At 40.5% G+C, this 941898-nt stretch overlaps 22 protein-coding genes and 4 long non-coding RNA genes across 65 annotated transcripts; 7 read left to right on the top strand and 19 right to left on the bottom strand.

Annotated features, from left to right (window-relative positions):
- Nucleotides 1-267347: 267347 nt before the first annotated feature.
- Nucleotides 267348-270094, bottom strand: LOC309692977. The gene is made up of 3 exons (XR_014272551.1): nt 269770-270094; nt 268974-269034; nt 267348-268487 (listed from the first exon to the last, which is right to left on the bottom strand). It is a non-coding gene; the product is annotated as an uncharacterized lncRNA (long non-coding RNA).
- Nucleotides 270095-270460: 366 nt separating this feature from the next.
- Nucleotides 270461-281194, top strand: LOC309692976 (NXPE family member 3-like). Of its 2 annotated transcripts, XM_082511889.1 has the most exons (7): nt 270461-270848; nt 272708-272861; nt 275188-275613; nt 277726-278018; nt 278241-278311; nt 279242-279448; nt 279532-281194. In XM_082511889.1, the coding sequence occupies exons 2-7, from the start codon at nt 272742-272744 to the stop codon at nt 280083-280085; spliced, it is 1671 nt and encodes a 556-aa protein (XP_082368015.1). In that variant the 5' UTR covers nt 270461-270848; nt 272708-272741; the 3' UTR covers nt 280086-281194. The 2 variants fall into 2 exon arrangements, with proteins under 2 accessions (XP_082368015.1, XP_082368016.1); XM_082511890.1 differs by lacking the exon at nt 279242-279448.
- A 566-nt stretch (nt 281195-281760) lies between these two features.
- Nucleotides 281761-284414, bottom strand: LOC309692239 (angiopoietin-related protein 5-like). Of its 2 annotated transcripts, none has more exons than XM_082510552.1 (7): nt 284312-284414; nt 283959-284039; nt 283812-283839; nt 283619-283710; nt 282899-283016; nt 282513-282698; nt 281761-282320 (listed from the first exon to the last, which is right to left on the bottom strand). In XM_082510552.1, the coding sequence occupies exons 2-7, from the start codon at nt 284031-284033 to the stop codon at nt 282022-282024; spliced, it is 798 nt and encodes a 265-aa protein (XP_082366678.1). In that variant the 5' UTR covers nt 284034-284039; nt 284312-284414; the 3' UTR covers nt 281761-282021. The 2 variants fall into 2 exon arrangements, with proteins under 2 accessions (XP_082366678.1, XP_082366677.1); XM_082510551.1 differs by lacking the exon at nt 284312-284414 and adding an exon at nt 284194-284272.
- Nucleotides 284415-288201: 3787 nt separating this feature from the next.
- On the bottom strand, nt 288202-305749 carry LOC309692513 (uncharacterized protein). 7 transcript variants are annotated; one of them, XM_082511097.1, is made up of 4 exons: nt 305156-305749; nt 305031-305054; nt 292464-292576; nt 288202-291409 (listed from the first exon to the last, which is right to left on the bottom strand). In XM_082511097.1, exons 1-4 carry the CDS (start codon nt 305289-305291, stop codon nt 291329-291331), a joined length of 354 nt encoding a protein of 117 aa, XP_082367223.1. In that variant the 5' UTR covers nt 305292-305749; the 3' UTR covers nt 288202-291328. The 7 variants fall into 7 exon arrangements, 1 of the variants encoding a protein (XP_082367223.1); XR_014272325.1 differs by having other exon boundaries at nt 288202-292300; nt 305031-305749; XR_014272326.1 differs by lacking the exons at nt 305031-305054; nt 305156-305749 and adding an exon at nt 297857-298615 and having other exon boundaries at nt 288202-292300.
- Nucleotides 305750-306795: 1046 nt separating this feature from the next.
- selenoo2 (selenoprotein O2) lies at nt 306796-313951 on the bottom strand. The gene is made up of 10 exons (XM_082510067.1): nt 313369-313951; nt 312291-312494; nt 312006-312183; nt 311780-311910; nt 311380-311657; nt 311115-311277; nt 310522-310707; nt 307761-307917; nt 307297-307488; nt 306796-307207 (listed from the first exon to the last, which is right to left on the bottom strand). Exons 1-9 carry the CDS (start codon nt 313800-313802, stop codon nt 307330-307332), a joined length of 1890 nt encoding a protein of 629 aa, XP_082366193.1. The 5' UTR covers nt 313803-313951; the 3' UTR covers nt 306796-307207; nt 307297-307329.
- A 121-nt stretch (nt 313952-314072) lies between these two features.
- LOC309691979 (uncharacterized protein) lies at nt 314073-322754 on the top strand. 5 transcript variants are annotated; one of them, XM_082510063.1, is made up of 9 exons: nt 314073-314170; nt 315229-315381; nt 315519-315617; nt 315729-315821; nt 316136-316246; nt 318903-319026; nt 319122-320223; nt 320443-320495; nt 321480-322754. In XM_082510063.1, exons 1-9 carry the CDS (start codon nt 314162-314164, stop codon nt 322745-322747), a joined length of 3012 nt encoding a protein of 1003 aa, XP_082366189.1. In that variant the 5' UTR covers nt 314073-314161; the 3' UTR covers nt 322748-322754. The 5 variants fall into 5 exon arrangements, with proteins under 5 accessions (XP_082366189.1, XP_082366190.1, XP_082366192.1 ...); XM_082510064.1 differs by having other exon boundaries at nt 314078-314163; XM_082510066.1 differs by having other exon boundaries at nt 314079-314163; nt 315179-315381.
- Nucleotides 322755-322863: 109 nt separating this feature from the next.
- Nucleotides 322864-326547, bottom strand: apex1 (APEX nuclease (multifunctional DNA repair enzyme) 1). The gene is made up of 5 exons (XM_082510073.1): nt 326428-326547; nt 324755-324873; nt 324481-324644; nt 324207-324399; nt 322864-323827 (listed from the first exon to the last, which is right to left on the bottom strand). The coding sequence occupies exons 2-5, from the start codon at nt 324813-324815 to the stop codon at nt 323313-323315; spliced, it is 933 nt and encodes a 310-aa protein (XP_082366199.1). The 5' UTR covers nt 324816-324873; nt 326428-326547; the 3' UTR covers nt 322864-323312.
- Nucleotides 326548-326740: 193 nt separating this feature from the next.
- On the top strand, nt 326741-335380 carry osgep (O-sialoglycoprotein endopeptidase). Of its 5 annotated transcripts, XM_082510070.1 has the most exons (13): nt 328026-328864; nt 328941-329027; nt 329892-330020; nt 330117-330236; nt 330996-331171; nt 331318-331413; nt 331517-331566; nt 331668-331746; nt 331849-331914; nt 332598-332688; nt 333636-333711; nt 334339-334437; nt 334670-335380. In XM_082510070.1, exons 3-13 carry the CDS (start codon nt 329906-329908, stop codon nt 334707-334709), a joined length of 1008 nt encoding a protein of 335 aa, XP_082366196.1. In that variant the 5' UTR covers nt 328026-328864; nt 328941-329027; nt 329892-329905; the 3' UTR covers nt 334710-335380. The 5 variants fall into 5 exon arrangements, with proteins under 5 accessions (XP_082366195.1, XP_082366198.1, XP_082366194.1 ...); XM_082510069.1 differs by lacking the exons at nt 328026-328864; nt 328941-329027 and adding an exon at nt 326741-326890; XM_082510068.1 differs by lacking the exons at nt 328026-328864; nt 328941-329027 and adding an exon at nt 326742-326886.
- A 1-nt stretch (nt 335381) lies between these two features.
- On the bottom strand, nt 335382-338995 carry LOC309691983 (uncharacterized protein). The gene is made up of 4 exons (XM_082510074.1): nt 338847-338995; nt 336513-337298; nt 336376-336408; nt 335382-336198 (listed from the first exon to the last, which is right to left on the bottom strand). The coding sequence occupies exons 1-4, from the start codon at nt 338860-338862 to the stop codon at nt 336149-336151; spliced, it is 885 nt and encodes a 294-aa protein (XP_082366200.1). The 5' UTR covers nt 338863-338995; the 3' UTR covers nt 335382-336148.
- A 4750-nt stretch (nt 338996-343745) lies between these two features.
- LOC309692512 (uncharacterized protein) lies at nt 343746-350762 on the bottom strand. 3 transcript variants are annotated; one of them, XM_082511094.1, is made up of 10 exons: nt 350712-350762; nt 350459-350537; nt 350186-350383; nt 348450-349484; nt 347400-347602; nt 347217-347309; nt 346578-346673; nt 346371-346481; nt 345441-345564; nt 343746-345289 (listed from the first exon to the last, which is right to left on the bottom strand). In XM_082511094.1, exons 4-10 carry the CDS (start codon nt 348523-348525, stop codon nt 343818-343820), a joined length of 2175 nt encoding a protein of 724 aa, XP_082367220.1. In that variant the 5' UTR covers nt 348526-349484; nt 350186-350383; nt 350459-350537; nt 350712-350762; the 3' UTR covers nt 343746-343817. The 3 variants fall into 3 exon arrangements, with proteins under 3 accessions (XP_082367220.1, XP_082367222.1, XP_082367221.1); XM_082511096.1 differs by having other exon boundaries at nt 347400-347574; nt 348498-349484; nt 350712-350761; XM_082511095.1 differs by having other exon boundaries at nt 348498-349484; nt 350712-350745.
- Nucleotides 350763-352069: 1307 nt separating this feature from the next.
- On the bottom strand, nt 352070-776403 carry nav3 (neuron navigator 3). Of its 6 annotated transcripts, XM_082510872.1 has the most exons (41): nt 776187-776403; nt 659736-660179; nt 498334-498451; nt 494566-494618; nt 474267-474339; nt 468178-468352; nt 460103-460171; nt 453795-453937; nt 430271-431375; nt 427243-427358; nt 415848-415956; nt 406467-406700; nt 405015-405134; nt 388376-388499; nt 385842-386151; nt 384585-385311; nt 382926-383351; nt 382174-382215; nt 379513-379670; nt 379052-379246; nt 378620-378672; nt 376279-376302; nt 375070-375093; nt 374783-374860; nt 370881-370964; nt 369722-369833; nt 369351-369475; nt 366540-366563; nt 365910-366076; nt 364633-364786; nt 361534-361720; nt 360316-360413; nt 360125-360220; nt 359713-359881; nt 359313-359548; nt 358723-358877; nt 358289-358360; nt 357549-357745; nt 357203-357321; nt 356326-356529; nt 352070-354512 (listed from the first exon to the last, which is right to left on the bottom strand). In XM_082510872.1, exons 2-41 carry the CDS (start codon nt 659802-659804, stop codon nt 354393-354395), a joined length of 6864 nt encoding a protein of 2287 aa, XP_082366998.1. In that variant the 5' UTR covers nt 659805-660179; nt 776187-776403; the 3' UTR covers nt 352070-354392. The 6 variants fall into 6 exon arrangements, with proteins under 6 accessions (XP_082366998.1, XP_082366999.1, XP_082366996.1 ...); XM_082510873.1 differs by lacking the exon at nt 776187-776403 and having other exon boundaries at nt 659736-660188; XM_082510870.1 differs by lacking the exons at nt 659736-660179; nt 776187-776403 and adding an exon at nt 548597-549132.
- Nucleotides 435146-435722, bottom strand: LOC309692438. Its single transcript, XR_014272309.1, has 3 exons — nt 435582-435722; nt 435299-435415; nt 435146-435182 (listed from the first exon to the last, which is right to left on the bottom strand). It is a non-coding gene; the product is annotated as an uncharacterized lncRNA (long non-coding RNA).
- Nucleotides 444055-446321, bottom strand: LOC309692437. The gene is made up of 4 exons (XR_014272308.1): nt 446307-446321; nt 446139-446214; nt 445216-445244; nt 444055-444787 (listed from the first exon to the last, which is right to left on the bottom strand). It is a non-coding gene; the product is annotated as an uncharacterized lncRNA (long non-coding RNA).
- Nucleotides 528688-530208, top strand: LOC309692773. Its single transcript, XR_014272447.1, has 2 exons — nt 528688-529995; nt 530075-530208. It is a non-coding gene; the product is annotated as an uncharacterized lncRNA (long non-coding RNA).
- A 4322-nt stretch (nt 776404-780725) lies between the features above and the next one.
- On the bottom strand, nt 780726-784581 carry LOC309692427 (neuroepithelial cell-transforming gene 1 protein-like). 2 transcript variants are annotated; one of them, XM_082510899.1, is made up of 9 exons: nt 783664-784581; nt 783434-783541; nt 783172-783336; nt 782905-782967; nt 782504-782677; nt 782147-782404; nt 781891-782061; nt 781560-781746; nt 780726-781482 (listed from the first exon to the last, which is right to left on the bottom strand). In XM_082510899.1, the coding sequence occupies exons 1-9, from the start codon at nt 783754-783756 to the stop codon at nt 781052-781054; spliced, it is 1650 nt and encodes a 549-aa protein (XP_082367025.1). In that variant the 5' UTR covers nt 783757-784581; the 3' UTR covers nt 780726-781051. The 2 variants fall into 2 exon arrangements, with proteins under 2 accessions (XP_082367025.1, XP_082367026.1); XM_082510900.1 differs by having other exon boundaries at nt 781569-781746; nt 783664-784580.
- A 5334-nt stretch (nt 784582-789915) lies between these two features.
- On the bottom strand, nt 789916-795585 carry LOC309692425 (neuroepithelial cell-transforming gene 1 protein-like). 4 transcript variants are annotated; one of them, XM_082510895.1, is made up of 11 exons: nt 795304-795585; nt 795081-795189; nt 792859-792996; nt 792629-792736; nt 792367-792531; nt 792100-792162; nt 791703-791876; nt 791346-791603; nt 791090-791260; nt 790759-790945; nt 789916-790672 (listed from the first exon to the last, which is right to left on the bottom strand). In XM_082510895.1, exons 3-11 carry the CDS (start codon nt 792949-792951, stop codon nt 790242-790244), a joined length of 1650 nt encoding a protein of 549 aa, XP_082367021.1. In that variant the 5' UTR covers nt 792952-792996; nt 795081-795189; nt 795304-795585; the 3' UTR covers nt 789916-790241. The 4 variants fall into 4 exon arrangements, with proteins under 4 accessions (XP_082367021.1, XP_082367022.1, XP_082367023.1 ...); XM_082510896.1 differs by lacking the exons at nt 795081-795189; nt 795304-795585 and adding an exon at nt 794288-794476; XM_082510897.1 differs by lacking the exons at nt 795081-795189; nt 795304-795585 and adding an exon at nt 793330-793797.
- A 1085-nt stretch (nt 795586-796670) lies between these two features.
- On the bottom strand, nt 796671-800925 carry LOC309692322 (neuroepithelial cell-transforming gene 1 protein-like). The gene is made up of 9 exons (XM_082510675.1): nt 799605-800925; nt 799375-799482; nt 799113-799277; nt 798846-798908; nt 798449-798622; nt 798092-798349; nt 797836-798006; nt 797505-797691; nt 796671-797427 (listed from the first exon to the last, which is right to left on the bottom strand). The coding sequence occupies exons 1-9, from the start codon at nt 799695-799697 to the stop codon at nt 796997-796999; spliced, it is 1650 nt and encodes a 549-aa protein (XP_082366801.1). The 5' UTR covers nt 799698-800925; the 3' UTR covers nt 796671-796996.
- A 4934-nt stretch (nt 800926-805859) lies between these two features.
- Nucleotides 805860-819101, bottom strand: LOC309692424 (neuroepithelial cell-transforming gene 1 protein-like). Of its 6 annotated transcripts, XM_082510892.1 has the most exons (12): nt 818742-819101; nt 811248-811435; nt 811025-811133; nt 808803-808940; nt 808573-808680; nt 808311-808475; nt 808044-808106; nt 807647-807820; nt 807290-807547; nt 807034-807204; nt 806703-806889; nt 805860-806616 (listed from the first exon to the last, which is right to left on the bottom strand). In XM_082510892.1, exons 4-12 carry the CDS (start codon nt 808893-808895, stop codon nt 806186-806188), a joined length of 1650 nt encoding a protein of 549 aa, XP_082367018.1. In that variant the 5' UTR covers nt 808896-808940; nt 811025-811133; nt 811248-811435; nt 818742-819101; the 3' UTR covers nt 805860-806185. The 6 variants fall into 6 exon arrangements, with proteins under 6 accessions (XP_082367018.1, XP_082367017.1, XP_082367015.1 ...); XM_082510891.1 differs by lacking the exon at nt 818742-819101 and having other exon boundaries at nt 811015-811133; nt 811248-811529; XM_082510889.1 differs by lacking the exon at nt 818742-819101 and having other exon boundaries at nt 811248-811529.
- Nucleotides 812615-816870, bottom strand: LOC309692247 (neuroepithelial cell-transforming gene 1 protein-like). Of its 2 annotated transcripts, none has more exons than XM_082510558.1 (9): nt 815549-816870; nt 815319-815426; nt 815057-815221; nt 814790-814852; nt 814393-814566; nt 814036-814293; nt 813780-813950; nt 813449-813635; nt 812615-813371 (listed from the first exon to the last, which is right to left on the bottom strand). In XM_082510558.1, exons 1-9 carry the CDS (start codon nt 815639-815641, stop codon nt 812941-812943), a joined length of 1650 nt encoding a protein of 549 aa, XP_082366684.1. In that variant the 5' UTR covers nt 815642-816870; the 3' UTR covers nt 812615-812940. The 2 variants fall into 2 exon arrangements, with proteins under 2 accessions (XP_082366684.1, XP_082366685.1); XM_082510559.1 differs by having other exon boundaries at nt 813458-813635.
- A 2702-nt stretch (nt 819102-821803) lies between the features above and the next one.
- LOC309692079 (neuroepithelial cell-transforming gene 1 protein-like) lies at nt 821804-824889 on the bottom strand. Its single transcript, XM_082510260.1, has 9 exons — nt 824741-824889; nt 824511-824618; nt 824249-824413; nt 823982-824044; nt 823582-823755; nt 823225-823482; nt 822969-823139; nt 822647-822824; nt 821804-822560 (listed from the first exon to the last, which is right to left on the bottom strand). Exons 1-9 carry the CDS (start codon nt 824831-824833, stop codon nt 822130-822132), a joined length of 1641 nt encoding a protein of 546 aa, XP_082366386.1. The 5' UTR covers nt 824834-824889; the 3' UTR covers nt 821804-822129.
- An 11552-nt stretch (nt 824890-836441) lies between these two features.
- LOC309692428 (serine/threonine-protein kinase pim-2-like) lies at nt 836442-849231 on the bottom strand. Of its 7 annotated transcripts, none has more exons than XR_014272307.1 (10): nt 839918-840548; nt 839637-839816; nt 839204-839392; nt 838844-838938; nt 838711-838758; nt 838181-838402; nt 837919-838099; nt 837653-837829; nt 837126-837563; nt 836442-836616 (listed from the first exon to the last, which is right to left on the bottom strand). XR_014272307.1 is itself a non-coding variant. In XM_082510904.1 (10 exons), exons 2-10 carry the CDS (start codon nt 839988-839990, stop codon nt 837472-837474), a joined length of 1257 nt encoding a protein of 418 aa, XP_082367030.1. In that variant the 5' UTR covers nt 839991-840026; nt 848962-849231; the 3' UTR covers nt 836780-837471. The 7 variants fall into 7 exon arrangements, 6 of the variants coding, with proteins under 6 accessions (XP_082367030.1, XP_082367028.1, XP_082367029.1 ...); XM_082510904.1 differs by lacking the exon at nt 836442-836616 and adding an exon at nt 848962-849231 and having other exon boundaries at nt 836780-837563; nt 839918-840026; XM_082510902.1 differs by lacking the exon at nt 836442-836616 and adding an exon at nt 842174-842570 and having other exon boundaries at nt 836780-837563; nt 839918-840026.
- A 17932-nt stretch (nt 849232-867163) lies between these two features.
- LOC309692430 (fish-egg lectin-like) lies at nt 867164-869709 on the bottom strand. The gene is made up of 5 exons (XM_082510908.1): nt 869617-869709; nt 869243-869479; nt 868939-869156; nt 868731-868855; nt 867164-867522 (listed from the first exon to the last, which is right to left on the bottom strand). The coding sequence occupies exons 1-5, from the start codon at nt 869669-869671 to the stop codon at nt 867381-867383; spliced, it is 777 nt and encodes a 258-aa protein (XP_082367034.1). The 5' UTR covers nt 869672-869709; the 3' UTR covers nt 867164-867380.
- A 13886-nt stretch (nt 869710-883595) lies between these two features.
- LOC309692429 (fish-egg lectin-like) lies at nt 883596-886252 on the bottom strand. Its single transcript, XM_082510907.1, has 5 exons — nt 886126-886252; nt 885675-885911; nt 885371-885588; nt 885163-885287; nt 883596-883954 (listed from the first exon to the last, which is right to left on the bottom strand). The coding sequence occupies exons 1-5, from the start codon at nt 886178-886180 to the stop codon at nt 883813-883815; spliced, it is 777 nt and encodes a 258-aa protein (XP_082367033.1). The 5' UTR covers nt 886181-886252; the 3' UTR covers nt 883596-883812.
- A 780-nt stretch (nt 886253-887032) lies between these two features.
- Nucleotides 887033-891170, top strand: LOC309692434 (uncharacterized protein). Its single transcript, XM_082510913.1, has 2 exons — nt 887033-887815; nt 890542-891170. The coding sequence occupies exons 1-2, from the start codon at nt 887574-887576 to the stop codon at nt 890909-890911; spliced, it is 612 nt and encodes a 203-aa protein (XP_082367039.1). The 5' UTR covers nt 887033-887573; the 3' UTR covers nt 890912-891170.
- An 894-nt stretch (nt 891171-892064) lies between these two features.
- LOC309692433 (fish-egg lectin-like) lies at nt 892065-894651 on the top strand. The gene is made up of 5 exons (XM_082510912.1): nt 892065-892203; nt 892338-892574; nt 892659-892876; nt 892960-893084; nt 894293-894651. Exons 1-5 carry the CDS (start codon nt 892149-892151, stop codon nt 894432-894434), a joined length of 777 nt encoding a protein of 258 aa, XP_082367038.1. The 5' UTR covers nt 892065-892148; the 3' UTR covers nt 894435-894651.
- Nucleotides 894652-919337: 24686 nt separating this feature from the next.
- On the top strand, nt 919338-921932 carry LOC309692431 (fish-egg lectin-like). The gene is made up of 5 exons (XM_082510909.1): nt 919338-919483; nt 919618-919854; nt 919939-920156; nt 920240-920364; nt 921573-921932. Exons 1-5 carry the CDS (start codon nt 919396-919398, stop codon nt 921712-921714), a joined length of 810 nt encoding a protein of 269 aa, XP_082367035.1. The 5' UTR covers nt 919338-919395; the 3' UTR covers nt 921715-921932.
- Nucleotides 921933-941898: the final 19966 nt, after the last annotated feature.

Genomic DNA, 941898 nt, shown 5'->3' with positions numbered 1-941898 from the left:
TGGACCGCGTCCGATTCCTGTTATTAGCTGTCCGCCGTAGGAAGGCTGCGTTGCATTTACAAGTAGTGACAGTCTGCCGCAACTCGAACTCAAACCCCGCTTTGTTCTTTAATTATAGGCCTTTTATAGCCGTTCATGACACGGGCACACACACACATAAAGCACTTTGCCTCACCATGAGAATGGAACTTTACCTAAGATAACCTTTAAAATATCTGATATAGGATAGAAAAATGAAGCAACCAGAGATTTAATGATGAAGACTCTAAAACCCACTGTCTTGGCGAAATAAAGCGTTTTTGAACAACTTCATATAAATCGCTGTAACTTTTGATAGAAGACTCAGACAAACATGTTTATGGCTTTATCTTATAGAACTCAATATCCCCGTGCTGGGCAAACAGGTTTTGCAGCCGTTTGAGCTAAGATTTTAAAATTATTCACATAATGAAAACCTATACGTTGTTTCAGGCGAGTTTCCCATTCAAATGCATGTAACAGTGAGAAACGCATTGTCTTGGCGAAATAAAGCGTTTTTGAACAACTTCATATAAATCGCTGTAACTTTTGATAGAAGACTCAGACAAACATGTTTATGGCTTTATCTTATAGAACTCAATATCCCCGTGCTGGGCAAACAGGTTTTGCAGCCGTTTGAGCTAAGATTTTAAAATTATTCACATAATGAAAACCTATACTTTGTTTCAGGCGAGTTTCCCATTCAAATGCATGTAACAGTGAGAAACGCATTGTCTTGGCGAAATAAAGCCTTTTTGAACAACTTCATATAAATCGCTGTAACTTTTGATAGAAGACTCAGACAAACATGTTTATGGCTTTATCTTATAGAACTCAATATCCCCGTGCTGGGCAAACAGGTTTTGCAGCCGTTTGAGCTAAGATTTTAAAATTATTCACATAATGAAAACCTATACTTTGTTTCAGGCGAGTTTCCCATTCAAATGCATGTAACAGTGAGAAACGCATTGTCTTGGCGAAATAAAGCGTTTTTGAACAACTTCATATAAATCGCTGTAACTTTTGATAGAAGACTCAGACAAACATGTTTATGGCTTTATCTTATAGAACTCAATATCCCCGTGCTGGGCAAACAGAACAGGTTTTGCAGCCGTTTGAGCTAAGATTTTAAAATTATTCACATAATGAAAACCTATACTTTGTTTCAGGCGAGTTTCCCATTCAAATGCATGTAACAGTGAGAAACGCATTGTCTTGGCGAAATAAAGCGTTTTTGAACAACTTCATATAAATCGCTGTAACTTTTGATAGAAGACTCAGACAAACATGTTTATGGCTTTATCTTATAGAACTCAATATCCCCGTGCTGGGCAAACAGAACAGGTTTTGCAGCCGTTTGAGCTAAGATTTTAAAATTATTCACATAATGAAAACCTATACTTTGTTTCAGGCGAGTTTCCCATTCAAATGCATGTAACAGTGAGAAACGCATTGTCTTGGCGAAATAAAGCGTTTTTGAACAACTTCATATAAATCGCTGTAACTTTTGATAGAAGACTCAGACAAACATGTTTATGGCTTTATCTTATAGAACTCAATATCCCTGTGCTGGGCAAACAGGTTTTGCAGCCGTTTGAGCTAAGATTTTAAAATTATTCACATAATGAAAACCTATACTTTGTCTCAGGCGAGTTTCCCATTCAAATGCATGTAACAGTGAGAAACGCATTGTCTTGGCGAAATAAAGCGTTTTTGAACAACTTCATATAAATCGCTGTAACTTTTGATAGAAGACTCAGACAAACATGTTTATGGCTTTATCTTATAGAACTCAATATCCCCGTGCTGGGCAAACAGAACAGGTTTTGCAGCCGTTTGAGCTAAGATTTTAAAATTATTCACATAATGAAAACCTATACTTTGTTTCAGGCGAGTTTCCCATTCAAATGCATGTAACAGTGAGAAACGCATTGTCTTGGCGAAATAAAGCGTTTTTGAACAACTTCATATAAATCGCTGTAACTTTTGATAGAAGACTCAGACAAACATGTTTATGGCTTTATCTTATAGAACTCAATATCCCCGTGCTGGGCAAACAGAACAGGTTTTGCAGCCGTTTGAGCTAAGATTTTAAAATTATTCACATAATGAAAACCTATACTTTGTTTCAGGCGAGTTTCCCATTCAAATGCATGTAACAGTGAGAAACGCATTGTCTTGGCGAAATAAAGCGTTTTTGAACAACTTCATATAAATCGCTGTAACTTTTGATAGAAGACTCAGACAAACATGTTTATGGCTTTATCTTATAGAACTCAATATCCCCGTGCTGGGCAAACAGAACAGGTTTTGCAGCCGTTTGAGCTAAGATTTTAAAATTATTCACATAATGAAAACCTATACTTTGTTTCAGGCGAGTTTCCCATTCAAATGCATGTAACAGTGAGAAACGCATTGTCTTGGCGAAATAAAGCGTTTTTGAACAACTTCATATAAATCGCTGTAACTTTTGATAGAAGACTCAGACAAACATGTTTATGGCTTTATCTTATAGAACTCAATATCCCTGTGCTGGGCAAACAGGTTTTGCAGCCGTTTGAGCTAAGATTTTAAAATTATTCACATAATGAAAACCTATACTTTGTTTCAGGCGAGTTTCCCATTCAAATGCATGTAACAGTGAGAAACGCATTGTCTTGGCGAAATAAAGCGTTTTTGAACAACTTCATATAAATCGCTGTAACTTTTGATAGAAGACTCAGACAAACATGTTTATGGCTTTATCTTATAGAACTCAATATCCCCGTGCTTGGGCAAACAGAACAGGTTTTGCAGCCGTTTGAGCTAAGATTTTAAAATTATTCACATAATGAAAACCTATACTTTGTTTCAGGCGAGTTTCCCATTCAAATGCATGTAACAGTGAGAAACGCATTGTCTTGGCGAAATAAAGCGTTTTTGAACAACTTCATATAAATCGCTGTAACTTTTGATAGAAGACTCAGACAAACATGTTTATGGCTTTATCTTATAGAACTCAATATCCCCGTGCTGGGCAAACAGGTTTTGCAGCCGTTTGAGCTAAGATTTTAAAATTATTCACATAATGAAAACCTATACGTTGTTTCAGGCGAGTTTCCCATTCAAATGCATGTAACAGTGAGAAACGCATTGTCTTGGCGAAATAAAGCGTTTTTGAACAACTTCATATAAATCGCTGTAACTTTTGATAGAAGACTCAGACAAACATGTTTATGGCTTTATCTTATAGAACTCAATATCCCCGTGCTGGGCAAACAGAACAGGTTTTGCAGCCGTTTGAGCTAAGATTTTAAAATTATTCACATAATGAAAACCTATACGTTGTTTCAGGCGAGTTTCCCATTCAAATGCATGTAACAGTGAGAAACGCATTGTCTTGGCGAAATAAAGCGTTTTTGAACAACTTCATATAAATCGCTGTAACTTTTGATAGAAGACTCAGACAAACATGTTTATGGCTTTATCTTATAGAACTCAATATCCCCGTTCTGGGCAAACAGAACAGGTTTTGCAGCCGTTTGAGCTAAGATTTTAAAATTATTCACATAATGAAAACCTATACTTTGTCTCAGGCGAGTTTCCCATTCAAATGCATGTAACAGTGAGAAACGCATTGTCTTGGCGAAATAAAGCGTTTTTGAACAACTTCATATAAATCGCTGTAACTTTTGATAGAAGACTCAGACAAACATGTTTATGGCTTTATCTTATAGAACTCAATATCCCCGTGCTGGGCAAACAGAACAGGTTTTGCAGCCGTTTGAGCTAAGATTTTAAAATTATTCACATAATGAAAACCTATACTTTGTTTCAGGCGAGTTTCCCATTCAAATGCATGTAACAGTGAGAAACGCATTGTCTTGGCGAAATAAAGCGTTTTTGAACAACTTCATATAAATCGCTGTAACTTTTGATAGAAGACTCAGACAAACATGTTTATGGCTTTATCTTATAGAACTCAATATCCCTGTGCTGGGCAAACAGGTTTTGCAGCCGTTTGAGCTAAGATTTTAAAATTATTCACATAATGAAAACCTATACTTTGTTTCAGGCGAGTTTCCCATTCAAATGCATGTAACAGTGAGAAACGCATTGTCTTGGCGAAATAAAGCGTTTTTGAACAACTTCATATAAATCGCTGTAACTTTTGATAGAAGACTCAGACAAACATGTTTATGGCTTTATCTTATAGAACTCAATATCCCCGTGCTTGGGCAAACAGGTTTTGCAGCCGTTTGAGCTAAGATTTTAAAATTATTCACATAATGAAAACCTATACTTTGTTTCAGGCGAGTTTCCCATTCAAATGCATGTAACAGTGAGAAACGCATTGTCTTGGCGAAATAAAGCGTTTTTGAACAACTTCATATAAATCGCTGTAACTTTTGATAGAAGACTCAGACAAACATGTTTATGGCTTTATCTTATAGAACTCAATATCCCCGTGCTGGGCAAACAGGTTTTGCAGCCGTTTGAGCTAAGATTTTAAAATTATTCACATAATGAAAACCTATACTTTGTTTCAGGCGAGTTTCCCATTCAAATGCATGTAACAGTGAGAAACGCATTGTCTTGGCGAAATAAAGTTTTTTTTGAACAACTTCATATAAATCGCTGTAACTTTTGATAGAAGACTCAGACAAACATGTTTATGGCTTTATCTTATAGAACTCAATATCCCCGTGCTGGGCAAACAGGTTTTGCAGCCGTTTGAGCTAAGATTTTAAAATTATTCACATAATGAAAACCTATACTTTGTTTCAGGCGAGTTTCCCATTCAAATGCATGTAACAGTGAGAAACGCATTGTCTTGGCGAAATAAAGCGTTTTTGAACAACTTCATATAAATCGCTGTAACTTTTGATAGAAGACTCAGACAAACATGTTTATGGCTTTATCTTATAGAACTCAATATCCCCGTGCTGGGCAAACAGAAGAGGTTTTGCAGCCGTTTGAGCTAAGATTTTAAAATTATTCACATAATGAAAACCTATACTTTGTTTCAGGCGAGTTTCCCATTCAAATGCATGTAACAGTGAGAAACGCATTGTCTTGGCGAAATAAAGCGTTTTTGAACAACTTCATATAAATCGCTGTAACTTTTGATAGAAGACTCAGACAAACATGTTTATGGCTTTATCTTATAGAACTCAATATCCCTGTGCTGGGCAAACAGGTTTTGCAGCCGTTTGAGCTAAGATTTTAAAATTATTCACATAATGAAAACCTATACTTTGTTTCAGGCGAGTTTCCCATTCAAATGCATGTAACAGTGAGAAACGCATTGTCTTGGCGAAATAAAGCGTTTTTGAACAACTTCATATAAATCGCTGTAACTTTTGATAGAAGACTCAGACAAACATGTTTATGGCTTTATCTTATAGAACTCAATATCCCCGTGCTTGGGCAAACAGGTTTTGCAGCCGTTTGAGCTAAGATTTTAAAATTATTCACATAATGAAAACCTATACTTTGTTTCAGGCGAGTTTCCCATTCAAATGCATGTAACAGTGAGAAACGCATTGTCTTGGCGAAATAAAGTTTTTTTTGAACAACTTCATATAAATCGCTGTAACTTTTGATAGAAGACTCAGACAAACATGTTTATGGCTTTATCTTATAGAACTCAATATCCCCGTGCTGGGCAAACAGGTTTTGCAGCCATTTGAGCTAAGATTTTAAAATTATTCACATAATGAAAACCTATACTTTGTTTCAGGCGAGTTTCCCATTCAAATGCATGTAACAGTGAGAAACGCATTGTCTTGGCGAAATAAAGCGTTTTTGAACAACTTCATATAAATCGCTGTAACTTTTGATAGAAGACTCAGACAAACATGTTTATGGCTTTATCTTATAGAACTCAATATCCCCGTGCTGGGCAAACAGGTTTTGCAGCCGTTTGAGCTAAGATTTTAAAATTATTCACATAATGAAAACCTATACTTTGTTTCAGGCGAGTTTCCCATTCAAATGCATGTAACAGTGAGAAACGCATTGTCTTGGCGAAATAAAGCGTTTTTGAACAACTTCATATAAATCGCTGTAACTTTTGATAGAAGACTCAGACAAACATGTTTATGGCTTTATCTTATAGAACTCAATATCCCCGTGCTGGGCAAACAGGTTTTGCAGCCGTTTGAGCTAAGATTTTAAAATTATTCACATAATGAAAACCTATACTTTGTCTCAGGCGAGTTTCCCATTCAAATGCATGTAACAGTGAGAAACGCATTGTCTTGGCGAAATAAAGCGTTTTTGAACAACTTCATATAAATCGCTGTAACTTTTGATAGAAGACTCAGACAAACATGTTTATGGCTTTATCTTATAGAACTCAATATCCCCGTGCTGGGCAAACAGAAGAGGTTTTGCAGCCGTTTGAGCTAAGATTTTAAAATTATTCACATAATGAAAACCTATACTTTGTCTCAGGCGAGTTTCCCATTCAAATGCATGTAACAGTGAGAAACGCATTGTCTTGGCGAAATAAAGCGTTTTTGAACAACTTCATATAAATCGCTGTAACTTTTGATAGAAGACTCAGACAAACATGTTTATGGCTTTATCTTATAGAACTCAATATCCCCGTGCTGGGCAAACAGAACAGGTTTTGCAGCCGTTTGAGCTAAGATTTTAAAATTATTCACATAATGAAAACCTATACTTTGTTTCAGGCGAGTTTCCCATTCAAATGCATGTAACAGTGAGAAACGCATTGTCTTGGCGAAATAAAGCGTTTTTGAACAACTTCATATAAATCGCTGTAACTTTTGATAGAAGACTCAGACAAACATGTTTATGGCTTTATCTTATAGAACTCAATATCCCCGTGCTGGGCAAACAGGTTTTGCAGCCGTTTGAGCTAAGATTTTAAAATTATTCACATAATGAAAACCTATACGTTGTTTCAGGCGAGTTTCCCATTCAAATGCATGTAACAGTGAGAAACGCATTGTCTTGGCGAAATAAAGCGTTTTTGAACAACTTCATATAAATCGCTGTAACTTTTGATAGAAGACTCAGACAAACATGTTTATGGCTTTATCTTATAGAACTCAATGTCCCCGTGCTGGGCAAACAGGTTTTGCAGCCGTTTGAGCTAAGATTTTAAAATTATTCACATAATGAAAACCTATACTTTGTCTCAGGCGAGTTTCCCATTCAAATGCATGTAACAGTGAGAAACGCATTGTCTTGGCGAAATAAAGCGTTTTTGAACAACTTCATATAAATCGCTGTAACTTTTGATAGAAGACTCAGACAAACATGTTTATGGCTTTATCTTATAGAACTCAATATCCCCGTGCTGGGCAAACAGAAGAGGTTTTGCAGCCGTTTGAGCTAAGATTTTAAAATTATTCACATAATGAAAACCTATACTTTGTCTCAGGCGAGTTTCCCATTCAAATGCATGTAACAGTGAGAAACGCATTGTCTTGGCGAAATAAAGCGTTTTTGAACAACTTCATATAAATCGCTGTAACTTTTGATAGAAGACTCAGACAAACATGTTTATGGCTTTATCTTATAGAACTCAATATCCCCGTGCTGGGCAAACAGAACAGGTTTTGCAGCCGTTTGAGCTAAGATTTTAAAATTATTCACATAATGAAAACCTATACTTTGTTTCAGGCGAGTTTCCCATTCAAATGCATGTAACAGTGAGAAACGCATTGTCTTGGCGAAATAAAGCGTTTTTGAACAACTTCATATAAATCGCTGTAACTTTTGATAGAAGACTCAGACAAACATGTTTATGGCTTTATCTTATAGAACTCAATATCCCCGTGCTGGGCAAACAGGTTTTGCAGCCGTTTGAGCTAAGATTTTAAAATTATTCACATAATGAAAACCTATACGTTGTTTCAGGCGAGTTTCCCATTCAAATGCATGTAACAGTGAGAAACGCATTGTCTTGGCGAAATAAAGCGTTTTTGAACAACTTCATATAAATCGCTGTAACTTTTGATAGAAGACTCAGACAAACATGTTTATGGCTTTATCTTATAGAACTCAATATCCCCGTGCTGGGCAAACAGGTTTTGCAGCCGTTTGAGCTAAGATTTTAAAATTATTCACATAATGAAAACCTATACTTTGTCTCAGGCGAGTTTCCCATTCAAATGCATGTAACAGTGAGAAACGCATTGTCTTGGCGAAAGAAAGCGTTTTTGAACAACTTCATATAAATCGCTGTAACTTTTGATAGAAGACTCAGACAAACATGTTTATGGCTTTATCTTATAGAACTCAATATCCCCGTGCTGGGCAAACAGAACAGGTTTTGCAGCCGTTTGAGCTAAGATTTTAAAATTATTCACATAATGAAAACCTATACTTTGTTTCAGGCGAGTTTCCCATTCAAATGCATGTAACAGTGAGAAACGCATTGTCTTGGCGAAATAAAGCGTTTTTGAACAACTTCATATAAATCGCTGTAACTTTTGATAGAAGACTCAGACAAACATGTTTATGGCTTTATCTTATAGAACTCAATATCCCCGTGCTGGGCAAACAGGTTTTGCAGCCGTTTGAGCTAAGATTTTAAAATTATTCACATAATGAAAACCTATACGTTGTTTCAGGCGAGTTTCCCATTCAAATGCATGTAACAGTGAGAAACGCATTGTCTTGGCGAAATAAAGCGTTTTTGAACAACTTCATATAAATCGCTGTAACTTTTGATAGAAGACTCAGACAAACATGTTTATGGCTTTATCTTATAGAACTCAATATCCCCGTGCTGGGCAAACAGAAGAGGTTTTGCAGCCGTTTGAGCTAAGATTTTAAAATTATTCACATAATGAAAACCTATACTTTGTCTCAGGCGAGTTTCCCATTCAAATGCATGTAACAGTGAGAAACGCATTGTCTTGGCGAAATAAAGCGTTTTTGAACAACTTCATATAAATCGCTGTAACTTTTGATAGAAGACTCAGACAAACATGTTTATGGCTTTATCTTATAGAACTCAATATCCCCGTGCTGGGCAAACAGAACAGGTTTTGCAGCCGTTTGAGCTAAGATTTTAAAATTATTCACATAATGAAAACCTATACTTTGTTTCAGGCGAGTTTCCCATTCAAATGCATGTAACAGTGAGAAACGCATTGTCTTGGCGAAATAAAGCGTTTTTGAACAACTTCATATAAATCGCTGTAACTTTTGATAGAAGACTCAGACAAACATGTTTATGGCTTTATCTTATAGAACTCAATATCCCCGTGCTGGGCAAACAGGTTTTGCAGCCGTTTGAGCTAAGATTTTAAAATTATTCACATAATGAAAACCTATACGTTGTTTCAGGCGAGTTTCCCATTCAAATGCATGTAACAGTGAGAAACGCATTGTCTTGGCGAAATAAAGCGTTTTTGAACAACTTCATATAAATCGCTGTAACTTTTGATAGAAGACTCAGACAAACATGTTTATGGCTTTATCTTATAGAACTCAATATCCCCGTGCTGGGCAAACAGGTTTTGCAGCCGTTTGAGCTAAGATTTTAAAATTATTCACATAATGAAAACCTATACTTTGTCTCAGGCGAGTTTCCCATTCAAATGCATGTAACAGTGAGAAACGCATTGTCTTGGCGAAATAAAGCGTTTTTGAACAACTTCATATAAATCGCTGTAACTTTTGATAGAAGACTCAGACAAACATGTTTATGGCTTTATCTTATAGAACTCAATATCCCCGTGCTGGGCAAACAGAACAGGTTTTGCAGCCGTTTGAGCTAAGATTTTAAAATTATTCACATAATGAAAACCTATACTTTGTTTCAGGCGAGTTTCCCATTCAAATGCATGTAACAGTGAGAAACGCATTGTCTTGGCGAAATAAAGCGTTTTTGAACAACTTCATATAAATCGCTGTAACTTTTGATAGAAGACTCAGACAAACATGTTTATGGCTTTATCTTATAGAACTCAATATCCCCGTGCTGGGCAAACAGGTTTTGCAGCCGTTTGAGCTAAGATTTTAAAATTATTCACATAATGAAAACCTATACGTTGTTTCAGGCGAGTTTCCCATTCAAATGCATGTAACAGTGAGAAACGCATTGTCTTGGCGAAATAAAGCGTTTTTGAACAACTTCATATAAATCGCTGTAACTTTTGATAGAAGACTCAGACAAACATGTTTATGGCTTTATCTTATAGAACTCAATATCCCCGTGCTGGGCAAACAGGTTTTGCAGCCGTTTGAGCTAAGATTTTAAAATTATTCACATAATGAAAACCTATACTTTGTTTCAGGCGAGTTTCCCATTCAAATGCATGTAACAGTGAGAAACGCATTGTCTTGGCGAAATAAAGCGTTTTTGAACAACTTCATATAAATCGCTGTAACTTTTGATAGAAGACTCAGACAAACATGTTTATGGCTTTATCTTATAGAACTCAATATCCCCGTGCTGGGCAAACAGAACAGGTTTTGCAGCCGTTTGAGCTAAGATTTTAAAATTATTCACATAATGAAAACCTATACTTTGTTTCAGGCGAGTTTCCCATTCAAATGCATGTAACAGTGAGAAACGCATTGTCTTGGCGAAATAAAGCGTTTTTGAACAACTTCATATAAATCGCTGTAACTTTTGATAGAAGACTCAGACAAACATGTTTATGGCTTTATCTTATAGAACTCAATATCCCCGTGCTGGGCAAACAGGTTTTGCAGCCGTTTGAGCTAAGATTTTAAAATTATTCACATAATGAAAACCTATACGTTGTTTCAGGCGAGTTTCCCATTCAAATGCATGTAACAGTGAGAAACGCATTGTCTTGGCGAAATAAAGCGTTTTTGAACAACTTCATATAAATCGCTGTAACTTTTGATAGAAGACTCAGACAAACATGTTTATGGCTTTATCTTATAGAACTCAATATCCCCGTGCTGGGCAAACAGGTTTTGCAGCCGTTTGAGCTAAGATTTTAAAATTATTCACATAATGAAAACCTATACTTTGTTTCAGGCGAGTTTCCCATTCAAATGCATGTAACAGTGAGAAACGCATTGTCTTGGCGAAATAAAGCGTTTTTGAACAACTTCATATAAATCGCTGTAACTTTTGATAGAAGACTCAGACAAACATGTTTATGGCTTTATCTTATAGAACTCAATATCCCCGTGCTGGGCAAACAGAACAGGTTTTGCAGCCGTTTGAGCTAAGATTTTAAAATTATTCACATAATGAAAACCTATACTTTGTTTCAGGCGAGTTTCCCATTCAAATGCATGTAACAGTGAGAAACGCATTGTCTTGGCGAAATAAAGCGTTTTTGAACAACTTCATATAAATCGCTGTAACTTTTGATAGAAGACTCAGACAAACATGTTTATGGCTTTATCTTATAGAACTCAATATCCCCGTGCTGGGCAAACAGGTTTTGCAGCCGTTTGAGCTAAGATTTTAAAATTATTCACATAATGAAAACCTATACGTTGTTTCAGGCGAGTTTCCCATTCAAATGCATGTAACAGTGAGAAACGCATTGTCTTGGCGAAATAAAGCGTTTTTGAACAACTTCATATAAATCGCTGTAACTTTTGATAGAAGACTCAGACAAACATGTTTATGGCTTTATCTTATAGAACTCAATATCCCCGTGCTGGGCAAACAGGTTTTGCAGCCGTTTGAGCTAAGATTTTAAAATTATTCACATAATGAAAACCTATACTTTGTTTCAGGCGAGTTTCCCATTCAAATGCATGTAACAGTGAGAAACGCATTGTCTTGGCGAAATAAAGCGTTTTTGAACAACTTCATATAAATCGCTGTAACTTTTGATAGAAGACTCAGACAAACATGTTTATGGCTTTATCTTATAGAACTCAATATCCCCGTGCTGGGCAAACAGGTTTTGCAGCCGTTTGAGCTAAGATTTTAAAATTATTCACATAATGAAAACCTATACTTTGTTTCAGGCGAGTTTCCCATTCAAATGCATGTAACAGTGAGAAACGCATTGTCTTGGCGAAATAAAGCGTTTTTGAACAACTTCATATAAATCGCTGTAACTTTTGATAGAAGACTCAGACAAACATGTTTATGGCTTTATCTTATAGAACTCAATATCCCCGTGCTGGGCAAACAGGTTTTGCAGCCGTTTGAGCTAAGATTTTAAAATTATTCACATAATGAAAACCTATACTTTGTCTCAGGCGAGTTTCCCATTCAAATGCATGTAACAGTGAGAAACGCATTGTCTTGGCGAAATAAAGCGTTTTTGAACAACTTCATATAAATCGCTGTAACTTTTGATAGAAGACTCAGACAAACATGTTTATGGCTTTATCTTATAGAACTCAATATCCCCGTGCTGGGCAAACAGAACAGGTTTTGCAGCCGTTTGAGCTAAGATTTTAAAATTATTCACATAATGAAAACCTATACGTTGTTTCAGGCGAGTTTCCCATTCAAATGCATGTAACAGTGAGAAACGCATTGTCTTGGCGAAATAAAGCGTTTTTGAACAACTTCATATAAATCGCTGTAACTTTTGATAGAAGACTCAGACAAACATGTTTATGGCTTTATCTTATAGAACTCAATATCCCCGTGCTGGGCAAACAGGTTTTGCAGCCGTTTGAGCTAAGATTTTAAAATTATTCACATAATGAAAACCTATACTTTGTTTCAGGCGAGTTTCCCATTCAAATGCATGTAACAGTGAGAAACGCATTGTCTTGGCGAAATAAAGCGTTTTTGAACAACTTCATATAAATCGCTGTAACTTTTGATAGAAGACTCAGACAAACATGTTTATGGCTTTATCTTATAGAACTCAATATCCCCGTTCTGGGCAAACAGAACAGGTTTTGCAGCCGTTTGAGCTAAGATTTTAAAATTATTCACATAATGAAAACCTATACTTTGTCTCAGGCGAGTTTCCCATTCAAATGCATGTAACAGTGAGCAACGCATTGTCTTGGCGAAATAAAGCGTTTTTGAACAACTTCATATAAATCGCTGTAACTTTTGATAGAAGACTCAGACAAACATGTTTATGGCTTTATCTTATAGAACTCAATATCCCCGTGCTGGGCAAACAGGTTTTGCAGCCGTTTGAGCTAAGATTTTAAAATTATTCACATAATGAAAACCTATACGTTGTTTCAGGCGAGTTTCCCATTCAAATGCATGTAACAGTGAGAAACGCATTGTCTTGGCGAAATAAAGCGTTTTTGAACAACTTCATATAAATCGCTGTAACTTTTGATAGAAGACTCAGACAAACATGTTTATGGCTTTATCTTATAGAACTCAATATCCCCGTGCTGGGCAAACAGGTTTTGCAGCCGTTTGAGCTAAGATTTTAAAATTATTCACATAATGAAAACCTATACGTTGTTTCAGGCGAGTTTCCCATTCAAATGCATGTAACAGTGAGAAACGCATTGTCTTGGCGAAATAAAGCGTTTTTGAACAACTTCATATAAATCGCTGTAACTTTTGATAGAAGACTCAGACAAACATGTTTATGGCTTTATCTTATAGAACTCAATATCCCCGTGCTGGGCAAACAGAAGAGGTTTTGCAGCCGTTTGAGCTAAGATTTTAAAATTATTCACATAATGAAAACCTATACTTTGTTTCAGGCGAGTTTCCCATTCAAATGCATGTAACAGTGAGAAACGCATTGTCTTGGCGAAATAAAGCGTTTTTGAACAACTTCATATAAATCGCTGTAACTTTTGATAGAAGACTCAGACAAACATGTTTATGGCTTTATCTTATAGAACTCAATATCCCCGTGCTGGGCAAACAGGTTTTGCAGCCGTTTGAGCTAAGATTTTAAAATTATTCACATAATGAAAACCTATACTTTGTTTCAGGCGAGTTTCCCATTCAAATGCATGTAACAGTGAGAAACGCATTGTCTTGGCGAAATAAAGCGTTTTTGAACAACTTCATATAAATCGCTGTAACTTTTGATAGAAGACTCAGACAAACATGTTTATGGCTTTATCTTATAGAACTCAATATCCCTGTGCTGGGCAAACAGGTTTTGCAGCCGTTTGAGCTAAGATTTTAAAATTATTCACATAATGAAAACCTATACTTTGTTTCAGGCGAGTTTCCCATTCAAATGCATGTAACAGTGAGAAACGCATTGTCTTGGCGAAATAAAGCGTTTTTGAACAACTTCATATAAATCGCTGTAACTTTTGATAGAAGACTCAGACAAACATGTTTATGGCTTTATCTTATAGAACTCAATATCCCCGTGCTGGGCAAACAGAACAGGTTTTGCAGCCGTTTGAGCTAAGATTTTAAAATTATTCACATAATGAAAACCTATACTTTGTTTCAGGCGAGTTTCCCATTCAAATGCATGTAACAGTGAGAAACGCATTGTCTTGGCGAAATAAAGCGTTTTTGAACAACTTCATATAAATCGCTGTAACTTTTGATAGAAGACTCAGACAAACATGTTTATGGCTTTATCTTATAGAACTCAATATCCCCGTGCTGGGCAAACAGAACAGGTTTTGCAGCCGTTTGAGCTAAGATTTTAAAATTATTCACATAATGAAAACCTATACTTTGTTTCAGGCGAGTTTCCCATTCAAATGCATGTAACAGTGAGAAACACACTGTCTTGGCGAAATAAAGCGTTTTTGAACAACTTCATATAAATCGCTGTAACTTTTGATAGAAGACTCAGACAAACATGTTTATGGCTTTATCTTATAGAACTCAATATCCCCGTGCTGGGCAAACAGAACAGGTTTTGCAGCCGTTTGAGCTAAGATTTTAAAATTATTCACATAATGAAAACCTATACTTTGTCTCAGGCGAGTTTCCCATTCAAATGCATGTAACAGTGAGAAACGCATTGTCTTGGCGAAATAAAGCGTTTTTGAACAACTTCATATAAATCGCTGTAACTTTTGATAGAAGACTCAGACAAACATGTTTATGGCTTTATCTTATAGAACTCAATATCCCCGTGCTGGGCAAACAGAACAGGTTTTGCAGCCGTTTGAGCTAAGATTTTAAAATTATTCACATAATGAAAACCTATACTTTGTTTCAGGCGAGTTTCCCATTCAAATGCATGTAACAGTGAGAAACGCATTGTCTTGGCGAAATAAAGCGTTTTTGAACAACTTCATATAAATCGCTGTAACTTTTGATAGAAGACTCAGACAAACATGTTTATGGCTTTATCTTATAGAACTCAATATCCCCGTGCTGGGCAAACAGGTTTTGCAGCCGTTTGAGCTAAGATTTTAAAATTATTCACATAATGAAAACCTATACGTTGTTTCAGGCGAGTTTCCCATTCAAATGCATGTAACAGTGAGAAACGCATTGTCTTGGCGAAATAAAGCGTTTTTGAACAACTTCATATAAATCGCTGTAACTTTTGATAGAAGACTCAGACAAACATGTTTATGGCTTTATCTTATAGAACTCAATATCCCCGTGCTGGGCAAACAGGTTTTGCAGCCGTTTGAGCTAAGATTTTAAAATTATTCACATAATGAAAACCTATACGTTGTTTCAGGCGAGTTTCCCATTCAAATGCATGTAACAGTGAGAAACGCATTGTCTTGGCGAAATAAAGCGTTTTTGAACAACTTCATATAAATCGCTGTAACTTTTGATAGAAGACTCAGACAAACATGTTTATGGCTTTATCTTATAGAACTCAATATCCCCGTGCTGGGCAAACAGGTTTTGCAGCCGTTTGAGCTAAGATTTTAAAATTATTCACATAATGAAAACCTATACGTTGTTTCAGGCGAGTTTCCCATTCAAATGCATGTAACAGTGAGAAACGCATTGTCTTGGCGAAATAAAGCGTTTTTGAACAACTTCATATAAATCGCTGTAACTTTTGATAGAAGACTCAGACAAACATGTTTATGGCTTTATCTTATAGAACTCAATATCCCCGTGCTGGGCAAACAGAAGAGGTTTTGCAGCCGTTTGAGCTAAGATTTTAAAATTATTCACATAATGAAAACCTATACTTTGTTTCAGGCGAGTTTCCCATTCAAATGCATGTAACAGTGAGAAACGCATTGTCTTGGCGAAATAAAGCGTTTTTGAACAACTTCATATAAATCGCTGTAACTTTTGATAGAAGACTCAGACAAACATGTTTATGGCTTTATCTTATAGAACTCAATATCCCCGTGCTGGGCAAACAGGTTTTGCAGCCGTTTGAGCTAAGATTTTAAAATTATTCACATAATGAAAACCTATACTTTGTTTCAGGCGAGTTTCCCATTCAAATGCATGTAACAGTGAGAAACGCATTGTCTTGGCGAAATAAAGCGTTTTTGAACAACTTCATATAAATCGCTGTAACTTTTGATAGAAGACTCAGACAAACATGTTTATGGCTTTATCTTATAGAACTCAATATCCCTGTGCTGGGCAAACAGGTTTTGCAGCCGTTTGAGCTAAGATTTTAAAATTATTCACATAATGAAAACCTATACTTTGTTTCAGGCGAGTTTCCCATTCAAATGCATGTAACAGTGAGAAACGCATTGTCTTGGCGAAATAAAGCGTTTTTGAACAACTTCATATAAATCGCTGTAACTTTTGATAGAAGACTCAGACAAACATGTTTATGGCTTTATCTTATAGAACTCAATATCCCCGTGCTGGGCAAACAGAACAGGTTTTGCAGCCGTTTGAGCTAAGATTTTAAAATTATTCACATAATGAAAACCTATACTTTGTTTCAGGCGAGTTTCCCATTCAAATGCATGTAACAGTGAGAAACGCATTGTCTTGGCGAAATAAAGCGTTTTTGAACAACTTCATATAAATCGCTGTAACTTTTGATAGAAGACTCAGACAAACATGTTTATGGCTTTATCTTATAGAACTCAATATCCCCGTGCTGGGCAAACAGAACAGGTTTTGCAGCCGTTTGAGCTAAGATTTTAAAATTATTCACATAATGAAAACCTATACTTTGTTTCAGGCGAGTTTCCCATTCAAATGCATGTAACAGTGAGAAACGCATTGTCTTGGCGAAATAAAGCGTTTTTGAACAACTTCATATAAATCGCTGTAACTTTTGATAGAAGACTCAGACAAACATGTTTATGGCTTTATCTTATAGAACTCAATATCCCTGTGCTGGGCAAACAGGTTTTGCAGCCGTTTGAGCTAAGATTTTAAAATTATTCACATAATGAAAACCTATACTTTGTTTCAGGCGAGTTTCCCATTCAAATGCATGTAACAGTGAGAAACGCATTGTCTTGGCGAAATAAAGCGTTTTTGAACAACTTCATATAAATCGCTGTAACTTTTGATAGAAGACTCAGACAAACATGTTTATGGCTTTATCTTATAGAACTCAATATCCCCGTGCTGGGCAAACAGAACAGGTTTTGCAGCCGTTTGAGCTAAGATTTTAAAATTATTCACATAATGAAAACCTATACTTTGTCTCAGGCGAGTTTCCCATTCAAATGCATGTAACAGTGAGAAACGCATTGTCTTGGCGAAATAAAGCGTTTTTGAACAACTTCATATAAATCGCTGTAACTTTTGATAGAAGACTCAGACAAACATGTTTATGGCTTTATCTTATAGAACTCAATATCCCCGTGCTGGGCAAACAGAACAGGTTTTGCAGCCGTTTGAGCTAAGATTTTAAAATTATTCACATAATGAAAACCTATACGTTGTTTCAGGCGAGTTTCCCATTCAAATGCATGTAACAGTGAGAAACGCATTGTCTTGGCGAAATAAAGCGTTTTTGAACAACTTCATATAAATCGCTGTAACTTTTGATAGAAGACTCAGACAAACATGTTTATGGCTTTATCTTATAGAACTCAATATCCCCGTGCTGGGCAAACAGGTTTTGCAGCCGTTTGAGCTAAGATTTTAAAATTATTCACATAATGAAAACCTATACTTTGTTTCAGGCGAGTTTCCCATTCAAATGCATGTAACAGTGAGAAACGCATTGTCTTGGCGAAATAAAGCGTTTTTGAACAACTTCATATAAATCGCTGTAACTTTTGATAGAAGACTCAGACAAACATGTTTATGGCTTTATCTTATAGAACTCAATATCCCCGTTCTGGGCAAACAGAACAGGTTTTGCAGCCGTTTGAGCTAAGATTTTAAAATTATTCACATAATGAAAACCTATACTTTGTCTCAGGCGAGTTTCCCATTCAAATGCATGTAACAGTGAGCAACGCATTGTCTTGGCGAAATAAAGCGTTTTTGAACAACTTCATATAAATCGCTGTAACTTTTGATAGAAGACTCAGACAAACATGTTTATGGCTTTATCTTATAGAACTCAATATCCCCGTGCTGGGCAAACAGGTTTTGCAGCCGTTTGAGCTAAGATTTTAAAATTATTCACATAATGAAAACCTATACGTTGTTTCAGGCGAGTTTCCCATTCAAATGCATGTAACAGTGAGAAACGCATTGTCTTGGCGAAATAAAGCGTTTTTGAACAACTTCATATAAATCGCTGTAACTTTTGATAGAAGACTCAGACAAACATGTTTATGGCTTTATCTTATAGAACTCAATATCCCCGTGCTGGGCAAACAGGTTTTGCAGCCGTTTGAGCTAAGATTTTAAAATTATTCACATAATGAAAACCTATACGTTGTTTCAGGCGAGTTTCCCATTCAAATGCATGTAACAGTGAGAAACGCATTGTCTTGGCGAAATAAAGCGTTTTTGAACAACTTCATATAAATCGCTGTAACTTTTGATAGAAGACTCAGACAAACATGTTTATGGCTTTATCTTATAGAACTCAATATCCCCGTGCTGGGCAAACAGAAGAGGTTTTGCAGCCGTTTGAGCTAAGATTTTAAAATTATTCACATAATGAAAACCTATACTTTGTTTCAGGCGAGTTTCCCATTCAAATGCATGTAACAGTGAGAAACGCATTGTCTTGGCGAAATAAAGCGTTTTTGAACAACTTCATATAAATCGCTGTAACTTTTGATAGAAGACTCAGACAAACATGTTTATGGCTTTATCTTATAGAACTCAATATCCCCGTGCTGGGCAAACAGGTTTTGCAGCCGTTTGAGCTAAGATTTTAAAATTATTCACATAATGAAAACCTATACTTTGTTTCAGGCGAGTTTCCCATTCAAATGCATGTAACAGTGAGAAACGCATTGTCTTGGCGAAATAAAGCGTTTTTGAACAACTTCATATAAATCGCTGTAACTTTTGATAGAAGACTCAGACAAACATGTTTATGGCTTTATCTTATAGAACTCAATATCCCTGTGCTGGGCAAACAGGTTTTGCAGCCGTTTGAGCTAAGATTTTAAAATTATTCACATAATGAAAACCTATACTTTGTTTCAGGCGAGTTTCCCATTCAAATGCATGTAACAGTGAGAAACGCATTGTCTTGGCGAAATAAAGCGTTTTTGAACAACTTCATATAAATCGCTGTAACTTTTGATAGAAGACTCAGACAAACATGTTTATGGCTTTATCTTATAGAACTCAATATCCCCGTGCTGGGCAAACAGAACAGGTTTTGCAGCCGTTTGAGCTAAGATTTTAAAATTATTCACATAATGAAAACCTATACTTTGTTTCAGGCGAGTTTCCCATTCAAATGCATGTAACAGTGAGAAACGCATTGTCTTGGCGAAATAAAGCGTTTTTGAACAACTTCATATAAATCGCTGTAACTTTTGATAGAAGACTCAGACAAACATGTTTATGGCTTTATCTTATAGAACTCAATATCCCCGTGCTGGGCAAACAGAACAGGTTTTGCAGCCGTTTGAGCTAAGATTTTAAAATTATTCACATAATGAAAACCTATACTTTGTTTCAGGCGAGTTTCCCATTCAAATGCATGTAACAGTGAGAAACGCATTGTCTTGGCGAAATAAAGCGTTTTTGAACAACTTCATATAAATCGCTGTAACTTTTGATAGAAGACTCAGACAAACATGTTTATGGCTTTATCTTATAGAACTCAATATCCCCGTGCTGGGCAAACAGGTTTTGCAGCCGTTTGAGCTAAGATTTTAAAATTATTCACATAATGAAAACCTATACGTTGTTTCAGGCGAGTTTCCCATTCAAATGCATGTAACAGTGAGAAACGCATTGTCTTGGCGAAATAAAGCGTTTTTGAACAACTTCATATAAATCGCTGTAACTTTTGATAGAAGACTCAGACAAACATGTTTATGGCTTTATCTTATAGAACTCAATATCCCCGTGCTGGGCAAACAGAACAGGTTTTGCAGCCGTTTGAGCTAAGATTTTAAAATTATTCACATAATGAAAACCTATACTTTGTTTCAGGCGAGTTTCCCATTCAAATGCATGTAACAGTGAGAAACGCATTGTCTTGGCGAAATAAAGCGTTTTTGAACAACTTCATATAAATCGCTGTAACTTTTGATAGAAGACTCAGACAAACATGTTTATGGCTTTATCTTATAGAACTCAATATCCCCGTGCTGGGCAAACAGGTTTTGCAGCCGTTTGAGCTAAGATTTTAAAATTATTCACATAATGAAAACCTATACGTTGTTTCAGGCGAGTTTCCCATTCAAATGCATGTAACAGTGAGAAACGCATTGTCTTGGCGAAATAAAGCGTTTTTGAACAACTTCATATAAATCGCTGTAACTTTTGATAGAAGACTCAGACAAACATGTTTATGGCTTTATCTTATAGAACTCAATATCCCCGTGCTGGGCAAACAGGTTTTGCAGCCGTTTGAGCTAAGATTTTAAAATTATTCACATAATGAAAACCTATACGTTGTTTCAGGCGAGTTTCCCATTCAAATGCATGTAACAGTGAGAAACGCATTGTCTTGGCGAAATAAAGCGTTTTTGAACAACTTCATATAAATCGCTGTAACTTTTGATAGAAGACTCAGACAAACATGTTTATGGCTTTATCTTATAGAACTCAATATCCCCGTGCTGGGCAAACAGGTTTTGCAGCCGTTTGAGCTAAGATTTTAAAATTATTCACATAATGAAAACCTATACGTTGTTTCAGGCGAGTTTCCCATTCAAATGCATGTAACAGTGAGAAACGCATTGTCTTGGCGAAATAAAGCGTTTTTGAACAACTTCATATAAATCGCTGTAACTTTTGATAGAAGACTCAGACAAACATGTTTATGGCTTTATCTTATAGAACTCAATATCCCCGTGCTGGGCAAACAGGTTTTGCAGCCGTTTGAGCTAAGATTTTAAAATTATTCACATAATGAAAACCTATACGTTGTTTCAGGCGAGTTTCCCATTCAAATGCATGTAACAGTGAGAAACGCATTGTCTTGGCGAAATAAAGCGTTTTTGAACAACTTCATATAAATCGCTGTAACTTTTGATAGAAGACTCAGACAAACATGTTTATGGCTTTATCTTATAGAACTCAATATCCCCGTGCTGGGCAAACAGAACAGGTTTTGCAGCCGTTTGAGCTAAGATTTTAAAATTATTCACATAATGAAAACCTATACTTTGTTTCAGGCGAGTTTCCCATTCAAATGCATGTAACAGTGAGAAACGCATTGTCTTGGCGAAATAAAGCGTTTTTGAACAACTTCATATAAATCGCTGTAACTTTTGATAGAAGACTCAGACAAACATGTTTATGGCTTTATCTTATAGAACTCAATATCCCCGTGCTGGGCAAACAGGTTTTGCAGCCGTTTGAGCTAAGATTTTAAAATTATTCACATAATGAAAACCTATACTTTGTTTCAGGCGAGTTTCCCATTCAAATGCATGTAACAGTGAGAAACGCATTGCCTTGGCGAAATAAAGCGTTTTTGAACAACTTCATATAAATCGCTGTAACTTTTGATAGAAGACTCAGACAAACATGTTTATGGCTTTATCTTATAGAACTCAATATCCCTGTGCTGGGCAAACAGGTTTTGCAGCCGTTTGAGCTAAGATTTTAAAATTATTCACATAATGAAAACCTATACTTTGTTTCAGGCGAGTTTCCCATTCAAATGCATGTAACAGTGAGAAACGCATTGTCTTGGCGAAATAAAGCGTTTTTGAACAACTTCATATAAATCGCTGTAACTTTTGATAGAAGACTCAGACAAACATGTTTATGGCTTTATCTTATAGAACTCAATATCCCTGTGCTGGGCAAACAGGTTTTGCAGCCGTTTGAGCTAAGATTTTAAAATTATTCACATAATGAAAACCTATACTTTGTTTCAGGCGAGTTTCCCATTCAAATGCATGTAACAGTGAGAAACACACTGTCTTGGCGAAATAAAGCGTTTTTGAACAACTTCATATAAATCGCTGTAACTTTTGATAGAAGACTCAGACAAACATGTTTATGGCTTTATCTTATAGAACTCAATATCCCCGTGCTGGGCAAACAGAACAGGTTTTGCAGCCGTTTGAGCTAAGATTTTAAAATTATTCACATAATGAAAACCTATACTTTGTTTCAGGCGAGTTTCCCATTCAAATGCATGTAACAGTGAGAAACGCATTGTCTTGGCGAAATAAAGCGTTTTTGAACAACTTCATATAAATCGCTGTAACTTTTGATAGAAGACTCAGACAAACATGTTTATGGCTTTATCTTATAGAACTCAATATCCCCGTGCTGGGCAAACAGAACAGGTTTTGCAGCCGTTTGAGCTAAGATTTTAAAATTATTCACATAATGAAAACCTATACTTTGTTTCAGGCGAGTTTCCCATTCAAATGCATGTAACAGTGAGAAACGCATTGTCTTGGCGAAATAAAGCGTTTTTGAACAACTTCATATAAATCGCTGTAACTTTTGATAGAAGACTCAGACAAACATGTTTATGGCTTTATCTTATAGAACTCAATATCCCCGTGCTGGGCAAACAGGTTTTGCAGCCGTTTGAGCTAAGATTTTAAAATTATTCACATAATGAAAACCTATACGTTGTTTCAGGCGAGTTTCCCATTCAAATGCATGTAACAGTGAGAAACGCATTGTCTTGGCGAAATAAAGCGTTTTTGAACAACTTCATATAAATCGCTGTAACTTTTGATAGAAGACTCAGACAAACATGTTTATGGCTTTATCTTATAGAACTCAATATCCCCGTGCTGGGCAAACAGAACAGGTTTTGCAGCCGTTTGAGCTAAGATTTTAAAATTATTCACATAATGAAAACCTATACTTTGTTTCAGGCGAGTTTCCCATTCAAATGCATGTAACAGTGAGAAACGCATTGTCTTGGCGAAATAAAGCGTTTTTGAACAACTTCATATAAATCGCTGTAACTTTTGATAGAAGACTCAGACAAACATGTTTATGGCTTTATCTTATAGAACTCAATATCCCCGTGCTGGGCAAACAGGTTTTGCAGCCGTTTGAGCTAAGATTTTAAAATTATTCACATAATGAAAACCTATACGTTGTTTCAGGCGAGTTTCCCATTCAAATGCATGTAACAGTGAGAAACGCATTGTCTTGGCGAAATAAAGCGTTTTTGAACAACTTCATATAAATCGCTGTAACTTTTGATAGAAGACTCAGACAAACATGTTTATGGCTTTATCTTATAGAACTCAATATCCCCGTGCTGGGCAAACAGAACAGGTTTTGCAGCCGTTTGAGCTAAGATTTTAAAATTATTCACATAATGAAAACCTATACTTTGTTTCAGGCGAGTTTCCCATTCAAATGCATGTAACAGTGAGAAACGCATTGTCTTGGCGAAATAAAGCGTTTTTGAACAACTTCATATAAATCGCTGTAACTTTTGATAGAAGACTCAGACAAACATGTTTATGGCTTTATCTTATAGAACTCAATATCCCCGTGCTGGGCAAACAGGTTTTGCAGCCGTTTGAGCTAAGATTTTAAAATTATTCACATAATGAAAACCTATACTTTGTTTCAGGCGAGTTTCCCATTCAAATGCATGTAACAGTGAGAAACGCATTGTCTTGGCGAAATAAAGCGTTTTTGAACAACTTCATATAAATCGCTGTAACTTTTGATAGAAGACTCAGACAAACATGTTTATGGCTTTATCTTATAGAACTCAATATCCCTGTGCTGGGCAAACAGGTTTTGCAGCCGTTTGAGCTAAGATTTTAAAATTATTCACATAATGAAAACCTATACTTTGTTTCAGGCGAGTTTCCCATTCAAATGCATGTAACAGTGAGAAACACACTGTCTTGGCGAAATAAAGCGTTTTTGAACAACTTCATATAAATCGCTGTAACTTTTGATAGAAGACTCAGACAAACATGTTTATGGCTTTATCTTATAGAACTCAATATCCCCGTGCTGGGCAAACAGAACAGGTTTTGCAGCCGTTTGAGCTAAGATTTTAAAATTATTCACATAATGAAAACCTATACTTTGTTTCAGGCGAGTTTCCCATTCAAATGCATGTAACAGTGAGAAACGCATTGTCTTGGCGAAATAAAGCGTTTTTGAACAACTTCATATAAATCGCTGTAACTTTTGATAGAAGACTCAGACAAACATGTTTATGGCTTTATCTTATAGAACTCAATATCCCCGTGCTGGGCAAACAGAACAGGTTTTGCAGCCGTTTGAGCTAAGATTTTAAAATTATTCACATAATGAAAACCTATACGTTGTTTCAGGCGAGTTTCCCATTCAAATGCATGTAACAGTGAGAAACGCATTGTCTTGGCGAAATAAAGCGTTTTTGAACAACTTCATATAAATCGCTGTAACTTTTGATAGAAGACTCAGACAAACATGTTTATGGCTTTATCTTATAGAACTCAATATCCCCGTGCTGGGCAAACAGAACAGGTTTTGCAGCCGTTTGAGCTAAGATTTTAAAATTATTCACATAATGAAAACCTATACTTTGTTTCAGGCGAGTTTCCCATTCAAATGCATGTAACAGTGAGAAACGCATTGTCTTGGCGAAATAAAGCGTTTTTGAACAACTTCATATAAATCGCTGTAACTTTTGATAGAAGACTCAGACAAACATGTTTATGGCTTTATCTTATAGAACTCAATATCCCCGTGCTGGGCAAACAGAACAGGTTTTGCAGCCGTTTGAGCTAAGATTTTAAAATTATTCACATAATGAAAACCTATACTTTGTTTCAGGCGAGTTTCCCATTCAAATGCATGTAACAGTGAGAAACGCATTGTCTTGGCGAAATAAAGCGTTTTTGAACAACTTCATATAAATCGCTGTAACTTTTGATAGAAGACTCAGACAAACATGTTTATGGCTTTATCTTATAGAACTCAATATCCCCGTGCTGGGCAAACAGGTTTTGCAGCCGTTTGAGCTAAGATTTTAAAATTATTCACATAATGAAAACCTATACGTTGTTTCAGGCGAGTTTCCCATTCAAATGCATGTAACAGTGAGAAACGCATTGTCTTGGCGAAATAAAGCGTTTTTGAACAACTTCATATAAATCGCTGTAACTTTTGATAGAAGACTCAGACAAACATGTTTATGGCTTTATCTTATAGAACTCAATATCCCCGTGCTGGGCAAACAGAACAGGTTTTGCAGCCGTTTGAGCTAAGATTTTAAAATTATTCACATAATGAAAACCTATACTTTGTTTCAGGCGAGTTTCCCATTCAAATGCATGTAACAGTGAGAAACGCATTGTCTTGGCGAAATAAAGCGTTTTTGAACAACTTCATATAAATCGCTGTAACTTTTGATAGAAGACTCAGACAAACATGTTTATGGCTTTATCTTATAGAACTCAATATCCCCGTGCTGGGCAAACAGGTTTTGCAGCCGTTTGAGCTAAGATTTTAAAATTATTCACATAATGAAAACCTATACGTTGTTTCAGGCGAGTTTCCCATTCAAATGCATGTAACAGTGAGAAACGCATTGTCTTGGCGAAATAAAGCGTTTTTGAACAACTTCATATAAATCGCTGTAACTTTTGATAGAAGACTCAGACAAACATGTTTATGGCTTTATCTTATAGAACTCAATATCCCCGTGCTGGGCAAACAGGTTTTGCAGCCGTTTGAGCTAAGATTTTAAAATTATTCACATAATGAAAACCTATACTTTGTTTCAGGCGAGTTTCCCATTCAAATGCATGTAACAGTGAGAAACGCATTGTCTTGGCGAAATAAAGCGTTTTTGAACAACTTCATATAAATCGCTGTAACTTTTGATAGAAGACTCAGACAAACATGTTTATGGCTTTATCTTATAGAACTCAATATCCCCGTGCTGGGCAAACAGGTTTTGCAGCCGTTTGAGCTAAGATTTTAAAATTATTCACATAATGAAAACCTATACTTTGTTTCAGGCGAGTTTCCCATTCAAATGCATGTAACAGTGAGAAACACACTGTCTTGGCGAAATAAAGCGTTTTTGAACAACTTCATATAAATCGCTGTAACTTTTGATAGAAGACTCAGACAAACATGTTTATGGCTTTATCTTATAGAACTCAATATCCCCGTGCTGGGCAAACAGGTTTTGCAGCCGTTTGAGCTAAGATTTTAAAATTATTCACATAATGAAAACCTATACGTTGTTTCAGGCGAGTTTCCCATTCAAATGCATGTAACAGTGAGAAACGCATTGTCTTGGCGAAATAAAGCGTTTTTGAACAACTTCATATAAATCGCTGTAACTTTTGATAGAAGACTCAGACAAACATGTTTATGGCTTTATCTTATAGAACTCAATATCCCCGTGCTGGGCAAACAGGTTTTGCAGCCGTTTGAGCTAAGATTTTAAAATTATTCACATAATGAAAACCTATACTTTGTTTCAGGCGAGTTTCCCATTCAAATGCATGTAACAGTGAGAAACGCATTGTCTTGGCGAAATAAAGCGTTTTTGAACAACTTCATATAAATCGCTGTAACTTTTGATAGAAGACTCAGACAAACATGTTTATGGCTTTATCTTATAGAACTCAATATCCCTGTGCTGGGCAAACAGGTTTTGCAGCCGTTTGAGCTAAGATTTTAAAATTATTCACATAATGAAAACCTATACTTTGTTTCAGGCGAGTTTCCCATTCAAATGCATGTAACAGTGAGAAACACACTGTCTTGGCGAAATAAAGCGTTTTTGAACAACTTCATATAAATCGCTGTAACTTTTGATAGAAGACTCAGACAAACATGTTTATGGCTTTATCTTATAGAACTCAATATCCCCGTGCTGGGCAAACAGAACAGGTTTTGCAGCCGTTTGAGCTAAGATTTTAAAATTATTCACATAATGAAAACCTATACTTTGTTTCAGGCGAGTTTCCCATTCAAATGCATGTAACAGTGAGAAACGCATTGTCTTGGCGAAATAAAGCGTTTTTGAACAACTTCATATAAATCGCTGTAACTTTTGATAGAAGACTCAGACAAACATGTTTATGGCTTTATCTTATAGAACTCAATATCCCCGTGCTGGGCAAACAGAACAGGTTTTGCAGCCGTTTGAGCTAAGATTTTAAAATTATTCACATAATGAAAACCTATACTTTGTTTCAGGCGAGTTTCCCATTCAAATGCATGTAACAGTGAGAAACGCATTGTCTTGGCGAAATAAAGCGTTTTTGAACAACTTCATATAAATCGCTGTAACTTTTGATAGAAGACTCAGACAAACATGTTTATGGCTTTATCTTATAGAACTCAATATCCCCGTGCTGGGCAAACAGGTTTTGCAGCCGTTTGAGCTAAGATTTTAAAATTATTCACATAATGAAAACCTATACGTTGTTTCAGGCGAGTTTCCCATTCAAATGCATGTAACAGTGAGAAACGCATTGTCTTGGCGAAATAAAGCGTTTTTGAACAACTTCATATAAATCGCTGTAACTTTTGATAGAAGACTCAGACAAACATGTTTATGGCTTTATCTTATAGAACTCAATATCCCCGTGCTGGGCAAACAGAACAGGTTTTGCAGCCGTTTGAGCTAAGATTTTAAAATTATTCACATAATGAAAACCTATACTTTGTTTCAGGCGAGTTTCCCATTCAAATGCATGTAACAGTGAGAAACGCATTGTCTTGGCGAAATAAAGCGTTTTTGAACAACTTCATATAAATCGCTGTAACTTTTGATAGAAGACTCAGACAAACATGTTTATGGCTTTATCTTATAGAACTCAATATCCCCGTGCTGGGCAAACAGGTTTTGCAGCCGTTTGAGCTAAGATTTTAAAATTATTCACATAATGAAAACCTATACTTTGTTTCAGGCGAGTTTCCCATTCAAATGCATGTAACAGTGAGAAACGCATTGTCTTGGCGAAATAAAACGTTTTTGAACAACTTCATATAAATCGCTGTAACTTTTGATAGAAGACTCAGACAAACATGTTTATGGCTTTATCTTATAGAACTCAATATCCCCGTGCTGGGCAAACAGAACAGGTTTTGCAGCCGTTTGAGCTAAGATTTTAAAATTATTCACATAATGAAAACCTATACTTTGTTTCAGGCGAGTTTCCCATTCAAATGCATGTAACAGTGAGAAACGCATTGTCTTGGCGAAATAAAGCGTTTTTGAACAACTTCATATAAATCGCTGTAACTTTTGATAGAAGACTCAGACAAACATGTTTATGGCTTTATCTTATAGAACTCAATATCCCCGTGCTGGGCAAACAGAACAGGTTTTGCAGCCGTTTGAGCTAAGATTTTAAAATTATTCACATAATGAAAACCTATACTTTGTTTCAGGCGAGTTTCCCATTCAAATGCATGTAACAGTGAGAAACGCATTGTCTTGGCGAAATAAAGCGTTTTTGAACAACTTCATATAAATCGCTGTAACTTTTGATAGAAGACTCAGACAAACATGTTTATGGCTTTATCTTATAGAACTCAATATCCCCGTGCTGGGCAAACAGGTTTTGCAGCCGTTTGAGCTAAGATTTTAAAATTATTCACATAATGAAAACCTATACGTTGTTTCAGGCGAGTTTCCCATTCAAATGCATGTAACAGTGAGAAACGCATTGTCTTGGCGAAATAAAGCGTTTTTGAACAACTTCATATAAATCGCTGTAACTTTTGATAGAAGACTCAGACAAACATGTTTATGGCTTTATCTTATAGAACTCAATATCCCCGTGCTGGGCAAACAGGTTTTGCAGCCGTTTGAGCTAAGATTTTAAAATTATTCACATAATGAAAACCTATACTTTGTTTCAGGCGAGTTTCCCATTCAAATGCATGTAACAGTGAGAAACGCATTGTCTTGGCGAAATAAAACGTTTTTGAACAACTTCATATAAATCGCTGTAACTTTTGATAGAAGACTCAGACAAACATGTTTATGGCTTTATCTTATAGAACTCAATATCCCCGTGCTGGGCAAACAGGTTTTGCAGCCGTTTGAGCTAAGATTTTAAAATTATTCACATAATGAAAACCTATACTTTGTTTCAGGCGAGTTTCCCATTCAAATGCATGTAACAGTGAGAAACGCATTGTCTTGGCGAAATAAAGCGTTTTTGAACAACTTCATATAAATCGCTGTAACTTTTGATAGAAGACTCAGACAAACATGTTTATGGCTTTATCTTATAGAACTCAATATCCCCGTGCTGGGCAAACAGGTTTTGCAGCCGTTTGAGCTAAGATTTTAAAATTATTCACATAATGAAAACCTATACGTTGTTTCAGGCGAGTTTCCCATTCAAATGCATGTAACAGTGAGAAACGCATTGTCTTGGCGAAATAAAGCGTTTTTGAACAACTTCATATAAATCGCTGTAACTTTTGATAGAAGACTCAGACAAACATGTTTATGGCTTTATCTTATAGAACTCAATATCCCCGTGCTGGGCAAACAGGTTTTGCAGCCGTTTGAGCTAAGATTTTAAAATTATTCACATAATGAAAACCTATACTTTGTTTCAGGCGAGTTTCCCATTCAAATGCATGTAACAGTGAGAAACGCATTGTCTTGGCGAAATAAAGCGTTTTTGAACAACTTCATATAAATCGCTGTAACTTTTGATAGAAGACTCAGACAAACATGTTTATGGCTTTATCTTATAGAACTCAATATCCCCGTGCTGGGCAAACAGGTTTTGCAGCCGTTTGAGCTAAGATTTTAAAATTATTCACATAATGAAAACCTATACGTTGTTTCAGGCGAGTTTCCCATTCAAATGCATGTAACAGTGAGAAACGCATTGTCTTGGCGAAATAAAGCGTTTTTGAACAACTTCATATAAATCGCTGTAACTTTTGATAGAAGACTCAGACAAACATGTTTATGGCTTTATCTTATAGAACTCAATATCCCCGTGCTGGGCAAACAGGTTTTGCAGCCGTTTGAGCTAAGATTTTAAAATTATTCACATAATGAAAACCTATACTTTGTTTCAGGCGAGTTTCCCATTCAAATGCATGTAACAGTGAGAAACGCATTGTCTTGGCGAAATAAAGCGTTTTTGAACAACTTCATATAAATCGCTGTAACTTTTGATAGAAGACTCAGACAAACATGTTTATGGCTTTATCTTATAGAACTCAATATCCCCGTGCTTGGGCAAACAGGTTTTGCAGCCGTTTGAGCTAAGATTTTAAAATTATTCACATAATGAAAACCTATACTTTGTTTCAGGCGAGTTTCCCATTCAAATGCATGTAACAGTGAGAAACGCATTGTCTTGGCGAAATAAAGCGTTTTTGAACAACTTCATATAAATCGCTGTAACTTTTGATAGAAGACTCAGACAAACATGTTTATGGCTTTATCTTATAGAACTCAATATCCCCGTGCTGGGCAAACAGGTTTTGCAGCCGTTTGAGCTAAGATTTTAAAATTATTCACATAATGAAAACCTATACTTTGTTTCAGGCGAGTTTCCCATTCAAATGCATGTAACAGTGAGAAACACACTGTCTTGGCGAAATAAAGCGTTTTTGAACAACTTCATATAAATCGCTGTAACTTTTGATAGAAGACTCAGACAAACATGTTTATGGCTTTATCTTATAGAACTCAATATCCCCGTGCTGGGCAAACAGGTTTTGCAGCCGTTTGAGCTAAGATTTTAAAATTATTCACATAATGAAAACCTATACGTTGTTTCAGGCGAGTTTCCCATTCAAATGCATGTAACAGTGAGAAACGCATTGTCTTGGCGAAATAAAGCGTTTTTGAACAACTTCATATAAATCGCTGTAACTTTTGATAGAAGACTCAGACAAACATGTTTATGGCTTTATCTTATAGAACTCAATATCCCCGTGCTGGGCAAACAGGTTTTGCAGCCATTTGAGCTAAGATTTTAAAATTATTCACATAATGAAAACCTATACTTTGTTTCAGGCGAGTTTCCCATTCAAATGCATGTAACAGTGAGAAACGCATTGTCTTGGCGAAATAAAGCGTTTTTGAACAACTTCATATAAATCGCTGTAACTTTTGATAGAAGACTCAGACAAACATGTTTATGGCTTTATCTTATAGAACTCAATATCCCCGTGCTGGGCAAACAGAACAGGTTTTGCAGCCGTTTGAGCTAAGATTTTAAAATTATTCACATAATGAAAACCTATACTTTGTTTCAGGCGAGTTTCCCATTCAAATGCATGTAACAGTGAGAAACGCATTGTCTTGGCGAAATAAAGCGTTTTTGAACAACTTCATATAAATCGCTGTAACTTTTGATAGAAGACTCAGACAAACATGTTTATGGCTTTATCTTATAGAACTCAATATCCCCGTGCTGGGTAAACAGGTTTTGCAGCCGTTTGAGCTAAGATTTTAAAATTATTCACATAATGAAAACCTATACTTTGTTTCAGGCGAGTTTCCCATTCAAATGCATGTAACAGTGAGAAACGCATTGTCTTGGCGAAATAAAGCGTTTTTGAACAACTTCATATAAATCGCTGTAACTTTTGATAGAAGACTCAGACAAACATGTTTATGGCTTTATCTTATAGAACTCAATATCCCCGTGCTGGGCAAACAGAACAGGTTTTGCAGCCGTTTGAGCTAAGATTTTAAAATTATTCACATAATGAAAACCTATACATTGTTTCAGGCGAGTTTCCCATTCAAATGCATGTAACAGTGAGAAACGCATTGTCTTGGCGAAATAAAGCGTTTTTGAACAACTTCATATAAATCGCTGTAACTTTTGATAGAAGACTCAGACAAACATGTTTATGGCTTTATCTTATAGAACTCAATATCCCCGTGCTGGGCAAACAGAACAGGTTTTGCAGCCGTTTGAGCTAAGATTTTAAAATTATTCACATAATGAAAACCTATACTTTGTTTCAGGCGAGTTTCCCATTCAAATGCATGTAACAGCGAGAAACGCATTGTCTTGGCGAAATAAAGCGTTTTTGAACAACTTCATATAAATCGCTGTAACTTTTGATAGAAGACTCAGACAAACATGTTTATGGCTTTATCTTATAGAACTCAATATCCCCGTGCTGGGCAAACAGGTTTTGCAGCCATTTGAGCTAAGATTTTAAAATTATTCACATAATGAAAACCTATACTTTGTTTCAGGCGAGTTTCCCATTCAAATGCATGTAACAGTGAGAAACGCATTGTCTTGGCGAAATAAAGCGTTTTTGAACAACTTCATATAAATCGCTGTAACTTTTGATAGAAGACTCAGACAAACATGTTTATGGCTTTATCTTATAGAACTCAATATCCCCGTGCTGGGCAAACAGGTTTTGCAGCCGTTTGAGCTAAGATTTTAAAATTATTCACATAATGAAAACCTATACGTTGTTTCAGGCGAGTTTCCCATTCAAATGCATGTAACAGTGAGAAACGCATTGTCTTGGCGAAATAAAGCGTTTTTGAACAACTTCATATAAATCGCTGTAACTTTTGATAGAAGACTCAGACAAACATGTTTATGGCTTTATCTTATAGAACTCAATATCCCCCTGCTGGGTAAACAGGTTTTGCAGCCGTTTGAGCTAAGATTTTAAAATTATTCACATAATGAAAACCTATACGTTGTTTCAGGCGAGTTTCCCATTCAAATGCATGTAACAGTGAGAAACGCATTGTCTTGGCGAAATAAAGCGTTTTTGAACAACTTCATATAAATCGCTGTAACTTTTGATAGAAGACTCAGACAAACATGTTTATGGCTTTATCTTATAGAACTCAATATCCCCGTGCTGGGCAAACAGGTTTTGCAGCCGTTTGAGCTAAGATTTTAAAATTATTCACATAATGAAAACCTATACTTTGTTTCAGGCGAGTTTCCCATTCAAATGCATGTAACAGTGAGAAACGCATTGTCTTGGCGAAATAAAGCGTTTTTGAACAACTTCATATAAATCGCTGTAACTTTTGATAGAAGACTCAGACAAACATGTTTATGGCTTTATCTTATAGAACTCAATATCCCCGTGCTGGGCAAACAGAACAGGTTTTGCAGCCGTTTGAGCTAAGATTTTAAAATTATTCACATAATGAAAACCTATACTTTGTTTCAGGCGAGTTTCCCATTCAAATGCATGTAACAGTGAGAAACGCATTGTCTTGGCGAAATAAAGCGTTTTTGAACAACTTCATATAAATCGCTGTAACTTTTGATAGAAGACTCAGACAAACATGTTTATGGCTTTATCTTATAGAACTCAATATCCCCGTGCTGGGCAAACAGGTTTTGCAGCCGTTTGAGCTAAGATTTTAAAATTATTCACATAATGAAAACCTATACGTTGTTTCAGGCGAGTTTCCCATTCAAATGCATGTAACAGTGAGAAACGCATTGTCTTGGCGAAATAAAGCGTTTTTGAACAACTTCATATAAATCGCTGTAACTTTTGATAGAAGACTCAGACAAACATGTTTATGGCTTTATCTTATAGAACTCAATATCCCCGTGCTGGGCAAACAGGTTTTGCAGCCGTTTGAGCTAAGATTTTAAAATTATTCACATAATGAAAACCTATACTTTGTTTCAGGCGAGTTTCCCATTCAAATGCATGTAACAGTGAGAAACGCATTGTCTTGGCGAAATAAAGCGTTTTTGAACAACTTCATATAAATCGCTGTAACTTTTGATAGAAGACTCAGACAAACATGTTTATGGCTTTATCTTATAGAACTCAATATCCCCGTGCTGGGCAAACAGGTTTTGCAGCCGTTTGAGCTAAGATTTTAAAATTATTCACATAATGAAAACCTATACTTTGTTTCAGGCGAGTTTCCCATTCAAATGCATGTAACAGTGAGAAACGCATTGTCTTGGCGAAATAAAGCGTTTTTGAACAACTTCATATAAATCGCTGTAACTTTTGATAGAAGACTCAGACAAACATGTTTATGGCTTTATCTTATAGAACTCAATATCCCCGTGCTTGGGCAAACAGGTTTTGCAGCCGTTTGAGCTAAGATTTTAAAATTATTCACATAATGAAAACCTATACTTTGTTTCAGGCGAGTTTCCCATTCAAATGCATGTAACAGTGAGAAACGCATTGTCTTGGCGAAATAAAGCGTTTTTGAACAACTTCATATAAATCGCTGTAACTTTTGATAGAAGACTCAGACAAACATGTTTATGGCTTTATCTTATAGAACTCAATATCCCCGTGCTGGGCAAACAGGTTTTGCAGCCGTTTGAGCTAAGATTTTAAAATTATTCACATAATGAAAACCTATACTTTGTTTCAGGCGAGTTTCCCATTCAAATGCATGTAACAGTGAGAAACACACTGTCTTGGCGAAATAAAGCGTTTTTGAACAACTTCATATAAATCGCTGTAACTTTTGATAGAAGACTCAGACAAACATGTTTATGGCTTTATCTTATAGAACTCAATATCCCCGTGCTGGGCAAACAGGTTTTGCAGCCGTTTGAGCTAAGATTTTAAAATTATTCACATAATGAAAACCTATACGTTGTTTCAGGCGAGTTTCCCATTCAAATGCATGTAACAGTGAGAAACGCATTGTCTTGGCGAAATAAAGCGTTTTTGAACAACTTCATATAAATCGCTGTAACTTTTGATAGAAGACTCAGACAAACATGTTTATGGCTTTAGCTTATAGAACTCAATATCCCCGTGCTGGGCAAACAGGTTTTGCAGCCATTTGAGCTAAGATTTTAAAATTATTCACATAATGAAAACCTATACTTTGTTTCAGGCGAGTTTCCCATTCAAATGCATGTAACAGTGAGAAACGCATTGTCTTGGCGAAATAAAGCGTTTTTGAACAACTTCATATAAATCGCTGTAACTTTTGATAGAAGACTCAGACAAACATGTTTATGGCTTTATCTTATAGAACTCAATATCCCCGTGCTGGGCAAACAGAACAGGTTTTGCAGCCGTTTGAGCTAAGATTTTAAAATTATTCACATAATGAAAACCTATACTTTGTTTCAGGCGAGTTTCCCATTCAAATGCATGTAACAGTGAGAAACGCATTGTCTTGGCGAAATAAAGCGTTTTTGAACAACTTCATATAAATCGCTGTAACTTTTGATAGAAGACTCAGACAAACATGTTTATGGCTTTATCTTATAGAACTCAATATCCCCGTGCTGGGTAAACAGGTTTTGCAGCCGTTTGAGCTAAGATTTTAAAATTATTCACATAATGAAAACCTATACTTTGTTTCAGGCGAGTTTCCCATTCAAATGCATGTAACAGTGAGAAACGCATTGTCTTGGCGAAATAAAGCGTTTTTGAACAACTTCATATAAATCGCTGTAACTTTTGATAGAAGACTCAGACAAACATGTTTATGGCTTTATCTTATAGAACTCAATATCCCCGTGCTGGGCAAACAGAACAGGTTTTGCAGCCGTTTGAGCTAAGATTTTAAAATTATTCACATAATGAAAACCTATACGTTGTTTCAGGCGAGTTTCCCATTCAAATGCATGTAACAGTGAGAAACGCATTGTCTTGGCGAAATAAAGCGTTTTTGAACAACTTCATATAAATCGCTGTAACTTTTGATAGAAGACTCAGACAAACATGTTTATGGCTTTATCTTATAGAACTCAATATCCCCGTGCTGGGCAAACAGAACAGGTTTTGCAGCCGTTTGAGCTAAGATTTTAAAATTATTCACATAATGAAAACCTATACTTTGTTTCAGGCGAGTTTCCCATTCAAATGCATGTAACAGCGAGAAACGCATTGTCTTGGCGAAATAAAGCGTTTTTGAACAACTTCATATAAATCGCTGTAACTTTTGATAGAAGACTCAGACAAACATGTTTATGGCTTTATCTTATAGAACTCAATATCCCCGTGCTGGGCAAACAGGTTTTGCAGCCGTTTGAGCTAAGATTTTAAAATTATTCACATAATGAAAACCTATACGTTGTTTCAGGCGAGTTTCCCATTCAAATGCATGTAACAGTGAGAAACGCATTGTCTTGGCGAAATAAAGCGTTTTTGAACAACTTCATATAAATCGCTGTAACTTTTGATAGAAGACTCAGACAAACATGTTTATGGCTTTATCTTATAGAACTCAATATCCCCGTGCTGGGCAAACAGGTTTTGCAGCCATTTGAGCTAAGATTTTAAAATTATTCACATAATGAAAACCTATACTTTGTTTCAGGCGAGTTTCCCATTCAAATGCATGTAACAGTGAGAAACGCATTGTCTTGGCGAAATAAAGCGTTTTTGAACAACTTCATATAAATCGCTGTAACTTTTGATAGAAGACTCAGACAAACATGTTTATGGCTTTATCTTATAGAACTCAATATCCCCGTGCTGGGCAAACAGGTTTTGCAGCCGTTTGAGCTAAGATTTTAAAATTATTCACATAATGAAAACCTATACGTTGTTTCAGGCGAGTTTCCCATTCAAATGCATGTAACAGTGAGAAACGCATTGTCTTGGCGAAATAAAGCGTTTTTGAACAACTTCATATAAATCGCTGTAACTTTTGATAGAAGACTCAGACAAACATGTTTATGGCTTTATCTTATAGAACTCAATATCCCCCTGCTGGGTAAACAGGTTTTGCAGCCGTTTGAGCTAAGATTTTAAAATTATTCACATAATGAAAACCTATACGTTGTTTCAGGCGAGTTTCCCATTCAAATGCATGTAACAGTGAGAAACGCATTGTCTTGGCGAAATAAAGCGTTTTTGAACAACTTCATATAAATCGCTGTAACTTTTGATAGAAGACTCAGACAAACATGTTTATGGCTTTATCTTATAGAACTCAATATCCCCGTGCTGGGCAAACAGGTTTTGCAGCCGTTTGAGCTAAGATTTTAAAATTATTCACATAATGAAAACCTATACTTTGTTTCAGGCGAGTTTCCCATTCAAATGCATGTAACAGTGAGAAACGCATTGTCTTGGCGAAATAAAGCGTTTTTGAACAACTTCATATAAATCGCTGTAACTTTTGATAGAAGACTCAGACAAACATGTTTATGGCTTTATCTTATAGAACTCAATATCCCCGTGCTGGGCAAACAGAACAGGTTTTGCAGCCGTTTGAGCTAAGATTTTAAAATTATTCACATAATGAAAACCTATACTTTGTTTCAGGCGAGTTTCCCATTCAAATGCATGTAACAGTGAGAAACGCATTGTCTTGGCGAAATAAAGCGTTTTTGAACAACTTCATATAAATCGCTGTAACTTTTGATAGAAGACTCAGACAAACATGTTTATGGCTTTATCTTATAGAACTCAATATCCCCGTGCTGGGCAAACAGGTTTTGCAGCCGTTTGAGCTAAGATTTTAAAATTATTCACATAATGAAAACCTATACGTTGTTTCAGGCGAGTTTCCCATTCAAATGCATGTAACAGTGAGAAACGCATTGTCTTGGCGAAATAAAGCGTTTTTGAACAACTTCATATAAATCGCTGTAACTTTTGATAGAAGACTCAGACAAACATGTTTATGGCTTTATCTTATAGAACTCAATATCCCCGTGCTGGGCAAACAGGTTTTGCAGCCGTTTGAGCTAAGATTTTAAAATTATTCACATAATGAAAACCTATACTTTGTTTCAGGCGAGTTTCCCATTCAAATGCATGTAACAGTGAGAAACGCATTGTCTTGGCGAAATAAAGCGTTTTTGAACAACTTCATATAAATCGCTGTAACTTTTGATAGAAGACTCAGACAAACATGTTTATGGCTTTATCTTATAGAACTCAATATCCCCGTGCTGGGCAAACAGAACAGGTTTTGCAGCCGTTTGAGCTAAGATTTTAAAATTATTCACATAATGAAAACCTATACTTTGTTTCAGGCGAGTTTCCCATTCAAATGCATGTAACAGTGAGAAACGCATTGTCTTGGCGAAATAAAGCGTTTTTGAACAACTTCATATAAATCGCTGTAACTTTTGATAGAAGACTCAGACAAACATGTTTATGGCTTTATCTTATAGAACTCAATATCCCCGTGCTGGGCAAACAGGTTTTGCAGCCGTTTGAGCTAAGATTTTAAAATTATTCACATAATGAAAACCTATACTTTGTTTCAGGCGAGTTTCCCATTCAAATGCATGTAACAGTGAGAAACGCATTGTCTTGGCGAAATAAAGCGTTTTTGAACAACTTCATATAAATCGCTGTAACTTTTGATAGAAGACTCAGACAAACATGTTTATGGCTTTATCTTATAGAACTCAATATCCCCGTGCTGGGCAAACAGGTTTTGCAGCCGTTTGAGCTAAGATTTTAAAATTATTCACATAATGAAAACCTATACGTTGTTTCAGGCGAGTTTCCCATTCAAATGCATGTAACAGTGAGAAACGCATTGTCTTGGCGAAATAAAGCGTTTTTGAACAACTTCATATAAATCGCTGTAACTTTTGATAGAAGACTTAGACAAACATGTTTATGGCTTTATCTTATAGAACTCAATATCCCCGTGCTGGGCAAACAGGTTTTGCAGCCGTTTGAGCTAAGATTTTAAAATTATTCACATAATGAAAACCTATACGTTGTTTCAGGCGAGTTTCCCATTCAAATGCATGTAACAGTGAGAAACGCATTGTCTTGGCGAAATAAAGCGTTTTTGAACAACTTCATATAAATCGCTGTAACTTTTGATAGAAGACTCAGACAAACATGTTTATGGCTTTATCTTATAGAACTCAATATCCCCGTGCTGGGCAAACAGGTTTTGCAGCCGTTTGAGCTAAGATTTTAAAATTATTCACATAATGAAAACCTATACTTTGTTTCAGGCGAGTTTCCCATTCAAATGCATGTAACAGTGAGAAACGCATTGTCTTGGCGAAATAAAGCGTTTTTGAACAACTTCATATAAATCGCTGTAACTTTTGATAGAAGACTCAGACAAACATGTTTATGGCTTTATCTTATAGAACTCAATATCCCCGTGCTGGGCAAACAGGTTTTGCAGCCGTTTGAGCTAAGATTTTAAAATTATTCACATAATGAAAACCTATACGTTGTTTCAGGCGAGTTTCCCATTCAAATGCATGTAACAGTGAGAAACGCATTGTCTTGGCGAAATAAAGCGTTTTTGAACAACTTCATATAAATCGCTGTAACTTTTGATAGAAGACTCAGACAAACATGTTTATGGCTTTATCTTATAGAACTCAATATCCCCGTGCTGGGCAAACAGGTTTTGCAGCCGTTTGAGCTAAGATTTTAAAATTATTCACATAATGAAAACCTATACGTTGTTTCAGGCGAGTTTCCCATTCAAATGCATGTAACAGTGAGAAACGCATTGTCTTGGCAAAATAAAGCGTTTTTGAACAACTTCATATAAATCGCTGTAACTTTTGATAGAAGACTCAGACAAACATGTTTATGGCTTTATCTTATAGAACTCAATATCCCCGTGCTGGGCAAACAGGTTTTGCAGCCGTTTGAGCTAAGATTTTAAAATTATTCACATAATGAAAACCTATACGTTGTTTCAGGCGAGTTTCCCATTCAAATGCATGTAACAGTGAGAAACGCATTGTCTTGGCGAAATAAAGCGTTTTTGAACAACTTCATATAAATCGCTGTAACTTTTGATAGAAGACTCAGACAAACATGTTTATGGCTTTATCTTATAGAACTCAATATCCCCGTGCTGGGCAAACAGGTTTTGCAGCCGTTTGAGCTAAGATTTTAAAATTATTCACATAATGAAAACCTATACTTTGTTTCAGGCGAGTTTCCCATTCAAATGCATGTAACAGTGAGAAACGCATTGTCTTGGCGAAATAAAGCGTTTTTGAACAACTTCATATAAATCGCTGTAACTTTTGATAGAAGACTCAGACAAACATGTTTATGGCTTTATCTTATAGAACTCAATATCCCTGTGCTGGGCAAACAGGTTTTGCAGCCGTTTGAGCTAAGATTTTAAAATTATTCACATAATGAAAACCTATACGTTGTTTCAGGCGAGTTTCCCATTCAAATGCATGTAACAGTGAGAAACGCATTGTCTTGGCGAAATAAAGCGTTTTTGAACAACTTTATATAAATCGCTGTAACTTTTGATAGAAGACTCAGACAAACATGTTTATGGCTTTATCTTATAGAACTCAATATCCCCGTGCTGGGCAAACAGGTTTTGCAGCCGTTTGAGCTAAGATTTTAAAATTATTCACATAATGAAAACCTATACGTTGTTTCAGGCGAGTTTCCCATTCAAATGCATGTAACAGTGAGAAACGCATTGTCTTGGCGAAATAAAGCGTTTTTGAACAACTTCATATAAATCGCTGTAACTTTTGATAGAAGACTCAGACAAACATGTTTATGGCTTTATCTTATAGAACTCAATATCCCCGTGCTGGGCAAACAGAACAGGTTTTGCAGCCGTTTGAGCTAAGATTTTAAAATTATTCACATAATGAAAACCTATACTTTGTTTCAGGCGAGTTTCCCATTCAAATGCATGTAACAGTGAGAAACGCATTGTCTTGGCAAAATAAAGCGTTTTTGAACAACTTCATATAAATCGCTGTAACTTTTGATAGAAGACTCAGACAAACATGTTTATGGCTTTATCTTATAGAACTCAATATCCCCGTGCTGGGCAAACAGGTTTTGCAGCCGTTTGAGCTAAGATTTTAAAATTATTCACATAATGAAAACCTATACGTTGTTTCAGGCGAGTTTCCCATTCAAATGCATGTAACAGTGAGAAACGCATTGTCTTGGCGAAATAAAGCGTTTTTGAACAACTTCATATAAATCGCTGTAACTTTTGATAGAAGACTCAGACAAACATGTTTATGGCTTTATCTTATAGAACTCAATATCCCCGTGCTGGGCAAACAGGTTTTGCAGCCGTTTGAGCTAAGATTTTAAAATTATTCACATAATGAAAACCTATACTTTGTTTCAGGCGAGTTTCCCATTCAAATGCATGTAACAGTGAGAAACGCATTGTCTTGGCGAAATAAAGCGTTTTTGAACAACTTCATATAAATCGCTGTAACTTTTGATAGAAGACTCAGACAAACATGTTTATGGCTTTATCTTATAGAACTCAATATCCCCGTGCTGGGCAAACAGGTTTTGCAGCCGTTTGAGCTAAGATTTTAAAATTATTCACATAATGAAAACCTATACGTTGTTTCAGGCGAGTTTCCCATTCAAATGCATGTAACAGTGAGAAACGCATTGTCTTGGCGAAATAAAGCGTTTTTGAACAACTTCATATAAATCGCTGTAACTTTTGATAGAAGACTCAGACAAACATGTTTATGGCTTTATCTTATAGAACTCAATATCCCCGTGCTGGGCAAACAGGTTTTGCAGCCGTTTGAGCTAAGATTTTAAAATTATTCACATAATGAAAACCTATACGTTGTTTCAGGCGAGTTTCCCATTCAAATGCATGTAACAGTGAGAAACGCATTGTCTTGGCGAAATAAAGCGTTTTTGAACAACTTCATATAAATCGCTGTAACTTTTGATAGAAGACTCAGACAAACATGTTTATGGCTTTATCTTATAGAACTCAATATCCCCGTGCTGGGCAAACAGAACAGGTTTTGCAGCCGTTTGAGCTAAGATTTTAAAATTATTCACATAATGAAAACCTATACTTTGTTTCAGGCGAGTTTCCCATTCAAATGCATGTAACAGTGAGAAACGCATTGTCTTGGCAAAATAAAGCGTTTTTGAACAACTTCATATAAATCGCTGTAACTTTTGATAGAAGACTCAGACAAACATGTTTATGGCTTTATCTTATAGAACTCAATATCCCCGTGCTGGGCAAACAGGTTTTGCAGCCGTTTGAGCTAAGATTTTAAAATTATTCACATAATGAAAACCTATACGTTGTTTCAGGCGAGTTTCCCATTCAAATGCATGTAACAGTGAGAAACGCATTGTCTTGGCGAAATAAAGCGTTTTTGAACAACTTCATATAAATCGCTGTAACTTTTGATAGAAGACTCAGACAAACATGTTTATGGCTTTATCTTATAGAACTCAATATCCCCGTGCTGGGCAAACAGAACAGGTTTTGCAGCCGTTTGAGCTAAGATTTTAAAATTATTCACATAATGAAAACCTATACTTTGTTTCAGGCGAGTTTCCCATTCAAATGCATGTAACAGTGAGAAACGCATTGTCTTGGCAAAATAAAGCGTTTTTGAACAACTTCATATAAATCGCTGTAACTTTTGATAGAAGACTCAGACAAACATGTTTATGGCTTTATCTTATAGAACTCAATATCCCCGTGCTGGGCAAACAGGTTTTGCAGCCGTTTGAGCTAAGATTTTAAAATTATTCACATAATGAAAACCTATACGTTGTTTCAGGCGAGTTTCCCATTCAAATGCATGTAACAGTGAGAAACGCATTGTCTTGGCGAAATAAAGCGTTTTTGAACAACTTCATATAAATCGCTGTAACTTTTGATAGAAGACTCAGACAAACATGTTTATGGCTTTATCTTATAGAACTCAATATCCCCGTGCTGGGCAAACAGGTTTTGCAGCCGTTTGAGCTAAGATTTTAAAATTATTCACATAATGAAAACCTATACGTTGTTTCAGGCGAGTTTCCCATTCAAATGCATGTAACAGTGAGAAACGCATTGTCTTGGCGAAATAAAGCGTTTTTGAACAACTTCATATAAATCGCTGTAACTTTTGATAGAAGACTCAGACAAACATGTTTATGGCTTTATCTTATAGAACTCAATATCCCCGTGCTGGGCAAACAGGTTTTGCAGCCGTTTGAGCTAAGATTTTAAAATTATTCACATAATGAAAACCTATACGTTGTTTCAGGCGAGTTTCCCATTCAAATGCATGTAACAGTGAGAAACGCATTGTCTTGGCGAAATAAAGCGTTTTTGAACAACTTCATATAAATCGCTGTAACTTTTGATAGAAGACTCAGACAAACATGTTTATGGCTTTATCTTATAGAACTCAATATCCCCGTGCTGGGCAAACAGGTTTTGCAGCCGTTTGAGCTAAGATTTTAAAATTATTCACATAATGAAAACCTATACGTTGTTTCAGGCGAGTTTCCCATTCAAATGCATGTAACAGTGAGAAACGCATTGTCTTGGCGAAATAAAGCGTTTTTGAACAACTTCATATAAATCGCTGTAACTTTTGATAGAAGACTCAGACAAACATGTTTATGGCTTTATCTTATAGAACTCAATATCCCCGTGCTGGGCAAACAGAACAGGTTTTGCAGCCGTTTGAGCTAAGATTTTAAAATTATTCACATAATGAAAACCTATACTTTGTTTCAGGCGAGTTTCCCATTCAAATGCATGTAACAGTGAGAAACGCATTGTCTTGGCAAAATAAAGCGTTTTTGAACAACTTCATATAAATCGCTGTAACTTTTGATAGAAGACTCAGACAAACATGTTTATGGCTTTATCTTATAGAACTCAATATCCCCGTGCTGGGCAAACAGGTTTTGCAGCCGTTTGAGCTAAGATTTTAAAATTATTCACATAATGAAAACCTATACGTTGTTTCAGGCGAGTTTCCCATTCAAATGCATGTAACAGTGAGAAACGCATTGTCTTGGCGAAATAAAGCGTTTTTGAACAACTTCATATAAATCGCTGTAACTTTTGATAGAAGACTCAGACAAACATGTTTATGGCTTTATCTTATAGAACTCAATATCCCCGTGCTGGGCAAACAGGTTTTGCAGCCGTTTGAGCTAAGATTTTAAAATTATTCACATAATGAAAACCTATACGTTGTTTCAGGCGAGTTTCCCATTCAAATGCATGTAACAGTGAGAAACGCATTGTCTTGGCGAAATAAAGCGTTTTTGAACAACTTCATATAAATCGCTGTAACTTTTGATAGAAGACTCAGACAAACATGTTTATGGCTTTATCTTATAGAACTCAATATCCCCGTGCTGGGCAAACAGAACAGGTTTTGCAGCCGTTTGAGCTAAGATTTTAAAATTATTCACATAATGAAAACCTATACTTTGTTTCAGGCGAGTTTCCCATTCAAATGCATGTAACAGTGAGAAACGCATTGTCTTGGCGAAATAAAGCGTTTTTGAACAACTTCATATAAATCGCTGTAACTTTTGATAGAAGACTCAGACAAACATGTTTATGGCTTTATCTTATAGAACTCAATATCCCCGTGCTGGGCAAACAGGTTTTGCAGCCGTTTGAGCTAAGATTTTAAAATTATTCACATAATGAAAACCTATACTTTGTTTCAGGCGAGTTTCCCATTCAAATGCATGTAACAGTGAGAAACGCATTGTCTTGGCGAAATAAAGCGTTTTTGAACAACTTCATATAAATCGCTGTAACTTTTGATAGAAGACTCAGACAAACATGTTTATGGCTTTATCTTATAGAACTCAATATCCCTGTGCTGGGCAAACAGAACAGGTTTTGCAGCCGTTTGAGCTAAGATTTTAAAATTATTCACATAATGAAAACCTATACTTTGTTTCAGGCGAGTTTCCCATTCAAATGCATGTAACAGTGAGAAACGCACTGTCTTGGCGAAATAAAGCGTTTTTGAACAACTTCATATAAATCGCTGTAACTTTTGATAGAAGACTCAGACAAACATGTTTATGGCTTTATCTTATAGAACTCAATATCCCCGTGCTGGGCAAACAGGTTTTGCAGCCGTTTGAGCTAAGATTTTAAAATTATTCACATAATGAAAACCTATACTTTGTTTCAGGCGAGTTTCCCATTCAAATGCATGTAACAGTGAGAAACGCATTGTCTTGGCGAAATAAAGCGTTTTTGAACAACTTCATATAAATCGCTGTAACTTTTGATAGAAGACTCAGACAAACATGTTTATGGCTTTATCTTATAGAACTCAATATCCCCGTGCTGGGCAAACAGGTTTTGCAGCCGTTTGAGCTAAGATTTTAAAATTATTCACATAATGAAAACCTATACTTTGTTTCAGGCGAGTTTCCCATTCAAATGCATGTAACAGTGAGAAACACACTGTCTTGGCGAAATAAAGCGTTTTTGAACAGCTTCATATAAATCGCTGTAACTTTTGATAGAAGACTCAGACAAACATGTTTATGGCTTTATCTTATAGAACTCAATATCCCCGTGCTGGGCAAACAGAACAGGTTTTGCAGCCGTTTGAGCTAAGATTTTAAAATTATTCACATAATGAAAACCTATACTTTGTTTCAGGCGAGTTTCCCATTCAAATGCATGTAACAGTGAGAAACGCATTGTCTTGGCGAAATAAAGCGTTTTTGAACAACTTCATATAAATCGCTGTAACTTTTGATAGAAGACTCAGACAAACATGTTTATGGCTTTATCTTATAGAACTCAATATCCCCGTGCTGGGCAAACAGGTTTTGCAGCCGTTTGAGCTAAGATTTTAAAATTATTCACATAATGAAAACCTATACTTTGTTTCAGGCGAGTTTCCCATTCAAATGCATGTAACAGTGAGAAACGCATTGTCTTGGCGAAATAAAGCGTTTTTGAACAACTTCATATAAATCGCTGTAACTTTTGATAGAAGACTCAGACAAACATGTTTATGGCTTTATCTTATAGAACTCAATATCCCTGTGCTGGGCAAACAGGTTTTGCAGCCGTTTGAGCTAAGATTTTAAAATTATTCACATAATGAAAACCTATACTTTGTTTCAGGCGAGTTTCCCATTCAAATGCATGTAACAGTGAGAAACACACTGTGTTGGCGAAATAAAGCGTTTTTGAACAACTTCATATAAATCGCTGTAACTTTTGATAGAAGACTCAGACAAACATGTTTATGGCTTTATCTTATAGAACTCAATATCCCCGTGCTGGGCAAACAGGTTTTGCAGCCGTTTGAGCTAAGATTTTAAAATTATTCACATAATGAAAACCTATACTTTGTTTCAGGCGAGTTTCCCATTCAAATGCATGTAACAGTGAGAAACGCATTGTCTTGGCGAAATAAAGCGTTTTTGAACAACTTCATATAAATCGCTGTAACTTTTGATAGAAGACTCAGACAAACATGTTTATGGCTTTATCTTATAGAACTCAATATCCCTGTGCTGGGCAAACAGGTTTTGCAGCCGTTTGAGCTAAGATTTTAAAATTATTCACATAATGAAAACCTATACTTTGTTTCAGGCGAGTTTCCCATTCAAATGCATGTAACAGTGAGAAACACACTGTCTTGGCGAAATAAAGCGTTTTTGAACAACTTCATATAAATCGCTGTAACTTTTGATAGAAGACTCAGACAAACATGTTTATGGCTTTATCTTATAGAACTCAATATCCCCGTGCTGGGCAAACAGGTTTTGCAGCCGTTTGAGCTAAGATTTTAAAATTATTCACATAATGAAAACCTATACGTTGTTTCAGGCGAGTTTCCCATTCAAATGCATGTAACAGTGAGAAACGCATTGTCTTGGCGAAATAAAGCGTTTTTGAACAACTTCATATAAATCGCTGTAACTTTTGATAGAAGACTCAGACAAACATGTTTATGGCTTTATCTTATAGAACTCAATATCCCCGTGCTGGGCAAACAGGTTTTGCAGCCGTTTGAGCTAAGATTTTAAAATTATTCACATAATGAAAACCTATACTTTGTTTCAGGCGAGTTTCCCATTCAAATGCATGTAACAGTGAGAAACGCATTGTCTTGGCGAAATAAAGCGTTTTTGAACAACTTCATATAAATCGCTGTAACTTTTGATAGAAGACTCAGACAAACATGTTTATGGCTTTATCTTATAGAACTCAATATCCCTGTGCTGGGCAAACAGGTTTTGCAGCCGTTTGAGCTAAGATTTTAAAATTATTCACATAATGAAAACCTATACTTTGTTTCAGGCGAGTTTCCCATTCAAATGCATGTAACAGTGAGAAACACACTGTCTTGGCGAAATAAAGCGTTTTTGAACAACTTCATATAAATCGCTGTAACTTTTGATAGAAGACTCAGACAAACATGTTTATGGCTTTATCTTATAGAACTCAATATCCCCGTGCTGGGCAAACAGGTTTTGCAGCCGTTTGAGCTAAGATTTTAAAATTATTCACATAATGAAAACCTATACGTTGTTTCAGGCGAGTTTCCCATTCAAATGCATGTAACAGTGAGAAACGCATTGTCTTGGCGAAATAAAGCGTTTTTGAACAACTTCATATAAATCGCTGTAACTTTTGATAGAAGACTCAGACAAACATGTTTATGGCTTTATCTTATAGAACTCAATATCCCCGTGCTGGGCAAACAGGTTTTGCAGCCGTTTGAGCTAAGATTTTAAAATTATTCACATAATGAAAACCTATACGTTGTTTCAGGCGAGTTTCCCATTCAAATGCATGTAACAGTGAGAAACGCATTGTCTTGGCGAAATAAAGCGTTTTTGAACAACTTCATATAAATCGCTGTAACTTTTGATAGAAGACTCAGACAAACATGTTTATGGCTTTATCTTATAGAACTCAATATCCCCGTGCTGGGCAAACAGGTTTTGCAGCCGTTTGAGCTAAGATTTTAAAATTATTCACATAATGAAAACCTATACGTTGTTTCAGGCGAGTTTCCCATTCAAATGCATGTAACAGTGAGAAACGCATTGTCTTGGCGAAATAAAGCGTTTTTGAACAACTTCATATAAATCGCTGTAACTTTTGATAGAAGACTCAGACAAACATGTTTATGGCTTTATCTTATAGAACTCAATATCCCCGTGCTGGGCAAACAGGTTTTGCAGCCGTTTGAGCTAAGATTTTAAAATTATTCACATAATGAAAACCTATACTTTGTTTCAGGCGAGTTTCCCATTCAAATGCATGTAACAGTGAGAAACGCATTGTCTTGGCGAAATAAAGCGTTTTTGAACAACTTCATATAAATCGCTGTAACTTTTGATAGAAGACTCAGACAAACATGTTTATGGCTTTATCTTATAGAACTCAATATCCCTGTGCTGGGCAAACAGGTTTTGCAGCCGTTTGAGCTAAGATTTTAAAATTATTCACATAATGAAAACCTATACTTTGTTTCAGGCGAGTTTCCCATTCAAATGCATGTAACAGTGAGAAACGCATTGTCTTGGCGAAATAAAGCGTTTTTGAACAACTTCATATAAATCGCTGTAACTTTTGATAGAAGACTCAGACAAACATGTTTATGGCTTTATCTTATAGAACTCAATATCCCCGTGCTGGGCAAACAGGTTTTGCAGCCGTTTGAGCTAAGATTTTAAAATTATTCACATAATGAAAACCTATACGTTGTTTCAGGCGAGTTTCCCATTCAAATGCATGTAACAGTGAGAAACGCATTGTCTTGGCGAAATAAAGCGTTTTTGAACAACTTCATATAAATCGCTGTAACTTTTGATAGAAGACTCAGACAAACATGTTTATGGCTTTATCTTATAGAACTCAATATCCCCGTGCTGGGCAAACAGGTTTTGCAGCCGTTTGAGCTAAGATTTTAAAATTATTCACATAATGAAAACCTATACTTTGTTTCAGGCGAGTTTCCCATTCAAATGCATGTAACAGTGAGAAACGCATTGTCTTGGCGAAATAAAGCGTTTTTGAACAACTTCATATAAATCGCTGTAACTTTTGATAGAAGACTCAGACAAACATGTTTATGGCTTTATCTTATAGAACTCAATATCCCCGTGCTGGGCAAACAGGTTTTGCAGCCGTTTGAGCTAAGATTTTAAAATTATTCACATAATGAAAACCTATACGTTGTTTCAGGCGAGTTTCCCATTCAAATGCATGTAACAGTGAGAAACGCATTGTCTTGGCGAAATAAAGCGTTTTTGAACAACTTCATATAAATCGCTGTAACTTTTGATAGAAGACTCAGACAAACATGTTTATGGCTTTATCTTATAGAACTCAATATCCCCGTGCTGGGCAAACAGGTTTTGCAGCCGTTTGAGCTAAGATTTTAAAATTATTCACATAATGAAAACCTATACGTTGTTTCAGGCGAGTTTCCCATTCAAATGCATGTAACAGTGAGAAACGCATTGTCTTGGCGAAATAAAGCGTTTTTGAACAACTTCATATAAATCGCTGTAACTTTTGATAGAAGACTCAGACAAACATGTTTATGGCTTTATCTTATAGAACTCAATATCCCCGTGCTGGGCAAACAGGTTTTGCAGCCGTTTGAGCTAAGATTTTAAAATTATTCACATAATGAAAACCTATACGTTGTTTCAGGCGAGTTTCCCATTCAAATGCATGTAACAGTGAGAAACGCATTGTCTTGGCGAAATAAAGCGTTTTTGAACAACTTCATATAAATCGCTGTAACTTTTGATAGAAGACTCAGACAAACATGTTTATGGCTTTATCTTATAGAACTCAATATCCCCGTGCTGGGCAAACAGAACAGGTTTTGCAGCCGTTTGAGCTAAGATTTTAAAATTATTCACATAATGAAAACCTATACTTTGTTTCAGGCGAGTTTCCCATTCAAATGCATGTAACAGTGAGAAACGCATTGTCTTGGCAAAATAAAGCGTTTTTGAACAACTTCATATAAATCGCTGTAACTTTTGATAGAAGACTCAGACAAACATGTTTATGGCTTTATCTTATAGAACTCAATATCCCCGTGCTGGGCAAACAGGTTTTGCAGCCGTTTGAGCTAAGATTTTAAAATTATTCACATAATGAAAACCTATACGTTGTTTCAGGCGAGTTTCCCATTCAAATGCATGTAACAGTGAGAAACGCATTGTCTTGGCGAAATAAAGCGTTTTTGAACAACTTCATATAAATCGCTGTAACTTTTGATAGAAGACTCAGACAAACATGTTTATGGCTTTATCTTATAGAACTCAATATCCCCGTGCTGGGCAAACAGGTTTTGCAGCCGTTTGAGCTAAGATTTTAAAATTATTCACATAATGAAAACCTATACTTTGTTTCAGGCGAGTTTCCCATTCAAATGCATGTAACAGTGAGAAACGCATTGTCTTGGCGAAATAAAGCGTTTTTGAACAACTTCATATAAATCGCTGTAACTTTTGATAGAAGACTCAGACAAACATGTTTATGGCTTTATCTTATAGAACTCAATATCCCTGTGCTGGGCAAACAGAACAGGTTTTGCAGCCGTTTGAGCTAAGATTTTAAAATTATTCACATAATGAAAACCTATACTTTGTTTCAGGCGAGTTTCCCATTCAAATGCATGTAACAGTGAGAAACGCACTGTCTTGGCGAAATAAAGCGTTTTTGAACAACTTCATATAAATCGCTGTAACTTTTGATAGAAGACTCAGACAAACATGTTTATGGCTTTATCTTATAGAACTCAATATCCCCGTGCTGGGCAAACAGGTTTTGCAGCCGTTTGAGCTAAGATTTTAAAATTATTCACATAATGAAAACCTATACGTTGTTTCAGGCGAGTTTCCCATTCAAATGCATGTAACAGTGAGAAACGCATTGTCTTGGCGAAATAAAGCGTTTTTGAACAACTTCATATAAATCGCTGTAACTTTTGATAGAAGACTCAGACAAACATGTTTATGGCTTTATCTTATAGAACTCAATATCCCCGTGCTGGGCAAACAGGTTTTGCAGCCGTTTGAGCTAAGATTTTAAAATTATTCACATAATGAAAACCTATACGTTGTTTCAGGCGAGTTTCCCATTCAAATGCATGTAACAGTGAGAAACGCATTGTCTTGGCGAAATAAAGCGTTTTTGAACAACTTCATATAAATCGCTGTAACTTTTGATAGAAGACTCAGACAAACATGTTTATGGCTTTATCTTATAGAACTCAATATCCCCGTGCTGGGCAAACAGGTTTTGCAGCCGTTTGAGCTAAGATTTTAAAATTATTCACATAATGAAAACCTATACGTTGTTTCAGGCGAGTTTCCCATTCAAATGCATGTAACAGTGAGAAACGCATTGTCTTGGCGAAATAAAGCGTTTTTGAACAACTTCATATAAATCGCTGTAACTTTTGATAGAAGACTCAGACAAACATGTTTATGGCTTTATCTTATAGAACTCAATATCCCCATGCTGGGCAAACAGGTTTTGCAGCCGTTTGAGCTAAGATTTTAAAATTATTCACATAATGAAAACCTATACGTTGTTTCAGGCGAGTTTCCCATTCAAATGCATGTAACAGTGAGAAACGCATTGTCTTGGCGAAATAAAGCGTTTTTGAACAACTTCATATAAATCGCTGTAACTTTTGATAGAAGACTCAGACAAACATGTTTATGGCTTTATCTTATAGAACTCAATATCCCCGTGCTGGGCAAACAGGTTTTGCAGCCGTTTGAGCTAAGATTTTAAAATTATTCACATAATGAAAACCTATACTTTGTTTCAGGCGAGTTTCCCATTCAAATGCATGTAACAGTGAGAAACGCATTGTCTTGGCAAAATAAAGCGTTTTTGAACAACTTCATATAAATCGCTGTAACTTTTGATAGAAGACTCAGACAAACATGTTTATGGCTTTATCTTATAGAACTCAATATCCCCGTGCTGGGCAAACAGGTTTTGCAGCCGTTTGAGCTAAGATTTTAAAATTATTCACATAATGAAAACCTATACGTTGTTTCAGGCGAGTTTCCCATTCAAATGCATGTAACAGTGAGAAACGCATTGTCTTGGCGAAATAAAGCGTTTTTGAACAACTTCATATAAATCGCTGTAACTTTTGATAGAAGACTCAGACAAACATGTTTATGGCTTTATCTTATAGAACTCAATATCCCCGTGCTGGGCAAACAGGTTTTGCAGCCGTTTGAGCTAAGATTTTAAAATTATTCACATAATGAAAACCTATACGTTGTTTCAGGCGAGTTTCCCATTCAAATGCATGTAACAGTGAGAAACGCATTGTCTTGGCGAAATAAAGCGTTTTTGAACAACTTCATATAAATCGCTGTAACTTTTGATAGAAGACTCAGACAAACATGTTTATGGCTTTATCTTATAGAACTCAATATCCCCGTGCTGGGCAAACAGAACAGGTTTTGCAGCCGTTTGAGCTAAGATTTTAAAATTATTCACATAATGAAAACCTATACTTTGTTTCAGGCGAGTTTCCCATTCAAATGCATGTAACAGTGAGAAACGCATTGTCTTGGCGAAATAAAGCGTTTTTGAACAACTTCATATAAATCGCTGTAACTTTTGATAGAAGACTCAGACAAACATGTTTATGGCTTTATCTTATAGAACTCAATATCCCTGTGCTGGGCAAACAGAACAGGTTTTGCAGCCGTTTGAGCTAAGATTTTAAAATTATTCACATAATGAAAACCTATACTTTGTTTCAGGCGAGTTTCCCATTCAAATGCATGTAACAGTGAGAAACGCACTGTCTTGGCGAAATAAAGCGTTTTTGAACAACTTCATATAAATCGCTGTAACTTTTGATAGAAGACTCAGACAAACATGTTTATGGCTTTATCTTATAGAACTCAATATCCCCGTGCTGGGCAAACAGGTTTTGCAGCCGTTTGAGCTAAGATTTTAAAATTATTCACATAATGAAAACCTATACTTTGTTTCAGGCGAGTTTCCCATTCAAATGCATGTAACAGTGAGAAACGCATTGTCTTGGCGAAATAAAGCGTTTTTGAACAACTTCATATAAATCGCTGTAACTTTTGATAGAAGACTCAGACAAACATGTTTATGGCTTTATCTTATAGAACTCAATATCCCTGTGCTGGGCAAACAGAACAGGTTTTGCAGCCGTGTGAGCTAAGATTTTAAAATTATTCACATAATGAAAACCTATACTTTGTTTCAGGCGAGTTTCCCATTCAAATGCATGTAACAGTGAGAAACGCACTGTCTTGGCGAAATAAAGCGTTTTTGAACAACTTCATATAAATCGCTGTAACTTTTGATAGAAGACTCAGACAAACATGTTTATGGCTTTATCTTATAGAACTCAATATCCCCGTGCTGGGCAAACAGGTTTTGCAGCCGTTTGAGCTAAGATTTTAAAATTATTCACATAATGAAAACCTATACTTTGTTTCAGGCGAGTTTCCCATTCAAATGCATGTAACAGTGAGAAACGCATTGTCTTGGCGAAATAAAGCGTTTTTGAACAACTTCATATAAATCGCTGTAACTTTTGATAGAAGACTCAGACAAACATGTTTATGGCTTTATCTTATAGAACTCAATATCCCCGTGCTGGGCAAACAGGTTTTGCAGCCGTTTGAGCTAAGATTTTAAAATTATTCACATAATGAAAACCTATACTTTGTTTCAGGCGAGTTTCCCATTCAAATGCATGTAACAGTGAGAAACACACTGTCTTGGCGAAATAAAGCGTTTTTGAACAGCTTCATATAAATCGCTGTAACTTTTGATAGAAGACTCAGACAAACATGTTTATGGCTTTATCTTATAGAACTCAATATCCCCGTGCTGGGCAAACAGAACAGGTTTTGCAGCCGTTTGAGCTAAGATTTTAAAATTATTCACATAATGAAAACCTATACTTTGTTTCAGGCGAGTTTCCCATTCAAATGCATGTAACAGTGAGAAACGCATTGTCTTGGCGAAATAAAGCGTTTTTGAACAACTTCATATAAATCGCTGTAACTTTTGATAGAAGACTCAGACAAACATGTTTATGGCTTTATCTTATAGAACTCAATATCCCCGTGCTGGGCAAACAGGTTTTGCAGCCGTTTGAGCTAAGATTTTAAAATTATTCACATAATGAAAACCTATACTTTGTTTCAGGCGAGTTTCCCATTCAAATGCATGTAACAGTGAGAAACGCATTGTCTTGGCGAAATAAAGCGTTTTTGAACAACTTCATATAAATCGCTGTAACTTTTGATAGAAGACTCAGACAAACATGTTTATGGCTTTATCTTATAGAACTCAATATCCCTGTGCTGGGCAAACAGGTTTTGCAGCCGTTTGAGCTAAGATTTTAAAATTATTCACATAATGAAAACCTATACTTTGTTTCAGGCGAGTTTCCCATTCAAATGCATGTAACAGTGAGAAACGCATTGTCTTGGCGAAATAAAGCGTTTTTGAACAACTTCATATAAATCGCTGTAACTTTTGATAGAAGACTCAGACAAACATGTTTATGGCTTTATCTTATAGAACTCAATATCCCCGTGCTGGGCAAACAGGTTTTGCAGCCGTTTGAGCTAAGATTTTAAAATTATTCACATAATGAAAACCTATACTTTGTTTCAGGCGAGTTTCCCATTCAAATGCATGTAACAGTGAGAAACGCATTGTCTTGGCGAAATAAAGCGTTTTTGAACAACTTCATATAAATCGCTGTAACTTTTGATAGAAGACTCAGACAAACATGTTTATGGCTTTATCTTATAGAACTCAATATCCCTGTGCTGGGCAAACAGGTTTTGCAGCCGTTTGAGCTAAGATTTTAAAATTATTCACATAATGAAAACCTATACTTTGTTTCAGGCGAGTTTCCCATTCAAATGCATGTAACAGTGAGAAACACACTGTCTTGGCGAAATAAAGCGTTTTTGAACAACTTCATATAAATCGCTGTAACTTTTGATAGAAGACTCAGACAAACATGTTTATGGCTTTATCTTATAGAACTCAATATCCCCGTGCTGGGCAAACAGGTTTTGCAGCCGTTTGAGCTAAGATTTTAAAATTATTCACATAATGAAAACCTATACTTTGTTTCAGGCGAGTTTCCCATTCAAATGCATGTAACAGTGAGAAACGCATTGTCTTGGCGAAATAAAGCGTTTTTGAACAACTTCATATAAATCGCTGTAACTTTTGATAGAAGACTCAGACAAACATGTTTATGGCCTTATATTATAGAAGTCAAGGTCTCCGTGCTGGGAAAACAGGTTTTGCAGCCGTTTGAGCTAAGATTTTAAAATTATTCACATAATGAAAACCTATACTTTGTTTCAGGCGAGTTTCCCATTCAAATGCATGTAACAGTGAGAAACACACTGTCTTGGCGAAATAAAGCGTTTTTGAACAACTTCATATAAATCGCTGTAACTTTTGATAGAAGACTCAGACAAACATGTTTATGGCTTTATCTTATAGAACTCAATATCCCCGTGCTGGGCAAACAGGTTTTGCAGCCGTTTGAGCTAAGATTTTAAAATTATTCACATAATGAAAACCTATACTTTGTTTCAGGCGAGTTTCCCATTCAAATGCATGTAACAGTGAGAAACGCATTGTCTTGGCGAAATAAAGCGTTTTTGAACAACTTCATATAAATCGCTGTAACTTTTGATAGAAGACTCAGACAAACATGTTTATGGCTTTATCTTATAGAACTCAATATCCCCGTGCTGGGCAAACAGGTTTTGCAGCCGTTTGAGCTAAGATTTTAAAATTATTCACATAATGAAAACCTATACTTTGTTTCAGGCGAGTTTCCCATTCAAATGCATGTAACAGTGAGAAACGCATTGTCTTGGCGAAATAAAGCGTTTTTGAACAACTTCATATAAATCGCTGTAACTTTTGATAGAAGACTCAGACAAACATGTTTATGGCTTTATCTTATAGAACTCAATATCCCTGTGCTGGGCAAACAGGTTTTGCAGCCGTTTGAGCTAAGATTTTAAAATTATTCACATAATGAAAACCTATACTTTGTTTCAGGCGAGTTTCCCATTCAAATGCATGTAACAGTGAGAAACGCATTGTCTTGGCGAAATAAAGCGTTTTTGAACAACTTCATATAAATCGCTGTAACTTTTGATAGAAGACTCAGACAAACATGTTTATGGCTTTATCTTATAGAACTCAATATCCCCGTGCTGGGCAAACAGGTTTTGCAGCCGTTTGAGCTAAGATTTTAAAATTATTCACATAATGAAAACCTATACGTTGTTTCAGGCGAGTTTCCCATTCAAATGCATGTAACAGTGAGAAACGCATTGTCTTGGCGAAATAAAGCGTTTTTGAACAACTTCATATAAATCGCTGTAACTTTTGATAGAAGACTCAGACAAACATGTTTATGGCTTTATCTTATAGAACTCAATATCCCTGTGCTGGGCAAACAGGTTTTGCAGCCGTTTGAGCTAAGATTTTAAAATTATTCACATAATGAAAACCTATACGTTGTTTCAGGCGAGTTTCCCATTCAAATGCATGTAACAGTGAGAAACGCATTGTCTTGGCGAAATAAAGCGTTTTTGAACAACTTCATATAAATCGCTGTAACTTTTGATAGAAGACTCAGACAAACATGTTTATGGCTTTATCTTATAGAACTCAATATCCCTGTGCTGGGCAAACAGGTTTTGCAGCCGTTTGAGCTAAGATTTTAAAATTATTCACATAATGAAAACCTATACTTTGTTTCAGGCGAGTTTCCCATTCAAATGCATGTAACAGTGAGAAACGCATTGTCTTGGCGAAATAAAGCGTTTTTGAACAACTTCATATAAATCGCTGTAACTTTTGATAGAAGACTCAGACAAACATGTTTATGGCTTTATCTTATAGAACTCAATATCCCCGTGCTGGGCAAACAGGTTTTGCAGCCGTTTGAGCTAAGATTTTAAAATTATTCACATAATGAAAACCTATACGTTGTTTCAGGCGAGTTTCCCATTCAAATGCATGTAACAGTGAGAAACGCATTGTCTTGGCGAAATAAAGCGTTTTTGAACAACTTCATATAAATCGCTGTAACTTTTGATAGAAGACTCAGACAAACATGTTTATGGCTTTATCTTATAGAACTCAATATCCCCGTGCTGGGCAAACAGGTTTTGCAGCCGTTTGAGCTAAGATTTTAAAATTATTCACATAATGAAAACCTATACGTTGTTTCAGGCGAGTTTCCCATTCAAATGCATGTAACAGTGAGAAACGCATTGTCTTGGCGAAATAAAGCGTTTTTGAACAACTTCATATAAATCGCTGTAACTTTTGATAGAAGACTCAGACAAACATGTTTATGGCTTTATCTTATAGAACTCAATATCCCTGTGCTGGGCAAACAGGTTTTGCAGCCGTTTGAGCTAAGATTTTAAAATTATTCACATAATGAAAACCTATACTTTGTTTCAGGCGAGTTTCCCATTCAAATGCATGTAACAGTGAGAAACGCATTGTCTTGGCGAAATAAAGCGTTTTTGAACAACTTCATATAAATCGCTGTAACTTTTGATAGAAGACTCAGACAAACATGTTTATGGCTTTATCTTATAGAACTCAATATCCCCGTGCTGGGCAAACAGGTTTTGCAGCCGTCTGAGCTAAGATTTTAAAATTATTCACATAATGAAAACCTATACTTTGTTTCAGGCGAGTTTCCCATTCAAATGCATGTAACAGTGAGAAACGCATTGTCTTGGCGAAATAAAGCGTTTTTGAACAACTTCATATAAATCGCTGTAACTTTTGATAGAAGACTCAGACAAACATGTTTATGGCTTTATCTTATAGAACTCAATATCCCCGTGCTGGGCAAACAGAAGAGGTTTTGCAGCCGTTTGAGCTAAGATTTTAAAATTATTCACATAATGAAAACCTATACTTTGTTTCAGGCGAGTTTCCCATTCAAATGCATGTAACAGTGAGAAACGCATTGTCTTGGCGAAATAAAGCGTTTTTGAACAACTTCATATAAATCGCTGTAACTTTTGATAGAAGACTCAGACAAACATGTTTATGGCTTTATCTTATAGAACTCAATATCCCCGTGCTGGGCAAACAGGTTTTGCAGCCGTTTGAGCTAAGATTTTAAAATTATTCACATAATGAAAACCTATACTTTGTTTCAGGCGAGTTTCCCATTCAAATGCATGTAACAGTGAGAAACGCATTGTCTTGGCGAAATAAAGCGTTTTTGAACAACTTCATATAAATCGCTGTAACTTTTGATAGAAGACTCAGACAAACATGTTTATGGCTTTATCTTATAGAACTCAATATCCCTGTGCTGGGCAAACAGGTTTTGCAGCCGTTTGAGCTAAGATTTTAAAATTATTCACATAATGAAAACCTATACTTTGTTTCAGGCGAGTTTCCCATTCAAATGCATGTAACAGTGAGAAACGCATTGTCTTGGCGAAATAAAGCGTTTTTGAACAACTTCATATAAATCGCTGTAACTTTTGATAGAAGACTCAGACAAACATGTTTATGGCTTTATCTTATAGAACTCAATATCCCCGTGCTGGGCAAACAGGTTTTGCAGCCGTTTGAGCTAAGATTTTAAAATTATTCACATAATGAAAACCTATACTTTGTTTCAGGCGAGTTTCCCATTCAAATGCATGTAACAGTGAGAAACGCATTGTCTTGGCGAAATAAAGCGTTTTTGAACAACTTCATATAAATCGCTGTAACGTTTGATAGAAGACTCAGACAAACATGTTTATGGCTTTATCTTATAGAACTCAATATCCCTGTGCTGGGCAAACAGGTTTTGCAGCCGTTTGAGCTAAGATTTTAAAATTATTCACATAATGAAAACCTATACTTTGTTTCAGGCGAGTTTCCCATTCAAATGCATGTAACAGTGAGAAACGCATTGTCTTGGCGAAATAAAGCGTTTTTGAACAACTTCATATAAATCGCTGTAACTTTTGATAGAAGACTCAGACAAACATGTTTATGGCTTTATCTTATAGAACTCAATATCCCCGTGCTGGGCAAACAGGTTTTGCAGCCGTTTGAGCTAAGATTTTAAAATTATTCACATAATGAAAACCTATACGTTGTTTCAGGCGAGTTTCCCATTCAAATGCATGTAACAGTGAGAAACGCATTGTCTTGGCGAAATAAAGCGTTTTTGAACAACTTCATATAAATCGCTGTAACTTTTGATAGAAGACTCAGACAAACATGTTTATGGCTTTATCTTATAGAACTCAATATCCCTGTGCTGGGCAAACAGGTTTTGCAGCCGTTTGAGCTAAGATTTTAAAATTATTCACATAATGAAAACCTATACTTTGTTTCAGGCGAGTTTCCCATTCAAATGCATGTAACAGTGAGAAACACACTGTCTTGGCGAAATAAAGCGTTTTTGAACAACTTCATATAAATCGCTGTAACTTTTGATAGAAGACTCAGACAAACATGTTTATGGCTTTATCTTATAGAACTCAATATCCCCGTGCTGGGCAAACAGGTTTTGCAGCCGTTTGAGCTAAGATTTTAAAATTATTCACATAATGAAAACCTATACTTTGTTTCAGGCGAGTTTCCCATTCAAATGCATGTAACAGTGAGAAACACACTGTCTTGGCGAAATAAAGCGTTTTTGAACAACTTCATATAAATCGCTGTAACTTTTGATAGAAGACTCAGACAAACATGTTTATGGCTTTATCTTATAGAACTCAATATCCCCGTGCGGGGCAAACAGGTTTTGCAGCCGTTTGAGCTAAGATTTTAAAATTATTCACATAATGAAAACCTATACTTTGTTTCAGGCGAGTTTCCCATTCAAATGCATGTAACAGTGAGAAACGCATTGTCTTGGCGAAATAAAGCGTTTTTGAACAACTTCATATAAATCGCTGTAACTTTTGATAGAAGACTCAGACAAACATGTTTATGGCTTTATCTTATAGAACTCAATATCCCTGTGCTGGGCAAACAGGTTTTGCAGCCGTTTGAGCTAAGATTTTAAAATTATTCACATAATGAAAACCTATACTTTGTTTCAGGCGAGTTTCCCATTCAAATGCATGTAACAGTGAGAAACGCATTGTCTTGGCGAAATAAAGCGTTTTTGAACAACTTCATATAAATCGCTGTAACTTTTGATAGAAGACTCAGACAAACATGTTTATGGCTTTATCTTATAGAACTCAATATCCCTGTGCTGGGCAAACAGGTTTTGCAGCCGTTTGAGCTAAGATTTTAAAATTATTCACATAATGAAAACCTATACGTTGTTTCAGGCGAGTTTCCCATTCAAATGCATGTAACAGTGAGAAACGCATTGTCTTGGCGAAATAAAGCGTTTTTGAACAACTTCATATAAATCGCTGTAACTTTTGATAGAAGACTCAGACAAACATGTTTATGGCTTTATCTTATAGAACTCAATATCCCTGTGCTGGGCAAACAGGTTTTGCAGCCGTTTGAGCTAAGATTTTAAAATTATTCACATAATGAAAACCTATACTTTGTTTCAGGCGAGTTTCCCATTCAAATGCATGTAACAGTGAGAAACGCATTGTCTTGGCGAAATAAAGCGTTTTTGAACAACTTCATATAAATCGCTGTAACTTTTGATAGAAGACTCAGACAAACATGTTTATGGCTTTATCTTATAGAACTCAATATCCCCGTGCTGGGCAAACAGGTTTTGCAGCCGTTTGAGCTAAGATTTTAAAATTATTCACATAATGAAAACCTATACGTTGTTTCAGGCGAGTTTCCCATTCAAATGCATGTAACAGTGAGAAACGCATTGTCTTGGCGAAATAAAGCGTTTTTGAACAACTTCATATAAATCGCTGTAACTTTTGATAGAAGACTCAGACAAACATGTTTATGGCTTTATCTTATAGAACTCAATATCCCCGTGCTGGGCAAACAGGTTTTGCAGCCGTTTGAGCTAAGATTTTAAAATTATTCACATAATGAAAACCTATACGTTGTTTCAGGCGAGTTTCCCATTCAAATGCATGTAACAGTGAGAAACGCATTGTCTTGGCGAAATAAAGCGTTTTTGAACAACTTCATATAAATCGCTGTAACTTTTGATAGAAGACTCAGACAAACATGTTTATGGCTTTATCTTATAGAACTCAATATCCCCGTGCTGGGCAAACAGGTTTTGCAGCCGTTTGAGCTAAGATTTTAAAATTATTCACATAATGAAAACCTATACGTTGTTTCAGGCGAGTTTCCCATTCAAATGCATGTAACAGTGAGAAACGCATTGTCTTGGCGAAATAAAGCGTTTTTGAACAACTTCATATAAATCGCTGTAACTTTTGATAGAAGACTCAGACAAACATGTTTATGGCTTTATCTTATAGAACTCAATATCCCTGTGCTGGGCAAACAGGTTTTGCAGCCGTTTGAGCTAAGATTTTAAAATTATTCACATAATGAAAACCTATACTTTGTTTCAGGCGAGTTTCCCATTCAAATGCATGTAACAGTGAGAAACGCATTGTCTTGGCGAAATAAAGCGTTTTTGAACAACTTCATATAAATCGCTGTAACTTTTGATAGAAGACTCAGACAAACATGTTTATGGCTTTATCTTATAGAACTCAATATCCCCGTGCTGGGCAAACAGGTTTTGCAGCCGTTTGAGCTAAGATTTTAAAATTATTCACATAATGAAAACCTATACTTTGTTTCAGGCGAGTTTCCCATTCAAATGCATGTAACAGTGAGAAACACACTGTCTTGGCGAAATAAAGCGTTTTTGAACAACTTCATATAAATCGCTGTAACTTTTGATAGAAGACTCAGACAAACATGTTTATGGCTTTATCTTATAGAACTCAATATCCCCGTGCGGGGCAAACAGGTTTTGCAGCCGTTTGAGCTAAGATTTTAAAATTATTCACATAATGAAAACCTATACTTTGTTTCAGGCGAGTTTCCCATTCAAATGCATGTAACAGTGAGAAACGCATTGTCTTGGCGAAATAAAGCGTTTTTGAACAACTTCATATAAATCGCTGTAACTTTTGATAGAAGACTCAGACAAACATGTTTATGGCTTTATCTTATAGAACTCAATATCCCTGTGCTGGGCAAACAGGTTTTGCAGCCGTTTGAGCTAAGATTTTAAAATTATTCACATAATGAAAACCTATACTTTGTTTCAGGCGAGTTTCCCATTCAAATGCATGTAACAGTGAGAAACGCATTGTCTTGGCGAAATAAAGCGTTTTTGAACAACTTCATATAAATCGCTGTAACTTTTGATAGAAGACTCAGACAAACATGTTTATGGCTTTATCTTATAGAACTCAATATCCCTGTGCTGGGCAAACAGGTTTTGCAGCCGTTTGAGCTAAGATTTTAAAATTATTCACATAATGAAAACCTATACGTTGTTTCAGGCGAGTTTCCCATTCAAATGCATGTAACAGTGAGAAACGCATTGTCTTGGCGAAATAAAGCGTTTTTGAACAACTTCATATAAATCGCTGTAACTTTTGATAGAAGACTCAGACAAACATGTTTATGGCTTTATCTTATAGAACTCAATATCCCTGTGCTGGGCAAACAGGTTTTGCAGCCGTTTGAGCTAAGATTTTAAAATTATTCACATAATGAAAACCTATACTTTGTTTCAGGCGAGTTTCCCATTCAAATGCATGTAACAGTGAGAAACGCATTGTCTTGGCGAAATAAAGCGTTTTTGAACAACTTCATATAAATCGCTGTAACTTTTGATAGAAGACTCAGACAAACATGTTTATGGCTTTATCTTATAGAACTCAATATCCCCGTGCTGGGCAAACAGGTTTTGCAGCCGTTTGAGCTAAGATTTTAAAATTATTCACATAATGAAAACCTATACGTTGTTTCAGGCGAGTTTCCCATTCAAATGCATGTAACAGTGAGAAACGCATTGTCTTGGCGAAATAAAGCGTTTTTGAACAACTTCATATAAATCGCTGTAACTTTTGATAGAAGACTCAGACAAACATGTTTATGGCTTTATCTTATAGAACTCAATATCCCCGTGCTGGGCAAACAGGTTTTGCAGCCGTTTGAGCTAAGATTTTAAAATTATTCACATAATGAAAACCTATACGTTGTTTCAGGCGAGTTTCCCATTCAAATGCATGTAACAGTGAGAAACGCATTGTCTTGGCGAAATAAAGCGTTTTTGAACAACTTCATATAAATCGCTGTAACTTTTGATAGAAGACTCAGACAAACATGTTTATGGCTTTATCTTATAGAACTCAATATCCCCGTGCTGGGCAAACAGGTTTTGCAGCCGTTTGAGCTAAGATTTTAAAATTATTCACATAATGAAAACCTATACGTTGTTTCAGGCGAGTTTCCCATTCAAATGCATGTAACAGTGAGAAACGCATTGTCTTGGCGAAATAAAGCGTTTTTGAACAACTTCATATAAATCGCTGTAACTTTTGATAGAAGACTCAGACAAACATGTTTATGGCTTTATCTTATAGAACTCAATATCCCTGTGCTGGGCAAACAGGTTTTGCAGCCGTTTGAGCTAAGATTTTAAAATTATTCACATAATGAAAACCTATACTTTGTTTCAGGCGAGTTTCCCATTCAAATGCATGTAACAGTGAGAAACACACTGTCTTGGCGAAATAAAGCGTTTTTGAACAACTTCATATAAATCGCTGTAACTTTTGATAGAAGACTCAGACAAACATGTTTATGGCTTTATCTTATAGAACTCAATATCCCCGTGCTGGGCAAACAGAACAGGTTTTGCAGCCGTTTGAGCTAAGATTTTAAAATTATTCACATAATGAAAACCTATACTTTGTTTCAGGCGAGTTTCCCATTCAAATGCATGTAACAGTGAGAAACGCATTGTCTTGGCGAAATAAAGCGTTTTTGAACAACTTCATATAAATCGCTGTAACTTTTGATAGAAGACTCAGACAAACATGTTTATGGCTTTATCTTATAGAACTCAATATCCCCGTGCTGGGCAAACAGGTTTTGCAGCCGTTTGAGCTAAGATTTTAAAATTATTCACATAATGAAAACCTATACGTTGTTTCAGGCGAGTTTCCCATTCAAATGCATGTAACAGTGAGAAACGCATTGTCTTGGCGAAATAAAGCGTTTTTGAACAACTTCATATAAATCGCTGTAACTTTTGATAGAAGACTCAGACAAACATGTTTATGGCTTTATCTTATAGAACTCAATATCCCCGTGCTGGGCAAACAGGTTTTGCAGCCGTTTGAGCTAAGATTTTAAAATTATTCACATAATGAAAACCTATACTTTGTTTCAGGCGAGTTTCCCATTCAAATGCATGTAACAGTGAGAAACGCATTGTTTTGGCGAAATAAAGCGTTTTTGAACAACTTCATATAAATCGCTGTAACTTTTGATAGAAGACTCAGACAAACATGTTTATGGCTTTATCTTATAGAACTCAATATCCCCGTGCTGGGCAAACAGGTTTTGCAGCCGTTTGAGCTAAGATTTTAAAATTATTCACATAATGAAAACCTATACTTTGTTTCAGGCGAGTTTCCCATTCAAATGCATGTAACAGTGAGAAACACACTGTCTTGGCGAAATAAAGCGTTTTTGAACAACTTCATATAAATCGCTGTAACTTTTGATAGAAGACTCAGACAAACATGTTTATGGCTTTATCTTATAGAACTCAATATCCCCGTGCTGGGCAAACAGAACAGGTTTTGCAGCCGTTTGAGCTAAGATTTTAAAATTATTCACATAATGAAAACCTATACTTTGTTTCAGGCGAGTTTCCCATTCAAATGCATGTAACAGTGAGAAACGCATTGTCTTGGCGAAATAAAGCGTTTTTGAACAACTTCATATAAATCGCTGTAACTTTTGATAGAAGACTCAGACAAACATGTTTATGGCTTTATCTTATAGAACTCAATATCCCCGTGCTGGGCAAACAGGTTTTGCAGCCGTTTGAGCTAAGATTTTAAAATTATTCACATAATGAAAACCTATACGTTGTTTCAGGCGAGTTTCCCATTCAAATGCATGTAACAGTGAGAAACGCATTGTCTTGGCGAAATAAAGCGTTTTTGAACAACTTCATATAAATCGCTGTAACTTTTGATAGAAGACTCAGACAAACATGTTTATGGCTTTATCTTATAGAACTCAATATCCCCGTGCTGGGCAAACAGGTTTTGCAGCCGTTTGAGCTAAGATTTTAAAATTATTCACATAATGAAAACCTATACTTTGTTTCAGGCGAGTTTCCCATTCAAATGCATGTAACAGTGAGAAACGCATTGTCTTGGCGAAATAAAGCGTTTTTGAACAACTTCATATAAATCGCTGTAACTTTTGATAGAAGACTCAGACAAACATGTTTATGGCTTTATCTTATAGAACTCAATATCCCCGTGCTGGGCAAACAGGTTTTGCAGCCGTTTGAGCTAAGATTTTAAAATTATTCACATAATGAAAACCTATACTTTGTTTCAGGCGAGTTTCCCATTCAAATGCATGTAACAGTGAGAAACACACTGTCTTGGCGAAATAAAGCGTTTTTGAACAACTTCATATAAATCGCTGTAACTTTTGATAGAAGACTCAGACAAACATGTTTATGGCTTTATCTTATAGAACTCAATATCCCCGTGCTGGGCAAACAGGTTTGCAGCCGTTTGAGCTAAGATTTTAAAATTATTCACATAATGAAAACCTATACGTTGTTTCAGGCGAGTTTCCCATTCAAATGCATGTAACAGTGAGAAACGCATTGTCTTGGCGAAATAAAGCGTTTTTGAACAACTTCATATAAATCGCTGTAACTTTTGATAGAAGACTCAGACAAACATGTTTATGGCTTTATCTTATAGAACTCAATATCCCCGTGCTGGGCAAACAGGTTTTGCAGCCGTTTGAGCTAAGATTTTAAAATTATTCACATAATGAAAACCTATACTTTGTTTCAGGCGAGTTTCCCATTCAAATGCATGTAACAGTGAGAAACGCATTGTCTTGGCGAAATAAAGCGTTTTTGAACAACTTCATATAAATCGCTGTAACTTTTGATAGAAGACTCAGACAAACATGTTTATGGCTTTATCTTATAGAACTCAATATCCCCGTGCTGGGCAAACAGGTTTTGCAGCCGTTTGAGCTAAGATTTTAAAATTATTCACATAATGAAAACCTATACTTTGTTTCAGGCGAGTTTCCCATTCAAATGCATGTAACAGTGAGAAACGCATTGTCTTGGCGAAATAAAGCGTTTTTGAACAACTTCATATAAATCGCTGTAACTTTTGATAGAAGACTCAGACAAACATGTTTATGGCTTTATCTTATAGAACTCAATATCCCCGTGCTGGGCAAACAGGTTTTGCAGCCGTTTGAGCTAAGATTTTAAAATTATTCACATAATGAAAACCTATACTTTGTTTCAGGCGAGTTTCCCATTCAAATGCATGTAACAGTGAGAAACGCATTGTCTTGGCGAAATAAAGCGTTTTTGAACAACTTCATATAAATCGCTGTAACTTTTGATAGAAGACTCAGACAAACATGTTTATGGCTTTATCTTATAGAACTCAATATCCCTGTGCTGGGCAAACAGGTTTTGCAGCCGTTTGAGCTAAGATTTTAAAATTATTCACATAATGAAAACCTATACTTTGTTTCAGGCGAGTTTCCCATTCAAATGCATGTAACAGTGAGAAACGCATTGTCTTGGCGAAATAAAGCGTTTTTGAACAACTTCATATAAATCGCTGTAACTTTTGATAGAAGACTCAGACAAACATGTTTATGGCTTTATCTTATAGAACTCAATATCCCCGTGCTGGGCAAACAGGTTTTGCAGCCGTTTGAGCTAAGATTTTAAAATTATTCACATAATGAAAACCTATACTTTGTTTCAGGCGAGTTTCCCATTCAAATGCATGTAACAGTGAGAAACGCATTGTCTTGGCGAAATAAAGCGTTTTTGAACAACTTCATATAAATCGCTGTAACTTTTGATAGAAGACTCAGACAAACATGTTTATGGCTTTATCTTATAGAACTCAATATCCCCGTGCTGGGCAAACAGGTTTTGCAGCCGTTTGAGCTAAGATTTTAAAATTATTCACATAATGAAAACCTATACTTTGTTTCAGGCGAGTTTCCCATTCAAATGCATGTAACAGTGAGAAACGCATTGTCTTGGCGAAATAAAGCGTTTTTGAACAACTTCATATAAATCGCTGTAACTTTTGATAGAAGACTCAGACAAACATGTTTATGGCTTTATCTTATAGAACTCAATATCCCCGTGCTGGGCAAACAGGTTTTGCAGCCGTTTGAGCTAAGATTTTAAAATTATTCACATAATGAAAACCTATACTTTGTTTCAGGCGAGTTTCCCATTCAAATGCATGTAACAGTGAGAAACGCATTGTCTTGGCGAAATAAAGCGTTTTTGAACAACTTCATATAAATCGCTGTAACTTTTGATAGAAGACTCAGACAAACATGTTTATGGCTTTATCTTATAGAACTCAATATCCCCGTGCTTGGGCAAACAGGTTTTGCAGCCGTTTGAGCTAAGATTTTAAAATTATTCACATAATGAAAACCTATACTTTGTTTCAGGCGAGTTTCCCATTCAAATGCATGTAACAGTGAGAAACGCATTGTCTTGGCGAAATAAAGCGTTTTTGAACAACTTCATATAAATCGCTGTAACTTTTGATAGAAGACTCAGACAAACATGTTTATGGCTTTATCTTATAGAACTCAATATCCCCGTGCTGGGCAAACAGGTTTTGCAGCCGTTTGAGCTAAGATTTTAAAATTATTCACATAATGAAAACCTATACTTTGTTTCAGGCGAGTTTCCCATTCAAATGCATGTAACAGTGAGAAACACACTGTCTTGGCGAAATAAAGCGTTTTTGAACAACTTCATATAAATCGCTGTAACTTTTGATAGAAGACTCAGACAAACATGTTTATGGCTTTATCTTATAGAACTCAATATCCCTGTGCTGGGCAAACAGGTTTTGCAGCCGTTTGAGCTAAGATTTTAAAATTATTCACATAATGAAAACCTATACTTTGTTTCAGGCGAGTTTCCCATTCAAATGCATGTAACAGTGAGAAACGCATTGTCTTGGCGAAATAAAGCGTTTTTGAACAACTTCATATAAATCGCTGTAACTTTTGATAGAAGACTCAGACAAACATGTTTATGGCTTTATCTTATAGAACTCAATATCCCCGTGCTGGGCAAACAGGTTTTGCAGCCGTTTGAGCTAAGATTTTAAAATTATTCACATAATGAAAACCTATACGTTGTTTCAGGCGAGTTTCCCATTCAAATGCATGTAACAGTGAGAAACGCATTGTCTTGGCGAAATAAAGCGTTTTTGAACAACTTCATATAAATCGCTGTAACTTTTGATAGAAGACTCAGACAAACATGTTTATGGCTTTATCTTATAGAACTCAATATCCCTGTGCTGGGCAAACAGGTTTTGCAGCCGTTTGAGCTAAGATTTTAAAATTATTCACATAATGAAAACCTATACTTTGTTTCAGGCGAGTTTCCCATTCAAATGCATGTAACAGTGAGAAACACACTGTCTTGGCGAAATAAAGCGTTTTTGAACAACTTCATATAAATCGCTGTAACTTTTGATAGAAGACTCAGACAAACATGTTTATGGCTTTATCTTATAGAACTCAATATCCCCGTGCTGGGCAAACAGGTTTTGCAGCCGTTTGAGCTAAGATTTTAAAATTATTCACATAATGAAAACCTATACTTTGTTTCAGGCGAGTTTCCCATTCAAATGCATGTAACAGTGAGAAACACACTGTCTTGGCGAAATAAAGCGTTTTTGAACAACTTCATATAAATCGCTGTAACTTTTGATAGAAGACTCAGACAAACATGTTTATGGCTTTATCTTATAGAACTCAATATCCCTGTGCTGGGCAAACAGGTTTTGCAGCCGTTTGAGCTAAGATTTTAAAATTATTCACATAATGAAAACCTATACTTTGTTTCAGGCGAGTTTCCCATTCAAATGCATGTAACAGTGAGAAACACACTGTCTTGGCGAAATAAAGCGTTTTTGAACAACTTCATATAAATCGCTGTAACTTTTGATAGAAGACTCAGACAAACATGTTTATGGCTTTATCTTATAGAACTCAATATCCCCGTGCTGGGCAAACAGGTTTTGCAGCCGTTTGAGCTAAGATTTTAAAATTATTCACATAATGAAAACCTATACTTTGTTTCAGGCGAGTTTCCCATTCAAATGCATGTAACAGTGAGAAACACACTGTCTTGGCGAAATAAAGCGTTTTTGAACAACTTCATATAAATCGCTGTAACTTTTGATAGAAGACTCAGACAAACATGTTTATGGCTTTATCTTATAGAACTCAATATCCCCGTGCGGGGCAAACAGGTTTTGCAGCCGTTTGAGCTAAGATTTTAAAATTATTCACATAATGAAAACCTATACTTTGTTTCAGGCGAGTTTCCCATTCAAATGCATGTAACAGTGAGAAACGCATTGTCTTGGCGAAATAAAGCGTTTTTGAACAACTTCATATAAATCGCTGTAACTTTTGATAGAAGACTCAGACAAACATGTTTATGGCTTTATCTTATAGAACTCAATATCCCTGTGCTGGGCAAACAGGTTTTGCAGCCGTTTGAGCTAAGATTTTAAAATTATTCACATAATGAAAACCTATACTTTGTTTCAGGCGAGTTTCCCATTCAAATGCATGTAACAGTGAGAAACACACTGTCTTGGCGAAATAAAGCGTTTTTGAACAACTTCATATAAATCGCTGTAACTTTTGATAGAAGACTCAGACAAACATGTTTATGGCTTTATCTTATAGAACTCAATATCCCCGTGCTGGGCAAACAGGTTTTGCAGCCGTTTGAGCTAAGATTTTAAAATTATTCACATAATGAAAACCTATACTTTGTTTCAGGCGAGTTTCCCATTCAAATGCATGTAACAGTGAGAAACGCATTGTCTTGGCGAAATAAAGCGTTTTTGAACAACTTCATATAAATCGCTGTAACTTTTGATAGAAGACTCAGACAAACATGTTTATGGCTTTATCTTATAGAACTCAATATCCCCGTGCTGGGCAAACAGGTTTTGCAGCCGTTTGAGCTAAGATTTTAAAATTATTCACATAATGAAAACCTATACGTTGTTTCAGGCGAGTTTCCCATTCAAATGCATGTAACAGTGAGAAACGCATTGTCTTGGCGAAATAAAGCGTTTTTGAACAACTTCATATAAATCGCTGTAACTTTTGATAGAAGACTCAGACAAACATGTTTATGGCTTTATCTTATAGAACTCAATATCCCCGTGCTGGGCAAACAGGTTTTGCAGCCGTTTGAGCTAAGATTTTAAAATTATTCACATAATGAAAACCTATACTTTGTTTCAGGCGAGTTTCCCATTCAAATGCATGTAACAGTGAGAAACGCATTGTTTTGGCGAAATAAAGCGTTTTTGAACAACTTCATATAAATCGCTGTAACTTTTGATAGAAGACTCAGACAAACATGTTTATGGCTTTATCTTATAGAACTCAATATCCCCGTGCTGGGCAAACAGGTTTTGCAGCCGTTTGAGCTAAGATTTTAAAATTATTCACATAATGAAAACCTATACTTTGTTTCAGGCGAGTTTCCCATTCAAATGCATGTAACAGTGAGAAACACACTGTCTTGGCGAAATAAAGCGTTTTTGAACAACTTCATATAAATCGCTGTAACTTTTGATAGAAGACTCAGACAAACATGTTTATGGCTTTATCTTATAGAACTCAATATCCCCGTGCTGGGCAAACAGAACAGGTTTTGCAGCCGTTTGAGCTAAGATTTTAAAATTATTCACATAATGAAAACCTATACTTTGTTTCAGGCGAGTTTCCCATTCAAATGCATGTAACAGTGAGAAACGCATTGTCTTGGCGAAATAAAGCGTTTTTGAACAACTTCATATAAATCGCTGTAACTTTTGATAGAAGACTCAGACAAACATGTTTATGGCTTTATCTTATAGAACTCAATATCCCCGTGCTGGGCAAACAGGTTTTGCAGCCGTTTGAGCTAAGATTTTAAAATTATTCACATAATGAAAACCTATACTTTGTTTCAGGCGAGTTTCCCATTCAAATGCATGTAACAGTGAGAAACGCATTGTCTTGGCGAAATAAAGCGTTTTTGAACAACTTCATATAAATCGCTGTAACTTTTGATAGAAGACTCAGACAAACATGTTTATGGCTTTATCTTATAGAACTCAATATCCCCGTGCTGGGCAAACAGGTTTTGCAGCCGTTTGAGCTAAGATTTTAAAATTATTCACATAATGAAAACCTATACGTTGTTTCAGGCGAGTTTCCCATTCAAATGCATGTAACAGTGAGAAACGCATTGTCTTGGCGAAATAAAGCGTTTTTGAACAACTTCATATAAATCGCTGTAACTTTTGATAGAAGACTCAGACAAACATGTTTATGGCTTTATCTTATAGAACTCAATATCCCCGTGCTGGGCAAACAGGTTTTGCAGCCGTTTGAGCTAAGATTTTAAAATTATTCACATAATGAAAACCTATACTTTGTTTCAGGCGAGTTTCCCATTCAAATGCATGTAACAGTGAGAAACGCATTGTCTTGGCGAAATAAAGCGTTTTTGAACAACTTCATATAAATCGCTGTAACTTTTGATAGAAGACTCAGACAAACATGTTTATGGCTTTATCTTATAGAACTCAATATCCCCGTGCTGGGCAAACAGGTTTTGCAGCCGTTTGAGCTAAGATTTTAAAATTATTCACATAATGAAAACCTATACTTTGTTTCAGGCGAGTTTCCCATTCAAATGCATGTAACAGTGAGAAACACACTGTCTTGGCGAAATAAAGCGTTTTTGAACAACTTCATATAAATCGCTGTAACTTTTGATAGAAGACTCAGACAAACATGTTTATGGCTTTATCTTATAGAACTCAATATCCCCGTGCTGGGCAAACAGGTTTGCAGCCGTTTGAGCTAAGATTTTAAAATTATTCACATAATGAAAACCTATACGTTGTTTCAGGCGAGTTTCCCATTCAAATGCATGTAACAGTGAGAAACGCATTGTCTTGGCGAAATAAAGCGTTTTTGAACAACTTCATATAAATCGCTGTAACTTTTGATAGAAGACTCAGACAAACATGTTTATGGCTTTATCTTATAGAACTCAATATCCCCGTGCTGGGCAAACAGGTTTTGCAGCCGTTTGAGCTAAGATTTTAAAATTATTCACATAATGAAAACCTATACTTTGTTTCAGGCGAGTTTCCCATTCAAATGCATGTAACAGTGAGAAACGCATTGTCTTGGCGAAATAAAGCGTTTTTGAACAACTTCATATAAATCGCTGTAACTTTTGATAGAAGACTCAGACAAACATGTTTATGGCTTTATCTTATAGAACTCAATATCCCCGTGCTGGGCAAACAGGTTTTGCAGCCGTTTGAGCTAAGATTTTAAAATTATTCACATAATGAAAACCTATACTTTGTTTCAGGCGAGTTTCCCATTCAAATGCATGTAACAGTGAGAAACACACTGTCTTGGCGAAATAAAGCGTTTTTGAACAACTTCATATAAATCGCTGTAACTTTTGATAGAAGACTCAGACAAACATGTTTATGGCTTTATCTTATAGAACTCAATATCCCCGTGCTGGGCAAACAGGTTTGCAGCCGTTTGAGCTAAGATTTTAAAATTATTCACATAATGAAAACCTATACGTTGTTTCAGGCGAGTTTCCCATTCAAATGCATGTAACAGTGAGAAACGCATTGTCTTGGCGAAATAAAGCGTTTTTGAACAACTTCATATAAATCGCTGTAACTTTTGATAGAAGACTCAGACAAACATGTTTATGGCTTTATCTTATAGAACTCAATATCCCCGTGCTGGGCAAACAGGTTTTGCAGCCGTTTGAGCTAAGATTTTAAAATTATTCACATAATGAAAACCTATACTTTGTTTCAGGCGAGTTTCCCATTCAAATGCATGTAACAGTGAGAAACGCATTGTCTTGGCGAAATAAAGCGTTTTTGAACAACTTCATATAAATCGCTGTAACGTTTGATAGAAGACTCAGACAAACATGTTTATGGCTTTATCTTATAGAACTCAATATCCCTGTGCTGGGCAAACAGGTTTTGCAGCCGTTTGAGCTAAGATTTTAAAATTATTCACATAATGAAAACCTATACTTTGTTTCAGGCGAGTTTCCCATTCAAATGCATGTAACAGTGAGAAACACACTGTCTTGGCGAAATAAAGCGTTTTTGAACAACTTCATATAAATCGCTGTAACGTTTGATAGAAGACTCAGACAAACATGTTTATGGCTTTATCTTATAGAACTCAATATCCCTGTGCTGGGCAAACAGGTTTTGCAGCCGTTTGAGCTAAGATTTTAAAATTATTCACATAATGAAAACCTATACTTTGTTTCAGGCGAGTTTCCCATTCAAATGCATGTAACAGTGAGAAACGCATTGTCTTGGCGAAATAAAGCGTTTTTGAACAACTTCATATAAATCGCTGTAACTTTTGATAGAAGACTCAGACAAACATGTTTATGGCTTTATCTTATAGAACTCAATATCCCCGTGCTGGGCAAACAGGTTTTGCAGCCGTTTGAGCTAAGATTTTAAAATTATTCACATAATGAAAACCTATACGTTGTTTCAGGCGAGTTTCCCATTCAAATGCATGTAACAGTGAGAAACGCATTGTCTTGGCGAAATAAAGCGTTTTTGAACAACTTCATATAAATCGCTGTAACTTTTGATAGAAGACTCAGACAAACATGTTTATGGCTTTATCTTATAGAACTCAATATCCCCGTGCTGGGCAAACAGGTTTTGCAGCCGTTTGAGCTAAGATTTTAAAATTATTCACATAATGAAAACCTATACTTTGTTTCAGGCGAGTTTCCCATTCAAATGCATGTAACAGTGAGAAACGCACTGTCTTGGCGAAATAAAGCGTTTTTGAACAACTTCATATAAATCGCTGTAACTTTTGATAGAAGACTCAGACAAACATGTTTATGGCTTTATCTTATAGAACTCAATATCCCTGTGCTGGGCAAACAGGTTTTGCAGCCGTTTGAGCTAAGATTTTAAAATTATTCACATAATGAAAACCTATACTTTGTTTCAGGCGAGTTTCCCATTCAAATGCATGTAACAGTGAGAAACGCATTGTCTTGGCGAAATAAAGCGTTTTTGAACAACTTCATATAAATCGCTGTAACTTTTGATAGAAGACTCAGACAAACATGTTTATGGCTTTATCTTATAGAACTCAATATCCCCGTGCTGGGCAAACAGGTTTTGCAGCCGTTTGAGCTAAGATTTTAAAATTATTCACATAATGAAAACCTATACGTTGTTTCAGGCGAGTTTCCCATTCAAATGCATGTAACAGTGAGAAACGCATTGTCTTGGCGAAATAAAGCGTTTTTGAACAACTTCATATAAATCGCTGTAACTTTTGATAGAAGACTCAGACAAACATGTTTATGGCTTTATCTTATAGAACTCAATATCCCTGTGCTGGGCAAACAGGTTTTGCAGCCGTTTGAGCTAAGATTTTAAAATTATTCACATAATGAAAACCTATACTTTGTTTCAGGCGAGTTTCCCATTCAAATGCATGTAACAGTGAGAAACACACTGTCTTGGCGAAATAAAGCGTTTTTGAACAACTTCATATAAATCGCTGTAACTTTTGATAGAAGACTCAGACAAACATGTTTATGGCTTTATCTTATAGAACTCAATATCCCCGTGCTGGGCAAACAGGTTTTGCAGCCGTTTGAGCTAAGATTTTAAAATTATTCACATAATGAAAACCTATACTTTGTTTCAGGCGAGTTTCCCATTCAAATGCATGTAACAGTGAGAAACACACTGTCTTGGCGAAATAAAGCGTTTTTGAACAACTTCATATAAATCGCTGTAACTTTTGATAGAAGACTCAGACAAACATGTTTATGGCTTTATCTTATAGAACTCAATATCCCCGTGCGGGGCAAACAGGTTTTGCAGCCGTTTGAGCTAAGATTTTAAAATTATTCACATAATGAAAACCTATACTTTGTTTCAGGCGAGTTTCCCATTCAAATGCATGTAACAGTGAGAAACGCATTGTCTTGGCGAAATAAAGCGTTTTTGAACAACTTCATATAAATCGCTGTAACTTTTGATAGAAGACTCAGACAAACATGTTTATGGCTTTATCTTATAGAACTCAATATCCCTGTGCTGGGCAAACAGGTTTTGCAGCCGTTTGAGCTAAGATTTTAAAATTATTCACATAATGAAAACCTATACGTTGTTTCAGGCGAGTTTCCCATTCAAATGCATGTAACAGTGAGAAACGCATTGTCTTGGCGAAATAAAGCGTTTTTGAACAACTTCATATAAATCGCTGTAACTTTTGATAGAAGACTCAGACAAACATGTTTATGGCTTTATCTTATAGAACTCAATATCCCTGTGCTGGGCAAACAGGTTTTGCAGCCGTTTGAGCTAAGATTTTAAAATTATTCACATAATGAAAACCTATACTTTGTTTCAGGCGAGTTTCCCATTCAAATGCATGTAACAGTGAGAAACACACTGTCTTGGCGAAATAAAGCGTTTTTGAACAACTTCATATAAATCGCTGTAACTTTTGATAGAAGACTCAGACAAACATGTTTATGGCTTTATCTTATAGAACTCAATATCCCCGTGCTGGGCAAACAGGTTTTGCAGCCGTTTGAGCTAAGATTTTAAAATTATTCACATAATGAAAACCTATACTTTGTTTCAGGCGAGTTTCCCATTCAAATGCATGTAACAGTGAGAAACACACTGTCTTGGCGAAATAAAGCGTTTTTGAACAACTTCATATAAATCGCTGTAACTTTTGATAGAAGACTCAGACAAACATGTTTATGGCTTTATCTTATAGAACTCAATATCCCCGTGCGGGGCAAACAGGTTTTGCAGCCGTTTGAGCTAAGATTTTAAAATTATTCACATAATGAAAACCTATACTTTGTTTCAGGCGAGTTTCCCATTCAAATGCATGTAACAGTGAGAAACGCATTGTCTTGGCGAAATAAAGCGTTTTTGAACAACTTCATATAAATCGCTGTAACTTTTGATAGAAGACTCAGACAAACATGTTTATGGCTTTATCTTATAGAACTCAATATCCCTGTGCTGGGCAAACAGGTTTTGCAGCCGTTTGAGCTAAGATTTTAAAATTATTCACATAATGAAAACCTATACTTTGTTTCAGGCGAGTTTCCCATTCAAATGCATGTAACAGTGAGAAACACACTGTCTTGGCGAAATAAAGCGTTTTTGAACAACTTCATATAAATCGCTGTAACTTTTGATAGAAGACTCAGACAAACATGTTTATGGCTTTATCTTATAGAACTCAATATCCCCGTGCTGGGCAAACAGGTTTTGCAGCCGTTTGAGCTAAGATTTTAAAATTATTCACATAATGAAAACCTATACTTTGTTTCAGGCGAGTTTCCCATTCAAATGCATGTAACAGTGAGAAACACACTGTCTTGGCGAAATAAAGCGTTTTTGAACAACTTCATATAAATCGCTGTAACTTTTGATAGAAGACTCAGACAAACATGTTTATGGCTTTATCTTATAGAACTCAATATCCCCGTGCTGGGCAAACAGAACAGGTTTTGCAGCCGTTTGAGCTAAGATTTTAAAATTATTCACATAATGAAAACCTATACTTTGTTTCAGGCGAGTTTCCCATTCAAATGCATGTAACAGTGAGAAACGCATTGTCTTGGCGAAATAAAGCGTTTTTGAACAACTTCATATAAATCGCTGTAACTTTTGATAGAAGACTCAGACAAACATGTTTATGGCTTTATCTTATAGAACTCAATATCCCCGTGCTGGGCAAACAGGTTTTGCAGCCGTTTGAGCTAAGATTTTAAAATTATTCACATAATGAAAACCTATACGTTGTTTCAGGCGAGTTTCCCATTCAAATGCATGTAACAGTGAGAAACGCATTGTCTTGGCGAAATAAAGCGTTTTTGAACAACTTCATATAAATCGCTGTAACTTTTGATAGAAGACTCAGACAAACATGTTTATGGCTTTATCTTATAGAACTCAATATCCCCGTGCTGGGCAAACAGGTTTTGCAGCCGTTTGAGCTAAGATTTTAAAATTATTCACATAATGAAAACCTATACTTTGTTTCAGGCGAGTTTCCCATTCAAATGCATGTAACAGTGAGAAACGCATTGTCTTGGCGAAATAAAGCGTTTTTGAACAACTTCATATAAATCGCTGTAACTTTTGATAGAAGACTCAGACAAACATGTTTATGGCTTTATCTTATAGAACTCAATATCCCCGTGCTGGGCAAACAGGTTTTGCAGCCGTTTGAGCTAAGATTTTAAAATTATTCACATAATGAAAACCTATACGTTGTTTCAGGCGAGTTTCCCATTCAAATGCATGTAACAGTGAGAAACGCATTGTCTTGGCGAAATAAAGCGTTTTTGAACAACTTCATATAAATCGCTGTAACTTTTGATAGAAGACTCAGACAAACATGTTTATGGCTTTATCTTATAGAACTCAATATCCCCGTGCTGGGCAAACAGAACAGGTTTTGCAGCCGTTTGAGCTAAGATTTTAAAATTATTCACATAATGAAAACCTATACTTTGTTTCAGGCGAGTTTCCCATTCAAATGCATGTAACAGTGAGAAACGCATTGTCTTGGCGAAATAAAGCGTTTTTGAACAACTTCATATAAATCGCTGTAACTTTTGATAGAAGACTCAGACAAACATGTTTATGGCTTTATCTTATAGAACTCAATATCCCCGTGCTGGGCAAACAGGTTTTGCAGCCGTTTGAGCTAAGATTTTAAAATTATTCACATAATGAAAACCTATACTTTGTTTCAGGCGAGTTTCCCATTCAAATGCATGTAACAGTGAGAAACGCATTGTCTTGGCGAAATAAAGCGTTTTTGAACAACTTCATATAAATCGCTGTAACTTTTGATAGAAGACTCAGACAAACATGTTTATGGCTTTATCTTATAGAACTCAATATCCCTGTGCTGGGCAAACAGGTTTTGCAGCCGTTTGAGCTAAGATTTTAAAATTATTCACATAATGAAAACCTATACTTTGTTTCAGGCGAGTTTCCCATTCAAATGCATGTAACAGTGAGAAACACACTGTCTTGGCGAAATAAAGCGTTTTTGAACAACTTCATATAAATCGCTGTAACTTTTGATAGAAGACTCAGACAAACATGTTTATGGCTTTATCTTATAGAACTCAATATCCCCGTGCTGGGCAAACAGAACAGGTTTTGCAGCCGTTTGAGCTAAGATTTTAAAATTATTCACATAATGAAAACCTATACTTTGTTTCAGGCGAGTTTCCCATTCAAATGCATGTAACAGTGAGAAACGCATTGTCTTGGCGAAATAAAGCGTTTTTGAACAACTTCATATAAATCGCTGTAACTTTTGATAGAAGACTCAGACAAACATGTTTATGGCTTTATCTTATAGAACTCAATATCCCCGTGCTGGGCAAACAGGTTTTGCAGCCGTTTGAGCTAAGATTTTAAAATTATTCACATAATGAAAACCTATACTTTGTTTCAGGCGAGTTTCCCATTCAAATGCATGTAACAGTGAGAAACGCATTGTCTTGGCGAAATAAAGCGTTTTTGAACAACTTCATATAAATCGCTGTAACTTTTGATAGAAGACTCAGACAAACATGTTTATGGCTTTATCTTATAGAACTCAATATCCCCGTGCTGGGCAAACAGGTTTTGCAGCCGTTTGAGCTAAGATTTTAAAATTATTCACATAATGAAAACCTATACGTTGTTTCAGGCGAGTTTCCCATTCAAATGCATGTAACAGTGAGAAACGCATTGTCTTGGCGAAATAAAGCGTTTTTGAACAACTTCATATAAATCGCTGTAACTTTTGATAGAAGACTCAGACAAACATGTTTATGGCTTTATCTTATAGAACTCAATATCCCCGTGCTGGGCAAACAGGTTTTGCAGCCGTTTGAGCTAAGATTTTAAAATTATTCACATAATGAAAACCTATACTTTGTTTCAGGCGAGTTTCCCATTCAAATGCATGTAACAGTGAGAAACGCATTGTCTTGGCGAAATAAAGCGTTTTTGAACAACTTCATATAAATCGCTGTAACTTTTGATAGAAGACTCAGACAAACATGTTTATGGCTTTATCTTATAGAACTCAATATCCCCGTGCTGGGCAAACAGGTTTTGCAGCCGTTTGAGCTAAGATTTTAAAATTATTCACATAATGAAAACCTATACTTTGTTTCAGGCGAGTTTCCCATTCAAATGCATGTAACAGTGAGAAACACACTGTCTTGGCGAAATAAAGCGTTTTTGAACAACTTCATATAAATCGCTGTAACTTTTGATAGAAGACTCAGACAAACATGTTTATGGCTTTATCTTATAGAACTCAATATCCCCGTGCTGGGCAAACAGGTTTGCAGCCGTTTGAGCTAAGATTTTAAAATTATTCACATAATGAAAACCTATACGTTGTTTCAGGCGAGTTTCCCATTCAAATGCATGTAACAGTGAGAAACGCATTGTCTTGGCGAAATAAAGCGTTTTTGAACAACTTCATATAAATCGCTGTAACGTTTGATAGAAGACTCAGACAAACATGTTTATGGCTTTATCTTATAGAACTCAATATCCCTGTGCTGGGCAAACAGGTTTTGCAGCCGTTTGAGCTAAGATTTTAAAATTATTCACATAATGAAAACCTATACTTTGTTTCAGGCGAGTTTCCCATTCAAATGCACGTAACAGTGAGAAACACACTGTCTTGGCGAAATAAAGCGTTTTTGAACAACTTCATATAAATCGCTGTAACGTTTGATAGAAGACTCAGACAAACATGTTTATGGCTTTATCTTATAGAACTCAATATCCCTGTGCTGGGCAAACAGGTTTTGCAGCCGTTTGAGCTAAGATTTTAAAATTATTCACATAATGAAAACCTATACGTTGTTTCAGGCGAGTTTCCCATTCAAATGCATGTAACAGTGAGAAACGCATTGTCTTGGCGAAATAAAGCGTTTTTGAACAACTTCATATAAATCGCTGTAACTTTTGATAGAAGACTCAGACAAACATGTTTATGGCTTTATCTTATAGAACTCAATATCCCCGTGCTGGGCAAACAGGTTTTGCAGCCGTTTGAGCTAAGATTTTAAAATTATTCACATAATGAAAACCTATACTTTGTTTCAGGCGAGTTTCCCATTCAAATGCATGTAACAGTGAGAAACGCATTGTCTTGGCGAAATAAAGCGTTTTTGAACAGCTTCATATAAATCGCTGTAACTTTTGATAGAAGACTCAGACAAACATGTTTATGGCTTTATCTTATAGAACTCAATATCCCTGTGCTGGGCAAACAGGTTTTGCAGCCGTTTGAGCTAAGATTTTAAAATTATTCACATAATGAAAACCTATACTTTGTTTCAGGCGAGTTTCCCATTCAAATGCATGTAACAGTGAGAAACGCATTGTCTTGGCGAAATAAAGCGTTTTTGAACAACTTCATATAAATCGCTGTAACTTTTGATAGAAGACTCAGACAAACATGTTTATGGCTTTATCTTATAGAACTCAATATCCCCGTGCTGGGCAAACAGGTTTTGCAGCCGTTTGAGCTAAGATTTTAAAATTATTCACATAATGAAAACCTATACGTTGTTTCAGGCGAGTTTCCCATTCAAATGCATGTAACAGTGAGAAACGCATTGTCTTGGCGAAATAAAGCGTTTTTGAACAACTTCATATAAATCGCTGTAACTTTTGATAGAAGACTCAGACAAACATGTTTATGGCTTTATCTTATAGAACTCAATATCCCCGTGCTGGGCAAACAGGTTTTGCAGCCGTTTGAGCTAAGATTTTAAAATTATTCACATAATGAAAACCTATACTTTGTTTCAGGCGAGTTTCCCATTCAAATGCATGTAACAGTGAGAAACGCATTGTTTTGGCGAAATAAAGCGTTTTTGAACAACTTCATATAAATCGCTGTAACTTTTGATAGAAGACTCAGACAAACATGTTTATGGCTTTATCTTATAGAACTCAATATCCCCGTGCTGGGCAAACAGGTTTTGCAGCCGTTTGAGCTAAGATTTTAAAATTATTCACATAATGAAAACCTATACTTTGTTTCAGGCGAGTTTCCCATTCAAATGCATGTAACAGTGAGAAACGCATTGTCTTGGCGAAATAAAGCGTTTTTGAACAACTTCATATAAATCGCTGTAACTTTTGATAGAAGACTCAGACAAACATGTTTATGGCTTTATCTTATAGAACTCAATATCCCCGTGCTGGGCAAACAGGTTTTGCAGCCGTTTGAGCTAAGATTTTAAAATTATTCACATAATGAAAACCTATACGTTGTTTCAGGCGAGTTTCCCATTCAAATGCATGTAACAGTGAGAAACGCATTGTCTTGGCGAAATAAAGCGTTTTTGAACAACTTCATATAAATCGCTGTAACTTTTGATAGAAGACTCAGACAAACATGTTTATGGCTTTATCTTATAGAACTCAATATCCCCGTGCTGGGCAAACAGGTTTTGCAGCCGTTTGAGCTAAGATTTTAAAATTATTCACATAATGAAAACCTATACTTTGTTTCAGGCGAGTTTCCCATTCAAATGCATGTAACAGTGAGAAACGCATTGTCTTGGCGAAATAAAGCGTTTTTGAACAACTTCATATAAATCGCTGTAACTTTTGATAGAAGACTCAGACAAACATGTTTATGGCTTTATCTTATAGAACTCAATATCCCCGTGCTGGGCAAACAGGTTTTGCAGCCGTTTGAGCTAAGATTTTAAAATTATTCACATAATGAAAACCTATACGTTGTTTCAGGCGAGTTTCCCATTCAAATGCATGTAACAGTGAGAAACGCATTGTCTTGGCGAAATAAAGCGTTTTTGAACAACTTCATATAAATCGCTGTAACTTTTGATAGAAGACTCAGACAAACATGTTTATGGCTTTATCTTATAGAACTCAATATCCCCGTGCTGGGCAAACAGGTTTTGCAGCCGTTTGAGCTAAGATTTTAAAATTATTCACATAATGAAAACCTATACTTTGTTTCAGGCGAGTTTCCCATTCAAATGCATGTAACAGTGAGAAACACACTGTCTTGGCGAAATAAAGCGTTTTTGAACAACTTCATATAAATCGCTGTAACTTTTGATAGAAGACTCAGACAAACATGTTTATGGCTTTATCTTATAGAACTCAATATCCCCGTGCTGGGCAAACAGGTTTTGCAGCCGTTTGAGCTAAGATTTTAAAATTATTCACATAATGAAAACCTATACTTTGTTTCAGGCGAGTTTCCCATTCAAATGCATGTAACAGTGAGAAACACACTGTCTTGGCGAAATAAAGCGTTTTTGAACAACTTCATATAAATCGCTGTAACTTTTGATAGAAGACTCAGACAAACATGTTTATGGCTTTATCTTATAGAACTCAATATCCCCGTGCTGGGCAAACAGAACAGGTTTTGCAGCCGTTTGAGCTAAGATTTTAAAATTATTCACATAATGAAAACCTATACTTTTTTTCAGGCGAGTTTCCCATTCAAATGCATGTAACAGTGAGAAACGCATTGTCTTGGCGAAATAAAGCGTTTTTGAACAACTTCATATAAATCGCTGTAACTTTTGATAGAAGACTCAGACAAACATGTTTATGGCTTTATCTTATAGAACTCAATATCCCCGTGCTGGGCAAACAGGTTTTGCAGCCGTTTGAGCTAAGATTTTAAAATTATTCACATAATGAAAACCTATACGTTGTTTCAGGCGAGTTTCCCATTCAAATGCATGTAACAGTGAGAAACGCATTGTCTTGGCGAAATAAAGCGTTTTTGAACAACTTCATATAAATCGCTGTAACTTTCGATAGAAGACTCAGACAAACATGTTTATGGCTTTATCTTATAGAACTCAATATCCCCGTGCTGGGCAAACAGGTTTTGCAGCCGTTTGAGCTAAGATTTTAAAATTATTCACATAATGAAAACCTATACTTTGTTTCAGGCGAGTTTCCCATTCAAATGCATGTAACAGTGAGAAACGCATTGTTTTGGCGAAATAAAGCGTTTTTGAACAACTTCATATAAATCGCTGTAACTTTTGATAGAAGACTCAGACAAACATGTTTATGGCTTTATCTTATAGAACTCAATATCCCCGTGCTGGGCAAACAGGTTTTGCAGCCGTTTGAGCTAAGATTTTAAAATTATTCACATAATGAAAACCTATACTTTGTTTCAGGCGAGTTTCCCATTCAAATGCATGTAACAGTGAGAAACGCATTGTCTTGGCGAAATAAAGCGTTTTTGAACAACTTCATATAAATCGCTGTAACTTTTGATAGAAGACTCAGACAAACATGTTTATGGCTTTATCTTATAGAACTCAATATCCCCGTGCTGGGCAAACAGGTTTTGCAGCCGTTTGAGCTAAGATTTTAAAATTATTCACATAATGAAAACCTATACGTTGTTTCAGGCGAGTTTCCCATTCAAATGCATGTAACAGTGAGAAACGCATTGTCTTGGCGAAATAAAGCGTTTTTGAACAACTTCATATAAATCGCTGTAACTTTTGATAGAAGACTCAGACAAACATGTTTATGGCTTTATCTTATAGAACTCAATATCCCCGTGCTGGGCAAACAGGTTTTGCAGCCGTTTGAGCTAAGATTTTAAAATTATTCACATAATGAAAACCTATACTTTGTTTCAGGCGAGTTTCCCATTCAAATGCATGTAACAGTGAGAAACGCATTGTCTTGGCGAAATAAAGCGTTTTTGAACAACTTCATATAAATCGCTGTAACTTTTGATAGAAGACTCAGACAAACATGTTTATGGCTTTATCTTATAGAACTCAATATCCCCGTGCTGGGCAAACAGGTTTTGCAGCCGTTTGAGCTAAGATTTTAAAATTATTCACATAATGAAAACCTATACTTTGTTTCAGGCGAGTTTCCCATTCAAATGCATGTAACAGTGAGAAACACACTGTCTTGGCGAAATAAAGCGTTTTTGAACAACTTCATATAAATCGCTGTAACTTTTGATAGAAGACTCAGACAAACATGTTTATGGCTTTATCTTATAGAACTCAATATCCCCGTGCTGGGCAAACAGGTTTTGCAGCCGTTTGAGCTAAGATTTTAAAATTATTCACATAATGAAAACCTATACTTTGTTTCAGGCGAGTTTCCCATTCAAATGCATGTAACAGTGAGAAACACACTGTCTTGGCGAAATAAAGCGTTTTTGAACAACTTCATATAAATCGCTGTAACTTTTGATAGAAGACTCAGACAAACATGTTTATGGCTTTATCTTATAGAACTCAATATCCCCGTGCTGGGCAAACAGAACAGGTTTTGCAGCCGTTTGAGCTAAGATTTTAAAATTATTCACATAATGAAAACCTATACTTTGTTTCAGGCGAGTTTCCCATTCAAATGCATGTAACAGTGAGAAACGCATTGTCTTGGCGAAATAAAGCGTTTTTGAACAACTTCATATAAATCGCTGTAACTTTTGATAGAAGACTCAGACAAACATGTTTATGGCTTTATCTTATAGAACTCAATATCCCCGTGCTGGGCAAACAGGTTTTGCAGCCGTTTGAGCTAAGATTTTAAAATTATTCACATAATGAAAACCTATACGTTGTTTCAGGCGAGTTTCCCATTCAAATGCATGTAACAGTGAGAAACGCATTGTCTTGGCGAAATAAAGCGTTTTTGAACAACTTCATATAAATCGCTGTAACTTTTGATAGAAGACTCAGACAAACATGTTTATGGCTTTATCTTATAGAACTCAATATCCCCGTGCTGGGCAAACAGGTTTTGCAGCCGTTTGAGCTAAGATTTTAAAATTATTCACATAATGAAAACCTATACTTTGTTTCAGGCGAGTTTCCCATTCAAATGCATGTAACAGTGAGAAACGCATTGTCTTGGCGAAATAAAGCGTTTTTGAACAACTTCATATAAATCGCTGTAACTTTTGATAGAAGACTCAGACAAACATGTTTATGGCTTTATCTTATAGAACTCAATATCCCCGTGCTGGGCAAACAGGTTTTGCAGCCGTTTGAGCTAAGATTTTAAAATTATTCACATAATGAAAACCTATACTTTGTTTCAGGCGAGTTTCCCATTCAAATGCATGTAACAGTGAGAAACACACTGTCTTGGCGAAATAAAGCGTTTTTGAACAACTTCATATAAATCGCTGTAACTTTTGATAGAAGACTCAGACAAACATGTTTATGGCTTTATCTTATAGAACTCAATATCCCCGTGCTGGGCAAACAGAACAGGTTTTGCAGCCGTTTGAGCTAAGATTTTAAAATTATTCACATAATGAAAACCTATACTTTGTTTCAGGCGAGTTTCCCATTCAAATGCATGTAACAGTGAGAAACGCATTGTCTTGGCGAAATAAAGCGTTTTTGAACAACTTCATATAAATCGCTGTAACTTTTGATAGAAGACTCAGACAAACATGTTTATGGCTTTATCTTATAGAACTCAATATCCCCGTGCTGGGCAAACAGGTTTTGCAGCCGTTTGAGCTAAGATTTTAAAATTATTCACATAATGAAAACCTATACGTTGTTTCAGGCGAGTTTCCCATTCAAATGCATGTAACAGTGAGAAACACACTGTCTTGGCGAAATAAAGCGTTTTTGAACAACTTCATATAAATCGCTGTAACTTTTGATAGAAGACTCAGACAAACATGTTTATGGCTTTATCTTATAGAACTCAATATCCCCGTGCTGGGCAAACAGAACAGGTTTTGCAGCCGTTTGAGCTAAGATTTTAAAATTATTCACATAATGAAAACCTATACTTTGTTTCAGGCGAGTTTCCCATTCAAATGCATGTAACAGTGAGAAACGCATTGTCTTGGCGAAATAAAGCGTTTTTGAACAACTTCATATAAATCGCTGTAACTTTTGATAGAAGACTCAGACAAACATGTTTATGGCTTTATCTTATAGAACTCAATATCCCCGTGCTGGGCAAACAGGTTTTGCAGCCGTTTGAGCTAAGATTTTAAAATTATTCACATAATGAAAACCTATACGTTGTTTCAGGCGAGTTTCCCATTCAAATGCATGTAACAGTGAGAAACACACTGTCTTGGCGAAATAAAGCGTTTTTGAACAACTTCATATAAATCGCTGTAACTTTTGATAGAAGACTCAGACAAACATGTTTATGGCTTTATCTTATAGAACTCAATATCCCCGTGCTGGGCAAACAGAACAGGTTTTGCAGCCGTTTGAGCTAAGATTTTAAAATTATTCACATAATGAAAACCTATACTTTGTTTCAGGCGAGTTTCCCATTCAAATGCATGTAACAGTGAGAAACGCATTGTCTTGGCGAAATAAAGCGTTTTTGAACAACTTCATATAAATCGCTGTAACTTTTGATAGAAGACTCAGACAAACATGTTTATGGCTTTATCTTATAGAACTCAATATCCCCGTGCTGGGCAAACAGGTTTTGCAGCCGTTTGAGCTAAGATTTTAAAATTATTCACATAATGAAAACCTATACTTTGTTTCAGGCGAGTTTCCCATTCAAATGCATGTAACAGTGAGAAACACACTGTCTTGGCGAAATAAAGCGTTTTTGAACAACTTCATATAAATCGCTGTAACTTTTGATAGAAGACTCAGACAAACATGTTTATGGCTTTATCTTATAGAACTCAATATCCCCGTGCTGGGCAAACAGAACAGGTTTTGCAGCCGTTTGAGCTAAGATTTTAAAATTATTCACATAATGAAAACCTATACTTTGTTTCAGGCGAGTTTCCCATTCAAATGCATGTAACAGTGAGAAACGCATTGTCTTGGCGAAATAAAGCGTTTTTGAACAACTTCATATAAATCGCTGTAACTTTTGATAGAAGACTCAGACAAACATGTTTATGGCTTTATCTTATAGAACTCAATATCCCCGTGCTGGGCAAACAGGTTTTGCAGCCGTTTGAGCTAAGATTTTAAAATTATTCACATAATGAAAACCTATACTTTGTTTCAGGCGAGTTTCCCATTCAAATGCATGTAACAGTGAGAAACGCATTGTCTTGGCGAAATAAAGCGTTTTTGAACAACTTCATATAAATCGCTGTAACTTTTGATAGAAGACTCAGACAAACATGTTTATGGCTTTATCTTATAGAACTCAATATCCCCGTGCTGGGCAAACAGGTTTTGCAGCCGTTTGAGCTAAGATTTTAAAATTATTCACATAATGAAAACCTATACTTTGTTTCAGGCGAGTTTCCCATTCAAATGCATGTAACAGTGAGAAACACACTGTCTTGGCGAAATAAAGCGTTTTTGAACAACTTCATATAAATCGCTGTAACTTTTGATAGAAGACTCAGACAAACATGTTTATGGCTTTATCTTATAGAACTCAATATCCCCGTGCTGGGCAAACAGAACAGGTTTTGCAGCCGTTTGAGCTAAGATTTTAAAATTATTCACATAATGAAAACCTATACGTTGTTTCAGGCGAGTTTCCCATTCAAATGCATGTAACAGTGAGAAACGCATTGTCTTGGCGAAATAAAGCGTTTTTGAACAACTTCATATAAATCGCTGTAACTTTTGATAGAAGACTCAGACAAACATGTTTATGGCTTTATCTTATAGAACTCAATATCCCCGTGCTGGGCAAACAGGTTTTGCAGCCGTTTGAGCTAAGATTTTAAAATTATTCACATAATGAAAACCTATACTTTGTTTCAGGCGAGTTTCCCATTCAAATGCATGTAACAGTGAGAAACGCATTGTCTTGGCGAAATAAAGCGTTTTTGAACAACTTCATATAAATCGCTGTAACTTTTGATAGAAGACTCAGACAAACATGTTTATGGCTTTATCTTATAGAACTCAATATCCCCGTGCTGGGCAAACAGAACAGGTTTTGCAGCCGTTTGAGCTAAGATTTTAAAATTATTCACATAATGAAAACCTATACTTTGTTTCAGGCGAGTTTCCCATTCAAATGCATGTAACAGTGAGAAACGCATTGTCTTGGCGAAATAAAGCGTTTTTGAACAACTTCATATAAATCGCTGTAACTTTTGATAGAAGACTCAGACAAACATGTTTATGGCTTTATCTTATAGAACTCAATATCCCCGTGCTGGGCAAACAGGTTTTGCAGCCGTTTGAGCTAAGATTTTAAAATTATTCACATAATGAAAACCTATACTTTGTTTCAGGCGAGTTTCCCATTCAAATGCATGTAACAGTGAGAAACACACTGTCTTGGCGAAATAAAGCGTTTTTGAACAACTTCATATAAATCGCTGTAACTTTTGATAGAAGACTCAGACAAACATGTTTATGGCTTTATCTTATAGAACTCAATATCCCCGTGCTGGGCAAACAGAACAGGTTTTGCAGCCGTTTGAGCTAAGATTTTAAAATTATTCACATAATGAAAACCTATACGTTGTTTCAGGCGAGTTTCCCATTCAAATGCATGTAACAGTGAGAAACGCATTGTCTTGGCGAAATAAAGCGTTTTTGAACAACTTCATATAAATCGCTGTAACTTTTGATAGAAGACTCAGACAAACATGTTTATGGCTTTATCTTATAGAACTCAATATCCCCGTGCTGGGCAAACAGGTTTTGCAGCCGTTTGAGCTAAGATTTTAAAATTATTCACATAATGAAAACCTATACTTTGTTTCAGGCGAGTTTCCCATTCAAATGCATGTAACAGTGAGAAACGCATTGTCTTGGCGAAATAAAGCGTTTTTGAACAACTTCATATAAATCGCTGTAACTTTTGATAGAAGACTCAGACAAACATGTTTATGGCTTTATCTTATAGAACTCAATATCCCCGTGCTGGGCAAACAGAACAGGTTTTGCAGCCGTTTGAGCTAAGATTTTAAAATTATTCACATAATGAAAACCTATACTTTGTTTCAGGCGAGTTTCCCATTCAAATGCATGTAACAGTGAGAAACGCATTGTCTTGGCGAAATAAAGCGTTTTTGAACAACTTCATATAAATCGCTGTAACTTTTGATAGAAGACTCAGACAAACATGTTTATGGCTTTATCTTATAGAACTCAATATCCCCGTGCTGGGCAAACAGGTTTTGCAGCCGTTTGAGCTAAGATTTTAAAATTATTCACATAATGAAAACCTATACGTTGTTTCAGGCGAGTTTCCCATTCAAATGCATGTAACAGTGAGAAACACACTGTCTTGGCGAAATAAAGCGTTTTTGAACAACTTCATATAAATCGCTGTAACTTTTGATAGAAGACTCAGACAAACATGTTTATGGCTTTATCTTATAGAACTCAATATCCCCGTGCTGGGCAAACAGAACAGGTTTTGCAGCCGTTTGAGCTAAGATTTTAAAATTATTCACATAATGAAAACCTATACTTTGTTTCAGGCGAGTTTCCCATTCAAATGCATGTAACAGTGAGAAACGCATTGTCTTGGCGAAATAAAGCGTTTTTGAACAACTTCATATAAATCGCTGTAACTTTTGATAGAAGACTCAGACAAACATGTTTATGGCTTTATCTTATAGAACTCAATATCCCCGTGCTGGGCAAACAGGTTTTGCAGCCGTTTGAGCTAAGATTTTAAAATTATTCACATAATGAAAACCTATACTTTGTTTCAGGCGAGTTTCCCATTCAAATGCATGTAACAGTGAGAAACGCATTGTCTTGGCGAAATAAAGCGTTTTTGAACAACTTCATATAAATCGCTGTAACTTTTGATAGAAGACTCAGACAAACATGTTTATGGCTTTATCTTATAGAACTCAATATCCCCGTGCTGGGCAAACAGGTTTTGCAGCCGTTTGAGCTAAGATTTTAAAATTATTCACATAATGAAAACCTATACGTTGTTTCAGGCGAGTTTCCCATTCAAATGCATGTAACAGTGAGAAACGCATTGTCTTGGCGAAATAAAGCGTTTTTGAACAACTTCATATAAATCGCTGTAACTTTTGATAGAAGACTCAGACAAACATGTTTATGGCTTTATCTTATAGAACTCAATATCCCCGTGCTGGGCAAACAGGTTTTGCAGCCGTTTGAGCTAAGATTTTAAAATTATTCACATAATGAAAACCTATACTTTGTTTCAGGCGAGTTTCCCATTCAAATGCATGTAACAGTGAGAAACGCATTGTCTTGGCGAAATAAAGCGTTTTTGAACAACTTCATATAAATCGCTGTAACTTTTGATAGAAGACTCAGACAAACATGTTTATGGCTTTATCTTATAGAACTCAATATCCCCGTGCTGGGCAAACAGGTTTTGCAGCCGTTTGAGCTAAGATTTTAAAATTATTCACATAATGAAAACCTATACTTTGTTTCAGGCGAGTTTCCCATTCAAATGCATGTAACAGTGAGAAACACACTGTCTTGGCGAAATAAAGCGTTTTTGAACAACTTCATATAAATCGCTGTAACTTTTGATAGAAGACTCAGACAAACATGTTTATGGCTTTATCTTATAGAACTCAATATCCCCGTGCTGGGCAAACAGGTTTGCAGCCGTTTGAGCTAAGATTTTAAAATTATTCACATAATGAAAACCTATACTTTGTTTCAGGCGAGTTTCCCATTCAAATGCATGTAACAGTGAGAAACACACTGTCTTGGCGAAATAAAGCGTTTTTGAACAACTTCATATAAATCGCTGTAACTTTTGATAGAAGACTCAGACAAACATGTTTATGGCTTTATCTTATAGAACTCAATATCCCCGTGCTGGGCAAACAGAACAGGTTTTGCAGCCGTTTGAGCTAAGATTTTAAAATTATTCACATAATGAAAACCTATACTTTGTTTCAGGCGAGTTTCCCATTCAAATGCATGTAACAGTGAGAAACGCATTGTCTTGGCGAAATAAAGCGTTTTTGAACAACTTCATATAAATCGCTGTAACTTTTGATAGAAGACTCAGACAAACATGTTTATGGCTTTATCTTATAGAACTCAATATCCCCGTGCTGGGCAAACAGGTTTTGCAGCCGTTTGAGCTAAGATTTTAAAATTATTCACATAATGAAAACCTATACTTTGTTTCAGGCGAGTTTCCCATTCAAATGCATGTAACAGTGAGAAACGCATTGTCTTGGCGAAATAAAGCGTTTTTGAACAACTTCATATAAATCGCTGTAACTTTTGATAGAAGACTCAGACAAACATGTTTATGGCTTTATCTTATAGAACTCAATATCCCCGTGCTGGGCAAACAGAACAGGTTTTGCAGCCGTTTGAGCTAAGATTTTAAAATTATTCACATAATGAAAACCTATACTTTGTTTCAGGCGAGTTTCCCATTCAAATGCATGTAACAGTGAGAAACGCATTGTCTTGGCGAAATAAAGCGTTTTTGAACAACTTCATATAAATCGCTGTAACTTTTGATAGAAGACTCAGACAAACATGTTTATGGCTTTATCTTATAGAACTCAATATCCCCGTGCTGGGCAAACAGGTTTTGCAGCCGTTTGAGCTAAGATTTTAAAATTATTCACATAATGAAAACCTATACTTTGTTTCAGGCGAGTTTCCCATTCAAATGCATGTAACAGTGAGAAACGCATTGTCTTGGCGAAATAAAGCGTTTTTGAACAACTTCATATAAATCGCTGTAACTTTTGATAGAAGACTCAGACAAACATGTTTATGGCTTTATCTTATAGAACTCAATATCCCCGTGCTGGGCAAACAGGTTTTGCAGCCGTTTGAGCTAAGATTTTAAAATTATTCACATAATGAAAACCTATACTTTGTTTCAGGCGAGTTTCCCATTCAAATGCATGTAACAGTGAGAAACACACTGTCTTGGCGAAATAAAGCGTTTTTGAACAACTTCATATAAATCGCTGTAACTTTTGATAGAAGACTCAGACAAACATGTTTATGGCTTTATCTTATAGAACTCAATATCCCCGTGCTGGGCAAACAGGTTTGCAGCCGTTTGAGCTAAGATTTTAAAATTATTCACATAATGAAAACCTATACTTTGTTTCAGGCGAGTTTCCCATTCAAATGCATGTAACAGTGAGAAACACACTGTCTTGGCGAAATAAAGCGTTTTTGAACAACTTCATATAAATCGCTGTAACTTTTGATAGAAGACTCAGACAAACATGTTTATGGCTTTATCTTATAGAACTCAATATCCCCGTGCTGGGCAAACAGAACAGGTTTTGCAGCCGTTTGAGCTAAGATTTTAAAATTATTCACATAATGAAAACCTATACTTTGTTTCAGGCGAGTTTCCCATTCAAATGCATGTAACAGTGAGAAACGCATTGTCTTGGCGAAATAAAGCGTTTTTGAACAACTTCATATAAATCGCTGTAACTTTTGATAGAAGACTCAGACAAACATGTTTATGGCTTTATCTTATAGAACTCAATATCCCCGTGCTGGGCAAACAGGTTTTGCAGCCGTTTGAGCTAAGATTTTAAAATTATTCACATAATGAAAACCTATACTTTGTTTCAGGCGAGTTTCCCATTCAAATGCATGTAACAGTGAGAAACGCATTGTCTTGGCGAAATAAAGCGTTTTTGAACAACTTCATATAAATCGCTGTAACTTTTGATAGAAGACTCAGACAAACATGTTTATGGCTTTATCTTATAGAACTCAATATCCCCGTGCTGGGCAAACAGGTTTTGCAGCCGTTTGAGCTAAGATTTTAAAATTATTCACATAATGAAAACCTATACTTTGTTTCAGGCGAGTTTCCCATTCAAATGCATGTAACAGTGAGAAACACACTGTCTTGGCGAAATAAAGCGTTTTTGAACAACTTCATATAAATCGCTGTAACTTTTGATAGAAGACTCAGACAAACATGTTTATGGCTTTATCTTATAGAACTCAATATCCCCGTGCTGGGCAAACAGAACAGGTTTTGCAGCCGTTTGAGCTAAGATTTTAAAATTATTCACATAATGAAAACCTATACGTTGTTTCAGGCGAGTTTCCCATTCAAATGCATGTAACAGTGAGAAACGCATTGTCTTGGCGAAATAAAGCGTTTTTGAACAACTTCATATAAATCGCTGTAACTTTTGATAGAAGACTCAGACAAACATGTTTATGGCTTTATCTTATAGAACTCAATATCCCCGTGCTGGGCAAACAGGTTTTGCAGCCGTTTGAGCTAAGATTTTAAAATTATTCACATAATGAAAACCTATACTTTGTTTCAGGCGAGTTTCCCATTCAAATGCATGTAACAGTGAGAAACGCATTGTCTTGGCGAAATAAAGCGTTTTTGAACAACTTCATATAAATCGCTGTAACTTTTGATAGAAGACTCAGACAAACATGTTTATGGCTTTATCTTATAGAACTCAATATCCCCGTGCTGGGCAAACAGAACAGGTTTTGCAGCCGTTTGAGCTAAGATTTTAAAATTATTCACATAATGAAAACCTATACTTTGTTTCAGGCGAGTTTCCCATTCAAATGCATGTAACAGTGAGAAACGCATTGTCTTGGCGAAATAAAGCGTTTTTGAACAACTTCATATAAATCGCTGTAACTTTTGATAGAAGACTCAGACAAACATGTTTATGGCTTTATCTTATAGAACTCAATATCCCCGTGCTGGGCAAACAGGTTTTGCAGCCGTTTGAGCTAAGATTTTAAAATTATTCACATAATGAAAACCTATACGTTGTTTCAGGCGAGTTTCCCATTCAAATGCATGTAACAGTGAGAAACACACTGTCTTGGCGAAATAAAGCGTTTTTGAACAACTTCATATAAATCGCTGTAACTTTTGATAGAAGACTCAGACAAACATGTTTATGGCTTTATCTTATAGAACTCAATATCCCCGTGCTGGGCAAACAGAACAGGTTTTGCAGCCGTTTGAGCTAAGATTTTAAAATTATTCACATAATGAAAACCTATACTTTGTTTCAGGCGAGTTTCCCATTCAAATGCATGTAACAGTGAGAAACGCATTGTCTTGGCGAAATAAAGCGTTTTTGAACAACTTCATATAAATCGCTGTAACTTTTGATAGAAGACTCAGACAAACATGTTTATGGCTTTATCTTATAGAACTCAATATCCCCGTGCTGGGCAAACAGGTTTTGCAGCCGTTTGAGCTAAGATTTTAAAATTATTCACATAATGAAAACCTATACTTTGTTTCAGGCGAGTTTCCCATTCAAATGCATGTAACAGTGAGAAACGCATTGTCTTGGCGAAATAAAGCGTTTTTGAACAACTTCATATAAATCGCTGTAACTTTTGATAGAAGACTCAGACAAACATGTTTATGGCTTTATCTTATAGAACTCAATATCCCCGTGCTGGGCAAACAGGTTTTGCAGCCGTTTGAGCTAAGATTTTAAAATTATTCACATAATGAAAACCTATACTTTGTTTCAGGCGAGTTTCCCATTCAAATGCATGTAACAGTGAGAAACGCATTGTCTTGGCGAAATAAAGCGTTTTTGAACAACTTCATATAAATCGCTGTAACTTTTGATAGAAGACTCAGACAAACATGTTTATGGCTTTATCTTATAGAACTCAATATCCCCGTGCTGGGCAAACAGGTTTTGCAGCCGTTTGAGCTAAGATTTTAAAATTATTCACATAATGAAAACCTATACTTTGTTTCAGGCGAGTTTCCCATTCAAATGCATGTAACAGTGAGAAACACACTGTCTTGGCGAAATAAAGCGTTTTTGAACAACTTCATATAAATCGCTGTAACTTTTGATAGAAGACTCAGACAAACATGTTTATGGCTTTATCTTATAGAACTCAATATCCCCGTGCTGGGCAAACAGAACAGGTTTTGCAGCCGTTTGAGCTAAGATTTTAAAATTATTCACATAATGAAAACCTATACTTTGTTTCAGGCGAGTTTCCCATTCAAATGCATGTAACAGTGAGAAACGCATTGTCTTGGCGAAATAAAGCGTTTTTGAACAACTTCATATAAATCGCTGTAACTTTTGATAGAAGACTCAGACAAACATGTTTATGGCTTTATCTTATAGAACTCAATATCCCCGTGCTGGGCAAACAGGTTTTGCAGCCGTTTGAGCTAAGATTTTAAAATTATTCACATAATGAAAACCTATACGTTGTTTCAGGCGAGTTTCCCATTCAAATGCATGTAACAGTGAGAAACGCATTGTCTTGGCGAAATAAAGCGTTTTTGAACAACTTCATATAAATCGCTGTAACTTTTGATAGAAGACTCAGACAAACATGTTTATGGCTTTATCTTATAGAACTCAATATCCCCGTGCTGGGCAAACAGGTTTTGCAGCCGTTTGAGCTAAGATTTTAAAATTATTCACATAATGAAAACCTATACTTTGTTTCAGGCGAGTTTCCCATTCAAATGCATGTAACAGTGAGAAACGCATTGTCTTGGCGAAATAAAGCGTTTTTGAACAACTTCATATAAATCGCTGTAACTTTTGATAGAAGACTCAGACAAACATGTTTATGGCTTTATCTTATAGAACTCAATATCCCCGTGCTGGGCAAACAGGTTTTGCAGCCGTTTGAGCTAAGATTTTAAAATTATTCACATAATGAAAACCTATACTTTGTTTCAGGCGAGTTTCCCATTCAAATGCATGTAACAGTGAGAAACACACTGTCTTGGCGAAATAAAGCGTTTTTGAACAACTTCATATAAATCGCTGTAACTTTTGATAGAAGACTCAGACAAACATGTTTATGGCTTTATCTTATAGAACTCAATATCCCCGTGCTGGGCAAACAGGTTTGCAGCCGTTTGAGCTAAGATTTTAAAATTATTCACATAATGAAAACCTATACTTTGTTTCAGGCGAGTTTCCCATTCAAATGCATGTAACAGTGAGAAACACACTGTCTTGGCGAAATAAAGCGTTTTTGAACAACTTCATATAAATCGCTGTAACTTTTGATAGAAGACTCAGACAAACATGTTTATGGCTTTATCTTATAGAACTCAATATCCCCGTGCTGGGCAAACAGAACAGGTTTTGCAGCCGTTTGAGCTAAGATTTTAAAATTATTCACATAATGAAAACCTATACTTTGTTTCAGGCGAGTTTCCCATTCAAATGCATGTAACAGTGAGAAACGCATTGTCTTGGCGAAATAAAGCGTTTTTGAACAACTTCATATAAATCGCTGTAACTTTTGATAGAAGACTCAGACAAACATGTTTATGGCTTTATCTTATAGAACTCAATATCCCCGTGCTGGGCAAACAGGTTTTGCAGCCGTTTGAGCTAAGATTTTAAAATTATTCACATAATGAAAACCTATACTTTGTTTCAGGCGAGTTTCCCATTCAAATGCATGTAACAGTGAGAAACGCATTGTCTTGGCGAAATAAAGCGTTTTTGAACAACTTCATATAAATCGCTGTAACTTTTGATAGAAGACTCAGACAAACATGTTTATGGCTTTATCTTATAGAACTCAATATCCCCGTGCTGGGCAAACAGAACAGGTTTTGCAGCCGTTTGAGCTAAGATTTTAAAATTATTCACATAATGAAAACCTATACTTTGTTTCAGGCGAGTTTCCCATTCAAATGCATGTAACAGTGAGAAACGCATTGTCTTGGCGAAATAAAGCGTTTTTGAACAACTTCATATAAATCGCTGTAACTTTTGATAGAAGACTCAGACAAACATGTTTATGGCTTTATCTTATAGAACTCAATATCCCCGTGCTGGGCAAACAGGTTTTGCAGCCGTTTGAGCTAAGATTTTAAAATTATTCACATAATGAAAACCTATACTTTGTTTCAGGCGAGTTTCCCATTCAAATGCATGTAACAGTGAGAAACGCATTGTCTTGGCGAAATAAAGCGTTTTTGAACAACTTCATATAAATCGCTGTAACTTTTGATAGAAGACTCAGACAAACATGTTTATGGCTTTATCTTATAGAACTCAATATCCCCGTGCTGGGCAAACAGGTTTTGCAGCCGTTTGAGCTAAGATTTTAAAATTATTCACATAATGAAAACCTATACTTTGTTTCAGGCGAGTTTCCCATTCAAATGCATGTAACAGTGAGAAACACACTGTCTTGGCGAAATAAAGCGTTTTTGAACAACTTCATATAAATCGCTGTAACTTTTGATAGAAGACTCAGACAAACATGTTTATGGCTTTATCTTATAGAACTCAATATCCCCGTGCTGGGCAAACAGAACAGGTTTTGCAGCCGTTTGAGCTAAGATTTTAAAATTATTCACATAATGAAAACCTATACTTTGTTTCAGGCGAGTTTCCCATTCAAATGCATGTAACAGTGAGAAACGCATTGTCTTGGCGAAATAAAGCGTTTTTGAACAACTTCATATAAATCGCTGTAACTTTTGATAGAAGACTCAGACAAACATGTTTATGGCTTTATCTTATAGAACTCAATATCCCCGTGCTGGGCAAACAGGTTTTGCAGCCGTTTGAGCTAAGATTTTAAAATTATTCACATAATGAAAACCTATACGTTGTTTCAGGCGAGTTTCCCATTCAAATGCATGTAACAGTGAGAAACGCATTGTCTTGGCGAAATAAAGCGTTTTTGAACAACTTCATATAAATCGCTGTAACTTTTGATAGAAGACTCAGACAAACATGTTTATGGCTTTATCTTATAGAACTCAATATCCCCGTGCTGGGCAAACAGGTTTTGCAGCCGTTTGAGCTAAGATTTTAAAATTATTCACATAATGAAAACCTATACTTTGTTTCAGGCGAGTTTCCCATTCAAATGCATGTAACAGTGAGAAACGCATTGTCTTGGCGAAATAAAGCGTTTTTGAACAACTTCATATAAATCGCTGTAACTTTTGATAGAAGACTCAGACAAACATGTTTATGGCTTTATCTTATAGAACTCAATATCCCCGTGCTGGGCAAACAGGTTTTGCAGCCGTTTGAGCTAAGATTTTAAAATTATTCACATAATGAAAACCTATACTTTGTTTCAGGCGAGTTTCCCATTCAAATGCATGTAACAGTGAGAAACACACTGTCTTGGCGAAATAAAGCGTTTTTGAACAACTTCATATAAATCGCTGTAACTTTTGATAGAAGACTCAGACAAACATGTTTATGGCTTTATCTTATAGAACTCAATATCCCCGTGCTGGGCAAACAGGTTTGCAGCCGTTTGAGCTAAGATTTTAAAATTATTCACATAATGAAAACCTATACTTTGTTTCAGGCGAGTTTCCCATTCAAATGCATGTAACAGTGAGAAACACACTGTCTTGGCGAAATAAAGCGTTTTTGAACAACTTCATATAAATCGCTGTAACTTTTGATAGAAGACTCAGACAAACATGTTTATGGCTTTATCTTATAGAACTCAATATCCCCGTGCTGGGCAAACAGAACAGGTTTTGCAGCCGTTTGAGCTAAGATTTTAAAATTATTCACATAATGAAAACCTATACTTTGTTTCAGGCGAGTTTCCCATTCAAATGCATGTAACAGTGAGAAACGCATTGTCTTGGCGAAATAAAGCGTTTTTGAACAACTTCATATAAATCGCTGTAACTTTTGATAGAAGACTCAGACAAACATGTTTATGGCTTTATCTTATAGAACTCAATATCCCCGTGCTGGGCAAACAGGTTTTGCAGCCGTTTGAGCTAAGATTTTAAAATTATTCACATAATGAAAACCTATACTTTGTTTCAGGCGAGTTTCCCATTCAAATGCATGTAACAGTGAGAAACGCATTGTCTTGGCGAAATAAAGCGTTTTTGAACAACTTCATATAAATCGCTGTAACTTTTGATAGAAGACTCAGACAAACATGTTTATGGCTTTATCTTATAGAACTCAATATCCCCGTGCTGGGCAAACAGAACAGGTTTTGCAGCCGTTTGAGCTAAGATTTTAAAATTATTCACATAATGAAAACCTATACTTTGTTTCAGGCGAGTTTCCCATTCAAATGCATGTAACAGTGAGAAACGCATTGTCTTGGCGAAATAAAGCGTTTTTGAACAACTTCATATAAATCGCTGTAACTTTTGATAGAAGACTCAGACAAACATGTTTATGGCTTTATCTTATAGAACTCAATATCCCCGTGCTGGGCAAACAGGTTTTGCAGCCGTTTGAGCTAAGATTTTAAAATTATTCACATAATGAAAACCTATACTTTGTTTCAGGCGAGTTTCCCATTCAAATGCATGTAACAGTGAGAAACGCATTGTCTTGGCGAAATAAAGCGTTTTTGAACAACTTCATATAAATCGCTGTAACTTTTGATAGAAGACTCAGACAAACATGTTTATGGCTTTATCTTATAGAACTCAATATCCCCGTGCTGGGCAAACAGGTTTTGCAGCCGTTTGAGCTAAGATTTTAAAATTATTCACATAATGAAAACCTATACTTTGTTTCAGGCGAGTTTCCCATTCAAATGCATGTAACAGTGAGAAACACACTGTCTTGGCGAAATAAAGCGTTTTTGAACAACTTCATATAAATCGCTGTAACTTTTGATAGAAGACTCAGACAAACATGTTTATGGCTTTATCTTATAGAACTCAATATCCCCGTGCTGGGCAAACAGGTTTGCAGCCGTTTGAGCTAAGATTTTAAAATTATTCACATAATGAAAACCTATACTTTGTTTCAGGCGAGTTTCCCATTCAAATGCATGTAACAGTGAGAAACACACTGTCTTGGCGAAATAAAGCGTTTTTGAACAACTTCATATAAATCGCTGTAACTTTTGATAGAAGACTCAGACAAACATGTTTATGGCTTTATCTTATAGAACTCAATATCCCCGTGCTGGGCAAACAGAACAGGTTTTGCAGCCGTTTGAGCTAAGATTTTAAAATTATTCACATAATGAAAACCTATACTTTGTTTCAGGCGAGTTTCCCATTCAAATGCATGTAACAGTGAGAAACGCATTGTCTTGGCGAAATAAAGCGTTTTTGAACAACTTCATATAAATCGCTGTAACTTTTGATAGAAGACTCAGACAAACATGTTTATGGCTTTATCTTATAGAACTCAATATCCCCGTGCTGGGCAAACAGGTTTTGCAGCCGTTTGAGCTAAGATTTTAAAATTATTCACATAATGAAAACCTATACTTTGTTTCAGGCGAGTTTCCCATTCAAATGCATGTAACAGTGAGAAACGCATTGTCTTGGCGAAATAAAGCGTTTTTGAACAACTTCATATAAATCGCTGTAACTTTTGATAGAAGACTCAGACAAACATGTTTATGGCTTTATCTTATAGAACTCAATATCCCCGTGCTGGGCAAACAGGTTTTGCAGCCGTTTGAGCTAAGATTTTAAAATTATTCACATAATGAAAACCTATACTTTGTTTCAGGCGAGTTTCCCATTCAAATGCATGTAACAGTGAGAAACACACTGTCTTGGCGAAATAAAGCGTTTTTGAACAACTTCATATAAATCGCTGTAACTTTTGATAGAAGACTCAGACAAACATGTTTATGGCTTTATCTTATAGAACTCAATATCCCCGTGCTGGGCAAACAGAACAGGTTTTGCAGCCGTTTGAGCTAAGATTTTAAAATTATTCACATAATGAAAACCTATACGTTGTTTCAGGCGAGTTTCCCATTCAAATGCATGTAACAGTGAGAAACGCATTGTCTTGGCGAAATAAAGCGTTTTTGAACAACTTCATATAAATCGCTGTAACTTTTGATAGAAGACTCAGACAAACATGTTTATGGCTTTATCTTATAGAACTCAATATCCCCGTGCTGGGCAAACAGGTTTTGCAGCCGTTTGAGCTAAGATTTTAAAATTATTCACATAATGAAAACCTATACTTTGTTTCAGGCGAGTTTCCCATTCAAATGCATGTAACAGTGAGAAACGCATTGTCTTGGCGAAATAAAGCGTTTTTGAACAACTTCATATAAATCGCTGTAACTTTTGATAGAAGACTCAGACAAACATGTTTATGGCTTTATCTTATAGAACTCAATATCCCCGTGCTGGGCAAACAGAACAGGTTTTGCAGCCGTTTGAGCTAAGATTTTAAAATTATTCACATAATGAAAACCTATACTTTGTTTCAGGCGAGTTTCCCATTCAAATGCATGTAACAGTGAGAAACGCATTGTCTTGGCGAAATAAAGCGTTTTTGAACAACTTCATATAAATCGCTGTAACTTTTGATAGAAGACTCAGACAAACATGTTTATGGCTTTATCTTATAGAACTCAATATCCCCGTGCTGGGCAAACAGGTTTTGCAGCCGTTTGAGCTAAGATTTTAAAATTATTCACATAATGAAAACCTATACGTTGTTTCAGGCGAGTTTCCCATTCAAATGCATGTAACAGTGAGAAACACACTGTCTTGGCGAAATAAAGCGTTTTTGAACAACTTCATATAAATCGCTGTAACTTTTGATAGAAGACTCAGACAAACATGTTTATGGCTTTATCTTATAGAACTCAATATCCCCGTGCTGGGCAAACAGAACAGGTTTTGCAGCCGTTTGAGCTAAGATTTTAAAATTATTCACATAATGAAAACCTATACTTTGTTTCAGGCGAGTTTCCCATTCAAATGCATGTAACAGTGAGAAACGCATTGTCTTGGCGAAATAAAGCGTTTTTGAACAACTTCATATAAATCGCTGTAACTTTTGATAGAAGACTCAGACAAACATGTTTATGGCTTTATCTTATAGAACTCAATATCCCCGTGCTGGGCAAACAGGTTTTGCAGCCGTTTGAGCTAAGATTTTAAAATTATTCACATAATGAAAACCTATACTTTGTTTCAGGCGAGTTTCCCATTCAAATGCATGTAACAGTGAGAAACGCATTGTCTTGGCGAAATAAAGCGTTTTTGAACAACTTCATATAAATCGCTGTAACTTTTGATAGAAGACTCAGACAAACATGTTTATGGCTTTATCTTATAGAACTCAATATCCCCGTGCTGGGCAAACAGGTTTTGCAGCCGTTTGAGCTAAGATTTTAAAATTATTCACATAATGAAAACCTATACTTTGTTTCAGGCGAGTTTCCCATTCAAATGCATGTAACAGTGAGAAACGCATTGTCTTGGCGAAATAAAGCGTTTTTGAACAACTTCATATAAATCGCTGTAACTTTTGATAGAAGACTCAGACAAACATGTTTATGGCTTTATCTTATAGAACTCAATATCCCCGTGCTGGGCAAACAGGTTTTGCAGCCGTTTGAGCTAAGATTTTAAAATTATTCACATAATGAAAACCTATACTTTGTTTCAGGCGAGTTTCCCATTCAAATGCATGTAACAGTGAGAAACACACTGTCTTGGCGAAATAAAGCGTTTTTGAACAACTTCATATAAATCGCTGTAACTTTTGATAGAAGACTCAGACAAACATGTTTATGGCTTTATCTTATAGAACTCAATATCCCCGTGCTGGGCAAACAGAACAGGTTTTGCAGCCGTTTGAGCTAAGATTTTAAAATTATTCACATAATGAAAACCTATACTTTGTTTCAGGCGAGTTTCCCATTCAAATGCATGTAACAGTGAGAAACGCATTGTCTTGGCGAAATAAAGCGTTTTTGAACAACTTCATATAAATCGCTGTAACTTTTGATAGAAGACTCAGACAAACATGTTTATGGCTTTATCTTATAGAACTCAATATCCCCGTGCTGGGCAAACAGGTTTTGCAGCCGTTTGAGCTAAGATTTTAAAATTATTCACATAATGAAAACCTATACGTTGTTTCAGGCGAGTTTCCCATTCAAATGCATGTAACAGTGAGAAACGCATTGTCTTGGCGAAATAAAGCGTTTTTGAACAACTTCATATAAATCGCTGTAACTTTTGATAGAAGACTCAGACAAACATGTTTATGGCTTTATCTTATAGAACTCAATATCCCCGTGCTGGGCAAACAGGTTTTGCAGCCGTTTGAGCTAAGATTTTAAAATTATTCACATAATGAAAACCTATACTTTGTTTCAGGCGAGTTTCCCATTCAAATGCATGTAACAGTGAGAAACGCATTGTCTTGGCGAAATAAAGCGTTTTTGAACAACTTCATATAAATCGCTGTAACTTTTGATAGAAGACTCAGACAAACATGTTTATGGCTTTATCTTATAGAACTCAATATCCCCGTGCTGGGCAAACAGGTTTTGCAGCCGTTTGAGCTAAGATTTTAAAATTATTCACATAATGAAAACCTATACTTTGTTTCAGGCGAGTTTCCCATTCAAATGCATGTAACAGTGAGAAACACACTGTCTTGGCGAAATAAAGCGTTTTTGAACAACTTCATATAAATCGCTGTAACTTTTGATAGAAGACTCAGACAAACATGTTTATGGCTTTATCTTATAGAACTCAATATCCCCGTGCTGGGCAAACAGAACAGGTTTTGCAGCCGTTTGAGCTAAGATTTTAAAATTATTCACATAATGAAAACCTATACTTTGTTTCAGGCGAGTTTCCCATTCAAATGCATGTAACAGTGAGAAACGCATTGTCTTGGCGAAATAAAGCGTTTTTGAACAACTTCATATAAATCGCTGTAACTTTTGATAGAAGACTCAGACAAACATGTTTATGGCTTTATCTTATAGAACTCAATATCCCCGTGCTGGGCAAACAGGTTTTGCAGCCGTTTGAGCTAAGATTTTAAAATTATTCACATAATGAAAACCTATACGTTGTTTCAGGCGAGTTTCCCATTCAAATGCATGTAACAGTGAGAAACACACTGTCTTGGCGAAATAAAGCGTTTTTGAACAACTTCATATAAATCGCTGTAACTTTTGATAGAAGACTCAGACAAACATGTTTATGGCTTTATCTTATAGAACTCAATATCCCCGTGCTGGGCAAACAGAACAGGTTTTGCAGCCGTTTGAGCTAAGATTTTAAAATTATTCACATAATGAAAACCTATACTTTGTTTCAGGCGAGTTTCCCATTCAAATGCATGTAACAGTGAGAAACGCATTGTCTTGGCGAAATAAAGCGTTTTTGAACAACTTCATATAAATCGCTGTAACTTTTGATAGAAGACTCAGACAAACATGTTTATGGCTTTATCTTATAGAACTCAATATCCCCGTGCTGGGCAAACAGGTTTTGCAGCCGTTTGAGCTAAGATTTTAAAATTATTCACATAATGAAAACCTATACGTTGTTTCAGGCGAGTTTCCCATTCAAATGCATGTAACAGTGAGAAACACACTGTCTTGGCGAAATAAAGCGTTTTTGAACAACTTCATATAAATCGCTGTAACTTTTGATAGAAGACTCAGACAAACATGTTTATGGCTTTATCTTATAGAACTCAATATCCCCGTGCTGGGCAAACAGAACAGGTTTTGCAGCCGTTTGAGCTAAGATTTTAAAATTATTCACATAATGAAAACCTATACTTTGTTTCAGGCGAGTTTCCCATTCAAATGCATGTAACAGTGAGAAACGCATTGTCTTGGCGAAATAAAGCGTTTTTGAACAACTTCATATAAATCGCTGTAACTTTTGATAGAAGACTCAGACAAACATGTTTATGGCTTTATCTTATAGAACTCAATATCCCCGTGCTGGGCAAACAGGTTTTGCAGCCGTTTGAGCTAAGATTTTAAAATTATTCACATAATGAAAACCTATACTTTGTTTCAGGCGAGTTTCCCATTCAAATGCATGTAACAGTGAGAAACACACTGTCTTGGCGAAATAAAGCGTTTTTGAACAACTTCATATAAATCGCTGTAACTTTTGATAGAAGACTCAGACAAACATGTTTATGGCTTTATCTTATAGAACTCAATATCCCCGTGCTGGGCAAACAGAACAGGTTTTGCAGCCGTTTGAGCTAAGATTTTAAAATTATTCACATAATGAAAACCTATACTTTGTTTCAGGCGAGTTTCCCATTCAAATGCATGTAACAGTGAGAAACGCATTGTCTTGGCGAAATAAAGCGTTTTTGAACAACTTCATATAAATCGCTGTAACTTTTGATAGAAGACTCAGACAAACATGTTTATGGCTTTATCTTATAGAACTCAATATCCCCGTGCTGGGCAAACAGGTTTTGCAGCCGTTTGAGCTAAGATTTTAAAATTATTCACATAATGAAAACCTATACTTTGTTTCAGGCGAGTTTCCCATTCAAATGCATGTAACAGTGAGAAACGCATTGTCTTGGCGAAATAAAGCGTTTTTGAACAACTTCATATAAATCGCTGTAACTTTTGATAGAAGACTCAGACAAACATGTTTATGGCTTTATCTTATAGAACTCAATATCCCCGTGCTGGGCAAACAGGTTTTGCAGCCGTTTGAGCTAAGATTTTAAAATTATTCACATAATGAAAACCTATACTTTGTTTCAGGCGAGTTTCCCATTCAAATGCATGTAACAGTGAGAAACACACTGTCTTGGCGAAATAAAGCGTTTTTGAACAACTTCATATAAATCGCTGTAACTTTTGATAGAAGACTCAGACAAACATGTTTATGGCTTTATCTTATAGAACTCAATATCCCCGTGCTGGGCAAACAGAACAGGTTTTGCAGCCGTTTGAGCTAAGATTTTAAAATTATTCACATAATGAAAACCTATACGTTGTTTCAGGCGAGTTTCCCATTCAAATGCATGTAACAGTGAGAAACGCATTGTCTTGGCGAAATAAAGCGTTTTTGAACAACTTCATATAAATCGCTGTAACTTTTGATAGAAGACTCAGACAAACATGTTTATGGCTTTATCTTATAGAACTCAATATCCCCGTGCTGGGCAAACAGGTTTTGCAGCCGTTTGAGCTAAGATTTTAAAATTATTCACATAATGAAAACCTATACTTTGTTTCAGGCGAGTTTCCCATTCAAATGCATGTAACAGTGAGAAACGCATTGTCTTGGCGAAATAAAGCGTTTTTGAACAACTTCATATAAATCGCTGTAACTTTTGATAGAAGACTCAGACAAACATGTTTATGGCTTTATCTTATAGAACTCAATATCCCCGTGCTGGGCAAACAGAACAGGTTTTGCAGCCGTTTGAGCTAAGATTTTAAAATTATTCACATAATGAAAACCTATACTTTGTTTCAGGCGAGTTTCCCATTCAAATGCATGTAACAGTGAGAAACGCATTGTCTTGGCGAAATAAAGCGTTTTTGAACAACTTCATATAAATCGCTGTAACTTTTGATAGAAGACTCAGACAAACATGTTTATGGCTTTATCTTATAGAACTCAATATCCCCGTGCTGGGCAAACAGGTTTTGCAGCCGTTTGAGCTAAGATTTTAAAATTATTCACATAATGAAAACCTATACTTTGTTTCAGGCGAGTTTCCCATTCAAATGCATGTAACAGTGAGAAACACACTGTCTTGGCGAAATAAAGCGTTTTTGAACAACTTCATATAAATCGCTGTAACTTTTGATAGAAGACTCAGACAAACATGTTTATGGCTTTATCTTATAGAACTCAATATCCCCGTGCTGGGCAAACAGAACAGGTTTTGCAGCCGTTTGAGCTAAGATTTTAAAATTATTCACATAATGAAAACCTATACGTTGTTTCAGGCGAGTTTCCCATTCAAATGCATGTAACAGTGAGAAACGCATTGTCTTGGCGAAATAAAGCGTTTTTGAACAACTTCATATAAATCGCTGTAACTTTTGATAGAAGACTCAGACAAACATGTTTATGGCTTTATCTTATAGAACTCAATATCCCCGTGCTGGGCAAACAGGTTTTGCAGCCGTTTGAGCTAAGATTTTAAAATTATTCACATAATGAAAACCTATACTTTGTTTCAGGCGAGTTTCCCATTCAAATGCATGTAACAGTGAGAAACGCATTGTCTTGGCGAAATAAAGCGTTTTTGAACAACTTCATATAAATCGCTGTAACTTTTGATAGAAGACTCAGACAAACATGTTTATGGCTTTATCTTATAGAACTCAATATCCCCGTGCTGGGCAAACAGAACAGGTTTTGCAGCCGTTTGAGCTAAGATTTTAAAATTATTCACATAATGAAAACCTATACTTTGTTTCAGGCGAGTTTCCCATTCAAATGCATGTAACAGTGAGAAACGCATTGTCTTGGCGAAATAAAGCGTTTTTGAACAACTTCATATAAATCGCTGTAACTTTTGATAGAAGACTCAGACAAACATGTTTATGGCTTTATCTTATAGAACTCAATATCCCCGTGCTGGGCAAACAGGTTTTGCAGCCGTTTGAGCTAAGATTTTAAAATTATTCACATAATGAAAACCTATACGTTGTTTCAGGCGAGTTTCCCATTCAAATGCATGTAACAGTGAGAAACACACTGTCTTGGCGAAATAAAGCGTTTTTGAACAACTTCATATAAATCGCTGTAACTTTTGATAGAAGACTCAGACAAACATGTTTATGGCTTTATCTTATAGAACTCAATATCCCCGTGCTGGGCAAACAGAACAGGTTTTGCAGCCGTTTGAGCTAAGATTTTAAAATTATTCACATAATGAAAACCTATACTTTGTTTCAGGCGAGTTTCCCATTCAAATGCATGTAACAGTGAGAAACGCATTGTCTTGGCGAAATAAAGCGTTTTTGAACAACTTCATATAAATCGCTGTAACTTTTGATAGAAGACTCAGACAAACATGTTTATGGCTTTATCTTATAGAACTCAATATCCCCGTGCTGGGCAAACAGGTTTTGCAGCCGTTTGAGCTAAGATTTTAAAATTATTCACATAATGAAAACCTATACTTTGTTTCAGGCGAGTTTCCCATTCAAATGCATGTAACAGTGAGAAACGCATTGTCTTGGCGAAATAAAGCGTTTTTGAACAACTTCATATAAATCGCTGTAACTTTTGATAGAAGACTCAGACAAACATGTTTATGGCTTTATCTTATAGAACTCAATATCCCCGTGCTGGGCAAACAGGTTTTGCAGCCGTTTGAGCTAAGATTTTAAAATTATTCACATAATGAAAACCTATACGTTGTTTCAGGCGAGTTTCCCATTCAAATGCATGTAACAGTGAGAAACGCATTGTCTTGGCGAAATAAAGCGTTTTTGAACAACTTCATATAAATCGCTGTAACTTTTGATAGAAGACTCAGACAAACATGTTTATGGCTTTATCTTATAGAACTCAATATCCCCGTGCTGGGCAAACAGAACAGGTTTTGCAGCCGTTTGAGCTAAGATTTTAAAATTATTCACATAATGAAAACCTATACTTTGTTTCAGGCGAGTTTCCCATTCAAATGCATGTAACAGTGAGAAACGCATTGTCTTGGCGAAATAAAGCGTTTTTGAACAACTTCATATAAATCGCTGTAACTTTTGATAGAAGACTCAGACAAACATGTTTATGGCTTTATCTTATAGAACTCAATATCCCCGTGCTGGGCAAACAGGTTTTGCAGCCGTTTGAGCTAAGATTTTAAAATTATTCACATAATGAAAACCTATACGTTGTTTCAGGCGAGTTTCCCATTCAAATGCATGTAACAGTGAGAAACGCATTGTCTTGGCGAAATAAAGCGTTTTTGAACAACTTCATATAAATCGCTGTAACTTTTGATAGAAGACTCAGACAAACATGTTTATGGCTTTATCTTATAGAACTCAATATCCCCGTGCTGGGCAAACAGGTTTTGCAGCCGTTTGAGCTAAGATTTTAAAATTATTCACATAATGAAAACCTATACTTTGTTTCAGGCGAGTTTCCCATTCAAATGCATGTAACAGTGAGAAACGCATTGTCTTGGCGAAATAAAGCGTTTTTGAACAACTTCATATAAATCGCTGTAACTTTTGATAGAAGACTCAGACAAACATGTTTATGGCTTTATCTTATAGAACTCAATATCCCCGTGCTGGGCAAACAGGTTTTGCAGCCGTTTGAGCTAAGATTTTAAAATTATTCACATAATGAAAACCTATACTTTGTTTCAGGCGAGTTTCCCATTCAAATGCATGTAACAGTGAGAAACACACTGTCTTGGCGAAATAAAGCGTTTTTGAACAACTTCATATAAATCGCTGTAACTTTTGATAGAAGACTCAGACAAACATGTTTATGGCTTTATCTTATAGAACTCAATATCCCCGTGCTGGGCAAACAGGTTTGCAGCCGTTTGAGCTAAGATTTTAAAATTATTCACATAATGAAAACCTATACTTTGTTTCAGGCGAGTTTCCCATTCAAATGCATGTAACAGTGAGAAACACACTGTCTTGGCGAAATAAAGCGTTTTTGAACAACTTCATATAAATCGCTGTAACTTTTGATAGAAGACTCAGACAAACATGTTTATGGCTTTATCTTATAGAACTCAATATCCCCGTGCTGGGCAAACAGAACAGGTTTTGCAGCCGTTTGAGCTAAGATTTTAAAATTATTCACATAATGAAAACCTATACTTTGTTTCAGGCGAGTTTCCCATTCAAATGCATGTAACAGTGAGAAACGCATTGTCTTGGCGAAATAAAGCGTTTTTGAACAACTTCATATAAATCGCTGTAACTTTTGATAGAAGACTCAGACAAACATGTTTATGGCTTTATCTTATAGAACTCAATATCCCCGTGCTGGGCAAACAGGTTTTGCAGCCGTTTGAGCTAAGATTTTAAAATTATTCACATAATGAAAACCTATACTTTGTTTCAGGCGAGTTTCCCATTCAAATGCATGTAACAGTGAGAAACGCATTGTCTTGGCGAAATAAAGCGTTTTTGAACAACTTCATATAAATCGCTGTAACTTTTGATAGAAGACTCAGACAAACATGTTTATGGCTTTATCTTATAGAACTCAATATCCCCGTGCTGGGCAAACAGAACAGGTTTTGCAGCCGTTTGAGCTAAGATTTTAAAATTATTCACATAATGAAAACCTATACTTTGTTTCAGGCGAGTTTCCCATTCAAATGCATGTAACAGTGAGAAACGCATTGTCTTGGCGAAATAAAGCGTTTTTGAACAACTTCATATAAATCGCTGTAACTTTTGATAGAAGACTCAGACAAACATGTTTATGGCTTTATCTTATAGAACTCAATATCCCCGTGCTGGGCAAACAGGTTTTGCAGCCGTTTGAGCTAAGATTTTAAAATTATTCACATAATGAAAACCTATACTTTGTTTCAGGCGAGTTTCCCATTCAAATGCATGTAACAGTGAGAAACGCATTGTCTTGGCGAAATAAAGCGTTTTTGAACAACTTCATATAAATCGCTGTAACTTTTGATAGAAGACTCAGACAAACATGTTTATGGCTTTATCTTATAGAACTCAATATCCCCGTGCTGGGCAAACAGGTTTTGCAGCCGTTTGAGCTAAGATTTTAAAATTATTCACATAATGAAAACCTATACTTTGTTTCAGGCGAGTTTCCCATTCAAATGCATGTAACAGTGAGAAACACACTGTCTTGGCGAAATAAAGCGTTTTTGAACAACTTCATATAAATCGCTGTAACTTTTGATAGAAGACTCAGACAAACATGTTTATGGCTTTATCTTATAGAACTCAATATCCCCGTGCTGGGCAAACAGGTTTGCAGCCGTTTGAGCTAAGATTTTAAAATTATTCACATAATGAAAACCTATACTTTGTTTCAGGCGAGTTTCCCATTCAAATGCATGTAACAGTGAGAAACACACTGTCTTGGCGAAATAAAGCGTTTTTGAACAACTTCATATAAATCGCTGTAACTTTTGATAGAAGACTCAGACAAACATGTTTATGGCTTTATCTTATAGAACTCAATATCCCCGTGCTGGGCAAACAGAACAGGTTTTGCAGCCGTTTGAGCTAAGATTTTAAAATTATTCACATAATGAAAACCTATACTTTGTTTCAGGCGAGTTTCCCATTCAAATGCATGTAACAGTGAGAAACGCATTGTCTTGGCGAAATAAAGCGTTTTTGAACAACTTCATATAAATCGCTGTAACTTTTGATAGAAGACTCAGACAAACATGTTTATGGCTTTATCTTATAGAACTCAATATCCCCGTGCTGGGCAAACAGGTTTTGCAGCCGTTTGAGCTAAGATTTTAAAATTATTCACATAATGAAAACCTATACTTTGTTTCAGGCGAGTTTCCCATTCAAATGCATGTAACAGTGAGAAACGCATTGTCTTGGCGAAATAAAGCGTTTTTGAACAACTTCATATAAATCGCTGTAACTTTTGATAGAAGACTCAGACAAACATGTTTATGGCTTTATCTTATAGAACTCAATATCCCCGTGCTGGGCAAACAGGTTTTGCAGCCGTTTGAGCTAAGATTTTAAAATTATTCACATAATGAAAACCTATACTTTGTTTCAGGCGAGTTTCCCATTCAAATGCATGTAACAGTGAGAAACACACTGTCTTGGCGAAATAAAGCGTTTTTGAACAACTTCATATAAATCGCTGTAACTTTTGATAGAAGACTCAGACAAACATGTTTATGGCTTTATCTTATAGAACTCAATATCCCCGTGCTGGGCAAACAGAACAGGTTTTGCAGCCGTTTGAGCTAAGATTTTAAAATTATTCACATAATGAAAACCTATACGTTGTTTCAGGCGAGTTTCCCATTCAAATGCATGTAACAGTGAGAAACGCATTGTCTTGGCGAAATAAAGCGTTTTTGAACAACTTCATATAAATCGCTGTAACTTTTGATAGAAGACTCAGACAAACATGTTTATGGCTTTATCTTATAGAACTCAATATCCCCGTGCTGGGCAAACAGGTTTTGCAGCCGTTTGAGCTAAGATTTTAAAATTATTCACATAATGAAAACCTATACTTTGTTTCAGGCGAGTTTCCCATTCAAATGCATGTAACAGTGAGAAACGCATTGTCTTGGCGAAATAAAGCGTTTTTGAACAACTTCATATAAATCGCTGTAACTTTTGATAGAAGACTCAGACAAACATGTTTATGGCTTTATCTTATAGAACTCAATATCCCCGTGCTGGGCAAACAGAACAGGTTTTGCAGCCGTTTGAGCTAAGATTTTAAAATTATTCACATAATGAAAACCTATACTTTGTTTCAGGCGAGTTTCCCATTCAAATGCATGTAACAGTGAGAAACGCATTGTCTTGGCGAAATAAAGCGTTTTTGAACAACTTCATATAAATCGCTGTAACTTTTGATAGAAGACTCAGACAAACATGTTTATGGCTTTATCTTATAGAACTCAATATCCCCGTGCTGGGCAAACAGGTTTTGCAGCCGTTTGAGCTAAGATTTTAAAATTATTCACATAATGAAAACCTATACGTTGTTTCAGGCGAGTTTCCCATTCAAATGCATGTAACAGTGAGAAACACACTGTCTTGGCGAAATAAAGCGTTTTTGAACAACTTCATATAAATCGCTGTAACTTTTGATAGAAGACTCAGACAAACATGTTTATGGCTTTATCTTATAGAACTCAATATCCCCGTGCTGGGCAAACAGAACAGGTTTTGCAGCCGTTTGAGCTAAGATTTTAAAATTATTCACATAATGAAAACCTATACTTTGTTTCAGGCGAGTTTCCCATTCAAATGCATGTAACAGTGAGAAACGCATTGTCTTGGCGAAATAAAGCGTTTTTGAACAACTTCATATAAATCGCTGTAACTTTTGATAGAAGACTCAGACAAACATGTTTATGGCTTTATCTTATAGAACTCAATATCCCCGTGCTGGGCAAACAGGTTTTGCAGCCGTTTGAGCTAAGATTTTAAAATTATTCACATAATGAAAACCTATACTTTGTTTCAGGCGAGTTTCCCATTCAAATGCATGTAACAGTGAGAAACGCATTGTCTTGGCGAAATAAAGCGTTTTTGAACAACTTCATATAAATCGCTGTAACTTTTGATAGAAGACTCAGACAAACATGTTTATGGCTTTATCTTATAGAACTCAATATCCCCGTGCTGGGCAAACAGGTTTTGCAGCCGTTTGAGCTAAGATTTTAAAATTATTCACATAATGAAAACCTATACTTTGTTTCAGGCGAGTTTCCCATTCAAATGCATGTAACAGTGAGAAACGCATTGTCTTGGCGAAATAAAGCGTTTTTGAACAACTTCATATAAATCGCTGTAACTTTTGATAGAAGACTCAGACAAACATGTTTATGGCTTTATCTTATAGAACTCAATATCCCCGTGCTGGGCAAACAGGTTTTGCAGCCGTTTGAGCTAAGATTTTAAAATTATTCACATAATGAAAACCTATACTTTGTTTCAGGCGAGTTTCCCATTCAAATGCATGTAACAGTGAGAAACACACTGTCTTGGCGAAATAAAGCGTTTTTGAACAACTTCATATAAATCGCTGTAACTTTTGATAGAAGACTCAGACAAACATGTTTATGGCTTTATCTTATAGAACTCAATATCCCCGTGCTGGGCAAACAGGTTTGCAGCCGTTTGAGCTAAGATTTTAAAATTATTCACATAATGAAAACCTATACTTTGTTTCAGGCGAGTTTCCCATTCAAATGCATGTAACAGTGAGAAACACACTGTCTTGGCGAAATAAAGCGTTTTTGAACAACTTCATATAAATCGCTGTAACTTTTGATAGAAGACTCAGACAAACATGTTTATGGCTTTATCTTATAGAACTCAATATCCCCGTGCTGGGCAAACAGGTTTTGCAGCCGTTTGAGCTAAGATTTTAAAATTATTCACATAATGAAAACCTATACTTTGTTTCAGGCGAGTTTCCCATTCAAATGCATGTAACAGTGAGAAACGCATTGTCTTGGCGAAATAAAGCGTTTTTGAACAACTTCATATAAATCGCTGTAACTTTTGATAGAAGACTCAGACAAACATGTTTATGGCTTTATCTTATAGAACTCAATATCCCCGTGCTGGGCAAACAGGTTTTGCAGCCGTTTGAGCTAAGATTTTAAAATTATTCACATAATGAAAACCTATACGTTGTTTCAGGCGAGTTTCCCATTCAAATGCATGTAACAGTGAGAAACGCATTGTCTTGGCGAAATAAAGCGTTTTTGAACAACTTCATATAAATCGCTGTAACTTTTGATAGAAGACTCAGACAAACATGTTTATGGCTTTATCTTATAGAACTCAATATCCCCGTGCTGGGCAAACAGGTTTTGCAGCCGTTTGAGCTAAGATTTTAAAATTATTCACATAATGAAAACCTATACTTTGTTTCAGGCGAGTTTCCCATTCAAATGCATGTAACAGTGAGAAACGCATTGTCTTGGCGAAATAAAGCGTTTTTGAACAACTTCATATAAATCGCTGTAACTTTTGATAGAAGACTCAGACAAACATGTTTATGGCTTTATCTTATAGAACTCAATATCCCCGTGCTGGGCAAACAGGTTTTGCAGCCGTTTGAGCTAAGATTTTAAAATTATTCACATAATGAAAACCTATACGTTGTTTCAGGCGAGTTTCCCATTCAAATGCATGTAACAGTGAGAAACGCATTGTCTTGGCGAAATAAAGCGTTTTTGAACAACTTCATATAAATCGCTGTAACTTTTGATAGAAGACTCAGACAAACATGTTTATGGCTTTATCTTATAGAACTCAATATCCCCGTGCTGGGCAAACAGGTTTTGCAGCCGTTTGAGCTAAGATTTTAAAATTATTCACATAATGAAAACCTATACTTTGTTTCAGGCGAGTTTCCCATTCAAATGCATGTAACAGTGAGAAACGCATTGTCTTGGCGAAATAAAGCGTTTTTGAACAACTTCATATAAATCGCTGTAACTTTTGATAGAAGACTCAGACAAACATGTTTATGGCTTTATCTTATAGAACTCAATATCCCCGTGCTGGGCAAACAGGTTTTGCAGCCGTTTGAGCTAAGATTTTAAAATTATTCACATAATGAAAACCTATACTTTGTTTCAGGCGAGTTTCCCATTCAAATGCATGTAACAGTGAGAAACACACTGTCTTGGCGAAATAAAGCGTTTTTGAACAACTTCATATAAATCGCTGTAACTTTTGATAGAAGACTCAGACAAACATGTTTATGGCTTTATCTTATAGAACTCAATATCCCCGTGCTGGGCAAACAGGTTTTGCAGCCGTTTGAGCTAAGATTTTAAAATTATTCACATAATGAAAACCTATACTTTGTTTCAGGCGAGTTTCCCATTCAAATGCATGTAACAGTGAGAAACGCATTGTCTTGGCGAAATAAAGCGTTTTTGAACAACTTCATATAAATCGCTGTAACTTTTGATAGAAGACTCAGACAAACATGTTTATGGCTTTATCTTATAGAACTCAATATCCCCGTGCTGGGCAAACAGGTTTTGCAGCCGTTTGAGCTAAGATTTTAAAATTATTCACATAATGAAAACCTATACTTTGTTTCAGGCGAGTTTCCCATTCAAATGCATGTAACAGTGAGAAACGCATTGTCTTGGCGAAATAAAGCGTTTTTGAACAACTTCATATAAATCGCTGTAACTTTTGATAGAAGACTCAGACAAACATGTTTATGGCTTTATCTTATAGAACTCAATATCCCCGTGCTGGGCAAACAGGTTTTGCAGCCGTTTGAGCTAAGATTTTAAAATTATTCACATAATGAAAACCTATACTTTGTTTCAGGCGAGTTTCCCATTCAAATGCATGTAACAGTGAGAAACGCATTGTCTTGGCGAAATAAAGCGTTTTTGAACAACTTCATATAAATCGCTGTAACTTTTGATAGAAGACTCAGACAAACATGTTTATGGCTTTATCTTATAGAACTCAATATCCCCGTGCTGGGCAAACAGGTTTTGCAGCCGTTTGAGCTAAGATTTTAAAATTATTCACATAATGAAAACCTATACTTTGTTTCAGGCGAGTTTCCCATTCAAATGCATGTAACAGTGAGAAACGCATTGTCTTGGCGAAATAAAGCGTTTTTGAACAACTTCATATAAATCGCTGTAACTTTTGATAGAAGACTCAGACAAACATGTTTATGGCTTTATCTTATAGAACTCAATATCCCCGTGCTGGGCAAACAGGTTTTGCAGCCGTTTGAGCTAAGATTTTAAAATTATTCACATAATGAAAACCTATACTTTGTTTCAGGCGAGTTTCCCATTCAAATGCATGTAACAGTGAGAAACGCATTGTCTTGGCGAAATAAAGCGTTTTTGAACAACTTCATATAAATCGCTGTAACTTTTGATAGAAGACTCAGACAAACATGTTTATGGCTTTATCTTATAGAACTCAATATCCCCGTGCTGGGCAAACAGGTTTTGCAGCCGTTTGAGCTAAGATTTTAAAATTATTCACATAATGAAAACCTATACTTTGTTTCAGGCGAGTTTCCCATTCAAATGCATGTAACAGTGAGAAACACACTGTCTTGGCGAAATAAAGCGTTTTTGAACAACTTCATATAAATCGCTGTAACTTTTGATAGAAGACTCAGACAAACATGTTTATGGCTTTATCTTATAGAACTCAATATCCCCGTGCTGGGCAAACAGAACAGGTTTTGCAGCCGTTTGAGCTAAGATTTTAAAATTATTCACATAATGAAAACCTATACTTTGTTTCAGGCGAGTTTCCCATTCAAATGCATGTAACAGTGAGAAACGCATTGTCTTGGCGAAATAAAGTGTTTTTGAACAACTTCATATAAATCGCTGTAACTTTTGATAGAAGACTCAGACAAACATGTTTATGGCTTTATCTTATAGAACTCAATATCCCCGTGCTGGGCAAACAGGTTTTGCAGCCGTTTGAGCTAAGATTTTAAAATTATTCACATAATGAAAACCTATACTTTGTTTCAGGCGAGTTTCCCATTCAAATGCATGTAACAGTGAGAAACACACTGTCTTGGCGAAATAAAGCGTTTTTGAACAACTTCATATAAATCGCTGTAACTTTTGATAGAAGACTCAGACAAACATGTTTATGGCTTTATCTTATAGAACTCAATATCCCCGTGCTGGGCAAACAGAACAGGTTTTGCAGCCGTTTGAGCTAAGATTTTAAAATTATTCACATAATGAAAACCTATACGTTGTTTCAGGCGAGTTTCCCATTCAAATGCATGTAACAGTGAGAAACGCATTGTCTTGGCGAAATAAAGCGTTTTTGAACAACTTCATATAAATCGCTGTAACTTTTGATAGAAGACTCAGACAAACATGTTTATGGCTTTATCTTATAGAACTCAATATCCCCGTGCTGGGCAAACAGAACAGGTTTTGCAGCCGTTTGAGCTAAGATTTTAAAATTATTCACATAATGAAAACCTATACTTTGTTTCAGGCGAGTTTCCCATTCAAATGCATGTAACAGTGAGAAACACACTGTCTTGGCGAAATAAAGCGTTTTTGAACAACTTCATATAAATCGCTGTAACTTTTGATAGAAGACTCAGACAAACATGTTTATGGCTTTATCTTATAGAACTCAATATCCCCGTGCTGGGCAAACAGAACAGGTTTTGCAGCCGTTTGAGCTAAGATTTTAAAATTATTCACATAATGAAAACCTATACGTTGTTTCAGGCGAGTTTCCCATTCAAATGCATGTAACAGTGAGAAACGCATTGTCTTGGCGAAATAAAGCGTTTTTGAACAACTTCATATAAATCGCTGTAACTTTTGATAGAAGACTCAGACAAACATGTTTATGGCTTTATCTTATAGAACTCAATATCCCCGTGCTGGGCAAACAGGTTTTGCAGCCGTTTGAGCTAAGATTTTAAAATTATTCACATAATGAAAACCTATACTTTGTTTCAGGCGAGTTTCCCATTCAAATGCATGTAACAGTGAGAAACACACTGTCTTGGCGAAATAAAGCGTTTTTGAACAACTTCATATAAATCGCTGTAACTTTTGATAGAAGACTCAGACAAACATGTTTATGGCTTTATCTTATAGAACTCAATATCCCCGTGCTGGGCAAACAGGTTTTGCAGCCGTTTGAGCTAAGATTTTAAAATTATTCACATAATGAAAACCTATACTTTGTTTCAGGCGAGTTTCCCATTCAAATGCATGTAACAGTGAGAAACGCATTGTCTTGGCGAAATAAAGCGTTTTTGAACAACTTCATATAAATCGCTGTAACTTTTGATAGAAGACTCAGACAAACATGTTTATGGCTTTATCTTATAGAACTCAATATCCCCGTGCTGGGCAAACAGGTTTTGCAGCCGTTTGAGCTAAGATTTTAAAATTATTCACATAATGAAAACCTATACTTTGTTTCAGGCGAGTTTCCCATTCAAATGCATGTAACAGTGAGAAACACACTGTCTTGGCGAAATAAAGCGTTTTTGAACAACTTCATATAAATCGCTGTAACTTTTGATAGAAGACTCAGACAAACATGTTTATGGCTTTATCTTATAGAACTCAATATCCCCGTGCTGGGCAAACAGAACAGGTTTTGCAGCCGTTTGAGCTAAGATTTTAAAATTATTCACATAATGAAAACCTATACGTTGTTTCAGGCGAGTTTCCCATTCAAATGCATGTAACAGTGAGAAACGCATTGTCTTGGCGAAATAAAGCGTTTTTGAACAACTTCATATAAATCGCTGTAACTTTTGATAGAAGACTCAGACAAACATGTTTATGGCTTTATCTTATAGAACTCAATATCCCCGTGCTGGGCAAACAGGTTTTGCAGCCGTTTGAGCTAAGATTTTAAAATTATTCACATAATGAAAACCTATACTTTGTTTCAGGCGAGTTTCCCATTCAAATGCATGTAACAGTGAGAAACACACTGTCTTGGCGAAATAAAGCGTTTTTGAACAACTTCATATAAATCGCTGTAACTTTTGATAGAAGACTCAGACAAACATGTTTATGGCTTTATCTTATAGAACTCAATATCCCCGTGCTGGGCAAACAGGTTTTGCAGCCGTTTGAGCTAAGATTTTAAAATTATTCACATAATGAAAACCTATACTTTGTTTCAGGCGAGTTTCCCATTCAAATGCATGTAACAGTGAGAAACGCATTGTCTTGGCGAAATAAAGCGTTTTTGAACAACTTCATATAAATCGCTGTAACTTTTGATAGAAGACTCAGACAAACATGTTTATGGCTTTATCTTATAGAACTCAATATCCCCGTGCTGGGCAAACAAAACAGGTTTTGCAGCCGTTTGAGCTAAGATTTTAAAATTATTCACATAATGAAAACCTATACTTTGTTTCAGGCGAGTTTCCCATTCAAATGCATGTAACAGTGAGAAACACACTGTCTTGGCGAAATAAAGCGTTTTTGAACAACTTCATATAAATCGCTGTAACTTTTGATAGAAGACTCAGACAAACATGTTTATGGCTTTATCTTATAGAACTCAATATCCCCGTGCTGGGCAAACAGAACAGGTTTTGCAGCCGTTTGAGCTAAGATTTTAAAATTATTCACATAATGAAAACCTATACGTTGTTTCAGGCGAGTTTCCCATTCAAATGCATGTAACAGTGAGAAACGCATTGTCTTGGCGAAATAAAGCGTTTTTGAACAACTTCATATAAATCGCTGTAACTTTTGATAGAAGACTCAGACAAACATGTTTATGGCTTTATCTTATAGAACTCAATATCCCCGTGCTGGGCAAACAGAACAGGTTTTGCAGCCGTTTGAGCTAAGATTTTAAAATTATTCACATAATGAAAACCTATACTTTGTTTCAGGCGAGTTTCCCATTCAAATGCATGTAACAGTGAGAAACGCATTGTCTTGGCGAAATAAAGCGTTTTTGAACAACTTCATATAAATCGCTGTAACTTTTGATAGAAGACTCAGACAAACATGTTTATGGCTTTATCTTATAGAACTCAATATCCCCGTGCTGGGCAAACAGGTTTTGCAGCCGTTTGAGCTAAGATTTTAAAATTATTCACATAATGAAAACCTATACTTTGTTTCAGGCGAGTTTCCCATTCAAATGCATGTAACAGTGAGAAACGCATTGTCTTGGCGAAATAAAGCGTTTTTGAACAACTTCATATAAATCGCTGTAACTTTTGATAGAAGACTCAGACAAACATGTTTATGGCTTTATCTTATAGAACTCAATATCCCCGTGCTGGGCAAACAGGTTTTGCAGCCGTTTGAGCTAAGATTTTAAAATTATTCACATAATGAAAACCTATACTTTGTTTCAGGCGAGTTTCCCATTCAAATGCATGTAACAGTGAGAAACGCATTGTCTTGGCGAAATAAAGCGTTTTTGAACAACTTCATATAAATCGCTGTAACTTTTGATAGAAGACTCAGACAAACATGTTTATGGCTTTATCTTATAGAACTCAATATCCCCGTGCTGGGCAAACAGGTTTTGCAGCCGTTTGAGCTAAGATTTTAAAATTATTCACATAATGAAAACCTATACTTTGTTTCAGGCGAGTTTCCCATTCAAATGCATGTAACAGTGAGAAACACACTGTCTTGGCGAAATAAAGCGTTTTTGAACAACTTCATATAAATCGCTGTAACTTTTGATAGAAGACTCAGACAAACATGTTTATGGCTTTATCTTATAGAACTCAATATCCCCGTGCTGGGCAAACAGAACAGGTTTTGCAGCCGTTTGAGCTAAGATTTTAAAATTATTCACATAATGAAAACCTATACTTTGTTTCAGGCGAGTTTCCCATTCAAATGCATGTAACAGTGAGAAACGCATTGTCTTGGCGAAATAAAGCGTTTTTGAACAACTTCATATAAATCGCTGTAACTTTTGATAGAAGACTCAGACAAACATGTTTATGGCTTTATCTTATAGAACTCAATATCCCCGTGCTGGGCAAACAGGTTTTGCAGCCGTTTGAGCTAAGATTTTAAAATTATTCACATAATGAAAACCTATACTTTGTTTCAGGCGAGTTTCCCATTCAAATGCATGTAACAGTGAGAAACGCATTGTCTTGGCGAAATAAAGTGTTTTTGAACAACTTCATATAAATCGCTGTAACTTTTGATAGAAGACTCAGACAAACATGTTTATGGCTTTATCTTATAGAACTCAATATCCCCGTGCTGGGCAAACAGGTTTTGCAGCCGTTTGAGCTAAGATTTTAAAATTATTCACATAATGAAAACCTATACTTTGTTTCAGGCGAGTTTCCCATTCAAATGCATGTAACAGTGAGAAACACACTGTCTTGGCGAAATAAAGCGTTTTTGAACAACTTCATATAAATCGCTGTAACTTTTGATAGAAGACTCAGACAAACATGTTTATGGCTTTATCTTATAGAACTCAATATCCCCGTGCTGGGCAAACAGAACAGGTTTTGCAGCCGTTTGAGCTAAGATTTTAAAATTATTCACATAATGAAAACCTATACGTTGTTTCAGGCGAGTTTCCCATTCAAATGCATGTAACAGTGAGAAACGCATTGTCTTGGCGAAATAAAGCGTTTTTGAACAACTTCATATAAATCGCTGTAACTTTTGATAGAAGACTCAGACAAACATGTTTATGGCTTTATCTTATAGAACTCAATATCCCCGTGCTGGGCAAACAGAACAGGTTTTGCAGCCGTTTGAGCTAAGATTTTAAAATTATTCACATAATGAAAACCTATACTTTGTTTCAGGCGAGTTTCCCATTCAAATGCATGTAACAGTGAGAAACACACTGTCTTGGCGAAATAAAGCGTTTTTGAACAACTTCATATAAATCGCTGTAACTTTTGATAGAAGACTCAGACAAACATGTTTATGGCTTTATCTTATAGAACTCAATATCCCCGTGCTGGGCAAACAGAACAGGTTTTGCAGCCGTTTGAGCTAAGATTTTAAAATTATTCACATAATGAAAACCTATACGTTGTTTCAGGCGAGTTTCCCATTCAAATGCATGTAACAGTGAGAAACGCATTGTCTTGGCGAAATAAAGCGTTTTTGAACAACTTCATATAAATCGCTGTAACTTTTGATAGAAGACTCAGACAAACATGTTTATGGCTTTATCTTATAGAACTCAATATCCCCGTGCTGGGCAAACAGGTTTTGCAGCCGTTTGAGCTAAGATTTTAAAATTATTCACATAATGAAAACCTATACTTTGTTTCAGGCGAGTTTCCCATTCAAATGCATGTAACAGTGAGAAACACACTGTCTTGGCGAAATAAAGCGTTTTTGAACAACTTCATATAAATCGCTGTAACTTTTGATAGAAGACTCAGACAAACATGTTTATGGCTTTATCTTATAGAACTCAATATCCCCGTGCTGGGCAAACAGGTTTTGCAGCCGTTTGAGCTAAGATTTTAAAATTATTCACATAATGAAAACCTATACTTTGTTTCAGGCGAGTTTCCCATTCAAATGCATGTAACAGTGAGAAACGCATTGTCTTGGCGAAATAAAGCGTTTTTGAACAACTTCATATAAATCGCTGTAACTTTTGATAGAAGACTCAGACAAACATGTTTATGGCTTTATCTTATAGAACTCAATATCCCCGTGCTGGGCAAACAGGTTTTGCAGCCGTTTGAGCTAAGATTTTAAAATTATTCACATAATGAAAACCTATACTTTGTTTCAGGCGAGTTTCCCATTCAAATGCATGTAACAGTGAGAAACACACTGTCTTGGCGAAATAAAGCGTTTTTGAACAACTTCATATAAATCGCTGTAACTTTTGATAGAAGACTCAGACAAACATGTTTATGGCTTTATCTTATAGAACTCAATATCCCCGTGCTGGGCAAACAGAACAGGTTTTGCAGCCGTTTGAGCTAAGATTTTAAAATTATTCACATAATGAAAACCTATACGTTGTTTCAGGCGAGTTTCCCATTCAAATGCATGTAACAGTGAGAAACGCATTGTCTTGGCGAAATAAAGCGTTTTTGAACAACTTCATATAAATCGCTGTAACTTTTGATAGAAGACTCAGACAAACATGTTTATGGCTTTATCTTATAGAACTCAATATCCCCGTGCTGGGCAAACAGGTTTTGCAGCCGTTTGAGCTAAGATTTTAAAATTATTCACATAATGAAAACCTATACTTTGTTTCAGGCGAGTTTCCCATTCAAATGCATGTAACAGTGAGAAACGCATTGTCTTGGCGAAATAAAGCGTTTTTGAACAACTTCATATAAATCGCTGTAACTTTTGATAGAAGACTCAGACAAACATGTTTATGGCTTTATCTTATAGAACTCAATATCCCCGTGCTGGGCAAACAGGTTTTGCAGCCGTTTGAGCTAAGATTTTAAAATTATTCACATAATGAAAACCTATACTTTGTTTCAGGCGAGTTTCCCATTCAAATGCATGTAACAGTGAGAAACGCATTGTCTTGGCGAAATAAAGCGTTTTTGAACAACTTCATATAAATCGCTGTAACTTTTGATAGAAGACTCAGACAAACATGTTTATGGCTTTATCTTATAGAACTCAATATCCCCGTGCTGGGCAAACAGAACAGGTTTTGCAGCCGTTTGAGCTAAGATTTTAAAATTATTCACATAATGAAAACCTATACTTTGTTTCAGGCGAGTTTCCCATTCAAATGCATGTAACAGTGAGAAACGCATTGTCTTGGCGAAATAAAGCGTTTTTGAACAACTTCATATAAATCGCTGTAACTTTTGATAGAAGACTCAGACAAACATGTTTATGGCTTTATCTTATAGAACTCAATATCCCCGTGCTGGGCAAACAGGTTTTGCAGCCGTTTGAGCTAAGATTTTAAAATTATTCACATAATGAAAACCTATACTTTGTTTCAGGCGAGTTTCCCATTCAAATGCATGTAACAGTGAGAAACGCATTGTCTTGGCGAAATAAAGCGTTTTTGAACAACTTCATATAAATCGCTGTAACTTTTGATAGAAGACTCAGACAAACATGTTTATGGCTTTATCTTATAGAACTCAATATCCCCGTGCTGGGCAAACAGGTTTTGCAGCCGTTTGAGCTAAGATTTTAAAATTATTCACATAATGAAAACCTATACTTTGTTTCAGGCGAGTTTCCCATTCAAATGCATGTAACAGTGAGAAACACACTGTCTTGGCGAAATAAAGCGTTTTTGAACAACTTCATATAAATCGCTGTAACTTTTGATAGAAGACTCAGACAAACATGTTTATGGCTTTATCTTATAGAACTCAATATCCCCGTGCTGGGCAAACAGGTTTGCAGCCGTTTGAGCTAAGATTTTAAAATTATTCACATAATGAAAACCTATACTTTGTTTCAGGCGAGTTTCCCATTCAAATGCATGTAACAGTGAGAAACACACTGTCTTGGCGAAATAAAGCGTTTTTGAACAACTTCATATAAATCGCTGTAACTTTTGATAGAAGACTCAGACAAACATGTTTATGGCTTTATCTTATAGAACTCAATATCCCCGTGCTGGGCAAACAGAACAGGTTTTGCAGCCGTTTGAGCTAAGATTTTAAAATTATTCACATAATGAAAACCTATACTTTGTTTCAGGCGAGTTTCCCATTCAAATGCATGTAACAGTGAGAAACGCATTGTCTTGGCGAAATAAAGCGTTTTTGAACAACTTCATATAAATCGCTGTAACTTTTGATAGAAGACTCAGACAAACATGTTTATGGCTTTATCTTATAGAACTCAATATCCCCGTGCTGGGCAAACAGGTTTTGCAGCCGTTTGAGCTAAGATTTTAAAATTATTCACATAATGAAAACCTATACTTTGTTTCAGGCGAGTTTCCCATTCAAATGCATGTAACAGTGAGAAACGCATTGTCTTGGCGAAATAAAGCGTTTTTGAACAACTTCATATAAATCGCTGTAACTTTTGATAGAAGACTCAGACAAACATGTTTATGGCTTTATCTTATAGAACTCAATATCCCCGTGCTGGGCAAACAGGTTTTGCAGCCGTTTGAGCTAAGATTTTAAAATTATTCACATAATGAAAACCTATACTTTGTTTCAGGCGAGTTTCCCATTCAAATGCATGTAACAGTGAGAAACACACTGTCTTGGCGAAATAAAGCGTTTTTGAACAACTTCATATAAATCGCTGTAACTTTTGATAGAAGACTCAGACAAACATGTTTATGGCTTTATCTTATAGAACTCAATATCCCCGTGCTGGGCAAACAGAACAGGTTTTGCAGCCGTTTGAGCTAAGATTTTAAAATTATTCACATAATGAAAACCTATACGTTGTTTCAGGCGAGTTTCCCATTCAAATGCATGTAACAGTGAGAAACGCATTGTCTTGGCGAAATAAAGCGTTTTTGAACAACTTCATATAAATCGCTGTAACTTTTGATAGAAGACTCAGACAAACATGTTTATGGCTTTATCTTATAGAACTCAATATCCCCGTGCTGGGCAAACAGGTTTTGCAGCCGTTTGAGCTAAGATTTTAAAATTATTCACATAATGAAAACCTATACTTTGTTTCAGGCGAGTTTCCCATTCAAATGCATGTAACAGTGAGAAACGCATTGTCTTGGCGAAATAAAGCGTTTTTGAACAACTTCATATAAATCGCTGTAACTTTTGATAGAAGACTCAGACAAACATGTTTATGGCTTTATCTTATAGAACTCAATATCCCCGTGCTGGGCAAACAGAACAGGTTTTGCAGCCGTTTGAGCTAAGATTTTAAAATTATTCACATAATGAAAACCTATACTTTGTTTCAGGCGAGTTTCCCATTCAAATGCATGTAACAGTGAGAAACGCATTGTCTTGGCGAAATAAAGCGTTTTTGAACAACTTCATATAAATCGCTGTAACTTTTGATAGAAGACTCAGACAAACATGTTTATGGCTTTATCTTATAGAACTCAATATCCCCGTGCTGGGCAAACAGGTTTTGCAGCCGTTTGAGCTAAGATTTTAAAATTATTCACATAATGAAAACCTATACGTTGTTTCAGGCGAGTTTCCCATTCAAATGCATGTAACAGTGAGAAACACACTGTCTTGGCGAAATAAAGCGTTTTTGAACAACTTCATATAAATCGCTGTAACTTTTGATAGAAGACTCAGACAAACATGTTTATGGCTTTATCTTATAGAACTCAATATCCCCGTGCTGGGCAAACAGAACAGGTTTTGCAGCCGTTTGAGCTAAGATTTTAAAATTATTCACATAATGAAAACCTATACGTTGTTTCAGGCGAGTTTCCCATTCAAATGCATGTAACAGTGAGAAACGCATTGTCTTGGCGAAATAAAGCGTTTTTGAACAACTTCATATAAATCGCTGTAACTTTTGATAGAAGACTCAGACAAACATGTTTATGGCTTTATCTTATAGAACTCAATATCCCCGTGCTGGGCAAACAGGTTTTGCAGCCGTTTGAGCTAAGATTTTAAAATTATTCACATAATGAAAACCTATACTTTGTTTCAGGCGAGTTTCCCATTCAAATGCATGTAACAGTGAGAAACACACTGTCTTGGCGAAATAAAGCGTTTTTGAACAACTTCATATAAATCGCTGTAACTTTTGATAGAAGACTCAGACAAACATGTTTATGGCTTTATCTTATAGAACTCAATATCCCCGTGCTGGGCAAACAGGTTTTGCAGCCGTTTGAGCTAAGATTTTAAAATTATTCACATAATGAAAACCTATACTTTGTTTCAGGCGAGTTTCCCATTCAAATGCATGTAACAGTGAGAAACGCATTGTCTTGGCGAAATAAAGCGTTTTTGAACAACTTCATATAAATCGCTGTAACTTTTGATAGAAGACTCAGACAAACATGTTTATGGCTTTATCTTATAGAACTCAATATCCCCGTGCTGGGCAAACAGGTTTTGCAGCCGTTTGAGCTAAGATTTTAAAATTATTCACATAATGAAAACCTATACTTTGTTTCAGGCGAGTTTCCCATTCAAATGCATGTAACAGTGAGAAACACACTGTCTTGGCGAAATAAAGCGTTTTTGAACAACTTCATATAAATCGCTGTAACTTTTGATAGAAGACTCAGACAAACATGTTTATGGCTTTATCTTATAGAACTCAATATCCCCGTGCTGGGCAAACAGAACAGGTTTTGCAGCCGTTTGAGCTAAGATTTTAAAATTATTCACATAATGAAAACCTATACGTTGTTTCAGGCGAGTTTCCCATTCAAATGCATGTAACAGTGAGAAACGCATTGTCTTGGCGAAATAAAGCGTTTTTGAACAACTTCATATAAATCGCTGTAACTTTTGATAGAAGACTCAGACAAACATGTTTATGGCTTTATCTTATAGAACTCAATATCCCCGTGCTGGGCAAACAGGTTTTGCAGCCGTTTGAGCTAAGATTTTAAAATTATTCACATAATGAAAACCTATACTTTGTTTCAGGCGAGTTTCCCATTCAAATGCATGTAACAGTGAGAAACACACTGTCTTGGCGAAATAAAGCGTTTTTGAACAACTTCATATAAATCGCTGTAACTTTTGATAGAAGACTCAGACAAACATGTTTATGGCTTTATCTTATAGAACTCAATATCCCCGTGCTGGGCAAACAGGTTTTGCAGCCGTTTGAGCTAAGATTTTAAAATTATTCACATAATGAAAACCTATACTTTGTTTCAGGCGAGTTTCCCATTCAAATGCATGTAACAGTGAGAAACGCATTGTCTTGGCGAAATAAAGCGTTTTTGAACAACTTCATATAAATCGCTGTAACTTTTGATAGAAGACTCAGACAAACATGTTTATGGCTTTATCTTATAGAACTCAATATCCCCGTGCTGGGCAAACAAAACAGGTTTTGCAGCCGTTTGAGCTAAGATTTTAAAATTATTCACATAATGAAAACCTATACTTTGTTTCAGGCGAGTTTCCCATTCAAATGCATGTAACAGTGAGAAACACACTGTCTTGGCGAAATAAAGCGTTTTTGAACAACTTCATATAAATCGCTGTAACTTTTGATAGAAGACTCAGACAAACATGTTTATGGCTTTATCTTATAGAACTCAATATCCCCGTGCTGGGCAAACAGAACAGGTTTTGCAGCCGTTTGAGCTAAGATTTTAAAATTATTCACATAATGAAAACCTATACGTTGTTTCAGGCGAGTTTCCCATTCAAATGCATGTAACAGTGAGAAACGCATTGTCTTGGCGAAATAAAGCGTTTTTGAACAACTTCATATAAATCGCTGTAACTTTTGATAGAAGACTCAGACAAACATGTTTATGGCTTTATCTTATAGAACTCAATATCCCCGTGCTGGGCAAACAGAACAGGTTTTGCAGCCGTTTGAGCTAAGATTTTAAAATTATTCACATAATGAAAACCTATACTTTGTTTCAGGCGAGTTTCCCATTCAAATGCATGTAACAGTGAGAAACGCATTGTCTTGGCGAAATAAAGCGTTTTTGAACAACTTCATATAAATCGCTGTAACTTTTGATAGAAGACTCAGACAAACATGTTTATGGCTTTATCTTATAGAACTCAATATCCCCGTGCTGGGCAAACAGGTTTTGCAGCCGTTTGAGCTAAGATTTTAAAATTATTCACATAATGAAAACCTATACTTTGTTTCAGGCGAGTTTCCCATTCAAATGCATGTAACAGTGAGAAACGCATTGTCTTGGCGAAATAAAGCGTTTTTGAACAACTTCATATAAATCGCTGTAACTTTTGATAGAAGACTCAGACAAACATGTTTATGGCTTTATCTTATAGAACTCAATATCCCCGTGCTGGGCAAACAGGTTTTGCAGCCGTTTGAGCTAAGATTTTAAAATTATTCACATAATGAAAACCTATACTTTGTTTCAGGCGAGTTTCCCATTCAAATGCATGTAACAGTGAGAAACGCATTGTCTTGGCGAAATAAAGCGTTTTTGAACAACTTCATATAAATCGCTGTAACTTTTGATAGAAGACTCAGACAAACATGTTTATGGCTTTATCTTATAGAACTCAATATCCCCGTGCTGGGCAAACAGGTTTTGCAGCCGTTTGAGCTAAGATTTTAAAATTATTCACATAATGAAAACCTATACTTTGTTTCAGGCGAGTTTCCCATTCAAATGCATGTAACAGTGAGAAACACACTGTCTTGGCGAAATAAAGCGTTTTTGAACAACTTCATATAAATCGCTGTAACTTTTGATAGAAGACTCAGACAAACATGTTTATGGCTTTATCTTATAGAACTCAATATCCCCGTGCTGGGCAAACAGAACAGGTTTTGCAGCCGTTTGAGCTAAGATTTTAAAATTATTCACATAATGAAAACCTATACTTTGTTTCAGGCGAGTTTCCCATTCAAATGCATGTAACAGTGAGAAACGCATTGTCTTGGCGAAATAAAGCGTTTTTGAACAACTTCATATAAATCGCTGTAACTTTTGATAGAAGACTCAGACAAACATGTTTATGGCTTTATCTTATAGAACTCAATATCCCCGTGCTGGGCAAACAGGTTTTGCAGCCGTTTGAGCTAAGATTTTAAAATTATTCACATAATGAAAACCTATACTTTGTTTCAGGCGAGTTTCCCATTCAAATGCATGTAACAGTGAGAAACGCATTGTCTTGGCGAAATAAAGTGTTTTTGAACAACTTCATATAAATCGCTGTAACTTTTGATAGAAGACTCAGACAAACATGTTTATGGCTTTATCTTATAGAACTCAATATCCCCGTGCTGGGCAAACAGGTTTTGCAGCCGTTTGAGCTAAGATTTTAAAATTATTCACATAATGAAAACCTATACTTTGTTTCAGGCGAGTTTCCCATTCAAATGCATGTAACAGTGAGAAACACACTGTCTTGGCGAAATAAAGCGTTTTTGAACAACTTCATATAAATCGCTGTAACTTTTGATAGAAGACTCAGACAAACATGTTTATGGCTTTATCTTATAGAACTCAATATCCCCGTGCTGGGCAAACAGAACAGGTTTTGCAGCCGTTTGAGCTAAGATTTTAAAATTATTCACATAATGAAAACCTATACGTTGTTTCAGGCGAGTTTCCCATTCAAATGCATGTAACAGTGAGAAACGCATTGTCTTGGCGAAATAAAGCGTTTTTGAACAACTTCATATAAATCGCTGTAACTTTTGATAGAAGACTCAGACAAACATGTTTATGGCTTTATCTTATAGAACTCAATATCCCCGTGCTGGGCAAACAGAACAGGTTTTGCAGCCGTTTGAGCTAAGATTTTAAAATTATTCACATAATGAAAACCTATACTTTGTTTCAGGCGAGTTTCCCATTCAAATGCATGTAACAGTGAGAAACACACTGTCTTGGCGAAATAAAGCGTTTTTGAACAACTTCATATAAATCGCTGTAACTTTTGATAGAAGACTCAGACAAACATGTTTATGGCTTTATCTTATAGAACTCAATATCCCCGTGCTGGGCAAACAGAACAGGTTTTGCAGCCGTTTGAGCTAAGATTTTAAAATTATTCACATAATGAAAACCTATACGTTGTTTCAGGCGAGTTTCCCATTCAAATGCATGTAACAGTGAGAAACGCATTGTCTTGGCGAAATAAAGCGTTTTTGAACAACTTCATATAAATCGCTGTAACTTTTGATAGAAGACTCAGACAAACATGTTTATGGCTTTATCTTATAGAACTCAATATCCCCGTGCTGGGCAAACAGGTTTTGCAGCCGTTTGAGCTAAGATTTTAAAATTATTCACATAATGAAAACCTATACTTTGTTTCAGGCGAGTTTCCCATTCAAATGCATGTAACAGTGAGAAACACACTGTCTTGGCGAAATAAAGCGTTTTTGAACAACTTCATATAAATCGCTGTAACTTTTGATAGAAGACTCAGACAAACATGTTTATGGCTTTATCTTATAGAACTCAATATCCCCGTGCTGGGCAAACAGGTTTTGCAGCCGTTTGAGCTAAGATTTTAAAATTATTCACATAATGAAAACCTATACTTTGTTTCAGGCGAGTTTCCCATTCAAATGCATGTAACAGTGAGAAACGCATTGTCTTGGCGAAATAAAGCGTTTTTGAACAACTTCATATAAATCGCTGTAACTTTTGATAGAAGACTCAGACAAACATGTTTATGGCTTTATCTTATAGAACTCAATATCCCCGTGCTGGGCAAACAGGTTTTGCAGCCGTTTGAGCTAAGATTTTAAAATTATTCACATAATGAAAACCTATACTTTGTTTCAGGCGAGTTTCCCATTCAAATGCATGTAACAGTGAGAAACACACTGTCTTGGCGAAATAAAGCGTTTTTGAACAACTTCATATAAATCGCTGTAACTTTTGATAGAAGACTCAGACAAACATGTTTATGGCTTTATCTTATAGAACTCAATATCCCCGTGCTGGGCAAACAGAACAGGTTTTGCAGCCGTTTGAGCTAAGATTTTAAAATTATTCACATAATGAAAACCTATACGTTGTTTCAGGCGAGTTTCCCATTCAAATGCATGTAACAGTGAGAAACGCATTGTCTTGGCGAAATAAAGCGTTTTTGAACAACTTCATATAAATCGCTGTAACTTTTGATAGAAGACTCAGACAAACATGTTTATGGCTTTATCTTATAGAACTCAATATCCCCGTGCTGGGCAAACAGGTTTTGCAGCCGTTTGAGCTAAGATTTTAAAATTATTCACATAATGAAAACCTATACTTTGTTTCAGGCGAGTTTCCCATTCAAATGCATGTAACAGTGAGAAACACACTGTCTTGGCGAAATAAAGCGTTTTTGAACAACTTCATATAAATCGCTGTAACTTTTGATAGAAGACTCAGACAAACATGTTTATGGCTTTATCTTATAGAACTCAATATCCCCGTGCTGGGCAAACAGGTTTTGCAGCCGTTTGAGCTAAGATTTTAAAATTATTCACATAATGAAAACCTATACTTTGTTTCAGGCGAGTTTCCCATTCAAATGCATGTAACAGTGAGAAACGCATTGTCTTGGCGAAATAAAGCGTTTTTGAACAACTTCATATAAATCGCTGTAACTTTTGATAGAAGACTCAGACAAACATGTTTATGGCTTTATCTTATAGAACTCAATATCCCCGTGCTGGGCAAACAAAACAGGTTTTGCAGCCGTTTGAGCTAAGATTTTAAAATTATTCACATAATGAAAACCTATACTTTGTTTCAGGCGAGTTTCCCATTCAAATGCATGTAACAGTGAGAAACACACTGTCTTGGCGAAATAAAGCGTTTTTGAACAACTTCATATAAATCGCTGTAACTTTTGATAGAAGACTCAGACAAACATGTTTATGGCTTTATCTTATAGAACTCAATATCCCCGTGCTGGGCAAACAGAACAGGTTTTGCAGCCGTTTGAGCTAAGATTTTAAAATTATTCACATAATGAAAACCTATACGTTGTTTCAGGCGAGTTTCCCATTCAAATGCATGTAACAGTGAGAAACGCATTGTCTTGGCGAAATAAAGCGTTTTTGAACAACTTCATATAAATCGCTGTAACTTTTGATAGAAGACTCAGACAAACATGTTTATGGCTTTATCTTATAGAACTCAATATCCCCGTGCTGGGCAAACAGAACAGGTTTTGCAGCCGTTTGAGCTAAGATTTTAAAATTATTCACATAATGAAAACCTATACTTTGTTTCAGGCGAGTTTCCCATTCAAATGCATGTAACAGTGAGAAACGCATTGTCTTGGCGAAATAAAGCGTTTTTGAACAACTTCATATAAATCGCTGTAACTTTTGATAGAAGACTCAGACAAACATGTTTATGGCTTTATCTTATAGAACTCAATATCCCCGTGCTGGGCAAACAGGTTTTGCAGCCGTTTGAGCTAAGATTTTAAAATTATTCACATAATGAAAACCTATACTTTGTTTCAGGCGAGTTTCCCATTCAAATGCATGTAACAGTGAGAAACGCATTGTCTTGGCGAAATAAAGCGTTTTTGAACAACTTCATATAAATCGCTGTAACTTTTGATAGAAGACTCAGACAAACATGTTTATGGCTTTATCTTATAGAACTCAATATCCCCGTGCTGGGCAAACAGAACAGGTTTTGCAGCCGTTTGAGCTAAGATTTTAAAATTATTCACATAATGAAAACCTATACGTTGTTTCAGGCGAGTTTCCCATTCAAATGCATGTAACAGTGAGAAACGCATTGTCTTGGCGAAATAAAGCGTTTTTGAACAACTTCATATAAATCGCTGTAACTTTTGATAGAAGACTCAGACAAACATGTTTATGGCTTTATCTTATAGAACTCAATATCCCCGTGCTGGGCAAACAGAACAGGTTTTGCAGCCGTTTGAGCTAAGATTTTAAAATTATTCACATAATGAAAACCTATACTTTGTTTCAGGCGAGTTTCCCATTCAAATGCATGTAACAGTGAGAAACGCATTGTCTTGGCGAAATAAAGCGTTTTTGAACAACTTCATATAAATCGCTGTAACTTTTGATAGAAGACTCAGACAAACATGTTTATGGCTTTATCTTATAGAACTCAATATCCCCGTGCTGGGCAAACAGGTTTTGCAGCCGTTTGAGCTAAGATTTTAAAATTATTCACATAATGAAAACCTATACTTTGTTTCAGGCGAGTTTCCCATTCAAATGCATGTAACAGTGAGAAACACACTGTCTTGGCGAAATAAAGCGTTTTTGAACAACTTCATATAAATCGCTGTAACTTTTGATAGAAGACTCAGACAAACATGTTTATGGCTTTATCTTATAGAACTCAATATCCCCGTGCTGGGCAAACAGAACAGGTTTTGCAGCCGTTTGAGCTAAGATTTTAAAATTATTCACATAATGAAAACCTATACGTTGTTTCAGGCGAGTTTCCCATTCAAATGCATGTAACAGTGAGAAACGCATTGTCTTGGCGAAATAAAGCGTTTTTGAACAACTTCATATAAATCGCTGTAACTTTTGATAGAAGACTCAGACAAACATGTTTATGGCTTTATCTTATAGAACTCAATATCCCCGTGCTGGGCAAACAGGTTTTGCAGCCGTTTGAGCTAAGATTTTAAAATTATTCACATAATGAAAACCTATACTTTGTTTCAGGCGAGTTTCCCATTCAAATGCATGTAACAGTGAGAAACACACTGTCTTGGCGAAATAAAGCGTTTTTGAACAACTTCATATAAATCGCTGTAACTTTTGATAGAAGACTCAGACAAACATGTTTATGGCTTTATCTTATAGAACTCAATATCCCCGTGCTGGGCAAACAGGTTTTGCAGCCGTTTGAGCTAAGATTTTAAAATTATTCACATAATGAAAACCTATACTTTGTTTCAGGCGAGTTTCCCATTCAAATGCATGTAACAGTGAGAAACGCATTGTCTTGGCGAAATAAAGCGTTTTTGAACAACTTCATATAAATCGCTGTAACTTTTGATAGAAGACTCAGACAAACATGTTTATGGCTTTATCTTATAGAACTCAATATCCCCGTGCTGGGCAAACAAAACAGGTTTTGCAGCCGTTTGAGCTAAGATTTTAAAATTATTCACATAATGAAAACCTATACTTTGTTTCAGGCGAGTTTCCCATTCAAATGCATGTAACAGTGAGAAACACACTGTCTTGGCGAAATAAAGCGTTTTTGAACAACTTCATATAAATCGCTGTAACTTTTGATAGAAGACTCAGACAAACATGTTTATGGCTTTATCTTATAGAACTCAATATCCCCGTGCTGGGCAAACAGAACAGGTTTTGCAGCCGTTTGAGCTAAGATTTTAAAATTATTCACATAATGAAAACCTATACGTTGTTTCAGGCGAGTTTCCCATTCAAATGCATGTAACAGTGAGAAACGCATTGTCTTGGCGAAATAAAGCGTTTTTGAACAACTTCATATAAATCGCTGTAACTTTTGATAGAAGACTCAGACAAACATGTTTATGGCTTTATCTTATAGAACTCAATATCCCCGTGCTGGGCAAACAGAACAGGTTTTGCAGCCGTTTGAGCTAAGATTTTAAAATTATTCACATAATGAAAACCTATACTTTGTTTCAGGCGAGTTTCCCATTCAAATGCATGTAACAGTGAGAAACGCATTGTCTTGGCGAAATAAAGCGTTTTTGAACAACTTCATATAAATCGCTGTAACTTTTGATAGAAGACTCAGACAAACATGTTTATGGCTTTATCTTATAGAACTCAATATCCCCGTGCTGGGCAAACAGGTTTTGCAGCCGTTTGAGCTAAGATTTTAAAATTATTCACATAATGAAAACCTATACTTTGTTTCAGGCGAGTTTCCCATTCAAATGCATGTAACAGTGAGAAACGCATTGTCTTGGCGAAATAAAGCGTTTTTGAACAACTTCATATATATCGCTGTAACTTTTGATAGAAGACTCAGACAAACATGTTTATGGCTTTATCTTATAGAACTCAATATCCCCGTGCTGGGCAAACAGGTTTTGCAGCCGTTTGAGCTAAGATTTTAAAATTATTCACATAATGAAAACCTATACTTTGTTTCAGGCGAGTTTCCCATTCAAATGCATGTAACAGTGAGAAACGCATTGTCTTGGCGAAATAAAGCGTTTTTGAACAACTTCATATAAATCGCTGTAACTTTTGATAGAAGACTCAGACAAACATGTTTATGGCTTTATCTTATAGAACTCAATATCCCCGTGCTGGGCAAACAGGTTTTGCAGCCGTTTGAGCTAAGATTTTAAAATTATTCACATAATGAAAACCTATACTTTGTTTCAGGCGAGTTTCCCATTCAAATGCATGTAACAGTGAGAAACACACTGTCTTGGCGAAATAAAGCGTTTTTGAACAACTTCATATAAATCGCTGTAACTTTTGATAGAAGACTCAGACAAACATGTTTATGGCTTTATCTTATAGAACTCAATATCCCCGTGCTGGGCAAACAGAACAGGTTTTGCAGCCGTTTGAGCTAAGATTTTAAAATTATTCACATAATGAAAACCTATACTTTGTTTCAGGCGAGTTTCCCATTCAAATGCATGTAACAGTGAGAAACGCATTGTCTTGGCGAAATAAAGCGTTTTTGAACAACTTCATATAAATCGCTGTAACTTTTGATAGAAGACTCAGACAAACATGTTTATGGCTTTATCTTATAGAACTCAATATCCCCGTGCTGGGCAAACAGGTTTTGCAGCCGTTTGAGCTAAGATTTTAAAATTATTCACATAATGAAAACCTATACTTTGTTTCAGGCGAGTTTCCCATTCAAATGCATGTAACAGTGAGAAACGCATTGTCTTGGCGAAATAAAGTGTTTTTGAACAACTTCATATAAATCGCTGTAACTTTTGATAGAAGACTCAGACAAACATGTTTATGGCTTTATCTTATAGAACTCAATATCCCCGTGCTGGGCAAACAGGTTTTGCAGCCGTTTGAGCTAAGATTTTAAAATTATTCACATAATGAAAACCTATACTTTGTTTCAGGCGAGTTTCCCATTCAAATGCATGTAACAGTGAGAAACACACTGTCTTGGCGAAATAAAGCGTTTTTGAACAACTTCATATAAATCGCTGTAACTTTTGATAGAAGACTCAGACAAACATGTTTATGGCTTTATCTTATAGAACTCAATATCCCCGTGCTGGGCAAACAGAACAGGTTTTGCAGCCGTTTGAGCTAAGATTTTAAAATTATTCACATAATGAAAACCTATACGTTGTTTCAGGCGAGTTTCCCATTCAAATGCATGTAACAGTGAGAAACGCATTGTCTTGGCGAAATAAAGCGTTTTTGAACAACTTCATATAAATCGCTGTAACTTTTGATAGAAGACTCAGACAAACATGTTTATGGCTTTATCTTATAGAACTCAATATCCCCGTGCTGGGCAAACAGAACAGGTTTTGCAGCCGTTTGAGCTAAGATTTTAAAATTATTCACATAATGAAAACCTATACTTTGTTTCAGGCGAGTTTCCCATTCAAATGCATGTAACAGTGAGAAACACACTGTCTTGGCGAAATAAAGCGTTTTTGAACAACTTCATATAAATCGCTGTAACTTTTGATAGAAGACTCAGACAAACATGTTTATGGCTTTATCTTATAGAACTCAATATCCCCGTGCTGGGCAAACAGAACAGGTTTTGCAGCCGTTTGAGCTAAGATTTTAAAATTATTCACATAATGAAAACCTATACGTTGTTTCAGGCGAGTTTCCCATTCAAATGCATGTAACAGTGAGAAACGCATTGTCTTGGCGAAATAAAGCGTTTTTGAACAACTTCATATAAATCGCTGTAACTTTTGATAGAAGACTCAGACAAACATGTTTATGGCTTTATCTTATAGAACTCAATATCCCCGTGCTGGGCAAACAGGTTTTGCAGCCGTTTGAGCTAAGATTTTAAAATTATTCACATAATGAAAACCTATACTTTGTTTCAGGCGAGTTTCCCATTCAAATGCATGTAACAGTGAGAAACACACTGTCTTGGCGAAATAAAGCGTTTTTGAACAACTTCATATAAATCGCTGTAACTTTTGATAGAAGACTCAGACAAACATGTTTATGGCTTTATCTTATAGAACTCAATATCCCCGTGCTGGGCAAACAGGTTTTGCAGCCGTTTGAGCTAAGATTTTAAAATTATTCACATAATGAAAACCTATACTTTGTTTCAGGCGAGTTTCCCATTCAAATGCATGTAACAGTGAGAAACGCATTGTCTTGGCGAAATAAAGCGTTTTTGAACAACTTCATATAAATCGCTGTAACTTTTGATAGAAGACTCAGACAAACATGTTTATGGCTTTATCTTATAGAACTCAATATCCCCGTGCTGGGCAAACAGGTTTTGCAGCCGTTTGAGCTAAGATTTTAAAATTATTCACATAATGAAAACCTATACTTTGTTTCAGGCGAGTTTCCCATTCAAATGCATGTAACAGTGAGAAACACACTGTCTTGGCGAAATAAAGCGTTTTTGAACAACTTCATATAAATCGCTGTAACTTTTGATAGAAGACTCAGACAAACATGTTCATGGCTTTATCTTATAGAACTCAATATCCCCGTGCTGGGCAAACAGAACAGGTTTTGCAGCCGTTTGAGCTAAGATTTTAAAATTATTCACATAATGAAAACCTATACGTTGTTTCAGGCGAGTTTCCCATTCAAATGCATGTAACAGTGAGAAACGCATTGTCTTGGCGAAATAAAGCGTTTTTGAACAACTTCATATAAATCGCTGTAACTTTTGATAGAAGACTCAGACAAACATGTTTATGGCTTTATCTTATAGAACTCAATATCCCCGTGCTGGGCAAACAGGTTTTGCAGCCGTTTGAGCTAAGATTTTAAAATTATTCACATAATGAAAACCTATACTTTGTTTCAGGCGAGTTTCCCATTCAAATGCATGTAACAGTGAGAAACACACTGTCTTGGCGAAATAAAGCGTTTTTGAACAACTTCATATAAATCGCTGTAACTTTTGATAGAAGACTCAGACAAACATGTTTATGGCTTTATCTTATAGAACTCAATATCCCCGTGCTGGGCAAACAGGTTTTGCAGCCGTTTGAGCTAAGATTTTAAAATTATTCACATAATGAAAACCTATACTTTGTTTCAGGCGAGTTTCCCATTCAAATGCATGTAACAGTGAGAAACGCATTGTCTTGGCGAAATAAAGCGTTTTTGAACAACTTCATATAAATCGCTGTAACTTTTGATAGAAGACTCAGACAAACATGTTTATGGCTTTATCTTATAGAACTCAATATCCCCGTGCTGGGCAAACAAAACAGGTTTTGCAGCCGTTTGAGCTAAGATTTTAAAATTATTCACATAATGAAAACCTATACTTTGTTTCAGGCGAGTTTCCCATTCAAATGCATGTAACAGTGAGAAACACACTGTCTTGGCGAAATAAAGCGTTTTTGAACAACTTCATATAAATCGCTGTAACTTTTGATAGAAGACTCAGACAAACATGTTTATGGCTTTATCTTATAGAACTCAATATCCCCGTGCTGGGCAAACAGAACAGGTTTTGCAGCCGTTTGAGCTAAGATTTTAAAATTATTCACATAATGAAAACCTATACGTTGTTTCAGGCGAGTTTCCCATTCAAATGCATGTAACAGTGAGAAACGCATTGTCTTGGCGAAATAAAGCGTTTTTGAACAACTTCATATAAATCGCTGTAACTTTTGATAGAAGACTCAGACAAACATGTTTATGGCTTTATCTTATAGAACTCAATATCCCCGTGCTGGGCAAACAGAACAGGTTTTGCAGCCGTTTGAGCTAAGATTTTAAAATTATTCACATAATGAAAACCTATACTTTGTTTCAGGCGAGTTTCCCATTCAAATGCATGTAACAGTGAGAAACGCATTGTCTTGGCGAAATAAAGCGTTTTTGAACAACTTCATATAAATCGCTGTAACTTTTGATAGAAGACTCAGACAAACATGTTTATGGCTTTATCTTATAGAACTCAATATCCCCGTGCTGGGCAAACAGGTTTTGCAGCCGTTTGAGCTAAGATTTTAAAATTATTCACATAATGAAAACCTATACTTTGTTTCAGGCGAGTTTCCCATTCAAATGCATGTAACAGTGAGAAACGCATTGTCTTGGCGAAATAAAGCGTTTTTGAACAACTTCATATAAATCGCTGTAACTTTTGATAGAAGACTCAGACAAACATGTTTATGGCTTTATCTTATAGAACTCAATATCCCCGTGCTGGGCAAACAGAACAGGTTTTGCAGCCGTTTGAGCTAAGATTTTAAAATTATTCACATAATGAAAACCTATACGTTGTTTCAGGCGAGTTTCCCATTCAAATGCATGTAACAGTGAGAAACGCATTGTCTTGGCGAAATAAAGCGTTTTTGAACAACTTCATATAAATCGCTGTAACTTTTGATAGAAGACTCAGACAAACATGTTTATGGCTTTATCTTATAGAACTCAATATCCCCGTGCTGGGCAAACAGAACAGGTTTTGCAGCCGTTTGAGCTAAGATTTTAAAATTATTCACATAATGAAAACCTATACTTTGTTTCAGGCGAGTTTCCCATTCAAATGCATGTAACAGTGAGAAACGCATTGTCTTGGCGAAATAAAGCGTTTTTGAACAACTTCATATAAATCGCTGTAACTTTTGATAGAAGACTCAGACAAACATGTTTATGGCTTTATCTTATAGAACTCAATATCCCCGTGCTGGGCAAACAGGTTTTGCAGCCGTTTGAGCTAAGATTTTAAAATTATTCACATAATGAAAACCTATACGTTGTTTCAGGCGAGTTTCCCATTCAAATGCATGTAACAGTGAGAAACACACTGTCTTGGCGAAATAAAGCGTTTTTGAACAACTTCATATAAATCGCTGTAACTTTTGATAGAAGACTCAGACAAACATGTTTATGGCTTTATCTTATAGAACTCAATATCCCCGTGCTGGGCAAACAGAACAGGTTTTGCAGCCGTTTGAGCTAAGATTTTAAAATTATTCACATAATGAAAACCTATACTTTGTTTCAGGCGAGTTTCCCATTCAAATGCATGTAACAGTGAGAAACGCATTGTCTTGGCGAAATAAAGCGTTTTTGAACAACTTCATATAAATCGCTGTAACTTTTGATAGAAGACTCAGACAAACATGTTTATGGCTTTATCTTATAGAACTCAATATCCCCGTGCTGGGCAAACAGGTTTTGCAGCCGTTTGAGCTAAGATTTTAAAATTATTCACATAATGAAAACCTATACTTTGTTTCAGGCGAGTTTCCCATTCAAATGCATGTAACAGTGAGAAACGCATTGTCTTGGCGAAATAAAGCGTTTTTGAACAACTTCATATAAATCGCTGTAACTTTTGATAGAAGACTCAGACAAACATGTTTATGGCTTTATCTTATAGAACTCAATATCCCCGTGCTGGGCAAACAGGTTTTGCAGCCGTTTGAGCTAAGATTTTAAAATTATTCACATAATGAAAACCTATACTTTGTTTCAGGCGAGTTTCCCATTCAAATGCATGTAACAGTGAGAAACGCATTGTCTTGGCGAAATAAAGCGTTTTTGAACAACTTCATATAAATCGCTGTAACTTTTGATAGAAGACTCAGACAAACATGTTTATGGCTTTATCTTATAGAACTCAATATCCCCGTGCTGGGCAAACAGGTTTTGCAGCCGTTTGAGCTAAGATTTTAAAATTATTCACATAATGAAAACCTATACTTTGTTTCAGGCGAGTTTCCCATTCAAATGCATGTAACAGTGAGAAACACACTGTCTTGGCGAAATAAAGCGTTTTTGAACAACTTCATATAAATCGCTGTAACTTTTGATAGAAGACTCAGACAAACATGTTTATGGCTTTATCTTATAGAACTCAATATCCCCGTGCTGGGCAAACAGGTTTGCAGCCGTTTGAGCTAAGATTTTAAAATTATTCACATAATGAAAACCTATACTTTGTTTCAGGCGAGTTTCCCATTCAAATGCATGTAACAGTGAGAAACACACTGTCTTGGCGAAATAAAGCGTTTTTGAACAACTTCATATAAATCGCTGTAACTTTTGATAGAAGACTCAGACAAACATGTTTATGGCTTTATCTTATAGAACTCAATATCCCCGTGCTGGGCAAACAGAACAGGTTTTGCAGCCGTTTGAGCTAAGATTTTAAAATTATTCACATAATGAAAACCTATACTTTGTTTCAGGCGAGTTTCCCATTCAAATGCATGTAACAGTGAGAAACGCATTGTCTTGGCGAAATAAAGCGTTTTTGAACAACTTCATATAAATCGCTGTAACTTTTGATAGAAGACTCAGACAAACATGTTTATGGCTTTATCTTATAGAACTCAATATCCCCGTGCTGGGCAAACAGGTTTTGCAGCCGTTTGAGCTAAGATTTTAAAATTATTCACATAATGAAAACCTATACTTTGTTTCAGGCGAGTTTCCCATTCAAATGCATGTAACAGTGAGAAACACACTGTCTTGGCGAAATAAAGCGTTTTTGAACAACTTCATATAAATCGCTGTAACTTTTGATAGAAGACTCAGACAAACATGTTTATGGCTTTATCTTATAGAACTCAATATCCCCGTGCTGGGCAAACAGGTTTTGCAGCCGTTTGAGCTAAGATTTTAAAATTATTCACATAATGAAAACCTATACTTTGTTTCAGGCGAGTTTCCCATTCAAATGCATGTAACAGTGAGAAACGCATTGTCTTGGCGAAATAAAGCGTTTTTGAACAACTTCATATAAATCGCTGTAACTTTTGATAGAAGACTCAGACAAACATGTTTATGGCTTTATCTTATAGAACTCAATATCCCCGTGCTGGGCAAACAGGTTTTGCAGCCGTTTGAGCTAAGATTTTAAAATTATTCACATAATGAAAACCTATACTTTGTTTCAGGCGAGTTTCCCATTCAAATGCATGTAACAGTGAGAAACGCATTGTCTTGGCGAAATAAAGCGTTTTTGAACAACTTCATATAAATCGCTGTAACTTTTGATAGAAGACTCAGACAAACATGTTTATGGCTTTATCTTATAGAACTCAATATCCCCGTGCTGGGCAAACAGAACAGGTTTTGCAGCCGTTTGAGCTAAGATTTTAAAATTATTCACATAATGAAAACCTATACGTTGTTTCAGGCGAGTTTCCCATTCAAATGCATGTAACAGTGAGAAACGCATTGTCTTGGCGAAATAAAGCGTTTTTGAACAACTTCATATAAATCGCTGTAACTTTTGATAGAAGACTCAGACAAACATGTTTATGGCTTTATCTTATAGAACTCAATATCCCCGTGCTGGGCAAACAGGTTTTGCAGCCGTTTGAGCTAAGATTTTAAAATTATTCACATAATGAAAACCTATACTTTGTTTCAGGCGAGTTTCCCATTCAAATGCATGTAACAGTGAGAAACACACTGTCTTGGCGAAATAAAGCGTTTTTGAACAACTTCATATAAATCGCTGTAACTTTTGATAGAAGACTCAGACAAACATGTTTATGGCTTTATCTTATAGAACTCAATATCCCCGTGCTGGGCAAACAGGTTTTGCAGCCGTTTGAGCTAAGATTTTAAAATTATTCACATAATGAAAACCTATACTTTGTTTCAGGCGAGTTTCCCATTCAAATGCATGTAACAGTGAGAAACGCATTGTCTTGGCGAAATAAAGCGTTTTTGAACAACTTCATATAAATCGCTGTAACTTTTGATAGAAGACTCAGACAAACATGTTTATGGCTTTATCTTATAGAACTCAATATCCCCGTGCTGGGCAAACAGGTTTTGCAGCCGTTTGAGCTAAGATTTTAAAATTATTCACATAATGAAAACCTATACTTTGTTTCAGGCGAGTTTCCCATTCAAATGCATGTAACAGTGAGAAACACACTGTCTTGGCGAAATAAAGCGTTTTTGAACAACTTCATATAAATCGCTGTAACTTTTGATAGAAGACTCAGACAAACATGTTTATGGCTTTATCTTATAGAACTCAATATCCCCGTGCTGGGCAAACAGGTTTGCAGCCGTTTGAGCTAAGATTTTAAAATTATTCACATAATGAAAACCTATACTTTGTTTCAGGCGAGTTTCCCATTCAAATGCATGTAACAGTGAGAAACACACTGTCTTGGCGAAATAAAGCGTTTTTGAACAACTTCATATAAATCGCTGTAACTTTTGATAGAAGACTCAGACAAACATGTTTATGGCTTTATCTTATAGAACTCAATATCCCCGTGCTGGGCAAACAGAACAGGTTTTGCAGCCGTTTGAGCTAAGATTTTAAAATTATTCACATAATGAAAACCTATACTTTGTTTCAGGCGAGTTTCCCATTCAAATGCATGTAACAGTGAGAAACGCATTGTCTTGGCGAAATAAAGCGTTTTTGAACAACTTCATATAAATCGCTGTAACTTTTGATAGAAGACTCAGACAAACATGTTTATGGCTTTATCTTATAGAACTCAATATCCCCGTGCTGGGCAAACAGGTTTTGCAGCCGTTTGAGCTAAGATTTTAAAATTATTCACATAATGAAAACCTATACGTTGTTTCAGGCGAGTTTCCCATTCAAATGCATGTAACAGTGAGAAACGCATTGTCTTGGCGAAATAAAGCGTTTTTGAACAACTTCATATAAATCGCTGTAACTTTTGATAGAAGACTCAGACAAACATGTTTATGGCTTTATCTTATAGAACTCAATATCCCCGTGCTGGGCAAACAGGTTTTGCAGCCGTTTGAGCTAAGATTTTAAAATTATTCACATAATGAAAACCTATACTTTGTTTCAGGCGAGTTTCCCATTCAAATGCATGTAACAGTGAGAAACGCATTGTCTTGGCGAAATAAAGCGTTTTTGAACAACTTCATATAAATCGCTGTAACTTTTGATAGAAGACTCAGACAAACATGTTTATGGCTTTATCTTATAGAACTCAATATCCCCGTGCTGGGCAAACAGGTTTTGCAGCCGTTTGAGCTAAGATTTTAAAATTATTCACATAATGAAAACCTATACTTTGTTTCAGGCGAGTTTCCCATTCAAATGCATGTAACAGTGAGAAACGCATTGTCTTGGCGAAATAAAGCGTTTTTGAACAACTTCATATAAATCGCTGTAACTTTTGATAGAAGACTCAGACAAACATGTTTATGGCTTTATCTTATAGAACTCAATATCCCCGTGCTGGGCAAACAGGTTTTGCAGCCGTTTGAGCTAAGATTTTAAAATTATTCACATAATGAAAACCTATACTTTGTTTCAGGCGAGTTTCCCATTCAAATGCATGTAACAGTGAGAAACGCATTGTCTTGGCGAAATAAAGCGTTTTTGAACAACTTCATATAAATCGCTGTAACTTTTGATAGAAGACTCAGACAAACATGTTTATGGCTTTATCTTATAGAACTCAATATCCCCGTGCTGGGCAAACAGGTTTTGCAGCCGTTTGAGCTAAGATTTTAAAATTATTCACATAATGAAAACCTATACTTTGTTTCAGGCGAGTTTCCCATTCAAATGCATGTAACAGTGAGAAACGCATTGTCTTGGCGAAATAAAGCGTTTTTGAACAACTTCATATAAATCGCTGTAACTTTTGATAGAAGACTCAGACAAACATGTTTATGGCTTTATCTTATAGAACTCAATATCCCCGTGCTGGGCAAACAGGTTTTGCAGCCGTTTGAGCTAAAATTTTAAAATTATTCACATAATGAAAACCTATACTTTGTTTCAGGCGAGTTTCCCATTCAAATGCATGTAACAGTGAGAAACGCATTGTCTTGGCGAAATAAAGCGTTTTTGAACAACTTCATATAAATCGCTGTAACTTTTGATAGAAGACTCAGACAAACATGTTTATGGCTTTATCTTATAGAACTCAATATCCCCGTGCTGGGCAAACAGGTTTTGCAGCCGTTTGAGCTAAGATTTTAAAATTATTCACATAATGAAAACCTATACTTTGTTTCAGGCGAGTTTCCCATTCAAATGCATGTAACAGTGAGAAACACACTGTCTTGGCGAAATAAAGCGTTTTTGAACAACTTCATATAAATCGCTGTAACTTTTGATAGAAGACTCAGACAAACATGTTTATGGCTTTATCTTATAGAACTCAATATCCCCGTGCTGGGCAAACAGAACAGGTTTTGCAGCCGTTTGAGCTAAGATTTTAAAATTATTCACATAATGAAAACCTATACTTTGTTTCAGGCGAGTTTCCCATTCAAATGCATGTAACAGTGAGAAACGCATTGTCTTGGCGAAATAAAGCGTTTTTGAACAACTTCATATAAATCGCTGTAACTTTTGATAGAAGACTCAGACAAACATGTTTATGGCTTTATCTTATAGAACTCAATATCCCCGTGCTGGGCAAACAGGTTTTGCAGCCGTTTGAGCTAAGATTTTAAAATTATTCACATAATGAAAACCTATACTTTGTTTCAGGCGAGTTTCCCATTCAAATGCATGTAACAGTGAGAAACGCATTGTCTTGGCGAAATAAAGCGTTTTTGAACAACTTCATATAAATCGCTGTAACTTTTGATAGAAGACTCAGACAAACATGTTTATGGCTTTATCTTATAGAACTCAATATCCCCGTGCTGGGCAAACAGGTTTTGCAGCCGTTTGAGCTAAGATTTTAAAATTATTCACATAATGAAAACCTATACTTTGTTTCAGGCGAGTTTCCCATTCAAATGCATGTAACAGTGAGAAACACACTGTCTTGGCGAAATAAAGCGTTTTTGAACAACTTCATATAAATCGCTGTAACTTTTGATAGAAGACTCAGACAAACATGTTTATGGCTTTATCTTATAGAACTCAATATCCCCGTGCTGGGCAAACAGAACAGGTTTTGCAGCCGTTTGAGCTAAGATTTTAAAATTATTCACATAATGAAAACCTATACGTTGTTTCAGGCGAGTTTCCCATTCAAATGCATGTAACAGTGAGAAACGCATTGTCTTGGCGAAATAAAGCGTTTTTGAACAACTTCATATAAATCGCTGTAACTTTTGATAGAAGACTCAGACAAACATGTTTATGGCTTTATCTTATAGAACTCAATATCCCCGTGCTGGGCAAACAGAACAGGTTTTGCAGCCGTTTGAGCTAAGATTTTAAAATTATTCACATAATGAAAACCTATACGTTGTTTCAGGCGAGTTTCCCATTCAAATGCATGTAACAGTGAGAAACGCATTGTCTTGGCGAAATAAAGCGTTTTTGAACAACTTCATATAAATCGCTGTAACTTTTGATAGAAGACTCAGACAAACATGTTTATGGCTTTATCTTATAGAACTCAATATCCCCGTGCTGGGCAAACAGAACAGGTTTTGCAGCCGTTTGAGCTAAGATTTTAAAATTATTCACATAATGAAAACCTATACTTTGTTTCAGGCGAGTTTCCCATTCAAATGCATGTAACAGTGAGAAACGCATTGTCTTGGCGAAATAAAGCGTTTTTGAACAACTTCATATAAATCGCTGTAACTTTTGATAGAAGACTCAGACAAACATGTTTATGGCTTTATCTTATAGAACTCAATATCCCCGTGCTGGGCAAACAGGTTTTGCAGCCGTTTGAGCTAAGATTTTAAAATTATTCACATAATGAAAACCTATACTTTGTTTCAGGCGAGTTTCCCATTCAAATGCATGTAACAGTGAGAAACGCATTGTCTTGGCGAAATAAAGCGTTTTTGAACAACTTCATATAAATCGCTGTAACTTTTGATAGAAGACTCAGACAAACATGTTTATGGCTTTATCTTATAGAACTCAATATCCCCGTGCTGGGCAAACAGGTTTTGCAGCCGTTTGAGCTAAGATTTTAAAATTATTCACATAATGAAAACCTATACTTTGTTTCAGGCGAGTTTCCCATTCAAATGCATGTAACAGTGAGAAACGCATTGTCTTGGCGAAATAAAGCGTTTTTGAACAACTTCATATAAATCGCTGTAACTTTTGATAGAAGACTCAGACAAACATGTTTATGGCTTTATCTTATAGAACTCAATATCCCCGTGCTGGGCAAACAGGTTTTGCAGCCGTTTGAGCTAAGATTTTAAAATTATTCACATAATGAAAACCTATACTTTGTTTCAGGCGAGTTTCCCATTCAAATGCATGTAACAGTGAGAAACGCATTGTCTTGGCGAAATAAAGCGTTTTTGAACAACTTCATATAAATCGCTGTAACTTTTGATAGAAGACTCAGACAAACATGTTTATGGCTTTATCTTATAGAACTCAATATCCCCGTGCTGGGCAAACAGGTTTTGCAGCCGTTTGAGCTAAGATTTTAAAATTATTCACATAATGAAAACCTATACTTTGTTTCAGGCGAGTTTCCCATTCAAATGCATGTAACAGTGAGAAACGCATTGTCTTGGCGAAATAAAGCGTTTTTGAACAACTTCATATAAATCGCTGTAACTTTTGATAGAAGACTCAGACAAACATGTTTATGGCTTTATCTTATAGAACTCAATATCCCCGTGCTGGGCAAACAGGTTTTGCAGCCGTTTGAGCTAAGATTTTAAAATTATTCACATAATGAAAACCTATACTTTGTTTCAGGCGAGTTTCCCATTCAAATGCATGTAACAGTGAGAAACGCATTGTCTTGGCGAAATAAAGCGTTTTTGAACAACTTCATATAAATCGCTGTAACTTTTGATAGAAGACTCAGACAAACATGTTTATGGCTTTATCTTATAGAACTCAATATCCCCGTGCTGGGCAAACAGGTTTTGCAGCCGTTTGAGCTAAGATTTTAAAATTATTCACATAATGAAAACCTATACTTTGTTTCAGGCGAGTTTCCCATTCAAATGCATGTAACAGTGAGAAACACACTGTCTTGGCGAAATAAAGCGTTTTTGAACAACTTCATATAAATCGCTGTAACTTTTGATAGAAGACTCAGACAAACATGTTTATGGCTTTATCTTATAGAACTCAATATCCCCGTGCTGGGCAAACAGAACAGGTTTTGCAGCCGTTTGAGCTAAGATTTTAAAATTATTCACATAATGAAAACCTATACTTTGTTTCAGGCGAGTTTCCCATTCAAATGCATGTAACAGTGAGAAACGCATTGTCTTGGCGAAATAAAGCGTTTTTGAACAACTTCATATAAATCGCTGTAACTTTTGATAGAAGACTCAGACAAACATGTTTATGGCTTTATCTTATAGAACTCAATATCCCCGTGCTGGGCAAACAGGTTTTGCAGCCGTTTGAGCTAAGATTTTAAAATTATTCACATAATGAAAACCTATACTTTGTTTCAGGCGAGTTTCCCATTCAAATGCATGTAACAGTGAGAAACGCATTGTCTTGGCGAAATAAAGCGTTTTTGAACAACTTCATATAAATCGCTGTAACTTTTGATAGAAGACTCAGACAAACATGTTTATGGCTTTATCTTATAGAACTCAATATCCCCGTGCTGGGCAAACAGGTTTTGCAGCCGTTTGAGCTAAGATTTTAAAATTATTCACATAATGAAAACCTATACTTTGTTTCAGGCGAGTTTCCCATTCAAATGCATGTAACAGTGAGAAACGCATTGTCTTGGCGAAATAAAGTGTTTTTGAACAACTTCATATAAATCGCTGTAACTTTTGATAGAAGACTCAGACAAACATGTTTATGGCTTTATCTTATAGAACTCAATATCCCCGTGCTGGGCAAACAGGTTTTGCAGCCGTTTGAGCTAAGATTTTAAAATTATTCACATAATGAAAACCTATACTTTGTTTCAGGCGAGTTTCCCATTCAAATGCATGTAACAGTGAGAAACACACTGTCTTGGCGAAATAAAGCGTTTTTGAACAACTTCATATAAATCGCTGTAACTTTTGATAGAAGACTCAGACAAACATGTTTATGGCTTTATCTTATAGAACTCAATATCCCCGTGCTGGGCAAACAGAACAGGTTTTGCAGCCGTTTGAGCTAAGATTTTAAAATTATTCACATAATGAAAACCTATACGTTGTTTCAGGCGAGTTTCCCATTCAAATGCATGTAACAGTGAGAAACGCATTGTCTTGGCGAAATAAAGCGTTTTTGAACAACTTCATATAAATCGCTGTAACTTTTGATAGAAGACTCAGACAAACATGTTTATGGCTTTATCTTATAGAACTCAATATCCCCGTGCTGGGCAAACAGAACAGGTTTTGCAGCCGTTTGAGCTAAGATTTTAAAATTATTCACATAATGAAAACCTATACGTTGTTTCAGGCGAGTTTCCCATTCAAATGCATGTAACAGTGAGAAACGCATTGTCTTGGCGAAATAAAGCGTTTTTGAACAACTTCATATAAATCGCTGTAACTTTTGATAGAAGACTCAGACAAACATGTTTATGGCTTTATCTTATAGAACTCAATATCCCCGTGCTGGGCAAACAGAACAGGTTTTGCAGCCGTTTGAGCTAAGATTTTAAAATTATTCACATAATGAAAACCTATACTTTGTTTCAGGCGAGTTTCCCATTCAAATGCATGTAACAGTGAGAAACGCATTGTCTTGGCGAAATAAAGCGTTTTTGAACAACTTCATATAAATCGCTGTAACTTTTGATAGAAGACTCAGACAAACATGTTTATGGCTTTATCTTATAGAACTCAATATCCCCGTGCTGGGCAAACAGAACAGGTTTTGCAGCCGTTTGAGCTAAGATTTTAAAATTATTCACATAATGAAAACCTATACTTTGTTTCAGGCGAGTTTCCCATTCAAATGCATGTAACAGTGAGAAACACACTGTCTTGGCGAAATAAAGCGTTTTTGAACAACTTCATATAAATCGCTGTAACTTTTGATAGAAGACTCAGACAAACATGTTTATGGCTTTATCTTATAGAACTCAATATCCCCGTGCTGGGCAAACAGGTTTTGCAGCCGTTTGAGCTAAGATTTTAAAATTATTCACATAATGAAAACCTATACTTTGTTTCAGGCGAGTTTCCCATTCAAATGCATGTAACAGTGAGAAACGCATTGTCTTGGCGAAATAAAGCGTTTTTGAACAACTTCATATAAATCGCTGTAACTTTTGATAGAAGACTCAGACAAACATGTTTATGGCTTTATCTTATAGAACTCAATATCCCCGTGCTGGGCAAACAGGTTTTGCAGCCGTTTGAGCTAAGATTTTAAAATTATTCACATAATGAAAACCTATACGCTGTTTCAGGCGAGTTTCCCATTCAAATGCATGTAACAGTGAGAAACGCATTGTCTTGGCGAAATAAAGCGTTTTTGAACAACTTCATATAAATCGCTGTAACGTTTGATAGAAGACTCAGACAAACATGTTTATGGCTTTATCTTATAGAACTCAATATCCCCGTGCTGGGCAAACAGGTTTTGCAGCCGTTTGAGCTAAGATTTTAAAATTATTCACATAATGAAAACCTATACGTTGTTTCAGGCGAGTTTCCCATTCAAATGCATGTAACAGTGAGAAACGCATGGTCTTGGCGAAATAAAGCGTTTTTGAACAACTTCATATAAATCGCTGTAACTTTTGATAGAAGACTCAGACAAACATGTTTATGGCTTTATCTTATAGAACTCAATATCCCTGTGCTGGGCAAACAGGTTTTGCAGCCGTTTGAGCTAAGATTTTAAAATTATTCACATAATGAAAACCTATACTTTGTTTCAGGCGAGTTTCCCATTAAAATGCATGTAACAGTGAGAAACACACTGTCTTGGCGAAATAAAGCGTTTTTGAACAACTTCATATAAATCGCTGTAACTTTTGATAGAAGACTCAGACAAACATGTTTATGGCTTTATCTTATAGAACTCAATATCCCCGTGCTGGGCAAACAGAACAGGTTTTGCAGCCGTTTGAGCTAAGATTTTAAAATTATTCACATAATGAAAACCTATACTTTGTTTCAGGCGAGTTTCCCATTCAAATGCATGTAACAGTGAGAAACGCATTGTCTTGGCGAAATAAAGCGTTTTTGAACAACTTCATATAAATCGCTGTAACTTTTGATAGAAGACTCAGACAAACATGTTTATGGCTTTATCTTATAGAACTCAATATCCCCGTGCTGGGCAAACAGAACAGGTTTTGCAGCCGTTTGAGCTAAGATTTTAAAATTATTCACATAATGAAAACCTATACTTTGTTTCAGGCGAGTTTCCCATTCAAATGCATGTAACAGTGAGAAACGCATTGTCTTGGCGAAATAAAGCGGTTTTGAACAACTTCATATAAATCGCTGTAACTTTTGATAGAAGACTCAGACAAACATGTTTATGGCTTTATCTTATAGAACTCAATATCCCCGTGCTGGGCAAACAGGTTTTGCAGCCGTTTGAGCTAAGATTTTAAAATTATTCACATAATGAAAACCTATACGTTGTTTCAGGCGAGTTTCCCATTCAAATGCATGTAACAGTGAGAAACGCATTGTCTTGGCGAAATAAAGCGTTTTTGAACAACTTCATATAAATCGCTGTAACTTTTGATAGAAGACTCAGACAAACATGTTTATGGCTTTATCTTATAGAACTCAATATCCCCGTGCTGGGCAAACAGGTTTTGCAGCCGTTTGAGCTAAGATTTTAAAATTATTCACATAATGAAAACCTATACGTTGTTTCAGGCGAGTTTCCCATTCAAATGCATGTAACAGTGAGAAACGCATGGTCTTGGCGAAATAAAGCGTTTTTGAACAACTTCATATAAATCGCTGTAACTTTTGATAGAAGACTCGGACAAACATGTTTATGGCTTTATCTTATAGAACTCAATATCCCTGTGCTGGGCAAACAGGTTTTGCAGCCGTTTGAGCTAAGATTTTAAAATTATTCACATAATGAAAACCTATACTTTGTTTCAGGCGAGTTTCCCATTCAAATGCATGTAACAGTGAGAAACACACTGTCTTGGCGAAATAAAGCGTTTTTGAACAACTTCATATAAATCGCTGTAACTTTTGATAGAAGACTCAGACAAACATGTTTATGGCTTTATCTTATAGAACTCAATATCCCCGTGCTGGGCAAACAGAACAGGTTTTGCAGCCGTTTGAGCTAAGATTTTAAAATTATTCACATAATGAAAACCTATACTTTGTTTCAGGCGAGTTTCCCATTCAAATGCATGTAACAGTGAGAAACGCATTGTCTTGGCGAAATAAAGCGGTTTTGAACAACTTCATATAAATCGCTGTAACTTTTGATAGAAGACTCAGACAAACATGTTTATGGCTTTATCTTATAGAACTCAATATCCCCGTGCTGGGCAAACAGGTTTTGCAGCCGTTTGAGCTAAGATTTTAAAATTATTCACATAATGAAAACCTATACGTTGTTTCAGGCGAGTTTCCCATTCAAATGCATGTAACAGTGAGAAACACACTGTCTTGGCGAAAATAAAGCGTTTTTGAACAACTTCATATAAATCGCTGTAACTTTTGATAGAAGACTCAGACAAACATGTTTATGGCTTTATCTTATAGAACTCAATATCCCTGTGCTGGGCAAACAGGTTTTGCAGCCGTTTGAGCTAAGATTTTAAAATTATTCACATAATGAAAACCTATACTTTGTTTCAGGCGAGTTTCCCATTCAAATGCATGTAACAGTGAGAAACACACTGTCTTGGCGAAATAAAGCGTTTTTGAACAACTTCATATAAATCGCTGTAACTTTTGATAGAAGACTCAGACAAACATGTTTATGGCTTTATCTTATAGAACTCAATATCCCCGTGCTGGGCAAACAGAACAGGTTTTGCAGCCGTTTGAGCTAAGATTTTAAAATTATTCACATAATGAAAACCTATACTTTGTTTCAGGCGAGTTTCCCATTCAAATGCATGTAACAGTGAGAAACGCATTGTCTTGGCGAAATAAAGTTTTTTTTGAACAACTTCATATAAATCGCTGTAACTTTTGATAGAAGACTCAGACAAACATGTTTATGGCTTTATCTTATAGAACTCAATATCCCCGTGCTTGGGCAAACAGAACAGGTTTTGCAGCCGTTTGAGCTAAGATTTTAAAATTATTCACATAATGAAAACCTATACTTTGTTTCAGGCGAGTTTCCCATTCAAATGCATGTAACAGTGAGAAACACACTGTCTTGGCGAAATAAAGCGTTTTTGAACAACTTCATATAAATCGCTGTAACTTTTGATAGAAGACTCAGACAAACATGTTTATGGCTTTATCTTATAGAACTCAATATCCCCGTGCTGGGCAAACAGAACAGGTTTTGCAGCCGTTTGAGCTAAGATTTTAAAATTATTCACATAATGAAAACCTATACTTTGTTTCAGGCGAGTTTCCCATTCAAATGCATGTAACAGTGAGAAACGCATTGTCTTGGCGAAATAAAGCGTTTTTGAACAACTTCATATAAATCGCTGTAACTTTTGATAGAAGACTCAGACAAACATGTTTATGGCTTTATCTTATAGAACTCAATATCCCCGTGCTGGGCAAACAGAACAGGTTTTGCAGCCGTTTGAGCTAAGATTTTAAAATTATTCACATAATGAAAACCTATACTTTGTTTCAGGCGAGTTTCCCATTCAAATGCATGTAACAGTGAGAAACGCATTGTCTTGGCGAAATAAAGCGGTTTTGAACAACTTCATATAAATCGCTGTAACTTTTGATAGAAGACTCAGACAAACATGTTTATGGCTTTATCTTATAGAACTCAATATCCCCGTGCTGGGCAAACAGGTTTTGCAGCCGTTTGAGCTAAGATTTTAAAATTATTCACATAATGAAAACCTATACTTTGTTTCAGGCGAGTTTCCCATTCAAATGCATGTAACAGTGAGAAACACACTGTCTTGGCGAAATAAAGCGTTTTTGAACAACTTCATATAAATCGCTGTAACTTTTGATAGAAGACTCAGACAAACATGTTTATGGCTTTATCTTATAGAACTCAATATCCCCGTGCTGGGCAAACAGAACAGGTTTTGCAGCCGTTTGAGCTAAGATTTTAAAATTATTCACATAATGAAAACCTATACTTTGTTTCAGGCGAGTTTCCCATTCAAATGCATGTAACAGTGAGAAACGCATTGTCTTGGCGAAATAAAGCGTTTTTGAACAACTTCATATAAATCGCTGTAACTTTTGATAGAAGACTCAGACAAACATGTTTATGGCTTTATCTTATAGAACTCAATATCCCCGTGCTGGGCAAACAGAACAGGTTTTGCAGCCGTTTGAGCTAAGATTTTAAAATTATTCACATAATGAAAACCTATACTTTGTTTCAGGCGAGTTTCCCATTCAAATGCATGTAACAGTGAGAAACGCATTGTCTTGGCGAAATAAAGCGGTTTTGAACAACTTCATATAAATCGCTGTAACTTTTGATAGAAGACTCAGACAAACATGTTTATGGCTTTATCTTATAGAACTCAATATCCCCGTGCTGGGCAAACAGGTTTTGCAGCCGTTTGAGCTAAGATTTTAAAATTATTCACATAATGAAAACCTATACGTTGTTTCAGGCGAGTTTCCCATTCAAATGCATGTAACAGTGAGAAACGCATTGTCTTGGCGAAATAAAGCGTTTTTGAACAACTTCATATAAATCGCTGTAACTTTTAATAGAAGACTCAGACAAACATGTTTATGGCTTTATCTTATAGAACTCAATATCCCCGTGCTGGGCAAACAGGTTTTGCAGCCGTTTGAGCTAAGATTTTAAAATTATTCACATAATGAAAACCTATACGTTGTTTCAGGCGAGTTTCCCATTCAAATGCATGTAACAGTGAGAAACGCATTGTCTTGGCGAAATAAAGCGTTTTTGAACAACTTCATATAAATCGCTGTAACTTTTGATAGAAGACTCAGACAAACATGTTTATGGCTTTATCTTATAGAACTCAATATCCCTGTGCTGGGCAAACAGGTTTTGCAGCCGTTTGAGCTAAGATTTTAAAATTATTCACATAATGAAAACCTATACTTTGTTTCAGGCGAGTTTCCCATTCAAATGCATGTAACAGTGAGAAACACACTGTCTTGGCGAAATAAAGCGTTTTTGAACAACTTCATATAAATCGCTGTAACTTTTGATAGAAGACTCAGACAAACATGTTTATGGCTTTATCTTATAGAACTCAATATCCCCGTGCTGGGCAAACAGAACAGGTTTTGCAGCCGTTTGAGCTAAGATTTTAAAATTATTCACATAATGAAAACCTATACTTTGTTTCAGGCGAGTTTCCCATTCAAATGCATGTAACAGTGAGAAACGCATTGTCTTGGCGAAATAAAGCGTTTTTGAACAACTTCATATAAATCGCTGTAACTTTTGATAGAAGACTCAGACAAACATGTTTATGGCTTTATCTTATAGAACTCAATATCCCCGTGCTGGGCAAACAGAACAGGTTTTGCAGCCGTTTGAGCTAAGATTTTAAAATTATTCACATAATGAAAACCTATACTTTGTTTCAGGCGAGTTTCCCATTCAAATGCATGTAACAGTGAGAAACGCATTGTCTTGGCGAAATAAAGCGGTTTTGAACAACTTCATATAAATCGCTGTAACTTTTGATAGAAGACTCAGACAAACATGTTTATGGCTTTATCTTATAGAACTCAATATCCCCGTGCTGGGCAAACAGGTTTTGCAGCCGTTTGAGCTAAGATTTTAAAATTATTCACATAATGAAAACCTATACGTTGTTTCAGGCGAGTTTCCCATTCAAATGCATGTAACAGTGAGAAACACACTGTCTTGGCGAAATAAAGCGTTTTTGAACAACTTCATATAAATCGCTGTAACTTTTGATAGAAGACTCAGACAAACATGTTTATGGCTTTATCTTATAGAACTCAATATCCCTGTGCTGGGCAAACAGGTTTTGCAGCCGTTTGAGCTAAGATTTTAAAATTATTCACATAATGAAAACCTATACTTTGTTTCAGGCGAGTTTCCCATTCAAATGCATGTAACAGTGAGAAACACACTGTCTTGGCGAAATAAAGCGTTTTTGAACAACTTCATATAAATCGCTGTAACTTTTGATAGAAGACTCAGACAAACATGTTTATGGCTTTATCTTATAGAACTCAATATCCCCGTGCTGGGCAAACAGAAAAGGTTTTGCAGCCGTTTGAGCTAAGATTTTAAAATTATTCACATAATGAAAACCTATACTTTGTTTCAGGCGAGTTTCCCATTCAAATGCATGTAACAGTGAGAAACGCATTGTCTTGGCGAAATAAAGAGTTTTTGAACAACTTCATATAAATCGCTGTAACTTTTGATAGAAGACTCAGACAAACATGTTTATGGCTTTATCTTATAGAACTCAATATCCCCGTGCTGGGCAAACAGAACAGGTTTTGCAGCCGTTTGAGCTAAGATTTTAAAATTATTCACATAATGAAAACCTATACTTTGTTTCAGGCGAGTTTCCCATTCAAATGCATGTAACAGTGAGAAACGCATTGTCTTGGCGAAATAAAGCGTTTTTGAACAACTTCATATAAATCGCTGTAACTTTTGATAGAAGACTCAGACAAACATGTTTATGGCTTTATCTTATAGAACTCAATATCCCCGTGCTGGGCAAACAGGTTTTGCAGCCGTTTGAGCTAAGATTTTAAAATTATTCACATAATGAAAACCTATACGTTGTTTCAGGCGAGTTTCCCATTCAAATGCATGTAACAGTGAGAAACGCATTGTCTTGGCGAAATAAAGCGGTTTTGAACAACTTCATATAAATCGCTGTAACTTTTGATAGAAGACTCAGACAAACATGTTTATGGCTTTATCTTATAGAACTCAATATCCCCGTGCTGGGCAAACAGGTTTTGCAGCCGTTTGAGCTAAGATTTTAAAATTATTCACATAATGAAAACCTATACTTTGTTTCAGGCGAGTTTCCCATTCAAATGCATGTAACAGTGAGAAACGCATTGTCTTGGCGAAATAAAGTTTTTTTTGAACAACTTCATATAAATCGCTGTAACTTTTGATAGAAGACTCAGACAAACATGTTTATGGCTTTATCTTATAGAACTCAATATCCCCGTGCTTGGGCAAACAGGTTTTGCAGCCGTTTGAGCTAAGATTTTAAAATTATTCACATAATGAAAACCTATACTTTGTTTCAGGCGAGTTTCCCATTCAAATGCATGTAACAGTGAGAAACGCATTGTCTTGGCGAAATAAAGTTTTTTTTGAACAACTTCATATAAATCGCTGTAACTTTTGATAGAAGACTCAGACAAACATGTTTATGGCTTTATCTTATAGAACTCAATATCCCCGTGCTGGGCAAACAGGTTTTGCAGCCGTTTGAGCTAAGATTTTAAAATTATTCACATAATGAAAACCTATACTTTGTCTCAGGCGAGTTTCCCATTCAAATGCATGTAACAGTGAGAAACGCATTGTCTTGGCGAAATAAAGTTTTTTTTGAACAACTTCATATAAATCGCTGTAACTTTTGATAGAAGACTCAGACAAACATGTTTATGGCTTTATCTTATAGAACTCAATATCCCCGTGCTGGGCAAACAGAACAGGTTTTGCAGCCGTTTGAGCTAAGATTTTAAAATTATTCACATAATGAAAACCTATACTTTGTTTCAGGCGAGTTTCCCATTCAAATGCATGTAACAGTGAGAAACGCATTGTCTTGGCGAAATAAAGTTTTTTTTGAACAACTTCATATAAATCGCTGTAACTTTTGATAGAAGACTCAGACAAACATGTTTATGGCTTTATCTTATAGAACTCAATATCCCCGTGCTGGGCAAACAGGTTTTGCAGCCGTTTGAGCTAAGATTTTAAAATTATTCACATAATGAAAACCTATACTTTGTCTCAGGCGAGTTTCCCATTCAAATGCATGTAACAGTGAGAAACGCATTGTCTTGGCGAAATAAAGTTTTTTTTGAACAACTTCATATAAATCGCTGTAACTTTTGATAGAAGACTCAGACAAACATGTTTATGGCTTTATCTTATAGAACTCAATATCCCCGTGCTGGGCAAACAGGTTTTGCAGCTGTTTGAGCTAAGATTTCCAAGTTATACACATAATGAAAACCTATACTTTGTTTCGGTCGAGTTTCCCATTCAAATGCATGTAACAGTGAGAAACGCACTGTCTTGGCGAAATAAAGTTTTTTTTGAACAACTTCATATAAATCGCTGTAACTTTTGATAGAAGACTCAGACAAACATGTTTATGGCTTTATCTTATAGAACTCAATATCCCCGTGCTGGGCAAACAGGTTTTGCAGCCGTTTGAGCTAAGATTTTAAAATTATTCACATAATGAAAACCTATACTTTGTTTCAGGCGAGTTTCCCATTCAAATGCATGTAACAGTGAGAAACGCATTGTCTTGGCGAAATAAAGTTTTTTTTGAACAACTTCATATAAATCGCTGTAACTTTTGATAGAAGACTCAGACAAACATGTTTATGGCTTTATCTTATAGAACTCAATATCCCCGTGCTGGGCAAACAGGTTTTGCAGCCGTTTGAGCTAAGATTTTAAAATTATTCACATAATGAAAACCTATACTTTGTTTCAGGCGAGTTTCCCATTCAAATGCATGTAACAGTGAGAAACGCATTGTCTTGGCGAAATAAAGTTTTTTTTGAACAACTTCATATAAATCGCTGTAACTTTTGATAGAAGACTCAGACAAACATGTTTATGGCTTTATCTTATAGAACTCAATATCCCCGTGCTTGGGCAAACAGGTTTTGCAGCCGTTTGAGCTAAGATTTTAAAATTATTCACATAATGAAAACCTATACTTTGTTTCAGGCGAGTTTCCCATTCAAATGCATGTAACAGTGAGAAACGCATTGTCTTGGCGAAATAAAGTTTTTTTTTAACAACTTCATATAAATCGCTGTAACTTTTGATAGAAGACTCAGACAAACATGTTTATGGCTTTATCTTATAGAACTCAATATCCCCGTGCTGGGCAAACAGGTTTTGCAGCCGTTTGAGCTAAGATTTTAAAATTATTCACATAATGAAAACCTATACTTTGTCTCAGGCGAGTTTCCCATTCAAATGCATGTAACAGTGAGAAACGCATTGTCTTGGCGAAATAAAGTTTTTTTTGAACAACTTCATATAAATCGCTGTAACTTTTGATAGAAGACTCAGACAAACATGTTTATGGCTTTATCTTATAGAACTCAATATCCCCGTGCTGGGCAAACAGAACAGGTTTTGCAGCCGTTTGAGCTAAGATTTTAAAATTATTCACATAATGAAAACCTATACTTTGTTTCAGGCGAGTTTCCCATTCAAATGCATGTAACAGTGAGAAACGCATTGTCTTGGCGAAATAAAGCGTTTTTGAACAACTTCATATAAATCGCTGTAACTTTTGATAGAAGACTCAGACAAACATGTTTATGGCTTTATCTTATAGAACTCAATATCCCCGTGCTGGGCAAACAGGTTTTGCAGCCGTTTGAGCTAAGATTTTAAAATTATTCACATAATGAAAACCTATACTTTGTTTCAGGCGAGTTTCCCATTCAAATGCATGTAACAGTGAGAAACGCATTGTCTTGGCGAAATAAAGCGTTTTTGAACAACTTCATATAAATCGCTGTAACTTTTGATAGAAGACTCAGACAAACATGTTTATGGCTTTATCTTATAGAACTCAATATCCCCGTGCTTGGGCAAACAGGTTTTGCAGCCGTTTGAGCTAAGATTTTAAAATTATTCACATAATGAAAACCTATACTTTGTTTCAGGCGAGTTTCCCATTCAAATGCATGTAACAGTGAGAAACGCATTGTCTTGGCGAAATAAAGCGTTTTTGAACAACTTCATATAAATCGCTGTAACTTTTGATAGAAGACTCAGACAAACATGTTTATGGCTTTATCTTATAGAACTCAATATCCCCGTGCTGGGCAAACAGGTTTTGCAGCCGTTTGAGCTAAGATTTTAAAATTATTCACATAATGAAAACCTATACTTTGTTTCAGGCGAGTTTCCCATTCAAATGCATGTAACAGTGAGAAACGCATTGTCTTGGCGAAATAAAGTTTTTTTTGAACAACTTCATATAAATCGCTGTAACTTTTGATAGAAGACTCAGACAAACATGTTTATGGCTTTATCTTATAGAACTCAATATCCCCGTGCTGGGCAAACAGGTTTTGCAGCCGTTTGAGCTAAGATTTTAAAATTATTCACATAATGAAAACCTATACTTTGTTTCAGGCGAGTTTCCCATTCAAATGCATGTAACAGTGAGAAACGCATTGTCTTGGCGAAATAAAGTTTTTTTTTGAACAACTTCATATAAATCGCTGTAACTTTTGATAGAAGACTCAGACAAACATGTTTATGGCTTTATCTTATAGAACTCAATATCCCCGTGCTGGGCAAACAGGTTTTGCAGCCGTTTGAGCTAAGATTTTAAAATTATTCACATAATGAAAACCTATACTTTGTCTCAGGCGAGTTTCCCATTCAAATGCATGTAACAGTGAGAAACGCATTGTCTTGGCGAAATAAAGTTTTTTTTGAACAACTTCATATAAATCGCTGTAACTTTTGATAGAAGACTCAGACAAACATGTTTATGGCTTTATCTTATAGAACTCAATATCCCCGTGCTGGGCAAACAGAACAGGTTTTGCAGCCGTTTGAGCTAAGATTTTAAAATTATTCACATAATGAAAACCTATACTTTGTTTCAGGCGAGTTTCCCATTCAAATGCATGTAACAGTGAGAAACGCATTGTCTTGGCGAAATAAAGTTTTTTTTGAACAACTTCATATAAATCGCTGTAACTTTTGATAGAAGACTCAGACAAACATGTTTATGGCTTTATCTTATAGAACTCAATATCCCCGTGCTTGGGCAAAAAGGTTTTGCAGCCGTTTGAGCTAAGATTTTAAAATTATTCACATAATGAAAACCTATACTTTGTTTCAGGCGAGTTTCCCATTCAAATGCATGTAACAGTGAGAAACGCATTGTCTTGGCGAAATAAAGCGTTTTTGAACAACTTCATATAAATCGCTGTAACTTTTGATAGAAGACTCAGACAAACATGTTTATGGCTTTATCTTATAGAACTCAATATCCCCGTGCTGGGCAAACAGGTTTTGCAGCTGTTTGAGCTAAGATTTCCAAGTTATACACATAATGAAAACCTATACTTTGTTTCGGTCAAGTTTCCCATTCAAATGCATGTAACAGTGAGAAACGCATTGTCTTGGCGAAATAAAGTTTTTTTTGAACAACTTCATATAAATCGCTGTAACTTTTGATAGAAGACTCAGACAAACATGTTTATGGCTTTATCTTATAGAACTCAATATCCCCGTGCTGGGCAAACAGAACAGGTTTTGCAGCCGTTTGAGCTAAGATTTTAAAATTATTCACATAATGAAAACCTATACTTTGTCTCAGGCGAGTTTCCCATTCAAATGCATGTAACAGTGAGAAACGCATTGTCTTGGCGAAATAAAGTTTTTTTTGAACAACTTCATATAAATCGCTGTAACTTTTGATAGAAGACTCAGACAAACATGTTTATGGCTTTATCTTATAGAACTCAATATCCCCGTGCTGGGCAAACAGAACAGGTTTTGCAGCCGTTTGAGCTAAGATTTTAAAATTATTCACATAATGAAAACCTATACTTTGTTTCAGGCGAGTTTCCCATTCAAATGCATGTAACAGTGAGAAACGCATTGTCTTGGCGAAATAAAGTTTTTTTTGAACAACTTCATATAAATCGCTGTAACTTTTGATAGAAGACTCAGACAAACATGTTTATGGCTTTATCTTATAGAACTCAATATCCCCGTGCTTGGGCAAAAAGGTTTTGCAGCCGTTTGAGCTAAGATTTTAAAATTATTCACATAATGAAAACCTATACTTTGTTTCAGGCGAGTTTCCCATTCAAATGCATGTAACAGTGAGAAACGCATTGTCTTGGCGAAATAAAGTGTTTTTGAACAACTTCATATAAATCGCTGTAACTTTTGATAGAAGACTCAGACAAACATGTTTATGGCTTTATCTTATAGAACTCAATATCCCCGTGCTGGGCAAACAGGTTTTGCAGCTGTTTGAGCTAAGATTTCCAAGTTATACACATAATGAAAACCTATACTTTGTTTCGGTCAAGTTTCCCATTCAAATGCATGTAACAGTGAGAAACGCACTGTCTTGGCGAAATAAAGTTTTTTTTGAACAACTTCATATAAATCGCTGTAACTTTTGATAGAAGACTCAGACAAACATGTTTATGGCTTTATCTTATAGAACTCAATATCCCCGTGCTGGGCAAACAGGTTTTGCAGCCGTTTGAGCTAAGATTTTAAAATTATTCACATAATGAAAACCTATACTTTGTTTCAGGCGAGTTTCCCATTCAAATGCATGTAACAGTGAGAAACGCATTGTCTTGGCGAAATAAAGTTTTTTTTGAACAACTTCATATAAATCGCTGTAACTTTTGATAGAAGACTCAGACAAACATGTTTATGGCTTTATCTTATAGAACTCAATATCCCCGTGCTGGGCAAACAGGTTTTGCAGCCGTTTGAGCTAAGATTTTAAAATTATTCACATAATGAAAACCTATACTTTGTCTCAGGCGAGTTTCCCATTCAAATGCATGTAACAGTGAGAAACGCATTGTCTTGGCGAAATAAAGTTTTTTTTGAACAACTTCATATAAATCGCTGTAACTTTTGATAGAAGACTCAGACAAACATGTTTATGGCTTTATCTTATAGAACTCAATATCCCCGTGCTGGGCAAACAGAACAGGTTTTGCAGCCGTTTGAGCTAAGATTTTAAAATTATTCACATAATGAAAACCTATACTTTGTTTCAGGCGAGTTTCCCATTCAAATGCATGTAACAGTGAGAAACGCATTGTCTTGGCGAAATAAAGCGTTTTTGAACAACTTCATATAAATCGCTGTAACTTTTGATAGAAGACTCAGACAAACATGTTTATGGCTTTATCTTATAGAACTCAATATCCCCGTGCTGGGCAAACAGGTTTTGCAGCCGTTTGAGCTAAGATTTTAAAATTATTCACATAATGAAAACCTATACTTTGTTTCAGGCGAGTTTCCCATTCAAATGCATGTAACAGTGAGAAACGCATTGTCTTGGCGAAATAAAGCGTTTTTGAACAACTTCATATAAATCGCTGTAACTTTTGATAGAAGACTCAGACAAACATGTTTATGGCTTTATCTTATAGAACTCAATATCCCCGTGCTTGGGCAAACAGGTTTTGCAGCCGTTTGAGCTAAGATTTTAAAATTATTCACATAATGAAAACCTATACTTTGTTTCAGGCGAGTTTCCCATTCAAATGCATGTAACAGTGAGAAACGCATTGTCTTGGCGAAATAAAGCGTTTTTGAACAACTTCATATAAATCGCTGTAACTTTTGATAGAAGACTCAGACAAACATGTTTATGGCTTTATCTTATAGAACTCAATATCCCCGTGCTGGGCAAACAGGTTTTGCAGCCGTTTGAGCTAAGATTTTAAAATTATTCACATAATGAAAACCTATACTTTGTTTCAGGCGAGTTTCCCATTCAAATGCATGTAACAGTGAGAAACGCATTGTCTTGGCGAAATAAAGTTTTTTTTGAACAACTTCATATAAATCGCTGTAACTTTTGATAGAAGACTCAGACAAACATGTTTATGGCTTTATCTTATAGAACTCAATATCCCCGTGCTGGGCAAACAGGTTTTGCAGCCGTTTGAGCTAAGATTTTAAAATTATTCACATAATGAAAACCTATACTTTGTTTCAGGCGAGTTTCCCATTCAAATGCATGTAACAGTGAGAAACGCATTGTCTTGGCGAAATAAAGTTTTTTTTTGAACAACTTCATATAAATCGCTGTAACTTTTGATAGAAGACTCAGACAAACATGTTTATGGCTTTATCTTATAGAACTCAATATCCCCGTGCTGGGCAAACAGGTTTTGCAGCCGTTTGAGCTAAGATTTTAAAATTATTCACATAATGAAAACCTATACTTTGTTTCAGGCGAGTTTCCCATTCAAATGCATGTAACAGTGAGAAACGCATTGTCTTGGCGAAATAAAGTTTTTTTTGAACAACTTCATATAAATCGCTGTAACTTTTGATAGAAGACTCAGACAAACATGTTTATGGCTTTATCTTATAGAACTCAATATCCCCGTGCTTGGGCAAAAAGGTTTTGCAGCCGTTTGAGCTAAGATTTTAAAATTATTCACATAATGAAAACCTATACTTTGTTTCAGGCGAGTTTCCCATTCAAATGCATGTAACAGTGAGAAACGCATTGTCTTGGCGAAATAAAGCGTTTTTGAACAACTTCATATAAATCGCTGTAACTTTTGATAGAAGACTCAGACAAACATGTTTATGGCTTTATCTTATAGAACTCAATATCCCCGTGCTGGGCAAACAGAACAGGTTTTGCAGCCGTTTGAGCTAAGATTTTAAAATTATTCACATAATGAAAACCTATACTTTGTCTCAGGCGAGTTTCCCATTCAAATGCATGTAACAGTGAGAAACGCATTGTCTTGGCGAAATAAAGTTTTTTTTGAACAACTTCATATAAATCGCTGTAACTTTTGATAGAAGACTCAGACAAACATGTTTATGGCTTTATCTTATAGAACTCAATATCCCCGTGCTGGGCAAACAGAACAGGTTTTGCAGCCGTTTGAGCTAAGATTTTAAAATTATTCACATAATGAAAACCTATACTTTGTTTCAGGCGAGTTTCCCATTCAAATGCATGTAACAGTGAGAAACGCATTGTCTTGGCGAAATAAAGTTTTTTTTGAACAACTTCATATAAATCGCTGTAACTTTTGATAGAAGACTCAGACAAACATGTTTATGGCTTTATCTTATAGAACTCAATATCCCCGTGCTTGGGCAAAAAGGTTTTGCAGCCGTTTGAGCTAAGATTTTAAAATTATTCACATAATGAAAACCTATACTTTGTTTCAGGCGAGTTTCCCATTCAAATGCATGTAACAGTGAGAAACGCATTGTCTTGGCGAAATAAAGTGTTTTTGAACAACTTCATATAAATCGCTGTAACTTTTGATAGAAGACTCAGACAAACATGTTTATGGCTTTATCTTATAGAACTCAATATCCCCGTGCTGGGCAAACAGGTTTTGCAGCTGTTTGAGCTAAGATTTCCAAGTTATACACATAATGAAAACCTATACTTTGTTTCGGTCAAGTTTCCCATTCAAATGCATGTAACAGTGAGAAACGCACTGTCTTGGCGAAATAAAGTTTTTTTTGAACAACTTCATATAAATCGCTGTAACTTTTGATAGAAGACTCAGACAAACATGTTTATGGCTTTATCTTATAGAACTCAATATCCCCGTGCTGGGCAAACAGGTTTTGCAGCCGTTTGAGCTAAGATTTTAAAATTATTCACATAATGAAAACCTATACTTTGTTTCAGGCGAGTTTCCCATTCAAATGCATGTAACAGTGAGAAACGCATTGTCTTGGCGAAATAAAGCGTTTTTGAACAACTTCATATAAATCGCTGTAACTTTTGATAGAAGACTCAGACAAACATGTTTATGGCTTTATCTTATAGAACTCAATATCCCTGTGCTGGGCAAACAGGTTTTGCAGCCGTTTGAGCTAAGATTTTAAAATTATTCACATAATGAAAACCTATACTTTGTTTCAGGCGAGTTTCCCATTCAAATGCATGTAACAGTGAGAAACGCATTGTCTTGGCGAAATAAAGCGTTTTTGAACAACTTCATATAAATCGCTGTAACTTTTGATAGAAGACTCAGACAAACATGTTTATGGCTTTATCTTATAGAACTCAATATCCCCGTGATTGGGCAAACAGGTTTTGCAGCCGTTTGAGCTAAGATTTTAAAATTATTCACATAATGAAAACCTATACTTTGTTTCAGGCGAGTTTCCCATTCAAATGCATGTAACAGTGAGAAACGCACTGTCTTGGCGAAATAAAGTTTTTTTTGAACAACTTCATATAAATCGCTGTAACTTTTGATAGAAGACTCAGACAAACATGTTTATGGCTTTATCTTATAGAACTCAATATCCCCGTGCTGGGCAAACAGGTTTTGCAGCCGTTTGAGCTAAGATTTTAAAATTATTCACATAATGAAAACCTATACTTTGTTTCAGGCGAGTTTCCCATTCAAATGCATGTAACAGTGAGAAACGCATTGTCTTGGCGAAATAAAGTTTTTTTTGAACAACTTCATATAAATCGCTGTAACTTTTGATAGAAGACTCAGACAAACATGTTTATGGCTTTATCTTATAGAACTCAATATCCCCGTGCTGGGCAAACAGGTTTTGCAGCCGTTTGAGCTAAGATTTTAAAATTATTCACATAATGAAAACCTATACTTTGTTTCAGGCGAGTTTCCCATTCAAATGCATGTAACAGTGAGAAACGCATTGTCTTGGCGAAATAAAGTTTTTTTTGAACAACTTCATATAAATCGCTGTAACTTTTGATAGAAGACTCAGACAAACATGTTTATGGCTTTATCTTATAGAACTCAATATCCCCGTGCTGGGCAAACAGAACAGGTTTTGCAGCCGTTTGAGCTAAGATTTTAAAATTATTCACATAATGAAAACCTATACGTTGTTTCAGGCGAGTTTCCCATTCAAATGCATGTAACAGTGAGAAACGCATTGTCTTGGCGAAATAAAGCGTTTTTGAACAACTTCATATAAATCGCTGTAACTTTTGATAGAAGACTCAGACAAACATGTTTATGGCTTTATCTTATAGAACTCAATATCCCCGTGCTGGGCAAACAGAACAGGTTTTGCAGCCGTTTGAGCTAAGATTTTAAAATTATTCACATAATGAAAACCTATACTTTGTTTCAGGCGAGTTTCCCATTCAAATGCATGTAACAGTGAGAAACGCATTGTCTTGGCGAAATAAAGCGTTTTTGAACAACTTCATATAAATCGCTGTAACTTTTGATAGAAGACTCAGACAAACATGTTTATGGCTTTATCTTATAGAACTCAATATCCCCGTGCTTGGGCAAACAGGTTTTGCAGCCGTTTGAGCTAAGATTTTAAAATTATTCACATAATGAAAACCTATACTTTGTTTCAGGCGAGTTTCCCATTCAAATGCATGTAACAGTGAGAAACGCATTGTCTTGGCGAAATAAAGCGTTTTTGAACAACTTCATATAAATCGCTGTAACTTTTGATAGAAGACTCAGACAAACATGTTTATGGCTTTATCTTATAGAACTCAATATCCCCGTGCTGGGCAAACAGGTTTTGCAGCTGTTTGAGCTAAGATTTCCAAGTTATACACATAATGAAAACCTATACTTTGTTTCGGTCGAGTTTCCCATTCAAATGCATGTAACAGTGAGAAACGCACTGTCTTGGCGAAATAAAGTTTTTTTTGAACAACTTCATATAAATCGCTGTAACTTTTGATAGAAGACTCAGACAAACATGTTTATGGCTTTATCTTATAGAACTCAATATCCCCGTGCTGGGCAAACAGAACAGGTTTTGCAGCCGTTTGAGCTAAGATTTTAAAATTATTCACATAATGAAAACCTATACGTTGTTTCAGGCGAGTTTCCCATTCAAATGCATGTAACAGTGAGAAACGCATTGTCTTGGCGAAATAAAGCGTTTTTGAACAACTTCATATAAATCGCTGTAACTTTTGATAGAAGACTCAGACAAACATGTTTATGGCTTTATCTTATAGAACTCAATATCCCCGTGCTGGGCAAACAGAACAGGTTTTGCAGCCGTTTGAGCTAAGATTTTAAAATTATTCACATAATGAAAACCTATACTTTGTTTCAGGCGAGTTTCCCATTCAAATGCATGTAACAGTGAGAAACGCATTGTCTTGGCGAAATAAAGCGTTTTTGAACAACTTCATATAAATCGCTGTAACTTTTGATAGAAGACTCAGACAAACATGTTTATGGCTTTATCTTATAGAACTCAATATCCCCGTGCTGGGCAAACAGGTTTTGCAGCCGTTTGAGCTAAGATTTTAAAATTATTCACATAATGAAAACCTATACTTTGTTTCAGGCGAGTTTCCCATTCAAATGCATGTAACAGTGAGAAACGCATTGTCTTGGCGAAATAAAGCGTTTTTGAACAACTTCATATAAATCGCTGTAACTTTTGATAGAAGACTCAGACAAACATGTTTATGGCTTTATCTTATAGAACTCAATATCCCCGTGCTGGGCAAACAGGTTTTGCAGCCGTTTGAGCTAAGATTTTAAAATTATTCACATAATGAAAACCTATACTTTGTTTCAGGCGAGTTTCCCATTCAAATGCATGTAACAGTGAGAAACGCATTGTCTTGGCGAAATAAAGCGTTTTTGAACAACTTCATATAAATCGCTGTAACTTTTGATAGAAGACTCAGACAAACATGTTTATGGCTTTATCTTATAGAACTCAATATCCCCGTGCTGGGCAAACAGGTTTTGCAGCCGTTTGAGCTAAGATTTTAAAATTATTCACATAATGAAAACCTATACTTTGTTTCAGGCGAGTTTCCCATTCAAATGCATGTAACAGTGAGAAACGCATTGTCTTGGCGAAATAAAGCGTTTTTGAACAACTTCATATAAATCGCTGTAACTTTTGATAGAAGACTCAGACAAACATGTTTATGGCTTTATCTTATAGAACTCAATATCCCCGTGCTGGGCAAACAGGTTTTGCAGCCGTTTGAGCTAAGATTTTAAAATTATTCACATAATGAAAACCTATACTTTGTTTCAGGCGAGTTTCCCATTCAAATGCATGTAACAGTGAGAAACGCATTGTCTTGGCGAAATAAAGCGTTTTTGAACAACTTCATATAAATCGCTGTAACTTTTGATAGAAGACTCAGACAAACATGTTTATGGCTTTATCTTATAGAACTCAATATCCCCGTGCTGGGCAAACAGGTTTTGCAGCCGTTTGAGCTAAGATTTTAAAATTATTCACATAATGAAAACCTATACTTTGTTTCAGGCGAGTTTCCCATTCAAATGCATGTAACAGTGAGAAACGCATTGTCTTGGCGAAATAAAGCGTTTTTGAACAACTTCATATAAATCGCTGTAACTTTTGATAGAAGACTCAGACAAACATGTTTATGGCTTTATCTTATAGAACTCAATATCCCCGTGCTGGGCAAACAGGTTTTGCAGCCGTTTGAGCTAAGATTTTAAAATTATTCACATAATGAAAACCTATACTTTGTTTCAGGCGAGTTTCCCATTCAAATGCATGTAACAGTGAGAAACACACTGTCTTGGCGAAATAAAGCGTTTTTGAACAACTTCATATAAATCGCTGTAACTTTTGATAGAAGACTCAGACAAACATGTTTATGGCTTTATCTTATAGAACTCAATATCCCCGTGCTGGGCAAACAGAACAGGTTTTGCAGCCGTTTGAGCTAAGATTTTAAAATTATTCACATAATGAAAACCTATACTTTGTTTCAGGCGAGTTTCCCATTCAAATGCATGTAACAGTGAGAAACGCATTGTCTTGGCGAAATAAAGCGTTTTTGAACAACTTCATATAAATCGCTGTAACTTTTGATAGAAGACTCAGACAAACATGTTTATGGCTTTATCTTATAGAACTCAATATCCCCGTGCTGGGCAAACAGGTTTTGCAGCCGTTTGAGCTAAGATTTTAAAATTATTCACATAATGAAAACCTATACTTTGTTTCAGGCGAGTTTCCCATTCAAATGCATGTAACAGTGAGAAACGCATTGTCTTGGCGAAATAAAGCGTTTTTGAACAACTTCATATAAATCGCTGTAACTTTTGATAGAAGACTCAGACAAACATGTTTATGGCTTTATCTTATAGAACTCAATATCCCCGTGCTGGGCAAACAGGTTTTGCAGCCGTTTGAGCTAAGATTTTAAAATTATTCACATAATGAAAACCTATACTTTGTTTCAGGCGAGTTTCCCATTCAAATGCATGTAACAGTGAGAAACGCATTGTCTTGGCGAAATAAAGTGTTTTTGAACAACTTCATATAAATCGCTGTAACTTTTGATAGAAGACTCAGACAAACATGTTTATGGCTTTATCTTATAGAACTCAATATCCCCGTGCTGGGCAAACAGGTTTTGCAGCCGTTTGAGCTAAGATTTTAAAATTATTCACATAATGAAAACCTATACTTTGTTTCAGGCGAGTTTCCCATTCAAATGCATGTAACAGTGAGAAACACACTGTCTTGGCGAAATAAAGCGTTTTTGAACAACTTCATATAAATCGCTGTAACTTTTGATAGAAGACTCAGACAAACATGTTTATGGCTTTATCTTATAGAACTCAATATCCCCGTGCTGGGCAAACAGAACAGGTTTTGCAGCCGTTTGAGCTAAGATTTTAAAATTATTCACATAATGAAAACCTATACGTTGTTTCAGGCGAGTTTCCCATTCAAATGCATGTAACAGTGAGAAACGCATTGTCTTGGCGAAATAAAGCGTTTTTGAACAACTTCATATAAATCGCTGTAACTTTTGATAGAAGACTCAGACAAACATGTTTATGGCTTTATCTTATAGAACTCAATATCCCCGTGCTGGGCAAACAGAACAGGTTTTGCAGCCGTTTGAGCTAAGATTTTAAAATTATTCACATAATGAAAACCTATACGTTGTTTCAGGCGAGTTTCCCATTCAAATGCATGTAACAGTGAGAAACGCATTGTCTTGGCGAAATAAAGCGTTTTTGAACAACTTCATATAAATCGCTGTAACTTTTGATAGAAGACTCAGACAAACATGTTTATGGCTTTATCTTATAGAACTCAATATCCCCGTGCTGGGCAAACAGAACAGGTTTTGCAGCCGTTTGAGCTAAGATTTTAAAATTATTCACATAATGAAAACCTATACTTTGTTTCAGGCGAGTTTCCCATTCAAATGCATGTAACAGTGAGAAACGCATTGTCTTGGCGAAATAAAGCGTTTTTGAACAACTTCATATAAATCGCTGTAACTTTTGATAGAAGACTCAGACAAACATGTTTATGGCTTTATCTTATAGAACTCAATATCCCCGTGCTGGGCAAACAGAACAGGTTTTGCAGCCGTTTGAGCTAAGATTTTAAAATTATTCACATAATGAAAACCTATACTTTGTTTCAGGCGAGTTTCCCATTCAAATGCATGTAACAGTGAGAAACGCATTGTCTTGGCGAAATAAAGTTTTTTTTTAACAACTTCATATAAATCGCTGTAACTTTTGATAGAAGACTCAGACAAACATGTTTATGGCTTTATCTTATAGAACTCAATATCCCCGTGCTGGGCAAACAGGTTTTGCAGCCGTTTGAGCTAAGATTTTAAAATTATTCACATAATGAAAACCTATACTTTTTTTCAGGCGAGTTTCCCATTCAAATGCATGTAACAGTGAGAAACGCATTGTCTTGGCGAAATAAAGCGTTTTTGAACAACTTCATATAAATCGCTGTAACTTTTGATAGAAGACTCAGACAAACATGTTTATGGCTTTATCTTATAGAACTCAATATCCCCGTGCTGGGCAAACAGGTTTTGCAGCCGTTTGAGCTAAGATTTTAAAATTATTCACATAATGAAAACCTATACTTTGTTTCAGGCGAGTTTCCCATTCAAATGCATGTAACAGTGAGAAACGCATTGTCTTGGCGAAATAAAGCGTTTTTGAACAACTTCATATAAATCGCTGTAACTTTTGATAGAAGACTCAGACAAACATGTTTATGGCTTTATCTTATAGAACTCAATATCCCCGTGCTTGGGCAAACAGGTTTTGCAGCCGTTTGAGCTAAGATTTTAAAATTATTCACATAATGAAAACCTATACTTTGTTTCAGGCGAGTTTCCCATTCAAATGCATGTAACAGTGAGAAACGCATTGTCTTGGCGAAATAAAGCGTTTTTGAACAACTTCATATAAATCGCTGTAACTTTTGATAGAAGACTCAGACAAACATGTTTATGGCTTTATCTTATAGAACTCAATATCCCCGTGCTGGGCAAACAGGTTTTGCAGCTGTTTGAGCTAAGATTTCCAAGTTATACACATAATGAAAACCTATACTTTGTTTCGGTCGAGTTTCCCATTCAAATGCATGTAACAGTGAGAAACGCACTGTCTTGGCGAAATAAAGTTTTTTTTGAACAACTTCATATAAATCGCTGTAACTTTTGATAGAAGACTCAGACAAACATGTTTATGGCTTTATCTTATAGAACTCAATATCCCCGTGCTGGGCAAACAGGTTTTGCAGCCGTTTGAGCTAAGATTTTAAAATTATTCACATAATGAAAACCTATACGTTGTTTCAGGCGAGTTTCCCATTCAAATGCATGTAACAGTGAGAAACGCATTGTCTTGGCGAAATAAAGCGTTTTTGAACAACTTCATATAAATCGCTGTAACTTTTGATAGAAGACTCAGACAAACATGTTTATGGCTTTATCTTATAGAACTCAATATCCCCGTGCTGGGCAAACAGGTTTTGCAGCCGTTTGAGCTAAGATTTTAAAATTATTCACATAATGAAAACCTATACTTTGTTTCAGGCGAGTTTCCCATTCAAATGCATGTAACAGTGAGAAACGCATTGTCTTGGCGAAATAAAGCGTTTTTGAACAACTTCATATAAATCGCTGTAACTTTTGATAGAAGACTCAGACAAACATGTTTATGGCTTTATCTTATAGAACTCAATATCCCCGTGCTGGGCAAACAGGTTTTGCAGCCGTTTGAGCTAAGATTTTAAAATTATTCACATAATGAAAACCTATACTTTGTTTCAGGCGAGTTTCCCATTCAAATGCATGTAACAGTGAGAAACGCATTGTCTTGGCGAAATAAAGTTTTTTTTGAACAACTTCATATAAATCGCTGTAACTTTTGATAGAAGACTCAGACAAACATGTTTATGGCTTTATCTTATAGAACTCAATATCCCCGTGCTGGGCAAACAGGTTTTGCAGCCGTTTGAGCTAAGATTTTAAAATTATTCACATAATGAAAACCTATACTTTGTTTCAGGCGAGTTTCCCATTCAAATGCATGTAACAGTGAGAAACGCATTGTCTTGGCGAAATAAAGTTTTTTTTGAACAACTTCATATAAATCGCTGTAACTTTTGATAGAAGACTCAGACAAACATGTTTATGGCTTTATCTTATAGAACTCAATATCCCCGTGCTGGGCAAACAGGTTTTGCAGCCGTTTGAGCTAAGATTTTAAAATTATTCACATAATGAAAACCTATACTTTGTTTCAGGCGAGTTTCCCATTCAAATGCATGTAACAGTGAGAAACGCATTGTCTTGGCGAAATAAAGCGTTTTTGAACAACTTCATATAAATCGCTGTAACTTTTGATAGAAGACTCAGACAAACATGTTTATGGCTTTATCTTATAGAACTCAATATCCCCGTGCTGGGCAAACAGGTTTTGCAGCCGTTTGAGCTAAGATTTTAAAATTATTCACATAATGAAAACCTATACTTTGTTTCAGGCGAGTTTCCCATTCAAATGCATGTAACAGTGAGAAACGCATTGTCTTGGCGAAATAAAGCGTTTTTGAACAACTTCATATAAATCGCTGTAACTTTTGATAGAAGACTCAGACAAACATGTTTATGGCTTTATCTTATAGAACTCAATATCCCCGTGCTTGGGCAAACAGGTTTTGCAGCCGTTTGAGCTAAGATTTTAAAATTATTCACATAATGAAAACCTATACTTTGTTTCAGGCGAGTTTCCCATTCAAATGCATGTAACAGTGAGAAACGCATTGTCTTGGCGAAATAAAGCGTTTTTGAACAACTTCATATAAATCGCTGTAACTTTTGATAGAAGACTCAGACAAACATGTTTATGGCTTTATCTTATAGAACTCAATATCCCCGTGCTGGGCAAACAGGTTTTGCAGCTGTTTGAGCTAAGATTTCCAAGTTATACACATAATGAAAACCTATACTTTGTTTCGGTCGAGTTTCCCATTCAAATGCATGTAACAGTGAGAAACGCACTGTCTTGGCGAAATAAAGTTTTTTTTGAACAACTTCATATAAATCGCTGTAACTTTTGATAGAAGACTCAGACAAACATGTTTATGGCTTTATCTTATAGAACTCAATATCCCCGTGCTGGGCAAACAGGTTTTGCAGCCGTTTGAGCTAAGATTTTAAAATTATTCACATAATGAAAACCTATACGTTGTTTCAGGCGAGTTTCCCATTCAAATGCATGTAACAGTGAGAAACGCATTGTCTTGGCGAAATAAAGCGTTTTTGAACAACTTCATATAAATCGCTGTAACTTTTGATAGAAGACTCAGACAAACATGTTTATGGCTTTATCTTATAGAACTCAATATCCCCGTGCTGGGCAAACAGGTTTTGCAGCCGTTTGAGCTAAGATTTTAAAATTATTCACATAATGAAAACCTATACTTTGTTTCAGGCGAGTTTCCCATTCAAATGCATGTAACAGTGAGAAACGCATTGTCTTGGCGAAATAAAGTTTTTTTTGAACAACTTCATATAAATCGCTGTAACTTTTGATAGAAGACTCAGACAAACATGTTTATGGCTTTATCTTATAGAACTCAATATCCCTGTGCTGGGCAAACAGGTTTTGCAGCCGTTTGAGCTAAGATTTTAAAATTATTCACATAATGAAAACCTATACTTTGTTTCAGGCGAGTTTCCCATTCAAATGCATGTAACAGTGAGAAACGCATTGTCTTGGCGAAATAAAGCTTTTTTTGAACAACTTCATATAAATCGCTGTAACTTTTGATAGAAGACTCAGACAAACATGTTTATGGCTTTATCTTATAGAACTCAATATCCCTGTGCTGGGCAAACAGGTTTTGCAGCCGTTTGAGCTAAGATTTTAAAATTATTCACATAATGAAAACCTATACTTTGTTTCAGGCGAGTTTCCCATTCAAATGCATGTAACAGTGAGAAACGCATTGTCTTGGCGAAATAAAGCGTTTTTGAACAACTTCATATAAATCGCTGTAACTTTTGATAGAAGACTCAGACAAACATGTTTATGGCTTTATCTTATAGAACTCAATATCCCCGTGCTGGGCAAACAGGTTTTGCAGCTGTTTGAGCTAAGATTTTAAAGTTATACACATAATGAAAACCTATACTTTGTTTCGGTCGAGTTTCCCATTCAAATGCATGTAACAGTGAGAAACGCACTGTCTTGGCGAAATAAAGTTTTTTTTGAACAACTTCATATAAATCGCTGTAACTTTTGATAGAAGACTCAGACAAACATGTTTATGGCTTTATCTTATAGAACTCAATATCCCCGTGCTGGGCAAACAGGTTTTGCAGCCGTTTGAGCTAAGATTTTAAAATTATTCACATAATGAAAACCTATACTTTGTTTCAGGCGAGTTTCCCATTCAAATGCATGTAACAGTGAGAAACGCATTGTCTTGGCGAAATAAAGTTTTTTTTGAACAACTTCATATAAATCGCTGTAACTTTTGATAGAAGACTCAGACAAACATGTTTATGGCTTTATCTTATAGAACTCAATATCCCCGTGCTTGGGCAAACAGGTTTTGCAGCCGTTTGAGCTAAGATTTTAAAATTATTCACATAATGAAAACCTATACTTTGTTTCAGGCGAGTTTCCCATTCAAATGCATGTAACAGTGAGAAACGCACTGTCTTGGCGAAATAAAGTTTTTTTTGAACAACTTCATATAAATCGCTGTAACTTTTGATAGAAGACTCAGACAAACATGTTTATGGCTTTATCTTATAGAACTCAATATCCCCGTGCTGGGCAAACAGGTTTTGCAGCCGTTTGAGCTAAGATTTTAAAATTATTCACATAATGAAAACCTATACTTTGTTTCAGGCGAGTTTCCCATTCAAATGCATGTAACAGTGAGAAACGCATTGTCTTGGCGAAATAAAGTTTTTTTTGAACAACTTCATATAAATCGCTGTAACTTTTGATAGAAGACTCAGACAAACATGTTTATGGCTTTATCTTATAGAACTCAATATCCCCGTGCTGGGCAAACAGGTTTTGCAGCCGTTTGAGCTAAGATTTTAAAATTATTCACATAATGAAAACCTATACTTTGTTTCAGGCGAGTTTCCCATTCAAATGCATGTAACAGTGAGAAACGCATTGTCTTGGCGAAATAAAGTTTTTTTTGAACAACTTCATATAAATCGCTGTAACTTTTGATAGAAGACTCAGACAAACATGTTTATGGCTTTATCTTATAGAACTCAATATCCCCGTGCTGGGCAAACAGAACAGGTTTTGCAGCCGTTTGAGCTAAGATTTTAAAATTATTCACATAATGAAAACCTATACGTTGTTTCAGGCGAGTTTCCCATTCAAATGCATGTAACAGTGAGAAACGCATTGTCTTGGCGAAATAAAGCGTTTTTGAACAACTTCATATAAATCGCTGTAACTTTTGATAGAAGACTCAGACAAACATGTTTATGGCTTTATCTTATAGAACTCAATATCCCCGTGCTGGGCAAACAGAACAGGTTTTGCAGCCGTTTGAGCTAAGATTTTAAAATTATTCACATAATGAAAACCTATACTTTGTTTCAGGCGAGTTTCCCATTCAAATGCATGTAACAGTGAGAAACGCATTGTCTTGGCGAAATAAAGCGTTTTTGAACAACTTCATATAAATCGCTGTAACTTTTGATAGAAGACTCAGACAAACATGTTTATGGCTTTATCTTATAGAACTCAATATCCCCGTGCTTGGGCAAACAGGTTTTGCAGCCGTTTGAGCTAAGATTTTAAAATTATTCACATAATGAAAACCTATACTTTGTTTCAGGCGAGTTTCCCATTCAAATGCATGTAACAGTGAGAAACGCATTGTCTTGGCGAAATAAAGCGTTTTTGAACAACTTCATATAAATCGCTGTAACTTTTGATAGAAGACTCAGACAAACATGTTTATGGCTTTATCTTATAGAACTCAATATCCCCGTGCTGGGCAAACAGGTTTTGCAGCTGTTTGAGCTAAGATTTCCAAGTTATACACATAATGAAAACCTATACTTTGTTTCGGTCGAGTTTCCCATTCAAATGCATGTAACAGTGAGAAACGCACTGTCTTGGCGAAATAAAGTTTTTTTTGAACAACTTCATATAAATCGCTGTAACTTTTGATAGAAGACTCAGACAAACATGTTTATGGCTTTATCTTATAGAACTCAATATCCCCGTGCTGGGCAAACAGGTTTTGCAGCCGTTTGAGCTAAGATTTTAAAATTATTCACATAATGAAAACCTATACTTTGTTTCAGGCGAGTTTCCCATTCAAATGCATGTAACAGTGAGAAACGCATTGTCTTGGCGAAATAAAGTTTTTTTTGAACAACTTCATATAAATCGCTGTAACTTTTGATAGAAGACTCAGACAAACATGTTTATGGCTTTATCTTATAGAACTCAATATCCCCGTGCTTGGGCAAACAGGTTTTGCAGCCGTTTGAGCTAAGATTTTAAAATTATTCACATAATGAAAACCTATACTTTGTTTCAGGCGAGTTTCCCATTCAAATGCATGTAACAGTGAGAAACGCATTGTCTTGGCGAAATAAAGTTTTTTTTTAACAACTTCATATAAATCGCTGTAACTTTTGATAGAAGACTCAGACAAACATGTTTATGGCTTTATCTTATAGAACTCAATATCCCCGTGCTGGGCAAACAGGTTTTGCAGCCGTTTGAGCTAAGATTTTAAAATTATTCACATAATGAAAACCTATACTTTTTTTCAGGCGAGTTTCCCATTCAAATGCATGTAACAGTGAGAAACGCATTGTCTTGGCGAAATAAAGCGTTTTTGAACAACTTCATATAAATCGCTGTAACTTTTGATAGAAGACTCAGACAAACATGTTTATGGCTTTATCTTATAGAACTCAATATCCCCGTGCTGGGCAAACAGGTTTTGCAGCCGTTTGAGCTAAGATTTTAAAATTATTCACATAATGAAAACCTATACTTTGTTTCAGGCGAGTTTCCCATTCAAATGCATGTAACAGTGAGAAACGCATTGTCTTGGCGAAATAAAGCGTTTTTGAACAACTTCATATAAATCGCTGTAACTTTTGATAGAAGACTCAGACAAACATGTTTATGGCTTTATCTTATAGAACTCAATATCCCCGTGCTTGGGCAAACAGGTTTTGCAGCCGTTTGAGCTAAGATTTTAAAATTATTCACATAATGAAAACCTATACTTTGTTTCAGGCGAGTTTCCCATTCAAATGCATGTAACAGTGAGAAACGCATTGTCTTGGCGAAATAAAGCGTTTTTGAACAACTTCATATAAATCGCTGTAACTTTTGATAGAAGACTCAGACAAACATGTTTATGGCTTTATCTTATAGAACTCAATATCCCCGTGCTGGGCAAACAGGTTTTGCAGCTGTTTGAGCTAAGATTTCCAAGTTATACACATAATGAAAACCTATACTTTGTTTCGGTCGAGTTTCCCATTCAAATGCATGTAACAGTGAGAAACGCACTGTCTTGGCGAAATAAAGTTTTTTTTGAACAACTTCATATAAATCGCTGTAACTTTTGATAGAAGACTCAGACAAACATGTTTATGGCTTTATCTTATAGAACTCAATATCCCCGTGCTGGGCAAACAGGTTTTGCAGCCGTTTGAGCTAAGATTTTAAAATTATTCACATAATGAAAACCTATACGTTGTTTCAGGCGAGTTTCCCATTCAAATGCATGTAACAGTGAGAAACGCATTGTCTTGGCGAAATAAAGCGTTTTTGAACAACTTCATATAAATCGCTGTAACTTTTGATAGAAGACTCAGACAAACATGTTTATGGCTTTATCTTATAGAACTCAATATCCCCGTGCTGGGCAAACAGGTTTTGCAGCCGTTTGAGCTAAGATTTTAAAATTATTCACATAATGAAAACCTATACTTTGTTTCAGGCGAGTTTCCCATTCAAATGCATGTAACAGTGAGAAACGCATTGTCTTGGCGAAATAAAGCGTTTTTGAACAACTTCATATAAATCGCTGTAACTTTTGATAGAAGACTCAGACAAACATGTTTATGGCTTTATCTTATAGAACTCAATATCCCCGTGCTGGGCAAACAGGTTTTGCAGCCGTTTGAGCTAAGATTTTAAAATTATTCACATAATGAAAACCTATACTTTGTTTCAGGCGAGTTTCCCATTCAAATGCATGTAACAGTGAGAAACGCATTGTCTTGGCGAAATAAAGTTTTTTTTGAACAACTTCATATAAATCGCTGTAACTTTTGATAGAAGACTCAGACAAACATGTTTATGGCTTTATCTTATAGAACTCAATATCCCCGTGCTGGGCAAACAGGTTTTGCAGCCGTTTGAGCTAAGATTTTAAAATTATTCACATAATGAAAACCTATACTTTGTTTCAGGCGAGTTTCCCATTCAAATGCATGTAACAGTGAGAAACGCATTGTCTTGGCGAAATAAAGTTTTTTTTGAACAACTTCATATAAATCGCTGTAACTTTTGATAGAAGACTCAGACAAACATGTTTATGGCTTTATCTTATAGAACTCAATATCCCCGTGCTTGGGCAAACAGGTTTTGCAGCCGTTTGAGCTAAGATTTTAAAATTATTCACATAATGAAAACCTATACTTTGTTTCAGGCGAGTTTCCCATTCAAATGCATGTAACAGTGAGAAACGCATTGTCTTGGCGAAATAAAGTTTTTTTTTAACAACTTCATATAAATCGCTGTAACTTTTGATAGAAGACTCAGACAAACATGTTTATGGCTTTATCTTATAGAACTCAATATCCCCGTGCTGGGCAAACAGGTTTTGCAGCCGTTTGAGCTAAGATTTTAAAATTATTCACATAATGAAAACCTATACTTTTTTTCAGGCGAGTTTCCCATTCAAATGCATGTAACAGTGAGAAACGCATTGTCTTGGCGAAATAAAGCGTTTTTGAACAACTTCATATAAATCGCTGTAACTTTTGATAGAAGACTCAGACAAACATGTTTATGGCTTTATCTTATAGAACTCAATATCCCCGTGCTGGGCAAACAGGTTTTGCAGCCGTTTGAGCTAAGATTTTAAAATTATTCACATAATGAAAACCTATACTTTGTTTCAGGCGAGTTTCCCATTCAAATGCATGTAACAGTGAGAAACGCATTGTCTTGGCGAAATAAAGCGTTTTTGAACAACTTCATATAAATCGCTGTAACTTTTGATAGAAGACTCAGACAAACATGTTTATGGCTTTATCTTATAGAACTCAATATCCCCGTGCTTGGGCAAACAGGTTTTGCAGCCGTTTGAGCTAAGATTTTAAAATTATTCACATAATGAAAACCTATACTTTGTTTCAGGCGAGTTTCCCATTCAAATGCATGTAACAGTGAGAAACGCATTGTCTTGGCGAAATAAAGCGTTTTTGAACAACTTCATATAAATCGCTGTAACTTTTGATAGAAGACTCAGACAAACATGTTTATGGCTTTATCTTATAGAACTCAATATCCCCGTGCTGGGCAAACAGGTTTTGCAGCTGTTTGAGCTAAGATTTCCAAGTTATACACATAATGAAAACCTATACTTTGTTTCGGTCGAGTTTCCCATTCAAATGCATGTAACAGTGAGAAACGCACTGTCTTGGCGAAATAAAGTTTTTTTTGAACAACTTCATATAAATCGCTGTAACTTTTGATAGAAGACTCAGACAAACATGTTTATGGCTTTATCTTATAGAACTCAATATCCCCGTGCTGGGCAAACAGGTTTTGCAGCCGTTTGAGCTAAGATTTTAAAATTATTCACATAATGAAAACCTATACGTTGTTTCAGGCGAGTTTCCCATTCAAATGCATGTAACAGTGAGAAACGCATTGTCTTGGCGAAATAAAGCGTTTTTGAACAACTTCATATAAATCGCTGTAACTTTTGATAGAAGACTCAGACAAACATGTTTATGGCTTTATCTTATAGAACTCAATATCCCCGTGCTGGGCAAACAGGTTTTGCAGCCGTTTGAGCTAAGATTTTAAAATTATTCACATAATGAAAACCTATACTTTGTTTCAGGCGAGTTTCCCATTCAAATGCATGTAACAGTGAGAAACGCATTGTCTTGGCGAAATAAAGTTTTTTTTGAACAACTTCATATAAATCGCTGTAACTTTTGATAGAAGACTCAGACAAACATGTTTATGGCTTTATCTTATAGAACTCAATATCCCTGTGCTGGGCAAACAGGTTTTGCAGCCGTTTGAGCTAAGATTTTAAAATTATTCACATAATGAAAACCTATACTTTGTTTCAGGCGAGTTTCCCATTCAAATGCATGTAACAGTGAGAAACGCATTGTCTTGGCGAAATAAAGCTTTTTTTGAACAACTTCATATAAATCGCTGTAACTTTTGATAGAAGACTCAGACAAACATGTTTATGGCTTTATCTTATAGAACTCAATATCCCTGTGCTGGGCAAACAGGTTTTGCAGCCGTTTGAGCTAAGATTTTAAAATTATTCACATAATGAAAACCTATACTTTGTTTCAGGCGAGTTTCCCATTCAAATGCATGTAACAGTGAGAAACGCATTGTCTTGGCGAAATAAAGCGTTTTTGAACAACTTCATATAAATCGCTGTAACTTTTGATAGAAGACTCAGACAAACATGTTTATGGCTTTATCTTATAGAACTCAATATCCCCGTGCTGGGCAAACAGGTTTTGCAGCTGTTTGAGCTAAGATTTTAAAGTTATACACATAATGAAAACCTATACTTTGTTTCGGTCGAGTTTCCCATTCAAATGCATGTAACAGTGAGAAACGCACTGTCTTGGCGAAATAAAGTTTTTTTTGAACAACTTCATATAAATCGCTGTAACTTTTGATAGAAGACTCAGACAAACATGTTTATGGCTTTATCTTATAGAACTCAATATCCCCGTGCTGGGCAAACAGGTTTTGCAGCCGTTTGAGCTAAGATTTTAAAATTATTCACATAATGAAAACCTATACTTTGTTTCAGGCGAGTTTCCCATTCAAATGCATGTAACAGTGAGAAACGCATTGTCTTGGCGAAATAAAGTTTTTTTTGAACAACTTCATATAAATCGCTGTAACTTTTGATAGAAGACTCAGACAAACATGTTTATGGCTTTATCTTATAGAACTCAATATCCCCGTGCTTGGGCAAACAGGTTTTGCAGCCGTTTGAGCTAAGATTTTAAAATTATTCACATAATGAAAACCTATACTTTGTTTCAGGCGAGTTTCCCATTCAAATGCATGTAACAGTGAGAAACGCATTGTCTTGGCGAAATAAAGTTTTTTTTTAACAACTTCATATAAATCGCTGTAACTTTTGATAGAAGACTCAGACAAACATGTTTATGGCTTTATCTTATAGAACTCAATATCCCCGTGCTGGGCAAACAGGTTTTGCAGCCGTTTGAGCTAAGATTTTAAAATTATTCACATAATGAAAACCTATACGTTGTTTCAGGCGAGTTTCCCATTCAAATGCATGTAACAGTGAGAAACGCATTGTCTTGGCGAAATAAAGTTTTTTTTGAACAACTTCATATAAATCGCTGTAACTTTTGATAGAAGACTCAGACAAACATGTTTATGGCTTTATCTTATAGAACTCAATATCCCCGTGCTTGGGCAAACAGGTTTTGCAGCCGTTTGAGCTAAGATTTTAAAATTATTCACATAATGAAAACCTATACTTTGTTTCAGGCGAGTTTCCCATTCAAATGCATGTAACAGTGAGAAACGCATTGTCTTGGCGAAATAAAGCGTTTTTGAACAACTTCATATAAATCGCTGTAACTTTTGATAGAAGACTCAGACAAACATGTTTATGGCTTTATCTTATAGAACTCAATATCCCCGTGCTGGGCAAACAGGTTTTGCAGCTGTTTGAGCTAAGATTTCCAAGTTATACACATAATGAAAACCTATACTTTGTTTCGGTCGAGTTTCCCATTCAAATGCATGTAACAGTGAGAAACGCACTGTCTTGGCGAAATAAAGTTTTTTTTGAACAACTTCATATAAATCGCTGTAACTTTTGATAGAAGACTCAGACAAACATGTTTATGGCTTTATCTTATAGAACTCAATATCCCCGTGCTGGGCAAACAGGTTTTGCAGCCGTTTGAGCTAAGATTTTAAAATTATTCACATAATGAAAACCTATACTTTGTTTCAGGCGAGTTTCCCATTCAAATGCATGTAACAGTGAGAAACGCATTGTCTTGGCGAAATAAAGTTTTTTTTGAACAACTTCATATAAATCGCTGTAACTTTTGATAGAAGACTCAGACAAACATGTTTATGGCTTTATCTTATAGAACTCAATATCCCCGTGCTGGGCAAACAGGTTTTGCAGCCGTTTGAGCTAAGATTTTAAAATTATTCACATAATGAAAACCTATACTTTGTTTCAGGCGAGTTTCCCATTCAAATGCATGTAACAGTGAGAAACGCATTGTCTTGGCGAAATAAAGTTTTTTTTGAACAACTTCATATAAATCGCTGTAACTTTTGATAGAAGACTCAGACAAACATGTTTATGGCTTTATCTTATAGAACTCAATATCCCCGTGCTTGGGCAAACAGGTTTTGCAGCCGTTTGAGCTAAGATTTTAAAATTATTCACATAATGAAAACCTATACTTTGTCTCAGGCGAGTTTCCCATTCAAATGCATGTAACAGTGAGAAACGCATTGTCTTGGCGAAATAAAGTTTTTTTTGAACAACTTCATATAAATCGCTGTAACTTTTGATAGAAGACTCAGACAAACATGTTTATGGCTTTATCTTATAGAACTCAATATCCCCGTGCTGGGCAAACAGAACAGGTTTTGCAGCCGTTTGAGCTAAGATTTTAAAATTATTCACATAATGAAAACCTATACTTTGTTTCAGGCGAGTTTCCCATTCAAATGCATGTAACAGTGAGAAACGCATTGTCTTGGCGAAATAAAGTTTTTTTTGAACAACTTCATATAAATCGCTGTAACTTTTGATAGAAGACTCAGACAAACATGTTTATGGCTTTATCTTATAGAACTCAATATCCCCGTGCTTGGGCAAAAAGGTTTTGCAGCCGTTTGAGCTAAGATTTTAAAATTATTCACATAATGAAAACCTATACTTTGTTTCAGGCGAGTTTCCCATTCAAATGCATGTAACAGTGAGAAACGCATTGTCTTGGCGAAATAAAGCGTTTTTGAACAACTTCATATAAATCGCTGTAACTTTTGATAGAAGACTCAGACAAACATGTTTATGGCTTTATCTTATAGAACTCAATATCCCCGTGCTGGGCAAACAGGTTTTGCAGCTGTTTGAGCTAAGATTTCCAAGTTATACACATAATGAAAACCTATACTTTGTTTCGGTCAAGTTTCCCATTCAAATGCATGTAACAGTGAGAAACGCACTGTCTTGGCGAAATAAAGTTTTTTTTGAACAACTTCATATAAATCGCTGTAACTTTTGATAGAAGACTCAGACAAACATGTTTATGGCTTTATCTTATAGAACTCAATATCCCCGTGCTGGGCAAACAGGTTTTGCAGCCGTTTGAGCTAAGATTTTAAAATTATTCACATAATGAAAACCTATACTTTGTTTCAGGCGAGTTTCCCATTCAAATGCATGTAACAGTGAGAAACGCATTGTCTTGGCGAAATAAAGTTTTTTTTGAACAACTTCATATAAATCGCTGTAACTTTTGATAGAAGACTCAGACAAACATGTTTATGGCTTTATCTTATAGAACTCAATATCCCCGTGCTTGGGCAAACAGGTTTTGCAGCCGTTTGAGCTAAGATTTTAAAATTATTCACATAATGAAAACCTATACTTTGTTTCAGGCGAGTTTCCCATTCAAATGCATGTAACAGTGAGAAACGCATTGTCTTGGCGAAATAAAGTTTTTTTTGAACAACTTCATATAAATCGCTGTAACTTTTAATAGAAGACTCAGACAAACATGTTTATGGCTTTATCTTATAGAACTCAATATCCCCGTGCTGGGCAAACAGGTTTTGCAGCCGTTTGAGCTAAGATTTTAAAATTATTCACATAATGAAAACCTATACTTTGTTTCAGGCGAGTTTCCCATTCAAATGCATGTAACAGTGAGAAACGCATTGTCTTGGCGAAATAAAGCGTTTTTGAACAACTTCATATAAATCGCTGTAACTTTTGATAGAAGACTCAGACAAACATGTTTATGGCTTTATCTTATAGAACTCAATATCCCCGTGCTGGGCAAACAGGTTTTGCAGCCGTTTGAGCTAAGATTTTAAAATTATTCACATAATGAAAACCTATACTTTGTTTCATGCGAGTTTCCCATTCAAATGCATGTAACAGTGAGAAACGCATTGTCTTGGCGAAATAAAGCGTTTTTGAACAACTTCATATAAATCGCTGTAACTTTTGATAGAAGACTCAGACAAACATGTTTATGGCTTTATCTTATAGAACTCAATATCCCCGTGCTTGGGCAAACAGGTTTTGCAGCCGTTTGAGCTAAGATTTTAAAATTATTCACATAATGAAAACCTATACTTTGTTTCAGGCGAGTTTCCCATTCAAATGCATGTAACAGTGAGAAACGCATTGTCTTGGCGAAATAAAGTTTTTTTTGAACAACTTCATATAAATCGCTGTAACTTTTGATAGAAGACTCAGACAAACATGTTTATGGCTTTATCTTATAGAACTCAATATCCCCGTGCTGGGCAAACAGAACAGGTTTTGCAGCCGTTTGAGCTAAGATTTTAAAATTATTCACATAATGAAAACCTATACTTTGTTTCAGGCGAGTTTCCCATTCAAATGCATGTAACAGTGAGAAACGCATTGTCTTGGCGAAATAAAGCGTTTTTGAACAACTTCATATAAATCGCTGTAACTTTTGATAGAAGACTCAGACAAACATGTTTATGGCTTTATCTTATAGAACTCAATATCCCCGTGCTGGGCAAACAGGTTTTGCAGCTGTTTGAGCTAAGATTTCCAAGTTATACACATAATGAAAACCTATACTTTGTTTCAGGCGAGTTTCCCATTCAAATGCATGTAACAGTGAGAAACGCATTGTCTTGGCGAAATAAAGCGTTTTTGAACAACTTCATATAAATCGCTGTAACTTTTGATAGAAGACTCAGACAAACATGTTTATGGCTTTATCTTATAGAACTCAATATCCCCGTGCTGGGCAAACAGGTTTTGCAGCCGTTTGAGCTAAGATTTTAAAATTATTCACATAATGAAAACCTATACGTTGTTTCAGGCGAGTTTCCCATTCAAATGCATGTAACAGTGAGAAACGCATTGTCTTGGCGAAATAAAGCGTTTTTGAACAACTTCATATAAATCGCTGTAACTTTTGATAGAAGACTCAGACAAACATGTTTATGGCTTTATCTTATAGAACTCAATATCCCCGTGCTGGGCAAACAGGTTTTGCAGCCGTTTGAGCTAAGATTTTAAAATTATTCACATAATGAAAACCTATACTTTGTTTCAGGCGAGTTTCCCATTCAAATGCATGTAACAGTGAGAAACGCATTGTCTTGGCGAAATAAAGCGTTTTTGAACAACTTCATATAAATCGCTGTAACTTTTGATAGAAGACTCAGACAAACATGTTTATGGCTTTATCTTATAGAACTCAATATCCCCGTGCTGGGCAAACAGGTTTTGCAGCCGTTTGAGCTAAGATTTTAAAATTATTCACATAATGAAAACCTATACTTTGTTTCAGGCGAGTTTCCCATTCAAATGCATGTAACAGTGAGAAACGCATTGTCTTGGCGAAATAAAGCGTTTTTGAACAACTTCATATAAATCGCTGTAACTTTTGATAGAAGACTCAGACAAACATGTTTATGGCTTTATCTTATAGAACTCAATATCCCCGTGCTTGGGCAAACAGGTTTTGCAGCCGTTTGAGCTAAGATTTTAAAATTATTCACATAATGAAAACCTATACTTTGTTTCAGGCGAGTTTCCCATTCAAATGCATGTAACAGTGAGAAACGCATTGTCTTGGCGAAATAAAGCGTTTTTGAACAACTTCATATAAATCGCTGTAACTTTTGATAGAAGACTCAGACAAACATGTTTATGGCTTTATCTTATAGAACTCAATATCCCCGTGCTGGGCAAACAGGTTTTGCAGCTGTTTGAGCTAAGATTTCCAAGTTATACACATAATGAAAACCTATACTTTGTTTCGGTCGAGTTTCCCATTCAAATGCATGTAACAGTGAGAAACGCACTGTCTTGGCGAAATAAAGTTTTTTTTGAACAACTTCATATAAATCGCTGTAACTTTTGATAGAAGACTCAGACAAACATGTTTATGGCTTTATCTTATAGAACTCAATATCCCCGTGCTGGGCAAACAGGTTTTGCAGCCGTTTGAGCTAAGATTTTAAAATTATTCACATAATGAAAACCTATACTTTGTTTCAGGCGAGTTTCCCATTCAAATGCATGTAACAGTGAGAAACGCATTGTCTTGGCGAAATAAAGTTTTTTTTGAACAACTTCATATAAATCGCTGTAACTTTTGATAGAAGACTCAGACAAACATGTTTATGGCTTTATCTTATAGAACTCAATATCCCCGTGCTGGGCAAACAGGTTTTGCAGCCGTTTGAGCTAAGATTTTAAAATTATTCACATAATGAAAACCTATACTTTGTTTCAGGCGAGTTTCCCATTCAAATGCATGTAACAGTGAGAAACGCATTGTCTTGGCGAAATAAAGCGTTTTTGAACAACTTCATATAAATCGCTGTAACTTTTGATAGAAGACTCAGACAAACATGTTTATGGCTTTATCTTATAGAACTCAATATCCCTGTGCTGGGCAAACAGGTTTTGCAGCCGTTTGAGCTAAGATTTTAAAATTATTCACATAATGAAAACCTATACTTTGTTTCAGGCGAGTTTCCCATTCAAATGCATGTAACAGTGAGAAACGCATTGTCTTGGCGAAATAAAGCGTTTTTGAACAACTTCATATAAATCGCTGTAACTTTTGATAGAAGACTCAGACAAACATGTTTATGGCTTTATCTTATAGAACTCAATATCCCCGTGCTGGGCAAACAGGTTTTGCAGCTGTTTGAGCTAAGATTTCCAAGTTATACACATAATGAAAACCTATACTTTGTTTCGGTCGAGTTTCCCATTCAAATGCATGTAACAGTGAGAAACGCACTGTCTTGGCGAAATAAAGTTTTTTTTGAACAACTTCATATAAATCGCTGTAACTTTTGATAGAAGACTCAGACAAACATGTTTATGGCTTTATCTTATAGAACTCAATATCCCCGTGCTGGGCAAACAGGTTTTGCAGCCGTTTGAGCTAAGATTTTAAAATTATTCACATAATGAAAACCTATACTTTGTTTCAGGCGAGTTTCCCATTCAAATGCATGTAACAGTGAGAAACGCATTGTCTTGGCGAAATAAAGTTTTTTTTGAACAACTTCATATAAATCGCTGTAACTTTTGATAGAAGACTCAGACAAACATGTTTATGGCTTTATCTTATAGAACTCAATATCCCCGTGCTGGGCAAACAGGTTTTGCAGCCGTTTGAGCTAAGATTTTAAAATTATTCACATAATGAAAACCTATACTTTGTTTCAGGCGAGTTTCCCATTCAAATGCATGTAACAGTGAGAAACGCATTGTCTTGGCGAAATAAAGTTTTTTTTGAACAACTTCATATAAATCGCTGTAACTTTTGATAGAAGACTCAGACAAACATGTTTATGGCTTTATCTTATAGAACTCAATATCCCCGTGCTTGGGCAAACAGGTTTTGCAGCCGTTTGAGCTAAGATTTTAAAATTATTCACATAATGAAAACCTATACTTTGTTTCAGGCGAGTTTCCCATTCAAATGCATGTAACAGTGAGAAACGCATTGTCTTGGCGAAATAAAGTTTTTTTTTAACAACTTCATATAAATCGCTGTAACTTTTGATAGAAGACTCAGACAAACATGTTTATGGCTTTATCTTATAGAACTCAATATCCCCGTGCTGGGCAAACAGGTTTTGCAGCCGTTTGAGCTAAGATTTTAAAATTATTCACATAATGAAAACCTATACTTTTTTTCAGGCGAGTTTCCCATTCAAATGCATGTAACAGTGAGAAACGCATTGTCTTGGCGAAATAAAGCGTTTTTGAACAACTTCATATAAATCGCTGTAACTTTTGATAGAAGACTCAGACAAACATGTTTATGGCTTTATCTTATAGAACTCAATATCCCCGTGCTGGGCAAACAGGTTTTGCAGCTGTTTGAGCTAAGATTTCCAAGTTATACACATAATGAAAACCTATACTTTGTTTCGGTCGAGTTTCCCATTCAAATGCATGTAACAGTGAGAAACGCACTGTCTTGGCGAAATAAAGTTTTTTTTGAACAACTTCATATAAATCGCTGTAACTTTTGATAGAAGACTCAGACAAACATGTTTATGGCTTTATCTTATAGAACTCAATATCCCCGTGCTGGGCAAACAGGTTTTGCAGCCGTTTGAGCTAAGATTTTAAAATTATTCACATAATGAAAACCTATACTTTGTTTCAGGCGAGTTTCCCATTCAAATGCATGTAACAGTGAGAAACGCATTGTCTTGGCGAAATAAAGTTTTTTTTGAACAACTTCATATAAATCGCTGTAACTTTTGATAGAAGACTCAGACAAACATGTTTATGGCTTTATCTTATAGAACTCAATATCCCCGTGCTTGGGCAAACAGGTTTTGCAGCCGTTTGAGCTAAGATTTTAAAATTATTCACATAATGAAAACCTATACTTTGTTTCAGGCGAGTTTCCCATTCAAATGCATGTAACAGTGAGAAACGCATTGTCTTGGCGAAATAAAGTTTTTTTTGAACAACTTCATATAAATCGCTGTAACTTTTGATAGAAGACTCAGACAAACATGTTTATGGCTTTATCTTATAGAACTCAATATCCCCGTGCTGGGCAAACAGAACAGGTTTTGCAGCCGTTTGAGCTAAGATTTTAAAATTATTCACATAATGAAAACCTATACTTTGTTTCAGGCGAGTTTCCCATTCAAATGCATGTAACAGTGAGAAACGCATTGTCTTGGCGAAATAAAGCGTTTTTGAACAACTTCATATAAATCGCTGTAACTTTTGATAGAAGACTCAGACAAACATGTTTATGGCTTTATCTTATAGAACTCAATATCCCCGTGCTGGGCAAACAGGTTTTGCAGCTGTTTGAGCTAAGATTTCCAAGTTATACACATAATGAAAACCTATACTTTGTTTCAGGCGAGTTTCCCATTCAAATGCATGTAACAGTGAGAAACGCATTGTCTTGGCGAAATAAAGCGTTTTTGAACAACTTCATATAAATCGCTGTAACTTTTGATAGAAGACTCAGACAAACATGTTTATGGCTTTATCTTATAGAACTCAATATCCCCGTGCTGGGCAAACAGGTTTTGCAGCCGTTTGAGCTAAGATTTTAAAATTATTCACATAATGAAAACCTATACGTTGTTTCAGGCGAGTTTCCCATTCAAATGCATGTAACAGTGAGAAACGCATTGTCTTGGCGAAATAAAGCGTTTTTGAACAACTTCATATAAATCGCTGTAACTTTTGATAGAAGACTCAGACAAACATGTTTATGGCTTTATCTTATAGAACTCAATATCCCCGTGCTGGGCAAACAGGTTTTGCAGCCGTTTGAGCTAAGATTTTAAAATTATTCACATAATGAAAACCTATACTTTGTTTCAGGCGAGTTTCCCATTCAAATGCATGTAACAGTGAGAAACGCATTGTCTTGGCGAAATAAAGCGTTTTTGAACAACTTCATATAAATCGCTGTAACTTTTGATAGAAGACTCAGACAAACATGTTTATGGCTTTATCTTATAGAACTCAATATCCCCGTGCTGGGCAAACAGGTTTTGCAGCCGTTTGAGCTAAGATTTTAAAATTATTCACATAATGAAAACCTATACTTTGTTTCAGGCGAGTTTCCCATTCAAATGCATGTAACAGTGAGAAACGCATTGTCTTGGCGAAATAAAGCGTTTTTGAACAACTTCATATAAATCGCTGTAACTTTTGATAGAAGACTCAGACAAACATGTTTATGGCTTTATCTTATAGAACTCAATATCCCCGTGCTTGGGCAAACAGGTTTTGCAGCCGTTTGAGCTAAGATTTTAAAATTATTCACATAATGAAAACCTATACTTTGTTTCAGGCGAGTTTCCCATTCAAATGCATGTAACAGTGAGAAACGCATTGTCTTGGCGAAATAAAGCGTTTTTGAACAACTTCATATAAATCGCTGTAACTTTTGATAGAAGACTCAGACAAACATGTTTATGGCTTTATCTTATAGAACTCAATATCCCCGTGCTGGGCAAACAGGTTTTGCAGCCGTTTGAGCTAAGATTTTAAAATTATTCACATAATGAAAACCTATACTTTGTTTCAGGCGAGTTTCCCATTCAAATGCATGTAACAGTGAGAAACGCATTGTCTTGGCGAAATAAAGCGTTTTTGAACAACTTCATATAAATCGCTGTAACTTTTGATAGAAGACTCAGACAAACATGTTTATGGCTTTATCTTATAGAACTCAATATCCCCGTGCTTGGGCAAACAGGTTTTGCAGCCGTTTGAGCTAAGATTTTAAAATTATTCACATAATGAAAACCTATACTTTGTTTCAGGCGAGTTTCCCATTCAAATGCATGTAACAGTGAGAAACGCATTGTCTTGGCGAAATAAAGCGTTTTTGAACAACTTCATATAAATCGCTGTAACTTTTGATAGAAGACTCAGACAAACATGTTTATGGCTTTATCTTATAGAACTCAATATCCCCGTGCTGGGCAAACAGGTTTTGCAGCTGTTTGAGCTAAGATTTCCAAGTTATACACATAATGAAAACCTATACTTTGTTTCGGTCGAGTTTCCCATTCAAATGCATGTAACAGTGAGAAACGCACTGTCTTGGCGAAATAAAGTTTTTTTTGAACAACTTCATATAAATCGCTGTAACTTTTGATAGAAGACTCAGACAAACATGTTTATGGCTTTATCTTATAGAACTCAATATCCCCGTGCTGGGCAAACAGGTTTTGCAGCCGTTTGAGCTAAGATTTTAAAATTATTCACATAATGAAAACCTATACTTTTTTTCAGGCGAGTTTCCCATTCAAATGCATGTAACAGTGAGAAACGCATTGTCTTGGCGAAATAAAGCGTTTTTGAACAACTTCATATAAATCGCTGTAACTTTTGATAGAAGACTCAGACAAACATGTTTATGGCTTTATCTTATAGAACTCAATATCCCCGTGCTGGGCAAACAGGTTTTGCAGCTGTTTGAGCTAAGATTTCCAAGTTATACACATAATGAAAACCTATACTTTGTTTCGGTCGAGTTTCCCATTCAAATGCATGTAACAGTGAGAAACGCACTGTCTTGGCGAAATAAAGTTTTTTTTGAACAACTTCATATAAATCGCTGTAACTTTTGATAGAAGACTCAGACAAACATGTTTATGGCTTTATCTTATAGAACTCAATATCCCCGTGCTGGGCAAACAGGTTTTGCAGCCGTTTGAGCTAAGATTTTAAAATTATTCACATAATGAAAACCTATACTTTGTTTCAGGCGAGTTTCCCATTCAAATGCATGTAACAGTGAGAAACGCATTGTCTTGGCGAAATAAAGTTTTTTTTGAACAACTTCATATAAATCGCTGTAACTTTTGATAGAAGACTCAGACAAACATGTTTATGGCTTTATCTTATAGAACTCAATATCCCCGTGCTTGGGCAAACAGGTTTTGCAGCCGTTTGAGCTAAGATTTTAAAATTATTCACATAATGAAAACCTATACTTTGTTTCAGGCGAGTTTCCCATTCAAATGCATGTAACAGTGAGAAACGCATTGTCTTGGCGAAATAAAGTTTTTTTTGAACAACTTCATATAAATCGCTGTAACTTTTGATAGAAGACTCAGACAAACATGTTTATGGCTTTATCTTATAGAACTCAATATCCCCGTGCTGGGCAAACAGAACAGGTTTTGCAGCCGTTTGAGCTAAGATTTTAAAATTATTCACATAATGAAAACCTATACTTTGTTTCAGGCGAGTTTCCCATTCAAATGCATGTAACAGTGAGAAACGCATTGTCTTGGCGAAATAAAGCGTTTTTGAACAACTTCATATAAATCGCTGTAACTTTTGATAGAAGACTCAGACAAACATGTTTATGGCTTTATCTTATAGAACTCAATATCCCCGTGCTGGGCAAACAGGTTTTGCAGCTGTTTGAGCTAAGATTTCCAAGTTATACACATAATGAAAACCTATACTTTGTTTCAGGCGAGTTTCCCATTCAAATGCATGTAACAGTGAGAAACGCATTGTCTTGGCGAAATAAAGCGTTTTTGAACAACTTCATATAAATCGCTGTAACTTTTGATAGAAGACTCAGACAAACATGTTTATGGCTTTATCTTATAGAACTCAATATCCCCGTGCTGGGCAAACAGGTTTTGCAGCCGTTTGAGCTAAGATTTTAAAATTATTCACATAATGAAAACCTATACGTTGTTTCAGGCGAGTTTCCCATTCAAATGCATGTAACAGTGAGAAACGCATTGTCTTGGCGAAATAAAGCGTTTTTGAACAACTTCATATAAATCGCTGTAACTTTTGATAGAAGACTCAGACAAACATGTTTATGGCTTTATCTTATAGAACTCAATATCCCCGTGCTGGGCAAACAGGTTTTGCAGCCGTTTGAGCTAAGATTTTAAAATTATTCACATAATGAAAACCTATACTTTGTTTCAGGCGAGTTTCCCATTCAAATGCATGTAACAGTGAGAAACGCATTGTCTTGGCGAAATAAAGCGTTTTTGAACAACTTCATATAAATCGCTGTAACTTTTGATAGAAGACTCAGACAAACATGTTTATGGCTTTATCTTATAGAACTCAATATCCCCGTGCTGGGCAAACAGGTTTTGCAGCCGTTTGAGCTAAGATTTTAAAATTATTCACATAATGAAAACCTATACTTTGTTTCAGGCGAGTTTCCCATTCAAATGCATGTAACAGTGAGAAACGCATTGTCTTGGCGAAATAAAGCGTTTTTGAACAACTTCATATAAATCGCTGTAACTTTTGATAGAAGACTCAGACAAACATGTTTATGGCTTTATCTTATAGAACTCAATATCCCCGTGCTTGGGCAAACAGGTTTTGCAGCCGTTTGAGCTAAGATTTTAAAATTATTCACATAATGAAAACCTATACTTTGTTTCAGGCGAGTTTCCCATTCAAATGCATGTAACAGTGAGAAACGCATTGTCTTGGCGAAATAAAGCGTTTTTGAACAACTTCATATAAATCGCTGTAACTTTTGATAGAAGACTCAGACAAACATGTTTATGGCTTTATCTTATAGAACTCAATATCCCCGTGCTGGGCAAACAGGTTTTGCAGCCGTTTGAGCTAAGATTTTAAAATTATTCACATAATGAAAACCTATACTTTGTTTCAGGCGAGTTTCCCATTCAAATGCATGTAACAGTGAGAAACGCATTGTCTTGGCGAAATAAAGCGTTTTTGAACAACTTCATATAAATCGCTGTAACTTTTGATAGAAGACTCAGACAAACATGTTTATGGCTTTATCTTATAGAACTCAATATCCCCGTGCTTGGGCAAACAGGTTTTGCAGCCGTTTGAGCTAAGATTTTAAAATTATTCACATAATGAAAACCTATACTTTGTTTCAGGCGAGTTTCCCATTCAAATGCATGTAACAGTGAGAAACGCATTGTCTTGGCGAAATAAAGCGTTTTTGAACAACTTCATATAAATCGCTGTAACTTTTGATAGAAGACTCAGACAAACATGTTTATGGCTTTATCTTATAGAACTCAATATCCCCGTGCTGGGCAAACAGGTTTTGCAGCTGTTTGAGCTAAGATTTCCAAGTTATACACATAATGAAAACCTATACTTTGTTTCGGTCGAGTTTCCCATTCAAATGCATGTAACAGTGAGAAACGCACTGTCTTGGCGAAATAAAGTTTTTTTTGAACAACTTCATATAAATCGCTGTAACTTTTGATAGAAGACTCAGACAAACATGTTTATGGCTTTATCTTATAGAACTCAATATCCCCGTGCTGGGCAAACAGGTTTTGCAGCCGTTTGAGCTAAGATTTTAAAATTATTCACATAATGAAAACCTATACTTTGTTTCAGGCGAGTTTCCCATTCAAATGCATGTAACAGTGAGAAACGCATTGTCTTGGCGAAATAAAGTTTTTTTTGAACAACTTCATATAAATCGCTGTAACTTTTGATAGAAGACTCAGACAAACATGTTTATGGCTTTATCTTATAGAACTCAATATCCCCGTGCTTGGGCAAACAGGTTTTGCAGCCGTTTGAGCTAAGATTTTAAAATTATTCACATAATGAAAACCTATACTTTGTTTCAGGCGAGTTTCCCATTCAAATGCATGTAACAGTGAGAAACGCATTGTCTTGGCGAAATAAAGTTTTTTTTTAACAACTTCATATAAATCGCTGTAACTTTTGATAGAAGACTCAGACAAACATGTTTATGGCTTTATCTTATAGAACTCAATATCCCCGTGCTGGGCAAACAGGTTTTGCAGCCGTTTGAGCTAAGATTTTAAAATTATTCACATAATGAAAACCTATACTTTGTCTCAGGCGAGTTTCCCATTCAAATGCATGTAACAGTGAGAAACGCATTGTCTTGGCGAAATAAAGTTTTTTTTGAACAACTTCATATAAATCGCTGTAACTTTTGATAGAAGACTCAGACAAACATGTTTATGGCTTTATCTTATAGAACTCAATATCCCCGTGCTGGGCAAACAGAACAGGTTTTGCAGCCGTTTGAGCTAAGATTTTAAAATTATTCACATAATGAAAACCTATACTTTGTTTCAGGCGAGTTTCCCATTCAAATGCATGTAACAGTGAGAAACGCATTGTCTTGGCGAAATAAAGTTTTTTTTGAACAACTTCATATAAATCGCTGTAACTTTTGATAGAAGACTCAGACAAACATGTTTATGGCTTTATCTTATAGAACTCAATATCCCCGTGCTTGGGCAAACAGGTTTTGCAGCCGTTTGAGCTAAGATTTTAAAATTATTCACATAATGAAAACCTATACTTTGTTTCAGGCGAGTTTCCCATTCAAATGCATGTAACAGTGAGAAACGCATTGTCTTGGCGAAATAAAGTTTTTTTTGAACAACTTCATATAAATCGCTGTAACTTTTGATAGAAGACTCAGACAAACATGTTTATGGCTTTATCTTATAGAACTCAATATCCCCGTGCTGGGCAAACAGGTTTTGCAGCCGTTTGAGCTAAGATTTTAAAATTATTCACATAATGAAAACCTATACTTTGTTTCATGCGAGTTTCCCATTCAAATGCATGTAACAGTGAGAAACGCATTGTCTTGGCGAAATAAAGCGTTTTTGAACAACTTCATATAAATCGCTGTAACTTTTGATAGAAGACTCAGACAAACATGTTTATGGCTTTATCTTATAGAACTCAATATCCCCGTGCTTGGGCAAACAGGTTTTGCAGCCGTTTGAGCTAAGATTTTAAAATTATTCACATAATGAAAACCTATACTTTGTTTCAGGCGAGTTTCCCATTCAAATGCATGTAACAGTGAGAAACGCATTGTCTTGGCGAAATAAAGTTTTTTTTGAACAACTTCATATAAATCGCTGTAACTTTTGATAGAAGACTCAGACAAACATGTTTATGGCTTTATCTTATAGAACTCAATATCCCCGTGCTGGGCAAACAGAACAGGTTTTGCAGCCGTTTGAGCTAAGATTTTAAAATTATTCACATAATGAAAACCTATACTTTGTTTCAGGCGAGTTTCCCATTCAAATGCATGTAACAGTGAGAAACGCATTGTCTTGGCGAAATAAAGCGTTTTTGAACAACTTCATATAAATCGCTGTAACTTTTGATAGAAGACTCAGACAAACATGTTTATGGCTTTATCTTATAGAACTCAATATCCCCGTGCTGGGCAAACAGGTTTTGCAGCTGTTTGAGCTAAGATTTCCAAGTTATACACATAATGAAAACCTATACTTTGTTTCGGTCAAGTTTCCCATTCAAATGCATGTAACAGTGAGAAACGCATTGTCTTGGCGAAATAAAGTTTTTTTTGAACAACTTCATATAAATCGCTGTAACTTTTGATAGAAGACTCAGACAAACATGTTTATGGCTTTATCTTATAGAACTCAATATCCCCGTGCTGGGCAAACAGGTTTTGCAGCCGTTTGAGCTAAGATTTTAAAATTATTCACATAATGAAAACCTATACTTTGTTTCAGGCGAGTTTCCCATTCAAATGCATGTAACAGTGAGAAACGCATTGTCTTGGCGAAATAAAGCGTTTTTGAACAACTTCATATAAATCGCTGTAACTTTTGATAGAAGACTCAGACAAACATGTTTATGGCTTTATCTTATAGAACTCAATATCCCCGTGCTGGGCAAACAGGTTTTGCAGCCGTTTGAGCTAAGATTTTAAAATTATTCACATAATGAAAACCTATACTTTGTTTCAGGCGAGTTTCCCATTCAAATGCATGTAACAGTGAGAAACGCATTGTCTTGGCGAAATAAAGCGTTTTTGAACAACTTCATATAAATCGCTGTAACTTTTGATAGAAGACTCAGACAAACATGTTTATGGCTTTATCTTATAGAACTCAATATCCCCGTGCTTGGGCAAACAGGTTTTGCAGCCGTTTGAGCTAAGATTTTAAAATTATTCACATAATGAAAACCTATACTTTGTTTCAGGCGAGTTTCCCATTCAAATGCATGTAACAGTGAGAAACGCATTGTCTTGGCGAAATAAAGTTTTTTTTTGAACAACTTCATATAAATCGCTGTAACTTTTGATAGAAGACTCAGACAAACATGTTTATGGCTTTATCTTATAGAACTCAATATCCCCGTGCTGGGCAAACAGAACAGGTTTTGCAGCCGTTTGAGCTAAGATTTTAAAATTATTCACATAATGAAAACCTATACTTTGTTTCGGTCAAGTTTCCCATTCAAATGCATGTAACAGTGAGAAACGCATTGTCTTGGCGAAATAAAGTTTTTTTTGAACAACTTCATATAAATCGCTGTAACTTTTGATAGAAGACTCAGACAAACATGTTTATGGCTTTATCTTATAGAACTCAATATCCCCGTGCTTGGGCAAACAGGTTTTGCAGCCGTTTGAGCTAAGATTTTAAAATTATTCACATAATGAAAACCTATACTTTGTTTCAGGCGAGTTTCCCATTCAAATGCATGTAACAGTGAGAAACGCATTGTCTTGGCGAAATAAAGCGTTTTTGAACAACTTCATATAAATCGCTGTAACTTTTGATAGAAGACTCAGACAAACATGTTTATGGCTTTATCTTATAGAACTCAATATCCCCGTGCTGGGCAAACAGGTTTTGCAGCTGTTTGAGCTAAGATTTCCAAGTTATACACATAATGAAAACCTATACTTTGTTTCGGTCGAGTTTCCCATTCAAATGCATGTAACAGTGAGAAACGCACTGTCTTGGCGAAATAAAGTTTTTTTTGAACAACTTCATATAAATCGCTGTAACTTTTGATAGAAGACTCAGACAAACATGTTTATGGCTTTATCTTATAGAACTCAATATCCCCGTGCTGGGCAAACAGGTTTTGCAGCCGTTTGAGCTAAGATTTTAAAATTATTCACATAATGAAAACCTATACTTTGTTTCAGGCGAGTTTCCCATTCAAATGCATGTAACAGTGAGAAACGCATTGTCTTGGCGAAATAAAGTTTTTTTTGAACAACTTCATATAAATCGCTGTAACTTTTGATAGAAGACTCAGACAAACATGTTTATGGCTTTATCTTATAGAACTCAATATCCCCGTGCTGGGCAAACAGAACAGGTTTTGCAGCCGTTTGAGCTAAGATTTTAAAATTATTCACATAATGAAAACCTATACTTTGTCTCAGGCGAGTTTCCCATTCAAATGCATGTAACAGTGAGAAACGCATTGTCTTGGCGAAATAAAGTTTTTTTTGAACAACTTCATATAAATCGCTGTAACTTTTGATAGAAGACTCAGACAAACATGTTTATGGCTTTATCTTATAGAACTCAATATCCCCGTGCTGGGCAAACAGGTTTTGCAGCCGTTTGAGCTAAGATTTTAAAATTATTCACATAATGAAAACCTATACTTTGTTTCAGGCGAGTTTCCCATTCAAATGCATGTAACAGTGAGAAACGCATTGTCTTGGCGAAATAAAGCGTTTTTGAACAACTTCATATAAATCGCTGTAACTTTTGATAGAAGACTCAGACAAACATGTTTATGGCTTTATCTTATAGAACTCAATATCCCCGTGCTGGGCAAACAGGTTTTGCAGCCGTTTGAGCTAAGATTTTAAAATTATTCACATAATGAAAACCTATACGTTGTTTCAGGCGAGTTTCCCATTCAAATGCATGTAACAGTGAGAAACGCATTGTCTTGGCGAAATAAAGCGTTTTTGAACAACTTCATATAAATCGCTGTAACTTTTGATAGAAGACTCAGACAAACATGTTTATGGCTTTATCTTATAGAACTCAATATCCCCGTGCTGGGCAAACAGAACAGGTTTTGCAGCCGTTTGAGCTAAGATTTTAAAATTATTCACATAATGAAAACCTATACTTTGTCTCAGGCGAGTTTCCCATTCAAATGCATGTAACAGTGAGAAACGCATTGTCTTGGCGAAATAAAGTTTTTTTTGAACAACTTCATATAAATCGCTGTAACTTTTGATAGAAGACTCAGACAAACATGTTTATGGCTTTATCTTATAGAACTCAATATCCCCGTGCTGGGCAAACAGAACAGGTTTTGCAGCCGTTTGAGCTAAGATTTTAAAATTATTCACATAATGAAAACCTATACTTTGTCTCAGGCGAGTTTCCCATTCAAATGCATGTAACAGTGAGAAACGCATTGTCTTGGCGAAATAAAGCGTTTTTGAACAACTTCATATAAATCGCTGTAACTTTTGATAGAAGACTCAGACAAACATGTTTATGGCTTTATCTTATAGAACTCAATATCCCCGTGCTGGGCAAACAGGTTTTGCAGCCGTTTGAGCTAAGATTTTAAAATTATTCACATAATGAAAACCTATACTTTGTTTCAGGCGAGTTTCCCATTCAAATGCATGTAACAGTGAGAAACGCATTGTCTTGGCGAAATAAAGCGTTTTTGAACAACTTCATATAAATCGCTGTAACTTTTGATAGAAGACTGAGACAAACATGTTTATGGCTTTATCTTATAGAACTCAATATCCCCGTGCTGGGCAAACAGGTTTTGCAGCTGTTTGAGCTAAGATGTTAAAGTTAGCCACATAATGAAAACCTATACGCTGTTTCAGGCGAGTTTCCCATTCAAATGCATGTAACAGTGAGAAACGCATTGTCTTGGCGAAATAAAGCGTTTTTGAACAACTTCATATAAATCGCTGTAACTTTTGATAGAAGACTCAGACAAACATGTTTATGGCTTTATCTTATAGAACTCAATATCCCCGTGCTGGGCAAACAGGTTTTGCAGCTGTTTGAGCTAAGATGTTAAAGTTATTCACATAATGAAAACCTATACTTTGTGTCGGGAAGAGAACTCCATTCAAATGCGTGTAATAGCGAGAAACGCACTAACGTGGTGAAATAAAGCGTTTTTCATGGTCTTCATAAAGACAGCTGTAACTTTTGATAGACGACTCAGACACACATGTTTATGGCTTCATCTTATAGAATTCAATTTCCCCGTGCTAGGCAAACAGGTTTTGCAGCTGTTTGAGCTAAGATGTTACAGTTATTCACATAATGAAAACCTATACTTTGTTTCGTGCGAGTTCCCCATTCAAATGCATGTAATCGTCAGAAACGCACTGTCTTGGCGAAATAAAGCGTTTTTGTACAACTTCATGAAGACAGCTGTAGTTTTTGATAGAAGGCTCAGAAATACATATTTATGGCTTTATCTTATAGAATTCAATAATCCCGTGCTGGGCAAGCAGGTTTTGCAGCTGTTTGAACTAAGATTTTCAAGTTATTCACATAATGAAAACCTATACTTTGTTTCAGGCGAGTTCCCCATTCAAATGCATGTAATCGTCAGAAACGCACTGTCTTGGCGAAATAAAGCGTTTTTGTACAACTTCATGAAGACAGCTGTAGTTTTTGATAGAAGACTCAGAAATACATATTCATGGCTTTATCTTATAGAATTCAATATCCCCGTGCTGGGCAAACAGGTTTTGCAGCTGTTTGAGCTAAGATTTTCAAGTTATTCACAAAATGAAAACTACTTTGTGTCGGGCGAGAACTCCATTCAAATGCATGTAATAGCGAGAAACGCACTAACGTGGTGAAATAAAGCGTTTTTCATGGTCTTCATAAAGACAGCTGTAACTTTTGATAGGAGATTCAGACTCAAATATTTATGGCTTGATCTTATAGAATTCAATATCCCCGGGCTGGGCAAACAGGTTTTGCAGCTGTTTGAGCTAAGATGTTAAAGTTAGTCACATAATGAAAACCTATACTTTGTGTTGGGAAGAGAACTCCATTCAAATGCATGTAATAGCGAGAAACGCAGTAACGTGGTGAAATAAAGCCTTTTTCATGGTCTTCATAAAGACAGCTGTAACTTTTGATAGAAGACTCACAAATACATATTTATGGCTTTATCTTATAGAATTCAATATCCCCGTGCTGGGCAAACGGGTTTTGCAGCTGTTTGAGCTAAGATGTTAAAGTTATTCACATAATGAAAACCTATACTTTGTTTCAGGCGAGTTCCCCATTCAAATGCATGTAATCGTCAGAAACGCACTTTCTTGGCGAAATAAAGCGTTTTTGTACAACTTCATGAAGACAGCTGTAGTTTTTGATAGAAGACTCAGAAATACATATTTATGGCTTTATCTTATAGAATTCAATATCCCCGTGCTGGGCAAACAGGTTTCGCAGCTGTTTGAGCTAAGATTTTCAAGTTATTCACAAAATGAAAACTACCTTGTGTCGGGCGAGAACTCCATTCAAATGCATGTAATAGCGAGAAACGCACTAACGTGGTGAAATAAAGCGTTTTTCATGGTCTTCATAAAGACAGCTGTAACTTTTGATAGACGACTCAGACACACATGTTTATGGCTTCATCTTATAGAATTCAATTTCCCCGTGCTAGGCAAACAGGTTTTGCAGCTGTTTGAGCTAAGATTTCCAAGTTATTCACATAATGAAAACCTATACTTTGTTTCGTGTGAGTTCCCCATTCAAATGCATGTAATCGTCAGAAATGCACTGTCTTGGCGAAATAAAGCGTTTTTGTACAACTTCATATATATAGCTGTAACTTTTTATAGGAGATTCAGACTCACATATTTATGGCTTGATCTTATAGAATTCAATATCCCCGTGCTGGGCAAACAGGTTTTGCAGCTGTTTGAGCTAAGATTTCCAAGTTATTCACATAATGAAAACCTATACTTTGTTTCGGTCGAGTTCCCCATTCAAATGCATGTAACAGTGAGAAACGCACTGTCTTGGCGAAAGAAAGCGTTTTTGTACAACTTCATATAAATCGCTGTAACTTTTGATAGAAGACTCAGACAAACATGTTTATGGCTTTATCTTATAGAACTCAATATCCCCGTGCTGGGCAAACAGGTTTTGCAGCCGTTTGAGCTAAGATTTTAAAATTATTCACATAATGAAAACCTATACTTTGTCTCAGGCGAGTTTCCCATTCAAATGCATGTAACAGTGAGAAACGCATTGTCTTGGCGAAATAAAGTTTTTTTTGAACAACTTCATATAAATCGCTGTAACTTTTGATAGAAGACTCAGACAAACATGTTTATGGCTTTATCTTATAGAACTCAATATCCCCGTGCTGGGCAAACAGGTTTTGCAGCCGTTTGAGCTAAGATTTTAAAATTATTCACATAATGAAAACCTATACTTTGTTTCAGGCGAGTTTCCCATTCAAATGCATGTAACAGTGAGAAACGCATTGTCTTGGCGAAATAAAGCGTTTTTGAACAACTTCATATAAATCGCTGTAACTTTTGATAGAAGACTGAGACAAACATGTTTATGGCTTTATCTTATAGAACTCAATATCCCCGTGCTGGGCAAACAGGTTTTGCAGCTGTTTGAGCTAAGATGTTAAAGTTAGCCACATAATGAAAACCTATACGCTGTTTCAGGCGAGTTTCCCATTCAAATGCATGTAACAGTGAGAAACGCATTGTCTTGGCGAAATAAAGCGTTTTTGAACAACTTCATATAAATCGCTGTAACTTTTGATAGAAGACTCAGACAAACATGTTTATGGCTTTATCTTATAGAACTCAATATCCCCGTGCTGGGCAAACAGGTTTTGCAGCTGTTTGAGCTAAGATGTTAAAGTTATTCACATAATGAAAACCTATACTTTGTGTCGGGAAGAGAACTCCATTCAAATGCGTGTAATAGCGAGAAACGCACTAACGTGGTGAAATAAAGCGTTTTTCATGGTCTTCATAAAGACAGCTGTAACTTTTGATAGACGACTCAGACACACATGTTTATGGCTTCATCTTATAGAATTCAATTTCCCCGTGCTAGGCAAACAGGTTTTGCAGCTGTTTGAGCTAAGATGTTAAAGTTATTCACATAATGAAAACCTATACTTTGTTTCGTGCGAGTTCCCCATTCAAATGCATGTAATCGTCAGAAACGCACTGTCTTGGCGAAATAAAGCGTTTTTGTACAACTTCATGAAGACAGCTGTAGTTTTTGATAGAAGGCTCAGAAATACATATTTATGGCTTTATCTTATAGAATTCAATAATCCCGTGCTGGGCAAGCAGGTTTTGCAGCTGTTTGAACTAAGATTTTCAAGTTATTCACATAATGAAAACCTATACTTTGTTTCAGGCGAGTTCCCCATTCAAATGCATGTAATCGTCAGAAACGCACTGTCTTGGCGAAATAAAGCGTTTTTGTACAACTTCATGAAGACAGCTGTAGTTTTTGATAGAAGACTCAGAAATACATATTCATGGCTTTATCTTATAGAATTCAATATCCCCGTGCTGGGCAAACAGGTTTTGCAGCCGTTTGAGCTAAGATTTTCAAGTTATTCACAAAATGAAAACTACTTTGTGTCGGGCGAGAACTCCATTCAAATGCATGTAATAGCGAGAAACGCACTAACGTGGTGAAATAAAGCGTTTTTCATGGTCTTCATAAAGACAGCTGTAACTTTTGATAGGAGATTCAGACTCAAATATTTATGGCTTGATCTTATAGAATTCAATATCCCCGGGCTGGGCAAACAGGTTTTGCAGCTGTTTGAGCTAAGATGTTAAAGTTAGTCACATAATGAAAACCTATACTTTGTGTTGGGAAGAGAACTCCATTCAAATGCATGTAATAGCGAGAAACGCAGTAACGTGGTGAAATAAAGCCTTTTTCATGGTCTTCATAAAGACAGCTGTAACTTTTGATAGAAGACTCACAAATACATATTTATGGCTTTATCTTATAGAATTCAATATCCCCGTGCTGGGCAAACGGGTTTTGCAGCTGTTTGAGCTAAGATGTTAAAGTTATTCACATAATGAAAACCTATACTTTGTTTCAGGCGAGTTCCCCATTCAAATGCATGTAATCGTCAGAAACGCACTTTCTTGGCGAAATAAAGCGTTTTTGTACAACTTCATGAAGACAGCTGTAGTTTTTGATAGAAGACTCAGAAATACATATTTATGGCTTTATCTTATAGAATTCAATATCCCCGTGCTGGGCAAACAGGTTTCGCAGCTGTTTGAGCTAAGATTTTCAAGTTATTCACAAAATGAAAACTACCTTGTGTCGGGCGAGAACTCCATTCAAATGCATGTAATAGCGAGAAACGCACTAACGTGGTGAAATAAAGCGTTTTTCATGGTCTTCATAAAGACAGCTGTAACTTTTGATAGACGACTCAGACACACATGTTTATGGCTTCATCTTATAGAATTCAATTTCCCCGTGCTAGGCAAACAGGTTTTGCAGCTGTTTGAGCTAAGATTTCCAAGTTATTCACATAATGAAAACCTATACTTTGTTTCGTGTGAGTTCCCCATTCAAATGCATGTAATCGTCAGAAATGCACTGTCTTGGCGAAATAAAGCGTTTTTGTACAACTTCATATATATAGCTGTAACTTTTTATAGGAGATTCAGACTCACATATTTATGGCTTGATCTTATAGAATTCAATATCCCCGTGCTGGGCAAACAGGTTTTGCAGCTGTTTGAGCTAAGATTTCCAAGTTATTCACATAATGAAAACCTATACTTTGTTTCGGTCGAGTTCCCCATTCAAATGCATGTAACAGTGAGAAACGCACTGTCTTGGCGAAAGAAAGTGTTTTTGTACAACTTCATATGAATAGCTGTAACTTTTGATAGAAGACTCGGATACACATGTTTATGGCTTTATCTAATAGAACTCAAGGTTCCCGTGCTGGGCAAACAGGTTTTGCAGCTGTTTGAGCTAAGATTTCCAAGTTATTCACATAATGAAAACCTATACTTTGTTTCGGTCGAGTTCCCCATTCAAATGCATGTAACAGTGAGAAACGCACTGTCTTGGCGAAAGAAAGCGTTTTTGTACAACTTCATATGAATAGCTGTAACTTTTGATAGAAGCCTCGGATACACATGTTTATGGCTTTATCTTATAGAACTCAAGGTTCCCGTGCTGGGCAAACAGGTTTTGCAGCTGTTTGAGCTAAGATTTCCAAGTTATTCACATAATGAAAACCTATACTTTGTTTCGGTCGAGTTCCCCATTCAAATGCATGTAACAGTGAGAAACGCACTGTCTTGGCGAAAGAAAGCGTTTTTGTACAACTTCATATAAATAGCTGTAACTTTTGATAGAAGACTCAGACAAACATGTTTATGGCTTTATCTTATAGAACTCAAGGTCCCCGTGTTGGGCAAACAGGTTTTGCAGCTGTGTGAGCTAAGATTTCCAAGTTATTCACATAATGAAAACCTATACTTTGTTTCGGTCGAGTTCCCCATTCAAATGCATGTAACAGTGAGAAACGCACTGTCTTGGCGAAAGAAAGCGTTTTTGTACAACTTCATATGATTAGCTGTAACTTTTGATAGAAGACTCGGATACACATGTTTATGGCTTTATCTTATAGAACTCAAGGTTCCCGTGCTGGGCAAACAGGTTTTGCAGCTGTTTGAGCTAAGATTTCCAAGTTATTCACATAATGAAAACCTATACTTTGTTTCGGTCGAGTTCCCCATTCAAATGCATGTAACAGTGAGAAACGCACTGTCTTGGCGAAAGAAAGCGTTTTTGTACAACTTCATAGAAATAGCTGTAACTTTTGATAGAAGACTCAGACAAACATGTTTATGGCCTTATATTATAGAACTCAAGGTCTCCGTGCTGGGAAAACAGGTTTTGCAGCTGTTTGAGCTAAGATTTCCAAGTTATTCACATAATGAAAACCTATACTTTGTTTCGGTCGAGTTCCCCATTCAAATGCATGTAACAGTGAGAAACGCACTGTCTTGGCGAAAGAAAGCGTTTTTGTACAACTTCATATAAATAGCTGTAACTTTTGATAGAAGACTCAGACAAACATGTTTATGGCTTTATCTTATAGAACTCAAGGTTCCCGTGCTGGGCAAACAGGTTTTGCAGCTGTTTGAGCTAAGATTTCCAAGTTATTCACATAATGAAAACCTATACTTTGTTTCAGTCGAGTTCCCCATTCAAATGCATGTAACAGTGAGAAACGCACTGTCTTGGCGAAAGAAAGCGTTTTTGTACAACTTCATATAAATAGCTGTAACTTTTGATAGAAGACTCAGACAAACATGTTTATGGCTTTATCTTATAGAACTCAAGGTCTCCGTGCTGGGAAAACAGGTTTTGCAGCTGTTTGAGCTAAGATTTCCAAGTTATTCACATAATGAAAACCTATACTTTGTTTCGGTCGAGTTCCCCATTCAAATGCATGTAACAGTGAGAAACGCACTGTCTTGGCGAAAGAAAGTGTTTTTGTACAACTTCATATGAATAGCTGTAACTTTTGATAGAAGACTCGGATACACATGTTTATGGCTTTATCTAATAGAACTCAAGGTTCCCGTGCTGGGCAAACAGGTTTTGCAGCTGTTTGAGCTAAGATTTCCAAGTTATTCACATAATGAAAACCTATACTTTGTTTCGGTCGAGTTCCCCATTCAAATGCATGTAACAGTGAGAAACGCACTGTCTTGGCGAAAGAAAGCGTTTTTGTACAACTTCATATGAATAGCTGTAACTTTTGATAGAAGCCTCGGATACACATGTTTATGGCTTTATCTTATAGAACTCAAGGTTCCCGTGCTGGGCAAACAGGTTTTGCAGCTGTTTGAGCTAAGATTTCCAAGTTATTCACATAATGAAAACCTATACTTTGTTTCGGTCGAGTTCCCCATTCAAATGCATGTAACAGTGAGAAACGCACTGTCTTGGCGAAAGAAAGCGTTTTTGTACAACTTCATATAAATAGCTGTAACTTTTGATAGAAGACTCAGACAAACATGTTTATGGCTTTATCTTATAGAACTCAAGGTCCCCGTGTTGGGCAAACAGGTTTTGCAGCTGTGTGAGCTAAGATTTCCAAGTTATTCACATAATGAAAACCTATACTTTGTTTCGGTCGAGTTCCCCATTCAAATGCATGTAACAGTGAGAAACGCACTGTCTTGGCGAAAGAAAGCGTTTTTGTACAACTTCATATGATTAGCTGTAACTTTTGATAGAAGACTCGGATACACATGTTTATGGCTTTATCTTATAGAACTCAAGGTTCCCGTGCTGGGCAAACAGGTTTTGCAGCTGTTTGAGCTAAGATTTCCAAGTTATTCACATAATGAAAACCTATACTTTGTTTCGGTCGAGTTCCCCATTCAAATGCATGTAACAGTGAGAAACGCACTGTCTTGGCGAAAGAAAGCGTTTTTGTACAACTTCATATGAATAGCTGTAACTTTTGATAGAAGCCTCGGATACACATGTTTATGGCTTTATCTTATAGAACTCAAGGTTCCCGTGCTGGGAAAACAGGTTTTGCAGCTGTTTGAGCTAAGATTTCCAAGTTATTCACATAATGAAAACCTATACTTTGTTTCGGTCGAGTTCCCCATTCAAATGCATGTAACAGTGAGAAACGCACTGTCTTGGCGAAAGAAAGCGTTTTTGTACAACTTCATATGAATAGCTGTAACTTTTGATAGAAGACTCAGACAAACATGTTTATGGCCTTATATTATAGAACTCAAGGTCTCCGTGCTGGGAAAACAGGTTTTGCAGCTGTTTGAGCTAAGATTTCCAAGTTATTCACATAATGAAAACCTATACTTTGTTTCGGTCGAGTTCCCCATTCAAATGCATGTAACAGTGAGAAACGCACTGTCTTGGCGAAAGAAAGCGTTTTTGTACAACTTCATATGAATAGCTGTAACTTTTGATAGAAGACTCGGATACACATGTTTATGGCTTTATCTTATAGAACTCAAGGTTCCCGTGCTGGGAAAACAGGTTTTGCAGCTGTTTGAGCTAAGATTTCCAAGTTATTCACATAATGAAAACCTATACTTTGTTTCGGTCGAGTTCCCCATTCAAATGCATGTAACAGTGAGAAACGCACTGTCTTGGCGAAAGAAAGCGTTTTTGTACAACTTCATATGAATAGCTGTAACTTTTGATAGAAGCCTCGGATACACATGTTTATGGCTTTATCTTATAGAATTCAAGGTTCCTGTGCTGGGAAAACAGGCTTTGCAGCTGTTTGAGCTAAGATTTCCAAGTTATTCACATAATGAAAACCTATACTTTGTTTCGGTCGAGTTCCCCATTCAAATGCATGTAACAGTGAGAAACGCACTGTCTTGGCGAAAGAAAGCGTTTTTGTACAACTTCATATGAATAGCTGTAACTTTTGATAGAAGGCTCGGATACACATGTTTATGGCTTTATCTTATAGAACTCAAGGTTCCCGTGCTGGGAAAACAGGTTTTGCAGCTGTTTGAGCTAAGATTTCCAAGTTATTCACATAATGAAAACCTATACTTTGTTTCGGTCGAGTTCCCCATTCAAATGCATGTAACAGTGAGAAACGCACTGTCTTGGCGAAAGAAAGCGTTTTTGTACAACTTCATAGAAATAGCTGTAACTTTTGATAGAAGACTCAGACAAACATGTTTATGGCCTTATATTATAGAACTCAAGGTCTCCGTGCTGGGAAAACAGGTTTTGCAGCTGTTTGAGCTAAGATTTCCAAGTTATTCACATAATGAAAACCTATACTTTGTTTCGGTCGAGTTCCCCATTCAAATGCATGTAACAGTGAGAAACGCACTGTCTTGGCGAAAGAAAGCGTTTTTGTACAACTTCATATGAATAGCTGTAACTTTTGATAGAAGCCTCGGATACACATGTTTATGGCTTTATCTTATAGAATTCAAGGTTCCTGTGCTGGGAAAACAGGCTTTGCAGCTGTTTGAGCTAAGATTTCCAAGTTATTCACATAATGAAAACTTATACTTTGTTTCGGTGGAGTTCCCCATTCAAATGCATGTAACAGTGAGAAACGCACTGTCTTGGCGAAAGAAAGCTATTTTGTACAACTTCATAGAAATAGCTGTAACTTTTGATAGAAGACTCAGACAAACATGTTTATGGCCTTATATTATAGAACTCAAGGTCTCCGTGCTGGGAAAACAGGTTTTGCAGCTGTTTGAGCTAAGATTTCCAAGTTATTCACATAATGAAAACTTATACTTTGTTTCGGTGGAGTTCCCCATTCAAATGCATGTAACAGTGAGAAACGCACTGTCTTGGCGAAAGATAACGTTTTTGTACAACTTCATAGAAATAGCTGTAACTTTTGATAGAAGACTCAGACAAACATGTTTATGGCCTTATATTATAGAACTCAAGGTCTCCGTGCTGAGAAAACAGGTTTTGCAGCTGTTTGAGCTAAGATTTCCAAGTTATTCACATAATGAAAACTTATACTTTGTTTCGGTGGAGTTCCCCATTCAAATGCATGTAACAGTGAGAAACGCACTGTCTTGGCGAAAGAAAGCGTTTTTGTACAACTTCATATGAATAGCTGTAACTTTTGATAGAAGACTCGGATACACATGTTTATGGCTTTATCTTATAGAACTCAAGGTTCCCGTGCTGGGAAAACAGGTTTTGCAGCTGTTTGAGCTAAGATTTCCAAGTTATTCACATAATGAAAACCTATACTTTGTTTCGGTCGAGTTCCCCATTCAAATGCATGTAACAGTGAGAAACGCACTGTCTTGGCGAAAGAAAGCGTTTTTGTACAACTTCATATAAATAGCTGTAACTTTTGATAGAAGACTCAGACAAACATGTTTATGGCTTTATCTTATAGAACTCAAGGTTCCCGTGCTGGGAAAACAGGTTTTGCAGCTGTTTGAGCTAAGATTTCCAAGTTATTCACATAATGAAAACCTATACTTTGTTTCGGTCGAGTTCCCCATTCAAATGCATGTAACAGTGAGAAACGCACTGTCTTGGCGAAAGAAAGCGTTTTTGTACAACTTCATATATATAGCTGTAACTTTTGATAGAAGATTCAGACTCACATGTTTATGGCTTCATCTTATAGAATTCAATATCCCCGTGCTGGGCAAACAGGTTTTGCAGCTATTTGAACTAAGATTTTTATGGACAGGATTTCTAGGCGCAGCCAAGTGGCGGAGGGCTTTCGCTTTGGTGGCCTCAGAATCTCATCTCTGATTTTTGCGGATGATGTGGTTCTGTTGGCTTCATCGGGTGAGGGCCTCCAGCTCGCACTGGAGCGGTTCGCAGCCGAGTGTAACGCAGCGGGAATGAGGATCAGCACCTCCAAATCTGAGGCCATGGTTCTCAGCCGGAAAAGGGTGGAGTGCCCACTCCGGGTCGGGGATGAGTTCCTGCCCCAAGTGGAGGAGTTCAAGTATCTCGGGGTCTTGTTCGCGAGTGATGGGAGAAGGGAGCTGGAGATCGACAGACGGATTGGGGCTGCGGCTGCAGTAATGCGGACGCTGCACCGGTCAGTCGTGGTGAAGAGGGAGCTGAGTGTAAAAGCGAAGCTCTCAATTTACCGGTCGATCTACGTCCCTACCCTCACCTATGGCCACGAGCTGTGGGTAGTGACCGAAAGAACGAGATCGCGGATACAAGCGGCGGAAATGAGCTTCCTCCGAAGGGTGGCTGGCCTCTCCCTTAGAGATAGGGTGAGAAGTTCGGCCATCCGGGAGGGGCTTAGAGTAGAGCAGCTGCTGCTCCACATCGAAAGGAGCCAGTTGAGGTGGTTCGGGCATCTGGCAAGGATGCCCCCTGGGCGCCTCCTGGGCGAGGTGTTCCAGGCATGTCCCACCGGGAGGAGGCCCCGGGGCAGACCCAGGACACGCTGGAGAGATTATATCTCTCGGCTGGCCTGGGAACGCCTTGGTATTCCCCCGGACAAGCTGGAGGAGGTGGCTGGGGAGAGGGAGGTCTGGACCTCTTTGCTTAGGCTGCTACCCCCGCGACCCGACCTCGGATAAGCGGATGAAGATGGATGGATGGATGGATGAACTAAGATGTTCAAGTTATTCACATAATGAAAACCTATACTTTGTTTCAGGCGAGTTCCCCATTCAAATGCATGTAATCGTCAGAAACGCACTGTCTTGGCGAAATAAAGCGTTTTTGTACAACTTCATGAAGACAGCTGTAGTTTTTGATAGAAGGGTCAGAAATACATATTTATGGCTTTATCTTATAGAATTCAATAATCCCGTGCTGGGCAAACAGGTTTTGCAGCTGTTTGAACTAAGATTTTCAAGTTATTCACATAATGAAAACCTATACTTTGTTTCAGGCGAGTTCCCCATTCAAATGCATGTAATCGTCAGAAACGCACTGTCTTGGCGAAATAAAGCGTTTTTGTACAACTTCATGAAGACAGCTGTAGTTTTTGATAGAAGACTCAGAAATACATATTCATGGCTTTATCTTATAGAATTCAATAATCCCGTGCTGGGCAAACAGGTTTTGCAGCTGTTTGAGCTAAGATGTTCAAGTTATTCACATAATGAAAACCTATACTTTGTTTCAGGCGAGTTCCCCATTCAAATGCATGTAATTGTCAGAAACGCACTGTCTTGGCGAAATAAAGCGTTTTTGTACAACTTCATGAAGACAGCTGTAGTTTTTGATAGAAGGCTCAGAAATACATATTTATGGCTTTATCTTATAGAATTCAATAATCCCGTGCTGGGCAAACAGGTTTTGCAGCTGTTTGAGCTAAGATGTTAAAGTTATTCACATAATGAAAACCTATACTTTGTTTCAGGCGAGTTCCCCATTCAAATGCATGTAATCGTCAGAAACGCACTGTCTTGGCGAAATAAAGCGTTTTTGTACAACTTCATATATATAGCTGTAACTTTTGATAGAAGATTCAGACTCACATGTTTATGGCTTCATCTTATAGAATTCAATATCCCCGTGCTGGGCAAACAGGTTTTGCAGCTGTTTGAACTAAGATGTTCAAGTTATTCACATAATGAAAACCTATACTTTGTTTCAGGCGAGTTCCCCATTCAAATGCATGTAATCGTCAGAAACGCACTGTCTTGGCGAAATAAAGCGTTTTTGTACAACTTCATGAAGACAGCTGTAGTTTTTGATAGAAGACTCAGAAATACGTGCTGGGCAAACAGGTTTTGCAGCTGTTTGAACTAAGATTTTCAAGTTATTCACAAAATGAAAACTACTTTCTGTCGGGCGAGAACTCCATTCAAATGCATGTAATAGCGAGAAACGCACTAACGTGGTGAAATAAAGCGTTTATCATGGTCTTCATAAAGACAGCTGTAACATTTGATAGACGACTCAGACACACATGTTTATGGCTTCATCTTATAGAATTCAATTTCCCCGTGCTGGGCAAACAGGTTTTGCAGCTGTTTGAGCTAAGATGTTAAAGTTATTCACATAATGAAAACCTATACTTTGTTTTGGCGAGTTCCCCATTCAAATGCATGTAATCGTCAGAAAAGTATTGTCTCGGCGAAATAAAGCGTTTTTGTACAACTTCATATATATAGCTGTAACTTTTGATAGAAGATTCAGACTCACATATTTATGGCTTCATCTTATAGAATTCAATTTCCCCGTGCTGGGTAAACAGGTTTTGCAGCTGTTTGAGCTAAGATTTCCAAGTTATTCACATAATGAAAACCTATACTTTGTTTCGGTCGAGTTCCCCATTCAAATGCATGTAACAGTGAGAAACGCACTGTCTTGGCGAAAGAAAGCGTTTTTGTACAACTTCATATGAATAGCTGTAACTTTTGATAGAAGCCTCGGATACACATGTTTATGGCTTTATCTTATAGAATTCAAGGTTCCTGTGCTGGGAAAACAGGCTTTGCAGCTGTTTGAGCTAAGATTTCCAAGTTATTCACATAATGAAAACTTATACTTTGTTTCGGTGGAGTTCCCCATTCAAATGCATGTAACAGTGAGAAACGCACTGTCTTGGCGAAAGAAAGCTATTTTGTACAACTTCATAGAAATAGCTGTAACTTTTGATAGAAGACTCAGACAAACATGTTTATGGCCTTATATTATAGAACTCAAGGTCTCCGTGCTGGGAAAACAGGTTTTGCAGCTGTTTGAGCTAAGATTTCCAAGTTATTCACATAATGAAAACCTATACTTTGTTTCGGTCGAGTTCCCCATTCAAAATGCATGTAACAGTGAGAAACGCACTGTCTTGGCGAAAGATAACGTTTTTGTACAACTTCATAGAAATAGCTGTAACTTTTGATAGAAGACTCAGACAAACATGTTTATGGCCTTATATTATAGAACTCAAGGTCTCCGTGCTGAGAAAACAGGTTTTGCAGCTGTTTGAGCTAAGATTTCCAAGTTATTCACATAATGAAAACTTATACTTTGTTTCGGTGGAGTTCCCCATTCAAATGCATGTAACAGTGAGAAACGCACTGTCTTGGCGAAAGAAAGCGTTTTTGTACAACTTCATATGAATAGCTGTAACTTTTGATAGAAGACTCGGATACACATGTTTATGGCTTTATCTTATAGAACTCAAGGTTCCCGTGCTGGGAAAACAGGTTTTGCAGCTGTTTGAGCTAAGATTTCCAAGTTATTCACATAATGAAAACCTATACTTTGTTTCGGTCGAGTTCCCCATTCAAATGCATGTAACAGTGAGAAACGCACTGTCTTGGCGAAAGAAAGCGTTTTTGTACAACTTCATATAAATAGCTGTAACTTTTGATAGAAGACTCAGACAAACATGTTTATGGCTTTATCTTATAGAACTCAAGGTTCCCGTGCTGGGAAAACAGGTTTTGCAGCTGTTTGAGCTAAGATTTCCAAGTTATTCACATAATGAAAACCTATACTTTGTTTCGGTCGAGTTCCCCATTCAAATGCATGTAACAGTGAGAAACGCACTGTCTTGGCGAAAGAAAGCGTTTTTGTACAACTTCATATATATAGCTGTAACTTTTGATAGAAGATTCAGACTCACATGTTTATGGCTTCATCTTATAGAATTCAATATCCCCGTGCTGGGCAAACAGGTTTTGCAGCTATTTGAACTAAGATGTTCAAGTTATTCACATAATGAAAACCTATACTTTGTTTCAGGCGAGTTCCCCATTCAAATGCATGTAATCGTCAGAAACGCACTGTCTTGGCGAAATAAAGCGTTTTTGTACAACTTCATGAAGACAGCTGTAGTTTTTGATAGAAGGGTCAGAAATACATATTTATGGCTTTATCTTATAGAATTCAATAATCCCGTGCTGGGCAAACAGGTTTTGCAGCTGTTTGAACTAAGATTTTCAAGTTATTCACATAATGAAAACCTATACTTTGTTTCAGGCGAGTTCCCCATTCAAATGCATGTAATCGTCAGAAACGCACTGTCTTGGCGAAATAAAGCGTTTTTGTACAACTTCATGAAGACAGCTGTAGTTTTTGATAGAAGACTCAGAAATACATATTCATGGCTTTATCTTATAGAATTCAATAATCCCGTGCTGGGCAAACAGGTTTTGCAGCTGTTTGAGCTAAGATGTTCAAGTTATTCACATAATGAAAACCTATACTTTGTTTCAGGCGAGTTCCCCATTCAAATGCATGTAATTGTCAGAAACGCACTGTCTTGGCGAAATAAAGCGTTTTTGTACAACTTCATGAAGACAGCTGTAGTTTTTGATAGAAGGCTCAGAAATACATATTTATGGCTTTATCTTATAGAATTCAATAATCCCGTGCTGGGCAAACAGGTTTTGCAGCTGTTTGAGCTAAGATGTTAAAGTTATTCACATAATGAAAACCTATACTTTGTTTCAGGCGAGTTCCCCATTCAAATGCATGTAATCGTCAGAAACGCACTGTCTTGGCGAAATAAAGCGTTTTTGTACAACTTCATATATATAGCTGTAACTTTTGATAGAAGATTCAGACTCACATGTTTATGGCTTCATCTTATAGAATTCAATATCCCCGTGCTGGGCAAACAGGTTTTGCAGCTGTTTGAACTAAGATGTTCAAGTTATTCACATAATGAAAACCTATACTTTGTTTCAGGCGAGTTCCCCATTCAAATGCATGTAATCGTCAGAAACGCACTGTCTTGGCGAAATAAAGCGTTTTTGTACAACTTCATGAAGACAGCTGTAGTTTTTGATAGAAGACTCAGAAATACGTGCTGGGCAAACAGGTTTTGCAGCTGTTTGAACTAAGATTTTCAAGTTATTCACAAAATGAAAACTACTTTCTGTCGGGCGAGAACTCCATTCAAATGCATGTAATAGCGAGAAACGCACTAACGTGGTGAAATAAAGCGTTTATCATGGTCTTCATAAAGACAGCTGTAACATTTGATAGACGACTCAGACACACATGTTTATGGCTTCATCTTATAGAATTCAATTTCCCCGTGCTGGGCAAACAGGTTTTGCAGCTGTTTGAGCTAAGATGTTAAAGTTATTCACATAATGAAAACCTATACTTTGTTTTGGCGAGTTCCCCATTCAAATGCATGTAATCGTCAGAAAAGTATTGTCTCGGCGAAATAAAGCGTTTTTGTACAACTTCATATATATAGCTGTAACTTTTGATAGAAGATTCAGACTCACATATTTATGGCTTCATCTTATAGAATTCAATTTCCCCGTGCTGGGTAAACAGGTTTTGCAGCTGTTTGAGCTAAGATTTCCAAGTTATTCACATAATGAAAACCTATACTTTGTTTCGGTCGAGTTCCCCATTCAAATGCATGTAACAGTGAGAAACGCACTGTCTTGGCGAAAGAAAGCGTTTTTGTACAACTTCATATATATAGCTGTAACTTTTGATAGAAGATTCAGACTCACATGTTTATGGCTTCATCTTATAGAATTCAATATCCCCGTGCTGGGCAAACAGGTTTTGCAGCTATTTGAACTAAGATGTTCAAGTTATTCACATAATGAAAACCTATACTTTGTTTCAGGCGAGTTCCCCATTCAAATGCATGTAATCGTCAGAAACGCACTGTCTTGGCGAAATAAAGCGTTTTTGTACAACTTCATGAAGACAGCTGTAGTTTTTGATAGAAGGGTCAGAAATACATATTTATGGCTTTATCTTATAGAATTCAATAATCCCGTGCTGGGCAAACAGGTTTTGCAGCTGTTTGAACTAAGATTTTCAAGTTATTCACATAATGAAAACCTATACTTTGTTTCAGGCGAGTTCCCCATTCAAATGCATGTAATCGTCAGAAACGCACTGTCTTGGCGAAATAAAGCGTTTTTGTACAACTTCATGAAGACAGCTGTAGTTTTTGATAGAAGACTCAGAAATACATATTCATGGCTTTATCTTATAGAATTCAATAATCCCGTGCTGGGCAAACAGGTTTTGCAGCTGTTTGAGCTAAGATGTTCAAGTTATTCACATAATGAAAACCTATACTTTGTTTCAGGCGAGTTCCCCATTCAAATGCATGTAATTGTCAGAAACGCACTGTCTTGGCGAAATAAAGCGTTTTTGTACAACTTCATGAAGACAGCTGTAGTTTTTGATAGAAGGCTCAGAAATACATATTTATGGCTTTATCTTATAGAATTCAATAATCCCGTGCTGGGCAAACAGGTTTTGCAGCTGTTTGAGCTAAGATGTTAAAGTTATTCACATAATGAAAACCTATACTTTGTTTCAGGCGAGTTCCCCATTCAAATGCATGTAATCGTCAGAAACGCACTGTCTTGGCGAAATAAAGCGTTTTTGTACAACTTCATATATATAGCTGTAACTTTTGATAGAAGATTCAGACTCACATGTTTATGGCTTCATCTTATAGAATTCAATATCCCCGTGCTGGGCAAACAGGTTTTGCAGCTGTTTGAACTAAGATGTTCAAGTTATTCACATAATGAAAACCTATACTTTGTTTCAGGCGAGTTCCCCATTCAAATGCATGTAATCGTCAGAAACGCACTGTCTTGGCGAAATAAAGCGTTTTTGTACAACTTCATGAAGACAGCTGTAGTTTTTGATAGAAGACTCAGAAATACGTGCTGGGCAAACAGGTTTTGCAGCTGTTTGAACTAAGATTTTCAAGTTATTCACAAAATGAAAACTACTTTCTGTCGGGCGAGAACTCCATTCAAATGCATGTAATAGCGAGAAACGCACTAACGTGGTGAAATAAAGCGTTTATCATGGTCTTCATAAAGACAGCTGTAACATTTGATAGACGACTCAGACACACATGTTTATGGCTTCATCTTATAGAATTCAATTTCCCCGTGCTGGGCAAACAGGTTTTGCAGCTGTTTGAGCTAAGATGTTAAAGTTATTCACATAATGAAAACCTATACTTTGTTTTGGCGAGTTCCCCATTCAAATGCATGTAATCGTCAGAAAAGTATTGTCTCGGCGAAATAAAGCGTTTTTGTACAACTTCATATATATAGCTGTAACTTTTGATAGAAGATTCAGACTCACATATTTATGGCTTCATCTTATAGAATTCAATTTCCCCGTGCTGGGTAAACAGGTTTTGCAGCTGTTTGAGCTAAGATGTTAAAGTTATTCACATAATGAAAACCTATACTTTGTGTCGGGAAGAGAACTCCATTCAAATGCGTGTAATAGCGAGAAACGCACTAACGTGGTGAAATAAAGCGTTTTTCATGGTCTTCATAAAGACAGCTGTAACGTTTGATAGACGACTCAGACACACATGTTTATGGCTTCATCTTATAGAATTCAATTTCCCCGTGCTGGGCAAACAGGTTTTGCAGCTGTTTGAGCTAAGATGTTAAAGTTATTCACATAATGAAAACCTATACTTTGTTTCGTGCGAGTTCCCCATTCAAATGCATGTAATCGTCAGAAATGCACTGTCTTGGCGAAATAAAGCGTTTTTGTACAACTTCATATATATAGCTGTAACTTTTTATAGGAGATTCAGACTCACATATTTATGGCTTGATCTTATAGAATTCAATATCCCCGTGCTGGGCAAACAGGTTTTGCAGCTGTTTGAGCTAAGATGTTAAAGTTAGTCACATAATGAAAACCTATACTTTGTTTCAGGCGAGTTCCCTATTCAAATGCATGTAATCGTCAGAAACGCACTGTCTTGGCGAAATAAAGCGTTTTTGTACAACTTCATGAAGACAGCTGTAGTTTTTGATAGAAGGGTCAGAAATACATATTTATGGCTTTATCTTATAGAATTCAATAATCCCGTGCTGGGCAAACAGGTTTTGCAGCTGTTTGAACTAAGATTTTCAAGTTATTCACATAATGAAAACCTATACTTTGTTTCAGGCGAGTTCCCCATTCAAATGCATGTAATCGTCAGAAACGCACTGTCTTGGCGAAATAAAGCGTTTTTGTACAACTTCATGAAGACAGCTGTAGTTTTTGATAGAAGACTCAGAAATACATATTTATGGCTTTATCTTATAGAATTCAATATCCCCTACTGGGCAAACAGGTTTTGCAGCTGTTTGAGCTAAGATGTTAAAGTTATTCACATAATGAAAACCTATACTTTGTGTCGGGAAGAGAACTCCATTCAAATGCATGTAACAGTGAGAAAGGCACTAACGTGGTGAAATAAAGTGTTTTTCATGGTCTTCATAAAGACAGCTGTAACTTTTGATAGAAGACTCACAAATACATATTTATGGCTTTATCTTATAGAATTCAATTTCCCCGTGCTGGGCAAACAGGTTTTGCAGCTGTTTGAGCTAAGATGTTAAAGTTATTCACATAATGAAAACCTATACTTTGTTTCAGGCGAGTTCCCCATTCAAATGCATGTAATCGTCAGAAACGCACTGTCTTGGCGAAATAAAGCGTTTTTGTACAACTTCATGAAGACAGCTGTAGTTTTTGATAGAAGACTCAGAAATACGTGCTGGGCAAACAGGTTTTGCAGCTGTTTGAACTAAGATTTTCAAGTTATTCACAAAATGAAAACTACTTTCTGTCGGGCGAGAACTCCATTCAAATGCATGTAATAGCGAGAAACGCACTAACGTGGTGAAATAAAGCGTTTATCATGGTCTTCATAAAGACAGCTGTAACGTTTGATAGACGACTCAGACACACATGTTTATGGCTTCATCTTATAGAATTCAATTTCCCCGTGCTGGGCAAACAGGTTTTGCAGCTGTTTGAGCTAAGATGTTAAAGTTATTCACATAATGAAAACCTATACTTTGTTTTGGCGAGTTCCCCATTCAAATGCATGTAATCGTCAGAAAAGTATTGTCTCGGCGAAATAAAGCGTTTTTGTACAACTTCATATATATAGCTGTAACTTTTGATAGAAGATTCAGACTCACATATTTATGGCTTTATCTTATAGAATTCAATATCCCCGTGCTGGGCAAACAGGTTTTGCAGCTGTTTGAGCTAAGATGTTAAAGTTATTCACATAATGAAAACCTATACTTTGTTTCGTGCGAGTTCCCCATTCAAATGCATGTAATCGTCAGAAATGCACTGTCTTGGCGAAATAAAGCGTTTTTGTACAACTTCATATATATAGCTGTAACTTTTTATAGGAGATTCAGACTCACATATTTATGGCTTGATCTTATAGAATTCAATATCCCCGTGCTGGGCAAACAGGTTTTGCAGCTGTTTGAGCTAAGATGTTAAAGTTAGTCACATAATGAAAACTTATACTTTGTTTCAGGCGAGTTCCCCATTCAAATGCATGTAATCGTCAGAAAAGTATTGTCTCGGCGAAATAAAGCGTTTTTGTACAACTTCATATATATAGCTGTAACTTTTGATAGAAGATTCAGACTCACATATTTATGGCTTTATCTTATAGAATTCAATATCCCCGTGCTGGGCAAACAGGTTTTGCAGCTGTTTGAGCTAAGATGTTAAAGTTATTCACATAATGAAAACCTATACTTTGTTTCAGGCGAGTTCCCCATTCAAATGCATGTAATCGTCAGAAACGCACTGTCTTGGCGAAATAAAGCGTTTTTGTACAACTTCATGAAGACAGCTGTAGTTTTTGATAGAAGACTCAGAAATACATATTCATGGCTTTATCTTATAGAATTCAATATCCCCTGCTGGGCAAACAGGTTTTGCAGCTGTTTGAGCTAAGATGTTAAAGTTATTCACATAATGAAAACCTATACTTTGTGTCGGGAAGAGAACTCCATTCAAATGCATGTAATAGCGAGAAAGGCACTAACGTGGTGAAATAAAGCGTTTTTGTACAACTTCATGAAGACAGCTGTAGTTTTTGATAGAAGACTCAGAAATACATATTCATGGCTTTATCTTATAGAATTCAATATCCCCTGCTGGGCAAACAGGTTTTGCAGCTGTTTGAGCTAAGATTTTCAAGTTATTCACAAAATGAAAACTACTTTGTGTCGGGCGAGAACTCCATTCAAATGCATGTAATAGCGAGAAACGCACTAACGTGGTGAAATAAAGCGTTTATCATGGTCTTCATAAAGACAGCTGTAACGTTTGATAGACGACTCAGACACACATGTTTATGGCTTCATCTTATAGAATTCAATTTCCCCGTGCTGGGCAAACAGGTTTTGCAGCTGTTTGAGCTAAGATGTTAAAGTTATTCACATAATGAAAACCTATACTTTGTGTCGGGCGAGAACTCCATTCAAATGCATGTAATAGCGAGAAACGAACTGTCTTGGCAAAATAAAGCGTTTTTGTACAACTTCATATATATAGCTGTAACTTTTGATAGAAGATTCAGACTCACATGTTTATGGCTTTATCTTATAGAATTCAATATCCCCGTGCTTGGCAAACAGGTTTTGCAGCTGTTGGAGCTAAGATGTTAAAGTTATTCACATAATGAAAACCTATACTTTGTTTCAGGCGAGTTCCCCATTCAAATGCATGTAATCGTCAGAAAAGTATTGTCTCGGCGAAATAAAGCGTTTTTGTACAACTTCATATATATAGCTGTAACTTTTGATAGAAGATTCAGACTCACATATTTATGGCTTTATCTTATAGAATTCAATATCCCCGTGCTGGGCAAACAGGTTTTGCAGCTGTTTGAGCTAAGATGTTAAAGTTATTCACAAAATGAAAACTACTTTGTGTCGGGCGAGAACTCCATTCAAATGCATGTAATAGCGAGAAAGGCACTAACGTGGTGAAATAAAGCGTTTATCATGGTCTTCATAAAGACAGCTGTAACTTTTGATAGAAGACTCAGAAATACATATTTATGGCTTTATTTTATAGAATTCAATAATCCCGTGCTGGGCAAACAGGTTTTGCAGCTGTTTGAACTAAGATTTTCAAGTTATTCACATAATGAAAACCTATACTTTGTGTCGGGCAAGAACTCCATTCAAATGCATGTAATAGCGAGAAAGGCACTAACGTGGTGAAACAAAGCGTTTATCATGGTCTTCATAAAGTCAGCTGTAACCTTTGATAGAAGACTCAGAAATACATATTTATGGCTTTATCTTATAGAATTCAATAATCCCGTGCTGGGCAAACAGGTTTTGCAGCTGTTTGAGCTAAGATTTTCAAGTTATTCACAAAGTGAAAACTACTTTGTGTCGGGCGAGAACTCCATTCAAATGCATGTAATAGCGAGAAACGCACTAACGTGGTGAAATAAAGCGTTTTTCATGGTCTTCATAAAGACAGCTGTAACTTTTGATAGACGACTCAGACACACATGTTTATGGCTTCATCTTATCGAATTCAATTTCCCCGTGCTGGGCAAACAGGTTTTGCAGCTGTTTGAACTAAGATTTTGAAGTTATTCACATAATGAAAACCTATACTTTGTTTCAGGCGAGTTCCCCATTCAAATGCATGTAATCGTCAGAAACGCACTGTCTTGGCGAAATAAAGCGTTTTTGTACAACTTCATGAAGACAGCTGTAGTTTTTGATAGAAGGCTCAGAAATACATATTTATGGCTTTATCTTATAGAATTCAATATCCCCGTGCTGGGCAAACAGGTTTTGCAGCTGTTTGAGCTGAGATGTTAAAGTTATTCACATAATGAAAACCTATACTTTGTGTCGGGCGAGAACTCCATTCAAATGCATGTAATCGTCAGAAACGCACTGTCTTGGCGAAATAAAGCGTTTTTGCAAAACTTCATATAAATCGGTGTAACTTTTGATAGACGTTTCAGACGTTTCATGGCTTTATCTTATAGAATTCAATATCCCCGTGCTGGGCAAACAGGTTTTGCAGCTGTTTGAGCTAAGATGTTAAAGTTATTCACATAATGAAAACCTATACTTTGTTTCAGGCGAGTTCCCCATTCAAATGCATGTAATCGTCAGAAATGCACTGTCTTGGCGAAATAAAGCGTTTTTGTACAACTTCATGAAGACAGCTGTAGTTTTTGATAGAAGGCTCAGAAATACATATTTATGGCTTTATCTTATAGAATTCAATATCCCCGTGCTGGGCAAACAGGTTTTGCAGCTGTTTGAGCTAAGATTTTCAAGTTATTCACAAAATGAAAACTACTTTGTGTCGGGCGAGAACTCCATTCAAATGCATGTAATAGCGAGAAACGCACTAACGTGGTGAAATAAAGCGTTTTTCATGGTCTTCATAAAGACAGCTATAACTTTTGATAGAAGACTCGGAAAAACATATTTATTTCTTTATCTTATAGAATTCAATATCCCCGTGCTGGGCAAACAGGTTTCGCAGCTGTTTGAGCTAAGATGGTAAAGTTATTCACATAATGAAAACCTATACTTTGTTTCGTGCGAGTTCCCCATTCAAATGCATGTAATCGTCAGAAACGCACTTTCTTGGCGAAATAAAGCGTTTTTGTACAACTTCATGAAGACAGCTGTAGTTTTTGATAGAAGACTCAGAAATACATATTTATGGCTTTATCTTATAGAATTCAATAATCCTCGTGCTGGGCAAACAGGTTTTGCAGCTGTTTGAGCTAAGATTTTCAAGTTATTCACAAAATGAAAACTACTTTGTGTCGGGCGAGAACTCCATTCAAATGCATGTAATAGCGAGAAAGGCACTAACGTGGTGAAATAAAGCGTTTTTCATGGTCTTCATAAAGACAGCTGTAACTTTTGATAGAAGACTCGGAAATACATATTTTTGGCTTTATCTTATAGAATTCAATATCCCCGTGCTGGGCAAACAGGTTTCGCAGCTGTTTGAGCTAAGATGTTAAAGTTATTCACATAATGAAAACCTATACTTTGTTTCGTGCGAGTTCCCCATTCAAATGCATGTAATCGTCAGAAACGCACTGTCTTGGCGAAATAAAGCGCTTTTGTACTACTTCATGAAGACAGCTGTAGTTTTTGATAGAAGACTCAGAAATACATATTTATGGCTTTATCTTATAGAATTCAATATCCCCGTGCTGGGCAAACAGGTTTTGCAGCTGTTTGAGCTAAGATGTTAAAGTTATTCACATAATGAAAACCTATACTTTGTTTCATGCGAGTTCCCCATTCAAATGCATGTAATCTTCAGAAAAGCACTGTCTTGGCGAAATAAAGTGTTTTTGCGCAACTTCATGTAAATAGCTGTAACTTTTGATAGACGATTCAGATATACGTATGCATGGCTTTATCTTATAGAATTCAATATCCCCGTGCTGGGCAAACAGGTTTTGCAGCTGTTTGAGCTAAGATGTTAAAGTTATTCACATAATGAAAATCTATACTTTGTTTCAGGCGAGTTCCCCATTCAAATGCATGTAATCGTCAGAAACGCACTTTCTTGGCGAAATAAAGCGTTTTTGTACAACTTCATGAAGACAGCTGTAGTTTTTGATAGAAGACTCAGAAATACATATTTATGGCTTTATCTTATAGAATTCAATAATCCCGTGCTGGGCAAACAGGTTTTGCAGCTGTTTGAGCTAAGATGTTAAAGTTATTCACATAATGAAAACTTATACTTTGTGTCGGGCGAGAACTCCATTCAAATGCATGTAATCGTCAGAAACGCACTGTCTTGGCGAAATAAAGCGTTTTTGCAAAACTTCATATAAATCGGTGTAACTTTTGATAGACGTTTCAGACGTTTCATGGCTTTATCTTATAGAATTCAATATCCCCGTGCTGGGCAAACAGGTTTTGCAGCTGTTTGAGCTAAGATGTTAAAGTTATTCACATAATGAAAACCTATACTTTGTTTCAGGCGAGTTCCCCATTCAAATGCATGTAATCGTCAGAAATGCACTGTCTTGGCGAAATAAAGCGTTTTTGTACAACTTCATGAAGACAGCTGTAGTTTTTGATAGAAGGCTCAGAAATACATATTTATGGCTTTATCTTATAGAATTCAATATCCCCGTGCTGGGCAAACAGGTTTTGCAGCTGTTTGAGCTAAGATGTTAAAGTTATTCACATAATGAAAACCTATACTTTGTTTCGGGCGAGTTCCCCATTCAAATGCATGTAATCGTAAGAAAAATACTGTCTTGGCGAAAGAAAGCGTTTTTGTACAACTTCATATATATAGCTGTAACTTTTGATAGAAGACTCAGAAATACATATTTATGGCTTTATCTTATAGAACTCAATATCCCAGTGCTGGGCAAACAGGTTTTGCAGCTGTTTGAGCTAAGATTTTCAAGTTATTCACATAATGAAAACCTATACTTTGTGTCGGGCGAGAACTCAATTCAAATGCATGTAATAGCGAGAAAAGCACTAACGTGGTGAAATAAAGCGTTTTTAATGGTCTTCATAAAGACAGCTGTAACTTTTGATAGAAGACTCAAAAATACATATTTATGGCTTAGCTCAAACAGCTGCAAAACCTGTTTGCCCAGCACGGGGATATTGAATTCTATAAGATAAAGCCATAAATATGTGAGTCTGAATCTTCTATCAAAAGTTACAGCTATATATATGAAGTTGTACAAAAACGCTTTCTTTCGCCAAGACAGTATTTTTCTTACGATTACATGCATTTGAATGGGGAACTCGCCCGAAACAAAGTATAGGTTTTCATTATGTGAATAACTTTAACATCTTAGCTCCAACAGCTGCAAAACCTGTTTGCCCAGCACGGGGATATTGAATTTTATAAGATAAAGCCATAAATATGTATTTCTGAGTCTTCTATCAAAAGTTACAGCTGTCTTTATGAAGACCATTCAAAACGCTTTATTTCACCACGTTAGTGCTTTTCTCGCTATTACATGCATTTGAATGGAGTTCTCGCCCGACACAAAGAATAGGTTGTCATTATGTGAATAACTTGAAAATCTTAGCTCAAACAGCTGCAAAACCTGTTTGCCCAGCACGGGGATATTGAGTTCTATAAGATAAAGCCATGAATATGTATTTCTGAGTCTTCTATCAAAAGTTACAGCTGTCTTTATGAAGACCATTAAAACGCTTTATTTCACCACGTTAGTGCGTTTCTCGCTATTACATGCATTTGAATGTTGAACTCGCCCGAAACAAAGTATAGGTTTTCATTATGTGAATAACTTTAACATCTTAGCTCAAACAGCTGCAAAACCTGTTTGCCCAGCACGGGGATATTGAATTCTATAATATAAAGCCATGCATACATATATCTGAATCTTCTATCAAAAGTTACACCGATTTATATGAAGTTGTGCAAAAACCTTTATTTCGCCAAGACAGTGCGTTTCTCACTGTTACATGCATTTGAATGGGGAACTCGCCCGAAACAGTGTATAGGTTTTCATTATGTGAATAACTTTAACATCTCAGCTCAAACAGCTGCAAAACCTGTTTGCCAAGCACGGGGATATTGAATTATATAAGGTAAAGCTATAAATATGTATTTCTGAGTCTTCTATCAAAAGTTACAGCTGTCGTTATGAAGACCATGAAAAACGCTTTATTTCACCACGTTAGTGCGTTTCTCGCTATTACATGCATTTGAATTGAGTTCTCACCCGACACAAAGTATAGGTTTTCATTATGTGAATAACTTGAAAATCTTCACCCAACCAGGGTCTCTGCTGCTCGTTGATGCCATCCACATTACACCTGGGCCTTTGATGCCGGCTTCTTCACCACACAAGGTTCTTTGCTGTTCGCTGAGGCCATCCATATTACAACAGGGCCTGTCCTACTGGGTGAGGACATTTACATTTCACCACGGCCTGCGTTGCTTGGTCATGCCATCCACATTTCACCAGGGGCAGTGGTGTTGGCTAAGGCCATTCACATTACACCAGTGCCAGTGGTGTTGGCTAAGGCCATTCACACTACACCAGGGTGTGTGATGCTGACCAATACCATCCATATTTCACCAAGGACTGTGTTGTTAGATGAGGCCATCAACATTTCACCAGGGCCTTTTCTACTGGCTGAGGCCAACTACATTTCACCAGTGCCTGTCTTGGTGGCTGATCCCATCCACAATATACAAAGGCCTGTGCTACTGGCTGATCCCATCCATATTACACCTGGGCCACTGCTCCCTGTGAGACCATATTCACCACACCAGGGCCTGTGCTGCTGGCTTATACCATTCTCCTTTCACCAGGGCCTGTGTTGCTGGCTGAGGCCAACTACATTTGACCAGGGACTGTGCTACTCGTTGATTGCATCCACATTACACCCGGGCCTGTTTTGCTGTCCGAAACCATCCACATTTCACCAGGGCTTGTGTTGCTGGCTGATGACATTCACAAAACACAAGGGCCTTTGATACTGGCTGATGCGATCCACATTACACCAGGGCCAGTGGTGTTGGCTGAGGACATTCACATTACACCAGGGCCTGTGCCAATACCATCCACATTTCACCAGGGCCAGTGTTGTGGGATGAGGCCATTCACATTACACCAGTGCCTGTGCTATTCGTTGATTCCATTCACATTACACCAGGGCCTGTGGTGCTGGCAATTACCATCCACATTTCACCAGGGCCAGTGTTGTTGGCTGAGACCATCCAGATTACACCACGGCCAGTGCTTCCTGTGATGCCATCATCACATCAGGGCCTGTTCTACTCGTTGATACCATCCACATTTCACCAGGGCTTGTGTTGCTGGCTGATGCGATCCACAATACACAAGGGCCTGTGCTACTGGCTGAAGACATTCACGTTAAACCAGGGTGTGTGGTGCTGGCCAATACCATCGATATTTCACCAGGGCCTGTGCTGATGGCTGAGGTCAACTACATTTCACCAGGGCCTGTGTTGGTGGCTGATCCCATCCACAATATAAAAAGGCCTGTGATGATGCCATCCACATTGCAACAGGGCCACTGCTCCCTGTGAGGCCATCCTCATTTCACCAGGGCCTGCATTGTTGGCTGATGCCATCCACATTGCACCAGTGCCAGTGGTGCTGGCCAATACCATCCACATTTCACCAGGGCCACTGTTGTTGGCTGAGGTCATACATTTTACACCAGGGAGAGTGCTTCCTGTGAGGCGATCTTCACCACACAAGGGCCTTTGCCCTGGGCTGAGGCCATCCACATTACTCCTAGGCCTATGGTGGTGACTGATATCATGCACATTTCCCAGGGCCAGTGGTGTCGGCTAAGGCCATTCACATTACACCAGAGACAGTGCTTCCTGTGAGGCCATCTTCACCCCACCAGGGCCTCTGCTGCTCGTTGATGCCATCCATATTACGCCAGGGCCTGTGGTGCTGACCGATATCATGTACATTTCACCAGGGCCTGTGGTGTTGGCTAAGGTCATTCACATTACACCAGGGCCCTGGCCTTTGTTGCTTGCTGAGGCCATCCTCATTTCACCAGGGCCTGCGTTGCTTGGTCATGCCATCCACATTACACCAGGGCCTGTGCTACTGGGTGAGGACAACTACATTTCACCAGGGCTTGTAACAACACAAGCCCTGGCTGACGCCCCGGGCTGACGACATCCACATTACACCAGGGCCAGTGGTGTTGGCTAAGGCCATTCACATTACACCAGGGCCACTGTTGTTGGCTGAGGTCATACATTTTACACCAGGGAGAGTGCTTCCTGTGAGGCGATCTTCACCACACAAGGGCCTTTGCCCTGGGCTGAGGCCATCCACATTACTCCTAGGCCTGTGGTGGTGACTGATATCATGCACATTTCCCAGGGCCAGTGGTGTCGGCTAAGGCCATTCACATTATACCAGCGCAAGTGGTGCTGTCCTAAACCATCCACATTTCACCAGGGCCTGTTGTTGGATGAGGCCGTCCACATTACACCACTGCCAGAGCTTCCATTGAGGCCATCATCAACACACCAGGGCCTGTGGTGCTGGAGGAGGCAATCCACATTACACCAGGGCCTGTGCTACTTGTTGATACCATACACATTTCAACAGGGCCATCCAACAGTGGTGTTGGCCGAGGACATCCACATTACACCAGGGCCTGTGATGCTGGCTTCTACCATCCACATTACACCAGGGTCAGTGAGGCCATCTTCACCACACCAGGACCTTTGCTTTGGGCTGAGGCCATCCACATTACACCAGGGCTTGTGATGCCGGCTTCTACCATCCACATTAAACCAGGGACAGTGCTTCCTGTGAGGCCATCTTCACCCAAACAGGGCCTCTGCTGCTCGTTGATGCCATCCACATTACACCTGGGCCTTTGTTGCCGGCTTCTACCGGAATCACAGGCCGATAGAAGCCTGGTGTAATGTATCCTTGTGTAATGTGGATAAGTTACACCAGGGACAGTGCTTCCCTTGAGGCAATCTTCACGCCACCAGGGCTTCTCCTTCTCGTTGATGCCAACCACATTAAACCTGGGCGTGTGGTGCTGGATTATCATGCACATTTCACCAGGGCCAGTGGTGTTGACCAATACCATCCATATTTCACCAAGGACAGTGTTGATAGATGAGGCCATCAACATTATAACAGGGCCTTTTCTACTGGCTGAGGCCAACTACATTTCACCAGTGCCTGTCTTGGTGGCTGATCCCATCCACAATATACAAAGGCCTGTGCTACTGGCTGAGCACTGGCCCCATATTACACCTGGGCCAGTGCTCTCTGTGAGACCATATTCACCACACCAGGGTCTGTGCTGCTGGCTTATACCATTCTCCTTTCACCAGGGCCTGCGTTGCTGGCTGAGGCCAACTACGTTTGACCAGGGACTGTACTACTCGTTGATTGCATCCACATTACACCCGGGCCTGTGTTGCTGACCGAAACCATCCACATTTCACCAGGGCTTGTGTTGCTGGCTGATGACATTCACAAAACACAAGGGCCTTTGATACTGGCTGATGCCATCCACATTACACCAGGGCCAGTGGTGTTGGCTGAGGACATTCACATTACACCAGGGCCAGTGTTGTTGGATGAGGCCAACCACATTACACCAGTGCCTGTGCTACTCGTTGATTCCATTCACATTAGACCAGGGCCTGTGGTGCTGGCCAATACCATCCACATTTCACCAGGGCGAGTGTTGTTGGCTGAGGCCATCCAGGTTACACAGTGGTGTAAGCTGGATGGCCTGGCAGTGGCCAGTGCTTCCTGTGATGCCATCATCACCACATCAGGGCCTGTGCTACTCGTTGATACCATCCACATTTCACCAGGGCTTGTGTTGCTGGCTGATGCGATCCACAATACACAAGGGCCTGTGCTACTGGCTGAAGACATTCACGTTACACCAGGGCCTGTGGTGCTGGCCAATACCATCGATATTTCACCAGAGCCACTGTTGTTGGCTGAGGCTATACACATTACACCAGGGACAGGGCTTCCTGTGAGGCCATCTTCACCACACCAGGGACTGTACTGTTGGATGAGGCCATGGACATTACACCAGGGACATTGTTCCCTGTGAGGCCATATTCACATTACACCAGGGCCTGTGCTGCTGGCTGATACCATCCTCCTTTAGCCAGGGCCTGCGTTGCTGGCTCATGCCATCCACATTACATCAGGGCCTGTGCTGCTCATTGATGCCATCCACATTACGCCTGGGCCTGTGGTGATGTCCGAAACCATCCACATTTCCCCAGGGATTGTGTTGCTGGCTGATGACATCCACAAAAAACAAGGGCCTGTGATACTGGCTGATGCAATCCACATTTCACCAGGGCCACTGTTGTTGGCTTAGGCCATACACTTTACACCAGGGACAGTGCTTCCTGTGAGGCCATCTTCACCCCACCAGGGCCTCTGCTGCTCGTTGATGCCATCCACATTACACTTGGGCCTGTGGTGCTGACCGATATCATGCACATTTCACCAGGGCCATTGGTGTTGACTGAGGCCAAGTACATATCACCAGGGCCTGTATTGGTGGCTGATCCCATCCACAATATACAAAGGCCTGTGCTACTGGCTGATGCCATCCACATTACACCAGGGCCAGTGGTGCAGTCCAAAACCATCCACATTTCACCAGGGCGAGTGTTGTTGGATGAGGCCATCCACATTACACCACTGCCAGTGCTTCCATTGAGGCCATCATCAACACACCAGGGCCTGTGGTGCTTGATGAGGCCATCCACATTACACCAGGGCCTGTGCTACTTGTTGATACCATACACATTTCACCAGGGCCATCCAACAGTGGTGTTGGCCGAGGACATCCACATTACACCAGGGCCTGTGATGCCGGCTTCTACCATCCACATTACACCAGGGACAGTGAGGCCATCTTCACCATACCAGGGCCTTTGCTGTGGGCTAAAGTCATCCACATTACACCAGGGACAGTGCTTCCTGTGAGGCCATCTTCACCCAACCAGGGCCTCTGCTGCTCGTTGATGCCATCCACATTACACCTGGGCCTTTGATGCCGGCTTCTACCGGTATCACAGGCCGGTAGAAGCCTGGTGTAATGTATCCTGGTGTAATGTGGATAAGTTACACCAGGGACAGTGCTTCCCTTGAGGCAATCTTCACGCCACCAGGGCCTCTCCTTCTCGTTGATGCCAACCACATTAAACCTGGGCGTGTGGTGCTGGATATCATGCACATTTCACCAGGGCCAGTGGTGTTGGCAAAGGCCATTCACACTACACCAGGGTGTGTGATGCTGACATATACATCCATATTTCACCAGGGACACTGTTGTTAGATGAGGCTATCCACATTACAACAGGGCCTGTGCTACTGGCCGAGGACATTTACATTTCACCAGGGCCTGTGGTCATGGCTGAGGGCAACTACATTTCACCAGGGCCTGTGGTCATGGCTGATGCCATCCACATTACACCAGGGCCAGTGGTGTTGGCTGAGGACATTCACATTTCACAAAGGGCCTGTGGTGCTGGCCAATACCATCCACATTTTACCAGGGCCACAGGTGCTGTCCGAAAACATCCACATTTCACCAGGGCCTCTGCTGCTCGTTGATGCCATCCACATTACACCTGGGCCTGGGCTGCTGACAGATATCATGCACATTTCACCAGGGCCAGTGGTGTTGGCTAAGGCCATTCACATTACACCAGGGCCTGTGGTGCTGACCAATACCATCCACATTTCACCAGGGCTTTTGTTGCTGGCTGATGACATCCGCAATACGCAAGGGCCTGTGGTGATGTCCGAAAACATCCACATTTCACCAGGGCCTGTGATACTGGCTGATGCCATCCACATTACACCAGGTCCAGTGGGGTTGGCTTGGGACATGCACATTACGCCAGAGCCTGCGTTGCTGGCTGAGGCTATCCACATTTCACCAGAACTACGTTGCTGGCTCATGCCATCCACTTTACATCAGGGCCTGTGCTACTAGTTGATGGCATCGACATTACACCCGGGCCTGTGGTGCTGTCTGAAACCATCCACATTTCACCAGAATTTGTGTTGCTGGCTGATGACATCCACAAAACACAAGGGCCTGTGATATTCAATTCAATTCAATTCAATTCAATTCAATCTTTATTGGCAGACTACATGTCCATAAAAACAAGACAAGAAACACACACACACAACTCCCCCCCCCCCACACACACAACACAAGGTATACCATTAAATATATATATGTATATAAATAAGTATATAAAGCATTTGTAAAAATATAAAACCATAATATACATAAAACACAATTACTTAAAATAAATCAATAAATACACAAACACTTTAACCAGTGCTTTCTGAGACTGGATGAGTAACGGGAACCACTCACTGTCGGATCTGTAAGTGCTAAAATTATACTGTTACTCGAACCATCCAGTCGTTCTCTAAAACTGAACATTAACTTTCTTAAAAGTGCTTTAAAAGTCCAGACACCCACAGCTACAAACATCTGACTGGCACTACCACTTCTAGGTATCCTGCAAAGGATTCTCATCACATCATTATATGCAACATGCAGCTTCTGCATGCTACATTGTTTGTAGGATGACCACAAGGGGGCAGTATATAGCGGTGTGCAATACGCTTTAAACAAAGCCACTTTAACTGGAAGTGAACAAAAGCTGAATTTGCGTGCAATAGTATTTGCCTGCACATAGAGCTTACATCGTTGTCTGTATATGTCATCATCATCATTCATTTGCTCAGTAATAAAGTGACCGAGGTATTTCACCTTTTTATGAACTTCAAGAGTTTTTTTTTGCCAGTTTAAACAAAGGGAAATTTAGCTGTTTATCCTGTTTGGTTCTACATATCAAAACAGCACTTTTAGCAGCATACTTAGATACTGGCTGATGCCATTCATATTAAACCAGGGCCAGTGGTGTTGGCTGAGGACATTCACATTACACCAGGGCTTGTGCTGCTGGCCAATACCATCCACGTTTCAGCAGGGCCAGTGGTGCTGATCAATACCATCCATATTTCACAAGGGACAGTGTTGTTAGATGAGGCCATCCACATTACAACAGGGCCTGTGGTCATGGCTGATGCCATCCACATTACACCAGGACCAGTGGTGTTGGCTGAGGACATTCACATTACACCAGGGACAGTGCTTCCCGTGAGGCCATTATCAACACATCAGGGCATGTGGTGATGGATGAGGCCATCTTCACCACATCAAGGCCCGTACTGTTGGATGAGGCCATCCAAATTACACCAGGGAATGTTCTTCCTAAGAGGCCATCATCACCACACCAGGGCCTGTGGTGCTGGATAAGGCCATCCACATTACACCAGGGCCTGTGCTTTTGGCTGAGATCATCCACATTACACCAGGGACAGTGCGTCCTGTGAGGCCATCTTCACCCCACCAGGGCCTCTGCTGCTCATTGATGCCATCCACATTACACCTGGCCCTGTGCTGCTACCCGATATCATGCACATTAAACCAGGGACAGTGTTGTTAGATGAGGCCATCCACATTACAACAGGGCCTGTGCTACTGGCTGAGGACATCTACATTTCACCAGGGCCTGTGTTGGTGGCTGATCCCATCCACAATATACAAAGGCCTGCGTTGCTGGCTGAGGCCATCCACATTGCACCACTGCCAGTGCTCCCTGTGAGGCTGTCTTCACCACACCAGGGCCAGTGGTGCTGGCTGAGACCATCTTCACCAGACCAGGGTCTGTGCTACTACCTGATGCCATCAACATTACACCAGATTCAGTGCTACCTGTGAGAACATCTTCACCAGACCAGGGTCTTTGCTAGTGCCTGATTCCATTCACATTATATCAGGGCCACTGCTTTCTGTGAGGCCATCTTCACCACACCAGGGCCTGTACTACTTTCTGAGGCCATTTACATTACACAAGGGCCTGTGTTGCTGGCTTATACCAATTAAATTTCACCAGGGCCTGTGCTACTTGTTGATGCCATGCACATTACACCAGGGCCTGTGGTTTTGGCAGTTACCATCCACATTTTTACCAGGGCCAGTGTTGTTGGATGAAGCCATCCACATTACACCAGAGACAGTGCTTCCTGTGAGGCCATCATCACATTTCACCAGGGCATGTGGTGCTGGATGAGGCCATCCACATTACACCAGGGCCTGTGCTACTCGATGATACCATCCACATTTCAACAGGGCTTGTGTTGCTGGCTGATGCGTTCCACAATACGCAAGGGCCTGTGGTGCTGGCCAATACCATCCACATTTCACCAGTGCCAGTGTTGTTGGATGAGGCCATCCCCGTTACACCAGGGACAGTGCTTCCTTGTAGGAAATCATCACGACACCAGGGCATGTGGTGCTGGATTACGCCATCTTCACCAAACAAAGGCCCGTACTGTTGGATGAGGCCATCCAAATTACACCAGGGACAGTTCTTCCTGTGAGGCCATCATCACCACACCAGGGCCTGTGGTGCTGGATGAGGCCGTCCACATTACACCAGGGCCTGTGCTACTCGATGATACCATCCACATTTCACCAAGGCTTGTGTTGCTGACTGATGACATCCACAATACGCAAGGGCCTGTGCTACTGGCTTAGGACATTCACATTACACCAGGGCCAGTGGTGCTGGCCAATATCAACCACATTTCACCAGGGCCACTGTTGTTGACTGAGGCCATCCACATTACATCACGGTCTGTGATACCGGCTTCTACCAACCACATTACACCAGGGACAGTGCATCCTGTGAGGCCATCTTCACCCCACCAGGGCCTCTGCTGCTAGTTGGTGCCATCCACATTACACCTGGACCTGGGCTGCTGACAGATATCATGCACATTTCACCAGGGCCAGTGGTGTTGGCTAAGGCCATTCACATTACACCAGGGTGTGTGGTGCTGACCAATACCATCCATATTTCACCAGGGACAGTGTTGTTAGATGAGGCCATCCACATTAAAACAGGGCCTGTGCTACTGGCTGAGGACATTTACATTTCACCAGGGCCTGTGGTCATGGCTGAGGGCAACTACATTTCACCAGGGCCTGTGGTCATGGCTGATGCCATCCACATTACACCAGGGCCAGTGGTGTTGGCTGAGGACATTCACATTTCACAAAGGGCCAGTGGTGCTGGCCAATACCATCCACATTTCACCAGGGCCTGTGGTGCTGTCCGAAAACATCCACATTTCACCAGGGCCTGTGATACTGGCTGAGGACATTTACATTTCACCAGGGCCTGTGCTACTGGCTGAGGAAATTTACATTTCACCAGGGCCTGACGTGCTGTCTGAAACCATCCACATTTCACCAGGATTTGTGTTGCTGGCTGATGACATCCACAAAACACAAGAGACTGTGATACTGGCTGATGCCATTCACATTACACCAGGGCCAGTGGTGTTGGCTGAGGACATTCATATTACACCAGGGCCTGTGCTGCTGGCCAATACCATCCACGTTTCACCAGGGCAAGTGTTGTTGGCTAAGGCCATTCACATTACACCAGGGCCAGTGGTGCTGACCAATACCATCCATATTTCACAAGGGACAGTGTTGTTAGATGAGGCCATCCACATTACAACAGGGCCTGTGGTCATGGCTGATGCCATCCACATTACACCAGGGCCAGTGGTGTTGGCTGAGGACATTCACATTATACCAGGGACAGTGCTTCCTGTGAGGCCATCATCACCACACCAGGGCATGTGGTGATGGATGAGGCCATCTTCACCACATCAAGGCCCGTACTGTTGGATGAGGCCATCCAAATTAAATTTCAAATTCAAATTTTATTTGTCACGTACACAGTCATACACAGTACGATATGTAGTGAAATGCTTGGACAACTGCTCGTGACCTAAAGAGAACAAAAAAGGAAAAGGCTATGAATAAGATAGGAAATAAATATGAAAAATTAAAAAGGGTAAATTTAACTAGGAAGGAATAAAATATAAATTAAGGTTAAAAATGAAATAACTGTACAACACAAATTAGAATGAAGGGTAAATTTAACTGGGAAGAATAAGATAAAGATAAATATATAAATTAAAGTTGAAAATAAAATAACTGTACAACAAAATACACAATACACAATATAGAACTATATAAGAATGTATGAAGGAATCTAAATATAAATAAATATATACACAATAACAGCAGCTGTACAAGTATTAACCGGAAATGAAGAATATAGTGACCAGTGTTGTGCAAAACCAAAGTCCAGAAAGTCCAGTGTGTGTGTAAGAACCATATGTGTGGGTCAGTACTGTGTGGTGGTGTGATTGAGAGACCGTATCGCCTGCGGGAAGAAGCTCCTCCTCAGTCTCTCTGTGTTGGTCTTCAGGGAGCGGAATCGCTTTCCTGACCTCAACAGAGAGAACAGTCTGTTGTTGGGATGGCTGAGGTCCTTCACGATCTTCCTGGCCTTGGTCCAGCACCGCCTGCTGTAGATTGAGTGCAGGTCAGGGAGCTCGGAGCGGATGGTGCGCTCAGCTGACCGCACAACCCTCTGTAGAGCTCGTCTGTCCTGCATGGTGCTGTTCCCGAACCAGGTTAAGATGTTTCCCGCCAGGATGCTCTCTATGGTGCACGAGTAAAAGTTCCTGAGCACCTTGGAGGGCAGTTGGAAGTCTCTCAAGCGTCTGAGGTGGTAGAGACCCTGTCGGGCCTTTTTCACCACGGTGTTGATGTGACAGGACCATGACAGGTCCTGCGTGATGTGAACTCCGAGGTATTTGAAGCTGTCCACTCTCTCCACTGGGCACTCGTTGATGACGGGGGTCTGGTAGTTCCTCTCCTGCTTAGTGCTGAAGTCCACTATCAGCTCATTTGTCTTACTGACGTTTAGAAGGAGGTTGTTCCTCTGGCACCAGTTCTCCAGATTCCTAATCTCCTTCAGGTAGGCCGTCTCGTTGTTATCAGAGATCAGGCCCACCACGACGGTGTCGTCAGCAAACTTGATGATGGTGGTGGAGCTGGTAGTGGCCACACAGTCATATGTGTACAAAGAGTACAGCAGGGGGCTCAGAACACACCCCTGGGGGGCTCCAGTGCTGAGAGTGGTGGAGGCTGAGACATGTCCGCCCATCCTTACTGCCTGTGGTCTGCCAGTTAGGAAGTTGGAGATCCACTGACACATAGATGAGCTGAGTCCCAGATGCTCCAGCTTGGTGGTGAGTGTGGAGGGAATTATGGTGTTAAATGCAGAGCTGTAGTCTATGAAGAGCATTTTAACATAATTCCCCCTTCTAGTGTCCAAGTGAGTGAGTGATGTGTGGAGGAGATGAGAGATGGCATCGTCTGTGGAACGATTTGGACGGTAAGCGAACTGTAGTGGGTCCAGTGTGTCTGGTAGTGAAGAAATGATGAAGTCTCTGACCAGGCGTTCAAAGCACTTCATTACTACTGAGGTGAGGGCTACAGGGCGATAGTCATTGAGAGAAGCAGGGTGGGGTTTCTTCGGGACAGGAACAATGATGGACTCTTTGAAGCATGTGGGGATCACCGACTGAGATAAAGAGATGTTGAATATCTCAGTGAACACAGGAGCTAGCTGGTATGCGCAGTCTCTTAGGATACGACCTGGGATGCCGTCTGGTCCTGCTGCTTTCCTGGTGTTCACTCTCTTGAAGGCTCTCCTTACTTCATGCTCGGAGATGACGAGCACGTTTCCGGTGCTGGCAGTATCTTCCTGTCTGCAGCCGTTAGCGCCGCTAACACTAGCATTGTTGGAGACCTTAGCTGCAGCCTCGAAGCGAGCATAGAAAGTGTTCAGCTCGTCTGCCAGAGTCACGGCCGCGTTCGTCATACCGGTTGTTGGTGCTTTATAGTCCGTTATTGTCCTTAGTCCCCGCCACAGGCTCCTAGAGTCACTCTGTTGGAGTTGTGACTCTAGTTTCCTCCCGTAGCGCTGCTTCGCCTCTTTCACCGCCCTCCGCACGTTATATGACGCGGCTTTGTACGGGTCCATGTCCCCCGTCATGAGTCCCGTGTTGTAGGCAGCGGTGCGGGATCTCAGAGCGTCGCGGATGGTTTTATCCACCCACGGCTTCTGGTTGGGAAACGTTGTGATAGTCTCCACGGTATCATCCGCTAGTTTCCCAATGAATCCCACAACCGCTTCCGTAAACACGTTGACGTCATCGTCGGAGCTGTTTCTGAACATGCCCCAGTCTGCGTCATCGAGTGCGTCCTGTAACGCGGCCACCGATTGATCCGTCCAGCGCGCGACCTTCCTCTGAACCGGAACTTCCTGTTTCAGCCTTTGTTTGTATTTTGGCATGAGGAAGATGGCGGCGTGATCAGATTTGCCAAACGGGGGGCGGGATTGTGCCTTGTAGCCGTCCTTGACCGTAGTGTAGCAGTGGTCCAGTGTCCTTTCACCCCTGGTGGGGCAGGTGATGTGTTGATAAAAGTTTGGCGCTGCGCGTTTGAGGTTGGCGCTATTAAAGTCCCCCATCACAATAAGCGCAGCGTCCCGGTGTTGTGTCTGGTGCTGTGTGAGTGCCTCATGCAGCTCGCATAAGGCGGTGACCGTGTCCGCTTGTGGTGGAATATAAACGGCACTTACAATGACCGATGTAAATTCCCGAGGTAGATAAAAAGGACAACACATGATGGACAGTAGTTCCAGATTTGGTGTGCAGGAGCGTGTGAGAGGAACAACGTTCGCACTGTTGCACCAGTTGTTGTTCACCATTAAACACACGCCGCCTCCCCTTGACTTCCCCGAGTCCCGTGTCCTGTCCATGCGGTGAACCGAGAAGAACTCGGCCGGCTGGATGGCGTGGTCCGGCACCGCTGGGTTCAGCCATGTCTCGGTGAAGCAGAGGAGATTGCAGTCCCGAATGTCTCTCTGGAACTTTATCCTGGCCCTGAGGTCGTCAAGCTTGTTCTCCAGTGACTGGACGTTGGCGAGCAGGATGCTAGGCAGAGGTGTGCGGTGTGCACGAGCTCTCAGCCTGTTCCTGACGTCGGCTCGCTTCCCTCTAGGCCGCCGCCGCTTCCCTTTGTTCTCCCTCGAGATCTCACTCGGCCAGCTCGGATCCGGAGTTAAAAACTTCGAATTGTGAGTACATTGTATACCAATAGAAACAAGAGTGTCACTGTCATACCTAATGTACCCAATGGTGATGATTTTGCCGATTTAGAAACGCTGAAAACTAACTTAAAAAACAAAGACAAAGAAAAAGTGGTCGGAGCAGTCGTGACGGCAGCCGACCTCACCGGCGCCATCTTAAAGAGGCATCTTAAATTACACCAGGGAATGTTCTTCCTAAGAGGCCATCATCACCACACCAGGGCCTGTGGTGCTGGATAAGGCCATCCACATTACAAAAGGGCCTGTGCTTTTGGCTGAGGCCATCCACATTACATCACGGCCTGTGACTCCGACTTCTACCATCCACATTACACGAGGGACAGTGCGTCCTGTGAGGTCATTTTCACCCCACAAGGGCCTCTTCTGCTCATTGATGCCATCCACATTACACCTGGCCCTGTGCTGCTGCCCGATATCATGCACATTTAACCAGGGACAGTGTTGTTAGATTAGGCCATCCACATTACAACAGGGCCTGTGCTACTGGCTGAGGACATCTACATTTCACCAGGTCCTGTGTTGGTGGCTGACCCCCTCCACAATATACAAAGACCTGCGTTGCTGGCTGAGGCCATCCACATTTCACCAGGGCCACTGCTCGCTGTGAGGCCATATTCACCACACCAGGGCCTGTACTTCTGGCTGATACCATCCTGATTTCACCAGGGCCTGCGTTGCTGGCTCATGCCATCCACATTACACCAGGTCCAGTGGGGTTGGCTTGGGACATGCACATTACGCCAGAGCCTGCGTTGCTGGCTGAGGCTATCCACATTTCACCAGAACTACGTTGCTGGCTCATGCCATCCACTTTACATCAGGGCCTGTGCTACTAGTTGATGGCATCGACATTACACCCGGGCCTGTGGTGCTGTCTGAAACCATCCACATTTCACCAGGGCTTGTGTTGCTGGCTGATGACATTCACAAAACACAAGGGCCTTTGATACTGGCTGATGCGATCCACATTACACCAGGGCCAGTGGTGTTGGCTGAGGACATTCACATTACACCAGGGCCTGTGCCAATACCATCCACATTTCACCAGGGCCAGTGTTGTGGGATGACGCCATTCACATTACACCAGTGCCTGTGCTATTCGTTGATTCCATTCACATTACACCAGGGCCTGTGGTGCTGGCCATTACCATCCACATTTCACCAGGGCCAGTGTTGTTGGCTGAGACCATCCAGATTACACCACGGCCAGTGTGATGATGCCATCCACATTGCAACAGGGCCACTGCTCCCTGTGAGGCCATCCTCATTTCACCAGGGCCTGTGCTGCTTGTTGACACCATCCTCAATTCACCAGGGCCTGCATTGTTGGCTGATGCCATCCACATTACACCAGGGCCAGTGGTGCTGGCCAATACCATCCACATTTCACCAGGGCCACTGTTGTTGGCTGAGGTCATACATTTTACACCAGGGAGAGTGCTTCCTGTGAGGCGATCTTCACCACACAAGGGCCTTTGCCCTGGGCTGAGGCCATCCACATTACTCCTAGGCCTGTGGTGGTGACTGATATCATGCACATTTCCCAGGGCCAGTGGTGTCGGCTAAGGCCATTCACATTACACCAGAGACAGTGCTTCCTGTGAGGCCATCTTCACCCCACCAGGGCCTCTGCTGCTCGTTGATGCCATCCATATTACGCCAGGGCCTGTGGTGCTGACCGATATCATGTACATTTCACCAGGGCCTGTGGTGTTGGCTAAGGTCATTCACATTACACCAGGGCCTTTGCTACCCGCTTAGGACATTTACATTACACCAGGGTGTGGTCATGGCTGAGGCCAACTACATATCACCAGGGCCTGTATTGGTGCCTGATTCCATCCACAATATACAAAGGCCTGTGCTACTGGCTGATGCCATCCACATTACACCAGGGCCAGTGCTCCCTGTGAGGCCATCTTCACCACACCAGGGCCTTTGTTGCTTGCTGAGGCCATCCTCATTTCACCAGGGCCTGCGTTGCTTGGTCATGCCATCCACATTACACCAGGGCCTGTGCTACTGGGTGAGGCCAACTACATTTCACCAGGGCTTGTGTTGCTGGCTGACGACATCCACAATACACAAGGGCATGTGATACTGGCTGATGCCATCCACATTACACCAGGGCCAGTGGTGTTGGCTAAGGCCATTCACATTACACCAGGGCCAGTGGTGCTGACCAATACCATCCATATTTCACCAGGGACAGTGTTGTTAGATGAGGCCATACACATTTCACAAGGGCCTGCATTGCTGGCTCATGCCATCCACATAACAAAACAGGGCCTGTGCTACTGGCTGAGGCCAACTACATTTCACCAGGGCCTGTGCTAGTCGTTGATGCCATCCACATTATACCAGCGCAAGTGGTGCTGTCCTAAACCATCTACATTTCACCAGGGCCTGTTGTTGGATGAGGCCGTCCACATTACACCACTGCCAGTGCTTCCATTGAGGCCATCATCAACACACCAGGGCCTGTGGTGCTGGAGGAGGCAATCCACATTACACCAGGGCCTGTGCTACTTGTTGATACCATCCACATTTCACCAGGGCCATTTAACAGTGGTGTTGGCCGAGGACATCCACATTACACCAGGGCCTGTGATGCTGGCTTCTACCATCCACATTACGCCAGGGACAGTGAGGCCATCTTCACCACACCAGGGCCTTTACTACTTTCTGAGGCCATCTACATTACACCAGGGCCTGTGTTGTTGGCTTAGACCAATTAAATTTCACCAGGGCCTGTGCTACTCGTTGATGCCATGCACATTACACCAGGGCCTGTGGTTTTGGCGGTTACCATCCACATTTTTACCAGGGCCAGTGTTGTTGGATGAGGCCATCCACATTACACCAGGGACAGTGCTTCCTGTGAGGCCATCATCACATTTCACCAGGGCATGTGGTGCTGGATGAGGCCATCCACATTACACCAGGGCCTGTGCTACTCGATGATACCATCCACATTTCACCAGGGTTTGTGTTGCTGGCTGATGCGTTCCACAATACGCAAGGGCCTGTGCTACTGGCTGAAGATTTTCACATTATGCCAGGGCCTTTGGTGCTGGCCAATACCATCCACATTTCACCAGGGCCAGTGTTGTTGGATGAGGCCATCCCCATTACACCAGGGACAGTGCTTCCTGGTAGGAAATCATCACCATACCAGGGCATGTGGTGCTGGATTAGGCCATCTTCACCAAACAAAGGCCCGTACTGTTGGATGAGGTCATCCAAATTACACCAGGGACAGTTCTTCCTGTGAGGCCATGATCACCACACCAGGGCCTGTGGTGCTGGATGAGGCCATCCACATTACACCAGGGCCTGTGCTACTCGATGATACCATCCACATTTCACCAGGGCTTGTGTTGCTGGCTGATGACATCCACAATACGCAAGGGCCTGTGCTTAGGACAATCACATTACACCAAGGCCAGTGGTGCTGGCCAATATCAACCACATTTCACCAGGGCCACTATTGTTGACTGAGGCCATCCACATTACATCACGGTCTGTGAAGCCGGCTTCTACCAACCACATTACACCAGGGACAGTGCTTCCTGTGAGGCCATCTTCACCCCACCAGGGCCTCTGCTGCTCGTTGATGCCATCCACATTACACCTGGACCTGGGCTGCTGACAGATATCATGCACATTTCACCAGGGCCAGTGGTGTTGGCTAAGGCCATTCACATTACACCAGGGTGTGTGGTCCTGACCAATACCATCCATATTTCACCAGGGACAGTGTTGTTAGATGAGGCCAACTACATTTCACCAGGGCCTGTGGTCATGGCTGATGCCATCCACATTACACCAGGGCCAGTGGTGTTGGCTGAGGACATTCACATTTCACCAGGGCCTGTGGTCATGGCTGATGCCATCCACATTGCACCAGGGCCAGTGGTGTTGGCTGAGGACATTCACATTTCACCAGGGCCTGTGGTGCTGCGCAATACCATCCACATTTTACCAGGGCCTGTGGTGCTGTCCGAAAACATCCACATTTCACCAGGGCCTGTGATACTTGCTGATGCCATCCACATTACACCAGGGCAGTGGTGTTGGCTAAGGCCATTCACATTACACCAGGGCCAGTGGTGCTGACCAATACCATCCATATTTCACCAGGGACAGTGTTGTTAGATGAGGCCATACACATTTCACAAGGGCCTGCATTGCTGGCTCATGCCATCCACATAACAAAACAGGGCCTGTGCTACTGGCTGAGGCCAACTACATTTCACCAGGGCCTGTGCTAGTCGTTGATGCCATCCACATTATACCAACGCAAGTGGTGCTGTCCTAAACCATCTACATTTCACCAGGGCCTGTTGTTGGATGAGGCCGTCCACATTACACCACTGCCAGTGCTTCCATTGAGGCCATCATCAACACACCAGGGCCTGTGGTGCTGGAGGAGGCAATCCACATTACACCAGGGCCTGTGCTACTTGTTGATACCATCCACATTTCACCAGGGCCATTTAACAGTGGTGTTGGCCGAGGACATCCACATTACACCAGGGCCTGTGATGCTGGCTTCTACCATCCACATTACGCCAGGGACAGTGAGGCCATCTTCACCACACCAGGGCCTTTACTACTTTCTGAGGCCATCTACATTACACCAGGGCCTGTGTTGTTGGCTTAGACCAATTAAATTTCACCAGGGCCTGTGCTACTCGTTGATGCCATGCACATTACACCAGGGCCTGTGGTTTTGGCGGTTACCATCCACATTTTTACCAGGGCCAGTGTTGTTGGATGAGGCCATCCACATTACACCAGGGACAGTGCTTCCTGTGAGGCCATCATCACATTTCACCAGGGCATGTGGTGCTGGATGAGGCCATCCACACTACACCAGGGCCTGTGCTACTCGATGATACCATCCACATTTCACCAGGGTTTGTGTTGCTGGCTGATGCGTTCCACAATACGCAAGGGCCTGTGCTACTGGCTGAAGATTTTCACATTATGCCAGGGCCTTTGGTGCTGGCCAATACCATCCACATTTCACCAGGGCCAGTGTTGTTGGATGAGGCCATCCCCATTACACCAGGGACAGTGCTTCCTGGTAGGAAATCATCACCATACCAGGGCATGTGGTGCTGGATTAGGCCATCTTCACCAAACAAAGGCCCGTACTGTTGGATGAGGTCATCCAAATTACACCAGGGACAGTTCTTCCTGTGAGGCCATGATCACCACACCAGGGCCTGTGGTGCTGGATGAGGCCATCCACATTACACCAGGGCCTGTGCTACTCGATGATACCATCCACATTTCACCAGGGCTTGTGTTGCTGGCTGATGACATCCACAATACGCAAGGGCCTGTGCTTAGGACAATCACATTACACCAAGGCCAGTGGTGCTGGCCAATATCAACCACATTTCACCAGGGCCACTATTGTTGACTGAGGCCATCCACATTACATCACGGTCTGTGAAGCCGGCTTCTACCAACCACATTACACCAGGGACAGTGCTTCCTGTGAGGCCATCTTCACCCCACCAGGGCCTCTGCTGCTCGTTGATGCCATCCACATTACACCTGGACCTGGGCTGCTGACAGATATCATGCACATTTCACCAGGGCCAGTGGTGTTGGCTAAGGCCATTCACATTACACCAGGGTGTGTGGTCCTGACCAATACCATCCATATTTCACCAGGGACAGTGTTGTTAGATGAGGCCAACTACATTTCCCCAGGGCCTGTGGTCATGGCTGATGCCATCCACATTACACCAGGGCCAGTGGTGTTGGCTGAGGACATTCACATTTCACCAGGGCCTGTGGTCATGGCTGATGCCATCCACATTGCACCAGGGCCAGTGGTGTTGGCTGAGGACATTCACATTTCACCAGGGCCTGTGGTGCTGCGCAATACCATCCACATTTTACCAGGGCCTGTGGTGCTGTCCGAAAACATCCACATTTCACCAGGGCCTGTGATACTTGCTGATGCCATCCACATTACACCAGGGCAGTGGTGTTGGCTGGGGACATGCACATTACGCCAGGGCCTGTGGTGCTGGCCAATACCATCCACATTTCACCAGGAAAAGTGTTGTTGGCTGAGGCCATCCACATTACACCAGGGCAAGTGCTCCCTGTGAGGCCATATTGACCACACCAGGGCCTGTGCTTCTGGCTGATACCATCCTGATTTCACCAGGGCCTGCGTTGCTGGCTCATGCCATCCATATTACACCAGGGCATGTGGTGCTGGATGATGCCATCCACATTTCACCAGGGTCAGTGTTGTTGGCTGACACCATCCACATTACACCACTGCCAGTGCTTCCTGTGAGGCCATCATCACCACACCAGGGCCTGTGGTGCTGGCTGAGGCCATCCATGTTTCACCAGGGCCAGTGCTCCCTGTGAGGCTGTCTTCACCACACCAGGGCCAGTGGTGCTGGCTGAGACCATCTTCACCAGACCAGGGTCTGTGCTACTACCTGATGCCATCAACATTACACCAGATCCAGTGCTACCTGTGAGAACATCTTCACCAGACCAGGGTATTTGCTAGTGCCTGATGCCATCCACATTATATCAGGGACACTGCTTCCTGTGAGGACATCTTCACCACACCAGGGCCTTTACTACTTTCTGAGGCCATCTACATTACACAAGGGCCTGTGTTGCTGGCTTAGACCAATTAAATTTCACCAGGGCCTGTGCTACTCGTTGATGCCATGCACATTACACCAGGGCCTGTGGTTTTGGCGGTTACCATCCACATTTTTACCAGGGCCAGTGTTGTTGGATGAGGCCATCCACATTACACCAGAGACAGTGCTTCCTGTGAGGCCATCATCACATTTCACCAGGGCATGTGGTGCTGGATGAGGCCATCCACATTACACCAGGGCCTGTGCTACTCGATGATACCATCCACATTTCACCAGGGCTTGTGTTGCTGCCTGATGCGTTCCACAATATGCAAGGGCCCTACTGGCTGAAGACTTTCACATTACGCCAGGGCCAGTGGTGCTGGCCAATACCATCCACATTTCACCAGGGCCAGTGTTGTTGGATGAGGCCATCCCCATTACACCAGGGACAGTGCTTCCTGTGAGGCCATCGTCACCACACCAGGACATTTGGTGCTGGATGAGGCCATCTTCACCACACAAAGGCCCGTACTGTTGGATGAGGCCATCCAAATTACACCAGGGTCAGTTCTTCCTGTGAGGCCATCATCACCACAGCAGGGCCTGTGGTGCTGGATTTGGCCATCAATATTACACCAGTGCTACTCGATGATACCATCCACATTTCACCAGGTCTTGTGTTGCTGGCTGATGACATCCACAATACACAAGGGCCTGTGCTACTGGCTTAGGACATTCACATTACACCAGGGCCAGTGGTGCTGGCCAATATCAAACACATTTCACCAGGGCCACTGTTGTTGGCTGAGGCCATCCACATTACATCACGGTCTGTGATGCCGGCTTCTACCATCCACATTACACCAGGGACAGTGCTTCCTGTGAGGCCATCTTCACCACACCAGGGCCTCTGCTGCTCGTTGATGCCATCCACAGTACACCTTGGCCTGGGCTGCTGACAGATATCATGCACATTTCATCAGGGCCAGTGGTGTTGGCTGGGGCCATTCACATTACACCAGGGTGTGTGGTGCTGACCAATACCATCCATATTTCACCAGGGACAGTGTTGTTAGATGAGGCCATCCACATTACAACAGGGTGTGTGGTGCTGGCTGAGGACATTTACATTTCACCAGGGCCTGTAGTCATGGCTGAGGCCAACTACATTTCACCAGGGCCTGTGGTCATGGCTGAGGCCAACTACATTTCACCAGGGCCTGTGGTCATGGCTGATGCCATCCACATCACACCAGGGCCTGTGCTGCTGGGTGATACATCCTCATTTCACCAGGGCCTGCGTTGCTGGCTGAGGCTATCCACATTTCACCAGAACTACGTTGCGGGCTCATGCCATCCACTTTACATCAGGGCCTGTGCTACTCGTTGATGGCATCCACATTACACCCGGGCCTGTGGTGCTTTCTGAAACCATCCACATTTCACCAGGAATTGTGTTGCTGGTTAATGACATCCACAAAACACAAGGGCCTGTGATACTGGTTGATGCCATTCACATTACACCAGGGCCAGTGGTGTTGGCTGAGGACATTCACATTACACAAGGGCCTGTGCTGCTGGCCAATACCATCCACATTTCACTAGGGCAAGTGTTGTTGGCTAAGGCCATTCACATTACACCAGGGTGTGTGGTGCTGGCCAATACCATCCACATTTCACTAGGGCCAGTGGTGTTGGCTGAGGACATTCACATTTCACCAGGGCCTGTGGTCATGGCTGAGGTCAACTACATTTCACCAGGGCCAGTGGTCATGGCTGATGCCATCCACATTACACCAGGGTCAGTGGTGTTGGCTGAGGACATTCACATTGCACCAGATACAGTGCTTCCTTTGAGGCCATCTTCACAACACCAGGGCCTGTGCTTTTGGCTGAGGCCATCCACATTACATCACGGCCTGTGACGCCGACTTCTACCATCCACATTAGACCAGGGAAAGTGCTTCCTGTGAGGCCATCTTCACCCTACCAGGGCCTCTGCTGCTCGTTGATGCCATCCACATTACACCTGGGCCTGGGGTGCTGACAGATATCATGTACATTTCACCAGGGCCAGTGGTGTTGGCTGAGGCTATCCACATTTCACCAGAACTACGTTGCTGGCTCATGCCATCCACTTTACATCAGGGCCTGTGCTACTCGTTGATGGCATCCACATTACACCTGGGCCTGGGGTGAGGACAACTATCATGCACATTTCACCAGGTCCTGCGTTGCTGGCTGAGGCTATCCACATTTCACCAGAACTACGTTGCTGGCTCATGCCATCCACTTTACATCAGGGCCTGTGCTACTCGTTGATGGCATCCACATTACACCAGGGCCTGTGGTGCTTTCTGAAACCATCCACATTTCACCAGGAATTGTATTACTGGCTGTTGACATCCACAAAACACAAGGGCCGCTGATGCCATTCACATTACACCAGGGCCAGTGGTGTTGGCTGAGGACATTCACATTACACCAGGGCCTGTGCTGCTTGCCAATACCATCCACATTTCACCAGGGCAAGTGTTGTTGGCTAAGGCCATTCAAATTACACCAGTGTGTGTTGTGCTGACCAATACAATCCATATTTCACCAGGGACAGTGTTGTTAGATGAGGCCATCCATATTACAATAGGGCCTGTGCTACTGGTTGAGGACATTTACATTTCACCAGGGCCTGTGGTCATGGCTGAGGCCAACTACATTTCACCAGGGCCAGTGGTGTTGGCTGAGGACATTCACATTTCACCAGGGCCTGTGGTGCTGGCCAATACCATCCACATTTCACCAGGGTCTGTGGTGCTGTCCGAAAAAATCCACATTTCACCAGGGTCTGTGATTCTCGCTGATGCAATCCACATTACACCAGGGCCAGTGGTGTTGGCTGGGGACATGCACATTACGCCAGGGCCTGTGGTGCTGGCCAACACCATCCACATTTCACCAGGGCAAGTGTTGTTGGCTAAGGTCATTCACATTACACCAGGGTGTGTGGTGCTGACCAATACCATCCATATTTCACCAAGGACAGTGTTGTTAGATGAGGCCACTCACATTACAACAGGGCCTGTGCTACTGGCTGAGGACATTTACATTTCACCAGGGCCTGTGGTCATGGCTGATGCCATCCACATTACACCAGGGCCTGTGCTACTGGCTGAGGACATTTACATTTCACCAGGGCCTGTGGTCATGGCTGAGGCCAACTACATTACACCAGGGCCAGTGGTGTTGGCTGAGGACATTCACATTACACCAGGGACAGTGCTTCCTTTGAGGCCATCTTCACCACACCAGGGCCTCTGCTGCTCATTGATGCCATCCACATTACACCTGGCCCTGTGCTGCTGACCAATATAATGCACATTTAACCAAGGACAGTGTTGTTAGATGAGGCCATCCACATTACAACAGGGCCTGTGCTACTGGCTGAGGACATCTACATTTCACCAGGGCCTGTGTTGGTGGCTGATCCCATCCACAATATACAAAGGCCTGCGTTGCTGGCTGAGGCCATCCACATTGCACCAGGGCCACTGCTCCGTGTGAGGCCATATTCACCACACCAGGGCCTGTGCTTCTGGCTGATACCATCCTGATTTCACCAGGGACTGCGTTGCTGGCTCATGCCATCCATATTACACCAGGGCATGTGGTGCTGGATGATGCCATCCACATTTCACCAGGGTCAGTGTTGTTGGCTGAGACCATCCACATTACACCACTGCCAGTGCTTCCTGTGAGGCCATCTTCACCACACCAGGGTCTGTGCTTTTGGCTGAGGCCATCCACATTACATCACTGCCTGTGATGCAGGCTTTTACCATCCACATTACACCAAGGACAGTGCTTCCTGTGAGGCCATCTTCACCCGACCAGGGCCTCTGCTGCTCGTTGATGCCATCCACATTACACTTGGGCCTGTGGTGCTGAACGATATCATACACATTTCACCAGGGCCAGTGGTGTTGGCTAAGGCCATTCACATTACACCAGGGCCTTTGCTACTGGCTTAGGATATTGACATTACACCAGGGTGTGTGGTCTTGGCTGAGGCCAAGTAAATTTCACCAGGGCCTGTGTTGGTGGCTGATCCCATCCACAATATACAAAGGCCTGTGCTACTGGCTGATGCCATCCACATTACACCAGGGTCAGTGTTGTCGGATGAGACCATCCACATTACACCACTGCCAGTGCTTCCTGTGAGGCCATCATCACCACACCAGGGCCTGCATTGCTTGCTCATGCCATCCACATTACACCGGGGCCTGTGCAATTCGTTGATGCCATCCACATTACGCCAGGGCATGTGGTGCTGTCGGAAACCATCCACAATACACAAGGGCCTGTGATACTGGCTTATGCCATCCACATTAAACCAGGGCCAGTGGTTTTGGCTGAGGACATTCACATTACACCTGGGCTTTTGGTGCTGGCCAATACCATCCACATTTCACCAGGGCCACTGTTGTTGGCTGAGGCCATACATTTTACACCAGGGAGAGTGCTTCGTGTGACGCGATCTTCACCACAAAAGGGCCTTTGCCCTGGGCTAAGGCCATCCACATTACACCAGGGCCTGTGGTGCTGACCGATATCATGCACATTTCCCAGGGCCAGTGGTGTTGGCTAAGGCCATTCACATTACACCAGAGACCGTGCGTCCTGTGAGGCCATCTTCACCAAACCAGGGCATCTGCTGCTCGTTGATGCCATCCACATTATGCCTGGGCCTGTGGTGCTGACCGATATCATGCACATTTCACCAGGGCCAGTGGTGTTGGCTAAGTTCATTCACATTACACCAGGGCCTTTGTTACTGGCTTAGGACATTTACATTACACCAGGGCCTGTGGTCATGGCTGAGGCCAACTACATTTCACCAGGGCCTGTGCTAGTCGTTGATGCCATCCACATTATACCAGGGCAAGTGGTGCTGTCCGAAACCATCCACATTTCAACAGGCCAGTATTGTTGGTTGAGGCCATCCACATTAGACAACTGCCAGTGCTTCCATTGAGGCCATCATCAACACACCAGGGCCTGTGGTGCTGGATGAGGCCATCCACATTACACCAGGGCCTGTGCTACTTGTTGATACCATCCACATTTCACCAGGGCCATCCAACAGTGGTGTTGGCCGAGGACATTCACATTACACCAGGGCCTGTGGTGCTGGCCAATACCATCCACATTTCACCAGGGCCAGTGTTGTTGGATGAGGCCATCCACATTACACCAGGGCCTGTGATGCCGGCTTCTACCATCCACATTACACCAGGGACAGTGAGGCCATCTTCACCACACCAGGGCCTTTGCTGTGAACTGAGGCCATCCACATTACACCAGGGCTTGTGATGCCGGCTTCTACCATCCACATTAAACCAAGGACAGTGCTTCCTGTTAGGCCATCTTCTCCCCACCAGTGCCTCTGCTGCTCGTTGATGCCATCCACATTACACTTGGGCCTGTGGATATCGGTCAGCACCACAGGCCCAAGTGTACCAGGGCCAGTGGTGTTGGCAAAGGCCATTCACACTACACCAGGGTGTGTGATGCTGACCAATACCATCCATATTTCACCAAGGACAGTGTTGTTAGATGAGGCCATCAACATTACAACAGGGCCTTTTCTACTGGCTGAGGCCAACTACATTTGACCAGGGACTGTGCTACTCGTTGATTGCATCCACATTACACCCGGGCCTGTTTTGCTGTCCGAAACCATCCACATTTCACCAGGGCTTGTGTTGCTGGCTGATGACATTCACAAAACACAAGGGCCTTTGATACTGGCTGATGCCATCCACATTACACCAGGGCCTGTGGTGTTGGCTGAGGACATTCACATTACACCAGGGCCTGTGCCAATACCATCCACATTTCACCAGGGCCAGTGTTGTTGGATGACGCCATCCTCATTACACCAGTGCCTGTGCTACTCGTTGATTCCATTCACATTACACCAGGGCCTGTGGTGCTGGCCAATACCATCCACATTTCACTAGGGCCAGTGTTGTTTGCTGAGGCCATCCTGATTACACCACTGCCAGTGCTTCCTGTGATGCCATCATCACCACATCAGGGCCTGTGCTACTGGGTGAGGCCAACTACATTTCACCAGGGCTTGTGTTGCTGGCTGACGACATCCACAATACACAAGGGCATGTGATACTGGCTGATGCCATCCACATTACACCAGGGGCAGTGGTGTTATCTAAGGCCATTCACCACACCAGGGCCAGTGGTGCTGACCAATACCATCCATATTTCACCAGGGACAGTGTTGTTAGATGAGGCCATCCACATTTCACAAGGGCCTGCATTGCTAGCTCATGCCATCCACATAACAACAGGGCCTGTGCTACTGGCTGAGGCCAAATACATTTCACCAGGGCCTGTACTAGTCGTTGATGCCATCCACATTATACCAGGGCAAGTGGTGCTGTCCGAAACCATCCACATTACACCAAGGACAGTGCGTCCTATGAGGCCATCTTCACCCCACCAGGGCCTCTGCTGCTCGTTGATGCCATCCACATTACACTTGGGCCTGTGGTGCTGAACGATATCATGCACATTACACCAGGGGTGTGTGGTCTTGGCTGAGGCCAAGTACATTTCACCAGGGCCTGTATTGGTGGCTGATCCCATCCACAATATACAAAGGCCTTTGCTACTGGCTGATGCCATCCACATTACACCAGGGCCATTGGTGCTGGCCAATACCATCCACATTTCACCAGGGCCACTGTTGTTGGCTCAGGCCATACATTTTACACCAGGGAGAGTGCTTCCTGTGAGGCGATCTTCACCACACAAGGGCCTTTGCCCTGGGCTGAGGCCATCCACATTACACCTGGGCCTGTGGTGCTGACCGATATCATGCACATTTCCCAGGGCCAGTGGTGTTGGCTAAGGCCATTCACATTATACCAGAGACAGTGCTTCCTGTGAGGCCATCTTCACCAAACCAGGGACTGTGCTTTTGGCTGAGGCCATCCGCATTACATCAGGGCCTGTGATGCCTACTTCTACCATCCACATTACACCAGGGCCAGTGCTTCCTGTGAGGTCATCTTCACCCCACCAGGGCCTCTGCTGCTTGTTGATGCCATCCACATTACGCCTGGGCCTGTGGTGCTGACCGATATCATGCACATTTCACCAGGGCCAGTGGTGTTGGCTAAGGTCATTCACATTACACCAGGGCCTTTGCTACTGGCCTAGGACATTTACATTACACCAGGGTGTGGTCATGGCTGAGGCCAACTACATATCACCAGGGCCTGTATTGGTGGCTGATCCCATCCACAATATACAAAGGCCTGTGCTACTGGCTGATGCCATCCACATTACACCAGGGCCTGTGCTACTGGGTGAGGCCAACTACATTTCACCAGGGCTTGTGTTGCTGGCTGACGACTTCTGTTAGGCTTTGTATTGTTGATTGTCATTTATGCTTAGAAATATTTAACCATACAGTGGGGCAAAAAAGTATTTAGTCAGCCACCGATTGTGCAAGTTCCCCCACTTAAAATGATGACAGAGGTCAGTAATTTGCACCAGAGGTACACTTCAACTGTGAGAGACAGAATGTGAAAAAAAAATCCATGAATTCACATGGTAGGATTTGTAAAGAATTTATTCGTAAATTAGGGTGGAAAATAAGTATTTGGTCACCTCAAACAAGGAAAATCTCTGGCTCTCACACACCTGTAACGTCTTCTGTAAGACGGTTTTCTGTCCCCCACTCGTTACCTGTATGAATGGCACCTGTTTGAACTCATCATCTGTATAAAAGACACCTGTCCACAGCCTCAAACAGTCAGACTCCAAACTCCGCCATGGCCAAGACCAAAGAGCTTTCGAAGGACACCAGGAAAAGTATTGTAGACCTGCACCAGACTGGGAAGAGTGAATCTACAATAGGCAAGCAGCTCGGTGTGAAAAAATCAACCGTGGGAGCAATCATCAGAAAATGGAAGACATACAAGACCACTGATAATCTCCCTCGATCTGGGGCTCCACGCAAGATCTCATCCCGTGGGGTCAAAATGATCATGAGAACGGTGAGCAAAGATCCCAGAACCACACGTGGGGACCTGGTGAATGACCTGCAGAGAGCTGGGACCAAAGTAACAAAGGTCACCATCAGTAACACACTACAACAGCAGGGAATCAAATCCCGCAGTGCCAGACGTGTTCCGCTGCTGAAGCCAGTGCATGTCCAGGCCCGTCTGAAGTTTGCCAGAGAGCACATGGATGGTACAGCAGAGGATTGGGAGAATGTCATGTGGTCAGATGAAACCAAAGTAGAACTTTTTGGTATAAACTCAACTCGTCGTGTTTGGAGGAAGAAGAATACTGAGTTGCATCCCAAGTACACCATACCTACTGTGAAGCATGGGGGTGGAAACATCATGCTATGGGGCTGTTTTTCTGCCAAGGGGACAGGACGACTGATCCGTGTTAAGGACAGAATGAATGGGGCCATGTATCGTGAGATTTTGAGCCAAAACCTCCTTCCATCAGTGAGAACTTTGAAGATGAAACGAGGCTGGGTCTTCCAACATGACAATGATCCAAAACAAACCGCCCGGGCAACAAAGGAGTAGCTCCGTAAGAAGCATTTGAAAGTCCTGGAGTGGCCTAGCCAGTCTCCAGACCTCAACTCCATAGAAAATCTGTGGCGGGAGTTGAAAGTCCGTGTTGCTCGCCGACAGCCCCAAAACATCACTGCTCTCGAGAAGATCTGCATGGAGGAATGGGCCAAAATACCAGCTACTGTGTGTGCAAACCTGGTAAAGACCTATAGTAAACATTTGACCTCCGTTATTGCCAACAAAGGTTATGTTACAAAGTATTGAGTTGTATTTTTGTTATTGACCAAATACTTATTTTCCACCCTGATTTACGAATAAATTCTTTACAAATCCTACCATGTGAATTCATGGATTTTTTTTTCACATTCTGTCTCTCAAAGTTGAAGTGTACCTCTGGTGCAAATTACTGACCTCTGTCATCATTTTAGGTGGGGGAACTTGCACAATCGGTGGCTGACTAAATACTTTTTTGCCCCACTGTATATGCTTAGAGGTGTATAATCAATTGTGTAGTGATAGGACTGTGATCTTTAACAGGCTGCAAAGGCTTGGTGTGTATTCCACACTAGAATGCACACCCACATCCTGGGAGCACGAGAGAGGTCGTACCTTCTCTTATTGTTTTATGGTAGGATTAACGTAGCTACGTCTGTTCTAGTCTAAGTGCTTTTTGTTTAGATGAACTGTTGGATTTTCCAGACCAGCAGGTTAAGGAAGTCGTTTATGGGGTCACACTCTGACCCCCCCCCCCCCCCACACACACACACACACACAGTATTCTTTGTTTACATGTATACCTATGTAAGATGTTATATGTTAATGACCCTATGCATATTCATGTAACCACAATTAAAGGAGTGCTATGGGGAACCTGGCTGAGAGTCTGATGGAGGTCAAGTGGTGGAACGACACTTGGCTCCAGGCAGGACTCCCTCATGCATGAGTAACATGAAGAACTTTGCCTACTTGTGTCTTGCTTTGCAGTGTAATTATATTGTCTTCAACGTTCCAGCAGATGGGTTCAAGCTACAAACCTATCAACTTCCACAATACACAAGGGCATGTGATACTGGCTGATGCCATCCACATTACACCAGGGGCAGTGGTGTTGGCTAAGGCCATTCACATTACACCAGGGTGTGTGGTGCTGAACAATACCATCTATATTTCACCAGGGACAGTGTTGTTAGATGAGGTCATCTACATTTCACAAGGGCCTGCATTGCTGGCTCATGCCATCCACATAGCAACAGGGCCTGTGCTACTGGCTGAGGCCAATTACATTTCACCAGGGCCTAGTCGATGATGCCATCCACATTATACCAGGGCAAGTTGTGCTGTCCGAAACCATCCAGATTTCACCAGTGCCAGTGCTTCCTTTGAGGCCATCATCAACACACCAGGGCCTGTGGTGCTGGATGAGGCCATCCACATTACACCAGGGCATGTGCTACTGGCTGAGGCCAACTACATTTCACTAGTGCCTGTCTTGGTGGCTGATCCCATCCACAATATACAAAGGCCTGTGCTACTGGCTGATCCCATCCACATTACACCTGGGCCAGTCCTCCCTGTGAGACCATATTCACCACACCAGGGCCTGTGCTGCTGGCTTATACCATTCTCCTTTCACCAGGGCCTGCGTTGCTGGCTGAGGCCAACTACATTTGACCAGGGACTGTGCTACTCGTTGATTGGTTCCACATTACACCCGGGCCTGTTTTGCTGTCCGAAACCATCCACATTTCACCAGGGCTTGTGTTGCTGGCTGATGACATTCAGAAAACACAAGGGCCTTAGATACTGGCTGATGCCATCCACATTACACCAGGGCCAGTGGTGTTGGCTGAGGACATTCATATTACACCAGGGTCTGTGCCAATACAATCCACATTTCACCAGGGCTTGTGTTGCTGGTTGATGCGATCCACAATACCCAAGGGCCTGTGCTACTGGCTGAGGACATTCACATTACACCAGGGCCTTTGGTGTTGGCCAATACCATCCACATTTCACCAGGGCCAGCGTTGTTGGATGAGGCCATCCAAATTACAACAGGGACAGTGCTTCCTGTGAGGCCATCATCACCACACCAGGGCCTGTATTGCTGGCTTAGGCCATCCACATTGCACCAGGGCTAATGCTCCCTCTGAGGCCAACTTCACGACAGCAGGGCCTGCGGTGCTGTCTGAGGCAGACTACATTTCACTAGAGCGCATGTTGCCGGCTGAGGCCATCTACATTTCACCAGGGCCTGGCTGCTGTCTGAGAACATCCACATTACACCATGGCCTGTGCTTCCTGTGAGGCCATCTTCACCACCCCAGGGCCTGTATTGTTGGATGAGGCCATCCACATTACACCAGGTACAGTTCTTCCTGTGTGGCAATCATCACCAAACCAGGGCCTGTGGTGCTCGATGAGGCCATCCACATTTCACCAGGGATTGTGTTGCTGGCTGATGCGTTCCACAAAACACAAGGGCCTTTACTACTGGCTGAGGATATTCACATTACACCAGGGCCTGTGGTGCTGGCCAATATAATCCACATTTCACAAGAGCCACTGTTGTTGGCTGAGGCCATACACATTACACAAGGGACAGTGCCTCCTGTGAGGCCATCTTCCCCACACCAGGGCCTGTACTGTTGGATGAGGCCATCCACATTACACCAGGTACAGTTCTTCCTGTGTGGCAATCATCACCAAACCAAGGCCTGTGGTGCTCGATGAGGCCATCCACATTTCACCAGGGATTGTGTTGCTGGCTGATGCGTTCCACAAATCACAAAGGCCTTTACCACTGGCTGAGGATATTCACATTACACCAGGGCCTGTGGTGCTGGCCAATATAATCCACATTTCCCAGGGCCACTGTTGTTGGCTGAGGCCATACACATTACACAAGGGACAGAGCCTCCTGTGAGGCCATCTTCACCACACCAGGGCCTCTGCTGCTCGTTGATGCCATCCACATTACACCTGGGCCTGTGGTGCTGACCGATTTCTTGCACATTTCACCAGGGTGTGTGGTGCTGACCAACACCATCCATATTTCACCAGCGACAGAGTATTTAGATGAGGCCATCCACATTACAACAGGGCCTGTGCTACTGGCTGAGGACATTTACATTTCACCAGGGCCTGTGGTCATGGCTGAGGCCAACTACATTTCATCAGGGCCTGTGATCATGGCTGAGGACATTCACATTACACCAGGGCCAGTGGTGCTGGCCAATACCATCCACATTTCACCAGGGCCAGTGTTGTTGGATGAGGCCATCCAAATTACACCAGGGACAGTGCTTCTTGTGAGGCCATCATCACCACACCAGGGCCTGTGGTGCTCGCTGATACCATCCACATTAGGGCCTATGATGCTGGCCGATATCATGCATATTACACCAGGGCCAGTGGTGTAAGCTAAGGCCATCCACATTACACCAGGGTGTGTGGTGCTTACCAATACCATACATATTTCACAAGGGCCAGTGTTGTTAGATTATGCCATCCACATTACACCAGGTCCTGTGCTGCTGGCTGAGGCCATCCACATTGCACCGGGGCCATTTGGTTGGATGAGGACATTAACATTACACCAGGGAATGTGTTGCTGGCTGAGGCCATTCACATTGCAGTAGGGCCTGTGCTGCTGGCTGAGGCCACCTATATTTCACCACGGCCTGTGTTGATGGCTGATGCCATCCACAATACACCAGGGCCAGTTATTTCTGTGAGGCCATCTTCAATAGACCAGGGCCTGTGCTGCTAGCCATCCAAATTACCCAAGGGCCTGTGTTGCTGGCCGAAAACAACCACATTTCACCAGGCCCTGTGGTGTTGCTGGATGAGGCCATCCACATTACACCAGGGCCTGTGCTACTCGTTGATACCATCTACATTTCACCAGGGCTTGTGTTGCTGGCTGATGCGATCCACAATACACAAGGGCCTGTGCTACTGGCTGATACCATCCCCATTACACCAGGGCCAGTTGTGTTTGCTGAGGATATTCACATTACGCCAGGGCCTGTGGTGTTGGCCAATAGTCAAAGGAGCTTGCAAAGAAAAGCGTCTGGACTTCTTTAAGTTGCTTGAAGACGTTTCACCTCTCATCCGAGAAGCTTCTTCAGTTCTAATGTCAAATGGTGGAGAGTCCCAGATATAAACCTAGTGGGAGTATATCTGGGACTCTTCACCATTTGACCTAGCCGAACATCATGAAATCTGTATGTGTTTCATAGTGTCGAACAATCTTTGTACAGTTAAAGCCAGCAGTTAATACATGACGGAAACACCAACGTTATCTCTTTTATGTGTTTATACACAGGTCACGCTGATTACTGAACAAAAACCCAAAGATCAGATGTTAAACAGATTTATTTGCTCTCTCTCCTCCTTAAACATGTTTTTAATGTTAGTTATAATTCAGAATTGGCGACTGAAACACGTAGGACACATAAGAACATCAGGAAATAAAACACCGATAAATAAAAGAAGTAAAAGAAGTAAAAGAAGTCAGCGGGGGTTACTACAGCTGTGTACCGGGGCCTGCGCTTTGTCGGTGGGATTGCTTGCGAGGCGAGCGGGTCTATCCCACGCTTTGCCGTGAGACTGGGCAGACATCTCCAAAATCATCGAAACACTTTTGCAAAGAGGCTGTATCTTGACAAACCGACCAGACACATGAAGATTAAACCACTACATTCTCGGCTAAAAAAAATATTAAAACGGTATTTGGTAACACACAAACAGGGTTTTTCAAAGCTCAGTTCTGTTAGCTTCCACATGCTGTTGTGTGCTAGAAACAATGGCCACCAGGCCAAAGCAATGGTTTTGACTCGATCAGCGTTAACCCCGCCCCCTGAGTTTGATAAAATTATTTCATGATGAGAGCCAGGCGCCAGGACTGCCAAAATGAAATAAATAAATATATCATTAAATAATTAATTAAATGTGTCAATAATTAATTAAATGTGTCAATAATTAATTAATTACATGTGTCAATAATTTATTAATTACATGTGTCATAACTATTTATTTAATTAATTAATTCCAATTTTAATTAATTATTGCCACATTTAATTAATTATTTAATGGTGTATTTAATTAATTCATTATGGCAGTCCTGGCGTTCCATAACATTAAACATTATCTTTGTTAGAATTAGCTTTGAGTGTATATTCCAGATATCTATAGTATTATTAGAATCATGAGATTACAACACATTTACCTCTCCTCCACTTCTTTGAAGTGTCTCCCAGTGCCACTGGTTAGCATGTTTTGGTTCGTGCAACTGGTCCGTCGGGTTATTGTCTCCCCAGGAACATTTCCGTTGTCTTTTTTCCTATTTCCGTTGTGCTTTGTGTGCTTTTGCAGCGTTTTTCTTTTTGCAGCGTTTTTCTTTTTGCAAGTGTTTTCTGAGGTTGCAGTCCGTTTGGCCTCTCAGGGCCACTGTAAGGAGCTGAATAACGCGACTGAAAAAAATCGCAGTGTTTGCCCAGCTTAACGCAGACTGTTTAAATTAAGCTGCTGTTTCACATAATAAACCCTGTCAGCCGCAGTATTGCCTTCTGTCTTAACAGTTAAAGCAGTAGAGACGAGCTGTTTACATGTGCGTGGAACTCTAGCGTCATTAACCATGCTAGCTGTTAGCTTATAGCTCATGCTAGCTAACCAGCGAGCAGTTAAAAGGACAACCGAAGCTGCACAAAACACCCACAAACTTATCTCACTACAACGTAGCGCCGAAAATATGACTCGCAGCTCGAGCTCGACACAGCGTCTGTAACATAAGACTGACATCCAGCTAACCACAGCTAAAAAGATATTTAGAGAAAACTTACTGTTTCCTCAGGTTACACGAGTTTTTTCACGCTGAAAAGTTGTTGTTTTGGCTCTCACTGAAGACACTGATGCTGAAGACATAGCTGTTCTTTTGTACTGCTTTTAAGCGAAACATCCTTTGTATGTAAGGTGTTAAGGTTCACATAATTGAGGAAGGAGAGTACAAACAACCAGGTCCAGAAGATCTTGGTCAAACAATTGATTTTAATGAATACACGCGTGGGAAGACCACTGTACGCAGACAGCACTTGATCTTCGACTTAATCAAAGCATACACAGATTTTTATAGCATCAGGGTTTGAATTAACGACACCCCTTCATACGTCACAAACAGAATATATACATACGTCAAATCAAAACCACAATGACTTTTAACACAGTTTAAAAGAACGTTGTCTTCGTCTCGTCTGGAACACGAGCCCCACATCCTGCCAGACGCTGTTCCTCTTTCCAGAGACAAACATGACCAACTTCTCACCTATAAATGAGTCTAACTAGTGTGTGTGTGTGTATGTGTTGACCTTACATGCTCTCTCATCTCACCCGTTGCACTTCTGACCTTTTACCAAACCAGAGGCTCATCCTTATGTGTAATAACCTAACTGAAACTACATGTACTATGTTGAATAAATGTTTTAATCAAGAACCTCTACTAAGAGCTTAGTAAAAGAATATAAAAGTATAACAGACAATTTGAATAACCTAGTAATTCAAATAGCCTCGTCTAACCTGCTACTCAGAATAACTTAGACTCTGCTTTCACTTCTGCTTTCACTTCTGCAAACTCTCTGCAACTTCCTGTCAGCCTGCAACTTAGTCTTTCTAAAAGACACACACACTGTTTAAACCTCTGAATACAATATCAATGCTGCAGATTCTATTATTAATGCAATGGTAATGATGATGATTATTTAACAATAGCAGTAAAATAATTTCCCTGCTCCACAAAGGCCAAGGGTGTTCATCCTCTTCAGCTCTAGCGTAGACGACTGGCTCTGCCATGTTTTTAATGTTTCTTCTTTCCGTGTGTCCGCTACTTTGAAACGCTTGGGCCGCTCTGCCCGCCACAGGTTCAAACTGGTCATATCACTGCATGGCCACATCTGATTGGTAAAAAAGTTACCGGAAACTCCACTGGCAGCATGTTATCTAATGTGTTAAACTAATTATTTTTTAAAAAGTAACGAGTCAAATTTTGCAAATGTAGCGGAGTAAAAGTACCGTTTCTTCTTCACAAATGTACTCAAGTAAAAGTAAAACCTATCGTGCAATAAAGATACTTTAAAAGTACATTTTTTTCAAAAACTTACTCAAGTAAATGTAACGGAGTAAATGTAACTCGTTACTACCCACCTCTGAGTACACAAGGGACTGAGCTGCTGTTGGTAGAGGCCATCTACAGCACACCAGAGCCTGTGCTGCTGGCTGAGGCCATCTAAAGCACAGAAGGGCATGTGCTGCTTGCTTAGGCCATCTACATTACATCAGGGTCTGTGCTGCTAGCTAAGGCCATCAACATTGCAACAGGGCCTGTGCTGCTGTCTTAGGCCATCTACGCCACACCAGGGCCTCAGTTTCTGTTGGTAGAGGCCATCTACAGCACACCAGGGTCTGTGCTGCTGGCTGAGGCCATCTACAAAACATCAGGGTCTGTGCTGCTGGCTAAGGCCATCTACATTACACCAGGGCCTGTGCTGATGGCGGAGGCCACCTACGTTACATCAGGGCCTTAGCTGCTGTTGGTAGAGTCCATCTAAGGCACATCAGGGCCGGTGCTGCTAGCTGAAGCCATCTACAGCAGACAAGGGCGTGTGCTGTTGGCTGAAGCCTTCTAAATTACACCAGGTCCTGTGGTGCTGGCTGAGGCCTCTTTTTTTTTTTTGACTAAATAATATCAATGCAGTTTATTGTAACAAGTCCTTTTTTCCAATAAGAATATAATTTTAAAAAAGAAAAAGAAAAAGAAGGGCCAACACTACAAATACTGACTCTTTGCATAAATGTCATGTAATTGTCGATAAAAGCCTTTGAAACATATGAAGTGCTTGTAATTATATTTCAATACATCACAGAAACAACTGAAACAAAGATCTAAAAGCAGTTTTTTCCCATTGTGATGTTTTCAAAGCGTTCCGCTTAATTTTATTTTGAGCAGTCAAAAATATTCAGATGAGCAGTGTTTGTTGCTCTCAAAAGGAAAAAATAAAATAAGGTGGTTTCTATGAGGGAATGATCTGTTTTGGCTTTTCTTGATCGAGCTGTTGTTATAGGTCAGTTAAGAAATAGAGAGATATTTTTTAATGCGTATTTGCTCATTAGATTGTTTTATGTGTAAAAGAAGGCCAGCTTTGAGACTAGGTCACAGGCTGACAGGAAACTGCATGTTTTTTGTAGACTATGAGCTCCAGACAGAGTGAAACTAAGTTCAGAGAGGTTGCCCTGGCAACAGACCTTAGAAAGGGGAAGTTATTGCAAGCTGCACAGGAAGTTTTAGTGCACAGGCATATTCATAAATCAGACACAGAAAAGAGGAACTGAATAGAAGAAGTTTTGTTTGTAATGAAACTGTGTGTGTCACGTGGGACGTGTGTGACGTCTGAAGTACCGAAATAACACCATATAAGACACATGTTGAGCTGGTAATGTTAGAGATCCTGCAACTGGCGTTTTGGGCTGTGAAGGGGTCTCTCTCTTCCGGAAGATGATTGAATAAAAAGAAATATAAAATGTTTTGACCGCTATGAGTTGGGTTTTCTCTGTTCTATCATGGGGACTGTCATGAAACGCTGTGTGGCAGGCAGGAGATGTGGACCCAAAATGCAGGACTCACAGACTCAGGGGAAGAACTCAAAATCACAGCTTTATTTGCTGGCAGGAAAAAAAACATATAAACTAAACTAGGGAAACAACAAACTAAAACTCACAGGGAGATCCACACAGCATGAGGGACAACACGACACTGACTCAGAGAAACACAGGGTTTAAATACACTGGGAAGTAACGAGGGGAATGAGACACAGAAGGAGAGCACAGCTGGGAGAAATCAGAACTGACAAGACAAGGGAGCAAAGTAGGATACACTCACATGAGACATAGACCTTCAAAGTAAAACAGGAATTAGCACAGACGCAAACTAGACTAGGGGAGACAGAGCAACTAAGAAACACAGACAACACCAACTCAGAGAACTAAACAGAATACAAGAAAACCAAACTAAGACACTACACTAAAGAATAAGCTGGGACAACAAAGAGAACTAAGAACATAATACAAAAAACTCAGAGGCACAAGAAACTCAAAACACTGGGTCACTGACCCAGGACCGTGACAGGGACAAAAGAGTTAAACTGTGGTTTAATACTGTGTACACATTGCATGGTCTGAATGGTCATCTGAATAACTGAGTTCAGACTAAGTCAGGATTAAACATTGCATTCCCTTTCATCTGAGAAATGTTTCAGGTCAAGCATGCCCATATGGAAAAGAAATAGTAAAAACTTATATGTGATTACTCATGAAAGTGGCCACTTTCATGAGTAAATCATATAAGGCTTACATGATTTACTCATGAAAGTGGCCACTTTCTCATTACTTTCATATATTGTTTTAGTAAGTATCCACAAGTTTCATTATATAATTTTTCAAGGGATCTTACAGTGGGGCAAAAAAGTATTTAGTCAGCCACCGATTGTGCAAGTTCCCCCACTTAAAATGATGACAGAGGTCAGTAATTTGCACCAGAGGTACACTTCAACTGTGAGAGACAGAATGTGAAAAAAAAAAATCCATTAATCCACATGGTAGGATTTGTAAAGAATTTATTCGTAAATCAGGGTGGAAAATAAGTATTTGGTCAATAACAAAAATACAACTCAATACTTTGTAACATAACCTTTGTTGGCAATAACAGAGGTCAAACGTTTACTATAGGTCTTTACCAGGTTTGCACACACAGTAGCTGGTATTTTGGCCCATTCCTCCATGCAGATCTTCTCGAGAGCAGTGATGTTTTGGGGCTGTCGCCGAGCAACACGGACTTTCAACTCCCGCCACAGATTTTCTATGGGGTTGAGGTCTGGAGACTGGCTAGGCCACTCCAGGACTTTCAAATGCTTCTTACGGAGCCACTCCTTTGTTGCCCAGGCGGTGTGTTTTGGATCATTGTCATGTTGGAAGACCCAGCCTCGTTTCATCTTCAAAGTTCTCACTGATGGAAGGAGGTTTTGGCTCAAAATCTCACGATACATGGCCCCATTCATTCTGTCCTTAACACGGATCAGTCGTCCTGTCCCCTTGGCAGAAAAACAGCCCCATAGCATGATGTTTCCACCCCCATGCTTCACAGTAGGTATGGTGTACTTGGGATGCAACTCAGTATTCTTCTTCCTCCAAACACGACGAGTTGAGTTTATACCAAAAAGTTCTACTTTGGTTTCATCTGACCACATGACATTCTCCCAATCCTCTGCTGTATCATCCATGTGCTCTCTGGCAAACTTCAGACGGGCCTGGACATGCACTGGCTTCAGCAGCGGAACACGTCTGGCACTGCGGGATTTGATTCCCTGCCGTTGTAGTGTGTTACTGATGGTGACCTTTGTTACTGTGGTCCCAGCTCTCTGCAGGTCATTCACCAGGTCCCCCCGTGTGGTTCTGGGATCTTTGCTCACCGTTCTCATGATCATTTTGACCCCACGGGATGAGATCTTGCGTGGAGCCCCAGATCGAGGGAGATTATCAGTGGTCTTGTATGTCTTCCATTTTCTGATGATTGCTCCCACAGTTGATTTTTTTCACACCAAGCTGCTTGCCTATTGTAGATTCACTCTTCCCAGTCTGGTGCAGGTCTACAATACTTTTCCTGGTGTCCTTCGAAAGCTCTTTGGTCTTGGCCATGGCGGAGTTTGGAGTCTGACTGTTTGAGGCTGTGGACAGGTGTCTTTTATACAGATGATGAGTTCAAACAGGTGCCATTCATACAGGTAACGAGTGGGGGACAGAAAAGCTTCTTACAGAAGACGTTACAGGTCTGTGAGAGCCAGAGATTTTCCTTGTTTGAGGTGACCAAATACTTATTTTCCACCCTAATTTACGAATAAATTCTTTACAAATCCTACCATGTGAATTCATGGATTTTTTTTTCACATTCTGTCTCTCACAGTTGAAGTGTACCTCTGGTGCAAATTACTGACCTCTATCATCATTTTAAGTGGGGGAACTTGCACAATCGGTGGCTGACTAAATACTTTTTTGCCCCACTGTATGTATATATGTAGCTGTAGCCAGTCTTATTCATGATCTCACTGAGGCCTTTGCAGAACAGCAGTGGGGACAGCGCATCTCCTTGGTAGCACTTGATGGTGACTTACACTGTAAAAAAAATAACCCTATTCAAATTTAAAAAAATGATGTCCAGTTGTCACATCCAAAATATTTGGCTTTATAGAATCCAAATTGAGTCACTTGATATGACCTGATACTTTTATGTTGATATAAACAATATTACTAGACTTGACTGAAACTTTAAATTTTGCATTGATCCAAATTGATTTTTTTACATAGAACCATATTTTAATTATTGAACCAAGCTAATATATTGAAATTTAACCAACCTAATGTATTCACATCGAACCAAATTAACATGAACTAATATGTTTGTGTTGAAGCCAGGTAATTGATTTACATATATTCAAACTATATTTTTTACATTTCATTTCAGTTCAAAAATGCTCTGCATTTCCTATAAAAAACAAGACAGTTGGCCAACCAATTATTTCAAAATTATTTATTGTTCCAAACCATTTTAACTATAATCAATAGAGAGGATTAGTAATATACAGATTTAGTGCTACGGCAGAAATGATTAGAGAAATGTTTGTTTTATAAAACCTGCAATCTTTTGAAAACCAGTATAAAACCTGCAATCTTTTGAAAACCAGTATAAAACCTGCAACCTGTCTAAAACTGGCATAAAACCATTATAAAAACTCTTTTTAAACCAATTTGCAAGTACTCAAAAATGTTTATATGTGCACTGTGCCTGTACAATGTAAAAAAAAAATAATCTACACATGTATCAATGAAATCAACTTAAATCTCCCTTTCAAATGGGTGTTCTTATAAATTTTGAATGTAGAATACCACTGCAGGCCAACCAAGCAAAATAACCAAGCACACATGCACATGCATGTGCACATACACATGCACACATGCATGCAAACACACTACTGTGCAGTGTTAAGTTCACAATTAAGTTTGCGAATCTTAGAGGTCATCTTGTTAAAGTCAAGCTCCATCATAATCTTTTGAAGAGCCTCAAAGGTGAACCTGAATCCTCGTGGATATTCCATATTAAGAGCATAACAGAGTCCAAAGACCATTGCCACTCCAGCTGCCACAGAAGGCAACTCATTCAGGACTTCCACACCATCAATGATTATCCCGATGTCTCGAGGCTGATGTAGGAGGCTTGAGTTGTCCCTGAAGACGAAGAGTGCCATGGTGGTACTCTGCAGCTCTTCCTCAGCTTCATCTTTCTGGGATATCTTGAGGTAAAATATGGAACAAAATGTACAAGTGAAGAACTGAAGTCTGGCACACCTGATAAATCTTTGACCATAATAAACTACTATTTTGATAGTTGTTTGGTCACAGACTATTAGAACAATTATTTGACTAATCAGATTGTGAATTGCATAATCATTAAATTAAATCAATGGTGGAACATTTTCATAAATGTTCCACAAAGCCCAAGAAAAAAAAAAGAAAACAATACAGAACCCTAAGATATTAACTTGATGAGTTGATTAATCGTTGCTGTCCTACATTAATCACTGCATTTAATAGCAGAGTTGTCAAATTTACATCAAGAGACTGCATCTCATGTAGAGACAGAACAGATATGGACATACCATGTATTCTTTTATCAAGTCCTCAACACATCAGCAAGGTGAATGAGAGGATAATGAGGGAGAGTCTAGATTATTATGAAATGTTTAAAAAGGATGTGCAGTGTAAATGCAAAATGATACCTGTTCAGATTAAATGAAAATGTATGCTTCAGCCATGGAATGGATGGAGCGATCTGTGGTTCTGAAAGCATACAGAAAAAAAAGAATAATGTTACTTCTCTATAAAACACATTACATAGAAAAACCAAGAAATACGTAACATGACATACCAAACAGTCTACAGACCAGCCATTAGCGACTAAGTTTGGCATAGGGTCAATTTTTTGCTGTTAAAATTAAAATTTCTTCAGAAAATGCACATTTTTCCGAGCCGCGCCTGAAAGTCAATTGAAGGAATTAGTCTTATGTCATTGATCTTATATGCTGGCTTGTTATTTCTGTCTCTAAATCATGCACATTAATAATTATCTTTTGCGCTCGGTGTACACACACATAACACACAGATATTTATATGAAGAGAGACAAACGTGCGCGCACAAACACAAGCTTGTGTCTAGAAACCGCGAGCTCACCAGAAAAATTCAAACGAAGCGGAGCACGGAGTTATACTATGAATGTTATGAACTATGAACTTATGCTAGCTAGCTTTATCCACCACCGATGCATCGTGGTAACGCTAGCTAGTTAGGCAAAAAGCCGTTTTTTACCAGTATACTAACTTGTATTCCCGACTGTGATGGTCGGTTTCTGGTAACCAGTTCTAACGTTGCGCAGGATAGCTAGCTAGCTTATAGCTAGCAGCTACAATCATGCAAAAATTAGGGGTGGCTGTCGACCCAGCTTAAATGGGGTTATTTTCTGCAATTTTGGCAATACAAATTATAAAAGCTTTTGTAACACACTTGGCTTTACTTACGTTTATTTTCAGATGAAATTAATCAAAGATGTGACATGATGTTTCCAGCAGCCATGCAGAATAAAAATGGGTCCCGGTCTATTTCTGGTGGGCGTGTTCAAGTGCAAATCACTTTGACTCAAATTAAAGATATTATCTGTTCAACATGAAAAGAAATATATGTTTTGAGAGAAATCAAAAACTTTGCGTTGTGTCCTTTGTACAGATATTTAGTTTCATCCAAATCAAAAGTGGTATTTTAAAATGCAAAAAGAAAGGGTTTCACAATCAAATCAATGATTTTATTCTGTTTTGAATGGCACTTATTAGATTGAATGAATGACTGCATGTTAGACTTTTTTCAGTGTATCGTATGGGCTTGAAGTTGGCCTGTAGTGTTGCACTCCACATAGAGTTTCCGATGAAGGATCCAGGTGTGGGGATATTCTTCTTTTTGACATCCATAATCTAGAGGGGTTTTGGAGCCAGCCTTTGGACGCAATTCCCAGAAATAAGGAGTGACAAAGAGTGAGCAAATGTTCTCTTGTACAGCCACGACAATAATCAGGTGGTGAAAGGCCTTGTAGGAGGAGAACATGTTCAGAGGTAAAAATGTGTCGGGGGGCAGGAGTGCTTGATGAGGAACCCAACGTGGTTGTGGAGAGTCTCCCCTCTTCCAGTTATTGTGCCGTTCTCATCCTCCATCCCACAGAGTAAAAAAAATACTCAGTAAAAGCAAAGGGGTATAGAGAGAAACACACTGACACTACTGGCCAAGTAAGAACAAAATCCAAGTCAATGCTGAAGTACTCCTGTCCATGTTTTTCTATCCTCCTGCGTGGAAAGTGGCGCCGCATGACGTCACACATAAACAGGAAATAACGATAGTGAGCGGTGCTGTGGAGAAAGAATTAAGAAATCACGACCTGTCGGATTTAAAATATTAACACACAAATACAATGTAAAGCTATCAGTAACAGTTAAGACGGACGAAGTCTGAGTTTGGTCCCAGTACGACGTGTCGTTTTCCCAGCTCCAGGAAATCAGCAGGCTCAATGGTCCAGAACGGCACAGATCAGGTCCTGCAGCACGTCAAACCTGTGAGTCACGCTTTGTGCTAAGAAAGACTTAAGTAGGGGAGACCGGGGATAGTTGTAACATTTTTGACATTTCTGTCTGTAAATTGGAGCTCTTTTAAGGTAGTGGATTCAAAATGTAATGCAAAGTATTTACATGTCTCGGCTATTAAATAGTGCAGCTATTTTCTCTGCAGCACAATTACCCATTGCATGGTATGGCCTCAAACACAAAGAGTGAAATGTTACAATTAACCCCATAGTCTGGGTTAGTTGTAACATATCCCGGGGTGAAATGTAACACAATGAAATAAGGGTACTAACAAAACATTAACATGTAATCTTTGTTTATTCAACACATGAATGCACTTAGAGCCATTTATGTAGCTGTGTGTGTGTGTGTGACAGAATGCAGAAATCTAGCTTTTGAACATATTCCAACCCCCCAAAAAAGACAAATTATGGAATTTTCTGTTTTCTGCAACTGAATATTTCATTAATTTTGGTTGGTCTTCCTTGCGTTTGGCCTCATTGGCTCAGTGGGCATTATAACCTACAACTCTTGCACCAATTTTGAACATAACAATGAAGCTGAAAAAATTTAGTTGTTCACCAGCATCGCAATTCCATTACTTTTTATCATGGCTTACCTTGGTGTGGTTTGCAGAGTGCTTCAGAAAGATGAGGAAATCTGTTTCTTGCACCCATCCTGATTTATTTCCACTACCAGTACTTCCTACTGGTCCATCTCTGACACAGTGTGGGAATGTGTATGTGTGGGAACACAAACAGTGGAGGAATTTTGTTCCCAATGGCATTAACCGCATATACAAAGGTGACCAGTGAACCTCTCTCTGCTGATGTCATTGCCCCAACTTGTTTAATATAAGTTAAAGTAATAGTGTGGTAAGTTGTAACATCTGCATTAACCCAGACTGTTGCTGTTACAACTGACCCAGACTCCTATAGCCATGAACTAGCTAACATTACAGCCAACGGCTAAAACATTAGCTCTAAAGACCTACACAGAATATATCCCCATAGACATACAAATAACATAATTTAAGTTTGATGAGTTTAACTGCAAAGCAGATAATGCTATTAGAAATTGAAATAAAGTAGAAAAACTTACTTTTTGGCATACAAATTACTTTTTTTCGTGTTAAATTGTTTGTGTTTGACAAAATGTGCTGATTTTTCACATGTGATAGCAGAACTGAGTTGGGCATGCACAGGATTAATCACATCATTTGAAACTTAGCCCTGATTGGAGAAATTGGAAGTGTTACAACTGACCCACGTTACAACTATCCCCGGTCTCCCCTACAATAACTAGAGTCAGTTATCCGCAAAAACAAACATGACGAGGTCATATTTGTTAGGATAAGACCATATGTCATTTATGTTTATTTATCCCAAAGTTGTGAAATTCAACTACAGCTGTCATAAGTGTGCGTGCGTGTGTGTGAAAACCTAGATGAATATGGAAATGCACAGTAGTTTATACAGGAACCATTTTCCTTGTTTTAGTTTTATATTGTTTTAAATGCAGGGAAAACGTGCTGCTGTTGTACTGAAGGGTTAAAGTACCAAATAATCATAAACAGCCAAAATAAATAAATATCTGCTTACACCTATGAGAAATGTTGAAAGCTCATTTATATTTTACAGGCTGGGCCGCAATCATTATAACGTTCAAATATTTTGATGAAAAATCACTCCATGTTTATTAGCTGGCAGATGTTCATCATCTTCTATGATTCCAGAGAAGTTTTATGAGAAGTTTTATGAGAACTTTTCTTTTCTTTTCTTTTCTTTTCTTTTCTTTTTGAATAAATAGTTACCAACCCTTTTTTTTTTTCTTTAATTTTTACCTGTACCAGGTGAGCTGGGAAAGATGAGTACTGTTCATCAATCATGAAATTCCAAGTTTATAAAAGAAAGGTCTGCACATGCCTTCCAAGGTATGGCTGCATCTTCCTATTCTTGGTCGTGTTTGCCTTAAGCTTCGTGATAGATTTCATGGACATCCTGGAGGTGAGGAATTGTTTTTTCATTCATTTATACATCTTTTCTCTTACGCTTGTCCAATTCAGGGTCATGAGGGCTGTCCCAGCTGTCTTTGGGGAGGAGGCAGGGTGCACCGTGCACATAGAGACAGACAACTATTCACACTCACATTCACACCTATGGACAATTTAGAATCACCAGTTAACCTAACCCCACTAATTGCATGTCTCTTTATTCATTTATTTGGGACTTAAATCATTTTAGGCAGTGAGATAAGGTTCAAGAACTGTGTTTTTAGAATAGTTTCATTTAATGACAGGCATTGTTTTTGTTTTGTTTTTTTACATTTCAAAATTAGCAGTGTAGTTTTCTTGCCAATGGTTTCTGTATTTAACTGGAATGTTGTAAATATAACCAGCAGACATGATGGTGAAGGATTGATCTGTGAACTCTATGTGGCAAATAAATGTCTACCTGTGCTAACCAAGAAGCATTGTAAACAGGTGTATTTATCTTATTTCCACCAGTCCTGATACGAGAGTAATTCTTTCACCTAGCATGTAACAAATAAATCTAAACCAATTTAAAAAGTGATTGGTGATTATACCCCCACATTCCATACATTATACACCTCTCCAGAAGTCCCACAGTCACTGTGAGTGGAAACACATGTAAAAAATGTTTGTACAAAATGGCCTTGGGCACCTTAAATAGCAACATAATGGCTTCTTACACAAAAAATACAATTTCTAATCTGACAACTTAACTATAAACTTTGAAAAAAGTAACAAAATAGGAGTATATTTCACAAATAATTATTTTAAATATTGCTTCAGTAAAAATGTTTAAAATCCACAGTATACTACTAAAAGTTTTCAAATCTATTACAATCGACTGTGCTGTTCTCATTGTCAAATACAAATTCTTTTCCATTATGTGTATTTTGTCGTATATGATAGGAAAGGTCTAGAAGTTACTCCATAGTCATTTGCAATTACACTGTAAGGAGGGGAAGTCTTATTTCCTATTTACCCATTGGTAAAACTAAATACCTACACTAACTGAGCAAAAGAATGAGAAACAATATACAGAATCTTCAAGTTTTATTTGTTTTGTCCCTTTTACCAGGACAAGGTAACTCCATAAACCTTTTTTTAGGTTTGCCCCCTTATGATTGAGGAGACACGCTGAAGCTCACTCACCAGATAGCTTCCAACTCTCTTTACTTGTAAGCACAATCAATGAAGAGCAGTTACAACCCACTCTCTGAATAATGATTTGTATTCACAATGTAAGAAGAGAAGGTTAACATGCTCCATAATATGGGCTGCATCAAAAATATTGTGCAGTTAAAATGTGCAAACATCATTGTTTTTTTTGTTTTTTTGTTGAAAAACAACAAAAATCTATCTAGTACGACCATCTTTTTTTTTAACTACTCAGAAGGTACTCATTAGTTTAAAAAAAAATAGATGAAGTATCCATCCATGTAATTTGAAAGTTTTGTCATAATTTCTTTCTCTTGCAGTGTATTTTTAATCTTTACTGTAAAAGTCCAGGTCAAAAGAAAATTAAACCATGAGTCACGGGCAAGCAACATGACTTACTATGTGTTAATAGACCTCTCTGCATTGACTCATACTTGTTATTAATCTCTGTCTTCCTTCTCTCTCCCCAACCGGTCGCGGCAGATAGCCGCCCCTCCCTGACCCTGCTTCTGCCGTAGGTTTCTTCCTGTTAAAAGGGAGTTTTTCCTTCCCACTGTCGCCAAAGTGCTTGCTCATAAGGGGTCATACGATTGTTGGGTTTTTCTCTATATGTATTATTGTAGGATCGATCTTACAATATAAAGCACTTTGTTTGTATAGCGACTTTTGTATTGATTTTGTGCTGTATAAATAAAATTCAATTGAATTGACCGTGGACCACAAATTACGCCCTTGGAACTGTTCTGTAGGATGGATGTCTGGAAAGATGGCTGGCTTTGTTGCCTCATTGTCCTAAATAGAGCCAACATTGTGATAAAGTGCATGTTCATGGTAAATCATCTCTTTCTGTCAGTTTAATGTTAATGTTAACCCAGACAAACCTGAAGTAACTCAGATATTGGAACAAGCTCGGGTTTAGTGCACTCATTTGTATTTGACATCTTCACTGAATAGTTTATTAATTTTACTGAAGATTGAAGATCAAGCAGATGTGGATCATTAGACATTTGTATTGGCACAAATAAGACATGAAAGTAGGAAATACAATTTCAAGAGAAACGTTTTATTGTAATTTGTTAACTGCTGGCCATTTATTTGATGGATTTTTGTGTCTGCTGTGCTCTCTCTCTGTTTCCCATTTTCAGAATACTGTGAAATCTACCATCCATAGCTCATATGCAGACAGACATTATGACTTCTGCAAATTCCAACCACTGTCCCTTAAGGAGACTCGTGAAGAACACCTCCTATTAAAGTCCATCGCTTGGCCTGAAACTCCACCTTTACCATTTCCTCATTACCTGAGCAAGACCAGTGATCCCTCACACAGCAGCTTCACCATTCTCTCAGGGAGGGAAGACGGAGAGTGGCACAAAGATGATAACCTGGAGATTCTGATCAAAATGTACGACTTCCAGGGGCTTCCAAAGAAATTTGGGGGAGACGTTTTACTTGCCCGGCTCCATAACCCGACTCTTGGTGCAGGTGTGGTAGGGCAAGTGGTGGATCATCTCAATGGCTCCTATTCTGCTGTGTTCTATTTACCCTGGGAAGGAAACGCAGAGGTTGAGGTGATGCTAAAACTGAATTTCAATGTGATCATGGTCTTTCAGTCAACCTTCCTTTTTAATACAATATGATCTTCAGACAAAGGTAGGATTCTCATTTCAAGATAGTAGACTAAACAAGACACAGGTGCAAACGATTAAAATAAGGATAGGGAAGTAAAATTCAGACACAGGAGACAACTTTCAAAGTAAAACACAGAAATGGTAACAGAATCTAACCAATCAGACACAATTCACACTTGACATAAAATGAACTAAATCTGAAAGCCAAGCTATAAACACTGAAAAAAAAGGTTTCAGGTCCTAAAAGGACATGGAAGTTAGCTCTAATTTGGCACTTGTCACGTTTAACTTTAAACTTTGTTAAAACTTCAACTGCACCCAGTCAAAAAGCCACACTCTAAAGCCGAGACCACATTTTTGTGCATGACTCTTACTGCAACCAACTTTAAGCATCAATATTATGTGATACATCATACAACCTCACTTCCAAAAAAGTATGGACGAAGTGATTTGCAAATATCATAAATCAAGATTTTCTTCATAATAGAACAATATAACAAGTTTAAACTGAGAAAATGTCCTGCTGTAAGGAGAAAAAATGTCATTTTGAATTCAATGGTAGCAATACATGTTGAAAAAGTTAGAACTGGGTCGTGTTTACCACTGTGTGGCATCTCTTCTTCTTTTAACAACTAAGGAAACCAAATTTTGTATCATCCTCACTTGATATAGGATTCTAGTGGCTTAACAGGCCTCATTTTATTTTCCTAATGTTGGTCAAAGTCTGTACTGTAGGTAGCCCAATTAAGCAGTATGTGACTCTTCTACTATGAAGCCATGATGTTGCAAAAGATGCACTGTTTGCTTTTGCATTCTCTTTCTGAAACATGAAAGTCTTCCCATGAAAATGCCATCATCTAGATGGGAGCATATATTCCTGTAAAACCTGTAGAAGAACGGATCCTCCCACCAAGCACTGATGATGCTTTTCCACATGTGCAAGCTGCCAGTTCCAATAGCATTAATGTGGTGCGCCTGACATCAGAGAAGCAGGCTTTTGAACGGAGTGCTACTAACATGTTTCCTTTCCTCTTTATTAGAATTTCAATTCATATGACCACAGAGCAGTTTTTTCCACTTTGTCTTAATCCAAATGACCTTAGCCCAGAGATGATAGTGGTGTTTCTTTATCATGTTCACATGTTGCGTCTTCTTTTCAGGATAGATCTTTAACCTGCACTTGTGAATTGCATGGTGAACTGTGTTCACAGAGTGATTTCTGGGAGTGTTCCTGGGGTCACACAGTGATTTCCATGACAGAATTATGCATGCTGTCTGTAAGCCTGAAGGTCATAGCTATCTAATATTTTTTCCCCTTATCCCATGCTTACAGAGATTTCTCCAAGATGCTTGATGATATTATATATTGTAGGTGCCGAAATATGCTAAGTGTTTTCAATCCTACATTTTGGAGCATTGTTCTGAAATTGTTCCACAATTTGTAATTTTTGCATATTTTCTTTTATTCAAAGAAACTGGGCCTCTCTGAAATGTTCTTTATACCCAAATATGTTACTACCATGTTGCCCATTAATCTAATTACTGCCAAATCCAACTGTGTTTTAGTAGAGCTCACTTTTCCACTTTTCTTTCCATTATCCCAATTTTTTTTGAGATGCTGCCATCAAATCCAAATTGAACTTCTATTTCTTAGAAAATAGTCAAATCTTCAAACTTCTAAAAGTATGTTTAAAATGAACAAAGAAAAAAAATGTATATATATAAAATGTATTTCTGTTCCCTTACAGATAAATACTCAGAGAGTGCACTGGTGTGGTAGCGGTTTGCACTCCTGGAGTACTTCTTTTGCTTGTTGATTTCTAAAGCAACTAAAACCATATTAATACTGATAAGATGACCACTATACATCGATATACATGATGTCTAAAAGTGTGGTTTGCATATTTAACTTCAACCATTTGTTCTTGTCATAAGCAGTATGCCGAGGCATGATCATTATGACGTCATCATGATCTAAGGGAAGTTTAGCTGTGCTGTATGCCAATCCACAGGGAAATACACAAATAGGAATGTCATTCTTTGTCCTCCCAGGTAACACTGGTTCACCCCAGTGAGGCAATCACAGTGCTGCGCAGTCTGACCAGAAAACACCCTGACAGGATTTACTTCAAGAGCTTCTTCCGCTCAGGCTACATCAATGAAACTACTGTCTGTAACGTATGTTTGCGTCCAACCCAGCAGCCTGTGTGCAACTACACTGACCTCAGTACAGGCGAGCCGTGGTTCTGCTACAAGCCAAAGAATCTGAGTTGTGATACCAGGATCAATCACTCCAAAGGAAGGCTTAAAAAAAACCTCAAGACCACAGAGACCCTTTTTCAAAGGTGTGTATATGCCACATTATCTGTGTGACCTAAATGGGGAATTTCTAAAGTCGAGGCAAAAAGTGGGTTTTGAGGCTTTTCTTCCAAAAAGCTAATTATTTACACTCTGATATGAAGAAAACTTCGTCTGTACTTGTGTTAATGGTAAATGGGCAAAAAAAAGGGTATTTTTGTTTTGTTCTCTGCAATCTAAATCATTTTGTTGCGTGTGCTTTGCCTCAGTGATGTCAACATGAAAGTCTCCATTCCAGCTTCAGGACCTTCCTGTGTCACTGTTTTGCCAAAAACTAAAGGTAAATTACAAGTTTTCCAATTTTTTACATTTTTTTTAGTAGTATGGAGTAAGCTAAAAGTTTTTGGATGCGATGTTAGTGTTCATGTGGAGAGATAATCCCTAAGAAGTTTTTTTCAGTGCTCCTTCAGAAGCTTGACTGCTACACATGGATCACTCCCTGGAAGCCATGTTCTGTGCCCTTGCAGTGCTGGGTCTTCGTAACTGTGTCAAAACACAACTTGTCTTGATCTCACAATTTTCTTTGCACTGTGTGTGGGCCCACAGTTGTGTGCTGATACATACTACATGTTCAGTTTCCAGTGGATATACTCAGACTTCCCAAAATGTTACAGTACAGCTGTCCTTCAGGAATTCACCTGCACAAACCTGTAAATGTCAAACAGTGACTACAGTTCCAGTTGATCTCCCACTGGATGTGCTCTCTGCACAAATTTAAGGTCCATAAGTAAATGTAAGTGATTATAACAGGACCTTCCAGATGCAATTTAAAAGTAGCTGCAACAGAAGAGTGTCATAAATGAACCATGAGCAAGAGATAAGGTTTTTGGTTTTTCTGACTAGTTTCCAAAATGTTTTGATCACAACACAAGCTGCACTTAGCAGATAAAATGCTGAATGAAGTGCACCCTCTCTCTTTAATCTTCAGTTTGAGGCAAGTTTTCAACATCCACATATGTGGTGAGTTGTAAGGTTTACAATCAAGACAGATTATGATATGTTCAAAGCTGCCATGATTTCATGTAGATGGCCACAGGGTTAAACTGTTCCAAAACTAATATAGTGGTGTGAAGTCTTGCATCTGTAGTATGATGGTAGAGTGGCTTTTTTTCTCTGGAATTTGCTTAACTTACGCATGATTGCCACAGTAAGATTAGACTTATCAGCTGGTTAAAAATATACTATTATTTATTTTTTAACGTCTTCTCAGGTTGGTCCATGGTGAGTAGGCGCACTGTGAAGTCTAGACCCTCTGGGTATTATTTCCACGGTGTGTGGCAAGCATTACGTGGCCACAGAGTTCCTCACTTCAACACTTCCTCAGCTATCACTCAGTGTCTGAAAGGAAAGGTGGTTCATATATACGGAGACTCCACCGTCAGGCAGTGGTTTGAATACTTTAACGCAACACTACCAGGTAGCTGCTCCACAAACCTCTCTGGCAACAATTTGATTTTTTTCACAGTGAAACTTAAATCATTCTCTCTGTATTATTTTCAGATCTTAAGGAGTTTAACCTGCATAGCCAGAAAAAAATTGGACCTTATATGGCTCTAGACTATGTGAACAACATCTTGGTGACATACCGCTGCCATGGTCCTCCTATCAGGTTTTCCAAAGTCCCAATCAGCGAGTTGCGCTATATTGCCAACGAATTAGACAGCTTGACTGGAGGCAGCGATACCGTCGTAGTTCTTGGCATTTGGTCGCACTTCAGCACTTTCCCCGTTGAGGTCTACATCCGGCGTTTGCAGAGCATCCGCAGGGCGGTGGTGCGGCTGCTGTCCAGGGCTCCAGATACACTGGTTGTCATTCGGACTGCAAACCCAAAAAATCTGACGCTCTATGAGACAATCACTAACAGCGACTGGTACTCGCTGCAGCGTGACAAGGTGCTCAGGGCCATGTTCAAAGGACTGAATGTCCATCTGGTGGATGCTTGGGAGATGGTCGTGGCCCACAACCTGCCACATGAACTCCACCCACAGCCTCCAATTATTGAAAACATGATTAATGTTCTCTTGTCCTACATATGCCCTAAAAAAGGTGGCTAGATGTGATTGTTTTTCAGCAGCCCATGCACACACACATTTATTCCTTGCTTATTTATAACAGAGATAAATAGTAATGAATAATTAAACTGAGCCTTTGGATTCTCATGCAACAATCCAGGAAATACTGGAACTCCTTATCTGACACACAAGCAGGATTTACATAAGGGAATATTGCCTCATACAGGCTCATTCCAATGAACCAATCTATGACACACTATGAATGTTTTATTGACAGTAGGTTGTAATTCAAAGTCACTTATTGAGTAGTTTACTCATTACCACAAAAGAAGTAAGCTTCACTATGCTGCCTTGCTTCCAAAGAAAATGTGTTTCGCCACAGTCATCTTTTCAGTGCAACTCTTATTGTGTTTTCTGCAGCAAATCAAATAACACAAAAAGGCAAAATAAAAACGTAAAAAGGGGTAACATTGAGCAAAGTTAGAAATAATTCAAATGTTTGCCATAGATATATATTCAGGTGGACATAAAAATACCGAAATTAATGCTACTAAGAAGGGACATAAGATGGGATATAACATCTCGAAATAGTCACTGATTGTTAATTTAATAATGCTAAACATTACTTTATAAAATATGTAAACCCTGTAAAATGACGTCAGATTTTACACAACACTGCCAGTGAATTTGCATCTATTTCTAGAGTACTGTTGGGAGCATTAATCTGACTGACTTCTCAGGTATTACCTCTAGAGTTAAGTGTTTACTGAAAATATCACAAGACACGTGAATGTATTTTCTGGATTCATGAAAGGACAAAAACAAGAAAAATGTTCTCCAGCTGAATGAAAAGAAAAAGGAAGTCCTTGTCTTTGCCCGTGACAGATTAAGTTAATGACAACTTAGGTTCTCTTGCCACATTTGCTAAATCTTCTATCAGGAACCTTGGTGTAACGTTTGACTCTGTCTTCACTGTCAATGCTTACTTTAAATCTCTGGTTCGTTCTTATTTCTGTTACTTGGATCACCAGGTTGAGTTCTACTGTGTCAGGCTTTGGATTGATATTTGTTATTTATGCCTTTATTTTATCACATCTGGATTACTGTAAATTCATTGTTTACTGGTTTTAATAAAGCATCCTTGGAATGCCTGCAGGTTGTTCAGAACGCTACCCACATACATTAATCCAGGTGCACTGACTGAATTATGCTAAGGACAATTTGGAGAAAAATTATTTATACCAAAAGCATGACCTGTGGTCAGATGAGACTAAACTAGGTCTATTTGGGTAAAGAGATACTGCTCATGTTTGAAGAATGAATCCATCCACAACCCAAAGAATACCGTCCCCAAAGTAAATATGAAAAAAAGATATGAGAAGATTTTGAAAGTAGTCAGCAGCAAAACTTGGGTTCTCGTGTTCTCTTTCAACACGACAATCTCCAAAAATATACGTTGGCATTCTGGTCTGCACATAGCCCTGACTTGAATCCCATTCTCAGGGGTGAAGACCAAGAACCATGCCAGAAGATGGTCAAATCTGGAGAAGTTTAAGAGATTTGCCAAAGAAGAATGGTCTAGGACTGCTCAGGTGGTGCATGTGAGACTTGTTGAAAAAGACAACAAAGGACTGCTGGCTGTTATCCAGCAAAAAGGATTTTCAACATAATTACTGGCAACAGAGGGGCTAATAATGTTGACTCTGGCATATTTTAGTTCTTGTAAAAATATTTTTAATACATAAAAAGAGAGGGTAAGCAGTGCTTTAACAGGAAGAGACCTCGGGTAGAACTTGATTATCTGGAAGGCATGTTTTTCAGTTTAGTACAGAAATGACTAAGCATTAACAATACACTGATTTTCATGCTTTTAGCATTGTATTTTACATATCTCCTTCACAGTTACTTTTCTTAAAAGCTTTGTTGAAAGTTTTTTGCAGAATGAAAATCAGCACTTGATAATTTGAGGAGGTTCCTTTCACACCGACTTGATCATCATTCTTGTGGCCTTGGCTGAGTATGGTGCAGGTGGTTTCCAGGTGCGCCAGTGGAGGCCCGAAGCCCAACCTATGTGTTCACCGTAGGAATGCCAGTCACCGTTTAGATTGGCGGACCCACACTTGCTGTACCACCACCCGCCGCCCTCTGTAAATGTACATGCTCCAACAGCAATGTCACCAAAGATGCAGGGGGAGCAGCCATCATTATCGCGGTCAACTGTGCTAAAGCCATAGCCATTCTGATCAATGCCTTTATAGGCACCACGGATGGCATCACCTTTGGATAGAGTGGGAAACAAATCAAGAAAAATGAATTTTTAAAATTCACAGGGTTTCTTTAAAGTACAAAAAAAGAACAATATCTAACACCTGATTGCATTAACAAACAGTGAGTAACATTTATGTGTATATAAAAAGCAAAAGAAATATGGCGACAGTAAAAACTTCAACAGGCTTCAGGCTTCAGTACCTGCATTTCCACGGTACTTCCCAACATGTAGTTTGAACGCAGTTTTCTCATTTCCCAGTCTAAAGTTTTTGTACTCAGCGAAAGCAGTCCCATCTTCATGATCCCACAGATCCACCCTCATTGTCCACTTCTTGGACTTGTCTTTGGTAAGATAAAAAATCTTATTCAGCCCGAGCCAGTGGTCCTCTGAAAATCAAAGCACAAAGAAATAAATGGTAAATGGCCTGTATTTGTATAGTGCTTTATTTAGTCCCTAAGGACCCCAAAGCGCTTTATACTACATTACACTACAAAGAAAAGATTTAATATTTTTATGTTAGATCCATTCTTGATCTCTAGGATTATATATCACTACATCATAATAATAATCATTGTAATTTATTTACGTGTCAGGTTTCCAAAGCCAGTTTTATATGCTGCCCATTTTCTGTGGAAAGAAACGGCTCCTCCGCTTCGTTTTTGAAACACCGTCCAGCCTCCATCTGGATGCATCTCACAGTAAACCTGAGTAAGAAGTTCATTCACCACATATTAAGAAATTCAGCTGGCATTTACTTCTACTTTTTATCTAAGGAGCAAGAAACATTTTAGAATATGGCCTACAAGTAGTGGAGTAATTCACCTGTAATAAATGGAAATTGAATATTTTATTTGAAATTACAATCTAATCATACTAACCTATGAATACTTAAAAGTAGGTACACTACAATAACTCGGGTTTTTACAGGAAACAAAGAAATTATTATATTGTATGTTAAGTACAGTGTAAGTCATTTTAGCTTGTGTAAAATGTCATGGTAATTTTGCAGAAAAATAAATATTTATGTATCTTACATCCATTTAGATAAGGGGAAATTACACCCTTGGTCGGGGCTATATTATCGAGTATATAACCAGAAGCTCAGTGTGCTTTTTGTCTAACATTATTGTTAACTTAATAGTTATGAATATAAAGTAAACTGTATCCTGTTATCTATAACCAAATGAAACCTTGTTCTGGTGAAATCATTTGATAGATAAATTGCAGTTATAGTTTACAGTGCTGCTTCTGTTTGCTGTGATCTTATAAACATGACTTTGTTATTATTTCTTGGCTCGATCGATACCTTAAACTTGGTCGCGGCTCCATTTGGCTGGATCGTATAAACGCCACTGGATGCTCGTGGTGACAGAGTCTTAATCTGTGTGCAGTCTGTTCCTGAGGCGTACACCATAACAGAAAGAAACACAATAAGAAGCAGAAGAATAAGACTGAAATAGTATACTTATCTGAGTAATAACAAACAAGATGATCCATACCTTGAGGAGAACCTGCTTTGTCCTGTCTCTAGCAATACAAAGAAACAGTTTTAAAGTGAGTCTTAACCTCGTTTAAATATCCATCTTAAATACTGACAATACAGAAGCAGGACAGACCAAGTAGGGAAAGAATTTTAAAGCTCTTACTTTTACCCCGGCCTGTTCTGTGCAGCTCGAAAGAAATGCCAGGATGAGTCCACAATACACAACCAGACTCTTCATTTTGACCTGTGTTTAAAACAGACCAGACTGTAAACAGTGTTTAGTCCGATGAAAATTGCTGGTAACTCTGCTCTCAGAAGATGACTGGCTGCTCAGAGTAACTCTGTCCTGTTCATTACTGCAGCAGTAATAGTCAACAGTTTTTTCTCCAAACACATACTTGCGTGTTAGGTGAACCTTAAACCCCGTCTCAAGATTAACAACAGCAGCAGTCCCTTTATCCAATAGCTTAACTACCACACCCCCTTCACTGCTATGACAAGCGCGTCACTTCCTACCTTAGGTCAGTGTGAGTGTGACAACTCAAATCTGAACAACTGATGCAGTCATCCAACATGAACTGCACTGTTCTCTGAAAGAGCTTGTTTACCTAATGTTACACAACTTTCACAATGCTAATTTCTCAGACCTCTCTGGCTACACCTCTCTCTAACATTCCAACTGAGTAGTTCTATTTGCACAGCAATAAAGTCAATGTTTGTGGAAGCCAGTTACAGACATTATCTTTTTATTGACTCGGATAGCAAGGGATGTTTACAATTGCTCCTTTGGCGTCTGTAGTTAGAAAAATTACATGTTTCCCTTAAATCTAAATTTCTCTTCAGATATTGTTATTCCCCAGAGACTCTGCTCAGTCATTTCTTCTTATTCTTGAAGATGATAAATTTGATGTAGATATGAAACTGAAAGAATAAATTCTAACTACTTTTAAGCAATTGCCTAACTTTTTATTTAATGGCTCCACCAGATGAAATGTTTTAACCATTTAAGCATGGCACCAAATTTTCCAGTTATTTATGGTTTGTAGTAGTTTCAGTGATCGCCAGGTGTCCCATGAGACGTGTCGTTTTAAGTAAAATGTTTTTGCAACTTTTAACTTCAACTTTTTACTATGAAACACAGAGGTGCCACAGTTCTCAAACCAAACTCTGGAAGTTGATCAAAAAACAATTTATGTCTTATTTTTCCAAATGTTTACAGTAACTTTGGATAAAGCACTTGTGAGATGCTCCACATTTCCCTTGTGTATCTGCGATAATGTCTATATGTACTCTAGCAGGATGATCTTTGTGGTTGTTATGCTACAATCACAGTAGGAAAAACAGTGGTTGGAGAATGCAACACAACCAAAATTACTGTGTATGGTGCGCAATGAACTTGGTTGTTTCGAGTGATTGTTTCGACGACGGGGCCAGCATGACGCACAGGGTGACGGCTGAGGGAGTTGCATGCTTAATCTCTGGGTGACCTTGGTTAGAGCAACTACTTCCAACTGGTTTTTGACAGCAAAGAAATTGCAATTGTTTCTAGGGAGGTTGCAATCTACTCTGGTGTGACTGAGCCATTAAATACAAAAAAGCTAGACTGTGGTGAGTAGAGCAGACAATAATAGCAATTAAGTATGTTATTGTGTGTACCCAATAGGGTAAGCATGAACATGCATGAAGATTGTCACACATACAGCGATTATCAACAGCTATACATATAATTCTTTTGATTTTCATATTTATCATCCCCCTGTGAATCCAATGTTATTTGTTTCCACAATGGAATTTCACCACTAAATAGGGAATGAAGAAATTGAAAAATTTGATGTAATTTGGTGTAACTTGGTGTACCTATTTCTACTGGTCATGTCATCGAGTCAAGTGCTGACTTGGAGTCAAAATTGGGACCAGTCATTGGTTGGGAGCAATGGGACATCTGCAAAAGGGATGTTTAGTGCAGCTATCAAGTTGAAAGCTAGCAGTTACAGTATTAACATTTTATAACCTGTTACCTTGGTCTTGAATATTATTAATGGAATGAACATGGTTTCTGCCATTTTTATGGTCATTTTTTTTTACCTCTTCTTTTGTGGCAAACTAGTAATGGAGTGGGCTCATTGGAGGGTGAAAGAAGGTATCTTTTGTAATTAACTGATTTAAGCCTTGTGTAACAGAGATGACTGTTAAGCTGTGAATGCTAAGTTACGAAATTTGGGCATGTGCTATGGTACTAAGGTTTATCCAATTTATTGTAAATCTATTGTGTGATATGTGTAGTGTGGTGTATTTTCCAGTTGTTTAATGATTCAAAAGCTGTATATTTTAATTATATAAAACTCTAAGTAGCCAATTATGACCAACTGTCACCAACATGATTATCACTATTGTTTTCATCAGCAGTGATTTTTGAATTATTTGCCACAATTATTCATCGGTTTTAGTGACAAAAATATTTTTAATGCACTGCCATCTACACCAAACACTGCTTTCGCATTTTCTCACCTGTACAAATCTTTACATCCAAGTAAAACTGGTCTTCCGCCTTCCTCCTGCTTTAATTCAGTGCATCTCTTATCAGAAAAATAAAAAATTGACACCAAAACTTAAAGAAATTACATCAACAGGGCATTGCCTTCACTTTTACATTGTCCTACATTCCTGCTAATTAAAATTTCTTTGCAGGAAATGTGTTTAGTATAAGTCCTTCACTACATGCATTGTAGGGGGGGCGTGGTATGAAAAGGGGAAAAAACCCCAAAGAAAATGCTTGGACACTGCTAGCATGGGCGCCCACACAAAGGCAAAGCAGGAGATGAAGCATCGCTGAATATGTTTCCAAAACAACTTCATTCTAAGCAAAGACTAGAAAATATGGTGAAGCATATCTTCCCTTTGGCTTCACCTGCACAAGTGCCAAGATAGGTCTCCCTTGCATAATTGGTTTTCCCTTTGTTGGAAGCACGCGTTGGGCTCTTCAAATCACGGACAAACAGTATCCCACATTCTTAATTTTTAGTTCACAAACACTTCTTTAATGACTAACTACTGACATTTTGGGGATGTTAGCTCTTTATACAGTAAGGTTACAGTGGGATACAAATAATATCAGGCTGATCCTGCCACGATTTGTTCCCTCAGTTCAAATCACGGACTAACAGTATCCTACAGTTGTTTATGTTTTTAAACCCATTTTGCACAGAGAGGCATTTTTTGACAAATGTATTGATAGCAATGTTGAATATTATTATCCATCCATCCATCCATCCATCCATCTTCATCCGCTTTATCCGAGGCCGGGTCGTGGGGGCAGCAGCCTAAGCAGAGAGGCCCAGACCTCCCTCTCCCCAGCCACCTCCTCCAGCTTATCCGGGGGAACACCAAGGCGTTCCCAGGCCAGCCGAGAGATATAATCTGTCCAGCGTGTCCTGGGTCTGCATGCCCGGAACACCTCACCCAGGAGGCGCCCAGGAGGCATCCTTGTCAGATGCCCGAACCACCTCAGGCTGGCTCCTTTCGATGTGGAGCAGCAGCAGCTCTACTCTGAGCCCCTCCCAGATGGCCAAACTTCTCACCCTATCTCTAAGGGAGAAGCCAGCCACCCTTCGGAGGAAGCTCATTTCTGCCCCTTGTATCTGCGATCTCGTTCTTTCGGTCACTACCCACAGCTCGTGGCCATAGGTGAGGGTAGGGACGTAGATCGACCGGTAAATTGAGAGCTTCGCTTTTACACTCAGCTCCCTCTTCACCACGACGGACCGGTGCAGCGTCCGCATTACTGAGGCTGCAGCCCCAATCCGTCTGTCGATCTCCGGCTCCCTTCTCCCATCACTCGCGAACAAGACCCCGAGATACTTGAACTCCTCCACTTGGGGCAGGAACTCATCCCCGACCCGGAGTGGGCACTCCACCCATTTCCGGCTGAGAACCATGGCCTCAGATTTGGCGGTGCTGATCCTCATTCCCGCTGCTTGACACTCGGCTGCGAACCGTTCCAGTGCGAGCTGGAGGCCCCCATCCGATGAAGCCAACAGAACCACATCATCCGCAAAAAGCAGATTCTGAGGCCACCAAAGTGAAAGCCCTCCGCCACTTGGCTGCGCCTAGAAATCCTGTCCATAAAAATCATGAACAGAACCGGAGACAAAGGGCAGCCCTGGCGGAGCCCATCACCCACCGGAAACAAGTCCGACTTATTGCCGGCAATGCGAACCAAGCTCTTGCAACGGTTGTATAGGGATCAAATGGCCCATAGCAATGGGCCAGACACCCCATACTCCCGCAACACCTCCCACAGGACAGCCCGAAGGACACGGTCGAATGCCTTCTCCAAGTCCACAAAACTGTTGTAAACACGCAGTTCTTTGAATCTTTGGGCTGAAGGAAGGACACTACTCGGTGTATATATGCTCAATCAACAATCATTTATTTCGGTACAAATCACAATAAGAGCATTACAACGTCCGGACGGGAGAGATGCCTGCAGAGGTTCGACAGCATGTCTCAAAATGGTGGCAACTTTCACAGACTTTTATAGCTAATCCTGGCCCCCCTCTTTGTCATAAAAGCTGCATCTTCACATGTTTTTCTAATTCTTAGTGAGCCTGGCTCCTGACCTTGCCTCCCTGTCTTTCTGTGTGAAACTAGAAGGGGGGTGAAGAATGTGGTTTTATCTCTTCTGCCCAGACACCTAGTCTCCCTCTTATGGCCTTCTTCACATGATTCAGCAGTAAAACATTCTCAAGAAGACAGTGTCAGACATTCACAGCTGATCAAGGATACAGAGTAATGCACATTTTGTCTAATGAACTACAAATGATTATGTTTCTTTTATTCAAGAGTATAATAGAGACTAAACTACATACATAGCACACCATTAGAACTAAAGGATAATATATGGCCTGCAGCTGTTAAGCTAATCTACTACCTTGACTACTGGTCATAAAATGGCATATGTTTAGCTACTTGTCATTAACAACACCCCCTTTGATCTCTTTTCTCAAAGAGATCACTTACAAGACGCATTCCAGGGTCACAAGGTCCACGTCTCTCCATTCCTCAGGATCATCCTTTAACAGAGGCATCATAACCCCCCGGCCCTCCGGCCCTGAGGTTACGGCCCTGTCAATAAGACGAACTACCAGAGCTCTGAGGCATGGGATCAAACAACAACCACATGTGGTTAAGACAGCAGTAAAAACAGACAGTGAGACCAAGATTGACATAACAAATCCCTTCCATTGCCCAAAAACAGAAGTCATCCATTCCTCCAGCGGATTGTCGATACCTGAATGTTCATGCATATTATGGGCCAGAGTCCGTAGCCCCTCCAGTGCTCGAGTTACAGAGCCATCCGGAGCTGTATTATTGGGAATAAAAGTACAACACATTTGTCCAAACATTTCACAAACCCCTCCTTTTTCAGCCAGAACCATATCCAGCGCCATCCGGTTCTGCACTGCCATCAGAGAGGTTGGACCTACTTGTTCTGCTAGGCCCTGAATTGCATCACGGGTCAAATTTGACAGTCGGAGAACGTTATAGTGCACATAGTTAATTCTATCTACGTTTTTGTTGGGGGTGACGGGAAACAAGGCAGAAAGTACTGGAATGTTTTCAAAACCGGCTGCTATCTGATCTACTAATTTAAACTCATTTGGAACGCCACGCGGAACACCGATAGAATCTATATACGTGGGTGAATTAACAGTTAAATCAAACGACCAAGATGATCCTTTAGGCCACCCTTGACGTCTGCGCCTAGGTGGTCGTCGCGCATATCCCTCTACCCTCTCAGAATTATCCTTACCCCCTATTATCAGCAGAGGCGCTCCTAGTCTGACCATGGCACAAACACCAACCGCTTCATTTGGTATTCGCACATGCAGACTCCCACCTCCACAATAATAGTACAAACCGGCTCGAGCCCAAGTACCCACGACCGTGGCGCTCGCACGCGCTGCCTCTCCTCTTCCTGGAAATGTGGCCTCACACCAATCAGCCGGGATCTCGCCAGCGTCATACTCCTGCTCTCCAGGATCATCTGCAGTAAAATTGAAACAAGTATAATTAGCTTTCCTAGGTGTGAACGGTCCGGGAATGGTGTTATTATCTATTGGGGGAAATAAAGCAGATAATGGAGCACATTTTCCTGTAGTTACTGCTCTCCGAGTAAGTCGGAGCATGCAATCAAAACCCCAGGGGTCCTCTGGATACAGAGGTGCCGGTTCAATAAATAAACGTGGGCGTGCTGTAGCGCATGCCACACAATCAGACACCTTTTGCTCTTTTGTAGTTTCAATCAGCCAGTCCAACCACAGGTTGCTGTCCACATAGCCTGTGGGACGAGACATCAGCTGTCGGGGTTTCCACTTTGTGTAGTCCATTTTTGTTACCTTAGACCCGGAGGGTGGGGCTTTGGTTGATGCGGTGTCGCTGCTAGATAAATTACAGCTTAATGTGGCGTTGTGGCTGGGCAATTTACAGGATGGATCTTTAAAGTTTATCTTTATTATGCCTCTCGGATCTTTCCCAAATACATCTACTCCTAACACTAAATAAAACACTTTATCTTCTTTCCGGTACCGCTGCGGTGTAACCTGCCACCCACCAATTGACATTGTAAGTGGATTTTGTGTGTTACTGAAATCACGCTGAATTGCAAACCCCTCCCAACGGCCCCGTGCATCCCATCCTGGGAGGGTGTAGCCGGTCACCATGTCCCACTCCTCACACGGGGTGTACCCCGTGGCGGTGGGTTTACCTACAAGACAAGCATTTGTGAATCTTATGTCATGACATGTCCATACTTCGTACCCGCGCCAACTGGTCTGATCCTTTCCACAGTCTATCACGGAACACAGATCAAAAGTGAAGGCTGTGGTGGATCCTCTAACGTAATCCACCTCTATGCCTCCATAATACTCTAAACAAGGATCTGGTTTCTCACCTACATCACGCTCAGAGGTGGTCGCCTCAGGGTCCGCGAGAGGAAGAGGAGGTGGATGAGTTCTGTAACTGGGCAACTCACACAACAGAAAAACAGTAGTTAGCACACCAATAGTGATCATAGCTAACACTCCCATCAATTTCCAATTCTCCAGAAGCTTCATTTTTGCATTAGACTTTTCCTCCCCCATTTTGATGCCCCCTTATACCTTTCAAATGTACTTAGACTAGAACCTCTGTCTAAGGAGCTTTTAACCTTTATTTTTATTGCTGCAGCTACCAGTGTCTTCCAGTTGGGTGATTCTCGACTTCTTTCTTCAACCTCAGGGGTAGACTACCCTTTGGTCGTTACACAGATCAGGGTATTATTCTGGCCCTTCTATACTAAGATCTGTGTTTTTTGGGGTCACAGCCGTGTCCCCCTTTTTCGCCAAGAGCCTCTCCGATCGCCTAGGCTCCTCCGCCGCTGCACACTGGCTCCAGTGGTACCAGGTGTCGCCTTTACCCCTCAGCTGGACCGCGTGAGAGGTTCAAGTGGTCACCTCGAAAGGTCCTGTCCACCTGGGCTCGTCCCACTTTCGCTTATACACCTTCAGCCACACCCACTTCGCCTCTGGCGTGGTCACCTCCTTTCCTGTTGGATCTCCCACCTGCGTAGTGAAACTAGAGACAAGAGCTTTTAGTGCTTTAAACTGTTTCACATGTTCAGACACTTTTACTTCCTCTCTTAATTCTCTTACACCTGCTGCAGGGCCTGGAAATTGTCTTCCTGTCAGCAGCTCATATGGAGTGAACCCAGTGCGCTGATTAACGGCGCACCTTACACTCATTAAAGCTATGGGAAGAGCATCAACCCAATTCATGTTAGTCTGTGCACAGATTTTTGCCAATTTGTTTTTAAGATTTTGGTTCATTCTTTCCACTTTTCCCTGAGACTGTGGATGGTAAACTGTACCATATCTATGTTGCAACCCCAACATACATTCCACCTCAGCGAGATCTCGATTTTTAAAGTGAGTGCCATTATCTGATCTTACCTTCTCTGGGAATCCATGCCAAGGGACATAATAATTCACCAGACATTTGATCACTGTTTTGCTATCCTCTCTGCGGGTAGGCCACGCCTCTGGCCAACCAGTCAGTCCATCCACACACACCAACAGATATCTACACCCTCGAACAGCGGTTATCATGTCAGTGTAATCAATCACAATTTCCTGGCCTGGTCTTTCTGGCAAAGGAAACTTACCCATTTCTGGTTTCACGGTGGGCTTCGGATTGTGTTGTCCACAAATCAGGCAGGCTCAGAAGAGATAAACACACCATTTACTACTCCATTTGTTTCAGAAACATCAACTGAGAAATCAGAGTTATAATCGGGGATTGCCAAATCTGCTGCACGAGATAGGGCCTGCTTTAATTCAATGAACCGCATTTCAGCTTCAGTGGTCCAGTTGAGATTAGCGGTGAGATCTCTCATGCCGTGTTCCCTTACCAAATCCCTGAGAGGTTTGGTTTTGCCCACATAGTCAGGAATGTAGTGTCTGCTGTAACCTGTGAGCCCAAGAAATGACAACATTTCTTTAACTGTACGTGGCTGGGGGTGTGACATAATTGTTTCCCTCTGGGACGCCAACATGCCCACCGTCTGCATCGCCACCACACGACCTAGAAATGTAACTTCAGTTCTGACAAGTTGGAGTTTTTCTCTACTTACTTTAAAGCCTGTTTTAGCCAGCTGGCGAAGCACCGTCAGTGTCGCTTGAAAACAAGCATCAGCTGTTTTAGCGGCAATCAGCAAATCGTCCACATATTGGATCAGTGTGCATCCTTCAGGTAAAACACATGGAGAAAGAGCATTTTTTAGTACCTGATTGAAAATGCCAGGTGAAAGGGCAAAACCCTGCGGCAGCCGTGTGTAACGCAGCTGCTGGCCCCTGTAAGTGAATGAAAAAATATCTCTTAAAGATGGATGCAGAGGGAGACAAAAGAAAGCATTTGCCAAATCTATGCATGTGAACCACCGCTGATCTGGAGATAAATTAGTCAGAGCTGTGTAGGGGTTTGGTACAGGTACTGTTTGTGTCTTAAGGACAGCGTTTATTGCCCTAAGGTCATGTGCCATGCGATACTTGCCCGTGCCTGACTTTTCAACTGGGAGGATCGGAGTGTTCCATGCAGAGGAAGACGACTCCAGCACACCCACCTGCAGGAGCCCTGAAATTGTTTCTGCAATCCCATTATCTGCCTCTGGACTGTGTCTGTATTGTGAACGCCAAATAGGGGTGTCATCCTTTAACTCAAATGTGATGGGTGAACAAAATGTTAAACCCACATCAGTTGGACCTTTAGACCACAGAGTGTCTGGGAGTTCTGTTAAGCCTTTAACAGCTTCCTCGTGATCAGATTTCTCCCTGCCATGTGTGCGCTTTAAAAATTTGTGCTCTAACACACTCTGATCAGTAGCTGTCACAGAAATTCGATATGTTTTACAACTGGGTGAGTATGAGACATCAGTGAGTTGTGTTTGTTGCCAATCTGTGGCCCTTGTGGCTGTTCTCACCATGGGGCCTAAATCTTTTGCTTGATGACCCTCGTGTACTGCCAAAGACACATGGGGAACCGCTTCGTCCCCCATTCTATACCAACACATTTTATCTTCAGGGAGTGGAACAAACGCTGCCACTCCAGCTGTGCCAACATAAATGTCCTGAGAGTTAAGCTCCCAAGTTGTCTCATCTAAACACTCGTTAAACAATTCCTCAAAGCACTCAGTGCGTTCGCGATCATAAAACAAGGTCACGTGGTAGGGGTCACGCAAGGGAGAGTAAACAGACATGGACATTATCCAGGGACGCCAGAGTTGGTACTGTGCCAGAATTCCATCTGATGTGGTCAGTCGCGCCCAGTAAATCTGCGCTGTACGTTCACAATCCTCAGATAACAGCCACTGTCCTCTCATTCCTGATTGCAAACAGGACAGCTGTGTGCCATCTCTCAAAGTCACTGTCAATCCATCAGCTCCACACATGATAGTAGCTCCCAGCTTAATGAGCAGGTCCCTGCCCAACAGATTAACTGGAACTTGTGATGAAATCATGTATGAATGGGTTAAGGACTGGCGTCCTAACTCCGTCTTTAGAGGGACAGTCACTGGCAAAGTCATGGTTACCCCAGAGAAGCCGATAACACTGATTTTTGTGTCTGTGAGTGGGATGTCGTCAGGAGCCGTACGAATGGTGGAATACGTTGCTCCTGTGTCCACTAAAAAGGGCAGGTTACGTCCATGAACCCTTAGTGGCAACAGGGGGTCTGCCCCTCCCCCTATTTCCAGGCCTCTCTGTGGGGTGTGTCAGTATTGTCCCTGCTGCCAGTATTCCACTGAATACTGGCCTGGTGGAGCCATCTGTGAGTTGGGGGCCGACCATTGTCCACGCCCCCTTCTTGGCAAACGTGGCATGTTGTTACCGTTGTTACCGAACTGCTGAGGTGGTTCTGGGCACTCTCGAACCCAATGTCCAGTCTGACCACAGTTGAAGCACACAGTCCCTGGCACGTACGGACCTCTATGCGCACCCCTTTGTCTGCCCATGCCGCCGCCTCCTCCCCGTTGACCACCACGTGAGCCCCAATTTCCTCTACCGATCCCACGGCCACCCCAATTTGTGCCTCGCGCGGGTCCCGGTGTGTCTACTGGCAATGCATTAGGATCAACATCAGTCCCCATTTGCTGGAAACCTTGAGCTACCATTACTTTTGCTATTTTTTCATCCTTTTTCTTGTCATTTGCTTTTCCCCTCATCTCACCCAGCTGTAATTTCAACAATTGCTCTTTCATGCTATCTGTCTCCTCAGTTTTAGCCATAACCTCATCATGAGCTGTCTGCAGGCGATGCACCAGATGTTTCTCCCACACATGAGACTCTGCTCCCTCCATGTCGGGATTATCAGTCATGGCCACTCTGACCTTTTCGGGCACACCTTTTAACACAGCGTCTCTAAACCACAATTGTTGCATCCCCTCTCTACCAGGATGCTGGCCAGTGTTAAGGGCCCATGTGGCTTTAGCCTGTTCTATGTACTCCCTTGGAGTTTGATCAGGCTTCCACAACAACTTCAAAATCTTAGCAGCATTTGGAGTGGAATATTTTTCACGTAATGCATGAGATATTTCATTCACAACACGGCAAAACGGGATGCTATCAGCCATCAATGCTGTACCTGCTATTTTTTCTATGTCATCCAGTGCTGTGCCTTTAACACATCTGGCCACCACAGCTCTGAAATCACCTAGGGCCAGTTGAACACCTGTTGTTGCTCTATCAAATTCTCTCAACCACCCTGCACCTCCGTCTGTAATAGGAGGTAATAACTCAATCAATGCAGTTACATCTCCCACCCCATATGGCTTGTATTTCATGTGACCCCCAGCGGTCACCACCAGGGGAAATGATCCCGGCAGAGACAAAGTGTCCCTGTCATCCTGGCTCCGACGTGTCATGGGGTGTGGTTTGTTTGGAAGTTTAGGTTTAAGTACTCTGCCTCTTCCTGCTTTTTCTCTGGCTGCTCTATTGTAAAAGGCCTCTTCTAGCTCCGGCACTGCATCTAATTTCTGCTTTTCCCAGACACTTACTGGTGTATTATCATCCAGTGTGCCTGATAACCAGCCCTCGTATGCGTCCCCATTGGGCCCGCACACCTCACCTTTCTCAACCTGTGGTGCAACAACTACTCCACTACATGCCTCATCCTCAGAAATTTGATGACGCTGCTCTAGAGTTATTATAGCTGTTTCAAGCAGCCGCACAGCCCGCTCTTCTTCAGACTCTGCCTGCTGGGGAGACTGTTTCATGGGCGGTGACTGCACTCCGCCACAAGCTCCCTCTTCATTAACAAAAGTGGAGCTTTGTTTTATTGTTTCACCCCTCGGGGTCCACGTAGGTCGTTTGGGCTCTTTAGATATATCACAATCTACATAGCCTCCTGTTACTTCTAAAACTTGGCCATTTTCACTAGAGAGACAGCCCTGCTCCACCCTCAGCACAGGGTAGAGGGGGGCGGGGGCCTGATAGGGAGGGGGAAAGCCAGTGAGCGATGACTTCACCGGAGAAGCCGGCAGCATCAGCTTCTCAGGCTCCTCCCTTCTCTCCCTCATCCAGTGCTCCACCCCCTGGCATGTCACAGCCCACCTTGTTACACGGGCTTTCTCCTCCTGAATTTCCTGCAACTTTTTTCCTAATCTGCGCCTGTTCCAAAAAGCAGCCTCCTCTAACTGTGTACTAATGTCCTGTTCTTCTTCCTGGCGCTTCTGTGCTATTCCCAGAAGTAATTTTGCCAACGACCTTCTTATTTCTCCTCTCACTCCTTCCTTATCACACAACTTTTTGACTTTGGCTGCCACAGCTGCAGCCTTTGATTTTTTCTCACCCACGCTGCCAGGTCGCATGACCCTCAGCGCCCGCAACAACTCCTTCACCTGCTCATCAACAGTTTTCCACTCACCCTGCATTTCTCCTCTTTCTATGTCAGATTTAGGACCCGACATATTCACACCACCACACACTTCTCGCCCTTTCACTCCTTTTTTTTAATATTTTTAATACTTTAAATGTTTACACCACAGAGTAATACACCCAATTATGCCCGTCTATCTCTATGTGGCTCCGAATTCCCTCTTTATTCTAATTTCACACTCGTCAGGGGACAGGCACACAACAATTTCAACCACTGAAACGAGGAATTCAACCTTTTTATATTTCTTTACTAAATCTAGACTCAACGTTTGTTCGCAAAATGTGTCTTGTTCTAGTCCGGAAATAAATGTGAACCCGTGATTACACGGTCGTTCCAGTGTTATTTCCGTGGCTATGCGGGGGCCCTCACCTCCCCAAGTCACCACCTCGGCACCCGGACGCCGCCGGTCCTGGCCAAGCGTCCCCGGACAGGAGGGTCGCCACTCCTAGGGCAAATGTTCCACAGGTACACTAGGCATCAACCTTTGATCCTAAAATGTGTATTTGCTCTAATGTCCTCCTAATCAAACACATTAACCGTCACTGTCACTGTGTTCACGCTTCACACTCCACACAAAACACACTCAGAGCGCGCCTCAGTCACACTCTCCCTCAGTGCGCGCTTCACCCACCAGACAGCACCCAGAGCACGCCTCGCAGCTTCACACACACTCTCTCACCCAGAGCGCGCTTTGACACTCACACACAACACTTTTCCTCAGCGGGAATTTTACACAGAAACCTCTGAGCTCAACTATTAGATCTTCTTAAAGCACACTGCACCATAGACCAAAATACCCTTTTCTCTGCGCTTATGACCGCCACAACGGAGCAAAGTCGCATCATAAAAGTGATGCTTGCATCCCCGAAGTTATACCAGACATCATAAACCAGGTTTTGCTCTATGTACTTCTTTGGCAAGTAAAATTTTACTTTGTTTTATGACCGCAGCCCTTAAAAAAAAAAAAACTCGACTGACGCCACAAACCACCGTCAAACCTCTGTTCAATGTACTAAAATTAGCACCAACCACTACTGCACTTCACGGCCGCATATCACCGGAACACGCCGTATCATAAACCAAACCTACGGACGTGTTTCGCTCTCGCGTTGCCAGTGTTTAACCGCACCGTGAAGCCAGCATCTGCTTTTCCTTAAATCAACTTCTATTTCACAGCCGGCAAGAGCCAGGACGTAACCGACATCATAAACAAACTTCAAACCTCGACTTCAATGTACTGAACTAATGGCCGCGTCTTCAGAATAAATTCTAACGTATTATTGCTACAGAAGCCAGTATTAGACAAAATTAAATGTGGAAGGTAAAGTGGCTGCACTCTAGTCCAACGTAGTATGTTATTAGTATCTCGGTAGAGGCAGATTACTGCAATCTAGACCAACGTAGTATGTTATTAGTATCTCGGTAGAAGCAGTTTATTTAACACCCTGGAATTCAGCCTCAACTTATGTTGTTAGTATCTTGCGCCAAAAACCAGACACCGACAAATTTACTGTGAAAATACATGTGACCCAGCGAACAGATTAATTTGGAAAGCCCAATATGCACATTTGGTATAATACAACAGGTTGTGCTTACCTTTTTGTTGTTAGACCGGTCTTCCGTTCGCCTTGCCCCACGATCTCACCAAAGGCCAAATCTGCACCTCCTCAGCACACCAAAGATCCGGGTCACACGGCACCAAGTTGTTGAAAACACGCAGTTCTTTGAATCTTTGGGCTGAAGGAAGGACACTACTCGGTGTATATATGCTCAATCAACAATCATTTATTTCGGTACAAATCACAATAAGAGCATTACAACGTCCGGACGGGAGAGATGCCTGCAGAGGTTCGACAGCATGTCTCAAAATGGTGGCAACTTTCACAGACTTTTATAGCTAATCCTGGCCCCCCTCTTTGTCATAAAAGCTGCATCTTCACATGTTTTTCTAATTCTTAGTGAGCCTGGCTCCTGACCTTGCCTCCCTGTCTTTCTGTGTGAAACTAGAAGGGGGGTGAAGAATGTGGTTTTATCTCTTCTGCCCAGACACCTAGTCTCCCTCTTATGGCCTTCTTCACATGATTCAGCAGTAAAACATTCTCAAGAAGACAGTGTCAGACATTCACAGCTGATCAAGGATACAGAGTAATGCACATTTTGTCTAATGAACTACAAATGATTATGTTTCTTTTATTCAAGAGTATAATAGAGACTAAACTACATACATAGCACACCATTAGAACTAAAGGATAATATATGGCCTGCAGCTGTTAAGCTAATCTACTACCTTGACTACTGGTCATAAAATGGCATATGTTTAGCTACTTGTCATTAACAACAAAACACATGTAGACTGGTTGGGCAAACTCCCATGCACCCTCAGGTATCCTTGAGAGGATAAAGAGCTGGTCCAGTGTTCCGCGACCAGGACGAAAACCGCATTGTTCCTCCTGTATCCGAAGTTCGACGAGTGGACGGACTCTCCTTTCCAGCACCCTGGCATAGACTTTCCCAGGGAGGTTGAGGAGTGTGATCCCCCTGTAGTTGGAACACACCCTCCGGTCTCCCTTCTTAAAGATGGGGACCACCACCCCGGTCTGCCAGTCCAGGGGTACTGCCCCTGATATCCATGCAACATTGCAGAGGCGTCCACAACGTCCTACAACGCCCAGAGCCTTCAGGAACTCGGGGCGGACCTCATCAACACCAGGGGCTCTGCCACCAAGGAGTTGTTTAACTGCCTCAGTGACCTCGCCCCTGGAAATTGGCGGGTCATTCCCCTCATCCCCAGACTCTGCTTCCTCCCCAGAAGACGTGTCAGTAAGTGCACCCGGTCTGTCCAGCGTCCTCCCCCGCCACCTGATCCAACTCATCACCAGGTGGTGATCAGTTGACAGCTCAGCCCCTCTCTTTACCCAAGTGTCCAGAACATATGGTCGCAGGTCTGGTGATACGATTACAAAATCGATCATCGACCTGCAGCCTAGAGCGTCCTGGTGCCACGTGCACTTATGGACACTCTTATGTTCGAACAAGGTGTTCGTTATGGCCAAACTGTGATTTGCACAGAAGTCCATTAACAAAACACTGCTCGGGTTCAGCACGGTGGCACGGTGGTTAGCACTGTTGCCGCACAGCAAGAAGGTCCTGAGTTCAGTTCCAACATCAGGCCGGGGTCTTTCTGTGTGGAGTTTGCATGTTCTCCCCGTGTCTGCGTGGGTTCCCTCCGGGTACTCCGGCTTCCTCCCACCGTCCAAAGACATGCAGCTTGTGGGGATAGGTTAATTGGATAACCCAAATTGTCACTAGGTGTGAATGTGCAAATGAATGTGAGTGCGAATGGTTGTTTGTCCCTGTGTGTTAGCCTTGCGACAGACTGGCGACCTGTCCAGGGTGTACCCCGCCTCTCGCCCTATGACAGCTGGGATAGGCTCCAGCGCCCCCTGCGACCCTGAAAAGGATAAGCGGAAGTGAATGGATGGATGGATGGATGCTCGGGTTCAGACCAGGGAGGCCATTCCTCCCAATCACGCTGTCGTTACCCACGTGAGCATTGAAGTCTCCCAGGAGGACAACAGAGTCTCCAGGTGGAGCACCTTCCAGCAATTGATTAAAGCAAAAATGAAAGCTTTCACGTAATGTCAAAATTGAAAAGCTTCGATTTTTGAGTTCATATATTTGTTTATCTGACTCAGAGGAGTCAGTGCCTTACCAATCATGAACCTCACTGCACGTCACTGATGTGAGTTATGAAACACTGCTTAATCACTTATCTGGATTATGTGTTAATATTTTTGACTTTGTTTTGTAAAGAGGTTGAAAGGAACCAAAATAGGAAACTTCCCTCATATTGAGTTCTTATCTCCACCAGAATCCCAGCGTTGATGTTTGACGGGAATGCATTCTGAAAGCTGTCTGTGTCTACTTAAATGAAAAGCCAGATAACCTGTTCAAGGAATTCTTGGTAAGTTAAAAACGGAACGATCAGTTATTTTCCTTTTTTTAAATTTGGGATTGGAAATGGAAGGTGGACTTACTTGTCCATATGTATATGTAATTAACTTATCTTTTTCTTTTATTTTTATTTATGTGGATCTTGGAGCAAGCAGAGAAACAGAGAAGCTGACTTTGGGAGTCTATGTTGTCAGACATGAAGGAGCAAGCTCTGCAGATACACCTTAGGACATTGGTGTCATCGTAGAAGGATGCACTGTGCAGCAAGCTCTTAGTGATGTGGCAAAGGGTTGTGCCCTCCTGCTTGGACTAATCTACACTCTAAATCTGAGCATTTGAATTTCTTCAGAAGGTACTGATGGAGTTAGATGGGAACAACCTATCCATGAAGGTGCAGGTTCTGAAAAACAAACTGCTTGAGTTTGAGCAGCCTGCACTCTATAGTTCTATAGAGGACACTGAACTTCTGCAAGGCCTTTCACTTTTCTGCGTTCTTTGTTCTTGGACCTTTACCAACATCCAACTACACTGAAAAAGACTGCTCCTAACTTTGGACTTCAGTTTACGTTTTGAAGCAAAGGTTATTTTTCTAAATATGGACAAAAATGACACTAAAGTAATTTCTCCCTGCTGTTTGCAGGGCTGTATTGTGGGCTTTTCATTGTAGCCCAATCAAGTTTACATTAAGTCATGTTAATGTTAAAAGGGCGATTGTGGCTCAAGAGTTGGGAGTTCGCCTTGTAATCGGAAGGTTGCCGGTTCGAGCCCCGGCTTGGACAGTCTCGGTCGTTGTGTCTTTGGGCAAGACACTTCACCCGTAGCCTACTGGTGGTGGTCAGAGGGCCCGGTGGCGCCAGTGTCCGGCAGCCTCGCCTCTGTCAGTGCGCCCCAGGGCAGCTGTGGCTACATTGTAGCTGCCATCACCTGTGTGTGGATGACTGGATATGTAAAGCGCTTTGGGGTCCTTAGGGACCATTTACCATTTAAAAATGTTGGAATCACAACACTTTCCAGTTTTAATCATTTCAGTTTAACATGACATTCTTTATCTTGTCTTCCTGCGCTTAAAATGCACTTGAATACATGTAAAGATTGTTTAGGAAAAAAGATCTAGAAGCATTTGAATTGCTCAAAGTGTGCTTCAACAAGTTTTACACAAAGTGTTATTAAAGTTAGGTTAACTGAATAAACTTGTGTTCGATTTTTTAAATTTACAAACTTAAATAGAGTAAGTTGCAATTCTGTTAAAGTGATTTAATCCTATAGTTTCAGTAGAGCGTGTTTTGGGTGAGTAGATTTATCAGATTTACTTAAAATTTGTTGTTCAAATTAAATATATCATACATTTTATATTTCACTAACCCAGTTGTGTGGAACCGGTTGACATAACTGGGTGGAGTAAATACAACATTTTATTTCTTAGAGTGTATAGAAAAACATATTATAGCTCCCATATCAACAGCCATAAAAGAGGGGTGGCCATTCTTATGGCGAACAATATGTCATTCGAACTCTTTAAAGAAATAAAAGATAAAGAAGGACGGTACATTGTTGTAAAGGGCAAAACCTTAAATAGTGTCTTGACTTTTGTCTGTATATATGCACCACCAAATAGTCCCAAATCATTCTTTAAAGATCTTTTTGACCTAATCTCAGTGGAGGCAGAGGGAATTTGTATTTGTGCAGGGGACTTCAACGTAATATTGAATTATAATTTGGACACGACTAGTCAAACTAGATGCAAAACACATATAAGCAGACACTTAAACTTGACACTTGAGGAAACGGGACTGGTGGATGTCTGGAGATTACTGCACCCTTCACAAAGGGACTACACACATTACTCAATTCCACACTCAGTGCACACCCAGACTGATTATTTTCAAATGCAAAAGGAAGAATGTCACAGAGTGTTAGACTGTAGAATCGGGGTAGCGGATGTCTCAGGGCATAATGCGATTTTTTAAACAATTCAGTTGGACTCACTTCCAAAGAACACGGTTTGGCACCTTAATGTTGGGCTTCTGAATAATTTTAAAAGAAATTTTTTTTTTTTTAAAAGAGCTGGAACAAATCTTCAGGACTAAAAAGGACACCATAACACAGAAACAAATTTTAGAGGTTAAAATACAAATAGAAAATTTGTTGAATCAGGAAGCAGAAAGAAAGGCAAGATATTTGAAACTAAATTATTATGAGATAGGCCCTAAATCTGCCAAATTATTAGCTCGCAGACTGCGAAAACAACAGATAGATACAGCAATACACAAAATTAGAAACCCTATAACTCAAAAGTTGGAAACTAAACCGGAAGAAATAGAAAACATTTTCAACAATTACTACCAAAATCTCTATCTGCAAGAAGGAAATGTAGATGTACAATCAATGAAAAACATTTTGTACTCCCTAGATCTACCTACCATCGGGAAAAACCAAAACGAAGTACTTACTAAGGAAATCACAGTAGAAGAACTGAATAAGGCAATCAGTAGACTGAAAGCCAACAAAACCCCAGGCAGTGACGGGTTCCCCGCAGAATGGTAAAGGTATTTCGGGAGAAGCTTAACCCTATATCCTGCTAAGAACTCTGAATTGGACATTAAAGAATGGCCAGATACCCCCGTTGTGGAATGATGCTATCGTATCTTTGATCCCCAAGGAAGGAAAGGAAGGATGTAATATTGTATCTGAGGGACTTGAACACCTCCCTTCCTAAGCTTCTGGAAGTAATAGCAGAATTTCATGAATGCTCGGGATATAAACTAAACATCGCAAAAACACAAATGATTCACTTCAATTATGTACCGAGCAAAGAAATTAAAGAAGGCTTTAATATCAATTGGAAAACTAAAAATATCAAATATTTGGGTGTCTTCATAACAAGAAGCCCAGCTTCATTGTACATCCATCCATCCATCCATCCATCCATCTTCATCCGCTTTATCCGAGGCCGGGTCGTGGGGGCAGCAGCCTAAGCAAAGAGGCCCAGACCTCCCTCTCCCTCCAGCTTGGAGGAGGTGTACAGTTCATTGTACAGTTCAAATTATTTTCCAATCACGGATGATATTAGAAAAGACTTGGAGAGGTGATCAACATACCCATTGGACTTTAGCAGCAGAATAAATGTGATAAAAATGAATATAATGCCAAGGCTGCTGTACATTTTACAGGCACTGCCGGTTGAAATCCCATCTCAACAGTTCGAGGCCTGGGATAAAATGTTGTCGATATTCGTATGGGGAGGCAAAAAAGGCAAGAATACACTTCTCCACCCTGCAGTTGCCAAAGGACAAAGGGGGTGCCCAACCTTAAATTATATTTCCAGGCAGCACAATTACCCTTTATGCCTATGGTGTGATAATTCATACACTGCAAAGTGGAAACAGATTGAGACACAAGATAGCACGGACTATAATGTCCAGACACTGTTAGGAGAAAATACCTTAACTGACATTATTAAGTCAAAACTCGATCCCATATCCCAGTTTTCATTACAAATGTGGTACTCTACTGTCAAACATTTAAAACTGCAAAATGGCCGGAGGAAGTTGAGATGGATAGCCTTGGACAAGAGTTTTAAACCAGGACAATATGACTGCTCTCTGTTTAATTACCAAAAAGGACAAAGTTAGGAGCTTTCAAGAGCTTAAGGACATGTTTGAATTGGAAAACCAGGATTTTTTTCGATATCTACAACTTCAAGATTATTACAATAAAGAGATAGCTGAAGCTGAGATGATTAACCCTCTAATTGAAACATTGTGCGACACCTACCAGCAGAAAACTACTAAACTAGCATCCAAATTATGCTCTAATTTGATGAAGAATCAAAGATTTACCTCTTTATATGTAAAGACAAAATGGGAACAGGAACTAAAACTATCAATTACAGATGAAACATGGTACCAGTTATGGGGTTCACTTCAAACGTCTACAAATCCCCTACAGTGACGGGAATTTAATTGGAAATGTCTTATTAGGTTTTTTATCACTCCTCACATTAGGAGTAAGCAGTTGGGCATACAGCAGCCTTGTTGGCGAAACTGTGGTGAAATGGCAGCTAACCACTCCCATATCTTTTGGTCTTGTTCTAAAATTAACCCATTCTGGAAAACAGTGAATGATACCTTACAAAAAGTCTTTGGTTACAAGGTCCCTGAGGATTGTACTGCTTTATTTTTAGGAAATATTGATGATAGAGTTAAAAGAGAGGACTTATATTTAACTAAGATTCTTCTTACTGCAGCAAGAAAAGCCATTACCAGGCTGTGGCTTAAGCCTGAGGCCCCAACTTTCCTTCACTGGACAAACATAATTCAAAAAGTATACATAATGGAAAAATTAACTTTCGCATTGCGACTGAAACTACAGCTCTTTACTCAGAACTGGAAGAAGTGGTCAATGTTTATCATTTCTGATGCAAGAATTGACTTTACTCTCTGAGAACTGTCTCTTATCTGGAAACCATAACAACAACGACATGTAGTCCTGTGGATTTTTATGGATGTAACTTTTATTGTTATTATTAATATTATTATTATATGTGTGCTTTATCTTTATCTACCTGCATATAATCTGTACGAGGGGTTCAGTGGAAAACCAAATTACTGTCCTTTATGTGTACAAACGTTCTAATCTCTACAAATTTTCAACATGAAGGTTTTGGTTTCACATAGGAATCTTAAATTTTATTTTAGTTTATGATCAAATTCTAACTAAGAAACAAAATGCTAATAAAAAGAGATTTGCAAAAAAAACAAAAACAAAAAAAACATTACCTTGTATGTATGTGTGTGACTGTCCTTTATATTCTTACCTTTGTCCACATGATTGCTGGGAACTGATAAGGAAGCAAAGAAAAGAAAGAGCTGTTATGTAACCAAGCTCTTTTGCCTTTCAAACTTTAAACACTAAAGTTTGTACCTGTAAAAAATGTTTAACCTTTACTATAATCCTCCTTTAGAGTATCAGCCCACAGTTTGAGTTTCATTCTCATCAGTATATCCTCAGTAATAGCAACAGCACCATCGTAGCCAAATGTTTGCACCAACAGATCCACAGTGCCTGTTCTGTCCATCCCATCAACCCGAGACTTTGGAATGTGTGTGAATCCTTTCAAGTAATGTGCTCAAGCACATTACTTGAAAGGTACCAGTGGAAAGTCCTGAGTTGCTCATCGACCATTTCTTCCAAAATCCCAAGAAGCAGCTCTGGAACACGGGCCATAGTTACATGTCGTGTAATTAGTTGCACTGCTTGTGTCCATCCTCTGCTTGAGTTCAAATGCAGAAGCACTTTCAGTTTTGAGTTCATCTAGTCTGCTGTTGTTGTTGTCGTCTCACCCACTTCCTGCTGACCTCACAGTCATGTAATCAGATAGAAACTGCTCTCACTGCACACAGTTAAGAGCCGGGTGTTTACTGTAAGTGCTTTACCCCTGCCCTTTCTGCCTATTTTTCATAGAAGTCAGTACAGTATATGGAAGAACAGGTTCAGCTAGTCCACTGAAGGTGGTTGTATGTGGATTTGGGGGTTTCTTACAGTAATAAAGTAATAATAATGTAAAGTAAAAGACAAGATGCCTTTTTATAAAGTGCTTTGTACAAATAAATGTGACTCACATTATAAATTTATGAAAGACATCAGGTAAGATTTCACTTTATTGTTGTCAGAAAAGTTGAATCTGACCTGATTGTTATAAGCCTTACCTTATATACCTTATAATATAAAGTGCCTTGGGGCGACTGTTTTTGTAATTTGGTGGCATATAAATAAAATTCAATTCAATTCAATTGAGAAGTGTGTTTGTGTGTGTGTGATTAGTCCCAGCTGTGTTTCCCTCCTGGTCCTCATTCCTATGCTTGTGATTATTTTTACATTTGTCTTATATAAATATGATTAAATAAATCCTACTTTATTGAAAAACTGGCTATACCATGATTTGATGACTGGAACAGGAACTCCCTTTATCTACTTGTTGTGCTCCATTATCCCTAGAATCTAGGGATCTCAAAGTCCTCGAGGGCTGGTGTCCTGCAACTTCTCCATGTGTCCCTGTTGCAGCACTTCTGAATATAATTGGTAGGGTCATTAGCAAGACTCAATAGAACTTGACTGCATGCTGAGGTGGCAATTTAGTCATTTGATTCATGTTACAGCAGCGCATAAGTGAATGAACATGCTGCAATAAAAGTACTTTTAGAAGTACATTTTTCCAAACACTTACATTTACTTCAATTTACTTGAGTAGGGTTAGGGGTTGCCACTTCAAAACATGCAGTCAGGTTCTATACTCTTGCTAATGACCTACTAATTTTATTCAGAAGTTTTGCAACATGAAAACACATGAAAAAGTTGCAGGACACCAGCCCTCAAGGATTGGACTTTGAGACCCCTGCCCTAGATGGTATGTAACTAAATCACAATGGCTTTCTTACTAACGGTCATCTATCTGTATTGCTATTACTATTTCTGAGTAAATGTAAGACATGTACATGATTATAGTGAACAAATGATAAAAAATAAACACATTTGAGAAATTACAAAATAATTAGGAATGAAATGCTGTAAAGTATACAGGCTATTATTTGCAAATGATTTATTGGGACTTTAATTAACAGGTCTAAAATCATGTTATTTAACAAACAACATATTGTTATTAACTAATACCCACAAATTCTCACATGCTTATGCCACTAATCATATCATGTTCAGCAATTTAAACTTCTTCATTTTGTTACTATTAAGCTATATCCTGATGTTCATTTGTGTTTCAAGCCCAGGCAGATCATTGTGTGACTGGTAGCCTGAGCCATCATACTTCATCAGCAGTGACGTTTCTGTTTGTCTATTTTTTAGTCTTTTCATCAGACACATTTGCACACTGAAATAAAAGTGTGTGATCACACAAATACCAAACTAATTGCACAACAATGAACACCAGAACACAGAGGACTGCATCACATCCTCCTAACAGGAAGCAGGAAATACAGTCTGAGAAGAAAATGGAAAATAAGTGAGTTGTTGATAACAAAATGGCAACAACAGATATCATTTGCTTGTAAAATTGCTGTCCTACAGACCTTCCTCCACCTGCCTCGGAGGCTTTACGAGGATCATGTGACACAAACTGTTTGTGCCCAGGCTGGAGGCTTCCCGTCATATGCGACATCAAGCTCCGCCCCACTGTGCTCCATCTCACCACATCCATCAGGTCCAAACAAAGTTTCAGGATCAGAATATGGTTTCTTGAGAACTTTGAGAACCCTAACAATCTGCAGGACACATTGATAATAACCTTTAAATGACCTGTAACTGGAGGTACAATAAGTTCACTCAAAGAAATGAAACAGCTGCTAGACATGCAACAAGGCAGGTGATGACTGAAACATGTTTTTCTCCACCTAGTGACGGACTCAATTTAACTGACTTGTACTCACTTCAATTAATTCCAACAATAATGCTGAGGTAAACAAGCACTTCAATGAGAAATTCACTACTTAAGGACTACATTAAAGTTTCATGAAAAAAAAAAAAGTTGCCTAACCTCAGAGAAGTCTCCTTTTTCTGCAGCTTGAATTGCATTCTGAGCAATGTAATTGCGTAAGACCACACGGGGGTTGATGCCGTTCATCACTTTGAGTCGCTCCTTTATGATAACAGGTAAGTCACTTGTGCTATCACACTCCCGTCCTAAACGCATCCTGAGATTTAAACACATAAAAAAGCAAGATGGTAGAAAAATGATGGGGTAAAACAGATATTCCTGCTGATTCATACAATCTGAAACATTGTGTAAATAAGCATGAACAGATATTTAGCTAGGCAGCACTGTGGTGCGGTGTTTGCATGTACTATTTATATGTGGCTTCTTTCCAGTACTTTAGCTTCCTTTCATGGTCCCAAGACATACATGTTTGGTTAAACTGGCAATTCTAAATTTCCCTTAGGTGTGAATGTGAGCCCAGGTGGTTGCCAGTCTCTCTGTGTGAGCTCTGCAAGAGACTGGAAACCTGTTCAGGATGTACTCAGCCTTTCACAGCTCCAGCCACCTTACAGCCCTGAACTGGATAAGCAGAAAAAGCTTTTTGTTTCATATTGGATGGATGGATAGATAGATAAATCACGGCCTTGCTGTATTGGTCCATTTGATCAACCTTTGTTGTTACTATTTATTTTATTTTCAGTTGTTACAAACGGGACAGACATGTCTGGGGGATAGGAAAGGGAGAAAGAAAGAAAGATGAAGGAAAAGGAAAAACAGAGGGGAAGAGGGACAGTGAGAAAGGACACTTAAAAAGAAAGAAAATCTCCCGGATCACCTGTTGAGAGAAAAAAAAGACAGAAAACATGCAAAAAAAAAAAAAAAAAAAAAAAAAAAAAAGCGCAACATAATAAACACAACACCATCCATCCATCTCCATCTTCATCCGCTTTATCCGGGGCCGGGTCGCGGGGGCAGCAGCCTAAGTAAAGAGGCCCAGACCTCCCTCTCCCCAGCCACCTCCTCCAGCTTATCCGGGGGAATACCAAGGCGTTCCCAGGCCAGCCGAGAGATATAATCTCTCCAGCGTGTCCTGGGTCTGCCCCGGGGCCTCCTCCTGGTGGGACATGCCTGGAACACCTCACCCAGGAGGCGCCCAGGGGGCATCCTTGTCAGATTCCCGAACCACCTCACCTGGCTCCTTTCGATGTGGAGCAGCAGCTGCTCTACTCTGAGCCCCTCCCGGATGGCCGAACTTCTCACCCTATCTCTAAGGGAGAGGCCACACAACACCATCGCATTAATCTAGCTAAGTGTAAATAACAGTAAATACTAAATATTGAATGTTGTTTTGCAGCACGCAGGACCAACAGCACAATGTGCTTTGAGGTAGCAGCCAAGAAAGGTGTAGTTTGTGTCTATGAACAGTGCACACCTGTGTGCACACCTGTGTGGATGACCGCGCTTGTATTCAAAAGGTTTCTCCATGTAATGATCTACTAGATGGTGTAGGGAGACATAGCTCCGTCCCCCAGGGCATCAAGCAGGCATGGAGGAGATCCAGCCAGTACATACCTGAGCAGCCAGCCCCAGACACCAAGAACCACCAACATTTTAATAAATAAATAATAAATTAAAATAAAATAAATAATGCTGTTCCATCCCAGCGGTGCTGAAGGTAGTCAGGCCATTAATGGCAAAGGAATGGGCTATCTGAGTCCGGCTCTGGAGGTCATCCATTCAAGGCCTTGACATAACCCCTCTCCCATAAGTGCACAGCAGGACTGTATGTGCCACGCCTGAGGGCATCAGCAACCAGCAGGGAGTGTGGTGAGGGGAGATAGGCCTCCATACTTTGGAGGGCCTGAGATGTTCCCAGAGAGGTGGAGTCTGAGACCCGACCTGACATATAGACACAGACAAACAGGCACACACAGACACAAATGTGCATTCCCACCCTCATGCACACATATACAAACACTTGGCACTCACCCAATGTAAAAACAGACACAAATACATATTGCACACACAATCACACTCCCCAAACATACTCTATACCCCAGGTCCAGGTACCCTCGCCCCCAGAGGGGGAAACCACACCCAGGAGACCCAGGAGGTGTTACCCTTTCCCCTGGGGTGGAGGCAAGCAGACTGCCCCCAGCTCCGCAGCAGCAGGGAGGCCTCATATCCCAGACCCCAATTGGACAGCTAACACCTTCTCCCAGCCCATCCGCCCCAATGGATAATAGAGAACGGGGGTGTGTGAAGATGTGTGCTGCCCACAATATAAAATGAGTTGGATGTGGAGCAGCAGTCCCCAACCCCCAGGCTATGGACCGGTACTGGTCCGTGAGTCGTTTGGTACCGGGCCACGAAAGTTGAGGCTCAGGTGTAAAATTCATGGTTTTTATCGTTTTTATTGTTAACTGTGTTTCCCTGGGTCTTTTCCTGTGTGTTATGAAAAAAAAATTTTTTTTGGTTTTATACTGGTTTTATTTTGCTGTATTTATCCGCTACACCTTAAAGGCCGGTCCGTGAAAATATTGCTGAACATAAACCGGTCCATGGTGCAAAAAAGGTTAGAGACCGCTGATGTAGAGTACAACAATTATTCTTTTGTTTTGCATCTTCTTTTCAGTTTTTCTGGTAAACATTCATCAGCGATGCTATTCCAACAAATCAGAGTGCAACACAATCAATCACAAGTACCCTCAGTGCTCTTGCAGATTGGGGGATCTAGGGACCAAATCAGTTTTTCAATTAATGTGCTGCACCAGCCGCTTTTGTAGAAGCCATAAAAAAAATTCTGGCTTTCTTTTCATACCTGTATCGACCAATCCAGTGGATCCAGTCATCACGTTGCTTCCTTTTAAGGTCATCTTGGTTGGTCTCGACGAGCTCCTTGAGTCGGCCCAATAATTCAAGCTGTTCGGTCATACCTGGGCTGTCTGCCACCATGCCATACATGAGTGGATTGGTTTGTGCCAGAGACAGGATCATTGCCAGTTCACTAAAAAGAGACATGGTTATGTTTAAAGTTCATTTTAACCCTGGGGTCAAATTTGACCCCATGGTTTCCCTAGAAAACCAATGGGGTCGGCTCTGACCCCATGGGTTCTCCAGGGTTAAGTCCACCTCTAGTGCTTCTTGGTTTTTCCATATATACATATTAGAGTCTTCCACAATATACCCATTTAAAATACCAGAAAACTTAGCTTTAACTTACAGATTATCCTGGTAAGATTGGCTCCCGAATTGCTAGCATATAAAAAGAAGAACAGATGTAACGATTTGAAACTACAGTGGTAAGCAAGGATTCGAGTAACATTGGGAGTATATGGTGGGCAATTGGCAGATCTTATATACATGTTCTGGTTGTTCTATGAAAAGAACATCAGCCACCATACACCCCCTCACCGATCTTCCATTGTTGGCTTATTAGCCACCTTTAGCTCCTCAATAGAGGCACACTGCTCTAGGATGAGGTCCACCACTGAGCCCACAGTGGCTCTCTCACTATCGCCCTCTTCAGGCCAGGGGACACGACTCAGCAAGCGGAAGGTGTTTGTGAAATCGGCACCTGGAAGGCATAATACCAAGGCACAATGGTGACAGAGTGAGAGGGAGAGGACATATAGGTAGCTTAATGATTAGGCTTCCAAGAATCCTTTTTTTTTTTTACCTGTGTTGTGCATGACACGCAACAGATCTGATACAAGCTCTCGGTCCTCTACCTCTTCTATTCTTACAAGGCCCAGCTTTTTCCTCATGATAGATAGGTAGAACGCCTTATACGTGGGCATGAATTCATCCAGGACGGCTCCTGCCTCTGCTGGATCAAGCTCAGAGCCCAACGCCTCAGCTAGGCGAGCCAGGTTCCAGCGGCACACAGATGGCTGTGCTTGGTACGAGTAGCGCCTCTTTTTGTCTGAGGCATTGCTGACAAAGTCTGGATCAAATCTGACACACAGAAAGACGGTCATCATGTATAATATAATACAAGCACAGAATGTAATTTTCAGTTACTATGCCTCCAAACACTGCAGAGTTAGACTGTAAGGCTTCTACTCTCCGCTGCATACCTCTCCATGAAGCCAAAGGGGCCATAGTCCAGGGTAAGACCCAGGATGCTCATGTTGTCTGTGTTAAGGACACCATGGCAAAAGCCAACACACTGCCACTGGGCCACTAGCCTAGCAGTTTGCGTCATCACCTGAAAATAAACAGAAACTGAAAACTGACACACCAGCATGGAATGAACCAACCTAAACGGAGAGTAAAACACGTGAAATTTTTGTTAGTTCTCACCGCTCTGAAAAAAGCCAAATTCCTGTCTTTCCGGATGCTGTGAGCCTGCTGAATTTCAGGATAAAAAGTGCCACCAATATAATCCAGCAGCTGAGCACGGATATCATCCCGCCCGGCACTGGGACCCTGCAGACCTGAGAATTCATCTCGGCCCAGAAAGATTTCAAAAGAGCCAAACCTTCAAAAATGAAAAAAAAAGAGAGAAAGAGCCATGATAGCATCTGTTTTTTAAAAACACCATTATTACTTATATTTTTCTCTCTATACTGCTTCCTGTGTGGCAACCTGATGAATGTAGGAGCGACACGAAGGACAACTGAGCAGCGCTCAAGAATGCGTTGGCCATTGTTGAGTGGATCTCTGCTGACATAAAGGTCAGAGGTAACAAGGGATGCTGCTCGAGTGCTGGGTATCCCTAAGGCAGCCATGGCCTCGCTGCAAAGGAACTCTCTGATGCTGGAGCGCAGCACCTTCCTGCCATCGCCGTCTCTGAGAAAATCCAAAAATATGTCAGATTATTCAGCTCTCAGTAACCATCAAGTGGCCAAGCTATTTTAGCAACTCAAACAAAGGCTGAGATAATTTATGATCAATTCCAATCAAGTCATAATACTAGCACAATTCTTAAAATCTGAGAGGGGCTTTCCCCCTTAACTTCAGCTGCATCCAATGGTCCTTAAAGGTGATTTTTTTTAAGCTAACTTCATCCACTGGGAAGCCATGGGAAAAAAGTTTTTCTTTGAGTGCTAGAAATGTGGTTAGGAAAGATTGAAAAACTACATCCTTTTGTTATTTATTTACTGATTTATTTTTAATTTGAAGAAAACCTTTTCAAAAGCTCTTTACCCCCAGGTCAGTGTGAAAATAATAATAAATAATGGATTAAGACTGCTGAATTATAGCTACTTTCTTTCTTTTAGTTGACAGTCAGATGTTTGCTGTGCATATAACACTTTTGGAATAGTATGATTATTTCGACCTCTGTTAGAGGGAACTTTCTCTGTTTAACCTCCTTAACATTTAATTGAACACCCCTACACTAATCAAATAAGATGGAAAGGCTGGGTGCGCTTATTTGTAACAGGCACACAGCTATTGAGCAGCATTTAATGTGTGCCAGGCAGTTAATCTCTTAAGCAGCTCTGCCCGGGTGAACGCTTTCACGTGAGCTATACTAATGTTTGCTATGTCACTTACTGAAGTGACCTTATTTATCATTTAGCAAGAAGAAAAACGGTCCCGGATGTATAAATATCAACTTTGTCCATGAGATGAGTCTGTATAATGTTTGAAAACTGAGATTAGTATTTTGGTCTAGACAACCCAAAACGTGGTGTCCACATATGTGGGAAGCAAACAATACCTGGAGTAAGGTGTGACTCCTGCGCCTTTCACCTGAACCTCCCATCTCCCGTGTGCACAAGACTCCACTTCACCGAGATACATCACAGCCCCATCTCCGAGCTGACCCGCAAACAGCCCGAACTGGTGCCCGCTGTAGCAGTGCGCCGCTGGCTCGGAGCCTGGCAACAGCCTGGAGCCACTCATATACTCCGGACCCAGAGGATCGCTGAGCACCTCCTGCGCACTCAGGCCCAGTAGCGAGAGCGCTGACTGTGATAGTGCCACAAAAACAGGTCGGACCAGCGGTTGGAGAGCCCGAATTCGGGAGAAACAAGCCTCTGGCACCACCCGAGACCCGGGTTGGTCCGAGTCATCTATTGGTAGTTTTTTCAATACGGTGTTATTGAAAGGTAAGCGCCCCAGAGCCGACGGAACACACTCAGCAGACTCCATGAAGACGTCGTGCGGCTTAATATGAGCCAGTCATTCATAATCACAGCTGTGTGGTGGTGTCTGGGACTTTGTAATGTCAACGAGTGTGAAATAGCCCCAAGGATTCAGTTCTATGAGGTCTAAATTATGTGTATGAAAATATTAAGTTTAGAAATATAATAATTTGTCATCAGTGTTATTTGTAAAAAAAACAACAACAACAAGGGGGTGGGGGGCAAAAGAAGTTTATTTGGGGGAACATGGGACGTTATACAAAGAATCTCCAGCAGATGGCGGTAACAAGACGAAGAATGTAACGTAACGTAAAAAAAAATATATATATATAAAGAAGAAGAAGCCCTTAGCAACAAAAATGCAACATGTATGATGTAAATATGTGTGTTTTTAATATTCATACGTTTTTCCTCTAGCAGCTCGCTTAATTTAGAAAAGAGCTTCCAGTTGGATAACGACCGCGTTCAGAGCTGTGTCTTCCTCTGGCTGTGTGGGTAGTTGTCAGGCTAACAGCTAATAGCAGCTAATCAAACTTTTCAGCACCGATCCGAGAAGAAGATGGATTCAGGGGTTTTAATGGCCACCTCCAGAGGTCGGTTTGTGGAGGAACACTTAACACACTAAAACACATTTTCTAAACAATTAGGAGCAGGTCACAGTTGGGTTAACGCAGACATTTAGGGATTCGTTCCTAGCAAAATTAGCTTAAGTATACAACATACCTTTGAAATTAGCTCTGTATGCTAGCTTATTGTCTTATTCCTGTGTGCTAAGGTTACCTTGACAAATAATTTTACAGCATGTCTTATGAACGTGAATGCTGAATGTACAGACTAGGTAGCAAACATGGGGGAAATGAAGGTAACGGAGTTTGAGAAACATTGTTGTTGTTGAACATTCACTTGGAGGTTGCATTCAAAAACAAAAAGCTCCAGTAGGTAATGAACGAAAACGCTTTTGCTCACTGTGAACTACATAATATTATTGTCTAACACCATATTTGTTTTATTGATTATACCGTTTTTTATTATTCAATACAAAAAAATCACATAATGTCTCGGAAGTAACTGTAAATGATAACTTAAAGTTTACATCCCAAAATCATATATATATTTTGGTGTAATGTAATCGTTAACATCACAAGCTAATGTGATTTTCCAATATGGTGTCTATATACAATTTTTGTCCTATTCTCAATTAAATATAAGATGTAAATTATTTGCATAATTACATTTCATTGTTATTAATTAAATTTTACAGGGCATGCAACCTTTTTTTTTTAAAAAAAAACAACAACAAAAAAACTGGATAGTCTGAAACGATGGGCTTTTGGTTAAGCATAAATGGAAGTACAGATTTCAGTGGTTTCTTTTTCTTTACAGGTGACTCATTACCTCTGGCATCACTGCGCCTTCTGGTATCTCCTTTGCAGCTTATGACAGCGTCAATGTGGCAGGTGCTAAAGAAACAGGACGTGATGAACTACTGGAAGGTGGCAGAGTTTGTCTCATTGGTGGTGGATATGGTCCCTGAGCTGCTAATGTGCAAATACAGGACTCAACTGAACCTAGGGTTAAGAGCTAGAGTGAGTACTAATGATAGTTATTTTAAAAAAAATAAGGCTTTAGGCTCATCACCCTCATGGATGCAGATAAACTACATGACTAGTAAACTGTGCTGTGAACAAAGGGCTTTTCTACTTTTTTTCTTCCCCTTAAACAGTATATTCTTGAATTGTGTCGAAATGAAGACCTTGTGAAACCTGAGTTTATCATGCGTTACCTGGACAAGGTTAAATCGTCGCACACCACCCTGGTAGATGTGAGTGTTTATACACAGATTAAGTTTTCATATTCAGCACACCTGTGTTTGACCCTTAATCCGCTTAGTCATGGCTTTATGAGGAACATAATTTTTATACATGTGTTGCAGATAGAAGCCTCAAAAGAGGATGTTACAGTTACCTTTCTTGAGTTGATTCAGACTCTCCTCAAAGACCCTGAAGAGAGACAAGACTTTTTCACGGTGAGGCAGCATAATTTACAACCCGTTAAACCAAATGCACCCAATTGTGTTATTTGTAGTGACAGTAAATTTCATATGAAGCAGATTTCTGTTGTCATTATTGTTATCAAGCTACAATACACCATGTTCTTTATTGTTTACTGTAATTAAGAATGCATGAATGAAAATGCCATAAAAGATAATAATGATGACAGAAACAAAATATCCAAAATGTATTATTTTTAGGGGTTAAAATGTTAAAATAATATATTACACTGCTGCAGTGTCTGGGTGTGGTTTTTATTTGGGTTCCAGTAACATTGTTTTTATCACAGGAAGTCTTTCCTGCAGAGTTTGGATCTCAGTATGACCGTGATCTGCAGACGCTGTTTTGGGAGTTCTACTGTCGACTGGCTCAACTGCTGCCTGTTCCTGACGTTGAGCAGGTGAGAGGTGTTGTACTGATAAATACAGTGTGTAACAATAAAATTTGTTCAATAAATCACTATGATTTAGTGAGTCACTATATAGGATCATTGTACAAATACTGATGTGGTAATATAAAGGAAGTGTTATATGGAGGTTTCCCACAAAATTACCAAAAAGACCCCACCCCAATTAATTGTATGTTTACAGCTATTTGGTACAGCTCTTAAGTTTAATGCAGTTTAATACAGCATATATGAAGCTTCAGTAATTTGAGTCTTTGATGTCAGAAAGTTGGCAATTCTACTTTGTGTTTATTATTACAGTCATGGTGATAGTGATGTATTGAGATTTTATAGAGATGTGACATTAAGTTGTCTGCCATTTTGGACAATCATGGTGACAATGTAGGATCAAGTGAATAAGGCCCCAGTCACTCAGGCCTAAAGACCAGTCCACAATCATCTTGTAGCCACTGGTCATGAGCGAAAAATGAGTGTTCCTGATAGTGATGTGTCGGTCGCGAACGAAACGGCTCTTAGAGCCGACTCTTTGAAGTGAACGACGCGAGCCGGCACCTTATTGGGAGTCGTGGGGTTTTTTTTTTTCTTTCTCTCACCCTCTCTCTCGCACTTTTTTTCCGCTTCACTCCGCACGCGAGCCTTGTGCTTTGCGCTGGGAAGAGGGGGGAGGGGCAGTAGTTACACTCTCAGTAGCACAGGAACAGAGTGGGAGGGAAAGAGAGCCAGGGACAACAATGTCACATTAGAAAGGTATAGTAATCATCTACAACTATTTTCATTTGCGGATGATAAAGGATTCAGAAAGTTTATTCATGCAGGCCCATATGACAGAGAATGTGCATCTTCTTTTTGTTTTCGTATTTTAATTTATATTTAATTGTGTTGTGGTTTGCAGTGTTTTGTGTTGTTTCACTTTAAATTTGTTTAAAAGGAAAAAGCTGAAAATTTAAATAGTTAAAAGTTGAAATGTAAATAGTTGGTTTTTGTATTATATGATTTATTTATTACATTTTATGTGGAGTGAATAAATAAAAGTATATTTACAGTGGCCCCTAGAGACAAAGCACATAAAAACTCCAAAACACGTACAAAACACAACAGAAGTGCTCCAGGATGCTGGGCGCAGTGTTGAGCTTTTGTTACCTAGTGGCTACACAAGCCAGCAAGTACCAACAACCGGATTTGGTGTGTGGTAGTAACAGGTAAATGAACTTTTTTTTTTTTTCAATTATTTGAACATATATGAGTGCTTGTGTATAAATACACACACACAATACACATGTGCTTTCAATTGTGTAATTTAAGTGATCTAGGTAGCTCTGGTTTGGAAGTTCAGTTAATGCTAGAAATGTGTTTTGGAGTTTGTACGTGATTTTTGGAGTTTGTATGTGCTTTGTCTCTAGGGGTCACTGTATATATTTATATATAAATAAAACCACTTTTTTTTTTCTTTTACATTAGTAATTCTTTTTGTGAAAGAGCCGGCTCTTTTTAGTGAGCCGAGCCGAAAGAGCCGGTTCTTCAAAAAGAGCCTAAAATCCCATCACTAGTTCCTGACTGGTTGTGTTTGGTTGCTCGAGGTTGATGATAGTTGCTGGGAAAATTCTGAAGCCTCAGTCAGGCAGAGAGTCATTGGCCCTGTACTATGAAGCAAGTTCGGTATACCCAGGATATATTTATGCCATCTGGCTTCAGATTTTTTTTAAAGATTTTTTAAAATATTTTTTAATATACAATAACAATAAAAAGGTTATGTACATAAAATCCAAACAACAAAACTGGTTGAAAACCTACAACTTTCTGTCCATGTAGCATTTATTCCAGTAGTCTTTGCACTATATGCTCATGCTCATCAGTTCACAAAATGTGTTTTTTGTCTAACTCTTAAAGGTAAATGGATAAGAGCTCCTTGTATCCTTGTATTTGTCTAACTCGGTGTCTTTGTTTAGCTTTCACTGTGTCAGCATATTTTACTCTGAGCAGTCAGTTTTAGTAAAGTTTCAAGCCCAATGACACAAGAAATTACTGCTAATAAATTATATGTTAAATGAGTCAAAATAAGTTAAAAATGTATTTTTATTAAAAATATATTATAATAATAATATGAATAATAATAATAATAATATGAATAATAATAATAATAATAATAATAGTATTATTATTAAAATGCTTCTGCATTCTTAGTCCTAAACCAGTGATGAATCTTACACCTGTTGTAATTTTAGGATCCTGTATGGGTCTGTATTATAGATGTGTAGAAAACTGCAAAAGGTCGAATCAACACGTAACAAATTAATGCTCTTAAATGAAAGCTGTGACCTAATATTTTAAAACCTACTTATTGTAGTGTCACCTGTTATGACATATGGAAAAAGATAAAGTTTATGATTAATACGAACTACATTATGTCACTGCTAATAATGCCACGTGCATTAGTAACACTGTTTAGGAACTGGTAACTGTCTGCACTTCTGAGGATTTAGGCCTTTTCATTTATTTAATCACTTGTACTAATAATGCCTGAACTACAGTAAAGGCACATTTTACTTGATAATACCAATGGTTCAGGTTGTTTTTAAGCTATTTTTGAAGTTCAAACCTGTGTTTAGGTAATTAATTCAAGTATACTGCATATTTATTACCTTTACCACAGACTGTGTCCTGGCTCAGAGCTGAATCCTCTGCATTGGAGGATTGTGTTCATGCAGTCTGTGAACCTGCAGATCTGAAAAATCTGCTCCAACACCACAAAAACCTTGCGCATTTAGAGCAACATGGTTAGTCACTTCTTGCAATCGCATCAATTGTATTTTACATTTTTGTGCAAACCAGTGGAAGTAACTCATGAATCTACCTCATTCCGTTTGTGCAGTTCCACCTTCAAGTATGGGCGACAGCATCGTTTCCTCACTCTCTGCAGTCCTCCCCAGCAGAGGATCAAAATGTATAGAACAGGCCAACGAGTCAGATCCACCACAGGGTACCGGTGAAGACGCACACACTGTGACATTTGTGGATGACATTGCAGTTGAAATAATCGCAGTGACTGATTATGCAGAGGTTGAATTGGGTCCAAGCACTGATATTGAAGTGCTGATGGGAGAACACTGCTTTGAAGGAAGAGGTGCTAATGCAGTGGCTGAAGATTCATTGGTCACATTTGCTGAAGAGAGAGCCAAGGAAGAGGGGTCAGGTGAAGCAGATGAGAAAGAAAGACAAGAAAAATCAAACGCCCATTCAGAAGTGAACATGGTTGACTCGGCATCCCCTCAGCCTGTAATGCCTGCGGGGCCGCATGACTGCCCTGACTGCGAAAAGAAATTCAAGTTTGCGTCTTCACTAATTGCCCACAGAGTCATCCACACCGGGGAGCGCCCTCATCGTTGCAGCGACTGTGGCCGCTGCTTCTCCTTCAGGCAGTCCCTCGACAGACACCGGCACACACACAAAACTGGGCGCAAGTATAACTGCCTCATCTGCGGAAAGATCTTCAACTCCCTGTCAGCACGCACTGAGCACAAGCAAACGCACATGAAAGACTACGTTTACACCTGCCAGCAGTGCAACAAGACATTTAACTGGGAGCTGTCGCTTGCGAGGCATCTAAAAACTCACACTGATGGGCAGACTGCAGACGTGCCTACAGACCGCTGTGAAGATGGGAAAGACTTTGCGATGGCCGAGGCCAACATCAGTGAGGCTAATGTTGAACTCTCTGAACTGCAGTGCCAGGTGCAGGCAGATGATAACTGCAGCCCAGACGGTGAGCAACATAAGGGCAGAGAGCCTCAGGGTCTCATCTCTGAACCTGACAATGATGTCATTACTCCAGTCAAGGTCCGTACAAGTGGGCGCAAACGCAGACCAACCATGAAGATCCAGCTGATAAATTTACAGAAGCAAATGATGACTAAAAGCAGGAAAGAGATCACGAGTGCAAACCCTCCTCCACTGAAGCCTTTGCCTTTAAGCTGGTAAAAACTTGCTTTTGATGCGTCATGTTTTAGATATGGTTTAGCTAGTTCCTGATTTTGTTGTGGTGGCATGATGCATGCTCTCTGAAACATAACATCCTGTTTTGCTTACACTTTTTATTACAAGTGTAGTTGTACATATGATTGAGTATAAAAATAATGGGAAAGAGGCTGATTAAAATAATTTTTGATTAATGTCTCTTTTCTTTTCTTTTACAGTGCAGAACACTCATATGGGTCACCTGTGGTCTCGTCGAAGGATGCTAATGAGAGCAAGTGTTCTTTAGCATTTTGGAGTTACTGAATCTTTGCACCATTAATACAAAATCCCAGAGAGAACAATTCATAAATAAGATTGAATAGAAAGTTTATTTATAATATTTATATAATATTATAAATGTCAAAGTATTGATAGATGTAGAAATTATAACTTTATTAAAAACGCAAGCACACTAATAAAGGAATAAAAAAATCCATTAAGAAATTGAAATAGTAAAAGAAAGGGCGATCATAAAATAAAAATCACATAAACGCAAATCTACAAGGGTGTGCATGAGAAGTGATCAAGGAGGTCACTGATTCTGTTAGGATTGGCTCATTGGGCAGGTGATTTCATGGCACAGGGGATCTGACAGCAAAAGCAAGGTCATCTGGAGGTTTATCCTCAACTGTGGAACAACCAGTTCACCTTGTCCTGGTCAATATTCCTGCTGTGTATAGTTATCGGTACAGTCTTAAATTAATTTTAAAAACTGTACATGAAGGTAGGATTGATGAAGCCAGTGCGAAGTCAGGCTGCCACATAATGAACTACTTGGAAACAGGAGAGCTTAGTTTGTTAATGCTAGAAAAAAAATTGAATTACTTTGAATTCCACCTGACCCCCTCAAAGTCAACTTTTTTTAGTATAAGTATTATATTATGACATATCTAATGAAGCTTCGTCACCTTTGAATCATGTCATTCGATTTACTTTAACTCAAGGGTTATTTATATAGAGCTGTTCAAAACAAGTCACCTCAATATGCTTTATATAACTGTCAAATAGCATTTAGGGTCACCGGCTAGGCGTATCTGTGGCCTCTTATAGTGCATAGCAGTGAAAATAAGCCTGAAGTACCTTATTAAACAACAAAAAATATAAAAGCATGTAACTGTTAAAACACAAAAGTTATAACAATTTATCCAACATTGATTTTGTTTTATTTTTAGTATGTTTTGTTTTTTTTTACTCTCATTTATGATCATTTTGTCAGGTTCTGCAGCAGACAGCTCATCGGCTGCTTTCTCCTGTCCTGAGTGCTCCTTCCATCACTCAGAACAAGCACAGGATCAGCAGCACATCTATGACGTTCACTCCATTGAGATCACTGAGGACAAGTCAGTTCTTCAGGCACTCACAGATGAAGAGGGAAATTTTAGTTGTGCAGACTGCGAGAAAAGCTTCAGGTTCCTTTCCTCACTAAAAGCCCATCAGCGCATCCACACAGGTGAGCAGCCCTTCTCGTGCTCCCAGTGCGGGCGCCATTTCTCTTTCAAACAGTCGCTGGAGAGGCACAAGCAGACACATACCTTGGGACGCCAGTACGAGTGTGTGATCTGCGGGGAAGTCTTCAAGTCCCTGGCTGCTCAGAAAGAGCACAAGAGCACCCACATGGAAAATGGGGAGTACCTGTGTTCAGATTGTGGGCGCGCGTTTACCTGGAAGTCAGCACTGGTGAGGCACCTAAAGACCCACAGCCTGGATGCTGGCAAGTCAGAGGATTCTTACAAATGTCCTCGCTGTGATTTGAGTTTCAGCTGTGCCAGCTACCTCAACAGGCATCTCCAGACTCACCAGGAGGAACGAGTCCATACCTGCAACTGTGGAAAGAGCTTTGCCTACCGAGCAGCTCTTACTGCACACCAGCGTATTCATCAGAAAGAACGGCCACACATGTGCACACAGTGTGGCAAGGGCTTCCTCTACAAGGGAGGTCTTCTGAGCCACATGAAGATCCACTCCAAGGAAATGCCATTCATGTGTTCTTTCTGCGGCAAGAGCTTCAAGAGAGAACGCAACATGAAGAAACACGAGCGCTGCCACACCAGAGAAAACGTTTTCAGCTGCTCACAGTGTGACAAGAGTTTTGTGTACAAGGCAACACTTGTCAGACACGAGCTGACGCATTCAGGTGAGAGGCCGTATCTCTGCTCTGATTGTGGGAAGGGTTTCTTCTCCCACGCAGAGCTTTTGAAGCACGAACGATTCCATACAGGCCACAAGCCCTTCCAGTGTCCCCACTGTGGCAAGAAGTTCACTCAGTCTTGCTACCTTACTATCCATCTGCGTTACCACACCGGAGTCCGACCATACGCCTGCAACGAGTGTGACAAGAGCTTCCTGAGTGCCAACCGCCTGAAAAGACACCAGCGAACACATTCAGGGGAGAAACCTTATGTCTGCGGAGAATGTGGGAAGGGTTTCAGGCAGTCTTATAATCTGAAAATGCATCAGAGGACACACGTCATGAAGTTTCCATAGAAATGATTTTCATTGTATTGACTGCATTTGAATTGTGTTGCAGGTAAAACACACTGACTAGAAGTTTGTTTGTCATCTTGGCTTGAATTCCTCAAATAATAAAAGTAACAAGGTACTATAGAAATTCAGTCTTTTATTGGTAAGTGTGGCAACAGAAACTTTAACCAAGGTTTGGGGAAAAAAATGTTTACAACAAGACACGTTATTTTCTTTTAACAGCAGTTGATTCATTTTACACAGTAACAAATATCTGGCAGTTCCTGAAAATTAGCTTACACATTTTGATTATTTAGTGTTGCATTTGTTATAAAATTGTCAAAAGAAATTTGGATCTCATTTAGGGACAGAATTCAGTTACAGGAAGGAAGGACATTTTATGTAGAGAGGGGGGGAAAAGTACAAGAAAGTATGTCCTAAACTACCAAGATGAAACGCTGATTTTACTGTAAGAGTGAGTTTGAGCAGCACATAGAGAAGACACCTCAGAGTGACCGGATTATACAAGTTGAAACAGACGTATGAACAGACTGAAGGTTATGCAAAGCCTGTTGAACTCAGAGTGAACTTACACAGCTATGTGCAGAGTGATAGGGCAGTGGTCGCTCCCCATCGCTTTGTTGCGGATCTTGCTGTCGCACAAGCCCGGCAACAGAGAGGATGACAGCACAAAGTAGTCGAGCCTCCAGCCCACGTTCTTTGAGCGGGCATTCATCATGTAGGTCCAGAAGGTGTAGGCGTTGGTCTGCTTGGGGTAGAGCTCGCGGAAGCTGTCGACAAAACCTGCCGCCAGTAGCTGGCTGAAGCCTTCGCGCTCCTCGGGGGTGAAGCCGGCATTTTTCTTGTTCCCCTTGGGGTTCTTCAGATCGATCTCCTGGTGAGCAACGTTGAGATCTCCACACAGCACCAGGGGCTTCTGCATGTCCAGCTCACTCAGGTACGCCCGGAAGTCCACGTCCCAGGTTTTGCGGTAATCAAGGCGAACAAGGCCTCTGCTAGCGTTTGGCACATATGCCGTCACCAGGTAGAAGCTGGGAAACTCGGCAGTGATGACACGGCCCTCCTTATCGTGCTCTTCTTTGCCTAGAATATTAGTCAAAATTAAGTCAGTTGCTTCACCAGTACTTAAACTGTTTGTATAGGTTTAATGTGTTGGTAAAGCATACTAAAAATGTCTCTGTTGGTTTCATCTAAAATTTTATACTGATAAGGCAAAAACATTAGTTTTTCAAGAGCAGGAATCTGGTAATCACACAATGTGCTCATTATGGGAGGACCTTCTAAACTACCAATGGGGCTTCATGCTAAACAGTCCCTATTTGCTGTTATCCACTAATAATTTAAAATAATCATTTACTTCAAACATAGAAGATTACACATCTTTAAAATGTTGCTGTACATGTTTTTTTTGCCATTTCTAGGCACCATAAATAACTAAGCAGAACACAAAGTTCCCCCTTACCAATTCCATAGGTCACTTTGATGGGTTCAGTCTTGCAGAGCATAGCCACCCCACTGTAACCCTCCTTGTCACCTGATGCAGCCCAATACTTGTGAGGGTACTCAGGCATTGAGGTGATTTCAGCAGGGAGGGCTTTCTCTGCACACTTTGTCTCCTGTAGGCATAAAATGTCTGGATCCTCCTCTCGCACCCACTGGGAAAAGACAAATGTGCTTGTTAGTATCAGTCAGTCTCAAAACTAGCTAATTAATGCTTCTCCAGACAGCAAACTCACATCCAGGCCCTTCTTTTTAACCCAGGCCCTCAGCCCATCCACATTCCACGACGTGATCTTCATGTTTGCGTTGCGTCCGTCTTTGCTGGTCATTTTGTCAGGAGGGTCATCATACAGTATCGGAGCCTCTGGTTCCTTGGCTGCCTTTGCTTTCTTTGAAGGAGCTGTGAAATGAAAGACAAATAGCACAGGGTTGGATAATAGATGATGTTGGAAAATCTATCTATAGTAAAGGAAAAATCCATTTCAGTTCATCAGGGCATGCTGGTAGTACCAGAGGCTGTGTCATTTTCTCCTTCCGCAGCTGCCTCTTCTGCCTTCTTGCCCCTCTTCATACTTGAACTCACTCGGACGGCAAGCACACCTCGCAGACACACAACACCACAGGCACCGCTGAAAAACACAACAAGAACCATTTAAGTAATGCATCTGTTCAGTGCACAAAGGTCAAATGCTGCACCAGTATGCAGGACACACAGGAAGGAATCTCATACATAATAGAAAACAATCTCAACATTGAGGATTTGTTGCGTTTCCACTTTTATGTCTTTGTGTACACGTAATCAGCATTTTAAAATGTAAGCCACAGCAGTCTGAAACAATCAACTCTGTATATTTTTATATATTTTATTTATTGTTTACTCTATTTAATTTGTAAAATGTACACACACACACACACACACACACGTAGAAAAATATTTAGTATACACATCCAGAAATGCATATACTATTATATATTGTACATATATTTATTAGTTTCAGATGTAGCCATTCTTGTATTTTGCTTGTTTACATTATTGTATTTTGCACAACTCTGTTGCTTGTGAAGCTCGCACACAAGAATTTCACTCACATGTGCTGTACCAATGTACCTGCACATGTGATGTGACAATAAAAGTGATTTGATTTGATTTGATTTTGATTTGATTTGATCATCCTGTGTTCTGGATAATTGCAACCAGCTCTTTTCTGAATCAAGACAAATTCAGAAAATCAGCGTTAGTTCAAGTTTTAATTCAAATAAATTAAAACTAGATTGATTTAGCAGAGCATTTATATAGGTTGTTTGGCTGAATACAGAGCTGTAAACATGATTAAGGCCAACAAACTAGAAACGGAAATTAAAGAAAAAAAACAATAGAAGGAAATGGAAAAGGTTTCAACACTGTAAAGGTAGCAGGTACACCAGAGACGTCTTGAAGAAATTTCACCAGTATGATCGGCAGTTGCTGACTTATGTTATTATATTCAAAGATGCTCAGGGATACATTCAGAACCTTGCGGAGCGTCTTAACTACATCTGAAATGTATTATTAATAAAAGTAACTAATACTGGACAGATGCTGCTGATATCAATGTTTATGTTTGACAGTTAACAATTTGGATAAAATTAAGTCCTTCTATCGCATAAACATACGTAAAACGAAAATAAGCGAACATAAACACAGTGCAGAGGAGCAATAAATACGTACAGTAAGTTTTTCTAGTTCTCTCTGTCTGTATGCCGAGAATTAGACTTACAATGGCCGACTTCAATGTGACTATTTACATCCTAATCACATTTTCTGACAAAGCGGAAGCGAGATGAGCTTTTATTTCAGTGCAAGTCTCTGGTTGAGTGCTTTAAATTCAACACATTGTAGAAATTGGCGACCAGCTGATGTAAAATTAATGCATGCATATAATTTAACAGCAACAGAATGAGCTATTAGGAAGTTTGCCATGTTAAACAACAAGTTTAGCTAAAAGCAGACTGTGCTACCGCTAGCCTTTTCTCTCTGACAAAGAAAGCATGCGGCCTACGCCGAGAATGAATGGAGAATAAGCAGCCAGCTAACAAGCTTTCCTCCGAGCTTATCTGATTATCAACGAATGCAAATGCGCTGAGAATAATTAGCGTCTTCATTTCAAACACGTTTCGGTGAAAAGACATGCAAATAACCTTACTTGCACTTTCACAACAGGATGTAAAGCCCAGACAACTGCTGCTTCCCAGGCACTCCCCCCCAAACACACACACAACACACGCGCCACAGCACAGCTAAGACTTCTGTCCACGTGCTTTGCTGAACTACTGACTGTCTAAACACATGCCTGAAAATTACCGAGAAAAATTCCACATTTGTATGTCTTCTTGAAAAATAAATACGTACTTGCTGCTGTAATGTACACAGTTTATTACCGTGGCATGTTAGTTAAGTAAGGCTCTGTTTTTACGTTGTCTTATGTTAAGGGAAAATGTTAAGGCAAAATGGTCTGTCAATCCTACCAGTGTTTGGGTCCTCTGGGCTTCGTTATGGAGGAGCTGAGCTACAGAAATTAGCCCAGCCAGTTAGGTTTACGTGCGTAAAAGTTAAAGCGATATGAATTAAGATTAATGTGACCTACCGAAGGAAATTTTAAAAAGTAGGTAAATATATTTTGTTTTCAAAACCGCATCACCATAAATTTACTTTTGGAAAAAAAAGTCGGTCTGTTCTCTGGCGGTTAGCATAGGAGCTAATTAGACAGCTATCAGGATGCTTATGCTTTGGTTCTTTTAGAATAGAATTGAATAGAATGCCTATATTGTCACTATACAGTTGTACAATGAGATACAGAGCATCTCCTACTCAGTGTAAACATGCTGGGGGGAGGGGGGGGGGTACAGTTCTGCAGCGCTATGTACATATGGACAGTATTAACAAACACCCAGCACGCCCCTGCGGGCGGTTTATCCTTCAAGCTCGGGTCCTCTACCAGAGGCCTGGGAGCTTGAGGGTCCTGCGCAGTATCTTAGCTGTTCCCAGGACTGCGCTCTTCTGGACAGAGATCTCCGATGTTGTTCCCGGCATCTGCTGGAGCCACTCGCCTAGCTTGGGAGTCACCGCACCTAGTGCTCCGATTACCACGGGGACCACCGTTACCTTCACCCTCCACATCCTCTCGAGCTCTTCTCTGAGCCCTTGGTATTTCTCCAGCTTCTCGTGTTCCTTCTTCCTGATATTGCTGTCATTCGGAACCGCTACATCGATCACTACGGCCGTCTTCTTCTGTTTGTCTACCACCACTATGTCCGGTTGGTTAGCCACCACCATTTTGTCCGTCTGTATCTGGAAGTCCCACAGGATCTTAGCTCGGTCATTCTCCACCACCCTTGGGGGCATCTCCCATTTTGACCTCGGGACTTCCAGGTTATACTCGGCACAGATGTTCCTGTACACTATGCCGGCCACTTGGTTAACACACACATATATATATATATATATATATATATATATATATATATATATATATATAATGTACAATATACAAGACGTAAGTAATATGTAATAAATAGTGTTATGTATATACAGTTGAGTATTGCACATGGAATTGGTATAAATAGTGTTATGTATACGTTATGTTGTTAACGTATGTTATGTTTACGTATTGATTGTCCGAACGTTTAATGTGGAAATATGTAGGTTAAAGGTGTATTATCAGGGTTAAAAAAATGCGCGCAATAACATGTTATCTGCATAAAAATGTTTGCTGCTAAATAATTTGAATCTTGAATTTTGGTGTTGATTGTATTTGTGTTGTGGTCAAGTCAAGTCAAGTGGCTTAGGACCATCCATCCATCCATCCATTCGCTACCGCTTATCCTTTTCAGGGTCGCGGGGAGTGCTGGAGCCAATCCCAGCTGTCATAGGGCAAGAGGCTTAGGACCATATAATAATAAATATGTGCGTGATGAAAGTTGGGCAGCTCGACTTTATATGCTCATATGGGTCTGACCCTTTCACTCCTTTGATTTTTTTCCGTTTTGTACATAACTGTTTTTGGGGCAAATAAAATGCAAGTAGGGATTAAAACCGCAGAATTAATGATTACCGGTGCTGGAAATACTAGCGCTTGATGCAGTGTTTTGATTTTGTTGCCACGGGTACCCACAAAGCAATGCGTGAAAGTCACGTGGTCTGTCAATCTATCCGGTTGTTCAGTCTGACGTCACTAGCCGTGTCTGGGTCTAAACTCCGCTGCAGGTCCATATATCAAACGATCACTATGGCATTACTGAGAGTTGAAAAACTGTCTAAAGTCTTTCATCTTTAATAAAATGATCAGTGTCTGCTCTACCAGGCGTAACAATTGAGTTTAACATCCAGGCATCCATGAAAACGGAATTTATGACATTTAACGGAGTTAGAAGTTAGCAGGGAGTTAGCTCGCTAGCTTCTATCTAAATACAATATAGCATGTCCTGACTGCGGGGTTTTGGAAACAAATTAAAACGTACAGCTCTGTTATCACTTCCAGCATAAATGAAGACAGAAAACTAAACAGCAGTGACGTTTGTAGGGTTACTGAAGTTGGGCTAGCTGGTATATAATGGTGTGCTACGTGACCGCTAGCGACACAGGTATGTTAGCATAATATAAACAAGCTAACTTTTTTTCCACTCGATAAAAGTTAACGTGAGTGTTCTCGGTGGTCAGAAACAAATGTAATCGCATGGCAGGATGCTGTAAAAGGACCAAACTTCAACCAGGAGAACAACTGAGATAATCAATCCACAATACGAGGTTAGTCATTCATATACTGCTGCATGGGCTGGGCTGTAGTTACATCCTAAGGTTTTAAAAACTGAGCTTAAATAAATGATTAGCGGTAATAAAAGCCGAGGGAGGTCAACAGTGATCACTGACTGTTTTAGGAGCTTTTTGAGATCAAATAGAAGAAAATACATAACATTAAACATGTTAACAACACAAAAGCCATATTAAACGCAGACAACTTTAGACCCGGAAGTAGGCTTCGTGGCGTCATCACTGAACAACCGGATTGTTATTTCAACCATGAGCACCGCAACACCAGACAGAACAGCACGGTACAGACACAAGACAGTGCAGACACAACAGTGCAATAGAAAAGGGCAACAATGACAGTGGGTTGTGCAAAAAGTAACTTGCTGTATGAAGGTGTGTGTATGAGATTGTGCAGATGAGTCCAGTATGAGTGTTCTGACGGCTTGGGGGAAGAAACTTTTTTGCAGTCTGGTAGTGAGAGCCCGAATACTCCGGTACCTCTTGCCAGAAGGCTGCAGGCAGGGTAAAGAATGTGTGTGAAGGGTGCATGGGGTCCTCCACAATGCTGGTGGCTTTGTGGATGCAGTGGGTGTGATGAGTGTCTGTGCTGGAGGGAAGAGAGGTTCCAATGATCTTCTCATCTTTTCTCACTATCCGTTGTAGGGTATTGCGATCTGATACGGTGCAGTTACCATACCAGACATATTTAGATATGTGGATGTCTAGTCCAAAAATTTCCAGTATAATCTGATTTTGTTTTATTGTGCCTTTTTCTTGCCTGTAATAGACTTCTAAGAGAGATGAAGGGTTTAAATGAAAAGACACTATAACAACACAGTGACTTCCTTCTTTCTGAAACAGTTTTTTCTGCAGCCATGACTGTAGTGATTGGATTTGAGGGCAGTGCCAATAAGATCGGCATAGGCATAATCAGGGATGGGGAAGTGCTTTCCAACCCCAGACGGACTTACATTACACCTCCGGGTCAAGGTAAGTTAGAGTTCCTCTAAGATATTAATGATAACTCCAACATACTGCTTATATGAAAATCTGTTAGTTGACTGCATGCTTTTTTTTATATCTCAGGGTTCCTGCCAAGTGACACAGCCAGACACCACCGTGCTGTCATACTAACCGTCCTGAAGGAGGCGCTGGAGCAAGCGGGGCTAAAACCTGCAGACATCGACTGTGTGGCATACACCAAAGGTAATATAAAAGATTTTAACTTTCAGATGTCTGTCAAAAATTTATCCAAACATGTTCTCATCAAATAAGGGTCATAGTGAACTTTAAATAACTGAGAGTTGATTGTTTGTTAACAAACAAATGTTAGTTTTATATTGTAAGTTACTCAAAAATGTCACTAATTTCTGTGTGCCATTAAAGTTCAGACCTTCGTTAATGAAGAGCTCCCAGTCAGAAAAAGGATAGCTTAAAGAGATAGGGGATTTTTCCTAATAAACAAGCCAAAGAACATTTGTCAAGCTCCACAGTTTATAAAGAAAATGGATCATGTCAAAATTTCTCTTATTTGTCCTTCCTTTGACAACTATGACAATTATTAAGGCCTGCTTTAAGAAACACATGCTTATCTGACTTACATCTTACATCTTGGGGGTTTTTTTTAACTATGACAGAGAGAATATAGCTTAGGGCTATAGCAGCTTTAGACTCTAAGAACATAACTAATGGAGGGTTCAAAACCACCTGATCCAGCCCTAGTTATCAACTATAACAAAAAGTAAGTTTAATCAGACCCTGAGGAGTCTGAGAGCTGAAGGCTCTGGCTCCCATTCTATTTTTATAAACTCTAGGAACTTAAATTAAGCCTGCAATCTGAGAGCAAAGTGCTCTGTAGGAATATTATGGTACTAAAAGGTCTTTAAGATATGAATTGAAATAAAGGGACTGTGATTCTTGACTGATGTCTGTAGAAGACCAAACCAATAAGTTGTTCTCCTTCAGGTCCTGGTATGGGTGCACCCTTGGTGACGGTGGCTCTAGTGGCACGCACAGTTTCACAGCTTTGGGGAAAGCCGCTGCTCGGTGTGAACCACTGTATCGGACACATAGAGATGGGACGACTTATCACCAAAGCCAACAACCCCACCGTGCTTTATGTTAGTGGGGGCAATACACAGGTTGGTTCCTCCCTGTAAGCCTCATGCAGAGCTTTTTGGCACAGAACATCTGCACTGCATTTTCTGATGAGCAGCTGTCAGCTAAACAGCAGTATATTTGAAGTAGAAATGCAGTTTGAGTTTTGTTCATCCTGAATTTTGTGCAGGTTATTGCATATTCAGAGCGGCGGTACCGAATATTTGGGGAGACCATCGACATTGCAGTCGGCAACTGTTTAGACAGGTTTGCCAGAGTTATTAAGGTTTGTGTCATACTTCTCAACATGAAACCATCAAGTTGCATTTCACTTAGTGCAACAGATTATCGAAGTAATCCTACATCTATGAAACGATTTCTACACTCAGATTTCCAATGATCCAAGTCCAGGCTACAACATAGAGCAGATGGCCAAAAAGTGAGTGAGATCACTGAATAGTTGTGAATATTTAGTGTTCTTTATGTCTTTTAATTTTTTTTATGTTTATTCTAAACTTTGCTTTCTCTCCACATTGCCAGAGGGAGTCAGTATGTGGAGCTGCCATATACAGTAAAGGGCATGGATGTGTCCTTTTCTGGCATTTTGTCCTACATTGAAGTAAGTCCTTTGCTCTTCTGTAAAGTTGGTTGTGTCATATTGATTGAGTTATCTCAAGGCTACTTTTGGTTTACGTTCTTTACATTTATATTCCTTCCACAGGACGCTGCTCATAAGATGCTGAGCTCTGGTCAGTGTACATCAGAAGACCTGTGTTTCTCACTTCAGGTACAGCATAGCGCCTTTATACACACGAAAGTCAGAAAGTTCATATTTTGGTTACGTGGAAAACATTTGATCCAGTTACCTTTGGTGTCGCAGTGTAGTTATCCTCTGATAAAACACGTTAAAGGAGTTTTTCTCATTGACTTTATAAGATTGTCAGAACATATTCTGAAACAAAAATGCTCCTTCTCATTTCAAGTGCAACTGGAATGAAAAGGAGCAGCTGGCATCTTCTGGCAGCTGGTTTACCAGGTTTTGTACATTGTGTGATTTACTGAAAAGTGTGATTCAATTTGTTTAAGGAGCGGCACAGAGGAGGTTTCACACTTTTTTAATTGATAAAATAAACTAAAATAAAAAAAGAACAAGCTTTTCACACACACTGATTTGAACATAAAGTCCTTTTTTGAAAAGCTTGTTCTTTTTTTATTTTAGTTTATTTTATCAATTAGTTTTAGCGAGAGTTACGAGAGTTTTAGCTAATAGATTAATTACATTTTGATTACTGAAATGATCAGTTGAAAGCAGCACATTATTTGAATTGTTTAAGATGATTAAAGCATACTGGATTATCAAAATATTTACCTCTTGAATTTCTGTTAATCAACTACTTGTTGCAGCCCTGATTGGTGTGTTGGCATCAGTGATGTCAGTATTTCCCATTAGTATTGCTTCTGTCTTTGCAGGAGACATTGTTCTCCATGCTGGTGGAGATCACAGAAAGAGCTATGGCTCACTGTGGCTCCCAGGAAGTGCTGATTGTCGGGGGCGTTGGCTGTAAGTATATCTGAAACGATCAGCTGCAGCTTATTCTAAAATATTAAAGCAAATATGCTGAAGCATTTAAGTTTTTGCAGTCATTTTGTGTGCGCTACTTTTACTGTTATGAAATGCTTTGCAATCAGAGTGTAAGGCTCGATTTTATCTGTAAAGAAACGGGAACACCAGTTTTCTTCTGTGTAAAATCCAACAGAATAAAATGACTTCCCACAAGCAGTAAAGCTGTCTACATGAACTTCAGCAATTCTAATTATTATACTCTACAGCGATGGGATACTGTCATTGCCTATCCCTAGCCTGGTTGAGGAGTTTAAATGTGCAGAAGTGAGGCCTGAGATGTCACTCATGGACTCCCACGACCCCATAGTGAGAGGCACTGCTCCCACCCTAGCAACGGGGAGGAAGTGGACCCCAGCCACATCTGTGCTACAGGCGAAATCCGCTCTTCGGCATCGTGACGTGGTGGGTCACGTCCAACAGGGCAGAGGAGGATAATGGCCGAATCACTCGATGAATCCAAGGTCCACTACTGATGATGTGTCCCAAATTTTAAAATGATAAGCTAGATCAGATCTCTAATCCCTAAACCTAACCAAGGAAGGAAAATGGCAGATTAGCCTGGGTAAAAGACCGAAAGTTGAGGCACACAACGATGCGTGCTGCTGACAAAGTTTCTGGGCTGCCTTTCCATCCCTCAAGAGTCTCTCCATCTAAAGCAATGCATTCTTATCAGGGACTGTAACATCTAGTCCTTCTTACTGATTCCAAGGTTCGTTGTTTCTAACTACTGTTTGTTTATGTACTTATTGTTACAGTCACCCAGGAATGCCTTGGATCCCTTAAAGTCTAAGCCCATTTTTGAAACTCCTCTCTGTTTACTGTTGCTATGAATGGAAATGAGTTCACGCTCTCAGAAATGTGTTTATCTCATGTTCCAACCACAGGTAATCTGCGTCTGCAGGAGATGATGGGAGTGATGTGTAAGGAGAGAGGAGCAAAGCTGTTTGCCACAGATGAAAGGTAACCCAGTCTGCCCAACACTCAGATCCTTCACTTTCATTTCCATTGAAACTTCACTAGAATTAGTTTCACTTTTACACGCACGAGCAGCAGTTTGGTCCTAAGACCGAGTACAGCATACTCTCACCCGCCCTACTTTTAAGAGTTAATGTGTTTGTTATTTTCAAAGCTCTGTGAATTCCAGGTACCGTACAGTCATGAAATTTCCTAGCTGATTCCACAGTCAACTGTTAGTGATATTTTAAGAAAGTAGAAATGATTGGGAATGACAGCAACTCGGACATAAAGAGGTAGGCTACATATAATCACAGAATGGGGTCAGCGGCTGTTGAGCCACATAGTCAAAAATTTCCATAGACACACCAGAAGGTCAGAAGCTGTTATAACTGCAAAGCCTGTGGATTAAGAGTTGGATGTCACTCAATCTCATATGTGTGTGAAGGCAGATGAGCAAATACTTTTGGTTATAAAGTGTACCATTCATAGCCACAAAAACATCTGATGTATGAAGCTGTTCTTGTGTGAACACATGCAATGGAGCTCTTCATTGTGACTTTTTCAATTGGTGTGATAGGATGTTGATCTGGCTGAAAGATGCAGATAACAAAGATCAGTTTGTTGCCACAGATTTTGCATTGACAATGGAGCGATGATCGCTCAGGCCGGCTGGGAGATGTTTCGGTCTGGTCAGGTGACAGAGCTAGAAGACTCATGGATCACACAAAGGTAAGGCTTCATAGACCTTTTCAGTTGTGATTTACGGTAATAACCCACCATAGAATCACATTTATGTTCCTTACTCATTATAGGTCGATTATATGTCTGTATGAGTTAAAGTGGCTGTTGGGTTTAAAAGTTGCTAATCCTGACTCTAGGATGGAAAAATTCATTCGTATTGTGTTTGTGTTCATATTGCTGTGCTTGCAGTAAATGACCATGGGTTTCTCTCCTGTTGCAGGTATAGAACAGATGAGGTGGAGGTGACATGGAGAGACTGACTGCAGCACCATCATTTTGTGGTCTGTTGTGACACATTTAGCGTGGTACAGCGGGCCTCAAACATAACACGGCAGCTCTACAGATGAATACTTTTCTGTACATCCAAAACCTGATCTCATCACATGTTTGAAAAACTATTCAAACACATCCAAGAGACATACTGCTGTAACATGGTCCTTCATGAAAAATGTCTCAAACGCTCAGACTGTAAATTAGTTCAGTTCCTGAGCTATGCTTCACTGGTTAAGGCCTTTACACACCAACAACAAAAAATGCAGACTATTAACCAGGAAGACTGCAGGTTTCCATTTTGAAGGGTTTATCCAGACAGATATTTGATATCAAAGGAGCTGGTTTCATATTTTTAGTGCCTAACTAACATTTAAACAGCTCACACACAGAGCTCGGTGTTGGATTGTATGAAGGAGTAGCTTTGTATTACCAAAAATTTTACTTTTCTTAAATTTCCCACCTTTGTAACTTTAGGTTCTGGAGATGTACCCGCGGAGGCCCTCTCCCAGAACTTGCTAGTATAATTTCTTGCACATTTGTGCTCTTATGTACAGTTACAACAGAAAGTTTCTCATGAAATAAGTGAGATTTTCAACCCTGTGAGGTTGCCAGCAGTAAATGACAATTTGTATTGAAATAAAGAGGATTAACAGATCCACTCAAGTTTACTCATTTTTATTAAGCAATACTGTCCTTTTACATTCTTCCTCCTTCTCCAGTGTAATTTTTATTTAATAAATTCTTTTCAAAAATCAACACACTGAACATGGTGACATCCCTTATGGATTCATAAGTAACATTCACCCAATTGGGACCAAATGAAAACAAAAGGAACACAGCATTAATATGGTGATGTGATAAAGGGTGAACTCTTCTGTGCCTTTGACTACACCCCCTGTAAACTGAAGACTTGGGTACAGGAGTCCTCTGCATACATTAACAGTAAAACTCAAGCAGGAATGAGACATTCTTCTGATTTGTAATTGATGGGGGAGGGGGAAAGTCACTCTGGTGAGGGCTTGCACACAGGGATTGGTAAACAAATTCTTTGAACAAAGTGCTTGATTGACCACTCGCTTCACAGAGGACAAAGTATGATAAAAACGGCAGCTTTCAAAAAGGAAACAAATTAAATTACAGCGCCTATAGTTTAAAAAAAAAATAAAATCTACACATACAAGCTTAAAATGGTAATGAGAGACAATGAAAACAGGTCTGATTAATTAAGGCAGGCTTTCTGTAAGGCGTTAAAAAAAAAGTCCATTGCTGTAAGATCTTAAAGGAGTTAGTCCAAAGTGTCTCAGTGTGGCTTTGCGTGAAGACATCATCCTGAGTGCAGTGTGTGAGAACAGGACTCAAATTCGTCCATCTTTATGTATTTTATGTGTATGTACTTGTGTGTTTCCACTAGGGGCCTGTCACACTGCTAGGCTGGGTGCTCCTTGGTGTCCTTGTACCAGATCACCCTTTTTGGATCTGAGAAGCCAAAAAAAAAAAAAGTCAAAAGGGACGCTTCATACAAACAGCAAAGATTAGACCACTTTGTTATGCAACACATTTTAGCAAATTACCATCAATGAGTGTGTGTGACAAAATAGTAGGGAATAATGTCTTGCGCATATGAATGAATGCGCATAAATTAGGAAAACTCACCTTTTTTCTGTCTGTTGCAGATAGCGTTCCACTCTATGGAGTGAGAGAGGGGAAAAGAGGTAGTTGTTATTCACCATAATTTCAGATTTAATGATCTCTAGCCAGATGTCATTTTTAAAGCTTCTTGTGGTGGTTACCTTTACTATGATAGTTCAGAGCTTCCACTAGGTGGCGACAACTGAGCAGCAGCTTTCCATTGCTCTCGTCGACCTCTGCGCATGCAATTGGGTTGAGGGAGGTAGACACTGGAATTGGCCTTTCTTCTGGGGGCCTCACTGTGAGAACTGTGTCTAGCTGTAGGTCTGCTGGATGTTTAGAATCTGTGGGCAGTGGGGTACTGGAACGGGAGTTGGGGCCGGAGCCCTCTGTGACTGGTCTTGCCTCGCTAATGAAACTTAGACCCCACTGGTTCTGTAGCAGCATGCCGATGGCAGGTCGGTCTTCCTCCAGTGCTCCAGTTGCAGCTCCCGCCTTCACCTTGGAGGCATAGCTAACAGCAGGCTGTAGCTTGGCAGGACTGTCTTGCACTGGGAAGGCAGGTGGGGGCTTAAGTAGAGACAAACTGTCCTCGACCCATCTTTCCTTTTGATTAACCTTTTGTGGCCTTTCACTTACACGGCCAACACCCTTCTGACTTTCCCTGCGCAGACTACGACCTTTGTGCTGTGGGCCCCTGCGTTCCTTTTCCCTGCGGAAGCTAAAGGCATGGCTGGGACCCATCAGGTCACCATCGGGTGAAAGCTGCCGTGGCAGCTTGTCGCCTCCAGAGATGCATCCTCCACCCCCACCACCTCCACAGTTTCCCGAGCCAGGAGACAGGCGGCGGTTCCGAATGTGTGGCTCAGAATTGGCGGCTGAAACAAGGACTGCTTGGTCACATAGACCATCAGGCTCACACACAGTGTTGCTGGCTTCCCATGTACCTGAAGAAAATGAGCATTGACAAGTTGATCAGGTATCTGCTGTTTTAATATGTTATCATGCATACGAGCAGAAAATTCCAGTGCTTGGTGATTTGTAAGTGAAATCACTAAATCATATCATAATCACTTCCAATCAACATTACTGTCCTACTAGTATCTTGCCCTTACTTTAGTAAGCATACTTGTAGTGAGTAGTACACAAAGACTTATCACTTGGCATTGGTTAATAATGGTCTTTGCACTTGTCTCTACCATGCACACAAACATTGGGGGTAGATGACACACTTTCATGTGACTTCGGTGTGGCAGAGGAGGTGAGGCTGAACAACAGTTCCCTGTATAGCTGGCTACTTGCAAAGTTGTACAGAAAAAAATACCAATCCCAAAATAGACAGGATTGCTGGAATCAAAACAACTCTTCTGAAGAAATCTACCATCAACACTTTTGATGAGCAATTTATCAAGCACCAGTATAAAACGTTTTAGGTTCAACTTCCTGAGTCGGAAGGTGGAAAAAATGTAATTAAACAGACTTCACCTCGGGCCGTACCATGTGACTATTAATGCAATCTCACACAAGATGCTGATATAATTCAGGTCAACTAATCTCAAATTAATAAATAAATAATGTTGCCGTTGGTTAAGAGTAAACTAATTGTATTCCTAACTGGCAGTTGCCCATCACAGGTCTCAGCTGTCATCACCATACTTGTCCCCGTGTCTGATCTTGCCCAATGACCTGTGTCACGCTGTCCCACTTGCTGGCTCATCATGAAAAGGAGTGACTGGGTAACAGTCTTTACGGGAAGGCTCTCCCGTTTTGGTTGTTAAATCATTCTCTGTCCGCATGGCGCCACTGAAACATACTCAGACCGACTCAGACATTACTGTTGGCCGTGTTCAAATGCACCACAAGTTGAAACATAAAGAGGAAGCACATAGCTTACAGCGGGCCTGATTAGCGTACCCGCTCCAAAGCGCCACATTTCAAAAGAACTGGTGAGACCGACCACCGCCCGGCCGACCCCGTCTCATTTACCGCTCCGAAATTTCGAGAAGCAGGCTACCTCCGCAGACTCTTCAGTGTCCCGACTATTTAGAAACAAAGATGTCAGAAATGATTTAATAGTTTCCATTTGTGGAAAACAACTCCCGCTGGTTCATGTGAGCGGTGCTTGCGGCTAAAAAGATAGAAGCTAACAGCGAGCACCGGTGTTAGCAAACTTTAATTAGCAGCGTCACGATGTGGAGCATAAAACTCGACGGTTTTATGTATCTAAAGGTTCCACTTTGACCATCGAAAAATGTATGAACATTAACTACAGCGGGTCGAGTAGATATGTTTGTTTTTACACGTATTAAGGTTGTAAAAAGCCACCCAGAACGCTAGCCGAAGTTTCGTAACTCCCCCCACCACCTCATTCAAAGCGGAGAAAGGCTTCCCTCGGCGCTGCTAGCCCGCCGCTAATGCCGCGGCCAAACACATAAATAACACATCTGAAAGTGAAGCGTTACACTCAAATATACCGAAATATAGCACAAACTCACCTGTTTTAATATGCATCTCTTTTCGCTTGATGTGTCGTTGAAGCTAAACCGTTGAGTAACTTGTTTACAGCGTTGAGATAACGACAGCAGCCTGCTTGTAACCACCACCCGGAAGCGACACGAAAATGTGGGTGGGACAGGAAGTGCCTGCAGATAAGTGGTCCGGCGGGAATCTCGCCGTGAATTTAACCCTCCACTTCACACATTGTGATAGTGTATGCTTAAAATTGTTCAGCATTATTTTCTGACACATTTTGGACCATTTTATTGCCAAAAAAAAATATGTTATATTTCAGACACCCGTTTCCGAGATATATCCACAACTTGCCCCTAGGCAACTAGGCTTGTATAAAACAGGCAATTACTAACTCATAGATCATTACACAATTGTTGGAAAGCAATAAAAACATAAGAAAATCGTCCAAAAATGTCAACCAATTTTGATCAAAGAATTGAAAAAACACATTTAGATTATTTAGCTTTATGGCTTGATACAGGCTTAAGTTCGAATTGTCCAATATAATGTCATATTGATTCTCATGTTGTGAGACTTTGCTGTCATTCTGTGTGAAACTTAATAAAAACAGTTCTTTTGTGCTGTAAAACAGAGCCGCACATTACACTTTATAGACATTACCTCTGTTTTTTCTGTGCACCCGGGAACCCTGCATCTTGCCTTGTTCAATATTGTATATAACAATGCAGAGAAAACCCTGACAATTAGACGAGCCCCTATAAGCAAGAACATGGCTACAGTAGAAAAGGTAAACTCCCTTTTAACAGAAAGAAAGCTCCGACAGAACTAGACTCAAGGATGGGCGCTGTGGGTCTCTGCTTCCTTGTTTTCTCTTCATGCTTTTGAGATATCCCACACTGGATTTGCACAGACTTTGAGCAATTTTGCATTTAAAACCACATTTTCATTTTCAGGTGCCCCTACACCTGGAAGCTCAGACAGATGGACACACTTTCCAATGTAAACTTAGGATTGTAAAAATAATAATCTGATATCATTATTATTACTTGGTGCTACATGAAATAATATTATTATGAAAAAACACACAGTTATCAAAGTCTTCCACAAAAGTACCCCTTATCGCACAAAGAAAAACTGAATTTCTGATCAGGCAAAGTAAAAAAAAGCAAAATTAAAAACAAAAACGCTCTCCACATCTTCTTACACTCACACGTATTTTTGATTTACAGTTTATGTCATTTTAAATATGATTACTAGAGGAAATATTCTTACCTTCTTCTCACATCATGCGATCGTGTCACTGTGTCAGAAAAGGATGCCCGATGTTCAAATCACGCTTCATAGTGATTCCCACATCTTATTGAACTGAAATTAGATACCTTTCCAAACATTCTGATTGATCATTTAAGTTCACATGTACTGGGCCTGAGGCTTAAAAATGTTCTGTGTTGTGCTGTAGAGGATTAATGTACAAAACAGACTACCATGACAACTCATGTGAAAATCATGTGGACACTTTATGTCAGATACAATTTTGTGATTATTATTGTTACAACACTCAATACATTACTTTTTCATTATTCCACAAAATGTCCTGAAATGTATTGTCTTATAATTACAGTTAACCCCTCTGAGGTAGTGTTAGAGCATGGTTCTTAAGCCCAGGTCCTCTGCCAGAGGCCTGGAAGTTTGAAGGTTCTGCACGGTATCTTTGCTGTTCCTAGGTCTGCAGTTTTCTGAACAGACACCTCTGTCTCTGACCTCTGTGACTGTGGAATCTTTAGAGCCAATCTTACAGCTTGGCAGTTGCAGCTCTTAATGCTTCTATTGCCACCGGGACCAGTTGTTCTTCTAGCCACTGTTACTTTTCCTGTGCTCCATCCTGATGTTGCTTTCAGCTGGGATTGCCACACATGTCACAGCTGTGATCTTCTGTTCCTTCCAAAGCACCACTATATCTAGTTGGTTGGCCAGCAGCTGCTTTTCTTAGCCCTGTGTTCTCAACCACCTTTGGTGGTAATGATAATTGGAGACTTCTAATCTATATAATAATAATGGATTGCATTTACAGTGGCTTGCAAAGGTATTTGGCCCCCTTGAACTTCTCCACATTTTGTCACATTACAGCCACAAACATGAATCAGTTTTATTGGAATTCCACATGAAAGACCAACACAAAGTGGTGCACACGTGAGAAGTGGAACGAAAATCATACATGATTCCAAACATTTTTTACAAATAAATAATTGAAAAGTGGGGTGTGCATAATTATTCAACCCCCTGAGTCAATACCTTGTAGAACCACCTTTTGCTGCAATTACAGCTGCCGGTCTTTTAGGGTCTGTCTCTACCAGCTTTGCACATCTACAGACTGAAATCTTTGCCCATTCTTCTTTGCAAAACAGCTCCAGCTCAGTCAGATTAGGTGGACAGCGTTTTTGAACAGCAGTTTTCAGATCTTGCCACAGATTCTCGATTGTATTTAGATCTGGACTTTGACTGGGCCATTCTAACACATGGATATGTTTTGTTTTAAACCATTCCATTGTTGTCCTGGCTTTACGTTTAGAGTCGTTGTCCTGCTGGAAGGTGAACCTCCGCCCCAGTCTCAAGTCTTTTGCAGACTCCAAGAGGTTTTCTTCCAAGATTGCCCTGTATTTGGCTCCATCCATCTTCCCATCAACTCTGACCAGCTTCCCTGTCCCTGCTGAAGAGAAGCGCCCCCAGAGCATGATGCAGCCACCACCATATTTGACAGTGGGGATGGTGTGTTCAGAGTGATGTGCAGTGTTAGTTTTCCACCACACATAGCGTTTTGCATTTTGGCCAAAAGGTTCCATTTTGGTCTCATCTGACCAGAGCACCTTCTTCCACATGTTTGCTGTATCCCCCACATGGCTTGTGGCAAACTGCAAACGGGACTTCTTATGGTTTTCTGTTAACAGTGGCTTTCTTCTTGCCACTCTTCCATAAAGGCCAACTTTGTGCAGTGCACGACTAATAGTTGTCCTATGGACAGATTCCCCCACCTGAGCTGTAGATCTCTGCAGCTCGTCCAGAGTCACCATGGGCCTCTTGGCTGCATTTCTGATCAGCGCTCTCCTTGTTCAGCCTGTGAGTTTAGGTGGACGGCCTTGTCTTGGTAGGTTTACAGTTGTGCCATACTCCTTCCATTTCTGAATGATTGCTTGGACAGTGCTCCGTGGGATGTTCAAGGCTTGGGAAATCTTTTTGTAGCCTAAGCTTGCTTTAAATTTCTCAATAACTTTATCCCTGACCTGTCTGGTGTGTTCTTTGGACTTCATGGTGTTGTTGCTCCCAATATTCTCTTAGACAACCTCTAAGGCCGTCACAGAGCAGCTGTATTTGTACTGACATTAGATGCACACAGGTGCACTCTAGTCATTAGCACTCATCAGGCAACATCTATGGGCAACTGACTGCACAGACCAAAGGGGGCTGAATAATTATGCACACCCCACTTTTCAGTTATTTATTTGTAAAAAATTTTTGGAATCATGTATTTTCGTTCCACTTCTCACGTGTGCACCACTTTGTGTTGGTCTTTCATGTGGAATTCCAATAAAATTGATTCATGTTTGTGGCTGTAATGTGACAAAATGTGGGAAAGTTCAAGGGGGCCGAATACTTTTGCAAGCCACTGTATATAGCACTTTTCTAGGCACCCAAAGCGCTTCACAATTCCCCTATTCATTCACGCACTAGTGCAGGCAAACCACAGTTGTAGCCACAGCTGCCCTGGGGCAGACTGTCAGAAGCGAGGCTGCCATATCGTGCCATCGGCCTCTCTGACCAACACCAGTAGGGTAAAGCGTCTTGCCCAAGCTTTCTTTTTCCTTTTGAACTACATGTTTTGTCTCTCTTTAGACCTCTACAAGTTATTTAAAGCACAATCAAAATAACACAGTTCACTGTCATGAATATGCTGCTACAGAATAAAAAATATTCCAGACTTAGCTATCCAACAAACAGGAGGGTCTAAGACTGGGCTGTAAAGCAAACATTTAAAGCCTGCTTCAGTGTGATATTCAGCACACTGACTTCGTGTTTAATCTTTAATTCAATTTGATGAGCCAAAATATCAGAGCAGTCACTGCTGATGTACCTTTAGAGACAATGTATAGATGATGTCCAGCTTGAGCGGACTGCTAACATCCTACAAGATGATCTGTAATCTATTATTCTGCTCCAGTGATATTTACACAGATGGATGAGTTAATCAACATGTAAAACACTAACAACACAGTAATTTAACACAAGCTCACACTGGATGCAGTCCTCATCCTGTGCCAGTGGTTTCATCTAACAAAAAAAAAAAAATCTGTCTTCAAGATCCTTCTTCCAGATTCTTCCACTTTTGTAACTTCCCTTTCTGTACCTCATTCAAATTTCTTTAGCCATCCTCCTCTTTTCTGTAATTCAGATGTTACACTTTTTTTGCTCTCTGCTTCTGTGCTTTTAAAGATTACAAATGGTTTTCTTGATAAGCCAAAACATAAATCCATAAATCCTCCATGTAGTGGCATCAGTGGGAAACATGTTTCAGGACCATCCCCACAGACAGAGCGGCCAGGAAAGCAGAAGAACACCATGTCAAAAAGGCCCTGAGTAAATGTGGTTATTCCAGCTGGCCATTTGTCAAAGCTGGGAAGACACTTAAAGAAAGCTCCAGGCAATCCAGGAGAGGAGGAGGACAACGTAGGCAAAAACCCTTAGTGATCTTATGTGTCATGAGTATTGGAACAGCTGACATACATTTTCTCAAAATACTGCCTATCTGTGGCTTTCAAACCCCAAAACACGTTGCGCCAAAAATTGGTCCGCAGCAAAGATCCGCTCCCCTGGCACAAACACAGTAATATAGTGCCAAAAAACAAAACAAAAAAATACACACAGTGAACTAATTTAAGGCTCTTTTTATTTTAAATGACAACAGTTATGTTGGAGCAACGAAGTGATTTTCTCCCAATAGCTCAAGGACTCAATAAATCCACCTTCTCTGAGTGTGTGCGCATGTGTCTCTTCAGCCTCGTAGACGTACAGAAGCCCTTCTTACAGAATGCGCAGCTGTGTGGCTTCTCGCCGGTGTGAGTCCGTACGTGTATGTTGAGGTCTGATGAGCACCTGAACCTCCTCTCACAGTAAGAGCAAGGGTACGGCCTCTCTCCAGTGTGTGTGCGTTTGTGCAGGAGCAGCTCCCCAGAGGTCAGGAAGGTTTTCCCACACTGGGAGCATGAGTGTGGTCGCTCCCCCGTGTGAGTCAGGTTATGTCGGACGAGCGAGGTGGACTTGGAGAACCTCTTTCCGCAGCGGCCGCATTCGAACGGGTGCTCGCCTATGTGGCTGTGGAAGTGTTCACTCTGAGCGCGCTTGGTTTTAAAGCTCTTCGGGCACTGAGGACAGCTGAAGGGCCGGAAGTTGCTGTGGATGCGCTGGTGCCTCACAAGCTCTCCGTGAGTGAGAAAGGACTTCTGGCAGGTGGTGCAGAGGTATGGCCGCTCCCCTGTGTGGATTCTCTCGTGGCGTGTGAGGCTGGCCAGCTGGGTGAAGCTCTTCTCACAGTATGAGCACTGGAAAGGCCGCTGGCCATTGTGAGTCAGGAGGTGCCTGTTAAGGATCTGAAGCTGCGTGAAGCTCTTTCCGCACTCTGCACAGGGGTGGGGACGCTCTCTGCTGTGGGTCTGCTGGTGCTTATTCAGAAGCCACATGTGGGTGAAGCTTTTCCCGCACTTGCATGGAAATGGCCGCTCACCTGTGTGCTTCATCTGGTGTCTCTTCAGGTCCGAGGCTCGGCCGTAGATCTTCTCACACATGGGACATTTGTACTGACGCCTTACGATGTGCCTCTGCCTGTGCCTCAGTCGATCCAGGATGCTGCTAAAGCTCTCACCACATTTCTGGCATTTATACTGACCGCCCCCCTTCTCTGACACCACCTCTGTCACCACCACCTCTGTTGTTAGGTCTAGCTGAGGGTTGCAGGTCTGGCCACAAGCTGTTCGCTCAGAATGCAGTTTGAGCAGCCCCATCTGAGTGAACCGTTTGCCACAATGAGAGCAAAGGAAGGGGCGCTCTCCAGTGTGGATGCGCTGATGTCTGGTCAGATCCCAAGAGTTCTTGAAGCCCTTCCGACACTCCTCACAGGTGTACGGGCGCTCGCCCGTGTGGGTCCGCTGGTGACGAGTCACGTCCGAGACCCGCGTGAACGTTTTGCCGCACTCCTGGCATGTGTGTGGGTCGGGCCTGTTGTGGATGGGGAAGGGCTTTGGGAACTCAGGAGGGAACGTCTTCTTGGGGGTCTCACATGTCTGTGCAGCCCTCTGGAGTTTGGCGTATTGTTCAGGATGGCTGTGCTCAATGTGCTGCAGCAGGTAGGACTCTTGCATGTGGAAGAAGGGACACTCTGAGCAGGCAAAGACCTGGGTGGACATCTCCACTGTGGTGCCTACAGAGAAACACAAAAGTTAAAATGTGCAACAAAAAAAGAGAGAAAAACTCACCTTAAAGTATAGATGCCTCATCTAAAACTTTAAATGACAGTTATTAAAAGTGAGACAGCAAACCTTGAACAGCTTTAAAGTGACTAACTGATTTACCTTGGGTGCTGAGGTGCTCAAGGCATTTGTGGTGTTGCAGGAGAGACTTGAAGTCACTGGGATTGGAGAACACCTGCAAGCAGTCCTTCAGCACAGAGGGGGCAGAGGTAAGCCAGGAAACAGTCTGTTTGATTATGGAAAAAAAAGATTCAGTCTGAAGAAGTTTAAATTCCAAAAGACAACTGTTTTGAAGAGAAGGAGGGGGAATGGTGATTAAATATGAGACGTGACCAAATAGTCTCGGGAACCAGCTCACTAAAATAAAATAACTTTATCTGATTGAAATTTGCCCAATCTCACCTTCAAGATCATCTTCTCATGTATCACTGGACTGCTTTCACTCTGGCTGTTGGTTTTTTACCTGGCTTCTTGGGAAACCTGTTCTGTCCCTGTTTACTTACAGACTGGATCTTTGTTGAAGGATCACAGTGTGTTAAAACAGTAATCCTTCAATGTGATATTCATTCAGGTGAGTCAGTGAAGTCTTGGGGAGTACTGAGTGAAGACACAGTCCTACTAACAATCAGCCAACTGCAACTAAATGCAACACTTTTACAGCAGAGCTGTGCACTGACAGTTTTCACCCTGTGGGTACAAATTCAAACGTGTAAAATCCAGTGAATGCTGGTGAAAATCAGGGAGGTTCCTGGTAATTAATTTCTTAATCGACCAAACAATGAAAAAAAATACTTGATTAACTGCTGAGTAGTTGAAAACTAAGAAGAAAAAACAAACACTGAAAAGGCTAAAGATAGGAAAAATGTATGTATATCTTTAATACTACATGCACAAACTACTAATACTGTTACTCATCTTCAGTACCTTTGGTGACTGCTGCCCAACCATTCAACAGTGTTTGATGTATAGAACAGTATTTTATAATAATAATGAATCTTATATGGCCAATATTACGCTTTCACGTAGGCCTACCTGACCGAGGTCTGGCACCGGCAGAAGTCTTTCTAATTTGGAGAGAAACTCCCACACAAGCAGCTGCATGTCCGCATCATAGCTGAGGCCATATTCTGTGGGGAAAACCTCCTGAGAAGAACAAACATTAACAGCTAGTAATACAAAAAAAAGTTAAAAGGAAGAAGATAAGAAATACATGGATTGGCTACATCTAAGAGCATTTGCCTGGTAAAAATGTTCCCTCTCTGCTGGGTCTTTCAGGAGTGTTTGGGTTAGCTCCACAAAGATGGCCTCTTCTGCATCCACCTCTGCATCCCCACTCTGAAAGAAATCATTACAACTGAGATCTTCGTCACTATCAGACCAACAATAATGATAAAGGATGAAAAATGATCTTGGAAAGCTAACATTTATATTTGATCATCCACTGCATATTTAATGGGTGATTAGAATCATTATTCTGTTTTAGAAGCCATTCTCCCTCTCTACAGAATATGCAGATTAAACTAATCCATACCTCTCACAACCAGTAAAACGTTCCACATGACACTAACAGCAACACAAGCCCTGAATGTGATCAATCCACCGCAGCTACATTACTGGTAATACTGATAAAATATGTTGTCTCTGAACGCAGCTTTGCTCATTGCATTCAGAAAGCTCTATTTTAACTCTACCAACAGACTACGCCTGTTTCCAAAATGTATCGCCTTTCACAGTTTGTTATCAGACTTCTGATGCTGGATTTAGAGGTGAGTTCAGATGAAATGTTTCCTCTGCAAGGTCTTCACTCACTGAACTTTTAACAGTAACACAACTTTGGACCTGGACTTTGGACTTGTTCAAAATGGTGCTAACACTTACTCCTGTGTATCCCGGTGGGTGGATTCGCTCTAGGTGAGGCTGTACACACAGGATGTTGGCTGTTTCCTCATTTCTGCACAGCTCAAGTATAACCTGAAGCAACAGGAAGGTATTCATTCAGCTACTGTCACTGGATTACCCACTTGTGGAGTGGAATGCATTTCTGTGCACCTACTGACTCACTCTGGCTCGCAGCCGAAGCAGCAGTTTTCCTCGTTGCTTCGGATTGAGCAGGTCCGGAACTGATGCTGTGACCAGTGTCACAAATTCATCAAGCTTTTCATAGTCGAGAACATCCCTCCGTTGAGCCACCTGCCACATGGCTGCAGAAATCAGCCGCATAGGAGGGATCAGCAGTCTTAGGGATGACAACGGCAGGAATATATCTGATTAAACACACACAGTGGAGAGAGTTATGTCTTTTTTGGAAAGTCAGATGTCCTCTTGTGACAGCTCGGCAAACCATCTTTATAATTTAGCACCAAGAGACAAAGTTACAAGAAAATCATCTGTGAACCCGCTGGTGCACAGGTGCTAAGCTACTGTGGGTATAGATGAAGTCTAGTCTTCTCAAGACGTTGTGAGCCACGTAAGCCTCAACAAAATATTTCACAGGAACTTAAAGAAACATCAGAGAGATGCATGAAGGTGGGAAAAAATGGGTGTTTTTCAGGGTGCTTCCTAGATTAAAACACTGCTCTCCAAAGCAGCACTGTAACACATGTCGGGATTGCAAAAAATAATATAAAACATCCAACCTGTTTTTCGAGATAAAAGTTGAACTTGTTGGCAAAACAGTCCAATAACCTTTTGAGAGTACAAAAGTACTGTTTCTATAATTGGGACTCAGGTGAATTTATGGCCACATATTACAAGCAATCGATTAAAAATTCCCAGTTATTTCAAAATATTTACAAACATTTCCAAGATAGCTTAATGTTGCCATTTATTGAAAGTATATTTAATTACTCACACAATATATCAGAAATAGAAATTTAGTCATGTTGAACAGTATTTGAATATAGCCCAGTTAAATTAGCTAAAAACAGATTAACTAACTTAAAATCATAACACTAAGAACAAATTTACTTAAAAAAAACAACACGAATACAGTGAACATATTGTATGAACCTAAGTATTAACGGTTAACCCATTAAGTTTTCCATGTTTACATTAGCATAGCTAACTAGAATCACTGCATTTAGCCGCGGCGAGGAGCTAACGCGCACACACATGGGCGGCCTGGCTCGCGGTACCAATGAACGCTGCTGTGACACGGACCTGTGCTCTCAACTGGACCGCTTTCCATAACGCAAACTACACGAATTCCTTTAAAAAAGTCACTAGAAAGCTGCAACCAGCAATTAATTTGCTATTAGCCCTAACGCAAAGCGGAAACGCGTGGGCCAATGTGTGATTTCCAAAATAAAAGCATTAACAAGTGCCCAAAAGTGTAAAGAAAAAAAAAAGCAGCCCCGGTTAATTCAAAACATTTAAGTCATTAGCTAAACAGTTGCGCTTTATGGGTCTCAAAAGTGCAGTCACTGCCAGTGGTATAAGAACCTAACACTGAACTCAGATCCTAATAACAGATGTGATGCTGATAAATGAGAAGTTCATCCAACAGATAACAGAATGTTGTAATTTACCAAGTAGACAAAAAACTTTATTTGAAGTGTTTTCCAAGTGCAAATTTCCATGACTTTGGCATTCTAGTATTTCTCCCAACACAGCATTGTTCTTTCACGAGTGAAGGTGGACGCTAATCTTCTGGTGTCCATATGGGTCCCACACCTATTGATCGCATAGCTTGATATGACAATACATTCATTTGGAGATGTCAGATTTATTTACAGGTGATGATCAGGAAAACATGGAAACAAAACCAAAACACTAGGAAGAAGCCAGAAAATTAAACATTATTAATAAAACATGGGTTAATAAAACTACTTAACAACTGACAGTAACAACACTTAAAGTGTCTTAGTAACTTTCTGGTCAAAGCATTTTGTAAGTCCTGATGACATCATTGTGACTTTTCAACAATACAGCACTTGAAATGTTTCTCGCCCCCACAGAAAAACTGATTCCACGCATTAAAGAGGATAGTCCAGTCACAGTAGCTCTGTAGTTCAGATGTTTGTTATGCAGCCAAATGATGTACGACATCCAATCACATGGTGTTAGATTCAAAGCAGAGTTAGCATTTCCAAGGGCAGGGCAGGGCGAGCACTCTGCATCCTCAAGCTCCAAAGTCCTGGAACCAACCTTTAACAAAGAGAAGTACTTTGAAAACAGTTCTAACACAGGGAACACAAATGCATAATCACAAATACTACATATATACATCTATACATTCTAATCAATAACATTTCCAGCATCTCAAACTGGAGAATTAGCTGTTCGTGTCTCAGTGTAGCAGTAATAGAAATAGATTTTGGATATGGAGGGCTGATTGGACAAAACGAGGAGCCGATAACAGAAGAAAATTAGTAACGGGGAAAAGTCACTGCGCTTCTACACCGGATATCTCGTATCATGCACTTCGAAAAGCACATAAAAGCATGACGTTAAATTATTGCATCAAAATTAGCGAAGACAGGCACATGACTTTTCTAGAGCGATAACGGCCCACCCTACACAGGAAGTGTAGAGTGTAAATTCTTAAAAATAGTACAATTTACATTGTAAATTGAAGACCTTTCAGGCAAACGTTGCATAGCTAATACTAGATCCAAGGAAGTGATCTTGAATCTTGATACCAGCTGGCTAACCACTGAATATGAGCTCTCAGAATGGTATTTATGATACAGCTGCATCAATACTAACTTTAAAACTGTTTGTTTCAAATTAGCGCTATTTAAATCCCATTTTTATATCAGGCTCGGCAGCTGTGGGACAAAAAAAGTTAGATAACATCCGTAGCCACCCACTTTTAGCTGGAAACTTCCACGCGCACTCATTCTTACCTTTTAAGGGACTAAGAAATACACGACGAGGAATAACACGAAATCAAAGACCACGAAAGCCCAGAAGTCAAACCAGTAGGAATGTTTCGGTAAAGATATCGGAGCTCCTTTAGATTTAAAGATTTTAAGATCTTCCTCTGACTCCGTTACAGGAGTCGTGCCGGGTGCCATGTTTGCTATGGCTTCAGTCTCGCGCTCCTGGAAGAGAACACGATAATCCTTCAAAATAAAATCACACCTTTGCAACAACGATTGGTTACTGAATATTATCACCTCATTTCGTCTACTCCTGCGTGTATAGATCTGTTTCCCCCCCTTTGAACAATGTATTTCATATAGCAAGCGCTAGATGCTAAAAAAAAAAAAAATCACAAACATTTTAGGATTAGGCCACCTCATGTGACTGGTCGGGTGACATGAATTGTATAATATATAGTCTGTGACATGGTATTTTCACCTAGTTTTACTGCACTCTTACAGCTAATATTTGTGACATTCAATCAATTATATTTTCAATGGACAGCACCTAATTATAAGCATGTTACTTCTCTGGCCTTCTTTGACACACCAGAAACTGAAAAATCCTTCTCAGTTTCAGGGTGGCTGTAGCTCAGGAGGTGGAGCAGGTCACCTACTGATTGGAAGGCTGGTGGTTCGATCATTGGCTCCTCCAGTCTGCATGTCAAGTATCCTTGGGCAAAATACTAACCCCAAGTTGCTCTCCAATTCATCCATCGGAGTGTGAATGTAGTAGCACTAAGTACAGTGAAAGTGGTTGTGTAAATGGGTGAATGTGGCATGTTGTATAGAGCGCCGTCAGTACTCTGGGACAGTAGAAAAGTGCTATATAAGAATCATTCCATAGTTGTCATCTTATAATCTTGTTAGGTGCATCTTTTGTATTGGACTGTAAAAACTCTTCCTACAAACCAAACTCCAGACTGCATCCAAAGCATATAACATACACGCAATTGATATCATCAGCAGAACGTCCTGCATGTAAAACTCTTTAGAGTTAATGCCACATCTAGCACCATCTTTGTTGGAATTAGTATATACTGATCTGATTCTAAGTAAAATGTGTTTCATATTCCTTACTTTCACTTGAACATGTTTTTTTTATTTATATTTTTCTTTTAATTCTTATCATTCTAAGAGACATGAATAAAATAAAATGAACACAAAAGACCGTTTTTGCCTGTGTGACACCAAATACCATTTATTAGGGCTTTACAAAGACTACAAAATCCTCCAGATGAGGTAAATCACTGTCTCTGTCTATTTACATGATATGTTACATACAAATGTACAAAATATAAAACATTTAAGGACAAATGTTTCACCCAAAAAGAAGAAAACGTTCTCTCAAACCAGAGTAAATGCTATGGTTTTCAACTGAGATGTAACTGCAAAGTGTTAAGTGGGGAAAATGTCACCATGGTGTACACTGTTAACAGGAGTGTAGATAGGTTTGATATGCGGGTGTAAGTCTAGGTAAGGAGCAACCACCCCTTTAGCATGCAACTACACCCCTTTGCCAAAAGAATGTGCGGACCATCAACAACTTGGCTGCGGAGACACGCGTGAAGCTGAACACAGGTAGGATTGTAGAGGATAGAATTGTCCTGAGGTTGTGACAACATGACTTCTTGGTCTCTGGTGAGCTCTGACCAGTAGCACCTGTTGGTTGTTGGTAAATGTTTACAGTACGGTGTCAGATCAGCTTCGGTGCCTCGGCCAACTAGCAAGCCTAACATGGCGGTAAGCTTCAGTTAAAATGTCCAGAGGGGAAGTGTTTCTAATGAACAACTGGGATTCCTAAGATCCAGAAATATTATGGCAGGATGAGGAATACTGGAGTAAGTGCCTATTTTTTTTCTTCTCCCTTTGGTGATTTTAGTGAGTTAAAAAAAAGCTGTTTCTTACTGTACACTGTATGCCTCCTGCATAGGCACAACATCCAATCACCACAAGACACACACCTGTTTCTGACAGCGTGTTAAATTTTGCATTTCTTTTTTTTTCTCTCTGTTTTCAAAGTACAATAATTTATTCGGCGGGTTAAGCATATTGGAACATCGACAGGGCAGAATGCATCTTTGATTCACTGTGCAAGACTTAAGTATTTACAACCCAACCCAACCTCAAAGTGTGCAAAACCAACCCACTCGATAAACAAAGAGAGGACAATCAAAAATCTAAATGGCTTCCGTCCAATACACGCATACATAAAGGTAAAGGTCTCCTCATAATGCATCCCCTTTAAAAAGGTTCAAGACATGCTCATCAGGCAAGAACACCTGAAACAGTTTGGTTGTGCTCCTATCAGTTCAAGTGAGCCCAGCTCAACTGGGCACAAAACAACAACTTAAAAAAATATCCCAACCCCTCTATTATATACTTTTTTAAATGTTCATACAATATTGGTCAAATTCAAATACACTATTCACTCTTTTATAATCTAACTGTCAGAAAGGAGAAAGGGTGCTTTAGAGGGAAAGGGAGGGAAAACAAACAAAAGTGGCTGTTTGTCCCACTGCAAGCAGCATCTTTGACATAGCAGGAAGCATATCAATACTATCTCGTCTTCTCACCAGAAGATGCTTGAAAAAAAAACTTTTGAACATTTAAGGCAGTGGAGAAAGCACCAATATCATTGTTCCCCTATTCAGCTCTTTGACTGATCTGGTTAACTTGTATACGGATGCGACAATTTGGATTCCTTTCGGGTACCTCACGGGTAGAAACCGAAGCACATGTCAAAAAAGAATTTCTAATGAGGGCCGCAGAATACCACGCTACTCTGTTAGGTATTACTGAACTCAGGGTCAGCCTACATTGCACCAAACCCTGTGCAGACTGCCAAAAATACCTGGTTACTCCTGTTACAATCCACAGAGGGCGCTGTCTGCTCTCTTCACGGTACATTTCATCCAAACATTGACAGCAGGCCAAGAACAGCGTAATGTAGACTTCTACAACCATGTTCGGCTCTGCATTGTGTTTACATTTGGCAGTCAAATCGAAACGAAACGTTGGCACTTTTCAATTTTTTTCTTCACAGTAGTAGTGAGACTGGATCACACACACACACACACACACACACAGACAATGCGCTTTCGTTGTGCTTGTTGTCGGCATGGAGGGGGGGGGGGGGGGGGGGGGGGGGCGAGGAGCGGCTTGGCAGTGCCTGACGCCGACAACGTTCAGGGCAGGAGACCAGCACCACGGGGCTCAACTAGTGACTGAGCTGAGGGCAGCAGAGTGTGTTAGTATGCTCCAATATTAGCTACACCCTCGTCATGTTCACAAAAAGCAAAGATATTTTTTTAAAAATGGTACAGCGGTGAACAAAATCTACCCAGTAAGGAGCAGGTTTGGTTGACCATAAATAACTTTTACTGAAACCTGATGATTTGTGTGTAAACACAATGGATGTAAAACAGCCTGTGGCCACTAGAGAGCATTACATCACCTGAAAGATAGTGTAAGAGATCAGGGTAGTCAGAAGTGGAGATATGGTACTTTGCTCAAGGACACTGTGGCAGGCTGGACTGTAGATTAAATGATGGCCTGAACTTTTAAAAGCTTTCATTAACAGAGAGTCTCCTCCTGCTGCCTGTGTGCAAGTGCATTCATTTGAGTGTGTGTCTGTGAGAAGCACCTCTGTAAACAAGGAAAGACATACACAACAAAACCCGACCCTAAATGTAAACACCTGAAAATATAACTAGATAACAAAAAATCCAGTTTGATCACGCTGAACTTCTTTCATTTTCTCACACCCAAAATGAAAAGTGTGAACAAAGTGTGATGTTCCTTATCAGACACACTAAAACCTATAATATATATGAAAAGTTGTATTCTTCAAATGTTACACATCCATTAAAAATGACTGGCGAACACTATCCGATGTCAGTAAAATAGATTCGATCTTACGCATATTGTCGTTTACCTTTTTGATCACCGGGGACCAAGTTGAAGACACATCTTTAAGACATAAAATAATCTGATTTAATATTGCACCATCGCTGTGTAAAAATAGGCTTTTTTCTCTCTCAAATGTTGGGTAAATCATTTTGGATAATAAAACTTTTCATATATCATTTGCTAACTATAGGGGTGTCCGGTAGTGATGGGGGTTTGATAGTTCCCAGGTTCTGGGAGGTCCAAGGGGTGCGGGTTAGGGGATCAGTATCTCTTGCTCTCATAGTGCTGACTCCAGTGAAGAGTCTAGCTGGTCGTCATGGTGACTGGTGCTGTCACTGTCGCAGCTCTGCGTGCTGGAGTAGTTTGCTGCCTCCTGCAGCCGTAGCAGCATGTTCATCTGCAACATAATGCAGAGTTAGAATGGAATGGAAAACTAGAGACACTCAAAGCAGGAAAACCTCAGCATTTCATAACTTTAGCAGGGCTCTACTGTTGGCGTACAGGTTTGATCGTGCTCTGATGAGTGTGATAATTCCTACCCTGGTGATCAGCACATTTGCCAAGAGTTTACAAGATAAATCTGAGGACTCTCCAAATGATTACTACAGTTAGGATTTACTGTTGCTAATATTCAAAAGCAGATTTCACAAAATCAATCAAGAATTTTACGCAACTCTAAGCTTGTGGCTCCTGTTTTTATTTTATACCTTGTGAGTCAGTCTCCATTACCATGGCAAAATGTGCTCAAGAGATACTGTAATGGTAACTACCACAAAGGTGGCACATAGTACACATAGTGTTTGTAGACACCATAGCATTGCAAATGTGCAAGATGAAGTTATGAAACATTACAGGTTCGTATCTGAGATTAAAACCCAAAGATGTGTGCAGTGTGACTCTTGTGCAAAAGATACTGGAAGCAGACTGGCAGTCTGACCTTTCACCTAATACAACATAATATTTTCAAAGGTTGGGTATTCATTGGAATCATTACTAATGTGATCTACTCTTTCTTTGACTGTATTTTCCATTTTCACAAAGGAATGAACAACTGCTAACTTCCAACACCTCAATGCAGTGACCCTCAAACCTTCTCTGTTTATATTCTCCATGTTCTTAAAAAAAGACAGAAAACCTTGTGCTAAATAGCCCGCAATAAAACAGCAGCACTTTTCATCCCTGCAATAGAGCTAATGGTCTAAATAATGCAGGAGTGTTGCTGCATCTGGCGCGTCACTTCAAGTGTTCCTGAAATGAGCTGTGGCACACCTGCGCTCCAAATGCTCACACGTGGACACACACACACATTTATTAAATCAAGCCAGTTGATTTTGGGTGACTAGTCTTTATATCCTTTTGGGCTGCAATAATGATGATGAATTCTCTCTTTCCACCATTTCCTGCCTCGTCTTCCAACCCTCCGTCACGTTAAGCATCTGGTGTGTGTGTGGGTGGGTCACTGTGGTACTGAGGAGCATTCTCTTCTCAACCTGTCCTTCTTTTCTAATAGTGCTGTGTGGTACTGCAAATAGTATCAGTCTGATACCAAGTAGATCCAGGACCAGTATGGCTACTACTGACACTGATACTTTTAACTCATACAGCTTAGAGACAGCAGTTTGTCATGATTTATAAATAAGTTACATCATCAGTAAACAAATGCAAACATATTGTCTTAATATACATATGGGCTATAAATAAAATAGATTAAAATAAATAAAACAGGAAAAAAAGCATTTTCCATAGTGCATGTCTGAGGTGTATTTTTTCATTTCCCAAAAAATATTTTTCTGTACTTACAGGACAGAAATAAAGTATCGATACTGCTATGATGGCATTGATCTGATACCAACACCAGCGTCAGCATCGATGCTATCAGCCCACTTAGCTTTTTTCATTTTCATTTTGTTCTGGTGCCAATGTAAACGACGTGTTCATTCATTTGTTAGAAATCAAGTATTGACAAAATGCAACCTGCAGGTTATCAACAGCCGCTGGTAATAATTTTCAGTCCCATGAGTCTGTACCTCTTTATAAGGCCACGTCAACAACACCCAAACACTGCCTGAGCAGTGGCCCGCAGCATTGACGTGAACATTCATGCTCTACAAAGAACTTGCTCCATCAGCTTTCTCAGCATTCATGTTTGCTCTTTTAATTCTTAGTCACTTAAAAAACTCTGAGAACATCCTTTGTCTTTTGTTCCTCACCAGTGGGTCTCCCTCAGTGTCACTCTGAGACACTTGCTTGGATGAGGCGCCCTCCTTGGACGAGCTGTATCCATCATATCCCACATCCTCCGGCCTCAGCTGGAGCAGCGACTGCCCGTCCTGCTGCAGTGAGGCGGCGTTCCATGGATATGTGTCATTCACCCACTTGGATGGATCTTCCCATGCAGCTCTTTTGCCGTACAGCTGCAAGAAAGGCAGAAAAGGGAGAGAGGTCAATCAAGCTTTCTTTTTTAATAAAACACTGTTGTTCTAATCTTATGATGGTAAAAATTTATGGTCACAGAGACTAAAACAGTTTGCCACTCTAACCTACAATTTTTTTTAGCATTGTGTGAAGTGACATAAAAATCAGACACTGTGGTGATGATAATTTCTTTCTCAGTTTTATTTCTCGTCTCATGCCATTTTAACATTCATGCCAGCCCTATGGTGCATGACAAAATGGTCCGGCAGAACGAGAACCCCCTTAGATGAAAGTAAAAGCCTAGAAGTGTTTTAACACCGCTAATTTCATCTGGACTAATGTGTCCTTTGTAATAGAAATACTGCTAAAATCCTGTTATGCAGGGTTAAAAATGTTGAAATTTGATCTCAGCATTTTCTCTCACAGTAGCAGCCAGCATTCATTCACACAGACAATGGCACACATTAAAACTTGTGCAGTTAATGAGGCAGCAGTGCAGATGTGTTAAGGCTTTATTTTACTGCATACTTCCTTTTGTTTGGATTTTATTAGATGCTGTTATATACTAACCTGAAAAAATGTGTCACTTTAATGTTCTTTTTTTATTTCTAGCATTATGCTGTAAAAAGATTTATTGGTGAAACCACACAGTTATGTTTTATCAGGTCCTACCTGCAGTCCTTCCCTGACAGCCTCCAGCAGGTAGGGCACCAGGGAGTAGTTCCACAGGTCAGTGAACCAAACCCGAGAACCCTCTACATCCATGGGACAGGACAGGAACAGACGAGGGCCTGTAGGGACAAAAAAGAGAAAGAGGATGATGAGTGAAGCAAAGATCAGTGACATGGTGCACAGTTAAAACTAATGAGCTGCCGAAGAGACGACATACAGAAAAACTTTATATTACTGTGCACTGAGACAGATAAGAGCTAAAATAAGGCACAACAGAGATTTCAGTGTTAGACAAACAGCACACACACTAGTGTGTGTGTTTTTGTTTGTGTGTGTGACACCTGACCTATGGTAACATCGGAGGAGCTGTGTGCCTCCAGGAAGCTGTTGAGGTGCTGCCAGGTTTTGGGGATCCAGTCAATGATCTTAATCAGGTCATTGCTGCGCATATTCTTATCAATCTCTGTCTCAATCAGCTTCCGCCGTAGGAAGCGCCCCAGGAAACCTTTGACTGGTTCAGTGTGGTTGGTGCACAGCACCCACCTATGATAGGACAGATGATCAATGGCCAAACAAAAGCACAGAAACAAATCAATCAGCTCAACATCAAATCAAATTTCTCATCAAAACATCTCAGTTTAAACATGATGTGATAGCGTTTCTTCCATCACAGTTTGGATCCCATTCTGTGTAACTATAATAGAATCATATTAAATTAATTTCTGGCTCATGTTAATCTCTTTCTAATCTTATTGTATTTGTCCAATCATGAACTAGTCAAACATGCCAAGCAGAAATGGTCCTCACTCAGAACAGGCATCACAGCCTATTAATTCTCATTTAACAGGGCTAATTATCCAGGAGACATAATTAGAGCACTCCCTGTGGAAGAATTTATTTATGATCTCTGAGACACAGAGTATTGCAACCAAACAGATCCAAAGCTCGGCAGGAGGACAAGTAAAAGTACAAATCATTTCTCTTTTGGAGAACTGAAGGAGCTTTTAAACACAACACAATAAAAGTAAGGTATACAAGTGAATAAGCAATGTTACACAAAGAATAACAGAGCCAAATGTGTCAAACCTGAAGTTGTGATGCAGCTCGAGGTTAGGAGACGAAGACACCCCCTGATTCATGGTCCCAATAACGTAAGGGCTGGACAGACAAACACATGCGATTACTTAGAGTGCTTAACCGAGAGAAAAATGCAGAGTTTTTAATACATAACATTTAGATATGTTATTATAGTGAGTTTACAACTTGACTTGAGTGGGCACGAGCATGCTACAAAGCTGTTCTTTCCTTTTGCCTATTAAAGGTTTTTTCTTCCCATATTTGAATCCAGCTTTCAAGAACAGAAGCTGAACAGACTAAAAATGCTGAGAGGCAAAACTTGTGACATCTGAATTTAGGCTGTGAAAATAAAATGGACTTGACCTGACTAGAGCTGTGAGCGACAGTAGGACTTGTCCCTGCAAGGCGTTTCAGCATAGAGGAGAGGAAAGTTTCTGGCTCACCATTTGTGATACTTGCAGTTGAGAAAGCCATTGAAAATGTCGCTGAGGGAGCCGATATGGTGGAGGTTGTCCAGGATGACCACAGTGGGGAGCTCTGTGTCCGTGTCCTCAGAGTTACACTGCTCAGCCAGGGTTGATAGGTACTGACGCAGGTCCTGTGTAGAACAAAAATATTAATTCATTTGTGATATAACACTAATTGGACAATTTTTAAATGCAATGTAACAAGTCCTCATATTTCTGTATAAAATCCATATGACATGCGCCACTATCAAATCTGTATGTAATAGCCTTTCTACCCTTCTGGATAAACTTTTATGCTTAAATTATGAATTATAATGACTTGTGACTGGTCAGAAACAGCATTCAGTAAACGCAGCAAAAATGGAGCAGGCATTGATGACAACAGATTGATGGGGTCAGTATGAAAGGAGGAGGTGGGCAGCAACAGTGGACAGGCTAAAGCAGCTTAAATAGTGCTACCTATATCAGTTTTTCCTGATAGGCAGGTAGCTGATCTGCCACAATCGTGACTGAGCTTGACTTTGTAGCCTTGATAAGCTAAAAAAAAAAAATCTTGTTCTTCATACCTTGCTGGAATTCTGGTCGACATTAAAGCTGGCCACATTGTGCTCCGTCACTTCCTGCCCCATGTGGGAAATGATGTACTCAGCCAGTTTGGCAGCCAGAAAGGATTTACCGGTGCCACTGGGTCCTGAGAGGATGATCCGACGGTGCTCCATCAACAGGTTGAGATATCGCTGGATGATGGGCTTCGGGATGAGAGTGTCAAACACGAGACTGTCTATGCTGTTCTCCTTAACACCTGTAATGAACAAGGAAGGAAAGAGGAAAGGAAAATATGAATATTATACAGCAGACTGGAAAATGAGGCTCAAGTTTACGTTATTGTTACCAGGTCTGCATATTTTCTGCATTGCATTACTACAAAATCTATAATCCACAAATAAAACGTCCCAGCTGACTCACCTTTAAGGTTGACCTTGATGATGTTGTTGCCACCCACCAGGTAGCCGCAGGGCAGCAGCTCAGGTACTTCAGAGGCGTGGGAGCGAATCACCTCACCCATCCTGTAGCAGACAATGCTGTCTGAGCTGAGACCCAGGCTGGTCAGAGGATCCACGCGGAACACATACTCCTGCAGCGAGGGTGAACAGTGGAACTTTAACAACTGCACAATCAGCCAAGTTTACAAATCTCTCTGTGTTGTGAGGGCTTTTTTTTTTTAAGTCATTTAAATATGAAATCAACGATGACAACAGGAGCTTTAATTTGCACAGATTCATTACTGAGATGATTTATTACACAAGCTAGTCCTCTTACAAACTACAGCAAGCTCAGTAAGGAACATCTGTCATGTGGACAAATGATTTCTGCTTACTTTAAAGAGGCGTCGGATAACCCCATCCAGGACATCCCACTTGGTTTTCCCACTCACACCTATAGACCCAATCAGGTACTCCTGGCTTTGTGTACCCTGAGGAGTTACATACATGTATTACATATAGCAATATAGCCTAGAACCTCTCAGAGTTTAATACAGTGGTTTTCCTGGAGGAATCATTCACAAACCTTGGTGATATTTGGCCCACTGCTGATGGTAACCACTATTCGCACACTGCGGCCCTCTTTGCGTAGGTTGCCCTCATAGCTGTCATCGAGGAGAATATCTGAAAATAGACCTTAATGTTAGAAGGAAAAACCAGCTTGAATCCGTCAGAATAAACACACTCTTGCTCTGCCTGCCAAAAAATATAGCTAGAAACACACAGACTCCAAAGTAAAATGCAGCTATCTTTAATGTGATAATTACATTTAGTCGGGGTTCTCATACACTGATTTTTAGGAAGTGCACAGAATGATAATGTATGAGCAGAAATGAAAGGCGAGTAAAGAAATGAGAAATCGTTCAGTGGAATGAGCTCATTTGAGTGTTTCTAGCCGAAGAATTGTTCATCCATTCACGAAGGATGTGACAGAAGAGTGGGATGATGTGACTTTTGCCACACTATTAACAGCTCCCCTCCTAAGTCTCATTCGTTCTCTTTTTTCTCAGGTTCCATTTTGGCGAGAGGAAGGGGGTACTTTGTATTCGGCTGGCTACCCTTGGCAGAGGGCTCTGTGCTCGGGTGATAACAGCCCACTGGCCCACTTGCCTTCCCATATGTCGCTGCTCTTGGCTCACCGGACGTTCAGGTAATGAGAGGCTAGGTCATCAGAGGGGGCCGTGCCTTCTAAGTTAATTACAGTCCAAGTGAGAGGGACAAAGTTTTCCAGCTCTCAAAAGGGGCAGGCCTGAAGAGATTGAAGAGTGTTTATGTAATAGGTCCTGCTTGGCTGCAAACCCCCACAGCAGGGAGGGGCAGATATTTCATCATTTTAATGCAGCTCATCCGGATCATTTCTCTCCACAAACACAATTCTCTGGCATTTATTGAGGCAAGTATGAAGAGAGCTAATCCAACTTGATGCTGCACAAAAACACGAATTACTGCAGACTATAAACGATGTCCTTCAGCATCACCAGACACACAACTCCTACACTTACTTCTCAAATGAGAAGTATGAATACAACCTTGATGATGAATACAACCTTTCTGAAAGAAGTGCCTTTTATAATCAAAAAACATATCTAGTTGTATGCTTTGTCTTGACTGTGAAAATCCTTTTTGTTTCTTTTTTTCCAGTTATCCACCCTCCCACTGCATTCACTGCCCAGAACAAACTGCTGGGTGCAATGCTGCTACACAGAGACACCTCAGATCGACGGGCTGCAGAAACTGAGCTCACCTGACATGATGGTGTCTGTGATGTTGAGGTTATTGAGGGACAGCCCCAAGGACTGACGTGAGGAGGATGAGGAGGTGCTAGAGGTCTCAGAGGGTGGCCGGGCTGTCTTCACGGGTGTGGCTGTCGGTGTTGCGTTACCGCTGGACTTCAGACGATCATTTTCTGCTTTCAGCGTCTCAATCTCATTCTGTGTGTTGCAAATAAAGAAAATCATAGCAAATCTAACAGAAACTGCTTTTAAAGACACTGACTGATAGGCTCCTCCAACAGCAGATGGTCATTTCCTGCATTGTTGTTATTCTGAATCAGTATCACTGGAATTATAGGCTGTAGGCAGCTTTTTGATCTTCGAGCCTTCTTTGTACTGAAGATTAAGTCTCAGATAAGGAATTGGACATGATCCCCATCTGACAGGGAAACTATACGCAGCCCACATTCAGAGGCATCCACTTAACTGAGACACAGGATATTCTTTAATATGTGTTCCTTTGAAAATTTGAAAGTCACAGCATCTGTGTACACTATGCTTTGAAAGGATGATTTCATTACACTGCATCAGGAGTACTGGAATAAATAATGGGAGTTTGTTTTCATGGAGAAACTCCCCTTTTTAAAAATTCAGCTTCATGGAAAAGTAAACAATTGAATTCCACCTTCATGAGGTGTTTTCCCCTCGAGAACCTAACTTTATTAACAGATATTTGATAGGAGTCTGTTTGCAGTACGTTAGAGGCTATGCTGGGTTGCAGGTAAAGATTAGTGGAAAGCAGAAGAGAAATGCTTTGGCTCACCGACAAACTCAAAATCATCGACTATCATCTGAGAGCTATTTAGCTTTTATCAGCTTTTTACTTTATCTGCATTCATAGCTGGACAGCAAACAACGACCGGTGGAACAGGAAGTCTTGGCCTTGGCCATCCTCTGTTCTCTGATAATCATCAGAGAACAGAGGATGGCTTTCCAGACTGCTTAAAAATAGAATGACTGTTTTTTGATGATTAGTGCCTGTTTGGAGGCTGCTGGAAGTTTTTGCATTTCCCAAAGTTTATATCCTAATAGGACTTGATGTAATGGTTGGACTTTTCTGATTTAAGCTTACCTTCTTTCTTGCATAGCATTAGATGAAAACAACTAGTACCACGATCAAGTACCAATAGCAGTTTTCTGTTGCAGGTAGTGGAGGGTAAGTCATGCGGAGTATTTCTCAGTGTTGTTTACCTTGATGCAGATGTCTGGAAGGTGTGCTCCTCACAAACTAGAGTGAGATTTTGCAATCTGCATCTAATTTCAACTCACCATGCTCATTGCTGTTTGCACTATTCCTCCCTCCAACATTTTAACACTTGTCTGCTGACCAAATAACAGATTATGCTTTAACAGCAAGACATGTTTGGTTTGCATTGGCAGGAAGTTAACACACCTCTCACCTCTCACTGGAAGAAAATCAATTAACAGCAATATGTGCTCATTTTAATGTCAGTGTTTTGCCCATCTCCAGTGGCTCCCTGTGGCCACTTTACTTTTTTTTTAATTCTCCTGAACTTTAACAGCAGTTAAAGCAGATTTAATCAGATTTCAATTATTTAAAAAAAAAAAAATAGCAATTGAAGGAAAAAGCAGGTTGAATTCACAGCCAGACTGTTGGCTCGCTGACATGCCTGATATTAAAATGCAACTGGATGATTTCTTTTTTACTTTTAGTATTATTAAAATTATTATCCAAGTAAGATACTTGGATTTTAATTCATTTGCACAAAGACAGGTAAAATTCAAAATGTCAACATTTTAAGAGTAGGTATAACAGATATAATCACTTCATTCTATTTCTACAATTTCATAATGTCTGTATTAATGTTTTGTGACTCTATGCAGATTGTTGTTGGTGAAAAACTGCCAAAAAATGGCTCTGCTGTTACTAAAGCTTGCAGACCCCAGTACTAGGAGCTGAAAAATAAGACATCAAGCACAAAACCTGAACGTTTGTTGTTTTCACTTCATCACTTAAATCACTTTAAGCATATTTGCACTGCACAAGACATAATGTGGATTGCACAACACTGGTCACTATATTCTTCATTTCCAGTTAATACTTGTACAGCTGCTGTTATTGTGTGTATATATATATATATACATATATATATATATATACATTCTTATATAGTTCTATTGTGTATTTTGTTGTACAGTTAATTTATATTTTATTCCTTCCTAGTTAAATTTACCCTTTTTAATTTTTCATATTTATTTCCTATCTTATTCAAGCCTTTTCCTTTTTATTTCTTTAGGTCACGAGCAGTTGTCTAAGCATTTCACTGCATATCGTACTGTGTATGACTGTGTACGTGACAAATAAAATTTGAATTTGAATTTAATTATATCGTCCTACATGCTGTTATGAAGGACTGCAGCATCACTTTGCACAATGTGGTTAAAAAGCACTGACAGAGGTAACTGAATGAAACTGGGCCAAAGTAGGCGGAGTTAGCAGTGAGTCAGCTTAGCTTAAAAAAGGCTGAAAGTCGAGGGAAAGCCTGGCTTCCAGGTCAAGACAGCCAAGTGTACAAATGAAAGAAATGAGAGACAATTTCTTCATCAGTGGGCAGAGCCAGGACAGACATAATATGAAGCTATACTAATTTGCTGCAAGTTCCAGCTACACATTAACCACACTGACAGTTCTATTGTGCCTCTCATTTTACTCTTGGCCCGAAGGCAAAGAAGTTTAAATGTCATTACGGTCATTGACAGTTTCATTTTCATTCTGGATTATGAAGCTGCAGTACATTTAAGATAAGATAACCTTTATTAGTCCCACACATGGGAAATTTGTTTTGTTACAGCAGAAAGTGGACAGTGCAAAGTTATATAGCAAAAATGAGAGAACATTACCTGGGTTACACATTTTAAACAACACCATAAAATAGAATTTAATAGCTAAAGAGTGAGAGCACTAGGTGACTTGTTATGTTGTGAAAGGATATTCATATTTTTCACTACAATGACCCCTGGCAAGCTGATAGCTGTGCATGCTGATGCAGCTTGAGCTCAAATATAAATCGACACAGTTCAGCATTGACCTGGGTTTAGTTTAAGCTCACCTGCATGCGGTTCATGGCCTCTCGGATCTGGTCCAGGTGATGGGCAGAGCTAAGTGCCTCCAGGCGGATGTCCGTCAACTTGAGCTCCTTCTCCCTCAGCTCGTTCTTCAGCTGGAGGATGATTTCTGCCTCAGCCTCAGTGCATTCACATAGCCTGAAAGTGGGTTCACACACAGGGAGGAGGAGGGCTCACCTTTAGGGTTATACCAAGCACGTACACCAAGTCTGGAGAATGTGCACTTTCAGGGGGAACAAGAAAGCTGAAGTTCAAGCTGAGTCAGTCTGGGCTGGTATCACATGGGTGAACAAGGAACGTTAAGCACTTGGTACAGCAAATCCTTCCCATTGATACTACAGTACTTTATTTTAGCAATCTTACAGGAAAAGAAATATTGCAATATGTGTAGGATGTTTATGCCAGAATTTATGACAGCCATGCAGCATACCGGTTGCTCTTTTCTTTATTTAACATTAATGTTTAGTCTGAAATGTAAGAGATCATTTTCAGAGTAAACTAAAAAGGCTGATGTGGTGTTGTCATAATGACAGAGATTCAGCTGTTTTCGTAATCAGCAGGCAGATATTAAAAAAGTCGACATGTAAAAATGCTTTGTTTGCTAAGTCAGAAACCTCCACATGCCGAGACTATAAGAGTTAAGATACCACGCATGCCAGGTTATCTTAACCCAAACAATACCTGGCATGACTGTGATATATATTTATATATCTATATATAAATAGATATATTGACCTTTTGTAGTAAGATGCAGACAATTTTTTCTGACATGTCTGACAAAACAAGAACAGTTTTCTTTCCATTCTGCTACTTTTCCATAACCAAGAACTGGACAATTTTAAGGTCCTGGTTCAGTTTGTGTCCCGGAGCAAAGCGCTAATATGGAGAAGAACGCCACACAAACACAAACCACTGCAAACACACTCCCAGGGAGCATGCCACTCAGTGCCTGTTACCGAGATCTGTGCTTGTAGACCACATAACCATTTAGCTTTTTCTTTGCCGTCCAAATGGGGGAAGACTTGCTATCGCAAACGCACTTGCTACAGTAGGTAGAGAAATAGTAAAGAAATAATGAAACAGAGTGGTTGGATGAAAGAGAAAAGAAAAGTGAAGTGAGGGTCAGAAACAATTACATATTCAGAGAAGAAAAAGAAATGAGACAAGTGTGTATTTCAGTTATTATAGATCGTAGATACGGCAGAAGACAATGTCTCATGTGAATAGAACTGTGAGAGTGAATGAGTATACATTTACTCACTCTGTGGTGGAGGGTGAAGAGCGCAGCGTGGCGATACTGCCTTGCCTGTTGTCGTGCTGCAGTTTGGGTGAGGAAGGCAGAGAGTCGGTCATCTCCTCCATCTCATCGTGGGCTGACTGCGATTTGGTTTTCTTCTTGCTGAACGCCTGCTTGAAGGAGCTTCGTAACTGCAACACACATAACACAAACACACAGGGGCAGAAACATCAGTACCGGCCGTGCTAACCTCCTCAGTCATATCATGTCAGTTCATATTAACCCTGATGATATTGCATCCTGTCAGGAAGTTACTCCGTGCTGTTTCCAAGCAATGGGCACTGTCTGGTTTAGGTAAAAAGGCAAGAAGCAAGACCATAAGTACAGATGAGAATGGGGTGGGGGGGCAGGCGTTTTTAATGTTCCTAAAAATTTTGGGATGAACAGGCAGTCAAAATGAGGAGGGGCGGAGGAAAAGGAGGGGGGAGGAGAAACAATGGGGGAAAGGGGAAGGTCGCTGTATCCATGCCGACGTTCTCAGAAAAAGGAGGAGGTTGCTCTAAGAGGGGGAGAAGGCAGGGCAAACGTAGGAGCAAAGGAAGTGAAGATGAGGAATCACTGCACACAAACGAAGACACTCTGGGAACCACTGACCTGAGCCGGGAGGGAATCGGCCACCTGAAGATGCAAAACACACCCAACATTAAGCCACGCAAACACACACCCCTGCTCTGCAGGAGACTGAGTGTTGATTAAAGCTAACTGCTGCAAATATCACTGTTTTACTGGAGACATTCCAGTTACTGCTGTTGCTAGAATGGTAATAATCGTGATGAATGTTATTACAGTTGCGTTCCCTTTGGTAGGAGGAGAGCATTTCTGCAAGCATGCTCAGTGTTTGATCACCGCTGCCTGAGGTGATCTGAGGTGACAAATAAACTTGTCTGAATACGGGACAGTTTAGATCTCAAGTCAATAAAACCAACATTTTACAAAGCAAAGAGTTCAGGACGCAACATGAAGTCAGCACAATGATGCACAACACAAAATATGCAACATTTTACAACACTGACACTCATAAGACTGATATTGAAATGCTAATTATTTGCAGCTTAGGTTATGAGTTGAAATTCATGGTTGTAATTGCAGCTATATGATAATATGCAACTTCATCCTTCACCTTGCCACCCTGCAAGCCTGATGTGTGGTTTTTGTCTTTGCTTTTCATTCACTAACCTCAATTCAACTCTGTCCTCCACCCATCATACAACCAGGAAGAATTTATGCAAATGAATAATTAATTGCTGCTGAAATAAGGAAACGGCTGGTATTCATGAGGCTGGCTTGATGTTGACATGTCAGGCTTGGTGGGGAACTTTTACACTGTTAGTATGCATTTCATTTCAAGGGCATGTGTTTTGCATTGCAGCAGAGACTGGAGAATGGCTCTAGTTTGTGTGCTCCTTGGCTGAGACAGAACTTCTAATATGTCATCTCTCTCACTCAGGGGACTGCAGCAAATCGCAGCTCTCAGCCAGGGATGCTGAGTAGCTTGTACAGCAACCAGCAAAATTAGCACAGATAGAGCAGAGAAAGGGGAAAAGGCTTTATGGCTTTGGATGTTTTGGGAAAATGTATATATACATTTGTCAATTGAAGGAAAACTGCTTTAAACATACATCTGAGACTAGGATTTAACTTCAGTTCAAGATGCATTTTAGACATGTGAGTCAGCAAACACTCAGTTTCCTTTTTATTCCCCCAACATGCTCTGTAGGAGGAATAAAGCTATATGCCATGCTGTTTTACACCTCCAAGCTTGACCAAGTCCAATTGTGTAACTGAGGGATTAAGAGCTTTTCTCAAAAGCACTTTGACAGGAAATTTCGAAGAGTGTTTCTCTTCTATCCAAAATTGGAAATTTAACAAGCACTCCTCTAACCTCTGGGCAGAAACTCGACTTTTTTCAGGCTGAACCTCTGTGTACATGACATTGGTGGCCTCTGCTTCTTTTCCAACCTCATCTGCATGTTAGACTAAATATGAATTTCCAAGTGTTTCTCAAACAGTGACTGCAGTGTGGTTCATTATGCTTGATCCTCTTTTAGGTCAAGATGCCTTCAAGACTTTGCTGCACACTCTGCATACTCAATCCTCGGAGGAATCTCAACTCAAATATGACTAAATATTAGATTTTTGATCTACATGGTGACTTGATCACACGTATCAAACCAGTTAATCACAGACTGATTCAGTCATGTAAGGCAGCAAACACCCACTTTACACTAAAGAAGGAATGATTGGGCATAAAAAAAATCAGAGCATTAAAAACATGGATTGGCATTTTGGGGCAGAAATGATCCATTTGCTTTTGATTTGATGAGCAAATAACGACTAAATAATGCAAGTTCTTCTGAGCTCATGCAGGTATAGTTAATGCATTCTTCTTGTAGGAATGTGGATGATTTTTAGTGAGAGCAACAGTACAATCACATTTATTTGATAGAGCTGCAAAAATATCTTTTCTTTATGCAAATAAGACATTTAATCTCTTAATGTGGGCATATAAAGCACATCTAAAATAGCTTCAATGCCACTGAATAATGTATATGTATCTAGGGGATTTTTTACCAAATCCACCTCCAACAATGTCTGGATATTTTCATGTGAAAATATAAAGCATCTGTTGGTTGCAGCAAATGAATGCAAGCCAGAAATTAAAAGACACCTGCATATATAGCATAATCTCAAAATACCCAAAACAGGCAGCTGAAAGTATTTTGAATGGTGCTCATGGCCATTGATCAGTGGTCATAACAGTTTGCATATTAATGATCAAGGAACCGACCTCCCAGCCCATTGTTCGAAGACCATTGCTAGTTTCAGTCATTATGCAAATGCACTGTTTATAAGATTGGGGAAACCTGCCGAGTGGGAGAAATGACGAAACCGAAAACGCTGCGCCCAGATGAACAGAATCAACCTTTTGGGGCTTTGGTTAAGAAGTACTCAGTTCCACCCCTCTCTTATATTTTGCCTTAAAAATTAAGCTCAAGGTCCAAAAGTGCAGTTCATTGTATGAGCAGTTGAGGCTGTCCCCCAAACAATCAATCCCAATAGAAAGGCATGTTTAAGGCATAGTACAACAAGTGCTTTAAGTCTTTCTAGCTAACCTTCTGTTCATGAGTACAAGTATGTTTTACTAAGGGTGCAGCCACTTTTACTGTTAGATTTTCTAGCAGATTTTTGTGTCTGTGCGATACACTCGTAAAGCGAATGGATGTAGCTTGTTAGTAAGAACTCAGATTACACCACGCTCCCAACCAAAAATCAGGGTGCTATGTCCTTTCATGATGAGTCTTTGAGAAGAGCCACTGTTAGCCACTGGAACTATGGAAGGTTTGAGGTCTGGTTTTGAAATGTGATTTTACTCTGAAGCTTTAGTGTTTTTATCTTTTCACCTACCCAGCTCTTCTTCTTCTTCTTTTTGTCTTCGGCATCCTTGCCCAAGCTGCCCATACTGGAATGACTGGCTGCGCTGTTAATACTGGACATACTTTCAGAAGAGTGCTGCCGTCTAATCCTCAGATCTGGAAAGAACAGACAAAGCTTTCTTTAGTGCAAAGAATGTTTAGGTGAACAGTGTCACTACATTTATTGGTTGATACTGGTTCTTATTTAAAGTGCTGCAGGAATTGTTTCTTTCAATCTGACTCACACAGCACAAAAATCTGTAAATAACAGGGGTTCAATTACCTATGGAGCCAGTTGCGCTAAATGTTCATCCACTTATCAAAACATCATTTAATTTTGTCTCCTGCCAGCCTGCTCATTACCTTTGTCAAGGTGGTTTGGGCCATTGAGTGCCACCTGGATAGCTGTTTGGGCGTCTGTGTTCTGGGTCTTCAGCATTTCTATCGTCTCCCTCAACTCTGCCAACTCGGACTCCTTTAGTCAGAAAAAAAGAGAGAGAACAGGAGGTGCTGTTTTATTTTTTATTTATAAAGACAGAAATCTCTGTAGTCTAAATAAAACAGACTTTCCAAATCCAAAATCAGTGATCAGACCAGGTTATTTTTAAAAAGGATGAGGAACCCAAAAATGTTGGAATCGTCCCCTTAGTTACATTACTGAGAGCAGATTCTTAAATTTGGCATTGAGGTAGCTGTGTGTGTGTTTGTGTGTGCGTATGGATGTGTGTGTGTGTGTGTGTGTGTGTGTGTGTGTGTGTGTGTGTGTGGGGAGGGGTACATTTTGAGAAATACAGTAGATTTGCCCCAAAGCCAGCACCACCTGCTTAGAATAAGAAGAATACTGGACCAGATAAAGGGAGACTCCTACTCTGTCTTTCCCCAAAACTCACTGAGGGCTGCAGATAGGGTTTTCACTTTAATTAAAAGTTAGGATGGCCTTGTTTGACAAAGGCAGCTCACCCATCTCAGGCTCCTTTAATTTATAAAGGATTAAAAAGCAGCCAGGGCTTGTCAGCTATGTGTGCATGTATATGTGAACAGAGGGGAGCATTCTTCATTTGTGGTAGGGGTATGCCTAAGAACATATTGCTGCTGCTGTGATGAGTTTTAGTTCTTTTCAAGCTCTTTTGAAGTCCTAGAGAAAAAAATAGCTGCGGGCAAAAAATGATGACGGAAAGACCGCTTTAAACAGATTTTTGTTATTAAACTGGATACTTTTACTTACATATAAAGCACTGAAGTTTGAATCCTAAGCATGTCAAAAGACTTTGGTTAAGGTTAAGAGCACTGCTAGAGAAAAACTTTACCAAGTAAACTCCTTCAGCAGAAAACTTTTCACGAGTCGAGAATTGAGCCTTTAATATATTTTTATTATGTCACAGTGACCAACCTCTGACTTGATACTTCCCACTGAAATTATTCAGTGCCACACAGTTTCACGTTTCTAATCATTTCTCCTCTTTGTAGTCTCTTTTGAAGATGCCACACAGTGTATTTTAAATTCAAGAATAAGCTCTTGTACCTTTTGCTCGGCTGTCATGGTGAGGCTCTGCAGGCGGCAGGTCATGTTACTCAGACTCTTCTCAAAGGCTGCCACCAGGTGAGCCTACAGACACAGGAAGACAAGCAAACTTAATCCTCGCTTTTACTTTTTTTACATGCTTTGGCTCACTATTTATGTTTTTCTTATGCAAATCGAAAATCCAGATTCAAAAAGAGAAAGCACTGAAGTAAATAAAACACACACACACACACACACACACACACACACACACACACACACACACACACACACACACACCCACACACACGCACACACACACAAGCCCCAACACATTCTGTATGCAAAACTACAAAAGTAAATCTCAGAACTGAGTTCAATATGAAATTTGACTTTTCTCGGTCAATACAATAAACGCAATTTCTACTTGGCCATTTATAAATTAACATTAAAATGTTTTTAAAACCCCTGTTGAAAAAAAGAGCTCTGACAGAGAATCATCTGGTGCGTTTTGATAACTTTGAAGTGAGTTTTCGCTTGATGACTGCGGACAGAAAAAAGCTTGGTGTGGAAATTTTATTTGCCCACGAGTCTGAAGGCTTTGGCTGTGCCGTCCTGAGGAGGTTTGAAGAGGGAGCACTGTATTACTTCACTGCTGCATCCAACTGCTGTGAATTAAACACCGTGGACGCCAAAGATGTCTCTCTCAGCTAATTAGAATAAGAACGCATTGATACCTGAAAGATGGTCAATGTTTGGCAACGTCATGCCATCTGCTCTGCGGGAATCATGGTTTTGTGTGTGTGCGTGTGTGGATTTGGTTGTGCATGTGTTTTATCTATATGTGTTTATAGGGATGTCTGGTGAAGCCTTATGTTCATCAAGGCTGCATGTACTTTTGTGTGTATTCGTTTGTGTGTGTGCTGTTCGTTCATTCTCCCGTTCTAAGCAAGACACAACCGAGTCACCTGTCAAGCCTGGTGTGTCACAGAGAGGTGGGAAGCATGCCCAGACAAATCTACACACAGATACGCACACACAAACACCCAAGTGCATTTATACACTTTCATTTACCGAATTCAGCAGCATTTGTTCTTGATCTTGCCCTCTAACAGTTGTGACAAAATCAGAAAAGTCCTCATCTTTCTATGCCTATGACGACATTTGGCCCATCCAAGTCCATAAATAGACACGTGCACGGAGTAGCACCCTGTGCTGCCTCTTCCACTCTGTGTCCCTGGCTAAATCAGCGTAGGTCTTGACCTTTAGAAATGCCAACTGTTCCGACACATCCCTCTAACTCCACATCTCTTTCCAACTCCACCTGTGAGGCTCCAACTCATCAACCCCCAGCCCACCTGTCAGCTCTGAGGGAGGCACCAATCAAACTCTCCTGCATCCCAGGGCTGAACCATCTGTCCTGTTCTGGAGGCTTGAGCCAGATAGTGTTTTCTGACCCTTGTCCTGATCCTGGGGTCTCAGGTAAAGGTTGACAGTAGGCCAAATCAGAGAACTAGATGATGAGAAAGTCTTTAAAGTCACAGCTACTTGATGCCACCTCTGACGATATACACAACATCTCGAGGGTGTTATATGTTACCAACGACACAGAGTCACGACTACTGTGTTCAAAGCCAGCAACTACTGCTGGGCTACATCCTACACTGTAGTACAGTACAAAAACAAGGGCAGGTGACGAAAGGAGGAGGCCCAAAGTCAGGAAGGAGGAAAAGGAAAGGAATACGAACAGGAAATATTGGGGAGGGTTGACTCTTTTTTTAAGCTGAGCAGAAAGGAGAAAAAAGGAGAGGGAAGAAGGTCAGGCTGACAAAGTGAAGGGTGAGAAGAGGGGGGGGGGGGACTGGGGGAGGAGGGTTGCTTGTATGAACTCTTAAACCCAGTATGTCAGCCAAGACAGGAAAACCAATCTCCTTCATGGTTGAAAGAAAATACTGACTAATACTTTTGCCCCCTAGTCCCTTTAGCAGGATGGGGTGTCAGTTTTGCTAATTCTGGTCTATTTTGCTCCAATACAACCAAAAATATTTAGTGTATCAAAATGATGGCAAGGCTAGGTGTGTTTCTAAAAGCAGTGGTGAGACAGTATGAGAACACTGACTGTGTCTTAGCATAATATATATTTTATAAGATCAACATTCAATTTCCTGCACAAACCCAAGAAAAATAATAATAATCGTTAGTGCAGCGGCAAAGCAAATGTAATAGGATCACGATAAGATGACCTCAGTCACGGCACATTTCCTCTCTGGTCCTCTTTTATAAATTGTGTGGATGAAATGAAAAAGCACCACGCCAGTGAGCGATGACACGGAAAGACGACACCTTCCCCATGGAGCTTTAAAATGTATCTTTTGCCTTCATCATGACTTTGTTATTGTTAAACTGTTGTCAAAGGAATGTAAGATTCTGTAAGATTTCTCTGTCAGCTGGGGAAAAAATTCTTTGACATTTTGAAAGCCACACACAAATGTAAATGACCTTTTATTTCACACCAAAGCTGAACAGAATTAACAAATAAATAGCTACATTTTATAAGTGATTTTAAAAACTTCTTCCTAAGGCACTGACATTAAAAAAAAACAACTTTTTACTTTTATTTGCACATCAAAGAGTTCTTATATTTGCTACCAGTGACAATGTGTAGGCTTTTATACACCTATAAATATATATATAAATATACACTCTCATACACGTGAGAGTGTGGGCAGTAACAGAGATGATAAAAAAAACCCGTCTGTGGCAGGTCTTGAGTACATCACAATGAGATTTGGACTGTGGGTGGAGAGTATCTGAGGACTCCTGAGGTTGATATTGCCACAGTTACACTCCCCACTGGGAGGATGAGATGAGCTTAGAACACTAGCAACCCACCATGCTATCATGTAGATGTAGTGTGATGCACTTCTAGCATATGTCACTAGTGTATGTGGGTTTCTCTTGTCTGTGCTTACATATGACTTGGTTATGACACTAGTTGCATATTACACTGCTATTTAATTTCAAGACGTGGAGGATCCACAGTGCAACTCGTCACCTATAAATTTTAAGTGCTCCTGCGAATAAACTGCATCAGAAAGTACATTTGTATAAAATGTAATCTCAGCTACATTTATTACATCCACCCATCATGTCATAAATAAGTAACATGACTTCCCAACACTTCTTTGTACCAAAAACAGCAAAGCAAAGGGTTTTGCATCAGCTATTGTGCACAACTAGTCAACTATCATCAGGAAAGACTGAAATATAATGCTCTTTTAAATATCTGTGAATTGTTTTTGCCTTTTTCCACACTCTGCCTTCAGTTTCAGCTTTGCACAACTCTGTGAGCAAAGAAGAGGACTGAAGCGAGCAACCTGACTGCTTCCACGCACGATCAGACACTTGGCATTGATGGTAGGGAGGTGGAGTCAGATGCTGAAGTCAGTCTAACTAAATCTCCACAACGACTTTGTCTTTGGGTTGAAGGTCTCTGCATCTGTTTCACCCACGCATGACGCACTTGTGTCGAGATTCACTTATCCTCATCTCCCTGTTCTCTTTCTTCAGCCATCTATCTCTATTCTATTCTCTCTGCTTGATTGAATTCGGGAGAGGCTCTTTGCTGAAAACCCACCAGCTGAGACAAAAGCAGAGAGACAATCCTCGCTGTATGAGACACACGAGCACACGCAAGGAAAAGCTCTAACCAGGGACAAGAAAACAGACACAAACCTACAAACAGGCAAAAGCAAATACACACATGAGGGCTTCAAACACACAGCAAAGGATTTAGAGGGTGTCTTAAAGATTTGTATTCCTCCTTCAATAAGCAGCGCTTCCCATAAAAGCTCTCTGACAGCAGGTTATCGTGCAAATGTTCAGGCTGTTTTGACGGCACCTTTTGAAGTAAATAAACTCACGTTGGCAGCCAGCTGAGATGTCAGAGTCGCCACCTTCTCCTGAGAGGCGTCCAGCTCCCGACGCAGCTTTCTGATTTGCTGGTTGGGAAGGAAAAACGAAATGTGAACATTCGGTTAATGCGCCTAAAAACCATAAAGAAAGTAAGACTGATTGTGATGTAAACACGATGTGAATTTGCAACTCCCATGGTGATAACTCTGATGTAAAAAGAAAACTGTGCAGGCACATGGGAAACTGTTTAAAAAGACACTGGAGTGAAGTGTGATCATAAAGTGTGGGGGATTACCGTGGAATTTTGGACTGTTTGGCCCTTGATTGAAAAGAAAAGAGTAAAAATTAACGCTATGTTGCATGCCTCCATCAAATAGCAAGTCCTGATGTGGCTGGAGAGACAGAGGTTATCAACAAGCCACAGCAATGTTCTTTTCATGGTTTCCGCAGCAAAGTGAGGAAATGGAGACATTTATGCCTGAGATGGTTCAAAAAGTTTTTGCAAATACCTGAAATTCATACTTATATAATTCACAACAGCAAGACGTCTCAGTTTAGCAAGGCGGACAGCTCAGTGCAAGAATGCAAGAACAGTTTTCTGGATTATCATATGATAAGATTAGCTGTATATTTTTATTCAGTCACTCAAAAATATAATGTCTTTTTTATTATTTGTTTTGAATTCTAAATGTGTTTAGATTTACTGCACAGTCACTGTAGTCCACAACTGTTAGTTTGCACAGAGTGAGCTGTCCCGGAATACTAAACTCCACTTATCTGGCAGGGTTAAAACAAACACTGCAGTGTATTTGCGATCACTGTTTGACCCAAAGTTACGCTTAAAGCACATGTAGAGACAAAAGGGATGAAAGTCAAACCATAAAACTGGAAAATCAAAGTAGAATCAGTGATAAACTGAATAGGCTTTTTGAACAAGAGCCAAAGGTCAGGGCATGGATCCCATTACAGAGTAAGTGTTTGTAATGAGTTAACAATAAGCTATGCAGAATAGTAAGGATGTGTAGATATTTATGATCTAGATGAAATCAATGCATGATTAGATAAAGCAATGCGACATAGAGCTAAAATAATTGATTGCAGAATTTACTTTTATTTATTCACAAAACACTCTTTTGTTTAGTTCAGAGATCAAATAGATATCACTGTTTGTGCTTTGATTGACATGCACAGATTGTCTCTGAATACAGACGCTGTGCAGCACAAAGACATTCAGACACAGAAATCAGCCAACAGGGACATGCACGTGACATCTTAGACTAAATCCCACACAAAATCAAATCAAATGGGTCAAAAGTAACCTTTAGGGATGCACAGCAAGACACAAGGCACTCGAACCTTCACCCACACCACAGAGCTGCTCAGTGGCTGTACCGAGCAGTTTCAAAGCATCGGTGGCTCTAACTATAAGCCTGTTTAGCTGAAAGCTGATAAGGAGAAGCATACATGCAAACAGAAAGATGGACACAATGTTAGCTGCCCTTACCTCTGAGTGAGCTTTTTCCTCTGTCTGTAAGAATCAAGCAAACACAGTTTAGAAACATTTGATCGCTGCTCTGGGGAGATGTGTTCCATCAGTAAAAGCACCAAAAGCAAAGAAAAGGGTCATTTTAATTAAAAGTAGATTAAAATGACAGAAAATGTAAAAAATTAAAGAGGAAATGGTTTATGTACAGAATGACTCAACCTGATGGAAAACTTTGTAAACAAAACCATCTCCATCGTTCATCTGAACGTTTACTTTGCAAATTGCTAGCGCAGTCTGAAACGGGCAGACGTGTGTGGTAATCGATTCCTCTTGCTACAACTAATCCCCCACCTCACTGAATCCGAGAGTCGAGCACTGCATGTGCTATTACTGCAGAATCTAAATTGTCAAGAATTTGTTACTTCAGACAAATGCTGTCACAGAAACTTGCCATGTCTTCTACAAAAATAGAGAGGAAAAGGGAAAGACTGAATGCTACGTAACATCACTGATAGGAGAGGACGGAAAAGATGTTCACCCTTCAAATTAAAAAATAAAGATGATTTCAGTTTTATTTTATTTTTGTATGCAAACATATGAAGTTTGGAGCTCAACAGAAAAAATGTTTGAAACAGTCTGAAGATCAATCTTGTTTCAAATACTGGCAGCTAGGGATGGGTATCTGAAGGTTTTATCTTCAGATACCCATCCCTTTGTCACCGGTTTTATCCAATACCGGTGACAAACTAGTACTTTTGAAACGGTGCTGAACCGTTGAACACAAACTTTGTCCAAAAACCTCTTATGTTTAGCTGTTTTTGTGTAAAAAGTTAACAATGTTAGGCTTTTCTGCAGCTATAGGGCATATATGGTATCACTCTTGGCTGGAAGCAGTGCTTAAACAATGGAAAAAAAAAAAAACTTTGTCCAAAAGCCTCTCATGTTTAACTGTTTTCCACTTTTTCTTTGGTCATTTTAGCCTTTTTGGCCTACTCAACGTAAATTACACACGAACAACATCAAGCTTCACACACAGAGAAGAACGGCTGCTGCCGCCATCATCATCCGTCATCATTTCTGCTACACTGGCAGGGCTAGGGGCCAGGACTCTACTCTTCTGGTTCTTGGGGGACGTTGCTAACTCCGGGTCCGATAACAGGCACCACACCCGCAGTAGATGTGCCCGGTGTGAGCTCTTGCAGCAAAGCTATCAAATACGGTGCATTTCTCGGCTTTTAAAAAACCGCTATGCGTCGCCAGGTGTTTCATTAGATTTGATGCTTTAGGGTGATACTGTGCAAAGGAGGTTATCCTTTGCACAGTATCACCTTAAAGCACTTGTTGCAGGCTGCTGAGTTTGCTGTGGAGTACAGCCAGACTTTTGCCCGCTTCGTCTTGGGGATTTTTAATCTGTAGCTCTGCTCTAAAAGATCGTACGTACCTGGGCCCGCCTACTATCCTTGGAAACGTAAAATGATTGGCTAGAATCCAAAGTGTCTGACATCTCAGGAAAAAAAAAGCACCGAAATAAAGCACCAAAATGTGCGCTGCTTTTCGGTCTGGTTACTACCGTTTATGTCAGAACGATACCGGTACCCATCCCTACTGGCAGCTGCCAGTGTTACCCCTCAGCCTGCATGTAGATGCACCTATGGCATCACTTTGAAAGTCCTAGATGACATCCTCCTTGATGTATTGTGTTCACAGGATGTGAGTTCATTGAATTTGGAACTCAAATTTTCAGTAGATGCACCAATGGTATCAATTTCAAAACACATCATCATACGTCGCCTTGATCTCAGGTTATCGCATTCACAAACTTCAGTGTCCACGCTATTCATCCAACTCCCTGGTGGGGTGATGACAAAAGGATTTTAAGTGTGCCTTATAGTGTGGAAAATACGTTATACAGAAGAAAAGAATAGATCGCGATATATATCGTTACCGCACATGCTTCAAATTATATCGCGATATGAATTTTAGGCCATATCGCCCAGCCCTAGTGGCGTCTTCTTAAAGGCTAGAAGCCAAAAGAGAAAGGCAGAGAAGATGCTAAACTGCTTTTGCCAACTTCAAAATGCTCTATGTGAGTGGAGGAAGGCATCAATTAGGACTGAAAAAAATATTGTCACCCCGTCCTGGTAAATATTTGCAAATAGTTACAGTCAATTCCTTTTTCTGAAAATCCTTCTGAACACAGTGATTCAGTAATTATTTATATTACAATATAGAAATTGACATGTTTGTATGGAATGCTATTACTACAGAAAAAAATAATAGAAGTGAAATCTCAGATATATTGCTATGGTTAGGGTTTTTTTCTCAGTAGGGATTTCTGTCACACTTCTTAGATACTTACCGCAGAATACAGTGACGACGTGCTGGAAACCAAAGACAGTGAGGAGCCATGGACTGTAAGACACAGAGTAAACAAAGACTTTTAAGGTAAAACGTGGATATTTGTCCTTTAACTGTCTTCACCTTGTGACTCAGTTTGCAATACTTATATTATTAGAAATTATTTGGCTGATTGGTCAGCAGCTCTTATGCTTACTTATTCAGAAAATGTAAAGTGAAAAATTGCAATCAGTTGTGGGACTAAAAAAAAAAACAATTTAAAATGCTGACCAGAACAGAGACCTATCAGCAATGCTGGTATCAAAGCACTTGATAGCTGGTGGGACTTTGCTTTGTTGAAAGTGACAGTAAAAACTGTTTTCGCTGTTTTAGCTTTTTTGTGAGGAATTGGGTTTGTTCTGGACAGTCCGTCGAGAATGAGTGTGTGTCTCACCTTCATCAGTGCTGTCTCTGAAGGACCCAGAGCGGCTGATGGCACGTGGTCGTTCCTCCAGAGAGGTTGCGCTGCCACCCAGTGGGTGACCCTCTCCATACAGGTCAAAGGAGTCCTGGGTGGGGATACTGTTGGAGCGGCTCATGCTGCTGCTGCCTGGTGGCAGGTTATACTGACTGATGTTGGTGGGGCTCACTGCACAGAGCAAAACATATACATCTACCATGTTATATTTTCACGTGCGTTTCAGTCATCAATCATTCATGCAGGCACTAAAAACCTACTTATAACAAGTTGTTAAATAATAATCACCTCAGATTATTTATTTATGCACTGAAGAATGCTTTAATTAATTACAGATCATATCACAAGGATCCTTTTTGTGCTCATATGTCTATCATAGCCTTTGTTGATACGATATACACATTTTAGGCACAATAGGTTTTTTCCTTTTGACTCACAGAGGTTGGAGTAGTGGTATTTTCCTGTGGTGGTGCAAGAGGCTCCAGGAGGAGACAGAGGGGACTGGCTGCCAGTATCCTGAAGACCTCCTGTTGAATGGGACCTCAACCACTCCTTCCCTTCTTCATGAGATGTCTGCCTGGAGGAGGTAGGGTATCTGAAACCCACAAAACACAGTTTAAACTCAAGGCAAGACATTACTTTTTAGTAATGAACTTTATTACTTAAAAGTTCAAGTGATGAAGACGTGTAAACTAATGAAGCTACACAGTAGAAGGATGTGAGCAGATGGCATAAAAATATTAAAAACCATACCACACAGAAGTGGATGTGCATGCATCTACACGCATGCAGTCATTTATGTATAATAACTATATATATTCACAAACACACACACACACACACACACACACACACACACACACACACACACACACACACACACACACACACACACACACACACACACACACACTACTCAGGCTTAAAGCTGCCAAACACACAGACTCTGCTGTTGATCTCCTCTCTCCCAAACTCTAAAGTAATTCAGCAGCAGAAGCCCCCCTTATCGCACACATGACAATCGGCCATATTTAATCCTCTGAGGATGATAATTGAGTTTGCACTCATCTCTTTTCAGCGGCTTCTTCCTTCCAACGCCCCCATTACTACGCTTGTCACATCTGACCCTGCTCTAGTCCTGTGTCTGTGCTCGCTTTTCTCTCCAGCAGCAATTGGGCGTCTAAGATTGCACTGAGTGCTGTCAGACTGCAGCTGGAGTTGAAATGGAACAGACTGAAATATCCAAGGGTCAGTGTTTGAGTCGGTATACTTAGTGCTAATATAATCACAACCAATCCGCTTATTTACAGCGTATGACTAAAGGAGGCAAATCTATTAATCTAAGCTCCCCATGTAGAAAGTCTACAGTTTATAAAAGAGCTATTTGGCATGTTTAAGATGAAAACAGATTGCCATTGCCAATAAAAACGTTAAAGTGAACACTGCAGACCGCACTGAGGCAAAAAAGGCAAAAGCGTCGTGCGAGATCAGATGGTTTTAGGCTCCATATAGCACGAGCGTCAAATGCTCGAAAAATGAAAGAACACCCAGCATGCCCCATCCGACACCTCTCCAGCAGTACTCTATAATTGGCTGGAAAGGCTGTTCCCTGTATCAGTTGTGCCACTGTGATGAATAGGTCATGGTGCTTCAGTTTCCGTCCACTCAGTTACAGCTAAATTCAAAACATTCATTCTATACTCGCCTCAGCTAACAGAGCAAATGTTATCGGAAAGTTTAAGCCATTTTTGGAAGCCGAGAAAGAACTCAGTGGCTGCGTTTGCCACATTTCTAACTTTGCATGAGATGAGTGTAGGATTAGGATGAGCACAGAGAAGCAGACAAGCAGACAGATGGAAAAACACACTGCTCCCTCATCATCCCAGATAGCATTCATAGTATGTTAGAGATTTTTTTTTTTATGCATCAATTCAAAGAAGTCAAAATCTAATTTGAGCTCCAGAGTTTGTTACATAATTGCATGATAAACAGAAGGGAAAAAACTCTAAAAGTTGAAAGAGAAAAAATCCACAACTAGACTCAAATATGAGTTCCCTATATATTTAGTCAAATGTAAACAGACTGTATGTGAAAAGATGGACATAGTTTATTGGGCTAAAAAAAGGAGGTTTTCAAACGACATTATTCCTAGGCAGCGGGGGTTGACTCCTCAAGATGAAAACAAGACTGTGGGAAAACAATGCTTGTGACCTCAATAAACATTTTCCTGGTGAGTTAGGCTCTGTAGTTTAAAGTCTTAATAAACACAACAGGATATTCATTTGTAAATTATGGATGATAAAGCAGGTCATGCTTTATTAGTGTCTCAAGGGAATTAACCATCCATTTAGGTGAGATTATGGTGGCGATGTTTGCTTTTTATCAACAGCCTTTGATCAGTGCTTGACTTAAGTGCTAATATAATCAGAACCAATCTGCTTGTATCACTAAAGGAGTCACACACTGTAAATCTGCAGTTCATAAAAGAGCTATTAAGCATACTTAGGATGTAAACAGATGGTGTAAACATAAATGTTTACGCTCATTTTTTTTTTAATATCGACTCTCAGTTTTTATTTAATCTTCAAAAAGTTTTTATTGAGCAGTAGTTTTTCATTGACCCACATCCTTATCAAACCTGTGTACTTTATCATTATCACCTCAGCCTAATTATACATAATTCTGAACATGAACTGATGGAGAGTGGTTGAAAAACTAGTTAATAATTTTTATCGATTCATTTATCTAATAATTTAAAGCAGGGGTGTCCAACTCCAGGCCTCAAGGGTCGGTGTCCTGCAGGTTTTAGATATCACCCTGGGTCAACACACCTGAATCAAATGATTCGTTCATCACCATTTAGCCATTTAGGTCATTTACCCATTTAAATCAGCTGCCACCGCCTTTGAGGCTTGGAGTTGGACACCCCTGCTTTAAAGTAAATATTTTACTGTTTATTGATGACTTTTACCTGGGAAACACTGCTATGGATTGTGCAAATAATGACACATGAAAAACAACACGGAAAGCCTGACATTAGAATGCAGATGCATGTATGCATGTGATCTACATGGAATGTGGCTGCAAATGTGTTGTACCTCAGTCCTTTTTTGGGAAGTGTGTTTCTGTCAAGTGGCATGCTGTTAAAACACAGAGGATGAGCAAATTAGATGAACACCTGTAAACATTTGTTTTGTGATACACAAGAAAAAGAACTGGTCACATTTTACAAACTTGACTTTTGACATACACAAAGATGCACACAATGGAAAATCCATTAAGACATTACTAATGCACCTCAGTGCAAAAGACTACGTGGATAAAACAGGCAGAATTGAGATTGTTTCATTTTTGAGACAGCTGAACTAGTGAGGGGAAATAAATGTGTTTGCTGCTTCTATGCTCTATGATGTAATTCATGCAAAGTGTGTGGACAAAAAAATGGAAAGGCCTTTATAGAGGCTACACGTAGGAATGGGTGTCAGAAATGATCTACTGTGGTATTTTTTCTGTCATGGCTTTGGACTGTGAAACTATCAGGACTGTTAAATGTCTTTAATGCTAATTGCTATCCTTATAGTACTTTGAGACAATAACTACTGATTGAACTAGCAGATATGTGAAATTTAGGAGTAGAGGAGGTATTATTTATTTATTTTCTATAGTATCAAAACCATGCCAGAAAAAGAAACTTAAATTGAACCAAACTGTTTTGTGAATGAATGATTTCTTTCTGTTATTCATCTGTATTGTATGTCTACATCTTAGGATAGGGAGATAAACGTTTTGTCTCTGTTCTCAAATGAAACAATGAATACGATTCTTCCCAATCGTATTCCCTGTTACTCACCCCTCAGACAGGGTGGACTTGACACTGCCGGTTCGTGTAACCTTGGGCCCATGGTGGCCCAGCGGCATATCAATGGACTCAGAGCTGGTGTGCAGACTGGTCATGCTTTGGCAGCTCAGTGTGTCCTTGCTGCCAGCAGATGAGCTACAGGCAGGCCAGGGCCGAGCGTTGGAGGGCAGGGAGAGGCCAGAGGCTGGGCTGGAGGCCGGGGAGTCGGTGCACATGTCTGGGGTTTTACCATACAGAGGGCTGCTGCCACCGCTCAGGCCGCCAGCGCTGCCCAGGCTCCCAGTGCCAGAGGAAGGCGAGTCCAGACTGGCTTGTCTCGCCAGTGTGCCGTGCGGGCTGCCCAGTATTGAGGGGCACTTGCCAGAGTCGGGCGTGCCAGGAGAGCTGGCCTTGCTGCTAGCTTTGGTACCAAACAATCTGAGGGCAGAGAGGTGGGTGCAATCATTTAGAAATGCTCAAAAGACAAGTGATGAGCATCTGCAAGATCCTTACTGGAAAATTTAAGGACTCTGGTATACTTCGGGTGTGACAAGTGCAGTGATCTCACTGGTCAAACATTACAAAGAAAACTACTACAATGGTCACAAGAAACCCATTTTAGGATAGTGGAAAGCAGCTTTTATAAACATCCCCTTGCTTTGCTGTAGCAACAACTTTATATAACAGATAAAAAATATTAAGCACATTTTACAATACATTTCTCCCTGGCAGCGAACTCGACCTCGGCTAGATGTGAACTCTCAGTGATTTACACTGACACATCTGCTTTCACAGCTTCGCCGTTTCAACCCTGTGACTTTAAATAACCTAATCTGTTAGGCCACTCAACCCTGTTTGCCTTCTGCATATGCTCAGGCAGCCTGCTACTCTGCTTGTGCCTGTCCCACTCTGTCACCGCAATCACACAATATATAGGTGACACACTCTGGGGGGAAGAAAAAAAGCTATGACATGCAGATGAAACGTGTTGGCTTGACAGATTGGATGGGACGGATGTTTGGACGCGCCTGCCGAATGCATGCTTCTAATGAGTGAGGGACTGGTGTGCAGAGAAAGTCCTGTCTCTTGTCAGTTCTGATAAACACTGCTGGGTTGAATTTGCTGAATGAAAAGCCATCAGACCCTCATCTTCAGGGTAAAGATGTGTTGCATTTGCAGTGACTTATCAGCTACACCAGGGAGCAATCTATGTTATGGCACCCCTTAGCTATGCAGCCAAGTCTACTGACTCTATCAATATTTCCACGGAGGCAATCTAATATGATTTATTAAGTGTCTGATATTCATCTTGCACATCCAAACATATCTAAAATTGATAGAGATGGCATATATTTTAAGTGAAACTTTGACATTATGGATATCTTTTCTCTCCGTTATAGAAACCTGGGGAATAACCTGCAGTGGAAAAGCGTCACTAAACACCACGTATCATAATGGATTAAACTCGCCTAAATTCTGGAGAAGATATGGTGAAAAGATTCAGTCTTTCAAAAAAAACTGCCCCAAATGTCCTTGCTGTAAAAGATGCTGCTTTTAACTAACAATCAGGGAATTGAAAAAGAAATGTGATGAAATGCTGGATTCACACAGAAACACAAAGTCAGGGACAAAGACAGAATGAGTGCAGTGTGTGCGTATGGTGTATCAGACCTGCGAAAGGTTGGAGAAGCGATATCGGGGTACTTGGAGCCTGGTTGCCTGAGGCCTGACTGGCCTGTTGAGGTGGAGGTGGGGCTAGACTTTGGGGAGGTGGATAGTCCTGCTGCTGGGTCTTGATCTGACACCGCCACTTTCTCCTTATCGGTCTGGTTGATGGTGATGGGACTAGAGCGTTCTGAGCCCACTTTTCCATCCCTGCGTTTAGTGCCTGTTTGCGTTGTTGCCCCACCAGCTGACTTGCCACTGACATTTGAGTCGATGCTGCTGGAGCTGGAGCGATGCCCACTGCGCCCTGCGGCCACCCCACTGGAGGATTTAGCTGGCCTGGGTAAGGAGCGGTACTGCAGGGTCACTTTCGAGCCACTGCAGCTGAGCAGGATGCCATCATCCTGGGGCTGTGAGCCATCCAGACTGGTCTTCCGCACACCACTGATGCTTGCACCTTTGCTGATGGCAGCTGAAGATTTGGGTGCCTTGCCCAGGGTGGCTGAGCCACTGGCGAGTATCGCACCACTGGAGGTAATTAGCGTGCCAGTGGCACCCTGGATCTTCTTGTAACCAAATGAGCCTGTGGTGGGTGGGCGTGTGATGCCAGAAGGGGGTTTCTTGCCTTCGTCCCCACTACTCCTGCCAGCGTCTGAGGGTGAGCGCTGGATGCCAGATGAGCTCTTGGAAGGCACCTTACCCTTCTCTGAGGCTTTTGCATCATCGGTTTTGCCTGTCAAAGTACACAAATCCAAAAATATCACCAATCATCGCATCATCTGTACTCGGAGTTTACCCTTTGGTGCCATAGAATCAATATATTGGTGCCCACAGCCAGAATCACAGCAATCGTTGCTCATGCTACAGCCAACCAAGTTATCTGAAGCACAACTCGCTGTGTTTAGTAAACATTTAAGATTCAGTCATGTTCATCTTAAATCAACATTATTATTACGACTTCTTCTTCAGCATCACGTAAGCCCATTAAAGTTATTTTTGCTCTTTCTATAAAGATCACTTTCTGATGTCTGATGTGAAAAACATTCACTAGGAAATCACCTAGATACAATCATTTTTAATGTTCTAATATTAATACCAGTAATACTCGATCAATATATGTTGTAGATTAGGGTTTTTTTTAAAATGGAGTCTCCTTTGTTCAAAAAGTCACATTTTAATTCTGTCCCAGTCTATAATCGCTTTGTATAATTGCTCTACTTCCAAAATCACTTCTAGACAAAGATGGCAGGCTTCCTCTCCTACCTGGTGTTTTCAGGGCAGCAGACGTCCCCTTGGTTCTGGGTGGTGTAATGCCCACCTGGGCTGTCATACCCCTTCTCCATGAGCCTGTTTGGGACATCTGGGCCAGCGCAGCTGCCTTCTGACTGGCGTCCTCATACTGGCCCTGGGTTTGGGAGGATGGGGAAGATGAGGAGGTCTTCCAACGGGAAGAGCCACTGCTAGGATCCATGCTTGCATCCAGCTCCTCCTCTACCTTCTTCAGGTCTTCAGCTCCAGCCCAACTGCTGCTCACCACCTGCTCCGCATGCTTGGATCTGCTTCCTTTCTGGGACTGTGGGGGTTGTCATACAGAGAATCAGGGAGTGCACACAAACTGATAAATAGATGGAAGAATTCAGTAACAAAACTGTAATGCTTCTGGGCTGCAGTTTATACCAGTAAGTCTTAAAAGCATTACCTGATCATCACTGCAGTTCCTTAACAATATTTATAAAGAATGCAAAAAAAAAAAATGCAGTGACAGGAAATGATTGCAAGCAAGTTTTATATCTTGGTTTGTCAACCCTGCCTTAAATGGAAGAAATCAAATAAGTCACAATGCTTTGAAAATTATATGCAATATTTAAACTATTGAAAGGTGACACACTAAAGCAATACAGTCAGCAAAGAGTCAGCAAAAAGAAGTAAGTCTCTGCACAAGCTGAGCAGCGTGGTTTATGTCTGCATGTGAAGTGTTAGCTATCTTTGGAATCTCCCACATCCAGATCTCTGCTTTTGAGGCGCATATGAACGCACCCACACAAACTCAAACACATAGCAGTGACAGCTAGCCTACCGGAACAGATGGTCAGTCTCCCTAGCAACGGTAGAGTCTCTTAAGAGCCCAGTCTGTTAGGTATTTCATGAGGGGCCAAGAATACTTGGCAGAATACGGTGAACGTCTCTGAGGAGAACCGAGCACCGGCCCTCTGTCCACAGTTAATTCCTTGAGCACAAATATAGAAATCAAATTAAGAAAAATAGGAACTGTTCAAACTATAAAACTATACAGTCCTGCTCTCACTATAGCAAGTATGCATACTGCTGTGATTTGGTGCTATTGTTGCAATATTATCAAAGGAAATGTCAAATCACCATAAATCCTCAATCCCACATTGCCCCAATGCAATGCAACACCAAAAAAAATGAAACCCTCCATGCCTGCTTCTTTCACACACTCCACCGCCAGTTTATAATGGGAGCTTATCCCAACGGTAACAAAGCAAGTCAAGTAAGCGTGTAAAATTGTTGGTGTGTGCCTTGATCAAGACATAACACAAAGTTGAAAGAAATGTGAAAGTTTAAATAACAAGATGTGACAAGACATGCAAAGTCGTGATTTTCAAGTTGGTCACGGCAGGAAATGTGTTTTAGTTTGGGAGATAATTACTGTGCAACTAACACTGGTTACTCACAGCTGCTAATTGCTCTATAGGTATCATGACTGAGACTTGATGCTACATGCTCTGTGAGTGCGGCTTTGAACTAAACACTAATCCTACAATAACACCATGGTCACGATGGTAATATGCTTATCATTTATTACATTTAACTAAAACACATGAGGAGGTATTAGCGCATATATTTCATGAGATTATGGGAGAGTAGATGACTATGAGTGCATCCATCCATCTAATTTTTTCCTGCTTATCCAATTCATGGTCATGGGGGTTGATGGGGGGCTGGAGCCTATCCCAGCTGCCATAGGGTGAGAAGCAGGGTACACCCTGTGTGGGCTAACACAGAGAGACAGGCAAGCATTCACACTCACATTCACACCTATGGCCAATTTAGAATCACCAATTAACCTAAACTCCATTAACTTCATGTCTGTGGACTGTGGGAGGAAGTCGGAGAACCCACGCACACACGGGGAGAACAGGCTAACTCCACACAGAAAGGTCCCAACCAGACGGTGGATTCAGACCCAGGACCTAGGCAATAGTGCTAACCACTACACCGCTCACGGCAGTGCTTTCATTCTAATAACTAGATATTAGACAAATATCATCAAAGAAACTAAAACTAACAATGAAAATAATAAAAACTGACCAAGGAAACAATCAAAACTGAACTGAAAAGAGTCAAACAAACTGAAATTACAGTTGAAAATAAATGGGCAAAGCTAAAATAAACAGTTTAATGTGAAACTGTATAATAACTTTGATGCTTAGCAGATGTAACATTAATCAAATTCATCCTGACCTGTGACCATTAATACTAAACCCCCCCAATCATACTATATGTAGCAACTTATAATATTTTTGCCACATAAATAAATGAAAATGAAGCATTATGACATATGGTGGTACTAATGTAAACATTAACATCTGCACCAGAATTTATGGTAATCTCTCTAATTAACAAATGAGTAATTTTGCCTGAACCCATAGAGGCAGAGACATGGAACAGAAGCCTAAAAAAGTCATAGATGATGACGAGCCACAGACAACGTGTGGCTATCCCAGCTGTGAGCCTATTTGAGGCTATCGAATGGTTATTTTTTATGTGCTCACCTGCGCTCCTTTGCTTTTGCGCGATGAGCTGACACAGGAGTATGCAGGTGTGTTCAGATCATCAGTACTGATGTTGTCCAGCGTGTCACTTAGGCCGCTGCTCACTGAGCTGCTGTCGTCCCAGCTACAACAGGAGAGAGAGAACGGACAAAGAAGAAGACAATGGTGAGGCCACAAGAAGAATGAAGTTTTAACCATCCACGATAGCAAATCATTTCCAGTCATCAAACCGCTGTGCTCCTTTAGTGCATAATTTGATATCATGAGTTTTTGAGACTTCCCAGTTTAATTGTTTTCCCCACAAAATGACATTTGTAATGTAATGTAAATTTTTGTGTTTGCAAGCTCAAGCATTATTTGCTACTATCAGACATAATTAATCACCTGCAGTAATAATACATTAGTTTGTATTTGCTTTCACTGAGCTCTTACACACATATATTCAGACAGGCAAACTGAGAGTCGGCCGGCACTATAGATGTGACAGCTCACAGACACATGTACAGTCCTGACAGTCCTCACACACAACAACTGGTTTACATACCAACATATCGAGTCTCATCTGTGTGTGTTTGCCTTTGTGTGTTGGTCTGTGTGTGTTTCGATGACACACCCGTAATTAGCATGACAAATCTAACCAAATAGCTCCAAGACTTTAATTTCTGAAAAAACAAATAAAGATGTACCGAAATGAGTGCTCACACCACATCACCCTATAATATTCAAACAGACAACAATGTCAAGGGGCTTTGATATGTCACAAATGTTCATTTTGTTAAAAAAAAATGATAAAATCAGAATTAAAAACATAAAGAATGAAATTCTGGAAATGGAGAACCCAGAAAGCAGGAGAGGCGGGATAGTAGGAGAGCTGGAGATGTGCAGACATGTGCAGAAGAAGCCCAGAGAAAATGATGGTGCTGTTGAGTCAAAAGCATAAGAGCTGTTATGCTTAAAACATGCATATAACTTGACTTTTGTTCCTTTTAATTGTGTTTTTAGGCATGATAATAAAGAGAGAAACCTACTCTACTCCTGTTTCCCAAACCAAGGTGTACAAAAACACAGTGCCTGAGTGTAGGCACTAAATATTAATCGGTGGTGTATATTCACTTGACACCTGTAATGAATTTAGCGGTGAGCAGACACCTAGCAACCCAGTTGTCCACTGGTGCAATGCAAAATTGATTTGGTCTTCTGACAGATTTCAAATGAGCAACATTTATCTTCACAGCCCAAATCTGACCAGGCCCCTGACTCATAATGTCTGCAGGAAACTTTAGGTGAAACAATCTGTAATGAGATCAACATTTCTAGAAATTTAGGCTGGAAAAAAACCTGCCCCATGTAAAAAGAAATATTTCTATAAAAAAGCACAAAAGCAAACATCAAAAGTAGGGCTGGGCTATATCATACCGTTCACGGTAATACCGGTGTAATTTTGGGCAACGATAGGAAAATGAAATATCGCGATAGAATATGGGTAAAACGCGCATGCGCAGTGCCTAGGTTTACATACGCACATGGCGGCGACGCAGAATGAGAAGAGCGAACACGGATCGTTAAATGAAACGGATGAACCAGAATTGGTTTGTAAAAATGCTGCAACTTCAGTGGTGTGGAACTGGTTTGGCTTTCGTCCGTCAGATACACAACAAAGCACTATTTTTGGTAGCGCATGCTAGCGGGCCGTCGTTATTACCGTGTTGTTTGGAAAATACGGCACACTTAAAATCAATCCTTTGATATTTTTTTTTCTGAAAATCGACAGTGCCCCTTATAATCCCGTGTGCCTTATGCATGAATTCTGGTTGTGTTTACTGACCTCGAAACGATTTTATGTACACGGCGCTCGAAAATCTGTCAAATGTTTTAGTACGACTTTGCTAAGCTACGAACCCGCACCGCTTGATGGATTGCCGGAGCATTACGGCTATATTAGGCAGGAGCCTCGCGGAGTGATATGTATGATATGTACTGTGCTTCAACATAATATTACCATATTGTGTGTGTGTGTGTAACCTCTTTTTAAGTTGTGGATATTATACATGGTTATGCTGAGGATATGTCGGCCAATTTCCACTGGAAATACCTTTTGGTTAAAATGTCAGCAAGGAATTTGCACTGTAAATTTTTTATATAACTTCAATGCACATAAAAAAACAGCTGCTTGTTTAAGTGAAAATACATTAATGGGGTTTTTTGCACTAAAGTTGTGGAGTTGTAAAGTATTTTGTCTAGTGTCAATTATATCGTCAGTTATATCGTTATCGCAAATTTTAAAATTTATATCGTGATAGATATTTTTGGTCATATCGCCCTGCTCTAATCAAAAGCCAATTTCTTATTCTGTCATTCTAATTTTTTATTCTGAGATTTCATTTTCCTTCAACTCAAAGCCATTATTGGAAAAACATCTCAGAGATGGAGGAATAAAGCACAGCAGAAGCTTGTCGCACAAAAAATAAATGCTATCCCAGCTGTCAGTCTGAGCTTTTCAGTCGTGTATCTCCAGCTTTAGAGGAGCTATTCAACAAAAAAGAAGCTGCTGTTGAGCACTGAGAGTGAGCTTCTAATATCAAACACAAGTCAAACCAAGTGTTGCACTCAGTGTGTTTCTGCACATGCCAGACTTTTACAAACAAAGCTTGATCAATGGCAGTGAAACATGCCTGGCTTGCTTTGCTTTAATCTTTTCCTCTTAAGCTGATACTGCGGCTTACCTTTCACTGGATGAGTATCCAGGGTAACTGTACAGGTTTGTTCTGGTTTTAAGATGCATTTAAAATTTTGGTGGTGACAGGCTGCCAGGTCACCTTCATGATCTGATTTAAAGTTACCCCTTTGCTCAGCACAGCTTGTCTCACAAACTACAAAAGTGACAGGGGGAGTTACGCCGCACACTGCTGCTTCCTGTGAGACCAGCCTTCCTCAGCGTGACAGACAACAGGGGCAGATGGAGTCTAACTTAAACCTCCAAATGAACTTGGGAGCCCTCCAAAATAAAACCCCCGCCAAAAAAACATTTTTGTTAGCAGAAACACAGAAAGATGTCTTTTATGTCTAATTAAACTTCTCTGTTTACACACTGTTAGCAGTTTGGAATTTCCTCCAAACTGAGATTAACTGGACTCGATAAATCAAGTGCTGAGCAGTTACAAAATGCAAATGAGGGAATGGTGAAACAGCAGTGGGAAACTATCATCATAATAAGTAAGCAAAGGCAGATGGCAGTGAAAAAGCTCACTGACTTCAAAATAAGACTTATTTTGCACTGGTCCCCTGATAACAACAGATTGCCCTTTCATTCTTTGGTGGCCTCTCTAATGTAAAATTAAAAATCATCTTTGTGAAGAATTTTTCTGAACGGTCGGGGAACGACTGAATGACTTTTTACATAATTAACTCTGAATCATGCTGAATTATTGCTGCATGCATAACTACAAAATGCAGATGATCAATATCTTTATCATTCACTTCTTTAACAATCCATCTTCAACCAATTTATGTTAAACAGTATAATGAGCAATGGCAGCATCTTTCTTTAGTGAGACAGTGTTGCTAATGTTGGTGCTATATTTGGAGAAAAATTGAGAATTCTTGGAATAAACAAGATGATATTTTGGGATTCTAATCACACAAAATATACTGAACAAAACAAAGGAAAATAAGTTCCAGATATCTCAGCACAAATTCAGGTAACAGCTGAGCACCGGTATTGATCAGCTCCCACATATCCTGCACAGAGCTCAGAGAAGACTCCTATTACTGGAGCTTCAGTGTTAGTTGAGCTCAGTGAACAGTAATGGATTACTGGTCTTGGTTTGTGTGATTTGGCTGGGGACTGCTGCAGAGCAGCATCCACGCTCTGTGGAACTTCCTGGGATAAAGTGTTGATAATACAAAAAGAAAACAACAATACATTCTCCTCCTCCGCTTTAGAGCCTGGCTGACTGTAAGGGGCTGAATATTTTATCAGGATGACTCCCTGAAACTGGCAGAACTCTGACTAACCAAGCTCCTCCTCTCAGACTTGCACGTCACAGCATCTCCTACTGGAGAGAGTGGTATCCTTAAAAATGGCACAGACGAACTCAGTAACCCAACAGCAGGAGGCAGGCGGGCCGGACTTCTGTGTCATAGCTTCTTAAATTAACAATAAGTCACAATGTACAGAACAGACTACTCGAGTGGAGATACTGGCTTCTCTCCCTTATTTCAAAAGCAAGGCAGTAAAATGAGAAGATGGTGTGAATCAAGTCATAGTGTGAAAACATGCGACTTCCCTCGTGATGCTGTGACGTCTCCAGCTGTAATGTCCTACATAGTGCAACTTGTTATAAGTCAGTATAGGACAGATTCAGTGGTATCGAGCTGTAAGGTAACTAGTGCTATAAAAAGGTTTGGCCCATTTTTAAGTCCCCGGGACCTGCTGGGGAAATCTCAGCATGGAAAATCTACAAAAAAGGACGTTAACAAGGCACCTGCTGACCCAAAAGGAGCTTGAGTAAAAAGTGCTCATGAGCTAAAGACAGCTACCTGCTGGACTGATGTTTTTATTTCACTGCAGATTCTATTGTAAATCTTTGATTTTCGCAAGGTGCCTCCATGCTGTGAAGGCATTGAAGGGCTCCATTCAACCATGCAAACATCATCTCATGCAATATTCAATACAGCTGGTCTTGTTCCTTCCACAGCCCAGAGGAGAAATGCTATTAGCGACGTGAGCAAAGGCTAGCACTCGGGATTACACTTTATCTTGGTGATAAGCGTGATTTTGACGAGTACTTTAATAAATATTTGGAGGCGGTAGTACTGAAAAGTATTAAATTGGTATCGTACAGATGAAAGAATGAAACATTTCCTCAGAGGACCTCTTATGTAACAAATCAGGAAAGAAAAACACGTAAGTTTGTCACATTGAACACATTTAAGTGTGTTCATTTTTATGTTTTCAGCTAAAAGAAAGATTTGTCAAAAGAAAAAAACAACACTAAGACAGTCATTTAAATGACGAGGATAAACAGGAAATTGAAGTGACATGAACACAACGATTACCTCAGACGACCAAACAATAAAAAACATTCAGAGATAATAATCAAACCTGATGAGCAGCATTTTAATTTAGTCTAAAACAGTGGAGTGGATTGTCTTTGAAACAGTAAATACCTCTTAGGACAAATGTAGAGACTTAAATAATGTAAATGGAAAGCACTCATTTGCATAGAGACTAATCCAAATTAATGCCACTGAGCTCCTGCAGTAAGACTTAAAAAAAAAACATTAAAAAATGCAAGTCATAGACTTGAAATGATTTGCAAGCAATAGGCTCATTTTCTCCTCGGATGGAGTTCTTACAGAGCCGAGCTATCAGAACAAACTGTACAATATGACGGTGCTCAAAACACACGACAGTGTTCACAGGTTCAAAACAGAGCTTAGGTATAGAGCAGTTTCCAGCTTTGCCATCAACTTACCTCCCATGGGTTGGGTGCTGTCTGTTGTTTTATCAAAGAAGAGTTCTACTTTGTTCAATACCACGCCTACACTACCAAGAGGCAAAACCCCACCTAGCAGAGAAGCTAGGAGCTGTGGCTCGACTGGGAGTCAAGAGAGAAAATGGAAACAAGAGAGAGAGAGAGAGGAGCAAAGGAGTCACTCAGTCTTCCACTTTTACCCACTGCTACTGCCAGCTCCCCCTCCTCTCTCTTCGTCTCCCCTCCCAACCAGGATGGGCCTCTGCCAGCCAAGGAGTGCCAGGAAGACATGTCGTCAGCAGGGGGTTACTAAGGGTTAATTAAATGACGATGACAATGCAGAATAGAGTCAAATCAAAGAGGAAGGTCTATTCTGGGGAGCAGAATTTGTTCTGTCTTTGGTAAAAGCCTCTGACTGGAAGTGACCTCATGAATAATGCGTGAGATGCTCAGCAACGACTGTCCACGCAGCGTTGCGTTGGGATATAATTAGACAGATTCACGACTCCCCTCTTTGATTCTTAGGCAAAGAAAAACTATAGAGCTTATTTCTTTTCACCAGTGAACTTCCATTCACGTAGTTTTGTTTTGCTGAACACTTGATTAGAAAAGCTTCCAAGACATCACCGACATAATGAGCCATGGGGTTTAACCATTTTCTTTGGATTTCCCGTTCAATGCTAACGCTAAGCATTCCATTTCGTCTTTTAATTTTAACTGAAGATTGGTCTCTGATGGCAGAAATGTACTTTATCAGGGAGAAGTAAAAGTGAACTGGATGCTGGTTGCTGTGTTGGGAAAGAGAAGTCAAGCAGCATTTACTTAAAATAAGAAATGTCCCAGAAAAAAAGCAAACAAACTTAACAATCAGACCCAGCACTGACTGTGGAATCGAATTCACCTCGACACAACTCAATTAAAGGAAGGAGCAGGGTGACCTTGGAGGGATGGGCTGGAAATATGTCTGCTGCTAAGCAGTGAGCCAGCAGGACAACAGCAGTGCCTGGCCTGACTGGTTAATGTGTCCAGACGTCCTACTGCAATGCAGTCAAAGACAACAACAAAGTCTTTAGCTGTTCAGCACCGTAGGGTTTACAGCAGTCTAATACATCCCAGCAGGGGTTTGTTCAAGTCTATGGCAAGCTGCTGGCAAATGCAAACAAATAACCCGCATAAGCCACAGTTGGTCCAACCACCAGCCTCCTCCTCCTCCACTGGCCTGAAGCTGGAAACTTCACTAAAATATGATTTAAAGCTCCATACAAACAAATACAGTACGGCATGTGACGGTAAGTCAGCAGCATTTTTGTATTTTCTGAAGAAAATGTGAGCAATAAACTACAAAAGCATACTGTTAAGAAATGTTTGGGTTTTGGACTGACACTAGACAAAACACACCAACTAAAACACATCACCTCAGTTCATTGGAAACACCCCAGACCAAATAATCAGTCAAATTACACTGATAATAATCAAGAGCATCATAGGAGACCTCCAAAGTCTGTTCCTCATCTCTTCTGTAGGATGACATTAGAGGCTTATTTAACAGCTCCGTGCATAATCTATGATGCTGGTTTGCTTAGGTACCAGGATGATAAATTTAGCCATGTGAGGATTTGATTGGATAAAATGGAGGAGTCCATCTGTGAGGAGAAAAAAGGGACATCAGACTTACTGCCAGATTCAGAGCAGGTGGTGAGGGATCTTAATCTCTACATCAACAATGGGTGAGCATCCAGTCTCTCAGATGTCTTACTCTCAGCCCTCTACTTCTGCACCATGCAGCACAGATTACATCACTATAAATTTAACATATTTCTTTAGTTTGTAAATATCACTCAACTTCCAAATAGGGAGGCATCGGAAGCTTATTCACCATCCAGCACAAGTAACAGGAACTGTTTCTTTTTTCTGTAGGCTAGCAGTCAGGTTGCTAGCACAAGGAAACACACAATGGATGAAGATATACCAAAAGTTCAATTTCATTCCAGAAATCCCATTAAAATGTGGCTGTTAATGAATTATTCTGTATGCGTGAAGCTTAGCAGCACTTTAGAAACCTGTGTATCTTTACTGTTTAAGGGTGAGGTTTTAATTATAAATTATAATGTGGATTAAAGTAATTCTTATGATTTTCAGCATATGTAACCTTTGACATTATTTGCAGGCGGGGACCCTAACATCTGAACCTATTTCTTTTTTTAAGATCCTATTCACTCAATATTTAAAAGTGCCCTGAAAAATATATGGGACCCTCAGATTTGATTTGACCCTCAGATTTGATTTGATTTGATTTTTGATTTGATTTAATTGTATTTATTATTAAACACAGAAAGTTCAGAAATCAAGGGGAGAAGCAGCTTGACTGTCAGGACTTCAGGCTTTGTCTATAAAAATAATGCTGTTAAAAATATACTATGTATGGTTTTACTGCAAATGACCAAACTGTATGTTGTGTAACCACAGTCCACCTATTTTGACTGACTGTAGGTGGAGATGCTGCGTCTGTACCAACGTTGACACCAAACCTAGTTTTGAGAATGACGCATGGATATTTCAGAAATGTTATTTTCTGAGCTGTACTGTGGGAAATGAAGGCATCAACAAAAGAGTAATGCCACCTAGTACTCATTACAATGACACTGAACTCACACAGCAAATAAAAGCAAGGAAAAAAAGGTGTGTTTTAAATGAGCCCTAGAAGCAGCAGGGCATCGGTGGGTCACACAGCCACCGTCTGCTCTGTCTGACAGGTGACTTGGCAAACCAAACCTAGCATCCTCTGCACTTCTGAAACAGAAAATCCTTTGTATTCCTGGGATTACAGCAGTAAAACTTGATAGACAGTGGCAGCACAGTGTCAGCTCTCCAAAGCCCCTCAGCTGAGGTTTGCATCTGACCAGCTCTGATCTCTGCGTTTCACCAGAATAAACAATCAGCCGCTGACACACAATCGTGTGGAGACAGACTTGACATGGTTTGCCACAATTAAGGACTAAAAACGTAACTAGTTAGTACAACAGTCACCCGGAATGATAAAGACTAAACAGTCAGCATTTTATTTAGATATTTAGATTTGTTGATTTTCTTCTCTATCAGATGGTTAAAAGCAGAATTATGTATTGAATCTGGAGTCTGATGATACCTAATTTGGGACACAAACAGTAATAGGTTTAAAGGCTTTGTAAATGCTGTTTTGCTGTAATTATACCGCAACACTCGTCATTTAACAAGATTACGATTTCATAATCCACAACAGAGTCAGGCTCCATGGCAGTAAAGTGAATAAACAATGACAGCAGCTTTGTTGATTCTTATCTTCACTAACTCATTAGGCCTGTCAGATGATGAATGGAGTCATATGCTTGGAAATATTTAACCAAATGAATTGATGAACCCGAGGCAAATGCCCCTGTGGTCCATTCTTCCTAAAATCTATCCAACATTACCTTGTAATCCACCTATTTACAACAGACTGACTGTTGAACAAATCTGGATTGGCCGAAAAGTCTAAACTCAAAAATGCAATTAAACATTTCTTAAATCGATCCTCTTAAACAACACGAGACACCCCGGAAAGGAACGAATAAATCTGATGCTGTCACTTCAAGTTCTGTTTTTTCTTTTTTAGTTTCATCACAAATCTCTTCTGAAAAACATGCAGACAATTCAGTGTTTTGAACAAATTCCCAATCCAAGTAAACTCTCAGTGGAACATGGTCCGCATCAACAGTCAAATAAGCTGCTTGCTTCTCTTTTGTAAACATGGCACTTTAACTAGAGAAACTTATTCAATTAAAAGTTTTAAAATCAGCAGAGCGTTAACACTCGAAACACATTTGGACCATTGCTGGTAATGGATGAAATTTCTTTCTTTCTAATACAGCTCTAAATCACTGTACAGGTAAAATCAATGGCTCTCCTTCCTTTTTTCTTCCTGAGTTGTATTACATCTATTCAAACATGTGGGTTACGGTACAGCTGGACACACACAAATAAGCATTTAAGGAACACCTACATGGAGTCTCTATTATTGGTGTTGAATGTCACAGGAACCTCACACTGTCATCATAAAATTAGTTATCAACACAGCCTGTGAATGCCTGGTTACCACACAGGCATTTGCATCAAGAATCCAAAAACTGTCCTCATCTGTGACATCTTCTGAGCGTACGTAACACATTGTTACAGGACATGATTCTCTCATGCCACTTCATGTCAGTGTAATGTGAGTCAGCACTGTGTCGTCACAGTTTTTCATAAGTCAAATCACTCAGACCTAAGATCACTAAAAGTCTAGAAAAACTGCATGAACAGAAAGTAAGAAAGTGCATACACCATACCCTGAGAGAAGAAAAAGTAAAGGAAATAAAGGATTCATGATTGCATGTTAACTGTCCCCTCCTAAACTGATCACATAATTTACTTGTGATGGACAGACATCAATTGCAATACACACCAGAGCTCAGCATCATCTGATGCAAATCAGAACTATTTTGTCAAATTATACCATGGGAAAGGGTAATAATAGCTCATAAATCATTTTATGCTTTTTGCTTTTGCTCTTATGTCTGATGAAGAATAAGACCAAAAGGGCGGGTGACTGAATCAGCCACTCCCCCCAGCCTTAATCACTTTCAGTCCTAGGCAGGTATGGATGCTCAGATGACCCAGATGAACTAAAGCAGAACTTGACCATATGGGACGTATCATCAATGAGAGAAATAGACAGGGCAAGCCTGACCTCACTCAGTAATATCCCTTCATCCTTGTCACCCACAAGTCCACGCTGATGAGGCCAGGTGGATAGTTCACCTCCGTATGGAACCAGGGGCATCTCCAGTGCGTCCCTGCTGCCACTTAACTAACCAAAAGATGAACCCCTGTGCACGCTAATTGTCTTCAATCAAGTTGAAACATTTCTATATTTAAATATCGTATTAATTAGTAATGGCAGGAACATACTTCCTTAAAGGGCCTAACTCCTCTATGAGGTATCAGCACATTTAAATTCTAATATATGACTGAACATTTATAGGATAGTGAGGGTTTAGCAGGAGTATATTTAATCAGGCCTATCTTTATGCTATGGTGTTTTCACATTAATTGTAGTTATAGCCAGGAGTTGAAACTGATTTAGCATTTTCAGTTGAGGAGTAACCAAATTTGATAAGCAGTTTCACAAGTAAGAGTTAACTTCCATGTGCTGCAGCATGGAGTTGTCAGTGATGGCATGGAGATGCTTGGTGATCTTTCACATGAACATCATGCACATTTTCTGCACCCATACAACAGAATACATGAAAGACATTGAGGTCAATCCATCAAACGATGTCCACGTGGATATAAAACAGGAAACGTGATATTCAAATAAATTCTGAAACCTTTTCACTGGATAAAATTGGAATGATGTTCTATGTTTGATCAGTTTAATCGGTTTTCATGATCTCTGGAATTAAGAATTTACTAACGGTTTGCTAAATTAATTCAGGTATAAATGTATTTGGTTAATTAGTGACCAGGCTTAATGTCTATTTGGTACAATTCTCATCAGTAATTGGAAAAGAGAGCTTTTCATCTAGTGTATATCTGGCATTTTGAACAGGTCTATTCTAAATATTATTTTGATTTAACTTCTGATTTTTACCTATTAGAATTGTAGTTTAAACATGTTCTTTTTTGTTTAAGTCTCAGTGAAATGAAAATACATTTTTTAAAGTGTTCATACTTCCTGGATGCTGGATACTTTCTTCTTTTATCTCGTGCTATAGGCTATGCTATATACAGTAGCATAGGCCTATTCAGACCTAGTTTTATCCTTGAGATCTTTCTCCTTCTGCTGGTCTAACAGCACAGGTATACAAGGAGGCTAACAGTTAGTCTTCTCCAGCATCATCGCACTAGTTCAACAACCAAATCTACAGGAAATTAATATCCTTTTTTATCCATGTTTAAACTGAAATATCATTATGAAACATTATGCCTTTGGACCACTTTTCTAAGGGTAATCAATCATCATACTATAAAGATTTTATGTATGTGTGTTCCTTATTTCCCCCTAGATGAGAAGACCGATCTTGATCAAAGTTTGCATAAGGAAAATTCAATATCTAAATCACATATCACACATATTTTACACAAATTCCACAGTCACATATATTTGTACATTTGACAGATCAGCTGAGTATACATTGGAAGATCAAATACACATATTTGACTGTGAGGAAAAGTGGAACCCAGAAACAGTTTTGAGGTGCAGTTAGGAGGTGAGGGGTCAGTTCAGGGTAAGACTTATGGGATGTGTGTGGGTAAGCAATAGTGTGTGTGTATATAAAGAAAGACATGTGTACATGTGTGCTGGTGTATATGTGTTGGGAACATAGATAAGACCAGGATTCAATGGTACTCCTAAAGTCAGAAATGCCATGTCCATCTTGCATTTAGCAGCATGTGCTTCCTGAAGTTCCACACAGAAAAGTTATTATTGCCATACACACACACAGATACACACACACACACATGCACACACAACACACTTATATCAGTGCCAAAGAATAGGAAACAGGAGGAAAACGGAGCGTCCAAAAACAGGGAAACTTTCCCTCGAGCATCTTTGAATGAAGAGATGGCTAATTAGAGTCTGGTTGTGTGGGCCACAATTTGCCCATTTTTGAGAGGAAATATATCTGTATGCAAGCATCTGCACAAGTGAGGGCACATTTGCATGAACATACACACAGTTGGGTACTCAAATCAGTGATAAAGCATGTCCCAATTATCACAATTTGTTAAGTTTAGCCGGTGTGCACTGAGGTGGAAATACTGAAAAGGACAAATGTCTGAAAAACTGACAGTTGCCAGAAGACTTTAGAAAGCTTAGATAGCAGAAGCTTTGAGACGCTCCAGTTTCAGGTGCAATACAAATATATTCTTCCTAAGCGGTGCCCCTGGAAGAGATCAATGAGAGAGACTTATATAATGACTGCGTTTGTCATTGGTAGTAAAAAAACCTTCTCCTCTAAATCTCTTCACTGCTTACAACAGCAAAGACAAGTAGAGCGGCTTCTCTGCGACTGTCACTGCTACGCGGAGTGACAGGCCGAATCCTGCTGCTCAGCAGCACACACGGCATATGGAGAAGTCTGTACATGCACACAAACACACATACACCCACACCTAAATACACTTAAATGTAGTACACCAACAAGCTTTCTTTTGTGAAGCATGGACAACACAACCACAGCACACTTTCAACACATATAAACTTGTCTCCAAGCCCCCGAAGCTTTAGACAACCAAAAAACGCAGAGCCAGCTGCCACAGTCCAGCTGCGAGAAAGAGATGGCAACACACTCGAGCCACCGGGATGCTAAAAGAGAAGCCCTGTTACTTATTCATGTCTCTACTGAGAGCGGGGAGCCTGCTGGTGTCAAAACACTCTCTTTGGGCGTCTTTTCTTGACAGCAGAGCCATGAGCATGTGCTCATCTATGTTGTATAACAAGAAGGTATTTTTAGGCAGGTGCTTTTAGCCAAGGCTAAACTCAGCATTGTTTTGAAGCAGACTGATCAGAAGAGGGATCTGAGCTTTTGTCATTCAGCTGTTTTCGAGCAGATGGTTGGCTCCAGGGTACTCGGTTCTAGCACAGATGAAATCACTGGAATACTACTTTGCGAATGGATGCCTCTGACAGCCAGTCATGTTGCAGTTTACGCCTTTTGTCCAAATTTGTCTGACTGTAAAATGTTATTAATTGTCATTAATTAATTCCACAGTGACCTTGACCTTTGACTAAAAAAATCTTCACCTACAGTCCCAATGAATTCTTGTGCTAATCTCAAAGAAATTCTATTAAAGTATTCAGATTATTAGTTTAGTGGGATTGGAATCCACATGCGGAAAACCTGAAATATCTCCAACCACAATGTCACCTGCAGGAAACCATAAAGTTACTATCAAAAGCAGCTGTACGTGTGACGCTTATTGACTTTGTTCTATGACAATTAGGCTCTGTCCTAATACTGAGGATGAAAGCACTCAAAAATAAAACTCCTCTTCTAATCTTTTGTCTTTTTGTAAGACATAGACACACTGGCACAGCTCATTTAAAAAGAAATGGAGATGCGCACATACAGTATCTCATGTCATGACCACTACAGTAAACATTAAGTCCACGTGGTCCTAGTCCCAGATGGTTTCAGTCACCTGCCAGCCATGATGAGTCATTTAGATACATATCCTGAGGGGCTGTGTTGGTTTGGGATAAAAATGCCATGGATGGCAGCCAGGGGAGCCGTTATGGACTGTAAAAAGCACGAAACATAACGAGCCTCGTGGGAACTCAGTTTACGTACACAGACCAACTTCCACTTTCTGCCTCTGAGGAACCCTGTCTACTGCTGCCAGCAGAACTGCGGAGAGAGTAATGTGCATTTTTGTATCCGTGCTCATGCTTGAGGTGGTGTAAAAGACATGAGTGTAAGTGTGTGTCCTTGTGTGTGCAGTTTTCCAATTATTACTTATGACAGAAAGGAAATCCAAAGGAGAAGGACGAGGGGGGGAATTTTAATGGCCACAAATTATTTACCTTGCTGATAAAAAAACCAACGAACAATAAATGCACAGTTATCTCTTGTGAACAAATAATTTGTTCCAAAGTAAACTTACACTATCAAACTATCAGCCAGAGACGGATTAAATCCCAGACTCTAATCTAAGAATTTCTCAAAGTCAAAACCCAATCTCCTCCATAATTGGGATGCTGTGTTAAATGAAAACAGAGTGTAATAGTTTGGAAAATATATTAAATTGAAAATATAATCTGATTAACACTTTGATAATAAATGCAGAAGAAATATTAACAGTCATTCAATGCACTAATTATCACCTAAAATTATGACCAAGCCAAGTAATTTAAGCCAAGTATGTTCACCTGGACAAAAGAGCAGTTGGACGGACATTTGAGACAGAAAGGTATCATACACTAGCTGCCAGTTACAGGGCAGGCAGAATTTCATGGATACAGTATGTTCACCTCCTAAGCAGTTATAATCAAGATAGCTGGACATGAAACGTGCGAGATCAAATACTTTCTTGCATTTGTCATTCCTAGAAAGCCAGCTTACACATCTGAGGTAAAAAGTTGTTTAAAGTCAGTGAACAAATTATTTAAACTTGGGCCTCATCCTCTACTCATTTCACTTCAAGCCAAGGGGCTTTATGGAAAAGCACGCTGTACCACAGAGGTAAAGCCAGGCTGAAATGTAGAGCTGAGTGAGAAATGGATTTGCCCCCTGAGTTTCGTCATGTGTCCGTGGGAAGTGACAGCCTAGCTACTGACAATAACACGTGAGAGGCATGCATTTTGTGCATTTCTGTGTATATGCTTGCCTGCATGTACTTGATTTCATAAAGGAAAAGGAAGGAAGGAATGAAGTAAACAGGGTTCCAGAGTTCAAATTCTTTTCCTTCTGGGAGTCTGTAGCCTGCGGGCATCAATATTTCCTCATTGCCCCTGAGGCCCAAAATGCTACTGCTGACTTTAGTTCAAAAGAGCAGAGCATTTTTGGATTTAAGTCAAGGAAAGGTGAGAGACAGTTTAGGCAAAAATATTTAAATACAGAGATAAAATGCAGGGTGAAGCTGAGCCTTGGCAGTTTGCTTGGTTCATTTTTATTCTTATCCTAAGACATCTTTTTGCCTCAGTGTCAAATCTGATAGGTCAATCGGTTTGAGACTGATGGGGCAGGTTAATCTCCTATTCTGAACCTCTGGTCAGGACTAGTATGTTTTGCCGCTTGGCCAATCACAGATATGATCAAACTCACCTCGGGCTGACTGGCTTGACTGACTGGCTTGTAACAAACAAGCTTGTGAGGCTGAGCACATAACCAAGAAATGGAAAAACTGCCTGGGTTGCAAAACAACTGAATCATATACAGAAAACACACATATTACAAGCAAAATATCACCCGTGTTTCTGCAAGTCATGCGTCATATTGTGTAAATCTGCCTAGTGTAACCATGCACATGTAGCATTAACAGAATCATAATCTTTAAAATCACAGGACTACTAAACGCTGCCACTCATTAAAATCTTGACAGAAGCTGAAGCTGTGACACTGGGAAATGTCACTGCATCAGTCAATTCCCAGCAGTCTCTCTGATGGCTTGTCATCACAATCTTAGCCTGACAGCTTTAAATCGATCGCCAACCCTCCTTCGCCCCTTTAAATCTCTGATGGTGTTACAGCAGACTTGTATAACCTTTGAAGGACATATTTCTTACTTCCTTCTTACCCTTTGTTTTTATGCCAGGCACATCTAAAAACCAGGAATGACATTTTGCCACAACGTTTCAAAGAGCCGGAAAGTAAATAAATGGCAGACAGAAATGAGGCAGGTCGAATCTTCTTGCATTCCACGCATGCGCAGGACTGGAACGTAAGCGTTTTCGGCCGTTTCAATGTGGACGCACAACTCTGTGAAAACGACTGAAAACGATAGTGTGGACACGGAGCGTTTTCAGACGTAAACAACGTTTTCAAATCTATCCAGGCTAGTGTGGACGTAGCCTTAGTCACTTGCCTATTCTCTGGACTTTGTATCCTATTAGGTTTGTATCCTAAAAAGCCTATATATTCCATTAGCTTTAATATCTTTGTACTGATATCTAATATCTTTAATTGTTTTGGGTAATATACCCAGATATTCATGCTTTTTAGCTCCATAATGCTCATTGTGCTGAATGCTTTAACCGACAGATACAATCAGGTATAATATGATATGGCTGCAGTTGCTATGGTGCCAACCTTTCTGCCATTCTGACCACAGCACATTGCTTTTTTTCACACGCACATGCATCACTGGCTGCAAAGCACAGTCCAGTGGGTTTGTCTTAGCAAACACCCACCTGGCTATGGTTGAAAATGAATGACAACGAAGCTATCAAATTCACAGCCAGATGCTCGGGAGAGGAAAACATCAGCTAAAAGCCAACAATCAAAAGTGGAATGTGAAAAGCTGTGTTCAAATTTGAATATTAACAACGTGCTTGCATGAATCTCAAAAAGTGTGAAACCGGAGCTACTCCTGGGTGTGAACCACAAATGAATCAAACAGGCACCAGAAAAACAGGCAGCTATGACAGTCTCCATCCTCACCTGTCAATGTCACCCTGCATCTCTTTGCTTCCTCTTTGGGATACGTCTCGAGAAGAAGCTGCATCTGAGGCTCGGCCGGTGTTCCGTGCATACAGATGAAGGCTGCCATCTGTAAGGTATCTGTGAGGGGAGAACAAATTACAGGTATAAACGTTTAACTTCAGTTTGCTTTAGAAAGTTATTCTTTTTTAACTCGTGGCTCTTACACTTTAAGGTCCTTGTTTAAGTGAAGAAGAAGCAAATTATGTCAACTAAACATAAAGGAAGATGCTACCTTGGCTAATCTAAATAATGAACATGAAGACTGTGTGTGGATTTTGCAAAGTCGGTATAGAGAAGCGAGTTTGTGTCTCTGTGTACCTGACAGTGAACGAGCGGTAAGATTTGAGGCAACTTCCAGATAGCTATCAGACACGGCTGGTAGAACACGGGGGCCATTAGCGCTGAGTTAATTAAGCTAATAATTCAGCTAATCACCTTTCCCTCCCAACATGTTGTTACATTTTCTGCTCTGTTCTTCTTCTTTAAACTTGCAGATACCTTGCTACATCACACCTCATCCTTACCATTCCCTCACAGTTTTCTCTTTACAGCATATCTTCTATTGGGAGTGTGTGCTCACATGATTGTGTGGGTAAAATGTGAAAAGCCTTTTCTCCTACGTGCTTAAGTCATTTATTGCTATTGAGCGAATGAAGGTCAGAAGCCTGCTGCTGTAATGACTTGCAGAAGACACAAACTCATCCATTCTCACTCAGGTAATCTGTCAGTGTCGTGAGTCCTCTCAAGGTTCACATAAATGTATTACTTGAAACATCCTGTGTGTGGTTTTACTATGAAAAAGTATACATAGCCTTGCTGTATGACAGTAAGCTATTTGTATTAATGTGCAGAGAAAGGCAGGTAAGGCCTTGGTGACTGTATGAATACAAACTAAGCATGAATTTCTGCACACTGAAATGGAAATCTGTCACATGTTAGCAAACAAATGACCTTTAAAGTGGACTTTTACTGAGTATAAATGATGTGGTGGTGATATTGTGCACTTAAGATATTTCTTCTTTATACAGCAAAGCATAGTTATGTATTTAATTTACATGGATTACATGGTGGTGCAACATGTTTAAAATCTACGAGCTCTGTGTTCAGTGCATAAAAAGGCTGAGAGCTACATTATTCAGAGGGAGGAATAAATGTAGGAGGCGCAACTAAACAGAATGCTGTTTCACACCACAGCGTGGCACAGAGGGATCAGCTAAAACCAATTCAACTTATTTTGACTATAAACATCAAAAATTCATTCAGTTACTGAAATCACAAATAGCCCTAAGATAAATATTCAAAACACTGTCCTGCACTGGTCGACATTTTTTGGGGGAGGGTTACTCGTGTCTTAAAGACTGAAAATGAGAAAAAAATAGCCACAGGCTTACTACTTAAATGTACACAAACCTGGAGGGGTCTGAGTGCCCACTATAGCGCCCTGTGGTGGTGCCTGCGCCTGTTGTGCTCGCCCTGGGCGCAGCGTAGCCACTGGGCATCGAGGGGGCGTCACCTGCCTGGAGACGTGGGGTTTGTGATTGGCCCAGACGCCAGGACATGGGGGAGGAGCGTGCAGCGAGGGCAGGTATACTCCGCCCATTCACCTCAGTGGTTACTGTCGTGTCAAAGGTTGTTTCTAATGTACTGTGGAGAAAGAGGGGTAGAGACATAGAATAAAATAATTTATATTTCCTCACAATATACATTAAAAATGTTTTCCCCATCAGAATGATGTTTTTGAAAATCCTAAAAGAGTTTTGAAGATTGCTAGGTGTATAGAGGGTCTTGGCAAAAATCACAAGTCTAAGACGCTGAAGTAATACCAAGTACACGCCTGTGCAAAGGGCAAATCAATCAGGTGAAAAGATCAGTCATATTTTCAGTAGACAGCCTTCTACAGTTGAGTTCCACTCCCTTCATCTCACATGTCTTTTTTCTAACACTGTGCTTGTTTGTGCGTGTGTGTGCGTGCGTGCATGAGTGTGTGTGTGTGTGTACACATGCATTTAAAAGTGTGTGACCTTCATAAAGTGCTGTTTCTTCCAGCGTTTTAACTTGAAGGGGGAGGAGAGAAGAAAGACTCCCATGAGAACTTATGTCAGAGCATCACGGTACATCACACAAAGATGGAAATGGAGGGAAGGAGACAGCTCTGCTTCCGCTCAACTATCAAGTGGATTTGATAGAAAATAACATTTGGATTAGGTGCCCTAACAAGGCTAAAGAAGGGAAATGAACCTCTTCAAAACACATCTGCTAATGTCACAACAATAAGCACCTGCCAGTGCATCTAGTCATTGGCAGGTTTGACTATTTTGAAGACAATCTGAATAATTTGGAACGCTTGCTGTAATATTCCCAACCCATCTCATGAAACCTGTATTAAATCTCATTGTTTTAATCACTAATGACAGAAAATGCCAAAAAAATGTTTGATAAAGAGTACTATAAGAGTACAAGAGAAAAAGACAATGATGTAATGATGGACAGAGACCAAAAAGCACTGACTCACTACCATGACCATCCTCCACTAACTGAGGAACTGCTGCTTTTCCCCTCCAAGTCTTTACCAGGATCTGCATGTAAGAACTGTCACATTTGAAAGATCAGGATGATTTATTGCATGGAATGAAAGCAAAATCCAGCCTGAAACTTTAATTATTTATGTGAAGTAACAGGATAATAGAAGTAAGGCAAATGAGTCAAAGTGACTGGACACCAAGCCCCGCAACTCCACAAACTACAGCATATGTGCACTCTCAGTGAGAAAAGTGGGAACTCACTTGAGCTCTCTCTACTGGGGAAAAGAGTGCACTGCAGTCAAATAATGAGAGAACGGACAGACCTAACATAAAACCAGGCATCTCTGACAATCTGTTACTTTAAGGATAAGCTGGTAATGTGCATTCCAATCACAAACATCCTTCTGTGGGCAGAATACTAGCATGAAATTGAAATGATGCACATAACACAAGTGGTAGCAGGCGCTACAAATCATCTGTTTTTCAGGACAGGATATAATGATTTTATGATCAGATACCAAACAAAAACATTATTTGCATATTTATAATATAATAAAATTTTGCATAATTTCTTGCATATTGGCTTACTGACTGTAGCACATCACGCAAGTGAAATGCAGGATAGTAGTGGGAGTAGTAGGAGAGGCCTTTGCCTCTGCACACTGGTCTCATTAGGTGACAAAAGCAGTGACACTTTAAAACAGCGTCTCACACATAACAGTGTTAGAGATGTGAGAACAGTGTGTGTGTGTGTGCTTAGCGAGAGGACAGAACGCTGCACCCCTGAGATGCCAAGTGCCAACATAAGAAGGACAGCAATGCCACCCATATTCACTACACATCTTTATCAACACCTCCTGAGATCCACACACATGCTCACATGGCCAGTGACGTAGGTGATTCAATGTTATAGTGTCTAGCTAAAAGAGAAAGAATGCTTATCTTATCCATCACACCCAAATATGGAAATCCAAAATCAATTTGCCACAGTATAGAAATCAAAATCATTTAACCAGTCATACACAATGTGGCCCACTTAATCAGCTTATCTTTATCTCCAGGCAGCAGAGAGAGAAAATGAGGAAGGCAGATAAACCGAGAGTGACTCTGCATGTAGGTGTTCAAATAAATAGGCATGAAAACCAAGAATATGCCTGAGCAGCAAGTACAGGAAAAGTGCTAACATACCTTACACATCCAACCCACCACATATGTATACTCATGTCAAAACACACACACACAGCAATAAAAAATATTCAATATTAAGACCACATTTCCCACAAACCCTTTCCATTATCTATAGAACAGGACTACAGCCCCCAAAAATTGATCTGAGACTATTTTTACGCTTGTCCAAGGGCTTGGCATGGAAATAATGCATGCTGACAGCAGGGCACTGCTTACTGCTGAGCAATGCTTAATATAAATATGCTGGACCTTGTTCTTGCAGCTGCTAATGAGCTCTGTGTTAATATCCAGTTCATGGGAGCTTGTCGTTAGCAGCACTTCAGAGACACTGCACATGTCATGGTGTGTTTTTCAGATTCACAACTCTGCACTCTTGCTGTTCAAGTCACAATCATCCTTCTGAGGCAGACAGATGGTATCAAAATTTGATAATGTATACAAAATGTATAAAATGTCATATGCTTCGTTGTGGATCTGATTGCAGATTATAAATCATAATATTGTATTGCTTGCTATTAACTGTTATTTTAGACGACTATATAAGTTACTGTCTTTTATGAAATTGAGGAATAATTTTACTTAAAGAATTTTTTTTAACTTTCAACTTACTTCAACATTACCTTTCAAACTACTGAAGAAGTGAATTTTTAGTAGGGCACATAGAAACCTAGGGATATTTGGCATGAAAAAAAATCATCTGCAAATTTTTGTTTTTTCTATTTTTCTATTTTTTGTCATTATTGGAAAATTGCAGTTATTGAAACTGTTTTCTGCTTTCACAATAATCAGGTTAACAGCGATAGCAGCGCATTTGGTGGATTACACAGTTGCTACTCTCCAACCTTTGAGGGGAGAAAATACATGTGTGACAACTAAGATTTTTGCATGTTTTGTTGAGTATTTTGTGAGTTTAGAACTTTTGCAGTAAGGCTGCTGACATTAAAAATGCTATTGACGCATACATTGTACACATATTATAACACATAATATCCTCACTTCTTAATTCCTATATGTCAACTCAGAATCTCCTTCATTCCAAAGCAATGAATAATTTAAGACGTCCTATATTCACTGTTTTCCAAATGTAAACACAGAATAAACAAGCCGGTCTCAGGAAGCTATTATGTTCAAAATGTCGTCTGGCGGTTGCTAAATCCCTTTGGGACCAAACGGCAATCCCTCAGGTGCCAGCAGACTGGTTGACATAAAAAAGGGGCGATATCCCTCGACTGTTTGCTGTGCTAGGTTTGTCCTTGAAGATTATAGCTTTTCCTCACATGTGGAGTTTTTTTGCATAGAAAAAAGTGGCTGTAAATGAAATGTGGGGCTGTATGTGAGGGCCCCATCGCATCTGGATATCTAAACAATGGTGTGAATGCCACTCAAGCTGTGCGATGGCGAAAAGCAAGGTCAGTTCAATGAGAGAAGGAGACTGTTTCAGAGTCTGTGTAACCGTAGCTTAACCACATGAATCTCTGTCAAGCGGGTCAATCCTTTCTGTAACATTAGCCCTCACTATCTTCCAGACAAGGGCGTAGTTTCAGTCTGTTCTGACATAATATCAAAGCTATTTAAAGAAAAGATAAATGTATGTGTATGAGTGTGCAATCACATAACACTGAGCTTATTGGAGAAAAAAGCATTTGCAAACTTGCTTCTAAAGTTACGATCCGTTTCTGTCACGGTCCTGGGTCGGGTCGACCCAGCATTTTGAGTTTCTTATGTTTTGGTTTATTTTTGCATTATGGATTGGTTATTCTCTGGTGATACTGTTTTGATTACAATTATATTCTGATTCTTTAGTTATCTGATGATGATGTTGATGACGATGATGATTATGTCTGGTTTAGGTTTTGTTATCTTGCCCTTATGTTTGGTTTAGGTTGCCTGTGCTTAGTCTTCTCTGCCCGTATGTCCCTCTGTTTGTCCATGACGTCATTATGCCTGTTTACGAGTCTGTCTCTGTCTGGCGTGTGCTTCCTGTCTTATTTTGTAGGTCTGTGTCCTTTGTCAGTGCGTTCAGCTTTGTGCTCTCCCTGTCTCGTCAGTGTAATCAACGTCAGCCGTGTCTCCCAGCTGTTTCCTCTTTGCTCCGTTCACCTCTTGTATTTAGTGTCTGTGTCTTCCCCTACTCGGTGTCGCATTGTTAACGTCTGTTCACCCTCACTTGCTGCGTGTTTAGGATTTCCAGTCCTCCTGCATCTCTGTTTAGAGTTTTGTTTGCTTTTGTGAGTTTTATTTTATCTTGATGTTCTGCTCCAGCAATAAAGCTGCATTTTCTGTCTAAACCTCGTGTCCTGAGAATCCTGCATTTTGGGTCCACCACTCCTGCCTGCCTGCCACACAGCCGACCATGACAGTTTCAAAAGATGGCGTTTATTAGTAATGGCATCATCATCCCCCCATTTCAATCAAAACTGCACATAATGTGCTTTTAACTTCAAGTAACCATTTCATACATTTTAATTTGGAGTATTTTTCTTTCCTGTTGATAAGGGTACAAATACCAGAAAATCTTTTAAAATAGGAATGTAATGAGTCAAATGCCATAATTATCAAAATCATCAAGCTATAACTAGCTCCTAGGTCTTGTTAGATCTGATCCTGCTTAGATAATGAAAACACGATTCCTATCTTGAAAGTCACACTTAAATTTTGCAAATTTGCTTGAGCACAGAGCATGAAAAATTCCTGTAAGATGCTTTACTGCAAAAGCGTCTCAAAAGGAAGACCTTTTGGTCCTTGTTCATTCATTTAGTGGTGCATAGGCAAATTATTTATTCTATCTTTGGCAAATATAGTCTCACTTGTTTTTCTAGGCACTCTTGAAAAAGTAAATTAAGTATGTTTCAGCAGCTAAAACTAACTTCTTAATCTTGCAGTCTGCTCGGCTGGGGTATAAACAGATGTAAGTGCTTCCTATATAGGAAGCAAAGAGAAGGACAGAGTAATGAATATGACAGCCATGTCTGCTCGAGCGTAACAGTGATTAATTAACTGAGGTACAAAGCTTCTTGGTGATTAGCACCATTTCTTATCCAGGAGAGAGATTAGGGTGGCCTGGCTGGGCTTTTGTTGTGGACAGAATTGGTATTCAAACTCAAAGGCTCTCTTTACATTCAAACATTCACAAGCTGACTTCCCATTTTACACTCGGTCTAATGACTGAAAGCTGAGCGGTGATCCATACTGCTGCCACCGGTACCTACTGTTTTACACTGTTTCACTGCTTTAACTCACATACACATATACACCATACACAATGCTAATGTGGTGGTATGATGATGCATTTTTCAAATACTTCACGCTGACTGGCCTTGTGCGTCTGATGCATGAAAATGAGACTTGCCTCCTTTGACCAATCAGACACCTCACACCCCAAACCTGTGGGTCCCATTGGATTAAATGTGGTGGTAAGACAATGCCGCTGTATTGATTGTGCCTGGCTGAGACTCCTCTGAGGAATAAAGGAGTAGAAAACAAACACAAAAGCATGCACACACACACAGACTGCCATCTGTCATGGCTGTCGACAGCCCGGCCACCATCTTCCTCTGTAAATGGGGCAAAACACACAAAATAATAGACTGAGGGTGAAGGAGAGAGGCGAGGAGGGAACATTTCGCCCAGGGAGCTGATATAAACCAATAGATCATTTTGCCTTTGCCGCAATCTTTTCACTAGATTCTCTACGGTGCCTACGGCTCCCAGGTAGGACAGCTTTTTAAGGTGTTGGTTGTCCATCAACTCCTGAATGCCATTACATGTGTGCCAGCTGGTGAGGAAGGTGGCGTCTGCTTTTAATTAAATCCAGGATAGGTGGAGGAGAAGATGGCATGCTTACAGAGTGAGTATCATTAATAGTTGGGGACATATCTCCCTGATAAATTGTACAGAGTGAGTCAGTCCAATCAGATCTGTTTATTTGCTAAGGACGAGTGATGTACAAACTCACTTGGGTAATCTCAAGATTCAAGATTCAAGAGCTTTATTGTCAATACAGTAGTATACACAATATACAGTGTACCGAAATGCCCCCCATGGTGCATTTATAAATATATAAAGGATATATCTCCAAGAGATATAAAACTAGGAATTACATATAAATAACATGCTATGTTTTGGTAAAATTAAGGGATAAAAAGGTACTAATTACTAACTATACAATTCTATACAATACTATAATTGTAACTATACAATATTAACTGTATGATAAAGACAGACAGGACAGAGACAATACAAAGTGGAATGTGCAGTAGGTATTGAATAGAGATAGATCCAATCCGATATTACGTATCGGTATCGGTCCGATACTGACGTAAATAAAGGGAAATAAAAAATGTAATCCGATCCATTAAATATCAAAAAACTTGCGACACGGCGTAACTCGGCTCATAACTGTAGCACGTTGGAGTAGTATGCGTCACGTGATAGAGCGGCTGTGTGTATTTGTAGCCTCGCTAGCAATCCGGCATTTCATCTCCGAGGAAGTGATCCCAGAGAGAAGTAAAGCAAGTGTCATCTCTGAATGTTTGTAAAGCATTCCCGCGTTAAGCTTAACAACCGATATATGGAGCGACTGCCTCTCTCTCTCTCCCTCTCCTGCTGCTGCTTCAATCATGAAACTGATCACTGATCAGCTGATCTGTCTGTGAAGGTTCTCAGTCATCCAGGTCATCGTAGTCAAAGGACCTTGCAAAGAAAAGCGTCTGGACTTCTTTAAGTTGCTTGAAGACGTTTCACCTCTCATCCGAGAAGCTTCTTCAGTTCTAAGGTCAAATGGTGGAGAGTCCCAGATATAAACCTAGTGGGAGTTTCCCCCCACGGAGGGACAAAAGGACCCCCTGATGATCCTCTAATCGCCTGAGCCAAGGTGTGAAACTGGGTGTGGGTCCCAATCAGCCAGAGTTTCGGGTGTGTTCATTGTGAAACCTGGCCCCACCTTATCATGCGAATTCCTGAGGTCAGATGGCCCAGGATGTGAGTGGGCGTTAAGGCGTCTGGGAAGGGATCTCTGATCAGCTGATCGGCTTTTCTGTCGTGAGTCCGTCTCTCTTGTTTGTTTATCGCCCACTTTGCACCAGAAAGAGGAAACCAGCGGCTGAACAACAGCAGCACGTTTAAGCTTAAGCTGTTGTTAGAATTTATTTAATATTACTTTCTACACCAGGATCTTTTTCTACGCAGCTGACGGCTGGTAACTGTGCAGGGGCGGATCTAGCAAAGTTTAGCCAGGGGGGCCGATATGGCATTAACAGGGAAAGGGGGCACAAAGACATACTTTTGTTTCTTATTCTCATTTAAAATGTCGAGCTTTTAATAAATATTTATCTGAATCTGACACCCAAAGTTTTAATCTGATGTAAAATGTATAGAAGTCCATTACTGTATATAGTAACTATTAAGTCTAATATACCCTAGTAAGCTATAGTACTTTTTCCTTTGGGAAGGTACCATCTGTGCAGTCTGCAGTTCTGTTGAAGAAAGATGTTGAATCTATTTAGTTATTCTTCAAAATTAATTGATTTCTGTGCATTTTTTTCTCACACTGCATCAAATTAAAGTTGATTATGTCGATTAAGCATCATGAGGTGGAGGGTGGGTGGTTCCCTATTTTTTTGGGTTTTTTTGCTGGGAGTTTTAGAACCCTATTAGTCAGGTTGCTTACTCTTTAAAATACCAGAATAGGGAGGATGGAGCAGGTTTAAGTTTATTAGATTGATCAGTGTTGCTGAACTATGAAATATTTTGGGTGCAGTCTATTTTTTGCATACAGGTGTAACAGAATAGCTTTAGTGTTTGTTTTTTAACTTGAGTTTGAACTTATACAAAAAGCAGCAAGATATTAAAAAAAATTTATTGATTAAAAAACACGCTATATCGGATTCATATCGGTATCGGCAGATATCCAAATTTATGATATCGGTATCGGACATAAAAAAGTGGTATCGTGCCATCTCTAGTATTTAATACCAGTTTCAAATTATTGTCGGGATATCATTGACGAGACATGACAAAGACATGTGCAAAATGCAAAATGTGCAAATATAATATAATTTTGATGAGTATTGTAAGGTGTTTGTAAAGGCGTATGTGTATATCAGTCCTTTTGTGGTAGTGAGTTGAGGGCTCTGACTGCTTGGGGGAAGAAGCTCTTCCAGTGTCTGGTCGTCACGGTTTTGATGCTGCGAAACCGTCTGCCAGATAGAAGGAGGGAGAACGGTGCATGTGAGGGGTGGAGAGTGTCCTTCACTATGCTGTTCGCACGTCGGATGATGTGTCTGTCATAGAGTTGGGAGGTGGATGTGAGAGGGCCTCCAATGATCCTCTCTGCTGTCCTCACTATGCGCTGCAGACACTTGTTTTCAGCGAGGGTGCAGTTCCCGTACCACACAGTGATGTAGCAGCAGAGGACGCTCTCAATGGTTCCCCAGTAAAATGATGTGAGGATAGGAGGAGGGAGACTGGCCTTCTTCAGTTTCCTAAGAAAGTGAAGACGTTGTTGGGCTTTCTTCATGATGGTGGTGGTGTTCAGGTTCCAGGAGAGATCGGCTGATGTGTGCACACCCAGGAACTTCACACTGTTGACCATCTCAACAGCAGATCCGTTGATGTGCAGAGGGGTGTGAGCCATTGAGAGACAGGTTGTTATTCTGACACCAGTCTACCAGGTGTTGTACCTCCTCTCTGTGCTTTTACAACTTTAAAAAAAAAAAATTGTTTTTATATATTTATTTTTAGTGGCGATGATGATGTGATGATACATATGGCTCTGCGAAGGGAGCATGTTCTATATTTGGGTTGTGGAAGTATTGATACTACTGTGGCTAAAGCACTGGGTAGGCGTATCTGGTAAAACACATGACTGGTTCAAGTTGGTTCTGTTGGTTCACATGGTAAACCACAGGGTTCTGTTCTTGGTCCCCATTTTATTTTTAGTGCGTTTACTTCGTGGTTTTTATCTTGAAAGGTGCTATACAAAATAAATAATCTGGATAAAAACCAGAAACTGTTGTGTTGTTGCATCTTCAGATTAGGGTCATCCATTAAGCGTTCAAAGTAAAGAGCTCTGCACGCCTACCTGTGGCTGATCTGTGTCCCCCGTAGACTGGACATGGTCTCTTCTAGGTTCTGCCGCAGGTCAGCGATGTTCTTTACTGTCCTCATACGTCTTGTCTCAGGGTCTTCTCCTGCACACATACATTTTTACATGATTTACTCAGATCCCTGGACATACTTTTACAACAAGCACCTGTCACCCATTTACACAAAAGCTACAAACACACACAACATAAAAAGTGATGAGGATGGCTGACATACAGTTTTTCATTGGATTTCACTGAAATGTCTCAGTAGGGGGAACAAAATGATGACCGATCACAATGACAGACTGCATTACGGTGAATGTCCCTAACCCACTTGCTGAGAATTTGGATCTCATACAATAAATCTGCCTGTCAGGCTGCACTAACATGCACTTCTTCTGCTTTAAAAAGTGTGTGTATCATTTTATGCGGTATTGACATTTTTCCTTCAGGCTGATGCTGAAATGTCATGCCATGACACCACGCAATCTGTCACTTAGTTTGGGACACAGTCATGCCCGCATGTAGAAGCAAACTCTGCCAGAGCTCCTGTGCTTCTCTGTCAGACATGTAGAGAAATGCTTCCATCTCTCTACCTCGCCCTAGAGCAGGAGACAGCTAAGAAAGCACTTCATATATTTTATGTTCTCTTTCAGTGCCTCGTTTACAGATGAAGAATTTGTTTCATTAAGCTTACTGAAGTAGTGTTGCTAATAAGCACTGGACGGGCAACATTTCAGAAGTGTGAGCAGCGACCACAGACCAAAGTATCTGCTTGTCAGCTCCAATTAAGCTTCTCTGTTAGCTTGTCAAGCTAGCCCATACCCACAGGCAGGTACCACACAATGGGTAATTAACAAGTGGCACGAGACACAGAATGGATGGTGGTCACAGTGCTTTCTAGTTTTAAGGTGATTTCACAGGGAAACTGTCTCCGTGGCACAATAAATGAGCCAGCAGATGTTGGCCAGTGTTGTGTAATGGTAAAATGACTGCAAGAAGCTTTTCTCTGTGTTTCAGGCAATGCAGCTGTGATTACAGTGTGGGGCACATTAGGGCAGACGGAGGTTCTAGAGATTTGAAAAGGCCTCAGGGAACTCCTCTGGGCCAGCTCATTGCCATGGGCAGAAACCACAGTATCTGAGTTCTTTATCTTCTGGAATATACAGCAGGATTATTTTGAATTTGAACAGAAATGCTAAGCTAGTTTCCTAGATAACACATAACATTGTAGGATGGAGCTCTGTTTTTTGTACAGATCCCGTCTTTTTGAGTCTACACTGAACAACGTGATCAGGCATGAACTACTACAAAACTGGCAGTACGTCATTCATTTTACACACTGAGACCAGTCTTCCTGCTTTGCAGGATGTTATGTTACAATACACAGTGGTAGAGTCACTTAGGCACATTTAAAGAAAAGTGCCTTGATGGACACATTTCATTTATCTTTGTTTTGTTCAAGCTTTGTTTTTGAAAGAGAACAACTTTTATTTTATTCACTATTTCACTATTTATTTGATCATTATTTGCTGCAGTTGCCTAAGTTCTTGTGCCTGCTGAGGCTCTACTGAATTAAAAAAGTTTAATCTGTGACTCACAAGAGCACATGGTACAGGTCTGGCTAAACCTTATTTTTCAGTCACTAAAGTCTTGGGTCGTTTCATATGCTTTTAGAATCCATTCACTTTTCATTAGTATATGGGGATATGCCTGGCCAGGGAGCCGCTGCCAGTCCCCTCTGAGGTCATCCCCAAACCGCAGCCTCAATTCATGTTCAAGCCATCTGCCATTACCTAAAATGAAGACGTGGTCCGAGCTAAATTCCAGAAAAGTCCACACTGCAATATCTGTTTGTTTTTCAAAGCTCAAGACTTGACCTCAATTACAACATGGATCTTTTAGAAAGGCTAAAGCTCCTTTAAGAAGGGAGATCCTGGATCACATTATCTTAATGGGAAGGGGAGCTCTTCACTGCAAACTCAAAACATTACAACCGCATGATTTTGTCTTTCTTTGTAATCTAGTGATGGGATTTCCGGCTCTTTTTAGAGAATCGGCTCTTTCGGCTCAGCTCTCTAAAAAGATCCGGCTCTTTCGGCTCACAACCGGCTCTTCAGGTTGCTTTGTTGCTTTAATTTATTTATTATTAACAACACTATAAAATTATGCACAAAAAGAATTACTAATGTAAAAAAAAAGTGGTTTTATTTATATATGTTTATATATAAATATATACAGTGGCACCTAGAAACAAAGCATGCACAAACTCCAAAAAATCACGTACAAATTCCAAAGCATGTACAAACTCTAAAACACATTTCTAGCATTAACTGAACTTCTAAACCAGAGCTACCTAGATCACTTAAATTACACAATTGAAAGCATATGTGTATTGTTTGTGTATTTATGCACAAGCACTCATATATATTCAAATAATTTAAAAAAAATTTTCATTTAGAGTCGGCTCTAAGAGCCGTTTCGTTCGCGACCGACACATCACTATTGTGATCCGTCTTTTTCTCATGTCATCCCTGATGTGCAAAACTTCTCTCACCAGCCCTCCTTCAAGAAAGATCCAATTACAATCCCATTATAAAGTGACATGAAGCAATCTAGTCCCAGAATCTCCATTATGAACGGACTCTTAATGAAACATTGAGAAGCAGTTAAAGGTGCGAATGTGTGTGAATCTATTTGTGTGTGTGTGTCTGTGTGTGTATATAAATGAGAGCCATAGCAACAGTGCATGAGAAGAGGTCTCACCCGAACAATGCTGCAATGACATGACTGCATCCACAGTGAAACCAAAACATTACAGCGTTACACTTTCTGCTGTAAATAACTGATTTTAAAGACTAGCAGACTTGTATGGTTAAATCTTTTGCACCTGATGACGTAATGTAGCAATATGCTTATACAATATTTTTTAGCTCCTACTTTCAGTTCCAACCCTACAGAGAGGTGAGAAGCCACCAAGCGCTCATTTGGATTCAAGCTTACATTCAGATCTTGGCCTGGAAAGCACAGGAAGCAGCCAAACTGAGACCAGGCCAGTGTGTGTGTGTGAGAGAGAGAGGGGTTGAGGGAATAGAATCAGGAAAGGTATATACACACATTCTTAGACACACACACGCACACACACACACGCACACACACACACACACACACACACAAATGCTCGATGTTAAACAAATGCTCCTTGAAACAGAGTTGACACAACAAAATGCAAATGGCTACTGTTTAAAATTGACGCATTTATTCATACACTCGAGCATAAACACACACACACACACACACACACTGTACAGTACCAGTCAGTGCTTACATGTAGTTCCTTCCCCTACTTTTTCATGCTAACTGGTACAAATAGCCGTTACTAGTGCTAAATGACGTAATGTAGCAATATGCTTACATTACGTGTATGTAGCAATTGCTGCACTACTCTGCCTGGTTTACACCCAATGTCATTTACCCATTATATTGTATATTGTATAGCTTTCTTGTTATATGTAAAATTGTATTGTATTTATTTAAATTTTTACTTTTTAATTATTTTACCTGCATTACCTGCATTTTTTAATCACTCTTATATTTAAATGTTCATTTGCTATTTTATCTAGGGATTGAGAGTAACGTAGTTTCTATTCTCTGTATGTCCTGTACATGTGGCAGAATTGACAATAAAGTTGACTTTGACTTTGACTTTGACTAAATGCTATCAATGTACTCTCACAGTTATCTAATTGTACAAATGCATACAAAATAACACTCACGTAAACATAACTGTGCACTACTTTGCCCTCACTGCTGCAGTTTGTTGCAAATCAGTTTGAATAAAGCTCGGCTTCTCTCAAACTCTCTCATTCTCTCTCTCACTCACACACACACACACATATACTGTATTTTCCCCACTACACGGCACACTTAAAATCCTTTAATTTTCTCAGAAATCGTCAGTGCGTGTTATAATCTGGTGCGCTTTATGTATGAATTGTGGTTGTGCATACTGACCTCGAACCGATTTTAAGTGGCTCAAAGATCTGTCAAAAATGTTTCACTACGACTTTGGTAAGCTACGAAGCCCACCACTTGATGGATTGTCAGAACATTATGGCTACCGTAGTCAGAAGCCTAGCGGACTTGGAGTTCTCTGGGTCCAAAACTCCGTTGCTTAAGGTCCCAAAGTCAAACGAACACTGGAGCACACTGAGAGTTAAAAACTGTCTAAATTCTTTCATCTTCAATAAAATGATCAGCGTTGCCGCTTTACCAGGTATAACAATTACGTTTAACATCCAGGCATCCATGAAAACAGAATTTATTAAATTTAACAGAGTTAGAAGTTAGCAGTAAGTTAGCTCGCTAGTTTCGCTATTTACCTAAACATGATATAGCATGTTCTGACTGAGAGATTTCTGAAAAAAATAAAATGTACAGCTCTGCTATCACTTCCAACATAAATGAAGACAGAAAACTAAACAGCAGTGACGTTTGTAGGGTTACTGAAGTTGGACTAGCTGGTATATAATGATGTGCTACGTGATCGCTAGTGACACAGCTATGTTAGCATAACACAGTGAAAACGCAGCTGTTTCTATGCGTTTGGGCCTTTCGTCCACACGTAAACTGCGTTTCGAATCACCGAAAACTGAGATTTTTAAAACTCCTTTTTTGTGTTTACGTGTGGACGAGGAATACAGAGTTCGTCATGCAACGTCAAAGGTATGTGCCTTTTTTCACGTCACGCAGTGAGCTACGTTATTGTGTACATGAGATGAATTGCAGAATGGCAGATAGAGACAAAATACTGTTACTGTTAATCTGACTATCTGCAGTTTTTACACGTTTAATTATACACACGCAGTTGCTGTCCCTCCATTTAGAAAGGCAGAGGCGTCACAGTGTAATTATTTTACATGTAGTTGTTTTTTTCCTGTGTAATAACAAACAAATTTCCCACATGTGGGACTAATAAAGGTTATCTTATCTTATAATATTCAACATTGCTATCAATGCATTTTTCAAAAAATGCCTCCCTGTGCAAAATGGGTTCAAAAACATAAACAACATTGGGATACCGTTTGTCCGTGATTTGTAACAACTAGATATGCTTCATCATATTTTCTAGTCTTTGGCTTAGAATGAAGTTGGTTTGGAAACATATTCAGCGATGCTTCATCTCCTGCTTTGCGTTTGTGTGGGCGCCCCGTCAAAAACCTGTCCATGATGCTAGCAGTGACCAAGCGCACCCCCCCGCAGTGGCTCTGCGCCCCCCCCAGCGGCGGGCCCCACACTTTGGAAGCTCTGGCATAACATAAAGCATAACACAGTGAAGCTGGAGGATGAACGCTAACTAAGTTAACGTGAGAGTTAACTTAGTTAGCGTTGGTTTTTGACCAAACTTCAATAAGGAGAGCAACTGAGAAAATCCATCCACAATACGAGGTTAGTCATTAATATACTGCAACAACATGGGAATAGAGCAGCTGTGAGAGAATTCAACATTAATGAATCAATGGTACAGAAGTGGAGGAAGCAAGAAGAATGAGTTCTGTTTTGTTTAACTTAATGCGCCTTATAATCCATTGCGACTTATGTATGAAAACAGATCCGTTCATCGACAGTACACCTTATAATCCGGTGCGCCTTATGGTCCGAAAAATACGGTATATCTAAGTGGACACAAATGTGTTTCCTGGCAGCCACTTAAGCACATTGAGAGCCTGTTAATTACATCAATGAACACTATCTGTTTAATGTAATGCATGGTTTTATCTGACACACACACACACACACACACACACACACACACACACACACACACACACTTTTTAAGCACTTTCAAGGTCCATTTTCAAGCTTTTCCAGCACATTACAAAAAAAACAGAATGCATATTTCACTTCGCATCGCCTCAGTAAGACCAAAATAATAAGTCTACACATCAGATATTGATGCTTCTTTCCTATGTGACACAAGAAATAGGAGACAGATGTTTGTTTGTTTTTTTAAAGTTCATTCATTCAAAACTAACTGTAAGATGTTTAACTACATTGCTTTCTGTATTATTGTTAAAGTTTTAAATGATCACCTTTAACGTGTTTATTCTAATAAAATCATGTCCAGTATGACAGGCATGGAGAACAGCACTGACTGGGAGAGGCTTTGAACAGATGACATACTCAGTTCAATTCAGCATATAAGACTTCATCTGCCTTAAATAAAAAGTGAGCCTTAAAGTATGAAATACTCATATACAAAAACACATCAAAATTTGTCTTAGTGGCTGATAGTGCCCGACAGGTCTCAATGTGAGCTTGAAGCCATTATGAATTTAAGTTGTTTAATGTGTAGGTTCTCACGATAAACAGATTCAAACAGTCACACATTGAAACAGACTGACACGTAGAGGTGCAAGGCAGCCCAGGCGGAGAAATTTTGCTTTTATACTTTGTGACAATCTGATAAGAAAACTATTCAATCAAATAGTTATTTGTGGTTACAGTTTCTAGCACTTTTAAGCACCAAATCCAAAATCCAAGCACTTTTCAAACCTTGAAAAGGCAATATTAAAATCCAAACATTTTCAAGGATTTCAAGCACCCCTACAAACCCTGTGTATGAAGTTGATGATTGTTAAAATAAAAAATAAAATGTTAACAATTACTTGGTTGCTCCTAAATCTACGACATGAGTATATACAGAAAAGTTTGACATGGTATGCAAAAGAAAAAAATAAAGAAATACACAAACAAAAAGTTTCATAATTGTCAGTTTCATAATTTCAGATTCAAAACTAACATTTTCTTTGATTGACTCATATCACTTGTCAGAAATCCTTCTTAATGACTCCTGTGTTTCTCTCACGTTAAAGCCAAGTTTGTGCACATCGTTCCACATGGGAAGATGGCAGATGGTGTGTACACTGGAAAATTTGACATATATTAACAGAGCTGGTGCCAAGGTATAGCACAGTACCAGGTTAGACTCCATCAGCTGAGATTTACATTAAACCACTTAAAGCTGCATGCTCAACAAAGTGCCTCATTTGCAGACTGTGACAGAGTGAATGCAGGTGAAAAATAGGATGTGTAATATCTAGGAAATAAACTACTGCTGCTGTGCAGATCTTTTAGGTGAGAATGCAACATATCTGTGAGTGTAAAGGTATGGACTACAGGAAGCAAAGTGTTCTTCTAGAGCATGTTCTTGCAAAACAATGCCTTAACCCTTTAAGACCTACCATAGAACCAAGTCCACCAGAGCTTGTCTTTATATTTTTACATGCTGTGGAGCCATTTTTGGGAGCATTTCAAGTTGCTATACACCAATACAACCGTTATAGCCCAAATTTTAATAATATGTATGCATTAAGTCAATAATAACTACAAAAATTTAAATTCGTTTTTGGTTTCTTTTTTACATATATTTCTAGTTAGAGAAATGCAAGAGGCTTATCCCTCAAAACTGTAAATACAAAAAGGTTTCACAAAACAGTTTCCAACAACAGGAAATTTATTTTAAGTGTCTTCATAGCTTTATTATTGAGATACAGGTGAGATGATTTTTATATACTGCAGGAAAAACGAAAATAAATACTATAATGCAAATTTGCAAAAAAAACAGCAAATGCCATCTATTCAGAGAAGGACAGCTTGACTCATCATGAAGGTTATGAAAATAACCATCCTATCAGAGCTACTTTGCTTCTCAGTTTGTTTCTTTAAAAAGCAAGATTTTAAATGAATAGAAATTGTTTTTTAAAGCTGCTGATTGACGTGTGTGATCACGTGTGTAATATGTAATAAAAAAAACAACACTTTTAAAGTCCTTTCTAGGCTTTATATGAGAATGAATGCTCACTTACGTGGGCGAGGCTGTGCGTGCAGCACCTGCTCCAGGTCACCCAGCATGGTGAGGATCACCTCCTTATCAAGCTGAGCTGTTCCTTCACGAGGACCTCCCTCAGAAACCTCCTCCTCCGCCCAATATCCGCCATCTTTCTCCCTGCCTCCCTGTTTCCCACCTCCCTTGTCTGCTGCTGCCACCTCCTCATCGGACCGCCCCCTGCTGACCTCTTCATCTGTTCCTGCCACCTCTCTGGACCTCCGCTGTGCCTCAATCCTCGGGTGGCCACTGTATGATGCCCGCTGTGGCCGCCCTCCTGCTGCTGTGCATCGCCAAGGGACTGGAATGAGAGAATGCTCTGACTGAGAGAGCACTTTAGTGAGGGAGAGCGACAGAGATCGAGCTCTGGTGCCCCTTACACCTCCGCCTCTTGTGACCACATCCTTCCTGGGGCTTCCCTGCAGACTGCCTCCTGCCCGTTGTGTGGAAGATGAGTACAATGAAGAGTTTTGAGGTTGGGAAAGGCGAGACGGCGGCAGCTCGTCGAGCTCAAAGGTATAAACCTGCTGTTCGCCATCACTGAGCAGGGTCAGGTTAGTAAGCGAGCGCTGCTTGATCCGCAGGTTGAGGTTGTCAGGGAGAGGCTGCGGAGGCCGTCGAGCTGGGCTGCCGCCCTGATAAACCGAGAACTCCGCTCCTCTCTTCATCCTCTCTCCTTTTCAACTAACCTCTTTACCGCTGGCAGCTCAGAGACTGAAACTATACATGCAAGTGGATCTACCTGTGCATGGCACTCTGTTTCACATCTTGACTGCACTAAAACTGAGAAAGCAGATGGAAGCAAGGAGCGCAAAGAAAGCAGAGGAAGCATAAGAGATGGAGCCCCAGGTCCTGCGTCTCCCGACTGATGTCCAGGCTTCAGTGGGCTGGAGGGAAAGCGAGCAGAGGGAGTAGAATGGAGAGAAAACCACCTTCTCAGGCATGTAGGTAAAATCCAGATCCATCATTAAGCCAGCCCATGGTCATGGTCAGGCGCCGAGCCAGACACAAACATTCATTTCTTCCACTCCTTCCCTGTCCGCATGCTGTCTCTCTGTCTTCTTGGCTCCTTTCTCCTGCTTCACCACAGTCAGGGGCGTGGATGAACGACTCGCTACATCTCTCGCTCCTCACACATTCTCTCTTCCTCTTGCGCTCTCTTTATCTTTTCCCCCTATTAAATGGCAGTGTCTTTTCATTCACTCTTATCTATCTCCCCCTACCTTCTGTCTCTCCTTTAATTACCACCTGACAGCTACGCTCCTCCTGCCTCCTCTCTGACGGTTCCTCTCTCCTCACAGCGGAGAGTGAATGGTGGTGAAGCCGGCAAATGGGCTCACATAGCTCTCGGAGCGCCTGCATCTCTCTCTCTCGCTCTCTCACTCACTCTCTCCTTTCTCACATTCTCTCCCCCCTCTGTGTTTATCACCCTCTCTTTCACCTAATCTCTCTCTTTCTGTTCTGCTCTTACTAGCCCTCTTCCTGTATGCCTCCCTTCCCCCTCTTTCTCAGTGTCTCTCCATCTCTCTCCCTCACAATGTGACAATGAGTTGCTTGGACAGTGCACCTGTAAGCTTGCAGCCCCCGCTGCACCACTCTGACCACCCAAACTTAATTAAATGCTATCTTGAGGAGCTAAAGCAGCAAGCCTGCAGCTTATCGCGAATCAACAATGAGATCACCGAGCCAACATATTCCCATCAATCACTGGGAGCATTATTAGCACTGTCTCTATTAGTCACAGCTGTCTACCACAGCATTCTCTAATCGTGACTACTAACTGCTGGAGGACCCTGGAAGCAGTTGCCTCAGAAAACATAATCAAGGTGATCCTAATCATCATGCCCTATGAGGTACTTCATCGCAAACTGATGTTTTATCATGAATAAAAGATGAACAGATGAAGACAAATAAACGGTGACACTTTCAAGCTCAAGCTTAACTCAACGTATGAATGAAGAGTTTATATAGAGTGCTGCTTTGATGTTTTAAAACTGGTCTTACTGACACTGGTTCAGTCTGTATATGTAAATGTATATGAGAAGTCTTGTCATGTGGCATTTGTGGTATGCATACACTTGAATTTCCTTCTCAGAGACTCATTCCTGTCTCTCTACTGAAGAGCAGGAAGAATGAAGACTGCAATGACCATGAAGCGAGTGACATTAAAAAGCAAGTGTTTGCAATGGACCCCAAACAAAGAGAACGGTCAGCACCGCAGTCTAATTTTATCCTTGAAATCACGGGCTTTGGAAAAGCCGCGACCAAAGCAAAATGTCTGGAATGTTGCTGCCGACATGACATCCCCAAACCTATAATCACATGCTGTTGTTTGTGTATGCTGGTCTTCTGGCTTCACTTTGAACTTGACGTCTGAATTAAGAAGTTTGATTTTAAATGAAGACATCACCATCTGAATCAAGTGACCTGTTCTAAAATGGAAAACCCAAAAAGTCTCAAAGGATCCTCTGCGATAAAATCAGTGATGAAAAGATTATGACGCTAAAGAAAAAGGAGAGAGGACACATCTACCACAGATGTAACCTCTGAACTGAAGGCAGACCAAAGAGCTATAAAGGACGAAAGAGCTGTCACAGTGACCTCTTCATTTGGAACTGGTAAAATGCAACTGAAACAAAGAGATTTGTCTGTGCCAGCAGTTTGTGTTTTGATGGTCTGGTGCCTGCTTTAACCTCTCATCCTTCTCCTGTCTGGGCTTTTGTGGTTAGAAACTCCTTTAAAACTGGTCAAATGTCCCTCAGTCCTGAACTCTCAGATGCAGAAAAACGCCACAGTACTGTAATTCCAAAATGAAGACAACCTACAGCTCCACTTTATGTGTGTATATGTGTTATGTGTGAAGCTTTACATACAGCCATACCGATCTTGTCAATGTTTTTGATAAATACTCGGAGACTGGCAATGATAAACCATGTACATGTATGTATCATGGTGACTGGTGGTGGTGCAGCAATGCGATTATATCAGCTGGTGGCAGCCTGGGGCGAAGTAAACATAGCTGCAGATGCTCCCCGTGTCCAGCTGTCACTGCTGACCTTTTCCTTTCCCTACATGAAACCAGCCCAGAACAGGAACCCTCCCAGTAAGTACAAACAGACTCACTTTAGCACATTCACACACCAGCTGCATAATACCAGTACACTGAGTTGGCCACAGCAGCAGCTTTCAAAAGGCTCTCTGATCCTGCAGCTACTTTTCCACCTATACTCCATTAACCTCGTCTCTGACAAATATCAGTGTGGACAGCTAATCCATATTGTACCAAGAGTCTCTACCTAAGCTAACACATTTTGTTCCAATCGTTTAATGAAGGAAAATGTCATTTTAAATCAGTTCCTTTAGCATGTAGCAGACCACTGCAGTAGAATTATTTATCTACAGGGACAGATCATAATGCACAGATACTTATGCACATTCTCACACCCACACTGAGAAATATCCTCCAAGCGGAGCCCACATCTGTGTGGTGACCTGGTGCATACCTGATATCTCCTCCAGGCACTGTTTGGCTGTCTTGCTGTAGACTAGCTCTCCCTTGGTGGGGCTGAGGCAGGGGTCGGCTGGGGCCACCATGGTGCAGTCATTTTCTGAGAATGTCCTAAAGGCACAAAGAACAAATAACACACAGCAGTTAAGAAGATAGGTTTATCAGATATTTCAGTCTAACCTGAATTAAAGGCACTGCAGTCATGGAGGGATGGATTTAACTAAATTTGCTGTGTGCTTCCTCTCCACCAGCCTGAGCTACCTCACACTGTTTGTTTGCCGATTTAAAGAAACAAAGGTGGAGTCCAACACTCCTCATAAGATAACAGTCTTACATGTACATACAAACTTTGAACAATGAAAATGCCACAAAACCATGCAAAAACAGACTAAAGGCACAGAACAACACAGTTATACAGCTGACACGCAAACCCAACAGAAAGCCCTCTCACGCAGGAACACACAAACAGTGAAACACATACAAACTAACACTTTAAACCACACACAAAATCCCGAAATGCACACAGTAAAACTGCATTACAAACTGAGAAAACAAAAAACAGGCAGGCAGAGAACTAAGCACAAGCTACTGAACACCATGCATTTCTTCCAATACATACACACGCGCGCAGACACACACCAGGGACGACCACCACCTGCAGAGCTGCAGATAAAAATTGGCTTCCAATTGTGACAACAGCATTCGCCTGTGACTTCAGTTCATGTGAAAAAGCTTTTCTTCTTCCTGCAAGCTTCCCTCACCTCAGTGGATTCACAAAGACGGAGACACAGATATTCACTACCATTGCTGTATGGCACAGTATCACCCAAAAAATAAGAGAATAGATATGGGGGGGGGGGGTGCGCAGTAATAAGATATTTGACTCTGCTGCTTTAAAAAAGAAGATTTACTGCTGGTCATGTAAAGAAATGTGATTGAAGCTGCGGAACTTTGAAAAAAAAAATTAACTGCACCAACAATTTTTGTATTTTTAATCGCCCCCTGTAAAAATTGTCCGGTCAACCTAGGTTATGGAAGCATAGGATGAGAACGGGCATTGCAAACTACATTTCTCTGTGGTGCAACTGTGAGTGCATGAGAAAGAGAATGGGAAAAAAATTATTTCTGCACACAAAAGTGGTCTGTTAAGCTTGGAAGATACAACAACTTTAAGTGGGCAGGGAGAAAGAATCCAAATGAGACAAGGATGCCTAATTGTGGCAAAAATGCTGGCAGCACAGGAGGGGGCCTTTATGCATGGTGACGGCTTTGGATGAGGAAGAACATGAAGATGGAAGCCGCAGATATATGAACGGAAGGATATATCTTAGAACACAGCAAAAAGGTTAAGATCTGCACATGAACTGTTCCTCGAGAATTTTATTCAACACCGAGTATAGTCTGAGACACATTATTACGTAATATGTGTAAAAGATGGGATAGCACGGCAGTGGGGCATTGAGCATTCTCCAGGGTGTACGCCGTCTCTTGCCCTCTACAAGAAGAACTGGATAAGCAGAAGAAAATGGATGGATGGATGGATGGCCTACAATTTCATACCTACTATTATGTAAAAAAGCACAGGTGACTTTCACTGTAACACTTTTGGAGGGGGCCAGCGTTAACACCACAGATATTCTGACAACCCATTAACTCTGCATGTCTGTTGTTTCTAATGATAAACAAATTAAAACACTCCAATGTATCTCTCTTGTACCCTCCAGATTCAATTCAATTCAATGTTATTTATACAGCGCCAAATCACAACAACAGTCGCCTCAAGGCGCTTTATATTGTAAGGTAGACCCTACAATAATACATACAGAGAAAAACCCAACAATCATATGACCCCCTATGAGCAAGCACTTTGGCGACAGTGGGAAGGAAAAACTCCCTTTTAACAGGCAGAACCAGGCTCAGTGAGGGGCGGCCATCTGCCGTGACCGGTTGGGGTGAGAGAAGGAAGGCAGGACAAAAGACATGCTGTGGAAGAGAGCCAGAGATTAATAACAAGTACGATTCACTTCTTGCAAAGTTAATTGTTGCAGATGCAAAGTTGATAAAGTGCCCCCCCCCCCCCCCCCCCAAAAAAGAGACTTTCTTAACAACTGAGAGATATATATAGGAGCAGCTGCGACGGATGCCAAATTTGAACTTTCTAGTTCCAATTACTGACCAAGATGGCAAGAAACAGTGAGTAGAAGTCCAAGCTTTAAAATGTTCTCTCAGAAAACTCTGGGTAACATCACAGATGGTCCATCCACTTCTACTACACTCAATGCTTCTGTTTACTTTTTGCTCACTGAGTAGGCTGCCTGTGTTTTCACACTTTAAGTTTTAGTTCCCTGCTTCAGAGCTGACTATCACTCATTATCTCCTCAGGACTGATAGCCGCAGAAGCTCACTAAATGTGTGGGATTAAAGGAATGCTAATGCTCGAAAGAGGCACTGCTGAATGTGGCAGAGCTGACTGTGCGCTGCAGAGGAGGTAGTTCAGAGAGAGAGAGAAAGGGTGAAGGATTTAGTCTTGTTTAATGGGATTCCTAACTCCCTTTCTCTCCTAACACAAAGCCATCCTAGAGACTATTTTTTTTCTTTGGGATTTACCCACTTCCTGCACCTCTGATTGCTGTAACATCATGAAACCATGTGCCAGATGCATGCTTCTAACAACACTGGCTGAATGAGGAGAAGGGGAATGAGTTCTTGAACACTGCCAATGTCTGGATGCTCACATCAAAGATGAAACCCAGACAGTTAAATAATAGGCTTTGGCAAGCAGCAGGGAGTGGATGTTAATTTGTTCAGTGATGCCTGTGAAGGGATGTGGAGGCGAGAGCAAGACGCACAGTGGGGAGGCTCCAGCTGATCACTGGGAGAACTCCAAGATCTCATGGGGTGTGTGAATGACTGTAAGCATGTGCGAATGTGTGCAGGCAAAAAACGGGTCAACAGGTTGCTCTCGCTGGGTGTCCTTTGAGTAATGACGATAGGACAAATAAACACACACACACGCGCCTCACCTGTACATGAAGGGGGCCACAGTAGCTGTATTAGGATGGTTGTGCTGCTGCTGCTGGGGAAGCTGAACTACTCCATTTCCTCCTGGTGTTCCTCCCCCTCCCCCACTTCCTCCCACAGTGGACGCAGACAGGGCTGAGGTGCTGGTGGACGAGGTCATGCTGGTCCGTTTGCCCTCTGAGCCCCCTACGGAGCGTTGGATATAGAAACTCCCACTTTGCCCCCCTTTGGTTAGCTTGGCCCTCTCTCCCTCTCCTCCCCGTATATTTCCGCTGCTGTTTAAGGCGGCCTGGTTTTGGGCCTGGGACTGACTTTGCGGCTTTGCTGATGATGCTAAGGGACCTTTAAGTCCTGGCTTTGGGATGCCGCTTGAAGCTGAGGGGGTGCCACCATCTTTCTTCCCTGACGATGACTTCCCTCCTTTTGGGATGAGGCTGGCAATTTTTGAGGACTTCTTTGTGGACTCGGGAAATGTGTCGCGCTCCTCTTTTGGGGGAGAGCTGTCCTTACAGGACTTCCCAGACTTGCTCTTGTCCTCCTTGTCTTTGGAGGAGGCTTGAGACCTGCTACCACTGGCGGACGCCTTTGAATAAGAAGAGGGTGAAGATGAGGACGTTTTGCTTGGTGCGGTGAGGGACGATGCAGGGGTCTTTGTAGCCATTTGTTTGGCTGTAGCACTGCTACTAACACTGCTGCACGCTGACCCTGTAGGCGTCAATCCATCTTCACCATACTCTGATAGGTCATCTTCCTCCTGCAAAGCCATCTCCACCACAGATGGTGATGCTCTTGAAGCTGATCGGGGGTTAATCAGCCGAAATTTCTCCAGCATTGACCTCTGAGGCAGTGCAACACTTGACCCTACTTTTGACCCATCCCCTTCTGGGGCTTGTGGTGATGGGGTGGTAGAAGGGGAGTGTGTAGGGCTTGCCAGCATGGATGAAGTTGCGCTGTGCTTAAGATTCATGGACTTGCTGCGCCAGGACTTGCCAGCTGTGGGGGATGGGATGGCAGAGGCCAGCTGCTGCCCGCTGAGGCTGGTGGGAACCATGCCACCAACACCACTTCCATTCATCCCACTAGGTACTGGGATGCCTCTCACAGCCTCTGAACAAAGAGAGTAGAGAGAAAGAAAAATACAGGATGATGATTAAAAGGGATATCTGGTTAATTACAGTTTTTGATGTACAAATTTGCAATTTCAAATAACCAATTGATAAGCTGCAACAGGTTATTACTAATCTTTCTGTGATGAGATTGGTTGGAATGATTTTCCCATTGAGATGTTGCACAGAATTGATTACAAAAAGGAGGATTAGTCATGTATGCTGCATTACGCTACCTGTAAAGTGTTAGGTTTCCCCAAATTTTATTGCAGTTTGATAATTAAATGCAATTTTCCTATTTTATTTTATTTTATTTTTTTTACTTTTTATCATAGTCATTTATCAACAAGTTATTAGCTAAAATGCTACACTTCCGCAGGCTTCCTGGATTTATTTGACAAGAAAAACTAGTTCAGAATACTCAGCTGACTCCCTGCTGACTTCCTTTGTGGTTTTACACACATTCAGCAAAAAATAGTTAACTCTTACATTATTTGGGGAAAATTACAAAAATAAAACCCCAGAGCTTATTCTCAGGTGACAGGATATCAACAGCGAGTTGAGTTAAAAGAAAAGACTTCATGTTTATTACAACACCGGTGTCTTACAAGGAGTTTGCATTCAACAGTGTTTTACCTTCTTGTTACAATTCTTTGTAACCTGTAACCGCATGTATACATGTATATAACAGACTTATAAAGGACAGGCTATCATGTTATGGTAGTGACAAACAAATTCTCACCATCATAAATAATAAAGGAGAATTTCCTGAAAGGAAGCCATTCAATTAAAATATTGACCTTTTCTGGAAAAGATCCACCTCCCAATGAGTAAAACAACAAATGAAAGTTTGAGAAGCTTTTTTTTATTTACTCTGCAGCTTCATTCCCTGAACATTTTTTATTTTGGGATATTCATATTCTGCATTTCTTTTTTCCTCTTTCTACTTTCATCCACACAGCTGGAATTATACTGCATACAGCTATATGAAAGATAAATAACTACCTTTCACAGATCATCAACACCTGTGTATCTCTTTTATACATAAACATTATCCCAGACCTCACAAGTATAGCATTTGCGTTAGGTATGCACATGAACACAACTTCACCTCCCCATGAACACAAGTTTGAGTTACTTTCTAACTGAAAGAGACAAATAGCGGGGAAAAAGTATCAGCAGAATTATGATAGGGTAAGTAGAGAGAGGCGACAGAGTGACAGCATGAAGTTATGCTCCATTAGACTGAGTGTCTGTCTGTCTGGCTGTCACTCAGCACAGTGAGCAGGGTTCAGCTGGCTGTGAGTCACCCCCACTCTGCAGTTTAAAGCCTCCTCAGGCAGGCAGAGGAGGGGGGCTCAGATTGAGCTGTGGCTGGGGCCGAAACACTTTAACCGGCTTATGCTTCTGACAACATCCTGTAAAACCTTTAAACATGCCTGAAAACACCTCAGTGCATTCAGCACAATGTGTCAGGCTGTAAAGTGTCAGGCCCTCCTTTATATAATATTGTTTAAACTGTAATTTAGGAAATGGCTGTAAGATACCTGATAATGGTTTGGCCACACTTTGAAGGCTTTAAAAGTGACTGACTAGAGCAGGGGTAGGGGACTCCAGGCCTCGAGAACTGGTGTCCTGCAGGTTTTAGAGCTCACCCTGGGTCAACACACTGAAATCAAATGATTAGTTCGTTACCAGGCCTCTGGAGAACTGCAAGACATGTTGAGGAAGTCATTTAGCCATTTGAATCAGCTGTGTTGGATCACAGGACACATCTAAAACCTGCAGGACACCGGCCCTCGAGGCCTGGAGTTCCCTACCCCTGGACTAGAGCAAAAATCTGTTGGCTTCACATTAGTTAAGGATTGATTTGGATAACCATATAATAATGTGACAAGCAACTGACAACTGGAGACATTTTTAGCCAATAACAATTTTTTAATATTAGAATGATTGTAACAAGTTAAACTAGAAAGTGCATTTTCTGAAGAAACTGCAGTGTGAATGCTTGAATCTGAATGTATGCACTGAAATGAATTAATTGCTGAATGTTAAGTTAAAAATCTGAATGAGCTGGAAAATACAGAATTTTTAACCTGAAAATAAAAGTGCAGAACTTTTGAAAGCTGATGTTTACACAGAAGAAGTTGGAAAAAGCTAAGCATGTTTAAAATGTAAATAATAAAAAGATGAGTAATGACAAAAGAAAATTTAGAGTCAGAAAACCTCTGAATGAATATTAAAAGTTCATATTCTTCTAATTGAAATGAACTTAAAAGATGAACAAACATTCTGCAGAAAATACAAACTTTAATATACAGCATGATGTTTTTCAGACATATACACATGTGTATATCATGTTTAATAGTATTACAAACATCAATTTGTTTTGTATGTCATAGAAAATAACATAAAAATCTTAAGTCATATTTTACAGCTTCTTTCTGAAAAGGACTGGTAGAATAAAGAAAAATAACTAAATTAAATAACTAAATAAAAAATAATGAGCAACATATGAAATACATGAAAATTCAACTTTTAAAACCACAATCCTGAACCTTTAAATTGTGTTGGTTTCTTAGAACATGGCTGAACAGCTTTTTCTATCGGTCTACTTAATCTTCTGATCTGTCTACACATCTTTTTATTACTCATTCTTTTTTATGTTTTAATGTAAACAGAGTCCACACAGTGGTAAAAGAGAACTGTATAGAGATTTGTGAGTAAACTCAAATGAAAGCCTAAGGTGGTGACACAGTTTAACACATGCAAATAATCAAATAAACACATTAGTCCTTTTTGTGAACATGGATAAATAAGTATCAATACAGCATTGTTCAGCCATGCCACTAAATGCTTTTTTACACATTGTTTTAACCTGGGCTCAGACACAAAGTCCCAAATTTAGTTAGTCCCTGACTTTGAGTTGTGGTTATGACTAATTATTATACACAAGGCTTTATCTATCTAAACTCTAAGGACACAAATATGAAAAAACCTATACTTACCAGCTGATACCCCACACTACACACTAGGTGTGCCATGTGACCTGAAACTTTGGTACAAAATCATCATAATCATTCTGTTAACACTGTTTTTTAACACTGTTTGTGTTGCTGTTCAGCAGTTTAAAATGTTTTAGATTGGATTACATGGAATGAATTTGAATTTTCTTGGGGGGTTTTTGTATGTGTTTCGTTCTCAGCAGATTTTTTCTTCCATACTGTTGAATTCCAGTTACCACATTTCTGGTCATATGACATCCCAAGTGCCCACTTAAAAAAATCCCCACAGTTAATTCAACATTAAAACAAAATAAAAAAAATGTTAAATAAATAAAGGTTTGCTCTGTGATGAAATATTAAATAAGCATACATTGTACAGAGCACTAACAATGAAAACAATCCTTTAGCCTGTTGATCAGAGAGAGGCAGTCATTATGTCCATTTAAAACCTGTAATCACAGAGCACAATGTTTCTGTGAAACTATGAAGTCCCATATGATCCTCATCACGTCCAGTGACTTCAGAGTGGATCCTCCCTGTCATCCGGCCAGTGTTTGATGTGTGGCAAGCAGCACAGAAGCAGGATAGCTGAGGACTTTAAAAGAAGAGCAGAAAACGGGAACATATGTAGTTGTAAATGTAAATATCAGTGATACTTGTCTTGTCAAAGGGAATAAAATAATGAAAATGTTAACTTACACACTCATTTAGAGAGGATCTTGACACTGCACAGAGGAGGCACAGTCAGTCTGACAATGATGGTGATCTCCAGGGATGCTTTCCTGCAGCAACATTCCTGCCAACTGGCCGTATGATCCAGAGTAGTTGGTTTGTAATGAACAGAAAGGTGTATATGTTAGGTAGTGTGCACTCAGAGCTGGTCCTAAGAAACAAACACATCCTGTAATAAACTGAATACCTGTAGTAGTGCTGCTGCAAATATGAAGCCCTTCTATCATGAGTGGTTTCAAAGAAGGTGTTTTGGAGGCTCAGTCACAGAAACTGTGCAGTCTGTTCAGTCCTGAGTGTCTCAGCTCTGATGGGGATGGATCACAGAGGGAAACACCTGAGTACAGACATTACAATACACTCTAACACTCCTAAGGTCAAGTGAAAACACAATTTAAACACTTCACAAAGAATGAATACATGTTTTCATGGAAATAATGTCATTAACCCTTTTTGTTGTGAGTAAATCTCACCGACTGCTTGTGGGACAAGCTAGAAGGAGGACTTATCACAGAATGTCTCCTGTGCTCCAGATGTGAAGTCTCACGCTCTGATCGTACGGCGATGAAGATGGTGATGATGAAGCCTCTCTGATCTGTGGCATTACAGTTTCTAGCTGCTATGTGCTTCACATTGTTGGATCTTACATGTGAAGCTTGGAGAAGACACAGGAGGACTGTGTCTCTCTTAAAAAAGAAAAAGAAAAAAGGAAACCTAACACCCCCCCCCCCCTCAGCTCCCACCGTAAACCCCCCCCCCCCCCCCCCCCCACTCAACTCCCCAACCTCACACTATCCAATGTCTATACAAATGTAGGGTATCAGCTGGTAACAGAAAGCAAGTGTTACATATGTACTACTTATGTAACACTGCTGAAACATTTCTGGCCAGAAATGTGCAGTTATCAACCCAGACCCACCCTGATGATTGCACTGGCCAGAAACATGATAAAAGCTCATAAAAATTTATGTTTCATAGAAAAATTTGTCCAAAAATATAATCGTATACTTTTGAAAAAGTTTAAAGTTTATAACAAACCAAAATAATAACATTTTTGTAAATAGTATTTCAAAATAGAGGCACACATAAAGTGGCTTAACTGTCATTATTGCTGTAATTAGGTTTGTTTGTTTTTTTAAAAAGCAACCTTTAGTCATTGTTGTTCTCTCAGAAACAATGAAGAAGCTGTTGAACATTTGTGTTGTGTAGGCAATCCTCTGGTCCACCCTCCCTCCCTCCCAGCCACAGTGAGACTGGGGCAGCCTGGCAGGATGTTGAAGCCTGGCTGCAGAGAGGATATGCCTACACTATTCATTTTAAACTGCTATATTTGATTTTTCTGACATTTATAGGTTACTGTTAGTGAATTTTAGATTTTCTGTGATAAATAAAATTGTCATCTTTTACTGATATCATTACTTAATTCATGTAATTGTATTTTATGTAAACAATTCAAACATTATACTGCAATGCAGGGCGTCAACTTTTAAATATCGCTCTACTTTCTTAAGTCATTCAAAAATATAGAAATTACTTACTGTATTCAAAGATCTAGATCATGAATCATCACAGGACAATACACAGTATACTGGGTCATGGTAACTATGGTATGTCTTCATGACTCCAGAATGGAGACATCGATCTGACTGAGAAATGAAAATTAGGTCAAGCAGTGTGTTCTTCTCTGTGGTAGGGGCAGTGATGACCTGTGCGTATCCCCTAGACTCAAACAGCTCCAGGATTGGTTTGTTTGCACTGGATAAAACATTCTCATTAAAATCACCACAAACTATGATGGGATGACAGTCCATGATCTCCAATGAGTCTAATAGGCTTACCAGGTTTTTCAGGAATGGCCTCAGAGTGTAGTCTGGAGGTCTGTATACAACTGCAATCAGAGCACTGACTGGTGCTTCAACCTTTAAAGCCAGAAATTCAAGGTCAGTTACATTATGGATGTACTGTTTTTCATGCACTTGAATGTCACTTTTCACATAAACAGCAACTCCACCACCACTTCTGTTTGCCATCTGGGGAAAGTTTGTGTAGGACAGGTGTCTGTTGCGTTTGAACAAATTGTAATTTTCCAAGTGGAGACTCTCTGCGACAAAAGAGCCCCGCAGGTGTGTTTCTGTTAGGCACAAAACATCTGCTAGACACAATTCATGGTGACTTTTGATGTCATTAATGTGAGCTGGCAGTCCCTCTGTATTATGATGAACAATGGTGAAAACCTCTGACCTGCTCAGTGTTTGCCTCACGTGTAGAAGAGGCATCATGTCATCAAGGTTGGCTTGTCTCATGTTCTCAAGCGCTGCAGTGATTTCTGGGTTGGTGAATATTTTTTTCTCTTCCATATCAAGAAGATACAGTCCACTGAGAGACGTCACTCTACTGACAGCTACGTAGGCCATGCCGGGCTCAAAAATGCTCTTAAGAGAGACAACAGCTGATGTAGTTGTCATACCCTGTACCTTATGTATTGTACATGCAAAGGCCAGCTTCACTGGGAACTGTCTTCGTACCACTCCTTTCTGCTTCAGATTCTCCTCTGCTCTCTCAATGTACACCATGTCGTCTGCTGGTGTGCGGTTATTCTTTCCAGATGTCTCATTATCCATTTTAAGTCCAAGCTTGATGATGTGTTGGTCGTTTTCAGAGTGAACTACTCTAAGTAGTATTCCAAAAGCTCCATTAACCAAACCATTTTGTATGTCAATGTTTCTGGTGAGCATGACACGAGCTCCTTCTGCAACTTTCAGTGTGTCTGGTAACTCGTTTTTACCTCCTTTCAACGGTCTGTCTTGAAGTGCCATTCTGCCAGTTCTAGGATCTTTTCTATAATCATCTGCATGGATGTCAATGATATGAGTGTGGAGCAGAGCCAGTGTTGCAGAGTTGTGTGCATCCACTTCTTTATTAGTTGCAAAAATGTGCAACGCATCAGTTGGACAATGGGCTGGTTCAGTTATGGCCTGTGACAACAAATTTCTATCTGCTTCGCAAAGCTCATCCAACTTTCCTTTCACACGAATTCTGTTCAGCATCTCTGCAAAGACAACATCATCTTTCTGACGCATAATCTCAGTCAGAGTGATCATCTGAAAATGCTCCCGCCACAGGTCGATCTCAGACGGGTCGTGCACACAGAGAGGTTTAGACTGTCGCACTGGGGGTAGCTGATAGAAGTCTCCGACAGCAATGACTGACATGCCTCCAAAGGGTCTCCGAGTCCCTTTGATCTGTTTGAGTCTTGCATCTACATATGCAAACAGATGTCTTGACACCATAGACACTTCGTCAATGACGATTATTTCAGCATTCAAAAGTTCTGATCTGACTTCATCCAGCTGATTGCCAAGTCCCTGAATGGGAGGTTTTAAGCTTCTAGGCAGCTTGAGAAGAGAATGCAGTGTTGTTCCAGAAATGTTAAAAGCTGCAGTCCCAGTGAAAGCAGTTAACAGGACAGTGGGTTTTGATATGTCAACGTCGTCTGCATATCTGGGCACTTTGCTCAGTATCTTAGATGCTTCTGAGTAGATGCATTTGATAAGATGTGATTTTCCTGTTCCAGCACCACCATTAATATAAAAGAAAAACTGCTCTGGATTTAGAGCACAGACTCTTTTAATGCACCAGTCTCTAACTGCATAAAATATGCAGGCTTGCTTCTTGTTCAGATTCTGAAACATCTGACGTAACAATGTGGGATCAATAGCAGGGGGTTCCCTGATGGCTCTGACTTCTGTTGAAGCATCAGCCTGACGGCTGTAGTCGGGCACATCTTCCTGTTCATTTTCATTGTCTCGCTCTCTTTCTTGTTCAACAAGTGGCAACCTTACGAGATCTGATTCAGGTGCCAGATTACACCATTCGTCAGTCACACCTCTGTTCTGCTCATATTCCTCAACAGCGCTCTCGATCTCCTCACTGTTTTTCTCATATTTTTCTCTGTTTCTTTTGACAATGTGTTGCACGTACTCAAGACGGTCAGTACCTGGCAGCTGTACACAGCCAGCACCATAGAAAGCCTGATAGGTTGGCAACGATGGTGTTTTCAGTTCGTGGTCTGAACGATGAGGAAGGTACAGTTTAAGCAGTCTTCCGTAATATTGCTCTGGATGTTTTTCTTGTGAGCAGCGGTGAAATCTGATGATAGCAGGCTTATTGTTTTTGCGCCTTTGCACAAACCCCATCTCATTGAGAAGGGGCAAAACATCTTTACCTTTTTTCTGTTGGCCATAGACAATCCTGCAAGTAGCAGCAAAGTCTGCCATGCACATCTCCTCATACTCTGGTGTTTCAGGTCTGGCTTTGTATTTGTCATTCAAAGATGTCATCCAAACATTGGAAGACTCAGGTGTTGTGTTGTCCAGAACTGACAGGGGACGACTCATTTTCACAGGATTATCATCAGTTGGAATGAATATTACAGCACGTGAGCATTGCTTCATGTGAAGACCACATGCACGAGCAACACACTCCTGTGCACTGATCTCTCGCTTCTTTGAATATGCCTGCATGACGGCTCTCATTTCATCGCACTCATTTACACTGTCCTTATGGGAGTTCTCAATGACAGTTTTCAGGTACTCAGATAGCCCGCCCTCTTTTTTTGATATATATTTCATTAAATAATTTGCAGCACCAAAAGCATCTAAAACAAAGCTTATGTCAATATTACTGTTCCAGGCTTCAAGCAGATGTGGATTATAGCCGTTTATCCAAGAGTCTTTTGGATCACGCTTTAGTATGATCGTACTCCTCATGTTCATTTTATTCAGGTATCTCTGATATTCTGCATGTGTCAACTTGCATCTTTCCAAGAGCTGCTCTAAACTCATGGAAGCAGTTTCAGGTTCATTCAGCAGCTGGTTCAGTGGTCTGAGCTTGTTCTTTGCCGTTTCTACTTCCAGTGCATCATCCTCACTGGGTCTTGTGATCATTGTCTCATTGCAGGGTGGTTTGGGAAAACCAAAACGGCACCCGGAGCTTAAACTCCTAAAGCACGTCTTTGTGTGGTTCTTACTGTGTTTTTGCACTTCTGTTACTTTTTTGTACAGTTCAGGTTGTTTATGTGGATCAGGCAGCTGAGCTGTGATGTATTTGTTTATAAAATCAACAACAGTTTGCTCATCATCCTCCTCAAACACAGGAGCACCTTCTACCCACAGGAGGCAGTGTATGTGTGGGCTTCCTCTGTGCTGAAACTCAACTCTGTAAAAGTAGTCAATGACTTTGCCAAGTGGCTCTGCGGGAGATAAGAGTAAATCTCTGAATAATGCTTCAACTCTCTTGTCAAACATGCGCATTGTTGTGACAGGATTGCTTCTCAGGATGTCACACTTTGCTGACCAGTCGAGTCCTTCAAAATTCACTTGTTCACCTTGCTGCCTTGTTATTGCCTCGATCACTTCAGGCCAGCGCATTTCAGCAGCTGAAAATGTGCAAAAGAACGTGGGAGTTCCCAACTGTCTGATCATGGCAAAAAGATCTCTTGTTGTTTTCTCCCAATAGGCTGGGGTTCCTCTCAGAGGCTGCATGAATCTCACTGCATCTTTATTTCGCACCAGTTTCTCCACCTCATGTTTATCTTGTAACATGCCTGAGGTTATTTTTCTACCATCTCTGGTCAGAGGCTTTGCCTTCCTTAACTGTACTGTCATGCTGGATGTAGCCAAGTGTATTTCAGTCACAAACTGTGCAAAGAATAAATAGTTTGTGTCTTTGGCAAAACGATCATCAATGCAGAAAAGTCTTGATTTGAAATACCCACTGGGGGATACTTTGATCAGCCTTCTTTCATCAAGTGTGTTTTGGCCTGTAGGAAACTGCACAGGGAAGGCCATGGCCTCCAGTTTAGGTGTTTTGAAAAAACTTATTGGATTGTTTCTCTCTGCAGGAGCAACAGAGTAGATTCCTTCACTGAAACATAATATCTCCTCAGCCACATCAGGGGGCTGCAAACAGGACTCGAGTGCAAAACCACCATTAGTCAGTCCATCTGCTTGCTCTGAATCATCTCTCATCTGTTCATGCGATTGTTCACCATCACAGGGTAACATGTCAATGTCCTGTTCATTTATATTTTGTGCTTCACTCAGTGCATTTTTCTCACAGCTGTCAATTTCCATTAAATCAGCCTCATCATAATCGTCCTCATTCATGTTTTCATCATCATCATCCTCATCATCTTCATCAGGAAGAGTTGGATCACACAGCTCAGCATCATCTCTGATGCTCACATCCTTATACTGTGGATGAATCTGCTTGAGTTTATGCAGTGCTTGCACAAGTTTAGACCAGCTTACAGTCTGAAACAGCTGATGACCTTTGTAAGACAAGCGTCTCTTCAGCTTTACTCTGATCACCTGAGAATTAATTCTCAATCGAGGTAGTGTTTCAACAGTTTCCTGTACCTCTGATGGGACACAGACCACATTTCCTCTAATTGCTCTTTGTCTGCCTTTGGGAAGAGGAATGATCTTGGCAAATGGTATGCACTTGGCTATGAGATGTCTCTCCAGTATGTTGAGATCAGAAAGTTCAGCTGGAATATCAGCAAGATCCAACTTATTGGCAACAGCAAGTGCTGGCATGGATCCATTTTTAAGATGATCGTGGCAGGTGTGACATATCCACTCTCTCTTTCTCTCATCAGGCACTTTGCACTGCTCATTTCTGCAGTTTTCATCACAAACATGAACAAACTTTCCTGTCAAACATGTTGCAACTACATGTGGGTTTTTGACATACTTTGACCTTGTGCAGGGTCGCACTTGGTTTGGAAATGAAGCCTTGAAGCATACAGTACATGGGTATGATGGTCCAGCTTTGATTTGTGATTTGAACACAGATATGGCCTCGTTGATCACACTGTTGTCACTCTCTTGGGTTTGTCTGTTCACCCATCTGTATTTCCTTTTTATTTTCATTGCACATCTCATGTTGTGCATAATCCTGAATGCAAGATTACTTTGATACCTGTCTCGCATTAGTTGTTTCATTAGTTGTCTGTGTCTTACTCTGAATGCATTGTCACGTGCATAACGCTGAGTCACTCGAGATCTCTGTCTCTCTCTGAATTCAGGGTTTTCTTGATACCTTTTAGTTATATAGTTTTTTTGTTTTTGTCTGAATTCATCGTTCTCACAGTAGCGTCTTTTAATATATTGTTGTTGTTTCTTTCTAACTGTAGCATTCTCAGAAAAACGTTTTTTAACATATTGTTTTTGTTTCTTTCTGAATTCATCATTCTCACAGTAACGTCTTTTCATATACTGTTGTTGCTTCCGTTTAACTTCAGGGTTCTTTTTAAATGCCTCGCTTGTGCAAGACTTTTTCTTTTCTTTGTACTCTTTGTTTGAAGCATACTTTTGTCGTTCTTTCCTTTTTTGGTTTTCTTTTCTCTGATTTCTGGGTTTCTCTGATGCCATTAATCTTCTTCTCATTTTTTGCCTTTGTTGTTTATTAACTTTTTTCACTTTTTGTAAAACTATATCAGAAAGGTCACAGGCAGCAACATTTGTTATGGCAGCATTTGATTGACATGAAAAAGCATCACTTGATGGAAGGAAACTTAATTCACTGCATAGTTCTTCAGTTGGTATATTAGGAGGTTCATTCTGATCTTCATATGATGTGAACTGAGTCACGTGGACTTCTTTTTGTTTCACCGGTGGCATACAAATGGACATTTGACAAAAGATGTTCTCAGTCAGATCAGTCGTTGTGTTTCTCCTTGGAGTAGAGGGGTTTGCTTCATCAACAGTTGTATCAGAGTGAGTAGATGCCACAGCAGTGGCAGCTGTTGGTCTGCAGACTGTGTCTGTGATAGTATCACTCAGGTTGACTGTGCTCATACTGTAGAACTGCACAGGCTTCAGTTCATAGTTACAAGAGGGTGATATCTCCATCATTTCATAAGAATCTTGGATCCTCTTAATCATGTCACTGAGGAGTGTGAATTTCAGCATCACTGCTGTACCACGATTACGTGACTGTAGTAGTAGAGGAAGACCACTGGGTGTTCTGGAGTGTGGATCAAAGAAACCATATTTGCCTGATGTGGATCTGAACACTGCAATACACAATCCACTCATAATCAATAAGGCATACTGCACATCTGACAACAGGCAGCTCAGTCCTGCTTCTAAGCTGAGAAAGGTATCTACTGCTTCCTCTGGAGGTTCTTCAAATGTCCCATACCGGGAAGGCTGTGTCATGTCGACATCATACATAGACCAGCGAGCATCAACTTTGTCTGGCAGCTCATCGGTTGCCAAATGAATATTTTTAGGAAATCTTTTCTTGGCCTCTTTGTACATCACATCACCTTTATCCAAGACCAGATTAAGGTCAGCTGTAGTCATGTTATCATTCTCATGAAGGAAAGCAAGAAATGTGAGTGAGTTACATGTGCACTGCTTGTTTCTGGAGTCTCCATATTTGGGATGAGCCTGGCTGTGAGATGCACAGATATGTGTAACAGAGGGCTGGTTTTCAAAGTTCACTCTTTCTGCATGAGATGGTCCTGCCACATCACTGTGACGGCCTCTTTTTACAATATCAGCATAACCCACCTGTGGGGCACTTGACACCTCAGGTTGGTCTCTATGGTTTACCTGATGATCATTAAATTCATGCTGCAATCCAATCTTTACAGCATCTGCATAGGATACCTGTTGTACATGTGCAGGAACATGTTGACCTGCCTGTTTGACACCATCAGCATTGGTCTTTGCAGACACAAAGTCTTCTGCAGAGCTCTGAGGAAAATCACACTCAGCTTGTTCACATGTTGGTACTTCATGAAACTCATGGAACTTCTTCCAGCGTTGTTTTGCAGCTTGTGACTTTTTCTGCTTCCTTGGCATTTTTACACAAGTGTTTCTCTTAGTCTTTAGAAAATATGTTTATAAAATAAGAGTGGCACAGAGCAGGAGATGTTTTCTTTGTCTTTATATTTCAGTTTTTATTTCTCAGAAACAGATGTCTTTGTTTGTTTGACAGTTTGTCAGTCGAGAGAATAATATGCACTCTCTTTATTGGCTTGGCACAACTTAGCAGCAAGCGCAAAGTGAAAAACAGCTAGAGAGAAAATTTAGAAGAGAGAACAGACAGAGCAGGAGAAACACGGCTGGGAAATCACAATCAAACCGTGAATTAGAGTTTTCTTTATTTGTTCAGTTTGTTCTCAGGTAGAGGCAATATGCACTCTTTATTGCTTTAATGGCTTGGCATTTTTCAGCAGCAAGCCAAGAGTGAAAAACAGGTAGAGAGAAAATTTAGCAGAGAGAACAGACAGAGCAGGAGAGACACGGCTTTAAATCAAACCGCAGAGTTTTCTTTGTTTGTTCAGTTTGTTCTCAGGTTGAGGCAAAATATGCACTCTTTATTGTTTTATTGGCTTGTGCATTTTTCAGCAGCAAGCCAAAGAGTGAAAAACAGGTAGAGAGAAAATTTAGCAGAGAGAACAGACAGAGCAGGAGAGACGCGGCTTTAAATCAAACCGCAATAAGATTCTTGGTTTGGCAAAATTTCTCACAAACCACAGGGTGAAATACAGATGGAAAGAAGGCAGAGACAACAGGTGGAGTAGGACAGAAGATAGAGGGGTTGGGGGGTTGGGATGTGAGATAGAAGACTGGAGATCTGGTCCTTGTTCTTCTTCTGCACACTGTGAACAAAAAACAAGAAAAAAAATAATTTTAATAAAATTATATCACATGGTAATTGTATGAACTAATTGTGACTACTGAAAAAGGACAAAACAAATATTCAAGCTAAACTGTTGTCGGCTGCCATGTGCAAAAAGTTGCACAATTTGGCACTTTTTAAAAGAATAAATATTTAATTAAATTCAGCAATAATATTTTTAAATACAAATATGATTGAGTGAATTGTTAACTAATCACATGTAATGTGCAAAAATGTACGAAAAAAATATTTTAGCCCAATTGTTAAGCTGAACTTATGTGTATTTATTATAAAAATGTGTTTAAAAGGTCTAGCACAAAGTTTGAACCCATCACTTTAAAGCTTATATTAGTCAGACTCTTTTTTTAAAAATTTGGTGTACTTCTCTAACAGTATGTGCACACCTACCAGGCAAAGCACAGATGTGAGTCAAGTTCCTGAAAGTGTAAGACAAGAAATAACATGTTAGTTGTCTGTACAGTGTTATCAGACTAACAAAAAAACAAAGCCCACACGACATGATACACTGAACTTATAGTCAGCAGGGTAATTATAGAGTAATATAGCACACCAGCTGATACAGCAGCCATTTTATAATTCAAACTAATTAACTGAAGTATTTATTTAAGTACTTATATAAGGCTACTGTTAGACTGTTACTAGCCTTAGCATCACTGCTAACGCTAGCATTCCTGCTAGCGTTAGCACTTCAGTTAGTGTTAGCACTGCTGGTAGAACTAGCACTCTTACTGTTAAAACTGAGGCACAATGGCAATAATAAAGCTCATTTGTTACTTTTGTCTCACTGACCGCCAATAAATATCACAGGAATATCACAGGAATATTCTTTTTGTCAGTTAAAAACTGCTAAGGCTAGTGTTGGCACTATAGCTAGCGTTAGCATTGATGCTAGCATTAGCATCGAAGCTAGCATTAGCACTGCTACTAACAGCAAAAGTCATAAAGTACTCTTACTGTTAAAACTGAGGCACAATGGCAATAATAAAGCTCATTTGTTACTTTTGTCTCACTGACCGCCAATAAATATCACAGGAATATCACAAGAATATTCTTTTTGTCAGTTAACAACTGCTAAGGCTAGTGTTAGCACTATAGCTAGCATTAGCATTGAAGCTAGCGTTAGCACTGCTGCTAACAGCAAAAGTCATAAACCTATATAAATGGTAGCAAAGGTTATTCTTTTTTTGCTTTCTTTATTCTTTGAACTCTGTTGAACTTTAAAAAGACTTGATATGTGAGTTTAAATGTCAAACATGTATTTTTACCATCATAAAATTAAAACCGTGCTGTACTGAGTGTATTGTACTTACCACAGCAGAGAGCAAAGCGGAATGACGGCAGTTGGTGCAGTGATTAGTTAAAGACTGATGAGGCGTTCAGGTGGTGCTTGGAAATTTGAGCATCAGTTTGAACATCAATAATGAGCATATATATTTCTCTGTCATAGAGAGACAGAGAAAAAAATACACAAGACTCACCAGCATACAAATTGGTACTTTTTCTCTTTATGTCACTCATTCGCTTATACTCAGGAAAGAGGGCAACTGGCATTAAATTAGCAAATAAAAAGTATGTCATCTTGAACTGTTTTATGGATTTTATTTTAAGACTACTTTGAGCGTATTCGTGGGGAGATAAACTATACAGACTAAAAACAGAGACATTAAATGAGATTCGATTATTTAAAATGTGGGAAAATACACTACAGACAGGTAGATGCTGTGAGCTTTAATTATCCAGTCAGAAAAGATTATTTTAAAGTCATCAACTGACTAAAACTGCCGAGGTATGAAAAACCTGTGTGGAGAAGACAAGTCCACCAATACACAATCAACTTGAATTTAACAGGGCAATAATTCAGGGCTCTATTCAGTTAGCCTATATTAACTACTGACATACTGTTAATCTGTGGCAAAAGCCTGTCAAACCTGTCTTATTGTACCTATTGAAAAAGTTAATCTTACTACAACTGCTTAGATGTAACACACATTTTTGATTTAATCTTGGCAGAGTGAGAGACAGAGCTCGTTAAGCAGGCAGGTGTGAGCCTGGTTGCTATAGTGACTGCACCCAAGGGCTCCATACACACGGACACAGACATGTGGACTGAAATGAATTAATTGCTGAATTTTGAGTTAAAAATTTTGAATGAGATAAAAAAACAAAAAAAACAACCTGAATTTAACCTGAAAACAACAGTGCTGAACTGCTAAAAGCTGAAGGTTACACAGAAGAAGAAGTTGGAAAAAAGCTGAAAATGTTTTAATTGTAAATTAGAAAAACCTAAGAAATGAGAAAAGAACATTTAGAGTCAGAAAACATCTGAAAGAATATTAAAAGGTCATATTCTTTGAATCACTGAATGACTCAAATGTGATCCCTCCACTTGGATCCACACAGTTTAAAAAGTTGACATCTCTGAGCTTTGAAAGACAAGATGTTGGAAAGAGAACAACGATGGCGACGTTTTGAGGGTAAAATGATGGCTTTAACACTGTGGACACAGCAGCAGTTGAAAGAGAAGTGTTTAAGATTAATTTTGGCAGAGTGGCAGAGAGAGCTCGTTAAGCAGGCAGGTGTGAGCCTGGTTGCTATAGTGACTGCACCCAATGGCTCCATACACACGACACAGACATGCACCTCACTTTTGCTGCTTAAAATGAACAGAAAAGTCAGGCCGAAACAAATCGTTCCCAAATGAAAAGTACATGTCGTACTGACAAAATTCTTTCACCGTGAGCGACAGCCATGTCTAGTCTACCAAATTCTCAGTTTTCATGCCTGTGGAGTTTATTATATGGACGTGGTGACAGTGTAAAGACACCATGCTCTTCTGATTTTCAAACGAACCTTCTGAGCCATTTTAACATTAGAGTCTATGGAAGAGTTGGAGGGAGGAGGCTGTGCATTGGTGACATTTATGAAAGAACCATAACACCTAGTACAATAGTAAACACATTGGATGAAAGAGGACAGCCATGGCTACGTTTTGAGGGTAAAATCATACCTGTAGAGCAAACGCTGCGGACACAGCAGCAGTTTTAAAAAAGATTTTAAGATAAATTTTTTTGCTCCTCTCACTCTAGCAGTTGAGCTGCCTCACTCTAGCCCCAACATTCCGTCCCATACACACCCATTATAAACTCTGAAACGGGTGAAAAAACATCATGAAACTTAAACTGGAACTGAAGGAAAAGTATAATAGATATTGAAAAGATAAATACAAGTTGAATAGTTGAATGTCTTGTCTTCGTTTTAAAGTTTGAATGGTGGCTCTATGTCAATGTATGTGGAAGTAGATACAGTTTAAAGAGGAGGAATTTGAATGAGAATTTGAAGGGTCTCCCCATTGAAATACATGGGAAATTTTTGTTGAATAAAGTTGAATAAAATTAAAAATATAAATGTTAAAAATGAGAAAAATAGAAGCAATGTTGTCCAAAAGAATAGGAATCTAACGATGTTTGAATGGTTTTTCTAAGTTGAACGGTTTTGAAGGAGTAGGCTTTCAAAAAACGTACGGAATAGATAAAATATAATAACTAGAAAGTGCATTTTCTGAAGAAACTGCAGTGTGAATGCTTGAATCTGAATGTATGCACTGAAATGAATTAATTGCTGAATTTTGAGTTAAAAATATTGAATGAAATTTAAAAAAAACAAAAAAACAAATTTAACCTGAAAACAAAGGTGCTGAACTGCTAAAAGCTGAAGGTTACACAGAAGCAGAAGTTGGAAAAAAGCTGAAAATGTTTTAATTGTAAATTAGAAAAACCTAAGAAATGAGAAAAGAACATTTAGAGTCAGAAAACATCTGAAAGAATATTAAAAGGTCATATTCTTTGAATCACTGAATGACTAAAATGTGATCCCTCCACTTGGACCCACACAGTTTAAAAAGTTTACATCTCTGAGCTTTGAAAGACAAGATGTTGGAAAAAGAACAACGATGGCGACGTTTTGAGGGTAAAATGATGGCTGTAACACTGTGGACACAGCAGCAGTTGAAAGAGAAGTGTTTAAGATGAATCTTGGCAGAGTGGCAGAGAGAGCTCGTTAAGCAGGCAGGTGTGAGCCTGGTTGCTATAGTGACCGCACCCAATGGCTCCATACACACGGACACAGACATGCACCTCACTTTTGCTGCTTAAAATGAACAGAAAAGTCAGGCCGAAACAAATCGTTCCCATATGAAAAGTACAAGTGGTATTGACGAAATTCTTTCACCGTGAGCGACAGCAATGTCTAGTCTACTGAATTCTCAGCTTTCATGCCTGTGGAGTTTATTATATGGACGTGGTGACAGTGGAAAGACACCATGCTCTTCTGATTTTCAAAAGAACCTTCTGAGCCATTTTAACATTAGAGTCTATGGAAGAGTTGGAGGGAGGAGGCTGTGCATTGGTGACATTTATGAAAGAACCATAACACCTAGTACAATAGTAAACACATTGGATGAAAGAGGACAGCGATGGCTACGTTTTGAGGGTAAAATGGTGGCTGTAGAGCAAACGCTGCGGACACAGCAGCAGTTTTAAAAAAGATTTTAAGATTAATTTTTTTGCTCCTCTCACTCTAGCAGTTGAGCTGCCTCACTCTAGCCCCAACATTCCGTCCCATACACACCCATTATAAACTCTGAAACGGGTGAAAAAACATCATGAAACTTAAACTGGAACTGAAGAAAAAGTATAATAGATATTGAAAAGATAAATACAAGTTGAATAGTTGAATGTCTTGTCTTCGTTTTAAAGTTTGAATGGTGGCTCTATGTCAATGTATGTGGAAGTAGTAAGAGTTTAAAAATGAGTAAGTTGAATGAGAATTTGAAGGGTCTCCCCATTGAAATACATGGGAAATTTTTGTTGAATAAAGTTGAATAAAATTAAAAATATAAATGTTAAAAATATGAAAAATAGAAGCAGTCATGTCCAAAAGAATAGGAATCTAACGGTGTTTGAATGGTTTTTCTAAGTTGAACGGTTTTGAAGGAGTTAGATGCCAAAAAACGTACGGAATATATAATAATAATAAAGATTCGAATAACAATACTGTGAATGCTTTTCAAGCATTCACACTAATAAAGATTAGAAGAACAATACTGTGAATGCTTTTCAAGCATTCACACTAATAAATAAAGGAGTGTCTGCTAGGGTGTAAGTCTAAGTGGAACTGCAGTTATATGTGTTGTTGTAGCCAATCTATGTTAAAATAAAATAATTTTTTAACATGTGTTAAAGTGTATGGATCTGTTCTGAATGTGCTGGTGGGTTTGTGTGAAAGGATATCTGTACAACAACAAAATCAGTTTAAAGTCAATTAAAAAGGATAATGAACTGGCAGCCCCCCTCTTTTTCTACCATGAATAGGTTTAAAAGCTGAAATAAGTCACAATACCAAAGTTTCAAATCTCAGATGAGACCAAAAGAGCTAAATATGGATTGAAGACTTATCAGTTAAATGCTGGTGCAAAGAAAAAACATTTGCAGCTCCAGTAGCATAGCTGTTGTTTTGAGCGTGTGTCTTCCTGGCAAAGTCCTGGAGTTTATTCTTATGCTTATTCCTGCAACACTTATTGTTGCAGGAATACGCACAAAGGCATTTAGACTTTGCAAGGTATTAAATGGCTGTCTGTGGGAATAGTTTGTCAGCATGATAGCTTCCTAAGTGTGGAGTAATAAAACTTTACAGGTGATGAGATGAAAACGAGAGCCAGGTTAAAATATGTGTAATCAGATCCATTAGTCCCAAGTTCAACAAATATGTACTAATTACTTGTGTCTGCAACTAATAGTAATATATTACTTTATAGTTACTGTGTACTTATGAGTCTGAATATGAATATGTTGATAGCTGTTCCTATGTGGTCCCATCACAAGACTGTCTCAAGATGGTCATTTCTTGTCCAGGCAGTCATGTGGCACAGGCATAAACGTTGATTACAGCATACATTGTGAGTGTGTGTGTGTGTGTGTGTGTGTGTGTGTGTGTGTGTGTGTGTGTGTGTGTGTGTGTGACCACTATGCTGGCCCCCATCTTTTGAGATAAGTGAATGACTTTTACATATCTGATAAATCTGACTGCGAATGAAAGAGATGGCGAGCATTTGTGTGAGTCTGCCTGTGGTGTGTGTCTCTGCTTGTGTGTCCAGTCAATTAACCCTGTCTTCAGAGATTCCCCTTCCCTCCTCCCCGCTCATCACTTCCCCACCCCAGAGGCAGTTTCACAGCACCACCACACTTTTCACCGTGCAGTGACTTGCTGTTGCCGTGGCAACAGACTCTTATTTTCCTTTTTTGCCTCAGCGACCACGGAATTAAATGCCACTTTGTCTGGGTGGCGGTGGACCCTCTGCTAACAAATACAAACACACACACAAAGTCAGAAGCACACGTGCCCCTGACTCATGTATGTACTGACAAACCCTTCTGTTTACCACACAGTTAAAGACTGAAATTCACCTGGTGTGAGTTTCTACACACTGGCCACACTCCAGTTTAACACATTTGAACTTGCTCTGCTTCCCACTTCACATCACTGTGAGTAAGACAAATTATCGGCTTAAGGAAACCAGCACCTTCTCCACTCTGGAGTACTGGAGTTTCACAGCTGCTTCTTTATCTTCTTTCTGACACACAAACAGAAGTATTTCTGAAGTATTTGTTGTGCATACATTTTTTGCAAATCCTTACTAAAACAGTATGACAATGTAGTTTGAAAATATATGAAGGATGTTTCTCCTGTTTCGTCTTTCCCTTTTCATGTGTCCGCTGTTACAAATGCCCATACCAATAGATGGCAAACAGATAAAATCAAATAATATATTGACCTGGCCATTGGAGCTTATTGGCTCTGATAAAAAAAATATAGAAACAAACTAGAACGCTAGTTTTAAGTAAACCCTGCCCCTTTTATAGATCAGACAAGTCGACATCATGTACAAAAAACTGCCATGTGTAATCTCCATAATCTTAAATGGCTGTAGTACTAACAGGTGGAAACTATGCAAAAAGGAGGAAAATGTGATAAGTTTTTCTTAAATAATATTAAAACACTTTCAAACTCATTTGTGCAGTGGCCTGGCTTCATTATTAAAATGAAAATAAAGAAATTATGCATAATAATATCAAATAAATAAGAAAATGAAATCTGTAAAAATTGTTAGAGGTTGGGATGAACATTACAGCATTGTCTGCTCAGAGCTGAATACTATATTTGTACTTGTTTCCATTAGGAATCTGAATTTGCACAGTCACAATTAGAAAAGATGAAAAGATTTCACATTAAACGAGAACATGTCCTATAAGGGGCGAATGTAAGTAGCTGTAAGAGAGGAGGGGAAAAAGCTTGTGGCAGACACTTCCTGTATCTGTTTATGTGCCTTTTGATTTCTCTGCTACCTGTTTTTGGCCAGAAGGATCCGACTGCATAGCTGACATTTCCTCAACAATTGATCCCCCCTCCACTTTTTGGTTTGTCTATTTTATTTTAAACCAAAACACCTTTTCCCTCTCCCCTGCAGTGAAGCACCAGTCCTACCGGCTTATCTCTCCAAACTGAGGCTTTGTCTTTTGGCAAGACTCCACTGGAAAAAGACACATTTGCCCTTTAATACCCTGCGTATCATTTTCAGGAGAAAAAGGGGAAAATGTTACTGAAACCTTTGAAACTGTGACGTAACTAATAACCATAATAAACCTAAAAAAAACCCTGACATTTAAACCCAATTATAACTAAAAGCACATTAAGACTAATGTGAAATGTCAGTTTCTCAAGAGCTTGTTATTCCCCGTTTTTAGCAATTTTCAGTTACGATTGATCACATACTATCTTTCCATCCTTCTGTGTTATCTTTCACCTCCCTCTTCCACTGAAGAATCTGAAGTTTCAGACAGAAACTGGAAGGGTGAGTGCACATGTGAACTTTTAGGATGAAAAGGAAGACAGAGAGAAATGCAGCAAGCGTTTGCTGCAGGCATTTCACTGCTATCTCTGTTGGGTGCCATTCACTGTGTCTCTCCTCCACTACATCACCATCTACTGATCCTTTGCACTGTTTTCCTCAATGACTGTGCAGTGCTTTAAGAATAAATGCTGGCTGTCTTTTGTTAGAAAACATTTTTGCCAAAGTAAAAGGTTTGTTAATATACCTTCAGGAGTGGCGTTATTATTATGATGATGCTGAGGCATGAGAACATGTTTTAATTACTGGCATTGTGTTAGCCAATAACTCATAAGAATTCTTATGAATGAGCCATGACAAAATCTTAAAGCTATTATAAAGTGATCGAACGAGCCAACAGTAAAGAATTGTGTAATTAACACATTACGAATGGATATATTTACTCTTCACAGCAGAATGTGGCCATTAACACAACAAGGACTTTTCAGTAATTACTTTTCTGTTAAATAAAATGCCACACACTCACTCTTGGCCTCTGTAAGACCCTTTTCTCAAAAACATTACTCTTATTAGCTTGATCGTACTTGACAAAGCGGTTTCCTGGATTCACCCCCTGCTCATTTCTCAAGCAGCTCTATTCGTGCTGTGAATATTTTCACCACCTCCACTTAATGGTATCTATTCCAACTCAGTTGGAATGAAGAGCAGTGGATGATTCAGCAGACCAGTTAAGACTAGTGACATCAGCCTGTCTGACTTGTGTGAGTGGTGCCATCAAGTGGTTGGGATGAGGAATGGAAAATCACTGCCTCTACCTACTGCAGGAGTAGGCAACTCCAGGCCTCGAGAGCCAGTGTCCTGCAGGTTTTAGATCTCACCCAGGGTGATTAGTTCGTTACCAGGCCTCTGGAGAACTTCAAGACATGTTGAGGAGGTCATTTAGCAATTTGAATCAGCTGTGTTGGATCAAGGACACATCTAAAACCTGCAGGACACCAGCCCTTGAGGCCTGGGGTTGCCTACCCCTGACCCCATAGTCAAACTCTGTAAACACACTCTTTACCTCTATCGTTGCCACTGGCATACTGAAGAGGCTTGCTCTTGTCAATGCTGTTGAAGCTCTGGCTCCGACGGTTGAGGTTGGATGAGCCTGGGCTCCTGGAGGCCCCGCTGCCCGCAGCAGGTACTCTGGAGGGCCCTGGTAACCTGCAGGAGAGGTAGAACAATGATAAGTAAGATGACTGCACATTAACTCCAACCCAAAAAAGTCAAGGAAAGGTGGTTTATTTATAACAGGGGATACTTTAAAATCAACAGTCCTTTGTCAGTAATAACTTTCATCCAGTCATTCTGGAGTTCAAATGTGCAAAAGTCACCCTTCTTGTTTCAGGGAACAGCAGAATTACAGAATAACACCAAGGTACTAAAATGACCACCCCTTCCAGAACATCAAGCTCAAGCACGGCTTAACTAACTGATGACATCTCACATTAGCTTCACCTAAAGCACACGGAGATTTGGTGTCCCGTCACTTCCACTGAAAGCGCCTTTAAAGTATGCACTGTTACCTTTAACTGTTAGGCCTCGACTAGACACAATAACAGATGAGATACACATTGAGATTTAAAAATCTACAAATATTGGTATATTTTCTCACAAATAACCAGCCCTGGATTCAGTATGTGTCAGTGTGTAAGATGAAGAGAGATCAGAAGTCTTTGTTTCATCTTGGGCTAAGGAGGGAGGATAAAAGAAAAACTGTGTGTTCAGGTGCACATGTGCTGAGAGTCTGTGTCATGACAGGCTGATTGAAAGCTCAGAGCTGATCAGAGCTACTGTAAAGCCACGCGTGATATAAATATTTCCTTCGCTTCAAACGATCATAAAAAGGAACTACAGTCACATCTACCAGGGGGGTTTGTGTTTTCAGTCAGTCTACTTTTGAAACACACTTTTGCATCATTTCTTTCTGTTGACACAGTCAAAGCTGCCAGTGTCAAATGGTGATTTGCCATGCTGCAGCTGGAGGAGTTTCACAACTCCCAGAAGCGTGTTAAAAAGAAGAATCTCATCAAAAACCTGTTGTACAGTAACGTTATGCTGCATTTTTTATGTGGTGTGCCAGATGCATTCATACATCTGTTTGTTAGCACGTTTCTTCAAAAACACATTTAGCAGCTGGTTCAAAGATTTTGACAAGCTGGATCTATTTCTGCTGTAACTCAACATGATTTTTCCTTTTTTGGTGCCTTGGTTTCTCCCACAGATGCTTTACACTGTTTTCATGTTGAAACAATATCAAAATGCAGGTTTGAAAAAGGGCAGAGATAGCTCAAAACCTTAAAAAACGTTTATGGAACTTTGAAAAAAACAACTTCTGGTGAAATAGAAAATGTATAAGTCAAGATCTTCTCAGAGAGAGAGAGAAAACGCTGGACTGTAACAACTTGATGTCTCTGCATGAACTTTGCCATGACCTTAAAGATAATTGATTTGCTATGCTGAATATGTCGCTTGTCTGTATCGCAGATGGAGCCGAGATGTCGGAGGGAAACGTAATTTAGGCTCTGAATTGTGCAGTGGTGAAAAGCCCTCTGGGGGAAAAACATATTTCATATATTCCATTCTGTGTTTAAGGCTTTCATGAAAATAAACAAATGAAAGGACAGATTGACATCTAGCATGGATAACAAACCTCCTGACTACTAAGAAATCTCTTCCGCCACTGCTTTCGGTACTCTTCTATTTCTCTGCCACATGGGCCAACTATGATACACTTCATAGGAAACACAAAGTGCAGTTCTCTCTCACTCAATATGCTTTAGTTGAGAAAAAACATTATTTTGATTTTAAACACTGAATTTCAGTGTTCGGAGCATCAGTTAACTGCAAAGCAATTCACCACCAACAAAAAACAATCAGTGACCAAATCAATACGAGTAGAGTTTGATCAAGGAACAACAAAGTTTTCTCAGTCCTTTATTTCCCTAAAGTATCACTCTAAGACTTTAAAATGAGGGTGAGTAACAGAGCCAAATTAAAAGCTGCTGACTGCCCTCCTGACACGCGTGAATCTGCAACAACTGAGGACAAGCTCACACTGACAGTCCAAAACACTAAGCGGGTAAAATACGCGTCCCATCTCGTGGCACACGATGCTATCGTTTTAATTCTGACTGACACAGGTATGAAGGTTTTATGCACAAATTTATCTTGGAATTATAAGACAGAAAATCTCATCTAGGGGATTTATTTACTCATCTGCATCTGAACTTCAAGTTTAACTCTGGAAAATGTGTGAATCGCTGACAAATCTAAAATATTTTCACACATTATGCAAAAGACTGGCTCCCACCTAGTCTTTTTTTCACTGCACAGGATCAATTTCCTTTATGTCTGAAAACATGCCATGGCATCGATGCAGAAATTCGCCGTATCAACCAAATCGCCTGGATGAAGGTCTTATTAAAAAAATAGCTGCTGAAAAAACTGCTTCCAGTGCATCATTAAATATCACTGGAGCAGGACTGTTTTTTATTTTCCTGGGAAGGTAGCTCAGGTAAACAAAGCAAGTTAGTTACTAACCAGGTATCTCTTCCAGTCTGTGATGCAACAAGGAACAAACAAAGCACTATATTAAAATCCAGCAATTATATTATGGCAGCAAGAAGCAAATTATTTGGATCTAACTACAAAAATTCAAGGCAACTTGGGTGTCTCCCTCAGAAAATGGAACAAGGCGCAGCAGGAAGTCAGAACAAAAACTGCCAAATATGTCAGCCCCATGTGCTGAGCAATGAAAAGATGGTTTTACACAGACAAAAATAAAATATGCTCCTGTGCACAAAACTTCATCAAGAGGAACAAATGTGTCCCTTACTCGCACTTCCCTTCTTTGAATTACTATATGATTTTGCATCCCACTGTTCATTTGTAGCAGACGAGCTGACTGTTAAGAGATGCTGATCCAGGCCTGAGCGCAACACTGGTGCTTTACCCGAGAGGCCTCGGTGAGCTGCAGCAAGAGGTGGTTCTCGGGTCAGAGCTGAGTCTGCCATTCACAGAACAAAAACAGATGGAGATGTATAGTAGCATGCACATAATGCAGAACATTGCGCCCAGAAATGCATACAAAGGCAGACTAGCGTTAATAGTATATATCTGCTTTAATATATTTAGTCTGCACGAGAGGAACAGACGAGATTGATAGACAAAGACAAAAGAATGAACAGATCTAAAAGGAACAAAAATATGAAATGGGAGGGGGGATGAAAGTGCACACAAACAGGGGTGCACATCAGAAAAGGAAGGCGCTGTAGCTGCAAACCCCGACAAGAGAAAATGAGAGATAAACAGTAGGAAATGAGATGGAGATTGAGGCAATTCAGATGGTAATCAGAAGTAGTTCCTTTTATCATAAGATTCTTTCATCTTCCAAAATACATGTTTGATAATACATCGGCAAAATGGAAGAGAGAAAATGTGATGCAATTCCTCGACAGGGAATTTGTTTTAGACTGGACAGATCTGAGGTGAGGTAGGGAGGTGGGTGAAATCCTTGCAGAGCAAAGAGAGTTCTCTGCCCTTCACAATGTTGTGCCATTGAGTCTGTGTATTCAAAACAGCCCTTTCCTTATCTCATGACTAGTTCTTATAACATCTGTTATAACCCTGTATTTGCAAGAGTGTAAGACATCTGCTCTGACACATCTGGCCCCCACATGGCCACTCAATGCCACATCAGGCTTATTAAAATGGTAGAAAGATACCGCAAGTAGGCGGGTGGCCAGCAAACTGCCAAACATCACTCCCTGCTGCTAAAATGAAGGCCACACCGTACCGACATTTAATACGCAACATCTAATGTACACTCTATTTGAAATCATGGCAGCTAAACTAATAAAACATGTTGATGGTTTTATAACTTTCAGTGTGTTGTTCAGCTGCTCTGATATGTCAAATGAAAGCAGAATAACTCAAATAACTAAATTGTCAAGACTGTGCTAACATGAGCTGAGCAAACAAACAGGAGATGGACTTATGGCAATGAGAGAAAGGCAACTCAACTCAAGGTCCACTTGAGATATAAAATAAATTAACTTTTGCAATATTTCTGAGTTGAATAAAGTGTCACCATCATTCAACGTCACATATTCTACTGAAATTAAAACTGTACTTACATTCCTACCCATCAATGGAACTTAAAGCTGTACATAATCCTCATAACAGTGGAAATTAACGCTATATTTTCAGATCATGAACCCAATGGAAAAATAAGAATGGACAGAGAACAAAAAAGAATCAAAAACCGACCCCTTGGAAACACCATGTGAGAAAGAGGTGAAGGATGAGAATTGTGTGTCTACCAAGATGTACAACTGGAGTTAAGGGCACAAAACATAAAACGGATAAAGTGTTGTGTTGTCTGACAGTACACAGAAGTTAGTTAGCATCCATAAGTCCTGAGTAGTGATGTGTCGGTTGCGAACGAAATGGCTCTTAGAACCGGCTCTTTTTAGTGAGCCGAACCGAAAGAGCCGGTTCTCTAAAAAGAGCTGGAAATCCCATCACTAGTCCTGAGTGGTGATCCACAAAAAAATAAAGCACCTAGCCCATGGTAGTGTCAGGTATTAGCGCAGTTTATTCAGGAAGTAAATCTCTTTTGTTGTAATTCAGGTCAGATGTCCACATCAAAGGGAACTAGATTAAAAATCCACAACCCATTATGTGAAACATATGAATAGCTATTTGTTGACACCACTTATTATGCACAGAAAGCCAAAACATAACCTGCGCTTATGTTTCGTTTACTGTTCCAACATCAGAGAAGGCAGATTATAGCAAAGAGCTCAACACTGTCTAGCTGATATACAAAATACAAAAATATTTAGCACAGTTTCCACCACTGACAAAAGGGAAACAAAGAGCCTGAATGTGACTGTGTCAAGTGAAAAGGCCAGGTGTAAACTGGATAGGTCCTTGAGTGCTAGCTAACAAGCAAGCACCTCAGACATTCTGAGGTAGTAAGAAGCACACTAAAGCTCCTAGTACCTTGAGGGAAACATTCCTCACCACATTCAGCACAGTGCAGCATGAAAGACACACAACAATTTATTTCTATTTTAGAATTGCTAAAACTTTCTTGCTTCGGGGATAACAGAGGAGGCAACTCGTGGTGATTAAAAATAACTTCTCAGAAGGCAAGAAAGTAATTAACTGTGGTAATCAGCCTTGAATGAAAATGAGATGGCAAGAGAAGAGTGCCTGCACTGTCACCGCTCACTAATATAAGTGATTTGTTTGTGTGCGCGTGCGTATGTGTATCTTCATCTGTTTGTGGGGAATTAAAGAGCTATTTCTGCAGAGCGGCAGCAGCAGTGATGTGAGAGGGCAGATTATCACCCATAGGGCTGGAACTGCTGGCTGCAGCATTTTTGCCATTGCTCAGTGGTGGCTGGAGAGGAATTATTTGCCAACGTGCTGGTTCCCACTGCTTCTGAGTTGGAACAAATGCTGCAAGCATCAGACAGCTGAAGGAGGCTGTGCACATGCAGCACGTGTGGCTACATTTTAAAGTGTATGTCTTGCATGTATGTGAAAAATCCCTTTTATCTTTGTTGTTCTGGTCTGCCCATATCTGGGAATGAATTTCTCACCCTTAATGCTCATGTTTAGAGCTGTTATAAGTTTACCAGCTCACACAGGACACAGGTTCCCTGCCTAGCAGCTATATCAAAGTGCTTTGCAACACTGTAGTTATTTATTCAGCATCTTTGTCAAGATGTTTAAAAGTGCTAAGGGACACAATACGCAAAAAACATTTCTTAGGCAGCACAGGCTCCCAGAGGTAAGCACCGTCTGCTCCGAAGCATAAGGTTCTGTGCACTGGTATAACTGAATCCTCCACTAAAACAGTAATCTCACTGAGACTGAGATTGTGAGATTGTCAACAGGAGGTAGCATCCAGTTTTACTCATATTTATTTAGAAACAAATTCCTAGCAAGCATCTTTACAGAAATACTGTATCCATGTAGTGAGTACACACCTTTTGTGATGGACTCATAATGTTTAAGGAGTCTGTATTTCATGTGGGAACATAATGGCACAAGCACACGAACATTTAGCACATCACATTCTGCTCTTCACTGTCACACATTCGTTCAAACTACCATAAAGCTACTGCAGCTACATCCTGAGAACCCAAGAACAAAACACAAAATTCTTATAAGGTGTTCTGCCTGTTGACCTCTGACCTGACTGTGGAGAGAGCAGCTCTTCAAAGCCCTCCCTGAAAAAAAACTAAATTGCACATATTAATTAGCTTAACAAATAAAATAAAGACATTTAAAGATCTATTTTTCCATAATTACCTGGTGTTTTTCTTCTGTGGTGAACCTATTCCACTGTGGCCTGGAGGACTTGCATATCGTGCTGTGAGACTGAGGAAAAAGCAGAGAAGATGGGCAACACTGTTAACACAGTCAGATAAGAAATAAGCCCAGTGACTTGCTGGAATTTTCTTAATCCATGTCTTAATGTAATAACGTGTGAGAGGGGAGCCATTCAGATGTAAGCATAGGAGGGGGAGAGAGATGGACCAAGGGATAGAAGAGAAGAAGCATGTGGTAAATACTGTAGCATGCCAGTGCACATTTCTTTGATTTTTCACATGATGGCTCACACATGTTTGTTACCACACACTTATGACTAGGCCAATAACATCTCCTAATCCATTTATAGGGCTGTTGACACACACACACACACACACACACACACACACACACACACACACACACACACACACACACACACACACACAACAACTTTCACAAACAATTTTCTGAAGGCATGGTTTGAAGAAACACACAAGACAGAGGCAAAGGAAATACCCACAGCACCAGTCACAGTTAGTCATTGGCAGAGATGGGAATGACTGTTACAGGAAGGAAACTCTATTCATGTTTGACATGTTTGTAATTAAGCAACTTGTAGAATGTATTTTCAATAAAGATGTGCTTTTACTGACCATTTGTATATCTGGTAAAGTCCTTCTCAATTACCATGGTAATCTGACCTGCTTTTAAATGTTAGCTCCTACGTCATTTGTTTGTTTTTTAGTGAGAAAATAGACTTAAAACAATGGAAACATTAGCTACCTACTCCTTAGCTGCCAAGATGTTAACATACTAGTGTACTAAACAATAATCTGATGATTAAATGATGTTAAATAAAAGCATATAAAATAGATAAAATTACAAAAATGAAAGATAAAAAATAAACATCAAATGTTCAATTAGGCATATGTGATGGCAGAATCATGTTACTAGCTAATGACAATAAAACAAACAAAGATGACAAAACTTTCAATGACCACAATAATTGTGGATTCTAACCAAATCAATGCTTTGCTAGCAGCTGCTAGCCCTTTGTCCGGAAGACACATTTAACTGCTACATATTAGACAAATTTAAGCTAGTTCCCAGAAGAAACCCTTTGAACTAACATTACCTTTCACAGGCTGATCACAGGTGGAAACCTGAGCTTTCCAATCATTGTCTTGATGAATGAGAACAAGATGAAGTTCAGTAGTAAAACCTTGAATCTGTCCTCTACTCAGAGTTTGCAGAGCTGCTTCGGCTGAAGGACAGAGGAAGCAGCAAACACCAGCAGTCTGTTTAGAGCTCCTTCTTTTCTGACAAATGAGAACAACTCCTTCTCTGTTTTGTGTTTGTGGGCTGCTGGTTTGGCACTGGTGACTGAAAGTGGACAAGACGGACAATAAACTACCTATACTGGGTCATTGAATGAGGCACAGCAACTATCTTCTGTAAGTTCGCACCACTCAGCTATTCATAAAACTGATTATGAAAAAGTGCTAACAGGTTTTACATTATGATATTTCAGGCACAGGTGACACCCACCAAAAGATGATTAAAAAAGAAAAAACTGGTTTAAAGAAGAAATGACTACAAAACCTGCAGTACAATTATATACTACAGAAATGAGGATTAGGGTTCAGCAAAATCTTTAGCTGTTTCCTACTTTAACAGAATTTGGCCTAAAAATGTAGAAGTACAATAATAGGCTGGTCTAGGCCTTTTTGCAGTGATTTGATTAAATATGCTGAGTACACATACATCATTTTGTAGAATCAATGAGAGCAGAAGAATCATTTTGTTCATAAGTTAAACTATGAAGGATTAGGCCCTTTTACGGTGGTGGGAAAATTATTAACTTTTCAACTGTCCATCTTTACTATAAGTTCCATTTCTCTCTCTCATCTTTCTCCATTTACACCTCTTGCTCCAGACAATTAAACTCCTTTTTAACCCACCTGTGATGAATGCAGAGCTGCAGTACATCTCTAATTGCCTTTGCAGGTTTTCATGACACCTTGTTATTCTAACAAGCTCCTGAGCAGAGAGTAGAACGCAATTATAGTGACGAGCACCTTTGCATCATGTTAATAATGAACTATGTAATAAATGATACATCAGTGAATACTCGCAACAAGACACCCACAATGTCATCTCCTAGTAGCATGTAAGTGTTCCTGTAAATATTCTAAGAGGTCTTTACTGCACAAAAAAGCCAAGGTGTGACAGTTTAGTGGAGCCTGTCACATGCTAAAGTGCTCTATCAGCATTTTGGGGGGAAAAGAAGGTGGAGTCTAAATTTGTGCATTGTATTTCTTTCTAAGAAAACCTTTTGTCCTTCTGCTCTCTGTCCTTTCTCTCTTTTTACCCATACTCAGAGTAAAGGGCTGTAAAAGGCATGGATGAGGTAATATCTAAAGGCAACAGAAGCTGCAGGAGTATAACGAAAAGGAAAAATAATGCGGGAGTTCTAGCAGTATATGGACAGTAAAAAAACCTAGAGTGTTGTGTTTTTTTCCATTACAAGACCCATCCTTACCCTCACTTCCAACTATATTAAATGTAATGAAACATGAAGGCAATGGTATAGTCTCCAGCCTGGGGTGCTAATCCAACCCACAACATTCCAGATCATTCCAGTGTGGAAAAAAGAAACACCAGAACACATGAGGGCAGGATCAAGAAATGGTGATGGAATAGGGGTGGTGGAGACGAGAGGGGTGGGGGATTACAGTCTGTCACTTTTCATTGTATACAACATACATCAACGTGGCCTCTCTTTAATAGTCCGCGACACTGCAGTGCATATGCAAGCCATATTGGATACCATTGCTGTGCTATTAATTTCAGTTTCAGCTTCCTGGTAGCCACATCGCTGAGGTCAGACACAAACTAAAACTGATGGGTTTCAGAGCCAAAACGTGAGGCATCTGTGTGCTCGAATCACTGTGATGATAGCAGGTAATAAGATGTCATCTGACCTTGACATCAGGGGATGAATTTCCAACAAAGAGCGTTCAAGCTTGAGTATCTCACACAAAGCCACATACCTAATTCAGCATGTATCAACTCCACATCTACTTTACAATAATGCTGGCTAGGCAGCAGTTTCTAAGCAACATGCTGCAAGTAGTTGAGGAACTTGAATGTCACAACACCAATAAAGTAACACACCATTCAGTAAGAGGTTGAAAGCACCAGCAATGTGCAAAAATGATTTCTGACCTGCCATTTATTCCTTTACCCATTTATGGGTAAAGGAAAACCAACCACCTCTTAGTAAAAGATGAGATGCAAACAGCAAATTCATCACTATTCCACATCTTCAGAGGCATTATGCCACATGACCAAATGTGGTGCCGTGTCCAGAATAACATAAAAACTGCATATTTTGCCACTGGATTGGAACATTCTGCAGGACACAGTAGAAAATTAAATACTGCTATAAAATCAAGAACAAAATTTCCAACCAGGCGCATAGCACTATTGGAGCTGGAGCATGGATAATTAGCTTCAAATACATACAGTACAAAACTGGGTTTTTACAGTGTAGTATCCCATTCATTAAATAAGCTGTTGACAGACTAATGTCTTGAACACACTTCATTTCAACTTCTCACTGGCAAACATCGTGTCCGTATTAACAGCCTATAATAAAAAGCTAAACATAAAACATGTCATATAAAAGGCTAAACCAACAAACAAGAGGAACTGAACAATTTACCAGTTCACGATGCCACTGAGACTAATCCATCCTCCTCATGTCATCGTGTAATTTCCAAATATTGTCCAGTGCCTGGATGCTACCACACACACACACTCTACAAGATCCAACTATACCTATGAGATGAGTCAATCTTGGCCAGGATGCTTGCTCTCCCGTATGGCAAGCGGCTCTTCCTGTCGCGAGACACAGCGGTGGGCAGACGCGAGGAGCGCCATACCAGTGGGTCAACGTGGTCGCCCCGGGACATGGCGAATAATAAGAGGGAGGGTTTGCTGTGCCCTGCCAGGCCTGGGCCCCCCTGCCTTGTAGAGCACTGAAAGACTGAAAGACTGTGGCTCCGGGCTGTCGTGCTGTGTCCGATGGGGAGTTCCCCTTAAACACATACAGAGTCACACTCATCTCATCCCCTGCCCTGGAGACACCAGCTAGGCCAGCAGGTGCTGTCTATAGAAAGCTCCCATACCACAACTACAGATGAGCAGCAGCCCAAATGAATCTCTGTGTGTGAGTGTGTATATATGTGTGTGTATCTCTGAGGAAGAGATCATTTGCAAACTTTAAAACAAAATCCATTCAGACATGTTAAATCTTCAGGGTCGACTGGAGCTTACGGGAGCTTGCAAAAATGAGAATTAAAGTAGATTTCCATGAATAGATTTAATTACATTTCCATGTTTTGAGAGTGAAAAGGAAGTGGAGCCTGCACCAGCCAGACATGAAGCCTCACACAGAAGAAACTTACAATGCTTTAATATCATCTGAATTAGACATAATATGAAAAGTAAATGTCTCCCTGTGCTCTGGTGGTAATTACTCAACTTCATGGAGTCTGTGTTTCTTTAATATACAGTGAAATGTTCCTGTTCATGTGTGTAATGTATTATTAAAATATAGTAGTACATGTGCTGAAACTATGAAGCTATGATACTCGACTCAGCATATTACTTTAACACAAGTCTAATTATCTGATTATCGTTGCGGTTAACAAAACCCCTAACAATGAATGAATGAATGAATGAATGAATGAACAATTACGTTGTGGCGTGTTGCCAATCCTGCGTGTTGCCAATGACATACATTAAATTATGGAAAGTGATACTCGGGGAATTTGGTTGAGAACATTAAATCACCCGTTTATGATGTTTGAGTCATGCATTCATGACTGGCTCATTCTGACTCACACACTGACACTCAGACACACAATTCAGAACTGTGGGACCTTCTTAAAACATTGCTTTAAAAACCAGCAACAGCTCATGAGATTTCAATTGATGACAGGTCAAATTATGTTGCATCTCTAGACTGTTCTTAACACAATATTTTTCCTGATTTGAAAGCAACATTATCAATGAGTTCCTTCATTTCCATCCTTCCTTCTGACCTTTGCAGACTGTCTTCAATCAGCTATGGATGTTGTCACATTTTGATAGCTTATTTTTCACAGACAGACATGGACTGATCCTCTGACCTCTAGAGACGGACCGATCCGGACCGATACTGACCTAAATTACTGGATCAGATATTGGAGAGAAATAAAAAATGTAATCGATCCATCAAATATCAAAAAAGCACCTCACAAAACTTGCGACATGGCGTAACTCGGCTCATAACCTTAGCAGTATGCTTCACGTGATAGAGCGGCTGTGGCGTGTGAGACCTGTCGGTGGTCTGGTTGAGCATTTGGAGCCTCGCTACCAAACCGGCATTTTATCCCAGAGAGAAGTAAAACAAGTGTGTAAGTTCATCTCTGAATGTTTGTAAAGCATTCCAGCATTAGGCTTAACAACCGATATATGGAGCGACTTGCCTCTTCTCTCTCCCTCCCTCTCCTGCTGCTACTTCAATCATGAAACTGATCAATGATCAGCTGATCAGCTTTTCTGTCGCGAGTCCGTCTCTCTTGTTTGTTTATCGCCCACTTGGCGCCAGAAAGAGGAAACCAGCGGCTGAACAACAGCAGCACGTTTAAGCTTGATAAGCTGTTGTTAGAATTTATTTATCATTACTTTCTACACCAGGATCTTTTTCTACGCAGCTGACGCTGGTAACTGTGCAGGGGTGGATCTAGCAAAGTTTAGCCAGGGGGGCCGATAGGGCATGAACAGGGAAAAGGGGGCACAAAGACATACTTTTCTTTCTTATTCTCATTTAAAATGTGTAGCTTTTAATAAATAATTATCTGAATCTTACATCCAAAGTTTTAATCTGATGTAAAACATATAGAAGTCCATTACTGTATATAGTACCTATTAAGTCTAATATACCCTAGTAAGCTGTAGTACTTTTTCCTTTGGGAAGGTACCATCTGTGCAGTCTGCAGTTCTGTTGAAGAAAGATGTTGAATCTATTTAATTATTGTGGAAAAATAATAGATTTCTGTGCATTTTTTATTTATTTTTTTTTTTTTTTACACGTGCATTAAATTAAAGTTGATTACATCGATTAAGCATCACAAGGGTGTGGGGTGGTTCCCTATTTTTTTTTTGCTGGAAGTTTGCAACCCTATTAGTTAGGTTGCTTAATATTTCCACTAAGTACTCTTTAAAATACCAGAATAGGGAGGATGGAGCAGGTTTAAGTTTATTAGATTGATCAGTGTTGCTGAACTATAAAATATTTTGGGTGCAGTCTATTTTTTACATACAGGTATAACAGAATAGCGTTAGTGGTTTTTTTTTTAACTTGAGTATGAACTTATACAAAATGCAGCAAGATATTAAAAAAACAGTTTTATTGATTTAAAAAATACACTATATTGGATTCATATCAGTATCGGCAGATATCCAAATTTATGATATCGGTATCGGACATAAAAAAGTGGTATGGTGCCATCTCTACTGACCTCCACTGTGGCCTTCAACATTATTCACTTATTAGTGCAGAAGAGAGACAGTGAGGGTCTACATGGAAATCATCTGAGACACTTCTTTGGTTGAAACAAATTCTTTCTTGAGATCTAAACTAAAAAAAGATGAGGAAATGTGCAGCTTCTGTAATGGCTCGTTAAGTGTGTATGTATTGATTCGTCAAGTCTGAAACTAGGTTGACACAGCGATGTGCTTCCAACAATTCACTGTTTTGTGTATGTGTGTTCAAAAGAGAGAGAGAGTGAGAGCATTCACCACCTGTTGTGGGGGTGGAATAAAGAGGGTGGGAATGGGAGGCAGCTGTGCCCCTAATAACCCCCCTAAGACACGATACACTGACCCCACTGCCACCATCTCCTAACTCAACCAAACACAGTGAAGTCAAAGCTCTCGACAGTATCATCTTACTCACATGCCCACTCCTTAAATACTGAGACTTAACTCTGTTATTGCACTGGTTTAATGCATATACTCTCTCTCTACAGTCACACACTAATAGAAAACATCACAGCCAAACCGTGTGGCTGTGTAGTAACTCGATCTGGCCGGGGGGAATGCTGCTCATGTGTGGCATCTCAGGCCTTCTTTTAAATGCTGCTGTGTCTATTTACATCACACAAGTACAGGCCTTCTTTGCTTCTGCTGCCTTTTACAGCGCTCATCCCTCTGTAGGCCAACACTTCTGCTGTATAATCCACGTCTTCTTATACTGTATTTCTAAATAAACATACAACAAGCATCGTCATATTAAACACCTCTGGGGTCCTCACCTGATGAAAAGCCATGAAACAGTTCTGCAACATCTTCTAGCTTATTATAGCTACCTTAGTACTAAATGATGCTGTCAGCTTTTGCACTGAAGTGCTTATAAAGCAAATGTTTGGCATTTATTTTCTGTCAGGCACAAAAAATGATCAATGATACTCTCACATGTGTTTGTTAAACACAGGCTCACAGGCTTAGATTAGATTTCTGTTCAATGGATGGTCAGATTAGAACCTGAGTCAGGTCTGAGATGTACCTGTGTGCCAAGTCTGGTTTCTCAACTCTGTGAGGAGTATGTGTTTTGTAGTGAGATCAGAGACTAAGATTTCAATACTTCATTAAGCACTTTGGGTCAGCTTGTGTTGTTTTAAAAAGCTCTACAGTATATAAATCAAATTGAGTTGACTAATGTAGCTTCTTTGCTTTCTGTCAGCTAACTTGCCTCGTCTTACACATGGAGCTGATGCAGCAAAAACCTTAATCATCATCTTTGTATCTTGTTATTCATTTCCTGCACCACAGAGAGGAGGTCACATCCCTCAGTTTTCTGTTTAGAAAAACTGTAACAGGACCTAATTGAGCATCTGAAAGTGATAAATCAATGAATATTGCAACATCAAGCATGCATCCCAAACAGGCAGGCAGCACAAGGGAAGCAAAACAAAGACTGATCGGCATGAAAATCTGTGTCCATGTTTAGTGTAACATACCTGGATTGCATCTCTTGTGATTTGTGGCTGCTGGCAGATGATGCGGTGCTGCTGGTCTGCTGGCTGAGCTCCACCAGGGACTGGTAATACTGCTGCTGTTGCTGTTGCTGCTGTTTGTAGCGTGACAGGATGAAGAAGAGACCCAGGATGCTCTTTAAGTTGCCATTCCTGATTTCTGGAAGGTAAAAATGGATTGTAAGTGTTTGCCGTGTTAGTTATTTAACAATTCCTCCATCATACAGCCATGGACCTACAGAATCAAATTCTCTATGAATAGAAATGTGACTTCAGTCTCAAGCTCAGTCATCGCGAGCGTACACGCAGAGCACACATGTGCGATCTGCCTGCATCCATGTATCCTCTAAATCTACCTATGCATTTTCTTGGAATTAAAGTATTTTCTGCAAGTGAAAGTAATCAGCCAAAGATAACATTTTCCCAGAACATGTATTTTGACTTTCAAGCACTATAAAACGAGCATATGCTGATTGTGGAAGAAGAAAAAAACACTCAGGGACAGAGCTCAAGAGCAGCTGTTGTGAAGCAAACGTAAGTATTTAAAAAGAGCAATTACATAAAGATACACAGAGTTATAGAATAAGCACTTCAGTTACTTAACTGTATTTAGCAGGAATGATTAAGGCCACTGCTCAGAAGAAGGTCCAGCTGTTATACTGCAGATCCAAATAAAGCATCTCTAACCCGAGCTACACACAGCTGGATAATTTAGGAGCGGTGACCAGTAGGGAACTACTACTCTGATGTATTACTGGCACAAGTCTGTTGGACAAGCAGCCAAAATATAAAAGAGCTACTTTGTTTATAGTTCTGCTCTCGCCATGAAATAAGGAAGTGACTGCATGTGCTGCTGGGTGAGGGTAGAAGTGTACTGATGAAGGCAAAACCATTCAAATGCGTGAGATAAAAAGGAAGAATGAACAGTTTGGATTTTATTATCTGAATGACAACTAAAATGAAACAAGCTAGAAAACAGCAGCCCTGATAACCACGAATGAATCACCATATTCATGCTGCAAAATGAGCTCACAGCAGAAAAGAGTAACAAACAACAATAATAAGATAGAATTCACGTTTTGGATATTGGATCTTCAACAAATAGCAGAGCTGCAGATAAAGTAACTTCTTAAATATGCTGAAGAGGCAACAGAAAGAATCCTCTAATCAATAAGTCTATAGTGTAAATCTTACCCTGAACACTTTTGAGTTAATCTCAGACAAAACTCAATGCTTCCCTCACACACACACACACACACACACACACACACACACACACACACACACACACACACACACACACAGACATAGTGCTGAAGTAGGATCCAGTCGGCGATGAGGAAAAAGAATTGATCACTGGCTAACGCACCCGTTTGTGAAATGGGCTTTTCATACCAAACCCTCAGTGAGAGCTGGCACACAGAGGAATGGGAAGAATGGCAGTGGCTGACACAGGGTTTTTACTACATTTTTCAATCTGGTGAGGAACAAACATTCCCCCGGCCATCCGTGGCTATGCTGCAGAGGCTGTGAAAGTTAGGGAAGATTAATCTCTTGGGGGCGTTTCCTATTTTCTAACACCCAGAGGTGGTAATATACACTAGGCCTTTGAGAGAATCAGAACAGAAAACGCTTTCTGTGCTTTAGGGAAAATAACGTTGCAGATTCTGCTGCACTGGGACTAAAACTGTTTTGCAACTTGTAAAAAAAACCCCAGCCCCCGCTGAAATGATACTGTTGAGGACAAGAAGCAGAATAATGCTTTATCGATCCAACAGAATAAGTGCTTTTGTGGAAAAACTCAGCAGCTCATTTTCTTTAAAGAAACTTTAACAGGATGCAGGCTTGGGCCAAGGTGACAATACCAACCACGCAATTCAGCAATGCTAATTTCTATCCCCCTTTTGAGAAGATGTTGTCTTTTCACATGCCTTTAATTTTTGGTGGATGATCTAGTTCCTCTTTCAAATTATCATGTAGCATGTAATTTCCATTTAGACAGGGGATGAGTCCCAGATCTGTTAAAAGAGCCATGTAACAGCGTTGTCCCCTGCAAATGACTTTAGAGGTAATTGGCAATGACAGACATGTTTTGGAGCCAGCATGACTGCCATGCATACTATGTTCACGGGCCAACATTTTATTCTAGTGCAGTGAAACTGTAAATACAGCAATCGTTTTGTGAACATGTGCACAACCAAAGGCTGATTTGTCTTCAAAATATTTGTGTTGTTTAGGAAAGCAGGACTAACAGTTGTAACCTAAATTGTGTTTAGAATTTAGGTATGAAGATGAATTCCTGACGTCACTATTCTGCCATATTTTCAGTTACTTTTCTGGCAAGAGTTTCTACACAAATTACTCAGCTTATCATCTAACAAAAGCTCTGTATGAGTGCCGGCTCAAAATGTGATGTGAAACTCTCCCGGTGAGCCACCTTTTTCTGTCCATTTAGAGTAAAAAAAAAAAGAAGACTGCAGGATTCTGTGAGACACTAATGGCAGTTTGGTAAAGCTCACATTAGACATTTTTTTGTCAGAGATCCATACCTGCTTCATGCCAGCAAGTGTCAGCAGGAGAAATGCTGCTCTGGAGCATTTAAAGAAGAAGTTATTTAATGAAACAGCGAGGCTAGGCAACACATGTCATCACTAATAGCCTGTGTTGCCTCCTTCACTTTTCTCATCAGCAGCTTCTGCCTTCTCTTTACTTCCGTAAGCTTTTTCTAAATAATTGTATTTTCTAATTTTTTCACGTTTTCCATCATTGCACTGCTTTGTCTTACTACCTTTCCTACCTCTACTTGAAAGGCTTGGGCCCTGCCTTCTGATCAGAGGACAAGTGTGTACCCGTGGTTGATCTTGTCCTAAAGCCACTAATGAAAAGGACTTTAATGTGCTGAGTAGGTCATACTATAGGTTTCCTGGTAGCACTGGAACCAAAAAGAGCCTGTCTTTTTAATAGCCTCAGTGGGTGAGACCCTGCATTGGAAAGAGTGTTTAATGACCTGCTGTACCCCTCAATGTAACCAATTATCAAGTGTAGGAAACATGTGTTTGGGGGCTTTACACCTGCTTTTAAGGGTGGAAATGCTACACTGAACTTCCTGAAGATAATTATCGCATTTGAAGAGGTAAAACTTTATGTTGCCGCTTTGAGATATTTTGTGTCCAAAAGGGTCGAACTTGACCATGTGTTTTAGTGTATGAAGTTTGTCTTTATAACATGTTTAAGTTGACAACACAGCAGCATGCTCTCAGTAGCAGTGCAAACATTGGAAGCTGCAATTTCAAACATATTAATAATATTAGTGCAACTAGTATGGATGCTAAGTAGGCTTTAGGTGATGATAGTGTAAGTTGCAACAATGACTGAAATGTATCCTTGCAAAAATGTCAGATTTAGTTAGTCATGAGGATTTATGTCTGGGATCAGTTTCCACTGTGCCAACACATCCGGGAGATCTTAGGTTATTGAATTTTAATTGGAAGTCTTTCTTTGTCTCAAGTCTTTAGTAAAAAAAGCCACCATCATCCTCCTCTGTAGTGTGTGGACTCAATTTCATTAAAGCCTATAAGTCCCCTCGGTGAAATGTTTGTACGGGGACTAAAACACTCTTCAATGAGACGACTTTTTCCGGAACTTTGGTTTAAAGCCTCCCACCAGTGAGCTGCAAGGAGACTTCTGGAATAGTTATTGCAATAAGTAGTTTCTAGGTTCCTGTATGCACATCAAGCCTCCCACTTTATTTTATTCCCACATCTTGTAAAACTATAATAAAGACTGCATATTGCCAGGAAAGCCCTGGGCAAATTCAGTTAGACATGAGAGGGCAGACACGGCTGTCTCATTCAAGTCACAAACACAACCAACACATGCTCAATAGAAGAATGACCAAGAGAAGCCAGCAAATGAAATGCATCAGCAACAGCAATGAACAGGGTAACCAAATAGCCCATATATTTACAGACCCACTTTGAAATTCCAAGCCCAGCAAGTCACTTTGCTGTTTTTAGTGTTGTAACTGAGCATGGAGAATTTAGAGCTGTCGGTCAGTGTGTCAGCCTGTTAGGCTATTTCTGCTGCTCGAGATGTCAAGGGCAAGTTCAGCCCATTAATATTTAAAGGGAGCAGAAACAACATGGGTCGGAGCAAGCACTGGTCCTTGTAGATGTGCATTGTGAGTATAAACCTTTATGAATATGATATAACCATCCCAATACGTACTGACAGAGAAACTATTAAATGTTCTTTAAGATCTCCGTACTTTGAAACGTAACAATAACAACGATTTCATTTATTAAGGGGAAAAAAGCTACGCAAACCTACCTTTCCCTATATGAAAAAAGTAATTGCCCCCAAACCTAACTGGCTGAGCAGCAAAGACTGAAATTAGTCTTTCACATCACTGTGGAAGAATTTTGGCCAACTCTTCTTTGCAGCATTTTGTTAATTCAGCAAACCTGAAGGATGCTGGGTAGAGGTCGGCCTGTTAAAAGTCATGCAAAGCATCACAATCAGATTTTATGTCCTGAACTCCATCTTGTTCTTTTGAGTCGTTCAAACGTGAATATGTGTGTTTCACTGTCCTTCTCCTTGTCTAGCAGAGATCAGAATTCATGTTTTCATCAATGACAGACAGTTGTCCAGTTCCTGAAGAAGCAAAGCAGCCTCGTCACACTACCACCACCATGTTTGACTGTTGGTATGATTTTCTCTTTATAAAAAGTTGTGTTAGTTTTATGCATGAATGAAACAGGATGCAAACCTTCCAAAAAGTTTTGCGTTTTACTTGTCAGTCCACAGATTATTTTACCAAAAGTGTTGGGATCATCAAGTAGTTTTTTTTCCAGTGTGTGTGTGTGTGTGTGTGTGTGTGTGTGTCTGTGTGTGTGGTCAGCTGTGATTTTTGCTTCGGAACTCTTTATGTTGAATCATGATCACTGACCTTCACAGAGACTGTGGGGCCTACAGTTCTATAGATGTTGTTCTGGGTTCTTTTGTGAGCTCCTGGATGAGTCACTGATGCCTGTGACTCCTGATATCCTCACCACTGTCCAAAGTTTTCTTCATTTGTGGATAAATGGCCCTCACTTTCTTTCTCTGAAGCCTCAAAACCTTAGAAATTACTTTGTACCCATTTCCAGACTGACAGATGTTAATGATTTTGTTTTTCATCTGTTCTTAAGTTTCTTTAGATTGTAGCATGATGCGTTTTATCTATTTTATCTTTTATCCTACTTCACTTTCTCAGAAAGGTTCTATTTAGGTGATTTCTTGTTGTGATTCGGTGCTATAAACATTAAATAGAATAGAATTATTCATACCTTGGTGTAGCTTGCAAAATTTAATTCAGTTTTTAAAAAATATGCTTAATCACAGTTTATTTATGATTTTTGATTATCTGAAACATGCAAGTGTGACAAATATGCCAAAAAAAGAAAACAGAAATGGCACAAATAAGTTTTCACTGCACTGTATGTGCTGCTTGCTGTACTGAAGACATTTTGACTGCAGTTGTACATACAGATACTTTTTTATGGAACCTTAAGGTGTCCCTGCAGAGTCAAATCAAATGTAAAACGTATTCTTAATATATTGTTTGGAATGTCTAACCCTAGCCTTGTGAGACAGTTTCAGACAATCATTCACTTTGGCAGAAGCCGTTCAGAGTAGAATGCTTCATAAGACTGGCGTGTCTTATAAAGCATGTACTGTGTACCCTGATGGTCAGGAGGCAAATCCAGCCCTGCAGTTTTTATCCTCCCACAATCCACTCTGATGCCCTAATGACTGCCTACACTGCCATAGTGAAAGCTGTCATGATACCAGTGTGGTAAATTCCATTACCGTGAAGTACACTCACATGTCTCGGAAACAGGCTTAAACCAGGTTTCTGAAAACATTTGGTACTGTGAAGAAATGGAAACCTACCCACAGAGGATGGGTCGCATTGAAGCCAAATTAATTTTCCAGATTTAGAAATTAGACAAATACAACAGCCACATCTCTCTTCTGCTGCTCCACCGACTTAATTAAGTTTAATCAGGCCTCAAATTTTGTATTATTCCTACCTTCTGCTGAGAGCCCTTGTACATTCACTCCTCTGGCATCCAGGAAACTGAGGCAGGCATCCACATTCTCAATCTGTTGAGAAGATGGCAGACAGTCAGCACAAAGCACAAAGGATGTGATGACACTTAACATTCAATGAGCCTAAATGTCTCGGGGCAGAGGGCTCAGAGGATGGAGCTTATCAGCATTATGACCCATAAAGAACATCATTGTGTGGTTATTACCCGACCCCCGCACAACCTTGGGATCAGGCCGCATGACATACTGACTGCAGTGTGACGCCACCTACACAATCCGCTGCATGTCATGTTCACGGATTCAAGGGGAGACACAAGGCCATATGTACACAGTATGCTGGTAAGTGGTAGAAATACACCCCCAGAGTACTAACATATATAAGCAAGACACAAAGATATGTGGTACTTTGACACATACAACCCAACAACAGAGACAAACACAGGAATAAGCGTTCGTATAATTTACACATAAACACAATGACAATAGTACAGTGTGGCCCACGCTCACAGTGTAGGCAACAACTCCCACCTATGTTTCAGCTGTACAAAGGCGCACTGAGGCTGCAGTTATGAGGGGGATTTTTGCCATCCTTGAAAGCAGCTAGCGGGTCGCTTCATTAACATGGTGGCCACCCGCCAATCCCCCTTAATAGGCCTTTTATGATCAGGCCAAAGGTCTTAGCGCTTTACGCAGCGCAGTGTGTCAGGGCCATACAAAGGGCAGGCTGGGCAACTCAGCCAGACGTCCAACGGGCAATGATGATTCATGAGCTGCAATTCCCTGTCAGCCCTCTAAAGCCTGCTAGCTTTTTCTCTCTTTTAAATGTGCGCTTGCTCTGTATTCTTTTCTCTCTTCATCAAAAAGAATCAGGACACTGAGTCATATCTGTACACAGGCTGTTTGGCAACTGCATTGTCTTCAATGTGTTATGTGTCTTTTAGTAAGGAATCAGCTTAAATGTAACAAGACACGGAACTTGATATTTTAAATGTTAGGGCAGGGCTACAGCGGTCATATGTGGTGAAGCTAAAAAAAACCTCAGAAAAATTGATAAAACATCTCTGTGGATTTTTTCCTCACACAGGTGCAGAGCCCTGGTCTGAGTGCTACTTGAAGCAGTAGTGTCCACAGATTTTTTTAACTCTGTCACTCCCTGCAATGCACAAAAGGCTCAATATAAGTGAGCTGAGTGAGGAAGTTAAACTTCTCCAATAAAGTAAGATGGATTCAAATCCTACAGATGAAGGCTTGCAGAAAGCCTTCATCTTTTACCATATGAATCATCATGCTGACACAATCGCACATGCAGCACAAGCTAGAGCACTTAAAATAGTATGATGACACAATTAATTTTATGGTTAATGCGGATTCCATTTACAACAAAACTAATCAGAGATCATTTTTTGGCAGGACATTATGAGGCTTTGGACTGATGGAAAGGATCCTTATGCTCACTGTCAACCTGACTGTGGAACAAACAGAACGGGATTGTCAGAACTGCTGGAAAAATGAATGGTGATCTAAACTTCACTAGACAAGCTGGATCATCAGTTTGTCTTAAGGAAAGCACCATCTATTGGTGAGACAGAGAACACTCTCTTTACTCTGACTTTGAACTAATGCCCTCAGGACGACGTTGTAGGACGCCACTAGCTGGCAAAAAGGATTTAAAAAGAGATCATTTGCGCCAAAAGCAGTAAGTATACTGAATAATAAGAAGCTGTGATGTCCACTCAAAGGCTCAAACAGCACCTCAAAAGCCATTGCTGAAGTACAGCAACCACTTAGCAGCCACCTTGTCTCCCAAATATGATGTTTATACTGGTTGTACCAATGGGAGGCTGCATGGGACACAAATTCACAGACGGAGCTTCTCCATCTGCCTGACACAACTTATAACCACCCACACACAACAAACCCCCACACATTTCGGTTTCCATATTCTTTCCCCACATGTTGCGCTCAAAGACGAACATGTGTGCTCTGGCGTTAACTTTGTTTGATTCTTCCAGACGCACGTTTAGAAGTTTGCATGTTGAGAGACATGTGCGAAGCAGCATTCGTCTCATTACGTCAGTCTAATTAGGTTTGAAGATGTGTGGTGTAGGAGTTCTCGCAGTCTAATGCCTGCCAAAACAAACAGCTTATAGGTACAAAAGATATGCCATCAAAAACATTTGCGAGATAACAGACGTTTTTATCAGCAACTCAACTCAGCTCATTCAGTTGCAAATATTTACAACACAAAGGAGTGCTGTACTACTTTGCATCTTCTCCACGGGCAACGTATGTGTTTGAAGTCTGATTTAATAGCTGATAAAGACAAAAAAGGACCAAACCCATAAACATGCAGTAAATCTCTTTAGTTGGAGACAGATCTGCCAGCTTTTAAAGCATCACAGAAACAAGCCTGTGCTGTTATCCTCTGTGACTTCAAGTGGTCAACCAACTATGAATTCTGAGACTTTTAGACATAACCGCTGTTTGTTTTTAGTCTGCATTAACTGCAAAATGACGTAAACAAGGGGAATAATGATTGAAGGCGTTGATGACGGCTGGAGCATTAATGTTCCACAGGGTCCTGGCGATGTTTAACTGCTAGTTTGGTGGGTGGATTGGCTTTGTGGCATCCTGTAACAGCCTCTAGAGAAACCGACATAATTTATTTTTCCTACACATCCTGGCATCACACAGATCCACATAAGCCATTAAAAGCCATTTGAAAATGGGGCATTATGATGAGGCACACTTTACTAAATCATGAAATACTTTAAGCAGAAAAAGGGGAGCACATATTGAGGGGTGACAGGAGTGCACATGTAAAACACACACACGAGAGGAAGGAGGAATGAGGGGTGCTGTTAAGTTTCTGCGATGAATAACTTTGAATTAAGCTACATTTCATTTACAGCGTCACAGTCCGAATCAAAATTCCTGATTCTCTGTAACATGGGCAGCAGGGCAAAGACGACTTATGCAAGTTTCATCCTTTCTGAGGATGAGGACTCCCTGGTACACCTGTCTTACACTGTCTTGTATAAAATCATTGGATGCTGAGGTAAAGCCAAAGGAACACAAATGAGCTACACTCATTTTATTTGCATCTGTATTACAAAACCCTAACCTGCTAAATATGGAGAGAACAGTTTCAAATTTTGTCCATGTGATACAAAGGCCTCTGCAATGATCATATACGTCACAGAAATAATGAAGTGCTCAGATGTCTCTTTGTCATGATGGACTGGTGAAGCCTAAATCCATCTATCAATCTCCTGCTCCCTTCTCCCCTCATCCGTGAACCCAGAGATATTTTAAACTTCTCCATTTGGGGCAGAAACCTGTCCCTGACCCCAAGTGTCAGTGTCCATTCATCCATTCACTTCCGCTTATCCTTTTCAGGGTCACAGGGGGCGCTGGAGCCTATCCCAGCTAGGGCTGGAGGCAGGGTACACCCTGGACAGGTCGCCAGACTGTCACTGTCAGTGTTTTTTCCCTTTAATGGCTGACGACCATTGCCTCAAACTCGGAGGTGCTAATTGTCATTGCTGCTGCTGAAAACTGCTCCAGTGAAAGCTAGAGGCCACCATCTGATGAAGTCCGCACAACCACAAGATTTACACAAAGTAGAGATGAGACCAAGGGCCACCAAAGTGGAAGTTTTCTGGCCCTTGTCCCCACTTAGAAATTCTATCCATAGAAATAATGAACAGAATCAGTGACTAAGAGCAGCCCTGGCTCCCCCACTAACATACTTAGGGAAATGTAGCATACCATTTGACTGCCACCCCTCATTACAGGCAGCCATCATCATATATGTAGTGAGTGTAGATAGCAATTACTCAATCGGAAACATGCAGATCCTTTATACAGTTGGCACAAAAGTCATTCCAGTTACCAGATTTCCTTATTTCCCCAAACACAGGTGAAGAGTGCAAAGTTTGAATGAGACTTTGTGCCGTATTAGACAGGCTATTAATGTTAAATAAACCAGGTTGAAATACGCCAGACGTTTCCTATCATGGTGGGGTATTGAAAGCTCTAAAAGATGTTACAACAAAGGGCTGCTTTTAATGCCGTATCTGTGATGAATGTGGCATTGTTGTGTCATGTGTCACCTTTTTATCCTTAATAGCATCTTAAAATAAAAACAACCACAAAACAAACAAAAAAATGTTCACTTGAGGACTTTATGGCTACTGCTTTTTCATATAAATCAAAACTACACAAACAGTTTAGAGACTTTTTGTCTTGAGGTGTTCTTTCTTCCATCAAAACACCCTGTGAATTTTTCTAACCACAAAATAAAAATAATATTTAATAGTACTTGTGTTAAAAATCTTGTCTTTGCTTAAAATTTTCAGTTTAAAAAGCAAAGTTATAGAAATTCAACTCTACAGTGGTACATTCTCCTATTCTTTCTACTCCAGTAAGACTCAGTAAGACAAACATTAGATGTTGGCTACATCTACTGTACATGTTTTCAGTTCAATTCCCCGAAGTCCCATCTTACATATGAAAAGTGAACTGGAGCACGTTGGGCCTCTCTAAAAGTATCAAGTGACTGATGTATGATGGTTGGAATTGGAAAGTGTTATCCCTTATATTGCAACTGTCAAATACAAATGAGCCAAACACCTCAATTATCACTTTCTACGGGACAGAAAACAACCTTCTTCAAGACAAGACTGGAAAACCAGGCGTTAGCGCTTTGTAGCCCATGAGCACTGCTAAGTAATTGAAGGGTTTTACTTAAAATGCTACATCTCCACTGGAAAATAAATGCCACCTTACATCCTTCAGTCCGTTTTTCAAAAACACAGATGACTCAAGCTTCACAAACAGAGCCATTTTGTGAAGTTTTGGCATGATTCAGTAGAGTTATAGCTTTTGTTTTTAAACCATTTTATTTTGAAGCCAGTAATCATTATATGAATCCTTATTATTTATTATATATATTTATGTTATTCCACACCTACATGGAAACATAATTGCAATCCTGGCCATCGCAGCACTGGGAGATTTAACAGAGGCTCTTGTTTGTGCGTTGTGTCAGGAGAGTGACGGAGCCGACCACATATTTATTCACGGTTGCTGTTCACACCCTCGGCTGCAGCTCTGCAGCTCACAGTCGGACATATACCAACAACAACAACCTACAACAGTCAGAGCACCAAGTTTATGGCGTTATTTTTGTGCCCTATTCTGAGCGCACGTAAAAAAAATAAATAAAAATTGAGCGCATGTAAAAAAAAAAAATTGCAGGTGCAAGTGTTGCATTTTGATGAGAAATGTATTTTGAGCGAAGAAAAGCTCAATTTGAGTGAATAAAAATTCATTGCTGCGTTCAAAAAATGTATTTCAGTGTTTGCTATTATCCACACACACAACAGCAGCCCCTCAGTTTTTTGCATGTGTTGCTCGCGCTATCAACATTTCTGCCCGTGTGCGTTCAACTCTTTCTCTACACCAGGGGTGCCCAATCCCGGTCCTCGAGAGCTACCGTCCTGCAGCTTTTAGATGCATCCCTACTCCAACACAGCTGAATCAAATGGTTTGATTACCTCTTCAGCATGCCATCGTGTTTGGCAAAGGCCTGATAACAAGCCATTCATTTGATTCAGCTGTGTTGGAGTAGGGATGCATCTAAAAGCTGCAGGATAGTAGCTCTCGAGGACTGGGATTGGGCAGCCCTGCTCTACACCGTTATATTTGTGCCACAAAACCAGCCAATCACAGACTTGGATGCAAAAAATCTGGTTGGCTGTTCTGGTCTCCAATCAGCTCGAAATGACGAAATGCAATATCCCAGAATCCATTTCGTCCCAAACTCAAACGAGGCAGTGGCGGAGGAACACAGAGTGGCGGAGTTTGAAATATTACTCTGTCTGGGTCACAAAATAAACTTTTAAGATATTTTCATGCGAGAATGTTTCTGTGTAAACTTCAAATATCTGCTCGATTTATCAAGACGTCACATATTTGCATAAGTGCTCTAACGTTTTCGGAGATGCCTGTTACCCACCAGCTGACTGGGTGGTCTCTCGGGTTAAACATAATATAAAAGGCTGAACTGACAAAAAAATCACCGACTACACCACCAGGTATTATACGAAAAACCATAAAGCCTTCGAACTAAAACAAACGCTGTTGTGACAGTGATGTACACTGTCTTGTTGGTATATGGGGGCTCAGGGGCGATCGTGGCTCAAGAGTTGGGAGTTTGCCTTGTAATTGGAAGGTTGCCGGTTTGAGCCCCGGCTTGGACAGTTTCGGTCATTGTGTCCTTGGGCAAGACACGTCACCCGTTGCCTACTGGTGGTGGTCAGAGGGCCCGGTGGCGCCAGTGTCCGGCAGCCTCGCCTCTGTCAGTGCGCCCCAGGGTGGCTGTGGCTACAATGTAGCTGCCATCACCTGTGATACTAGAAAGTAATATTAAATAAATTCTAACAACAGCTGATCAAGCTTGAACGTGCTGCTGTTGTTTAGTGCAGCATTTCCTCTTTCTGGCGCAAAGTGGGCGATAAACAAGAGAGACGGGACTTCTGGCAGAAAAGCCGATCAGCTGACTGATCAGTTTCATGATAGAAGTAGCAACAGGAGAGGGAGGGGAGAGAATGAGAGAAGAACAGCTTTGTGCCTTTTTTCATTCTAGCTGAAGTACGGGACCAATCACGTTCCTTTCCCCCTCAATAGGGATGTATTGTAATTGGTCAAGCCCAGAGTTGATCATGACCAATTGGCTAATCCCCCACCTTTCATTATTTATACTGTTACAAAAACAAACAAACAAACAAACATAAAAATGAAAATGCAAAAACTGGGTGAGAGGGGCTGCTATTGTGTGTGTGTATGGATAATAGCAAACACTGAAATACATTTTGTTCACTCAAATTGAGCTTTTCTTCGCTCAAAATAAATTTCTCAAAATGCAACACTTGCACCTGCAATTTTTTTTTTTTTTTACGTGCGCTCAGAATAGTGGCACAAAAGTAAGGCCATACAAGTTTAAGCCGGAGAGGCGTGATTGCGGATGTGGCCCAGGTGCGTCCGGCCCACTGCAGCAGCTGCACCGTAGACCACGCCCCGCCACATACCCGACTGAGGCCGGCGAACCTTACCCCCGCGGCAGGAAATCGGGAGAGGCAATCAGCGCCCCGGCCCCTGGCCCAGCGACAGGGAGGTGTCCATCCGCCCTCGTGTCCAGCGGCGGCAATGAGCCGAGGCTCCCCGGCGGCTCGGCAGGCGGGCAGGACCGAACAGCACGCTGGCGTCTAGTGTCAGAGAGGCCGGACCGGACAGCACGCCGACCTCTGTCTCCCGCTTGGCAGGCCCTGCCGGCGCGCTAGCCTCGGGTAAGGACGCTGAGATTCTTTTTTTGCCCCAACACGGTAATGAAAGTTGACTGATGACTCAGGTGTATCCAAATAAATCCTGCAGACACAAACCACTGCGCCACCCTTTTAAGACTTTTCTCTAAAAGACCAAAATCGATACCAACTAGAGCTAAACAAAATTAGCTCTGCCTCAGAAATCCCTGTATCAAAGTTCATCTCTCTTCTTCCAATCACCCCACATGGCAAAAGATAAAGACTGTTTTTGTACCTATTAATTCCTCTTGGCACATGAAACCTAATGAGGCAGAACTCCTCACTTGTGGAGACAACACATAGTTGTGATACTTTTTACAGCCAGAACATACTTTATTAATCACTGCTGCTTTGAAATCTAAAGGTTTACATGGATAAAAAGCCAAATCCCTGTGCTCTCTAAAGGCCACTTGTAGTCCAAACGTCTAGCAAGCAGAATTAAACATGATTTTTCTTTTCCCCCCCATAAAAAGCCAAGGCCTGAAGGATACTACGGGTTAGAGTGGTTCACCACACATTCAGGATTTAGAGCCACTCAGCCTTTCTTTCAAATAAACCAGTTCTCTTGCTGTCCGTGACCTCTGCATCAACTCCCTTCATCAGATTTAGGGTCTGACACTCTATCTTCCACTGGTGTTGTCCTAAACCCCCATCTTGTCACTATCAACGCATCCACAGCAGGCAGCTGCTGACAGACAATGAATCAAAACGGATAAAATGAAACAGAACTTTAGTGTAGCTGATGGGCAAAGGGCAGGCTGGGTTAAAGCATTCTGTCTCATAATCCAGGGATCATCGCTCATCATGTCAAAACCCACAGCAAAGGAAATTTTTCCTCTCATCTGGTACTGGCTGAAGAACCATTTGGTGCAATATTGATCACAACATCAGTCGCCATAATCCCTTACCCTGTCTGAAATCCTTCTCTGCTGTAGCTGAAGATCTGTGGTTGTTGCTCATTTTTTAAATCACCATAAGAGTGAACCTCACACACCCAGATTTATCCAGCTCACTCAGGCTTACAGAGGTGATGTTTGTATTCACAGCAGCCTAAATGTTATGAAGCTCTGTGTCATAAAACTTTTCTAACACAAGAAAACCAAACTGAAATCATTCAATTCAAGTGGTTCCTGATTTTTATCACATCGTACCTCATATTCCTGTAAATAAAACTATATAGCTTTAGCAAAATCCTTTGAAGATGATGCAGCGCTAGCTCAGTCAGCATGTAAACACACATGATGTATAATCAACATGTGTGTGCCAGCACAAACCTATATCTATGGATGTCTCAATTAAATATGGTGGCGCATTTTCCAGTGTTTACAGCATCAAATAACTTGGAGGTCTTCCATGTGGCTTTGTGCATCTGCTGCACACACGGGGTGTGTGTCTGCATGTGTGAGAGAGTGAAAGCAAGGCAGACAAAGATGTTTTATGGATAAAAAAGTCTCTTCATCAATGTCTGGCCTAATCCCTTTAAATCCGTTTTCGCTGTTTGAGTCAAAACTCATTATCGCTTCAGTCAATGATGGAGTAATAAAAAAAATATTACAACAGTGATGCAATGCACACACAAAGATTGCTCCTACTGTCATTTCATCTGTCCCCCTTTATCCGTCTGTTCTCCCTTTTATTTTCTTTCATTTTGGGCACGGCTCAGTCTGAGCTACAGTTGGACAAACTCTAATCGTACATCAGTGACATCAGGAAAGAATCAGCGAGTTCTTTTATTTTGAATGCAAATATCCAAGAACTTCTCCAAAAATGGCTGATCAGCTAAAGAAACAACAAAAAAATTGTTTATAATCCTATAAACTAAGAAGAGACGAATTTTAAAAAGAAGAGTCAAAAATCTAATTAAAGCAGAGACTAAAATATTCCGAGTTTTAGTCCCAGCTGAAAAGCAGTGGAGTGACATTATTTGGTTAATGGAGCACACCTTTTAAACATACTGAATGGCATCAAGATAACCAATCTCACTTAACCTCTTCCCAGCTGATGGTTTTGCAAATAACTCTGTCAGCGAGTGACAGAAGAAACAGAAGTATTCTTGTTGTGTAAGAGAGTAAGCAAACACAGAAGAGGGCAGAGGAGCGGAGGGTGTTTGTCACAGACTAGAAGACAAGTATTTCTTGTTGGCTTTTAGGCTGACGCCAGGTATGTCCTTTGTCTTCCTCATATTCACTGTTGCAGTCCTGCTCTAAGAAGGTAAACGGCACCAACATGATGGATGGTATTACTGTTGACAGGTGACAGATTTGTCTGCCAGTCATGGCTGAGGCTGTTTCTCCTGCGAGGGTCAGTGAGGTTAAGATGCTCACTTATTAGGCCTGTGTTTGTATAACCTGCTGAGCAGCAGTGATGCAGGAGTGAAATATGCTGCCATTCACTCACTCTCTCACCCACTCTTTCTGCTCCATCAGCTGAGAGAGTTCTGTCCTTCAGTAAAATGCCTCAAAGCTCTGTCTGTAAGCTGCTTCTAACTCGCCACATTCAATGTGTCTGTTTTACTTTATTATGCACACCATATTAGATGTCCTTTCTGTTACTTATCTCGTTTAATCCTGTCCTCATTTAAATCATTTCAAATATCTCTAAAGACTGATACATATAACTATTTATGACAACACAATAAAACAACCTATAGAAGAAAAATAATAATGGGAATAATTCATTGGCCTAAAACATATGTAAATGGGTCCCACTTAGTAAGTTGTGATGCCAGAAGTCTTACAGGAGTCTTAAAAAGCGAGTACCAACAATAAGGCTGTGTTTTTGCTTCTGAACCTAAAATAGTGGTTTGAGAAACTCTTCTCAAGGCTGCAGAAGTCACGCAGCAGCATCTTCTCTCTTCTCACCCGCCACAGAAGATAAAACAGTGCTGCAGATTTTACAGCAGCCTTTCACAGATGTTGAATGTCAGATATGATTTAGTCTGCTGGAGTGGTCAGAATGTGGCCATAAATTTTTACTTTAAATTCCTTGAACTATAACACCACTTACAGCAGGTCCTGTTTTTTTTGTTGTTTTTGTTTTTTGTTTTCTGTTTCACTGGTTAATAAGGACAAGCACAGTGCGGCTGTTTAGGAACCAAAAGCTGGGTGTACACATTTGTGGTTAAACCCCAATAATCTGCAGAGATGTGACATGTTATAGTAGGTCCTTTGTTGAACCGACTTTGTGATAAATCAGCTGTAATCACAAAGAACTGCTAAGACATTTAAATATTCCCTTGTACAAGCAGTGAGTGGGCACTACTTTTAATTGTGTAAAGCCAGTGGAATGAAAACATAGGAATCACATGACTCCCATGCAAAACTACTGCTAAAATCATGAATTTTGACTCTGTAAACACGTGAAACACAGTTTTTCCTTTTTCCTTTGCAAGGCTGAGCATACTACAAGCTAGCCACTTTCTGTTCAGGCAGCTAGGAATGAAAATGATGCTTAAGGACCATTTGCAGCAGTGACACATCCAAAGTCATGCAGCCCGTGGCTGGGGAAGGTGCCAAGGGTCACTGAGGGCAGGGAGGTGGATGAGGGAAGCTACTGTAACAGCAGAAGGTTGGCAGTGAGTCATATGGTATAAACGTACAGAATAAGACAGATTGAAGAGTGACACGAGAAAAAAGCATTAAAGAAACCCATGCAAGCAAAAAACAGGTTAAGGACAGGGTGAGTGAATCGGTAGAGGACAGCTATTCCCAAACTGAAACAATCACAGGGAATACGGGTCGGTCGAGAAGGGTTGCAGCTGGTATTTCACAGTGAAACAAACTGAGGCAGATCAAAGTTTAGCAGTGCTTCACTGTGCCCATTTAACAAGCCAGCTCTTCGCTCCCTTACAGAACATTTGCCGATACCATTCAGCTATAATGAGTGATTAAAAGCTTCCAATTGAGACAAGTGAGCTTGTAACGAGCCCCAAGGTGCTCCATTTATACCACAACCATGTGAGGGGGTCCGTCGATGCCCAGAAAACAACAGAGAAAAAGACATATGCCACACGGATGCTTCAACACATATAAAGAGCAGAGATAGATAAGCAAATATTGTTCATCAAAGCACAGATGCTGGGGCATTTGGGTCTCTGCACCTGATCCAGTAAAAATTAGATCAAACTTAGACCTTTGGTCCCGAGTTTATTTTTGATTTAGTCATCCTGAAATAGATTGCAGATTTTCACTATTTCACTTATAAAGACCTGCTCTTACTAGATTTCTAGTTCTGTGAATGTATACTTTGCTAAAAGCTAAACAATTCCTCAGACGTCCACATGAACACGACAAAATTATCTCGTTACATAGATGAATTATAAAGATTAGGAAACACCAAAAGATGCCTCTAAAATTATAAGTGGCGCAAATACCCAGAGGTTCAACCCGATATCACAACAAAGCATGTAATAGGCAGTAGCAGTTGCAGTAAGTTTCAGTGGCAACAGCTGAGGGAGATATTTTATTTCAAGCCAACATGAAAATAATCACAGGAAAGTGTTTAAACAGACATATTAGCTCCCTTGCTTAATGGACTCTGACGATTAAAGGCGTGGACTGTACTTCATGTTTTTTGCTCACTATCGACTTTGTGGCTTTAAATATATCTCCCCCTGCTGGTAATGCAGCTTCTGCATTCGTATCTGCTTTATATTTTGAAGAGGCAAAGCGTGAAATGGACACGGTGGACCGGCATCTCTAATACATGTTTTGCTGTGAAACCGGGTTGAGAGGTTTCTATATAAGCTCTGCGTCACGTGTGTGACTTTGTTTTGGCTTTGATGGCCCATCACAGTAGAAGCATGTGTTGCACAGCTGTGTGATGATGATTAGTTAGTTCACTACTGCTGATCAAAATTACAGTAGTGATTTTTCCCACTGATCAATGCCACTCTGAAACACAATATTTCAAATATCAAATGTAGTTCCAGCAAATGTTAGCTTCTAGTTGAGTGTGCACCCTGTACAGTGATCCTGGGTGCAACCCTCTTCTGAAAAGATTATTACTACTATTATTATTCTCAAAGGTGTTACCTCAGCCTTTGATGCAGAAGGTATTTATTGATGTGTTTTAGATGTTTGTCCTATGGGTAAAAATTGGAATGTGAACCCTTCTAGTCACTCTCTACCCGCTCTGCCATCAGGGCATACAGACTGAACAATAAGAATGAAATATATTCGGTGTGGATGTAGCTTCAGCAGCTTAAACGGGCCATCTGCCTCCTCCTCCTTTACTCGCTGCCAGTCGCCGGGCATGCAAAATGACATCAGGGATGTTTCAGAAACCCTGAGTTCCCATCATCCCTTTGTCAGTGTATTTCCAGACCAAATGACTCTCATAATAGGCTAGTCGTCTGACAGCCAGGGCTGCTGTAATCAAATCAAAGACCAGAAAAATACTGTCACACAAATGCCAGTTGGTTTTGCTTAGCAGGAACCCAGGCCAGGAACTCAAATTAGGAACACAATCAATTAGAAGCAGAGATTAATAGCGAGCTGTGCCGACGACGAAGCGTCAGGCCAGTGAAGATAATGCCACTGAGCGACTCGTGCTGTTCGTCCTCGCGTCTGGCTGGTGTGCAAGCTGCCAACAGATGGAGCCCAGATGAAACTGGTGGACTTTTATAGTCTCCAAGAAACCCTAGAAGCAGTTAACCCTGAATTGCAGCACACACCCAGTCTAATCATGAGAGAAAGGCTAAAACGCTCAAAGTATACATTTGTAAATAACTATGCTGATCAAATCATATCTGGTTCATTTATAAGATTTGTAGTCACTGACTGCATAGATTTGTGCCATGCAAGCAGTATTGTTCCGGGTACCGAAATGCATCAGTGATTGGATGAGTGGGTAGTTAGTTAAAAACTATCATTATCTTTTAACTGCTCATCTAGCAGCACTCAGCTAATAATGTTATTTTGTCTAATACTTTAGTTAATGACCAAATACTTTGAGCAAACCAGCTTCAGCTAGACAGTGTATGTGTTTGTTAGTGCATCAAGAATTTATTATTTATTAAGAAATGTAAGGAAGCAACTTTTCTACTATAGTGTAGCCATTCTGAGCATGTTCGCCACGACATTTAAGCTGAACATTTGACTAACTTAAGCTGTTGTGTTTACTTCAAACTGAGCACTCTTTAAAGGTTAACAGCACAGAAATCTCATGGTTATGATTTGTTTTTATGTAATTAAAAAATTGCAAATGTCTGTTGCACATCACTAAATAGAAACAGTACTTCAGATACCAGTCAGAGGAGCTTACATTCCCTCACAATATATTGTGCTTTTTAAAGCACTTTAAAAAATGACAAGCAAAAAGACAAAAATTGTCTGAGTAGCAGCCTTTTTATATCACATCAGATTTCTTTTTCCTGAAGAGTGAAATGCACTGTATTCTAGCAGACATGCAGTGCAGTAAAATCTGACTGTGTACTGCAGTTTGACGCAATCACTTCAAATTAATCAAAAGAGAAAAATTTGCATTGTGAAAACTAAAAATATTGAGGGAGGTCCAGAGCTGCCAATAGCCAGTCTAAACATGATCCACGACACACTTGAAAAGTCAATAGCTCAAATGAAAAGCAGTACGAACGAGTTGATTAGCTTGGTGAGTTGTTTGATGGAATCTTTCCTACCAGGGCCCGGACAACCTTCTCCTGACTGATGCAGCAGCTCAGCATCTTTGTATTCATTCATGTTTGTTTTCTCCTGACATCCATTGCTGAGGTCGCTGGAAGCCACACACACACACACGCGCACACACACACACACACACTCCCTGAGAAAGTCAAACTGCACAGTCATCCGTATTGCAAGGAAGCACTCAGTGGTTTGCTAATGATGTCTGTCTATAATGAAGTGGATTAGTGTTGCAAGGCTTTAATATTTTCTGCTGAATGGGCCTCTTCTGCCATCCCTCGCCTGCCGTTCTCGTGTTTGAGCTCGATTCTTCTGAGAAATAATTTTGGGGAAAAAAAAAGAGAATCTCTCGCTCAATTCAAAAACCTGGGTGTGCATCTAATTTCTTTAGATGTCTGTACAATTATGAGAAACTGCACTGTCAGGGGGCATGAGGTTTTACATGACAGAGGGAGAGCAGCGCATGCCGCAGGTGAGGGAGATGAACAAAAACCCTGTGTGAGCCCTTTAATCCACAGAATGCATTTACAGCTTGACATCACAGGCATTTAGCAGATAGATGTCTCCCAGATTCAAAAATGAAAAGAGCATTCAATTCACTACAAGTATACTGGGGTGAAGACTATAGTGGGAAAAACGAAACTGGTAATTCCCAAACCTTCAGTTTCTACTCTCTATTGTTATCACAAAGCAGAAAACAGGTTAACAAAGAAACTAAAGTGCACTTTGTTGGGTTGACAGCCTCTTAGTATTAAAACCCAGTTGTTACAATCTCTCATTATCTTTGCTGGGTACTGTAGTGGCTGCAGATGTTCCTTCTGAGGCTGAAATCAGTAGCCCGCTGGATACAGTAGTGGATGGTATGGTCAGGTAGCCTAGCACTACTCTGTATTAACTAACATATTAACAAACAAGAAAACTGTTTTCCATTCCTGGAAGCATTTGTTTTACAGTACAGATGTGGCCACAGTAGAGGTCTGATATAATTTGCTTTCGCTTCACCTGCAAGTGACAAAAAGGAATCTGTATGCATTATTAAAATGATTAAGTCCAGGATCAAAGCATCTAAAAGAGGATATAAGAGACATGAGAATAAGTGTAACTATAACTTCAAGTGTATTATTTAAAAGGTTAAGCTTAACTGTGCTTCAGCTGTGCTATTTCCATCTCCATTTCAGTGTTATGCATGAGATAAATGGAGGCTTTTGTTATACACTGTATTAGTAAGGCGATCAAAGATCAGACTCTTTAACATATTGTTCTTAATGAGAGCAAATTAGACCAGTGAAGAGAACTTGAAAAGAGTTTCTAATAATTCATACTTCCACTGTTCTTCAGCATATTATCCCACAAGCCCATGAGCAGTCAAAGGTAATACCCTTTAGTCTTGTAATTATAAGGGCCAAGAACTCAGGGGCGATGGAAAGGGACTTCCAGTGTGAGAGGTCAACACGAAACGCAAAGACTGTGAAATCTATACTCAATGGAATATACTTTAAATTTTACCCTTCACTTGTATGATAAAGCATGCTTGCATGAAATAACATGAGAAGGGGGAAAATGACTGGACTGTACTGACTGTTTGTAGAAGATAACTATGAAACGCACATTTTACACAATTCACTTCAAAGACCAAATAAATATCAACAACATTTTTTGTTTGTAACAAAACAACAAACTGCTGGAAGTGACTGGATTTCAACTGACCTGTGGCCCTTTTTGTATTGTGAACAAGGATTTAGAGGGGAAAAAAAAGAGCGCATTATGTATGTAGATTAGCAGACGAGCTTGCAGATGCTGGTGTCGTGCTGGTTTCTGTTCATCATCTTCCAGCAGCTGCTCAGTTGGCCTCGCTCCACTCGACAGAGCGCCAGCGACCTACCAGTTAGAGAAACAGGCTTGTGACTCCAGGATCACCGCCTAAAGTCCCAAATGAGGGGGAAAAGCTGTGCAGAGGAAGTAAATCAGACTCATCTGTCCCTCCACTGACAGCTGTTGCTACTGTCATGTCTCTGGCCAAGGCGTTTAAGCTCCAGGTGTAAGGTGGCCAGTGGCAGATTTCCAAAATTCACAGCTCATGTCATAAATACACAGCCAAGAGTGAGGAAAAAAATAGCTTGATATGGGGAAAAGTTGTCAGTGAGTAACTTATGTTTCAAATTAATGTTAGTGGTCGAGCTCGCAGGATAGGCAACCCAAACAACATTGTTTTGCTCTCGGAAAGCCACCATATGTTCAAGTGTTATCACATTTATCTCTTAGGGTAATACAGTTCATTTGGTGAAGCCAAGGCAAAAGCAGTTTGCAATCTGGGATCATGTTCATACACACAAAACATAAAGCAGCCAATGGGCAAACCTGGACTTGATCACTGCTACGTGAACACACACATTAGACTGTGACTTCTGTTTTTAGGGCCCGAGCACCGAGAGTGCGAAGGCCCTATTGTATCTGCTCCGTTTCTTCCTCTTATTATTATTCAGGCAAAACAACGGCCTTTCCGAGGGCCTAAACATGGTCAAAAACTCATGAAATTTTGCACACATGCCAGGTCTGGTGAAAAATTGTGTATTTTAATGGTTTTACATATGAGCACTGGGAAATGGCTCTACAGCGCCACCTATGCCTTGTTAAATGCAGCCCTACGACCACATCGTTTGAGCTACATGTATGAAATTTGGCACACATGTGTATCATGCCAAGACGAACAAAAGTCTGTGGGCCCATTGACGCAAACCCAACAGGAAGTCCGCCATTTGGACGTGAAGGTGACATTTTGGCTCTAATTTTGCCAGTTCCATGCCTCGAACTTTTTCGAACTCCTCCTTGGGATTTGGTCGTATAAGCTTCATCTTTGGTCAGTGTCAACTACACACCTGGGCCATGTTAAATTGCGGAGCTTTTGAGTTTTCACAATATGGTGAGGCCGTGGCGCCATGGCGAATTTCGATGTCTCGCCATGAAAATCTTATTGCCTCTCATTTTGTCATACATTTTCTGACCTTGACCAAAGTGAACACATATGATAAGGCTCCACCCCTGAACATATTTCAACTGCCATATTTGACATCAGGGACAGCGCCACCTAGTGGGAACAGGAAATGTCATGTTTTACACTTTGGGGTACAGTATTGTGATGGGTGACATCTGCAGCCTCAAATTTCTCCAGGAAAGCCTTAAGAAGTTGGTCTTGGGTTACAGTGAAAACTGTGAGTTTTCGCGAAAGGGTGTGACCCCAGCAGAATGGCGAACTTTGATGTCACGCCATGAAGAAACAAATTGGTATAACTCAATGAAATCCAGTCTGATCAGTACCAGACTTTACAGGCATGATGTCAGACCCGCCCTGAACGGATTGATGTGCCCATTGTCGGGAATACGCACAGCGCCACCTAGTGGCAACAGGAAATGTCATGGCTTTAATTTTGTTGTACTGATTTTCACAGGTTCATCGTGGCCACCTCAAAAGCGGTGAATATCACAATCAGTCCTTCATGATGCTTTAGTGCGAAAATTGTGACTTTAAACTGAACGGCGCACCCTGGTGGCAACGCTGTTCACCATGAACAATGAAGTGGGTTTTCAGGGGCTTGGAAAGTTTAAAAAGTCTTGAAATTTGGTGCATACCTCCAATGTGATGAGGGCTTTTTTGCTATGTGATCATTTTCATTGAATATCCCAAAATGGCTCCACAGCGCCCCCTACAAAATTTCAAAACCACAGCCCCTGCTCTGTGTTTTATGTATGAGTCTGAAACCTGGTAAGCTTATGGAAGATATTAAGATGTACAAAAAAGTCTCTTGGAGCAATATCCCAAATCCAACAGGAAGTCAGCCATTTTAAAATTAATGTGCAATTTTGGCAACAATTTCCCCTCTTTTCAGGCACCGTTCTTTGACGAACTCCTCCAAGGGATTTCATCAGATTGATGCGATCTCCAGTGTGTGGAATCTAAAGACCTTTGTGATGTTAAATTGCGAAGCTTTTTGCATTCAGGGAAACGGGGTGGTAATGGCGGCACGTGGTTTCAATCACTCGCCAAAAAGCAGTAATCTGCTGTCAATCAAAAACACAATGTTCAATCTCTCCCAAAGGTCATAGGCGTGATGAGACTCGAGCTCGGAAATGTTTGTTATGCCATTTGTCAGTAATAGAGCGCCACCTAGTGGGACGCCTAACTAATCATGAATGAATGAGATGAAATGTTAGCTGGTGGTTAAATGCATGAATTCCATCAATGTGACATCAGATCGGACGTGCTGGTTTCAGGTGTTGGGCGTGGCTCGACGCGCCGGGGGTGCGAGGGCCCTCATAACGCTGCTTGCAGCTTTAATTAACTTTATTTTTCATAAAGTTTTAATGAAGTAAGAACTGATTATTAGCGTTGTTTCACAATACTTTGAGTCTTTTACAATCTGAAACGGGACCTGAAAATTTAACTGTACATGAAAAGAAAGACAAAATCATAGAAGCTGCATCCACCTGACCATGAAGGTTAGCGTGAACTTAACAGACTCCTGCTTCACTTTACACACATTGGTGCTTAGAGTGCTTTGTGCTTAACACGTAATTTAAATGTAAGATTAACATGATTTCACATATCCTAATTAGCAAGCTGCTATTTTACAGTATCTGCCATTGTAAAAACCTTCAAACACTGCTAGGTGGCTGCATCGTTGTAGAGTTGTTTGTATGTGCGTGACAGATTTTTCCTTCCTTTCTCACTCACTCTATAAGCAACTGTGCTTCCTCAAACTTCTTTTTCCCAAGCTGGCCAGACCCTCTGCAGTCAGAGCAGGTGGTGGATCAATGGGCTTAGTAAGCGACTGGGACAAAGAGCAAACTGCACGAACACACACAAACACCCGGAGCGAACGCTGGCGTATCGAAACACATACTTGCATTGCTGCAGAAGCTTGCCCTTAGTGACCAGTGCAAGAGTCTGGATTCAGCTGTTTCCAGGCAGGACTAGAATCATTTTATGTGACAAGAAAAATACATTTGCAAGAGTTTTATTTTTGCAGGTTTTAACACAGTGAACTCTCACACACATTAGGGGTCTGCAAGGTCTTGATGACTCTAACGTTTTCTTCCTTCCTGGTTCTTTAAACTTGTTTTTCCAACATAGTGCACAGTCTGCTTTCACCACAGCTGGACTCACCATGGAACAGCTGAAAACTGCTGTGTGAAACAAGTTGTAGAAATATGTTTCGGTTCATTCTGGTAATGGGATGCTTTTGGGAAGAAACAGTGATTTTATCAAATAAATGTTCTTGCCTTGTGTGGAAGTCCATCTGTTAAAATTGATCCATATGAGAAAATAGCACAAAGAGACACTGTGGTACACCTATGACAAAGGTTGACACACAGAGGACACACGCCGTTGGGACCAAACACACTCGTCGCCCCCAGTGTTTTATTAAGAAAGCAAGCCAGAGCAGCTAAAACTGCTTTAGTCACTTTTAATGGCAGGAGGGCAGATGCCAAGGGCAAACCAACACTACATAAACACTTAGTCAACTCTGGTTAAAGTGAGGGGTAATTATCTCACAGTGACGAAAATCAGCGGTTATGCAGCCGTCATCTCATTAACAGAGGGGAAACACGACACTGCCAACACCACTCAGCCGCAGAGCAGCCAGAAATACAGATTTTTCAAAATGGCAAAGAAGTCCAAGATGAAACTGTTTTTGGTCAGTTGGTCAACTGCGGTTAAAGTGGTCATCACCATCTTTCTGACCAGAAAAACAAGAGTCATGAGGGGCTCTGATCATATATGACTCTTATTTACTGCTAGAAATCTGTGGCTGGGTTCAGGAGAAGTGAGACTTTGCATATACAAGAGGTGGTGAAAGAATTGCCAACAGCAAAGCGTATTATAAAGGGAACTAGTTGAATCAGTTTTACTACTACTGCTAACTAGTCAGTCTGCATTTAAAAATCAGCACAAAACCAACAGATTGCAAACTCAAACCAAGTGTGAGTACTTTATACAATGTAACTTTTTCTCACTCAAATAATATATGAAACCATTACTTTATCTTAGCTCTTGATCACTTAAATCCAAATAGAAGTGAGAGCTGCTCATGACAACACTGTCTCTGTTAATATATTTATATCCACAGGTTTATAATGCTGTCAGTCGCTGTTGATGAGGGCATCTCCTAAATGCTGCCAAATCTGTCTTACCAGATAAATACTCTTCATTAACAAGCCGCTCTCATGCAACAGTGCTTTAAAACAATATAAGAGTTAGGCTAAAATGCACTCACCATTTGCGACTGGCTCCTGGGGCTGCTATTGATATCCTCCACCTTCTCATTCGCTGCATGAGAAAGGAAATGAAGACATGAGATTTTTACAGTAGACCCATACTGAAATTTAACATCCTGACATCCAGGGACTTTTGAGTTCAAGGTAAAAAATACAGCAGGAAAACTCTGAGATTAGCGCTGGAGAGTGCATGAGTGAGTGCGTGAGTGCACACGCGCGAGTTAAGGTGCAGATCAACTCCGGAGAGGTCTGGGAAGCAAAGCTACCTAATTCGTCAGCTGCCGCCAGAGAGTTACTGACAGGCCAGCTTGGCCTCATTGTCTGCAGGAGGGGTAAAGTTTCAATCTGTGTGTGTGTGTGGGAGAAAGGGGGAGAGAGGGAGAGACGCTGGCGTGAATGTGAGAGTAAGGAAGTGAGACAGGAGAAGATTTAGTGAGACAGACTGCAGAAAGGAAGAAACTAAGCACATAGACAAGAAAGTGTGTGTGCATGTGTGTGTCTGTGTGTGTGTTTAAAAGAAAGGAGAGAGAGTCCCACACAAAGTTTTGCCAAACTGATGAAGATGGAGAAAAAAGGAGAGAGCAAGCTATGACAGATGCCAGAAGAAGAAAAAGACTGTGTGAGAGAAAAGTGTCTGAAAGATGCTAATACTTTATTATATAAGAGCCACTGCTGGGTAACTTACTTGAAAAATGTGATGAATTACTCATTATTACTGTGTGGTTTCAGGCAGCTTAGCCAGTTGTCAGTTTGGGAGGAATTTACTACCAGCAGCTAGCATGGCAGCAGGGACTGCATTTGGCTGCTGAAGTCCTGCCCTGTGTTCAGGGTCTAACCGAATACAGGCTTATAAGCAGCTCATTCAACACTACATGTGTTACTGCCGTCCAAAATAATGCATAAGCTGAACAACGTCAGGATGGCACTGTTTGTCAGCGTCTTTGATAGATGATCCTTTAAAAATGTCCTGACATGTGTGTGAAAACAGCTTGGTTACTTGGTCCCTTCTCGCTCTGCTACGTCAAAGCTGAGGCGGTGGTATGTTTTTACTGCTCTTTGTCTGTCTGTCAGCAAGATTATGCAAACACCACAAAGCCAAATGTCAAGAAACCTGGTGCAATGATGCTCCTGTTCTCTATTAGGATTATTGGAGGTGGATTTTTAAATAATCTGGTTGCAAAATTAAATGCCATAAGCCAAAGAAGCCATGCCAACATCTTCAGCTTGCTTCCTTAATTTATTGCCCTCATTGAAGTTCAAATGGCTGTCTAAAGGAATGAAATGCATGGGAATCAAATTAAATCCCAATATTTCAGAGATCATTGCCACTAATTTAGAAATTCTATTAGATAAAATCAAAAGTTAATTTGGATAATCAGAGCAGGATACAACTCACACTGTGGGGAAGGTAAACAGGAAAGATGATTATAGCCCCACAGATAAATTATACAACTGTCATGGATCCACTGTGTATTCTGCAGCAGTTGTTATTTGGATATAATAATACGATCAAACAGTTTCTTTGGAATGGAGGAAACTCTGGACAAAATTAGCACGTCTATCACTGCCACACGTGTAGGATCCTACAGCACGTCATCGAAATGGCAGAGCTGGCCAAACACTGGACTGGGAAAAATTCAGTTTGAACTGGATCTTGATTGAAAGAGAACTTCCCTCTCCCTTTACTCCTTTATAAGTATAAACTCAAGCTATGAAGCAGGAGTAAACCTAATTTTATGACAATGTGAACAAATATAATGTATTGTATAAAAATGTAGAATCTCTCCTCTATGTGGTTTAATACCAAAATAAGAATTGGTATAAACAGACTATTTGTGGGGCTCAGTGGTTAAGAAATTGTGTCAAAACTGATGGTTTCTTCAAAGAAGGTGATTTTATTTTATTTATTACACTCAAGGAAAAACAGAATTTGGTGGGATCTGGTAATTTTTGGAAACGCCAACAAATAAGGGATTATATAAGAAGAAATATCCAGCTGCATCGAGGAACTATCCCAATGCTGTGTCATTTACAACTTCCAACAATATACCACAAAGCATCCTCATGGTATGAAAGGTGTCCCTGGACAAACAGGAACATCAGCAGTCTTAGGATAACCTGGGGGGAAAAAAACCTTCACGTTCCATGATGAGTCATCGGAGAACATTATTTCCAAAAGCCGGAAATTTGCCAGGGAAGCCAAAGGCGAATTTATTTAATACAAAATAGTTGATATTACTATCCTCGTTCCCTTACATAAAATGGTTTTGATTAAAGATGGTTTATGCTGGAAATGAAGGACTGAAAGAGGCACTTATGTGCATGCATTTTGGGAATGCTGCAAAGTATTTCCTTTTTGGAGAAGATGTTTGGGATTGTATGGACCACCAATGTCAGCAAGGCTCTGGGGTGCCTTACTGCAGCTGAATAGGTTTGTTGTGAGAGCATCAATGGTGTGTTTTGTAACTTGTGCCAGACTCTGAGATTATTTCCAAATCTTAAAAACTCACTGAACAAATGATGGACAGCTTTTGAGAAGCTTTTGTAGAGTTAATTGTAAACGTAAGATGCCAAAAAAGCAACTGGACTGTTTTTATGATTTGTTATCCAAAGACAAAGGAAAAGAATCATTTGATGTGTCTGATCCACATACTCACTCCATGTCTTTGTCTGACTTTTTCTTGTGTCTTTTTTTGTATTTTGACATTTAATTAAAAGAAAAAAAATCTAAATTTAAAAAAATAAGAAACCTGGTGCAAAGGTGGAAAACAGGCAAAGGAGGAACCCCTGTAATGTTAGATTGGGATCACCTTTTATTCAAACTACTGGAAGGATTTTGGTCTTAGAGGAGGAGGTTTACTCTGAGTCTTCATAACAATTGTATTTTAACTGAAATTGAAGTTAGTACAAAACCAAATAGAAACAGTCAGTTGACCTGATCCACCCAATTTATCCACTTATCCCAAAATTTATAGGAGGTCTATTTATTTGTGTCAGGAAACTGTTTGCCTCCCACTGCAACAACATCACTGGCCAGTCTTCAGTCAATCCTTCTCTGTGCAATTTCTGCTGAGACTGCAAAAATCATGACCGATATCAGCAGCTGCAGTTTTATTCCATCTATTTAATCCTAATCTCTCACACATGTTACACAGTAAGGTGTCGTCAAATGAAAACAGGAACAGAAGGAGAAAAAAACAGAGTGAGGGAATCAAGGATGGAGAGAAGCAGGGTGCAACAAGCCAGAGAGACATGAGGCACGAAAAAAAGAGACCAACAGAAAGGGAGAGAGAAGTAAAGACTCTCTGTACTCCAATGGGAGACACATGCCTCTGCACCCATGGGTGAGTTATAGATCTGTGCTCTTATAGTTTGCCCAGCACCCAAAACAAGAAAGAGCTGCTGTGATTTGGCCCAAATTTCAGACTGAGAAACGGCTTCGCTCCAACTCACCACAACAAAGCTCAAATACTGTGTCTGTGTGTTTGTGTGAGTGAGTGGGTGGTCGATTCATCCACCAAACAGAGCAAACTATAGACACACACACACTCTGTTGGTAATACATGGGCTTCATCCATCTGTACTTCATTAATATTCTTTTTTTAAATATTGAAAGTTAGACTCAAAGCAAGACTGTACACTGTTTGTATGAGAGAAGTCAGTGTTTCTGTCTCTTCATGACTGTATCTACTTTACCTTTTTAACTGTGATCTGCACAAAAGTGGATTAAGTTAAAACACTGAAAGAGAACACACACAGATGCTCACCTATGATCTGGATGATCTGTGCCAGCAGGACTCCATCGGTGACATCCTGGCTCAGGTCCTTGATGAGACGCGGACAGCCAGACTTGGCCAGGTAGTGATTGGCCCAGTCTGTGTAGATCTGTAACAACAGAACAAACACTCTGTCAGTTTGTGTGTATTGTTTTAGACCCATTAGTTACACCACACAGGATCCCAACAAATCATAACATTAGTTACGGGATGTCGAAAAGTTAAGAAAGACTGTACACTGAATGGCAGAAAGGAAGGGATGCTGAGTTTTGTGGCTTTGCTCTAAAGGCTACTTGAACCTTGCTGACTGTGATAGCCTTCAATCACAAAACCAGTGCTGAGATCCCCTCCCCGCCATCCATCCTATAACAGCGTTCTGCTCTGCTCCTCACACTTTACAAGAAAAGTGGTAAATGCCTGCCAGGGAATAATGTTCAAACACTCGGATTCCTTGCACATCTTTGCTGCTCAGGCACAAATATTTCATCAAGGTTTGACATTCGGGCCCAGACACGAACACACAAACACACAAACACACACTTCATCCTTAATACTAGTTCTCTATCTGATGCTGGCATTTGATTTTAAAATGACAGACTGCACAACTACTCTGTGTTTCTATACAGAATATTTAATGAACACCCAGAAAACTAGAACACTGCTAAACAAATTTGAAACAACTCAGAACAGATTTGAAAAGTCTTCCTTGATGTGTAAAACACAGATCCAGATGTTTGCAGGAACAGGTGAATTCACTTCCTAACTGAATCTTTCAAACCTGGAAGGGCAGCAAGTCATACAATCCTTTGCATTGTCGCCTAAAACTCTTAACAGAATCTTTATCTTTCATTAAAGCCCATAAGCTGACTGATAAGTGAAGCTTTGTCTGTTGAGATGCAGATAAGTCTTGACAGCTGTTGCACATTCACCAGGCTCCAGAGATGAAAGATGTGAATCACATTTGGCCTCCAAGTGCTTGGCCCCATGCACTATACAGAAGAATCAGTGGCTATGCAGGGCCAAGGATTTCCCTCTAGCTTGCAAACTTTACCCTTGCCCTTCAATCTTCAAGATTTCCTTCCAGACTTCTCTGACTAAGAGTCAGGCAGCAGTACCAGCTCTTCCCACTGTGATGTGGGTGCATTTGATGCAGATTTTAATAGACAGCCATAGATGAAGTCTTTCGTCCTAAAAGGCTCGAATGGAGATGCAGCAGCAGCCCATATAAAGACACCAACTGCTACAGCGCTGCTTGCTAAAGCTGTTCTTGTAATCCCAGATGAAAAAAAAAAAAAATCCAACACAGACCTAAACAGCAAGAATGACTTTGTGAAGGGAAAATCCCCTCAAAAATGTAAGATCATCCATTAGGGTAGGAATCTACAACTTAAAAAAGGATCAGATTCTCTTGAGTTGAACTTTGAGATTTAATCATGAATAACAAGTCTACATGAAGCTACACAGCAGCTCAAATTTGAGACATTTCCTAAGAAATTTCCATAAAAGCCAACCATTTCCCATGTTGAAGTAATCCTCACATCCCCTCATTTACCTCACACGCTGCTCCCAATTAAAAGCATTTCTCCCCCGCTCTTTTCTTTTTCTTGGAAGCGGGAAGTTTGCTCCTTTAAAGTTGCCGCCTCTCATACATTTGTATCTGTTGTGGTTTCCTTCAGCAACTTTGTCCATGATGAGAAGTCGTAAAGTGTAACCCAGAAAAAATGAGAGCCGTCATCGGGGAAACTCCCGTTTCAATATGAATGCTGGAAAACAGACATCCGTTAAGACCTGGTCGCAAAAAAGAGGCGCACGCTCGCAAATGAGGAGACTTGCGTAGACGCACTGAAAAACACACTGTAAATGCAAACCGCGTCCCATCGGGGGGCAAGTAAACAAACAGGAAAGAGAGACGGGGTGGGGGCGGCGAAGTGTGTGGGAAAAAAAGGAATAAAGAGTGTGTGGCAGCTACAATCACAGCAGGCTGCAGGAAATTTCAATAAGGCTTTTGCAAAATCTGCTCAACTGCTAAGGTCATCTAGTCGACACAAGCTCAAAACTGAAGACCAAAGATGAAGGAACGGGGGTTTGATTTGTATCATATTTAGCAGCCACCGTCTTCTGTTCCTGTTCCCTTTTAAGGATAAGGAAAGAGATGTTTAAGGCCTCTGCGGGGGAATGCAACCAGACACACTCATGTGAGCAGTGGTCAAGTTTCCATAAGACACACTTGGGTAGACAATTCAAAAAAAAAAAAAAAAATCAAGAAAAAAATGGCAAATTATTCACTTCTACTCATTGAACTGGTCAGTTTGTCAAATTTAACAGCTGGTGGCAATAATTCTCCAGTTAGATGCCATTGGACCATTGCAGAAGAAGAAGGCATAACCAGAGAGTCAAGATGCAAGTTTCATCTATTAATCTAACAGAGGTCAGACTCTCTCAGGCAGCACTCTTTGGTAGAGCAGTGTTAAGGTTAAATGCTTCATATGAATCAGAATTAGTCTGCTTTCAGTGTATTGACACCTCAGGGAAGCCCAAAGAACTTTTGTTTTTGCAAATATAAAACAGGTGGATGAACTTGGAGGGAGTAATCCCTTGAGGAAGGTGTGATACTCAGCAGATTCAATAAATTGGGTGAAATTAAGGCTAAAATAGCCAGCTGCTTCTGCATCTGCTGCAGCTCCTTGAGGGGTATGACTCTAATGTAAACAACATCTTCAGAGGTGTGCATTATCAACATGTTTACTTTCTGAATTTTAAACTTTGTTTGCCATGATGTGGCAGTTCATCTTGCAGACTGATAATTGTAATGTTTCATTGAATGAGATTCCAAGAATGCTCGACAGACCAAACGAGGCAGATGAAATATCAAATCGGGGACCAAGGCGACGCTGTTACAATAACTTGAATGAACATGCAAACAATTTCTGAATTGATTGAAATGGCTTCCAAACACAAAATAAACAGGTTAGTTTACACATTTTGTGTGGGTTGGGGGAATTTTGCAAAAACTTGTACAAACAGATCGACTTGTGCGACAGTTTTAGTAAAACTTACCACAAACTTTACCTTGCTTTTACTTTATTGCATAAGTGGACTAAGATATTCACTTTTCCTGTGGAGGAAATGTGAGTTGTACAATGTAAGCAAGTTTGTGACAGCTTACTCAAAAATGCTGAGTCACCTCGAATGTTTGTTTTGTACTACTAACCATCCCACTTTTGAACAGTGTTTGCTTAAAGATTCACATTCAAACTAAAATATGTTGGGAAAGCATACACCACCACACTGGAAAACCCACTTTGCTTTTGTCCACAATGCCACCAAGCTATGAAACTATATGACACACGGAGACATTGCTGTAACGCCTTTTGCTGTAGGAAAAACCGTCTTATGTTGTTCCAGATCTGTGTCTGGGCATTTTGGGATATCTGCAGTCAGCTGATCGGCTTCAAAGAGGGGAAAAAAATAAACTTCAGTAGAGCTCAGGCACAGCATGGCAAACATGAAGAGAGACTAAAAGAAATAAAGACTCTCCGTTTCTCACTCCAACTTCAGTTAGAAAGAAAAAGGTAAGAATGAAACAAGCCGATGTTTGGAAATCTAACTCTAGTCCTGACTCCAACATTGACCTGGGAGCTCTCCTCACCTGTCTCCTCAACCATCTGGTCTTACTATCTCTTCTCTGCTCTCTGAGCTTCTGACAAAGCGCACACATCAAAGAAACATTTCTCAAGAAGCTTGCCTCCTGTCACTGCGTGAGCATCGGCTCACTCCCATTTGAGTCTGTCAGCCTCCTGTACTCGTTAACCCCTCCTCGCTGAGTCCCAATTGCTTTGGGAAGCAGCAGCTGGCACTACGACAGAGGCAAAACATCAGCAGTAACGCCACCTTCAGTGGTGCTGACTGAGACTACTGACATCATAGACTGACACACATGCTGGGTGAGACAACACACGCATGCATACAATACAATTTCCAAATGCCCCAGCTTCTCATATGCAAGTAAACACACACAATTATTCCCCCTCCTCCTGGCCACCCTCCTTCCTCTTTCTCTCTTTCGGCAGCCAGCATCAATCAGCAGAAGTCCAGTATCTCTGGTGATCTTATCCTTATTGGTACCACATGAAGTAGCTCTCGCCTCTTTTTCTCCACCTGCTCTGCAGACCTCTCTTGTCCCCTAGCGCACCAGGCTTCCCAAATACTACTAACAAGCAGCTCTTACCCCCGGAGCAGACAAACTGCCTTCAACAGTCCTGATCACAATGCAGTGACTACAGCTACGCAGGTACTATTGGCAGAGTCTGCAGTGGCGCTGCTCAGCCTCCGGGGGGAGCCAGGTAAAAAGAGAAAGATGAGATGCAGGAATGAGGCACAAATGGGGAAGAGAGGAAGTTCACCTATAAAGTACTCACTGTATTCATTAATGTACTTCTACTGAATGACTGTTAATGTATGGCCTCTTTAATCAGGGCATCATTCCAAAGCTGTCTAATAAATTAAGAGCTTAATTGCATTCAAGGAGTTGGAGCAGATACACAGTCACTCGGAGGACATTTAGCTGTGTAATGCCGTTTGAAATATGCAAGCCAGGAGAGAGACGTCTCTTCTGTGGCTGCACTGGCTCAGAAACCAACTTGGCACCAGTGCCGCTCCCGCATGGGTCCTAAATGTAATTAAACACAACATGAAGCCGCATTAAGTAAACGAGCAGTGAGCCAATGGAATCAATGGTTCCGCCACCATTCTCTACTTCATCTACGTCTGGTTCATGACAAACCAAGGGCTGCTTGGATCAGACAGAAGCAACACTGGTTAAAAAAAAAAAGAAAAAAGATATCCACAAAAGCTCTAGCTCAACAGAAAATCTGTACTGGTTGTACTGTTCAGCTGACAGGTGATCTCTGATAGGATCCAAATAAGTAGAATTTGACAATTTCTTCTCCTGAATGTGCGAAAGAATAATTTCAGCAGAAGAGTCAGCAGGTTGGCACTGTGCTTGTAATACCTGGCTGCAAATGCTCTATAAAGGTAAGCACTTCAGCACATGAATGTTAAAGCAGAGCTCAAGCATCAAATCCTGCACAGGTCTTTCTTCGCAGAGAATGTCAGACAATCCAATAAAGTAACAGTAAACTTATTCAAGTAGAGTGAGGCATCGCAAAGTAGTGCTGAAGAAAGTTCAGTAAATGACTGATTTTAAATTTGAAAGCAGTGTGCTACAGAGAGCCAGCTAAGGAAGAGTGGAGGTCATCATTTCTGACTGTCGAGTTTGAGTGGCTTGAACTTTTTAAGATGTAAAGTGCATCTAAGCCGATGCTCTTTAAATAGCAAATTCTGGAGGAAGCAAAAGCGTCAATCTGTTTCTGTAGGCTCAGTAAAAACAATGACTTGCATAACGCTCGACATTCTGAAGTTCTGCTGAAGACGACTTCCAAACCAGAGGGAGCCATGACATTTCAGGGCAATAACTTTTGGAATGGGAGCAACTGACAATCTGCAGCTGCATTATCAAAGCAGCTGGAAGCCATTTCTACCATGAAAACCTTCCTGGTGTTTCCAGGGATAAGTCTGACTCACAAAATGTTACCTCACATCTTCATTATCTTGTTCTGGCATAGCAGAGAGAGGGAGAGAGACCTTCAAGCCCACCTAATCTAGAGGTAATAGGAGCAGGCGGCCATCCAGCAGGTTTTACTCCAATCTTGCAAAAACCCAAGTGGGGGGAGTTTACAAATCATAGACTCAAAGTTTCTTTGTGGCCAGCCTGGCGCTATGAGGGATCAAAAATAAGAACTTTATTTACAGGATGTATAATTCTGCAGAAAAATACAGGATTGGACCTAAAATCTGGAGGCCATGAACGGGATGAGTGGGAAGCACCTTTGTTGTTATGCCAGCTGTCAATCACAGCCAAGCCTGGATATGTTGGGTTCAGATATGTGGGGCTGAGAGAACAGTCACGTTCAATTTACAAGAATGGTGAATCAGAGTTACCCGGGGACAAAACACACAAGATAAAAATTAAAGAATAAACGAGAACAACAGTTTATGCAAGCCTAAAAGAAAAGGAAGAAGAGGCTAATTAAGTCAATTCTCCTTAATTCTCTGCTCTTGGGCTCTTAAATAAAAGTATTACTCAACATTTCCTGTGAATTTATTCAGTGTGCATCACTGTTTGCTTGGCTTTATCTTTTCCAAGGAAAACCGATTAAACGTGTGTCTGTTTCAACGTCTTGCTGCAAATTCGCCCAGCTGGATCCATTTATACCACTCAAATTTATTGAGCATCTCCATGGCAGACAATGGACATGCAGTACTAGCACCAGAGTAGAATGTGAGTGTGAGTACATTTTATACATTTTCTAAGCTATTCTAAACGAGTCAAAGCAGTAATTTGTAACTTTCAGGCTAGTGCTGACCACATGACATCACTGCAATCAGCCGATAACACTAAAGAAGCACATGCTGCTAAAACCTGAAACATTCAGTCATCACTTTCTCATGCCACAATCTGCCAAGCCACATTGTCATTTCAGGGGAAACCCTGAGCAGAAAATGACATAATTGCACGGCTGGGAGAGGTTTGGACACACAATCCATGCTGGATGTGCTTGTGCGCGTCAGTCAGCGCTGATCTCCTGTAGTTCAGCAGGACTGAAGGCCAAAGAGCAAGGAGAGGAAGATGGAGAGTGAGAGAGGGATGCTAGCCAGACAAAAAGGAAAAGAAGCGGCAGCTCCAAAACAGCCTCGAGACAGATGAGCACAAACACAATTTAGAGACAGACAGCGGCAGGCAGACCGTATTCAGACAGAGATGAGTTTGTTGGCCAATTTGATAAACTGTCTGTGGTTATAAGCACCAATTACAGACAATCATTTGCCAAAGCAGCAAAATTTAAGGTAGCACAGAGGGGAACTATTACATCTTGCTTTCCATCACTCTGTGCCAGGAAAAAGGCTCAAATATCTCTTATCATTCTGTTTTACAAAGCCAGCCTGGCACAAAAAAAACTAAATGTTACGCTAACTATAAAACACCAAGTATAATATAACTCTGGGGCTGTGACTACGAGCATCAGCACTTAAGAATCCATTTTCTGCTCAACTTTAACCTTCGCTACGAGATGAACGGACTGCTGGGGGTGAGATTCTTTATACGAAGCACACTATCACTGGATCAACTCAGCAGCTAAATTATGTTTATAAGACAGAACCCCATGACCGCCATTTGAGAAAGTCATTTTTATCCAACCTCCAAACACACTCTCAGCTAGAAGCTGTGACACCAAACAAGGAGCCAGAGGAGTAGATTTGCATCATCTTCAGGTCTAACAGATTGTTGAAACTGCACAGCTATAAAACAGAAAGGTGAGGTGCTGAAATCACAATATTTACAATGCAACGTTCAGATCCAGGCATGAGTAAGTGTGTATTATGGAATCTGGCAGTGTCTTTCTTCCTATACTCTCTGAATAAAGGAACTTCATATATTTTATTATATGCATAAACTTTAGTCATATATTTTCGGTTTTTTGAATCATTTTATTTTACCACTGTTATATAATGTCCTTCGCTCTACAGTAGGTTTTATTACTGGGATTAAAAGAAAATTACTACAAGTCCCACAAACACACTAAATCGCAGCTGTGTGCTCAAAGAATCATCTCTTCCTCCAAAGTACATGTTGACTGCAACAGATGCCGGCGAGGTCACACACGCACAGTGCACGCTCACATGGAGGTTTATAAGACGGTTGCGCACGCAGACGCAAACAGTACAATACTTTACCATGGAAACCGCAGCAAGTGAGGCAGCGTCTGGCCTGCCGGCTCTGTGGCCTGTGATCCAGACGCTGCCACCACTGTGCCGGTGAAAGACACGCATAGTGTCAGTCGCACACAGTTACACAAATACATGAGCTCTCCGTGGCTCACCCGTATTCTGTGCTTTACAAAAGAATCCACCCTAAAACAACAGCACAAAAAATGAATAAGTAAATGTTGATTTCAAATCCAGGTTCCAGACAAGTACAGCTTGAGCCAGCTCTTACAGTCAGCAGGTATTTGTGTGATATGTAAACATCATGTGGGGAACTGTCTTAATTAGCCACTCAGCTCACCAGATGAGCTCCTTCTACAGGCCCAGATAGCTATACACCTCACCATAGTGATAACAACCTTAATTTGGGGCTTGTGTTGAATGCCTTTCCTGTTTAGAGGCCTTAACAAGTGGCCTGGGGCTTCCGGCTGTCACCCAACTATTCCGGGATGCCACAGGGCTCTATAATCATTCGTTCTGACCTCTGCAAGCTCCGCCCAGTCAAAAACACACAAATAAATCAGAAGAAACAAACAGGCTACCGTGTCATTAGCTATTCCTGTTGTAGCACAAAGCGCTGCTAGAAATATATGGACACAAACAGCTTCTTATCATGATGACAATCCACCACGACTCCGTCAAATCATTCCCCCAGAGGGTTTGAATTATTCCCTAAACCGATTCCAACAAAAACCAAATCATGAGGACATGATCTGTGTGAGTCATCGCTGGCCTGCTCCGATTAGTCACACTTCCTCATTTTTCATCAAATCAAGATGAGTCAGCTGCTGAGTTTGACTGGCTGTGGTTGGTTGACAGCATCAAATGGGCTCCAGTAAGGCACGAGTTGGAAATACTTTCACCGACAACAACTGTTGCTTTTGCCATCATAAACTGTTTGTGAAGAAATAAGAATTACTTGCAATTAAACATTTTATCAAATGCACATGGGAAAAAACGCAGACATACAGTAAGTCACTTGTGAGACGGGATTGCTGAGATTTGCAGACCTTTACCAGCACATGGCAGAAATGCTGCACCAGCTGCTAAAATCTTGACCAGGTATCAGCCCCACTGGACGTTTCTGGCCTTTATTGTTTGCGTACAAAGCCCATTTATTAGCCAATTTACATGCTGTATACAACACATGCCTGTTTGGTTTCAGTCGGGGCTGCCATCTGCTTGTTGAGAAACAAATTAATGTAGATTGCTAGATTAATGGGTTTTTGATTGGGTGGCAGCCAGAATGCCGAGAGCCAGAGCCTGCTTTTATTAACAAGCCTCTCAGAGGACGAGGACAGGATGGCGACACTACGCTCGGCCACTTAGTGAGCGGGTCAGACTGCAAAACTGCTGATTGTTTAGTACACTATTGACTCTGAGAGCACAATGTGAGTTGTCCGTGATAAACACGCTTCTGCGTGAGCATGAGAGAGCCATTTCTTTTAAGTGGCTGGTTTTACTTTAAATTAAATATTTTCTTAAAAGCAAAGGGAAATACATCACTCTCTCCTTTCTGTCTCAATGCAGTGCATTTTCTTTTTTGTTCCATCAGTGAGCAGCAAGAAAATATATTTTGATTAGTTATAGGTTTTGGGATAAGGATGAGTGGTTTCCAGCCTTGACTGACACACACTGGTTTCACTCTACAACACTTCGTATTCCATCACTCTGAGTAATCTGTATCTTTCACAGAACTAACAGTAGAGGGCACCATAGCAGAAACACCAGCATTTGGCTTTTGTGTCGCTGCGGGCTGCCTGAAAGCAGTCCGAGGGTCGTACGAATTAACTTAATGAGTCATTCATGGATCGCCTGTGAATCACTGTTTGAGAGTGAAAGCCAGAAATGGCTGGCCACTTCAAAGCCTAAGTGGCTTTGGCTCTTTGGTTAGTAATGAGGCATATTTCCCTCTGTTCTCTTCAGCCATAACCTATAAACCAGATTCCCCCTGCCCGGGCCTTAAAGCAACAGATCTGTGAGATGCAGTGTCTTTTCAGAAGGTGTGACTTATCAATTGACTGTGTAGCAGACAGGGTGCAGGCAATTTAAGATGGACATTTTAACCTTTTTCTCTTTTTATTGTAATACTACCAATGCTGTTTTATTATTATTTTTTGTTTCTTAGACTGAGTTTTACTCTCCTCTTTACTCATCACCTAGTCAATGTTCGCACAGTAGAAACAAAAACGTCTAAATCTAAAATACAAACGATACACAGAATATAAAGAAAGTCATCTCCATTAATTTTACATATAACTTATAGTTTGTAATTTTCTTTTCATTCGTGATTGTTATTATTGATATTGGTGAATTAATTACAGTGCAGTGAGGCTCTATCAGTGAAGTAAGGGCATCCTGATATCTGCTGCATTCATTTTGACTGTACCTTTCTTTACTCGGTGCTTTTATTAACAAGCCTCTCAGACTGCTCATTGTCATTCCAGCAAATCACTGCAGCACTGATTTGCTGGAATGACTTAACTTTGATTCTCTTATGCTATTACCCTAATTGTGCATTTCAAGTGCCATGTGAACAATGAGAGCACAGAGCAGAAAGGAAACCAGACACGTTAGCTCCATTATGGAAAGACATGTGGCATTCATTTCAAGCAACAGTTTTTAAGCATACTTAATGATGTTGGTAATCCATGGAAGTAAATTGTATTGGGAACTTGTTTAAAAATAATATGGGATATTGTAAATTCTCAAAATCAGTGCAAGCTGACAGAGTTTATGACTCCACCTGGTGCACAAAGCCCTAAAGAACTGCCTACTTTTACCATTTCCAGCCATTATATTTCTTCCACTGCAAATTGGGGTAAATAAAGGACTCAATCTACCCAAATATAAAGGTCTCCCAAATTCTTTTACACTATAGATTCTGCACACCAGACCTCCACAGCTTCTTCACATTCATCTCCTTTCATTGCTGAAATTAATATGCTTGAGATTTGCAAAAAGAATCTGTGCGCCATGAATGAACCTCTTCGTGCCATCAACAGGGTCGAAAAAGGTCGATAAACTTCAGTTTCCTGTAGCTCTTTTGATGTCAGACGCAGGGGATTCCATCACGGCACTTCTTCAAATAGTTTGAAAGAGAAGCTTCAAGGAAGAAAGTTCACGATGCAGAGATACCTCATACCCAAGAGTAATTTAGCAGAAAGTAAGATTTAATGCTGATTAATATTCACAGTCACTGAACTGATGAAGCGGTCAAACACAAGCCAAAGCTTTCATTTAGCAGCAAATATTTAGTCACCTCCCAGGGCAAAGTGGTTATCATTCAGTGCCTGGCGTGCCAGTTCTGTGCTGGCACCAGCAGAGGGACCTGCAGACCAGAGGAAAATGGCCTTGATCATTAACTCTCTCGTGCCATTAGTCCCCCGTGGTTTTTACAGTGGCTCCACCAGCTCAGTTAAACCTTACCCGTCTACATTCTACAGTGACATCATTCATAAATCACTGTGCATTAAAGCAGCAGAATTAGCAGCTAATTAATTTGATGAGCTACCAACAGAGGTAATAGCGGGATGAATGATTTATGCTTATCTTTATTCTGTCCTCTCTGTACTGCTCTTATCTACAAGCTGTGCTTTGTTGTTGCAGTTGCCAACATCTGTGATGGGGATTAATCAACTTTATCTAATATCACATTGTATTTGATAAACATTTGTCTCGACAGAGGAAAGAGTGGAACTAAAAGCAACAGTATATTGGTGTAACAAAAAATGTGACTGCATTTTTTAGACTAGTGCTCATCCACTGAAAAAGAAAACCCACGGCAAATACAGAACCCAGACAGACAGAAGCTTGGTACCCACGGGAGAGTTCCAGTAACAGTCAGCTTATGCAATCTGCAGCCATCAAAGAGTTACACCGACACCGAGTAAAAAACACTGCTTAAATAACGGCTGTGGTTAGCTTGGCTCTTAGTACCCACCAGCCCTGACATTTACTGTAAGTGTAGTGTCAATGTACTAAACATCTGGAGCTGGTGGTCCGTGACTGGGCCTTGAATCACAGGTGACTGCTGCTGAGTCACAGAGTTTTTTTCACTCAGCCCTGCTGGAAGTGTCTTCTCCTTTCACTCAGACTGGGAGTTGCTCATTCTTGGTTTGTGTGTCACTGTTGGCATTTGTTTATTTTCCCAGTTTCTTTTCTCACATGCTGTTGATTGATTGTGTCTTCATGTGTGTTGATTGTTTTTGGTGTTTTGATTACAGAGATTTATAGCTGAGGCTATCAATCAAACGCTACTGCTGCAAGGGCTGCAACAGCTGTTCACATTAATATGTTTTTTCCTTTACTAATCTATCTTTTTTGGTCAATAATATGTGAGGAATTGATGAAAAATAGACAGAGTTATTGTTTTGACATATAAACCAACTTTTTTTCTTTTCCCTCCATCCAGCTGTTCCAGAGGTTAGAGTGCAGTGTGTCAGGATTTCCTTGTTTTGAGTTTTGCTTATGACAAATTTAAAATTGGACACAGACACAAAAGAACACACTTCCACCAGTGTCACTTTTAGTGTTTCCTCACTGGTCTCTAAGGCAGTTTTCATCCATTAATAGCTGTTGACATGAAGCAACAAGAGGGGTTCCGTTCTGCATGTGCTTCTCTTGTACCACACAAACACAACACACACACACACACACACACACACACACACACACACACACACACACACACACACACACACACACCTTTCCACACTCTAAGCCATCCCACACAGCTACAAAAACAAAGTCCAGACAAAGGAAGGAGGGCGTGCATGGATTTGTGTGTAAATCTGTGTTCAAGAATAAAAGAGGCAAGAGGTAACAAAAGATCAGACGTGTTGAGATGAATATGTTGAAATGAAGCTTTGTTAGCCCTGAACTCAAACTTACGTTGTGTGTTACAAAGTCCGTTTTAAGTACATCTAAGAGTGGAGGAAAATTAAAGAGTCAAAGCAAAGGCAAACAGAAAGTCAGAGCTGGGATTCTAAAAACATCTGTAGGAACAGGACTTGGGACAAACACCTGCTGACTGGAGAAAGAACCCAAAGAAAGAAAACAAAGGAAACAGAGGGAGGCATGTTTTTTATGCGTGAACCTGCAGAACTTCCAGCCAGGGCAAAAAGAAAACACGAACAGCTATTTTGACTCAAGTTGACAAATGGCGCTTACTTTCCAATTCCCTGTGATCTTGTTCCTTGCAGTCCTGAATTCTGTTGTTTGGCAGTAACATGGGCCAAACAAAAAAAAAAGCTTCAGGACATGTGGGCTCACCAGTAGCAGCGAGGTCGAGGCAAGCCCTGCCAGTTTGTTAGCATGCAACTTTAAGTGCATTCAAAGGAGCTCAGTGTGCGAGACCTGGCTTTGCACACTAGCTGTCAGAAGAGAGACTTGTCAAGCTCAGTGAAGGGATGGAGTCTTGTTTGATCTCTCTCCCCATCAGCCTTTCTTGTCAAGAAGGACATTTATGAGAGGCGATGTGTTGAAGGGGCAGCTGAAAGAACTTTTTTTAAAGATCATATCATGCTTGAAAATCTCAGGGGCCTTCATCACAGCATGTTTTAAAAGCTCCTTTTAAAGTGAGTGTTAACAGCAACCTCCTCTCTGCTGCTGCCCTGTTTAAGTCGGTCGCCTATTAGTGTCTCCCACTTTCCAAGGGAGAATGGGGAAGTGGGAGGGGTGGGCTCTGCAGATGGGTCTGAGGGGTGAGAGACGGTGTGATCAAGTTGCACGGACCCAGCGGCTGACAACATTATTTATTAGGCATTCCTAATGGATTTAGAGTGACAGCAGTTTCAGTTCACTGGAAGGGTCAAAGTCAGAGACAACAGAACACTAATGCCAGCGAGGGTGACAGGCAGATTTGTAACGGACCCCTCTTGGGCTAGGGGTGGGTGGCAGATTGGGGGCTCTGAGAATTCAAAAAGCAGAAAAGAAGACGATTCAGAGGAAGCGGAGCGGGATAACTGTTCTTCTCTCAGAGGAGTGAGAGTGATGGAGAGAGATGTGTCTGGGACGAGACAGCGAGCGTTTTTCCAGTCTATTTGCCCTCCGTCTAGACCCAGAGTCAAAGGGGCAGGCCCAATAAAAAGACTGGATATTGCAGCACAGACACTGGGTTAGACAGAGTCCAAAAATACTGATGGTAGGCTGTACTGTGGAGTAGCTGAGGACACTGAACTTCAGTGATAGCCATCAAGAAAACTCCCACATCCACAATCTATCTTGCAAAGACTTTCTACCAGAACTCTCTCTGAAGGTTCCAATTATGCTCCAAATAAAGCTGAATAGGTCTATCCAGACACTTTGCACCAAGGCCATTTGGATACCTTTTGACATCAGAATAGGCAGCAAGAGTTGAGACTTCATCTGAGACAATGGAGGTGGTATTAATAAAAGCTAGCAATATATATGAGTAAACAACTCAGTATTTTATTAGCTTCCATTAAACAGAAAGAAGTCTTAGCCAGCACAAGAAAGACAGTTTCTGAAATCCTTTCCAAAGGATAAACAGAAACATAAATTAAACAATTCTGGGCGTTTGGGATCAAAGTATACGCTCAAACCAGCGTTTGATGTAGGCATGGACCGAAATGTGCATGTTTAAGAAGAAATTCTTATGTTGATTCTGATGTTGATTAAAATACACCAAGTTCTGGCCCGCAGTTTGATCATCACAGTCCAGAGATCAAAGGGGCGAGTGAACTGTAGCTTTCTGCACCAGTGAAGAGCACGGGTCCTGTTCACTCCTCTTCCACTCAGAGGTCACGAAGCTGAGGCAGGTTCCAGGGTTCAAGTCCCACTGGGGCTATTTAGGAATACTCATCACATAATAAAAAAGAACCACCACAGTTGGTGATTTCTATGTCATGTCCACACAGGCATGACATAGTTCACAAATCCACACAGGCATGACATAGTTCACAAATCACTCCCTCTTGACCTTGACAAACAGCTTTCTGTATTTAAACCTAAAAAAATGCAGCAGCATCGAGACTCTGAAAGGCAACCAGTGTGACAAAGTGGAGAATTACAAGCACGCACCTGCCAGGTCACTATTTCTCTGGCTCAGAGTCAGCACGGTTGGATACAGTTCCTGTATTCAACATTGATTTGTTTCCTCCTACTTAGCTGAGAAAAAAAAACCCAAGAGTTGCGGAACTCTGACAAGACACCTGCAAAGAAATTTTGCTTTATGCTGCCATGATGCACTGTGACACACATCAGCACACACTCTTTGCAGAGGAAAGGGGCTTGACCATGCAATGCTTTCATTTATTGTCTTACAAAGGGAACAAATGATTAAAAAGGGAAGAAAGGCTTATGAGGGAGTGATACTTTTGATTGCTTTCAGGGTTTTTCTTTACAGATTGAAAACTTTGTAACATTTAAAAACAGGGTGCAAAATTGACATTGGAAAGCAGCAGCAGTAGCTTGTACACACTAAAACCCAGGAATTCCTCCAGAGCTACAGTAGAGAGGTTTTTCAGCATGACTTGGCACTGAACCCTCAACAAACATAAGACCTTGGGGGAGAATCAAAATCCTTTTCAGAAAGGATGAGACCTTGAAAAGCATTTGGATAAGGTCAGCTCTTCCACCAGAATGTATGAGCGTGCTGTTAGCAAAACCATTATTAGAATGCTCTGTCCTACATGTTTCCACTGAAAAGCAGCCTTTTCTGCTCATTAGACATTATATAAAGCCACACAAATTAAATTAGTGTGTGTGGGAATGTGGGCAGTGTGGAGGTGAGGGCTGTAGAAAGCAAAAGGCTTATATACTTTCTCTGCTGTAATTTTCATATTCATACTGTTTTTTTTTTTACATTTTTGTCAGAATGTACATCTCACAAATGCACAACATGCACAGACCAATACAGCATCAGTGCATATGAAAGACCAGTGCTATAGTCATATGAATAATCAAAAGTTCTTAGGAGCACTTCTTTTAGATGTTACAGCTGAATTCACCTTGAGCTTTCACCCTAATGAAGAGTTTTCTTTCAGGAAAGACATAATGTGTCATGTGTTCTACGGTGGCACATATTCTAACAGCAAAGAAATTTACTGTGTTGTTCCACAAGGTTGTTGCTTGGGCCCTCTTTTTTTCTTGACTTTTAGAAACTGTTTACCTTATTTTGTTAAAACAAACAAACAAAAAATCAAAAAAACTTGAATTAGTTATGCATGCAGATGCCATCCATCCTTCCATCCATGGCTGAATTAAGTTAGACTGAGCCCACTTTTGAAACACAAAATACTGCAGTCTTTTTTCTTCAATAAACTGATTAGCTTTTAGTATCTCGTGGTATGTAAAATCTCATGGACATGAATACAGCTGTAGAATGGCCATTGCATGGGTGTCTTGTAATCAGTCTTTTTGTGAGAGTGGCCTGAAATTAATTTAATGTTTAAAAACATAAAGGGCTTTCCAGTTATTTCCCAACTTCCTTGATTTTACCCTTGTGGTGACTAGAGATTTAAAGAGATCTTGTCTTAGAATTAAAAAAGACAGTTGATGATAAATAAAAGTATATACAGTAGGTGTGAAAATAGTTGTGCTCTTTTTCGATGCCAATATTAAAAATTCATGAACCCAAAGTTCTCAGCAGCCCATAAAAGTAAAGTAATATAAAAAAAATCTAATGTGGAAGAATGAAGGGCAGCAGAAGGCAAGAGGCAGAAGGAGAAATAATATGAGGAAGCAGCTAATCCTTTATCAAAGCTCTCATCTTCTGGCCAGTGGAGGGGAGAAATGGTGATAGTGAGTGTTGAGTATGTAGACAAGTGGTGCTCCCTGCTATGAATACCAACCAGGTGATCCAGCCACATCTGCAGCACACAGTAGGAAAAATAATACCAAGGTCACACGTAAGTGGCTGGTCTTAAATAATAACCTGTCTATTTAAGTGGCCTGCAGTTTAGTAGATAAAGTGTGCCACTCAGAAATGCTTCAGGAGTTTGAAAAATCATTTGCTACTCAAAAAGTGAGAAATATCCAGCTGGTGCATGTGATATGATTTTGTCTACACTGGAGAAAAGTTGCTTGTTAGTTTTTTCATGTCCAGAAGGCTTCAAATGAAGAGGAGCACTACAAATACATGAGTGAATTAGTTTATCAAGTGAACCTGCCAAGTAGGAACTTAATCTCGCTCTGATAACAACAAGTCCTGGATGACTGCTTCGATTTGAGAATTGACCTTTTCCCTGCAGTCTCAACAGAACAGCACATTCTGCTGTCAGCTAAAAAACTCCAAAGTGGCACTTTTCTTGGCTCACAGGCCTGGGTGATGGGCAGAAACCAACACGTAAATGCGTATAGCAGTAGACTTGTTTAGGATTCAACACCTAAGTTTGTTTTCAAGTGCTGTGGATGACTGCCATTGGCCTTTGAGTTTCAGACTTGATAAACTGTAGTTATTTCCCTTTTTTTTTTCTAATACAGATCAGGATTTTCATACATTTTTTTCAAAGCTCACTTTGATCAGTGGTTGTTGATCAATGGTCATGAGAATTTGCATAATTTTGATGAAGGAACTGACCTCCCAGCCCATTGTTCCTTCAGTGGTACAAGTTTCAGTCATTATGCAGATAAGATTGGTGAAACCTGCAGTCAGCTGAGACTGAAGAAGTCACTTGGATGAGTGACGAAACGTTACTCCCGCTGACAAAGCTACATCCAGATGAACAGAATCAACTTTTGGAGACATACAATTTTTTACATAGTTTTACGAAAACCAAACTGAAAGCCCAGGAGGTACTGGAACAGCCAGGGTTAACGACTCAGCAGATTGGTAGTTAACAGAGGAGGTGCAACGTTGCTCGTGCCTTTCAAACAAAAAGGATGGAACCCATTCTGAAAACATTTTCTTCAGTAACCCAGTAGTGGGTTAACCGAGCAGCAGTTGAAGTAACACTGCAAATAGCGGATGCACTGTGGAGCTAAAGGATTTATGAAATATGTGGTGCAAACCATGGCATAGTGCAGTGAAATACATAAAAAATCCAGGAAAATCCACTTTAGCATATTAAAAACACTAACAAATGGACTTTTGCGCCTCACACTGAGCTCTGAGCGGACACAATGTACAGAATGATCCTACAATATACCGCAGCTTGAAATCTGTGCTGTTGCAAAATGCTGCAAGAGCAAGCTTTGATCTTGCAGCATTACAACACCAACTCCATCTTCCCTCCTCTGTGCTCCCAACATCCACTGCTGCCTGTTAATATTCTCAGCCGCTCCCCCCTTATCTCACCCCTCTCCCACTCATTCTTCTGCCTCTATCTGTCCTCCCGTTTCTCCACCATTTTCACCTTAATCTTCATATTTTCTCACCCATTCATCTTTCCTTACTATTACATCTTCTCTTTATCACCTCCTTTTACTCCTCCTCCTCATCTTTCCTTAGACAAGTGATCACAAAGCCATGCGTGCACCCTCGGATATAGAAGGAGGGAGGAAGAGAAGTCTAGTCTCGCCTATGAGACAGAGAGAGATGATGAGAGAATCAGGTGCTATGTCTGGATGACCTAATGAATAAGTAAAGCTGTAACCTTAAAATGGGGAAAAAGGAGACAAAAAAAATGAAGAAAAAAGTTCTCGCTAATGTGAAAGAAAAAACAAATTGATAGCTGGGTTTGGTTTCAACAGCTTAAAGAGCACAAGAAGCAGTAATGGAGATCTCAGGCCGTGTTTCTGATTTACCACTTCAATATAATGTGGCTGCCCCAGAGGCCAACAAAGCAACGTTCCTAGGAACAGATAGAAATTTACTGCATTCATGGATGGATTGTCAACTGACACCTCGAGCTCCCCCCGATGCAGCTGTAGATTTAGCAAAAAAATAGTGTAACTTGTGCCATTTCTCAAAGAACATAATCCAAAGCGCTTTTCAATATAAGGGGTAGGTGGGGATCCTGTGGGAATTAAATCCCCGATCCTGTAAACCAGCAAGCAGTTTGGATTTCTCAAAATGAAAACCACCTTTCTCACACCCCCTCCAGGCTTGCTCTGTTTGTTTTAAAGGGCAAGAAGGAACAAAGGGGCTGATTGGGGTCATTATGATGAGGTCAGCACATTTGTGCTCAGAAAGGTTTTGTAGAGCAGTAAAGCAAAGTTTACTGATTCATTTCAGATAAAAGATGACAAACTTTGTGGACATTTCTTTAACAATAGCTTGTTGTAATTCTGGTACCTCTGCAGCTCACTAAATACCACACTTAGTCTTGTTTGCTTCTCCAAAGAAATACATGACTGTATTGTAACTTGTTACTAAGCTAACAAGATATATCTTAATTGAATGATCCTTAATATACAGAGACTTCCCCTTGGACAGAGTACAGCCAGGTGTTTCCTCATTTCTCTTTAGGCTAAGCTAAAATAATTTAACTGATAGTTGATTAATTATATGTAGATATAACTGTGGCAAAAGGTTCAGAATTCCAAGAAAGAGAAAGTGTTGCAAGGTTTTTTTCTAGCCTGATCTACAGCAAGTACGCTGCTTACATCCATCCACCTCTCTTACATTTATGTGGTTTGACACTAATAAATATCACTATAAATATAAGTTAGATGAGCCTGATAAAATCTGTGAATATCCTTTTAGTAATTATTTGAGTTTGATAAGTTGAAATAAATGTCTAAAATGTTAACGTATGTGTTTGTGTTAAATTAAGGTATTTATTTACATTTATCTCAGACATAAAATTCAGTATGTGGTTCACAGAATACCTTCTTTGCATGAACTTAATATTTTTGTTTGAAATTGAATCAAAATATTTGAGAAATAGGTATCTATACTGCTCAGAATCTTGTACTAAAATCATTAATTATTCAAATCAATATTATTCGTCTTGTAATCGGAAGGTTGCCGGTTCGAGCCCTGGCACCGACAGTCTTGGTTGCCTACTGCCTACTGGTGGTGGTCGGAGGGCCCGTGGCGCCAGTGTCCAGCAGCCTCACTTCTGTCAGTGCGCCGCAGGGCAGCTGTGGCTGCAATGTAGCTGCCATCACCAGTGTGTGAATGGATGGATGACTGAATGTAGTGTAAAGTGCTTTGGGGTCCATGGGGACTAAGTAAAGCGCTATACAAATACAGGCCATTTACAAAATTGAATATTAAGTACAATTTTGATTACGTTCAGTTTACAATATTAAGTAAATGGAACACAATTTTGGATTAACTGACCATCTATATTTCAGTTACATTGACCAAGCGTGTCAGTGTTATTTTTTTTTAGTTATTTTTCATGTTTGTGTAACAACTACAATTATTCATTTCAACTTAATATGTTTAAGCCTTAGTTATTCAAATGATCAAGTATATTGAACAGATTTGACTGGTTTCCAATCTACTCAATATTTTCAAGTGTAAAAGTGTTGCCTCAAAAATTTTTTAAGTAAATGTCAGTTTTAGTTTTTAGAGTGCAGAAATGAGAAGCCAATGGCAGCATCAGAAGCAAGGTGTGTGTGCTGTTCACTTTCAGTTTGCAGACATTGGCTTCAGGTACAGTCACAGAGAATACTGTTTTATTTTGATACTAAAGTCTTTTTTCATAGATTATCACAAATCAAATCAATGGAATTTATAGTAGAAGAAATTCTGCAATAGTGCAAACTTTGACTACATATTAAAAAAGTGCAGAGCCTTTAAAAAGCTACTTTACTGTCCTTGCCCTTTGAGTCATCTCTTTAGCTTTTCCATGCCATCCATCATTGGCTGAGGTCACCGCAACCTTTAAACTGAAATATTCTTGACGTTGCTAAAAGTAATCATTAGGGGAAAAAATAATAATAAACTGGCTTCGGTGAAGATATAAAGGATGGGGGGAAAAATCTCCTTTTTTGAAGAAAGTGGGCAACCCCCTAATTATCACTAAAACCCAGAAAGTTCCACATGGCTTTGCGGCCACGTGACGATGAGATGGCTCTCTGCTCACAATGAGACTAAATCATCAAATAAACCCAAAAAAAAAAACAGTGAGTCATTTTCGCCGATAAAAACTGCTGTCCCGGGGAAGGCTTTGTAAACGATACGATCCTTTCAAATGGAGGGTTTTGAATGTGCAGGTCCCTGAAACCCTAGACCTCAGGCCACTTGGTTTTTGTGGTGCGTGTCAGTAATTCCTCTGCCTAACAGGGAGAAAGTGATATTTTGCAGCCACAGGGGAATTGCCCGAACACCGCAAACCTCATCTTACTACCCTTATATACAGAGGATTTTCCAAGAAGGGGTTGGGGGGTTGGAGGGGGCAACAATTCAGTTATATAGAATGAAAACATTTTTTCTCTTTCTTTTAATTTCCAAAAAGACAGATCGGTTTATAAAGACAGAGAAGGAACACAGCGAGCTGGTGCACGTGCACACATGCAGCCACGCACCTTAGAACGTGGACCTCTAATTCTGATCTACGGTCGCATCGTTCTTTTCCAGGAAGGTCAGTGGCCCTAAAGAGGAATTGTATCCTCGCTGAAGGCAACATCTGGTAGGATTGGCTTTAACCTTGCATGCTCTTTGCTCCCTGTCTACTCAATACGTAAAATAATACGTCTGGAGTCATGACTTCCAGAGATGATCACGTCCACGACTTCCTCTCCTTTAGTTACCCTTCTATTAGTACTGATACCACTTCAGTTTGCACCCTATTTCCCATATCATTTTATTTTACAGAAAAACTTTGGTTCCAATACAACTAATTACTACTAATACAACTGCTACACTACAGTGCACATACACACAGTGAAGACTACAGTTTATCACTAGGTATTCTCAGGCTGTGTATTATTTATCCTTAACAATTCATATAGATATTGCACTATTGTATATGTAATTCTCCATTATCAGCCCTTTATCAACCTATTTATGTTCCTGTGTTAGTTGTGTGACACAAATACTGGAGTACTGCAGTAGTCTAAATGTTTTTAATACTAGGAGCATAAAGCAGAAAAATAAAGGCAGGGAAAGTTAATGACAATGCCATTCTAAGTAACTTTGAATAGTGTACAGTACAGTGTGTCAGCTTTAAGCACCACATCTGTAAACTGTTCAGTGTTATGTGGATCATTGTAAAACAGCCAAACCAGCTCATACATCGCATTTACTCGGGAATTCCTCACAAATACTTCACACGAAAGAGTTGGTGCCGTGAGCATCAGTGTAGATTTGTGTCAGCATCAGCCTGTGAGGCATTAGGTATGTTACATCAGTGTGAGAAAACCATTTGGCCTGTCTTAACATTCTGGATAAGACTGCACCTCCGCTCACACTGCGCCACACACCAGCATGCTGTCAGACAATCACACTGTCAGGAATGTGCGTCACCTCCAGCTTCAACAATACCTAACTAGAGGTGAATGTACTTCCTGGAGCTTGGTGACCTTAGATTGCTCAGGTAAACACTGAGTGACCTTCAGTAAACAAAGCCACTTATTTTGTGAACACAAGACCCGTCAGTAAGCATCCTTTAAGAGACCGTGTCTCACTGCAAAGAAATGCACGAGATCAGCTCCCAAAGTGTGTCTTTGACTATTGAGTGAAAAAATGGTAATGGTAAATGGCCTGCATTTGTATAGCGCTTTTCTAGTCCATAGGACCCCAAAGCGCTTTACACTACATTCAGTCATTCACCCATTCACACACACATTCACACACTGGCGATAGCAAGCTACATTGTAGCCACAGCTGCCCTGGGGCGCACTGACAGAGGCGAGGCTGCCGGACACAGGCGCCACCGGGCCCTCTGACCACCACCAGTAGGCAAACACGGGGTTAGTATCTTGCCCAAGGACATTTGGCATGCAGCCAGGATGCAGCCTGGGATCGAACCACCGACCTTCTGATTAGGGGCTGACCTGCTCTGCCACCTGAGCTACAGCCACCCCAAAAATGGAATTGAATTAGAATACAATAAATGTGTTTTACCAGCTAAAGAAAATGCACCTTTTATATATGAATTGAACAATGTACAGTACCTAATCAGACACCTAAAAAAGGTCAATGCATATAAACAGTTTTTCCTGTGTAAGTCTGTCAATTCTTTGTTGGAGAAACAAATAATCTGCTGTTACTTTGATGAATTAACCTCTCTGCTCATCATCTCATTGCAGTCAAGCCAGATGTTTTGCTTTAACCAAACAAGTAGTAATCCAAAGCTAACCCTGAAAAAGTACCTTCACCTGATCTGAAGGACGGCCAGCATGTCGGAAGGTTGTGCAGCAATGGAGTGCATCAAATGTCGATATGGTCAATTACTTCTAAAACCCCTAAAGACTGAGACGAAAGGCGAGCTTGTGACTGAAACAGGGGGATAGAGTTGTTTTAGAGTATCTATAGTATCTATAGTCATAAAAAGTGACTTACAGCCAGCATCACGGTGCTAATATTAGTCATAAGATCAGACGCATAATGAGATGCTGAAACAGAGATGCTGAAAATTCTACATTTACTGGTTGATTTACCACGAGCTGGCCTGCTGGAGTATAGGGACACTGGGATGGTGCTTCCTCAGAGAAAGACAAACATGTCTATGTATGAGAGTCTGCAAACAAGCCTCTGTGACTGTCTGTAAACTCAATTAGCATGGCATGAAAGACGAATGGCGTGTCTGTGTAATTGTCAAAAGGAATTATGTGCTGAGAACAAGCTGGAGAAATTTCATCTTTGCAAAAGCAAAGCTGTCAAACAAATTACGGTTCAACAATAGTCATCCCCTTTTTCTCCTTTCTATGCATATTGAACAAAGCAGAGACAAGGATAAGCATGTTTGTTACACATCATTAACCACTATATCATGTCACATTGCTACTAATACTCTGAGACTAATCTTCTTTCCCTCAATGTCACTGATAAGCTCGCTCTATCTCTTGACTCCTAAGTAAAATCAAATGTACTGTGGGCCTTGAATCCCCACTCATTAGGATATCAAAGTCTTAACAAAGGACACTTATCTCTTCCTAACCAGACCCAGCTAATTGAATCCAGAGCTAGATAGAAATCTAGTGAGTGTGTCAGTGGATTAGTAGAGCCTGTCACCACGGTAACCCATGAGAAGGAGGAGCACTGAAGTTGCTTGCTGGGGTTTGTTGCTTGCAAATGACACTGCAGAGCATTCTCACTCAATATCCGCCCGATAACGTGCTCTTCCTGAGGCGAGTGAATCTGTGCTGCGATCCTTCATGTCTCTCAATCTGTGTCAAACAGGAAATGAGAGCAGATGTAAAACATGACTGTTCACTGACTTGAGACCTCGTTGTTTCCAGGCCATTGTCATCTGGCATATCTGATTAACGTGAAAACTTTTAATTGGAAAAAAGGGAGCTATCCATGGGTTCCTCATTTCCTCTTTATTCTATTCCCACCATTGATATTGCAAACCGATCTCCCCCTTCCTTTTTTATTTCTTCCTTCTGTTTAGTCACTATCCAGTGTGGATCAGTTGATGTAAAAGCAAAGCGTCCGCCTCTCAGCGGCAAGCTCTTGAAGCCTCAGCTTGCTGAAGACCTTGAGATGTGGGGAGAGTAACTTTGACACAAAGTCATGCAGCCTGCTGAGATCAGGAGCTGTGGCGTGTTAACCACTCTCAAAAACTTCTTGGCCCAAGAAGAACAGCGGTTTTGTCTGGGGTGTTGGCCTTAACTAACCTCAACACCAACATATAGTCTGTAGACTGGAGACTGTCAACAACCTGTGCCATGAAGAGAAGTGTTGTGTCCGTGTCTTATTTGGTGACTGTCTGTGAAGGCTTTTTTGTTTTTTTCTTTTTCCTGTTGGTTGTTCTTATTCATTCTGTAAGCACCCTGACACAACTTATCCATATTCCACAGTGGAAATGTAGAGAACATGTCAGCTTCTTGTCAGAAATTGACAATTTAAATGGCACAAGAAACAATGTAGCAAAGAATATGCACATATGAGAATTTCAGAGAAATGTGGGAATATATTGCGCTTTAAACACGTTTCAATAACTCCACAATTCATTGCAGTTTGATTCTGGATCCTTGGCTGTTCTGACAAATCTACAAATCACAAAAACAACAGAGTTGATCAGTAATGCACTGATCTTTGCCATTTTCTCTTTTCCCAGCATTTCCTTTCTCATGAACTCTAACAGTGTCAACTCTCGCTTTTCCCTGGAGCATCTTCCACTTCTTCCTGTTTCTACTTTGTCTTGTGAAAAATACGCTTTTGCATGCTCACAGAAGGAGTTGCAACACAGGAACGCATGCTGGACGAGGCAATCCCTTGCTGGATTTCATCTAAGTGCCAGCATGCGCTCCAAAGTGAAAGCGTATCTTGGGAACGTTTTCGCAAGCTGAATCTAGAGGTTTAGAGGGGGCGTGCAGGAAAAGGGCGGTTTGTAGAACTCGTGTTTAAAACTGTTCTTTTCAGAATTTTTTTGTTAAAATTTCGCTTGCATGTGCAGCTATAACAAGCGTGCACTGAGTGCTTTCAGTGATTCCTCGTTGAATACTATCTACAATCAGCTGACATGCTGAGCCACCAGGTGCAAGAACAAGTAGGCAATAATTTTCTCTCTACTGATCTGGATATAAGCAAAATAAATGAAAAGGTTGTGGAGGTGATTTCAAATTTTGAAATGAGCCGGGTGGAGCTGGAGTTCTTCCAAACAGGTGCTGCTGAGCTGTCGTCTCAACAGGAGGCTGTAGGCAAGGCAGACAGTGTAGGTTTGTGTGTGTGGTGGGTGCTGGAAGGAGGTTTTTATGGTTATTGTATTATCTTATCCTCCTGGGAACTGGTCCTGATCTGCTGCTTCCTGCTTTGGGGGAAGAGATGGGCCAGAATTGAAGAGATAATGTTGTCTAGCCAAAATGACTGTGTGTTACTTTGTGCATTAGATGAGAAAGAAAATAGCACTGGACTGCGGCAGATTTTTCCCCTCATTTCTCTTCATTTCATGTAATCTGCACATGCTTTATCAGCTGCTACCGTGAAAGAGCAATGACATGCAACTACAATTCATATCTGGAGTCATAGCGGGACACTGCAGGTATACATGCACCTGATATTTGTGTTGTTTTTTTAAATAGAACACAAGCATACACTGGAGGAGCTCGACTGCATGCAGTGCCTTGAAAAAGTATTCAAACCCCGTGATCTTGTCCACATTTTTGTTGTGTTACAACCACAAACAATATATTTTATTGGGATTTTATGTGATAGACCAACACAAAGTAGTGTATAATTGTGAACTAGAAGGAAAAATATATGTGGCATTCAAAGTTTTTTTTTTTTTTTTTAGAAATAAAAATCTGAAAAATATGGCATTCATTTATTTTCAGCCAGTCAATACTTTGTCTAACTGGCTTTTGGGGCATGTCTCTACCAGCTCTGCACATCTACAGACTACAACTTTTCCTGTTCTTCTTTGAAAAATTGCTACAGTTCAGCAGATTGGATGGCAGGTGTCTGTGAACAGTAACATTCAAGCCTTGCCTCAGATTCACAACAGGAGTTAGAGGAGTCAAGCAAGGCCAGAATCAGCCCGCCAAAGATTCCAGTTGGCCCAATGAACATCTTCGGAGAATCTGAAGGAGGACAGAAATGTTTGAGTTTTAACTGCATTTCCATTCTTTTTTATAAAGACCTCCCCTATGGCAATTCATATAACACCATAGTAAATAATTAAAAGGTATAATACATATAAAATACATATGAAGTTGATTGTGGATATTTTGGTCACACACTGAAGTAAATGGCCTGTATTTGTATAGCGCTTTACTTAGTCCCTAAGGATCCCAAAGCGCTTTACACTACATTCAGTCATCCACCCATTCACACACTGGTGATGGCAGCTACAATGTAGCCACAGCTGCCCTGGGGCGCACTGACAGAGGCGAGGCTGTCGGACACTGGCGCCACCGGGCCCTCCGACCACCACCAGTAGGCAACGGATGAAGTGTCTTGCCCAAGGACACAACGACTGAGACTGTCGGAGCCGGGGCTCGAACCGGCAACCTTCCAATTACACTCTTGAGCCAAGATCGCCCCCTGGAAAGTACTAGAGAAGTATTATCACCCACTGATGGTACATGATGAATATATTTCACTCAAAAGGAATTATTAACCTGCCATTGGCTTGAAAAGTTAAGAAACCAACAAAGTCAACATTAATGGTCATACAGAACTTCATTGAAATATATCTAATAGTTCAGAATGAAGCTGGATCCAAATGCCAGATGGACTGACATACCAACACTACAAGCATTTAGCTTAAGTTTCATTCCCTCAGGGCTTCTGTGTCTTTTCCATTTTGACATGCCAAGTTTTTCTCAAAGTCAGTAAAAACCTTTCACAATATTTGGTCTGTTATTAAATTTTCTGGTGAATTTAATATGTTTTTTTAAATGCACAATTTGAATCTGAAAGTAAAACAAAGGATGAGAGAATACTTAGGCAAAAAATAACATTGCCACAGTGCATGTTGGCAGAAGTTAATCTGGACAGGAAAGACACATGCTCAAACACACACACTTCAAGCTAGGAGGGAGGTAACGCAGTGATGTAGTCTGGGGTGTCTGAAACACAGTGACAGGTAAGGATGGGGGTTGTATCAAGTGTGCAGGTGGGATTCTGAGGAACCCAAGCCACCCAGTGAAGGAGACTTCAAAGGAGGTTCCAACAAGAATGTCAACATTGACAGCTTCTGAGTAACACACACACATGCACAGACACACACAAACACGCACAGACATGTGATAAACACAAATGTTTGCCTTTGAGGTTTAAGAGGGTTCTTTTGCTGCCATCACAGTCAAACACTAACCATAACTCTAAGTGCTGGGATTGTCTTTGTGGTGCATGTTATTTCGTCTGCTAGGACACACACGCGCACGCTTGTGTGTGCGTGTGCGCACACACAATAAATCTAGGTGACATGGTTGTCTTGGTGGAATATCTTATTTCACCTGTTAGCGCACACACAGCTTCAACTGTTCTGTTTGCCTTTATGGCATATCTTATTTCATCTGCTAGCACATACAGAGATACACACACATACAAACACGCACACATCAAGAGATGTCTTAGAGGCTTATGGCAGTATTTCATCTACAACCGTAATGCCCAAGCACACATATATAGTCCAGAAGCTATGGCGGTCTTTGAGATACACCTCAAAAGAACAAAACAAGAAGTGTTTTAGGGGAGTCTGGGTTTGAGAATGGCAGCCTGTGATCTCAGCTAGCATCACAGTTGCTTCAAACTGACAAAAGAAGAAGCAGTGCTCAGACTCAAACTCCAGAGGAAAGATATTCAGCAACACTATACTGCAAATGCACCTACATACAGGTAAATACATGATAAGTATAAAGCAGTGGGGAAGCTGTCCCAGTTTCCTTTTAGGCTTTTAATCTTTACCTTAAAAATATATTCAGATTTACTGAAAGTTTCAAAACATCTGGAGCTAAAAAAGACCCAGCCACACAGTGTGTTACAAATCTCCTAAACACACTCTAAATCCAAACATAAGACCATAAAGTGAATTTGCCTTCTAAGATAAGATAAGATAAGATAAGATAAGATAAGATAAGATAAGATAAGATAAGATAGAACTTTATTAATCCCTCGGGTGGGTTCCTCTGGGAAATTCGACTTCCAAAAAAAGCACAGCAACGACCGAAGTTACAGTTACAGAATTGTTATATATATATATATACACACACACACACACACACACACACACACACACACACACACACACACACACACACACATATAAATACAGAGACAAATATAAATAAAATATATAAAGGGGATAAATAGAATAAATAGGAATAAAAAATAAAAATACAAGTGAATTGCACATTTCAAGTATTGAGTCTATTGCACTGTTGACTATTTACAAAAAGTATTGCACAAGGTATTGTACAGTGAGGTGAAGAGGCACTACAGCTTAGTTGTTCCCCCCTCCTTTGTCCTCCTGTTTCCCCTCCCTCTCCCCTCCAGAGAGGAGTTAAACAGTCTGATGGCGTGTGGGACAAAGGAGTTTTTAAGTCTGTTAGTTCTTGTCTTGGGGAGAAGCAACCTGTCACTGAACAGACTCTTCTGGTTGTTTATGGCCGTGTGCAGAGGATGCCCAGCATTGTTCATAATGTCCATCAGTTTCTTTAATGTCCTTTTCTCTGCCACTGTCACCAGAGTGTCCAGCTTCATGCCGACCACAGAGCTAGCCTTCCTGATCAGTTTCTCCAGCCTGGATGAGTCCCTCTTTGCTGTGCTGCTCCCCCAGCACACCACAGCATAGAAAAGTACTCCAGCAACCACCGACTGGTAAAACATCCTCAGGAGCTTCCTGCAGATGTTAAAAGACCTCAGCCTCCTGAGGAAGTACAGTCGGCTTTGGGCTTTTTTATACAGGTGCTCTGTGTTGCATGACCAGTCCAGTTTATTGTCCACCCACAGCCCGAGGTACTTGTACTTGTTGACCACCTCCCCCTCTATCTGAACCGGCAGTGGACCTTCTCTGGACCTCCCGAAGTCCACAACCAGTTCCTTAGTCTTTGAGGTGTTGAGTTGCAGGTGGTTTGTGTGACTCCATGCGACAAAGTTCCTCACCAGACTTCTGTACTCCTCTTCCTGATCATCCCAGATACACCCCATGATGGCTGTGTCGTCTGCAAACTTCTGAATGTGGCATAATTCAGAGTTGTAGCAGAAGTCAGAGGTGTACAGGGTGAAGAGAAGAGGGGACAGCACAGTTCCCTGTGGTGCTCCTGTGCTGCTGACCACAGTGTCAGACGTGATGTCCTTCAGCCTGACGTACTGTGGTCTGTCGGTGAGGTAGTCGGAGATCCAAGCCACCAGGCAGGGGTCCACCTCCATCCTGTTCAGTTTTTCCTGAAGCATACAGGGCCGGATGGTATTAAAGGCACTGGAAAAGTCAAGAAACAGGATCCTGACCGTGCCTTTTCCCCCATCCAGGTGTGAGTGGGCTCTGTGTAGGAGGTACAGGATGGCATCCTCCACTCCGACACCCGCCTTGTATGCAAACTGTAGTGGGTCCTGGGCATGTTGTACCTGTGGTCGGAGGAGGTTGAGGAAGAGCCGCTCTAGAGTCTTCATAAGATGTGACGTCAGTGCCACCGGTCGGAAGTCATTCAGCTCATTGGGCCGGTTCTTTTTGGGGACCGGGACGATGCAGGATGTCTTCCAGAGGGCAGACACTCTCCCCAGTTGCAGACTGAGGTTGAAGACTCGTTGTAGCGGCTCCCCAAGTTCAGCAGCACACGCCTTTAGCATCCTAGGACACACCTTGTCTGGGCCTGCTGCCTTTCTGGGGCGAAGCTTCCTCAGTTGCCTCCTGACCTGATCCACTGTGACACTGGGAGATGTTTGGGAGGAGGGGAGGGGGGGAGATGTCTTGCTGCTGAGAGAGGGATTGGAGGAGGGGGGTGTCATGGTGTCAGGAAGGGGGGGAAGCAAGGGAGGCAGGAGAGTGGGGAGAGGACTCTGTAGTGAAGGTGAGGGTGAGGGTGGGGGGGTTATGGGCTGGTCAAACCTGTTGAAGAAGTTGTTGAGTTCGTTTGCCTTCTCCACAGTCCCCCCCACTGTGCTTTTCTTGGTGTTGTGGCCTACATTTATCATCGCTGAATGCATTGGCTGCAGAGCAACAGCAGTTTACATTTCTCCCCTCCTTTCCTCCTGCACTGATAAGGGAGCGATTAGGAGGTTATCTTTCAGCCAGATCTAACTTGAACACTGCTCACTTCTAGTTGCCTCTGTTACGTGTGAGTCCAGACAGACCTTAGACGAAGTCCTCCTGACAGCCAAGTTATTCCTGTCGTTTCCTGCTGGGAAGGGCCTCCACCTTGCAACATCAAAGCAGAGCAAAGCGCCTCCATCGCCTTGGGAAAGTCACTGAAGCTAATCCTCCAGCTTCCAGACGCACGCGTGATAAAACTTAGATACAGACTGATACTGAAAGACACACACAACCCGAGTCCTTATTGTTCAGTGGTGTTAGTAGCAGATGAAGTGGGATGATGGAGCAGCACAATCAGCAGCAGTGGCCCAAAAAGTTTTACAGTAGTTGGTTTTGGGAAAGCTTTTTGCTTATCTGTAATAAATAAGTTTTAGAAATAAGTCCTTTAGTCATGTTGTGGGGTTTTTTGCCTTTAAAATGACAAAGAAGATAAAATTATGCTAGCCTGTACAAGCTAGGGACAAACGCCTCATTGATTCAATCTAAAATACTAAGCTGCAATACGAGCAACTAAAAGTAAGACTGACATATGTGTCTGTAATCACTGAAAGTGGAACTGCTGAAGAAAAACACGCGCACTAATAAAGGAAAAAAGAGCGAGAAGCAAAGAAAGTGCCTTTTTCATTAGAGCAACGAGCAGAGGAGGATATAAGACACAAGAGTGCAATTTCAACAGAAAGAAAAACATGAAAGCACTACATTAAACAGCAGACTTCTCCGGCCATGCAGTAACTTAAAACAAAATAGGCTGCTATTACCATGATGAAATGCTGAGCTTGTGAATCCCATAAGCATGTGCAAATATCAAACCACCAAACAGCACAGATATTGAGAAGGGGGGAAAAATGAGCTTAATTATACATTTTATCCCTCACTGAGACTGTCATGGTCCCCGTGCCTGCTCGGCTGGCCCTGTGTGGCTACATGTTATGTTTTGTCTTTTCTCTCTCTCCTCTCTCTCTGCTCGCTGCCTGGGCGGAGCTCATTGTGAGCTCCCGGCCTCCACCACCTGTAGGCAATCACCTGTGGCTCCTCACCTTGCTTGCTCCCGCTACTTAAGGCAGTGACTGAGAGCACCTCGCCGCTGGACTATTGAATAACGCTCGTCAGTGCTACTTTAGCCTCAGCCAGTTTTGAGCTCTGTCCGTGAAAGTTCCGTGCTAACCCTTGTTCTCTGTATGCAGATTTCTCGTGTTTGGTTTGGAGACTCTGGACGCTTTTCCCGACCCCGCTCTGCACCCCTGGGAACCCTGGCCCCCTTCTCCTTCACCTGTATATAGTGCACCTGGAGTGTGTAAATAAACCTGTTTTTCTGAGATTTCAGTCTGCGCCGAGTCCTCCCTGCTCCTCCGTGACAGAGACAGTTTTAGGGAGTGTTTTGTTGCCACAGCCTTGCTGGCCAGAATAAATCCTGTGTCTTAGCTGCTACTGCATCTTGATGCTGCCGGTCAGTATTTGTTGAATGATATGAAAAGCCTATAAAAAACTCCCTGAATTTCATTTCATTACCTGAAACCGAACAGACGAGTGACACAGAAGACAAGAAAAGCTCTAAAAACGATCATCAGTGACCTGCATTTTAATCGGTCCATTAACGTTCTTATTTTCCACTAACGGGAAAAAGAGCTTCTGTTCATATCTGCCACCTTTTTCCCCATCACCATCAAGTTCAGCTTCACGGTTGATGAATGTTTTCTTTCCCTTCAGGATTAGGGGGCAATTTCTTACAACCTGGATCACATTTTTGTAGATGTAGTTGGCCATCGGTGTCATTGTCTGACTGCTTACGTGTCTTGCTCCATCTTTTTAGCGATGTTGTGGTCTATTCAATGATATATAGCTATTAATAGACATCAATGCCATATTTTATTAAAGCAGAAATATCCCATTTAATGTCAGGCAACGTCAATGCACTTTTAAAGCAAGTATTGTAAAGCCCGACTTCCTTATTTTCACATTACAGCCTCATGTGTGAATATTACACTGTTGTTAGAAGCTATTTGTTCTCTGTTTGGTTTTGTTATCTTATGATTGTATGCCATTTTGTCAATTATTTCTGCTGAGATTTTTCACTTTAAGCTTTTACTAATAAAAAAATCCTCTGCAATCTACCCTTGGTTATTGAGAAGTGAACTGAGCTGTGAAGTGGATCAGCTCTAATCAGAGAGCCAAGTAAAAAGTTGATCTCTATCCATGCAAAATAACTGCTAACTGGAAATCAAAGTCCTCTCTACATTCCCACTATAAAAACTGACCACTGAAACAATTATGACCGCATCTAAATTGGCCCCACTGCACCCTCCCTAAAAACACAATCCATCAAGAAATGTGAGGGAGAGCTGCGGTCTGCGTTTCCTCACTGCTTAATGAAATGCCTGGATACAGTCAAACAGCTCCAGCTACTCGAGGAAAAAAAAAATCAGAAAAGGCTATCAAACTGAGGTCACTTTGCTTTGTGCAATCTCCCCAAATATTCCAAAATATTTCAATTAAAACTGCACAAATCAATGCCCTTGTCTCCTTCTAATTTTACAAGAGGCCCTCGGAAAAACTCCCTCTGCATTCTTGCACACAGTCAGCAGATGTCCAAATATGTTTAACCTTATCAGCTTTATGATATGGACTCCAAGGTTTATACTCAAGGATGTTGTCTGAGCTGCTCTCGCTGTTTTGAAATTACTAAACATAAAAATGTCCTTTAAACTAATAGCAACATAAGTTCCATGGAAGCTGATACAATACAACTATGCAAGCAGGCGCAGTGGCAATGCGTTGATGTTTAGCCATGATCACAATAATTGGCATAAAACACAAAACAAAGGAGAAGATCATGCAATTTGTTGACAGCTGGAAAGTCAGAGGATCATTATGGCAACTCCATAGAAGTGTGTATTACATATAATAAGCGACTTATCCCATCACTAAAACCAAAAACAACAACATGTTGGTGGAGCCAGTTGTGGAAAATGCTGACATGCTGGTGGTTACGGTGGAAAGGTCGGGATCTTTGTTAGAAAGCTACATCGGCACATCCAAGCCATCGAGTTCTTGTGAAATATTCTTGTGTTCTTGTGGTGCGAGTTACTTCTTAGCCACTGTAAGTGTAGGGTTTTTCATTGTTATTTTTTTCATCCAAAGCAACAATTTTTGCCTTTTTCTCTTGTATATGATCGACATCTCTTGACCTCACTTCTTCTCTGATGCTCCCACCTATCTCTTTTTTTCTAGAAAAAGAGCAGCATCTACATATTGAACTTGGGTGTTTACAGCATGTGTTCAGTGGCAAGACATGAAGCCAATCCTGGGCAGACCACCTCGCTCTCTTTGATCATCTCTCGCTCATTCTTTCAGCACTTCACTGTATCTGGTGAACATTTACAGCTTAAATGTTGTGCTGAGCTGAAGGAACCCAGCATGCTGCTAATGCTCTATGTAAAGCCTCAAAGTCAGTATCTTGTCCACTTGTGAGGTACATCAGACTGCTGGAAATTCAGCCAGCAAATAATACAGCAGAAAAGCCCTCCAAGGAGGAAACTTTCTCCACCCTAACTTCACCACATGTAAAGGCAAAACAGCAGCATTATTCATGCCATGTCAAATATTTACGACACTGTGTAGTTTATTCAGCTTTGGCCAGTGTTCCTGATGTTGGTGTTGGTAAACAAAATCCTTACAGGAGATGCAGAGACTCCAATTACACAACGTTAACTGAAAATATCCAGATTTCTTCTCAAAGTGAATGACACAAAACAGACACTTTGCTAATAAGTAATGCAAACTGGCAGATAGCATTCAGATATACGTGCAGTCTTTTAACGAGGCAGCGCACAAAGGTCAGAGGCGAGCAGCAGCCGATCGATGCAAACAGCCTCATCAGCTGACCTCAGCCTGTCAGCCTACAGATCTGGAAACCACCTCGGAGTTTTTTTATGATGCTCTGAGCTTCCCAAGTTCCAGACATTTGGAAAAGCTTAGTGTTTTGTGTTTGTGTCTCTGACACGACAGATAAATTCAAAAAACATTGGTGAAAAAGACAGGCCTTTTGAATTTTTGGTGATTTACGACAGCACAATGTTGCACCATAAAAAGTGCCTCTTGGGCCTTGATGTATTTGCAGTGGGTCGTGTGGAAGATTGGACCAAAATCAGGATTTTTAGAAAGCTTTTATTCATCCGGGGGAAGACTGACTTAGCATGCACGCATTTTCAGCGGTGCTTTACTTACTCATAATGTTCCACGCTCTCACGTCTGGAAGCCTTCACCTGCTGGTTGCCGAGCTCCTCCAGCCAAGGACTTACAATAGACAGCCAGTGAGCGCCTTGCTTAAGGGCACTAATGAAAACGTAGGCAGAACCTTTTTATTCAAGTTCTGGATCCCAGATTTAACCGCAGTGACTGTGTGACCCCTGGACTGCCGTCTTCTCAAAGTGTCAGTCACTCAGCGAAGGCACTAGCTGTGGAAAGTGTGTGCATGCACGATGATAGTTGTGTGGTGGAAACTAAAGGTGGAGGGGAGGACAAGCACAGTCAGAAAGAGTGAAGAAAGAAAAAAGCCGGCTTTTTTGCACTCAAATTTCCAAGTTTAAAGCAAAATGGGCATCTGCTGACTGGGGGGGGAAAAAAAATTCAGGGAAAAACGCCAACTCCCAACTGCCTTAGGGTGAGTGTGACTTATCAAACCCTGCAAAGAGGATTGATACAGGAAAACGTGCAAAGAGGCCGCTTTGCTGAGAGGCCTTCGTGCAATTTTTCCAGTGAGGACAGATGGAGGACTGCCGCTAAAAAACACCCTAACTGGGAAAGGATTGTGCAGTCCTGACGCAAGAGGGGCACAATTCCACATGTCACAGAGCGTCAACAAATATGTTCAAATATTTAAACAGATTTCCCTATAATTACACCCCTACTGACCCTTGGATGCGATACTGCCTCTGGGCCGACCACTTCAGGCTCGTGTTGAAACAACCGCAAATTAATTCCTCACGTTAGGCGTCCAAGTTTGCCTGAGACAGTATAATGCTGCGTACCACTTGACATGGATGGCAGCACTCACCGGCTAGGCTACTACTTCCAAGGCAAACATACTTCTACCCATTGCGGCTAATGCTCCAGCCCAAAACATTAGCTGAAGTGTCTAATGCTGAGGACAGACAGAGTGCAGCCACTAAGTAAGCTGGTTGCTGTCTAAGCTTGGTGTCTGGGCTTGGCAAGTTTGAGGACAGTGGCGGAAAATGTACCCGTAATTCCCTCCTAACGTCCCCCACCCCACCTCCCTGTATACCAAGCGTCTACTGACACAATGACTCATTCAGGCTAAAGTGTCTCTATTTAACCTTACCACTTTGTCTCCTGACAGTGAACTCTACTGCTAATAATTAATAAGATTAAAAATGAATCTTTTTTCTTCTTTTATCAAGATTTCCTCAGCTTTTCTGAAGCAGTAACAAATGGGCAACAACTCATCCTGGGTGTGCAGATTCATTCAGAAGGAAACACTCCTGCAGACAGCAAAACCCTTTTATTTTACATTCCTCGTTTTAAATGGATCCAATCAGCACTACAAGGATAATATAATTCTTCCATGCAAACTAGGTAATGTATTTTTCTTTACAAGGACTAAAGCACAAGGCCGTGGGTTAAACTTCAAGAATAGTGCAGTTGTAAACACCATGCTTCACTGCACACACATTATTAAAATCATAATTTTGTCTCCCATCACGGACTTGAGTCACACTCCTACCGCTCCATTTGGAACAGTTACCCCTTTACAAGATGAAAAGACAAAGTGTGTGTGTGATCTACAGCCAGCTGCTTCAGCCAAACTTTGAATGTATCAACTTCTTGGCAAGTCATGATAATTTTTATTCATCAAATAATTTTAATGACCCTTTTCCCCACAGACTAGTGCAGAATAATTGTAGCGCTGGTTGGGTTTTAAAGGACTGATACAGACACAGTCTCGCAGGCAACCTGTCATGTGTTGCTATCTAGATAACGCAAATTCCAAGCCAAGGTTTTGGGTCCCATTTGCACGCTGCTACCCATGCTTGCTACAGCTCACTCCTACAGTGCTGCAAGGTGCTGCTTTGACATTTTCACTGCAACATCTGTGAAAACATCAGGTGTTAAAAGGGATAATCTCAAAATACCCTGGAATGTTTGCACTTAGTCATTTGAAGGGGAGCTGTGGTTCCTGTTAATACTTTATGGGGTTGTTTGCAGCACTTACTGTATATATGTGGGCTAATATACAGCAAGCTGGTCCTTATATCATTTGCCAAATCACAACTTATTTTGTAATAATGACTGGCTTACTGGACATTAGAGGGATGGTGCATAACCACTTATTGAAGACACTGTTAAGATGACAGATTATTTCAGTGAGGAGGCTTTACTTCCTCCCCATCTATACCTGAGATTTACACTTCTTATATAATTTTCTTGCACCCATAGGAAACACAGCAACATATTTACATAGTAAGTGCACATTTTCAATAACACAGAAGAATCTGAGTATTATGATCAAGCATTTGCCTTTATTGGCTTTCTCAAAATTTAATCCATAACCCGGAGTTCTTGCAAAAACACACATACAAAACACACATCAGACCATTAGAGCTGCTAGTAAGATGGTGTTGAGCATAGTAAGCTGTAAAAATGTCTACATGCTGCTATGCCAAAGGCAGAGAAACCCTCCCAAAATGAGGGTAAAGTGGGCCGGTAAAGAGTAAACAACTTTGCTGTTAAGTGTTACAGCTCAGGTTGTTAGTGCCAAGTGCTTCTCTGGAACTGAGATCTGGGAAAATGAGGCTCGCACATACATAAAGGCATGCACACATTCCCAGTCTACAAAAGGTTTGTAGACCCCCCCAAACCCCAGGACATGCTTTAATTTCACACAATTGCAAACATGAATTGTGTATATTCACACTAACTGATATCGTAGACTATATAAAGAAAAAAGCTGCGCGCCAAGTTCCTTCTAAGATATTTTACAGGCAAGAAAATGTGCAGCAACCACAAGCTTGAACTTCCCCGCCTGTTTTGAAACAAATGTAGTGTTTGCTTCAACTATAATAAGGCCTCACTGAAACAGTAATACGATAATAATAGAGTTTTATGGCTTTACAAGATAAAAAAGTTTCCTAAGAGAAGGCCAAAACAGTCATTTTGATCTTGTCTCTGTGCTCTTGCTCAGCAGTCACAGACTCACCTGTGACTAGAGCTAGTTATTAGATGCCACTTGTTTCTTTTTTGGGTCATATTGGGCATGGTGTTTCAGCAATCTTCCTGTACTATTCATCTGTGAACTATTAAGATATTGTATTTAGTCTTCTAAGTAGCTTTTGTTTGCCAACAAAGGGAAATAGTTCAATGGAGGGTGAAGGAACAGTAAGAGTGTTATGATGTAGCTTTAAACTCTTACTTTCTGTTTCATCGGGGAGAATGTACTCTTGCCCAGGAAATGGTGAAGATAACCTCTCTGGCATGTCCTGGGCCTACTCCTCCTCGTCCACCTGGGCCTCTGGACATGCCTCACTCAGGAGAAGCCCAAACCACCTCAACTGGCTCCTTTCAATGTGGAAGAATAGCAGGTCTACTCTGAGTTGCTCCCAGAGGTGTGAAAGTATCACCTATCTTTAAGGCTGAACCCAGCCACCCTTTGGAACAAGCTCATTTCCCACCTTTGTAATCTAATTTTTGGTCAAGCGTTCTATTAAAAAGATGAAAACCGCATTGTTCCTTCTGAATCTGAGGGTTAACAAACGGACGGCCTCTCATGGCGCATATCTTATCACAAAGACAGGAGTGTGGTGCGTTCCAGCAGATTTTGCTTACCCCAAATACAAATGAAAAAAGTTTGACAAAAGTCAAAAGTTTGTGTCCGCAGCTCGGACACAAACTGTTTGTTGTTGTTTGTTTTGTTTATCCGTTTGCTTCACATCTGCTGGCACAAAGAGGTTTTCCTCCTAGTGCTTTGTCACAAAGCATCACCATAAAGCCATCACCTCCAACATGTTCAAAGAACAATGAATAATAATAATAAAATGTAAATAATGGTTCCAATTTAAACACAAAAGGTCTAGCAGCATTCACTGAGGACTGGCTCAAAAAGAGATCCCATCTTTTCTAAACTTACAATACTGTCTGTTGAACAGCATCTCCAACTCCTATGGTCTGGGCATGATAGAACATTGTATTGTACATACTGTGGCTTCAAACCGTCTAAATGCCACAACTAAGTGAGGGGTGAGAAGGGAGGGAGTGCCGTGTAGCTCAAAAAGAAATGTGCTCCAAATGAGTGGCACCTTAGCCAGTGGAACTTGAATTAGGTTTGAGTTGTTGGCTCAGACTTCTTCCATCTTGGGTATCCTTAACGTAAGGCACCTGGTCCATACAGCACCCACCTCCCAATCCCACAGCTTCAGCCAGACAACCTCATTTCACTTCCTCTCCTTCTGTCCTCGCCTACTCTTAGAAAAGTTGGCTTGAATCTACAGATTCGAATTTGGTTCCTTAACCTGTGGTGCAAAGCAGTGTCCCTGAACCAGCTACTACAATTTCCCCTCTCTCTTCAGGCTCACATTTCCTTCCAACCTCCACCCTGTAGTTACCTTACCTTCACCTCCCCTCTGTCAGTGCGCCCCAGGGTGGCTGTGGCTACAATGTAGCTGCCATCACCAGTGTGTGACCGTGTGTGTGAATGGGTGGATGACTGGATGTGTAAAGCGCTTTGGGGTCCTTAGGGACTAGTAAAGCGCTACACAAATACAGGCCATTTACAGGCCATTTAGCTGTTCCCTCCACAAGGCCAAAAAGTGAACCAGATGCAGAGAAAGATTAAGGTTTTAAACCTGAATGAGGTGCCTGCATCTCCTTCCAATCCAGCAGCTCAAATGTCCTAAATCCTGCCATCTACCGAATGTGTTTCTCCGGTGAAGATAGCAGAGTCACACTCTGCACTGAGCAACTCATCTTTTTGTGAAGTACCTTGTATCAGCTTTTCCACATGAATCATATCCTCTCCACTCACAATCTTTTCTATCCGTTTCCCTGGCTGTAGTCTCCTGCACAGTTCTTTCAAAATCATTATCTGGCTTCACTGTACTTTACTTTGAAACCTTTCTAGTCAAAGTACAGTGAAGCCAGATAATGATTACCTATAGGTGTTGCCAAAAGTTTACTTTGAAACCTTTCTAGTCAAACTTTTGGCAACACCTATAGGTATCTGCATTTGAAAGAAGCAATACAAAAGCCTCTTGTCTCATCTCCAACGGGGCAGTTTGGTTGGACAACCTACTGGCAAACAACAGTCAGCATGATAGCTGCTACAAGGAACCTCATGCCCTTTCATTAAGACTTCAGTCTTTTCAGTTTTAAAAGCAGGAATACAACATAAAATGAGTCTCTGTGGCTCTTCATCATAACAGGATTTTAAAGGCGAATCTTTGCTTTTTTCCCATATCAGTTGATGTCAGATACAAACGCTTAAATAATGAATCACTGAGTTAATGACCTTCCAGTGTTGACACAGACATAGACTCACTGTAATTTACTTCTGCAATATGAGGGCAACGCATAACCATCAAGAAGATTATTTTTAAAAACAAGCCTTACAGTTTAGTGCTATTAATCAGATTCTTTGTTTTAGAGGTAGGGATAAAATAGGTGGGGGTGTGTGGGTGGGTGGAAGCTTGGTGATGCTACTGTCCCCCTGGCAGGTGGAACTCTACAAAAACATTGTTTATTTAAGTGACAACAACACCCAAGGCCGCTGGGTTGGGAGAGGAAATCAGAAGAGTTTTAAAAAACTCTTAGAGCACGCATCACCAAAAAAACCAAGGTTGTTAAAAGCTAGTATGAGCTTTCACATGGGAGCAACAACAACAGCAGCCAGTAAATAAAACCAAACTGCAATGTGTGTCAGGAGACGTATCCTGTGAGAAAATTCACTCTGATCCAAAAAGCAGAGCTCTGCTGACCATGTGGGGAGGCCAGCAGAGAGGAAAGAAAGTGAAAGGGGAGGAATTAGACTTCAGCTTCCCATGACGGCGCCAGGGCATGTAGTTCATGTTTAACACTCATTAATAGCAGTGTTAACACTTTATGGGCAAACATAATACAGCCAATAGAGGAAATAAGGTTGTGATGTTGAGGTGGAAATAATTTTATTTTATACTAGAGAGGTGCTTTAATGGAAAGGCCCATCTGTAGCCCACACAAAAGACTAGCAATAAAACAATCTCACAGGGAAGTGGGATAGATGTGGGATACATTTAGACCCGGCTTTCCAAAAATGGACCAAAGATATGAGTGAGTTTCAATTAAAAAAAAAGAAAATTAGTTTTTCTTTACATATATTTTCTACAGATTCTGGTTGATCTATGCATCAAATTACTGCAGAGCTTACAGCAGATTGTACACAGTGTAATCACTTATTAGATTTCAACTATTTCAACCACACACTTCTTCTTCTTCCTGCTTGTAAGCAGCGTCAGAAAATACCAACCCTCCCACTTCATTAAAATGACTTTATAACTTATATTACTGTAAAAATTCATTTCATTTTTATTGACAGAGGCGCACAGACAGAGACATGCACCCACAAGGCTCCAGTTGCAGCTTTGCAGCATGCAGTTTTACAGTCCATTTACTTTTACCAAAAGGCCACGGACACATCAAATGATGCCACAGTGCTCGAAAAAAACTGGCCAGAGGTTAGAGGGGTCACGCGTCACTGAGCCAGTGCATGACCTCATGACTGCATTATGATTCACGAGGCTGCCTCGACCTGCATTATCTTTCCACAACTGTAAATCTACAGAAGTTGTGGCTATGCATGTCCGCATCACACAATGTCAGAATAAACTAGAACAGCCAAGCAGACTGTTTGTTTCGCGTTCCGAGTTACAGTCTATATAAATTACATTAGAACAAGACAACGTCCACAATATAAAAGATGCTGCGGCACGTAATCGGGCCTTCCATTAAACTGAGGCTACCATCTTAAACGTGCAGCCACACGTGGTACTGTTAGCCAATATGAATCAAGGTACAACAAATGCTTCTCAAAGCAAACATGCTGAAATATGAGTAACAGTAATGATTTCCAGTTGACGTTTTACTGGCTTTTACATAAGGCTTCTGCAGACACAAAAAATACACAAAATAAGAAAAACCGACATGTCTGGACTGAAAAAAAGGAAAAAAAAATAATGAGAACACAGATGCTGGTTGTGGGTAATGATGAATCTAAATGTGAGGGCTAACCGCTCCACAAAAACATGTGTGATCCGTCTGTTAAACGCCCCGTAAAAGCTCAAGCCAAGGGAGGGTACTGCACCAAACCACCACCCAGTATCCCACCAGAACAAGCTTTTCATCCAGCTGGCTGCATCTGAGGATTGGTTTGTATTTTCTATTTATCAAAAACAGTCAACAGTAAGCCCTTAAATGTTATCCAAGGATGAATGATTGGTGTCCTTTTTTATGCAGCATTCGGTCTCATTTCATATTGCTAAACATGCACACCTCTGAGGTGCAATCTGCAACCAGTGTTTTATAGTGATAAATATCAGTGGGCAACTGGAAATATAGTCTTGCAAATGTACCTTTGGAGCCAGGAGATGAACTTTGCTCCAAGCTTTTTCAATGCGTACTGCCACGTCCCTATAAAAACACAGCTACCTGCCATTTGTCATAACAGAGGAAGACCCAGTGAAATTTAGCATTAAAAATAAAACACACATATTGGCGAGTCGGTGCATTGTTTCCAAACTATATAAAGTCTAAAGCAACATGTATAAAAAGAAAATTGTCTGATATAAACTTTAGAACTGGAACATTTTAATATTTATGACTGAGCTGACTTGTGCCCTAGAGGAGTACTTTGGGTTTATTAGCTTTGTATGAAAATGTTCCAAAAGAAGATGTGCATCATTTTTTTAGAGCTACTGAAAATCTAGATAAAATGGTAAAAATTGGAAAACATTTGACGCATTTAGCCCCCAGACATGTTATCAGACTGTGCCTTTGACTTGATAGTATGTACAGTCACCCTTGCACCACTTTTAGGTGGCAAGAATCCTTTATTTCTGTTCATAGTTAGTGCTGCGGCGGCGTAAACCCTGACTCAATACCTCATCACCAATCTTTCTCCCTGGACGTCTAAAAGCACATGCTTTGTGGCTATTTTTAGCATGTGTTATTGGATGTGTTAGCATGTTCATTCCCTGTCAACGCTTGGTTGGATGCTTCTGACACTGGTTGTTGTGGCTTTCCCAGGTGTTTCGAAAGAGCTGCCTGACTCACTGTTTGACAAGCTGTGGTGATATAGTGCAGATTAACCAAAATGAATCAAGAAATAAAAGGAACAAGTAAAGAGAAGAGAAGAGAAGCTTTCTGTGACAGCTGGAGACAAAACTAGTCCAGGTGTGTTTTAACTTTCTCCCGCTGCTTTTCTCCTTAAAATATCAAGGAGGAAAAGATGGTCAGATAAAGGAGGAAAATAAGAAGGAAAGGTGAAGGAAAAGTTAGGGAAAGGATTAAAAAAACATGACAAAGAGAGAAGGGATGGGTGTAAAGGTCAAATGAAAATACCAGTAAGTGAGTAGCAGGGTTGGAATTAGAGACAGGCTCCAGTCAGGAGAGACAGAAAAAAGGACTCAGAGAGGAATGCTGGGAATGGGTAGGAGCAGAAAGACAGTGGCAGAAGACAGAGTGGAAAACAGAATTGCTGGGAAGATGTAAAAAGAAGCGCTCGAGGAGGAGAAGAGAAAAGAGCATGCTAACAAAAACAGGGCAGACAGAGAGACTGCTGACAGACAGCTGAGTTGAAAGAGGTAAAGAGGATCTACCTCCACCACACACTCCAAACTTCCTCTGTCTGTGACTGCAAATATCTCTCTGCTGACTGAAAGTAACCTTGAAGTATTGATGGTTCAGACACTCTTGTCATGTGAAACTCAGTTCATAAATTGCTTTTCAAGAGGGCCTCAAACATAGGATAGCAGTATACTGATTACATACAGACAGCAAATGGTCAGCTAAGCCAATTCACGACCAAAGACAAGAAATACAAGCAAGCATGCACAAACAGACACAGGAATAATAAAAATGTATGTCGGTATGTGTGGACAGATGCAAGGAGATTATATATATATATATATATATATATATATATATATATATATATATATATATATATATATATACATATAAAAAAACACCCAGCACGCCCCTGCGGGCGGTTTATCCTTCAAGCTCGGGTCCTCTACCAGAGGCCTGGGAGCTTGAGGGTCCTGCGCAGTATCTTAGCTGTTCCCAGGACTGCGCTCTTCTGGACAGAGATCTCCGATGTTGTTCCCGGGATCTGCTGGAGCCACTCGCCTAGCTTGGGAGTCACCGCACCTAGTGCTCCGATTACCACGGGGACCACCGTTACCTTCACCCTCCACATCCTCTCGAGCTCCACATCCTCTCGAGCTCTTCTCTGAGCCCTTGGTATATATATATATATATATATATATATATATACATATATATATATATATATATACATATATATATATATATATATATATATATATATATATATATATATATATATATATATATATACATATATATATATATATATACATATATATATACATATATATATACATATACATATACATATACATATACATATATATATATAAAAATCCTCAAATGCACAGTTCTGTGTTTGTTTTTCTTTTTGATGACACAACAAACAAGAGATGAAGATGAACAATTCATGGAACATTTGATTCTCTTGGAACATTTAAGGTTACCTTTGAACTAGCAGAAGGCCTGGAGCATGCATGGCAGCGTGTGCACGTATGCAAGTGTGTATGTACATGCATACATGCATGACAACAAGGCATTACTTTGTCATGTAGACATGCATGCACCGTTTCATGCATACAATTAGTGCCCTGATTTTCTGCACACAAAACCCTAGTTAAACACCAGAGAAACCTCAAAATGTGGGGAAACAACAACAGGTTATATAATCATGGAGCCTCAGGTGGGTATAATGTATGATGTCAAGCCTTTTTCTTTGAATAAAGCAATGAATTCCTAATAGCTCTAACACATTTTATTTTCATAAAATTGTTTAAGACTCACAATAAAAAGCAGCATAATTTGCTTAATCCTGGCTCCAGTGAAGAAAAGAAGCTCAAACCCTCATGCGGTTTTTCATTGCTTTCTTCCAAAAAGTTGTGCAGCGATTCTTGTTTTTCTTGGTGTTTTGGAGGGAGCAGGATGGCTGCACTTCCAGGGGAAGGTATTTTTAACCGGTGTGGCTGTACTGTAAACACCAGCCTCTCTGTGTGTTCTCACTCCAAGATTTAAACACAACGGCCGACAGCAGGCTCCCAGCAGCACAGAAGGCAATGAAATACAGTGTGCAAGACAAAAAAGCACAGAAAGAGGGAGGGAAGGACAGCACTGGAAAGCATAATATTGTTTCAAATATTTTCCCAATTTCAACCCAAGGGTCATCAGAAATCTCAGCAGCGTGGGGGAATGTTGCAAAAGTGGACTAATGTAAAAAATGTGAGTGAATCACATCAGTGGTAGTTATTCAGCAGCAGCATATGTTAGGGTAATCTGATTTTTTTCACATTTCATGGTTTAATTTGATAATCTTATGGTTCAAAATAATTTGTTAGACTAAAAATCACTGCCATGTTTCCAGCTTGGATCAGGCCTAGTGAGCTGGGGTGGACTCCCCTGTTAACACATTACTTCAGATTGGCTGAACAGACCACAGGCTCGTTGACCTTCAACTGCACTGCTGCCACAACTGCAGGGACAATCTACTGCAGAGCTGCAGCTAAAACACTGAGTATGACAAAAACTGCTGTAACAAACATGGGCTGCAATCTCTTGTTACACATGTAAGTGGTCATTTCATGTCATCTCTCACCCCACTTTACTCAGAAATTGAATATTTTGTGGGTTCCTTTAAAAAAGCAGTTTAGAATCAGTGCAGCCTAAAACAATACTTTAATCTTGTCACAGTGTTTTAAAGAATCACCTCTCTTGGTCTTTGTTACTGGAAGAAGTGCTCATCCTGTTTGTTAGTATCCGCACCCCCTTCTTTTCCAGATATGGAGTTCGGCACACAACGAGTCAGACCACCCAATGACTAGAACACGTTCAGACACCCTGCAGAACCGATCTCAGCCAACCTCCCTCCCCTCTACTGGAACAAGCTGGCCTCCCTCTCATTCCCTCTGTTTTCTCTGTTGTTTCAGCAGCGTCAGAGCCACTTGAGGGGTTGAGTGAGAACTGAGTGAAAGCTGGAAAGCCAAAAAGAGCATGCCTTGACCGCTGACATCCAGGCAGAACCTGCCAGGGTTTGTCAGAGGTTAAATAGGCCAGTGCACAGCTACCAAATCTGTAAACTGTAAAAAATCAAATGACATGAAGACAAAGTTTTCTTTTACATAAAAATAAGGGTTATAGTAGATACATTTAATGGTGATAATGAATATTAAACCCAGTTAAAGGTAACTGTTGTATAAGGTTAATTTTATTATTTTGCCTGCATGGAAGAAGCTGGTGTGAAAGTGCCAAATGAATTTGTGCTGCACACGAGACATCAACTTAAAAAACCCCAAAAAACCATCAATGGCTCGATTGCTTTGCAGATGACTGGCATGCTACTGAAACCTACTGCACACAGACATGAGCCAAAAACTGATGGTAAGAGAGGCAATGGTAGAAAACGGAAAAAGAAGACAAGAGAAAGTGACAGTATCAGGGCCACCCACAGAAAAAGGGAGGTTTGTTTACATTCTGCTCACTCAAACTCACCGGACTCTGACCTTATTCCCTAAAGCATTCCATCTTACTTTCACCCATATTATTGCTTAGAGGTTTATCAGGTCAGAGCACGAGAGGAGACGCACCAAACAAGAAAAATATACAACAGAACCTGATTATTAGCTGTGCAAAGCAAACACACTGAGGATCAACAGGATGTTTTTTTGTTCTTTAAGTGGGTGCGTGTGTGTGGTGCTCTCTAGCACCAGAAACACTTACATCCTAGGATAACACAACTAACATCACAGGACATCAAAAATAGCAACATGCAACAGTCACCGCTTGTATATACAATGAGCTGCATTTCTGAGACAAAGACACCCTCACACCCCTATTCAGTGTGAGTATTCACTAAGAGAGCGCATGGCAGAGTAGCAACGTTTCAGCTTTAAGGTAACAGGTACTTAAAGTTGTCCGCAAACAAACAAATTCAAGCGCAAGCAAAGCATAAAGGCATGAACAGGCATAGCTTTAGCACCCACATATTTCTTCAAGGATGAATAAACAGAAACCCCATCAGCATTATTTATTTTTCACCCTACCATAGAATCAATAACAAGAGTGTGATGCAATTTAAAGCGCTACCTCAAAGAGAACCGTAAAATACCAGCTAAATAAGTCTCTGGGCTGTGTGATTTGGACAGCTGCCAAAACTCTAGATGTACAAGATAATTCCCCATCAGTGGTACCAATGCTGACACTTCATTAAGGCTCAGTCGACTCGCATAAACTCTTCACTGAACCCATTCATCTAGCAGCGCCGTAGGCAAGGATTGATGTGAACTGTCGGCAGAGAGTACAACAGGAAGAGCTGTATTCTAATCTCAATTGTGGAGGGTTATATGGAAGTACTTTTTGACAGCCCAGAACCATAGACTGACATGGGAGATATATGAAGAGGTAAGGTGTTGCACAACACTGCTAAAGACACACAAGGTTTGCACTTCCGCCTGCTTGCATTTGTGAGAACTGAAATTAACTTTAGCTAAGAGCTAAGGTAACCTGGAAATTCATAGCATTGCAAGCAGTGAAAGTACTTCAGAAAGAAAGGCTGATCATCTGATGCAACCAGAATCTGTTTCAGTAGACAGCAATTTCTGCCACTCACAGCAAATGTCTTTCAGGTTCTCGCTTTTGCAAAGTTAGCTGTAAAAAGCCCACCAGCAGTATCATCTACAGTGAATCAAACTTAATTCCTGGTATCTGTAATATATGTACAAAGAGTTATACTAATTGTTAATTTAAATTTAGTGGCAAAATCAGAAGTTCGGAAACACAGTGGAAAGTAACACACACATACTGTACGCACAGACTTGCAGACACTCCTGTGAAATAAGTGTAGTCTATTGTGTTGTAGATCCATGGGGGATTATCCACCTCACAATAAATGCAGACCGAATTAATCCAGCTGACAGTGGCCACAACAGAAACTGGATGAACTAAAATTAACCTTGTCTGAGAAGTTTAATTGTGCCCTTTGCACGCCATTAGACACCCAAGTAACAGCCTGCAACACTTTTGTCCACTGCTTATCACAGATGGAGCGTGAGTGCGGCGGCCTTTCTCTGCCATAGCTACAAAGTACCTTCAGCTTTGGACTCGGACTATGATTTGTTTTTAGAGGAGCTTGTATTAAGATTCACTTGGACTTCCTTCTTGGCTCTGTCAAAACCAGCACTGGAGCACTTACTGTGTTTAATACTTACATAAAATATTTATTTTTCTTCCACTTTTGTCATGGTCATTCTGCTCCAGGAGTAACGATACCAATGGGATATGCTGGACTCTTGGGGACTCTTGGGTTCACGATTGTGCTTTCACAATGACATGTAACACACGTTGTTATTAATGTTTCATTAACATTTATTAAGCAGACAAGTGGAATTTTCCACCACAGGCAGGTGAAATCTTAAACATCGAAAAAATACTTTCGTCTTTGGGAAACGCCAATCATGTTAGGATGTGCTTAATCTCAGGCAAACAAGCTAACACATGCTGGCACCACTGTATATATGGAGGTGGGAGCTGCATGTGCACAAACAAGCATGCGCGGTACACATGTGCACGTGCATACATAGACCTGTGCTTGATCCTGTTGATCCTGTTTGATAAGAGGACTCTAAATTAAACAGGGGGTGTTGGTTGATGTGAAGGAATAATGACAGCATTTACTCCACTTTCTCTCCATTATTTTTCCCTCTGGAAGTCCTGAAAGTAAAGCTCTTTAGTGACTACACAACACAATTAGACAGACTAATTACCCCCTCCATACCACCCATTCCTTACACACACTGACAGGCTGGGGCAGGCAAGTGATTTCTGCCTGCCTACAGGCTTCTCAGGGACAAGGACTATAATATTGTGCGCTGATTGCACTTCATTTCAGGCAGTTTAGCTGATGCTCTGTCCATTAGTCTTGCAAACCTCTAGTGATATGAAGGATGAGGGTCAGAACTGCAGTGCACTTGCAACAAATCTGTCACAGTAGACCTTGTTGTTTATGGAACACTGAATAAACATGAACAAGAAAAGAACATGTGAAAATATAGATAGAAAGATGTGGGAAACCTGGAGAAATTTCCAAAGCATAAAAAGTAATGGACATTGGCACAAATTAAAATCAACTTCTAAATTCATCTTCTTCAATCTCCAGTCAAAAACAAACAGTCACTTATTGGAGCAAGCGGGAGTCAAGCTGTGTTAACGAGCTGAAAGTCAAGCTGAAGTTGCCGGTTCAGAAGCAGGTTAATGATGAAACACCCCCCTCCCTACCTGTTTCACAGTCACCCTGCAGGTGACTTCAACTCAATCACAGACACACTGGGAGGATTTAAATGCAGAAGGCGCACTGACCCCTGCTTTAATGCCTTTTGCCCACATTTCTTCAAGATCACGAGGAAGATCAGCAGTTTTGTTCAGTATCAGAGAAAAAAAGATTCACACTTAAGGAGTCACTTTTTTGTCTGTCAGGAAATCATGTAGCGGTAAAAAGAATCAAAAGCCAGTGCAGGGAGGGAGAGAGATCAACTAGCTAAACAGGAAAGTTTCACTTTGCGCTCACACGGCTCTGGATGTGGGATGGGCTGAGGCTCTGCTGAAGCTATTTGGCGGGGAGTTTTGAAAACTGCTTCCTTCTCAGGATACACCAGCCCCACCTTCACTGTTCCAGTTTGAGCCAAACATTTTTGCAAAAGGGAAAGAACTTGGAACAGCCTTGATCTTGCAGGGTGAAGCACTTAACAAGACTATCTGAACCTATTATTCATCTACAGCACTTTGATGCAGCTGGACGTATTAAGAATATGCTCTGAGAGCAGGGGGACAGCACCAGTAATCTATCTGAATTATTATCCTGCATGAGCGTGTACACACAAACCATGTTCCTCTAATCCTCTGGCCTACTACAGTAGCTTATGTCTCCATAGACGAGCTGATCAGGAATTTCATATTTCTCGACAAAATGCACATACAAATGCCTGAATACCTACATTTCTCGTCCGCTACTAACACACCTTACACACACACACACACACACACACACACACACACACATTTTTAAAGCGTATGGAAACTAAATGGGCAGCAGAATGAGGTAATACACTGCCGGCAATACATTACTCATCCAGTTTCCCTTCTTAGTTGATGACCCAAAGCCGGCAAAATCATCCCACCAGCGCACACATGATTCACTGCTGTGTGCTTGAGCTCTGTTTCAAGGCTTGAATGACACCTGCTCAGAGAGCAAAGCAGCCACAGAGAGACAGTCTCTTCTCTGACACCTGTGTCTCCGAGTGTCACTACAACCTGCACACATAGCTGCTAACAGTCTGTCCATCTCCACTAACCTTGCAGATCTTGCTCTCCTCCGTCTCGGCTTTGGACTTCCCTTCTGGGCTCTTCTCTCGCTTGTAATCAGACTTGACTGACAGCTGGCATGAGAGCCCCGGGGCACCTTCGTTTGTCCTGAGTTCCTGCTGTCGGGCCATGTAGCCCTGCGAGGTGGCTGCTCTGACCGCGCTAGGGATGGGGAGAGCGGTGTGCACTGGCTTCGTGCCCACTGCAGAGGGTTGCCTAAGCTTGGAAGCTACGCCAACTACCGGCATGGCAACAAAAATAATAACAGACAAGTAGAAGACAGGTTAAAAAAGAAGAAGAAGATGAAAGGGAAGCAAATCTGCAGTGTCTCCTTCTGATGTGTGGCCCACGACGGGAAGGACAAACAAAAAAAAGAAAATAAAAAATAAAAAAAAACAGCAGTTGCCTCTCAGACCGAGAGGAAAGCAACTGCGCTCATTCTGTAGCCTACAGCCAGCAGGACTCACAGAAACTGAGAAGGCTTCTCCTTCCTCTCGTTCACTCCCTCCTCCTTCTCCTCCCACAAGCAACTACATTCCCTCCTCTTCCCCTGCACTCTCTCTCTCTCTGTCAGAAGTGTACCACAAAGTCAGCCAAAACTGTTCAAGGGGGCGTGAACTCCTCTGGAAGATATAACCACCACTCAGCAAAATGGTGATTACAGAGACCTGGCTGAGCGTGCATGTGCGCTCCCAGAGAGAACTGTCAAGACAGCTCTCTCTCGCTCTGTCCCCCCCACCATCCTCTGACTTTCTGAAGCCAATAAATAGACTTTCTCTCTGTCAACATGTGGAGCTGGCCCTTCCTTTGATGAGAAAAATAGTAAAACAAACAAACGTTATGATTTTTTGGTGGAATAAAAAGAGTTATACACAATGAGGAAATCCAACAGAGAGAAAGAAATTGATTATTTCTGTACTAACAGTTGTAAGAAAAAAAAACAAATTTTTTTAAAACAGATTTTTGGCCAGGTACCACTTAACTGTTGCTACTCAGCTGCTTTATACTGAGAAAGAAGTGGACTCTCTTTCTCCCACAGCTGCTCAGCCACATTCACTGTTTCCCTTTCTCTTTGGGCTATCTGAGTGTACTCATTTTACAAGGTGTGAGACATTTGTCAGCAGTGGCAAGAAACCTTTGGTTACAAGCAGAAACAGACACTGACATGTGGGCTGCGCTAAACAGTGTTAGGTACCGGGTAACTGTTTTAGGCACTTAAAATAGAGGACAACGAACAGCAGGGCCAGTCTTTGCCTTTAAAACAGCACCAATCTCCTTGCAGTTCAGAACAGCTTTGAAAACTTGGTTATTTCTGCCCTTTTATTCAGTCACTGATTGGCAGATATTATCTGCCACAATGCAAAACATATGATTATGAGTGTTGGGCCAGTACATGTCAACTACATGAAACAAACCTGACTAAAATAACTGATGATGGCTCTACAGAAACAGATTTAAAGTTAATATTATTATTACTCTTTTGTAAAAACAGATCAAATAAAACTGATGTAGGACGGCAACAGAAAAGTTGCAATGCTGCTCCAGATGCCACACAGCTGGTTTTAAGCACTGTGAAACAAGAAACAGGCTCCTTCAGTGTCCAGTGTGGTGGAGAACGACTGACTCCACCATTTAGAAAAACTAATGTTTTTACTGTATTTGGTGTGTGTTTCTCTATAATAATAATAATAATAATAATAATAATAATAATAATAATAATAATAATAATAATAATGGATTGCATTTATATAGCGCTTTTCGGGGCCCTCAAAGCGCTTTACTATGACCATTGTCCTCTTGCGAAATGGATTTCAGCCACACTTTAGTGTTACCGTTGATTTAGTCTGTAACATTACAGAAATGAGTAAGGGCAGGGTTAATGCAGGACAGACATAAATCTGTGTGAGAGAAATTCTTCAAAGACTACGAACGCATGTAGTTTTGGTCTGTATGTGCCTCCATTTGGACTGCGTGACACAATATGACATGGAGTTTTTTTCTCCCCTTGTTGCTGAAGGATCTCTGCTCTGTGAGACACATAAAAGGGAGTGAAAGTTTTATGTGGAAAGGCTGCGTCTGGTTCAGTTTAGAGAGGCGAGGAGATGCGCTGCAGTCAGAGGGGCACATTGCGGTGTCATGGCTAACCGGAACTTTTTAACACGGCATCGTCCAATAAAAAGGGCCGGGAAAGTGAGGAAATGCAAACACAGGCCACAAATGTGACCTTGTCACAAAAATTACAACATGTCAAAAGCTACCTTTCTCCAGCAGAGCTGCAGACTCCATACACTCCCTTTTTGCTTGGTGAACAATAGCGAATTTGAGGGTAGGAATTTACTAAAAATGGCCTGATTATTTTTACACACCCTTTTTTCCTCTTCAGTACTTTTGACAGTCAATCGCCTTGCCTAATAGGGACGCTGCTTCCCCCAGCTCAGAATAGCACCAGCTACTCCAACATGTTTTTAATCATGCACCAGGGGCTGTCATGACAAGCCTGAAACAACAGGATACCACGTGAATGAGTGGCGTAAGTCCAAGTCTAGACTCCAACTGCTGCTGCCTGCCAGGTTGCACGAATCGGAGCGCATCTGGCAGGTATCCAACTCTCCAGGACAGACTGGAACTGTCAGGGAATCCGTATCTGATGAGGTCTCTTCACAGGGGTGCTGAAACAAGCCCAAATGAAACCTCGGTCAAGTCTTAAGAAAACCTCTCACTTCCTTCTGGTTCTTGTTGGTTTCTGGAGGTAATCACCTTGCACTGCAAAATCATTTCCCAGTGAGAGAAAGCTATTCAGGTTCCTACAGGTAAAAGAACTGCTGCTGTAGTGCTGAATGTTCCGTGTTTACCAAACGTGAAAGCTCCCAAAGTCAACATGAGCAAAGCAGATCTCAGGTTAACACAAACCCATCCAGGAAGGTCAGCATCCTTATGTTTGGGTACCAGTGGCAACCACTTCTGTAAAAACAGTGTAACAGCCAACTTTGTCAAGGTTGAAAGGGGAAGAGGGGAATCTAAAGTGATGAATGATTAATATTATTAAAAAGATGAGTCTTCTTATGCTGCAATTTATGTGCTAAACCTTTGATGACTTGGTGTTTCTTAACTTTATTTAAAGACCACATTCATCCGAATTTTAAATGCCAAGTCCAAACTCAAAGAACCCACACCACAATACCCATTATTTATCAGGACCAAAACATGGTATCAAAGAAAGATCCTTTTCCACATGTTAGATGACCGCACAAATTCCTCAACATTTAAGCTCCATGGGCTTTTCTGAGAAGCCCCCGCTTCAATAACTCCCAGAAAATAAGCCAAACAACAACATAAAACCATGTGTCCATCCTGATGTGTATCAAAAGTCCAGGCAGCTGGTGCTGTAGCATCTCTGTACTTGGCGCACATTTGGCCCCTTAGCACCAAATATGAATGACTAGTATAGCTGACAATGTCCCAAATGCAAGATTCACAGACTATCGTGTACGCTCGTCTACTCAAGGTGTCACGCGAAATCTCCAGAGAGGAGGCAGACGGTGGAGGTCGCAGACAAGGAGGGAGTGATGAAAGCTTGGAGGTTGACTGTACCAACCATCTCTACACAGTGCATGCGACAGCTAAAAGCAGTATCATGCTATTATCCCACACTCGTTGCTCTCAAACAGGCAATAACCTGGTGCTGTGTGCAGTTGGGTGCACTCAGCCCCTCTTGGCAATAACTGTTCTTTTACATAAAAATTCACTTTTTTAACAGTTGATGTTTAGACCTACACTTCTAGCTGGAGATTGATGCTGATCTTGTCAACATTCAGGTCAAAATTTGAGTGAACTGACTACTGCTGGAAAACAAAATAAGGGTGGCAGCATTTTAGTCAGTAAGAATAATATATAGTTCTGAGTTATGGAATAATTAATGACATGTGTTTATTATCTCTTTGAGGAAATGGGTGGATGGCTAACCAATACTGATTGTTGTACGTGGTTTAGAGGAAAGATACCACCCACGGTCACATAACGTCAGCACTGAAGTTGTGCTATAGCTGTGAAAACAAACACGCCGGGGCACTAGAGATAAGAGGGGTCAAACACCTTCCTACCAACCCAGCATACACGCACACACAGTTTAAATACAACTCCCCCAGGGAGGCTAGATAGATAGTCACGCACCTGGTGCTGTCAGCACTCTCAATGCTATCAGTCAACCGCACATGAGACAACATGGAAAATAAAACAAACACATGCTGGCACACACACACACACACAACAAAGTATGTCGCTGAACATATGGTGGCATCCATAGTGTCTTAATGAACGGCATGTGCCATTAATGTACATCAAGGGTCAGCCAGGTAGAAATAAACACGCATTTGCTTTCTCTCACTGCTTAAACATTTACAAATAGATTCCTGCTCCTCAATCAACCTTTGGCTTCTCCGCAGGCAACCATCCAAGCAAAAAAAGCATGCATTCAACTAAAAACAATCGAGCATCATGGGAAAACTTGTTTCCCACAGGTCTTCATATTCAGTTGTGAATTGCTGCTTGGATATAATGTTTTCAATAAGTTTTGAATATGAACCCCAGATGTAAACGAAGTGGCTCTGCGACTATGTGCCAAACAGCTCTCAACTAGATTGTGAGTCCAAATGTATGACCTTCATTATCATGTGAACATTTTTTTTAATTGTATTGAACCTACGTACTCAAAATAAACAGAATGTAATTCAATTCAATTTTATTTATAGGCGCCAATTATTGGAAGGTAAAGACCGTATAATAATACAATGAAAACCCCAACACCTTTGCCAAGCACTTGGTGATAGTGGAAAGGAAAAACTCCTCTTTAACAGGAAGAAACCTCTGACAGAACCAGGCTCTGCTGTGAGCGGTTGGCGGTGAGGGGAGGAAGAACAAAACAACGTATCATTAGTGTCGCTTTGACAGTGCATCTTATTTCACTTGCTTTTGAGTGAAAAAGAGTCATTTGCAACTACAGCTGTGAGATGTATTCATGAAAATCTTTCCTCTTCAAATGCAAAACGTATCTTAGAAATACACTTAATGTTCTATAGAATAGAAAACTACTTTTCTTGGATACTGGATGGCAAAGACCTGCATTTTGTTGCTCGTCAGCTCCTTCTGATTGTTCAAGGAAACAACATCTTTGATGAATTTCAGTCAAAACCATAGCACTAAAATAGCTTAGCGGTTATAATTATTACTACTGATATTCTTATGAACTTGGGTAAGGGTGAACCTTCCATTTTAGCCCTGCTTGAAATATCTGCAGCCTTCGATATCGATGATCATGCAAGTTTTATTAGCAGACAGCAAATCTGGGTTTTCTTTATACTTATGTAACAGATACTTCAGAATTCATTAATCAATGCATGTCCTCATCTGCACCCCTCGTATGTGGATTCCCCAGAGCTCAATCCTTGAACCAATTCTGTTTTCTTTATGCATGTTACGCTGGGGCCATCCACTGAATGTTTGCATCCTCAGCAGCTCGTCTGTAAAGCATAAAGCCAATTTAGCTTTTTAGGTTTGGGGCAGGGAGTAAGGCATGTTTGAGGGATGGTGGAATTTGAAAAATGTCCTCTTTCAGGACTGCAGTTATAAACAAGACATTAAGTGTAGGTTTGATTAATTAAAAGTAATTAAGGCTTCCTGAATTCCTCTCTCAGTCATGCTGCTTGAATTGCCATGTGGTGGGCTAAGAGCTCTACTACAATGAGGACTAGAGTGAAAGCAGGCATGTGGAGCAGCAGGATTTCCCCAGCACTCCAGTCGGGACAATTCTGGCTCTTCCTGTTCCTCTAGTTAAAGGGGCCACTGTGGCTTTTTTTTCACTTCTTCATTTCTCACTTGGACATTCATTTATTTACTTTTTCATTATCAGGGGCAACACTCATCACTTTATTCCCTCATATGCATTTTTTCATATTTAGTCACATGTATCTCTCCCTTACTGACTTACTCAACCTTTCCTTACTCACTACTCAATATCTGACTTTCAACAGATGAATGTAGTTTATTCTGTTAATTTTGGGAACCACTGTGCTTTACTTAAATATGCACTTGCTCAGTTATTAATTTAATATGCTGAATGCTTTCGCTGGCATTCACATTGACTCACAATCATTCTCTCGCTCTGTAGGATCGTTCCCTCTGTTGCTCCATCGTCCTCTGATGCAACGATATCAAAGTCCCCTTGGTAATGTTACTGAATGGATTGCACTGGTCCTGTAACACACACTTTCTGAGGTCAGTGTTTGGATTCAGATTAATGGCGAGAATGTTGGTGAATGTGAAAAGATTCACTGACACCAGTCTTGAATTCTTTCTCATTGTGTTGTATGAGTGAAAGCAAAACATCATTCTTCTCCTATGACACAGAGAAACTGAGGAAGGAGGCAATAACAATGCATCACTTTAACACAGCTTGTTCTACGTGCTGGGATATTTACAGTGGCCCATAACTGCTATGTCATTTTTCAAAGACAAGCTTATACTATGAAGAGAAAATTTACCATATAAAAAGCTCTTTTGGGTGACATTTTTAATAGTATAGCGTCCGCAGTGTCATATTATGGCATGTGCTCTTTGTCCTGTCAAACGCAAATACTCCAACCTTCCCACTAAGCTTCACCCACCTCCCGTTTATAAAAAAAACCCATCCACTTTCTTGTCCTTATTGTAGAACACGTTCCTCACTTCTCTTTAGTAAAAACTTTCATTTTTGTTGCCAGGTTGGTGTAAATCAATCCCACTGATGAACATCACATTCCTTTCCCTAGAGATTTGTTATGGTTTTCCCCACATCCACCCCACATCTTGATGTTTCCACTCTTGTCAAAGACTTGTATCCTCACTGAATCTTGGATTTCACAGCTGGGGATGATAAAGTGCTGAAAGGGGCTCTTCCCTCTAAAACAACAAGCAGCTAAGGGAACGTGGATGTGCTCTAATTTCTGGATTATGCTGGAGTGACGATGGTGCTGCCTGATCGATGGCACCAGCATACAGAGATGCATGAAGCGCAATAAAGTAAAAAAAAGAAAAAAAAGAATAACTAAACAGTTAATTTGTTTTTTTGTTTTTTTTTACTTAAGCTACATCAGAGCTAGAACAACCAGAGCTAAGGAAGCCAGTCCAGAATTAAAATAGGTGGCTACTAGCAAATCTAATTTATCTAATCAAGCTACAAGACTGCTCTGGGGAAATGCAATAAAAAGGCCAGAGGAAATTCGACTAATACAACACCAACATGATACAAGAAGAATCAGGGAATACTTCAGCATTGAACATTAAAACGCCTCACCTTGGTGCATCTCTCAGCACATTACAGTACACTGACAACAGTATGAATGCTTCGTGTCTTATCTTGATCATGGTTGACATAATAAATGGAATGTAGAGAAACTTGGCTCTTCACTGTCTTTCACAAATGATTTTACTGTTATTCAGGTTGTTGATAAAACACAAGCTCAAGTGTCTTTTCCTGCTCAAGATCTCAGCTATTTCTAAACCACATGAACCCACGGTGACCAGGTGTCACAAACCTTGACAGTAAATCCACTTTTGTAACTGGTTTCCTGCTAACTATCTCATTAAAAACATCCCATAATGTGTGACAAAAATGTGACCTCTGTGGAGAGCTTAACTTTTCATAATAGCTCAGGATAAATTTAGAATTTATAGTCTAGCAGTGGAAGCACATTCATAGTCCACTGGCAGTCCAGCCTACATGTAGAGAGCTCTGCTGTCAGATGAGGGCAGTGTACAAAGTCTGTGGGCCACTCTTGAGGAAAGTTCTAACACAAAAAGAGCTATAATGAAACAGAATGTTACAAACAACAAAAAGTGTCCACAGCAGCCACTGTTTATGATTTTCAGTGTTTTCTTTGTGGTTCTGTCGCTCACAGTAAAATCTGCTGTTGGTTCTTTTCCTGTTCCCTCTTGTCAACCATGTCTGCAGAGGGTAAAAACCCCTATTTGCACGTTCTTCGGATGGAATAATGTATGCAGATGAGCACAGTTATGGGACTGTAGTTACACTGAACTGTAATAGAGATGTTGATTTGTTGATTGATACAGGCAATGGAAGCCAGCTGGAATCTGCCAGACCATATTCATTATGTCAAGACAGTAAACTGGACATCTTCACTGGGTGTGTGTGTGAATGTCTATGTGTTTGGTGTCTCTTGTAGCATTCCTAATGGATTACCTGACTAACATTAGGGCTTGTTGTATTCACTGTTCTGTTACCTAGCACTAAGTAGCAAATGTGTATGTCTGTCTGTTACACTTGCCAACGAAGCTAGTCGGCATTACCACTGTAAGTTTGTAGCTCAGGAGTTCCGTGTTGCTGTCCCTCCCTCGGTCTGAGAGGGACCCACACCTTACCGGTAGGTAAGGTGCCAAGGGGGTATACACCAGGCTATGGTGATCCATCAAACCCTGGTTCAGCCTGGGCCATTTCCCACTAGAGCAGTTTTGTGACGACACCCTATGCTTAGCCTTGAACCAAGTGATTGAACTGATGGTCACATGGTGCACCCTCCTGACACAGCGCTGACCTACCTGCATTTTGTATTAAATAAAGATAGGCATATCAAGTGAGCCTTGACACTCGTATGCAAGCAGAACACACCTAGTTGTTGATGCCAAAAAGCCGCCGGGAAATTATTTTCCAGGCAGCTCACTATAAGCCAATGGTGTGCATCCTGGCTGGAATGTCAGCTGGTGAACCAGCCGGCCATTCCAAAAGTGACTTTGCGCTCACTACCATTAATGGACGTCCTATTTGAGTGCATCGACATGGATCTCTTTCGGCCATCTCACCGGAGTGCCCACAGATATCGCTTTGCATTATTTCTGATGGATTATGCTCGGTGATACCCCGAAACAGTACCTCTGCAAAGAGTGTGGTGCAGACACACAGGTCATCTCCCAAGTCGTTTATGTCTCGCACGCTAAAAGACCTGTACGAATTACTGGGCATTAAATCTATTCGTCCCAGTGACTACCACCCTCAGACTGGTTGATGGAGTCACTGAATAACACCTTCATGTCCACGATTCGTAAGTTTTACAAGGATGAACGCAATTGGGATCGCTGGTTAGACTCTCTGCTGTTTGCAGTATGAGAGGTGTTCCAGGCCGCCACAGGATTTTCTCCCTTTGAGTTGCTGTTTGGCAGAAAGAAGCGGGGGGTGTTGTACCTAATTAAATAAAACTGGGAGGAAGGTCCAATCCCAGCTAAAAATTAAGTTCAATATGTTCTGGACCTGAGAGCAAAGTTACACACGTTGGGGAGGTTTTCACAAGAGAATCTGCTCCAGGCCCAGCAACATCGGCAGCACTTGTACAAGAGAGGGGCTAGACTCAGCCCCACATCTGCAACACCTTTTTGCAGATATGTTCCCTGCCTGGTTGTACAACACTCATAGAGGATCATTTGGAAACACGCCCTGGTGTGAAGGTGCGTTCACGGCCCTACAGGTTACCTGAACATAAAAGACAAATTGTTCAGAAGGAATTGGCTGAAATGCTAAAGCTGGGAGTAACAGAAGAGTCACAGAGTGCATGGTGTAGCCCCATAGATTGTGTAGTGAAGAAAGATGGCAAATGGTAAATGGATGGATTCTTATATAGCACTTTTCCACTCTCCTGGAGCACTCAAAGCGCTTTATACAATATCCCACATTCATCCATTCACACAAGCACTTTCTTTGATGCTTTTTAGTGCTCCCTAGCTAACAGGTATTCACAGATATTGCTGCTGCCTGTTTTGATTGTCCACAGTGCATTTGCATTTGCAGCAGGTAGCCGATGTCCTGGAGTCCCTGAGCCAGGCGGGGCTCAGTGCTAACCTGGAGAAGTGTCCGGTTAGATGGAGGGATGTACATTACCTGGGCTACTACTTGGAAAGCAGACAGGCGCACCCTCGGATAAAACAGAAACAACTCCATCCTGCCCCCAAGACAAAATAAGAGGTGAGGCAGTTCTTGGGGCTGGCTGGTTACTACCACCGGTTCGTGCCCAGCTTTGCTGACCAGTCCTTTGACTGATCTCACTTGAAAGGGTGCCCCAGATCTGGTCCAGTGGACAGAGCAATGCCAGGCAGTGTTCGTGCAGGTGCAGAAGACTCTCTGTGGGGAACCCCTGCTCTACACTCCTAACTTTCCCCTCTCTTTTATTCTGCAGATTGATGCCTTAAACAGAGGACTGGGGGCACGTTTGTTCCAACAGGTAAGGGGGGTTGACCGCCCTGTGGTCTACATCAGCAGAAAACTTCTTGCAACACAGTGTGTATCGTGTCCTTTGTGTCCTTTGTGTGCTACAAAAATGAAAAAAATCCAAAATTAAAAAATTACATAGTGATGGCCATATTTTATATTGTCTGCAATTATGGCCGATTTACAGCCATCACACTCTACTTAGCAGCATAGAAAAACTTTCCTTTAAGCTGGCCCGAGATTTCCATACAGCAGAGGCATCAATATAAGAAAAACTCAAGCCAGACATGATGGGTATTCTGCTCCCCAGGATATAGACGAAGGTCTGAATCAGCAGCAGGGAGTCCACTTCTACAGCACTTTCAAGCTCCTTAGTATCCTCATTCCTCACTGGATTATGTTAATATGGGTAAAATGCAGATAAATTCCCTGTGCACACCTAGTACCATAAATTCTTCCAAAAACTTTGGTTTAGGGATCATAGTATAAGCATTCAGCACCATATCATCACTACTGTCAATGTCTTTATAATATCAATAAAGAGAGCTTATTTGAACCTGATAAGTGCTTGCTAAACAACAGACAAATGTTCTGAATCCCTTATTAACTAGCTTCAGCCTCATTACTTCTGCTAAAGCACACACAGCTTATGACCTCCATCCCCTAGGCTGTAAATAGGAAAAGCTTGTTGTTTGCTCAACTGATAAACACATATTGGTGTCATCTGTGGCTGGCCTGGGGTTGCTTTGACTCGGCCTCATTAACACTGTGGCTCATAACGACTGTTTTTATGATGACCGAGAGCGCTGTCTAAGGAAAAAGAGTAAAAAAAACTTCAGCTGTACCCCTGGAAGTCAGCATGGTGTCAGCAGAAACCAGATGTGAGAGTGATACTGTGCAAGCATACCTATGTACAGAAATGTGTTAACTATCATGGAAAGACACATGCCTTATAGCACACATCCAAAAAAGTACAGTTCAGTGTAGAATGTCTATTCAACAGCAAAACCTTGTTAAAGATACCTTTAAACAGCCCATAGCGCTGTACTTTACATGTTCGCTGTCTTGTAAACTACACACAATCATTACATACGTTTCTAAGACAAAAACAGCCGGGAGCTGTCTTTGCTCTGTTTTGATTTATGATTATGCTGAGAAGGGGGAGAAGTGAGTGAGGACAGTCATCTAATTGGTACACTGACTGACGGAGGTTTAAGTCTAACATGGAATCAGAATAAGCAGGAAGGGTGTACCTATGACTCTATGTGCGTGACAAGACCGTGTTGACTGCGACTGAGTTCCTCTCCTCTGACACACATGTGTCGGCTATACATCCTGTTGACATGTAGCGAGTAGAAGCAGTCAGTGAGCCCCTAGTTCATGGTTGCTATAGCATTGTTCCATGTGATCTGTAAAGGTAAGAGGATAACTGTGGATTTGATTGAGGTCAGATACATAATTATTTTAAATAAATAAATAATAAATACTGTTTTAATGATTAAAGATCTGGACGTCAGGTTTAGATGAAATTGGCATTTTATTGATGGAGATAATGGAGGTCTATTTGAAACAAATGATTCTCTTCTATATTGTAGATCTGAAATAACTACTAATGTGTGTGTGTGTCTGCAAAACAGAGAGGAGTCATTACAGATGTCTGCAATCACTGAATCCACAAATTCTCTGAATGAATTTCTGCTGCTCTTCTTTCCTGCGTTATCTTTCTTCCCCAGCTGTCTCAATCAGTCAGTGCAATCCTAAAGATGATACTATAATAGTGTATAATGTGTGTGTGTTTGCCTGACAGAATGACAAGTACCTTGTGGGTTTATCTTTGTGTATACATATGGATGATAGTGATGGTGGGTTCAGCGTGATGGCAGCATAGGGGGTCCAGCAAGTGTGTTTAGACTTAGGCTCTTCTCAGTGTTTCCATCGTGTTATGATGTTACTGCTGAAAGCTTAAGCATGCTCTCTTGGTGATTATAACATTTTCTTAGGGTGAAAGAGCACTGCTCTGTTTTATAGCTGAAAATTCACAAATGATGCGACTAACCAGTAGTACAAGGTTTTATCTAGTGCCACTTCGTCTAGTTTATACTGGGTTCTTTTCAAAACATACTAAAATATGATTCATATTATCCAACCAGTACAAAAGAAGTCCATCTACTCTGTATCCAGTATGCAAGAATTAAAACAACCACCAATGTTTCAGGCTTTACAAGCAAAAGACCTGTTGCTCTTTTTAGCAACAAGCAGTGTTGGCATTGACTCTAGCAAAGTACAACCACACATGCAAACCTCAAAGAGACAAGGGATGTCAGAGCTTGTTGATACTCATCACTTTACTAATTGATCATTGCCAGCGAGCATTCACTGATTGGGGATCAGCATGGACTAAAAGCTTAACAGCTTTTTTGGTTGCAAAAAGGTGGAAAGGGTGCAAATTTGATTGGAATTTTTTGCAGCGGGATCATTCAGAGAAGCTTTGGAGTGGATCACAGTTAAATGTTCTTGTTTTCTACTGCAGACCTTGCAAAACTAACTAACTTTAACTAACTTTAACTAAAATCTTTGATTGTTATGTGACAATTCAAATTACGGAAGTCTTACCTCCCTCCTGCAACCATTGTGTTGTTTAACTCAGTAATTTATTTTTTATTATTATTATGCTGTGAAGTGGAGCCAGTTTAATGTACTTTTACATCTATTGTTTCTTTGTGAGTCTTGGCTGTGTTTTTAACATGCAGCTGTTGACAGCCTGAGACTTACTGTCAGCTATCAGATTTCTGTTGCCCAGGCAACTGGCAGAAAAATGCTTTTCACTCATCAATCTCTTGTCGTGTCCAAATTCATGGGCTGCATCCTCCTGAAGTCACATTTGTAGACCGATTACGTCACAGCGACGCGCTGAAGGCTGTCCAAATTCGTGCACTCCTCCGAATGCAGCCGACAAAGCCATCCTCCTTTTCCCCGAATTTGAAGGATGGGTCGGGCGTGTCCTTCGTGGCCTACCATATCCCAGAATTCATAGCACGGCCCAGCCAAACTCCAGTTTCCAACAATGGCGGCCGCTACTAAGTTTTAAAATTACTCATACTAATCTTTCTGGGTCACAAAATGTTTAACATATTTTCAGGCGAGAAAGTAGCTGTGTAAACATCAAATATCTGCTTGGTTTATCAAGATATCGCGTATTTGCAAAAGTGCTTCGACGTTTTCGGAGACGTCTGCTACCCACCAGCTCGATAGCTAGCCGGGAGCTCGAGGGTTACTGATGCGGCCGAGAACGGCACAACTCCCGGCACATCATTTTCAGATCACCGCGGACTTTCGCTGCTCAGGTTAAACATAATATATAAGTCACTTAGACAACCTTAAAATGTTATTGTTGGGCTTTTTTCAGTGTTTTATTTGTTTGTGAGTAAATCGGTTTGGTTGAGATTAAAGTTATTAGATTAGATTAGATAAAATAAAACTTTATTAATCCCCCTCCTCCTTGGTTTTTACACAGCTGACTAAACGTCAAACAGAAAACTGATTAAACAGAAGTGTGAGACGGTCGAGAATTTACGCCAGTGTCCTGTTATATTTTAGATAGCAAGGAGCAGACGGCTGAGTTTATTGAACTCCACCGAGACAGCGGTGACGCTAATCACAAGGCTAGACCGTCCAATTTCACAGCCATTTACTTCCGGCCTACCCGACCTTCTGAGGACCCGGCCCACGTAGACTGCGAAGGCCGGGTCCTCAGGAGGATGCAGCCCATGAATTTGGACACAACCTCTATCTCAGAAGAATAATCAGATTCTTTATAGGTGCTAGTAACCATAGGTTACTACTACAAAACAAGACAAATCACCTGATAAAAGCATGCCATATGCTTTTGTATTGTAGGCAAACACGAGGCATTTGTGTTCTCAAGGTTAAAGCAGCTGAAATTTAGGATGAAGCAGGGAAATTAATGTAGTGTTTTGATTTCTCATATGAATCACCACACAAAGCACAGGCACAGAGCTGTGGCAGAGTCAAAGAAGTGGCTGTCTTTAATCTCTAACATTCTCCCAGATGTGAATGGATTGAGTGAGGTCAAGGTACTACTGGTAAAGTGGTAAAGTTAGCATTGTATTGCATAAAGTAAAATATTTGACCTTCCTTATCTCTGTCTGTTGGTTTATCCAGTCTCAGAAGCAATTTGCCTTCTTATGTACCCCAAAATTACTATCCCTTAAATAAGTCTATAAAGGCTAGTAATTAGTGAAAAGAAAACTGAACTGAACTCTATTGGGGTAGCAGTGGAACAGCTGCAGTGGAAAGTAATTTAGTGAGTGATCTTGCAGTGGGAAACTTGTGATTTAGTTGCAGAGTAGCAGCTGTAATATCTTACCCAATACTACTGGCAAAACTCACTAATCACACTTCCTTTACGCAGATCCGGCAGCCACCTCCATGTAAAAGTAATGCGCAGTCCAGTTACTGCTACCATGATGTGATTAGCAGGCTTAATTAACTTTAAAATGCTACCCAGAGCAACATAGGCTTTATTTTTTTTGGATTGAAGCAGCGGAAGTAAATCAAATTGAGGAGGAAATAGTGATTTGCAATGCTGCCAAAAAATTGTAATTCCTTCCTACATGCCTTTATTGGCTTATTGCCTCCAGACAAACCGTTAAAACAGAAATTGCCGTGTGGAGATCTGTCGGGTTGCCTCTGGCAGGGCACACAGTTTTTTCACGGAGAACATATCAGGGGGAGTGTGCAGTCAGCTGGCTCAAATCCACTGTCAGATTCTTGTTAACAAAAAATACCAGCGCATCTAAATTAAGACAAACAGACTTTAGTCACTTTTTAACAACAAAAAAAGCCAACAACACTTTAAAAACTGCACATTTTCAAACCACAGTTACAGAGTGAGGGAATGGTAACTGATGGTAATGGTAAGTGATCTTGTAGCAGATGGGAGTCAGAGGGAAAGATAGCAGAATCTGCTCTACCATCAGCTTGACATGTAATAATGGTTTTTGTGGACCACAGCCACATGGAGCAATCTCCAAAGGCTTGATTATCAAAACTAACAGGAACTCATGGCTTTGCTGTGAATAATAAGACTGTTGCTTCATCGTGAAATTTGGATATGATTTCCAACTAGATCACTGACTTTACAGCAATAATGACACATGTTCGCTTATTTCTTTTTAACACTATAATCTTAACCTGTAATAAACTTTAAATCACATCTACAGCATTCCCTGTGGGAAACTGATTTTTTAATCTTTGATTTTGGAAGTTTCTGGTAGAAGAATCATACACAAATTCTTTTGACAGGTCACTGTACCTATTTCTCCTGCTTAAAGTGCTCTGATGAAAACCAAATAAAAGAGGGCTAAGAGGCCAACGGCAGGCTAGCCAGCCAGTTACCACAACCCCTCTTAACAGCGTATACACATTTTCCAATTAAGGTCTTCAACTCCCAGCTTTGCGCCCAGGCAGACTGCCACTGGCTGCCAAAACACGAACAATCTAGTCAGAAGACTTATTCTTATTCTCTGAAAGGCCATGGTGTGTGATGCTGCCTGCTCTGACACTTCATCAGTGGGTGGGCACTGGCGCGTGGGCACAAGGCTATAAAAGGTCTGGAGGAGTCCAATCCCAACACCCCAGTGCATTTGGACCAACTGCCAGTGTGTTGACGGTATAGATATGTTTGTGTGCCCTGGAGCAAAGTGGATAGACCTTACGTTTTCTGCAGAATTGTGAGTGGTGTTGTAACATATAGCAGACTCCTCCCACTGACTCATAACGCTGACCCGAAACTTCACTTTAAATATAATCTCGTCCTGCAGTGAAAATGGCTGTGTCACTGCTAACAGGCTGGTGGCAGCTTTTAAGTGTACCAAAAAAGATTTTACAAGAAGAACCACAAAACCACAAGTAAGTCAACTCAACTATACACTTTTTCAAAATGTCAAAATGACACCAAATATCCACAGGCAGGTGTGTAACAGTTAAAGGTGCTGTATGAAAATGTGGGTGAATGCGTCTCATAGAGATCTGGGTGGTTTAAATGCAGTTCAGTTACAGGTAAGGAAAGTACCAGAGGTCAGCTAAGAAGATACTTTGCACATCAGCATCAATGTGCAGGCTAAGAATAAAAAATAATAAAATAAATATTTTTATAAATAAAAATAAAAAATTTATAAAATAAATAAAAAATAAAGGTAAAAAATGCTTCCTCAAAAAAAAGAAAGAATACATAAAGAAGAAATAATTCTTAGCTTAGATCAAACACTCAGTGTTAAACACGTTTTATGCATAATTTCTCTTCAACAGATTCAGTTTCAACTAGAGTTGCACGTCATCCAATCATCAGTGGCTGAGGACCCAGACAAAAAGCACAAATAGCAGGTGACTTTGCAACTATGCAGAAAACCACATTGTGTAAATATCTGGATCATAAGGTTTGAATGACTTCAATGAGAAAACACATTAACCTGTTTGCCAGCGCACATACAGCAGTGGCCAAAAGTTTAAATACAATCATCATGTACATGAATGTCATGGTAATTGGATTGGCTTTAAAAGAGGAAGAGCTGGGTCCGCAAGTCTCTAATCCACACTTTGTCAAAAGGCTGAAATGTGTAAATGTAAACTGATTTAACGTGCCTTAGAAAGTTGCACCTCAACCACATGTTTTTGGTGTCCATCAATAGCATCTGGCATAATAGTGGCTGGATATCTGACTACTCTTGGTATAGTTCATGTACATTAGTTTGGTTCCTGGCATGACACTGCTTTTAAGTGTAATCCAAACACTTCCAATAGGGTTTAGGTCAGGGCCATTCTACAAGCTTAGTGTTAACAGTGTGCTTGATGTAAGTTTGGGATCATTGCCCTGTAAGAATACCTGTGTCCAAGTGGTAACTATTTAGCTGTTGACTTGAGGTAAAATTAGGATAATAATAATAATAATAATAATAATAATGGATTGCATTTATATAGCGCTGTTCAGGGCCTTCAAAGCGCTTTACAATTCCACTATTCGACCCCTCCTAACTACAGTTTTATCAGTGAGGCCAGGGTGAGCAGGAGAGGAGGAGGGGTTGCTGTCTTATTCAATGTAAGCAGCTATCTCCTGGAAGTTTTCAGTCTTTTGAATATGTGGCTTTACAGCTGAAGGCCCCATCCAAAGTTGTGTTTCTTAATGTTTACAGGCCTCCCAAATACTGCACAGACTTTTTTAATGACCTCAGTGAACTGCTGTCTGTGATCTGTGTTGATTTTGACTGTGTAATTATTGTTGGGGATTTTAACATTCATGTGGAAAACCCTCAGGACAAAGGGACTAAAGACCTGAGTAACACTCTGGGCAACTTTGGGCTGACTCAGCATGTAACAGAGGACACACATAATAGAGGACACACTCTCGACCTACTGATCTCCAAGAGCCTGAGCATTTCAAACATTACTGTGTCTGATGTGGGCTTATCTGATCATTACTGTGTTTTCTTTGAAAGTAAAATCTCAGCCCACACAAATATATCAACAGCAGTGATCACAAAACGGTGTATAACTGAAGACAGTAGTGAGATCTTTAACCAGGTCTTCCCATTAACACCTGACCTGTCCAAAGGTTCAGTCAATGAGCTCGTCAATAGCTTTAATGCAAAAATGTTAAATGTAATGGATACTATTGCCCCCATTAAGGTGAAGGTTATCTCTGGAAGGAAAAAGTCTCCATGGAGAAACTCCACACTGGTGAAAAATGAAAAAAGAGAGTGTAGGAAAGCTGAGCGCAGATGGAGAAAAACAAACCTCCAGGTTCATTATGACATCTATAAAGAGAAACTTCACAATTATAATTTACAACTGAGGAGTGAAAGAAGGTCCTATTTCTCTGACATCATCACTGAAAACAGCCATAATGCTCGGGTCTTATTTTCTACAGTTGACAGGCTAACAAACCCTCCTGTGTCAGTGGCAGCTGAACTTCATTCGACCATGGCCTGCAATGACTTTGCCAAATTCTTCACAGACAAAATCCAAAAGATTAGACAAGCAGTTGGTACATCAACAGCAGATCCAGGATATGTACTGTGTCCACCGAAAAACTGTTTAAACACCATCAAACAGTTTCACCCGATTAACAGCAAAGACCTGGAGGACATCTTAGGTCAACTGAACTTCTCCTCCTGCTGTTTAGATGTCCTGCCAACAAGTTTTTTCAAAAAGGTCTCAAAGACTTTAGAGTCAGACCTGTTACAGATCGTCAACTTTTCCTTAATGTCAGGTGTGTTTCCAGAACCACTAAAAACTGCTGTAATCAAACCTATACTGAAAAAGGACAATCTTGACAAGACACAAATGAACAACTACAGGCCGATCTCAAATCTCCCATTTTTAAGTAAGATCATTGAAAAAGCAGTTTGTCAACAGCTCAATTACTTCTTAAAACAGAATAATTGCTACGATGCCTTCCAGTCAGGTTTTAGACAGAACCACAGCACTGAAACCGCTCTGACCAAAGTGTTTAATGACATATGTCTGAATACAGACAGTGGAAAAATGTCAGTCCTAGTTTTACTGGATCTCAGTGCAGCATTTGATACAGTTGACCACAACATATTACTCAAACGACTGGAGAACTGGGCAGGTCTTTCAGGAACTGTACTAAACTGGTTCAAAACATACTTAGAAAACAGGAAATACTTTGTATCAATAGGTAACTTCACATCCGAGCAGACAAGTATCACATGTGGAGTTCCCCAAGGTTCCATCTTGGGACCCCCTCTGTTTAACATTTACATGCTCCCACTGGCACAGATTATAAAGAACAACAAAATAAACTACCACAGCTATGCAGATGACACACAAATATATATCACAATGTCACCAGGAGACCGAGGCCCTGTACAGGCTCTTGGTAAATGCATTGAGGAAATTAATGACTGGCTGTGCCACAATTTTCTCCAGCTAAACAAAAACAAAACTGAGGTAATAGTCTTTGGCGCCAAAGAAAAACGATTACAGGTCACCAGAGAACTTCAATCTATACACCTAAAAACCACAAACCAGGCGAGAAATTTGGGTGTAGTGATGGATGCAGACCTAAACTTAGAAAAACACATTAAGACAATAACAAAATCAGCTTACTATCACCTCAAGAATATTTCAAGGATAAAAGATCTGATGTCTCAACAGGACCTGGAAAAACTAGTCCATGCATTCATTTTTAGTAGGCTTGATTACTGTAACAGCATCTTTACAGGTCTACCTAAAAAATCAGTCAGACAACTACAGCTCATTCAGAACTCTGCTGCTCGAGTCTTCACTAAGACCAAAAAAGTGGACCACATCAGTCCAGCTCTGAGGTCTTTACACTGGCTGCCTGTCCGTCAGAGGATAGACTTTAAAGTTCTGATGCTGGCCTATAAAGCTCTGAATGGTTTAGGACCAAAATACATCAGTGACCTCCTGACCCAGTATGAACCTTCCAGATCCCTCAGGTCATCTGGATCCGGTCTTTTATCAGTTCCCAGAGTCAGAACCAGACACGGAGAAGCTGCATTCAGCTTTTATGCTCCTTATATCTGGAACAAACTCCCAGAAAGCCTCAGATCAGCTGAAACACTCAGTTTAATTAAATCCAGATTGAAGACTCACCTGTTCTCAGCTGCATTTGAATAAAGCACCAAATCCACACTTTTAAGCTTAAATTTCAAAACTTACACTAACTACTGATCTTATCTATTTCTGATTTTATCTGTTTTGATTTTATATACTGTTTTGTTTGTTTGTTTGTTTGTTTGTTAAGTGGGTTTAGAGCTCTGGGTAGCTCCCCAGCTGGGTCTAGACTGGGTCTAGAGAGTATTTTAAATTCAGGGAATTTAAAATAGAAAGTAGCTCGTCCACAGAAGGACTGGTAGCTCCCCTTACGATAAGGGTTCAGATCGCGCGAACAAGTGTGAAATGTGTGTGTTTAGTTAGTTTGTTTGTTTTAATCAATTTTAAATCATGCTTTTTATTTGTTTTTGTTTCTAATGTCTCTGTAAAGCACTTTGAATCACCTTGTTGTTGAATTGTGCTATACAAATAAATTTGCCTTGCCATTTGCCTTGCCTATTCATTCACTCTCACATTCACACACTGGTGGAGGCAGCTACAGTTGTAGCCACAGGTGCCCTGTGGCAGACTGACAGAAGCGAGCATTTGTAGATAGTTCTCCTCCTTCATTATTCCATCTACTTTGTGCAGTTACACTGGCAGCAAGAGTACCAGAGCATGATGCTAATACCGAAATACTCGATAGCTGGTTCCAACATATCTGTTTTTATTGTGGTCAAATAACTCAATCTCGTCTGACTATGAACGTTTTCCCCAGAGCATTTGGTTTGTCCATGTGGGCAGCTACAAATTTCAGAGACTGAAGGTATTAACAGTGGAGCAGGGGCTTCTTTTTCTCAGTCCATGGCAATGTAAAACTTGCTTCACTGTGGACACTGACACTGGTATTCTAGCAGATTCCAGTTCATGGCAGAATTGAGCCTTGGTGGTTCCAGCATTGTCCTAAACATCCAAACCACTTTCCTCTCATCTGAGGGTTTTTCTAGTCCTTGGCAAAGTGGTGACATATCCAGGTCCAAAGACCTTCCCAACTTGTGTAAATCTACAATTCTTTGTCTTAGATCATCACTGAGTTCCTTAGACTTTCCCACTGTTCTGAGTATTGGTCAATCCAATGAGTGCTGTCAAATGCTGGCAAGGAGAAACTAGCAGTTGTAATCACTCATGATCACTAATGGGAAGTTAACAGGCCCTGGCCTTGTCAAGTTAAAATCGTAGAACCTTCAGCACCACTTATTAAAGGATTTAAGTGAGTGTATGTATATATTTGAGCCTGTGTGGGTTCCAAACTATATAATAATTCAACCCAGGAAAAAGGACAGTTCAAAAACAATTAAAAGCCCCCAAATTGCCATGATATTCATGCCTACGGTGAGTGTATGTAAACTTCTGACCCCAACTGAATACATCAACAACTCAGTTCACGTATATCCTGACAAGACTGTATGGTTACACTTACAAAGGATTGGTCAGTTTGTTCTAAGTTTAATCACAATGATGTGTAAAAATATATTTTCTAGTCTATATAGGATGAACTGCAAGAAGCCATATTCTTTTGGTTCGGCCACTACAATTACTCCAGGCTTGGCTACTTCAAAGAAGCATGACAAACACACTAAGCATCATGCTCCATTATCTCATCCTCTTGCTGTAAAACTTGCTGTCAGAATCATCATTGCCTTTTTAATTTGCAAAGTTTCCTAAACCAGAAGCTAGCTGTAGGGGCCAAGACAGATCTGGAGAAGACAAACATGATGATGGTCAGCCACAGGCTCTTTTCTCAAACTTCCCAGTTACCGCTGTCATCTTGTATCGAGCAAGGGAAAGGCAGTGCACGGCAGGAAAATGCTTTTTACAAGTGACAGGGGTTACTGCTAAGTCACAGTTGGGTTTCCTACAATGAATATGCAGTAAGAGAGAGAGTAGAGATGGTAAGTACATGTATTCACATCTGAATGCATATACAGATATTAGTATTATCAAGTATTCCATCAAAAACATGCTCCAACTCCAAATATGTAATATATATATATAAAGTCCTTATTAGACTGCCAGCTAAATCTTATCAATCACAGGCTGGTGATTTCATCTTTGCATGGAACAGGTTTGTCTTTCAGATTTTCTTCTAAATGTAATGTTAAAAAGTAGTTGATGGGTTGTAGACTGTTGGTAGGTGACTAGGTTGCGATGAGCTGCAATGGACTGGTGGTGACTAACTAACTAACCCAGTGCTTCACTGTTCCAGAGCTGAGTTCCATTTTTCCACTCAAATAAATAACGTCACAGCACCTGTGAGAACAAATAGCACAGAGAGCAGTGAGGCCTAACTTTACAATTTTACTAAATGAAGAGAGACACTGTGGCCTAAATAGTGCCGTTACTTCAGGTATGATTCAAGATGAGGAGAATAATCAGGCCTCTTTAACTGGATAAAAGTTTGGTTCTGTCGTGGTCTGGGTGGTTTTCCACAGCATCAGCTCCTCCCCACTGGGTGGAGTCTTTGTTGCTCCTCACCTGATGGCAATCGTACCAGCAGTATTTATGACCGGCGCACTCAACTGGTCTTCGCCAGATTATCTGCCAACTTTAGTCAGTTCTCGGCCTCACGTCCGTTCCTTGGTGACTAATCGTGTGTATTAACTGAATCTCTGTTTTTCTCGTCAGCCTCTGAAACCCACCTACCAAGCTCTCCTGGATACCAGTTTGCTGCCTGCCTCCCTGCATTGCATGCAGCACCCACCTGGACCTCTCCTGCCTCCCCCCTCCACGCAACCCCCACCTGCAAGCTTGTAAGACAGCTCAGTGTACTTAGATTCACTCGCAAACCTCTGTGGGATTCCCCTGACTGCTCTGTCCTCTGTTTCAGTGCCCTGGCCCGCCACAGTTTCCCCTGCCCAGTACCTGCACCCAGTTCTCCCTGCCATCTAGTTATCACCACAGTATTTTTCTCTCGCCTCAGACACCTAGTTTATGTTCATTGATTCTAGTCTGCACTTTCTGTTAGCCTCTGAGCATTGTAAAATAAAATCTCTTTTCGTTACACCTCACCCCTGGCCTCCGGTTTTGAATCTGCACTTGAGTCCATCCCATGTCCACGGGCCACTGCGCCTGACAGGTTCCTCAATCATCAGTTCACTGCCTCCTTGTTCTGTATTAAGTTAAGCAATTTAGACACTTGAACAGAAGCAGGGTACTGTAAAGGCCAGTTTTACTTTTCTACCACCATGATTTCATATAACCAAACAAATGTACAGCAGTTCTGCCTTGTGTTTCCACTGTTTACTCAAGCCGAAAACATACAAACTGTTAAGGAGAAGAATGTGGTGGAAAACACACAGCAAGATGTACAGGGTGGGCTATTTATATGGATACACCGTAATAACATGGGAATGGTTGGTGATATTAAAGTCCTGTTTTTGGCACATTAATATATGTGAGGGGGCAAACTCCTCAAGATGGGTGGTGACCATGGTGGCCATTTAGAAGTCGACCATCTTGGATACAACTTTTGTTTTTTCAATAGGAAGAGGGCCATGTGACACATCAAACTTATTGGTAAAGTCACGTGAAGAACAATGGTGTGCTTGGTTTCAATGTAACTTTATTCTTTCATGAGTTATTTATTCATGAATATTTTTAAAGAAGCAGCTGCGGAGAGTGCAGTCAGTGGCAAAACAGGAAGCTGACCTAAATTGGAATTTTCTCTCATTAGATACAAGCATTTGACTAACCTTTCAACAAGTTGTGCAATTGGCCAAAAAACTTCCAAAGGATAGGGTGACGTCCCACTATGGAAAGTAAGCCGAGTCTGAAACGTCCCACCCACCCAGCTGGAAAGCGCTCCCACAACTACTGGACTGTGAAATTACCACAAACACGATGGGAGAAAAAAGAATAAAACACATCTTCACTGCCTCAATGCAAAGAGCCAGGAATGTTAATTTCACAAACAAACTTCCCACCAGATACTGTAGTGGAGAGACTTGAGCATTAGCTTTTTCTGTGGTTACTGGGTAGAAAACAAATAAACTGGCTGCCCTTAGGGGGAAAAGGAGCCAAAAAGAGTAATTTTAAAAACTTGAGTTTGATGCAGGTGGCAGAGCAGTACGGTCTGGAGCTGTCCATCAGAATAAAAATACAGAAGATAACAAAAACTGGGTAATGCAATTTGTCATTCAGCAGAGATTTAAAAAATCTGACAAACCAGCTGTAACTAAATGCACATAAGGTTTTTTTGCTCCCCTTTTGAGTTTTTTAACGCTGTTATTTTTTCTTCCTGCTCCAAGACATATTCTTTGCACGCCCACTTGAGCTTGAGGTCAGGCGGTGAAAGAGGCCAGGTTTGGCTGAGTGTTCGCAGCGGGGAAACCATGTCTCTCCTCGTGGTTAATACCCAGTGGAGCCACTGTGCACAGCAACTATAAAATGGACCTAATAGCTCTGATGAGGGTGGAGGTGGGGGCATGTGGATAAGAACAACAGATGCTATTGGCCTGAAGCATCATGCGATAGGCTGCTGAATATTTGCAAAAATGACTTTGAAGCACACCTACTCATTATGGTAATAGGCAGCTCTTAAAATCTGACGTATGGACAAATGGCTGTGGTAAAACAGAGCCGGGATGGGTGAAGGTCACAGAGTACATCAACAGTATCAAAGAATTCTCTGTGTGTCCTGGCATGACCTCTTTATTCCGTAGCGAGCTTTGGTTTCCCTCGGATCCGTTTGATTTCATTTGTCCAATATAACAATTTTATAAATCATTGAGTTCACAAGGATTACATTTCATCTAATTTCATTTACCTAAGTGAACTGAGCCTGGCAATACATCTTAGGTGATAAATAAGTCGGTGTCTTCTCTCTCTCTCTCTCTGTAATACCAAAAGACTCATAATAATAAATGATGACATGGCTTAATTCGAAGCACAGCTGATTGCCAGTTCTCAGAGAAACCCCAAATGGTCTAAAAGCCCCAAATATTCTAAACTACAACAGACTGTTGAAAACAGGAGCAAGAAATTGCCTTTGGGAAACTGGAACCAATTTTGGTATCACTGAAATTTCTTAAATAGTGTTGCAACAAGAAACAACAATGGTGCTCATGTACTTATGTGATGAACACCAGAATCCCAGTCAACATGTTCTAGTGCCGAAGATGAATTCAAACATCCTGTTTTCTTTGATCTCCAGTTCAAAATCCAATTTCTTTTAAGGCCGGGGGAGGGGGGGAGCAACAAAAAAGTAACAAATGATGGATATTTCCACTTGTGAACTGTTAATTAAAACATAAAAGTGGACTTTGCAGCGCTCTAAAGATTACAATTGTTTCAGCAAACAGGATGGTGTGGTCAAATTAGGATTTTCCTTGAAAATTTTTGTGCACTGAAAATGTATTTTAATGTGTGCCTCAGAGAAAGAAGTTCACTGAAGACTCTAACTATACCCGATCTTCTTTACAAAAATGTTTAACGAAACCAAATCAAAGCAAATCCTGTGGCATTCGCATTCAAAAATAAACCACCAAACATCAGACATTGTGACAGCAGCTTCAGTAGAAAATCTCACACAGAAGTTGAGAATGAGCGCAGTCTGAGACTCTTCCAACAGACTCAATAAACTGATCTGTAAGGCCAGTAATGTTGTGGGGATGGAGCTGGACTCCCTTAAGGTGGTGTTGGAGAGGCGGATGTTGTCCAAGATAAAGACAATGTTGGATAATACCTCCCACCCACTCCACGACATGCTGGTCAGTCACAGGAGCACGTTCAGTGAGAGACTGAGATTACCAAAAAGCACCAGTGAACGACACAGCAAATCATTCCTGCCTGTGGCCATCTCTCTGTACAACACATCCACTTAACACACTGTGAACACTGCAATAGCTGCACCCTTTTTGCACATGCTCTTCTTTCTCATTCAGCTTTATCAATAGGTGACTATATATATATATATATATATATATATATATATATATATATATATATATATATAGCTATTCCTTACTTAGTGTATTGTCTGTCTGTTTTACTGTTTGCACTGGAGCACTGTATAGCAAAGTATTCTGATTCTGATTCCACAATCCAGAAGGTATAAGTCAGGCACAAGCTCAGCTGACCAGAAACAACAATCAGTGCTGCAACACCGGGCACGAGGTGTAGACTGCAGAGAAAGGCAAGTCTCGTGGGTCCATGTTAGCTTCTCTCAGTGACTTGCCAGAAAAGTGAGAGCTGTTGCCGGGGGGGCTCAAAGCCACAGGCTGTCTGGTGGGACCAACAACGAAGTCAGCAAATCAAAGTAGAGCTGCTGTAACTCTCTTTGTCATTTTTCCACGTCTCCCTGTGTGTACACTGTCCTGATCCGTGGCCTGTGTAGGTTTGCTCTCCTCTACTGCCTTTCTTCCTCTCACTTAGTTTAGATTACTTTTCATTTGGCCCAAACATGAAGAAGAGGAGACAGATCAGGAGAAAAAATTAATGGCAAAACTGTAAATGTAAACGTTACTACAAGCAGACCCGCTTGATAGGGAAAGTGTTTATGCATAGTTTTGTAAATATCTGCATATTTATAATTAGTTTCTCTCAGTGTCCATTCTCCATTACCAGAAAGAAAATGCCCACCAATTCTCACTGAGTTGTTGCTTCTTAAAAAGAACATAACATAGTCAAAGGAGCTTGCAAAGAAAAGCGACTGGACTTCTTTAAGTTGCTTGACGACGTTTCACCTCTCATCCGAGAAGCTTCTTCAGTTCTAAGGTCAAATGGTGGAGAGTCCCAGATATAAACCTAGTGGGAGTGACCCCCACGGAGGGACAAAAGGACCCCCTGATGATCCTCTAATCGCCTGAGCCAAGGTGTGTAACTGGGTGTGGGTCCCCATCAGCCAGAGTTTCGGGTGTGTTCATTGTGAAACCTGGCCCCACCTTATCATGCGAATTCCTGAGGTCAGATGGCCCAGGATGTGAGTGGGCGTTAAGGCGTCTGGGAAGTGATCTCAAAACTGGATTATAGATGGCAGAGAGTTGGTGTCGTAAACCCCCGCCTCTGTTCAAAGATGGTTGCTCACAGTGGACATAGATGGCTTCTTTCACTCCTCTTTCAAACGCCTTAATGCCCACTCACATCCTGGGCCATCTGACCTCAGGAATTCGCATGATAAGGTGGGGCCAGGTTTCACAATGAACACACCCGAAACTCTGGCTGATGGGGACCCACACCCAGTTTCACACCTTGGCTCAGGCGATTAGAGGATCATCAGGGGGTCCTTTTGTCCCTCCGTGGGGGTTACTCCCACTAGGTTTATATCTGGGACTCTCCACCATTTGACCTTAGAACTGAAGAAGCTTCTCGGATGAGAGGTGAAACGTCTTCAAGCAACTTAAAGAAGTCCAGACGCTTTTCTTTGCAAGCTCCTTTGACTACGATGACCTGGATGACTGAGAACCTTCACAGACATAACACAACTTAAAGAGAACATAACTCACAGTGGTGAGTCTGAAATCTACGGTTAGTGATGAACCTCAGAGAAGCATGATACACAGTATCAACCATTCGAAGACATTGAGCAGAAGCATTCATATATAGAATATCTCCATAATCCAGCACAGGCAAAAATGTTGCAGCAACAAGCCGCTTCTTTGTGTTAAACGAGAAACACAACTTTTTAACTTCAGATTTTTCACAAGATTCTCTACATGTGGTTTGAAGGTGAGCGAGTCATCAATTAAGATTCCCAGATATTTATAGGTGTGAACCAACTCTATTCTATTACCTTCAAGAGTGGTTACTGATGGGATTGTTTGGGCCCATTTCCTCGATTTAGAAAACAACATGAGCTTTGTTTTGTCTGCGTTGAGAACAAGTTTAAGCTGAAGTAATGAGTGCTGGACAGCAAAAAAGGCTTTCTGCAAGGAGTCAGTGGCTTGGACAAGAGTTGAACCACAGCTGTAAATAACTGCATCATCAGCATAGAAGTGCAAGTTTGCCTCTGGAACATTTAGACCAAGATTGTTTTTGTAAATGATAAATACAATTTATCTATTATGTATTTTCACACATAAATCTACTGCTCGTAGGGGATTTTCTGTTGTGGGACAGTTGTTTGGGAAAATGAATCGTCCAGCTGTCCTGATGCATGCTCGATCATCCAGGTAAGTAAATCCCAAAAGGTTGATTCTGTTCATCTGGACGTAGTGTTGTCAGTAGGAGAAACGTTTCTCACTCATCCAAGTGACTTCTTCAGAAAAGGGAAAGATCATCTCTGAATTAAAGAGGGGCCCTAAGGGTATATCTATCACCATCTTACAATGCTGTGATTGCAGCCATTCCCCAACTCTCTGTGAATGGTACTCAGGCCACTGATCAACGGTCTTTGATCAGTAGTTGTTGATCAATGGTTATGAGAATTTGCATATTAATCATCAAGGAACTGACCTCACAGCCCATTGTTCATTCAGTGGTGCTAGTGTCACTCATTGTGTAAATCTACTGTTTATAAGGTTGGGGAAACCTGCAGTCAGCTGAGATTGAAGAAGTCACTCGGATGAGCGACAGGATAATAATATTACTAACAGTATATAAATAAGCAAAGGCTAGATGTTGAAGGCTTTGTTGAAGAGGTGAGTTTTAACAAGTTTATTAAAAGAGTCGAGCGACGGGGCTTGCGTACCTTGGATGGGACAGAGTTCTAGAGGGCGGGGCCAGGACACTGAAGGCCCAGAACCTCCAAAGGTATGGAGGTTGATGGACTGAGGACCGTAGTGTCCGAGACTGGGTGCAGCAGGTCAGACCGCAACTGCAGGATCAGGGCGTTGAGGGATTTGTAAGTGAGAAGAAGGATAATTAACCCATAAGAACCCACAGTGACACAGATGTCACCACCCATTTAAATACTGAGAAAAGTTTCTTTTATAAAACACGACTGAATATCCTGATGCAGTCACTTAAATCACCTTCTGATGCTCGGCTTCAACTCCAGCAGGCTCTCTTGAAAAATGTAAATGTATATAAATATAAATCCTCTGTTCTTTGTCTTTTTTCTTCCTCAGCCTGGATGAGACAGTTGTAAATGGATTAGGTAGGAGTAAATGGATTAGGGTTAATTGCATGCTTTAGGATTAGCAAATAATCCATTATCATGGAAACTATTCTGATGAAGGAAAAGAGATCATATTTGTCATTTATCCTCCAGAATGTCTAACTGTGATTATAGCCTATGTACTGGTTCACTGGCTACAAATATCCTCTCTAATCTAGTCGAGGTACAGAATGTGCATGTTGAGGAGGAACGACGATCAGGGAGTAATTGTGGTGCCTTTCTGCATACTCCTGTCATTACATTTCTATCACGTACTAAAAATGTGGGTTTTTTCTTGTTCTCTACATAACGTAATTACAAATTGACTGGGAGGAGATGAGGCAAATGACCTTCCTTTAGTGGTGCAAAATAGGTCCGCGTTTCACCATCTCCTTCTGTCAGGCAACTGATGTGCTCTCTGTTATGTCATTGTGGACAGTTAAAGGACAACAGGGCATTATTTAAATGAATAAATCACTCAGCCATAAAACTCATTACTGCATGCATGAGGACAGCGTGTGTGTGAATGTGAACATGCTGTAAATGTGAGTTGCAGTGGTTTGGATCTTGACTCGGGATTCCTTCAAAGACTGGAATATGTTTTTAGACAAGGAAATAAGCAGCCTGGTGACCAGAGTTAAATTATGGAAATGATTTCCAAATCCTAATTTACATTGTGCTCAATTGATTCTGAATTTGCATGGAACGATAAACACGCTGAGTGTGGATAGATTCGCTCCAAATCAAAAAGTCACTGAGACACACTTAAACAGGCGTAAAATCAAAGGGATCAAAATTGACATTTTCTTTTAACATAATCATGCTGTCACTTTTAAAGTGCTACAACCATTTATCAAAAAGGTCATAAGAAGGGTTTACATGTCATACAAACAAAATTAAACGTGCTTTTAAATGTGAGACAATTCACTTCTGCTCCTCAGTAATTTGTCAGCACAAAAGAAAACGTGTTCTTTGGCTTCATTTGGGATGCACAGCTTTGAGTATCTTATAATGACAGGCTGGTTAGCTTGTATACGATTCTGAATATGGTGCTCTGTGTTTTGCCGTTTTCCCCAGCCAAACCTGTGTGCCAGCTCAAATAATGTCCACTCTGGTTGAATAACTCTGCATGAATAAGTCCAGCCTTTCAGGCTCGGGATGACTGATGTGTGTCTTTTTTATCCCCTTTTCCATTTCCATTTTGATTATTTAGCTAAAAGGTCTCTCAGTGTGCCCTGCAATAAGGCATATGAGCTAATAGATTAAAGAAGATTTAAGGCCATGCTTAGACAGACAACAGTCTTTGTGCTCCTGGCATCACTAAGCCAGGCAGGAATGCCACTGAACTCACTTCAACTTTAAAATAAAGGGCTACTTTGAATAAATAAAGTCCAATATCAGAAGGTTTCACAGTAGCAGGTACAGAAGTAAAAAAAGAGATTCACTTCAACCTCTGAAGACTTCAATGAATGAATGAATGAAGTATAATGTTTGTCAAGGTGAGGAGCAAATTAAACTGAGCACAGAAGGGGAATAGGGAGTGATGTGATTCAGCAGTGAAAGAGGGACCTGCCATTCTCTTACAAACACCCACACATCTTTGTTGGTCTAACAGTCAACACAGACTGAGATATCTAGCACACATACAGTTATTTCACAAGCACAGCGAGGCACTTTTTGTCATGGTCCTCTGGTCCAGCGGTCCACAACCCCCAGGCCACGGGCCGGCACCGGTCCGTGAGTCGTTTGGTACCAGGCTGCGAGAGTTGTGGCTCGGGTGTGAAATTTATGGCTTTAAGGGTTTTTATTGGTTTTTATCGTTGTTGTTATTTTAAATCGTTTTTATCGCTAACTTGGTTTCCCTGGGTCGTTTCCTGTGTGTTATAAATAAATCTTCTTTTTTTTGGTACCGGTACTGTTTTTGTGTTGTTGTTGTATTTATCTGCGACACCTTGAAAATATTATCAGACATAAACTGGACCGTGTGCAAAAAAAGGTTGGGGACTGCTGCTCTAGTCCTCCCTGCTCACTCATGTCTTTCTCTCTCACTTTGGTTTGCCCCACCCCCAGTGTGTGTGGGTGTGTCCTCACTAACCACACCTTGTGTTGCAGAGGTGGACTTTCCTCCTGCTCCCATCTGTCAACACCTGGACATGTTGATGGGTGTGACTGACCTGAGAGTGAGCGATTAAGTGAAAGGAGGAATTGATTCTGTTTGATGGGCGTTTCTACAAACTTGGCAGTTGTGGATCAGACAGCTTAACGCTTTTGCTACTGCTAACCATCTGAAGTTTCCATTCTCTTTATTGCTAAATCATTCACTGTAAATAAACGCACTGGATGATTCAGTCTGCATACTGAATGCATTTTTTTAAAAAAGCACAGACATAACAATTTTGATCAACAGTCCTGATTATAGCTGCTTTTTCTCCCTCCTACTGCTTTTCTCCATATACCCCATCTTTTTTATGCATTTCTCTCTGAGACAGACATATAGATAAGAAAAAAAAAACAAAAATAGAAAATCATGAGCACCTACATACCTAGAAAAAAATCAATAATATCTGAACAGACAATATCAACTGGCAATTTATCTGCGCTGCTGGGCAGTCATAAGATCATCGATAAAAATCAGACACAGAATATGTCTGAAAAGAGGAGCTGCAAAGGTTAGGTGAGTCATCGTGAGGTCTATATTACAGTGATGGAGCAGAAACTTTTCCTCAGTGTTGCTATGTATGTATTTACAGCTTCACAAAGGAGGAGAAGATACACCCCTGTTACACCCCTGTGCAGGTTTCAGGATTTCTTTACACCAATATGACTCTCTCCTTTAAAGCTTTTTCACACTAGTGCTGTGATAAGCTGGTAAATTCATTTGTTTAAGTGTGTTTAGGGGTTCAAAGTGTGGTGTAGTCGCACCAACACTGATTAACACAGAGGAAGTCAGACTGATGTGACTGTGGGAGGAGGCTTAAAGAGCAACCATCATGAGAGGGATGTACTGAAAAAGAAAAGAGGACAATCCAGAAGAAAGCGTTGATATAAAGAGAGAAAGAAAAATGTTAATAAACAAGTCAACGAGGCTTTATAGTGCCAACAGAGTCACGTCAGACCAAGAGAGAGTCTGTCGGTGGAGGTTTATCGCTGTAACACTTGAGGGAGAGTGAGAAAAAGTGTTTGACAGTTAACGATCTGCTACCTTTATAGCACTTAAGAAAGGCAATAAGTCTGTGAGAGCAGGAGCAAAGAGAATAGTGCACAGAGAAAAGTCAAAAATGTGGTTTGCTTTGACTAGAAGCTATAAGTATACGAAGAACAAGGGATATACTACACGACTGATTTTGGATGGTATATGCTATATATGATATTCCACCAAAAACATTGATCTTTGTAAATCAAACAAATTATTTGGGTTGGCATCACACCCGGTCTTCTCTCAACTTTCAGTCACTTCCTGTGATCCAACTTTTAGTGAGGGGTTACTTATTGATCTTTGCCGTTTATGGAGACAGTTGACCAGAGGATTAAGTGAGGGTAGGAATATATGACTGGAAAATGTGTAAATGGTGCAGGTGATTTATAGTACCGCTCTCTCACAGTAGCACACAGCTGTTGGGAACACTTCTCCACTTATCTGACCTGATAAAGAAATCAAAGGGGTAACTCAAGGTCAGACGGTTGTTTCCTCTTTCCCCTGCTACTCTTCATCTAAAGACCGTCTCTCTCGTCAGTCTTTGCTAACTTTGCCCTGCTGCCCATTGGGTGCTTTTCATTTGTTTCCACTAAATTTCTGTGGTTTTTATTAACATTACAAAGAATCTTCAGAAATCCCGTTCCTGTCTTCGAGCCATGTAGTCCTGCACTCTGAATACTGCATTTCTCACTCTTGATTTTTGTTTTCTCTCTTCCCTTCACAATTTCCATTCATGTATTTTCACTACCTTAAAATAGCAACGTTGCCCTGCTGCATGCATTTTACGTTGTGCCTGAGGTTGCTAAGCTTCTATTTGGCATTCGCCCTTCATCTCCACTGCTAGCGTTGTCGCTGTCTGTGGTTGTTTGAGAAAAGAAACAACCTTGCAATCCGACTCACTGGCTCTCAGTGATTTCCTGAGACTGCATGATTGGGGTACAACCAGCTCATCAATCACCAAGCCTCAGTCAGAGACATTCCAGCTGTAAATATTAGGTGATTCAATATTACCATGCCCTCATTATCTGCTATTAGGCAAGGAGGGAACATGGAGATCCTGCCTCTGTGGCCTCCAAATCCTGTCTTAGTCTGAGATGAGGAAGTAATCACTCCAATACATCGTCTGAACATTTTCAATACAAGTGAGGGCAGCTAACCGCTAAACATTCACCATAATAAAAAGGAACACATAGTGGGTAAAGTAATTAAAGTTTGCCTAGTTGCTTTCAGCTGTTCCTACACCACTGTGAAAAGCTCCGTACGAAAAATCTACATTTGCAGGATCATCGATTTAGACTGAGGCTTGTCCTCGATTCTGTTTGTTATGCTTAACGTTCCAAACATAAGGATCTGTGGGATATCATGTAAACAGCAGTAAACATATAAATCTGTGCAGTTTGAACTCTGTACCCCCCACAAAAAGTCACAGCCATCCTTAAAAAGAACCAAAAAACGTATCACAGAGATACCTGAGATACATGTTCTTTTAGTGTGCCAATCCAGTCACAATGTGCACCAAATGCTCCAGAGGTCAGTTACAGGATATGATAAACTCCTTGAAGATATGTAAAGCAGTGTTCAGCAAACAGCTCAAATCACATGATCTGAACTGGGGTACAAGGAGCTAAGAAACCGAATGCAGAAAAGAAATAGCTATAAAGATGATACACTACAGACTTGTACCTGGTTGGGTAAACACTTGGAATAACTTGAAAGAAAATGTTAGACTTTTGCAACACGATCTAGCCTGCAGTCAAAACACACACACACACACACACACACACACACACACACACACACACACACACACACACACACACACACACACACACGCACACACAACATATTTAGAGGGTCATTTGTTGCTCTGTAATGAGCTGTAATGTACCGTCGCTTTCAGAATGGAGTGTTCCTCACTCATCAATATTCGTTGCAAATAGTGAGGCTTCTTCACCCATGGATGCTGTAGAAAGAAGGTTAATATCATTTCCTGCTGCACTTCTGCTCAGCTACTGCACCACGTCTTCCAAACTGATGTGTATAACGCTGACCCAGAGTTGTTTTTCAGTTTTGGCCTCAGTTTGAAAAAAGGATCTAACAGCAGAGGTTTGTGTTGATGCAGAGAATAGCTGCAGGATCAGGGCAGCATGGAGTCAGGGTTAGAGATTAATACTACTGTGGTTTTACACACAAACAAACATTACCCATTATTCTCTGAAACTACAGTGCACTTCCTTTCCAATAATATATCCACACATTTATGAGTAGACCTTGAGAACATATTGTTTATTTAATTGTATTATTATTTTTGGACATAGATCACAATAGGAAATTCGGTACTGGAAAGAGTGCAAAGCCATTTCCCTAGAACAGCAAAGTCAAGCAACAACTCATTCTCAAGCTAAAGCCAATCAAGTGTTCCAAGCAAAATACACTCATTCTCATTCATAGCGATCTTGCATGCATTCCTGGGCAGTGATTTTCTGCAGATTGCATACACACGTACAAAAGTGCCCTGTCTCGACTACAGCACAGCTCTAATTCCTAGTGCAATTACGTGGATTATAAAACACTTGCTTAAACACTAGGAGAAACGACTTTAAAGCATTGCGAGACTCATCAGATCAGCATTTAGTTGACAAAATTGACTGGGAAAACCTCGAGCAGGCAGACGAGTAAAAACTCCTCCACATTCTGCTTCTCGGAAGGCACATCCTGCCGTTTTGCAGCTTACCTGTTTTGCATGCAGATCTGCCTTAGAAGCCAAGTTAGGACTGGTACTTGGGGTCACAGGGGCGCTACGGCTACCCCCGACCAACATCGCGTGCACAGATGCCAGCCACCTCATGATGGTGCAGCACAAAGTTTTTGCCCTAGAAAAAGTGTCCAGCAGGTAATACGGCATTCAAGCAAAGAGGTGCATGGAGTAACCGAGCTGAGAAATGTCCAACCACTGTGCTTTAAATTTACCAGTGGCATCAAAGACTGTGACGAGGGGTGTGACCACTACCTCACATTCAACCCATTCACTCTTACTGATCCACACACACAGCATTACCCACTGACACAGATCCAACAGGAAAACAAGTACACACTTACAGTGCATACAATGACACAAACACACACTAATCCAACATGTATGCATACAAATGGATGCTCATACACCCCTACCCCCCACGGCCCCTGTGCCACACAATCCTTCCCCCATTACTCTTCTGCCATCTGTCACTTTCCCCATCTCCCCTTGTCCTCCAGACACATTAGCTTAGCTAGATACTGGCCTTCAACACTAACACACGCACACACGCGGAGCTCCCGCTGGGTTCCATGGCTATCAGATACAAACCAGCAATGGATTCCCAGCAGAATTATGGAGACAATTAATCCAGCAGCTGAGAGATTGTATACTGCAAACTTACACTCAGACACTTACAAACATATGGGGTTTCATTTCAAAATACCTAACGCCAGTTTTGGTATAAATCTTGCAATGTTAAATTGTTGCGCTTGTGTGTATGGCTACAGTACTGTGCAAAAGTCTTCAGCCCCCACTTCTCTATATTTTGCTCGGAAAATGTGCAGCAATGCATTGATATGTGAAAGCATAAATGGAAATGCAGCATCAAAACACAGTATTGAGATTCAAAGTCAATTATTAGTATGATAAATGGCCTGTATTTATATAGCGCTTCACTAGTCCCTAAGGACCCCAAAGCGCTTTACGCATCCAGTCATCCACCCATTCACACACTGGTGATGGCAAGCTACATTGTAGCCACAGCTGCCCTGGGGCGCACTGACAGAGGCGAGGCTGCCGGACACTGGCGCCACCGACCCCTCTGACCACCATCAGTAGGCAACGGGTGAAGCGTCTTGCCCAAGGACACAACGACCGAGACGGTCCGAGCCGGGGCTCGAACCGGCAACCTTCCGATTACAAGACGAACTCCCAACTCTTGAGCCACGATCTGATAACCTTTACTCTTCAACACAGCCTGAACTGCCCTAGGCAAGCTTTCTGGTAATTTCTTAAAGTAGTCTGTAAAAGGTAGTCCTGGCTCCCTGCAGGAGATTCAAGACCGTGATTCATTTCTTGTGTTAGATGCCTTTTTTATGCCTGAATGATTCACGTAGCTCAGGAAGTAAAGCAGGTCATCTACTAATGAGAAAGGTGGTGGTTTGATGCCTGGCAGCTGCCAAATACTAACACCAAGTTGCTCTCCAAGGCATTTGTTGGAGTGTGAAAGTTAGATAGAAAACACTTAGACATAGGGTGAAAAAAAAACATAAAGTGGAAGAATCTTTACAACAATGCTTTGTTATATAAAGCGCTTTGAGTGCTCAGGTATGAAAGCGCTATATAAGAACCAGTCCAATTAACATTAAAAAAACATTCCTCCAAAACACTGGACTGGAAATGAGTGAAAAATTCCAAATTCAGCCAACAACCAAAGAGACTTCAAAAACACTGGAGAGCTGTTAATAAAGTCAACTTTTTTAAAAATGCAAAAAAAAAGTCTGGATCATTAGAAGCAAGAAATGAGGAACGGTTCAAGACTTTTGCACAATACTGTAATTCCTAAGTAGCGCTTCATAGGCAAAAAAGAAGTTCAAACATTGGACTGTTACACTGAACGTTGTGCCATAATGACAAAATATCCTTAAAGATAATTGTCATTTAAAACTTCACAAAAATCTTATTGTGTATGCAAAATATCCCGAAGAACCTGAAGAAACAAGGAGAATCCTTCTGTCTGACAGGTACTTGGTGCAAATGGAATACGTGTTTAGCCACCTGCGCTGAGTTTCTAAGTCCATATGACTGGGCCTATATCAAAACAACCACAGGATCCCTAAGTCCTTTTTTAAAAGAGGCAGTCCTATGGATGAGTACAGCAGTGCATACTAGATTTAACAAGAAGATAATCCCCCAGAGGGCTTTAGAAAGCGGCTGGACAGTAGCATTCCTAAAAACTCCCCCCAGACAAAACATAGAGGGGAAAGTGTGTGACTGTTTGTAACCAACTGTAGATGTGTATTAGTGTGTGCGTCCTGCTCAGGCTCATGGCCGAGCTGGGAGAAACATGGCCATATGTGGTGACCAGGCAGCCGTCTCTGCTGGTCTCTGTGTGACTCTGGTGAGGATATGGCCCAAGCTTTGACTTAATTCATGTCTTAATCCCCTGTCTCAGCGTGGCATTGCACATGGCACGGTGTTGCTGGGGTGTGACGGAAACACTGCAATTGACTGCGCCTTCAAGTCTAAACTGTCATTTCAACAAAAGCGAGGATCGTGAAAGAGGAAGGAGAATTAATACATCGAAACAAACAAAGAGATCTGAAGTGACAAGCATAACCTACTTCTGAAGGCTGGTGTATCATGACTATATATGTGTACATGCATCTTTGTGTGTGTGTGTGCAAGAGTATGTGTGTGCATTTGTGTGTTTATGTGTCTATCTCCTAACAAGGAATTGCCTTTGGGGAGAGAGCTCTGTCTAATCTCAGACTATGAGACATTTTCAGTAACAAACACTGAATCATGCAAAACATGTCACCGAGCCAGAAAGCAGGCTCATGTGATGTGCTCAGCTTTCATGCTTTAATGCATAATGAAACTTCCCTGTCACTCTAATGAGTTCAACATTATAGAGGAAAGGTTACAATTAAACCTCAAATAAAGCAAAATCCAACAACAGCTCTGACACGAACACAGCTGGAGGCAGAGTGACATGTCAAGTGATGAGCTTGGTTTGGTGGATGGCAGACACGGGAAATAAAAATAGGTTCAGTGTCAGTTTGATGTAGTATAAAAATGAAAGGAGACCAGAGAGAAAGAGCCCATGTTGCACATTTGTAAGAGTTAGGGGGCAAAAATTACAGCAAATGACACACTGATGATTAAATGTTTTTTAACCGAGCTGAAAAATGAAACCAGAACTGGTAGAAACTGCAGTTTCTCCAGGTGCCACTTGAGGCTGACTCCAAATGGCTGTATGCTAGCTGCTAAATGTCAGTCCGCTTCATCTTCTAATTTCTATTATTAAAAGAATCGCAGCTGTTTACTGAATGTGCTGGAGCATTTTTACAGATTACGTGAGTAATATTATAACTTCATACGTGGTAAGTTTATTTTGTGCTTCGGTTTTGGTGAGTGCAATGCTAGTCCATAGCTTACCGTCAGTATACTTTGTCTGTGCACTGCACCTGTACAGTTTATGAATATAGCTTGCTAACGAGGCTTGCTAGTGTTAGCTCACCAATTACCGCTTCACCATTCCATATAAGGTCACTTTTGGCAAAAAAAACCCCACACACATATTAAAGTTCAAAAGCAGAGGTCTACCACCATCCTATGGTTCAAGCACATGATAGTACTCTAGCAGAAAAATCTGAAATGAACTTGGTTGATCAGGCACCATTTGGAAAAAGTCTTGCAACGTTTTTTTCTTTAATTGTCAACTCCAGTTCTACACTGCGGTCATTGAGTCTGTCCTGTGCTCCTCCATCACAGTCTGGTATGGAGCAGCCACTAAACAGGACAGGAGCAGACTGCAGCGGACTGTACGGGCAGCAGAAAGGATCATCGGCGCCCCCCTGCCCTCCATCCAGGATCTGTTCCTCTCAAGGACCAGGAAATGGGCAGGGAAAATCATCACAGACCCCTCACACCCTGGACACAGACTTTTTGATCTGCTGCCCTCTGCCAGATGGTACAGAAGCCTGCAGACCAGGACCACCCGACATAGGAACAGTTTCTTTCCCCTCGCCATCTCCCTTCTTAACAGTTGATCTGTCACACTGCTCCCACTGCCAGACTGCAGCTGAACCTTATGTACATTCTGTAGTATTCATTCCACCTCATTCATTTCTGTATTTTATGTATATAAGTTTAGATTAGTTATTTATAGTTGGTTTACACAGCGTTGTGTATGTATGTGTATGTATGTGTAATGTGTATATATATATAGACACGTGTGTGTGTGTGTGTGTGTGTGTGTGTGTGTGTGTGTGTGTGTGTGTGTGTGTGTGTGTGTGTGTGTGATCTACATTGCTGTGCTTGAGAGCCACCATTTACCGGAACCAAATTCCTTGTATGTGTCTGCACATATACTTGGCCAATAAACACGATTCTGATTCTGAAAAGTCAGCAGAAAATCAACTACAACTGCAAACACTGTCATTTGGCTAATTTTCCAGTGTTATACGTAGCCAAGTCTAAATCAACATCGTGTTAAAATAGAAAAGATTTTTCTTCTTAAAATGCTGCAAGTCAGGGTCAAAGAATCTCCCTCTTTGCCTATTGTGAGATGGCACAGTGATAACAGAAGGCAATCAATGCGGCAACTGGACATGCAACATGACAAAAGCAATGGGGACACATTCCTCGTGCTCGCAATTGATATTATATAAGAACAGCCGAGGAGACGTGCTGCAATTCAAAACTGAAATCAAAGTTCTACTTAGACTTATCTGAAGAGCTGATTCTATATGCTTTCCAAATCAAAGAAGCTTCGGTTCCTAAAAATGAACGGCCTGCAGCTAAATTCTTTCTATAACAGACCCAAAACCACATTTCATCTTTACAAAAACACATTATCAACCACCACAAAGTTGGACTACAGAACAGAAAGCCACATCTTTGGTCCAAACTTATAAACATCAAACTTCAGTGTAAACCACACTCCCTGCCACAACAGGGGTTGGAAAAGGAAATGATACTATGGTAAGTGCAGATGCAAACAACAAAAAATTAACTGTACTCTTACTGTTTTGGTCACACTGGCCTTTAATGTGTTGCCAATGAAGTAAATTTTAATTGACTTGAGAGAGAACGAGGCAGAGAGAGAAGTGGGAGGGATAAAAGGTGGAGTAACAAACATTTGAACAGCAAGCGTTGGAAGTCTTCCACATCCCTTCCTGCTCCTACATCCCTCCCACGTTTTTAGCACTCGGTCCGTGCTGAAATGCCCCAGTTGATATGACTCCTTTCATCCAGCTCCAAGCGACCCAGGAGAAAATCAAAAGGGCTGTAAATGTCTCAGCGTGCGAATGGCATTAAAACCAATTCCCTGAAGACAGAAAAGGGCTTTTCCAAAGCGGACAAGAGCGCCCAACTCCACTTTAGGACACTACATCACTGCATGGGGTAGCAGTTGTCATCTGACTGCATCTCAGTATCCATCTTACTAAAAGTGTGATTTAAAAGCTTTTGTCTGATACAAAACTTTTTTAAAACACTACCAAAACTACCAAAAAGTAACAATGTTTCAGCTACATTTGTACTGGACATCTGGATATTTGCCTTTACCGTTCCAGCCCTTTACATTTTATCCATCTATTCCTCCAACAGGGATCAAAAATCACACATATCTAAACACTATTTTTTTTCTTTTTCTTCTTTTTGATTGTCAGTTATATCAAAGTTAGTAAATCCCAGAGGATGCTGTGATGTAGAGCTGTATTACTCTGCATCCATGCCCCGTCTCTCTTCTTGTGAGATCCCTGTTTCCTTGTCCTTGTTTCCTTTGTTGTGGCTGCTTTTGCTGTTAATGTATTGTGGTACGGTCACACTGCTGTGTTAGTACGATACATAACTTAAAACTATGCCGTGACATAATAAACTTTGAAGCAAACTGAAAAGGTTGCATAGGAATAAACTGTGTTAAACGCTGTTGTGAGGCACTGTAAAACCATCAAACTCCCACTCTGGGTCCGTCAGTGATTTCAAGGAGACGCTGAGCCAGTTACACCTATGAAGGGTAAATCAAGCGTGCCACCTCAATTAAAGTGCATACGGTCACAGTGTCCACATGTTTACAGTGTATATTTAAAATGGGGTAATAAACAACCCTCGTCTTACTGAGCCGCGTGACAGGCTGACAGTAACGCAGCACAGGTGGGATTAATTCAAGAATGACATAGAGTGGGGTCAGGAGGGGACACTGCTGCACATAAATATTGATATCGTGAAATCAAAGGCTCTAACTTTAAAAAAGAAAGTGACCTTACTGAGACAACTTCATTTATAGTGAGAATACTGGTGTAGCTGCAGTGCAGTACAGCTTGGCTGGAGTTTTGGAAGGCCTCTCTTATCCTCTGCCAACGGATCCAGGGGCCAGAGGGGACTTGAGACATTTTTGGAGGGTTTTTTCCCCCTACCAGCAGCTTTTTTGGAATGAGGCAGATGTAAACAATTACTGAGCAAAACGCTCATGATGGGAAGGAAACAGACAAGGGATTAGCTGGGTTTCATCCCCAGTTTTGGTATTATTTGATGCACAGGCAAAAGCCCTGTTTTTGTTTTTTGTTGTTCTTTTCAGCAAGAGGGAACGGACTAACTTCATACAGTCTCTTCGGTGATGGAGGACTGCAGGAAGTGGCTCAGTCAGAGCAGAACAGACAGAATCAGTGGTTTCGCTTCACCCGCGGGATTGCGTCAAAGAGAACTGAGAACTTCAGTGAGAATGTTGTGGATGGAAAACTGGGAATTTAAAGAAAAATACAGAACTCCAAAGACAGGTCTGCTAATGTGATTCAATATTTGATGAGACAAACTAAAAAAGCAGGAGAGGGGAGAGAGAAACATGTTCTGTAGAGTTGTGACCTTCTGTGATGAATATTTTAATAACCTCGAAATATCCATAATATTCATAAAATTCATTTAGCGTTACATCTTTAGGATCAGGCCTGTTTCCAGCAGGTTGCCAGTTAAACTAACAAAACAGTGTGGTTGTACATAGGAGCTCACTGTTTTTATACTCTTGGTCAACATTCCCTGAATAGACAGATGTTATAAAAATACAAAAAAACACTGATTTCTTTCATCTCCTTAAGTGGTTGCTGAGCGCAACGCGCGCTCGGAATAGATTTTGGGTAACGACTCCCCACGCTGCCTGAATAATTCATCTCAACTTGCTTTAGCATCAGGCTGGGAAGTTTCTGCCAAAAATAAAATCTCTAGTAAACATGAGCTCTCTCATATGTGTGTGCTTAAAAAAAGAGAATAAGAGACCATTACAGGGTAGAACTGCTGCCTGGCATTTTGGCTGCCCGATGCCTAGTTTATGGCACGAAGGAGGTCACAAGGTACATCAGTGGAGAGGAGGCATTTCAAGTGTGCTCCTGAAATGGCCCAGCACTGTAGTTTTTGTACTCTAGGCATGACGTGACAGGGGTTTCAAATGTTTTAAAGAGATCAATGGAAAAAAACAGAATCGTCAGCATTTACTTTTTTTTTTTTTAATTGTTTATTTTATTTTATTTTCACTTGCTAAATACGGGACAGACTTGACTGGGGAAAAGAAAGAGGGAAAGAAAAACAGTGGGGAAGAGGGACGGGGATAAAGGGCAAAAAACAAAAACCAACAAAATAAGCAGACAAAAAATACAAATATCAATCACCTGGATCACCTGTTGAGAAAGAAAAAAGAGAAAACAAGCAGAAGAAAAAAAAAGAGCAACATAATAAACAACATCATGATGATCTATGGGAATATGACAGTAAATACTAAATATTAAACATTATTGTGCAGCACATAAGATCGACAGCGCACAGTGTGCTTTGAGGTAGGAGCCAAAAAGGGTGTAGTTTGTGGGTGTGATCACCCGTGTGTACACCTGTGAGCATGGACGCGCTTGTTTTTAAAAGGTTCCTTCCTGTAATGATCTGTTAGAGGGTGGGTGTGGGGGGGCCACAGCCCCGTCCTCCAGGGCATGAAGCAGGTATGGAGGAGATCAAAACTCCAGACATCCAGAGGCCCCCAGAACACAAGAGACCAAGGAAGAGGGGCAGCCGCGCCACTGTCCCAGAAAGAGCTGAGGAGAGTCCCAGATGAGGGCTCACTCAGCAGCCGCGGAGCAGAAGCCAGGGGGAGTTGCAGTGACGTGCCCGTGAGCTCCGCCGGCAGCCAGCCGTGCCTGAGTGACCGAGCCCCAGGCCGAGATGTCCCCAGAGAGGTGGCGTCTGATACCCGACCTGACATATGGACACAGACATACAGGCACACACAGATACAAACATCCATTCCCACCCTCATGCTCTCATATGCAATTACTCAGCACTCACCCAACGTGGAGACAGACATAAAGAGACGCTGTACACACAATCACACTCCCCAAGCGTACTCTAAGCCCCAGGTCTAGGTACCCTTGCCCCTGCAGGGGGAAACTGCACCCAGACCCAGGTAGTGTGTCCCTTTGTCAGCATTTACAAAAATGCAGAGGATACCGTCGGCTGTGTGTGCTCACATGTGGAGATGCAGAAACTCAGAAAGAATCAACAGAGAGCAATGACGTGCCAAACCATCAGACGTACAACACTACTACATTGTTTCGCTGCCAAATGGACCAGAGCCACGTGTCTGTTTACCACTCCTGATGCTTTGACAGTAAATCCCCACTGATTGTGAAGACAATATCTTGTCAAACAAGTCTGTCTTCTTGTTGTATTGCAGAAACTGCAAAAGATGCATTGTGAAACTCATGTGGAATCTGACACTACGTACAGCTATGAAACTGCTTCCTCTGTGATAAGAGTGGGAAAGTTAAGGTTAAAAGTTCACATCACTTATCTGAAGATCAATGTTAGGTGCTAACATTGATCTTAGTGATATAAACTATTTTGCTGCTCCTGTAAATATGTTTCTGTTCCTCTGGTGTAATGGCTCGATCACATTAAAGTAAGGCAGGTGACTGAATTTCCCAAGCGGATCAAGGGGACAAACAAGAGGGACAAGCTCTTACAACCTCAGTCTGAGCTTCACACACACAGTCGTAATTTAAGAGAGAACAGGGCAATGACAGAGTCACCACGTCTGTTACTGTGTGTGCATGTGTGCACATATTTTTGTTTTTTAAAACAAAGATTTAATCAAGTCAGGGTTCCTGAATCTGTCGCTGACGCTTTCTGCTGTTGATATCACCACAACATCAGATTTATATTATTCTTACTCAAAACATCATTTCTGTTTCCATTGCCGACATGAGGAACAAAATCCTTGCCACTTAATTAGAGGGATGAGCCTACACTCACGCATCGTGTCTCTGAAATGTTCGGGCAGCTCGGAGCGCCGCGTAGCTGCCAATCAGTAATGAAGAACAAAAGCAGCACATCTGCTGTGGCTTTGGCAGGAGAGCACCGAGAAAGGCCTCAAAGCAAACTCCAAACTTTTATAGTGACTGTAAAAATGACTGAACTCTGTGCTGGGATTAAAAAAAACAAGACAAAAGAAAAATCATAATAATAATCTGGGTAAACAAAATCTGCTTGCTGTACAGAAACCGGTGGAAAGTCGAGGCAGCTTGAGGACAACTATCAATAGGACTAATTGACGTAACCTAGAGCTCATAACTCTTCCCACTGGGGAAACTGGACGCTGTCATTATAGCTGCAGCTCTGGAGAGGAGGAAAACAGGCAAAGTAGACAAAAGTCTTGGCTTTTTTAAACTCCAACGTTTCAAGCAGATATCAAAAGATGAGCCAGTCCAAACAAATACTAAAAACATTTTACTGAAGATGTGGGTTTGGGAAGAAGAGTTGAAAACCCAACTAGGCAGTTTATAGTGAAACTATAAACTAGAGCCATCAGGGTGCAATAACTGAGAAATCTGCAGTCATAAGCTCAACAGACATGAACAACATCTATCAAGAACACTGTTGTAGTCTCTTTTCCAACATTTTACTTTTTCTAGTGACACAATGTCAAATTTTAATTGCAGAGCGCAGCATTGAAGTCAATCTCTGATTTCTGGTATCCTAGGACTGCTGGGGAAGCCTTCCAACTGTGGGCGGCAGGCGTCAACTCAACACTGTAGTTTAGGGCTGCTGATTGGAACACGAATAAAGTACAATTTGCAGGGGAAACAGGAAAGCTCCATCCATCACAACCCGATGAAGACATTCAGAGGAAACACGTGGCCAGTGTGCACTTTTCACATAATATGCAACACACGCCTTCAGCTGTCCATATTTTGCTCTATGATGTGGTGACAAAGCTTAGAGCATCATCCTTTGAAAATTAAAAAAGAAAAAAAGGAAATTTGCTCACGTGTTATGGCCTTATTTATGAGTATGATGGTATCCTCAGTGTTATCAAGGCCACAAAGTATGCAGTGATTTCCTTTGTTATCGTGTATTGATTATAAATTACTAGAAAAGTATCAATTATTGCGTACTGTGGGATTTATCGTCACAGATGGAACTAATCTGTGACCAGACCGTTTGGTTCAGAATAACTAGTGTATAAAAAAGGTTAGTGCATGCCACAGCCAGTAGGTTTAAGCAGTTATGTGTGACCAAAGAATTTGTTGCATCATATTAAAGTTAGGTTTTAGTAATTTGCCAAACAACAACGTTTGGCAGTCGAAAGGCACACGCAGCCTCGCTGGGAAAGCTACCGCCACCCAAAAAGCTCTTCTTGCTAAGACGGGGCACGAGGTGAAGGGTTTTGGTTTGGCTATGGCAAAACAGAGAACTGCAAAGCAGAAATGAATCGCGACACACAGCTGCCTCCATGCTCATGCTGCATTGAGAGAACAACAGGCCTATCCTAGCCCTAAGCAGTGACATGTCTCCTCTCATCCCTCCTTAAAATGGCCTAGTGAAGTCCATTCTTCCTCAGAATGACATGCTAATGCTGCATCCGGCTGAGCTGTTTATGTTATCGGGTGTCACTAACACCAGGTTATATGCTTCTGCAAGCTATGCACAAAGCTCCAAAACAGGATCTTGGGAATCTGAGAGGACTGTGAAGACTTTTAACCATGACCATTACCATGACAATAGTCAAGACACAATTCCTAGAAAACAAAAGAAAGTGAAAAAGAAAATGCTTAGCACTGTTGTCTCACTGTAAGAAGGTCCCGAGTTTGAATCAGAGTTTGCATGTTCTTCCCACGTGTGGATGAGTTCTCTCTAAGTACTTTAGCTTCCTCCCACAGTGCAAAGACATGCATGAGGTTAGGTTTATTCTTGACTCTAAATAGGTGTGGCCATAGGTGTGAATATGAGTATCATGTCTCTATGTGTTAGCCCTGCAACAGATTGGTAACCTGTCCAAGGTGTCACTTGCTCCTCACCTAACGAAAGCTGGGATAGGCACTCCTGTGACCTTAATTGAGTAAGTGGATGGAAGGCAAATTTAGGAAAAAAGAGACATTATTACAGTGAAAATGAAACAAAAACAGTCTTAAAGATGTCTAACAACAAAGTGGAGAGAATGGATTGGGATTCAATTCAATTCAATTCAATTCAATTCAATTCAATTCAATTTTATTTATATAGCGCCAAATCACAACAAAAGTCGCCTCAAGGCGCTTCATAGATACAGAGAAAAACCCAACAATCATATGACCCCCTATGAGCAAGCACTTTGGCGACAGTGGGAAGGAAAAACTCCCTTTTAACAGGAAGAAACCTCCGGCAGAACCAGGCTCAGGGAGGGGCGGCCATCTGCTGCGACCGGTTGGGGTGAGAGAAGGAAGACAGGATAAAGACATGCTGTGGAAGAGAGACAGAGGTTAATAACAGATATGATTCAATGCAGAGAGGTCTATTAATACATAGTGAGTGAGAAAGGTGACTGGAAAGGAAAAACTCAATGCATCATGGGAATCCCCCGGCAGCCTACATCTATTGCAGCATAACAAAGGGAGGATTCAGGGTCACCTGGTCCAGCCCTAACTATATGCTTTAGAAAAAAGGAAAGTTTTAAGCCTAATCTTAAAAGTAGAGATAGTGTCTGTCTCCCGAATCCAAACTGGAAGCTGGTTCCACAGAAGAGGGGCCTGAAAACTGAAGGCTCTCCCTCCCATTCTACTTTTAAATACTCTAGGAACAACAAGTAGGCCTGCAGAGCGAGAGCGGAGCGCTCTAATAGGGTGATATGGTACTACAAGGTCATTAAGATAAGATGGGGCCTGATTATTTAAGACCTTGTATGTGAGGAGCAGGATTTTGAATTCAATTCTGGATTTAACAGGAAGCCAATGAAGGGAAGCCAAAACAGGAGAAATATGCTCTCTCTTTCTAGTCCCTGTCAGGACTCTTGCTGCAGCATTTTGGATTAGCTGAAGGCTTTTCAGTGAGTTTTTTGGACATCCTGATAATAATGAATTACAGTAGTCCAGCCTGGAAGTAATAAATGCATGAACTAGTTTTTCAGCGTCACTCTGAGACAGGATATTTCTAATTTTAGAGATGTTGCGCAAATGGAAGAAAGCAGTCTTACATATTTGTTTAATATGTGCGTTGAAGGACATGTCCTGGTCAAAAATGACTCCAAGGTTCCTCACCGCGTTACTGGAGGCCAAGGTAATGCCATCCAGAGTAAGAATCTGATTAGATACCATATTTCTAAGATTTTCAGGGCCGAGTACAATAACCTCAGTTTTATCTGAATTAAGAAGCAGAAAGTTAGCGGCCATCCAGGTCTTTATGTCTTTAAGACATTCCTGCAGTTTAACTAATTGGTGTGTGTTATCTGGCTTCATGGACAGATAGAGCTGGGTGTCATCTGCATAGCAGTGAAAATGTATGCTATGTCTTCTAATGATACTGCCTAAGGGAAGCATGTATAATGTAAACAGAATTGGTCCTAGCACTGAACCCTGTGGAACTCCATAATTAACCTCAGTGTGTGAAGAGGACTCTCCATTTACATGCACGAATTGGAGTCTATTAGATAGATATGATACAAACCACTGCAGCGCAGTACTTGTAATACCTACAGCATGTTCTAATCGCTCTAATAGGATATTATGATCAACAGTATCGAACGCTGCACTGAGGTCTAGCAGGACAAGCACAGAGATGAGTCCACTGTCAGAGGCCATAAGAAGATCATTTGTAACCTTCACTAAAGCTGTTTCTGTGCTGTGCTGAGCTCTGAAACCTGACTGAAACTCTTCAAATAAACCATTCCTCTGCAGATGATCTGTTAGCTGTTTGACAACTACTCTTTCAAGGATTTTTGATATGAAAGGAAGGTTGGAGATTGGCCTATAATTAGCTAAGACTGCTGGGTCTAGAGATGGCTTTTTGAGTAAAGGTTTAACTACAGCCAGCTTGAAGGCCTGTGGTACATAGCCGATTATTAGAGATAGGTTGATCATATTTAAGATCGAAGAATTAATTAATGGCAGGACTTCTTTGAGCAGTTTTGTAGGAATGGGGTCTAAAAGACACGTTGATGGTTTGGAGGAAGTAATTATTGAAGTTAACTCAGAAAGATCAATTGGAGAAAAAGAGTCTAACTTAATATCAATGGTACTAAGAGTAGCTGTAGATAATATTACATCTGTGGGATGATTATTGGTAATTTTTTCTCTAATGATAAAAATTTTATTTGTGAAGAAGTTCATGAAGTCATTACTAGTTAACGTTAAAGGGATGGTTGGCTCAAAAGAGCTCTGACTTTTTGTCAGCCTGGCTACAGTGCTGAAGAGAAACCTAGGGTTGTTCTTATTTTCTTCAATCAGTGATGAATAGTAAGATGTTCTGGCTTTGCGGAGGGCTTTCTTATAAAGCAGCAAACTATTTCTCCAGGCTAAATGATGATCCTCTAGATTTGTGACACGCCATTTCCTCTCCAGATTACGAGTCATCTGCTTTAGGGTACGTGTTTCAGAATTATACCACGGAGTCAGGTACTTCTGATTTGAGGCCTTAGTTTTCACAGGAGCTACAGTATCCAGAGTCGTACGTAGTGAGGAGGTGAAATTATTAACAAGATAATCGACCTCTGTTGGGGTAGCGTTCAGATAGCTGCTTTGCTCTGTGTTGGTACAGGGCATTGGAGATGATAACAGTGGGTGGATTATATTCTTAAACTTAGTTACAGTGCTTTCAGAAAGACATCTACTTTGATAAAGTCTACTCTTCACCGCTGTGTAATCAATTATTGTAAAAGTAAATGTTATCAGGAAATGATCAGACAGGAGAGGGTTTTCAGGAAACACTGTTAAATGTTCAGGTTCGATGCCATATGTTAAAACAAGATCTAGAGTGTGATTAAAGTGGTGGGTGGGTTCTTTTACATTTTGAGAGAAACCAATTGAGTCTAATAACAGATTAAATGCCATGTTGAGGCTGTCATTTTTAGCATCTACATGGATGTTAAAATCACCCACAATAATTATTTTATCTGAGCTCAGAACTAAATCAGATAAAAACTCTGAGAAATCAGACAGAAACTCTGTGTAAGGCCCAGGTGGACGATAGATGATCATTTTTGCAAACATATATTTCAGATGTATTTAAAGACGACATGGATGCTTGGAAGGTTTCTTCAAAGAACAGTGATATCGTTACAAAATCTTAAGGCAACTATTTGGTTTCTTGTGAATTTTCTGATGGCGCTATGATGCAATGACAACCAGTCATGTTTACCCAGTTTTGCATTTTAAGTCAAATAATGAATGTATGAATCAATAAAACATTGCAAATTTTAGCAGAGCAAAAAGTGGTCTTAGATAGGACTAGGTACTTCATCCTGTCCTCCAGCCTGGACATCCAACCTTCAGCATGATTCATAAATTCTCATATTCAGTCTCAAAAAAATCTACACAACAGCTTTTGTCTGTACCTGAGAGGCAGCTTACCTAACTTTCCTCCTCTTAAACTCTTTCTAATACGTACAGTAAACAAGTTTAATAATTCAGTAGTTATAGCTGCTATCCCAAGAAGAAAACATTCTCGCTGGGCTGTGGAGCAGGAAGAAGGAATAAGTCAATAAGTCATTGATGCTGTGATATTGGCAGGAATCACCTGAGCTGGATTTTTGATGGAAAGGAGATTTTCTAATATTCGTCTCAGGATTTTCTTTTAAAAACGCCTTCTTGTCTGAAAGGGCTGAAATAATTATCTATGTTTTATTTAGTATTTACATATAAATATGCAAACTGAGGATTGACAAATTGAATTGCCCTGAAACATTCCTTGTTAATGCCAGAGATCAGAGGAGAATAGGCAGACTTGAGCCAGACTGCACTGTATTGCGAAGAGTTGTTTCTGAATGTGCAGCACTTCAAACCTTGAAGTAGATGGCATACAGCAGCAGAAGACCGCACTGGGTGTCACACATGTCAGATAAGAACATGAAAATGAGGTTCAAATTTTCAAGCTTGGACAACTGAAGGAAAAAGCTTGTCTCGTCTACATAATATAGAACAAGCTAATAAAAAACACTTAAGCACAGCCCTGGACGGCAGATAAGACACTGAACGGATCAGCTGGCCTTTTCTCTTGAATGTTCTACAGTGCCAAGAAATCGACAACCAATTTGCCAGATCCATTCAGTGTCATGGTTTTTTGAGTTTCTAGTAAGTTGATTTCATTTTGTATTATGGTTTATTATTTAACGTTCATTTTGTCGTCCTGAGTCTGTTCTCTGTTAGTTTCTTGTACATTTAGGCTGCGCGTGTGTCTTTGTCCTCTGTATCCCCCTCTGTGTGTCTGTGTTTATGTGTGTTTGTGTGAGTCCTTGTGTCTTGTTCTGTTCCCATGTTCCCCTCTGTTGATCACGTTTATCTACGTTTCCCCAAACTGTCATGTCTCTCCTCTCACTCTCTTGTCTCTCTCAGTTCGTTGCTCTCTCGCTCTCTCCACCTTGTTATCTCATCCTGTTATCTTCTGAATCCATCTCATTTTCCTGAGTGTTCTTTCCTCTCAGTTCCTATATGCTATGTTGTGAGTTAGTCTGTGTCTTAGTGTTTCCTGTTTTATTTTGACAGTCTTACGTTACATGTTCAACGTGTTTAGTTTCGCTTCTTTTGTCTCGTTGTGTCTAATTTGCCTCAGCTGGGTTCCCCATGTGTTTCCTGTTCCCTCGTCATTCCTGGTGTATTTAAACCCTCTGTTTCCATCTGTCCATTGTTACCATCTTCTTCAATCGCTCATGGCTGTGTGTCTCCCTGTGTATTTAGTAATTTTAGTTTGTGTTATCTCTGGTCCAGCAATAAAGCTGATTTCTGAGTGAATTCTCACCTCTGTGAGTCTGCGTTTGGGTCCTATTCCTGCTTGCATCACATGGCTATTCATGATATTCAGTGTTTATAGCACAACCCAACTGCTGGAATAACGATCAAAGGCCACCTGATGGACAGATTCAGGTTGAGGTGCTTGCCTGGGTTCCTGCCTTACCCACTCTTTTTTCAATATTAATAGATAGTATGTATAGCAAGGGTATATATGTCCAATAGTTTTGACTAATGATTGTAAAAAGGACATAATGAGGACTGATCATCCAAAGACATTTCAGTGACTGGATTTAGCAGAACAAATACACTCCATGGAAAAACTGACTGCTCCATTAAAGACTGCTGGTGGCACTCATGGTAAACGGTAAATGGACTTCTCCAAAGGTTGATTCTGTTCATCTGGACGTAGCGTTTTGTGGGAGGAACGTTTCGTCACTCATCCAAGTGACTTCTTCAGTCTCAGCTGACTGCAGGTTTCCCCAATCTTATAAACAGAACATTTGCATAATGACTGAAACCAGCCCACTGAAGGAACAATGGGCTGGGGGGTCAGTTCCTTAATCTTAATTATGCAAATTCTCATGACCATTGATCAACAACCACTGACCAAAACCATGAGTACCATTCACAGAGAGTTGGGGAATGGCTGCAATCACAGCATGTAAGATGGCGAAAGATGTACCCTTAGGCCCCCTCCTCGATTCAGAGATGGTCTTTCCCTTTTCACGTAAATGGCCTCCTTGACTCTGCGCTCAAACCAGCATTCCTCCCTGTCCAGGATGTGAACATCCTCATCCTTGAAAGAGTGTCCACTGGCCTGTAGGTGTAAATAGACTGCAGAGTCCTGGCCTGGCGAGGTAGCTCTTCTGTGTTGTGCCATCCGCTTTGCCAGAGGTTGTTTGGTTTCCCCGATGTATAAATCCTGGCAATCCTCCTGGCACTTACCAGCGTACACTATGTTACTCTGTTTGTGTCGGGGGACCCGATCCTTGGGGTGGACCAATTTTTGGCGCAGCGTGTTTTGGGGTTTAAAAGCCACAGAGACCCGGTGTTTAGAAAAAATGCATCTCAACTGCTCCGATACTCCTGACACATATGGGATCACTACAGGTTTTTGCTTAGGCAGCGGTTGTCCTTCTCTCCTGGATCGGCTGGAGCTTTCTTTAGGTGCCTTTCCAGCTTTGACAAAAGTCCAGCTGGGATAACCACATTTACTCAGGGCCTTCTTGATGTGCCGTTCTTCTGCCTCCCTGGCCGCTGTGTCAGTGGGGATGGTGTTCGCTCTGTGTTGTAGCGTTATGTATTTTCGGTAAACCATACAGACTTGGTGTAGACTCCGCTGGGTATAGCCGGTGGTATGAGGTCCGGTCAATAGCCTTGTCTTGTTCTAACTGCTTCAGATAGTCAGGACACATACTCACGGAGAAGCAGCTTTTCAGTGGTATGGTCCTCGTCTGTGGAACAGCCTGCCGGAGGAGCTCAGGGCCGCAGAGAACGTACATGTTTTTAAGAACAGGCTCAAGACCCACCTTTTTAATTTAGCTTTTACTTAGCGTTTATTTATTTTTTATGCTTATTTATTCTATCCTGTTATTCTATTATTAATTTAGGATTTACCTAATATTTTTGGATTTTATTCTTATTCATTTTTTAATCTTCTTACTCTATTTATATTTATATTGTATCCTGTTCTTATTTATTTTATCATTTTACCCTGTATATATCGTATTGCGTCATATCTCCAGTGTTTCCTCGGAGGGCGCTCTCTGCACCGGGGCTGTTATTGACTGTGGCTGCTGGGTCTCTGGGGTCCTCTCAGCCTGGTTGGGGGGCTCCTTGGCCTCCCTCCTGCTGTGTGCCCAGCCCGGAGGCTGCGGTCTGTGACCGGCTCCCGGTGCAGACGACTCCCTGTTATAATGTTTCCTCACTTGGCTCATGCGAGCCCAGCCCAATTTTTACTCTTTAAGTGTGCGCGTGTGTGTATGTGTGTGTGGGTGGGGGTGGGGGGATATATGTGTATTGAGAGTGTGGGGAGTGAGTTGGAGGGTGGGGTGGGCTGCTTTTAACTATGTAAAGCACTTTGTGCTACATTTTTTCTGTATGAAAAGTGCTTTATAAATAAAGATTGATTGATTTCTTCCTGTAGCCACTTCCTGGGTCTCGTTTCAGGGGCTCATAAGTATTTTCATCACTGAGTAGTGACAAAATTTTGGTCAGTGGTTGTTGATCAATGGTCATGAGAATTTGCATAATTAAGATTAAGGAACTGACTTCCCAGCCCTTTGTTCCTTCAGTGGGCTGGTTTCAGTCATTAAGCAAATGTACTGTTTATAAGATTGGAAACCTGCAGTCAGCTGAGACTGAAGAAGTCACCTGGATGAGTGACGAAATGTTTCTCCCACAATACGCTACGTCCAGATGAACAGAATCAACTTTTGGAGATTTACCTTCCTGGATGATTGAGAATGCATCAAGACGGTAAATGGACTTCTTCTTGTATAGCCCTTGTATAGTGCTTTATACACCATGCCTCGTTTACCCATTCACACCCATTAAAACACCTTTTCTATATAACGTTCACACTGGTGAGCACATCAGGAGCATCTTGAGTTCCAGTATCTTGCCCAAGGATACTTAGACATGCAGACTGGAGCACTCTGGGATTAAACCAAAAACCGACTGATTAGTAGGTGACCTGCTCTACCTCCTGAACTACAGCTACTTCCAAATACCGTGGAAAACAATGGGCCAAATACCAAAAGTCAAAACATGACTGAAAGCATTATGTTACTACTGTGTTTGTTTACTGTGTTGTAAATGCTATTTTCTATTTTTGTTATTCTCTGCACTTCCTTCTTCTGTTGCATGTTCTCTTGTCAAAGGAAAAATGTGTCTGTGTGTTTAGATGTGACTGAGTATAGTGAATATGTCCTCACCACCCCTTGCAGCACTAACCCATCTGAGTGGGACTTAAGAATTTGCTACCGCTTGCTACTTACTGAGATTCAGTGTTTGCTTTTTGGTTTGTATTACCATCTGCACAGTTTGTTTTACCCAGCTGCCCACACGTTTCAACATCCACACAGTTATTTATTAAGACTGGGAAAAAAAATAGCAAATGCTGACTCCTAGGTGGCTTTAAAATGGACCATGTGGGCTTCCTTTGTAGAAATCACACACACACACACACACACACACACACACACACACACACACACACACACACACACACACACACACACAAAATACTTATCCTCCACACCCAAACAGTACCTCAGCAACACACAAACAAAGATGGAAAAGCCATCTGGGAGCCTAAATGTTTACAATTCTCTTTTGGCTGCTGGCTGTCTGACACAAGGCGAGAGGCCTCCGCTCCGTCCGGTGAAGAACAATTTACATCTGCCCGCTTCCCCTCTGGCTTCTGCCGCTTCTTTTGTCAGTGCCTTGCCTTGAGAAGCCTTGCAGTTTTTATCTGTGGTTTGTCACCAGCTCATTTTGCGGCTGCAGGTCAGTGGGCTGCTTTGCTAATCAGCTGTTTGGATGCAGCTGGCTACAGTCTTAATGAAGGGCTGTAAAAATGTCAACAAAACCCTGACCAGAGTGCTTCCTGTTGTAGGAAAAGGCTGACCTGAAGAAAAAAACAAGAATTGCCCTATGAGTAATGAACCCCAAAAAATTATTTTCAGTTTCCCCTGAATTCAAGATTCAGGTTGCTTTCTTGGTAAAAAACAAAAAACAAAACACTTAACTGAACTACTAAATAGAACTATATAGAAGTCAAAGAGAGCTATTTCACTAAAAAGCAAACTGTGTGAGTTGCTCATTCTCTAAAACGTGCCAGTGCATGTCTATGTTATGTAACTATATTTCCAAGTAATTATTTTTAAGTGTTAAATGGCGTATTGGGAGTGACAAGAAAAAGGATCCTACACCTTATCATTCAACCAATTATTAAAGTGTTTTTTGGAAGAAAAATAAATCACAGTGAAAAGAAAAATAAAAGAAATTTGAGGGAGTGAGAACAGAAATTAGTGCAAAAACAATGGAACATAGTCATTTTTATATTTCATCAATAGCCTTTCTTTTGTTTTCTCTCGTTAACCAAACTGACTGCATATGTTCAATCAGAGTAAATTAGCTGCCAAGTGGTATAGCTTACAGAGTAGTTTACATGAAAAGCTGACTTCTATATGCCTTCAGCTATAGACTTTATATGTTTTGAGCATAAAGGGTACAACAAGGAATGATAAAGACATGTATGTAAAGAGGCCTAACAACGATAAACTGCATCATACTTGCAGAACTTGCAGGAACCTATGTTTCTTTTTTGTTTTTTAATGGGCCCAGGTTGGGATCACAGAGAGGCCCAGCGAGGCAAAAAGGTATAAATAAGCTAATCTCGTAAAACAAGCTGCCAAAAAGGCTTTGAGCAATTAAATGTGTTATGGTGGCTGGTAGGGTGATTTTACCGTTTAATTGATTCTGGTGTAGCTGATTTTTAATAAGGGTTGATCAGAGTTTGCTGTTGGCAGGTCACTGATGATGTCCAGCAGGTCTCTGACCATGTGAAGGGCTGTGAAGCCTGTGATACTGAGCTCAGAGTCAAACTGTCACATGAATGGATAAGGGAGATGAAGGAGAACCAGGAGCTGGCAGCTTCAGCCAGAGCTCAGATTGGTTTAAAGAAGAGCTGACAGACAACTGTAGATGACCACTAACTAAAATAATTAAACAATGATGTTCAATTTCAATTCAATGTTATTTATACAAGACCAAATCACAACAAGGTGCTTTATATTGTAAGGAAGACCCTACAATAATGCATACAGACAAAACCCAACAATCATATGACCCCCTATGAGCAAGCACTTTGGTGACAGTGGGAAGGAAAAACTCCCTTTTAGCAGGAAGAAACCTCCGGAAGAACCAGGCAATGTCAATTCTTTTTTCTGGTACTCTGTACATCTACACATTCAAGTGGAGCATTTTTGCTATTAAAAAACTCAACTGGCTTGTGAAGAACAAAATCAAAATTTTAGATTTTCACACCTGGAGTGGGTGTAAAGTTGATTTGACTGTGGTTTTAAACAGAGCTTAAGAGTATTTCTTTCTGTTTATTTATGCTCAAATATACAAACAAATAAGGTGATTTAGTTAGCCTGAAAACTTTGATCCACCCATTTTTCTCAGAGTATGAAGGTACACTCTACACAATTTCATTAAAGCTTTTGTAAAAACTCAAAAATGAAATAAAGTGAAATAGAAAAACAAAATCAGCTGAATCTGAGGGGGTCAGATGGGAAACTGGAAATTATTTGACAGATTTTATATCTATATATGCATTGTATATTTTCTGCTGCTTATCTGGGTTCAGGTCAGCAGTCTGGGGGCAGCAGTCCAAGCAGAGAAGCCCAGACTTTCCTCACCTCTTCATAGCCACTTCTTCCAGCTCATCTGGGGGGACACCAGGAGTTGCTCCCAAGCCACCCAAGAGATATAATCTCTCAAGCAGAGAGTCTCTGCATCTTTCAAGCTGGAGAGATGACATTATGTGAAAACCCTATTTTCATAACATCTGTTTTTTGTTTTTGTTTTTTAAAGAGGATGGGTTTGCTTGCATCTGAAACAACACAGCTACCCATAAGCCTCCCCAAACTGAGGCTGAGATTCTTGACACAGAATCGCTTAAAGCTAAAGGCTGTTACCCAAGCTCCATCAGTCTTAAAGGAAAACAAATCAGACTTATAAGGCATTGGTTTTAGGGGCCACAAACACTTTGGGAAATATGTAGTTGAATGCATATTAACAGATATCTGACTTACACAAAAAAAAACAATTTTGATATATTCAAGCAGGCCGATTACAGACATGTACAAAACCTGTAAAATAAACGTACTGTTTACTGTAGACAGGTAAACAAAGGTATGCAGCGCTTCTTCTTCTTGTCCCTGACAAGAAGTGTTTTTCTTTGACAAACACGAGCATACACCACAGTGTTTAGCATTCAGGGATGAACCAGTTGTTTGCACTGAGCTTTGTGTAAGTGAACCAGAGCCAGGCTGCCACATGCTTGCAGTATAATAACGGCTGTCAGCCTGGGGGTTGTGGCGGGAGCCCCTTTACACCAGCCTGGAGCTGGCCTAAGGGCCTCTGTCATTATGTAATAAACCTGCATTAAGGTCCACATGTCCATTTATTGATAGCAAAGAGCCCTGCAGAACCTACATTGTGTCAGAAAAATTATTGAGAGAATAACATGCGGAATGTGGCACTGTGTCCTCGGGCATCATTACACAAAAGGACAGCTTGTTCCATTATCATACTAACACGTTTGCAATGCTGACAGTGGCTATTCTCTGTATCTGAAGTCAGTAAGGGATGAGCATAAGCGTACTCGAGGAAGAGAGAGAATCATGGAAACAGCTCAGTTTCCTTTAAGTAAGGTCTCTAATTGTTTGGATGGTGAGAAAAAATGTTAACTTCAAAAATGCTTGGGTTGATTCCAAGGATATTTTAAGTTCTTTGTTTTCTGTAAAATCGACCTTGCTCCATCCAGCTCCTTCACTAACAACACTGGAAGGCTCTTTGCCCCTCAGAATATACCAGACTGTTTTGTCTCGGATTTGAGCACCCACAACAGTCCTTATACTTTGTTTACAGCAACAGGTTCTAAATCTAAATGCCACGTTCGGATTCACCTCCAGACCTTTTACCTGCTTAACACCTGAAGAAATAAAGCCCATCTGTCTATAAGTCACTCCTTAAAGATTTTTTTTTAAACCCAGCAGTTATTATTACACTAATCAAAATCAGTTAGAGGAAAATTAGAAGATAGAACAGGGGATGTTTGATATTTTGATATCAAGAGTTAATAATAATAATGGGGAGAGGAATCAAACCCACCAACAACCCACTACAAAAGAATCCAAACCTTCTTTAAAATAAACAACAAAATAGAAGCGTATGCTGTAAATTTGTAATAACATAAGAGTCAACTCATGCCAGTCGTTTGTTTTTGTTTGCTCAAGTAAAAGAGAAAAAAAAGCAAACCTCATTCAGTGTGCCTGTTTATTTGATCATTCTGATCTTACATGTTTACATACGTAACAAGATTTTTATCAGCCACACATGACTAATCATAAGCACACACTCGTCTTGATCCAAATGAACACTTCCTGTTATTCTGGAATGACGTCCAGAAATGCAGCTGTGACTTTTGTCACATGTGGACCAAATGGAAGAAACCTGCAATGCATTTATTTCCACAAGACTTTCATTCGTTTGCATATTTTTTTCCACTGATTACATCAGATGAAGAACTCTAAATGGGTATAAATAACATAAACAAGTATTTATACAGACAATTAAATGCATTCTGTCAAAATTTCAAATACATAATGTTATATTGTGAATGTTATAGTCAGGAGGGTTATGAGAGAATCTGAACCAACAGTACAGACAACCTTAGAATTAGAAGTTATTTGTAAATGAAGTGATCTAAGAGAAGCTCACCTTTGACCTGCACACAGAAAACAACTCTTCATACTTTTGTACCTTTCTTCGACTGTAGGCACTCAATTTGATTGCTTGATGCAAACGTTTAATTTGATTAAATTTACCAAGATAAAAAAAGAAAAAAAGTAAGGCAAGACTGACCGTTGTGCCTCTCTACATCTCCCTCTTGTGGTTACATGATGCTTGAGGTCATGGTGTCCGTGTCGGCTGGTTAGTGATAACCCGCTTTCAGGGTTATACGTTTAATCCCCCACCCCGACACACACTTTTCTTATATGGTAGATAATCCTTTTGCCTTTAATTTAAAATAGGGACAATGAAAATTAAGTTACTAAATTGAAAGAATTTTTAAGAATTATGAACATCATAATATTTGAACAGACAAAAAACCCAATAATTTTATTACTAGCAAAAGGAAAAAGCAAAGAGAGTAAAAATGAAACATATTCTGTAAATTGCACCATTCTAAATAATTTATAGGCTCTAGTTAGCTCTGCCCCTGATGACATAACTTCTAGGTGGCTGTCTGATCCATCCCATCATCCTCATAACAAAAATTCTGCACCCCAAATTGCAGGAGTCAAAACAGAGAGGAACAGTCAGATAAATTAACTCAAGGCAGGTCAAGATTAAGTGCCGTAGAAAATTAACGTTGCAGCTTAGAGCTTTAAGGAGAGCTTTCAGGAGTTACAAACCAGACTCAAAGTTTTTAAACTTTATACAGGTAAAAAACCCCAAAACAAAACAAAAAACAAGAAGCTGAGGGACTGACGGAGAGTTAATTGACAGGTCAACAGGAAGTGAGTAGAGCTTTGTCAACAATCAAACTCCCCTTTCTTCATTTTCTCAATAGGCTAAATCCAGGATCATCTGGATTGGCCTTTAAAAATCTATTAAAAATCTGTTAAACACACTAGCAGTGTAAGCTGGGAGGAGATAATCCATTCTCCAAGGTCCCTGGCACCCCGACACCACTGAGGACACGGATCGCCACTCACTGACATGACATGAGAGAGAGTTAATCTGATGGAGGGAGCACGGTGACCCATGCTAGGTTTACACACACACACACACACACACACACACACACACACACACACACACACACACACACACACACACACACACACACGCATATAAAGTGTGTAAATAGTTGTTGAGGCTTTATCTCCTAGTGGCTTCAGTCTGCCACACATCACTGCATAAGCTTGCAATTCGAGGCTCATCCCCTCCCACTGGAGATAATGAACCCTGAATTTCAAATTTAATTTCCTATCTTTGATTTTTCTCCTGTTGTCTCGTTCTTTCCTGCTATCAATTCAATTAGCTATCTCAGAGTTCAAGCAGTAAATGCTGATGAATGGCACTAAAAGAAGGACTAATTGAATTTCGATCAAACACAAACAGGTTTCCGTTTGGAACAAGGAACAAGCTCACCGTTTTTCACCGTTCATTCCAAGCAGATCAGAGTTCAAAGTGGGGAAGAGGACTCAGAGGAATGTGTCCACGGCGTAGATCACGTTATCTCATCAGCTCAAACTGGATGAGCACAAACCAGCATTTCATTTCAACACGACGCTGATAAAAATCAGCATAGTGGTGGCATGCCACATTTCCCCAGTCTGACCGCCGACTCATTCCAAAGTGTTCGCTCATGAACCACGAGCACACATACACATCCTGAGGCGGCAGCATTTGACAGCAGGCACCTTCAACACAATGAGTCACTGTCAAAAAAGAAAGACAAACAGCTCATAAATTACAATTATCTCTTATTCATTTCAGTGCACCAAAGTGTCAGGACAGTAGCACCTGCCCTCTAATTCTATGTTTCACTCCACTAATGCATGTGTTTAGCAGTACAACAGATTGACCTTAACTCAAAATTCCAAAAAGGTAGTAATTATGGAAGAAAAACAGAAGCAAAGGCCTCCCTTCCAAGTCGCTCTGATTAATAGCGTCCCTGTCTGGCATAGTTCAGCGGTGATCGGATTTACAACGGCGTAATTGATGGGTGAACTCCTACTGTGAGACAAATATCAAGACAGGATTTCCTTCCAAGCTGCAAGCGTGAAGATTCCTAGTGCGTAAGGAAGGAGTCGAATGGAATGAGAGCCAAACCATCTGCTGGTAAAATGAGCAGAAGATTTGTGGAGATTTGTAAGAGGTGAAGCTCAGGTCCTCTTTCCTCAGAGAGTGGAATACAGACCGAAGACTGAGCAGAGAGAAGAGTGAAATGAGTGCGTTTAATAGAGTACAATGACTCCACAGAGTGGGAACAAAGAGTCTTTCACACACCTGGATGTGTGTGTTGGGTTGAGATGAGATCATAAATTAGTAGATAGAGAACAGATAGGAACATAGGTGAGGACTGAGGAGCGAGAGGAAGAGGGTCTTATAGGGGCAGAAGAAGTGAATGAAGGAAGGCTGTGTTTGCCTTCAGGGTTTTGTTTACGCCTACTGAAAACAGCATGCTGGGTAACTTGCATGGACAGGAAACAGGGTCAGATATGTGTTCCTGCTGAGACACGGCACACAGGTGGAACGAAACGAGGAAAAAGAATGAAGATGCAGAGATCTTATTGAATGCATTAGGTCATCGTTGGAAGGTGTTTGCCACATGCGACCTGTGTGCAGGTCTGAACTGTGGCCACCACTAATGGGCACTAAGAGAGGTCAGTTCTTCCAAACACAAGCTTGCATGCAAATAATGGTTGATGTATACTGCAAAACAATCGATGTGTCACTTTTCTGTACCGACAACATCCACTGCATGTGTCCTAGCACGCTCAACAGTTGTTCTGAGGTTTCCTCCTTAAGACAGACAGCGTTTAGCTTCAGGCTCAAATGAACACGTAACCATGACCTAAGATCTCTTACCACTACAGCTTCATCGTTGGCACGAGTGGGAACAAAGACAGGTTAAGTGCCAGATTTAAACCACAGCTGATGACAGATAAACACTTAAATGACATTAAATGACAAAGTGAGGTATAAGCAAGAGAAATTCCTGAAGGGGGACTTGTTAAACTGCTACAACTTTATGAATGCAGCTTCCTTGGACATATTCCCCACTCAGGGAATACCTGTCAGGATATGTTTCTAGGAGAGCTGTTTTTTATTTTGTTGCAAGCAGCAGACAGACTGTTTCCGACAGGTTCTGGTCCTCTGGGACGTCTCTCTCCAACCAGCCAATTTAGGCCTAGCTACAGCTGTTTGTAGAAGGGTTACCAATGGTTACAAGTTTCCACTCGTTGAAAGGGTGACCAGAATTGGGCACTTTGATTCATTTTCTTCTTCCTTTTGTTCATGTGCCCAGATAGATTTTTCAAATTATGCTGTGGGAAAAGATCACAAGGGTCTGTAATATAACTACAGTTAAATCTCTGCACTTTCAATTAGGCATTTATCCCATATTTTATCAGATATCAATCCTAATCCTGACTCAGAAAGCTGTAATAATTGGGACAATGTGCTAATCCATAGAGTAGACCTATTCAGAGCTGAAGAGTTAACACAGCAAGCAAAAAGCTAAACACAAAGCAACAGGAATATGAAGATGTTTCACACTTCAGCACTTTTCCTTGTATGTTTGCAAAAGTTTCTGGCTTAACTGGGCAGCTTTTGTTACATGTCGAGTTACTGACCTGCCATGCCATAAAAGCTCACACCAGTAACTCATAATAATAATAAATATGTCACAGGGGGCACTTTGGTAATAAGAAGTTTGTCCAATCTGAATTTGACCCTGTGCAGCCCAAAAGACTTCCTAAAGCAAGCGCTGGCAGTTTTTTTCCAAGTCTGGTTTTCCTGAATGAAAAATATAATGCTCTTTGTGAAATTACATAAAAGTAAGCTAGTAAAAGCCAGTGTGACTCAAATAAAAATATTTAAGAGGTGATGGAAAAACATGATGACAAAATACACAAACATAAATTTTGACCTTAAGGTCAAGGACATTACCCGATCAGCCTACGACTGAGGGGTAAAAGGTCTAGGAAGGAGATTGAGTGTGAAGAGATTTCTAAATCATATGTGTCATGTTTCACAGAAAAATTTAATCCAAAACGTCCTTACTACTCCTCAGAGAGCAAATATAAAGGTGAAAAAACAAAAAACAAACAAACAGTCTTTTGAAGGCCTTTAGCTAACTGAAGTAGGCTAAAAAACTCTGCGTTCATGTGAATGGACAAAAACAGCAGTCAACACCGTTGAAACGATGAGGTATACTCTGGTGCAGTTCCTGCCTAATTGACTGAGGGAAACCTAAACCACACCCTACATATCAGGGGCAGCGTGGAGTCAACAGGGCAGAGTAAGAAGTAAGCCAGGGGAGACCACAAGGGGTTAAGAAAGAAAGACAACTGACAGCAAAAGTGAAGTGAACCAGTGCAGAACAAGTGTAGGTCACATCTATACAGGAAAGCAAATCCTGGAAATACAGCACTTTACATATTGAACTCCAGGCAGTTTGAGGGCTAAAATACACACAAACCCACAAGCGGGAGGTCAGGGCTATGAAATAAAAATACCAGAATCTATGCCACTGTTGGCACTGGGAGTAGAATAATAAAACTTGTGAGTTAAGCCGTCTAGAGCATAATTCCACTAGCCATGGCATGAAAAATAGCCCGAGTGCTTCTGCTGCGGTGGAGGAACAGTGAAACTGGATCATGAGCTGAAGCAGCAGCTCAGCGGGGGGACAACGTGTGGGTTCAGAAGCCTGGACTTTAACGAGGTGTGAAACTGATCGGCTCGGCACAGGCCAAACTGATACACCCACCCACCCGACATTAGTGTGGCCCGAGCAGCATCCAGGACAAATCAGCAGGGACTTTCAAACAAAGAAAGCAACCGTGCCAAAGCTGATCGCGGTCCATTATCAGTACACTCATCCCCCGCCAAAGTTTTAATATCAACAGCCCGCGTTTCATGTGAAACGATTTTGGTACGATGCTTATTCACAGTAAGACAGAGATTACTAATTAGTAAGAATCGATAGTCATGAGTCAACATCCCTAAAAACATATACAATACATTTAAATATTTGTTTTATTTATTTACTGAGACTATAATAAATACTGCTCTGAACTGGTTACTTATTGATTCATGACATTTCAGGACAACTCTAAACCACCACCAAGATTATTGACATCTTGGAAAGTTACCAGAACTGTCAGGAGGCATAAAAAACTTAAATTGGATGTTTTTCAGAGACTGAGGCAGAGGCTGAACAGGAAGAAACAGAATCTGTGATACTGTTTGTCAATAAGAACATTATGAGCTCCGCCTCCCCCATTCTTATAGCCACTTCAGTTGGAATGGGAACATAACAGATCACAGGGGAGAACTAATATTAGCAACTAGTAGTAACAGAAAAAATGTTGCTTTAAATTGGAGTAAAATGGCATTTCAGGCACAGTCCCAGGCTCTTTTATAAATGCATGTTTCTGCCCCATTCCTTCAGAAGAAATAAAACTTGGAGGTTTACCCGCAAAGAGCCCCTCACATGCAATCATCCCACCCATCAACAGATGGCAGTGTTCTGTCTGTGATTGTGAGGGGAAAGAGGCAGGAGGAGCAGAGCAGATGCAAGCACAGGGAAAAGCTTGTGTAATGATGGATCTAACCTTGGGAGACAATTGTTAGGCTGCAAATGAGCCGCTGTTGATGGCAGGAGGCAAAGACCGGGCGGAGCTGAGCTTCCTCCCTTCAGAACTAAAGATTAAGATCATTTTACATTTATATTACAGGCATTTAGTTGTAAGCTTCAAGCTGCTAGTTAACTAAGTAAAAACAGCAATGCTATAGTTAACATTTGGTTGATGAGTAGATGGTACCATGTACCTATTTAATGATTTGTTAGTTTTTTATATTTAATTTTTTCATAATCAAAGGCATGAAACAAATTACCTGGTAAACATCGCTGCATGCTGCCAGTGGGGGAGGAAACATAAAAGACAGAAGATGAGAAAATAAGTGGGAGGATAAAGAGGTAGGGGTCAGGGGGAAAAGAGGGCACAAGGAGGAAATGGGAACAGAAGGAGAGTACAGAAAAACGGGGCGAGAAGGAGGATGCTGCAGACACGGAAAAGGTCAGCTGCCTCTTCAGCATTTCTTCTTGATAAACTGAGGAAAACAGTGGCCTGGAAAAATCTTTGTTTCTCTGAGATGTTGAACATGTCATCGCTATGTCTATAAATGGGCTCCTGTGGGGCAGAAACAGCCAACCTGAAATGTAGATGGCCAAGAAACGCAGCAGAGAGAACAGATGCACACAAGTGTGCAGGGAGCCGGCGGTTTTGGTTCTTAAAAAATAGGTGGTTATCTTTAGGCGGCACTAAACGAACTGACGACATTTAAAAAACATTCTAAATGTCTCTCTGTGTTTTATTTTAACAGTCACTAAAAGCAATGACATAAAGTCTGTAAAATGTTGGCTACTTTGGAACTCTTTGATTTGTTGGAGAGACACAGGATGGCAGTGTGCCTCGGTATTCACTCTAAAATGTCCAACGCAGATATATGAGTGACATGGGAGGGAAATGGAGACCTTGTCCTGTGGAGGTGGTTACCTGTCGAATGTAACGCGCTAACACTTGCATGTGGCCCCACTCTTTTAGGCTCATGATAGCTTGTAAAAATATTACATCCCAGCAGTACTAGCTAGCTATAGTTTGCAGTAAGCTAATATGGTCTTCTCAAATAAAGCTTGAACTGAGCACTGTTAGATTTATACACAGTATTAAAGCAATAACTGCAAACTACAGCCTGCACAGTAGTAATTAAAATGACGCAGTCTCTTCAGTCCAGATGTTACCACTAACCTTCTGATACTTAAAAGTTAAAAGAATTGAGACAGGGTGAGGATAGCTGTTAGTTCTGTAATTCATTGTATTACTGCAATCTGCTAAGCCAAAGACTGGAGATGATCCAATAGACCAGCGGTCCCCAACCCCCGGGCCTCGGACCGGTACCGGTCCGCGAGTCGTTTGGTACCGGGCCGCGAGAGTTGAGGCTCAGGTGTGAAATGTATAGTTTTCAAGGTTCAAGGTTCAAGGCTCTTTATTATTTGTCACATGCATAGTTATACAAGTATAACACACAGTGAAATGTAGCCTGACACGCTCCTCGACATGTGCAAAAATTGGGGGGGGGGGGGGGGGGTGTAGAGGAAGAACATTATATATATATATATATATATATATATATATATATATATATATATATACATATATACACATATAGTATATACACTGGGTGAATGTGCAGTAGTAGCAGCAAGCAGGTGAATTCTGTACATAATATGAATAGATATCTGACTATTTTACAGGATAGACAATATAAACATATTTAAAATTAAAGGAATTGAAATGTACATTGTGCCTTGGTTTAGAGTCTGGAAGAGTCCTGTCTCAGTCAGTTATAGATGATGTGAGCGGGCGGGTGTGTGTGTTTAGGGCACGGATGGCTTGGGGATAGAAGCTCCTCTTGAGTCTCTCTGTCCTTGCCCGGATGATGCGGAACCTTCTACCAGATTGCAGAAGTTGGAACAGTTTGTTGCCTGGATGGGACGGGTCCTTCAGTATCTGCGCTGCTCTAGTCCGGCATCTCCTGGTGTAGGTGTCCTGAAGCGGGGGGAGAGCAATCCTGCAGCAGCGTTCTGCTGTACGGATCACTCTCTGGAGAGCTTTTTGGTCCTTCACACAGCTGTTCCCGAACCACGATGTCATGTTCTGTGTGAGGATGCTCTCCACAGCGCCTGTATAGAAAATCCTGAGGATCTTTGGAGAGACCCTGAACTTCCTCAGTTGTCGTAGGTGATACAGGCGCTGCCTAGCCTTTTTGGTCTGGACCTGAATGTGGGCAGCCCATGTCAGGTCTGAGGGGATGTGGACACCAAGATACTTGAAGGACTGCACCCTCTCCACTGGAGCTCCATTGATGATAATGGGCTTGTAGTCTCTGTGCTGACCCCTTCTGAAGTCCACCACCAGCTCCTTGGTCTTGCTGACATTCAGCTGGAGGTGGTTGTCCTGGCACCACGATGCCAGATTCTTCACTTCATCCATGTAGGCCGCCTCATCGTTGTTGGAGATGGCACCTAACACCACTGTGTCGTCAGCAAACTTCACAATGGTGTTGGAGCCATGGGTGGCCACACAGTCTGAAGTGTAGAGGGAGTAGAGCAGTGGCGAGAGGACACATCCCTGAGGTGCTCCTGTGTTGATGGTGATGCTGTTTCAGGGTTTTTATTGGTTTTCAGCGTTATTTTGTTATCGTTTTTATCGTTAACTCAGTTTTCCTGGGTCTTTTCACGTGTGTTATGAATAAATCTTCTTTTTTCGGTACCGGTACTAGTTTTGTTTTGTTGTATTTATCCGAAACACCTTAAAGGCCGGTCCATGAAAATATTGTCGGGCATAAACCGGTCCGTGGCGCAAAAAAGGTTGGGGACCGCTGCAATAGATGATCCATAGATTTTTTTTAAAATGTCACAGATCTGCACCAATTTGTGTTCATTATACCTGTTCTTTTGTAGGACATTTCAATTACTGCAGAGATGTCAGTTCTTTATCTTCCTTCACAAGTCGCTAGCTCACCTCCTGCAGCTCAAGCTAACATTGCCTCCCACTCTGAACAGCACCCACTCACCACAGACTGAAAGCCGATAGTAAATATTCAGGTTATTCCAACAGTAACCACAGTCGAATCCCCTCCAGTAAGATAACATAATGCTGAAAAATGCTTATGATAGGGTCTCCCAGTGGTTCAACCAGCTGGGCCAAAACCACATACTCTAATCTTGGCACAAAAAATAGCTTAAACTAAGTTTTTCAAGAGCCTTTCTGCTGACTTCAACTATCCACTGTTATAAAAGGTGAAAAGAGGGCTGAGAGGGAGACATGACATATTGCTGTTGCATGTTACTAAGGACATGACTTAATTTAGTAAAAACACAGTAAAAACACTTTGCCTGAACTTCTTAACCTGTGTTTACTTCATCACAAAGTTACTGCTGCTTTGCAAGTTATTAAAAGTATAAGAGTACATATTGCAACTTTACACAAAAAACATCATAACCAAATAAAAAGCTTCTTATAGGTACTCATAATTTCATTTAAGAAAAAAAAGGTTTTATTTTAACCCGAGTATAATAACTATTCATGCTCTCTCTCTTTCCTAGTGTCTTCCCAGCACAGGGTCCGCTGCGTGGCTCTGTCTTCTCCATATGGATCGGTTTTGGGTGTTTTCTGGGGCGAGATCCACTGCGCGCATGTCTTCGGTGATTGCGTCCACCCCACTGATTAGCCTTGTCTCATGCTTTCTTTCTTTATGGTAGATTTTTGTTCTGTTTTCACTGTTTGTTTGTTTGTTTTTTTTCACTGTTTTCACTGAGATTTGAATTTGAATGCTAATCAATAAAATCAAAATCAAATCAAATCAAATCAAAAATCACTGCCTCTTTGGTCTTCTTCGCAGTTGGCCTTAAGGGTCGAGTTGGAGGGCTGTTCTTGACACCAAATTCTCCTCGCTGCGCATGTTCATACCACTGCAGGCACGCTTCCCACATCTTCTTTTCGATCGGGGCAACTCCGAGCCATTTTTGAACATCTTCATTTATCACACGATCCAGGCGGGTTAAGCCCATCGTCCACCTGAGGATCTTCATCTCCATGGCGTTTAGGATCTGCTCGTGTTTCTTGGTGGTCGGCCAGCAGTCATATAGGGCCACCGGCCATATGACTCTCTTGTAGATCTATTCTTTCTAATCTAAAATAATTCCTCAAAACATTTGTAAGTTTCTGTTTTCAGACAAATAAGAGCAAGTGCTTCTCTTAGGTACTCATTAGTTTGGGACACTTAAGGCTAGGTAACCTGATTCAATTCCCACCTATTATGACAGTATGAGAAAGAAAAAACTTGATTACAGTTAGTCTTTTGGTTTTAGGTTTTATGCAAAAAGAGTAAAAAACAATTGAAGTAGGTGACAGAATGACTGGGACAACAAAATGTTGTCTACTGTGCTGATAAAATCTCCTACTGCCAGTCTATATGAAGTGAAACTTAAAATCTCCCCAAAGTTTCATTCCAGAATCTAGTAACAGTGTACACATGTGTGAAGACACAGACAGCTACAAAAGGCATCATATATACAATGCATACACACTGCAGATGAAACACCAAGGAAGGGATTAAAAGTGAAGCTTTTATGCAATTAACTGACTTCTCTGTCAAAATTATGAGTGAATGCTTAAAACCTGCTGCCAGATACTCAGTCTTACAAATAGCAACAGCACACTTCCACTCCACTCCTGCGGGGGAAGTATCTCTCATCGTGCTGAGTCAGGGGTCACAGGATATAAGAGCAAAGGAATTGATTCAAAAGTGACTGACTGCTGTATCCTGGCACTATACATACTTAAAGGTCTCAAAGAGCAGGAGAGAAAAAGGAAAGAACAGATAAACTTACAAGCAATGGAGTTTTCCAGTCTGGTCATATGTGAGCCTGTGGCTACACCACTGCTGCTCCTCCTCTGGCTACTGTGGTCAAACGCTATTAAGGACCCATAAGAGAGACGGATTGCTGCTGACAGGCTGAAGAAAGACCCAAGCATATTTATCTGGGTTTCTTTGACGTCTTGGTGTTTAGGAAGGTGGTGCTGTGTGTGTGGGTGGGTAGATGGGGGGGGGGGGGGGGGGGGGGTTCATGGGTAGAATTTACGCCGGATTCCTAGTTCATGACCTCCCTCCCTTCTCAAAGTGGGTCCTTGTGTCATCTCTAATTTGACAGGCCTAGTTTTTCCCCCCACTGCTCTCTGGTTGAGCTCGGAGCTTTTCTTTTGCTTGTTATTTCAGTAGTACTATTACAACACAGAACCGACAAAACATATACTTAACTTGTCACAATTATGAGGCTTTCACAGCTACCATCAAGAAAAAAAAAGCCTGAAAATTGTGAAAAGTGTAGTTTGATTAAGTTTGCAGAGAGCTGCCTGGTAAGGAAGAGGAGAAACTCAGTATGTATAATTTATAGCAGCTCCATGCCATTGGGAAAAAACTCAAATGGCATACCAATTAAGTCATTTTCTCTGGTTTTTGCAGGACTGGTGATTATTTGGGATAGAGGAGGTGCAGGGAGGCCTTTTTTGGTTTGGCTCACATCATGCCTGAGGTATGGGGATCCTCTCTTTTGGTCCTTGTGACCACTGACATCTAGGGTTACATTCAGTAGAGCTGCCTCACTTCCTGCATTGCTCATTCGAGGACTAGTTTTACCTTCTCTGTGTGTGTGTGTGTGTGTGTGTGTGTGTGTGTGTGTGTAATATATACTTTGCTTGTGTGCTTTCCTTACACAATTTTCTGTCCAGAAGCAGATTTGCAATAAATGGCAGTTATTTGCAACTCCAGCTGACAGTGACTGACAGTTCCAGCCTTTGTACCTGACACATCTAGACAAGCCAGATGTTGTGAAATCCATACATATGGGACCCCAAGAAAATCAAAGGCTCATCAACACTGTTCAACAAAATCATCCTTCACATTTTAGTGATCTCTGCTTTAGATCAGTGTTATGAAGTCTTGGCTATTTGACCTAGAAATAGAATGTAAGAAAGCTGCACAAAGCCAAGGAGTGAAATGGTGATAGTGTAAGTTCGCTTTAACAACTAGGCATAAATTCAACAGGAAGCATAGATTTTCTTTTCATCTCCTTTTGCCAACTCGCTTGCTTCCGTTTTTCTAGATGAAGACTGCCTTAGGGGAAAGCGACAGACTGCCGCCCCACGTGATGCACAGCAACATTTGGTGGCTGGCACTGCCAATCTGGGACCCGTCACAGGACCCACCTTGAGAAAGAAGTCACCCACAGTGTGCCACAGATGGGATGCCATCAAGTTGGCGGACTCCTTTAGTTCATTGATTCATGTTGACCTCACGATAATTTTACAGCATAAGGGGAATTAAAGTACAATTCATTCATAAGGATTCTCTCATACTGACACTACAGACTGCTATGAATTAGACAGTTTCTGTGCTGGATCATTTAGACACAGATATATCTAAAGAAGCTACTCTGCTGCAGCAAGGAGGACCAATTCCAGAACAGAGTTATATCCTCCACAGGATGGAGGTTGTTTATTCAGCTCCAAAATAGTCATTTTTGGGACATGGAAGTTTCTCGCATAAGGTGCCTGAGTTCATTTTGCACAAAGCTGCTGGGAGCAAAAACAGGATGAAGCTTCTCCTTTTGCTCAAAACAGATGCCAAAACAGAAACAGATGACAGGAGCAATATAGGGCATGCATTCTGACTGCTACAGAGGTCAGCTCTATAAATCAGGCATGGACTTGGCCTGAAATTGAAAAAAAAAAAAGGCAAACAAACTGGGACATGTGGAGGAGGAGGTGAAAATGAGCCTGTTCAATATCACAATGCCATGACATTTAGACACAATATAACATCAATACTGCTGTTATCATTACTACCAAAACCACCACCATCATCATTTCAACTACTATAACTGTAAAGAACTGCTACTATTACTACCCATCTATGAATGGAGTGGTAGCATTCAAAATACACTCAGATCCCCTATGCTTCCTGGCTCACCTCACTTAAGCTAAACAGGCACTAATTCAGTGACTACGATGGGAAACAAGATTGGTCTAATGCCATGCTCGTAGAAAAAATGTGCAGCATTCAGCTGCTCACCACTTCAGTATGTCTACTTTGACATATTTGCGAGACAGAGAGAGGAACAACTAATCATTTCCCACTGTGTTCCTGAGGGGGAAAGGGGGCAAACAGAGGTGGGAGGTTAGAATGAGTGAGCTGCAGGAATTGCCTATCCTTCACCTTATTTATCCACTCCTCTCCTTGCTGTTAGGGATAAGACTATTTTCATGTTGTTTTATTAAACACTATGTGGCCTTATTTATTAGTCTCACCCCAGACAACTATAGCAAGCAGTGCAGCACCAGTTTGTACAGCCCCTGACTGGACTGAAAAGGTCCATTGAAGCTCTGTACATAACTGTGTGAGTGTTAGAAGACATAATGCAGAGCTAAGAATCACATTCATCTTTTTTGCATTAGTGCATTACTTATTCCACCACTATGATAACTATGATGTGTTAACTAAGATGTGGCTCATGCTCACGTGGCCCTCATGCGTGCATGTGTGTAAATTAACCGTGAAACTAGTCTGTGGTTTGATGCTCCCACTGGCAGCTTTGTTCAGATGGTTCCAACCACTGCAGAATTTGCAGGGTGCCAATGGTTTCCTGCATGTTTGAGCATCAATCAGGCATGTCGGTTTGAATCATACACTCCTTATGTCCCATGCTGCCTCTGGAGAATAACATAAATACACAAATTAGCATCCTAATATGCCATAAGTAAACCAGTCTCAACATATCTGCTAGCTGATGGGTATGCAACTTTCTGTGTCATGTTAAAGTTAATATGACTGTGGAGGTTAAGGGGGAGCACAAACTGATTAAGAGATTCACTGATTGGCAAAGTATGCCCAGTCAGAGCTGCTTGTCAGATGGTTGATTAGCATCAGAACATCACTCTTGCTACCCCTTTACATCATCTGACTGTGGATCACAGATTTTCAGTGGCATTTAAATGTTGAGGTAACCAAATGATCGTGCTAAAAGTTGTGTGAGGGTAAGAGGAAATCCTGGATTTGGATTCGGAGTCAGTACTGGCAGACACCTTAATACTGAGAGGGGAAAGACAAATCAGTGTTTTCCTATTAACATAAGGGTGAAAAAACTGAACGAGAAACTGCGAATTATCCATCACTGAAGACAAACTGACATCAAAATCAAATCAAGCATGAAGTGTTTCGATGGCAGTGTAGCAGAGATTGATTATATTCTATAATTATATTTTAAAGAGAAGGCATAAAAATTTCTTTACAAAAGCACCCTCATTTGGTGTTTAGATGATGGTTGTGGGGAAACCTGTTAGGATCTGGGCTGGTTGGGATTTTTTGCTTTCTTTTTGGAGTCCTTTTCTTTAGGAACAGCTGGGCGTGGCACACCTGAGGATTGTTTGGCTCCATCAAGCTGAGAATTTAAGGAGCAGTGTGGCAACTACTCTTCACCTGATCATTGGCTCTGCTTCAGTGTTCTCCACTCATCAGCTGTGTTGGGATCTTTGGAAGGACGCCTGCCAAGACGTCACCACTCTTCCTTCAGCGTGCCTGCAATTTGCACTACTTACCTGGACTCTTTCACACCTACGTTGGTTGTAAAGGGGTAACAAGAAAGTTCAGCCAATTGTTTATTTCTGAACTTTTTATTCAATTTGGTGAAATGTTTGCACTCATTTCCCAGTTCGATGTGTATCTGTTTCCCTCTCCTGAAATTGCCTGAGATCCTCCGCTAGATTTCCTCCTTTTGAATGTTAATTTCTATAATGGCTCAGGATATAATTATTTTCACTGCTGTGTGAGACTGAGTTGATCTGCCTCTGTGACACATGACAAAACCCATCTAAAACATAAAGAAGTATTCGTATGGCCTCTGTTCCTCAATCCTCACAAAAAGAAACTGAGTTTCTCTCATACTGACACAAAGACTTTTTTTTTGTTTTTTTTTTGGAACAAAATTACAACCCATAAAGATACGTGATGTCGCATAGCAGTCATCTGGTTTGGAATCATATGTGAATGACTAATAATGAAAAAGTAAAGTCCTCCATTGAGGGTTAAAATACCATGAGGATGCACATTAGAAACATGTGTGGTCCCAGTGTGAGAAAACACCATTCAGTGGGTTTTATAGAGGAAAAGAAACAATTCCACCAACTTTTAAAACAACTTGCATGAGAGTGAAAGTTACGGCACGTGGTGAATATCACTGTGTGAAAAAACTTGTATCTGTCAGCGAGCTGAATCAACAGACGTATCACAACACTGTTGTTCTGCTTGGAGTCAAGGGAGAGGTAGGAAAACATTTGTGTGTCACAAGTAGCAGATCTACCAATCACAGCCGCAACATGAGAGGCTTTAGAGAGCTCATATCAGATCAAAGAACAAAGTTTCACTAGGGATTGTTGATACTTACTTATTAAACAGTGAGAGAGGAGGAGATGAAGAGCGGGTGGGGGTGTGAATAGAGGATGAGCCTAAAGGAGACAATACTGGACAGTTGTCCTGAAAATCTGCATGCATGTGTACCCATCTTATTGGAAAAAGCAATTCTCGCTAAATATAAGGATTTATATTAATTATTAGCTTTTCATCAACAGTGAAAGCATATATTTATCCTCAAGTTGCCCATACAGACCAAGATAAAACAATACATCTAAAGTGCTTCCACTACGCCTTGGCTGCACAGACATTAATGAAAGTACACATCGCATGCACACAACTCTGCAAACACTTGTAAATCTTTAACATAAATGTGACATCTTGTACAAGACATATTAGGTGTGATGTGACAGTAAAGGCTGGAGAGACAAAAAGGGTAAGAAACTAGGAAAAAGTGAAACGAGTTGGGTTGGAGAATGAACTGGAAAGCTTGTCTCAGTTTGGCCTTGTCTCTACAGATCAAGAAATTCTGACAGGAGAGCAACCAGGGGAAGCAATAACCCTGTCAAAACCACTAACTGTCATCTGATCTAAGGGTGGTGAAAGAGGAAAAAATGTATTTGGGACAAAAATCTGCTGTGACACCGTGTGCTTTCAGAGCCTTGATGAAGCTGAAGGAATTGAGGCAAATTGAACAATCAAAAATATTTAACTCATCTTGGAAAAGAGCAGGTAGCTCAAGTTGTAAATGAAAGTTGAAAAGAGCAACAAGTCCTGAAAGTTGTGAACATGTATATTAGAACATATGTTCTACAAACAGGACACCATGCAGTCCTGTGGAAGCCTCAACACGCCCGCAGTGCTTCCATAGAAATTAAGAGAGCAAGTAGTAGTCAGGTTCTGCTCCTTAAACAGACTGTATCATTATCAAGAGCAGAAGCAGTACTATAAGAAAGCTTTGCATTATCAAATGCCTGCAAACCTCTTCTGTAAAGAGAAGTTTGCCAAAATGATCATACAGAAATAATTATTTCTGCTAAATGTGGTTCTACAAGCTAATATGGGGTATACTTAAGTTTTCATTAGTTTTCATTCTTTTTCACACGACTGTATGTGCTGAGCGATGGAGTAAGGAATCGTATGGCTTTATGTAGATTCATTGCACTGAAAGGTTTTTAGGCTTGGTTGGCTGGTAGGAAAATAAGAACTGCTCCCATCCATCTATCTCTGCAGCTAACTTTCCTGTCTTCTCTTCATGTGCCTTTTCGACCACTTTAACACACATCATTTCCAGGCACACAACTACACATTCATAAAAATAAATGTCAAGGTGGCTCCCCTTTGTGCAGCCCACAGGTGACGTGTATGGCATTTTGTAAAAAATGACAGTAGAAGAAAGTCATCAGAAACTCTTTCTGACAGAGGCAGCCAGTTCCCTGCTCACTATTCGATACACTAGGCTGAATCACATGGCAGCTTTTTATGCTCGTGTCAGTCAGGACCAGCACTGCGCTGTGACTGCAGCAAAGAGTGAAAAGTGCTGGTTGTCAGTTGACATGTTACTTGCATTACTGGCAAATTATGCAGGTTTATGTACGGCATGGATGTTGCAAGCATCATCACTCTCAGACTTGCAGGTTTAATTTTATTCTAATATGCTGAGGCAGCCCTTTTTTTTGCCATTTCCTTAGATTTAAAATTGCAATTCCTTTGCTTAGGGTATCAACCCACTGTAAGTACAAGCTAAAACCCAAATGGCTACAAATACATATTTACTTTACCTTGAGAGCAAACCCAACCATCTACTCTAAAAGTCTTACAGCACGGATTCCTTTTCATCCCAAATATGTAGCAAACAATTTAATCTTTGGATGGTGAAGGGCTGAAAACAAAAACAAAAAATTGTAAGGTGGTAATACCATAAGGACACTTGGAACCAAAAGAGTAGATGCAGTAGGACATTTGATGTTTTGTGATTTAATTTCATCATCAGGTTATCAATAGTCAGCGCACACCACTCACCTAGATGATTCCGACTCTTCAGCTCTGCTTTTATGATAGTACTGATTCTTGGAAGATAAGAACTTGAAATTCAATTACAACAACTGAGATAGAATATATAAAGCCAGAGATGTTTGCTCCAAAAACAAAGTCACTGCTTCACTGTGTTTAATAAAAAAACCCGGTTCAGTCACATCATGGCCATTTCCCAAACTTCTTAATGACTGATAGTGATGGCAAACAATCTAAATGAACTATGTTGGTGGTGTTGTAGTTAAACAACTGATTTATTCCAAAGTACTTGGAATGATTAAATTAGCCCTATGATTTTTCTAAACATTTTCACCATTTATTATATTCCTTTAATTATTCTCATGTAGTAGTCATTCACTGGCTGTTTGACCTCTATAAAACATCTCAAATACAACAGATTTACTAATAGATGTTGGATAGTAATTAAGTACAGCAAGAAAATTCATGTCACAGCACACTTTAATCTCGACAAGCTCTGTTGGTGATGAATTTCACTGAGGATAAGACTAATGACTTTTTACTGACAATCTTAAAGTCACTCCAAAAATTCACATTTAAACTTTCTAATTTGAGATTGGGGGTTTTTCAGACACTTGGAAGTGAGTGTTAAAAAAGGAGAGGAATTCTTAACAGGGCCGGTTGTACCAAGGATTGTCCCAGGAAATTAATGAGATTAAACTTGCATGAGATGATTTCAGGGCTTGTGAAGATGGGACAGATAGTCAAGCCAGCAGAGGGATTTATCTGTATTGATTGGGTGCAAGGTTCAGCTACAGGTTAGCTTTCAGCACCTAGGGAAAATCTGATAAAGGGAAGGCAGGATATAAGTACATGCCCCTCTGAGGCCCTGCTAACTGACTTGAAACAGTGCACATGTAAACTGCAAAACCACAGAGGTGTTTCATCATTGTAACTTTAGAATAAAGGTAGATGGAGAACAAATACATTCTGAAAGCTGAGCTACAAAGTGAACATCACCGAGCGGTTTGACAGTCAAGCAAGTTCTTTGATGTTTCTATAAGAACCCTAACAAAAAATTACATTTGCTGCAACTCAGAGAAAGACACATCAGATAATTGGCTGATTATTCTAAAGCTATATAATCATGTGTCCTTGTGTAAAACAACCTAAAAGAAACATCTTTAGTTAAAATAAAATGGAAATTTCAGATTTTTGTTTAATTTAATATGGTAGTTAACATTAACCAGCTTAGTGGTGTCAGCACTTCTGCTAATCTTATATACGCAAAACTACATTAATGCACAAAATGCTAGGTATGTTAATTGGTTTTGATTAAAAGCTTAAGAATTTTCCATTTGTAGGAAACTGAATTGAACTAATATCAAATTGCAAGTGAGCATTTAAATACAAATAAGTGCAACAGATTAAATTTCATGTTTTCTAGAAACAGACCTGAAACAAGCACAAGCAATTTAGTAAACCTGTGATTTCCTTTAGCTTTAAGATTTCTATTCTCTTTCCTAATGACAGTAAATAAATAAAAGAAATCCCAAATATTGAATAAAATAACCTTCACAAATCTGTTACACTTTATAATTCCAGGCTACTGTTCTGTTATTATTGTGTCAACCTCTGATACAAGTGAAATCAAACAGTCATTAAACTTGCCTTAGGACTGAGTGCACATCAATAGGAACGTAATTTTCCTTTAAGAGCCGATGTAGGACTATTTTCCAGGTGAGCCCCCCTGAACAACATGAAAGATCTCCAGATTACACACATGGGAAACCTGCTACCTCCAGCATGCTACTGTGACCCTTTCACCTTTCATTCGGCATATTTCACAAGTCAACTCTGCTTTTAACCAGAAACCTCTCGTCTGCAGTAGAAGAAAGGAAATCAAAGCACGTGTGTATTAGCAGATTGGCCAGACACATGTCTCACCCCCACATATCACATATATTCCATTCCCCCAACAACATGCCAACTCACAGATTTCATCTGTCTTTTCATCGTGAATTTTAATTACCTTGCTAGCGTGACATTAACCTTTTCATACAGCAACCAGCTGTCATATCCCCTCATGTGTGACCTGTTATCTGTCACGCAAGTGGTTAATTTGGGTTGGCAGTGGGTGGTTCCCTGCTGAGAAGAGGGGAGGAATAAATAGGTTGGTCGTTTGGTACACACCTGGAGATTAAACGCTGCATTAAAACAGAGATGAGAAAAAAACCCTGTATGTTAGGCCTGACATGTGTGCAATAACATGACTTGTGACCCTCCTGATATCTCTGTGTAATGGACCGCATCACAGGTAGCATGCCTACAGCAAACACATTTCACTCTGGCACAGTCACATGGATTGACTGAGCATGCGTAAGTTCCTTCACATTAAATAAATTTGTCAAAGAACCTTAATTTGAGCAAGGCGATTCCAACATTATAGTCGCAAAGGTTTAAATGTAGGATACTGACATAGAGCAAAATCAGGTAAGGAAAACTGCATGTAAAGTAAACAGGACAGCAATCCAGCTAAGATCATATTAACAACTTCTTCAGAGTTTTTGATGAAAAGCTCAGAGTCAAGGTCACTTCCTTCAGAGTATAACTGATCAATTACCCAGAGGAATCAAAGCTGTGAAGCCGATTTATTGCCTCTGTAATATTCAAAACTTCTCTTCCTTCATGGTAGAGGTCAGAAATAACTCCTGCCCAGTAAGCCCACAAGATACAAATACTGACCGTTCGGCAATGGGCCCCGCTGAATGCAGATTATACTAATTGCACTGCAGTAGGGTGGATAAATAACTCAGAAAAAAAAAAAGAGTAAAAAGGTGAAAGATGAAGACTTTGCAGGTGATAATGAGCTCGGTGGGAAGTGCTTTGCCATTCTAGTTTATTTGAGTAATAATAATTGCATTTGCCAGTGCTTGTAGTAAATGAACAGGAGCTGGAATCAGTAACTCTAATGCAACAGCGTGCATATGGAGTGAGACACAATGACTGTTTTGGGTTTTTCAGATCACTTGAAATGAAAATTCTGAAAATTCAGATTCCCCCCCCCCCCCCCCCCCTTTTTCTTTAATTCTGATTCTTAAGATACAAGATTCAATTGACTGAATGATGAAAGATGATTTCTTGCTTGGGAAAACCATCACAGAAACTTGGAATTCTGATGAATTCGGACATCAATAAGTAGAATTCTGAGACAGGTAAATCTGCGCGGACTAAAGTGACCCCTCCTCAAATTCTAGCCTATTTTTTAGGCTGAAAAGTGAGAGCCAAGTTCTCTTCTGTAATTTACCCCTCTTACATTAATCTAATGCAACAGTTCAGACTGAAAAGAGAACGCTGAAAATCCAACATTTTTGTGTTTGCCTGGGTATACTGGTAATGGTAATTGGACTAGATCTTATCTGGTGCTTTTCTACTTTACCTGAGCACACAAAGTGCTTTATGAAACAGGCTCCATTCATCCATTTACATTTTGTAAGCTTTTTCTAAGTGTTTTCTACCTAGCATTCACACACATTCATACTCCAATGAATGCATCACAGAGCAACTTGGGGTTAGTGTCTTGCCAAAGGATATTTGGCTTGTTGACTGGATAAATTGCTGTACTTCCTGAGCTACAGGAAAGAAATTGATTTGCAGTTTATTATATTATGGATGCAAAGCTCCCAAAATATTGCCAAACAAATGAAGTACTTAAGCTTACTTACAGTACTTAAGTTCTGTGGTGCCAACTAAATTCCAGCCACTCGCATGTTGCATGTGGTTGCAAAATGTATCTTTAGAGATAAAGGTGCATAAGCTACAGCCTAATGGAAAGTGTCTCTCGAATGGTTGCATCAAGATAAGATTATCATTTCCAAGGTTGATGCATGAACGTACTGCAATTATTTCTACAGACCTTGCAAGCATAATTCAGCGACTTGATAAAAGTGACAAAGTATTAAAGTCAGCAGAGACTAAAGGAAATGGCTGCAATATATCACTGGCTGTCATGCATTTTATGAGATACAAATGAGTCCTGTTACATCCTCAAGCAGAGAACATATCACTGTTTCCACTTTGTAAGGTCACTTACCTACAGGTAACACAGCATGTGAATCATCCGTTGCAGTTGCCTGAAAATGCATAAGTAGGCACCATCATGCATTATTAAACCACAGACCTGATAATCTCCCTCGTCCGATATTTACTGTACAATAAGATAGGAGGCTGAGGGTGGATTTTCCTCTCTTTTTATCTCAAGGATTGGCATGGCAACACTAGCTTCACAGAAACCACTGTGAGCATTATCAGGAGACAAGATGTGTGATCTAAACACATAACGCTTAGAAGCCTGAGTCGCGTCCCAGAGTGACAAAAACCTGCCTGTTCAAACTGTGTTTGAAACGTGAAGTCAATTCATGATGAGCTTGAGCTTTCTCAAAAGATATGTAACGCAGATGGAAACCATCCAAAGTGGTCCACTGTTCGTGTTTGGAGTGCACTGATGTAGTATAGCCACAGGTAAGGGGTTGTATTACAGAAGCAGAGTTTTGTCCTATAGACAAAACAGTTGGAGAGTATTAGCAGTGGAATGCAGGTATATGTTTATCATAGTCTTATATGGTCTAATATACCTAACTTTTTTTTTTTTTTGCCAAGGCAAAAAAAAATCCTGGCGGCTGCCAGTGGTACCCCTCAGCCTCCTAGTAGACATACTGTACCTGTGGTATTAGTTTCAAGGTTTCAGAAAACTTGACCTGTGAACTCGAACTTGTGTGAGATTTTCAGTAGACACACCTATGTATCAATTTGAGACTCCTACACAAACGTCACAAACTTGACTGTCCATGTTGGCCGACCGCCCAGTAGCCTGATTACAATATCTCATCAGCCTTTTACAGCCGAGTGGGAAAAGGGGAAAGAGAAAACCTAAAACAAGCCAATATACAACTAAGTATTCTTCTGTATCCAATGAATTTTATTTTTAATACCATGAAAGACATTCACCTTCATTATACAGGGTGGGCCATTTATATGGATACACCGTAATAAAATGAGAATCTTTTATCTTTGGGGTCATCTGAAGGCAATTGTCTATGGTGTGAAGATACGAGATGTGCAGCACCTGAAACTACGGATACTGGATGCCTGTGCTGGCATTTCTCCTGCGGTGTTACTATCAGTGTGTGAAGAGTGGGAGAAGAGGGTTGCACTGACAATCCAACACAATGGGCAGCACATTGAACACATTTTATGAGTGGTCAGAAACTTGTAAATAACTCATGAAAGAATAAAGTTACGTTGAAACCAAGCGCACCATTGTTTTTCTTGTGACATTACCAATAAGTTTGATGTGTCACATGGTCCTCTTCCTATTGAAGAAACAAAAGTTGTATCCAAGATGGCCGACTTCTAAATGGCCACCATGGTCACCGCCCATCTGGAGGAGTTTGCCCCCTCACATATACTAATGTGCCACAAACAGGACTTTAATATCACCAACCATTCCCATGTTATTACGGTGTATCCATATAAATGGCCCACCCTGTAGTTTTGAGTAGGTGGATACAGATATGTGGTAAAACAGCTTTCACCCTTGGAAATGTCATTAGTTTACCTAATCTCTATGGGTCTACAGAGATTAGCTAAACTGGGAAAGGAGAGAAAAAACCATCAGCACCTTGGAAAATCACTTCCACGTTTGGAGTAAATGTGACATCAATATTCATGGAACCAATGTCTTTTTTTCATTAGTGCCATGTTGTCATGATGATTGCAATTTACAAATACAGCATATTCTTGGCAGTGAAGATTTTGCACACGTGTCACATTAAAATCCATTTCTATCAGATATGGAAAACAAAACTGTTACACTGAAAGGCAAACTGTGTGGACCTACTGTTTCTCCCATACAAAATTACACTGATAGTAAAGCCTCATCAATATACACGCCCAACTCAAACACATTGGGGTTTTTTTATTTCTCAAAGTTGCGATCGAAAAGTGACCATTTCTGCTTTCCATCCTACCATTAGTAACACAATGCCCTGCTGCATTAATGGAAAATAGATTTTGTCATATTCAATACAACATGGCTTTCATTTTCTAAATTATAGTCCCCATTAGCGTCATAATGGAGGATAAAGCAGGGCCTAGATTGTGATTAACTTGTCATGACCGACTACCATGTAGTGTTCGTGAGGTCTGAGACAAATCCACCCCACACTTGACTTGTGCAATTTAAATAGTGAAGATGGCAAACGAACGTTTGAGTTTTCATGGCAGGACCTATAAATAACCAATGGGTTATACTGTGGTGCTCATTTCCATCTATATATTAAGATTTTGGTAAAAATATTTCAAACTTAGGATACATGGGTACTCTATCCAACTGTGACGCTGTATTGATCAATGGATTGCTACCTGGTATCTGGGATGATCTGGGACAGATCATACTACTCAAATACTTGAAATACATACTAAGTTAATTGAAATTTTTGCATATTCTTCCTCACTTCCAATCTTCATACATGTGGCAGGTGGTTTTACTACAAATTTTCTTAAAAAGCAAAACAATTTATTACTGCTTGAATTTAAGGGTTCTGTGTCAGGAGACTAACTGCAAACAAAACTGAAAAGGTCATTGCCCAGTGACATCAGGAAACAGATTGCAACAATCACCAGATGCCCTTTCTGTCATGTGTGAGTGTGTGGCTGGCAGTTAGCAGACCCAAATACAGACTCAGAGACAGATTCGGAAGCCACACAGCTTTGTGCAGTCTAACTGGAAACCAGAACTTACATGACTAAGCTAACAGGGTGTGCGCGCACACGCAAGGAGGGACCAATGATGACATGACAGGGAACTGAGACAAGCTGAAGACTGAAATACACAGGATAACGAGAGGACGGATGACAGGCAACAGAGCTGGAACAAAGTAGACATAATGAGACAAGGGAAGCACAAGGCACAGAAACAAAGACTATCAAAATAAACAGGAAACAGACAGAGACCGCACAAGGAAGACAGAGAACGCGGGCAAAAGAGCAGAGCACAGAGAGAGAACAGAGAAACCAGATGGACACACAGAGACATGGTGCAAATAAACACAGAGACAAGACAGATTTCACAGGGAGACAGAAATAACTCAGGAAGCTAGACGTTAGAGGACAGGGACGACTGAGACAGACTAGGCACGAAAGGGAACTAAAACTAAACAAGGAGCAGAGAACTCAGCAAACTCAGGAAATAAAAAACTCTCTTAGATCTCATTCCAGAAATACAGAACAATTCCAGGCAAACACAAAGTACTGGGTCAGGAACCTGGGACTATGACACTATGATAAGCAAACAAACAGCACACACAGCAGAAACAAGTGGACGGATATTAACTCAATCATATGAACAGGGAGAATAAGAATGGAGGGAGTGTATGTTTGTGGACAAAAAGTACAAATATAAGTGATGGTGGAAATGACAGCAGGGGCGGACAACATAATAGATCACTGCTCCATCCTGCTCCTGCCCGCCTACAGGCAGAAGCTGAAACAGGAAGCTCCAACCCGGAGGGCGGTGCACTGTTGGACGGACCAATCGGAGTCTGCGCTGCGGGACTGTTTTGATCACGCGGACTGGGAAATGTTTCACGTGGCCGCCAGAGACATTGATGTGGATTTATCAGGAAATGCGTGGAAGATGTCGTCCCATCCAGAACAGTCAAATCCTTCCCAAATCAAAAACCCTGGATTAACGGAGATGTTCGCGCGGCACTGGCGGCACGGAACACCGCCTTTGCCTCCGCGAACACATCGGACTACAAACACGCACATTACCAACTCCGGAAGACGATCAAAGCAGCCAAACGTGAGTACAGGGACAGGGTGGAACAACAGTTTGACCACCCTCGGAGTATGTGGCAGGGACTAAACACGATCACAGACTTTAGAGGGAAAACCAGCACACCGCAGACCACGGCCTCTCTGTGTGAGGATCTAAACGTATTCTACGCTAGATTCGACACAGCGAACACCATGAGACCGGACAGTGTGCGCACCGCGGATGACGTCAGTGCGCACACTGTGTCTGAGGAGGATGTGCGGAAGTGCTTCAGGAAGGTGAACGCACGCAAAGCTACTGGTCCGGACGGGATTCCCGGCCGCGTCCTCAGGTCATGCGCGGCTCAGCTGGCTGGAGTGTTCACGCACATCTTCAACCTTTCCCTCTCTCTGTCTGTAGTCCCAGCCTGCTTCAAAATGGCCACCATCGTCCCTGTACCCAAATCCTCCACCATCTCCTCATTGAACGACTGGCGACCTGTAGCCCTGACCCCCATCGTAAGCAAATGCTTCGAGAAGCTGGTCAGGGACTTCATCTGCTCTGCACTACCCGACTCACTGGACCCTCTACAGTTTGCATACCGCCACAAGAGGTCCACTGATGATGCCATAGCCCTGACACTACACACTGCCCTGTCACACCTGGAGAAGAGAGACACGTATGTGAGAATGCTGTTTGTAGATTACAGCTCAGCATTCAATACCATCGTTCCCTCGAAGCTGGACAGGAAACTGCAGGATCTAGGACTGAGCAGCTCCCTCTGCAGCTGGATCCTTAGCTTCCTGTCTGACAGACGCCAGGTGGTCAGACTGGGCAGCATCACCTCATCCCCCATTACACTGAACACTAGTGCTCCACAGGGGTGTGTACTGAGCCCTCTCCTGTACTCACTCTACACCTACGACTGCACAGCCACTAACAGCTCCAACATCATTGTGAAGTTTGCGGACGACACTACAGTGGTGGGTCTTATGACCAACGGTGATGAGACGGCTTACAGGGAGGAGGTCAGCGCCCTGACCCACTGGTGTCAAGACAACCATCTCACCCTCAACGTCGCAAAGACAAAGGAGTTGATAGTGGACTTCCGGAGGTGCAGAGAAGTACACACCCCCATCACCATCAACGGCGCTGCTGTGGAGAGAGTGAGCAGCTTCCGGTTCCTTGGTGTACATCTGGCTGAGGATCTTACGTGGTCAGTACACACAAACAAAACAGTGAAGAAGGCGCAGCAGCGCCTCTTCTTTCTCAGGAGACTGAAAAGATTCGGCATGAGCCCCCGCATCCTCAGGACCTTCTATCACTGTGCCATTGAGAGCATCCTCACTGGATGCATCACCACCTGGTACGGCAACAGCACCGCCTACAACTGCAAAGCTCTCCAGCGAGTAGTGCGGTGCTCTGAACGGATAATTGGAGGTGAGCTTCCCTCCCTCCAAGACATCTACAGGAAGCGGTGCCTGAGGAAAGCGGGGAGGATCATCAAGGACTCCAGTCACCCCAGCCATAAACTGTTCAGACTACTTCCATCAGGAAGGAGGTTCTGCAGCATCCGGTCCCGTACCAGCAGACTGAGAGACAGCTTCTTCCACCAGGCCATCAGACTGCTGAACACTTCATAGACACCTCAGCTTCACTACTGGAACTTCAACATTATGCACTCCACACTGTATATAAATGCCACTTGTTTTGCACATATTCAACTCTGTATATTTTATATATTTTATTATTATTATTTTATTTTATTTTTTTACTATTTAATTTGTAAAAATGTGTATACACACACACACACACACACACACACACACACACACACACACACGTAGGAAAATATTTAGTATACACATCCAGAAATGCATACACTATTATATATTGTACATATATTTATTAGTTTCAGGTTGGCCATTCTTGTATTTTGCTCGTTTGTGTTGTTGTGTTTGCACATCTCTGTTGCTTGTGGGGCTCGCACACAAGAATTTCACTCGCATGTGCTGTGCCAGTGTGCCTGCACATGTGATGTGACAATAAAAAGTGATTTGATTTGATTTGATTTGATTACTAGACTGTATAAACAGAAATTTGCATAGCAAAACAGAGAAATGTCATTGTGAGTTGTATATACAGAACACCCGTTTCAAATATGGAAACATTCTGGATAAAACATTTACAAAATCAAACCAAAACATGTTTATTTGTGGAGATTTCATAATAGACTTATTAAATCCAAACATAGATGACCAAAGAGTCATCTAGATCTATGCCAGATTTCCGTGGCCCTCTGTTAAAGACCATTTCATGTCAGTCAGTTCAGCATTAGATATTTTCCCTGATTAATATGAAAGCCAGTTAGGCAGGTGTGTGTGTATAATGGAAGAAAAAAGGCTTGTCCTCATTTCCCCAACGCTAGAGAAGCAATGACTTACAAGGATTGACTATTTGCCTCTCTACAAATCAGCACTCATTATGCAAAGTGAGTGAGCCCTCCGGTGTGGCCAGAAGAATGTAGCGGAGAGCAAACTCAACAGGATGTTGATTCACAAGAGTAGGGGACACAGCGGTGCTACCAGCACTGGATGGTAACTGGACTGAACAAGTGTCAAGTGTAATTTAAGGGCAAGACGAGGATAAGCACAGTGAAACCCTACTCTAGGGCCCCAGACTGTGGAAATAACCTGATTGACAACCTATCCACAAATTCATTTGCCTGGCTGACTGCCCACGAATTAGGCACAGCGCCACCTCAGCACCTCTGTGAGCCACACTGTCAGGGCTCATTCACTGATTTCCATGTTGGAGCCACCCTTACTATACACCCAACATCTAAGGGATGGAAAGGGAAATAAAACTTTTACTTCAAAGATCTGTTACTTTCAAAGAACTTCATATTTATTACTTTGATTCCCCGGTTACTGACCATCCCCAGTGCTTTGTCCAGTGCTCATTTCATTTTTCTATTCATACTCCATGTTTCCCTTTTATTTACCATACATGCTTGTAGAATGATTGTAGAAGTTAGAATTATTTTTGATCCAACACTGTTTTCCACACATGCCAAATACACAAATGGCAGAAACTTCTGTGAGAAACAACTTTACTTCCAAACTTTCATTCTTCTAAACAGATTATAGAGCTGTGATGAAACTGTGAAGGGAAAAAACCCCTCAGCACTGCATACATCAGCGTCAGTCACCACCAACTTTGACAGTGAAAATGGTCAACTTTGCGTTTTTTTGTTGTTTGTACTGCACATTTTAAAGTACAATTAATTACCTGTGTTAAGTGGGAAAGTACAAGCAGAGCGAAAACAGTTTCCCTCATTTATCAGTGAAATCATTCATGACATTCATGACAAAGCCTCACAGCCTCACTCAAGTGTTTGTTCCCACTTGGAACAGAATCTTAAAGTGTCACCCAAATAATTAGGAGGAAACTCACACTTAAAGCTCATTGTCCGCTGTTCATCTTGATGTTTCTTGGTTTTTTTTTTCATTAATCAGATTGACTAACAAGGCGACTAAAATATTTATTTAGGCTTTATAAAGTGTTTGCATTGTTGATTTTGTTGTATTTTTTAATGAAAAAAGGCCAAAGAGTCAAAGAAAGAGAACTTATTGCAATAAAAGAGTGTGATTATGAAGAAAATTCACATATTATCATGAAACAGACTTTTCCCTTGCATTCACATTTTAGAGCCATTTTAAACATTTACTGTCACCTCTCTTGGTGCTAGCTGTAGCAACTGCTATGCAATTTTCTCCACTTGGGCTGCACAATATGGAAAAAACTATTTCACAGTCATTTTTTTCATATCAATTCAAATCAATATGTTTCACAATATAAATAAAGTCACTATTTTTTTAAAGCTTAAAGATTCCTTTTTACTCCCGAGTCTGATATACAGATATAAAGTTAATTTTGGTTAATTTTGTAATAATGTAAATATTATTTAATTTAATCTAATGTATCATAAACAGTTGCAAAATACATCCACTAGCTGGGCCCACGTCCTCATTTTAGGTTTAACAGCGTTTTAGTAGGTAAAGGTGATGCTTGGACATGAATTCAGCTGCGGTTTGGGGAAGGCCTCGAAGGGCACTGGCGACGGTTCCCGGGCCTGGCAGATCCCCGTGTATTAAATAGGAGTGAAGAAGTTAAAGAATTGAGAACAAGGAGGGAGGGAGGGGCATGTAAACAAGAATGAACACCTTGCAGAACTGGGGGAACCTATATAGATGACAACCAGAAGGAGCGTGTTTGGAGGCGTGGTCCTGCTCCTGAAATTCCCATACATAATCTCCAATAATTTTTGTACAGTTCAAATAATAAATATTTGGGTCCTCCATGGACAACAGCCCTCCACGAGTATCATTTTAAAAGGACCCTTATTGAACTATATACTGCATTTTATGTGTGCACCGTGTGCCCTTTGTTCTCACTGCAACTTGTTTTTTCACCACTTTGCTGAAGTTGTGTTGGGAAAGGTGGTTGTGCAATATAATAATTCCCAGCTCTTACAAATGTGTTAGCTACAGCTTTCCTCCCACTTCTCTGGCAAACGAGCACATTCACAGCAGCAAAGATCAGCGGATCAATAGAAACATACGGCAGCTTCATCTTCAATGAACTTTCTTTTTCTGTCTTTGTTTGCACCGTAGCACATCTTCACGTGGGAGGCAGAGATTTTCAAACTTTCAGTTCCTCTATTAGTCACGGCGTAAAATTGATTACAAACGGAGAGGAATTAAGAGACGTTCAAATTACATAATTATGACACTTAACTGCGAGGCATTTCTAACGCTGAGGAATTTAAAGGGAACTGTTCATTTTGTGAGACTTCCAAGATTCAGAATTAGCAGCTACATCAGGTCACGCAGAGAAAATGTGAATGTGAAGCACCAATGTGATTAGAAGGCTGTTTTTTTAGTGTTTTCTTTGATAAATTTTATATCTGGAAAGGACAGTTTTCCAAAATATTAACAATAATAACACATGTCCTCATCTTTGTGTATACATGCCTGAAGACTAGAAGAGGTAAGACAATCGGTTCTGTCTACCCATCTGTTTGCAACCCACAGACCTACACATCATTCTGTTCGTGTGCTTGTCCCATGTATGCCCATCTCACATTATTATAAAAGTAACTATATACACTAGAACCTGGGCAAGTATATTTGTATTACTGTCATGCTTATTGTGCTGAGGCTGAGTTTTGTTTTTCTTTCCTCCTTTTTTTCCCCTTTTCTCTGTTCTTCAACCTGTTTGGTACAAAGCAATCAATCAACTGTGGCGTGGTGCCACAGTTCAGACAGTTAGGGTTGGTCTCATCTCCACTCTGCAGTCTGCCTGGTACCCTGACTGGAAACCTTTTTGTTCGAGTCACTACTCACCTCTGGGCTGTGGACACTATCAGCACCGCTAAAGAAGGAACTCACCTTCTCACAGTCTGCCTACCCGCTCTTCACCTGCGTGGCCATGCAACCTCTGGATATCCACCTGGCACCCGTGTTGTCCTCCTGAGCTCTCACTCACCTCCACAAAAAGTCACACAACCCAGAATACTGAAAAGACTCAGCGCTGTTCCTACTGCCCTGGAATCAGCATTAACTCTCTAACTCTCCCCTTACCTAAGACCACTTATTCACTCCGCACTGCAGTCATCAAATCTAACACTCTCACAACTCAACAAAACTTGCTAGCAGTCATCTGAGACTGTTCACTGAATCCGGTTTATATTTAACTATTAGCTATTCTCATCAGGATTAATGGCGTGTGAAATATTGGAAGGAATCTTACAATCTTACAAACAGGACAAAAAATATCTACATATCTATATTATTGCTAATATATATTGTAATATATCTATATCACTAAAGCACTTCTGGATGGATGCAAACTGCATTTCGTTGCCCTGTACCTGTGCATGTGCAATGACAATAAAGTTGAATTCTAATTCTAAAAATATGACCCTTTTGTTCCAGGTTATATAGAATTTGCCTTTTTGTAAGCTAAAAGAAAAGGTCAACTTTTCCAGATTAAAGATCTCAGAGTTCAGGGTACACCCACTAATGATCTGTGACTGCCTTCCCATTATTAAAATTCAATATGGACAATTTAAGAATACATGAATGAATGAAAATAATGTGTATCCACTCAGTCGCAGTATCTCAAAAAGGCTAAAGGTGTAATTTTTTATGTTTATGTACCTTTTTTTCCTTTGGGGTCTTGAAATGTCAGTCCACCAAATCAGTTAGGTGACTTATAGTAATCATTCAAAAGCTCTTTGTTTTATATAGAGCACACTGAAATTATATCCTAGGTATCCAAGAAATACTCCTGTACATATTACACGTCAATCAAACCAAAAGCAGAAGGCCAGTACTGCTGGGACACACCACGTTACTTATCCCAGCATGAAAACTACTTTCTGTGACCTTTAAGCTTTACTGTAGCAGTTTATTGACTTTCTGTCTCAGCATACATCTCTGATAATACAAGGCAGCATTTTAGAGACATTTTTGTGGACAGAAGCTGCTTCACTGAAGCCTTCCAGTCATCCAATAAACAGCAGGAAACAAGGGTGGGGGAGGTGTTTTTTGCTGAATATATGAGAAAATAATAAAAAATAAAACTGCAAGATTACAGAAAAGGGATCAAGAATGACTTTTTAGATGGTGAAAAGTTAAAGTTAAAGATTAAACACAGGAACAGTGAACGCCAACTTTTTCAGTCTCCACAATTTCATTGGTGATAAAATACAAACCAACTACATTGATTAAAAAAATAAGAACGACAGAAAGTGTTGGTTTCTTTGACAGATGGTAACTCCAGAAAGTGATAAACTGAAACTCAACATACACATAACCCTCCACTATTTGTTTTTGTTTAAATAAGTCTTATTTCACCTGTTGCTCCCTGGGGATGTTCTAGTCAAGGGCATCTAATCAGTCACCCTAATTCTGATTTGAGAACATCACCAAATTAGGGCAAACATTTGCTTCAGTAAATACCAAACAATTTACAATGTCTACTTCATTTTTTACATGAATGTCAGTTGCAGTTCTTCTCGTGGCTTTACATACGTGGTAGCTTGTACTGCAAACTGAGGAGAACTTTATATGAGTTAAAGTAAAGCTGGTAGCTATGAAAAGTATGGTGTTGAACTGCGTACAAAGAAGAGGATGCAGCTTGCTGAGGCTGCTGCACAAATAATACTGTGCTCTGCTGCCAAGGTGACACTGCATCTCTCACCAGCTCTTTGTCCGCAGACTCTAACCTGTTGACAGGATGCCACATCGCATAGTTGAGCTCACTCTTCACACTGATGGATGTTCAAGACAAGCACAGCACATCAAATCCCCCATTTTTTGATCTGTTATTTCCTTGCCCTAACAGTCAGAGAGGCAGAGGCTGACAGAACGGTTTAATGCCAGCACTTGTCATCATTTTTCTTACCAACCAATCCCAAAAGCAAACAACGGCTGCTTTACATGTATAGGGCTGCAATTTATTCTTGCAAAGAGAATCAAATCCAAATCAACACTTGTCATACTTGCCTAATGCAATAAAAACGTACCTTTAGGATGGGATACAGTTAACGATGAATCACAGGGTTGGTAATCTACGGGTGTCTGAAATTTCCTAACTCCTTGAAACAACTGAAATTTTCAGTATTTTTCTTCTACGATGATAAAGAATTCATATAGTGCAAAGAAAAAGCAAGGGAAAAGGGAAAAGACTACATCCCCAGTTATTACAGCAGAACAAACCCGCAGAGAAAGATCGATGGTAATTCTTGGTGAAGCATTTGTTCTGACAAAGCCTCAGAAAAGTTTGAGATAAAACCATAAATGAGTGATAATAAAGTTTTACTTCCCACCACTTAGGTTTAGGTTTAGTACACCCCCCAAAATCAAAGTTTCCCCTCTGACAAGCTTTAAGGACAAGTTTTTTTCCAATTCATATTTTCTAAAAAATTCATCAGCTGGCGCAGTGTGAGTAGCTGGATGGGGTCAGGGTCCATGAAATAAAAAATGTTAAAAATACTTGCCAAGAGTTTCTGTAATGCAATTGTTTGTTTCAACAAGCCCGCCTGTACACAAATGCCATGTGCAAACATTAGGATAGACGGGCTGCCTGGAAATGTATCTGGTGCATGGGACAGACAACCCCAGGACTTAATTTATGAACACAGACGAGAGCTTATAACCTGGAATATATTAAGTGGTCACTATGAAAGTCTACGCACTCACATTACTGACATGAAAGTCAGGTGGAACATTCAATGAACTTGAGCATGACCGACTTGTATTAATAGTCTGAACACACAGTCCCTGTGCACCTTGGTGGCCTTTTTAAATGTAATTAAGCTCCAAATGTCACGGTCTGACTGGGGCAGACCGTATGTGTTGCAGAGGAGGACTCAAACGCAGACCAAAACGTGGTGTGGATTAACAAAACAAGCCGTTTATTGAGGTTAGCAACGAGGGTACAAAATAATAGGGCATCGGTGAAAACTAAACAATAACCTAAACTGGGTGAACTAATAACAAAACATGAAAAACCTTAACCATAGTGAACTGACATGGGTACCTGGAGATGAGACATGGATGAGCAGACGACCTGACAATGGCATGAAGAAAACAAAAGGCTTAAATACAGACATGAGGTGATCAGGGGAAGTGGCGACACATGGGGGAAACAGCTGACAGACATAAACCTAATGACAGGACCAGGAGAGGAAAGCTAAATACAATAAACAAAGAACACATGACATTGTCAGAATAAAACAGGAAATACTAAAACTAAAACATGACAACACAACTTAACAGACCTAATATGTGATGAATAAATACAAAACCCCAAAACATAGAAAACCCAGGAACAATAACTGCCTAAACTAAAGGCAGATAGGAAATAACACAAACTAAATCACATAACAAAATGAGACAAATACAAACATGAACTCAGAGCGCTGGGTCAGAGACCCAGCCTGTGACACCAAATCTCATCACCGAGTTTAAGTATGGAGAAATGCAAAGGACATGGAAGGTTGAATGTGTAAAGTAAGAACAAGCACAGAGGAGACAGTCAGTAATTTTCAACAGGTTATGAGAGTGACCGAACGAGCTGAAACAGAGACATTGGTACGTGTGTGTGTTTGGGTGTGAGTGTGTCTCTCCACTAGACGAGTGAGGAGTACAGCCTTGGATTACACAGAGAGAGGATTAACATCTCTACAGTCGAGGGATCTGTGTGAAATTGCAAAGGTGTGCCACTGCAATTTTCACTGCTGTCAGGCTGCCTCCTCTAGGGTGTGAAATTTTCACCAGATACCAGACAAAGATTTCTGCTGTGGTTGGCCAGTTTGTCTACTTGGCTTTCTGGAACCTTCTGGTCTATATGGGACACTAACCTTACATTTAGATCTTAGTTCTGATTAAGGTTTCATGATTAAGGAAGGATGCAAAAGCCTCAAATCAATTAAATTAATCAGAGGCTGAATGAAACTGTCCAAGGATTATGAGGAGACAAGAAAGAAAGTGAAAAAAAAAAGTCTACATGTATAAAGATGCAGTTAAGAACTGACAGAGAATTAAAAATGCAAGACCAGGATTCCTCTTCTTTTTAATTTTAGAACCACTTTAAATCAAAGCACTTCTATGATTTCTTGCAGTCTGGGTTCTGTTAGTATTGTTGTTCTGCTTCTAGTTCACTCGTGATCTGGTCTAGTCTACTTAGTGTTTCCTTGTTGTCTAGTCCCTGTTGCTGGGTTTGATGTGGTTTCCTGTTTTATTTTTATTTTCTCATGTGCTTTTTATTTACTTTTACTTTCTTGCCTTATTGTTGTGATTCTTTTCAGCTGTGTCTTGCCAGCCTTATCTGTCAACTTTCATGAGGATTTCATGTGGGAGTTTTTAAACCATCTTTCTTTCCATCTAGTTGTTGTCACAATGTCTGTAAATCCTCTTTGTGTGTTTCTTATTGTTTATTCATTCAAATCACATCAAACATTTTGAAAATGTCCTAGGCCCCTTGAAAGCTCAAGATTGGATGTGGAAATATTCTATACTCCTGATCAACTGCTGTGCTCCTTCACTGAACTCTAGAGTAAAGTGTTACCAGCGAGAAATGTACCCAAAACAAAGACAGGAAATTATCCCCATAAACACGATTCGTGTAGAGACAGATGTTGGAATAGCAGCTGCTACTCATGATCAACAAAAGCAAACAATGTGTCTGGATTCAGAAATTGTTTGTTCCTAACGGCTACAGTATGAACACCAGAAAATCACAATAGGTTTTGGCAAAAGAACAAGGCAGGTCCGTGTGTCCATCGCATGGACACACATTCTTTAGTTCTCAGATGACAGTTTTTGTTTAGAGAAGGTGGTTTAATTCTAATTCGACAGACTTAGAAGGAAAAGGTTACACAATCAGCTTTTCTGTTCTCTTTTCTCAGGCAAATAACTATTTTCATCCTCGACATGTATTTACTAAACTTGAAAAATTAAAAACTGAGCAAATCAGATCGAATTTTGCAACTCAGCGGGAAGTACAGCTGCTGCTTTTCAAGGTTTGTTTACTTATCTAGTGTGTATTTTTTGTATTTTTTCTTTTGTTTTTTCCTTCACTTCCCTTTCTTTTCTCTTTTTCTCTTTGTGTTTGTCCTTGCAGAGAAGTCAAGTGGCTCTCTGTGTCTCTCCGCCAAAGCACAGGTGACACGCCGGACACCTGGAGGAGAAGGCTAATGAGGTGCCCTGTCACTCCAAATCTTGGCTTCTCATCTGGACTTTTAGCAGGGGACTGCAGAGGGGAAAAACGATCACTGCAGCTGTGACCAACTACTGACATCTAAGCACGCATCAGTGTGTGGAAGCTCTTCAGGAAATCATTACAGTTGAACTCTAACTCGTGATAGTGTTATGATATGTTGTCTGCATCAATACATCAGTGTCTGTTTAGCTGAAGTGAAAAAATAAACTACCGAAAAAGTCAAAAAGCATGTGTTATAAACCAAGTCGTGATCAAAGAAAGAAGTCAAATATACCTTTGCAGATCAAAGGATAACCAGACTCCAAGTTAAAGCGATTTGAAAAAGAAAAGGTTGTCTGTATTATAAGTAAGCATTGTATCTCCAGCAGTTACCAAACATGCTCTAAATGAATACAGTGAAACGCAATTGTTGCGTGATGTTAAACAGCAGTTCTGCCTTTCCTAACCCAAAGAACCACCTTCAAGAAAAAGGGTGCTCTGTGCAGCATTTTACAGATTTACCTTGCTGATGTTGTTCCTCTAAAAGGTAGTGGAAAAGGAGCTCTTGGTTCTCCATGACTTCTATAAATTGTACATGACTGTGCCCTACTGTATCATGAGATGATGGGAAAATTAACCTCATGCTCTGTCTTTTATATTGTACAAGGTCTAAGAAAAAAAGTCATATCAGATTTAAACCAGGCTTTGGCACAAACTGTAGGTGTTTGTTTTTACCTCCAGATCACTGAATAATGTAATGTGCATGTCCCCATAGGGAGATTAGCCCTCTGCATTTAACCCATTCACCCAGTGAAGCAGCGGGCAGCCACCAATGCAGCGTCCGGGGAGCAGTGTGTAGGGACGGTAGCTTGATCAGGGGTACCTCAGGGTAGCCGTTCTATGGATTCAAACCCCCGACCTTCCAATCACAGGGCAACAACTCTACCTACTGAGCTAGCCCTGACCCAATAGGTGCTGATAACTGAGAAAAAATACATTTGTACAGAAAAAGTTACACAAACGTTTCTCTAAAATGCACCAAAACCATCTGTACTAGCCTGGCATGTGTCAGTCACCAGTCTCTCTGGCAACAGGTAAGCTTTATTCACTCTTCCAACTGACTGCAGGTCTGTTACTGACAACAGGAGAGCATGCTGGAAAGTGGGTCACTGTCAACACCGTCTGTCTCCCACCCATATGCTTCACCAGCACCTCAGCTAACCTCAGGATATGCATGACAAAGAACTAAAGAGACAGTGTCAAGTGTGTAACCTTACCTCAAAAATTTAATAAATAAAAATCACCGCAGTCACTTTTCTACTATCGACCGAAAACAATTTTCAACGATGCAGAAGCTGGTGAGTGAAGCCACACGATGGTTCGTGGAGGGGAAACAAAACCCTGTGTGCTCTCTGCTAGGAGGACTGATTTACCTTCAGTGCTGCAGAGTAAAAGTGCCAGATTAAAAGTGACAGTGCGGTCTCTCTTGAGCCCGACTGTTAGATTTGAGCAAAGGGTCAGTAAATCAATGATAATCAGCAACCTGGTAACATTTCTGAGAACTTGTGTGCAAGATGCTGCTGGTTTTTGACCTCGTTCCTTCGGGTAATAACATGTACCTCCTGGGCACCTGGCTAACACTTTCACAAACCAACAAGGGGTTCAATATCCTGCTATAGGCTACACACCCTTTTGTGAAGACGTAACGTGTGTTCTTTCAGTGAACATCAGCTCTATGTAAGCATAAGGACACCCTGGAGTCTATCTCATTGTAGAAGTACGAGCTCTGCCTCTAACGGTGGTCATTTCACGGCCTATTGGCTCACTTTTGTTTCTTCTGGCAAACAGGAACACGTACTCTTTAGATGTCTAATATAACCCAACAACACACCGCAGTAATGATACAGCAAATTAAACTCATTTGTGCACATCCTCGTTATCTGTGAGGCAGATTTTACATTTCCTCAGAGCCATTATCTTTACATTACTGTCAAAGGCGCCTACACCGTAACAGATATTTGCCACTGGAAATTGGAAAGGCAAATTTTTCTGGAAAGACTACTTTGTATGTTTCTTAAACAGACTGGATAAATGAACTGTTGTGTTTAATGAAAGGCTGTCAAGTTTGGATTGTGGTGAATTTGACAATTCAGCTCACATTTAGCTCTGAAACTGATGAATAATGCAGTGCTGTGGTTGTTGAGCAGAGATTATTTTGTTATTGTCACCACATGTGGTTGGGTTTGTAACACTCCCAAGCATTGTGTTTTTCAGATGTTGCAGAGTGTACCGAAGGCTGCTGAGAAAGCAGTTGAAATAGGTCACGAAGAACTTAACTGTTTCTTTAAGGGAAGCAAGAGAAGCCTGACAATATTTAGTGTTATTGTGTAAGAGTTGTGTCACAGTGCAGGCTTAATGCGTTTTGATTCATTAGAACTGGCCCTCTTTCAGTGGCGTGAAAGGTGTACATCTGTTAAATTAAAGAGGACAGTCTCAATTCTGTTAAACTCATTCCCCGCTGTGCTCCCTCTGATGTGGCTAACAATCAGTGTTCCACCTTTATAGGAAAGGTAATCCATTAAATCCCATCAAACAAGGCTTCAAAAAATTGAAACCATTCCCAGAATGATCCTCGCAGCAGGGTGGATCCACAGGACCTCAGAAGTCACTGTTGGAAAGCTCCAAAAATATGCTCTTCCTCCTGTGTTTCTCGTTTTATAGTCTGTGAAGCCCTGCGGTCTGGTATCTGCATAGAAGTTACTGACCTGGGAACAGCACAAAGAAAACTGACAGAGGATCTGTTTCCCATATGGCAGCTGCCTGTTATCAGCATCATTTGGATGCCACAAAGCACATCTGTTGCGGAAACAATTTGATAATAAAGATAAAGCTGAGTTCAAACTTCCCATTTCCCCATTTCTGATTTCATACATTTTCCCGTCTCCACTGTCTCCTACTTTATCACAAAGATTTGTTTCCAGTTTTCTCTCATTTCAAAAATATACTTCTATCTTTCTACGTAGCACTCTTAATTCTTATTCTCATGTATATATCTCATGTATAGCTCATGCACATATCTTTCTACGTAGCACTTTTAATTCTTATCCCTACTTTTATTTTTTCATGTCTATTTAAGTGCTATTTATGACACTATGTTTGCACTGAAGCACCGCAGCAATTTCCTAATGTTGTAAACCTGCTCAACATTTGGCAATAAACCCCTTTCTGATTCTGATTCTGATTCTAGAAGTGTCCACCTTTAAGAAAGAGTCTGATAAGCAAGAAACCAGGGAAATGACATTTAAAATTCCACCCTACCTGTGCTGTCAGCATTATGTAGCAGCGGTTTCTTTTCAAGCTTCAACCCTCTTACTTCTTGTGAAATGCGTGAGCACTAAAATAAAGCCAGATGTTCTAATGTCTGAGGTACCATTCTCACTGGATTGAGGCACAACATCAAGCCAACTGGCACGCTATGTTAGAGTAAAGTGGTTCAACTTAGGCTGAATAACTACGTGTAATCTCTGGGACTGAGCAATTACCACACACACACCAAACTATTGCCGTTGGCTACCTGTCAGACTAGTGGAAGTGAGAACCAGCAGTCTTTGATTATGGTCTTCAGTGCACAGATCTAGGATTTACTCGTTTCCATTGTAGCACATTATCTTCCCTTCATCATTTGCAGCTATAAATGACCTGCAGAAGGCTGTCATCATAACATCAGAAAAGGAAAGCAGAGACTAGAAAAAAGAAACTTCAGTTTAGTCCAGTATCAGACCAAAATGCTCTGCAGTGCGAAACGAGGTATTTTAAACAAATTCTCTAAAACTGTAACATCCCAAAGGGTTTGGGTTTTTTCTCTGGTGATAAATCACCTTCGAACAGGCTTTGGTAGCATACAGGTAAACAGGCGTGAAGAGAGAAATTAGTGAAATGCAATGTTGAAACCACTGACCATAACTTTTAGTTTTTGAAAATGTGCCTGACTGAACAGCAAGTCTTGCCCTAGATATCCACTCGTTATGAAACCTCTGTAATTGTCTCCAGTCACCAACTGAAAAATAATAGATAATGGCTTCTAAACAGCAGCTGTATATGAATAACACAAAGAAAAAAATTGGTGCCACACACTTGTTTAATCTCTACTGACAAGTTTGTCTTAAATAGTTCTTAAATCTGTTACAATTAAAAAATATCACCAAGTTGCCATTACAGAGAAAGTTTCCCCTTAAATTTATACAATCAAGGTTATCTGTATTCCAACAGCTCTGTTTTCAGTAAAAACAATGAAACTTGAAAGCATCATTCATATTTATTTAGATGAATTTTTATAAAAGTGTACTTTTCCATCTGAAAAATACTACAAAGGAGAGCTGTTTTCTTGTGCAGTTTTGTTTCATCAAATGTATCTTAAGTGGCACTTTTCTTGCCTTTGAGTAAGTTACACTGCATTCATTTGCAGTCAGTTTAAAACAGTTTAGCCATCAGCTTCTGAAGTTGCAACACACTGCTTTATCTGCACTTTGCATAACAGAGGAAATCCAAAAGCAGGATTTGGCTCGTTAGTATGGGTATTCAAAGAGAAATTATTTTTACATATACTTCTTAATGACAGTGCATAGTTGTGGCTTTCTTTGTCTTTTTTACTTTACCTGCTGGAGTTTGCACTGGATCACATTTCATTCATTCTTCTCAATGATTTCCACATAGAAATCATAACGGCTGTACTATTACCTGGTGTTGTTTTTTCACTTATTACAGTAGTATCTAATCTATGCTTTACCAGTGCAATGCCTGGCAGTCAGTGCAGCTTTCTTCTGTTGTTGCTGTTTAAGCTGTCAGCTTTAGCGGTGCACTGGGGTGGGTGTAGCTCAGGAGGTAGAGCAGGTCATCTACTGATTGGCAGGTTGGTGGTTCAATCCCTGACACCCCGTAGGCATACCAAATATCCTTAAGCAAGAAACTAACCCCAAATTGCTCTCTGATACATCCATCAGAGTATGAATAGTAATTAAAAACATCGAAAACAGTGCTGGTGAATGTGGCATGTTGTATAGAGCCCTTTGAGAACTCCAGGAGAGTAGAAAAGCTCTATATAAGAATCAGTCTGTTTACCATCCTGTCAGGAGACAGAAAAAGTGACTTAAACTATTTGACTTTTTTTATATACTGTAAAGAGTCCAAAACCTTTTACAACTTCAACATGGCAGAAAGTGAAGCACATAAAACAAGAATAGCCACTTATTTTAAAAATTACAATTCATTGAAGAAAGCCTATTCAATTTAAATGATTTAAAATTTGGAGGAAGGACATGTGAGTGTGTAAGCAAAGGTGCAGGTACATCTCTAACATCACATCAGACATGGCAACTATTGTTTTAAATATTAAAAAAACCTAATTTATAGCATTAATACAACTGCACACATTAAATAAAAAGATTTATTCTGTATAATATTTCAATAAATAGTTTTCCATACCATAATATATAAGCTAAATCTACTTTGGAGTTACCACAGCTGCAAAATGTTGCAATGCTGTTGCAAGAGCCAAACCTATTTCTCGCAAAACAGGCTTTCTGAAATTGTGTCCTAGATAAACATATATAGAAATGCAGACTGGCAAAGAAAATTGCAAACTGTAAAAAAGGTTTTTCATTACATTCATAGCAAGTTTTTTTTCCACTGCCGACTTTTTCCATCTCAATCCACACTGAAATTAAATCTAAATACCAGTATACACTATGTTCTTAAAGTCACCACGTTAGGTGGCCAATACACAAATGACATTTAAAATGCTTCACAATATTTTTTAAAAAAAGTAAAAGAGTAATTTTAATTTTAAAAAATGCGTTAACGTTAGCTAGCTAATAGGCAATCGATGACCAATATGATCTGAACCCAAAACACAGGAGCCCAAGGAAGCCTGAATAACGCTCAGTACAGGTCAAATAGAATAAATCAAATGCAATCCTTTACCAACGTATCCTGAACCACATGTTAAAAAATGTAATCTAATATACAAATGTTAAAACTACTCTTGGTCGCAGTGATCACATGTTTATTTCAATATCTCCTCCACCTCAAAATGTTTCACTTCACTCTTAAGCTTGCCATTTTTGAAATAGATCTTTTTATTTGATATTATTAACTCAAGTGTAATACTGGCACTGATAGCTTTTAAAATCTGGATGGACCTCAGCTCGTTGTGTTTTATAGCCACAGAGAAACGGACAGATTTCCGTCAAACAATACAGACTCACTGTGGGCTGCACAGTCACCCACTGAATGCCCACTCTGAGCCAGGCAAAACCCTGATAATGGTCTGTATCTCTCAACCTTAACTAAAAATAAGAACAGAATCAGACAAATGAAACATTTGCTTTCTTTATTCAGCAAATCCCTCAGACTGTTCTCAGCTGACATTTCTTGGATTTTTATTTATTAATACACTTTTGTAGTACTTAATTCTCCTCTTTGGTGCTGTCCTGTGCAGAAACAATCCACAGACTCATGGAACAAAACCACACTAGCCCTCAGCCAAGACGCCCATAAATAACGCCAGAATTAGAGATGAAAAACATTGCTTTCTTCCAGACACCGTGTTTATCTGAAGGGCCAAAGAGGGTGTTTTCATCCAAGGCCAAGTTCTGGTCTCTGTGATCAGTCGGCCATGTTGTGGAGAAAATGCTTATTATGTGGTTGTATGCGGGCCTTGTTTGTTGTGACCTTGAGGCCTCATCCAATAACGCAATGGGGCCCTCCAAAATGAGAGGAGTGACCACAGGAACCGCCCTAGGGAAGAGAAAAAAGTGACCAAAAGCTGTCGAACTGAGAATTCGCTCCCATCTTTTGGTCTAGCCTGTACAAACACTTTTCCACTGTTGCAGGATTTTGACACATTACAATGTCTCAGTCTTTCTGGCTACATCTTAATCCTCCTTCCTTTTATCCCTTTGTGCACATCTCAATTCAGCTCTTCATCCTGGTGAAGCACAATATTCTCCTTTGCTTTTTTATGCAAGCATTGCAAAATCCTGCAAACTGTACTATTGTACTGTACTGTACTGTACTACTTGCACATACTGCTATACATGAAATCAAGACAAACCCATTTCCCTCTAGTAAACAAGCATTTAAGGTTTGAAATAGAGCAGATACTAATGGTATACCACAAATACTCCATCGATATGTTGACACACAGCTCCCGCCACACTTAATGTTTCCATCCATTTTTAACACGTTACATTTTTGTGTAGGGATTCAGCAACTTTCAGGAAGTCTCATACATGAAATCATTCCTCATTAGTTATGATGTCACCGTATTCTGGCTGATTTTATGAGTCACACTACCCGCCTTCATCCCAGGAACGACCTGTTTGTGCAAAGACCACTTCTTGTTGCATCTCACTTGCAACTGCAAAAAGCACTTCTATTAATAATAACAATGTATACTTTATCCCCAGGGGGAAATGCCTCTCTGCATTTAACCCATTCACTCAGTGAAGCAGTGGGCAACCACTGGGCGCCGGGGGAGCAGTGTGTAGGGACAGTATTTTGCTCAGGTGTACCTCAGAGTAGCCGTTCAGTGGATTCGAACCCTTGACCTTCCGATCATGGGGCCACCACTTTATTGAGCTATCCCTGCCCTTATTACCAACGTGGCTCTGCACACTAACAGTAACAATAATACGCATCTGGGTATTTAAAACATTGAATTTAATTTTAAAGAAACACTTATCAGCACTTTCTGCTTAACCCAAGTTAATAATTAGTATGTACCATGGATGTTAGAGTTAAATGTTTAGCTGGACACTTGGCAAACCAGACAAAATAAAGCAAAACTACTGCTTTGGTGAGTAGGACTAAGAAATGCAAGGCAGAGGGATTCCCACTACAGTGATCATCCATGAGTACTACTGCTCCTCTCTGGAGGGGAGAGGGAGGGGAAACAGGAGGACAAAGGAGGGGGGAACAACTAAGCTGTAGTGCCTCTTCACCTCACTGTGCAATACCTTGTGCAATACTTTTGTAAATAGTCAACAGTGCAATAGACTCAATACTTGAAATGTGCAATTCACTTGTATTTTTATTTTTTATTCCTATTTATTCTATTTATCCCCTTTGTATATTTTATTTATATTTGTCTCTGTATTTATATATGTGTGTGTGTGTGTGTGTGTGTGTACATATATATATATATATATATATATATATATAACAATTCTGTAACTGTAACTTCGGTCGTTGCTGTGCTTTTTGGAAGTCGAATTTCCCAGAGGAACCCACCCGAGGGATTAATAAAGTTCTATCTTATCTTATCTTATCTTGCTCATCTCTCAGTTCGGCCCCTATGAACACATCTCATTCCCACTTTAATGGAATTCTGTCAGGATGATCACATTTACAAGACAAGCTACTGCTTCAGTTAATTCACTTCGCTTCACAAGTTATTGTTGGATATCGTCAAATAACACATCACACAGACAAATGGTGTTTAATAAGAGGAGAGCTCGATGCAGAATACAAATCTGTTTGACAACTCCACATTCCATGTGTAAATTAAATAAGCTGACCACAGTGGGAATAACTCTGTCTCTGTTTTTTTTTTTCTCTTCTCGTGAATTTTACCACTTACCAGCAGCACCCAGAGGATATAACTTGCACGATTTAACACACAAGGCTAAGACAGAATAAATGCAACACTGAGCTCATATTCCATCATGTGCTAGCACAAGCCTCCACCAGTCATGAGTGAGCACCCATATCTGAAACCCCACCCGCGGCACCGTGGCCCCTCTTAGGAATCCAGCTGTTGTGCTAATCCTGTTATCTGCCGTTAGATGTGCAGGAATCTGTCAATCAGCCTGAATGCACTGGGATAATACAGTCCACCTCACCTACAACAAGTGTCAGGTTAACCCTCACAGCTACAAACTAGATCTAAGTAAATCCATTTGGATGCAGTCCAGACACAATGGTAAATGGTAAATGGCCTGTATTTATATAGCGCCTTACTAGTCCCTAAGGACCCCAAAGCGCTTTACATATCCAGTCATCCACCCATTCACACACACATTCACACACTGATGATGGTAAGCTACATTGTAGCCACAGCCACCCTGGGGCGCACTGACAGAGGCGAGGCTGCCGGACACTGGCGCCACCGGGCCCTCTGACCACCACCAGTAGGCAACGGGTGAAGTGTCTTGCCCAAGGACACAACGACCGAGACTGTCCAAGCCGGGGCTCGAACCGGCAACCTTCCGATTACAAGGTGAACTCCCAACTCTTGAGCCACGATCGCCCCAATGACATACAGGTGCACTCACGCAGTCATTGTTAATGCTGACAGCTTGCTTCTTCACAAGATCCGGCCCCGCACTCAGGGGATACCCTCATCACATGCCAACATACTGTGAATTGAGCATACATAATGCATGAAACAGCTATCAGCAACATACGCATGTTAAATTCACCCATGCGAGAACAAAATCAGTGCCACAGAAAATACTGTGAAACTGCTGAGACACATCCACTGTGATGTCAAGTGCTTCCCTCTGTAGTTCAAGCCCTGTCACTGTTAAGGATTCAGTGCCACAACTACTGAATACAAATATATCAAGGATTATTTTAAGTCATGTTTCAAATAACAACATGTTGTTACATTTTTTTTTAATTATTTAAACTTTTAAATGCTTGCACCTCCTGACTGCTCTATGACTCCACTTCTTTCTGTGCAGAGACCATCCTGAACTTGGTCCACAGTAAAAGATACAGCACAGACTCAGAGGCCTACAATAATCAACATTTATTATGTAGCTCACTTTGTCAGTTATAGAGCATATCCCTTACTCACAGGGTGTTACTGCTCATGCAGAGATAACAGGATTGCACCCCATTTCTGGTTTTGCTGCTTTTTATGACGACGTGAACTTTCTGCTGGCATCTGAATGACTTTACATCATTTACATACGTGCACATGTAGATATGTTGCACATTGGTGAAAACAATCCATTTGACAATTACTAAACACAAAAGAAATAAACAAATCATATTTCAGTTCTAAATCCAATTTGTGCTGTATTCAGTGGTTGATAATACCATGCAATATTATGAGTTTGGAAGTCGTTTCACTTTGATGGTCAACATTTTTCAACAAGTAGAGCTAAAGGAGATCAATTAAGTGGTTTTGGTCAGTATTTTCATGCTACAGTGCTGCAGCTCCAAATCAATCAGAAGAAAAGACTGAGGCCACTCAGCTCTGTATACCAAAAGAAAAGCATTAGAGGAGAAACTTGTCCCCGATGTAGAGCTTTGTGGAGACAAAATGGCTGTGTCAAAGCATGGACAGACCCAGTGTATGTTAATATACTGTACAACAATAACACAAAACCACAAGAAAACATGTATCAGTAATACAGTTTCAATTATTAATTAGTAATTTGTGTATTACAAAAAAGGCAAATCAATTGACCCGAGTTTTCAGATTTGAGTCTGGATGTAGTTTCTCAGGAGTGATGGAAAATTGTACTACATGTCTGGCAGCTAACAGACTCTTTAATTATACCCAACGATGCCAGCCATATGATGGGAACTCTTTAAGAATGAACAACAGTTTGTTCATTTTTTATAAATGAATCTTACATATGCAAGGGGGTAATTTAAAATGCATGTAAAATTAAAGAATATGTCTGAATAACAGCTATACCCTGCAAACTCAAAGTAAAGACTGTTCGTTTCTTTTCAGCTGTAACAATAATGAAAAACAACACGTTAACATTTGCAGAAAAGTAACTGATCTGCTGCCATGCAAACTAAAAGCTAAAGAAATTATTTAATTTCTAAAATCCCTGCAGAAAAAACCACATGAGCCCAAAACTATGCATTCTGTTATGAATAATATATATATGTCTCAATCATCCAGGGAAGTAAAACGTTTCTCACAGTGAAAATAGATGTCCAGATGAACAGGATCAACCTTTTGGGAATAATATGTATAATAATGATAATATGTTTTGAAACTCTATTTCCATATTTTCATGTTTTGTCGGTAGAATGAATACGAGGAACTCTGTAATACTGACATCCTTAAAAAAAACTCCACAACTCTGTCAGACTTTTTTACAGCTGGCTGTAAGAGCAAATTAAGACAGGCGGCTACCGCCCAGCTTTGCTTCTGTGTGACGAGAGCATCACCCTGCGCACAGACTGCATAAATGTCAATGCAGGGTGCAGATGGAAGGCCCCATGACACTTCCTAGCAGTGTCATGGGGTTCATTTCCCACTCAGGCTAGACCCTTATCCTCCTCCCCGAGTCAGTTTTTCCACTCTTGCACATCCCTTTCATTTGGTGTCATTTTGTTCTCCTCTCCCTCAAACTCTCTCTGGCAACTCCTTCCCTCTTTATTGTTCTCTATCAGTCTGACCTGGACATCACTGCTCTCATCACTCTGCCTCTGAGGCTTGTTTTTGTGAAAGCCACAGTTATGATGGCTGCTCTGTTTTGACATGTTTTCACTCTGAACTTTTCAGTGGTCTAAACCCACTAATCCTTCATGAATGAACTACTGATATACCATGCCCAACAAAGTGGGTTTGTGTATATTTTAGGGTTAGGGTGGGTTCTCTTAGGATGTCACCACACTATTACAGTGCAGTAGAGTCATAAAAAATTTATCAAGTTGTGTCAATCTAGCAACAATTGCTAACCCTAACCCTGTGACATGCATGTGCTGTTGAGAAATTCTTTCACTCCTTAAAGTTTGAAACTCTGCCATTAGTCAGTAGTTTCATTGTTGCACTATTTTTAAAAGGGAAAATATTCTTTGGTTGTCTGTAACAGGAATGAGGTCCTTACCTGTTCTGAGCAAGAATAGATACAATATAATAACGTGAAATGAACATTAAAGAAATCCACTAAATTTCACAATAACATTCTTGCCTAAAAGTGGCAAAAGGTGTTGAAACAGTTCACCTTTCATGTTAGATTCGAACTGCATTATTTCTAGTGCAGCAGCAGTAAAGCAGTCAAATATACAAATACTTATACAAATATAAGTTAATAATAACATAAAGTAGCAGAGGGTTTTTTTCTTTGGTGTTAATGACATTAACAACAGGGGCACCAGAGGGTCAACAATGAGACAACCCCCAAAGCACAGATGGTTTAAAGGTGGAGGACACTGACATTTTTCCCTCCTCATCTTTTCTGATTATTTTTGCTTTAGTTTTGATTCAGTTCAATTCAATTCAACTTTATTTATACAGCGCCAAATCACAACATCTGTCGCCTCAAGGCACTTTATATTGTAAGGTAGACCCTACAATAATACATTTTGCATTTGGACAGTATCAGGGTCACTGCTGGCAGCATGAGGCGATACCTGGGACCCTACAGAGGTTGCACAGGTAGTCCAACTCCTCCAGGACTGAACATCAATTTGTGCCATTCCCTGAAAGTTTGTTGTCTCCCCCACCACAGTCTCAAGACTGGGAGACAGGCAGTGAGTCCAGGAGAGCTGGACAGGGCTGTAGAAGGTCCTTAACATCTCAACAGGACAGGTATCTGATCCTTTGTGCAAGGAGGAACATGATGAGCACTCCCACAGTTAGAAAATATCTCTGAATAACCAGAAAACAAAGAAACAGAAAAAGACTTCATGAGGGTGGCATGAGCGCCTGATGTCCTCTAGTGGGCCCTCTAGTTCCACTATCAGACCCTACACTGGCCCAGTGGGTCCAGGGTTCCTCCTGTTACACAACAATGCCCAACTTCATGTGACATGAGTCCCTGAAAGTTTCAGGAGGATGGAGGAACTGATGTCACTGACTTCCCCACATTCGCCTGACTTAAATCTAATAGAACACTTGCTTATTTATATACCTAATTTGTGGTTCAAGTGCTCTGACTGACTTTATAATGTAAAAATGTTTCATTTTAAATCCAAGCAGTGCAATGTGAAGCTGAAGACCTCGATGGCTCAGGCCAGTAGGAGGAAGGAATTTCATTTGGATAGAAACTGAAAAAATAAAATGTTGAATTTTCAGTCTCTTCAAGCAAAAGTCAAAAGTCTAAAACAAAAGTCACAGCAAACAAAACCACTCACAGTTCTGCACAGTATCAAGCACATCTCAGTATGAACATGCCCGGTAAATCGTTTAACCATCATAACCAATCTCCTATTACATGCTATGTTCAGATTAGACTTATGGCACACTGGCATGCATTAATTAGATTAGAAACTAAATATATACAAACTCAGTCAGGTTTAAGAACAGTCTGTCACACAGAGGACAAACCAGTTCATTCAGTGACAGCTCATTGCCACTATCATTGATTGTTAGGGCAAGAAAAAAGGTGCACATGCAAAACAGCTTTAATAGGATCTACCGGTAGATACGACTCTAACAGCGAATGGAAAAATCTCACAGGCTGATGACAACTTTCCCATGAGATGCCTCAGTGACATAGCTGCCGCCCCTGCCTGACCATTCACAACCAATTACTATGAGCTTATTTTCCCTAGTAAGCATTACGGTCGTAATTACTGCTTCAAGATGGATGAATGTGAAAATAAGAAGTACCATCCATCTGGGAAAAAGACAGCGAGTAATGGAGGAGGAAAAGTGTAAAGTGTGGGAGGAAAGGAACAAACACTCCCAGGGTGATGAAATAAGAAGTGCTGGCAAAACACAGCTTTCTAGATTTCACACAAAGATCCTCAACATGTTTATCCACTGGGTATTCACAGGAGTATATTACAAATAAAAACTCCATACACATCTCCATACAGCATGCAGAACTTATTTAAAGCTCATCAAGTAAGGTTGAACTCAACATCTTTGCAAATGAACTGTTATCAGCCCTGACAATGCAGTCGGCTGTGAGGCGAAAAGTTTGTCCTGCTAAAGTTTGGACAACAAATCTAATCCTAATAGTCCACTTGAACAGCTTGAAAACTGTAGGCAGAGCCTTTAAAAGAATGCATCAAAATAAATGAGAAGACTGATAATACTTTGCATTCTTGTACAGTAAATGTGAACCAGAAGCTAGTTACCTTAGCTGATAACAATATAAAATGTTCCATTTTACTACTAGCTTGGCTCTGGCTTTATTCCAGGTAACATAATCTGACTACCAGCACATTTAAAGCTCATTAGATAGCAGATTATATCTTATTTGTCTAATATGTAAGTGTAAAAATGACAAATTGTAGTGTCATGTTAGCATTAGACTGGTTGGCTGGAAGCAATAACTTCCTAAAGTCATGATGCCAGTAGTGCTTTAGCTAAGCTAATGAGCTGCTGGCATGTTTACTTTACAAAGATCAGTCGTACTGATTTTCTTATCTAACACTGAGCAAGAAAGAAAATGACTGAAAATCAATTCAATGCTTAAATTAAATGTAACATTTGTCCCTGACATTTTTCTGCACCACGAGTTTATCTTATTCCACCCCACACAAAGTGAAAGAAAAAAACTCGGGTCACATTATAAAAGATAAGGAAACTGAATGTATTTGCTCCATCTTTTCACACAGCATTTCTTTAAGTACAACATTTATTTTGTGCTGAGTTCAACTACCACAGATGACACATCCACGTGAGACTAACCCTATCCAGTCAGGCAATTACAGCACACAGAAACCCCCCACAGAAACATACTAGGAAGATTTAAAACCTATAAGAAGCTCTTTTGCTCTAAACCATTTGTTGCCTAGCTCAAGGCAACAATCACAACAAAGAGGGAGAGCTTATCTTTTGGCAGGACGCACATCTAACCGAAACGAGAGCCAAACGGTTTCAGTCAAATTCCCCTGATAGATGAATATTTGATGTCACACTCTGTTCATTCACTCTGCTCCAAACCGAGCTCGATGCTAAAATCTCTTTACCTACAATGCAGAGGTTGGAAAATAGAAAGACACTACATATGTTTACAGTACATGACCTTTAATGCAAGTGGAGACAGAGTGATCGACTTTATCGACATTATTAGAACAGTATCCGATTTCAATTCATGTCACATGACAGGACATATGCAACATGGGCATGTTGTGCACAAATACAGGTTCTTGCTCACAACTTTTATCTTAAAAATCAATGTGCTTGTGGAAAGCTACATCGATCCATTATTATAAATTATTAGTAGTTTGTCTGTCTTCTCTAACAGGGTATAAAAATTGGCTAATAGCACTAACAGCAAGACATCATTGTAGTCTGCTAAAGAGAAAAAAACTACTATAGCACTCAGGTTCTAAAGAACAATCATCCTTTTTATTGAGACCCTAACAGTGCTGCAAAAGTCTAACTTGAACTCATATGTTCCCTGGACTTCACGTGGAAATTCATTATGCTTATCAAATGCACTTCATTAGAAGAATGAGGTCAGAGGAAGAGGGAGGAAGAGAAGTCTCTCGCTAACAGGCTTTGTTTGCATCTTAGTACGTGTACTTTTTAAGTCCATATAAAAGTGAACTTACAAACTCAGCTCTCCAGACAAAGGGGGGAAAACAAAATACAAAGTATTTTATAAAATAATATTCTTCTAAAAGTGTAGAAAAATTCTCACTAGATCTTTAAACAAGTACAAACTTAACACGAGTAAAGCCATAGCAGAAATACATTTAGCTAGACTCACACTGCACATTACAGTCTGTACTAACAGAGGTTCCATAATCAGTCCAGTGATTCACTGAACTCAGTGTCACTCCTTCATATTTCTATATGAATATTCTTATTTTTAATAGGCTATTTCAATGAAAACGTGCAATTTTACTAACAAGAACAACACTGGCTTCCAGATGATTTAGATGATTATGTAATGGCAGTGTTACTTTTCAAAATGAGCTGTGCACAGCGCTTAGGCAAATGTCAAAGCCTACATATAGCCCAAAACTAACAAGATGAGCAGATACAGTTAGTCTCACCGTGTCAGTGACATTAAACATTTGAAAATTCTGTGGCTCAGGTTAGTTGACCTCGCTGCGTTATTTTAACATTTTGCTCTTCCTCTATATGTATGGCCAAAATGGCATCTAGTATATGTTTGTCATTGACACATTATACAGAAAAATGTAAGGCAGCACTTGAATTACATCATGAGATCTAATGTTCACTGGACGCATTTACAGCTAAATAAATACAATAATTGATCGGACAGGCAAAGGCCAGTGCCACTGTCCTCGAATCCACGTTCTGCAGACAGTGTGAACTTGCCTGACGCCTGGGCTCTCGCCATCGATCCAGCCACCGCTGTTACGGATGAATCTGATCCAACTGAGGTCCAATGTGCAGCATTTAGAGCGCGACTCAAAACCATCTTCTAATCACACCATTATGTAGAGACCATTGTAGCACATGATATAACTTTACCAAAACAACAAAAACAAAAAAGGAAATCGTATTTATCTTTTTGTTAAAATTAGAATCCACTTTCCCATTCCCAGAGACGGGAACATAAAAAGCATCTCAAACAGAGAGTAAATATGTATTCTCAGAGGGAGGCTGGGATGCACCCTGCCCACTGTGACACCACATGAGCCGAGATAAAAGAGTAAAAGCACCGAGGGGGAAGAAACTCCACCTTTCCCCTCATCTTCTTTATAAATAGCTATTAGCAGATATGGAGCAAAAAAGCTACCGGGAATTCACACAACAGCAGCAATTGGACCAACATGTTCTCCTTTTTGTAAAGAGAACAAGATACCAGGTGATAAACAAACTTTTGTATACAGCTGCTTCTTTGAAAATGCAGCGTGCACACATGCGTGCACACATGCGTGCACACATGCGCACCCACATGCACAGAGAGGCTAGGGAAAAGACAGGAGCAAAGTTAAAAGGACAGAAACCTGTCACCTACCTTTTTCTGGTCCTCCAGCTTTTGACTTGTCGACTTCTTGCCATGCTTGCTGGCTTCTGGTACATCCATCCCTGATCCAAATAAATAGCTCCAGAAAATAATCACATGAAGTAAGTTGAACACAATCCACTTTGGTCCAGAATCCAGGCTACAGTTTGACAACAAAAGCCTGTGTCCGGCTAACGCCTTCGCCCGGACACAGGCGATCCATCCCAGAGGTTGGTATGTATGGTCAAAGTAAAATGAGAATGCTCTGTTAGCTGAGAAAATAGCAAGGTTCAAGCAGAAGGCTACCAAGAGAGGCTCATTATGATAACTGGAACAAAGTGAAGATTGATGGCGACGTCCAGTCTGCAGGTTGTCTACTTTTGCATGAAGACAACAGTTAGGCTTGTTTCTCCCTCAGTGCAGTCCCTGGTACAACACAATGTCTCGCATCCACATCTGTGAAAAAACAGACACACAATGCATTCTATGATTTATATGGAGAAAATACCCCCCCCCCCCCCCCCCCCCGCCCCCAATAAAAACAAACAAACCCAAAACAAAACAAAACAAAAAAAACAACAACACAATTAATGCAAAAACTCTCTGCCTCACCAAAAAGTCAATATTCCCCTTGGTGCTGCACTGTACAAATGGCGGGGGTTTCTGCATATCAAAGTGAATGTTGCCATGGTGCTGAGAGCGAGAGCGGGGAGAATCTTCATGCCATTTGTTCTACATTGAGCAATTGTTTTTGTTGTCTTAGTATCGAAACCCATTTTCGAGCAAAAAGAAGCATGGAAAGAGCTAAGACGTGCTGACATTGGGTAAACTGCAATGAGTCCATATGGATAGGGCTGGGGCTGCCTCTGTGCAAAAGTTGGTTTACTGACATGGTTGGTTTACTGTGCAAAAACTTGGTTTACTGACATCCATTTACAAGGCCTTATGCTGCACAGTTATCGCTGTTATCGGTTATGAATGAAACCCCAGATTAGGATACTAATTCTATAAATATGGATGTAGGATTGTATTTCACAATGTCATAATCTAAAGCCTTGAATAGGCTAGGAAAATGTTGACTCTTAAACAGGAGCATGAGTTATAATGCCCTTCCCACTGTCTTGAAAGCTCACAGACATCACAGAAAACAGTCTCCCCAGCCAAACACCGCTCGACCGTTAGGGGGCCTGTATAGCTCCTGTTCACTTTCATCTCCTCTCTTAACACAGCAGGATCTTAACAGTTCGTACTTGCCACTAAACACTTACCCAGCTGCAGAGTGCAATGTAACACCGCAACCGTGTCAGTTACTTAAGGGCAATCATGTCAAGTGCTGCCAACTCAGAGCTGGTTCTTGGGGACACCATGACTTGAGCGCTGGAACCCAGCAAGCTGAAACTAGAGTGTTACCTGCGAGCAAAAAGCTGAAAAGCACTTCTTTTAAGTGCCACTGGGATCTTGTTACATTACATTATCTGATAGCCTCAAAAAATAAGCAATGCACAGGGGATATTTGCTGCAACAGCTTATGGAAAAAAATTACACCAACACACAGCAAACTAGAAATGCTAAACCTGCTAAAAACACAGCTATATTGCTTCTGGACTTCCCCATTTCCCTCAGCAATAGAATTATATGAGAGGCTTTCTAAAGTCATGCATACTGCATGAGTGCTAATTTTTCTCCATTTTTCTCCTTGAATATTACAAAAGAAACAATGGGACCTCACGGGGAACAGCATGGCACACTTTTTTTTTTGCGGCAAGGAAAAGGTTAGCCGGTACCACCAATCAGAATGACAGGAAGGCCTTGTATCTAGGCCACTGGGGTCAGAGGTCATTCTTCATCTGCTTTGTGTGACATGCAACAGAATGCACAAAGCACCTTTGCAAAAGACGGAAGCAAGACTTAAATAGGAAAAAATAGTTTACCTGACAAGCTGTACATGTTGCTCCATATATTGCAAGATATAACCAGTAGCCAGTGCTCAGAATAATGCTAGTGTGTTATATATAACCAGCTACTGTGGTCATTACTTAGTCTACCAAAAATAAATAAATAAGTAAAAGTGTCATTTTCCACAGCACATATTTTGACTTGTGGTAGTAGTCACAGCACAAGTGTTCCTAATAACATTCAGCCAGACCCCTGAAAACAAAGCAGCTAACAGAATTCCATCCTCATTAATTTACTTATACTTTTGCTTTTCCTATGGTGACATTTTAAAATGTCTGCCATAAAAAAGATGCATTAGTTTCCACAAATTAATCTTCAGGCTTATTATTTTAATATATTTACACAGCACAGATTATAAGTTTTGTTACTCTGTGAACAGAACGTCAAAATGAAGTTGCTTCATTATACAACCCACTCAGTCAGATAGAGAAAAAGACAAAGTTTTATTTTATTATTTTAATTTTGCAAAATCATATTTTACAATGTCCAGATTGAATTATAACAGTTAAACTTGTGTTTGATTTAATGCTATAAGGGTAATTCATGTTTAAAATGTTATAATGTCAAGCTTAGCTTAATGCTACTAACTGCAAACTGGTTAACTTTTTAGAGCACTGGAAGGCTTTGGACCCCAATAAAAGTGACAGACCAGATACTTATTACATAGTTTCTAATGAAATTCAGACAACTTTGCTCACAAACTGTCTTATGTTTGCTTGAAATCTAAACAATAACTCGACTGTCACCTTGCTAACGAACAAAAGAAACTCTGTGCTCTCATGGTCATTTAGAAGAAAATGACTAAAAGACACAAACAATTATTTTGATAGTCGACTAGTCACCGATTATTTTTGCGATTAGTCGACTAATCAGATCCATTGAACGTAAAACGTACAGCTTATTGCACCAGCAGCATCTGCTCTTATATAACTATCATTAGCTTACAGCTGTAAGTGTTTAAGGTCTGTGCTAACTAAAAATAAAGACAAGATGATAGTTTATTACATTTTAATGACATTTACAGATTGTTTCGGTGAAGTTTAATAAACTCAGCCGTCTGCTCCTTGCTATCTAAACTATAACAGGACAACGGAGTAAATTCTGGAGCATCTCACACTTCTAAAAATCAGCTGTCTGCTTGATGTTTATTCAGCTGTGTAAAAACTATAACTTTAATCTCAGCCAAACCGATTTACTCAGGAACAAATAAAATACTAAAAAAAGCCTAACAATAAAATTTATAACTTATCTAAGTGACTTATATATATATTTAACCTGAGTAGTGAAAGACGGCGGTGGGTTTGAAAACGATTTGCCGGGAGTCCGGTGTTCTCACGGCTCTAGTGAGCCTTGAACCCCGGCTAGCTATCGAGCTAGTGGGTAACAGACGTCTCCGAAAACGTCGGAGCACTTTTGAAAATATGCGGTGTCTTGATAAACTGAGCAGATATTTGAGGTTTACACAGCTACATTCTCGCCTGAAAATATGTTAAATGTTTATTTTGTGACCCAGAAAGAATAATAAGAGTAATATTAAAACTAACTAGCTGCCGCCATTGTTGGAAACTGAGCAGGGACGTGCTATGAATTCTGGGACAGAGCTACTTCTTCTTCGGGAGTTTAACGGCAGCTTGCATCCTTGTACATGCAGTGCTGCCATCTTCTGTTTCAGTCCGTTATTACACTCTTAAATCCTACTACTTATTCCTGCGTCTTTTGGGATCTTACAAAGCTTCAAACGACGCGTCGACTATTAAATTCGTCGTCGACGATTTTGATAGTCGATGTAATCGTGACTAGTCGACTAATCGTGGCAGCCCTATTGTCAAGTGTCATTTAAAAATAAACACAGTTCTGTTATTCCTCACTGCATACTGCAAATACAAGTAGTTCAGGCAACAAAGTAAAGCCAGCAAGGATTTGTTAGCATTAATAAGCAACAGCCGAATAAATGTGGAAGTGACACAGCTACTCTCAGTTAACACCGTTAACCTTAAAGTTAAATCTCACACGGCCTGTTCAAAAGTGCTTTTATTATTAGGCTATAGCTGAAATAAAACACAGAGAACTGAGAATAAAGGTTTCCATACAATGAAATTTACACAGTCAAATGACCATTTGTGCCTTTCCCCTGGACCTTTTAATAGTTTGTATAAATATCAAGGGCAAATAGTTCAACCTTGATTCCTGAAGAGTGAAATCAATTTTTCATATGTCAGTATGTTTTTACAGATGAACGCTTTTCTCTTTTAAGTAAATGTCATGAATTATGTTTGCATCTTTTGTATTAGTAAATAACAAACTGAAACTAGCAGGATTGTGCTTGACCATGTTTCACACCATGGCTTATCTGTGCTGGAGCTAAAAAAAAAAAAAAAAAGATACATCACATAATGTACATGCAGACTTGACAAACTTGAAGGTTTTTTGTTTTTTAATTAAAAAGAGATTTGAAAATGATCACAAGTAAAAGAAAAACTTGATATCGCGCATTTTTATGTTAAACACAATATTGTATGCTAAATCACCTTCGGTTGTAAGGAATCCTATTGGAAGTGAAACCTCCATATTTATGAGCAGGAGCCGCTGCAGTTTTATCACAGCCTGGCGTACTGCTGGTAATCCCAGTTTCAGCTCCACAGCTGGTACGCATTTCTCTCACCCAGTGGCCTTTCACTAGCACTTGGTATTCAAAGGGTGTCTGTTACTCTCCAAGTGGTCAATAAAGTTTGATTCATAAGGCCTGGGGCATTAACTACACATTGCTGCTTCAATTCGAATAGATGTAAATGATGGCCATAGAGCCGGCCTGATTTCCTCGGGGAGAGCATGTGGGTTGAGGTTATAAATTATCACCTCAGTAGGTCAGAGGTCAAACATAAAGAACACCTTGCCATCACATTAAAATGCTATAACATCCTAATGGCATTCCTTCAACATAAATGTCATTTGGGCAGCATGTGTACTGGACCAGCTACTATGGTCTCTTAAACAAGTGCATAATGCAAAATCTATTTTTAAATATTTGCACAGATCTTCATTTCACTTTATTTGGTTTAAATGTAGCCGGTAATATTCCATAATTTGCATATTCTTTTAGTAGTACAAGATTTCATTTTGTCAGTTACTAATATAAAAGATATCCAGATACTCAGATACATTTAGTTCATTTTTGCAGTACTGAATGTGAGAAACAATATTCTTATACACTCTATGTCTGCTTATGAGCCAGTGTTAACTGGACAGAAAAAAGACTAATGGGAATATACTTAGCAATTAGGACATCTGTAATAGCCTTGCCATACTTCACTAGGCTCCACAGTGGGCCATTAATATTACTGATAAATCTAATAAATGCAGTAGGGATCTATTGCTGCACATTATAGCACTTAGGGGACCTCACTGACCATTCCGCAGCTCACTAGAAGATTCCTTAGCACAGTTACAGCAACATAGTTTTATATTCATAATGTGCTTATTATTGTTGACTGCGAACCATTTAACACTATGCAGTTGTATTATTATATCAAAACATATGCAAAAGAGCAATGAATGAGCAAAAAGCAGCAATACAAAGTCAATGTAATAATGTATATAGTGATTAATTTGTTTCAAAAAGTTGACAAAGTTTGTAAAATGATTCCCAACAATGCAAAAAATAATGCAAATAATACACTGATAACTTGCAAAATGTGCATTGTCATATTAGCATAAAGAAGTGTGTAGAGCCCATTGAAAAGTGTGTAGCTCTGTATGAGCCCTAATGCAGAATAACTATATGACAAACACAGATCACTGTGAATATGTGAATCTACTCTGACAGGCCCCACTTAATAGCATTTAGTTTACACCAGTGGCGGCTGGCCCATAGGGGGCGCTCGGGCTCCGCCCCCCCAAATGTGGAGGAGTAAAAATATATATTTTTAAAAAATTCATCAATGATAGTTTTACTATGTGTGTGCCCATATACAGCCAGGCGTATTTTAACATTTTCACCAGCTGACTCATTAAAGTTCAACCAACAAACGGTGTTTTTCTTCTTCTGGGGCGCTCGTCAAAGCGCCCTTGATATGCAGCGAAATAGCCTATCATTAAATGGTTGCCAGGGGAAAATAATAAATATTTGACCTATCAGCGTCGCTGAATTAAATGGTTTGGGGGCGCTTAAAATTGCGCCCCTGCAGAAAACGCGCGAAGATTTGCTGTTCTAGAATTTTACCTCAGTCAGTAGCTTAAGTGAGCTATAAGGTCAGAGAGAGACGATGGCAGCGGTATTGTTAACGGTTGAGGCACAGCCTCCCCCAAATTCGGTTAGATCGCTTCTAACCTACCCTTTTGCCAGAAGGACAATGGCAGAAAAACTGCAAGTTAAAGAGTTGGGACCTGACAAGCCCGAAATTCAACTAACCCAGGCAACGAAGGAGAAGTCAAAAGCATACAACAGGACTTTTTGTCGGAGTTGGTTCCAGCGCAAGTCGTGGCTGACAGGCTGTGGAACAGCTAATGCACTTTTTTGTTTCCCGTGCATACTGTTCAAAAGTGACAAGTGTGATTTGACGTGGACACAATCTGGACAAACCGACTTAAAGCACCTCTCCGAACGAATCAAGAAACATGAAAGCTCACGAGTTCATATGGACAACAGTGTAAAGCTAGCTGTGCTAGGGAAAACTAGCATAGCGGCGCAGCTAGATGATGGACATCGGATTGCTTTAAGAAGGCACAACGAAGAGGTAGATAAAAACCGTCATATTTTATCTAAAATCATCGATTGTATTAAGTTTTGTGGTGCTTTTGAGCTAGCAATGCGGGGACATGATGAAAGTGATTCCTCAGACAATCCAGGGATTTTTAGAGGTTTAGTCGACTTGATGGCATCAATTGAAAAAAAAATCTGTTCATGTTCATTTTTACAAATCTATACAAATGGCCAGAATATGGTTGTTCATTTTAAATTTAAATTAAAATTGTGTTGTTTGATGTACTCATTAAATGGGTCATTTTAGTCGATATCATAAAAATTGCCCCCCCTGAGATTTTTTTCAGGAGCCGCCACTGGTTTACACACTTTGTTTTTAAGGCCAACAAAGTAAAGCATGTTATATTAGCGTTAAATCACAATAAGCGAGTTTTTAGCATATAAACATTTAAGTTAAAATCTTTTCCAGATGACTAAAAGAAATCTACTGTAGAAGAAGAAGTCTCAAAACTCCCTACGGAGCCAATTTGGCAAATAAGGTGCAAAAAGCCTGCAGCTAGAGTTCCAGAGGTTGACTTCATGTAAAGATACACCCACCCAGGTAAACATCCACACAACACACTGTCTGCAACTGCTTTGATCCTTCAGTCTTGATCCATCAGACTCGCAGCTCACTGTGCACAGCTACACTTAAGAGAAGATGCAACAAGAGGCAAAAAAGAGGACGGAGGAGACAGAGAAAGTAATGCAAGTGATGAACTGTGTAAGCCAGAGGAGCTCGCCTGCCAACCTGAATGAGAAGAGCACATGAGCATGTACACAAACATCAGGAAACCTTGTTATAGATAAGGCACACTACAGATAAAATACTGACTAGTCCCGTGTAATTCTTCACCAAATTTACACCCCAAGCTTTACTTGGGTGATGAACCGCAGCTAAAACGAAAACCCCAAAAACTGCAACAATCTGCCAGATCTGTGGCATTTTTCCTGTTGTCACGGTAACTGTTGAGCACAGACAGCATGCTTGGGCGTGTGTATATTTGTGCATTCATGTTTGTGTGGCTACAGGTATCCTGGCTTTCTTTAATGGGGTAATAATATGGTGAAGGTGAAGACTGACAGAAGAAGTGGCAGCTCATTAGCTTGAGAAGTGCGTGTTGTGGTGTCAATATTATATCGGTTATTTTGTTTCACAAGCTTGCACGAGTCTGACATTTTCCTGGCACCTTGCTGTTTATTGTTCTCAGAGATCACAGACTTATTTGTAGTGACAAGGAAATCATTCAGGAATGGCATCTGACCCTCACAGCTAAAACCCTACCTGCCAAAACATCCCTGTTAGCTTGGGATTTTAAATCTCATGCTGGTGTCACGGTTCTGGGTCCGTTGGACCCAGTATTTTGAGTTTATTATGTTTTGGTTTATTTTTGCATTATGGATTGTTTTCTGCTGTTCTGGTGCTTTGTTTATTATTATCATTATAGATCTGTTTCTGTTATTCTTGGTGAGGGATCAGTTCTTAGGTTTTGGGTTCTCATGTGTATTACAGTTTCTGTTCAGTGTCTAGTCTGTCTCTCAGTGTCATGTCTGCATCTGGTTTAGTAATTCTTGTTTCCTGTTTTATTGTGAAAGTCTTTGTCTTATGTTAGTGTGTGCAGCTTAGCTCCCCCGTCTCGTTAGCCCTGATCTCCCCCAGCTGTGTCTCCCTTCTGTTGCCCATTCCCTCATTACTACCCTGTGTATTTAAGCCCTGTGTTTTCCCATGCTCGGTGTTGCGTCGTACCATCAGATTATACCTGTGTGTTTCGGTTCTCCATAGTCCATGTTCACTTCATGTTTTGTTTTCGTACCAGCAATAAAGCTGAGGTTTTTGAGTTTCAAGTTAGTGTCTGAGTCCTGCGTTTGGATCCTCCTCTCTGCCTGCCTGCACACAGAGCCCTGACAGCTGGCAAGATTACTCACATCGACCAAACTAAATACTAAGGAAAAAATGCACTGGGAGTAAAAATGCAAAGCTATTAGGATACTGGCACCTGCAGGGAAGCAGCTAATCATCTGATGTATGAATAAAATTAATGAATAACAGAGGTAAGAGTGGAAAAGCTTTTTATGTCTTTTTTTTTTTTTTAACCCATTTTGTTATTTTTTTTTTTTTTTTTTTTAGATTATAGTAACCTCTAGAAAGGGGAAAATGTCCCCACAAAAACCAATAATACTATTAGCTGTGCAGAGTAAAATATAGCCTCACAAATCATTTGCATTAACTTTAAATTCAGTGACCTGAATTTGCACAAATCATCAGATTTGTTTCTATTTTCTTTTACCTTTCTTTGCCTACATATAAAACAACTGTGGCACTGCTATGGAATAAACTAATGAACATGCAAGCAGGTTGGTTTGCTCTAAGCCAGCTAGCTTAGAGAACTAGAGCTATGACTGGAAGTCTGGCTGGCTAACTTAGGAATTAGCTTGCCAGCAGCAGAAGTGGCAAATGACTAGTTAGCCATCTGCACCACCATTATCAGCAAGCTTAGCTGTTGCACAATGGTTTCCCATTTTGTGGCGTGAGTAGGCCTTTGGTTATTGTGGACATACACTGTTGTCAGTCTGCTGCATGTTCTTCGTTTATAAGTGCTTCTGGTGAGTGCCTTTTACGTTGTCAATCTCCTGTCAAAGACAGCTTTTTTCCCCTCGAAGCCTTTTTGGTACAGGTTAAATCCTCCTGATCTTTTAATGAGAAGGTCACTTGTGCTTTTAATACATCAACACTCAACAATTATAGTTATATGATGGAATGGGCAAGTCACTAATATCCAGACTGCAGATGGTTCAAAACAGGGCTCGACTCCTGATTGGTACATGTAAACATCACCGTATTTCCACGATTCTGGCACTATTACATTCACTACCTGCTCAGTAAAGAACCAAATTGAATACCTTGTGTGAATATTAATAACCTATGGAGCCTGGTCAAATCTTGACAAAAACTTAACTTGAGCTTAGTTTTTGTTGCTTTCAGTTAGTGTGGTTTGGGGTTTTTCTTTTTGTTAATTTGTGTCTAATGTTGTCCATCATACTGGGCAACCTCTATAGTTGTTTATATATATTTATAAACTCCTGGCGAATCAAAATTAAATGTGATGACTCAAAAATCTCTATCATTCAAAGTGTATCCCGCCTCCACCAGTGGTCCATTTATACATGCATGTCTCGTTCTATGCATCTTGAGAATTTCACTTACTTGGAAGGCTAAACTAAAGACAAGCAACGGGACAAGAGGTTAGCAGGGCAAGCAGAACATTTTTGTGGCTACACCATTGCAAAATAAACACCCCTGTGGCCCTCTGTGTTTTCAACTTAAGAGGTCATAAAATACCTATGTTATTTACAGAAGCCTCCCGACTACATTCAGAAGCTTGTTCATGATTTTATTTATAGCTCGCATTCCCTTATCACTGTGGTCTCTGAGGCTGTTTCCAGTTACTTTATATATAGTACATTGATTAGTCATATCATTTGAAAATACCAGTAAAACACAACATGTAAGACATCCAAGAGAACACTGCACCAAGCTTTTCACCAAGCAAGTCAAATTTATGATTAAAATGGCTGAGGCTTAAATATTAATGCAGGAAATACAACACTTCAAAAAATACACTTTAATTAAATCCATTTTAATGTCATATAAATTCACATGTAATCCAGTGAAATCTAAAAAAACCCAGCTTTTTTTCTCTGTTAACTGTTAAAAGAAATCCAAAATAAACTTTGCCCAGTTTCCCTTTATTGACTCACTGTATTCATTAACTCCATTCTCTGAAAAATCCACTCTCACCACAAGAATCTGACATCAGTTTATAGATAAATAATCTGTGTCACACCGTCTCCAGGCAGTCTTTGACCAGTCTTTCAACCCACAGCACCACTGGCATCATGTTGTTCCTGCTCTCCCTCCTTGGGCTCGTCTGACAGAGAGGATGACATGCAAGGAAAAAAAAAAAAGCTTTTCCACTCCTCCTTTCATCTACATACAAGCTGCATTACCACCCAATTACACTTAGATTACATTAATGTGCTTTCACCCAGCCAAGCTTCCTCTGCGTGCGCCAAACCCATTCTCCACCCTCTGCGATGCCTTTGCAGAGCATTATGGTGGCGCGTAATCTTGTGCTATTGTGTCGGGATTAACGTCAAATCTCATTATAGCGGTGGTGGATCATGGAAGACAGAAGGAGCGAGGAGAGGAGGGGTCGTCTTTTTTCATTTTAAGTATAAAAGAAGAAGAGAGATTATAGCAGGACTATCAACAATTAGGCACTGTGGTATTTTAGATGTTGATTCATAATAGACAAGAATTTGTCATCAAACGCGCACACACACACACACAGAGTCAACTCAACAGATATCAAGAGGTCAAAATGAAGTACCGTGCCACAACACAACTAAATGCACCATAAACAACTGAAGCATCCTCCTTCAGCTTGCCACACCCTGCCCCCCGTCCCCTTCAGCTTTGCATGCAGTTCATAAACTTCTCTTTTATAACCAATAGATTTGTGAAGGTTGTAATTGTGTAAGTGATATACAGCAGTACCGGCTCAGTTTAAAAGACCACCTCACAAAGTGATGTTGAGGGGAGAGCCTGTCTCTATTAAATAAAACAGATTGTCAGGCTAATTTACATGGGGACCGAAATTGCATTTCAAAGCATACGCACCATTTTTAAGAGGGTAGAGTATTTCCTTGCAGATACACAATTTTAATTCCCTCGCGTCACATGCCAAACATTCTAAACACACACACACAGAGTGTGAAAAGAATCCCATATTCTCATGTACACATGCTCACGCACATTCCCCCTCCCCCAGCAGTGCACCATGCTGGTTGTGAGCCTCAGGAGCCCCAATAAATCACATGGAGGCCCCAGAAGAAATGAGGGATAACAGCACAACAGTGTTACAAACATTGATTGCCGAATGCCTCATCTTTTTATATTCACAGCAAGGCAGGGGTGCTGGAGGGGAAGGACAGCTCAAGAAAGCTTGTGGGCCAGAGGGGTGTCAATACTCGCTATATGCGCCGAAGGTCATTGGAATTTATTTTATTCAGTTATTTCTGTAATGGCAACGAGATTCTGTTATCAACCTAGGGGGGATTTTCAGAAAGAACATTTAAAGATGGAAATTAATAAATCAAATGAAGATGCTGAGATACTCTGGGTCATCATAGGGCAGCATCAATATTTCCAGGATCTTACATGAAAAAAGCCCCAGACAAATAAAATTTGAATTTGATTTGAGCTTTGTGAATGTGTTGCACGAAAGATCAAAACCCTCCCACAGCTCAAGTGTCGCCAAGGTATGCAGAAAGGGCAAAAAAGGGCTGAGAGAAAAACTGTCAAGATGAAAACATATTCCTGAATAACCAAGTGCAGGACGTGAAGATTAAATTTGAGGCTCAAATAGCTTAGGAGGAAGGTCTGCACAAAAAGAAAAACAAGACTTTATAAAAAACAATCAGATTCTTCAGGAAGATCTTGGGGCCTTAAATATGAAGCTTAAAGATGCAAAAGAATCTGAGGATGAATATATAAGAAAGTTAGAACAGACAAGAAAACCTTGAATCAGCAAAGCAGTGTGAGGTCTCAAAGCAAAATCAGCTGGCAGATAAATGTAAAACAAAACAGGAAGACAACCAAACCTTAAACCAATGCAGCATGAATCTCCAGAAGGAAGTCCAGCAGCTGACAGAAAAACCGCACGGATGATGAGGGTGTGGATCTAGTTCACAGAACTGAAAGCTGAAAACAGGCCAGGCTGGAGCAAAATGCGAAAGAACAATATAAAAATGCAAAACTGTGGCTCCTCAACACATTCTAGGAAATTAAAGATCAGGTGGAAAACATTTATTGAGAGAATCTGAAGAGGTCCATGATGACCTTGGGCGACTCAAAGATTTAGGCAGCAAATATGAAGAAATCAAATCAGTTAACGAGACCCTTAACCACAAGAGTTGTGCTCTTCACAAAAACATCGAGGGGCTCCAAAATGAGCTTCATAAAGGTAAAAACACAGAGGACAGAGATACAAACAATCAAGCAAAAAACCCCACAAAGGTGTCATGTAGATTATTTTTATTCAGTTCTTGTAGATATGTGTGTTTGACTTACAGTGACTGGTACTGCTTAGCTAAAATGAATCCAAGATTTTGAGGGGGGGTTTGTGCTTGGGTTTGCTGATTTTTCAGTCGTGGTACAGCTGTCGTTAAGAGCTTCTTCACCTCAAACTACTTTACAAATTAGAAAGTGAGGAAAGCTACCAGAAAATAGACTACAGGTGAAAATAGATTTACAACAGCAACGTGTTAGCAGCAGTGTGTTACACTCTACTGGGACTAAAATCATAAAGATGATAATTAGGCGGTAGAAATATTCATCCAGGTAGCTCCTCAACCAGTTTCTTCCCTGACAAGGGTGGAGCACATGCAGAAGTCTACACATAAGCCACGGCATGTCGGTTGGTGTGTCACACTCTGCCCACAATCCTGTGTGGAGGGAGGGGTGAGGCGTGGTGATGGAGGGGAAATGGGAGAGGACCCTTCAAGTCTCCAGCATTCCATTAGCCATTCTGTGATGTACTGCTCCACTACCTAGATTCTTTCTCTCTCCCACACACGCGCACGCACACACACACACACACACACACACACACACACACACACACACACACACACACTGCCTCCTCTCTACACCCTCCCCCATCCTACTGCCTCTCCTCTTCATCCTCCTCCTTCACACACCTCACACCCTCCGTCAGTCACCATCCATCACACAAGACCTCCACAGATGTGCTTGCAAGTAGCACCCACACACACACAGAGCTCACACTCAGTCCTATGGCCACATACACACACAACAACAAGCACCCTACCAAAAGACTCTAGACTCACTCTTTCAATCCTCACAGGCTGGTCCAGACACACACTCCTGCAACAGCTCTCAGCGTAACACTCTCCCTCGTTTTCACTCAAACATAATCTGGACCCTACTCTCGCACATGTACGCACACGCCAAGCCACCATCTCTCTCATCTGTGGCAGTAAGAGGCTCGCAAAGCAAAAACCTCCACGGCTGGAGGGAAACAAACCCAATTAGGACACAATTAGCATCATCAGATCTACCTGTGAGACAGAGCCTCACGCACATGCTGGCACAACAAAGCGGCATACGGGATGGGGCGGAGGAGGTGGGTGTGAGAGGTTTGTGGAGGAAGGAAAAAAACCCCAATGCTCACTCACTCCCTGCTGCCTTTAAAGGCTGCTGCTAATTTCCCCTGCCTTTCTGATCACTGCAGAAAAAGAGCAACACTAATGAGCCTCACTCCTTTAAATGAATCAGTAGTACAGCACACCAGATAACACTACTTCAAGAAAAAAAAGGGTGAAAATGCCAAAACTCTGAAAAGTTGTGTACATAGAAAAGGACACGATGTGTTGTCTAAGTCACGCTGATCAACAAGTTTGAAGCCAAAGACAGAATCAAATGAACGTCTCACCTTTAAATCTCCTGCCATGAACTACTTTAAAGGAGGACTCAACTCTATAAATATTCTCCTGCAGGATCCTGCTCCATGTGTTACATATCCAAACCTGCCTGCAGCAACAAGAATAAGAAAATCCTTTCTCTAGATTCCAAGTACACCTTGTTAACCCTTTTATCCAGGATGCTAACTCCTCTCCAGTGTGAGTGCGGTGCATGAGAGAGAAAGAGGACAGAGTGGTACTGTAATAGTAGTAGAATGAGGCAGGAGGACGAAGCGAATGAGGCAGGAGGGATGCTGGTGGCTCACGTCATGATAGAAGTAATCTGGCGTGCTCCCGATCAGCCAGGGAATCCAGCCACCGGAGGAGAAGAAGAAGACGATGAAGAAGAAAGGAGGAGAGCAGAGGGGAGAGGAGAGGGGAATGAAGGCAGGCAGCAGTGAACGAGTGGAGGATGCGAGCTCCCTCCCTCCCCTCACACTACTGAGTATCTCTCTCTCTCCTACACACACTCCTACCCCCCGCCCTGCTACAGATTGCATTGCACTGATGAAATTTTAATGGTTCTTTTAGGAAGAATAATGAACATGCTAGTCCCTGGAGTTGTGTGTATGTGTGTGTAAAAGGTGGGGGGGGGCTTACTACACACACCTACAGAGGCATGCAACAAACGTGCACATGTGCAAAGACACAGTGTGCTTTTCCTCCTTATTCTTCTTCTCTCTTTTTCTCTGTCTCTCTCACACACAGAGCGATCCTGCACAGATTCACTTACCCTCTTCATTCTTTTACACACCACATTCAGAAACACACACACACACACACACATGCACATGCACATGCCATCCAGACTTATATTCAACAACATCAAATACTGCTACTGACAGGAAGACACACACACACTCACTCACTTACATAGCAAAGAGAAGATTGGGATGGGGGAGTAGACAGTGAGAGATCCAACCCATCCTTAAAATGCTCTCTTGGTATACACTGTCATCCACACACACACACATATTCACACACAGGCACACACCCCAATGAAGTGGAACAAAGAGCACAGAGGCAGCATGCGGAGGTACCGGGAACTCCACGTCGTGAAGAAAGTGAATCTTTAAAGTGTACTGAGTTTACTGCTGCTGGAGTGTATGTTAGAGCACAGTTAATAAGTCACTAATAAAACAAAAATACCTAAATTGTTAATCAAAAGATTAACAATTACCACAAGAAAATTACGTATGACACATCCATATAAAGGAAGTGCTTCATTTAATTGCTGAAAACTCAACTTTGAAAGCTCAATCACTCTCTGGACTAAATAAATCTTCACAAACTCATTAATTACGAAGGCATTAATATAATTATTAAAAATGTAGAGCTATGGTTAACTTTTTGACTCTCAGGCCAAAGGGACTGGATTAAAAAAGCCAGAATAAATGCTAAATGGCATGCTCTGACACCGATGGATGCATTGTGGGCCAATTGGATTTGAGTATCATGGATGCTTTTAATATAAACAAAGAAGTTACATACTGACCGGCCTTCTGAACCCACATGCTGATTTCAGACAGAGGCTGCGGTTTAATGGTAATGACTTACATGTTAAACAGTCGGAAAAAAGGTTTCCCTAAAGAGTAAAGTTCAGGGGGGAAATGCAGCTATTGTTGTCATCGTGACTGTATGGGAGTGGTGTGCTTGGATTTGTCTCACAATGGCAGCACAAAGCAGTCCGCTGCTTGTCACAGTCAGCAGGTCTTTATAAAACATTTTTTTCTTAGAATTTGGTTGGTGCCTGGAGGGATGTTTTTGAGCTGCATCCCATCTGGTTCAAACCAATAGGACAAAAAGAAAGAAAGAACCCAAACCAACACACGTCTCTGTGATACGGTAATATTTGTTCTTCTGACAAGCACAAAGGCTGAAGACTGAGAAAAAAAACTAAACTGAATTTAATAGGCGTCATTTTCTCTCCCACACTCGTTCTCTGGAAACCACTTGTGCTGAATTAAACAGGATCAACTGGTGGACTTGCCATATAATATGATCTGTACATCTACAGTCAACATCACAGAGATACTCTGACCAAAACGCTAATTACTTCTAGACCTCCGTGTCTATGCCATTCTTCGTCACCTGACTTCCAGAGTAAGATCACCATATCATTCAGAGCATTCCTGCCACTGCTGTGTTCGTCAGGTCCGACTCATTTACTCCCTCCTGAATAAATGGGTCGGACCTCCTCTCTTCTTAAAGCAGAGAGAGAGAGCATGCAATGTGTAAAAAGAAAAGAAGAAGAAGAAATAAGTAATGCTGGGTACGTTATGTTTTGATCACATTTAATGGATGTAATAATGTTTTCATTACTTTAGCATGAGCCTCGTAGACTCCTAGGGTAAAAGAAAGGGAGATAAAGCTTAACAGATGCTTGCTAGCACAGGCTTACTCACTTTATTTGTTTTAAAGTTTGCTAACATCTTAATAGTTTAAATAAGTGTGATTTTCCTCTTTTCTTTTCTAAGAATTTTTACTAAGATTAACTCGTATATGCTATAACAAGAAGCACTAAGAGAGCAAAAACTTCTGCCAAGGCAGCACACTCTCAGGCCAGTATTAGCATTGCATTTTGGTTTTTTTGCTCTTTTAAAATTTGCTTAAAGAAGTTTGTAGCGCAGTAAAAATAAAATACATTTTCTGAAAGTTTGACTTTATTTGATCTTGAAGAAGAGGTCAGAGGTCAGAGTAATGTGATATTTAGAATCCATATGCATCACATATGCCTACATGCTGTCAATAGAAACAATCACAGTAGGAAACACAGTTTTCAAAATATCTCTATATAGCGTTATTGTCACTTTGACCATCAGATCAATCCATTGACTTTGAAGGAGAGGTCAGAGGTCAAATGTGACATGATGTTTTAAATCTTTACACTGTATATGTTGTCAACACACACCACACTTTTAAGAATCACACTTTCTAGGTTATAAGGCTTTTTGTCTATTTTCAACCATTCACTCATTGAGCTGACCTTATTGACCTCAGTGGCTGTAAGCCACATTTGAATGGATTATTACCATGACCCCACTCTACACTCCTACAAAGCTTTATTAGAGTTCATTCAAAACATTATGAGCAACTGTGTTCACAGAATGAATCTTACGCACGCACACAAACAAAAACATAACATCCTAGGCGGAGGTAATGAGCTGTTTAAAGAATACTACAGTTCAGCATTATTCTCCTTGTAGTACTCAACACAGCTGCTGTAGCACAAGAGTAAATCATTGGACATTTAAAAACATGATGTGTACATGAAAGAACATAAGAAATCCACACAATCCATAAAAAATAACAACCATGAGTCAGGTTGGTATATACACCAGTCTAAAATGCCAGTCCTAGATTCTGTAACACACAAAACTGAATGCACAACAGCCCTCCTGCGCTGTAATCCAACAGGTTACAAGAGCTGAGTTAAGACAGGAGACAGATTAGCGCAACACTACAAAGTGTTGGCCCTACTATGAATCCTGTGGCTCCTTCACTTTTGCACCTTTGCACCACAGATCACCATTCATCACAGGGAGCAGCAGTGCAATAAAAAGAGCTTAAAATAACAAGAAACTAAATGGAATTTGTCACAATTTATCCATTGAGCTCAAAAACACATATGCAATTACCATTTCAGCTTAAACACAGTTTTCTTTGCACATAGAATACAAGAATAAAACGACTGGAAAGCTAGCAGTCTACCATAGTACCAATTCCTCATAACACATGATGTACTGCAGATCCCAGGTGTGACTTTTTCAGCCATATCTACTTTCCTGCAGACTGCTACCTTTTGCAGTTCCCAGCCCCTGCGCAAACCCCCCCAAATCCCATCAGGATTGTAACGCGACATGACCGCAAGTTTACCTGATGCAGAAAGACGTAAGACAATGCTGAGCACAAATAGATTTCAACAATGTTTCTGGAGAAAAACAAGCAATAAACTTTGAATCAACTCTCTTTAGCTGTGGAAACTGTCCTCATATTCCTCATCAACCTGCTGCATCCTACCTCTGCACTCCATTCCTGGAAAAATCCAATTACCTTTGAGGATTATACCCATCTATGCCCCAAAAAACAGAGCTGAAAAAGCAACCCTAATTTAAATGCCCAGCTCTGATGCCATGTTTTGTTCCCCTCCAACGCGCCAATTCCCCGGAGACAAAGTTTTCCCTCAGTGTCACCGAATGGAATGTGCTTCTCAGTCTCACAGACCCGCAAAGCCACTTGAAAGTATTTCTTTTGTTTTTTTCTGAAATGACACGATGCTTGAGAACCGGAGAGACAACAAGTCTGTTGAGTCTTAGAGGATGTTTGAGGTCTGTCAATAATGATGGGAATACCAGTGGGAGACAGCTTGAAAAGCAATTTAGCAGCCCAGCAAGGGGTTTGATGAGAACAGTCGTTATGCGTGACGTGTGAATTGTTCTCTATCCTGGGATACAAAAACAGCAGCTCACAAGGTTAAAGCAGTCTGGAGACTAGGTCGGCTTCACTGCAGCTGCAAGATTTACAATAGTGACACCTGAGCAATAGGGCGACATCATATGTTAACGTTTGGAGGAAAGCGAAGAATAGGGAGCACAGGGGTGTCAAACATAAGGCCTGTGGACCAAAAACCAGCCCACAATGTAAAGAAGAGCCTACATTTAGGATTTTTAAGTGTATTTTCACAAGTTGTACAGTTGTTTCTACTGATAAAAACATCCCATGGCTATTCATACTAAATCAAAGTCATTCAGTAATAGATCAACAATTAAACCACAGAAAAAAACTTCCTGTTTTTTTCATTACCGTACTAGTTCAAATCATTACTATATTTTGTGGGTTTTCTGTTTGTTTTTTATTTATTAATTTTTTCACGATTTCAGAAAATGGACATTTACTTTGAAATAACCAAAGTTTTCTGTTCCATAATTGCATTTTCTGTAATTTTACATGTTTATTTCTTGCCGTTTATACCTGTAGAATCATGTTTTTTCATTTACTAGAGCAGCAATTTTTTGTAAGTGGAAGTGCTGTTGAATTTGCACTTCTTTTTCTAAAACAAAGATATTTAATTGATTAAATGTAGGTAAACGTCTTTATGCTGATAGAAAAGGGAGTTTCACCGATCATACTGGGCATACAGGCTCCAGTGTTCCTTGTTGTTCCTGTTCCTCTAAGACTGAAAAAAATAGAAGGTTGTATGAAATGTTTTTTTTAGAATATCACAATAAATGTCCATTTTAAATTACAGAAGAACAAAGTCAAATATTCCTCTCACTCACCTTCATAGCATATGAATGGATGCCTAGAAGGTGGGAAATAAGTATAAAAAGTTAATGGGATGCTTTAAAGAGTGATGTAAAGGTTAGGCAAGGTTTAAATGAACTTTAAAATTCAAAACCCCAGATACAGTTCAAAAATATAAATAAATAAATCTTCACTGCAGACCAGACGGACAGCATACCTGGTGAGCAGGATATTATCGATGTGAAAAAAAAAAAAAGAAGCCCAAATCCAATTAACAGGTTGTTACCGAAGTGACCTTTCCCTTCATTATCACTTTCAGGCATCCCCTGGCTTCCCAGTTTAGTGGCCATAATGGAAGACATTTAAAGAGTCGCCAAACTGAAATTGGTTATGGCTGAGCTGAGGTGTGTGTGTTCAAAGATAAGGGTTTCCATAACTAAGAGAAATATATGAGGGTTTTCCTGAAGGAAAATTAACGACATTAGTGTCACAGCACTTCCGCCTCCCTTTTGCTCCCTCTCCGGGTGCCCAGGTGCAGTTTGGTTTTATACTATCTCATTTACGAGGGATTGTAATGGGTGGGCGAGGCTCAAAACAAACAGGAGGCCAATTAAATGTAAGGGCTTCCTGGGCGAGTCGCCAGTAACAGGGCCAACAACTCGTTTCACGTATTCTCATATATTTATATATTTTGAGTTGTGGTGGATAATATGGATATGACACTTTCTTACGGTACACTGAGACGTTCATATAAATCATATTATAATAAGTTTACTTGCAAATCGATTTAGAAGTTATTCATGACTATGGTTGTTAGTTTCAAATGACTGTACATGACCAGAGCATTCTCATTCCCAATGCATAACATGTCACGGCCCGAGGTGCGTCATCCTAACGCGAAAGGTACCCTTCCATGTCCTTATGAAACGCTCCAGATTCTTAAAGCGAATTGAAAGGCTTTCTATGCGCTTTCCTTTTTTGTTGCTTTGCAGCTTTCTATTGCACCCCTAACATTAACCATAACCTTACATTTATAGATTCATTCCAACCCCCTCTTGTGCCTCGGAATGCGTAACATACAGACGGGTTGGGCGCCCAAAAGCATAACATAGATTTGTTGCATAGCGTCGGTATGTTACGTTTTGGGATAAAAGCGTGTTGACATGACAGAAACAAATATTGAAAAAATCTAATGAATTGGTGTAAAGAGAACATTACATCTACTATCCTTCAACTATACTGATATTAAATTAATCATCCACAATCTCTAAAGCTTGAGCAAAACGGTCATAAATTGAAGACCTATTGTAGTATATTGTGACAATTACTATCCACTCTGCAATTCTTCTTTACTATTTATTTGCTCAATTTATCACATTGTTTGGTTATGCCTGGTGCAAAATGCCTTCAGAAACTATACAAAAACTTTGCACACATTAGCTAGTTCTAACTACTGTAGCTTAGCTACAAATACCTGCCTTTAAAGGGTTAGCTGAGACCACAATAATGCCAAAAGGAGAGTCAATATCAGGCTTAAAATAAAATCAGTGTGTAAAACTACAGTATAGTGCATTGTTTTAAAATAAGGGAACTTTGCATATGTATATATATTTTTACCAGTTTTTTAACCACACATTGAATTTTACTGTTTACTATTTATGGAAACCTTTGTTAAAATAATGTGCTGGCAGAAAATTATTGGAACATTTTCCATTTTATCACAGAACGTTTTTATAAAATACTTTATTTAAGTAGCCAGAAATCCATCATTTCACTAGGGTTGGGATTTTCTTTCCTAATTAATTTATTTCAGATTTCTCACTGTTTAAGGGGAACTGCTAATTCCCAGTGGGGTCCAAATGGTCGGCCCTCTCACAACTTTGAGGTTAAAGGCTAGAAAAGCAATGTTGACCCCAATATCAGTCAAGGGATACCAATTCAATGGCACTTAATTCTTATGGAAATCTGAAATAGATCGATCTACACAAATAAGTTGTCTTTATGAAATTTTAATTTGCCTTGGAAAAGGGTCAAACAATAATACAGAGCGCAGCAGCAGCAGTCTGCGTGGCTTTTGACAAAGAAGATAAGAATAATGAATAGAAACACATTATCTATCCACCATGGTCTAGTGATGTGTCGGTCGCGAAAGAAACGGCTCTTAGAGCCGAATCTTTGACGTGAACGATGCGAGCCGGCTCCTTATCGCAAGTTGTGTTTTTTTGTTTTTATTTTTCTCAGCCTCTCTCTCGCACTTTTTTCCGCTTCACTCCGTACGCGAGCCTTGTGCTTTGAGCTGGGAAGAGGGGGGAGGGGCGGTAGTTACACTCTCAGTAGCACAGGAACAGAGTGGGAGGGAGAGAGAGAAAGAGAGCCAGGGACAACAACGTCACATTAGAAATGTATAGTAATCATCTATTTTCAGTTACAGATGATAAAGGATTCAGAAAGTTTATTCATGCAGGTCCATATGACAGAGAATGTGCATCTTCTTTTTGTTTTCATATTTTAATTTATATTTAATTGTGTTGTGGTTTGCAGTGTTTTGTGTTGTTTCACTTTAAATTTGTAAAAAGAAAAAGCTGAAAATTTAAATAGTTAAAAGTTGAAATGTGAATAGTTGGTTTTTGTATTATATGATTTATTTATTACATTTTATGTGGAGTGAATAAATAATAGTATATTTACGGTGGCCCCTAGAGACAAAGCACGTACAAACTCAAAACACGTACAAAACACAACAGAAGTACTCCAGGATGCTAGGGGGCAGTGTTGAGCTTTGGTTACCTAGTGGCTACACAAACTAGCAAGTACCAAGGACCGGCTTTTGGTGTGTGGTAGTAACAGGTAAATTAACTTTTATTTTAAATAATTTGAATATATATGAGTGCTTGTGTATAAATACACAAACAATACACATATGCTTTCAATTGTGTAATTTAAGTGATCTAGGTAGCTCTGGTTTGGAAGTTCAGTTAATGCTAGAAATGTGTTTTGGAATTTGTACGTGCTTTTTGGAGTTTCTACGTGTTTTGTCTCTAGGGGTCACCGCATATATTTATATATAAACATATATAAATAAAACATTTTTTTTTACATTAGTAATTCCTTTTGTGCATTATTTTATATTATTGTTAATTATAAATTAATTAAAGCACCAAAACAACCTGAAGAGCCGGTTCGGAGCCGAAAGAGCCGGCTCTTTTTAGTGAGCCGAGCCGAGCAGGTTCTCTAAAAACAGCCAGAAATCCCATCACTACCATGGTCGCAGAATACAGTCAGAACATTCTATGCTAAAGATAAGCTTAACACACAGACAACAGCCGAATATTACAATTTTCCATCACAACATATAACTCCAAAGTTGTTCGTGTTGACTAGATATACAGGTGTCCAGCTAAACTCTATCCTAAAACAGCAAGCAGCATTAGAAACATGGTTATCGCATTGCCTCCAAATCTCCTCCTTGGCTAAATGACAGTATTCGTTGTCTAAAACGTGATTGTCGTAAAGCGGAGCGCAGGTGGAGGAAAACTCATCTTAAGGACCTTTTAGCTTCTTTTAATAATGCGATCAGAGATGCGAGGGCTGCCCATTTCTCACACTTGGTTACAAAGAGTAGAGGCAATCCTAAGGCGCTATTCAACACCATTAGTGACATTGTTACTCTGCCTGCGGCCCCTATTTTTTCTAACGAGGACTGTGAAAATTTTCTCTCTTTTCTGCTTGCAAGAATTCATAACGTGAGAATGAGTTTTACACACTCACCTGTTATCTCAATCTCTACCCCATCTCGGCCCATTATCTTGGATACTTTCTCTCCTGTTTCACTACCTGAGCTGGTAAAACTAGTGAATTCAGTAAAAGCATCCTCCTGTTCACTTGACATTGTACCTGCATCATTATTCAAAAATGTCTTCCAGTCTATTGGCCCATGTGTGCTCACTTTAATCAACTCTTCACTGGCATCTGGTATAGTTCTGGTTTATTTTAAAAATGTTGCTATTCTCCCACTTTTAAAAAAACCTCAGCTTGACTCCTCTCTTTGGAGCAGCTACAGACCTATCTCTTAGTTACCGTTAATTGCTAAGCTTCTAGAAAAGGTTGTGGCTAAGCAACTTATGGCAGCTCTAGATAAACATGGCCTTTACGATAAGTTTCAGTCCGGTTTTTGTCGATTTCACTCCACGGAGACCGCTCTTCTTAGGGTCTCAAGTGATATCTTGATGAATAATGATGCAGGAAAATGCTCTGTTCTACTCATGTTGGACCTCACATCAGCTTTCGACACAGTTGACCATCACATCCTCGTTGAAAGGCTGAAAAATTGGGTTGGTGTATCTGGAACTGCATTAGAGTGGTTCTCCTCTTATCTACATCACCGATCCTTTTCTGTGGCAGTCTCCGATTTTAGGTCATCCTCTACCTCCCTTACTTATGGTGTCCCTCAAGGGTCAGTTTTGGGGCCTTTATTGTTTTTAATATAGCTTCTCCCCCTCCAGCATATAATGGGCTCTTCTGAGGACATTTCTTATCACTGTTATGCTGATGATATTCAGTTGTACGTTTCTTTTATGCCCGAGGATTTATCTAGGCTTCAGCGTCTGAATGATTGCTTAGATTTGATCTAACGTTGGATGGCTGCAAATTTCCTCCAACTCAACGAGGGGAAAACCGAAGTCCTCGTATGCGCTCCTGATAGATTTTTATCGCAGATAGTGAAAGCCCTTGGTCCTCTCTCACTCTATGTTAAATCCTCAATCAGGAATTTAGGTGTCACCTTTGACTCGAGTCTCACATTGGACGGGCATGTGAAATCTCTGATTCGGTCTTGTTTCTATCATTTAAGAAATGTGGCTAAGCTAAGCCCGATGTTATGTCGCTCTGAACTGGAGATTGCTATACGTGCATTTATTTTGTCACGCTTGGATTATTGTAATTCGCTGTTTATGTGTCTAAGCAAAGGTTCTCTGGATCGTCTGCAGGTTGTGCAAAACGCTGCAGCGAGGCTTTTGACAAAATCCTCCAAGTACTCTCATGTGACACCGTTATTATCTCAGTTACACTGGCTTCCTGTTGAATTTAGAGTCAATTTTAAGATCCTGGTCTTGACCTACAGAGCTGTGCACGGACTGGCACCTGCCTACATCTTTGATCTGCTACAGCCCGATGTCCCCAGCAGGTCTTTGAGGTCATCTGATCAGGGCTTACTTGCTTTAAAAAATACTAAGAGGAGGACTAAGGGTGACAGAGCTTTTGCCACTGTGGCCCCGAGACTGTGGAACTCTCTCCCCCAAACATTAAGAACTGTGGACTCAGCAGCTGTTTTTAAAAAACAACTCAAAACTCACTTTTTTAAAACTGCTTTTGGTTAATTTTTTGCCTGTTTTATTTTCTCTTTTTAAATCTTTTTATGGCTTGTAATCTTATGTGCAGCACTTTGTGATTCTGTCTTGAAAGGTGCTATATAAATAAAATTTTATTTATTTATTTATTGAGGTTCCTGCTTTATTTTTAAATGACTCACCTTGATTTACTCTTGTTCATTCCACCCTTTTGCTTTCTGACATACATGTATCTAACTCACCCCACGACATGCACCAAGTTACAGGTTTGCTTTACCATCAAGCTTCTTAGCCAGCCTTTCAGTGTATATTCTTTCTGTTCTAATTTGACTTTTCGCCTGTTTTATGGCTCTTGCTTTGCCCTTCCCATTGTGGGCTGACTCTGTCTAACGAGGCCTGCCACACACCCTGTACTATATAACACTATTTATGAAAGGAAGAGGAATTACAACCTTTCCTTTGCTAAAGTTTTGGAAAGGAGCTTTTCAAAAAACAAATGGCAACTAATTCACAGTGACTTTTTCTGTGATTATCAATGAAACTGCAAATGTGGAGGAGAGGAAAAAAGCATCTTTATTAGAATAATAAAACCTTTACAACAAGCACAAAATGGCTTAATAGCTTGCTGGATATATTATTCAGGTCTCTGTACATTTTTGCTCGGGTGGAGTCAAGATGCCCCATATGGCTTTGGCATAAAACAGGTAGCATCATAACTCCAGGGCAATTTAGCACAGCACTGTAGATAAACAGAGAACGGTATACTGCCTGGAAAATGACAGGCACTGGCATCTTCATAGCCTTCCATTAAGACTCATCTGGGTGGAAAAGCCGCCGAGGACAGATTTCATCCTCCAACAGTCTCCAGGTTAACGTCGATATTAGATTTCATGGATGAAACAGATGCCACGCAAACCCAAATGTGCGTGCAAGTGTGTGTGCACTCATGTCATTTGGTATTCAGAACGCAGTACACCCACCACAGGCTTGTCACTGAGATCCCTCTGGAATAGGCAACTGAAACTAGAGCAACTTGGGAAATTCTTTGAAATTCCACTTTAATCTATCCAGTCTTGACATGAAATTACACCTGCAATTTTATGCACAGCATGGATTTCCTCCTTTAAAGGAGGCATGCTATGCTATGTTTTTTTTAACCTGAACTATTGACAATAAGCAGTTTACAACAATGTACTCAGTAGTTTTGAAGCTCCTCCTTCTGATTAGCCTCATACTGTAGAGATGTGTCGGTCGTGAACGAAATGGCTCTTAGAGCCGGGTCTTTGAAGTGAACGATGCGAGCCGGCTCCTTATCGCAAGCCGTGTTTTTTCTTTTTCTTTCTCTCACCCTCTCTGTCTCGCACTTTTTCCCGCTTCACTCTGCACGCGAGCCTTGTGCTTTGCGCTGGGCAGAGGGGGGAGGGGGGTAGTTACACTCAGTAGCACAGGAACAGAGCGGGAGGGAGAGAGAGAGAAAGAGAGCCAGGGACAACAACGTCACATTAGAAAGGTATAGTAATCATCCACAATTATTTTCATTTGCGGATGATAAAGGATTCAGAAAGTTTATTCATGCAGGCCCATATGACAGAGAATGTGCATCTTCTTTTTGTTTTCATATTTTAATTTATATTTAATTGTGTTGTGGTTTGCAGTGTTTTGTGTTGTTTCACTTTAAATTTGTTTAAAAGGAAAAAGCTGAAAATTTAAATAGTTAAAAGTTGAAATGTAAATAGTTGGTTTTTGTATTATATGATTTATTTATTACATTTTATGTGGAGTGAATAAATAATAGTATATTTAAGGTGGACCCTAGAGACAAAGCACGTACAAACTCTAAAACAAGTACAAAACACAACAGAAGTGCTCCAGGATGCTAGGCGCAGTGTTGAGCTTTTGTTACCTAGTGGCTACGACCGGATTTGGTGTGTGGTAGTAAAGGGTAAATTATTAAATTATTAAATTATTTGAATGTATATGAGTGCTTGTGTATAAATACACAAACCATACACATGTGCTTTCAATTGTGTAATTTAAGTGATCTAGTAGCTCTGGTTTGGAAGTTCAGTTAACGCTAGAAATGTGTTTTGGAGTTTGTACGTGTTTTGTCTCTAGGGGCCACCATATATATTTATATATAAACATATATAAATAAAACCACTTTTTTTTACATTAGTAATTCCTTTTGTGCATAATTTTATATTATTGTTAATAATAAATTAATTAAAGCAACAAAACAACCTGAAGAGCCGGTTCGGAGCCGAAAGAGCCGGCTCTTTTTAGTGAGCCGAGCCGAAAGAGCCGGATCAATAGAAATAGCCGGAAATCCCATCACTGTCATACTGACAGTACAAAATGCTGTCCTGGGAATGATTTTTGCAGACTGTGCAACCAGAGAGCGCCATCGCCCCCTGAAGCTGTCCATCCTTTTCGAATGAGAACATGGCAGGGATATGACTAACCTCTAGTGTTAGTCATATCATTAACATGCTTTGCCAAGGCCCCAGCTGTTTTCTGGGCAAGCATGAACATCCAGAAGGGCTCTCTGGGGGCACTAAGGCTGAGAGTGACAGCCTCTCTGAACATCCTGTCTGGTCGAGTGGATGTTCCCTGTATCACGTGGGGAATTCAGGACACTTTTTAATTTACTGCTGAACAAAATTTGTAAATATAATTAGTGTTTTATTTTATTTAATAAGAGAACAGCTTAACTTTGTAGAGCAACATTGTCTCCAACTGCAAACTTTAAAAAACATTTTTTATTCATTACTTTATCCTGATGTTCCCAGACCTGTGCAGGGTTTGGAGCCACTTTGCTACTGTGATGAAGACAGGCCACAGATGGGCAGAATAGAGCGCTAACCAAGCACATTAATAACTGCATCATGGCTCACACGATGAAGGTCAGTCATCCTGAGCAGAGCTAGGCGGGCAAGACTGACAGATGTGCTCAAAGCTGCCCATCACTCCCACCTAATTCTCAGCCCTGCCTCCCAGTTGTGCTGTTACATTTCATCTTCTCCCTGTCCTTGGTGACACTTGTGAGCATACACTGAGGTCGAGACCAGGGGTGTGTGATGAAATTAGCCTCTTGAGGACGATGGATTACTCCTTTTACTGTCACCAGTGTGGGGCTAGGGGTTGGCAGCAGGTTAGTGAATTACATAAAGGTGAATCCTATTACGTAAATCAAGTAAATCAAAATTTCCAGCTCAAAAATGCACGGCGTCATAAAGTGGTGCAAGAAAAAGTTTAACGTCAAAATTAATATGAAAAAAAAACTAACAGACCAGAAACAAATAACCAAGCAAGTGGAGGACAAGGATCACCTGATCCCCCTCCCCCAACAGGAAAAACTCAATTTACTTTCCTCACTTCAGTTTTTACAATAACATTCATATCATCCCACATTCGTGAGATAGTGCAAAGAAATTCACCAAGCAAGGAAGTCATTTTAATGAATGATAAATTACATTCAGCTAATATAAGATTCACTTTATTCATCCTCAGGGACTGGGAAATTCTTGAATGTGCAAACATCTAAAAATGTTGTGTGTATTTGTGCAGGCTCAAGGACAGATTCATTTCTAATGCCTCACATGTTTTGAAGGCAACAGGAACAAGATTATTGTTCTCGTTGGCTGCTGGACAAAGTGGCAACGTTTTTGTGCCGACACATATTTGACGCCCAAGGCGTGCTCCGAAATCAAGCCTCTTCACTGAGATTGTTCATCCTATGCTTTTTCACATCTCCTTTGGCAACAGATGTGTGTTTTCCACGGCATCAGCAAGAACATCATCTGAAGAGGAGACAGCTTGGCAAGACAAGCGTTAATGATGTGAGAAGTTGATCTTGTAAGTCCTGCTATGTATAGGTTTTGCGTTTCTTAACCCCTTAAACCCCTTTTACTTATTCACTAATTATTATTATTGTTATTATTAGTAGTATTTTTAAAAATGAAAAACGGACGGATGGAGACTTCAAGTGTTAAGTGAGAAGTTTAAAAGTCGTAAATATAGCTTATTTTTTCAGACTTTTGTCACATTAGCGATATGTGGTGTCATGGTTTCACTGTAATGACTCTGTCACGGTCCTCCAATCCTCACTGGTCAAGCTGCCATTTTGTGTTGTTTTGGTCCTGTTTTGTCCGCTTCCTGTTCCTCCTGTGTGCGTGTGTATCCCATAGTGATGTGTCGGTCGCGAACGAAATGGCTCTTAGAGCCGGGTCTTTGACGTGAACGACGCGGTGGTTTTTTTTCTTTTTCTCACCCTCTCTCTCTCGCACTTTTTTCCCGCTTCACTCCGCATGTGAGCCTTGTGGCGTTATTTTTGTGCCACTATTCTGAGCACACGTAAAAAATAATTGAGCGCACGTAAAAAAAGTTTGCAGGTGCAAGTGTAGCATTTTGAGGAGAAATTTATTTTGAGCGAAGAAAAGCTGAATTTGAGTGAACAAAATTCATTTCTGCGTGCCGAAAATGTATTTCAGTGTTTGCTATTATCCACACACACACAACAGCAGCCCCTCTCGCTCAGTTTTTGCATTTGCGCTCGCTCACAACGTGTTGCTCGCGCTCTCAATATTTCTGCCCATGCTTTCCCACCCCAAAGTCAGCCACACCTGCCGACAATCATACTCACCTGCTGCTGCTGATTCTCGTCACAGGCGCATGATTTAAGAGCATGGCTGAGCATCACTCAACGCTGGATGGTTGAGTGACCTTGTCAGTGGAACACCAGCTTGTGAAGGTGAATGGGTCCTTGCCTTCATTTTGGAGAGAAGCTCCAACTATTGGGTCTTGTTTTGCCAGGAGTTCAAATGGTGCAAATGGAGCAGCACTTTTAACAGACCATTCTCATTCCGAATGCGTAACATACCGACGATTTGTCCCATAGGAACGTGAAAGGTAACCTTCCATGTCCCTGTGATATGCACCAGACTGGGGATGGAATCCAATGCAAAGACACTCCCAGCGGTAACACACGTTCCAGCCCTGTATTCCAGCCCTAACCCTAACCATAACCTTATCCCTAACATTAACCACACTCTTAATCGTATTAGGTAGTGTTTTCCAAAGCGATTAATGATGGGAAAGTAAAAGAAATGTACATGTGTAGATTGATTCCAAACGGTCGTCATGTTTCTGAACACGTAACATACCGACGATTTGTCACATGGCGTCATATGTTACGCTTTGGCATGATGAGCACCATGGATGAAGGGAGAAAGTCACTGCACGGGGGTTGGGAAATCATCACGGAGGAGATCACATTAATTGGAACTGTTTGCACATCGAAGATTGTTTCACTCGCTGGGCCCACGTCCTCATTTGAGGTTTGACAGCGTTTTAGTAGATAACGGTGAATGGCTTAAACATGACTTGAGCTGCGGTTTGGGGAAGGCCTCGAAGGGGACTGGCGGCGGCTCCCAGGCCTGGCAGATCCCCATGTACTATATAGGAGAGAAGAAGTGAAGGAACTGAAAAGGGGAGGGAAGGTGGGGCACGTAACAACTTGTAAAACTGGGGGATGATATATAAATAAGAGCTGGAAGGAGCGTTTTTGAAGGCACTCCTGAAATTCAGATACTTTATCTCCAACTTTCCTCACTGTCGCTTCTCAGGAAGTCCTGCATTTGGATCCTGTTATTCTCTCAAACTTGACAGAACTAGTGTAACAGGCGATCAATGCTACGGTTTGTTGTAGAAGAGAGAGAAAGAAAAGGAGAGTAAAAAAATGTCCAAAGATAAGGTTTGCCATCATAAACACATCACAGCTTTAACTTGACTGGCGTGTCACAGAGCTGCAGTCCATTCAATCTGACCAATTTTACCTCAGACAAAGAAACTATTCTCACTTGTATTTTAGTTGAAGAAATAATGTTATTGCTTTCTAAAAAATAATTAGTTTTGCATTAGATTCACTGTATGTCTAATAATGAAACCACAGACGCTGCATAATGCGAGGCCCACAGTGCACATTTATACCTGAGCCTCGCAGCTAAGCGACTGCACAGAGGATTTCCGCTGGCTGTTTGTGGATGCGTTGTGAGCTCGAGCTGCTAGGCAACAGTGCTGGAATGGTTACTTTTTTATGCCTTTTTCATGAGAGTAAATGCTACACTAGTAGATGAAATACATTAAACCGGCTTATATGGCAGTGAATACTGTCCTGTTTTACTCACTGCAAGTACAACTCATCTAGGTTTCAATGAAAGCGACGACAATAAGCATTACAGGAATCAATTGCATAGTGTGCTAATGCAAGCAAAGATAGGATTAAAGAAAGAAGAATGAGATGAAAGAGGTACAAAAATGCAAAGAAATAGGATTAAGGGGCATTTTGCAAGCAGGTAAAAGGGGTGATTTGTCTTCTTGTACTCAGCACAATAGTACACAGCGTTAGGACGTTTGATTCATGGGTAAAGGGGGATGTTGGGTCGCTGTGAGGACCGCTACAGTAAGATCAACTCCCATTGTAACCTCCTACTCATCCTCTCTAATGACCTTGATGCCACCATTATGCATGGAGAATACAACTATTCTTTTGTATAAAAATATACAAATGCAGTAAATTGGCTCTCTTGGTGAGCAATTGTTCAGTGGAAAGTAAAGTTAACCTAATGTGACACTGAAGTAGTGGAAGTCATAGTACTCGTGTTAATTCCCTCAGTGACAGTGTAAAACATTAGCAAAGACGTTAAATTATGGCCCAGATTATGCACTCCTTTTAGTTAATGAGGAGGAAAATGGAAAACTGCCTGTGCTATAAAGAGATTGTTTTTACAGTTAAGTGATAATGAAAGCTGGGTTGGGTTACATAGCAGAGTTACTTTGCTGAATGCAACCGAACGCAATGGGGGGAAAAAAGCAAGCAATTTGCTCTAAGACCAAATTAAGTCATGATCTGAAAACTTGCCATTAACGACAGGGGGGATGAAACTGCTGGTTAATTAACCTGGTGTTGGAACACAAGGTAAAATCACAAAAAAGGGACACAACTAATTACACGCAAACTATCATTTACGTAATACAGGGAGGTTTTTTTTTTTTTTTTTTTGAGTTTTCCCCCAGAGCCACATGGAAACAACAATAAATAAAGAGAGCTAATAAAAGCTACATTAAGAGGATTAGAGCCATTATGAATAATTTAAGACGCCGCTTAAATACCTTCTGGTGAAAGAGATCTTTCGGGCCTTTCTTTGAGCCACTGAGGAACATGCTGCTTCCAGCATCACTGAACCTTAATTTGTTTGTGTGTATTTGCAAAGTCACCAAATCTCTGCACCTTCTTCACACTGGATTTGACCTCTGGCCTCAGACCACACATGCAAATATTCAATTAATGTCTATTTAGACGTGACTTACACTCAGACTGCTCCTGTGCTTGCAGTGGAAGCAATAACTGGTGACATTCCTTATGAGCCGTGTTATTGGCATGCTGCAATTTACACGTTGTTGTGTAATAAAACAATTTTAAATCAATGTTTCCTGTCAAATGCAGAATGTATTAGGTGTGTGACAGACCACATAATGCAAACTGAGATTGCTGTAATCGCAAAATGAGCTGTTTCGGAACAATCAATCACCCCCCAGGTTTATTTTGTTACAGCGATCGCAGTATAATGAGAGTTTAGCTACTGTTAAAATCCTCCCTTTAGTATTTAATCTGTCTGCACACAATGACATTACAGCCCAGTCTTTCCTTTAATGTTCTACAACAAGCAACAATAAAATCATCTTATCCACTATGAGTGCATTTGGCTTGCCTCAAATCAACCACAAGCATTAACTCCAAAGTCACATGAATTGCATTAGGCTGACATACACGACACGTGGATCCATTTCAATTTGGGCCCCGAGGCCCTTTGACATCTTTTATCGTCAACACAGTGAGCCGCTTGTCGTGAGAGATTGTGAAGCATTATCACACTGGATGTCAAGCAAGACACAACAGCCAGTCAACAGAGGAGAGGCTGTGTGGAAGGCAGGCTGGACTGAGGAAAATTAGATGAGCAGCTTGTTGTCCCTCACTCAAAGATGAAATGAGAAAACTGTATAAGTCTATGCCAGATTTCTATTTCGTCTTTGAGACGTTTTTTTCTAGGATCTCAAATGTCATAATATTGAGGATAATGGTCACAGTGCTGTAATGTAGCCCTAGCACTACTGAAAGCAATGGCATCTTGCACAGATATTCATGGTCTCTAGACACGAATTCTAATGTCTCTGATGAAAACCTGGCTTTTCATCTACTATCAGTAGGCCAAGTGTAAAATACCTTAACATCAACCCAGTGCAAAGGTCTTTTTTGGTGCTTTTCTGATATCTTGCAGTGAGGAAATAAAACCTGTCCTCAACAGAGATACTGCCTTAAAATCTGGTAAACCAATATGCACCACAAACAGGGCAATACAAAAACATCTGTAAAACCTATCCTCAAGTTAAAAATAGAGGTTCATGACGACATATCTGCACAACCCATTCTCAACCCCATCAGCACACTCTGATACATTGAATAAAATCGTGAGTTTGGTAAACATAACATTCTGAATATTTTTTAAAGGATATGAACTGCTAACATTAGCTGTAGTGTAATTTGGTTGCAACTCTGCTGTGAATGTAACTGCAGACTTTGACCATAGAGTCAGATGACTGGCTTTCACAGAACCAAATCCTTTAACTATTAATTTAGAAACCCAGAAGCCCAATGCTGCTGACATGACGCAAGACAGATTCTGATGTTTTCCACGTGCTATTATCCCCCACTAATAAAGCAGCAGCAGCAGGAGCTGGAGCACAACCTAGCACAGAGAAATCAATATTCCAAAGTGAAAACATATTTGGGTCAAATGGGAGAGTGGGACCCAAAAATAATTTAGGTGAAACAAAACAGGCAGCTCTTGTACACAAAGACTGCTTTACCTTACCTAATCTAAAATAAAATACAAAGTGAGCATCCATAAAAGCCTTTCCTGGTTAGTGTAAACAACCAATAATAGCAGCAACAAGGAAAAATGTTTCCTTGTTTTGCTTATTTTGTTTTGCTTATTTTTAATGCTGACATTAAAAATAAGACGTGCATCCCAGTGTCACATGGAGCAGCACCTAATGTGTGTCAGTCTTACTGTCACACAAAATGAGCAGCCCAAGGGTTGTTTGGTGCGAATTAAATTCCAATGAAGGGTGAATTCACATTCTAAAAAAGAAATCTAATTAAATTGCCATGCATGGTCATGTATCTTAAATTACACGCCAGCACCATGCAAATGTGGAAAAACTAACACCAGATGCAGACTTAGAGCGCGTGGCTGATGGGGTTTCTGAAGGAGGCAGAAACGCAAACACACACATGCTTATGTGGGACGACATTAAAGCAAAGAAAAAAAAATCCTGAAACATAATTTTATTATCATGCCTGTGCCTTTGATTGCAACAAGTTCATGTTTTTTTGTGCAAATTACTGTAATCCCCAAACCCTACACCTGCCTAGATGAAAACAACTCTGCTAAATCGAATCTGTCTGGCATTTGACAACAACATGGTCTATTTCACCACAAAGCAAGTGATTAAATTCCCCTTGACCCCAGTATGGAAGAGGATCAAGGCAACAAGAAGAGGAGCGTTTCAAGAGGTAAACCCATGTCATTCAGAACCTGTGAACTCGTTGATGTGCGGGATCGTGGCTAATACTGAATCGAATTACAAGAGGTCCCCTGCACACACAGCTTTGATGTTGAGGGAGGTAGGTCAGCAGCAGGGTGAAGGTAAGAACGGACAAAGAAAGGTGGAGGACCACTAAGAAGGGGGAGGATGGGTGTTTAACTCAGACATAGGTGCTGAGCCTTTACATCTGATTCACAGAGGAGATGTGTACAGACACCTAAAATTAATGTCTGTAGACACGGGTTTTCAACAAGAGGGAGACATGGTTGGGAAAAGAGGACAATCGCTCTGGCAAAGCAAAATGTAATAGCAGACATTATGAGACTATTCCAACTGTTTTTTTTCCTCTGAGCCACTGGAGAGACTTGACATTTCACTCCTAATTCACTTATATTCACACTTAATCACACTTACAAATTAATCAGAAGCTGAAAGATATGTCATATTTGCTGCAGTTTCCATCCCTCCTGGTTGAACCAAGAAAGGAAAAAAGTCATCCACAGTTTGATAACCTGTTTCAAACTCGAACATACCTTACTCCAACCTTTATTTCATATTCAGATAATGAATCTGGGTAAAGGAATATACATATAGGGTGCAAATCCACAGAACATTTTTAGATAATAATGAAATTGGATTAGCCAGACCACATATGAGCCAGGTCCCATTGTCGCCAAAGTGCTTGCTCATAGGGGGTCATATGATTGTTTCATTGTATGCATTGTATATTGTAGGGTCAACCTTACAATATAAAGCACCTTGATTTAATGATAATAATAATAATGTGTCTGTGTTAATCCCTGTATGGAAATTAGCCCTCTGCATTTAACCCATTCCCCCAGTGAAGCAGTGGGCAGCCACCAATGCAGCGCCCGGGGAGCAGTGTAGGGACGGTACCTTGCTCAGGGGTACCTCAGGGTAGCCGTTCAGTGGATTCAAACCCCTAACCTTCCGATCATGGGGCAACAACTCTACCTACTGAGCTATCCCTGCCCTAAGGCAGTTGTTGTTGTGATTTGGTGCTGTATAAATAAAATTGAACTGAATTGAATTGAATCAATCAATTGATCAGAACTCGTTACATGTTGTATAAAGCACATCTGAACAGAGAATTAATTTCTTTCATTCCAACTTCTCCTCTCCCATGGACAAGACCAAAGAGCTGTGAAAGAATGTAGGGGACAATGATGACCTGCACAAGGCTTGACTCTTGCTGATGGATCATGCTGATCTTGCTAATGGCTGCAAGACCAAGATAAGTTGGTGAAATTGGTGACTTAGTTTGGTGAGAAGGTGACAGATGTTGGTATCATTATTTGAAAATAGAAAAAAAATATGACATGGACCATCAATCACCATCTTAAGAGCCACACAAAATCTTCTCACGATCATGAGAAAGCTGGAGGATCAGCCCTAAACTACTCAAGAGGAGTTTGTTAATGATCTGAAGGCAGTTACAGTCACCAGGAGAAAAATGGTAAAACACTACGGGACTGAAGTCTTGCAGCTAATGCTTGGTCCACCTGTTCAAGAAGATACATGTACACGCCCGTCCTAAGTTTGCCAGTGAATATCTAATCATTTAGTCACTATCTAAATGATTCTGAAAAGGCTTGGGAGGAAATGCTGTGGTCAGGTGAAATCTATGGCATCAAATCAACACACAGAATTTGGACGAGGAGAAATACCAAGTGTGTAACCCAAAGAACAACATCACCACAGTCAGTCACAGCGGAGGAAACATTATGCTTTGTGGCTATTTTCCAGTAAGGAAACAGGATGTCTTCACTGCATTGAGGGGCCCAAAGGACTGGGCCATGTACCATAAAATCTTGGGCAAGAACCTCCTTCCCTCGACCAGAAAAATGAAGACAATGACCCAAAACATACCACCAAGGCAACAAAGGAGTGGGTAGAGAAGAAGCACTAAAGTCATGAAGTGGCCTAGCCAGTCTCCAGATAGAAAATGAGTGGAGCTCAAGTTTTAAATTGTCAAGCAGCAGCTAAGAAACCTGAAGAATTTGTTTAAAGAGGAAACTTTTTGGGTTTCCTCTAGTGCGATGTGTGCAAATCTGGAGACATAAGTGGCAACAAGTGTTTCTCTATCAAGTCATTTTTATGTGGAGATCAAATACTTCTAACATGTAAATCAATTTAGAAGTTTCAAGTGTATAATGTTTTCCCTCATTGTAATTGGCATTATGGATAGAGTAAATGGAGGAAACCAGTAGGCACATTTGCTGTCTGGGAAACAAGGCAAGGCACCAGTTCAAAGGCAACAAATCGAACGTTCATCGCACATGGTCACAAAAAATGCTTGTGCCACCATTTCCCTAGTCTGACTCTAGCACCAGGTTCAACAATTCTTTTAAATGAATAACCAAATGTTCTTCTAAATACATGATATATACACCTTTTTGCACATCAGATCATCCACCCTTCAAATATCATCTGGTTCCAGAAAGAGAGGGTGACCTACTTTGCCAAAAATGTCAGTAAGCTGAACTTCATGAATGTCTCTCAGCTGGTCACTGGGAACTAAAAAAAGAAGTTTTATGCAAGCTTCCCATCTGCTTCAAAATTATAACAGTTAGTAACAGCCAGTGTGTCGTGGGTATTTGTGAGGCAATACTGCACCTGTGAACGAGGTCGGTCAGGTCTATTAGATGGGTAAGTGAGGAAAGGACGGGGGTCCAGGGTTGTGAATTAATAAGGTCCAGTGAGAAACAGAGGTGTGACGCCTGGCAAGGTGTGTTTTCAGTGCCAGGGTTCACTCATAAAACCAGCCTGGCTCCCAGGGCATCATAAAGCTCATACACCCCTGCTGGAGAGAGAATACTGTGTGTGTGTGTGTGTGTGTGTGTGTGTGTGTGTGTGTGTGTGTGTGTGTGTGTGTGTGTGTGTGTGTGTGTGTGTGTTTGAATCAGTGCTGCAGAGGGAATTTTACACTAGGTGATTTTACAATGTGTGCTTCAGGAATTTCATGTATTCTGTTCCAGCTTTGATTAAATCGATTCAAGTGTAAATTACGTTACATGACCAAATAAATGAAAAAAAAAAAACCTGCTTCCAAAGAATATCCAGGCCTTTCTGTTTAATACCTCAAAAAAAGTCCACACAGCTTGGTTACAAAGAAATTCAAAGCCAACACAGATCTCCCCAGGAGATGCAACTGAAAGAATTAGGTAGTAACAAAAGCAAATAGCAGCTCTGAGCTGAACAATTTCTGAGGCTCGACAGACACAGCATGGATCAGCTGCTTTAACAGAAACAACCCTTAATTTTGTAATAAAGCCAAGCTAATGCAGAACTATGAGGCACATTGATTGCTTTGTAGACTCAATTTTCTACTTTTCCCAGTTGCATATCTCAGAAATAAAACACAATATTTCCCAAATCTTTGCTAAAGCATGAAGTTCAAAGGAAAGGATTAATGATTGGGCTGCACGAACATTCATTTTCTATACTTTTAAAGCTTAATAACATAAAATAATTTACTATAATTATTTCCCAAGTTTGTAATAGACATCTTTAATGTTTTCTCAAATACTTCTTTTAGGTATACACCAGCCGGCTTGCCAGCTATTTGTCATGCTTTCTACCACAAGATGCAACTTCTAGATTGTCATCAGTCCCAAATAATAAGATTTGGTGATATAAAATTAAATTTGAATTGAAAGAGAAATATCAAAGGTGAACGACAGTCCCAGCAGAAAACAGATTGTAATACCTAACCAGTAGATCCTCGTGTAGGTTAGTTGTTAGATCATTTCGCCGATGCCCCAAATGAAATAGCAAAGACATAAATATATCACATTATGTTAAATGATGGACATCATATTTCAGCTTTTTGCCACAAAACAACATGACATATCTATCACAATGCGAATCCTAAATCTGAGCAGCAAATATAGAGCTACAAGTACAAGTTCATTAGCCAGCTTGGTACCAACGTTAACTGATCACTGTCTGTTCATTATATAAACAAAATGACTAGTTACAGTTTTATGAGGGATTAACTGCTCAAATTATTATTCTTACTTTCAGTCTCTAACTTTAAGCTAACTAACACCATGTTGTACCTCTGAAATCAGAACATCCTTCATCTCTTAAATCTCTTTAGCTTTTAGTCATGCAGGCCGCCTATTTCTATGCAAAGCTAACTGGACCCTGTGCTAGATTAATGTAATAATAAAATAATATTAGCACATAGGAATACAAACTTTACTTCAGTTTAAATAATAACCTTCTGATAAAGGTAAGTCGGCTTGAATCAGGTAAGTAGAACATGAGCAGAAGCTCTATTTTCTATTGCCTGCATTGTAGAGAGTGACTTTGCCTCTAAACAGGAAAATGTGTACAATCAGGGGTTAAAGTGGAATCAGCAGGTGAGGAACCCTAAAATCATTTGCAGCGGCTCAGCGTGAGGAAAAGAATCACAGCTCAGAATCATTTCTATTGAGAGCTCCGTTTGATTTTCTTAATGTACAGGCTGTGTTCAGTTAGTCACAGTCACATAACACAGTTACTCTACCTCAGGCTATTTTGCACCAAATATGTTTCAAAATATGAGAAAACACAATACCACATGTACTGCATAATACCGCTTCAAATTTCCAGCTCATCAAATACCACTGACCCATCCTTACCTTTAAATCAAACCTCTCTTCTTCCTCTCCTGCCTTTCTTATCTTTCTCCATCTCTGAGTGAAGTTAGCGCTCTTTCTTTTCTCACAGCTGCAACTTATGGACACCTGCAATCGTTCCAGTATTGTGCCAAAAACATATACATATTTTAATAATAAAAATTATGACACTAATAAATAAAAACACCGGCCCGCTTTAACCCCTGACTAAGGCACATGGTTATGCTACATCCCCTGGTGATTAATACATAAACATGTTGCTGTTTAAGATCAAATTAGTCTCGCAGTGACGTGAAATAATTACTCCTCTAAATGCGTTAAACCAAAAGTAACAAGCCTGTTTTGAAAATGTAAGAAGTACAAACTACATATATTTGTGTAAAAATGAAGGGAGTAAAAGTAAAAAGTTGTCAGGAAAAAAAATACTTAAGTAAAGCACAGATACCTGAAAATTCTACTTAAGAAGTATTTGTACTTTGTTACTTCCCACCTCTGCATTTCAGGACTGTATGACTACCAAGCAAAACGGTCCTGTAACACTTGCTGAGAGCAAATGAATTTAAACTTTATCAAATTTATACCTACATAAAAAACACCAGTTTATCTGTTTGTCACTGAACAAGCCTGTTAGTTGGAGCAGTTATCAATGCTGCATGTCATAAAGATAGGGGGCTTTTGAGACTGGAAGTGAGACCAGGAAAAGGCAGAAGGCCACTATCAAACCACACAAAACAAACAGAATGGTGCTTGTTTGCATGCTCTTTAGCAAACCGCAGCAAAAGTTTATTTGCATTAGCTGGTGTTCACCTTTTAATCCTGGATTTCAGACCCGAATCACTGCATTAGCTGCCCTCTGTGCACTCATCCTGCAAATAAGGAAGCCAAATAAGCATTACTTATTAGACTTTCGTTTAATATTCATCATCATGAAACAAGAGCGAATTACAAGTGTTTCTGAATATTTTGGTTTGTGGGTTAAGCAAATAACAAGTCAAGTAGGCTTGCCTTAATAATAAAGATGCATTAATTTTTGGGCTAAAGCAACACCACATAAAGAGGGCAAAGCCTGGGACTCTTTCACTTTCTCCATGCTTTCACTTTTGCAACTGTTTTACATTCATTCACAGAATTCTTTAACAAAACAGCTCATTGTATTCTCACTCCACATACAAATACATGACACGCTCAGTCATGCCTTTCTGTGTGCTACACATGGAACAGTAACTCATTTCCTTTTCACACCGTATAATGTTATGAGCATCTTATAGATTTTGCAGTTTAAGCAGCCAGCCAGTCAGGTGTATGTTGTCATGTTAACTGCTCTACCAACAGAATGAATGCCATTCCTCACTCTCCTCTAAATCTCTACACAAACCCAGCAAAACGCACACTGAATGATAAAAACTCTTTTGAATATTCATGGAGAGTTGGTTTTCCAGTGCGAGCAGAATCAGACTCCCTGCTGAGTTTAGCAGGGTGGGGCTGGGATTCACAGCACCGGCGACTGAGAAGCGGGGTCGCGTACGCTTGAGCAATCCCGATGATGGCATGGTTAAAAATAGTGGCGTGCCATCATGCTGAGCAAGTCTCTGGATGATCTGAGGGGGTGAATTGAGCGGTGTGTGGCATTCTCTCTTCACTCTATCGTTATGTGGAACAAGGTGCCAGTACTCCCAGTAAGGAATAAGATCAATCTGACTGGAGGGAGGCTGTCAAAGCTCCTCATCGTCTTCATCTGACATGTCTTCACTCCTTTGGTGGTCTGTCTGGAGCATGAATGTAAGGTGTTAAAGCAAATTTCTGTTGAGCTTTATGATCCTGTCCAGTCATACTGATTTAAGGTGGTTTGTATGGTAACAGAAAAAAAAATTATCATACATCTTACCTTTCAAAGATGAGAATCCCAGTATCTACTGTCAGCCTAAGAATAAGGGAAATGTCTCTTTTTCCCTCTATAAGAGTCCCTTTCAACTGTTATACACACAAATGTGGGGTACTTTTAAGAACTTGATTGGAATTATTATGGACGCTCAAACGGTAACTTTCTGTCAGTCTTAATCAAAGATCTGTCTGCAAACAGCCTTGCAAGTCTCACTGACAGGAAATACTGTAATTGATATTGTTAGGCTCATTCAAAAGAAGATCAATTTCTTTTACATTTTTGGATATGTTAAAACTTTTCTTCAGAATATCTACAAATTCCAAGGAAAGCTTTGTTTTTCTTTATATATTGAGCAGAAATAAGATATCTGTCCAAAAGGATACATTGCATTTTGGCAGTAAACCTTTCATTTGTTAATACACAACAGTGTGGAACTGAGAGCAGTGCCAATGTAAATTGGTGGTCTGAAAGCTCAGGCCAGGGGCCTTGTCAGCTGCGCTCCTGCAAACAGTAATAACTCTCTACAATCACACCGTAACGATATGCTAGGGGTACTGTTAACTCTGTGTGTAATAATGGTCTTGCTTCTCCCCATGCCTGCTAACAGAAAAGATGGTAGCAGTGTTAGTGGAGTGCAGTGGTGTGTGGTGGGGCCCTACGGTGGCGACAAGGTTTGCACTGGATCATTATCCTCTCCATTAACATCTCGATTACACACCTTGGGTCACATTAAAAAGAAGCAGATATGTGCTCTGACCTTTGTTTGTGGCATTACTATAGCTGCTGTCCAGCTACTCCTTTCCAGAACCACAACGCTCTACTCGCCACCTCCCACTTCCCCTCCACCTCTCTCTTCCTCATTCTTCACTACCTCTGTACTCCTAACAGTAAGAACTAAATTACTGTAACTGAATATCCTGCATCAGTTCATATCCTAAAGTCCAAGCACACTCTTTGGTTATGTAGCAGGACCATTAATGATCCGAAACACACCAGCAAGTCCACCTCTGAATGACAAACCCCCCCCCCCAAACAAATAGAAAAACAAAATGAAGATTCTGGAGCGATCTACTTAAAATCCAGACTAGGATCCGACTCAGATGCTTGGCATGACTTTAAACATGCTGTTCATGCTAGAAAACACCCCAATGGAACTGAATGAAGACAGTACTGTAAGGAACAGTGGCCAAAATTTCTCTTTCAGTGATGCGAAAGACTCATTGCCAGTTATTGCAAACAGTCGACTGCAGTTCTTGCTACCAAGGGTGACACAACCAGTTATTAGGTTTAGTGATCAATTACTTTTTCACTAAGCCCAGGTAGGTTTTTATTCCCTTAATAAATAAAATCATTACTTAAAAACTGCTTTTTTAATTTACACTGGTTATCTTTGTGTAATATTAAAATTTGTTTGATTATCTGAAACATTTAAGTGTGACAGATACACACTGTATCCCTCGTGAAGAAAAATAAAAATGATAAGACTAAAGACAAAAAACGGTTCAGTGGTTCAAACCTAGTGCCCCAGTCTACATTTAATAGCCTGAATCCATTCCAGCCTCCAGAAACAAGCCTCATAAATCCCCCCCAGCACGAGTAAACAGTTAACACAACCTGCTTTTTGACAGAAACATTACTGGTAGAATCTGGACATTACAGGACTTCCTGCCTTAATTACTGCAGGGTGTCCCTATGCAAAGCACCCCCAGCGAGCTGCTCAGTGGCCAAAACGGTACCCAGATATAAATGGGTGAAAATGGGAACACAAAGCAGGAGTCTGCAGAGAAAACACACGTGCATTCAGTCATCATTCTCTGAAAAAATAAAGATGAATGAAAACAATCTTTCCATTTCACTACACTCTTCCAGCACCCCTAACCAATCCACTCATCTTCCCTTCAGTTTCTCCTGGTTTCTGTCCCCCTCTCCATCAAAAAGCTGCTTTACATGTATGAGGTGCACACAGTGGAGCTGTGATGAAAGAGGCAGAAATATGTGACAGAGGGACATGAGCCTTGAGCACACCTATGGTACCAGCAGGATCATTCCCATAATTCAACACCACACCCTATTCTCCATTTCCCCCCTCCCCACCCGCCCTTTATGCTCTGCAACGTGGTGCTTCAGCTATAATGCGAGGACAATGGAAGGAGATGGTTTATTTCATGTGCCGTTTCCATTGGCACAGCAGTAATGAGAAACAACATTAACATTTTGCTGACATGTGTTTCTTCCCCCTCCCTTGTTGGGCATCAGACTCCAGTCTGCAGTGTTGGTGTGCTGTATTTCAGTATATGTCAAGCATTACATACCTAATATGATGCATTACAAATGTCAGGAGATTGTCCTGAAATAATAGAATTAGTGCAGAACGTACAGGCAGATCATTTCCATTCAAGGCCACGCCTCGTTTTCTATATCTCACATAATTGCTTAATCATCTGTTGAGAAAGTCTTGACTTTGACAGCCAAGAATACTGAAGAGATGCTTTGACAAGCCAGCTTGAATAAAAATCCTGTCTTAAAAAGCCAACAGATTGCAAATCCTTGAATTTTAGATTCTGGAGCAGGATTATTGGAAATCCTATGTGCTAGATCCATTCAGCATCATGCAGATTTCCATGTTAGGCAGTTTAGCAGATATGCTTAACTACCAGCAGAGAGAAAAAAGAGATAGTAGAGCAGAGGATACTAAGATAAGTCAGTGCTCTGTTCTGCAATACCACAGCGCTCCTGTTATTATTACAAGCGTCATGAAAAGTGGCACTCTTGGTACTGAGCAGGGCTGCCTCTGAATGGATGGTCTGGGAGAATGTGTGGGGGTTTTGGTATGCGGAAGCCCCTCCATGCCATACCTCCCATAAAAAATAGATGAAACCACTCAATCCTTGTAAAAGTAATTGGTTCCCTGGTGACTGTTTTCCAAAGCTTCACATTATACCAAAAAGAAGGTTTGTAGAAAGGATGGTGAGCACAGCTCGGTATTTGGAAAATGACACTGATTCAGCGGCAGGGATGAAATAGCCTCTTTTAGGTGGTGGTTAGTGGCTATAGCGTTCTTGCGCTTTTGGTGCTTTCACACATTTGAGCAGATTTTCTTTGTGTGAGATTTCAACAGTCCATCAGCTCACGACAAGCTAATGGTTTGACTGTGACAGCCTCCTGGCTGATTCGACAGTGGCTGGTTTGTGTGTGTGTGCGCGCGCGCGCGCGTGTGTGTTTGTGTGTGTTGACTGCTTGTGTACTGATGTCACAGTGAATTCTATTTGAGCAATTTTCTACACAAAAGCAGTTTAAGAAATCAATCAGGTGCTCCACCTCTTGTTTGTGGTTTAATTACCCAAAGCGACAGCGGTGCAAATCAGCAGTGTGCTTGCTGAAATGCACACGCCTGCAATCTGACAAATGGCATCAAGCATAATTGCCTCCAAATAAGCAAATTAATGGACATGAGCATCAGTACTGGCGCTGGAGAAATGTCACAGCTCACAGGCAAAATATGGACTGAGTGTTGAGTGCTGTTTTTTCAAAAAACCAGGCGGTGTATGAGATGGTGAGCTAATACTGACAAGAAAAGTGCCTGTATATTAGAGCATTCCAAGAGTACTGGTGATCAGCGAAATGTCACTGCAGGGGTAGTTAAGTGAAAATTAAGTGAAAAGCATATTATTTTTAAATATCCATCCTTTCTTTTCCACATAGTGATATTTTGGGCTTCTTGATGCTTACGATTCCCAAGCAGGCCCATTAAGATCTCCAGTGGCCAAGGTAACTTTGTCCTTGTGGATACTGCCCTCAGGCTATGCTGTTCAAAAATCTTAAACCACATATCCTGCAGGAAAAACTCAAACACTGTAAAGGACAAAGCAAAAGCCTTCAGAAATCTGGCATCCCCTAACACCTACTGTACAGTACTATCTTTGGCAACAACTAAACTGAACATACACTTCCTGTGCCAGCACTCCGATACAATTGAGGTCAGTGGAATTATGCCCACAGCAACCGAGCAATACACACTGGTCTGTCTGCAAATTTTGTCCTTGGGACTCTGTCAGCAGTTTTCTTTGGGCTGTCTTTCTACTAAAAAAATAATTCTACTCAGTAATCATATATCCGTCATATTTTCAAAAGCTGATTAAAGGCAAATTAAAACAAATGCATCTCCAGGACTAAACAGAGGTACAGTAAGTATTTCTTGCTCCTCGAATGATTCCATCTTTATCTTCTCTGATTCAGTGTTTCCTATTAAGTTGGAATGTGAAATTTTCTGTTGCTTATCTGAGTGCAGGTCACACAAGCAGTCTAAGCAGCAAATCCCAGACCTCCCTTTCCCCAGGGGCGACCTGAGGCATTCCCAAGCCAACTGAGAGATATACCTATTCAGCATGTCCTGGGTCTGGCTGGGGGCCTCTTCGCAGTAGGAAGTGCCTGAAACACCTCACTTAGGAGGCATCCAGGTGGAATCCTAGTCAGATGCATGAACCAACCATCCAGAATGGCCAAACTCCTCACCCTAGGCCCACTATGGGCGAGCCTAGCTAACCTTCCAACCTTGTTGTGCAATCTCATTCTTTCACATACTACCCAGCGCCACAGAGGATGCTTCATATTTTATTGCTAAAGGCATTGAAACAATCCAACAATACAGTAGCTTTTTGCAGTATATAAAATGCATTTGTCTTTGCCTTACTTGTTCTAAAGCTTACTGAAACTACAAAGCATCTAATTATTCTACAGTTAGGTCACACTACATCTTACAGCTCAATGCGTTAATATTTTTCAAACTAAATGTTCTGAATAAGCCAATATGCAATGCATTTGCATCAATGTGAGCTTCTTTGCATGAACTTGCAACCTTGCAAAATGCACTCTTAGCGAGGGCTCTGCAAGTCAGGAAGTTTCTCTGAAACAGGGACAGTTTGTATTCCTGCTGACGGAGCAAAAATAATCATTAGAGGACAGACTGACAGCCACAGATATCAGCGCAAGTTGGGAAGTGGCAGTTGGGGGGGATTCATTTAATCTGGTCCTTGAGGGAATAGCAGGTACCACCAGAAATGTGTGAGACGTATTGTATTGCAATGTAATGATTCTGTCTATTCCCGTATACATCAGTGCAGCTATGCACCCACATCGCACCAACTGGGGACCCTACGACCCTCAATTGAGATCAGTTGGACTGTGTCTGAAGTGGTTTACAAGGTAACTTGAACTGAGTAAAGCAGACTGTTTTTGAAGTCACAAGTACTGACCGTCATGTAGAGGTCAGTGGTGCTGGAGCCCGGTTGTCTCCGACTTTTCCTACCTTCGTCCAGGGGGAGGTGGGATTAAGGGAGACAACAAAGCATGTTCAGCACGGAGGTCTGCCGAGTAAGCTAAAGCAAACGACAGCTGTGCTACTTACTGGCTGCAGCTGACAAACATGTCAGGTCATTAGGGCAGTTTCATGCCCAATCAGGAATCATACCAGAAGCACAACACCAGTACTGAAACACTGTGCCTTTAGCTTTTTAAATGAGTAGTTTTGTTGGACATAATCATGAAAGTGAATATTAATCATTACGTTTTTACATTGCTTATTGTACTTTGAATTTGACCCCGGACTTTTCATAGCACAATCGACAGATCTGTTGTTGTTTTGCTAAGCTTGTATAAATATAGAGCACATGCACGTTAACAGCAGTGTTGGGGAGTATTCAACTAAATGCATTTTATAACCAAGTGTTTAACTAAATTTTACAGAAGCATGCTAGTGGTGCATGCATACTTGCACAGTGATTCAAGTAATCCAGTAACACAATGATGTGATGTTACATAGTTAGAGGCATTACATGTCTCCTTTATGTTTCATTACATATGACAGATGACTTACTTTTGTTATACAGCAGATTTCTGGTTGTTCTTAATGGCGTCTGCATGTATAAACATGTCATTCATCAGCTATAAATCTTTATGTTCTCTATTATCGTTCCCCCTACAGCATACACAGCATAACACATCACGCATCCTCTCATTTCTGCACTCGCACATAATTTTGGAGCCTTTGAACCCTGTCAGTCTCTTGTAAGCGTAATTACCATCACTGCTATATTTACTTAAAGATAGAACACCTGCTGTTAAGCTATAATACTCCTTCACACCTGAAATATTTCAAATTTCCTCCATAGAAAACCAGCCACCAAACCTGCACACTGTGTGATTGACAGGAGACACAGGAGGGAAAGTGCAGACGAGCCGAGTAAAAAGAAAACCTTTTTTGTTTTAGCTTTTACAGAGTATAAGTTGCTTCATGCAGCTCAAGTCACTAAAGTATATTACATCTGCATAATTTCCCCCATAATCCATGATTCTATCAATGGTACCTAATAATAATGTCTAAGACAAGAAATCCTAGATTGGAGTTTAATGTCAGAGTTTTATCTCTGGGCGCCTTTCTGCTGAGTCTTCTGTTGACTGACTGGTGATTAGATTATGTGGGGTACCATTACATATTCAAGTGCTGCCATACTGCAGTCTGGAAGTATTTTAGGCTATCTGCTCTCTGGGCGATCGGAAAGATCGAACAAAGGAACTGTAGGGGAACAAGAAAAGCGTCCCTTTCACCTATTTGAACGACCTTCCCGCAGAATTCTGGACTTAATCTGCAGACTAATCCGTTTTGACTCGACTTGATCAATAACAGCAGCAAAATGGGAAAATAATTGTCCCGCTCAGCGATGGTTATGATCAATGCACCTTGACACAACATGACTTGCTGGCAGAGACGAGAGCGGGTTGGCCAAGAGAAAATAATCTAGTGAAGAATGAAAGTGACGTCTGTCCTCTCAGGAGTAACTACTGCAACACAACTATCTGACTCTCTACACTCGGCTATTTATGTGACAAGAGAAACAGGAAGCAGCTTTTTTTTAACCACAATCTTAATGAGAAGAATTTAAAAAGACTAAACACAAAAGAAAAGCAATCAAACTGAGATTGACACTTCCACTTAGTGGCATAATGTTCTATACTTCCACAAAACTGCGTATTCTAACGTCTGCATCCTCACATGCTTATGATGACAGTGTTATCATGCTGATTCTTACACATAACATGCTTACCATGGAACCACGGTTTACTTGGTTGAGCTCAAAATCTGTAACTGTATGTTGGTATCAGTTTCCTATGTTAGGCGACACATGTAGCTTTTTGTTTCTCCCACAGAAAAAATACAGTCTGGGCAGAATTCTGTCAAGCCACAGTTTGTTAGTGATTATCTTTCTAACACAACTTGTCAAACTGATGAGTGTAAGTTAGTGCTGATAAGTCTACATCCTGGCGCAATGCTGTCAAGTCAGAGATACAGTTCTTTAAATAATTGTTAAGAGAAAATATGAATTCAGTCTCAGTACTGGTAATTCTAACCTAACTTGGAGGTTATTATACTGTACATTGCTGCTGGGCAATATTGACTGTTTACTCTAATGTCAGTCACAGAACTTTTTTTTTTTCAATCCAGATCAGTACTGAGAGATATTTTCAAAAACTTAAAGGGCTTTTCACAAATAGAGGGTCAGGATGATGGCTTCTACTGAGAAATAAGGAGAAGGAGTGCTAACCACCGTGCTGTCTATATGTTACATCAACCATGTCATTGTTAGTGTGCCTACGATAAAAGAAGTCATAAGATCACTCTAGCCTCCAAGCTACCCTGGATTGGAGGAGCGGTTAATAAAATGGATGGACGGATACATACCATTCATTAGATATTCTGATGTTTTGGAGATCAATGGTCCTTATTCAAATCAAATAATAATGATCAGTGTAGCGCGCAATGAGAACACCACAATTCATGGAAATCAGTTCAACACTTGCACGTCAAAACAAAAATGCCTAAATGTAGTAGCTCACTAACAACTGACAGCATAGTGTGTTACCCCATTATAGCAAATCCTCATTGATCACAATGAAAACACTTACATTTTGAGCCATTCCTTTAAACAGTGTTGTGGTATTACTAATAAAGCAAATGTGTATGAAGCAGGAGCTCATAACATTCCCCACAAATTCACCGTGTACTCATGCTTAAATAATGTTAGGAGTCTTCCTTTCATTTAAATCATATACAAGGTTGCTGTTTTCAAAGAAATTCATTTCATAAGCGTGAACTATTTCATTATTTGCTGACAGTATTTCTCAAAAATATCTTTATCTTTTTTATTTTCCATTAAATAAATTTAGTCTTATGAGTCACCGAAACGTATCTCATTATGTTCAACAATCTACTCATTACCCAGAAAACATTTTAATGGGATCCTTTTTCATTTGAATTTTAACTGTACAATAATAATCTCTAATCATAAAGTAATTATAATGTAATTTACCTCTAATGTCGAGACAAATACATGTCGAGATGTACATATAGTGTTTTTGTCAGCAGTCATAAAGCCCAACACTTTCTGTACGTTTTTTTCTTTTGGACTAAACCGGTTGAGACAACATCTGGCAAACATCTGCAGCAGAATAGCAAGTTTCTGATAAAACAAACTGATTTCACTCAGCACGTCTTCTCCTCCACATGTCAAAGTCGAAACTGTGGCTGCAGAGGAAGAAGAGTGCAACACAATCTGTACTTCAATATGATGAGGAGAAATGCTTTCAGTGCAGCCTGACTAGAATGTAATGGGTTTGCTCTGCTGTTTGCATGGCTACAGAGCAATAACAAGCCATGAAGCAACGCATAACTGAAGAGAAAATTAAACACTCTCACCAAAATACATACTATGAGCAGGTAATATAAGCATTAACTGATAAGCTGAGTGCTATGAGATGCATCTCAAGGTGCTCTGCAAGGTGAGAAGGAACTGATTCTTGTTGGACACAGTTCAGTGAAGATGATTTGGCTGACAGCGCTCACAATGTACAGCTGTCCATGTATTTAGTTTCCTACCAGGACCCTAGAATTGTTTCTTTTTCTTTTTTTGAGAAGAAGGAATCAAGTTGCTTGCACTTGTTTCCAAACTTCTTGCTTTGTCTCAGCTGCAAAGGATTCTACATTTATCTTTTATTTAGCTTATGGCATTACTAATACAAAGGAAAGTGATTGACAGCAGCTGCTGCACTGTTGCCTGGAGACAGCAATGGGATGCTTCTGCTGTCACAAGCTGCATGTGAATCTGAATCTAAAACAACAAACTAGCAAAGCTTAGTGCTTTAAATCACTTAGTCCAGCTAGAAAAATGTGGATGCTAAATTTCAGGGAAGAAAAGAGCGTGGATACCTTGGATACAGTGGTTGTACCAACATTATACTGAGCAGCATTCAAGTAAAGAAATGCACTGATTTAAGAAAAAAAAACTACAGTGAAAAAGTATTTGCCCACTTACTTCTTTTCATATATTTCTTTTGCATTTAAACATGATTCAGATGCTGAGATGCTGATTGCATTTATTAAGCTACCCAATCCTATCAGGCCCTAGATCTAAAAGCGCCCACTCACCATTTGTTAATCATGAATTAAAATTAATTAATCACATTTTTGGGGGGATCATGATGAGAGGAATCATCAACAAATGGAGAAAACTTGGAACTGTGGTGTATGATTCCAGGAGTGGTCAGCCTACCAAAATTACTCCAGGAGAGCACTGATGACTGATCCAGCAGGTCACAAAAGAGCCCAGAACAACATCTAGATAACTGAAGGCCTTACTCGCCTCAGTTAAGATACGTTTATCATGACTTAATGTTAAGAAAGAGACTGTGGTGAAAACCACTGCTGACCAAAAAGAACACAAACGGTCGTCTCACATTTACCAATAAACATCTCGATGATCTACTTAATAAATTAAAATTTTAATAAACCATTCTGTGGATGGAAAACACAAAACATGGACGGTTTGGGTTCTGTTACATGTGCCATAAAACGAACACATTTTATACAGAGAAACTCAAACACGGTGATGGTAGCGTGATGTTCTGGAGCTGCGTTGCTGATTCAGGAGTTGGACAATCTTGAATGAGTTTGTGTCCCTGAAGCTCAAGGGCACTTGGGTTCTGCAGAACAACAATGATCACCAGCAAATCCGCCTTTGAATGTCTCAAAAAAACAAAATAAAGGTTTTGGAGTGGCCTAGTCAAAGTCTGGACTAAGATGGGAGTGAGAACCTTTAATATGACCTTGAGGAAGCCATTCATACTTGAAAACCCTCCGTTGTGGTAGAATCAAAACAAATCTGCAAAGATGAGTGAGCCCAAATTCCTCCACAGGGTCAAAATAACAAATACGTATAAGCTACTAATTAGAGTCAAATCTATGATGGTAGCCTAACTAGACTAAGCTTATTTCTGATACAAGAAAATGTGATTTAATTCAGAATGTTGCTTAATGAGACACAGACACACAGAACGCACAGTTGCCCATCTCTGTCCCTCGCTCTCACACTCACACTTGTGCACGATTTCCTCTCCCTGCCCTCTGTCTGCTTCTCTCCCTCTGTTCTCCAGGGTAATCAGCCCATAAACACTCATCCATCCGCAGCCACACACCTGCTGCAATCTGTTGACTTTGAGCAAGATCTTTCACCTGTCGCTCGCAGTGAAGAAAAAAAGGTGTGAGCTGCTCGCTTTGGAAGTATACCAGTTCTGCCTGGTTAGGTTTCACAATGTGAGCCACCAGGATTTGCTGACAGCTTTAGGAGCCCTCGCAGCCCAGGTGATAAATGTTTTGATGTAGCCAAGGTTGTAAGTGTCATTCCTTTTCTCTGAAATGTTACCAAATTTCTGGTGCAACCGATATGACCCCTGCTCACTCCGATATCTTTTTACGGAATTGTTGGGAGACGTAATTGTACACTAATCAATGTATATATTTTTTCCAATAAATAATCTTTAAGAAAAAGCTGCACAACTGTAGCACAGATATATGGTAAACCAAAAAGAAAGATTTGGACCTGGGGAAACATGGCCTGTGATTACACAGTCTATTTCTATAAAACAACAAATCGCTGCACATCAATACGTTCAACTGCTGGATGAGTGCATTATCTAGGCACAGCTGCAGCAGCTACTGAAATCAGTAGCAATGTTCATGTAATGTTATCATTTTTCCTCCATAATTGGCAATTCCCACAAACAGAGGCAATCGTGTGAACAAACACCATCAGATGCCAGGGACACAGTACTGCGTTCCATTGATAATCAGGGGAGGCTTAGAGGCATCTACTGATCAGCATGCAGATGTCCTCATCGCACGGTGATGATAATCTCGAGCCTCTAGACATGCAAACACAACAGTGTTCGTCAAGCAACAAGGGGGGGTCAGTGTGATCAATAGCATGTTTTCGTGCACCTCGTCTCCAGCGAGGAAGCGAATTAAGGTATCTTTGGATACTTTAATAAAACTGCAAATCTGCTGTTTCCATTGGTAACAACTGATCAACAACTGCTGGTTACTTTGCTTTCTTTGTTGTGATTGCTTGCTACCCCCTTTACTGTAAAGTTATAGCAGTGCATACTGTAATTGCATTTTCATGGGAATCTGCAGACACTCCATTTGCAGTGCAGGAAATATATGAATGTTTTTAAACTTGATCCTAATTTACTGCTAAATTCACCGTTGCATTTAATAGAACCTAGATTAGAAAATTGATCTGTTACATTTGTAGGCTATTTATCACCAAGAATACCAATTTAATCAATAAAATTAATTTAGTTTTGGCAACAAAATGAATCTATTTCCACATCTCGTATTAATCTTAAACACAACATGTAACCTATAATGTTTCAATGCATGCAGTCTTATAGTTTTAGAGCTCAAATGTGCAGCTGTCACATTCGAAACAATCTGCAGCACAGGGAGCGTAAAGTAATACATTACCTTGTTTTAATATATATTTTACTGCTATGTTCAACTCACAAGGTAACAATTTTCTGCAGCTTTACTTTTATTTGCCTTATGTGCAGCACCAGTGTTCCATCATAATCATATCTGTTATCTCCAGATATCATTTTGTTTGTCAAGCCGTGTATGTTGTTCATGCATACGGGGCCACGTTTACTATCATAGAACATTTAGTGCTGATGATGGTTTTGGTTTCATGGATAAAAAGGTGTGCTTTGACTTAAACATTTAGTAAAACACCACCACCACTGAGTCTCTACTCTTTCATCCCTCAGCTAGTTCAGACTGTATAGAAAAATGTACACTTTGAAGTCACACGTTTTCTTGTGAAGCTCTGCTAAGCTGACTGTTTTTGCTGTCGACATCTCGTTCTCACATGGCCACACAGGCCAGGTTTGGATAACTTTTCCTCCTTAATAAATGAAGTCATCATTTAAAAACTGCATGTTGTATTCACTCAGGGTAAGTTTGTCTAATATTAACTTTTGTTTGATGATCTGAAACATGTAAGCGTGACAAATAAGAGGGCAAATACTTTTTCATAGCACTGGAAAAAGTCTCTCACTCCATTCACAGTACCTGCATCATGTTGACAAATAAAACTCGTAGGAAGGTACTCGACAGCTGTGAGATCCCTCTCTATTTCCCCTGTGTGCTTTTGCATACAGTGCAGGTATTGCCACTTTAGAAAAATAATTGCACAAGGGGATATCATCTTTTCACCGGTACGCTGACCATTTTTCTGAAGGCTTCACCACTCAATGTGTTCATAGATAGATGTGCTGCACAGCCTTGCTGCAGCACATATTTGAATTTAGTATTAGTAATACTATGAGTATTACTCATTGCAACTGTTCCAGGAAACTTCAAGCAGCTAAGCAAGGTGGTGTTCAGGTGGTGATTTAGGGAGCGCTTGATTGGCCTTTCTGCTGGCACTTTTAATATTGATTGATTGTGCTCATTTAATTGTAGGAAGTTAAAATCATGATCAAGATCCAAATTCGATTAATTGTGCAAACCTAATGAGATGGTGGTTCAGTGCAGTCTGATCTGCAGGCTTGGTGAGGCTATAGCAGGTGCATCGGGATGTGAATGAGCAGCAGGGAGCTAAGAACTTTGAATAATAATGAATGTTTTCACTAAGCAGATTACAAGGTTTTTCATGTTTTCATATATTGGGGGTATTGTGTAATGTCAAATATTTCTCCGTTTTTGCTGCTTTGTAAGTATCTATAGTAATACTAACTTACTTGTACTCTGGACATAAACCCAAGTCTCTAGTGTCAAAGTCTTGAATCAAACATCCCAGCACACCCTACAACATGCATGTGCTGGATGCTGTAGGGTGCTTTATAGATACTGTGATGCTATAGATGGCATACAAAGCATTTATGCTGTAGGAGGGATGCAGTGCAAAACAATTAAAAGAAAAATAGGTAGTATCATTTCTTATTTAAAAATACAAATAGTAATTTATAATCAGGCTATAATAATCAAAATTAAGTGGTAAGCATGTCCTCTCCACTAGAACATCATCTCAATCCAATTCCAGGTCAAACGTAAGAGCGGGAGCACTTCACAGGAACAAACAGGACTTGAGCTCGGCGGGTGTGTTCAGGTGTCGCAACCAACGCTTTCTGAAGAGATATGAGGGAAATGTGATGGACGCGACAGATGTGAGGACCCTTCAGGAGTGCAGTGTTCCATTAGTCAGGCTGTGATCTACTGCTGGTCCTCTTCAATACGCCCTCTCTCACACCTACACCCTCTATTCAGGCCTGTAGAGGAGCATGCTGTCCCTCTTCATTCGGTTTCAGTGTACGTGCTCATTTGGAAAAGCAACAATACCAAACAAGTGCATCTTGGCTACAAGTCCGACTCTGCCCTGGCTCTCTCTGGGCACATTTGATTTTTCTTTAAACTTGCAAAGGTTTTTGCAGGATTTTGTGATGCGATTTTGAAATTAATCCTTTTAATTCGACTGCAGCTTTTAGCTTTCATTTCCACGCAACTGTGTTCACAGCTGTGCCACCGGACCTGAACAGAGGCGTCCTTGAGCATGCCTGCCCTCACACATCTTCATTTTTTCAAGGCAGCAAATCACATAGAAGTATCTCTGGCTCAACAGCTCGCCATACAGGAGAGAAAAAACATCCCCCAGGTAAAACATAAACATCTATTCATTCGCTCTCCAAGGACAGCCAAAGAAGCAGATAAGAATTGTTGGTGCTAGGTGGCTGTTGGCCGCAGCTGGAGAAGCAGAGCACGCTTTTGTTTCCATGCTGAAACACGGTTTTGGGCCTGAGGGAGAGAGTTACAAAATGAAAAAGAGGAAAGGAGAAGAGAAGAGAAGAAAAAAAAGAGAGCGTGTCAAAGGATAGAGATGATGTAAGCGTGACAAAAGAGATGGATGCTAACTTGGAGGCATGGTGAGAATAAGTGATGTTGGATGAATAACAACAAGACTAAGGAAGAGAAACAGCATAGAAGCCATCATTGTTACCGCAGCTCATCAACTTGTGATGACAGATAAAAGTGTTACACTTCTGCGAGTAAGTGAGTCATAAGAGCAGCACTTTGGAGGAACGGCGGCGAAATTCGCTGAATAAATCAACAGCTTTGCTTAGCAGGCGAGCACAGACATAGCAGAAGAGCAGCGAGGTTTTGTTTACTATTCACCAACATGAGCCGCTGCCGAAACGAATCAAGAGCAGACTGCGAAAAGCAGATCAGACCCGTCTGCTTGGTCAGAGTTCATTCAGCCAATAATCAACCAAACACGTATGCTCTCTTTCACCAGCCTGCTTTGTATTCACAGTTACTCCCATTTACAGCTGCTGCTTGATACAATACAACTCTGGTTACACAGGGCTTTTATGCCTTGCTAAAGGGCACCTGAACAATAGCTTCAAAGGGTGTTCAGTTTTTTTCTAGCTCAATGATGTTCCAGTCACAAAAGGCCACACACACCTGAAAGAATGTAGGCTGAGTGAGCTGAAATTAACCAAAGACGCTGGCGAGTTGAGGCAGGGGTTGCACATTTTGCATTTTAACGCACATCATCTATCTTTGCCTGTGCCACAGTAGGCCACCAACACTTGGGCCAGCCTCATTTGTTGAAGGAGGGCTTGAAGCACAGTGAAAAGCTACTTATGAAGCATTAGAATATTACAAAAAGCTAATAAGGGTCTTTAGTAAGAGTTTCATAAAGCTGGCTTTTATGGTCTCTAAGAGTCCAGTCTTCCAATGACAATGAGCCACAGCTTTATAATATTAACAATGTCTTAACAAGCTATGAAAACAGGTTTAATGACAGTGTAGTCTGTTATCATTGGCTTTGCTGGTTAATTTAAAAACCATCATGAATTCTTGAGCTCGCACTGGAACGGTTCGCAGCTGATTGTGAAGCGGTGGGAACAAGAGTCAGCACCTCCAAATCTGAGGCCATGGTCCTCAGCCGGTAAACGGTCAGGAACAAGCCCCTGCCCCAAGTGGAGAAGTTTGTCTTGGAGAAAAGGGAGCGGGAGATCGACAGACAGATTGGTGCTGCGGCTGCAGTGATGCGGACGCTGTACCAGTCCATCGTGGTGAAGAGAAAGCTGAGTGTAAAAGCGAAGCTCTCAATTTACCGGTCGATTAACTCCCGTACCCTACCCGAGCTGTGGGTAGTGACCAAAAGGACAAGATAGCAGATACAAGCGGTGGAAATGAGCTTCCTCCGAAGGTTGGCTGGCCTCTCCCTTAGAGATAGGGCGAGAAGTTCAGCCATTCGGGAGGGGCTCAGAGTAGAGCTGCTGCTCCTCCACATCAAAAGGAGCCAGCTGAGGTGGTTCGGGCATCTGACAAGGATGCCTCCTGGGCGCCTCTTGGGTGAGGTGTTCTGGGCATGTCCGACTGGGAGGAGGCCCAGGGGCAGATCCAGGACACGCTGAGACCTCTCAGCTGGCCCAGACAAGCTGGAGGAGGTGGCTGGGGAGAGGGAGGTCTGGGCTTCTCTGCTTAGGCCGCTGCCCCCACGGCCCGGCCTCGGATAAGCTGAAGAAGATGGATGGATGGAATTGTTGAACTCTAAAACAAATCATTAGTAGGCTGTCTGTTTGTTGGCTAGCATTAGCCATGGCAGTACTGGACCCCAAAAGGTAATAGACCTGTCAATATGATGCCAAGTGCTGTTCAAAGCTTTGAGAAAGCTGGAAAAGAGACCATTTCACCATTGCCATGGGACCAACGCCATGGCCCTGCAGCACTGTCACCAAAATTAGAAAACACTTTGGGAGACTTCACAGTGATTCAAAAACAAATAAGAAAAAGAAAAGAAAGACTATAGGGCAAATCAAAAGATGCCATGTACACTGAGGCCTTCAAAGAAAATCTTCAAAGTATAAAGGTAAAATGTTTGCATTGTTTCATTAGAAACACTACTTGAATATAAAAACAAATGATGCTGAGGGGTCGGGTATGACACACACAGTAAATAACAGGTTGATGACTTCGTATCACTGTTTAAATTTAGTATCTATGATTTGCAGGAACAAAAAAGGAGCCTTTGCAGCCAAACAGGCAGCGCGCCTTTTCTTTGTCTGCATGATGCTACAGTAATGTTTGGCCTTGCCAGAGGTACCTAGTTTATCTATTCATTTACATGTAAAAAGCTCTGACGCAGTTAAATACAGTTCTGAGTAAATAATTATATTTGTAACATTATCAGGATTTGGAAGCTGAGATGCAGTTTGACTTTATTAAATAAAGCTTGTTTCTTTTAAAGAATATTAAAGTAATGAAGAAAATTTTTACTGTAGATTTTACCACAATACAATCTGACTACATGTTTGTTTGGGCTAATTTGACCAACTTGAATTGAAAGCACTTACCGTAATAACAGAATCTTTTTTTTATCTTCAGGGTCATAAAAATGTGTCTGTGGATTCATTTTTTGTGATTCACAATTTAAATCGCAGTATAAATAAGAAAGTTTGGACCTGGGTATTTTCCTCAAAGCTTTTAGCATGGTCAAACCACAGTACTGTCATAATCACTTTAAAGCTCTTTATCGTCCTGGATTTGAATGATTCAATGATACACTGTGTTCCAGGATCAAGGGAAATGGAAAGAGCTTTCTTATTCGAGTCCTAGTAGATGGCCGGGATATTAGTACAGAAGGGACGGCTAATACGGTTTAAAATGAGGTATCTGATTCTGCCTGGCAGCGAGGGAGAAGGACTGAAGCAAAGAGAAAAACCCAGACAGAAACGGGAGAGAGAAAGCCAGACGATGCAAAAGAAAAACAAGGCCAATTAAAATGAAGGTTTTACAGACAAAAGACGTGGAGGGGGGGCAGATGAGAGGATTAAAGAAACTGACAGAAAGAGAAAGGGAAATGGGGACCTAGAGGAACAGCCTTCTGAAGATAGACATATGTGATGTGAGGCAGAAAAAGGGTGATAAGACAACTCACATGGTTCGGGTAAAGTGAATGAGAGAAAGGTACTACAAGGGCAGCAGTGGCCTTATAGCAAGCTGGCTTTTAACTGGTCTCTACTTGGCAGCTCCCAGTGGCCAGCAGTAAAAGAAGGTGATTGTACTGGGCAGCTCCCAGTGTTAAAGTGTAATATGATGAGAATGTGAAGTTAGGCAATGCTGTAAAAAGAAAAACAGTGGTGTACTCAGTTGGCCTTCCTAAGTCTAAAGAACGAACATGGAACTGTGAAACAAGTTGTTTACATAAAAGATTACGGCAATATGAAAGATAAATACGATGAGAAAGAAAGAGTGCAGGAGATGTGACAAAGCAGGAAGCCAGTGTAAAGCAGATGCAGCTGGAGAAAATACAGCTGAGTGTTTCCAGCTCGGATCCAAACAAACCAAGCCCGTTCCAGTTAGGAAGCGATCCAAGAGGAAGCTGAGGTGATAATGAGACAGTCCTCATGTCCAGACTTACCAGGCAGAGGATGGTGGGACAAGAAAGAGAGAGAAGGAAGGAAGGCCGCAGGGTCAAAATTGTCTAGCCAACATTCAAACAAGCAGGAGGGGAAGCATCTGAGCAACCAGCTGTGATTGAAAATGCCTGCAGCAAGGATACCGAGGAGCACAGCGACATATTGTATTATCTACAGCGAAATGAACATCCAGGCATCCGGGAGGGGGTTTAAGCCTTTGGCTGTTTCACCACTTTCCGTCTTATAATATTCATACTTAGACAGCCAGCTCTGGTAATTAACAGCTTCAGTTTAAGGTATTGCAATGTATTAATTCTGCATTGAGAGAAAAGGGTGTTCAAAAGTGGGGTGTCTTTCTATGGTGTAATGTATTGCATGAGTAAAATCAAAGAAAAACATAATAAAAAAACAATAACAAAGAGCTGTCATTAAACAAGTTATGATTTTTGCCATAATCGTTTATCCTGTTAGATCCAAAAAGTTGTTAGCAAAACAAAAATTAGAGCGAATGTACGCTCATCAGTGTTGTCAGCCAGTGGTGACCGATGTTAGCACTACAGAGGAAAACTTAGGCAGTCACCACGACGTCCTTTTTATTTAAAAAAAGATGGTTTTGCTGGTCAAGCATACCCATCATTTCTGCAGAGCCTGCCCCCTGCAGCAAAGACGGGGGGGACTTGTTTTGAGTTTTATATCTGAATCAAACACTCCAAAACCTCGCCAGTCTGAAAGCAAGCCAAGTGTGTAATACTCAATCCCTGATGCATTAAAGGCAAACATAAAGTGAAATGAGCTACTTTCAGTGCATTAGCTATGTTCTGAGCACACTACTGGCATCATTAAACAGGACAGGAGGAACCGGAGAAGCCAATCAACATTTATCCACAATAAACTAAACCAAATCTCTTGAACCAGTAAAAATGTCTACTTTGTGTGCTATATTGTACTCTATCGCAGAAAAACTAGCAATTAATGCATGAGTAAATATTTTAAAAAGAATTTACCGGATGATATAGATGAGAAAACAATAATCTCAGAAAGCCAATAATGTGCTGATTGCCGTTCTACGTGCATATTAATGTTAAAAATGCTGAATGTGGGGAAACAGAATAAAGCGTGCAGGAGAGAATCTGGGTTATTTGTCATCCTGGTCACTGTGATCAGACACTATTCTGTCGTAGAGGAGGAGAGGGGAGAATGAGGTGGGGTCTCAGTTGATGCACTGCATCTGCAGGCAAGCAGCGTTCATGCTTGAGTGGAGAAGCTGGATGAGTTCACCACGTCCGCACGTTTTCTCCACAAGGTGCACTCACACGCAAGCAGGCACACGAATGCGGGAATGCATCTATCGTACCTCATCTTCCAAGTAGGGAAGATGACTTCACTTCTACACCAGGTAGTATGACTTCATTTCTGCCCGTCTCTGCCATGTTTCGCGCTCTATTTAGGACACGGTGAACAATAACAGCACTCGCTTTTGATTTAAAAGCTCTACTCACTGCTTGGATCCACACATGTTAGAATCACTGCCAAGAATCATGCACAGAAACAAACTGTGACTGAATCACTTGAGTGCAGGACGTTACGGTGATTTAGGAAGTCACCGTCACCCAGAAAAGACCACTGGCTGTAGTTCTCTTGCAGTTTAAAGAGTACAGTCCTATGAAAGAGTCTCAAGCAACTCCTGAATTCTTTTTATTTTGCCTTCAAGGAGCCAGACTTTCATGAAATTGGCTTTTTAATAGAAATAGAGCAACAGTTCTCCAGACATTCTGAAAGTCTTTCAAAGTTTTTCTTTGTACATTGGCTGCTTTTTCACTCATCGTCACACCAGTCCTTGTACCTGATCATTTACAGAGCGATGTTTTCTTTGTTGGTTTAATGAATCCACTTAACAGTGACCCATGAATGACTGAACAACAAAAAAGGGACCTACAAGGAATGAGTCAGTGTTGTATCTACACATAACATAACACTTAACAGAGCCAATATGAAATTGTATCTTTAGGCACTGTGTAGCTAGCAGCCTCTTTGTTCCCACTTCTTTGGTTAAATCTACAAAAAATGCCAGCGATAACAAAAGCTTACAGGCATAAAATATTTTTGCACTAACAAGGTGATTCTCAAATACAAGTGGGTGATATAGCTTCAATATTATGCCACAATATTTCAATCAAATTTGAAATAACAATATTCCTGACGATAAAGAAAAAATACTCAACGCTTTATTGGTGCTTGCAGTTTGTAGGCAGCACTTGCACGTCTAAGTAAATGAAGCACACTTTTCCATCCTTCTTTTCCAATGAGCTTCTGTCATTGATGATATACTACCTAATTTAAAGTGTGAATCAACTGAAAGTAGGAGCCAGCAGCAGCAGCCTTATAGTGCAATAGTTATAGCAATAGCATAATACCCAATGGCACAGTCAAATGTAATGTACCAAAGTTGCCAAATGTTTTCCCTGGAAAATTTTAGTACAACATAATTGTTTAATAATTTAATTAAACATTAACTAAAGTAATTTCAGTTGCACTGCACAACATTGTCACATTATGTTTTCTACCTGGGATGTTGTACCGTGACCGAGCTTTTTAAACATTTGCTGAAATCCCTGCTTTTCCACTGTGTAACCACATCAGTAATTTCTATCCACTCTTCCTGTTTTATCGACTCTAACAAATGAGTAGTCCACCAATGCTTGGTTAAGACGTGTGTTTGGATTTGGGCCTCACGTAAGCACCTGCGTCTTTTTGCCTCAACTGGGAAAACAAGTTTGTTGTTTCCAGCTTTAGCCTGGACAATGTCCTTATCCATTTTAAAAAGTGGTGAGCTTCGCTGCAGATCACTGAAGTAGCTCAATTTTTAGGGACTAAGTCCTCATCGGATGCTGATGCACAGCTCTTGCCCTCAGACATGGCTGGACTAATTTTATATCACATAAGAAGTAGAAATAACAACATTCCTGATATTCATACAGGTGTTAATAAGTTTCATTTTCAGTCCAACCCCCAAAGAGCTTAGCTATTATGTTAGCATGTTATCCTTAAAAACATATGAGGAAACTGAACAAGTGGAAGAGAAAAAAGAAAGTGTCAGGCCTAAAAATCTATATACAGCAGATAATGTTTTTAAGAAAAATGAAAGAGAAAACCCCAATCGGTCTCTCACCCCAACTGGTTGCAGCAGATGGCCCCGCCCCTCCCTGAGCCTGGTTCTGCCAGAGGTTTCTTCCTGTTAAAAGAGTTAGAGTTTTTTCTTCCCACTGTCGCCAAAGGGCTTGGTCGTAGGGGTCATATGATTGTTGGGTTTTTCTCTGTATGTATTATTGTAGGGTCTGCCTTACAATATAAAGTGCCTTGAGGCGACTGTTGTTGTTATTTGGAGCTGTATAAATAAAACTGAATTGAAATTGAATTGAAACAAATCTAACACCTAACACAAGACGTGAGTGATACTATATCTGGCTCTTCAGTTAATCCATCCACTGTTTACCAAAGGCTCATCAGAAATGGTCTCAGCAGTAGTGTGTCTGTCAAGAAGCCAATTTTCAGGAAGGGAAACGGTGAGAAAAGGAGGTTGCACAAAAACTGGACTGAAAATCAGTGGCAACAGAACTTATGAAGAAATTCATTCAAATCTGAAATTTATTTTTAAATCACTGTCAATATGTAAGGAAGAGATTAGGAGAGCAATGCAACAATCAGTGTTTCCCCTGATCTTTCTTACTCTTTTCCTGAAAGCAGTATTTAAATGTCAAATGTCTACACTGCACAGAAAAAAAACATATTACTTTGATTCCCTTATTCTCAGAGATCAGAGGTCACGTTTAGTTTCCATAACCTCCCACTGGTTACTTACTGGTAACTCTCTACACCCCTTTGTAGCTTCTCCTACAGTATTTTCCACATTACTTCCAGCTTTCAGTGTTCAGTGGTTGTTGCTAGGGCACTTTTGTATGCAGTCATGCTTTTTGAGGATTTTCTACTTACCAGAAGAGCTCCACAATTTTTGGCCAAATCCAAGGACAGTGCAAGATGTAGAGAATCATATTAGGTCAAGTATCATTAAAGTAGTCTGTATTATTTATGTAAGACCAAAGCAACAAAGACCCTGATAAATTCTAAATGTGTTATTGACAGTTATTTTGGTCTCCTCAAGTTCTAATAAATATGCAGTGTGATATATAAAATATATAAATGCCTGTAGGTGGTAAGAGAGAGCACATTAAAAACTTGGTGTGTCATTGTTCTGAGCATTTGCAGCTTCTAAAATAGCCCAGTCCTCATGAGGATTAAGACAATAGTGGACAGTGCTGAGAGAGAATTGGCCACTGAGTTATTAACTCACAGCTCAGATAAGCACAGATCACTACTGCAGCTGCCAGCAGTGCCGAAAGGCAGCTCACCAACACCTTGCCCACAAGATAAGGGAATTAGAGTGGAGAAAGGCAACAGTTTTTGTCCAGATTGCCAACACGACCATATTGGAGTTGTGTATGTCCCATTCACCCTGTACTGTATCCCCGAGTGCACCACCATCTAGAACAATGGACAAAGACAGACAACAAGGAATAAGTGCAGGAGGAAGCAAGGATGAGAGGAAAACAGCAGGAGGCAGGTGATGAAGCCCTTTTTGCATGCCAGCCTCTTCAATAAAACTCATCTGTTTCTTAAGGCTGCTATATTTCAGTCAGCAGCCAAATCTCAGACTCACACAGCATTTCAGCGTTAGCATCACTGGATTATGTTCACATTGCCGTCCAGGAGTAAACAGTAGACTGTTTAAAAATGGACGTATCGCCACAGGTAACGGGCACACAGTGCTTTTAACTTTTTGGACTCCATAATGGTTGGGTTCCTAGGGGAAGGTACCAAGTCTTGTATGAACTTTTTGTCTTTTTGAATTTAATAAGAGAGATATATCCCTGTCATCAGTCTACATGTATTCTGGAGTGGGAGAAGTTATTGACTATATAGGCAGAAGTTGCAGATCCTCTTGAAAGGCACTCTGTGTCATGGTGGTGAGCAGTAAACAATGGCTGTGGTGCCAGGGGCCCTACTGACCTGTTTGTTTTAGTCATGTTTAAGATGGAAATATTAAAAAAGATGGCGATATTAGCTCCTGTGCTCCAGTTTTGTGTTTGAGTTCTGCACTATAATCCACTGCTGGTGGGAAAGGGAGAATAAAAAGGATGGACTGTCGACCAGTTTAAAAGCATTTTATTTCTGCCTCCACCGCTCAGCTTCCATGACATCACCCACTGGTTTTGACCTCTGTAACAAACTTCAGTGACACTTACGGTGCCTTTCAAGATGTGCCAATTCCATTGGCACTGATGCACCCCGATCACAGACGAAGGCTGAGTGATGATAACAAAGTGGTCCCTCTTCTCTCTAGTCAAAAGGATGGTGTCTATGTCTTCCACAAAGAATTTTAAGTTTCAGTTCGACTGACCACACAACAGTTTTCCCCTTTGGCTCAGTTTATTTTAACTGAGCTTTGGACCTGAGAGGATGGCTACGTTTGTGGGGTATGATTACATAAAGTTTCTTTTCATGATAGAGCATTTGTGGATGGCATAACGAACTTTGCCTGGGCTCAGTAACACTCCCAGAAATCACTGTCTTTGAACAGTGTTTTTTATGACAAAATCATCCCCAGGACCTTAGACATAACATGTTGGTGTACTGGCCTTGTCCCTTGCACACAGAGATTTCTCTATTTTCATGACATTGTGCACTGTAAATGATGAGGTAATCAACGTATTCACAACCTTACACTGAGGAACATCATTCTGAACCTGTTCCACAATCTATAGATAATTTTGTTTTGCAGATTGGTGAACATCTGCTCATCTGTGATTCTAAGAAACTCTGCCCCTCTAAGATGCTCTTTTTATACCTAGTTATGTTACTGCCTGTTGCCTGTTGCTAATGCTAATTAGTTTTAAAATGCCCCTCAATCATTTAGTTTACAGTACCATTTAGTACCAATTAAGTACCGCTAAGTGTCTCAGTTTAAACGTTTGATGTTTTCTATGTTTTACTGTGTATATGGGTTTATGAGATTTTCAAAATATTCTCTATTTACATTTTTCCCAACTTTTTCAGATTTTTTTTCTAAAATGAATGAATTTTTGTACCACTTGGGGTTTGCATAGTGATACCGCTATTGATTGTAATTCAGTTAAAAAGTTAAAGTTAGCTTTAATGGATTTGCTGGAGCTAGTTTACAAAGATTGCTAGCCTGGTTTAGCACTGGCTGCTAGGTACCGTTTAAATAGAAAGAAAAAACATCAGAAGCAGCTAACGAGGATACATTATTTAAAAGGAACAGGTTAGTTTTATTTTCTAGTTTTAGTTTTCATATCTTGAACTTATTCGTGGGATGTTTTATATTGTCAATTTTGATCTTACAATGTTTTTTTCTTTGCTCCGGCCCTACCTCACCATTTGTTGCTAACGACACAGCTCACCCTGAGGAATCAATAACACCATCAAACTTCATCTTACTCTCATCGTGTGAAATTTCTCATCTCACAAGTATTGCTATACAATGTTGAATACCTTCAGGCATCTCAGCAGACATTATCACAGCCTCAATGTGCTTAGTGTCCCTCCACCTCCTTCATAACCAGCACCAGGCTCTGCATTGTTTGACCTCTGCACCTGCCTTGAGGGGAGATGCTTGCTTGATTTGTTGGTGAGGGTGGGACAGCCAAGAATTGTCCAAGCAGACAAAGCAATAAATTGTGAGAGTGAGGATAGTGGCTGCAATGGGTGGTGGTACAGAGGATGGATGAGAGCATAAAAAAAAGAAAAAAAAAACAGGAAAAGAAGAGAGTGTCCTTCAGGGAAATCGAGATCAGATTGGAAGAATGGAGGCACCACGTTAACAGAAATAAATCTTTACAACCTTTTTCTAAAAATGCACACTCACAGACACTCCAATACATCATCATCATCATCATCAACTTTATTTATAAAGCACTTTAAAACAACCACAGCTGACACAAAGTGCTGTACATTGGAACTGTAAAATAAAATTACATGAGATATAAATAAAAAACAAATAAAAGAAGAGTGAAATCATTAATTAAATAACTACTGCATTAAAAAAGAAACTAAGTCTCACTGAGGTTAAAAGCCAAGGAATAAAAGTGGGTTTTAAGACGTGATTTAAAAGTGGACAGTGAAGGGGCCTCTCTAACATGCATGGGCAAATTATTCCATAATTTTGGAGCCACAATAGAGAAGGCCCTGTCCCCTCTGAGCTTCCTCCTGGATCTCGGTACCTCCAGGAGCAGCTGGTCAGCTGACCTGAGAGACCGACAGGGTATGTGGGGATGAAGAAGCTCAGAGAGGTAAGGCGGGGCAAGACTGTGTAGGCATTTAAAAACAAACATAAGAATTTTAAAATTAACTCTAAAAGACACAGGCAGCCAGTGCAGAGAGGCCAGCACGGGGGTTATATGCTCTCTTTTTCGAGTTCCTGTTAGGAGTCGTGCAGCCGCATTTTGAACCAGCTGCAGACGTGAGAGCAATGACTGACTGACCCCCACATAAAGTGAGTTACAGTAGTCCAGGCGGGAAGAAATAAAAGCATGGATCACTGTTTCAAGGTGCTGCCTCGAAAGAAAAGATTTTAGTCTTGCCAGTCGCCTTAAATGATAAAAACTGGACTTCACCACTGCTCTGATTTGGTTGTCCAATTTAAAATCACTGTCCAACTTAAAACCAAGGTCAGTAACAACAGATTTAAAATAGACTTCCAGGGATCCTAAAACAACAGAGGAGGACTCACAGGGACCACTGGGTCCAAACACCAACACTTCTGTTTTCTTTTTATTAAAATTTAAAAAGTTTTGAGCCAACCAAGCTTTAATGTCATCTAGACATGTCAAGAGAGGTTTTATGGAGATGGCATCCTTGCGTTTTAGAGTTATAATAAATTTGGCAGTCATACTACGTGTCTCTCGGTGGTTCCTTTTGCTTTTGGGTCACATTACCCTGTCTGGGTGATACTCACTTCACACTCAGCTTGGATGCCTGATGTCCAATTAAATCATACAGTGAAGCAGTAAGCAAGATGCTACTGGGGGGAAAAAACATTTGTCAGATGACAGAAGGAGAAAAAAACCCCAGTTGCTTCATTCCACAGAGAACCAGTGAGCAGGCTGGGAGAATGCACCTGGTGGCTGTTTTTGTGAAGACTCACAAACACAGCCACATTATCGACTGTAATATGTACAGACATGCACACGTTTGTGGCTATTCCCCTATCATCTCTAAGAGGCTCTAGATGCAATGCAAAGCTGTGTGTTACAGTCCTTTAGTGCCTGTGGACTCTCACAGATGAAGACATGAATGTGGCTTTGATATGATATGAAGCTGAGAGGTCAAGAGCGGTGCCCTACATGGGGAAACATTGAAACAGGAACACAGGCTAATTAAAAGGAGTCTCCTGACCCACATCGCTGTCTAAATACAGTATCACACTGCTTTTAGTCAACTGACAGGAACAGGCTGCAATATTCACTGTCATAGTATTTATTTGGAATTAGGGAAATTATCAATTGGACACAGGTATTCTGATGTATCTGTATAGCAAAACAAATATATACAGGCCAAGAGGATGCTAAAGGAGCACCAACTTTACAGGTATCATCACCAGTTTAATCGTTACTCAGTAAATTATGTCACCAATTCATATACATAGGGATAAGTAGGCAGTAGTTTTTATAAGAATGTGCAGACTTTCAGGAACAATACTACAGTTACTATATATTTTGAGAAAACAGCGACCCAACTCTATTAGACAGCCTAAACTCTGTTACTCTGTTACCCGCACCGCTGCCTACAACACGGGACTCATGACGGGGGACATGGACCCGTACAAAGCCGCGTCATATAACGTGCGGAGGGCGGTGAAAGAGGCGAAGCAGCGCTACGGGAGGAAACTAGAGTCACAACTCCAACAGAGTGACTCTAGGAGCCTGTGGCGGGGACTAAGGACAATAACGGACTATAAAGCACCAACAACCGGTATGACGAACGCGGCCGTGACTCTGGCAGACGAGCTGAACACTTTCTATGCTCGCTTCGAGGCTGCAGCTAAGGTCTCCAACAATGCTAGTGTTAGCGGCGCTAACGGCTGCAGACAGGAAGATACTGCCAGCACCGGAAACGTGCTCGTCATCTCCGAGCATGAAGTAAGGAGAGCCTTCAAGAGAGTGAACACCAGGAAAGCAGCAGGACCAGACGGCATCCCAGGTCGTATCCTAAGAGACTGCGCATACCAGCTAGCTCCTGTGTTCACTGAGATATTCAACATCTCTTTATCTCAGTCGGTGATCCCCACATGCTTCAAAGAGTCCATCATTGTTCCTGTCCCGAAGAAACCCCACCCTGCTTCTCTCAATGACTATCGCCCTGTAGCCCTCACCTCAGTAGTGATGAAGTGCTTTGAACGCCTGGTCAGAGACTTCATCATTTCTTCACTACCAGACACACTGGACCCACTACAGTTCGCTTACCGTCCAAATCGTTCCACAGACGATGCCATCTCTCATCTCCTCCACACATCACTCACTCACTTGGACACTAGAAGGGGGAATTATGTTAAAATGCTCTTCATAGACTACAGCTCTGCATTTAACACCATAATTCCCTCCACACTCACCACCAAGCTGGAGCATCTGGGACTCAGCTCATCTATGTGTCAGTGGATCTCCAACTTCCTAACTGGCAGACCACAGGCAGTAAGGATGGGCGGACATGTCTCAGCCTCCACCACTCTCAGCACTGGAGCCCCCCAGGGGTGTGTTCTGAGCCCCCTGCTGTACTCTTTGTACACATATGACTGTGTGGCCACTACCAGCTCCACCACCATCATCAAGTTTGCTGACGATACCGTCGTGGTGGGCCTGATCTCTGATAACAACGAGACGGCCTACCTGAAGGAGATTAGGAATCTGGAGAACTGGTGCCAGAGGAACAACCTCCTTCTAAACGTCAGTAAGACAAAGGAGCTGATAGTGGACTTCAGCACTAAGCAGGAGAGGAACTACCAGACCCCCGTCATCAACGAGTGCCCAGTGGAGAGAGTGGACAGCTTCAAATACCTCGGAGTTCACATCACGCAGGACCTGTCATGGTCCTGTCACATCAACACTGTGGTGAAAAAGGCCCGACAGCGTCTCTACCACCTCAGACGCTTGAGAGACTTCCAACTGCCCTCCAAGGTGCTCAGGAACTTTTACTCGTGCACCATAGAGAGCATCCTGGCGGGAAACATCTTAACCTGGTTCGGGAACAGCACCATGCAGGACAGACGAGCTCTACAGAGGGTTGTGCGGTCAGCTGAGCGCACCATCCGCTCCGAGCTCCCTGACCTGCACTCAATCTACAGCAGGCGGTGCTGGACCAAGGCCAGGAAGATCGTGAAGGACCTCAGCCATCCCAACAACAGACTGTTCTCTCTGCTGAGGTCAGGAAAGCGATTCCGCTCCCTGAAGACCAACACAGAGAGACTGAGGAGGAGCTTCTTCCCGCAGGCGATACGGTCTCTCAATCACACCACCACACAGTACTGACCCACACATATGGTTCTTACACACACACTGGACTTTCTGGACTTTGGTTTTGCACAACACTGGTCACTATATTCTTCATTTCCGGTTAATACTTGTACAGCTGCTGTTATTGTGTATATATTTAGATTTCTTCATACATTCTTATATAGTTCTATATTGTGTATTGTGTATTTTGTTGTACAGTTATTTTATTTTCAACTTTAATTTATATATTTATCTTTATCTTATTCTTCCCAGTTAAATTTACCCTTCATTCTAATTTGTGTTGTACAGTTATTTCATTTTTAACCTTAATTTATATTTTATTCCTTCCTAGTTAAATTTACCCTTTTTAATTTTTCATATTTATTTCCTATCTTATTCATAGCCTTTTCCTTTTTTGTTCTCTTTAGGTCACGAGCAGTTGTCCAAGCATTTCACTACATATCGTACTGTGTATGACTGTGTACGTGACAAATAAAATTTGAATTCGATACTCAGTGACCTTCTGTCACTAAACATGATCTTTATTAGCAAATGTCTGTCGCCCATTTATCAAAATACACAGTATTGCTTCAGATTGAGCAAGAAATCCCCAAGGCTGTCAGCTGTTTAGAATATGATCAGTCTTCCTATTTAAAGCATAACTTATTACTAAAATTCAGCAAAGAGGAGAAAAGTTTAACATCATTTCTATCACACACTGATACAACATCGATGAGAAGAGGATGAATTTCAGTATCAAACGTTATGGCTTGATATCCACTGCTAGATACAACTAGATGTCCTTTATATGTCAAAACCAGGCTTTTGGAAGTGCTGGATTATACTTCAGAAAAGTAGGTTTTAGTGAATACTTAGAGCTTGTTAACTCCTGGCTGTGAACTTGACCTGCTAAGTGGATCCTCTATCTGATCATTCCAGGAGCGGATAAAAGCAGATCCAGGGAGTGGAGCTTTTGGAAATGGGTGTCATTTCGTTATGTGTCCAATCAAACCTGTAGCCGAATTAATTTGTGTAGCCTTACACTGGAAACAAGTGTGTAAAACCCTGATGTAGTGCAGCAGATCACGTCTACTACTACTGCTGGTTTTTAAGGATTTGTTTGCTGCATTGGGGCGATTGTGGCTCAAGAGTTGGGAGTTTGCCTTGTAATTGGAAGGTTGCCGGTTCGAGCCCCGGCTTGGACAGTCTCGGTCGTTGTGTCCTTGGGCAAGACACTTAACCTGTTGCCTACTGGTGGTGGTCAGAGGGCCCGGTGGCGCCAGTGTCCGGCAGCCTCGCCTCTGTCAGTGCGCCCCAGGGTGGCTGTGGCTACAATTTAGCTGCCGTCAATGTGTGAATGGGTGGATGACTGGATATGTAAAGCGCTTTGGGGTCCTTAGGGACTAGTAAAGCGCTATATAAATACAGGCCATTTACCATTACATTCATCAGTGACAGTGTAGTCCAGTCTTACATCTGTATTATTGCATGTAGCTCCTCTCAGATTAGAGAAAATTCAGAACTGATATCCAATATTTATCTACTGAGCAGGATATTCAACAGGAGGATAATTATGTGTGTTAAAACAGCATTCTGTTGGGAGTCACGCTGAGATACCCAGTAAATAATAACTTGGTTAATAGGTCAAAAATTATTAAGCAAACGCAAAGTGAGAAATAATCATAGGCCTAGAAGCATAATACACCTTTTTGAAGATTTCCTTTTCAATTCTAGCCAGAGTATTTTCTGTCAGTTGGATTGCAGCTAAATTAAAATAACTTCAAATTAAAAATTAATAATAATTCTGTGTCAACTGTAATATTAAAAACAAGTAAATGGTCTGTATTTGTATAGCGCTTTACTTGGTCCAAAGGACCCCAAAGCGCTTTACACTATACACAATCATCCACCCATTCACACACTGGTGATGGCAGCTACATTGTAGCCACAGCCGCCCTGGGGCGCACTGACAGAGGCGAGGCAGCCAGACACTGGCGCCACCGGGCCCTCTGACCACCACCAGTAGGCAACGGGTGAAGTGTCTCGCCCAAGGACACAACGACCGAGACTGTCCAAGCTGGGGCTCGAACCGGCAACCTTCCGATTACAAGACAAACACCCAACTCTTGAGCCACGATGGCCCCTTAAGTAATCTCATAAATAGAACTACCAAATTATCCATTCATTTTCATAATTCCATCAAGGGTGCTGGACCCTGCATCCCAACACTCATAGTGTCACAGGTACCCACAACTACAGTTAAACATTGACTCGTGCAGAAATCTTCTCTTTTCTTTTGCTGTAATTATATTTTTTCATTTATTTGGATCACAGTTGAAATAAGCATATATTAGAACTTTTAACTCCAGTGGGATGAAGCAGGAGGACCCCTTTGTCCTTGCCGGTCTCCATTGTAAATTGCGGTATTGGAGGACCTTTGATGGATGTCACACATCTGTGAGCGATTGTACACAGAGGTGATTGAAGCGCGTCACATCGGCTGTTCTGGTACTAAGCCCTCATTTCTTAAAGCTTGCCCATCTCGGGGGTTCATCAACCTTTTGTTCTATTAGTAAATTTATAAATTAATAATTAAACGAATACACCACGTTCCTACCACCATCCACAGACAAACAATGCTATTATTATTAATAATTATATTTAATGTCAGAAAGTGCTTGTATTGGACCTCTAATTGCTAATTTTAAGACACATGCAGCACCTTCAACTTATTAAGGGTCCTCCAGTAATGGAAATTACTCCTTTAAAAGGCCCACACTTCCATCCTAGTTAGTTATCTGCTCTTAGCTGGTGCTCCTCATCATTTTGTCCAATCAGCTGGTCACTGGGTAATACCTTCAATAGCCTTGGGTGGTCTGCTAAGTGTCCTGCATCCAGCAAACCTTACTCTAAGCATTTGTATTCAAAATGCACCGCTCACTTCCTCCTTCGTTGTCCGACAGTTCCATGCATATTGCATGTGCCGGCGTCAGCCCTTTGCTGCAAGGGGGCTGATCTTCAGTCAACAACAAAAAGACCATCAGAAGCGTCCAGAGAGCAACATCCTCGTACAGTACACCAAAATCAGGAAAACATATCAATTTGTAAACACGCAGCTTAGAAAACGAGGGGAAAAAAGCTGAAGGAGAGCTGACCCGAGAACACTGAAGGAAATCAAACTGTCAGAAATGACAGTTTGACAGAAAATAAAAACCTGGTTATTTTTCTGCATTTGAGGTTGACATGAATGTGTGCTCTGTTTATGAAGTAATTACCAGTTATTATTTTATAATTCTATAATGAAGTAAACCAGTACTCGCATTTCATCACATTTCAGACTGAGTCTTCTAAGCATTCTGTAACTAGGGTTAGCTTGAGAAGAGCAGAGCTAGACTGTATATTGGACACCAAAGACAGATTAAAGTCACTAAAAACATTTTATATTCCTTCAGTAAACTAGTAACAGTCGTTATTAGTAGTTCATTACATCTGCAACCCTAGTGTTACATGTTAGTGTTTTGCCTGCATGTTGTAATATTTTGTCCAATCTATTTTGCATCTGATCTGTAATGAAACTGTAGATGAAATCTTAGTCCAACAACCTATTTTTTAGATGTGATCATTACTAACACTAACATTAATGACAGAGGTTTGATGTTGCTGAAATGCAAGATGCAAGCTCAAGACTTTTACTGTACACAAGTCTTGAACTAACCCTCATGTCTTTATATTTGAATTCCAAGGAGACAGAATCACTTGGTCTTGAGCAATGAAGAAAAAGTAAAGACCTGACAAGAATATAGAAAAAGAGCAATGGGATGATAGCAATCCAGCAAGCACTCGGTGACAGTGGGAAAGAAAACTCCCTTTTAACAGGAAGAAACCTCCAGCAGAAGCAGGCTCGGGCAGGGGCAGCTATTTGCCATGACCGGTTAGGGGTGAGGGCAGAAAAACAAGCCTGTGGAAGACTGACAGAGATTAATAATAACTAATGATTTTATGCAGAGTGATGTGTATGCATATGCGAAGAAGACAATCCAGAGACGAGATCTGGAATGTCCTTCAAGAAGCTATAAGAACTATTTCACTCTATGCAGTGTCTGATTCCTCTTCATGTTTAGTACCAGCACCCTGCATCCAAATACACTGAACTCATACATCTCAATATATCATCTCTATGAAAATGCCACAGTAGTGATATGGCTTATAAAATGCTTCTTAACTAGTGTTCATCATGTTTCAGTTGTTAAAATTATTGATGAAATCAACATTTATTTTACTGGTGTAAAACATACCTCATGTACCTCGTGTATGTATACAAATTATAATTTAATTTCATGCAATAATAGCCCAACATTTGTCAGTAAATCAGCCCACAATTCCCATCTTAGTAAGTCTGCCAAGCATCTCAGGTTTACAACCTGAATATTATGATAAACATCTGCTCCCAATAACTCCAAGCAGAGCAGTAAAACAAAGGTCCCAAACAGAGTTTTTACTGCACGTAAAACTTAAACGGTAGCCTCCCATATCTAAATAACACCTTGTAATCAGTGAAGGAGAAGTTGGCAACGACATGAAACAATTCCTTCCTGACAATCCTGGCCTAAAATCAGGAAAAATGGCAGGAAACGTTCATTTCCAGCTTCCTCTCTTATTTCTTTGTTCCAAGCTAAAAGGCACAGGAGAAAAAACAAACAGAGCAAATCAGGTGCTGTCTCCTGAACTAGCTTACAGTACCTGAAAAAATAACTCATACTAAATTACACAATCTTGAACTATACTTTACAGACATAACCAGTCTTTTTGGCACTTGAGCATTTCCAATCGCTCTGTTTGAAAAGTAGAGGAGAAAGCAAATCAAAGTTTTTATGTAAGTGCGATGAAGCAAAAAAACGCAAAAAACCCTTAAACATCAAAGTTGCAGCGATGTGGTCCGTTGTCGACCTGACCACAAGAGGAACATGAGAAGTCACATCCAAGCGTGCCAAATGATGAAGTCAACCATTCCAGGATACTGGCGGAAAGAAGGCTAATTGGAATTGGAAGGCAAGGAGCTGTCGTCACTCTGCCTGACAGCGAATCAGACAGAGGAAGAGAGCAGCTTTGACGGGCAGGTGATGAGAGACTGCTGCTGTTACTGGTCAGGACGCCAAGCTAGTATATGCACATCAGGCACAACGTGAACTCTCGACACTGAAAACCCCTACAGCCCCAGATAGAAACAACTCGTCTGAAGAGCATCTCAAAAGTAGGTAGTAGCATTTCTACCATAACTGTTACCCAATCAGACTATGACACTACACTACAGTAAATGTATCCTTCTGATGAAAAACACTGAAACCTCAGTTTGTGCTGTTATCTCTTGTTCCTATAATCTTAAATTCTCTTTCCAGCAGTATAGAGATTGTAACAATAAAAACAAGAATCGTGGCAGGGTTAGTTATAACACTAGTACCACCAAGTATCCTTTGGTTCAAATGGAAATGAACACAAACAGCCAGCCCATCGGTTACACAGAAGACTGACCTACTTCAGACTGCCCAAAATATTCAAAGTAATCAATTCTGGATCACACTGTGCAAAACTTTCAACTCCTACAACAACAACCCTGTTAACCATTTCCAAGATCTTCACTCTTTAAAGGGATCACCCAGACACAGTGAGGCACAAAAGTGGACAAAGACGAATGAATCTGTGGTGCAGACAGAGTGAAAGCAGCCAGGCTTTCCCATACAGGATGCAGAGAGCCATAAAAACAAACAGGGAACAATAGACATGGCCGACATGATGAATGGATATTCATGAGCAGAATATCTCAGTAGCTCTTAAAGGCATATTTAAATACATCGTCTTGGAGCTTATTGTTAGCAGCACATACAGATGTACTCGCTGTCTGAGCCCTTATACAGTCTGCTTACCTTCTGAACCTTTGTCATCCTTGTGAGGAATAGTTGGGAAAAATCCAACCTAGCCCTGTTTTCAGCCATCTGACAGTCTAAAGGAAAGTCTGAAAAGAAGCTGAGTAAGGGAGACTTCATGCATTTTGATTCAATATGTATATTTATGTAACTTGACTGAGCTGTGTTTAAGAATGAATCATCTCCAGGAGTAATGTAAGACAAACAAAAAATAAATGGACGGATCACTTTGTACAGCAGTAAGCTGCTGAGTCAGCTGAATCTCAAATGGAAATTTCGATTCATTGCTGGTTTTGGCCGATAGGGGGTAAGCTAAATAATAAGAGCATCTTATGACAAAATGATAGCCCTGCAATGTTGTTCATTCTTAACCTTGGAAAAGAAGTTTGACAAAATAGTCTTGGCTTTTCTGTGAGATATTCTTACATAGCTGGGGGGGAGTAGAACAATTAGTCAGGTCCTCGAGGAGTCAGCACAGGCCACAAATCCCTCAGTGCCTTGAGAGCTCTGCTGTAGAAACATGGGATAGTAAGTGCTTCCAATGCTACTGATTAAAAAAGAAACTAGTGGGACACATGGTGTAGTCTCACTTTCTTTGTTTAAAAAGATTATTATCTGATGCTAAAAACCACTTTCAACAGAGGGGTGACAACCCTAATATACTGAATGACGATAAAATTCCAACTCTCGGATCTGTGTGGTAGCAACTATGTCCACTGAGTAAGAGATCTAGTTTTGGGGAAGCCGAACTGACCCTGTTCAAACTATTCTGGTGCAAACTTTAACAAAAATAATACCTGACCTAGTGTGTCTGTATCTCAGGCAGAGATGGGCAGTAATGCATTACTTGTAACGGGTTACTGCCCATCTTTTTACAGCGAAAAAACCCCCTAAACAAGCTCCGAGTGCGCAACGACGTAATGGGAAATTCACAGAGAAACTCACAGATTCTTCCACTGACCGCTGCAGCACACCTGCACCAGGGTAAACCTCCGCCTACCCCAGTCCTGCTTTACAGGTGAAAATAGAGCAACAGGACCGCTGAGTCTTTGATTTCATTTATTTTCTGCTGTGTTTTACTTGCATCTATTTGAAAGAGTGAGTGTAAACACAAAAAATATTTTTATTTTATGTGCTGGAATGTGCAGAAAATAGGTTTGAATGTTAAACTAATTTCTTCAAGTCAGAGAATGTTGCATATAATTTAATTTTTGCTTGATGCATAAAGTTAAAAGATTAAAACTGATAAAACAAGTTTAAAAAAAAGAGACTTTTCCATTTGATTACATTTTGTATGATCGATTAAGATAAGATAAGATAAGATAAGATAGAACTTTATTAATCCCTCGGGTGGGTTCCTCTGGGAAATTCGACTTCCAAAAAAAGCACAGCAACGACCGAAGTTACAGTTACAGAATTGTTATATATATATATACACACACACACACACACACACACATATATAAATACAGAGACAAATATAAATAAATTATACAAAGGGGATAAATAGAATAAATAGGAATAAAAAATAAAAATACAAGTGAATTGCACATTTCAAGTATTGAGTCTATTGCACTGTTGACTATTTACAAAAAGTATTGCACAAGGTATTGCACAGTGAGGTGCAGAGGCACTACAGCTTAGTTGTTCCCCCCTCCTTTGTCCTCCTGTTTCCCCTCCCTCTCCCCTCCAGAGAGGAGTTAAACAGTCTGATGGCATGTGGGACAAAGGAGTTTTTAAGTCTGTTAGTTCTTGTCTTGGGGAGAAGCAACCTGTCACTGAACAGACTCTTCTGATTGTTTATGGCCGTGTGCAGAGGATGCCCAGCATTGTTCATAATGTCCAGCAGTTTCTTTAATGTCCTTTTCTCTGCCACTGTCACCAGAGTGTCCAGCTTCATGCCGACCACAGAGCTAGCCTTCCTGATCAGTTTCTCCAGCCTGGATGAGTCCCTCTTTGCTGTGCTGCTCCCCCAGCACACCACAGCATAGAAATGTACTCCAGCAAGTACTCCAGATTATGCAGAAAAAGTAGAATTGGGCTGAAAGATCTATCGCTTTATCGCCTATTCAGGTTGTAAATCGTGTTTTTAAAAAAGTAACTAAGTAACTAAGTGATTAATTACTTTTGAAAATAAGTAATCAGTAAAGTAACGTGATTACTTTTTTGGGGAAGTTATCAGTAATTAGTTACTGATTACTTTTTTCAAGTAACTTGACCAACACTGATCTCAGGAGGTAGAGCGGGACATGTACTAATCAGAAGGCTGGTGATTTGAACCCGGGCTGCCCAAATGTCCTTGGGCAAGACACTAACCTCAAGTTGCTTTCCGATGCCTTCCAAGTATGAATGTGTGTGAATACATTTTTGCATTATGCATAGAAAATAAGTGCTTGTACGAATGGGTGAATGAGGTTAGTCATATAAACTGTTTTGAGTGCTCAGGTAGAGCAGAGAAGTGCTATATAAACCCAATCCATTTACCTAATGTGATCATTTTTATAGGTTTTATAGGTATAGGTTCTGCAGATGGCAACGTCACTCAGTTGGTTATCAGACAAATTCCGGAGGCAGGCAAGTCAAGATCGACTGAAATGTTTTCTTTTACTTTTGGTACCATGGTACACGTGTCACCATTAAACCAACCATGTATCTCTTTTAAAGTAGCTGTAAAGTTAATATTTACATGTTAGAATACAAAAAAGTAAAAGAGCATTTAAGCAACACCCAGAAACCTCTAGACTCTACTGAAAAAATGTGCACGCTGACTGGCTGGAGTCCATATGTGAGAGGCCTGAGTGAACCAGAAAGGTATACCTTTTGCCTTCAAAGTAAAGGTTGGGCCTTTACTTTGAAGTCAACACATATAAAACAGCACAACTTTTCCCTCTTTGTGATACCCACTTGCCAGCTGGGAAAAAAAATATTTCTCTAGCAACTGGTGGTTACTAGTGGGTCACTGATCAGTCTCTAGGGCTTACCAGCAGTTCCATAGTAAATGGAACATCCAACAACCACTCACAACCAGTTGAGGAATACAAATTTTTCCGATGGCCATACCACATCACATTGACCATGATAATACCATTTTTAATTTTTAAGTGATTTAAAAGTGTCCTATGTAGATATAGCATTTTCTTTTTTATGTTGGTAACGTTAACAACAAAATTAGCTCAGGCTTGTCTAAGAGTGAGAATTGCTTGTCAGTAAAAAGTAAAAAGAGGGCAACATCAGCAACCTCCAACAAAACAAAATATGCAAGAAAACCGAAAACCCTCTTCCACTACCTGCGGCATAAACACACTGTCAAGTACAACCAGGATACCAAGAAGGAGATGCTACTGGCTGATTATGTTCAACCCAAAAGTAATGAAATTACTCAACGGAGTATAGCTGGCACACTCACAAGTTTCACTCCATGTTACAGATAGAGCCAACTGTGGATGGAAAAGAAATGAAATACAGATGAAGTTGCATGGATGAAAAGCAGAGCTTTAAGCATCCTGTTTAAAAAGCTTAACCAAGAAACAACATCTCAGGTAGAAAACATCTTTCAGTTTCAGATTTATTATGTGACAATGCTGTGCAGGCTGCTGAGGAGTAGCAAGGTTTTGTTACTTTTTTGTGAAACTACAATGATAAGCAGTTATGTGAGAAATTTGTGCTTATGCTGTGTCACTGGATATTATGCTACTGCGATAACTATTGCACTATAATGCTATTGCTGCTGGCACCTTTAGGCAATAGAGTCACACTTTAAATAGGTTAGTCTGTCATTAATGACGGTAATTGACTGGGAAAAAAAGAAGGAAAATGTTCATTTTGCACTAATATTTGCTGCTGCCTGCAAGCTGCAATTAAAATACTGAACAATAAAGAGTTTAGTGTGTGTACATTATACCCCCCCCCCCCCCCACCCCGACCAAATCATTGAATTCACCTGTTCCAGTCACTTCCATAACCACAAGTTTATAAAATCAAGTAATCAAGTGCACACTGGTTCTACAAACACTTTTCAAAAAATGGGTCACTCTTTTAGGAACTCAGTGTGGTACTGTGATAGGATGTGCAACAAGTCCAGTTGTGAAATTTCCTTGCTAACAAAGTGGAAGCGACTGGGAATGACAGCAGTTCAGACATAGAGGATGAGGATGCTGATGTGCATAGTGCACAGAGGTCGGCAACTTTCTGCCTTCAGATCAGCTTAAAAACAATGTGTAGAGATCTTCATGTAATCTGTTTCCATGGCCAAGCAGCTGCATCCAAGCTTTATAGCTTTACACTTTGCACTAGTGCACAAAGCAAGGTTCCATAAAGATATGTAAGAGTGAGTTTGTTGTGGGAGAAGTTGACTGGCCTGCACAGAGTCCTGACCTCAACCCATCAGAACACCTATGGGATGAATTATGGTAAATGGACTGATTCTTATATAGCGCTTTGCTACTCTCCCAAAGTACTCAAAGCACTGTATACAGCATGCCACATTCACCCAATCACACCCATTCTCATAAGCACTGACACTAAACTGCTTTTCTAACAACATTCACGACAATGGATGCATCGGAGAGCAACTTGGGGTTAGTATCTTGCCCAAGGATACTTGGCATGCAGACTGGACGAGCCAAGGATTGAACCACCAACCTTCCAATCAGTAGATGACCTGCTCTACCTCCTGAGATATAGCCACCCCAATTAGAGCGGAGACTGCAAACCAGGCATATTACTTGGCCATCTCAATCACTACTCCAACTTTAATTTCTCTTTATCCATACCCTGGTTAACTCTTCCTGATTGGAAATCATGTAAGCGCTGTTAGGATCTCCAGAGTTGAAATAACACCTGTTTACCTGGTTTTTCACCTTTTTTTCTTTAAAAAATTGGCTGTTTTAGTCTCAACAAGCTTGTGTCCAAACAAATTTTTGTTTGGACACTTTATGACAGTTTCTAGTAGTTTATGTTGTTGTCATGGAGAGCTTTATTAAATTGTGTTGTTAGTTTTTAATACATGTATGCAATTTAGCCAGGAAAATCTGCATTAATACATAATGAATAATGGCCAGAGAAGATAATGCTGAAATGCGCACAAAATCTTGTTTCTTTTGCTAAAACATAGATTTACCAGGTGGAAATCCAATCCCCAAATCACCTTGTGTATGGTATCTTTAACAGCATAGGTTGTTGCTCATATTCCTGTTTGGATTAAAACCAGAGGGCCGCGATGTCCAAGATGGAAATGCATTCACTCCTGCTGGCAATCCCACTGGCCTGCAATCAGAGACTGGGCCAAGCTACAGTGCTGTTTACAAGAAACAAAAGCCAACATCTCTGCTGTTCCTGACAGCCATTGGCAATCTAAAAACTCCACACTGTGTGGATTATTTCAGGTGTCTTGTACCTTCCTCCAATCAAGACCAAATCTGGTCCTCTAAACATCCTTGTTTGTGAGTAACTTATCTGCTGTGGCTTTGAGCCAAAGTCTAATGAATTCACTAATCCACAGACACACTTCCTCCGACTATCAAATCAATAAATACAAAGGAGTTGTCCCAGTGGTTTAGGTAAAGGTGAATTCCATCTACACCTCAGTTTACTGATGCCAGAACTGCCTCCGATCACTCAACATGATTGATTTTGAAACTTTAAAAAAACAAACTATGACTGCAAAAAACAAAATCGTCAAGATGCCGGCATGAATAAAGCTCTATGAGTCTAACCTGCATGTGGATGTTAAAATACGATGTCCCTTATGTCTAATTTTCATGTTTAATTACTTTTCTAGCTGTGTGTTGCTTTCTTATTGGCTAAGCTTTATTTACTTCATGTGTATAAGCATTGCCTTTATTGCTCTGAGTAAATGAGAGTTGCAAATTCTCACTGGACCCTCCTGCATACACAAAGGTTAATGGAAGAATGAATGACTACAGACAACCTCAACCTGTTCCTCAACCTTCCCCCCACCACAGGTAGGCCACGGCTGGGTGGACCGCCACACAATAATCACCTGCAGTGAGAGGAAATCACTGTTGCTATGGAAACACCATTTAGGAATCTCGTGATCCCAAGTGCACATGCTGCCTACAGCCTAATTTGTCCAAATTCATAACTTCGTGCTGGTCTATCCTCTAGCTGGAGTACACAGGAACATTACCACACACTAATAAACACTTTAGAGTAGAATTAGAGTTATTATGCTGAGGTGGGCAGCACTAACGCGTCTCTTGACCTGCACGGAGATCTGAGTATGTTTAAATATTCACAAATCTCTAAAAGGGTATGGAAATAAAAAGTCAAGATTAAAAATTACAATCATCTCCTTTTCATTCAGTCGTATTTTCATTTTTTGTTCTTTTTATTTCTGTAAATGTACACTAAGCAACATAAAAGTGTTTCTATTAACAGCAGATGAAATGATCATGTCTCATGTAAAATAAGCTGTTCGCAGGAAATTATCAACAAAAGCTCTAGTTGCTGATTGCTTTGTGGAGCTTTTTATAGTTTTTATTGCACTGCTTGATCTTGTTGCCAACCATGGCATCAAATTATAGCCTATATCACTCAGTAGTGAAGACTTCTCTTTCGCATTGTTTAAAACAAATATAAAATGTTCAATTACAACTTATATGTGATATGCTGGACTTTTCCTACAACATCAAATGGGAGCAACACCTGGTAACACGTTATTTCAGGGCGATCTGGTGTCTCAAATACCAACTTAAGATGCCAGGAATCCTCTCACCCTTCAAATGTTCAATTTGGAAACACTCCTTGTCTGAGCTTTGTTTGGGCTCATTATCCTGCTGCAGTATGAATGCATCTCCACAAAGACACAAACCAGAGGGTGGAGCATGTCTCTAAAGAATAGAGTTCTACTTCTTCTTGGTCACGTTGGATTCAATTTGGTGCAAGTATCCAACTCCAGAATAGAAAAACACCCCCAGGCTTGAATAACTCTACCATCATGTTTCAGTGTGGGTTTGATCTGCTGTGGTATCGTTTTTTTCTCCTGTTGGTCTCCTTACATACACCCTTCTGTTACAGCCAGTAATCTCTAAAAGGGATTTATCACTGAACAGGGTTGTTCGCTATTATGAAATGCTGGCACATGTTTATCCACCCGAAGCATTTGATCATAGAGCAGGGTGATATGGTCAAAAATATTTATCACGATATATATTTGAAAATTTGCGATAACGATATAACTGACGATATAATTGATGCGAGACAAAATACAACTCCACAACATTACTAGCGCAAAAAAAACGTCCATTTATTTTCACTTAAACAATCAGCTGTTTTTTATGTGCATTAAAGCTATATAAACATTTAACAGTGCAAATGCAAATTCCTTGCTGAAACTTTAACCAAAAGGCATTTCCAGTAGAAATGGGCTGACATATCCTGAGCATAACCATGTATAAGATCCACTGAAGTTAAAAGGAGGTGCTTTGCAACATTAAACTGCAGTGTGCCAAATAAAAAAGTCAAACACGTATTTTTTGGACCATAAGGTGCACAGGATTGTAAGACACATTAAGCGAAACAAAGCAGTCAGATAAATCAAACTTTATTCAACTCATTCTTCGTGCTTCCTCCACTTCTGTACCATTGATTCATTAATGCTGTATTCTATCACAGCTGCTCTGTTCCCATGTTGTTGCAGTATATTAATGACTAACCTCGTATTGTGCATGGATTATCTCAGTTGTTCTCCTGACTTAAGTTTGGTCCGTTTACAGCATCCTCCCATGCGATTGCATTTGTCTCTAACCATCAGGAACCCCGTTAACTTTTATCAAGTGGAAAAGTGTTAGCGTTCATCCTCCAGCTTCACTGTTTATGTTATGCTAACATAGCTGTGTCGCTAGCGATCACGTAGCACATCATTATATACCAGCTAGCCCAACTTCAGTAACCCTACAAACATCACTGCTGTTTAGTTTCCTGTCTTTATTTATGTTGGAAGTGATAGCAGAGCTGTACGTTTGAATTTTTTCAGAAATCTCTCAGTCAGAACATGCTATATCATGCTTAGGTAACTAGCGAAACTAGCGAGCTAACTTCCGCTAACTTCTAACTCTGTTAAATGTAATCCGTTTCACCCAACGATCCGCTTTCCCCTTTCTCATTTTCTGTTGCCGCCATGCTTTTTCGGCCATGTGAGCATGCGCGTTTTACCCATATTCTATCGCGATATTTTATTTTCTTATCGCTGCCTAACATTGTACCGGTATTACCGTGAACAGTATAATATGGCCCAGCCCTATTTGATCACCACTCATGGTCTGTCTGATTTGTTGACAATGATCCAGTTCCACAAATGCTTCCATCATGCCATGATTTGGCACCAAGAAAGGCCCCTCTTTGCTCTACAGTCTCACTTTAGACACATTCACTTATGTCTGATGGCACATCAAGACTCCCAGTCAATTTACTTTAACAAATTTCTTAAAAGTGGATCAAATCACACCATCATTGTAAACAGTTCAAAAGCTGACCCTTTTTGGTGTAAACAAAGTCAAAGCCACTAATCAGAATTAGCAATATTGCTTTAAATTTACATATCAGAATATTTTGTTTTTTGAAATGAAGCTTGGTCTTTAAATTTCCTGAACATTTTTTCAGTGTTTTCAGTGTAGGTCCAGGTAGTTGAACCCTCTGGATTGCAGGTAATGCACATTTTAGCACCTGTACTAGAAACCTGACATTCAAGACGATGCCCATTACACAAAGAGAGAAACGTTGTGCTGTGCTGGTGCTTCATTCAAAAAACAAACCTTGTAACTTTGCCTTTGTAGTCTGTAGCTGCCACTCTTACACAAAGCCAGAGCAGAGAGGAAGAGAAAGAGTGAGAGATCACATGCTGTAATCATTAATGTATCATCCATCATCAATCCAATAAGCTGTGCAGCCCCATGAACCCTTTGCTCTCCTTTAAGGTTGCCTGAGGACTTGGTTTCTGCGAGAAAATGACTTTTTCCCTCTGTGACACGGGCTCCAAGCTCTGCTCTGTTGTCAGTTCTTGTGTCCTGCAGTATGTAAACAATTATCGCGCTCTACAATTTTTGCAGCGCTAGCAGTGACGTGTAAATGTAGATTACAGAGAGAGGGGGAAAAAGCACACAGGCAAACTTAATGAACGGCTGGCATTGCTGACTAGTCAAGAGTTACGTGGGGTTAAACAATTAGCCAATTAGCCTGCTGGATAAACAATGCGGTTGCATATGTTTATTCAGGGAAGATGTTCAGAGGCGAAGACTTTTTATAGCAGCATGCTGACGATGTGCTGAGTCAATGTTGACTCTGTTTGCAGAAATGCTAAAACAAGTGCAGCAGCTGGAAAACGGCACCAACGCTGAGTGTCAAAACAGCCAACGGAGCTTGTTTCTAGGAACTGAACAAAGTGGTCCGCAGTTATATCGTGCAAGGACAGCCTGGGAAGATGCAGATACTGCTTTGAACACAGACTGCTCTTGCACCCAGCACGACATGACCGTTCCCATGTCTTGAGGGAAGAAAAATTACAATCACTACCAAAAGTATGATGATTGTATATAAAAAAACTAGGCCTCGCCACATGAAGGGACGGAGAAGGCAGCGCCATTCATTTACATCCAAACTCATGCAATATGGAGGATGTAATCATTACTGTGGCACATTCAAAGTGAGAGTTTTTCGGAAGAGCGGGGAGGAGCGCATTAGCTGTACATTAGCTGGTAGACAGGGAGCCATGAGCGCATTGATTAGGTCTGCATGTAGCGCCAGGACCGATATCTGTGGGCTGTGGACATTACACAACCGCTGTCTCTCTTACAGTGTACTTCTTATACAGCATGTTCACCTGATTCATCCCTGAGGAGGCACGATCTGTATTCAAAGAATGCATTATAGGTATTAAAGACCAGTGGTAGCTCGAGGAACTGCACTGATGACTTCTATTTGGAAGTTACACATTGCATAAAAGTAAGTCAGAGGATATTTCTACTGTGGTTCAACCAGCATTTGCCTGGCACAAAATTTAAAAGAAAAAGCAGTGGGTGCCCTAAATCTAGGACTCCATATCTTGCTAACACTGGTACCACTTCTACTACTAACAATAACAATAATCTGCACATAAACAGACACATAATCAGAAGAAAGTAAAGATTAACGGCTTAGCTTAAGATTAAGCAGTGAAAAAAGTGAATTTTGTTTAAAACAAATAACAGCTACAGCTGACCTAACTGACTGAGGAGCTGGTCCAAAGATTTTGGTGCTACAACCTCAAAAGCACAATCGCCTCTGTTTTTAAAATCAGAGCATGGAACAGTTAGGAGACCCCTGGTCAGAAGAAGTCTCAGTAGCTCTGATATATACGCAAATGCCTGTCAATGTAGAGCTTTTTTGTTAAGTTGCACGAATTGGCCGTTTCTTAAGGAAAGGACATAAGCAGCATTCTTTAATATTGCTCTTGAAAGGTCAGAGGTCATGGCAAAAAGAACATTTGATGTTGTGCTGAGGGACGAGCAGCTGGAAAGATTTCTCCTGCTCCTAGCAGAGCTTCTTCCTGTGTCTATGAACACTTGAAGCCATGTTCCTCTCTGATAACTCTTGTGAACTGATAGGCATATCACCCCTACCATAACCCGCACTCCAGACCTCATAATCACTCCTTTCTTGTACGCCCACCCCCCATGAACCTCCTCTGGCAGCCACTGTCAGTTCAGGCTTATCCAGACACCTTTCGCTGACATAGTATGAGATTGAAGCCCAGTTATCTTCCCTGTAATGCTGCATCCTCCCACCACACTCCCACCTGCAGTGCTGCTGCTGCTGAGAGGGGAAACATGATAATCCTCAAAAGGTAAAAGCACAATATGTGGCAAGGACTCTCTCAATGAGAAGCTATGTAACCTCAGAGCTGCTCTCTGCCCACGCCACATGTTGGTCACCCTCCTCCCACTCCACATCAGTTGAGGTGTGTACCCACTTGCCCTCATAGCATATCCAACCAATGACAGTTGAAGGCGGAATAAAAACGCTAACTTTTACCTACAGACTAATATCACAACAGTGATTGTCCAGGTCCCAGAGGAGTCTGGTGTTTGTTACCATGGCAGTTCCCCACACCCCCACTCCCTCCTCCAATGTGTCTTTTGCTCCTGCTTTGCTGACCTGACCTTCCATTGTCCATTTATCTATTTGTGTGTGTGTGAGAAGGGCAGAGGCGGGGATTATATGGTCCTCCAGGCAGCTGTAAAATATGACTTATGGCACCACAGTGTTCTAGATGCTACAGCAGCTTCTCTTGAGAAAGGAGGCGACAGAGACGGGGGTTGGTGTTAGCAGATAGGGAGAGAATGGAGAATTGATCTGTTAGAAATCAGAGGGGAAGAAAACCAAAGGAGCAATAGCGGATTTCTTTTCATGTACTCCAGAGAAGATTAGGGCTTAAGCGCCGGCTAGTCGCGTGGAAAAAAAATCTCATTGGGCAAAGAAGAGGATTGAGGAGGAGAAAAAAAGGAGTCAAACAAGGCCACTGCATGACGCCTTTTTCTCTCTCACTTGTATTCCCCCGTGTTAAAATATGACAATCCAATTAGTGCTCCATTTCAGAAAATCCACAGTTGCTCACTCGGGTTCAAACCTGAGAGAGGAAACAGAAAAGGGGCAAGGATAGAGCCTTGGTATTGCCATTCTAGGAAAAGACTGATTTTATGATGCTTATCAAGCCGCCTCTTTTTGTGTGCGCCTTTAAGGAAAGATAACAGGTACATACAAACCCAACAAAAGTTACAAATCAGCAGATCTTTGAGGAACAATGACAATGAATGTCCTTAGCAATAAATTTCATGTTCCTACAGTTTGGCTCATTCCTACAGTGATATTTCCCCATTTGGATGGCTGCATGCTCTATGTGTACACCATTGCAACATAGTCATTAAGCCAAACATATTGAAGGATTGAAATTGGGAGGTAGCTTTGACAAGCTAAGAAAATAAGAAAATTCATTACCAACTTTATGTGTGGCTTTTGTCCTGTCTTCCTCCCATCAGCCCCAACTGATCGCACCACCAGATTACTGCCTTTCCCTAAGCCTGGTCCTGCCCGAGGGTTCTTCCTGTTAAAAGGGAGTTCTTCCTTCCTACTGTTGCCAAGTGCTTGCTCATAGGGGCCATCTGATTGTTGGGGCTTTCTCTCTATTATTGGAGGGTCCACCTTACAATATAAAGCACATTGAATTTATTTGAATGGAACTGAATGTGCAAAGGCTTACGTTCATATAACGTTGTGGAGAACAAGGGCTTTTTTATATACTTTAAATACTGAAACCCAGCTGCGTAACACCATCGCAACTCAGAGAAGTGGCTTTATCACTGTAATTAAACTGACACAAGACTGAGGCTAGACAAAGATTTCCTTATGTTATAGATAAAAGAATGCTTCAAAGAGGTAAACACTCCAGTGCAGTGTCAAGAGCTTTTTCTAGTAGAGTAAAGTACTGAGTTTTATTCTACCCTGTCTTGGTTGAACCTTCCATTCAACATCCTACAGACACACCGAACAGCTCTGTGGGATGTACATGAATAAGTCTGGAATCATTAAAGAATGCCGATTTAATGTCCATAAAAGCCTGTGTTTGTTCCCCTAAAGCCATGTGTCCTTGAGAGAGATACCAAACAGTCATCATTCAAAACAGCACAGCGAGTATAAGCCACAGCTTCATGCATAATATGTAAATGTAATCTCCAAAAAGTCTGTACTCATCCACAAACACTTTGTCTCGCCCTGGGCTCTAGCATAATCTGTTTAAACCAACAGAGAAATGAGCCAAACTTAGAGAGCCTATTTGACATTATTTACCCTCTTTTGCCTCTGCTCCCACTATTTTTACATTTTGATAGTCATCTTTGCAGTTACAGCTGCGTGGCAGCAGCAGAGCTACTGTAATCAATGGTTTTCCACAGAGCGCCATTCCAATGAAGCCAATCTATGAAAGCACCAGTGTAGGTATTGATGTTTCTTGGCAAAACTCCAGCCTTCACACTCAGTGATGTGAAAGAAACTACTACTACTAAAATTTGTGTGGGCTACAAGCAAACCTCAACAGCACAGGCAGAGCTCGGGAAGCAAAGAAAAGATTTAACAATCAACGGTTCTGTATGCATTTAATTTAATTTAACAGTAATTTGGTTTTCTTGCCCCAACAGATTTTTTTTGGTTACAATCTGCAACAAACAGCACATCTACATTTGCTCAATGAGAATCTAACAGATTCACACTATTTGACTGACCCTGTCCACTCAAGGAAAGCATTTCCAGGCCTCTGCCTTATCTGAGGTGGATGTTTGTAGAGGATTCCAATCTAAACCTAAGCTAGCAGGACATTGGGTTCAGCACTGGGATGATTTTTGCAGCAGCAAGGCACTAAGCAGGTTAAATCCACCAACAGTGCAAGTATAGGGCTCTGTCCTTCAACACATTTATCCACCTTCATTTTCACATTTAACTCTTTATGGCCTATTTTTGTATCTGTATATTGTATAATGAGCCACCCATGAAAGGCAGTTTACAACAATTCCACAGCCAGACATTCACCACAACCCTAAAGCCACAACTAAACAAAGGAAACACATGTAGTGAGTTGTCTTAGACAAACTCTTGCACCGTAAAAAAACAAATCCTAAAAAAACACTAATATTCCAGCAGCCGGGGCGCCAAAATAATACCAGAAAATAACAGAAAATAACTTTCCCATGAAAATACAGTTATTTTCAGTAATGACAATACAGTTTGTTGCCCTAATTTTACATGGGATTTTTCTTTTTTGCTTTTAAACATTAAATTAGGAACAATTTAATGAGATTAAACAATGAAATTACCTATAAACAAGGTCAATGAATGTGGCAATATAAATAATAATACTTAAATGTACAGAAATATACAGTTAACAGTTGGTTTAAATAATAATAATAATAATATATGCACATGTACAGACAGATACATTTAAAAAACAAGAAAATTATGTTTTATTACATTTACAGTGATTTTATGTTCATTTACATTTGAAATGTAAAATCAGTCTATTTATGTGAATTTAATGATATTCTAGAAAGACAGTACAAAACTGTAAAATACACAGTAAAATACTTTTATATTGCTTTTTTTTTCAAGTGTGGGCTACTTGCCAGTGTGCAACATGTTGTATGTAGTCTGCCATGTTTTGTGATTTGCTCACACACCAGCTTTAGGCAGTCCTTAAAAATATGAGTAAAATGTCTTGAAGCATGCTCAATCATCCAGGTAAGGAAATCCCAGGAAGTTGACACTGTTCATCTGGATGTTGTGTTTTCAGTGTTCCATCTTCTTCAGTCATGAAACACAGATTTCCTCCCACAATATCTGTTCACACCCAGAGATCCTTTATTATTTGTCTATGATGTTGTGCTAAGTCTAATATAAACCATAATCATGTCCATAAATACATGCCAGCAAGTGATCAAGTCAGATCGATGTTATCCCCAGCCAGGAGTAGATTTTATGATGCTGCACTTTGGGGGCTGAGCCTTTTACCCTCCAACTTCACATGTGATTAATGACCTCTGACCTTGCAAGCCATGACCCCAGAGACAAATATGTGTGATAGGAGCTGCATGTGAGAGGTCAAAGGTCAATACAGGCAACACAGGAGTTGCCTGGAGTCAGTCATGCACTGAAAAAAAGGCTTTACTTGGATTTACTTGATTCAATAGTGGACACTGGTTGCACACAAATTTTTTGCTTTGGCAGAAACTTAAACAATTGAGTTAAATCAACACAACGTTTTCATATTCAGTAAACCTGTGCATTTTGTGTTCATAAAACGCGATTGAAACATGTTCAGATGAAGTAAGTTGAGCTCTTGGAATATTTTAATCCTTCACAATTTTGTCATTTTATTTCAACACTATTCAATAACTCTTACCCCAATACTACTTGGTCACTTAAATACTACATGCTGTCTTCATATTACATAATGTTCAACAAAGTATAGATCCTGGTTACCATAAAGATTGAATGGATCTACAATAGCTACGATCCTCCTAACCTTATTCTGGTGCAGGGGGGCTGGGAAATAACCCTGAAGTGATAGGTTACAAGGTAGGACAACTCACAAGTCTATCACAAACCACCATTTGCAATTAAATTCACAGGTAATTTAGAATCACCAATTAACCTAACTCTAACAACTGCTTGACTTTTAACTGTGGGATGAAACCAGAATACCCAGAGAGAACCCAGTGCAAACTCGCCAGATTGTGGATTTGAACCCAGGACCTTCTTAACGTGAAGCAACAGCACTAACCATCATGCCACCAATCCAGACTTAACAAAAGGAGGAAAGCTATGATTTCAAGGCTTGATGCAGAATTCTTTTGTACGTTTTTGTCCTTGACAGGTTAAACCACAATAAATAGCAATAGCATACATGTGGTGTGTGTGCAGTTGTCTGCATCTTATAACTCCAGTGATTTTCCTGCAGTTTGACATCTCGTGCGATCTTGTGAATTTCATGAGTTCAGCAACTAACCACTCTTACTAGATTGTATCATGTCATCTCAACAAGAACAAATTAAGTTGTTGAATTTCGTACAGATTCTTCATGATTTAATTACGTTCATAGAAACATGAAATTATTGTGTTGAAATTACAAGTTAGACTTTTTTAATGCAACAACCACCCAATTTACTTAGAGGCGGCTGCTCGATTTGACTGAGATGGATGCCTTCTTGAAACCACGATCCAAAGCGTGCGAGACTGAAATCCCGTGCGGTGTCGCAGTAAGTTATTGACTTACTCGAAAATGATATGAACAATTTAATCTAGCCTCTCTGCATATCATGTAGTTTCTACACTATATAGTTACACTTAACTTTAGAGCATGAGGCACTTATGTTAAATACACGCAAGATGCTTACGTAAATCCAAGAGTTGGCCAATCCCTTTTTTTCAGTGTGGTGTCCCAGTCCCAATTAATACCCTTCAGGTGAAAGTGCAGGTTCATGCCCCAAGAAGAGGACACCTTTCTGTTGTGTAGCTGAACTAAATGTCTCTGTGGAGAAGGCTAGAAAGAAAATTCTAATTCTGCACACAGTAATCAATGACATTCATTTCCTAAAAACAGCAGTTTTCAGCTGTGGTAATTTGCATTTGAGTTATTCAGTTTAATGACCTTCTTGGGATAAACACTCACAAATTAGCATAGTGTTGTGATCTATTTTTGTTGTACCCCATCTGCAGATACAACTTTGAACCACACCAAGATTTTTAACCAGCCATGGTAAAAGACAACTCCCTGTCTCCACGTCCATGCCCTATCCATTACCTGACACCACTACTGTTCATCTTGCATGACACATCTGGCAGTAATGCAGCTATCCATCAGTGGAAGCATGTCGTGGTGTAAATCATCGGCGATGCTTCATGAGCTACAGACATCAGACCCACCAAGCGTGGAAGGGAAGAAAGAGTCAGAGGTAAGGACAAGGATAGAAAAAGACAGAGAATCGTAGGTAGAAACCAACAGATCGTGGATATTATCAGTAACCATGGCAATTCTGCTGGTTTATTCCAGTCCAAACTCAGCCCCTTCCTCCTTTGTCAAACTTCCCACAGCAAAAAATCAGGCACAGAGTGTATGAAATATAGATACAGATAAACAACACTAGTTCACCTAGGCCGCACTTGTAACACAAGTGTATTGTACCAGGAATATCTTTTAAACTTTGTTGATCTGGCCTTTCGGTTAGAACCTTTTTTAATAAATCACAGAGGTGTTTCCAAAACTTCATTTCAAGTGCTGACATTTATCAGTGAACCCCCACAGCCTTGGCGATTGGTGCAGAAGCATGCATAATAAAGGGCAAAACCATGAAGAGTATGAGAGTCTAGTGAAGGGCTTTCAACTTGCACACATCAATCTCCAGAGGGAGACGGGGGGATCAGGGAAGGTTCTGAGCTTCAGCCAGTTGATTTTATAATCTCTTCCTTCTGTGAGGACTGGAAAACATGGAGGACTAGACACAGGGCAAAGGAGAACACTGGGAAGTCACTTTTCTGCAGCATATCTTCAGTTCACTGTTTATGCTTGACTGGTTTGTTTTAATGGCTTCTTTGGAAAAGCAAAGTTGCTTCCTTTTCCAAATGCAATGTCTTTTCTTCAGCTTGCTTAAAAAAATTTATGTTGCCACTTTGCCCCAACATCAAATTGGTCCCAAAACGACAAAAACAACCACTCATAATACACTGAACAACATCATGGCAGTGTCCGGCCTAATTCTCCAGTCCGCTGTCCTCATGTTGAGTGGATGAATGTGTGCCATTTTAAGGACAGCTCTCCAGTAGGGGCCAGTAGGACAACACGCACACGACAGACTCACAAACAGGCAGATACACTGACGGTGGGCACGGCAAACTTCTGCCTGCATCTCCCTGTCTGCCTGCCTGCCTGTCTGTCTGCTGTTATAAAGCATGTGTGATGATGAATGAGCTTCCTTCAGTCAAGAGGAAAGCGCCCTTGTTCAAAGTCACAGCCTTGAGCGAGTTATCACACTTTGGAGAGCTGCCCTCTTATCCCTCCAGGAGGGCAGGGCACACCTGTCGATGCACCTTCACATATCCTCACACTCTCACATGTACATTTACTGATAAGCCGCCAGAAAGCTTAGATCCCAGCCACCCTATACTCACTCAACACAAACGTGTTCACACATAGAATGCAGGCTGACATTATTAGTAGGAAATGGGCAACCTTCAGGGGTTTTGGCTGAAAGACAGCAAAGAGATCTGTGCGTGTGTGTGTGTGTGTGTGTGTGTGTGTGTGTGTGTGTGTGTATGTGTGTGTGTGTGCGCATGTGTTTTGTAGCTCCAGACTGCCACAGGCACAAAGCATTTATGGATTTTAAGTGGCAATGCAAGCATGGGCAGTAGAGAAAACATTAAGTATATGTAGGAAATACAAAATCTACTTTAATAAGAAATCCAGGGGTGACTCAATTAAAAGCTCATTTTCCCAGCCTCAGGAGCCACACACAGAAACTCTGCAGGTTATAGCTTAAAGATGATGCATTGAAAGTGCATCAATAAATGTTCTGCTTTAATCAGTGCATTAAAATTTCAGTATTACCAATGACACACACGCCTCCGCTCTCAACAGAGACGTGCCGAGAAACCCATTAAAAGCTCCTCTGTGGTGGCGAACATTAATACTATGTTTAGCAGAAAGCCCACCAAGGACTGTAAATGTCCTTGGGAAAAACAGTCAGAATATATCTAAGAATGCCTGAATTATGTTTGCTTCTCATGTAACGCACTTCTTGGCTGGTGTCATTTTATTGCACGTCGTAGTTGTTATATGGCTGAAATCTGGAAACCAATTGATGCTGATCAGCCAAAGGCAGATGATTTGGGAATAACGGGATTGAAACAGTCTGTGGATTTGTCAAATCTGGGGAAGTGTGACAGTACTAATTAGGTTTTAGACTTTTAAAAAAGTGTCCCAGAAATTCCTCTGAGAAGGGAAGAAAAGTCTAAGAGTGAAAGGCAAACAATAACACTGCTGACTTCTTTAAATCAATCCCCAAACACTTGACACAAATTATTACAGTACGCTTGAACAAGGATGTTATTGTTAACATGTGTAAAAAATGTGCATAGTTTCATCCTAAGTAATGATATAATAATTGCTCTTGGTAAATTTCCCATGGGGCTGCACAAGAAGAAACTAGGTAATAATGCTAATACTATGAAGTCTGAAAAATAGAACAGAAAATAATTGTACAGGGTTAATGTTAATAAAATAGGCCGTAAAGAAATGCATCATTTCAAAATGAATCCATTCTGTTTTTGTTATGCAAATTACACTTAATGAAATTATAGGGAATTAATGCTTTGCTGCTGGAGCACTGGCTCACAATATCTTTGCAAAGTGATTCACATTTCTCATAATCCCATGACATGTCTGAGGCATGACGACGTAACGAGCTCTGCTGCAGAGCTGTGATGTCATCCACATTGTTCAGCATTTTTTTCCATCAGGGAAGCTAAAACCGAAGCTAAAATAATAACCATCATTATGAAAGTTGAAAATGCACAGTGTAGCACTTATTAATCACAGTGATTAATAGGGAACGATCATTTTTCCACATCTCAACAGTTCTTGATTGTGAAAATTAAAATTCAATTCTTTTTTATTATATACCAGCAATGTGCTCTCCTAGATTAAAACTGATAGAGTGCCTCAACATGGGTGGGAGGTAAATGTGTAATGCTGATGTTTTCAATTTGCCATGAAATGAAGTAAACACAACCACTAAACAAAGGAAGTGTTCTCACCTAGTGATGGAGTGACTTCATAGTTTGGAAGAGCATCTTAACAGCAGATGAGCACATGTTGACCGTGTGTCATGTGTGCATATATCAAAGACTTCTCAGGCAAGACAAAACTCCAGGTTATGATACCATAGCAGATAATATCTCACCAGTGGTTGGGCAGTTTAATATTTCTCCGATCAGAATTTTAAGGACTGAAACCCCTTTAAACAGCTGCTATGCCAAAAGATGCATCAGAAAATAGCTGGAGTATAACGCCCAAGGCCTTCGTTCATTTCAGGACTTAAGGACACGTTTTCCTCTTCCTGCATCTTCTTACTTTGTGTATCTGCAGCTCAGATCAGCTTTAAAAGCATATGGTGTCCCCTGGGACTCTCCTCTTCCCTCTCATCCCATGCTGGAATGGATCTTGCCTAACTCTGGCAGTCCCTCTGTTTCCAAAATCTACAACAAATTTGCCGAACATGGTATAAAGCCCCTGCCCATTGAATCTATTTGGGTCAGGGAACTGGGAGAAGTACAGGTTAATATAGACTGGGATACAGTGTGGTCTAATCTGAGTTTGACTTCTAAGAACCTGGCACATCAACTAATTCATTTCAAAACCATACACAGAACATACATTACACCCTGTAGGAGGTTCCAGATGAAACTACAGGCTACGTATCACTGTCACATCTGCAATGATTCGTCACCAGGCACATTTTTGCACATGTTTTGGGACGGTCCTGTTATATCCAATTTTTGGGTCTTTGTGAACTCTGTGTTATCTGAGGTGCTTGCTGAGTTTTTTATATTCCCAATCCTGGTCTTTGTCTCCTTAATGATACCTCTGAAATCTCCTTAAAACAAATACAATGCAAACTGTTGTTCGCTGGATTCACATCCGCAAAGAAGACTATTACAAAGCAATGGTTCAGTCCTGACATTTGTATGGAATCATTCTGGATACGATGTCTTATCCGTGTTATTAATTTTGAACATACCACAGCAAAATTAAATAAAGACTGTTGAAGCTTGGAAAATCTTCTCATCCAAAGTTATCTCCTGGAAGAGGCAATAACTGGTTTTGACTTTGTGTTTTTGTGTTTTTTCTTTGCTGTCCCTATGCCTTGTGACCAATGTTTGCTTTGCTACTGCAGTTTACAGTTGTGCTGTTTTAAATCAATAACATGTTGATCACAAAAACAGAAAATAGCTGGAGTATATGTTTACAGGGAGGCCAAACTAGCTGTGAAACTGATGGAAACAAAAGAAATAATGAAAAGAAAAACCTGCTTACATTCATGCTTCATCTGAAATCTTGTGATAGTGAATGATAGATATAAATACTACCAAGTAGTAGTGAAGGCTTTGAAGGGATTTTTAATAAATGCATGAATTACATTTAGAAGTTAACTCTTAAACTTCTGGATGTAAAAATGTCATCACTTCATGCCGTCATTTGGTCCTACAAACCATTTCTTTGATTTGTTTGGGTTTTTGTTTTTTTGTTTTTTTACAAATTGCCATAATAAAAGGTTAGTTCAAGGTAATCTTGATTCTAACTTGCTTTAAGTTCATACAATTAACCTGAAAAAAATGATGCCTCTGGCCAAGGCTCTGAGACATTCTCTAAAACTTCTCTCTCTCAAACCATGAAGTCAACACACTAGAAGTTCACATCATTTGTTTAGCAGTTGTGGTTTCCTCAGTCAGTCACCAGCACCATACTTATTATTGCCATTCGTCTGTTATCAGCAAACTACATCATAAAATCAGGTGGAATATTTAAGGAAAAATCTGTTACATTTTGGTGTAGATCCAAATTACTGTCCTCAGCCAGTGATTTTGCAGAGTGGGCTTCTGGTTCAGGTGATCAAGTCATATATTATTTTCTTATTTAGAAAATTTAATCTGATTGGAATCTCCCCCTAAACCTCTTTTCTAACTGCCAGACTAACATCAATTTCTTGACTGTACAGACACATCAAATGACAGAGCTTTTTTGGCAGTTGCTATATCCGCAGCAGTGTTTTTTTCTCTGTGCCATCAGAAGTACCGGCTAACACAAGCTAACAGACTTGTAGTCCCATCCAAAAACCAGAGACGAAGTCATTTAGATTGCAAATTGCTCCGATGTAGCAATTACATCACTGAGTCTCACAATAACCGTCAGAGTTACAGAAAGGTTACCTTGGGGAAATGGAGCATTAGGTTCCATCTCAAATACAGAGTTGCTACTCCTCATTACCATTTCATGACTCAGAGTAAATCAGAGACTTTCTCCTCTGTAAGGTCTGAAAAATTATTTGCTAAACCTGACGCATTCCACATGGATCTCAAAGTTAGAGCTAGCACGTTGGAAACTGAAAGTCTGAGCAAGGGGACTGAACATGGATAATAAATCCGGTTTGAGGTTAATGCCTTGCGTGTGGCCCCAGATGTCACTGATGGACATATCTCTTCTGTCAACAGTCATGTGTTAATGAACTGCAAAATAATAATAGAGACTGGCTGCATATAGCCAGTCTCTATATAGTCTCTATTGGTACAGTCAGAGCCGCCTGTCATGATTGCATCTTTTTCTTTCCTTATGGCCACGATGGAAAAACTAATTGAGCTAGTCCACCCACTGAGTGGTACAAGGCATGGAAATCGCCAGCCCTACAGCACCGCAATTACCTACATGCAGCTTCTGACAAAAATTCCACTCAAAATATTTAAAATACACATTCAAAACACCTATTAGACTTCTCCTTATTTGCGCTTCCCCAGACAGATAGCTCTGGCTTTGAACACAGAGCTCCACTTACCTGAAAGTGTACTTAAAGGGAGGAGTAAGTGACTTCTTTCAGACAGTAGATTAACTGATGGCCTACATCAAGGACATTGTCTAGACAAGAACAAAAGTTTTCTATGAAATATTGAAAAGAAGTCTGTATGTGTTGATCATTTTCTCACAGAGATCTTGGCATTATCTAGCAAAGGTCTGGGTTATTTCTAATGACAGAAACTGAAAGTGAAACTGAAAGTGTCCCGTGCATGTCAACCAAGTAAAGCAAAAAGTGGACAGCTTCTGTCCACTTTTTGCTTTACTTGGTTGACATGCACAGGATGGGTTTGATATTGGACACTGACACAAGATCCTGTGAGTGAAAAAGAAGTATAGAATGATCTGTAGGAGCCAAGACATTGGATCAAACTATCAGTCCTGCAACTAGTGGACTACACAACCTATCACCTAACTGCTGCTAATGTGTGCTCACCACTGGAGTGTTCAGATGCATGTAATATTGACAAGTTTTCTCTTATGCAGTTAAGGAAGACCTATATCCCTAAAACAGTTGATGTCAGAGTAGTTAAGCCACTAAGGTAAACTTTGGCTTTAAACTTTCATTTTTGATAAAGCTTACAGTTAAAACTTGATCAGATGACCCTGAACTCTCCCTTAATTATGCTACAATACGGCCAGGCATCTGGAAGCTTCCCATGATCCACTGTGTGTTTCTTCTTCACTCACCTCTTTTCACACTCCATCTGTTTACACACCACTCTGCATTTAATCATTAGTTATTATTCATCTCTGTGGCGGGGTGTGGTTGGTGGCTCGGCTGCAGGGGAGGAGTGGAGCAGCGGGTTCAGGGTGTGGTGTCAGGGATCATCATCTAATCACGCCTTCCCTATTTCAGTAGCGGCCAGGCCGGAAAGGAGGACGGAGCTGCAGCAGAGAGCAGCAGGCAGCGAGCGAGCACTGCAAAGTGCCCGCGAAAAGTGTGAAATGGAAAACTGACAACACAGTCATTGTGAATAAAATAAAAAAGCTGAAAGTGAGCATTCTGACTCGGGTCCTTCAGGGTTACAAACTCTGACTTTCTTCCACCGTGTGTCCTTGAGATCATGTCCCAGTATCTTGGTATATATCTTATCTGGTAAAAGTATTTCAAAATCCATGCCTCTGACGAGTGTGGACTTACTGCTAAGAAAGTCTCTAAGCTGAGATAAACCTGATGACATCATAAGGGTTGTATTTTTCCAAAACCTAAAGTCTTAGAAAGCTCTCTACAGTATATCTTTAAAATGCCCGTTGCTGATCAAACTTACAAATTAACTCATATAAACCACATGCTTTATGTGTTTTTAAATACTTTTTTGGCAAGCCTTCATCCCAACAACTCACGAGTAAATGGAAAAAATACACTTGATGTGGCAGGTGTTTCCAGCACTAGAAAAGTGTGAGAACTTCAACTATTCCGTAATACACTGAAGCTGTGAAAACCTCAGCATGAGCCACCGTCTCACTGTGACTGGCAGGTGAAAATGACATCTTTACTCGTGTTTCACTGGAAAATCATTGTACATTAGCTGCGGAAGCTTAATGGCATTTATAGCTGTGACGCACTTCAGGGGCACAGACCACATATTGAACCAGTCAGCTTCAACACTCTAGGGGGCTGCATTTAAGCAGCAAAAACATATGTAGCCAAGCTACCCAAGCTCTCTGAGGTGCATTAGGTTTGAACACAAAGCCTCCACACTACGATTTTAATCTCACTTTAGCACTGCAACGATTCCCCAAGAGGGGAGTGAACTTGGACATGAAAGTCAAGCAAAGCTGCCACATTGGACCGCACTGGGCCTTAGTTTGGACCGGAAGACAAAAAAGAAGTGGCTGCTGTCCAAGTTTTTCCAGTGTGGAAAAAACACTGAGTGGGATGAGTAAACGGAAACCAGGACAAACTGCTCTCATCCTTCCACCCCCTTGATCCCAGTGATCGCCCGCATTATTTAATGACAGAGTTGCCTTATAAAAAATATGGTTCATAGATGGCTCATGAGTTCTTTGCAGCCACCGGTACAATCATACTGTCACATATGCTGCTCAGCCGATGCCAACACTTACTGTGGCTGGGCAATCACGACTGGGTCATGACAAATCGCCTTGTTGGGTGTCTCTGCCAGATGAGAGCTGCTCAGTAATGTGGGTGGAGTCTGGAAATAACAGCATCCACTCTGCTGCTTTTCAACATGGACAAACGAGAGAAATGAAGGCACGTGTCACTGCTAGATGATAAAATGATAAAACTTTCATGTCTTCTCAGTTTCCACAACACAAATATATCTCCTGTTGTCCCGTCCTACACTGTATCAGCTCTAAAAATACCCAACACTACTATGTTTGCACATCACTGTAGTGCAACCACCCTGCTAAAGCCAAAAAAGTAGTGGTAGTAGAAACATGTTTTGTGCGATTATGTAACGTTTCACATTGAAGTGCTACAATACACCTAGTAACTCATTCTGAATTTAAAAACTCCAAGCAGCAGCAGAATCTCAAAATTAAGTTTAGGAATTATTTGTCACTTTGTCTGGTTACAGACTTCTGAATCCCCACCTGCAACTGCTATGCAGTTCAAACAGGTTTGTCGCTGTGTTCATTATTAGACATTTCCCCTGCTTAGCAAAATCAATGAGTAAGCCCCTTTGTGGGCTGATGGGGATGCCTACTTCCTCATTCAGCAACGGCTGTGGCAAAAATCAGTTTTTCTTCAAAAGAAAGACACTGAAAGGCAGTCATTTTTAAGTACAGCTTGTGATTTAATTTGAATCTAGTCTCAAATCCATTTAAAATATCTGAGAAATGCCACACCGAATAATCTTTCTTTGTTTTCTTTCACGATATTTGTCATGATTTGAAAAAACTGTATTGGTACATGGGTGTATTAATTACTTTTTGCATAACTCAGGTAATATGGTTCATTTTGAGGGGAAATTAATGAACTTTCCCACATCTAATGATGTACAGCTGTTTACAATCGTCATTTAACTGCAAAAAATCATCAGCTTTCTAAAAGATGCATACATCACTTTAGACCAGGCTGTACAGTCACATAAAATTTAGAGAAAGCCTCCTTAAGTTGTATATCACTTCCTCAAATTAAATGTCCAAATTAGCATCAGGATATCATAAAGGGTAACGAGAACATCTGACAACCCAAAGGTCAGAGATTAAATCGCTTCAACAGCCTGTATCCACATACTGCCTTATTAATTAACAAGAACCCCATAATTTCACTCAGGCTTCTCAGATAAGAACATTAAAAAAACATCTATGGAAAATTAAAAAGTGCATTAAAGGCAGATACGAAGGCTTCTGTTAATCTGACTTCTGGCTTCTACCATGTTCAATAAGAAGTTCAAGAACAAGCAATGCCCCTGACAACCTGCAAGGTAATGATCAGAATCTTTACAATGTGTTCAGGAACAACAGCTTGACCTGCCTCATTATTAATTCACAGTTTTCCAAAATAGCTTGAGCTCTTAGGGTGCCCATACAAATCAATACTCATGAATGTAATATCCAGCACAGCTGAAGGCTTAATAACAGTAGGAGAGTGCAAAGTGAGACAAATCAAGGACAACTGAAGGTGAAAGTAGAAAATTGAATCAGGGGTTGGTTTTAAAGAACATTACTGACAACAGAGGACACCAGTAACAATGAGTGATGAAGAGTAGGGGATGAGGGGAGGATGATGAACATGCAAATGTTTGGTTAAACATTCTGCACGTCACACCTAAAGGCCATAGCTACTATGATTACATAGCTCCTCAAGTGCACTTCTCAAGGATAACCCATCCTCATTTTCAAAATGAGGGGTTTTTGTAAATGGTTTCTAAAACAAATAATAATGATCAGAATCTGCAGTAGAACAAAATCAAATAATTTCCACCATTCAATAATTCACTGTAATTCCCAGCTTTAGGTAAAGATTAAGTACCTGAAGCTACTGCATAAGAAATGTACTCTAATACAAAGAGCACTGTATGTGCTTTAAGCATCACTGCACCAGAAATACGTGCACAAAGTAAACTGTAGCCTAACATCTTACATAGCAATGACCCATTTTAAAACAACAGCATTATGTAAATGTTGAGTTTTTTGAAATACAAATTCCAAATAATAACAAATTGTCACTACAGCTGACAGTGTGGTGATCCTATGACGGCCATGACTGTGGGAGCTGTCCAGGGTACTTCTGCATAATGAGCAACAGTATTACTTGCTTTTGCAGTAAGTGTTTTACTCAGATTGTTGTAAAACTATACATTGCAGATAAAGCAAGCTTGCTGCAGGGTGCATGCTGCACAGTTCACCCTCACCTGACACTAAAGCTGCAGGGATGCACAGTGGTCTCCTTTTCATCTGATGCTAACTGTCTAAACTATAGCAACCATCAAACCTACCTGCTAACCCTGACAGACTGCACCAGCAAGGATGACAGAATTTCCTGTTCCAGATAGCGTCTAAAGTTTAGCCGAAAACTTATTAGACTTTTAACAACTTTTTATGTCACTGAGTTATTTAATTTATTTTTGTTTATTTATTTCTTTATTTTACCACTCTGTACTTTACAGCCTGGAGAAAGCTTGTGAAAAGTCTTTGGGTCCTAAACTATGATAATATTTAATGATGTAAAACTTTGATCCTGCTACATAATGTTGCACATGCAGAACTTGCACAAGCAAGTTAGAAAAAACATTAAGAGGAGTCGTTTTTTGTATGGCCTAAATGAATTATGGGGCAGGCCAAAGCTTCCACTTCCACTCAACAAATACAAATCCCTTGGGACCACATTTTCAAGCAGCATTTGCCTAATTTTTCAACAGAGTTGATATTGCGAATTTTCACGTTTCAGTTCTTTCCGTAAACCTAACCACACTTAAACCAGACAGAAAATCAAGCTAAACAGTCAAAATACCACAAAGCAAAACACAAAGCTCCCATGAAACAAGTCTTTGTGTTCCTTTTGGTCAGCAATGGTTTCGTTTCAGAACTCTCCCATGGATGCTTTTTGTGCTCAGTTTCTTTCTTATTGTTTAATCATGAAGACTTACCTTAACTGAGGCAACACATGGACACGATCAGCAACAATCCTCGGTAGTCTGTGGCATTGAAATGATGCTGAGCTAGTACTAACAGGGCTCAAAGTGTGCCAAGAAAATGCTATCTATACACCAATGTTGTTTAAATCAATTTCGGATCTGGCAACTAATCTTTCCAGTTTGGGAATCATAAATTGTAGCCTCAGTGTCCTGTTCTTAGCTGACAGGAGTGGCACCCAGTGTGGTCTTCTGCTGCTGTAACCCATCTGCTTCAAGGTCTGATGTGCTGTACACTCAGAGATGCTCTTCTGCACATCTGAGTTGTTACAAGTGGTTGTTTCAGTTACTCTCACTCTACTATTAGCTTAAATTAGTCTGGCCTTTCTCCAGTGACATCTGGGATCAACAAGGCATCTTCGCCCAGGAAACTGCCACTGTCTGGATATTGTTTGCTTCTTGGACTTCTCTATAGAGACGTTTGTGTGGTAAAATCCCAGGAGATCAGCAGTTCCCAAAATAAAGAAACATTCACACGTGACACACTTGTCTGGCAACAACAACCACAAAATATTCAAAGTTACTTACATCACCTTTCTGCCCCATTCTGACGCCTGGTGTGAAACTCAGCAGTTTGTCATGACCTTGTCTACATGCCTAAAAGCATTGGGTTGCTGCGTGTGATCGTCTGATTAATTAATTGTGTATAACAAGTGATTAAACAGCCATTCTGAGTAAAATGACTGTTGACTGTTGTTGTACATCAAACCACTATCTGCTTTTTAAATAAAATGCCAATTGGATAAAATCAATGCTAAACATTTTCCATGACCATCTGTGTGATCTGTATAAAACAGATACTATAGATATTAAATTATGGTCCTTAGACACCAACAAACAGAAAAATGTTGGGATGCGATGGCCTTTAGGAGGAATTGAAACCATATGTAAGAAAAGAATGAAGGCTATTCTTGACCAATTTATTACTGATCAAAGGCTTTCTCTGGTCGTAGCTTTTCACTTTAACTGAGAGGTTATGTTTTCTTTCATGTAAGTTGAGGAAATACATTGGAGCTTTGAATGCTTGGTTTAAAAAAAGGCACTTTGAAATGGTCAGTACTTTCTATGAAACCTCAAAGAGACATTCTGCATGCCACCAAACACATCTATTACTACAATACTGACTCCAAATAGTCTCTTATTAGTCTCCTGCTTTCCCTTCTGTGTTTATCCGACGTATCTCCAAACACACTTGCACAGTTGGCTGACGTTATTGACTGCACAGATCGTTCCATGGCACGCACTGGTTAGACATGGTGACTGGAACCTAATTGTTGATATTTTACCAATGACATTTTATGCATGTAACTGATAGGCATTTGACTGACAGTCAGGTGACTAGTGAATCGTCCCAAGGTGCGAGCCATGCCAAGCATGTAAACTGAAAAATGCAAATGCAGCATGGAAAGCCCTTCACTGTTGATTTCTGATGTCATTTAGCTGCTCTCGCCTCTGCAGACTGCTGTGGTTCTGTCTTTAGTGGGTTTTGGAAATCATTCACTTGCCTCTTAGTTGTCCCATTAAGTCCCAGTTGGTCCGTGAGATGCTTTCGATTGCCGTATGCTGTCACCACACAGCAGTTGCTCCACTTGCTGTAACATGCAAATACTATAGGTTTTCTTGTATGTCCTTATATTAGAATGCATAAACTGTTGCTCTCTTAAAGACGATACTCTACATATTGTGAATTTCTGCTGGGAAGTGTAGTTTCCATGTTTAAAAGCATCCCTCTTTGCACTTGGTCTGCAGACTAACCCATGCTTCATGACGTATGAACACATCCCAGTAATAAAACAGTACACATAAACTAGGTCTGATTCCAATCTTTGAACCCACTGCACAAAGATCAATGTTGGACCACCAGTCCATTAGGTCACAACTGAAAACCTCAACCCCCTCCAGGCTGCCAGTGAATGGAAAACTTGCTTATTCTGGATCCAAAGTGATTGCACATACGTTCTGTCAATCCAATAGCCAACTAAGCAGAGGATCCTAGTTCCAGTGAGTGTCTCCTAAGCACTGTCTGAGAAAATAATTGATGCTGAATCAGTAATTGGAATTGTTGTGTGATATGTGCGAGTGAGCTTGCATGTGTGCGTTGGCATCAATCAGTGATTAAAGGGTTTGCAGTGTCATCCAGGCCAAGAGGGCATAAGCAGCAACATCAGTGAAATGAGAGGGGAAATGATAAACAAATGGGAGTTCATTGTGTATTCATGAACCGCTGCCCATGGGCATCATAGACGTGCTGCATTTGTGTCATATTCCAATCCTTTGAGCAAATAAAGCCACACCAAATAGATGGGTAAGTCATAACAGAGCTTTTGATAGACACAGCAATATGGAACGTTCCAAAAACAAATGATGAACAGATCTTTTGTGACCATCATAGCTAATGTTGGGGTTGTTATATACACAAGCACAAAAGTAATGCATTAAGTTTCTTATTGACTCACTGGAGAAAGAAGTTTGTATCACTAATCGCTGCATTAGTCTGCAACATGACCTACAATATACTGCACCGCAACTGACGAAGCATGCATTAGCTAGCTTTGTGTTAGCATGCTCTGTTTGTAGATGCTTGTAGAGTCGATGTCGTGTTAGCACTTTTTCCATCATGTGTTTGGCCATTCGTGCATTAGCAATGAAAGTTTTGTCTTTACCACATTAACCAAAAATTTATAAACTTTTATATCTGTATTAAGAAATTACATAATTTATAAATACAGCACTTACTAATACCTAACTAAAGCTTAATAGTGCATCACTGTAGTAATTATAGTACTGCATTACTTTGGACTGCATTACATCAGACACTGGTCACAGCATACTGGAAATCCCAGGAATGGAGGACGTGGCTTAGCCAATGCGGTTAGTAAGAATACAGACAGCTGTTCACTGGATAATTCATTAATTGCTTGCTTATTTCAAAAATGCTACATTGGTGTACATGGCTTCAAGCAACCTTCCAAAATTAGGAACCAGTTAGACTTAACTTTAGCTAATATAATATAACCCCTATTGGATTTTTAGGATAAAAATCGATATGGGTATTTAGTTATTTAAAAATATGACATATCAGCTAAAACCGGCAATACAAACAAGTTTTCCTATGTTTGTTATTTATTTATTCATTCAAATTCATTTTCTGTTTTGCAAAAAGTGGCTTTCTTCACCTGGCTAAATTACTGTGGAAACTTATTGCTGAACACGTACCCTGGTTGGGAGCAAATTATTTTCCAGATTTCAGTTTCAAATCAGTCAGAAGTGCCACGTTACCACTGACTGTTGTATTTACAGTGCACTTTAAAGAAATTATAGAGAATGTATAATGGCCACATAAAGTTATTAAGCCGTACCTTACTAAAACCAGTGAATGAACCGGGCATTGTCATAGGAATGTGCATCTATTAATTTGTTGACACAGAAAATGTATAAATGTTGTTGTACTTGATTCTAACACGACTAAAACACAGAACACACATTTATGGGACTGTAACATTTAAGAATGCGTGTTTAGCACTAAAATGTTTTTCACATTGATCTGCCAACAAATTAAAGCAATTGCAGCATCTGCTTTATTAGGCTGAGGAACAGTAACATTTATGTCAAAATGTATGGATTTTAAAGTTTCAGAGCTGTAATACATACACACTCAAATCTGTCTTCTCTGCAGCTCTAACCTTTGTGTTATCTGCAACAGTGTTGCATTTTAATGTTTTCACACATGGATATAGCAGTAATTCATTTCCTATACACAACCTTCCTTTCAATTAAAGTAACACTGTTTCCATGCATGAAAAGGAGCAGGAAGAAGAATAAATTCTTATTGACACCTGCCCCTATCTGTGATAGTACAAGTAGGCACTTACAACCAAAAATACACTCTGACACTATGTTAATGTTAATATTCTTCTTTGTGTATTTTTAATCAGCCATTTTATTATCATCCTTTCATAATGCGTCTGGAGCAGGCAGGATTCATGGGGATCATTTCATGTGGAACAGTGGTTACATGACAGAATGATCATTTTTATGTGAGCGAGCACAGAGTCTGAAATAGGAAACCCTGCTTAAGGGAAAAACTTAATAACCGCTGTCCTAACACTTGCTATCTGCAACCTGGGTTTTAGGTTTTGTCAAGCCAGCTAACTGTCACGGTACTGGTCTGCAACCCAGTATTTGTGTTTCAAACTCAGTAATTATATTATTTGATTATTGTTGTTCATAGTTTTGGTTTTCTTTAGCTCTTAGTGATTATAGTCCTTTCCCTCTTAGTAGTTATCTTAGCATGTGTGTAAGTTTCCCCGTGTTACTGCTTTCAGTGTTCCACGTTTCCAGTTTCTTAGTGTTTTAGTTCTAACTTTTGTTCTCGTTCTCGTTTAGTTTAGCAACTTTGGGTTCAGTGCCTTGCCCAAGGATTCTTGTGCAACCTTCCAATTAGTAGAGTTGCTCCAATGAGCTACAGCCACCAGTCAGCTGTTAGAAATGCCAATACCAATAGATTGTCAAATAATACAGTCCACCAATTCATTCTCTTTCACTTATACTTATCAGGGTGAAGGAGCGTCTGGGTTGCCAAATTGTCGCAGGGCTAATACAGAAAACCGCTCGCACTCACATTCACCAGGCAATTTAGAATCACCAATTATCTAACCCCACTAACTGCATGTCTTTGGACTGTGTGAGGAAGCCAGAGTACCCAGGAGATCCCACGCAAACACGGGGAGAACATGCTCCACACAGGAAGGCCTCGGCCAATAGCACCCGGCCAGATGGTGGAATCCAACTCAGGATCTTCTTGTGGTGAGGCAGTGCTAACCACTGCGCTGCCTTGCTTCCAAAACTAGTAAATCCTGCAAATAAAATAGGTTTATAATCTACAACTGGTAGCACAACTGGTGCGCACATTTCCACTGGAAAAAAAAGCAAAAAACAATAGCATTAGCATGACTCATGAATATTGCTGGACCCAAAGTTGGAAACACTGTCTCACGCTGCTGCAAGAAATTCACTAATGACTGGCAGATGACTGGCTTTAATTTTTTTGTTCACCGCCATTGTTTTTTACATTTTACACTAAGGGTTCACGAAATGTGGTCTGGTTCTTAGAAAGCACAACCACCACCAGCAGGGACACACCGGCAGCACCGGCATTACATCAGTGGAAAAGAGATATTTAGGTGGATGCACTGGCTAGCAGGAATAGAGCACACCCACCCATAAGAACACAATAACACATAGAGACAGCTACTAGTTGAGATTATTTTTCCCCTCCAAATACCATAAAGTATTAGGGACAGATCTATAATTGTGGCATTAAGGTAGCCAAGACTGACTCGTGTCTTTCCATGTCAGTTCCTATTTACACCAGTTATTTTTTCTGCAACCACACAACTGCGTTGTGCTACTCTGATTAGTGACTTCAAAGTAAATGTATACTGTAATGAATCTCAAAGGTATACTCACCATAATTTTAAATAAAGACAAACCAACCTTATTTTTTACTGGAGCTGGATAGGACAACTACTGCAAAAGAGAGAAGGTTCTGTCCAGCTCAAACCAACAATGGCTTGGAAACAAATCAGTTTATTGCATCTGGAGAATGCATTATTATATTATTGGAGAATTTGCAGCCAATACATATGGAATCCTTCACGGGGCACATCACTTTCCCATCAGTCTTTTCCAATGAGTGACAGAATGCATTTCCTTTAGCCTTTACTACAATTGCATAAAATACAATATTACAGACTTGATGTGTATTCACATTCAGCAGTAAGATCCTGTTACATGCAGTGGGATCAGTAATTTTCTATGTAGCCTGCAGCTACTAATGTATTCATGGAGACTGAGTGGTTTGCATCTTTTGGCAAATACAGAGCAGCTCACGCTTTGAAATGTGCACTGAGACACTGACATGTGGCATAAGATGTGATGAACTCACATAACCTTGCAAAAAACTCACGATTCATGCGAGCCTTCTTCAGTTTACCCGCAGATAAGCCCTAGCGCTAACCCACCACCGCTTTGATGGTATGATTGATGCAATGCTGATTTATTATACAGGAATACAAAAGTGGTGGTCTTCCCATTCGTGTCAGCAACATTCCCTGGCTGTAGCTGTGGCTAAACCATCCAAGACACGCATGCACACGTACGCCACTTCTAGTTAAGCAAGTAGGATCACACACACACGTTGAGATGACCAGAAGTGAATCCAATTACTTATCCGACAAAAAAAAAAAACAACTTGCAAGAAACAATACTGAAAGTGATGCCTGTGCTCTGCAGACTCCTAAGGTGCATGTAGTGGATTTAATTCTCTCATAGTGGCATGTTGTATCGTGCAACAGACTAATGCACCGAGGGCAGATTAGTGTTTGACCAAGCTCTGATACCTTTACATACAAAAAAAGAGAGATGGCACAACAATGCAGCTAGGGTAAAAAATGGCAAAGAGAGTGGCAAGTGCAAGATCGAAATGGAGATGTAATTGTAATTGGTACTGAACCTCCCAGCTGACACGTGATAAGAGCCTGTGATGTGGGGTAGCTGTGCCTAGAGAGAACATCATTGTGGCTTATTTTGAAGATATGGGCCTCGCAGAAACAAAAGGAGCCCTGTAAAATGCAAATTACCCCCTTAATTTCCTCGAAAGTCTACAGATCTATATGTGCGCTCGAGAGCATGCTTGGTGTGATAAATCCTGAGGGCATCGCAGTGAATGTGGTGAATTCTGGAACTGGTGCATATTCATAATAAGAAAAAGAGAGGAAAGATGTTTTGTATGTGGATGTAGAAAGAGTCCAATAAGTATGACCTTTACCATTGCCTTTTACTCCACAGATCATTCCTTTAATTGACGAAGAGGCTTTTTATGTGACTGCTACACAGTTCTGGCAAAAGTCTATCTTCATCTCACTGCAGTTAGCGTGTAATGCGCCTGCTTCAGCACTTGCCTTGCCACTACAAGATCATTAAACTGCCATGCCATTCATCATTTCTGATTCACTCCTTGGGTGGAGCAAAAAAAAAAAAAACGGTATGATACATACCAAAGTCTCCCCTCTCTGTGCTTAATACGCACCCATTTCAATGTCAAGCTCAGCTTAAAATGAGATGGGAGATGAATGGGCCTGATGTAAATAAGAACCAAGTGTGGATATTTCTCCTTACCTTGTGCTCAGCCTGCCATGCTCAGACTAATGGGTTATCAATCTTATAGCAAATGACATAAAAATGTAGATTCACACCATTTGTGTGGTGTGCAGTGGCGGCGTTTCATATTAACGCATTAGCATGAGTCAGGGCTGAAAAAGGCCCATTTGGCCCACTGTTACACTTATATCAAGAGGAGAAGTAGATGTGGACTCTGTTATCTCACCCTTTCCAGCTTCAATCTTCAAGCCCCATTTTAATTTTTTTCTTTCATTGCAATCATTGAACTGCAGCCTGTTTTTGCCACATTGCTGCTGTTTTAGGCATCAACGTTAAGAGCGTGCTTTCAGCCCTGCCAATCAGAAGAAATGTAAGGCAACAGTCACGCCTGTTGTCAGGACTCTTTAACAGAAGTAATATACAGTCCCGATTAAAAGTTTAAGACCACTTGAAAAATAGCAAAAAAAATCATAGTTTGCTAGTTTCCAAGTAAAGCTTCAACAAGAAGAAATGGGAGTCAGACAAAACATTTTTGAGCATGCAGTTTATTGAAAACAACACTTAAACTGGAACAGGTTGAAACTGAAACTTTTGATCGAGACTGTATTAACATCTAACTCAGTCTCAGCTCAGCTGGTTTCATTTTCTGGATATTTGCCAGAAAAATGATGGAGACAGCTTTTAATAGCAGCAAAAAGTACATCATATAGCAAGGACCAGTAGTTTACAAGTTTTAGGACACTAAAACCACTGTGCCGCTGCTCAGGTGTGCCGTGAGAAATAATCAGGTGTGCCGTGGAAGATTATCTGGTTCCACTTGATTAGTATTCTAAGTGGTCGGCATGAGAAACGGGCAGAAAAATTACATTCTCTTCCACTTTTTCTATATTCTTGTGTGTTCAACGGGAAAGTATTGATTGCTGCATCCAATCACACAGCACAATGTAGGCATTGTGAAAAAAGTAGTGATAATTTGTATGTATATTACATATAAGTGATTGAACATGATCACTACCGCTTATCACGTCCAATATGGCGGAGAGCAACGAGCACATGACGTCACAAGCAAAACCTCTACAGTGGCAGCAGCTGACTCACAAAGGAGTGAGGTACACTAGTGTCGGCCTAAAGTCAAACAACATGTTTGTACTCAACTGCTCCATGTTGACAATGTGTAGCATTGTGAGAGACTCAAATGGAAACGCACACTGTGCTAACTTTCTCTGAACCTCCAAAAGTCAAAATAGAGACATACTGAATGAGGCAATAAAAGATCTGTCAAGTGCCAACAAGGTACCTGTGTACTTGTACAAATGTGGGTTACTGGATCAGCTGTGAGACAGGTTGGTATTATCGAACAGACTAGACACTCGACTAGAGGCTCTATCTATTAGGCAATCCATTCTTCAAAATTTCTTACTGTGTGAATCCAAGGTCACTTCAGGGTAAATTCAGCCAATCCTGTCATTTTATTCATTATACTTTCATAATAGGACTGATGAAAAATTGGCTTCTTGATCATTTTCATATAAGAACCATGTCTGCGCTCTACTTCACCTTAAGCATTCATATTACATGTTCTAACTGGCCAGAAACTTTAAATTAGGAATCAGCTCCCCAAAAATTCCACTAGTTTTAATCCAGTTAGAAGGGCTGGCAATGTCCTTTCTTTTTTTTATCTTCTTATAATGCCAATTGTAGGAGCATTTAAAGCTCTTCTTGATGCAAAAATGTTGCACAATATAATGTATGTTAAATAAGCTCCTATAAAACAGAACATTTTTTCCACACTTCAGCACCCACAAACATCACAGATTGAACCTTCAGTTGATGTCCCACACACACAGTTCTGCAATTTCACGTCTATTATAAGCCGAAATGTCTGCAAATTGCCCTTACTTCTACAATACTAACACCATTTTTCACACAGATTAGTCCCCGCCCCCCAATCTAAATTTCTAACCTGTGTTCTGACCACTGCACCAAAAAGTCAAAGAAGGATGTCCAGCTGACAGTCACGTTACAGCTACAACCTCAGAAGTCAAAGTTTTTTTCAGTCAAGACCTGACGTTCAATTCAATTCAGTTTTATTTCTATAGTGTCAACTCACAGCCACAGTTAACTCAAGGCGTTTATATTGTAAGGTAAAGTCTGAAGAGTTTTAGGGCAAAAAAATCAGACAACCCTGTGTAGGCAATCAATCGGCATCAATCGGGAAGGAACAAGAAGGTATCAGATAAAGATGATTTGCTTCTTTTTTTTGTTCAGCTGATCTCCAGGCTTTTCAAAAATTTGGATCTCCTTTTGTCACACCAGGGCTCCCATAAAATTAGCCCACGGGCTAAAGACAAACCATTGGATTCTAGATAAGGCCTTCGGTTCCTTGATTCCTTTATATATAAAAGTATAATATTGATGACCATTACTGTGGACATATACACACAACAACCTTCCAATCCTTCACTGGAGAATTTATCCACAGCTCATAGCTGCAGAGACACAAACCTACATCTCTCACGAGAAGTTCATCCAGTATCCTCAAAGAGCAGCTCCACAGGCCGTCAGTGCCACGAGGCTCTCTGCCTTGAACAGTCAGTGGTGACAAATAATCTCTCTCCTACCCTACCTCTGCTTTTTGTCTCTTATTATTCCCTATTCCCCATGCCTTCCTCCTCTCTACAAAACAGTAAAAGCAGCAGTTTGTTTTTTGCTCTTTCTCATCTCTGTGTTTTGATTACATGCCACTTTAGTCTTTTCTCCTCCTCTTTTCAACAGTCTTTAATTCTTGAGTCTTTGCTATTGTCAAATGTGCTTTGCGGTGGATTTACTTTGAGCATCCGCAAGTAGTTTCTACACAGAAAAGACTCATGAGTTAACCCAGATTCACTGTAACTCAGATGACAACTGCATGACAGGGAAGAAGGAAACTCGGAAACTGATTAGTCAGTTTTCAAGAAGAAAAAAATCTCAATCCCAAAGTAAAATCTGATGACATACCTTCAGGTACTTCTTAAGGTCCAATTAATCACATGAGTCTCCGTCCAAAAATGACAATGGAGCTAATCGATGCTGATGGGAGAGCATGTCCCTGCTCTCTATCAGGGGCCTTTAAACCCCCATCTGCCGCGGTTAGACCTAATTTAATCTGATACTTTAAATGAAATATCTTAAGCCGTCATTGATCTTGGTGAAACGCTACCCTCGTGATCCCACACAGACACAACCCAAGGGCACAAAAAAGAAGTTGTAAAATGAAAGCTTTGACATGAAAGAGAAGGAAGAGATGAGGGAAGGGAAATGAGGAAAGATCGAAGGAGACGGGAGAAGGGAAGGAAAGCTATTACTTCTATGCGGCAGGAAGCATACTTAGAGAAAGAAAGCTAAAAAAGAGTGAAGAAGAAAAGATTAAAATATGATGAAAGTCGTGCAGGAAGCTGGAATTAGCTGATGATAAGAGTGACAGTCATAATGGAGAGCTGAACAGAAGGACCAAAGCAGGAGACAGGGGTTGAGTCCCCAGGGTTCACTGCTGCCCCTAACACACAGCATCAATGAACCAAACCAGCCCGACATGTTCCTGTTCCACATCTCAGCACCTCAAACCACCCTGGTGCTCATCTCCTTCTCATTTTAAACATGCACTTAAAATGCAGACACAGATGTAAAACGCATGGCTTCATTCCACCGGAGAACATATAAAATTATTATTACTTTTTTTGTGGTCCCAGCACCATGTGAGCTTCAAACCTTTGTCTCTTTTAACTCATTTTACAGAAACCATTTTTCCAAATATTAAAAGTTCTCTAAACAGGAATGATGTACACTAAATTTCCAGATTCTGAATCTGGCCAGATATCTAAACTTGGTTTTCAGTACTCTGACCAACTGGATGGAAACATTTCAGTCATCAAAAAATGGTCTTGAGGTTCAATATCCATCCTTATTACTTGGACAGAAACACCTGGAAGTGGTTTGGTTAGAGAGTGGATTCATTGCAAACAGAAAGCAGAAAACTAACCAAAAATGTCAGAGACGAAAAGACAAAAGGCAGCGCAAGAGGCAAACACAACTCAGTTCAACGAGCAGCTCCAGTGATGTTTATAGCCAAGACCACATCTAAATGGGGTTGAGACAAAGACAGAAACCAGAGCAAATAAAATCTGATACAAAACCAACAAAGCCACTAAAAAGAGTTTGTGTCTTTCCAAATGTAAAAACATGGTATTGCTGTGTTGTGTTATTGTGTTCCAACAAGGAGAAATTTACCAAACATGGTTAAATAATCAAATGGAGTCATGTTAGTTACTTGGATAAAAGTTTGGATCCAGCGTGAATGAATGGAGTAATGCCCATCAGCGGTTTTCAGAATCATTCAAAAGGAAATGATACTTCTAGGTTTAAGCTTCCACTGCATGACAGCACACGACAGATAGCGATGAGCGCATATACTGAGTTTCAGCAGTTATCTGATTACCTCATTAAACAAGCTGTGTTCCAGTTATTTATTTGCTGGTTTCAACTTCCTCCCTTCTCTTTGTCAAAAAGAAGAAGCTGTTTTCAGCTGCTCCCTTATTCACAGAGATCACCACAGGAGGTACCCCTGCATGTTTGATTTGGCAGATCTCTTACACCAGATGCCCTTCTTGATACAACCCCAAATGGATTGGTGGCTCCTCCTGGCATCAAACCAGAGATCTTTTACATGTCAGGCAAATGTGTAGACCACTAACTATATGCTGCTTTTCTTTCTCATACAAAGCAAAAAGGCTAAAAAAGAGTGGTACAGTGGTTAGTACTGCTGCCTCACAGCAAGCAAGTGCCTGGGTTCAAATCCCCCATGTGAACAGTGTAGAGTTATGATGTTGTGACTGTGAGGATTCTCTCTGGGTACTTCTTGACAGACTGGTGACCCGTCCAGGGTGTACCCTGCATCTTGCCCTATGGCATCTGGTATAGGGACCAGCCCCCATCCTGTATTATAGGGGAGGGGTGCTGTCCATTGTCTAAATGGATAACAATTATTGCTTGTAGTGACCATTCCAAATAACCAAAAGGACAGATATTCCCAAACACCACTGGCCTTTGGCAACCAGAGTCTGTGGGCTCTTCTTTAGAGCAGGATTCACCAGAGTTAAGGATTTCTCTTGAGCTAATAAAAACGCTTACTTATGCAGCCCCATTCACCCTACCAGACTCTATCTAGCCCCAACATGACTGCAGCGTCCTGACACGACCTCACGCCTGCCTACTGAGTTGATAGTGAACAAGACGCAGACAAATCTGTCTGCTAAGGTTATTAGTATTCCCAAGGGAAGAAATCCTTACCCCTCTCAATTCTGCAGCTTCTGGTTGAACGAGGGGGGGGGGGTTTAAAGGCCATCAGCGGGCTCACAGCCAGTTCAGGCCTCACAGCGCTCCTGTGGGATGCGGATACCAGATGCCGCAGCATCTCACTTGTTACACAATCAAGGAAATAATTGGTGCGTCTGACTTGGGTGTGTAATTCAATTAGGGCAATAAAGAAGCTGTTATTATTCGCTGGAACAAACACAGAGTCTCGCATGGCAAGAGGTGCGGTTTATGGTAACACATGAAATGTAGATGATTAGGGAGTTCATCCATGGACAGCTTTTAGGAAAAACTGGACTTAACAAAGCTTAAACAATGATAATAAATCAGTTTTAGTTTACTGTCACTTTGTGAACACTTTAGTGTCTGTGTCATCATTCTGCTGCTATACAAGTATCTTGGATTTTCTATATTTATATACTATCCACTTTAGGATTTACTATGATTGCTATAGATTTTCTTCATAAGAGAAAAAAATGCCCCAATTGGTTTCTTATCAGGCGACTCTTTACAGCCTTGCACAGACAAAAATCAATGCTGCAACCTAGTGAATCTGTTCAGCAATCTATTATTAAAAATGTTCCAGGAATTCATGAGTCCAGGCTGTGAGGGATACTAAACAGATTAGGATGAGTCCAAATTCCCGTCTGCGTCTCATGAAAGCAAACATCATGGCTCCTCCTAAAGTGAGGTTTCGATAACGTGAACGACAAAACCTAGAGCATCTTGAGCTGACAGACATCTTGCAGACATCATAAAAGGAAAAGGACAAAAGTCCAAGAGTGCATGTCTGCAGCTGCTTCACATAAAGTTTGTCACTGCCCCCCCCCCCCCCCCCCCCCCCCGCGAAAAAACCCCTGAATGATTCCTTGTGGAAGGTAAAGATCCCGTGGCTCAGCTGGCACCAGCTCTTCAGCAGCTCTTTGATGGTGATGAAACTGATTTGAATGCCAGCGGATGGCATGAATCCGAGGAATACTGTTCAAATCGAAAGTTATATTAAGCTAACCAAAGGAAAATAGGCTATCCATGCTTGCCTCATGATCATCGCCAAATGCACGCAGTTTGAGCAACATCTGCTCCGTCTGTCATGATGCTTTCAACCATCGCTGCTTGATCATTACTCCCCGAACTGCTACATCAACCTCGCCTTGTTGATCTTCCAGCACCTTGCAAAAGTGTTTCATGTATTTACACCCATGGCAGACACACTCATTTAGAAGCAGGTGCAGTCAGGAACGATCCACACTGTGCATCATCTTTTGTTCATTCCCACAAGCCACACATTCCCACGCCCAACAACCCAGCAACACATCACCAAGTCGTAAAATGAGGCGTTTCTCTTTCAAACTGATTGCAAATTGTCTTACCTGATGCAGCTACTAAAGAACGGAGGTTTCCTTTTTTTTTAATCGCAGCTCTTCAATCACACGAGAAAACCAAGACGGCTTTTAAGAAGAGGAAACTGCTGATTTGGATCTCCTAGAGGATGTTTCTGGAGAGGACAGATCAGTTCCCAGCTCGGGTGTCTGCGGGAGAAAAAATGCTCTGTTCAGACTGAGAGAAGGCAGCAGGCTGCACACCTCTGAGCGCCAAGCCCGTTTAAGCGCTCAATGGGTGGGTGTAGCTGCTAAGAGGGACACGAGGTGGCGGTGTTGCACCCCAAATGGCAGTCTGTAGTCGCCTGTGGAGGTGGCTCTTTCTGCAACCTACTGTGGCATCTGTGAACCAGCAACAAGGGATATGAAATGTAGTCTGCCATGCAAAAAGGACTTTTATTGCAGAATCAACAGGTTGCATGTTGCTTATATGAAGTGATGCAAATCTCAAGCACAACTAACCTTATTAAATTTGTGTTTTACTTTCTATTGTGATCGCAAAAGACCTAAGGAGGGAGATGTTTGTGTTACAAATGTCTCTGAGAGTACAGTATTTTATTTTACCATCATTATTTCTTCAACCTTCATTTTCTTCAGTTTGAGAGAAGGCGTTAACTAAAATTCCATTTTTAGACAGAGTTGTGTGTGAGTTGTAGGTAAGGTTCAAATGTTGATACAGGTAACCATGGCTATAATCACAGCCACACAAAAGGTATTTGTGGTGATATTCTTGTCAACAAATCATTGAGTTGATAGCTCACTGTCACTGTTATTATTTCTCCTTAGAGCCGGGCGATCGTGGCTCAAGAGTTGGGAGTTTGCCTTGTAATCGGAAGGTTGCCGGTTCGAGCCCCGGCTCAGACAGTCTCGGTTGTTGTGTCCTTGGGCAAGACACTTCACCCGTTGCCTACTGGTGGTGGTCAGAGGGCCCGGTGGCGCCAGTGTCCGGCAGCCTCGCATCTGTCAGTGCGCCCCAGGGTGGCTGTGGCTACAATGTAGCTGCCATCACCAGTGTGTCAATGTGTGTGTGAATGGGTGAATGGGTGGATGACTGGATATGTAAAGCGCTTTGGGGTCCTTAGGGACTAGTAAAGCGCTATACAAATACAGGCCATTTACCATCCCTACCTTACTTTCCTTCCTCAATGAAATTGTTGTTGCTTTTTACACCAACACATATATTTATCATTAATGTCTTCCAGGAGGGTTAGAACACGTACAAACATGCTGGTATTGGTGGCTTGTACAAGTTGTCTTGGAACTGGTTGTGAAACCACAGGTGAAGGAGTTGAGGGTGGTGGTAGCTGAACAAATGGATGAGTGACGTTCTGGTGGGGAGTTTCACTTGAATGTCTATTCTCCATTGCTGATGGTGATGAGGTCTCTGGCTGTTCTGCAGCATTGTCCCAATCCTCATCCGAGCTTAACTGGATCATCCATCCATCCATCCATTCATTCGCTTCCACTTATCCTTTTCAGGGTCGTGGGGGGCGCTGGAGCCTATCCCAGCTGTCATAGGGCGAAAGGCGGGGTACACCCTGGACAGGTCGCCAGTCTGTCGCAGGGCCAACACACAAGGACAGACAACCATTCACACTCACATTCACACCTAGTGACAATTTGGATTAATCAATTAACCTATCCCCACAAGCTGCATGTCTTTCTAGTTAGAGAAATTTAAGAGGCTTATCCCTCAAAACTGTAAATACAAAAAAGTTGCACAAAATAGTTTCCCACCACAGGAAATTTATTTTGAGTGTCTTCATAGTTTTATTTTTGAAATACACCAATTTTTATATACTGCAGGAAAAACGAAAATAAATATTATACTGAAAATTTGCAAAAAAGCAGCATATGCATCAAAATAAACTATTTCCAGCAGTGCAATATGAGTCCTAAGCATCCCAGAAACGACACCGAAAGTCATAAAGTCAAAGATAACTTTTAAAAACACCAGTATAAGCTCATGAGGCCCTGATGGTAAAAAAAAACAAAAACTACATTTCCGCGAAAATGACATCACTTCTTTTATTTTATCTATTTTATTTTCAAATTCAAATATCAAATATTTGAATTGTGTACGTGACAAATAAAATTTGAATTTTATCTATTTTATTTTCAAAAACAGCAACTTTTGTGGAGCTCACCTTCCACTACTTCATTGCACTGAGGAGAGACTGTAGCATTCGACTGTGGATCCTCTGAGTCTCCTTAATGTCTTCCAGGAGGGTTAGAACACGTACAAACATGCTGGTATTGGTGGCTTGTACAAGTTGTCTTGGAACTGGTTGTGAAACCACAGGTGAAGGAGTTGAGGGTGGTGGTGCTGGAGCCAATCCCAGCTGTCATAGGGCGAGAGGCGGGGTACACCCTGGACAGGTCGCCAGTCTGTCGCAGGGCTAACACACAAGGACAGACAACCATTCATACTCACATTCACACCTAGTGGCAATTTGGATTATCCAATTAACCTATCCCCACAAGCTGCATGTCTTTGGACAGTGGGAGGAAGCCGGAGTACCCGGAGGGAACCCACGCAGACACGGGGAGAACATGCAAACTCCACACAGAAAGACCCCGGCCTGATGGTGGAATTGAACTCAGGACCTTCTTGCTGTGCGGCAACAGTGCTAACCACCGTGCCACCGTGCTGCCCTGGATCACTGGCCTTAAAATGAAAAAAAATATTAAAAAACCCCACAAACAATTTAGTTACTGGTTAGTCCTACAAACTAAAAACATTAATGTACAGTCCGGCATCAAAAGGAGTCTAAAACTGATTTTTAAAAGTCAAAAAGTTACAAAGTGCTATTTTAAGATCATATCTAAATCTGGTGAGCAGCAATGGTCTGCTAAAGATACTGTCAGCTTGTTTTTGTTTTTCCTATAATCACCACAATAAATTGTTGCTTTTAAGGCGTTTTTAAGACACATAATTACCTCCTTTTCCGCTTCCCTTTTCCCAATCTGTTTCCAGAATCTGACTCAGTCTGCAGATCAGAGGTTGCTTCAGACCTCCGCAGTTTCACCCTGGGATTTTCATAGTTTTCTGTAAATTTTTGACATACATCAACAAAATGTTGTTAGTGAAATTACAGGGAAATTTTTTGTTCTGTCTTTAATGACAGAATATTTGGTAGCAATAAACAAAAATGCTTCTTACCAGCTTTCCCCAAGATGCGAACTCTGTACTGTGACCAGTTTGCATCTGGAGTAACTCCATCCTTATTGATATTGACTCTCCCTGGTGGCCAGAAACAAGAATCTTCCGCTGGTCCTGTAAACCACTTGCAAGGAATTATGGATGCACCTCCACCATCCAGAAAATCAACAACTGCAAATGGTAGCATGCTGGTGAGAAAGCAAAAAGAAGCCAACTAGTACAGCAGTGGCAATGCCACATATCCAGACTTCAGTGGCAAAAGCACCATTTTCTGTTTTAATTCATCAAGTAATACAAGATTCATTTGTTTAGACAGATTTGAAACAAAGTAAATTCCAAGGCATGTTGAGTCCAATGGATAGCTGAAAAAGGCATTACAGTTTTCAAAGACCTGACACAGTGCTTTGACAACTTGGCAATCCTGTAAAATGTTTGCCACAATAAGAATTGTTCCCCCTACATTGAAACAGTTATCTCCCATGGAGCAAGAAACACATGTCTGTCCATCAGTGTATTTTCTGTACTGCTTAAAAGTTCCAAGATCACTTGTTATTGGTCCAGACTTATGAAGCCGTTTAAGAGGAGCGGGAACAGACATCCTCTCTTTTCTTCTGAATACTTTGCGTCTCATAGACGCGCTTGACAATTTGTTCCACAGGTTTATGAGGCCTCCGCACAATCTTTTTCAGTTTACCCAGGAAGGTTTCAAATGGGAAGCAGGAAATACTGTTGATGGGAGTTACACATGTCACACTGAGCGTTTCACTTCCTAAACGTTCTCGTCTTCGTTCTCTTCTGCCTTCAACAACTTTCATCGTCGCTCAGTCCCATCCCTCGGGACAGTTGCATACATCATGCCGCCTCTTCAGGTGCAAGCGGCGTCCACAACTAAAGCTCCATGCAAGATCCTACACTGAAAAGTGATCCGCCTCATTCTCAGGAATCAGCTTTTTAAGAAACCAACGTGGCTCAGTTCAAAATTTTGTCTTAAACAAAACTCATCATCTCGTCTGCGATATGAGTTCATCACGGTTTTTTGCTGACATATCATCTGTTCTGGAATGAAATTAATGCCTCTGTAGTAAATAAAATAAAATAATATCTGGCTTCTAGCATCTGTTATTTAAGGAATGTATAAAAATAAGACATCTTCTGCTCAGTCTAAAAACCCAACTATGACAGAAATCTGTTTGTGTGGTACACCTCACCTTTTTAGGGGTCGGCTTTTTGTCTTTCACCTTGACATTGGCAAATGTTCAAAAACCTGCCCTAACAGCTAAAACTCTGCTGCTTTACAATACCTAAAACAATACTAGGATAGATCTGAAAATATAAAGTGTATTATCCCCCAAAGAAAGGTCTAAAAGAATGTTTAAATATGAACTTTATAGTAAACAGGATCTGATGCACCAACTCTTTCTTCAAGAACTCAGCAAACTGGCCACACCGAGTGTGAACCGTGGGTTTACTTCTTGTCATGCTTCCCTTTTAGAGCTGAACCACGTGCACCCCCCTCCAGAATACTGTGTCTCTATGGGATGCACTTGGATGGAGGAGTAAGGTAAATAGCTGCCAAGGAGGACAGTAACAGAACACTGCTGTAATAACACGCAGACACTCATAAATGTGCTGTGCTGTTTTATGTACAGGAAAAACAAAGAGGTCCATCCACGTTCTCTACCAACGCTCCACCTCACACCATCGTCTCTTTTCTCTTCCCTAAAGAACACAGAGCCTTCTTGTCCTTTTTGGTTTTATGTGTCGTGGGTGAGGATGACGTCGATGACACGGACGTCGTGGACGATGGCGGGGAGCGAGGCGAAGGGGACGCAGTGGTGGGGCTGTTGCACAGTGAGGCGGGGGCCGACTGAGAGCCTGGCTGCGGGTAGTTCTCGTCTGCTTCCTCCATGTGGATGATGGCAGAAACGGAGGAAGGGCGGCGCTTGGAACGGACGCTGCCTGTAGGCGGGCTGGGGCTGGAGGGCTCGCTCAGAGGCCGGTGGACGGCAATGGCACTACGGAGGCAGTTGAGCCACTGCTGCTTGTGGAAGACGTCGTTGACCTGCAGAGTGTGTGACTGTGCCTGGCTCGGGTCTTGGGAACGTACCCGGAAAATGTTCTTGGCTGCAGAGAAAGCAGAGAGCGTCATTAGGAACGGGGGCAAAGTGCTGCTCAGGCTACTAGCGGACACTTTCTGGGACGAGCCTTACCTTTGCTGAAGGCTCCTCTGAAAAAGCCGCCCATTCTGACATCGCCATCTTGCAGGTCCTCCAGCACCAGATCCTGCACTGCGATTGGCTGCCGGTACACCTGGAAGCACTGGCGCTCGTTCCTGGTGACGGGGCGGGTCAGGATCAGCAGGTCGGTGAACAGGAACACGTGCAGCTTCTGAAAGAATTTCCAGGAAAAACAGAAACTTTCAAACCAGAGCATCATCTGAGCACATAGCCCGCCTCATGTGGGACGGCAGCCTCGTGTTAACATGCAAAGAGAAGCACCGAAGGACGACTTGGAAGTGTGCGCTGTGCTCACCGTGCCGCTCTTGTTGCGCAGCTCCCCGTGACACAGAAGACTCTTGCACCGTTCGATGCGAGCGTCCCTCTGCCTGTCGTCCAGATACTCCAGCTTGTCGATGTAGTACTGGCACTCGGACTCCCCTTTCTTCTTGTTGATGTCAGACAAAACTCCCTGGATGACAGTGATCTGAACACACAAGCAGCCTAATTATTACATGGGAGAGGCACTATGATGGATCAGTGTGTTGAACCAGTTTGTCTCCTGGACTTACAGCTTCCTGCAGGCTGGCAGCATCGGGGTGTTCTGCTGGAGTGTGTCTCAGGATTTCCTTGAGCAGTAGGGGGTACTTGACCAGGCGGGATCTGGGAATGTCCAGGAAGCTCCACAGGTCCAGTTTCCGACTAAAAGGTGACTCGAGGCACCGCTGCAGGAAGTCCTGCACACGTGGGTCTTGCTTCTTCTGGTCCAGCAGCGCCTTGGCTGCCAGCTGGTTACTGCAGTAGTCTTTGTAGGCATTGAGCCTGGGCAGCTGCAAAGGAAGGAGGGACTCTTTATCTAACTGCTAATTCAAAATACGGTTTTACTAGCGTAAAAGCTTTTGATGGCTCAAAAAGTCAAAGACACTTACCCAGCTAATAACAATTTGCCCAATCTGGCCCACGGTCCTGTCTGGCCCCGTGGCTTTGGAGAGCTGCGCCAGAAGGTCCTCGTGCAGTGGGATGTAGGCATCCAAGTTGCCGAAAATGTGAGTAAGCTCCTCCTCTGACATGATGGACAGCTTCAGCATCGGGTCGTGGTACGCCTGTGGATGGAGCAAAGTGATCAGTAATATCTGGGCAGAGCTTTGGGAGTGGCTACTAAAAATATCTTGGTCAACAGTTTTAGGGGTACAAAAAAAAAAAAAGACAGAGGAACAATCCCTGTCTTTTTATAGCTCCTGGCTGCGCTGCATTCAAAGCCTGCCAGACTGATTTAATCTGTTTGCTTTATATGTACTCCCGCTGCCTCAGAGCTTTTAAAATGACAAACCTTGCATGCAAGCTGCAGGTCCTCAATCAGATGCTGTTCTCCACGAAACAGCTCAAATATGGCCTGAGGAATGGGAGAAGGCACAGACAGATGTTTTTTTAGTAAACATGTAAATCAGGTTGTCATTACATCGTAGCCTAAACCATAGTGAGCTTAGCCAAGATGGCTGAATGGCTTCTAGTCCAATTTAAACCATTTGACACAAAGACATGTGAACTAGTCTAGCAAGCATGTAGAATTCATCCCTGCCTGGACTCCTGGACTCACCTCTTGCCGCTTGATCTCTTTGGTGGAGAAAGTTCCTTTCTGGTGGATGTCTAATGTCTCGGACCATAAGGTGCTGTTCCTCCTTTTAGGTGGTGTGGGGGCCGCTGCCTTGCTGCAAGGCTTCTGGGGCATGCCTGGCAACTTGCCATCGCCCCAGAAAGAGGCCTTCAGAAAGAAAGAACACCACATGTCAGACATGTTGAAAGGGATGTCCCTGTCCCCCCAATGCGCTGTGTTTCCATTGGATGCCGTGAGCGCTTACCTTGATGGTTTGGGCGAAGCGCCGGAAGACCCCATTCTTTACCGGAGAAATGAGGTTGGCTAGCGACGTCACCCTGCCGAGAGAACGGACGTGCTTGTTGCTGGGTTCCTGCAGAAGGAGGCAAAAACAGAAGGGGAGGTTAGTCGTGCAGTTATTCTATCATAACACTATGACTTCATTTCCAGCAGCTCTGGTCAAACATTTACAGAGTAAAGTTTCAGCCATCTCACCTCTAACTCCTTGTTGGCCTGGTTCTGGCAGTCTGTCACTTGCAGAGTCCGTTTGATAGGCACCAAGCTACCCACTTCATCGTAAGCCACCATATCTTTCAGTAGAAACACAGTATCCTTTTAATCCTCACGAGTTGGCTTCAAGTAATCCACACCAGAGAGAAAAAAGGTGGCAGAAAATCAAGAGTTATAAGCACGTAAAAAGACGGAACAGATACACCTTCCCCCTGTTTGGCTTTTTCTGGCATGGGGCTCCCTCATCACTCTGCCTCACACTGACAAACCATTTGTTACATTCTTCTACATTTAGTTCAGATTTCTGATTTTACTTTTAAATCCAAAGTTAACTGAATAGTAGAAAATATGTCCAAGAGAGACACGATCTGTGCAGCAGGGCTCATTAATTACACTGTTCTGCACATACATTAGCTGAATAACTGATGGATACTCTGAGGCATTGTTTCTTTTTACCAAATTCATCAGGATAAGGGCCAGAGGCAGGAAACAGGTTGATTTTTTCATCTTGTCCCATCAGTCTTGAGCTCCTTACCTTCAGTCGTCTACAGGACAGAGGCTCTTATCATGTGAAGACAGTTTGGTGAAGGGCTGAAAGACTAAAACAGTAACTTACTATGATAAAGATTTATGATTCTACTGCACAGAGAGAGAATGACAGTAAAAAGATAAAACATTGGTATCCATGTTATTTTAAATATCAACCATTGCTCCTAACTGACAGAAACCATGACAACCAACACAGTTCTCAGTGCTAATGGAAACATTAACCCTTTAAGACTTACCATAGAACCAAGTCTGCCAGAGCTTATATTCTATTTTTACATGCTGTGGAGCCATTTTTGGGAGCATTTCAAGTTGCTATACATCAAAACAACCATTATAGCCCAGATTTTAATAATATGTCTGCATTAAGTGAATAATAATTACATAAATTGCAAAAAAGTGCAATAAACTCCCAAAAATTTGAAAATCGTTTTTGCTTTTTTAACATATATTTCTAGTTAGAGAAATTTAAGAGGCTTATCCCTCAAAACTGTAAATACAAAAAAGTTGCACAAAATAGTTTCCCACCACAGGAAATTTATTTTGAGTGTCTTCATAGTTTTATTTTTGAAATACACCAATTTTTATATACTGCAGGAAAAACGAAAATAAATACTATACTGAAAGTTTGCAAAAAAGCAGCATATGCATCAAAAGAAACTATTTCCAGCAGTGCAGTATGAGTCCTAAGCATCCCAGAAACGACACCGAAAGTCATAAAGTCAAAGATAACTTTTAAAAACACCAGTATAAGCTCATGAGGCCCTGATGGTAAAAAAAAACAAAAACTACATTTCCGCGAAAATGACATCACTTCTTTTATTTTATCTATTTTATTTTCAAAAACAGCAACTTTTGTGGAGCTCACCTTCCACTACTTCATTGCACTGAGGAGAGACTGTAGCATTCGACTGTGGATCCTCTGAGTCTCCTTAATGTCTTCCAGGAGGGTTAGAACACGTACAAACATGCTGGTATTGGTGGCTTGTACAAGTTGTCTTGGAACTGGTTGTGAAACCACAGGTGAAGGAGTTGAGGGTGGTGGTAGCTGAACAAATGGATGAGTGACGTTCTGGTGGGGAGTTTCACTTGAATGTCTATTCTCAGTTGCTGATGGTGATGAGGTCTCTGGCTGTTCTGCAGCGTTGTCCCAATCCTCATCCGAGCTTAACTGGATCATCCATCCATCCATCCATTCATTCGCTTCCGCTTATCCTTTTCAGGGTCGCGGGGGGTGCTGGAGCCAATCCCTGCTGTCATAGGGCGAGAGGCGGGGTACACCCTGGACAGGTCGCCAGTCTGTCGCAGGGCTAACACACAAGGACAGACAACCATTCATACTCACATTCACACCTAGTGGCAATTTGGATTATCCAATTAACCTATCCCCACAAGCTGCATGTCTTTGGACAGTGGGAGGAAGCCGGAGTACCCGGAGGGAACCCACGCAGACACGGGGAGAGCATGCAAACGCCACACAGAAAGACCCCGGCATGATGGTGGAATTGAACTCAGGACCTTCTTGCTGTGCGGCAACAGTGCTAACCACCGTGCCACCGTGCTGCCCTGGATCACTGGCCTTAAAATGAAAAAAATATTAAAAAACCCCACAAACAATTTAGTTACTGGTTAGTCCTACAAACTAAAAACATTAATGTACAGTCCGGCATCAAAAGGAGTCTAAAACTGATTTTTAAAAGTCAAAAAGTTACAAAGTGCTATTTTAAGATCATATCTAAATCTGGTGAGCAGCAATGGTCTGCTAAAGATACTGTCAGCTTGTTTTTGTTTTTCTTATAATCACCACAATAAATTGTTGCTTTTAAGGCGTTTTTAAGACACATAATAAGCTGGAATAAGCTCACAGATCAACATAGCAAAGCCCTCTCTACACCAAAGCATATTACATCTGCTAGTGTGGACACTGTACAGATTAAACATGGCAAGTTCAAAAGGAAAATAAATAAACCTCTAACGAACATTCAAAATTGCAGAAACTGTGGCGGTTCGCTTCCAGCCAAAAGGGAGCAATGTCCTGCTTTCGGACAACAGTGTCACGTCTGCAAAAAATATAATCATTACAAAAAACAATGCAGATCAGCAAAACCACATCACAGAGGCAAGCAAGTGAACCAAATTTCAGAGGATGCTGACCCAGACAGTGATGGGACATTTTGCATTGAGCACCTAACAATGGAGGGTGAGAACAATCACAACAAAGAAGGATACTGCACAGTCAAAGTTTTTGATAAGGCTCTCAAACTAAAAGTAGACACTGGGGCAAAATGTAACGTAATCTCACTAGACACTTACAGAAAGATCGGCAACAACGAAACCCTACTCAAGTCACAAAAACAGGTAAATCTTGTTGCTTTCGGAGGCACGAAGATCAAGACCACAGGCACAGTTACTCTCAAGTGTAAGCTAGCTGGACAGTTATATGACCTGCAATTCCAAGTTGTAAAACACGATGTGCAACCCATCATCGGATTAAAGGACAGCGTGCGAATGAAACTGGTTAGTTTCAGCAAGGAAGTCTACCAGGTTGACACAGATCAGGATGAGACACTGGCGCAGAAAGTGTTTCATGAATACACAGACCTGTTTAAAGATGAAGTCAGTAACTTACCTATAACTTACTCAATGAAACTCACTCCAAACGTGTCACCTGTCGTCAACCCTCCAAGACGCGTTCCTGTTCCTATGCAGAAAAGAGTTAAAGAGGAACTTCAAAGAATGCAGGCCCTGGGAGTAATTGAACCAGTGGAGGAGCCCACGGAATGGGTATCTAACATGGTCGCAACACACAAAAAGAATACAGATGATGTTCGTATCTGCATTGATCCAAGGGATCTGAACAAGGCACTAATGCGACCTCACCATCCCATGCGAACTGTGGAGGAAGTAGCTGCTCAGATGTCGGGAGCAACCATCTTCTCAGTTCTGGATGCAAAGAGCTCCTTCTGGCAAATCAAACTAGATCCTGCCTCATCTCTTCTCACTACGTTTGCAACACCTTTCGGCAGATTCAAATTCCTGAGGATGCCCTTTGGCATCAACACCGCTTCTGAAGTCTTCCAGAGAGCCATGGAACAAATATTCATGGGATATCCATGCGCAGTGATAGTGGATGACATCATAGTGGGAGGCAAAGGAATAGAGGAGCATGACAAAAATTTAAAAAAGGTCCTGGAGCGAGCCAGACAAGTAAAACTCAAACTGAATCCAAAAAAGTGCAAGTTCAGACTTAAAAAAGGAGAGCAAGGGACAGCGTATTCTGGCTGACAATAAACTCTGACATTGAGAACAAAGTCAAATCATGCAGCATTTGCAACAGTCTAAAGCCTCACCAACAAAAACAACCCCTGAAACTACATCAAATTCCTGATCTTCCCTGGTCCATCACAGCCACAGACATATTCGAATGGGACAATCGCCACTACCTCGTGCTCGTGGATTCATATTCTGGATGGTTTGAAATAGATAAACTTGAAAACCTAACATCTGCCTCAGTCATTAACAAACTCAAACACCACTTCTCAGTACATGGGATACCACAGAAACTGTACTCAGACAATGGCACCCAGTTTACCAGCCAGACCTTTTGGGAGTTTGCCACACACTGGGAGTTCATACACGTCACAAGCAGCCCTGAGTTCCCTCAGTCAAATGGACTCAGTGAAAGAGCTGTCCGGAGTGCTAAAAGACTCCTTGAAACATCAAAAAGAGATGGAACTGATTTCTATTTGAACCTGTTACATCTACGCAACACGCCACGAGACAACATTCTTGGCTCACCAGCACAGAGGCTGCTATCAAGACGAACGTGGTCAACCCTTCCCGTGTGCAAAAAACTGCTAACACCAACAGCAAAAGTGACAACCACTATCAAAACTCAACTCACAAAAAAGCGTAAAACTCAAAAACAGCACTACGACAAGTCCAGCAAGCTGCTCAGTCCATTAACACCAAACGAGGTGGTGAGACTACAAACACAGAGAGGACATGACAAGATTGGAGTTGTAAGTAGAGTGTGTGCTGAACCTCGCTCATATGTCGTTGAGTCGGGTGGAAAAGAATACAGGCGCAACAGACAACATCTTCTGCCTGTGAGCGAGCCTCAACCCGAAAAGCTCGCTACAACACAAGATGAACTGGACTCATCTCGACGAGCGGATGAAACTGAACCTAATAAAACACAAACCAACAAACATGAAACAGTTCAAGTTCAACTCGACCCACCACAACATGGCACACAACAGTCAGAACAGGTGATAACACCCACAAAATGCCAAGTACGCTCTGATGACAACTTGTACCGAACCAATTCTGGTAGAGTGTCTAAACCGAATAGTAAATACGTGGATTAAAAGCACACTTGTGCTGTATTTTCTGTTTTGAAATGTGTTTTATCTCGTGTTATGTTGTTGCATACTTGTCGCAGTTATGACAATGATTACTGTGAATTTCATTTGATATTTGAAGCCTCATTTTGTGTAATCCATAACCTGATAAGTTCTTCCATCACTGTGGTGTTGTTTGATTTGGGTTTGCCTGAAAAGTGCAAAATTAAGAAGAAGAAAAAAAAACTGAAAAGGGGGATGTAGATAACAGCAATGTTATGTTTGTCCATACTGCCTCCTGTTGCTGCCGTTACGGAGAGTTCCAGCAGGTGTCGCTGTGGTTCTCTCTAGATGTGATGTGTACTTCCGGTTACGAGTGTACGGACGTTCATGTTGGCTGCTAATAAACGCCTGGGATACAGTTACAGCGGACTGGTTATTATAAGCAAAACCTACACCCATGGAGCAAGAAACACATGTCTGTCCATCAGTGTATTTTCTGTACTGCTTAAAAGTTCCAAGATCACTTGTTATTGGTCCAGACTTATGAAGCCGTTTAAGAGGAGAGGGAACAGACATCCTCTCTTTTCTTCTGAATACTTTGCGTCTCATAGACGCGCTTGACAATTTGTTCCACAGGTTTATGAGGCCTCCGCACAATCTTTTTCAGTTTACCCAGGAAGGTTTCAAATGGGAAGCAGGAAATACTGTTGATGGGAGTTACACATGTCACACTGAGCGTTTCACTTCCTAAACGTTCTCGTCTTCGTTCTCTTCTGCCTTCAACAACTTTCATCGTCGCTCAGTCCCGTCCCTCGGGACAGTTGCATACATCATGCCGCCTCTTCAGGTGCAAGCGGCGTCCACAACTAAAGCTCCATGCAAGATCCTACACTGAAAAGTGATCCGCCTCATTCTCAGGAATCAGCTTTTTAAGAAACCAACGTGGCCCAGTTCAAAATTTTGTCTTAAACAAAACTCATCATCTCGTCTGCGATATGAGTTCATCACGGTTTTTTGCTGACATATCATCTGTTCTGGAATGAAATTAATGCCTCTGTAGTAAATAAAATAAAATAATGTCTGGCTTCTAGCATCTGTTATTTAAGGAATGTATAAAAATAAGACATCTTCTGCTCAGTCTAAAAACCCAACTATGACAGAAATCTGTTTGTGTGGTACACCTCACCTTTTTGGGGGTCGGCTTTTTGTCTTTCACTTTGACATCGGCAAATGTTCAAAAACCTGCCCTAACAGCTAAAACTCTGCTGCTTTACAATACCTAAAACAATACTAGGATAGATCTGAAAATATAAAGTGTATTATCCCCCAAAGAAAGGTCTAAAAGAATGTTTAAATATGAACTTTATAGTAAACAGGATCTGATGCACCAACTCTTTCTTCAAGAACTCAGCAAACTGGCCACACCGAGTGTGAACCGTGGGTTTACTTCTTGTCATGCTTCCCTTTTAGAGCTGAACCACGTGCACCCCCCTCCAGAATACTGTGTCTCTATGGGATGCACTTGGATGGAGGAGTAAGGTAAATAGCTGCCAAGGAGGACAGTAACAGAACACTGCTGTAATAACACGCAGACACTCATAAATGTGCTGTGCTGTTTTATGTACAGGAAAAACAAAGAGGTCCATCCACGTTCTCTACCAACGCTCCACCTCACACCATCGTCTCTTTTCTCTTCCCTAAAGAACACAGAGCCTTCTTGTCCTTTTTGGTTTTATGTGTCGTGGGTGAGGATGACGTCGATGACACGGACGTCGTGGACGATGGCGGGGAGCGAGGCGAAGGGGACGCAGTGGTGGGGCTGTTGCACAGTGAGGCGGGGGCCGACTGAGAGCCTGGCTGCGGGTAGTTCTCGTCTGCTTCCTCCATGTGGATGATGGCAGAAACGGAGGAAGGGCGGCGCTTGGAACGGACGCTGCCTGTAGACGGGCTGGGGCTGGAGGGCTCGCTCAGAGGCCGGTGGACGGCAATGGCACTACGGAGGCAGTTGAGCCACTGCTGCTTGTGGAAGACGTCGTTGACCTGCAGAGTGTGTGACTGTGCCTGGCTCGGGTCTTGGGAACGTACCCGGAAAATGTTCTTGGCTGCAGAGAAAGCAGAGAGCGTCATTAGGAACGGGGGCAAAGTGCTGCTCAGGCTACTAGCGGACACTTTCTGGGACGAGCCTTACCTTTGTCTGCATTGCTGAAGGCTCCTCTGAAAAAGCCGCCCATTCTGACATCGCCATCTTGCAGGTCCTCCAGCACCAGATCCTGCACTGCGATTGGCTGCCGGTACACCTGGAAGCACTGGCGCTCGTTCCTGGTGACGGGGCGGGTCAGGATCAGCAGGTCGGTGAACAGGAACACGTGCAGCTTCTGAAAGAATTTCCAGGAAAAACAGAAACTTTCAAACCAGAGCATCATCTGAGCACATAGCCCGCCTCATGTGGGACGGCAGCCTCGTGTTAACATGCAAAGAGAAGCACCGAAGGACGACTTGGAAGTGTGCGCTGTGCTCACCGTGCCGCTCTTGTTGCGCAGCTCCCCGTGACACAGAAGACTCTTGCACCGTTCGATGCGAGCGTCCCTCTGCCTGTCGTCCAGATACTCCAGCTTGTCGATGTAGTACTGGCACTCGGACTCCCCTTTCTTCTTGTTGATGTCAGACAAAACTCCCTGGATGACAGTGATCTGAACACACAAGCAGCCTAATTATTACATGGGAGAGGCACTATGATGGATCAGTGTGTTGAACCAGTTTGTCTCCTGGACTTACAGCTTCCTGCAGGCTGGCAGCATCGGGGTGTTCTGCTGGAGTGTGTCTCAGGATTTCCTTGAGCAGTAGGGGGTACTTGACCAGGCGGGATCTGGGAATGTCCAGGAAGCTCCACAGGTCCAGTTTCCGACTAAAAGGTGACTCGAGGCACCGCTGCAGGAAGTCCTGCACACGTGGGTCTTGCTTTTTCTGGTCCAGCAGCGCCTTGGCTGCCAGCTGGTTACTGCAGTAGTCTTTGTAGGCATTGAGCCTGGGCAGCTGCAAAGGAAGGAGGGACTCTTTATCTAACTGCTAATTCAAAATACGGTTTTACTAGCGTAAAAGCTTTTGATGGCTCAAAAAGTCAAAGACACTTACCCAGCTAATAACAATTTGCCCAATCTGGCCCACGGTCCTGTCTGGCCCCGTGGCTTTGGAGAGCTGCGCCAGAAGGTCCTCGTGCAGTGGGATGTAGGCATCCAAGTTGCCGAAAATGTGAGTAAGCTCCTCCTCCGACATGATGGACAGCTTCAGCATCGGGTCGTGGTACGCCTGTGGATGGAGCAAAGTGATCAGTAATATCTGGGCAGAGCTTTGGGAGCGGCTACTAAAAATATCTTGGTCAACAGTTTTAGGGGTACAAAAAAAAAGACAGAGGAACAATCCCTGTCTTTTTATAGCTCCTGGCTGCGCTGCATTCAAAGCCTGCCAGACTGATTTAATCTGTTTGCTTTATATGTACTCCCGCTGCTTCAGAGCTTTTAAAATGACAAACCTTGCATGCAAGCTGCAGGTCCTCAATCAGATGCTGTTCTCCACGAAACAGCTCAAATATGGCCTGAGGAATGGGAGAAGGCACAGACAGATGTTTTTTTAGTAAACATGTAAATCAGGTTGTCATTACATCGTAGCCTAAACCATAGTGAGCTTAGCCAAGATGGCTGAATGGCTTCTAGTCCAATTTAAACCATTTGACACAAAGACATGTGAACTAGTCTAGCAAGCATGTAGAATTCATCCCTGCCTGGACTCCTGGACTCACCTCTTGCCGCTTGATCTCTTTGGTGGAGAAAGTTCCTTTCTGGTGGATGTCTAATGTCTCGGACCATAAGGTGCTGTTCCTCCTTTTAGGTGGTGTGGGGGCCGCTGCCTTGCTGCAAGGCTTCTGGGGCATGCCTGGCAACTTGCCATCGCCCCAGAAAGAGGCCTTCAGAAAGAAAGAACACCACATGTCAGACATGTTGAAAGGGATGTCCCTGTCCCCCCAATGCGCTGTGTTTCCATTGGATGCCGTGAGCGCTTACCTTGATGGTTTGGGCGAAGCGCCGGAAGACCCCATTCTTTACCGGAGAAATGAGGTTGGCTAGCGACGTCACCCTGCCGAGAGAACGGACGTGCTTGTTGCTGGGTTCCTGCAGAAGGAGGCAAAAACAGAAGGGGAGGTTAGTCGTGCAGTTATTCTATCATAACACTATGACTTCATTTCCAGCAGCTCTGGTCAAACATTTACAGAGTAAAGTTTCAGCCATCTCACCTCTAACTCCTTGTTGGACTGGTTCTGGCAGTCTGTCACTTGCAGAGTCCGTTTGATAGGCACCAAGCTACCCACTTCATCGTAAGCCACCATATCTTTCAGTAGAAACACAGTATCCTTTTAATCCTCACGAGTTGGCTTCAAGTAATCCACACCAGAGAGAAAAAAGGTGGCAGAAAATCAAGAGTTATAAGCACGTAAAAAGACGGAACAGATACACCTTCCCCCTGTTTGGCTTTTTCTGGCATGGGGCTCCCTCATCACTCTGCCTCACACTGACAAACCATTTGTTACATTCTTCTACATTTAGTTCAGATTTCTGATTTTACTTTTAAATCCAAAGTTAACTGAATAGTAGAAAATATGTCCAAGAGAGACACGATCTGTGCAGCAGGGCTCATTAATTACACTGTTCTGCACATACATTAGCTGAATAACTGATGGATACTCTGAGGCATTGTTTCTTTTTACCAAATTCATCAGGATAAGGGCCAGAGGCAGGAAACAGGTTGATTTTTTCATCTTGTCCCATCAGTCTTGAGCTCCTTACCTTCAGTCGTCTACAGGACAGAGGCTCTTATCATGTGAAGACAGTTTGGTGAAGGGCTGAAAGACTAAAACAGTAACTTACTATGATAAAGATTTATGATTCTACTGCACAGAGAGAGAATGACAGTAAAAAGATAAAACATTGGTATCCATGTTATTTTAAATATCAACCATTGCTCCTAACTGACAGAAACCATGACAACCAACACAGTTCTCAGTGCTAATGGAAACATTAACCCTTTAAGACTTACCATAGAACCAAGTCTGCCAGAGCTTATATTCTATTTTTACATGCTGTGGAGCCATTTTTGGGAGCATTTCAAGTTGCTATACATCAAAACAACCATTATAGCCCAGATTTTAATAATATGTCTGCATTAAGTGAATAATAATTACATAAATTGCAAAAAAGTGCAATAAACTCCCAAAAATTTGAAAATCGTTTTTGCTTTTTTAACATATATTTCTAGTTAGAGAAATTTAAGAGGCTTATCCCTCAAAACTGTAAATACAAAAAAGTTGCACAAAATAGTTTCCCACCACAGGAAATTTATTTTGAGTGTCTTCATAGTTTTATTTTTGAAATACACCAATTTTTATATACTGCAGGAAAAACGAAAATAAATACTATACTGAAAGTTTGCAAAAAAGCAGCATATGCATCAAAATAAACTATTTCCAGCAGTGCAGTATGAGTCCTAAGCATCCCAGAAACGACACCGAAAGTCATAAAGTCAAAGATAACTTTTAAAAACACCAGTATAAGCTCATGAGGCCCTGATGGTAAAAAAAAACAAAAACTACATTTCCGCGAAAATGACATCACTTCTTTTATTTTATCTATTTTATTTTCAAAAACAGCAACTTTTGTGGAGCTCACCTTCCACTACTTCATTGCACTGAGGAGAGACTGTAGCATTCGACTGTGGATCCTCTGAGTCTCCTTAATGTCTTCCAGGAGGGTTAGAACACGTACAAACATGCTGGTATTGGTGGCTTGTACAAGTTGTCTTGGAACTGGTTGTGAAACCACAGGTGAAGGAGTTGAGGGTGGTGGTGCTGGAGCCAATCCCAGCTGTCATAGGGCGAGAGGCGGGGTACACCCTGGACAGGTCGCCAGTCTGTCGCAGGGCTAACACACAAGGACAGACAACCATTCATACTCACATTCACACCTAGTGGCAATTTGGATTATCCAATTAACCTATCCCCACAAGCTGCATGTCTTTGGACAGTGGGAGGAAGCCGGAGTACCCGGAGGGAACCCACGCAGACACGGGGAGAACATGCAAACTCCACACAGAAAGACCCCGGCATGATGGTGGAATTGAACTCAGGACCTTCTTGCTGTGCGGCAACAGTGCTAACCACCGTGCCACCGTGCTGCCCTGGATCACTGGCCTTAAAATGAAAAAAAATATTAAAAAACCCCACAAACAATTTAGTTACTGGTTAGTCCTACAAACTAAAAACATTAATGTACAGTCCGGCATCAAAAGGAGTCTAAAACTGATTTTTAAAAGTCAAAAAGTTACAAAGTGCTATTTTAAGATCATATCTAAATCTGGTGAGCAGCAATGGTCTGCTAAAGATACTGTCAGCTTGTTTTTGTTTTTCCTATAATCACCACAATAAATTGTTGCTTTTAAGGCGTTTTTAAGACACATAATTACCTCCTTTTCCGCTTCCCTTTTCCCAATCTGCTTCCAGAATCTGACTCAGTCTGCAGATCAGAGGTTGCTTCAGACCTCCGCAGTTTCACCCTGGGATTTTCATAGTTTTCTGTAAATTTTTGACATACATCAACAAAATGTTGTTAGTGAAATTACAGGGAAATTTTTTGTTCTGTCTTTAATGACAGAATATTTGGTAGCAATAAACAAAAATGCTTCTTACCAGCTTTCCCCAAGATGCGAACTCTGTACTGTGACCAGTTTGCATCTGGAGTAACTCCATCCTTATTGATATTGACTCTCCCTGGTGGCCAGAAACAAGAATCTTCCGCTGGTCCTGTAAACCACTTGCAAGGAATTATGGATGCACCTCCACCATCCAGAAAATCAACAACTGCAAATGGTAGCATGCTGGTGAGAAAGCAAAAAGAAGCCAACTAGTACAGCAGTGGCAATGCCACATATCCAGACTTCAGTGGCAAAAGCACCATTTTCTGTTTTAATTCATCAAGTAATACAAGATTCATTTGTTTAGACAGATTTGAAACAAAGTAAATTCCAAGGCATGTTGAGTCCAATGGATAGCTGAAAAAGGCATTACAGTTTTCAAAGACCTGACACAGTGCTTTGACAACTTGGCAATCCTGTAAAATGTTTGCCACAATAAGAATTGTTCCCCCTACATTGAAACAGTTATCTCCCATGGAGCAAGAAACACATGTCTGTCCATCAGTGTATTTTCTGTACTGCTTAAAAGTTCCAAGATCACTTGTTATTGGTCCAGACTTATGAAGCCGTTTAAGAGGAGAGGGAACAGACATCCTCTCTTTTCTTCTGAATACTTTGCGTCTCATAGACGCGCTTGACAATTTGTTCCACAGGTTTATGAGGCCTCCGCACAATCTTTTTCAGTTTACCCAGAAAGGTTTCAAATGGGAAGCAGGAAATACTGTTGATGGGAGTTACACATGTCACACTGAGCGTTTCACTTCCTAAACGTTTTCGTCTTCGTTCTCTTCTGCCTTCAACAACTTTCATCGTCGCTCAGTCCCGTCCCTCGGGACAGTTGCATACATCATGCCGCCTCTTCAGGTGCAAGCGGCGTCCACAACTAAAGCTCCATGCAAGGTCCTACACTGAAAAGTGATCCGCCTCATTCTCAGGAATCAGCTTTTTAAGAAACCAACGTGGCTCAGTTCAAAATTTTGTCTTAAACAAAACTCATCATCTCGTCTGCGATATGAGTTCATCACGGTTTTTTGCTGACATATCATCTGTTCTGGAATGAAATTAATGCCTCTGTAGTAAATAAAATAAAATAATATCTGGCTTCTAGCATCTGTTATTTAAGGAATGTATAAAAATAAGACATCTTCTGCTCAGTCTAAAAACCCAACTATGACAGAAATCTGTTTGTGTGGTACACCTCACCTTTTTAGGGGTCGGCTTTTTGTCTTTCACCTTGACATCGGCAAATGTTCAAAAACCTGCCCTAACAGCTAAAACTCTGCTGCTTTACAATACCTAAAACAATACTAGGATAGATCTGAAAATATAAAGTGTATTATCCCCCAAAGAAAGGTCTAAAAGAATGTTTAAATATGAACTTTATAGTAAACAGGATCTGATGCACCAACTCTTTCTTCAAGAACTCAGCAAACTGGCCACACCGAGTGTGAACCGTGGGTTTACTTCTTGTCATGCTTCCCTTTTAGAGCTGAACCACGTGCACCCCCCTCCAGAATACTGTGTCTCTATGGGATGCACTTGGATGGAGGAGTAAGGTAAATAGCTGCCAAGGAGGACAGTAACAGAACACTGCTGTAATAACACGCAGACACTCATAAATGTGCTGTGCTGTTTTATGTACAGGAAAAACAAAGAGGTCCATCCACGTTCTCTACCAACGCTCCACCTCACACCATCGTCTCTTTTCTCTTCCCTAAAGAACACAGAGCCTTCTTGTCCTTTTTGGTTTTATGTGTCGTGGGTGAGGATGACGTCGATGACACGGACGTCGTGGACGATGGCGGGGAGCGAGGCGAAGGGGACGCAGTGGTGGGGCTGTTGCACAGTGAGGCGGGGGCCGACTGAGAGCCTGGCTGCGGGTAGTTCTCGTCTGCTTCCTCCATGTGGATGATGGCAGAAACGGAGGAAGGGCGGCGCTTGGAACGGACGCTGCCTGTAGGCGGGCTGGGGCTGGAGGGCTCGCTCAGAGGCCGGTGGACGGCAATGGCACTACGGAGGCAGTTGAGCCACTGCTGCTTGTGGAAGACGTCGTTGACCTGCAGAGTGTGTGACTGTGCCTGGCTCGGGTCTTGGGAACGTACCCGGAAAATGTTCTTGGCTGCAGAGAAAGCAGAGAGCGTCATTAGGAACGGGGGCAAAGTGCTGCTCAGGCTACTAGCGGACACTTTCTGGGACGAGCCTTACCTTTGCTGAAGGCTCCTCTGAAAAAGCCGCCCATTCTGACATCGCCATCTTGCAGGTCCTCCAGCACCAGATCCTGCACTGCGATTGGCTGCCGGTACACCTGGAAGCACTGGCGCTCGTTCCTGGTGACGGGGCGGGTCAGGATCAGCAGGTCGGTGAACAGGAACACGTGCAGCTTCTGAAAGAATTTCCAGGAAAAACAGAAACTTTCAAACCAGAGCATCATCTGAGCACATAGCCCGCCTCATGTGGGACGGCAGCCTCGTGTTAACATGCAAAGAGAAGCACCGAAGGACAACTTGGAAGTGTGCGCTGTGCTCACCGTGCCGCTCTTGTTGCGCAGCTCCCCGTGACACAGAAGACTCTTGCACCGTTCGATGCGAGCGTCCCTCTGCCTGTCGTCCAGATACTCCAGCTTGTCGATGTAGTACTGGCACTCGGACTCCCCTTTCTTCTTGTTGATGTCAGACAAAACTCCCTGGATGACAGTGATCTGAACACACAAGCAGCCTAATTATTACATGGGAGAGGCACTATGATGGATCAGTGTGTTGAACCAGTTTGTCTCCTGGACTTACAGCTTCCTGCAGGCTGGCAGCATCGGGGTGTTCTGCTGGAGTGTGTCTCAGGATTTCCTTGAGCAGTAGGGGGTACTTGACCAGGCGGGATCTGGGAATGTCCAGGAAGCTCCACAGGTCCAGTTTCCGACTAAAAGGTGACTCGAGGCACCGCTGCAGGAAGTCCTGCACACGTGGGTCTTGCTTTTTCTGGTCCAGCAGCGCCTTGGCTGCCAGCTGGTTACTGCAGTAGTCTTTGTAGGCATTGAGCCTGGGCAGCTGCAAAGGAAGGAGGGACTCTTTATCTAACTGCTAATTCAAAATACGGTTTTACTAGCGTAAAAGTTTTTGATGGCTCAAAAAGTCAAAGACACTTACCCAGCTAATAACAATTTGCCCAATCTGGCCCACGGTCCTGTCTGGCCCCGTGGCTTTGGAGAGCTGCGCCAGAAGGTCCTCGTGCAGTGGGATGTAGGCATCCAAGTTGCCGAAAATGTGAGTAAGCTCCTCCTCCGACATGATGGACAGCTTCAGCATCGGGTCGTGGTACGCCTGTGGATGGAGCAAAGTGATCAGTAATATCTGGGCAGAGCTTTGGGAGCGGCTACTAAAAATATCTTGGTCAACAGTTTTAGGGGTACAAAAAAAAAGACAGAGGAACAATCCCTGTCTTTTTATAGCTCCTGGCTGTGCTACATTCAAAGCCTGCCAGACTGATTTAATCTGTTTGCTTTATATGTACTCCCGCTGCCTCAGAGCTTTTAAAATGACAAACCTTGCATGCAAGCTGCAGGTCCTCAATCAGATGCTGTTCTCCACGAAACAGCTCAAATATGGCCTGAGGAATGGGAGAAGGCACAGACAGATGTTTTTTTGGTAAACATGTAAATCAGGTTGTCATTACATCGTAGCCTAAACCATAGTGAGCTTAGCCAAGATGGCTGAATGGCTTCTAGTCCAATTTAAACCATTTGACACAAAGACATGTGAACTAGTCTAGCAAGCATGTAGAATTCATCCCTGCCTGGACTCCTGGACTCACCTCTTGCCGCTTGATCTCTTTGGTGGAGAAAGTTCCTTTCTGGTGGATGTCTAATGTCTCGGACCATAAGGTGCTGTTCCTCCTTTTAGGTGGTGTGGGGGCCGCTGCCTTGCTGCAAGGCTTCTGGGGCATGCCTGGCAACTTGCCATCGCCCCAGAAAGAGGCCTTCAGAAAGAAAGAACACCACATGTCAGACATGTTGAAAGGGATGTCCCTGTCCCCCCAATGCGCTGTGTTTCCATTGGATGCCGTGAGCGCTTACCTTGATGGTTTGGGCGAAGCGCCGGAAGACCCCATTCTTTACCGGAGAAATGAGGTTGGCTAGCGACGTCACCCTGCCGAGAGAACGGACGTGCTTGTTGCTGGGTTCCTGCAGAAGGAGGCAAAAACAGAAGGGGAGGTTAGTCGTGCAGTTATTCTATCATAACACTATGACTTCATTTCCAGCAGCTCTGGTCAAACATTTACAGAGTAAAGTTTCAGCCATCTCACCTCTAACTCCTTGTTGGACTGGTTCTGGCAGTCTGTCACTTGCAGAGTCCGTTTGATAGGCACCAAGCTACCCACTTCATCGTAAGCCACCATATCTTTCAGTAGAAACACAGTATCCTTTTAATCCTCACGAGTTGGCTTCAAGTAATCCACACCAGAGAGAAAAAAGGTGGCAGAAAATCAAGAGTTATAAGCACGTAAAAAGACGGAACAGATACACCTTCCCCCTGTTTGGCTTTTTCTGGCATGGGGCTCCCTCATCACTCTGCCTCACACTGACAAACCATTTGTTACATTCTTCTACATTTAGTTCAGATTTCTGATTTTACTTTTAAATCCAAAGTTAACTGAATAGTAGAAAATATGTCCAAGAGAGACACGATCTGTGCAGCAGGGCTCATTAATTACACTGTTCTGCACATACATTAGCTGAATAACTGATGGATACTCTGAGGCATTGTTTCTTTTTACCAAATTCATCAGGATAAGGGCCAGAGGCAGGAAACAGGTTGATTTTTTCATCTTGTCCCATCAGTCTTGAGCTCCTTACCTTCAGTCGTCTACAGGACAGAGGCTCTTATCATGTGAAGACAGTTTGGTGAAGGGCTGAAAGACTAAAACAGTAACTTACTATGATAAAGATTTATGATTCTACTGCACAGCGAGAGAATGACAGTAAAAAGATAAAACATTGGTATCCATGTTATTTTAAATATCAACCATTGCTCCTAACTGACAGAAACCATGACAACCAACACAGTTCTCAGTGCTAATGGAAACATTAACCCTTTAAGACTTACCTTAGAACCAAGTCCGCCAGAGCTTATATTCTATTTTTACATGCTGTGGAGCCATTTTTGGGAGCATTTCAAGTTGCTATACATCAATACAACCATTATAGCCCAGATTTTAATAATATGTCTGCATTAAGTGCATAGTAATTACATAAATTGCAAAAAAGTGCAATAAACTCCCAAAAATTTGAAAATCGTTTTTGCTTTTTTAACATATATTTCTAGTTAGAGAAATTTAAGAGGCTTATCCCTCAAAACTGTAAATACAAAAAAGTTGCACAAAATAGTTTCCCACCACAGGAAATTTATTTTGAGTGTCTTCATAGTTTTATTTTTGAAATACACCAATTTTTATATACTGCAGGAAAAACGAAAATAAATACTATACTGAAAGTTTGCAAAAAAGCAGCATATGCATCAAAATAAACTATTTCCAGCAGTGCAATATGAGTCCTAAGCATCCCAGAAACGACACCGAAAGTCATAAAGTCAAAGATAACTTTTAAAAACACCAGTATAAGCTCATGAGGCCCTGATGGTAAAAAAAAAAAAAAAAAACTACATTTCCGCGAAAATGACATCACTTCTTTTATTTTATCTATTTTATTATCAAAAACAGCAACTTTTGTGGAGCTCACCTTCCACTACTTCATTGCACTGAGGAGAGACTGTAGCATTCGACTGTGGATCCTCTGAGTCTCCTTAATGTCTTCCAGGAGGGTTAGAACACGTACAAACATGCTGGTATTGGTGGCTTGTACAAGTTGTCTTGGAACTGGTTGTGAAACCACAGGTGAAGGAGTTGAGGGTGGTGGTAGCTGAACAAATGGATGAGTGACGTTCTGGTGGGGAGTTTCACTTGAATGTCTATTCTCAGTTGCTGATGGTGATGAGGTCTCTGGCTGTTCTGCAGCGTTGTCCCAATCCTCATCCGAGCTTAACTGGATCATCCATCCATCCATCCATTCATTCGCTTCCGCTTATCCTTTTCAGGGTCGCGGGGGGTGCTGGAGCCAATCCCTGCTGTCATAGGGCGAGAGGCGGGGTACACCCTGGACAGGTCGCCAGTCTGTCGCAGGGCTAACACACAAGGACAGACAACCATTCATACTCACATTCACACCTAGTGGCAATTTGGATTATCCAATTAACCTATCCCCACAAGCTGCATGTCTTTGGACAGTGGGAGGAAGCCGGAGTACCCGGAGGGAACCCACGCAGACACGGGGAGAGCATGCAAACGCCACACAGAAAGACCCCGGCATGATGGTGGAATTGAACTCAGGACCTTCTTGCTGTGCGGCAACAGTGCTAACCACCGTGCCACCGTGCTGCCCTGGATCACTGGCCTTAAAATGAAAAAAATATTAAAAAACCCCACAAACAATTTAGTTACTGGTTAGTCCTACAAACTAAAAACATTAATGTACAGTCCGGCATCAAAAGGAGTCTAAAACTGATTTTTAAAAGTCAAAAAGTTACAAAGTGCTATTTTAAGATCATATCTAAATCTGGTGAGCAGCAATGGTCTGCTAAAGATACTGTCAGCTTGTTTTTGTTTTTCTTATAATCACCACAATAAATTGTTGCTTTTAAGGCGTTTTTAAGACACATAATAAGCTGGAATAAGCTCACAGATCAACATAGCAAAGCCCTCTCTACACCAAAGCATATTACATCTGCTAGTGTGGACACTGTACAGATTAAACATGGCAAGTTCAAAAGGAAAATAAATAAACCTCTAACGAACATTCAAAATTGCAGAAACTGTGGCGGTTCGCTTCCAGCCAAAAGGGAGCAATGTCCTGCTTTCGGACAACAGTGTCACGTCTGCAAAAAATATAATCATTACAAAAAACAATGCAGATCAGCAAAACCACATCACAGAGGCAAGCAAGTGAACCAAATTTCAGAGGATGCTGACCCAGACAGTGATGGGACATTTTGCATTGAGCACCTAACAATGGAGGGTGAGAACAATCACAACAAAGAAGGATACTGCACAGTCAAAGTTTTTGATAAGGCTCTCAAACTAAAAGTAGACACTGGGGCAAAATGTAACGTAATCTCACTAGACACTTACAGAAAGATCGGCAACAACGAAACCCTACTCAAGTCACAAAAACAGGTAAATCTTGTTGCTTTCGGAGGCACGAAGATCAAGACCACAGGCACAGTTACTCTCAAGTGTAAGCTAGCTGGACAGTTATATGACCTGCAATTCCAAGTTGTAAAACACGATGTGCAACCCATCATCGGATTAAAGGACAGCGTGCGAATGAAACTGGTTAGTTTCAGCAAGGAAGTCTACCAGGTTGACACAGATCAGGATGAGACACTGGCGCAGAAAGTGTTTCATGAATACACAGACCTGTTTAAAGATGAAGTCAGTAACTTACCTATAACTTACTCAATGAAACTCACTCCAAACGTGTCACCTGTCGTCAACCCTCCAAGACGCGTTCCTGTTCCTATGCAGAAAAGAGTTAAAGAGGAACTTCAAAGAATGCAGGCCCTGGGAGTAATTGAACCAGTGGAGGAGCCCACGGAATGGGTATCTAACATGGTCGCAACACACAAAAAGAATACAGATGATGTTCGTATCTGCATTGATCCAAGGGATCTGAACAAGGCACTAATGCGACCTCACCATCCCATGCGAACTGTGGAGGAAGTAGCTGCTCAGATGTCGGGAGCAACCATCTTCTCAGTTCTGGATGCAAAGAGCTCCTTCTGGCAAATCAAACTAGATCCTGCCTCATCTCTTCTCACTACGTTTGCAACACCTTTCGGCAGATTCAAATTCCTGAGGATGCCCTTTGGCATCAACACCGCTTCTGAAGTCTTCCAGAGAGCCATGGAACAAATATTCATGGGATATCCATGCGCAGTGATAGTGGATGACATCATAGTGGGAGGCAAAGGAATAGAGGAGCATGACAAAAATTTAAAAAAGGTCCTGGAGCGAGCCAGACAAGTAAAACTCAAACTGAATCCAAAAAAGTGCAAGTTCAGACTTAAAAAAGGAGAGCAAGGGACAGCGTATTCTGGCTGACAATAAACTCTGACATTGAGAACAAAGTCAAATCATGCAGCATTTGCAACAGTCTAAAGCCTCACCAACAAAAACAACCCCTGAAACTACATCAAATTCCTGATCTTCCCTGGTCCATCACAGCCACAGACATATTCGAATGGGACAATCGCCACTACCTCGTGCTCGTGGATTCATATTCTGGATGGTTTGAAATAGATAAACTTGAAAACCTAACATCTGCCTCAGTCATTAACAAACTCAAACACCACTTCTCAGTACATGGGATACCACAGAAACTGTACTCAGACAATGGCACCCAGTTTACCAGCCAGACCTTTTGGGAGTTTGCCACACACTGGGAGTTCATACACGTCACAAGCAGCCCTGAGTTCCCTCAGTCAAATGGACTCAGTGAAAGAGCTGTCCGGAGTGCTAAAAGACTCCTTGAAACATCAAAAAGAGATGGAACTGATTTCTATTTGAACCTGTTACATCTACGCAACACGCCACGAGACAACATTCTTGGCTCACCAGCACAGAGGCTGCTATCAAGACGAACGTGGTCAACCCTTCCCGTGTGCAAAAAACTGCTAACACCAACAGCAAAAGTGACAACCACTATCAAAACTCAACTCACAAAAAAGCGTAAAACTCAAAAACAGCACTACGACAAGTCCAGCAAGCTGCTCAGTCCATTAACACCAAACGAGGTGGTGAGACTACAAACACAGAGAGGACATGACAAGATTGGAGTTGTAAGTAGAGTGTGTGCTGAACCTCGCTCATATGTCGTTGAGTCGGGTGGAAAAGAATACAGGCGCAACAGACAACATCTTCTGCCTGTGAGCGAGCCTCAACCCGAAAAGCTCGCTACAACACAAGATGAACTGGACTCATCTCGACGAGCGGATGAAACTGAACCTAATAAAACACAAACCAACAAACATGAAACAGTTCAAGTTCAACTCGACCCACCACAACATGGCACACAACAGTCAGAACAGGTGATAACACCCACAAAATGCCAAGTACGCTCTGATGACAACTTGTACCGAACCAATTCTGGTAGAGTGTCTAAACCGAATAGTAAATACGTGGATTAAAAGCACACTTGTGCTGTATTTTCTGTTTTGAAATGTGTTTTATCTCGTGTTATGTTGTTGCATACTTGTCGCAGTTATGACAATGATTACTGTGAATTTCATTTGATATTTGAAGCCTCATTTTGTGTAATCCATAACCTGATAAGTTCTTCCATCACTGTGGTGTTGTTTGATTTGGGTTTGCCTGAAAAGTGCAAAATTAAGAAGAAGAAAAAAAAACTGAAAAGGGGGATGTAGATAACAGCAATGTTATGTTTGTCCATACTGCCTCCTGTTGCTGCCGTTACGGAGAGTTCCAGCAGGTGTCGCTGTGGTTCTCTCTAGATGTGATGTGTACTTCCGGTTACGAGTGTACGGACGTTCATGTTGGCTGCTAATAAACGCCTGGGATACAGTTACAGCGGACTGGTTATTATAAGCAAAACCTACACCCATGGAGCAAGAAACACATGTCTGTCCATCAGTGTATTTTCTGTACTGCTTAAAAGTTCCAAGATCACTTGTTATTGGTCCAGACTTATGAAGCCGTTTAAGAGGAGAGGGAACAGACATCCTCTCTTTTCTTCTGAATACTTTGCGTCTCATAGACGCGCTTGACAATTTGTTCCACAGGTTTATGAGGCCTCCGCACAATCTTTTTCAGTTTACCCAGGAAGGTTTCAAATGGGAAGCAGGAAATACTGTTGATGGGAGTTACACATGTCACACTGAGCGTTTCACTTCCTAAACGTTCTCGTCTTCGTTCTCTTCTGCCTTCAACAACTTTCATCGTCGCTCAGTCCCGTCCCTCGGGACAGTTGCATACATCATGCCGCCTCTTCAGGTGCAAGCGGCGTCCACAACTAAAGCTCCATGCAAGATCCTACACTGAAAAGTGATCCGCCTCATTCTCAGGAATCAGCTTTTTAAGAAACCAACGTGGCCCAGTTCAAAATTTTGTCTTAAACAAAACTCATCATCTCGTCTGCGATATGAGTTCATCACGGTTTTTTGCTGACATATCATCTGTTCTGGAATGAAATTAATGCCTCTGTAGTAAATAAAATAAAATAATGTCTGGCTTCTAGCATCTGTTATTTAAGGAATGTATAAAAATAAGACATCTTCTGCTCAGTCTAAAAACCCAACTATGACAGAAATCTGTTTGTGTGGTACACCTCACCTTTTTGGGGGTCGGCTTTTTGTCTTTCACTTTGACATCGGCAAATGTTCAAAAACCTGCCCTAACAGCTAAAACTCTGCTGCTTTACAATACCTAAAACAATACTAGGATAGATCTGAAAATATAAAGTGTATTATCCCCCAAAGAAAGGTCTAAAAGAATGTTTAAATATGAACTTTATAGTAAACAGGATCTGATGCACCAACTCTTTCTTCAAGAACTCAGCAAACTGGCCACACCGAGTGTGAACCGTGGGTTTACTTCTTGTCATGCTTCCCTTTTAGAGCTGAACCACGTGCACCCCCCTCCAGAATACTGTGTCTCTATGGGATGCACTTGGATGGAGGAGTAAGGTAAATAGCTGCCAAGGAGGACAGTAACAGAACACTGCTGTAATAACACGCAGACACTCATAAATGTGCTGTGCTGTTTTATGTACAGGAAAAACAAAGAGGTCCATCCACGTTCTCTACCAACGCTCCACCTCACACCATCGTCTCTTTTCTCTTCCCTAAAGAACACAGAGCCTTCTTGTCCTTTTTGGTTTTATGTGTCGTGGGTGAGGATGACGTCGATGACACGGACGTCGTGGACGATGGCGGGGAGCGAGGCGAAGGGGACGCAGTGGTGGGGCTGTTGCACAGTGAGGCGGGGGCCGACTGAGAGCCTGGCTGCGGGTAGTTCTCGTCTGCTTCCTCCATGTGGATGATGGCAGAAACGGAGGAAGGGCGGCGCTTGGAACGGACGCTGCCTGTAGACGGGCTGGGGCTGGAGGGCTCGCTCAGAGGCCGGTGGACGGCAATGGCACTACGGAGGCAGTTGAGCCACTGCTGCTTGTGGAAGACGTCGTTGACCTGCAGAGTGTGTGACTGTGCCTGGCTCGGGTCTTGGGAACGTACCCGGAAAATGTTCTTGGCTGCAGAGAAAGCAGAGAGCGTCATTAGGAACGGGGGCAAAGTGCTGCTCAGGCTACTAGCGGACACTTTCTGGGACGAGCCTTACCTTTGTCTGCATTGCTGAAGGCTCCTCTGAAAAAGCCGCCCATTCTGACATCGCCATCTTGCAGGTCCTCCAGCACCAGATCCTGCACTGCGATTGGCTGCCGGTACACCTGGAAGCACTGGCGCTCGTTCCTGGTGACGGGGCGGGTCAGGATCAGCAGGTCGGTGAACAGGAACACGTGCAGCTTCTGAAAGAATTTCCAGGAAAAACAGAAACTTTCAAACCAGAGCATCATCTGAGCACATAGCCCGCCTCATGTGGGACGGCAGCCTCGTGTTAACATGCAAAGAGAAGCACCGAAGGACGACTTGGAAGTGTGCGCTGTGCTCACCGTGCCGCTCTTGTTGCGCAGCTCCCCGTGACACAGAAGACTCTTGCACCGTTCGATGCGAGCGTCCCTCTGCCTGTCGTCCAGATACTCCAGCTTGTCGATGTAGTACTGGCACTCGGACTCCCCTTTCTTCTTGTTGATGTCAGACAAAACTCCCTGGATGACAGTGATCTGAACACACAAGCAGCCTAATTATTACATGGGAGAGGCACTATGATGGATCAGTGTGTTGAACCAGTTTGTCTCCTGGACTTACAGCTTCCTGCAGGCTGGCAGCATCGGGGTGTTCTGCTGGAGTGTGTCTCAGGATTTCCTTGAGCAGTAGGGGGTACTTGACCAGGCGGGATCTGGGAATGTCCAGGAAGCTCCACAGGTCCAGTTTCCGACTAAAAGGTGACTCGAGGCACCGCTGCAGGAAGTCCTGCACACGTGGGTCTTGCTTTTTCTGGTCCAGCAGCGCCTTGGCTGCCAGCTGGTTACTGCAGTAGTCTTTGTAGGCATTGAGCCTGGGCAGCTGCAAAGGAAGGAGGGACTCTTTATCTAACTGCTAATTCAAAATACGGTTTTACTAGCGTAAAAGCTTTTGATGGCTCAAAAAGTCAAAGACACTTACCCAGCTAATAACAATTTGCCCAATCTGGCCCACGGTCCTGTCTGGCCCCGTGGCTTTGGAGAGCTGCGCCAGAAGGTCCTCGTGCAGTGGGATGTAGGCATCCAAGTTGCCGAAAATGTGAGTAAGCTCCTCCTCCGACATGATGGACAGCTTCAGCATCGGGTCGTGGTACGCCTGTGGATGGAGCAAAGTGATCAGTAATATCTGGGCAGAGCTTTGGGAGCGGCTACTAAAAATATCTTGGTCAACAGTTTTAGGGGTACAAAAAAAAAGACAGAGGAACAATCCCTGTCTTTTTATAGCTCCTGGCTGCGCTGCATTCAAAGCCTGCCAGACTGATTTAATCTGTTTGCTTTATATGTACTCCCGCTGCTTCAGAGCTTTTAAAATGACAAACCTTGCATGCAAGCTGCAGGTCCTCAATCAGATGCTGTTCTCCACGAAACAGCTCAAATATGGCCTGAGGAATGGGAGAAGGCACAGACAGATGTTTTTTTAGTAAACATGTAAATCAGGTTGTCATTACATCGTAGCCTAAACCATAGTGAGCTTAGCCAAGATGGCTGAATGGCTTCTAGTCCAATTTAAACCATTTGACACAAAGACATGTGAACTAGTCTAGCAAGCATGTAGAATTCATCCCTGCCTGGACTCCTGGACTCACCTCTTGCCGCTTGATCTCTTTGGTGGAGAAAGTTCCTTTCTGGTGGATGTCTAATGTCTCGGACCATAAGGTGCTGTTCCTCCTTTTAGGTGGTGTGGGGGCCGCTGCCTTGCTGCAAGGCTTCTGGGGCATGCCTGGCAACTTGCCATCGCCCCAGAAAGAGGCCTTCAGAAAGAAAGAACACCACATGTCAGACATGTTGAAAGGGATGTCCCTGTCCCCCCAATGCGCTGTGTTTCCATTGGATGCCGTGAGCGCTTACCTTGATGGTTTGGGCGAAGCGCCGGAAGACCCCATTCTTTACCGGAGAAATGAGGTTGGCTAGCGACGTCACCCTGCCGAGAGAACGGACGTGCTTGTTGCTGGGTTCCTGCAGAAGGAGGCAAAAACAGAAGGGGAGGTTAGTCGTGCAGTTATTCTATCATAACACTATGACTTCATTTCCAGCAGCTCTGGTCAAACATTTACAGAGTAAAGTTTCAGCCATCTCACCTCTAACTCCTTGTTGGACTGGTTCTGGCAGTCTGTCACTTGCAGAGTCCGTTTGATAGGCACCAAGCTACCCACTTCATCGTAAGCCACCATATCTTTCAGTAGAAACACAGTATCCTTTTAATCCTCACGAGTTGGCTTCAAGTAATCCACACCAGAGAGAAAAAAGGTGGCAGAAAATCAAGAGTTATAAGCACGTAAAAAGACGGAACAGATACACCTTCCCCCTGTTTGGCTTTTTCTGGCATGGGGCTCCCTCATCACTCTGCCTCACACTGACAAACCATTTGTTACATTCTTCTACATTTAGTTCAGATTTCTGATTTTACTTTTAAATCCAAAGTTAACTGAATAGTAGAAAATATGTCCAAGAGAGACACGATCTGTGCAGCAGGGCTCATTAATTACACTGTTCTGCACATACATTAGCTGAATAACTGATGGATACTCTGAGGCATTGTTTCTTTTTACCAAATTCATCAGGATAAGGGCCAGAGGCAGGAAACAGGTTGATTTTTTCATCTTGTCCCATCAGTCTTGAGCTCCTTACCTTCAGTCGTCTACAGGACAGAGGCTCTTATCATGTGAAGACAGTTTGGTGAAGGGCTGAAAGACTAAAACAGTAACTTACTATGATAAAGATTTATGATTCTACTGCACAGAGAGAGAATGACAGTAAAAAGATAAAACATTGGTATCCATGTTATTTTAAATATCAACCATTGCTCCTAACTGACAGAAACCATGACAACCAACACAGTTCTCAGTGCTAATGGAAACATTAACCCTTTAAGACTTACCATAGAACCAAGTCTGCCAGAGCTTATATTCTATTTTTACATGCTGTGGAGCCATTTTTGGGAGCATTTCAAGTTGCTATACATCAAAACAACCATTATAGCCCAGATTTTAATAATATGTCTGCATTAAGTGAATAATAATTACATAAATTGCAAAAAAGTGCAATAAACTCCCAAAAATTTGAAAATCGTTTTTGCTTTTTTAACATATATTTCTAGTTAGAGAAATTTAAGAGGCTTATCCCTCAAAACTGTAAATACAAAAAAGTTGCACAAAATAGTTTCCCACCACAGGAAATTTATTTTGAGTGTCTTCATAGTTTTATTTTTGAAATACACCAATTTTTATATACTGCAGGAAAAACGAAAATAAATACTATACTGAAAGTTTGCAAAAAAGCAGCATATGCATCAAAAGAAACTATTTCCAGCAGTGCAGTATGAGTCCTAAGCATCCCAGAAACGACACCGAAAGTCATAAAGTCAAAGATAACTTTTAAAAACACCAGTATAAGCTCATGAGGCCCTGATGGTAAAAAAAAACAAAAACTACATTTCCGCGAAAATGACATCACTTCTTTTATTTTATCTATTTTATTTTCAAAAACAGCAACTTTTGTGGAGCTCACCTTCCACTACTTCATTGCACTGAGGAGAGACTGTAGCATTCGACTGTGGATCCTCTGAGTCTCCTTAATGTCTTCCAGGAGGGTTAGAACACGTACAAACATGCTGGTATTGGTGGCTTGTACAAGTTGTCTTGGAACTGGTTGTGAAACCACAGGTGAAGGAGTTGAGGGTGGTGGTGCTGGAGCCAATCCCAGCTGTCATAGGGCGAGAGGCGGGGTACACCCTGGACAGGTCGCCAGTCTGTCGCAGGGCTAACACACAAGGACAGACAACCATTCATACTCACATTCACACCTAGTGGCAATTTGGATTATCCAATTAACCTATCCCCACAAGCTGCATGTCTTTGGACAGTGGGAGGAAGCCGGAGTACCCGGAGGGAACCCACGCAGACACGGGGAGAACATGCAAACTCCACACAGAAAGACCCCGGCATGATGGTGGAATTGAACTCAGGACCTTCTTGCTGTGCGGCAACAGTGCTAACCACCGTGCCACCGTGCTGCCCTGGATCACTGGCCTTAAAATGAAAAAAAATATTAAAAAACCCCACAAACAATTTAGTTACTGGTTAGTCCTACAAACTAAAAACATTAATGTACAGTCCGGCATCAAAAGGAGTCTAAAACTGATTTTTAAAAGTCAAAAAGTTACAAAGTGCTATTTTAAGATCATATCTAAATCTGGTGAGCAGCAATGGTCTGCTAAAGATACTGTCAGCTTGTTTTTGTTTTTCCTATAATCACCACAATAAATTGTTGCTTTTAAGGCGTTTTTAAGACACATAATTACCTCCTTTTCCGCTTCCCTTTTCCCAATCTGCTTCCAGAATCTGACTCAGTCTGCAGATCAGAGGTTGCTTCAGACCTCCGCAGTTTCACCCTGGGATTTTCATAGTTTTCTGTAAATTTTTGACATACATCAACAAAATGTTGTTAGTGAAATTACAGGGAAATTTTTTGTTCTGTCTTTAATGACAGAATATTTGGTAGCAATAAACAAAAATGCTTCTTACCAGCTTTCCCCAAGATGCGAACTCTGTACTGTGACCAGTTTGCATCTGGAGTAACTCCATCCTTATTGATATTGACTCTCCCTGGTGGCCAGAAACAAGAATCTTCCGCTGGTCCTGTAAACCACTTGCAAGGAATTATGGATGCACCTCCACCATCCAGAAAATCAACAACTGCAAATGGTAGCATGCTGGTGAGAAAGCAAAAAGAAGCCAACTAGTACAGCAGTGGCAATGCCACATATCCAGACTTCAGTGGCAAAAGCACCATTTTCTGTTTTAATTCATCAAGTAATACAAGATTCATTTGTTTAGACAGATTTGAAACAAAGTAAATTCCAAGGCATGTTGAGTCCAATGGATAGCTGAAAAAGGCATTACAGTTTTCAAAGACCTGACACAGTGCTTTGACAACTTGGCAATCCTGTAAAATGTTTGCCACAATAAGAATTGTTCCCCCTACATTGAAACAGTTATCTCCCATGGAGCAAGAAACACATGTCTGTCCATCAGTGTATTTTCTGTACTGCTTAAAAGTTCCAAGATCACTTGTTATTGGTCCAGACTTATGAAGCCGTTTAAGAGGAGAGGGAACAGACATCCTCTCTTTTCTTCTGAATACTTTGCGTCTCATAGACGCGCTTGACAATTTGTTCCACAGGTTTATGAGGCCTCCGCACAATCTTTTTCAGTTTACCCAGAAAGGTTTCAAATGGGAAGCAGGAAATACTGTTGATGGGAGTTACACATGTCACACTGAGCGTTTCACTTCCTAAACGTTTTCGTCTTCGTTCTCTTCTGCCTTCAACAACTTTCATCGTCGCTCAGTCCCGTCCCTCGGGACAGTTGCATACATCATGCCGCCTCTTCAGGTGCAAGCGGCGTCCACAACTAAAGCTCCATGCAAGGTCCTACACTGAAAAGTGATCCGCCTCATTCTCAGGAATCAGCTTTTTAAGAAACCAACGTGGCTCAGTTCAAAATTTTGTCTTAAACAAAACTCATCATCTCGTCTGCGATATGAGTTCATCACGGTTTTTTGCTGACATATCATCTGTTCTGGAATGAAATTAATGCCTCTGTAGTAAATAAAATAAAATAATATCTGGCTTCTAGCATCTGTTATTTAAGGAATGTATAAAAATAAGACATCTTCTGCTCAGTCTAAAAACCCAACTATGACAGAAATCTGTTTGTGTGGTACACCTCACCTTTTTAGGGGTCGGCTTTTTGTCTTTCACCTTGACATCGGCAAATGTTCAAAAACCTGCCCTAACAGCTAAAACTCTGCTGCTTTACAATACCTAAAACAATACTAGGATAGATCTGAAAATATAAAGTGTATTATCCCCCAAAGAAAGGTCTAAAAGAATGTTTAAATATGAACTTTATAGTAAACAGGATCTGATGCACCAACTCTTTCTTCAAGAACTCAGCAAACTGGCCACACCGAGTGTGAACCGTGGGTTTACTTCTTGTCATGCTTCCCTTTTAGAGCTGAACCACGTGCACCCCCCTCCAGAATACTGTGTCTCTATGGGATGCACTTGGATGGAGGAGTAAGGTAAATAGCTGCCAAGGAGGACAGTAACAGAACACTGCTGTAATAACACGCAGACACTCATAAATGTGCTGTGCTGTTTTATGTACAGGAAAAACAAAGAGGTCCATCCACGTTCTCTACCAACGCTCCACCTCACACCATCGTCTCTTTTCTCTTCCCTAAAGAACACAGAGCCTTCTTGTCCTTTTTGGTTTTATGTGTCGTGGGTGAGGATGACGTCGATGACACGGACGTCGTGGACGATGGCGGGGAGCGAGGCGAAGGGGACGCAGTGGTGGGGCTGTTGCACAGTGAGGCGGGGGCCGACTGAGAGCCTGGCTGCGGGTAGTTCTCGTCTGCTTCCTCCATGTGGATGATGGCAGAAACGGAGGAAGGGCGGCGCTTGGAACGGACGCTGCCTGTAGGCGGGCTGGGGCTGGAGGGCTCGCTCAGAGGCCGGTGGACGGCAATGGCACTACGGAGGCAGTTGAGCCACTGCTGCTTGTGGAAGACGTCGTTGACCTGCAGAGTGTGTGACTGTGCCTGGCTCGGGTCTTGGGAACGTACCCGGAAAATGTTCTTGGCTGCAGAGAAAGCAGAGAGCGTCATTAGGAACGGGGGCAAAGTGCTGCTCAGGCTACTAGCGGACACTTTCTGGGACGAGCCTTACCTTTGCTGAAGGCTCCTCTGAAAAAGCCGCCCATTCTGACATCGCCATCTTGCAGGTCCTCCAGCACCAGATCCTGCACTGCGATTGGCTGCCGGTACACCTGGAAGCACTGGCGCTCGTTCCTGGTGACGGGGCGGGTCAGGATCAGCAGGTCGGTGAACAGGAACACGTGCAGCTTCTGAAAGAATTTCCAGGAAAAACAGAAACTTTCAAACCAGAGCATCATCTGAGCACATAGCCCGCCTCATGTGGGACGGCAGCCTCGTGTTAACATGCAAAGAGAAGCACCGAAGGACAACTTGGAAGTGTGCGCTGTGCTCACCGTGCCGCTCTTGTTGCGCAGCTCCCCGTGACACAGAAGACTCTTGCACCGTTCGATGCGAGCGTCCCTCTGCCTGTCGTCCAGATACTCCAGCTTGTCGATGTAGTACTGGCACTCGGACTCCCCTTTCTTCTTGTTGATGTCAGACAAAACTCCCTGGATGACAGTGATCTGAACACACAAGCAGCCTAATTATTACATGGGAGAGGCACTATGATGGATCAGTGTGTTGAACCAGTTTGTCTCCTGGACTTACAGCTTCCTGCAGGCTGGCAGCATCGGGGTGTTCTGCTGGAGTGTGTCTCAGGATTTCCTTGAGCAGTAGGGGGTACTTGACCAGGCGGGATCTGGGAATGTCCAGGAAGCTCCACAGGTCCAGTTTCCGACTAAAAGGTGACTCGAGGCACCGCTGCAGGAAGTCCTGCACACGTGGGTCTTGCTTTTTCTGGTCCAGCAGCGCCTTGGCTGCCAGCTGGTTACTGCAGTAGTCTTTGTAGGCATTGAGCCTGGGCAGCTGCAAAGGAAGGAGGGACTCTTTATCTAACTGCTAATTCAAAATACGGTTTTACTAGCGTAAAAGTTTTTGATGGCTCAAAAAGTCAAAGACACTTACCCAGCTAATAACAATTTGCCCAATCTGGCCCACGGTCCTGTCTGGCCCCGTGGCTTTGGAGAGCTGCGCCAGAAGGTCCTCGTGCAGTGGGATGTAGGCATCCAAGTTGCCGAAAATGTGAGTAAGCTCCTCCTCCGACATGATGGACAGCTTCAGCATCGGGTCGTGGTACGCCTGTGGATGGAGCAAAGTGATCAGTAATATCTGGGCAGAGCTTTGGGAGCGGCTACTAAAAATATCTTGGTCAACAGTTTTAGGGGTACAAAAAAAAAGACAGAGGAACAATCCCTGTCTTTTTATAGCTCCTGGCTGTGCTACATTCAAAGCCTGCCAGACTGATTTAATCTGTTTGCTTTATATGTACTCCCGCTGCCTCAGAGCTTTTAAAATGACAAACCTTGCATGCAAGCTGCAGGTCCTCAATCAGATGCTGTTCTCCACGAAACAGCTCAAATATGGCCTGAGGAATGGGAGAAGGCACAGACAGATGTTTTTTTGGTAAACATGTAAATCAGGTTGTCATTACATCGTAGCCTAAACCATAGTGAGCTTAGCCAAGATGGCTGAATGGCTTCTAGTCCAATTTAAACCATTTGACACAAAGACATGTGAACTAGTCTAGCAAGCATGTAGAATTCATCCCTGCCTGGACTCCTGGACTCACCTCTTGCCGCTTGATCTCTTTGGTGGAGAAAGTTCCTTTCTGGTGGATGTCTAATGTCTCGGACCATAAGGTGCTGTTCCTCCTTTTAGGTGGTGTGGGGGCCGCTGCCTTGCTGCAAGGCTTCTGGGGCATGCCTGGCAACTTGCCATCGCCCCAGAAAGAGGCCTTCAGAAAGAAAGAACACCACATGTCAGACATGTTGAAAGGGATGTCCCTGTCCCCCCAATGCGCTGTGTTTCCATTGGATGCCGTGAGCGCTTACCTTGATGGTTTGGGCGAAGCGCCGGAAGACCCCATTCTTTACCGGAGAAATGAGGTTGGCTAGCGACGTCACCCTGCCGAGAGAACGGACGTGCTTGTTGCTGGGTTCCTGCAGAAGGAGGCAAAAACAGAAGGGGAGGTTAGTCGTGCAGTTATTCTATCATAACACTATGACTTCATTTCCAGCAGCTCTGGTCAAACATTTACAGAGTAAAGTTTCAGCCATCTCACCTCTAACTCCTTGTTGGACTGGTTCTGGCAGTCTGTCACTTGCAGAGTCCGTTTGATAGGCACCAAGCTACCCACTTCATCGTAAGCCACCATATCTTTCAGTAGAAACACAGTATCCTTTTAATCCTCACGAGTTGGCTTCAAGTAATCCACACCAGAGAGAAAAAAGGTGGCAGAAAATCAAGAGTTATAAGCACGTAAAAAGACGGAACAGATACACCTTCCCCCTGTTTGGCTTTTTCTGGCATGGGGCTCCCTCATCACTCTGCCTCACACTGACAAACCATTTGTTACATTCTTCTACATTTAGTTCAGATTTCTGATTTTACTTTTAAATCCAAAGTTAACTGAATAGTAGAAAATATGTCCAAGAGAGACACGATCTGTGCAGCAGGGCTCATTAATTACACTGTTCTGCACATACATTAGCTGAATAACTGATGGATACTCTGAGGCATTGTTTCTTTTTACCAAATTCATCAGGATAAGGGCCAGAGGCAGGAAACAGGTTGATTTTTTCATCTTGTCCCATCAGTCTTGAGCTCCTTACCTTCAGTCGTCTACAGGACAGAGGCTCTTATCATGTGAAGACAGTTTGGTGAAGGGCTGAAAGACTAAAACAGTAACTTACTATGATAAAGATTTATGATTCTACTGCACAGCGAGAGAATGACAGTAAAAAGATAAAACATTGGTATCCATGTTATTTTAAATATCAACCATTGCTCCTAACTGACAGAAACCATGACAACCAACACAGTTCTCAGTGCTAATGGAAACATTAACCCTTTAAGACTTACCTTAGAACCAAGTCCGCCAGAGCTTATATTCTATTTTTACATGCTGTGGAGCCATTTTTGGGAGCATTTCAAGTTGCTATACATCAATACAACCATTATAGCCCAGATTTTAATAATATGTCTGCATTAAGTGCATAGTAATTACATAAATTGCAAAAAAGTGCAATAAACTCCCAAAAATTTGAAAATCGTTTTTGCTTTTTTAACATATATTTCTAGTTAGAGAAATTTAAGAGGCTTATCCCTCAAAACTGTAAATACAAAAAAGTTGCACAAAATAGTTTCCCACCACAGGAAATTTATTTTGAGTGTCTTCATAGTTTTATTTTTGAAATACACCAATTTTTATATACTGCAGGAAAAACGAAAATAAATACTATACTGAAAGTTTGCAAAAAAGCAGCATATGCATCAAAATAAACTATTTCCAGCAGTGCAATATGAGTCCTAAGCATCCCAGAAACGACACCGAAAGTCATAAAGTCAAAGATAACTTTTAAAAACACCAGTATAAGCTCATGAGGCCCTGATGGTAAAAAAAAAAAAAAAAAACTACATTTCCGCGAAAATGACATCACTTCTTTTATTTTATCTATTTTATTATCAAAAACAGCAACTTTTGTGGAGCTCACCTTCCACTACTTCATTGCACTGAGGAGAGACTGTAGCATTCGACTGTGGATCCTCTGAGTCTCCTTAATGTCTTCCAGGAGGGTTAGAACACGTACAAACATGCTGGTATTGGTGGCTTGTACAAGTTGTCTTGGAACTGGTTGTGAAACCACAGGTGAAGGAGTTGAGGGTGGTGGTAGCTGAACAAATGGATGAGTGACGTTCTGGTGGGGAGTTTCACTTGAATGTCTATTCTCAGTTGCTGATGGTGATGAGGTCTCTGGCTGTTCTGCAGCGTTGTCCCAATCCTCATCCGAGCTTAACTGGATCATCCATCCATCCATCCATTCATTCGCTTCCGCTTATCCTTTTCAGGGTCGCGGGGGGTGCTGGAGCCAATCCCTGCTGTCATAGGGCGAGAGGCGGGGTACACCCTGGACAGGTCGCCAGTCTGTCGCAGGGCTAACACACAAGGACAGACAACCATTCATACTCACATTCACACCTAGTGGCAATTTGGATTATCCAATTAACCTATCCCCACAAGCTGCATGTCTTTGGACAGTGGGAGGAAGCCGGAGTACCCGGAGGGAACCCACGCAGACACGGGGAGAGCATGCAAACGCCACACAGAAAGACCCCGGCATGATGGTGGAATTGAACTCAGGACCTTCTTGCTGTGCGGCAACAGTGCTAACCACCGTGCCACCGTGCTGCCCTGGATCACTGGCCTTAAAATGAAAAAAATATTAAAAAACCCCACAAACAATTTAGTTACTGGTTAGTCCTACAAACTAAAAACATTAATGTACAGTCCGGCATCAAAAGGAGTCTAAAACTGATTTTTAAAAGTCAAAAAGTTACAAAGTGCTATTTTAAGATCATATCTAAATCTGGTGAGCAGCAATGGTCTGCTAAAGATACTGTCAGCTTGTTTTTGTTTTTCTTATAATCACCACAATAAATTGTTGCTTTTAAGGCGTTTTTAAGACACATAATAAGCTGGAATAAGCTCACAGATCAACATAGCAAAGCCCTCTCTACACCAAAGCATATTACATCTGCTAGTGTGGACACTGTACAGATTAAACATGGCAAGTTCAAAAGGAAAATAAATAAACCTCTAACGAACATTCAAAATTGCAGAAACTGTGGCGGTTCGCTTCCAGCCAAAAGGGAGCAATGTCCTGCTTTCGGACAACAGTGTCACGTCTGCAAAAAATATAATCATTACAAAAAACAATGCAGATCAGCAAAACCACATCACAGAGGCAAGCAAGTGAACCAAATTTCAGAGGATGCTGACCCAGACAGTGATGGGACATTTTGCATTGAGCACCTAACAATGGAGGGTGAGAACAATCACAACAAAGAAGGATACTGCACAGTCAAAGTTTTTGATAAGGCTCTCAAACTAAAAGTAGACACTGGGGCAAAATGTAACGTAATCTCACTAGACACTTACAGAAAGATCGGCAACAACGAAACCCTACTCAAGTCACAAAAACAGGTAAATCTTGTTGCTTTCGGAGGCACGAAGATCAAGACCACAGGCACAGTTACTCTCAAGTGTAAGCTAGCTGGACAGTTATATGACCTGCAATTCCAAGTTGTAAAACACGATGTGCAACCCATCATCGGATTAAAGGACAGCGTGCGAATGAAACTGGTTAGTTTCAGCAAGGAAGTCTACCAGGTTGACACAGATCAGGATGAGACACTGGCGCAGAAAGTGTTTCATGAATACACAGACCTGTTTAAAGATGAAGTCAGTAACTTACCTATAACTTACTCAATGAAACTCACTCCAAACGTGTCACCTGTCGTCAACCCTCCAAGACGCGTTCCTGTTCCTATGCAGAAAAGAGTTAAAGAGGAACTTCAAAGAATGCAGGCCCTGGGAGTAATTGAACCAGTGGAGGAGCCCACGGAATGGGTATCTAACATGGTCGCAACACACAAAAAGAATACAGATGATGTTCGTATCTGCATTGATCCAAGGGATCTGAACAAGGCACTAATGCGACCTCACCATCCCATGCGAACTGTGGAGGAAGTAGCTGCTCAGATGTCGGGAGCAACCATCTTCTCAGTTCTGGATGCAAAGAGCTCCTTCTGGCAAATCAAACTAGATCCTGCCTCATCTCTTCTCACTACGTTTGCAACGCCTTTCGGCAGATTCAAATTCCTGAGGATGCCCTTTGGCATCAACACCGCTTCTGAAGTCTTCCAGAGAGCCATGGAACAAATATTCATGGGATATCCATGCGCAGTGATAGTGGATGACATCATAGTGGGAGGCAAAGGAATAGAGGAGCATGACAAAAATTTAAAAAAGGTCCTGGAGCGAGCCAGACAAGTAAAACTCAAACTGAATCCAAAAAAGTGCAAGTTCAGACTTAAAAAAGGAGAGCAAGGGACAGCGTATTCTGGCTGACAATAAACTCTGACATTGAGAACAAAGTCAAATCATGCAGCATTTGCAACAGTCTAAAGCCTCACCAACAAAAACAACCCCTGAAACTACATCAAATTCCTGATCTTCCCTGGTCCATCACAGCCACAGACATATTCGAATGGGACAATCGCCACTACCTCGTGCTCGTGGATTCATATTCTGGATGGTTTGAAATAGATAAACTTGAAAACCTAACATCTGCCTCAGTCATTAACAAACTCAAACACCACTTCTCAGTACATGGGATACCACAGAAACTGTACTCAGACAATGGCACCCAGTTTACCAGCCAGACCTTTTGGGAGTTTGCCACACACTGGGAGTTCATACACGTCACAAGCAGCCCTGAGTTCCCTCAGTCAAATGGACTCAGTGAAAGAGCTGTCCGGAGTGCTAAAAGACTCCTTGAAACATCAAAAAGAGATGGAACTGATTTCTATTTGAACCTGTTACATCTACGCAACACGCCACGAGACAACATTCTTGGCTCACCAGCACAGAGGCTGCTATCAAGACGAACGTGGTCAACCCTTCCCGTGTGCAAAAAACTGCTAACACCAACAGCAAAAGTGACAACCACTATCAAAACTCAACTCACAAAAAAGCGTAAAACTCAAAAACAGCACTACGACAAGTCCAGCAAGCTGCTCAGTCCATTAACACCAAACGAGGTGGTGAGACTACAAACACAGAGAGGACATGACAAGATTGGAGTTGTAAGTAGAGTGTGTGCTGAACCTCGCTCATATGTCGTTGAGTCGGGTGGAAAAGAATACAGGCGCAACAGACAACATCTTCTGCCTGTGAGCGAGCCTCAACCCGAAAAGCTCGCTACAACACAAGATGAACTGGACTCATCTCGACGAGCGGATGAAACTGAACCTAATAAAACACAAACCAACAAACATGAAACAGTTCAAGTTCAACTCGACCCACCACAACATGGCACACAACAGTCAGAACAGGTGATAACACCCACAAAATGCCAAGTACGCTCTGATGACAACTTGTACCGAACCAATTCTGGTAGAGTGTCTAAACCGAATAGTAAATACGTGGATTAAAAGCACACTTGTGCTGTATTTTCTGTTTTGAAATGTGTTTTATCTCGTGTTATGTTGTTGCATACTTGTCGCAGTTATGACAATGATTACTGTGAATTTCATTTGATATTTGAAGCCTCATTTTGTGTAATCCATAACCTGATAAGTTCTTCCATCACTGTGGTGTTGTTTGATTTGGGTTTGCCTGAAAAGTGCAAAATTAAGAAGAAGAAAAAAAAACTGAAAAGGGGGATGTAGATAACAGCAATGTTATGTTTGTCCATACTGCCTCCTGTTGCTGCCGTTACGGAGAGTTCCAGCAGGTGTCGCTGTGGTTCTCTCTAGATGTGATGTGTACTACCGGTTACGAGTGTACGGACGTTCATGTTGGCTGCTAATAAACGCCTGGGATACAGTTACAGCGGACTGGTTATTATAAGCAAAACCTACACCCATGGAGCAAGAAACACATGTCTGTCCATCAGTGTATTTTCTGTACTGCTTAAAAGTTCCAAGATCACTTGTTATTGGTCCAGACTTATAAAGCCGTTTAAGAGGAGAGGGAACAGACATCCTCTCTTTTCTTCTGAATACTTTGCGTCTCATAGACGCGCTTGACAATTTGTTCCACAGGTTTATGAGGCCTCCGCACAATCTTTTTCAGTTTACCCAGGAAGGTTTCAAATGGGAAGCAGGAAATACTGTTGATGGGAGTTACACATGTCACACTGAGCGTTTCACTTCCTAAACGTTTTCGTCTTCGTTCTCTTCTGCCTTCAACAACTTTCATCGTCGCTCAGTCCCGTCCCTCGGGACAGTTGCATACATCATGCCGCCTCTTCAGGTGCAAGCGGCGTCCACAACTAAAGCTCCATGCAAGATCCTACACTGAAAAGTGATCCGCCTCATTCTCAGGAATCAGCTTTTTAAGAAACCAACGTGGCTCAGTTCAAAATTTTGTCTTAAACAAAACTCATCATCTCGTCTGCGATATGAGTTCATCACGGTTTTTTGCTGACATATCATCTGTTCTGGAATGAAATTAATGCCTCTGTAGTAAATAAAATAAAATAATATCTGGCTTCTAGCATCTGTTATTTAAGGAATGTATAAAAATAAGACATCTTCTGCTCAGTCTAAAAACCCAACTATGACAGAAATCTGTTTGTGTGGTACACCTCACCTTTTTAGGGGTCGGCTTTTTGTCTTTCACCTTGACATCGGCAAATGTTCAAAAACCTGCCCTAACAGCTAAAACTCTGCTGCTTTACAATACCTAAAACAATACTAGGATAGATCTGAAAATATAAAGTGTATTATCCCCCAAAGAAAGGTCTAAAAGAATGTTTAAATATGAACTTTATAGTAAACAGGATCTGATGCACCAACTCTTTCTTCAAGAACTCAGCAAACTGGCCACACCGAGTGTGAACCGTGGGTTTACTTCTTGTCATGCTTCCCTTTTAGAGCTGAACCACGTGCACCCCCCTCCAGAATACTGTGTCTCTATGGGATGCACTTGGATGGAGGAGTAAGGTAAATAGCTGCCAAGGAGGACAGTAACAGAACACTGCTGTAATAACACGCAGACACTCATAAATGTGCTGTGCTGTTTTATGTACAGGAAAAACAAAGAGGTCCATCCACGTTCTCTACCAACGCTCCACCTCACACCATCGCCTCTTTTCTCTTCCCTAAAGAACACAGAGCCTTCTTGTCCTTTTTGGTTTTATGTGTCGTGGGTGAGGATGACGTCGATGACACGGACGTCGTGGACGATGGCGGGGAGCGAGGCGAAGGGGACGCAGTGGTGGGGCTGTTGCACAGTGAGGCGGGGGCCGACTGAGAGCCTGGCTGCGGGTAGTTCTCGTCTGCTTCCTCCATGTGGATGATGGCAGAAACGGAGGAAGGGCGGCGCTTGGAACGGACGCTGCCTGTAGGCGGGCTGGGGCTGGAGGGCTCGCTCAGAGGCCGGTGGACGGCAATGGCACTACGGAGGCAGTTGAGCCACTGCTGCTTGTGGAAGACGTCGTTGACCTGCAGAGTGTGTGACTGTGCCTGGCTCGGGTCTTGGGAACGTACCCGGAAAATGTTCTTGGCTGCAGAGAAAGCAGAGAGCGTCATTAGGAACGGGGGCAAAGTGCTGCTCAGGCTACTAGCGGACACTTTCTGGGACGAGCCTTACCTTTGCTGAAGACTCCTCTGAAAAAGCCGCCCATTCTGACATCGCCATCTTGCAGGTCCTCCAGCACCAGATCCTGCACTGCGATTGGCTGCCGGTACACCTGGAAGCACTGGCGCTCGTTCCTGGTGACGGGGCGGGTCAGGATCAGCAGGTCGGTGAACAGGAACACGTGCAGCTTCTGAAAGAATTTCCAGGAAAAACAGAAACTTTCAAACCAGAGCATCATCTGAGCACATAGCCCGCCTCATGTGGGACGGCAGCCTCGTGTTAACATGCAAAGAGAAGCACCGAAGGACGACTTGGAAGTGTGCGCTGTGCTCACCGTGCCGCTCTTGTTGCGCAGCTCCCCGTGACACAGAAGACTCTTGCACCGTTCGATGCGAGCGTCCCTCTGCCTGTCGTCCAGATACTCCAGCTTGTCGATGTAGTACTGGCACTCGGACTCCCCTTTCTTCTTGTTGATGTCAGACAAAACTCCCTGGATGACAGTGATCTGAACACACAAGCAGCCTAATTATTACATGGGAGAGGCACTATGATGGATCAGTGTGTTGAACCAGTTTGTCTCCTGGACTTACAGCTTCCTGCAGGCTGGCAGCATCGGGGTGTTCTGCTGGAGTGTGTCTCAGGATTTCCTTGAGCAGTAGGGGGTACTTGACCAGGCGGGATCTGGGAATGTCCAGGAAGCTCCACAGGTCCAGTTTCCGACTAAAAGGTGACTCGAGGCACCGCTGCAGGAAGTCCTGCACACGTGGGTCTTGCTTCTTCTGGTCCAGCAGCGCCTTGGCTGCCAGCTGGTTACTGCAGTAGTCTTTGTAGGCATTGAGCCTGGGCAGCTGCAAAGGAAGGAGGGACTCTTTATCTAACTGCTAATTCAAAATACGGTTTTACTAGCGTAAAAGCTTTTGATGGCTCAAAAAGTCAAAGACACTTACCCAGCTAATAACAATTTGCCCAATCTGGCCCACGGTCCTGTCTGGCCCCGTGGCTTTGGAGAGCTGCGCCAGAAGGTCCTCGTGCAGTGGGATGTAGGCATCCAAGTTGCCGAAAATGTGAGTAAGCTCCTCCTCTGACATGATGGACAGCTTCAGCATCGGGTCGTGGTACGCCTGTGGATGGAGCAAAGTGATCAGTAATATCTGGGCAGAGCTTTGGGAGCGGCTACTAAAAATATCTTGGTCAACAGTTTTAGGGGTACAAAAAAAAAAAAGACAGAGGAACAATCCCTGTCTTTTTATAGCTCCTGGCTGTGCTGCATTCAAAGCCTGCCAGACTGATTTAATCTGTTTGCTTTATATGTACTCCCGCTGCCTCAGAGCTTTTAAAATGACAAACCTTGCATGCAAGCTGCAGGTCCTCAATCAGATGCTGTTCTCCACGAAACAGCTCAAATATGGCCTGAGGAATGGGAGAAGGCACAGACAGATGTTTTTTTAGTAAACATGTAAATCAGGTTGTCATTACATCGTAGCCTAAACCATAGTGAGCTTAGCCAAGATGGCTGAATGGCTTCTAGTCCAATTTAAACCATTTGACACAAAGACATGTGAACTAGTCTAGCAAGCATGTAGAATTCATCCCTGTCTGGACTCCTGGACTCACCTCTTGCCGCTTGATCTCTTTGGTGGAGAAAGTTCCTTTCTGGTGGATGTCTAATGTCTCGGACCATAAGGTGCTGTTCCTCCTTTTAGGTGGTGTGGGGGCCGCTGCCTTGCTGCAAGGCTTCTGGGGCATGCCTGGCAACTTGCCATCGCCCCAGAAAGAGGCCTTCAGAAAGAAAGAACACCACATGTCAGACATGTTGAAAGGGATGTCCCTGTCCCCCCAATGCGCTGTGTTTCCATTGGATGCCGTGAGCGCTTACCTTGATGGTTTGGGCGAAGCGCCGGAAGACCCCATTCTTTACCGGAGAAATGAGGTTGGCTAGCGACGTCACCCTGCCGAGAGAACGGACGTGCTTGTTGCTGGGTTCCTGCAGAAGGAGGCAAAAACAGAAGGGGAGGTTAGTCGTGCAGTTATTCTATCATAACACTATGACTTCATTTCCAGCAGCTCTGGTCAAACATTTACAGAGTAAAGTTTCAGCCATCTCACCTCTAACTCCTTGTTGGACTGGTTCTGGCAGTCTGTCACTTGCAGAGTCCGTTTGATAGGCACCAAGCTACCCACTTCATCGTAAGCCACCATATCTTTCAGTAGAAACACAGTATCCTTTTAATAATGCATTTTCCTTGTTAGTCAGCCACTTATCCAGACTACTGGAAACATTTGGTCTTGTCCTCTTTCCATTGGTTTTAACATTCCCCCAGTCTGTCCCACAGAACTCTCTCCAGTATGACCTTTTACGTGCTGCATAGTTTTCCTAACCACTGTTTAGGATTTCTTGTACTGCTGTACCTGCTGTAAATGAAGGGTTCCTTCAACTCATTTAAAACATTTATCTCTACTTTGTTTACTGCTTGTTTGCAGCTTTCATTACTCAGAACTGGATAATGGTCACTTCCTTTCTGATGTGTCCACAGCACACAGAGCCTCCTTCATTCATACCCTCTAATTCTTGATCGCCACTCGTCACACATTCACATTGTGAAAGATTTCATACAGTGGCATTGGCTGTTTACATTGTAAGCCACAGACAAATATTTAAATAAATAAATAAATAAATATTTGTTTCTATCTTGTAATACACACTCAAAACACTGCTTTGCTGCTGCAGACCTTTCTGTGTCTATGATTGCTCTTGGTGCTAATTAGCTCTCCCTTGTACGTGAACTTGGTCATGGTTTGACTGGGAAACACTGGGTTGGCTAATGGAGCCGATAACCAGCTTCATGTGGTTAGGATTAGGTGGGAGATAAGATGAATGAATCCAGGTATTGTAAAGATAACCTGGATTTGCTGAACTTGGTTCATTGTACAAGTGTCCCAGGTGTTCCTCAGGAACAGGAGGGTGATGAGACAACTGAAAAACACTGAGGGAAAAAGACACATTACACACCCCAGGGGGAGAGATACTAAAACATAGCAGCAGAACGCATACTGCAACACAAAATGTTATTGTGTGTGGTGACTTGAATTCCCAGATTAGTCTTAGAGGAGGGAACTGCTGAACAGTGGCGGATTTGTAGATTAAAGTGCATGGAGGGAGGGAAGCAGAAAGACTTGGGCGAGTAATATTTGCAGGTATATGTTTACAGGAGGTTGTGAATTATGCAATGATTAAAGTTACAGCAGTAGAAGCAGAGTGGAACGTAAGGCTTTTAAGGAATTATTAACTTATAATTTATAGTCTCCCATAGAAGCTAAAAATAAGCAAACCGTGGTTTGAAAGACTATTTAAGAAGTTCTTCATTTTTAAACATTTATGATTTCTGTAATAATGTTGGTGTCACGGTCCAGGACTGGTCAGGCTTTTTCTCTCCTATCTCTTCTGCTCTCAAGTGGAGTTGGGCAGTTCATACCTTTGACTCCGTCCACTGACAGGTTCCCGCTCTACAACACGCCTCTTCATCACCAGTTTATTGCCCTCCTGTATGCAAGCACCAGCTCGAGCTCTCACTCATTGTCAGATCGTTTTTGTAATGCATGTGTTATTGAGGTTCTCTGATGCTTATTGATAACCCCAGTCAATCTCTCTCAGCTTCTCAGCAACTCTCCAACTGAGCTCACAACCAAACCCCAGCTGATCTGTTCCCATGGAAAGCAGAATTGTGTTTTCACTTATCGAAAATTCACCTGCCTTTCATACATCTTGGGAAAACTCTCGCCTGTCACCCACTGCCCCATGAAATCTGGTACAGAAAGAAACTCAATCAGAGTTAAGATCATAACACACATTTCTTCACTGCAACAATGACATCCACCAAAATGTGCTTCTCCTCTTTGGCAGAAGAAGATTCCTGCTCAGTGAGCTGATTCTTCCCACTGCAGATACCTCTTCATTAACCAGTTTTTCTACACAATAAACCTTTAAGGCAGTGCAGGCTGTGTTCTCGACCCTCCTTTAGAGTCCACCAAAAAAGACTGACCTGATTGATTGATTGATTGGTAATTTATTTCAACATGTGAACAATATACAAGTACATTTAGAAAAGAAATGAGAGAAAAAAAATATACTATACAAATTACATACAAAAAAACATTCTGATTAATTTACATGTTGAAAGGGAGTGGGAAGAAGTATACACTTATTTAATCCCACCCCTGTCCCATAAATTATCAGTGAATATTTAGTCAGCTTCCTTACTGATATAATTTGTAATAAAAATAGTGAACAGATTTCTGATATACTATATACTATAATATCACATCATGAATTTTTTGTTTGTTTGTTTTTAAATAGAGACATTCACTTAATTTAAATATTTTCCTTTTCTTTATAGATCGAGAAGATCATATTTTTATAACTCTTTTTGAACAGTTTTATGTTTGGACATTGCTTTAATTCCATATTCAGTTTGTTCCATAGTTTCACTCCTTGAACAGAAACACAAAAGCCTTTTCTTGTAGTACGTACCTTCATTGTTTTGAAGTTACAAAAACCCCTTAAATTATAACTTCCTTCTTTCAAAAAAAACATACTCTGAATATTACCTGGCAGTTCTTTATTTTTTGCTTTGAATAGAATTTGTGCTGTTTGGAATTTCACTGTATCGTCAATTTTCAATATTTCAGACTGCAAAAATAGTGAGTTTGTATGTTCCCTATAACCTGCATTGTGGATGATTCGAATTGCTTTCTTTTGAAGAGTAAAAAGTGAATGTAATGTGGTTTTATAGTTATTGCCCCAGACCTCTGCACAATAGCTTAAGTATGGTGAAACCAGTGAACAGTAGAGAATATGAAGTGATGTTCTGTTGAATACCTGTTTTGCCTTGTTTAGTACTGCAATGCTTCGTGATACTTTGGAATGAATATATCTTACGTGAGCTCTCCAGTTAAGTTTTTCATCTATTATTACCCCCAGAAATTTATTTTCACTGACTCTTTCAATATCAACACCATTTATTTGAATCTTTGCATTTGTATTTAAACTACTATTTCCAAATAACATAAGTTTAGATTTATTCAAATTTAATGATAATTTGTTTTTATCAAGCCAGAACTTCACTTTACTTATTTCATTAGTCATATCCTCCAATAAATTCTGCAGATCATCACCAGAGCAAAAAATGTTTGTATCGTCAGCAAAGAGAACCATTTTTAATACTTTGGACACTTTACAGATGTCGTTAATGTACAAGTTGAAGAATTTTGGACCCAAAACTGACCCTTGGGGTACACCACAAGCAATGTCCATACATAAGGAGCAACCACCATTTATTTTCACAAACTGCTTTCTGTCACTTAAATAACTCCGGACCCAATCTAAAACTACCCCTCTGACACCATAACGTTCCAGTTTTCTTATTAATATATCATGATCTATAGTGTCAAATGCCTTTGTCAAGTCTATGAATAACCCAGCCACATATTGCTTTTTGTCTATGGAATTTGTGATGTATTCTATTGAATCTAATAGTGCCGATGATGTTGATCTGCTTGATCTGAATCCGTACTGACTCTCAGTGAGTAGTTTATGTTTATCTATAAATTTTTCCAGTCTGTTTTTAAACAGTTTTTCAAGAACTTTTGAGAATTGAGGTAGTAAAGAGACAGGCCTGTAGTTTGTGAAATGGTGTTTGTTTCCAGATTTGTATAGAGGTATAACTTTTCCTATTTTCATTCTGTCTGGAAATCGACCAGTTTGAAATGATAAATTACAGATGTATGTAAATGGTTTTATAATAGCCTCAATGACTCTTTTAACCACTATCATATCAATATCATTACAATCCAAAGATTTGTGATTTTTACATTTTTTGACAATTTCAAGAACTTCATTTTCATCAACGGCTGTGAGAAACATAGAATATGGATTTCTGTCAATCAGTGTATCGGGTTTTTCCTGTGCTTTCCCAGGATGAGTGATTGTTCTTGCTAAATTTGGTCCAGCAGTTACAAAGAATTCATTGAGACTATTTGCCACAACATCCATATTGTATTCTTCATGGTCATTACAAATGAAATACTTGGGATAGTTCTTTTGTCCAGTCCCACATTTTATAACACTGTTCAGGATTTCCCATAATCTTTTATTATTATTTCTATTTATATCTAATTGCTTCTTATAGTATTCCTTTTTACTAAATCTAAGTATATTAGTTAACCTATTTTTATATCTTTTGTATCTGATTTCAGCATCTTTAGTTCTCGTTCTTAAGAACTCTCTGTATAGAGCATTTTTCTTTATACATGCATTTTGCAGACCTTTTGTTATCCATGGACAGTCCATATATTTCTGTTTCCTACTATATTGCTTTATTGGACAGTTGGTATTGTACAGTAATGTAAATATTCTAAGGAATTTATTATAAGCACTATTAACGTCCTGTTCCTGATATACTTCACCCCAGTTTTCCTTCAATAAATCTTTTTTAAATGCATTCATTCTTTCTTCTGTTCTTACTCGTCTGTACTCTTTTTTACTGTCCATTTTATTGATCTTGTAATTCCTATCATAGATTGTAAAAATTGGAAGATGGTCACTTATGTCGTTAATCAGGAGTCCACTTACAGTCTTATTTTCAATGTCATTTGCAAAAATGTTGTCTATGAGAGTTGCACAATGTGATGTAATCCTGGTAGGTCTAGTAATTTTAGGGAATAGATTCATACGGTGCATTGTGTTTATAAATTCCTCAGTGGTTTTATGTTTATTTGGGTTTAGCAAATCAATATTGAAGTCTCCACAAATGAAAACTTTTTTGCGAGCTATTTCAATAAATGTTTCTTCTATCCAGTCTTTAAATGTCTCAATACTACTACCTGGAGCTCTGTATATACAGCTAATGATTACATTTTTACTTTTTTCTTTACAAATTTCAACTGTAATACATTCTAGTACATTATCAATCACCATCGTCATCTTTTCCACCACATTAAATTTCAAGGATTTGTCCACATACAAGGCCACTCCTCCTCCTCCTTTGTTTCGCCTAGTTATAAATGTGAATTCATAATCCTCCAGTTCAAAGTCTGTTCCTTTTTCCACATTGATCCAAGTTTCTGATATTATGGTAAATTGATAATGACATACTGCTTATGAGCAGCATACAGTGACTTTTTTACATTCAAAGATTTTAAAAAGAGTGGATATGTTAAAGAAAATTCCAAATGCCTTGTTTTCAGTTTAGAGGAAGGGTAGGTTTATTGCTAAGAACAATATTGGGATAATTAACTGCCAAATTTTGAGTCACTTAGTAATGGATTTAGTGAATAAGTCTTTTCAGTTTCAGAGGCTTAGCAAACTGTATTAACAAGGGATTCCACATTCATTATTACAGAGAGAAAAACAAAATCATTCTTGTACGTCCTTGGTGACAGAGGCAAAAAAACAAGTTCCCTTTTAACAGAAAGAAACCTCCAGCAGCACCAGGCTCAGCGAGGGCAGGCATCTGCTGTGACTAGTTAAGGGAAAGTAAAGAGAGAAAGGACTGTCAGAATATAAAGTAATATCTTATTTAGTAAATTTAGTATGAACATTTTGGCAGAACTGCTTTTTATTTTTGGGCACAAACTTTCCAAAAAATCTCGGCATTTCTTCTGGAGAGAAAACACTTGCATTTAAGTTTTGATGAGAGCAAACCTGACCTGGCTTCTAGCTAAAATATGATCAATTGAAATATTTTTTGAGCTGGATTAAGGTGCACATGTGCTTACACAAATACAAAATACATTACTAAAGTAAGATATTTTCTATCATTTGAATTTCTGATTTTTATGTAATCTACTATCCAACCCTGTGAATTACTATCTCCAATTCCATATTTGAAACAATTATGCAATTGCTATTATTGAATAAATATTTTACCAGTGATTTCTGGTTTTCCCCAAAGAAACAGAGAGAGACCCATGTAGACTCACAGAACAGCTTTGTTTGTGATTTCAATTTACCATCCAGAATCCCAGTTTGATAAGACGTTCGTCTGTTGATAGTGTCAATAGTTGGCTTTGTTTGTCTTTTGTCTTATATGTCTTTAGTTTAGCTTTACTTCCTGTCACTAACACAATCAGTTATGCCTGCTTGATCTGTTTCCTTCAAAAGAGGGGAAATATCCCAGAGAAGCGAATGAACAAAGGAGCAAAGAAGCAAACAGCTAAATTTATATAACAATGGAAGTCAAAAGTAGGTGGCCATGGTGGGTAGGGCTTTGATAGTGGCACAGACAGTGGAGGTAGGCAGCAGTTTTCCACTCCAGTGGCAGTGGCAGCCTACAGAAGCTGGGCGACATCAGCAGAAAAAGAAGACTAGTCAGTTGGCTCTATGGCGCCACCTGTTGTCATCTTCTCTCTGCTCTGATTCCCAAATGTGGTCAAACATTAATATATAGTTTTTTTATACACAAGTACTTGGAGAAACAAAGGTTTCTGGGGCAATGTGCTCATTTAAAGGCACACAGGGCTAAGGGCTCAGTTCATTCTGGTAAAAAAAAAAAACAACTTTGATTCAAAACCAAAGCTTTTGTCTAATGATATTGGTCTGTTGAAGGCTCACACAAAAAATGCTTCCCAGTTAAGGCCTCAGTTGCACAGACCTAGAGACCAGTTGGCCTGGCAACCCATTGTTTCCATGGAAGATGCTGTCTTCTTGCCAAGTCATCCATGCACCGGTGGTGGAGCCTTGCTGCGGCAATACTGGACACCGGCCGTTAAGAATCCTCGTTTATAGAGCAACAAAGTCCACATTTTAGGAGGCGAGAGCAGAAGGGGGTGGCAGAGCAGGGCAGCCACGAACCAGAAGGTTGGTGGTTCGATCCCAGGCCAAATATCCTTGGGCAAGATACTAACCCCATGTTGCTCTCCGATGCATCCATCGGAGTATGAATGTTAGAAAGAGCACTTAAGCTTGGGTGAATGAATTAGATGTATAAAGCACTTTGAGTGCTCAGACAGAGTAGAAAAGCGCTATATAAGAACCAGTCCATTTACCAGAAGTATTAGAGAACTTCATACATTTTTAGAGAGACTGCTGCGTTTTTTTAACTTTCAGTTTTACCCTCTGTTAAAAGGTGTTTTGTAAAATCTGCAAACTGACAAGAACTGTTTGTGTGAACTGAGCAAGACCATCTTCCATGTATCGCTCTTGCTACAGCATGCCACACATCTATTCACTACTGTATGTGGAGAAATCTCCAAAAGCTTACCCATTTCTCACTACTCCTTTAACATTTTTTATTTACACGTTCTCTTACCAACGTAGCTGCTTGCTGTGTTTCTGATGAATGAGTGTCTTAATCATTCCTGAATCATTTACAAGAATGTCGCAATTAATCTACTGTAAAAGTCAGTGATGTGTTGAAGACTTAATTTTCTCTGCTGGCAAAATACGTAGCAGAAAAAAAAACATTATGGGAAATAAATGGTTGCCCCAATGTTAAACCCACATAAAACATGTCTGATTTTGAGCACTGAAAAATCAAAGGACGGGGTGATCTGTAAATGTAAATCTATATACAAATGAAGACACCACTTCATTAGGCTACTTTCACAAATATTAAGTCTTCGATGACTCATTGGATTTGAGACATCAGTCTGAGGGTCATAGCTCAGACAGCTCACTTGCATGCTGTGTGCTTTGGACGAGCAGTGAATATCCACGTAAAAAGAATCACAATGTTAATAATAATGGGAGAAGCACAAAACTCACAAGTGTGAAAGTGATAAAGGATGAATGGATCTTAGTGATGGATTTTAAGTGACCTCTAGCTATGACCGTACAATGACTGTAGCATATGTTTAAATGTTCCATATATTCCTCAAGACGGTCAAACAAATCTTGATAAAACGTATAAATATTGCCTGGGTGCCGACATCTATAAAATTCCACAGTGGTATATATTTGTGCAACTGACAGTTTGATTGAACACTTGAGAACTTAAGACTCATGTTTTGTGTTTAGTATTCAGTTTGAGGGGGATTTCAGTTGAACAACCCTTTTTCAGATGAAGTAAAGTAAGTAAGTAAAGTTTATTTATTAAGCGTTTTGATAGACAGGTAGTCACAAAGCACTGCATACAGATTAAAATAAACAGTACGATAAATAGCAAAATGCACAATATACACAACATAGAGTGTTATGGTTCAAAATATTGGGGATGGAGACAAGAGAAAAACCACAATAACAACACTGGTCCGGTCGGGTCGAGTCAAACGATGATTTTAATGATCACACACGTGGGAGATGGACACTGTATGCAGACAGCCTCAGATCTCAAAATGGTGGAGGATTACTCAAACTCTTATAGCCTCTGGTGCCCCCACCTTATCATAAAAGCCTAAACATTCACATGCTTTTCTCTCACACGGCGCCTAAGCTACGACCTTGGCTCCCCGTTTATCTGCTCCTGCTGAGTTGGGGCAGAAAACTCCAGCATGTTCCGTTCTCTTCTAATCAGACAAATAAGGCGATGACTTTCTGCAAACAATATTTCTTATAACATCATAAAACAATATCATTCATCCACAATAAATCAGCAGTCTAATGTAATGCAAATCAGTTTAACGAATGCAATAGTTATCAGCTTCTTCTAATTCAGGAAAATAATGCAAACTAAAACTACATAATAATTCACAATCTTTAGTTAGGGGTATAACATGTCATAAAATAATATTATAATCTAACAAGAGTTTAAATGTAGATTAAAAATATAAAAATGTAAAAAGCCAAACCAAACGTAGTTGTAGAGGTAGACTGTTCCACAGCCTTGGTGCCACAGACTGAAAGGCTCTGTCCCCTTTCGTCTTCAGACGTGTTCTGGGAGCAACCAACAAACTCTGAGTCTGTGAGCGGAGACGGCGAACAGTAGTGTATTTTGTGAGAAGCTTGGATAAATAATCTGGGGCTTGGCCATTTAGTGCTCTGTACGTTAAAACAAAAATTTTAAAACAAATTCTAAAATCTATTGGGAGCCAATGTAAAGAACATAAAATAGGAGTGATGTGAGCTCGCTTGCTAGAGCGAGTTAGTAGTCTGGCTGCTGCGTTTTGTATAGCTTGGAGTCGAGAAAGAGATGATTTATCCAAGCTGGTAAACAGGGAATTACAATAATCTAAACGCGATGACACAAATGCATGGACAATTTTTTCCAGTTCAGCTAAGGAGACCATATGTCGCAATTTAGAAATATTCCTTAAATGAAAGAAACAGGAACGAGACAGAGATTTTACGTGTGAGTCAAGGCCCAGAGAAGAGTCAAATATTACTCCAAGATTTCAAATATTTGGCTTAGCAGAAGAACAGAAAGGGGCAAGAACCGGACTGATTTTAGAATATAGATCAGGAGGAGCGATGATCATGGTCTCTGTCTTGTTCATGTTTAAAACAAGGTAATTTTAGAAAGCCAGTCAGAAACCTGAGTTAAGCACTGGACTAGGGTGGACAGCCTATCCAGCTGATGAGGCTTAAAGGACATATACAGCTGAATGTCATCGGCATAGAAATGATAAGACAGGTCACTAAAAGACTGAATAATGCCAGCTAAAGGAAGCATATAAAAAGAAAATAATAATGGACCCAAAACTGAACCCTGTTTGATTATTTAACCATGGTGTGCAGGAACTAACAGTGCAATGACTAGTTTTGAAAGGAGCAACCTGATTAAGAATGGCAAGACAGTGTTCATTAAAAGAATTAATAAGGATGTCAACCTCGTCAGAAGAAGGTTTAAAATTAAAAAGAGAAGAAAACTTTAAAATGACAGAGTCATCAATAAAGCGCCTGCGCCTAATAAAACTTTGGGGAAGAGACTCTGAATTGAACAATACATTAAAAAAGACTGACTTATGATCGCTAAAAGAAACATCATTTAAGTTCATGTGGTCAAGGGAAACACCACAGGTGTAGACAAAGTCCAGAGTATGCCCAGCTGTGTGAGTAGGACCTGATACATGTTGAACAAAATTAAAAGAGTCCATAATGCTCAGGAACTCCTTAGTGGTACTATTTGATGAGTCCTCTGCATGAATGTTGAAGTCACCAACAATGATGACCTCGCCCAGTTTAATCGTGGAAGTTAAAAATTCTTGTAGGTCTTTTTTTTTTTTTTTCTGCCTGTCCCATTTGGTTCTTTAGCCATCAGAATTGTTGTCTGAAGACCAACAAGGATACCCAATGGATTTACTTTGCCAAATGGATCATCGTGGCATTGCCGTATTGGTCCATTTGGTCGATCTTTGTTTTTATTATTTATTATATTTTATTTTCAGATGTTACAGACGGGACAGACATGAAAAATTCTTGTAGGTCTGACAGAAAAGCTGCAGCAGACCCAGGTGGACGATAAATTAAAATGCCGTATATGGGCTGTTCTCGTCCAATTTTTATCATAATCATCTCAAAAGAGTTGTAACAGCTTGAGGAGATCATCTGGCATAAGAATGTCTTTTTGAAAATTACCGCTGTTCCACCCCCTCGTCCAGATATCCAAGGCACACAGAGAAATGAACAGTCAGTGGGACACAGCTCTAAAAGATGTGAAACTTCATTCTCACGCTGCCACGTCTCAGAGATAAACATAAAATCAAGCTTCTCCGCACAGAGCAAGTCATTTAAGATATAAGACTTGTTGGCAATTGAGCGCGCATTAATTAACATCCATTTAACGCTGTGACCCACCGGGACAGGGGTAGAGTTTCCAGGAACAGAGTTCGTACTATGCGGTAAGCTGTGCAGCAAAACAGGGTTCCTGCCGCGATGAGGCATTGCTTTCCATACTTTTAGGTGGAAACTTGGGTGGTAAACACAGTGGGTTGTGGGGATTAATCCAGCTCTGACAAGTCTCAGGCGGATCTTACCACTAGCAGCCCAGGAATAAAGCCCCCGAAGATCTGCCTCTTTCCGAAGACGACGGAGCAGGACAACAAAGCCGGCTCTCTTCCCCCGCTTCCTCCGACGAGGCCTCTGAAGCAAAATTGAGCTAACCGGCAAGAGTGGAGGTGAACCGGGTGCTGCGTCGCGCTCAAGCGGTGGTGGGAAAACAACGTCGTATCGTTGACTCTGAAAGTTATCCATAGCAGATTTGATCGCCAGTAACGCATGGCGATCATAAATCCGAAGGGAGATGACATCGGACAAAACTGTAGCAAGAACACTTGCATAACATATAAAGTAAACAAACACACGGACGGAGGCAGCGGCACAGCCAAACACAGGCGCCATCTTGCTTCTTGGGACAACAACAGTAATGAAAAAATCACACAAAATATGACTCTTTTTTTTTTTTTTTTAATAGTTTTTAACTTAAAATGGCACCAAATAGTACCCCCAAAGCAAACCTTTCGGTATGCCAACATTTCTTCAGCTATTTTCAGGGCAGGGTCGGATGATGATGAGCTACAATAAAATGCATCATGGCCTCAATTCAATTCAATTCAATTTTATTTATATAGCGCCAAATCAGACCTCAATACTTGAAATGTGCAATTCACTTGTATTTTTATTTTTTATTCCTATTTATTCTATTTATCCCCTTCGTATATTTTATTTATATTGTCTCTGTATTTATATATATGTGTGTGTGTGTGTGTATATATATATATATATATATAATATTCTGTAACTCTGTAACTTCTGTCGGTGCTGTGCTTTTTTGGAAATCGAATTTCCCAGAGGAACCCACCCGAGGGATTAATAAAGTTCTATCTAATCTAATCTAATCTAAATCAAAACAAAAGTCGCCTCAAGGCACTTCATAGATACAGAGAAAAACCCAACAATCATATGACCCCCTTTGAGCAAGCACTTTGGCGACAGTGGGAAGGAAAAACTCCCTTTTAACAGGAAGAAACCTCCGGCAGAACCAGGCTCAGGGAGGGGCGGCCATCTGCTGCGACCGGTTGGGGTGAGAGAAGGAAGACAGGATAAAGACATGCTGTGGAAGAGAGACAGAGGTTAATAACAGATATACACTACATTTTCATCAATGACATTTTTCATAAAGCAAGCCTACAAAAGCCTATATGTCATGGTCCTGGGTCATTTTGACCCAGTGTTCTTAGTTTTCCTGTAGTTTTGTATTTTGTTCCTTATGTCCATTGGATTGGTTGGTTTGGTATTTGGATTCCCCCTGTGTCCATGTTTTTATTGTGGTGTTTGTTCTGGTACCGTGTTCCCATCCTTTGTGTTCTGTGTTCTCCTCATCCCCCCATATTCATCCTTCTTCTCTGCCTCTCTCTCTCTGTGCTCATCTCTGTGTACTGTGTTGTGTTTAAGGTCCACATCTTGGTGTCAGTATTTTCAGTTTCGTGTCCTCCCTGCTCGCTAATTGTCTTCAGCTGTGTTCCCCGTGTGTTCCCACTTCCCTCATTACCTTCTGTGTATTTATGTCAGAGTGTCCCTTTGTTCTGTGTTGCGTCGTCCCTCTAGGTTGTGTGCATTTACCGTGTCTTCCCAGCGCCTCAGCTTTAGTTGCTCCCAGGTTAGTTATTGTATGGCTTCTTATGTTCCTGTTAATAAAGACCTGCCTTTGAGTTCATCCCCGTGTGTCTAGAGCTGTGCATTTGGGTCCTCTCTTGCCTTTACACAGCTGCCGCTTGACACTATATTTAGATGAAGGTCAGATGGAGGTCTCAGACTGCTTGCTGCTGGATTGGAAAAGAAAACACCAAAAAAGAGCCACGTGACAGCAACTGCAACATTGCTACTAAATTTGAAAAGTGACTTGTTGATGACTTGTGATGTGTTGGAGCTTTTGCTCCATAACCTTTTAGTTCATGGTGCGCAGAAATCATTTGAGCCACATGTGATTCCGAAGATCCTCCAGGGTGAAGCGGTCCTTGTAGTGCTTCCTCAGACACCCCGTCAAAAAATCCCTGCATTCTTTACAGAAATGAAATACTCTTGTTAAAGTTATCCACAAAGTTATTTCACCTTTCTTATATCAACAGCCCTTTTGGCAGAAATCTTACTGTTTGAAATGTCAGCTAAAATCGGTGGGTTTTGGTTGATGATCTTGTAGTCGCAGTCAAATGGTAACTTGTTGTGTAACAGCTGGTACATCACAACACCCAGCTGCCAGGCTGTAGTATATTCTGCAGAGCAGAAGCCGTACATGAACCACTCTGGACTATTGTAGATCCTGGTTCCTAAAACACAAAGATAAGAAGAATTAATGGGGAGGGAACATGATGTGGAGACAGTTCATGACAGCACAACGCTGTGGCTGAAAACATACCTGCGTTCCTCCTGAACCTTTGTCCCGGAGTAAACGTGACTCCACAGCCAAAATCGATGTATCGCACTCGGGGTTCCTCCGAAGATGTTTCAATTAGAATGTTGTGTGGTTTAATATCTCGGTGGAAAACCCCCTTGTTATCCATCGTAATGGCTGCGTCAACTAGTTGCTTCATTATGACCTAAAAGAAAGGAAGCCATATTTGGAGCACAGGACATTCTCTATGAAAAACTGCTGTAAGCTCCAAATGCTCGTCACTTACCTTAACATGTGTCTCTGACAGAGGTTTATCTGTAGTTTTGAGGTAATTGTCTAAGTCCATGCAATTTTCTGGTTTCTCAAAAACCATAATAAGCTCATCTTCCAGATCAAACCAGTCAAGTAGAAGTGGGGTTATACTGCTTTCCGTATCGTGTGGTCCAGCCCCAACTTGTATCAGTAGCGCCACCTCCAGGGGAACATCAGTACTTTTCCCATTCCAATCCTTCAGAAGGAAAGTTACTTCAGGTCAGTATTCAGAATTTCAACAAAAGTAGCTATCAGCGTACAGACAGTTTTGAAATAGTCACAAAATGACCTGATCTTTAAAAAGCATTCTTTCCACTGAAACATGTCAGTTTAAACAATAAGGTGACCCACTGTTCATAGAATTCGACCATATTTCCTGACGATTTCACACACAACTGTGAGACCAGTCTGGTTCATGCACGGAGGAAATACGTGCCTTATGCTTGATGCCTGAGAAGGCCTGAAATAATATAAATACCTGCTGGAATAAGAAAAGACGCTTACCATTGTTGTGCGCGCAAGTCTGCGCTGTTGAACATGTTTGATTGCCACCTGCATTAAAGACATTTTCTGGGTTAGAGAAGTACAAACAGGAATAAACTGAAGATCTGTGAAATGCAAATGTAAGAAGCCATACTGGAAAACTGTCTTTTATGCGTATTCCAGAAAACACGGTGGCAAAGCCTCCATGACCCAGCACCTCCAGCTCTTGATATTTTTCCAGGAAGTCTTCTGCAGACACACAGGAAAAACATACAGGTTATGACTTGTTACACAGAAAACAGCTGGCACAGTCCTATAGAGCTTTGCTATAACATTTCTATTAATTGGTAAATAGCAGCTACATTTTAGCAGATTAGTAGGTAGGTAACGTCATTACTGCCCAGAGTGTCTCTTATTGTCGATTGGTCCCACAGGAATCAAACCCAATCTCAAACCCCAGGACAAATTCTAAAGGATCTTGTGATCCAGCTCAGAAATATTGCCATTATCTTACCTTTTCTGTCAGTGCCGGATATCCTCGGTGAGTCACATGTTTCAGAGGGTTCCTGGGTGGGACTCTCCTCTGGGCTCGTTGTCCTGCTTTTTTTGCTGGATGGTCCCTCAGATTCGTCACTAGTGCTCTTCCGTTTGTTGCTCCTCTTAATTATACTAGAGTCGCTTGAAGGCACTATGAGAAGGCCAACTAAAATGGAAAAAGTAGTTTGACTTTAAGCATTTTCAGTCCAACTCTGTGTCAACTGCTTTCTACTGACTTTCTAAGGTCTGGCAATCGTGCATTAAAGCAATAACTGCACACTGAAAATCAACACAAAGAAGGCTAAATGAACCAACTACAAAGTTAAAGACCGTTAAGTACACAGTTAAAGTCACAAAATAAACTACATAGCCAAGATAATGTCACAGCTAAAACAGGTCTTATCACTTACATTTCAAACTGGATTCCCCAGAAACAAAGTGGCTGGGACCCGGTTTTGGACCTCCACTGCTTTTGCTTTTTTTGGGGGATTTGTCCAGTCTTTCAGGTAAGTCCCTTCTCTTTCTTCCCTCTATTCTTCCATCTGGAGTCATCTTCACCAGTGTGGAGATGCAAGGCTCTGTTTGGTGTCCTGAAATCAACAAAAGATGATTTTGTTTAAGTCAAATTCAGTTGCCTCAAATAAAAACCCAGAAGCATGCATAATTACCATATGAATCCCATTTGACTTACCTAGAGGGTTATTCAGATCCACAGGACGTGGTGCAGTATAAGTTGGCCAAGACTTTGACATTGTGTGATTCATTTAGGTTAATTTAGTTTCAGGATTTCACTCTTCACTCTGCAAAGATGCAATGAGCTGTGTGTGAGAACTATGATCTTTAGTGTCTTATAACAATGTCTTATAACAACGAGGTGATGACATCACAAGATTTTGGAATTCTTGGTTTCCATAGCTACAGAACATCAGCCTGGGCTAGGCAGTAGTTTCTGGTGAAGGCAAAGTTCTGTAAAGATTTATTTAGGGGTGCAATATTGCAAAAACTGTAGCGCAGCTGCATAAATGCATGTTTATAGAGGGCTGCTTCAAGGTGGGAACTGTGCTTCTACAACAAAGGCCATAAAACTAGTTAGGAACAAGCAATGGATATTATAGATAATATTGTAGCTATTATACCAACAAGAAGGACTCTCTTTGGGCAGCATTTACTTGTAAGGCAGTAGTGAAGGCTAATGGATAGCTTTGCAGGCTAAAAGCTAGCAGCACAGGTTAAGTCAAAATTCACTTGATTTCAGTTTTATTTACAGCACCAAATCACAAAAACAGTTGCCTAAAGGTGCTGGAATGTGTTGACTGATCTATAAATCATATCTGTGCGCATTATTGTGACTAGTTACTCACTAAATGTATGAGCAGTATTGGATGTAATGCATAATAAAATTATGCGTTACTGTGATGAGGTTATATTTTTCAAGGTTCAAAGGCTATAGAAAGAAAGCACGTGTAGCCCAGTGAATTTGAACTTCCACAGTTATTCTTTTTCCTTTCCTGCCTAATGTATTTTCTTATAATTTCTCAATAATTTATTTGCTCTGTTTTACCTAACCTCCGACTGTCTTGGTGAGTGTTGTGGAAGTTAGTATTGTTAGCTGATGTAACAAGCATGGTACCTGCTTCCCAACTCTATCGGTGTGGGGTTTTTTTCTTTTTTTCTTTAATCGCTGGTTGTTCATATTTATGTTCCACTTGTATACCTCATCTGTTTGTATGTTGTATACTCACTGATTGTTCAATAAAGTTCTTGTTAAAATTACACATATATATATATATATATATTAGGGGTGCAACAATACACAAAATTCACGGTTCGGTTCGATACTTTGGTGTCACGGTTCGATATTTTTTCGATACAAAAAAAATGTTCATGCCTTTTTAATTTGTCATTTATTAAAATTATAAATATATATTTTAACTCAAAAGTACAGTTTTTAAATTTAACCCTAACCCTTGTGCGTGTTTTTTATTTTGACAGCGAATGCGCACCTGCGGACCACTTATGTGCAGCCCTGGTTATTTAGCTCATCATATCGCAGCCACAGAAATTCTTTTGTCCATGAAACCATAAAGCTGCACTTTCTTTTTGCCTTATAGTCTGATTTGTCATAACTTCTCCGTTTTATGGTAAGCTTTTCTTTGGCTGTCACTTCTTCACCCTGACCTGTCTTATTTGGCTCAGCAGAACTAAAATATATATCCTGCTGCTTTTACACACGCACTCACATAACGCTCAGCGATTCTCTGCGCGATCAACCTCTCACATGTTTAAGCTGCAGGAGATTTCACTTGTCATGTTTGCATAGTAAGCTAACGATTGATAAGACGATGTCAGAGGAATTGGTGCACAAATTATCATCACTCACCAATCAGTGCTGTCGCTCTCTATACACAGTTCGTGCGATTGCAAAGTGAAAGCAAAAAACAAGCGCAAATTCAAACGCGATTTCAATATGTCACATATTGACAGTATATAAGTATTGTCTTGAGCACTGTTAGTGCCAACATATATAAATGGCAAAATAAAATAAAAATACTTCATGAATATCTCATAATTGTATATATTTGTGCATTTGAGCTGAGCATTGAGCGGGGACTTTTCACTATCGATCGATTATGATCAATGACAGTGAACCTGAGCACCTCCCCTACCTTTGGTGTGCGCTCACGCAGCTTGTAGAAAAAGTTTAGTGTGGAAGAAGTGGAGAAGGTGGAGCTGAAAAGCTGACATAAAACAATTAAAACTAAAAATGGGTGCAGCAAAATGTGTCGATTTAACCGCCATGTTAGCTGTCAGTGCTGCTGCACCAGCAGCAAGCGGTAACAACTAGTGACAACCAGTGAGAACCAGCAACAACCGGTAACCAAGCCTCACAGTCAAATATTGTTTGAAACAGATACTTGGATTTCAAATAATTTAGAACTGATACTACCTTTTATGTGATGCTCCTCTTCTATCCAAATCACCTGAAAGGCAACAAAAAAGATTCTCTATCCCTGGTGATTGCTGCAACCAGCAGCACAGCAGTGAAAAAAAAGCAGTGATCATTTGTATGTAAACAACACATGAGTTATTGGATGTGATCGCTACAGGTTATCACATCCAATATGGCAACAGCTCTTGAGCAATGTGTGCATGACATGACAAAGGTTAATAAGAGGCCTAACATTGTAGAGGGAAGCCAAAGTGTTTGAGGAGAACTCGGAAAGACACAGGCCATCACCATGGACTCAACCAAAAAGGATGAATGCATGTTGTGTGCATGCTGCATACCTATGTGTTCAAAGTAAAACGTGTGTACTGAACAGAGCATTTGCCATCCAGAAGCATTTATTGTATTTGTAATCATGCTTTTGTATCATATTTTATGAAGTCTTGTAATATGTCTGCTAACACTGACAGGTTTGAAACACCAACATCATTGTTTATGTCAATATAAAAATGTCACCAGTCATTTACAGCTGATTACAATGTGAGACTGACACAAAAACCTCTGAATCAGTAAGAATTCCCTTAAAATCTGAGCTCTTTTTTATTCCTATTGAAACAGCTTAATCCATAACTCCATTTTAGTATAGTATAAGTCCACTGGGGCGATGGGGCGTCTTGTAATCAGAAGGTTGCCGGTTTGAGCCCCGGCTCCGGCAGTCTCAGTCGTTGTGTCCTTGGGCAAGCCACTTCACACTTCACCCGTTGCCTACTGGTGGTGGTCAGAGGGCCTGGTAGCGCCAGTGTCTGGCAGCCTTGCCTCTGTCAGTGCGTTATTATAGCCACAGCCGCCCTGGGGAAGTGTGTGAATGACTGAATGTAGTGTAAAGCGCTTTGGGGTCCTTAGGGACTAAGTAAAGCGCTATACAAATACAGGCCCTTTACCATTTTATTGTAAGCTGCTGGACAATAAAATCAAGTTATTAATCCATGTATTAATTTAGACCCAACATGCCGAAATTGTGTGCTTTCAGTTCATTTCATTTCAATTTATATAGCCCCAGTTCACAAGTACAGTCTTCCCAGTTTGAACGACAAAATGTGGTGCTGGAGATGCCTTTTACATCTATTACAGAAAACAGATGCATAGCAGAGGAATAAACAGGCCCAGCAATGGAAACAGACTCACAGCACAGCATCTGTTTAGCAAATCTCTTTTGTATATGTTTTGATACTAGACAATTATGAGGCAATTATTCACTTAAATACCTATTTTGCACAAAGGATGTTTAGTAATGAAATGTAATTAAGGTTCACAGTGTGTGGGAGTCTGTTCATTGTGAAGTTGACATTAAAACACATCTAAAAGGTTAGAGGGAAAAAGAGGGTAGAGGTGTGGCTTACATTCTCCTCAGGAGTTCCTCCTCATCCATCCTGCCATGTATCAACAGTTGAGGCTGGTGGCAGAGTGATGGAGGGAATATTTTCTTGGCACACGTTGGGCCACTTACTAAGAGCTGTGAATCATTTAAATGCAACAGCCTACCTGAAAACTAAACTTCATGCATTTATCAACCATCTCCTAACAATAGTTAACATCCATCCATCCATCCATCTTCAACCGCTTATCCGAGGCCGGGTCGCGGGGGCAGCAGCCTAAGCAAAGAGGCCCAGACCTCCCTCTCCCCAGCCACCTCCTCCAGCTTATCCAGGGGAATACCAAGGCGTTCCCAGGCCAGCCGAGAGATATAATCTCTCCAGCGTGTCCTGGGTCTTCCCCGGGGCCTCCTCCCGGTGGGACATGCCTGGAACACCTCACCCAGGAGGCGCCCAGGGGGCATCCTTGTCAGATGCCCGAACCACCTCAGCTGACTCCTTTCGATGTGGAGCAGCAGCGGCTCTACTCTGAGCCCCTCCCGGATGGCCGAACTTCTCACCCTATCTCTAAGGGAGAGGCCAGCCACCCTTCGGAGGAAGCTCATTTCCGCCGCTTGTATCCGCGATCTCGTTCTTTCGGTCACTACCCACAGCTCGTGGCCATAGGTGAGGGTAGGGACGTAGATCGACCGGTAAATTGAGAGCTTCGCTTTTACACTCAGCTCCCTCTTCACCACGACGGACCGGTGCAGCGTCCGCATTACAGCAGCTGCAGCCCCAATCCGTCTGTCAATCTCCGGCTCCCTTCTCCCATCACTCGCGAACAAGACCCCGAGATACTTGAACTCCTCCACTTGGGGCAGGAATAACAATAGTTAACATCACAGTTTAATTAGCCCCTCTGTTATAAAGCATGCATACACTACTGTTGTTAAAGTTGGACAGATTCCAGGTTAACTGGGTCTACCTTGTGATCCAAAGCCTAACTTTATTTATACAGTACACATTTTCCGTATAAAGTGAATTTAAGTTGCAAATATTCATTCAATCAGTTGACACTCAATCGATTAAAAATAAGGGCATTTGGAAAAAAGTTATGATTGCTAGGAAGTAGATTACTTTTACTTTACGTCTTGTGGAAAAAGTGTCTGAGCCTCAGCTGTGCAACAATTTGTTTGTTGGCAAGTGTCTTGTAAATTAGTGCAGTGATGGAGTGGCAATATAAATTATGTTTAGGAAGCCAAAGTAAAAAGTGGTGGTCAAAGAAAGAATGGGGGAAAGAGAGCAGGATGAGAGATCAACCAGGGCTTTAGATTTGAGCAGTGATGGCAATGACCTGCTGAGTGCATGACCTAAAAGATGAAGTTCTGACGAGTGAGTAGTTTGTCTGCATTTTTGTAAAGGACTGAAACATTTTTAATGTTTGTATATTGAAAACATGTACACTCACCGTAATCTGTGTAATATATCTATAAGCTGATCCCTTGGAAATGAATACTGAATGTTGAATTATATTGTTTTTGAAAGGATTTTATCCTGGATGTGCAGCTGAAAAATCTGCAGGAACTATGTGATACCAGCTTGTCTCTGTTCTACAACCAGCTCTACAGAAAAACACATTATTTTTACAGACACAGTCATCTGATGCTTGGTCGTGATCTCATTTTGGAATATTTTTTCCAATGTGCATCTCAATACATATAATGATATGATTTATATCAAGCAAATTATGCCATCATATATGAGAAAACTCTAAAATTATGTTTGATTTTGACTCACTTGACTCATATATAATAAAATGGTAAATTGTTGAAAATCAGCAGCATTGGTCTATAATTGCAGCATAAATGCAGCAGGCAAAAGACAATCTTGGCATTAGGCTGAGAGGAGGCTTGTTAAAAGATTTAAAATATTAAAGAAATAGAGTCATGTTTGTGGTAAATGAGCAGTTTCCCCATCTGTAAAGCATATGTCCTCACAGCAACGCTAAATGTCGAAGTAATGGACTGAGACAAGCCCATTTTAAAAAACGCATTGAAAGGAAAGTAACTTGAAAGTAATCACACTTTACAAAAGTGGTATATTTATTTAATGCAATACAGTACAGTGCCTCTGTACTGCCAGCACACATTTATCATCATAGTACAGACACAGAAAGAAAGCATGGAAAAGCAGGCACACATTTACATAGAAAACAAAACAACAAATTCATCAAGTGAACACCAAGTTTTGTCATACTCTCCTCCATTTATACAGAAGTATTGGGTCCACGGTCACTGAGCTCTACATGCCAACCCTGGGGACGGCAGAACTTTGTTTTGGAGTTTGACAGAAGTGTGCGAGTCGGTGCAGGTGTCCTGGACTTGCTTTGGCTTTTTAATTTTTAATTTGGGCTCTTGCTGGCTTACTAGAGAGACTGCAGTCCTTCACCTCCTCCTCATCCTCCTCCTTTTCCATCTACACATCTCTGCTGGCACTGCCAGACCTAAACATTTCTCTTTTATGGTAGATGTATGTATGTGCACATGCATCTTATAAGGGTCAAATGAGTTCAGTAAAGGTCATTAAACCTCAGTTTTTCAAGGATAAAAGACTTCTCTTATCATATTTCTGCAGTTCCACACATCTAATTTATTCACCTTCTGTCTCCTTCGTAGAGGGTAATAAGGTGATATATGTTTTTCTTTACCTTGATTCTGTATAACACAAACACAGCTACATACTCTTTAAGAGTAAACAGCCTTACTTTTAATGGGCACCGCAGCAGTTATAAGGTGTCAGGTATAAACTCATAAATCGTCCAGGATGCACTGCACCATTTTAGCGTTTGAACTGTGCTGCAGGTCACATTCTTATTAGCTTTGTCTTTTTCTTCTTCTCCATTTATAATGCAGTAGTTAGTTTAATTTGGTACCTTTAGAAGTTTTAACAGGCTCTCATACATGAACATGTATCTTGAAAAACATGTCAGGAAGTTTATATGCGCAATGTCCTTTCACTTTTCACATCCACAGACTGATAGTTGACGTCAGCTTTAATGGGAACCTCCAATTCCAATGAGGCCGAATGACTTCACATATCTCAGGGAAGAGCACAGATGTAATTTGAGGCTTCGCAAAACCTCACAGACAGCCAGTGAGGGTTATTAGAATGATGACTATCTCTGATTTAGACTATTCATCACAGGACCAGAGTTTTAGCTGTGAAGAGGTCAGTGCATCAGTCAGGAGGGCATGTTGTCCTTATTACTGCATCTAAACTTATTCCCACAAACTCTTCATGTCTAACATAACATCTACACTGAAAAGAAGTTCAGAATTGCAGACAATATTATACTGCCAGACACTTTCTCACAAAGATGCTGGGAGAGGAGATTCCAATCTGCAGCTTTCTACTGGGAGAAATGGTTTCCGTATGTGTTGATCTTACTTTATTTATTTAATTGGTCATCCTCAAAACTATTGAAAGAATTTCAATAAGGATATATCATTTAGAGCAGGGGTGTCAAACTCAAATACACAGTGGGCCAAAATTCAAAACAGGAACAAAGTCACGGGCTAACGTTAATATTTATTGAAATATATTTAATCCTCCAGATATAAGAATGAATCTTTTCTTATGGACTCAAACACGTTTTGCTGAAAAACTGAATATGGAACAAGCAAAGCTTAATACTAAACAATATATATATTAGCTGTATAATACCAGTAGGCCAGCTCTAATAGTAATTTGGTATGGCTTCGCAGGCCAAATGCAATTAGGCTGCCGGCCAAATTTGGCCCACGGGCCAGAGTTTGACACCTACGATTTAGAGAAAGTGACTGGTGATTAGACTCTAATGACCCATATCACAGAACAGGATCCTCCTTACTGAACTTACACATATGCTTCATAACTGGCGTTACTGAGCTAATAACTACTGCTGGGTTCCAGTGGCAGAGTGAGGAAGTCTGAGCCAGAGGTGGAGCCCAGCAATCAGAGAGTAAATTCAGAAGGTGGGGGGGACTGTCGAACAGATGATGAACAGAAGGACTAGATGAAATATGGCTGCCTGGAGTGTTTTAAAAGGCACCTATAAATAAACTGTAATATTGCTATTATTGTTATTACTGTGATAAGACGCAGCTTTTGAGGCTCTGCTACTGGTCAGTTGTGCTGATGTAAAGCAAAACCTCAATGCATCTCCAGTCCTTCAGCAAAGAGTCAAGCATGTGCACACAACACACACACAGAACTGAAATAGAGAGAAGATGGAGAGAAAAGGACCAAAAAGTGCCAACAGGTCAAGCTAACCATGAATATGACACGGTGGAATCATATTGGGTTGCAGAGGGTGATGTGACACAGAAGTAGAGATTGTGATCATATCTTACTCCTCAAACAAATTAAAGAAACACATTGTGAATGTTAGAAATCATAGGGGAGAAAATCTGTATTGATATGGACTCGGTAATGTGTGAAGTACAAAAGGATCTCTCATTGTTTGATGGAAATTAAAATTATCAACAGAGATTGACAGACCACGTGACTTTCACGCATTGCATGCCGGGTACTAGTGGCGAAACAATCAAAGCAATGCATCAAACGCAAGCATTTGCAGCACCGCAAAACGTTCATTCTCCGGTTCCAATACCTTCTTGTTTTTTCTTTGCCCCCCAAAAAAGGTATGTACAAAATGAAGGAGAACAATGCCGGTCCGTACAAAGACAGACTTGATGAAAAGTCAAAGAAAAGATATGAGGAAAAAAATCAAACGAGTGAAAGGGTTAGACCCTTACGAGCACACAGAGGGACAAAATACGTTAGCGTGCTGCCCAACTTTCACCACGCTCATATTTATAATTACACGGTTCTTGGAGTGAGCGCATACACTCATGAAGTTTAGTAACGTCAGGTCACTGCAACAAGCCCAGGTACAGTTTACCGACGGATGGGTGCAGGACCTTGAAATGCACCGTGTAGAACGAAAGACCATCGTACGTATCATAAGTTTACCAGTCTCACAAATCATCTTCATAAATACACATTCGTTAACCATTTATTAATATAACCTTTGAGCTCAACGGTAATTAATTAGTAGTGGAAATAATTTCTGGTTCGCATTACAGAAATGTAGCAGTGACAATAATATTGTATGCTGTAATCGTACTGGACAATTAGTGATACAAAACAACTGTTTTATCCTGTGAATAAAAGTATATGTTTTTGTCAGTGTACCATAATAACAGAAGCGAAACGCAATATTGTGTCAGGACAATTCACTATTTATGCACAATAAACAAAGGAGCATAGCGCGACAATTTCTGTTCAGCGCCAGACTTGCTTGTAACCTATATCACCAATTATGTTATGAAAAATGACGTATTAACTACTACAAAACTCTGACCTTTGTGGGAATGCTTGGAGCAGACTAACCTGTGAGCTGGAGTGTTCTGGGACGTTATATTTGGTCTTTGAATGGCTGCAATCCAGGCCACCCGTCGCCTCTTTGTTACTTCGGAAACATGGCTCGAACAATTTCTCTTCAACGACGTAATCCGATAACAACCGATCTCTTTACCCATCGGCTTCCCGTGGCTGTCATGCGACCGGCTATTGCAGTTAATAATACAACAGCTTCTTGCCATTTTTTGTGTTTCTTTTTATCGCTGTGTAACTGATTTCAATTGAAAGCCTGCGTGCGCTGGTACCGCTTGCCACGCTTTCCCAGAATCCTTTGCTGTTTTTACCCCTGAATGACATCACATTTTCAATCTCTACTGAAAGAGGGATGAATTCAAAGACACACAGGAAATCAAAGTAGAAAAAAAATAAGACAGGCTAGTTCATTTTGCCAAAATTTCATTACAGCATCTCAAAATAGTACTCAGTGTGGCCCCCACATTCATGTATGCCGGTGCAGATGGTCTGGTCAAAGGCATTTACACTGATGGCCTTTTGGAGGTACTTTTGTTTAATTTTATATTTTATATGTATATATAATTTTAGAAACTATATACTTCAATGTACTAAATTATAATCATACTATACTGTGATTTAAAAAGTGTTTATTCATTTTATGAGCAGTATTTTTGGTGTCTGCCTGCTATATGAACCCAGACAGATGAGTATATAAAGTGTAACCCTACTGGTTGGCAGCCATACAGCTACTTTGGCAAGAACTAGTTCAAGCATTAGATAAGGAGAACAAAGGGCAAATTTGCTTCTTTACTATATAGGCATGCCCAGTGTTTTTTGTGCAGCTTTGCCTCATTAGGCAAAGCATTTAGAAAGCATTTACTTTTAAAGTGTGCAAGGTTTGCAGTTTGACTCTGCACCAGACTTCTCAAGTAAACCTTTTCTAAGCTTTTTGATACGTTCCATGTTTGATAAACCCAGGGGTTCCCTGACCTTCAGCTCATAATACATATATGTGTCCATAGAACTGATGTGAACCTTTCAACAAACTTTACAACAACCAACAAAAGACTCAAAAATGTCTGTTACTGGAAATGCTCATGGATGTGGAGCTCTAGATTGAAACTGACATGCCTTGGTACCTTAATTAACATTGTCAGCTAAAGCACCAATGACTAAAAGTAAAAAGTATCAGGAAAGCATCTTTATTCACATACCCATTCAAATTTTTTTTTTAGCAACACTACAAAATGCTAATATTTTCTTACAGTACTATTTCCCTTAAGTGGTATATCTCTTTTTGGGAAAGTCTCTGTAGGCTTTTTAATAGGAAGAGACTCCTGCTTCCTCTGAGCATTTTAATGCAAGAGACAAACTGAGATAATTGTTTTTAGACTTGCAAATTCCACAGATGTATCCATTATCATTTAATAGACTGTTCCCAAACTGTTTCTTCGAGGCTTTCAGTTATCTCATCAGCACCCTCAAAAATAAAGGGCAGAATCACAGAGCCCTGCTTTGGTGTACCTATGGAAAATATGCAGAGTGTCTGGAAGCACAAATCCCAAGCAAGTTTAATTCCCATGAAGGTTATGGAGCCTCAATCACATGTTTGTTAGCAACACAAGTTCCAAGGATAGCAATGATTTCATTTATCCTGAATTGTGAGACGATTCCAATTAATGACGACACTGAACCCTTAAAGTGACACACAAACTAGAATAATCAGTGGATTTTAACAGTTTGTTTACTAATATTTTTATTACTAGTACCATTAAACTTGCAGGAAGTGTAGTTTCTTATTACAGAAGAAGATCATTTTTGTGGACTTAGGCTGTACCAATGAAGCTGTAACTGTTGTTATGGAACCGGCAACACACCCAGTGAGCTTGATTTGAAGTGGGTTTAATCAACACATTGCAATGTGGAGAGAGCATCCCAGTGAAACACTGGGATGCTCTCTGAATTGTGGCCACCACCCTTACATCTTATATACGCAGACACAGACGCTCTTAAACAAAAAACATTCCACAGCAGATCAATTATTGGCAGATCCTTAACTGTTCAATCAAAGAAAAGCTCCAACCAACCGTCACCTCATCTGCAACAGGATGTCCAGAGCCCTCAAGAGGAAAATGAGTCTGCTGTGAAGGTGAAATAAAACTTGGCCCTCACTTGTGATCACATTCCACATGCATACAAACTGGTGACAGGAGTGCTCTTACTATACTAGAGTGAGAAAGTGACATTACTATAACTAATGTGATATGATTAAATATGCGATTAATACATGAGAAAAGAAATCTGCCACCACACTGTTCAACATAGATAATATGAAGTGGATCTTCATAAACTAAATGTAACATTCAGGGAGAAAAAATGTGCACAAACAGGAAAACAGGGAGGATACCAGGTTTTCATTCTTTATATTATGAGGAAAACTGTTCTTCTAGAAAGATCATCAGTTGCCACCCTTCTGGCCTATCAGTAAATTACCTTGGATGGAGGAACTCACTAAAGAAGCTTGTGTGCCAAAATATTTGGGTTCCCTATAAAAAGTGAGAAAACTGCCATAAACAACAGAAAGAGAAAATCCCAGAAGAACCCACCAGCTGTTTACAGCTCATGTGAGGTTGCAGAGGTAGCAGAACAAGTGGTGCGTCCATGCAAACCACAGTGGACGTTGACATACAGTGGGGCAAAAAAGTATTTAGTCAGCCACCGATTGTGCAAGTTCCCCCACCTAAAATGATGACAGAGGTCAGTAATTTGCACCAGAGGTACACTTCAACTGTGAGAGACAGAATGTGAAAAAAAAATCCATGAATCCACATGGTAGGATTTGTAAAGAATTTATTCGTAAATCAGGGTGGAAAATAAGTATTTGGTCAATAACAAAAATACAACTCAATACTTTGTAACATAACCTTTGTTGGCAATAACAGAGGTCAAACGTTTACTATAGGTCTTTACCAGGTTTGCACACACAGCAGCTGGTATTTTGGCCCATTCCTCCATGCAGATCTTCTCGAGAGCAGTGATGTTTTGGGGCTGTCGCCGAGCAACACGGACTTTCAACTCCCGCCACAGATTTTCTATGGGGTTGAGGTCTGGAGACTGGCTAGGCCACTCCAGGACTTTCAAATGCTTCTTACGGAGCCACTCCTTTGTTGCCCGGGCGGTGTGTTTTGGATCATTGTCATGTTGGAAGACCCAGCCTCGTTTCATCTTCAAAGTTCTCACTGATGGAAGGAGGTTTTGGCTCAAAATCTCACGATACATGGCCCCATTCATTCTGTCCTTAACACGGATCAGTCGTCCTGTCCCCTTGGCAGAAAAACAGCCCCATAGCATGATGTTTCCACCCCCATGCTTCACAGTAGGTATGGTGTTCTTGGGATGCAACTCAGTATTCTTCTTCCTCCAAACACGACGAGTTGAGTTTATACCAAAAAGTTCTACTTTGGTTTCATCTGACCACATGACATTCTCCCAATCCTCTGCTGTATCATCCATGTGCTCTCTGGCAAACTTCAGACGGGCCTGGACATGCACTGGCTTCAGCAGCGGAACACGTCTGGCACTGCGGGATTTGATTCCCTGCCGTTGTAGTGTGTTACTGATGGTGACCTTTGTTACTTTGGTCCCAGCTCTCTGCAGGTCATTCACCAGGTCCCCCCGTGTGGTTCTGGGATCTTTGCTCACCGTTCTCATGATCATTTTGACCCCACGGGATGAGATCTTGCGTGGAGCCCCAGATCGAGGGAGATTATCAGTGGTCTTGTATGTCTTCCATTTTCTGATGATTGCTCCCACAGTTGATTTTTTCACACCAAGCTGCTTGCCTATTGTAGATTCACTCTTCCCAGTCTGGTGCAGGTCTACAATACTTTTCCTGGTGTCCTTCGAAAGCTCTTTGGTCTTGGCCATGGCGGAGTTTGGAGTCTGACTGTTTGAGGCTGTGGACAGGTGTCTTTTATACAGATGATGAGTTCAAACAGGTGCCATTCATACAGGTAACGAGTGGGGGACAGAAAAGCTTCTTACAGAAGACGTTACAGGTCTGTGAGAGCCAGAGATTTTCCTTGTTTGAGGTGACCAAATACTTATTTTCCACCCTAATTTACAAATAAATTCTTTACAAATCCTACCATGTGAATTCATGGATTTTTCTTTCACATTCTGTCTCTCACAGTTGAAGTGTACCTCTGGTGCAAATTACTGACGTCTGTCATCATTTTAAGTAGGGGAACTTGCACAATCGGTGGCTCACTAAATACTCTTTTGCCCCACTGTATGTGACTGTCAGCTTTTAAACATATTCAACTTTCATCCTCAGTGCATTTCATAACTAGTGAGACAGTAAATGCCTGGTATATGCAAAGAAACATACCCCAGTTATATAACACCATGCTGGAAAAATAAATATTTTGGATTTACAAAGTGAGGCTCATTGGGCTACTGCCCATTACTCTTTTCTTCCAAGAATACTTAAAACAGTTGACAATTAACAATAAAAAAGAATCTGACCTGATGCTGACATGGATACTTTTGCAGGTTTTATTAGTCTGCCATGAAGCTCATTTATCTACCATGTTACTAAAATGAGTCGGGTTTGTCCAGGAATTTAGGGAAAGGTTCATTCAAACCACAAACAAATAACCATGTGGTGAAAAGGGCATTACAAAGACGTCGAAAACAAACCAGCCAGAGGAAATGTGCTTGTGCTTAAAAAAAAACATGGCAAAATATACTACGGGTAAACTTGAATCAAAACTGTCTTCATAATATATGCATCATGAGAGAACTGCTATTAAAGAGGATATCTGATCTTGATTCTACCAAGAGAAAGGTCAAGGTTTAGCTGCGACGACTGTACAAAATCATTTTGTCCTGCATTGCTGTGGACTCCTCACTCAATACTTCCCCTTTCTCAGGTCCATGTGCCTCTGCTGAAGTTCCTGATTTTCTTCCTCCTGTGCCACCACCACATCTTCACCAGCGTACACCCATCCAGGAAAAACATTCAGACCACCGTTTCACCACGATGTCTGGATCACCTTGGTGTTGTCACATAAGGTACAATCAGTGTTACTCCTGCCTCTGTATCACATACATACAGCCTGTATGCCATCTTGCTTCAGTTTAGTTTGTCCACCCTCAGTTTAAAACTGGATTTGTGTCAACTCAATTTATAGATTTTCAGATTTTACAAAGCAACTTTATCCTCATTGACAGAAAACATTCTGGGCAGAATACAGTCAAAAATCTCAACTCACTGCACATTTCTCCCGCTGTCATTCAATTTTGCCACACTTTAGGACACTCACAGAAAATGCAGAATACTGTACACTACAGACAGATTAATAATGAAATAATGAAAGTTATTATTTTTAATTCAATTCAATTCAATTTTATTTATATAGCGCCAAATCACAACAATAGTCGCCTCAAAGTTCTTTATGTTGTACAGTAGATCGTACAATAATACATACAGAGAAAAACCCAACAATCATATGACCCCCTATGAGCAAGCACTTTGGCGACAGTGGGAAGGAAAAACTCCCTTTTAACAGGAAGAATACTCCGGCAGAACCAGGCTCAGGGAGGGGCGGGGCCATCTGCTGCAACCGGTTGGGGTGAGAGAAGGAAGACAGGATAAAAGACATGCTGTGGAAGAGAGACAGAGGTTAATAACAGATATGATTCAATGCAGAGAGGTCTGTTAATACATAGTGAGTGAGAAAGGTGACTGGAAAGGAAAAACTCAATGCATTATGGGAATCCCCGGCAGCCTACGTCTATTGCAGCATAACTAAGGGAGGATTCAGGGTCACCTGGTCCAGCCCTAACTATATGCTTTAGAAACAAGGAAAGTTTTAAGCCTAATCTTGAAAGTAGAGATAGTGTCTGTCTCCCGAATCCAAACTGGAAGCTGGTTCCACAGAAGAGGGGCCTGAAAACTGAAGGCTCTGCCTCCCATTCTACTTTTAAATACTCTAGGAACAACAAGATTGGCAGGCCAAGATTGGCAGGCCAAGATTGGCGGCGCACTAGGTCGCAGCGGCCACACCGGGTCCAAAACCATGGTGCAATTTTGTTTTTAACTCAAGTTCTATTCGAATTTGGTCTATTATACAGCTGTAATGTGCATTGGAACAACAGTCAAACACATCTACAATCATCAACAACTTCTGGATTTAGAAAAACGCCACCAAACTCAGCCAGATGGAGACACGCTGGAGAAACTGTGCCGCAGCGGCATTCTGCAAGCGCCGAAAAAAACGGGCTATGGAGCCACAACATCTCAGCATCCGCCCGGAAGTACATCGAGAACGGTGTGCAAGGAAGCGGAAGCGCGGTAAGCGTGCCGGTATCCATGCTAGACTAAAAGCCAACCGTAGCCGACCGGCACCCCCCCATCACTTCTGCTCTCCAACGTGCGCTCCATAGAAAACAAACTGGACTATTTGAGACTGCTGCTAAACACCCGGAAAGAAATAAGACACTGCCGCGTCCTTATTCTTACTGAAACATGGCTACACAGAGGCATCACAGACCGCTCTATCCAGCTAGACGTGCTAGCCAGCTACCATGCCAACAGAGATCCCCTATCATCGGGTAAGACATGCGGCGGTGGACTGTGTGTTTACATCAATAACAGCTGGTGTAAGAATGCAGCGACTGTATCTGTGCACTGTTCAGAACTTGTGGAGGTCTTGGCAGTCAGATGCAGGCCGTTTTACATCCGAAGAGAGTTTACTGTGATGATCATCGTTGTTGTTTACATCCCACCTAGTGCTAGCACTAATGCCGTCATCACCTATCCGAACCATAAACCCTGGTTCTCTGCAAAGCTACGCAACCTGATGAAAGTCAGAGACTCTGCCTTTAAGTCCAAAAATAGAGAAGCTTACACTACAGCCAGAGCAGATCTATCATGGGCCATCAAAGACGCAAAGCGGCAGTATGCACATAAGATCAACACACATTTCACAAGTACAAAGGACACTCGGCGCATGTGGCACGGCATCCAAACAATCACGGGCTACAAGCCAACACCTCCAGCATGCAGCAGTGATCCCTCTCTGCCAGACCAACTAAATGACTTCTTTGCACGTTTTGAGACAGAGAACAAAGGAAGATGCCCCCCTCCCCCAATGACCAAGTACTTTGTCTGTCCACAGCAGATGTCAGGATGACACTTCACAGAGTAAACCTGCGAAGGGCTGCAGGACCTGACAACATACCTGGCCAGGTGCTTCGGGAGTGTGCTGACCAGCTCGCAGGCATCCTCACGAACATCCTAAACACATCACTGAGCCCAGCTGTGGTACCTGCATGCCTCAAAACCACAAAAATCATCTCAGTGCCAAAGAAGTCCACTGTGTCCTGCCTCAATGACTACCGGCCGGTGGCACTTACGCCCATCATCATTAAGTGCTTTGAGAGGCTGGTATTGAGGCACATGAAAACTCAGCTTCCACTGAATCTGGACCCGCTACAGTTTGCTCATCACCAAAACCGCTCCACAGATGATGCCATCTCATCTGCTCTTCACCTTTCTCTCTCCCATCTCGACAAAAGGACACTTATGTCAGAATGCTGTTTATTGACTTCAGCTCAGCATTCAACACAGTCATTCCCCAGGAGCTGGTAAAGAAGTTGGACTCACAAGGAATAAACACCTCCCTCTGCATTTGGATCTTGGACTTCCTAACTGACAGGCCATAGTCTGTCTTCATAGGAAATAAAACCTCCAAAGTCGTCAGACTGAGCGCAGGATCGCCGCAGGGCTGTGTGCTTGGTCCACTGCTGTTCACCCTGCTAACACATGACTGTATTGCACAGTACAGCTCAAACCACATCATCAAGTTTGCAGATGACACAATAGTGGTGGGTCTCATCACCAACAACGATGAGTGTGAATACAGAGAGGAGGTACAACACCTGGTGGACTGGTGTCAGAATAACAACCTGTCTCTAAATGTTCAGAAGACTAAAGAGATGGTTGTTAACTTCAGGAAGACCTCAATGGCTCACACCCCTCTGCACATCAACGGATCTGCTGTTGAGATGGTCAACAGTGTAAAGTTCCTGGGTCAGCCGATCTCTCCTGGAACCTGAACACCACCACCATCATGAAGAAAGCCCAACAACGTCTTCACTTTCTTAGGAAACTGAAGAAGGCCAGTCTCCCTCCTCCTATCCTCACATCATTTTACTGGGGAACCATTGAGAGCGTCCTCTGCTGCTACATCACTGTGTGGTACGGGAACTGCACCCTCGCTGAAAACAAGTGTCTGCAGCGCATATTGAGGACAGAAGAGAGGATCATTGGAGGCCCTCTCACATCCACCTCCCAACTCTATGACAGACACATCATCCGACGTGCGAACAGCATAGTGAAGGACACTCTCCACCCCTCACATGCACTGTTCTCCCTCCTTCTATCTGGCAGACGGTTTCGCAGCATCAAAACCGTGATGACCAGACACTGGAAGAGCTTCTTCCCCCAAGCAGTCAGAGCCCTCAACTCACTACCACAAAAGGACTGATATACACATACGCCTTTACAAACACCTTACAATACTGATCAAAAGACTCAAAAACAACAAAAACTTCCACAAATCCACTACAAACTGGACCTGGGAACAGCATGCTTATTTGCACACTCAGTAACATAGTTCTGAACACATCTAAATTATATTATATTTGCACATTTTGCATTTTGCACATGTCTTTGTCATGTCTCGTCAATGATATCCCGACAATAACTTGAAACTGGTATTAAATACCTACTGCACATTCCACTTTGTATTTTCTCTGTCCTGTCTGTGTTTATCATACAGTTAATATTGTATAGTTACCATTATAGTATTGTATAGAATTGTATAGTTAGTACCCTTTTATCCCTTAATTTTACCGAAACATAGCATGTTATTTATTTGTAATTCCTAGTTTTATATCTCTTGGAGATATATCCTTTATATATTTATAAATGCACCATGGGGGGCTTAGGGTGAAACAGCATTTCGGTACACTGTATACTGTGTATACTACTGTATTGACAATAAAGCTCTTGAATCTTGAATCTGAAGTAAGCCTGCAGTGTGAGAGCGAAGTGCTCTAATAGGGTGATATGGTACTACAAGGTCATTAAGATAAGATGGGGCCTGATTATTTAAGACCTTGTATGTGAGGAGCAGGATTTTGAATTCTGGATTTAACAGGAAGCCAATGAAGGGAAGCCAATACAGGAGAAATCTGCTCTCTCTTTCTAGTCCCTGTCAGTACTCTTGCTGCAGCATTTTGGATTAGCTGAAGGCTTTTCAGTGAGTTTTTTGGACATCCTGACAATAATGAATTACAGTCGTCCAGCCTGGAAGTAATAAATGCATGAACTAGTTTTTCAGCGTCACTCTGAGACAGGATATTTCTAACTTTAGAGATGTTGCTCAAATGGAAGAAAGCGGTCTTACATATTTGTTTAATATGTGCTTTGAAGGACATGTCCTGGTCAAAAATGACTCCAAGGTTCCTCACAGCGTTACTGGAGGCCAAGGTAATGCCATCCAGAGTAAGAATCTGCTTAGATACCATATTTCTAAGATTTTCAGGGCCGAGTACAATAACCTCAGTTTGATCTGAATTAAGAAGCACAAAGTTAGAGGCCATCCAGGTCTTTATGTCTTTAATAGGACCTCAAAATCCCATCCTTTCGTGAACCTGGTCCCGCCCCAAAAGTGCTCTAAAAATGTTATATATCAATATTTTTTTCTACTTTAAATTAGTCAATCTTTTAAAACTACTTCTGCTTAAAATATCCATGTCAAGTTTTAATTATATTTTCATTGTTTTAACCCTTTAAATCCCAGTTTTATTACATGAGCGCCCTGTTTTTTTAGCCCCAAAAAACAAAAAAACTAAATATTTTCCAAAAAAAACATTTGAAGTAATATTTGTTTGTTATTATAATTAGGCCTTTAGATGGACTAAAGATTGGCACCAACAGTCATTTCGATCGCCTTTTATTTTTTTTCCAGGAGCGCATTTCATAAAATGCACACTATCGACCACGCCCAAAAAGTGCAATAAAAATATTAAATATTAATTTTTTTTTTCACTTTAAATTGGTCAGTCTTTTAAAACTACTTCTCCCTGAAATATTCATATAAAGTTTTAATTATATTTTCGTTGTTTTAACCCTTTAAATTACAAAAAAACTAAAAAAAAAACTAAAAAACTAAATATTTTCCCAAAAAAACATTTGAAGTAATATTTGATTGTTATTATAATTAGGCCTTTAGATGGACTAAAGATTGGCACCAAGAGTCATTTCGATCGCCTTTTTTTTTTTTTTTCAGGACCAGAAAATGGTCTCCAGGCGGCAAATGCTCCTCCTCTAGGCCGAAATAAGTGCATGTTGCCGGGGTAAGTCGCGACGATCACCGGGGCACGATCACCGGGGACTGCTTTTTCCAGCCCACACGTCCGATACCACGTGACAACAAATACGTCATTTCCTGTTGACTAAAAAAAAAAATGCACCCTCTCATGGTCCTAGGGACCAAAAAATGGTCCGCCCGATCAGCGGGCGAAGCCGCTGCTGCACGCCGGAAATGAGGCTTCATTTCCGGCAGGTCTGTCCAAGCAGCCCGCTGTTTTCCAGCAGAGGTCAAATGTGAAGCAAGGGCGCCACCCGGTGGACAAATAAAAAAATTACAACTCTAAGGCCTGTAGTCCAAAACGAAACCTAAGCTGGAAACCTGACGATCCCTTTGACCGTAATTTTTCTGGCGTGAAAAATAGCGTTTATAATGGGTTTCAATGGGGCACAAATCGGCCACGAGGTTCGATAGTGGATGTATGCCTTTTATTCAGCCATTTAAGCTCATTTAAAAAACTCAGACTGAAATTTTAAAATAAAATGGGAAAAAAATACATTTTTGAAAATTTGGCTATACTCCATTAAACACAGTGGAAATGGCGTGGAATTGAAAAATGCAAAGGCCACGAAATGGTCCCAGGTTTTACTGAGGGTTAAGACATTCCTGCAGTTTAACTCATTGGTGTGTGTTATCTGGCTTCATGGACAGATAGAGCTGGGTGTCATCAGCATAGCAGTGTAAATGTATGCTATGTCTTCTAATGATGCTGCCTAAGGGAAGCATGTATAATGTAAACAGAATTGGTCCTAGCACTGAACCCTGTGGAACTCCATAATTAACCTCAGTGTGTGAAGAGGACTCTCCATTTACATGTACAAATTGGAGTCTATTAGATAGATATGATACAAACCACTGCAGCGCAGTACCTGTAATACCTACAACATGTTCTAATCGCTCTAATAGGATATTATGGTCGACAGTATCGAACGCTGCACTGAGGTCTAGCAGGACAAGCACAGAGATGAGTCCACTGTCAGAGGCCATAAGAAGATCATTTGTAACCTTCACTAAAGCTTTTTCTGTGCTGTGATGAGCTCTGAAACCTGACTGAAACTCTTCAAATAAGCCATTCCTCTGCAGATGATCTGTTAGCTGTTTGACAACTACTCTTTCAAGGATGTTTGATATGAAAGGAAAGTTGGAGATTGGCATATAATTAGCTAAGACTGCTGGGTCTAGAGATGCTTTTTGAGTAAAGGTTTAACTACAGCCAGCTTGAAGGCCTGTGGCACATAGCCGATTATTAGAGATAGGTTGATCATATTTAAGATCGAAGAATAAATTAATGGCAGGACTTCTTTGAGCAGTTTTGTAGGAATGGGGTCTAAAAGACACGTTGATGGTTTGGAGGAAGTAATTATTGAAGTTAACTCAGAAAGATCAATGGAGAAAAAGAGTCTAACTTAACATCAATGGTACTAAGAGTAGCTGTAGATAATATTACATCTGTGGGATGATTACTGGTAATTTTTTCTCTAATGATAAAAATTTTATTTGTGAAGAAGTTCATGAAGTCATTACTAGTTAACGTTAAAGGGATGGTTGGCTCAACAGAGCTCCGACTGTTTGTCAGCCTGGCTACAGTGCTGAAGAGAAACCTGGGGTTGTTCTTATTTTCTTCAATCAGTGATGAATAGTAAGATGTTCTGGCTTTGCGGAGGGCTTTCTTATAAAGCAACAAACTATTTCTCCAGGCTAAATGATGATCTTGTTATGGTCCTGGGTCGTGTGACCCAGTGTTTGAGTTTTTTATGTATCTTTGGTATTCATTTGTGCCCTAGTTTAGTTCATCTAGTTAATTTCTAGGTTGCTGGTTAGTCCTTTGTTTCTTAGTTGTTTATGTCATCTCCTCCTGTACTCAGTCTCCCTGGTTCGTGCGTCCTGTCTACCTGTCATGAGTCATGTCTGTGTGGTTATGTTAAGTTCATGTCATGTCTAATCTCCATGTTTCCTGTTTTACTTTCAAAGTCTGTGTCCAATGTCAGTGTATTTAGTTTCACTTCTCCTGTCCTGTCTTTAGGTTCATGTGTGTCAGCTGTGATCCCATGTGTGGCCACTTCCCTTGATCATCCCTCATGTGTATTTAGTTTCTGTGTTTCATTCAGTCTGTGGTTGTGTCCCAATTCAGGGTCTGCACGCTTGAAATACGCGCACTACGTGTACTACGTACGGTGCGTACTATAAGTACGAGAAGTGCGGAAGTGAGAGGCTTGTGAAATGGGACGGTATACGCTTCGTCGCGCTGTTCAGGTTGCCTAGCAACCATGATACTAACCGCGAGACACGTTACATACAGCATTGTTTGACAGAAATGAAGGAGAAAAATGTTTTGTTGGTCATTCATTTTTGTCATGACATCACTTTGATTAGTTGAGTATCAGAGGCTGAGACCACAGGACTGTAAAACATGATTGTTGGGCTTCATTTCTGTGCTGAACAGTCATTTAAGATTAGTTAGTAAATAACAATTAGTTAATGTTGTTCATGAGACTAAAGTCATCTCACTGTGGTAATGTAAATATAATATGGCCAATATTATAGTATGCTACTATGCAAGTAACCCCGGCGGAAGGGGCTACATGAATAGGATGAGGGACCTATGGATTCTTCGATACCCAACTTCCACAATGACGGCGAAACAACTAGTAGCTCAGTGTTCCAACATTCGAAAGAAGGGACTGCTCTCACAGCTAGAGATTGACGAGGTACAACACAAATGCTACGGCAAGGAGGAGTCAGGACGCCAGGTCAGGGGGGAGATATCATCACCCCCACCCGAGATTGGGTACATAGCCCCAAGTGCGATAGGAGAAGAATCGTTGAGTGCGAGAGGAACTGACCTGAAAAATAGGATCATGGCCAAGCTTGAAACCTGGATCCCCCGTAGCCGGTTACCAAGATTACGTGAAGTACCCTCAGAAGGTCTGCTAGATGATGTTAATGCAGCACTACGGACAATACCTACAACCACGATTACCGACACTAACAAGCTGATCTACAATACGGCAGCAGTGATCAGTGAGATGCTTGGCTACAAGTTGAACAGCCACAAGGGGCAGTACCCTCCATGGAGAAGGAGGCTAGAGGGCAAGATCAAAGTAGCAAGGAGGGAGGTCAGCCAACTAACGGAGTTGCAGAAAGGTGCGACAAAGAAGGTGCATAAGAAATACAGCAAGCTGGCCATACCTGAGGCCTTGGAAACTGCCAAGCAAAGACTCACAGCCTTGGCCAGCCGCTTGAGGAGGTACACCAGAGAGATAGAAGGCAGGAGAATAAACCAGCTGTTCTCCACAGAACCAGCAAAGGTGTACTCTCAGTGGCAAGGGAACAATAAGAGAACAGCACCACCAAGGCTGGAGACGGAGCAATACTGGAAGAGCATATGGGAGAAGGACGCAACCCATAACGGCGATGCTCAGTGGCTAGTGGATCTGAGGGCAGACCACAGCGACCTCCCTGAACAGGGTCCAGTAACCATCACAGTGGCACATATCCAAGAAAGGGTCTCCAGTATGAAGAGTTGGACAGCACCAGGGCCCAACATGGTTCACGCCTACTGGCTAAAGAAGCTGACTGCACTCCACGAGCGTCTGGCAGCACAAATGAACCAGCTGCTAGTTAACGAGAGACACCCGGAATGGCTAACCGAAGGTCGGACGGTCCTGATCCCCAAGGACCCCAAGAAGGGACCGGTCCCCTCCAACTACCGACCAATAACCTGCCTCAGCACTACATGGAAGCTCCTGTCAGGCATCATATCGGCTAAGATGAACAGGCACATGGGTCAATACATGAGCGGGACACAGAAAGGAATTGGCAAGAATACCAGAGGCGCAAAACACCAGCTACTGGTAGACAGAACAATCAGCCGAGACTGCAAGACCAGACTGACCAACCTGTGCACTGCCTGGATTGATTACAAGAAGGCCTATGACTCAATGCCCCACAGCTGGATACTGGAATGCCTAGAATTGTACAAGATCAATGGGACCCTAAGAGCCTTCATCAGGAACTCAATGGGGATGTGGCGTACAACACTAGAGGCCAACTCCAAGCCCATAGCACAAGTCACCATCAAGTGCGGGATCTACCAAGGAGATGCTCTGTCCCCACTGCTGTTCTGCATAGGCCTGAACCCCCTCAGTGAGATCATTAACAAGACTGGCTACGGATACCGACTACGGAACGGAGCAGTTGTCAGCCACCTCCTGTACATGGATGACATCAAGCTGTATGCCAAGAGTGAACGAGACATCGATTCACTGATCCACACTACCAGGCTATACAGCAATGACATTGGAATGTCGTTCGGACTGGAGAAGTGTAGTCGGATGGTAACAAAGAGAGGGAAGGTAGTCAGAACTGAGGGGATTGAACTACCAGAAGGCAACATTGCAGACATAGAGGACAGTTACAAGTATCCAAGTACCTGCAGAGGGTCAGGCAAGTCCTGAGGAGTCAGCTGAATGGTAAGAACAAGATCCGGGCCATCAACACGTACGCCCTGCCCGTGATCAGGTACCCTGCTGGGGTAATAGGCTGGCCAAAGGAGGAGATAGAAGCCACTGACATAAAGACAAGAAAGCTCCTTACCATGCATGGAGGGTTTCACCCCAAGTCCAGCACCCTGAGGCTATACGCTAAGCGGAAGGAAGGGGGCCGGGGACTGGTGAGCGTCAGCACCACAGTCCAGGATGAGACAACGAACATCCAAGAATACATTGGGAAGATGGCCCCAACTGACCTAGTGCTCAGTGAATACCTCAGGCAGCAGAAACCCAAGAAAGAGGAGGGAGACGAGGAACCATCATGGAAGGACAGGCCCCTGCACGGTATGTACCACCGGCAGATAGAGGAGGTGGCTGATATCCAGAAATCCTACCAGTGGCTGGACAAAGCTGGACTGAAAGACAGCACAGAGGCACTAATCATGGCAGCACAAGAACAAGCTCTAAGTACAAGATCCATAGAGGCTAGGGTCTATCACACCAGGCAAGACCCCAGGTGCAGGCTGTGTAAAGATGCCCCAGAGACAATCCAGCACATAACAGCAGGGTGCAAGATGCTAGCAGGCAAGGCATACATGGAACGCCATAACCAAGTGGCCGGCATAGTGTACAGGAACATCTGTGCCGAGTATAACCTGGAAGTCCCGAGGTCAAAATGGGAGATGCCCCCATGGGTGGTGGAGAATGACCGAGCTAAGAGCCTGTGGGACTTCCAGATACAGACGGACAAAATGGTGGTGGCTAACCAACCGGACATAGTGGTGGTAGACAAACAGAAGAAGACGGCCGTAGTGATCGATGTAGCAGTTCCAAATGACAGCAATATCAGGAAGAAGGAACACGAGAAGCTGGAGAAATACCAAGGGCTCAGAGAAGAGCTCGAGAGGATGTGGAGGGTGAAGGCAACGGTGGTCCCCGTGGTAATTGGAGCACTAGGTGCGGTGACTCCCAAGCTAGGGGAGTGGCTCCAGCAGATCCCGGGAATAACATCGGAGATCTCTGTCCAGAAGAGCGCAGTCCTGGGAACAGCTAAGATACTGCGCAGGACCCTCAAGCTCCCAGGCCTCTGGTAGAGGACCCGAGCTTGAAGGATAAACCGCCCGCAGGGGCGTGCTGGGTGTTTTTTTTTTTTTCCATATATATATATATATATATATATATATATATGGAAAAAAAAAATATATATATATATACACATATGTACATATATCACTGACTTTCAGCTTGTTGTGTTTGTGGATATATGACTGACTTTAATTATTAAACATTCGCACATAAATAAGTGACGTCATATTCAGTACTTTTGACAGTTCACTCTTCGGCCGCTCCATCTTATTAGGGAAATGCCACATACATAAATGTAAATTTCAAAACTCAACCCCATCATTTAATTTGTTTTTGATTGAAAATGAATATTACTTAAACTCTCTTAAATTAACTTCCAATAAAAACGGTTTATCATTGATTGAAATTCATTCAGAAATGTTTAAGGAATGAGCTGCCACAACTTTCAAGTACAAAGTTGTTATGAAGTCTGTCACATCCCCCCCTTTTTTTTTTTCCTTTTTTTCCTTTATTTATTTATCCTTCTTATTTCATTGTACTGTATATTGTTACTCTTATTTGCCTTGTATGCCTACTGTGCAAACTGAACTGGAATGACTGACTGTTCGCTGTATGATTTCAATAAAGTTTGGAAGAAAAAAAAAAACCTCTTCGGCCGCTCCCTTCTGCCGTATTTTGCGGCAAAATTCTCCACACCCACCCACCGCCGCGCTATGAATTGTGGGATATATGGGACCACGAAGCGTGCACCGGACTACGCTTGATATTTGGGGAAATCGACAGCGCATTTGGAGTATGCATTTGAAGTACACTTCGAATTGGGACAGCCATCGTCGCGTGGCGGTGACGTAACCGCGCTTAAAATGCGTACTTCAAGCGTGCAGAGCCTTAATTTGGACACAGTCTGTGCCGTGTCGTCTGTGTTCCCACCCTCCATGTTTTCACGGCCAGTCTTTGCATTCATAGTCATAGTTTTCTGAGCCTTCATAGTTTATCACAGTATCAGTTTCCCAGTTTAGTTATAGTTTAGTTCAGTCACTGTGCTTCTGCCTTGTTTGAACTCTATGTCATCAGCCATAATAAAGGCTCGCTTTCAGTTTAAGTTCACCCCCGTCTCCTCACCTGTGTTCACACCTGGGTCCACCACACACACCACTGCACGGTCTGTGGAGACAGATCTTCTAAATTTGTGACACGCTATTTCCTCTCCAGCTTGCATTAAAGATCTCTCTGAAAATATATACCATTGGCCCATAAATAAAACAAATTCTCAATATTCAAGAGGATAAGGCATTGCTTGAAACTTTTTCAGACAACTTGACAGGTAAAAATGCAGCCAAAAAAATGAACTGATTCATTCGAAAGGAATCTTCAGTCAATGAAGAAGTCATTTGAGTTACAAAATGTTTCTCCCACTCAAAATGCAATGCCCAGATGAACAGAATCAACTCTCTGCATTTCCTTACCTGGATGACTGAGCATGCATCAAGACACCACATTAGATAGTTGTCAGTTTATTTAAAGGAGTGTGGCAAAGCTTGTCGAAACTGATGTCAAATCACATCAGCATCAGGTGTCAAATGGTAGAACTGACACACCAAATCAACAATTTTGACAGCCTGCAGTGTGTGAATGAGGAAATTTGATCTTGAACTAAAGATAACTTTAGTTCAAGATCAGGTTGAACTAAGGTTCTCAGGTTTATACCGTTACCACGGAGGATATACAATAACAGAACTTTTTACATGTTGCAGAACAGATGTAGCCTCATGTCATTGTGATGTAAAACATGAATAGGAAACATGAGGACATCAGCTTGTAAGCTATAAGTACATGAAGAAACTGTAAATGACTTATGGTTCAAACTAGCCTACCATCTATTACTATTAGTTCATCTATAGATTCAGCATCAAAAGTAACAAATTCTTGACTTTGACATAATTATGACATTTACGGGTCAATGTGAAGCACTTCTGTTTGAACTGAGGTGGAAAATGGGTGCAGCTACTCTGCTGTACAGGAGGAGGTGTTGTTGCATTGTGCATCTCCCATAGTGGGATTTATAATAAAAGAACACCAGAGGTCTGGACCCTGTTAAACTGATGAATATATAACACCATCATAATCTCATGTAAGCTTGTCTACTATGTGCAATGATCACAACTTGCAAAAATAAAAAACTGAATCCAAACAGTCTCAGCGAATCAAGAGTTTATGAAAGGATGGCAGGTGAATGATACAGAAGTAAATATCTGACAGCATTCTAGTAGTTATGCATGTTGTTGCTGAATCACTTAAGATGTAATCACAATAAAACAATCAATTATTTTCCCACGTGAATTTTTCATTGTTGACATAATGCTGATCAGTTTTTACATTGTTTTATGTGACAGAAGAGGAAAGACTACAACCACTAGTATAAACATTTCAGGATGGTCCCATAGTCAGTCACGACCCACAGATTGCCACGATCATAGCTCACATGGTTGATGCGAGAGGGCATTGGTATTTTGGTCCAGCTCGTGCCTTGTGGAGTGCTGCTGTCGATGCCTTGTCTGTAGAGAGAAGACATTGATACTTAAATCATTGGATCTGTTTTATTTGTGCAATTGAGGGTTTGGCCTCAGCTCCTCGCCATATTATCTATCCTGAGTTAAGAGTTGTAAGTCTCATGGTTGCTCGGTCTGGTGACCCAAATATAATGTTTTTGATTACTTCATGTTCTGTGATTTGGGGGTTTCTCATGGTCTAGTCTGTTGCATTTCTAGCTCCTTTGGTTATTCCTTAGTATTGTTGGTGATTTCCAGTCTTTAGATTTTGTTAATGTTCTGTGTTACATCTAGTTATCTAGGTTTCTATGTTCGTGTATTTCCTGTTTTACTTTGGTAGTCTCATGTCCTGTGTTAGAGTTTTCTGTTTTGCTTCCTTCCTGTCTCGTGTGTCAGATTAGGTTAAGCTGTGTCTCTCTTCTGTATTTATTGTGTGTTTTCCTTTGTTCTTTGTCGGGTCGTCTGCATTTCCTCTGCTCTTCTTCACTCCACATTTCCAGGTTTCATGTTTTCTAGTTCAATGTTTCAAGTTTCATGTTCACCTTTTCCCAGTTTAGGTTTTGTTAGTTTCCTTTCTGCCATTTGTTTTGTAATATTTGTTGCAGGCCTAAATAAAGGCTTGCTTTCTGTTAACATCCACCTCATTTGTTTGCATTTGGGTCCGCATTCTCTTCTCTCCACGCCGTCTGCCTTAGCAGGCGTGACAGGAAGAGGTAAATATGTTTAACAGATGTGAAAAATGAGATTTCCATGATTTCTTTTAAGTGAACACCTAAATGTATTATAGAGGAGAGACAGATCATTCAAAGAATCCACAACTGAAATCTGAAAATTCTTAGTTACTGAGTTTCTGAGTTACAGAAACTATGATGATTATAAGTAAACATTACTAGTTTTCTTTTGTAGCATTTGACTGGTGATTCTACACATGAACATTGTATGGCTCAGTGATCATTACAATGAAAGTCGCTTCTAGAAAGATTTAAGCACAAATTGCCTTCGTGAGCAATTTGTTATTCATTTGTGGAGAGGTCATTCTAAGGTTGAAGAGCAAAATAGTGGTTGATCCATTGCATGGATAACAACAGAGGAGTCAAAAACACAATAACCTGATTCAAACAGAGACTGAAAGAGTCAAAGCAAAAAGAAAGAAGAAAGAACAGAAATACTGCCAGGGCTAGTTAAAATGCTTTCAGACTAGATTAAGTGTTTACCTTTGGAAGACTTCTCCTCCTCTATTTACAACAAAGACGCTTCCATCAGTCCCAATTTCAACCATTACTGCAAGACCATCCACTTGTATCCAGCCACTGATGCCACAGGTGCTCGGTGTTACTCTCTGTCATGAAAAGCAAATATGGTGAGATGTCTTGATCATACAAATAACAACACAAATGATCATTAAAATAAAAAATAATTTACTGTGAAGTAGATGTTTTGACCTGAGTTCACTCCCCAGCATCCATATTTTGAGCTGCAACTGACATACATTAAAAGCCCAGGCAGGGTTGTCCAGCTCAGGGTGCTCTGTTCCCTGTAGGCTGAGGCAATGGTGCTTTTCAGACAGTGGATGGTGGAGGTGTCAGTAACTCCCACCACCTGACCATCACCTCCAGCATCCACCTGCTGTAAACTCTCACCTGAAGACACACAGAGGTACAGATCATTCATTCAAACAGCTGCTACCGCGCACACTCTACTGTCTTAAGTCTGTGATAAAGCTCACCATTCGCAAAAACAAAGCTGCCAGCTACGTATTTGTAGACCCTGTCGTCGAGGTCAACACCCCAGATTCCTGCAGGTCCCACTGAGACATGCTTCAGGGTGAGTGAGCCCATTTTGTACCACTGTGATCCAAGCAGAAAGTATGCATAATTGTTGCTGTCTGTCATCACAACGTTCCCCTGCCCAGCATCAATCTGTACAGCAGGAAACTGTTGTGGACCCTCCGTGCAAGTGCAGCCTGTGAAGAAAAAAGCACACGTTAACTCAATGCATGATCTGTCACTTTTAAGGGAAACTTTTTATTTTGCTCTATTTATTTTACCTTCATTGGCTTCAAGAAATATTGCATTGTCACATTTTAAAATCAGGACTTACCATGACTGACAAACGGGTAACTAAGGACCAACAAGAAGGCTGCAAAAGATTTCATATTGTCTGTGAGTCTGTGTGTTAAAGGAATGAATCTCTGCATCTTTGCTGAGCTACTGCCCTATGATAGGTGGGTTTGTGTTACTTTTATAGCATGCTGAAACATTAGAACTGTGAGTCTGACCTGGTTTTCCAGGCAGTTTTCCAGAGCTAATAAAGGAGGAAATGTTTTAGCATTTACTAGAAACTAAGAATAAGAACTTATAAGTGATAACTTCCTGGAGATTATTTACTAGAATCTACAATGGATTTAAATCGGCTCATGGTGTAGTGATCTGTGCTAAACAGATTATTTTCTTCTTCTATTGTTGCGATATAATCACGTCGTGCTGACAATGACCGTATGAAATGTTATCATTCAACAGTTCCCATTCAAGTGGGTAAAAAAATATCTAATAGAGATCTCTTCTCTGAGATATAAATGTTTTTGTTCGTTCATTTGTCTTTTCAGCCAAACTAACCACGAGGATTCATGTTGGGAAATACAGTGGCTTGCAAAAGTATCGGCCCCCTTGAACTTTTCCACATTTTGTCACATTACAGCCACAAACATGAATCAATTTTAGATTTTCAGATTAGATGGACAGCGTTTGTGAACAGCAGTTTTCAGATCTTGCCAAAGATTCTGGATTGGATTTAGATCTGGACTTTGACTGGGCCATTCCAACACATGGATGTGTTTTGTTTTAAACCATCCTATTATTGCCCTGGCTTTATGTTTAGAGTCGTTGTCCTGCTGGAAGGTGAACCTCCACCCCAGTCTCAAGTCTTTTGCAGACTCCAAGAGGTTTTCTTCCAAGATTGCCCTGTATTTGGCTCCATCCATCTTCCCATCAACTCTGACCAGCTTCCCTGTCCCTGCTGAAGAGAAGCACCCCCAGAGCATGATGCTGCCACCACCATATTTGACAGTGGGGATGGTGTGTTCAGAGTGATGTGCAGTGTTAGCTTTCCGCCACACATAGCGTTTTGCATTTTGGCCAAAGTTCCATTTTGGTCTCATCTGACCAGAGCACCTTCTTCCACATGTTTGCTGTGTCCCCCACATGGCTTGTGGCAAACTGCAAACGGGACTTCTTATGGTTCTCTGTTAACAATGGCGTTCTTCTTGCCACTCTTCCATAAAGGCCAACTTTGTGCAGTGCACGACTAATAGTTGTCCTATGGACAGATTCCCCCACCTGAGCTGTAGATCTCTGCAGCTCGTCCAGAGTCACCATGGGCCTCTTGGCTGCATTTCTGATCAGCGCTCTCCTTGTTCGGCCTGTGAGTTTAGGTGGACGGCCTTGTCTTGGTAGGTTTACAGTTGTGCCATACTCCTTCCATGTTTGAATGATTGCTTGAACAGTGCTCCGTGGGATGTTCAAGGCTTGGGAAATCTTTTTGTAGCCTAAGCCTGCTTTAAATTTCTCAATAACTTTATCCCTGACCTGTCTGCTGTGTTCTTTGGACTTAATGGTGTTGTTGTTCCCAATATTCTCTTAGACAACCTCTGAGGCCTTCTTCTTCTTCTTCTTCTGTCAAGTTTAATAGCAGCTTGCATCCAAAACTGTTGCATTACTGCCACCTCCTGGCTGTTAATCGTCCGTCATTCCTGAATCCTCAGATCCTCTTGATGAGACCAGTATTTCTCAAAAAACGAAAAACCACCACTTTCCCTTCACCATGACTCAACTCTTTAACCACTCGTTCAAACGTAAGTTCCCTTCCACCACTCATTTTACCCCACATCACCCTCCTGTGACTTGCATACTTCCTGCAACTAAGGAGTACATGCTCAACCGTCACCCATCACACAACCCAGTCGGATGTTTTCCTATCCTAAAAAGAGTACCATTTAAAAGGCGGTTGCCTGTTCGTATTCTACTGACAACAACCTCCTCCTGTCTCTGCAATCCGCCACTCCTCTTAGCTTCTATTGTGTTTTGCACCCCATATAAATGTCTCCCTTTTGTTTCATTATCCCATGCCATTTGCCAGAAGTTCCTACTTTCTGTCCAAACTACACTTTTCCCTTCAGATTTTGACAGTGGTATCTGTGCATCTATATCGACTCTTTTAACAGCTGCTTTGGCCAACCTATCTGCACTTTCATTACCCAAAATACCCACATGAGCCAGAGTCCACATTATTACTACATGTTTATTTCGGTCAGACAGTCTATGATGAGCAAAAAGAATGTCATACCTAATTTGCTGATGGGTAGTTGTGCTGCCGGTACGTTGGGGTTTTTCCCGGTGGACGAGAGGGTTTGTTCCCTGCGCCTTAGGGTCGGGGAACGGGTCCTGACTGTCATCTGCGCTTATGCGCCGAGTGGCAGTTCAGAGTACCCAGCCTTCTTAGAGTCCCTGGGAGGGGTGCTGGAAGGTGCTCCACCTGGAGACTCTGTTGTCCTGCTGGGAGACTTCAATGCTCACGTGGGTAACGACAGCGAGACCTGGAGGGGCGTGATTGGGAGGAACGGCCTTCCTGATCTGAACCCGAGCGGTGCTTTGTTATTGGACTTCTGTGCTAATCACAGTTTGTCCATAACGAACACCCTGTTCGAACATAAGAGTGTCCATAAGTGCACGTGGCACCAGGACGCTCTAGGCCGTAGGTCGATGATCGATTTTGTAATCGTATCACCAGACCTGCGACCATATGTTCTGGACACTCGGGTAAAGAGAGGGGCTGAGCTGTCAACTGATCACCACCTGGTGGTGAGTTGGATCAGGTGGCGGGGGAGGACACTGGACAGACCTGGTACACCTAAACGCGTAGTGAGGGTGTGCTGGGAACGTCTAGCAGAGGCCCCAGTCCGTGAGATCTTCAACGCACACCTCCGGCAGAGCTTCAACAGCATTCCGAGGGAGACTGGGGACATTGAGTCCGAATGGACCATGTTCAGCGTCTCCATTGCCGAAGCTGCTGCATTGAGCTGCGGCCGCAGGGTGGTTGGTGCCTGCCGTGGTGGTAATCCCCGAACCAAATGGTGGACACCAGAGGTGAAGGGAGCCACCAGGCTGAAGAAGGAGTCCTATCTGGCTTGGTTAGCCTGTGGGACTCCGGAGGCAGCTGACAGGTATCGACAGGCCAAGCGGAATGCGGCTCGGGCAGTGGCTGAAGCAAAAACTCGGGTGTGGGAGGAGTTCGGAGAGGCCATGGAAAAAGACTTTCGGACTGCCTCGAAGAGATTCTGGCAAACCGTCAGGCGTCTCAGGAGGGGAAAGCGGTGCTCTACCTGCACTGTGTATAGTGCTGGTGGAGCGCTGTTGACGTCGACTGAGAAAATTGTCAGGCGGTGGAAGGGATACTTCGAGGACCTCCTTAATCCCACTGACACGTCTTCCGAGGAGGAAGCAGAGTCTGGAGATGAGGGGAATGACCCGCCAATTTCCGGGGGCGAGGTCACTGAGGCAGTTAAACAACTCCTTGGTGGCAGAGCCCCTGGTGTTGACGAGGTCCGCCCCGAGTTCCTGAAGGCTCTGGACGTTTGTAGGGCTGTCCTGGTTGACACGCCTTTGCAATGTCGCGTGGAGATCAGGGGCAGTACCTGTGGACTGGCAGACCGGGGTGGTGGTCCCCATCTACAGGGGGATCACACTCCTCAGCCTCCCTGGGAAAGTCTATGCCAGGGTGCTGGAAAGGAGAGTTCGTCCGCTAGTCGAACCTCGGATACAGGAGGAACAATGCGGTTTTCGTCCTGGTCGCGGAACACTGGACCAGCTCTTTATCCTCTCGAGGGTACTTGAGGGCGCATGGGAGTTTGCCCAACCAGTCTACATGTGTTTTGTGGACTTGGAGAAGGCATTCGACCGTGTCCCTCGGGGTGTCCTGTGGGAGGTGCTGCGGGAGTATGGGGTGTCTGGCCCATTGCTACGGGCCATTCGATCCCTATACAACCGTTGCAGGAGCTTGGTTCGCATTGCCGACAATAAGTCGGACTCGTTCCCGGTGGGTGATGGGCTCCGCCAGGGCTGCCCTTTGTCTCCGGTTCTGTTCATGATTTTTATGGACGGGATTTCTAGGCGCAGCCAAGTGGCGGAGGGCTTTCGCTTTGGTGGCCTCAGAATCTCATCTCTGATTTTTGCGGATGATGTGGTTCTGTTGGCTTCATCAGGTGAGGGCCTCCAGCTCGCACTGGAACGGTTCGCAGCCGAGTGTGAAGCAGCGGGAATGAGGATCAGCACCTCCAAATCTGAGGCCATGGTTCTCAGCCGGAAAAGGGTGGAGTGCCCTCTCCGGGTCGGGGATGAGTTCCTGCCCCAAGTGGAGGAGTTCAAGTATCTCGGGGTCTTGTTCGCGAGTGATGGGAGAAGGGAGCCGGAGATTGACAGACGGATTGGGGCTGCAGCTGCTGTAATGCGGACGCTGCACCGGTCCGTCGTGGTGAAGAGGGAGTGTAAAAGCGAAGCTCTCAATTTACCGGTCGATCTACGTCCCTACCCTCACCTATGGCCACGAGCTGTGGGTAGTGACCGAAAGAACGAGATCGCGGATACAAGCGGCGGAAATGAGCTTCCTCCGAAGGGTGGCTGGCCTCTCCCTTAGAGATAGGGTGAGAAGTTCGGCCATCCGGGAGGGGCTCAGAGTAGAGCCGCTGCTGCTCCACATCGAAAGGAGTCAGCTGAGGTGGTTCGGGCATCTGACAAGGATGCCCCCTGGGCGCCTCCTGGGTGAGGTGTTCCAGGCATGTCCCACCGGGAGGAGGCCCCGGGGAAGACCCAGGACACGCTGGAGAGATTATATCTCTCGGCTGGCCTGGGAACGCCTTGGTATTCCCCCGGATAAGCTGGAGGAGGTGGCTGGGGAGAGGGAGGTCTGGGCCTCTTTGCTTAGGCTGCTGCCCCCGCGACCCGGCCTCGGATAAGCGGTTGAAGATGGATGGATGGATGGTAGTTGTGTATCCTTGTTCAATACTTAATAACGCCGACAATGAATCACTGCATATCAGTACTTTTGAGACTCTGCTGTCTTCCACCCATTCTAGCGCCAGCAGTATGGCATACAATTCAACTGCATATACACCCAGACGAGTTGATGTTCTTTTTGCAATCTTGAAATTTAACTCCGGAATTACCACTGCTACACTAGTTGCTTCAGTCTTAGGATCTTTTGACCCATCTGTATAAACCTGTAAAAATTCACTGTATTTGCTCTCCAATCTGTTATAAAATCTTTGACAAATATCTGTGGTCAATTTCCGCTTTTTAGTGTCCATTAATTATCGGTCTACGTCAACATATCTCAATGTCCATATGGGTAACCTCTGAGGCCGTCACAGAGCAGCTGTATTTGTACTGACATTAGATTACACACGAGTGTACTCTATTTAGTCATTAGCACTCATCAGGCAACATCTATGGGCAACTGACTGCACTCAGACCAAAGGGGGCTGAATAATTATGCACACCCCACTTTGCAGTTATTTATTTGTAAAAAATGTTTGGAATCATGTATGATTTTCGTTCCACTTCTCACGTGTACACCACTTTGTGTTGGTCTTTCACGTGGAATTCCAATAAAACTGATTCATGTTTGTGGCTGTAATGTGACAAAATGTGGAAAAGTTCAAGGGGGCCAAATACTTTTGCAAGCCGCTGTATATCACCTCCCAGGAGAGCTACCTCTGGACTCTGATATTTTTATTTTCAAGGAGAAAAATGGATTTCAAAAATGCATCCAATGGCTATGTGGTAATAATGTTAGCATGTTGACTGTGTGTCAAGTTCCTTATAGTACAGGGTGGGCCATTTATATGGATACACTGTAATAACATGGGAATGGTTGGTGATATTAAAGTCCTGTTTGTGGCACATTAGAATATGTGAGGGGGCAAACTCCTCAAGATGAGTGGTGACCAGTGTTGGGTAAGTTACTTTAAAATAGTAACTTAGTTACATTACTAGTTACTTCTCTCAAAAGTAACTCAGTTACTTCAAGTTACTCGTTACTTTCAAAGTAACTAGTTACTAGGGAAAGTAACTTTGGTTTTACTCAGAATTCTCTTGTTAACGTGTTGCTTCCATAACTTTGCCAGTCTTCTAGCTTGATTACTTGCCACAAGTGCACTGTGCCACCTACCAATAGAAAGGAAAAGATAATGTGCACATTTCCACGAGAGAAATCCCACGCCTGGACCGTCATTGACTGCTGCCATGATTCTAGCCTACGTCACAGCGTCATGTGCGCCTTTTACATCAACACAAAAACTGCAGTCGTGGTGCTTTGATTGTACTCAAAACTCGGAAATTCTGCCTTCTGAATAGGAAGATGTAGGCAACACCAGACTGCAGATGAGCTGCATACAGGGCTGGACTGGGACAGAAAATTGGCCCGGGCATTTTGACTAGAGACCGGCCCACCATTATAGGAAAAATCATAAAGCCTTTGAATGAAAATAAACACTGTTCAGTTTAAAATCTCCAGGTCCAAAACTATACTTAAGAAGTTAGAAGCAGCCCGCTCAGCTTTAAATCAATTACTGACTAAAAGAGCAAAGGCAGCAATTTTCTTTGCTAAGCATAAATTATATGAATCTGGGAATAAACCTGGCCGTCTCTTAGCAAAAATAGCAAAAGGCAGGACAGATACAAACGTTATACAATCACTGTTTGATAATAAACATGTTAAGCATTATAAAACAACGGATATTAATCGAATTATGAAGCAGTTTTATACACACTTATACTCATCAGAGTGTAGTAATACAGATGGGAAGATGCGGGAATTTCTAGAGAAGGTGCCTGTTGTATCGTTATCAGAAAGTCACAGAAAAGAGTTAAATAACCCTGTGACAGAGGAGGAAGTGCGCCTTGCTATTAACTCCCTTAAAGGAGGAAAAGCACCAGGGCCTGATGGTTTCTGCCCAGAGCTTTATAAAAAACTAAGTCACCTTCTTGTAGGACCATTGACTGATATGTTTTTAGATTCTTTTAAGAATAAACAATTGCCCCCAACACTCAGACAGGCTAATATTTTGTTAATTCTAAAGAAAAATAAATCTCCAGATAGGTGTGAATCATACAGACCGATCAGTCTCATCGATGTCGATGCTAAATTACTCTCCAAGCTATTAGTAAGGAGGCTTGAGGGCATTCTCCCACTGCTCATAAACCCTGATCAAACAGGCTTTATCCAAAATCGTTTCTCATCTACAAATATTAGACGACTATTAAATATTATACAATACTCGAATCAGACAAATCATAAAGCCTATGTTATATCTTTAGATGCCGAAAAGGCATTCGACAGAATCGAGTGGACATATCTATTTAATGTATTAGAGAGATTTGGCTTAGGCGAGGGTTTTATTGCATGGATTAAAACTATCTACAAACTTCCAGAAGCTTGTGTCATAACTAATGGTGTACAATCTTCAGCGTTTCCATTGCAAAGAGGTACGAGGCAAGGCTGTCCCCTGTCCCCTCTCCTCTTTGCATTAGCACTTGAACCTCTAGCTGAGGCTATTCGCCAGCACCAAGATGTGCATGGTATAACAGTGGGTGGAACAAATCATAAGATAGCATTGTACGCTGACGATATTTTGCTGTTCTTATCAAAACCAGAACAATCAATACCAGCTATTATGTCCACCATACATGAGTTCAGCTCATTCTCTGGTTACAGAATTAATTTTGGGAAATCAGAAGTTATGCCGCTGGGTGATCAGATTAACTCTTTGCCAGATATCTCTAATCCATTTCAATGGTCCCCCAGCGGCTTTTCATACCTTGGGCTAAACATTCCACCAGTTCTTAAAGATTTATGGAAACTGAACTTATCACCCGTTATAATAAAAATTAAAAAAGATTTAGATAGATGGCAAAAACTGCCGCTTTCTCTTATGGGGCATGTGAATTTAATCAAAATGAGTATTCTCCCGCGTTTATTATATCCCCTACAAATGCTACCTTTACTGATCACTCAGAAAGTTTCTTGTGATATAGAAAAAGCCTTTTCAAAATTTATCTGGCGTGGCAAGAAACCTAGATTAAGGATTGGAACTCTACAATTGCCTATAGATAGGGGAGGCTTAGGCTTACCAAATTAAATTTTTTATAATTGGGCATGTCATAGCCGTATCTTATGGGAGTGGCTACATGCTTATCTAAATTCTCACTCTCACCTAGACTCTTGGTCCACTTTACCTTATTCCCTTTGGAGCTTAGCTGTCTGTGACAAAAAAACAATATTAAAAATGGGGATTAAGAATAACCCAATCATTTATAATACAATAAGGGTCTGGGGGGAAATGCGTAAAAGGTTGGGTAGAGAAGATTGCACTTCATTCTTGACTCCTTTACTGAGAAACAAAGATTTTGTTCCAGGAATGTCTTGTAGCATGTTCGATAAGTGGCACAAAAAGGGATTAAGGGTAATTGGCGATTTGTATCAAAACAACACACTGATGAACTTTGAGCAATTGCAGTCAAATTTTAATATTCCTAGAGACCACTTTTTTGGCTTTCTCCAGGTTCGTAATTTCGTTCATTCTAGAATTTCACAGTCTTCAGAAATAGTTATATATGATGATATTGAGACATTTCTCATTAAGCGAAAAGACAGAACTCATTTTATCGCAGCTTTTTACTCTCTCCTATATAGTCTTAGTAGCAACACACTGAGCGCTATTTATAAATGGGAGAGAGATCTTAATAATCAATATACCGAAGAGGAGTGGAAAGGAGCCATTAACATGAGTAGTTCCACTTTTACTTGTAACCGCTTGCGAGAAACCCAATACAAAATTATACATCGCCTTTATATAGTTCCTAATGTCTTGCATAAGATTGCACCTCATATTTCCCATCTTTGTAGTAAATGTCAAAAAGAAACTGGCACTTTTTTTCATTACTTTTGGGAATGTAAATTAATCAAAAGATTTTGCAGCTTCATATCTCAAGAACTAAGTAATATTTTTAACAACCTGATTCAAAGGGACCCCGGGTACTTTCTTCTTGGCCTGCCCTCAAAACAATTAACATTGAATCACTTGCAGCGCAAATTATGTCACAAACTATTGCTGGTAGCTAGGAAATGTATTCTCATTAATTGGGTCAAGGATAAACCTCCCTCTGTGACGTTGTGGTACAGAGAATTATTTAAAGTTATTCCTTACGAAAGAACTGTTGCTATTTTAGGAGGAAATGAGGGTCTCTTTCTCAATGTTTGGTCCCCTTTGCTTTCTTATTTGCCAAATGATTTATCCCAACTGTTGAAGGGGGGTGGTTGCGATTAAGATGCTCTCAGTCAAATAGGAAGCAAGTGTAAAGGACAATTCATTCTTGGAGTTTATCTTTTTCTCTTTCTATATCTGTGGGTAATTGAGTGAAAATATGTTTTTTTTTTGTGTGTCTGTGTGGATGTGGGGGGTTTTTTTGGGGTGGTTTTTTTTTTTCTTTCTTCTGTTTGGTTGTGTTGTTTTATGCTATTCTTGATAAATGAATAAAAATTGTATAAACAAAAAAAAAGAAAATAAACACTGTTGTGACAGTGATGTACACTGTTCTGATGGTATATATGCATCAATCTATCAATCATTTGTTGTAAGATTCAGATAATTATTTTTTAAAAGCTAGACATTTTAAATGAGAATAAGAAAGAAAAGTATTTCTTTGTGCCCCCCTCTCCCTGTTAATGCCCTACATGGCCCCCTGGCAACACTTTGCTAGATCCGCACCTGCACAGTAACAAGCTGTCAGCTACTTAGAAAAGGATCCTGGGGTTATTTGTCTCTCAGAAACAGTTCATAACTTCCCTTCAACTCATTCATGTCACCTAAAAGGTAAACCTGTTTCTCCATCACCTGTTCAGCTCTGATGATTCAGTAAGGACATCTCCTGGTTTCATCTTCATGTTTCCCTCTCACCAGATAACCAAACCGATATCATGACTGAAAGAAATCTCCGTCCGTGGATCGGGTTTCCTTCGAGACATGGGCAGCGATAAGCAGAGTTCATCCTTTAACATAAACAAAATTAAAATATTCTCATGCATGATCAATGGTTAATCACGGTACCAGCTGGAGTACCGGGAGCAGTTTGGAAAAACAAGAAGACGCGGAGACTGTTCTAGGTGTCATTCCTAACTGACTCAAAGGTTTATTCTCTGTGCAACAGTATATATAGAGGAAAAAGGTTCGTGTGTCAACAGATTCTCAGTTCAAACCGGTACAGACCAAATAAGGGAACGTCTTCCTGCCTTGTGAGCAAAGAAGTATCCTTTGTGTAGTTTATCAGTTCAGCTACAATTTATGATCATCCCAGCAAAATACACTCCTAGACATAGAATACAGAGTTCTTTCATTAGTGAATTCTGAAACGAACCACCTGGCCTTTAACACGCTCCTTTCTAAGAGATAAGGAAGGGAGGATGGGAGTAAGGAAGTGGTCTCTGTGGTATTTTCGACCTTGAGGTACCAGCCTGTGATTCTTACACATTAATTCTTGGGTCACAGAGAAAGAGAAAAACAACTAGTAAATGGGCCTTATTGAGTAACAGTTTTCCTGTATAATATCACTATAAAACAATATCCTGTAAATGCTACCATGGTATCAAAATATCACAACAATGACCAGCAGCTTTTTTGCAGCTGTGGCTCCAGCAAACATCAGCTGATACTAGAAAGTAATATTAAATAAATTCTAACAACAGCTGATCAAGCTTAAACGTGCTGCTGTTGTTTAGCGCGACATCCGCTGGTTTCCTCTTTCGGCGCAAAGTGAGCGATAAACAAACAAGAGAGCCGATCACTGATCAGTTTTCATGATTGAAGTAGAAACGGGAGAGGGAGGGGGGAGGATGAGAGAAGAAGAGGCAGCTGTGCAGCAAAGACACAGAATAACTCCAGCTTTGTGCCTTTTTCATTGTAGCTGAATTACGGGACAAACTGTTCCTTTTCACCTCAATAAGAAACGCGTAATATTTTCTCTGAATACCAGACGGGACGGTTGGCAACTCTAATAACTTATGAACAAAATAAAGTGCAACATCATTAACTTCATAGCACCACCCAGCTGTATAGAAACTCCGTCATGCTAGCTAGCACACAGTACGGAAAAATTCAGCACAACGAAAATAAACTCCACCTAAACTTGGTTTATATCTGACCCAGAGAGACTGCAGGTCATAACTTCTTACCTGAACTTCAGTTCACACTTGGACCGGCGGCCGCCTCGGGTCTCTTTTCCTTCTGCGTCCCCTTTTCCTTTATCCACCTGCTGGCCTCCACCACTTGCTAATGTTACTGAATCTGTGGAAGCTCCGCGATAGCCACCACACGAAGTAACGAGTAACGACCCTATCTAAATCCCAGTAACGACTAACGCGTTCCTGATTTTGGCATAATAACTAGTTACCGTGCTCGTTACCACAATAATAACGTAGTTACTGTAACGCGTTACTTAATAACGCGTTAGTCCCAACACTGGTGGTGACCATGGTGGCCATTTAGAAGTCGGCCATCTTGGATACAACTTTTGTTTTTTCAATAGGAAGAGGGCCATGTGACACATCAAACTTATTGGTAATGTCACAAGAAAAACAATGGTGTGCTTGCTTTCAACGTAACTTTATTCTTTCATGAGTTATTTACAAGTTTCGTGAAACTGGTTCAGTGTTGGATTTGCCAAAATGTGGATGCAAGAAAACTGTCACCAATGAAGAAACATCAGTGGCTGTCCTAGCTTCGTTCAGCAAGAGCCCACAGCGTAGCACTCGCTGCATGTCACTGGAGAGTGGCATTAGTCGAACATCCCTTCGGCGGATATTAGCTACTCACAAATGGCACCCTTACAAACTCCAGCTACTGCAGCATCTCAACGAGGATGACCCAGATCGGCCACAGAATTTGCAGAATGGGCAAAACAAAAATTGGAACAGGACCCTCAGTTCACGCAGAAGATTTTGTTCAGTGATGAGGCAAACTTTTATGTGAATGGTGAAGTTAACAAACAAAACCACCGCTATTGGTCTGACACTAACCCACATTGGATGGATCCCTCCAAGACTGTTGGAACAACAAAAGTGATGGTTTGGTGTGGTATATGGGGTACAACGATAGTGGGTCCATTCTTCATCAATGGAAACCTCAAGGCCACTGGATATTTGAAATTGCTACATGATGATCTGTTTCCCTCTTTATGCACTGAAGCTGGCACGTTCCCTGAGTTTTTCCAGCAAGATGGTGCACCACCACATTATGGGTGCCAGGTCCGAGCATTCCTAGATAAACAGTTTCCTGGAAAGTGGATTGGTCGTTGTGGGCCAGTTGAATGGCCCCCAAGGTCTCCCGATCTGACCCCCTTAGACTTTTATCTTTGGGGTCATCTGAAGGCAATTGTCTATGGTGTGAAGATACGAGATGTGCAGCACCTGAAACTACGGATACTGGATACCTGTGCTGGCATTTCTCCTGCAGTGTTGCTATCAGTGTGTGAAGAGTGGGAGAAGAGGGTTGCATTGACAATCCAACACAATGGGCAGCACACTGAACACATTTTATAAGTGGTCAGAAACTTGTAAATAAATGGTAAATGGCCTGTATTTGTATAGCGCCTTACTAGTCCCTAAGAACCCCAAAGCGCTTTACACATCCAGTCATCCACCCATTCACACACACACTGGTGATGGCAAGCTACATGTAGCCACAGCCACCCTGGGGCGCACTGACAGAGGCTCATGAAAGAATAAAGTTACGTTGAAACCAAGCACACCATTGTTTTTCTTGTGACATTACCAATAAGTTTGATGTGTCACATGGCCCTCTACCTATTGAAAAAACAAAAGTTGTATCCAAGATGGCCGACTTCTAAATGGCCACCATGGTCACCGCCCATCTTGAGGAGTTTGCCCCCTCACATATACTAATGTGCCACAAACAGGACTTTAATATCACCAACCATTCCCATTTTATTATGGTGTATCCATGTAAATGGCCCACCCTGTATAATTTACTTATGGATGTCCATTCTCGCATATTAAGTGCTACTGTATATGGTGAAAGTTTGTCTAGTAAGACAAAGTGGCATGTTACTTTTTGATCTTTCAGCTGAATCACTTTATCCAGAGAGAAGTTGTTACTTTAACCCTGTAAGGTTTAGTGTATGAGAACTACTCTGACATTTATGTGAGCAGGCCCAGAGTGACAATGAATAGATTAGGATGAGCTCTGGTGCAGGATTTCATGTCTTATAAAAGCAGACCCTGGCCAGTGTTTTCTCACACCCAAGGTGAAATATCTGAACACAAACACAAGTAAAAACCTAATGTGTATGCGAGGCTTCAGGAAACCCCAACAGTGTGGAAGGATAAGGAATAGCTTGGAGATAAAAGTGCAGATGACAGCATGATGGATGAGCATGACTGTGCTTACTTCAAGTCCCATAATCTCAGGTTTATACCGTTACCACGGAGGATATACAATAACAGAACTTTTTACATGTTGCAGAACAGATGTAGCCTCATGTCATTGTGATGTAAAACATGAATAGGAAACATGAGGACATCAGCTTGTAAGCTATAAGTACATGAGCAAACTGTAAATGACGTATGGTTCAAACTAGCCTGCCATCTTTTGCCATTAGTTCATCTATAAATTCAGCATCAAAAGTAACAAATTCTTGACTTTGACATAATTATGACATTTACGGGTCAATGTGAAGCACTTCTGTTTGAACTGAGGTGGAAAATGGGTGCAGCTACTCTGCTGTACAGGAGGAGGTGTTGTTGCATTGTGCATCTCCCATAGTGGGATTTATAATAAAAGAACACCAGAGGTCTGGACCCTGTTAAACTGATGAATATATAACACCATCATAATCTCATGTAAGCTTGTCTACTATGTGCAATGATCACAAAGCAAAGAGCCAAAACAGTGACAGGAAAGCCAGTAGCTGTGCTGAATAAAACTTGCAAAAATAAAAAACTGAATCCAAACAGTCTCAGCGAATCAAGAGTTTATGAAAGGATGGCAGGTGAATGATACAGAAGTAAATATCTGACAGCATTCTAGTAGTTATGCATGTTGTTGCTGAATCACTTAAGATGTAATCACAATAAAACAATCAATTATTTTCCCACGTGAATTTTTCATTGTTGACATAATGCTGATCAGTTTTTACATTGTTTTATGCGACAGAAGAGGAAAGACTACAACCACTAGCAAAAACATTTCAGGATGGTCCCATAGTCAGTCACGGCCCACAGATTGCCACGATCATAGCTCACATGGTTGATGCGAGAGGGCATTGGTATTTTGGTCCAGCTCGTGCCTTGTGGAGTGCTGCTGTCGATGCCTTGTCTGTAGAGAGAAGACATTGATACTTAAATCATTGGATCTGTTTTATTTGTGCAATTGAGGTTTTGGCCTCAGCTCCTCGCCATATTATCTATCCTGAGTTAAGAGTTGTAAGTCTCATGGTTGCTCGGTCTGGTGACCCAAATATAATGTTTTTGATTACTTCATGTTCTGTGATTTGGGGGTTTCTCGTGGTCTAGTCTGTTGCATTTCTAGCTCCTTTGGTTATTCCTTAGTATTGTTGGTGATTTCTAGACTTTAGATTTTGTTAATGTTCTGTGTTACATCTAGTTATCTAGGTTTCTATGTTCGTGTATTTCCTGTTTTACTTTGGTAGTCTCATGTCCTGTGTTAGAGTTTTCTGTTTTGCTTCCTTCCTGTCTCGTGTGTCAGATTAGGTTAAGCTGTGTCTCTCTTCTGTACTTATTGTGTGTTTTCCTTTGTTCTTTGTCGGGTCGTCTGCATTTCCTCTGCTCTTCTTCACTCCACATTTCCAGGTTTCATGTTTTCTAGTTCAATGTTTCAAGTTTCATGTTCACCTTTTCCCAGTTTAGGTTTTGTTAGTTTCCTTTCTGCCATTTGTTTTGTAATATTTGTTGCAGCCCTAAATAAAGGCTTGCTTTCTGTTAACATCCACCTCATTTGTCTGCATTTGGGTCCGCATTCTCTTCTCTCCACGCCGTCTGCCTTAGCAGGCGTGACAGGAAGAGGTAAATATGTTTAACAGATGTGAAAAATGAGATTTCTATGATTTCTTTTAAGTGAACACCTAAATGTATTATAGAGGAGAGACAGATCATTCAAAGAATCCATAACTGAAATCTGAAAATTCTTAGTTACTGAGTTTCTGAGTTACAGAAACTATGATGATTATAAGTAAACATTACTAGTTTTCTTTTGCAGCATTTGACTGGTGATTCTACACATGAACATTTTATGGCTCAGTGATCATTACAATGAAAATCGCTTCTAGAAAGATTTAAGCACAAATTGCCTTCGTGAGCAATTTGTTATTCATTTGTGGAGAGGTCATTCTAAGGTTGAAGAGCAAAATAGTGGTTGATCCATTGCATGGATAACAACAGAGGAGTCAAAAACACAATAACCTGATTCAAACAGAGACTGAAAGAGTCAAAGCAAAAAGAAAGAAGAAAGAACAGAAATACTGCCAGGGCTAGTTAAAATGCTTTCAGACTAGATTAAGTGTTTACCTTTGGAAGACTTCTCCTCCTCTAGTTACAACAAAGACGCTTCCATCAGTCCCAATTTCAACCTTTACTGCAAGACCATCCACTTGTATCCAGCCACTGATGCCACAGGTGCTCGGTGTTACTCTCTGTCATGAAAAGCAAATATGGTGAGATGTCTTGATCATACAAATAACAACACAAATGATCATTAAAATAAAAAATAATTTACTGTGAAGTAGATGGCTTGAACTGAGTTCACTCCCCAGCATCCATATTTTGTGCTGCAACTGAAATACATTAAACCCCCTGTAATGGTTGTCCAGCTCAGGGTGCTCTGTTTCCTGTAGTCTGAGGCAATGGTGCTTTTCAGACAGTGGATGGTGGAGGTGTCGGTAACTCCCACCACCTGACCATCACCTCCAGCATCCACCTGCTGTAAACTCTCACCTGAAGACACACAGAGGTACAGATCATTCATTCAAACAGCTGCTACTGTGCACACTCTGTTGTGTTAAGTCTGTGATAAAGCTCACCATTCGCAAAAACAAAGCTGCCAGCTACGTATTTGTAGACCCTGTTGTTGAGGTCAACACCCCAGATTCCTGCAGGTCCCACTGAGACATGCTTGAGGTTGAGTGAGCCCATTTTGTACCACTGTGATCCAAGCAGAAAGTATGCATAATTATTGCCGTCTGTCATCACAACGTTCCCCTGCCCAGCATCAATCTGTACAGCAGGAAACTGTTGTGGACCCTCCATGCAAGTGCAGCCTGTGAAGAGAAAAGCACAAGTTAACTCAATGCATGATGTATCACTTTTAAACTTTTTGTTTTGCTCTATTTATTTTACCTTCATTGGCTTCAATTCAATTCAATTCAATTTTATTTATATAGCGCCAAATCACAACAAAAGTCGCCTCAAGGCGCTTCATAGAATTCAATGAAGGTAAAATGTGCAGTGTCACATTTTAAAATCAGGACTTACCATGACTGACAGACAGGTACCTCAGCACCAACAAGAACACTGCAAAAGATTTCATATTGTCTGTGAGTCCGTTTGCTAAAGGAATGAATCTCTGTATCTTTGTTGAGCTACTGCCCTTTGATACGTGTGTTACTTTTATACCACGCTGACACATTCGAACTATGAGACTGAACTGGTTTTTCAGAAAGTTCCACATAACTAATAAAGGAGGAAATGTTTTAGCATTTACTGGAAACTAAAGACAAGAACTGATAACTTCCTGGAGTTAATTTACTGAAATCTACAGTAGATTTAAATACCCACGAACCCTTTAAGGCTAATAGATTGCTGTTTTGTTAATAACAGTAAAACAACAGCATATGTTGTTTATATCTGATGCAGCCAAACAATCTACTAAGTACATCCTAACTATCTGCAGTGCTTAATCTGCAGTAGCATGATACTGTAACGGACTGGGTTACAAGTTAGTTGACTGTTGTGTTATCAGTTACTTATGGCATATTTGGACCACACCCGCAGCATGGTGATTTACTGAGTGTCCTTGAATGTGCAGTAGTCTAGAGGCCGGTTGGCCTGTCAATCCGATCAGGCCCTTTCTCAGGGGGGGTTGAAAACAAAGTACCGGGAGTCCGCTGTTCTCGCCGGCTCTAATAATCCTCGACCTCGCTGTCTGCTATGGAGCTGGCGGGTCACAGACGTCTCCGAAAACATCGGAGCGCGTTTGGAAATATATGATATCTTGATAAATCGAGCAGATATTTGAAGTTTACACAGCTACATTCTCGCTTGAAAATAACTTAAAAGTTTATTTTGTGACCCAGAAAGAGTAATATTTAAAAGTTTTTAGCCGCGCTCGTCCGCCATTGCCGCATTTGAGTTTTGGACGAAATGCATTCTCGGATACCAAGTCCACACAAGTCACCACCGATGCATGCTCGATAAAACGGGCGGAGCGAGAACACAATCGAGACTTTTTCGCATTCTCGGCTTGATGCGTACTTCGAATTGGAACAGTACTTGGTCTCTGACTGATGACGTATCACGAGTACACGAGAACGCAAGTACGCACAAGTACGCATATTGAGAAAGGGCCACAGAGAGTCTGGAGAAGAGTATGTATGTGGTTGGCTGAGAGTGTTCGGGGGACGGGGTTAGAGAATGGGGGTGTGTGTGTGGCGGAAGAGAGGAGAGAGTCGGGGGTTGTTGCTGGAGAGCCCGCTTTTTCCCTGTTGTTTTGGCGTTGGCTACGGCCCACAGTAGCCCGTGTTACTATTCTGAATAAACACCGGTAACCGGAACGCTGATCGTCTGCGTCTTCTGTCGGAGGGACGCTACACTGCTGTCAGAAGTGAAAGTGAAGCTTTCGCCTCCTGAGTTATCTGCGCTCGTGTCGCCCCGACTCACGGCATCGGCTGTGGACGCTGGAGATTTTTGCGGGACTTTGCGGAATGCTTCCGATAAATTACTCCAAGATCAAGCGAGAACCTACATCAGAAGCTCACGGACACGACTACTCCGCCAGGGACCGGGGACAAACGACAGCGGATATGGTGAGAGAAGCCGGCTTTGCATCCTCTCACCGTTCGGGTGGCCGGCAGAGCTCTTTGGGGACTTCTACAGCGGCTGGGGATGTGGAGAAAGACATGCTGACGTATAGAGGCACTGTCCACGCTTCCATGAAGACCCCCAGGTATGATGGCAAGGCTGACTGGGAAGCTTTTCATGCACAATTTGAACTGTTGGCCAGGGCTGGTGGGTGGTCTGCTGAAGAGAAATCCCTGCAGCTAGCTATGTGCCTTACTGGCGATGCCCTGTCTAGCTTGCTGCTTTTGAACCCAGAGGGCAGGGGGGATTATGATGCTTTGGTCGGGGCTCTGAAGAGGCGGCTGCACAGTTCTTGCTCTGCTCTGAGCCTGCTGCGCTCCGAACTGTGCAGCTGCCGCCGCCGCCGACCAGGAGAATCCATTAGGGACCTAGCTAATGACATTGAGGGGCTGGACCCATATCCTCTACCGCGTATAGATGAGACCCTTGACACTGTGGCGGGATCCTCATGGTTCTCCTCCCTAGACCTACGCAGCGGGTACTGGCAGGTACCCCTCGCATCAGATGCCAGACCAAAGATTGCATTTATTACCAGCGGAGGCTTATGGCAATTTAAAGTTCTTCCTTTTGGCCTCTGCAATGCCCCTGCCACGTTTGAGAGACTCATGGATAAGGTGCTCACTGGAATTTCCCGCGGAGAATGTGTGGTGTACCTGGACGACATCTTGGTCCATGGTGCTTCTTTCCACGCTGCCCTTGGGGCCCTCAGACGGGTCCTGGAGAGGGTTTTGGCAGCAGGGCTAAAACTCAACCCAAAGAAATGCTGCTTAATGCGACGTGAGGTTGCATTCCTGGGCCACCGACTGGGGGCCGGGGGGGTCGGCACCATGGATGATAAGATCCAAGCTCTTAAGGACTGGCCCGCCCCAAAATCTGTGCAGTAGTTAAAGAGCTTCCTGGGCTTGGCGTCGTACTACAGACGGTTTGTAAGGGGTTTCTCCTGCATAGCCGCGCCACTGTTCCACCTGCTCCAAAAGGGTGTGACTGTCACAGTCTGGCTGGCAGACCGTGGGGAAGTGGGGAAGGAGGACCCAGGCGCGGAGCTCAAAGTTCAAGCAGTGCGTTTATTTACAAAGTGAAAAACAACGTAGCAATAAATCCCCGTGTTCTCCCAGACTCCCGTGTCGTGTCTCCCCGTGAATATTCCGTGTTTCTGTGCTCTCCGCTCCCGTGTCAGCACCCCCCGGTGCTCGCTGCTCCCGTGTCTTCCACGCTCCTCCTGCGGGAAACAAAAGACGCAGCCGTCAGGACACATACAACTTGCGGGCATACACACACTAACTCGGTAACAGGACGACTAACGTGGAGTCTCATGCAATGATCCCGCGTCGGTGGGAGCTCCAAGACTCTCCTAAGTAGCTCCCCCGACGAGCCCTGATCAGCGGCAGGTGTGTGGCTTCGGGTGTGGCCAGTCCTTCCACAGGGCCACACCCCTCAGGCCTGCAGGTGGCTGAGCTCCATCCTCCAAGCATACCCGCAGACGTACACACACACACACACACACACACACACACACACACACACACACACACATCTACAAGCATGGAGAAGAGCAGCAGCAACACCAAAATACACATAATAATAATAATAATAATAATAATAAATAACTGCTCAGGGATCCTGGGTCGCCCATTCCCAAGACCCTGACAGTGACCTTCCAGTGGACAGCAGGCTGCCAGGTAGCTTTCACCTCACTGCAGGGAGCCCTAGTGGGGGCCCCAGTGCTCTCTCCGCCTGACCCCACTCTGCCCTTTGTCCTTGACACAGATGCCAGCAGTGTCGGATCTGGTGCAGTGCTAGCCCAGGTGACACCCGGCGGGGAGAAAGTGGTGGCATACCATAATCGGGCCTTCAACAAAGCTGAACGCCGCTATTGTGTCACAAGGCGGGAGCTGCTCGCAGTGGTATGTGCCATATGCCACAAATCCGGAGCACGCCACGGCTTCCAGCGGAACTCCTCCTCCAGCTGGGCGATGGCTGCCTCCTGGCGCTCATACAGCTCACTGTCTGCTGGGTCCATGTAATGGTCGGATCGTTCTGTCACAATCTGCCGAGGCAAACTGTGTGGAGTGTGAAGAGTGGACTCAGGTGCAGACATTCTAAAACTCAAACTTAACTGATGATGAGCCATTTATTAAGGCAGACAGAATTGTACAAAATAAAAGGGCAAAAACAATGCAAACTAAGCAATAACCTAAACTGGGTAAGCTAGAAAGGAAACACGAACTATGAAAAACCCTGGCAAGCATAAAAACAAACAAAACTCTAAACGTGGAAATTAGGGGTGGGTTTTAATAATCGATTCATCGATTAAAATCAATTCTGGCTTGGATAACGTGATATCGATTCATTAAAATCCTGAATCGATTTTTTAATATAAATGCATTTTGCCCGAAATTCCAGAATCTCAGGTGAAACGTCACAAAATTTTGACAACCACCAAACAGCTAAAACAGTAAATGAGAGCAGGAACACGGCTTCTGCACAAAGACGTAGACACAAAGCGCCGACCAGCGGATCAGAATCAATGAAATGTCGCCTTTCTCACCCGACGGCACGGACACGGTCGGGGCTGAAAGCCGACAGCTCGCTGATTCATTTTACATTAATTTTTACATATACATACATATATATATATATATATATATATATATATATATATATATATATATATATATATATATATATATATGTATACACACATATACATATATACACATATACATATATATATATATATATATATATATATATAAGACTTATTATGAAAACTGTTATTGATTATTCATCCATCTTTTTCCGCTTATCTAGGGCCGGGTCACCGGGGCAGCAGCCTAAGCAGAGAAGCCTGACCTCCCTCTCCCCAGCCACCTCCCCCAGGCCACCTGAGAGACTCTCCAACATGTCCTGGGTCTGCCCCGGGGCCTCTTCCTGGTGGGACATGCACGGAACACCTCACCAGGAGGCGCCCATCCTTGTCAGATGCCTGAACCACCTCAACTGGCTCCTTTCGATGTGGAGGAGCAGCAGCTCTACTCTGAGCCCCTCCCGGATGGCTGAACTTCTCACCCTGTCTCTAAGTGAGAGTCCAGCCACCCTTCAGAGGAAGCTCATTTCCTGTGCTTGTATCTGCGATCTCATTCTTTCGGTCTCTACCCACAGCTTAGGTGACCATAGGTGAGGGTAGGGATGTAGATCAACCGGCTAATTGAGAGTCTCACTTTTATACTCAGCTCCCTCTTCACCCTGATGGATCGGTACAGGGTCCACATGACTGCAGCCACAGCACAAATCTGTCTGTCGTTCTCCGGTCACTCATGAACAAGACCCCGAGATACTTAAACTCCTCCACTTGGGGCAGGAACTCGTCCCTGACCCAGAGTGGGCATTTTTTCCCCTTGATTATATCTTCAATAAAATCTTTGATTCATTTCCTTTTATTCTTTACTTCTGTTTCATCTTTTGATTACAACAGAAAGCAAAATGATCGTGATATGAGCTATTGTTCTAAACAGTTATTCATGGCTTTCATACTGATATTCTAGAAATCCAAATTTTTTCCACATCTGTGGCTTTCTCTTTTGGGATGTGCTATTCATTCGTGACAGCACTTTTGAACTATTTTTAAAAGTGTTTTGTAACCAGTGTTTTTCAGTCAGTCTTTGATGGTATACCTAGATTTTTAACTCATTATTCTGGATAACCCTCATCCTCAGTGAGCAGGGGCAAACTTCAGCCTTAGGGAGGAGGTCTCCGTCCACAAACTAGTATTGAAGATTATCATTATATTTACAAATAAAAACTAAAGTTAATAACATACATAATATACCAAAGCCTCTAAAAAGACAAACTAATGCATTTGTACAGCTTTTTAAAAGAAACTGTTTCCATCCTCTTTGAATTTTCTTTAGAGCAGCAGTTCATTTGGCAAAAGGAGACAAAACAGATATTGTTCTTTTTATCTTCTACAGAAGACAAACAAATTACACAGACTTCTTACATAATCAAAGACATTTACAGAATCAGCCATGATTTGGTTTGGATTTACAGAGTCTGGAATTGAGTCATAATCACAGCCTCAGCTATTGTTGTACTATTAACAACTTTACCTGCAGTAGTATGGTGGAACTCAGGATCTAAAGTAAGACCCCATGAAAGGAACAGAGATTAGAGTATATATTTCAAGAGAGCTGCACAAACAGGGTTTTCAATATATAAACAACCAAAAGATGATTATGAATCATGAGTAGCTTGGACCTAATACTAATTAATAAGATGGAATAACTTCAAAGTAAAGTTAAGTTGCCACTAGTAACTTTCCCCAACTAATAGAAATATGTCCCAGGAAGGTTTGTAGCTCAGCAAACATCCAGTAACACACCCAGAAGAGTCCTGCAGCAGACAGACTCAGAAACAAGATGAAAGCTATCGCAGCCTTGCTGCTAATGCTAAACTACCTGTCAGTCAGTCATGGTAAGTCCAGTTTTTCAAAATAAAACTACACTATCATTTACTATATTTGTTTAAACCAACCAAGAAGCAAATTATTTTTATCCTTAAAATAAATAAAGGTTCCATTCATATGACTGATGGTTTTCTCTTCACAGGCTGCACTTGCACGGAGGGTCCACAACAGTTTCCTGCTGTACAGATTGATGCTGGGCAGGGGAACGTTGTGATGACAGACAGCAACAATTATGCATACTTTCTGATTGGATCACAGTGGTACAAAATGGGCTCACTCACCCTGAAGCATGTCTCAGTGGGACCTGCAGGAATCTGGGGTGTTGCCCTCAAAGACAACGACGTCTACAAATACGTAGCTGGCAGCTTTGTTTATGCTGGTGAGCTTTATCACAGACTTAAGACAGTAGAGTGTGCGCGGTAGCAGCTGTTTGAATGAATGATCTGTACCTCTGTGTCTTCAGGTGAGAGTTTACAGCAGGTGGATGCTGGAGGTGATGGTCAGGTGGTGGGAGTTACCTACCACTCCACCATCCACTGTCTGAAAAGCACCATTGCCTCAGCCTACAGGGAACGGAGCACCCTGAACTGGACAACCCTGCCTGGGCTTTTAATGTATTTCAGTTGCAGCACAAAATATGGATGCTGGGGAGTGAACTCGGGTCAAAACATCTACTTCACAGTAAATTATTTTTTATTTTAATGATCATTTGTGTTGTTATTTGTATGATCAAGACATCTCACCATATTTGCTTTTCATGACAGAGAGTAACACCGAGCACCTGTGGCATCAGTGGCTGGATACAAGTGGATGGTCTTGCAGTAATGGTTGAAATTGGGACTGATGGAAGCGTCTTTGTTGTAAATAGAAGAGGAGAAGTCTTCCAAAGGTAAACACTTAATCTAGTCTGAAAGCATTTTAACTAGCCCTGGCAGTATTTCTGTTCTTTCTTCTTTCTTTTTGCTTTGACTCTTTCAGTCTCTGTTTGAATCAGGTTATTGTGTTTTTGACTCCTCTGTTGTTATCCATGCAATGGATCAACCACTATTTTGCTCTTCAACCTTAGAATGACCTCTCCACAAATGAATAACAAATTGCTCACGAAGGCAATTTGTGCTTAAATCTTTCTAGAAGCGATTTTCATTGTAATGATCACTGAGCCATACAATGTTCATGTGTAGAATCACCAGTCAAATGCTACAAAAGAAAACTAGTAATGTTTACTTATAATCATCATAGTTTCTGTAACTCAGAAACTCAGTAACTAAGAATTTTCAGATTTCAGTTGTGGATTCTTTGAATGATCTGTCTCTCCTCTATAATACATTTAGGTGTTCACTTAAAAGAAATCATAGAAATCTCATTTTTCACATCTGTTAAACATATTTACCTCTTCCTTTCACGCCTGCTAAGGCAGACGGCGTGGAGAGAAGAGAATGCGGACCCAAATGCGGACAAATGAGGTGGATGTTAACAGAAAGCAAGCCTTTATTTAGGGCTGCAACAAATATTACAAAACAAATGGCAGAAAGGAATCTAACAAAACCTAAACTGGGAAAAGGTGAACATGAAACTTGAAACATTGAACTAGAAAACATGAAACCTGGAAATGTGGAGTGAAGAAGAGCAGAGGAAATGCAGACGACCCGACAAAGAACAAAGGAAAACACACAATAAATACAGAAGAGAGACACAGCTTAACCTAATCTGACACACGAGACAGGAAGGAAGCAAAACAGAAAACTCTAACACAGGACATGAGACTACCAAAGTAAAACAGGAAATACACGAACATAGAAACCTAGATAACTAGATGTAACACAGAACATTAACAAAATCTAAAGTCTAGAAATCACCAACAATACTAAGGAATAACCAAAGGAGCTAGAAATGCAACAGACTAGACCACGAGAAACCCCCAAATCACAGAACATGAAGTAATCAAAAACATTATATTTGGGTCACCAGACCGAGCAACCATGAGACTTACAACTCTTAACTCAGGATAGATAATATGGCGAGGAGCTGAGGCCAAACCCTCAATTGCACAAATAAAACAGATCCAATGATTTAAGTATCAATGTCTTCTCTCTACAGACAAGACATCGACAGCAGCACTCCACAAGGCACGAGCTGGACCAAAATACCAATGCCCTCTCGCATCAACCATGTGAGCTATGATCGTGGCAATCTGTGGGTCGTGACTGACTATGGGACCATCCTGAAATGTTTTTGCTAGTGGTTGTAGTCTTTCCTCTTCTGTCGCATAAAACAATGTAAAAACTGATCAGCATTATGTCAACAATGAAAAATTCACGTGGGAAAATAATTGATTGTTTTATTGTGATTACATCTTAAGTGATTCAGCAACAACATGCATAACTACTAGAATGCTGTCAGATATTTACTTCTGTATCATTCACCTGCCATCCTTTCATAAACTCTTGATTCGCTGAGACTGTTTGGATTCAGTTTTTTATTTTTGCAAGTTTTATTCAGCACAGTTACTGGCTTTCCTGTCACTGTTTTGGCTCTTTGCTTTGTGATCATTGCACATAGTAGACAAGCTTACATGAGATTATAATGGTGTTATATATTCATCAGTTTAACAGGGTCCAGACCTCTGGTGTTCTTTTATTATAAATCCCACTATGGGAGATGCACAATGCAACAACACCTCCTCCTGTACAGCAGAGTAGCTGCACCCATTTTCCACCTCAGTTCAAACAGAAGTGCTTCACATTGACCCGTAAATGTCATAATTATGTCAAAGTCAAGAATTTGTTACTTTTGATGCTGAATTTATAGATGAACTAATGGTAATAGATGGTAGGCTAGTTTGAACCACAAGTCATTTACAGTTTGTTCATGTTCAAGCTTAACACTGAGGTTAATTATGGAGTTCCACAGGGTTCAGTGCTAGGACCAATTCTGTTTACATTATACATGCTTCCCTTAGGCAGCATCATTAGAAGACATAGCATACATTTTCACTGCTATGCTGATGACACCCAGCTCTATCTGTCCATGAAGCCAGATAACACACACCATTTAGTTAAACTGCAGGAATGTCTTAAAGACAAAGACCTGGATGGACGCTAACTTTCTGCTCTTTAATTCAGATAAAACTGAGGTTATTTTACTCGGCCCTGAAAATCTTAGAAATATGGTATCTAAGCAGATTCTTACTCTGGATGGCATTACCTTGGCCTCCAGTAACGCTGTGAGGAACCTTGGAGTCATTTTTGACCAGGACATGTCCTTCAATGCACATATTAAACAAATATGTAAGACCGCTTTCTTCCATTTGCGCAACATCTCTAAAGTTAGAAATATCCCGTCTCAGAGTGATGCTGAAAAACTAGTTCGTGCATTTATTACTTCCAGGCTGGACTACTGTAATTCATTATTATCAGGAAGTCCTAAAAACTCACTGAAAAGCCTTCAGCTAATCCAAAATGCTGCAGCAAGAGTCCTGACAGGGACTAGAAAGAGAGAGCATATTTCTCCTGTTTTGGCTTCCTGTTAAATCCAGAATTCAAAATCCTGCTCCTCACATACAAGGTCTTAAATAATCAGGCCCCATCTTATCTTAATGACCTTGTAGTACCATATCACCCTATTAGAGGACTTCGCTCTCACACTGCAGGCTTACTTCAGATTCAAGAGCTTTATTGTCAGTACAGTAGTATACACAGTATGCAGTGTACCGAAATGCTGTTTCACCCTAAGCCCCCCATGGTGCATTTATAAATATATAAAGGATATATCTTCAAGAGATGTATAACTAGGAATTACAAATAAATAACATGCTATGTTTCGGTAAAAATGAGCTGTACTGTGCAGTACAGTCATGTGTTAGCAGGGTGAACAGCAGTGGACCAAGCACACAGCCCTGCGGCGATCCTGTGCTCAGTCTGACGACTTTGGAGGTTTTATTTCCTATGAAGACAGACTATGGCCTGTCAGTTAGGAAGTCCAAGATCCAAATGCAGTGGGAGGTGTTTATTCCTTGTGAGTCCAACTTCTTTACCAGCTCCTGGGGAATGACTGTGTTGAATGCTGAGCTGAAGTCAATAAACAGCATTCTGACATAAGTGTCCTTTTGTCGAGATGGGAGAGAGAAAGGTGAAGAGCAGATGAGATGGCATCATCTGTGGAGCGGTTTTGGTGATGAGCAAACTGTAGCGGGTCCAGATTCAGTGGAAGCTGAGTTTTCATGTGCCTCAATACCAGCCTCTCAAAGCACTTAATGATAATGGGCGTAAGTGCCACCGGCCGGTAGTCATTGAGGCAGGACACAGTGGACTTCTTTGGCACTGGGATGATTTGTCGTTTTGAGGCATGCAGGTACCACAGCTGGGCTCAGTGATGTGTTTAGCAGAGGTGGGACCAAGTCATTGTTTTGCAAGTCTCAAGTAAGTCTCAAGTCTTTATCCTCAAGTCTCAAGTCAAGTCTCAAGTAATGTCAGGCAAGTCAGAGCCGAGTCTCAAGTCACTGGTGTAAAAGTCCGAGTAAAGTCACAAGTCTGAAATTTTGAATTTCAAGTCCTTTCGAGTCTTTAAAAAAAAACAAAAAACGAAAAAAGCATGTTGCAGTTATGCTAAATGTAAATATTAGACCATGTAATTTTTAAATCTGTGTTTTTCTCAACACATGACAAAATAGTGAACTTAGAAAATATACACAAATTGTGAAATTGCACCTCTTTAAAATGCAGCTCAATTAAACCTAGCTCCAAGAATAATTTTCACCGACAGTTCTGAGATAAGCTGCATGTTATTCTTGGATGCGGTTGTAGGACCGGCTTTAAAATCACATGACAAAAATATCATACATATTAAAAAAAACTGCATCACCAACGTAGCCTGGACAACATTTGCTAGTTAGATGAAGTCAGCTATCTCATCGTAGCATATTTATAATCATACGGTTCTTGGAGTGAGTGCATACACTCATGAAGTTTAGTAACTTCAGGTCACTGCAACAAGCCCAGGCACAGTTTACCGACGGATGGGTGCAGGACCTTGAAATGCACCGTGTAGAATGAAAGACCATCGTACGTATCATAAGTTTACCAGTCTCACAAATCGTCGTCATAAATACACATTCGTTAACCGTTTATTAATAGGACCTTTGAGCTCAATGGTAATTCATTAGCAGTGGAAATAATTTCTGGTAGCATCACAGAAATGTAGCAGTGACAATAATACTGTATGCTGTAATCGTACTGGGCAATTAGTGATACAAAGAACCTGTTTTATCCTGTGAATAAAAGTATATGTTTTTGTCAATGTACCATAATAACAGAAGCGAAACACAATATTGTGTCAGGACAATTCACTATTTATGCACAATAAACAAAGGAGCATAGCGCGACAATTTCTGTTCAGCGCCAGACTTGCTTGTAACCTATATCACCAATTATGTTAAGAAAAATGACGTATTAACTACTAAAAACACTGACCTTCGTGTAAATGCTTGGAGCAGACTAACCTGTGAGCTGGAGTGTTCTGGGACGTTATATTTGATCTTTGAATGGCTGCAATCCAGGCCATCCATCGCGTCTTTGTTACTTCGGAAACATGGCTGAACAATTTCTCTTCAACGACGTAATCCGATAACAACCGATCTCTTTACCCGTCGGCTTCCCGTGGCTGTCATGCGACCGGCTATTGCAGTTAATAATACAACAGCTTCTTGCCATTTTTGTGTTTCTTTTTATCGCTGTGTGACTGATTTCAATTGAAAGCCTGCGTGCGCTAGTACCTCTTGCCATGAGTTCCCAGAATCCGTTGCGGTTTTACCCCTGAATGACGTCACATTTTCAATCTCTATATAATATGCATGTTAAATTTTATATTTGGGGTGAAATATCAAGTCTTTTCAAGTAAACCGGTTCAAGTCCAATTCAAGTCCCAAGTCATTGGTGTAAAAGTCCAAGTCAAGTCACAAGTCTTAGAACATTTTTTCAAGTCAAGTCTAAAGTCATAAAATTAATGACTCGAGTCTGACTCGAGTCCAAGTCATGTGACTCGAGTCCACACCTCTGGTGTTTAGGATGTTCGTGAGGATGCCTGCGAGCTGGTCAGCACACTCCCGAAGCACCTGGCCAGGTATGTTGTCAGGTCCTGCAGCCCTTCGCAGGTTTACTCTGTGAAGTGTCATCCTGACATCTGCTGTGGACAGACAAAGTACTTGGTCATTGGGTGAGGGGGGCATCTTCCTTTCTGGCTCTTTGTTCTCTGTCTCAAAACGTGCAAGGAAGTCGTTTAGTTGGTCTGGCAGAGAGGGATCACTGCTGCATGCTGGAGGTGTTGGCTTGTAGCCCGTGATTGTTTGGATGCCGTGCCACGTGCGCCGAGTGTCCTTTGTACTTGTGAAATGTGTGTTGATCTTATGTGCATACTGCCGCTTTGCGTCTTTGATGGCCCATGATAGATCTGCTCTGGCTGTAGTGTAAGCTTCTCTATTTTTGGCCTTACAGGCCTCGAATTTTATTCAAAATTTTCAACTCTGTGGTAAACCCCTGCCCCTTTATGCCTCTGCCATGCTCCCCGGGCCTTTGTGAAAAATTTTCAAGTTATTTTTTGGATAAAGTCGCATCTCTTAAATCTACCCTTCCTTTGGTGACCGACCGTATGCCCACCCCCGATTGTTCCACTACTTTTTGTCAATTTGAACCTGTTTCTCTCTCTACTCTGAAGCATCTAATTGAGAAACTCAATAATACTAATCTTGTACATGATGTTCTTCCATCCCGTATAGTCAAGGATTGTTTTAGTACAATTGGACCTTGTCTTCTGTCCATATTGAACTCCTCCTTGCTGTCCGGCTATGTACCATCAGCTCTTAAACATGCCATAATCCAACCTGTTCTTAAAAAAAGTAATCTCGATCAAAATGATTATGCCAATTATAGGCCAATTTCCAAACTTCCCTTTGTGGCTAAAATTCTTGAGAAGGTAGTTCTGCTTCAACTTCAGACCTACCTGGATGAGAATAACATTAATGATAAATATCAATCGGCCTTTAAACAACACCATAGCACTGAATCAGCACTGCTTCGAGTTTTTAACGACCTTTTACTAATGGCTGACAATGGACGCCCCTCTGTCCTAGTGCTATTGGATCTTTCATCGGCATTTGACATGGTTGACCATAACATACTATTGGCGAGACTAGAGCACACTGTAGGCATCAAGGGCACTGCCTTGGATTGGTTTAAATCTTACCTCTCCGATCGGCTCTCTTCGGTTCACTTGGCCACCTCCTCCTCCTCCGCTGTACCTGTTTGCTGTGGTGTTCCCCAGGGATCTGTGCTAGGCCCTACCCTGTTCTCACTGTATATGCTTCCTTTAAGTGTCATTTTCGAGAAATACCACATTGCCTTTCACTATTATGCCGATGACATCCAGATCTATTTTGAGCTGAATGATGATCTAGCTATGTCCGTGAGTAACTTTCGAGAGTGCATGTGTGAGGTCAAGCAATGGCTTCTGGCAAATTTTCTTATCCTTAACGATAAGAAAACTGAAATTATGATCTTTGGCAGTGACGCTCTTCGTGCCAAACTTCATGATGCTTTTGGTTTTCTCACTAGCTCTTTCCCTGACACTGTTAGGAATCTGGGTGTGCTACTTGACAGCTCATTTAAACTTGACAAACAAGTATCTGCTGTCGTCAGATCTAGTTTCTACCAACTTCGCCTTATTTCCAGGGCCAAACATTACATCCCGCACAATGACTTGGAAAAGCTTATCCATGCCTTTGTTACGTCACGACTAGATTACTGTAATTCACTTTATTATGGTCTCCACTCTACCCTTTTACATAGATTACAGACAGTCCAGAATGCCGCTGCACGCATTCTAACTAAAACTAGGAAGTTTGCTCACATCACTCCCGTCCTTGCCGATCTGCACTGGTTGCCTGTGAAATTTCGTATTCAATTTAAAATTCTGTTGTTTACTTTTAAAATTACCAATAACACAGGGCCAAGTTATCTTAAGGAACTCTTAAATTCATATCTTCCTACGAGGGCCTTAAGATCTTCCTCACAGTCATTGTTGGTTCAGCCCAGATCTCGCTTGAAGTCTAGAGGTGATCGAGCGTTCGCTCTAGCTGCACCTGAGCTGTGGAACAGTCTCCCGATTGGCATCCGGGCGTCTGATTCTATTCAATCTTTTAAATCACGGCTTAAAACATATCTGTTTGAACTTGCTTTTTCTACCAGTTAAATTCTCGCCTTGCTTCTAGTGAGTTGTTCTAATGTTCTAATGTGTCTGGTTGTTTTGCGTTGTCCTGTGCTGTCAATGTTTTCCATCACTGTGTTTGATGGTTCAGCTTTACAGCTTTACTCTGCTTTAGCTGTGTGCTATAGTTTATTCTTATTAGTGGTTTTTATCTGTGAACATAATCTCACACTTATATGACTCTGACGTTATAGTCTTAATTATTTTATTATTTTATTGTTGCGTTGCCTATGTCCTCTATCACTGTGTATGATGGTACAGTTCTTCTTTGCTACAGCTGTGTGCTATTGACTGTTCCTATTAGTGGTTTTTACCTGTGAACATAATTCCACACCTATATGATTCTGATGTTTTAGTGTAAATCATTTTATTGTTTTATTGTTCATGTAAAGCACTTTGGCATGCCCCTGGCTTTTAATGTGCTCTATAAATAAAGATTGTTGTTGTTGTTGTTGTAGAGTCTCTGACTTTCATCAGGTTGCGTAGCTTTGCAGAGAACCAGGGTTTATGGTTTGCATAGGTGATGACGGTCTTGGAGGCAGTGACATCCTCAATGCATTTGCTGATGTAGCTGGTCACTGAAGTTGTGTACTCCTCCAGGTCCACGGTGTCTGAGTATGTAGCAGCTTCTCTAAATATATCCCAGTCTGAGCATTCAAAGCAGTCTTGCAAAACAGGTATGGCCCCCTCTGGCCATGTTCTCACTTCTCTGAAGGCTGGTCTGATCCGTTTGTTGATGGGTCTCTAGACTGGAGTGGGAAGTATGGAGATGTGGTCTGATTGTCCGATGTGGGGGAGGGGTGAAGCCTGGTATGCATGCTGGATGTTTGTTAGTGGTGCAACGGATCAAAAATCTCACGGTTCGGATCGGATCACGGTTTTAAGTCAAGGATCGGATAAATTTTCGGATCAGCAAAAATAGAAAAAAAAAAGACAAAAATTCGACTCGCCATTTACTTATTTAAGTATTTTTTGCCTATTAAAAACATTCAACTGAAGACTCATTCTACACACTTATATAAAAACAAATTAAGGTACAATATGGACATTGTGGACCATGCTGGGCAGCCTCTGCATCCTCTGCACACGGCTATAAACAACCAGAGGAGTCTGTTCAGTGACAGGTTGCTTCTCCTAAAGTCAAGGACCAGCAGACTTAAAAAGTCCTTTGTCCCACACACCATTAAACTGTTTAACTCCTCGCTGGAGGGGAGAGGGAGGGGAAACGGGGACAAAGGAGGGGGGAACAAGTAAGCTGTAGTGCCTTTTCACTGTGCAATCGTTTTTGTTAATATCCAACGGTGTAATAGACTCACTTGAAATGTGCCGTTCCCTTGTATTCTTATTCCTATTTATTCTATTTATCCCTTTTGTATACTCTGTACTGTATATACATATATACATATACAGGGAGTGCAGAATTATTAGGCAAGTTGTATTTTTGAGGAATAATGTTATTATTGAACAACAACCATGTTCTCAATGAACCCAAAAAACTCATTAATATCAAAGCTGAATGTTTGTGGAAGTAGTTTTTAGTTTGTTTTTAGTTTTAGCTATTTTAGGGGGATATCTGTGTGTGCAGGTGACTATTACTGTGCAGAATTATTAGGCAACTTAACAAAAAACAAATATATACCCATTTCAATGATTTATTTTTACCAGTGAAACCAATATAACATCTCCACATTCACAAATATACATTTCTGACATTCAAAAACAAAACAAAAACAAATCAGCGACCAATATAGCCACCTTTCTTTGCAAGGACACTCAAAAGCCTGCCATCCATGGATTCTGTCAGTGTTTTGATCTGTTCACCATCAACATTGCGTGCAGCAGCAACCACAGCCTCCCAGACACTGTTCAGAGAGGTGTACTGTTTTCCCTCCTTGTAAATCTCACATTTGATGATGGACCACAGGTTCTCAATGGGGTTCAGATCAGGTGAACAAGGTGGCCATGTCATTAGTTTTTCTTCTTTTATACCCTTTCTTGCCAGCCACGCTGTGGAGTACTTGGACGCGTGTGATGGAGCATTGTCCTGCATGAAAATCATGTTTTTCTTGAAGGATGCAGACTTCTTCCTGTACCACTGCTTGAAGAAGGTGTCTTCCAGAAACTGGCAGTAGGACTGGGAGTTGAGCTTGACTCCATCCTCAACCCGAAAAGGCCCCACAAGCTCATCTTTGATGATACCAGCCCAAACCAGTACTCCACCTCCACCTTGCTGGCGTCTGAGTCGGACTGGAGCTCTCTGCCCTTTACCAATCCAGCCACGGGCCCATCCATCTGGCCCATCAAGACTCACTCTCATTTCATCAGTCCATAAAACCTTAGAAAAACCAGTCTTGAGATATTTCTTGGCCCAGTCTTGACGTTTCAGCTTGTGTGTCTTGTTCAGTGGTGGTCGTCTTTCAGCCTTTCTTACCTTGGCCATGTCTCTGAGTATTGCACACCTTGTGCTTTTGGGCACTCCAGTGATGTTGCAGCTCTGAAATATGGCCAAACTGGTGGCAAGTGGCATCTTGGCAGCTGCACGCTTGACTTTTCTCAGTTCATGGGCAGTTATTTTGCGCCTTGGTTTTTCCACACGCTTCTTGCGACCCGGTTGACTATTTTGAATGAAACGCTTGATTGTTCGATGATCACGCTTCAGAAGCTTTGCAATTTGCAATTTTGAGACTGCTGCATCCCTCTGCAAGATATCTCACTATTTTTGACTTTTCTGAGCCTGTCAAGTCCTTCTTTTGACCCATATATATATATATACACGTGTGTGTGTGTGTGTGTGTGTGTGTGTGTGTGTGTGTGTGTGTGTGTGTGTGTGTGTGTGTAGGACTGAAACTGAAGGAAATGAAGAAGTGAAAATGTTGTGAAAGCTAACAAAGCCCAAGAAATATCTGACTCAGGACATTGAGCAATGTGTTTGTGCCAGTTCTGCTTTTGTGCAGAGTATATTTTGTCCTTTTTTCTTCAGCGTTTTCATAAATTGATGTTCTGTAAGGATTTTGCTATGAATGCTAACAGCTATCTCGCTTGGAACGATGGCTGAACAAGGTTACTATCATATTTTGGTTTTGGTTATATGCCGAAGCTCCAAATGGAGCTACTTCCAGGTTGACGGACCTGCCTCCGGGGGAGCGCGGCTCCATCAAAATAAACTCAAACATAAATGATCAGGTCGCCCAGCAGGGCTGGTCAGACCATAACAATAACTAAGGGAGGATTCAGGGTCACCTGGTCCAGCCCTAACTATATGCTTTAGCAAAAAGGAAAGTTTTAAGCCTAATCTTGAAAGTAGAGATAGTGTCTGTCTCCTGAATCCAAACTGGAAGCTGGTTCCACAGAAGAGGGGCCTGAAAACTGAAGGCTCTGCCTCCCATTCTACTTTTAAATACTCTAGGAACAACAAGTAGGCCTGCAGAGCGAGAGCAAAGTGCTCTAATAGGGTGATATGGTACTACAAGGTCATTAAGATAAGATGGGGCCTGATTATTTAAAACCTTGTATGTGAGGAGCAGGATTTTGAATTCAATTCTGGATTTAACAGGGAGCCAATGAAGGGAAGCCAAAACAGGAGAAATCTGCTCTCTCTTTCTAGTCCCTGTCAGGACTCTTGCTGCAGCATTTTGGATTAGCTGAAGGCTTTTCAGCGAGTTGTTTGGACATCCTGATAATAATGAATTACAGTCGTCCAGCCTGGAAGTAATAAATGCATGAACTAGTTTTTCAGCGTCACTCTGAGACAGGATATTTCTAACTTTAGAGATGTTACACAAATGGAAGAAAGCAGTCTTATATATTTGTTTAAATATAACTTCGGCTCTTTGCAAGCATGCTAACACTAAGCTAGCAAAGAACCCAGTGTGACACTAAAGCTGAGTAAATGCTGACTCCAGCCAACTCAGCTAGACTCTAAACATCAACAGGTAATAAACTGATGAGCAGTCACACTTAGGGTTGCCAACCATCCCTTAAAAAACGGAATCGTCCCGTATTTAGAAACAAAAGTACACGTCCCGTATTGAGCTAAGGGACGCACTTTGTCCCGTAATACAGTGAGAATCAAAAGTAGTCTATAAATGTTTATGGAATTAACACTTTGTTTGAAAACATAATTCCCAGCCCCTCTCCTGCTTTGTGACCAATGAGCTGACAGCACACTTATGACAATTCGAGTATGACAATTCAGATTACCGCTCATCTCATTGGTCGAGGAAAGGTCGCTTACGGAGAAAATACCGGAAGACAACAGATGACCACAACAAGAAGCATGGCCAACAGGGAAACAAACGCCGACACTGCGGTGCAAGTCTCGGACGACAGTACACCTAAAGCTGGGCAGACACTGTGCGATTTTTTCAGTCACGTTATTCAGCTCCTGCTCAAACTGCACGATTGACTCGCAGGGGTTAGAAGTTGCAGGTCACGATGCAGGTCTCACACTATACCGCCCGATGCTCTGATGCGACCTGAGTGCGCACACTGTGCCTCCATAACATGAAGGTTATAACAGAAAATCTGTCGCTCGCTCTCTCTGTCTTTCACTCACACAGACACACCACCACCATCAACTTTGCTAAATTGCTAATGAAAAACATTGATCAGGCAGCTGTGATTGAGCAGCATGTAAATCCAACTATTTTCACGGTTGTTGTGGTCGTGATAATTTTGTGATGCCACATCGAAAAGACTCGGATGAGCTTTCCAAAGTTCTACAAGTTGTGCCTCCATCGCTTGTGTCCAGATCACACGCTGCACTGCCGTGCTGCTCCGTCTTTTTCACCGATGTTTACGTGTTTGCACATGAGCAGTGTGAGCGGCTGTGGTGACACCCTCACGAGCGATTGATGATCGGGAGCTGGTCGTGAGGTGTTAATCGCTTCTCGTTACCCCACGTATACTACACGATGCACGATGAAGGCCACAATCGGGCCGATCACCAAATCGGTCGCACGCCAAAAATGGCAGTGTGAACCCAGCATTAGAGCAGCAATGTTTGTTGCTCAGAGAAAGAAAAGAAAAAAAGGCTGCAAAAGTACAGGGAGGAATGGGAAAAGGAAAACACCTGGCTGGGAAAGTGCACGATAACACCTTTAAAGCGCACTGCACTGTGTGCCGGCGCACTTTTTCCATAGGCATGCTTCTAGTGGTGGGCACAAGAAGAACATGAGGGGCGTGAAAGCTCAGGGAACCCGAACACCTGCAAAGCCAGGCTTCTACCTTTCTACCTATAAAACCCGAGAGCAGCCAAATGGCTGGTAGGCTTTTAGCTAAGCTTTAGCTTCAGCCAAGTGGAAGCTAAATTGGCTAGTCATTCATATGTATATTAGGTTGTTACCTGGGAATTCTGGAGGGAGGGGAGTGGGGGTGTGTGATTGAGGGCGTGGGGGAGCTGCTAAAAGCTGTGCACTTCCTTTTGTGTTTCATCTTGATGCATTCGCAATCATCCAGGGAAATAAATCTCCAAAAGTCACCAACTTGGAGTGTTTCAGTTTGCCATCTTAGGGAGAAATCAACACACATGGGTGTATGTCCTTTGTTGCTGAGATTTATTGATAAAAACAGTACAAAAAACCAACCATTTGTACACATATTTACAAATAATAATAAAAAGTGAGTGAGTACATTTCAACATTTTCAGCAATCACTCACAATCCTGGCACTGCCATGGTATCTGTAGTCTGCATTTACCACATGTGTATCTGTTGCAGTGAATACATCGCACAGTGGCATGATTGTTCTTGCATTTGTGTGTTTGTGTCCCAAACTTGTCAGGTTTACTTGCAATATACTGCAGGAAACAGCACCGAGTCTTTGATGGGAAAAGCTGTTCATCAACGGTGATATGTAGACCAGGGTTGTAGCACGTGATGCAGTTGGTGACAAATGATCCCCACACACTGGAAATTGCAGCGAACTTTGCTCGATCATTGCGGGTGGACTTGTCATCAAAGCGTAGGTGTTTCATGATGTCTTGGAAGCGGTTTCGTGCCATAGTTCCAATTATCTGTGGGTTTCCCAGGTTTGCTGACCAGCAGTCATTTAGAGATGGAACCCTGTTAACCCCCCGCAAGATGACAATTGCAATAAATGCCATTAGTTCAGGGAGGTCCATGAACCAATGAACATGCTCCGTTTGCTGTGCATGTTGAACAGTCCATTCTTGAATGCTATGAAGCATGTCAAGAGTGATGAAACACAGGAAGCTCTGAAGGCGACTCGAGATACTTCTCCTGGCCTTAGCCGTTGGCTCTCCATCTGCAGCATACGCTTCTATTGGGGTGAAAGGGAGACAGGTTCCCACCTGTTCTTCACGCCACACTGTGCCAGGTTTCGCTGTCTCAGTCCCCAAACAAGCTCTCTTTTTAGGTGCAGAAGCAGTCTCCTCATCTGCAGTGTGAACAAATTCAAATTGTGAGCAATGGGAAGGTCAAACAAAATCACAAATGCATGCATAGATACTAATTATAATTCCAGTATCTCCTCCTCTGTATCAGAATAATGTCTGAAATATCTTACTTACTAACTACATCCACTTACTTGTTTGAAATGAAATAGGAAATAACATGAAATGAAACTAACCGGAAGACTGATCAGACAGCTCTGAGTCCGAATCCGGCTGAACTTCTAGGTCTTCTCCATCCGAGTCACAAGGGTCGACTTCCCTCAGGATCATTTCCAAGGCCTGCTGAGTGGTGAGTCTTCTCCGCATTTTCTTTCCTTGGAGAGGAGGTCCGTACACCACAGAATTCTTCAGGGCAATGAAGGATTAGGCTAAGTGCAGTGAGATTGTATCATATATATAGGGCTTGGCTTCCTGATCAATGGTCCACTACCAAAAGGAAGCCAAGCCCTGTCACCCTTTACAACAAAACAAAATGTTGAAATGTACTCACTCACTTTTTATTATTATTTGTAAATATGTGTACAAATGGTTGGTTTTTTGTACTGTTTTTATCAATAAATCTCAGCAACAAAGGACATACACCCATGTGTGTTGATTTCTCCCTAAGATGGCAAACTGAAACACTCCAAGTTGGTGACTTTTGGAGATTTATTTCCCTGGATGATTGAGAATGCATCAAGATGAAACACAAAAGGAAGTGCACAGCTTTTAGCAGCTCCCCCACGCCCTCAATCACACACCCCCACTCCCCTCCCTCCAGAATTCCCAGGTAACAACCTAATATACATATGAATGACTAGCCAATTTAGCTTCCACTTGGCTGAAGCTAAAGCTTAGCTAAAAGCCTACCAGCCATTTGGCAGCTCTCCGGGTTTTATAAGTAGAAAAGCCAAATGGCTGCTCTCTACACATGAAGAACATGAGGGGCGTGAAAGCTCGGGGAACCCTTAACCAATTTCTTGTCCACCAGGCCACGGCAGAAGCAGATATGGTATGTAAACACTGGTTTGTTTTTTAAACCCTCTGGTTAAGGTTAATATGGGCATGTGCAGTGAATATCAGCGCTATGTGGCCAGAAGTGTGATAATATAATTTATTTTGTGTAATAAACAACTGCAAGGATAGATGATTACAACAAATAGATGACTAATACATAAAAGTAATACATAGATTAATAATGATGATGAGTTATGATGCGTAATCATGGGAACAAGTGGGTTTACAAACAGGAGCAGCTGATTAGCATTAGAAAAGCTGAAATAATACCTCAACTGAAGCCAATTGTACTAAATGCACTGTATGTGCACTGTTACAAGAATGTTTTTCGTTCTATTGCTTTCTATTAATTTATATAATTTTAAGTTAAGCAGGACAGAGTTCTTTTAAAGAAAGACTTACTTATATTCTCAAAAGTTAAGCATGACAGGCTTCTGTTTAAGAAAGAGACCTGTTTTACTGTGTTAATGTTGTCATTTTGAGCTAAAAATAAATGGCTAAATGATCATTTGTTTCCCATATGGTCATATCACAAAGAATATGCATCTGCTTAAATCAAATTCAAGTCAAATGGTTAAAAAAATAATTTCACACACCAAAAAAAAGAGCGACAAAATTCACCACACTGGGAAGGGTGAACTGGGTTGCCCGGCCCTGGCCACGAGGTGTCCCTTATTTATTTTTCAGGGAGTTGGCAACCCTAGTCACACTGCAGCTTTCATTTCTACCTGTTCAGGTGTGGACAAAGTCATCAGCATCCTTGTAACTACAACAAAAACTGCATTGTAGAATCAGATGCCATGGTTAAACAGTGAGGTGCATGCCCTGCTCAGACACACAATGATGCATTCAAGGCAGGCGATCAGCGGGCACCAGTGTTCCCTGCTGATGGGCATCAAAAGGGCCAAGGGTAAATACAAACTGTCATGGTCCCTGTGCCTCACCAGCTGATTCTGTATTAGGCAACATGTTTCTCTCTCTCTCTCTCTCTCTCCTGCCGGGGCGATGCTCATTACGGGCTCCCGCCCCTGGCCCACGCACCTGCTGCCGATCGGGATAATCACAAGGCCGATTTAAGACAGCAGCACTGTGTCACTCGTCGCTGGATCGTTGAGTTATCAGCGTCAGTCGCTCAGTAGATTGCAAATAAGGATCTGTGAGTTCGTTCCGTCTGTTCGCCTCTAACTATTATCTCTGTGTACAGATCTATCCCGGACCTTTCCCTGCCTGCCTGTCATCCCGTGGACGAGTGAGTGGATGGTGTTTCCCCAGTGTGGGGAGTGAAGAGAGAGAGCCTTTGGAGGACGTCAGATTCCCGTCTTTTCCCTCACATACCCCGGAACCCTGGACCCCCCTCCCCTCCCTCCAGCACTTTGTAAATAGCATCACCTGGTGTCGTTGTGTAAATAAAATCTGTAAATCCTGTAAGGAGTCCCGGTCTGCGCCTGAGTCCGTTAACTGAAACCTGACACAAACAGTGCATCAAGGGGAATTTCAAGACCAACAACTCCACGGACATGCGGCTGGGCATCACAGGCTACGAGAACATCCCTCATCATCAGACTACTCAAACAGCACCCTAACTGAAACCCTGAACCTATTTTCTGTCTACTTTGATCAACACGACAGAGAGGCGCACACCTATCCTGTTTCTCTAGAGAGGTGTCCACCTCATCCAGGTGCAGCAAAATCTGTCAACCTGACAAAAGCCAGACGGAATTACAGGAAGGCTATTAAAGACGTGCAGAATGAATTATTATTGCACAGTTGCTTTAACTCTTATCATCACTAAATGCTTTGAGACTTATCCTGTCTTACATTAAGGTTGCTATTCCTGTAGACCTCAGTCTGCAACAGTTTACATATAGGGCAAACAGGTCAACAGAGGATGCCATAATCCTTCAATCAGCCCTCACACACTTTGACAACAGTAACACCGATGTGAGGATTCTGTCTGTGGGCTTTGGCTTAACTTTTATTAAAGTACAACCACAAAAACTGGTCTAGAAGCTAATCAACCTGGTCCTCAACCCCCTCCTCAATTCCTCCTTCTACATGACTCCTCTGCTATTCACACCAGTAACAGCACTGTCAACTCTGCAGATGACACCATTATTGTAGGAACTACAAAGAGGAGGTCTGGCATCTGTGGCAGTATGGCAGCATCAGCCTGGACCTAAATATAACCAAAACCAAAATATGCTAGTAACCTTGTTCAGCCATCTTTCCAAGCGAGATAGCTGTTAACATTCATAGCAAAATCCTTACAGAACACCAATTTCTGAAAACACTGAAGAGAAAAAAAAGGACAAAATATACTCTGCACAAAAGCAGAACTGGCACAAACACATCGCTCAATGTCCTGAGTCAGATATTTCTTGGGCTTTGTTAGCTTTCACAACATTTTCACTTCTTCATTTCCTTCAGTTTCAGTCCCACACACACACACACACACACACACACACACACACACACACACACACACACATACATAGTGTAACCCCGGCTTACGAAGAACCCATTTAACGAAAAATTCAAGCTACGAAGGCACTTAACGGCAATATTTCTGCCCGTGGTACGGCAAAATGCCCGCGTAACGAAATCCACTGGCTTAGTCCAGAATGCCCACAATGCCTTCCGAATCATGTGATAACCCCTTGGCTTTCGTACTTGCGTTTCGCTGTTCCACGTGAAAGACGTATTGTTGTTGCAGTGCGCTATTTTGTTTGCTTTTTGTTTGCAATTAGCCTATCGTTCATTCATAATGGGGCCAAAAAAACTTTCTGCAAGTAATTCGAGTGAAAAGAAGAAGCATAAAGTGCTCTCGATGGAAACAAAAAGAGAAATTATTGATAAATATGAGCGAGGTCCTCCTCCACCACGAACTCCATCTTCAGCCAGCATCGCCTCACTCAAAAGGTGATGGAAAAAGGTGCTTCGACTTACAAAAATTTTGACTTGCGAAAGACCCTCTGGAACGAATTTATTTCGTAAGTCGGGGTTCCACTGTATACACACACACACACACACACACAAACACCCAGCACGCCCCTGCAGGCGGTTTATCCTTCAAGCTCGGGTCCTCTACCAGAGGCCTGGGAGCTTGAGGGTCCTGCAGTATCTTAGCTGTTCCCAGGACTGCGCTCTTCTGGACAGAGATCTCCGATGTTATTCCCGGGATCTGCTGGAGCCACTCGCCTAGCTTGGGAGTCACCGCACCTAGTGCTCCGATTACCACGGGGACCACCGTTACCTTCACCCTCCACATCCTCTCGAGCTCTTCTCTGAGCCCTTGGTATTTCTCCAGCTTCTCATGTTCCTTCTTCCTGATATTGCTGTCATTCGGAACCGCTACATTGATCACTACGGCCGTCTTCTTCTGTTTGTCTACCACCACTATGTCCGGTTGGTTAGCCACCACCATTTTGTCCGTCTGTATCTGGAAGTCCCACAGGATCTTAGCTCGGTCATTCTCCACCACCCTTGGGGGCATGTCCCATTTTGACCTCGGGACTTCCAGGTTATACTCGGCACAGATGTTCCTGTACACTATGCCGGCCACTTGGTTATGGCGTTCCATGTATGCCTTGCCTGCTAGCATCTTGCACCCTGCTGTTATGTGCTGGATTGTCTCTGGGGCATCTTTACACAGCCTGCACCTGGGGTCTTGCCTGGTGTGATAGACCCCAGCCTCTATGGATCTTGTGCTCAGAGCTTGTTCTTGTGCTGCCATGATTAGTGCCTCTGTGCTGTCTTTCAGTCCAGCTTTGTCCAGCCACTGGTAGGATTTCTGGATATCAGCCACCTCCTCTATCTGCCGGTGGTACATACCGTGCAGGGGCCTGTCCTTCCATGATGGTTCCTCGTCTCCCTCCTCTTTCTTGGGTTTCTGCTGCCTGAGGTATTCACTGAGCACTCGGTCAGTTGGGGCCATCTTCCCAATGTATTCTTGGATGTTCGTTGTCTCATCCTGAACTGTGGTGCTGACACTCACCAGTCCCCGGCCCCCTTCCTTCCGCTTAGCGTACAGCCTCAGGGTGCTGGACTTGGGGTGAAACCCTCCATGCATGGTAAGGAGCTTTCTTGTCTTTATGTCAGTGGCTTCTATCTCCTCCTTTGGCCAGCCTATTACCCCAGCAGGGTACCTGATCACGGGCAGGGCGTACGTGTTGATGGCCCGGATCTTGTTCTTACCATTCAGCTGACTCCTCAGGACTTGCCTGACCCTCTGCAGGTACTTGGTGGTTGCAGCTTTTCTAGCGGCCTCTTCATGGTTCCCATTCGCCTGCGGGATCCCCAGGTACTTGTAACTGTCCTCTACGTCTGCAATGTTGCCTTCTGGTAGTTCAATCCCCTCAGTTCTGACTACCTTCCCTCTCTTTGTTACCATCCGACTACACTTCTCCAGGCCGAACGACATTCCAATGTCATTGCTGTATAGCCTGGTAGTGTGGATCAGTGAATCGATGTCTCGTTCACTCTTGGCATACAGCTTGATGTCATCCATGTACAGGAGGTGGCTGACAACTGCTCCGTTCCGTAGTCGGTATCCGTAGCCAGTCTTGTTAATGATCTCACTGAGGGGGTTCACACTACACACTACAACGGCAGGGAATCAAATCCCGCAGTGCCAGACGTGTTCCGCTGCTGAAGCCAGTGCATGTCCAGGCCCGTCTGAAGTTTGCCAGAGAGCACATGGATGATACAGCAGAGGATTGGGAGAATGTCATGTGGTCAGATGAAACCAAAGTAGAACTTTTTGGTATAAACTCAACTCGTCGTGTTTGGAGGAAGAAGAATACTGAATTGCATCCCAAGAACACCATACCTACTGTGAAGCATGGGGGTGGAAACATCATGCTATGGGGCTGTTTTTCTGCCAAGGGGACAGGACGACTGATCCGTGTTAAGGACAGAATGAATGGGGCCATGTATCGTGAGATTTTGAGCCAAAACCTCCTTCCATCAGTGAGAACTTTGAAGATGAAACGAGGCTGGGTCTTCCAACATGACAATGATCCAAAACACACCGCCCGGGCAACAAAGGAGTGGCTCCGTAAGAAGCATTTGAAAGTCCTGGAGTGGCCTAGCCAGTCTCCAGACCTCAACCCCATAGAAAATCTGTGGCGGGAGTTGAAAGTCCGTGTTGCTCGGCGACAGCCCCAAAACATCACTGCTCTCGAGAAGATCTGCATGGAGGAATGGGCCAAAATACCAGCTACTGTGTGTGCAAACCTGGTAAAGACCTATAGTAAATGTTTGACCTCTGTTATTGCCAACAAAGGTTATGTTACAAAGTATTGAGTTGTATTTTTGTTATTGACCAAATACTTATTTTCCACCCTGATTTACGAATAAATTCTTTACAAATCCTACCATGTGGATTCATGGATTTTTTTTTCACATTCTGTCTCTCACAGTTGAAGTGTACCTCTGGTGCAAATTACTGACCTCTGTCATCATTTTAAGTGGGGGAACTTGCACAATCGGTGGCTGACTAAATACTTTTTTGCCCCACTGTATATGTCCCCAATACATATAAATATATGATCACTCCTTGCTCCAAAAGCCAAGTATGGCTAGTATTGTAATGTTGAGGTAGAACCAGCTTACTTTCAGACGTGATTTTGGCTTCCACAATTGTGAATAGAAAATCATTGTAAAAAACGTTTACTATTAAGCTCTTCTTCTTTTCTGTGGTTGTAAGTCAAGTACACTCTTGCATGGTTTCTTCCCTCCCAAAAAGCTCAAGGTCACCTATTTTTAAGTGCAGCTTGAGCAGGATGACTAGCAGGGAGGCACTGGTGAAAAAGATCAATCTCACAAGGTTGGTGTACAATAAGTGAAGATGTGGAACGGTTATTAATCACTGCAGAGACAGTCATTCGGTTTGCATTCAACAGCACACAACAGTTAGCTTGGGCTCAGCTCTATGCTTTACGATAAGCTCAGTGGAGAATCACATGTAGAACATGATGCTGGTAATAAAGGTTTAAAAAAGGTTCCAAAAATAAAAGATCTAAAGCAGCCATGCTAATTTCTGTTGCTGTGTTTCTGTTACACTCATTTGATGGAATTCAGCTACTAAAATTATATCCATGTTTCCCAAGATATGGATGTTTGAAGTTAGTCATAAAAAAGTCATCCTGACCAAAAACGTGATTTTGATTTTGACAGATCAGCAAAATTGATTTATGTTTTTAATCCTAAATGAAGACCATAAAGCTTTCTTGTACGTATGAGGTTATAAGGGTTAAAATGAGTAGACACACAATCGGTGGCTGACTAAATACTTTTTTGCCCCACTGTATGTGTGTGTGTGTGTGTGTGTGTGTGTGTGTGTATATATATATATATATATATATATATATATATATATATATATATATATATATATATATATATTATGGGTGCAACGATATTCGTATCGATATTGAACCGTTCGATACAGTGCTTTCGGTTCGGTACGCATATGTATCGAACAATACAATTTTTTTCAATTGTTTTTTTTTTTCAATTTTTTTTTTTTTGTGTCCCGTTTGGATCTATAGCCATCAGAATTGTTGTCTTGAGGCCAAGAAAGATGCCAAGAGGATTTATTTTAAGTGGATCATCATATTGGTCCATTTGATTGACCTTTATTATAATTATGAATTTATTTTATTTTCAGTTGCAAACGGGACAGACATGACTGTGGGATAGGACAGGGGGAAAGAATGAAAGAAAGAGGGGGAGAGAAAGAAAGAAAACCAAAGGGGAGAAAAAAAAAGAACAATACAAAATTTGTAATTTATTTTATCAACTTTCCTTCTGACGATGCTGTCTGTGTTGAGCGCTCAGTGAATCTGCATTTGACTACTCCGCCTAGGCTCGAGAGTGCAGCCTAGGCGGAGTAGTCGAACGCAGATTCACTGAGCACTCAACACAGACAGCATGGTCAGAAGGAAGAGCGCAGGGCAAGCTAGCGAGACAGAAGTGGACCTCCCCACCCTCATTCAGATCTGGCGTTTGGAATTATTTTGGTTTTCATGTGACGTATGACCCTGAAGGTAAGCGAGTCATGGACTAAAGTAAAACAGTATGTTGGATGTGCCATGCAATGCTCAATTACATGGGTGGGAGCTAGTGTGTTAGCGCAGTTAGCTCGTTAACGTGTTGGCCGTCTAGCCCCTCTGTATAGGGTAGCTCGTTAACGGAGATTTGCCGTGTTGTGGCGTTAAGGTTATTTCAACGAGATTAACCTGAAAGCACTAGTGGGAACACAACGAATATGACTGCACATTTACGCCGACATCATCCTAGTGCAAAGACAAAAACAACAAGCATGCAGGCTACAAACTTTAGCCGAGTCATTTAGACAGCTGTTAGCACAGGATTCTCCTTATGGAGACCTGATATGTTTAATATGCTGCTGAGAATATAGCCCAGAAGAAGCGGATAGTATAGCTTTTATTTTGGAAAGAGACATTTCTCTGTAATAAACTCTCTTTTCCAAAGATGAGTGATTCCTCAATCAGATACAGGGCTCGCAATATCGCTAGCCCGACGTCCCGGGGCTATCTCTCCCCTGCCTGTTGGGCTATTGTAGGAAGGAAAAATATATGTCAATGCTTTTGCATTCTTTCAGAAATGTAGCTGGGTAATTATGTCATTGGGTGAGCCACTGTCAATATGTGACATATTGAAATCGTGTTTGAATTTGCGCTTGTTTTTTTGCTTTCACTTTGCAATCGCGCGAACTGTGTATAGAGAGCGACAGCACTGATCTGTGAGTGATGATAATTTGTGCACCAATTCCTCTGACATCGTCTTATTAATTGTTAGCTTACTATGCAAACATGACAAGTGAAATCTCCCGCAGCTTAAACATGTGAGAGGTTGATCGCGCAGAGAATCGCTGAGCTTATGTGAGTGCGGCAGGATATATATTTCACTACGATGACCTGGATGATTGAGAACCTTCACAGACAGATATATATTTTAGTTCTGCTGAGCCAAATAAGACAGGTCAGGGTGAAGAAGTGACAGCCAAAGAAAAGCTTACCACAAAACGGAGAAGTTATGACAAATCAGACTATAAGGCAAAAAGAAAGTGCAGCTTTATGGTTTCATGGACAAAAGAATTTCTGTGGCTGCGATATGATGAGCTAAAAAACAACGCGCACAAGGGTTAGGGTTAAATTTAAAAACTGTACTTTTGAGTTAAAATATATATTTATAATTTTAATAAATGACAAATTAAAAAGGCATGAACATTTTTTTTTGTATCGAAAAAATATCGAACCATCCATCCATCCATCCATCTTCATCCGCTTATCCGAGGTCGGGTCGCGGGGGTAGCAGCCTAAGCAAAGAGGTCCAGACCTCCCTCTCCCCAGCCACCTCCTCCAGCTTGTCCGGGGGAATACCAAGGCGTTCCCAGGCCAGCCGAGAGATATAATCTCTCCAGCGTGTCCTGGGTCTGCCCCGGGGCCTCCTCCCGGTGGGACATGCCTGGAACACCTCGCCCAGGAGGCGCCCAGGGGGCATCCTTGCCAGATGCCCGAACCACCTCAGCTGGCTCCTTTCGATGTGGAGCAGCAGCTGCTCTACTCTAAGCCCCTCCCGGATGGCCGAACTTCTCACCCTATCTCTAAGGGAGAGGCCAGCCACCCTTCGGAGGAAGCTCATTTCCTGTGCTTGTATCTGCGATCTCATTCTTTCGGTCTCTACCCACAGCTTAGGTGACCATAGGTGAGGGTAGGGATGTAGATCAACCGGCTAATTGAGAGTCTCACTTTTATACTCAGCTCCCTCTTCACCATGATGGATCGGTACAGGGTCCACATGACTGCAACCACAGCATGAATCTGTCTGTCGTTCTCCGGTCTCTCATGAACAAGACCCCGAGATACTTAAACTCCTCCACTTGGGGCAGGAACTCGTCCCTGACCCAGAGTGGGCATTTTTTCCCCTTGATTATATCTTCAATAAAGTCTTTGATTCATTTCCTTTTATTCTTTACTTCTGTTTCATCTTTTGATTACAACACAAAGCAAAATGATCGTGATTAGAGATGGACCGATCCGATATTACGTATCGGTATCGGTCCGATACTGACCTAAATTACTGGATCGGATATCGGAGAAAAATAAAAAATGTAATCCGATCCATTAAATATCACGAAAGCACCTCACAAAACTTGCAACACGCCGTAACTCGCCTCAGAACGTCGGAGCAGTATGCATCACGTGATAGAGCAGCTGTGGCATGCGGGACCTGTCGTGGTCTGGATAGCATTTGGAGCTTCGCTAGCAACCTGGCATTTCATCTCCGACAAAGTTATCCCCGAGAGAAGTAAAGCAAGTGTGTAAGTCCATCTCTGAATGTTTGTAAAGCATTCCCACGTTAAGCTTAACGAGCGACTGCCTCTCGCTCTCCGGCTGCTACTTCAATCGTGAAACTGCTTAATGATCAGCTGATCGGCTTTTCTGTCGTGAGTCTCTCTTGTTTGTTTTTGGTCCACTTTGCGCCAGAAAGAGCAAACCAGCGGCTGAACAACAGCAGCACGTTTAAGCTTGATAAGCTGTTGTTAGAATTTATTTAATATTACTTTCTACACCAGGATCTTTTTCTACGTAGCTGACGGCTGGTAACTGTGCAGGGGCGGATCTAGCAAAGTTTAGCCAGGGGGGCCGATAGGGCATTAACTGGGAAAAGGGGGCACAAAGACATACTTTTCTTTCTTATTCTCATTTAAAATGTCTAGCTTTTAATAAATAATTATCTGACACCCAAAGTTTTAATTTGATGTAAAATGAATAGAAGTCAATTACTGTATATAGTGACTATTAAGTCTAATATATATACCCTAGTAAGCTATAGTACATTTTCCTTTGGGAAGGTACCATCTGTGCAGTCTGCAATTTTGTTGAAGAAAGATGTTGAATCTATTTAATATTTCTTGAAAAATAATTGATTTCTGTGCATTTTTTTTTCACACTGCATCAAATTAAGGTTGATTACGTTGATTAAGCATCATGAGGTGGAGCGTGAGGGGTGGTTCCCTATTTTTTTATTTTTTTATTTTTGTTGTTGCTGGGAGTTGGAACCCTATTAGTTAGGTTGCTTAATATTTACGCTAAGTACTCTTTAAAATACCAGAATAGGGAGGATGGTGTAGGTCCAAGTTTATTAGATTGATCAGTATTGCTGAACTATGAAATATTTTTTTTGTATACAGGTATAACAGAATAGCTTTAGTGTAGTTGTTGTTTTAAACTTGAGTATGAACTTGCAGACTTGCAAAATGCAGCAAGATATTTTAAAAAACAGTTTTGTTGATTAAAAAACACTATATCGGATTCATATCGGTATCGGCAGATATCCAAATTTATGATATCGGTATCGGTATCGGACATAAAAAAGTGGTATCGTGCCATCTCTAATCGTGATATGAGCTATTGTTCTAAACAGTTATTCATGGCTTTCATACTGATATTCTAGAAATCCAAATTTTTTCCACATCTGTGGCTTTCTCTTTTGGGATGTGCTATTCATTCGTGACAGCACTTTTGAACTATTTTTAAAAGTGTTTTGTAACCAGTGTTTTTCAGTCAGTCTTTGATGGTATACCTAGATTTTTAACTCATTACTCTGGATAACCCTCATCCTCAGTGAGCAGGGGCAAACTTCAGCCTTAGGGAGGAGGTCTCCGTCCACAAACTAGTATTGAAGATTATCATTATATTTACAAATAAAAACTAAAGTTAATAACATACATAATATACCAAAGCCTCTAAAAAGACAAACTAATGCATTTGTACAGCTTTTTAAAAGAAACTGTTTCCATCCTCTTTGAATTTTCTTTAGAGCAGCAGTTCATTTGGCAGGAGGAGACAAAACAGATATTGTTCTTTTTATTTTCTACAGAAGACAAACAAATTACACAGACTTCTTACATAATCAAAGACATTTACAGAATCAGCCATGATTTGGTTTGGATTTACAGAATCTGGAATTGAGTCATAATCACAGCCTCAGCTATTGTTGTACTATTAACAACTTTACCTGCAGTAGTATGGTGGAACTCAGGATCTAAAGTAAGACCCCATGAAAGGAACAGAGATTAGAGTATATATTTCAAGAGAGCTGCACAAACAGGGTTTTCAATATATAAACAACCAAAAGATGATTATGAATCATGAGTAGCTTGGACCTAATACTAATTAATAAGATGGAATAACTTCAAAGTAAAGTTAAGTTGCCACTAGTAACTTTCCCCAACTAATAGAAATATGTCCCAGGAAGGTTTGTATGTTTTATGGAAATCATTTTATCTTGGAAGAATCCTCAGTCGTTGCTTTGTGGTTGTACTTGAAAAAAATCCCTGTTTCACAACTTCCTCCTTTGCCTAAATTGTGTAAAAAAAAAAAAAAGAAAAAAAAAAAGAAAGAAAATCTGTTTCATGTTTCACAATAATTGGTAAATTATAAAATGCACACTCACGCAAACGGTGCAGTGCAGTAGCTCAGCAAACATCCAGTAACACACCCAGATGAGTCCTGCAGCAGACAGACTCAGAAACAAGATGAAAGCTATCGCAGCCTTGCTGCTAATGCTAAACTACCTGTCAGTCAGTCATGGTAAGTCCAGTTTTTCAAAATAAAACTACACTATCATTTACTATATTTGTTTAAACCAACCAAGAAGCAAATTATTTTTATCCTTAAAATAAATAAAGGTTCCATTCATATGACTGATGGTTTTCTCTTCACAGGCTGCACTTGCACGGAGGGTCCACAACAGTTTCCTGCTGTACAGATTGATGCTGGGCAGGGGAACGTTGTGATGACAGACATCAACAATTATGCATACTTTCTGATTGGATCACAGTGGTACAAAATGGGCTCACTCACCCTGAAGCATGTCTCAGTGGGACCTGCAGGAATCTGGGGTGTTGAGCTCGACGACAGGGTCTACAAATACGTAGCTGGCAGCTTTGTTTTTGAGAATGGTGAGCTTTATCACAGACTTAAGACAGTAGAGTGTGCGCGGTAGCAGCTGTTTGAATGAATGATCTGTACCTCTGTGTCTTCAGGTGAGAGGTTACAGCAGGTGGATGCTGGAGGAGATGGTCAGGTGGTGGGAGTTAGCTACCAGTCCACCATCCACTGTCTGAAAAGCACCATTGCCTCAGCCTACAGGGAACAGAGCACCCTGAGCTGGACAACCCTGCCTGGGCTTTTAATGTATGTCAGTTGCAGCTCAAAATATGGATGCTGGGGAGTGAACTCAGGTCAAAATATCTACTTCACAGTAAATTATTTTTTATTTTAATGATCATTTGTGTTGTTATTTGTATGATCAAGACATCTCACCATATTTGCTTTTCGTGACAGAAAGTAACACCGAGCACCTGTGGCATCAGTGGCTGGATACAAGTGGATGGTCTTGCAGTAATGGTTGAAATTGGGACTGATGGAAGCGTCTTTGTTGTAAATAGAGGAGGAGAAGTCTTCCAAAGGTAAACACTTAATCTAGTCTGAAAGCATTTTAACTAGCCCTGGCAGTATTTCTGTTCTTTCTTCTTTCTTTTTGCTTTGACTCTTTCAGTCTCTGTTTGAATCAGGTTATTGTGTTTTTGACTCCTCTGTTGTTATCCATGCAATGGATCAACCACTATTTTGCTCTTCAACCTTAGAATGACCTCTCCACAAATGAATAACAAATTGCTCACGAAGGCAATTTGTGCTTAAATCTTTCTAGAAGCGACTTTCATTGTAATGATCACTGAGCCATACAATGTTCATGTGTAGAATCACCAGTCAAATGCTACAAAAGAAAACTAGTAATGTTTACTTATAATCATCATAGTTTCTGTAACTCAGAAACTCAGTAACTAAGAATTTTCAGATTTCAGTTGTGGATTCTTTGAATGATCTGTCTCTCCTCTATAATACATTTAGGTGTTCACTTAAAAGAAATCATAGAAATCTCATTTTTCACATCTGTTAAACATATTTACCTCTTCCTGTCACGCCTGCTAAGGCAGACGGCGTGGAGAGAAGAGAATGCGGACCCAAATGCAGACAAATGAGGTGGATGTTAACAGAAAGCAAGCCTTTATTTAGGGCTGCAACAAATATTACAAAACAAATGGCAGAAAGGAAACTAACAAAACCTAAACTGGGAAAAGGTGAACATGAAACTTGAAACATTGAACTAGAAAACATGAAACCTGGAAATGTGGAGTGAAGAAGAGCAGAGGAAATGCAGACGACCCGACAAAGAACAAAGGAAAACACACAATAAGTACAGAAGAGAGACACAGCTTAACCTAATCTGACACACGAGACAGGAAGGAAGCAAAACAGAAAACTCTAACACAGGACATGAGACTACCAAAGTAAAACAGGAAATACACGAACATAGAAACCTAGATAACTAGATGTAACACAGAACATTAACAAAATCTAAAGTCTAGAAATCACCAACAATACTAAGGAATAACCAAAGGAGCTAGAAATGCAACAGACTAGACCACGAGAAACCCCCAAATCACAGAACATGAAGTAATCAAAAACATTATATTTGGGTCACCAGACCGAGCAACCATGAGACTTACAACTCTTAACTCAGGATAGATAATATGGCGAGGAGCTGAGGCCAAACCCTCAATTGCACAAATAAAACAGATCCAATGATTTAAGTATCAATGTCTTCTCTCTACAGACAAGGCATCGACAGCAGCACTCCACAAGGCACGAGCTGGACCAAAATACCAATGCCCTCTCGCATCAACCATGTGAGCTATGATCGTGGCAATCTGTGGGCCGTGACTGACTATGGGACCATCCTGAAATGTTTATGCTAGTGGTTGTAGTCTTTCCTCTTCTGTCGCATAAAACAATGTAAAAACTGATCAGCATTATGTCAACAATGGAAAAATTCACGTGGGAAAATAATTGATTGTTTTATTGTGATTACATCTTAAGTGATTCAGCAACAACATGCATAACTACTAGAATGCTGTCAGATATTTACTTCTGTATCATTCACCTGCCATCCTTTCATAAACTCTTGATTCGCTGAGACTGTTTGGATTCAGTTTTTTATTTTTGCAAGTTTTATTCAGCACAGTTACTGGCTTTCCTGTCACTGTTTTGGCTCTTTGCTTTGTGATCATTGCACATAGTAGACAAGCTTACATGAGATTATGATGGTGTTATATATTCACCAGTTTAACAGGGTCCAGACCTCTGGTGTTCTTTTATTATAAATCCCACTATGGGAGATGCACAATGCAACAACACCTCCTCCTGTACAGCAGAGTAGCTCCACCCATTTTCCACCTCAGTTCAAACAGAAGTGCTTCACATTGACCCGTAAATGTCATAATTATGTCAAAGTCAAGAATTTGTTACTTTTGATGCTGAATTTATAGATGAACTAATGGTAATAGATGGTAGGCTAGTTTGAACCACAAGTCATTTACAGTTTGTTCATGTTCAAGCTTAACACTGAGGTTAATTATGGAGTTCCACAGGGTTCAGTGCTAGGACCAATTCTGTTTACATTATACATGCTTCCTTTAGGCAGCATCATTAGAAGACATAGCATAAATTTTCACTGCTATGCTGATGACACCCAGCTCTATCTGTCCATGAAGCCAGATCACACACACCATTTAGTTAAACTGCAGGAATATCTTAAAGACATAAAGACCTGGATGGATGCTAACTTTCTGCTTCTTAATTCAGATCAAACTGAGGTTATTGTACTCGGCCCTGAAAATCTTAGAAATATGGTATCTAAGCAGATTCTTACTCTGGATGGCATTACCTTGGCCTCCAGTAACGCTGTGAGGAACCTTGGAGTCATTTTTGACCAGGACATGTCCTTCAAAGCACATATTAAACAAATATGTAAGACCGCTTTCTTCCATTTGTGCAACATCTCTAAAGTTAGAAATATCCTGTCTCAGAGTGATGCTGAAACACTAGTTCATGCATTTATTACTTCCAGGCTGGACAACTGTAATTCATTATTATCAGGAAGTCCTAAAAACTCGCTGAAAAGCCTTCAGCTGATCCAAAATGCTGCAGCAAGAGTCCTGACAGGGACTAGAAAGAGAGAGCATATTTCTCCTGTTTTGGCTTCCCTTCGTTGGCTTCCTGTTAAATCCAGAATTCAAAATCTTGCTCCTCACATACAAGGTCTTAAATAATCAGGCCCCATCTTATCTTAATGACCTTGTAGTACCATATCACCCTATTAGAGCACTTCGCTCTCGCTCTGCAGGCTTACTTCAGATTCAAGATTCAAGAGCTTTATTGTCAGTACAGTAGTATACACAGTATACAGTGTACCGAAATGCTGTTTCACCCTAAGCCCCCCATGGTGCATTTATAAATATATAAAGGATATATCTTCAAGAGATGTATAACTAGGAATTACAAATAAATAACATGCTATGTTTCGGTAAAAATGAGCTGTACTGCACAGTGTCATGTGTTAGCAGGGTGAACAGCAGTGGACCAAGCACACAGCCCTGCGGCGATCCTGTGCTCAGTCTGACGACTTTGGAGGTTTTATTTCCTATGAAGACAGACTATGGCCTGTCAGTTAGGAAGTCCAAGATCCAAATGCAGTGGGAGGTGTTTATTCCTTGTGAGTCCAACTTCTTTACCAGCTCCTGGGGAATGACTGTGTTGAATGCTGAGCTGAAGTCAATAAACAGCATTCTGACATAAGTGTCCTTTTGTCGAGATGGGAGAGAGAAAGGTGAAGAGCAGATGAGATGGCATCATCTGTGGAGCGGTTTTGGTGATGAGCAAACTGTAGCGGGTCCAGATTCAGTGGAAGCTGAGTTTTCATGTGCCTCAATACCAGCCTCTCAAAGCACTTAATGATGATGGGCGTAAGTGCCACCGGCCGGTAGTCATTGAGGCAGGACACAGTGGACTTCTTTGGCACTGGGATGATTTGTGGTTTTGAGGCATGCAGGTACCACAGCTGGGCTCAGTGATGTGTTTAGGATGTTCGTGAGGATGCCTGCGAGCTGGTCAGCACACTCCCGAAGCACCTGGCCAGGTATGTTGTCAGGTCCTGCAGCCCTTCGCAGGTTTACTCTGTGAAGTGTCATCCTGACATCTGCTGTGGACAGACAAAGTACTTGGTCATTGGGTGAGGGGGGCATCTTCCTTTCTGGCTCTTTGTTCTGTCTCAAAACGTGCAAAGAAGTCATTTAGTTGGTCTGGCAGAGAGGGATCACTGCTGCATGCTGGAGGTGTTGGCTTGTAGCCCGTGATTGTTTGGATGCCGTGTCACATGCGCCGAGTGTCCTTTGTACTTGTGAAATGTGTGTTGATCTTATGTGCATACTGCCGCTTTGCGTCTTTGATGGCCCATGATAGATCTGCTCTGGCTGTAGTGTAAGCTTCTCTATTTTTGGCCTTACAGGCAGAGTCTCTGACTTTCATCAGGTTGCGTAGCTTTGCAGAGAACCAGGGTTTATGGTTTGCATAGGTGATGACGGTCTTGGAGGCAGTGACATCCTCAATGCATTTGCTGATGTAGCTGGTCACTGAAGTTGTGTACTCCTCCAGGTCCACGGTGTCTGAGTATGTAGCAGCTTCTCTAAATATATCCCAGTCTGAGCATTCAAAGCAGTCTTGCAAAACAGGTATGGCCCCCTCTGGCCATGTTCTCACTTCTCTGAAGGCTGGTCTGATCCGTTTGTTGATGGGTCTCTAGACTGGAGTGGGAAGTATGGAGATGTGGTCTGATTGTCCGATGTGGGGGAGGGGTGAAGCCTGGTATGCATGCTGGATGTTTGTTAGTGGTGCAACGGATCAAAAATCTCACGGTTCGGATCGGATCACGGTTTTAAGTCAAGGATCGGATAAATTTTCGGATCAGCAAAAATAGAAAAAAAAAAGACAAAAATTCGACTCGCCATTTACTTATTTAAGTATTTTTTGCCTATTAAAAACATTCAACTGAAGACTCATTCCACACACTTATATAAAAACAAATTAAGGTGCAATATGGACATTGTGGACCATGCTGGGCAGCCTCTGCATCCTCTGCACACGGCTATAAACAACCAGAGGAGTCTGTTCAGTGACAGGTTGCTTCTCCTAAAGTCAAGGACCAGCAGACTTAAAAAGTCCTTTGTCCCACACACCATTAAACTGTTTAACTCCTCGCTGGAGGGGAGAGGGAGGGGAAACGGGAACAAAGGAGGGGGGAACAAGTAAGCTGTAGTGCCTTTTCACTGTGCAATCGTTTTTGTTAATATCCAACGGTGTAATAGACTCACTTGAAATGTGCCGTTCCCTTGTATTCTTATTCCTATTTATTCTATTTATCCCTTTTGTATACTCTGTATTTATATATGTGCATATGTGGTATATTTCTGCTCACATTCTGCAACTTCTGTCGGTGCTGTGCTACTGGAAACTGAATTTCCCGGAGGAACCCACCTGAGGGATAAATAAAGTTTCATCTAATCTAATGTAATCAGTGCAGGGCTTTGTATCTACCACTCCGCAACGAGCGGTCATGGTCACGTGGCTTTCCGTTGCCCTGGAGCTCCACCCATTTGTAGTCAGAGCAACAGAAGATGCCCGGGACAGTTTAGCCATAACTTTAAACTTTTCCTGCTCATACATGCTCGGAATGATCTTGTCACACTGAAGTGGACGCGCAACGAGATATCATAGCATGGCTCAAACACGTTCATCACAGTTTAAACCCCTTGTTTTGCACAACGGAATACGGCCTCCCGTCTGCAGCTAAACACCCCAATATGTTAGTAATAGCTTTAGCCCGGTCGGATTGGGCAACAAAGTGCTGCTTAAATGCCGCAAACTCCTCTGCTTCACCACTTGGACCGCTAGCGCTGACCATAACTATCGCTTGACAGACTGACCACCATACACATACTTTTTTTTTTTTTTCCTTTTTCGAATCACGTGCGTACTGAACAGTGGAGTGGGATCGGTTCGGATTTTGGATCAACTGTGATCCGTTGCACCACTAATGTTTGTATAAACAAGGTCCAACATATTGTCTCCTCTTGTTGCAAAGTTAATGTTCTGGTGAAATTTGGGTACAACTGATTTAAGTGTGGTGTTGTTAAAATCCCCAGCGAAAATGAAGAAGCCATCAGGGTGGGCTGTTTGCAGATCACTGATAATCCTCTAGAGTTCATTGAGTGTTCCACTAGCTTTAGCATTTGTGCTAGCACTAGGTGGGATGTAAACAGCAACGATGATCATCACAGTAAACTCTCTTGGGATGTAAAACGGCCTGCATCTGATTGCCAAGACCTCCACAAGTTCTGAACAGTGCACAGATACAGTCGCTGCATTCTTTTAAGAGTGTCAGCCTTGAATGGGAAATTACTTGCCGAAGTGACTCACTGTACTCAGGAGATCCAATTGCTACTCTCCGGCAACCATGTTGAGAAGATCAGTCTGTTTTTATTCAAAGCCCCTGAAACACCTCTGGTATTAGGTTATCCGTGACTACAGCAGCACAACCCCCAAATAGACTGGTCTCACAGCTGCTTGACAGGATGGAGTGTTAAATGCCACGAGCAATGTTTAAAGTCGGCATTACCTAACATCACAGATAATATCCCAGCAGAGGTTTCCACGACCCCTGACCTCTCTAAAGTTCCCAGCGATTATCACGACCTTGCTCCAGTGTTTTGTAAGGACCGAGCACTGTCGCTCCCACCCCACCGCCCCTATGACTGCTGTATTGATCTTCTTCCTGGAGCGTCCCTACCTACCAGCCGTTTGTACAGTATTTCTAAGCCTGAAGGCGAGGCCATGGAGCGTTACATCACAGATTCCCTCGCATCAGGTATTGTTCGGCCCTCCACGTCTCCCCTCGGGGTGGGATTCTTCTTTGTTGAGAAGAAAGATAAGACCCTGCGCCCCTGCATTGACTTTCGGGGGTTAAATAACATAACTGTCAAGAACAAGTACCCTCTCCCACTGCTGGCGTCCGCGTTTGAGCTCCTGCAGGGTGCCGTTATTTTTTTCTAAACTCGACCTCCGCAACGCCTACATCTGGTCGGCATTCGGGAGGGGGATGAGTGGAAGACTGCGTTTAACACTCACCTGGGGCATTTCGAGTATCTCGTCATGCCATTTGGCCTCACCAAAGCTGCAGTCTATCTGGGTCAGATATGAACCAAGTTTAGCTGGAGTTTATTTTCGTTGTGCTGACTTTTTACAGTCAGTTACAATAACTCGTACTGCGTACTAGCTAGCATGACAGAGTTTCTATTAGAGATGGCACGATACCACTTTTTTATGTCCGATACCGATACCGATATCATAAATTTGGATATCTGCCGATACCGATATGAATCCGATATAGTGTTTTTTAATCAACAAAACTGTTTTTTAAAATATCTTGCTGCATTTTGCAAGTCTGCAAGTTCATACTCAAGTTTAAAACAACAACTACACTAAAGCTATTCTGTTATACCTGTATACAAAAAAAATATTTCATAGTTCAGCAATACTGATCAATCTAATAAACTTGGACCTACACCATCCTCCCTATTCTGGTATTTTAAAGAGTACTTAGCGTAAATATTAAGCAACCTAACTAATAGGGTTCCAACTCCCAGCAACAACAAAAATAAAAAAATAAAAAAATAGGGAACCACCCCTCACGCTCCACCTCATGATGCTTAATCAACGTAATCAACCTTAATTTGATGCAGTGTGAAAAAAAAATGCACAGAAATCAATTATTTTTCAAGAAATATTAAATAGATTCAACATCTTTCTTCAACAAAATTGCAGACTGCACAGATGGTACCTTCCCAAAGGAAAATGTACTATAGCTTACTAGGGTATATATATTAGACTTAATAGTCACTATATACAGTAATTGACTTCTATTCATTTTACATCAAATTAAAACTTTGGGTGTCAGATAATTATTTATTAAAAGCTAGACATTTTAAATGAGAATAAGAAAGAAAAGTATGTCTTTGTGCCCCCTTTTCCCAGTTAATGCCCTATCGGCCCCCCTGGCTAAACTTTGCTAGATCCGCCCCTGCACAGTTACCAGCCGTCAGCTACGTAGAAAAAGATCCTGGTGTAGAAAGTAATATTAAATAAATTCTAACAACAGCTTATCAAGCTTAAACGTGCTGCTGTTGTTCAGCCGCTGGTTTGCTCTTTCTGGCGCAAAGTGGACCAAAAACAAACAAGAGAGACTCACGACAGAAAAGCCGATCAGCTGATCATTAAGCAGTTTCACGATTGAAGTAGCAGCCGGAGAGCGAGAGGCAGTCGCTCGTTAAGCTTAACGTGGGAATGCTTTACAAACATTCAGAGATGGACTTACACACTTGCTTTACTTCTCTCGGGGATAACTTTGTCGGAGATGAAATGCCAGGTTGCTAGCGAAGCTCCACATGCTATCCAGACCACGACAGGTCCCGCATGCCACAGCTGCTCTATCACGTGATGCATACTGCTCCGACGTTCTGAGGCGAGTTACGGCGTGTTGCAAGTTTTGTGAGGTGCTTTCGTGATATTTAATGGATCGGATTACATTTTTTATTTTTCTCCGATATCCGATCCAGTAATTTAGGTCAGTATCGGACCGATACCGATACGTAATATCGGATCGGTCCATCTCTAGTTTCTATAAAGCTGGGTGGTTGCTATGATGTTACTGATAGTGAACTTTATTTTATTCATAAGGTTAGTTACTAGAGTTGCCAACCGTCCCGTACAAACGGAATCGTCTCGTATTCAGAGAAATTATTACACGTTTCGTGTTGAGCTGAGAAGGGACGCAGTTTGTCTGGGATGGAAAAAGACACAAAGCTGGAGTTATTCTGTCGTTACGCTGCACAGCTGCCTCTTCTTCTCTCATTCTCTCCCTCCCTCTCCTGTTGCTACTTCAATCATGAAACTAATCAATGATCAGCTGATCAGCTTTTCTCTCGTTTTTGTTTATAGCCCACTTTGCACCAGAAAGAGGAAACCGCCAGATGTCGCGCTAAACTGCAGCACGTCTAGGCATGATCAGCTGTTGTTAGAATTTATTTAATATTAATTTCTAGTATCAGCTGAGGTTTGCTGGAGCCACAGCTGTAAAGCTGCTGGTTATGATGTCGGTTTGTATATCTGGTGAGAGGGAAACATGAAGATGAAACCAGGAGATGTCCTTACTGAATCATCAGAGCTGAACAGGTGATGGAGAAACAGGTTTACCTTTTAGGTGACATGGATGAGTTGAAGTTATGAACGGTTTCTGAGAGACAAATAACACCAGGATCCTTTTCTAAGTAGCTGACAGCTGGTAACTGTGCAGGGGTGGGTCTAGCAAAGTTTTGCCAGGGGGCCAAGGAGGGCATTAACAGGGAGAGGGGGGCACAAAGAAATACTTTCTTATTTTCATTTAAAATGTCTCGCTGTTATTAAATAATTATCTGAAGCTTACAACCAAAGTTTTTATCTGACGTAAAATGTATAGAAATCATATATATACACCAACAAGACTGTACATCACTGTCACAGCAGCATTTGCTTTCATTCAAAGGCTTTATGGCTTTAATACCTGGTGGGCCGGTCTCTAATTAAAACGATTTTGTGTCCCAGTCCAGCCCTGAGCACGACACGCAGTGAATTAATCTGAGAAGGTGCATCAAAAAAAAAAAAAAAAAAAAAAAAAAAAAATGGCTGGGCCAGCGGTGCACATCGCAAATTAGCTCGCATACTCACATTAGTTGTGTCGCTTCTTAATGATGGTATCATAGCTAACAACCCCAACTACCAGATTCAACTTGTATTTGGCTAAAAATAACTTAGAGGGACGTTGTTAGCTTTCCACATTCCAACACTTCAAAAGCTTCAGGAGCTGTCCACTCAGCACAGCATCAGCACCATGGAAATACACGGATACATCCGTAGACTCGAGACACAATGCATTTTTGGGACTTTCAGGCGTTTGGACCAATGTTTTCTTTTCTGATCAAACCAGAAATCTTTAATGAGCAGCTGGATTTGTCTCGCATTACTGGCTGAGGTAATGCCAGTTAATGCAACATCGAAGCAGCTGGAATCCACAGCTGTGAGTGTTCATGGAGCTGCATGTTCACCTGCTGGACGTCACTACCTGACAAGCTTAACTGTCTTCAGAACATTGCAGAGGCCTTATTGACATTATTTAGAATAGATAGAAGAATAGAATAGAATAATCCTTTAATTGTCCCACAAGGGGAAATTTGGTTGTAACAGCAGCCAAAAAGACACATATACAAACAAACAGTATACAGGACACAGAACAGAAACATACAGAATTTCTTACATATTTACATTAAGGACAATGGTTACTATATACAGAGAGTATTGTACAGTTGTTAAATTAAATAAAAATAACTACAGATAAGAGGCAGAGCAGGTTGTAGTGCGAATCGGTTAATTAACTTATTGCAGTTACAGCGCAGATGTGAACATCTATGTTTGTTGGGAGCAGTTCTGGTAGTACAGTCTGACAGCTGCAGGGAGGAAGGACCTGCGGAAACGCTCCTTCATGCATCGAGGATGCATCAGTCTGTCACTGAAGGAGCTCTGCAGTTCAGCAGCATTTACATGCATGGGGTGGGAGACTCTGTCCATCAGAGATGTTATTTTGGCCAGAGTCCTTTTGTCTCCCACCACCTGCACCGGGTCCAGGGTGCATCCCAGAACAGAGCTGGCCTTCCTGATGACTTTGTCCAACCTCTTCCTCTCAGCTGCCGTTAAACCGCTGCTCCAACATACAACACTGTAAAAAATGACAGATGCCACCACAGAGTCATAGAAGGTCTTTAAAAGCGCTCCCTGGACTCCAAATGACCTGAGCTGCCTCAGCAGGTAGAGTCTGCTCTGACCCTTCCTGTAAAGAGCATCGGTGTTGTGGCCAGTTTATTATTCAGGTGAACTCCCAGTTACCTATGAGAGTCCACTATCTCAATGTCCACTCCCTGGATGTTCACTGGTGTCAGTGTGGTGGGTCTGCGTCTCCGGAAGTCCACCACCAACTCCTTGGTTTTCCCGGCGTTGATCAGCAGGTGGTTCTGCTGACACCAGTCCACAAAGTCCAGAGTCCACTGTCTGTACTCTGAGTCGTCCTCACCTGTGATGAGGCCGACTATGGCAGAGTCGTCAGAGAACTTCTGTAGGTGGCAGCGTGGGGAGTGGATGGAGAAGTCTGCAGTGTAGAGGGTGAAGAGGAACGGTGCCAGCACAGTTCCCTGTGGGGCCCCCGTACTGCAGACCAGCGTGTCAGAGACACAGCCCTGTGACCTCACATACTCTGGACGTTCTGTGAGGTAGTCCAGCATCCACTGGGACATGTGGTGGTCCACTCCCGATAACTCCAGCTTGTCTCTCAGAAGTCGTGGCTGGATGGTGTTGAAAGCACTGGAGAAATCAAAGAACATGATCCTCACAGTGCTTCCAGGCTTCTCCAGGTGAGTCAGAGCTCGGTGCAGGAGGTAGATGATGGCGTCCTCCACCCCAATGCCAGGCTGGTAAGCAAACTGCAGTGGATCCAATAAAGACCTCACCAGGGGGCGCAGATGGTTTAGAACCAACCTCTCGAGGGTCTTCATCAGGTGCAATGTCAGGGCTACCGGCCTGTAGCTGCTGAGGTCCTTGGGATGGGAGGTCTTTGGTACCGATACCACACAGGAGGTCTTCCACAGCGGTGGTACTTTCCCCAGTGACGGGCTCAGGTTGATATCCTAGGATGCCACACAGTTCATCTGCGCAGCATCTCAGGAGCCTGGAGCTGACGCCATCTGGACCTGCAGCCTTCCACACCTTGATCTTGCGAAGCTTGTTCCTCACTTGAAGTGCTGAGATAGAAAGAGTGGATTTTGGGGGAGTGGTGTGTATGTTGGAGTACACAGAAGCCAGGGGTGGGTGTAATGACTGGGAGCTGGGAGGTGTGAAGCTGAGAGGTGTGAAGTCCTGAGATGAAGGACAGGCAGGCCCTGAAGATGAAGGAGATTGCAGCAGGGGGACGATGCTGTGGGAGGGGTGGGTGGTTGATCAAACCTATTAAAATATTTATTTAGGTCATTCACCCACCCCAAGTCTCCTGCAGCCTGGGGGGTTGGTTTTTGTCCTGAGATTGTCTTCAGGCTGTTCCAAACCCCTCTGATGTTGTCCTGTTGCAGCTGCTCTTCCATCTTCCTCCTGTAGTTTTCCTTTCCTTGCCTTATCTTCTATTTCAGCTTCTTCTGAACAACTCTCCGCTCCTGTTTGTCTCCAGATCTAAAGACTCTCTTCTTCTCCTTGAGGAGAGCCTTAATTTCAGGATTTATCCGTGGCTTGTTGTTAGAAAAACAACATACCTTTTTGATGGGTATGGTGTTGTCCACACAGAAGTTCATGTAATCCGTAATGCAGTCTGTGATGCTGTTGAGGTCATCCTCCAGGGGGCTGCAGAGGTTGTCCCACACAGTAGAACAGAAACAGTCCCTCAGGGCCTCTTCAGTCTCTGCCGACCATTTCCTTACTGTGCGTTTCACTACTGGTTCTCTGTGTACAAGAGGTTTATACACAGGCTGGAGATGAACCAGATTGTGACCTGAGCCCCCCAGGGGAGGAAGAGGTGATGAGCTGTATGCCTCCTTGGTGTTGGCATACAATAAGTCCAATGTTTTATTGTCTCTGGTGTGGCAGGTAACATACTGGGTGAAGGTGGGGAAAGTGGAGGACAGGGAGATGTGATTAAAGTCCCCAGAGATCAGGAAAAGGGCCTGAGGGTGCTGTGTTTGGAGTCTGCTGGTTACAGTGTGCAGGAACTCACATGCTGCTGCAGCGTATTTGTCTCTACATATCTGTGTGAGCAGATTTTCTCTCACATGAGTCCTCAGGTAGCCGTCTGAATGCTGGACACTCGCAGACCTGTGTCTCTGAGTGGGAGACCAGAGATCACATTAACATGTGTCTCTGTATTAACAAACATGCCATATTGGCTTAGTTTATTTTTCTTATCATTGTTGTGAGGAGACCATAAATAGCATTTGTATTTTCTGTTGTACAGTTCATTTGCTGTTATGGATTAAAAAGTGTCTTTTTTTGTTTCCAAATAGCTGATAACTATTCGCTGATAGCTGCCAACATCTGCAAACAAATATAATTCTATAAAGTGGTTCTATATATTGTGTAACTGTTAATATAGAGCGTTATTAAATTTATTGCTAATGCAATCATATGGCACACTGACTTCTGAGGAAATTTTAAATGACACTCGCCATCAGAAAGGTTGCCGACCCCTGGTCTATAAGAACATGGCAAAAAACTGATTTTGCCAAATTAAGTTGTAAATTATTTCTACAGATTTAATATTATGTGATAAATGACCCGCATAATGACAGATTAGTTTATGTGTATTTTTAGAGTCTGCAAAATAACAGATCAATTTCCTAATCTGTGTATTATTTGCAGCAAAACAGGGCCAAACATGAAAAGAGTTGCATTTTGCTATCACTAGCCAAACACAGATCCAGTGACAATGTAATGTAATGCACGGTTTGCACAGTTTCCTTCTTAAGTGTTTGTGTGGACAGCTAAAAAAAAATATTTTCCTTCATCGCCCTTAGAGCAAACTGAAAATGAAAAGGATCTGTGAACATGTGGTGCTTAAACTGAAACCCTGCTCCAGAGTTACTGGTGACACTAACGTGAAACTAGACTGTAATTTTATTGATTTTGGCAGTAAAACACACGGCTCACAATCTTACCTTTGGTACACATGACCAGACGTACTCACTGCAAAGACACTCCCATCTGTTACAACTTCAACCATTTTTGCACGGATCCCAGACACATGAGTCCAGCTACTGGCGTAACAGCTGGTTGGCGAGAGACTCTGGCATTAAAACGGTGAAATGTCACAATTCGTGAAAAAGATACACAATCATGAATTCAGTCACAGAGACTGCAAAATATCATTAAAGTTCAATAAAAACAAAATTAAAAACGGGAAACATTTAGTTTACAGGGGGAAAAAAATGCTGATATGCTTTTGCACTTTTTAAATGATCAAGCTGGTCAGATTTGCCTGTAAAATAAGTACAAAGAAGCATCAAATGTTTGTGTTCGCATATGAAATAAATAATTAAATGTCTTAAAACTGCAACTGAAAAAATTCCACCACACTAAACATTCTAAAAAAAAAATCTCTGCATCTTTGCTGAACTACTGTACCAGGATGCATATGCCTATGTGCATGTCAAAGTATGTGAACCATGAGACCGAACTGGTTTTTCCGGCAGTTCTGAATAGCTAGAAGAGGAGGAAGTTGTTTTTTGTTCCCAGCAGATATAGAAGCTCTGTATTTTTTCCAAGCAGTGAGAGAATATTTAGTAACAGGGAAGTCTGTGATTGTATTTATAAGAAACAGTAATACATGCTTGTAACACACTCGAGTAGTTAGGTATCATACCTCACAGGCTCAAATGTCTGTTGTTCAACATTAATTAATTAAAACTATACTTTTTTAAGATAAATTCATTTTATGAAATTTTTTCTTTAAAATATAACTAAAATGTACCAGATTGGTTCACATATACGACCTATAGCACACATACTGACATACTGTACAACTACATGACAATATAAACCCAGAGGAAATTCAGACTATTCATAACTCTTGATTTTGTTGAATTTGAAAAAGAAAAATAGGGAGAAATTGTCATACAAACGTTCTGGATTCTAGAGATGCTTTCAAATCGCATATTTTATTTAAAGGACTGTAATAAAGAAATGCAGATGCAGTGTTAAGTAATGGCTTTTTTACAGTGAAATTCATCTGTGAAATAGTTCAAACAGAATGGCACTAGATGTGAAGTCCCTGCAAGGGCTGTGTTCACTTTTGGTCAACATTCACAGGGCAACAACCCTGTGAACAGTGAAACTAACAAGCTGCTGCTTCTTTCTTTTTTTTGTGGAATTTGTGAAAACGTGCATGTGATCTTCCCCAGTATTTAAACTCCAATATCCATATCCCTCATCACAGCATCACAATGAAATCCAACAACCAAACGAGGATAAAGAAACGAGCAGAAGAGAATCCAGGCAGTGTGATCATTTATTTTACCAAGACACCTCCGCTCCCATCAAAGTCACCCTTATTCAAACATCATAACTCTGACACAGACTGACAAACTGCTTTTAGTGACTGACAAGTTTTGTTTTGTTTTTTAAATGAACTGAACTGTGGTGCCGCCAGCATGCCAGCATGCTCCCTGTAGGACTAGAACTTGTCCTACAAGTCTGACGACTTTCCCTAAATGTAGCTCGAGCTGAAGGGTTTGTATTTTCATACACGGAGGAGGGGGATCCAGCAGCACTGCAGGATCATAAGTACAAGTAGAACTTCAGGGGAGCAATAAAAAAAAAAAAAAAAAAAAAAAAGTATTTGGGGGGTTTTGTAGACATTTGAAATATAGTTTGTGTAGTAATATTCCCCTTCACAAAGAGATTTTGAAGAAAATATGTGCTTCATCTGCTTCCTTCAATTCAATTTATTTATATAGCACCAAATCACAACAAAGGTCACCTCAAGGCACTCCTTCCTTCCTGTGTGTGAGAGAGAAAACTGAACTAAAAAGTCTGATTAGTCTTAATATCTTTCTTTCACGGTCATTGAGCACAGCACTGCTTTTTCTCAGGAAAGACTAGCTTCAGCTTCCTCACAATTTAAATGTTTTTGATACCTGCAGATCACTGTGACACTTTGTGGAGTTTTCACCCTTTGTCTTGTGTAGTATCTACTTTAGTGCTGCCTGATCTAAGGTTTGTAAGCACATATTATCTTATTTGCTGCTTTAGATCATCATCATACTGCATTGGCCAGTTACACTCAAGCTCTAACACCTGACTTTCTACTCAGGGCAGCCTCACAGCTGCCACCTCTCTGCCCTCTTTGATGAGGCTCATCAAGAGATGTTTTAGCAAAGCTTTTAGATTTCCCCTTAGGGGCTCGTGCAGGGCATCTACCCAATCCAAAAGGTCAGTGGTTTGCACGCTTTGAAGTATCCTCAGGAAAAATACTGAACTTCTCCTCCTGCTGTTTAGATGTCCTGCCAACAAGTTTTTTCAAAAAGGTCTCAAAGACTAGAGTCAGACCTGTTACAGATCGTCAACTTTTCTTTATCAGGCGTGTTTCCAGAACCACTAAAAACTGCTGTAATCAAACCTATACTGAAAAAGGACAATCTTGACAAGACACAAATGAACAACTACAGGCCGATCTCAAATCTCCCATTTTTAAGTAAGATCATTGAAAAAGCAGTTTGTCAACAGCTCAATTACTTCTTAAAACAGAATAATTGCTACGATGCCTTCCAGTCAGGTTTTAGACAGAACCACAGCACTGAAACCGCTCTGACCAAAGTGTTTAATGACATATGTCTGAATACAGACAGTGGAAAAATGTCAGTCCTAGTTTTACTGGATCTCAGTGCAGCATTTGATACAGTTGACCACAACATATTACTCAAACGACTGGAGAACTGGGCAGGTCTTTCAGGAACTGTACTAAACTGGTTCAAAACATACTTAGAAAACAGGAAATACTTTGTATCAATAGGTAACTTCACATCCGAGCAGACAAGTATCACATGTGGAGTTCCCCAAGGTTCCATCTTGGGACCCCCTCTGTTTAACATCTACATGCTCCCACTGGCACAGATTATAAACTACCACAGCTATGCAGATGACACACAAATATATATCACAATGTCACCAGGAGACCGAGGCCCTGTACAGGCTCTTGGTAAATGCATTGAGGAAATCAATGACTGGTTGTGCCACAATTTTCTCCAGCTAAACAAAAACAAAACTGAGGTAATAGTCTTTGGCGCCAAAGAAAAACGATTACAGGTCACCAGAGAACTTCAATCTATACATCTAAAAACCACAAACCAGGCGAGAAATTTGGGTGTAGTGATGGATGCAGACCTAAACTTAGAAAAACACATTAAGACAATAACAAAGTCAGCTTACTATCACCTCAAGAATATTTCAAGGATAAAAGATCTGATGTCTCAACAGGACCTGGAAAAACTAGTCCATGCATTCATCTTTAGTAGGCTTGATTACTGTAACAGCATCTTTACAGGTCTACCTAAAAAATCAGTCAGACAACTACAGCTCATTCAGAACTCTGCTGCTCGAGTCCTCACTAAGACCAAAAAAGTGGACCACATCAGTCCAGCTCTGAGGTCTTTACACTGGCTGCCTGTCTGTCAGAGGATAGACTTTAAAGTTCTGATGCTGGTCTATAAAGCTCTGAATGGTTTAGGACCAAAATACATCAATGACCTCCTGACCCAGTATGAACCTTCCAGATCCCTCAGGTCATCTGGATCCAGTCTTTTATCAGTTCCCAGAGTCAGAACCAGACACGGAGAAGCTGCATTCAGCTTTTATGCTCCTTATATCTGGAACAAACTCCCAGAAAGCCTCAGATCAGCTGAAACACTCAGTTTATTTAAATCCAGGTTGAAGACTCACCTGTTCTCAGCTGCATTTGAATAAAGCACCAAATCCACACTTTTAAGCTTAAATTTCAAAACTTACACTAACTACTGATTTTATCTACTGTTCTGATTTTATATACTGTTTTGTTTGTTTGTTAATTAGTTTATTTGCTTGTTTTAATCAATTTTAAATCATGCTTTTTATTTGTTCTTGTTTCTAATGTCTCTGTAAAGCACTTTGAATCACCTTGTTGTTGAATTGTGCTATACAAATAAACTTGCCTTGAACCCCGATTGCCCCTGTTGCATGTGAGCGCTGACGTGAATGTTAGACAGATTGGTTAGGTATAGAAAAAGGTGATTTTGTGTAAATGAGGCTTGTAGTAAAATAGAGCTTTGAGTGATCAGAGTGGAAAAGCATTAAGTACCAGTCCTCACTCTCTGAAGGACTGAGGTGAGGCCTGCAGTGTCTTGTTTTCTCCTTTTTCACCTGCTGATCAGACATGGGTGTGTGAGGTGCAGTTAATACCGGTGTCATTTATTAGGTTTTACCAAGTACATGGGCTAATATTTTAATCACACAGTTGGAATAAACTTTTTGCTTCAGTACAAAAACACTTGCTTGGTGAGATGATGCTTCATTCCATTGGAACATTCTTTTCTTTTTTTACTGGCAGTTGCGACTTGTGTTTATCTACACTGAAGGGAGTGGTGCCACAAAGAATGCCGTCCAGCCACACAGAGCAGTCTATGGGAAACCCTGAGAGGTAAAGCTAACTGACACGATCCAAAAGAGAATCGACCCAATTAGACCCCAAATCAGGTCTCATTTTCCTTTCAAAAAGGTCAAATAAATCGAGGTACAAATCTATTCTTTATCAGAAAGGAAATGAGACATATTTACAATTTATAAATGCTTGTACATAAAATACAATGTACATTTGCACAGTTTATAAATCTAAAAAGCCATTTTCTTTTCTTTGTGCTTGCAAACAGTTTTAATTATGAAGCTGCAGATTTTTATAAATCTGTCACTTAACCAACAATATACCACGTTTAGCCTTTCATGTATTTCATAAAATAGAAAAATGGAAATATGTGGAAAATAGTGTGATGCCAAGTGTCAGTCACTTGAAAAAGGTAATTAGTTACTAATTATGGAATACTTCTCCAAGAAAATAATCCCATTATTTTCCTGATTACTTATTTTCAAATTACTTTATTACTTAGTTACTTTTAAAAAACATGATACACAACCTGAATACATAAAAAGCAACAGACCTTTTCTTTTCATCTTTTAACTTTATGCACAATGCATCAAGCAAAAATTTAATTGCACGCAACAGTCTTTGACTTGAAGTTCGTTTAACTCATTTTCTGCATATTCCAGCATATAAAATATGATAATCTTTTGTGTTTACACTCACTTTCAAATATATGCACGTAAAACACTCCCGTGGCTGTCTGCTCGGTGCTTGCTCAGATTCAGAGTTTAACAGAAAGAAGTTTTCTTCCCACGCAGAGTGTACCAGTGGATGCTAATGTTTTTGTCACTTTTTACAGAATCAAACTCAAAGTAAAATAAGTACTTCTACGCTGCATGGTTGTACTCTTTCCTGCACTCCATATTAGCCATTGTTGATCAACACACGTCTGTTGTTGCCACGGATGTTGCACGCTCGCACGTCACTGTCATGAGACAGTCTCACAAACAAAATCACGCTTTAGTAACTCAGTGCTACGGGAAAGTAACAGTAGTCTAATTACTTTTGGAAAAGTAGTCCCTTACTTTACCCACTTGAAAAAAGTAATCGGATTACCTGTTACTTCCCATCTCTGTATATAACGCTTAAAACATGCATTGCCCAGTTGCACCATTGCCTGATGTTCTCTACTGTAAGAACTCTCAGAACAAAAGAATCTTTTTCTTAAATGCAAAATCTCTGTGACACTTTGTAAACAGTCAAGCATCCCTGCAACATGACACTGCCACCTTCCTCTTCACTCATACCAAAAGCTTTGTGGGTGGATTATCATCTGATGCGTTTTGATAAATCTAATATTTTAGTTCATGTTAGGTTCAGTTTTATGATCTGATTCACATTTGTACAAGTTATAGATCATAAGCGCAGTGAGAAAAAAGGCACTGAAGTAGTCAGACTCGAACATCAAGGAAGCAGACTACGCAGACATTTCAGATTTCCAGAGGTGAGCAATTTATTTACAGTGAACTTAATTTAATGTTTAACTTAACAAAACTTCGCCCCAAATCAACTCAATTAACAAAAAACAGACCATGGATCTGGTACCTCACCTCACCCCACCCCACCCCACCTTCTTCTCCTACAATTTAACAACAGTTGGCAAACAACTTTGAGGTGTATTTACCACCACCTTCTAGAAAGGGGTGTGGGTCAGAACAGTTTTCTCTCCTGCATCTGGTAGAGACTGGCGTTAAATAGGGCCATCAATTCCCCTCCAATTGCCCAGCCAGTACCACTCACTCAACTGAGGGATCTAAAATTCTACACAGATTATCTAAAAACACAAAACCTCTACACACTTCTAATATGCACATTTACACAACTAAATGGCAGTATTAACAAAAGGAAAATCATTCAACAAATCCCTTTAAACCTTAACACAAACAAAAGGAAGCATCTCTATGGAAAAAGAAACCCCTCCACTTGGTTTGACCTGATGATGTCATGTGTGACATCATCAGGACTTTAAAATGAGGAAATGCCAGGTGGGCGTTTCCCCACACCTGATCCTCATGAAGACTGAAAAGACAAACAAAGTAAGTATGAACAAATGACTTAATCTGTAACATAATAAAATATAAAGAAACATGTAACTAAGTATTTAGCGTAATTTGCAGAATGTTTGATTTCAAATCACTTTTATTGTCACATCACATGTGCAGGTACATTGGTACAGCACATGTGAGTGAAATTCTTGTGTGCGAGCTTCACAAGCAACAGAGTTGTGCAAAATACAATAATGTAAACAAGCAAAATACAATAATGGCTACATCTGAAACTAATAAATACATGTACAATATATAATAGTATATGCATTTCTGGATGTGTGTGTGTGTGTGTGTGTGTGTGTGTGTGTGTGTGTACACATATTTTACAAATTAAATAGAGTAAACAATAAATAAAATATATAAAAATATACAGAGTTGAGACATGTGCAAAACAGTGGCATTACTGTACAGTATGGAGTGCATAATGTTAAAGTTCTAGTAGTGAAGGTGAGGTGTCTATGAAGTGTTCAGCAGTCTGATGGCCTGGTGGAAGAAGTTGTCTCTCAGTCTGCTGGTATGGGACCGGATGCTGCAGAACCTCCTTCCTGATGGAAGTAGTCTGAACAGTTTATGGCTGGGGTGACTGGAGTCCTTGATGATCCTCCCCGCTTTCCTCAGGCAGCGCTTCCTGTAGATGTCTTGGGAGGGAAGCTCACCTCCAATTATCCGTTCAGAGCACCGCACTACTCGCTGGAGAGCTTTGCAGTTGTAGGCGGTGCTGTTGCCGTACCAGGTGGTGATGCATCCAGTGAGGATGCTCTCAATGGCACAGTGATAGAAGGTCCTGAGGATGCGGGGGCTCATGCCGAATCTTTTCAGTCTCCTGAGAAAGAAGAGGCGCTGCTGCGCCTTCTTCACTGTTTTGTTTGTGTGTACTGACCACGTAAGATCCTCAGCCAGATGTACGCCAAGGAACCAGAAGCTGCTCACTCTCTCCACAGCAGCGCCGTTGATGGTGATGGGGGTGTGTACTTCTCTGCACCTCCGGAAGTCCACTATCAACTCCTTTGTCCTTGCGACGTTGAGGGTGAGATGGTTGTCTTGACACCAGTGGGTCAGGGCGCTGACCTCCTCCCTGTAAGCCGTCTCATCACCATTGGTGATAAGACCCACCACTGTAGTGTCGTCCGCAAACTTCACAATGATGTTGGATTTGCCGGCAACAAAACGCTTACACAAACAAACCCGGGATAGTGAGTGAAGCAATGTTACTTGACAAATAGCAAATCATAGCAAATACAGTGTGTGAATGTGAGTGAATGAATAGTGGCATTGTAAAGTAGTGATGGGCAGATGAAGCTTCATGAAGCACTGAAGCTTTTCATCCAATTGGCTCACTCCAGCACAAAGCGTCTTGAAGCTTCATTCGCTCTAGCAGGACACCTGGACGTAAAAATATTAGTTGGCATGAATTTGAAGAGCGTGGCCTTTTGCACACAGCCTGTAAATGTCAACAACAAAAGGAGTGTGTAAAACATGTATATTGTAGTGATGGCAGTATACTGTGTATATTTATACTGGCAGTATGAAAAATGATTATTTGGAAATGCTTAAAATGGAAATGATCATTTACTGTGAGGTGAGGTGTGGTTGGGGTGTGGACAGTGGTTGTGCTTTTTGTAACGTTGAGGTATGGACAGCTACACACTGAGGCCTCAGTCCTGCCTGTTCACATTTTATTCTGTAAAAACTAAATTTTCACTGCTTTTATGACC

The sequence above is a fragment of the Aulonocara stuartgranti genome, assembly GCF_965226115.1.
Source record: "Aulonocara stuartgranti genome assembly, chromosome: 17".
Lineage (NCBI taxonomy): Eukaryota > Metazoa > Chordata > Actinopteri > Cichliformes > Cichlidae > Aulonocara > Aulonocara stuartgranti.
The sequence above is the reverse complement of the archived record's forward strand: the minus strand, read 5'-3'. Positions and strand labels throughout refer to the sequence as shown.

Bases quoted from the DNA above. Each gene is read 5' to 3' on its own strand.
- LOC309692425 (XM_082510895.1), bottom strand. From the start codon at position 792,951: ATGGTGGCTTACGATGAAGTGGGTAGCTTGGTGCCTATCAAACGGACT. The intron at 791,604-791,702 runs GTAAGTGTCTTT...CTTCCTTTGCAG, and splicing joins GGCAAATTGTTATTAGCTGG to CTGCCCAGGCTCAATGCCTA. The intron at 790,946-791,089 runs GTGAGCACAGCG...AAATTCTTTCAG, and splicing joins TGCGCAACAAGAGCGGCACG to AAGCTGCACGTGTTCCTGTT.
- LOC309692434 (XM_082510913.1), top strand. From the start codon at position 887,574: ATGCTTCCGATAAATTACTCCAAGATCAAGCGAGAACCTACATCAGAA. The intron at 887,816-890,541 runs GTATGATGGCAA...CCGCTTATCTAG, and splicing joins GCTTCCATGAAGACCCCCAG to GGCCGGGTCACCGGGGCAGC.
- LOC309692079 (XM_082510260.1), bottom strand. From the start codon at position 824,833: ATGGTGGCTTACGATGAAGTGGGTAGCTTGGTGCCTATCAAACGGACT. The intron at 824,619-824,740 runs GTGAGATGGCTG...CTCCTTCTGCAG, and splicing joins AGTCCAACAAGGAGTTAGAG to GAACCCAGCAACAAGCACGT. The intron at 822,825-822,968 runs GTGAGCACAGCG...AAATTCTTTCAG, and splicing joins TGCGCAACAAGAGCGGCACG to AAGCTGCACGTGTTCCTGTT.
- LOC309691983 (XM_082510074.1), bottom strand. The intron at 336,409-336,512 runs GTAACCACCACA...CTCACTCCATAG, and splicing joins TCTGAACTATCATAGTAAAG to AGTGGAACGCTATCTGCAAC. The intron at 336,199-336,375 runs GTGAGTTTTCCT...TTGGCTTCTCAG, and splicing joins CTGCAACAGACAGAAAAAAG to ATCCAAAAAGGGTGATCTGG.
- LOC309692247 (XM_082510558.1), bottom strand. From the start codon at position 815,641: ATGGTGGCTTACGATGAAGTGGGTAGCTTGGTGCCTATCAAACGGACT. The intron at 815,427-815,548 runs GTGAGATGGCTG...CTCCTTCTGCAG, and splicing joins AGTCCAACAAGGAGTTAGAG to GAACCCAGCAACAAGCACGT. The intron at 813,372-813,448 runs GTCCCAGAAAGT...CTTTCTCTGCAG, and splicing joins CTTCAGCAAAGGTAAGGCTC to CCAAGAACATTTTCCGGGTA.
- nav3 (XM_082510870.1), bottom strand. From the start codon at position 548,854: ATGCCGGTAGTTGGCGTAGCTTCCAAGCTTAGGCAACCCTCTGCAGTG. The intron at 358,878-359,312 runs GTATGAAGAACA...TGTTCTACACAG, and splicing joins TCGACCAGAATTCCAGCAAG to GACCTGCGTCAGTACCTATC. The intron at 354,513-356,325 runs GTGAGGAACAAA...ATTATGTTGCAG, and splicing joins ACACTGAGGGAGACCCACTG to ATGAACATGCTGCTACGGCT.
- LOC309692239 (XM_082510552.1), bottom strand. From the start codon at position 284,033: ATGAAGAGTCTGGTTGTGTATTGTGGACTCATCCTGGCATTTCTTTCG. The intron at 283,711-283,811 runs GTATGGATCATC...TGTACGCCTCAG, and splicing joins CAAAGCAGGTTCTCCTCAAG to GAACAGACTGCACACAGATT. The intron at 282,321-282,512 runs GTACTGAAGCCT...CTCTATCCAAAG, and splicing joins GAAGTACCGTGGAAATGCAG to GTGATGCCATCCGTGGTGCC.
- LOC309692512 (XM_082511094.1), bottom strand. From the start codon at position 348,525: ATGGAAAGCGGTCCAGTTGAGAGCACAGGTCCGTGTCACAGCAGCGTT. The intron at 347,603-348,449 runs GTGTGTGCGCGT...GTGTTTAATCAG, and splicing joins CCGCGAGCCAGGCCGCCCAT to ATATATTCCTGCCGTTGTCA. The intron at 347,310-347,399 runs GTGAGTCAGTAG...CTGTTGCTTCAG, and splicing joins TGCTTCGGCTGCGAGCCAGA to GTTATACTTGAGCTGTGCAG.
- LOC309692513 (XM_082511097.1), bottom strand. From the start codon at position 305,291: ATGGACAGAACAGGCACTGTGGATCTGTTGGTGCAAACATTTGGCTAC. The intron at 305,055-305,155 runs GTTAAACATTTT...CTTCCTTATCAG, and splicing joins AAAGGAGGATTATAGTAAAG to TTCCCAGCAATCATGTGGAC. The intron at 291,410-292,463 runs GTAAGTAGAGAA...TCTTGTCTCTAG, and splicing joins TGGCTAAAACAGGCTTTAAA to TTTCACTACGCAGGTGGGAG.
- LOC309692976 (XM_082511889.1), top strand. From the start codon at position 272,742: ATGAAATTCCAAGTTTATAAAAGAAAGGTCTGCACATGCCTTCCAAGG. The intron at 275,614-277,725 runs GTGATGCTAAAA...TTGTCCTCCCAG, and splicing joins AAGGAAACGCAGAGGTTGAG to GTAACACTGGTTCACCCCAG. The intron at 278,019-278,240 runs GTGTGTATATGC...GCTTTGCCTCAG, and splicing joins ACAGAGACCCTTTTTCAAAG to TGATGTCAACATGAAAGTCT.
- LOC309692429 (XM_082510907.1), bottom strand. From the start codon at position 886,180: ATGAAATCTTTTGCAGTGTTCTTGTTGGTGCTGAGGTACCTGTCTGTC. The intron at 885,912-886,125 runs GTAAGTCCTGAT...TTCTCTTCACAG, and splicing joins GTACCTGTCTGTCAGTCATG to GCTGCACTTGCATGGAGGGT. The intron at 885,589-885,674 runs GTGAGCTTTATC...GTGTGTCTTCAG, and splicing joins CAGCTTTGTTTTTGCGAATG to GTGAGAGTTTACAGCAGGTG.
- apex1 (XM_082510073.1), bottom strand. From the start codon at position 324,815: ATGAAGAGGGGCAAGAAGGCAGAAGAGGCAGCTGCGGAAGGAGAAAAT. The intron at 324,400-324,480 runs GTGAGTTTGCTG...GTCTTTTCCCAG, and splicing joins TTAAAAAGAAGGGCCTGGAT to TGGGTGCGAGAGGAGGATCC. The intron at 323,828-324,206 runs GTAAGGGGGAAC...CTAATATTCTAG, and splicing joins CAAAGTGACCTATGGAATTG to GCAAAGAAGAGCACGATAAG.
- LOC309692424 (XM_082510892.1), bottom strand. From the start codon at position 808,895: ATGGTGGCTTACGATGAAGTGGGTAGCTTGGTGCCTATCAAACGGACT. The intron at 808,476-808,572 runs GTAAGCGCTCAC...TTCTTTCTGAAG, and splicing joins GCTTCGCCCAAACCATCAAG to GCCTCTTTCTGGGGCGATGG. The intron at 807,205-807,289 runs GTAAGTCCAGGA...TTGTGTGTTCAG, and splicing joins CTGCCAGCCTGCAGGAAGCT to ATCACTGTCATCCAGGGAGT.
- LOC309692430 (XM_082510908.1), bottom strand. From the start codon at position 869,671: ATGAAATCTTTTGCAGCCTTCTTGTTGGTCCTTAGTTACCCGTTTGTC. The intron at 869,480-869,616 runs GTAAGTCCTGAT...TTTTCTTCACAG, and splicing joins TTACCCGTTTGTCAGTCATG to GCTGCACTTGCACGGAGGGT. The intron at 868,856-868,938 runs GTAAATTATTTT...TTTTCATGACAG, and splicing joins GTCAAAACATCTACTTCACA to AGAGTAACACCGAGCACCTG.
- LOC309692433 (XM_082510912.1), top strand. From the start codon at position 892,149: ATGAAAGCTATCGCAGCCTTGCTGCTAATGCTAAACTACCTGTCAGTC. The intron at 892,877-892,959 runs GTAAATTATTTT...TTTTCATGACAG, and splicing joins GTCAAAACATCTACTTCACA to AGAGTAACACCGAGCACCTG. The intron at 893,085-894,292 runs GTAAACACTTAA...TTCTCTCTACAG, and splicing joins AGAGGAGAAGTCTTCCAAAG to ACAAGACATCGACAGCAGCA.
- LOC309691979 (XM_082510062.1), top strand. From the start codon at position 314,355: ATGGATTCAGGGGTTTTAATGGCCACCTCCAGAG. The intron at 315,822-316,135 runs GTGAGGCAGCAT...TTTTTATCACAG, and splicing joins AGAGACAAGACTTTTTCACG to GAAGTCTTTCCTGCAGAGTT. The intron at 316,247-318,902 runs GTGAGAGGTGTT...CCTTTACCACAG, and splicing joins CTGTTCCTGACGTTGAGCAG to ACTGTGTCCTGGCTCAGAGC.
- LOC309692427 (XM_082510899.1), bottom strand. From the start codon at position 783,756: ATGGTGGCTTACGATGAAGTGGGTAGCTTGGTGCCTATCAAACGGACT. The intron at 783,542-783,663 runs GTGAGATGGCTG...CTCCTTCTGCAG, and splicing joins AGGCCAACAAGGAGTTAGAG to GAACCCAGCAACAAGCACGT. The intron at 782,405-782,503 runs GTAAGTGTCTTT...CTTCCTTTGCAG, and splicing joins GGCAAATTGTTATTAGCTGG to CTGCCCAGGCTCAATGCCTA.
- LOC309692431 (XM_082510909.1), top strand. From the start codon at position 919,396: ATGAGTCCTGCAGCAGACAGACTCAGAAACAAGATGAAAGCTATCGCA. The intron at 919,855-919,938 runs GTGAGCTTTATC...CTGTGTCTTCAG, and splicing joins CAGCTTTGTTTTTGAGAATG to GTGAGAGGTTACAGCAGGTG. The intron at 920,157-920,239 runs GTAAATTATTTT...TTTTCGTGACAG, and splicing joins GTCAAAATATCTACTTCACA to AAAGTAACACCGAGCACCTG.
- osgep (XM_082510069.1), top strand. From the start codon at position 329,906: ATGACTGTAGTGATTGGATTTGAGGGCAGTGCCAATAAGATCGGCATA. The intron at 332,689-333,635 runs GTAAGTATATCT...TTCCAACCACAG, and splicing joins GATTGTCGGGGGCGTTGGCT to GTAATCTGCGTCTGCAGGAG. The intron at 333,712-334,338 runs GTAACCCAGTCT...TTGTTGCCACAG, and splicing joins CTGTTTGCCACAGATGAAAG to ATTTTGCATTGACAATGGAG.
- LOC309692322 (XM_082510675.1), bottom strand. From the start codon at position 799,697: ATGGTGGCTTACGATGAAGTGGGTAGCTTGGTGCCTATCAAACGGACT. The intron at 797,692-797,835 runs GTGAGCACAGCG...AAATTCTTTCAG, and splicing joins TGCGCAACAAGAGCGGCACG to AAGCTGCACGTGTTCCTGTT. The intron at 797,428-797,504 runs GTCCCAGAAAGT...CTTTCTCTGCAG, and splicing joins CTTCAGCAAAGGTAAGGCTC to CCAAGAACATTTTCCGGGTA.
- selenoo2 (XM_082510067.1), bottom strand. From the start codon at position 313,802: ATGGAGTCTGCTGAGTGTGTTCCGTCGGCTCTGGGGCGCTTACCTTTC. The intron at 311,911-312,005 runs GTGAGAACTAAC...GTTTATTTTCAG, and splicing joins ATTTGGCTTTTTTCAGAGCG to GTGATGACGCAAACTGCTAG. The intron at 310,708-311,114 runs GTGAGGGGGTGT...GTCTCTTTTTAG, and splicing joins AAGCCAACAATGGAAGATCG to TGAACTGGCAATGATCCTGT.
- LOC309692428 (XM_082510904.1), bottom strand. From the start codon at position 839,990: ATGAATCACACAATGTCAAAGTCTTGGCCAACTTATACTGCACCACGT. The intron at 839,817-839,917 runs GTAAGTCAAATG...TGTTGATTTCAG, and splicing joins GGATCTGAATAACCCTCTAG to GACACCAAACAGAGCCTTGC. The intron at 838,939-839,203 runs GTAAGATAATGG...GTGTGTCTGCAG, and splicing joins ATCCGGCACTGACAGAAAAG to AAGACTTCCTGGAAAAATAT.